The sequence below is a fragment of the Rhinolophus ferrumequinum genome, chromosome 4, assembly GCF_004115265.2.
Source record: "Rhinolophus ferrumequinum isolate MPI-CBG mRhiFer1 chromosome 4, mRhiFer1_v1.p, whole genome shotgun sequence".
Taxonomy (NCBI): domain Eukaryota; kingdom Metazoa; phylum Chordata; class Mammalia; order Chiroptera; family Rhinolophidae; genus Rhinolophus; species Rhinolophus ferrumequinum.
The window spans coordinates 46,445,044-47,454,496 of record NC_046287.1 but is presented as its reverse complement, the minus strand read 5'-3'; the positions used below and the strand labels follow the sequence as shown (position 1 = coordinate 47,454,496).

Genomic DNA, 1,009,453 nt, shown 5'->3' with positions numbered 1-1,009,453 from the left:
TAGAAAATGTAAAGAAGAATCAACTAAATTTTCCTAAACTGAAAATTTTAAATTAGGAAGCACATTGAATGGGCTCAATAGCAGAATGAAATGACAAAGGAAAAAAATCCGTGAATTTGAAAACAGATCAAGAAACTGAGTAATTTACAAACAGGGTAAACCCAAAGAAATTCATGCCAAGACACATCATCACAAAATTTTTTCAAATGAAAGACGAAAAGTTCTGGAAGCATTCAGAGAGAAATGACATATTACCTATGGGGAAATAACAATTAGAATGACAGTATATTTCTCATCAGAAACCATGGAACCTGAAGGGAGTGACACCATATTTTTTAAGTGCTGAAAGAAAAGAGCTTTTAGTGCAGAATTCTATATTCAACAATACCTTTTAGAAATGAAGATGAAATACATTCTCAGATGAAGGAAAACTAAAATAATTTGTCACCAGTATATTTTCCCTAAAATGACTGGCAAAGGAACTTCTTCAAACAGAAAAGAAGCTATAACAAAAGGAAACTTAGAACATTAGGAATGAAGAAAGGACAATGGAAGACACGAATATATGGAAAATATAATCGACTATCCTTCTCCTTTGATGGCTGAAAGCACGAATTACAACATTTTCTGATGTGATTCTCAATGTAGGTAGAGGAAATATTTAACACAAGTGTATTTTAAAAGGGAGATTTATAAATGGACCTAAATGTTAAGGTTTCTATATTCCACTATTTACTAATATTTAAATATGTTTATGAAGTTTTAGGGAGATTCCCAAGTGACCAATACATGAAACCAACTAGAATCAACAAAACAAAAGATTTTAGAAGTGAACTATAACGTTGAATACAACCCAGATTCAGATCCTGAAACTATAGTAAAGTAATAAAATATTTACACTAATGAAATGTGATTAGTTACATTACTAGAGCAACCTTATATATTAATATATTATATATAATAATATGTATATAATACTCAAAATAATCTTTAGAGAAGTCAAAATGGATTACCAAAAATATTTCAAGTAACCCCCCAGAGGAAGACAGGAAAAGAGAAACAGGAACAAAAAACAGAGGGAATAAACATTCAAAAATATAATAAAACAGTTGGGCCGGCCCGGTGGCTCGGGCGGTTGGAGCTCCGTGCTCCTGGCTCCGGAGGCTGCCGGTTCGATTCCCACATGGGCCAGTGGGCTCTCAACCATAAGGTGGCCAGTTCGGTTTCTCGAGTCCCGCAGGGGATGGTGGGCGGCGCCCCCTGCAGCTAGGATTGAGCGCGGCACCTTGAGCTGAGCTGCTGCTGAGCTCCCAAAGGGCTCAGTTGGTTGGAGTGCATCCTCTCAACCACAAGGTTGCCGGTTGGACTCCTGCAGGGGATGGTGGGCTGCGCCCTCTGCAGCTGGGACTGGGAGGACGGCAACTTGAGGCTGAATGGCACCCTCCACAACTAGGATTGAAGGGACGATAACTTGACTTGGAAAAAAAAGTCCTGGAGGTACACACTGTTCCCCAATGGAGTGCTGTTCCCCTTCCCCAATTAAAAAAAAAAATAATAATAATAAAACAGTAGACTTATGTCCTAATATTAGTAATTACCTTAAATGCATCAATAAAATACATCAATTAAAAGCCGTATTAGCAGAGTAGATAAATATTACACTGATTATCAGAAAATAACTTTAAATATGATATAAGTAGGTGAAATGGCGGAAAAAGGTATAACATATGAACATTAATCAAAGGAAAGCTGGACTGGTTATGTTAATATCAGACAAAGTAGACTGCAGAGCAAAGAAAATTACCAGGTACAGAGTGGGACTAAATGACATAAGGGCCAATTCACTAAAAAGAAAAACTACTCTAAATTGTGTACACATAAAAAAACAGAACTTCAAAGCAGGTTAAGCAAAAACTGGCAGAACCAAAAGGAGAAACAGACATACCACAATTATATTTGGGGACTTCAACAGTCCTCACTCAGTAATTGGTAGAAAATCAGCAAGGATATAAAATAACTGAAGAACATCATCAACCAAAGAGATCTAGCTGACATTTAGAGAACACTCTGACAATAGCAAAATATATGTTCTTTTCAAGTGCACATTGAGTATTCACCAAGATAAACAATATCACAGGTTATAAAAAAAATTTGTAGCAAATGTAAAAGAACTGAAATCATACAGAGTATGTTTTCTGACAATAATGGGAAGGAAAAAAAAACTAGAAATCAATAACAGAAGGGTAGTGGGAAAGTTTCCAAGCATTTGAAAAAAATAACACACTTTTAAATACTCCATGAGTCAAAGAGGAAGACTGAAGGAAAAAAAAATACACTGAACTGAATGAAAATAAGAATACAACACATACAAATCTGTGAACTAAAGCAGTGCTTACAAGGAAACTTACATTAAATCCTTATATTCGAAAAGAAGAAAGGTCTCAGATAAATGCTTCCGCCTCAAAAAGTTAAAAAAAAAGAAAAGAGCAAAATGAACCCAAGGCAAGCAGAAGGAAGAAAATAAGTACAAGAGCAGAAATCAATGAAATTTAAAACAAAACAAAAATAGAGAAAATCAATCAAACCAAAAGTGAGTTACATGAAAAGTTCAATAAAATTGATAAATCCCTAGCTAGACTGTCAAAGAAACAAGAGACAAGACAAATTATATCAGAAAGGAAAAGCGATATCACTCCAGATATCAGAGACATTGAAAGACATAAGGTGATACGACAAACATCTCTATAAACTTGACAATTTAGATTAAACGGATCAATTGCTGAAAAACCAAAAAGTATGCTAAGTGAAACAAGTCAGAAAAAGATAAATACTATGTAATCTCACTTATATGTGGAATCTTAAAAACAAAAACAACAACAACAAAAAAACCACCTGAATGTAGAGAACACATTAGTGGTTGCCTCAGGTGCTGGGAAGGCAAAAATGGGTTGAAGGGGTCAAAAAACAATCCAAAGAGAGAGAGAGGGGAGAGCAGTTGGGTTACTTGTTGCAGCCAGTGATACCTCTACACAATTAGCATTCCATTTCTTCTAGAATTCATCATCCTCTGCAGGGAGAACATACTTAACCACCAAAGTCATATTCCTATATTTTTCCTAATTTCATTTTAAGACTCATAAATTTCATATATAAGATGTCTGCTAGTTCTCCTTAAACACTGTCAGCTGTCTATTCCTGATCCCTTCTGCAGAACAATCCCGTGGCTTTTCCAGGAACTCAGATATTCCCTCTAAATATCCAGAAAAGCAGAATACTACATCTTAACCAACTCATTAATAGATTTAGAACATGCGTATCAACATGCATATTATCATAGGAGTACAAGAATTATTACAAAATAAGCCATAACAGCTCTCCTTGCTGACAAAAATAGGCTGGAATTCTGGAAAGGAAAACTTAATTTTCATCCAAAAATCTCAAATGATTGTGAACTGCTGCGCAGTAAATTTACCAGGACTCAACCTTACTCTGTGTTCATTCTAAATTAATGTGTCACAAGTTCTTCAAAACTCAGCTGTTGCTGGCGTATCATTTTCCAAAGGGAGTAAATACGAGAAGTTGCAACATACATTCCAAACACTAAATAATACTGCCCCAATACACAAAGCAAAGACATGTGACCATACCATGAGTGACCCTTTCATTAGAAAATTTCTGCTCCCACACATGCCAGGGATTGCTCACCAGACAATAATATTAAACACCACCATGCTTGATATACATTACGTCATTTACTCTTCACACTGACCCTGGTATTGTTACTCCTATTTTACAGATGTGGAAACTGAGGTTCAATGGTTCAATAACTTGCCCAAAGTCACCAATTAAGAAGCAGCACTTGAGTTCCACTGTCGGTCTAATTCCAAAGTCTTACTAGCAAACGGAATATACAATTCACGTTACCTTTAAAGATCAGTGTCATCAGGGTCTCTGGTCCCACTGCCTGCATAAGAACGCAGGATATGGTGAGGCCAAAAAGGAACACCAACGGAGCCATAGGTAGGGGAGTCATACCGCTATATTCTCGCTGGCAGCTGGGTTGGAGACACAGGAAGCAGGAGCCACACGATCTGCAACCTGCCGTCCGCTTCTCTGCCAACCAACCCCTTGCTAGCTGCAATCCGCGCTTGCTAGCTCAGCCACGGCAGTTATATCAGTGGCTAATGGCTAACTGGTAACAGCTGATGGCCAACTAGTCACAGCTGATGACCATCTACCACCGGAGCCAGCACCTTTCCATGTGAGGCCAAGAGCCTGGAAACTGCTCCCTGGGGCTCTGTCCCCACAATCAGGCATGAGATTTCAAAGGTGGCTACTTCACGCTGGGTTTCCAAACGTAGAGGAGAGGCATTCATTTACCTCCGGTTAGAAAAGTTTCTGAAGCTCTGATCTCCTCTCTGCCCCTCCTTTAACTTCTGCCACACTCCTGTTTTTCCGAAGCTGCTGCTCCTCCCAAGTCAGCTGAAGTGAATGAGGAAGTGGAGAAGCATGGAACTGACAGCCAGGGGACATACGTGGGGTCAGGCTCAGCTCTGTTGCTATCTGCCAAAACTCTCTGGGCTTTCTTTTGTAAAATAAGACTATTATACTAGGTAAATGATTTTCTCTATCTATATCCAAGAGCCTAAATAAAGATTTCCGACTTTTTAGTTAGCATCAACTCAACTGTCTTCTTCTAGCCTAAAACATCATGAGTTTCAGTGAATTCTCACACTAACCCACAGTGACCTCTTTCTTCTCTGGATGCATGGCTCATCATTTGCCATGTAAAATGCTGCCCTGAAATTTATGGAGCCCAGGGAAAGAACACAAAGGGAGACCCACATGCTGTTTGTCTAAACCAGTAAAACTTATAAATCAAACTAACAAGCAGTATATATAATATGTTCTAACGTACAGTGACAATTAGTCTTCATAATGCACTGCAAGCCCAGACTCAAATTTAGAATCCTCAGACTTGGAGATTCGCTCTGGAAAGTGGCAGGGCAAGGAGGGCCGCTCCTGGTCCAGGACGCTGGCCCACAGCCCTCCCGCAAAATTCTCTCTCTGGCATGAGGACTATTTTATTTTTAAGAAATAAAAGACTGAAGAGGTTGTTCATTGCTGAGGCACATATTTGTGGCCCGGGAGGTCAAGAGGAAGATAATCTCAAAATAGATATAAATCATGAGGAGAAAGATGAGAAACTTGGAAGACACTTATGTTCAAATTGTCATCTGTGTTCTTTAGAAGTAGCTCCCTTTCACTAGGCGTTGCATGTTCTGGTAGTTCTTTCCCTCTCTGGCTGCTGTTTCTATGGTGTTTTCTTTTGTTTATTTGTGGCTCTATTCATGCTTAGAGGCTCAGATCCAGCTACTGAAATACCTTAAGCAACTGTAAATCCTGTGAACTGCAGGAGGTAAGGTAGCTTCTTTGCCTAGCAATTTGGCCATTAAGATGGGGAGTTTTTCCTCCTCCTCTTCTCAGCTACAATGGCTAATGCTCTCCCAGTCCTGGGATTCGGGAGAATTCGGCCCAACTGTTCTCTTTCTCCACAGGTCTTCAGCACCCAGAGACAAGAACAGATAATCCTGAGAAAAGTCATGAATCTTGCCCCCTCTCAAATCTGTGGATCTCTACAAGCCACGCCCCTTCCATGCGCCCCTGGTCACCCAGTCCATCTAGCACTCTCCCTGATGGTTCAGGCTCTTTTGCTAGCAAAGTCTCTCTCCCTCAGAGCCCAGACGGATCCCGAAGCCTCTTCATAGGATCAAGTTTCTTTGGTAAACCACAGAAGTCTGGAAGCCCAGCAGCTATTTTGCTCAAAAGTAGGTGAAGAGGAGGGTGTCAGGGTCATATTCAGGTCACCATCTTCCCAGAGAGACCCCTTTGTAAGGTGTCTTCCCAGAGTGACACCTCCACTACTTTGTAAATACGCCTATTAATTCTTGGTCACTGATTTTACCCTGTTGAATGCAGTGGGAGAGGGGGCAAGATGCCGCCGCTGGCTGCCGCTAGCTGCCAAGTACTGAAACACGCAGAGCACAGGGGAGCTGCAAGCTCTGTGGCAGCTGGGCCCTGGGAAGCCATGTGTTCTCAGGATCTTGACACTGGGGAGGGCCATTGGGCTCGGGCAACACAGCTACCCTGGGGACAAAACCCTGTCCTCCTACACCCTCTACTGACAGCGCTCAGTCTTGTTGCATCTGGCAAAGGAACACTATTAAAAGGACCCACAACTGTTTCACAGAGCAGGGAACAAAAGGGTGACCATGGAGCTGAGAGGCTGGAAGCCCATCATGGGCACCCTGTACCTGTTGAAAATGTCCTTTACTTGTATCTATAGTTTAAAATATGATAAAAGGTTAAGTTAAATTTTTAGTGGTGGGAATTTCGGTGTTTATTATATTAGTTTTGTAACTTTCTATATGTTTTAAAACTAGCAAAGAACTAATCTTGGTCAGAAACGGTGATTGATACATCACAGAAGCTTGAGAAAACTTGAAATGGTAGTTCAATCTCTCTATGTCTAAAGAAACTAATCTACGTCAACTTTTTAAACTTGTATAATCTGGATTCTGCAGAATTAAGAAAAGAAGTTCTCATCATTCATTCACACATTCATTTACTCATTAAACACTTAATGAACATCTTTTCCATGCCAATAACGATACCAGGTCTCAACTCTCAAGTTCCTCACAGTCCAGAGGGTGATGGGTGACAGACGAAATCTCGGAGAGTTAAACTGAACAATAACTGAAAAGAATAGAAGAGGGGTATTTACTCAGAGGGGTTCCAGAACTCCTCCTGGGGCAGTGATGCCTGAGCTGTGCTGAGGAAATAATAAGAATTATCGGGGTAAAAAAGAGACAACAGTTGTTTGCAAAAAAGAAAAGTCTAGGTCAATTTTCACTTGTAAAATAAGTAAACCAAGAAAATGGGAAAAGTTAGACTCTAAATAAGGAATATCTATAAGGAGGAGCTATAGTTTAAATAAAATGATAAGTTTGATGGAGTTAATACATTTATAATGATCTATGAGCCCACAGTTTTCATTGTGCCAGGAGAAAGAGAGAGAGACAGAGACAGAGACAGAGAGACAGAGAGAGAGAGAGAGAGAGAGAGAGAGAGAGAGAGAGAGAGAGACGTGCTAAAGGTTTGAAGTGGTTAGAATAACTCAGCATACATTGCAGAGTAGAAACAGCACATTCGGGGACAGGGGACACAGATATGTCTCATGAAATGCTCATTTTATCACATTAGTCTTCTCCTCAATGGAAGTAGTGTGACATTTGCTTCTTGTCTCCTGTTTATCCTGGGCTTCTCAAAAAGATACTGTAAGATAAGATTGCTATTTTGCACATATGTGTAATTGAGTATTTCTGACTTGATTGTCTATGTGTTGAGGCATGCTGCGATCCTATCCCTTGGGAGAAGTCACTGTGCTGTTATTCCAAGACCTGGAGTTATTCCTATGTCTGGAGTGAAAAAGTAATCCCACATCAGTGCCACTGATAATACCATGGTTATTGCTGGGCTGGGCAGAGAACCAAGACTGTAACTACGTCAGCTGATCTTTGACACATGTGTAAAGCACTTAAGCTACCCTGCAATTCAGGGTTTCAACTTGCACTGACCTGATGATTGAATTCTAATTTCCACTCAGCGTTTTCTACCAACATTGTGAGAAGGGACTAGTAAAAAATCGACTTGTTACATTTTTTTTTCTCAGAAAACTAAAGGGAACCCAACCTAGTTATTGCAAGTAAAGTCTCTTAACTAAAATTATAAATCTTGAGGATTTTTTGTTGTCATTTACTTTTTAAATTAATAGTTTTATTTTTAGAGCAGTTTTAGGTTCACAGCAAAATTGAGCAGCAAGTAGAGAGAGTTCCCGTACACCCCGTCTCCCACATACACAACCTCCTCCACTGTCAGCACACCCATCACAGTGGTACATTTGTTACAACCAATGAGCTTACCCTGACGCAGCATGTTCACCCAAAGTCCATAGTTTCCATCAGGGTTCATTCTTGGTGTACATCTTATGGCTTTTGACAAATGTATAATGACATGTATCCACCATTACAGTGTCACACAGGATAGCTGCACTCCCCCAAATATCCTCTGTGCTCCTCCTATGCATTCCTGCCTCCCTCCCCTCTAACCTCTGGCAACCATACGTTTGGAATCATATAGTATGTAGCCTTTTCAGACTGGCTTCTTTCACTTAGTGGTAATACGCATTTAAGGTTCCTTCATGTCGTCTCATGGCTTGATAGCTCATGTCTTCTTAGTGCTAAGTCATCCCGATATATCTCTGTTTATTTCTCCGTTCACCTACCGAAGGACATCTTGGTTGCTTCCAAGTTTTGGCAATGATGAGTTTATGAATAAAGCTGCTGTAAACCTCCATCTGCAGGTTTTTATGTGGACATAAGTTTTTAACTGTTTGAGGTAAATACCAAGGAGCCTGATTGCTAGATCATATGGTAAGAGTATGTTTAGTTTTGTAGGAAGCCATCGAACCGTGTTCCAAAGTGGCTGTACCATTCATTCCTTCATTCCCACGAGCAATAGATGAGTTCCTATTGCTCCACACCCTCCCCAGCATTGGCCATTCTAACAGGTGTGTAAAGGTATCGCATTGTGGTTCTAATTAGCATTTTCCTGACGACGTATGATGTGGTGCATCTTTTTATATGATTATTTCTCATCTGTATATCTTCTTTGGTGAGATGTCTGTTAAGGTCTCTGGCTCATTTTTTAAATAAGATTGCATGTTTCATTGTTGAATTTTAAAGAGTCCTTTGTATATTTCGGGTGAGTCCTTTATAGGTATGTCTTTTACAAATATTTTTTCGCCAATCTGTGGCCTGTATTATTCTCTATATTTGTCTTTCACAGAAGTTTTTAATTGTAATGAAATGTAGCTCATCAATCCTCTCTTAATGGATGAAGTTTGTTTTTATTTGGCTCATTATTTTCCTTTTTACTCTGATGAAGATTGCTGTCCTGCAAGCACCCTGCTGCCCCTGAAGAAATGACTAATTGAAACTTTCCTCCTATTCTTTTCCCAGGTATGGATTCCACAAAATTGCTGTGAGCATCAAATGAGATAATGCTTATGAATAGGTTTTGAAACCTTAAAAGGAGCTGTACACACGTCAGAGAGCATCACTAGTCTCTTGACAGCACACATACACTCACACGCATGCACACACACACACACACACACACTGTTATTTCTTTCTTCTTTGGCTAATGAGTTGTATTAATGAGACAATTAAAAAGATACTGTAGTGCAGGGGATCCTGCCGACTTCGCCATGTGTCATGCTGGGCGGCCTGCAGGGTCTCAGCTCCCGCTCCCCACATAAGAACGCAGGACATGGTGAGGCCAAAAAGGAACGCCCACGGAGCATAGATGGGGGAGTCACACCACTATACTCTCGCTGGCGGCTGGGTTGGAGAAACAGGAACCAGGAGCCACACAATTCTCAACTCTCACTGCGCCGCTTGCAGGCTCAGCCCCATCTTCTTGCTAGCCCCCCATTTTTCTGCTAGCCTAGCCACGGCAGTTATATTAGTGCCCAATGGCTCACTGGTTACAGCTGACGGCCACTAGCCACAGCTGATGGCCATTTGATCACAATCGATGGCCATTTACTACCTGAGCCAGCACCTTTCTATGTGAGGCCGAGAGCCTGGAAACTGCTTTTTGGGGCTCTGTCCCCACAGATACCAATGTCTCATTACATTTGACAAAAGCATTTGGAATTGAGGAGATAAGAGGTGGCAAATGCCCACTTTAATTCCAGAGGTTGTCAACTTTCACTGTCTTAGGGAGAGGACGTGGGTCTATTTCAGTGCCTTCTGTCTCTGGATGTACCAAGAATTATTTTGTGATTTTGCAAGATTTCCCCAGTTTACATTCATAAGCTGCTTCAGGTTTTTCTTTTCATTTATTTTGATGTAACTATAAAAACTGCAGTGAACTTTAACTGAATAATTGAAGACTGTAAAAAGAAAGCAGAGAGAGGAGGAGGAGAAGGGAAAAGGTAATACATGAAGCTCCACAAGTTTCTGAGTTTTCTTGCCTAAGATCTAGTCACCAACCATAGAAGGAAAGGTGTCATTACTATTGGCAAACGTCATAACGAGGTGGTTAATGGGACTCGTGTTACCTCTGTCCACTGTGATGAGAGTATTTATTTGGAGCTATCACTCCAACTAGAGAGAAAGATCTTGAGAAAGACAATTTCTTGTGTCATTTTTCAACGGATTTATTCCTTGGTACCTTACAAGTTTTGTTATATTGCAAATGGCATATTTTTTAAATGATCCTTTCTAAGTTTTTGTTGTTGGTGTATAATAATGTCATTTTTGTACATGATCTAGTATAAACTGGATGAATTCTTTTATCAATTTACCTATAAAATTTATTGAATCTTCCATATAGAAATCACATCACATGAAATTTTATTTCTTCCTTTCCAATCACTGTAGATCTTTCACTTAACTTTGCTTTTATTGTACTATCCATACCGTCAGTTCAATGCTAGATGGGAACAGTGGTAGCAAATAGCTTTGTTGTTTTCCTTTCTTTGTCATTTTTCTCCATTTAATATTATGTGTGCTGTGGGCTTTTAGAGGATAACATTTATTATGTTAATGAAGTTCCCTGGGTTTTATGTCTGAAAAATCATGAATGATGTTGATTTGTACCAAATCTTTCATCTGTATCTTTTAAGGAGATCATACGTTTTCTCCTCTAATCTATTAAAGGGAGGAATTCCACGAATAGATGATTTTTTCCAACAATGAAGGAAGACTTTTTTCTCATTATCTCAATAAAGCACACTCATTGTAGAAAATATAACCAGTATATGAATGTGTCTCAGACACCCTGTGTGTGTGGCGCTTCATTGTCCTGCTCCCGCCTCGCGCTCCTGCTAGGGACTTCATGGCACAACCAGACAGCAGCCCCCACCCCACTCAGGCCCCCCGTTCGGAACCTCTGCTTCCTGACCCCAGGCTTCTTGATGCAAGGGAGGTTATAGTGTCAAAAGAAAATTCAGGGTGTTTGCTTGATATGAATGTCTTGTTCAGCGAGAAATAAACTGTTTATGAATAGGGAGACTTCAAAGCCAAAGTGGTAGAAACTCAGTTCTGAGCAGGTACCGCGGGGTTTATCCAGAACGCATGAAGGAGAAAACAGCGTGTTCTCTTGTGATTTGTTCCTAGAAACTCACATTTATTTTAGGATGGTAGCGCTGCCTAAGTGTACTTGTATGAGGCTGATTGGTTAGGAAGTTGTAAGGTCATGCTGATGCCAGAAAAGCCGAAGTTTAAGTGGAGCGTTCTTGCTGAACGTCTAGGCAATAGCTATAGAAAGAAAGAAAGGTGTCATTATCGGTAATGTCATAACCAGGTGGTTTGTGACAGCTCATGTTACTTCTATCCCACTGCAATGGGAGTTTTGTTTAAGGTCAGAGTGAACATTTTGAGGAAATTAGAATAATTTAAATTTTGGTTATGTGTCTATGAGTGTTTGATCCAGAGGTATACTCAAACTGTGGCCTCCATTTTGGTTTTTCTTTAACAACATCTTTATTTCCAATATTTATACTCATGTCATTTCTCTTGCTCTTGCTCGTCATATGTATATATATATATGTCTGTGAATGTGTGATACGTGCCCTTTCTTTGTCAAATATGTCCTCTTAATTTAAGTACATTAATTTTTCCTCTGTGTGCTTCTTGGAGTTCAAGTCTAAAATGCCTGGAGTTCGAGTATTTAAACATAATTCTCCTACAAGTTAAACAAAAAGAATGAATAATGTGGGCACATTGGGGAAAAAGATTAAACTTCTTACTGCTTAATATGAAATACTGACACTGAAGAAGATAAAAATACAGCATGGGGAATGTAGTCAATGGAACTGTAACAGCTATATACAATGTCAGAGGGGTAGTAGATTGGGGGGGTTATCACTTTGTAAAGGGTGTAAATGTACAACTATAATTTTTTTTGTACACCTGAAACTACTATTACTAATAAAACAAAAACCCAGCCAAAAAAAAAGAGATAAAAATAAAATTTTTAATTCACTTCTAAAACAACTGCATAGATCACAGTCCAGTCAAGTGCTGTCAATTCAAATATTTACAATTAGTCTCTACATAAGAAAAAATTAAATGTCCTACAATCTTACAGCTTATATATGGAAGAAGCAAATTTGACAACAGTCCTGTAAATTCACGTTATTATCAATTATAGGTGGTAAAGCTAGAAGAAACTTTATCAAAATATTGTTAATTATAATCTATTTAAATTAACCATATCTGAGGAAAAACAACTTCATTAATGTTTTATCTTCTCTATAGAAATATGATATGATATTGTTATCATATGAAATAATCAAAAAGAAGACAGCCAAAAATTTAGGAAATCATTTTAAAGTGTTGTAGGAAGTTAAAAGGTATAATGTTTAATATATTGTATAATAATCATTATATTATAGTTATAATAATTCTATCATAATAACATGGTTGTTAATATATTATTTTAAAACTACATTTTTGTTTTTATCTTTTAAAATTTTTTTATTTTTGGTGATTTCTCATTGTAAATAAATATAACTTTGGTACCCAATTTGTATTTGTAATTAAAAATTGTTTTCCTTAAGAAGACATTCCCCCAAGTTGTGTAAATTTCAGGTCCTCCAAAACCTGGGTTTACCCCGTTCCCAGATTGCATGTCTTATTGGCCCAAGGACATATCTTCTGTCCCCCAAATGCATCAAAACCCCAAGGCCTTGGGATTCCAGGGCCTATACCTTGTTCTAATGCACTCCAGGCTTGTGGTGGCATAAATACATTCATTTACTTAGTGGCTTTGGTTTCCCTCTTCATTTATGGCATCTAGGGATTTCCCTTTCATTCAAGCTGGAATATGGTTTTCTAAAGCATATTTGAAAATACTTTATTTGTAGTTTATGTGTTGAGAATAGGAAAGAATGTCTGTACTAGTTTCATCAGCTATGTGGCTGGAAGTGAGCCCTTATTTTCCTTTGTAACTTTATTGATGCACACATATCATAGGCTCCAAATTCCTCTTGAATAAACTAATCATATGTTTACATAGGCCATGTAGTTTTTAAAGGTGTTTCATATACTGTGTCTCACTTGACCTGTGAAAGAACCTGTGGAGTAGGTAAGTGTGTTAAATGTGTTATCGTCCCTAACGCATGAAGGAAACAGAGGCTGGCGATGTGGCTTCTCTGAGATTACACAGTTGGAAAGTGGGAGGGCCAGTCTCCCACGGAACTGCCTGTCCCTCTCTGCTCCACCACGCCTCTCTCACTCCTTTTCACGTGGACTACTGAAATAATTCAGCATATTTCCCCAAATCCATGATGACACAGCTCCAGATGAGAATATGTGTTTTTCAAATTAAGTCCGCCATATAATGAGGGGAAAGAATGAAAGGAATCCTCCCTTGTGGCATATCCCAGAATAGCTCCCCCAGGTAAACATTCTTTCCTAACAGAAACCTGTTGGGAAAAAATTACTATCTTTCTGAACATGGGTCAACTGCTGTCGCTAAAATTGGAGCATGATTAGTTACCACTAAGCCCCTCTAAAAAGTGCCATTTCCTAGCAGCTGATGGCAATATGGAAAGAACAGATGGCATTGGAGGCATCTGCTTCTGGCGGAGAGTTATAAGGGTTGTCATTGTCATTTCTGCTCAGGTTTGACAATAGAAGTGGAACCAAGGGATCATTCCCCATCATGTCTCTCAAAGTTGAATTACTGGGAAGGATTATTTTTTTCCATACTGATAGATTCATTTGGTTCCATCTAATCTAGGATTAAGGTGAATTTCAGAAAGCTATCATTTATTAAATTTTAAATTAGGAAGAATGTTACTAGCAAACTGATGCTTATTTCATAGACATTTTGGTATGAGAATTTCTTATCTAATCTTGTTTCCTAAGCATGACTTTCTTCCATGTAATTGATATCACAGGCTTATAGCTCAGCTCCAAAGCATTCTTGGCTATTTTGATGACCTGAACCCTGGCATTACCAAGTGTGATTTACACACAATTGCAGTTAAAGATTCTTCTAAAACAACAATAACATTTCTTTGAGGGATAATCTGTTTTAAGAACTGGCTTGGGAAAAGAATTAAAAATAGAAACAAACAACTAAGTACACCTCTTTTCTAAAATGCATGTAAGTCCATCGGGGCTACTCAATGGTTTCCTGTCAAAGCCACTTTACAAGGCAGAAAATAATGGAGAGTCATGAGCCTTTAAATGTGGTTAAGTGCAGACTCGAATGTTTAGAAATAGGCATGTGCTATTTTTAAAATGGAATGACTGTAACTTGCTGTTTCCAAACATTTTGGATTATTTCACTCAAATTCTTTCTTCCTTCTTCACTAGTAACATTTGTCATTGTATAAAGGGCATTTTAAGTGACACAGAAGTAAATTATTTTATGTCCACAAGCATGACAAAATGTAAGTGTTGCTTGAATGGTTTTCAGAACACCTACTTTAACGAGAAGTGTCCCATGTTAAGATTCTTCTGTACAGGCTTTCTATGTCTGATGCATCTACAGTGCTAGGTGTTCTAAATCTGCCCTCCCCCCCAAAACAGCATCAATGGACCCTTCCCCCTGGCACTCTCAGGGGCTTCCCCAAAATCTGGCTAATGAAGGGCATTTTAGTAGCCCTAAATGATTTGACAGAGGATTACGAACTTGGAGCCACTGTGTTACCAGATAATCAAGGGACCAGAAATCACAGAATTGCATATCACTGTGACAAAATATTTTCTATATAACATATTGACAATCACACACATTCTTCAATGTTAGTGGTTCACAGAGTTACTAAGGAGCATCTAGTTTTCCAATAAAACCCCACCTCTCTGGAAGTGAATTCCCACTACATTCCTCCTATAAGTAAGTATGTGGACATCTCTTATATTTGTCTGACCAGCAACCCTTCCTTTGTGGAACTTTTGGGGAAGATCATGGGACAAGCAATGAGCCTCTCACTCAGATTCTGGGATGGTATGCAGTGATGAAACAGGTAATCAAGTTATTGCCTGTGGTTACCTGGGATTGCATGCCTATTATGGGAGAAGCAATGGCACTAGTGAAGAAACAGACATCATCTAGAGGTTTAGGCTTGGAGAAAGAATGGCTCCATTCTCTCTAGATGCAGTAGACCATGAGACGTTAGGTTATCTTCCATTGTATAGAGAATGGGCCTCCTGTTTGAAATTGTATTTATTCAAATAAGAAAGTGTGTGTGCACAGAGTGGCCAGGAAGAGGAGGACAGCCATACCTATGGCTTTCTTTTCATGTGCCCAGCCTCCCTCCTTTGAGTTGCCAGACCCACTCCTCATGATTTGCTGGGATGCTTCTCATACCACCCAACGCTGACTATGGGGCTGAGCTTATGACCAAGTGAGACCAATCAGATCTTTCCCCAGATCTTAACTCTTGACCACAGTTACTCAGGTGACTTCAGTTGAAGCTTCCCACTATACTGTTGATAGAGAAGGCCCATGACCTCTTGCTGTTAAGATCTCCAGGACCAGAGAATTCCTGGATTCTTTATTTTTCAAGCCCCAATGCTCATTGTTTCCATTTGATTCAGTGAGAGACCCCGAATCCTTCCAAAGAACACTGCTGATTCAGCCCTCTGCTTAAATGACATGCAATTTAATACAAGACATTTATTTACCGATGATCTTCTAGGCACCAGGCACTGTGCCAAATTCTGGCAGATATATAACATTTAATTTACTTCTCACAGTTGTGCAAAAGAATGGAACCATCTTCTGGGGCCATAGCAGGTGCTGTCAAGGCCTCACTCACATCTCTGAGACACATGCAAGCGTTCCAGCTGCTGGTCTCTACACCTATGCTGAGGTGCTGGTGTAGAAATAGCCCAGAACCCCTCTGAACCTGGAGTGGAATAATTTCAAGGCGTGTGTTTTGCCTCATTTCTCAGGCTTTCCCCATGGGTTCAGTTTTTATCTCCCACTGGCCTTACAGAACACCCTTTGCTGGTACCCCCAGCCCCATCCCCGGCCATAGATTATTCTCCCTTCCTCTCTTCCTAAATAAAACATGTTCTCTCAAATCCTTGTCTCTGGGTCTTCTGGGAAAAACCAGATGAAGCCTGGGGCTGTGATGTTGGATCTATGTGAAGATGTAGCTTGGAATCTGGCATGTATTAAACACTCCGGAAATGTAAACCTACCCAAAGTTATAGTTGAGGACACTGAGACAGAAGAGGCAGCGATCACCCAGTTAGTAGATGGTATATGCAGGACGGCAATTAGAATTTACTCAGCATGACAACTTGGATACGCTGCCTAGACCAGGGTTTCTCAACCTTGGCTCGGTTGACATTTTGGGTTGGACAGTTCTTTGTTGTGGAAGGCTGTCCATCCTAGAATGTTTAGCAGCATCCCTGGTCTCTACGCACCAGATGCCAGCAGCATGCCACCCAGTTGCGACAAGCAGAAACATCTCCAAATTGCCAAATCTCTCTGGGAGGACAGGAGGATTCTTTCATGTTGAGGACCACTGGCCAAGAGAGCTACCGTGTTGCCCCAAAAATAAGACCTAGCCGGACAACCAGCTCTAATGCATCTTTTGGAGCAAAAAATTAATATAAGACCCGGTTTTATTTTACTATACTATAAAACCGGGTCTTATACAATATAATATAGTATAAGAATATAGTATAAGACCGGGTCTTATATTAATTTTTGTTCCAATAGACACATTAGAGCTGATTGTCTGGCTAGGTCTTATTTTTGGGGAAACACGGTAGATTCAGCTGGAAAAAAACCCAGTGATAGATCAGAGTTCTACACTGACAGAAAAAGGCAGAGTGACACACACACACACACACACAGCTTATTTTTTGACCTTTGATCCAATCCTTCATCTTCTGACTTCAAATCTGGTTCACTTTCCATTAGGCTGGGCTCCCTGAGATCAACTGTTCCATTGTTCTGCTTGTTAGAAAGTTCTTTCCTATTGAGCCCAAATCTGCTTCCTGGGAACTTATTTCATCAGTGTGCCCTCTGGGGCCTTGCAGAAGGCTTAATCCCCCTTCATGGGATGGCACTTCAACTATGTGAACACAACTCCTGTGTCCCCTCCCCTATAGATTGACATCGACTATGTGCTAAATGCTGCAGACACACAGGGAACAGTTGTCAGACTGCGAGTTCAAACGTCTAGGCTCTTTCTGACCTTTGAACAGGAATTTCCAAGGGCCTTGAGTCTATGTATTTTAAAGCTTCCAGGTAATTCTGAAGTGGCTCGTCTATAGTCCAATGTTTCGGAACCTCGGAACTAACTTATTCCAGTTCCAGGCAATAAAGTTTTGATTTACTTCTTACAGCAGCTACCTAAAAGATGGTTTCTGAAGAAAGTATTAAAAAGAAACTCTTCAAATAATAGGATATTCCATACTAGGTCAAAGAGTATTTACTATCCAATAAAATAGCTTTATAAAGTTCACACACAAAAAAAGCCTAGAAATTCATACCAGGAAATATTAGTCAGGCTTATTTCTCCAGATAGGGGGATCAAAGGAGATTTAAAATTTTTTCTTATTTGTCCTTTATTCCATTTTAAACCTCATATGATGAACGTATGTATGTGTGTGTTTGTGTGTGTGTAAATGTACACACATATATTCATATACATTGCATTCAGTTTTTAAACGTTATTTGCAAGGTTGTAATGATGACCATATTTTTGCTATTTCTTATAAAGATGATGACACCTGGCGGAAATAAGGCAGAATCATAGAACTGGATAATTTGGGGGAGAAGAAAAGCATTAGAATGACAGATTTCGGAAAAACTCTAAGTCGTTTCCTTCATTTAATGGAGTGGGGAAGGGACCTAAGAGTCATGAGACCACACATCCAGATGAAGATCCCAAGTTAAAAAAAAATGAGCATAAAGGAAAGAAGAGCGACAGGAGAGAAGAAAGTACCAACGTTGAGTAAAATAATAGTAATAATAAAATAGACTCTTATACATACTCAGGCTAAATCAGCATTCATTTAGTTCAGTGGTTAAACATAGTCCTTCATAAATGTGAGTGATTAGTTAATACACATTTGCCCGAGGCTTTAATTTACAATATTCTATTTTAAGGGTTTCCAGGCTTCCCAAATGAGCACATACTCTTCCTCTTTCCCTTTGAACTGTCCTTTATTTCAATGAAATAAATTATAAATACTGGCTTTTTTCTTGGAAGAATTTTTCTGACTTCCTTTTCACTGCTGCCCCAATTACATTCCTCTTATGTGACTTTAAGCCTTTGACTCTTGTCTCTTATGGACAGATTGTTCCCATGTCTTTGTTGCAAAAGTTTTCCCTTCCTCTTGGTAGTCTTATGTTATTTGTGGGTGCTAGAATCAGGGTCCAGGACAGAGTCTGTGGCAGGCATGCCCCTTCGTTCAGCCATGGGAGTTTGGCTAACAAGCAGAAAGTTTGCAGGTCCTTAAAACCCCAACTACCCAACCCCCACTTCTTTTTAAAGTGAAATATAAGTCCACATTTCAAACTACATCACAGCAACTGGATATCAGAGGACAGTCTCTGCTCTGCTGGAGTGATTTTCTGGATCTTTTGAGGGTGATTCTGTTTCATGGTGCAAGGAGTGTGTGTGTGTGTGTGTGTGTGTGTGTGTGTGTGTGTGTGTGTGAGAGAGAGAGAGACAGAGAGAGAGACAGAGAGAGTTAGAATTGAGAGAGAGAGAGAAATTACAATTGAGAGGGGGAGAGAAAGAAAGGAGAAAGAGAGGGCGAGAGAGAGAGAGAGAGAGAGAGAGAGAGAGAGAGAGAGAGAGAGAGAGAGAGAGAGAGAAAGTTCTAGCACAGTAATGTGTCTGAGCACTAGTGGGTAATGCTACCCTAAATAACTTGAACTTCCACTGGCTGGCTTTTGTTCATAAAATGCTAATCCTTTCAGATGCAGATCTATATAAAACATCGGGGATTAAAAGGTACACGGAAATCTCAGATCTCTTCAGCTACATAAGGTAAAGATATGTTTAAACTAACAGTTCAAAGTTATTTAGAGGGTACTAACAAGGAGTCATTTTTTAAAACTTCCTAATTCTTTATTAAGTACTAACATAGGATACATATCATATGATGCAACGAACTAGGCAGATTACTGCCGTTGTGTTCTAGGTTGTTTTTCAATGCACAGCTGTACAGCTGTTTGGGGAAAATTAATTTCTCATGTCAACTATAGTAATGGGGGAGGGAGTCATTTTATTTCACAAGGAATAGTATCACCTGTTATTTGGAAATAGTTCTCCTTTGCTTGCATGCAAACTGAAGAAATGTCTTGGAGTTAATGTGCAGAATCCCATGGTGCTGGGTGAGGGTCTTCCGTAGAGTGCTGCATTGCATAACTATTCTCGCTTCAGAGATGATAATCACAGGAGATGTCATAGTGTGAGTTTTTGCATAATTACCTCTCTTAATTCTCACAACCATTATCTATATTTCCAACAAATTAGTACCTGGCAGAGCCAAGATTCAAACGCAGGCTCCTCACCACAGCCAGACTTCCGCACTGGAGAAGCTCTGTGGCCTCATAAGCCACCAGACTGCTGTCTTTTGGAGGGAACTTCCTGGAGTTGTGGGGAAGTTGCAAAGAAGGAGCAAGTAAGTATCTTCAAGAAAAAACACTTCTGTGAAGCACAGACTGGTAGAGCACTGTTGGCTGGTTTGGGGATAAATATTTGCTTATTTGATTCTAGAGCCAATGACAATGTTGAGTTACTTTCACAGCAATCCGTTTGTTTGGAATCCATTACTGTGGCGGACATGCAGCTTCTCCAAGTGTGGGATGGGATTACATTAGTGGCAGGGGCTGGCATTCTTTCTTGCATATTGTTTGCTCACTGGAGTAAGCCAATGCCGGAATGGCTGGCTTTCCCATTGGTTTTTCGCTCAGCAGGTTAGTCACAGTGCGACTTGGTGTGGCTAGTTGTTACCCACAGTTGGCTGAAACAATATGATGGGGCAACTCGTGTGTGTGAAAAATAAACTCAATGGTAAACACAAACAAGAAAACCCACTTAGAGTTTGTAGGAAAGACTAGAAAATGTCACTGTAAATGTTATAAGTAATTTCAGGGCAAACTAGGTCAGGAAACCCAGGGCTGAAGCAACACAACGAAAGCTGTGTTTCGCCTTGAGATCAGGGAGGCTGATTCTGCAGCTGGAGCTCCTGGGTTTGACTCCTGGTTCTGTCCCTGGCCAGCTGGGGGCTCTTGGGCTGCTTTTAAACCTCTCTGTGCCTGAATATCACTCATCTGAGAAGAGGCATAATAACGGCATCTACTTTACAGGATTTGTTGTGAGGATTAGATGAATCCATCCATGTAAAGCACTAGAATGGTGCTTGGCAACAGTCTAAGTCCGTCCTGCAGCAGTGTCAGGTGTCGTTATTTTGATTCTGATCAAAGATCCCAACAGCTAGGTCCCCTTTTTCTGAATCACGGAGTTTTCCTGTGCTCTGCTAATCACCTTTGCTCTCTTGTTTTTCGCCCCAGCCCTGGGAGTTAGGCAGATATTATTATCCCCTTTTGGCTGATGATGAAATGGCAAGGCGGGATTAAGTGAATGCAAAGTGTTGGAGAAGGGAGCCAAAGCAGGCTTCTGGCTCTCAGCCCCCAGAGCTTTCTACTATCTTGCAAGAAAGCCTCAGATGAAAAGGGAGAGCCCTGTGTTTGCTCCAAGTCCTGGCTTCTCATCCATGATGTCATTTACTCCTTAATCCACAAGGTATTCCCAATGGTCATACTGCTGGACTAGGTTTTCTTTATTACAATTCAGTTTCAAAAGCTGAATATTCAGAAATATATTTTAGATCCCAGCAACGTCGTGCCTGTCCCTTGGCTATAATTGCTCTATTTTTGCCTTTCTTCATGTACAGAATAGGTTTGTTTATGTTTCATGGTCTCCCTCTACTTTGCTCTGCAAAACCAGGGTGGCAGCTTTCTGGGTGGCTGCTTTGCTTGTCCAGGAAACTAAGCTAAAAAGCAGGTATTCTTTTCGGCTCAACAGATGCTATAGGTGATAAGCTGAACCTTTTAGAGCCTTCTGGGAAAGTCAAACAGCCTGGGGCTGCTAAGCAACTTGAGTCTTGTCCAGTTTTCTCCTCTCCAGCCGCTCTGCTTATGGACATGTGTCTGAGCTCCGAGCAGCGGCCCAAGCACTTGGTGGAAGGACCAAGCTCTCCAGATGGCTGGTTAGAGGCCGAGAAGGAAAAGACTCTCCAGAAAGATGGCGCCAGTGGACCCTCAGGAGGTAACATCCTTCTTTATCACCTTAACACCTTCTCAGTTGTTTTCCTGGTGATGGTATTTTCCAGTTAACTTCAGTGACAAGAATTTCCATTTCCTTTTAATTCTAGATTTAAAATTTTTTTATTGAGCTATAATTAACATATAACATTATTTTAGTTTCAGGTATACAATGTAATGATTTGATATTTGCATATATTGCAAAGTGATCACTATAATAACTCTAATTAACATCCATCTAGATTGTTCCTTCAATGTAGCTAAGTAGAAAAATGACTTCATGCAAACATAAGTATAGCATTAAAAGTAATTCCTATTTTTTACATTCTGTACTTATCAAACTCCACAAATTCGTTTTATCTTGTGTATAAATCTAAGATGGTATTTTTTTTGTAACAAGAACTTTTAAAAAGAAATGAAATCTAAATTCGTTTCTGCATTTCACCAAAATGTATTCCTGGTAACTATGTCATACAGTGGTTCCTTGTAAAGCAAAGTGTAATTTTCCCATCAAGACAATGTAACCATTAGGGTTGTATTTCTGGATGGGGACTCAGTAGTTAATAAATAATAGATGTACCAAATAATGTCATAAAAGCCAAGACATAGCATTTAAAACATTTACAATCATGTAACATGGTGAAATGATGTTCCAATTCTACTAATCCAGGATGTTATTTATTTTTACTAAACTGTTTACATAAAAATACAACTCTATCTCTAAAACCTGGTCCCTCTAAAAGGAACTATTGGGCTAGCATAGATACAATGAGAAAATATTTAATGTGCAATAAACATAAATTTCTACCTTTGTAGAACATAAAAGGGTCTTGTGGGAGAATATTTGTATGTCCATGTTTCTTTACAAAGTTAATTGGGAAAGTACAACCATCAGCTTATTAACCTGTGAAATGATGAGCCATTCATAAGCAGCCCACTGACTTTTCCTACAGCCCTGAGGTTCCCCAGTTGGTGATATGTGGAAGGAAGGGAGGAAGGGACAGTCTGGACTGTAGCAGGGGGTGGTGGAGGAGGGATGCCTGCGGAAGCTGACATGAGTTCTTGACGGTCTGGCTGCTCTTAGTAGGTGTTCCACTGATGAGAGCCTTTGAGAAAAGGAGCACAGCCCTGTACCGACTCCTTGTACCAACTGGCCTTTACCAGCTCCTGAATTTCAGGAATTCTGTGAGCTGGTTAGAAAACACAGCCATTATTGAAATCCAAGTTCTATAAACTTGTAATTAAAGAGATTATGTAAAGGCAAAGGTGTATGAAAAAACAAGGTAATAAGTACTCGATTCATCAAGAAATATTTTACTACATTTGACAATTACCTATGCTCTTGAGGCTCTTGAGGCCATCGTATCCGGATGGTAGAAATACTCCATGATGGTGTGCTGCTCCACATCTTTGCCCACTGACATCTCCCTGGTAGTTTAAAATCACCAGGGTGGGAGTGCTTACACTATGGCAATCATCAAATCCTACAAATCAGGGTTTCTTCCCCTCACCCTAAAATGGTGGGCAAACATTTCCCGGCTCCTGCAGCCTTGCTCGGCCTTCTCATCATCTCTGAAACAGAACGGAGTTAGCCTACCAGCCCTATGAGAGAAGGCAGGGCCTCTGGTTATTCGTGGATATTGGGTGGGTGTGGTTAGATGTCAGTAGCCTCCCCTAAGAAGAGGTAGGGGAGGCCATAGGTCTCTTTCCCTTCCCTACAACCTCCCTACAACCCCAAGCAAGGCACTTGGGGTTGGCCACTCTTTATTAGCAAGTTGTGGCACACTCAGTGCAGTCCCAGGTCTCCGTAAGCAACCTTTTTGTTCAGGTCAGAGAATTCTCCTCCCAGGGGTGGAACACACTAAATCAGAACCTGTGGCCAGCAGCAGCGCTCTGAAGAGCCGTGGACATCCGCGATGCTATTTACAGTCATTGCACTCAAGCGGGGCTCAAAGGCCGCTTCCCACCGGCCACACACTGACACTATTTTTCGTAAAATACAACAAATTGAATTTCTAGAAAAACAAAATGAAACTACAAAGACATGCAAAATACAAGCCCCATTTTTGTTTGTTTGTAATTAGATTCACCAGGCATGGTTAAATTGCTGTAAAACTTCTAAATGCTTACTCCAAGTTTCTGCACTCTTCTTCCTGTGAACCTGTGACAAATGGTTTTCAAACCAGCACAGAAGTGTTCCAGTTCCTGTGGAAACCAGTGAAAGCTGGAATAGCCTTTCCTACCTGCCTCTCAGGGGTGGACTCCTGATTAGGTTTCTTCAAAGAGCCGCCATCCTCCAACTCTATTCACGTCCTCCTCCAAGCAGATGCTCTTTTCCTCTTGTTTTATATGATATTTGAGAGCTGCTAGAGTGGGTCATGAGTATAAAAAAAGTATTTGAAGCAGTAGTAACTTAATAGCCAGAGCTCATCTGACAACACTCCCCCCGCTCCAGACTGCGGGGCTGGCTCATCTTTGGGTGACCTATACCTTTTGAGGAGCAGATTTAGGAAGGATTTAAGAGACACTCTCCAGCCAACATGTGGGAATATTACTTCAAGACCTAAAAATAGTCAGGTCCGTGTTTGCCGAGGCCCTCCTTACACAGACAGCTCATTTGTGCCATTAGCTTCCTGCTGCCATCAAAATAGAGTATGGGGATGGATCCACACCTTTTCTGTCCCCTCCTAAATACAGCGAAGGACCCAGGGCATCCTTTGGCATTTCATCATATGATAAAAATGTCACATCTGAATTTCATGTCCCTGTCACCCCGTTATCATTCCGTTTTGTGCCAGTCTGCAGCCATGGTCAATGATTGCATTGACCCTTGTGTGGAAAGAATTCTCAACCTGTTCCCATCTTACCACATATACCAAGTGGGTATTTGCACTGGATCAACAAATCCTGAAACCTGTTTTATTTTCTGCCCTACAGATTTTAACAAGATAGAGCCATCTCTTCATAGCCTCCAGGAATTTGTGCCTACAAATTATGCCAGCTACACTCAGGAGAATTACCTGTTTGCAGGCAAGGAGATTGTCATGCAAGAATCCATAGAGAGCTATGGAGCGGTGGTGTGGCCAGGGGTGAGAGAACTGTGATGCGGGGACAGCAGGATTTCTGGGGATAATAATAATACTCTCTGTGTTGCTTTGCACAGTTTGCCAAGTGCTTTAATATTCTGCGCTTCTCCAACTGAGGGTCAATTGTCGGCCCCCCAGAAGTGGGGGTGGTATGCTTGGGTTCCACAAATACACAAGCCTGTCTCCCAGAAGCACTGCTTTTCTGCTATGCTATGTTCTTGAAACATATTGTTTACATTAATATAAACTTGAATTGTTGAGAAAAAAATCGGATTTTAGAGTTTGGACTTTGCAGCACATATTACCTTTGGGTCACTCCCACAAACCCTTGCTTGGGGCATTCATTTCCCTTTTACATTGTGGATCTTCCAGTAGAAGCGTTTAGGAAGCATTCCTTCATCTAGTGTTCTCCCTGAACAGCCCCTAGAGGATGGCGCTGAAAAGGGGGAAACACTTGGAATTTAGAGCCAGAAAACCTGCTGTTCAGGTTTTAACAGATGTTCACTTCACCTCCATTTACCTTCATTTCCATATTTAAAGCATGGGGCAGTGGTAATGTCCAGTTCCCGAGATGGTTGTGAGAGTTCAGTGAAGTGCTACACCTACGCTCATGTTCGCTGTAATTGTTAATGTAGTATTACCATTAATATTAATGAATTGGTAAACGATAAGGAAAAGTTCACTGATTTGGTAAAGCTATTCCACCAGGGACATGGTGCAGAACCAGGCAGGGACAGTGGCCTGGGACGCCAGAGCTGCTGTTGTTCTTTTCACTGCAGAGGTTATCAGCCTGTGCTTAGAGGGGGCTCCAGATCAGAACAGCACAATTGTTAGCATGCATATGAATCATACAGGGACCTCGTTAAAATGCAGATTCTGATTCAGGAGGTCTGGGGAGGTTTGGGGGGAGCTGTGCCTCTGCATTCCTTAGATACTCCCAGGTGATACAGACTGATGGTCCAGGCACCACAAATACATTTAGTCAGGATTACAGAGGTTCTATGGAGCTCCCTCAGGATGACCTGGGGTGCAGGTGGCAAGTGAAAGGGGGAGCAGGAGGAGGGGGGAAAGGGGAAGGACAGACAAGGGGCTCTTATAGCTCCACCCCTCACCCTTCCCCCAACCAAGGAAGCTCGATTTTTACCCCTTATACATATAAGCATGATTTTCTTCAAATGAAAGCTTTTCTTCGGTTTAACAAGAAATTTAAAAATCACCAAACTACTACATGGCTTCCTATTATATTTGGCAAACAGACAACTATAGACAAGGTATCAGAGATTAGGACTAGAGAAAGAATATCTGGACTATTTCATTCTCAGTAAGGCCTCAGTCTTTCACACACAAAACCCTCTCTTGGGACCTGAAGTCCCTAAAAACTGCATAAGAAGAGTTTATATAAAGTGGGAACATACCCTTGTCTTGTGTGATTTCAAATGCAGCTTTCTGTGAAAGAGCTCACTTTAGGAGTCTGCTAACAGGGCTAAGAAGGGGTGGGGAAGTGTTCGTAATGTCAAAAGATCTATCTGTTCCTGAGAAAAGCTTTTTCCCCAGATAGCACCCCAGTGGGGCCAGCCTCTCACAGGGCAGGGCACTTGAAGAAGGAAGCCTCCAGCCAGCCATCTCTTCAGAAAGCCTCTCAAAGCATATACTCTTATGGCTCCTGGTGACACTGTCTTCCTAATATTGAAACGCCCACATAGCAAATAATTATCCTTTATATTCTCAAGGGACGCCTGATTTTCTACATGAAAATATGTCTTAAGTTATTCACATGTATATTTTTAAATGTCTCCTTGCTACTACTCAAAGTGTGGTCCCTAGACCGTCACCTGGTGGCTTGTTAGAAGTGCAGTCTTGAGCCATCCACCCAGACCTACCGCACAATGTGCATCCTGAACCAGGCCATATGTGATCTGTGTGCACACTGAAGTTTGGGAAGTGCTGTTCTGATCATCTAAGTGTTTCTTAGAGGAACCTCTTAAATAATTTTCATATTCGAGGTCTAAATATGGAATTGAATGTATATTTTGATTCTTATGAACGCTTCAATAAACTGAAACTATTAATAATGTGTCTTATAGCATTTAACCTGGGGTGGGGATTGGGGTTGCTACTGGTTTCCAACGCTCCAATGTCTAAGTGACAAACATGAATATTTTTTTAGGCGATGGCTTTGTGTCAGTATTTGGAGAAACATACAGAGGAATTGAATCTCCAAGATGCTAAAATACTTGAAATTGGTGCTGGACCAGGCCTTGTTTCCACTGTGGCCAGTATTTTAGGTTTGTTTATTTGTTTATTCCTGATCTTGTTTCAAAAGACCTTTACTGTGGCAACAATCATAATGAGTGCTGACTGTATGGCAGGCTGCGGTTTAGGTGATTGGCCATGATTTCACCCATTGAATTCTCCCCGTGTCCTGAGCTAGAATTACTACTGTTATCCCCTGAGATGAGATAAATTGTGTCTTAGAGAGGTTCGGTAACTTGCCCAGTCCACTGATTACCATGTGATGAAGTTGAAATTCTGGAGGGGTTCAAGTGAAGACAGATTTATATCCAAGGGCAGGTTGTAAATTCTTGGGCACTGGGCAAAACGTGGGTACAAATCTGGCATACTTCTGCCTACACTATTACAGTTCTTCTTTTAAAACCAATCTGGAAATATGGTGATCTATTTTGTGAACCACTGTCACTAGCTTTAAAATGCCTAAAATTAATTGCATGAATTTAGATAAAGGGGAGAGTCACACAAAGTAGAGCATCCTTTGTGGAAAGGAAACTGGGTACTGATCTCTTCATACAAGAAAAACACAAAATCTTCAGCTAAATACTATTTTAGAATAAGAAACATTATATATCATATTAAGGTGATGGTAAGAACCTTAGTATGTTTAGCTAATTATCCTGAAATCTCCCAATATTGCACCACTGTTTAACTTATAGTTTCTTAAAAGACAGGAGCATTATTCTGTTTCAGTGGTTCTCAACCAAATGTGACTTTGCCCCACAGAGGACATTTGGCAACGTCTGGAGACACTTTTGACTGTCACAACTTGGAAGTGGGGTGGGGAGGTGCTACTGGCATTAAAGGGATGGAGACTAGAGATACAGCCAAACACCTTACAGTGCACGGGGCAGGGCCTCCCACAAGAAAGACTTATCCAGACAGAATCCTGTCAAATTTATCCAGCCTATATGTCAAAAGGACCAAAGTTGAGAAGCTCAGTTCTAGTTCTTTTCTTTCTCCGCAAGTATATATGTCCCCTGTGGCTGCCCAAATGTTTCCAGGTAATTATTACATGTTTTCTCTTTCTTTCTTAGGAGCTCAAGTCACAGCAACGGATATGCCTGATGTCCTAGGAAACCTCCAATACAACCTTTTAAGGAACACACTGAACTGTACCACACATCTGCCTGAAGTGAGGGAGCTGGTATGGGGAGAAGGCCTGGAACAGAACTTCCCCAAGTCAACTTTTTATTATGATTATATTCTGGCCTCGGATGTGGTCTATCACCATTACTTCCTGGACAAGCTGCTCACCACCATGGAATACCTCTGCCAGCCAGGGACGGTGTTGCTTTGGGCAAACAAGTTCAGATTCAGTGCTGATTATGAATTTTTAGAAAAATTCAAGCAAGTTTTTGATACAACATTCTTGGCTGAATTTCCAGAGTCAACAGTTAAAATTTTTAAAGGAACACGAAAGTGGGATTAAATTAAACAAAATGTCTTTTCAAAAAACTAGTGTGTCTTTTGAGTAGAGTTAGAGAATGTATTGTCAGTAAAACACTTCTTTTATATATATGAGTGAGAAGATAGTGCATAAAAACAACTTGTACACCTAGAATAAACAGAACTTAGTTTCATAGCACCTTTCTAAAATAACCTATTTCAGATTATCTGGTTAATCTAAATATCTGTAAAGAATAACATGAAAATGTAAAATAGCTTTGCTGGCTTCCAAAGTCTCAATTAAATGTTTAATAAATTTCACATGAATAAGTTAATAAACAAGTGGATTTCCCCCTTATTATTTCTATTGTAGAGAACAGTTTTAAACTTGTCAGTACACTTCTATCACATGCTTTTTGAAACTAAGCTTCATAGGATCCTTGTATCTTAATTTGAAGAATCTACTTACATGGATTTTAACTATAACAAAAGGGGAGGATATTGAGTGATAGAAAACTATAGGCTTAACAATGATTAAAAGTGAAAAATGTGAAAACAGTGTTAGAATGAGGAAATGGATGCTGTCTTAGGAACTTGAGAGAATTGAATCTACAAATTCTCTCTGTGCCAACTGCCTACGGCCATTTCAGTTAGATTTCTGCATTGTTGTTTTTTGATTAAACTTTCTTAGAAAATTAGGAAAGAATGGCATTTTTATTTATTCTAACTAAGAAAGACTACAAAAAAAATCTAAAACATCACAATTATAAAATGTTAAAAGCTTCTACTTGGAGATACAGAAAAAACTTAAAATTAAAGCTTGCCGCCATTTCTCTTCAGTATTATACTGGAGATTTTAGCCAATGTTGTCAAAGAAAGGAAAGGAATAAAACATGCAAATTTAGGATGGTAGAAATAACAGTATAATATTCATGGATGACGTGATTGTTTATGTAGGCCAAGGTTGGCAAACGTATCTTGTAAAGGGCCAGATAATAAATATTTTAGGCTTTGCAGGCCATATACTGTTTCTGTAGCATTTTTTTTACAATCATTTATAAAAATGCAAGAACTATTCTTAGCATGTGGGCCATGTAAAAACAGGCTGTGGGTTGGATTTGGCCATAAGCCATAATTTGCTGACCCATGAAACTGTAGATAATTTACAATGGAATTGAAATTTGTAAGAGTTTAGCAAAGTTGCCAAATGTCAAGTACAAAGCCCAAATGTATTTATAAATTCTAACCACAAATAGTGAGAAGATAAAATTTAAATAAAGATCACTTACAACAGCAATATCAAATACTTAGGAATAAATCTAACAAAAGATATGCAAGAACACTACACAAACTTATGGCAGTACTGAGACAAGTTAAAGATAACCAAAGTAGATGAAAAGACACCTAGTTTGTGCACTGAAAGCCATTTTAAAGATGTCAATTTTCTCCAACTTGATCAACAGATACTTGCAGTCGCATGTATTCTTGTGGAACTTGTGAAGCTGATTCTAAAAGTATATAAAAATGAAGTCCAAGAAGAGTAAAGGCACTCTTGAGGAAGAACCTAGTAGAAATATCTGCTTTCAAGAAATCAAGAGGTATTTTACAGATGTAATAATTGAGAGCAATTAGTATTAGTTGTTAATACTAAAACACATTGGTATTATTAATACACACGTATGCACGTGCATGTGCAACCAGTTATTTCTTAAACTTTAAAGCCAACTGTGAAGCAATTAATATAAATATCTATAAATTCGAAAACCAAATGGGGATTCTAGACAGAATTCCAAAGAGGTAGTTGCCTTTATTTTCACCTTTGTTGATATTGCCTATTAAGAATATGAATCTCTAAGGTATTTGGTGATCAACATTTTTAAATGCTTTTTAATCCCTCTGGATAAAGATTAGAATTTCTTCGATCTTTTAAGATAAATAATAGTGTGTTCATAAACTAACAGTGAGCTCTATATGGTAAAAACCTACTTCCAAGATTTTGAAGCTAATGGTTAAAAAAAATTAAGTAGAGGAAATTATTGTGGCACCTACCCCCCATTCTCCCCCCCCAAAAAAAAATCTTACCTAACCTTTAATTTCCTTCTCTTAAGCATGCCTTCCACAATGCTCTCCCTTAGGATATGGAACATAGAAGATCAGGCCCCCAAAAGCCAAACTGTGGGGGATGCAGGATGTATTTTATGTCTAGATAATGTGTGGCAAGCACAGGATGTTCACCTGGTGACTCCAGATTATTCTACCCAATTATATAATACTTATGCTTCTTCTCTGTCAGTGAGCAAGGGTGGTAAAGATGAGTCCATCTAGAAAACACTGCTTAATATAAAGCACATCAATTGATATCTGCATAAGGATAGACATATAGGTCAATGGAACAGAGTAGAGTCCAGAAATAGCCTTGTGCATATATGGTCAATTGATTCTTAACAAAGGGGCCAAGGTAACTCAATGAGGGAAAGTATAGTCTTTTAAACCAGTGGTGTAGAATAAACTGATTACCATATGAAAAACAATTCACCTTGCATCTTCCCTATCATGCGCAAAAATTAAATCGAAATGAATGATAGGCCTAAATAAATGAGTTGAAACTATAAAAACTGTAAAACTCCTGGACGAAACATAGGATAAAATCTTTGTTACTTAGTTTAGACAAAGATATCTTAGATAAGACATGAAAGCCACAACCCATACATGAAAAACAAAGTTAAATTGGGCTTTATTGAAATTAAAATTTTGCTCTTCAAAAGACACCATTAAGAAACACACTCAAAAAATTATTTGCAAAACATGAATCTGATAAAAAGACTTTTATCCAAAATATAGAAAAGAATTCTCACAACCCCATGAAAAAACTGGGTAAAAAATTTGAACAGAAACTTTACCAAAGACTATAGACAAATATCTAATAAACTCATCATTTATTAGGGAAATGCAAATTAAAACCACAATGAGATACCATGACAAACAACCAGAATGGCCAAAATTGAAAAGGTGACAGTACCAAGTGTTGAGGAGGTGAGAAATCTGCAACTCTCACACATTGCTAGTGGGAATGGAAAATGGTACCAGCATTTTGGAAAACAGTTTAATATTTCTTAAAATGTTAAAAAGAAACTCAGCAATTTCATTCCTAGTTATCTACCCGAGAAAAATTAAAACATATGCCCACATACAAAAAAACCTGTACAAAGGTATTCGTATCAGCATTATTGATAGACCTCAAGTACAAACAATCCAAATATCCAGCAGCAATCAGTGAATGGGTAAACATACTGTGGAACATCACACAATGGAGTATCACTCAGAAATCAATATCTGCTATACACAACATGGATGACATGCAAGAACTTACACTAAGTGAAAGACAAATTTCTAGAAAAGTCAAACTTGTAGAGATAGAAAGCAGGTCATTAATTCTCTGGAGCTAAGAGTAGGAGTGGAGACTGACCACAAAGGGGTTGAAGCAACTTTTCCAGATGACGAAAATGTTCTAAAATTTGATTGTTAAAGGTTGCACTATAGACATTGAACTGTATACCTACACTAGTGAATTTTATGGTATATAAAATCATACCTCAATAAAGCTCTTAAAAAACAAATCTCATGGTTTGTCCCAAATGTTATGCAAAGTCACTTTCAAACTCCTCTTTCAAGCAGAGAGAAATCTATTAAGAAATTTATTGTAATGGGATCTGCCTCCTAAATCTCTTCTTAGACTTACAAAAGGATTTCTTTCACATTCCTAGGACAAAGGGATATGATGATCAGATGTTTCTTTTCTAAATGGATAAAAGTCTGCCTTTTTAGAAAAACCAGATTGTTTGCAGTTATAACTTTTGACTTCAAACTTTTATCATAGAAAAATTTAAATATGTAAAAATAGACAAGTTGTACACTTTAAATATGTGCAGTTTATTGTGTGGCAACTATTGTTCAATGATGCTGTTTTTTAAATAAGTAGACAAAAATATTATGGACCCCAATTCTCATATACATTTTCAACTCATGGAACATTTTGTTTCAGCTATATCTCCACCCACTACTCTGCTCCTGCATTAACTTGTAGCAAGTAAGAGACATATCCTTTCTCCAAAAATCCAATTAATGTTCCAATTTCCAATTGTCTCATAACTTATCGTTTGTTTGAATAAGAACCTAAATAAGGAACCACGTGTGATTAATTGCTTGAATGGCATATCCCTTAAATTTATTTTCATCTTCGGGTTCTCCCTCCATCTTGCATTTCCCTCTTGCCATTTATTTGTTGAACAAACTAGAGTTGTCTGTCCTGTATCATCTCTACCTGCTGCATTATGCTGACTGCTTTACCAGGGTATCCTTTAATATGCCCCTCTATCTTCTGTTCTTCCTGTAAATTGTACATTTTAATGACGAGCTTGGAACCATCCAGGCCAAGCCCAGCTTAGATCAAACTCCAGCCAAGTTACACTCGTGAGTGAAAATGATTGTTTTTGGAAACCACTAAGTTTTGAGGTAGTTTGGTACATAGAATCATTGAGGCACGTTAATAACTTTTAAAATCATACATAAAATGAAAGCGAATTATAGACGATATTTCCAGTTGCTCTGTATTCTATTCACATTTTGCATATGACCTGGCATAGTCAGATTCTAAAATAAATTTGATTTACATGACAGGAAATGAAGGCAGTCCATACTCTGCATAGAGAAAATGGTGACATCTGGTCTTGACACTGGAACTCTAGTTATTCATGTTTGACCCTTGAGAAAATATGGCTGAGATAAATGACACACTTAATCCTTTGAAATCTTCTCATGAAAGCAGGGGTTCTAAATGATCCTGAACCAACACCTTCCCAGAGTAGGACACAGCAGGCTCCCTGCCTGGCAGCAGATTGTCAGCTGCTGCTGGCCTGGCTTGTCAGGAGGGCCCAGCCACTTACTGCACCTGGAGCTCCAGTCCTTTCTGGAAGAGTATATTAAAAACTCTCCGTGGGCTTACTCTCTCCTTTCACATTAAGAAATATAGCAAAAACAAAACAAAAAAATCTCCCAAAACCTGAGGAAAAAAGTGAGAAATTAGGGAGATCTGGAATGATGGTGGTTTGTGTAAAAAGTCGTATTTGATGGGTTGTAGAATTTACTGTATCTTGATATAACTCCAAAGGTAGTATTTCAAAATAAATTACTGGGGAGTTTCTAACTGTAAAACTACTTTAAAATTGGATACTAAACATATGTGCTAAAAAAAAGGTGATGTCACTGAAACAGTGGACCATTTTATCAGTGAGAAAACACCTCTGAAAATTTCCCTCCAATAAAAAAGCAGAAAAACCGTTAAAAACTGTCCGAAGCACCTTTTTCAGATCTCCGGAAATGAACCAAAGTCATGTAGCGATCTGAGGCATGTACGCTTACGTGAAATGGTTGAATCTCAGTAAGAGCTGTGCATTTGGGTATTTTAAACTGCCCTGACCCCATCCCATCTCCAGCTCCACTGGAAATGGTGAAAACCGGCAGCCTGGAAGTCACTGGCGGGAGCCAAATATGGCTGGGAACTCCACCAACGCTGCATTCCCAGAGAGCTGTCATTATTTGGCTTGCCTTGTTGTTTCCGAGACCTTATGGGCAAGGCCATCTTTATTAGACTGGCCTTAGATCTCGTAGGCCCAGAAACCTTTTCCCAGTGGGTGTTTGTACAGATAATTACAGGCAATTGTGTAATTTTGTGGCTGCCTGAGATGGTGGCTAACAGTTGCGACTAATCAAAAAACTGAAAAAGGAAACGCTGGAAAATGAGACACTCATAGGGGTTTTGAAAGCTCTAACATATTTCTGGGTTTCTAGAAGGCCATGAACGTGGTACAGCTACATGTAGCCTGAGAAAAGACCTGGGAAGGACCCAGGCTCTCATGTCTGGCTGACCCTGAGGCTCTATGTAAGCAGATAGTACTTACCAGGTATGGCAAAACCTGGGTTGTTAATCAGTCAGCCAATCAGCATAAACTTGGGAAGTCACCCTACCTTGCCTGAGCTTCTCAATTTCCTTACTGGATGGAACCTCTATGTATGTGGACCTGTCTGTATGTGTGTAGGTCAAAGTATGTGTGTTTGTGAGGGAAAGTGCATCTGGCTGCTCATAGATGGACTTTAGACTCTAGACCGTTCAGAAATTGTAAGCAAAATGTTTGCATGCATATTTGTAGTTTTTCATAAAGGCTCTAATTCTTTCATATTTCATAGATAAAGGGGTCAACTGCCCAAAACACAAGTATGAATGACAAGATGATTGGTATGGCAGGTCTTCTATAGTAATAAATTCTAAGGGAACAAGATTTAAAAATCACACACACACACACACACACACACACACACACACACGCTTGCTATAAGTGAGTAGAGGCATTTTAATGTTGCTATGGGTGTCTGTTTATTTTATGTAGGAAGGATGAGAGAAGCAAGTCTAGTAGCCAGAAAGATAGAAATAATAGAAAGTTAAACATACACAGAAGTTAACCACAATAAGCATTGGAAATATATTCAAATAATTGCAAGCCCATAAGAACCATTATAAAACAAAATACCTCAAATTGCTTTTTTTGTCTATGGAATTAATATTACTTCTATTCTAATCCCAAATTTTTTATTAATGAAAAATTAAGACCAACTTTAAGAAGCTTCAATATTCACTTTTATTAATTATAAAAAAAAATTAAGGTATCAGAGTGTATATGGTGTATTGTGATCTTGGTTTTGCACATTTATTCACGTGTTTACATTATTTCAACGTTAATAAACATACCATATGTGTATCTTTACAATACCTGATAAAGATTTAGCTGTCTGGCACTTATACATGTATTATTAGTTCATTCTGATGTTCTCTGCATGTCAAAAGAATGTTAAAAGATAATTGGCCTGAAATAACTCCAAGATGATGATTTACTAGAGTAGTTATGCTACGGCAATTGCCACACATTTATTTGTGCCCCTTTAATTTTTCCCCTTAATTGAATGTAAATATTAAAAAAAAAAAATCTGGAAGTGAAAATCTGTTACTTTTTCAGTCCAATAAATAATTTTAGCTACGCTTAATGTAGCTTTTTTAAGGCCTTCATACAACTGAAAAAATTAAAGTCGAGCATGTTAAAACCCTGTTCATTTATAAAATAAAAAATAGAACTTTATAGGTTTGCAGTTAAAAGGTACTGTTCAAAATCTATCATGCATGTAACAGCTGCAACTCAACTGAAAGTCCTGGTGCTGGCAGTCAAGGCACCGCTCAGTCCACCAGTATGAGGTGTTAAGAAAACACCATGATGTCAGAGGTCTACATTACATGTATGAAGCCACACGCCAGCAAGTTCTCTGATAAATACACAGCATTTTAATAATCAGTATTTGATAGCAGATGAAAACATGCATTAGACTAAAAATGCCACAAATTTGTTTTTGTATCCATTCACTATAAAACTTTCTTTTTTTAAAATTTAAACTCTTGGTTCCTATTTTAGAACACACAATAATCAGGAGGATACATGATGGGGAGCCAGTTTTCAGTAAAAGATGCACAATGAGTCCATCCAAGTAACTTCATCAGCTATAACAAAACACAATAACGTCTCATTAAAGAACAGATTTTTAAAGTTCAATCTTTAAATTCTGTACTAAATGTTTAGTAATAATAAAGTAGTAATATGTAGAACTTCCTTCCACCCCACCCACTTTTTCTTTTTTACCAACCAATGTTCCTTACTACCAACTAATCAACTCTCCTACCATCAGCCTGTTCTGGTGATTATTATTATCATCCCTGCTGACCTGCCTTCCTGCCCTCCTTCCTACTAACCTTTCTGTTTTCTTCCCAGTTAACTTACTTGCTCCCTTCCTTCTTATCAACCTAGTTTCTTTTCATTCATTTTTTCTGAATGCCCACTGTCAGTCAAACACTGTTCTAGGCATCGGGAAAACAGCACTGAACAAACGGACTTCCCACTTTTAGGAAACTTATGCTCTATTCAGGAAAACCAAGTAATAAAGAAGCAAATTAATGAATAGATGAATAAGTAAATAATTAAGATATATGTCGCGTATACAGTAAAGATAAAACAATATAATACAGAGGGACTGGGAAATTAGATGGTCAAGAAGAGGATCTCTGAGGAGGTGACATTTAAGTTGACACCTGAACGACAGGTAGAAACCTACTCTGTAAATCTGGGGAAGAGCTTTCCATATAGCTGCAATAGTTAAATCCTCCTGTGGGAAAGAGCATGACTGTTTTAGCCAAGCACAGAGGAGGCTAGTGTGGCAGAAACAGAATGAATAGGGTAAGTGTGATTTGAGATATGGCTGGAGAGGAAGGCAGCAGCCAGGTCACACGGGGCCGTATCGCCACAGTGAGGTGTTTGGATTTTATTCTAAATGTGACGGAGATTCACCAGGTGTCTAAAGACATCATTTCCATCTGCTGTGTGCAGAATACAGTAGGGGAGCAAGAACACAGTAAGGGAGCAGAGTGAAAGGGAGACAAGTTACAAAACATCTCCGATGTGAATATCTGGGTGGATCACTGGCTGCACAAATGATGAGAATCACACACAACATATTAACAATCAATTCCAGAAAGAGTTCTCTTAACATATTCAAAGATCTGAAGGAGCTAATTCAAAATGTCTTACAATTTGGACTGACTCGTGAAGGTACACAAAAAGGGTCTAAAAGTAAAGATAACATATAGTTTAATCAAAATTTTCTACAAGAACCCACTGGTCAGTTTTATATCCAAAGAATATCTTACATATAAAAAGCAGACGGTTGGCCGCATTTGCCACAACCAGTATCTCCCAACCTCCCTACATCCTCTAGGCATAAACCAATGATACATGTACAAAGACAAGATGAGGCTAAAATAACTTCTGTGGAATTTGGTAAGGTTTTGTACTTGACAATGAACTTCTGCAGAAGGCTCAACCATAGAATTTCTCTGTATATACAATATATGGTAAAATGACCTTATGGCCAATCATCTCAAATGAATAAAATCAAATGTAAAACTCTGAGAGTTCAACCATTTTACAATTAAGCCAATATGTATTTAAAGGAATGATTTGTTTCTTTCATAAAGGAAAACTTCATCTTCTAACTACATAAAAATTCATAATGCATTTCACCTATGCTGGTAACACTTGAGGCTATGTTGTAGTTGAAAACAATTTGGGCATGGCTAACTGGCTAACAGTTATACAATAACACATTTTAACTTAGTGTATGTTATTTGCTTGTATATACATAGTTATTTCTGGAAAGCAACATAAGAAATTGGTAATAGTAACTGCCTTGGAGATTTTGATGGCTGAAGAAAAGGAAGGAGATTTTATATTATATTTATTCCCTTTTGTACCTTTTGAATACTGAACCAGGTAAATTTTGCAAATCTGTTAATTAACGTATATATGTAAATATATACATATATATACTTTTTAAATTTTAATATATCATCTGACGGTATCAAATCCTAAGCAGGTACCCTAAACTACAGTATTTGGAAATTTCAAGTAATAAAGTCTACATTCTGGGAGAAAAAAAAGAAAATACTTGAGGCTAAACTTCCGGACAGGAGTGAAAAATATTTTTAAAATTTAAATAGCTTATTGATTGTCCCTCATGCATTTATTTTATAGTTCACATTACGTTACGAGAGTAATAATTAGTCATGATATCACTACCATGAGGCTTTTTAGCTATCTTATCACTATACAGTACTGAAGTGACCTTTAATGATGACAGTTTAAATATCACTTACTTGAATACAATTTTTCCAGTTTTCTTTTGTTGGTTTTTCTTCCACAAGTTTAGTTGCAAATTTAAGGCCTCTTCCATACATTTTATTTACTAATGCATGTTTGTATGCAAATGTCAAAACCTAAAACATAAAACAAGATAAAGCTTAGTTATGAGATATTTACATTTTAAAGCATGTAGCTTTAATAACAAAAGAATTAAGGCTTTTGCTTTTTACAAAAGTATAGCTTTTAAAATAAACCTGTTACATTAAGTTCAAAAACTTTTAAAAGAACAATTAATGTCTTCAAAAGAGGTTGAGTATTCCACAGAACATATAATTTATCTTGGGGAAGAAAATTATTATAAATCACTAGCTATTGGAATCCATATCAAAACACCTCTTCAAGTAAAAGAAAGCAGGGCTAACATAAATGATTACAACAATGCAAATTATAAAAGAAGTACAAAACTATACAGTTATTATAAATTATCAAAATTGAAAAAGAGGATAGAAGTAAAAAAAGTATGAGATTATATAAACATGTTCTTACTTTCAACCTACTTCCTTTCATGGTACAAAAAGTTTTGTACCTTTAATTATTGTATCTGTTAAATATATTTGTAACCATTTATATATATTAATATTTTTGGTCTCCACTTTTAGAATATGGAGAATGTTCTCAAAGAAAGAAATCCTGTCACATTTATTTGTCTTCTGGAGTCAAGCAAAGTGTTCACTAATTGTTGCTATGAACGTAGTAAATAGACAGGTAACATAATGCATGGCCCCTAACACAGCAGTACTACGGCAAACTAGAATTATTTATAACAATTTTATTATGATGTTCATCAACTCTCTGTTGGACCAGGTTCTTATTCAGCTTTTTTCTACCAGCAATGTTTATGCAGTGTTTGGCACATAGTAGCCATGTGATAATTGTTTTGCACAACAAATACTGTTGAGGTCCTCCCATGTATTTAATACTTATTAATAAAAGCCTATGTAGGTAGTGTCACTATCCTAATTCAATAGATGAGAAACTGAGGCATCAGAATAAGGTCATGCAGATAAAAGTGGTAGAGGCAGGCTCAAACTCCAGGGGTCTGATTTCAGATCCAAATTCTTAATCTCTGGTGCAGTTTCCTGAATATAGTTGATTGCTTTCTACGTATGCAACCTGAAGCATATAGGAAGAATTTTCCTACTTCCAGAGTTCTTTCCTAGAAATTACCATAGTTAATGCTGAAAACAAGCATCTGTCTATTAAAACAAAATAATTGTTTGTGCTGGGTGAGGAGAATTCCACTGCTTTCATTTATTTTGTTTTTCTCTCTAGAGGAAACTTGACAAGAACTTGTAGCTCTATTAACGCTACTGTAAGAGCTACAGTAGAGAGCTATAAGCGATTTAAAATGTTTTTATAACCAAAATCCAACAGTTCATCAATTTTACTTTTTATAAACTGGGTTTTAAAACTGATCAGCTATAAATAAAGTTGATAATTATTTAGAAGTTAAAGAGTTTTGAGGATATCTAATATCTAGTAACTAATATCTAAACTAATCAGAATACCACCCCTTCTGTCCCCAAATCAGTACCTAAATAGATGTGGGAAGACACAAAGACAATTTCTACAAGATGTTCTTAATTTTAGCTTCATACATAACAGGCTGGCTTAATCAAAAGATCACTACCTATGTTCCTAAACTGTTTTCCACATTAGTGTGGATAAACAGCCACTTTGCAGACAGATAAATTAACAGTAAAAAATGGTTTTAAAACAGGTTAAGACAAATATGAGGTACCACTAAACATGTCTTCTTCAGAGACAAGCTTAGCCTCATTCCAATAATTCTCTTCTTCCGGCCAGCCATCTGGAAAACAGTAAACAGTACCGTGTTTCTCCGAAAATGAGACCGGGTCTTATATTAATTTTTGCTCCATTAGGGCTTATTTTCAGGGGATGTCTTATTTTTTTCATGTACAACAATCTACATTTATTCAAATACAGTCATGTCATCTTCTTCTGGAACATCGTCATAACGTACTAAATGTGTCCGTCTGGATGACAATCTTAACTGGGGCTTATCTTCAGGGTAGATCTTATTTTTCAGGGAAACACGGTAGGCAACGGGGCCCAAGAGAAATTTGTGAAGTAACCCCCAAGAACTGCACAAAAACAATAAGCAGAGAGGTTACCTTATTGTCAAAAAGATCAGTCCATTTTGTAGTTTCCCAAAAAGTTTCCGTCAGAGAATCCAAAGGACTTTCTCCTTCCTCTTCTCTCCCTTCGGTATCACTTGAAACAGCCCCATCTTCATCCTGTGTGTGAAGAAGGTGGTCGGCCAACGCACATCCTTTTCTACAAAGGGCATCTACAAGGGTGGATTTTTGTTTGTCCATGTCACTGCACACCAAATCAAAAAACATTTCACAGATCAGTAAAATTTCCTTAAAAGTACAGCCTTATCTGAAATCAAATTCATGCATTCCTCTGCTTGCTATTTACAACGCAGAGATCTTGTATAGCCAGCCATGTATATACATGTGTATTGTACATCAAATAAAATTCCTTATTTCTAATAAACATCAAATGATCAAATGAGCCACTATTTTACAGATAGATTAAATGAGTTAGGACAGTTGGACTTGGTAGAAACAGAATGCCATAAGCAAAAGAGTTGAAACATTATTTGGGTCTAAATTCTGTCAGCTACATAACTCTTAATCAGAACAGTAACTTTTAAGTAGGTACAAATTTACAGAGGTTCTCCCAGTCATGAACTTACATGTATAAATAGAGCAAACAAATGTAATGCTTACTCTGAATGTGCCAGCCACTGTTTTTGCATTTTAACACATGAACTCATTTATACTCATAATAACTCTTTGAGTAAAGATACTACTAATGACCCCCATCCTTTTGCAAAGGAGGTAACGGAGGCACAAAGAAATAAACTGATTCGTTCAAGGTCCTACAGTTAGGAAGTGGCAATTCCAGGATTCTAAGCTACTTAAGAGTCTGGTTCTGGAAGCCCCGCCCTTAATTAATCACTGTGGTAAATAAAATGCGTGCTCCAGGGCGGGCATCTTTGTTTTCTTCTAATGTATTCCAAGTGCCTGGCACAAAACAGACAATAAATCATTACTGAATGAAATATAATAACAACCTGCACTCCAGGGAACAGTGGTAGTCTCTAGAATGCTTGCTTATTTGAGGCATTTTGTCCAACTCATGACCGAGACTTGTGAAGACAATGAGTCTGTGACAAAAGAATGAGGCATATAGTAATCTCCTCAAGATTAGGGTAGAAATATAAGGAATTGTTCAAGAAATGCAAGGGCCCAGATTTAGGAGAGATCCCGGTCTGAATCCTGGCTTTCCCACTTCCTACTATTGTTACCACAGGTGAGTCATTTAATCTCTCCGAGCTTCAGTTTCCTCTTCTATAAAAATGGTGTAGAAATGTCCCTCTTTTGCATGTTGTTTAGAGGATTAAATTTACATGAGACATTGTACTTCAAATGCCTCAGTACTCTTTATGCATAATTGGCACTTCATAAATGGGGGCTACACTTTTCACTATTACTGTTATTAACAGTAACAACAAAATGGGAATGTTTTTGAGATTATTCCTTTGGAAAGTGTGAAAAGGTGCTGACAATGGTCAACAACTTCGAACAAATTTTATTCCACATGAAAACCACTGCTTGTAAGATTCATAAGATCCTATAGTATCAGTATAAACAATGTCATGCCAAGAGTTCTAGCAGTTTAGAATTCAGGTATTTTATATAGAAAAAACTATTCTAATGGAAAGAGATGGAATCATTCAAGGAAATTATAGTAGTTTTAGGCAGCCTGAACAGTTTGTTTATTAGTTATTATAACTACGAGAGGATGAAGATATCTACCCTTGTAAATTAATGACTCCCTGGGATGAAAAGAAACCAAAGTGACAGTCATTCTGCGGTGAGGGTGCATGGAAGGGTGAAAGTAAGGGCTGCTGGACCATTACACCAACATATGGAAACCCACTCTCCCATGGAAGGAACCATACCACTCACTCACATGCCTAGTTAAGCCTCTCTGTTCTCGGCATTACAAACTACATACGGGGTTTTTCATGCTCCTGGTGATAAATCATTTAAAGATTAACGTTGTAGGGTGTTACGTGTTTGCCCTCTCCACACTTCCAGTTCACACAAATCCCCAAGTGCATGGACAGCTTGATCATAGCTACTCAAATCTTTCCACCACGACAGCACCTCATGGTAGAGAAAGCAAACTACTTTTCTTTTGCTTCATCTTAAATGACTGGAGAAAATTATTACAAAATATTTAAATAGGGAATATGTGAATGCTGGTAACTCTAATAAGGTAATAGAAAATACCAGGAAAGAAGAATACTCAATAACATCAATCCCTACTTTTAAAAAAAGAAATGAGATGCAAGAAAGATTATTTACTGGTTAGGTACTTTTTTATAATAGCTGCATCGGGCCTGGGGTCACTCTTCATTGCAATATAAACTGCTAGGGCCGTTTGATCTATATGAGAAATAACAGCATTTGCAGCTTCAACAATTTCATTAAGTCTTTTCATTCGTTCCTGGGGAAGAAGAAAAAAGAAAAAATAAGAAAAAAAATGGATGTATCAATGAGTATACTGAAGCATTTTCACTTGTCTCATATCCAGTGTGAGGGGACTACATATGTAGTCCATTTGCAGCCCAGGGGGCTCAGCACTATCTTCTCGTGTAATCTTTATAATTGTCAGCATCTCTACAAGAGCTGAACTCAGAAAGGAAAATACCTAATTTACATTCCCTGCTGGCAGTAAATGGTGACAGTAAGCAAAATATAAAGTTCATAAACATGTAAGGTGTTTCCTACAAAGGCAATTCTTTTTCTGGGTATCTTAAGGTTTTAGAGATCTGCTATGTTATTTCAGTCCCATGCCACGTGAAAACAGAAAAAGCACTAGCTGATGAAATAAATTCTTTATAATTTATTATTAAAAACACGAGATGAGAATAAACAAGAAAATAACCAACATGGTGTTATGGTGTTTGTTTATAGTGGTGTCTGGTGTTCGCAGCAAGTTGCTTCTCTCTTGTTCAAGTTCTTTACAGGTCTCCTTTCAACACTTTCTAGTTCACTCTGAATCCTTGATAATTTTTAGTTGATTATAGCTAGTATTTTCCTACTGCCATGATTGCTAATGAGACCTCGTCCCTGTTAAGAAAGTCTAGAACTATGGCTAATTCTTGAAAGAGACAATCATGAACAAAGTTAATACAAAGTAAGGATTCTTCTTTTGCCAAAAGTGTTTAGATTTGCAGCAGGCAAGGACCACTGCCTTCTGCTTCTTGCTCTTTAGGTTAAGGTTAGAAAAGCAATCCTTAGGGTATCTTAACTACTACTCTTTCTCCCACTGGCCAAAAATGTGAGTGAGAATCCTAAACTCATAGCAATGGCCAGGTTCTATAACCAGTTTAAATGAAAAGAGCTTAAATAGAACATTCAATTTGACTAAACACATTTTGTCAGCAAGAACAAAGACAAATATTAGGTTGTACCTTAATTCAAAATACAAACCTTACCTAATATTACAAACAAAATAAGACACTCATATTAAAAATGAACATGCCCAACCTTTTCAGCATCCAACTGATGAAGTCGAGCAACGTACAGAGGAAGATAATTAGGATATGTTTCTTTCAATTCATTATAAATGTCACAAGAATCCAGCCTAGGTACATAAGAAAGAGAAAACATTCATTATTTAATTTCTTTTAGAAAGAAAATTTCCGTCTTTCATATTATTTAACATTATTTTGAAGTTCCAGTTAATAACATAAGGCATGAATCTGAAATATAAGTATACTTGTTGACAAGGACTATCATTATTTGTAGGTAGTATAAATATGCTCACCTAGAAAATAAAACAAACAAGAAAAATCAAAATGAAAATTATTTCAGTTCAGAGTTCAGTACGATAGAAGATAAAAATTAGCATCACCAGATTTCCTACATATCAGCTATAACTAGATTTAATAAAAGGAGGGGAAAAAAATCACAAATATCAAGAAAAAAATAAAAGATCTAGAAATGTCCAAGACCTGTAAGAAGAAAAATGTAAACTTTTCTGACAAATCTGACATCTCGAATAAACGAAGAGACATTCCATGTTCCCAAATGAGGAAGTTGAATAAAATCATGCCAATCCTTCCTTATTACGTGCAGGGGGAGCAGCAGCCTGTAGGGTTCCCGGCTTGCGCTGCCTGGCATGGACGCACTGCCCCTGAGCTGGGGCAGGGGTGACCAGGGCCTCAGCAGTGCCGTACTCACGGCAGACCCTCCACTTTACAAGTAGGGGCCGAGCAGAAGGAGGGAGCCCCCATCTCTTGACCACATTCGCCTCAGCAACAGGTGTCTGGGCTGGAAGAGAAATGCCGAAATCCTGCTCCTCCCAGGAAGAACGTCCTCAGACTGGGAGTTGAGGGAGACCAGTCTGGAATACAGTTTCTGCATCACCATCAAGCCAGAAGTCAATCTCCGCAATCTCACTGTTGAAGGATCTACACCGTATTTTCAACTTTTTATAACATCCTACAATCAGCCAGAGACGGACCTAAAGACTGACTTCTGGTGGAGATAGGACCTAGTTTTAAGTGGAAAGGCAGGTTTGAATGTGGACTCACATTACAAGGGATTAATCCCTGGGAATTATTTCCACAATACAATGATGTCTGTTCTCTGTACGACCTCATGATTGTAAGGACCCATTCACACTCAGCTATGAGGTTCCAACAGATAACCAGTGGTTAAAAGAAATACTGTATAACATAAATGGGAAAAGCAATTGATCTGATTACATAGAATAAATTTCTACTACGTAAAAAGTAAGCTAAAAGTCAAAGAATAAGCTGGGGAAAATCTGTGACAGGTACAGCAAAGCATTAATATATTTATGTTAAAAAGTTAACAGAAAAATCTGACGTGCCAATAGAGAAATGGGTAAAGAACATGTTCGACTGACAGAAGCTATATGAAGAATGAAATGACAACATTCAAAAAGCTCAAATTTAATAATAACTTAAAAAATGCAGTTTAAAACTGCAATAATGGCCTTTTCTTCTTGCACCTTATACTAACAAGGCTTTATTTTGAATTATATGGCTCTTGGTTGGAAAAGGTACAGGGAGAGACACAGGCCCCATCATACACTACTGGACGGAGAATAAATTGTTATATTCACTCTGGAAAGCAATTGGCAAAACAGAAGATTATTTTTAAGAATTAGTATTTTGGATTCAATAATTATACTCTTAAGATGTTTTCTGATGGAAATTTTAAAAAACCGCTAATGTATAAAAATATCCATCACAGTATTATAAAGAAAATCTATAAACATGTGACAACTAAAGTATCTAAATAGGTTATATTTCATCCACTGGACCATATACTATACAGTCATTAAAAACAGTATTTTAAAGGACTATTAAATGGCATAGAAAATGCTCATAAGCAAGTAAGTAGGACTGGAAAAGTAAGACACAGTATCATTCACACTACTACAGGTATAAATACAGAGACAAATAATAAGACAGTGATTATCTTTGGAGAGTGGGCAAAAAGTGATTTTTATTTTCTTCTTTATATGTCTCAATAAAATTTTCTTCCAAGAGCAAATCAGAGTAAGTGCTTAAAATATTAAACAAATTCTTATCACAAAAGGGAATTAAACATATATGAAAATTTAAATTATCTGTAATCCTACTACTGCTAATATTTTTGAATATAGCCAATGCATATAGACATAATAATGCTGTAAATGGGAAAATAAAAGCAAACACTTAGAGGGTTAAAAATTCATTAAATACTTACTTTGTCATCCACTGAATTTTAAGATCTCGTAATGCTTCAGTAAACTCTTCTTTTAAATCTTTCTCTTTTTCAGAATCTTTTTCTTTATCTTTGCTGCCATTCTTAGTCTTTGTTGGTGGAGATATTAGGTAGTAATGAACAGGAATTACATCCTATGAATGTGGAGTGACAGTCTTAGATTAACGTGCTTAATTTTACATATTTTAAAATCATCTTCAATAGCTAAATATCACATAACATGGGCTGCACTTGAGTTGTACTACACTGTATTATAGACTCTAAGGCACCACAATACATAAAAAATTCCAATCTGCAATCAAAGTAATTTTCTCCCCAACTTTAAAGTACCAATTTTTCTACTATCTCCTTTAAAATGAAGGAGATTTATAATAAACTTTTTCTCTACTTGAGTATACTTGGTAGTCTTAGTTTTACTTGATAGACTAATTATAAAAGTATATTATACTCTCCACATTTTATATCTGAGAAGGGAAGGAAATAAGTTAGAACTAAAAAGAAACAAAAACAAACAAAAATGAAAAAAAATCCTCTTTTCTCTCCAAGTAAATTTAAATTTATTTCTTTATTCAGTCAACAAGACTTATTGAGTCTGTGATGTGTGAGGTCAGGCTCTGACAACTGAAGAACAAAGCAAACAAGGCCCTTTCTTGCCCTCAGGGAACACATACTCATGTGGGAACACAGACAACAAACATAGAAGTAAATAAATAATTTCAGATATTAATGCATATATGAAGAAAATGAAATAGAATAAAGAAATACTGAGTGAGTGACTGCTAGGTAAGGTGTTGAACCATTGGAGACAAAGTGGTTATGGAAAACCACTCTAAAGACCATCTGATCTAAATGACCTAAAAAAATGAACCTCGAATGAGGAGGAAGAAGTGTTTGAAAGTTGAAGACAAGCATGTGCAAACACCTGAACTTCGTACATGGCAAGCACCGCTGTATGTACTAGGCAAATGGGCAGTGACCGTATTAAGTAAGGTTGACAAAAATACACAGATTGTATTCTAAGTGCAATAGTAAGCTTACCAGAAGAGTTTTATGCAAAGAAGTGACATGATTAAAGAGTTTTGCTTTTTGTTTAATAACTCTGGATCCTGTATGGATTCAGTTTGGGGTTGTTTTTAATAACTCTTGATACTATTTGGAAAATGGATGATAAAATGCAAAAGTCGAAAAGGAGGAAAACAAGTTAGGAAGCAAACCTAGGCATCCCAATACTGACTTGAACTAAACAACACGCTGTAGAAAATAAATGAATTGATTTGAGATATTCTGTGAGGGCAGAACCAACAGAGCTTGCTGACGTTTAAAACTAGGGGATGATGAAGACTAGATGGGGAGACAGGGAGGGGTAGTAAGTTCAGGAGTTGGTCCAAAGAATTCTACTATCTAGATGCTCTGTGAGTGAAAGAGACAGAATCCAGAGAGAATCTGAGGTCATGGCAGCCCTGAGAAAAGCACCCTGAAGAAAGAGGGAGTGGTCAACTGAAGACTGTAGCTGAGAGGTTTACACTACAAGACAGAGAATGAAATAATTGTAAAGCCTGGCAGCAGTGGACAGTTGGGAGATAAAGACTGACTAAAACAGAGATGAAGAGAGAATGGGAAGTAAACAAGTATGGATAGTTCTTTTGAAAAGTTTTGCTTTGAAGAGAGTAATGTGCTATTACATCTAATTACATCTATTTCTATATTTTATTAAAGCACGTACGTTTTATGAAAAGTAATGCATTATCTGGGAAATTAAATCATATATTTGCTAGTTCCGATTTCCGCATAATAACTAGATGTCCTTAATTCAATCAGTTTATTAAATTCTGTCTTCAGGTTTACATTAAAAATGCTGTTAAATTCTTATATTTGTTTTAATTGAAAAAATTTTTTAATTGGAATAAGTTATGTTACCAAAAATGTTTTTACTGCTCTAATCACAGTAATTTCAGAAAAACCTTTATGCAATTTGAGTTAAAAAATAGTACAGCAAGTTCCCACCTTACCAAAAATTTTTACGTGTAAATGCTACATAAATATGTCCATTTAAACAATTTTCCCCATTAAACTTTATTTTGGGGTATAATTATAATAGCAAAAATAAGGAACTACTGTTGTGGTTGTTCTAACGGTATTAACAAATAAAATAATTATTACTTCAATATGACTCATTTTAAGCACAGAAAACCACTGATGTGAAATAATCACACAAATCCATTTTTAGCCATGTGTGTGCCTTTTTCTTCCTCTTCTCTCTCTCTCTCTCTCTCTCTCTCTCTCTGAGGTTAAGGAGCCAGAGCCTGTAAGCAAAAATCTTATGTAAAGTATGAGACTGGGAAAAGGAAACAGGTATTTATTTTGCTCAGGCTAGCTCCTTCTGGACCCTGCTACCCATCCTTTTCTCCTTCTTGAGGTTCACTCTCTTAGGTGGGCACTGCCCTGGGCAAAGCCAGGTTAAAGTGTCTGCAAAATCTGAGTTCATAATTTACCGCCACGCTCTTATGTGAACAGACTGCTTCAGTGTCATCTGTATAGCACAGACAACCCACCTAAGAATTAAAGGTATAAATGGCCTGCAACATTTCCGCTCTGTTACTAGAACCCTTTTCTGTCTGCAATCAAGCTTCTGTCCCATGCAGTATGCTGCAATGTGAATGACATTTGCCTAGAGGAGGAAACCAGGCAGTCTACATTCACTCTAGCCTAACATGAGCCTCCCTTAGCTTCCCCTCCTCCTTGCTCCATTAGGGAGAGAGAGAAACTTCCAGATGGGAAGCCTCTGCTGCGGGGCAATTCTTCTGAAGCTCAGAGGTGAGGCATTTGCTATTATGTTTTAGTACAGAAAATAGAATATATAGAACTGAATTTAAAATGAGCAAGCCGTTCAAGTTAATTTATGATTAACAATGACCTCTAACCAAGATCTGTAAATAGGAATAAACTGTAACACAGCAATCATAAACTACCACTGATGCCCAAGAGAGGCAGGGAAAATTTATGATGAACGACCTTGGGTGGGGAGAAGCGAATCAAGCTTTTGTAATCAGCATTTTATATATTAAATATATCAAATTATAAATTATAAATGTTAATATAAATTTATAAAGTATTTCAGGACAAAAATTTTTATTACTAAAAATTATGAACATGGCAGTTTTAATTTCTAATGAAAAGAAAAAGAAAGTTATTTTTCATTTGCTTTATCATGGTGGTCATCTGTTCTTTTTGACAATAAGTATTTTCACAACTCACTTCTCAAGGACTTAGCATAGGGTCAATTTAATAAAAATGATTTTGTACCATTAACCTTGAGAAATCTTGATTATGATTTAAAAACAATCAAGAAGAATCTTCAGAACAGAAATGCTAAAGTTCTCTATAGTAGATACTTAACAATAAGCTTTTTTTAAAAAACATTATTACAGCTATTCACAAAGTATTTCAACAGTGTTCGAATGGTATTATTTAGACAGTCAAACCCACCTGCAATAGCTATTCTTTGGGCAACATAACATTCCACCATTTAAATTTTTGTTCAAAAATGTCAATTTCCCTAGTTCTTAAAATATGAATAAACTAAATTCAAAATTGTAATACCTTCACACAAACTAAAAAGCTATTTTAAATATTAATATCATATTTGAATGCTATTGATGATCTGTTAAAAGTATACACTTTCATATTACAAACAGCTTTTTCTTAAAAAAAAAGGGTAACACACATTTTCAAATCAAAAGTTACTGAAACCCAGAGAACAAGTCCACACAAAAAGCTAGTTGGTATTTTGTTCAGGCAATAAATTTATATGTATGTATTTTTTTTGGTAGTGTGACTATAAAACTATCATGATGATTATTTTTAAAGTAAGAGCTTCATGTGTACTTGCACTGAAGATAGAAATGGAAAGAAGTTAACCTAGCTGCCAAGTTCTTTATACAAAGCTTTACTAACCATCAAGTAATAATCATCTTCCTATTCATTTGACAGTTTTCTATCTCATACAACCTAATCCAAACAAAATCCATCAAAACTTCCAAAATATACAATAGGAAGAAAAAAAAAATGCTGTGCCTTTGTGATATGTGCATTATCTATTTTTAATGGATTCCTAGAATATTTTTTCCTCATTCTCTAAAGCAGTGAGTGGCTTGCAAGCTACTTTCATTGTGACCCAAAGATAAACAATCTACAGATAAAATGAAATTCCAGTTTTATGAGTATGATGACTGACATTTCCTACTTTATTCTTTCTTCGTTTTGATGCTGGTTGTTTCATTAAATGAATGTGCATGACCCACAAATGGGTCAAGACACTCGGTTGAGAAATACTGGTCTACAGAGAGGGAGTTATTATTATTATTTTTTAATCTGGAAAGACGATTCCCAGTGGTGTACTGTTTGAACAAAGTATTTATCATTACATAGTAACATGGACATTTCATAAGTTTTTAATAAAGAAATTTTATGAAATTCAAATAAAATGGTGATCCCATTTCATGTCACTACGAATTAAGAAACACAGGTTACCCTTGTTTATACCTTATAATACTAATTCTCCCAGTACAATCCTTCTTGCTTGAAAGCGAGAAATCACTAAATGCTGAATGATGTCAGCGGGTTTTTACCAGAGAGCTCATCGAATATGTATCTCTTTCTCTAAAGTAGACTTGAACTAGAATTTTTCTTTTTAGCTCAAGCAGTCAATAAGAGACTGTCTAATACGTAGCAGGGAAGTTGATCAGATCACTTACTAGTTATGGTTTGAAAATTTGCTTATGTTCTTAGTGTAAGTTTAAATTTTGGGTCAACATTCCTTACTTCTGTTCCTGCTTATCTATTGCTGTTTGTCTCTGCCCTTTCAGAACTAAGATGCAAGAGCAAGAAATAAACCTCACTTGAAATATGTTAATAATATTTTTATATCAAATCATCCAATTTAAGAATGTTTTTATACTTTAACAGTAATTGTTTTGGCCTATACGACTGAAAAAACAAATCACCTCTCTATGGGATTTTAGATATGCAAATTTTCAAATCTTATCACTTAGTATCGTGTCTGTAGTAAGAAATGAATAACATTAATTTTTTTTCTATAGACATATAAAACAGGGGTCTTCCAGCAATTTGTGGTAGGAAAATATACTTTAGGAAAGCAGTATGTCAACATCGATAAGCTAAAAGCACTATACTGCACAACTTAAAGAAAGGAAACTAAGGGAGAGAGATTTTTTTTTTTAAGATTTATAATAGTGACAGAAAAAAAACTTTAACTAATATGCGAATAAGGCTTTAAGACATCTTTTTAAAGAACTGACAATCAGTACCTTTTTAAATTTTCCTTGTCGTTTTGCTGCAGACTGCCCCTGGGAGTTAGAACGACATTCTGTAAGAAAACATGCATAATCTACACAGGATGGAGACACCACCTCTGTCTAATTTTCTTCCAGTTTGTTTCACCTGTATGTGTCACAGTACTTAGAAAGGTCATGTCTATGATCAAGATGGCGGGCTTTTAAATTAAAGCAACATTGCCACTTTCATTTTATTAATAAAAATGCACTAAAATGTTATTCCTAAGGGCTAATGGTTTTCAACTTTTTATTTCAAAAATTTAGTACAGCAAAATCCATTAGTTATCAAAACACTTTTGAAAACATTAAATTTAGTTGACGATCCAGAATCTGATTTTCAAGGATGTCACAACACACATATACACATGCTGACTGTGAAAGTCAGAGAAGTAAATTGAACCTTCCCAGCTACCAAAACCATGAGAAATGCAAAACTATTGAAGTTAGATTAAATAAACAATATGTTGGGAATTATAATTAACTCTATAGTTTAAGGTTTTTGCTCTCGCTCAAGAAAATCTACCCTCATAAGTAATTACCTGATAAGTAATAACTATAATTAATCCTAAATATTTATAATTTCACAACTGCCTCTGAAAAACTGCAGCCAGGAAGTAGTAACTATTTCTGAATTGCTAAAAGCATACTTTTAATAACAATGCTCTTCTGTGATACTCATCACAAGAAGTGGACACTTGAGAAGAGTTATCTGGATGTGAACCTCATGGCTGAAGCCCCATTGCTGAAACACCACAGAGGAAGCAGGAAATGAAGTCTACAAAAAAAGACTACTAGGATTTCTTAAATCAGTGCATCTATAAATTCCAATTTCATTAACTACTGATTCATTTCAAATTATACTAAATACATTATATATAAATAAATAGTAAAGACTGAAATGAGACTCAAGAAACATCAGGGCAAGCAACTTTTTCTAAGCAACAAATTCCTAAGTTACGCCTCAATGGCAGCAAATAAATGATCATTCAATAATGATAAGAAGTAAGTATACCTTTTAAGATGTATGAAATCTATTCATTTTTTTAACAGCATTTATGGATTTCCAAATTATGTGGTAGGCTTACTTTGTAAGAATTAATGTTAAAGAGAAATGCAAAACTGTAAGAATGACAACTTTTACTGGTATTGAGCTAAAATAATACGATAAAAGGTGATGAGCTATGTAAACACTATTGTCATAATAAATTTGTAATGAAAACAGATGGAAAAACTAAAACAACTACTTATCAAACTGTAACATTATCTCTAAAATATAACAACCAGAAAATGTTTGTAACAAAAAAGCAAAATTTTGAAACTATAAAAGGCAATACCAAAAGAAATACCTCATAATTATCTACATAATTATGTAAAATTACAAGAGAAAGGTCTGTGCAAGTGTAAAAAATGTCATTCATTAGTAATAATTGTTCTGATGAGCTTTTAGATACAACCCAAAAAGATTTGATTTATTACTATATCCACAATATTATGTTGGTTAAAATTCTGTAAAATGCTCTAATTTTAAACATCCTATTCACTTAAACCAAGTTTAATTTGGATCTATGTTTCACAGGAAGTTCAAGTATATTAGCCATGCAAGGTAGGAGGTTCATGGCCATAGTAACTTAGCATTGGGAAAAAGAATACTAAACACTTTAAAATACAACCAAATATTAATTGACCATTACTAGTAACTTGGGGGAAAAAACTATTAATTTTTTTTTTTTTTTTGGCCAAGGAGATCTTCTCTTTTACCCATTCTGAAATGTGGAATTCCCATCTTTAAAGAAAGGGACATTTTGAATAGGTAATTTCAGTGTAAAAAAAAAAAATCTACTACTTACAGCTTTCTTTCCAAGTTCAGTTTTTGACAATGTTAAGGATCCTGAAAGGTAGCATCCAGGTCCTGCCCCTTTAGGTATTCTAATAAGAAGATTCAAGAGAGAAAAAGAACAAATGAGAAAGTTTCACAAAGATAATTATGGGGAAAAACATCAAAACAATTGCATTCTGAAATAATTCACATAGCTAAGATTTCAAAAACCAAAGGAAGAAATAACCTTAGTCTAAAATGGTAAATGACAACATACCATAAATTTAGCCTAATATAATAAACTAGCATTAATAGACTACAGTGTATAAGACGGGCATTAAGTGTAAGCAATGCTATCACTTACTTGTCATCAGGTAAGGAAGTAACAAAGAATGGCTGGTTATATTTGGGTGGTAGTGTTAAATTACTTGATTTCTTCTTTCCTAGAAGTGCAAGGCTATGATTTTCGTGAATATCTAAGCTCAGGGTATTAGACAACCTATGAGAAACAGTAAATGGAAGATCTTTAAGACGTTCCAAATCACTGATTTGCTCATGACGAATCTGTAGTCGAATTGTATAATCTCCTTTCTCCAGTTTCATAGAATACTAAAAAAGAAAAACACACATGGGAAAAGTTTAGCCAAGTAAACGGAAATTATTGTAAGAGGATAAACAGCAACAGTTATCACTTACACAATGTGAGGTACAATGCAAGTTACTACGCACACATTTACATACACACAAAATCCCCATTGTGAAGGTGAGCCAGCAAGGCCAGGGACATCAAGTGAACTGTCCCAGGTCACATACAGAGTAAAGGATAAGGAAGCTGAAGGCAGGTCTGACTCCCAAGCCCTCAACTTTCCCACAACTACAGGCAACTCACACATTCTCAGCTAAATCAGTCTGCTCCAGACTGAAAAAAGTAATGATTTTCTATCTCATGGTTACTGAGAGACACATATAAAACACTGAAAATTAGCAAAATTGAAGTTCTGTTTACTGTTTAAGACAGATATATACACGTATGTATACACATAACTAGTCATCTTTCTGTTATAATCAAAATGTCACACCCCTTTCTTGAAAACAGGAAAAACGGACCCAATAGAGATCATGAATACAAATCTACTATACTCCATCTAGTTAACCGCTCTAGAGGATGGGTGCTGTATTCTCCATCAGCAGCTTCTTCTGAGATTTTAAAAGCAAGTAAAGTAACGGCACTGCAATAACCCAGTCTGTACTGAGGAGATGTGACTGGGGCTTGCTTTGAGAAAAAAAGGAAATCATTCCTTGAATGACTAACTGAAAAAAACCTGCATTAAGTTATTTTCATTATTTAGCGCAAAGCTTGGAAATGAGGAAATACCTCATTTCTTTGTAACAATATTTCAAGCAGGGATAAATTTTCTGTAAATCATGATTAAAAATTATTTTTCTTTCAACAGTGCCAAGCACAGTGCTTGGCATACAGTAAGTGCTCTATACACAGTTGTCCCACGAAGAAATAAATTGGAAAGTTCTAATAAAGACACTTGGCACTGTTACAGTGCTCTTCATCCAGTTCAGCCCTGGAATCATTTCAAGGTGCTCACATGTATCAGATGATTTGCTTTTAACCTTCAGATGAGTGGAAGCAGTGGGTGGGAAGGAGAAATACCAAAAATAAAAACTGTGCTGGCCAGTGTCTACATCATCCTTGCTCTCCTCTACCCCAAAATTTACTTCAGCTGAACTACATGGCTGAAAACTACACTGTCCCAGTCTGTCTGTTCTACAACTGAGCTTCTAATGTGTCAATGTACTAAATGCAAAACTATAGCATTAAAAGAAAACCCAGACAATAACATAACAAGAAATCAGGAATTCATTAGTTCAGGAAACAGCTTCTGTTTATTCTAAAAATCACTGCCAATTTTATACCTGATGTGGATAGGCATCGCCTGAACCCATCTGTCTTTTATTTTGGTCAAATATGATCCACAGCTGGCTGTCAAATTCCGATTCGTATAATAATTCACAAAGTAGTGGGCAGCTTGGAGTTACTTCCCCACTCTTAGGCTGTAAAAAAATTAAGAATAATTAAACGGTTTACATGATTTCTAACGTAGATTTATAATATTGTTATTGACGAGACTTTTACATTAAAAATATTAAAATATTTTCTTGTGGTAGCCAATTTAAAAAATATAGAACATTCAGTATTTTGGCACTAATAAAAGGTACTCCTCTTTTATAACTTTAAAAAATACAAATCTAGCTATCTGTATTCATTAATAAAGCAGTATATATTTTACTTTATAAAACTGTACTTTGACAATTCACTGAAATCAATCACCTCTCGAACATTAAAACCAAATCCATATTATGCTTCAGTAAGAGTTACTGAATTCTTATGGATCCCACACGAATTCTTCGATCCAACTTTGACACTAGCCTCAACTACCTTTACCACTCATTCAACCTAAGAGTTATTCTGATGTCTCACTGCTCTGATGCCTGCTTCATAGAAGGTACTGAGGCCCGCTACTACTGTAATTAGAAGGCATCAGGCATTGATGAGATGTCTAACCACAGGACAGGTACCACCGCATAGATATCAGTGATTACAAAAACTAAGGCTCAAAGGCTAGGTCTCCACAAGTTAGAATTTGTGACTTCAAAGTTGAATGGTACTTAGATCATTACAAATTATAATTTCCCAAAGAATAATTTCAAATTAACCACTGTTAATTGATTCTATTTCACAGATATACTAAATGTACCTTCCATTTCTAGTTTTATGATTCATAAACAAAACACAACAGCTCATTGTAAGGGTATACTTTATTAAACAGACACTTACTTGATGAAAATTATACGTAAGGATCATCTCATAAAGTTGACGATTATTTGGCAAAACATCTCTTGATCCTAAAGGTTTTGTTTTTGCACTCAGTGGCCTATAATTAGACAATTGCATAATTCATTTAAGTTCATTTAATGAAACAAAACTATAATCAACAAAATCTATAACATCTCAGTAAGTGACAAATGAGCATTCCTAAACACTGTCCTTTTCAGCATATTTTATATTTTAATCATTAACTTAAACATAATTCTTTACTGACTGAATCACAGCAATACATACAGTTTAAATTCTGCAATATTACAAAGGCAATATCTTCATGATAAAGACATTTTCAAATGTCAACTGATAGTTCTTAACATAATCAGGTCCCAATGTTAGGGCGACAACTGCTAAGAGAGTTGAAGGACAGGTTTTGACTGCAGATGGCGCTCACTTGTCACAGGATGTGTCCTGCGAGTTGCCACAATGAGAGCTTCACATTCATGTTATTAAAGGCTGGAAGCCACTGCGGGGGCTACCTTTCAGGTACCTGCCATGATTCTGAGGCTAGTGTCATAAACTGAATTTTCATCTCCAGCATTCCGATGGATTTAAGAAAATGATTCTCTCTTCAAAGAGTGCAAGAGATCCTCTCACCCCCCACCACATTAATACTCAACATTTGTAGCCCTAAAACATTTAATGATACCGTAGTGTTTGGACCCAGCTCTTCAAAGTTATGCAGGGAGCCAGATCTTCGTATTTCAAGGAGGACTGAACATCAAAACGGTTGATTCCTTCTGATGCGTGCTATAAAAGGGATTTATCACATTAGTTTCTCAAACTTCACTGACAATAAACAGTATTTTTAAGCAATATTTGGACTTAAAATAAATGTTTAATGCAAACTTTATAAGCACCCACGAACAAAGACTGTTATTTTCAGAACCACAGGTAATTTCCCCACTGAAGTTTAAATCTAACCAGTGAGATTATTTTTCAATAACTCAAATCACTGACATTAAAAATAATGAAAATGCGGAACTCACAATGTTTAACTGAGGAGCAGTACACACTATCCCATGGAAAGAAATGGTGTAATCAATATTGACATCACTAAGACTTGCCCACCAACGAGCAATGCAAAATTCAATTGCTTTCCCACTCTGCAAAGAAGAAGAAAAATATAAATGTGTATATTTTTTTCTCAATGTCCTTCTCAAATTACCTAATATTATATATTATATAAAGAATATAAACAGAAGGTGTTTCAAAGCAATTTTATGCTTTCAAACTTATCCTATTTGTACAGCAGGACAATTCTTTTAGAACTTTTATCAGCTATGCTTGGAGTTTTGCAAATTACAGTTGCATAGATACAGTGCAGGCATTTAAATACAGTTATTTACTCATACCCCTACAATGCTTGTCATAAAAGAACTGAGGCAGTTTTTGAAAACATATCCAATAAAATAATGGTAAAAACAAACTGTAACAAAAATCTAGGTCCAAAGGAAAATTAATTAATAATAATGACAAGAGAAAGGGTATTACAGCTTTATATGGCATATTCTCAATAGCCCCAGTTGAGTTTCAGGCTTAGAGCTGCCTGGCATTGAAAGCGAAATGAAATTATGGTCACTCATATCTTTCTCCCTATTAAAATAACGAAAAACAAAAAAATGTTCCTAGTGCTGAGTTTTAAATTAACTTTTCTAGTAATCAGTACATTAGAAAGCTTAAAGATCAATGATTACACTGATACAGACATGAACACAAATGAAAGTAGTCAGAAACATAAGAGATATAGAAAAGATCATATAACCAACTGAAAATACAATGTAGCAAGTTTAAGAAACAACACCAGTACATTCACCTTCTATGGAGGAAGGACTAGTCATTATTTCTAACTACAGGTAAAAATAGAAACCTGCCATGTTTGAAGTAATTTGTGTAGCAAGCAATAGCAGTTTCATCTAGAAAGCAAATTAAATTAACCTCATGGATTCTTAACAACAGGGCATTAATAAAATAAGGAAATAATCTACTGTAGGATGAGGAAACAATCTCAATCGTGGAAATAATTTACTATAGGAAACAATCTCAATCAGTATCTATCAGATCAGCACTTTTCTTTGACTAAATTTTGAGAGCTAAAGAGAGATTAATGTTTACCTTTGACTCGGTCTCAAGTATCCTATCTTCCTACCTCATTTATTTAGCCTGAAAAAATATACAACCCCAATAAACTCTGAATATAAACTATAAAATCAAATTCAAATACTTATGCTTAGCCCACACCAAAAATGAAAACGAATCATTTTATGATTTCAAACTGTTAATTAAAACTTACTAAGACAGGAAAAGCTTCAGTCAGTGTTCCTTTTTCTGGAAGGGAACAAAACTTATAGAATTCATGACTTCGATATGCTCTTTGCTTCACAAGCTGTATTGCATGAAGAACAAACTTGGCCGACACCTCAGAAGAACATGAACACACAGTAACTTCTAAAATAAGAAAAAGCAAAATTTTAAACTGGTAAGATGTAAAATGGATATAAAATAGTTTTAATAATGTCCACTTTATAGGGAATAATATATCAAGAATATGCATATTTCCTTAAAAACAAAGAATCAATAGAATATTAATAAAGCTGAAAGGGTAAAAGATTTAGCTATGGAAAAATAAATAAATCAGTATTAAAATGAACAATCACTATGCTGTGAACACCATGGAACAGCAAGCTTTCCATAGGCGGACACACAATTATCCTAATCAGATACCTTTTAAAATCCCTCTCTCCTCTGCTAACCTCAACCTTTCCTCTTGTTTTAGCCAAAAGCCAAACAATTCCTGATAACATAAAGATAATTTTAATTTTAGAAACCTCTATTTGTCATCATGCTTAAATTCCATTCATATCTATTTCTTCAACTTCATCGATCACTTCCTAGTCTCTCCCTCTTGGTATATTTGTGTATCTGTGTCCTGTAGTTTCTAGAAGGTATGACTGTTAGAACTATATACCTGTGCTTAGCTTTATTCTTAAGCAAGGTGGAGGTGAGCCCAAATCACTGCGAAGCAAGATCAGCAACTTATCTACTGAACAGCCAGTCTAATACAGGGTACTTAAAGCGAGGCTTAGTTGTCTGGTTCACAAGGTCAAGCTGGCACAGAGCTCTGTGAGTCTAATCAATTGCTAATACAAAATCAAGTGTTACAACAATATTTCTAATTATTTGAAATAGGAATCATCTGTAGTACTTTTCTCTCTTCTCATTTCTTTTTTTGCTTTGACTTCCTCACCCCCAGCCTGACATATAATTGACAAATAACACTGTATAAGTTTAAGGCATTACAATATGATAATTTGATATATGTATACATTGTGAAATATTTACCACAATAAGGTTAGTTAACACACCCATCACTTCACGTAGTTATCGACATTTTGGGTGGTGAGAACATTTAAAATCTACTCTCTTAGTAAATTGCATTGTTAACAACAGTCACCATGCTGGACATTAGATCCCTTGAATTTACTCAAAACTAAAGTCTGTACTCTTTGACCAACATCTCCCCACTTCCTCTTCCGATTTCTAAACATTTATAATCTAAAACTGCTAAATGCACTAAGCTACTTCCATTCTGGATCATCTGATAAATTCTTATTTAAAAAAAAAAACACAACTATTTACAATACCAACCTAAAAAAATCATAATTAGGTCATTATACTACTGACATTTGCCATTAAAAAGATTTCAGATTCAGTATTAAATCACCATAGATTTTTATTCTTAACTATGTTTATTTAGTGTACATTTCATCAGAGCCTAATGTTAGAAAACTCCAAGGGGCCCTATGGGCATGGCAGCCCAGAGTTGTTCAACAATGCAGCTCTCTAATCAGTAAGAGATAGGCGTTACTCTAAACTGAGTTAAAATCTTGAATATTAAAACATCTAAGATAGCTAGGTGATAGGATATATGAGCCAAAGCAAAATAGTACTAGACCTTTAAATAGTTTTGAACCTAATGGTAATCTAGGGTGCCAGCTACGTACAGTACTATTATGAGAAAACTATGTATTATAGATATATGAACTTTAGTCATAATCAGAGAAGAGAGAATGTACATAAAGGTACGTGGTTAAGACAGATTTTAATTTTACTTACCAGCCCATGTTGCACCTTCAGGAACCTCAATAAAATGCCTTCGAATTTGACCAGGTTTAAAATGTACATCTGTAAAGGCTAGATCGTAATGTGATGATTCATTTACTCTGAAAATTAATAAAAATGATTAAATAAGTGATACTCTTACAAAAATCCCTTTTGTAGCTTCAAAATGCTCCCATATCATAATGACACAAAGAAAGAAACTCCTTTCAAAGCATTTTTGCAGGAAGTCGATGAAACATAAAGGTCAAATGTATAACTACTCACTATGAAAACCTAAAGTACATGCAAAGGACAAATTCTAGTCAGTGTGACAAACATTTAATGAGTGCCTACTATATACGCACCACTATTATTAGTAGCTACAAATACAAGGAATATTCTCCTATGCTGTAGTGCGGACAGAAAAACCACCAAAGATGTTTAACATTAATGTGCTCTGGGTAGACAGGAAGTGTTAGGGGAAAAGAGAGGAAAAGGATTTGGTTCACTCAAAAGGTCTGGGGAAAGCTTCCTGAAGGAGATGATGTCTCAGCTGATTCCTGAATCTCATATGTTGCCGTGTCTAAGTTCCTACTAAACTTCTAGGAAATGTATGGCTGAGAATTTAACTGTTCTGCAAATTTTCCATGTGTATGCCACTTTTTATCTCCTCAGTTTCGCCCTATGTTTCCTATGGGCTAAGACTTACTACATACTTACTATTTACCAGTGCAACTAACTCTACAGGAACTATTAACTTGGAACTTTCTGTTGTTTCCAGTACTCTCATAATTTCAATCTTGTCCGTCATCCACTAGGCAATTTGTTTTGTTTTGTATATACTGTATAATGGGCTCCATATGGGAAGATAAAGTCCCTGTGTCTTCGGTGGGCTCCCAAATGAGTTAACAAATTAAACATGACAACACATTCACTAAAGTCTGTACCACAGGCATGTAGAAAGCGTCATGAAGCAGCAAGAAGGGACTCCCTTCACCTGGGGATGACCAGGAACACGCCTGCTCATTAAGAGACAGAAAACTGAAGCAAAGAAATCAGCTGTGCAAATGCACCCAGTCCTGAGAAAATCCAGAGTGCCAGCAGTGGTGACCTGGCGGAAATGTGTTCTTTGGTGTATGGAATGACAGGAAACACTGGCTTGTGAAGGATCACTGTTTCCTACTTTAACGGGGATAACTTGATCCTCGGGTGTGTCATTGATGTGTTTAAACAGGAAGCAATATAATCAGATTTGAGTTTCTTGGTTCCAGGGTAAAAGACAAGAAAGGAAAGAGTCTGGAAATAGCAGGTGACTGGGAAAGTGGAAGAACTGGAATAGCAATCCCAAAGACAAGGGGGAAAAATGGAGTGGGGGTGGAAGGAGGTGAAGTCATATTGTCAAATATTGCAGGATTGGGCAAGATAAAGGCTAAGATGTCCTCTGAATCGGGCAATGAGAAGGGCACTGCGGATGCAGTTTCAGTGCAGGGGCAGGACAGAGGACAGATGCCTTTACTTATTCTCACAGTGAACAGGAACAGCATGACTGATTATGCGCCACGTTGAACTCTGAGCAAGGAGAACTAAAACCTGGTTATCTGGTTCTTGCCTATTCACCCTTTAAAAGTTCACATTATTCCCATAAATAGCCATTAAAAAATTCCAGTTGACCTCTGAACAACGTGGGGGCTAGGGGTGCCAACCCCTGACACAGACAAAAATCTGTGTGTAAGTTTTGACTCCCCCAAAGCTCAGTTGTCCCTTGGTAGCGAAGGGGGATTGGTTCCAGGACAACCCATGGACACCAGAATCTGCAGATGCTACTAAGTCCCCTACGTAAAATGGCATTGATCAGTGCAGTCGGCCCTCTGCATCTGCGGACTCCTAACCGCAGACTGAAAACAGTACAGGTACTTACTGAACAAATCCATGTATAAGTGGATGCATGCAGTTCAAACCTGTGTTGTTCAAGGGTCAACTGATGCTGTACATGTACTAGCAACCTGCTGGTAACTTGTTACTTACTTTGCTGCTATAACTGCAGTGATTGGAACTCTGAACAGAGGACCTGCATTAGGGGATGCTATATCATAGCCACACACCTAAAAAGAAAGAATGTTAGGTTGCAGTATCCATTAACAAACTTTTAACAAAGAAAAAAAGTATAATCTGTTCAGAGGATAAATTAATCTAATACTAAAATTTAAAGATTCTAAGCACAAATTGGTATCAATTTTCTGATATTGGGTCACATAATCAACAGCAAACAGCCTGAACAAATACATGTAGGACAATTCTTAACTAATTCAGACTAATGGGGAAAAGAACTGCCACACAAAGTACTTTTAAACATTTTAAAGAGTAAAGAAAATAAAAATGAAAGTACACCAATACCTCTGTATAATGTAATCCTTCTCTTAAGCCTCTGGGATCCACACGTATATTTATGTGTCTACACTGATTCATGAGTTCCAAATGGCTGGGACACTGAACCCAAGATGAATTTGAAGTTAAAGCTAAATGAAGTTGAAGGGATATTTTTTCAGAGTTTTCTGGCATTAAAAAGACCAAAAAGTAAAGATTAGTATTTTTCCTTTTTTTTTTACAAACCTCTATCTTCTCTCAAGAAAATTTAGCAAATGCATTTGGCTGGTTGTAAAACGCACTATACATGGGCTTCCAAAACACAGCTTAAATAAAAGTCACAGAATGTTCCTTATTTAGTACACTTGTGATCCATTCACATTTTCACATTACACTGCTACAACCTTAAAATAAGGCGTTTTAGCGGATATTTTTCATTACTGCATCAGGATAACAGCAACGGACCGAAATGAAGACTGCCAAATATAAAGTAATGACTATTTTGTTTACATCTCATTGAGCTGAGGGTCTCTTAGCTGCTTCTACTTCCCACTCTCCAACATAAAATTCTGTCTCATACACAAGTAGTAAAAATGGGAAAGAAATGAGTTTTATTATCCACAGTCTTATACAATTCAAGGTCACTGAAAGTTCATTCTACTGTTTTTCTTGGTAGTGAAGATTCTAACTGAACTGCCATTATATTGGGACCCCTAAATGCCATCGCCTTTTCCCTAAAATCTGTAAAATTTAAAACAGTAATACTGTCAATTCATGTTTTCACTTGTAAACATTAGCCCAAACAGCATCTCTCTATTATGATACCATTCATTCAAATCACGTGAGCACTTCAGCTCACTGTCCCTTTAATTACTTACCGGTATTTTCGGGAAACACAGGTTCAATGCCAACGCCATGATCTGAAGGTGCAGCCACCTGGACAGGATCTCGGAGGTAGATGCCACGGTTGTTTCCAACAGTAACAGTGAAACCTAATTTATTAGCAAATGACGTATTCTGCACGAGGTAGTCATAGGCTTTATCAACCTAATTAAAAGAATACAAGGAGTAAGATATACATGGTTAGGTCAAGAAAATATTTTATTACAAGTTATCAATTTGATTTCCCTTGTGGCAAAGCACATGTAAAAAGCTAAAGTACAAGTAGCTCTCTAAAATGAAGAGGACAATTCTACCTTTTTAGACAAATTACCAGTCTAACTAGTGGACTCACCTGCCCCTCGACTCTCATTAGTCACACTGTTATTCACAAGTGACCACAGTTAGGAACTCTTCCACAGGCCATTATTATTTACAAATTTTGCCATTTCTTTGCTTTGAATCTTACCCTTTAGGTGTCCTCCATCTATTAGATTTCTCTATTTTACTGCAACAAATGGATCTTAAACTAAAATTTATTTTCATATTCTCTATTTCTAGTTCAGAGACTACTACTATAAAGATATAATCTAGAACCAGTATACTCAATCATTGTTGGAAGAGGAAATATTATCCAGTAATAGCTAAGATATCTTCCTAGTGATTGACAAACGATTTTTCACACAAACAATACCTGAATAATACCATGTCCTTGGGCAAATACTTCTATATTGTCAGCCTTCACTGCAGTGTTCTCTAGAGCTCTTCTGACTGAATGAACTGTGTAGTTAACATTATTAGCTTTCAGACCTACAATTTAAAAACAAAAACAAGAAAAAACTGTTAGAGAGCTTGTGCAAACCTTTTCCCCCTCACCAGTATAGACGACAAGTATATTTTTTGGCTTTAATGTCATTTATGCTTTAACACTCATTTTTTAATTGTTTTTGTTTTTTTTAAAACTGAACTGAACAGCCATCCCAAAACTTCTGGCATCACACAAAGACTTTCTTTAACAAAAATTACTGCATGCCCATTATGCAATGGCAAGAATGTAGGCTATGCAGAGATAATATAAATATATGAAGCAGATACCTAAAGGCATTCGAATGACATTTTTCTTTAAAACACTGCTGGTCAAACAATATGGTTGCTGGCAGCAGTTTTCAACCCAGTTGTATTTTATAAACACGAGGGGAACTTAAACAAGCAAAATAGATGCAGAGATCTCACTGCAGACCAATTAAATCAATATCTTTGAGACTGGATTGCAGGCACTGATAATGGAGTAAAGCTTCCTGGATATTGCAGGGCGCACCCATGCCGGGAGCGACTGTTCTAAGGGCAGGAATGGAGGCTACCAATCTGTAAACCCTGTGTTAATGGCTGCTGTCAGAGATAAAGGATGAGTGACAGAGCGTCCCAATCCTCTCCAGAGCTCATCAAACATGTAAACACATGATATTATAAAAAATGAACCAAACAAACATGGAAATGTTATGCTGCTGTAAGAGCAAAGCAAGAAGGTGACCGATTTTGTCAGTGAGACTCCAAAACCAGGTGGAGCTCTATCAGAGGAACGATACATGAGTTGGATCTTTAGAATGCACAGGAGTTTGCAAGGCCAAAAAATGGCAGACAGGAATTCTAGGCAGCGAGAGCAGCATGCCCAAAGACAGGAGGTATGAGTAACCTTGAAATGTTCGGTGAGGTTGTACAGGACTAGAAACAAGGGTGGAGAGCCCAAGGACTTGAACAGAGAGACTGCTGAGGTGGAATTGTCATGATCTTCTGGCTACCCTGTGAGTCCTACAATGCTGATTCCACCTTATTTAATGTTGTCAGCCTCCTCCCCCACACTACCCTAGAAATTCCTACCTCCCTTTCCACTTCATTTTGTTCCACAGCAATATTCATTACCTTCTAACATGTAACATAAACTATTTCCTATTTTGTTCAAAGTCTGTCTCCCCCACTGTAACATAAAGATATTTTTGATGTTCTTTTCACTAATTTAGCCCAAGCTAAAATGCTTGATAGTTATTAACAGCCAATAAGTATATTTGTTGAACGAATGAATACACATCAGAATATTATCATCACATAAACGATTCTGCACCTTAAATTTTTTTTTGAACCAGGACATTACCAATTCTATCACATTTTCTCACCATGGGAATTTCAGAAAACAAAAACATCTGTCTGCAATATGGTAAGATAAATTCATTCAATTACTTTTTTTATGGCTACTATCTAACTTTATGATATAAACATAAAATTGTCAAAATCTTTAACACCTACTTATATAAACTTATAAATTACAGATTTTACAACAGGACTAAGGCAAATTACAAAATGATACATTTAAAATCAATTTTATAATGCCACTTCTATCTCATTAATAAAAGTAATTAAATTGTGATTGAAATATATGCAGAATAACCCCAAATTCACCATCAGTTTACGGGAAATTTAGAAATGGTAGCATGCAAAGCACCAAACAATGCAGAGCACTCAGCAATGTCCTCACCTGAAAGTATCAGGGCAATGCCTCCACACGCATTGGGAGAAGACATAGACGTCCCATTCATTAGCTGAGTTCCCCTCAACGTCCAGTTAGGAACAGAAGCAATGGCTCCTCCTGGTGCGCTGATACTCACTCCAAGGGCCCCATCAGCACTGAAGGAAAAGCCATTAGTTTGCTTATGATGGTGAAAAATGGCTTTTATAAAAAGGACACTGGTCAAATAAATTACAGCACAGTATCATGGACTATTTGCAGTCATTAGAATCAACGGGGAAAAATACTCAGCACAACAACATGCCCTTTAAGCAGCATGTTTTTTTCCTTATAAGGAGACAAAAATCTGTGTGTGTGTATGTATCTAGGCTTATGTGTAAAAGGTATCAGGTATATTTATAGCGGAAAAATAAGTGTTATTGCTCAGAATCCTTGATGAATTTACTTTTCTCTTGTCTGTCATAAGGAGAAGCTTTGCCTTTGTCTAAAGTTAAATATATCACTGTCCAATAGAAATACGTGGGACACGACACGTATGTCAATTTAAATTTTCTAAAAGCTATATTAAAAAAAGCTAACAAGACACTCATGAAATTAATTTTAATATACTTTATTTAACCCAACATATATAAAATATAACATTAACAAGTAATTGATAGAAAAAAAATGAGTTAATTTATATTCTTTTTTGTACTAAATCTTTTTAAAATCTGATGTATGCCTCGCACTCACAGAACATCTCAATTCCGACTAATCTCACATGACTAGTAGCTATGATACTGGACAGCTGAAGTCAACAGGGCCGCCTCGTTGAGGGCTTTGGCTAAGCAAGGTCTAATGAGTTAAAGTCTGTAGAATTCATCACAGCATCATCACCAAACACAAGCTGTCCCCTCCCGCAAGTAAAGGGATCATGTAATGACACACTACTTCCTCCTACCTGGCAGAGAGGCCATAAATTTTCTACAGAGGATGCTGGCCTCTCCCTTCTACCATTCTTCCTCCAACTGACTGAATTGTTTTTATTTCTGGCTAGAAATACTAGTACAATTTGGTTTCACATTTTTACATAGGGAGCTGAAAGCAATGTAAATCATATATCTTCCACCTGAAATGGGCTAGTGGCACCCCTTTTAATGAGTATCTTAAAACAAATATTGTTAGGTAAATATCTCTTGACCTGTAAAGATTTTCATAGAGTATTATCAAGTGACAAAAGTAGGTTACGTATATAAACCAAGAAAAACAAAAGAACAAGACAAACAAATGAGAAACAAAAACTCATAGACACAGACAATAGTTTAGTGGTTACCAGAGGGTAAAGGGAGTGGGGGGCAGGAGATGAGGGTAAGGGGGATCAAATATATGGTGATGGAAGGAGAACTGACTCTGGGTGGTGAACACACAATGCAATTCATAGATGATGTAACACAGAACTGTATACCTGAAATCTATGTAATTTTACTAACAATTGTCACCCTAATAAATTAAAAAAAAAAAAAAGTAGGTTATAAAAGTGCCTGAATAATGTGATCTCCCATTTATATACAGAATGACTAAAAGGAAGTTCATCAAAATGTCACCCAAACATATCACAGATAATAAGATTTAGGGTAATTTTTACTTTCTTCTTTGCACCATCTATGTCGTCTACCAATGCTCACAATGAGCATTTGGTATCTTACAACTGGAAAAAACAATTAGGAAGAGTCATGAATTCTAACTACTTCCTATTGCTCTCAATTAATTTCCCACTAGTCTGTTAAAGTGGCTAATCATAAAGCATTTAATCGGTGTTCCATTGGAATCCATTTGGAATCGGTGTTCTAAAAATTGGTTCCGTGAAATGTAAATATTAAAATGAAAAAATAAACTTTTCCTACTATAAACCTTCTATATTCCTTATAAAAACCTCATATATGTTTCCTTAAAATGAAAAAGCCAGTGATATTTTCCTTCTAAAATACAACATGTAAGAAAAATTCAATACATGTTTATGTAGACATTATTTAGTAATCTGCCTTTAAGCAATATACCATACTTGCAAGCTCGAGGAAGCCAAGTAAATTCTTTGTCTGAGTCTTTCCTGACAAAGAGAATTTTAAAAATAGTACTATAGAATATACTCGTTCAGTGATCATTAGTCAGTATTTTGTATTTCACAACCAGTCTAAAAATTAACCACATATTTGCAATAGTATTCAATGTTTATAGTATAGTAAACATGAAAGAAATTGTCTCAATTCTTAGAAAAACTGGTTTGTGAATCATAGCTCCTTAATCCAAGCTTCCCCCATAATTCATGAACTGGTTTTCTTAATTCTTTAAATGTTCTTTAGGCAAGTTAAGACTGACGAAGGCTGCTTTAAACATTCTCTAGTACTTTGTTTTATACTGACTGTAAGATAAAAACAACATTTAGAAAACAATTTTAGAAGAGAATTAACATGTTAATAATCAATACATTGATTAACTGAATATAAAACCCATAAACCTTTGCCAACTTTGTCTTATTCCTAGCCACTCTTACTCAGTGATGTGGAGTGCTAGGCCAGTGACTCGGGTTGACGAGGGCAATTTATGGTGGTGATATAGGCAAAGCTTGCTGAACCACATGGAAATCCATTGCCTGATTGCTTTTAATGAGTTTTAATAAACTACTAAAATAAGTTTATTCTTTAAAGAAGAAATTACCTAGAGAAGGTTAGGAAGATGCCTTTAACTCAAAGGATTAAATTTAGCATTATCACATTTGATCTTATCTCAACCAAGTTTTCTAATCTTACCTTCTAATATTCTCTTTTATATATTTTATTCTGCAGACAAACCCAACTACTAGTTATTTCCCCAAAAACCTTACACTAAAGCCTGTTCATCTTTGGGGTCATCCTATTCTTGCCATATAAACCTCCCTTCCTCTCTCTCAAAACTCTATGCATCCTTCAAGACCAACTCCAATACCACCTCCTCCTTGAGGGGTTCTGCTTAAAGGGAAATGATTGCTTTCATCTCTATAATCCCATTGTCCTAAAATGGAATTGTGAACTCAGATCACAACCTGCTCATTTATGCCTTGCCTACTGCAGGCAATAAGGTACTTGCTGAGCTGAATTCAAAATATATTCTCTTTAAAAAATAACTCCAAAGATGTAAAGGGATGAATTAAAATAGGCTTTGTTTTCCAGAAGGTGCCTGTACCCACTGATGTCATAATGAGGGATTATATAAATTAAGACTTAATATAGCTCTTGAGAATGATAATCAGTCCCTGGAATCAGATAAATATAGTTCAGAGGACTTCAGGGAACCAAAATAGATGAACTTCATTTATCAAACAGAACTTAACTGCTATGGAGTACTCAAAACTGTTCACTGGTATGCAGGCCTATAACTGTGATGCTTTACAAAAGCTTAGGGCTTTTGTTTCACCCAAGTTCAAATGCCAAAAGTACTGCAAATGGTCTTAAGTACTTTCTAAAGATAATCAAATCCTCATTCTTATTTAGATCATCATAAATGAAGGATTTGGAACACAGGTTTAAGTATTACACTCAGAATAATTATGTCACACATCTAAAATGCAGAAGGAAAATAACTGTATTTTACTTCTTTAATGATCAGTTTCCCTGAGATGAGATTGTTAATCAAAACGAAAATGCTGAAAACGTAAAAACTAATAGAAAGAATTGGTAAAGTTACCAAAGCTCTACCCCTCCCCCACCATGTAAAATGAAACCAAATATTTCTACTAGTCCCCAAAGTCCTACTCTCAACCTACCTGGGGCCTCTAGAAGACCACGTATATTGATTTGCAGGTAATTTCTCTCTCAGCGAATACTCAGCAACCATCATGTCAGGAGAAACATAAGCACCAACACCTGTGGGATGGATTTCTCATTACAAAAGGACACAAAATATAAATCCTAATTCTAATCCAGTATTCACGTGGCTGTGTGGCCTTGGGTAAACTGTTTGATCGCCCTATGCCATAGCTCTCTCTCATAAAATGGAACGATAAACAAAACTTAACCAAGTAAAGTTCATTATGGACCAGACATTATACTACATGCCTTGGATATAAAAAATATCTGTCAGGATTATTATGTGGATTAAATGTAATAATGTACCTAAAGTGTTATGTAGATATAAAAGAAAAACAGTAAGGTGCTTTAAACTATAAAATATAACATTAGAAGAATAAGGGAATTAGTTGACTGGTCATTTTAAATGATCACTGTATCCAAAATTCTACCCATAAACTTGGCAGTATTCCTCTCCTCAACAAAGGCTATAATAATGAACAAAAAAACAAAGACATAACATTCTACCATCCTCTAGATAAATATGCAAATGCAGTCAAGACTCTGATACATGTACTATAGAGGTCAAACTTGGTTCTTTCATTTTATAAATTTGGTTGAAAAAATGTAAAAAATGCACATGTATGACTGGCAGAGAAAAGATTTAGATTCCAGGTACACCAGCTTCTAACATACAGCTTCTTCTTTATAACAGGTACACCAACTTCTTCTTTACAACATACACATATTAAGAGTAGAAGACTGGCTAAAAATGTGTGAGTTAAGAGGATTTAGGTTAACAACCCTGCCACATTAAACTGCAAATCATTTCGTAAAATTTAGTTTAAAATTTTCAGAGAATATGGAGATAAGAAAATGAAAAAGCACTGAGTATTACAGTAGAGTAGTCAAATTTGATCTTTAGGTAAGTTTCAGATCTATTTTCTGTTTCATTTTCATTTGTGTACTTAAAATATCTAGAGAACTGAAATACACCATATATATATATATATATATATATATATATATATATATATATATATCTCACTGGTAGGCACTGTCGTCTTATCACATGATATAACGGAATTACTCAGGCAAGAGGTTTTAAATTACATAAAGTAAGCTGTATCTTCCTTAAAATTTAGAAGCTAGGAATAAAAGCATGTCCTATAAACATAATATCATTGTTAAAACAAAAAAAATTTTAAAGGGCTAGTTTCTAAACTTTGATACCCAAATGTTACTACATATATAAAACATCTATAGTATCTATATACCTATAACATGTATAATATGTATATATCTATGCAGTTGCTGATATATACTGCAGAAAAACTGGGACCAAAGGATTTTTACAGTCATTCGTCCAATCACATATGTTAAGAGGTAGAATCCCTATTTTGATCTCATATTTAAAAATAAACAAAAAAAATTTTAGGCATCATTTACTATATACTTCTCTCAATTCATCCTCCTCATTCATGCTGCACATTAAATGACAGGGTAGGTTTTGTGTTTTGTGGGTTTTTTTGCAAAAGTTGGGAGCTATTGAACTATAATGTATGCTAATTTTATTATTTTCATATTATGAGTGCAACTAATTTTGATTTCTCATAACTCTTGATGGTCATTTTTCCACTAGTTTACAGTGAAACAGACCACAATGCAGCATATCTAAAAACCAAAAAGTGTAAGAAAAGGCAGATTCATGGAACAAATGTGTTTTAACTGTTTTTCTCAATAAAGCTCGCTTCCTCTACATCTGACTCTTTCTGCATGTCCCAAGAGAAATTAAAAAACTATACTATAAATAAGTAGTTGTACACAATAAATAAAAAGTAAAGTAAGTGTCTTTATTTATGTTGTTCACTTAAGTCTGGAAAGTCCTTCCCTTGCTCATTTCTAACTACTGAAATCCTCATTCCCATACTTCTTCCAGAAAGCCTTACCTAAATTCTCAAATTAGAAGTAGCTGCACTTTATAATCCTGCAGCACTGTATGTGTACTTCCATTAAACCACTTACTCCAGTCTATTTTACAGTAAATTCCAGATCGGCAGGTCCCTACTAGATTTCAGTTTCCTGAAGGTGTACTTAAGGTTGAGGGTGTCTTGAATAAAGATCCAATCAACATTGGATTAACCTGAATTTTTTTCTTTGTTTTTAAACAAGTCCATTTCTAAAACAGAAAACTAACCTATTACACTTGATGTAGTTCCACCTGGACAACCAACTGTAGAAAGGCAGGGACCATTATTTCCAGCACTTGAAACATAAATTATATTATGCTTCCACACTGCTTCATTAATTACTTCACAAATTCTCCTGAAAGAGAGAGAGAATTCCTTTGAACATAAAAAATTGTCCCACTTTTCAAGAACTATATTATTATAGTATGAAAATATTTTTAATATGATTTATATAGAAAAAACTAAAATATGGTTCCAAGTAGTAGAAGTAAGACAGTGGCTGTAAGTAAGGAGGTGTGCATTTGAATCACTCAGGGGACATTCTCAAACTGTAAATGCTTAGCCTCTACTCCCAAAGTATTTATAATAACAAAATGTTGTTTAAATGCATGGTTAAGTAAGTTTAGGCACCATCCACCACTGGTGGAACATGATACAGCCATTCCAGGTGATACACCCTAGTTGAGTTTCAGTGTTAGGAAGGAGTTACAAGGCCAGGTTAAACATGGGGAAAATGCTACATACAAAATTGAATATGTGTGGGGAAAACTACAAAAGGACTGAAGAAAGCCAAGTACTGAAATATTAGCAGTGAGTGGGTAGTGGGGTAATAGGTGGTTTCAGTTCCATTCCCACTTAAAATAAGGTATTCAGAAATGACTCCTCAGGGGATTCCTACACATATGTGTGACTAGTGACGAAGGTGAAGGGGAAATAAGGCACTAGGGAGCACTTAAGAGGAAGATTTAAAATATAAAAAATCTGGTTAGAGCTTGATAGCAAACAAGAAAAGTGTACTTGTATTAATTAAAGGAGGTGAAGTTAGACCATGAAGAAAATGGCTTCAATATAAAAAAGGTATAGGGCCAAGGACACTCCAAAGTTGTAAGTGTGAAGGAAGGAATATAATGGAAAGATGACTTTAAACAGATGAACGTCAAATAAGGAGAGAAATACACTTAGGTAAATAAGATACTGAGCAAAGAAGAAGGTGCAAGATGACATTCACAAATAAATGACTGAGGATGACAGGGTGCTTATTACGAGGGCAGAAAAGGGATACGTCACAAGGAACCTAGTAGGACCAGTCATCTGGGGAAAGTAAGTTATTTGATAACAGCAAACCATAGGGTCTGGCTTGGTAAAATTTGCATTTTGGCAGAACGTTATTAAAGAGCTTCCAAACCGGACGATAGGTATATATGGGTAGCTTGGTGGAGGAAGGGGGAGGTCAATGAGTAAGTACTCTAAATAAGGTAATTTAACAATTATTACTGTGAAAAAAAAAAGGTGAAGTAACATGATGTGAAGACTCAGCCAATGGATTTGGCAGCAAGAAGACACCGATGACATGAGGAAGAGGGGTGGGCGTGTGACACGTAAGGATGGACTGAGGAGACCCAGAAATAATGAATATACACAACAAAGCTTTCCTGGAAAAGTGAGTGAACGCAGTATGAAATGAGGAGGTTTTGTGTCTGTTTGTTTTAAAGCTAGCAGATCCTAGAGCAAATGGGAACAGATCGTAAGTGTTTGACTGACTTTTGAAACCAGGACCTCTTTCATTACATAGTAGGGAAGGCCGAGAAGGTGGGGTCAGAGTAGGTCATAGGAAGAGCACAAACTCCTGACGAGTACTTTTATTCTCTCTGGGAAAGAAAGAGGTGAGGACTTCAGCTGAGGGAAGAAAGGGAAGGTCTCTGAGGAGAAAAGGTGTAAAATGGTCACATAGCAGTGAAAGGGTAAACTAAAGGTAGTGTGATCAAAGACAAGGCTGTGTAAACATCAGAGATTTGTGGTCATAAACTTCAAGTGTGCTTCTCCAGCAAAGTCTGGCAGATCCGGTGTGGGTCACCGAAGGGAAATGAAAGGGTTTTCTCAAGGAAGAGTTCAGGCCGCTTGAAGATGAGCAATTCTGGTCATGATGGGCCACGGGGTCTACCTGGCTAGCAGGAAATAAGGACATCAAAGATGTGACCATGGAAACGGGGTGGGGAGGTGGGGGGACCAGAAGTTTAGGCGACATACGGTTATCATCTAACTACCACAAATGCTCTTTTTCAGTTGTGATTCTCAATCTAGTTATGAAAAGCATTCATACTCTTCGAGGTGTCAAAGAACACTTACCCAGAATTTGGCCAGTGAGTTGCTTCTCCATAGCTATAGTTGACAAGATCACACTTATGATTTATAACTTCTATCATCTATTAAAAAGATGAAGAGTCTAATTTAAGCAGCAATTTACAAAAACAGATTGTCCAGAAAAATAAAGATATGGAATTCCATAGCTTCTTAAAACAATTATATTCTAATTCAAATCCAAATATATAAGTTACTTCCAGGCATATGGTTAATAAATTTTAAAAAATAGGTAGGGGGAGACAGTATAGTAAGTACCCTATAAAAATCAAAACTAACATTTGCAGAATGGAGTGGGGAACAGGAAGAGGAAATTAAACAGTTCTTACTAAATTCTAAAATCACTAAAGTTAAAGTAAAACATAATTCACGTTAAAATGAAATGTAGAATATTAGTTAAATAATTCTTAGGCTGATGGAGAAAACTAAAAGGCCTTTGTTGTCGTTGTTTTCAAGTATCTCAAAATAGCTTGCTAGGTATTTACCAGAAATGAGAAATACAATATTTTCCTATTTTCCAAAAAACTTTATCCTCATTATTTTTAATAAAAACAATTGAAAAATGAACTATACATTTTTGCTTTTAAAAACAAAATCCTGCACCCCAATGCAGTTCAACATATTCTTGGCACAGCCAGAGCACTTTATAAATCTAAAAATATCCAAGAGTATCAATCATTAATCTTCTAAGTCAACACCTCACAAATACTCACAGCCCGTATAAGGCCTGTGCCTGTCTCCATTGTGCTCAGTCTGGTATCACCAATCTTGATTGAAAGAATTTGGGCACCGGGAGCTACACCATTTCGTTCAGGTTCTTCGGGAAAATGCCCAGCAGCTATACTACCTACATGTGTTCCATGAGCGCCTAGAGGGGAATATGACAAACAGTCTCACAGATTCAATGACTTAGCAATTCAATCCAATCTGCATATTATTAATCATGATAAAAATAATCAAATAAAAATATACTCTCATTTTAACATCTAGTAATATATTATCTTAGTTCTTTTATCAATAATTCACAAGAAATGAAACGGTATGAACTCCACATACTATTCTGCTACCCTGGATTCTGCTCTGTTTACTGAGAGCAAAAAATGTAAGTCATAAGGGCGAGAAAGTATCTGCAATATACATAACTGACAAAGAGCTTATATCCAGAATATAATCTTCCAAATCCAATAGAAAAGAGAACCCAAAAGAAAAGTGGGTACAACACCTGAAAAAACATTTCACAAAAGAGAATAACCAAATGGCACATAAATATATGAAAAGATGTTCAACTTCATCAGTCTATCTGGGAAATGCAAATGAAAGCCACAATGACATACCTCTACATACCTTTCAGAACAGCTAAAACTTTAAAGCTGACGCTGTGGGTGGGGATGTGCACATACACTGCTGGTGGGAGAGCAGACCAGCATTTTGGAAAGCTGAACACAGGCTCACCCTACAATCTAGCAATTCCACCTCTAGCTACACACCCAACATAAATGCGTACACACGTACCCTAAGAAATTGTAAAAAAGTTCATGGCAGCATTATTTGTAAAATTCAAAAACTTGAACCCCCAAGATCCATCAATAGTAAATAGGTAGTATATTCACAGGACTGAGTATCAGACAGCCATATGGACTACTTCTATACACTTTGAAGTAAAGCACACAGAAATAAGGCTGATCTAAAGAAGTCATGCACAGAAGGAAATATATTGAATAATCCCACTTATATAAATGGAAAAACACCATACTGGGTTGAACCATGTGCAATTACCACTATTTAATCATTTCTTACCTACAAAAACAGGAATATCAGATGGCTCAAACTAATGTGCTAACAGAAATAAGGACAGTTAACTTTGGGAGCAGGGAGGGTAGGTTGGTGGTTAGGAAGAGACATGATGGGAGCTCTGACTATATTTTATTTCTTGACCTGGCTGGTTGTACAGAAGTGTCTATCATGTGATAATTCAATGCGTGTACAATTTGAGATTAGTATACTTTCCTCTAGATATGTTATACAACAATCAAGTGATACAAAAACTAAAAAAAACACTGGGCCCCCGCCCCTTTTATAAGTGAAAAAGTTTCTTAAAAGACATGGGTAAAGAGAAATGCCCCACTACTGGCAGATAAACAATAATATTAGTTCAATGATAAATGACAACTGGCATTGGGCCTTAATGTCTGGGTGACACTAGAGTAGCTGGAGCTCCAAGAAAAATGAGAGCACATGACGCTTCTAACTGCATCTGCTGCAATGCTGGGACTCCTCTGCTCTGGACAACTGCTGTCACATAAGAATAAGGACCCAATGTTACCAGTGCTTCCTGTCTTATTTTTTCCAAAAATCCAGGAAAGCTGGGTTTTAATGTAATTTCCCCTCCCTCCAGAAAAACACCTGTCACCACCACCTACCAGCTTGAGTGGCTAAAATCAAGCAGACTGACCACACCTGTGTGGATAGGCATGTGGTGCTGCTGGAGCATTCACACTCTGCCGGTGGAATGCAGAAGGGCACAGCCACTGTGGAAAACAGTGTGGAAGCTTCTTAAAAAGTTAAACATATACCTACCATACTAACCAGTTTCCTAGATATCAGTCCAAATTAAACAAAAACATGTTCCACACGGCAACTTGGACACAAATGTTGGAAAATCCAAATGTCCATCAACAAGTGAATGGATAAACAAACCAAGGTGTATCCACATGATGAACTACTACTCATCAATAAAGAACAAGCTATTTATAATCATAGTATGGATGAGATTCAAATCATTACTCTGAAATAAGGCAGGCCAAAAAAACCCCGTATTTTTTGTTGCTCATATAAAATTCTAGAAAATGCAAAATAATCTAGAGTGACAGCAAGCAGTTCAGTGGCCACCTGGAGGTGCGGGTGGAGAGAGCGCTGGGTGACCAAGGCAGACAAGCAACCTGGAGTGGGTGATGAATATGTTCGCTATCTTGACTGTGGTTGACGGTTTCCTGGGTATATACATCTATTGAAACGTATCAAATTGTATGTATCTATATATCTATAGACATATACACACATGCAGTTTACTGTACTTCAGTTATATCTCAATAAATGGGGGAGGGGGACAATAAAGCCTTCCTACTTCATTCTCCATGCTCTCTTTCCAGGAGTAAACACTATCCAGAAGCTGGTGTGTATATTCTTCCCATATATATATTTTTACTATACAAACACACATATCCATAAACACTGTATAGTATTATTTGGCATGTTTTACAATTTTACACAAATTTTTGTCAATATATTTTTATGAACATTTCTGTATTTGAGATTTATGAATTTAGGTACAGGTGACCCCCATATAACACGGCACTTCTATAACACAGTTTGAGAATTGGAGAAAACCCTCATATAACACGGCATCCTAGAACACGGTTTCACTCGAACACGGTTTGAGAATTAGAGAAATCCCTGAACAACACGGAGCATAAAAGAGAGGAAAAAAATATCTCTTTTGAAATTAGGGAAATTCCTGAACAACACAGAACGTAATAAAAGCTTAGTAGGGATGACGAAGAAAAGATTATTTAATACATATTAATAATATGTTATACTTTTGGTGAAAACTGCTTTTATGAAGATATTTCTCTTAATTATAAACATTTACTAGTATTTTTTTTTTAATTTTTGGAACCTAAACCCCTTTTTTGTACTAGTTCTTTGTTTCGTATAACATGGATTCGCATAACACAGCATTTTTAAGGAACCTAAACAACTGTGTTATATGGAGGTTACGTGTATATATAGATTTATTCATTTTGATTACTGTATAATATGCCACAGTATGAATACCACACAATGCTTTTAAAACCCTATTCTTTTGTTGATGGGTATTTACATAGTTTCACCCAAGAGTACAGTCAAGTAAAAACATCCTCACTACAGCACTCTGTGCAATTTCAAAAAAGTTGGAATTTCTCAAGGATTAACATTTGGAGGTAAAATTACTGTTCATAAGATAAATTATATTGATGATGTTTTGTGGTTGGACCATGCTCGTACTCTTGGAATGGATTTTATGTGATTACGACTTTAAAAAAATAACACCTTGCCAGAGAATCAAACTGCATTTACTATTCCAGATCTACTTCTTTAGTTGGAATCTCTAGATTAAATTCTCTTTAAGGCTGCTTTTGACTATAGGAAGTTATCATCTGGCTTTCTAAACTTATCAAAACTTTCTAAACTTATCTCTAATTAGCAAATATGAAACAGAATACCTCCACTGGTCACAATAGAGAGTAGGTTTCCATCATCATATATATTAACGGAATAATTCAACATCTCAGCTGTGCCAAAAGAGCCATATTCTTGGGCTTCTTTGTAGTTTCTCAATACAGTAGATTTACTTAAGTCTCCATCCTCATTCGAATCAATGCAGGCTCTGTAAATTGAGAATACAGGATAATGAAATTTACGTATTTTCTTACCTTCCTAAAAATCACGTAATATTGTTTCTCAGGTATCTTCTTGCAACCATATCTATTTCTACCACAAACACAGGAACTGCCTGATTTAGATTCCTGTTTCATCGTCAGCAGTAAAGATTAGGTAAGACAGCTTAGAGGAACCAGTACTTAAATGAAGCCATGTAACAAAGGGCTTTAGGAACACTGTTCATCACAAAACTACAGGCAGAAAACCTTACAGATACTTAAGAAATTAGACCAAAGCTTAGCTTACAGCTTAGGATCGTTTAGGATGATTCTGACACACAGCCTAGGCTTTACTTCCTGGTTCTTCTAGAATTGGCTTCATGAATCCACCAGCACATGCAGGCTCCTTAAAACTACAACTGCATCACGTTGTATGGTCCCACAGTTATAACAGCCTTAGCAAACGTTTATTTTTTATAAAAAGCATTTTCTGCATAGTTTTATGATTGCCCTCCTGTCTGCTCTTTCCTCATTTTAACTTGTTAATTATATAGAGGGCATTTATTGTAAATACTAAGGCATGTATTTCACTGACAAACTAGAACAATACAGAAAGAAGGGTCTCTGAAATTGTCAGTTTGTTTTTATGTGCAGCTAAAACAACTTACATTTCAAAAACAGACATACAATATAGCAAAATACAGAAGACTGAACGCTTATGAGGAAAATGAGGCAAAGAGTAGTAGTATATCAAATGGAGTTAGGACAGGTTAACAGGTAAAATGTAGCCTTTAAATTCTCCACGTTTGCTAGACAGAGGAGCACTTTTGGTTCCAAAATGTATGGCCAGTATCCACCCTGGAAATCATCTCTGAAGTCCCCTCTTCCAACCCAGCCCATCACACACTCCCAAATTTCTAACCATTCCTCTCTTGTCCTCTGGATCTTTCCCCTCTAACCCTCAATCCCCGTTTCCTACCCTCTTTGCTTAGCTAACTTTTGCTGATCCTTCAATGAGACCTTTCTTGATGCTTCCTAGACAGGTTCAGATGTTCCCAATACTTGTTTCCACAGAGTCCAGAGTCCTTGAGTGGCTTCTAGGGAGTCTACCTGGTACAAAGAAGCTACTCAAATATTTGCCAAATGATGAAAGAATGAATCGACAACACCTTTAACAAACTTCTCACAGCAAATAGTGATACATTTCACAAACCAGTTTCTTACAATCACTGTCAACATGAAGTGACTCAACGATTCAAGCACGTTATAAAAAAAGTTTAGTGACTTCAGTAAAGAACTCCACAGAGGGCAAATATGAATATTGTGCAAAGGTTGTAACTTTCTGAAGGTCTGGTCGGCTTAACTCAAGGAACAGTTGTTACAATACAGAGAAAGGGAATATGAAAATGAGGTTCATGGAAAGAATTAGAGTACAGGTGTGAGAGGAGGGAGGAAAAGGGGTTTGGGGGTTATAAATTCCCAAATATTTTGAATACATTACTCTGTTCAATTTTTTAATGGAAAAAATCCACAGCTATCATCAAAATCTCACGAAGAACCTGAGATAACAAGATCAAAAACCACTGAAAAGAAACCAATTAATGGTCTTTCCTTTATAAGTACCTATTTCCCCACTGCCTAACCCCTGCTAATTTTATCGTATTTTCTTAAGTCCTTTGGTAGTATACTTCGTAGTACATTTTTCCCACATATACTCAGTTTTAACCTTGCCTCCTCTCCCACACTAAAACTCACCTAAGCCTTTTCACTGCGAATGACCTCATCATGTTACACCATGTGGCAGATGTACCAAAATTTGCTAAACCATATGTTTGAACCTTTTTATATTACAAACACTGTGATCAAAGCTTTCTGCAAAGCTTTTAGGAAAAAAATGTTTCCAAATGTATGCACATTTGCATATACACACACACACCCAAACATGCCTGAATATATACAAAACTGCATTAATATCATCAGATAGAGATATGCAAATATTATATTAACACTTTCAGTCCCAAAGGGAGCAGGGGTTTCTCATTAAACTGAAAAATTTATACTCATTGCCATTAATGAGTTAGCACCCACATCCATGGGAGAAAAGCACTTTAAGAAGGGTGCATTGTAACATAAACAATCTAAGTAATCAAGTCATCATATTTTGTTCTGTATCTGCTACATCTTGGGAAACGATTCTTTGCATATGAACAGGGATTCAAACTATGAAACTATTCTTGATTTCAAGTTTTAAGGAGGTCCTTGGTTTACTGCAGGCAACCTAAAACACACATATACCAATATATCTGTATTAAGAACTTATTCCTATTTCCAGACAGATAGAAATTCAAGAGGTCACACTAGCTAAGAAACACATATGCAGTGTCCAATTCTCTAAGAAAGACACTGAAAATGTCCATGATAGGTAACTTGGTATACATCATCATTTTAGGAAGAGGAGGAGGTAGAGGAGGAGCAGTAACAGCTGACATTGAGTACATACTGTATGGAGAAACATCAAAATGAATTTTCACAAAATCCTCTACGGAGGTCCTATTTATCCCACTTAACAGATGAGGAAACAGGTTTAGAGAGGTGTAGATAAACTGTTCAAAGTCACAAAGCTAGGATTCCATCTCGGAGACTGAACTCTATCATACTGCCTCACAACTTAGCTACCTTGTCTCTATTAAATTATCTTCACTCAACTTTTCCTCCTTTGCCCAAAGTAGATGTTTTGCAACAGTCTCTTGCAGTAACTTCCCAAGTTGCCCAGCTTCAATCAGGAACATTTCTATAGGTTGGTGCAAAAGTAACTGCAGTTTAAAAGGTTAAAAATAATTGCAAAAACCGCAATTACCTTCACACCAATCTAATACGTATACCAATGATCAACCTGCTGTATCTGGTTAACGATAACTATCTGTCTAGTGAAATAAGCTTCTTTAAAACACGTGTTAGGTTGAGAGTCTAAAATACTAAGAAGTTCAAAAGGCTTGTCCAAAACTACCCAAAACCCAACGGGGCTCTCAAATAGTTTTGTTTAGTGATATTAACGTCACATAAACCAAATGTCTGGATGGTTCTCAGGGGTTAGTGTTCTTCAGAATAGATAAAAACATGTTGAAGAGCCATAAAATATATAGTTTACCTCCAAGCTTCACCATCATGCCATACCAGGCAGTCATATACAGGGCCAGGGTCACTGTATTTTTTCTCAAAAGAATTTAGTAATTCCACTTGGCTTTGAAGCTCCTCCTTGATTAGTTTATTTGCCTAACCAATTAGAACATACATTAATATTAGTACATTTTGTACTCTTGAAAAGCTACATTAACATATAACCAAAGACACAATGTGACCCAACAATGATGTCATTTTAGCTGGGAAAAATATAAGAAAATTTTCTTTTTATATCTACACTACTTGTAGTTCAATTCAGTGATGCAGATATTACTTAATATATTAAACATTTAAAAAAATAACACTTCTTTTACTCAGTCACTCACTCCACCTGCTTTGGGAAATATACTTTGCTACAAGTTGATGATATCATTTGGCCAAGACATGTGATGGCCACATATCTCTAACCTGTATAACTCATTTCCAAAAATTGCTATAAACTAAGTTATTTCTCGACCTTTAGATTTTCTTATTTCAGAACTGTTTCCATTTAAAATCTATTTCTTAAGAACTCAAATAAATAACAGAAACCATGAACTGTCTTATCTCCTATAGAACATGCTAAGTTAGGGTGGCTGGTTAGCTCAGGTGGTTAGAATGTGGTGCTAATAACACCAAGGTTGCCAGTTCGATCCCCACATGGGCCACTGTGAGCTGCGCCCTCCTTAAGAAAAAAAACACACTAAGTTAAATACATACTATATTCATGACCATGGACATATAAGCTGCTATTTAACCATTCTGATCTACAAAAATGAGAATTTCACATGCTTCAACCTAAGTATTTTTTTAAACTGTATACTACATTAGACTGCTCTACAGTCACCTGAGTAGTCCTAGAGGATAAAAATTTAATTTTCACATGTTCCAAAAATCTTAAGTTATGCCTTGTTTATAATTATTCAATATATTGAACGTTTACCCTTCTTAAAGGTAAAAGACAATTATATAAACATTTTTGATATACAAACTATGGATAATTAAATTCAGATCCCTCTTTTATAAATTTAGCTGCATATATGTAGAACCTGAAATATTACATTTAATGTGTTTAATAAGAGGCTGAACCAAGACAAATAGTGACCTAACAGAAAATTACGAGAAGCTGTTAAAAAAGGATGCTGTACATAGATTAAGGAAATATAAGTGTGTATGCAGGCCAGTGGTCCTCAGCCCTACTTGCATGTTAATTAAAGCTCATCAGGAGCTTTTAAAAATGTCTGTCTCCCTGCAAGGTTTTGATTTAATTCCTCTCTAGGGCACAAGCACTGGCTGTTTTAAAGCTCTTCATATGATTCTAATATGCAGCCAGAGTTGAGAACCACCATATTTGTTTAAGAAAAGGTAGATGTATACAGTAAAAGAAAAATTCATAAGGATAAACATAAGTTGTTACCATCCCTGGAGGATGGCATTTGGGAGGCTTTCACTTGCTACTTTACACACCTGTGTTGTACAAAAGTTTCTGTAACTAGCACATATTATTTACACAATAAACCAAGACATTATTTTTATTTTATAAATTGATTCAAAAAAAATTTACTGGTTACTTAAGGATGAAGAACAATGCGAACTCCCTCATATACTTCTGTGGGAATATGAACTGGTACGACCACTTTACGGCCCACCAAATACATGCACAAGAATGTTCAAAACAGCATTTTTTCTAATAGCCAAAAACTGAAAACAAAGTAAACATCAATCTGCAGAATGGATATATAAATTGTGGTTCATCCATCATAACAAGGAAAGTGAACAAACTACTTCAATACCCCAAATATGGCTGAATCTCACAAACATAACACTGAGTGAAAGCAGCCACACATTAAAGAAAACACTGTATGAGTCCATTTTACAAAATTCAAAATAAGCAAAATGATTCAACAGTGTTAGAAGTCTGGAAGGTGGTCGCCTATGGGGTGAGAAGGTAGCAATAAATAGGAAGAGGCATGAGATGGAGCTTACAGTTCTACCATCACGGGAGTGTTCACTTTGTGAAAAATCCATGACCACGCACTTATGATTTATGCACTTTTACATATGTATGTTCATTAAGGAGTTTTAAAAAATTTATAAATACATATGTGAATTGATTTCAAATATAAAGGAAAAATCAGTAAAATTAAATAACTTAAACCTTGTGAAAAACAGTATTAATTCTCTAAGAACTCTATGGTATATGGATGGTTCTATGGTAATGTTTAAATAAAAAACACTAGCACAAACTTGAGAAGGGCAACTGTTGGCAACATCAAATTCTTCCTGTTTCCTACAGGCTTCTGCCAGGGCCACTCTGTGAACAGGATCCCAGATTTTTTCCTTCCGTTCTTTCTGCAAAGACAGAATAATTACCCCACAATGAGGTTGACAAATATTCAGGTAAACCTAGACAGTCAATTTATGAGGACCTAGTTGTTCTCAGCTGTGATGCTACACAATTCTCATAGAGGCTTAAAAAAAACACCAAACATTTATAATCACGTTGATAAAGTAATGAATCAATTATTAAAAACTGATTAATTCACTGCACCTAGATTTTTATATGAACAAATTTATTAAGGCCCATCCAAATGTATTTTTATACATCATATGCCCCAATTTAAATCCTTCCAAGAATAAATAATACTATGTCAGATAACTGAATTCCCAATCATTAAAAAAAAATACTGTATTCTGGGACCTTATAAAACTGGGAAATGTCTCAAGCCAAGTACAAGCAGAGGACAGGAGTAAGATTGCAGCTGCATTTTGACAGACATACAGGCTTCCTCAATTTCCTCCCTTTCTAGCTGATGTTTTTCAGATCCTCTTTGATTTGATAGGGTTCTTTGTTACTGAAATTGGTCTGACCTTCATCTCCACTGTCTTTAACCTATAGTGCCTCCCAATGGAAGTCTACTAGTTAAAAAAAAAATCTTTCCAATAAAATAATCAACTCAACAAAGGTAAGTAGGGGGGGTCAAGGAGGGGGGTCAGCTTTAACTTAAAAACTCTACATTTGCATGTTAATTTGTATTTTAACATAGTTGATTAAATTTAATATAGTGCATAAAAGTACTATGCTATCTATGAGTGTTTCACCCTGAAATTTTAAAATAAAATAGTATCCAATAAGTTGTGTGCATTATTTTTTTCACAGTTTTCTTTTGGCGGAATGATTGCAATCTGACTAACCATTGCAATGGTTATATATGTAGTACACTGAGTGACTGCTTATGGATCATCGACTCCTAAAGAAGCAAATAATAATACTACTACTACATGAAAGGGCCCACAGGTCTTATCCATCAGGCAGGCTCACTTTCAAGGATTACATCGTTTCACAGTGGAAACCCTGAACCTGTCTGTGTCAGCTACAGTGTCACAGCAATCCTCTACAGCAGCACTGTCAAATATAGGAGCCACTAGCCACATGTTACTATTTAAATTTAAATTTTAAAGTATTCTATAAAATTAAGCGTTTCATTCCTTAGTCATTCTCAGTCACATGTCAAGTTTTCAGGAGCCACTTGTGGCTAGTGACTACCATAATGGACAGATATGGAACACCTCAAACATTTCTATTGTCACTGAAAGGTTTACTGAATAAGAGCTATTTTACAACAGGCTCCTTATCACTCAATTTACAACTCTTACTTCTCTAATGACACACTTGTGTTTCCTATACTTCAGCTGCTTTAGGTTTGAGTAACCCTTTTAATACTGAATGATGATTAAAGGGGATCAAGAAGGTAGTTAAACAGTAAGAAAAATGGGAAAAATTGTAATAAACGCTATAGGAATGGGAATAAACAGGGAAGTCTGGACTTTAAATCAACTTGTCTTTAGCCCTTTTGAGGTTTAAAAAAAAAAATTCCTTAAAAAATCCAATGAAAGCTATATCCATCTCCCTGAAAACCAAACATACACAAAAATTTGAATGTAACTTCAGTGTATTCAGATTCTCTAAACTTATCCATGTAAATGGGTAACATTCCATTGAACAGAATCTTTAAACAATAACTGTTTGAAAACCTCCATCGTCCAAAATAATCAATAGTGAGATTTTTATGAATTTTTTTCCTTCAGTAGGAATAAAATTTGAGACAGAAACTAAGTCATTGATATAGCATTGTACGTTACCTGTATCCTTTCCTTGAGAGCCTTTGGATAGAAGTCATAGCCATTTTTTATGCCAATGTGATATCTGCCTGAGGGATTTGTCCAGTTCTCAGGAATCTATAGAAAAAAAAGTAAATTACTGGTTCACTAAATGCTTCCCAATTGCAATGATTTACTGCTGGAGAAAAAGGGATTTCATTTCCATTCTAATGGCTCCACCTGTATGAGCAGGCTCACATGTTACAGCACTACTCCTAATCTTCTAAGTGCCAATATCTCTCTGGCTCCTCTTGTCTCATCCATAAACAAGACAGTTCAACTAGAATACTTTTCATTTATACAATGCTTCATAGGTTATAAAATGCTTTCAACATATGCAACCTCATTAAACCACTAAGATCTTCAGTTCTCAAGCATCAATGACACCTCACTTCTTCCTTCACCACCCGACTACTGCCCATTAACTGGTGGGGAGGGAAAGCAACTTACAGAACCTCTCTACCCTTGGGTTTCTTATTAATGACAAGAACTTAACTCAGCTCTAAGATACAACAGGAATAATCCCTAGAAACCAAATAAGTGCTCTTTGAATTCTTAACAAAAAAGTTCTATAAAATCATTTTAATTACATATAACATCGTATAGTCTTTTCAACTATCTCAAAGTATTTAAAATAACACTTAAAGGTATTAACAAAACGATGTAAAGAGTATGCCAGTTTACAAATGGAGAAAGCAAAGAAGCAAAAAAAAATTAAATTGTTTGCCCAAACATCAGGAAGGTTAAAAAGAAAACTGTAATCTAGTTCTATTATGGAGACCAAAATATTCAGTGTAAAAGACATGTGATTTAAAGTCCGATAAACCTGGCTGTGAATCCAAACTCTACTACTAACTAGGTGGGACTCAAAGGCTTCTAGTTCCTCATGTAAAAAGGAAGAAAATAATCCCTACCTTATGATTCCCCATGAATAATAAAATGCATTGAACATCAACCAACTTGAAATTTCAATCAAGAAAATGTGGAGTATTCATATTCTTTGTAATCACAGGACCCATGATGATTAAAAACAGCTTTTAAATGTGTATGAATTATGAGGTTGAACTATCAACTACTCGGGAGTTGGTTGGTTCAATCCTCACTTGGGCAACATCTTTAACTGACCATCCCCCCCATGTCCCTCATCAAATTATTCCCCGGGTTGGAAACTACTTTTGGATGAAATTTTCTCACAACTAAATAAAGGAAAACAATCATTCACAGAAGTTCAAAGATCTACTGACTTTTAAAAAGCCTCCATATCAGTAATCATTTCTGAATGAATTGGATGTCCAGAGTATGTGAAATTTCAACTATGTTGGCATATATGTTGGCATACAGACTAGCACTTTTAATTCAAAACTCATCAACCTTCTTTAGAGAGTAGGGATTCTTAACTCTAATGTGCTTGTAACAGCCTGGGACATAACAATAATAAGGTATTGCAACAACAAAAGGTTAATAGTCACTAGTTGGCAAATTCAAAGAGTATTTCATCTCAGGTGTGCCACTACACAGGTGGCTTTGTAACCCTAGGCTAGTGGCAACTGCTTTGTACAAGGAGATTACAAAAAGCTGTTGACTAAAAAAAACCTAAATGGAATAACTAATTAACATAACTGCAAAATAAGCAACTTAATTATAATTACTTACAATATATGTAATACAATAAAAATAATCTAATAGACATAATTTATATCTACTTATAAGATCAAAATCTGCAAGATCCATACAACCACATACTTCTTAATCACTACTATATATTTTCCTCACAGACTAGTTAGCTACAAAAATTAAACTGAAAACAAAAAATCAGAAAATAAACGTTATATTCATGGTTTTGCTACCTAACATTAAATAAATTAGAATAAAGCTAACTTTTCTCTATGAGGCAATGATGGAATATGTAATTTTACCTATTTGACTATTCTAGACAAATGAAGTTATTTTCAGTCTCTTTAAGAATCAAAGCTTTATATTTTGACCATTTTAAATTGATTATCTTTAAAATGCTTTTAGTTACATGGTAAATGCAACATAGACTGATTTTCATATGAGGAACAGAATCCCTTTAATTATTAATTAAACCTTATTAATTAAACACCTCTTTTCTCTGACTCTTTTAAAGAGAGAATGTGTAAAGAACTGAACATTTTCTTAAGGAGCCAAGTGTCATCCTCAGTATTAATGTTCCATGAAATAAAATCCCATTATAGAGTTTTGTTTGTTTGTTTGTTTGTGCCTCACACCTGTATTTCAGACTTATCAGCCTATGGTACTGGCAGTACACACATATACTCTCTCTTTTAGGTATTACTGCATCTAAATATGGTGCTAAATGGTCATTCATTATATCTGGACTTAAACCGTCTTTTAATATGTAAGGCTAAATATTGATGAATTTAAAAAATGACTTCAAGCTGAATGTAGTAAAATTTCAAAAATCACTCAGCTCTCTTCCAAAATGCTACTATAATTAGAATAAGGGAAGTTGGGGGGGGGGTACCCAAAGAACAAAGAGAACAGTAAATGAGACTTTAGAAACCAAAATTCACCACATTTTGAAGGCCGAAGGCTGCAAAATAAGAGGCACTGAAAATCAGTAGGGAAATTATGGAATTTTAATACATGGTATTGGGACAACTGGCTCTTCAAGTGGAAAAAAGGTTATAGGACTCCTACTTCAAACTAAGCCTAAAATCAATTCCAGGTGACTTCCAGAACAAATGTGAAAAGAAAAATAGTGAAAGTTTTTGGAAAATAATAGAGGAGAATATCTTCATGATCTCTGGGTCAGGAAGAATTTCTTAACACATGAAAAGCACTAATCAAAAACGCAAAGATTGATATTCAACTACACTGAATTTAAGAACTTCTATTCATCAAAAGAAATCATGTGGAAAGTAAAAATACAAGTCTAGAAAGGGATACCTGGAACACATGTACTCAAACAACTATATAGGATGTGTAATGAAATCCTACAAATCAGTAACAAGAGACAACTCAATAGAAAAAAAAAAGGGCAAATATGGGCCGGCCCGGTGGCTCAGGCGGTTAGAGCTCCATGCTCCTAACTCCGAAGGCTGCCGGTTCGATTCCCACATGGGCCAGTGGGCTCTAAACCACAAGGCTGCCGGTTCAACTCCTCGAGTCCCACAAGGGATGGTGGGCAGCGCCCCCAGCAACTAGAAAAGGGCAACTGGACCTGGAGCTGAGCTGCGCCCTCCACAACTAAGACTGAAAGGACAACTTGACTTGGAAAAAAGGCCTGGAAGTACACACTATTCCCCAATAAAGTCCTATTCCCCTTCCCCAATAAAAAAAAAAAAGAAAAAAAAAAGGCAAATAAATTTGAATAGGCACTTCACAAAAGAGAAAATCCAAATGTCTAAACAACATATGAAAAAGTCCTCAATCTTATTAGCAATTAGAGAAATGTATTAGCAATTAGAGAAATGCAAATTAAAACCACAATATTAACCAGCATTGATTAGAACCATGCTAGATTACCAGCATATTTGCAAAATTTAAAAATCCTAAAAATACCAAGCGTTGGCAGTACAACTATTAAAATTGTCATATGCGTGTGAAAATGTATTTTAGTACAAACACTTAGAAAACCTGTTTGGCATCACTTAATGAAGGTCTACATATCTCCATGATTCAGCAATTCCACTCATAGGTACATATCCTGGAGCTATCTATAAACATGTGCACAGGACACGTATACAAGAATGGTCTCTAAAGTACTGTTAGTTACAGTGCAAAAATGGAAGCCATTCAACTGTTCATCAGCAGAATGGACAGAATGTGGTATACACAAACCATGGCACACTACACAACAATGGAACAGAACAAATCATGACTACATGCAACATCATGGCTGAATCTCATAAACACCCACAGAAAGACGACATAAAATGATACATAAATAAGATCATTCATATAAAGTTCACAAATAGGCAAAAGTAACAATATATTTCATATATGCACATAGAGGTGGCAAAATTATAAAGGAAAGTAAAGAAGTGATTATACAAAAGTCAAAAAAGGTGATCTGGGAGATCACAAGAAGCTTCTGAGGTACAATAGTCTTGGTCTAATCTGGGTAGTGGATAAAATGATGTTTAATCTAATTATACATTAAACTGTTCATATGTGTTTTATGCACTTTCCTTTATGTCTGTACATTTCATCATTAAAGGTTTTAAGCTTCTATTCATTTTTTGGCTTCTACCTGCTCAAGGCAATACCACTGGCAAAAACTAACTGACCACTAGTTTCTCAAGAAGGCCTAGGAATAGTATCCTAAGACACAAAAACTATCAATTTTCTGATCTTATTTCATAGCATATATATGGATATGTAACTCTACCTTTGAGCACTAGGGATATGTGTTTATTTAAAGTATAGGTTACTATAGCTACTTAAAAATAAATGAACAAGGATAATTCTTTATATGATTCTAAATCTGTCTGACTTACTAGGAGTTCTCCACAGTTTCTCAGAGTAGCAAAACTCACAGGAATCCAAAGTTTCTCTCTGAAACATACTCTAAAAAACAAGGTTTTTGGTTTTCGGGGAAGGCAGGCAAACTAGAGTAATTCAGATGTATAGAAACTCATTTCCCCATAATTTATAATTTTTTTTAAAAAGCACATGGTGTCTTAGCATGGCCTCTATAAGCTTGGGTGGTTTAAAACCAGAAATTTATTTTCTCACCATTCTGAAGGATGGGAGTATGAGATAGATCAGGATACGAGCATGGCTGAGTTCTGGTGTGACTCTCTTCCTGACTTGAAAGCACAGGCTTTCTCAATGTGTCCTCACATGGCAGAGAGAGATAAAGCAAGCTCTCCCTTATAAGGGCACTAATCCCATTATGAGGGCCTCACCCTCATGACTCACGTGACCCTATCACCTCCCAAAGGTCCCATCTCTGAATATCATCACACTCGGTGTGTTAGGGCTTCAACATATGAAGGGGGGCCACACAAACATTCAGTCCGTAACACATGAAAAGGATCCAAAACCTGAATATCAATGCCTCCTGTCTGCTGGTTGCAGGCTGATTCTACGGCGACCCAGGCCCTTGTATAGTCCTCTCCCCTTACTGAAGGCAGGACCTGTGAATATCACTCCTGCAACTGTCATGGTAAATAGCATGGCAAAGGTGAAGGGATTCTGCAGACACAGTTTTAGGCCCTAATGGGGTGACTGAGTTAATCAAATGGGAGGTTAGCCTGGTGGACATGACCTAATCAGGTGAGCTCTTTAAAAAAGAGACTGAGGCCATCGCCGAAGTCAGAGAAATTTTTTTGCTGGCCTTCAATAAGCTAGCTGTCAGTTCTACAGCTGCAACAAAATTAATTCTTCCAATAACCATGCGGACTTGGAAGAGGAGCCTCAGATGAGCCCCAACCAACACCTGATTGCAGTCTGTAAGACCCTGAGCAGAGAGCCACAAAAAGCCAGGCCTGGACTCCTGACCTGTGAGACAGTGAGATATTAAATGCAGGAATGTATGTGGTCTTAAGCTGCTAAGTTTTTGTTAATTTGTTCTGTATCCACATCCACAAATCCACTTCCACCACAATCTTATCCAAAAGACAATGCCTAAACATATAGTAATTCAGACAGATGATAAAAGATGTAAAGAGTTAAATATAGCTCTTTACACATATAAGTAACCCCAAATTTATCTTCCACATCAACCTGCTTATTGGTTTAAAAGACTACTGAATCACAATCAAATTCTTGCCATCTAACCAACTCATTAGCTAATATTTCATGAACTACTCTGTTTGTATTCTAATGATTTTTCCTGCTAGCTTACCCCAGACTTTCCACCAAGTACATGGAACAAGACAAAGCCAGTCACTGAAGTCCATAATTAGCAAGGCCTTAGTATTTCATTTTCAAGTTCCCAGAAGGGACAGGAAAAGATGAAAGCAAAACTCATCTGGTCACTTTTCCCGCCTTTCTATTCAAAACTTAAAATTTTTAGAATTTGGCAACCACATTGAAAAAATTACCCCAATTATAAGCCCGCTATCAAACAAAACAATATTTTCTTCTAAAATTGCTCCTACTGATCCCTACCTCCGGGTATTCATGCCCTTGTAAACTCCCCTCCTGTTTAGTGTGTGCTGGACTTAATGACTCATTTCTAATGAAAAGAACACAGCAGAAGTGATAGTATGTCACTTCCAAGATTAGTTTATAAAAGGACGACGGCCTCCTTCTTGAGCACTCTCTGTTGAAATACTCCCCCGGGGGAAGATAGCTGCATGTTGGGAAGCAGCCCCACGGAGAGGTCTTCACGGCCAAGAACCAAAGCCCGCCAAGCTTGGAAACAGACTTCCCTTCCCCACCTAAGTTGAGCCTTCAGATTAAACCACACTCCTGGCCAACAGCAAGCTCAGAAGAGAACTTGAACGAGAGACAGCGAGCTCAGTCACTCCCAGATTCCTGACTCACAGAAACTGTGAGATGGTAAATGTTCTTTTAAACCATTAAGTTTTGGAGTAATTTGTTATGCAGCAATAGTTAACTAATTCTCACCATACCACCAAATGGAAGCTAAAAACAGTAGATGGTTTGTGGTGACAGTACAAAAAAAAAGAAAAAATTTCAATAAAAAGATAAAAGCTCCAACCTTAAGCACTCTTCCCGAAAGGCCAATAATTTCACCATCTTTTGGCTCTACTACTGTAGCGGTATTCACATCACCACTTCCTGTTGTGTCAATGATGTCAATGATTTTTGGTTTTCCATCAGTTGTAACCTGAAAATTAAAGAGAATTAAGTATGAATTATATACTTAATTTATTATCCTTAAAGAAAGCAATGCCAACCCCCATGTGTAAGTGTGTGCACATGTACACATATATAAAATATCCTATAAAATCTGCATTCATTTTAAAAAGAGAACTGAATTGTTTTAAGCCAAAACCTTGACAATCCTAAAAAAAAAAATTTAGTCATGGAAAATACCACAGAATCCTTCAAGTGGTTTTATATATTTGGTTAATAAATATTACCAAGCATTTATTATAAGCCATACTTTATTTCAGGTGCTTGTGATATAGCAATGATCAATACACAAAAAACCCTAACTTCACAGACCTTGTTATATGCAGTCAATACAGAAATATATAACATGTCAGATGATGATAATTACTAGGGAGAAAAATTAAGCAGGGAAAAGAAACAGGTGGTATGGGGCTTTCAATTTTAACCAGGCTGGTCAAGAAAGGTATCAATGAGAAGGTAACATTTGAGAAAAGGGTGAGCTTGGGGCTGGACAAGTACAAAACTTTAGGAGGGAAATGTTTAATAACATTTCATTATTGGATGCCACAATAAGCACTCAAACTTAGTGTAAGTCCAAATTAAAACTTAACACGTAAACTTTTTTCTCTCCAGGCTTTACCATTTCAGTAAATCCACACACATCTAGTTGTTCAAGCCAGAAACTTTTGACTCTTTAATTTACTCCTCCTACTTCTACCTCTAAAATATACTTCAAATCCATCTTCACTTGATTTTTCACTACCAGTATCCTCCACCACCATCCTCTCTTGCCTTCATAATGTGGATGGCTCCTTACAGGTCTCCCTGTATCCATTCTTGGCACCTACCACAATTAATAACAAAACAAGCTGTATTATGCCAGTCCTCCACTTAACACCCTGGTGTAAAACCTGTAATGGATCCACAATGCTTTATATAAACAGCCTTTGTGGGGTCTAACCCCAACTACTCACTGTCACTCACGACTCTAACTACACTGGCCTTCTTTCAACTCCTGGAATGTGCCAGACTTCTTCATGCCTCACAACTTTTTTGCACAGGATCCTTCTGCTTGGAATTCTCTGTCCCTTCAGTTTTTCCCACAAGAATTCCAATCTTATCTTACAGTTTTCTACTAAAATGTCATCCCTTCAGAAAGACCTCCCTATGACCTCTTTTAAGTGGTCACCATCCTAAACCTGATTACTCTTTCTCACTGTACCTATTTTGTTTACAAAACTTAAATCAATTCATAATTATATAGTTAGGTGACTCCTTCTCTATTTCCACTATTAGAAGGTAAGTTCCCTGAGGGCAAGGGCTATGTCTACTTTATTCACCAAAACCTACCGGTGCCTATTAGGTACCACATATGTATTTAATTACTGAATGATCTGACACTAATTATTCAGCACTAAGACTGATTTTCCTAAGGCCTGGTTTCTTGGCCAGCCCAAAACTTTCATTCGGGCCACGCTGACTGCTACAGGTAACAGCAGTACGATATTTTCAAATTGCTTTTGTGAGAAAAATCATTTCTGGGATCTTTCTGGGCTAACTTTGCAAACGGAATCTGTAGCATTCAACATGTATGTACTGAATTGCCCGCAGGAATTATGCACAAGGACACAAAGAAGACTGAAAAAAGAAGACCCTCAAGAAAGAAACAGGAATGTAATAAATGCCAACAGTGTGAAAAGATCACAAAGCCTTCCAACTTCTGACTCCTTTTCCATTGGGGAAATTCACACACTTTAAGAGATAAAGCTTAGTGTCCTTTTCTATGAGTCTCCTGTGTCCCTCCCCAACACCAACTGCAGTGTCCTTAAAGCTCTGTAGTTAAAGTACACCTGAAAGGAAAAGAGGGAACGTCATTATATGGAGTAAACAAGGGCACACGTTGTTTTTTGTTGTTGTTTTGTTTTGTTTTTTACAAGGCAAAGCAAGGGCGTGTCTGGTAGACTCCAAATCTCACCCCCGAACAACCAGAGACTGAAAGCTTTGCCCGAGGCTGCCTAGCTGTTATTTTTACAAATGGTAATTCTTAATCTGAAGATATTTCTTGGGGGCTGTCTATACAAATATTTTAATAGCACTAAGAACACAAACCACCAATCTTCTCAATGAGCAAACAACTTCAGTGACTTGAGATCCAGTAATCACATGAGATAACAAGTCAGACACAGATCCCTCTCATTAGAAACCTTATTATCAATACGTGAGCAAAGGAAGAAAGCCTAATGGGATTTAGTGGCTTATTTACCATCTACTATTGATACAGCTTTACTTATAAGGATCTCTCTCTCTTTCTCTCATTAAAATTTTTCTTATATATGCAATTTTCTATCCATGTACTTCTTACTTCACCATTAGGTAAACACAACCATTCCACTGGTGATAATAAGACAAAAGATGAAATTTAGAGTTAAGAAGGAAAGGTTTTTAAAAAGGGAAAACCAGCTGAGAATTTTGCAATGGAGCCTTGGGACAAGGAAAGAAGGAAAATGAATTGCTAATGTTAGAACTATATCCCTCATCTTTTCAGGAAGGAGGAGTTTCACGTTGGAAGAAGGGACTAAAGGCACAGTTATTAGGAGTAGAGGTAACGTCATCAACCCTGTGTACTGGGTTGGGAGACTGAGGAAAGCTTTTTGGGCCATCACGCTGGCTGGACAAAACAGAAATTGCCCAAAGGTTCTCCCCAAATGTCAAGAATCTAAGCTACTTGGTAACTCCACTGAAACACTCATGGTGGAGGAGTTGGTGTGGGTTGGAAGCCATCCACTAAACATCCATAGAAGACCAAAACAAAAGGGCAGGGGAGTTCACAAATTATCACAAACAAAACATGAATGTATAATTATTTACTTGAAATTTCAGGGAAGATACTGCAAATACTCTTTTAAGCAAGGGAAGATATTTCATACACAATTACTATTAAATGACTATTACTCTTAGAACATAATGAATAAACAAGATAGGCTTTGCTTTCAGAAAGCGTGCAATCCAGTAAGGAAAACAGACGAGTAGAGATAACTGCAGCATAGGAATAAATAAATAAGGGTAAAGACAATATCTACAAAAGCATTTAAGAACACAAAACCCAGTTTGGAGGAATGAGGAAAGGCTAACTTAAAAAGAGGTAATAAAAATTAAAATTAATTGCTTTTAATAATTAAAACAGCACCCAATATTAGTAACCAATTACATATACATATATTTACTGATTACACTTTATACTTTAGTGAATGTCAAAACAGACTTTTTTTTAACTTTTATTTATTTTAAGTGTGTTTTTCCAGGACCCATCAGCTCCAAGTCAAGTCGTTTCAATCTAGTTGTGGAGGGCGCAGCTCACAGTGGCCCATGTGGGGATTGAACCGGCAACGTTGTTGTTATGAGCACGGTGCTCTAACCAACTGAGCTAACCGGCCGCCCTAAAAACAGATTTTAATAGGACTACTTGTTACCTCTTTCCCCACACCACTTTTTCTCCATGAAGAAATGATGTACATTGTGTACATGTACACATTTTTTCTACTCAGCAAAAATATTTAATGTTACAAGCACATTAGATGCCAAATGAATTAGAATAGGTGCTTTCAAAGAATTTTAACTTAATCAAAGAATTTTAAAGAATTTTAACTTAATCAGGAGAAAGGTATGTAAATAGAATACAAAAATAAAACATCTTAAGTGCTACAGGAGTATATGAACAAACTGCTATAAGCAAAGGGGGAAAAAAACTAAAAAATTATTTTAGCAGGGTCTGGGCCTTATTCATCCCTGGACTGCCAGGTCCTAACACAACAGCTGACACATAAACATAAATACATGGTGGGGGGCTGAATTAAATCAGTAGATACCCCAAAAGGTAATGGGGTCACGACCCAGCTAAGTCTCATTAAACAATTTACAGGTGATCGTAGAAGGCTTGCAAACAGATTAAACTCCATGTGCAAAGGCAGGTGTTGGGGAAAGACCTGAAACATTTGGGTGAGTAGAACACGAGTGAAATGTTTCAGGTGGAGCACACGGTAAGGAAGGGGGTGGAGTGGATGGGGACAGAAGAAAAGGTGAGATGAGAACCGACGCTACCTGAGGAGGTGAAGTTGGACGGTGAAGGGCCATACACAGTTCAGATTTTTGTGTTTTTATGCATAGGTAATTGGGATGCCAAAATAGTTTTGTTTTATATTAAACAAGAATGTAATGGAAGGTTTCTTTTTTTAAAGGAAAATAACTTTGGCAACGTGAAGGATAAATCAATAAAGCAATACTAGTAGTGGCAGGGAGACCTGCTGGCTATTGCATATTTATTTCCAGGTCCAGTCCCATCCCTCCTTTATCTGTAAAGTCTGACTGGTCCAGCTCTCACTGGTCCTCTGATCAATCTCTGTCACAGTCTGCAGGACTACATCATCTTTTAACATGACATTAAGCATCTAGCAGGTGCCTGAGGAAAGACTTATATCCTTTTTAAATAAATAAATATTTGCTGAGGAAAGGTTTAATCATTTATGTAATTATTACTCTTCTCATGCTCTCCACCATCATTCACTTTTAACAAGCCTACACAACTGTCACAAAAGAGAACAGGGCCCAAGGGAGTAACCAAAGAGTGCGACAGCCCACTGTCTCATTGTCAGGATAAGAGGATGAGAAGAGTTTAGAGGAGTACTGTTCTCAGTAAAAACGCTTTCGTAGAATTTCCCAAATCTGCTTAACAAATTATTCCAGTACTCTCTGAAAAGTAACAGTAATTCTCATCCCACAAGGTCACTGTGAAAATTGAAATTACATGTGACTTTTTAAAGTGCTCAAGAAAAGTGTTACCTTCAACGTTTTCACTTGTACCTCTAGTTCTCTACCCAGATCCCATGTGGCTTTCCAAACGTCCAATTTGGCCTCCTCTTTCCCTATTTCATTCTTTCCTTCCTTTTTACTTCTATCCACCTTCTTATCTTAATGATGTATACGTAGATATACAAAATAAATTTGTTAAACTCAAAACAAAATAAACCTTAAAAAGTCACTCGTGTGCAAGACATCTTGCTGGATTTCTTTTAACTAGCCATGTTTAGGTCAATTTCTTAAGGGTTAAATGTTGTTAGAAGAGTTATGTTTTCATTTTACTTCAATATTTTGTTGCTTGAACATTAGTTATTATATGCCAATATCTAATGCATATTTATTCTTTAGATAATCTAGTTGGGTGATTTAAGACCCAGCATAAACTCCTTCTACTAAATATCCCTGCTTAAAAAACAATAGTGTTTAACATTTTTCTTGAGCGCTTTAAAAAGTCACATGTAATTAATCTCAATTTTCAGTGACGTTCTGGGATGAGAATTACTGTTACTTTACAGAGAGTACTGGACTAATTTAATAAGCGGATATGGGAAATTCTACAAAAGTGTTTTTACTGAGACAGTACTCCTCCAAACTCTTCTCATCCTCTTATTATCCTGACAAAAGAACCAGTGAACCCCTTACCCCAGCTGTTCTCCCACTTATCCCTATAAAAAGTAAACATACATCACAACAGAATAAAAATCATTACTACTACGTAATCAAGTCTCAAAGAGGTGACAGCTGTCAATGTTTTAAGTCTTCAGAGTTATTAATACAACTTTACAACTAATGCTACCAGGGCAATACTGAATCCTCTTCGGATTCGCTAAAGCTGTTCTGCAGTCACCATAAGGTACATTGTACTCCAGATGCTGAGGAACGAGGATTCTATACAGTCAGTCAGATCGGTTCTCTTTTCCTTCTGCATTACATTCTAAACCAAAATGCTACCTCAATTATTAGAAAGCACAATAGAGGATCCAGGGGCGGGAGGGGCACCAGGGGAAGGAAAAGAATTACTAAACTTCATTGATTAGTGTAGAAAGGAGGGTAAAATACACAGATAATGGAGTGATGTCAGGAAGAGATCAGCATAAAGTAGGATTAGCCAGGTTAGACTTTTAGAAGATGGATCCTGAACAAAGGTGAAATGTTGTTTATCACGGGATTTCAGCAAAACGCTCAGGCTAAATTTACAAGTCAAACTTTGAAGACTTTAAGCAGAATACTTTTAATCCAGAGACTCATTTTTAAAATTACCTTTCAGTATGATACCTTGGCCTAATAATTCAAAGGTGCTCAAAAGCAAAACGAAGTTTTTAAAATCGTCAATTATGCTGTGTTATATTTTGAGGCTAAAAATATACAGATGTGTAATTTAATAAAGTCTGAAGAGTTCGCCAAAACAAAACTAAATTAGGTTCCTCCTATGCCAAACAAAGACTAAGCCATGCGTTTCAATGACCCTAAACGAGTACTTTGCAGAAGACGGTTTAAAAATAGAAAACATAAGACTACCAGAGGAAACAATTCCGGAAGTTGACCGAGTTATCTTCTTGAACCCCGGCTTTAGTGTTTAGAGATAAACAATTCTTCCCAAAGACCAAATTCTCAAAAGACAGCAATAAAAATGAAGCACTGATAGGTCATCTGTCCCCTTTCTATTTCCTTCCCATCCACTGACAAATAATAAAAATTGTAAAATCTTCCTTTGAAAAGAGAAGGCACTGGCCGGTGCCCTAGGCACGCGGTGTCTGCGGAGGAAAGGAGTACAGTGGGAAGGAGCCCGAGGGCCCAGGCCTGGCAGCACCTGGGGAGGAAGGGGCTTCCTGGGCAAAAGGCGGACCCAGGCGCCCCGACCAGCCGCGCCAGGCACGCCGCTTTTGTCTGGGCCGGAATCACCGCCCAGCCGGGGAGCCCGGGCCGCGGGCCCCCAGCCGCCCCCGGGCCTCGCGCGCACGCTCTGCCCTCCGCCTTCTTCAGGTGCCGGGTTCCCACTCCGCCGCAGAGCGGGATTCCGCCTCCGAGCTCGGAGGCTGCGCCCCTCCATGTCCCCTGCCCGCCGGTCGCCCGCGCCCCCGCGCCCGGGGCCCTCAGCCGCTGCCGCACCTGCATGCCCGGAGCCCCGGGGTCAACCCCCGTGTCCAAAATAGCGATGAGCACCCCTCGGCCGTCATACTCCGGGTAGCGACAGAGGAAGGAGGCGGCCCCGGTCTCTTTCTTAGGCAGGAGGCCGTGGAAGGGGAAGGGCTCCTCGGTGACGGAGGTGGCCATGGACGCAAGCTGGAGGACGAGGAAGAGGCAAACTGCCAGGTTGCGCGCGGACAAGCAGCCCGAGGACACCCGGGCGGCCGCGGGCCTGGGCGGGGGTGAGGGGCGGGGCCGGCCGGCCGCCAATCCCGGCCCGCCAGGGTGAGGCAGCCAATCATTTGCTGCTTTGTAAGCTAACGCGCCGCTCTCAGGAACCGTGCAGGAGTGTTGCCCGGGCCGCAGAGAAGGAGGCGGAGTCTGACATATTGCTGGAGGGTTTGGTTCTCGAACCTGGGGTCTTAAAGAGGCCCGCACTTGGACTTTTAGGGGATGGCTGGCCTGCAAGTAAAGGTCCCGGCCGAAACGCTCTCCTAGGACCCAAGAAGGAAATGGCCAATATTTTGTAGTAATGGAACACCCTGCTGGTAAGCGATGATTTCCAAACTTGAGACTGTGACAAAACTTTTTGGTTAAGTGCTGCTGCCGAAGCCTCAGCAGACTTGAGGAAATGGAGCCAACTCACGCACACTAAAACACCAGTAGTCGTCTCATACCGGCCAAATGCCCCGACGCAAATTTTAGAGAGTTCTTTGATTCGGCGATATAGGGCTCGTGTTCCCCTGCCTGTCGAGTGTGGCCCTTTGATCAGGTCGGGAGGAACAGGATGGGGATAGGTCCTAGCTTCAGTCAACAGGATGTGGGTTGTTGGCCCGCAGTGCTTGTAGCCAGTAACAGTATGAGGCTGACGTGGGCCTCTCCTATTGTCATTGCTTATCCTTGGCTTCCTGGATTTCTGAAAAACGTTTTTTTCCCCTTTTTAAACTGAAGTTCTTGGTTGCTCTTGAAGGTTCTCCTCTCAATTATCGATCCACAATTTGCAGTTTTTCAGCTTTACAGTGGCAGCTATCAATTGTTCCATGTTACACTAGTAGCCCTTTAATATATATATATTTGTATGTATTCGTGCCAGGATAATTTCAGTCCTTTTTTTGGTGCCAAAGACTCCTTTGGCAACCTGGTGAGGCTTACAGACTCCTCCTTTCCCAGAGCAATGTTTTTAAACAAAATGAAATATATAATTACAATGGAAATTATGTTGAAATATAGTTATCAAAAATATTAAAACCAACTTTGTTACATAACAATAGTTTTATGTATGTGTGTATATAGTTATATGGGTGCTTCTCTGCATTAAATAACAGGAGCTAGCGCCAAATCTAATAAACTCCCATAACTTCAAAACAGTGAAGAACACAAATGATATTTTGAGACATCTGTATACTGTGCTATAAGATATTGGTTTTTATTGGTGACAGTAACAAACGTTAACTGCTAATACGATTCTGGTTATTGCCTACATTCCTAATTGAAGCAAACTAAGAGGTTAGTGAAAACAAAGATGTAATTTTTTCCTACGTAAGTTTTTGAACCCCTTGGATTACAGATCCCATGTAAAGAATGCCTGGTGTAAAGAGAAGCCCTCCGTGTGCCAGTTTCCAATCCACGGGATTTAGGAGATCCTCCATGAAGTCTCAAAAATAACTGCAATGGCTGTGCAATGGTTTTAATTGATTACTTCACCATTTATTCATTCCATAAGTCTTAGAGAAGCACATTCTCTTTAGCAGAGAGGAGAAGGAAAATGCAATAATGTTTTCCTTCCTATTCCCAACTGTCTTTATGTTACCTCTAGAAAAGAACTTCAAACTAACAGGAAAGAAAAGAGAGAGACAAACTCTCAGAAGATACTCAAATAGAGCCTATAGTGACAGAATGGAATAGCTCCCAGTTTCAAAATGAACCATAGCCCAATCATGTCTTTTTACAGAGGAAACAAAGCTAGACAGGCTAACTGACTGCCATGCATTACAAAACTAGTTAGTGAAAAAGCTGGATTTTTGTTCTCACAGTCTGTCCCCAATATTTTCTACCACACCAGTTATACTGCCCTGCCAGAGTACCATCCAATGAATGGGTGAGGAATGAAATGTTCATTATGCAACCAAAGTGGCAGGCTTTTCATTAGACTCCTGTAACAGTGTTCTTCAAAAAAAAATTGGTTTTGGCTTATGAATCCCATAAAAATGTTTTAGAAAAGTTATGTACCCTCTTGTATAACTTTAAGATAACATTTGAAATTTGTCATCATAAGTTTAAGAAATTATCAAAGATGTAATATTTGGCATATTAAAAATATTGGCATTCTTTAACGAAACTTCTACATCACTAATTTAAATATATCCAAGTGAATGTTACTCTTTGATACCCACTATTGTTTATTTATAAAATACCTGAGCATACTCCCTTTAAAATCAGACATTTTATATCATTATTTCTTCTTGAGATTTTATTTTAATTCTATACAAAGTTTTATCCTAATGTAATGTACATTTATAATGGAAAGTCCCATTGATCATCTATTATTTGCAACAAAAATATGTATTAATATTTAATTTTGAAAATTTTCCTGGAATCAAAGTATTGTTTTTTCCTTTTGGATTAAGTTATCTTTCAATTATTTGAAAATTGATCAAAACAACATGAATAAATCTTAAGCTTTGATTTGAAATTATAGGACAAAAAGAAAAATTTTACTGAAAGTGCAATTCTTAAAAAGATGCATGAGATGCATATTATTGGACTTTGCTTAAAGTCCATTTTACTGACAGCATTTCAGATCATTCCTTTATTTGATGCCCAAGAAGCTATTTCACCTGCTGGGGTGCACAATAGTAAGATGCCTCTTTTCTAAGAAGTGGGAGTCCTAGCTGTGGAACACGTGCAAAAGAGAGTAGGTACGAGGTGTGATCAAAACATACGGTGAATGTTTACATTTAAAAAGTGTATTACAGTAAAAGACACATTGCCATTAATCCCCCTCAAAATACTCCCCCTCGCTTCAAACACACTTATCCTATCCTTCTTGCCACTTTCTGAAGCAGTTCTGGAAGTCCTCTTCCCTGAGTGTGTTTAGTTGCTCTGTTATGGCTGCCTGGATGTCCTGAATCAATTCAAAACATGTACCTTTCATGGTCATTTTGACATTGGGAAAGAGCCAGAAGTCACATGGTGCCAAAGCCAGTGAATAAGGTGGATGAGGCCACACCATAATGTTTTTATTTGACAGAAATTGCCGTACCAGAAGCGATGTGTGACAGGCACTGTTGTCATGATGGAGGATGAAGTAAAGACACTCCTGAAAGAGGACTTCCAGAACTGCTTGAGAAAGTGGCAAGAAGGATGGGGATATGTGTGTTCAAAGTGAGGAGGATTAATGGCAATGCGTCTTTTACTGTAATACATTTTTTAAAAATTTAAACATTCACCGTATTTTTCGATCACACCTTGTATGTCCTTTCACCACAGACACATCTTCAAATAAAATTTTGGAGAAGAGTAGATGTGACATTTAAGCATCTGGAAATTGTGTTTGTCATCTGTGACTTTGTACCACAGTTTGAAGACCACTATTTTATACATGAGATGGATGGACTCCATAAAGGAAACGATAGGCATGAGTCCACAGGAGCGGAGCAGGGCCACTGAGGACAGGATATCATGGACATCACTCACTCCCATGGTCACCAGGAGTCAAGCTGACTCAACACACACTTTTTACATAACTTCTGAAATCACTTGAACTATGTACAAAGTACTCTACTCTATCTTCAAGTCCCAGTATTCTTCACATTATGTGTTTACACCTCTTACTCCTTTTTGATTTAATGCTCAACTAAAGGAAATCTCTCAATACTAAGTCAGTTTGTGCAACTTGACAAACAGCTTGACAGTTCATTGGCTAATGGAAGAAAACAAGTAGAGGAGTAAACAATGAAGACATTGATAAATAAAACCAGCGCTTAGGAATGAGAGGAGGAGGAAGGGGAGGGCAGGGCAGCAGGGTCAGTCACCCTATCTGGGGTAAAATAATAGGCTGGGCGCCGGAAAACCTCCCCCATAGCATTCGTTGTTCAAAGCAGGAAGTACTGAGCCAGTTGTGTGGATGCCTACCTCCCTCTGCCATCACCTGCGGGGGTTGAGGCTGCAAGCAAATGCAGAGGTATGGTGACAGGCAATAGCTTCCCATGAGTCACCTTCTTCGTAACTGGTGCGGCACAATATCATATCATTTAAAGAATATTTTTTAATCAAGTTTCCAAAACCGTGTAGAGACTGTGAAAACATTCAACACGTCCCAGCAGCTGGGCTGTGAAATCTTGCGCACCATTTACAGCGAGGTGACTCCTCCCGTGGGCGGTTCCAAGGCGGTGATTGAATGAAGTAGGAACACTAGGGCGGATCCGCTCCTGGGCGCTGGCGAACTTCTTTGACAGCCGATTTAGCCTGGAGGACTCCCCACCGGCTTTGCCAAGCCTGCCCTAGACTGCATGGTAGGCTAGGACTCTTTCACACAACCTTGGCTGCTCTCTCCTTTACTCAGGGTCAGACTTGCATCGCGGCTCGATGACTCTCCCAGCCTTCTGTGAACTATTGATTAATTTATCTTGCACAGACATTTCCCTCAATAGAATTCTTGCTCGTTTAAGCAGTTCTTGGCATCCGTTTCTCAAAGGACCCAGATCAAAATAGCTCGCAGCAAAGAATCAGGTTCAGATGCTGAAAGCTTCACCACTGCTGCCCCCTGAAGGCAAAAACCGTCATTACCATTCCTACCAAATATGCTTGCTTCCTCGCTGTTTCTCTCCAGTGCAGAGACAGATGGGCGACTTGGCAAAGTATGTCATACGCCTGAGGCTAGCTGTAAAAGAGACTGGGAGATTAAGATCTGGCTTCCTGAATGGACAGGCTGGACTGATAATGTAGAAAATTCTGTAAACATAGAATGCTTTTCAAAAGATGCCTGTTAATTCAAAAGATTTGTTAATCATGACAAATATTCATTATATACAAGACTTCTAACTAGCCTTAGGACTTCTATGACTAAATATTTAAATAATCCCTGTTACCCACTGACTTTCTATTCTTTCTACCTGCAAACTAAATTAAGCTATATAACACCAAGTTCCAGGTACTTCAATGTTCAGTAATAAAACTATAAACTAGGCAATTTGGACCAAGGCTCTTGGTGAGAATAATGAGAAAAACTGGACAATATATAAGCTTGTAGGCATTAGAGAGCTATCAGTATAATGAAGAGTTTCTGGAGCAGATGTAAACTCAGAGACTCGAGGCTCGCACTTGGACAGCTTCACCTTTCAGAGCTGCTGCTAGTTCTTAAAGATGTAGCAGAGAGGCTGGGGTTGCTTTTTGTTCTTCTTTTTTTTTTTTTACATTGACCTCCAGGGCTGTGAGAGTACAAAAGCTGTACTCACAGAAGTACAGAGTCCTTCAGGAGAGGAGGTAGCCATGGCAAACTTCCCATGTTTTGGGTTGAGACTGCCAAGTACTGCTCCCTAGAAGTAGGAATGAGTTGAAAGTAGACCTAGACCAGCCTCTGCAGGGACAGCCCCATCGTAAGCAACATCAGTCCCTAAAGTTGAACTATAGCAAAGACTCTCAATTTGGGCTGTCTATTGGATTCATATGGAGAACTTTAAAAATATTGAAATCTGAACTGAGAGATTTCTAGAATCCCAGTTTCTCATTTCATTGGTCTGGGGACTAGCCTGGGCATTGGGGTGTTTTATATCTCTCCAGATTATTCTAATAGGCAATCAAAATTGAGACTTACTCTGATAGAGGTGCCTGGCAAAAGCAAAATACTTTAAAATATCTATGCTCACTATGTTTAAGAAGATAAAATACAGAATTTTGGCAGAGAATAACTCGTTATTTTTTAAAAAAGATATAGCAAATTTGGAAAATAACCAAATAGAAATTCCAGAAGTTAGAAATACAAAAACAAAACAAAATTAAGAATTCAGTGGATGAGTTTAATAATTAATTTGATATAGCTAAAGGGAGACTTACTTCACTGGCAAATAGACTGGGAGAAAGCATTCGAAAATCCCTACAGAGCTAAAGGAAATAAAAATGCAGCATAGAGGAAAAGAGTCACCGAGGTAATAGAAGTTCCATTAAGCTTTTAGGAAATGAGAAAGAGAAGTAGAAGAAGTATTTGAAGAAATAAATTATGAGAATTTTCCAAAACTGGTAAAAGACATCAAGCTATATATTCAAGAAGTCCTATGACCCCTAAATACAGGGTAAATAAAAAGAAATCCACACCAGGCACATCACAGAAAAGAGAAGACAAAAAGTAGCTCGAGAAAACAGATTAATTTCGAAGAAGCAACAATTGATTGACAACTGAATTCTCTACAGGAACAAAGAAAACCAGAAGAACAAGAGATGATAGTTCATCGATGCTGAAAGAAATATTTGCCAACCCAGCATACTGTAGTTCAGGAAAGCATCCTTCCTGAATGAAGATGTTTTCAACACATTTACAGAGACACAAAAGCTCAGAGAATGTGTCACCAGTAGAGAAAAAAAAAAAAGAAGTACTGACAAATACTCCTCAGGCAGAAGAAAAATGATCCAGATGAAATGTTGGAAATGCAAGAAAGAATGAAGGACAAAGATAATGTAAATATGTGAGCAAATCTAAATGTTGACTTATAATTAAATAGAAACATAATAATAATTTACTGTGAGATTTAAAATACACTTAGAATTAAAATAATCTTCAAATTTGCACAACATTTGGTTATTACCGATTGCATAGTATCTCCAGCTCTATTTCTTTGGTGTTATAAGTGAGAAAAAAATAATAGAAAAATAGAGTAACGTTATACTTTTTAGTACCATAGGTAAACAGGAATGCTCAAGAAACGTATCACATTGAAGAGTGTAGGACTCCCTAGACTTATTTGTTCTTTGAATTACATATCCTTTCAGAAATGCTGTATGCATAAAAAGAATAAAGTATATATTTGTGTACATATACTGCACTGTTCTCTATATGTATGTATATATGTATATACTATGTGTAAATGTGTGTTTGTATATAAGTCCTCTCTCATTTTTTTACATAAGTGATAACATACTGCATTGTCCTGCACCTTGATTTGTTTCTTTGTTTGCTTGTTTACTGTACAGTATTTCCTGATGAGTATAAGTACATAGAATTATTCTCTTTCTTTTTAATACCTGCATTTTGTTTGGGCATGTCATCATTTACTTAACCATATGAGTTTGTTTTAAAATCTTTTCTTTGTGAAGTTAGAAATTCATACTTCCTTGCAACTATAGTTGTTTCCAAAAGATAAACCTTTTAGAACCCTTCATTCACATTAGTTCTGACACAGTCATATTTCCATACATAGTTTATATCAGTCTCATTCCTATCCTTGGAGGAATTCAGCCCACGGACCCTGCTAAGTGGGCAGGAAGGACGTAACACACATGCTTTCTGGCCATAGGTCATTGGCCCAGAAGTGGACTCCTGAGCTGAAGCAGATGAAAGAAGCAGATAAGTATGTTGTTTGCGGTGGAATGTCAGAGCAAGGTTCTTGAGAGCAGGATTTCCAGGGCCTGGTGCTGAGGGCCTGAGAGCCCCCTTTATTTCAGAAGTACTCTACAGCTCTATTCTCAGAAAAGCCCAGGTCCACTGAGCTTTTGTTGACCTGGGGATTCATTTGTGATTCCCCCATACCCTTATATCCAACATTCTTACTTGATAGTCTTTGGAATTTTCATTCTTCTTAAAAAAGAATTTTTTTATGTATTAGTTTCAGGTGTATAAAACAACATAATGATTAGACATTTACACCCCTCACGAAGTGATCACACCCCCCGAAGTCTACTACCCCTTTGACATCATACATAGCTGTTATAATACCATCGACTATGTCCCCTATGCTGTATTTTACATCCGGTAACTGTAGATAGATAGATAGATAGATAGATAGATAGATAGATAGATAGATAGATAGATAGATAGAGATAGAGAGATATAGATATAGATGTAGACATATAATTATATATCTATATGATTATAGTTGACATCCAATATTCTACATCAGCTTCAGGTATACAGCACTGGAATTTTCTTTCTTAATCAAAAGAGTTTTAACTAGAACAGAACATGTGGTACTTATTTTGTTTCACCCCAATTCCTGGTATACATTACTTAGCAAAAACATACTCCCACTGAATTCTATGACAGCAAATCATGCTTATGTTGACAGACATGAATTAAATGGTGCAATGCAGGAGTTGTTCAGGGATTAGTTCCTGCCCACTCTCGCTTCATTGTAAGAGTCATAGGTCTCTGGACAGGCGTAGGCCTGGATTTGCATATGAACTGTTGTTATTTGCAGCACGTGCTTGAGATTTCATAAGTTCCATTCATCTGCCCAAACATGGAGTGCTGGAAAAACATGTTAGGCTTAGGATTCCAATTAAAGGCTAATACTAATGATGATCCTGAATAGATCTTGAATATCCCGACTTGAGCAAGAGAAGCAGAGAATATGCTGATAAAGCACTTAGAAGTCAAGGGATCTTGTTTTCTAGGACTAGTTCTGCCACGAATTAGCTTCAGGACCTTTAATAGGACCTGACTACAAATCTTAAGGTTTTTATCAGAGTTAAAAGGGAAAAAGTACCACTGGCAATAAATAATTGTTATTAGTATAATATGGCTGGTGGGTAGTAGAGACTCAATGCGCTGAGGCTGGTTGTATCATTTGGCATTGGGTAGTGGGCTACCGTTACCATGTAGATAGTGGGCTACCTCAAGTTAGCGCTTAGATAAAGAAGGCAAACTGATTTTTTTTTTGTAAGACTACTTTGCAAGGAATCGTTTTAAAAATCAATTCAAACATGTAGTAAAGAGACCTTATAAGCCTGTTTCCTTGAGTTTTACTTCATAATTTGTGAAACAATATGGACAATATGGAGTAAATTTTTACTGTTTCCAGAGCTTTTTTTTCTTAATAAAATATGTCTACAAGTTCTGACAATTAAGTTCGCAAACTTGTAAGTGATGTTGCTAACATTTTTTGATATCAGAGGGATTATTCATTATGAATTTGTAACAACTGGACAGTTAACCAAGTTTACTATTTGGATTTGCTGAAAAGGCTGCGTGAAAAAATTAGATGACCTAAACTTTTCGCCAACAATTCCTGGCTTTGGCATCACAACAATGCACCAGCTCACACGGCACTATTTGTGAGGGAGTTTTTAGCCAGTAAACAAGTAACTGTATTGGAACACCCTCCCTACTCCCCTGATCTGGCCCCCAATGATTTCTTTCTTTACCCGAAGATAAAGGAAATATTGAAAGGAAGACATTTTGATGACATTCAGGACATCAAGGGTAATACGATGAGAGCTCTGATGCTCATTCCAGAAAGAGTTCCAAAATTGCTTTGAAGGGTGGACTAGGCGCTGGCGTCAGTGCATAGCTTCCCAAGGGGAGTACTTCGAAGGTGACTGTAGTGATATTCAGCAATGAGGTATGTAGCACATTTTTTAGGATGAGTTCACGAACTTAATTGTCTGAGCTGGTATTTCCTTTGCCCTGTTAGGAAAGTTTTCGGTCATTATTTCTCCCCCCAACCTTTTTCTCCCCTTCTTCTACCTCCCTCCCACCCCCACTTGGGCCCAAGCCACCGTTTCTTAGTCTAGTTGCACAGGACACAGCTCCTTGACCCATGCTGGCACTGTGAGCCCTGCGCTCCCCCCAGCTGAGGCAGTCGGTCACTGGTGGGCCGCTCACAGCAGCTCATAGCAGCTGACCACTGGCCGCTGCTCCTGGCAGCACACGCTGACCTCTGGCCACCCACGGCAGCCCAACCCCAGGGAGAGCCACTGTTCACAACCTTAGCTGCAGAGGGCGAAACTCACTGGTCTATGTGGGAATCGAACAGGTGACCCACCCCGGCACCAGGAGCAGGACGCTCCAACTACATAAGCCACCAGGCTGGCCCAGTTATTTCTTCAAATAGGTTCTCAATCAACTGAATGGGATTCACCCCAGCAGGCTCTGGTGCCTGTTGAGACCGCCTTTAGTTGTGTCCCACTTGTGGGGCTAATTGGGTGGTACTCAGCTGTGGTCTGAAGCCAACCTCCAAGTATATTTTTTCTGGGGCCTCTTGGGAGGGGCTCCAGTACAGACCTTGTGACTGGTTGGGAACTACGTGGTAGGAGCTACACAGCAAACTATGGTTGTTTCCTGCCTGTGCTAAAGTTGGAGTCACGTGGGAGAGGCAACACTGCAAACAAGAGGACAGCTGCACCAGTCCTGGCCTGGGGTAACTGCAAAAAGCCAGGACACCCCAAGGCTTGCTGCCACCTGCAGTCTACCTTAAGGTTCAGCCACTGATAAAGCCTCATACAGTATGCAAGTTGGGTGAGGCAGGGCCTCAGAGAGTCACTAGAGTGGGAAGAGTTGTAGTCACTGGGTTAATGTAGATTTTGTTTTGGTGCCAGTGCTGAGCCTGGAGCTACTCAGCAAGTCTCAGAGCCCACTGAGGCCAGTTTCCACTGCCTGGGGCCCACAGGCTGCAATGGTTTTCCAAGAAAGAGTGGAATGTGGGCGGGGCTAGCTGCTTGGGAGAAAGTGTCTCTGGCATTGGGGGTGTTGGGTAGGGTGGGTTCCCAGTGAGTCAGCTGTTTGGAGCAGTGGAGCTCACCCGACCAATCAGATTCAGATTTGGCCATGTTGGGGAGGGCTTAACACAGGAAAGATGGAGGCTGCCTGCCAACTGCATGGGAGCAGGACCCCCCAGAGGGAAAATGGAAACTCCTCCAGCCCTCGCTCTAAAGCCACATACGTCAGTCTGCTGCCTGTATGTCTTCGATGCCCCCTGCGTTAATCTCCCTTCCCTGGAGCCCAAGGTGAGTGCTTAAGAACGAGAGTCTGTGTGCGGGCCATTTAAGAGGATGTCTGGGTTTCCTGTAGCCTTCTGTCCCACCAGGATGGACAGAATCCTTACTGTTTTTCACAGCTAGGTGTTGTGGGGGCTCATCTTTCTGGCACCAGTACTCCAGGCTGGGGAGCCTGGTGTGGGACTGGGATCCCTTGGTCCTCTGGGGGGAACCTCTGCAGCTGGGATATCCCTACTTATTCTCAACTACCACACAGAGGTTTGGAGCCAGCCTGTTTCATTTCCACCCCTCCTACCATTCTCGATGTGGCTTCTTTATATTCTTAGTTATAAAACTTCTGTTCAGCCAGACTTCAGATGGTTCTCCAAGTTGATTGTTCTATAATTGAGTTGTAATTTTAGTGTGTTCATGGAGGGAAGCACACACAGTGATTACCTACTCCGCCATCTTGGATTTCTACACCTTTGACTGTTTTAGATGTCTTATCTGTGAAGACTCATGCAGTATTTATCTTCTGTGATTGACTTATTATATTTCTCTTAGGATAATGTTTTCCAGGTCCATCCATGTTATCAAAAATGTAGAATTTTCTTATTTGGGGGTGGGGGGCTGAATAGTATTCCATTGTGTGTATATACTAAATTTTCTTTATCCATTTGTTGATAGACATTTGGGTTATTTCCATAGCTTGGCTGTTATGAATAATGCTGTAATGAACATGGGAGTACAGATATTTCTTAGAAATCCTGGTATTTATTCTGATGGGTATGTACCCAGAAGTGGGATTGCTGGAACATATCATAGTGCTACTTTTAATTTTTTAAATGACTCCCCCCCCATACTGTTTTCCATAGCAGCTGCACTATTTAACATTCCCACGAAGGGTTTCTATTTCTCCACTCCTTGCCTACATTTATTATTATTTTTTTTTAAAATAATAGCCATCCTAACAGTTGTGAGGTGATACCTCATTGTGATTTTGATTTTAATTAAAACATCCTAATTCCACTGCTCTGAAGCAGAACAATGACCAAAATTAGACTTCTTCTGCATATTAGAAGTTCATATACGAACTCTTCATTTAACATTATATTATTTACATTTTCAGTGTTTAAAAACTTATTTATAAACATGGTTTGTACATAGTGTAATGGGTATATCAAAGTTTTTGAACCATTCCCAATTTTTTAACATTTACATTGTTCCTAAAGTATTGCTTTCATAAGTAGTACTATAACAAACATCCTTACAAAACCAGAATCTGGACTGCATCTCTGATTATTTCCTTAGAAATATTATTTCTCAGTCAAAATGCATGAACATTTTTAAGGTTCTTAGTCATTATACATGAAAAAATTTCAGATTTGAATTCTGAAAATCTGAACTTGTGGGAAATACATGTTTATAAAACGACAAGAAATAAATGTGTAAGCAAACAGATTCTAATTAGGTTTCTTTTCCAATAGAAGTTGGTGTCCAGCTTTTTGAGAGACTTTCAAGGCAATGAAATCAAGGCCATTTTTTGGATACTAGAATATAACTCAGCAGATAGAGTAGAGCACTTGGCTATAAATGGTTCTTAGTCAAGGCCTCTTAAAGGAGAATGTTCTCAGCAGCAGTCTATCCTAAAAATTAATTGACTTTGTGTAAGATGCTTAGAACTATTCAGGAATAGTTAGAAAAGTGTTTGCTGTTTTGCTTAAATGGTTGTAGTATTTACAGCTGAAAATTGGCTATAGTGGGGAGTAAATTTCAAATTTACGTGTTACAGGAAAGCAGGCTGGTGTGGTCCCAAACTTAAAATATGTGTTCAGTTTTACAATTATAATTCCATTACAGTTATCCTTAGCAGGTGTAAAACTTTCTCAATGTTTTTTACCTTTGATCCAATGTTTATTTGTGTGTGTGAATAAATCCTAGAAAAGTATGTGTATGAAAAGCAATTCATGTAGGTTTTCATCTCAGCACTGGTTTTGCAATAGTGCCACCTTCTGGTTGGAGCTTGTCTTTACAAACCGGCATCTTGTCCAGACTCCTCCCATTGCTTGGTAAATTCTGATTTTGTTCCCGAGGATACTTGAGTGAGCCGTGGGAAGTCAATCCCAGCAGATTGCCCCCTAAAGATGCTGGCCAGTAGATGTTAGAGGACAATAAAGCATACAGAATGCAGGAAACATAAGGAAAGAGAACTAAGAAGTTATGCCAAACATATAAACAAACCAATATGTCTAAAATTAGAATGCTTCTGATTCTCCTTTAGAAAGATACAGTGGAACTGAGTAAGTTGCAGAAGAGGTCTAACGAAATGACTGTTTCCAAAAGACTCCCCCTTTTTCTCCCCCCAACCCTCTCAAAACCTGGGGTATAAGTAAGTCAGGAACCCTTCAAGATGGATGGGTCTTGTGGGCCACTAGACACCTGCCTGCTTAGCTTTCATATAAGCATTTGAAAGTTGCCAATTGAAATTTGAGTTCATCTAAAGCTACAGTTTTTAAGCCTCAGCCCCCCCCCTCACCTTTTTGTCTTTTAAGTATGACGTTAAAATTTGAGACAACTGCCTTAGGCATACTCAGATTTTAATAAAAGTTCCTCCCACTTTTAGTTTGGTAAAACAATACATTACAGCAATTTGTATTCAACACAACTCTTCAGATCCAATAGTAAAGTTTACTTACTGCAGGAGTTCGGGGTATGTACAGTTCCCCATCTCCATTGTTCACTTTCTCACTCGGAGAAGCTTGCAAACTAAGTAAGAGTCTCTGTTATAGGAGAACCCTTGAGTTCCCTCCCATGTATAAAGCTCAAGGATTTTACCACTACGTTGTATCTTGGATACAGTCTCAGGATAAGGATAAGTAATTCCCCACCTCTCAGACTGCTCCTGGTTAACACAAAAGTGGCACTTTATTAGTTGCAACAATTTACTTGAGACAAACCTCACAAATGACAAGACAACTTGAGACTCTCAGATTGAGAATTTCTCATCTATCTGTCCCTAAATCAGTGACGGTAGGTGCACTATTTATTCAACCTTTCAAATTGTACATAAAGCAAAACATTCCTACAGCCAAGGCCACTAACAGCTTACTAAATTAATATATGGAGGCATGCTTTGTCATACTGTAATACTTTAAAGCAAAAAACAAAACACACACACACACACACGCAAAAAAAGCCCCACAAACTAATTCTCAATCATGGAAAATAACACAAGGGTATTTTCCGAGATAAAAATGAGCACCTAAAAGAGTTAACTGGCTTTTGTTTGTTTTCTAAAGTTGTTAAACTTCTCAACAGAAAAGAATACAGACTTAAAGGAACTGTTGATCTCACTTGAGGCACACAAACCAGAATTTAGATATATGTGTCATCAGAATTGATATATGTGAATTTAAGAAATTGATAGGATTGTTTCCTGTTATTCCTTCTCTAAATCTGATGACAAGCAAAACTCTTAAATCTCACACACACACACATTTATATTCACTTGTGAAAACTGTTCATGTTACCTGGGCGTCAGTCACCAAAAATGAAAGTAGACTTGACCGACCAGATCTGGTGGCTCATAAATATAGATTTTCCTCAAAGAACAAAGGACATGAGCAGAGTTCCAAACAAGGAAGAACCTATAGATGTCACCGGTTACCTGCTATATGTGGACTTGTGAGATCATCAGTCAGCTGCATTATTTATCTGCTACACAAAAGTATTTCAAGGTCAGTGGGAGCTTTTTTCCAGCTAAGGTTGATCAATCTTTATTACTTTCAATTTATAGCTTCCCAGATGCTAAAGTTGGCAAAAAAAAATTTATATAAGAAAAATGAGTTCCTTGATTACAGTTAATAATACTGTATTAGGTACTTGAAACTTGCTAAGAAAGTAGATCTTAAATATTCTCACCACAAATAGAAATAGTAATTATGTGACGCAATGCAGGTGTTAGCTAACACTAGGGTGGTAATCAGTTCACAATATATAAGTTTATCAAATCAACACATTGTACAACCTAAACTTACACAATGTTTTATGTCAATCAACCATTTTCAATGACCTGAATTCACGTGGCTATTAAAACTGAATAATAGAGCGACTTAAAAGAGATTTTATTTGAAAGTCTCTGAGAACATCTACCACCCTGCATAGCATGATAAAATAAGAGGCAGGGGAAAATGTTAACAGGTTTAGGCTTTTGAACTCAATATGGCTCCCTTGAGCCTTTTGAAAACCCATAAACTCTGCGTTTTTAAACCGAGAACTAATTCATTCAGCTAAATAAATCATTTATATAGCAGGAGAGATTTTGTTCTAAGCTCTAATTTACCATAAAACAAAGAGCTATATTCAGCATAATTGTATTTCTGCTTAAAATAAATTTTCTATAAATTTTATCTTAAAAATGAATTATTAAGCGAGTCCCTGGGCTTCCCTGTGCCTGAGACTTGTTCCAAATGCTCTGCATCACTAAATTGGATTCCTTTTCTGTCATTAGAAATCTGACTTCCCCACCTTGCATTGTTATCCACAAATATTACCTCTGCCAGGATTTTCTTCACTGTGTCCCACCAATATATGGTGGAAATTTATATAATCCACAATTTTTTTTTCACCAGTGAAATGAAGTATCCCACCCGTGGTTCTTTGTCAGTTCCTCCCAGGACCCCCAGGGCATCCTGGCTTCTGTCAGTTGGTTTTCATCTCCACCTCTGGCTGTTGGGCTCTGCTCTCTGGCTCTGACTGTAACAATGCTATCTTGTTTTCTTCCCTACTTTCCCCAATACTGTCTCTAGCAGGTCCTTTTCAGGATCTTTTCTCTGTTATTAGCCAAAGACAGCAGCAGAGAAATATCAATTTTGATATCTATGCTTGCACTCTAAGTCTACTTTGTGGTCATACATGGGGTTTGTCTTAGTTTAATTTCTATATTAACCTGGTTAAAATTTTCTCAAAAGCCTCTACTTACATTTGCATTCATTCTGCTAATCAACAAATACTCATCAAATTTGGCGTCTAAAAGCCTGTTGCAAATACAATTTAAATTTAGCAAGGGCTATCAGTACACCATCTCCAGAGACCCAGTGGTAGAATCTCATGGAATTGAGGCATCCATGCAGTCTATAGTGAAGGTTCCCTATTATGAAGACTGTTCAATATCTTTAGATTGAAAAAAATACTGTATATGTATGTATAGTGGGTTTTTTTTTTTTTTTGCATAACTGTCAAGGAAAAACAAATGGAAAATGTTTCTGAAGAAATTAGCTCCAAGGCTCATATGGGGGAAGGGGAGGGACTGTAGGAGATACTTTCTTCTGATACAGTAAATAGGCTGGTAAAGTGTTATTTGCAAGGACATTTTTTTTCCTTTTAAACATAACACATTCAGATGCTTGTAAAGCAGGTGCATAGGTGGGAGTTAGGGTCTCAGAGATGGGGGAGAAGTAATGGAAGCAGGATATACAGCAACTCTGTTTTCATTTTAGTATTCAACAAGTATGATGCTACCTGGAGGGCGGGGGGTACTGCACTGGATGTGAGGCGTCATCAGAATGCTGCAGTGTGGTGTGGCATGGGGAGCAGAGGGGAGGGACTCAGTGTCAGAACAGCTGGAATGAAGCAGTCCTGGGACCACAGAAGGATGACCATGCGATGAGATTTGTGCGTGTAACTTTTACACATGCCCCTTTGTAGACTGTCACCAAGATACCTATGTCTTTTCCAGCTTTTACAGCCCTTCATTGCTGAGAGGTTGTTCCTCTCCCCTAAATTTGACCCTTTCCTGGAATTCCCCAGGATGTACAGCCTCCTTAGCTGAGGACTGACAAATGCACCCATATTGGGAGGCATGTGTTCCACAGCAGATGTCATGCGCAGTAAAGACTCTTAGGCAAAGCCATGAACTGAGTCAAAGCTGCCATGTGCTGCAAGAAGTGTTTAATATAACAGACTCTTAGGTTTTCTGAGCAAAGTGCCTTGAGCACAATAGGTACTTCATATTTATGACTAATAGTTTTGAAGACTTGCATTATGGATGACATCTGTGCAGCCTACCATTCTGGCTGGAGAAATGGAAATTCTTAGAAAGCAAGCCAGGCCTGTATTTTGAAGTATGCATACACCTAAGGAAACAATCGAATATACGTTTCCTACCAGATTGCGATTCCCCAGTTGTTTATGCTGAATTCTGTTGAGCGTACATATGTGATGACTGCTCAGACAATTCCCTGTGACACCCCCTCAAGTGGGAAGGTATCTGCGTGATTTCAGGTGGGAAAGCACACTAAACATTAACGTTTATTGGGGTGACAATTGTAAAGTTACATAGATTTCAGGTATACAATTCTGTAACACGTCATCTATATATCACCCAACTACACATTTGTTACTTTTCTGTTTTAGTCAAGTATTTCACACTTATAATATTTGTGGAGGAACCAGGGACTTTACATGTTGCATTTAAGGTGAGGATATGGTTTTGCTAGCTAAAAATAGAGGTTGTTTTAATCATAATGTCAAGTGATCAGAGAGGAGAGTTTCTTAACTAATCATTTGAAAACCATTTACTCCTAAGATAAAAATCATAAGGACACGTGTATATTAGTTTAGCATAAAAACATTTGCCACCCTAAGCCCAAAATATGCCATCTAAGAAAGTTTACCTCAAAAAGAGGATTTTTATAGATTTTTTTTTTTGACAATAAGCTGAAAATCTACCATGTTTCCCTGAAAATAAGACCTAGCCGGACAATCAGCTCTAATGCATCTTTTGGAGGAAAAATTAATATAAGACCCAGTATTATGTTATATTATATTAGACTCAGTTTTATATTAAAGACCCAGTATTATTATATTATGTTATATTGTATTATATTATATTATAAAGACCAGGTCTTATAGTAAAATAAGACTGGGTCTTATATTAATTTTTGCTCCAAAAGACGCATTAGAGCTGATTGTCCCGCTAGGTCTTATTTTCAGGGAAACATGGTACTTCTAAGCAATGGAGAATAATTCAAGCACTTCGTGTCTTCATAAACTAATTCACTTAGAATACGTAACACTACTCTGCTAAGGAAGCGTTAACAGGTGACTTTTTAATGTTTTAGTGATAGATAAGAATTACTCATAATTGGTGTCTGTAATAGTGGAGTTAATGCTAGGTGAGAGCTGTTCTATGTGACAAGAAGAGTGCACATGAGCTAATGACTGTGCCCTCAAAGATATAAATGGTGGCCAAAACAATAGTGTTGGAATAATGGATATCTTGATAGTGAAAGGTCTCTCTCCAAGATAGCACTGGTAGTCCTCTGTTTTTGTTTATTTGCTATCATGAGAAAATACTGACATAGAACCATAACTTACATTTCATAACGTGGCAGGTGATTTCACTCACCTTTGGTGTTTCTGCCAGATTTGAGCAGTTATGATTTTTCTCCATTGAGCAGCTAGGTTCCCTCAATACTAGATGAGTATCATATTTCTTAGAGTTGAGATAAGGGGACCATTTGTAGCACTAAGGAAAGGGTCCAGAGCAAGAAGCAGAATGTTATGGGTAACAGAGGGAGAGTGTTGAGATGAGGGGAAGCTGTGAGTGGGTTTGTGTGAAGAAAGTGGCAGAGGGAAGTTAACTTGTCTAGCTGCACTAGAGCACAAGCAACCTTTGCAGTTTGTGGTGCCTTTGACCACTCCTGATTTCCCCAGCCACTCTGGGGAAAATGATGTCAAAATGGTGTCAAGACACCCTGGGACATGCCTCTGTTTACAGAAGTGCACACAACAGGACTCTGTGTTACTTAGGAAATATACCAGATTAAAGATGCAATTTTTTCTATTGGCCAGTTGAGAGCTACAGGCCCCAAAGGAGTCTAAGGATGTGTTGATCATACAAAACCCTGGAAGAGAAGAGGTGTAGTGAAGTCTGAGGACCAACTGGAACCAGAGACACAAATGCCATCAGGGGCATTTTTGTCACCTCTTGACTCTGCTTTACTCAGTATGTTGCCTTCGTTCTCTCTTATTTCATACGCTTCCTGCACTTGACAGGACCCACGGCCACTGACTTCTTGAGTTTTACATCCATTGTTCCAGCCACTACAGAAAGAATGCCCTTTAGCTCTCTCCAGTATCAAGTCCAAAGTCTTTCATGTTTTAATGCCTGAGAGCGGTGGTTAATTTGGATTTCTGGGTCAGACAGTCAAAAATCCCCAAAGGAAATCCCATTGGACCAGTTTAGTTCACAAATCCATCCTAGTGAGAATCAGCTGTGGTCAGATGGGTGGGGTCAGTAAGAACAGGTAACTGCCCCTGCAGCTGGGTGGATGGAGCAGGGCAGCTTCCAGAAGGAGGTAGGCGTGCCTGGAAGACACGCCGTAGATTTTGGCTATAAGAATAGGATCATTCCATCTAGTCATGAGGCAGCAAGTCAATTCCCTTTTGTTACTGCTCTCTGAATGACCCTTATTTTATTTTCCACTGAATTCTAAGCTCAATTTTTTGTTTTACTTATTCTTATCAAAAGTCATAGTGCATAATAGGTGCTAAAAATATTTTTTTGCTAAATTGAATAGGATTTGTTTTCATGTCAATTATGACATGCAAATGCATTGTACAGTTTTCAGATACTACAGTTGAGAATTATAGAAATTAATGTTCTAAATTCCCTTTCCACATCAATCATGAAAATTTTATTTTGTGAGAAGCCATAGTCACTACTCTTTTTCCTTGCTTTATATATACCAGTGAATTTCAGCGATTGAGGAGAATATCTACTTACTTTCTTTTTGAAATCTGTGGTAAGGTAGCTATACAAAGTGCAAAGTGGATATTTTGTGTTATTGATTGTTAGGTCAGGTGATATCCCACATTGGGTGTCACTGTCATACAACAAGGCTCAGAATTACATGATGCCACTTCATCTGGCATAGGTTTTATTGGAGAAAGGAAAAACAAGGCAGAGTCATCAAGAAGGGAAGGCATAAGCCACCCATTATTTCTACAACTATCCCAAGAAAGATGTACCAGACACAACATCGGTTTGATGTTCAGTGGAGAGACTGTCCTATCAGGAGTCTTCCTTCTTAGGGAAACAAAACTAATTAACTGAAATAAGCACAGAGCCCTTTTTGTATGCTTAATGGTTGTTAACCACTAGCATCTATGGAGAAATATGGAGCAGAAGGAATAAAAATGTGAAACCTTACAAGTTAATGAGTGTCCCCCAGATGTTGCCCCGATGTTCATTGGATGCAATGAGCAATTCTCTTATTCTTCCTTTGCTACAACTCCTTCTCCAGTCTTAGGAACTCTAGCCAACTCTCTTTTCCTTTTTTCTTTCAGAATTAGTGAACTTGTGTTTCACTGTCTTATAAAACAGGGCTCCACTCTGCCTTCCCTTCTCAATTGCTTGCTTGGCTCTTGAAATTAAATGAATCATCCTTGTTATTTTGGAGTTTTTAAATTAACCTCGTGGGGGCAGCAATCCCTCTGTGCTTAATGACATTGTTCCATACAGGATGATGTTAAATTTCAAGTCAATCCGTGTTGGCTTATTTGTTTTGTCTTCTCTATTGGAAGGTGTTATGATGTCATAGTTTTAATTCTATGCTTCCTTCCATTAAACAAAATAGTAAACATATGAATCGAAGTCAGATGTCTTCGATTAACAGAGGACAAATTTGCATGTTCAAATGAAAGAAGCAGCTGATAAATTGTCTCACAGCTTAATTTGGCTCACTTTCATTTTTCTGGAAATCTATAGTGAAAAATTCACTTTTCCCTGTTAAGTCACCCAAAGAATCGGATTGTTCTTTAACTGTTTTATGTGCTTGTTTCCATACCTGACTGTAACCTCCATGAGGTCAAAGCTACATGTTATACTTTTCACTTATTTTTTAACTAGCCCAGCCAGTACTTAATGACTGTATTTATGTAGGTACTTACTAGTGTGAAAGCTATTGAATTAAATTAAATTCTTGTAATGGATATTTAAGTGTTTATTTTAGAAAAGGCATAATGCCACGTAATTAGGACCAAAAGATAAATAAGATGTAATTCCTTTATTCTCATGAAGCTCACGTCTTTTCCTTTTAATTCCTGAATCCAAAGTCTATAAGTACTGTTTTGAATAGGTAATAGAGACACGTGGTTCCAAATTAAAACAATGTATTGAGATTTACATTGAGAAGTACAGCTCCTACTTATGTCTCTGCCTATCCCCCAGGCCAATCAATTCCCAGCTGGTAATCATCTTTGTTAATCCCATGTGTCCTTTTAGAGTTTCTTTATGCAGCCTTAATACACACATGTATGCATTTTCTTATTTTCTTCTTTTCCCATATAAAAGTTAGCATATAAACCATTCAGAGTTAAATACTTCATGTACTCTAAAGATCTTTTTATATCTCTACATAGAGAGTGTTCTTATCCTATTTAAAAAAAAATAACTGTGTAATACGTATTACATGTATGATTGTTTACCCCGGATATTTTGCCCTTGGCATATGGAAAGTTTGGGCTGGATAATTTTTTGTGATGAAAGTTGTCCTTTGCCATGTAGAATGCTTAGCAACATCCTTGGCCTTCACCCACTAGAGGCCAGGAGCTCCCCTCTAGTGCGACAAACAAAAATAAATCATCCTGGTTGAAAACCCCTGGTTTAAACAATCCTCTAACGAGGAACACTAGGGTTGCTTCCAATCTTTTATTATCACAAACCTGCAGTGATGAGTAATAGTGTACAGGTGCTATTTTGTATGTGTGCAGGATATAAATTCCTAGTCATGGGATTGCTGGGTTATAGTGAGAGCCCCTTTGTAAATTAGGAAATATTGCAAAATCCCTCCCCCACCATAGGGACACACCATTTTGGAGTCCCATCAACAATGTATGAGACTGATTATTTTTCTATATAACAAATAAAAATGTAAAGAAACCTAAAAAATTATGAAAAGACCTGGTACATGCAGAGATTCGGTGTGGCAGAAGTGTGGGGCTCAAAGATAGAGTGGTGGGTGGGCAACCAGGCCGGAGTGTAGGTTGGGAACAGACAACAGAGAGGGTTAGGGTTTTATGATGTAAGGCACATGGAGCAAACAGTAGTTTGTTAGCAGGAGAATGGAGACAGGGCAGAGTTTGGTCTGTAAGACAAGCTGAGGGCACACAGGAGACTGACCAGAGGAAGGGATTGGTGGCCTGGACTAGAAGATCATAGCAGTAGTTCAGAGAGCCGTGCTAGAGGAACGGGCTAAAGCATGGAGGAGGGACACGGGCAGAGTCTGGCGGGGGGGGGGGGGGGGCGGGCTTTCTCCTAGCTCTGTAAGCTCTGTCCTGGCTCCCTCTCCAGTCCAAGGTAACCGTAAGTCACATCATATCACTTCTCTGCTCCACCCTCCAGTGGCACCCAATGTCTTCTGAGTAAAGAATCATTGGTTACTATGGCCCTATGAGGTTACAGGGCCCTATTAGATCTGCCAGACTGTGACCCCAGGGGAAGCTGAAGCTTTCCAGGAAATAGAGATGCACACAGCTGACTTCTTCTCATGCTTCACTGGTGTCTCTTCCCTTCTTTCCTTAAGTTTCACAGGCCTGGGAAGCACCAGAGGTGGCTGGTTTGGGGCCATTCAGGGCAAAGGCTTGCATGGCTTGATGGGAGGAATGGGGTACAGGCATTTGGTGTGCATCTGCAGTTCCTATCCCAGCCTTTAATTTACGTGGCACTGTTGAATGTCGCAAGTAGAACTAAGCCTATTCATTCTGCTTCCGTAATTGTTGAGCTTCTTGGCATGTTACTGCAACTAACATAATATTGTATATCATATTTTCTTCAGCCCTTGACTGCCACTAATTCACCAATATATGTATGTTTATTTGTAGTAAGTTTCTTACCCAGGTTCCTTTAACATTTATCTTCTTCCATTCTGTAGAGTTTGTGATCTCTCTTTTATTTTTATTTTGATTGTCCCTTTGTGGTATGCTGAGTAATGGCTTCTTAAAGATGTTCACCTAATCCCTGGAACCTGTGACTGTCACCTAACGTGGCAAAAGGGACTTTGTATTGTAGATGTGATTAAGTTGAGGATCTTGAGATGGGGGAGTATCCTGGCTTTATTTAGTGGGCCCAGTAATCACAGGGTCCTTATGAGATGGATGAAGGAAGAGTCAGAGTCAGATGGAAGGTGATGTGACCCCACAAGCAGAATTTGGAGTGATGCACTTTGGTGAGGAAGGGGCCACAAGCCAAAGAATGCGGGTAGCTTCTAGAAGCTGGAAGGGCAAGGACATGGTTTCGCCCCGAAGTCTCCAGAAGGACCCAGCTCTTCTGACACCTTGACTTTAGCTTAGTGAAACTGACTTCAGCTTTTTAGCCTCCAAAATATTAGATGATAAATGTGTTGCTTCAAGCCTACATTTGTGTTAATTTGTTGTAGTAACAATAGGAAACTATAGCGATTAAAAGCATCTTTTATTATTATCCACCTCAGGAGGTATAGTCTGGTCATTAAAAGCATGGGCTTGAGGGTCAGGCTCCTGATTCTATTATTTATTCTCTGTGCAGACTTAGCCAGGTTATTAAATCCCACCAAGTTTCATTTTCCTCATCTACCAAATGGCCATAAATATTCTTACCTTACAGATATTTTGTGAAGATTTTTCTAGGACACATGTAAAAGCACTTAACTCAATGTCTGGTGTGGAATAGACCTTCAATAAATGTTCAAATACAAGCACTGGAGGGGTCGCCACTAAGTATATTAAGAGTCTTCATTCTGCCTGCCATGCATTCAAAATAGGGTTTCATTTGTTAAAATTCCAGTTAGCTCTCTCTTCTCAGGAACTCAAATAACCTGCAGCCCTGGTATGTTTTCTAAGTGTCACTGCCTGGTTTCTTTTCTTTTCTCTTTCTATTAATTATGAAAATAAAACATTTCCAGCTCTTGGATCAATAAAAAAGTTACAAATTATTTTGGGAAAGCTGTATTGTCCTGTCTAAGGCAGTTTTGGCTGCTATAACAAAATATCGTAGACTGGGTGGCTTATAAACGATAAATACTTATTTTCTCCCAGTTCTGGAGACTGGGAAATCCAAGATCAAGGTGCAAGCAGATTTGGTATCTGGTGAGGACCCACTTCCTGGTTCATAAATAGGTATCCTTTCTGTGTCCTCATGTAGCAGAAGGGACAAGGGATATCTGTGAGGCCTCTTTTATAAAGACTCCACCATTATGAACTAATCACCTGCCAAAAGCCCTACCTCCTACTACCCCTACATTCGGATTCAGTCTCAACATATGAATTTTGGGGTGACACAAACATTCAGTTTACAGCATTTCCTTAATATGTCTTTATTAATGGCTTATGCTAGTAGTTTCACTCACAAAAACCATTTAATGGAACAGAACAGTCTGAACATAATTTAAATGAAACTCTAATAATTTCTGTATCTTTTAGGACTCTTTCAACTTCAAATACAGAAATCCCAAATCAAACAATACGGAAATGTATGATCTAATCATAATAGAAGGTCCAGAAGCAGGGTGGCTTTCAGGCTTTGGTTCAGCAGCTCTTAAATGCTTGGTATTAGCTTCATTGCCAGACTGATTGCTGCAGATTTCCCCCACCCCCCCAAACCCCCAAAAGTCAGAATCCTGAGCCAATCACTGTCAAGAAGAATGAGATGATACTGGGATAGGGGTGCAGTCAGCTGCCCCTGTGGCCCCGGCTGCCTGGGGAAGGGCGTACATAGGAATTACTTTGGGCATCTATTAGGTGGGAAGCATGGGGTAATGACTGCTGGCTAGGCAACAATGACCATTATATGACCGTCAATTTTTTTTCAAATTGAATGCCTCTGGAAACTGCTTTAAGCTTTTCTCAGGATATCATCCACATGTCAAAAAGGAAATATTTCTACCTAGACTTGTACAAATGGGCAAGCATACAACCTCTGAAGTCAAAATTTTAATCTTCAAGGTGTTTTTTTTTAGTGAAAAAATGCAACCATATTTTCTAAAAATTTAAATAAATTTTTTAGGTTGAAATATACTGTAGAAAGTCTTAGGTGAGAAGATGATTTAAAGATATCTAAGAGCTTATTGAGACAATATCTTATTATTGTAGTCACAAAGCTTTGATAATCATTGCATAAAAAACCCCACTGTCTAATTAAAAAATCTGTAAAATGTTCTCTGTGCAACTGGTAACTGACATAATAGTGATATAGGTATACATACGTGTATATTATATATAATTTATATACACTTATATATTATATCCATATATACATACATGATAGTGAATATATACATATTATTTATACACGTACATATACATATGATATACATACACACATACTATATATAATGTTTGTGTATATGCATATATAATATATATGCTATGCATATTATAAAAGCTATAATACATATATGCTTTATAAATATATGTATATATAAAGAAGTATATATACATATACACATTATATATAGTATATGTATGTGTATATATGCATATAATGTATATGTGTATATCTATAATTATCTGTGTATATATTTATAGAGAGAGTATATATATATATATTTTTGTATATGTATGTATATATCACTATAGTTCCATTAGAATGTCAATAGGACGGTATGTTGCCATGTTGATAAAATAGTATTTATTCTCTCACAAAGCTCTCATATGATGGGCAATATAGTTTCCACTTTGTAAATTTTTCTGGAATTTCTCCTCCTATTGCTTCTGGTCCTATTTGCCTCTGTCCCAGCCTTGCTCCTTTTGGACTCTAGCCTAAGGCTGTTGTGGTTCTTGTTGCTCTATTATTATGAAAAGAGACAAGGGGGGCAGCTATATTTCACTCAGAAAAATAATGTTAAAATGCCAGGAAATATTAGTGGGGATTGAAGAGATATAAAAGAAAACCCTATTGTTCAATACTGTTTTGTTTAAATTTGTTAGCAGGCCCAAATTATTCTCCATTTTTTCTGTAGAGGGATTATTTCATCACAATAAGTGAGATTTTCATTTCTAGGGCAATTTGAAGTGTTTTGTGAAGGCTTCACATTGACTCATTATTACCGTTTCCCCGAAAATACGACCGAGCTGGACAATCAGCTCTAATGTGTCTTTTGGAGCAAAAATTACTGTAAGACCCGGTCTTATTTTACTATCATATAAGACTGGGTTATAATATAATATAATATAATATAATATAATATAATATAATATATAATATGATATAATACCGGGTCTTATACTTATTTTCGGGGAATTATGGTATTAACCTCAGGAAGTAAAGCAGTGTACAGAAACAATGTGTAAAGGGAGGGAGATGCTGAGAGACTTAAACAGGAGAATATTAGCTATTTCAAAAATAAGGTGTTTAATATAAACACCTTATTAGCCTCCGGATATTCATAAACACAGAAGCTTGACACATAACAAGGCTGATTCAGGCTTTAAATAGTAAAAGGATAAAATTAATGTGCTTAAACACCTCTCAGGTTCAAGGCTGTCTTTAAATCATTTATGTGTACTTTCCCTTTGTAAAATGTGAATTAGCCATGTTGATACATAAATGACAGCCCTTTATAATCACTACTGTAAAACCACGAGGCTAATTACACAGCTTCCATAGAATGCCATTGATCTTCCTTGATCTTTTCCCACTGCTCTATTCAAACATAACTCCCCTCAACCATGCCCTGTCCACAGCACGTTTGGGACCTCAAACTCTACTCTTAAAGCATGGGCATTTTTATGCGTAGTGGTAATCAACATCTACAGTGATTGATATTTTTCTTGCCTGTCTTTCCTACTGGAGTATGAAATGTTTGAAGGCAAAGGCCATCCTCAACTGACTTTTGTGTCCCTTATCATAAGCACTGTTTGTGCATATGGTGTTCAATACTTGTATTGATGAGTCAAAATAAAGGAAGGCATAATGTATTTTTACCAGCTCAGTTTCTCTTTAAAAAATTTCCATGGTTGTCTTTGAAATATTTATGTTAAATATCGTGTTTCCCCAAAAATAAGACCGGGTCTTATATTAATTTTTGCTCCAAAAGACGCATTAGGGCGTATTTTCAGGGGATGTCTTATTTTTTCATGTACAACAATCTACATTTATTCAAATACAATCATGTCATCTTCTTCTGGAACATCGTCATAACGTACTAAATGTGTTCGTCTGGCTGATGATCTTAACTGGGGCTTATTTTCGGGGTAGGTCTTATTTTTGGGAAACACGGTAGTACCAGGAGTTGCATGTCACTTTTGTGAGTGCTAATGATGTGCTGGTTCCTTCTTGTTGAATTCCTGTATTGAGAAAGAGACTGATGGAATGCGATGCCTCTCTCTGGTGATCTGCAATCCCTGTGGGAAGTGGAAGCAAAGGAATCATGTACATGGTTTAAAGCAGAAAAGATTCCCCTGCAAATATCAGCCAGTGGAGTCAGTATATTCAAGCTGTTGTGGGGAGATGTAGATTAAGCATTATTTAAATTAGGTTGAATAGAGAGCACAAATGACTAATTCAAAATAAAATGCACTTTGGGTAATGTAATGCTCAAATTTCTTACTTTAATTTATTTTGTTATCAAGTAATTGCCAAATCTGGTTTCTTTTTTATTATGTTGATACAACTGAAACATTTGTTTGAGTCACCCAGATAATTGTCATCAGGTTCCCATTTCTAATCAGTAAGTTTCAGAAGATTAGATTCACTTTCTATGACTCAGTGGTAACAAATCAATTGATCACGTGATGAGGGGGTAAGGGGAGAAACTTACAACAGACGTTTCAGGAGAAAAAGAAGCAGTCAAACCATTCATGTGGAAATAATGGTTGTGGGACTTGTCTTCATGCCTCATAATAGCAGGGGTTCAGGAATGAATCTCTTTGGCACTCCAGAGTGCTCTGAGGCTCAAGTCTGCTTTTGACAATGGCCCAAGGACTACTCAAGGGAAGAGCCAAGGGAAGAGCCAAGGGAACTGGGGCTTGAAGCACATTATTTTTTTTTTTTCCTTTTAAAGATTTTATTGGGGAAGGGGAACAGGACTTTATTGGGGAACAGTGTGTACTTCCAGGACTTTTTTCCAAGTCAAGTTGTTGTCCTGATTCAGTCTTAGTTGTGGAGGGCGCAGCTCAGCTCCAGGTCCAGTTGCCATTACTAGTTGAAGGGGGCGCAGCCCACCATCCCTTGCGGGAGTCGAACCAGCAACCTTGTGGTTGAGAGCACGCGCTCCAACCAACTGAGCCATCCAGGAGCTCAGTGGCAGCTCAGCTCAAGGTGCCATGTTCAATTTTAGTTGCAGGTGGCACAGCCACCATCCCTTGTGGGACTCGAGGAATTGAACTGGCAACTTTGTGGTTGAGAGCCCATTGGGCCATGTGGGAATCGAACCGGCAGCCTTCGGAGTTAGGAGCATGGAGCTCTAACCGCCTGAGCCACCGGGCCGGTCCGTTGAAGCACATTCTTTATGTAGACCATTAAAAACTGCCATGAAAATGTACTACTTATTTTGAAAAGCTAGCATCTGGTGCATATCAGTGTATCAGTTGTCTCTGGTGCAGCTGATGGTAGGATTGATGCAGCCACTTGGCATCACGAGGCATCTAAAGAAAGACACTCTGAAGGAGAAGAAAAACTGTGAAATATGTCTTGGAAATAAACTTTGCACAACTTTTTTTTTCTTTTTTAAATTCCAGAGATCAATCTGCCCTTATCCAGAATGGCAAAGACTGCTCTTTTGTCAAATGAATACGCGGTAAAACATTTGATTGAATTACCTGTTTCACATTTATATTCTACTTAAATAAATAAATCTGTGAGTTATACAAAGGAAAACAATTTGCTAATTTTCCTTATGTTAGCCTTGAGTCATTTTTTCTGTTTTTTCATATAAAACATTCAGTTAATTATAAAACATCTGTGCTGTGCCATTAGCCTTTCAATCATTTAAAAATATACAGACTAGAATTACATAATTATTGATTGCTAAAATGTGAATGCTTAGGTTTTTAAAATGTTACGTTAGATCCAAAAAGGAAGATAAGCAACAGAAATGCATTTGTTGTATTTCAGTTAGCACCATCAATGTAAAGTAATTTCTAGTCACATTGCACAAACATCACTTTTTTTCTAATAAGGTGGAAGAAATATGCAACTTTCTTCACCAATTATTCTCATAAAAACTTTAAAATGTTTCAAAATTTATGTATATGTGATTGACCTACTAAATATAACTTAAAAAATATAAAGGAATGAAAAAAAAACCTGTGAAAGTATATTTTAACAAGGAAATAAAAATTAGATTGACACTTTGCCTATTTGAGTGAATCTAGTCAATGAGCTGTCCAGTTCAGACAAAATTGAACCAGAAAAAATGAAAACTCAAATACTAAAGCTAATTTTGTTCTAAATAAGATCAGATCTTAAAAATTCTGTTAGCTTATGATATTCTCTATTTTGAATCTTAGCTATAGCCTTTATAATTTTTATTAAGAAAGAATACACATGAAAAGAAAAAGTAACTTTCTTTTATTTATGAACATCCCCCTCTATATAAATTATTTAGTTTCTAAAAATTCAGAAAAATTTTGTATATACAATGTATTTTCCAAAGAGACAGTTCTAATACAATTTATAGTTGAACATTTCTCAGCTTCTGCAATAGGCTTGGTTTTTTCTTTTATAAAAGGAATTGATTACAGCCTTTTCTGTTCTACAAGGTTTTTTTTTTCTATTTAATAACCCTATTTTGTAGAATTGCTAGCTTTATCTAAGCAGTGCTTCTCAGATTTTAGTGTATGTGAAACTCCTAGGGATATTGTTAAAATTTAGATTCTGATCCAGTAGGTCAGGGATGGGGCCTGAGGCTGTATTTCTAACAAATTCCCAGGTGACACAGATACAGCTGGTCGCAGGACCACCCTTAAATCATTGAGCACTTAGAGTAATGTTTTATTTTAGAACTTTCAGGTATCTCAGCACGCCTTGAAAACCAACTTGCTGGGCAGAGTTGAGGTCCGCCTGTGTAGACTGGCCATGAAATGCACATTACAGGGCATCATAATTCCTCTTGTCTGGCCTTCCTACTGCTTGAAAAGTATCTACTAGGGACAACTCCCTCATCATTAGAAACTTTAAAATTGTTGAATAAAAGCCAGCTCATTCTTTTAAAGGCAAAGAATCTTCCTTTAAAAAAAAATCAATCTTACTTTAAAATTCAAAATTCTAAAAATGAATTTCAGAGTTATAAAGCTCTTTAAGAGAATTTGAAAACCTACTTAAAAAAACGAAGAAGGTAAAATTTGTACATCTTGAATGAAACATATTAATAGTTCCTTAAAATCCAGAAAGTAACAAATAGAATCTTTTGTCCCCAGAAACAGATTTGTTTTATCTTCTGAATAACAACATTTATCCAAATCTTATACCCAGGACTTCAGGATTTCTCTTTCTCTGTCTCTCTCATTTTACATTTATTATAAAATATGATATTTTCCATAATTCTGGGAGGGAGAGTATTATTCCTTTTAACTCTTGATCTGGCCTTTTTAGTACTGTGGAAAGCAATAACTAGGGCGTCATCTTTCCTGTATCACAAGAGAGATTTGAAGGTTTAATAAATTTTAAAATTTCATAAAGAGTTGTGAGAAGTCAGAAATACGAGAGGAATTTTCTCCTCAGCAGCATGAGTGCTTTTTGTTTAAATAATATTCAAGGGCCAGGTATCAATAATGGAACCTCATTAGATCTTCAGTTTCAACTTAGGTGTGTGGGAAAAAGTTGTATACAGAACTGCTGTGCTGGGGATCAAGGCAATCTGTTTTGATCATTAATTTTTTTGTAATAAAATCATTTAAATAGCAAACATACTCTTTAAGGCTATACTTTCTGATTCTACAAATGCTTAGATGTGTGGCTCTCAGAGTGTAGTCTCTGAACTTGCAGCATCACCTGGGAACTTGTTAGAGATACAGGCAGGTAGCCAGACCTACCCAAACAGAAACTCTGGGGCTGGGGCCCTGCCCTCTGAAATTTAAGAATCTCTCCTGGTGATTCTGATGGAGGTCTAGTTAAAATAAATCAGTTGTTCTCAATAGGGGTGATTTTGCTCCCCACTCCTTCCTACTAGAGACATTTGGCAAAGTCTGGAGACATTTTGGGTTGTCACAATTTGGGGGAAGAATGCTACTGCCATTTAGTGGGTAGAGGCCCGGATGGTGGTCAACATTTTACAATGCAGCCACCACCCAACATGTCAACAATGAAGAGGTTGAGAAATTCTGCACCAAATTCTTTAGGAGGAATATAGCTAAAGGAACGAACAAAGGTATAGAATTCAGGTTCTGCCTCTGCTAATGAATAATTGTGTGACTTCATGTACAGTCTTAATCTCTCTGTTATAGCTGTCTCATTTATAAAATGGGAACGATCCCCGTCTATTATTGTCTGGGTTACTATGATGGTCAAATGAGATGATGTATATGAACGCACTTTGTAACCTGTAATGCTAACTTAGTGGAACCCCAGGATTTTTCCAGTGGGAGGAACACGTAGACCAGATGTGGGAGTAGGAAGCTCTAAAAGGTTAGAGCATCTGATTCAGTTACCTGAAAAGAACCAGATTCGTTAACGTAAATCTGCTTTGTGTTGGAGGTTTTTTCCTTAGTGCTTCTTACATCCTTTCATGTAACTACTTCAGTTTAGCTCTTCTTACTTTCAAGTTATTTCATGATACAGTAATAGCTTGCTTCTGACTTCTCTCTGCACTAAAGGTTTTAAGCTTTAGCCTGTATCAGAATCCCCAGGAGATTTTTCTTTTACTTACTTTTATTTTATTAGTAACATGACATGGGCTCTACCCTCAAAAAAATTTAAGTATATAATACAATACACTGTCGACTACAAGTACAATGTCGTACAGCAGATCTCTAGAGCTTATTCATTTTGCTTAGCTGAAACTTCACGCCTGTTGACTAGTGAGTCCCCATTTCCCCCTCCTGCTGACCTCTGGAGACCACCATTCTATTCTCTGCTTCTGTGATTTTGAATACTTTAGTATAGATATCTCATGTATCTGGAAACCACCATTCTATTCTCTGCCTCTACGATTTTGAGTACTTAGATACCTCATGTGAGTAGAATCATGCAGTATTTGTCTTGTGACTGGCTTATTTCACTTAGTGTAATGTCCTCAAGGGTCATCTAGGTTGTTGCATACTGCAAAATTTCCTTCTTTTTAAAGACTAAATAACATTCCATTATATGCATATACCACACTTTCTTTATCCATTCATCTATCCCTAGACATTTAGGTTGTTTTCACATCTTGGCTATCCTGAATGTGACTGGAATGAACATGGGAGAGCACATACCTTTCTCAGATCCTGATTTCAATTTCCTTTTATGTTTTTGAATAAATACCTAGAAGTAGGTTTACTGAATCATATGTGGTAGCTGTACTTTTTAATTTTTTGAGTGACCTCCAGACTGTTTTCCATAGTGACTGTGTAACAGCAGAACCAGCTAAAATTCTCATTTCCGCCCAACCCCCCCAAATCAAAGGACCTGGACATGACCTGAGCTTGAACACCGGAACCCTTTCAGAAGCAAAGAGTCTGTTGTCCAGGAAGATCTGCTGCTGAAGCCTCTTACCATATCTTACCATAAATGCTCAAATTCCAAAGTGCTCCGATTGAAACCTGCCCCGCTAGCACTTCTGCATGCCTGCTCATACTTCTCTAACCCCTTTAATTCCACCCCAAACCCTCACTCAGGGAGACAGATTTGAGCTTTGCCTCCTTTCTCCTTACTGGTTGACTTTGCCATAAAGCCTTTCCCCGTCCCCCCAAAAGCCGATATAGTTATAGTATTGGCTTCTATCAGGCAGCAAAATTTTGCTTGGTAAACCTTGCACGATTTTCCATTCCCACCATCAGTGTACAAGGGTTCCAATTTCGCTATATCCTCACCAACACTCCTTTTTACCAGGAAATTCTTGTTAAAGTAGATTGTTGGACTCATTCCCCTAGAGCTTGTCATTCAGTAGGTCTGGGAGGGATTCAAGAAGTTATGGTTTACTAACAAGGTCCCAGGTAATGCTGATGCTATTGGTGGGGGACCACATTTTTAACAACTACTCTACACACTATCACCAACTGAAGACAGAAGATGGTGGTTAAAGCTAATAATCTCTCATTGTCACTGGCAAGTTTTGGCGTCAGTGGTTCTTTGCCAAGACTCTTGACACAAGAAATAGCTTTTATTTTCCTGGCAAGTGAAATCATCTCCTTTGTTAATTCCCTGCCTGAAAAGACCCATTTATTTCTCTTCCCTGTTCTCAATGATGTTAATAATTTTAGCAATTTAGTGTATGGATAAAGGCTTTGGCTTGTTCTCGGTTAATTGAGGGCACTCTACTTTAGCAATCACAGTTAATAACAGCAGGTGCACCCCTGGCTTAAACAAAGACAGGATGCCTTAATGTATTTTTGATAAAGAATAGTTTTGTTATTATGATAAAGAATAGTTTTGTTGTCTTCAATTCAGGAATTCATGTGCTATCCAAAAAGCAAAAACATGAAAATGAAGAAACAGGTGTGACCTGAAGCTTTTGTATTTGAAACATTTTTCAGTGTGGCTTATGGACTATTTGCTTCAGAATAAATTGGGACATATACTTAAAACGCAGTTTCCTTGGCCTCACTCCAGAAGTGAGGGTGCTCAGATACTAGTTGCTGTAAGAGGGACTTTGAAAAGGGCTTCGCATGGCTCTGGACAGAGTGACATCCGCAAAATGGCAGAACAGAAGTTTTCTACCATCTTTCTTCTAAAGAGCACTGATGAACCTACATTGATACATCACTGTCCCCCCAATTCCATGTGCACAGTAGGGTTCACTGTTGGTGTTATATCTTCTATGGGTTTGGACAAATGCATAATGCCCTGCATCCATTATTATAGTATCATACAGAGCATTTTCACCGCCTATAAAGTCCTCTGTGTTGGTTTCATTCCTGTACTGTGTAGATTATGACATAACACAAATTTGCTGAGTAAATTAAATATCTGCTATATATTAAGGTACATTTTTTATGACCATGTCTCTTAAAATCACTAAATTTTTGCATTGAAGAGCCTTGGAGATTACTTACTTTCCCTTGTTTTTGTTATAATTGAGGACGCTGAGTTACACAATTGTTGGGGTGCTCATTCAAGGTCTCACATCTAATGAATGACAGAGATGTAACTAAATTCAAAACATTTCTGCATTCCATAACATTTCTCTGTCATTTCACAGATTGGACACAGGGTAGAACCTTTGACAGTCTTGTTTATTAGTGCCTAGTTACACACTTCTAAGTAAGGTTTGTTTGTTTGTTTGTTTTTCATTAAAAGCATTAGCAGTTGTTTGGCTAATCTGTTACCTCTTCTCCTTGTGTTCTAGCCACATTACACTGCTCACTTCCAGTCCCTGAGTAATGCAAATATTTTCACACATCTGTACCTTTGCTTATGTTGCTCCTGCTTCCTAGAATGTCCTTCCTTTCTCCTACTTGGACATCAAATCCCAGCTCAGCAGAATTCCTGACCTAACCCAACTTATTACTTACCCTTTCCTCTGAGTTTTTGAACCATTCCAAATGTAACTTGCCAAATTGTATGACAGACTCCATCTCCTCTCATAACCTACTAATTGGTAGTGATTGCTAACGATAAGCTGAGGTCTCAAAGGGGATAGATACATAAACAATACAGGACCCTCACTTATTTCTTTTGAGTCTTTCTTATACAGAATGAGGACCACCAACTGTACCCAAGGGAAGAAGATTCTCCCTTTGTATTGCAATGTAGCCTATTCAAGCCATAGGACCATTTCGGTCCACTGGGCACAGTATTTTATGCTGAATTCTGCCTGACTAAAAGCTCCTGTTCAGTTCTGATTTCTGGGCTCAGAAAGACCCTTTTCTAATGTTAGTGACAAAATGAATGACTACCAGTTTTCTGTGAAATTCTGCCTTTTATGTGCAGGTCATCTTCCTGCCCGTATTATAGCCCCCACAATAGGACAAGATCTTGTCAATTCAGTAACTACAGCACACAGCAAGAACCACATGCATGACGGGCTGGTTACAAGCTAACTAGTAGGCACTCAGTAGATATTGGCTGAATACATACAACTGGGAATAAAGGAAAATAATCTAATATGGCAATGAAAAGCAAACATGTTTTACTCTAGGCAGCGAGGCCTACTCAGTATTTTTTTAATGCTTTAGTTGAGATAAAAGGTTTGCCCTTCTCAAATGAAGTATAAAAATAACAATATTTGTTACAGCAATTAACTTTTGAATATCCTTCCAATTAACTGCTTGGTCTCTAGTCAGGGCCTACATTAACCCAGGCTGCATATGTTCCTTACCCTTATACCTAAATCTCCTTATTATGTATTTAATATAGACTTAATATGTTCTATATTTCCTTTTTCTTGCATTTAAATGGATGTAGACATAGGCACATTATGTATTTTTGGGTTAAAAATCAGATTTACGTCAACTGAAGGAAATAGTGAACTGGAATCTAGGGCCCACTCTACCTTTAGTGCGTGAGTTTCTTGTGAGCTCTTGAGAATTCTGGAACTAGGTGAAGTTTTCATTGATCACATTTCCTGATGAGCCTTAATATTAATCAATGATTATAAAGAGTAGGTCTTTGTATTAACAGAAGATATGTAGCTATTAGGAATAGGGTGAACATTTTAAACTGGCTAGGGTGGAGTATAGAGTTCATAAATTTTTTCTGTTTTTATATTAATATGTATAGAAAACTCTCAAGTAAACTTTACTGTCATTAATTAAGTAATTTATGGCAGGAAATTATTTAAAAAAATTAATTGGCAAGGCTGAGACAACTCTCTCCTCAATCATTGCCTCATCTATCCTGTCAAATATGTACTGAACTCCTATAACTAACAAAGATCTGAGCTTATGAGGAGAATAAAACACCAAAAAACAACAAGTGACTGAGGGCTTGCTGTGTACCTACGTGCATTGTGCTAAGTGTTTTGCATGCACTTTCGCTTACTCTGTGATCTACGTGTGATTCATAAACTCATATCAAAGCAAATCATGTAATCCACTTCAACAACAGAGCATCAGCACTTTCCTCAGGACCTAGTATGATGAGGTAGGAAAGAAGGATGTGTATAATTTATGATGTGTATAATTCATGGTGTTTTATAATCTGGTTCATTCAGTCACATAAATACAAACACACACATGTTACAGGGCCCCTTAATGGTGCTATATACTTAATAGTTGGAGATATTCAAGAGAAGGAAATATGCATACAGGATTACGTAATTTGCTTGGTTTTCCTCACTGATTTTGACTGAGTCCACAGTGTGGTATTTAAATCATAAAGCTGTCACCTCCTCAAGACCTTGCTTCATCAATACAAGTCAAACATGAACAAATTTAACTTTTATTTCTAATTTGAAAAGCATGCTTTTCATCCACTGGCCTACCAGGCTTGTTTTAGCATTCAAACAAGCTGAGGAGCAGCAAGAGTCCAGGTGGCAAGTGTTTGTTTCTAATTTGCAGGGGAAAAAACAAGAAAAGAAACTCATTTTCCTGCAGAAACATGGAACAGCTGCTCTCTGCAGTGAAAGCATTGGCTTCTGCCTTTATATGAAGTGTGCATTGTGTCCAAGGCTGAAGTTCTGGAACCTTATAGTGTGTGTGTGTGTGTGTGTCTCTCTCTCTCTCTCTCTCTCTCTCTCTCTCTCTCTCTCTCTCCAATCAGCCTTCTTGATGAATGACTCACTATGGAGTTATGGGGAAAAGACGCAAAGATGAATCAGATGAACCAGCTCTTTTAGAAACTATATTTACTCCCACAAATATACCAGATATGGTGATCCTCCATTTTCAAAGTTTCCCTTCTTGGAAGGAATTCTTGCTGCTCTGCCGCAGCACACGGCACTAAAGTCAAGGTCGAGTTTTGAGGAGAGCTTTTGATCCTGGACATCAGGAGAGTTATTGACAGAGTGAAAAAAATGACTCCTTGCTCCTAGATTAGACAGATTCAAATGCCACAGTTAAGCAAAGGGTTGAAAACTAGTTAGCATCCTGAAATCATTGTTGGTAAATAATCAAACTGAATTTCTCTTTTAAGTTTTTATATTCTCTTGCTTCATAATTATTTGATGCGTGATGCTAAATGAAAATATTCCCTCAGATCTTAACATATTCTAAATTTTCTCATTACTTAAATGTTGTTTTCTTTGTTTAGTATTAGATTATTACATTATCTCAGAAATTAGTGAAAACCTGTTAGTTAGATAATAAAATTTAAAGTTTTTATTTCCTATAAGTTTAATTTTACAATAAATTGTGACATAAGAATGTGATTTCTTGTTACAAACTGGTCTCAAACCCAAGCTGTTTTAGAAGATACATATTATGTTATTATTACATGATATATAATAAACATACGTATATTTAAAGATCTGAGTAGCTCCTAGATCTCCTAGATATAAGCCTTACAATTTTGTGTGAATATGCATTTTTCTGAAAATTGGATCCAGAGCTTTTATTATCTTTCTCAAATGATCTGAGATTCAAAAAAGAGTGTGAATTACTATATTAAATAAATAACTTATGTAGTTTATGTATTGACAAATAGTATTTAAATGCTTTGAGACCTCTTATATAATGCTAACAGGAATTATTTTTTTTCTTCAAAATAAATTTTATCAATACATAAACTATATAAGTGATTTTTATAAAAATCATTTTTCCCAAGGTAGAATAGACAGTTGTAGAACAGACTGATCAATTCTGACATTTAAAAACAGTCATAAGGAAGTAAAATTTCTTCATTTTAAAATATTGACAGGCTCAAACATTTAGTTGTTAAAAATTCAAGTTTCTAATGTATTGCTGGGCACTGTATACCGAGACTATTGAAACAGAGTGTTTCATAGTCTAAATTACTCATTTTCTACAACAAGAAACTAAGACTCTTCTAGACGGTTCTGAAATAGCCACCCGTTTTGGTTCTCTTTAATCTACTCCCATGCTCCCATAGATTTGAAGACTCTCTCCCAGGCACTTATATAACAAGGAAAAAAGATCCAAATGTTCTGAGTGGTGTATAACAGTGGAAGAGGCACCACCTATGCAATCTGATGTTTTCCAATCCTTTGTTATAAAGCAGGATCCCCTTCTTAATGGCCCTTCACCATCAGATGGCTGTGTTGGGCCTAGACCAACCCATCCCGCCACCTGCCCCAACAATGACTTAAGTAAACTCAAGTAGAATATTTCAAAAACTAAAATACTGTTGTTTGTGTGTTGAGATTACTGGTTATTAGAGTTCCTAAATTTGAGCTCAAAAGAACGTCAAAACATATGTACATGTGATATATTTGGGAAAACATTTAAGTTTATTAAATTTATATCTCACCTCTCTTCAAATTGAAACTTTAAGACAACTGTCTCATAAGATAAAATATGAGGTTACCATTGTGACAAGGAAGGCAGCATCTCAGATAGGAAACAGCAACAGTTTTGGAGTTGTTCAGAAGTGGATGGAATCCACTTAGGAATTATTTTGTCTTTGATCAAATTGCTTAATCTACCTGAACCTCAGTTTCTTCATCAGTTAAACAAGAAACTGGGGATGAGTAGTTTTTATATAAAATGGTGCTTGTGACTATCAAATTATCACATGATATTTAGAAAAAATAAAGCTCATGGTAGGCACTCAATGGACAGTTATCACAGCTCAACCCATACACCCGAGTGGTCACAGGTTTTCCTAGGATAAAGAAAAAAATCTTCTAAAATTTATGTATATGTCACAAATTAAAATCAAAGCTGGAAAGGCAATGCAGACCACTGGACTGGTACTTCAGTAATATTTAAGAAAATCATTAAAAGTAATACATAGACTACACATCATTAAAAGTACATCTTTCTAGCTTCTTTAAATCAACTTAGATTTTCTGTCTTGCTTGGAAGTGCAAAGTATTAGATTGGTGCAAAAGTAATTGCGTTTTTTGCATTTTTTTTAACCTTTTAAACTGCAATTACTTTTGCACCAACCTAATAATAATAGCAGTAAAAATTCCATCTTTTTGAGGGTAATGAATATAAATGTCATTCTACAACTTTTGAAATTTAGTGTGACATGTAAATGAGACTTTACAAGTATACTTTAACCAGTAAATGAAAATTATTTGCAGCAAACATCATTGTAACATTTTTTTAAAACCTAGACACACTATGAAAGTAAAATTGCATATATATATATGTGTATATATACATATACATTTTGTACATATATATATACACACATATATATGTATACATATATATAAAACAAAGGAAGTAGCTCCTGATTAAAATCTAGTAAAATGCTGTCAGCATTTACTAAATTCTGTCATTAGCTAGTAAAATTATATAGGTTTCAAGTGTACATTTCTATAATACATCATCTATCTATTGCACTGGGTGTTCACCACCCAGAGTCAGTTCTCGTTCCATCATCATATATCTGACCTCCTTTACACTATTCTACTACCCCCTCTCCCCCTTACCCTCTGGTAACCACTAAACTGTTATCTGTGTCTATGAGTTTTTGTTTCTTTATTTGTTTGTCTTGTTCCTTTGTTGCTTTCAGTTTTGTATGCCAAATATGGATGAAGTCACATGGTTCTTGACTTTTTCTGTCTGACTTATTTCCTTAGTATGATAATCTCAAGATCCATCCGTGTTGTGGCAAATGGCAATATTTATCTCTTTCAGGGATCATTTATATAGTTTGTTACTATTTTCTTTTTTCATTGACATCTCACTACACTGCTTCGGATGAGCCAACACAGGAAGAAGTCTTACGGTTGCTTCACAGGTAGGTGACCAGTGCAGTTGCACTGGATCCCATGCTCAGAAAAGCCCTGTGTTTGATATCATGCTCTGGAATTGCTACCTTGAGAGTCTTAATAATTTTATCTTTGAATTTGTGTTCTGTAAGTGAAATCCAGTGGTCCAAAGGAACAGGTGCATGGGGCGTAGAGCCTGGTTTCCATGTAGTTCTGCCTCCTCACACCTCCTTCCCCCTTCCTGAGATGGGTTCTTACCTACCTGGTGTGTGGGCCTCCCCTGTCAGCTACCAACCACTCTTAGTGTACACAATAACTGACTGGGTCTCATGGTTGGGAGGAAGCCTCCATTCTGTCATCACCATCTACCTGGGAGGGGGCCTGGACAAGGGCACCTACGTGGGTGATGTCAGGCCACATGGCAGCAGCACCCAGTGCTCTGGCCGATCTCCTTCCGGATACCTCCCACCCTTAGTACAAGTCCTGAAGGGAGGTTGTAATCTTTGAAAATAGGTGGTCTGCTATGGGTTGGGGTAGGTGATCTCGTGGGAAGGGGAGATTAATTCCCTGATCCAGCTGGGACTCTGAATTTTCACTGTGCACTGGTCCTGGCAAATAATACAGCTGGCCTTAGTTTTAATGTCATTATTACTGTCATAGTTAGTGAGTATTCTGGTTACACAGAGATATCTCTTTATCAAACCATTAAGAAATTAAGAGTATTAAAAATTATGTTTTCCAAGACACATAGATCAATGGAACAGAATAGAGAGTCCAGAAATAAATCCATGCCTATATGGCCATTTAATCTACAACAATGGAAGCAAGAATGTACGGTGGGGTAAAGACAGTCTATTCAATAAATGGTACTGGGAAACCTGGACAGACACATGCAAAAAAATGAAGCTGGACCACCTCCTTACACCATATACAAAAATAAATTCAAACTGGCTTAAAGACTTAAATGTAAGATCTGAAACCATAAAATACCTAGAAGAAAATATAGGAAGAAACTTCACAGATATTACCCGGAGTAAGATTTTTACTGATATATCCCCTCGTGCGAGGGAAGTAAGAGAAAAAATAAACATGTGGGATTATATCAAACTAAAAAGTTTTTTCACAGCAAAGGAAACCATCAATAAAATAAAAAGGGATCCTACTGAATGGGAAAAGATATTTGCCAATGATATATCTGATAAGGGATTAATATCACAAATCTATAAAAAACTCACTCAACTCAACTCCAAAAAAACAAACGACCCAATTAAAAAATGGGCAGAGGACTTGAAGAGACATTTTTCTAAAAAGGACATACAGATGGCAAACAGACATATGAAGAAATGCTCACTAACCATCAGAGAAATGCAAATAAAAACTACAATGAGATAACACCTCACCCCAGTCAAAATGGCTATCATCAATAAATCAACAAACAACAAGTGCTGGCGCGGATGTGGAGAAAAGGGAACGCTTGTGCACTGTTGGTGGGATTGCAGATTGGTGCAGCCACTATGGAAAACAGTATGGAGGTATCTCAAAAATCTAAAAATGGAACTACCTTATGATCCAGTAATTCCACTCCTAGGTATCTATCCGGAGAAATCCAAAACTCCAATTCAAAAATCTTTATGCACTCCTATGTTTATTGCAGCACTATACACAATAGCTAAGACATGGAAACAACAGACATGCCCATCGGTAGATGACTGGATTAAGAAACTGTGGTACATTTATACAATGGAGTATTACGCAGCCATAAAGAAGAAAGAAATCTTACCATTTGCAACAACATGGATGGACCTAGAGAACATTATGTTAAGTGAAATAAGTCAGACAGAGAAAGATAAGTACCATATGATCTCACTTATATGCGGAATCTAAAGAAAAGAATAAGTGAATGAACTAATCAGAAACAGTTTTGGAGACAAAGAGGAAAAACTGAGGGTTGCTAGATGGGCGGGGGGGTGGGGGTAAGGGGGAAGGTGAGGGGATTAGAAAACAATCAGTAACCATAAGATGGGCCACGGGGTTTTGAAAATTAATCTGGGGAACATAATTTAGTGGTTACCAGAGGGTAAGGGGGCTGGGGGGTGGGAGATGAGGGTAAGGGGGATCAAATATATGGTGATGGAAGGAGAACTGACTCTGGGTGGTAAACACACAATGGGATTTATGGATGATGTGATACAGAATTGTGCACCTGAAATCTATGTAATTTTGCTGACAATTGTCACCCCAATAAATTAAAAAAAAATGATGTTTTCCAAATCTAGCCAAGCATTAAGTAATAGATGTTGTTTGGCTAGATATTAAGTTCTAATATTAAGAGACTACCCTGGAAGAGTTAAAACACTTTTTTCAAGTTTGGCTACTTTCATTTCATATCAATTATAAGTACTACTGAACTTTGACTAGCAATATTTTCTGACCCCAAAGCATCTGAATATTTTTACAAAGCATTGTTAAATTGAAAAATACATGGGACCAAATGACCTTTACTAGAGACAAGGAGACAAAAGGAAAAAAGAAAGAGAAGAAAGTACAAAGCTATTAAAAATTGAGCAATGAAGGAATGACATCAGCAAGATGGCAGAATAGGAGTTTTTCTAGCCCTCAAATCCCCATGGAAGCAGGTAACCTGCTGGATAGGAGGGCACCGCTGGTGGAGAAGCAGGTTGGAAGGTGGAGAAATGGCTGGATGAAATAGTTTTACTAACAACCGGATATACTGAAGGCTTCCTATGTATCTGGCACTGTCCAGATATATAACGTGTATGAACCCAGTGAGGCTCACCAAAACCCTGTGAGGGAGATGCCGTTATTATTGGTAGAGGAAACTGAGGCTCAGAGAGGTTATGATGTGTTGTAGGCTGTACAAGAAGGAGGTGGCTGATCTCCAATCCAGGCAGTTGGTCTAGAGGCCCTGGCTCTAATCCTCATTCCATGGATGAGTTGTTTGGAAGCTGGGTTTGAAGTTTGAGATTAAATTCTTGGCTGTTTATGTGTGAATGGTGAAATTCCAGAGAATAGCTTAGTAATAGTAGCAACAATTTAGTTTTTATTCTACTTCTTGACAGAAAAATAACTGAAGGATACAGAGAAAAAACATGAAATGAAAATATCAAAGAACTTTTGGACTAATATCTTACATTTGTACATAACATTTTGTATTTTTCAAAGTGTTTTCATCAGTATTACCTCATTTATTTTTCAAAATGACTTGGCAAGAAAAGTACTATTATCCCCATTTTACACAGATGAGGAAATGGAAGCTTGGAGACATTAAGTGATCTCCAAGGCCAAATAGCTTATAAAATGGGGATTCCGGTCTTCTGACTTCTTTCTCCTAGCGAAAGAGAGAAAACCGGGAGGAATAAAATCTTTTTAAATCTCAATTGAAACAGTTAATTACAGAGAGTTTTCTTCTCACTTTTTGAAATCACATTCAAGCTGCTGCTGTGCTTTGTTTACTTTATTAATTGAAATTACAATCAGCCAAAATAATTAAAAACTGCAGTATAGAAGAGGGACACTCATAGATTTTAGACATGATTTCATCCAATTTATTAATCATAAAAGCCATCTGGACATTGGTGCTCATTATTTTATTTCTTCTTTGGGCAGATATGGCTGAATTGATTTTAAGCAATACTATCTTAGTATATTTTGTTCCTGAGTCAACGTTTAAGAAACACTATTCTAGAGTGGGCTTTCGCTTTGAAGTATAAAGAGGGAGTAAGGCGGAGGCAAAAGGGCTGACTCATTTTCCAGAATTATACATGTTGAAGAGAGCAACACAATTGACTGTACCGCTCCTGACATTTACAGTGAAAGCTGAAGGAAAGGATCATGGTGGCACACCTGGCCACGATGATCACACTCACTTTTTCACTGGCTAGAGATTGGCTCTTTTTGTTCTTGATTTCTGCCAAGGTGATGCTTTTGTAGCCCACAAACTGTCAATAAGCACGTACAGAACAATATTAAGAGATTAAAAGTTGGTACTTGTTTTCCTGATAGCTCCAGAAAGCAGGACAGGATTAGGACAGACTGCAAAATTGAAGATGAGAAGGTGGTGAAGTTAATACCATGTTTTTGTTTTTGTTTTTTTCTCTGTCAACATGAAGCTGAACTAACTCTCTAGAATCATAGATTTAAAGAATGTTCAAGTGTCCTGGATCTTAGAGAGCAGACAAAGATAATTAATTAACTAATTAATGTACCTTGCTCTGTGTGGAGCGTAGGTTACAGTGGCAAACGAAAGATACGGCCCTTCCCACATGAAATTTACAACATAATGAGAACGATACACAGTTAAACCAGGGAAGCACCTGCTTAGCAAGCCCGACCCCTAGCTACCCAAACTTCTCATTATCCCACCCAAAGCCTGGACAATTCTCAATGTATAATGTTGTGGTATAATGGCCTAAAATTAAGGCCCATTACAATACGTACATCGACTTCGGGCAAAACTGGGAGGGCTCTCAGTGGTCTAACTGTAGGCTCCACTACTCACTTGGCTCTCGATGATGGGATCCTCTAGCCAGACAACTTTCCTTATCAGAGGGATGAGACACACAGTACCTGTTTATCCCTGAGTAGTGGGCTTTGGTTCCTGGTGAGCCCACAAAATTATTCAAACAAGCTAATCTCATCCTACCCAGGAACCAGGGGTCATCTCACCTTCCGTTATTACAAAGCCTGCCTCCCACAGCCTCTGGTTGTTCACTCTGTTCCGAGGTACAATCCCCACGTGACCCTGTATGGTATCACGTCCCATTCTCCTGGGCTGTGAGTATATGTGACTAATAAACTGCTGTCATGCACATCTGTCTAGGGTTGGGTTTGTGTGTTTGGCTGAAACGTTGGGGTAAGAATCCCTCCCTCACCAATGGAGTTTAGAGGAGGTGATCCAAACAAAGGTACTTTAGACATTGGTTTAAAATTCAGTTTCTTATCATATCCACTTGTTGCAGGGAGTTGAGAAGTGAATGGGAGTTCCGAAATAGTTGATATGAATGTAGACCACTCTTTGCAGTCATTGCACTAAACACAGAATGATGAAAACTTTACGTTGCTGTACATCTTCCCTCAAAACCTTACTTTTGCGAATTCAGAAATGACTCAAAAATAATAAAACTTTTTCTGTCAATTAGTTGTATTAACTGAGAGACTTTAAGGAGGCAGACATTGAAATTTTATATTGCTTGGTTCAAATGATTGACTTACTTGGGAGGTTCAACTTTTCATCTGTCATTTTTCAATCCTAACCTTGATTTAACAAGCTTGCAGAAAATTATTCATTTCTGTGTGAGAAACCTACTAAGAGTGGTTGACACTCACTAGTTATGCATGTCAGTATAAAAATGAGGTGGCTTATGCATGTAGCAATACTACCACTTGTTTTCCTGAAGCAATAATTCCCTGACTAAGGAGAGAGTCATTACTTATCATCTCACCTTAATTAGCTCACATTTTTATTTCAGTTAAAAGCAAACAAATCACATTCTGGCAACCCTGAAGATGGATGCTCCTTAAATCAGATGCTTGCAGTGTTTGCTGGACCATGTGCCATGGCATCTTTGAGAATAGTGATCTGAAATTAACCAGGACAAATTTACTTAACTGGGCGAAGTGAAATTGGAATAAAAATATGTAACTGTATGAATAAGTAGCTAAAACACCCATATTGTGTTGCTGAATAGAGCTGGAAATGGTGAATCATAAATTTCAATCCTATTGTTCTCCTCGTACAGTTAAATAGCAACAGAGCTTATTACTGAGAGATACCAGATGACCCCTTGACCTCCAGCATGTCTTACTCTTTGTGTCCATGTAGTATGAAATTCTACTTCGAAAGAGTAGGTTCTCCCCTCTCCCGGTATCTTTAATTTTGGGGGTATTCGATTGCTATTTTATTGAGAGGGGAAATGGGGAGATAAAAAAAGAAAGGAGAATCTCAAAGGGAAAAGCAGGACGTTGTAGAGGTCAAGGAAGCTCTAAGGTCAAATTTTACTCACTTTAATAGTCTGGAGACAGCCTAGGTAAGGGAAGGGGAAGAAAGGGCAGACAAGAAGGCATTTTTAAATTCTAAAGGACATAATAGTATAGCCACCACTGACTGAAAGTCTGCCGAGGGATAGGCAGTGTACGAGATATTTATATATATTAGCAGAGTACGGATCTTAAACTTGGCTGCACATTGGAATCACTGGGGTCGCTTAACAAACAATAGTGATACCTAAGTCCTCGCTCAGATATTACAGTTTTATTGATTTAGGGTGAAGCTTGAGCATCTGGATTTTTAAAAGCTTCCCAAGTGATGCGAATGTGCAGTAAAGTTTGAGAAGCACTCAATTTAATTCTCCCCCTGACCTTAGGAGGCAGGTATAAATAGTCCGAATTTTAATAGTGGCACAAGTAAGATTTGGAAGTTAAATAAATTTTCCAAAGTCGTGCAGCCATTAAGTGTCAAAGCAAGGACTGGAACACTGCTCTGCCTGACTCCAGAGCCGGTGCTTTTCCACAGCTAACGTGCTGCTCTGATGGATTATGTGGAGGGCACGGCAGGGAGAGGGAGGAGACCCTGCCCTGGGTAAACGACAGTTGCCAATATAGCTTTGTTATTCATCTTTAACACTAGAAATGGAATGTGCACGTGAAAAGTAGGACTGTAGCAGCTGAAAGGGATGCTGCTAACATTTTACAGCCCCATATTCCTAAATTAAACTGATTTTCTATATTTAGAGACATTAGAGCTAAGGTTGGTTCTCTGAGCTCCTTGACTGAAAGAAAAGAAAGGTTATATTAGAATTATACTTCAAAGATTGAAGTCAGTTCTCTTCTGTCTTATGAATGAACTGCAGTGAATATATTTGGCATTTTATGATTGTTCTTACCACTCCCATTATCTTTTTTGTAGCTTGCTTTTTAAGTGACAGAGTGATTTATTGATTGTTTTTTAAAGTTCCGTTTCACTGAACAAATAGGGAATATAAAAATATGCCACTGGACCTAACACTGACTCATATAATCAAAAGCTTTGTTTGATTAAAAAGAACTCGTGGAAGTAGAGACCAATAAATGTTAGATTATAAGAACATTGAGGAGATTCCAAGATGTGTTCTTTTAAAAATCAGCAGGAAGCAACACAAATGACATTTTCTTATAGAGTGACCAGAGACTGAGTTTGCTTTCTATTTGTAAATAACATGTTTGATGCCACATTTGTCTGCCTGCCATTGACTTCAATCATCTTCACCTAATGAAACCAAGATTCATGAGCACATGTCAAGAAACGCTCTCAATAAACCCATTCTCTACTCTCATTGCCAAAATCTAGAGGAGGTTGCATACAGGGGGTCTTGCACATCAAAACATACATATATTGCCAGGGAAGCCCCAATCCAAAATTAAACTTCTATACTCTTTTAGGAATTATTTAGTTATGAAAGGTCTGATAATTCCTTATAAAAGCAAAAGATTGGAAATAACCCAAATGATCCTCACTGGAGGACTTGTTGAAAACAACTATGAAAAATTCTTACTATGTAGCCTGCATCGGGTTATAGTTTTTAGGTATTACAATGGTATTGTGCTTATGTGAGATAATGTGCATATAGTTAGTAATAAATATTGAAATATTTAATGTTGGATGATATCACATCTATAATTTTCTTTAAAATTCTTAGCTTAGAAAAATATCTCATTTCAAAAACAAACAAACAAACAAAAAACCGCAAGAAAACAAAGCAAACAAGAACACCTCGAAAGCAGTAAATTAAGTGTGACAAACATTTTGATAAATTCTTAACTCTGAATGGGGGGTACGTGGGGGTTTACTATGCTGTTCTCTCTACTTTTATGTATTTTTGATAATACTCAAAATAGAAATATTTAAACACTCACTGGTAGAATCTAAGAATTACCAATCTGCCTCCTGCCACATGCTGAGGGATACATAACAAAGCATTTACATTCTTCACCTATGTTTCAGTCTCCTCCTGTAACAAAAAGGATTGTTATTGACAGGGAAATAGGCCACCCTTACAGTACCCAGGTTTGGCTAATGTGCGTGTATGGAAATGTCTTATAGATCAGGGTAAGTGACCTCATGGAAAAGCTGGGCTGCAAAACTCATAAATGGAGAATGTTCTAATTCTTGGGGAATATTACTTACAGCCTTCACTGCTTAAAGTAGTGAAGTCACTGTTTAACTGACGTGACTCATGACTCAGTTGAGACTGGCTAGGATTCCAGCAAATCAAGGTCTTGTTATTTTATTTAATTTTTAATTAAAGTTTATTCAGATGACAATTGTTAGTAAAGTTATGTAGGTTTCAGGTGTACAATTCTGTGATACATCATCTATATATCACATTGTGTGTTCACCACCCAGAGTCAGTTCTCCTTCCATCACCATATAGTTGATCCCTTTTACCCTCATCTACCACCCAATTCTATTATTAAGATTGAAAAGGAGCCTTTCAAATGTCTGAAAGCTACCAGAAAGTGATTTTTCCAGGTATGGTCTTAGATAAAATTTGAAAGAAGTTACTGTTTGTCTTTGGGAACTTTCTTTCATTTCAAAAGTATGTCTTACCGAAAACCCTTTCCACGCTCAATCCTCATCCTCATTTTCTTATCCTGCCTCTTCCTATGTAGGTTCAATGTGCATTTTAGGAGCCCCTATCTGGGTCAACCTTTTTTGTCAGGGCCATGCCATAGTCCCAAGACACTTAGGACTTTGCTCTATTCTTCCCATTTCACTCCTCCTGCTGACATTTATCCTACAGATATCTACTTTTTAAATTAAAATGTATTGGGGTGACACCAGTTAGTAAAATTACATAGGTTTCAAGTGTACAATTATGTAACATATCATCTGCACAGATATTTACTTTTAATCAGGTGACCAAGATGTAAAATAAGTATAATTTGGGGGAGTTAAACTTGAGTCCAAAATTAAACTGGGGACACTAGAAGAAGCTAAAAGGGTCCAGGCAGGCAGTACCCCTAGCTCCCTGAAGAAACAAACACATGTCCTTCCTGAGGGAAATAGTCTTCAATTATGGCCTCTAGTTTCCCCACAGATTAAGATTAGCCAAATATGAACTCATAGTAAAAAAAAATCATCAAACATACAAGGAAATAAATCACTATGAATTAAATTCAGCAGAAACAACAAAATTGAATTAGGAATCCAACATTTCAGATATCGGCATCATCAGGTGCAAAACGTAAAATACCAATTTATAAAATGTTTAACAAAATGAAGGGTATGAAACTGAAAACAACAAAGGAACAAGACAAAGAAACAAAAACTCATAGATACAGACAATAATTTAGCAGTTACCAGAGTGGAAGGAGGGAGTGAGGAGGTAACTGAGCGTAAAAGGGATCAAATGGTGATGGAAGGAGAACTGACTCTGGGTGGTGAACACACAATGTCATGTATAGATAATGTATCACAGAAGTGTACACCTGAAACCTATGTAACTTTACTAACCATTGTCATCCCAATAAATTTTAATTATTAAAAAAATGAAGAGTAAACTTTTTAATAAAGCAATGAGAGGTTATCCAAAATGACCAGTGATATATATATGATAATACAACATAAGCAAGTGGGGTTAATCTCCCAAATGCAACGTAAAATGGCATAAACATACTATGGAAAATAGTTTGGTTATTTCTTATAAAACTAAACATGCGCTTACAATAAAATCCAACATTTGCACTCTTTGGCTTTTACCCCAGAAAAATGAAAAGTTCTGTTCACATATAAACAAGAACGTGAATGTGTACAGTAGCTTAATTCATAATAGCCCCAGACTCAAAACAATTAAAATGTCCATCAATTAGTCGATGGTTAAACATGTGTACATCCGTATCATGGACAACTACTCAGCAATAAAAAGGAAGAGACTGCTGATACATGCAACAACTTCAATGAATCTCAAACAAATTTTACTAAATCAAAAACTAATCCCTAAAATTACATACCGTATGATTCTATTCAGATAACATTCTTGACATGGCAACATTTTAGAGATAGAGAACAGCTTAGTGGTTGCCACGGGTGAGGGAGGGTTAGGAGAGTGGGGAGAAAGGAAGCCTGATATGACTATAAAAGGATAACATGAGGGATTCTTGTGGTGATAGAATTGCTCTGTATGTTGAATTTGATAGTGGTCACATGAATCTACACATGTAGTAAAAGTGCATAGAACTAAATACACACAGACAGGCACACGCACACTTACACACACATACTTGCATGTAAAACCAGTGAAATCTTAATAAGATGCATGGGTTTTTATCAGTATCAACGTCCTGGTTGATTTTTATCAAAATCAACTTCCTGTAACCGTTTTGCAAGATGTTACCACTGGGGGAAACTAGGTGAATCATATACAATATTTCCCTGTATTATTTCTCATACAAAGAACTCTTAAAACTCAATCAGAGGAAAACAAACAACCCAACTAAGACATGAGCCACAGTCCTTAATAGACACCTTACAAAAGAAGATAAAAAGATTGCAAATAAGCATATGAAAATATACCCTACATCATATGTCATCAAATAAATTCCAATTAAAACAAGATACCACTACACAGCTATTAAAATGGCCAAAATCCAGAACTGACAACACCAAGTGCTGGTGAGGATGTGGAGAAACAGGAACTCTCACTTAGTGCCGGTGAAAATGCAAAATGGTACAGCCACTTTGGAAGACAGTTTAGTGGTTTCTTACAAAAGTATACACACTCTTACCATGGGATCTAGCAATCACACTCCTTTGTATTTACCCAATAGTTAAAACTTACATCTACACAAAACCTGCACACAGATGTTTATAGTACTTTGATTCATAATTGCCCAAACTTGCAAGGAGCCAAGATGTCATTCAGTACATAAATGGATAAATAAACTGTGGCACTGTTAAACAATCGAATATCATTCAGCACTAAAAATAAATGAGCTATCAAGTCCTACAAAGACATGAAGGAAACTTAAATGCATATTATTAAGTGAAAGAAGCCAATACTATACGATTCCAATTATGTGACAGTTTCAGAAAAGGCAAAACAATAGAAACAGTGAAAAGTCAGTTGTCTCTAGGGGTGAGGAAGGAGGGATGACTAGGCAGAGCACAGAGGATTTTTAGGGCAGTGACACTGTATAATACTACAATGGTGGGTGCGTGTCATTACACTTTTGTCAAACCGCAAAGCTTGTACAACACCAGAAGTGAACCCTAATGTAAGCTATAGATTTAGGGTCATAATGATGTATCAGTGTAGATGTATGAATTGTAACAAATGTGCACTCTGATGGTAGTAGGGGAGGCAGTGCATGTGTGGGGGGGACAAGGTACATGAGAACTCTGTAATTCCATTCATTTTTGCCATGAACCTAAAAGTGCCCTTTAGGTTAAAAAACAAAGCAGTAATGGGTCAATGTTAATTTCCTCTCTGAATTGTGGCTAGGTAAGAAAATGTCTTTATAGAAAATATTCCCTAAAGTACACAGTGGTAATAGGGCATCAGGTCAGCAACCCACTCTCAAATACTTCAGGGGAAACAATTGTACTTGGAATTTTTCTGCAAGTGTGAAATCGGTGCAAAATTAATTAATTTTTTTTTTTTTTAATGAAGCCAGTCATTATCAGTGTTCTTACTGGGAAATTTCAGTGTTCAGTTTTTCGTCCACTACTCTTGTTTCCCAAAGTTTGTGATATGTAGACGCATAGACAGTTTGAAAATCTACGAGGCCCTAGGGGAACAATTACTCTCAATCTGGTGTTCACTTCAGATGGCCACATTTTCTTTAGGGCTGATTCAGGTTGCTGACCCAATGAGTAAGAGTTTTTCCCAGGAGAGAAGTTATAAAAGGCCATCTGCCGAGTTGTACTTTTTTTTTCTTTTCTTTTCATAAAGGTTTCTATTTCTGTGTTCTAAAATATAGGGATGTCAGACACAGGCACAAGGGCATTTAGGGCCATTCCCAGGCAGGCCAAATAATGGAGAGTCTCACACCTCTCCATCAAGTTGTTTGGCTTCCTTCTTCGCCCCAACAACACAATTTTGGCATTTCCCAACCACCATCTCTTCCAATAAGGCTTTTCTGTTTGTGTCACTTCTTCCCTCAACCAGCCCAACTCGGACAGCCCCACCCTTATAAGCAGCCAGACTTCTATGCGTACCACTGATTGTTTACATATATTTTTTGAACTCTCTAGGTTTCCTTTTTAAATCAAGATCTGCCTGTGAAAATTGAGTTTAATATAAGCTGAATGAATTTAAGCTGGATTTAAACCTAGCAATACCTCTAGTGTGAGGTTGAGTGACTTTCTACCTGGTGGGAGAGCCTGAAGGAGAAAGAGAAACACTGGGTTGGTCTTAGGGCCCTAGCTGTTTTAAGCATAGCCACTGGTAGAAGTATTAGTTATTCCTGTCATCTCTCAAGACTTCAGGAAAGAGCTGTTTGCTCTCATAGTTAAAACTTGGATGAATTTGATTAGTTAAAGGATGGAACAGTGTTTGGGGCAAAAGGAGCTCTGTAATTACAGATGACGGTGAAGTTAGGGGTAGGACAGAAGGGAATTTGGTCATAAGAGGTAAACCGATTTTCTTCTTTGTTGTGTTTTCTAAATTTTCTACAACAGTTATGCATTACCGTGTTTCCCTGAAAATAGACCGGGTCTCATATTAATTTTTGCTCCAAAAGACGCTTTAGGGCTTATGTTCAGGGGATGTCATCCTGAAAAATCATTCTAGGGCTTATTTTCCGGTTAGGTCTTATTTTTTGGGGGAAACATGGTATTTTATAGCCAAGAAAATAACAACAAAACATATACAGTGACTGTATAGATAATGTGTCCTAATACTAAGTTGAATACTGAGAGTTCCAGGTCATCTGGGCCCATAGGGAAGCTGTTTTGGAAGGGCATCTGTTACTGTTCTTGTTCTAATTTGCCATCTTCTCTGAGTACACTACATGTAAGCACTTCTGCTTTTACAAAACAAAACCTTCTCCGTTTGTAACAATGGTGCCCATTGATGTCAGTCTTGAGGGCATGATTGCCAATGAAGAAGTAAATTCAATTTATATCTTATGGTAACTATAATGAGAAGTTACGTTATTTACTACAGATATTAGTAGCACACCAATTACGTGGTAAACAGCTACCAAATTTTCTTTTAAAAGAGTGTTGTATTTGTTTCTAAGTATACGAATGAGTTTCTATTTTGAATTAATTTTACAGCAGTTTCACTTCATAGATTTTTTTCTTTATTTTTTAGGTTGGCCAAAAGTTAAATGTATCATTCAGTTGGGACATTAATGTTGCATGAGAAAGCAAGGCATTTTGCAAACCTAAAGATAATTAAAATGTAATTCTTAAATTGGCAGGAGACTTACTAATAATTATTTAGAGGTTTTTTTTTTGAGCTTTTGTAGTGAAATCCTAGTCATCGTTTAAATGTATCACTTATGGTTAATTCTTTTGGTCACTCAGTCATTATTTATTCATCAAACTTATTTTGGCTCTCTGCTGTGCAATATATCCCTTGGCAAATAAGAATTGGTGCTTGAGTTCAGAGAGGTTCCAGTCTAGTAGAGGAGGTAAGATGCACATCAGGAATATTGTTAATATAAAAATTAGCAAGCGATGAGTCCAGCAAGAAGTGAGATAGGTGAAGTTGTGGTAGTATCGTGAGTTTGCTGGGGAAAAGACTGTAGGTCATTCTTCGGGGAAGGAAGAGCATGGCAAAGGATGGAAGGCAAGAGCTCCAGGTATCATCTGAGAAGAGTGAGTCGAGGCCACTCTTTACATAGAAAAACTGCTACTGGCTTCTAACCACTGTGGTTTTCTATAAAGGAAATGATAAGCTTGTGTTTTATGGTTCCTGTTCCATAATAACCTCGAACTCATTACGGCTGTCACCTAGATTTCTGTGTGACACCATAGACATATTCTAGGAAGGCAGCCATTTCACTTGGTTGGGGAGTAGGGTTCATTTGTTTCACGTGTGAAGTCATCTCATGGTCTCTCAGTCATTGATGCAGCAGAGTCCTCTTTTCTGAACTTCACACCTGTGATGATCAGTTTTATATGTCGACCTGGCTAGGCTGTTGTCCCAGTTATTCAATCATAGTTTAATGTAGGTGTTGCTACGAAGGTATTCTGTACATGTAAAATCTATGACCCATTGACTCAAAGTAAGGGGCAGCATCCTAGATAATCTGGGTGGGCCTGATTTAATCAGTCAAACGTCCTTAAAAGCAGAACTGAGGCCAGCTTTCCTAAGAGCAGAGATTCTGCCTGCGAGCTGGAGCTTCAGCACGTGCCTTCCTCACAGCCTGTCCCATGGAGTTTGGACTTGCCCCCCCCGCCCCCAGCTCCCATAAGCAGAGAAGACAATTCCTTTCAATAAATCTCTTAATATTTATCGACTACTTGTTCCGCCTCTGTGGTTGAACTTTGACTAATACAATATCCATCACAAAGATTCTTATAATCCATTTTGTAATTGGTTTCCTTTATTGAAAATGTCCCTTTTCTAGTGGTCTGACAGATGTCAAATTCTATTTTTCTTTTCTTTCCCAAGGATTTATTCGTTATTTTATATTGTTAGCTCATAAAGTCATGACTTGATTTTTAACAAGTTCATTTTACTCTATTTCTTTATTCTTTAGTCTTTACTCCCTAGTAATCATTGGCTTTACTATCTTCTTTCTCTTTCTCTTCCTACCCCTCAGTTTCTGTTTTACCTCTAGACAGTAAATTCCACAAGGTCAAGGGTCTTTGATTGGTTCATTGATGTTTGCCAGGCACTGAGAATAGTGCCTGGCACACAGAAGATAATCATTAGATATTTATTGAATGAATGAATTATATTTGTTTGTAAATATCTCTCTTCACATCTGTACGTTGCTCATAGAATAATTATATCATTACATACAACATTTATCTCTGTCTCCCTGTGGAGTTTGTTGGTGGGAGGCAGCTATTTGGGGTAAGTGTATGTCTTTGAAGATCCAAACTCTCCTTTGGGTGGTAATTGCAAGATCTAGACATGGGGTCAAGTATATGGTAACTGCACACTGGCTGTGGATCTGAGCTATTTCCTCCAATTCGGCTTTACAAATAACGGGTAGTTTAATGTCTATTCATTCGATGCCTACACTGATATGTCAATCAGTTTCAAACTCAAAGACAGTTCAAGAGGTGAATTAATTATATCCTTCAAACCATGCAGAAGCCACTTATGGAAAAAAATGTATTTTTGGTCTTTTCTGGGAATAAAATGTGTTTTTTTCTTTTTGTTTGTTTGAGGGGAGAAACTATTCTTCTCTCTACTTGAAAAGTTTTGTTCTATGGAATCTACCAATCATATATTAGGTTGGTGCAAAAGTAATTGCAGTTTAAAAGGTTGAAAATGATTTGCAAAAACCGCGATTACTTTTGCACCAACCTAATAGTATTCAGTCTTTCTCTCCTCCAAGATGGGTGTGTGACCCAAGTGAAAGTTCTTCCCAGGGATCTTTTTTTTGAACTGGGACTAAGGAAAGTGAGCCTGCTCTTCTCTGGTGTTATGCTGATATATTTTATATTTTACCTCATTTTCATAAAAGTGATATGGCCATCTTTCTGCAAAATTAGTTATGTATTATGAAAAGGCCTCTGAAAAAAATTGTAGAGGGAACTGATAAATACTCCACTGGCCCTGCAGTGACACCAATTGACATGGGAAATAATTGGTTCAAAAAGGCCCCAATGCATATTCTTGTAGAATTTTCTTTAATAATGCCAAAGGTGTAAAAGTAGGAAAAGAAATTGTGGGGTGAAGTAGGATGGGGGTTCCTAGCTAAATTTAACTTTCTAGGTGTTTCAGTTAGTCGGTAGTAGGATGTTATTCACCCTGGATACTTGGAAAAGGATTCATACAATAGAATTAATTGACTAATAGAAGCTACTGCTTCCTGTGGTCCAAACACACCTGCTTTCTTGGTAAATAATCCTTGGTTACTGTCCTTAGAAGCCTTCGTAGAGTTTTCCAGCCTGGTGCTTCAATGGACATCCCGTGATAGTCTCTCCCCTTGGTTCATGAACTGAATCTGGTGCCTGCTCATTGTTTCTTTAATATCAACTTCTCCAAGCCATAAACCCTGCTGGGTACAATAATACCGAAGTTCTTTTACAGACATAATATTACTTAGTCTCTTTCATAGTTTAAATCTTTCAAATTGTTCTCTTGTAATAAAATAGAAACGTATTTTCGTTTGGGAGAACATAAAGATTTATAGTCTTTTGAAATATTGGGCTTGTCTTACTTTCATTCAAAATGCAATATTTATCACTTTTGGTCATTAGAACATAATGTTCATCTCAAAGAAAGTCAATACTTTTTTTGTATGCCTGTGAACATGAAGTACTGTTAGATTCTTAAACTGATTCAAGTAGACAATGGAGTGACTAAGCAATGAAAATTTGCCTCTTATTTGAAACTCTCCCACTTGTAGAAATGTGTGATTTATGAGCCAAGCTGAAAAGGTTTATTAATCTCTCTGGCAATCAGATAATTATAGCAAAGGGTATCTTAGTTAGAAATTAGCAGAGGGATATTTGAAGTCTAGTGCAGGACAAAATCAAAGGAAACAAAATAAAACATTAAAACTTCCAGATATATGAACAAAAATCCACTTTGTTAAGAACAAGAAGCATAAAAGTATCCTTTTCTCCCCCAGCCTGGTCTCTACTACGTCTCTTTTCTTTTGATACACCTTTGCCAAATACACAATCGAGGCAACATTGTTCCTCATTTATTGTTTATCTTTTGTATGGAGGCCCTGTGTCAGGTATTTCAATGAACACAAATATGGGTGAGACAGTTTCTTTTGATGGGGAGCTTAAGATCTCCTGAGGGAGACAGATATGTTCGAGGTGTGTAAGGCAGACCTCATAAATGGGTCTGCTTCCACCTTGAGGAAAGGGCCCGGCCCGATGTGGCACACTGTTGAGGGGTCTGGGGGTGCTGGAAAAGGACCAGGACAAAGGCTAAGGGCTGAGGGAAAACGGCTCAGTATGGGAGGTTAAATGAGAGGCTAAGAGCTGGCGAATGCTGGAATACGGTGGGACGTGAGCAACATATCCGGAAGAAAGCAGGAATCTATTATACACAGGGCCATGATTAGGATTTAATTATTATTATTATTATTTTACTTTTTAAATTGAAATATTACATACACAGAGTACCCCAATCGTAAGATACACTTCAATGAGTTAGCACGCCCACATCACCATGAACAAATCAGAACATTACCAGCACTTGAGAAGCACCTGCTATCCTACCACCCTGCTACCCCTCTCAATCATTTCCAACTTCCTCCTCTCCGCGATTCCCATGTTTGCCTGGTATTGAACTATACATAAGTGGAAACATACAGTATGCATTCTTTTATGTCTGTCTTCTTTTGCTCAACATTATGATTTTAGTACCTATCCTGTTGTTGCATTTAGCAGGATTTCATGCTTTTTCATTGATGCAAAATTTTCCATCAGATGAATTTATGGTGATTTATCTATACTTTCCACTGTTGGTGGACAATTGGATTGTTTTCAGTTTGGGGACTAACACAAATAATGCTACAGTAAACATTTTGTACATTTTTAGAGTACATCTGTGTGTGTTCTTGTTGGACACACACCTAGGCGTGACATTGCTAAATGATAAGACTATGCATATAACAACTTCAGTAGTAGATTTTGTCAGAGTTTTCCAAAGAGCTTGTATCAAGTAACACTTCTCCCTCCAGTTGTGTATGTTGGGTCCTATTTTTCCACAATCCTGAAAATACCTGGGATTGTCAGATCTTTTATTTTTAGTTCAGTGCATGTGCTGTGCCATTGTGGTTTTAATTTGCATTTCCATAATTATCAATGAGGTTGAAAGTTTTTTCATATGTTTATTGACAGTTTGGATATCCTCTTTGGTGAAATGCCTTTTCAAGTTTCTGCACTATTTTTCCATTGGTTTTTTTCTTTTTCTTATAAATTTGAAGGAGTTCTTTATAGTTCTCTAGGTAGGAAGCCTTTATTAGTCTTGAGCTCCATATGTCTTTTCCCTCTATGTTCCTTGTCTGTACTGTCTTAATGTCTTTTGATACACATTTTCATTACCTTAATGGAATCCAAGTTACCAATCTTTTCCATTTTGGTTAATGTTTTCTCTGCCCCATTTAAGAAAAGTGTCCCTACACCAAGATCTCGAAGTTTTATTGTTTTGCTTTTCACATTTAGATCTAAATTAATCTAGAACTTGTATTTATATATCATTTGAGGTTGGAGACAAGTTTCATTTTTTTTTCCATATAGATAGCCAATGTGGGTTCTGGGGCCTCTTGGGAGGCACTCCCCTGCAGGCCCAGGTAACCCTGGGCCAGCTGGGGACTACCTGGTAGGAGCTACAAAGTGATCCCTGCTTGTGTGCTGCCTGTGCTAAAGTTGGAAGCGCATGAAAATTAGTGGAATCAGGAAATTCATAAATCATTTATTGTAGTGGAATATTTTAAAATACTTCTCATAGTGATTGCTATAGGAAGCATAAAAAGAAATTAGGAGGGATATACAATATGAAAATAATGTAATCAATGAACAATCTTAACCCAATGGACACACATAGAACTTTGTACTCACCAACTAGAGAATGCACATTTTTTCAAACATAGCACATTTATGAAAAGGAACAAAAAGGAATTATGCCATAGACCAAGTCTTGCTATAACTTAAGAAGTGTTATTATTCAGAATATATTCTCTTACTCCAATACAATTCAGTAAAAAAGTAAATAATACAGATAACTAAGAAAACACTATGCAATTTGAAAGTATAAATGTACAATTTTAAATAACACATTCAAAAAAGACATTTTAATGGAAATTAGAAATCACTTTGAACTGATAATAAATATATTACACATAAAAACTTTGATGGAGTTAAAACTATACTTAATGGTAAATTTATATCCTTCAATTCTTATATACATGAAAAAGAAGGCATGAAAATTAATAAGGTCCAACTTAAGAAATACAAAAGGATCAGCAGAAGAGCATTCGCTCGCTCACAGCAGTCTATTTCCTTTTCTTTTTCATGTCAACTTGTCAATTAACACTGTTGATTCTATGTTTTCACTATCTCTAAGTCTGTTTCTCCTTCTCTTTTCCCCATGCACTTGTATAGATTCAGCCTTCCTCATTTTTTCATTATTTCCTTGGCTTCCTAACAGTATTCTTGCATTCCCCATCCCTTTAATCTATTCACCTCCGTGGTTAACTTTTTTCTTATGTATTTTATTGTTTTTGATTCTATTGTAAATGAGATTGTTTTCTTTGTTTCTTTTTTACACAGGTAAATGTTAGCGTATACAAATACAACTGATTTTTGTATGTTGATTTTGTATCCTGCACATTTACTGAATTTGTTTATAGTTGGGGTATATACCGAGAAGTAAGATTGCTGGACCTTATGGTGATACTATGATTATTTTTTCAGGAACTACAATATTGTTTTTTCGTAGTATTTGCACTATTTTACATTCCCACCAACAGCACACAAAGGTTCCAATTTCTTGCATCCTCTCCAATACTTGTTATTTTATGTGTTTTTAATAGTAGTCACCTATATTGCTATTGGGTGAGACCCAGGTTAGAAAGCCCTTTCTTTAAGGAGAAATATTAACAACAGTTCTGATATGCAAAAGTAGACCCAGAGTTTCCTAGTGGATGAAGAATGACTTCGTTTGAATTTCCAGGTAAGAGAAGCAGATAGTTCAAAAGTTAGGGAGCACAGAAAAGAGAAAGGTAGAGAGGGGAGAAGCATAGAATGAAAGTGGTGAAGAAGGGCAGGGAGCTGCAGTGTGGGTGGGTGCTGGGCCTGCCCAGAACGTCGTTGATAGGTAATCGGAGGAACAGGAAGGTAACTTGGAGAACAAAGATGCTTTACCCCCAATTTTAAATTGATTCCATTCTCATATCACAAGCCCTTCTTTTGCCCTGCTATCTTTAGCCAACTCTACTCCATCCACAAAACATTGCGTGGACTGTTTTGGAGAAAGAAAAGAAAAGCGCTTCTGTTTCCTATGTCAGTTAGCACAGGGATAAGAGAATAGCCACAGAGGCAAGTTCAGGTAAGACAGAACTTCAGCCATAGCAGCAAAAGTGACTATGAGAATATGAGCCCTAAGCACCTCTGGAGGGATGAAGTGGTCAAAACCTCAAAGAGCCAAGTAACCCCTGCTGACATCTAACTGCATTAGAAATGAAGACACTGGATATGTTGTATTAGCTTAACACCTTTCCACATTTTCAGAGCAATGAAATTCTGTGTTTAGTTCATGACGAAGAAGTTCCTATCAAACACGTGCTAGTTCATCTAAGATCTTTTAAAGCCTTGGATGATTGTTTATATCACCAACAATTTTGATTTACATATACAGTGATCTCCTGAGTATACTTCAGTAGTTGAGTTTTACTTTGGGCAAAAAAAAAAGTCTCTTTTAATGTAGAAATTTGTGCAACCAGATATACAAACAAAGATAAAACCTCTGAGCCCCCAGGTGCCTAATAGAGATTGAAAGAAGCTATGGCACATTTACAAAGAAACCAGAAGAGTCTTCTCTGGAAAATTCCAAGCTTAAATTAAAGCATAAACAAAAACAATGCCCCCTTTGTCCCCCAAAAAACAAACAAACAAACAAGTTTTACTGGAAGTAAGAGAATGCAATTAGAAACACAGGGTTTCTTTGGGCCCTATGTCTCAAATTCTTGTATTTCTATGTATCAATATGTATCAGATTCTTTGATTTCCACAATTTGAGCACCTTCTTTACTTGAAACAGGTCCTTTCTGTTTGTCTTCCACTTTCCGCCAGGAAATTCTGATAGGGAGTATTCCACTACCTTCCTTAACTTTCTTTTTTGCCAAGTGACTTTCAAAGCACAGGTTGCCACATATAAAGGTGTCAGTGCTCAGGAAACATTTTATTTGCCAGAGCTCCTTGAAATGTGTACTTTAAACACACGCAAGGGCTTTTGGCTGAGGCCATCTGCTAGTTTTGAAGACTGATTTCAACATGTTGGCGACCGGACTCATGCACATTCTGTCCTCTCTTCGGCAACTCCTCCCACAGCAAAGAATCTTCCTCTCAGAATTTAAAAAGAAGTTCAAGTCTTTTGTATTTATTACTTTTAAGTCCGTTCCTTTTGTTTCACATGCTGCTTTTTCCTGGGCTAGGCAGTGAAGTGGACTGGTCTTTCCTTACACCCTTTCATAGCTTGTATCTCAGGATCTGTTTAGAGAATGAATGGAATGAGTTCAAGGTGGCATTAGGCTGGGAGGAAAAGGAATACCTTTCTGTCCTAGACGAGTTACTCTTTCCTTTGAGGTTCCTGAATGAATTATATGAAGAGACACTTGCTTGGGAAAGAGGCATTGTTTTGCTCTGAGACTGGTCTCTAAGTCCCTATGTATGACTCCCTCGGGGTTGCCTGGATAATGTGACAATCTCTTTTGTTTAGGCTAGTCATAGGCCTGTGGATTATTACTACATTTCTTATTTTTTTCCCTTTTCTTATAAAATGACACTTGACTCAGTAAGGAGTAATGGTTAGAGTTATAGATTCTGAAGCTAAGATTGCTTGGGTTTGAATTCTGTCACTTAAAATGGTGTTAGGTATTATAATTATTATTGAGTTTGCAAACTTCTTATTAGAGTGTAAGCCAGAGGCAGTCAGCAAGGATCAGAAAAGCAAAAAATCATCGACAATGCTGGAGAACAAATGCTGTTTCCTGGACAGTCTTGTGTATACCCCTTCGTAAAGCCCCAGTCCTAGAAACAATGGCCAATTAACCTAGCTCTTCTCCACTCTCTTAGGGTAAATCTGGACTCATCCTTGGTGAAGACCAATGTAGGGATTGAATGGCTGAGCAATGAGAAAAAGAAAACAGTTTGTGTTTCTGCTCAAGACCTCAATATTGATGTATGACGTGATTTGCTGAAAATAAATCAAGTTCCTTATACGCACGTAATAATTCTTCATTGTTACAGCAGGGTCAGGCAGTGGCAACCGTTTTCTCTTTGTTCTCCCATCACCATATCATATCAGGATACCCCTGCAATAATTGTCATTTGATTAACTTCAATGGAATAGGTTAACAACAGGGAACTCAGTAATTGATGGTGACAAAGCTTTGAGGAACTGCAGATGTGATACTGAATTAACAAAAATGCCTTTTGTGATAGTACAAACATTTTTTCTTTGACTTTTTAATGCGAGATTCCAGGATCCCCAAAGAAATATTTTGACCTAGAGATTAAGAAAGGGGTGAAAATGTGCTAGGCAAAGGTGACATCGTTAGATGAAAAAAGGCTCAGTTCAAATAACACCAAATACACATTTTACCCTCTCTAATACAATGGCTGTCACACTTTTTTCAATAGCAACAGAAGCCTTTTGTTGATATTCAATAAAAGCCTATCAACCGCATGCATTGCATGAATATATAAAATAGGTGAAAGCAGAGCTCTCCAAATTGCCTTGCTCTGGCATAGGAGTGGCCTACGTTATCAATGTCAAGACTGAGGCAGCTCCAAGCGCTCGAGGCTGCATGCAGTACAGTGGGATATTACGTAATTAGCTGAATGGTTCCCAGTAACTTTACCACCAGGAGCCTCTGTTATTATTAATTTCTCCATAGAGTCTAACATTTCCTACTATGTCATCAGAAGTGGCTCACCTATGCTAGACATTGTACATGTTATCTCCTTTAATCTTTTCAGGAACCTTTTTCGGTAGGTACAAATGCATCCATTTTACCTATCTATCTATCTAGATAACATGTACATCTTATCTGTCTATCTAGATAGAGAGAGAGATAACATCTATCTATCTAGATACAGAGGTTGCTAAATCTTGTGGCGATGACCAAAACTACAATTTACTACTGCTTAGTGATCATGGCCAACATCAATTTTTAAATTATTGTAGAATTTGTCCTTCCTTCAGCATTTGCTATTCAAAGTCTGAAGTCTTAGCCATCCTATCCATACAGAAAATTTCTCAACAAGGACTAGTTATCATGTGGCTTTTGTGTCGTTGTACTTTATATACCACACACTCTAAAGGAGGGGCAATAAAGATTTTTAGGCAGAGTTGTTAAGATTAAGAAAATAATTCTATTGAAAGTATAGAGGATAGATTAGAAAGAAGAGAGAACTGTGGATGCAGACATCTTTTGATCTATTGCAAAGGGCTGAATTTGGAGGGGGTGGTAAGAGTTGCGACTGGGGTTCCCTCTCACATTGGCTCTGTGGATCCCTAGGGTCCTTAGCACCTTGGGGCTACACTCTGGACATGGATGTGGACATCTTGAGGCTGTTGTCAAAGACTCGAAAACAGCCTGAACAGGTGCTGATCCACGTCCTCAAATGGTTGCTTGCTCTGATCTGAGGGGTCTGGGCAGAAGTGAAATCGATGAATTCCGATCTCTTTTGGAAAATTTTATATAAAAACAGATCTTCAACTTGGGTAGATATGATGTGGCAGGCAGGCCCTCTCCACTGAACAACAAAGGCAGAAGGAACCATGGATGCTATGATACCACAATGCCTGGACCACACCAGCTACCAGCTGCCTCCTCCATGCAGCCCACCTGCTGTGTCCACAAAGACCAGCCAGCACTCTCCTATTTCTGATAACATTTAAAATGTTTCTCTTGGTACTCTTTTAAGCAGTGCTGTCCAACAAGTATAATGCAAACCACTAAATTACTTTAAATTATCTAGCAGCTGCATTAACAAAAATAAAACAAAAGAGGTGAAAATAATTTTAACAACACATTTTATTTAACCTCATAAATTCAAAGATATTTTTAAACTTACAATCAGTATAAAATATCATTACTGAGGTATTTGATATTCTCTTTTCATACTGCGTCTTTGAAGCCTGGTGGGTATTCCACACTTAGAGCATATCTCAATTTGAATTAGCCACATTTCAAGTAGTCACTAGACATATGTGTCTCTTTATTTACTTGTCTTGAAATTGTTATTTTCAAAATAGTACTTCATGGAATTTCAGTAAGACAGAAATGAAAGCAGACTATATTACTCAAAACATTTGCCTTTTACCATAAAAAGATAAACAACATTTCCAGACTTTTCTGGTATTTTTTTCCCATATTTAGTCTGGAGTTGATGCATAGAAATGTTTATAGTTCTATGATTTTTATATTTTTCCTCAAAAATACTCACAGAATATACTTTTCTTAAAATAATATGAAATGATTGAATGCCAACTAATTTTTCTTTTTACAAAGTTTTCAAGTGCATGATTTGTTAAATGCATCAGACAGGGGAACCACTGCAAACTGAACTGATGTATGCCAGAGATTGTGTTCCTCTGGGGATATCTTTTGCCGTGGCTGATGGGCTGAGGACTGGGCTTGGTCCAGGTAGAGACCTCTGCTGGGAGAAACAACTTAGTAAAGCTTTTAGCAGGAATACTGTCTGGATTGACAAATTAGAAACAAGGGGAACCTCACACCCATGGCTCCTTGGACACTTGTTGAGTTCTGGGCCATGTGACAGTCTGTGTAAGAAATAACACAGAGCTGGTGTCCTATGTAATATATTTACCAATTTTTGTAGTATATGTGGAATGGGAGGCTAGGCGCTGAGATGAATTCATCTAACGTGCAGAACTGGCTCTCAACATAAAGTCAGGAGAATCATTCTCTAAAATTGAGGTGAAGCCAAATCTAGATTTAGTCTTACCATAACTGCACTCCAGCTCCAGCCCACCTCAATTCTTCATGGCACTGAGGTGATCAATGGTTTACCCTAACATAGGAAAGAAGAATCTTCTCTGGTAGAATATAACAACATCTGGAGCCTCTGAACTTTTCTTGTACACATGCTGGACATATAATAAAAAAAATTACTAGCCAAGAAAAAAGGCAAGATTATATGAGATTAAACAAGGGCCAACAATTATTACCTTTTCCTTGTTGAGAAGAAGAAAAGTAGACACCCAACAGACTCATATTTGAGCTAGATATGAGCATTAGCAGAGTTAGTAGAATCAAAACCGAGAAGAATGGATTGGACCAGGGCAGTAGGTGGGAGACATCGGCATATGCTGGATCAGATCCCCCAAGACAAGAAAGAAGAGCAGGCAGATTGCAGAGGATGATGGATTCCTATGCCTAGAGGCCAAGCAGAGGAAGAGAAGCTGGTTATGGGGTCTGAGGAAGAATGATAAATCAGAAGAAAACTAGGGTTGTGTGGAGTCGTGATGACAAAGCAAGAGACTATTTTGGGAAGGAGGAAGGGATCAACGCTATGGCTACTGCAAAGAGGTCAAGTGAGGTGGGGAGAAATGTTGTCTGGGGAGAGTTATTAAGTTTGGGCAGCTCAGGGGAAGCAGAGACTTGCTGACGTCAGCATCCCAGCTCAGTTGTGCAAGTTGTTGTCTTACAGCAATGTATTGTGGGTGATGATTAAATTCCAAATATCTGAGTATAAACCCACCGAACTGTTCAGACAACCCACCAGAGCAAAATATATTACTCCAACTATGCTACTTTGGATATTTCCTTGACTTGAACTGACATTTCTTTTCAGTACAGTACAAACCTCTTTCTCAGAAATCATGTCTTGCCCTTTAAAAACTGATAGTTTTACTATTTGACTCTCAACAAGTAAATGAAATACAAATGTAAACATACAGATACAAGATCATTACTCGTGAGACAACTTTGAACAAACTGAGTTCAAGTTTTCGCGCCATGTTTTTGAAATATGTCATATTTACTTTAATAGATACTCACTGCTCAATAGCATTATCCTTTGCAGGCGTGGTCAACAAACTTTATAAAGGGCAAGTTGTGAATATTTCAGGCTTTGGGGGCCACATACGGTCACATATTCTCATTCTTTTTTTTAAAAACCTGTTAAAAGTGTAAAAATGAATTCTTAGCTTGCAGGCTGTACAACACAGGCTGTCTGCCAAATTTGGTTCTTGGGCCATAGTTTTCAGAGTCCTACTTTGACCTTGAAATATTTATGGTCTAAATGCTTTAGTTTTACTGGTAGTAGTGTGTTTTGTTATCATAGATATATCTATATTAATATTGCATCACTATATTTAGCATAAGTTTTTTATATTGAAAGCAATTATTAAGATGTCTTTATAAAAGATTATAGTTTGTCAGAAAATTTTTCCTTCTATTTTTTTATTTCTCCAGGAGTTGATCAAGATCATCCAAGCAAAATCGTACAGTTGTAGGAGAGCATTCTCTACATTGAAGGGGAGCAAAATAGGCCACCCCCAAATATGCCAAGAACAATCAGAATGTGAGGGAGAGGACTGAAAGGGCTACCTCCTCTCCTTCCTTCTTTTTCCTTAGCTTCACCCTCTTCCTCCATACATTCATCTAAAGTGGGGGCATAGCAAGAGAACATGAAGCCCGAATCTCACAGGATGATAGCTGAAATCACACTGAGAAAGTCATAAAGTAGTGCTATTATTGAATCTCATTTTTAAATGGCTGTACTTAATGAAGAGAAAATCAGAATATACCCCCCATAAAACCAATTTCAAAAAACATGAGATGCATTATTGAGATGTTTGCATCTCTTTGGCGTCTATTTCAATGCCTCTGTGAATTCAATATTGATGTATATGTGCAATATTAATACTATATATAAAATATGATCCTGATTAAATTAAATTACATATAATATGGGGCTTCACGTACTTTGTTTTTCACTTCGTATTATTCTGTCAGTAATCTCTAATGTCATTGAAATTCAATGAAGGCTTCATTTTTAATCTCTGCCTAACATTTGCTAATATGAACTTGTATTTATTTAATCATTTCCTCTCATGTGGTTTAATCCAAATTTGTCATTGTTATAAACAATTCAGCAATGGAGCCAGTTCTAATTTTGGCTCATTATTCTTATGCTGACTGCCAAAGCATCAAATCAAGATATCCTGAGGAGAGAAAGGATGTGAAAGTTTACAGCATGGTGACATTACAGCATAGCTGTAATGATTTCACTGATCCTATACCGCGTTTCCATTGGTAAATATGGAAACTGAAGTTCAGGTAGTTTAAGGAAAGTGTCCAAGGTCACACAGCTGATCCATGGCAGAACTGTGCTTTGAATCCAAGTCAGCCTCTCCCAAATCCACAAGTGTTTGTACTCGTTCTGACGAATTTAATGGGTAACTCCAGAGGGGCTCCTGAGCATCATGGATATTACGAAATAAGATCTGTTTTATAGCTGTAGTCACCTACGTCACCAATGGTACAAAGCAGTCATATCTCTTATTCCTCAAATTAAATGAATCCAGTCCTCCTCTCCCCATCTTTGAAGGTCTTCTTTCCTTGCCCCAGCCTTGTACTCCTGTCAACTCCCCCACCCAGAGCACACATGAGCGTGTGCCCAGAACACTAGGTACTAGAACACAAGGGGCTTTCTCAGTTGAACTGTCAGTAGTCTTTGATAGTCATACTCAATAGTGACAGAGAGAAAAACCTGTCTAATGGTCTTCTGCTGTCCCTGTAGCCGTTGCTGCCACATGGTGTCACTGTTGAAACACAGGCTGACCAGCTGCCCTAATGCTGTCTTTGTCTCCAAAACTGGGCCTGGGATCTCCAACCTCAACAACTCCTCCCCAAACAACCTGATTACCTGGAAGTCTGATGCGGTCCCTGGCTGCTCTCTGGCTGTGCTCCACCACTGCGTGGATCGGAGTCACCACCGTTCATTATACATATATATATGACACATAGGCCATTGAGCAAGTGTGCAAACATAACCCACAGACTCTTGAACCTTACATACCACTGATCTAGGCTCAACTCCACCCATTGGTAAAACAGCTGCTTGAGTTTAGACATGTAATGGCGGTGATTTAGTAAAAATAGTTCTATCCATTTTTCTCCTCCTTCAGCCAAACAAAATTTTATTTTTGTGTTTGGGTGTGTAGGGAGTCAGCTTGCTCATCCAGAAAGAATGGAGAATGGAGATTATTCCCTCGAACCCCATTCTCAGAGAGGACATGAAAGCCTTTATGTTGTTAAGGTCTGGGTCTTCCTTTCAGAGAGGAGAAAAATTTTTCTTTGTGTCTAATAAATCCAGGGCTTACTTTTGAGCAATTCTATTCTCTTTTAGAGAGAAGGAGCTTGTATTTCAGGGGTTGAAAATAAAAGCAGCCAGACTCTCTGGGTATAACAAAATTCAGGAGGAAAGGGGAGGGTGGGCATGGGTTTTATTATGAGCAAGTGACATATTCTGGCATAACACGGATGTGTCTCCAGGCTCTGAGAATTGCTGATGTACAAACCTGAACACTGCCCTCAGATGCTGCGGCTGAGATACAGCTTTAAAGGGACCCGACTATCTGAGTCTGCAGCTGGTGACTGCTCTGTTTTGTTGACATCAGGGGGGCACGTGGGAAAATCAAAGTGAGAAGGGGCTTTACCTTTCGTAAGAGTGCACATTTTGGAGAAACTGTTTTAGGATACATAGGATATCCAGTTTCTTTGACTATCCAAAGTAGAGTGGGAGAACCCCTAAGAGTGTAAGAATGGACTTCGTGCCAATCTGGCATGTGGATGCCAAGTCGAATTAAACGTAATTTGGCAACATTAAACTGATGTGAGAGACTGTACCCTTGTATAGAGTAATAGCAATAGCATTACCCAAATGCACACAGATACCCATCCAGGTTCAAGCTTTCCACCAGGCTGATCAGTTTCACCATCTCACAGGTTCAGAGTCTCATCTTTTCTACCTTAGCATTGAGTCTCAGGGTAAAATAAACCTTTTCCTTTCTCAGGTCATCTTAATCTTCTGTCCTCTGGGTGGGAGATATTTTGTTTAGAAGAAATATACACCTGGTTAAGTATATTAATCAAATTGTTTCAAGATACACACACACACACACACACACACACACACACACACACACACACACACACACACACGAGGTCTGACAATTAAGTTCGTGAACTCATCCTAGTAAAAGTGCTACATTCCTCATTGCTGAATATCAATACAGTCACTTTCAAAGTACTTCCCTTGGGAAATTATGCACCGACGCCTGTGCTTAGTCCACCCTTCAAAGCAATTTTGGAACTCTTTCTGGAACGGCCATCAGAGTTGCTGTCATACTACCCTTGATGTCCTGAATGTCATGAAAATATCTTCCTTTCAATATTTCCTTTGTCTTCGGGTAAAGAAAGAAGTCATTGGGGGCCAGATCAGGTGAGTAGGGAGGGTGTTCCAATACAGTTATTTGTTTACTGGCTAAAAACTCCCTCACAGACTGTGCTGTGTGAGCTGGTGCAGTGTCGTGATGCAAGAGCCATGAATTGTTGGTGAAAAGTTTAGGTCGTTTTCATCTAACTTTTCCACACAGCCTTTTCAGCACTTCCAAATAGTAAACTTGATTAACTGTCCAGTTGGTACAAATTCATAAGGAATAATCCCTCTGATATCAAAATGGGTAGCAACATTGTTGCAACAAGTTCGCGACTTTAATTGTCGCAACTTGTAGATCATAGGAACTTCAAGGTCTTTCACATCATCACAGCATAGAGAATGTTTCTGCTGGACCAAAAGGAGGCAAAGAAGACACCCCTAATTTTTTACTTCAAATGTTCAGTTACATGGAAGACATGCAGTCTTTTGTGGCTCTGCTCGCAGGTAAGAACCACCGGTAATACTCACAGTGGCCAAAAAGAAAGAAGCAGACATCCCAGAGCAAGCCAAACTGGGAATAAGGAATACGCAGAGGATATAGACCTGTCCGGCCCTTGTTACCTCAATGTGTCATTACCAATAATTGTAATTAATATGCATAGTAATCTACATGGCATTCTCAACAGATCCTTGTGGCATTTTAGCAAAATACCTCCTTCTTGTCAGAATGAAAGAGGCCAGTCCCAGGATCCAGCTGCCTCTGAGATTTCTCACTATCGATTACCCCCTCTCTCTTGTCTGTCCCTTGCTTTGTCTTGATCTATTTCCCATTAGCTTTTAAACGCATCTCAGTCTCTTCCACCTTGAAAACTCTCTATCACTTTCCAGATAATTTTTGCAGTCTGAGAGTGGTGTCCTTCATCTCTAGCTAGACCATTGACCAAAGCCTACAAGAGTGGCCTTGCTTAGTTGCCTGCCCCAAAAAACTGTGCTTATGACCCGAGTGGCCAATTGCCGTATCAACAATTGAAATGTTTGGGGACATAATGCAATGCTTGATTCTGTTTGCTTCAGTCACCCCCCCCGAAGTCCAAACCTTTGCAGGCATTTACTACTACCTGAAATCTCCTTTCTCATCCTCTCTGTACACCCCTAATCTGTCTCAATCTGCAACCTCCATTTCTGTCACTCCTCTCTGGAATTCCTGTTTTATTAAGCTCAGGCTATTATACCATACACAGGGTGGCTTAAACAACAGTTTATATCTCAGAGTTCTGGGAGCTGAGAGTCCAAGATTAAGATACTGGCAGATTCTGTTCCTGGTGAGCGCTCTTTTCCTGGCTTATGGACAGCTGCCTTCTCACTGTTTTCACATAGAAGAGAGAATAAGCTCCAGTCTCCTCCTTTTATAAGAACAATAATCCTGCAAAGGGGCCCAACCTCATAACCTTACCTTAAACCTAATTACCTCCCACAGGCCATACCTCCAAATACCATCCCATTGGGGCTTAGGACTTCAGCATGAATTTTGGAGTGACTCAAATATTCAAGCCCATACTATTCTACTGCTGCTCCCTCCAAATTCTTCTCCTTTGCAACATACATTAATTCCATCCCAATAGCCCTGATAGTCTTAACTCATTCCAGCATCAACTCTAAAATTTAAAGTCTAAAGTCTAACTATTATCTAAATCAGAAATGGATAAGACCCAAGGTATGACTCATCCTGAGGCAAAATTCATCTCTAGCTGTAAACCTGTGAAACCAGGTGAGTTATGTACTTCCAAAATATAATGGTGAGAAGGGCATAAGATAAGACATTCCCGCTTCAAAAGGGAGAAATAAGGAAGAAGGAAAGGATGATGGGTCACAAGCAAACAAATATTGTTAAATCTCAAAGCTCAAGAATAATCCTCTTTGATTCGATGTTCTGTCTTCCAGCCCCACTGGGGCAGAGGTCCTGCTTCTTTTGCTCTACCGGGCAGGGGTCCAGTCCTTATGGCGCCAGGTGTCATTATCTTACTTGTTGAAACTGAGATGATGGCCCTCATGTTTGAAACTGAGGAGGTAGCCCTGACGATCTGTGAATTGCCTTCAGAGTCATTCTTCCATTGTCTTTAAGAAAGTGCACATTTGTAGCTGAAAGGGTCTATGGTCACAGAACTAGGGGATATAAAAAGTCTGAGAGTCTTCCTTCATTTCTTCCCATCTTCCCTCCTTCCTGAAGTCTTCTTTTGCCATTCTTTCCACTTGTGAATTCAAACAGATGCCTGGCACGTCCCTGAGGACATTGCTCCCCTTGTACCCTACAGCTGGAGGCATGTTTTTTTCTCTCATGCACCACATATTTCTGAGCTACATGATGGGGTAGTGTTCTTCTTCTTCTTCTTTTTTTTTTTTTTGGTTTTTACATTTTGAAAGTATTTTAATCTGATCTGTAAAAAATGAAAAAAAACATTGGAGACCTATAGCGTAACTCCAGTCTCTCAAGGCTAGAAAAAGGAAATGGTAAAGACATTTCTCCTCTTTATGAATCCCTTATAGCTCTATTCTAATGATACCTAATTTGTACAGATATGAGTTACACTTCTGAGGTATGTCATATATGTAAGAGTTACTTTCAGGTTTAGTAGAGTATGTATGACAATCCATTATAATATGGAACTTATGATTCTTCTCGTAAAACAACAACCAGTTTTTCTTTTTTTTTCAGTGTTACATATTCTGCATATTTTCATTTTTATTTTATTAGTTTCAGGGGTACAAAACAATGTAATAGTTAGACATTCATCACTTATATCCCTCACATAGTGATAGCCCCTCTCCCCCCAAGTGCTCTTCTTAATTATCATCACAACTTCTGGATCATTACACCTCTTTTTTTTTTTTTCTTGCTTAAAAAATCCATGCTCACACCATCAGATTCTATCATGGTACCCATCAGAGTCCCAGCAAGGAACAGATGGCACACTCAAAGTAGGAAAATCCAAGGAGGGTTGTGAAAAGGGAGCGTTTACAAAGGCACAAGTAGGACGTAGAGAAACCACACAGAATAGGGCAGGAAACTGGAACTAGTAACATTGGTCACCTAAAGGGAGGAAGGACGGAGTTATTATCAAAACCCAGCATGAGAGACTCACGTAGGATTGGCTGCTTTAAATGATTAGTGACCTTCAGCCAAAGTACACAGTCAGCCTCATGCAACCTGGCGGATAAATACTCAGGATGCCTCCCTGCCTCCAATCTCCCGAGAAGCTCTCCAATGGCTGACCGGAAACCAGAGGGCAAGGGATCCTCTTGAGGTATTCCACATGGAAGTCTCCCAGGCACACAGACACCCGTTAGTGCAATCATTCTCTTCTTTACTTCACTGCTGTCATGCCTCTCACTGCTGATCTCCTGGCCTCTCACCCTCACTCATTGATATCTTCCTTAGTACATCCTTTCCCTTCTTCCATACTCATGCTGTCCTTCCCAGTAACTTTGACATCCTGCTACCTGTCCCAGCCAATGTGCTGGCCTCTTAGTTCCTTGACCAATATTTCTCCAATCATCCTTTCCTTTCCGCCTCTCCCCCCAGACTTCCACTTGCACATTCCTACCTGGAACTTGTCATTTGTATAAACTGTACTGCCTTTGAAATCCTCAATGTATCCCAATTCTGCGACCACTTCCTTTCCTAACAGCTCATGGCTCAAATAATCTTACTGCAAAAATTCTTGTCTATTTATTCTCCCCAATTAATCTATGTCAACATTTTCTTACAATCTAACACCCTCCCACACACTCCTGTTTTCACTTTCTTTCTTGTGCAACTCAGAGCCCATGGCTTATCATTACTATTATTCCTTGCACTCCCCTTAACCTTCTTCCCTCTCTTTCTGTCATTTTTTTGCTTGGTAAAATCCCAGTCTGATGACTCAACCATCCAACCACAGGTTCTGTGCTTATGTACAGATGAACACTGCAGGAGGAAACAAAAGCAGCCAGGCAGATTGGTTTCCCTTTAAGTAAATTATATAAAACCCTAAGGAGGCACTCAAACCTGATTGATAACTCAACTGGATTTGTCTTGTAAATTGCGTGCTCACTGTCTGAGTCAACTATTTTGTTCCTGTTCCTTTCTCCACAAAGTTCTCAACCCCCCCTTCCTATACTTTCATCCCTATTCATAACTTTGACTCTTATTTCACTTAAACATTGAAATCATCAGCGAGGAATTTTTTCATCTTCTAACTTCCAAGTCCAGAAACCTATCTGCACCTAAACCCATGTCCTTCTTCCCTCCAATGGGAGGGAGTTCATTTTATAGAAGTTCAATGCTTCCATCCCTTCACTTGGGTTCTGCATCCCATCTTGTTTAGCCCCCTGGTAATTCTACAAACTCTCCAGCTTTATTTGTTTCTCTTCCAACTGGACTATTCCCTCACCAATATTAACGATCTTTGGTTCTTGCTTCTAGAGTCACTCTCTGATTTTATTCTTCCCTCCACTATCACTTTATTTCTCTACCTCACTTCTTTTGTCTTGGCTTATTACATTCCACTCCATGATTTCCTTCTCCTTTGTTGGCAACTTTTCCTCAGGCTCCTTTCCTGGATTCTCCTGCAAGGAAGTGAGTGCTATAAAAGCCAGGAGAGTGGTTCCTTTTGGAGGGAAAGAGCTGTGTTTAGTTTTGGACACTCAGCTTCGGTTGTTGTTGGTGGTGGTGGTGATGGGGGCTAGTATGGTTCTTTTCGTGATTTGTAAAGTGGGTATCAGAGTGTGTACTTCATAAATAATTCACAAAGCTATGTCAATCACATAAGTAACATTAAAAACTTATTCATACAAGGTTGCTCATAACTTACTATTTTTATCCTTTTAATATCTGCAAGATCTGTAGTCATAGCCCCTTCTTTATTCCTAACAGTGTGTGTGTGTACGTGCATGTGTGTATGTGCGTGCATGTGTGTATGTGTGAGTGTGTGAGTGTGAGCATTCTCCATTTATTTTTTGGGGTGGGAGCAGATTTGACCAGTTTTGTCAGTTTTTAAAAGCTTGTTGATCTTTAGTTTATTTTTCTATTCCGTTTTATTGATTTCTTTTTTTCCTTCTAAATTATTTGGGCAATTTGATCTTTGACTATTTGTGTGTGTGTGTGATTGACTCAGCTCATTAAACTTTCAGCTTTCCTTCTTTTCCAATATGAACATTTTTGATTGAAAATTTCCCTCTAATTACCTCGTTAGCTGTATTCCATATATTTTAATGTATAGTTCTTTTAAAATGATCATTTGTTGAATATTTTAAATTTCCGTTGTGATTTCTTTTTTCATCGTGAGTCACTTAAATGTGTATTTCTTAATTCTAATATATAAATATTACACTTATATTTTGTAATTTATTACTAAATTAACTACAGTGTGATTAGAGAACATACTCTGTACTATTTCATACCTTTGAAATTTGTTAAGACCTTCTTAGTGTCCTAGCATATGACCAAATTTTATAGATGATTCATACTTGCTTGAAAAGAACATGTATTCTCTGTTGCTGGGTGCTAGATTAGGTATTTTCATATCTGTATCCATTAGTTAATGTTAATTAGGTTGTTTAAATTGTCTACATACTTATTGATATTTTTGCCTGCTTGTTTTATTGAGAGTATTAATGTCTCCAATTATGATTGTATGTTTCTCTTCTTTTCCTTGTATATCTGTATATTTTTAATATTTTGGGAAGCCACAATAGTATGTGCATACAAATATAAAATTTGTTTTATGCTTCTGATAAACTGTACATTTTATCACTATGAAATAAAACTTTCTTTTGTATAACATCTATATGGTACATCTTTCTTTTTTATTGTTACTTTTTATTTCTGATTCCTTATGTTGCAAGTATGTCTCATAAACAACATATAATTGTTATTACTTTTTTATCCAATCTGAAAATCTTGTCTTTATCTGATTTTTTTTTTTTTATCCATTTACACTTGATATTATTAACAATATATTTGGGTTAAAATTCTCTATCTTATGTGTATTCTATTTGTTCAACCTATTTTATTTCTTTTGTTTTCTTCTTTCTTACTGTCTTTTGGATTGGTAGTTTTTATGATCATATTTTCCCATTATTTTAGAAGTTTCATAGTATTTTTATCATTTGTTACTCTGGAAATTACAACATGCATTCTTGACTTATCAAAGTCTAAAGTTAATTAAGATTTTTTTCCCCTCTCCTCCCAGGAAATGTAAGGATCTATGAAGACTTTTTGTCCATTTATTTATCCCTTACCTGCTCAAATATTATTGCCATTATGTATTTTATTTCTCTTTTTATAGAAAATAAACCCCATAAGACATTATGGTTACTGTTTTAGAATCAGTATTTATTTAGATTAACTTTTTTACTTATCACTTCTCTTCATTTCTCTTCATTTGCTCTTCATTTCTTCCAGCATCTCCGACCTTCCAATATGTGATCATCTTCATTCTTCCTGGAGAATACTACTTACTGCTTCCTTTAATATATATAGGCTTGTGAATGGAGAATGCACAACATCCTCTATGATTCTGAGCCATATCTTTGTCTCACTGTGTAGCATGCTGCCTAATTTTTTTTCAGTTTATGTATTCTGTCTTAAGCATGGCTTGATGTGCCCTACAAGCTGTCCCTCTAGTTCTTAATTTGAACTTCATGTTTTAATTCTAGAATTCTGCATATTTACTTCTATTTCCTGTTCTATTTCATGTTTACTTCTATTTCATATTGTCCGGTTTGCTGATGTTTTTTTTCAAGCTTGGGTTTTACCTCCTTTAGTAATAATAAATACATATTCCTTTTACTTGGTATGTATATTTTAATGATAGAGTCTAACATTTCCCACCAATATCTAGCTCTGCTTCCTGCCTTAGCATTGATTGTGCACACCTACCAGGCTGAACTCAAATGTGTGTGAACATGAGGTGAGTGAGGTGTGTCACTTTTAGGCAGAAGTTTTTAGAGCCAGTACATGCTCTCCTTTCCTTTTGCTGTGGTTATCGGTAATGTTTCAGAGAGTGACTCTTCTCTCAGCCTGTAACCTAGAGTGAGGACAGTAATAATGCAGATGAGTGCCATCATCCTGCTTGTGACGGATACATAATGAGACACAGAAATAAACATTTGTTGGTCTAAGCCACTTAAATTCTAAGGTTGTTTATTAGTGCAGTATAATCAGATCTGTCTGATTGTAGCAGAAATTGGAATTAGGATTGGAGTAAACTATTGTAACAAATAACCCAAAATATGTGCCTTTGGTTTATGAGCTAAGCATTAGTTTGCAAGGAAATTGATAATGGAGACTTCAAGAATGTAATCAGTGTTATGTAGTGGTAAATTAGTTAGTAAAGCTGTTGCCTATGCTAATTAGAAGGTGAATTATATGCCTAATACATTTGTAGCTTTATTGGAAAACAAACTTTTAGTAGCATGTGTTGGCTGCAGTTGCCTGCATTCGAAAGTTTATTACAAGAAAAAGACCTGAGCAGAACAATATTGTCTGATATGCTAGCAAGAATGAAAAAGAATGGAGATAGTCTATAAATTCAGGGATGTGTAGGTTGAAAAGAAAAATGCTTCTCAAATTCAAACATTAAAAGGTAAAATTGAGAAATTCTTTAAATGTCAAAAACTAATTAAAACGCAGCCTTTTGTTTTTAAGATTTTTTTTTTCTTTTTTAATTTTGTTGGGTAACAGTGTGTTTTTTCCAGGACCCATCAGGTCCAAGTCAAGTCGTTGTCCTTCAGGCTAGTTGTGGAGGGCACAGCTCACTGTCCCATGTGAGAATCGAACCAGCCACCTTGGTGTTAAGAGCACGTTCTCTAACCAACTGAGCTAACTTGCCACCCTAAAACTCAGTCTTAAGATAAGGATCAAATAAAGAATATGTTTATTTCTGAATCGACTAAGATTCTCCCAGTAAATACTTTTAGTTGGGCAAAACAGCTCAAGAAAAAGAGACTAAGTATGTGGCTCTCCCACCAATATCTTACAGACACAAGAGAGCTGCATTTATATTGGCTGTGGGGCATGGGACAAAAAAAAAAAAAAGAAGATTGGAAAAAATACATGGTAAACTGCCTACATTTTTCAGAGAATTACACTGCACAAAGAGCCGACAACTTAGACTTAAAGAGATTGTGACTGATACTTAAGAAGCCATTTAGATGCCTGCTTTATACTGAATGTTTGTGTCCCCTGAAAATTCATTTTTTGAAGCCTAATCCCCAGTGTAATGGTGTTTGGTGGAGGGGGCCTTTGGAAGGTTATTAGATCATGAGAGACCTCCAGAATGGGATTAGTGCTCTTATAAAAAGAGACCCTAGAAAGACCCTCGATACGTCTGCCACATGAGGATATAGTGAAAAGATGGCCATCTATGACCAGGATGTGTGTTCTTACCAGACACTATATCTGCTGGCGCCTTGACCTTCAACTTCCAGCCTCCAAAAACGTGAGAAATTAATTTCTGTTGTTTATAGACCACATAGTCTATAGTGTTCTGTTACAGCATCCTGAACAGACTAAGACAGCATCCATATTTCCACCAGAAGGAATCTGTCTGAGAAGCTCAGCCCTCAAGAAAGGCATATTACTCAAAGCTCTTTTAAGCTGTGGTCAAGGATAATGGAGAAAAGAGAGCTGAGTCAAGGAACGTGGAGAATGATGGGCAGGGAGGTACTCCAAGAAAACAAAGCACATATCCCACCCCCAAAATAAAGTCCCTCATGGCATCTGCTCAGCAAGATTTTGAAGTTGCTATTTACTAGTGACTTCTGTATGTCTCATATTTTTCCTCTTTCTATGTAGGAGAGTAGACTGATGTTATCCTTTCCCACTGTCTTTTGGAAACGTAAGGGGCAGTTACCTTGTTTCTTTAGTTCCCAAGTCTCCAGATCAAGAGCAATACCTAGATCTGACATAGAAACTATTGTGCATCACCTAGAGATCTTGGTTTTGAGCAGTAATTGGATGGAAATTTTGGATATCTCTCTTGGGGAGGGGTTGAGAAGGAAGGGCGAAATGAATATTTTATCTTTAGCGGGGTAGGACCTATAAAGTTGTATTACTAATTATCAATTTCTGGTTTTTCTTTCATCCTGTAGAAGGATTATACTTCCCAACTCTATGAAACCCAAATGTGATCATAAGAATTGCAATAAGCAATGAAATATGACCAGAAATGATGTGTGTGACTTCTATGAAGTTTTTAATGCTAGTGCATGCTTTTTTTTATGCTCTCTTTTGCATTGCCACTTTGCTGGAAATATATCAGATAGAAACTACCCTACCATACAAAGTTTCTGAGTGAAGATACAGGTGATGAAATTATTTGTAAAAATATTTTGAAAGATAGGGTAATATTATCTTACTCTGTAGAGAATTTTTTTCTTCTGGGCACTAACAGCAAGGATTCCTTTAAACCAGTTCTTGAACTTGAGATTTTCTGTTCACACAGTTGACCCAAAGCTAGGCTTCTGTCATGAAATCCTTGAAGCCACCCTTTTCCTGGGGTAGAGTCCTTTAGAATCCAATCCTTGGCTTGTTCTGGACTCTCTGGCTGCTGCCCCCATAGCTCTGGAATATTATCTCAAGTATAATCCAGCTTTTCAGTAGTTAGTTCCTAACTGATAAATGTTCCCAGGATAGAAGCAGTGCCATAGACAGGGCTAAAATCTCTTAATTTTTTTTTTTTTGCATCCAAGACTTGGCACAATTCCTATTCTATTCTATTCTATTCTATTCTATTCTAGTCTATTCTATTCATTATATTATTTATTTTTAAGAGGAATATGTTTTAAACTGGAGTGTTAAAATGAATCAATCTAATCAATGTGCTTAAGCTTCAAATTTGAATTATATTAAGAATGTAATACAGGCAATTAAATGACTACAAAGTTCCATTATCATTAGCTGAATTTTTATTCCTTATATTTTCAAGTTCTCATGGAGGTACTGACTGTGTTTTTCAGGTACTGCCTACATTTGATTTCCTTGATAATTCAATATGCTTCATTATTTACTATACTGAAACTTTTCTGATTGATCGTGTTTTCCTTTTTGCCCTGGCTGCTTGAGAATTCAAATTTGCCATTTAAGCACATTGGTCAGATTGAATCTTGGTTGATTTTCAACTTAATATTTTAATAGGCTGACTTTGTTCCATACAATACAGAAGGAGGCAGGCACAAATAACTCACATGAAACACAAGGTACAAATAAGAAATGTAGTCTTTTGTCAGGAGGGAGGAGGATTTTAAATCACACAAATTCAGCATGTATAATATAGTCCTGAAAATTTCAGAGGTCACTGATCATATTCCAGTTCTTACTCAATGTAATGTTTACCTGAAAAAATTCCTTAACAGCGCCCATTTATTCTTATTTTTTTGAAAAAATATAAGGGAATTTCTGATAATACTTTATTAATCTTCCTATTACCTAAGGAAATGACTCACTAGGTATATTATCATTGTCGACATTTTAGTCTAGATTGCTGAACACTTCTGTAATTCATTACCCTGTTTTCTCCCTGAGTCAATAAATAGTTCAGTACTAGTCCTCCTGATGTCAGTTCCTCTATTAGTTCCAACAACTTTGTAGTCATTTAATTGCCTGTATTACATTCTTAATATAATTCAAATTTGAAGCTTAAGCACATTGATTAGATTGAGCCTTGATGGCTTTGAGTGGTTGTTTCAACCACTCAAAAAAGAGAAAGAGAGTTATTTCTCTTTCCTGAATCAAACATTAACTGATACAATCTTTGTTTTCTGTGAATTCAAATATACTTTTTACTTTTATGCTTATTTAAAAGCCACAATAGAAATCTTTTCTCTTGCCTGCTAAGATCAGCACCCCTCCCATTTCATCCATATGGTTTGAATGAATGCTGCCACGTTATTATATACTCTACACTCATGACCACTTTTAATTGGTGCAGAGATGGTCAACTGACCTAAATTGAATCAACCAGAACATTTCCCTGGAATTTCTAAACTTGGGTCCAGAGAACAAGTCTTAAACCTTCTCTGTTGTTGAAGCTGAGAGGTGGAAGATGCAGGAGCTCCCAGGAGTAATTTTCCCCAAACTTTTGGAGCAATATACTTTGATGGAATGAAGCTAACACACTGAGAGAAATAGAGAGAATAGGCAGAAAATCTGTTTTCCTTTCAGCCTTGAGGATCAGTGAAAATTTTGCTTTTCTCATACTTAATGGAGTCAAAGTTGTGTTTCTGTCACTTGCAACCAAAAAAGTCTTGAATACTGAAATATCGCAGACCAAGTGAAACTGTTCATTGGCAATGGCTAGTCTGCAGTTTGCCATACAGATGCTAGAGCTTTAGGAAAGGAAGTTTATAAAGTCAGAGAGATTACTAAAAGAAGTAGACAGTAGGGAAGTGAGGGCTGATAACGCTCATATTAATCAGAAAAAAAATAGATGCATATCCCTGTCTGCTCTTTCCATTTAGTCTTTTTTAATAAACATTTATGAAACACCTGGTGATATTTAGAGAGTTAATACTCATACATATGGCACATTAAATTCACATCTTAAGTTACCTGCTCTATTCAAATCACATGGCAGTGATGGATAGAATATAAAAACCAGAAATCAAAATTACATAGCTAAAGTCAAAAGTCAAGATGAATATTTTTGTGGACCAGAAATAGAATAGAAGCTCCCATCAGAGGTGGAGGCTGAAGCCACAGTGAACCTCAGATTGAGCAGAAGTAGCTAGGAGTAGCTAGAAGTCCCTGGAGGCCAGGGACTGTGATGGGGTTCCCCATCTTGTCATTGGACTGTGAAACACAATTGTTCTTGCCACCACCTGCGGCTTGGGTAGTTATGCTCTCATAGAGGGGGGAGGATAAAGACCAGTCATCATGGTCAAGTGATAGCTTCGGGATTTAATGTAGAGTATCCTGACTATCACTGAAGTTTGTGAGTACCAGCAATGCCATCAGTTCTGGTCGGGACTGTGGTCTAGGAAGTGCTGGTTGGAGGCAACCATTAGGCAGAGTGAGAGAGAAGAGGGAGGAGAGGAAAACAAAAATCTAAACAAAATAATTTCTCCCAGAAGACAAAATTTCAAATCCCTTTTCAATTTCATCCTAAGACCACTAACAGAATCAACAATCAAAATGTGAATTCAATCCATATTACGTTTACTTCATAGAACAATATGACACAGACTTTAATGTATGTTTAAGATGCTTAAATAGAGAAATAAAAACTTAACCTCAAGTATGAGCAAGATCATGAACCAAAGACATAAAGTAAGAAGGGATCAATGTTTCTGTATTAGCATTTTTAGCGAAAGACAATGGAGAGAATGGCTAATATCTGAAGAGATAATAACTGAGAATTTTGGAATTGAAGAAGAGTATACACTGCATGGAATGTAGGCTCAATAAAGATAAATCTACCCATAAGCACATGGTGGAGAAACTACAGATCATCAAAGAAAAACAGAAAAATCTTAAGAATTAATGGAGAGTAAAAATTAACCATGTACCAGGCCTTAAGGAAGTCACAACACACCATATTTTGAAAGGACAACACTTTTAAATAAGGACAGTAATAAAAAGCAAATAATATAGAGAGCAAAGACAGAATTTATAATAGATGTACAATTAAAAGACAGAGCTTGTAAGTTATTCTGAAGAATAGCTTACAATAAAAATATACTTTATGATGTTTTCCCACAAATTAACCTAATTTTAGATATAGAAATCTAACATTGGAGAGTACAAAGAGTTAATAAGGCTTTTTGCTCATAACTTTCTGGTTAACTTGTTCATTTCTATAATTCCAATGTAGGTGGTAGACAGGAGGTAAGAGAAATAATGTGTTGGCCTTGGAAAAACTATTTAAAAGCTAAACCGCACAAGGTTTTACTCAGCCTCATTTTGTGGAAGTGGTCCAAACCTGTACCACATCCTTATGTCCCTAAAGCCAGGTTTTTTAAAGAAACACCCACAAAAGCCCTTCCTGCACGCAGCACCATGACAAACATGAATGGTTAGTCAATTTAGGAAAAATAAGTTCAAATAGCTGTGTTTATGTGTCTGTTCATGCAAGTTACGTGTTAGAGAGAGAGAGAGAGAGAAGAGGGAGAGAGAGGAAATAGAGGTTAGAGAGAGAAGGAGAGAAAGAATTAATAGAGATGGTCTGAATTTTTAAACTTTCATTGTTTGGTCCCATGTAAAGAAAGCTGAAATCTTCTAGAGACTCAGGAATAGATTTTCTAACACTCCTAGAAGTTGGACAAATTTCTAATGAATTGGCTGGCTAAATGATGGTGCTAAAATAGACAGGAATGCATAATATCGATTTGCAAATATTTTTTAAATAAATAGAACTATTAATCCTCAAATACATTAGATACAGACCAGCAATCCACTTTGCTTTTGGTTGAACACCATTCAATATTGACTTTTGTATGTTTGATATAAATATTCATCATGTGCAGAAATCGACATATAATAGGTTGGAGAGGTGTGGTGTTTGAGAATAGACTCTGGTACAAAGAATGTTAATTGGTTCAGTGATTAGCAATCAGTGAATGACAAATCGTTTATTTAGAATATAGATGATCAGGCACATATCCTCTGGGCTGACCAATTAGAAAAACGTGGAAAATGAATCCCAATCTAAATTTCAAACTTTGTACTGTATTCACAATTTACCAGTCTATTTTCTTTGATCAGTGTTATGCATCTAAACATTCTCTTCTCCAGGGAGGGGTCTCCTTGGTTTCATGGCTACTTCTCATGCATCTCCTTGGTCCAGTAGATACATAAGCAGAAAGTCATCCAGGGCTCTGTGAAAATCAGAAAAAAGTCTCTTCTGGTTGGACTAGTTAGAAAAAAGATACCCCCTTCTAGGTTTACTAGTCAGAATAAGGTGACCAATTACCTTTTGAACTAACCAATGAGAAAAAGGCACCACTTCATGTGGACCAATGAAAAAAAGTAGCCCCGGGATGAACCATTTAGTAGATACACTTCTAGTCCTAGTCTAGGCTTAAGCCTTGGCCACAGGCTTAACAAATGGAGCACAGCTTGCATTTCAGTCCTGACTCAACCCCTTCATTAGCTGCCTTTAAAGTTTCAGTGTTCAGGAATTAATCATGTTTTGCTGCAAGTAGAGGTCTTTCCCCCCATATTGCAGGAGGTAAAATTGAAACATTATCGATGGAGTTTTTTTCAATTTTGTTTTTCTCCCAATTTGGACTTGAAATTTTAGTGCTTGCTGCTGCTAATTTATACTGCAATCATAAAGGTGACATAAGTATTATCAGAAAAGTATCCCTCCACAATAGATAGAAACAACTACTTGACAAGGAGCTGATAGGTCCTGGAAAAACACACTTAGAAAAAAAAAAGTATGTTGAGTAACTTTACTATAACAATATTTCATGTGGCTCTCCACTGACTTCCACTACCTGAACATATTTGAAAATGTGACTTTAGAATATTGCCTCAGTGGAATATCAGACTTAACTTAGGAAACTTTAAAACGAACACATCCAAAACACTTGGGAATGTCTATATAAAGCATATACTGTTAAAAAGTAAAAATAAAATAAACAAAAAAATATATCCTTATGTGTACTAGAACTTGATAAATGGGTATTGATTAAAGGACAGCGGTTGATATTGACCTTAAAATATGATTGTTTATGTATTTTTATCCTAATTATATCCAAATTATAAATTCCTTAAATGTAACCTAAGATACTGGCCTGGATAGACTTGACTAATTATGTATTGTTTACTGCCATGTTTCTTTAATAAAAGCAAAGTTAATGCTAAGTAGTGATTATCTTGGGCCATTACACCTATGTGTGTGTTCTATTGTTTATCTCATCCAGACAATTAATATAGTGAAAGTACATTATTGTCCAGATGCCAGTAATGCATTACACCAAATCAACGTGCAAACACAGTATTTTAAACATTTTCACACCTGCATGGACAGCAATTCAGTTATGTGCACTTAAATCTGCACTATTATAAATGTTCATGAGGATGTCTGTTGACATGAACAAAGAAAGGGGATTTTTTTTCTTATAATGTAATCTTCACAATCTAAATTTATGTGGAAATTACAGTTCAAGATGTGAATAATTAAATATGTATACATCTGAGATGATTAAGGTGCTGTATTAAGCAAGTTAAATAGCTTTAAGTTTTGACCTCTGGAAATTTATGGTCCAACAGAATTGTGCTGTTTGGTTTTTTGGAATGTAAATTCTCTCTGAGTTGGTATTTTTCTCTCTTTACATTGTAAACTAAATGTTAGAATATAAGATGCATGTTTTGAATTGCAATTTTTACATTAATTTTTATAAATTGCTTATGAATGACACATTTTAATTTTATGACAGGAAATTTTGGTTTACCAGAAAAATAATTCCATGCATTTCCTTATGTGAGAATTGAATTTGACTATATAAACCTTTTTTTGAGGAAATATGAGAAATAACCCAACCAAGTCATTTTCATTCCATTCAAAGTAAAAAGTGCTGCAGATTCAACTTGGTTTTCTCTAAAATGTGGCCTGTTGAAAGTCCATGCTGGATGGAATAATCAGCAAATACTTATAGGAAGAAATAATGTCTGTTTATACATTTAAGAATGTGTGATAAAACATGTGGATACTGGATTTAAGGTCTCATTGTAATACCAGATGTTTAGGTTATCAAGTTAACCATCACAAACTTAGAAGAGAATTGTTTATCAAGGGGGTACCAGATACCTGTAATGACTTAAAACCTATGCAGAGAAAATAAAGTATATCCATCTGGGAAAAGGCAGGGAAATTGAAGCCGTTTTACGTATTCTGGTTTCAAAGCATTTTAATATGGTAACTGGGGACTTTGAAAAGTTATTAAAGCTGGGAATGAAAGTCAGATAAAATATTATCTATGATCTCCTGAAGCTCTGAAAGTGGGTGCTCTCAGGAGATGAGTGGTATTCTGCCGTGATTCTTAGGAAAGGTGTAATTCTCAAGAATGCACCAGGAATCCACTGGGAATCTCACATTTACTGGCAGTTGCCTTCAGAGAATGGACCTGTTAGTCTTTCTGCTTTGCAAATCTCATTTGAGGGACTCTCATTGGAGAGAGCTAACCTGGGACCACACAGAAAGGGTACTCTGGGAAATGTGTTCCTGGCTTCTTCAGGCAATCTTGAAATGAGGCATTGGTGGTGCTGAGTTGATCACAGACAATTCGTTATGCAGAGAGATGTCCCTCTGCTATTTAGGCACATATGCAATAATGTTATTCTTATTCCTCAGTTATCCAAATTTTAGAAAGTGAACTATTATCCAGGGTAAATAATATACAAAATTTTGAAATATACATCTCTCTCCCCACATTGAGCAAGTGCAGGGGACAAACTTCTCCACTGAAAATTAAAATGATGAATTTAAAATGATATATCCAAAGTTGTCCTACTCGATAGTTATAGAGATTAAGGAACAGAATTCTATTTACAGAAAATGTACTTTCCCTTTAGAACACTTCAAATCCTAGAGGCCAACATTTTCAATTAGGAGGATGATTTCATAGAATGAGGTATAACAAAAGTAGAATGCATCTTGAAATAGTCTATAAAAAGTTATCATTGCTTTGATTTGATTTGAATAAAGATACTTAACTCACATTAAAATTTAAATCACATTAAAGAAGGTTTAAAATGTTTATTAATAGGCGGCGTGGGTTATAAAATCTAGAGACATCAAAATAATGGGTCATGCTCCATAAGTCCTCAAATTGTTTTGGGCCAATCTTTGTATAAGTTTACCTCCCATCTGCCTCAGAAGAGGCAAAGAAGTGTCCTCTGGACTCTTACTGGAACTGGACTCTTACTGGAGCTGCACAGGGAATTGGGGCTTTACTGTTAGACACATCTACGTGGGCTGAGGTAAAGTTCACTTAGGTGAGAAATGAAGCCTTGTGGCATTTTGTCAAGAGAAGCTCATATTTCTAAGGACTCAAGGGAATTAATCTATTTTTGCCTGTATCTCTTGGCAGGTTCCTTACTGTTTTATTACTATATTCTCTGAACATTATAGGAACAAAAAGGGAATTTTTTTCTTATATTATTTTCTGGCGTTTGGGGGGGTCTTAATATGTGATAATTAATTCTGCCTCTTCTCCCCCACTTCTGAGTTCAGATTTAATTAAAAAATATGACCACGAGTTAGGAAGATGGAAATAATAAAACAATATTAGTTTTATTACTGATAAGGTTGTTTTGAGAAATGAAATTTGACCTGTGGGCAAGAATTGGTCTCCCTAAATATTCTTCCACATCTGGAAATTGCAATAACCGTTCAAGGAATAGTTTGAATCTGGAGATCAGGCACGTTTATCCAGGACCCATGCCTTCCCTCTTCTACCCTGTCATGGTTTGAGTTTCCACAAAGGACAAAGATTCTAGTACAAATAGTTTACTTGGGAGAGAACATAGCAGATGACTGGGGAATAGATATAGGGAAAGGGAGAGGGCCAAGAGTGTGTTGATAAACTAACTATCCCGGTAGAAGACTGTCTTAATCCCACAAGGAAAATTTGGGAAAGGATGTAAAACACATGCCTCATTGTTTCTCCCAAGGGGTAAGGGAGCTGGGATATTTAATTGTGGAGAAATTCTCCTAGGGAGTGTTAATTTCCAGGCTTTTTTCTGTGAGTGTGTGGACCGAGGGGACTTCCATGGTTGGACAAATATCACTAGGTTTCAGAGATAGAGATACTGGAATCTGGAAGTTAACCAGAGCACACGGATATGGCAGGATGAAAGGGATATATGTGAGGCACTGATCATGTCTTCTCCAAGCCCACATGCATACATACATACAGGCATGCATGCATGCATACATATACATACATACATACATACGAGTTCAGAGAGAAGTTCATCTCCAGACCTGCTTCTAGAAGATGGGCTGTAGGCTCCAAGGCTGACCAAATGCTTCCTACAGAGAGGAACTGAAGCAGAGAAGTCTGAAAACTTTTTGCAGGCAGGCAGATCCAAAGAGAGAGAGAAGGAGCTGGGCACTTAAGTCATTTTGTCTTCATTGAGAAATTGGGAAAAGGCAAAGAAGGACCGGAGTTACCTTTCCAGACTATTCCCTCCAGGAGAGAGGAGCAGAGGTTTTTTATGCCATGAGTCAGTGTAGGAAAATGGGGATAGGAAGAAGATGGTACTACCAGTAGTACAATTATTCCTTAAAAAGTGGTAATAATTGTTAACACCAACGATAGAGAAGGGATAAATGTGTAAAAAACAAAATGCATCATCTTTTCAAAACAGGTCTGCGAGATAAATATAGACACTGAGTCCTTACTTACACATTGGTCTTCTTTATCTCTTTCTGATCAACCACTTCTCCTTCTGTCTTTAGTCTCCTTTAGTGATTAAGGTTTCATTGTCATGGTTATGAGCTCTAAACTGCCATAAATTACATCTGATGGGCAGGGAACAGGGCAGAAGAGACAAAGGAAGTAAGATCTGACAATGGGAAGGTTGCACCAGTGGAGAAAATAAACAAGGGTGGTTTGTAAGAGGCAGCTAAGTGATTAATAGTAGCTGCTGCAGTGAATGGAAAGGAGAGTGTCAGACTGAATAAAGCCAGAGGTTATATGTGATGCACCTGTATTTTTTATCCTTTTATAAGTGAATCACTCAAATATAAATGTGCGGTTATTAATACCAGACCAGTCCATAGATAGTAAGAGGATAAACTGCCATAACAAATTCACACAAAAATACAGTGGCTTAAACAAAACAAAAACTTCTTTCTCTGTCATCTAACAGTGCGCAGATAGGTGGGCACTCCAGGATAAGTTGGTGACTCTGTTCAAGGTCCCGGGTTTCTTTTATCTTGGTTCTTCATTCTGGGTTGTGTTCCTGTTCTTCCTGTCAAAGCTGCTCACAACATTGCTTGCAGCTCACAGAAAGGACAAAATACAGAACTGGAAGACAAGCAACTCCCTTTGAAAAATGTGACCAGGAAGTTGAACTTGTCACTTCTGCTCACATCTCATTGGTCAGAATCTAGTCACGTGATCATACTTAACGACAGTGGTAGCTGGGAATTATCTGGGTACCCATGTGCTCCTCCAAAACTGTGGAGGGGTTGTGGTTTTATTTCTAAAAGGAAGACTGAAATAGCAGAATAACTATTGGGAACAATTAGGAAAAGCATGCTCAGACAGTTACAAAGACTTGATAATCTCATAGAAGTTCATATGTCCTATATTAAAATAAAATGTATATTTTATTGTGACCTGAAATTCTGGTCATTACACTTACTTTTAGGTCTGTTTACTATGATATGGCTGAACGTAAGTTCAAATTCTAAATGAACTTGATTGTGAGTACTGACTTTATTTTATTTCAGCCTCATAAAAACAGTCTTAAGATTTTTCTCTATCTCTATATATGTACTACAGATTTTACTTCTAATTCTTACAGTTACCATGAGGTTTTCATTATCCTGTCTTTACTCACATGCATTTTAAAGCTTACCTTTACTTTCTAATAGTTTTCATTTTTTTGTCATCTAATATTGATTTGAATATAGCATGATAAAGGGTAAATAAACATCTTGATGTCTTCCAAAAGAAACAAAAACCAAAAAACTTAAATAATAGTCTGAACTCAGGTCAGTGTAAATATCTTTGGATCATCCCTAAACTGGAGACCCCCAGAAACTTGGGTTGACTCTTTGGTCTTCTTTATCGTGCAACTGGAAATCTGGTTTAATTTTATGAGTTAGCATGCTACATGGAGTCTTGTACTATTATTTTCACAGGGTAGATGCTCAATAAATATTGATTGAACAATTGAATTGGATCAATCAGAGCTCATCAGAAATTGCAAGTCCTTTGGCCAAAGGTAACCTGAATCAGTGTTAGGCCATCTTTTCTAGATAAAAAATATTTGGTAATTTGGTTTGTTTAATAATGTGAATAGTAGCCTATGTAACATATGTTATTATAGAAAAGAATTATAGAAATTTCTTCCGTTGTAATAAAAGATTTCCACTTCTTTAAAAAAGCATAAAAGATGAGAAGCAACTAACACAGTGCCTGGAATAATAGATTCTCAAAAAATAGTAGTCACAGTTAATCACCTTTAATGATGTTTCTTAGGTCACAGGACAAAGAAATAGTAAGTTTTTCACTGAAATACAGCAAACAACCCATAGCTTTCTGGCAATCATTCTTTATTGAAATAAGGGTCAAATTCACTATTACAATGTAGAGAAGGGAGTCCAATTTTGAAATGCACGAAGAGCACGTTTGAGAAATACTCTCTTTACACAAACTTAGCATACAAAAAGATCTAATAATCACAGAACATCTCCTCCCCAGATTTTACTCTACTTGTGAAATACACCAAGGAACTCAGCAAGCTTTTACGGAAGCTTAGGGCTGTGAGAGTTCAGAAGACCTTGATGGAGAATATTTTTTCTCCAACTGTTTTTCTGGCATATATACAGTGGTAATATGTTGGGATATTCTGGAACACCCTAGGCCCCTGCCCACTCTCCAAGCAAACAGAACACCACAATGTGATAGAAGCAGCGTGTGGTATCTGTCCCCGATTGATTGATATCAAAAATTCTTTCCTAATTATTTGACAATGCTATCCGAGTTTTACTTTCAGAAAAGAATTCTACTCTTCGATTTTTTTTCAGCCTGCTGCTCTTAAGTCACTTGTCATTAAATTCATAAACTCCTTGTAGTCAGTCTTTATTTCCTAAACTTTATTTAGACTCCAGTTAATCATAATAATTTATTTAACTTGTATGACATGACTCTTGGTACATTGAGGTCGTCACTATTTTACTTTCTGGTTTCTTAACTTTAATAGAATTTACTTGTTTTGCAATTCCTTTTCTATCTTACCTAAAATTAACTGAGGTTTCTCAAAGGGTTCCAGATATTGGATGCAAATTTTGTCATCTCAAAATGCCTCCAAAATGTTAGAAAAGCCTGGCAGGGGAGAAGTTTTTTATTACATTTTCATTTTTTGGTAACTGATAATCAAGGAGTTCATTTTCTTTAAAATCAGTTTCTTCTATCAATCCTCAACAATATTAAATCTACATCTATTTGTTTATAAGATAGTTTGAAATCTCATGCAGTAGAGACAGTTTTAATTTTTTGAAATTAAAATGGAGAATTTAAATATATATTTTTAAATTTGAGTTAAAATATTTATGTTAGTTTTCCTAGAAATAAGCTGACATAACTTTAATTCATTTACCTAACAGGAGTGAGAATGGTCCATTTTACTTTTCCAAAATCCTCAGTTCACAAATATGAAATGCTAACATTTATTGATTTTGAGTGGTGAGTTTGTTATATCATTCTTTGTAATACTTTGTGCTATTTTAGTATATAGCATTCCGCCCCCCCAAATAAGATAAAATAAATCAACTCTTCTGCCCTAAATCTTTTGAGTTTTCTGGGAAAGTAGGAAGCTGGGTTATATCTTGGTGAAATAGAAAATTTACTCATTTTGTTTGGTTAGATTGTGGTGGCCAGTGACACATTTGTATATTAGTGTAAATGAGTAGTGAATAAGGATGAATTCAATGTTAGTTCAATTAATGGGTACAGAAACAAACAATGAAGTCAGGTGTGATTTAAGCAGAGTGCGTTCTATACAACAAATTTTATTTGAAAATAATGAATTGTTTGTCTGGAAAAGGCATAAACTTTCCCATGTACATGTGACCCTCCCCACAAAAATACAGCTTGCCACCTCGATTTTAGTCGTTGCCCTTTTAAGGCTGTTCCTGCAAGTTCGTATTCGTCATATACCTAGTTCATATTTTTTGAAAAGCACTCTAAGTAAAATTCCAATAATAAAACTGAAAGAACTTGAGTTTTCCTTGAAATTTTACATGAAATTTTTGAAAATGTAAGGTGGAACTAATTTTGGTTGTGAAGAGTGGTATTAAACAATGTTTCTCTTTAAACACACCCCCATGTATATTTTTAAGGTTTACTAATTATAATGGTTGATTTTCCTTTTCAAAATTCACTTTTAACAGAAGGCTCTGTTAGCTCCAACAGCAAGCAGCAAGCCAACTCCAGCGGGGCAGAGGAGGGAAGGGTCCAAAGCTGGGGCCGGGTGCTGGCGGTGGGGACTCCAAGAGAGGAAAGAGCGGAGAGACTGCAGTGACACTGCCCTCCCTGGGCGGGTTGAAGCATCTCACTGGTGACGGGTCTGAAAGCACGTGGCTACGTCATGGAAAGCCAGTCTTTTCAATGCAAACTTCAACTCCTCCTCCTCCTCCCTCTAATGCCTGTAACTCACCTCGGAGGCTGGGCGAGGAATCCGGAGGGGAGATTTTCCTCATGCTCACCCCTGCTGGAAACTGGGAGAGTGAGAGGAAGAAGGAAGGGGATCTGTGGCGCTCTCTATCTACTACCGGCCTGACAAGGGGAGGGGGCACCTAGATTTGCATCGTTTCTTCGTGGTGATTGAGAACTGAAGGTTCAATCCGATCCCACTGGGCACTGGCGATTGATTATTTTAAAAATCGACCCTGGGAGAAGGGAGGCTGTGTCTTCGGCTGTCAGACGCGATATCGGAGGTGGTATTGGTGTGTGAGTGTGTGTGCTGTTTTTTTTTTTTCTTTCTTTCTTTTTTTCCCCCTTCTCTCCTAGGGGCTACACAATGGCAGTCTTCTTTCAGTGAGATGAATCCTGCTTTGCCTTCTGCAGACCCACCCATCCTCATAGCGATCAAGTAAAAGGCTATGGTTTTCTCTTTGGGGATCTTTTGTGCATTACTGTTCTCCCTGATTAGTTCTGGTCTCAGTTGGGATTTCTTTGCTTTTTTGTTTGGCTTCATGCTGAAAAAGGATTTCCCCCCCAACCTTTTGGTAATAATCCAGTGGTGATCAAGAGGGATAAATCATTCACCCTGGCCGAAAAAAAACAATCACTGAGAAGTCTCAAAGAAATATACCACGTGAGGGGAAAAAACTGGGAGAAGATCCGGAATATTATCGTTTTTCCTATGGTAAAACCGGTGCCCCTCTTCAGGAGAACTGATTTCAAATTATTATTATGCAACCACAAGGATCTCTTCTTTCTCAGGGTGTCTAAGCTGCTGGATTGCTTTTCGCCCAAATCAATGTGGTTTCTTTGGAACATTTTCAGCAAAGGAACGCATATGCTGCAGTGTCTTTGTGGCAAGAGTCTTAAGAAAAACAAGAACCCAACTGGTAAGCAAAACATGCATCATGTTCTGTTTTTCCTCATAATAACCTGTCTGTTGCTCATTGAGCTAGATCTGCAGTTCAGCTATGCAGGAAGGCAGGGGAAACAGAGAAGGAACCAGGACAGTGTTGCATATAGAGGTGTTGCATGGATAAACAAGTAACAGCTGGATCGGCGTCTGTGAGCCCGAAAACCATTAGCAGCTTCTCTTGGCTGTGACACTTCCATCAGAGAGGGAGGAGGAAACTTTTTTTTGTTTAATGTATTTGGTTGCCGATGTTTGGTGGAATAATGAAGGGCTATGGCTTAAGGTTTTGCCCGAGGCAGATGAAGCTTCTGTAGTTGCCAGGAAAACGAATCGCGAGCTCTTCTGACTTCTGTTGCAGGCTCGGGGACGTAGCTCGGTGCCGAGAACCTGCTCTAGACTTTCCGATTAGCTTGCACAGCAGTCGCCACCCCATACCCTCTCCCCACAGTGAAAGAGGCCCGGTCCCTCGCGGCCCGGCTCCCCGGCCAGCCCCCGCCTCCCTCCCCGGTCTGCTCTCGGTGCCGGAGTATTAAATCATTCCCCAATCTGCCTCCTGCCATCTACCTCCTGCCACTGGTAATATTTGAGCAGGGTTTATGCCTGGGGGGAACCCCAGACCGAGAAGACAAGCCCAGCCCCTCTAATATAAGCAGTTAACAACCCTCCCCTCTTTTAAAAAGCAGTATCAAAGCCCTGCGTTCGGGTCCTAAGGGTGGGATGAGCCCGGCGGTGGTCCCTGTTTCAGCCTCCTGGTGATCATGCGCCCTCATTCCAAAGGGCTACAACAGGGAAACTTGCAGTACATTACATAAGAAATGCAAATGTAGTTGATTCGGGGAGCTGGGTCCCCGGGATTCACTTTCTAATGTCTTAGTCTGAGGCGTTTGGGTGCTGCCGCGGAGCTGTGGACGAACCATCTGGGGAGGCCAGGCTGGAGGGCTGCGTGGCGGCGGCGGCGCGCCGGCGAGAAGGCTGGGTTCAGCCAGTCCGTGAGGCGTGCGCGCTGGCCTCGGGGGTGTGTGGCGTCACCCGGCTAGGTTCCGGCTGGGGAGGAACCCGGGGCCGGGTGTTTGTGTCTGGGGCGGCATTGGGGGGCGGGGCGGGGGCCGGGCAGTCCTGCAGTGGCAGCCGGGGCGCAGAAGGCTTCTGACGCCGGCACTGCGGTGTAGTAGATCATGGCTCCCCACCGCCGCCCTGTCACCCGGAGCTCCGCCGGGGGCCGCGTTGGCACCAGGAATCCCAGCCGTTGGGCAGCAAGTGGCTGCTATCTCTCTGCCTCCAAACCTCGCAAATGCAGGGTAGATGGGGCGGCGCGCTCCGAGGGGGCTGCGCCTGCGGGAGTCCTGTGCGAGAGCAGGAGGAGCTGGCGTGGGTGGGCGGGGATGGAGGCGGTGGGTGTGGAGGCTGAGCACCCTGTGAGGCACCTACGGCTACCACAGAAAGGAACCTGCGAGTCGTTAGACGGTCCAAAGGGGGAGATGCTCGAGTGCTGGAGGAGGACGCCTGGCTGTCGCCCCCAGCTAGGAAGTTTGGGTGGCTCTGGAGACTCTGGGAGTAGCCTCTGGCTGCCCGCGGGTGCGGTGCTGCAGTGGGCTGTGTGCCTCTGTCCTGGAATTCTCCTCCCTGTGCTCCAGCTCTACCCGCTTTCCAACTGTCCCGCTCTGTTCATCTTCTCCTCCACCCCTCTCCCCCTGCCTCTTTCCCACCTCCTCCATCCCGTTCCTCCTCTTCCTCCTCCATCCCCTGTCCTTTTACCCTTCTCTCTCAACTCTTCAGCATTTAGCAACTCTGAAATAATACCACCATCCAGAGCATTGTCCAAGGAGAAAGCAGTGTTGTCACCCTACCATCCGCATTTCCAATTCAGCTATGAGGTGGACTCCAGCCCTGGCATCCAGCCCAACACTTGCTGATGCCTTGATCACACCTAGATGTGCAACACTATTATCTCACAAGTTCATGTGAAGACCCTTTTTGCAAGACTTCCCAAAGTGGGACAAGTCAAGGGCTGCAGTGGAAGGGGAGGGCTTACTCCTTCACACAGTAAAAACCAGGTCTTTGAGGCCTTCTTGTGTCCTTCTCTGAAAAGATTTAGCCCCCTTCTGAGAAAAGGATACTGTAACAGCATTTATTAAAAGACTGGGCCATTTGTCTAGGGATCTTGAAGTCAGTCCCTCCATAGTACTGGAGAGTGGGGAATAATTCAGCATGGAACAGTAAGTTTCCTCACTGGTCTTTATAATTGTTTTTTAAAGCAATTTTACTGGAAACACTAATTTTCCCCAATACTCGTGATGCAAGATCTTTCTATTACACTGCCCCACCCCACCAACTTTCATCTCTCTGGAATAAAGTAGATTTTTTTTCTTCCAAGGCGTTTTGGAAGGTGTCAAACAAATGACAAATTATTTTTAGAGCAATTTATTTTGCAGCTTATGAATGCTGAAGTACTTGGGTATGAATTGATGGGTTAACTAAAAGTGTGCTAACCACATCACCACGTATTCTAATGAGATAGTTTAATCCTAGATTGACAGGGTTTAGAGTTCCAACCTGGGAGTTGGAGCATTTTGTAAATTATTTTTAAAATGGGACATTAATGTGTCACTTATTTATCTCACTTCCTAAAACATTTGCTTTTTGAGCTTGAATCAAACCCATGCCTAACCACTCCCTTTCAGTATTATAGTTGGTGAATTCCATTCTCCTTCTGCTATTAACATGAAACCTAAAATCATTTGCAGGTTTTTGATCCCAAGATAGCAGTACAACTAAGAAGTTAATTGGGTAATTAAAATAAAACAAAGACTACAATCCTCTTGACTGTTAAAACCAAAAAGAACAGATTGACTTCTACCGGTTATGTTATCTTAAACCTAAGTGAAGACAACTGGTTTCAAATGAAGAAGCTTGGCAGAATACCACCAAATAGCAGTACTAGGATCATGAATTTGGTGCAAAGATGTCTTATTAGATTAATGTATCTCCCCAATCTTTGCAGATTATAAAATAATATGCTGATTATTCCCAATTCTTTAAATTGTCAACAGGTGTAGGTAGTTTGGTAAAGGGTTTCTGGGAGCACTTTCAGAGCACTGCTATCAGGTTGGTATGAAAATAAGCAGCTAAGAGAGCCATGAACTTACGGGCAAAGTTATTCATTTACCCAAAAGTTATTAATCAGTATTTAAATAAGGAATGTTAATTAATTACTTGTTTGTAGTTGTTTTTACATAGAATATGAAGATTATATTTGCACAATATGTGCTTTGTAAAATAAATTGCAATAGCTTAGAAATTCTAGCTATAAATTTACTATCTTCATAAAAATGAACAATATCTCACAATATACCTATTACCGGAGAAACACACACACACACACACACACACACGTCCTACTTTCCGCTACTTTTCTAGCAGAGTAATAGCTATATGTTTAGAATAAATGTCACCTTCTTCAACTTTCACTGTATGAGTTATGCAAGGTGACTGACTGTATTTTAGGCAATGGGTCCCTATCATTAGATAGAAGGAATAAGTTCAAGGCACTAATTTTACCTAGAGGAGGGCTTGATATGTTTCTTTAAACGAGCAATGATAGTTTGGACTGGTCAATGTTTATCACAGGCCAGTTTGAGAAATAATCTAGTTTATTGAACTTTAAGTGACAGCTGCTAAGGAAAGACACGCAGTTGGGGAAAAAAAGTCCATAATAAAGATAAAAACACAAGTCATGTCATGGATATCTCTTCAGACACATAATGTACAAAAAGCAAAGGAAGCCACAGACCCTCAAAATACATACATCCACTCAACGACACACCAAACTTTCATGGATAGGATTTTGGAAAGCACAGATTTTAAGACACATTGTAATCAAAGTTAATTTTATTGAGTACCAGTGTTAGCAGCAAGGAGGGTAGGAAGCAGATGCTCTAGACCTACTTCTGCAGAGCATATTTAGAAAATCGCACACACTCGAGGCCCTGAGTGTTTCCTTTTCTGAACTCAGTCTCCCTCTCTGCCATGTAATTTTGACATAAAACAGGCAGGGCTTGATAGAATTCATTGGCACTTTTTCTATTTCCTACTTGCTTGGTGTCTTTCAGCTCTACTTTTGCCTTTCATTAAGCTGTCTTAGGTGCCCAAACACCTGCTATGTCACTGTTACTCATTTCAATATATGTTATTCTTTTAAAGCTCCTTTCTTTACATTGAGGGCTGTCATGGTGTTTAGAAGTGAGAAAATAGGGAGAGAGGGAAGAAAAAAGATAAGCATTTTTTATTCCTTCTTCTCAGCCTGCCTTCTCTTCCCAGGTTCCTGTAGGGCTGGGTGAGCCACAAGTGGGCCACCAACCCTGAATTTCTAAACTCTGAGCATATATTAGTGGAGACATCAAATTCAGTTTGCATGGCTGGAACACCATACAGGTGTAAGTTCTTCTTCTAACATGCTTGTCTTTAGAGTGGGATTTCATGTAGTATGAGTTGACCTTGGACTCCATCCCGGAAGCTTTAATTACTGAAGTAGCTAAATGAGTTTTGCAGAGCAGTGCCACTCCATGAACCAAAGAGTGGCATTTTAGATAGGCTTTCAAGTATTGACTTGGTGGGAGAGTGGATTTTTCTTTTTTGAAATTTACATCCAAGTTAACAAGTTTGAAATCCAATACATGATCAACTAAACTTGGTTTAGTTTAATGTTGAAGATGACTTTGGCTATACCCATTTCTAGCCTGTTCTCATCTTAGACAGCATCCATAACATCCATTCAAATGATGCATTGCTTTTAGAAGGTGCTAAAGCTAATTCTATACTATATTTCACTTTTCCCACAGGCAACCATTCCTTTAAAAATGTTCACAGTCTTCTGTGTTTTAGCAACACAAACATTGGGGACTTTTATGAAGTGTTGTTATACATATGGTAACAAGGACAACCAAAGTTTTCACTCCTTTGCATATTTTGGCATTGTAATTCATTCAATAGACTCATAAGCTTTCTATAAATACTATGTAGATGTCTCAAAATGGAAGCATTTATTCAAAATAGTTTCTTATGTCTGAAGGGGAAACAGTTGGGATGTTTGAATGGTGTATTTGAAGCATTACATTGTCCCTATATTATTGATAAAACCTTTGAGCCCAAGTTGTACCATCACCGGGAGGGACTGTATATGAGGGAAATACCTACTGACACCTGCCCTGCACCATAGTTTGTGTAGTATCCCTTAGGATTTTAGTTTGTGTATCATACCACATTTAGTTATAAGAGTTGAACCTGAGCCCTGAAAGGCAGGGAATTTTCTGAGGGAGATTTCTCAGTTCCTCCATATGCCTCTAGGCTAATGTTTTTGCTGTTTTGACTTTTAAGGACCCAATATGTCCTGATGTTTTTTTCTGTATATTTCCCTAGCTGCTACAAACTAATTTCCTGCTTTGGTCAGAATGTAAAAGGTAGGTTGATGAAGGCAAGGGAAGTTGAAAGGAAGAATTCTTAGGGCCTCCCTAAACATGAAGGCAAAAAGGAGGCATAATGCAGACACGTTTATAAAGAACACTAAAGTTTTAATCTAGTCTACTAACACCGTCTAAGAAAGTCACCTGACAATTGTTGGGCACTATTGCTTTTATCACTGTTCCCTGACAAAATCTTTAGTTACAACACAGCAGGATTTTAATATGTTTTAATTAAATGAATTATTAGTTAGAAATATGGTTCTCTGAGAAAGTTAACTTCACTTTTGGCACTCTCAGCCTTTAAATAGCAAATGTTAGGGGACCTAAGGTTCCCTCTGCAAGAACCCTATTCATTTTCTTTTCTAGTCTTTTTATTTTTCTTGAAAAGGAAGACATTCCCCCAAAACAGTTGAGTGTTCTTTTCTGTTATGTACTCCTTTCTCTTAAGATGGTAACTTGGACCCTCCCTTGTGGCATTTTGTTGTTGTTCAGAGGGCAGCACCTAAAGAGCCTCTAGTTCCAGTTGCTTTGAAAGGAGGTGCTCCCCTCCCTTAATACCTTGCCTTTTTTTCCTTCAGTTTTAGAGCAGTCATCTTCAAACTGGGTAGCTCCCTGCACTTCCCACACCACACTGATCTATTTAGCGTCCTCCTTTCTGAGCCACTGTCAAAGGTGGAGGGCGCTGGGCCGCTGTGGCTTCGGGCTAGGAGGCGCGGAGTTTGTGGCAGAGACGACGTTTGGCAGAGTGCACCGCTTGGGGCAGAGACCGGCTTTCCAGCGCAGCTGTCATAATTTGTTTTCTGCAAGCCAACCGCCGGCTACCTCTGCGGCTCCATCTCCTTCCTTCCAGAAGTTGAGCCCTTAGGTGATCCAACCAAAGCAGGGTTGGGAGTCTGCCTAACTGAACCCTGAAGGGAGAGGACACCAAGGCTAAGCGTGCTCTTCCTCCGGGTGTGACCCGTAGCCCGTGCCCGGGGGACCCGGCCACCACGCGCGCTTCCCGCCTCCGAGAGCCGGGGGTTACGCTGCGCAATGCGGCGGAAGCGGCCCGCCCGAGCCGCCATAACGCGGGAAGTTTATGTTGCTACAGAGATGACCTCTGACCTTGGGGGTCCTATGGGGTCTAGGCTGCTGGCGCAGCAGTTGCTATGGAAACCACAGGGCCGAAAGCTGCGGTGCTGGCGTGCCACTGTGCGGGACTCGGCAGGGCCCCTAATACTGAGCTTGTTTGAGGTCCACAAGGCTGTCGTCCACGCAGTGGCGCCCCCCTGCGTCACGGGGCCAAAGGACTGCGAAGGAGTTTGGGTCCAGCCCACAGGTGGCTGCCTGCACTCGCTCGTCCTCCAGCTGGTTCCAGGGCTTAGGTAGAGGAAAAGGGACTGGGCCAGAGGAGGGATCTGGCTTGCTCAGGACTGGGAGAGGATGAGCAAGTGTGGTCTGTTTCCCTACGGGGCTGGCTGGAGGACCAACGCTGGCTGCTGAAGTTCTCTGGGCCTCAGTATGAAGGACTTTGATGACAATAATCTCAGTCAGCCTCAGCCCTCGTCTTCTAGGCTTCTGTAACTTTCCACCCAGTCTGGACTCTAAGTGAACTTTTCTCTTTTCTCTGTGTCTCTCCTGTACTATGTTCAACGCACTTAAATTGTATTCTAAAATCAGACTTACAGAGACGAAGGGCCACCTTAGGGATCATAAAAAACCTGCTCCTTTCAGAGGTGTGGCAACTCCTTCACAGTGGAGGAAGTGACTATTCCAAGAGCCAGTTTTGAATTGTAGACACAAACATAGCAGCTTTAAACCTTGGAAGAATAAACAGGTCATATTTTACTGGTGATACTACTAAAAGCTCTTCATGCAGTTTATAGAGTGTGTGCTTGGTGCTGAAACAGATAGCATTCCATTATATCCATTATATTCCCTTTATATTATTTTCCTATATCTAAATATTTTTTGGGGGGGAGGAGTCTATCTACATTGGCTTGTTTTTCCTTTTATCATCGTTGGACTATCAGGAGGAAAAAAAATCACAAGGGATAAAAAAATCACAAGTGTTTTAAATCTTCAAAAAAAAATCATTGTAAGTTTAGAAATTGAAAGAGACTATTTTGAGGGCACGATGATGAAAAACTCACTAGTTTATAAAAGGACAGCTGGATCCAAATTGTATTTCTGGCAGATGGAATAAATTAAGGTTACCTGCACAGGCAGCTCTAAACTTTTAGACGATTTTTTCATTGGCCTAGTTTCCAAATAGCCATTTCCCTCCTGATAAGAATTACCTTCCTGAAGTTTGTATTTCAGAGAGATGGCCTCAGTTCCTAGGGAAGATTGGATAGAACATTTACATCGCAAAGGCACAGGGAAAGAATGCAAGTTGCTCCCAGAAGGATTTTTGTTTCTTAAATCCAGAATTTGACAATACCTACATGCCTTTATAGATGAATAGGGGAGTGTTGAGATTGCTAAATCTCAACAGATAGATGGACTTTGAATTGCTTTTAGAGCTGAATTTCTGTTCTTGTAAAGATTCAATTTATGACAGTTGTTTTTAATTTCTCAAAGAATTGGATTGTAACCTGTATGCCATCAAAGGACTGGCCACCCATCCAACTACATTATCTTCTATTTGCTTCTTTAGATCAGGGAGAAGATATTCAACTAGGATGAAAATCAAAAGATTCCTGTATTCTAGATTTAGAGCTATTTGTCTTTGGAATATTTTTCTTTCCCCTTGGGCACATAGTTTTATTTAGCTCAGCAGAGAAAGCCTAAAAAAATGGTTCTATTAGGCTCTGAATATCAGCTTCCAATTAAGCTAACTTCTAACCATAGTGCTACTTAAAAAAAAAGAAAAATCCTTTCAAATATCTTGTCAGGTTTCAGCTGGGACAAATAGTAAATACTCCTGGCATTACAGAACAATCTGTTGTACACAAGAGGTGTCCCTAAAGAAGATACAAAAGATACCACCCTCCCAAGATCGAGAGCCACTCCCAAAGAAAGCCAAAAGAGACTTAGACAATTCCCCTGAGAGCTGGCAATAATCACTAGGACATTAGCCACAAATGGAGTGCAGCCATATCTAACTGCAAATGGAGTGAAGCTGTTTGGTCCCATTACTGTTTGGCCATATTTTGGGGGCTCTCACCCTGACAGTTGTCAAGGTAAGTTCTCAGGACACAAAATGCAACAAACATGAAGGCAATAGCTCTCTGTCCCTGGGAGAGAAAGGGTCAGTAACAAATAGGTCTTGGAAAAGAAGGGACAATGTGAAATTTTACCTTCCTCTCTGGACTGGGCATTACAGACAGTTCTAGAAGAGCTGAGTCTGGTAAGAATTCTTACCCTGTGCTCACTTCTGTCAGTTTTATCAGGATCCCATCTGCAGGCTCTGGTGTGAGTGGTATTTAAAGTGGAGCTCCTGTATCTACCAGAATTTGGTAAGGTTTTTCATTGAAAAAATTTCAGTTTCCCCTTGGCTGTTTAGCCATTTACTGGAGAATCCCTCAGAATCCTGTTAACCCTGAGAGGGGTCCATATGGGGACCATCCTTTGAGGATAGATATTGGGGTCAGTAACTTGATGGACTTTTGTTTATGGTCTTGTAGTCTCTTCAGAGTGGAAAGGCAATTTACATAGAGGATTAGTAGACTGTGAGTACTGAGGTCAAGGATGATAGAGGAGAGTATTCTTTGTTTTAGGTACCTCTTGTGTCCTTAATTTTTCTTTAGCCCTTTGTAATTAATCGTTTAATAAAGCTATTTTGGAATCTTTAAGACTTGTAGAGGCTTCTATGGCAATTAAAATAGGTATCCCAGTCTGTTTGTTTGATTTGGGAACCCTCACTTTCAAGTGCACTTATTAAATGAACAATCTTGTCTAAAAGAAACTTCCCCATAATGACCATTGTAATTCTAGGTTGTCTTAATAAGATTTTGCCATTTTTGTAGATACCTACAGCTTCCAGGATCACAGTTCTCAGACATAAACAGGTGGCATGCTTAGTTTTTTGAAACTTGAGGATTCCCCCTTCTTTAGCTACGCCTTGGGTCTCTTGGAGCCAAATTAATACTTAGGAGGGATGTGCTGCTGGGTTAGAGATTTTGTGGTGTTTTACAGCATACTTCATTGCATGGAATTTTTTTTTGATGTTGGTTGGCAACCTAGTGTTGATCTAATTTGTTCCGTGACCAATTTATTGTAGTATAGGAGTGTTAGAGTTAGGGGTGAGCACTCTAAGAGCTTTTAAGGCTCAGCCCTTGTCCAGCAATTTTGTGGCTTTGGTTTCCGAGATTCCCATTAACAACACATCTATAATTCCTTTCATGAGATTTCTTTATGGTGGCATATTGACTTTTAATAGATTTTGATGTGCTGTTGGTCAGAAATGTCCGAATTTCTTATCTTACTTAATTTCTCTAAGTTCCCTAACTTTTTATGGTATGGGCTAAACTTGAGACTTTGTGAGTCCCCTAACAGCTGCCGTCTTGCTTTCATTTGTTTGAAGGGTACCCAGTTTTCTTCCTTGAAATAAGCTTCTCTAATTCAACTAGAATGAATTTCTGGCTGCCGGTGCATACTTCCTGAGACTTGTAAGGACCTCCTGAATGTGCCTACCTTGTAGATGAAGTTGGCCTTAAATGTGATGGTGCACTGTCTTATCATGAAAATCTGGAGTATCTCACACCCCAGTTTCCCACTTGGAAGGATTAGGACAGACAAACTTGAAGAGTTCAGAACACAAAATAAGCTGAATTTGGTCTGATTGGTCTGAGAGAAGTTTATCAGAGATCCCTAAGAGGGGCCAAAGTGGCAGCAAATGAAAAGGGCTCTGTGGGTACCTTCACCAGCATCGAGGAGCCATCCCCAGAATCTTCAGCAGTTGTTTGTATACCATCTTTTTGCCAGAACTGTCAATTGACTCAATTGACAAAACTACAACCAGTTAGTAACAAGTTTGATGTCTTTTATTCAAGGGAAAACAATCCATGGACTGGGGAAGTACAGTGCCCCACAAGCAGTAGAGCACTCTTTCCTGAGAGATTTTGGGCAAGAACAAGTTTGTTTATAGAGTACAGTATGTTAGAAGAGGCAACATGATTGGTTAGGAGGTCAGGATTTCCTTATAAGGTTAGCAGGTCCTATTTTCTAGGGTAAGGTAGGCCATCTAATCTGAGTTGGAGGATTGTGATTGGTGTATGTTAGGTTTGCTTGACAGGTATTTCCCATTAAGTGCAGGATGACTTAAGTTTAGATTTGTGACATTGACCAGGCCACTGGGGTGGCCTCCATTTTGTGGGTCCATAAATTGCCAATTAACTTTATTAGTAGTCAAGAACAGATCACCTGTTCTGTTCTGTGACATGGTCAGATTTACCCTTTAGACAATCATATGGCTACAGTGTGAAAAATAGTTTTGAGTGGAGCACGATTAAAGGTAGAAAGGCTACAGAGGAAGCAAGTGAAGTAGAAGTGGTGAGGTCCAAAATAAGACAGGGCTGGTGAGGAAGTGGAGTCTAAATATCTCAGTGGCCAGTTTGAATTTAGGAAGGAAGGAGAGGGAGCAGTCTAGAATGTTCTGACCACCGGGTTTTGATTTGGACAACACCTGTTGATCCTGATTCACTGACCATTTTGCCAATAGAACACCCCGTCTCCTTGAAACACAGAGTAAAAACTTGGCTTTCTTCAGAATGCTCATATTTAAGGGGCTGTGGTAGGTTTTAATAAGAAGTAGAAAACTTTAAGTAGTTTCTCTTTCTAGATCAACATTTAAATAGGCAATTCTAGGTGAGTTGCTCAGGGATAAAGAGTTCTTTTTCTTGACTTCAAACATGGAAATACTTAGGGCTGGAAAATTTGCATTACAATAAAGATAAGTCAAAAATTTCTTATTATGATAATATACCATTCTTTGTCAATAGTATACGGTTTTGTGCAAAATACTTTGTTCAGTTTGAGGATTCAAGTAGTGGAATTAAAAACTTAGATTAACTACTTGAGTTTGGGAAGAAAAGAGAAGAACGTGTGAACTTTACTGAATTTACATATGTAAGTGTATGCACCTGCTTTTTAGATAAAAATAAATGTAGTTGTATTTAAAATGACTCCCCTTGCCCCATAACATTTTGTTATCTGTGCTCTTATAGTGGATCACTGAAGTGAGTGGTAACCTCTTCTGTAATGCTACCTCTTAGATAAAGTGTAGTTTGCGAGGGATTGTAATCTCTGTTCTTTACGCTTCCTGTGTGGAGTACATAATATACTGTTGTCGTACTTTAAAAAGGAAGAAAAGTGAAAATAAGAAGGCTTAAATACCAAAACAATTGTAAGGTTTAAAAAAATGTTGTTTAAAAATAGCCACTTATTTCAAAGTCTGAAACTCATCTTCTTTGGCTGTGTTACTGTTGTACAACCGGTGTTGTAATTCTTAAGCAAAGAAAGGACTCTGTTTTCCAGGAGGCCTGAGTCAGTTTTCTAACTACTCAGTAGTCACCATCATTTTGCCTCAATATTTTACTTGTGGGGCAGACTGAAAACAGCAATGCTTTTTCCTTTATTATCCAAGGCTTCACTTGTGTCCTAGGAATTTACATTTCTCATTAATTTAATTTTTTTTCTCTTACTTTTAAATTGTTCACTGACATGCCAATTAAATGACATAAAATTCCTCATGTCAGACATATAATAATGGATATAAAATATTAGAAATACTTTTAATGCAATGGATGCTAGATGTTAGGAATATTTTAATGATGCAGTAACACAAATTTAAAAAAATTAATAAGGAATAGAAAATTTGCATCATCATTGTTTATTATTTATTTTTTCTTTCCTAAGTATATTTTCTTTTAAAATCTTTGGAATAATGTTACAGAACACAGCGCTGCGGAGAGAACACGTGTACCCCTATGGTACACATGCTTTTTTATAGGGACATTAACCATGGGCATACATGCTAAAAGATGGAGTGTGGCCTGCTCTGTGGAGCCATGAAGTCTGGTCAACTCTGTTCTGACTTCTTGTCGTTTGCTTCAGCAAAATACTTTTCCATCACTGAGAAGTCACCCCTTTGTCCCACTCTTCTATATTTGTACTATCACACTCCAGATTTTGTCCTTTTACATATTTCCTCTAGTTATGTCTTTCAAAAGTTTTGTCATCAATTTACTCTTCAGGCAAGGTTGGGATTAGAATTCAATTGGATTTTCAACTTTCACATGCATTGTATACTAGGGAAACAAGGCAAAAAAAAAAAAATGCTAACAATGCAGTTGTCAGTATGTAAATGGGACATATATGTCCGAACTTTTGTCTGAACAGACATTTGTCTGAACTTGAGTAGCATTTATTTGACTTAATTTCTTTCTTTCTGTGCTTCACATAACATGTAAAAAACCGTGATGTGGATCTATTGCTTTAACTGGGTTATCTAATGATTTTGGAGTGTTATTATAAGTAAATTTTTCACCTACTATTCCCACTAATGAATGTACATTAAACTTACTAGATTTTAAAAAAGTGTGTTGCTCTTCTGCTTTAACAGAAACATTGAATTATTTTGAATCCTGTATTATCATTATCTCTGCTCTAAGTAAGTAATAACAACAACTAATCTTTAGAGAACACGTTCTACGTAATAGGTGCTTTACCTATATTACCTAATTCAGTCATCAAAACTACCAGTAGGAACTTTTGTTATACTTATGTTAAAAAGGATGAAGTCCAGGCCTGAAGAGGTTACTGAAGTTGCCTGATGGCACTCAGCTAGTGACTGAAATATCTGGATAAAAACCCAAGTGATCTTACTCCAGAGGGCATACTCTTAAATCCCTGTATTGCGCTGCCTCTCTAAAGATGTTCAAAGAATGGATGCGAAAGTGGCCAGTATTGTCTTAGTGTTTCTGTGAATCATTATGTCCTGAAACTAAAAGGGATTGCAACATAGTCAATGTTTAGATGTTTAGAACTTGTAATGCTTTTTAATTGAACACAAACACATTAAACACATTGCTTAGTTGTAGCATTTGATGTCCTTTGACGACTGTGTGTATCCTTGTAACTGCTATACCAATCAAGATATAGAACACTCCTGTCACTCCAGAAAACTCCCTCTTGCTTCCATTTAGTTCCTATCCATACCTCCTCTAAGAAACAACAACCATTCTGATCTCTCTTACTTTACTTTAGCCTGTAGTAGAACCTCATACCATTAAAGCATGGCATCCTCACACTTTTGAATTCACTTCATTCACTTAACATAATGTTTTTGAGATTCACCCATGTCATTGTATGTTAGGTGTGTAGAATTTGATATGGTAGCTTCTGTTTTCTTTTGTAAACTAGAAACTCCTAATTGAATGGACTCACTTAATATGCAGAAATTGTCCAAAACTACGGAGAGTTTGAGAGTTGACCCAGCTTCCAGGCTAACAAGTTATTTTGCTTCAATTACATAGAAGCTGGATGAAGACAAGAGATTCCTGGGTCAGAGATAATGGGCTGTATTAGTCAGGGCACAGCAGGCAGCATGAGCTTTATGTTCCCATCAATTCTCCTGGTCTCTAAATCCCCCAGGAGCAATACTGCGTGGCCCAGATTTATGCTTGCACATAGTGGGTTTGTGTAATGGCTGAGACACTCTGAGTTCAGGCAAGCCCCATATTTTAAGGAGTTTCTAGCAAAGCTGTCCAACCTTTGTCTTGCAGGGAGGCATTACCTTGATTATCCTGGTCAGGAAACAACTCTGTTTTCTAATTTGGAAGGAGGTACTATTTTTGCAAAGATAGTCTGAGACATAGCTGTTATAAGACATGCAGAAAGCCCATGGATACGTTGTCACTTAAATGTGTTTCTGCAAAGCAATCTTTTCTCCCCTTTCTATTTCTCTCAGGACTGCCATTCTTATTGTTCCAAACATGGACTTAGTCTATAGAAAAATATCAGCTATTTGGAAATTTAAAAATGATCCTGAGTTTTTTTTTAGAAGATACACATTATCCAATACTATACAGTAAAGTTGACAGCATTTATTAAATAACTAATATGTGATTAATTCCATGTTAGCTACTGGGAGATATTTAAAACATTCTGTAAGGATTTGGTCATGGCCCATGAGTACTTAAGCTAAGTGTACAGAAAAATACTAGAAATGAGAAAGAGTTTTGAACAACTGAAGACTACTGGAGTGCTGTAGAGGACCCAACTGTGATATAAGGGGAAGAAAGAAATTGTTTCGAGACGTGTGACTTGAGCTGACTCTTGAATGCATTTTTTAGTTGGCAGGAGAGATAAGTATATTTTTGGCAAGGGGAGTAGTGTGAGTGAAAGTCAAAGGCTGAGTGAAAGGTACATGTTTGGGTATTTGTGGGAATGTTAAAGGAATCATATTATGAAGGATTAGAGGAATTGTAACTTGAAGTCCAAAAGCCTGGCAGAGGAGTTAGATTGGATGTGGTAAACATGAGTGCATTAGAGAACATTTCCAGAATGGGGAGTGACATGCTTGAGAACTGCTCTACTACATTTGGAAAGTATAACATTGTGGGAGGGGTAGTACTGAGAGGAGGGAGAGATTCCATAATAAGAAAACAATCAAGTGAAAATGTCCTTTCATTAGTTGGAGATGGGAAACAGGAACCCAGATAAAAGGATGGTTCTTCTGAGTATGGCAGAATATGGGCCCATGAAAAATTGCCCACCAGTTGGGAAGGGATAAACTGAAGGTGCAAGGAGAAATCATGGAGCAGGAAGGGCACTGCTTCCTTTGAACTTTGAAAGATGGCTGAAACGAAAGGTGTATATGAGAGTTGTGGGAATCATTGTAGAGACTCATGGGAAGGTGGCCTCAATCTACTCCTAGAAGTCATAGATGATTTGTTGAGAATGAGGCAGAAAATGTAGCTATATGCTGTTGACAGTTACATGTAGTTAACAGATGAGCATATATCATATTTTCTTACATAATTTGAGGCCACTTCATAGTTAAAATTCTGTTGTTCTGGTGGTTTTATTGGCTTTCTAAATAAGGGAGAATAGTTTCCAATACTTGCTTCAAGGTGTAGTATTAAACAGCTTTGTAATACTTTGGTACTTGTGGCAGCAGCAGTTTCTTTGCACAACTAGGAAGGACTAAAAATGTCACAAGCTATTTGGATACAAGGAATTGTTTAACAACTTTGTTTTCTACATTTTTTTCCTTTTATAAGAATCACATTTTTTTTTTCCCTACAAGAATCCTGATATACTGTTCTGGCTCTAGTAGTGGACATATGTTTTAGTAACTCTTTTTTTTTGTTGTTGTTGTTTTTTAGGGGAACAGGACTTTATTGGGGAACAGTGTGTACTTCCAGGACTTTTTTCCGAGTCAAGTTGTTGTCCTTTCAATCTTAGTTGTGGAGGGTACCATTCAGCTTCAAGTTGTTGTCCTTTCAGTCTTAGTTGGGAGGGCGCAGCTCAGCTCCAGGTCCAGTTGCCGTTACTAGTTGCAGGGGGCACAGCCTACCATCCCTTGCGGGAGTCGAACTGGCAACCTTGTGGTTGACAGTCCACTGGCCCATGTGGGAATCCAACCGGCAGCCTTCGGAGTTAGGAGCATGGAGCTCTAACCGCCTGAGCCACCGGGCCGGCCTGTTTTAGTAAGTTGATGATCATTAGTAGATTAAGGATTAGTGGAGAGATTCATTAAGGAATACTTTGCTACAAGCACAACTTTTGGAAATTAATTTTGATTCCTTTTTGTTACAAAATTTGAGTTGTGTTTTAGGGGGTCAATATCTGTCTCTTGGATGTCTTAATGTTTAAGAATGCCACAAAATTTATAAAATGATATTTTAAGAAAAATCCTTTTTGTTAAAATAAGAACAAATATCAAATTATTAATGGCTATTCAAACTTTACAAAATGTAACTAGCAGCAGTTTCATTTTCTTTGATTTAGAACTAGGATTCTTAATAGAGATGACAGTTTATAAGATTGATATTTACAGGGCCACAGGCATAATTCACACAAGATGGGGAAGGAGGTCATTTTAGGTGGTGAGAACAGTAGTAGACACATTGTGTTGGGAGTGAATTGGCAGCATAAACCTGAATTCTCTCATGTCGGTAGGTGAGTAAGCCATTTAATCAAACATTTTGCAAACTAGGGTAAAGGCAATAAACAGCTGCACAATATGAAAGGTCTGAATACTGCAGAATTAAGGAAAGGATCTGAATGTGTTGCATTAGCATAGCTTTGAATAAAAAATTAAAATGTACACCCTTCGCATATGAAGATGCCAGTTCAGAATCACAGTCCAAGCTGTGTCATGTGGATTGGCACAGATATGTGCACTTTCTTACCCAGTCTCTCTGGTGCCCACTAATCTGTCCTCGTGAGCGCTTTGAGGAGGAAATTAGGGTCATTTAACTCACTCTGAGATCATAATTTTGTTGTCTTATTGTTATTATCCAAAGCAGAAGGAGGGGTTATCTCTGTGAATCTTGGTAACAGTTTTTACCTATCTATACTTTTCCTTTCAGTGTAAAAGTTTAAATGTAGGACAGAACTTTGAACCTTTCTTTCTCGTATCCTTTAAAAATATAATTGGTAGAAATACTTTTAAATATTATTGTATATTTTATTAGGAGCTATTCTTATCTCTTTCCATTTTAGAATTATAAGAAAATTAAGTAAAATGATAGAAGTTGGTACTGCTTATAAATATGTCAATACAGGTGAAAGGAACTTCAAAAATTACATAAAAGTGATTTTCAAGGAATACACATTATTTTTAGACAATACACATAATATAGAAATTCCTAATTGCTACATTACATTACGGCAAAATAGCCATCTTTTGAGCTGCTGAATAATGAAATACTGCTTTAAATAAATTGTGGTTTAATTTTTCGAAGTTTAAGAGCAAGCACTACAAATGTGGAATGTGTTTATGGGTATGGATGTGTGCGAGACATTTAGCTCATGGCTAAATCCTGGAGGTTTGTGCAGTTAACCAATCTGTAGGCCATTAGAATCTTTGCACAAGAGAGCCATTCAGAAGGGGTCATAGCAAAAATAATGTGAGGGCAGAGAGAAATAGCTAGGAAGTATAATCAATACAGCAATAATTAATAGATTACATGTTTTGTGGTTTTAAACTTGTCATTTTGAAATAGGAAAACATATTTCACATCCACATCAGTCCATTTCATGGCTTTAAAGTAGCTTTTGTTGAGATGATTTTTAATTAAAATTAGATGCTGAGATCTGCAGCATAGGCCGTAATGTCTCAACAAGTCATTTGTAAGTATGTCTACCTGCTTTGTTAGGTTTACTAGTCAGGTATCTTAGTATTGGTAGTTATGGATGAGTGCAGCATAACCAGCACTTTAAACTTCTCTCAGGTAAGTTAGGCCATATAGATAACTTAGAAGTCAGAGTTGTCACCTCCAAATATATGGTATATTTAAGTCACACTATAGGTTCTTCTTTAGATTTCAGTGTTGTTTGCTATGATTTTTCTGTACACTGACAGGTATTAGATGAAAAACAGAACGTAGGACACAAAAGAAAAAAATATATAGTCAATAGGGCTTTAGGATATTTAAAAAATCACTGGGAGGAAATGAAAACCACTCTAAACAACTTCCGTGGCTATTGTCTCCATATGCGGTCCTTGCAGGGATTTACAAAATCCAGTTTCATTGATTCCCATCCTATGTGGTGAGACATACTTGACAATAGGTACCAATAGTTTTTTACTTATAACTTCCTAAGGACTGCTTTCATTCTTATTTTTTGATACTTTCTTATTAATCTTCCATCTAAAGGAACAAAAGGGGAAAAGCCCCGGTTATTTGATTTTAGATACTGCCATGCATTATTTTTTACTTTGTTGCTTTGTTTTTTAGTTTTCTTTTAGATACTTGTTAAAGAGAGAGGAGATAACAGCCTTGATTCTAGACTCTCTTAAAATTAATCACCTGTGGTCACTTTGTGGCCTGACCTCCAATTTGATTCGAAGTGATGGTTTAATAAAACAAACAAAATATGTAGACTTATGGTGTATATCTGTAGGGGTAATAATTAACTAATTTCTTCTGATTATTATAGTAGGGTGCAGTAATATTATAGAGATCATTCATTTCTGTGATTCTGGTGCCTTAGGGCCAATAAAGCCCTCTAGATAAAAGTCCCTTCACAGCATGGAGGGCTTTCTGGACGAAATAAATCAAATTCTGACTGAGTCATGATAGATAATATCCTCATGTTTAATATACTTTTATGCATAATTGTCTGCCCACTAGTTGTGACTTTCTTCTTTCTCTACTTCTCAAGAAATACCATTAGAAATAATGTAACAAAGACATTATTAGAAGAATAGCCTTGAGTACATTTTAATTATATAAAAAGTTAATAACAAATTACTTGAGCATATTTTGTAGCTGATCATGGCATATGAATGATGGGACATCATCATTAAGAACTGATATTTTAGATTTTAACATTTGAGGGTTGGTCTCCATTTTAAAAAAGCTATTAATTTTTTTTTTTTTTTTTTTTTTTTGTGTATCATCTTAAAAGTGTAAAGCCCTATTTCAGGTAGCTTCAACACCACACATTTACTGAATTCCTTCTACATGAAGAATGGTGTGCTTGGCCCAATGGATGGTGATTCATGAAGAAGATAAGATCTTAGTTTTTCTAGACGGAGTTGAGGGGATTGGAAAGCTGGATGAAGATAGAATTGTTGCTAGGGAAGTCAATCCTGGAGCTGAATAAGCAATATCAATAGAGATGGAAGAACAAATTGATCTATTCTCTCCCATTTCCTTTTTCCCTTTGCCACTGCCAGTTATGTCACTAGAGTCTACTCATTGGACAAAATGAGGCATGGATTTAGGCTGGAATATTCCAAGCAGAATGAAGAATCCATGGCTGTTCTTAGAAAGCATTTCACGATAAGTTGGGTATATTTTTAAGTTGAAAAGTACAATGAAGGTAGTAATAGCTATAAAATAGGTTATGACTAGAGATTGGGTTATTGCCCCACAAGTCCGACTAGCAATGCCCTTGGGGTCTTTGTGAATTTTTTGTTCTTTTAAATATGTTTTCTTGGCTATTAATAAGCTTACTTCTCTAATGAATAAAAGAAAACTTTAAGGAATATTTTTTGTGATGTAAGAAATCTAAAATAATTTCTGGTACAATTACAATATAGTTCTAATTGCAATTCTGAAACCTAGATTTTGAGTTATAAATATCACTTTTGTAATAGCTTTATTGAGATACAATTTGTATACTATAAAATTTACCCTTTAAATTATATAATTAAATAATTTTTGGTATGTTTACATAGTTGTGCAACCATCACCACTATCTAGTTTTAGAATATTTTCTTTAACTTAGGAACCCTATACTTATTAGCAGTCACTCCTCATTTCTAGCTCCCCCCAGACCCTGGCAACCATGAATATACTTTCTGTCTCTAAGGAGTTGCTTATTCTGGATATTTCATATAAATGGGATCATTCAATATGTGGCTTATTTCACTTATGTTTTCAAGGCTTATCATGTTATAGCATGTGTCAGTACTTTATTCATTTTTATTATTGTATAGTATTCCATTGTATGGATATACCACATTTTGTTTATCCATTTTTTGGTTGATGGACATTCGTGTTGTTTCCTTTTTTTTTCTGCTATAGGCAATTCTATGAACAATTGCATATACATTTTTATGTGGCTATTTGTTTCAGTTCCTTTGAATATATACCAAGCAGTACAATTGCTGGGTCAGATAATAATTCTATGTTTAACATTTTTGAGGGACCACCAAATTGTCTACTAAATCAGCCACACCATTTTACATTCCCTCCAGTAACATATGTGGGTTCTAATTTCTCCACATTATTGCCAGCCTTTGTTTTCTTTATAGCCATCCTAGTGGGTTTGAATTAGTATGTCATTGTGGTTTTGATTTGCCTTTCTTGATGATGAATGCTGTTGAGTATCTTCCCTTATTGGCTATTTGTATATCTTCTTTGGAGAAAGTTCTCTTCACATCCTTTGCCCATTTTTAATTGTCTTTTTATTTTTGAGTTGTGAGTTCCTTATATATTCTAGCTAAAAATATTTTATCAAGTATGTGAATTACAAATATTTTCTTTATCGATTGTTTTTTCACTTTATTGATGGTGTCCTTTGAACCATAAAGTTTGAAATTTTGATGAAGTACAATTTATCTATTTTTTATTTTGTCATATGTGTGTTTGATGTCATATCTAAGAAACTATTTTCTATTTGAAAATCATGAAGATTTAGTCCTAAGTTTTCTCCTGAGAGTTTTAGCCCTTGAATTTAGGTCTATAATTCATTTTGAGTTAATTTTTGTGTATGATGTGAGATAATCCAAGTTCATTCTTTTCCAGCTGGACACCCTACTGTTCAAGCATTTAAAAAAAAATCTCATGAGACATAAATCTCATTTTGAATTAATATATAACCAAAAGACCTTTTTACCATTCTTAATTTGTTTTTTATCAAAAACGAATCTAAAAATGTTGTGATATTTAGAAAAAGAAATAAATTGTGTATTATATGAAACTATAGTGGGGATACTATGAAAATTTTTAGTAACAATACATGCCTACTTTTATTGCAGTTGAGCTTAATAAGGACTTTTTTTTTAAAAAAATTAAAGTTTATTGGGGTGACAATTGTTAGTAAAGTTACATAGATTTTGGGTGTACAATTCTGTAATATATCACCTATCACATTGTGTGTTCACCACCCAGAGTCAGTTCTCTTTCCATCACCATATATTTGAACCCCTTTACCCTCATCTACTACTGCCTTCCCCCCTTACCCTCTGGTAACCACTAAACTATTGTCTGTGTCTATGAGTTTTTGTTTCTTATAAGCACCTTTAAAAATTAATATCCTTGTGAAACTTATAAGCCCTTTTAAGAAATTAATGCCCTTCTGAAATAGAACACTTAAGACTATTTGTAGGTACATGTAGTGAGCAATTTCTATATACTTATTTTTGCCCTGACTCTTCTTATCGATGTTTATTTTAAAAGCATGGGCTTTTCATTAATATACTGATGATACGATACTATATCTACATTTTATTTGTCTACTTAGCTTTAATGTTAATGCAATGATGGTCAGAATTCACTGTGAGATATAAATTGTACTTCTTTTATTTAAATTTTATTCTGGTTCAGTTCTTAAATATTTCATGCAGAAGTTAAACATTGCTTGATATGAATGTCATATAAAGTTGTAACAGAACAAACCCTCCTGCTACAGCTTATTGTGCTGTATTCAAAAAACAAAACAAAATAAAACCCTCTATTTTCCCGTAGATTAAGGCCCCCCCATTATAAATAGGTGGAGCCTCTCCTAAACCAGGTGGACATTCTCAGGGTCAATCATGTGAGGAAAGGTTCAGACATGAACTTGAACCCTGAAAGTGGGAGTAACTACACAGGAAAAGAAACTTTATGTTTCTTTACTTTCTAATACTTCTCTTGGGTTTAGATATTAGGTTGCTAAATCTATCAGGCATTTTGGGCATATTAGGAGGTGACTAGGGAGGCATACATATACTGAACTCTAAACTAAAAACAGATAAACTATATATGCTAGGTTATCTAGTTCCATGACATATTCTATGTTGATTTCCTCTGTGTTATATCCAAATATTTAATTACCTTCTTTTTAAGTATTGCAGCCTTGCCTTGTCTGTATACTGGGGAATTAAGAGAAGGGCCATTTAGTTTTGCTTGAACCAGCGTGTTAAATTAAGAGCAGTGCCAATATTCTCTCTTGAAGCCGTCATTAGTGAGATATCCAGAGGGGTGATGAATCTCAGGAGGCATGAATAAAGCTATAAGAGGCCTGCTGGCTTTCCACGGCAAACTTTAGAAGATCTTGATTATATTTCCTTAAGTAATAAGATAGTTATTCTCGCCAAAGGTAAATTTTTTTTATGATATAAAAAAATATTTTATCTTCAAATATTTTGCCAAGGAAGAGTGCAATTTTGTGAAATGACTTTTGCTTCACCTTTCTAACTTGTTTACTTGGGCCCCCAAACTTTAGAACAGGTAGAATTGTTAACATCAGCATGTTAGCATGCTGATGGCATTTGTGCCTTAATCTATGAGGTGTGATAAAAAAATACAGTGAATGTTTAAATTAAAAAACATTATTACAGTAAAAGACACATTGCCGTTAGACCCCCTCAAAATACTCCCCCTCACTTCGAACACTCTTATCCCATCCTTCTTGCCACTTTCTGAAGCAGTTCTGGAAGTCCTCTTTCCTGAGTGTCTTTACTTTATCCTCCATCATGACAGCGCTCCACGTCACATGTCGCTTATGGTATGGCAATTTCTGTCAAATAAAAACATTATGGTGTGTCCTCATCCACCTTATTCACCGGATCTGGCACTGTGAGACTTCTGGCTCTTCCCCAAAGTCAAAATTACCATGAAAGGTAAATGTTTTGAATTGATTCAGGACATCGAGGCAGCCATGACAGCACAACTAAAGACACTCATGAAAGAGGACTTCCAGAACTGCTTCAGAAAGTGGCAGGAACGATGGAATAAGTGTGTTCAAAGTGAGGGGGAGTATTTTGAGGGCGATTGATGGCAGTGTGTGTTTTACTGTAATACATTTAAAAGAAAATTATACATTAACTGTATTTTTTATCACACTTCATATATGCACATTTAACTTCCCAAAAGATACATATATATGTATATATAAATGTATATATAAATGTGTATATATATATGTATATGTATATGTATATGTACACACACACACACACATTACCTAGGTGTACAGGTGATATACAAATGAATGAAATATAGAACTATCTCTTTGCTATTTCTTTATCTCCAGTGTCAATCGTACTGCCTGACACCTATTGGGTTTGCTCAATGAATGATGATTAGAATAAGTGAATTTTTTGAAAATAATGGTAATATTTTTCTTAATGCCCTTAATTTATTTTTTTGACTTAAAAAATTTTAGCTTTATTGAGGTATAATTGACAAATAGGAATTGTTTATATTTAAGGTGGACAACTTGACATTTTTTTTTTTTTTATTGGGGAAGGGGAACAGGACTTTTATTGGGGAACAGTGTGTACTTCCAGGACTTTTTCCAAGTCAAGTTGTTGTCCTTTCAATCTTAGTTGTGGAGGGTGCCGTTCAGCTTCAAGTTGTTGTCCTTTCAGTCTTAGTTGTGGAGGGCGTAGCTCAGCTCCAGGTCCAGTTGCCGTTTTCTAGTTGCAGGGGGCACAGCCCACCATCCCTTGTGGGAGTCAAACCGGCACACTTGTGGTTGAGAGGAAGCGCTCCAACCAACTGAGCCATCCAGGAGCTCAGCGGCAGCTCAGCTCAGCTCAAGGTGCCGTGTTCAATTTTAGTTGCAGGGGGCGCTGCTCACCATCCCTTGCCGGAGTCGAGGAATTGAACTGGCAACCTTGTGGTTGAGAGCCCACTGGCCCATGTGGGAATCGAACCAGCAGCCTTCGGAGTTAGGAGCACAGAGCTCTAACCACCTGAGCCACCAGGCCGGCCCACAACTTGATATTTTGATATATTGTATACAGTGTGAAATAATGACAACAGTCAAATTAATTAACATACACATAATCTCTCGTAGTTAACATATTCTTCTCCTCCCTTCATTTCTTCCTCCCTCCCCCATCTCTCTCTCTCTTTTTAATAATTTTTTTATATTTCAATTAAAGTTGATATACAATATTATATTAGTTTCAGGTGTACAACATAGTGATTAGAGATTTATATAACTTACAAAATGATCACCCCAATAAATCTAGTACCCATCTGACACTATACATAGTTATTATAATATTATTGGCTATATTCCTTATGCTATACATTATATCCCCATGAATGTTTTGTAACTACCAATTTGTACTTCTTAATCCCTTCCCTTTTACACCCATCCCCCCAAGACCCCTCCCATATGGCAACCATCAAAATGTTCTTTGTATCTTTGAGCTTGTTTCTGTGTTTGTTTATTTTGTTCTTTTGCTCACATATAAGTGAAATCATATGGCGCTTGTCTTTCTCTATCTGATTTTCTACACTCACCACAACACCCTGTAGGTCCATCCATGTTATTGCAGATGGCAAGATTTCATTCTTTTTTATGGCTGAGTAATATTCCATTGTATATACAGAGGGTGCCCCCCAAAAAAGTATACAAATTTTAAGAAAGGAAAAAATGGTATTAAAATTGTTATACTCAATATATACCAATGACAAAAGATGAATACAAGTCATGTGTATGCATTTTTCTGTCACCCCTGGTATTTACCACTTCTTATTCCATTCATCCATTGATGGACACCCAGGTTGCCTCCATATCTTAGCTATTTTAGATAATACTGTAATGAACATATAGATGCATATATACCTTGAAAGTAGTGTTTTGTGTTTCTTCAGATAAATACCCAGAAGTGGGTTTACTGTGTCTTTCTTTGTCTCTTGTTATGACTTTTGTTTTAAAGTCTATTTTGTCTAGTATAAATATTGCTACCCAGCTTTTTGTTTTTGTTTCCATTTTCATGAAATATCTTTTCCCATCTCTTTACTTTCAGTCTGTGTATGTCTTTCAATCTGAAGCGAGTCTCTTGTAGGCAGCATATGCAGGGTGTTGTTTTCTTATCCATTCAGCCACCCTATGTCTCTTGATTGGAGCATTTAATCCGTTTACATTTAAAATAATTGTTGAAAGATATGTAGTTATTGCCATTTTATTATTCATATTTTGATTTTTTTTCTTCTTCTTTTTCTTCTTAAAGAAGTCCCTTTAACATTTCTTGTGATAGGTACTATTTTGGTGGTGATGAAACTCTAGCTTTTTCTTGTCTGGGAAGCTTTTTACCGGTCCTTCAATTCTATATGATAGCCTTGCTGGCTAGAGTAACTTTGATTGTAGGTCCTTGCTTTTCATTACTTTGAATATTTGTGTCAATCCCTTCTGGCCTACAAAGTTTCTGTTAAGAAATCAGCTGACTTATGTGAGCTCCTTTGTAGATAACTAACTACTTTTTTCCTGCTGCTTTTAAGATTCTCTCTTTGTCTAAAACCTTTGTTAATGCACTTAATTTAGATATCACCAACCCAAACTTGAGAGTAGAGCTCTAAGTAAAAATAACCCCTTTAATAGTGGTTTTTGATGATGTTATTATGTTAAAAATGAAATATTTAAATATCTGGATTTTGATTTTCCTAAGTATTTCCCTTTAATAAAGGAAACATAAAAGAATCTCGATTTTTTTATGTCCTCCTCCATATTATAGAAGAATCTCCTGGTACAAGTTCAAGCCAGATGATTTTATCTCCTTTTGGCTTGTGCTTGTCAAGATATTCCCAATCCTATTGATTTATATGGGCTAGATTTGTATAACGCTGTCTAAAGGTCAGTCAGTGCCTCTGTGTTATTGTCTTCCACTGACAATCATTGTTAGATAGTTATATACACATATATATGTATATGTATATATACATATATATATATTTTACTGATAGGGACGGTAGTATAAGTATGTGAATTTTGAAATTAGATAAAGATTGGAATCCTAGCTGCAAATTTCCTGCACCTCAGAGTTGTTTTTTGTTTTTAGCTTGTTTTGTTTTTGGTAGTAGAGGGAGAATACCTCCTTTAAATATTTGTATTGACTAAAAGAGAGTATATAAATAGAGTTCCTAACACAATACCTAGCACATAGACATTTGTTTATAAGTTTCTTCCTCCTCATTTCCTTTCAGATATGTATTCCAGTGGGTGATCTCTGATATAATTATTATTATTTATTAATTAATATAAGATTTTAAAGCTTTTACCTAATGCTAAAAGCTACATAAATAAATTTTGAAAAATTATCCAAATAAAGCTTGAAGGAAGACCTAGTAGAAGCCATGTTCTCACTAACCCTCCTTTTGTGCTTTATGGGCCTCACCAGCTCTTGTAAGCCTTCAGGGCCTAAAGAAGCCTGGAACATTCTGTGTTGTCCAGAGTAGGACTGGCTTCAAACAGACAGTTTTGAAGTTCTAATATTGTTGTTGAGTTAAAGAACGTTGTCAAATATCTCTGCTAGGATATTATGAAATACCTTTTCCTGTACGTCATGTAGAGTTGAATCTTAGTCATCTATATATACCAAAATGAGTATTTAAAATATTTTATAGCTTCTTTAATATGTATATTTTATTTCTCACTTAATTGCTTATTTATTATCTCACTTAATTGCTTATTTATTATCTCACTTAATTGCTTATATCTAATAATAATTACCTTAAAACTTTGAGGTAAATTTTATGGGTTGTTCCCATACTCTGTTGTTTTTTGCCTTAGTTATAAATATATGAAGCACATTTTCAAGCAACCTTCTCCCATCACTGTTCTGCTACCTAAGAGAGTCACTGTCCAACTGTCTTTTACTTCTTAGGATTTAAAAATCTCATTTGCAGATTTGAACTCTTTATGTTGCTACTGGGCTTTTTATTACTTTTCACTACCTCACCCCCACCCCTACCCTCACTGTGTATTTTAGTTTTGCTGTTGTCAATGCTGCATACACCCTGAACACTATAAATAGCCTATTCTGTCAATTTTGTGTTAATCACGAAAATTGTAGCCCTTTTCTTTGTTCCTATCTGACTACTTTAAGCTCGCTCATTCATTTATTTTCTTTAGAAAAAAAAATAACCTAGGTATTTAAAGTCTAACTTGAATTTGCCTTTATTCAAGGGACTTTTAGGAAATATTCTGCCTCATAAATGAGAATCCTAGCTTGGGAGAGGGGATGGGACCAGTGAACATATTTCCTACTCCAGGATTCAGGTGACTGGGCAGCTTCGCTCACCTGGCACCACTGGGCTTATGATGGCTCTTTATTACCTGGAAGTGACAGTGAATAGCAGACTTACTTCTGTTTTTCTTGGGAATACCATTGGAAAAACCAAAATTTAAATGTTTTGAGAAAATACAGTTCAGATAACCTAGCAAATGAAGATGACTTGATTAAAATGTCAGTCAATTAATTATATAATTGATTTCCTATTGAATATTTAATGTGATTCCAGGAACAATGAAGTTTCATTTAAAGTTACTTCATACTTTGATATTTAGTTACTTTATTTAGTTAGAATTATAACCTAGTGGAATTTCTTTCCAGGACATGCTGTGGGTGAGGAAAACACATTTTTTATTTATTTATTAGTTTCAGGTGCACAAAACAATGTAATAGACATTTATCATTTATATCCCTCACACTGTGTCAACCCCCCTTCCCCCATCCACTATCCCTCTGACATCGCACGGAGCCATTACATTGCCACTCTCTATTCCTAATGCTGTACTCCGCTTCTTGTGACCATATATATATATATATATATATATATATATATATATATATATATATATGTATCTGTGTGTGTATATAAACTTGTAGTTGGCATTCATTATTGTTCAGCTTTAGCTTCAGGTGTACAGTGCAGTGATCAGGCATCTACATCTTCCCTGAGGTGGTCTCTCTCATGAGACAAGTGCCCATCGGATACCCTACAAAATCTTTACAACATTATTGATTACATTCCCCAAATTAACTTTCGTAACTCCATGGCCATCTTGTGGTTACCGATTGTGCTTTCTAATCCCCTCACCTTTCCCCCTTATTCCCAGCTCCCCCCATCTAGCAACCCTCAGTTTTTCCTCTATGTCTCTGAGACTGTTTCTGATTAGTTCATTCATTTATTCTTTTCTTTAGATTCCACAAATAAGTGAGATCACATGGTATTTGTCTTTTTCTGTCTGACTTACTTCACTTAACATAATGTTCTCTAGGTCCATCCATGTTGTTGCAAACGGTAAGATTTCTTTCTTCTTTATGGCTGCGTAATACTCCATTGTATAAATGTACCACAGTTTCTTAATCCAGTTGTCTACCGATGGGCATTTCAGTTGTTTCCATGTCTTGGCTATTGTGTATAGTGCTGCAATAAACATAGGGGTGCATACATTTTTTTGAATCAGAGTTTTGGATTTCTCTGGATAGATACCTAGGAGTGGAATTGCTGGATCATAAGGTAGTTCCATTTTCAGATTTTTGAGATACCTCCATACTGTTAGGAAAATATATCTTTAAGAGCATTGCAAGGCGGTTGTATCTACTACTCAGAAGAGAGGGGTGGGCTACATAACGCCACGCATCATCAGTGTGTGGATAATAACTAAAATCTTAGGAGTGAATGAGGGTACAGAGGAGAAAATGTGTGAAAGAAGACAGGGTTCATATAGACTCCAACATTTAATGAAATAGTAAGGCAGTCATGCATTTTTATTCACAGCAGAATCCACTGACTTATTCCTTAAAATCTGAATATCGATGTGTGAAATGGATTCTAGATACTACAGCTTCAGAATTAATAGATTTTTTTTTTTCATTTTGGTCAAGTTTGAACTCAAGAAAGAAAGAAGATATATTTAAAGAAAGAAGATGATATATTAGGATACGCTATTCTTTTAGTTATGATTTTTGATTTTATGTGTATAGTTTTTAATCTGTTGTTGATCTTTTTAAGGAGAAGCATTGAAAGAAAAAGCAGAGGACTTGTATTGTTATTTTACTTGCTGAATTGAGGTTGGGTTTTCTTAAACTAAGAATTGATTACCTTCTATAGAAAGAAAATCAGGTGAATATTTTTCATTACTGGAATTTAGAGGACACAGCCCTAAAATAGAATCTGAAGTTTATATTTCAAAATGTAGCTCCCATATAAGCAGCCTTATGTTCTGAACTTCAAGTGTTTAATTGACTTCACTTAGAAGGCAGGTTTTATATCATAGATTTAATTTGACTTTTTAGAATTGATAAAACCTTGCTTAGTCTTCTACATCATTATCATTAAAAAAGTATAATTTGTATCAAAGGGTTGACTTTCCTATCATTAGTGTACTCCAAATTCTTATACCTTCAGTTAACATATTTTATTATTTGTATCACTGTCTACTGGCTTTGATTTGATGATAGGTGTGATATGTACACTATTCTGGAATTTGGTGACAAGGAACACAGTATACTGCTGACTCCCACTGAGCACCTGCCCCTAGATTGATCCTGAATCTAGTAGTGAAGATGAACTAAGACCACATATGGGCATGAATTTCATTTGTGACAATGAAATTATGACAGCAGAGGTATTACTTTTTATCAGAGTAAGTGACCTATCACTCTCTGAGTTTCGAGTTCCATTTGGGTACAGTCAGCTGAAATGATGTTAGGATTTATTTAGTCAAAGTCTTCCTTTAATTCTGGCTCTGATACATCGCTCTGTCTGCCTTTCTAAACTCTGGTTTGTGTTTAGTTTTCTGAAATAAAATTTAGTAAATGTCTGTTAATTGACATTCTCTCATATCTCAAGTATTCTTTATACTGTGGAATCAGCATAATTCATTAACAAGCTTGTCTTTTTATGAAATTGTTTCAACTTATTGAGAACTTAAAATTTGAATAAGCTACCAATGTATCTTGAATCACTTTAGAAAATTTCTTGTTAGAACTTGATTGAAAAAAATCTCTAGAAGGGATTGATCTGGTGTTGCATGACAAAATTCTTTTCAGTAAATGTTCAGTGAGTTGAAAGAGTCTGACACATCTACTTATAGACATACATAAAGTCTGATGTACAACTTATAAATTTTACTTTGATACTTATTCTCCTTCAATAAAATATATAAGGTATGGACTTTTGTGCTGACAAAAAATACTTCTGCCTGCTTTACTCCTTCTTCACAATTGGATATAATTTCTTAAGTGAACCACCACCATGCATTTAGGCTTCAAACATACTGACCTTACTTTTGTAATGCAGCCATTTGTGCCTATTAAATCGTAAGTTCCAGTAACAGCCAAGACTCTGGCTAACTCCTTATTGAATGCTCAATACCTAGAGGAGAGGCTTGCAGATAGTAGATGCTCAGGAGATATTTAATAGTCAAATTGATTGAATTCTTTAGTTTTAATATCTCTTCGATATGCCTGTATAATCAGAACCTGGAAAGATTTGATAATACAAGGAAGATGTGTAAATAATAGTATCATCCTCTTTGCATTCTGAAGCTACACCCAAAAAATAATATTACTGCATCATTTTTTCCCTAATTTGTATATCCAAAGAACCTTCAGGTCTAGTCTACAACCATGTTATAGCATGGGTCATGTCAGTTGCATACATTAGTCATATCAAACTTAGACTCTTAGGGTTGGAAGGGTCCTGAAATGTCATCCATCCCAACTTCCCATCCAATGATTGAGTTCCTTCTGTAGCAGTGGTTGTCAACCTTGGCCACCTATTTGAATGACTTGAGGAACTTTATAAATCCTAGTGCTCAAACCTCACCTCAGTCCGATTCTATAAGACTCTCCATGGGCGGCACCTAGACATCAGTACTTTTTTGGAGCTAAAGGTGATTCCAATGTGTAGTCAAGGTTCAGAGCAATTATTCTATAAAATCCCTACCAAATATTTTCCAGCCTGATGACCTCCTCTGGAGATGAGTACCTCACTACCAAACTTAAGTCTTCTATAAGAGTGTTTGAATTATATACTAGTTAAATTACATAACATAAATCAAGCTCACCAATTTAATACTTAACTGTTGCTAAACAACACTAAGGAGAGAGTGACATCTACATTTGAATTATCTTCTTTGAAGTGGTATTGTAGCACTTTTGAATGACTTTCAAAAAGCTAATCATTTCAATCCTTTTCAAATTTTACTTTAACAGTAATCAAGTTACTTGGTGTGACTCAAATGAATGTTCTGCTCTGTTTTAGGGTATTATGATCATTTTATTTTATTTTTTTTTGTACTTGGGGAAACAGTGAAGTGATGAGCAAATTATTTTTGTATTTACCTGCCTGTACCTTGCTGATTTAATATACAGGTTTATAGTTGAATGTTGGGTAGGCCCTTTTGGAATTGTGCTAGCTTTTTAGGATGGTAATGCACCAAACAGGAAACTTCAAGTATACTGAAAGGGGAATGGCAAAGATTTGGTTTTGTAACTCTCCTTGATTTTAGAGAAAAATTTTTAGAGAAAGCTGTATGTGAACACATAGACACACACACACACACACACACACACACACACACACACACACACACACACACACACACACACACTTGTATTCTTAGGAATGTATCTATCCTGAGACCATTTACCTATATATCAACTCATTTGAGCACCTTTACGAATATCTGGGCATCAAAAGTCAGTGTATAATATCGTTATTATATACTTAAGTAGTTCTGGAGTCAGACAAATCTGGATTTGAGTCTCATCTCCATCCCTCCTCAATGTGTGGCCTACGGCAAATTATTATTTTATCTCAGCCTCAGTCTCTCTATTTGTAGAGATAATGGCACGTATCTTGTAGGGATGTTATGAGGATTAATAGTAATAATGCATATAAAGTCTCACAATAGCCCCGGGATTATAGAAACTGTCCATTAACTTAATTTTTTTATACCACTTTGTGAGGTGTGATTGACATATAAAAGCTGTATATATTTAATGTATACGACTGAATGAGCTTGGTGATAAATGTATACCTGTTATTATCACCATTAAGGCCACAGACATATCCATCACTTCCCAGTTTCCTCTAGCCATGGTGATGATGATGATGATGATGATAATGATTGGTAAAACCACTTAATATAAAATCTACTCGCAGAAAATTTTAAGTACATAATAGGGTACTGTTAGCTACAGGCACTGTACTGTATAATAGATCTCAGAACTTAACTCATCTTGCATTTTGAAACTTTGTACCCTTTGACCATCACTTCCTCTCCCCCATGACCTGGCAATCACCATTCTGTTCTCTGCTTCTATGAGTTTGACTATTTTAGATATCACATATAAGTGATAATCATATAGTATTTGTCTTTCTGTGTCTGGCTTATTTCATTTAACATAATGTCTTCTCTATCCATGTTGTCATAAATGGCAGAATTTCTTTCATTTTTAAGTCTGAATGATATTTCACTGTATGTATACACCACATTTTCTTTATCCATTCATCCATTATTGGACATTTATACTGTTTCCATCTCTTGGCTATTGTGAATAATGCTGAAATAAACATGGGAGTGCAGGTATCTCTTTGAAATCTTGATTTCGATTTCTTTGGATAAATACCCAGAGGTATTGCTGGATCATATGGCAATTCTATTTTTAATTTTTTGAGGAACCCCCATACTGTTCTCCGTAAGAGTCACACCAATTTGCATCCTCACCAACCATGCTACCAAGGTTCCCTTTTCTCCATATGGCCAATGCTTACTGTGTTTTGTTTTTTTAATAATAGCCATTCTAACAAGTGTGAGGTGATATTTCATTGTGGTTTGATTTGTGTTTCAGTTATGATTAGTGATGCTGCACACCTTTTCGTATAACTGTTGGACTTTTGTATATCATCAGTATTACTCAGCAGATGACAATAGTTGTAAAATAAGATCTTTTAACACAGTAGCAGGACAACATCCAGAGTCTAGTTCTGTAGAGACCATCATCTTTATTCTTCTTTATAAATAACTACACTCAGAAATGATCTTGGATTGTGCTTTCACCAACCTAAGTTTCCTACTAAAATCCCTAATGCTTCAGCTCATGGGTGAGGATGGGTCTTCTCTGTAAGTCCATAGAGCATGTGGGATGGTTGAGGTTCCTAGGTTTCCTCTGGGTATCAAGAAAGCTAGTCTTTATAGGTGGTACTCTTTGGTCAGCTAAGACTCTCCTAGCATAGATTTATTGCTCGGCTTCTTTTTTGCTACACGTAGAGTTGTCAGATAAAATAAAGAACACCCATGTAAATTTGAATTTCGGGTAAATAACTGTTTTTTTAGTGTAAGTATGCCTCAAATATTGCATCAGACATATTTATACTAAAAAATTTATTCATTATTTACCTGAAATTCAGATTCAACTGGACATCTTATAGGTTTCTTTTTTTCCCCTAAATTTGGCAATCCTACCTGCATGCTATGTAAAAATGTTTGGAATTAGGTTTTAGGCAGCTTTTATCCTAAAATAGTATTTCTGGTAGTGTTTCTGAATGAAGTAGAGAGAAATACTGCTTAAATAAGTGAAGATTAAATTATAGCATTGAATGGCTTCATTTGTTGAAATACTATACATATAATTGTTACAGATTACTAGTAAATTAGACAATGATGATGCAGATAAAAGAATGTCTTCCTACTTCTCTAATCCCAAGAATTTAAATGACTTTGAACCTAAGCCTCTTGCAACTATATACTTACAGCATATTAAAGAGCATGTATGATAGTATAACCGTATTCCTTCTTGAGAAAGTCTGAAGTTAAAAAGGGTTGAAGAATGATTATTCAAGCTTTAGAATATTCCTTACTTTATTAGTGTATTTAAAATATGTATAAATATATATATATATAATATATATATATATATATATATATTATATATATATATATATATATACACAAACACTTGTTTCTCACAGTTCTGGGGACGGGGAAGTTCAAGATCAAGGCGCCAGTGAGTGAATCTGGTGTTTGGCAAGGGCCTGCTTTCTGGCTTGGACACAGCTGCCTTCTTTCTGTATCCTCACAGAGATACAGAAAGAGGCAGAGAGAGGCACAGTGAGAGAGGCACAGAGGCAGAGGCAGAGGCAGAGGCAGAGGCAGAGGAAGGGAGAAGGAGGAAAGGAGAGCGGGGGTTGAGGGAAGGATGGGAGGGGAGAGGGATGAGGACGGGAGGGGAGACGGAGAGGACTATTATACATATTTTAATGTAGCAATTCTTGATCACTGCAGAACATACTGAATTCTCCCTTCTGAGAACTTTCGAAGTACTTACTTTGGTACTCATTCATCATTCAATATGGCTAAGCATCTTCCACATGTAGGAATTGTGCTGACTGCTGGGGCTGTAAAAATGAATAAAGCAGAATCACTGCCCATGTGGAACTCACAGTATAGCTCTGGAAAGAGAGAGGTATTATTGACGTTATAATGCAATGTGACAAGTGTTATAACAATGAAATGAATTGCCTCTAGAGTCACAAAAAGGCGCTTGATGAAGGCTACACTAAATAGGTAACATTGAAATTGGGTTTTCAACAATCAATAAAAGTTTCTTGGGCAAAAAGAGAGTTAATGTCGAGAGAGAGAGAGAGAGAGAGAGAGAGAGAGAGAGAGAGAGAATGAATGAATTGGAAGATCCCCCAACAACTCAGCCTATGAAAGAATCTGTCATAACTTATTAATTGTAAAAAGATGGCCGGGGGTGGGCGTACTCTGGAAACAGTAGCACGTGTGAAGTTGGCGATTAGTTTTGAAGACAGGCAAGGTGAGCTGATGAAGAGCATTTCATATCAAGTTATGAATTTTGATCTTATTGTTTAGTCAACAAGGAATTACCCAAAGTTTGAAGTCAGTGACACCTAATTGCTTATTTTAGGAATATACCTGGAATATGGAAAGAGACGTGGCCGGTTGTTGCAGTAGTTTATGAGTGATGACATGATGGCATAGGAATTGAGTAGTTTTAGTAGGAGTTGAGAAATCTTGAGTGGAAAGCTTCCAAGAATTATTAGCATTTGGACAATTTTTCTGGCATTTTATTTTTTAATTTAATTTTTAATTTTTTTTGGTGTAGGGGCAGAAGATTTGAGGATAAAAGATGGGGAGAAGTTATGCGTATGTGTGTTTGTGGGTTATTTCCCCAAGGCCGTAAGGTCATTAGAGGCAGGAACACTCTCCTAACACTCCTGTTTCGTTCCCACAACACACTAAACAATGCTTAACAAATTCTGGTTGCATTTAAACAAGAAACACAAAATGTAAAATATGGGGCATATTTGTGTGTTATTATTTTGATAAATCTATTGGGTATTATAGGAATAACCTAGGATGCATAGTGGAACATTGGTTCTTCATCCCATTCCGATAAATAGAATAATCCAAGTATCTGATAACATAATGATCTCATTAAAATTAATGTTTGTATCAAATAATGTCTTCTGCCTAGTAATTGTTACCATTTACTGTAAAATGCAATTGTGTATAATCCTTTTAAGTTTTTGATGTGTTAATAGAATTGTTCTTCCCATATTACAGTTAAAGAATTCTCCTAGGGAAGTCTGAGACAGACCAAATTGTGCACTTTGAATTTGTGCTTAATCATAAATCCTGAGACGAAGAAGCAACAAGCAGTGATGCTAATAGAAGAGCTTTCATGTTCCAGGAAGTTTATTACTTTATACACAAAACAATTAATGTATTATTTAAATATTATATATTTAATATTTAATATTATATATATTCTATAATATTTAATATTATAAATATATTATATTTAAATTCTATATATTCTCATACTTAATTTTTCTGTATAATTTCTTTCTGTTTTTACTTAGATGACATCTAATGCTATTTGATTGTAACTTTAGTGTTACATAGGTGCATTAGGTAAGCGCGCTAGTTGAGGAGGTCTTGTGTGAGGTCCTCAAACACCCAGACTCTAAGGCAACAGTGCTTAACCTTGAACAGGTAAAGAGCTACATGGCGTCAGAGTAGGGAGACAGTGCGACCTTGTAACATCTCATTTGTTAATGTCTTTAGCAAGATACTGTGTCACCATGACTCAGCACCACTCGCACATTGATTCTGCAGCACAGGGAACACACAGAAGAGCAAAGCTGGTCTGTCAGATACAGATTAGTTTGAGACAGAGCACCTGCATTCTCAATGGTGCATCTCTCACTTGCCTGTACTTTGGCTGCAATGGGGGAAAGCAGAATGGATCTGGGCAATGTATTTCTTCAGTTCTGCTGAGTAGAGAGAGAGCAGCAGAAGGCATGCTGTTCTACTTTTTCTGTGCTGCAATGGGCATGTTGCCGGGACCCTCTCAATGAAGGACAGTTACAGAGAGCACCTAAGTGTCTGGAGTCTTTACGTGTCTGAAAAGCCACATTCCAATGACACCAGCACTCCAGTGTTAGGCTGTGTGACCTGGGCACATAACAGATGGGCCAGCGATCACATGGCTTATATCACAAAGACACACATGACTAGCTTTTTAATGAGGAAATAGATGAGTTGTAGTCTGTTGATGGAGAGCTCACAATATATTCTTGGTAAAATCTCTCTGGAACAAATCCTGTGAAATGTCATAATGACTGTTGAAACACAAATGGCTGAATTCTCTTAAAATAATTCTCCTTATTTTCTCTGACATATATTCATTTAGGTCCAGAGGATCCACTTATACTCCAGTTTTTTACGTTATTGTGTTTTGAGATGACAGAGGTCAAGTCACTTCTTACATAATTCTCTTGGTGGGACAAAAGTCCCAAAAGGTCGCATTTATGGGCCTTTAATATGAACACTTAAAAAGCGAATTGCATTTGCTTTATATGTAAGGAAATAATAACTAAGTTGGAGTAATTCTGAAATGAAGTCATTGAATTAACGTCAGGATTGGTCAATCTTTTAAACTATTATTTCTGTCATCACTTTATGTCTCAAATAGAAAACATAATGTTTTTGCTGGAGCTATGAAATAAACTCGGTATGTTAGCTTCCCAGGGACTCTGAGGCTTTGAAGGTAGAGAAAGAGACATTTTGATGGGAAGAAAAAGACCTTCTGAATCACCTCTGATCACAAATCACAGGAAAGAAGGACAAAAAAAACAAACCTAATGTTTATTACCTCATTTGTGAGTGGTAAAATTTTTCATGTGTTTTGTTTCTTTTAATTTTTAAAGCAATTCTGTGAGATAAATATCCCCCCCTTCCCTTTTTTGCTAATAAGGAAACAGACTCAGAGTTGAGAAGGTGTTGAAAATCTGACATGTTAAAACACCTATCATGTGTTAGATACTGTGTTAGAAGCTTAATATTTAATTCTCAAAATCAATTTCATTCTTTTAGGTATGCAAATAAGAATAGTATAGATTATGCCACAGTATCAAACAGTCTCTAAATATCAATGGCCTAATAACGTAAAGATTTATTTTTTGCTTACACCAAATTTATCATGGTGCTAGGTGACTTTCCAAGGCAATTCCTCCTTGTTATGGTATTTGGCAGTGCAGGCTGAGGGAAGCACCGCCACTACCCTGCAGTTACACTTTCCTGAGCAAGGGGCTCCTTTCTTATTGTGCCAGGGACAAATTGAGAAGAAACTTGTTCATTGGTTTTTAAGGCCTCAGTCTGGAAGTTACAGACATTACTTTCTTTTTTATAGCCCATTAGCTAGAGCTAGTCACATGGTCCCACCTGACTATAAGGAGGATGGGAAATGTAAAAATGGACAGTGGTGAACTTTATTGGGTCTGCCACAATATTGTAACCTTGTTTTATAAATGAGAAGACTGAAGTTCAAAGAAGTTAGATTAGGTTCCCCAATCACACACAGTAATTGATAGACTTATTTCTGGAGACTTGGTCTCTCTCAGTCCAAGGAGTCTTTTTATGCTCTCTACCTCCATCCTTCCACACGCACTGAGTATTTTGGTGGTTTAGAGTTCGTGTGTGGATCTGTGTTCACCAGCCTCCAAGATGACCCTGCCTCCTGGTATCCATGCCCTTGTGTAGTTTCCTCCCTCAGTGAATAGGGTTGACTTGTGTAAGAGGTATGATTGCAGAAATGACAAAGTATGGCTTTTGAGACTCATGAAAAACAGTAGTTTCCTTCTTTCTATCTCTCTGATCACTTGCTCTGGGGAAAGTCAGTTGCCGTAAGGTGAGGACATTAAAGAAGCTGTATGGAACTCCCATATGGTTAGAAGCTGAGACTTCCTGCTAATACCTAGAAACAACTGGCCATCCATGAGAGTGGGCCATCTTGAAAATGGATGTGTCAATCCATCAGCCTTCAGATGACTGAGCCCACACTGACATCTTGGCAGCAACCCCATGAGAGACCCTGAGTTAGAACCACTCAGCAAAGATGCTCCCATATAATTATTAACCCACAGAAACTATGTGAGATCACAAGTGTTTACTGTTGTTTTAAGTTGCTAAGTTTTGGGGGTGATTTGTTATATGCAGTAGATAACAATAGACCTTTTTGGATTACTTCCTTTCATTATGTTTACCCCTCAACTCTGGGATTCTTCTTACTTATCACAGTGAATTTTTAAATTAGCTGAATTATGAAGCAGTCCATTTCACAGTGATTGTCACCCAATAGTACGTTAGGATATTTTACTTGAATAAGTCTTATTATTTAATTTAGTAGTTCTAAGCGAATTTGGTGTTAAGGTCTGTACTAAAAAGTGATAATACTGTGCTAGTTCAGAAAAGAGTTTTTGCAATTTATTTTCCAACAAATGTGTATTTTTCGGCGTTAAGGTATTACCTATTTGAGATTATTTTGCATTTTAAATCACATTGTGAAGTTTTGAGAAAGAACAAGCTGAGGATGTTTCGATGAGCAGTGTATTATAGGGAATGAGACAGAACATAGAAGTAGCTGCTTGCTTCTTGGCAAGGTGTTTTCAGTGTTTCAGTTGCTACTGTGTAGTTTGGGTGGAAGGAGGATAGGATTTATAAACCGCAGAATCCTGCCGTGTGGGGCAGAAAGCCACGAGTGAGCCTTATTGCTACTGGCAACACCGATGAACCCACATGTTCACTACATCCAAACACGGATCACGTGTGTATCACAGATTTGATTATGTCCTGGCTGCCATGCCTCAACATTTTTTAATGTGATTCTATATTGTCGATGTTTAGATCATTAATTAAAGAACATGCTATACTTACAAATATCATGATTTTCAGAAATATGTAATCTCTAACACCAGTATGACATGTGTTAATATATTGTGTCTTTTAGTTGTTTAATTGCTCGTATTTTACTCTTGAATGTTCAGAATTTTTCAGAAATGGGCTCTAAGCTGGGAGTTCCAGTGTTTCCCATGGTATCAAGGGAGGGAAGTTTGGGTGTGAATCACCTTTTACCAGAGTCTAGTCTGTAAACCCCTGTAAAGGCATCAGGATACTATTGTATTCTATTTAACACTTCCCTAATATCTCTGTTTCAAAATTTCTGTTCTGTTGGATGAGATGAAAATTTCACAACAAAAGCCTCTTCACTGGCTGTTCATTCCCATTTCCTCCCCTCTGCCCATTAGCAAATACTCTATATTTGCTCTAAATTTTCTGTCTCGGCTTACTTTGTGCCAGTAGGCAAATAGTATGAGACAGAACATCATTTAGATCAAACAATACGTTATTGTTGGAAACATGGTTATCTCATAGATACATAGCCAAGTTACAGAGATAAATGAATATATATTATATTCATGTATAAAATTTTGTATGTTTACGTACACAAACATAGATGTAGACATTATATGTGTGTGTGTATATGTTTTTTTAGTCATACTTAACAGTGGTACATGTATAACAGCTGAGCAGCAGAGATTGAGGATTAAGCATAAGGACCTGACCAAGGTTCATGAGTCAATGAGAGATGCATTCAAGGAACATCTAACATTTAGGAAACAAAGACTCAAAGATAACTCCAAGGTTTCTAATTAAAAGACATACTTTAACCTATACAGGGATATGTAATTACAAAATTTTGATGTATATAAACATTTTTCTTAATAGAACCCAGAGAGGTGGTTATAGCAGGAATTATTATCACCATTTTGTAAATGAGAAAACAGCAGCTCAAAGAATTTTAATTGGCTTGCTTGACTCTTATAGTTAGTAAGAGGAAAAAAAATGGAATTTCAATCTGGGGGTTCTGTCTTTAGATATATACTTAGGGATCTTACCATTTCCAGAGATTCCTCCACCTGTGGGCCATGGATGGCCCTCTGGCGATCCATGAAATGCTAAAATGTCACGTATACTTGGGTGTATATGTGAAGTTCCCTGGTTGGAGGAACTCAACTTTGAGATTCTCAAAAGGGTTATGACTCAACAGAACAGTTACTGTCTGGCCTCTGTGACAGTAAGGGATTGGCCTTATTTAATAATTAAATCCTGGAAAAGTGCTTTTCCAGAATGGAGGCAGCTAGTGGCGTGAAGAATCCTGAGTATGGAACCAAGAGAAAAGAGTAAGAGTGTTGGAATTCAGTGAACTTTTAAAGGAAAACTTTTACTTGGGTCTGGGCTAGCTTTGGATTCCAGTTAGGAAAACAGGTCAGACTGAAGAGTTTCGGCCACATAAATTTTGTAACTAAGTAAAGTACTTTGGACTCACCCACATGCACGGAGTTTCTCACATCTTCTGGCATTTCTCACAGACAGTGGATTTTGCACTCTGCTGCATGCTGATGATCAACTAGAGAGGAAATGAAAGGGGAAGTCTGGAGAGACTGTGGTTTCTGACCATTGTCAGTGTGGTGCTGTGAATGGTTCAGTGAGGAGTGGGTACCTTTTGCTGAAAACAAGTTTAGCTTTTGCTATCAATGGCCTGTTTCTGCCATTTTATAAACTAAAGCCCAATGGATCTGTTTACACTCCATAAGTAAAACATGAGGTTAAATTGGCAAGATACAAAAATGTCAATTGAGAAGTCCATCAATTGGTGCAATTCCTTTTTTTTCAGGAGTAGTAAATAGGAAATATTCTTCAGTGTTAAACAGTGAAGAACTAAAGTGGTGGGTCTGGAATCTGAAACTGCATGAACAAATTTAGCCTACAGGAGAATACTTAGGTTGGTGTTACTGTGAATATGCTAGCAACTTTCTAACACTGAATTGAGTCCACTATGAGGTTTTGGCTTGTTATAAACAATTAAAGCCCATAAGAACAAATAGGCATGAATATGGTGTCAGGGTAAAGCATCCCTCGTGGCTTTTAACCTCAAACATGGCCCCCTGAAACATGGTTTACAGCACAACTGTTTTTGATCATGTGAGTGTTTCCTATGAATATCAGTGTTATCATATCAATATAGGTGCACACATTTGTGCTGTTCGTAGCTAATTTAAAAAGCTTAAAGCAAAATCTAGTGACACAGCATCTTGCCTGTAATAACAATAATAAAAAAAACCTCACAAACATAATTTCCTTCAATCTGCTACCATGAACCAGTGTATCCAAATGATCTAAAATTGTTTGTTTAGCTCTGCCTCCATGTCAGGTGGAAACAAGGAAGTTGAAAGTGTGTTTTGAGGTTAAGATGTTCAAATATAGCTAACCTACAGTCAAGACCTTTCTTCAAGAAAAGATCCACTAAGAATCTCTTGTCAGAATGTGGCAGGGTTTCGAGTTCCAGTCCCCTGAAAAATTGAAATATTTCCCTGTTTAATGTTAAATAGGAGGGTAATGAATCGTGGCTATAAATTTGTGGGGCTGGGTAGAGAGATAATAAAACTATTCAAAATGGCAGCAGAACAAATAAAGAACAGATCATAGAGACATCACATTAAAAAAATAAAACATAGTTTTGTTCAGTTCAAGGAAATGCTTCTTGTTTTTCCTTTTGAAATAACAATAAACATTCATCTTAATGGCAGTGTTACGGTATGGGAAAAGGAGTCTTTTGTAACAATTTAGTTGAAGTGTTTTTAAACTCATAGTATTCTCATTGAGCATGTACAGAACCTACATTTTTATAGCTCTTTACAGTTTTCGAAGCTCTTTTTACATTTATTATCTCATTGAATAGACTGCAGTCCTATTTCTGATTTCCCAGTTGACCTACCATGTGAAATGCAGAAAATTGCTAAACCTCTCTCAGAATCACTTTGTTTTTCTTGCAAGATGAGGAAATTAGTGCCATCCTAACTAAACGAGTGGATTTTTTCAAATAAATGAATAAGAATATGTTTTCTCTATACATAAATTAGCAACCACAATAACTGAAGTTCACAATCAACTGATATAAATGTTAAGTCAGTTAACAATTTAATTTGAGTTTTGGAATGTGTTAATTTTACATGTGATTAGAAGAGCTTGGTGTAGAATAACATCTCAATACCTCTGATATTTAAATGTTTTTCTTTCACATGTATATATCTCTTAAAATAACCAATTTTTATTGTAGTTCATGTGATAACAATAAAGTATTATTAAAATTAAACCAATCTTTAGTAAATTAAAATGCATTGTGCTTAATGGTTTAGTTTTCTTAACATTCCCATTATTTTAAATTAATTTTTTTTCTACATAAAGTAAATCATTTTTTCAATACCTCAAAAAGTAAAGTTTCCCACTTGGATTTACTAAATATGTAAGTTTTGTTTCTTCATAATACAGTTAAAGATAACTCAGTATTATTTTAAACTGGTTTTTAAAAATGTGCACTTCAATATAGTTATTTAAAGTTTGACTTTTTTAACCCTATACTTGTATAAATGGGTCTCAAAATGAAATCATTTTTATTTCTTTTGGTGATTAATAAAATAGTGGTGTGGGTAGCATGGTTTCTGTTCTCAATAAACTCATAATTAGGTGGAGAAGACAGATATAAACATATTTATTGAACATACTGCGCTAACCAAGTGCTGTTGTATATAGAGGCGGAACAATTGATTTTGCCTGCAGGCAAGATTAAGTGCCCTCACATCATTCTGTTCATATTGCAGTTACCTATCTTGTTGATAATATTTTATTATAATGAGTAAAGTTTGCATCTCATCTGCTAAATATTTAACCTCTTAGTGTAGAAACACTCTTATTTATCTTAGTATCTCTAGTTCTTACCTTGCTTTTTGCTCCTTAAGTATTTATTGAATTGGGCTTGGTGCAAAGAAGTTGGGAGAGCTCATAGAGGAGATAATATTTAGCAAATGAGATGATATTCAAAGTGGGCCTTGAAGAATGATGAGGCAGAAAAACAGCAGAATAGAGGTGAGGAGGGAAGTTCAGTTCCAGCAAAATCAGGAAAGAACAAAAGTTTGTGAAATGTTTGGAAAATGTGATTAAGTGTGAGGGATTGGCTGGACATGGAGATGAAATAGTAAAACTAGGCAATAATTTGAAGGGTCTTGACACTCATGGTAATTAATTTAGATTCTTCTAGAAACAATCAGACCAGATCAGTTTGTAGAAGTAGTGAAGAAGCTGCCAGAAGCAATGATACCAGAAAGAAGGCCATGACAATAGTCCAAATAAGAGAAGATGAAATCCTAAAGTAAGGCAGTAGTCATGGGAATGGAGAAGAGGACACAAATTCAAGAGACAAGGGAACCTGAAGAAGCCTGAGCTCTAGACACCATGAAACTACCTGTAATATTTATATTTGGACTGTTATTTGAAAGATGTTGTTTTAATTATCTAGAGTTCAAAATAGTAATCAAAGCAAAAGATAGAGGTTTAGATATCAATTACACTAGTGTTCATAGTTGAAGCCATGAGAGTGAGTAAGAATCAAATGACGGAGGAACATCAGCATTTAAAAGGAAAGCAAATCAAGAGAGAGCAGCAAAAGGTACAGGGAAAGAACCGTCAAGGATATGGAGGCAAAGAGGAGCATTTCGAGGAGTATGTGACCATTGGTGTCAGGTGCTGCAGAGTATTCGAGAAGAAGGAAGATTGAGAAGAGGTCACTGGATTTGGGAACTAGAGAACATGACCAATCTTGGAGGCAGTAGTTTCAGTTGAATATGGTGGGTAGAAGCTCAATCGTAATGTGTTGCTGCAGAATAAATATGAACTAAGAGGTTTGACTAAAACAGAGAAAGAGTGTTGTAACATCACAGTTTGTAGACTAAAGGAAAATTCAGGAACATAGCAACCAGATGTAATGTGAGATCTAGGACTGGATACTGATTTGAATTAGAAATTTTAGGGACAATTAGAGAAAATTAAAATATGGACTAGGTATTAGATGATACAAAGAAAATTACTTATTTTTATGTGTAATAATAATAATTTGAGTATGTAGAAAATGTTTTTAAAAATTTATACCAAAGAATGTAGGGGTAGAATGTACTGTCTGTAATTTCCTTTAAAATGCTTCAACATAGCAATAAAAAGGGATTTAAAAAAAGTGGTAACCTGCCATGATTCCCACTCAGAACTTTAAGTAAGCAGTGGAAACCTGGGTCAGCTGGTTAACGTTCAAAAGAATTCTAGTGAGTCAAATACCATTGTTCTTTCATTGCTTCAAGTTACTTCCTGCTAGTAAGGCACATAGTAAAAGAAATCAAGTCTCGTCAGACAGTTGTCTTACAGTTTCTTATAATTTCGAGGATGCATTTAACTTTTTGGAGAAATTTTCAAAGGGTGTATAGTAACATACAAAAAATCATAACCACAACTAATTAAATCTCCCCTTTTTTATTGTCCTCCCTATTTTAATTTTATTCCCAATACCTTTGGTTTGAGGATGGGAAACTCAAACAAATGATGTTACCAAAAGTCCCAGAGTAGAGTTCAAAGTCAAATCTAAGTCAATCTGATTTCAGTGCTCTTTTCTATTATCTACAATGTAGACTTTGTATTTACTTGAGGAAATGCATTGAAATAATAAACCTTAGCGTGTAAACAAACCTTAACGCTCACCCCTTTTCCTCTGTCCTTGCCTCTTTTTCCTAGCCTGTCTTCTGCAGCTGTGGGAAGCTGGATCTGCTGATGAATCTAATGGTTGAGCCCATGTACCGCAGACACTTGTGTGTCAGGAAGGACCGTGTAGTCCTTACTCCCAGCCCTCCCTGCCGTCTCTTCTCATCCCCACTCTCCCCTTGCCCACTGGCCCTTAGAGCAGGGTATTTGTTCATCTCCATTCTATAGTCTGTCTCAAACTCTCCTGTCTTAAGATGGGTGCCTTGTTCTGAACCTCAGCTGTCTTGCTCATACCTTCATGGTCTGACAAAGTCTTGCTATTCTCCCTTTTCTGGAAGCAAAATCTATCACACCTTCCTGTAGTGCTTGTCTGTGAGTGTGTCACAAAAGAAAATCCACAACCCACACCAACTCTGCTTAAGTTTGAGGGCTATGATCTTTGGGTCTACTTTGTATCTTCTCGCACCATTTCCTAAACCATTTGGAGCCTGCATACTTGGACAATTTTGGGTGTCAGCCTTTGGGGTCAGGTTTTATAATATAAAATGTATACTGGTCTCTGCTGCTTCTCCATCGTTTCTACAGGTAGTCACTAAAACAGTTTGAAACAGAACTTTCCAGATTTAATAAGTATGTACAGAAATGAATCTCTCTGTCTGGGTACAATTTATACTGCATGCGTAATATATATTTTCATTTTATAAAATATACTTTCCGTATTGTTCTGACCTTTTTGCACTTAATGTATTATAATTATCTTTTCATTTCAAACACGCATGTCATTGTATTGAGAATTGGCTCATTTTTAAAAACAGTTGATGAATATTCCATTTATGGTTCTATTTAGTGTAAATAAAATAAGTAGCACTTAAATTAATAAAATAATTTAGCCCAATCTTGTACAATTGAAAACTGGGTTGTGTCCCAGTCCAGTGATTCCATGAGATAGCAGACAGGTGGACATGTGACATTCAGGGTAAAGGGGCACAATCTTGCCTTCAAGTGTTGAGACTGTGTGTTTCTCGATTCTTAGACTGTCAGATTTTTATCCATCTAGCAAATTTTCAAGGTTTCTCATTGATAATGATAGGCTTTTTTTGTAGTACACAACTTTGTGGTGGGGAAGCTTCATGATCTCTTCATGTTCATTAACTCTGACTCTACTTTTGTCAGGCAAGAGGTAAGAATTAGCTTTCTGAATACTGAGTTTTTAAAGATCAGGCAAATACAAGAGTTTCAAATCTGAAGTTCTAGTTTTATGTCTAAATGCTTCAGTTATTCTTGTCTTAGAAGAAACTCTTCAGTCTTGTTGAAAGTTGCATCTAAAAGTGTTTGACTTATAAGCAGCAAAGAGTTGTATTAAGGAGGAGGTAATGTTTTCTGGGTCTGACTTTACCTTCAGCTGAGATGGCTGAGACATTTCGATTGCTTCTCAGTAAAAATTCATGAAAGTTTTCTTCCTTTGTTGAAATGTTCATCAATTTCTTTTTCCTCCAATTCTCTACTTAAAAATCTGTTACGCCATTACTTCAGGTAGTAAAACTATTTTGTGAAAAGTTCTAAAACTGACAGTCCTAAGCAAATGACTTCTAAGAGGCAATAAAATGGATGTCCGGGAGAGATGACATTGTGCTAACTCAGCTGTTACCTGCTCTCTCTGCAAAGTGGCATGAGATGGAACAAAAATATTAGCACAGAATCAGTCCTAAGATAATTATTTATTATTGCATTTTGTTGAATTGGTATGAGCATTTTCTCTAATTTTTGTAAAAATTAATTTTTAAGGAAGAATTATAAATATATTCATATACATTGTTTTCAATGTGTACTGTACAATATTTTCAGATTCTGAAGATATAAACTATGACAGAGAATATACTGTCAATAAATAATAATTTTATAATATTAGAGAGTAAGCTACTTAAAATTCTATTTCTTCTGTGGAATAATCAAGTTTGTCTAAATTCTAGAGGATGTGCAGATTCTGTTAACTCAGGTAGTGATTTCATACATCCTGTCTTCTATAAGAAAGGGCTTTAGAATTGGCCTTAAGGGAGCATATTCATTGTATCAAAGTTCTCCTTGTACAGCCAATGATATATACTTAACTCTCCCGAATCACCACCTGGAGGAGGCCTCAGTTACATAGCAACACCCAGTTAAGTTGGATTTACCTCACTGACTCATTCTTTGGAATATGTCACCAAAATTTAAGCAACCTTAGACAGAGAACTTTGGGATTATGGTACCTATGAAATACAAGGGTTGTGCTAATGGGACCTAAAAAGCCAAATACATTTGTTCCTTTCCCATAATCCATGTAAGTCCACACTTTATTAGAATCTATGTTAGAAAATATATTAGTGCATTGCTCCCTTCTTATTGGTTTTGCTACTTCCATCATTCTTGGCTCATTCAACGAACATTTCCTGGGTATCTTCTAAGTAATAGTTCTTAGATACTGTGAATACAAAAGTGAAAAGACATGCTTGTTGGCCTCAGAGCTGTGGAAAAGGCAAAGTGTTACATTACGGTGAGAAAAAGGCAAAAATATATGTAGGAGTACAATTCAGTGATGGCCCGTAGAAGGGTGTGATCAGCTGGGGCTGGGTTATGAGGAGAAGTCAAGCAAGCTAAGTCTTGAAGGACGAACAGATTTTACCAAATGAATGAGAAGGAAAAGGCTTCATCTCCAAAGAGAGAATGAAGTGTGTATTCAGCATATCATGTAAGGGAAACAGCAAGTGATTTTTAAAACAACATTGATTGAGTGTATATATCAAACATCACTGGGGTATAAAGCTAAGGGTGGGGAGTCACAGGAAGGGCACCTGGAGAACTAAGTAGAATGAGGCCAAAGTTGGCCTTGTATCACTATGAAAATGAATTTAGATTCTATCTGGTAGTTGAAGTATGTTTTAATCAGTTTGCACTGCTATGACAACATACCATAGATTGGGTAGCTTACACAACAAACATTTATTTCTCACAGTTCTGGAGGCTGAAAAGTCTAAAACTGACGTGCTGGCAGGTCTGATGTCTGGTGAGGACCCACTTCCACACTTATGGACAGCTGCCTTTTTGCTGTATCCTCACATGCTGAGAGAGAGAGAGAGATCATCTCTTTCATGTCTCTTCTGATAAGGGCACCAATCCCTTTCATGGGGGCTCCATTCTCATTACCCAATTACCTCCCAAAAACCCCACCTTGAAATACTATCACATTGGTGATAGGGCTTAACATAAGAATATTTTTTGGAGACATAAACATTCAGTATATATCAATGTGGAAGCCACAGAGGATTTTAAATAGGCAACTTATAAATTTAAGAAAACCACTCTAGCTGCAATGTGAAGAATGGATTTCAGGTATTAAGTGTGTAAGAAAGGACCAGTGAAGAGACTGTTGCAATCGGTAGTCCAAGTGGGAGATGATGGGGTCCTCTCATTTCGGATGGATTGAAGAGATCTATCTACTTTGCAAGGAAATAGAGTATGGGATTATTGGTAGTTGCTTCAGTATGGGGACAATGGAGTGTGAAAGGGAAACTTGAATTCAGGATAATTGTACCAAGGACCTGTGGAAGAGTTTTGTAGACAAGGTTAGGACATTTGAGTTTGAAGCACCTCTGAGACTTTTAGGTGAATGTTTTCAATAAGCAGTTGAATATTTGTGTTAGAAACTTAGGAATGGGTCCCAGGTTGGGAGTTCAGCTTTGGGCGTGATTATATTTAGCTGGTATTGAAACCATGGGAATTGACAAGACTGCCAGGGAAAGTACCATAACTAAGAAGAGAAGGGAACCATACACAGAATCCTGAACAGCACCAGTAATGAAGATCTGGAGGGTGAAGGGAGCCAGAAAAAGAGATGGAGAAAGTATACACAGAAAGACAAAAAAAGAAGCAATTTATTAGCATCCAAAAAGTATTATTGTTCATGCTTTCATTATCTGTGTCAGATATTTTTCATTTGAGTCAAATATACCTTCTTACCAGGTATATTACTTTTATTTCAGATATATTAATTTTTGATTCCTTATGAACTAGACACTGGACTGCAATTATTTTAGATAAGACACTAGAATTTTGACCACACTTTCATGTGGTATTTCTAAAGGAGGAAAGTAAATCTAAACTCTTCTGATTCAAGACACCTTCCTTTCCTCCAGGGCAGAATATGTAGCAAAAGGAAGTGGGAAGGAGGTGGGAATTAGAACAACCTATTATAAGAGAGGATATTTTGAGACAAAGACTTTTATCTCCTAAAGACACATTGTTCTTTTACCAACTGTATTTCAAAAGAATACTTAGATTATGTGATCACTGATGGCTAACAATGCACTTGTGGTAGTGTGTGCGTAAATGTAGATAAGGTTTATGAGCTATTAAAACAACTTGTCCCCTTAGTAGTTAAAATCTCCCCCATATTTTCATAGGTGAGTCATCTAATCCTCTTGTTTTCTGTAGAACCCTATTGCTATTCTTTAGTTATTTTAATTACAAATTAGATTGATGGCTTAAAGTGTTAGAGGTGTGTGTGTGTGTGTGTGTGTGTATAGATATTTTGATTGTTTGGGTACTTTATCATGGCAAAAACTATAACTGTCTCTTTCAACAAGTTTAAAAGTCTCAGTAACACATTATAATATTTGGTAACTTCCCAGCCATATTCACACAACATGGAGTATATCCCCTTTTCAAAAAAGCTGTGTTTTAAATATATGCTTGCAGGTGGATTATGGCATGTTTTCCCCAGTGAAAATAATGTCATAAATGGGACTTGGATTCAAGCCTTGCCCACAGTGGTGGTTTGAAATATGCCCAGAAATTCTTTGACACTTCCAATGGTGGAGCCTAATTCCTCTCCCTTCAGTGTGGGCTGGATTTAGTAACTTCTAAGGAATGGGGAGGAAAGCAAAAGTGACTGAGTGTGACTTCAGAGACTAGGTTATAAAAGGCAACCCAGCTCCCTTTTCTTCCTTTCTCCTGGATTACTCTCCCTGAGGGAAGCCAGCTACCTCTGGACTCTCAGGTAGCCCACAGAAAGGCCCACAGGGTGAGGAATGGAGGCCTCCTGACAAAATCCTGTGAGTGTGCCATCTTGGAACTGTATCTTCCAGTTCCTGTCAAGCCTTGAAAAGCCCACAGTCCTGGCCCAAGTGCAACCTCATGAGAGACTCTGAGCCAGAACCACTCAGCTAAGCCACTCCTGGACTCCTGACCCACAGAAACTGCCAGAAAAGAAATGTTTGTAGTTTTAAGCCACTACATTTTGTAGCAATTTGTTACTCACAACTAAAAAACCCATCAAAATCTGTTTAATCAGTTGAAACACTCTGAAGATTTCCAGTGAAACTCTGTAAATGTGATTTTAAGCACAGTAGACATAGTAGAATTGTGTAAAGAATATGACTCAGATACATTTTTTTTTTGGGGGGGAATACATCTAATTAGAAAAAGATGAGGAAGGAAATGGGCTTTTTTATTTTGTTTTAAGATTCTAAATGGGAATGTTGGCAACTTTTAATACCTCTTTCAGAGTGTTAAATTGAGTATAATTTTATTATACTATGACTGTACTTTTACAAAATTTTACAAAAATTGTGGGTTTCACTTTGATTCACATATTGAAAAGTTATAATTAGAGATTAAGAAGTGAGAGAGGAAGAATGATTTTCCTGAGGCAAGGGTTGGAAGAGTTATGTGAAGGAAACAAGGGGGTTGAAGAGAAGTATGAGAAAGAAGTGGGAGCCATTTGGTAGCCAGTGGAGCGGAAGAGTGGAGAACACAGCGCCTGCAAGTCCATGTGAAGAGGACCAAAGGTGATGATAATGCAGATACTTTCATTCACCCTAATATAATAAAAGCAGAATCCATTGCTCCTGGAGGCAAGTTAGGCTGCAATGACCTTGAGTGTAATGTGGTGAGAAGGAGGTAGTGACCACTGACCATTCATATGTAAAAATACTTGCTGATGAAATATTGTTGGATCTTATACCATTTCTTGCTTCATTGTAAACTTTGCTATCCCACCTAGCTTCCTTTGAATTTCCATATCGTTTTTTAGAACTGAACACCGGATGGTTGTCAGTAAATGTTTGTCAACCGACTAATTGCCCCCTTCCTGTGTTCTGTATAAAGGCCAGCTTGATTTTTTGCCACTTACAAAGAGGATTTTCTTGTCCTAATAAGTTCTGCAATTTGCCAAGGAAGATGTGTAAGTCAACTATGTGATATAGGGAAATAAAGTTGGTTAAAAATGAGAGACATTGGAATTTCTACCTGGGCTGGAAATGTAAAGAGATGAATCTGCCTTGCTCCAAATGAGCTCAATGAACAATTTCTGTAATGCCCATGGCATCTTTCTTCAAGCCCTTTGGAGAGGTGAATTTTTGTGGATGGTTCTGGTAGCTTTCGGGGGCAGCCTCTGTGCTCTGATGAAAATGATTGCTGACAAGTTAAATTTCCTGCTGCGTGCAATCACACAGGGTTTTGGTAAATATGGTATAAATTCATTGCTAATGAATATTATCACAAACGTGATTTTAATAGGTCACCCATAGTCTGTATTCACTCATCTCCACTCTCTTGTCAGATTTGTATCTGAAAACGTATACATATATATTTACTTAGTATCACTTAATATTCACTCTAAAGGAGAAAAATAGGATCTGTCACTTCCATGGAAACTGGTAATTAGGGGAAGCACTATTTTTAAAATACTTTATAGTTTTAGTGCATCAAGATTTCCCATACAGTACCCAGAATTTATCCAACTTTAACCCAAGCCTTATTGGTTCATAATAAATTTTTATTTAGATAAAGCCAAGGAACCAAATATGTTTAGGGTTTTTAAAAATTAAAACTGTTTCTGTAGAGATATGCATTTTGTATTATCTTTGTGGATTGAAAATTTACATATTTCTGTGACTCTGACAAGTGGCGTTATTATGGAAACTATCTTTTTATGTTTATACAACATGTTCAAGTCAGAAAAAATGAAGCACTTAATAACCCGACCTCAGTTCTCTTTTGGGAGTTTTAAGTGACAGAATGAATGTTGACATGGAGGACGCAGCTGAGAGGGTTGTGTCACCTGAGAAAAGCCATACATAATTAGGATGAGTAGATGGAAGGCCGGTATGGAAAAGTCTGAGTATAAAGAGGGAACTGACTATGTCAGTGGAATCAGGATTTTGCAAGTTTTAGTGGAACCAATTTGGATTAGAGGATTGGAGGGAGAAATGGATGATGTTTGGTATGAATTTAGTTTCCAGGGCAACTGATCGACACCACTGACATTTTGGGCCGGACAGTTCTTTTTTGTGTGTGTGGGGGGTGAATGTCCTGTGTGTTGTAGAATGTTTAGCAGCACTCTGACCTTTACCCAATAGTTGCTGGTAGCACCGCTTCATTACCCCAGTTTTGACAACAAGAAATGTCTCTGAGCAGTGAAGTTGCCTGAGCTGAGATCCATTGGTCTAGATAAAGCCTGTGGAAGCATGGCATTAGGACAGAAACTTGTGTTTAACGTGGCAGTAAGAGGAGATTGTTGAGGAAGGCCCTTTGACTGATGAGGACACCTACACACCCAACTCACCAAATGCCTACCCAGACCTGGGGGTGTTTCCTTAAGTTTCACGGTATCTTCCTGGTTACTAACTTCTAGAGTAGTGGCTCCCAAATTTGAGTGAGCATCAGAATCAGCTAGAGGGCTTATTAAATGACCGATTATCGGGCCTTCGGAGTTTCTGATTCAATAGATCTCATTCAACAAATCTAAGCCTGAGAGAGGATTTTCATTTCTAACAAGTTCCCAGATGAGGCTGTTGTATCACAAAGAGACCTCATTTTGAGACTCAGTTTTCTAGAATAAGTACCCTTTGGATTTATCTGGTGTTAGATCTTTCTTGGTTACCATTGTGATTTTTTTCTGTTTTTTTTGTTTTGTTTTGTTTTTGTTTTTGTGTTTGTTTTTACACTGCTCAGCCTTGCTACTTTTAGATTTTCTTGTTCACATTTACTCTTTCTATTTAGTCTTTGCATTGTTTACTTCCAGTGGTCCGTAATTGTCTTCCTTAATTCACATTCTGTACTAATAGATGAAGGGAAAACGCCTCCTCTTTCTTTTACTTCTTTCACTGGGCATATTTTTTTTCTTTGTTTCAAGCCATAGGAAACTCAATTTCCCTCATGCTGCATCCTGTACCATCTCCCAAACTCATTTTCCCTCATGCTGCATCCTGTACCATCTCCTGGACAACCTGAGGTTGTCCATCTTTTAGGACATCTGTGCTTTAAGGATGGATTACATACATATACCACAGCTGTTAAAAATCTGGGGTCACTTAGCATTTGATATTGCTTTTTTGATTGTAGTAACACATTTTTAAAGAATATCTGACTTTTACATCCTTTTCTAAGCTGGCACTGATTTCTTGGAGCTCATTTTTCTACAAGGGATATTTGAATTATTTTGCATAAATGTATAATTTTAACTTGCCTACATCAAAGCTTATCTGTGAATTTCCTGCCCACTTACATATCCTCATGATATGTCCTTATCAGATTACATTTTATTACCCAGTAAATATTACTTAGGGTCATATGCATTCTTAGTGATAGTACTGTATCCTATCCTTTCTCAGTCATTAAAATGTTATTTTTTAAAAATAGATATAGATCGTGTTGGGGAAAGGGAAATTCTCCCTTCTACCCCGCTTGAATTCTTATGGCTAGGCTAATAATAAAATTGACACAAGACCAGATTGATAGGAGAAAAATCAATGTAATAGATGCACATGCGTAGTCATAAATGAAGCTGGCAGCTATTTATACTTTTAGACAAAGAAGCAATACATTTATGAAGAATTGACAGGACAACGAAACTTAGGTTTGGGTGCTCATTAGTGAGGAATCTAAGCAAAGTTTGGGCTTGTGTACTAAATTAGTAAAGGAGGAACAAGGTTTTTTTAATAGAGGCTGTTTGGCCCTGGATTCCTGAACTCTAGTGATAAGGGTATCATGTCTTTCAGCCCCATCCCCAGGGGAGGGGAGCACCTTTCACAGGGGAGATTTATTTGTTTTCTGAATTCAAGGAGACAATGGAGGGTCAGTGTTCCCTTCTTGCACTGGCTACTTGTCAAGTAACTTTAATTCAAAATAACAAATATGCTGTTGGAGGATATTTTGGAGTGGCATCCTCTGGACCCTGACAATTGGCCCTCAGGAGACCATCGCTGTTTATGTTTTGATGTGTCAATTCCCTTTGCTGCATGTTAATAATGAATTGCCCATCCATGACAAAAGAGAATCACAGGATCCTGTAGGAGAGGAAAAATTATTTTTCCTCTGCCCTTCTGAATTCTTACTGTGTTTCCCCGAAAACTAAGGCTGGGTCTTATATTAAGGTTTGCTCCAAAAGACGCATTAGGGCTTATTTTCAGGGGATGTCATCCTGAAAAATCATGCTAGGGTTTACTTTCCGGTTAGGTTTTATTTTCGGGGAAACATGTAGCTGAGACCCCTTTGATAAAAGACAGATTAACAAGAGAAAGACAAACAAGTTTATTAACATGTATACCTCATGTATGCATAGGCGACAAGGCAAAATAAGTAACCCTCAGAGGTGGATTAGAATCCAGACTTAAATACCATCTTAATAGGGAAAGGGGAGAGGGGACTGAAGCCTCTTAGGGGAGCCTAAGTGATTTTTAGGAAAGATGAATGGACCCTCAGAAAAATACACGGGAGGTATGATAGTGCCAAAGTTTCCCTGCATGTGGTGTTGACTTCTAGTCTCCTCTCCTATGCCAAGAGTCAATCCTCTCTGATTGGTGAAGCTCCAGGGGAGGGGATTTATGACAATTGAATCCCTTTTAGAACATCTGTCTTTAGGCAGAAAACTACAGTTCTATCACTCTGGAACTTGTAATATACTCATTTTAGGTGTGTTTCCTGGCTGGGACAATTTGGATTGCAAACACTATTAGAAATGATTGCTCCTTAAACAGCAATGAGAGAGGACTTTATTTGATTTCTGAATCAGGCCCTTCTCACTGCCACATTCTCCAAAGCTGCCTTCCACTTTTACAAAGCTCTGTCCCCTCTTTGCCAAGCTAACTCCTGGTTATACTTCTGGTGTCAGCTTGCACATGACCACCTCACACCAGTCTTCCATGCCCTTTGCTCCCAGAGCACCTGGACTTTTTTTTCAGAACACTTTGCACCGTGTTATTTAACTGGTGTAATAATATGATGAATAACTCACTCAGCTGTGAGTTTTCTAAGGGCCATGTCTGTATTTGGGTCACTGTAAATCCCTGGTGGGTAGATCCAGGTGCCTAGAAGGATGTCCATATTTAATGACTGGTTGGTTTATTCATCCTGTCTGCTCCCTGAAATAACACTAAAAAATCCCCAAAAAACTAGAACTCTGTTTCTAAACTTTTCCCCTTGGCTGTTCATGATCACATGTCTCACCTTCGTTTTCCCTCTGTTTTCATTCTCTAAGCACTACTTAGAGAATTCAGTTCCTTAGCTTTTCCTCATAGGAGGTGGTCTCCAGACCTCCTACCATCCTGGCTACTTTCTTTTGGATGTTTGGTTGAACATAGTGTTATGGGTATCAGCACAAAACACATGGGAGTGTTCTTTTCCTCTCTTCGAGCGTGATCCTTCTCTAACACACATCAGGAGTGCTTTCCTGATTTTTGGACCTGAGTCACGCTGCTGACTAACACTAAAATTTTAATCACCGCAGTGCCTCAGCTATTAGCATGAGGCATTTTAATAATACAAGCAACATATGAACACTATAAAGAAACTAGAAAGTTCAGATAAAAACACCAATAATTTAAAATCACCAAATAATACTGGTATCCAGAAGCATCCAGTGTTAAAATTTTATGACCTTAAAGACTTTTCCCATGAGCCGTCTATATTGATAGAAGTACGGGAATACGTATGTGAGTATGTGTATATGTGTGTATCATGAGCGCATATGTTATGTATATGGTTCTGTACTCTGTCATATGTTATGATGGTTCTTCATGTCAGTGAATACAGTTCTGTTTTGCCTTAGGAAGCAATGTGCCTAGTAGTTAAGAATCCAGAAACTGAATTCAGATAGACCTGGGCTCTATATACCACTACCACTTCCTAGCTATATGACCTGGGGTGGGTTACTTACTCTTTCTGAATTTCAGGGTATAGTTATATGATATATTTTTAATAGCTATATAGTTCATATAGCTAATATAGCATTCCATTTTATGGATATATCGATTTACAGCATCATTAGATTAGGTCTCCCCCATACTACAATTTAATTTTGAATTTTAAGCCTGGATTTTATATTGTTAAACTTTATCTTGTTGATTTCAACCCACTATTTCAGGCTCTGGAATAATTTTAAAATACTTTTCAGTCCTTATATCTTAAACCTGTGTGTCATATACAAATTTGATAATCAAATATTTAATTCAATTTATAGAAAAAATGTTAAACATAGTAAATATAGTAAAGAACAGTAGCATCTCCTCCTCCCATTGTCTTAGGGATGTTAATCCACTAACAAACAGACTTTCGTTAAGGTTATTGAGTGTTGAATCAATCAGACTGATTGGTATATTCCTGATCAATTTCTCTCTCTGGTTCCTAGGAAGGGCAAGAGAAATCCTAACAAAAGCCCTGATTAAATAAGAATATATTAGCATTGCAGTATTTTCATAATCTACCTCTCTAGTAAGAGTTTCATACAAATAAATAAAGTTAAATTAATCCGATGAATTTTTAGTGAACACAATACCAACTCCTTGAAATTTAAAAATTTTATTAGTAATATAGGCACTATGGGCATATGATTTAAAACATTAATACCTCTAGAAAAGGAAAATCTATAGTGACAAATCCATCCCAACATAAAAACATTAGATAGATCCATTCCAGCTTTTTACTCCTTTTAAAAGTAGTGAAAGGTATGCTTTGGAGGGAGAAAGGAGAAAAATAATAGGTTGGAGGATGGAGAGAATTTTTATGTGCTTCATTATTTTTTCCTTGGAATAGCATTGTATCTCAAAAAAAAAAGAAGTAGTGTCATGTTTAATAAAGTCATTGTTCCATTAGATACATATAAATAGATGTTGCCCACATGTATTATAAAATATATGTGTTTACTATTTCTTATTCACCTGGAGTGGCTCACTCTATGCATAATAATTATTATTAAAATGACGCAAGACTTTTAAGTAATATAGTGGTTATACTCTCCAAATTACTTTCTTGTTATTATTATTTCTTTTTAGTTCTTCAATATACTAAAGGTTGGTGGGGCATCACTCAAAAGGGAAAAGTGACATAGAAAGACTAAATGTTTTTCCCCAGAGGGTCACAGTTAGTTATTAGTGGAAATCAGCCCATAGACAAGAGATTATATTAGAATTATCCTCACCTGGAATTCATTCAAATTTTCTCTCATTCTGTGCTGGGAGAGTGAGCCAGGCTTAAGTAGTTGGTTCTAGAAGAACATCCAGGATCCAGTTCCCACCTGCTTCCATAGCCTCATCTACAGCTCCTCATTCCATATCTCATGTTCCAGGGACATCCAGCTGCTAGTAGTTTTTCCCCACACCAATGCTCTTTCCTATCTTGGGCCACATAGGCCCATCTAGATAAAGTGTCTTTCATAGCTTTCTTTCCCTGGAATATTCTTACACTTGTATCACACTTTAACTCCTTTCCTCCAAGAAGCCTTTGAACCTCCAGCTAGGGCTCATGCATGGTTATCCTAGCACTTGACATTGCAAGGCATTTGGACGTTGTCATTACCTCTTTCTGTGCCTCTCCTCCACTTCACTATAATTTCTCTGTATATGGACAGCCTAACATGCAGTGAGTGCTCAAATATTGTTAAAGTGGGACAAGCTGGCTGTACTAAATAGGGTATGAGAGTAAATCTAAATCAATGAACAAATAATTACTCTTCGATTCTATTTAGAAAGAAATTCAGTTTGATTTTTTAAATTACGACTTTCAAATGATTACTCTAGTAATATCCATTGTTTGTGCTGTTACGCATCTAATTAGTGATTTACCCAAGTGGGCAAACGTGAGTATTTTTTATCCAGAAGCAACGTGTGTTAAAATATCAATAGCTAATGGGTTTAGTAAGGTTCTTTAATGAAGGAGTTTGATTTTAATTCAGATTCCTTAAGAGATTAGAGAAATCTTTACCAGAAATTCTAGATTTTGACAATATCTATTTTTTTTTAAATTAAGATTTATTGAGGTGACAATTTTAGTAAAGTTACATAGGTTACAATTGTACAATTCTGTGATACATCATCTATATATCATGTTGTATGTTCACCACCCAGAGTCAGTTCTCCTTCCATCACCATATATTTGATCCCTTTTACCCTCATCTACCAGCCCCCTCCCCCTTACCCTCTGATAACCACTAAACTATTGTCTGTGTCTGTGAGTTTTTCTTTCTTCATTTTTTTGTCTTATTCCTTTGTTGTTTTCAGTTTTATATCCCACATATCAGTGAAATCATATGGTTCTCGACTTTTTCTGTCTGACTAATTTCATTTAGCATTATGCTAATATCTATTTTTTAAAAATGTTCTGATATCCAAGTGATTTGATTAATTTAGTTTTTAATAGGTATAGGGAATTTAAAAATATTATACACACAGAATAATTTATTCATGGAGGATCATTTTATAAGTGATGAATTTCATTCCTTCTTTTCTGGTGGAAGTACAAAAAAAATGTATGTAGGTTGCAGCAGCAAACTTAATGATTTTGCTGATAACTAAGAATGGAAGAGATCTTGCTGTGAATTATATGATCAGTATAAAAAGCACTCCATAGTGTCAGACTATGAAAAACACAAGGCAGAGAATATGGTTATTAGAATTTTTTTTCTGCAAAGGCTTAACCATGTTGTATTGAATACTATAGACAGAGAAAGATTGGGTTAGAATGATCCAAACAACCATTCAAGGAATGTATCTTAATGTCAGCCTTGAGCTGCTTTTCTTTTTCCTGCTAAGGAAATTTAACAGGATATTAAAAAACATATTAACCTTCAAAATATGTTTAGATTCTGCTACGCTTCTGAAGAGAATATATGAGAATATGAGAGCTATGTTTAGTAGAAGGTTTGACCCATAGAATTTGTAGAAAGGGGTCACTTAAATTTAGTTTGAAAGCCAACACTCTCTCACATGACTGTCTGTAATATCACACCCCTCCAATCCATTCTCCACGCAGCTGGTACAGTTATCTTTCTAAAGACAAATCTGATTATGTGATTCATCTGTTTAAAGCCCTTAGTGGTGGAATCTAGACACCTTAGCTTGACAGAATAGGTCCTCTTTAAAAAGATCTTGCAATAACTGTCCTTGAAATCCATGCTTGAGCTATAAGGAGCAACTCACAGTGCCCAGAACACCTCAGCCATTAGCTACTTCTTATTATCCTGCAACCGTCTCTTTCTACCTGGAATGCTTGATCTCTGTCCATTTTCCCAGGGGTCAATTCCTCCTTTACACCTATAATCTACCTCTACACCACTGTTCTTTCAAGCCACTCTTAACATTTCGTGTATGCAATTATTCTTCTCTCTTAGACTCCAAGCTCTTATTATCTCTGTGTGGCCCTTGGTTGAATACATTTATGAATAGATTGACAGATACCTGAGAGACATATTGAATGTGACTACTCTCAAAAGCAGTATCCTTCATAGAAGTTTTGCTAACAATTTCAAAATAAATTCTCTCCAACTTGGGATGTTTTCCTGAGCTTTTATTATTACACTTATTGATTTTGTTTTTGATTTTGTAGTTGAAAATGTTGGACATCAGTAGCTTTGGTTTATCATTTCAACTCTTACTCAAATACTTACATTCTTACCGAAGAAAATTCTTTAGGCTAAGAAAACCAGCATAGTCTGAGAAATTCTCAATTTTGATCTTTTTTTCCCCCATGGGAATGTGTCTTCCAAAATGTCCCCATAGACCCATTTTGCCCTCCACTGGTGGTTTTGGATGGGTTTAGGATATTGTGGGGAGCAAATATGGAAAGGTGTTACCATTTTTAGTTAGATCCTATTTAGAGTGTTTCTATGTAATGACTATGTAAACTGATTCTATGTTATTTTATTCCTTGAATTGTCACTAATCTTGATTACTGGATTACCTTTTTCTGTTATTTATTTATTTTTCTCAATATTATTTTATATTAATTTCAGGTGTACAGCGTAGTGGTTAGACATTTATATAATTTAAGAAGTGATCCCTCTGACTTGTCGAGTACCCACTATACATAGTTATTACCACATTATTGACTATGTTCTTTATGCTTTACTGTTTTGTAACTATCAGTTTGTACTTCTTAATCCCTTCACCTTTTTCACCCTGCCCCCCAAACCACTCCCTTCTATCACCTCAACAAATCTAGTATCCATCCGACACCATACATAGTTATGACAATATTATTGACTATATTCCTTATGCTATACCCTACATCCCCATAACTACTTTGTAACAACCAATTTGTACTTGTTAATCCCTTCCCCTTCCCATCTGGCATCCGTAAAACCCCCAAACCTCCTTCCATCTGGCATCCATAAAAATGTTCTCTGTATGAGTTTGTTTCTGTTTTGTTTGTTTGTTTATTCTGTTCTTTAGATTCCACATATAAGCAAAAGCACATTGCATCTGTCTTTCTCTGTCTGACACTCCACTCAGTACAGTACCCTCCAGGTCCATTCACGCCGCTGCAGGTGACAAGAACCCATTTCCTTCTCTGGCTGAGCAATATTCCACTGTATATGTGTATCACCTACTTTTTATCCATTCGTCCATTGACGGGCATCCAGGCTGCCTCCACATCTTGGCCATTGTAAACAATGCTGCAATGAACATATGAATGCTTGTGTCCCCTCTAAATATTGTCTTGGGTTTCTTTGGATAAATATCAGGAAGTGGGTCCTTCTTTGTCTCTTGTTATAGCCATTGTTTTAAAGTCTCTTTTGTCTAGTATAAGTATTGCTACCACAGCTTTTTTTTTTGGTTTGTTTGTTTCCATTTTCATGAAATATCTTTTTCCATCCCTTTACTTTCAGTCTGTGTATGTGTGTTCCAATCTTGAGTGATTCTCTAGTAGGCAGCACATGTAAGGGTTTTGTTCTCATCTATTCAGCCCTCCTATGTCTTTTTGTTGGAGCATTTAATCCATTTACTTGAAAGTAATTGTTGATAGATTTGTAGGTATTGCCATTTTGTTATTGATAATTTTGATTTTTTTTTTCCTTTGTCTTAAAGAAGTCCCTCTAACATTCCTTGTAATACTGGTTTGGTGGTGATGAATTCCTTTAGCTATTTCTTGTCTGGGAAGCTCTTTATCTGTCCTTCAATTCTATATGATAGCCTTGCTGGATAGAGTAATCTTGGTTTTAGGTCCTTGGTTTTCATTATATTGAGTATTTTGTGTATATCCCTCCGGCTTATAAAGTTTCTGTTGAGAAATCAACTGACAATCTTACGGGAGCTCCCCTATAAGTTACTAGTTGCCTTTCTCTTGATGCTTTTAGGATTATCTGTTTGTCTTTAACCTTTGCCATTTTAATTATATTATGTCTTGGTGTGGGCCTGTTTGAGTTCATCTTGTTTTGGACTTTATGTGCTTCCTGAGCTTCTATGTCTATTTCCTTCTCCAGGTTCGGAAAGTTTTTAGTCATTATTTCTTCAAATATGTTCTCAATCCCTTGCTTTCCCTCTTCTCCTTCTGGTACCCCTATGATGTGAATATTACGCTTGACATTGTCCCAGAGGTCTCTTAAACTATCCTCATATTTTTGGATTCTTTTTTCTTTTTGCTGTTTTGATTGGGTGTTTTCTGCTATTTTTTTTCTTCCAAATCACTGATTCAGTCCTCTGCTTCATCTAGTCTGCTGGTGATTACTTCTAGTGCATTCTTCATTTCAGTTGTATTCTTCACATTTGACTGGTTCTTATTTTGTGGTTTCTGTGTCCTTTTTTTATGCTTGCTATCTCTTTGCTAAGTTCCTTGAGAATCTTTATAACAATTGTTTTCAATTCTGTGTATGGTAGGTTGCTTGTCTCCATTTCATTTGTTAGTTCTTTTCCTGGAGTTTTCTCCTGTTCTTTCATTTGGGATGTATATTTTTGTTTCCTCATTTTGGCTGCCTTCTGTGTTTGTTTCTATGTATTAGGTAGATCTGCTATGACTCCCAGTCTTGGCTGGGTGGCCTTATGTATTATGTGCCCTGTGGGGCTCTGACACTGTCTCCCTGGTCAACTTTTCCAGGTGCTCCAGGAGTGTGGTTGTGTGCACTCTCCTGTTATAGTTAAGCCTTGATTACTACTGGCAGATCAGTGAGTGGGACTGACCCTCAGGCTGGCTGACTGTGGGGTTTGGCCACATCCACATCTTATGGGCTGCTGTGTGGGGGCTTACCCCACTGAATGGGATTTGCCTCACTGAGCTTTCATGCCTGTTAAGACCACCCTTTGTTTGTGCCACTTGTGGAGCTAATTGGGTGGTGCTCTGCTGTGGTCTGAAGCCAATGTCCAAGTTGTTGGTCCTGGAGTGTGTTGGGAGGGACTCCAGTGCAGGCCCAGGTCACTCACTGCCTGTGATGGGCTGGGGACTACCTGGTAGCAGCTACAAAGCAATTCACAGTTGTTTGCTTTCTGTGTTAAACCTGGTGGTGCCTGGGAGAGGCCATGCTATGAACCGAGGATGTGTGCCACCAGTACCAGGCCTGGGGTAGCTCTGCAAAAAGCCAACGCACCCCAAGGCCTGCTGCCACCTGCTGGCTCCCGTAAGGTTCACTTACTGATAAAATTTTGTTTGCTATGGAAGATGGGTGAGACAGGGTTTCAGGGAGTCACTACAGTAGGGCGAGTTGTGGTTATCAGGTTAATGTAAATTCTGGTTTGGTGCCAGTGCTGAGGCCTGGAGCTACTCAGCAAAAGTCTCAGAGCACACTGAGGCCAGTTGCTGCCCATCTGGGGCCTACGGACTCAGCTAGTTTGCCAAGACAAGTGCAATGCAGGTGTGGCTCATGAGAAATTGCCTCTAACATTGAGAGAGTTGGATGGGGCAGGAAATCAGTTAATCAGCAGTGGAGTAACGGAGCTCACTGGGCCAATCAGATTCAGATTTGGCCATAAGCTTAGGGGGCGGGCTCAACACATTAAAGATGGTGCCTGCCTCCCGGCTGCATGGGAGTGGGTAAATGGCGACTGTCCTCTAGCTGTTGCTCTGAAGCCACACACCTCAGTCTGTGCCCTGTATGCCTCCAACTCCCCTCGAGTCACCATCCCTTCGCTGGAGCACAAGGTGAGCGCCTGCAAGCAATTGAGTCTGTGTGTGGGTCGTTTAAGAGGATGCCTGGGTTTTCTGCAGCCTTCCGTTCCACACAGACTATCAGAATCCTCACTGTTATTCACAGCCAGATGTTGTGAGGCTCCTCTTTTTGGCACTAGTACTCTGGGCTGTGGAGGTTGATGTGGGGCTGGCATCCCTAGCTTCTCCAGGTGGAACCTCCATGGCCGAGATATCCCTCCTGATTCTCATCCACCACATGCAGGTGTGGGGCCCATTCCGTGTCTCTGCCCCTCCTACCAGCCTCAGAGTGGCTTTTGCTTTATATCTTTAGTTACAAAACTTCTGTTTAGCTAGACTTCAGATGGTCTCCAGGTTAATTGTTCTATAATTTAGTTGTAATTTTAACGTGTTCACAGAAGGAAGCAGGCACAGTGTTTACCTACTCCACCATCTTGGATCTCCTCCCTGATTACTGGATTGTTATGTCTGAATTATTTCAGTTATGTAATGTCATAGATTAATTAGCACGTTAGGTGTTATATGTAGTCATAGAATTAGTCATTGACATTGTCTACAGTCTTAAAAGTAAGTTTCAAAGTAGATACCAACACTGGGGCATAGGTAGAGTCATAGAGTGTTGAGTTAATTCTGTCCGTTTTCCTTTTATTTTTAAAGCTGAGAAAACTGAAGCTCAAAATCTTAAGTGACTTACCTAGAATTTCATGGGAAATTCAGTGAAGCACTTGTGCTGCATGCAAAGTATTTCCAAAATGCCTTTCCTGCCTTTTGTATTTGAAAATCATTCCAGTGGCACCATAGTGCAGGGACTATTCAAGAAGTACCAGGCTAAGAGCTGGGAATTACACTGTTGCCTGATTTCTATTGATTTTTTTTTTATTGTCCCCTTGTATAAAAGTGCCACATGACTAATTAATCCTCAATGAATGAAGAGATTGAAGCACAAAACTGCCTTGTATATTCTGGCTTTATCAAAGTGGCTATACATTTTTAGGTGATACATTAAAAATATCTGAAACACTTATTTTCTACTTGAATTAGCAGAAACTTGGACTGCTGGGTGAACATCCCAAATTGTAATTACTTCTGTTACCAAGCGGGCCTGTTGCTTCCTGGAGGTTATGGGACTCTATATTGAGCAGGGTCAGCTCAAGGGGCAACTTGTGGCTATGGATAAGTTAATAACAGAGTCAACAGAGAAAACAGCTTCAGAGACAACTGAAAATAGTCTTGGGAGTCCTTTCTAAATATATCTCTACACCAATCTCTGCCTGGCACCTAACTGGCATTCTTCCTCAATCGTTCAACTATTGTTGCTAGGTCACTTTAATCATTTTATAATTTCAAGTAAAAAAAGAAGTAATACCCTAGCTTTGTGTCAGCTTTCTGACTTTTATTCATAGTAAGAAGGGCATTAAAAGTTCTTGAAAAATGCCCTGTCTTGGAAACCTTGCAGGAAGTTAGCCCTTTCAATCATAAAAATGTTTCAAATAACAGCTTTGTCAGCCTTCTTGCTTTGAGCTGATAATAGGGACAGTAGGTGGGTTGGGGGAGGGGGAATGAAGGGCCTTTAATTATACATCAAGGGCGCTTTAAGGGAAAGAACGATCCGTTTTTGTATCCTCTGCAGGGGTGTCCAAACTGCGGCCCTCAGGCCTGCGGCCTGCGATCCATTTTTTATTGGCCCGCAGCAAATTCCAAAAATATATTTAGTTTACTTAAATAAACCAGGTGAGGCAATAGTACTTCACCTCGAGTGAGTGGCCCGGCTGTTTGTGTATTTTATCGCATATGGCCCTTGGTGAAAAACGTTGAAAAGAGTTTGGACACCTCTGCAAAGCCTACGTTAGTGCTAAACACCCAATCTGTGCTTTAAGGAGTTTGCTGAAATAGTGAAGGGGTGGATTGGATGGATGATGGATGGATAAATGGGTAGATGTTTTACATCTATTGTGTGTCATTTTTGAATGACATAGGATCTCATAAATGAATTTGTCTCCTCATAATGGAATACTTTTTCTTCCTTTTTTTTATTTGCATAAATAAAAGCATTATTCTCTTATTCTCTTCTAGTCTCATATACATAAGAAAAATAAAATGCCTTCTCGGTAAAGCTATCCACCGTTTTTTCAGGATTTCATCCCATCCTACTTTGGGACCCAACCCCTCAGTATCTGTTTAGCTTTTCTAATGTCTGCACCTTCAAAAGTGTCCAACCCTGCTATACTATCTCTCTTTGATGCTCAGGTCCTTAAAGGTGTGGTACTTCCTTACCTACTGCTCTCCCTCCCAATTACTTCTTAATTCTCTGCAGCTTGACTCATACTCTATGAGAATAGATATCCCCATGTTTATAATGGAAAGAGTAATACTCACTGGAAAGGTAGTTTTTGATATTTGTCTGGACATAATTGATAAGTGGTTTCTTTAATTATAATTTTGGTCAACAATTCTCACAAACAAAAATCTTTCTCCACAGGTTTGGGGAACCTTTCTTTCCTCCCTTCACTTTTCTTATTTTTGTATCCAAGGGTGTAGTTCAAGTGGTGTCTCCTCCATGAAACTTCCCTTTGGTTATCCTACTTTATTCCTGTTTCTACTTGATGCTTGCTTTTCATAATTACATGTGGCAATGTGATAGTACATATTTTACTTAAAAAAAAAACTCAGCATCTAGTTTAGTGTTGAGCACATAGTAGGTAATTAGTAAATATTTGTCAATTGACTAAACTATTACAATACATGGGGGACTCTTTTGAGTAAATCTGATTGCCATTTTATTACAGACCCCCGAGTGCCCACCGTAGTGCATTTATCATGGTAATTCAATGATGACCGTTTCTCCTAGCGGGAGCCTTAGCTGTTACAGTAAGAAGCCCTTTGCGTCTTTACTACTGTCTTCTTGATCCATATATTTATTTTAAAGTTTATTTGTTGGACACTATACTGTATTCCTTTCCATATATAAAAGGCCATCCTAGCTGTGAATTATTGTTTCAGAACAGGAAACATGATTGGTACAAAGACCAACAGGGTAATAGAGTATTCTGTAAACTAAAAGGTATTTTTGGATGCATAACAAGAATTCAGGATAAAAGACTTGCAAAATTTTGTGGACCTTCTAAGACTGACTAACACTCTTCTTTGGAGTGTGTGTGTGTGTGTGTGTGAGACTGCATGGGGGTAAGGATTTGAGGGCAAATGGTCCCTAATAGTCTTAGATATAACTAGAAGAAGAGTCAAGGGTATAAATATTACTCTTATACTTTCCTCTCTCAGTTTCTTACAAAGAAAAATACTTTTTGGTATGAAATGCAATTGCTTCCAATTCCAAACTACATGACTCCCTTTTAAGGAATTTGTCAAAATAGAAAAAAGGTAGCGTTAGGGGCAATTTGAATATAAAAAAAATACAATTGGAAAGAAATCCAGAGCCAGCTCCATTGAACAAAATTGAAAATGTCTGAATTTTTGTTACCAGAAATCTGAAGATACTATTGTTTTGTTTTATTTGTTTTGTTTTTCAGTAAGCTAAACTGATCAAAGTACCTTTGAAATTATGTTAACCTTTTATCCAAACCCAACTAGATAAGTTCCTTATTTAGTATGTCATTAACCCCCACTTTTACCTCTAGTTGCCTTCTACCAAACTAGTAAAAATGGAAAATGACTTGTGATAGATCCTCAAAACACTTCATGTGGTCTGTTGCTTTTTTACTCTTGTTTACTATGAGTTCTGCAGCCCATGCTATCATTATGGAAATTTCCTTGACCTCTTCTTATGTGGGACTCTATCTGTAGGATCTCATATCACCCCTTACTATGGCGACTTCTTGAGAAAGATGTGTGACATTGCATGAAGCGACTTTACTTTGCCCTCACAGTGGACTTTTAGAATGAAAATTATTTTTCCTTAGAATTTTGAAGGCAAAACTCCATTGTCTTCTAGCTTCCAATGTTAAGGTTGAGAATCCGATACCACTTTTTCCTAATTACTTTACACATGATCTTCTCTGTCACTCCATTGTGTGGAATTTTTAAGCATGTGGTGTGGATCTTCATTGATTTTACTAAACATTGTCAAGGACTTTTCAATTTGGCAACTCACATACTTCAGTTCTGAGAAATGTTCTTTTATTATTTCTTTGATAGTTTCCATGTAAACTATTTTTGTTGGCTCTTTCCTACTGAAAATTCTATTAGATTTTGGACCACCTGGATTTTCTAAATTACTTCTCTCTTTCTGTCTCTCATTTGTTTGTGAGGTTTTTCTTTGTCTTTTTGTTCCTCTTTGGGACAAATCTCCTTGCTTTTATTTTTCAGTTCCCTCATTGGATTAAAAAAAATTACTTTCATGTATTTTAATTTCAAAGAACTCTTGTTTTTTAAATTATTCTTGTTTATGACATCTTGTGCTTAAATGACGGATGCAAAATACTGTATCTATGATGATATCACCTACCAATTATTTGAAATTTTAATTTTTTTCCTTATTTTTACTGTTTTTTATCTTTGAGTTGAAGACTTTTCTCCAATTTAGCAATTACAATTAAGCAGTTTAGCAATTACTGCTTGTTTACTTATGTTCATGCTTGAATACTAATGAACATTTTATAGGAAAGTTGGGCTTGTCCATTGATCAGCTTTTCTGTGACCAGCCAGATCATTCTTGTTTCGAGACACCTAAAAGTTAGTATGTGTATATCTTTCCCAGTTTATCTAGAGCAGGATCCTCCAATCTAATTTTAAGGAAGCATAAATCTGGCTGTTGACTTTCTAGAGCTGATTGGGGAAAGGGTTGGATGTGTCAACGTTTTCTCACCCTATCCTCCACTGCACTGTCCATGACGTCCTTGAATTTTGAGGTTATCAGGCTCAATATCGCTATAGAATATTTCTGCACACTCTTGTGGAATGAGGGATGGGTAATCACGTAATAGGTTGTGATGCAGGTGGGGGCCCGGTAAAATAAATGTTTCTTATTGAGATTTTCAAAATATCTCCATTTTCAACCTTCTTACTCTAATATACTCTTTCCTTACATTCTACCTGGTGCTTCCCGCTCCTGAACTTTTTCTAGGTTCTACAGGGTAAATTGGAGTGCATTTCATTTGTGTCTTACTTAGGGAGTACATGGGTTTCATCTTCCTCTTTTCTACTGAAATTTGGCTGTGTTTCATTTCTTTGTGGGAATAGGGTTTGGGGTATGTATGCTAAAATTACTTGATCTTAACAAAACACTGGTCTTATTGAGAAGACTTACATTATATATGGAATAGACTGGTATATAGATATAAATATATAGATAATTCAACTAGAAGTAATTTAGAGGATCTGCAAGGTCCCAAATCTAACCAACAGAAGTTTCAGCAGGAAGGACCAAACAAAATAGTCTATATGGATATTATCAAGGAATGATGATATGAAGGCTAGCCTTATAGTACTTTAGTGTATCTGTGAAGATGTTCTTCTCTCTTTCTCCAGTAGCTTCGGAGATTGGGTGATATAAAACAGGGATCCTAATTGGAAATGCAGGTATATAAACTGAGAGATGTAAATTGTTCACATGTCATCATGAATTACTTTTCCTGTAGTGAGATGTAGCAAGGCCCCTGAAAGAACGGGGGATGTGTGCATTGACGGGAAGGTAGGTTTAGGTGGAAGGGAGTGTGGAGAGGAAAAAGGCAGAAGACGTGATGATGGTCTAACACTGTGGCTTCTAGTCAGACATGCTACTGCCTTGTAGGTTTAGGAGTTAGCGTGGATTGAAAACAGGTGCTTTCTTGTAGATGGAGGGGTGCCACCAACACAGTTGTTAAAACAGTCCTAGATCCCAGAAGTTTCTTTGTTTTTATATGGGTTATTTTGAAAAATCTAGGACATCCTTCACATGATCATCTCAGAGATAACTGAAAAAGCAGGACACATTTTAGGATAAAAAAGCAAAATATCTTAGAAAGCTAAATTATTTCCTGTAGAGCTCACAAGTACTGTGCATGAAACACGAAATTAGAATTCTGAGCATACAAACCTAATACGAATGCATTCTTTTATCCCAAGCTAATCTGTAGTGATTGACAGTTCTTTGTAATACGCATAGGTCATGAATCTTTGTGCAACACGGTGGTGTTGAGGCAAGACAGAATCTCTTGTTTGGTTTTATTTCTCTGAGTAGAGCTGCATGACACTGCTGTTTCGGAAGAGTGCATATCATCTGCGTGCTTTGCTGCAGACAGCCTTTCTAGCTGCAGTAATTTTGGGGCATCTGAGAGCTGAGTTTGAAGTACACGAATGCACCACGAGGCAAGAGCTGAGCATGATGTCTTCTGAGGCGGGTTTCATGTTGTAGGTTGTGTGCAAGGGGCATATCTATTGATTCACTGGATCTACTTTCCTACATGTCTATGAGATAGGATTACGCCAGAGATGTTCAAATCAACTGAACATTTGTTTGGCAAATAAACTTAAAAATAATTGTTTCATCCCACATCTATGATTGGATTGGACCTGACTACTGAGAGAGAAGCAAGGTGGGTGGGTTTCTCAGCCTGGGTCTTCTGGTTTACTCAGGTGGCTCATTAGCAGGACTGGAGCACACCCTTTTTGACATCATCTCTCTGTGTGCGTTCGGAGAGGCTGGGACCTGAACAGATGGCCTCAATATGGGCTCCTATGACTACCAGGCATGCCAAGCAGGCAGATGAGTGATCTGGCTTGTTCCTTGTCTTTTAAATTGCTGTCAGCCAGGGAAAAGTGGCGAAAATAAATCAATGGCTCCCTCCTCCAGACCCAGCATGTACCTTTCAGTAATCAAAATAAGAAACATCACGTGGTGACTGTTGAGTGATTTCTGTGATGGGAGGAACCCTTCACACACTGGAGGTTAACATAACAAATGGCCAGGTAGTGCCTCAGAAAGGACTTTTTTTTTTTTTTTCCGTTAGGGACCAAATGTTGGCACTGAATGGACAGCAGCAGGTTCGAAGGGAGCATTGTTTATTCAGTCCCAGACGCTTTGCCTCCTTTTGACGGGGCTCAGTATTTTTGGTAACTGGTTGGTAACTGTTTACATCTCCCATCATCAGAACACAGGAAATCATAAACAGGAATCATGCTGAATATCTCTGGCAGAGCCTTTGTGTTCCTACTATACTGAAAGCTGAGGGACCTCTTGTGCAGCATCCATATTTTTGACTCTTCATTGAGTCCAAAGGAAACTGTAGAGCAGGGGACTCAAATTTAGACCAATGACGTAAGTTTTAACTCTTGTTTAATTTTCAAATATTAACAAGTTCACCTGAGCTTTTTAGAATCACATGTCAAAAAATTGGTCCTGCATCAGGAGAATCTTCTATTTTTTAAGATTTAAGATGATGGCATTGTATTAATTGCTAATCATTAATATATTAACACGTTGACCCTGAACCAGGCTCTTTTATGGCCCAATTTCTCTTTGTTTGGAATAAAGACCCCACACCCCACACCTTGCTTACAAATCTATGAGGCATATTCTCACAGATGCAAACCGATTTTCTAGTTATAAATCATGGACATTGATGTGTTTTCAAAAATAAACATCTCCCATATGTGAGAGCCATGCTGGGTTAAAGTGGAAGGGAAGCTTTACTTTTTGGAATGAATCTGCTTTATATGTATGAGGCTTTTCAATTTTAAAAGCTTCATATGGCCGTGGGTGGCATGTTGGATACCCCAAGACTTGGTGCGGTATGATAATCTAGTTCCCAAATTTTACATAGCTTGACACATAGAACTGGTAATGTTTCTAGAAATACCACAAATAGACATATCTTCATAAGACCTTTATGTTGTGATCTGCTTTAAATTGTCTCACCAGCTAGCTGGAAGCATTACGGGACAGTCAGGTCAGAGAATTAAAAGTGAAACTTCTGGTCTTATTTCTGATTTGGTTATAACTGAGCTATTTCTTGAGAAACATCACTTATCATGTCTCTTACTGCTACTTAAAAAATATCTGTATATGCAAAATAAAGGTGTCTAACTTGCAAGGCTTTTTTTTGGGGGGGCTGGTTTCTTTATACATGTAAAGAAATTTATGTGTAAAAATTATTATTGGCTGACATACTTAGGACTGTCAAGAAAGATGGCAGTGTTTCAACCAGCCCGTGAGAGGAGACAGGTCTGCTGTGAGTTAGTCATCATCTGTGGATGATGTATTTGAGGACATGATGCACAGTGGTTGAATTTATAAAAAAAAAAAAATGTTGGTAAAGCTCTTTCTGGAGAAGTCATGGATTACAGCCCCAAATTCTGGGAAAATGGAATTTTCCCTTAGCTTTACAAATGTGGCAGATGGGGTTTCTCACTATTTTGCATTTTTGGATCCTCATTAATGTTACACATACACACACACACACAGTCACTGAAATCTGTGATGATTAAAAATGCTATCTTAGATTTAAGATATATTTAAAAATATTAACATATAATGTCATCTCAGAATGACTTTTAAATCTGCTGCTTCTTTTATGTATTTTCTTTGGGGAAAGGAACAGTCAACTATTCATTCATTCTTAGACTTTTGTTCAAACATACATTTTCTAGTTATTGAAATAGAATGCGACCTTTAGGCACCGCATGTTCCAGGACAGCCCCATGAGTCTCAGCACAAAAATTTTCAGTAGTGTCCCTTCTTTTTCCAACCCCTACAAATTACAAAGAGCCCCCTAACATGCCCTTAAGTTGATGAAACCTACCAACTATGTGGTAAGTACAAAGATGAGAAAAATGAGACCAAAGAGGTGAGGTAACTTATTCAAGGAGAGTTTGGGTAAAGATACAGCCAGAATTCCGGTCATTTCACTGTTAGTTCAGCTCTTGCACACATGTTTATTTTACAGAGTGCTGTGCTGGTTGCTTTTTCTATGTCCTTTCTATTTCCTTATGCCTATTTCTGCCAAGGGGGATTTGCTCTACAGAAGTTACATTTCTTTTCCTGGACAAGCATTTTCGCCATGTCCATTCTCTTCATACAAATTCAGCAGACCTCCTCAGTCTCCTCAGTTATTTTTTAAAATTTATTTCTAATTATATTGACATATAATATTACATTAGTTTCAGGTGTACTTTACAGTGGTTTAACATTTACATACCCTCTGAAGTGATTACCATAATAAGTCTAGTAACCACCTGTCATTGTACACAGTTATTATGATTTTATTGACTGTATTCCCTATGCTATATATTACTCATTTTCCTCACTTATAAAAGGAGGATGCTGTACTACAGACTCCAAACATTCTTGACTCTATCATTCTTTAATCAATTATACATGACAAATGCATTTGAACCCCAAAAATCCTTCATTGTGCATTTCATGTACGCAGTTTGTGTTCATCATGCTGTGTTTTACTTGTTTTTATTTCAGTTTGTTCTTAAAGATGGCAGGAGAAATAATGCTGTAATGTCCCTCGGTGATCCAGGGCTCAAAGAAAGGGTTTTAAACAAATGATTACATTTTGCTTTAGGTCCAATGTTGTAGACTTCGTATCACTATGGTGACTGTGTCTTTCGGGTGGTGTGTGTAGGCACACGTTAGCAGCATCATGAGCTACTGTCCTCAGGGCCTAGCAAAATGTATAACGATCAGGCAAAAGGTTAGCTAATAAATGAAAGCTGATGATGCACATATGTGATGGAGTAGAACAACATTTCCATTTTAGACCCACGGTATTGGGATTATACTAATACCTATGTTAAATTGCGTAAGCTGGAACTATGTCTTTTAGGGCCTTGGAACATTAGAAAATGGGGCATTTCAGAATATCGATATTAAAACTGCTTTGTACCTTTTGATTTGGGATAATGTAAAAGTGGCCATTCATTTATTGGTTGCTTGCTGCGTTTCAAGGATTTTGCTGACTGCTTTACATATAGGATTTTGCTTAATTGTTTTAATAATTCTACTGCATAGTTTATTGTACACCTTTTAGAGAAACAGGAACTGAGTTAAAAGTCATACCTGAGTGCTCAAAGCTCCTATTCTATGTGAGGATTATCCAATTCCAAAGCCTCACTATGCTATAATTCTCATAAACCGTTCATTCACCACATTTAAAAAAATTATTTTTATTAATTTCAGGTGTTCATTCACCACATTTGTATGGCATATTGCTATTTGGGATGCCAGGAAAACAGGGAATAAACTAGACAAATGATCTTATCGAGCTGTTATTTTTATAGGTGAGATGGTGAGTGAAAAAATGGGTAAAATATAAAGGATGTCACATGGTTATGGGAGCTTTGAAGAAGAGTAGAGCAGAGAAGCAGTAGAGAATGATAAGCGAGGGCATGGTCTTGCAGATTTTCATAAAGTGGTCAGGAAACCCTTGCTGAGAAGGTCAGAGTGGAACAACGGTAGTAGTGAAGCTCTGAGCAAAGATGTAATTGATGTGGGAGAGGGTTCAAGAGACACTGGGAGGAAAGAGAAAAATTGGAGAGAGCAAGAGGAAAGACAACTCTTCAGAGGCACGTGTCAAAATTTAAATTTTAAGTAGTAAGGTCAGGGTAGGTTGCTTCAGAAAGGTGAGGGCACTTACCATGGCGCTATCTGGAAAATAGAATTCTAGGCCGAGGAAACACCCTGAGAGTGTCTCATTGCACGTTCAGACAATACCAGAGTGGCCAGAATGGCTGAGTGATGTGAATAAGACAGAATGTGATGGAGACAAGATCGGAAAGCAAATGCTCATGAAAGGGAATAATTTGTCTGGGAATGCCCAAAGTGGTATTGTAAGGACTGTCAATATTGTTTCTTGTCAACAAAAAGAGAAAAATAATTTCATAGCAATATTTTTCTAAAAATTTTTCTTCTCTAAATAACCTTGATCTGATTGGATACTCTCTGCTCTTCTTGAAAATTCTTTGGAAGAAATAATTCCAGCTATGATTAAAAACCAGTATAATCTTTGCATCTTTCCCTTGTGTCCTTTATTCCTTGTTTCTGTAGGGTGATAATTGAGAGCTGTTTCTGGAAATCTGGCTCCATTACTTCTTCTTGGGTTCCTTCTATTCCCTTTGAGCACTTTCTCTTTGATGTACTTTGATTTCAAAGATATATATTTAAGTATGACTGTGTGGTGTATATATGTGTACACACACACGTGTGTGTGTGTGTGTTTATAATATTGGATTGAGAATCACAGTAAAGCTTAAAAAAGAGCACCTTTAACGTTTTTAAAATTATCAACAGAAATAGCAACAAATATCAATTAACAGCAGACAGTATGCTAGAGTAAGAGAATATGGTGGGTTTTACTGAGTTATTATTTAAATATATTAATGTTTGTAATGTGTTTAGACGACACAGAATTTCTCATATAAAAGTGTGTATCTGTCTTTAATAGAAGAAAAAACTGTGAGTGAGCAAGACAGTTCACCTCATTTAGCCTCAGTTTTCTCACACGTAAAACAGGGTTCATAACTACTTACCCAGTTGTTTTGAAGATTAGAGGTCATGTGCATAAGTATCTCACATGGTGTCTCGTGCCCTGTAATAATAATAACAATAATCCTATTGCCCAATATTTTATTGAGAGCCTGCTCTGTGTAAGCCTTTTTTGCTAAAGGCTTTGTGTCTATGCTTTCGTCTCACGCTCCCAAGGACCACTGGCACTGAAAGCTCCACGAGGGAAGAAATCTCACCTGTACGGTTCACTGTTGTATATGCAGTAAAAAGAATAGTGCTTAGCATATATTAGACTCTGAATACATATGCATTGAATAAGTGAAAAGAAATGATCACTTTACAGATGAAGAAACTGAGGATTGGTGAAATTGTATAAATGATACATAAATGACCAAAGGGGACCTTGAGTGAATGGTGGAGCCAGAATTTGAACCTGGGCACATTGATCCCAGAGCCAAGCTCTTAATCATGGTACTGGCTGGCTCATGAGTGTTATGTGTGGGCAAGAGAGAGAGGGTTCTCTTCTTCCACTCTTCTAAGTTCACAGCTTCTCCTTTCCATTTGTATCTTAGAATGAGAACATGTATCAAGCATATTGAATTTAATAGCTATGATTATTCTTGTGTGTAAAAATATTACCGTGTCTCTCTCTGTTTCTCTTTCTTTCCCCATAACACCAGCCAAAGACAAAAATGTAATGCCTCCAGATGTGGGCATGTGCTCACATACAACAATAGAAGCACAGAACACAGACACTCGTGGGCTGCACGCTGTGTCCTTTGAAGATTCCTATCCTCTAACTCTCTTGAGATCCTGTTGAGCAATGGTTTGAAGACTCAGGGAAATAATCACTGACCTGGGCTAAATTTGTTTCCCTTAGTTGTATGTTACAAATTGGAGAGCAGCAAATGAATCTCAGAATCTGAATTTAAATTCCCCATAGGAAAGACATTTTATTGGTACCATGAGGTTATTTTTATTCCCAACTTTTTTTTAAATGATTGATAGGATGTCACCTTACAGTAGGTTATATGTTATATATATATTTTTAATGCTCAAGGGTTAAAAAAATTGAAGGGAGTCTGGTAAGACCTCACTGCTTACATTCACAAAGGAGCTGGTAAACTTTTTTAAAAGACGTTGCTCAATTTCATCTGGATTACTGTACAAAGTAATATGATTTCACTTTGATTTTTGAGAGAGGTTTTTGTCTTTACCAATGTCATATCAATACTTTTTGAATGGTTAAACCAGCTTTTTATGTTTTATTTGTTAGATAACTCACATGAAGATTATGAAAAAGACGCTTTAAGGGGACTCAATTAGCTTACTTGTAACATCAATAATAAAGACAGGAAGCAAAATAAAAAAGAGCAGTTTAATGAGCTATAGAAAACATGATCTTATAAATGCTTTATAACTGTATATCATACTGCTTTCATTTGAAGACTCAGAATTCTGTGTATTCTTAGAGAAATCTGTGACAAATGCAGCTTAAAAAGTCTCAAACTGACATGTAGATAGTTTTCTCAATATTTCTTATATACTGAAATGTGTCAAATGCTGGCACAGTATTCACAATAATTTATAAATTGACATTGCATCAACTTTTTTAATGTTACACTTGGGCAAAAAAATGGAAAACAAAATCACTGGAATCAATGCTAACCAAATCAATGTTATGGCAGAAACCACTGGGCTTCTTTTTCACCTCAATGCTGTTTGCCAGTTTAGGAAATGCTGGCATAAGATCATTTTGTGAGAAAAGCAAGGTAAGGTCAAAGTAGAACATTTTGTTAACTTTTATTTTGTTTTGTTCCTAATATCACATGTTGAATTTTTTTTTTTTTTGTTACTTTACTTTGAAGATAAACTGGGAAGAGGTAGGGATTGGACAGAAAAGGAATGGATGTATATGTATTTCTTTAATAGGTATGTGGGATTAGAACACATTACAATGTCTGTTTTAGGAATGATTTTATACACAGTATGAAACAACAAATGTATCGGTCCTCTGTAATTACAAAATTCCATGTGGCTTCAGTTTCACATTATTTTTGCAAAGTTAATGATGACAAATTACCTAAAGGAAATCATGTAAGGGATAGGGAAGGAGATATTTTGGATAATTTTTTTAAAGAGTATATGTGCATCTCAAGAGTCCAATTGATAGTCACTGAAGTTCTCCATCTTCATAAATGCCCATGACTCATCATCATTAAAATTATAGCAGTTGTGGGATCCCCAAAGCCGTAGGGAAACATTATGTATTAGCATTGTGATGAACAGGCCTAATAGGTCTTTTCCATTCATAATAAATCTGTTCCTGCACTCCATGCCAGACTATATTTTGTTGGTTTCCTCCATTACCATGGTGAGGTCTCAATGATGATAGCAAAGCATGTTTCAGGCAATTACAGTTGGAGGGTGCTAAATTGCAAGTATTAAGCCACTGATTTAACTGCTCAAGGAGTTCACAGCAATATTCTGTGCATCTTGGCGTGACATTTAGAAAGCAATATGTAGGTGTGTTGAGAAAAGTTATGCGTGAGCTCTTCCTAGAAGACATTATCTCCAGCACGTTAGCTTTTCATTCCAATGAGTGCTAGAACGAAAAATGCTTGGTGAGCTAGCCCGTGTTCTAGTGTTCAGGTTCCTCTCACATCCTGATCTTCCTGGGATCAGTCTAATCCCGTCTGCGTCGGACCACTCTGGCCTGGACCCGCCTTGGCAAATTTGGTCTGTTCCTGGGTTTGAGTTGAAAATTTTTTTCAGAACTTTAAGGTCACTTTGAACCTTTGGGTTTGAAGACAAGATGTAAGATGGGGAGGAGAAGAAGGTGTTAATTAGTCTGAACCAATTAATAAGGATGACCCATGATTTGTTTCTATTAGTTATAGAATTACAATCTATCGGAATGCTGTTGGTTATGAAGCAGATGTGGAATCTGAGTTTGTTGTATTTTGTATGCTCTGCCAAAATTTAGAAAACACATTGAGGCCCAATAAAAATTAGTGGAATGTAAGCACATTTTGGCAGCAGTCCAAATGTTCAGTTACCTTTACGTGTAATGATCTTATGTGCACACACCCATACAATTTTGAAAATAAGTACAGAAAAGTCTAATAACAAGAATTTATCAAAAATTTCCATTAACTAGCACTTCAAGTTTCACTAGTAAATAAAAATATGTGATTATAATGACCATGGGAGGTGTTACATTCCAAATTCATATTTATAAATTAAAAAGAAATTATATTCCATGTAGTTATATTGTTAATACACATTTTTTTTTGGATTATGATTCCTTGAAAATTGATCACTGTTATGTGGTAATTCTAAGTTAACCAAAATACCATACCATCTCATTTACCTATGCTACAGAAATTAAAATAGTCCATATAACTTGAATTTCCATCTATATACCTCATATTCAGCAGTCAAAAGGAGTCTGCTTAATCTGCTTATTAACACTGAATCAAGGAATATTAGAGCTATAGATTTCAACTCAGTCATTTTATTGATGAAAACAATGGGATCCATAGCAATGAAAGGGTTTTTTCCAAGGTCACACAGTGAGCTGTTTGGCAGTCAAGGAGAGACTGCACTCTGGTCTCCTGACTTGCAGATTGGTGCCCTTCCTCTCCAGCATCAAGCAGAACTCAGAAATTTCAACACTTTGAATGACCTAAGGTTTCTCTGTGTTTGAACTGTACTAATTATCCAGGCTATGAACTGAGCCCATATTTGAGAAAGGCTATTTAGAGTACAGCCATACTGGTCTCACGGAGTCTTTTTTTATGGAGTTGGCTAAGAATTTTGTGGAAGGAGCAAAGGGAATAGGAAATGAGGTCTTACTCTCTAAGAGGTTCTTAATAAACACACACTGTGGCTTCATCATTGCTGTTTTCCAGATTGCAGCCCCATTCAAGTGGATGTGATTACATAGGTGTAAGACATGTAGGTGAGTAGGTGCTACCAGGCTTGTCCTTGCAGGTCCTCTTTCAAAGAGCATGTGCTCCAATAGAAGCACTGCCTTGACTCCAACCTCTTATTGTGAACAAGCAAACCCGATCTCTTTCCTCTCAGATCGTATGAGAGAATGAGTCTCACAAAAAGAACAACTGGGCATAAAAAGGCTAAGTGTAGACATTGGAGAGAAAGTTGGCCTAGACACCATTGCCTCAAGGATAATTCCAGTCCCATGGCAAAAGTTCAGGATGAAGTTATATGGTTTCCCAATGCAGCACCAACTGAATGCATGCTGGTGATGTTTTCAGAAATGTCTGCAGGGTCAGGAAATGTCGTTCACGTCTCCTCCTAGATGAATATAAGGTTGCCCGAAACTTCACTGTATGATTCTTATCTTTGCTGATCTGTGAGACTCATGAGTGTTTTATTTGTTTGTTTGTTTGTTTGTTTGTTTACAAGACTTTCACATAATCTCATTTCATGCTCACAGTTTGGGTAATAGGAATCATTCTTTCCATATTTCATCAGTGGTAGGACTGGGCCTCAAACTTAGGACTCCTGGTTAACTCTCAAACCATTATTCTTTTCAGTACCCTACAGCTGCTTTGAGAAGAAACACACACACACACACACACACACACACACACACAGGAACATGTGTACTTTTTGAATATGGGAACCACAGAGGTATATATCTGTCCACAGATACAGATACACTTTGGTAAGTGCTCTCAGAACAAATACCACCAATATGCTTTGTAAACTTGGCAACTATAGCTCAGTGTTAATTTGGGGATATCAGCAAAGTGACTTTTATCAGTTTCTCTCTCTGTACACACAAACACACACACACACACACACACACACACACACACACAGTGCTTAACACATATATCTATATCTGTACATCAGTCACTCTCCTTATCTAGTGCTCTCCAAAAAATGCACAGTGGCCATTAGCCTAAGCCTATTGTTTCAGAGTTGATGGAAGGACACTGGCAACCTGTCATATGACATGAGTGCATGGAAAACTCCTATAAATCCAGGAGGCCTTTCCTGCCATTGCTAGTGTTTAAGTTGAATTGCATACAATCAGAGCTGTTTGGCTTGTAGCAGCGACAACAAAGTGGTTCTCTCCTCTCACTTCAGGATAGCTGTAGTCACGTGTCCGTCCTCACCACAGAGCTGCCATGCTGTGTAATACCTGCACTGTGTGCTAGGAAGAGCAAGTACCAGAGAGACTGAGTGATATCGCCAGGGCTTGTCAGGCTGAGGGCACGGCGCTGCCAGGACCCTATTCCCAGGTTTTCTCTTCAGTGTCAGGAGCCGGAGCGGTCTTGGGTGAGGTGAATATGGTGTCTGTGCACCAGGGCAGAGTGGGAGATGTACTCGTCAGTCCACGCACGGGATTTCCAGTCTTTGCCAGCTATGATCACACATGTAATTGTGCATCTAAATGTAGTCTACATTTGCATATGTAATTAATCACAATATAGTTGGTTCACTCTGGTCTCCTTTTCCTATAAATCGAATTACTCAGAGACTCTCATCTGACACTAAAATCTTTTTTATAAGCATATGTGACATTTTGAAGGATAAGAGTAACTACTATTTATAGCACTTTAACTTTAAATTTAGAGCCCTGTACTGTGATCAGACAGCTAAAAGTGCCTCGGTTTTTCAGGAAACAGTCTCAGAAACTTTGTCACAGCAGCAACTTCTCTCTTCAGTAGTGTTCAGTGTTCAGTAGTGATCACAAAAACCACATCACCCCAAATCAGATACTTCTTTATCACCTCAGACCAGATGAATAATCCTTGTTGAGTGAATCCTTGAACTCAGCAAGGATTATGCATTCAAGTTTCCCTTTATTTAGTACACATGTATTGAATACCAAGCCTCTGTGTGCCAGGCCCTGTCTCAGGGAACTCACAGGTACTGTTAAATATCACCCTTGCTATTATGGGTTGAATTGTACTCCCAAATTCATAGGCTGATGTCTAAACCCCCAGTACCTCAGAATGTGAACCTTATGGGGAAAGAGGGTCATTGCAGGTGTAATTAGCTGAGACAAAGCCATACTGAAGAATAGGCCCTTAATATAATATGACTAGTGTCCTTATACAAGGGGGATATTTGGATACAGACATGCATACAGGGGAAACATCATATGAAGATGAAAGCAGAGATGGGGGAGATGCTCCCAGAAGTCAAGGAATGCCAAGGACTGCCAGAATCTAGGGGAGCGTCAGGGAACAGATTTTTCCCTTATAACCCACAGAAGGACTTAACCCTGATGATACCTTGGTCTTGGACTTCTGGCCTCCAAAGCATGAGATAATAAATTTCTGTTGGTTAAGTCCGTTTATGGTAGTTGATTACAGCAGCCCTAACAAATTAATATAACTGGGTACCCTCCACTCCTGGCAGTTCACACCGTGTCCAGGGAGCGCCCTCCGTGGATAGACTCCAAACTGAATTCTGGATCCTTCCAGCCACTTAAATCTCTCCCTCCCGCCGCCCCCATGCCTTGAATGGCTTATAGGAGTGCTGAGGTATGCATCCTCTCAGCCTGCAAGGTGAGTGGGAGGGACCTGCTGGAGCCCCCAGCCGTCTCCATTTACTGAGAATGCCAAATACTATGATCAATTTTTATGTGCAGTATGATAGTAACATAATGGAGAAAAACAAGTCTAAGCAACCAAAAATAAAAAGCAAAATCAAGTATGATTGGGGTAAGTTTTGATTTCCAAGGATAAGGCATGTCATAGCATTAGACTTTCATGTTGCTGGAATTTGTAACCGTACAATTGTAGGAAGCTAAATTGGGGCAAGCGAGCGTTTGTCTGAGTTGAGGAAAGATACTGTCAATAGGGCAATTTATTGGCAGGACCTGGAAGGAACTAAGCCAGTGTTTCCACTTGGTCAAACTGGAATTTGGAACATGGCTGCCAGCCAGGCGGAGTGTGGGAGTGGGACTAGAAATCAGGAGCTGGGTGCAGGGCCAGTCAGGCAAGTAGTCCCATTGGGTAGAGGGCAGGTGGGGTGGGGTTCTCCCTCCTCAGTAGTGAATGAGGGGCAGGTCCTGCCCAGAGGGACGTCATCTGCAACTCTCAAGCTCCATGTGCTTGTTCAAGCACATGGAGAATTTGGTCGGACATTTTGGGAAGTGAGTCCCAAGAAACAACAAAAGTTTAGACACCAGCACAACTCAACACTATAGAGGGAATGAAAGAAAATCGTTCATGTGAGGAAACATGCATCCCTACTAGAGGCAGGAATACTGACATCAGCTAGGTGTCCTCTCTATGTTATATGTCTGGAAAGGTAATTAAATTAATGAATGGGGAATGACCCACAAAAACAATGAAAAGCAGCCATAAGACCTAAAGAAATATCATGCTGTGGAACAACTTCACACAGGGGAGGTACGTTCCACCTCTCAGTCATGCGAAAGATGTCGGTATATATTATTCATGATCGTAATGATTACTCTGAGAGAGGATTACATTATTTTTACTGTAATCTTTCAGCTGTCTTAGAGGTTATGTGATCAGTCTTAGAAAAAAAATGTTGTTTAAATTAAAAATAATTCTGGATGTTAAAGAGGTCTGCTTGATGTATTTGAACAAAATATCAAGTTCTATAATATCATGGATGAAGAATAGGCTGTTAACATGTGTAATGTTTTACACACATGTATACACACACAGATGAGGGCTACTTCAGGCAATCTGTAAATATGTTTTGTTTTATTTTTTCCTAAGCATTTCTCCATGTTTAAATGTGTTTAATTTCATAGTAAACTTGCATGATGCGTGGCATTCTATTTTGAATGCTCAGTTCTTATGTGCTTGTGGAAGCCTACTCTCTTCTCTTCCACTCAAGAAAACCTGTTGGATGCAAGTGACGGTAATGTAGGACAGGTAATTTTGTATCTGCTTTATTTTATTAAAAATTATATTATGCGCAAACTTTAACATTTTAACTATTATTGATAGCATTGCTTTCGACAGACCCCGCAGTTGACTGTGCACAGCAGCGTGTCATAAAAACGTAGTTGAGTACTGTGGCTGAAGGGTCAGGAGTTTAAGATTTTAAGAAAGCTAAATTTTTCTCCAGGCTCACTCTTCTGCTAATTTCTGGTATGTTGCCATCCTCTGGATTTAATATGGGACCCCAAAGGGTCTTCTAGGTTAACCCTTGCATCCTGGCAGGGCATATTCCCCCTTAATTATTAATACACAGCACTGGTCAAATGCTTTATTCTTCCTAATACTGTTGCTATGTTATTGCATAGTACTTACTATGCATCAAAGTAGTTATGTCCTAGTTTCTGCTCCTTCACAGTGCTGGTATATTCATGAAAGAGTGTAATGTAATATACAACAGTTTTATTTTATTTTTTAAAATACTCTGGGATATTGTAAAATGGAGTAATTTGCTAGAAATGTAAAAAGAGGGAATTAAGGCTTTGATAAATCTGTGTTAGGCTCACTGCCTTGCTGTATTTGAGGTCTTACCTAGTTTATTTCAGACCTGGGGTTCTCCCTAAGGTACATAGGACCCAAGCTAATATATTTTTGAGGCATGATATTTGGGACAGAAATTTCCAATTCTGGTTTTGTGATTTGCTGGGTGATCCTCAACTATTTCAAGGGGGATTACAAATATCTCAAAAGAAAATGCAGTTTAGATTTAATTTAATTAACCAATACATGCCATTGAGTCTCTTTTTTTGTACTGGTGGGGTCTGACCCGGGCTGTGCTGAGTATATCAGGCATTTAAAAATGAATAGTTCACAGTGCCAGTCTTCAGGGAGCTTATTTAAATAAAACAGACCTGCAAAGAAGACAGTGAAATGTTATAGGTTCTGTTTACAGGAGAAGGTTCATGGGATTGACAGTTCTTGAACTTGAAGTAGGACTTTAAGGGATCGCTGTGGTCTTCTCTGCTTAGTCAGGAGGCAGGCTGGGAGGCACATTGGAGTGGTCTCTCATATCCCCGTAAGTGTGTCTGACTTCCAGAGCAATCTGTGTTCTTTTTGAAAATATCCTTAAAGTTTGTAGAAAGGGGGAACATCAGGCCTTATGACATTCTCTTTTTACCACTGATTTCTTTGACGTATTTATTAGAAAAAACATATGTGTGTACAATTATATATATATATGTATGTGCAGTAGTCCCCCCTTATTCATGGTTTCGCTTTCTATGGTTTTAGTAACCCCTGGTCAACCACTGTCTGAAAAAGTTAAAAGGAAAATTCCAGAAATAATTCATAAGTTTAAATTGGGCATAATTCTGAGTAGCATGATGAAGTCTCATGCTGTCCCTCTCTGTCCTACCCAGGGTGTGATTCATCGTTTGCTTCAGGGTATCAATGATGAAGATGCTATCTGCCTGTTAGTCACTTAGTAGCCGTCTGGATGCTCAGATCCACTGTCATGGTATCACAGTCCTTATGTTCAAGTAACCCTTATTTGACTTAGTAATGGTCCTAAAGCACAAGAGTAGTGATGCTGCAATTCACATGTGCCAAAGAGAAACCTTAAGTGCTTCCTTTTAGTAAAAAGATGAGTACAGTACAATAAGATGTTTTGAGAGAGAGCGAGAGAGAGAGTGAGCCACATTCACATAAGTTTTAATACAGTATACTGTTATAATTGTTCTGTTTTATTATTAGTTATTGTTAATCTCTTACTGTGCCTAATTTATAAACTAAACTTTATCATCAGTATGTATGTATACGAAAAAACAGTATATATATAGGGTTTGGTACTATCTGTGGTTTCAGGCATACACTGGGGATCTTGGAATGTATTGCCCCATGGATAAGTGGGGCCTAGTGTACGTCTTTTGTATGTGTATGCATGTATGTGTATTATTTGGATATTATGTATTATATAATATCTATTAATATATAAATTCTATATATGAATAATTCTGTAGCTAAAACTAATAGAAATGAAATCAACAAAACATACTCCCATGTCTACAATCACCAAACTCTACTGGCAGATGTGGCCAAGTTCTTAGTTTTAGAGCCCAGTGAGAAATCCCTGAGTCAATACACACAGCACAGTTTTTTTTCTGAGAGCAGAAATGATCTTTCAGAATAAAAACAGCAACTCTGTTGTAAACATTTTTGAAACAGTGGCTGGCATTTATTTACTTGCATGTCCATCTACCTGATTACTCACTGAGTATTTCTTGAGCTTTTACTTTGAATAATTACTTTGCGAATTACTGTAATAATGATAAAAAGGGCTGATAACTCTCACAGGGCAGGAATGGTTTCTTATTCATTGTTGAATCCTTGTACCCAGTGCAGTATCTGGAAAATGGGGACATTTAAAATATGTTTGGTTGGTTGACCTGTATTGTGAAGACTTATGGACATGGCCTTTTTACTTCAGGAAATGGATATGGCACAATCGAGGAAATAGAAGAAACTAATAATAGGTGGTCAAAATAGCATACGTCCTGCTTGATTTTGTATATAATAGATGTTTTGAAAAGTCTGTGGAAAAAAGGACCATTTCATTTGAGAAAATTGATGACACACAAGTGGCGGTGTTGGTACCTGTATTGGTAACTTCAATTTGTAGGATCACCATGTCAGGCAAACCATTATGCTGCTGATTTGGCTCAAGATAGATCTTCTATTATTGTACAAGTGGCAGAAAAATGTTTTACTCTCTTTTTTTTTCCCAACTGACCTCTGAAAAAACGAGCCATTTCTCTTTAATATGTAATGCTTCGTGGTGGTGGCTTGCATGGCACATGGAATGTTTTCTTAAGTGGAATAAACATCTTGGTATTTGTGTGTTGGCTGTGTCTTTCTGTCTCAGTCTGGCAGAGCTGTTATGTAATTGCTGCATTTCCTGCCTGAGTAATAATGGAAACCGGGTTTGGTGGTTTCAGAGAAAAGAATTGCTGTTCAGTAAATCATTGTTTAATTACTGTCTTTTATAGCTTATTTTATTTCTCTGTCTTGAACAACCATGCGTTATTTTGTGGAGGGATTTGGGAAGTATTTGGGCTGTGTTGTTACTCTTTCATTTGTACTGTTGAAGAGATCAGAAGGATTGATGACTATGGATGATTTTCCATAGAATTTAATCTGAAAGGTTTGGGTAAATATCTCCTTTAATTAAAAGAAAAATATATACTTCTCTTTGTGTTGGTGATGGAATAGACATTTTAAATATCATTATGTTATTGATTTAAAAATCAATTACAACTAAGAATTTGAAGTGTTTTGACTCTCCTTCCCCCTTAAAATGTAACATGAATTTCTGAGAGAACTCCCAAAGAATCTCTTGTTTAGCCCACTGACTAAAATTCCAACACTGAACTCACTATTTCTGTAAATCTAGGCTCCTCCCTAAATGTCAATATTCATTCTTGTATTCTTTTCCCTGTGAGTGGAATACCTTTCCCTCAACTCTGATGATAAACTCCCACTCATTTTTCAAGATTAAGTTCCAATGTTACCTTCTAGGTCTCAGACAGTTTCTGGGTTCTCTGCTTCTATTGTAATTTGTACAGACTAACCACATACCTGCAATTTAACTATTTGCATGCTGGCCTCCCCAGTTTTGACTACTTTTGGGGTTGTTTTTTATGCTGGGTCTTACCTTCTAGGCATAGTGCCCCGTTTACAGTTGAGGTTTAATATGTTGTCGAATGTATTGCTGTCTAGATCAATGAGAACTTGGCTCTGGAGCCTTGCTTGGTACTTTCTCCTTTCTCTGCGAAGAACCGTAAGTCTATCAACATCCTGACGGTGCGCCATTGTCCTTGCACTAAATCTAAATTAGCTTCTGTGGCCACGGCCCAGGAAGGGACAGGGTGGCCTGCATGTAGTCATATGGCTGAGGAGAGGGGCTCGCTTGTCTTTCTCAGGTTTCCTATCCTCTCTACCCATCTACCTTCCTTTCACATGGACTAGGGAGGCTGTGGACAGAGACCAGAACCAGCACTTTGATGTAAGGGCTTGTTTCTTTATTCACTGTATGTTTCCGAAGACATTGTTGGTACCCAAAATAGTCAGCAATAGCTTCGTGCTGTAGGAAGTTTTCAAACCTGTGCCTGAAAAGGGAAAATAAACTCCTTTGAGTATAAATAACCAGTTATATTTTTTCTAGGGCTCGCACTGTGTGTATTTATTGGTTTACGCTATCCAGGAGGTAGTTGAAACATCTAACAGTACTGGTATGAATAGTGAAATGGCATAATGATGGTTGTACTAAGTGTTTGGGAAATACCATTACTTGTGGGGTTGATTTGTTAAAGAATATATAGACATTTCAAATCATCGGCCCGAGTTTCAGTCCTATTTATTCTGTAAATAAGATTTTTTGCTAAGTTTGGATAATTACTGAATTTCTCTATCGGCAAAACAGTGATGAATATTAATTAGTCTCCAAAGTTTGTTGTGAGAATAGAACGAAATTATGTCAATGAAGCCTCTTTGAAAACAAAATACTAGTATTGTCCAGATATAGGTTGCTCTTACAAGTTCTATCCCATTTATGAATTTTGTGCTCTCTTTAATTCAAATGAACAAGCTGGATTTACCTTGTCTTGCACCTTGTTTCTTCAGTAATACCCTGGAAATGTGGAGAGTACTAAAGATGACAATATTGCTTCTGTAAATCATAGTGGCCTCAAAGGGAATGGAGTCCTGTAGTTAGCAGATAAGGAACAGAAACTCAGAGTAGGTGACTTCTGAAAAGCCAAACAGCCTTAGCAGCATAGCTAATCTAAAACTCAAGTCACTTGGTTCCCAATTCAGATTTTATTAACCCATAAATATGAAATAGCAAAATAGAGTTCAGACTTTGAAATACAAAAGTGAAAATTGCTCCACCCCCCTTTTTTAGTGAAAGCTCCCTTGTCTGAGCTGTATGAAACAAATGTTGAAAAATATCAGACCCTATTAAGACTCAGAAGTACTTGTTTCTGTTTGGTTTACCTCGACACAGTGAACAAACTTTTGTAGGATATCAGTAAGGTCTCTACTTATTCTTATGTTTTATTTGGCAAATATTGTGATATATCTTCTGTATTTTTAAGAATGGGAAGAGAAATGGATAACTTGTTCTGCTTTCATCTTTGATCGCAGATACCTGAGAAGAGTGTTTGTGGTTGTGTTTTAGAATAGCCCAGTTCTTGTTCATTCTAACAACCCTGTGTTACACATTGTTTTGTTTTGTGTTTTTTAAACATTTTGCTTTGCCTATCCTTGAATCTCTTTTGCTTACCCTTTCATCTCTCCTCTCATTTCTATAGCTTTATTTTTGGTTATTGGTAGTACGGCAGTACTTCTGAATTGTAAGGGTAGTGTTTTTCCATACCTCCAACCTGTCCCAAATTCATGAGGTGACTTTTAAAGTGGCCAGATTCAGCTATGGGAAGATATGGACCTTGCCAGCAGGGGCATTGTAGCTGAAATTAAAGATGCTGTTCTTTCTCTGGGAGGAACCATTGACAGAACTTAGTTTTGCTGTAAAGAGCTCACACAGAAAAGATGTTTTCTTCAGCCTTAATCAGATAACTGTACCTAGTAGATCATAAAGCTCAACTCTCCAGGGTCCAGAAACCAGGACAAGAGACACTCCTAATGCAATCTGATCTGTTCACGACCTTCTTAGAAAAGAACATCTCAGTTCTCCCTAAAGAATACATTTTCAAATGCATTTCTTCTTACACCCTTAAGAAATAACCTCTTCCTTTGGACCGTGCTGCATAATGAATGGAAGACACTGAATGAAGATGCAATCGGAGCAGTTAGCCTATTTAAATGGCTGACCAAATCTTTTCTGAATTGTGTGTGTGTGCGTGTGTGTGTTTGTGTGTGTGTGGTGTGTGTGTAAATGAACAGAAGTGGGCCATATGGGACACAGCTGGTAATATCAACAGAGGTGATGCTGGCATAGCAGAAGGGCATAGGCTTGAATTAGGTCATGCCCTGGACGCAGTTCTCAGCTCCTGAAGATGAGACGCTGGCAGTCACTTCCCGCCCCCGAGGGGGAACAATCTGGCCTAGCATCTGGCCCCAAATGATTGGTTAGCTCCTGAGAGAAGGCCCCTCAGGCTGGTGGAGGCCAGGCTTCCTTCACCTGGACTGCAGAGCTTGTCACTTCACAGATAGAGGAAGGGGGAATTTTTTGACAGTTGAAAAAATTCCTGCTTTAACTGTTGTTGTTGCTGAAACAACAACAGCAGCAAAGAAAAGAGGTTTTATTTCTTGCCTTACTCTATCTCCTGGCCTGAAAAGACACTCTGAGAACAGACGCAACAAAGATACATATGGAAACACAGTTCATATTCAGAGAGAAATGACTCCATTCTAATTTTTAAAAAGTAAACTCTCTTCTCCCTTAATATTTATCAGCTTCATTCATTCCTTGTGTTCCTCAAGGTCATACTCATTTTTAGAATTCTAGGATTCTGTCTGTCTAAGATTCCTTACTTTTCATGGTTGATAATCCAAATAAAAATAGAAAAGAGAACAAAAAAACTGAGGAAGGGGGAAGGGTGTGTGTGTGTGTGTGTGTTTCACTGTAACCAGGACCAAATTGGGCAAGAATAAAACTATGCTCCCATTTTCCTTTCTTTTCCTCTTTTGGACGTTAGAGGTAAAGCCCCTCCAAGGTTTTCCCAATTAAAAATGATGCTATTTAAAGGTAAACCGACCCCAGAATCGTGGAGTTTGAAGGAAGCAAGCTTCTCATTTTATAGGGTTAGAAAATGAGTCCTAAGTTGATGAAGTGACAACTTAGGGTCACACAGTGATATTGCAGACAGTGAGCACCTTCTATGCTTTGTGAGAGATATTTATGCATGGGGGAAACATTAATTAAAGGTCGTCGAGACCTTATCAATGGTTTTCATTGAATGCTAGATTCAAATTTAAGTGGTTCAAGAGTAACTGAGATTCAAAGACTAAACCAAATGCATAATGAAGATTCAGAGAGGACCTTGAAATCATATATGGAGTAGAGCACGGAATGAACTGAGATATGTATTCTGAGCAGATTGTTATTATTTACTTCTGCAGAATTTTCATAAGTATAATCCCTTTAATGGATGAATATGCAGTCTCAGCATTTCTTGCAATATTGCAACAGACAACACCAGTTTTAGCATTCTGTTTACTAAATATTTCAGTGCTGTCCCTATTTCTGCAGTTTACTATTGAATTTGCTTTCCCATGATTCTGTTCTGTCTGCCCAAAGTGCATGATCCTTTTGTAGAAGAAAAATCAGTTGTGGGCACTAAAACGCAACTTGCTCCATCCCTTTGATTCATTCCTAGCAGGATCCAGGCAGAATCCCCTTTCCTCTCTGGTACTGCAGAGTGGGCTATGAAACTGCCTTTTCCAGGGCTGCTGGGTGCAGCTGAAAGTCCCGTCTTTTCAACTGGTTAAGTGAATGCCTTTACCTCACTGATAAAAGCATCAGGGTTTGGAAGAGTTCCAGGGACTCCTTTGTGTTTGTAGGAAACCGTGGTAGCATTTCCACGAGCCCCGTGTGTTCAGTGAATTTGGTGCAGTGCAGCAAGCTTGTATAATAGCTCCATGTTGCTGCTTGCATCGGCTCATCACTCCTGAGAGAGCGGGAAGCACTCATTTCTGTGCAAGGGGATGTGTGTGTATTATATGCATGTATGCATTTGTGTGGGTGCATGTTTACTTTTCTTTAAATCCCATTAACCAAGTGTCAAGTACATCTGCGATTACTTACTTTAGCAAGGTTACTATTTCTGGTGTCCCATTTTTATTCAGGTCTTAGAAAATTCATTACATTTTTGCTGGTACTTTGGAGTGATCTTTTTCCAGGGTCTTTTTTTTTTTTTTTAAATCTATAAGAAGCCCTCCTACTTCCTCTATGAGTGAGTGGCTGTGAGATTTGGATATTTACCATCTTCTCCCATTGGTACCACCGCTGGTACCAGGACCTATTCCAGTCCCGCTGTCCAGCACATTGCCTGAATCTAGACATTCTTCTTGTACAAGGACTGAAAGCAGAATGAGGAACATATTTGATGTTTTGTAGACCAATCTTTTTATTTTACAAATAAGGACGTGGAGGTAGACAAATGAAATGACTTGTTCAAGTTCACTCACGTAGAACCTGGATCTGCTGACTTTTAGTCCAACTCTTATCTGACATAACTGCACTTAATTTTTCTAGAAGATTATGAGAAGTTGATTGAATTTTCCTCGCTAGGTCCTATATGTTTCTTTAACGTCATGTTTGTTGTGCACCAGATCACTGAAGCTCTTTTAAATTCTCTGGAAAGTTGTAAGGTAGAAATCAGTACACTCAGATAAATTATACCTTTTTGGATGTTACTTAATGCTCATTGTATGGATTTCCACATAGTAGGTAATCAGTACATGTTTACCAATCAATGTTGTAATCAGTATTGAATGTAAAGTGGGAAGGTGAGTGAAGTTTTTGTTGTTATTGTTAAATACAAATATTCCCAATTGTCTAATACAAATATTCCCAATTGTCTACTTGGCACACATGAAGCCCACCCTCTGCCAACAATAGAGAGGATCTCAAATGTCCTTTGGGAGAAATCTGGCTGTATTCAAGTGTTTGAAAAGCTTTTAACTAAAATACTCTGGCTGAAGATTGTTCAGAAAAGAACATCCCCAAGTACTTTTACCTGTGTGCTGCCAGCCCCAATCTTTCTTCCCTTTGAGAAGAACGGGTCCATGAAAACAAGTGGTATCATTGTAACAACATTTCTGGATATTGAGCAGTACTTATTTTTATAATACCAAATTATAAGCCTGTGTTTGTAACTCCATTTTTAAGTTAAAAACAGAATGTGTTGGTGTGTTAGTTTTCTATTAGTGCTGTAACATATCACTACACATTTTGTCAGATAAGACAACATAAATTTATCATTTTACAATTCAGTAGGCTAGAAGTCCCATATGGGTCTCATCTAGCTAAAATCAAGGTGTCAGCAGGCTGCATTCCTTTCTGGAGACTCATTCAGATGTTGGCAGAATTCCGTCTCAGACCTAGGATCCAGGTATCTGTTTTCTTGCCAGCTGTCAGCTGAGCGCCTCCCTAAGCATCTAGAGGCCGCTCTCTGGCCCTTTTATGTAGCCCTTCACCTCTCCAAACCAGCTACAGGGTACCAAATCTATCCCATGCTGCGATTTCTCTGACCACAGCCAGGAAACGTGCTCTGCTTTAAGGATGCATGTGATTGGATTGGAGGCACCAGGATCATCCAGCCTATTCTCCCAACTCAAGGTCCTTAACCTTGATCACATGTGCATAGGTTCTGGGGATTAGGAGGTGGACTTCTTGGGCAGGAGGCGTTATTTTGCATACCACAATTATAATACAAAAATGTGACTCTGGTCTATCAACCTGATTGATTGTGGATAGTTCAAAGTAAATACATCATAAACTCCAAATTTCATTGTTCAAAAGTTGAAGAAGCCTGAATACCATGTTAATTTCTCTCTGTATTCTTTTAGTCTTTTGGCCCTTAGAGACACATTTATTTGATGATGATTCTTTTAGCGGTATTCCTGCCACACATTCTTACTTTGTAGAAGCTTCAGGTTTGTGGCATAGTGTTCACACTTGCCTGGTGAAAAGCCAACTATCCATCAGGGGACCTTCTACTTAAAGATCAAGCTCAGAGGTCATTGTTTTTGTTATGTCCTTTTGTGCAGTGCTCTGTTCAGCCATTCTTTCCTTTACTTCTTCCAGAAGTTTTCTTCTCTTTGTCTATCCCTCCATCATTTGTCTTGTGTCAGTCATGCCATGTTTTCTCTGCCCGGTGGTTGTCTATGTATATGCCTGGGTCCCCTGCTGCACTGGGAACTGCTGCACGGCTAGCATGTTTCCTTAAACTGCTTTGTATTCTTAGCACCCAACACAGTGCCTGATAGAAGATAAGCATGTAATGTATGCTGGTGCTATTCAAGTGTGCTGATTAGAAGATGAGTATTTGTCTAATCTGCCACTCAACAGACATCTATTGGCCAAATACAGGAAGTAAAACTTGGGACCAGAGGCAGCACCATAAATACACCCAGTTCCCATAACCTCAGTGTTTGCGGCCTAATTTCTAGGGAAACATCAAAGTGATACATCTTTGGCAAAATGAGTTGTACATCTCTCATGAAGAGATGAGCACTAAATGCTTTATTTGAGGTCAAGAGAAGCCATTGAAATTATTTAACTTTTATGTCCTAAATGCTTTCCCAGTACCTCAAAACAGAGGCCAAATATTATTTCAGGTCTTCTATCTTCAATTTCATATTTATAACACTCCCCCCCCATAATGTGTAATATATCAAGAGCAGGGTAAATATTAGCAATATTACATGCCTCTGTAAGTTGGGTACACATCGTTTCATCTGTTTACTTGCATATGTTATATTGATCGCAATTGGCAATTTGAGTTCACTTGCTTCAGGCTCTGTCTTTAACATCAATCCAAGGAGAATCCTCTTGTAAGTCAGAGAATAGAAGGATTAGTTGAGAATAACTAATGTTCGGATTTTTAATTAGTTACCTAAAACAAACTTATATAAGAAAGTACAGTAAGTTTCCAGATCTAATTACAATGCCATTTGGGTGTTAACGCCAAGCTTTCAATGTTGAGGTAAATGTCTGGTTCTGATCTTGATATTTTCTTCATAGTTATCATATGGCATTGTCTTCAACCTACTGCATTGCACTATAATCTTCTCTTTCCATCCTAGACAATCTACATTTGGTTGGTTATTATTGTATTTTAAATCAGAGTTATTGCATTAACAGCAGAAAATTATGTTTCTTAATGTTTGTCAGAGTTCAGAGTTTAAAGTTCAAAGTCTTTAGAAATCTATTTTTTGTAGTTTAAGCTATTTGTGCTATTACACAGATTTATTAAAATGCTGACATTTGGGGCTCTACTGCAGGGGAAATTTCGGCTAATAGCCTTTAAAAAAATACCCCATAATCAAAACTCTAAGCTCTGTGAAAAGACAAATCCATGTTTTATTTGTCTTATATGCCACATATATTTTAATGCTGAATTGACTTTATGCACAATTTTCCTTGTTACAAGGCTCATGACTTTTTAGATTTACTTTCCTTACAAGTGGATTTTGTATGCATGTTGTTTTAGTTATCTTTGGCTGTATAACAATTTATCCTAAAGCTCAATGGCTTCAAACAAGAATAAACAGTTATCATTTCACACAGTTTCTGTGGGTCAGGAATTCAGGAGTATCTTAGCTCGATAGTTCTAGCTCAGGTCTTTCCTGAGGTTGCAGTTAAGATGTTGGCTGAGGGTGGAGTCATCTGAAGGCTGACAGGAGCCTGGTGAATCCTGTTGCGAGTATGTGGGTAGCAGGTTAGTGGTGGCTCCTGGCAGGAGGCCTCATTTCCTTCCTACCTGAACTTCTCCGTAGGGCTGCTTTAGTGTCCTCATGACATGACTGTTGGCTACTCCCAGAGTGAGTGATTTGAGTGTAAGGCAGACCCCACAATGTCCTGTAAGACCTAACCTTAGCCACACAGGTCCTCCCTATTGAATGTGAGAGGCGGTATAAAAGAACATGAATACCCAGAGGCAAGAATCCCTGGAGTCTTCTTGGAGGCAGGTTATTCTACCTCTACTCCTTTTTCTTATTCTTTAAGCCTATCTGGCTGTGATTCTGCATATACTAACTGCTGATTCTGCATACTTAAAAAATGTAATTTAAATTTATTTAAGATTGAATAGCAAACTCATATCAGGTAAGCAAGTAGAACATAGGTTTCTCAGTATTGGAAAGAGTAGGACTGGATCCAGAATCAGAATAGCAGCAGGGATCTGGGTTAGGAAGACACGTCCAGAAAAGAGTAGGTATTGAACAAAGCACACCTCAGGGCAGATGCCTCCTTTAATCAAGGGAGTTTGTACGGTAAGGTAGGAAGACGAGATCGGGAACAGATCCCAGAGAGGAGGGCAAGAAGCACACCTTGCTATTTATCCTTAGCGAGGATATTTAATCTAGTGGGATTTTCAGGTTTGTGCGTGTGATGATGGTGAATTGAGTTTAGTAGTGTCTTGGCAAATAGATTTTAACAACGTGAACATTAGCATCCACAAAGACCAAGTAGCTTGCTGGAGTTAAATTGAAGATATGCTAATTCCAAAGTTACAGCAGTAGTATCTCTCCATTTAGCAAGGCAGTGAATGAATTTATACTAAATGTCTAAAATCTCTGTTGGAAGATAATGGTGCCTGGCAATCTACATAGCTTTTAGAATCTGATAAGTTATCATTTAGTGTTTTACCTGCTGTGTGCAGTTTGATTTTTAACGACACTAATTGCTGATGTTTATTAAGTGTTTAATGAACACTAAGGTCGTTAACAAGGTTCATCCTAGCAGCACAGCCATGCGATATTCAGAGTGAGTTTAGAAAAGTAACAGGCTGTGACATGAAACAAGCTCGAGTATCTGTCTCAAATCCTCCACATACTGGCTCTGGGATGTTAGGGGAGTTCTTTGACCTTTCTAAGCCTTAATTTCCTCATCTGTAAAACTAGGGATTAAAAGAACTTCAAAGATTGTTGTGAGGGCTAATAAGACAATACATGTTAAGCACTTAATGTGCCTGACAGTGAACACTCAGTAAATGTTAGCTCTGATTATTTACATAAATATCCTTTCTCAAAATTCAGTTCATGTATTTACTCAACAATTATTTATTGATTTCCTTTTATCTGCCAGGCATAGTTTTGGGTTCTTGGGAAGAGATGTGAATAAAATAGTCACGATCCCTGTCCTCATGGTGTTGTGCTTATAGCCATCAAGTAAGCAAGAAATATGAAGTATGTAAGTTGGTGATAAATTCTGTAAGGGAAATAGAACTGAGAAGGAAAGCAAGTGCTGTATTTGCGGGGAGGAGTGATTTCATGTGGTATTAACAAGGGAATGCTCACTGATATTTGCCCGAAGAACTGAAAGACATGAGGGAAAGAGTTATGCAGGTATCTGGGAAGACATTCTAGGCAAAGGGAACTGCAGGTGCAAAGGTCCTAAAGTGAAGGCAAGCTTGGCTTGTTGGTAAACATCAAAGAATTCCCTTGGGATGGAGGGAGTGGTAGCGAATAACTTCAGAGGAGCTGTGGGTGGTGAGCTCATTTAGGGTTCTGTAGGTCCTAGCAAGGAGTTTGCCTTTAATTCCTAGGGAATAGGCAAAGGAGTGACATGATCTTACATACATTTTATAGGGATCGCTCTAGCTATTGTTTTGGAATAGACGGCAGGGGCCAGAGTTAAAATGTGATACTATTGAAATGGTCCAGGCACACAACAATGGTTGCTTGAACCAGGGAGGTTTTGGTGGAGTTGGCAGAGAAGAGGTCAGATTCTGGATATTATTGAAAATAGTGTTGACAGGAGTCAAGGAAAACTCCAAGTTCATTGGCCTGCACAACTGGGAAGATGGAGTTGTTGGGATGGGGAAGTTTGTGGGAGGATGTCTGGGCTGGGATCAGTCTGCTTTCAGACATGCTCAGTTTGAGAAGAGTTTTAGAGACATTTAAGTGGAGATGGTGAATAGAGAGTTGGATCTCTGAGTCTGGAATTCAGGGCACAAGGTTGGGGGGCTGGAGACTTAAATGTGGGAGTTGTGACTGGTTACTTGCAACAGCGTAGATGGGGAAGAGGAGCCAATGTTTACGGATCACAGATTCGAGGAGGAACCTCCGTTAGGAGGACTAAGAAAGCAGGATTCCTGAAGCCACAGGAAAGAAGCGTTTCAAGAAAGAGGGAGAGATCAATTATATTCAATGATGTTAATATATCAAGTAAGTTGATAACTGAGAACCATTAATGTATCTGCGATATGGTGAATTGTCACTCCATTCGACCCTATGCAGGAAACAATGAAAATTGCTGGATATAATATTTTAAAATCTTTTTGAATTCTCCATAAGCTGGCAAGAAAGCAAAGAATACAGAAAAATTGCTATGGCAATGTTCTTGAATAGTCATTATGAGAAGGGGTCTGGGATATAGGTAGAGGAGGCTTTTATATAAAAGTTTGGATATTTCAACGAAAGTAACAGGAAGGGGAAGACAGCCTGTGTGGGCACACATGTAGGTGATCAGAAGATATGGGGGTGGGAAAGTGTGGTCCTCTTTTGGTTGTTTCTTTTTATCTCAGTGACATCTGAAGTGAAGCCATCAGCTGAGTAAAGGTAGGGGAGAATACAGGAGTTTTGAGCAGAAAGGAAGTATAAAGTAATCTCTGGGCAATGTTGTAAGTATGCCTTCCAGCGTTAACCACCACTTGAGGTGAGCAGTCATGGATTTTAAGAGGAGTGTGCTAGGGAAACCACGTTTCCCTCCGATTATATTCAGCTGCGTGGGTGCAGGTATGGAGTAGTTTTGGGCGAGTAAGTCAATGTGAGAGAGAGGTAAGGTAGGCAGGGGTAATCCTGAGGGTGGATCCTGGAATCTAAGTGGGTGAGGTGAGCCGAGAGGGCAGGGGGAAGATGAGGGAAGCTTAGAATTCAAAGCCTTCTGTTTTCCATTTTGTCATTGACTATTATCTACCCCCTTATTAAGTTATATTTATCTCTACTTTCCCCAGTTCCTTAAGAGCCCATGTCTCATTCTTTGACGTTTCCAACATACTCTGTAGCAGTTTTTTTTCTCCAAAGCGTGAAATCCATAACTGTCAATTGGACTGTGTTTTCCTATTGTTCTTAGTCATTATACATTAGTTACAGCATGTGAAATTTTTTTGAAAACTCTTTTTAAAAAGTCAACTCCATATAAATATGTATAAGGAACTATTCTGATCCAAAATGCTACTTTTGGTTATGGATGCATCAGCACGTTTGAGGTAAATTAAACTTTTGACAATATGGTCAATTTTGTCATTAAGTAGATGGATGAAAGTAAATGTTTCAGTACAGTATTTGGACTGAACTATTTGATTTGACCCATGTATACTAAATCAAGTTGACCTAACACTTGCCAATTTTCCATTTTATTTTTAGGAAAGTCTAGAAGATGAAAAAAAAAAAGGCAGTCACTTTTTATTGGAAAATTATATCTTTATAATGGTTATCAATTAGAAATTTTATTAAGGCTAAGTGTGTGAGTATGTTTGTTTGTGTCTATTGATAGGAGGTTGGGAAGGCTGGGAAACAGAACATGGAATATAAAAAAAAAGTTAGGCCAGAGGTCAGTGATTTGCACAGGATCTCTAAAAATATATTTTTGTGTGTGTGATTGTACCTAACATAAAAGACAAACAACTAAAAGTATTGTGTTGAGGTACAGTACGTACTATATAACTTTAGTCAACAAATTTGTATTGTGTATCTTCTTGTAAGTGGTGCTATGCTAGGTGCTGACGCTACAGTAATTACAGTGGATACACAACAAAAAAATAAGATTCTTACTATCATGGGATTCAAATTCCAATGGGGCTGTAAACTAGAATCCTTGTGGAGACAGACTGGGCAGATTTTGGTAGCTAAGCGTGGGGGGTAAGGAAGAGAGAGTTGTAGAAGATCATGCAGAAGATTTTATCCTGAGAAAATGATGACTTAATATTTTTGGGGAATACGAGTAGACTGAGAAAAGATGCTTATTTAGATGGTGAATGCTTTGTTGAAGGGTCCACATACAGACATTTGTATGGAAATGTCTCATTGGAAATTAAATGAGATGGCAGAAAATACACATGATACTGCTACAGTTCTTATAGGTGGAAGGAAGGAAAAATTTGAGGAAGCAGCAAGAAGGTTGGTGGGAGAGATAAGGTATGAGTCAGGCTGTAAAGAGAAAGGTGCTTATTGTTGCTGCATCTATTAAACAATCAGTGCTGGTATACTTTGTGTATATACATAGTTACTTTTAGTTTTTGAATATGAGGTTTGTATTTTCTTCCCACAGCAGATGTGGAATTATGAGAATGTAGCAGGGAATAGACATACAAGTACTATATATTCTAAAGTTAGAATAGGTAGCTTTAACAATATCAGTTAAATAAAATTTAATTTCAAACATTTGAAAGATGTACATGTACAAACAAGAAGTTCGTTCAGGAATAAAATCAGTGAACTTTTGAAGCGTAATTGGATTTTTGTGTTTGGTTTATGTATTTGTTTTTCTCCCTGATGTTCCTAAAATATCACTGGAGGGTACTCACATTTGTGTTACCCAAGTTGATGTATTCTTAAAATCTGACCTTCCTCTGGCCGAGGGAATTTCTGCTGTGCTACCAAAGACATCTTGTTACCTTCTTTCCTCATGTTGTACATTTTGGTCTCAAGGTTAATTCTTGTGGGCAGCAAAAAAAGGGGGAAATAAACTAGGGACCTTGGTATTCCTGAGACTTTGTTTTCTGGATCCTCCTCCTTCACTCACCCACAATCTTCCTTTCTTCCCTCACTTCCCACTCTTGAGTCAGTCTGCTCCCCTAAGTTGGGAGAGATGGACATGCCAAGGTCATGGATAGAAATCTAGCCAGCTCAGAAGTTCTTTTCCTCTTTGATTTTTCATCTTGATTTCTTGCCTGCTTGCCAGCAGGTATTTCTGGTAATAGTATGTTTATAATAGAAATATAAAAAGTCTAGCCAAACCTATTAGGTTGGTGCAAAATTAATTGTGGTTTTTGCAATTAGTTTTAACCTTTTAAAGTGCAGTTATGTTTGCACCAACCTATATTTGTACATTGAAAATTCTTACCTTTAAATTTGCACATTGCTTAATCCTAAGAAGCATTGATTTTTGGATCCTCTGCACTGCTTTGTATTCCTAAGGGATACTTAGAATCCATTTTGACTCTCTTTAATTTGTTTCTCAAGTATATTTTTATAAATTCCCTATTTAAAATTTTCCCCTCCAAAGCATATTCTAGACCAAAAACAAAACAAAACAGAAAAACCTCTCATTTTTAAAGGACATTTTTTTGGTTGAATAGCTGAATTTGTAAATAACCATTTCATTTCATTATTTAGAGCATCTTGCTGTTCTTTTACTCAGAAAATTCTAACAGTTTAGTACTATCCCACTTTAATTAGAATGTGTTTTCTACTCATGTAGAAAGAAAAAGCTCTGTCACCATCTTTGAGACAGATATATTCTGTTGGAAAGGTGAAGTATGTCTCTGTGATCTTGCCTTCAGCATGATGTAAGGGAGGGATTCACATCCAGTGTAATTGTCTGGTGCAGAATTGATTACCTGGAAACCAAGAGAGAAGCACATCACATTTATTCTCTCATTTTCACTCCTACTTGGAGTTCTTTGAAAACTGACTCAATTTTGAGGAAATGATATTGTTTTCCAAGACACTGAATTAAAAACTAGCAAACATTTTTAAAGCTCTTTTGTTCTTGGGTGTTTTCCCTCCAGCTTCCTTTCACTTAGTGCTTTACACTGGGTGTCTACACAGTCACTGTAAGGAATTCGCTTCCTATGGGCAGCACAGGATAGTTATCAGGCTATCACCCTGTGTCTAGACTCCACCGGGGGGAAAAGTGACAGAATTGCACAATAGGCTCATTATAAAACAGTGCAAAATAAAAACCTGAACTTACCAGTAAAAGGAAAGGCAGCCTAAAAAGTACTGTGAAGTAATGCATGAAAGATGAAAGTAAAAATCACCCTCAGTACAACGTCTTGGTCAGTCAATTGGGATTACTAGTAATTGATTAACTGAAAAGCTAAGGTGATAAAAAACAAAACCAGTAAACAGAGCAATTATGAAAAACGATACACATGTGCCTTAAACATTTTATTTTATGTTAAATATATAAATGCTCATTCACCAGTACTTTGAGATAGCCCCATGGTGCTTTCTTTGATTATCGTTGAACTGATTTGAGTTCTTGCAGAAATCACACGCATGGTTTATGATTTCTAATTTTGGTGTCGTTAAGTGGAGCAGAACTTGAAGGATGTAAGCAATCTGAGTACAGAATCCTTCTTGATTTTCATGACATTTTCTCCCAATCTTTTATGGTACAAGAACACACATATTTAAAGGAGTATTTTTAGCCATTTGCCTTTATCAAGTTTTCTCAAATCATTCAATCTTTTTTTTTAAATAAAAATAACAACTCTCTCCTTTGCAATTATACTCGTAATTTTAAAAAAATAATTAAATTACATAATTAAAATGATAAACACAGCTTGTCTAAATGAGATTGGGGGTATGTGTTGGTAAGAACCACCTTGTGCTGCTCCTACAGTCTGCGAAGTTATCCCAGGCTCATGTTCAGCTTCTCAGCCTTCATCACATTCCTCTGAAGAAAAGAAGAAATTAAAATAAAAAAGTGGGTTAATTTAATTATTCTGATCCACTGATATCAATAAAATGAAAGGAATGACATTTATTTTCAAGAAAGCTTATTTCAGAATAGTTTTAGATTTACAGAAGATTTGCCAAGACAGTATAGGGAGTTCGCATATACCCCACACTCAGTTTTCCCTTACTTAGCATCTCACACTGGTGTGATACAATGAATGAAAGAATATTGATACATTATTATTAATCAAAGTCTGTACTTTATTAGGATATCATTAGTTTTGACCCAATGTTCTTTTTCTGTTCTGGGATCCCATCCAGGATCCCACATTGTATTTTGTAGTCATGTCTCCTTTGGCGTCTCTAGACTGGCAGTTTTCCTTGTTTTTGATGACCTTGACATTTTGAGGAGCACTGGCAAAATGGTTGGTAGAATGTTTCTCAATTTGGGTTTATGTGACGTTTTCCTTATGTGTAGCCTGGGATTGTAGATTTTTGTGAGGAAGATCCCAGAGGGAAAGTGCCATTTTCATCACGTCGTATGAAGGGCACCCAGCAGTACCATCAATGTGACTTACCATTGTTGATGTTGACTCCCATCACCTGGTCCAAGAAGGGTGGTGAGGTTTCTCCTCTGCTGTATTTGTGTGATTTTTATACTTGCATGGTTTACTACACTGAGATAGGAACATGTGCAGAGAGTTAAATTCTTTTGATCACATTCTCTTCATGATAGAATTAGATAGTTTGGCCTCTTTATGAGGAGTTTGTGAAAAGCTGAAAGAAGTGTACTTAATGTCATCTTTGCATTCCTACCGAATTCCAGTTTTGCTGCCGTATTTCATGTTTCTTGAGCTTTAGTATCTAACTGAAGGAAATTCAGTCTCCAAAAATGTTTCTTTGGCAGTGATTTGGAAGGAAAGCAGAGTACTCTGATTGTACAATTGTGCTTCTGCTGTTGCATGATTCAGGATTTCAAGCTCAAGAGTAAATATGCCATTTATTTGTTCAGTTTTATTTGAATCTGTGGTTAGCATTTTATGGCAACTATTTTTTTTTTTTTTACTACTCTTGAGTGCACTTGATAATCAATCTCCTTATAGCATATCAGTGGCTGACCAAGGTTAATTAAGCGCTGATAAGTCCACTGACCTATCTGCAGACCATCCCTAAGGTGTAAAGTGATTTCTGTGTGCTACAGAGAGGTTTTGTGCCATTGACTTAAGCTGCAAACCATAACAGCTCATACCTCATATGTTACAGAAGTTGCACAAAACCCAAGAAACAGTCTTTTAATAAAGATCAGACTCCTACACTATGTCAATCTATTTGAAACATTTTAATATAGAACACAAAGAGATCTCTGAAACTCAGTGACCATCTGTTGCCTTTGTGGGCCTGGAGAACCATGAGAATGTTCCACAAACTTTCTTTCACCTAACTTTTTGTGACAATGAGGTGACAATGTTTCATTTTAGGATTGGTATTCATTTACCTTACTTAAATAACAATGGTTTCTTAACTCTCAAAAAAGAACAGAAACAGTTGTCCTGACAGTTTAAACTTAGTCCTACATTATTAATATGAATGTAAAACAAGGCTGGGGCCAATTATTTTCAAGGATTTCTCTTTCCGAAGGATTTTATTTTCAACTCCATTTTGACCAAATATGTAATTCATGCATCTATTTCCCCAATATCTCCATCACTTGGATAGCTTCATTATCAACTTTACCTCAGGCCGCTGAATGATGTGAATAGCTTACTGCTCATTTAGACATGATTTTATTGTTTCTACATTGTTGTCTTGGTTCTCTGCCCACCGCTGGACTGTTTGCTCCTACTGATATGATGAGAAGCATATGATACATATGAAGCAAAACGTTTCTGGGGAGAAGCAGCATGGCGTTGTGAAAACACCTTTGGAGGGGAAATCCTAAGAGCTGGGCTTTGTGGTTCTCTCTGGTACTTGTTATTCTGTGACCCTGAGTAAGATCCTAACCTTTGACTCGTGTTTCCTGGAGAAGAATCAGGGGACGATTATAACTGTCTTGCCTACATTTAGAAAAGCAGCTTTAGGATCTAGTGCATGATAATTATCCAAATGTATTATAAACTATACAGTACTGGGCAAAGGAAGAGAAAGAATAGAAGACTGCTAAAGGTCAAGGAGAAGTGGAAGACTTTGTATCTACACCATGTACTGTAGGTACCACAGTGCCAGGTGTGGTGAAGATCCACACTGTTAAAAATATGTGGATCTGAAGGACAGAAAAGAGAATTTGTCAGTAATGTCGAGAATATCTCCGGGCCCAAAGCTTAGACTGCATAGGCACTTTAGGGGCGTCAGAATTCCTGAGAAGTACAATTATCTGTTCAACAAAGTCCTGATGACAGTAATTATAATAATTAAGAACACACTATAGAAATTGGAAGCTGGACAACATGGTTTTTAGGGTTTTCCTTTAAAATACTATGGATGGCCATTAGTCATCCATAGACTAACAGTGGAAAAACAAAAATAGGTATTTTAAAATATTTTAAATAATATGTTCATATTTAAATCACTTTAGTTTTCAAGATGAGGACATTAACACTGTGTGCCAGGCATCGCTGTCAGTTCTCCCCTAACTCATTAGTATTCACAGTGAACTTATGAGGTAGATAAGGAAACTGAGGCCCAGAGAGAAGAAATGACTTGATTGAGGTCATACAGCTGCTACTAAGGGAGCCAGGACTTGGAAAAGTCAGTCTAACTATAAATATTAAACAAAAATTAAGTTGGGAATGTGTTACTAATAGGCTCAGGGGGAAAAAATTGCTGTTTTGGCAATTGGAAAAATAATGGAAACAAAAAAGAGAAGTGGCAAACACAAATTGACAATCCAGTACAAGTAATGACTCAAATAGTCAAACACAAATGGTAAAGTACAAGACAAGGGAATGCCGTGATATTAAAGAAGTGTCCCTGAAATTAATATTTGAAATATGTTTATTTTTAAAGTAAATGTTAGATAACTCATTGCTAATATTTAAACTTTTTTGGATAAGTCAATTCTAATTGTTATCATATTCAGGATTCATAATATTAAATTTTTTTTTTAATCTGCTTCGGAAGAAAGCAGATTTGTCTTTGGATGGAAGACAAAGATTAAGCAGTAGAACAAAAACGTTATTATTTTAAGAAAATTAATTGTTAAAAATTAATAGGAAAAAGCATTTGATCATATTGGAATGAATATGTTTTCTCATTGACTCAAGTACTTTCGTTGTACCTGATCATTTATAGATTTAGGCCTTAAGATTTAACCAAAGAAACCACTTGTGTTACAATTATGCCATTTGTTAATAATTTTTTTGTGGTTTTTGTGGATCTTGAGTGTTCATTTTTTTTTCATATTTCAGTTTCCAGATTTCTACTTCTATATTTCTCTCTGAATACTCATGAAAAATTGCTGTACCTATGACAGGTTGCAAGACTTTTCCCCCCCTGTGCACTCAATTTGTGTATTATTGTATCATATGACATTTTGAATCAAGTGCTGCTGGTACCAAGCTGCTATCAGCAGCTGATGCCAAAAATATCCATTATAACACTTCTCAGCACGCAAGTGAGAGTACTTCAAATCACAGAGAAAGAATTTCCAGCCATTGTTCTTTTCTTTTTTGCATTTTATACAGCAAGAAGAATGCAAAACAAAAGGAAATTTATTAGAAAATAATGCCTTGATAAAATGTTGTAAAACACGCGAGTCATTGTGAAGGTCATGTGAAATTCAGAGCTGTGTTATGAATAACATCTCAGAGGCCTGTTCCTCCTCTTGTCTTCTCCCAAACATTTTTCAGGTAGCATCTTTTTTCAGTCTTTGATTACCTTAAGGTGCAAACTGTTTACACATCTGGAAGTAGTACATTCACCAGAGAACAAGTAAATGACCTGTGCACTACACTGGCCTCAGATACGGCCCTTTTATGCTAGCACGTTGGTCAGGACAAATACAGGGCTCCAGGTAGCAACAACGGGGATGGCCTGCTGCTCATTACTCTCTTCTCTAAAGGAAGACACAAAACAAACCCAGTAAGTAAGATTTGTCATTTTCTCATGTTGACAGTGCTGAGCCTGCAACTATCAGCAAATTTCTCATAAGTTGATTTCATTTTACAAAGTGAACACTGAGACTTGGTAGCCAACTGACAAGATGCCAGAAAATGTCATGGCAAAGAAGAGAGAGCCTTCAGTGGCAGTTTTGAACACCTGACCTTTCACTTTCTGGGGGAAGAAACATGGAGCCTGTTGATTGGGGGATAAAGAGGGCGGGGTGGTTACCAGAGATGCGCAAGGGGGGTTGGCAAGGGGACTGCAGTTTTCTGATTCTTTTTCTACTGCCTGAAAAACGGGGTTAATAATCTTGCCTCCCCCACCCCGCCTTCTTCACTGACCCCAGAGAGAACTTGAGCAAAGAGCTGGAGTTTCATCTCAGCCTGATGAATATATACCAAATGCTCCTTAAATCCATGGTTCCTGCGTGAAGTGTCGTGACTTCAGCTTAACAAAGGGGGCCAAATGTCACAGCTGTCAAATGGAAAGAAATCAGGGCCATCACTATGGTCTACTGCATTCAAAAGAGATGCCACCCCTCCGCTCCTTTGGCTCTTATTGTAGTCTCCTACTTTACCTGCCCTGCAGTTCATTACATGGATTAACTCCACATTTAAACAAATGTATTCATATAGAGATGTTTCTTATCCTGCTGAGTCTAAAGCCCATTGTTGTAGGTGAAGTGATTTCTTTTGTCTGGTGTATAATATTTTGCTCACTTTTGACTTGGAAATCACAAAGTTTTACAAAGCCTTAAGGGAAAAGCTAAGAATTCACTTGAGTGCTTAGTAGGTGATTGACATCGTAGTAAATACTTTATATATGAAAGCCCAGAACCAGCTGATGTGCAGGTCTTTTAAGAAAATAATAATCTAGTCTTATCTATGGAAACTGTTTAGGATACTGATCTCACATTTTCCTATTATATTTGAAATTCAGGAAAATCATAACATGAAAGATTTACCCTCAAGGAGAATAATACGTTTAAATATCCTGCTTTGACAATGTTTAGAAATTTCCATATTTATTTTGCTCTTGAGTGTATATTACAATTGTTAACAGGTAAAATTTGACTTCTCTAAAACCCTGTGAATTTTTGTCAATTCATTTAAATTCATGAGAAGCAGCCCTTTTATTAACAACAATAACAAAGCCCCACACAGTGTAGGCTTCCATTAGTGGAATATGATCAAGCCATTTTCAAAAATCTATTAGCGAATTTCTGGTGTGAAAGACTTAAGAAGGGGAGGGCTAATTTAGCATTGACCACTGATTTGTGCTAAATAATTAAATGCAAGCCAGAGGGATACATTTGCACTGGCTCTGGTCAGCTGGCCATTTTGCAGCCTTTGATATTGGTCAAAAGCAGACCCGGGGTCACAAGTCATGCTGGCTCAAAATTAGATAAACTTTAGAGTCAGCATTAGCATGCTGACTCATTGCAGCCACTCGGAAGCATTTCTCTCCTCTTTTAAGGGCTTCCAAGTTGTGTACAAAGAGAAGACTGAGTGGGTATCATGTGGGTAAGCAGGAGGGGTGGGCTTCAAATCCCGTTCGTGGTGGTCAAAACCGTAGTAGGGGAGGAGACCTGCCCAGGGACCTGTTTAATCCTTCCCAGGGCACCATAGCCACTGGTTTTTGTGCTCGGTCTTTTTGGCCACCCTCATTCTTAGGATCCCTTTTTATTTAGATTATGTCTTTGAAATTCTTCCCTCAGTTTTTCCAGTGTACCTTGATATCATGTGGGGCCCTTGGTTGGTGGATGATTATCTGGTTCTAAAAAGTTTTATTTATTAGCCTATCTATTTTAATTTATGTTTATATGTATTTATTTACTTCAGTGAATAGATAAAAGATTCTTGAGTCAGGAAAGAAAGAAGCTTCTTAGGCTTTTGTTAGCACCATTGTGCAATTTTCCACACTTTTTTCTCCAATCCTTTTGAACAAGCTAGCACATTCCTCTCTCTGAATTCACTGAGAACTCTAACTACAATTTCTCTCCTCTGAAGGCAGGGTCAAGCCCAGTGTATGAAATGCCCAGGGTGGTACTTGAAATTTGTAAATTTGAAAAGAAGAAAATGTTTATGTTTTTAACTTTTCAATGATAGTTCACATAGGATTGCAGAGAATTTATAAGGTTATTTTAAGTTACTTGATGGTTAAATATTTTCAACAGTTTATAGCTAAAAAGTTAGAGAATTCATATCAATTACCCTTTTTAGCAAAAGCATCTTTCTATTGCTTTTAGAGTCACACACAAGAAAATATGCAACTTACTAAAAATACTTTGCTTATTTTAATACTCTCTTTGTTTTGTTTGTTTTTTAAATTTTATGTAAAAGTGATACAAAGTAAAACAGAATAACACTATTTTCTAAAATGTTATTAGTTATATAATATTTGGTTTCTACGACATTATATACCGCACTAAAGGACAATTACACACTACAGATTTGCATAGGTCCTTTGAGCAGGTAGCTTTCACTAAGACAAGTTCTTCTCTGCTGCTGATATGTCATCTCTAGGGCACAGTCACTCTGGCAAGGGCTGGTGACAACTGCGTAGGGTGAAATGATTATGTGTTTTAAAAGAAGGGTATGGAAGGACAAGGCAGTAAAACTCCTAGGCAAGGGTAATATGACCTTGGACCTGGCTGAGGGTTGTACCCTATCACTCACTCAGACATAAGTTCAAGACTACAGCCAAGTCTTGCATACACAGAGGGACACAATGCTACATTGAGGCTGGGCTCAGGCATAGCACTAGAATTTAATGGAAAAATTGGTAGTTGGCTCCAGAGCAAGTTCAGAGAGCCAAAGATGAGATGTTCCTCTGAGCCTTCAGGGTTGTTGAGTCCTGCATCCAGAGATGGCTGGGAAGGGAGCAGCTGTGACAATTTTAATACCATGCCATGTGGCTTATTATAATTCTACTTATGTTTTTTTTTTCCTTAATTATTTTTTTGGTGCCGAAACCCGGGAACCAACCAGGGTCATTCTACTTATTTAAATGAAGTTTCTTTTGGCAATTAAGTCACTTTCTAAATATCCTGAACTTAATGGAAATGACTTAACTTAGTGTTAGCATATTTGGCCTCACTGGAGTCTTAGAGAAAGAGAGAGAGAGAGAAACAAAAGGGTGCAAACAAGTTTGCTCTGCATAAGTAAGTTAGCCATGGTGTTAAGAGAACCATAAACTATTCAGCAGTGATTCATCCAGTACATATGTGTTGAGCACCTACAATGTACACTGAACATGCAAGGCCGGAACCTGTTTTGGCAAATGAAAGATGACACAGAATCTGTTCTAATGGGTCCTATAGTGTAATGCAGGGGTCAGTGAACTGTGACCAGGGGCCAAATCCACTGCCACCTGTTTTTTTGTACCACTCACAAGCTAAGATTGAAAAAAATAAAAGACTAATATTTTGTGATGTGTGAAAAATTATATGAAATTCAAATTTAGATATAAGGATATCGAAATAAAGTTTATTAGAACATAGTCACACTCACTCATTTCCATATTGCTAATGGCAGTTTTCACATTAGTGACCAACTTGAGTAATTAGATAGAGAGCTTTTGGTGTGAAATATTTAATATCTGACTCTTCACCAAAAATGTATGTCAGTGGGTTTTCTAATAGGTTAGAAAGACATTAATCAGATTATCACACCATTAAAATATACATGTGGTGAGTGCTGGGCAAGAAAGGTATATAAATATATGAATGTTATATATATGAGACCTAGAAATGTAACAATGGTTAGCAGACCCAGAGTGGTATTAATATCCTTTTTTTTAATTAAAGTTTATTGGGATGACAATTGTTAGTAAAGTTACATAGATTTCAGGTGTACAAGTCTGTAATACATTATCTATATCTCACATTATATGTTCACCACTCAGTCAGTTCTCCTTCCATCACCATATATTTGACCCCATTTACCCTTTTCTAGAACTCCCCTCCCCCTTACCCTCTGGTAACCACTAAACTATTGTCTATGTCTATGAGTTTTTGTTTCTTCATTTGTTTGTCTTGCTCTTTTGTTGTTTTTAGTTTTATATATCACATATCAGTGAAATCATATGGTTCTCTACTTTTTCTGTCTGACTTGTTTCGCTCAGCATAATAATCTCAAGATCCATCCATGTTGTCACAAATGGCACAATTTCGTCTTTTCTTATGGCAGAATAGTATTCCATTGTGTATATATATCACAACTTCTTTATCCATTCACCTATCAAAGGACATTTTGATTGTTTCCATGTGTTGGCCACTGTAAATAAAGCTGCAATGAACATTGGAGCACATATGTCTTTATGGATAAATGTTTTCAGATTTTTTGGATAGATACCCAAGAGAGGGATTGCTGGGTCATATGGTAATTCTATTCTTAATTTTTTGAGGAACGTGGCTCTGTACCCATTAGTAAGAAATATTCAGGGTTCTGTACCCATTAGTAAGAAATATCATTTAAAAATTTTCAGTAGATTTTTTTTTGCATTAGAACTATAAATAAGCATTTTTGTTTGAAATATCCATTGAAATCCGTTAATGTTTCTATTATTTTATAGTCGATTCACAAACTCTGATGGGGTCCTGTACTTATAATCAATACATAGAATTTAATATAAAAAATATTCACATTAAAATTTACACAGAAACTTCTTGAAATTTGGAGTAGAAAAATATCTTACAGAGCATCTAATCTAATTCCATTTGTTTTTAAAATGAGAAATTGTAGTGATAGCAGTTGCACTATTTATTCCCCTATTGTTCATATTGTGCAAAAGTTAAACTTTAGCCAAAGTATTGTTCATTAATGAGTTTTTTTCCTGAGGATTTAACCATATTTATCCACATTAGTTTCCTCATTTATCCAGGAATGCTCCATCATTCCTTTAGTCAAAAAATTTTGTTGAGAACTTCCTAATTCCTTACTTCCTTAGATTTTTTTTTTTTTTAAAGATTTTATTGGAGGAAGGGGAACAGGACTTTATTGGGGAACAGTGTGTACTTCCAGGACTTTTTTTCCAAGTCAAGTTGTTGTCCTTTCAATCTTAGTTGTGGAGGGTGCCAAGTTGTTGTCCTTTCAGTCTTAGTTGTGGAGGGCGCAGCTCAGCTCCAGGTCCAGTTGCCATTTCTAGTTCCAGGGGGCACAGCCCATCATCCCTTGCGGGAGTTGAACCGGCAACCTTGTGGTTGAGAGGACGCGCTCCAACCAACTGAGCCATCCGGGAGCTCAGCGGAGCTCAGCTCAAGGTGCCGTGTTCAATCTTAGTTGCAGGGGGCACTGCCCTCCATCCCTTGCGGGGGTCGAGGAATTGAACTGGCAACCTTGTGGTTGAGAGCCCACTGGCCCATGTGGGAATCGAACTGGCAGCCTTCGCAGTTAGGAGCACGGAGCTCTAACTGCCTGAGCCACCAGGCCGGCCCGCTTCCTTAGATTTGAGACTACTACTCACTAGCAGTGTAACCTTGAGTGGGTCAGTTAACCTTTCCAAGTCTCAATTTTTCTTTTGTAAAATGAAGATAATATATGCACATTGCAGTATTTTGAGGGGTTTCACTGTAATAATGCATATAATGTACTCCTTTATGGGGCTGGTGAGTAGATCAGAGCAATCTTAGGAAGTTTTATTATTATTCTTTGTAAAAGAGTTAATATTTGGAGTCTTTCAAGTGGGTTACCTGAAAAATACTTTTGTATGGGTAAGAGCTGTTTCTAGAGTTGGAGAACACAAAAAGGGTATTAGCTTATGTCAGAGTACCGCTCTCTCATTGGGAAAGGAGAAAGCACAGATTTACTAGTGTTTCTGGAAGTTCCAGTACCATTGTTTATACAGCATTTCTCTGCTCTTCACTATTTTTTCATCATAGAAACATAATATTAAAGATCAGCTAGTTATACCCTCTTTCTTGCATTTGAAAGTGTCAACAATTATTGACTACCTATTGCATTCTGGTACTTTATATGCATTATTCCATTTAAACCCCACAATGATACTGTAACACACTTATATTATTTTCATTTCATAGCCAGAAAATTAACACTTGAGAAGGGAAACTAACCAGCCCAACGTTACAATGCTAGTGAGTGGCAGTCTTGAATTTAAGGATTGGGAATGAAATAAATTCACACCATTTAATGTCTTCCTTAAGAACACATACACTAGAGACAAGTAATTTGTATAGCCTCATTTTAATGTAGGATGGTTGAAGTGGGTAATTAGTTTCAGAGAAATATTTCAATGCAAATCTTTGAAAAACATATTTTCTAAGAATGTTTCAAATCTACACCTAACCTGAAAGATATGGAAAAATAGAATACATGGCAAATAATTATTTTGCAGTGTGAACTTTTGGAGGTGTTTGATAATGCTAGTAAAGCACTTCCTTCTAGTTTGTTTAATATGCATCCCCCATAATCTCATTGACATTTATCAGGTTTTTAAGTCAACATGTCCCCAAATAGGTTCTGTAGCTATTATAGCAAAAACTACTAGTTCTTTTCCTCTCCTTTCTTTTCTATAGCAATACCAGTTTTAGCTAAGCACGTGGTCATATCCATAAAGACTGAATCTCCCAGCCTCATTTGTGGCTTGTTGTGGTCATGTGATCAAGCCATGACTAATGGGATAGGAAGGAACATAGTCTGAAAAATTTCTGGGCCATTGCTTAAAAGAGAAGGGGTAGTATGTTCATTTCTCTTCTCTCCATTGTAAATGTGATGGTAGGAGCTGCAGTAGTCATCTCATGACATGGAATGAGAGACCCCTGTTGAGGACTGTATAGTGACAAAACGGAGCCTGTATAGTGACAAAACGGAGCCTGGTCCCTCATACCTTGCAACCACCATAGCAGCTTTGGATTGCTCAGAGAAAGAGAGAAACTTCTATTTTGTTGAAGCCACTATCACAACTTTAGGAAGCTATTAATGGCTGAACTTAAAATAAATGCAGAGCGTGGTACACTGAGGGTAGATGTGGCTACAAGGAAGTTTTGGTCTAGAGAGCTATTCAATTCAGTATATTGTTAGGGAGCCGCAAGTGTTGTGGAAGTAAAGATACATTTCTTCAGAAGGAAAAGAAAATCAGTTATTATTACAGGCACTCAGCTAACTATGATATTAAGGTAGATGAAATCATTTCTAAATAAGAGGTGGTTCAGGTTGCTTATGTGATGACCTATAAAAAGACAGGGATAGGAGGAGGAGCAAGGCTGGGATACATGGCGTCTTCTGAATTCACGTATGAGTGGGGCTTATTGGTCACTCTATGGCTAGAAGAAGGTACTGCATTGCAAATATATGATTTGGTTTCTTTGGTATAGTGGTGAGAGGTGCCTGGTGGAGGAAGCATAATTTCTGACCAGGTCATACCTTGTGGCTGCCACTGGTTGGGGCACACAGATACTGAGATATTTGGCGAGATATGTAGATGCACACGCTCCATGGTTATGAAGATGGGAGAGATACAGAGACACACAGAGAAGTAGGTTTAGGAGTCATTTTCAGAGAGAGTTGAAGCATGGACTGTCTTTGGAATAAACAGACAAACAAAAGAGAGAATCTGGGAAGCACAAACCATTAAAGGCACTTGTGGAGGACGAAGAGCTGTAGAATGAGAAGTTAGGATCAGCGTGATAATAGGATGGGTAGGAACAAACAGAACTAAGGAATCCAAGGTGGGGTGAGTAGTTTCATGACAAGGCTGTGGTCAACGTTCTAGTCCCGAGGGACCGGGGAAAGGCATGGGGACGAAGGGAAGATCATTCGTTGGGATAATAAGGAGCTTGTTGGTGACTGTGGTGGAGTAAGTCAGGTTAGAGGAGTGTCATGGGTGAGGATTTGGATTCTTTACTTTGAAGAATGGACGACCTCGAGGACAGAGATGAGGTGGGACCACAACATGCTAGAACAGTTGAGGCCCATTGCTGGGCTGCTGAAGAGGGTTTTCAGGGAGAGGGCTACCATTCTCTGGACATTTCTAAATCCATAAAGGTATTCAAGGAACAGCGGCAGTACCATTGGACAACACTCACTGCCTTCTGAGCGCACTCAGCCTACCCCAATGAAACTCAGTTTTGATGCTACTCTGTTTACAGCCAATAAAACTGCTTTACTTTTCATCAAAACAATGACTCGGTTTAATTTAGAATGGTTTTCCATTGATATTTAGCTTTGTGAAAATATTACTCTTGACAGCTCAAACATTTTGAAAAAATAGAAAACTGTAGCAGAAATAGGTGAAATTCAGATTCAGTTTCCCAAGCTCCTTGGAAAGTGCCTCTTTGTCCTGTTCCTTCTAAGCTTGTAGACTGGAGATTGCTTCTGTTCCTTCTTGTAAACTTGGTGTTAAATTCCTTTGAAACTTACACAGCGTTGACTCAACCTCCCTTCTCTATACTCTGTAGGAAGCTCAACGTCCTCCCCACAATTCCTGTTACTTTCCAGGGGCTCATGTGCTCATGTGCACCCTAGGTCTGTTTTCATATTTCTTCTGAGCTCTAGATCTCATTTTAATCTCAGCTCCTGGAGCTATTCTTATTTCTCTGTCCCATGCATACTCAGAAGTGAAATCAAAACCACCATTCTAACAAGGCATTAGTGTGTATAATAGCTTTACTGCAGGTCTGCAATGATGAAGGCAGTATACCTTGCAGAACCAAACTCTGACTTAGTTCATAACTGAATGCCCTGAATCCCCTGCCACCTGGAATTTTTTTTTTACGGACTTCCTTTTCTGCATGATCGAACCTCCGCTTATGTTGCTGTCCTCTGTCCCTCCACTCTCACTGATGACTTGCTCTCTCTTCTCTCCACCCTCCACATTCTGTTAACATCTCACTGAGCAGTCACGCTATCACTAGATTTTGCTGTTTGCATATAAAGCATTCCCTTGGGTCACACTTCCCTGCTTAAAGCAACGTATCCAGGTATTTTCCTAAACAAAGACAGTTTTCTCCCTTAGGAGAGCTCTGGTACCAGCTGTTAAAATGACATTTTTTTCAGCCTGCTACATAATTTTTAAAATATAAGTATGCTATTTATTCTTCAGTGGTTAACATATCTTGATACTGCTGAAATAACTGCCTATTTTTCCTGCAGCATGTGGTCTAAGTCGGGACTATTTGAACAGAATGAGTAAAGGAAATAATAATAATTATTTAATATGCACAGAACTGCATCCACAATGTACACAAATTAAGCTTGTAATTGTTATTTTACCAGGTAGAGAAGTTCCTCACTGATATATTAGATCATGCACAGCTTTAGGCCTGTTCCGTGAGCTCATGTCACCAAGTCCGACTGTTTCTAGTAAGATGTAAACTGCAGTCAATCAATGTAACATGTGGGAACAGACCCTGAAGGCATCCTGTGCATTCAGCCAGGAGAAGGGACGGCTGGATATTTTTCAGGGGAGTCTGGGTACGTTTCAAATTGAGTTCCCAAAAAATTTTATTTTGAACAAGATATTAATAATTATATTAGAAAGGCTTAGACTTTTAAACTGTGCTGTTTCCAAGAGGGGTTTTATTTTTATTTATTTATTTATTTATTTAAATTTTTTTTTTTGAGGGAAGCAAGGCAGAAGGGAGAAAAAAATGGTGCTTAATATATATCAACCAGTGTGCCAGTTGCCTTATATGGGACATTTGATTTCATCCTCACAATAGTAATGAGAGGTTGGCATCCCTATTTTCAGAATAGAAATGTGGCACGAAGAGAGGTAAGTATCTTTTCTATGGTTGCACTTAGAAAAGGATTCAACTCAGGTCTCACTTGCCGTGGTAGTTCCAAGTATGGAAACCACAATTCTCCATTATTCACTTCTTGAACTTCATTCTATTTCCATTCTTTCTCTCGAAAAATATGAGCACCACTCTTTGTAATTCTACGAGAGGAGGAGTAAGACAAATGTCATTTGTAGGGAGAATGAAGCTGTTTCAATAAAGGAGTGAGTCACTAGGTCTATTGTCCTTTGTATGTTTTTTTCTTCTATAACTGTTCATTATCCAAATACATCAATATTCCTGTTCTTACATGATGTTTTTAAAAATGGAGAATACATTAAAATAGCATGGTTAAAGAACATGTGATCTTGTTCTTTAGAGAGATGGTATACTTACATAATTCAGAGCAGGGCTCAGGAGCCCAGACTCCTTGGTTCAAATGCCCAATCCACCCCATGTTAGCTGTGTGACCTTAGGAAAGGTACAGCGTTCTCCCCGTGTGTTAGTTTCCTCTTCTATGTAAAGGTGATAAAAGATAATAATACTCCTATCTAATAAGGTTCTTGTGGAGATTAAAATATGCAAGTATATGAAAAGTGCTAAGAACAGTGTTTGGTATATAGTAAAGGATCGGTAAATTTGTTAATATTATGTTGATGAGCTACAATAGACAACAGTAATAAAGACGCTACATAATACATAATTCAAAGTTGGAATATTAAAAAGAAAACCTAGCAAGGGTATTAACTATAACATGTATATTTGCTAAAATATTGCTATGTTATTTTAATAGCCCGAAGGTGGAGCTAACTGAAACCTGAACAATAGAGAAATAGACAGGTAAGCTTATATATGATGGTAGCTACCAAAATATCATGTTTTCTGCGTAACATGTTTCTACGTAAATGTATTGTGTGGAAAAAGGGTTAAAACATTGTATAAATCATAAACTATCTATCTATCTATCTATTTATATATACACACACGTATTAAAGGACTGAAAGGACATTCTGCTGTATGTTAAAAATACTAATATTTTCATAAGTGATCATGGGTAATTTAATTTTTCTCCCAATTTTTTCTCACAAGTTCCCAGTATTTTATAGTCATAAAATACTACTGAACTGAAATAATTAACCCAGTCAGTATTTAAGCCACTGTATATATATGTATATATATATATACACACACACACACACATATATATATATGTATATATAGTCACATTATCTTCCCAATTAGACACTTAGTGCAAGGACATTGCAGGGGGCGCTTCAGACACGTTTTGTTTTTACGTGTGGGCTCACAGCTCATTTCATCATTACACCCAAAACAGATGGCACCAGATCTTCTGTATTTGGTGGAATGTGATTCCCTCTTTCATAACTGTTGTTTGCTTTCAATAATTTGGCTTAAAAAGTAACGAATGAACATTATGATAACAGCAGAGAGGAATTTGTAGAGTAATGTGTACCCTGGGGTTTAATGAAATATCTTTTCTACACAAAGTATATGTAGAGTGAAGCTGACTTTTGGGCTCATATGTCTAAAATCCTGCGTTTTTAGAGTATCTTGATTTTTATTTTCTGAAGGAATGGTGCATTTTGAGTCTATGCTCAGCCATCCCCTATTAAACCTACACAGTCTGCTGATTAAATGCATTAGCTTATGAAAGAATAACTTTAGGAATGGTTGGGAGCTAATGTCAATATATATCGATATTTTGCTCACTCGTATCTTAGAAGCTACCTTTCTAGAATTTTTAACTGATTTAAACTCATTTAACTCCTTTCCGCTGCTCATTCTCTGATGGGCAAACCCTTGAGACTCAAGAAACAACTGCCGACTAGCTCTGTGATTCTGTACAAAACATTCTAACTCCTGGGCCTCCGCTTCTTCCTCCGCGAAGAAAGGGACTCTGCAGAACACTTAGCCTTTTGTAATGTCTAAGTGGGGCTTCATCTGTTTTTGTGTTATTTCATTAGAATTTAGTTATGCAACGTGATAGCAGAGGCATTTAAGCTGAATAATGGACGGGCTCTCACCTTGACTACAGTTCTTAAAAGGGCTCTGCAAAGACCAGTGTCAAGAGAACCATTTACTCTAAGGGTCATATTTGGTTCTCAGCCAATCACTTTGCGAAGTGAATTGAACAGATGTGATTCCAGCTGTGTATCATTTGCAGTCTCATACAGAGAATAATGACCTGGACAGGGGTAGTAAGGATGTAAATTAAAAAAAAATACATGCATTAAATTAGATCAATTATTAAGTAGGCTAAGAAATCACTGAGTACAGGAGCACTTCTCTGGGTTCACATTAGAAGATGCGAACATGTGTCAGAGAAGAGTTTAAACAGCTGTAAAATTAGTGGAAAAGAGTATTTGGCATTTGGCTGCCTTCCCTTTTTCCCTTGGTGATATCTGGTAAATGATTGAGGTTATGGAAGGTCTTCCCTCTCCGGGGATTCTCTACTGCAGGAGATGCTTTCCTGCAGGATAATGGAAGGCAATAGAGCAGAGCCTGGGGCCGGCCTCCTATTCCTGCCTGGAGCTCTTCCAGGTCCCTCCCCCAGGAAATGGACGAGTGAGTCTGCAGGCCACAAGTTGGGCTGGTGAGTTAGATTTACGAGGAATCCTTTAATTAACTCCAGTGGATACAGCCTGGGACTAGCGTGCTGCTCTCACGTGTGAAGGAGGGTGTCAAGTCCGCTGGACAGCCCCCAGAGGAGGGAGGGGAGTTTGAGACAGAAAGTTGGTAGTGGGACAGTCTCTCCTATGTGATAGAGAGGGGTGGCTTTTCTAAGCTTTGAAAAGTTTTCAGCTTAAACACAGCTTTAGAATTAAAGTGGAATGCATGCATTTAAGACAAAGAGAGATTGTGGTTGTTTAAAATAGGAATATAAAGTCAATAATTTCTAAAATAGATTTTCTTGACAGTCATTCTAAAATAGAATTCCATCAACCACAGTCTCTCTGTTGTCTAGCATCTGTTGAAAAATAAGGTTGGTAAATTGGCCATGTTCTGGAAATGTGGCAGTTAACAAAATTAATCTACAAAAATACTTGAGCAGATAAAATGATTGAATTTAAAAATGAAACAAAAAGACAGGCAAAGTATTAACCCTGCATCATCTTTCTGGGTTATGTGCCTTTAGCAAGCATCCTTAGGTTCATAATCTATATTTCTTGGCCTCCATTAGTTTTATAAGGGTGACCATTAGCACAGATACCCATAAACAAGCTACCAAATTACTCAGTCACATTCTCCTGCTATTAGTAGCAACACTAATATTAACTTTAATATATCATCTCAGTAACGAAACACATCGTTTATGTGTTTCTAGTTGCTTTTATAAGATATTGCTTAAATAACAAATACTCTAAAAACATTAAGGGCCAGATACATACCCTTCTTCGCAGTATTTCAGAAAGATGACAGTGTATTCCATGACAGTTATGTGTTTTTTCAGCAGCTTGAATAATGCACTAATGGCTTTAAAACTCTTCTTGAAAGGGTAAAGAATTCTTTGAAGTGACAGTGAACACTGTCTTTTCAGAGCTGCAGAATGTTTCTGATGGTCTGCAGCAAATGTAATAAACTGTAAGAAAGGCTCCATCGTCTAAGTATGTCAGTAGTTTGGAATGATTCTCAGAGGTCTTTGCTGAAGTGCTTTTGATTTAGTGCTGAACTATATATATATAATCAGAAAGCCCTAGTTAGTATAACTCAGGAGTTACGGTAAGAGCACAATTATTGAGACCTCCTGTATGCAGTGGTGTTCACTTATATCATCCCATATAATCCCCAAGACAACCTGAAGTCTGCATGTCACCAGAGGAAAAACTAAACCTCAGATTGAATAATTAATTGAAAGCCATTCCATCACGTCTGACTCCAAAGTTCATAGTTGTTTCATATCCTACAGTGCTTCTTAATAATGATGTACTTCACTTTCATCTTTGCACAGTAGTAAGATTGTAGCTCAAGAAGTGTAGATGATGCAAGCCATTTATTTATTTATTTTTCACTGTTTATTTTTCTGAATCCAATTTGAGAATATATTTTGCTTGAGAATATAATTTGCTTTTATACATGAACAGCCAGTGGTCCCATTTTGTCATTTTTGCTGTCCTAGTCCAGGTCATTATTATATGTGTTAGACTGCAAATGATACATGGCTGCAATTATATTTGTTCAATTCACTTTGCAAAGTGAACTTAGAACGCTTGAAATTTAATATACAAAAAAAATTGCTTAAAATAATTCTTCCTTTTATTCATCTTGAGATGATTTTAGAGTGAGTCTGGACTCATATCATAGGACAGGACTTTAGTGGTACCATTTCTGTTCTAAAATCTAGGAGTTCGTCAGTCACAAAAGTCTGAGACCTAAATTCTATAGCTGATTTTCTTTGCAGGGATCCCTGAATCTGTAAACCATTGGGATTGTTGTCAGTTACTCCAATGGAAGGCCTTCATGTCTGAATGCTTAGCTAATTGCACTCAAATTCATGTTCACTTTCTTTACTTTTCAAGTATTTCAAATGTTATTTTAAATTTAAGGATTAGGGGAAGAATCCCTCCAATTTTAAATGAAAATTTTCAAAGATTGTGGGAAAGAAGGAATGTAATAACTCGTAGTCCAGACATCATGATTTAAATTCTTCATTAGATGTTTTTTTTTTGCATATTTTCTAATTTATAAAAAATGCCAAGGATGAACCATTTGCAATTTTAGAGTGGCCAAAGAGAGATGTGTCAAGAGGCACATGAGTGGCTTCTGCATGATATTACGGGAAGTATTATCCCTAAGATTGCAGTATGAAGAAAATAGTTAATCTTTGTCAATTTATATGAAGATAGGAGAACATAACGGAAAGCTCTCAGGAGAAAATGCTTCAAATATGTGCTAAGATTCTCTTGCAGGTGACATACAATTTTGATGCGCTCATGTAAAATCATTGTACCTTTAATTGTGGATTTTACAGATATTTATCATCACCATTATGTAAATAACTTATTAAATAATGATGAGTCAAAACAAAACAAAAAACTCCACATTGGGCGCAAAGTGTATAGGAAAGTTTCCTACACAATGTAGTTGAGAACCAAAGGTGTAATACACCAAGTCAGACATAACCAGAACATGGATTAAATCAGTTGTTTTCAACATTTCCTCCACAAAGGGCTCCTTTTAGTGTGTGTGTGTGTGTGTGTGTGTGTGTATTTGGAAATATTTTTTGGCAGTTTTTTAATCTCTAAGCAAGTTGCATTCTTAAAATAATGTATTAGCTATATGAGTATTAAGGAGAGTCTCTGAGTAGCATTAGAAAATTGACATTTTATTCTTTTTATTTATTGATCACCTGCATTTTGTTGGACACATTAAAAAATCCAGACAAATGACATCATTGCTCCAATGAATACTATAATTGGTGTGTGTGTGAGGTAGATACATAGTTCAACTGATAACATTCCAGATCCACTAGAAAGAAACTTGAGGTTTTAATTGACTTGTGCAAGGTTTCACATATAAATGTAGCACTTCTGTAGAATTAAAAAAAAAAAATGTTTCTGACTCCGGAAGATACAATTATCCCAAGGTGAGCTTTACTGTGTCAGAACAATTGTATTTTTGGAGGTGTTATTGTATTAAGTACCTTAAAAGAATGTGTTCAGGAGAATGTATGATAAAGTGGGTTGCAGCATGAAGTGCGATTTCCATCTTGTAGACAGGTATGGGCAGCAGCCCCAATCACAGATACAGTAGCGACCATTCACAATGTGCAGATGTTTTTCACAAAGTATATGCCATTCTTCACAAAATCCCATGAGGTAAATATAATTCTCACCATTTTTTATATGAGAAAATGAAGCCTGAGACATTGCCTAATGTGCTCAAGGTCATGTGGTTAGAAGTGGTGGTAACTGGATTTGGATCTAATTTACATTGCCCCTTCACTGGATTCTGTTTTATGCAAAATAGGGAGTTATGAGGAATAAATGAGAGAAGCAAGAGGGAGGAAAGGAGCAGCGAAAGAAACATTTAGTTGAAAGACGTGTTAAAGCTGGACCTGTATGAAAAGAAAGGAAAGTTGAAGATTTTTAAGATGAGTAAAGCATTTATTTACTCTGAGTTGGGAATAGAGTTTGAGTCTAAAGAAAGCATTTAAAATCACTACTTTTTGCAGATTAAATTTCAGATCGCATTGTAACAGCTATATAGGATGTCACAGGGGTAGTAGATTGGGGGGGTTATCACTTTGTGAGGGGTGTAAATGCCTAACTATTACATTGTTTTGTACACCTGAAATTAGTAGAAAAAATTCAGATGTTCTAAATTCGTGCATACAAAATATCTGTTACTAAAATTAAGAGACTGAGCGTTGAGAATGTAAGTAGATTTACCTCATTCTTTAGATCACAAAATTTACCTTTAAACAAATGCAATGTTTATTTTTATCAGGGGGTATAAATGAATGCTTTTAGTCATTTTGGCCATAGGCCATTATAAATCTTATGAAAAGCACATCTGAACAGGTGGTGAATCTTCAGATTTCCTCTTGGTGAAGGTTATGCACAGAAAAGGAAATTACATGTTGTGGATTAGTTCTGTCTCATGCTGCTCTTTCTTTTCCTCGTGGATTCTATTTCCTATAAACACCATCAGTTGACGGATCAGTGGTTTGCTATTATTAACCAGGTTAGTGTACTTTTTAGTGTTCCTGTCCAGAAGTTACTCAGCACGGGCTTGAACTGCACCATATGTCCATCGTTGCTACGTTTTTGTCAAGATAACACAATGCAGTAAAATCCCACGTGTTTCCCTTCAGATAAAGGGAAAGAAAGTGTGCCTTTTTCTAAAGATAGATGTTGGATTTAGCTCCCATGTCACTGGATTTTGTCCCATGACAGACAGGCCCTAAGATACGATTTCCACAACGCCCTCTTAATTTGATTTATTTGAAAAATATATACTTCTTTGAATTCATCAGATACATTTATTTTATTAAATCAAAATAAATTTAAAACTAGGATAATTGTCCCCTTGTTTAAAAGTGAGATGCATATAGTACAACGGTTGAGAATTGGTATCCCCTGTCAGTGTGACACAATTCAAATTTCTGGCTATACTCAATCTCTGTGTGGCTTTAGGCTGGTTAATTAATATTTCTGTTCCTCAGTTTTCACATCTCTAAAATGAGGAGAATGACAATGACTACCTCTTCCTCTGCGTAGTTTCATGTGTGTATGTGCTTTCATGTGAAGTAAATGGGTTACCACATATGAAGTATTTAGAACAGTTCTCTGTGTATAGTAGCCATTCAAGAAATGTTAGCGATTATTGCTACTGCCACTACTTTTAATGTGTACGCAGCTAGTTGTATTTACTATGTACCTAGTTTGTGCTGAGCACTAAGCTTACAGTGATGAAAGGATTCTGCTGTCCTAGAGCTTACATTCTACATGGGGGAGACAAGTATTATGCAAGAATATGTAAGAAAAAAAAAGAATATATAAGCAAAATAAATAAATAAAGTGAGCAAACAATAAGAAATGCAGGAATTAATATGGAGTGATATGATTGAAAGACAGAGGGTACTTTAGAATGAGTGGCCCATTGAGACCTCTCTGAGTCCGTGACATTTAAACTGAAGTCTTTGTAGTAATAAAAATCAAGCCAAGAAGATGTCAGAGGAAAAAGCATTGTAGGAGGAGGGAAAGAGTAGGCAAAGGGGAGAGAGGAAAACAGGTTGGTAAGGGTCAATGCATGGAGAGCTGTTGGGCCAGGCTAAGGAATCTGGATTTTACTTTATATGCCGTTGGAAGTCAGTGGAGTGGAGAGATTGATCACACATATGCTATTAAATGAGAGGAGAATAGGCTATTGAGTTGGAGGAAAGGAGGAACCGGAGACCAGGTAGGAGGTTACTCATGTGGGCCAGGTGAGAAATGGTGGTGGCTTGGTCAAAGGAGTTGGGAATTAAGATAGAAAGAAAAAAGTTTCCAATTAAATTTTCCACTATAAATCATGTTGACTACTTATTGTACAAGACTTTATTCACCCATTTCTTTTAACAAATAACATAAGAAAGGAATACTTTAATGTCTTTATTTAATGGTAACAACAATAATACTGGCATTAAATGAAATTTGTCAATGAAAAATATTTGAAAGCACTTTACACAAAATCTATACACAAACATTAGTTGCTATAAATATGACAGAGGACTAATGTATTTACTATATCAAGAACTCACAACAATAAATAAGAAAAATATTAATGAGCAAAGAGCTTGAACAGACACTTCACTAAGAAGGAAAAACAAATGGCTAAGACATATAATGGACTGTAATGTATCATATATAGTATATACACAAATTTCTATATATATATTAAATATATAAACATATATCTTTATTTAAATATATTAAATGTATATGTCTATATATTTATTAGTTGAAAGTGTGTAAGTTAAAGTTCAACTTGAATTATTACTCTAACTTCTTAGAAAGCAATTTGACAATATGTATAAAGATTCTTAAAAGTTTTTATGTTTGCTAAGTAACTTTGTTTTGAGAATCTATCTTAAGGAAATGAACGCAACTAGGAAAATATTTATGTATAATAATTATTTTGCAGCTGTAAAAATTTGAAAACACCTTAAATTTCCAACTATAGGGAAATGTTTTGGGAATCAATAGTAAAGTCACTTCATGTAATATGATAAAGATTTTGAAATAGGATTTGTGAAAAACGTGTAATATGAGAGATGCTTCTCATATTATTTTTACGTAAAGTAAAAATCAGAGTGAAATTATGTTCAGCTTAAAATATGTTAAATATCGTAGGCGGAGAAAGGGAGAGAGCAAAATGAATGACATTTTAGCACTTGATTGTTTAGTACATAGTTGAAGGAATATGGGGTCATATTTTTTTCTGAATGTTCCAAATTATTTTGAAGTAGCAAATAATTTTATACCGTATCATTTTATTTGAAATTTTACACTTCTCTTGTCAATGACAGATTATATCTATTTTAAATTTGTAGGAATTTAACACCAGAGAATTTTTTTAAAAAACTCGTTGAGGGAAAGTGCTAGGTGCTTGTGGCCAGTGGTGGAGAAAATCTGGGTTTTATCCTAAGAGGAGCTCCGAGACTCAGGTGTGGTCAGCTACAAAGCCCCTGGTTGAGCCTTGAGGTCATGGATACCATTAAAACCTAGGAGTTTTAAACAGTATCTATCCATTTGTTTTAAAGATTGCAGGGGTGGTCATTTGATTTGCCCAAGAAACTCAATCCCTCCCTATTCATGCCTGAACAAAATTCTCTATCATATAGTTAAAACTCATTTTCCTAATACTGTCTTTATACAAGGTGAAAAGTTGATTGCCATTCTTTATATACTACCCCACCTAATATAAAAAGTAGAATTATATTCTCTATTGTTTTCCAAAAATAACCTGACCATGCTATCCATATGAGAGACATTTTCAGAGCTAATAAAAAGGAGTTTATTTACACTTGTAGTCTGCATGCTGATCCATGCAGTTTGTGACATATTCGCGGAAGTTACCTTAATTATTGAGTTCACATACCTCCAGTTAGACTCTACTTGGCACTTAGGGGCTTTTACTTTTCCTAATGAATTGCTTTTCATTTTTATGCATATTTGTGCCTAACAAATCTTTTATTGCCTGCTTCAGACCACCTCTTCTGTATGAACTAACATTAGACTTGAGTTATGTTTTTCTCAGTAAAATGTTAGTTGAACACTTATTGAGAAGCTTCTATCTCTCCAGATTGTTCTAGTAGATGATAAGGCATAAAACCTAAGCTTATCTCATCAGCATAAATAACATCTATCTTCTTAGTGACCTATCACACCATCTTCTTGTTATTGAAGGGATAAAATTGGTTGCTATGGTGAGTTTATCATTATATTTATCGTAAGATTAGTTAGGCTTATGATGTCAATATTTTTCTTAATTTGTCTTTATTTGAATAATGTAGTGTGTTTTTCACCAAATACTTTAGTGATCTAAGGAGTAGTTTCAGAAATTTCCAGATGACATTTGCAGTTTTTATTTATTTTTAATCTAAGTGATTTAAATTATAAAATTAATATGCTCGTTGCAAAAAGTTAAAACATAACAGACAGGTCAGAAATTCTTCTCCTCCTGCCATTGTTCCCTTTTTCATTAATCAGAATAAATATTTCTTGATTATTAACTTTATGCAATTTCTGCCTGCCTTGAAAAACGAGAGAATTTTTATATTTTTCTTCCTAATTTTAGTGTTTTATATTATTATTTTTACGTTATCAAGGATTATAGCATTTGCATTCTGTTCTGTAACCATAATTACTATATTTACTTAGATCTAGTTTTTCATTTATATTGATTTGGCACTAACCCGTCACATTATTTTATCAGTTGGTTGGAAATACATATGTGTAATATATGTAATATTTATATATGATATTTATGTTTATGATATACCCATTTTTAAAGAATCACCAATAGATTCCTTATGCCCTGGAAAGTTTAAAAAATCATTTCTCTTTTCTGTTTTCTTGACTCAAAATCATAGCTGGGTATAAAATTTGGGAGTCATATATTTTTTACTGGTAGAAGTAGCAGACTTTCTGTACTGTGTTGTTCATTGAAAGTTAGTGTGGAAATATTTATGGCCTGTCTGAAATACTTCTAATTTGCTTTTTTTACATTACATTGTATTAAGAGGAATGTCAGGTGCTGGAGGTAGAAAGATGGAAAAATCTCAGGCTCTCATTAAGAAGCTTTCAGGTTAGGGTGTGGTTGAGTTCAAAATCAGTTTTTGGTTTATGGGCATCATTCTCACCCAATAGTTTTGAATAGAAAGTTCACCTTTTGCCTTGAGATTTAGTAACTTCATCAGAATATTAAATATTAATATTTCTGCATAATTTTGTAAATATAGTGATCCTTTATTTTAAGAAAGATTTTGTTAACTATTTAATTTTTTTTCTGTTCCTTTTTTTATTCTCTTCAGGAATATCAGTTTTGTACATTTTGAACATTTTTGTCTTATGTAGCTATTATTTTCTCTCCAATGAGTTTATACTTTTACTCTTTTATTTTTGTTTTGTGTGATTTGGTTTTCAGTCTTTCCCTTTATGTTTCCTACTGGTTTCAACAATATATATTCTACTCTTTGCTGTTTTAAATGTAGATTTCATATGAAAAATAGCTGTACTGATATTTTCATTTTTTTCCTTTCTGAAACCGGTCAGTTTACTTTTTATCTGTTTGTTACCTTTGATCTTCCTTTTTATCTCTTTTATATCTTAAGTTCTTTGCTCAGAATGTACGTTCTTTAAGAGTGTTATCTGATTTCAGTTTGCATCTGCTTAAGGGCAATTCCTTACTGAAATGTAGTATTTAAATTTGATATTCTCTCTCTCTCTGTCTCTCTGTCTCTCTGTCTCTCTCTCTGTTCTACATTCTCCCTGGAATGAGCAGATCACCCAAGCAAAAGATTAGGCATGTTGTTATTGACTATTTAATCACATGATTTTTATTTTATAATTTAGTGTTTGTTTATCACTCATCTGCTGAATCTAGTCAGCAACTACAGGAAGGGATGATCATCTCTCTTCTGCCCGCCCAATTCCGTCTTGAGCAGTTTCTTCGTGTTAGGCACTTTAGAGGTAGAAAACCTCAATGGTCAGTGTGTATCATTTATATGTCTTTAGTTCCGCCCCTTCTGCTGTTCTGGGAAGTGGAAGTTGACCCTAGTCTTTCTCACCCCTAGTAAAGAATTAGGACTTTGTGAACTTATGACTTACTTTTAAGAAATTGTTATCTTGATCCTGATCTAGAGAAATATGATTTGTTCACCATTTCATCTCTCATTTTATTCTGATTCTATTGTATTTTGCAATACAATAGAATTGTAGGGTTGTCATAGCTTGTGGTGTTCTCATAGCTTATAGCTTCCACATTTTGTTGCAGTTACAATTTTATCTTTTTAAAATTGTTTTTATTAATTTTTGTAAATGACAATCCAGAGAGTAAACATATATTTTTGTTCTTTTATTTTCCCAGAGAACCCCATTGGCTTTAAAATAGTCGAAGTATTTGTACTGATGTAAAACTCTCTCTCAATCACCCTCCATGTATGTATATATATATATATATATATATATATATATATGTTATTTTTAGTTCTTAGTGACAAATATATCATATATATTTTTTCTGGATTCTAATTTTGATTTCTTCACTTACCAGATGTTATTTTTCTATTTAGTTATTTAACTTCTCTCAGTCTTAAGAGGATAAAAATGCTGATTTACCTTATAGGACTATTTTATGAAAATCAAATAGAATAAAGCATGTGAAAGTTTTGAGTAATACCAATTCCAATGCATGTATCAGATACAGTCAATATTTATATTACTTATGGAAAAAATCCAAGTCATGGCTTACAAAGGACCATAATAGCTTTGTTTTTTGCTTGAGTTGTTTCCAGATGAGCTCCTAATTTTCACTAAGTATGGTAAACAAAAGTACTTTCCAACGTGTTAGTGCTTGCAGTTATTTTCCCTTTAGCCTCACCTTCCTCTCTGTTTGCTAAAAGAGATAATGAACCTGCCAGTTCTGTTTCTGAACAGCTGCAAAGTAGAAATGGTGATGGAGAGAACTGAAATAGGGTTGGGGAGTTTGTACCAGAAAGAGCCAATATTACTCACAGGAAAAAATAGTAGAAAAATAAAGGGAGGTGAGGACTTCATTTTGGAGGGAGATTTTGAGAATAGGAGAGGAAGAGACAACGGCATTTTAAATTGTGTTTTTGGTTATGAATTGGACTTCTTTTAATGTTTTCAAAAGATACGAATAAATATTAATACTATTTTAATGACTTTGGGCTGAGGGACTATGCTTCTTTGTGATACTGAATGAATGATTTAGGACTTATGTGGGATGCCTTTCCTTTTCTCCTCCAATCTACTCTCAGCTCTTCATCCTGTCTTGGGAGGCTGATCTTGACCTTTGGCGAATGGGGAGCATTCGCAAGCAACTAGGAAGACAGAGAAGAGTGAGGTTGGGGACTTATTCCTCATACTCTCTTCCTGAAGGATCACTGTGGGCCAGCTGTGTGTCTTGACCAGAGGTCACAGGTCCTGTGAGGGGGCTCCTCTGACTCCAGGTTTGAATTGCTACATTGCTCTTTGGCTCAGGTGTGTTGCCGCCTTGCCCCATCTTTAGCTCCAGGATGCCGTTACTGTTCCTTGTGGTTTCTGGACACCCTGCCCAGACTCTTGTAAACAATTTCTTTACAACCCCCTTTCTCAAATTACCCATACTATGTGTACTGTTTTGTGCTGCGACCCTGAATGATATGGGGCCATGGGAGGCCCTTAGACTTTCTTGGTTTATATAAGTATTTTTATGGTGTCTGGAGTCCCCCTGGCACAAACACAGATGGCCTGGTGGCCATATAGCTCAAGCATCTGAAATGGACAGAACATTTATTTTGGGCCAGCTTTCATGCTTTAAATGGGAGCCTACACAATATTACTTCACCAAGTTAGAGAACTGGAAGCATGCTCAGTGTCAATATTAAATGCTAGTTTTAGGGAAAGAGAGGAAAGGATGCACACCTTTTTTGAGCATCAATTTTGTGTTGGCATCAGTGCTCAACATTTCATTATCCTATGTAATCCTAGTCAGACTCATAAAATGTTGTTTTTCCTTCATTTTATAGATGAATATAATGAAGATTAGATAGTCTTAAGTATCTTATCGAATGTCTCAGAACTGGTAAATGGTAGAGCTATGATTCAAACTCTTTTGATCTCAGTCCACCAAAAGTTGGCTCCCCAAACTGGCTGTACCTCAAAAGTACATAGGGAGCTCTTTTAAAAATCCAGATTGCCAGGACTATCCCAGATCTGAAAAAACTCTAGGGGTTATATGGATATATTCTTATAAGATAAATAAGATTTATATACCGAGGGTGCCAAAAAAATGTAGACACATGACTTGTCTTCATCTTTTGTTATCGGTATATATTATTACAATTTTAATACAGTTTTTTCTTTTCTTAAAATGTGTATACTTTTTTTGGTACCCTCTGTATACATATCTGTATCTATATCTAGATATTATAATCACCCCAACCCCATTCAGGAGATTCTGATATGCAGACAGATTTGAAAAGACTGAGCCAAAGCTTCTGATTGGTTCAGCTTTTAAATGACAATTATTTTTTATTTCTTGTTTCTTTAATTTGAACTTTCTGCTATCAACTTAAACAGAGCCGTATACCAAGGAGTAAATTATTTCACTATTTAAGAGTGTTTATTGCAATTTTCCCTCTGGGCCACTTTAAAAAAAAATTCTGAATTGTAGTAATAGTACATGATTTAAAGACTATTATATCCTGAAGCATTGTACTAGAAACATTTTTATTTCTACTAATACATATCTAAAATCAGAATGTTATTTCAATTCCATAAAAATACACCGAGTCTAAATTATCAATACTGATGAAGTAAAAAAAGAAGCTATAAGTTATATGTTTTAATAAAAGTTAGCATAAAATGAGAAAACTGGCATTTATTAATATAATTTCTCTCTATAATCTGCTTGCACAATTGTTATTATCTCTATTGTGAGTGCCTCTCATTTTCTTTTTTAAGAGTAAGGGGAAAACATGATATATAAACCTTAGTAGTTGGTACTGGGTCTTAGCTATTTTCATCAAATCATACCATATAATTTTTCACTGTTTCCTCATTTCTACATCTTTACAATGAAGATACATCCACCTTAATTAACTGAAAGGAATGTCTTTAAAATCTGCTACTTAAAAATAAATCACTGATTACTAAGATCATATGGGATGAAAACATAGATAAAATACAGGTAAAAATTAACTATTGGGGCTCATAAAAAGTCCAGACACCAGTGAAAATGTGTTAATTCTGAGATCCCAATGCCTATCTGTTAGTAGGTGCTAAATTTTGGCTATAATTGGTTATATTGGGTCATTTTTACATGATTTAATAAAAGAAGGCATGAAGCTTTCTTAGAATGACATTCACATAAAAGAATAAAACAAACAAACTGTCATAAGTAATGACCCATGCTAGGAATTTTAGGAAGACTATTTAAATAAACAACTGCCTATCCAGAAACAATAAGGCTGAATAATTCTCAGCACCATTTTCCTTTATATGGCTTTTCACAAAAACAGAATAAACATGGGATAGGAAGTAAAACTTGTTTTGAGTTCACCTCTTGAACAGGAGGTCCAAAAAATAATAGGTAGAATATAATGAGTTTGACTTTTTGTTTCTATTTTAGATGGCAAATGATTGCTTCTGAAAAGTTTTAGAGTATTTAACCTAAATATTTCATCTTAAATGTGTAAGATGTTTATTTTAATGTAAAAACATTAAAACATTTTATCTTAAGCATTTGAAATATTAAAAACAGTGCAAGTATTTCTTGTACTATGAAAAGCAGTTTTCCCCAACTATGCGATACTACACATCAGCATCTGCTTTATGAAGTTTAGAACTGTTTGTCCAGTGGAATTTACCTGGCTTTCAGCTACAGGTGGTACTGAGTGAGCATCTGAACCCACTGCTTCTAGGGATAACCAGGTGGCCAACCATGAGGGGACTGCCAGGAACATCAACCCTCCTTGACTCTTGGTACTACGCCCCAATGAAGCCATCATCTCATCTGTGAGTCCCTTTGGATGATCACACCAAAAAAGCCACAGGCAGAAAGCCCCCTCCTGACCCCAGCTCAACAAGACCTGTTAGTTGCCCTCTGTTTTTAGGGTAGTAATCTCTTCTTCACTTGAAATTCAACAGGCAAAATCATTTTGTCTCTTAAGTATTATGAGAATCCTTGAAAATCGGCTAAGGGTGATTTGAATTCTAGGAGTATGCTTTCACATTTCTTTGTGTGATATATTTGTAGAAAACATTGGACATTCAAAGTTGATAGCCACCATTGTTAGTAAGGAACCATTTAGTTTTTATTTTTGAGGACTGTTGTCATCTTTTCTTCCCAAGTTTGGGAAAAAGAGGGTAGTGTGATGGCTTATTTTGGAATATGCAAGACATACGCTGGTGAGCTATAATTACATAGTGACATCTTGGGAACTGCTTTTTGGATGCTGTTTCCAGCTAATTTATTATTCTTTAAAGATGCTACATTCGTATTGGTTTTCATTTACTTTTGTCTTCCCCCATTTATTTATAACTGGGAGAACAGCTATTGGCTTAAATATCTCAAAGAATTTTCTCTACAACCTACAGACAAGCTGAATTAAAACTTGTTAAACCAGCCAACACTAAGGGTAAAGCTCCTTAAACATTCTCAAAATCCTTTCATTGCTTTTGCTTTATTTTTGGTGCTTACTTTTGTCCTGTTGTAAGACTGTACTGGTGGATGGATCTTCCTAGGAGTCTTTTGCCCTTTTCCTGAGGGGTCGTGCCATTTCCCCCAGATAGTGATCTAAAATAAAATTGCATGAATTTTATTTGTAAAACAGTCTATCCATTTTTCAGATATTTGTGAGTGTCTCTTATGAATACAGTCTCTGCTCCTAAATAACTGACAATGTATTGGGAATGAGACGTGGAGCAAAGCAATTCCAATAGCAGGTGCTATGGGAACACCCGGGAGGGGCCTCTCACTTCTTTTGAGGAGTTAGGAAAGGCTTCCTGGGGAAGTAACATCTCTGAGGAAACAGAGGTGAAATACGTGTTATTCAGACGGGGGGTGGGGGGCTCTGGGATCAGAGGGATCAGTGGTCTAACCACGAGAAGGTGGGAAAGGACAGGCTGCATGGGGGATACTGCAAGTTGCGGGGTAAGATCCCAACTATTTACAGAATGTCTTCTGTACGTATGGCTGGTTATTTCCCTTTCAATTCTGGCGTCCATTCTACTTCTTGGCATCTTTTAGTGCAACGAACAGTAGTCACTGTGGTAGAGGGGAAAACACATTTTTATCTTTACTCGCCCTATTAGCATGTTGTAGTGAATTGGAGAAGAGGAGCAACTGAAAGTCAGCAGAGGGAATGAAAACACAGCAGTATTGGAGATACTCCCTGTGGAACTATCATTAGAGCTCAGTACAAAGTGGCTGAGCACGGGCCAGCACACTGGCATAGGGCCATCCCAGCGCCCGTACGGTGTCACTTTGCTTTATGTTTGCTCAATCTTCATTTGATACTCAAACTTTCTGTTTTCCAAAAAGTGTGCTTCAGTTACCATGATCAATGGTGACCCCATTTATTTTGAACTTGAGATAACTTGAGATTTAGTTTTTATTTGAGGATTTATAAACTGAGGATTTGAGTGTCGATACCCATACAAGAGGTAATTAGGCTTTAAATGGTGTCTTAAAAATAGTTTGCCTAAAATTATTCTCTCCTCTGCTTTCCTCTTCTCTCCTGTCCTGTTACCTTTCCTTGCCTCCTTCTCTTCTTCCTTTTTCTTCCCTTTCCCTCCCCGTCTTTCTGCCCCTTGAACTTCACCACCCCTCTGCTTCCCTTTTTCTCCCTCACCTTCTCCCCGACCTTCTCTCCTGCTCCTCCTCCTCTTTCTTCTTTTTTTCTCTCCTCTCCCCAACCCCAACTGAAGATTGAAGGCTTCTCCAGTGATATACTCACTCCTAACTGATTTGTAAATTATCCCCTGGAAAGGAATTAGGCAGAGAGTGAGAAACACTTACCGATGCCTGGTGGTGTCTGAGGAGGCAGCCCTGACATTTTTGTGTTTAAAACATGCAGAAAAAAATGCTTCTGGTTTTTCTTTTCAGAGCAAAGACATAAAGTACTAGGGCACAATACACATATCATTGGAATCAGAGGCAGGCTTCTAGTTCTAGCTTTGTCACATACTAGCTATGTGGCATCTTTGGAGAGTGGTTTTATCTCTAAAAAAAGTATTTGGACCATATGAGATATTCAGTGCTTTATCTTTAATCTTCTATAATTCATATTTCATTCATTCATTCACTCATTCATTCATTCATTCATTCATTCCTATAACAAACATTTGTGGAGAACCTAGAATGTTCCAGGAGCTGTGTTAGGTCTGAGGACTGTGAAGGCAGAAAAGTTCTACCTTCAAAGAGCTGGGCTGGGGTGGGGGCTTCCATAGGAGTGACACCTCCAGCGATAAGCAAATATACATTAATAGTGGGATGGGCTATGTGCTATGAGAGAGGTGTACACAGATTGCTACAAAAACAAGGAAGAGTGTTACTGGAGCACTGAGGCCACAGTGGTTCATTAAAATCTAGGTGGAGTTGGGGAAGCGATGCTCACAAAGGGACGTATGGAGCATTCAGCAACTGTGAGTGTTCAGTCTGTCTGCAGAGAATGCATGTTGATGAGTGGTGGTGTGAACGTGGAGAGGTGGGCTGAGGCCAGATCCCCAGGCAGGCAGAGTATGTCACGCTGTGGATTTTATCTGGAGAGTGGTGGTGGTGGGGCACTGAAATCTTTCCAGTAGGGCGACGAGAAAATTATATTTGCATTTCAGGACAATCTCTTTGTGCTTTGGAAGCAACATCTATAAAATGAGCAGATGAATGAGGAAAATGGTTTCTGTCTTTCAGATCATGTTCTGTTTTGAGATAGTAAAATTATCTCCAGAAAAATGCATTTACAGGTAAAACTATACTGGTGTAGTTGTAGGGAGCACCTATAAAGCCCATCCGTGGATCATAGGTGGATAAATTCCCAGCATTAACGTTCTATGTTGAGGTTTCTTACTAGTTTGACTTCAATGGGATTTGTCCGAAACTTCCTTAACTGATCCTGAAATTTGTATGTTATCATTCACGTCCTCCATTCAGTTAATGAAACCAAGAGCATGTCTCTCACAAGTTCATGTGTAGTTCCTCTGACATTCTCCACAGCATAAAATACGTGAAATCAATAATTTACTGAGACAGCTGTCACTTGAGGGGCTCAGGCTCAGGGCACGCTGGAGTCATCAATCTGCTGCCACGTGCTGCCACTTTCTTCCCATATGCTCCCAGTCCTCAGACTTGAAGGTACAAGGAGGCAGGAGCTGAAGCAGGGGTTTGACAAACTACAGGCAAACTGTTAAGAGTCCTGGCTGGTGGTTCAGTGTAGGGTAAGGCTACAGTCCCAGAAGGAGCTGAGACAGAGTAACTGAGATGAGAGTGGCATGAAGAAGGCAGCAGCAGTCAGGGTAAGCGGGAGGAGTGAGAGGCAAGCAGGATCCATGGCTGTCCCGCTTCCTGACCCCACCTCTGGGAGGTACAGGAAAAATATATTACCTCCCTCTTGCCTCATACAAGGGGGCGGGTTGCAGCTGTGCTCCTGGCTGTAAGCATAACTGGCTCAGGAAGTGGAGCAGGAAGGGACAGCAGGTGACCCAGCTTGAAGAGTTGGGAGGCAGAAAAGAAATGACAAGACTAAAAGTGATCCCTCCAGAAACTCTGCAGACTAAGTAGCCTTGTCAAAATCCTTTATTTCTTTTTTTTTTTTTTTTATTTTTTTTTTAATTTATTGGGGTGACAATTGTTAGTAGAATTACATAGATTTCAGTTGTGCAATTCTGAATCACATCATCCATAAATCACACTGTGTGTTCACCACCCAGAGACAGCTCCCCTTCCATCACCGTACATTTGATCCCCCTCACCCTCATCCCCCACCCCCCAACCCCCTTACGCTCTGGTAACCACCAAATTACGTTCCCCAGATTAATTTTCAAACCCCGTGGCCATCCTGTGGTCACCGACTGCCCTCCAATCCCCTCCCCCTCCCCCCCCACCCCCCCCACTCCCCCCCGCCCATCTAGCAACCCAAAATCCTTTATTTCTTGTATAAAGGTCTTCCCTGTCTTCGTGGCCTGATGGAAGCAATTACAAATAATGAATTATAGATGGAAAAGATACACATTTTCACAATTTGGTAGTTGGAGACTATTGATTAGAAATGCACATGAACATGAAAAGGAAAAAAAGGAAAAGGTGACATTAAAACCATTGGTAAACTACTGAAATAGTGTACTTCCAGTAACTATTGCAAGTATCTAATTCTAGGATAAGGTTGTTATTCTGAGGATTTATTCTTGGATGTAATGAATTTTTATCTGGTGTTTTTTTATGGTAAATCTTTATATATCCACCATTATTTACTCTGATGCTATCTATTTTCATGAAGAAAATGTCAATTTTAAACCAGCCAATGCTTAGTTTTACAATAACCTTTGTGTATTATGCTAATTACTTGGTAAGCCAACCGTCCTTTTCCGTATGTACCAGAAAACAAGTTTGAAACAAACCACTAAATTCAGGTAGATAAGTGTGAATCCCATTTAAAAAATTAAGGCAAATACATTTTATTTCATTGGAAAGAAATACCATTTATCTTTTCAACAAATTTTCATTTCATGTCCTATTGTTATTCCAAACAACCTACATTTACAAACCTGATATTGCATAACACATAACTTACAATTAAATTACGTTCTACATAGCCTAATTTTATTGTATTATCAGTATCAACTCTTAAATCAAGCAGTACCACCCATTTATTAACTTTCCTTTACGTTGTAGCATGAGCCATTGCTAGTAAACTATATAATAACTTAGACCAGATCTTGTGGAGGAAATAAGTTCTGCTTCAGATGTGGGAAATTCCAGGAGCTGTGTTAACTTTTTAGAGCATCTAATACAGTAATTTCCAAGAGAAGTTTGAGAAACGTTCCAGCAAAGTTGGATGGGTTGCTGGCACCTCTGTCTTGGCTTCTCCTTTATCTTTTCTTAAAAGACTCTTGGATGTGTGTGATCTGGGTTCACAGTCTTCTCATTTTTCCCTCTCTTCCATCAGCTTATACCATTTCTACACATTTAGATCAACATATCACTCAGTAATAATTTAGAGATTGGGTGAGTGCAATGCCCAACCTGAATTCCAGGTGGCAACTGAATGGTTTTGGATACTTTTCTCATCAATGAGTATATTTTCTTACCATTGTCAAATTTCAGTTTTATCTTCTGAAACCTACCTTTCTCTACCAGAATCTGTCCCACATCAGATATGCGTTGTAAGGGTGGCAAAGGTTAGAGGAGGCGTGCATTGATATACCAAGAGTTACATGTAGTCATAGATGAGCGTCCTCAGTCATAAGATTGGCCCTTTAGAAATTAAGTAAGGATTTTGTAAAACATTACAAAATCTCATAGATGTAATGCTTTAACCCAAGCAGGCTAAATCAGGCGGTAGTAGCCTTTGGTCTCCCAGAAGAAGTTTCTGAGACAGAAGAAGGGCTGTGTTTCTTCATCTAATTGCCCTCCAGAAGCTAAATTCCTTGATGAGATAATTACTTACTCAGAACTTATCACAGCAGGAAATTATATAACTTCATAGTCTTGCTGCATCTACAAGCAAGGGTAAATATTCTTCCATCACAGACCTTACTGATGATATCTCTGTCTATGGATTAGTAAGACAACTGACTGTACATGGTAGTCTGTTTTCTTTCCTGTTTTATAATTTTTGTAATTCTAATTTACTTTTTGAAATGGATTGGCTCCCTTCCTGTTTTATTTCATATCTTTGTAGTTGTGTATCTGTGTTTAATTGAGTGTAGCTCAGTGAAGTTTTCCTATCACTTTATATTCCAAAATGGCTCTTGTTTTGGAACAAGAGTTCAAATTCTAACCCTTTGTGTTCTGATAATTGTTCTCAGTATTCTGTTTCTGTCAATTAAAAGGGAATCATTCTGTCCGTTTCAATCAGAAATACAGTGTAGGCAACATCAGAATTTTCCTCTTTCATTGTTACCTTCCTGCGATAGCAAATGATTCCCCTGTAATCTATAATTGCTTGGACCATTCTCTGATTAAATTTGAGCTTGGAAGAGATTGAATGGAAAACCAGGACCAAGAGCAAATGCAAATTTCCTCCCTTTGGCAGCAGTCCTTAACTCCCTAATAGTAAGGTGTAGGTCAGAGGGTGGGTAAGACAGGTTGCTTTGCTCTCATCTTGGCCCATATTTAAAAGCTCACCCTTCCCTCCTCATGGTGCCTTCATAGGCTTCCTCTCCCACAGCTCCATTGACATAAAACACATGCATCTTTAGGTCCCAGGTGGTCTCCTCCCAAACCCTGGACCACAGTGCCTCCTGCATCATTTTGGTGATGACTCCTCTTCCTTCAGGAGACTTACATGGATGGGACTAGAGCCTGCTTGCTCTCCTTTCTGGTTTGGATCTGGTCATTGGAGAACACTAATGCATCCCTTTCCTGATGACTTTGAGTGCTCAGGTTGCCCTGGGTCTGTTTCAGAGTGGATGGCCAACTCTTCTCCCGGCTTACAGTAACTGGTTCTAGAATTCATTTCAGGTTTCTCATGAGGAGGAGGAAGGAAGTGCTACTGCATTCTAACTCGGAAGAAATCCTTTTTGTATCTTTAGTCTGACCAAAGAGTTCAGGAGATGTAGAAGACCCTTCCAGAATCTTTCTCTTCCTAAATTTGGCTTAGGAATTAGGGGACTGGGAGAGGGTAGTCTCTCTTTCTTGCTCACTTGGTTATCTGAGCACTACCATGTCAGTGACTTGTCCAAACAGACAAGTTCTGTTCCAATAGCCCAGGTCGTTTATTCTTCTGCAGAAGATACCTCCTAACACACACACACACACACACACACACAGTTCTCAATACCATACTTCAAATAGTTGGTGATTTTCATACTTCTTCACTGTCTACTGTGTCCTCGATCCTCAACTATTGCTATCATCATTCTGCATAATAGATAATAATAATAGTAATAATGCTACCTGCTAAATTAAATGAGTCAGAAGAAAAAAAGTCAAGAACCATATGATTTCACTCATATGTGGGATATAAAACAGAAGGCAACAAATGAACGAACAAGACAAACAAACACAAATCTCATAGACACAGACAACACTTTAGTGGCTTCCAGAGGAAAAGGGGGATGGGTACAAGAGGGTAAAGGGGGTATAAGGAGTCAAATATAGAGGGTGCCAAAAAATGTATACACATTTTAAGAACGAGAAAAACTGTATTAAAATTGTAATACTAAATATATACTGATAACAAAAGATGAATATAAGTAATTTGTATACATTTTTTTGGCACCCCTGCTGTGATGATGGAAGGAGAACTGACTCTGGGTGGTGAACACACAACGCAATATACAGATGATGTATTATAGAATTGTACACTTGAAACCTATATAATTTTATAAACCAATGTCACCCCAATAAGTTTAATAAAAAAATAACTACCTGAAAGATCATCAGTTTTTCTGACTGTGTAATCCGTTTGTCTTTTTTCAGTACTCATGCTCTCTGACCATCTCATAATTTTCTCTTTTGATTGTAACACCAGTAGACTGTCAAGGTTCTCTGTATTTTTCTAACTGGTTCTTCTTTAGTGTCTCTTCTTTTCCTTGCTGCCAAGTGAGGGAATAACACAAGGATAAATTCTTAGTGCTTGGTGAGTCTTCCTAGCCTTTGTGGAAATCTCCATTGTAATAAATGCTCTTTAATCTTCATCTCAGGCCTTTTATATTCCTTCTAGCTTCCACTTACATGGCTCCAGCTACTGTCTCTGATGGACAGTATGTATTTTTACGTAGATGTCCCACTATACCTAGAAATTCCATATACCCCAAACTAAATTAATTGTTTCTTTCCCAGACATTCCTTCCTGAGCTGTCGTAGTCCATTAGTGGTACTGCTACATCCTGACCATCCAGGCTTTAGGTTTTGGTGTTTGGACTTCTGTTCCTTTGCTTTACATGTGACCAGTTGTCAAGTCTCAGCAGTTCTTTTCTTCTAATGCTTTCTCTCCTAATTTTTCACTACCCGTTTTTTTCAGTTATTATTTCATGTGACAAGTGACTGGTCTGTACATTTTTCTCTGCTTCCAATTTTTCCTTTTGCGTGTAATGTACTTTAAATATTTTGTACGTTTCACCTGAAGCCATCCTAAAACACAGCTTTGATTCTCTTAATTCCTGGTTTGAAACAGGTATCTAACAATTTCCAGGGAAATTAATTTCTAACCTAGCCTGGAATTGAAAGTTCTCTGTAATCTGGTGTGGACTTTCCTCTCCACCCATTACTTTACATAAACACTGTGTTTGAATCAGACTGGCCTCCATATTTTTATACTGAACACATTAAATCTATTTCCCACCCCTCTCCTCTGTTTTGAGTCTTGAATATCTTACAGAAGATATATGTACTCTAAACTTCTGTAACAGTGTGTGTCTGTAGCATTTCCTCATTTATCTATTATCTCGTTTTGTTTTAGCTGGTAAAGAAGTACATATTAAGAATTTCTAAGCGTCTAAAAGACAGGAACAGTATTTTCTACTTCTTTATATATCCCATGATATATCCTATAAATGGAGGATATACTAATTTAATATTAATTGATTGAAACATAATAGAGCCAGTCATAAATTTTCTAACAAGCCTGGATATGACATTGCCTGACTTTTCCCCCAGGAAAACTGGTATTTGTTTTCCTCTGTATCTAATTTTTCTTTACCTTCTCTACCAGTGCCAACTCCATCTAGTTCATGTGCTTTTGCACATGTGTGGATTAACGTGTTTGTCAACTCATCTTGATTTTAAAAAGTTGACACAGATACATTTGTGTAACATTGTTTGCTTTCCTTTGTTAATTCAACATTTGAGGACTAATTGATATTTGAAAGTCTTAACATTATCGTAACTGCAGGGTAGTGTAACAACAGGGATGATCATTTGCTTTTTAAAATCTTATATTTAGTATGATCATAACTTTTTTTGAGAGGGCATGTGGCAAACATAGTTTAGAAATTAAGGAGAAATGAATTCTTGGAATAAATCTCCCTTTGGCCTGCTAGATATCTTGACCAAGTTACTTGACCTTTCTGTGTTTCCCTTCTTTTCTACAATAAGGGAAAATGATAATTCACCTATTACCTAATCTGTTTTAAAAAGAAAGGGATAAAAAGAAGTATTTATAATGTTTTCTGTACAACAGTCTTTCAAGTATTGAATAAGAAGAATGATGGCATATAGTTTAAATTGCTTTTCAGCTGCTAAATTAATGTTTTTCTTACTACACTTTTTAATTGAAAACAATAGATCTCTCCTGCACTGGATTTGTCCCTGAATATTAAACAAAAGCCAAATTTTAGACATCAAATAATACTTTAAATCCATGTATGAATTCTCATATTTGTTTTTTGAAGATAAAAGAAGTCCATAACACATGCAGTTGTGTTTGTTAAATGAAATAATGCTGTCAGGCGTTCATTTAGTCTGATGAATACTAGCTCTGACAGTTAAGTTGGTGAACTTGTTGCAACGATGTTGCTAACCTTTTTTTGATATCAAAGGGATCATTCATTATGAATTTGTACCAACTGGAAAAACAGTTAACCAACTTTACTATTTGGAAGTGCTGAAAAGGCTGAGTGAAAAAGTTAGATGACCTGAACTTTTCGCCAACAATTCATGACTCTTGCATCACAACAATGCACCAGCTCACACGGCACTGTCTGTGAGGGAGTTTTTAGCCAGTAAACAAATAACTGTATTGGAACTCCTCCCCCCACATACACCCTCACCTGATGTGGCCCCCAATGACTCCTTTTTTTACCCAAAGATACAGGAAATATTGAAAGGAAGACATTTTGATGACACTCAGGACATCAAGGGTAAAACAACAACAGCTCTGATGGCCATTCCAAAAAAAGAGTTCCAAAATAGCTTTAAAGCAGGGGTATCCAAACTTTTTTCAACGTTTTTCACCAAGGGCCATATGCGGTAAAATACACAAACAGCCGGGCCACTCACTCGAGGTGAAGTACGTATTGCCTCACCTGGTTTATTTAAGTAAACTAAATATATTTTTGGAATTTGCTGCTGGCCAATTAATGATGGATTGCAGACCGCAGTTGGCCTGTGGGCTGCAGTTTTGACACCCCTGCTTTAAAGGGTGGACTAGGTGCCAGCATTGGTGCATAGCTTCCCAAGGGGAGTACTTTGAATGTGACCATAGTGATATTCAGCAGTGAGGTAAACACTTTTTTCTAGGATGAGTTCGCAAACCTAATTGTCAGACCTCGTAAGTGTATGTTCAATAAGTGTTAGCTATTATTATATTATAGAAAATATTTTTCATGAGGGCCCTATAGGAGTAAAATCTAGAAGAAATTACATCAAAATGTTAATGGTAGTTGAGTTAGATTATGGGTATTTTTTTCTAATTCCAAGATGTTATTACTTATACTATGTTTTCACGAAAATAAGACCTAGCCAGACAATCAGCTGTAATATGTCTTTTGGAACAAAAATTCATTTAAGACCCGGTCTTATATTAAAATAAGACCGGGTCTAAATAAGACCGGGTCTTATATCATATCATATCATATCATATCATATCATATCATATCATATATCATATCATATATCATATATCATATCATACTGGGTCTTATTTTAATGTAAGACTGGATCTTATGTAAGACCTGTTCTTATTTTAATATAAGATCTGGTCTTATATAACATAATATTATATAAGACCAGGTCTTATATTAATTTTTGCTCCAAAAGGCGTATTGGAGCTGATGGTCCATCTAGGTCTTATTTTTGGGGAAACACGGTATGATTAATTCATTTCTCATTTAGTAAGCATTCTATCGAATACCTGCTATATGCCAAGCACTTTGCTAAGCTGTAGTCATCCAAATATGGGTAAAAGCCACACAGCCCCTTCCATGGTGAAACTTGGTCTACTTTTTATAAAGACTCATCAGAAAAACTTTAAAGAAAGTTCCAATGATTGTTTTCGATGTTTTTTAACTAACAGGTTCTTCTAAATTTTATTTTGTTTTGATAAGAATATTGGCATATCTCTCCTCTGAATGAAATTTTAAGTGGACAATGCATGATTGCTGACTATAGGTATGGTGTTGTACAGCAGATCTCTGGAGCTTACTTGTCTTGCTAATCAATGGCCTTAAAGTTTAAGTTAAGCAAGATGAGTAAGTTCTAATTAACAGATTCTAATAGAAGTGCTTATATTTACATATTGCTGTAAGCATGGCAAGAAATACCTACATGAGTCCTCTGGAATAATTCTTACGATAACCGTTAAGAGAGATCGTTTAAATAGTATCATGTCTGTTTTTTAGATAGGGTTAAATAGCTCACCGTCAGCCAGGCAGGAGAAGGCATTTGGGATCAGTTAAAGAAGGGCAAACACACAGGCTGATTTGCCTAGTGGTTGAGACTTCTGAAGGGAAGACGCAATAAATATCTCTGGTGCCATTCCCTAAGTGGTGAGCAACAGCTTTTCTTTTCTTTCCTTTTGACATTGATTACAGATAGTTGGTGGTTTCTACATTTTGTGTAATGAGAACAAATTGGTGGTTTTCTACCAGGCTTTTGAAGGGCTATCATTGTGAAGTTATTTCATTTTTTTGGTTCAGACACATTAAGTCTTGTGCACGTAATGTGCATTCACAGAAACATATGTGTTTCTTCCTTAGAAAGGAAACCTAGGATATTTACAATAATGGGTCAGTCTACCTGGCCTCTGTTGTGGACTGAGGATTAGTCTCCTCTACTATGCCAGATTAGGCACATTTCACTGTTATTTTCAATACCATATATTTGAGAAGAAGATATATTTGCTTTGCAAAACCAGTTGTGACCAAATAATTAATGAGTGATCAAAAAGCACCTTAATTTGCACCTGTTTAAAAGATTCAGCTTGTTGTATGCCATAGTATGAAATATCTAAAAGACTCAAGATAATTCATGTAGATTCACCTGATATTTTTACACTCAGTTTTCTCATCTGTTGTTTCCACAAAAAGGTTCAAAACTTTTTAGTTTTGAGAATATTAAAATTTTAAAAGGAGAACTTTTCCATTTAAAATTCTGTTTTGTTTTTTAAAATTATTTTTGTTGTTGTTTTAGCTCACACAGTTGTGCGTGTGAATTGGTCAAAGAATAGAATTCTGAGAAACCAGAGAGGATATGGGAGCTGCATAGGAAGAACCATTGCCTCCCTATTTCTATGCTTCGGGGATGAGGTCTTCATCTGACATCCAACTAGCAAGTTATACTTTTTAATAAAAGTACTCAGGACCAAATACAGAGTCCAAAATGCAAAAGAATTTAGACCCAGTGCAGATCTATAGCGCTCGGCAAATTCTAAGAACATTATGTCTCACAGGTGTAAGTATCAGGTTAGATTTTACAGCCACGTGGAGGAAGCAGAACTCCTTAGCAGTACTCTTGTTAAACACTTAGAATTCAGGGGAAACTTTGAAGCAATTGTAGATAAAGAATTAGCATTTTCTGAGTATAATGACGAGGGGCTTCTGGGGAAGAAAACACCACAGTGCCAACAGTGTGGGAGGAGCATACCGAGAGGTACTCAACAGGGTCAGCTGACTCGAGACCACCTGAGAAGAGGAACCAGAATGGAGCTTGAAATGAAAGAGTTCTCATCAACATAGTTGTTGAAGGATTTTTACTAGTGTTTCAGTGAGAAGGACTGTTCTTCATAGCTCTTGTATATAAATATGTTCATTAATTAAAGGATTACTGCTAATAGCTACAGTCTTGCTGACTGCTTACAATTTGCCATTTCCGGGCCAAAGATTTATTATAACATCATGTGCTGGATTGTCTTATCCCCATTTAACATGCATTAATTACATTATATGACATTACCTTAAGGCTTAGCGAAATTAAGTAACATCTCCAAAGTCACATTGCTAGTATTAATGTTTGTGAGATCTTGAATTTTTAAATTAATTTTTTTTATTGGGGTGACATTGGTTAATAAAATTGTATGTTTCACGTGTACAATTCTATAATATATTACTGCATATTGCATTGTGTGTTCACCACCCCAAGTGAAGTCTCCTTTCACCACCATATATTTGACTCCCTTTATCTTCCTCTTCTACTTCTCCCCACCCCTCTTTTTCCTCTGGTAACCCCTAAACTGTTGTCTGTGTCTGTGAGATTTTTTTTGGTCTTGTTTCTTCCTTTGTTGCTTTTTGTTTTAGATCCCACATATGAGTGAAGTCATATGGTTCTTGACTTTTCCCATCTGATTTATTTTACTTAGCATGTTGTTCTCAGAATCCATCCATGTCATTGCATATGGTTGTATTTCATCTTTTTATGGCTGAGTAGATTGATATGTATGTATCAATCACACCTTGTTTTCCAGTCATTTATCAGAGGACACTTTGGTTGTTGCCATATCTTGACCACTGTGAATAATGCTGCAATGAACACAGGGGAATATATATTTTTGTGGATGAATGTTTTCAGATTTTTGGGGGTAGATACCCAGAAGAGGGATTTCTGAGTCATGTGGTACCTTTAATTCTTAATTTTTTGAGGAAACTCTGTACTGTTTTCCATAGCAGCTGTATGAATTTACATTCCCACCAGTAGTGTACGAAGGTTCCTTTTCCTCCACAACCTCTCCAACACTTATTATTTCTTGTCTTCTTGATAACAGCCATTCTAACAGGTGTGAGGTGGTATCTCATTGTGGTTTGGTTTTGCAAGACCTTGAATTTAAACCATGGCCTCCTTGCCTCCTTTCCATTTTGCCACACTTTCCCCACACCGATACTCTCATTTTATAGCAATAAATGAAATTGGTCTTTTACCCTCCTTAATTAGTTTCAGTTAGATAATTCAATCAGGTATTATTATAAATAGATGTCAGGCCTAGACATTTAATCACCAATGACTTGGGTTTATAAAAATTAGGTAATTTGTAATTAAAAATTTTTTTCAGTTGCCAGAAGTCCACATTCAAATGTAGTAACTGTTGGTAAAGGTAGCAGTCTAAAGAGCATAATTTGAACAAATTGTTTTCTTTTGCATTTTTTGAGGTAAAGGCTAAGTTGCTATGACAGAGAGACCCAGAAGACAGCCACTTAAAGAAGATAGAAACTTTTTTCAGTATGTAATAGGTTAACCAATTTAGTCTGACAGGGTAGCTCTGCTTTTGGAGGTCATTCAGAGTCCCAGGTTCTTGCCATGTTGTTGCTGTCTCCTCTGGACCTTGTTCTCATCTTCATGGTTATAGCTCTTTCGCTGTTCTAGTTTGTGGGACACGGGAGAAAGGATGGTGGAGTGCATGCCTGAGGGTTTATGGCCAAGATGTGGAAGTGGCATCTGTTTCCACTCATTTCCACTGACAAGGACTTAGCCACAACGTGCCTAAAAGCAAAGGAGTCTGGGAAATAGTCTCTAGCTGTGTAGTCAGGTGCCTTCGGAAGAGTAGAGAACTGATTTTGAGGGCAAGCTAGCAGTCTGCCACACACTGGAAGGAATACTACTCTAAAAGGATAGGACAAATAGATTCCCAAGCAAAATACTGGGAAAAAGACAAGGGCTAAATATGCAAAGTGGTTACACCCAGAGGAGACAGTACCATGTCACTTCATGGTATGGCCAGGGCATGATTCTCCCTGCCTGCTAGACGCTTTTTATGAAAATCACAAGTTTAAGTGCATTTCAATATTAAATATGTTTAGCATATGAATACAAATTTAAATAGTACATTGAAATGTACTGTTTTCCCTGTTGTCTGAGGAATACTAGAGAAAGAGGAGGTGGGAGTAGGACTGGTTAGGATTACAAGTCTTACTTATGTAATTTACTAATCTTTTGCGTATACTTTATTTTATTTTAGCCTCCCAAACTACATTATTCTGGTAATACTTATTATATAAGTGCTTTATGCTTGAAATTCAGGCCAGTGAGTGAAAGGAGCAGTGGTTTAGTTTCACATAATCAAAAACCATCGTACCTTGCATTACCTCACTGGGGGGGTCTTAGGGCCTGAACAGAACATTTAATTTATATTTTATTTTCAGGTTACATGAACAAAGATTCTTTAAATCTTAAATGCAAAGCAAGCAAAACTTGTAGAAAATTACTTCCTAACTAAAAATATGACTTCTTGGCAGAAGCTATTTGCTAGATCAGAGCTTTAGGGCTTCTCATTGGCAAAAGGTTGTCTCCAGTGGTTTGTCTATCCTCATTGTACTCTAAACAAACACTTTCTTTCTTCATTAAGTGGATTGTTCTGTAGGTAATTGGAGGACAGGTTGGCTGCTACTCATGGACAGGATTTTATTTTTTTATAATGGAAAAAATAGACTATGTTGAAGTTCTTGAGTTCAAATTAGCAAAACAGGTGGACGGATCATATTTTCTCATAGCATAACTCAGGGGGATTCTCAGCTGTCTCTTAGTTGTCCCAGTTCCTTTTGACTGATACTAAACAAAAACAATCTGCATTTTTTAACTTGATTGTTGCTTCTTGTAAAGAGGTTTGTATGGTGGGGAAAGACCATACAGGGCTGCCATGTTTGGCTACATGGATTGTATAGGGTACAATTCCTATATAGGACAACCCTGGGAAAGTGAAGGTATCAAGTGAACCCGATAATTTCTTGTTTATTAGCATAAAGGTATATGGAATTTAAAATTATGCTTTTTTTTTTTTTTTTTTTGCAGAGTGGCTCACAAATGTATGTAGTCCCTTTTTTGCAAAGGTAAAAAACAGGCGTTGGATTGCCTGAGAGAATCTTTTGGCCAGGATGTGCAAGAATGTCTCTTTCTCTACAACCATCCAACCATGAGTTATTATCAATCTGATGGGAAAATAGATTCCAATTCTTTTAATTTGTATTTTCCTGATTACTGTTAAGATTGAAATTCATTATTCATGTTTGTTAGACCTTTGCAATTCTTTTTTTCCCTCCTGGGAATTACCTTTTCAGAACCCATGCCCATTTTTATATTTGGTTGTTCACCTTTCTCTTAATGATTTGTGGAATTGCTTTTCCTGTTACACCTTAAACATTTCACTACTATATATTTTGTAATATTTTCCCCCAAAGAGGGTAAAATGATTCTATTGTATTGTTTCACCTAGTTTAATTTTTTCCATTAATGTTCGAATCTTCAGTCTTTCTGGAATTTACATGTATTACTCTGTGGTAAGGGTTTACATTCCTTCCTTACCTGCCCCCCAAAGCTATTTGCCCAGCAACACTTACTGAATGGTTCCTTGTTGGGAAGAAGTGGTACCATAGCTGCTGGACTTATGAGCCATGCATTTTCCATGATGCTACTCTGAAAAAGGGAGAAAAGGAGGCAGATGTCATGGGAAGCAGAAAATTGGTCTATTATTTCTAAAAGGTGCAAATATCTACTCTCAAACTTGCTGAAAAGACTTATTCTATTTGAGTAATGTTATGGGACAGGTAGGAACAGAAAGTGTACTTTTCAGAGTGAAGAAAAGTCCTTAGTATATAATGCTGAAAACATGATTTTATGGAGCAGGGAATAGCAGGGATAACAGAATGACTACATTTGGTTGGCCATATGCTTTCTCTTCCGTCTTGAATTAAGATCGCTATACATAGAGATGTTTTATCTGTAACCTCTGAGTGCCTGTTCATAATCTTGCTGAGAATTATGTGTGTTATCAGAAGTATTTTTCTCCCTATGATAAAAAAATAATAATGCAGGTGCAAGGAGACAGCCAGCATTTTCAGTAATATCCTTGAGATAGGCTGTGCCGTGGAATGGTAACGCATTGTATTGCAGTTTCCATTGTAAAATAGCATATTTTGGGAGTACTTCTTTTAAAGCAAGAGTCTTTTTCTAATCAGAATAAAATAATGAATATATCCTTTGTGTTTTCCTTATGAAATTACATTCTATATCTTTCGATCCTAATGGTGTACTTTTGGGAGATTTTCCTGCTTCCACTTTCCATTTTTTTAAAGGTGTGTTTTCTTAAACTTTGTGTTGGATGAAAGGAGTTTTTTTCTCTCCTTTTGGAAAGTAGCCTATTCTGAGTGGGTGAAGAATCAAAATAATTAAGAAAATGTTGGAGGGATTGCAGCAAGAAAAGAAGGTACTAAGTTTTAGAACTCAGTAAAACTGTGTCCAGATATTCTTGGTCATTTAATGGCTCCATTTATTTGTTACAGTTCCAGAAGCCAAAGAACCTCTTTTGGATAAGGACCTCATTTCATAATCTTCATCTGCTTTTTTCAGTTTGCCAGTGATCACTGTGATTGATGTGAAGCTAAAGCTATAAATGCAAACACCCAATTTAGCAGTTTAGTGGACTTCATTCAAATCCCAAAGCAGAAATTGTATGTAGTGTTCCCTAACCTAGATGCTCTGTGGGGTCCCTGGGCCAGCAGCGTCATCGTCACCTGGGAGCCCGCTAACAATGTCCCCCATCCAGCCCCCAGACCTAGTGAATTAGAATCAGCATTTTCTTTTTCTTTTCTTTTCTTTTTTACAAAATTAATGTTTGAGAAACACTATTCTGCAGCACTAATAGAGCAAACACAATTTGTATCTTGATTTCTGTTATCTTTACCTCATCGGATGAATAGTACCTCATATATTTCTTTGAACAGAAAAAAATAAAAGCCCAACTTGGCTAGAGTAAGATGAAAGGGAAAAATTTAAAATCTACAATAACCAAGTAATGGAAATTTATTCAGTGCAGTAGCAGGCTCTGGGTTTTGCAGTCTGGGAGACCTGAGGTGGAATCCTGGTTTTGTGATTTACCAGTTTTGTTACCTGTAAGTTATTTGATTTTTTCCTCTACTCTCAGGTGAAATTAAGTATTCTGACTCTCAATTACATAGCCTTTTGACTCCAATATACTTTCCCCTACAGCAAGCTAATAAACAAAATAGTTCATGGGTGTACAGAATTATATTTAGTCTGATTATTCTTTTCAATAACTTACATTTTATTCTCTATGTACTGCCTTTCTAAGGGCAGAGACCTATACCAAATGCACAGATGTATAAATGAACTAGGTGTAGGGGGAATTCTGTTTAAAAGCACCATCCGGTTATTTTCATAGTTTAAAATACATTAATATATTTGCAACTCTGCTAATTTGCTCTAAAAATGAATCAGTGACCTGGCTGTCAGCCATATCACTCATTTCTATTTCTAACCTGACTTTCTGGCTATAATATTATGGAGAAACTTCTGGTGAGATGCTCTGACTCACTGACAAATTTTGAATATTTACATTATTATGAACCACATCTATAAATATATCTTAAAGGCAAAGGAAATTTTAGCTTCTCTCTGAAATACCATCTGATTTGGATATGAGCTAGGTAAATTAATTTTCATTGAAAAAGTTGTAGTGCCAGACATATTGACCAAATGTGTATCTTTTGTAATTTAGAATAACATCTCAGAAAGAAAATATCTCTGTGATTTATGTAGAGGTAGAGAGACAGGATATACAAGATAATACAGAAGATGGAAATTTTCTTTATATTCTGTACATTTTTAATTGTCTCTAGAAAAGTGGCTGCAACCTGTTTTAGCTTGAATTATGGCATTTGCTCTTTAATCATTGGATTAACCTTTATCTGATCTCTTAAAGCTATCACTTTATGTTTTCTTGTTAAATAATCTCTTCAGCATATTTCAGAATATTTTGACCTGGTGTACCTTTTACAATCTGAATTTCTTATTTCCCAATTATTTCATTTAGTAAGCATGTCAATTTAGTAGAGAGAAATTTAATGATGATAAAAAAAGTGCTGCCTATTAAAGCCAGGCACATAAATGGTAATTAACTAGATTTGGGGGGAGTATAAAATAGTTGCATAATTAAAATTTAAGTAGATCTTCGAAACACAGTTATTCAGATAATATGTGTACCTAATACTAGTTTACAGTGGATGCCAACAAACTGACTTCTAAATATATGTGGTCTCCAAATCTGCATATGAACCCATAATTATTTTATGAATCAAATCGCTTTGCTGTTGAATTTAATACTTTACTTTTAAGAGATGTCTTAGATTTGTTATTTCCCATTTGATTTTTGCTGTTTTGTTGATTTGCAGATTAGAGTTTTCAGGTGTTAGTTCTACACTGATATTTTTATGTTGAAAGCATAATGACAATTTTAAAATAAATTTATGGCTTAGATGACTTAAACATTTTCAAAAATATTTTTTTCTTTTTTATTTGATTTGAGCCAGGTTAGTACCCTTTCTTTCTAAGGGGGGAGATGCCAGATGGTTTAGAAACTAAGTGCAAGTACTCGTTCTGCTGAAACAGAGTTTGCGCCAGCTGGTTGTCTCTCTCTTTCAACATAAGTTACATTGTGACACTCACCACTTCCCCAGGGGACAGCAGTGCCTTGCTCATGCTGTGCCCAGATCATGCCCTGCTTCCATAGGCCATTATTCCCTTGGACTGATTCTCTTGTCGAGTTTCTCTGGGGCGTTTCCTGGTGCAGGAGAAAGGTATGCCATGTGCAGTGCCCTCTGCTCTGCAGGGAACGTGTGCCTGGCCATGTTGTGTTGGCCAGAATGGAGGAAGCCCACCCCTTGGGCTCAGAGAGAGAACAACGCAAGTCTCTATGGTTCCTAGCTATGGGGAATTGTGTGCGGGAAACTCTCAGGTGAGCGACTGAGTATGAGATGAAGCTTGACCAGGAAATGGTCCTCAAGGTGTGCTGAGCACACAGCAGGATTTTAGAGCATCCTGCCCTCTAAGGCATTCTTTTCTGCAGTCCTTGTTTGGGAAGAGGACTTGTGAGGTGAGGCCAGGCCAGAGAGTCCCAAATATGGGAGCAAATACAGGAAATGGAGCATAGGCCTCCGGCCTGTAGCCCTATGCTTCTTGCCCTGCCCTCTGTCCCTCCAGCAGGAAGGCCCAGCTAGTGGGGGACCCTCTGAGTGCTCAGCGCCCACCAGCCCAGCCTTCTCTTATTTCTCTGATGGACTCAGTTCAGGGTGAGTGAAGGAAATCTCCCTGTGCCTACTCCAAACTGGCGGTGCAAATAGGGTTCCAGATCCCATTTCCATGCTGACTTACTACACACCCACTGATATCAACAGACTGCAAGAACATGTTCCTATTCTTTACCTTTTGTACTTTTTGCTCAGTGTACGTCCTTGGAACCCAGGCACACTTCTAACTCTTATTCACAGAGTTTCTTGCTTGGATGGTGAACTGTGTCATGGTTGCTGTGGGTGGACACTCAGGGTGAATGCTGGTGGAGCCCTGGCACTGCCCAGAAATGGGGCTCTTTTTTCCACCCCCACCCCTTCCAAGATAGCTCTACTTATTTTAAACTTCTCTGAGTTCTGTTTGGCATCCTGGGGCCACAGACTTTGTGGTATTCTTGCTATAGATTGTTACTCTTCTAACTAATAGGGTTAGGCTTTTTTGTATACTTACCATGAGGAGGGGAAAATAAATTGTTTCCTGGGAGATTTGTCAGTCTAATTGGTCAACTGGTCAGCAAGCATTGATGCGTTATTTACTCTATGTGGAATTCTTCTTGAGGCTGTTGAAGCATTTTCTTTCTGAAGAACCTGTCTTTTTAGGCCACTCCTAATTATTTTTTCCTGTTTTCATTTCTTACCTGATGTTCCCAAAGTTTAAAGGCAGGATCTTGTGACAAAATATGTTGTTGTCCTGAAGAAACTCATTTTTCCTTAAAACGTGTGTTTACCAGCTAAGAAATAAGGGGTCAAAATGTAGGAAAAATAACAAATATTTCTCTGATTTGGGTCACCTATGATCATAAATATGGGAAGGAGACCAATTAAAAAAATCAAATTTTATTGTATATCTGTACATATCCCTAAGGCAGTTCTTCTTAAGCTTTAAAGTGCATGCAATTCTTGTGTGGCTCCTGTTAAATGAGGTCTGGGGGGAGCCTGAGCCTCTCCACATCTAACTAATTCTCACGTCACCCGGGTCCTGCTGCCCTACAGACCATACTTTGAGTAACAAAAATGCAGAGAATTTCCAGTGAATAATTTTATTTGACTATATTGCTAGCTGAGTGGAGATTAGATTTATGAATTATTCATGCTTTTTAATTTATTAATTTGAAAATCTTTAATGATGCCGAATATTTGTTATTATTGGACATGATTAATAAATCACATTATTTTAAACACAGAAATATAAATAAATCTCAAAATACAATTTTCAAGTGAATAAATGTGAAATGATTTTATGATTTTTTATTTCAGAAATTCACAGGGCATATATGTAATAGGATTTGTCAATAAATCAAATTTATGAATCAGATAATTATCAAATGATACATGATTTGACTAGATGAGAGAGATCTTGGTCTTTGGGGTTCTTTCAGTATGAACGGGGATAGTATCTTCTATGTTTACGTCTTAGCTGTAGATATCCATGAAGCAGAATTTATGCTCCTGTAAGAATCAAATAATTGTACGTCTCCCACTCAGTGTTTTAAAGCTTCACTAACTCTTCGAATCTTTTCTACATACAAATTCCCATCTATTATAACTTATGTGTACCACTTGGGAGAGATCAAAACTTGACTTTTATAAGCTCGGGTATAATTTATTAATAATATGCATTTAATGTGTTTGACATACGTATATACCGTATGTGTATATACCAATAAAGTATGTATAGAACTTGAGACAATAATTCTGACCTCTTTGAAGATAGTAATATATCTAGGCATTACAGGAAAAAAGTTGAAAACTGACCACTAATTTTTAAATTTCTCTTTAACTGTGTCAAAATACACCAAACATAAAATTTACCATCTTAAACATTTTTAAGTGTACAGTCACACAGTATTAAGTATAGTTACACTGTTGTACAACTATTACCACCATCCATTTCCAGAAATTTTTCATCTCATGAAACTGAAATTCTGTACCTATGAGACAATAACTTCCCGTTCTCCCTCTTCCCAGCCTCTGGCCATGACCATTTTACTTTCTGTCTCTATGAATTTGACTAGGTACTTTAGGTACCTCATATAACTGAAAATTGTCTACTGATTTGCAGTCCACTATGGAAGAGCATAGTTTATTTAATAGTTGAAGATAGATGTTTAGTAACTCGGTAGGAAACCAAGAAGAAGCATTTTAAAAGTCAGCATGATGCAAATTCAAGGATGCAAAAACCCAGTTTCTCATGGAGTTCATTCTTTTATATATCAGCACTATTAAGCGTGGTATTGAAGTTGCTAGAACTTTCTACTAAATCATGAAAGCAAAATGATGTCATAGAGGACTCTCATGGCTAGCTGTGCCTTCAGCCTAGGGAAATTAGGTATTTCGTCTGCAAAATTAAGGGTTGAACCAAGATGCTCTTCCAAGTTCATTCATTTGTTCAGCAATTTAATTTGAGCTCTTCCTTTTACCAGGCTCTGTTATAGATGCTGGGAATATAGCTGTAAAAAGAACAGATTAAAAATCCCTACCCTCAGGGAACTTTAATTCTAGTGGGGGAAGCTAGACAAAAAGTAAGCTAAAAAAAATAATAGATGGTGAGGAATGATTTGGTAGAAAATGAAGCAGAAAAGGGGGGAGGGGATAGTGTGAGATGGGACCAGGAAAGGTGAGAAGGATATACTTCACGGAATAGAGAGTGGGGGCTGTGGGATGTCACCTGCAGAAGGAACATCAGGTGTAAAAGCTTTAAGGTTGGGTAGCCTGGCCTGCTTCAGAAACAGCAAGGACAACGCTATGGCTCGACTTGAGAGGGAGGGGGAGAGTGGGAGGTGATGGGGTCGGAGAGAGAACAGAGCAGGTAGGCTCTTAGTCAATTATACAGACTGGCTGTTATTTGAAATGAGATGGGGACGTCTGAAGGGCTTTTAGCACAGTAATAACTTCATCTGATATATGTTGTGGAAGAGTAACTCTGGCTGATGAAGGCAGCAAGAGCAGAAGTAGGAGTGGTGGTCAGGGGATTGCTGCAGAAATTCAGTTGATCTGTATTCAATGGCTTGGAAGGATGGTAGCAACAGAGGTGGTGAATATGGTTTGAAGGTAGAGACAACAGGATTTGCCTAAAGATTCAAAAGACTAAGTCTGCAGTTTTGGCCTGAGCAACTGGAAGGATGGACCTGTCACTAAAATGGGGAAGCCTGTGGAAGAGCTGCTGTGAGAGGGAAGATCCAACGTTTTGTTAAACTTGACAAGCCTGTTGGTCACCTCGGTAGGGACGCGGGGCAGGCAGTTGGTACTGAGAATGCATCTGGTGTTTTCAGGAGACAACTAGTCTGGCAATAATTCTGAAGAGTATTTAAATTCATCAGAGTGGAAGAGACCACTAGGAAGGGAACACGTCAGTAGAAAAGAGAGTGTTCAGGGACTGAGCTCCAGGGCCCTGGGATTCAGTGAGGTGGTGGGAGTGTGTGTTGAAGAGGGATCAGCAAAGGAAAAGGAGAGGAAATGAGGAAGGGGGCCTGGGAGCACGTGTTATCCTAACAGCAAGCAGAGTGTTTCAACTGCATTCCAGATATACTCATTGCTCAGTTGTACCTGTTTCCTTCAGAAAAATGGGTTCTGAGTCCTGAGCTGGCACCGTTTACTCTCAGAGGCAGACACATGAGTCTGTCTTTCCAATCTGGTGCTTCTCTGGAAGAACTCAGAGTTTCCCAAACTTTATTGAGTTAATGACCCCTTTCACACTAACATATAATTAAGTTCAAGCGCCTTCGTTTCCCTTAGTATATGATAAACACATTTTAAAATAAAACAACTACTTTTATTATTATCAACTACAAAAGCAGCTTTTATTCAGTGATGCCTAATATTCATGAAGGCAATTTTTGACTTTTTCCCATCTAACCTGTGTTGCATATTGCTTAACTTTGAAGTGATATGATAGACAAATGTGACTAGAAAACTGAAAAGGACATGGTATCATGTTCATTTTTATGATTTAATATATAATAGGTTGGTGCAAAAGTAATTGCCGTTTAAAAGGTTAAAAATAATCGCAAAAACTGCAATTACTTTTGCACCAACCTAATATGTTAAAATGTAGATCGAATGGATTAGGGAATCCAAAGTAGATCAAAATTGTTCTCATGATTTGGAATTTGAAATTCTCAAATTTTTGGCATAAAAATCAAGTTGTTCATTATTCATAATTTTATGCTGTATTTCTATATGTCCAAATAAAAGAGAAGGGTTTAAATTGGTATTGTTAAGCACTTTTCTGAAAATAACGTATTGTAGATGTGGTAGCTTTTATTCTTAATAAAAAGCCTAATTTGATATATTTGTCACTAAGTGTTCACCTAGTATTATTTATTTTTTAAATTCCTATGATATCTTGATAGGGTATATAAAATTGTAACTTCTAGTTGATATTGGTATGAATATAAAGATATTATTTTTACTTTTATGCTCTTGGCCAACTTGTAGCTCAGTATCACGGTAATCATTTCTGTTTTTAATCATTTAATGGCTAAAATGAATGCATTTTAAACAGTGTTAGCTGTGGTTAACTTTGTTCAATTGAGTTGTAATACATGACTTCTGGGTACTTAGATATAAAATCATGGGCTTCCTTTATTAAATCTCATATTGATAGTAGTCTGCCTCTCTTTATTGATTATCAAGGAGAGCAGGGGAAAAGATTAGAAAAGAAAGTAAATGAAATCCCTTCATAAGCCAAGCACACTTCATTTAGATATAGTTTGCATGTTGGTCTCAGGCATATTTTTTTCAATAACAATTAGTGACAAATAATCATAATAATAATGTTTACTGTGCATTTATGTGCCAGTGATTTTGCATGCATTCTTTTATTTAGTCCTTGTAATGACCTTGTGAGTTAGCAATTACTGTCATACTTACTACCTTGGATGGAGAAACAGAATTAGGTAGAGAATAGATAATTTGCCCAGTGTCCACCGGCCAGAAAGAGGTGGAGAAGGTATCTGATTTCAGAGTCTGTCCTCTTAACCTCACTGGGTTGATGAGCTCTTATTCCACAATCTTTTTCTAAGAGGTTCTCATGAGTCATGAAGTAGCGCTTGGACTGATCATAGCAGGGAGAAGGACGTAACATATGCTATCTTTGGCCAGATTTTTAGTTATTGAATACTTAAGAAGTAATGTAATTCTAAAGCATCATAATTAGGATATCTATGTTATAAATCTCAAGCATTATGCCTTACAGTACTTCTGTCTGTGGAGATGTTTCCCTCTCCTCCCTCCCCGTCCGCTGCCCTTCAACTCTGCTTTCTGCTCTGTTTAAATTATTATTATTTTTTCATTTCCAAATATTTCTAGCCCAGTCTTGCAGCCATTTCACCTCTTGGCACTGCTGTTCATAAAGGATGTTTTTCTATGTTCACACTGTGTCAAAAAGGCAGAGAAGATTACTTTTTAAAGAAATAACATAAAAATACAAAGTAGCGTACTTATTTTATGTGCCCTTGATATGCTGTTGATTTGCCGTCTACCGTTCCATGTAAACTGTTCTTTGCCATCAATTTAAAATTCAGGATTTTTAAAGAATGAGCAATATATTCCACAATATATTAAACCTGTGTCTGAGAGAGGGAGAAAGAGACAAATATATTTAGCGGCAACTTGGTTCACTGCATTGGCAGACAACAAAATATGATATTACAGAAGAAAGGAAGGGGAATTACTTAGTGGAATATATTTTGAATCAAGATTCCAGCCTCACCACTTAACACCTCTGAGATCTGGAGACAGTCACTTTAAGTCTGTTACTCCACTGGGTGAATAGGGATTCCTGTCTTCCCCCCACTTGGTTTGAGTATTAGTAAGACACATAAACTCTGGCTTTAGCCCTCTCTAAGTATTATGGCAGATTGCATATAAATGTTCTGATTGCTCTCATCTGCTCACTCATAACTTAAAAGAGAAGGTAGAGGCTTTCAGGAATAACCAATACAACTTCTTTTTGGGATAACTAACACAATAATAGAAAAAGTAACAAAGTGCATGTGCATTCATTTCTTCTTGAATGCCCTTCACCCCTTCCACCTTTTACTGCCTGTGAGATCCCTTCGCGTCACCTCTTCCATGAAGCTTTCCGAGACCTCCTCCCCAGCGGTGGGGTTGGGCTGGCTGGGGCCAGGGAATCCAGGACAATTAACCACTCTTTCCCCTGTGCTGCGAATATATCTTTTAAAGCTCTATTATGTGACTCTTTCTATTTTGATATGTCATTGTATGTCTACTTGATTCTAGCCTCTGTTAGGCTGAGTTTTTTTAAGACAGGTTATATCTCAATAATCTTGGTTTATTAGTGATTAGTACAATCCCTGGAATAGTAAAATAAATAAATAAATAACCATTGAATAACTGAAGGTTATTCAGTATTTTTCTCATCTGATCAAGTGATTCCCAGCCTACTCTAACAATTCACCCAAAGCTTACCTCTGATCTGTCCACTGTCAGAACCCAACTTTTGTCTTCAAATTGTGAATTAAAGATCCTGTTCTTTATTTAGCCCTAAGTCTCTTATCATGGCCATTCAGCAACCACACATGTAGGTATGGACAGTGCAGAGCCTATTTTATTACACTGCAACCATGTTGTGAAAAGCTCCGAGGTTGGATAAAGAGAGGATCCAGAAAGGGAGGCTGAGAAGGAATGACTGAGAGAGAGCGGGAGCAGTGGGGCAGTGGTGTCTCCCAAGCCTAGAGAGCAGCCAGCTTTCAGGAAGAGACAGTGGCCTGTCAGTAAATCCTGACGAATGTCAACTTTAGAATCTTTCACACCTACATATTACTGAGAGATAGTGGAAGAAAGGACTGAACAGGAATTACTAAATGTACGTTCATGTGTTCTTTATATCATCACCTCTCTTAGCCTCACTTCACCTGTGAAATGGGGCATAGCCCTTTCTAAGCCCTTAGCTTGTCATGGGGGTGCAGTTATAAAAGTCATTTGAAATTCCCTGCATGGAGCCCTGCACATTGTCCGTGCTAAATAAACATTAGTTACTAATACTACTGTTGGTTGTGTGACCTGAATGAAATTAGTAAAATAGAACTTGATATCATTGTGTAAGATTTTGGTATCCAGTACACGAAGAAGTTCCATAAAATCCAGCAAGCCTGCTGGAAGTGAGAAGCCACAAGCAGCATTGGCTCCTGGGTCTTCTAAGCTTCAGGACAAGTGGGACTTTGAGGGCTCTTATTTGAGATGCACAACCATTCAAGTTGGCACCAAGAGAAGCAATTTTTTTTTCTCTCCCTCAAAATAGAAGTAAGAGTAGGAAAGAAAGGGATATGAGAAGGAAGTCAGTGAAGGAGAGGAGATCAAATTCAGGACCAAATTTTTGAGAATATAATATTTAAATCAACTCAAAATATAGTGGAGACTGTTTTAAAAATACACTTAATGTCGGAGGAGGAGGTTTTATATTTTAATATTCAGCTTGCATAGGACAGAGGTGCGCTATGTTTAGAAGGCAGTTAAGAGCAGAGCTGTTAAGAGCACACTAAAACCCAAGACAAAAATGCCAGCACTTGCACATATTTACTGCATGGTCATGGGAGGTTTCCTAACTTGTCTAAGCCTTAGTTTTCTTATCTGTAAGATGGGAATTAAAATAGCTAACTTACTGGGCTTATTTAAGGATGAAGTTGGATAATAGAGGCAAAAAACTTAGCAGGGGGCCTGGTGCATTGGGAGGGACTGATCAGTATAGAATTTGTTAGGATGATAGATTATGATGGATAGATTAATGGATAGTTAGATAGATAGATAGATAGATAGATAGATAGATAGATAGATAGATACATAGATACATAAATACATAGATACATAGATGCATAGATACATAGAAACTTCAATCCCAGGAAAATAGATATTAAGTATTAATTAGGAATTCTAGTCTTAACTTTCCTTAATCACATAAATCATTCAGTTAATACCCTGAGTAAATTTAACCACCATCAGTGTCAGGGTAGAAAGGAAGATATTGAGACCGAATGGGTAGAATTCTATTTGTTTTACCTTCACTATTTCTTGAGTGGTGTCCCCTGCCATATGGTAATGAATCTGAATGTTTAAGCTCCCGTTGAACAACTAGAAAACACATTTGTGTTGGTAAAGAAGTAAAACTGTTCAACATACCTGAGGGTAAATATAGTAGAATGCAGTTAACATCATTCATTTCCAATGAAAACAAATCTTTGAAAAAAGAAACATTGCCATGAGGAGGCAACAAAAAAAGTATGTTTTCATTTTGTCATTTTACAGTTAGTAAACATGGACAAGAATGTTGGTCAAAATAAATACTCAATAAGAAAAGCTGCCTGTTACTCAACGAGCAATGGAGAGTGTCATATGCAAAGTTTTTTGTGTGAATATATTTTAAATAAAGAAATCTGGAAGTGTCTGTGAGTCAAAAATGTGGTGCGTGTAATATATGATGTAAAACAAAGGCGGGTGGTTTATGGAGCTCAACTGCCAGATGGGATGTACGCTTGATTGAATGACACCCAAGACGAGGAAGCACCCACCTGTTACTCTGAGAACACGACAGGCAGAATCCTAGATTCTGTCATCCCCTTCATGAATAACTCCTATTTTTTTTAATACTTAATGCTTCTATGTATCTATTTTTCTAGGTTGGTTTAAGTCTTTCTGGGAAAACAGAATATAAATACTTGTATAAATAGACAAGAATTAGTAACCCTTCTGATCTAGAAAGAGATGTAGGACTGACATCACATAGATTTGTATGATGTAGACTGCTATTCATGGTGGCATGAATTTATGATTATGTTTGCCCAAAATTAATACCAACTACATGTTAAACATTGTGATAGATATTGGGGTGGGGGCAGGAAAGAAAAACATACAAGTTATTATTTCTGCCCTCAAAGAGATTGCAAGACAGTGGAGGACGACACTATATAAAAATACAGTTAGTAGCAAACATGCCAAATCTGAGTGATTAATTTTGGCTGAAGGAGAGGTTCACTGAAAACTAGACATTAGAGCAGTACATTGAGGAATGACTAGGTGGCTCTCCCCTTGCAGATGGGTAGACAGACACATCTATCTGTGATACTTACCTAAGTTTCTAGTCACAATTTTGAAATTCTGTGACCAAACAAATGCTGATATGAAAGAAAAAAAAATTATACACTTTTCTGAATTAGTCTTATAACTGGCAATTTACCTCTATCTTTAGTGTATACTCAAGAGAGACTAATATCATCTAGTTAGTTAATTGAAAAAGTGCAAAATGAAAGGCAATTCTATATCAGCTAACATTAGCACAGGTTTAGTGCATGAAATAAATCTCTTATTGTGAACTGACAGAGATGCATGCCGTGTTAATTTAATAGAGAGCTAGCTCCTCTGGAGATCATAAAATAAAGGAAAATAAAATAATGGTTTGACAGTACTTGAAATTATTAGCTGGTCCAGGGTGCCTACACATCTGGTCTAGTCTTTAATGAGTATGTAGTTAAAAATGTAGGCACAATGCAATTACAGAGAATGTATTTTGGAATTGTACATTTGAAATCTATATAATTGTATTAACTAATGTCACCCCAGTAAATTTTTAATAACAATGTGAGCAGCAGTTAACTGCATCTAGAAATGTAACATTGAAGAGATGGATATTGAAGTACTGGGGACTTATGGGGAAGGTAGAGGTGAAGGAAAATTCTTCATGGTTGAAAAGCTTGTCCATGGGCTGACTCAACGTTTTCTGAGTCAACAGAAAAGGCAGGTTGAGATATTGGAAACTGTGCTATTGTGGAGGGAGGCTGCGGCTGTTATACTTAGAAGGGCTTCTTTCTCCTCAGGGAAGTAAGAGCCGGATCTGCTGGGATTTGGGGGCTGAATTTAGACTTGGAAGCAGGAAGAGATTCGAAACATTTCTGCAAAGAACGGGAATCAAGAGAGTAAAATGTTTGCTGTTGAGCATTAAGGACCATGCTGCAGTTCTAAAGCACTAATTTAGGTGAAACTGCATTAAAGAGGTTTTTACTTTTTTTAATGGACGTTGGAAGAGTGGGAAACGATTGAAGATATAAATGATCAATTATTAGCAACTGAAGACATAGCACAAAAAATAGTCACCAGGAGATGGAAAACGTGCCAAAAGTGAGCTATATAAAACATTTTCTTCTAAGGCATCTTTTAAGAGAGCCATAACTATTGATCATTAAAGTATTTACTCAAGGGGATAAAACTATAGCTAATGTTTGAGTAGTTGTATTATATCTTATATTTGATGGTTAAACTTAGAGGTGTGAGGATATTTAAAGAAGCTTATCTAATAATTTAAAATCTATTTGATATACGTTACACAAGTTACTATCTAGAAATACTGCCTTCAGCAATCCTTGGTGCTTTTTAAAAATTATTATTTTTGTCTCAGTTTCAGTTGGGAAGGACTCTGAATCTTACCCTCTCTTTGTTCTAGGACAACCTGTAAAAATGATAAGTGGAATCTATTAATTCACCATAGCAACTAACAAGTCTCATATAATGGTGCACAGAGGAATTAATACCCCGATAACCCTCAACACTCTACAATTAAAATAGTTTCTTATTTAGAAAAAAACAGATTCCCTATAGAGATACCATCATATAAGTGATTCTGAAATAATATTTCCACAATACTAAAAACCTTTAATCTGGAGTTTCCTTGCAAGCTGTCTAGAGCCTGTCAATATGATACGAGAGAGAGCGTCTTTCAATCCAAACACTGTTTGAATGTGCGCTAATGCATGAGCACATGTTTGAAGATATGTTTTCTATCTTCTAATTTTTTTCTATTAGTAATGAGGGGGAAGGTTGTAAGACAAAAATAATTTTTATAACGTTTTGCAACTGAATATTTTTATTAATTTCAGTTTGTTTACATATGAAAAGGAAAGCCATACGATAAAATCAAAATGCCCTTACAGAGACTGGAACCTCACCTCTCACCGTCCTAACAGTGGTAGCTCACTGCAAGTTGTCATTATCATTATGTTATTCATCATTTTAACAGAATCAAAAATTTAAAACAATTAGTAAATATATTCTAAATTAGAACATTTTTTATTACGCTTGTTAACTATAGGAGCAAAATGTAAGATTGATGTTGGTGGAGATTGAAACAGGATACATTACATGTCAATTAGGACAGTTGTTTAAAAAGATGGGATAAGACCCTGATGATTTAAAAATGTTTAAACAAAGGGGTAAAACTCTTTTAAAAACAATGGGCTGTAATAGATGACTGTCATTGTATGGAGGAAATAAGAAGAGTAAAATTATCATATCAAATTTACGTAAGAGAGTTTCTAAAAAATTCCAGTCCATCGTAAGCATTTAAACCACACAACTGTCAAAAATAAAGGGACATCACTGAAAGTAGACTTAATTTGGAAGATATAAAAATTACTGATAATTCTGGTCCCTTCTCGGTCTCTAGTCGTTATGACAATTGTCATGCTTGCATTGAGAAAGCCCGCATCTCTAAGCACTGCCCTCTTCCCCAGCCAAATACCTGTCTCTGTATCCAGTCATTTATATTGCTTGTGCTGAACCACCAACCACAAATTTTAGTAAAGTAGTCTTGTGTACACCCTTACAGCCACCCGTACCAAGTTTTTGTACAGGTGTGAGTGTGTGGCTTTAGCATTTTTGTAGGGTGGTTTTCCCTATATAATTTAAAACTTGTATTTGGAAATGTAGACAATGAGGTTGTAAACAAAGTGGGAGCTAGGGTATTCCAGGATAGTTTAATTGACCCAGATAGCATACTGATAAATGATGAAAGATGTCTATTGAAAGCTTGTTTTTAAATATTTTCCTAAAATGTGGTTTAAATCCATTTCCTCCATTTCCTCCTAAGCAGGGAGTTGGGCCTTGTTAATGGAGGACTTGTGGCTGGATTTTGGTATGTAGTCGGTACGCTTATGAGGACTATGTTCCTATCTGATGTTAAATTTCAAGAAGGACATAGATTGGAGGAGTGTTGGAGAGAACGACTAGGATGGTCATTGATCCACAGATCACAGACCTCAGGAAACTCACACTCCAGGAAAACAGGGCACTCACCCTGGGGAAGAATTGTCCTGAATGAGACAAGATTGCTGACCTATATTTGAAAAGAACATCTGCTAGAAGTAGTAGAACAAGTTATTTGCCTTTCTCGTAATAGAGTTAGAACCAGAGGTGGAAGATAAAAGGACAATGCTTTCAGCCCAGAAGAGAATGGGCTCCAAACACCAAGACTGCCCCATTCTGTACCACTCTGCTCCACCAGGGCTGTCTTAGGTATGCTGCTGAAGGTATGCAAGCAGGGACCGACAAACCATTGGTGAGAATGTCTGAACTGGATAGATGGCAGCAATGCGTGACTTTTAAACAATGGGTTTTACTTTTGAAATTGTGTGCTTCGCTGAGCAAGTATTTGTTGACCATGTGTATAACAGACACTGTACTATCGCTATAAAATGCAGTGCTGAGTATAACATACACCCTGGTCTAGCAATCTAATTAGAGGGAATGTCATGTATAAGACTGAGTATAATACTGTGTAAGTGGTGCAATAACAGTGTAAACAAAGCCCTAGGCAGACCCAGGGAATAGTAGTTAATGAATCCAACATGTATTTATTACACCCCTATCAAGTTACTGACAAGCATTTTACTATGCACTGTGCTTCAAGTGTAACTGAGCTTCACATTCCTGAAGATTGGTTGCTATGGAGTGGGGAGGGTTGGAAAGTCTGCAATAAACTTTGTCATTGTACCAGTTATTGTTGAGTACCAAAAAGAATTATCGCTTAAGATACAGACAAACCGTTTCTGACTCGTAATCATCTCTGAATCAGTGATAAAAATTCCTACTGCCTACACAATTAACTGATTAGGATAGACAATTAGCCAACAGTTATTTATCACGTATATACCAAATACGTTCTAGTTACCATGTTTCTCCGAAAATAAGGCCTAGCCAGACCATCAGCTCTAATGCGTCTTTTGGAGCAAAAATTAATTTAAGACCCGGTCTTACATCATATTATATATGACCCAGTCTTATTTTACTATAAGATCGGGTCTTATATAATATGATATACTATAATATAATATAATATAGTATAATATAATATAATACTGGTCTTACATTAATTTTTACTCCAAAAGACGCATTAGAGCTGATGGTCCGGCTAGGTCTTATTTTTGGGGAAACACTGTAGTAATGGGATATTAAAGCAAAGGACAAACATTCTACCTCAAGTAACTTAGTGTCTAGTTGGGTAAATCAGCAACGATATGAGATAATGAAATAATAATTTAAAAATGTAACAATTATTTATTACACCATAAGTCTACATTTGCAGTTGAACTTCCGCTATGAATAACTTTCATCTCCCCTCTTTGCAAGTTATCTGTTAATTCAAAGAATGTGTGGCCACCTTTTCTCCATGCGATATCATCCTCATGATCCCAGCACTTGAGTATATGTTCTGAAAGTCTGACATGGACATGGGCTTGCATAAGTTTTTGTGATGTGCAGTCTTCTTTGATGCATGTGTGGACTGTGTGTCCCTCCTTTTAGATTTTCAGCTCCTTGAAGACAGGCATGTAGCTTGTTCTTTTGGGATCCCTTCTGTGCTCAGAGCAGTGGTAGGCCTCTTAACAAACTTACTGGTTCTTACTCATTCTCAGGGTTTTTGAAAGAACTACGTTTTCATGAGTTTAACATTCCTCCTTTGTTATTGGGTTCATTAGGTGATCGGAAGTTCTGATGTATTTCATAAAATTTCCGTCTGAAAAAAAATCATTTTATCTCTAAATCTAGTTCTCGTCTAATAATAATTGCCCCATAATTAGTTAAGCAAATTTAAGCAATTTGCTTAAAATCACATGGACGTGTTTGTAAAAATTCTGTTCTTTAATTACTTGCACTGCTAGAGTGCCAGAGTTAGTTGGACATTGAAGACTGAGGACTCAAAGGATAAATCCTCTCACAGAATCCACTTTATGTCTGTTCTCCTTCTAGTAGGATGAATGTTAGTGCTGCCATACCCATTTACAGAGTGCTCTGAAACTGTCTTCACTTTCACAGCTGTGATCTCAACACCCATGTGCAGTGCATCTCCTATTTTATAGAGGGGGAGAGGAATATCAGGAAGATTAAATTATTTGTCCAAGATTATACAGTGAAAGAGGGGCTGAGCTGAGACCAGTATGCAAGTTTCAGCTCTGGACTCCTATTCCATGCATAAATCATGATGTTAACATGTATATTCTCATTCAGTGAAATGTGCACATGCCGTGAATTCGATAGGGAAACACATTAGTAAATGTTAACTGCCAACATTGTGCAAAGTGCCTCTTGATGCCAAGTTACAGGAACCATCACAACATGCTTTTGAAAATGTATATAATAACTTGAAAAATTCTGCTGTGTTTTAGAACAAGAACATGGTCAAATATTTCACTCATGTATTAGGGAGGAAAGGCTAAAACAGAGAAAAATATACCAATATATTAACCATATTTAGTGAATTGAATTGTATTTTGGGAAATCTCACGAGTAAAAATACATTTAATGTCTTGATATTTCTCAGTATTTAACCCTCTTCCTTAAATTCCTGCATATGTTTTTAGTAATGACTGCATACAATGTCCAATGTTGGATTTTATGTATAGATCTAGAGTATCCTGTTGATAACTAAAAATGAGGTTTATTTAGAATTGTTTTCTTCAGATTCTATCTGGATTCTAAATTGTTTGTATAGCACTTTTATTTACTCTCCTACTGACAAATGTAGCCACATATTTTTGTTGAGAGAATTGCTAAAATAAGATTAAACTTCAGTGCCTTTCCTCAGGTAAAAACATCTTTCTTCATGCTGTGCTGGGTCATATGATCTTAGAAGTTTAGAATTTAAAAAAAAACTAAATATGAAGAAAATTGAGAAATTTGATTCTCATCCAACTTTTAGCTTTTATGGAAGGGACAATGAAAACCCAGAAATGTAAGGTCACTTTTCCAAAAGCTATGCATTTATAGTTTACATATGATGTTATTTCTATTAATCCTCTTGCTGGTAAGATTAAATTAATGTATACCCTAACTATAAAGTACAAGTAATGTCCCAGGGTTAGATTTGGTGAATAAATATTTTTTGAGAAGCTCTGAACATGGCTCAGGTTTAACTAAAACAAAATCATTAACTTTTTAATTGCCATTATTGATCCTATTCTGTTCATTTTGTTGAAGATATTATATAGAATCCAGAGCTGTGAATTTTGAGTTGGGACTTCAGGTATAAAAATTGAGGGCATTTTAATATCAATTTCAACAGCTGAACATCACTCGCCAAAATGGTAATTCCGCCTTCCAATTCCAGGAGGAAATTAAGAAGTAAACATTATACATTCTTACCTGAAGCATATTACTTTCTCTTTCATGATTGGGAATGTTTATCCAAGTTCCAAACCAATCTCCACAAGTTCAGATGGTTCAACTGCATAAACAACTTTAACAAGATTTGAAATGGAAGAATCCCACTTGACAGTAGAAACCTAGGAGAGCACAGTTGGCATGGGGTCCTAAGGTAAGAATTCCTTCTTCTGTCTCTGGGGTCTCCACTGCATGCAGGGAGCAGCCCAGGAGTTACTGTGAGGGACTATGCCTCCAGGTAAACAGGCATTGGGAAGACCACCCAGGTGCTGTGAATGAACGGTCTATAAAACAAGCACAGGAGAGAAAAGTGGTCTTTACCCAGCATAACTCCTTTGAAGCAAAGGAAAACTCAAACAAGAAGAGCAACTGGAATATTACGTAGGCTTGAAAAATAATGTGTAAACTTAACTACAAAGATCAATTTATAATCTTAGAATTGTTAAACAAATTCTACTTGTTAATATTTCTATGTACTCATATGCATACTCATATGTATGCATATATGCCATTATATTATTTTATGAACAAGCATAAAAGTGTGGATGAAACATCAAGAAGGCAATACTGGATGAGAGGAGAGGAGGTGGTGGATGTGATGGGTGCAGCGGGGGAAAGAAAAAGAGAAGCTTGAAGGTCATTTGCACTCTAGCTTAATTTGATGCCTTTTTAACCCAGAAATAAATGTAAGCTCTGAGAGATTGGAATTTTCCTTTAATATATATATTTCCTTCCCTTTAAATTTTCTTGCATTACGCAGAAGATGCTGAGCTTTTAAAAATTCAACTAGGTATTCTGCATATTCCACTTATAATTTCCATATCAAAAATTGCACTCTAACCTCTAATTCTAATTCATATGCCCGAATATGCTCCACAAAGCACTGCAGGTCAGGCGTGGGCTTGGTGGCCCTCTTGTCCCTTGGTCAAGGGCCATTCTGACGTGGTCAAAGCTCTAGCTCTCAGTCACATTTGCTAAACAAATCAGATGGAAAGAAAGTCCTGCTTTGTGGTCCATAGTTGTTATTCCAGTAGAGCTCTGGCATTGAGGAGAAAAATGTGGATTTGATGAGAGATCTTACTTCAAGCTGGGATTGATTTCCTCCAGGAATCAATACTGCATTTGCAGAGTTGGGTAAAGCTGGAGTTGCTGAGGGTCCAGAAGCAGATTATGGTACTAAAAAATTGAATACATAAATGTTAGGAAGGACTCTGTCTTGAAACAGGATCGCAATTTTGTTCCTGAGGAGAATTTTCTATACCATGTTAAGTGCGAATTTTTAGACATTATTTTTCACTCTGCAGGATTAACACTCTCTGTGTAACTGATTGGGTTGGGCTGGTCCTGAACCTTAGTCCTCCTGGCTTTCAGTTTCCTTCAGTGAGCATGATTTTCCATTCCATCCACCATAGGCTGTTAATTGCGGCACTTCTGAGGCTGTCCTCACTTGTAAGGCTTTGTCAGTAGGACCTTGAATTTGCTGGGGCTGGTTGCATGTTGCTTTGTTTGTGGAGCTGTGTAAGAGAGGTGGGTGCCTTTGGACTTATGCATTATCTTTATTTTTCTGGGTCAATATTTTCTTTCTCTGATTTTCATGTTTGCCACTATTCCAGTTGAAATGAGTTAAATTCTCATTTCAACTTAGAATATATATGCCTTTATTTTATACTTATCGATAGAGTGAAATGTTATTTTCTAAGCATTGAAATGTCTATTTATCTAACTTTTAGCAAATGATTTCTTAACACATACAAATATTTTTTGGCTAGTAATAAATTGAGGCCTGCTCTGCACAGCGGATGTAACATTGATATTGGGCTTGAAAATTTCTGTAAAGCACCCCTGTTTCCTTTAGACCAGAAATGTCCTGCTATGAAGGTTTTAAGAGTACTTTGTTTTTCTCCCCTTGAAGGACATAGAAGTAAAATTGTGTGTGTGTGTGTGTGTGTTTAATCTTAGAATGTTAGTGCTTTAAAGTAGACTTCAGAGACCAATGAGTTTTCTCCTCTAGGAATTAGTGGTTAGCCCATGAACTTTTAAATTGCTGTTGGGTTAAGAATGTTCACAATCCAATTTGGTGTTGCTGTTACTGTAATGTTCTGTACTTAGAATACCGTGTGATGAGATGACAAAAGCCCCAGGTAACATTTGCCAGTGCATCCCATTCTTTACACATTACCTCAACCCTCTCTGTAATCATGATGGTCTCCATTTTAAGTGTGGGGAAACGGGGCTTGGGAAGATTTAAGTGACTTGTTTGACATCACCCATTTGCCAGGTGGTGCAGCCCTTGCAGCACATTTTGTCTAGATCAGTGGTTACTATTTTCCTCAACTGCGTCCTCCAAGCTACACTGAGAGCCTAGAACAAGGTGCATCATACGTTTTGGCTTTGTACTAAGAGACTGACAAAGCATGTGAGAACTCTGTATCTCCAAGTGATGTGAACACCCCTTTCTCCTCCTGCCAACTTGCATAGGTTTTATGGTTTCTCTTCTTCCTACTGATTAACTTTATGCTCTGTTGTCTCTTGGCTCCTTTCTGTAAACATTCTTCTGTTCAGCTCATGTTGTGCCTTCAATTCACATGGCTGCTATGTGCAACTCACACCTCCATCTCTGTCTTTTATTCCTCTCTTTCCATCTGCTCTAGGCACTTGAACATTACCGTGTCAACTCAAGCTCAAACCATGAATAAGAACAGTGCTTTAAGAAGAGTAGGCATGTAGCTAAAATAATGTACAGAGCCTCCCTATTCCCTTTCTACTCAAAAATAAAAAGTATTAATCAACATGTGCTGAGATATATATATATTCCTGTTCTTGAAGAAAAGGAGTTTGAGATGATTCAAAAATTCACAGTTTGCTTTTGAAAAGCTTATCATCTCAAGAAGGATACAAAATGTTCTAATCAGAACATATAAATGGCCTAAACATACACACATGGTAGTAGTGTGAATTATAAATATGTTTCTGGCCATGGTGAAGGGGCTCAGGGCTAATAAAAATATGGAGCAGTTTAATCTGACTATTGGGACCAAATATTACATAGCTAGAAAGGCTCCATGCAGCCATGGGAACTGGAGGTGATTTTTATGTGAGAGTATGGCTGTCTAGGACAGTTCTTGTTTTCTTCTTTTGTTATTTATTTATGTATTTATTTATTTTCAATTATAGTTGACATTCATTATTATTTTATGTTAGTTTTAAATGTATAGCATAGTGGTTAGACATTTATATAATTTACAAAGTGATCCCCCCAATAAGTCTAGTACCTACCTGGCACTATACATAGTAATTACCATATGATTGACTATATTCCCTATGCTGTACTTTACACCCCCATGACTATCTTGTAACTATCAATTTGTACTTCTTAGTACCTTCACCTTTTCATCCCATCCCCGGAGAGAGTTCTTTATACCTTTTCGGAGTTATGAGCCAATTCGCTTGAAACATGGGTTGCGTTTTATTTTAATTTTAAGAAGTACAAAGGAACAAATAAAGGAACAAAAGCAATGCCAGCTTTTTCTTAAAAGACTTATTTTCAATAGCTGGAATCCAATCAGCAAATGTTAAGTACATATGTTGTCCATCAGTCAGTCTAACCCAACGCTCCTGGAATGCTGCTGCCCCAGACGCGGAGTGGGCTGACCCTGTCTGCTGCCCTTTTCTTGCTCTGTGATTCCTCAGCATTAGTTCTGTGTAGCTGGACCGGAGGACTAGGAACAATTAATCTGCCAGTGTCTCCCATTTTTAGTGCATTGTAATTTGCAGATGAAACAAAAAGAAGTGAAAATTTCAACTTCATTTTCCTAGAAGAGGGAATAGTGATATGCTTCTCCTTCACAGAATGTGGGTGGTGACATTCAGTTCCCATCAAAAGAGTATATCTGTTTCCCACTCCTTTATTTATAGGTGAGTCGTTCTTTCAGGATTTATGGGAACTCTACAGGCTTATGAGTAAAATAGTCTTTCCACCCCAAATATGAACAAGGCAAGCAAGAAAGAATATGGAGAACTGGCTCTGACCTCCTTGATACTGTTGACATGTGGGGCTAGATAATTCTTTGGGGACTGTCCTTTACATTGTAGGACGTGTACCATCATCCCTGGTTTCTACACACTAGATGCCAGTAGCCGTCTCCAAGTTGTGACAATCGAAAGTGTCTCCACCAGTAGCCAAATGTTCCCTGGGGGAAAGGGGCAAAGTCACTTACAGTTGAGAACCTCTGATATAGAAATATGAATTGTAAATAATTAACTTAATAACAACTTAGTGAGAGGAGACCATTCCAGCTGGTTACCTGGCTTTCATAGAGAGTGCTGAGGGCTGGAACTAAATGATATTTAGTGGGACTCTGAAGGATGAAATTAATGAACTTTGTGGGTGTTTTTGTCAGCGTTTTTGTGTGATAGCCAATTTGCTCCCATAGTTTCATAGAAGACTGAATTCATCTTAGGGCTGCCTAATGACATCTCCAGGAAAGGAAACCGAACTTTTTTGTAAGCTTCTGAATCTTAAATGGTGGATCAGAAATTCACATTAAAAATAAAAGGGGAAGGGAATTAAGAAGTACAAACTTACAATTATAAAGTAAGTCATGGGAATATAATGTACAATATAGGGAATATGCTGTAGTCAGTAATATCGTAATAACTATGTACGGAAACAGGTGGTTACTAGACTTATGTTGATCACTTCATAAGGTATATAAATGTTGAATCACTATGTTGTACACCTGGGACTAATGTAATACTGTGTGTCAACTGTTATTAAAAATAATTTAAAATAATAATTTTAAAAACAATAAAAGAAGATGAAAGGACTCTCAAGCATTGCTTCAAAATAAGCAGAACCTTTTGTAATAACAGAACTTTATTATTTGGTTATAAATAATTAATGGGAAAGAAAGGGAATTAATGAACAAATAGAGAAAGTGGAAGGGTCTTCCCAAAGAGACGAGAAGGCAATATTGTTCATCTTGCTGTAGGCAACTAAGTCAAAATTTAGAAGTTATGCAGTACAGTCCAAGACAGTGAAAGCAAAGGTTAGCTCAAGGCTAAAGACCTTATGGACTCAAATGTTGTTTCCCAAATTGTCAGTCATTTCAGGAGAGTGGCATCTTGTCTACAGGATCTGACTCCCGAGTAATGATCTGAATTCTCACCTGTAGGCTTTCTCAAGCAAAAGGCAGTATCAGTCTTCCCTAGTTTCTGAGGCTAGGACTGTTTAAACAATGCCTGTTGGTACCATAGACTGAAATGCCTTCTAGTGAAAGGAAATGGGAGAAATTATAGGCTATTCTTCATTAGTATAGTATAAAGAAGATTACCTATCTGTAAATTTATTTGGTGCCTGGGTATAGACAGAAGAGTGGTCTCCAGGTTGGCTTGACTGTCTGTCAGGCAGAAGCAGATGCTGTTGAAGTTGCTTTTTGGGGAAAGAGAATAAAGAATGATTCCATTTAAATTGTTGAGTCTATTTCTTCTCACTCATCAATGCTATCCTTCTGTTTCATTGCTTGTTTCATTAACAATGACAATAACAATAGTTATTAAATATGTATAATATTTCATGTTTGCCAATGAACTTTCTCCTTTGGTCTTTGATTTATTGGCAGCTATTCCAACAGATTCTTAACTTGAAAGTTACTTGATGGATCTATTCACGTACCCCTAAAAATCAACTTGGTGTGTATGTGTGTGTGTGTGTGTGTGTGTGTGTGTGTGTGTATGCTCCACGACATTCTTTCACCTACTATTGCAATGTAGTTTGGTTTTATTTTCAGCCCTGCCACTAGCTGAGCAATGCAAAGTGCTTTGAGAGATCCACAAGTGAAAGGAAGGTTCTAGGAGGAATGATGTTATTTTCTAAGCACAAGTTTCTAAATACTTTAATGTATATTTTTCCCAGTGTGAATTACTGTTTTAACATATAGTGAGTGCCTTTTAATTGAAAAGAAGTAAAACTATGTTAATATTGAGGCTGCTTCTAAAACAAACAAACAAAAGGTCTGGCAGAATTCCCTAGGCCGTTCACTTCATTTCACATACACCGATCCTTAAATTGCAAAGCAGGCCAGGTGAACGTTGGCTGCAGGCATGAATCAACTGCTTAGCAGGCAGTTTTCAAGTTCTCTTCTGAGAAATCTCCATCTTTGTCACTATTTCCTTCAAGGTGTTGAATAATTTTAAAAGTGGCAGTTGCAACAATATGTTAAAAAACATCCCACAGCTGGTAGCCTTCAGTTTACTTTTCTGTCCTTTTCGTGGAGAGCTCTGAGTGTTTCTCACTGTGGAGGGAAGGAGAGTTGCAGAGTTTATTTGGATTTAGTGACAGCAGACTGCCTGGATAGAATGAAGACTCCTACTTGAACAAAGCTTTTTGCAAGCCTTGCTCAGCAGTACTGGTGCAAGCCCACTTCGCTCCAACTGCACTAATAGGTATTGAGATACCTATACTTTGCAGGGCACATGCTCATTTTGAAGAGGAAGGTATTTTTTTCCCTAATGATCAGTCTTGCAATTAGTTCTTGTCAATCTGATAATAATGTCAGAATCATCCCTTGATTTCTTCATTCAGTGCATATTTTCAGAGCTGTGCCCAGAGTAAGTCACTTGTAGGTACAGTCAAGAGAAAGAGAAGAAAAATATGGCTTGTGACCTCAAAAAGCTTAAAGGTCTGGCAGCAGAGAAAGGCACACGCTGAAATAACACCGACATTAGATGGAGAGTGCCACCCATGGAGCGCAGCACAGCGCAGGCATAGCTCGGGGTGGGGAGAATCCAGGCTCAGGGATGCTTTAAGTTCTGTTAAGTTTGTGGGGTATTTTATTTCAGACTGACTGTGTACAGTGAATTTGTGTGATGCTCTAGGTTGAGGCTCTCCCTCCATTTGCTTCGGGCTTGGAAGCAAATGGAGGGTTGTAGGTCGGCCTATGTTAGTGGTTTAAGAAAAACACACAATATTAAATAACAACAGAACATCTGGAGGAGGCAAGCAACTGCTGAGAAGAAAGTCAGTGGGAATTGGTATGCAATAAAATGCACAAAGGCTGGCTCTTTGGGAAGTCCCATTATGGAACCTGTGGAAAATTGGAATTGGGGCCATCTGCTCACTCTGTAATATCCTCTGATAGGAGAAAACCTATAAATGAAGGTGCCCTAAAATCCTCTCACTGAAAACATCTGAGCAATTATGAAAGGGAAATTTAAGCAAAATCAGAGTGTGTTTGAGTTAACAGAACAAGAATTTAGGATTGAATAAGAAACATAGGGCTAAATTACATGCATATCAAATTGAACTAAGACACATTAATAACAAAAGGAAGTCTCAAGATTGAAATCCTGTTTTGGAAAATTAGTCTGAAATGCACCCCCAACTTCTGGCCACTGGAGATGCTTCTCTTGCATCTCCTCGGCTCCATTGGGTAAATTATTCTGGGGTAAGAATAGAGTCCTCTGCAACATCGCCATCCCTGCACTCTTTTCCTATTAGAGTTTAAAAGAGCAATGGAATTGCATTGAAATACTGTTGAACAAAATTAAAATTTCAAGTAGACTTCTGAGCCATGCTTGATCTGGGCCCAGCAGGTGTCTGGTCCAGCGTGGGTTGCTGCATCCAAGCAGCAGAAGTACTTAGCAGGGCAAGCGTGCCTATACTGTGTGTGTGTGTGTGTGTGTGTGTGCGTGCGTGTGTGTGCGCACTAATTCTGACTTCCAAAATTTTCTGAAGTAATTAAAGTAAAAATCTGATTATTTTAAGCAAAAATGACAGACACCAAAATAGTCGTTGAAAATAATTTATAGGTGTGATATTAACATATAAATTCTGATAACAATGAGGGGAACAAACAGGTTTGCAATATATCAAGCATTCCTTAAACTGTTTTATCATTAATAGCTGTGGCTGGGGAGTGAATCACATGTACACTGTTTATATGTAATTATTTTTTTGAGACATAGGTAGATATAAGAGACTTATCAGGATGTGTTGTTAATTTACCCTTTCTCCCCATAAAGCTGTTTTGTCCAATCTGTCTTTCCTGTTTATAAAATAATGAGTGACTTTTACATTGCTCATCTTTGCAGTATAATTATAACTTTTTTTTTTTTTTTTACTGAGGTAGGGCTCTTTATTTTTGTTTATTTTTTTAAATTAAATTTTTTGGGGTGACAATGGTTAGTAAAGTTACATAGGTTTCAAGTGTACATTTCTATAATACGTCATCTATATGTGCATATCACATTGTGTGCTCACCACCCAGAGATAGGTGGTCTTTAAACAGAGATAGAGATGAAAGAAAGAAGGGAAGAAAGAGAAAGGAAAGAAGAGGAGGGGAAAAAGAGGATTAGAGGGAGGAAGGGGAGGAGGAGAACAAGAGGAAATAAAGGGGGGAAGAACAGAAAAATATTAAACAAATAAAAGTAGCCATGATGAGAGGTTGCCTTTACCCATGGTGAGATCACGTATAGAGGGGCCTTACCCCTGTCCCAAGAAGTTCTTCACCTCCTAAGGCCGAGAGTTGCCCGATTACAATAGAAAACACTGAATTGGTATTGCAATATGACTGAGAAGCTGAGTATGATAGTTTTGACTCAGTACAGTGCATCAGTGTGGCCTTCGTGATTTTGACCAGTTGGATTTTTATCTACCTTGCAAAATCCTCATTTTTCAGTGACAATCTCTTCGGATTGTTTTGAATGCAATCAATTTTTACTCCTTTACTCTGCTCAGTAGAATTGTTAAAATGCTCTGTGACATTTAATTAAACATGTTTCTGTTGGTATTTCTGAGGTTCTACATAGGCAATAGTTTCAGGCCCTTGGGGAAACAGACTTTATAGTTATGCGTAGTTAAGAGTTGGGAGGGACTTTAAAAAGGTGCTCTTTAAAGTTCATTGATTTTATACTACTCACCCCAAAAGTGTATTGAAAATCTGTCACTTGCACATTTTATAATGAATCCTAAATTTTATATCATAATTGCAAAGTATGTGATTTTTAATATATTTTAACTATTTTCATTTTTAAAATACAAGTGTAACATTTATATTAGCATAATGATCATATTTGAAAGCTACAATTATTTTATAATCACCTTTTCCATTTAAAAAGTACGTGAACAAGCTCTTTGACATATGGAAAATTTCTATCACTTTCTTTCCTTCATGAACTCCTATTTCCATTTAACCTCCCTCACAGAATTTAAAGTAATATATATATATATATAATATATACATAATGTATATATATATATATATATATATATATATATATATTTTCTTGGAAGTCTTTTATTGATCATCCTCTCATATCTCTCTCTAATAAAAATATTTATATAATAAAAATATATTTTTCTAAATTGGATTTTCATTAGAATAATTGATCAAAACAATATTATTTTTAGCTCTGATGATTAGTAAGTATAAAAACTAAAATTATGTTAAAATGCATATCTTAATGAAATGTATGGGGCTTTAGAAACTCAATTAGTTCATGTATCTTGGGTGAATATTACATATTGCTAGAATGAGAAAAGGTTCGGTATCAATTCTATTCAATATATATAGTTTTAAGTGCTGAAATACTTGTTCATATAAATGAGTTGATAAGAAAAGATTCATTTATCCTTCCTCTCATTCCTGTATTTAATTTTAAAAAATGTTTATTTCTTTTGTGTAGTAGATGCTTGTTTTTCTTTGGCTAGGCATCCTTATAGAGTATCTTAGGTCTTAAAGTTGGAATCAAAACTGCTGTGGTTTGAAATCTGACTTGGTGGTGCTTGTTACAATGAAAAATCTCCTTTGTAGATAATGCTGTCTACAGTCCCTCCTTCAGGTCAGAAGTACCATCCCCAGAGGCTGGCAGCATGGGCCACTGACGGCTCACAACTATACTCCTCATTGGGAATTGCCCTGTGCTACTGGGGACTGCCTGGCCCAAGGTTAAACCTGCAGAGCTGCAGCCAATGTCTGGCTGGTGCAGAGCTACAAAGACAGACTTCCACTGGGAAAAAAACTGCAGGGTCATCCTAGTTCCAGGGCTCCCCGTAAAATGGGCCTGAGGCTTCTAGAGCAACTATACTGAGGCTTGTATTTCGTTCTGCCCAATCCTGCCTTCCTCACATCCTGGGTGTATTCCTGGGTGCACCCCTCAAACTCCACATGCCTTTCTCCCTCTCTGAGACTGTTCCCAGGAAATCCATTGTAAAACACCCATTTATTAACTTGACTTCAAGTGTGTGATTCTGCAAAAGAGAGTAAAAGAAATCACTTTACTTAGGGGTGGAAATGATATAGTGGGCTTATTTCACTTACTGTAGCTATTTTTGGTGGTATTATTTTTGTGGTATTTGTGGTCTGAAGTATCTATATTCAAAAGGAGGATACCTGTTGAAAATATGACCCTTAATAAATCTTTTCCTTGATATTTTCCTAATGAGCTGAGAATATTTTGGTTATGCCTTTTGGAGTATCTATTTTCATTCCGGTGTGAGAGGTAGGATCCACTTGAGTGTGTAACATACTCAAATTTAATAATGTAATAATCCTCAAATATACAATACCTCAGTAAAAACGATGTTGTTGTTAAAACTTGGTTTTTAACAGGGAACATCCACACACATACACATATTCCTCAGCAGCATGGAGCCTAGGGAAAAGCTAGCTCCAGGTCATGAATAATGCAGAATTTTCCTGTTTATGCCACGTCCATCTGTTGTGTGCATGATATTTATGATTTTCACAAGATAAACTGATGAGAGTGTGATCTGCTAATATGTATATTTTTAAAAGCTTTAATTACAGTTTTTATGGAAGAAGGATGCCATGTACTCTGATGCCAGAGAGATGAAAATTAGGAAATAAAATAGCAACACAAATAACACAGACCCGTTTGAACATCCAGGCATTTTATTTTTAATGAGCAATACTTGATTTGAGACACCTTCTGGGGTCTCAAATTATTTGCCATGGTTTCTGATTGCATGCTAGGTGACAGAGAAACAAACCTGCCCCAGCTGACTCCACCAGCACTGCTTCTCAATTGGCTGCGTGTTGACTCAGCTGAATGAGGAGGGATTACTTTTATATTTTTCAAATGCAATATTCACCTTGGAACATATCTTGGAAATTAAAGTTTTAATGAAGTTAACGTCCCTAGAGCAAACAACAGAAAAACACATTTTTCTTCTTCACAAATTGAAAGTATAATCCCCCCAAAGAAAATTTTGTTAAATCTATAATTTATACCTTTTCTGAGTTAATGCAGCATAGTGGAAAGTAGTCCTGATAGAAGAACCAGCTTCTTCTATCATTGGGTAAGAAAATCACTAATTCACTTTTTGGCTATAAGCAAGTCATTTAACTTCTTTGAACTTCGCCATTGTAATTAGAAAAATGCAAAGTTTGGACTAGGTGATTTCAAACATTCTTTCAACCCAAACATTTTAAAGATTCTTATATATACTTGATTTTCACCTTCAAAATATTCATTTTGGGCTGTTATATTTGAGAGACTGTGTAGGTCCATGAACACTACTTTTTATAAAAACTGGCTCTCCTTTCTTTCTTAGGGAGGCATATTATAAAAATTGCCAAAATGCCCTGGTTATTTCATCCAGACCACATGCTTTTCAGGTATTTTGATTCTCTCTCTTTTTTGGGGGTGGTGGGGTGGAGGAGCTATTAATAAAATAACTTGGAGCCTACCTCCCCCTACTTTCAGGATAAGCCTAGTAGTCTGGAAAAAAGGTTGATTTACTTATTTTCAAATCCCCCCCCCCCCCCCGTCTCTCTCTCTCTCTCTCTCTCTCTCTCTCTCTCTCTCTCTCTCTCGATGACTATCTTCTGACAATTGTCCTGAGTGGAGATTTAGAGGCAGAAGAGGGTTTCTTACAAGTGTTCACATTAACTGAAAAGAGAAAATGTGAAATTCAAGGTATTGGAAGGGAAAGTTTGTTTCTGAGTATTTTATCAAAACAGCTTGTCATGAATTACTGACATTTAGGCAGTCAATGGTGTGATTTCAGATAAGACAATGCCCCAGATATTTCTTGCACGTTGCCCAAAATGATAGCAGATACTAATTATCTATGTCTAGCAACATTCTCTTTGAAAAAGTAAACATCATACAGTCATGTATGTAGGGGAGTGTGTGTGTGTGTGTATGTGTGTGTATGTGTGTGGAAATTTTACTCGTGTGATTGGGTAAATGCTTTATTTTCATTCCAACACCTAACTGAGTTTATCCTGTAACCCTCATAGCAGCTATGAGTAGGTTCTTCAGTTACTTTCCAGGGGAAGCAAAGTCCGAGGAGACATCCATGTATCTCTTGCTGGACAGTATGGTGGCTGATAGACCTCACTGCCTCCGACCTAAGTGTGCTAGTCACTGCTCACTAGGTACCCACTTCCTACTGCCCATTTTGGATGTGCTGCATTAGTTTTTTGAAGACACATTGAATTGAAGTAGCAATTAGGCGGTTTGTTCTTGAAGGTTTCCTTATCTCTCAATCCTTACTTGGGAGAGAGATGGCAATATGCTGTCATGTTTCTCTTCCTTTCTGAAGACCATTTGTACCCTTTCCAATCCATTGTCCCCCGTTTTGAGGGACAGTTCCCTATGAAAATCAAGTCCAGGTCACCAGTTTCTTCCTGTGACTTATAAATTCTTCTCCCTCTGATCTCTGAAGGCAAATTGAGACCAGGGACCATATACCATGTTTCCCCGAAAATAAGACCTAGCCAGAGAATAAGACCAATCAGCTCTAATGCGTCGTTTGGAGCAAAAATTAATATAAGACCCGGTCTTATTTTATATAGTAAAATAAGACCGGGTCTTACATAATATAATGTAAGACCCGGTCTTACATAATATAATAATGTAGACCGGGTCTTACATTAATTTTTGCTCCAAAAGACACATTAGAGCTGATTGTCTGGCTAGGTCTTGTTTTATTATACTTTGTACCTCCCCTAGCATGACAGTATATGTTGCATTTATAATATCCAACGTCTAGGTACTTTTCATTTACTATGATAATAGTAATAGTTTCTATTCAGATTCTTTTTTTGTGCCTTGATTTCTGTTAAGGATTTCAAGCACATCAAGTCATTTAGTCCTTGTGTCAATTCTGTAAGGTTATTCTTAGAAGTAATCCCTATTTTATAGATGGAAAAACCAAGGCTCATAGATGTTAAAAATCTCACTTGAAGTAACACACGTGCCGTTGTGTGTACACTTATATACACAAATGTCACATGCCAAAGCGATTCTTCTCTCAGTTTCTGCTGGCTCCATGAGCAGGAGGACAAAAAGCTGTTCTGTTACTGTCTTCACGATGGGGCTGGAGTGAGTATCTGCAGAGAAAGTAAATACTTCCAAATAGATCTGTATCCAAGCTTCCCTGAAGTACAAAATCAATCTGTATTTCTATGCTTTCCTTACCACTAAAGTGAGGTGTGACACAGAGAGGTGGTGGGAGGTGAGGAGGTTCAGTTCATTCAGCCCAAATCTGAACGGCGATATTTGAGATAGTAGCGGGAAGAGCAGGGTGGGGCGGGTGAGTGCCTCCTGGACAAGTAGAATTAAGTGGGCTAAGAAACTGCTGTTTTTGAACAGCCATGGGTTGTGTGACTGCTTGGCTGAAGCAAGTCATGGGAGCAGAGTGTCAAGCACAAAGGCTGCCTACCTCCCAAATTTATCTAGGTCCTATGGAACCTGACTGAATTTGAAAGTTGAGTCATCATACTTTTGGTTATTGTTGCCATGGATTCAATTGGAACACACTATGGAAATTCATGTTCTGCAAGGCTGGAGACCAGACCCATTTACAGGACCTTACTGTATATTCATTCTACAACTAGCATAGTGAAGCTAATTGTTCTTACAGAAGCCACTTATCTAATTATGTGAAAAGTACACAGGAGGAAAAAATTAAAATAGTTGTTTCCAATTGTACAGCCAAACTTGAATGGGGGAGGGGCAAGTGGTCTCTTCGAGTTAAATTATATTTGCAAATTGGTGTCAAAGCTGTGTTAATTGGGGGAAAAATAAGAAATTGCCATTTAATTCCACAGGAAAAAGTTAGACTCCATGAAGTCTAACACTTAAAAGCAAAGTGGAAAAGTGTTTAAAATGAACTGTTTTAATAGAATTTTATTTTTTAATATAAGCATCCCAGATTTGAGACTTCTAGATTCCAATTATGATAAATATAATTTAATTCTAATGTTCTTTCATTGGTCTCATTCTTTATTAAAATCAATAAATTATTACATATATTTGAATATTGAATGGATGCATGTTTCTAAGTTATGCTTCAAGTTGTATGAGAAGAGAGAGCCACCCAGTGCCTCTCTCCAGAGGCAATGCCTTATATGTATAGTTGTTTTGGTATCCTCCCCAAATTACTCAGGATTGTATTTCTTCTTATGAAATTTTACCAAAAATTTGTATTGTATACATTATCCAATTTGAGATTTGTAAACATTTCTAAATAGTAGATTCTCTTTTGTTATCATCCAGCCCTTTTGAGGGCTACCTTACTTCATTAGTTATTGATATGTACTTGGAAAATGTAAAGTGATTTATTATAGTATTGGCTTAAACAACACATACTTAAGAAGGCAAATACACTGCTATCAAAACAAAGGAAAACATTCCATATTACGATGTCAAACTGAAATAGAAAATGCTCCATGCTGTGCATTATTTTGGTCATAGCTCTTATAACTATGCCGGGATAGGACAACCTGTCTCCTGTGCTCTCAGTCTTGGACTCACTTAGGGAAATCCTTATCTGCTTGTTAGTTATCTATATTGAGACTGAAGGAATTTCCGGGTGGGGGCAGTGGTACATTTGGATCAGCACTGCCTCCACCGCTCTGATAAAGAGGCCTGTGGATTCCTTTCCCCATCCTCAGGCTCTCAGATGATTTTAGACACAGCATGAAAACAATATCAGCATTGCAGTATTCTGACTCAGAGCTCTTTTGAGGCTGGTGGTCACAGTAACACCATACATTTAGAAATGGAGATTTCGCCAAATTGTCTACAGCTTAAGGATAGCATTCTCTGCAAATGTTTTTGAAGGTGTGGAATTAAAAGTGAAAAACAATAACTCTGAAAACACTGGGATCAGATCTTTTCTAAGATGAGTTCGCCCTCAGTAAGAAGCTTGTAAAGTCAACAATAGCCATAGTGCTTGGATGATAAAGTTTAATTCCGAAAAAAAGCAAAAAGGATTTTCTTCCCAACACGGTAGACTATAGTGTGGCATAAAGAGAATGTTTTCCGTAATGTTAACAACAGGCTAGTGATGATTCAGGAAGTCTTGTAATTCCTCCTTCTGCCCTCTGGCCATCACCCTGCTCATCTCCATCACTCACCCCAGAACCTGTGTGAAGTATCATACCTTGCTTCTGGCTAATAAGACTCCTGTTCTAGGAAGAGAACCAGAATAAGTGTCACCAACTTCTGCACCACCCCTGCTGGTTAATGTCTGCACACTTACAGGCTCTTTGTACCAACAGGTTGTTATAGGGACCAGAACTTTTCCCAGTGCACTGGCTTATGGGAGGCACAACTGTTTATACTGTTTGTTACCAGTGACAGAAATAGGGAAATGCTACTCTTCAGTTTTCAATCCTTACCTCTTTCTGGATATTTGTCCCTCAGCATTCTCTTCAGCTTCAGGATCACAACTGTGCCAGCTTAATATTTTTTCAAACATTTTTCCCTCCTATCTCCTCCACATTATCACATAAATCATACTCAATTATTCATCATTTAACCTTTGGACCATCCAAGATTTAGCATCCTATGAACTGTTGCTAAAGAATCAGAGGTAAGTGTGTTCAATGATTGAATAGAAGAATTAAGATGTGGTATCATGACTCAGAGAATTTTTTCAGTCAAACCCTATTCTTAAGGAATTTGTAAATCTGTTGGAAGGATTTAAAAAAGATGATACCTTTTTTTTTTTTTAAGCACAATTACATCATTTTCTCTTCTTTTCCTCTGAACTGTGTATGTTCACTGATAGAGTATACTAATCCACTAGGTATTTTATTGTTCTCTTCCAACCTTCTCTATATTCTCTATGCTTATCAAGTTGGGGGATCTTAAAGTAGACCTGGATAAAAAGGTTTCTAAATAATATTTACTAGCATGGCAATATTGTCTACTGGATCTTAAATTTCAGCATTTACATTTTAAATGTCTCCGAGGAGACTCGATAAAGAAGACATTAGTCTTTCTCTCTTTTTTTCTCTCATGGTCTTCTCAATGTTGTTGTTTATATCTGCCCACAACTTCAAGTTGTCGGTGTTGTTTTGAGTTGCAGTGACACCACCCAAATGTAGTTGACACTCCACCCACTTGGTGCTATCCACAAACAGTGAGTATATTTTCTGAATGTCATTAGTAAAAATGAAGTCTGATTCACCAAATAAAAAATGGACAGAGCAGCCTGATTGAAAAAAAAATCTCAAATGAGAATGAAGAGCAAATTAATCTGCATTTGCTACAGAGTAGTTGACTGGTCACTGATATGTCTTTCTAGCCTTTATGTTTTTCTACTGTATAGTATGGGAATAACAAATTTTCCCTGGAGATCTTGGAAAAATTCTTAGACAAGTATTTGCTGAGGATTCTTTATGATATTTAGCACTATGCTAGAACCTGCAAAGGAAATCAATAAAAAGGTTGCTACTCTCTAGGAATACAACATCTAGCTGAGGAAATACATATACCACTTAAGACATAGTAATGCTTTTTTGTCTCTTTAGAGCATTTCATATTTTTCAAAGCTATTATATATGTGTGTAGAAAATTATATGTGTATATATGTATTCACATATAAAGATTAATTGAAATATACATATATGAAATTAATTGTATATATACATGCATATATTTATGTGTGTGTGTGTGTATACAAGGTCTGACAATTAAGTTTGTGAACTTGTTGCAGTGATGTTGCTAACCTTTTTTTGATATCAGAGGGATTTTTTCATTATGAATTTGTACCAACTGGACAAACAGTTAACCAAGTTTACTGTTTGGAAGTGCTGAAAAGGCTGCATGAAAAAGTTAGACAATCCAAACTTTTCGCCAACAATTCATGGCTCTTGCATCATGACAATGCACCAGCTCGCACGGCACCGTCTGTGAGGGAGTTTTTAGCCAGTAAACAAATAACTGTATTGGAACACCCTCCCTACTCACCTGATCTGGCCCCCAATGACTTCTTACTTTACCTGAAGATAAAGGAAATATTAAAAGGAAGACATTTTGATGACATTCAGAACATCAAGGGTAATATGACGATAGCTCTGATGGCCATTCCAGAAAAAGAGTTCCAAAAATTCCTTTGAAGGGTGGACTAGGCACTGACATCAATGCACAGCTTCCCAAGGGGAGTACTTCGAAGGTGACTGTAGTGATATTCAGCAATGAGGTATGTAGCACTTTTACTAGAATGAGTTTGCGAACCTAATTGTCAGACCTCGTGTGTGTGTGTGTGTGTGTGTGTGTGTGTGTATTTATAATTTCATTTAATCCTTATAGCAACACTGTGAGACTGAGTAATGACTCCACATGATAGTTGAAAACCCTGAGGCTACATGATATTAAGTAAAATTGCAAGTAAAACTAGGACTTCAGAACAGGTCTTGGATTCTAAATCCTGTGGTCTTTCTACTGAAGCATAAATTTTTTTTTTCTTAAACTAGGGTAAGGATGAGTCCTCAAAGTGTGCTATAACTGGTTAGTTCTGTGGAAGGCTTGTTTGGAGGAAGTGGTACTTAAAGAGAACCTTGGACAATGCAGAAGGAAAGTGAATTTTAGATAGGGAGAGGAATATGCACTAAAGTTTGGAAGGTGATATATTGTGAAAGAAGAAGAAAGAACTTTACTCTGTGTTTTAAATGGAAATCTTTTAGTAAGATCTTTCCATTCATGAGAATGTGGAGGGTGTGTGAGTTTGGATTTTTTCTGAAGGATTGGATTACATGAGTGATTATAACAGTGCAGGATGAATTCAACAATTTAGGAAGATTTAGGGGACTGTCTGTGGACATGGAATCAGAGAGCTGAGTTAGAGGACTTTTGCAGCAATGGGAAAAGGTGAAAAAAAAATAAGCATGGCTAATAAGGACCCTTTTGAAGGATGTGGTAATCTACCAACCAGTCAAGTGTTAAGGACTGGAATTCTAACTCCACCACTATCTACTTTTGTGACCTGGACAAGTTGTTTATCTTCACTAACTCCAAGTTATTCCTGCTTCATTTGTTTGTTTTGAAGATAAATGAAATAGTCCATGTAAAATCTTAACCCAGTATCTAGCAGTTAGTAAACAGTTACTGTTAGTATGTACTTGTAGCTATTACTAGAAGTAAAGTTGCAGGTGAGATTTTGAAAGATGACATAGTATGAGGATATTTCAATTCCTTGAAGGAAAATCTCTATTAAACTAAGGCACTATTACTGCTTACACTAATAAGGAACCAATATCTGCCTTCTCTGTGGACAAGTCTTATTTTAATTTGGGTGGATAGCTTCTACCATTATGCAATATTAGTGACTTAAGTCAAAGATAATAAAATTGAGAACCACCTCTACATCTTTGCAAATCTTAAGAGATACCTCATAGTGGAATAATAGTGTTGCATGTTCTTCCAGTTGGGATAACAGGAAGTTTGTCACTGCGGCAACATTTAGACATAGGAGGATAATTTGGGCCTTCATGGAGGTGACTTCAGATTTAGAGTTTGACAAAGAATGAAGAGTAAGTGCTTTCTGTTTGCTCAATGAGCTTAAGCCCTATGGAACGGCTGAGGATGTCTGTTAGCTGTGGCACAGACTGCATGAGAAAGGCATCAAATAAGAGTAGGGAGGCCTTTCTCATCCCACAGGGTCAGCATTTTAATAATTCCTTCAGGCATTTGCATAATCAAATCAGTTTGGCAAATTTCTACTCAATATTTAAATGACAGTCAATTCCAGGAGCAAAATATAAAAAGTCCAAAGGAATATAGAATTTGTCAGGTGGAGCAGAAATCTCTGGTCTTCTGAAGGAGGAACTAAAATGACCGTACCCCCATTTCCCCACTCAGAAGTATGTGCTGTTTAATTTCAGCATGAATGGCCTGGCTACATTTTACAGTTCAGTTTCCTCTGGCAATTGGAGGAATAGGCAGCTGCCAATAGAATATAATGTCAGTGAAAGCAGAAAGGCCCACATGCCTGAAATATCCACGCTTCTAATCAACAGTGGTTGGATCATCCTCTCTAGAAGAAATCCATGTGCTATATTTTGCATTGCTGTAGATTGATTTGTCCTAGAATTATATAGTTGGAAGATAGCCTCACATACCATTGTAGTCTACCTTCCTCTTCCAGTTGGAAAAACAGTCCCTTAGTCTTGGAAGATTGTGTTCATTCCTTTGATTCTGGTCTAGCGTTGAGCTGTGGCTCTCGTTAGTGCCTAACGAGAGCACCGTGGTTTGCTGCTGCTGCCCCTGCCACAGTCTACCTGGAATGGGTGAAGTACAGAAAAACCTGATTGGGAGGGAATGTGATTAAGAATCAGAAAATGACAACTCTGAGTCAGGGTGTGTGGGTGGAGGAGAAAGCTGGGAAAGCTGGAAAGAGTTGGTGGCCAACAAAATGAGGACTATGCTAGAGAATGGGAGCTGAAAACTTCCTCGCCTTCATCATGATGTCGGAGGTCATTTCTACAGCATGTTTCAAAATGTTTTTTTCCATTCAGAGGTTTGCCACTGATGAATACCACCCTGAATTCAGGACTGAGCTATCACGTACCATCAGGCTTTTCTGTCTTTTGATTCTGAGAAAACTAAAATAATTTTGTGCTGACCTAAACTACTTTGGGTGGGCTGTTTGGTAACTATTTGAAAACATCCTATGATTATTTTGTTTATATAGTACATATATAAACGTGTGTGCGATGCTACATATGTGTATCTATGTGTGTGCTATGCTACATATGTATGCATAATCACATACAAATTGATATTATTTGTTTTATATATTATATATAATATATGCCATTTTATATTTTATTACCTCAAATATGTTTACAGATAATATATAAGTATCTATAAATATAAAGTTATATATTATTTCTCTATTTATTTTAAAGGAACAGAGAGATTTATTTCACATGTGATGGGCATCTAAAAATCACAGACTGTTGAAGGTACAAGTTTACTTTCCACATTTTCCAGGTAAAGAAACTGGAGGCCAAAAGAATAGGGTGACTTGGCCCCGGTCTTAGGAAAGGGCAGAACCCCCCTAAAACTCATGTTGCTCTCTGCCAGCCAGGATGCCCTCCAGTGCACTCCGAGTCTAGTACAGAGACTCCCGGTGTTCGTGGAGGGGTGAGGCTGTGGGTCTTGACAGTGTACCCTAAGGTACACTGAAATGTCCCACCTCTAACTCTGACTGGATAGCCATTGTAGACGGACCAAATACAGAAATGTTAAGAAGCAATTGGCTTAGAGAGTGTAATAAAACTTCAGGGGAAAGACAGCACATGTTAATGTGTCTTCAGATGCAAATGAATACGTGGTCTTACAGTTGTGTACCCATAACTTTGAACCTGAGGAGCCGTGCTACTGGATCGTCCACTCGCATAAATGAGTCTTTTATTTCTATTTTCTCTCCTATTCTTGAGACCACTGGCCTCCGCCTTGATTTAAGGTTATGTTCCAAGGGCAAGAGAAACAATCTGTGCTCAGCTGTGGCCTCTTCAAAATGTCCCCAACCTCTGCTTTTACCAGAGGCTGTTTATGGGATGTCCTCCTCTACTAGGCAATCTGAGAACTCTTCTGTTTGGGTAACGTTGCAGTGCAGGAGGAATCAGTTTAATTCCCTGAGCCTTTTTGCTTGAATCCAAATTTCTTCACTATTGACTCACTTCTTTCTCCTGCCCCTGCCCACCCCTGTTAGCTGTTCTGGGGAAAAAAACAGCAAATGAGTTTAACATTTGCAGCCAGTGGCTGGAGGCCACAAGACCAGGACCCTTAATATGATACGGTTAGCTTTGTTTCAAATTAAAATTGGAACCAGTAATGTCTTAATTCTCTTGTCTAGACAATTGTCACGGCTGTAAATTACCATCATCATAGCCATTGAATGGTTTATAATGACCTTACCAAACATTATTTGCCAATCCTATAAACTTTCTGAACATGCTGTTCAGTCTATCATAATTAATCTATTAAGAGATGACATATACATCCTTGCTTCCTCTCTCCAAAGTGACATTTGTGGATTTAATTCCTTTCTCATTGTTAATGCTACTCTGTAAACTCAGTACTGATCTAATTTTGTCTGTCTGCAACAAATTCAATCAGAAAAATCATTATTGAAATGTGATGTCCTTTCTGTGTTTGAGACAGTGGCTATTGCCTCTGAAGATTCTTGTTGCTGTTTCCCTTATGTGATTAACAGCTATTTACACACATTTTGTTCACGGCAGGGATACTGTGTTTCCCCAAAAATAAGACTCGCCAGACCATCAGCTCTAATACGTCTTTTGGAGCAAAAATTAATGTAAGACCCAGTCTTACTTTACTATAGGATCAGATATAATATAATATAATATAGTATAGTATAATATAATATAATATAATATAATATAATATAATATAATAATATCGGGTCTTATATTATTTTTTTGCTCCAAAAGATGCATTAAAGCTGATGGTCTGGCTAGGTCTTATTCTTGGGGAAACACAGTAGTTGTATAATGCATAGGCTACTAATAATTCTGGGCAAAAATGAGTTTAAATGAATTCTTTTCAAACAAGAAGTTGAAGAGTTCAATGTTCAGGAGATAGATTTTTGTACCTAAAGGCTGTATACAAAGTATATAACCACAGCCTTTAAACCAATCTGAATAATAAACCAAGTCACCTTAGAAGTGTGGTGCATCTAATTATATAGTTATAAGCTCAGCTGATATTTAAACTGTCCATGCCATTTTCGTGTGTGTGCGTGCGCGCAGTACAAGTAGATTAAGGAGGAAGAGCAGATGCTGAAAGCCATCAAGAAAATGTCTGAGATCCTAGTTGCAGGACTTCAGTTCCTCTAGTTATCTACAAGCAAAGTCCTTTCTGCCTGGGAACTTGGAATCATCCTTTGTGTTGCCCCCTCTTTCTTTACCAAAGCACCTTGTGTACACCTCTCTCCATTAAAACTTCTTTTATTTGAAGACTCTTATTTGTCTACTTGTCTGTTTCTACCAGTAAAATGTGATCTTAAGAGTAGGGGCATTATCAATACTAGTGGCCAAGGAATCAAAGGACCTGGACGGAATTCTATTTTTGCTACTCTTTTTTTCCCTTTCGGAGTAACTTTTAGCAGTTTCCCTTGCCTCCCTCAGCTTGATATTCTTCATCTGAAAATCAGGGATTAAAATAATGTCTGATTCAGAGTCCAGTATTCGCCATTGCACAATGGGAAGTTTGACTCTGCGTGGAGAACACACAATGCAATATATAGATGATATGTTAATAGAACTGTTCACTTGAAGCCTATATAATTTTATTAACCAATGTCACCAAATACATTTAATAAAAAATAGGATCTGTTTCATAGGAGTTTTCTAAAGCTTATCTAATTCTAAAGCTTTTCTAAAGCTTATCTATCATCACACTATCATCATTTTATTCATATTCATGTTCCTATTGTCATTATAAAACACACTTTTTCAAAAAAACAAATTAATTTTTTACTTTTATCAACCAATCTTTCAGTTCCTCCCATTTTTTACTAAGATATATTTTACATACCATAAAATTCACCCTTTCAAAAATATATGATTCAGTGGCATTTACTATATTCACAAAGTTATGCAAACATCCTAATTCCAGAACATTTTTATCATTCCAAAAGAAACCCTTTCTTCATTAACAGTCATTCTTTATTCCCTTGTTTGTTTCCCCAGCCCATGGCAACCATGAATACTTTGTTTTTTCTTCATTTGCCTAATGGTGGACATTACATGTTAGTGGAATCATGCAATATATGGTCTTTTCTGTGTGATTTCTTTCACTTAGTATAATGTTTTCAAGGTTCATTCATGTTGTAGCATGTATAAATATTCCATTCCTTTTTTTTCACCTATTTCATTTTTCACTTATTTATTTTTTTACTTCTTTTAAATTAAACTTATTGGGGTGACATTGGTCAGTAAAATTATATAGGTTTCAAGTGTACAATTCTATAATCCATCATCTATATATTTCATTGTGTGTTCACCACCCATGATCAGTTCTCCTTCCATCACTATCTGAGGTATGATAACTAAATATGGTGAATGTTTAAATGAAATTATTACAGTAAAAGACACGTTGTCATCATTCCCCCTCAAAATACTCCCCCTTGCTTCAAACACACTTATCCCACTGTTCTTGCCACTTTCTGAAGCAGTTCTGGAAGTCCTCTTTTGTGTCGTTAGTTGCGTGGTTATGGCTGCCTCGATGTCCTGACTGGATTCAAAACGTTTTCCTTTCATGGTCATTTTCACTTTGGGGAAGATCCAGAAGTCACATGGTGCCAGATCCGGTGAATGAGGTGGATGAGGACACACTGTAATGTTTTTATGGGACAGAAATTGCCGTAGCAGAAGCGATGTGTGACACAGAGCGTTGTTATGATGGAGGATGAATTAAAGACACTCACGAAAGAGGGCTTCCAGAACTGCTTCAGAAAGTGTCAAGAATCATGGGATAACTGTGTTTGAAGTGAGGGGCAATATTTTGAGGGGGATTAATGACAATGTGTCTTTTACTGTAATAATTTTTTTTTATTTAAACATTCACCATATCTTTTGATCATACCTCATATATTGGATTGTATGAATATGCTTCATTTTTATTTAGCCATTCATCAATTGATGGACATTTGAGGTTTTTCTACACTTTGCCTATTATGAATAATGCTACTATGGACATTTATATACAAGTTTTTGTGTGGATATGTTTGTAATTACCTTGGGCATAAACTTGGAGTGGAATTATTGAGTCATATGGTAACTCTATCTTAAACTTTTAGAGGATTTGCCAAACTGCTTTCCAAGGTGACTGCTCCATTTTTATGTTCCCAGCAGGAGAGTATGAGGAGTTCCGCTTCTACACATTCTTGCCAACAGTTGTTATTTTTATCTTTTTGCTTATAGATATCCTAGTGGTGTAAAGTGATATCTCACGGTGGTTTTGGTTCGCACTTTTCTAATACCTAATGATGTTGAGCATCTTTTCGTGCTTATTGATCATTTCTGTATCTTCCTTGGGTAAAAAAAAAAAATTACCTATTTTTTACTTAGGCATTTGTCTTTTTATTGTTGAGATGTACGAGTTCTTCATATATTCTTGATTATAAAGCCATTAAGATATAAAAGTTGGAAATATTTTCTTCTGTTCCATAGGAGGCAGGTCTGTCTTTCTTTTCAAAAAAAACTTTCAGGATTGTGTCCTTTGAAGCACTAAGATTTTTAATTTTGATAGAGTTCAACTTACCTATTTTTTTCCTCAAAATCTAGTGCTTTTGGTGTCATATTTAAGAAAACATTCCAAGGTTGTGAAGAATTATCTCTATGTTTTCTTTTAAGAGGTTTATATTTTAGCTCTTAATGAATTTTGAGTTAAGTTTTGTATGTGGTGTGAGGTAGGGATCCAACTGCACATTTATGCACATAGATATCAGTTGTCCAAGGACCATATGTTGAAAAGACTGTCCATTCTTCATTGGATTGTCTTGGTACCCTTGTCAAAATCAATTGATCACAAATGTCAAGGTTTATTTCTGGACTCTCAATTATATTCCATTGATAAATATGTCTGTTCTTATGCCAGTACCACAGTATCACATTTTCATGATGATGTTAACTTTATAGTAAATTTTGAAATTTACTGAAATTTTGAAAAGTAAGTCTTCCAACTGTGTTCGTTTTTTTTTCAAAATTGTATTGGCTATTTTGGGTCCTTTGCATTTCATATGCATTTTAGAATCAGCTGGTCAATGTATGCAAGGAAACCAGGTAGGATTTTGATAGGGATTGTTTTGAGTCTGTAGATTAGTTTGGGGAGTATTGCAATCTTACTAATATTAAGTCTGATTCTTATAAGTGAAATGTCTTTCCATTTATTTATATGTTTTTAAATTTCCATGATGTTTTGTAAATTTTAGTGTGTGAATCTTACACTTCCTTTGCTAAGTATACACCTAAGTATTTTGTTCCTTTTGATGCTATTATAAATTAAATTGTATTGTTACTTTTATTTTTATAGTGTTCATTGATAGTGTGTAGAAACACATTTGACTTTTAATGTGAATCTTGTATACTGCAACACTGCTGAACTTGTTACTTTTAATAGACTTTTTTTAGTGAGTCCTGATGATTTTCTGTAGATGAGATCATGTATTCTGTGAATAGAAATAGTTTTCTTTTTTCTTTTCAATCTGATGCCTTTTATTTATTTTTCTTCCCTAATTACACTACCTAAAACCTTCAGTACAATGTTGAGTAGAAGTGGTGAGAGCAGGTATCTTTGTCTTGTTCCTTATCTTAGGGGGAAAGCTTTCAGTTTTTCACCATTAACTATAATGTTGATTGTGGGTTTTTTTAATAAATGCCCTTTATCAGTTTGAGGAAGTTTCTTTCTGTTTGTAATTCATAAAGTATATTGGTCTGTAATTTCTTGTACTGCCTTTTGTTTTGTTTTGCTTTGTTTTGTTATTACAGTGACACTAACCACATAGGATGAGTTGGGAAGTGTTTCCTTCTCTTCTACTTTTTTTTGGGAAGTATTTGTAAAAGATTTATGTTAATTCTCTTTGAAATATTTGGTAGAATTCACCAGAAAAGTTATTTGTGCTTATGATTTTTTGTGGAAAGGTTTTTGATTAGTAATTCAATCATTTACTTGTTATAGATAGATTCACTCAGATTTTCTTTCTTTTTGAGTCAGTTTAAATAGTTTGCACCTTTCTAGAATTTGCCTTTTTCATCTAGGTTATCTAATTAATTAGCATACAATTGTTCATAATATTCTCTTATAATCATTTTTATTTCTGTAAGGCCGGTAGTATTATCCCTTCTTTCATTAATGATTATACTAGTAATTGAGTTCTCTCTCTCTCTCTCTCTCTCTCTCTCTCTCTCTCTCTCTCTACTGGTTTTTCAAAGAACCACCTTTGGTTTTGTCAATTTTCTCTATTTTTTCTTCTCTTTATTTCATTTATTTCAGTTTTGATCTGTACTATTTCTTTCTGCATGTTTGATTTAGTTTCTCTTCTTTTTATAATTTCTTAAAGAAGATGAGGTTTTTATCTTTAATATGATGAGATCTTTAATATGTTCATTTTAATATGTTCATTTATAGGTGAAAATTTCAATCTAAGCATTCATTTATCTAAATCTCATAAGTTTTGGTATATTTTATTTTCATTTTCAATTATCTAAAATTATTTTCTAATGTCCCTTATAATTTCTTCTTTGACCTGTTGATTATTTAGGAATGCGTTTTTAAATTTCTACATATTTGTGAATTTCCCCAATTCCTTCTGTTATTAATTTCTAACTTCATTTCATTGTAGTGATATAACAATCCTTTTAAATTTATTGAGACTTGTTTGATGGCCTAATATGTGGTCTATCCTGGGGAATGGTCTATGTGTACTCGAGAAAAATTTGCATTCTCATGTTGTTAGAAAGACTATTCTATGTATGTTTGTTGGATATAAATGTTTTATAATGTTATTCAATTCTTTTATCTCCATGTTGTTTTTTTGGCAAGTTGTTCTATTATTGAGTCTCTAACTATTATTGATGAATGGTCTATTTCTCCCTTTATCTGTAAGATTTTGCTTGATGTATTTTCAGGCTCTGTTGTTAGGTGCATATTTGTCTATAATTGTTATGTCTTCTTGGACATAACATTAGATTAACATTTTTATCATTATAAAATGTTCTTTTTTGTCTTTAGTAATAATTTTAGACTTACAGTCTTTGTCTGATAGTAATATAGCCACTCTTGCTCTCTTTTGATTACAGTTTGTATGGTATATCTTTGTCCATCCTTTTCGTTTTATTCTGTATGTGACTTGCAGCTAAAATATGACCCTAGTAGACAGTGCATAATAGAGTCTTTTTGTTGTTTTTGTTCATTATGCAAATATCTGCTTTTTATTGGATTGTTTAGTCTATTTACATTTAATGTAATCACTGGTAAGGTAGATTTATATATGCCATTTTTCTACTTGTATTTCATGTTTCATTTTTTTTCTCTATTTCTCCATTATTCTCTTCTTTTATACTAAGTAAGTTTTTTCCAGTATACCATTTTAAGTCCTTTAATGTTTCTTTTATTATATTTTAAAGGTGTTTTCTTATTGGTCACTGAGGATTACAATGAACATGTTACCTTAAAAATCTAGTTTGGGTCAATACCAACTTAAAGTCAGTAGCACACAAAACTTTGCAGCTACATAGCTCCATTCTCACATGCTTCTTTGTGCTCTTATACATTATAATTATTTATACATTATAAGTCCATCAACACAGTATTATAATTATTGCTTTATGCAGTTGCCATTCAAATATAATTGAAGAAGATGGTTACAAACCAAAAGCACATTTATATTGTCTATTTTGTTTATCTATATTGTTTTACTGGTGTTGTTAATATTTCTACACATAGATTCTATTTATTGACTAGTGTCCTTTTATTTCAGCCTGGAAGACTCCCTTCAGTACTTCTTATAGGATATGTCTTTGAGAAAGGAATTATCTCAGTTCGTTTATCTGATAATGCCTTAATTTCTCCTTCATTTATTAAGAATAGTTTTGCTATATATAGAATTCTCGATTGACATTATTTTTGTTTAGACCCTAACCTATTGGTACCTTGATCTTAGACTTTTGGTATCCTAAGCTGTGAGAAAATAAATTTCTTTTGTTTAAAACACCCAGTCTATGATATTTGGTTATAGAATTCTGAGCAGACTAATAAAGATCCCTATGGAAAGCTCATTCACCATATTTTCCCATTAATTTTTTTGGTTAGCTTCTTATTTGCCCTAACTCTCTGAGGTTCTGATGTTAAACAATCACCACTGATTGTTTTTGACAAATGTCCTGGGAAAAGATTGTTAACAGTGAGTGATCTCTGAATCAGGTCAAATAAAGTCAATCCCTGCAAGTGAAGGTATCTAGGAAATTGCTAGACAAGTCAAATAATAACAGTATCTGGTAATGATGCTTTGAGGGAGTTTCAAACAAATTCTGCTCTATTAAGTGGCTAATAGGCTGCTGTTTTTCATGATTATCATATTTGCAAAGCTATTGTTTTTCAAAGCTACTGTGGAGCTGGGGAGAGAGCATGGAAATAGGGAAAATGAAAACACCACTAAGCTCACTATTCTTGTTGAGATTCAGCTGTTTTTCTTCAATAGACATTCTTTGCATTCCTCTGTTGACCAATATTCCAGAGTTCTTAAAAAGTTGATTTTGACTATATTGTTAACAGTGTTTCTGTATTGTCTTTCCTTATTGTCTTTCTGGAGGAGCAGATTTGTAGAGATATTTATTCCAACTTTTCTGCAGTACTCTCACACCCAATTAATTTTTGATGAGCACGTGAATTTAATGGACTTTGTGGTTGTATTTCTAACATTGATTGTACCCTTCTCTGAATGTGAAGTTGGTTTTGAAGCTGATCCTTCCCTCAGACCCAGACGTAACCCCAGGTTGTTCTAATTCGGCTTTCTTGACACTATTGATATTTTGGGTCCAATAACTGTGTTGGGGGTGGCTTTGTCATGTGCTGTGTAGAGATCTTTCACAATATCCTTGTACTTTACTCACTAGATGCCAGTAACATCCTCCAAGTTGTGACAACCACAATGTTGTCCAAATATTGCCAATGTGCCCGATAGGGTAAAATTGCCCCATAATTGGGAACAAGTGTTCTAACCACATTAATACAGTCTCATTGTTTAAGACACAATGGTTGATTCAGGTGAACAAGGCTTATGTCCTAAAGCATATGATAATCCCCTAATCACAGTTATTGGTTCAGGAATGGAGGTGTAACCAATTCAAGCCAAGGAAATATGACAGAACGTTGCTGGAAACATCAGGAAGAAAGGTTCCTTCTTTTTCTTTCTAGGTTGGGCTTTGTGGGAATGTGAAATATCCTGGGAATCCAGCTTTAGCATGAGGTTAAAATGGCATAGAACATATGCTTGGCATACAGTAAATAGAGTTATTATTACAACACAAATTGGGCCTATGCCATGGACTTTGCTTTTCATGTGAGACCTGTTTTAGCTAAACACTGAACTTAAAGGTGTCCCTAAAAGTTGTAGGGATTCTACCTTCATTGTCTTTCTCTAAAATCCAGTCCTTCATTTTCATATCACTTCAACTCTCCAGTTTCCATTTTGCCTCTTAAGTATTAGCTGTACTTGAAACACTTTTTATGAAATGCTCTCTCTGTTTTCACATCTCTATAGCTTAGCTCATTCTATGATCCTCCGTTATCTTCTTAAAGCACACCTCTGATTTCCCCACTTCACTGCTCAGTTTCAAGGTGTCCTTGCTACCTACACTTAATTAAACCAAATATCTCAGCCTGTTTTCAATTTGACTAGAGTCAGCTTTTCAAACAAATCATTCTCTACTTTCTTCTAAGATATAAATTTTAACTAAATCAGAATGCTTACCATTGCCAGAGCAGGTGCCATATTTTCTGTCTTTGAATTTTCTTGTGCTAATTCTGACACTAGAACATTGAAAGTAGTAATTATAATGAAAACAGGTAACCTTTACTGAGCATAAGCCTGTGCCAGATACTATGCTTTACCTCACTTAGTTCTCCAAAACAAAAACAAGAAAACAATTTGTCAAGTACTTCCGTTTAGCCTTCTGGAATGTAAGAAGAAATAGCATGGAGAAGTTAAATAATTTCCCAAGGTCACACAGATAGTAATTGAAAAAACTGGAACTTAAACTTTGATCTTTCCAATTGACCATATTCTTGTTCTTAATCACAAGACTACACTGCTTTCTCTTTGCCCCTCTTCTCCCTCTTCTATCTCTCTCCGTTGCAATTCTGAGGTTTTCTAGTCTAAACTTATATGCCAGTTCGTACATAACATGCACCCAAGTCCTTCAAACCAGAAGCATTCTTTCCCCTCTTTAATCTCTTACTGAATCCAACACAGTGCCTGTTGTATCATAATAGATAGTAAATATAGGTTTAAATAAAGGAGATGTATGAATAAAACTTGGAACCTAGGCATTTTGTTCTTTTATTTCATCATTGGTGTAAAGAGAAAAATCAAAAATGCACAGTATTTTTCAAATAACAAGCACTTAATAACTTTTTGTTAAATTGAATGAATTACTGAAAATTCAGTAGACCAGCTTGTAGGGTGTCAATTTTCCTTTGTGCCTCCCTTATGCTGACCATACCTATATATATGTAAATGCAAGCTATCGAGGCATCTCCCAAATATATGTGGAATTCCTTTCTGTGTTAACCTGTGCAGTTGAGCAGGCCTAGCGAATCTATTGTTTTGTAGTTAACAAAGGTAAAGGGCTCAGTCTTGAATAGTTACAGGGGAATTTGGAATTTCTGGCTATGCAACTGACTGTAAGTGTGGCTTTCCTTCCACGGAGGAGCTGTTTTATGGGCTGTCAGTATGAAAACAAATGTTTCAATGATAGGTCTGTTTTACTCGTTCCCGAATGTGGTTGGTATTTAAGAAGTGGAGGACAGGGCACTAAGGTGGAATAGAGAGGAGAAGAAGCTGGGGAAGAAAAGAAGATAATGGGCAAGGATGGAAACTAAACTAAATTAGATTCCAGAGCTCACAACCCAGGCTTGCTTGCAGCCTAAGTTAGGAACATAAAGCAATTTGTCTGATATGGCTTAACTGTGAGCACCACAATAATTCTTTTCAAATCAGAAATTTTGGGATTCTATTTCATAAAAAAACTTTTTGAAATATTTAGACTTACATCGTGATATAGATGCTAATGTTCCTCACACAGAAGTGTAGAAACATTTTCCCAATGTGTGTGTATGTGTTCCCCAGGAAAAAAAAACAAACAATTTTTAATTCCATTTAAATTAGTGTCTAGAAAAGTAATATATCCCTGTTCTGGATTATCTGGGGCTCCTAATGGAGTATCATCATGCAATTTTAGTACCCACATTTTTTATTAGATTTATCATATAATTAGCATGAGGGAGTACTATTTATTTATCCTAGGTTAATGGGAAAAACTAGAGTTGTCCTCTATGTATAACTCAGACATGTGCTGGAGCACGCTTCATATGTGCACTGCATGTATGACTCAGCCATGTACCATACCAGTGGAGCTAGCACAGAAGTTTGAATAGAGAGAGATGTTGAGAAAATTGTGTATATAGACATGTCAAACTTTAAATGTGCTTGTGTTGAGAATAGTTATTAGTTTCAGCAAAACAATACAGACCTCATATTAATGTTATTATTTTCTGTAGTTTTGTTTGCTTTTATTTTATAATTTTTAATTTTATAGTTGTAAATGAACCAAAAGGATAGGGCAGGCAGATTATACTTAGTTTTATATATTAATATTGTTATAAAAATAATTTGTCAACATTTGCAGTTAATGAGATGATCTTTTCTTTTAAAGGGGGTCTTCACATTAATGGAGTTTGAGAAACACTATACCATTTTATTTTGAGATACATGAAAGTCTTAATCTGTTGATCCCAATGAGCTATTTTAGAGAAAATAATATTTATGTCACCCAAAGAAATACTAAGCTATTTAGTGTTAATACTCTATTTACTGTTACAGTAGCTGCTATGTCTCTGTAATCGGTCAGTTATTGAATCATATTTTCTTTTACCTAGAAAAAAATTATACCATGTTAATTCTGGTAAATTCTTGAGGTTGTGTTCAAGGTAATGTGTCCTGGCTAACAACTGTTTCTGGAGTGAGTCACCAAAGTTTATTTTTAAGCTTTTCCTATTTAAATGAATATAGCATGTTAATTGAGTGAAGAAGCTCTGTTAAAGCATTTTTTACCTCTTTGGTGTGAGAAGTTAAAATCATAGCTTCACAACCTCTAATCACTTCCATGTGTATTATCTTATATCATCACAGCAGTGGCATGAGGAACATATCATTTCCATTCACAGATGACAAATGTGTGGGTCAAGGGGTAGAGTGAATTGTCACTTTCATAAACCCCGGGGATCTAGCTCTGAGTACAGGTGTTTCTGCTTCAAACCTTGGGCTCCTTTCACTATATCATGTGGTTTCTCTAAATAAAATTTAAATTTTCAGATAGAAATTGAATTTATTTAGGGAAAATGTAGTATTAACTTATGTTTAAACCTTTAAAAGATACATTTATTCTATACTTGATACAATTTATTATTATAAATTTTTACTGCAGATATAAATTTAATTGATATAATGAACATAACATATTAGTTTCAGGTGTAGAACATAATGATTTTATATATGTATATATTGTGAAATGGTCACAATATGTTTAGTTAACATCATTATTATTAGGATCACTATTGTTATATATATATAGTCCTTCTGATTACTAAAAAGATATAGATAAAACACAGTACTACACAACAGATCCTTTAACTCAGATTAAAATGCAAAAGTGAAGTAATAGAGGAAGAAGATAAAGAGATAATAAACTTTTTAAAAGGTCTGTGCTGAAAACTTAAAAGACCACAACATAACATTTGCTCTTGCAAAAGATTTATAGTCTAATACAATGAAACTCTTAAGGCTTTTGCTGAGAGAAAGTTTTTCTTTCCCTAACTTCTAAGAAATTTATTGGAGGTGAAATGTAAGAAGCATCTTTGGAAGAGAACATAGCTTAGATATATTCTAAAACATTTAATAACTATTCAGCTAAAAGATGTCTGAAAAATGAAAAAGAAAAATGCCACATTATGTGGCATATAGTTTGAGGAGAAGTTTAGAAAGTTTCTTCTCCTAGAATTAGCTCCCTCTTCAATAATTTATGCTGCCTCTTCTTAGTTTCTCCTCTTATTGTCTCATGATCTTTCTGAAGTCAATAAATAAAACTATTTCTCCACTGAACATTTTCTTATCTCCTTACGGACATAAGGCCTGAGAACTATGAAACAAAACAGATGGGAATATTTCCCTTTTATCTTTTGTTTTTCTTATTATGGTAATTAGTTTAGCTTTATGGCCTTTCTGAGCTTAAAGATAATACATGTGCTTTTAGAAAATTTGGAAAAATATGAAGAATCAGGGAAATGTGTGTTCATGATTCCAGCAATAGTAATTTCTTGCTGTATTTATCTCAATACATTTTTAGCTTATGTGAGAACATATGCTTTTTTTACTTGACATTTTTAATGGTATTGGATTTCCTTATGTTACTGAAAAGCCTTAATTTTTAATGACTACTAAATATTCCGCCATATGGATATACTCTGGCTTTTTAAAGCATCCTGCTAATATTGAACACTTGGGGGAGATTTTCAATTTTTCACTGTTGTACCACACTTCTGTACGTAACTTTGGGCACTTTGGCTTGTCTTCTAATAACTACCTTATAGTAGTTTCTAAGAAGCATTAATAGATTAAAAGACATCAATATTCTAAACTATTTTGATAAGTATCACCAATTGCTTTTCAGACTCATAGCAATTTACACTTCTGTCAGCAATATCTGAATGTGTCTAATTCACTAGGCATTAATATTCTTTTTAATTCTTTGTTCATTTGATAGGCAAACATTGCATTACATTGGTTTAATTTGTGTTATTAAAAAACGATGGACCGTTTATTGTGCTCATATTTATTAGCTGTTTCTATTCTTCTTTTGCAAACTATCTCAATCATCTTCTTACCTCCTCCATCATCATTTATCACCACTCTACCTCCGAAAAATAGAATCATTTCAATCATTGAGTTTGGGAGCCTAAATGAGGAGGGTCCATGGGACTAAAGAGGTATAGCCGCTCACTATACATGTGAGTCTATGGACAGGACCGTGGGTACTTGGGGACATGTACCTATATGCCTCCTGCTTGTCTTCCTTGCTTCTCTGACCTTTCCTTTCACTTGTTCCCTCCCTTTATTCTGTGCATCTTTCCTCACCATTTTGTTCTCTGCTCAGTATAACATTTTTGACATCCTTCTAGTATACTGGGATTAGTAGGCTTGCATGCATCCCTGGAATAGATGTCAATACTTTACCTTTGTTTCGGGTTGTCTACTCTGCCATTCTGCCCTTCCATGTATTCACCATCTCACAACGGTTGTATCATGTATACATATAAAGTGCCTTTGTGTATAGCAGGGTCTCCTATACTGAGTTTCCTTTGAGACAGAAACCCAGATAGAGAACAGGAGTCCTACAGAACTGTGCAAAGAAGGCTAAGCATTGTTTTCATTTTACTTATTTACATTTACTTTAGCTCCTTCAAAGATGTTCATGGTGGTGAAAATTTTTACCGAGCACCTTTGGTAAGCCAACTGGGCTTCTGTGTGCTTTCTTAATCTGTCCTCAAGGGACTCCATGGTGGTGCTCTGTTCCTGATTTTACCTATGAACTTAGGGAACTGTGGCCTACATGTGTTAGACTATTTCCCCACTGTCATGTAGCTGATAAAAAGAGACCATTTGAATATAAGTCAGACATTCTGAAGTCCAGGCATGGCCTCTCGGCTATATTTCTTCAGCTATCTGGAAGTGGGTTGGGATGTCGCAGTTTGTGCCTTTTCTCTGCTAACATGGCACACAGACCGACTCATGTGGGATGGGATTGGGTAAGGTAGGGCAGGATGGGGTAAGGAGGAAGGGAAGCAGATGTCAAACGCACCGTCTGTTCTGTAAGCAAATGGCAGAGTTCATTGAGGAGCAGGGCAAGTCCGGGTTTCCTGTTCCTAGCACATGGCAGGCACTTACCGTGCTTCCCCTAAAATAAGACCCAGCCGGACCATCAGCTCTAATGCAGCTTTTGGAGCAAAAACTAATACAAGACTCCGTATTTTTACTATAAGACCCAATCTTACATAATATTATATAAGACCGGGTCTTATATTAATTTTTGCTCCAAAAATCGCATTAGAGCTGATGGTCTGGCTAGGTCTTATTTTCAGGGAAACAGGGTAGCAACTATTTGTTATTACTGAATGAGGGATGCTTTTCTTTAAGCGACCATCTTGTCTCGAATAAAAGCAAAGCTGACTAGTCTGTAGGGCAGAGACAATCTGGCAGTGCTTATCACCCCTCTCTTAATGACTCAGCCTGTGTGCAGCAATCCATTTACGCCTTCTTAACTTCTCCTTCTTCAAAATGAGGCTAGCAAGCTCCAAATAATGTGATTAAGATGAATAAGTTTTGAACTCTTTGAACAGATGATTAATCAGTAAAGCCAGTGTTTTATTTAACTTTACTGATGATCTAATTCGGAATTTCTGAGTTCTGATGCAATTCTTAGGGAAACGAATTCTGAACATATTATAGGTGTCTCATTTTTCAAATAGGAAAATATTTATTATTTTCCCATTCTTGCACATTTCTATAAAACACATAGCTTTTATACAGTGCTCGCACAGCACCAGTGCTACAAAGCTACCTGCAGTCAGGAATGGTGCGTTTTCCATCTCTCTGGGACTAATGGGTTTGTATGTGTCTCTGGAAACAGAAGTGAGCACTCTGACCCTCGACTTGTGTGTTTGCTCTCTAAACTGCACTATGGTGGCACACCACAAACTGCACAAATGAATGTGAAAAATGAATATAGTTATAGTGAGAGTATGTTTATTTTAATTCTTTTTGATATCTACAATTATACAACTCCATACAATAAATCTGCTTCTCTAATCTGAACATCAGTAAACTATTCAGCAAGAAATATTGAGAAACGGAAGGTTGATATTTTTAGTATTTTCCTTTTAACAAACTTGAAACTTCCTAACACTGAAAACTGGGGTTGGCAAACTTTGTCTGTACAGAGCCACATAGAGAATATTTTAGGCTTTTTGGACCAAGATGATAAATTGAAGACATTATATAGGTACTTACATGACAAGAGAGAAACCAAAGTTTCACAAAATTTTATGGAATTCAACTAATAACAATAACAATGACAATTGACTACATTTTAAAATAATACAATATTATTGTATTAGTTTTCTATTGCAACCATACAAATTATCAAAAACTGGGTGGCTTAAGCAATACCAATTTATTATCCTACTGTTTGGAAGATCAGAGCTCCAATGGTGCTCACTGGGCTAAAACCAAGGTGTCGGCCGGGCTGCATTCCTTCTGGAGGCTCTAGTGTACAGTCTGATTCCTTGTCCTGTCCAGTCCAGCTTCTGCAGGTTGCCTGCCTTCCTTAGCTCATAGTCCCCTTCTACCATCTCCAATGCCAGCAACATAGCATGTCTCTAACCCTGCTTCCATTGTCACATTTCTTCTTACCACAACCTGGAAAGGTTTTCCACTCTTAAGGATCCATGTGATTATGTTGGGTCCACCTGGATAATCCAGGATAATCTTCCCATATCTAGGTCCATGAATTAGTTTCCTAGGGCTGCTGTAATGAAGTATCACATTGAGTGGCTTAAAACAATAGAAATTTATTCTCTTATAGTTCTGGAGACTAAAATTCCAAAATCAACCTGTCAGCAGGGCCATGTTCTCTTTGAGACTCTACATAGAATCCCTCCTTTCCTCTTCCTAGCTTCGGGTGGTGGCCATCATCTTTAGTGTTCCTTTGTTTGAGACTGCATCACTCCAATATCTGCTTCTGTCATCATGTTGACTCTTCCTTTAAACAAAGTATTATTTACACCAAAACCTGTGAAAGTGTCACTAAAAATACCATTTAGTGTAATGATAAACATGATTTGAAAAATATATTTGAAATTATAGTCCCAGACTGGCTACAATACATATGTGGGAGTGACCCACATAGTAAAATGGACCCTTTTGAATAGTTTGAACAAAGTTTCTAAATTTAGTATGCTTAATATTTATCAACGATTTATTTTGAAGTGATGCTAGTATCCTACTGTGTATATTTCTCCAGGCTAATGTGTATAACTCAGCAAAGAATTTCATATATTACATAAATTTTCCCCAGGCAATTACTGGTAAGCAGGATAATATGACCAGGCTTCTCACTTAGGAAAACACTACCTAATTGGTAAAAGTATATTTATGTTATATAAAATAGCTCATCTTAATTAGTATTGACAAACTTCAATATTTGAACAGAATGACAGCATGGAAATGATGGCAAACAATCTTAATTAATGTGCATACTATCAAAAGAAAAACATCATCGATTTCAAATAGTGTGTTTTCAAATAAGGTAATTATATCTGTTGACATTTAACTGGCTAGTCCATGCACGGTCCTGTCTTGAAGTCAATGTTAAATAACCTTTCTCTCAATATATTTCCATGGAAACTCTATAATTTTTTTTGCCAGAAACACATTTGGTTTTTCTTTGCATTAGTAATAAAATGTGAATTTAGGGAGGTCTAATTGGGAAGAGAAATATTAGGTAAGGATGAGGAGTAATCATATTTATAAATCTGATCATGTTTCAGTGGCAAATATGTATTAGAATCCACATGACATAAAGAAATGAATCAACCATAAAGGTTTTTTGAAAGGAGATATAAGAGCTATGGTCTGCTTGATCTCATTCATAAGGATTTCTTGAAGGAGAAATTACTTTCTTCAATAATTCAGTTTTATATTTGGACTCATAAATTTATTATTTGGTTTCACTTTTGAGAGTTATCACAGAAGACAGATAAACAACATGGTCTTTGGAGCTAGACTGTATGGGTTTAAATCTGAGATCTATTTCCTAGTAGGTCACTTAACCTTTTTAAGTCTTTTAAAACTTATTTAAAAAAAATTAAAACAAATTTCAATTGCAGTTGGCATACAATATTATATTAGTTTCAGGTGTACAACATAGTGATTAGACATTTATATAACTTATGACATGATCAACTCAATAAGTCTAGTATCCATGTGACACCATACATAGTTATTACAATAATATTAACTGTATTATGCATGCTGTACTTTACATCCCCATGACTGCTTTTATAACTTGCAATTTGTACATCTCAATCCCTTCCCCCTTTTCACTCATCCTACCATTCTCCCATCTGGCAACCATCAATTTGTTCTCGTATCTATGAATTTGTTTCTGTTTTGTTTGTTCATTTAGTTTTTTAGATTCCACTGAAAAAATTAAAATAGAACTACTGTATGACCCAGCAATTCCTGTTAGGTATTTATCCAAAGAAAACCAAAGCACTAATTTGAAAAGACATATGAACCCCTATGTTCATTGTAGCATTATTTACAATAGCTAAGATATGGAAGCAACCAAAATGTCCATCCATAGCTGAATGGATAAAGATATGGTACATAAATACAATGGAATATTAACCAACCAAAAAAAAAGAATGAACTCTTCCATTTGTGACGACATGGATGGGCCTAGAGGACATTATGATAAGTGAAATAAATCAGACAGAGAAAGGCACATAACCTCTTTAAGTCTTGATTTATTTTTCCATGAAATGGGTATAAAGTTCCTGGCATGCAATAAACATCATATAAGTGCTATTTGCTTGATTATAATTATTATTAATAATAGTAGTTTAATAGTAGTAACAGTAGTAGTAGTGTTGTTGATACTGGTCGTAGTAAGATGCCCTTTATTAATGAATATATCTGTTAAGAAATATGGAAGCCCAGGGCTAGCGTAAAATCATATAGTCTCCAAATCATTCAACATACCATTAGGTAGCTTGAGAGACCCTGACTTATCATGGAAACACTTGAACCAGGACCGAAGGAAGCCTGCTGGAAAGGGAAGGCAAGCTGTCATGGTCACCATTACGGGGACCAGAGCATGCTGGGTGGCAGAGGAGGCAGTGATTGGGCCATCCTCTGCAGTTACTAGGGCAGCACTGATTCTTGGGGCAAACTTGGTATATCCCCAGGACAGCCCTATTTCTTTACCACTTGCTGTAGGCCAGGAGAGAACAGGGATTTCATGTTACAAACCCTCTCCTGTACTATTTGATATGTGGCTGCACTATTGCCATAGGTTGCATTACTGAATTCCATGTTTCAAGCTACATTTGGGATTTTTTTTTTCTTTCTTTCATTTTCTTTCTTTCTTTCTTTCTTTCTTTCTTTCTTTCTTTCTTTCTTTCTTTCTTTCTTTCTTTCTTTCTTCCTTCCTTCCTTCCTTCCTTCCTTCCTTCCTTCCTTCCTTCCTTCCTTCCTTCCTTCCTTCCTTCCTTCCTTCCGTTCTTTCTTGTTTTTTTTCTTTTTTTTATGTCCTTTTCTCTCATGGTTTCCTCTGTATCTCTTCCTCATCACTGTTTACTGTTTGTACAATATCTAGTTCCCAAGTGATGCATAGCTCCATGATTACAAAAAGTGAACTAAATAAATTCTCTGCATTTGAGTTCAAACTATAATGGTCAATAAAATTTAAAATTAAAGTTAAAATAACTAAAGGGTGAGTACTCAGTAGTTGTATTGCACAGCTGGGCGTTTTAGTGAAATTGGTGACTTAAATCAACAGTTTTTAGTAGTCATTGGGACAATGTTTTACATGACGGGAGGATTATAGTTCGATTTGCAGAATTTTGGTTTTCCAACCTGAGCCATAATAGTGTTTTTATAATCCCCATTGACAGTTGCTTACCGTTCCACAATCTTCACTTTCATTCTCTTGTCAATCTAAGCAGAGTAGGGGCACTGGGTTTTGGCATTCTAGAAGTCAAGACAACGGACTAGGGAAGGGGATGAGTCAGTCAAAATACCAGTGAAGCCAGAGAAGCTGGTTGAGGAGGCTGTGACCCTATGTTTGTGCTGGAGATGCAGGTGTGATGTCAGAGGATTGCTGACTAGGGTGTCTGTGTGAGGTGTGATACGTGCTATCAGAGAGCACAGGGTGTGAGCTGAGACAGATGCTGTGTGTTGGAGGTTTGGAACAATAGCAAGGCTTGTGGTGTTTTCATACATGTTCATTGTGAATATGATTAAATATTTGTCCATTTCCTTTAATAACAGATTTAAAGTAGTATAGTGATATCAACTTTTATGTAGAAATTATGAAATGAAGGGCACCTTTTTTTTTTTGAGATGGGAGATGTTTTTCTTTATAATTTCTTCTGTGTCATACTTGCCTCAAATAGCTCGTGGTGATAGACTCCCTTTTGCACGAATGTGGGATTTCCGTGAGCCATAAGGTTCCCTAGAAATCACTCAAGCAGACTTTGAGAATTTTGCATTTTCCCCCTACAAATAACTTGCTGATAAAACAAGTTAGGATAGATTTGGTGCACAGACATCAGCAGATGCCAAATCGGAAAGAGGAGGCAATGCAGACAAGGAATGATAGTTCTGTAAAATAATAGTCTCTGTGGCACATTACTTGGAAAAGCTAATGATTTTCCATGAGAAAAATAAAGGAGCAGTGAGCATTATTCTTTCAGTAATATGAGGAGCCTGCAATCTAGAAAATGATAGACACACCAGGGAACATTTGAAAGGACAAGAGGACTGACCATTTGACATCATTTGAATGTCCTATCAGACAATAAGGGGCTTCCTGCGGGATCCAGCTAGCTAGACTCAAGGTCTGTTTATCTTCTCTACACTACGAATGAATTGAAGAGACATCCATTTTATAGAAATTTGAATATTTCAAATAAATTTGTTTTATTATTGAGCTGTAAACTCCATAAAGACTCAATCCCCACTGGACCAGTCTCCTTAGTAAGATTCAGTGGGTATGCTTTGGATTTGAGCTCATTACATCCAAATAGTTGTGTATGCTTCACCATGCATGCATTCATTCATCAACGCAGTTATTGTTCCATTGCTGTCCTTATGAAGCAGTAAAGACCCTTCTCACAGCTGATCCTGCCTTTCTTAAGACTGACAGAAACAGAACATGGTAAGCACTAATTTAAAAATGAGGTGACAACTAAAAAAGGTCATGTCTACACTGACGGCCTCAAATATGATTTTATTGCCAGTTGAGCTTATTTTTGAGCTAAGGGATACTTTGGATTAAGTAGATCCAAGTAGATTTGACCGGGGCTCATGTACCACTGATCTGCCACAGTTTGGATGTCCTTATACATCACAGCGAGCACAAGATCTGACTGTGTTTTGTGTCCATCTGTTGGTAAACATACTGAATATCGCCCATGCTTGGTAACTGACCTAACAAAGGCCAAGAAACTTGCCTGATGGTACTTCCAGATTGCAGGTTAGGTTACCCAGGTGTGCCCCTTTAATTTTTCCCCGTATTAGCAAGATGATTTTTAAAAACTACAAGCGTATTGATGGAGAAAATGTCTATCTTGTATAAACAAAGAGGTCCTGTCAAACTGACACTCTCCAGGGTGGGTTAAACACATTGGAGAGAGATGTGAAGAGAAGCTGAGCTGGCAGGACATCAGTTGCACGGCATCCTTAAGACATGAGGTGATTCGAGGGCAGAATGTGTGGGAGACTAAGTGAAGTCCTGTCAGGAGCCTTCAGAACATTTTTCTAGAGTGACTGAACAAAGTTCTCCAGCTGATTCAGATTCAGATACCAGGGGAGTGTAAACGTATATCACCATGTTACAGGCATAGACACTAAGCTATCCTCAACTCTCCTGTTTTTCTTCATCAAGATGTCCCAATTATATCTCTTAAATCTGGCCTTTCTGTTCTTGTGCTCCCCCTGCCTCTTCTAAGGGTTTGTAATCGTGGGCACCCAAATAAAACAGTATTGAAGGAAGATCATTCCAGGCTAGACTGGGGAGAGGTTGGGTTATTGGAATAGAACAGATTTGTTTTAAATCACGGGTAAGAATTTATTTAATATTTATGTTTTTTCTTCCTGAAATTGGATATATGTATTTTCTGATAATATCTTAGAAACAACATATAAGTGTAAGTTAAAAAGGTAAATATACAGTTATACTTCTTTGTAAAATTTATTTTGAAATATCTTTTAAAATACACAGTGCAGCAAAAAAACCCCAGAAAACTGAAAGAGTTTGTTATTACTGAAGGATAATTGGAGGGTGGGCAATGTCCTGTCATCAATATATAGAGGTATCTCTTAGCAAAGACTGGCATTAAAAATGTTTCATTGCCAGGCAACATAAGTACTGTTTTCCACTATGCATACTGTTTTGTTCAGCAACACATATAATTATTTTCAGAATAAAATAAGGAAATTTCTTTTCAAAATGACTTGTTGCTTGCAATGATTTCATTCATTTTTATGCAAATAGTTAAACATTTTTCAGCAAGATTAAAATGAGAAATGAGACATTAAGACTTGCTGTTTATATTTTTTCTGTGTATTCATATGCTAAAATAGGTTAGACTTTTAATCTCTTTCTGGAAAGATTTTCCAAACAAGGAAAAATTAATTTGAAGCAAGAAATTTCCTTTTATACTCAGATGAAGAAAAGCTACATTATTTGTCATTTCTGATGAACTTAAGTTTCTGGTTTCTTGAAGACGCTATTAGCAGATATCTTTCTTGAATGCTTTACCATGCAATTGTTCATTGATGCACTCAGTCATTGTTTAATTGCTATTCCTGGGAAGCAGTGTATCTTGCTTACAACTGATTTTTTTCTTTTTTAGAGAAAACCTAGGTCTGAAAATGAGGGGTGTATTAATACATTACATCTTTGTGCAAGTGTTTTTTAAAAAATGCCCGTGTCCACATTGCCTCAAATCTTATACATTTGTATCCCAAGTTTATGCTTATTTTTAAGCTGTAAATGCTGTAAGTTGATATCATCCTATAGTTTAATTTTTGTTACAATAACTTTAACAAACCAGTTAATTTAAAAAATTCCTGTTTTCATTTTAAAAATTTCCATTGTTAATGATTTTAATACTTTTTTAAATTTTTTTTGTAATTCACTCTCTATGCTCTGTGAGTTACTCCCATGAAGACTTTTGCAAGAGGAGTGGTTGGAAATGTAGCTGCAGATAATCCAGAAGTTATAGCAGAAGAACTATTGTAAGACGCATGGGTGCATTAGCTATGAGGGGCAAGAAGAGAAACAGTCTGCACTTGCTGCTATTCCAAAGGCTTCCCTTCGATTGGTATGGTCTGGCTGAATATAATGCTGGGTAGCTGAATTGCACTGAAGGTGTTTTACTTTTCTAAGAAAAAACAACAAACAAATCGTGAGGAACTTGTTGGCCCATCTGTAGTTCAATAACAAAAGCTGCCTTATATTCTTGGTCATTGTAGCTTTTTCACTGAACTGAGATATGGAACTGTTTATAAACTAAATGCTATTGTGATGGGAGATATGTTTAGAAATATCATCCTGTGCTGCTTCTGCATTTGCCTGTAAATGACTTTCCCTGTGAGTTAGACCATGACCGCCGTCTGCTTGGGCAGCAGGCAGAAGTAGTCGTGTCTCTATAAAGGAGGAGGAGGAGGGCATTGACGCCGCCACCACCGCCACCACCAGCAACAGGGAGAAGAAGAAAACAAAGAAGAGCCAGCATTTCTTGTAATAGGATTCTGTGTCTTCAACAAGAGAATAGAAATGAAAGCCAGGGTTTATCAAAAAACAAACTATGATCTTAATATCCTTACCTCCTCCCTTAATGTACCTGGTGCCAACTACTCGTCTATCACAGAGCTCTCCTTAACGCTCAGTGAGAGAGCACGATCTGCCAAGGAAGCGGGGCAAGCCCTAGGCTCTTACGTGTAGCCCAGCCGACTGTGGTAGGGGGACAGAGGACAAGGGTTTTGTCCCTTCCCACTTTCATGAGATTGTGTCAGCCACACACCTGCAGGAACGTTTGTGTTCTGTAGCTGTGCTGTTCAGTTTAGCAGCCAATAGCCACACATGGCTATATAAATGTAAATGAAAAGAATTCAGCTCCTCAGTCTCACTAGCCATATTTCAAGTGCTCAATAGCCACATGTGGCTAGTGGTTACTGACACAGATCAAGAACATTTCCACCATTGCAGACAGTTGTGCTGGATGGTGCTGGTCTAAAGCTTCCATGGCAAAAGTGAGGTCCTGAAAGAACTTCCTCCTATTGGGTGGGGCAAAGCTTACCCGGAGAGATTACTTTTGGTTTGGACTTTAAAAGCAGGGTTAGTCTAGTTAATAGAAAACTGTACACACACACACACACACACACACACATACACACACGTGTGTGTGCATTTGATTTGCACATCTTTGAGCAGCAGTGCAAATTTGCAAATTTGGTCATATAACCTTAGATAACTGAATTATGTCATTTTCCTGCAGAGGGGCTTTTGTTGTTTCTTCTGCTGTCTGGAATGTCTAATGGAACGATGCTTAATGATGATTGCCTCTCCTTTTAAAACTTCCCATTTGGGGTTTATTATTTCATTTGCATTTGGTTCAGCTAAGAAACGCATGTAAAACTTGGTCTGATGATCTGGCCCAAGTCCTGTCCTCAGGGGCCTGAGTAACACTTGCTGCTGAATCAAGGCCAAGTATCTCAGGACGTTGGGGGGGATGACCAGTTATTGGGTGGAAGGGGTAACTGAGAGACTGGAAATAGTAGGAAGCGAGAGCTCAGGCTGAGGATAACAGGAAAATGCTGTGAAGCAAAAACGAGGGCAACAGAGCTCCACAAATAAGATTGTGAAAGAGCCAAGCCTGTAAATGAGAGCAGGCTTGCTGGCTTAAAGGAATAACCCCTTTAGTATAATCTAGTTGTCTAAAGATCACACATCTTTCTTAAACTGAGAGTCAGGACCAGGGATGAGTGGCAGGGCAGTACTCAGTCTCAGATACATGAAAGAGTAAACTGTGAGTGTATGTTTTTCTTCCTTCTCTTTGTATTGTTCCAGATACAACAGCATCTAACTGTCTCTAATTCTTCATGTGATTTTTCCAACTACATTGTATCTTAAGCTCACGGATCAGTAGCTTACACTGCCCTGGATCTTCCTTAGCTCAGGGTAGATCTCAGTGAGTGTTTATTGACTGAAACAGTTCAGGAAGGGTGTAGACATTTGTCCAGGGTTTATTCTCTCCTGGGAACCTCCTCCATTTCTTTCCTGAGGCTCTCTGACATATATTCGCTGGGTATGGTTGGCCTCCCCTTGTTCATCTAGAAACCCCTTACCCCGGCTCAGCTGTGGACAGAAAGGGTCTGTCGTAAGCAACGTAATCTTGTTGATGGCCCTAGCCATTGTCAGAAGTCACAAGAGGTTATCCTGAGATCCTTAGGTCCAAGAGAGAAGTAGCTCAAGATCCCGATGCCCTCCTCTCTGGCTTCTTCTTTTAAAAATTGCCAAACTGACTCCTGTTCTCAAGAACAGTGTGATGGTCTGAGAAAAATAAATAGGGGTGATAAGATCCTGCCTAAATCAATTTTAATGCAGATCTCCCCAGCAATATTAATGTATTTTAAAGAAATAACATTTGTGTCCACAGCTTGTAAGGAGGTTAAATTAAGAAATCCAGCTATTATCATGCTATGTGCACTGCATTCATATAAGGTTTTCTTAAAATAGTTTTCAGTTCCTACAGACTGTCTTGCCACATTAATCAAAGGGTAGCTGTGCTTTAAAACCCACCGTTTAGGCTCTGTAGCCTGTACTGATGTAGCCCCAAGAAAAGAGTTAATTGTATTGATGCCATATTTTGCCCTATACGTTGGAGGGCTTATCACATATTTGCTCATTGCTTCTAAAAATAATAAAATGAAAGCAGTTTCTGGCTCCCTTTTACACAGTTCTCCAATTTTCCTATTTCTGTTTTTCTTTCTTTTGTTCCCTTAAAAAAAAAGATATGATAAAGAAGGCAGATGCTTTTTTCCATGAAAGCAAATCTCTTTCCTTTTTTTTTTTTTTTTTTTTTTTCTGTCACTCATCTGGCTATCTCAGTGTAGCAGTAGGGTGGTAACTGTTTATAATTCAAGCTGATTTTCGGTTGCCAGATTAAATACTCAGATTTTCAGAATATGTTTTACATAAATTCCTCGGGTGCAAAGTCCTTTAGCAGCATAATTCTCATAAGAGAGAACAACATTGATTACTAGAGCTGTAGCCTCTAATTCAACATTTAAAGGAATGGTTTTTACAAGATGAAAAATAGTATGCTGTAGAAAATTAGGTCACAGAAAAAAAGAAAAAATAACCTTATCTCTACTCACAGCATCTCCAAGCTGTGTCAGAATTAAGTAATGTCAAAGGTAAGGACATATGAATGGCAGTACCCTGAGAAATGAGATTGAGGATAAATAGGACCAACTTAATCTCCAATGTATGTGCTAACAGCTGAGTAAGAAGTCAATGTTACTTATATCTTAAAGTATCAGGGCCTGTGCACTTGAAAATGTGGTATGTAGCACAAAAATCTTGTTATAGAATAAGGAACAGATAATTTTTTTTTCAGGTATGATAGATAGAAGACCCATAGCATTTGGAGAATTAACTTTATGACTACTGTGCATTTTGAGTGTGACATCAAAGTTCCACAATATATGGCAACTTGTATCTTTGCTGAGACCCAATTTGAATCTTGAGTACTTCCATCCTGGTACATAGGAATAAGTCTCTTCTATGCTCTAAGTGACTACCATGCATCATCTTCTTAGCTGTGCTTTGCTATTTTACTACACTAGTTAACATAAGCCTCCCCAGTAATTAAAAACTATGTTTTATTTTCTGGGGAAAAAAGGCAAGCTTTGACCAGAAAGCCTACCCTTGGGTGCGAGGGATAGAAGTCACGCCAAAAAGTTAGGGCATGTTTTAATGTAGATGTTCAACAAAGTTCCAGGAAGAGTTATCATGGAACTGCACGGTTTACTGAAGGTGATCAGGGAGTGGGGTGACCAGGGAGTGGGAATGACATGGTGACGGTCCAGTGCAGTGCTGGACACAGATCTTGAAGAATGAGCACACTGTGGTGAAACACCTAGGATTTGAAGTCTTTGCCCCACCTCCACCATCCATTTTTTTTCTTCATTCTTCAGGGATTATTTACACTGTAGAAGTGTGTATTTTTTATTGATACTAGAATCAGTAACACTATGCAAACATAAAATTTGATGTTTAATGAAAAGCAGTGGGGGTTTTAAGGATAGACTTTCAGTGATTTGCTTCATATCTTTACCCATGGTCTATGTAAAAAACACTGAAATTTTGGTTCAGTGTTTTTGAAACTATAATTTTATTGGAAGGGATTCAATGGCTACATAATCTGAAAATCCACCCCATAAAAGGTGAGAAAGCTGAATTACAGATTTTTTTTGTGTGCATAATAACCTCTTTTATTTATTTTATTGTATCAATCCATCACCTAAAGAATCACAGCTAATGATTTTTTTTTTTTTGTCTTACAAATTGATTTCTCCCTAAAGGTATTTAGCATCTTCCAAACAATATTTTTGGGGAAAAATCTGGTATTTCAGTTTCCAATATTTTAATAAGGATTCTCTAATGAAATTTTCAAAGCTCACGCCTTTTTGGTACTGAATTCCCACATGTATATAGTTGTTACCTCAATGGGTGCAGTGTATCACTTTTCACATTTACTATTAGCTAACTGGTCAGATATAGAAACAGAGTGAAAATTAATCCAGGATGAATGACTCATATTGAGAGTCAGAAATTAGAACTCCCAGACCCATTGTTTTTTTAAAAAGTTTAAAAGGTAAACTATTAAAAAAGTATTGCTTGGATTTTCAGTAGTAGCAGATTTAAAGAACACAGTCTGAATATGCATGCCCAAAAAATCCAGCCATGCGTGGCTTCCACTTAAAGACAATTTATTTAATGAATATTGACTCATTAACATATAACTCATACCTGAACCGAGTTCATCTAACACAGGTCTTTTCTCTGTAAGGCACGTCACAGTCTTCTTGTGCATAGGAACACTAGATAGCACTTCAGCACTATACTTGGGAGCCATTTTAAACAGTGAAATCACCAACAAAAAGAACAAAAATGCGGAAAACATGACACACCAAGTAGACAACAACAAACGGGACACTTGTTTATGAGCTGAAACATGAAGGCTGAGTTCAATCTCAGCTGAACATGTGCACAGCCATTGAGTAACTTAAATTTTTCTCCACTGTGCACATGTGTGCTGATGACCACGAAAGTGTAGCAAGTATTGATTTTTGAGGTCACAAATAAATTTTAGTGAGAACGTAAATTTGCATACATAGAATCTGTACATAATGAGAATCGACTGTTTTCTTTTTGTCTGTTCTTATCATCACATTCTGATCTAGTTCCTCGTCATTCAATTCTAGGTTGCTGCAAAAACCCCTCACTATTTTCTCTCCAGCCTTGTCTTTTATGAGTATACATTCTTTCTCTTGCTGTCATTAGATTAACTTTCAATTATTTGTATATTGTCACGGCCCTTGTCAAATTTTAATCTTTTTAAATTAAATAAAATATTATCCTGGCATTTGAGGATGTTCTGGTTGTATATTTTTCTTGTTTTATACCTGCCTTCTCCCAGGCCAGCGCTATCCCGTAGAACTTTCACTGATGGTGGAAATGTTCTGTATCTGCCCTGACCTAGCGACATGTGACTACTGAGTGCTCCAACCATGGCTGGTGTGGCTGAGCGACTGTTACAATGTTACATCCGGTTGGACTGAGGCACTAGCCAGTGTACTGGATAGCAGCGACATCAGTTATTCTCGCTTACTATGGATGGTCTGCTTATTCTGTCCCAAAGGCTATTTAGAAATTCTCTCTTTCTTGCCTTTGCTCATAAAACTTCACCATCTCCCAGTACCCCTCCTGGTCTTCCTTGCCTGCTCTCTTCATTTTCCCCTAGTCACGTTCTACCCTGAGGGAAGCCAACCAGGCCCAAGCCCACCCAGGTGGAAGGGATTTAAACTTTCTGAATTCCCACAGATATAGTTTTGTTTAAAGTCAATGTTTCCTAACACGATTGCAAAGTCTCTAAGGGCAAAAACTGGTTAGCAGTAAACACATGACTGGCATTCAAGTAGATTTCCAATAAATATTTATTGATCAATTGTCAGCAGTGCTTGGTAGCACAAAAAGTAAGAAATAAAAGAGATGCTCTTTAGGGATTGAAAAGTCAGGCTAGGCTAGAAACAAAAAGACCCCCAGATGTCACCAGCACACAGAGACAGATTTCCTTCTCGTTCACATCCTATCGTCATTGTGACCTGGCTGGGGATTTACATTTATTGGGAGTTTTGGCTGCACGTTTGGCATTTGATGAGCTGTATTTAAAAAGAAAATCAAATGTTCCATATATTCAGGGAAACTTTTATTAACCCATAAGAAATATGTGGATGTATGTTAGCTAACAGTATTAATTTAGAGACATTTTCAAAGCAGATATATTTTTCCAAGAATTAGAAATATCATTTCTCTTATCCTTATTGTCTTTATCATTAACCTGCATACAGATGAGAAGAACACTGTTATCCACTACTACTGACCAGGGGAAAATTACTCAGGCTCAGAAAATCCTCCCAGTAAAGTTTTTTACAGAACATACAATAGAAAGAAGCTGGGCGGTTTCTCACACACAAGGCTCTGCCACATAGTTCATACAAGGGCACATTTTGGACAGCTTTCTGTCGACAGAAGAAACGCAGGGAGCCAGAGCTGTTGCTTTCCAGATAATCACTCTCCGTGATTTCCATTTTAAATCAAAGTTCACTCTCAGTGAACACCGAACAGCACTTCATGTTACATTGGGAGATGCCAGAAACTTTACTGGTTATATTTGAAGATCAGGGCATCTGTACAGAAATGCCTACGGTATTATTAATACTTGATAAACTCTTTTGGTTCAAGCCTTTGTGGTTTTTAATGATGCAAAGTGCTCATTCATAAGACTAGATATTAGTCTCTCTTTGCATTTCATATAAGAGAATTCATTTTTCAATGTAATGTTCATTTATATTAATTGCTTCGGAAATTTGCTCTATGGGGTTCATAATGCCAAAATCCACAATAGCTCATGGCTGCTTTCACCAAAAATCTGTTTTCCTAAAAGCTTTATCTTCTGTTGCTTTCCAGTAAATGTATTCCTGTGATCCATTGTTGTAATTTATCACAAAATGCCTAAAAGAGCAGGCTTCGTTTGGCCTCTGACCAAGAGATTCTGTTTGCTGAAACTTCAGTTGCCTTTTGAGGCAGCACTGTTTGAAAGGCTGAAATGTGCTGCTTACTAGCTTCCACGTAGCTCCGAGTTAAGAAACCTGCAATTGATTCTAATCTTAGTATTTCTTAAAACCTAGGAGCTGACATACCTAAAAATGCCTGTAACTAAGATGTCTTACGTGTCGGATTGTCACTGTTCCATTGAGCTTTTACCTTTAGAGTCTCAGTTATAAGTAGTATTAACAAATCAGAAATGCTCGTAGAGATATTTTTTGAACCACTACAGTTTACCTTTGGGGTAAAGGAATAATGCAAGATTATGATTTTTCTTGATAAAGAGATTAAAATCAATGTCCAGATTGAGCAATATCATTCACTCATTCATGTTCCCATTATTATTATTTTTCAGTAGTATCTCGTGGGTGTACTGTGCTGGTAATATGGGGATTAATTCAACAGTGTCTGCCATCACAGAGCTTACAGTCTTACTGAGAAGTTTTTAAACATGTTTCTGTTATCTGCATATTTTTTTCTTGGGATAATATGAATAATGGAAAGTTGGTGATATAAATATTAATATTTACAACTAAAGATTAAATATAAAATAATTCCTGAAAAGTACCCCTGTGATAATTTTTCTTCATTTGAGAATATGAGCTAACATTGACTTGTTATAACTGTTGCTTGTGAGTAAGCATTTGCTCCACGGAAGGGCGGATTTGCTGCTTTTCATCACTTTAGCCAGATGGACGCCAGAGATACAGTAGTGACAAGACAGTCACAGTTACACAAGTGGACATTTTCCCTTGAGAATGGTAATAATTTCTTGTTTAGAGTGAGGAAAATCTTCCATAGAAAAATAGACATGGAATTCTGGCAGCTGCCCTTCTTTCCCTCCTTTCTTTCATCCTGCTTAATTTATTTTATCTTTTACTAATTCATTTGTTTCTTCAAAACATTTACTTAATGCCTAATAAGTTATAGAAGACATTTTTGCATTAATTATCCATTTGAGTTTTATGAAGAACAATTTTTCCGTTACACTCAGCCTTCATCCTTTTCTTTCTCACTGCTAGGAATACCCTCTGTTTATTTTCCTCTTCTATTTTCTCTATGTTGGTCTTAACTGTCAGTATTACGTTTAATATCCTCCAAGCAGAAATGCATGCATGATTTGATGTAGTTTTGAAGATTGTCCAACTGAAACACTGACGGTTAGTGTGAAGCTCCCATGTTGAGTCATAATTCAACAGTATAGTTTGAGCCGAGGCCGGATGTAAAGGTTGGAAGGAGATCTTTACCAGTTGTTTTGCCACCCTTCAACCACTTTTTTTGCCACGAAGAATAGATGCTCACTGTGGTGTTCACACCCCAAACCACATCCTTGCCATGCCCAACAGTGAGCATCCAGGCTTCTTCCTTGCCATTCAGCCTCCTGGCTTCTTCGCCCAGTCCTCCCATCTCTAGAACTCTCCTTTCTCCTATCCTAGTGACTTTGAGCTCATTGATCTTGAAGAGATTGCAGTGTTCCTAATGAAAAGGAATTCCCTCCCTTCCCTTAGGGTGGGGGCATGTTTTCATCTTCCCAAAGGCAGTGAGAGGGGTTCCGAGAGAAGCCGTTGTCAAGTATAGGATGTCTGCCAAAAGGGGGAGATGCTATTTCATTCTCTAGTTGAATATCAGCTAAAGCAGAGACCAGCTGAAGTGTCCTAAATCTCCCTGAGATGGAGAGTGGGAAGAGAGAGCTAGAGGGAGGGAGGACAGGCCTTAGCGCAGGTGCCGTGGTGGGGGAGCCAGCTCTCTCCTGCAGCATGAGGCATGGCGAGGATGCTGACTTTCCTGGGGGCGAACTGGATGGTGTGGAATGTGGCTGAGCTTGAGTGTCTTGCTATGACAATATCTAGGGGGCTGTCTGAGGGAGAAGAGACCATAACATCAGGAAAGAGTGGGCGAAGCACATGTGGCAGGATCTGAAGAAGAGTGGAGGATGCTGGGAGGAACCAGGACTCCAGCACTAGGGAACTCTGCCTGGAAGCCTCTCAGAAGAGCCTGCACCTCTGTTGCCTTTGATGGTCTGGAAGGACTGACAAGGACCAAATATGAGCCTGTTCCTTGTTCCCGTCTTAGAGCCCCAGTATGGGGGCCTAGAAGAGTGAGGAGGAAGAGGGTGTGCCAAGAGGAGAGCGTCCTGTGCAGGGAGAGGGAAAGCTTTGGTCTGAGATGAGACCGAAGTTTTAAATGGGCCTAAACTGTTTTAATGACAAAACATTCTATACAGCAGGAAAGGAGGATCTGACATAACACTTTTTAGGACTACTTATTAGGAAAATATAAATTGTTTCAAGGGCATCCTTCACTGAAATGAGACACTTCAAGAAAGTGGCAAATGCTAATTTTCTTAGTGTCTGACAGAAAACTTTTAACTGTAAGATTTCTTCCAGTACAAATTTAAAAGAGGAAATAAAGCCTTCATGGAAATACAGCCAATACTGATTGTGTATTAAGTTGGCACTTAATTAATCAAATACATATTAAAGTCTACTGTGGGTTGAGTGTCATGCAGGGTGCGTGGCGTAAAAGATAAACAAGATAGACTCTCATAAAGCAATGAGTACATCAGTATGCTGTAGTTTGATGGGTGCTGTATATAACAGAGAAGTGAAACATGAGCTGTATCTTTGATTTTATTGCTTATCTGTCTTCTGAACATGTAAAATTCCATTGTAAGCATGGTTTTCTCTGAACTCATTTAAGAATAATGGAGAAGAGTTGTAATTTCTTTTTGGAACTATTTATGCTGTAATTAATAAGGAATTATATCATCCATCTCTCAATTCTATACTCTGTACTGATGTTATACTCTTCTTGCCACCCTTCTCCCCATATGGGGAATACCTATTTTTCCTTTGAGGCCCAGCTAAGATGCCAAAACTGTGATGTTTTCCTTGATGGTGTTACATTCAGTTAATGCCCTCTTTTTGCATTTTGTAATACTCTGTCCATAACACTAATTATTACATTTGCCATATTCTATTCCATATTATGGCTAATTTTTCGTATGTTTGTATGAAAACTTACATGTAAATGCTGTGATTTTGTTAATAATGGGAAATTGTACAATCTATTATTTAATAGATATTAAATAATTTGCAGTAGGGTCCCAATCTACTCACTCTGATTCACAATATAAAAGTCATAAATCAGTTTGTAGAGTCTCAAATCCAATTTTGTAATCCTTAAACTGGAGCCACTGTTTGATCTCAAAGATTTAACGGTTCATTACAAGGAAAACATCATCGTTATTCTTCATGGACACCATGTAGCCCATGAGCTAAAAGCAATGTATGCTGAGGTCAGACGAATCCTGCCTTTGCCTGTTACATCTTCAAATACGAATTTTGTTTCCTCAGAGCAAGGAAAAGGAGAAGAATAATGCCTACTTCCAAAGACTTTTGTGAGGATTAAATAAGGCACTGCTTATAAATTACTTAACACAGACCCTGGACATAGTAAGATGTTATTAAGTATTAGTTGCTATAATTACTTTTAAGATTATTTAGAAATCTTCCTTCTCTCTCAGTCTCTGGGCTTAGATAAACTTCCACGTAAAGGAAAGACAAATAGGATGTTTTGTGTTCTTGGGTGTGCAAGCTTGTATTCATGTCCTCCCCCCCACCCACCAATGCCCTCAATGGAGAAGAAAAATGGAAGAGATTACAAGATTGAAAGCCTAATCTGCATAGTAGTCAATTTGTTTCTTTTAAAGAATACCAAAATCGTCCTACCTTTCTACTGTGAAAACAAAACTTCATTTAAACGTTAGCTTACATTTGGGGTTGGGCTAATGGTGGAAATCTTGTGGTATACGTTTAACTCCTTAAGACAGAATTTGCTTCAAGAAAAGGAGTAGAAAGCTGTGGAACACGAACTCTTTCCAAAAACATATTCCTAACCAAAATTCTTCTCAAAATGGTCATAGTTTACATTAGCATGTCACAAACTGTACCTCATTTGATCCAAACAAAACCTGTAAATTAGGCAATACTGCGATTATTAACCATTCTATTATATGTGAAAAAGTAAATCTCAAAGAGGTTAGCAGTTTGCCCATGGGCATGCAAGAAGCATATGGCAGATTTGGGATGTAATCCAGATTTTATGACCCAAGAATCAAGTTCCTACTTCTATAATGTGTTGTTATGTTATAGCTCAATTGACATCGTCTTTTTTAACCCAAAGAAAAACAGATTTGTATATCGGGGGAATTGACATAGACAATTCTAGTTCCTTCTCATTCTCTATTATCAGAGCAGCACTACCTTGGCTGTTCTCTTTTCTATGATGTTCTTTCTCTCCCCTCCAGCCTCTCTCAAAATTTGAGAAAATGTCAGGTATGTTTTGAAAAGCTTTGTCTTATTTGAGATAATTCTGAATTCAGTTAATCACTTCATTATACTGGAGAACCTCAAGTTAATGTACCTAGAAAAAAAGGAGATCAGGGACCTCTCTGCTCACAGCAACTCCCACTAAAGCCTGATGCTAGCAAGTACCTGGGGCTGCCATGGTGGCGTAGGAGGGAGAATGACGTCACCTAGAAAGTGAAAAAGTGGTTTCCCAAGCAGCCAAAAACAGACCTCTTGAACAACCCCCTCACAACTTTTAAAATTAAATGTTCAGCAGAACTTGAAACATTAGTAGATTAACATGTCAATACATTTTCTACATCACTGCACAAAGCTAAGCTCTAAGAATAAAATGCACCGTTTAGGTATTTTTTAACTGATTAAAACAATTATAGGTGAAAGCAGAACATGGCATAACTCTGAAAAGATCTTTCTATTTTAGAATTGAGGTTTTAGCTATTCATGGGACCCAGATCTAAGCTCTAACAATTCCCTGACACTAGTGTTATGGGCTGTATTGAGTTTCCCAAAAATTTATATGTTGGCCTAAACCCTGGTGCCTCAGAATGTGACTGTATTTGGAGGAAAGTTCCTTAAAGAGGAAATTACAATGAGGTCATTAGGGCAGTCCCTAAGTCAATATGGCTGATGTCCTTCTGAGAAGAGGAGATTAAGACATCCACAGACAGAAGGAAGACAGCGTGAAGACACAGGTAGCTCTCTGCAAGCCAAGGAGACAGGCCTCAGAAGAAACCAATCCTGCCAACACCTTGATCTCAGACTTCTAACCTCTTGATAATAAGAAAATACACTTCTGTTGTTTAGGCGTGTAGTACTTTGTTATGGCAGCCCTAGCAAACTAAGACAAATCATGGAAAGAAGCCTTGGTCATGGTTGCTTAGGAGCTTTGCCAGGTCTTAAATTTCTAATGAAACGATGATAAAAGGTTGTCTGCAGTAACATTCACCTAGCTTTGGTGCAAAACACCACCATTTTCATTTTTAGAGGTAGAAAACCAGCATCTGTACCCCTGACGATGGGGTGTGATAGAGTGTTATGAATACGATCAGCACTTTCATGAGTTATGTTGGGCAGTGTGAAGATGTAGCTACTTGGAAATGAGGACGTTTTTAAAGACACTGTGAGCTGTGTGAACTTAAACCTCCTGGATGTTTTCTCACTAATAAAATAGGCTAATAATGTATCGTGATATTGTGAGAAATAAGTGAACTAATGGCTACGAAAAACTGCACCGAGCAAACGATAGAGTTATATAAATGTAAATGTTATATAAGTGTTATATAATAATGTGAGTGATTATTTTACATGGACTGTTTAGTTGAAGATAAAAGTAGAACTGGAAGCATTTTAAGCTCCGCTCGTCTTCAGCATATGATTTAACATTAGCATGGGTGTTAAATTCCCTCATCTTTTCTCTGATATTTTAAATGAGGCTTAAGATGGTAGGAAGGTCCCAGGACAGGTGAGAGAAAACGGGGTTCATAGCCTTTCGCTGGATGAGCTGGAACCCCCAGCATCACATAATCAACATGGCCCATAGCTTCCACTTTAATGTGGATTGAGGGATTGGTCCATGAATTATAGCTCATTACAGTGGAAAAGAATCAAAGAACTTGAAAATTAGCCATATGGTGACATGACTCTTGGTGCTCTAATACAACAAACAAACAAACAAAAAAGTCAAAAGCAATGGAGTTTTCCAATAGCATATTTTTCTGTTTTACCACATGGTAGGGAAATAAATAAAATTCATAATTCATTGAAACATATTTAAGATGCAAAAGAGCTCAAATAATAAAAAAAAGTATAACCCCCACAATTCTGTTAGCTACTACTAATGTACCCTTTGTCTTACATTCTGAACAACAAGTCTTTACTAAACTACAAACTTCTACTAGGCTGTGTTTATCAGCCTTGACACTACTGACATTTGTGCCTGAATAATTATTTGTTGGGGGTGCTGTTCTGTCTTTGCAGGGTGGTTAGCAGCATCCCTGGTCTCAACTTACGAGGTGTCAGTAGTGTCCCTCTCCCTCATCTGTGAAAACCAAAAATGTCTCCAGACATTGATGAATGTCTGCTGGTGGGAAATATCACCCACAATCGAAAACCATTGGTCTAGAGCAAGGGAATGATGCTTTCAGGAGTCTCAGAGAAGAATATGAGAATCAGATGAGCAGGCTGATGCCAAGATGAGGGGAAAAAACGCACCAAAAAACACCTCTGCATTTGCCCTTCAGTCTTCTGCACTCAGTGTTGTCACCCTTTCTTACTGCCGTACTCCTTGACTTGTCATGTTCAATGGAGGCAATAAGAATTGGGAAGGATGGGGCACGTATGACCATAAAGCATGGAGGGAGAATGTGATTTGGAAGATAGTAAGTGAGAATGGTGGACACACGGAGAAATCAGTGCACAAGTTCTGTGCCTAAGAGAAATAATGGCACGATGTACATTGTGTTGCTAGTCTTTTACATTAAATTCTTATAGCACTCTTCCAGGTAGGTATTATCTTCCCCACTTCATATCACACTATTTATTGCTGTTATTTGAAAAACAAAGAAACAAAATAAGCTCTGGAGAACATAGACTATTAGGATGCCATAAGATAGTAGACCATCCAGCCACCGTGTCTACAGTTTCTGTGATGCAAAGGGACTTGCCTGTAGTTCACCCAGAGGATTGAACCAGGACCAGACACATTTATCACTCCCTGCTCAATGTTCTTTCCGCCATATTATGCTGCTCAAACGAGGGCAGCATTTTCCCTTCAATTCACATTCTAAAACATGCCAATATATACATCTCAATGAGACCGGTTCTCTTACAAGTGTATAAATATGATATTATATATGCCCATATGTATAATATATATAATATATACATATACAATATGTGATAAATATATATGAAATATATATTATATATACACATATAGATAGAAGAGGAAATTTGCTATGGACGTTGGCTCACACGATTGGAAACAAAAATCCCACCATATGCTGTCTCCTGGCTGAAGAACGAGGGAAGCAGTCGTATAAATCAATCTGAGACTGAAGGTCTGAGAACCAGGAGAGCCAAAGGGGTAGGGTTGGAAAAGGGTAGTGGGTGGGTGAGTGGGCCCTGGTGTAAGTCCTGGAGTCCAAATGCTTGAGAACCAGGAAGTCTGATGTCCAAAGGCAGAAGAAAGATGTCCCGAGAGAGAATTCTCCCGTCCTCTGCCCTTTTGTTCTATCCTGGGTCTCCAATGGATTAGATGATGCCTGCCCATATTAGTGAGAGCAGAATGCTTTACTCAGTCTACTGAGTCAAATGCTAATCTCTTCCAGAAATCCCCCCCCCCACACACAGAAATAATGTTTTATCAGCTACCCGGGCATCTCTTAGCCCAATCAAATTGACACATAAAATTAACCATCATTATGTCTACTTTTTTTTTTAAGTAACACCTCTCTGTCGTCAAAGAAACTAGTGTTTCTTAGAATCTACCATAGGAGACATTATTTATTGGGCAATCAGTTATTTTAATTAATGACATAATGCCTTAGACATTTCTATTTTGACCAAATTACATTTTTATAAGCATTGAGATAACCAGGTAAAGCACTGAGCACAAACCCTGACACATAGTAGGTACTCAATAAATTTGAGAATGATTAGTAACAAGCGGCACTTCTCTGTATCTCCATGATCAATTTATCCACATCCTAATATATGCAGAAGGTGCCAAAAACATGTATACACATTTTAAAAAAGGAGAAAAACTATTAGAATTGTAATACTCAATATATACCGAAAACAAAAGATGAATGCAAGTCACATTTGACTTCTACAATTACAAGAGGTGCTCAAAGTGGTTACCATCTGCATCCAGACACTTTTGATTATGGTGAACTACTGGTTAAGCAATGCTGATAAAAGTATCCACTTGTATATATATTTCTTGGCACCCCCGGTATATAAAAGTGTGTGTATGGCATTACTGTGTAGTCAAGGTATATGCTGGTTAGTGCACACAAAGAACCTCACTGTCTAGGTTCCAACATAGAATTCATTTCAAATAACCAACAAGTGTTTATTTGTTCAAAGTATTATCCTGAAAATGGAATGTATGGCCTACACAGCAAATTGAACCTTAGAAAACTTTTCTTTAATACTCTATTCCTACCACCACCTTGAGCCTTCACACTATGTGTTATTATGATTCTTTCAGCTTGTAAGAGAGCAACATTAATCTAAATTACAAGGAGATTAAAAAGACGCAGTGTAATATAAAGAATCAGATTCAAAAGTTCTTGTTTATAAACAGTACAAGAATTAAAGTGATTTTATAATATATTTTGCAAAAATAATTCTGATTGCTCAACCACATTCTCACTTTGAAGTTTTAAAATGACTTATTTTTCCCTCAAAATTATTTTGATCTTATGTATACGATTTTAAAAAGTAACTGGACAGAAGATAAATGAGCGTTTTGTGTACGGTCAAACTCATTTTTGATGCAGGCACCATTGACTATCAATTATCGCCTTGGAGGCTCTGTGGCTGTAAGCTTGGAAAAACATTTCAGTTCAGATTTATTAAATAAAGATTTTGCTAAAAATCACATACCTTCCAGGTATGGGAGAATTGCTACATTTTGGGCACTTGCCAAATTTTGAGGCGTAATTATTACTTTTATTGTGTGTGTGCACAGCAGTTCTCTAAAAGCATGGCCTACCATATAGAATAGACTAAAACGGCCTCCCTGCACACACTACAATTCAACAAGAAAACCAGTTTGGGCATGAAAACCTTCCTACTGGGTAGCATAAGATCACTGACTAAAGGTAAATTAAGTGAAGTTTGACGTATTTAATCCTTTCAGCCTCTTTCCAACACCTTCCCTTTCAGGGAACCAGGCAGAGCAGCCACCCTCAGCCCCAAGACTCTGGGCTCCCATACTGGAATATTTGCATTTTAAAAGCCTAAATAGGTAGACCAATTTATCAGCTACCGGGCATCTCTTAGCCCAATCAAATTGACACATAAAATTAACCATCATTATGTCTACTTTTTTTTAAGTAACACCTCTCAGTCGTCAAAGAAACTAGTGTTTCTTAGAATCTACCATAGGAGACATTATTTATTGGGAAATCAGTTATTTTAATTAATGACATAATGCCTTAGACATTTCTATTTTGACCAAATTACATTTTTATAAGCAGTGAGATAACCAGGTAAAGCACTGAGCACAAACCCTGACACATAGTAGGTACTCAATAAATTTGAGAATGATTAGTAACAAGCGGCACTTCTCTGTATCTCCATGATCAATTTATCCACATCCGAATATATGCAGAAGGTGCCAAAAACATGTATACACATTTTTAAAAAAGAGAAAAACTATTAGAATTGTAATACTCAATATATACAAGTGTGACATTTACACAAGTGTGTACACAAGTGTGACATTTTTTGATGATGGTACTTTTTACGTGGACAGGAATGTGGTTTTCAAAAGTTGTCCTTTTGGTAATCTTTCAAATCATTCCACTGTCATAGTATTTACCACATGATAAGGAAATGTTTGTTTATGTGTCTGTCTCCATTTGTATCACATAAGCCCTTGAAAGTAGGCCCTGTTTAATCCATCTTTATATCACATGTCCTAACCAGTGCCTGGCACATGGAAAGGCTGAATAAATGGGTTGCACTATAAATATATACAGATGCATATTAATAAGGCCTGGCCTGCATTTGCAAGAGGCTGTGAATCTTACCCGGTCAAACACAAGGCAGAAGAAAATGTGATCTAGAGTTCAGAAAACCCACATTCTAATTCTGTTAGTTACTTCCTGGCTCACTTTGGGTCAGTCACTTCACTCTGATTCTTATTTTCTCCATCTACTCATAAAGAGTCTTGACTAGACAGGAGTAAAAGTTTTTTCAATAAATATTTAACTAAATATTTTCAACACACACAATGTGATATATAGATGATGTATTACAGAATTGTACACGTGAAACCTATGTAACTTTACTAACCATTGTCACCTCAATAAACTTTAATTAAAAATAAATAAATGAATAAATAAATAAATATTTTTAATAAGTACTTGCTAAGCATAATCCGAAATAATTCAATAAAATAGAGCCACTAAATTATACCATGATTCATTCTAGGGGGTGTTATGGATGCAATTTATTTATCAACTCAGCTTTGGTCAATGTGTGTCACTAGTAACTCTTTTGGTGTCTGAGTTGTCTCTTTGGTGCCACCACAAAAGACTGGCAGAGGCTAAAATGGAACCAAGGATTGATAATTAAGTTTTCTTCAGTTCTTCGGACTTTTTTCTTTCTCCTCATGGCTGCTGTTATTTTATGTGATGGTCTTCCTTGCATTTTGTGCAATCCATTTTTATTAATGTTCTTCATGAATGAGTCAGATCATTAGGACTGGTTTGAAAAAAAATATTTTATTCTTGTTATTTGAAGCTCATGCTTTTGCTTGGTGTAGTTGAACATAGGGAATCATTCGGAGGATTGTTCTTATTGTTTAAGCAACAGTGGCCCTGTTGGTTAAGAGATTTACAATTAAATTCTGATGCTGTCATGAAATGCTGTACTGATATAAACTACATCTCATTGGGTCTCCATTTTCTCACTTATAAAGATCTTGGTAAAGAGGACTTTCTAGTTACAATATTTATTCTTCTCTAATCCTGTCATGAAGGCAGTCTCTAAAGTATTTGTTGAATGAATTAGGGAATTAATGAAATATTGCTGTATTTGGGTTCTCTAGCACACATCAAGCATAGAGAAAGGGGCTACCATTCTTAATGAGTTTATAGGCATATAGTGCTATTATGCCATATTTATGCTTATCTTAGAACTAATATGACTTTGGCGCTCATCCCACAAACTGCCTGGCAACCACCAAAATCAATATTCACCTTCATCAGCTAGTTAATTCTTCAAAGCCCTACCAAGAGCTACTAACTCAATCTAAGCTACAATTTATTGCATAGAAGTTACACATTACCCTGTAAAGGGCAAAATAAAATGGAAAAAAACCCCCAAAAAACAACTCTCTTTTTTCCCCATTAACATTGATAGTCAATGTGAAGTGACTTTGGAAAAGGAACCAGGAAGAGTTTTATAACTCACAAGAACAAGACTTGCAGAATATAAAAGTTCTTGTGTACTTGAGTTCAGTAATTTGCTTTGCTTATCAGAGTGCTAGGTTGGCTTGCTCTTTTATGACACACTCTCTAGTTTTTCCTGATGCACAATCTTGGGAGTCTAAGTAGAACATTACTGAAAAATAAATAGGAATGATTTTGCAAGGCTGTTTTCTGGTTTGTCTCTCTTACTATAAATGGATTTCATATGTCTTGCACTCAAATAAAATACTTCTCTAAGTACTCTCTCTCCCTTTTGGAAGAATATCCTGTTCCAAAATGCATCAGGGTAACCAAATACCATGGTTAATTTTCTTAATGTACCAATAGTCCCTGAGGTGGTTTTAGGGCCTTATGTAGCTCTTGGAAAAAGGTATATCACTTCTGCTATTCGTGAGTACCATGAAACTACAGTGACTCTGGAGCATAAAGACTGTTATTAACAGTTATAACTGACTGTTATTAACAGTTATAACTGATTCATTGAAGGAAAGTGCATATTTGGAATAGACATGAGTCATATGATTTAACATATTTACAAAATGAAAAACCAGAACTGAAATTGGCTTAGATATAAAAAAGAAGTAGGGACGTTCTAGAGTTGGTGTATTCAGTAGCTCAGTAACATTCAACTAAAATCTATTTTTTTCTATCTTTCCATTTGTTTTATTTAGATCGTATTTTTAGAATCCGTATTTCTTTTATATTTGTTTCATGCTCATTCAGATGAAAATTGAAGTACATTTACCTTTGATGTTGGTTACTTAAGCTTTGAGTTGCATATCAAGAGTAGAGGACAATTGCGATGGATTGAGAATTGAACTCAAGTTAGAAAGTGTTGCTTACTGGGTCTTACTGATGAATGCTGCACTGATGAACACGTGTGGCTTGGGATGCATAGCTGGGTAAAGAACGGTAGAAGTGGAAATTATCATTCCATGTTGACCATTCAGTGACCATAAAAAGCAATATTGATAATTTCACCTAGGCGTATCCAAATTGTGCTTCAAGAAATAATACAATTCTGAAGAGATGCTTCAGAGATTCTGTTGACATTGCATTTGAACTTATCTTGAAGCATATCTTAACAATCTAGTGCAAGCTATAACAAATATCACACACTAATGTCCAATAGTCTGCAATTTTAACATATTGGAGACTACCAACTTGTGCTGCTACTTAAATTATTTTGGGGGACCAAACTCTTAATAAATGACTCCAGACATAACTGCATATAATTGATTTTCTTATAAACTGTGACTCATTTTAGAAGTTGTGTTTCTACATCAGTCTCTTCTTAATTTAGACTTGTGCATGTTATGTCTGGCATGTTATGTATGGCGCAGTTGCTACAGTATATGTATAATAAAACCTGCTTAATCAGATGTCAGGCAAGGTTTAGGCACTTTGTGTCATAGCTCATGCGTACACCATGAGATTGTTGTAATTTAGATGGCTGTTTGCATACTTACAATTTCAGGTACTTGTCTTTTGTGTGTATGATTATGTATTATTAGTCTACTAGGGATTGTATAACAAAATACCATAGACTGAGTGGCTTAAACAAGACAAATTTGTTTTTTTCACAGTTCCGGAGGCTGGAAGTCTGAGAGCAGTGTGCCACCATGGTTAGGTTCTGGTCTGGGTCCTCTTCGTGGCCTGCAAATGTTCTCACTATGTGCTCACATGGCAGGGAGGGAGGGAGAGAAAGAGAGAGAGAGAATAATGTGCCAGCTCTCTGGTGTTTCTTCTTATAAGGGCACTAATTTCATCATGAGAGCCTCACTCTGATAACTCCATCTACCCCTAAGAGCCTCCCAAAGGCCTAGAAATACTATAACATTGGAGATTAGGGCTTCAACACATGGAATTTGGGGGTGACACAAACATTCAGTCCATAGTGGGTGATTAAGAATTATACCAATTGATAGATGCTATGATTATTCCATTTTTATAGTAATAATTTCCTATCACTCTTTCAGAGGCTCCTGGATCAGTATAATTGAAGAGTATTCTATTTACAAGGTGCACTGTTAAAAAAACTATTGAAATTTATAACTACTTACTCGAATGATTCAGATTTTTCTAGTTCTACACAGGTAAGATACAATACAGAAATAAATTGGAGGAATAGACAGAAGGAAGACTAGTTATTTCAAAATTGTTTTGTAAATGTAGACCCTCTTCTCATTTACTTACTTTATAAATAGCTATCATAAGCATGCATAGACATAATACATTTATATTGATGAAATACTACTTTAATCATTTTTATACCAGACTTCTACTTATGATTTCTTTTCAAAAAAACAGCTCAGTGCAGAAAAATACATCTTGATCTAATCAAGAGTTTTAGAAAGAAAATCACGGAGAATGATGCATACAATATAACCAATCAGAGACTAAAGTTGTAACATATGGTTAGTTCATATTATTTTGTTCTTTAATCAAAGATGTATGATGTTTTGTTTTAAAACTTGAGGGCATTTCTCATGATAATCTGGACCACTTCCGCTTGTAGGAAACTATTTAATAATAAACATTGCTGTATTAGAGGACCCAGGTAATCCTATGGAATCCAGAAACTCAAATGCTCCAAGTGTTACAGCAAAGACAGGGTTGGTGCACATGTCCTCCAGGCTAGGTATGCAAGGCTCTGGAAAGCCTCGTGCTACCCTACTGTTGGCTGGACTTGACATGGGCATTGTCTGCTATCTACGAGGTGTCTTCGTGTCTCATTCTTCTCCTTGCTATGGGTCTTGTTAGGGAAATTAGATACTAAGTCCTGCCTTTTCTTGTTTTTCTAGAACCTTACTAAAATCTACCAGTGCATGTATGTTTAGACTTTACCTCCACATGACATTCATTCCACCCAAAAGAGAAGTAATGTTTGTCTTGCCTTTTTGGGGGGCAGAGATCTTAAAGACAGTATCTTTGTTGTTTGAAAACAATTTTGAAGTCAGTATGACTGTATCAAGTTAGTAGAAACATGGCTTAAAGCTTGAGTAGTTAAAGCTGATTCTCAAATCCAGAAACTACTGGGAATACATAAACTGCTTTTGGTCTGTTCAGTGAGTCAGTTTCTTATAATGTTAATGTGTAAAATAAAAAAACAAGAATGTTTTTCTTTTGTTCCTGACGGAGGGTGAATTGGTAATATTTTAGTAGATGGTCATAATTAGTTTCAAAATGTTTGCCATACCCCTCATTGTTTATCTTGAAGGTTTGTTGATGTTAAATACATATAGATATAAGTATAAATCTAGATATGTATATAGTAGAATACGTATATACATATATATAGTATATATATATACACTATACTAGTAAGATATATATATCTTACTATACTATACTAGTAAGATATATCTTACTAGTATATATTAACATATACATATTATGCTATTTAAATGTAACACATTATTATTAACATTGTATATGTGTGTGTATCCATAGCCTGTTTGTGTGTGTGGTTGTGTAAATTGGCAAATATAACACTCTGTGTAGAAGGAGTAATAGTTCTTTTGTCACGTAGAAGCAGGTTGTGTCCCTCTCTACATACCTCTGAAAATTATTAATACAAAAGAAATCCTGTAGGACAAACCACTTGCAAGCATTTGGTAGTGGAGACGCTACCCTGAGACTCAGATTTGAGACAAATTCTTTCTGAAAGAGGATACTTACTTCGTTCAATGTGGATGCCCATCAGTGGAAGGATAAATGGGTTTCCGTATCATAATCACAATTTCCTGTGTATTTGTCCGTGTTATGGAGATGAACCATGGTGGAATCTCAAGTTGGCGTCAGGAGGAAAGTGACAAAATCTGGAGCAGAAAAGGAAACTAGGTTTGAGTAAAGGAAAATATTTACAGGTGTCAGATTTGTTGTTTGTGGAATGGAACACTAGAAAAAAAGAATAAGAGTATGCTTTTTGAAAAGCAACATTGGGAGGGACTAAGCTAGGAAATTCTATGAAAATCTATATGTACCTCCTCGTTTGTAACCTTTACAATTTGTGTTGTAGAGAAACTTCAGTAAAACGAAGGCGGCCTATATTTTGATATGTTCTTGAGGCCACCGGCAAGTTAGTGATTTGAAACACATCAGACGAAAATCAAGATCTAAAAGGCATAGAAACTACCAACCTGTCACTTTCATTCAATTCACTGTGGCATTTTCACTTTCATCACTGAAGTCAAATCATTGTGCCATTTACCTTGCTCCCCTTTTCTACCTTAAAGGCATCTCAGCAAAATTTGTTTTGTTTTTTATTTCCAGTAGAGTCATTGGTTCTAGAAAAGTCCTCTTCCTTGTAAAATACCCCAAAACAAATCAAGGGAGGCATCAAACTTAACTATAGTTATTAGTACTTGTCAAGCATCCAGAGTGACAAGCCCTGGGAAGGAATGTTTGCTGTTTCTGGAGAAGCAGTTTTTTTTTCTTTCTTTCTTTTCTTTTTTTTTTTTTTTTTTTTAAGGAGTAAACAGCTGGTGAAGATGGAGGTATTCTGCAAGCATGACTCAAGCATATTTCTGAGTGAAGATAGCAACTAAATCATATCTATTTTTACTACAGTGCTACATTTGCTAAGAAGAGATGCAATGCATAACTGATACTTACAATATTTAGAATCAGTTTTGTGAACTGTGTTGGTCTTCATGATTTTAGGAGGAAATTACTCTAAAGATTCTAAGTGTGGTTTAAACAAATATGAATAGTTTTGTCAATTTGTGGCATTTGTGCCATGTTGCTGTAACAGTATTTTTTATGTTAGGCTATTCTTTGATAATAATTGAACTTCAGTCATTTCACAGGTATAATTTTTTTTATTATTAGTTTCAGGTGTACAAAACAATGTAATAGACATTTATACTCCTCACACATAGATAAAATTTTATGAACCATTGATATTTCTTATTCTCCTCACATATGAATACTAGTTTTGAGAGAGACAGGGAGGCAGAGAACAGAACAAAGTGGTCCATGGTTAAATATGAGTATGTTTTGATTTTTCTTTTTAGATTTAAAGAAAACATTCAAATCTAGATATCTTAATTCAGTCACTGTTCCAAAGATGGAATTTTATCATTTTCAAACCTTTTCCCAGAAAACAGCCTTATTTGTGCCCTCTAGTGGTAGATGCATACAATTTTGCAGTAAATTAGAGAAAGCTGAGGGGTTTTTTGTTTTTGTTTTTTTTCTTCTTTCGGTGCATAATGATTCAGCATCCAAATACCTAAATAATAATGCTACCCCATACACATATCTAGAGTAAAATCTTATGAAATTGAGCTTGATGTATTTTCAAAATGCATCAAAATTACTAATAAAAATATGTATTGAAAAAATAAACCCACCATTTAGCTAGAGAAAGTGCTTAGATCACAAAAGTATATTCCCTCATGATTTTTATGGTTCAGTTTTCCAGCAAAAAGCTATGTGATTCTTCGAGGAAAAGTAAGCACGTTTTCCACAAATGTATTTTCTCTTCTTAGAATCCACTTTATGAAAACTCTTCTAAATTGCTACATTATCTATAACCTGTTCCTTATTTTTGTATTGATGAGTGTCTTTAAAAGACTACACGAACAAGGAAACCGTCTTGCTTAACATAGCAAGAATTGACTTGTATAGAAAAATATCCACATAGCGGTAGATCCCGGCCTCATGGCTCTGCTAGACTTTTACTGGATTGATGCCCGGTTTTTTTTTCTGTCCCTGAAACTGCCACTGCCTTCATTTGAAATACCCATTTTCTTACGTGACCAAAGTTCATTGGTTCAGGAGTGGACTCTATCCAAATCAAGCCAAATAGAATCCCCTCCTGGGGTTTTTGAAACTGGAACTGAAAAAGAGAGTCCATTTCTAATACAGGTCCTACAACACAGAGAAATTATTTGTAGCCTTGTTTGCTGCTAGGTTTGAGTAAAAGATGGTGAGTCAAAGATGGGAAAGAAGGTTTTGGTGACATTTATATTCCTGATTTCTACTTCTACTGAGCTCCAGCTGTCTGCCCTTTCCATATCCTTATATATTTTTTCTTCTATTGTTTAATCCATCCTTGGATTTTGTAATCCAATAGATTCTTAGTTTTGCTCAAATAAATTTGAGTTTAAGTTTGGTTTCTATGATTTTTTTTCCACTAAACTAATATAATACTACAAGGTATACTGTCAGTTTTTCTTCTCCAATTTCCCGCTAACCCATTTTATAGATTAAGCATTGAGAGGGAAATTGGAGGCAGGGTTTCTGCTCAAGTGACAGGCAGTAACCCTCACAAAATTGTGACCTTAAGGGGCTTATCCCGTCCAAGTTCTACTCCTTCTCTCCTAATTAGAATACCCCATCTCTTTAAATACTTAGGGTATCCCTACTTTCTCACTCTCCCTTACTAAGATTGCATAATACTAAACTACAGGCATCTGGAGTTCATTCATAGCAGTGTGTTACCTCTTCCAGGTAATTATTCAACCTTTTACCTATAAAACTGTAGAATGATAAACTTTGTCTTCTTTTCAAGTAATTATTAAAAGTAGATGAGGGAAAGTATAAGAATCTTTGGGTTGGTTGAGGGCATACTTCTTTTGCCTCTGAAATGATCCAACATCTAACATTGTGGCTAGTACATAGAACAATGATAAGTTTTAGTGAAACACAGTAGCAATGTTTATGAAGTACTATATGCCAAATGCTGTGTAATCATTTTATTTGTGATACGTTTTAGTTTTTGAAACAACTTTTCCAGGCCTCCATTATTATCCTCATTATAAATGAACAAAGTTGGAGAGCTTGCCCAAGGTCACACAGATCCTAAGCGGCACTATTTCCAAATATTTCTGCTTTGTCACAGTTTTCCACCAAAGCACCAAGCATGGATGACTATCCGTTTAGAGGGGTCTTGGGTATTTTGACTTAAAACTGCCACCATAAAGTTGATGTTGCTTTAAGATATGTATATAATAAAATGTATGTGAAAATTTCACTCCGCTAAGTTTAATACAAGACAGTTACATTATAATGAAACTATGACATGTATTAGACACTCTTGGAAGGTATGCCATGCTTACTCATGGCTTGGTTTCTATCAGGCTATCAGGCTGAGCGATTGGGTGAATTAGTGCCAATAGCTGGCCATCCCTGAACGCCAACCGGCTGTGGAAAGCTTTGTAGGACAGAAACTTCCCAGCCTTTCCTTATTTTTTCCTGTGACTAACTACTCTGTCTCACTGCTCTGCCCAAGTACCCTCTAACTCTGTAAATTAAGAGCCTATTTGAGGTTTCTCTCCTTCCATTCTTAACTAGGATTCATTTGCCTCCCCTTCATAGCTCCTGGGACGTAGCAGGGGATGATGGGGACACCTTCTCTGGATCGACAATTTTATTATTTGTTGTCACTTTACTAAGCATTTAACATATTTTATCCGTAATATTCTCACCAACTCTAGGTAGGTGTTTTTTTCCATTTTATAGATGAGGAAACTGAGACTCAGACAACTTAGGAGTTTTCGAACTCCAGATTCCAATGTGGAAGAATCACGATTCACACTCAGGTCTGTTCACTTAAGGGCCTGTGCTGTCCTGACAGTGATAACCGCCTCTGCCTTCCAGAAAGGCCACAGGGGATATCTGAATGCATTGAATAGATGCAGCTCACAGCCAGGCTGTCAAAAGGAATTCTACTCATTGGAGAATAAGAACCATGATTTTTGTCTTACAGTGTGTGTAGTGATGGTAATTAAAAAGCACATGGCATTCAGGAAGATTGCAAAGTTTAAATCTGATCATAGATCCTGGAGTGATTACAAAGGAAGAACTGAAAAACTACAAAGTGGTTTAGCTATATAAAAACAGTACCAATTACAGTTGTTTATGTAAGCTGCTTACCATTTGTGATCAGTTCCCATGTGGTACAATCACTGTGTTTCTCTAATGGCATAGTCTTTCCTGGACTTAGAGCTAGAAAGTAGTTTCCTTTGAAGTTTCCCCACTCCTCTGTTCATGAGCAAATGTCCAGCCTCCTTCTCCACAGTCCTCCTTAGGCCACTGGAGAGCTGCCTGAGTTAATGAGACACTGGCAGGTTTGGTGCGTCCTGATGCACCCAGCCCTCCGCTACTGACCAGTCCTGCTGGTGCCACTCTGGCCTTGGATGGCAGGCGTCCACTTCTCCATTGTGTTTTCCAGGTGAACATGTAGGCTCTTTCCCTTAATGTCCATGTCACAACTAACAATGAGAAATTATGGAAGTGTCTTGTGATAGTGAATAACTAACAGCATTTGTTTTATCAGGCTGCCTTTCTCACCTTTGGACTTGCCTTCACGTGGCAAAGGGTAGTCCACTTTCCACCATAACGAGTTCTCAATACTCTATGTCTGAGCCAACCTGAAATCTTCCTGCTAGGTCAAGTACTTCTCTCCCTCATCATCCGAGCCAAAAGACCACCTCCTGTGCCAGCATGTCTTATCCCAGGACTTACCCCTTCCACTGATTGACAATGAGATCATCCATTCCTTTCACACAAAGCCTCAGTCTGCCTGACGGATGGTACCCAATCTGTGGCCCTCACAAGACAATAACACAATAGTAAAGTATATGTACAATTTTCAAGGTTTGTGTTATCAGACTTGAAGGGTATAGATGTATGAGTGTACAGTTTAGTCACCAAATCAAGATATTTGAGAGTGAATGAAGAGCAGTTAATAACTATTCTGGACAGTAAGAAGAAACTGAGTGTATACATCCCCATTTGGGGTGTTGACAGTCCAGAAAAAGTGGGGCATCAAACTTAAGTCCATTCCTTCCCAAGAATTTTCTAGTTTTACCCAGGACACATGCAGCAGGTGAACAAATACCTTGGTTGTATACGTGTATTACTTTATTATGATATAATAATTCAAAGTCTAGACACCTATGTGCAGCCTCCAGATTTTCTTGCTCAACTAATTTATTTATCCAGAGTATGTGTCTGGAGGATATGGTTTCAATTAATTTGTGAAGATAGAAAACACTATTTGGTCATACAGTTTGACTTTTAACCTTTGTCAGTTATCTTGATTTGGTTGCCAAGTGAGGTAGATGTCCAAAATGAGGTTGCTTCAACTTAAATACCTTGAAACCACTGGGAAAAAAACAAAGAATCAAGTTTATTCAAGATGTCAGACAGGCAGTGGATGCTGGAGGAATGATCGTGTGCCTTTCCAAGCGCTCAGTGAGGCATTGACATCACATTAGCATCTGAAACTTAGCAGAGTTTAAAAGTGACCTCATTGCTGTTTCTAAAATATAGTGGGCACTGACCTAGTTTCAGACTCTTATCATTGTCAAATTTTGTAAATGTTGTTTACCTAAGTAATCTAATGTCCCAGTGTTTATCCTTGCCTTGATAAAGACTCCACAGCTGGTCCATCAGCCAAGTATAGGAGACTTGGAAGGAAATAGCTCTGAATCATTATTTTATTTTTATCTGAATAAACCATATATATATATATAGAGAGAGAGAGTGTGTGTGTATACATATATATAGAGAGAGTATATATATAGAGAGAGTATGTATATATATATAGTATATATAGTATATATAGTATATATAGTATATATGTATATATATATATATATAGTATATATATATATATATAGTATATAGAGTATATATATATATATATAGAGAGAGAGAGAGAGAGAGAGAGTATAGAGAGAGATGGAGATAGAGATATAAGTAGAGATATACACACATAAATATTACTAGTTAAGATAACAACCATGGAGAAGGATATGTTACTTTTTTTGCTTGTTTTTTTTTCCCCCCTAACTGGACATAGTAAATTTTCTTATTAATATTAGTCATTATTACTTTGGATTATTTCATATGTTCAATCTCAGCCTTTTTCCATTAAAATTTATGTAATTTGTGGGCTGCTTTATAGCTAGGCTTACTGCCTATGTTGATCCTAGGAGAACTAGGACTCCTAGCAGGACTGTTCTGGTTGCTATAGTACTTTTTCCAATTAAAGCTTTTTGAATAAGAGGGCCCATTTTCACAGCAGTGCTGCAGGTGTGTTAGAGCTGATTATTTTATGTGGATTTTTTTGTTGTTGTTGTTAATATGGAAACAGATTAGTGTGATGGTCATGAGCTTAAACTTGTGATAAGACTATCTGAGTAGAGCCTTCAGCTCTTCCACTTAATGTGACCTTGGACATGCTTCTTGAACTTTCTGTAACTCAGTTTACACATTTATAAAATAAGGATAATGACGATTATAATAGTACCTACTTCATACTGTTGCTGTGAGGATTGCATGACCTAAAATACACATAATGGTTAAATGAGTACTTGGAACATAATAAATGCATGATAAATACCAGCTATCAGTATTTGCATTCCAGATATGAGTAACATTTTTATTGTTAAGATGTAAAATGATATAGACTTGAGTGTTGAATTTAAAAAACTATCATTAACTAAAGAGTCTAGATCATAACATGATATATTTCACTTTTAGAAACATTACTTCTTTCAGGGAACACAGGTCTGCAAAGGAAATTCACTGAGGTATGTAAAATAAGAGAAAAATGATTATAGCCAAAGTCTAATTTCACATTCTACTGAAATTGAGCTTCAATCCGGCATATAGAGAAGTGCTGTTTAAAGGTGATTTTCTAAATATCATAGATTCTATTACAGAACTGCCGTCCAAAGTCCTAGTATCTTACCCATTTTTAACTCTCTTCATGCTAGTTGTAAAAAAACAAACAAACAAACAAACAAAACTCCAGTTAAAGGAATTTTCAGTGAAAATTAGGAATATAATGCAGATAAAGTTTTCTTGTAATTGCTTTCATGCAAATGTGCTGTCTGTCCATGTAACATGTAGAAATTAAATGCTGCTGTGATTTTTCATTGTGTTAAGTGCACCTAGTTTTAGAGGAGGGGCTTGATACCAGATCTCAGGTGAGTCCGACGGAAGCAAAGATTCTAAGAGGAAGCAATTGTCACATTTTTCTTGTGTGTGTGGAAAGTTTCTAGAAATTTTCTTCTGTGATTTGACAATTTGGAGAAACTTGGCCTGAGGATTTATTGAAGTGATATGCATTATGGAATTTAGATATGTCCAGGAAACATTTGTACCAACAGAGATTTTGTTTCCATTTTATTTAGAAATCCTTAATTTAAACAACTTTGTAAAAAGATAATGACAAATCATAATTTTCAAATTTTTCCATTTCATATGCCATTTCAATCCTGTTAAGGAACATTCCTGACTTTATATTGTTGAGTATCATCATGGTGCCCCAAGCAGCCACTATTAATTAGTCCAACTTGTCAGTGGGAAGGAAACCACTTTGCAGGTTATGCTGTAAGTTTGTTCTCACAACTTTTACACCGAGGTGATTAAGATTATCAACTCTGTCATGTGCAAAGGCATGAATCCGAAGACAGGCTAAATAATATTTGATGGCCATAATCACATTAATTATTGAGTCCCATGGGAGTATATACAAAGTGTGATCAAAAAATACAGTGAATGTTTAAATAAAAGAAATTATTACAGTAAAAGGCACATTGCCATTAATCTCCCTCAAAATACTCCACCTTGATTTGAACACACTTATCCCATCGTTCTTGCCACTTTCTGAAGCAGTTCTGGAAGTCCTCTTTCGTGAGTGTCCTTAGTTTCACTGTCATGGCTGCCTCGATGTCCTGAATCATTTTGACTTTGGGGAAGAGCCAAAAGTTGCACGGTGCCAGATCCAGTGAATAAGGTGGATGAAGACACACCATAATGTTTTTATTTGACAGAAATTGCCGTACCAGAAGCGATGTGTGACATGGAGCATTGTCATGGTGGAGGATGATTTATGGCCCACTTTAAAACACACCTTCTGTCAACCATAGCTCACACTAGACTGACTGCACCGAACAAGTTGAAACTTGTCACACATTATTACTAATGTTCAGCGGCACCGCTTCTTGTACTGAAGATCCCTGCCTTTCCATTGGATGGCACTTGGCAGCAGCATTCACCCTATTGTTTGTTCACACTGCGATGTGTGCCTGGTGGAGAGCCAATCTTAGGCACTGCTTTTCCATCCACTCTTCTCGATTCTCTCGGGGTGGCAGATTTGTGTGTGTCATTCTCTTGGGCATGCTCAGTAAAAGCTCACAGATCTGGTCAAGTGATGCTGGCTGGGGATCTTCCTTGTGAAGCACTGGAAAGCCTAAAGAGGCATGGACTACAAGACTGAAATAATCCCAAGCTTGATGAACTCATTGCTTTTGTGTTTTAATGCTTTAGACATTCTCTTAATTTGTTTATTTTTTCAGAAAGAAAACAAGGAAAGCATAGTATCTTTCTTTTCCCATAACACATAGTGAGGAAACATGTCAAGCAGTCCACTCCCTGTGCGCATGGGCCAGGCTCTCCTGAGTTCATGACATAAGTATTAACCTAGGCATGCGGAAATCAGGGACTTCTAAGCAAGTCTCTGATTGCTTGCTTAGAAGCTGAAAACATGCTTTCAGTGAGCCTAAATAAAACTTTTGACTAATTAAGCCTGCCTCCTTTAAATCAATTGTCAGCTAACAGTTAATTGACCAGACAATGAGGGGACTGTTTGAACTAAATTGTCAACTCAGTGAATCATGATTGAAAGATACACATATATACATACATGTATAAAAACTGATTTGGCATTGTCTAAATTATAGTCCATTTTAATAAGACCTTGATGTCGCGTCACGCGCGATGAGGGTTATGGGGAGCGAGGCGGGCGGTGCAGGGTTAAGAAAAGACAGTAGCCATGAATAGAGTTTAAGTGCGGGGCCAAGGGACCTGCAGCCTCAAGGACTGAGCGCCCAATTGGGTCTACGCATTAGCTTTTATTACTTAGGTGGGGAAGTGAAGGAGATAAAGCTTGTCAATCTCAAGATCTGTGAATCCTATACATCATAATAGGAAACTGATTCAAGCCAATGATCCTTGTCTGCAGGCAGCAGAGCCGTAAGTCTCAGGATGTTTGTACTTCCCCAAGGGACAAAACCTTTATGCATATGAATAGATGGAGAACACATCATTGGGTCTCTTCCCTTGTAGGTTGTGGGAAGGAATGCAGCCACAGAGGCAGAGGCTTTCCTTAGTCTGGGGAAGGTGGGGGGCTGTCCCCACCTCTATGAACCCCATGGGTTCTCCTGTTGGTCCCCACTCAACTGCACCTGGCTTGATTTGGCCCCCCTTTTTCCCCCTCCGCACCCCCGTGGGGAATCTTACTCTTCATTGGCTGACCAGCCATCTTTTTGGGGCCAAACAGGGAGACATGAGGTGCAAACACAAAGGTGAAGCAAAGTCCCTGAAAGGATCCTTCTTACAGACTCTCCTTTCTTTGGTAGCAGGTACAAGGAGACAGACAGGTAGGCTGCTGCGTGGCCACACCTTGTAGCTCTGATTATTTTTTATTCCTTAAAGTTTAAACAAACTTTTCAGTATGCACTTGACTAATTAGGAGAAGCAATTCCAAACCAGTCATATTATTCTACATTTTATATAAAAGCTATGAGCAAATGATCAAAGAGCTATTTGGAATAGTTTGTCAAAGGAAAAGCAGTGCAGAGGTAGAATCACAAATAATTATTTTAAAATAACATTTGCATCAGTATATTGACTTTGGGTGGTGGACACACAATGTAATATATAGATGATGTTTTATAGAATTGTACACTTGAAAACTATATAATTTTACTAACCTATGTCACCCTAATAAATTTAATAAAAAATTTTATAATACAAAATAATAAATAAATACCCCCCAATCTCAGAGCATTAAACTAAAATTCACTGATGTTTAAGCTTAAGTAAAACATACACAAGTGTTATTATTAAATTCTTGTATGATCAAATAAAATAAAATAGTGCTTCCATTAAAATATTGTAATACAATACTTGTGGGAAATTGTTGATGAAAAATAAATGTGTTGAGGTTTGAAAATAATTGTTAGCAATTCATTTCAGTGTAATGGTAGGATATAGAATAGAAAGGCCTTCTGTTGTGATGGTTCTGATAGCAAATGTTTCAAAGCTCCCTGCTGGTTATATTTTCGGGGATAAATGTAACTGCACAAATGAAACTGTATTTAGGTCAGCAAAACACCTGAAAGTCTTTTTTCCACAGTTCCACAAAAATGTTTTGTTGGTCACTTTTAGATTTAAATAAAGGTAAGTATTGTTATCTGCAGTCAAAAATAAACCCTCGGAGACAGAAAACTACTTTTAACTTTGAAATAAAGAAGTCCTAGAGTTGGTGTGTCTACTTGTATGTCTGTCTTCAGCTTCTTTAATTTGGACCTCAGATTGAATTAATCATGCTTCAAATTTAATAGGTCTATATTAAAAATTGTTTTTGAAAGGTCCCTTCATCTATCTGTATCTATCTATCTATCATCTATCTATCTATCTATCTATCTATCTATCTATCTATCTATCTATCTATCTATCTATCTGATGTATATATCTGTAATCTAATTTATCTAATCTACCCATCATCTATCTATTTACTTATTTTCTACTAATATACAGATTAAATGCCCTTAAATGCACCAATATGTAATGTTTTGTGTGTACGTGTTTTAAATTTATAAAAATAGTATCGTGCTATACATTTTTGTCTTTTTTTTTCTTTCAATGTTCTGCGTTTAATATCTTGTCATGTCGTTTCTCCTTGCTGCATACTATTCTAAAATGGGCTTCCAATGTATTCTACTATTCTACCTACAAATCCTGACACCACATAAAATGATGTGGTAAACATTTTCATCCATGACCCCGATGAAATTTATGAGAATAGTCCTGGGAAATATACCCAGGAGTAAGCTTGCTTTATTGTAAAGAAAACAAATCCTTAATTTTCCATAAATCCTGCCAATTTGATTTCCAGAATGGCTACACCACTATGTACACACATACATAAGAGTTCTTGATACCTGGTATATTTATTAACAGTTGATAATATTGACTTTTATAAATTCTGTGTTATTCATTATTTTTTATTGTTATAATTTGTGTTTCTGTGATTACTGGTGAGCTTGAGCATTTAATTCTGTCTTAAGTACTGGGAGAAATAGAAAACAAGATGTGGGATGTAATCTACTTGAGCCTATATGTTTGACGATCAGAAAAAAATACATGCAAACAAATTAGCAATCTGTGGTCTAAATAAGATAGAATTTTGGAGTATGAGATTAATCTGTGTTGCAGTATCTGACCTAGGCTTCATATAGAATATTCAATCTGGATATTATGATGGTTTTGAGAAAAGGAACAAATTACAGGTCATAAAACCTAAGCAAGATCATGAAGATGAGAATGAGTTGATCATATGTCTGAGAAGGTGAGTAGATCAGATTGGGAAGAGCCACAATGACCCGTGTCTTGAATTCCACTGAAATGCGTCCTGATTAAGAAAGGATTGTGATCCTGGTTAATAATGAAGTTGTATGGAATACATATGCAATAATTTAAATTTATTTATTATTTATACTTATTAAGCTTGCAAAATAAGCATAATACTGTGCTGAGTGAAAGGACTCAATAGAAGAAAATCTCAATTCATGTTCTCAAGGAGCTTCAGTCCTGGGAGGAGATGGTCAGGTAAGCAGTGCTAGGGCAGTCAGGGGTTTCCAGAGTGTAGATCGCCAGGCCATGGGGGTCAGAGCAGCTTTCCCAGAGGCAGTGATAACTAGGTACAGATCTTGAGGATGATATAAAATTAGCAAAGCAAAGCAGAACATGGAGAGAGGGGATATGAAGAAGGAGAAAGTGCTCACGGCAGAAGCACCAGTATGAACAAGAGCTTGTATTCCAGGGGCTGAGGAAGCAATCAATAGTTTAAAATTTTTTTAAAGAGATAAACTAGGAACAATAGCGACATCTTATAGAAAATGCAGTTATTTTACTGTACTTTGAATTATGGGACTTTCATGGAGTTTGCTGAACTTCAGAAACTTAACCTGGAGAAGCTGAGGCATGTTCTGAATATTAAAGTAGTAAAATAGTATTTCTAAGAGTAAAGGGGAAAGGAATTATTATTTTGAAATATAGAGAAAAAGAAGCTGACAATAATATTATTATTTACCATCATAAACTTCTTTATTCCTAAAATGGATGCCAAATAATTTTTTCCATGAACACATATAAATACAGAAAATGGAGCGAGAACAAATGGGCTTGAGAAAATTAGAGATGGCAGTAAAAAAACAAAAGGTAAATATTGGAAACCTCAGATTGGTAAAAGTAAGGAATGTGCTAGCACTCCAACTCTTGGATGACAAGAGACAAAAATCTTCCCAACAAATCAGGGGTTTGAACAGATGACCACTACAGAGTGCTTCTAGATCTAATTTTATGCTGGTCTATTCTAAATGTAAGAGGAGTCTGATTTCCCTTTTGCTTTAAATCTTTTTAATTTCAGCAAATACCAAAACAATTATTAGTATAGATAACTGGCCTCCCTCCCTTTAATTTAATAGCTGAATGTTCCATTATCTTTTACTTCTGCTGTAACAGAACCCCAATATGGCTACACCTCAACATTTCTCTCTTGAGAATATAATTATCTCCATCTTGGTGGTCAAAATTAATGTTCTTTTAAACAACTCCATCTAATTTTCCATTCTGTAAATTACATTTTCCTATACTATCTTTTGTCCCAGATCTACATTTTGCCGTCCACAGTAATTTTTCCAGGTTTCTTTAGCAACCCAGTTAATACTTTCAAATGTGAAAGCTTTTTAATTTTTAGTGATTATTAATTAATACTACTCTCTAGTCTTCCCTCCTTTTTAAGACACAGACTTTGTTTCCTAGAATTTACCTGAGGATGAACAGTTCTCATTTTTGTTTTTTACCCTCAAATCTTTTTCATGTTTTCATGTAACCATTCTTTCTTATCCCTGTGCTATTCTTTCTTATCCCTATGTTATTCCCTGGGTTTTGGAGAATAAGGCTGGCAAGTGTCTTTTATCCACATGTGAATCTGCCTAACTTTGAACTTACTTTGCATTTTTGAGAAGTGTTGGAAGATCTCAAGCACAGCAGTATTTCTATTAATTAAGGTCAGTTATGTAGATGTTTCTTGGTCCAAAAACACTTCCTCTTTCAAATATTTAATTCACACAAGTGACTATTGATATTGATCTTGTCTTGTGCTTATCATGTGCATAGCCTTGCAACAGGTCTTTATAGATAAATCCAACACCTAGAGTCTCAGCATGCAAAGAGCTTAAAATCTGGTTGGGGGTGGGGTGGGGGAGTGAGACTTATAAAAAATAAGAACTTACCTTTAAAACTGTTGGTTACATCAGCTACATGTAGTGCAAAAACTCTTTTAAAGATATAGGCTGATACGAAAATAGAAAAGTAGTGAGGATTGAGGGAAAAATGGGAGGGCACAATCTATGGGCTTTAAAAGCTCATAGTTTTTTAATTTGGATAATTGAGCAAAATGTTGACCCTCTGGCTTTTAAAAAATTATTACTATTTCTTTTTTGTCCACTTCTTGATGAGCTGGATGTTGGTGTCTCAAGAAAAATTGGTTTTTACTTAATCTTCTCAGGGCTAAATTCCTGTATCAGCAGCATTATATGCATTTTAATTAATTGCTCTAATGTTTTTTTCTAATATCTTATTCTTAAGCAAAAGTTCATGTTCTAACATTATTGATTAATGTTCCGTTCTTCATCCTACCATCTTTGTAATTTTACCTAGCAAAGTGGTTAAAAGAAAAATGTACCTTTTTCTCAATCTAGTAGCAGGCGTAGTTGGCTGCATATAACGTAGAAAATTCTGTTACAGGTTTGATTTTATGAGCTTTAACAAGTTCTTTAATCTTTTTGTTCTTTGGGTTTTAGTATATTTACTGATAAACTACTTGACATGGAGGTATCTTCTTAATTAGTTCATTTTTACCGTACTCGACCTTCCTTCCTCCCTCCCTCCCTCCCTTTTACCCTCCCTTTCTGCCTCCCTCCCTCCCTCTTTCCTTTTGTTCTTCCTTTCTCTCTCTCTCTTTCTCGTTCCTTCCTTCCTTCCTTCATTCCTTCCTTCCTCTCTTTTTCCCCTTCCTTCTTTCTCTCCCTCCCTCCTTCTCTCCTTCCTTCCTTCCTTCCCTTCCATCCTTCTCTCTCTCTCTTCCCTCCCTTCCCCTCTTCCTCCCTTCCTTCCTTCTCCCTTCTCCTTCATCTTCATCATCTTCTGTATATAATTTTTTTTGGTAAATTGTACACACCTTAGAACCAAAGCCCAATTAGTTTAATTACTTGGGAGCGTAAAGCATTCTGGTTAAGTGAATTTTATGGGTGAGTCAGCATCATTTGATGGGTAGCAGAGCTCTGGAGTCAGGCAGCCTGAGTTTGAACAAATGCTACCTCTATGGACTTGAGCAATTTAATTAAACTTTTTCTTTAGCTTCTGTAAAATGGAAAAAATATGAATACCTACCTCATAGAGTTATTTGGGGGTCAAATACATTAATAAATAAGAAATATTTAAAAGAGCTCTCGGAACATTTAAATCCTTTATCAGCATTTGCTATTATTATTAAAAATATTTACTTCAAAATTAATTTCATTAATCTTTCTACAACCGAATTGCTCACTTCCTGCCAGAGTAAGTGCAATCTAGGGGATATAACTAAATATTTCTATTATGATCAAAATGCATATAAAAAGTTGTGTTTTGATTTTTGACCGGGTAAAATGCTACCAAACAGTCAAGGTTCATAAGAACTGAAAAATATCCATTGGGTTTAACAATAAAGTGAAGACTGGAAGTCTTGGAGGGAGTTCAGTTAAAAGGTAAAAAGGGCTTTTCCTTAGTGAATGTATGGAAAGATTCACCATGTAAGGTGAGATACTCCTGCTAGCATCATGTCTGTAAAAGTGGAAAAATTGGATGTGGACAAATGAGATCTAGGGACTTATTGTCTGAAAGCTGTGAGATAAAACGTCAAGGTGCCTGCTAAAAGTCTGAGAGTTGAGGTGGGAAAAGGATGTGGTGAGACTTTCAAGGGAATGCAGGAAGTTTGAAGAGCCATAATGGGTAACAGGAGAGAATGCCAACTAGGATCAGAGGTCCTGCTACTCATATGTGGGCTGAGTATGAAAGTAACACCCTGTTATGTTACTAAGAAACTAGAAAATTTCAGACTATATAATAAGAGGTCTTCAGTGTGTTGGAGGACATTTTGCTTGGGTGAGCTTGTGAATCAGTTGGTTTTTAATCTGTTTCTTTTAAAGGCAAATATGTCCCAGAAGAACAAAGCTCATGACTCTAATATAGCCTGTGCATTTATTGATGGTTTCTTATTTTGTCTTGGTCAATATATATTTGATTTCATTCAATTGAAATGTAACTAATTTTTAATTGTTTAAATTAGTTTTTCAGTTAGAGTTGACATTCAATATTATTTAATATTAGTTTCAGATGTACATCATAATGGTTAGACATTTATATAATTTATTCAGTGATCCATCCAATTAATCTAGTACCCACACGATGCTACACATAGTTATTACAATAGGGAATATGACTATATTCCCTGTGCTTTACATCCCCATGACTATTTTGTAACTACCAATTTGTACTTCTTAATCCCTTTGAAATATAACTTTTAAATGACAAAATAAAGTTCCCTTAGCAGAACCCAGTTTTCTTAGACTCCTCGAAATAAGCTATACTGATAGTTGTTCTTAATTTAGACATCTTGCATTTGATGTTTATTTGCTTTTAAGCCAGAAGAAACAGACCTTTGTTTAAAAGCTTGATGACATTTGTACTCCATCAGCTGTGTTAGTGGTTCCTTTACATTCCCAGTCTGAATTCAAAGACATACCCCCAAGTTCTATAGGAGTATGGGTATGTGAAATTTATACACTTAAGAATATTTTCAGAGAGAAATACAAGAATGTATAGATTAATATAAGCAAACATTTCCACCCAAAGACTCAACAGTCTATAGCATAGAGCTCTCAGCAACACAATATGATTACAAACAAAAACTAAATTAAAAAGTTTTCTTGGGAAATAAGGTTCCAAAGATTAAACTTTTCTTCGATACTGAATTCTCATTACAATTAGCAAACAATGAATCAAAATAGAATTCTTTTTTTCAAAATTTTTGGTAATTACTGGTAAATAGAATTTTTTTGTGAATAGAAAAAGCTGGATGTTTTAGGTATGTATGTCTTCTAAAACGGATAGGGTGGGAATGGTAAAGATGGATAGGATGAGAATGGTCCCTTGGGTAAAGGAGACTTGGCCAACACCACTATTTTGAATTGCCTCTTGACCAAATTTTCCACTGCTGGGCAATACAGCACAGTCAGATTATGGGTCAATGAGAGAGGGATGCTTTTCCTCTGTGAAGTGGAGGGAGCCCATTTGTGGCAGGGGGTGGTGGACAAACAGATTAATAGTGGGAATGAGTCCTTCAAGATAAGTGCTATCTCAGGCAGAAGAATTTTAGAAAAGAGTTCCTTAGGAGGCTAAGGATTTGGAATCTGATTCCCTTAAACCACCCATGCCTGGGTACCTTGGAAAGTGTTTGTGTATGCCTTGGGATAAACATCCCCTAATTTATTTATTTATTTGTATGTGTGTTTATTTGTTTATTTATGTTTGTGCTTCAAAATGCAATGTTTTAATTTTATTTTTTAGTTAAATTTATTGGGGTGACATTGGTTAATAAAATTACGTAAGTTTCAAGTGTACATTTCTATAATACATCATCTATCTATTGCATTATGTGTTCACCACCCAAAGTCAGTTCTTCTTTTGTCACCATATATGAGTATTTGATCCCCTTTAATTCTTCTACCACCCCTCACTCCTCCTTATTCTCTGATAACCATTAAACTGTTGTCTGTGCCTATGAGTTTTGCTTGTTTGTACGTCATGTTTGTTTGTTGTTTTCACTTTTATATCCCACATATGAGTGAAGTCATATGTTTCTTGATGTTTTCTGTGACTTATTTTGCTTAGTATGATAATCTCAAGATCTATCCATGCTGTTGCAAATGGCAGTAGTTCATTTTTTTCTTATGGCCCCATAATATTCCATTGTAACGTACCACATCCTTATCCAGTCATCTATGGAAGGATGCTTCAGTTGTTTCCATGTCTTGGCCGTGGTGAATAATGCTGCAATGAACGTAGGGATACGTGTATTTTATGAATAAATGTTTTCAGATTTTGGGGGCAGATACCCAGAAGAGGGATTACTGACTCATATAGTAGGTCTGTTCGTAATTTTTTGAGGACACTTCATACTGTTTTCCATAGTGGCTATATCAATTTACATTCCCACCAGCAATGTATGAGGGTTCCTTTTCCTCCACAACTTCTCCAACACTTGTTATTACTTGTCTTCTTGATAATAGCCCTTCTAACAGGTGTGAGGTGATAGCTCATTGTGGCTTTGGAATAAGTGACGGTTTAGGTCCTCTGCCAATTTTTAAATTACGTATCACCTAATTTAAAGATCACTTCTCTATGGTATATGAGCTACAAGGCAATGCCATGTTGTACTGTCAGTCTCTTACAGATTTTAGACTAGTAACCAATTTTTTTGAAAAGCCTCATTTCACCAGAGTTCTGGAAAAAGTTTTTGTGGGAAGTGGGTGAGACAGATTCTCTGGGAACTCACGCCTCTGCTACTTCCAAAATTATTTTCTCTTTTGGTGAGAGCACTGTAACTGACCAAGAATATCTACTTTTTCTTTCTGTTCTCTCGGATGTCAGTTTCTGAGTCCCTCAGACAGACAGCACACTCTGTTCGATCTCCCCCGCTGTAAAACTCCATGTTATACTGACATATTGAAATCATAATAATCATAGTCAAGACTTCACACCTTAGCCACACATTTGGGACTTTCACTCTACTAGATTTCTAGTTTCTTTGCTGTTTTCCCTAAGGTTTTTATTCAGTTGTCCAAGGTTGCTGCTTTTCATATCTAGCCCACACCTCCTCCTCCCTTTTACACTTGTGTACATTTTCAGCTTTCCATGGCACCTCTCTTCTTAGTGAACCTCTTCCTGGTGGGACTTTGTTTTGTCAGACAAAAAGCTGCTTTATGGTGAGTTGAGGAAGTGGCTTCTGGAGAAAGGCAGCCTGAAGATTTGCGGCACGCAAGGCCCCAGGAGGTCAGAGGAGGCATCTTTAGGGCTTGGAGGTGCCTAGTCAAGCGAGGTTTGGTGGCAGGAGGGTGGGGTGTGGAGGGCGAGGACATGGGCTGGCTGTACAATGTCACATGGAAGTTTATTAAAGGCACTGAGGCTCAAGCCTCATCCCAACTAATGAGTTTCTGTAGGTGGGGCCTGAAGTCAGTACTTTTTCTTGGCTTTTATGATGAAAAATTGCAAACAAGTGATAAAAACTGGAACAATAAACATCTATTTATTATTCAGCTTCAATAATCATTGCCATGTTGTTATATTCCGGTGTGTATATGCATGCATGGGAACATATGCACGTGTGTACACACATGAATAAATAACATTTATACATATAAACATTTATATTTATAAATATGTAAATATAAATATGTAAATAAATTATGTATGTAAGTTTATACATAAGGTAGCTTTTTCTAACAGTCTTATCTCATTATTCTTAAATATCAAACATAGTTTGTTGATATCATTTGGTATTCCGTCTATATTCAGATTTTCTGTCTTTTCTTCCCTAGCTATATTTTCATCCAGGATCCAGTTAAAGTTCATACGTTACATTTGCTTATTGTGTCTCATTAGTCACTTCCAATCTAGAACAGTCTCCCTATATCCCTCCCACCTCATGATATTGCATGTTTTTAAAGACCTAGCCAGTTGTCTTACAGAGTATGCATATTCATAATTGATCTGAGTGCTTTCTCGAAGTATTAGCTAATTTGTTCCTCTATCCTTCCGTAATAGGAAAGTTAAGTCTAAAAACTTGATTAGATTCAGATCAGTCATTTTTCTCAAGGATGCCTCATAGATAATGCTGTGGACTTCACGTTACAACACATTGGAGGTCCATGAGGTCACTGTCATTGGTGTTTAAGGTGATAATGGCCAGATCTCTCCTTAACACAGATCTCAGCATCCAATTTTGGTCCTTCCCTGAATCTACTATTTCATTAATCTCATTACTTGTCGTAGAATTTGAGTTTTAATCCTATGATTCTTCTCCCTCCATTAGTTGGAAATGAGCTACATTTACTCCCAAAAAGGAAGGGTAAAGATACAGTTATCTTCCTTTGACTACCAGTATTCAGAATAAGGGTGTGTAACATTTATATCCAGTGGTTGTAAATGAGTTGGTTTTTAATTTCTTGTTTTGGTATAACTGTGAGTTCATATTATTTAGTCAATATTTTGTAATCAAATATAACATTATTTTAAAATTCTGTTTTGTTTATTCAAACGTGCTCAGTGACTTCTTCTGTAAAACTCAGTTAGCATTAGAGCAATTATTTGTTTTCTAAAACAAGATGTCCAGAAAAATTAATCTTGAAAAATTCATCTTGAATTTTTCTCAGCATAGATAGACCTGGCATTTATCCAAGAAACCCAGGGCACTTTGAGTGTGGAATACATCTAATAACCAATACCTGGGTGATGGAGGATCTCATCCATCATCCATGCTACTAGATTCCAGATTTAACTTTTTGAATACAAATCTTTTTTTAGCAAGTATTCCAATCCAGCAAATATTTCCAATCCTTTGCTTGTCTGGCCAGTATCAATTATTATATAGTTCTGTGTCTTTCAGGTAGTGGAATATAAACATGTGTTAGATACAGTTTTCTGGAGTAAACTACTGAAAAGTAAACAGATGACAAGTAAAATAAGATTTTAACCACAGCTCCTGTTGCAATAAGTATGAAAATTTGGGTCACTCATAAAGAAGAATGTTTTATATGTAACACAAGGTTTATGGTGTGAAAAGAAAATAAATTCTACCTATTTCCCCCAAAATTGATGTAATAAACAAAATTAAAGAAATCAATCTGGAGTACAAAATAATTTTGATCGTTTTCAAGGATGAAAAATATCACATAAACTATGTTATTCATATTTAATGAATTCATATTTAATGAATTACTATTTGATGTAATTAAATTTAATGTTCTTATTTAGTTTAAATAATTTATAAATGTTCTGAAAAAATGCTATAATATAACCCATTAAATTCACTGAGGATATTTTACATATACTGAATCCACAAATGAGATTTAAATATCTTTTTGATACCTACGCAGGCAATTCTATCTTTAGTGCTAAGGAAGGCAAAAATTTCTCCTTTACCCCAACATGCCTATGATACACTTAAACCATAAAGCTCTGTTTCCTGTATGTCCTATAAATTCTTACATGTGAGCTTTACTCATGTAGTTCCATCCTTTTGGAATGCCATCCTTTTCTTCTACATCTGAAGCCATACTCCATCTTTAAATTAAGTCTGAATGCCAGGTCCTTCATTAAGACATTTGTGCTCCCCATCTTACACCAACTACCCACAAACACACATTAACAGTTACCTATCGATTTATGTATTAAATCATAACCAGTGTTTGGAAGTGCTCAGTAAATTCATACTTTCCTTATTTCCGTTCTTTTATTCTCTTCCTAAGGGGCCAGTTGCCTTGTTTTCCTCATTTTTGAATACCCTGTAGTGCTCAAAATGTGTATTAAATTGAATTTTACTCACTATTAAAAATGTAACTGTCAAGATGTAATTGGACGAATCAAACAAAAAAAGACTTGCCAAGTTTCTAGCTGTCTTTTCTTAGAATTCAGGCCAGCTTCTTCAATATGGTTTTATCAGTTCTGACCTGAACTTTAAATATTGGGCCATTCATTTAAATTCCACAACAACTTGTCAACAGTACTATGGAGCCAGAGAGGGATCAGCAACTAGGACAGTTTGCCAAAATTCTACACCCAACTCTTCTTCAGAATTTTATGAAAATTGTTCCTTAACTGTGTTTCATATAAAATATAGCTAGTACTCATCAAACTGAAGTGCAAAAGTGGATAAAACTTCCCAGAGTTCCAAAATTATATGTTATGAGGAATGCTAGAGCCTTATCAAGAGAAACAATCCACAGGACGTTAATGTGTGTTGCTTAAAATCTGAAACAGTCCGCACCATGGATGTGTTTCTTAAAATGGCTCTATGAGTCATTCAGCATATCTTCAGTAGAGGCATGGGCCACCTCATTCATTTTCCTCACTCACGACTACAATTTCCTTTAACAGAATATGATTTTAGCGTAAACAAACATGAAATAAGTATATAGTTAACTATTTTATTTATTAACTAAAGCCATAATGTATTTTCTCTATGTTCTCAAGAAAGCACGCAAGCTCTTTAACCAGCCCTGTTGGGAAAATGTGAGGCTATCATTCATAAACACAAATAGAAATGTCTGCATACAACCGTCTATCTTGTGATCATGTTCTTTAGGGATAAAAGTTTTGCAGTTATAAGAGTGATTTAACATTCGATTTTGTATTAATATATTCTTAGCAGTGCATGAAAATTGGTTTGTGTATCTTGGCATCAATCACTCTGCACTATGTTGGTTTACTGAACATAAAAATATTCAAGTTAAATGCTTTTTATAAATGAAGTTGAATTTCTCTAGAAAGAATTTTTTTTTTGGAAGCTGATTCTCTGTAGTAATCTTGTGATCCAGTGTAAAATCTGTTAATCTGTTGGAGTGTAAAATGCAATAGATAGAGACCCTGTAATCAGTGTATTCACTACAGTCTTGAATTTTATCAGTATTCACTGAATGTTTATTGAATAAGCAAAATGTTGATTGTAATATGTAGCAATATATGTTGGCATTTACAATTATTAATAGATTGTAACATTGATCATTTAACCACATTCTTTGGTTAATCCAGTATTTCATGATATTCTGACGACCTAACTCATCTGGTTGAGCACACTGAAATGCTCTGAAACTTGAGTTAAAAAAATGACAGGCAGTTCCCATTTAATTTTTTCCACTTAAAAAACTGCTGGTTCTGGATCACTGCAAGTATTGCAGGAACAGTGTGTCAAGGTAGCCCTGTTAAAAAAACAAAATAATTGAAACAGTCTTCATGTCCCAGTTAGCTGTATTAACATTGTAACATTTCATGCTTTTAGAAATCTACTTTCCCATAATGCAGAAAAAGTCTTCAACAACACTAGTGATTTATAAGTCATAAAATGCCTGAAGATATCTTAGAATTTCTAGCAATTAGGGATTCATAAACATTTATATTCAAACTAGATTTTTTTTCACTACCTTGTCAAATATTGGAAGGCATGAAAATGGAATAAAATAGGTCAGTGGTTCCTCATGAAACAAATTTAATTGGCTCCCATAGAGGTCAACCATGGTCAATTGAATGATCAGGGGAAAATACCTAATTACTCCTCTAGACCTAGTTAATCATGGCAGCAATTTTCTTCTTTTCTCTCAGAAAAAAAAAAAAAAAAAAAGACTGCCTGAAAAAGTGGAAATACTTCATTTTCTGTTAAAATGTGGCATTCTAACCTCGAGCAGCAGATCCCAATACACTGCCTTCAGGACACAATCATTAGTTAACTGGCATTAAGAAATGACCCAACTAGCCTCATTTTCCTAAGTTACTTAGCAAATGTTCTCGCAATCAAAACAGCATGGCAACAGTTTGGGGGAGCAGAATGTCCTTACATGAGAAAATTGATATTTTCCTTGCATAAATTATATCTTGCTACATACTCTGGACTTGGATTTTGGATACCATCCATGCTGTAACCTAATTTGGATTCCAGAAATCTGTTTTACTCTTGAGTTAATCCATAAATATCCCTTTATGTTTGTAAATAGGGCACTGTTGCAGAGCTTGTGATTTCAGGGGCAAAATAAAGCCCTCATACTGGTGGCTGGTGAAATTTCATTCTTTTTCTTAAGGTGTTTAATGTTATTAGAATGCAAGTGCCTTTGAGAAAGAGATCTCTTAAATTACCAGTCACTCCAAGCCAAGGAAGAAGGAATAAGTGCTACTTCTCTGTTTCCCCGAAAATAAGACCTAGCCAGACAATCAGCTCTAATGCATCTTTTAGAGCAAAAATTAATATAAGGCCAGGTCTTATATTATATTATATAAGACCTGGTCTTATATTATAGTAAAATAAGACCAAGTCTTATATTAATTTTTGTTACAAAAGACACATTAAAGCTAATTGTCCAGCTAGGTCTTATTTTCGGGGAAACACGGTAATTGTGAGCCCCAGGGCAAGTTACTACAGTTTTTCCTTTGAGTTTTCCTACCTGTAAAATGTAACAAGGATAGAATTCACAACTATTATGAGTTATGATTATGAAGATATTGTGAGGATTAAATGAGCGAAGTACTTAGTTCAGTGCCTGGCAAGTACTGCTTGTTTGATAGACGGTAGTTGCTAGTACTTTTATTCTTATTGAAACCTCTTTGCAACTTCAGTACAAATCCTGGGCTTAGCTCCTAGCAAAATCTTGTTGGTGAATATAAGTATGACAGTAGTGCTGATGACTGGTTTAAGGGAAAGAATGGAATCAGAAGAATTATGGGTGCTTGGGAGTTCTGAAGATAAATGTATTGTTTTACGGTCTGGATTTTGGTCTTCCTGCTTGATGACTTTTTATTTGGGGGACAGGGATGTTAGTGTGAGGAGGGTGTTACAGGGATTGCAAGCAATAAAAATAAAGTGATCCATGGGAAGATTCTGCAGTAGGGAGACGGAGACAGGAGCTTGAAGCTCAGTCTCTATCACTCACTTGCTGGATGACCAGGGTACATGTCCCTGGATCCTGAGAATGCAGAAGGATTTGGTGGCTTTTGACAAGAAAACGCCTTTCACTAGAATTTCTTGTTACTTTTTTTTTCTTATTAATACTGGTGTGAAGTTAAAATGGTTTAACTGGGAGCATTTAGGTGATAGCTGATACATATGTTATCATTCGCACAAATAAATTATTCATGCCCAGTTTGTTAGAACTGTGTTCAATAGTTTTTTGTTTGTTTGTTTGTTGTTTGTTTTTCCCCTTAAAAGGATGTCCATAGAGAAGTATTTGGCGACTTGCTTCTCTTGGGGGTTGTCATTCACAAAAGAGACATTGGTAGAATGTCCACAGTTACTGTTCTTAAGGGATGTATGTTGTACGCTTGATTCTAAGTCATCCACAAATTTTTATACTGTCTGGAAATGCACTTTGCCTTAGAAAAAACAGAGTGTGTCTGAGATTGGAAATGGCATGCTCTGTTGACTTTCTGAAACTGTACCGTGATTCTTATGTTTGGCAGACAATTTAAAAAGACTTACATAGTGACTTTGGGTTATATTTCATTTTGTCAGGTGTGTCTATTTGCTCCTCTTTACTTTTGGGTTTCTCTGTTTACCATATTATATTCTGTTGATTTGAAATATGATTATAGGAAAAAAACTGTTCCCAAATAACCCTCTACTGTATGAAAGGTCATGGTTACAAGGCCAGGGGCTAACTAGAAGGAAAACAGGAGTTAAATGTACAAAGGAGGCTACTGTAAATTGGCAGCTGAATCATGTGGGCTCCAAGACACAAGTCATCTCTTGCTGAGTTTCACCAAAGTATCGGATTCCCCAAGCAGTGTTCTGCCGCGCGTGTTTCCCCGAAACTAAGACCTAGCCAGACCATCAGCTCTAATGCGTCTTTTGGAGCAAAAATTAATACAAGACCGGGTCTTATTTTAATAAGACCTGGGCTTATATAACATAATATTATATACGACCGGGTATAATATAATATAATTAACATAATGTAATATAATATAATAACAGGTCTTACAATAGTTTCTGCTCCAAAAGACTCCTTGGAGCTGATAGTCCGGCTAGGTCTCATTTTCGGGGAAACGTGGTATTAGTGCTCAAACACTGAGTGCTGATCTTTAGAGATCGATGTTACCGTTACTACTGATAAGCTTCCTGTCTGCACTTGACATTGTTGCCTGGATAGGTGGTCTGGAAGCGCCACCATCAGCTCTGCAAGGCCAGGAATCTGCTGCTATTGCAGATCTGCTAGAATAATTGATCCCCCGCCCCCCCATTTCTACACCACCCGGAGGGCTTGGCAGTTTGCTACAGGTGGAAAAGAAATGGCTCTCCCCATGTGTTACACTGTTATAGTGGGGTCGCACAGCAGCATTGCTTCTGACCAAATCTGCAGATTTGGGAAAGACAGCTTTATTAGTTTACATATATAATATTTTATCTGCCGAGGTCAGTGTGCTAACATGGCTTGGTTGGGGAAGGGGTCAGCACATGGCATCTGCAATCTTCTACCTGACTCACCATGTCCTTGATTCTTAGTCCTTAGCTCTGGCTTATCATGCCATACTTTTATGATGAATTCTTTTTTCATGGGGTAAATAAAACCTAGCTTTCATCTTCCCCTCCACTCCTCACCCCAATTCATTAAGCATATATACACACACACACACACACACACACACACACACATATATACATACGTGTATATACATATGTGTATATATATATGTATGTATATATGTATGTACATATGTGTATATATATGTGTGTATATATATATATGTGCCTAAGTCTCAATTTAAGATATGAGTCGCTGCAATATTGTAACTTACAAGAAATATATATATGGCCATTCACATTCGTATATATTTCTCATATATATTTGGTCTCATCCACAATTCTTGGCTCACACGGCTCCCTGAACTCTTAGAATTTCCTAAATGTTGAGAGTAGAAAACGTGTATTTTGTTATGTTAATGAGATGACTTTTGGAAAACACCTACAGATGGGGCTGGTTGCCAATGGAACCAACTATGTGACTAGAAGGTGGGGACTTTCAGTAGCACCCGCCTGACCTCCAGGGAGGGGAGAAGGGAGGTTGAATCAGTCACCAGTGGTTAATGACTTAACCAGCCATGACTGTGTAGTGAAGCCTCCATACCAACCCAAGAGCATGGGGTTCAGGGAGCTTCCAGATGCTGAACACCTAGAGATGCATGGAGACTGGTTCACCTGGAGGGGCATGGAAGTGCCGTGCACTTCCTTATACCTTGCCCTACATCTGTCCATCTGGCTGTTCCGAACTTCTGTCATTTTATAATAAACCAGTGATCTAGTAAGTAACATGTTTCTCTGAGTTCTGTAAGCCATTCTAGCAAATTAATTGAACCCAAGGGAGGGGGGCCAGTGTGTGGGAAACTCTGATTTATAGCCAGGTGGTCAGAAGTACAGGTGACAACCTGGACTTGTGATTAGCATTCTGAGTTGGGAGGGGGGTGTCATTGGAACCTCTCATCTGTGATCAGTCAGTCAGAAAGAAACACAGGTAAACCTGGGCATGCATATGGAGTCTGAAGTTTGTGTGTGTGTGTGTGTGTGTGTGTGTGTGTGTGTGGCAGGGGGCAGTCTTGTAGGACTAAACCCTTAATCTGTGGAATCTGAGATATCTCTGGATAGATAGTGTTAGAATTGAGTTGAAATCTTGGACACTGCTGATGTCCTGAGAATTGTTTGTTGTTTTGGGAGAACCCCCAGCGGTCGAATTGAGTCTGGGACCCCAATTAAGTCACATTTTTGCTTTCTTCAGAGAGCTCCTTAGCCCCATATGAATCCACGGATGTGAAGAAATATTTTAGGATGAGGAATTTCCCTGGATATATCTGAATAGCAAATCTCACGTCAGTAGGGTCAAATTACAAATAATAACTTATGTATCATCATCATTTTATTAATAATTTTAAAAACAAATATTATTTGTTAAAACTTTTATCAGAAAACAAAATACTAATAAACACATGTATTAATTAACAAATAATTTAATAACAAATAGTACATTCTAAGAATAAAAAAAGATTGCATCACTGAAGTATGTGTAATGAGTGGGAAAGAACTTGGCTGTAGAGCCAGGGGAAGCTGGGTTTGAATCCCTCATGGCTACATGCTAATTTTGACTTTGAGTAAGCTACCTACATTTTTAAAAATTGAATATATTTGACATATAACATTGTGTAAATGTAAGGTGTACACTTTTGAACATGAAAAAAATGGAGCCATTGTTGTACAATATTGTCTTACAATATTGTTGGAAGAATTAGGTAATAAAACCGAATACATTTCCTAACATAGTGTCTGTTCCAGAGTAGGTGCTTAATAAATTCGACCTATTTTCACTGTCACTGACAATCTAGTTTTAAGCAAGCATGTGGGGTTAAGAGACAGGAGGCTGAGGACTTGAGAAAGTGAGATGTGGAGAGACCTGTAGAGGACAGCTGTTCGTGGTGAAGACACACTGTTTCTTCATACATAAATACTCAGTTTTATGAGCACGCTGTTACTTCTGGCCTCTTTCCATTAATTTTGGTCCTTGCAGTATATCATGCATTCCTTTTCTTTTCCACTCCATTCGTCTTCATTCTGTGTCCATTCTTATTCTCCCTGCAAAAATATGACTTTTAGGACCATGAAAGTATGGTGTGGGATTAATTGAAGAAGACCTTTAGCTGAGGGGAAGAGAGCAAGGTGCAGTACCCCTTGGCAAAACTTTGAGGTTGTTATCTCCAGAGCCGTGGCTCTCCATGTTTCAGTCTTTTTCTTCTAATGGATTTATATTCGGTAACCTGTAATTTCCACTCCACTTCTATGAAAACAGAGAAAACAGTTTTCTGTTCTTTACATCTTAATGTGGATTCAAGTCAATCTGTTTCCTATCCTTGTGCTATTAATATTTTGAGGCCTAAGTTTAATTCTTATAAAAGGCTTTACCCCATGTTAAATAATTTTAGGCATCTGGTCCATTGGAGGTAACTTGGGCATCAAGATAGTCTTTTGTCCTAAAAGCACACTAATGGATGCCCCCCGACCCCCCAGAAGTCAGCTCCAAAATGAAGGGATGCAGGGCACCCCCTGAACACACAGACCTCAGGATTTAGCTCCTACCTTGTGTCTAACCTCCTCTAGTCCTAGTCATATTTAATGACAGCAGCAAATATTTTAAACAACTCTTGCTTTCTGAACAAATCGTTGCTTGTGTCATGGTTCAGTATCTAAATCTAATCAAGCTCATCATCATGTATTTGTATAAATATTTCAATAGAATGTAGCAAGAGTGAATTAATTGCTGTGAATGGCACATTGCTAAACTGCCTTAGCATAAAAACACAAAAGTTACGTGTAAATTGCTAAAAAAAAAAAAAAAATCCACACATAATTCTGCAGAATTTTACTCAGCAGATCCTTTATAAGAAAGAAATCTTAGGAGATTACAGGTCTCCCCTGCTTTTCAAAAGTTCGCTTTATGCCGCTTCACTTTTCCAAAAGACCTACATTAGTACCTGTTTCACTAACTAAAAGAAATCCAAAGAGGATTTTTGCTTCTACGAAAAGAGGTGGAAAACAAAAACAGTGGTCGTTTGTTTCATACAGGGCCATTATAGAGGCAGCAGGCACCCAGCACAGCGAGAGTGGCCTTGCCAAGCTCCTTCCCGGGAACCACACGCAGAATCTCAGCATTAGGCCACTATAGCTTTGGACTGTGTCTGTGAGCATCTGTGCTTCATCTCAATTTGTTTTGTACATCCGCTAGCAAGATGTATCCTAAGGTGATTGCTTCTTCACTGTATACAATTGTGGCTTAGGAAAGGTTTCACAGGAAAGCTCCACTTTTGGGTAGCAGAGGAAGCCTGTATCTGTATGTTACATCTGGGTATATCAGCCATATTATCATTCTAAGTGTGACTGTCCAGAGACATGCCTTTCTAGAAATGGGTTATTAAATAAAAAAAGCAAATTGGTGACAGCTTGTTTTCTGCGTAGAGACTCAGGGTGGGTGATCCACAAAGGAAGCTCTTATTCGTTATGATAATGACATATAGAGCTAGTTTGTGGGGTTTCATGGCAGTTTTGTTAAATGTGCAGAATTAGGGCAGGTCATTTGCAGAAGCATAGGTAATGCTGGAGATGGGAGTTAGTCCTCCCCCTAAAGACGGAGAGGGCAACACAGGACTCTGGAGTTGCAGTTTGGGAGCTGTAGTGCATTCCAGGAAGTGCCTGGTCTCCCGGACTTGGGCTAATGATCAGTAGTTTCTTTTGGTTGACTGCTCATCGTGACAAGGGGAAGCAGGGCTCTTAGCACACAGTTGGGACACAACCTCAGTCAGTAGTGAGCTTTACACACGTGGCAGTGTTCTCCCATTGGCTCTGCTCTGTTCACACAGAGTGGCTTCAAACACTCCTTGGAGTATTGTTTGACAGATGTGCTCTAAGACAAAAATAGTTCTCCTGTGAAGAAGGTGACGTTGGTAGTTTGGAAAAGGGAAGATGGCAAACCCTTTCAAGCATTTTACATACCACAGGGATTTTTTGATGTCAAAAGTTTGACCCTCAGCTCCAAAGTCACTTTTGTGCATCTGAGTTGCTATTGGGTTCACCTAAAATATGGGGTTCTTAATAACTTGAATCATGGAGCATATGACAACACGTCAGCCAAGTCTGTTTTACTGCTTGCTAAAAGGAGACATGATAAATATATCTGATTTGGCACTATGATTGAATGGACAAAAGAATTCATTAAACTCGCCATAAATTTGTCTAGAAGCATATTGGAAAATTATTCATCCTAGATAGGTTCACCTAGGGGCAGTAGATTTCTATCTCTGCCTCTCGTCATCTATGGAAATTTGGGAAAATGCTCAATTCTGAACCTTTCTGCTCTAAAAGCCTTATGCATTTTAGAACAGGAGAGATGACTATGTTTTGAAAGGAACATGCTGACCACTTACAGGTTTAACATAGTCAAAATTGCAAAGCAATGCATGTTTGTCCTAAGCATTTTGCAGTACCGACCCGGGATGTTGCTATTCCACCTGGGAGCAATCTTTCCCAGAACATAGCCTTTTTTTTTTTTTTTAAATAGTTTCAGGTGTACAAAACAACATAATAGACATTTATCATCCATACCCTTCACAAAGTGGCCACCCTTCTCCCCCAATCTATTACCCCTCTGACATTGCATACAGCCGTTACATTTCCAATGTCTCTATTCCTTATGCTGTATTCCTTTTCTTGTGTGTATGTAATTATAGTTGACATTCATTATTGTTCAGCTTCAGGTGTACAGTGCTGTGATCAGGCATCTACACCATCCCTGAAGTGGTCTCCCTAATGAGACAAGTGTCCATCTCACACCCTACAAAAGCTTTACAACATTATTGATTATATTTCCCAAACTGACTTTCGTATCCCCATGGCCATCTTGTGGTTCCTGATTGTGCTTTCTAATCCCCTCCCTTCTCCCGCATCCCACCTCCCCTCCCATCTAGTTGTTAGGGGAGTGGGATGCGGGAGAAGGTGAGGGTATTAGAAGGTGAGGATATTTCTGATTAGTTCGTTCATTTATTCTATTCTTTATATTCCACATATAAGTGAGATCATATGGTATTTGTCTTTCTCTGTCTGACTTATTTCACTTAACGTAACGTTCTCTAGGTCCACCCATATTGTTGTAAATGGTAAGATTTCATTCTTTATGGCTGAGTAATACTCCATTGTATAAGTTTACCACAGTTTCTTAAACCAGTCGTCTACTGATGGGCATTTTGGTTGTTTACATAGCTTTTTTGTTCTTAGGTCTTAACCCCATAGTCTGTGGGGAAATTATACTCTCCAGTTTGCTGAAGTATCAGAAGCCATTCTACTGCCAGTACAAGGGTTTGTATCAGAACAGACTCTACGTACTCATATGTGTTAATAATTGCCTGTGTACAGACAAGCAAATACAGGCATTGGCAGTGGACATAAATTAATGGGGCTTAAAATATATCTCGTGGATGATTTCTTTAATTTTTAAATCTCTCATTGGCAAACCCTGTCCTGGCTTTCACTTGGTCCAGTATCTTCTCTTCCTGGCAGCCTAAGAAGTCTGTTTTTTCTGACTAGTTGTCCTTTGCTTCCACCCTTTGCTCAGAAAGAACAGTCCAGCCATATTAGGTGGAGCTTCTAGTCCATTTGGTGTGGGTTGGGATCCTGCCTCTGACAGTTGGAAACTTCCTGTGCCTGGAAAAGTTAGGTACCCACTGTGAGACTCTCAGAGTCCTGCGATGTAAAACAAGATAAAAGCACTTCCTTGCTTGGTTGTTCTGATGAGTAAATAAAATCACAGATGGAAACCTGTGAGTACAATCCCTAGCTCATATTAGGTTTTCAATGAATGTTACCTGTTCTCATCAAACTTAATTCTTCTAAGTTTTCCAGCAAGGTGACTATCATCCAAGTTGTTTTTTGAATGAGAATTAATAAACACTAGATGACAGGCATAAATCAGGGCTGTTCTTGGCATATCAGGACATTGATCACCGATCTTCAGGGAGGTCTCATCTCCAATTCTGATATCTAAACAAAGTTAGAACTTTACCATTAGTTATCTCTGCTGATCATCTAAACAGAAGTTTAGCCTAACCATCAGCATTTGTAATTTTGTTTCCTTTCACTTGGCTACCCCTCCTCTGTCACTTGTAATTCATTACCGGATCTGCAGATATTTCTTGAGCTAACCTTTGCTAAAATCTAAAGTTATTTCTATTTTACCCTAGTAACTCTGGTTCAATATATTTGATATTCTGGGTATATGAAGGGATGTAGCCCAACTCTAACAATTTTGAATATAATACAAAAAAAGACAATATCCCATTTATACCAAAGAAATAGATATATGTGTGCAATTTGTACTCAATGTGTATATATCAGTGTCCACACTAATAGATTCCCAGAGGGAAAATACACATGTACTGAATATATATGTGCACGTGGGTGCTCTCACCCAATTCCACCTGCATTTTCAGGGCTCCCTAACCCAACCTTATGCTTTCATGTTGCCCCGTTATTCATAATACTTTTGCTGTATAACATCTTTGCTAAGATTTGGAACTCTTATAATCTTTCTTTTCCCTTTTTTTTCCTCAAACCATAATTACCTTTCTGTGTCCTGTGTTAAGGCCGTCCAGGATGACAGACTGATAAGCGCATTCATTCTCAGGATCCAATATAGTTGTGCCAAGGCATTTGTATATTATAATATTAGTTAGTATTATATTATATATTAGTTTTCTTTCCTATTAAAACTGACATATGATTTTAAAATATGTTTATAGCTAGTTAATAATTTTTTAGTATGTTATTCCTCCTAGAAAAAAAAAAATCTTCATTTCAACTCAGACATTTGTCAAGTGGAGAGACATATGAGGGGAGGTGCCATCCATGTAGAAGGCCAGTGGGGTGACTTGTCCCTCACCTCACTTCATAAAGGAAATTGCCTCACTTGCCTATAACTGCGTTTTGTTGGTTTTCCACAGATGAGGTATTACGCCCAGAGGTGTTTTTAGAGGTTGTCGGGGCAACCCCCTTTTAGAGAATGCCCATGACTGGGAGAACTGTACTGGCATTTAGTGTTCAGGAGTCAGAGTCTTTAGAGCGACACATGACTGTCCTGTACAGTGATTTTTTCCCCCCATGTCTCAGAAGACTATATTTTACATATAAACACAAAGTGGTTTTTCATCACTTTCATAAATGTGCTGAAGTTCCCAGGAATAAAAACTACACTGTAAATCAGGAGATTGTGAAGTTTGTTTTGTTCAGGTGTTCACCATTTTTGAAAATGGCATCATCAATGGCAATGCTGCTGGTGGCTTTTCAATCACCCATGTATCACCTTATACGAGTATCAGTAGCAGTTGTATTTTATAATCATTTTATGTGTGCATATAAACATACTTTTTAGTCATTATTTTAAAGGTTCAGATAAAAAAACAATCACCTTAATAATCTTGAGTAGATGTAACAGTCAGAGTCTAGTCAGGAGAGAGAAATGACATCAGTTATTTGAATAAGGAAACTTTAAGGAATTCGTAATTACTAATAAGCTGTCAACTAGTAGCTTACAAGAAACCCTGAGGTATCATGCAAATAGCAGCTTCAGGAAGCAGCTACCAGTGCTAGGACTGAAGGAACAAAAGGAAACACTTAGAAACTTTGAAGCTAGACCCTGTCACGCTCAAACTCAGCCCTCTCAGACCTCTAGGGAACAGGACAGTGAGTCTGGTGCTGGAAAGCGTGAGCTCACAGGAGGGACCCTCAAGCTGGCTTCCAGACTTCTGAAGAAGAAACAATGGCTGCCTGGTGTCTGAGGGAAGTGCTGGCTGATGAAGCTGCTGCTTCAAGTGTTGGCCAAAACCTCACACTGTGTTCAGGTGCTGCTAAAGAGAGGATCTGCTCCTGCCAGGGTCCTGAAGCATTGAACCCTGAGGCTCACAGGAGCCACGTGCAGCAGAGGGTCCCTGCAGATGGAGGGAAGGAGCAAGTCTCTTCTTTCTCCTGGAGCTTTGAAGTCTCCAGTGCCCCTAGTGGCACATCCTAGTGGCACAACAGGAAGAAAGTTGGCAAAGCAAAAATGGGGTTTGGGGGGTCCCAGGCTCAGCATCAGAAAGCAGAGCACGGAGAGAGGAAGTTTGGAGCTGAAAGACAATGAATAACTGTGGCCCATGTGGCTACTGTCTTACATTTCCTAAATCAAACTTAGTCATTATAAGCATGTCACCTAGTATAGTTGTACCTTTGCATTTGCATGTTATAATGATGTAAATGCATGTAAATATAAATACATAATATACATATAATACATGTAATATGTGTAAATATAAATACATATATTTTATGAATTCATTATATTATTCTTTTATATTGCAATTAACACATTACACTGATTTACAATTATGTTTAGAGGGAGTTCATTTTATTTCCAGATAGCAAAGGAGACATTACAAAATATTTGTTATAAAAAGTGGGTATTGAGTCTGATACTATTAAGAGCCCCTGCTTTGGGTTAGGTGGTATAATATACATTTGGACTTGACTATCAGCTCCTTCTTAACTCAAGTGGCAGCGCCATCTGATCTCAGCTTTAAGTCCTTTTTCTTTTTTTTTTAAGGAGGGTGCTGCTCACAGTGTCCCATGTGGGGATCGAACCGGCAACTTTGGTGTTACTAGTAGCACCACACTCTAACCAATTGAGCTAACCAGCCGGCCTCAGCTCTAAGTCTTGAACATGAAAAAGACCTCATGTGCTTTTAGAATTTTTCTTTTCTTTTCTTTTCTTTTTCTTTTTTTTCTTTTTCTTTTTTTTTGAGCAGAGCATGCATTAATAGGAATGTGAATCCCAGCTGTCATTCTGGTTGTCTCCAACTTTTAGTGTTACTTCTAAAGGCTATGAAGGTACATGGGGGAAGTGACATACTATACTGCTGCCATCTATGCCAGTTCAATGTTTCAGAGGTGGAATTCTGAGTACCCATTGCACAGGTTCCAGATTTTTTATGAAAATCATATTCAAAAACAATAATTACCAGTTGTTGAGCTTCTATAGCAGTTAGACACTCTGTTAGGAGTTATAAACACAATGTCCTTACCCACATCAATTTCTAAGTGGTAAATATTATCCAGATTTTATAGATGTGGGAACTGACTACAGAGACTTTGGGACGTGTCTGAGACTACATAGCTAGTTATATTAGAGAATCCAGCTCCACTCTGTCTGTTCCTTATAACTTATCATTACACTTTCCACTCTGCTTCCCAGTGGTAAGACAGGATGCAAACTCATTATTTGTGAGGGGCTATTTCTGCAAGCAGCATAATTACTTGACAAACTACTGGAAAGTAATTAACTGAAAGATTCAATAAATCCGTAATATGCATATGAATGCCTGATACCTATTGGAATCTCAGTAAATATATGTTGAATATATATGAATATATCTATAACAATTTTTGTTCTAATGATAATTTTCAAGTTGATCCATTTTGACTTTGAGTGCATTAATTACCTAATTTTTCTCAAAGGCCATATGTACATAATAAAACTAGTCACGTAACGCTAGAAGACAATTCTTCAACAGAGTCTCCTATCATTTGAGCCTGAGGTGGGCGACTGGAATTTCACAACACAAGAGAAAAAGAGAAAAGGCCATAAGAATGGCAGTTGTTCCTAGAGAATTTCCAGTATAATCCTTGGACACAAAAATAAAGAGTACTTTTATATCTATACAGTGCAGAAAAGAAAAGAATTTCTTAGAAGACAAAGCCAGTAATTAAACTGAACTGAAGTAATTATGTGATTGATAAATCACTTGTCCCAGCGACTCAGGAAATCAGACTTATCAAAACTACCATTGTTTTCCATTTCTATGTCTTCTAAGCTTCGACAAAACAGAGACATTTTTGAAGACAATATAATGATGAACATTTTGTTCATAGCCACCTTACATAATACTGTCATTGTGGATAGAAAGGACTTTTGTAACTGAATGCTAAATGTAAACTTCCTGGAAAGTAAAGCTTGGAGAAAATATGAAGCCCTTAGGCTGTAACACTGACTAGAATTATACTGTTAGGCTGGCTGTTAAATTAGCAAGCTGTGAATAATACTACCATGAATTTCGGAAGCATCATTTTATCCAGATATATCAATGTTCCTTATAGCCGCATTGCAGGGCATGAAAAGAAGCACATCTTGCTGAAATATGCATTTATTACATTTGAGCTTCTCTTTCCTCTGTACGGAATATCAGATATTGGGTTGAATGTCTGCCAGTGCCCTCTTCTGGATAGAATATAATACATTTACAGAAGTTATCTGCCTTTTTTAATATATAGGCTAAACAATTGCTCCTTCACCTTAGAGAATGGAAATAATTGATAATAGAAGACAGTTTGGTTTTGTTGTGAGCATAAAGGATAGATTATATTCACTATACTCAAAGGAATGTGAACACATATTTAAAATGTATTACATTGGTACTCCTTTAGTTTTCCCTACATTCTCCAAAACTTCACTCTAAAATTAAGATCGTATTCTGAATTCTCTATCTATTAAGGCACAGAAATAGATTTACAAATATTTTCAATAAAGTTGACGTAAAAGGTTTGGCCATTAGCCTTTTATGAGGCACAATCTTTGACATCATGCTGACTCAGGTCCAAAGTTTGATTAGAGCGTCAGTTTCCTAAGCTGGTAAACTTAGTGGGCAGGGGAGGGAGCCAGAAGGGGGAACTGTGTCTATTTGATAGTGTAATTGTGAGGATTAAATGAGTTAATGCGTGAAACACTTATCTTTGTATCTGACCCATATATAGTAAGCATTTTCTACAATATCTGCTATAAGAGTTTTATGATATAAACACGTGTCTCTTTTAATATGAAGTGCCCAAATTTGAAAAAAAAATCGTTTTAATTATATGTTTCTAAATGTTAGATGATAGAACTTCAAATCTATATGTTTTCCCAATAAACCATATTTATATTTTCCAATTATATATATCAGATATCTTATGGACTGACTTTGATTTCTCAAGAAGGAGATGTAATGAAGTATCTTTACCATAAACCTTGAAAATATACATCATTTATGATCTATTATTCCATGCATTGAGGAATAAAAGAATACTCCATTTGATGTAGTTAATTATTTTTTTTTAAGTTTATTGGGGTGACAATTGTTAGTAAAGTTACATAGATTTCAGGTGTACAATTCTGTAATACATCACCTATATCACACATTGTGTGTTCACCACCAGAGTCAGTTCTCTTTCTATCACCACATATTAGACCCCATTTATCCTCTTCTAGAGTCCCCCTCCCCCCTTACCCTCTGTAAATTTCATTAAATTTCTAAGTTATGTAAGTTGACACTAACTTGTTTTCAAATTCAAGGTACACATACCAGGGGTGCAAACAAAATGTATACACATTTTAAGAGATGTTATCTATGCTTAAGCAGTAGTTTGCCATAATCAAAAGTGTCTGGGCTCTGATGGTAACCACTTTGAGCACCTCTTGTAATTGCAGAAATCAAACGTGACTTGTAGTCATCTTTTGTTATCGATATATTTTGAGTATTACAATTTTAATACAGTTTTTTTCCTTTCTTAAAATACGTGCTTTTTTTGGCACCCTCTGAGATCCTTGAGATCCGTTTTCATTAATATGAAATAAAGAATTCTGTTTATTAAATTTACCATTTTATTATTTCACCCAACTCGACAGTAATTGGAACCTTTATTAATATTGCATTTTTAAAGCTTGACAAAATATCAGAAGAAAGTTAATCTCTGGCTCATTTGAGGTTGACAGTTGAATACCTGTGTTAACTGTTTGTCACAAAAAACTGAAGCCACACAAGAATGGAAAACTAATTAATCTACTAAGGTATAACTTTGGGTATGTGATCCAGACTCTGTGTTCTTTAGTTCCTCTCGTGTAAAATGGGAATAATAGTTTCAGATTCATAAGTTAGATGTGAGTATTAATGAGACTTCTAATACAAATAAGTGCTCAGTGTAGGTTAATTATCAGTATTATTTTTACACACATATGGAGAAGTAGAAAAGCCAAGGACATTGAAAGCAGACAAACATATGTAAAAATATCATCTTCTATACTTGTTTCAGAAATTTATATTTCCACCTGCAAGATGGTTGTTGTGAATATTAAATGACTTGTGTGCAAAATGTTTAGGGGAGTGTTTGGTGTAGAGCAGAAACAACAATGACAACTTCTAATACGGTTTTGCATTCTGCTTTGTGTCAGGTCCTTGTTCAGAGTTACAACCTCTAATTCTCACTATATCACTGCAAAGTAGACGAGAGGAAACTTGCCCCAGGTCACCCTGCTAGGAAGCCTTTAATGGCATTAGCTCTCTCCTGTTCTTTCTTTTCTGATGTTTCCCTGTCATGGCAACATGCACTTCCAGCCCTGCCCTTTAGGACCCACCACAGTCTATCTTCTCCATAAATGCACACTGACCTTTTCCAGTTCCAATCCCATCAAATTGTACCCGTCCTGTGTCCTATTTCCCGAGCTGACTAATCTGATGAACTAAATTATGGCTGGGCTATTTTTGGATCCCTGTGCTCCTCCTGACAAATGACACATTTGCCTCGTAAACACTGGTTTCTTCTACCACAGATCCTACGAGTTAGGCTTGTAGAAGAACTTCTAGGGAACTCAGAAGGTCAGCAGTAGAAACTTTTGGGGAGTGCTGTGATTCTTACCTCACCCCACATCATCAGACCACCTCTTGTCTAAGCTGCTTTTACTCATCCTATGAAACTCTGGAAAGTTTTACAAAATGTAATATGTAGCTTCATGCATGTCACCCTATCTTCAAAGATATTTAAATTGTACGTGTTGGATTTCAATCAAACTGGGTAGATTATTTGGGCCTGAAATCAGAATAAGAGGAAAGAAAAGAACCAATTTGTTGTTTAATATGCAGTAGCCCTGCTGTATGTAATCTTCAAAGTCTTTTAAAAAATATATATTTGTTTTTTTCATTCATTTTCTTGAGAAAGTCATTTACATTCTCATCTGTAAAATAGAGATTTGACGAAATAAAGTCTGAGGTACCGCTAAACTCTTAAGAGTCTATATTTAATTGGAGTTGAAATTCACTACTAAAGTGCATTTAAAGTTGAGATTAACCACAGCCCATGAAAATTAGGTTTAAGAAAAGCATTGTCTATAGCTTTTAATCAAGACCTGTCATTTAGACCAACTCCATTTCCAGAACCTTTCTAACCATTGATTAATCTCTATATGAGTATTCAAAACAGTAGCTGTCCTGCCTGATTTAGGGACCTTGGAGAATGAACATACTAAACAATCATTTCTTTTTAGCTACAACTTAATAGTCCTAAATTAAATAGCTACAATTAAATAGTGTGAAAATATCAGAGGCGTAATTATCAAGACAGCTACCAAAACAATTCCAAGAGTAGAAATTAAAGATGCTTTTTAATCTCTGTTTTTACCTTGTCTTTAGCTTTTCCTCCATACATGAAGTACAGTGTTTTCCATTCAAGATTTTCAACCTCCATCTACCTTAAGGTTCAGTTGAGGAACTTGCTTTATCATCTCTGAACTGCCAATAGCCAAAGAAAAATTTGGGTGGTTGGTTTCATTGCACAGATCTTTGGGTACGCAAACTTTTCATTCTACCTGAGGACATTTACTCTCACCTTAGTAACAGTGTTATTAACTCCCCCAGGATTATACATTGTTAGATAAACTAGCGGGCTCAGTTTTAGGTTCTGGACTTCAAATTACAAAGTTGCCTATGTCTTCCATTCCTAAAGATTGTCATAGTCACTGTTAATTTCTTCAGAATTATCTTATCAATAATTAATCAGAAAATGGATGGGCATCACCACCATTGTGGTGGTGTTATTTCTAACAGAAATAATAAGGTGGTTCACAAAAATAACATATCACATCCTGAGTCAGCCCTTGAGCAATATGCATCATAATCTGATGTCTTGTTTCAATTTGCCAATTTATTGAGCTTTAATGACTTCCTGAAAGTTTTTTTTTTTTAACTCTTACCTATGCAGCTTATTTTCTTCTATCTTGTTTATCTTTAATTGCCATCCTAAAATTGAATTTTTTTCTTGGCACTGGGGCTCCTAGCTTTGAGTTATACTTCCCTGGGTTATCCAGCTGAGTATAGCCATTGCCAATGCATCCATTTTTCTATAGGATCTCATCCAATCAAGTCTCTGAGTATCCAAAAATGAGTGGAATGGAAGATTTCTTAGGAACCACGAGAGGAGGTGATGATTCTTGTATTGATCAGTGTTCTGTTGCAAAAACAAAATTGCTTCTAGCTAATTTGACTAGAAAAAAGTCTTATGACAAGGTGATGAAGGATATGCAGAATTTTTAGGAGAGTTGAACAAATGGATTCTAGACTTGGCTGATGGGGGTGGCTCTCCAAGTGATACCATACACTGGATCTCCAAGGAATCTGTTCTTCCTGTCACATCAGGAAGCTGCTATAGAGTCCCATATGCTGTCCCCTCTGCTGTTGTCCATATCTGCAAGATGGATGCCTTGTAGCCTATGTTTCTTCAAAATTCATGGGAATGAGTCTGATTGGCAAATATTAAATCCACAACTATAATTGAAAGATTATTAGGGATCTGGGATATGTATTCTTACCTTTCCAGTCTTTAGAAGTTCAGATAGGTAGTCTATGAGAAGACTAAAACAGTTATTTTTATCCAATCACAGTATCAGTTATAATGTGGATAATCTATAGATTAAAGATATATACTAATGCACGTGAGGGGTTCATTATTACCTCTATGTATGAGCAAAACTTTTCATAATGAGAGAAAGAATAAATAAAAATTTTAAGATGCTATTTGAGTCAAGCTGAGAACAATCAAGAAGGTATTGCTGGTCTGAGAAGAACACAAGTTGTCTAGTCAGTCAGGCAATATTAAATGCTTTCACTGACAGATACAATGGGTGGGGTGTATTAGAGACAGAATGGATTTATACACTGCATGGTGATATCAGCTAACTTACAACCAGTAAGGAAGGCAGATACTAACCCAGCAATTACAAACGTTAGGAATATCACATAAAATAAATGCACTTTTCCATGAAGGCATATAAAAATATGCTACATAACCTAATTTAAGTTGGGGTGATGTCAAGGAGAGCTTCCTGAAGAGATTCTGTTAAAAATAAGGTATTGTTATAAGACTTGAAGGATGAATAGGAGATACAGAAGTGGTGTAAGTTTAGTATGACTGAGACAGCTAGAATTTGGGAACTGGTAATGTGAGATGAATCTGGACTGTTGAGAGGAAACAAGAGTCAGATCATGCAAGACATTGTAGCCATGTTAAGGATTTGTACCTTATACTCTGCGTAACAGGAAACCATTGATAGATTTTTAAATACAGAAAATAGAATCTGATTTGTGTCTCCAAGATTTTATTTTGTTGATTGTATAGAAAACTATTTGTATGCGTAAATAAAGAGATCATTAGGAATTCATTGTAACAATCCAGGTAATCCCTGTCTGGACTAGGGGAGAGAATAGATGGAATGAAGAGATTGTTGGGGACAGAATCAGCAGTCTTAATGTTTGTTGATTATTAAGAGATGAGTCAAGGATGAATCCTGCGTTTGAGGCTACACCTCTGACAGACAGAAAATAAAAAAAAAAAAATTAAAAAAAAAAGAAAGAAAAATAACATAAAAATTGTAAATTGAAAATCTTAGACCCAAACATTTCTCTAGCACTAATCAGTAAAAGGATTATGGGCAAAGGAAGAACTTTGATGAAGCACAGTGCCTGGTACAACAGGGAGCTTCTAAATGGTAGCTCAGTTCTTCCTCTCTAGAACACACACACACACACACACACACACACACACACACACACACACACACAGAGAGAGAGAGAGAGAGAGAGAGAGTAGAGGGAGAGAAAGAGAGAGAGAGAAAGTTAACTTTAATTCAAATAGAATTGAATTTAACTAATCAAAAAATGTATAGAGACTGTATGACACAGAGTGTGCAGAGGGAAATATTATAGAAGTTAAGGCCAATTGTATTATGTTTTAATTTCCTTTGTTGAACTTTGTTTCGTATTTGGTCAATGGTATTTCCTATGACAATTTCAAGTATAGTCAAAGGATAACTATTAGGAGATTTGTGGGAACTTTCCACTTAAAGAATAAAGACCAGAAATTGTGACAGTAGGTGGCAATGAGAATCAATATTAATTAGTGTTTGGAGAACCATTTCTGATAGTTTGCTCTTTGTAGTAAGGCCTATCATAATCATTTCACTTAAAAAACAGTCCGTCTAGCATGCTAATAAGAGAATTCACACCTGGGAAAGGAGGCTCTCCTTCAATATGCATTTCTGTTGTGCTGATTTTGATTGTAAGTTATCTGCAGAATACATCTTCAAAGCCCTTCTGTTGCCATTATTTTCCCTGTGATTGCCTCAAAAACTTCCTGCTTCCTTTGACTATTTATAATTCATATCATTATTATGATGATATTTGCTGCTCAGTGTCAGAGCTGGCCTTAATTTTATGCCCTATCTTGAAATAATCAGCAGGTAACACAAGTCATTTTAATTAACAGTTTATACATTTCTTCTCCCTGAATGTCTATTAGAAAATAAAAGGAAAGTATGAAACTAAAAATGCCGTTAGTAGGGAAGTTAAATGGAAGAAAGAAAAAAGATATTCTTTTATTCCCTTTTTTAAAACATTTACTGACAACTAATTTTTGGTGCTGATACTATATCTGTGAGTCAAAACAGACCCAAATAGTCTAGTAACATGAAGTTTATATTCTAGTGGGGCAAGAATAATCACAATAAATAAGAAAAGTATAGAGTATGTTAAAAAGTGGTAAGTGCAAAAGGGAAAAATAAAGCAGAGTAAAGTGTTGGAGAATGTGTGGGAAAGTTGCAGTTTTCAATAGGGTAAGCTTCACTGGAAAATGGTATTTGAGTAAACATTTGGAGGTTGTGAGGGATTTCACCTTTGTGGACCTGAGAAAAGAGTGTTCTAGAATAAGAGAATGTCCTGATCCTTTGCTTCCCGTCTCTGTTCAAGATGAGACATGAGTTATATGAAAAATGCAGCCAGTTACTGGGGGAGAGAGAGATAGAGAAGTAGGAAATAAGCTCTGAGAGGTAAGAGAGACTAATCTTATAGGCCTTTAAGGCCATTATAGAAACTGGTTTTTATGCTGAGTGAAATGGAAAACTATTTCATGCTAATCTCCTGGGCTGTTGAAAGGTTGCAAGGTTTGACTAGACTAATGGAGAAACAAGGCAGAAATAGAAAGCTTTTTCAGTGATACACATGAAAAATGATGGAAGCTTGGGCCAGAGTGATACGAATGGCGGTGATGGTAAGTAGTCATGACATATGTGAAGGGGAGCAGACAAAATTTGCTGATGAATTAAGTGTAACACTGAGAGACAGGAAATCAGAGATGAATTCGTGTTTCTTGGCTTCAATAGATGGAAGGTTATTGAAACTGGATAAAGGAATCAAGTGAAGTGATTTTATAGGAAATGAATTCATTTAAATTATCACATATGTTGCTGAGATGTATTCCAAGGCATTAGACAGTAATTTAAGTTTAGACTATTTTACCTATTGTTCAAGGTACAAGAATATATTAATATATATTTTCATGTTTAATGGTGGCTTTATTTTAATGTTTTCCCATCTCTTTCGGAATTAGATTGAACAGGGTTGAGAGCTCATCAATTAAGTAGCTGGTTATCTGTTTTTGCTGCTGTTGTTGATTTTCTGGTTGTGACTCTATTTCCTGAAATTAATGAGAACTAATTTTGGGGAAGATGGATTAGAGACATTTGGCAAATGCGAGTTCTATTTTGTCTCTTATCACAGCCTTCTCTTTTAAAATGAACACAAGCTAAAACGAGAGGACAAGACTTTAGGGTTTTTGTTTGTTGGTTGGTTTTTTTAATAATGCCAAGGAATAGCTTTGTAGGGGAGCTTGCTGAATTCCAATTGAATTAAAGTATACTCTATTAATGTTTTTCCTTTCAAATCCCTTCTATGAGATAATAGCATTTTAAAATAATTTTTCACATTTACCTGTATCATGATCTTTTCAGAATTCTGCTGGCAAAATGTTATGGTCTTAATTTTGCTTTTTTATTGCACATTTTGTACTCACATCGCAAATTTCTTGGTGGCAGTATAAATACAGTCCTAGTATAATAACAGAATGGGTAAATTCAAACATCTTTATATGGAACTTTTGGTTTCTCTGTTTGTTTTGTTTGCTTAAGTATTTAGACCTAATTTAAAACACATTCATTACAATTTTTGAGATTTTTAGTGAAATAAAATACTGCTTTGCACCTAAGATTTGATTTTTCGATACTAATCTGAAACATTATAGTTTTACACTTGGAAATTCATTCTAGTTTTGCTTTTATAATTTTTACCATTCATACTCACAATTAATATGTAGGTCTGTATAATATTACCCCAGACTTTTGTCACATTTAACAATCAGATATTATTTCTACACATAGAGTTTGGGGATTTCTGATCAAGACAGCAGAATACGTAAACACTCCACTTATCTCCTCTCACAACCACATCAAAATTACAACTAAACTACAGAACAACCATCATTGACAATCACCTGGAGTCTAGCTAAGCAGAAGTCCTATAATTGTGGACATACAGAAGAAGCCAAATTGAGACTGGTAGAAGGGATGGAGACACAGAACAGATTGGTCCCACACACTCGTGTGGCAGTTAAAAATTGAGAGGGATATCTTGTCTACAAAGGTCCTCCTTGAGGAGCACGGGGTCCCAGCTCCACACCAGGCTCCCCAGACAAGGGTTCTAGTGCCAGGAAGAGAAGTTCCCACAATTTCTGGCTGTGCAAAATGAGCAGAGATTATGACTGAGTGAGATGAAAGGTGGCTGGAGTCACAGGCGTTACTCTTCAAGGGCATGCACCTGGACTTACTTCCTGACAGACTCACTTGCTCTGAGCTCCAGTGCTGGGGCAGCAACATGAAATGCACCAGGTACATATGGGGAGGGAACAAATTATCTGGCTTCAAGGCAAGGGCTAGAGGGGCAGCTTTCTCCTAGGCAGAAGTGCTGGCAGAAGACATTGTTCCTTTGTTTAGTCCTCACCTCACCCAACATGTAGACACAGGTAGGCACCATATCTGAATCTCTGTTAGTTGTAATTGAAAAATTAAAAATATACATATTTTAAAAAACAACATGGCAAAAAAATACTTGTAGTTTCACATGGAGGACAAAGACATGTATTCATAACATAACTAAGATACGTAACTAATTCATGTAATAACTACACGAGAAAGCTAAAATCATAAAAAATAGAACATGAGCATCTATTCAAATTAATAATTAGATCATAATGATAAAGTAGCAAAAGTTGGAGAGTTGCATTCAGTGAAAGATTGTGAAAGGTGGTAGAAAATATAACTGAGGATATTTTGACAAACATCAGAGGGATTCTTGGGATAAGCAGTCATATGGAGCTGAAGGATGTTGAGATGAGCACAGCATCAGAGCCTAAGTGAAAGCAAAGTAAAATGTAAGATGTTTTGGAGACTCTTTGGTATTCTCTAAAATTCTCCCTCATTGGTTGATACCTAAATTCTGTAATCTGTTTTATTGCTTTACCTGATGTCTTTGATGCATACTTCAAAATGTCAGGCCTCTACTAAGAGCTTCAAAGAATCTATGGACCTCTAAACGTACCAAACAGCAAGATGAAGCAATTCTTTGTTTTGCCTGGTTTAAGTATTATGCTTTGACAGAATGGCAAGGAAGAGAAGCAACAACTTGACTTTAACTAAATAGCATGAGAGGCCTTTTTCATCCTTGTGTACATTAATTCAGTCTTTTTCTTTTTTTTTTTGGTTTAGTTTTTACATGAGTTACCATTTTCCTTCCTGCTGTTTCAGTCTTCTCTTTAAAATGTTTTTAATGATCCTGAAAAGTTAGAAGAAGGTTTAAGGCAGAATAAATTCATTAGAGCCTCCCTCATCCAAAGGAATGAGTCATTGCCTGGGAGCTGCAGGACAGCCAGGTCCTCTCTGACTTTGGGTGCCCTGAGTGGTCTCCTGATGCTGTTTCCTAGATTTCTTCTGAGAGGCGAATCTTATTTGGTTTTTGACTCGATGGCATAATATGATATATCTGGCAAATGAACTTTTTAAAAAATGCAAGTAAATTAGATCATTACCGTAGAATATGATAAACTCTTCTGGAGCCACGCTGACTCCCCATTCTGCTGTGTCTATTAGTTCTAGAAGGAGGAAAAGAGCTGTGCCGACAACACAGCAACATTTATCCTTATAGGTCTTAATCACTTACAACACATTTAAAAATAGCATAGTCTTCCCAAACATTATACGCATTTGGAACATAGATGGTTGAATTTTGGAAGGAGATCAGGTAGAGAATTGAGAGCGTAATGTTTAAATTAGCTAGTCTTAAAAGATAAGAAAATGAATAACTGGGGAACCAGCAGTCAGAAGGTGAGAAAGCATATCTGGAGGCAGGCCCAGCAGACTTGTCTAGAAGACTTGTCTAAGATGACTACGGCACCAAACTGGGAATCATCCTTGACTCCTCTCTCTCACACCTCACCTTGGTTCTTTCAGCAAAGTCTGTGGCCACTTCTTTAGAGCATATTCAGAATGTGACAGCTTCTCACTACCTCCATTGGGAAAACTCCTGCCCAAGCCACCATCATCTTCTGGATCATTGCAAAAGCTTTCTAACTGACCTCTCTGCTACTGCCCTTGCCCTTCCACAATCTGTCCTCTATCCAGAAGCCAGATGGAGCTTGTTAAAACCCAAGTCAGATGGCATCACACCTCTGTTCTAAACACTCCAACGACTTCCCAAGTCATGAAGAGGAAAAGCCAAATCCCTTTCCACCCATCCGCTGCTTTGCTGAATTCATCCCCTAGCTTTCTCACTCTTGCTCACTGTCCTCCAGCCATAATGATCTTCTGGCCATTTCTCACAAGTGCCAAGCAAGTCACTACTTGCTTATTCTACTCCAGGCTACCTTTCTCCAAAATATCATTTTGTTTCCTTTGTCACTTGCTGTAAGTCTCTGTTCAAATGTCACCTTCACAATAAGGCTTTCCCTAGCACTCTAGGAACACCTCCTCTCTTATCACTACTTGACACATTATATATTGGCATATTATATGTTGAAATATATATGTATATGTATCTAGATCATCTGTTTCTCCATGTAGACAGACTCTTTATCTGTTTTGTTCACTGCTGTGCCTTCAGCACCAAGAATGATGCCTAGCATGTACTAGAGACTCTTAATAATTATTTATTGAACAGATCAGTGAATAACTTACTTTTATCTTTAATATGATTTGCTTTGTGAAAGAAAACATGCTCATCATCTTTTTCTGTGGCTTCATGAAAATTCATATTGAATTGTATCTGATTCTTCAGAGAAAGCATACATTGTAAATAGTGACTTTTGAAATATACTAAGTTTTAAAGAAGGAAGACTTTGACATAAATGAGACCACGACAAGGGCCAGTGGCAGAATGTGTCTCTGGGAGAGACTCAAAAATGAGCTACCCAAGGGCTCTCCAGGTGACTGTCAACAGAGACATAAGAACAGGAGAAGGGCAAGGATGGGTCTGACCACTATCAGATCCAGTGGCATCCAAAGAACTGCTGAGTCTTTTGGGATTCTTATGAAATATCTGTGTAGCTTTTCTGTTCTCTCCATTCTCACCATCACTTCCTGTTGTCCACAGGATCTCTTGCCTGGATTCTAACCAGCAAGTTTCCCAGATTTCAATTTTGCCTCTTCTTCATGGCTGAAGAACTCTTTCTAATAGGCGAATGTGATCATGTCATTTCCTTGCTTACAGCTCTTTGATATTTCCCCCCATTGTCCTGAAAATAAAGTTCAAGTTCTAAATATATTTCATAGGAGTTTCTAACTTCATGGCTCACTGTTCTTCTAGGCTTTAGCACTCTTTGGCTGAGCCACATTCTCTCAGGCTATTTGGAACTTCAGGGACTCTGATATGTCTGCAGCCCTAAATCTTACCCCGGTACGACTGGATCACTTCTGTTTATCTTCCATATCTCATCCTGGATGACAAGTCTTCTCTAATACCTGCTTAACTGAGCTAGATGTCTTTGTAAGGGTCCAGTAGCATCCTGCGTTACAGTACAGTTTGCACATATCACCTGTTATTATATTAGAGGTTTACATATTGATGTTTCCTCTGGACTGTAAGTTTCTTGAAGATCTGTACTAAATTTGCCTTGTTTATAGTTGTGTTTTCAGTGCCTAACGTAATGCCCGCCATATAGTAGGTGTTCAAGATGAATGTTTTTTTTCCCCAGACGTCAATATCTGTGAGTCACAGTCTAGGAGAATTATTCCCAGGTAGAGAGTTGGGTAAAAAAAAAAAAAAAAAAAAGACTTTTTTTTCCCTTTGAAATGCATATGTGGACCTGGGACTAATAGAGAATGGTCCTTTGATAATGGCTATTTCTTCTTTGGGAAAACTTTTTCTTGGACTTTGTTGGTGGAGCCGAAGGAGGGAGAACATGAGAAGATGAAAGTAATTGTCCTGCCTTTAGATGAAATTCTCACAAGCTTCCTTCTTTGGCTTTGTTAACATCCCTAATTCCTTCAGCTGCAGGCCTTGGTTTGAATGGTGTATCACTCATACTCTGAACAGGGAACGGAAGCCCCTCAGCTGGGAATTTGAAGCTCACTGATGAAGATCGTGTCTGTAGAGGTGCAAACAGTGTTGAGGGAACAAACATGGGATGGCAAACACCCAGGGATCAGGAAAAGTGAGGAGCCTCTACTCCTTAGGCCTGAAAAATGGCATCACCAGAGGCTGGTGACAGCTGAGCTGTGCAGAAGATCCACCCTCTATAAACAGGAGCCTTGAGGAAAACAACCACTGTTAAAACTATGGCCAAGAGAATAACCCAATCTCTTTCTCCTGCCGTACTCTGGTCTCCTTTATCTATCTGCTATTGGCCAAACCCAGCTAGAAGTCACAGGGCAAGGAAGCCTGTTATTGTAGCTGTAGGGGGTCTCTCCACATCCATGTGGGCATTGAGAAGAGCAGAAAGAGCGGAGATGGCTGGTGGATGAGTTGAGGGTGGACAAGTGGAGAACAACCAGCACAGACAATCACTACCTTGCTATTCAGGAGTCAGCTCCATGCTCTGCAGCTCACAAGGAAGATTCTCAGGCTTGATCGGGCACCCACATTCCAACTTGTCCAAGAGAACCCTTGAGCATCACTTTCTGAGTTTCTAGTTCCTAGAAACTATTGCTTTTCCTCCTTGCCTATGCTCAATATCCCCATCCTCCTTGTTAGAACCATGACTTAAGCACAATCCCAATTTCTCCACTGTGTCGTGGTCCAGCTCTACCGGCAAGATGTAGCTGATTCATATGCAAGGAGGCTGGTCCTATGCCCTCCTGACCAGGAGGTCCCAGAGAGGCTGATCTTCAGCCAGCCTCTGGGCCACTTAGTATTTTTGCAGATGGTGGAGATGACCAAGGAGTTGGCACAGCCCAGGATATACTACCCACTTCTGCTTCCTGCAACACCAAGTGTTCCATTAAGAGGAGAGTTGGGTATACCTGGTAAAATTCAGACCTGAGCTTTGTCCTAGAGCTCTAAGAACCAGTGATTCTTCTCACCATCAAGACCTTCAGGTCTGGGAGATGCTACCTTAATAGGGTCCCCAGGAAACCATTTAGGACATACATACACTAAAAATTATTCATTATTTATCTGCAATCCAAATTTTGCTAGGCAACCTATATTTCATCTGGCCATCTTACTTGGGTGGACACAACATATAATGTAAGTGCACTTCAGCCTCTCTGGCCTGAAGAAGCCAAGAGAAACCCAGAAGATAAAGTTGCACCTGGCCCCAGGAGTAACACTTCGTAATACCTCAAAATTTCCATCACACGCCAGGCCACATACCCAGCAGGAGTTAGGGGTGCACAAGGGGACCTTGTGTCTTCCTCTTTCCCCACCACTGAAACTTACTGAAACTTCTTAATATGCAACTTAACAGCAAGAAGTTTGTAATTGTCAGAGTTGTGATTGAATTGTTAAAATTACACGAAACTAGCTACCTAAATTGTGAAACACAAGTCACAATTCTGTAACTTCTCTGATAGTGTAATATTTTCCAATTTGTCCTCAACAGATAAAATAACACCATTGAAAAACTATTAAGTTCTACCATGTCTATCCCTATCAAAATCAGTTTTAGTCTTGCTACATTTGCATGCTACATCTCCAAACACCAGCAGACAGACCTTCACCTTGACCCCAAGAAAGTTCAGCATCACGGACCAGGGAAGTTGTTTGTATAATACCGGAGAATTTATCCAACCTTAGGACTGGGCAGCCTTGGAACTACCACTGTCGGAGGGTCTCCATTTTGATGCTTCCATCACACACACACACACACACACACACACACACACACACACACACTCACTCTCTCACTCACCTCTGAGGCCACCTGAGGCTGGTGCGGGCACCTGTGGGCAGGGCTGTGCCCACCCCATGAAGCGTCCCCAGAGCGGCCCACACACCCCATTCAGAACATCAAACGTGGTGTGTAGGACTGGGTTTCCTCACATGACAAACAACGTCCTCTTGCAGAGAGTGTGATCCACACGTGTTCCTCTGCGAAAGGCCCCAGTGGCTGATGAAAAGGATAGAAAACCTTTTCCAGGGACTAGGATAGGATAGAGAATTCAAGTAGTACCTGAAGACTGATGTTCTACTCTAAGAACACGGATGAATTATGAATTATACTTTATAATATATACATTTTGGTATGACTCTAAAATATCTTAAATTGTTTATACCAGTAAAATTCACAGTCTGGGAAGTGGGCCCAATATTTATCCTCTGGCTTCCCATGTGCCTGCCACTGTCTGTGTACTTTACTTTTAAGCTCTGCTCTGAGCCAAACACACAAGAAAAGGGCAGGTACCTAAGGAGATCCTGCCCCGTCTCTTGAGAGTTCACCGTGACAAAGCCAGCAGAGTTGCATCTGGCAGGAATGTTCTTGCCTCCCTGCAGGATTTCATGCATTTTATAAAAGTTCATTCTAATAGAGGAAGTGGTCATCCAGACAAGCTGTATGGTTCATCTGTTTCCTGATACCTGAAAGTGTTTCTTGGTCATTTTTATGAGCCCTGGAAGCTCTATTAGTAAGCATCATCCATGGCCAAGGATAAATTTTCAAATGTGCAAAACTACTTAAAATTGGAATTCTTGCTATCCACTTTCAAAATAAATCAAATCATTCAAAACAATATTTTCTTTTTTGTGGTGTTTATGTTACTGTCAATAGGATAATTTTGATTGAAGTAATAATGTGCACAGAGCTAGATTCATCCATGTTGTTGCATATATCAATAGTTGGAACTTTCTCTTATTGTCGAGTGGTATTCGATTGTATGAATATATCATAACAAAGGTTTGATGTATTTTAATTTGGACTAATTATGTCATAATTAAGATGCTAGTTTAGTGATATTTAATTTAGAGTCACAGAATAATGAACTTTATATCCTAGAACTTACTCATGTATTAGGCACTCAGTGAATATTTATAAAGTGAATGAATGAGTGAATGAATGAATGTAAAAATCTACCCACAAAGAAAAATAACCTACAATTATGGAAGTTGGGTGCACTCATATAATATTTAACAATGTAAAAATATGTAGAATAAAAATTTTCTAGCAAATCATGACCTGGACATAACCATGATGGTGATTTTGATATATCAAAATATGTGCTTATATTATTTAAATCATACTGTGAATACACTTTTTTCTCTTATCATTTTATTATGAGGATTTTATCATAATTCAACATATGGATTCTAACATATGGATTACCAAAATGAATTTAATTTTGTTCTTATACCATTGTAGTGATTTTTAGTTTTATATATTATATACCGCAGTGAACATCTGTATGCATAAATATCTTTTCACGGATCTGATTATTTCTTTAGTATGAGTTCCTTTACATGGAATTACTAAACAAGATTTAAGAAAAAAAACTGAGACTCTTAAAACCAAATTGCTTCTATAAAAGTAACAATTTACTGTGTGTCAAAAAAATAAAAACTGATTAAACTCCCTTTATACTTATCAGAATAAAATATTAAGATTTTAAAAATCTTTTGCCAATTTTTTAGGCAAAGAAAAGTTAGAAAAAAAGGCATTGTATTGATGTTTGAGTTTTGAATTGGTGCATATCTGAATTTGTGTTTATGACCTTTGTATGTTTTTCTATTGCAATATGTATATTATTGATCTTTAAAGACTTTTATGTAACAGTGAGAATGTTTTTCATATGTTTTTGATCTAATTTGACATTTTTTCTCTCCATCTTTTCCCTTTGGATTTACACTTAGAATGTATAATGCAGTCACATATGTTTACCAATACACCTTTTTAAAATTTATTTTAACATTTACCTTTTAAACAATTTGGAATTTTTTTTGCAAAAGGTTTGATGTAACGTGTAACGTTAACCTTATTTTTGACTGGTGGGCTTTTATTTTCTTATTTTTATTTTTAATTTTTTTTGGTAGACAGCTTATTTATTTGAGCTATGGATACAGAAATTTAAGTGTATTAGCGTGGAAAAGTTGTTTAAACTCTCTATGCCTCAATTTTCTCCTCTGGAAAAGAAGGAGTATAATAATATGCCTACTTCATTGAATAGTTATGAGGATTAAAATGAGTTACTATAGGTAAAGTCTTTAGTTAAGAGCCTGGTATAGAATAAGCACACTGGTGGCCTTTTAGAAAGTAACCTTGAACAAAATGACTTTCACCCTATTGACTGGTAATCCGGGCCTGAGATGTTTAGAAAGTTTGAGCAATTCTGTCATTAATCCAAATCAGCACGTTCTGAGATTAAGTGACATGACCATATGTTGAATGACCAGATTAGAACTTAGTTTATTTTATTATACTTTACAATAAATTATTATAAATAATTTAATTATTTTCCATTAAAAAATAATCCATATTCATTGTCAAAATTTTAGAACATTTAGAAATTTCACTTGCTTTATACATTTAAAAAGCACAAATGTAGAGAAATTTGAGTATAGAAATTTTAATATGAAAATAATAAATTTATAAAATACTTTGCTATAGTTCCTTAATCTTTCCTTTTCCATGAATTTTTCTATAGTTCAATTTCAGTTGTTAATATGGATTTTTAAACATGATTAATGTAGATATATTCAGGCCTTTGATATAAAATATTACATAACGAGAGAGATCTTAAATTTGATAGTTATTGCTTTTTCCAGATTTGCGTGAAAGACTTTGCTAATTGACATAAGGTTTAAGGAACCAACGACTTTTATATTTATCGCAAAATATTCTTGCAATAAATTTGGCAATAATGTTTCTTTATACAGCTTAAAAAGGGGAAAATATGTTTTGTTCGGTGAATTTAAGTTTCTTTGCGGAGTGTCCCAATCTTGTATAAATGTAAGGCTTTGTTAACTAGTACTAGAATAGAACAAAATTTGTGATTATTTTAAACTTCTTCATAGGTGGTACTAAATTCCTCCTGAACTATATGGTAACAAATGTGGTGTGATACCACTGATGGTGCAAAGGAGCGGATGGGGAACAGGGGCAAACTCAGGAAACCCCGCAGGGCCTAGTGTTGCTTATAAGTTTAAAATACACTTGATAATCTAAGAAGACTGTGAGTTTGGATTATGAACCCGGAAAGGGATAATTCAGGCTTATTTTCATACAGGGTCAAAAAATGGTGCCCCTCAGTCTAGAAGGAAGCTATGGATATATTTTCATCATTTGTATTTCAGTAACTTTAGGTGAGACATGAAATTTCCAGTTTGCCACAATAGCACTATGTATTTTGCATTGCCTCGCATCAGCCAATTATCCCATTTATATCACTAGCACCCGGCTTCCTATAAGATATTTGCTGTTTAGACCTTTTTCAACTTTTATTTCCTTATTCCCTAAATTCTTTGTTTCTAGTTTTCTATCACCTGAATGAGGTTTCAGGTAAGTTTTTAAGAAGCACAAATGAATGACATGTTGTCCTGTCCTTGCTTATCTAAAATATGTCTTTCTCTTTTCTTGATACATTCAAGTAACTCAGCTGTGTGTAAAATTAACAAGTTGTAAAAACTTTGCCTCAAAACTCTGTACAGTGTTGTTTCATTGTTCTATATCAGTTGATTGAAAATGCTGGCAAGATTTTGGGACGGGGATATTATGCATTTTGTTTAGAACTTGTAGACCCCCATATACAAATCACTTCTATTAGTTAAGAAATATTTCTTTCATTAGGCTTTTAATTATTGCTTCTGTTGTTGGTGATTCCTTAGTAATCCTGTAATTCTGAGAGTCACATTTTGCTCTTCATCCTTTATTTTTAAGTCCTTTTCTACTATATTGTTTACAAAAATTTTTTTCTCTTTTTAATAACTTTCCTCTACATCAGCATTTTAACTTGGCCCAAGAGTTAATGCTATTTGCTGTCTGCAAAGACAGTTCTGTGTCCTGAAATTCAACCTTCTTTCTCCACCATCTATCTTTCCATCTTTTTATGATGTCTATATTCCACACCTTTGCCTGCCTTATGCTTTTCTGTTCTTCTTTCACTGTGACCGTATTTACTTGCATCCTTATGAGAAGGGTGTAACGTTAGTGAGCTCTGCCTCTCAGTTTTCATGATTTCCCCCCTTATTTTGCAGTAATTTACATGGAGACCATGGTATTTATATTTTCCATTTATTTACTGTATATTGTGGGGAGTAGTTATACCCCATTCACATTTTTTCAATAGTAAGTCTGTTTACAATCATGTAATTCCCACAACCCCCACAGCAGGTTTTCATCTAGTGCTATTTTTCAGAACTAAAATTGGACGTCCCCTATCCCTGTTGCCCAGATCTCTTACATTCAAGTTTCATTTCAAAGATGATAAATGGAAACTATTGCGACTATATTGTTTTTGCCCAGTAAGTATCTTCTAAGGAGGGATGGAGAATGGAGAACGATAAGAGGTATCTGTAGCTATTAGGTTGGTGCAAAAGTAATTGTGGTTTTTGCAATTTTTAACCTTCTAAACTGCAATTACTTTTGCACCAACCTAATAGTTGTCTATCGCTGGTGTACAAAGATAGGATGAAGAAAGGAGGAAAATAAGTTGATGCCTTTCTATTACATCTGAGAAAATTGTTCATACAAATCTACACAAGAAAGACAGTGAAGAATCTCAGTTTACTGTTACTTCTGAGGGTGAGGGTTTTGCTATTTTTATAATCTTCACATTATGATTGTAAAAAAATATATAACAAGAAGGAGGAAAAGTAGAACAAATAGTAAACAGAGGGAGACCAGTAGAAAGTAAAAAGAAGGTAAATAATATGTCAGATAGATTACTTCATGAATTTAAAACTGAACATTCCCTGAAGATAGCTAGAGCATCAGATTATCAACCCAAAATTTCCTGAAATGCATTTAAACTATGATTTATATGTACAATGGAAAAAAATTGCTTTGGTAGTTTTCTCTTTGCTTATCTACAAAGAGACTATATTTAAACCTTCCCTGTAATGCTGACCCTGTTCTCTCTCTCCCTGTTGTTTTGCTGTTATTTTGCCACCTACTGTCTACACACAAGAGCTCCCAAGGGCAGGAAATAAGTCTTGGTTTTTGATTTCTGTTTCTCCTCCTGTGGTGTTTACCTATGATTTAGAGAGGAACTAGGCTGACTGATTTTGTTGTTGGTGTAAGCTGTTATTATTTTGACATTAACATTGTAAGTTATTTGATCACATAGGCTTTTTTCTGTAGATTTGCTTAGAAAAGTTTTCATTGATTTGGATTTTTTGTTTGTTTTTGTTTTGTTTTGTTTTGTTCTGGCCAATAGGTGTAGTCCTTAGAGAACGAGTTTCCAACTGGGTTAACATTTGTACGTTGTTTGGACTTCATGGTATTATTCACAGAAATAGATGTGAAAATAGGTCTTCATATTGGATACCACAGAGGAAAAATTAAATCCTGTTTTAAAAAAAAATTGTTTTATTTAAATAGGTATTTCATAGTTGCCTTATATTCCATGAAAACCCACTTGTATAGCTCAATTCCTTTGTCAAAATGTTGCTCTAACTGTGTAAATCGAATTTCCCATGTAATAGCTCAACTATAGGGATTAGAACTTGAGAGAACAGGGTTTAACAGTTTTTCAGTGGTCAATGAAAGCATGTCATTACATGTCATTTATCACCATTAGCAATATTTCTAAATTATTTGCATAATATTAAATAACCAAAAGGATAGCTATTTGGGAAGAAGAATTCTGGTTCTGATTTGCCAACAACTAGCTCGATGGGCACATACAAGTTACTTATCTTACACTGCAACTCAATATTTACATTTACAATATGAGAGAATTGAACCATGGGATTTCCAGTTCCTAGTGGTCTTTTCAATATCAAAATGTGCTGATCCTATAACTTGGAATAAATCCAAATTTCCCATACATGTTTTTTTGTGGGTAAATTTCTGTTGGAGACCTGAGGAAACAGAGTCTTCAAAGTAGGCCAAGGTATTCTCTGTAGGCGCAGTTTCAAGGAGTGAAGTGGAAGACGAGAGGTTTGCTAGGAAACCGTAGGAGATATGGTGAGAATTTAAGTTAATGTGAGATTGTGGAAAGCTTTGAATATAAACCAGGTGCCAAAAAAATGTATATAAGTGGACACTTTGGTCATCATTGCTCAAGCAGTAGTTCGCCCTAGTCAGAAGAGTCTGGACACTGATGGTAACCACTTTGAGCACCTCTTGTAATTGCAGAAGTCAAACGTGACTTGTATGCATCTTTTGTTATGGGTATATATTGAGTATTACAATTTTCATACAATTTTCCTTTCTTAAAATGTGTATACATTTTTCGGCACCCTCTGTATATTCAAAGGCTGACTGATTTTGTTGTTGGTGTAAGCTGTTATTATTTTGACATTAACATTGTAAGGTATTTGATCTCATATGCTTTTTTCCTTAGATTTGCTTAGAGAAGTTTTCATTGATCTGGTTTTTTAAAATAATTTTTTTGTTTCTTTCATTTTGTTCTGGCCAATAATAAATAAATGAATATCTACCGTGTTTCCCAGAAAATAAACCTAGTCAGACCATCAGCTCTAATGCGTCTTTTGGAGCAAAAATTAATATAAGACTTGGTATTATATTATATTATATTATATTATATTATATTATATTATATTATATTATATAGACCCGGTCTTATTTTACTATAATTTTTGCTCCAAAAGACACGTTAGAACTGATGATCCGGCTAGGTATTATTTTCTGGGAAACACGGTATATATCTATCTCTGTCTCTATCTATTTATCTAGAGATAGATAGAGACAGAGATACATATAGGTATATTATATATAGATATATTTTCTGCAAGTACTGGGGACCCATGCAGCTTTTGAACGCTCAGAGCTTATGATTCGGACGTGAGCCTCGGGGTGGTGTGCATGGGGAGGAACAAGACAGAAGCAGAGCCCTAGAGGTCCCTGCAATCATCTAGATACAAAGTGGTAAGCACTGGACCAAGAGAAGGCAAGTATTCTGAAGCTTCAAGAGAGATTTTAATGGAAGTATAACTAGGATTCAGGAATAATTAGACCATAATTAGAGAAAGACGCTGGGATTTAGGACTTGCAAGAATAAAGAGAAATGTATATGGAGGGGAATATTTCCTTCTAGAAACTTTGGAAACACTGTTTGAATGTATCATCTGGTAAGTGAGAAGCATATTGGAGGGGATATACACTATATTGTTTATTTGGCCTCATAGGCTTTTTGATGGGAGCTTTATAAACGTGAACTTAAAAGACTAAAAGATATTTGATGGTGAAAAACATGTCTGTCAGTGTCTTTACTGTTCATTGTCTTTGGTAAAATAGCACTGTTAATAACAAGATGATTTCACTGGTTCTTCTATTTTTGAGTGCCTAATTGGTTTCCAGTTGAAAATTAAGAACCCGATGCTAATTAGGTGTCAGATAAAGCAATAGTAGCTTTTAAAGATGTTCTCAAATCATATGCTACAATAACGATGATAAAGAACTTTAAGTACAGAGTAGGGCACTTACTAGACATAGAACTAAGCTTATTTTTTTTTTAAAAATAAAGTGAACTATCATGAATTAGCCTCCTGTTTAAGTTTCTGAGCATTCTACCGTGATGATTAGTATGGATTTGTAATACACTAATTATCCCCTGCTTAAAATAAGAGTATATTTTCAGCCAAATGTTATTATTAATGTATTACTTTAGTGTGTTCTTGTGCACTGACATTCCTAAGTAGTTACATCTGATATATAGTTAAATACAGCCAAGAGCTACATTCCTCTACTCAAAATGTACATCAAGAAAATGACTTTTAATGTGTTGAACACAGAACTGCCTGAATGTGCTTGCTTTAATTAGGTTAGGTATCATAGATAGTTTATTCTTCATTAAGTTACTTGGTAATTTGGTAAATTCCTGGTTAAATCAGAGTGGCATTATATATATATATATATATATATATATATATATATATAATATTATATATATGTAACACACGCGCGCGCGCACACACACACGGCGCCAAAAAATGTATGCACGTTTTAAGAAAGGAATAAACTATATTAAAATTGTAATACTCAATATATACCAAAACCAAAAGATGAATACAAGTCACGTTTGACTTCTGCAGTTACAAGAGGTGCTCAAAGTGTTTACCATCAGCATCTAGACACTTCTGATTATGGCGAACTACTGCTTGAGCAACGTTGACCAAAGTGTCTACTTGTAGACATTTTTTTTCGGCACCCCTGGTATATATTTCTAAGCATGTGTTATTTATTTCTATTTCACAGATTTTAAAATAAACGATGTTACCTTTCTTATACTTCTAGAATATATATTCATAGTTGTAAAAAAAGCTAATGTAGAAGAAATATTTTGAAAGGGCATTTTAAGCTGTGCTATTACATATTCATAGGCTCTTTGAGGTTTGCTGTCAGTTGAAATGAGCTGTGATAGGAGGACCTAAGGGTACCCGGCCTCCATTCGACTTCACTTCCAACAGAGCATAGTAGGTCATGGGCGTATACGAATGATTGCTTTGAGCTAGGAGTTAGACATTGTAAATCTTTACAGTGATAATATGTCCCTGAAGAAAGGGATATTTCAGTGCTGAAAACTTCCGTATGTCCAATCTCCTCTTTCCTTTGCATGAAGTCCATCCAGGCCTAATAGATGATGATGAATCTGGAGACCAAGCTGAAACAGATTAATTATTTCAATAGTAATCTTTGGCACAAAGCTGTTCAAATTTTGAAGTTGTTTTTCATGGAAACATTATACTTTTCAAAAGAGAGTGACATATTATTATCTATCTGATATATATGAAAGAAATTAACATTCAATTTTCTTTTTATGATTTATACCTTGTTGAAAGAAACAATTTATACATGTTTGAATTGTATGCTATATAAATGCCTTGATTATTATGGCTAACATTTTCATTTTATGATTTTACTGTAAATATACAGGTGTTCCTCTACTTATGATGAGATTACATCCCAATAAACCTATTGTAAATTAAAAATATTATAAGTAAAAACTGCATTTAATACAGCGATCTTACCAAATATCATAGCTTAGCCTAGCCTACCTTAAACATGCTCAGAATACTTACATTAGACTACAGTTGGGCAAAATCATTTCATTCCTGCCTCCCAGCATCACGAGAGAGTATCACACCACATTTTACTAACCCAAGAAAAGCCAAATTTAAAATTTGAAAAATGTTTTCTACTGAATGCAAAATGCTTTCACACCATCATAAAGTTTAAAAATTGTAAGTTGAATCATTGTAGGTTGGGGACCACCTGTATATATCATTTCACATATACCTTTTTTGTTTTTTGAAATTTGCATAATAGAGAGTAGATTTTTCTTCTTTTGAACTGCTTAAAAACTATCTTGCTTTTCAGTTGATTCTTTTGCTTTTTGGGAAGTATATAAGCATATCATCTGTACATTCTGATCAGTTTATCCCTTTTTTCCAATAATCTATACATTTTATTCATGTCTCTTGTCTTATTATATTGCTTTGATTTTTAGATGAAGATAAAATAATAGTGATAATAGACATTTTTATGATTTTAATGGTATTGTTTGTAATGTTTCACACTGAGCGATGTTGCTTATCTATAGCAAAACACTGAACTATTTTCAGTATAATTTTTTATATATTATGAATGGTAGTATGTCAATAGTAACTTTTTGAATTTGACATATTTTGCATCTATCTTCAAAGTAAAATTGGTTTATAACAGCATTTCCTAAACTGTGTCCTATATTCATTCCACTCTCTTATAGGACATTAATACTATTCTGTGAATAAAAACATTTTATAGTAAGAAAAGTTTGGAAAACACTGATTTCTGTACTCTTGGAGATTCATAACGTACATTATTTTATTAGAAAATCAGAAGTTCTCCAGTTCAATAACAACAACGAAGACCTTAAAAGCACATTTTCCAAATTATTTCTTCTTGAGTTTAATGCATATTTTATTGTTTTATTAACTTTTTTATTTTTGATCTTTTTGTAATTTTTTGGCGGGGAGGATGAGGATTTATCAATAGCTGTAAGTGGATTTCCTATTTTAATACAATCTGAGCAATTTTTTCAGTTAATAAAGAATGTTTAGACCATTTGCATTTATTGTGAAAGCTGTATTATTTGTTTTTGATTCATGGTTTTTATGCTTTCTGTATTTTAGTTTCTCTGCTGCTTTTTGTCCATTCTATTTTATGCACAGACTCTTCATTTATCTATTGCTGCATAACCAACCACCATAAACATTGTGGAATGAAACAACAATTGTTGATACTTATTGTGTCTCACAATCCTGGGAGTTGACTAGTCTCAGCTATATAGCTCTTGGTTGGGTGTTCAGGAGGCTGCAGTCAGATAGTGGCTGAGTAGAGATTTCTCAAATGCTTCTTTCCTCCTATATCTGGTAGTTGATACTAGATGTTAGCTGGACCACATGAGGACATTGAGCCAGAACACCTACATACGCGTATGACCTTTCTGTGTGGCCTGGGCTGTTTCACAGAGTAGTGTCTATCCTAAGAACAAGTGTCCTGAGGGAGAGATACAGGTAGAACCATGCAATATTGCCTTTTGACTAGTACTGGAAGTAACATAGCGTCACTTCCATCTTATTCTTTTAGCTGAGGCAATCACAAAGGTCCACCAGGTTCTAGAAGAGCATGGGGGATAGGAAATATTGTTGTGACTATTTTTGGAAAATACAATCTGCTATGATAGGCATAAGATTATTAGTAATGGTTACAAAGATGTTCAGAGACATCCTTAAACATATATTATCCATCTATAAAACTGACTAAAACCCACTATTTTTGTTTTCTTTTTGGAATAGCAAGGATTTTTGCTGATTTTTCTTGCTTATTTCTCCTTTCTTATTAATTTAATTCAAAGTGATAAAATCTCTTAAAGAATTGATTTTCTCTATCAAAATATTGTGAGGCATTAAGTTTAGAACATTTGTTAGGATTTGTTTCACTATATTTGTTCTCATGCTCCCCACCAGTTTTTTATAACTTGATTTCTTCATTCTTCTTTTACTGACTTTATTTTTTTATTATTCTGATATAGATAATCATTTGGATTATTTAGAAGCCATTTCTAGGTGGTGCATTTTCTAAATCTTTGCGTATTCTTGATTGTTTACTGTGTTGTACACTCTCATATACCAACTTGGCTTTTGTGTAGTCTTTGAGCCACAGTATGTTCCCTTCAGAGATTCATGCCTTGACCTTTGCTTGATGTGGGCACTCATGGAAGGAGACAAAAAAGAGAGGTGAATCCTCTGTCCTCCAGTGTGCCTGGTGCCCTCTAAAGGCTACTGATCCACAGAGGCAGAAGAGATGTCAAACTGGGTACCAAATTGAGTTGAGGACTATCCCCATATCTAGCTCTACTGGGACTGTGGTACCTTCCATTTACTTCCTAGACATTTTAGGCTTTCAGAGGGCATTGTCTTCCTTCAATCTCATTCAATCCACCCCATGTCTGGAAGACATTCTTTATTGGTTATAGCATGTAAAGTATTGTCTGTTTTTAAGTTTCAAGAATATAATGGGCTCTTACTTCCATTTTGGGAAATCCTGCTGGTTATTTTTATCAGGAATTTGTTGCGATGGACCTATATACTTGTCATCACACTTGTCTATCTTCATAAATCTCTAGTTTCTTCTGAATTAAGAGAGAATACATTTCTGGTTTCTTAGCTATTCAATATCATAAACAATCTGACTATTTTAGATTAAAAAGCACTTAAGAGTCATGGTAACTAGAAACAATGTGTGATCCTGCATTGGATCCTGATACAGACAAATCAGCAGTAATAGAAATTTGGGGGGCAAATTGAAATTTTAAGTAGCACTGAGTATTAGATGATACGAGAATTTATTGAAAAGGAAATATAGAAATCCTTAATTAAAAAAAAAAAACAACAAACTACAAAACCTATGTATTATGTTATCTTATTTTGAACAAAAAATGCATATGCTTGTGTGAATTTATTAGAATTGGTAACCTAAAATGTAATAGTGGCAATCTCTAAATGGAGTGACGATGATAGTTTTCTACATCTTCCATATCTGTCTACTTTCTATAAGGCACATATACTACTTTTTAAATAATAAGATACCAATTTTCATTTTTAAAAGAAAGAATTATACATTTTCTTACCTTCATAGGCCAAAGCAAAATCCATTGATGAAGAGTGAAGCAGCTAATTTTCCTCTAAAGAACAACATGCAGACAAACTTTTGTTTTGCTAGCTGATAAAAAATGAGTTGGATTTACTGAGAAAATCAATACAGATGTCTTCGAAGTGAGGAGACTGTGTCTAGATTTTTCATTTTATTCATTTCCCATATATGTGTCAAGAAAACTTTTAGTAAGCCGTTGTTAACAAAATAGTCCTTTTTTTTTTTTTTGCACTTGACTATAAACTCTGTTTGTGCTAGTGACAATAAGACTCATATAAGCATGGTGTGTGTTGTGTTGGCTGTGGCTATCAGTGAGCCGAAGATTATCTGTAGCAATGTTTGATTATAGAGGCTCATATCCTTTATGAGTGCTAATAAAAATAATAAACGTTTCACAGATTTCATGTCCATCTGCTTTGAACATATTCTTGGCAAACGATACTCTGAACTGGTGGCTGAGACACAACAATAATAAAGTTATATGATTGTCAGTGGAAGAGTTTCATGGTCTTGCACAAATTAACTCAAAAATACTTTTGGTGATGGAAGAGAGTGTTCTGAAGATTTGATACATGGATAAATTAAGGTACTGAAAGAATTAACCCAAAGTGTAATATTAACTGAATTGGGAGTATTCTCCTTACACCTGATGAATTCATTCAATCATTTATCCATTTATTTGCTCCTTCATTTATTCAAGAAGTATTTTTGAGTCAGCACTGAATTATGCATTAAGAACTTGTCAACCAAGAGAAATTCATGGCCAAGATAATTACAATATATTATTCATGCTATCAATAGGTATTTACTCAACAGAGATTTATTGCACGCCTCCTATGTTTCAAATACTATACTGGTTACTGTGAATATTGTGTCGAAAGATAGGTAAGATCCCTGTTCTTACACCAATTATAGTCTACCCTGAGATGTCAGACATTAAGTTAATACATTTATAAGGAGATATCCGTTTGCCATTGGTGTTATGAGGAAAACAAGACAGACTGATGCGACAGGGAAACTAGGGAACTCCCTTAGGATGTTGGTCCAAAAAGCTGAAGCTAACTCTTAACCTGGGGTCTGAATATCAACTGAGGTCAGCTTCAAGGATATCTACACCCTGGGTACAGAGAACAGCAGGGCAAGGGTGAAGCAGCTAGGAGTGTGGTTGGGAGGTCACGGGCCAGACACTGAGTATGGTAGGCAGCCCCACGCCTTTCAACAGGGGGGGCCCGGTCAGGAGTGCAGATGGAGACCCATATGCCATAAGTCTGAAGAGCTGAAGTTATTGATCAAACTCACAAATGGTTGGCTATGTTCTCTTCTTTCTACTTTGGCAAATATGCCTTCACAAAGACAAGTTTAAAATACTCACGAAGCTATAACATTTGTGTGACTACATGTTAGTGAAAGATTCAAAGTGACTGAATTTTGTTATTGCTTATTTTTGATGTTCTATAAATAGGTCAGTGTTCTTGTAGTCATAAGATAATAAAAACATTCATAACTTATAAACATTATTATTTATCATTATTCCTTAGATGTTTCGTCTTGCTTTCATTTTAGCAAATCAATTAAGATTAAATGAAAGTCATATAACATATTTTATTGGCAGCAATTATCTAAAAAGGATCAAGAAATAAAAGGTAATTGTATTCAAAGTGTACAAAATTTAAAATATATCACCAAAAATGCAAGTCAAGGCAAGTCAACACAGTTGAAAAATGTTTATATATATTTTATAAAGTAATTGTTTTTCTAAAATGTTCAAAATTACCTATTACAATAAAAGGGAAAATACTAATTATAATACATACATATCAAAATTGTTTACTTTTAAAACACTATTCTATTTTATATAAATATAAAATTATGTTCATTTTCATTTTCTTACGGTCTACATTATATTTTATAAATAAATAAAATGCTGGTATTCAGGGTTGAATGGTTGTGAAGGTAAAGAATTAGAATCATGCTGCATGTGTGTTACATGTAGACCAATTTATATGTAAAGTTAAGACAAAAATGAATGTTTTTGTATTATGAAATATTTCTTGGCTGCATTGTGTAACTGTTACATATAATGTGCTAAATTGTGAGTATCTCTGGAACCCCAAATGAGAACATAAAGAGAAGTGAATGGACACTTAGTGCTTTAGGAAAATAATATTTATTATCTAACTATCTATTGCATCTATATTCTCTTAGAGGAAGAACTTGACAGGATAATGAATGTTTCTTCTTATATCTATCATCCTCAAATCTTGTCTGGCCCCATAGAAGTGTCAACTACTGATGCTGGTGGGGGCACAACCTACCGACCTTTGCACCGCATGGAAAAAAAGTAGCCTTTGTTGGGAAGACAAAGGTCAAAAGATGTTGAGAAGTGTTTCTTTAGGCCTGAATGTTGGTAGTTACAAGAGCAGATGCTCCAGGTGACAGACTGTGCCAGAGGGTGGCAAATTTTTCTGTAAAAGGTCAAATATTTTTGGCTTTCTGAGCCATATTATTTGCAACATCTACCCAACCAACGCTGTGGTTGTAGTGCAAAAATAGCTTTAGCCTATATGTAAATAAATGGATGTGGCTGTGTTCCAATAAAGCTTTATTTGCAAAAATGGGCAGTCTGGATCCGGCCATTTAACTGTGGTTGGCTGTATCTGGGTTGTGCTACGCCATCACTGAACTCCAGATCTGAAGTGACAGAGGCTCCATGCGTGATTTAATAAATGAATCAAGGGTGTGTTTTTGATGTGCTGAACTGTGGGGCCCAGGGTAGAGGCCCCACTGCCTATTTCTAAAGGACACTCTCCAGTAAGATAGAGTAAGGGATTTAGGTTTTATTCTAGGTAGGATAAAGAGCCATTGCAGGGTGTTCAACAGGAATATGTTTTAATCTTAGTTATATTTCAAAAAGATCCCATTGACTGCTGTTTGGAGAATGAATGAAGTACTGTAAAAGCACAGGAAGACAAAAAAAGATAGAGATTAGTTTTTCCAGGGGGAAATCAATAAATGTTTCATAGGACAGGAAACATTTGATCTGGGTCACAAAGGATGCATTGCATTTTGCCGGACGTTGAGGCTGAGAGAGGCATTTCAGACACAGGGAAAATCATGTGCAAATGTAGAGAGTCAAAAAGGACTCAACATGTATTGAGTTGAGTATTGTGAATTTTAAAAAAAATTCACAGTGACTAGAAAAACATGGCAATGAGTCAGGAGGTAAGACTAAAAAACTAGGTTGGATCCTTGTATGCTACAAATGGAGCATTCACCTATGACAAACAAAAAAAGAACAGGCAAAGTCTTTTAAGAGAGTGAGGTCAGATTTTATTTTTAGGCAGAAAACTGGGACTGTAGTGTGAATATGGGACTGTAGTGTGGATAAGGGACTGGAGTGGGAGAAAATGATACCTGGTTCTACAGTAATCCAAATAGAAGATGAAGAGAACTGGAAAGGACGGCAGGTCTGTTGGAAATGAAAGGGAAGCTAGTTTCAGAAGATACTTGGAAGTAACGCTGATGGGATTAATGGTTGCTTTTATATTGGGGATGGGTTAAAGGGATGACTCTGATAACTACTAAGGGAGTATAGAAGGGGTGACACCTTGCTCTGTGGTGGGAAGAAGGGTGGGGGAGGAGGCGAGAAACATATGACTTATGGTTTGGACACTGAAGTTGAATCTGGGTTTGAGCATCCAGGTACAATGCCTAGCAGGATGAAGAAGATAAAGGATGTAGAACTATTTGGGAATCAGCAGAAAGTGGTAGCAGCAGATGATGCCATCAAAGTGGCTGAGAAAACCCAGGGAAAGACTGAAGACCAAGAGGAGGACATAGAATGGCTATCTGACTAATACCGACCAATGAGGGGTTGTCTGAGAGTAGGACATGAAGAAAATGAACTCTTTCTAATCCTGAGAGTCATTCTGTGGCTCATTATGCTTCGTCCATTATCTTACATGGGAGATGGCCAAGCAGGGGTGTATGAACCTCTCCCTCCCTTTACAGAATGGCTGGTTTTTAATCAAGTGTACTTTAAATGCGTAGTCTACAAGGCGTGTCCATTATAAAAAGGGATGCTAAAATCCCGGGAAAGAAAATCTCTAAGTACACTGATTTTAGAAAATGTATTTTTATAAGAAAATTATTAATATTATAGCTCATACCCAAAAGGTGTGGTCAAAATTTCAGCTTCCTAATGTCATGGAATAACTATTATTTCTCAAAATGTAATCTCACTCTTAAAGTGACATTTTAAAAAAGTAACTCAGTATTCCCTTACATAAGTGATAACAGATTGGTTTTTCCTGCTTTAAATTTAGTCCATTCTGTCTTGCCTTGTTCCCAAGGATGCTGCAAAAACTATGAGTAAACATCCATAACTATGGAGATATACATATCAGCCATTAAATAAAAGTTGCCTAAATACTTGCAGTCTAAAGGAATTTGAGCAGTGAAAAGTTCTTTATTTATTCATTTAAAACTTGTTGAGTGAGTATTATGTGCAAGGTACTGTATTAAATTTGGGGGATAAAATTGTAAGCCTCTGTAGTTAGTCGGAAGACAAGGGAAAAGAAGATATTTCAGGCTAATGGACTAAGGTGGCCCATGGAGGGAACTACAAATAGTTCTGTAGTTTAGTAGGCAGACAGCAGCAGAGGAGCTGGAGAGCAAGGCTGGAGCCTGATCCTGAGGGGCTAACATGCATATTCTCTATCCAGTAGGCCAGTGGTTCTTAATAGTAGCAACAGTACTGACCCTGGAGGGGTATTTTGGACATTCGTGGGGCACTTTTGATTGCTATAGTGATGGAAAGTGGGATTCACTGGAATTTTAGTAGTTGGGGGCCACAGAAGCTAGACTCTGAAACATACAATGTGAGAACAGTTCCACATAATTAAGAGTATATTGTTTTAATAATCAAAACATTATGGAATTGGCAGAAAAACAGATACACAGACCAATGGACTAGAACTGAGAACTCAGAAATAAACCCTCATAAATATAGACAGATAATTTTTGACTAAGAAGCAAAGAACATATAATGGAGAAAAGGCAGCCTCTTCAATAAATGGTACTGGCAGAATTGGAAAGCCATATGCAAAAGAATGGAAGTAGATTGCTGTCTGTCACTGTGTACCAAAATTAACTCAAAATGGATCAAAGACCTAAACATAAGACCTGAAGACCTGAAAAAATAAACTGCATAGAAGAAAACATAGTTACTAAACTTATTAACCTTGGGTTCAAAGAGGATTTTATGAATTTGACTCCAAAGGCAAGGGAAGTGAAAGCTAAAATAAAATAAACTATATCAAACTAAAAAGCTTCTGCACAGGAAAAGAAACCATTTCCAAATAAAGAGGCAACCAACCACAAGATGGCCATGGGGTTTTGAAAATTAATCTGGGGAACGTAATTTAGTGCTTACCAGAGGGTAAGGGGGTTGGGGGGTGGGAGATGAGGGTAAGGGGGATCAAATATATGGTGAGGGAAGGAGAACTGACTCTGGGTGGTGGACACACAATGTAATTTATAGATGATGTGATACAGAATTGTACACCTGAAATCTATGTAATTTTACTAACAATTGTCACCCCAATAAATTAAAAAAATAATAATAACATTAAAAAAAAAGAGGCAACCAACTAAATGGGAGAAGATTTTTGCAAATAATGCCTCTCATAATGGGCTAATATGCAAAATATATAGGGAACGCATACAACTCAACAACAAAAAAATAAACAATCCAAATATAAAATGGGCAGAAGACCTGAATAGACATTTCTCCAAAGAGGACATACAGATGGCCAATAGACATATGAAAGAATGCTCAACATCACTAATCACCAGAGAAATGCAAATAAAACCTGCAATGAGATCTCACCTCACGCTAGTTAGAATGGCTATCATCAACATGACAAATAGTAACAAGTGTTGGAGAGGCTGTGGAGAAAAAGGAACCCTCATACACTGTTGGTGGGAATGCAGACTGGTGCAGCCGTTATGGAAGGCAGTGTGGAGGTGCCTCAAAAAATTACGAATAGAATTACCATATGACCCAGCAATCCCTCTCCTGGGTATCTACCCAAAAAATCTGAAAACATTTATCCATAAAGATATATGTGCTCCAATGTTCATTGCAGCTTTATTTATGGTGGCCAAGAAACGGAAACAACCAAAGTGTCCTTTGATAGATGATTGGATAAAGAAGATGTGGTATATATACACAGTGGAATACTATTTGACAATAAGAAAAGATGGAATAGTACCATTTGCGAGAACATGGGTGGATCTTGAAATTATTATGCTAAGCAAAAAGTCAGACAGAAAAAGTCAAGAACCATATGAATTCACTGATATGTGGTATATAAAACTGAAAACAACAAAAGAACAAGACAAACAAATGAAGAAACCAAAATTCATAGACACAGGCAATAGTTTAGTGGTTATCAGAGGGTAAAGGGTAGGGGGATGGTAGATGAGGGTAAAGGGAATCCAATATATGGTGATAGAAAGAAAACGGACTCTGGGGGGTGAACACACAATGTGATACATAGATGATATATTACAGAATTGTACACCTGAAATCTGTGTAACTTTACTAACAATTGTCACCCCAGTAAACTTTAATTTGAAAAAAAGAGTTTTTTGTTTTAAAGTAGGTATTTTCTACCTACCCCATCAGTCATGTGTTCCATGTAAAAAGAAATTGTATCTTGTTACTCTTTTTACTTGAACACTAGCAATACATTTTGGATGTCAAATAAATGTCCAGAATTTAGAGATCCTGAATCCTGCCTGATTTTCAAATGTTCCACCAAACATTTGTGTAGAGTGCTGTATATAAATAATTCTAGTCCATTATTACTTATCCTGAAAAAAGAAAAAGAAAAAAAAGAAAGGCCAAGGACAAAATTCCAGGAAATTTGTTGTTTGGAGGAGAGTAATTATGAAACACTTTAAGAAGCATAGATAGAAATAAAAATGATAAAACTGAAAAACCTGTTTCTATTGCATCATGAAAAAAATAAGTGAGCCTCTATTCTCATGCAATTTGCAGTCTAGTAAAAATAAGTGAAACAGAGCATAAATAAATTGAATTGAAATTCTACTTACTTTTGTATGTAACATAATCATAAGGAAAGCCATGGTAGGAGATAGTTTGTGAAGTGGGTTCCCACGTATAATTTTGTAATGTGGACCCTTCCTGCAATAAACTATGTCACCTATGAAGGAAGGTGGTAGGAAGAGTATAAACTTTTGAGTTAAAAGTATCAATCCATTTTCAAATTCCAACTCCTCAAATTACATGTGTTGCTTAATTTCTTTGAAGTTTTTCCTCTGGGAAATGCATCTAATGTATACCTACCCCAGAGGTGTGTAAAAATTAAATATTTATAAAGCACTGAGCAAGTGTCTGAAATTTAGAGAGGGCAAGCATAAAATAATAGTTTCATTGGGGGAGGGGGCAGAGGGTGGGGAAGCTTGCATTACTTCTGCAGGGTCTTTATGGATCTTGCTTAAATTTACTTCAGCCTAATCCATTTATTGCATTTTGAATTGATAACCTTATTTTCTAAGTTTATTTGCCTAACGGTGACAGGTAATTCCTTCTTCTGTGTGAAATGGGATTACCTAGTTTAGGAGCATTTTCAGGCGATTTCTTTCGTGGAGAGAAAGAATGATGCCTGCCAGGGACAAGGAAGAGAGAAATGAAAGAATTGACATCTCTGATGTTGTAGTTAATCTTGGATAATCTATAACACTTGTAATAGCATAACTTTTCTTTCAGTGAATTTATGTTTTTATTATCTAAATTAGATTTTAAACTGTTAATGAATTAAGACTATTTTATTTGCAGAATCTAGTACACAATAGATATCCAGTAAGAATTTGTTGATTAATTTCTTTTATTGGTGTGATATGGAGGGTGTTAAAAGAATGTGAAATTCACAATCCTTTATCCAAATTCCTTGGGGTAGAAAGCTATGTTTCAAAATTAAGATTTAAAATTTAGACATCTATTATATCTCTATATTACCATATACAATACTATATAGTATAACCAGAGGGATATGGGAAATACTCCAAAAACCAATATTTTCATATTTGAGTGGAAACTATGAGTGTTTATACTAGATGTGTTATGGTGCTTGCGCGTATGATGACCATGCAGTCTGGTCTAAAACCACATCGTTTTGCTTCTTTGCTTATGCGAGCTTCCCTCACCCCCAAGGTGGTTTGATGTATATGATCCAGAAAGCCTTTAGTTTTTGGAATTTCTTAATCTATTGAGTTATACTGGCTTCAAACGCAGAGAGAGGGATAAGTATGCCCTAAAGATTTCTCATTCATTTTTCTCTTAACACATTTGAATCATCCTTGAAATTAGCCTTGAAAGGAAATATACTGCATAGGAATTTGCCTTGATTTTCCCATATATTGCAACAGCTTTTTAATAGAACACCACGTCTCAGTAGCAATTTGCTGAGACAACCTTCGTGTACTAGTTTGCTGGGAGAGCTGTCACAACAAAGTACCACAGACTGGGGGTCTTGAACAACAGAAATCTATATTCTCACAGTTCTAGAGGCTTGAAGTCCAAGACCAATGTGTCAGCAAGGTTGGTTCCTTCTGAGGTTGAGGGAAAATATGTTTCACGACTCTCCTCTAGCTTTTTGTTTTGACTTTTAGACTCCTCTCCCCGTGTCTCACTTCATGTTTACATGACATTCTCCCTATGTGTGTGTCTACATGCAAATCTCTCCTTTTTATAAAGATACCAGTCATATTGGATTAGGGCCTCACCTTCCTCCAGTACGACCTTATCTTAATCAATTGCATCAGCAATAGCCCAATTTCCAAATAAGGTCACATTCTGAAGTAGAGGTTAGGACGTCAACATATGAATCTTCGTGGGGTGGGGTACAATTCAAAGCATAATATCCAGGCAGACAAACAATGGATGTTAATGATGACTTGAATTAAAAAAAAAATGATATGCATCTTCTAATTTAAACTTTTTGTTTGGAAATGAACAAATTAGAAGACTCAAGTTTATTAGTACATCCAAAACAGGAAGAGTTCACACTGACAGGTTCTGTGACAATGTGTGCTTTGGATGTCCTGTCCTGGGACAATGATTCTAAAGCCAATAAAAATTGGATTTTCTGATTCATCTAGATAAAGAAAGAGCACATTTGCTGATTCATTAAACTCAAGAATATGGTGGTAAAGGAAAGGGCATTGAATTGTGCAAGTCAAAATTGGTGCCTTTTATTTTAAATTACATATGACCTATAAAGACATTTTGGCATGTTTTAGATTAATATTTTCTGAAGTTTGTATATATTGCATTTTTCTGCTAAAATTTTCCTCTCATATGGTTGACTGAGGTTGCTTTGACTATTGATTTTTGTGTTATTTTCTCAGGAGACACAGATTTTAGTTTTTTATTTCGTATCCTAATATTTTGCCTTTTCTTTGCATCTAACTTGTTTCATTATCAGCTGAAACACAGTAGTATCAAAGACTGCTGTTTTAAGGCAGGGAGTTATTCAGATTTAAGTCATTAGTGTGAGAGTATCTGAGGTATTAGAGTTGGAATCCACAGTAATGAACAGGAAAAACCCGCTTTTCCTCCATGGCCAGTAAAGCAAAGCCTAATGAACATTATAAATGTGCCTGAGTGAAGACAGCCTCAGTGCTATAGTTGGACTTATGTTCTGGCTACGAGGGGTTTCCTGTGGTCATTGCCACTTATCCCTGGCAGTGGCCTCCCTTTGGCTTCTTTGCTAAATAACATGGGTCAGTCAGCCCCTTCTCACGCGGAGGCACATCACTGTCCCTGGCTAACACCTACCTGGTATAAAGTATAGACCAAGCAGGATGAGTCAGGGAAAGCACATTTTGGATTTGGAATCAGAAGACTTGCAGAGGAGTTCTTTGTGACAATAACAAAGTCACCAAACATATAAGCTTTCAGTGACTCAACTCAATTATGGAGATTATAATCTATCTCCTAGTGTTGTGAGCATAAAACATGGCAAACCATAATGGAAGATACACAGCACAATGGTAGTTACCACGTACCAGTCTACCATATACCAAGCACTCTGCTAATTATTTTGCACACATCCATTATTATATATAATTTTCACAGCAACCGTACAGTGTAGGTAGTTAATATTACCCTCATTTTTCAGAAAAGAAGAAAAAAATACTGAATATTTTTCTTAAAGTCATAACAGGTTGTAAGTGGGAGAGCAAGAGTATGATATAAGACTCTTGCTTTTCCCCAATTTTCCGTATCATTAAACAGCTTGTACTAGGTCATTCTAAGAAAAATCTGATCACATGAGCCCAAAGCAGGTCATTTCATGGATTAGAAATTCATGGTAAACTTTAATCAATTCATGGTAAACTTTGCTTAAAAAGAAAAATTTTATATTAGTTGCTGCTGCTTTTAACAACTAAAATAATAAGCCACATTTAAGAAAGTCTCATTTCAAAGGAATGTATTTCATACCAAATAATGTTGTCCATTCTCTTTTCTTATGAAAACATACATTTGCTTCTAAAAGAAAAAGCATGGGTTGAACTTTCCTTTTTAATGCTGACAGAAAATACTTGGAAAGGGTGAAGAAGTTTAAAACATTCCAATCCTTATCTTGTCCTCAACATGTCAGTGATAAGAAATGATTATTTAAATATCTCTCAAGAGAAGAAATGATTACAATAACAAACTTTCAGGCTTGCATAGTCATCTGAATTATTCCTAAAATAAGCCAAAAGTATGTAATTGTAATTGCCAAGATGTGTGTGTGTGTGTGTCAGTGTGTGTGTGTGTGTGTGTGAGAGAGAGAGAGAGAGAGAGAGAGAGAGAGAGAGAGAGAGAGAGAGAGAGAGAGAGAGAGAGAGAGTTGGGTTGGAGGGGTATGAACTGGTTAATTTTGTTTAATAAGGTAAAAATAACCTGTGGATAATATTTCATAATGTGTAGATATATTTCACTTCAAAATTTCTCATTTATGTGTCTTATTCTCACTATAAACAAGAATATATAATACTTGTTTGGATAAGTGAGTTGTGCATTCTGAATTTAGTTCTCTAATTCATATTCGGAGTGGCATATTTGGTTCTTTGAATCCTATAAAGGGACAGGCTCTTAATGGTTTTATGCTAAAATGTAACACTAACCTGACACCTCCTGAAAAGATCCATCTGATAAGGTGGTTTGGTGGCCCAATTAAGTCCCCCCGCCCCGAAGTAAATATGGCAGTGTCATTGAGAAACCTGAATTAATAGCGTAGCAACATTTATTTTGAACTAATTTATTGATGTGTAAATCATGCTTCCAGTCCAGCAAATACATACATTTACAGGTTTTGTGATTTTTTTTTTTAAATCTTCACTTGCTGATGCAGAAAAGAAATTAGGCTTTTAATTTATCAACACAATCTTGTCTGAAGATGAGATAAAGTAATTTTAATAAACCTTTTCAGAATAGTTCCCCTTTAATTGGATTGCAATTTGTTAATTGTGCCATTTGAGGAAGGACTAAGGAAAGCAAAACAGTAGTTTAATACAACTGTGAGTTAAATTGTCAAATAAAGCTTAATGACTAAGACCCCAAATTTAAGCCTGAGCATCTATGCCATCTTTTCATATTTGCTGCATTAAATACTCCTGCTCTTTGTTTCTTCATATTTAATTCATGTTCCTATAAAATAGTGATAACGTGGTGTTTTTTATATTAATAAAACTCAAAAATATTTCCTGGCAATATACATTAATTTTTCCCACTCATTATGGACAAATTTTAATGTTTGTTCATGGGTGTAGCTAAACACAATCATTTGTTATCATTCTGTTATATTGATGTATCTTTTTTTCATGTAATTTTATTCTGAATATCTTTCTGGATATCATCTAGAGACTAGAAAGAGGCTTTGGAAGAAGGAGGGGTTGGCTAAGTGGATAATTATGGTGTCTTGATTGGGAAAAGGATAAAAGGCATTATTCTTGTGGGTCTAGTGGGGTAATCAACATGAATACATTAACAGAGACCCATGGTGGGAAGGGAAAAGACTGGTTACTTAGTGATTAGTATGTGATCATACTTATGAGGACACATTAGAGGGGAACCTAGATGATCAGCTCTTCTTCTTACTCGACATGATTGTCCAACTGTGGACACGTCTGCATGGATGACGATCTTCATGTTATAACAGACTCCATGGAACTACCTGGGAAGGTCTCCTAGAGTTTGAGGAGCAAAGGTTTTCAGACTGAATGAAGATGCTTGAAACATGCCATTAATTTCTTCTATTTAAAACACCTCCAGAAGCAAGTGGAAAGAGATGTACACATTGCACTGCTCTAAATTGTATGATTAGTATGATTACATGACATGAATACAATTTATGGACAATATAATGTTTTACATCCCCATTATCCTGTTCCTGCATGCTCCTTTCTATTCTTTTTTAGCTTGCTAAGAAATTTCCATGATAGATACCACAGCGCTGCATAGTAATCAACATCTGAAGAATGAGTTGTGCTGATGGTGTCTATATGTTTACTGAGCCCTCCCAGTGCAGCCTTTTGTGCCATTTTGCATATTTTCATCACCATGAAATTCTAAAAACTTAATGTTTGTGGAAGAGATTAGGCACTCCTGTTTCAGGCCTCCTGTGAGAAGTGAAACTTCTGTGTGTATTTACATATATTAGGTTGGTGCAAAAGTAATTGTGGTTTTTGCAATTATTTTTAACCTCTTAAACCACAATTACTTTTACACCAACCTAATATTTAGGTTTATGTTAATAGCTTTTCTTTCACCTGCATAGCAGCTTTCCCTTGAATCATTCCTGAAGGATGTATACTTAGCTGATGTTGTGACATTCTCAGCCTACCTGAACCTCACTCAGGTGCTTGATTGGAAGCATCTGAGATGATTCTTGGACCTTCATCCTCCAGTGTACATTGCAAATGCCCAAATAGAACATCAAAATTATCAGATGAGTAAAAGCTAACATATAACTTCAGACTCCGAAGACAGCTTAACTGACCCGGATGTGGAATGTCAGTGAGGTTACGGCCCCATATTTTGGTCACTGCTACTGTTCTATCTTTGTGCCAGCACGATGATAAGACTTCACTATTTGCAGGCGTCTGTGGGGAGTCAGAGCACATCAGTGACATTTCTCCAACAAACCTGGAATATGCTGCTTGGCATGGCTCATCAGTATTTTCATTAAACTGAAAAGGATCTGAATTTATCTGCTCCAATAATGTGTTGGTGTCAGAGAGATGTAGGGAACTAATAACGTATTTCTTTTCTGTTCTTGAATGGTGGAGAGTAATCTGAGGTTCCATTCTCGTCCTAAAAGTGCCTTCTGCAACAATGAATAGTTTTGAGGGATCGTGGGTTTGGAAATAGTCACTTTAAGACAGAGCTTTTAAAACTGGGTTTAACTGAGTGCTTCAGAGTAGTCCTGTGTCACCTGAAAGTGATGCAAAAGTTGGCACATATATTTTTGTTGTTGTTAAGGAAGAGGAATTTTTGCTTTCCAAAATGACCTGAAAAACAATTGCCACTCCATGATGAACATGCAGCACAGGTTTCTATGAACTACTATTCATTTATTTACAAATTTTCTTCTTCCCCACAATAGAACATTCATATAAGTTACTGAATCAAAGCAGCTTTCATAGTTTCTATCTCTATTTTGCAGTTGGGGGAAGAAACAAAAAGAGGGGAATCTTCTCTTGGATAATCAGCAATCGGGGCCAAGTCTTCCAGGAAGGGGAGAGTACCTGTGTAAGTGGAGAATCCAGTTAGAAAGGGCCTTCACTTGCAGCTCCCCGTGGAGTCACCAGGGGTCTTGGTTGGCTTTCTGGCTTGACCCCAGGTGAGACTCAGTGGGGGAGGCACGGTTGTTCTGAAGCCACTTAAAATAAGTTTTGATCTTAAAATGAGTTTTGAGATTAATTAGTGCAGCTGACTGGAGCCACTCTGTCTTGGGTTTAGGCTTTCCCAGTACCAGTGTCCTTTTTATGTAGTCCACTCATGGCATCCCAGAGTTAAGCTTAGCAGAACTTAAAACTGAAAGCTCAGAGATGTTTCTGGTTGCCTTGCTTTTGTACAAGGACAGTGCAGCAGCAGTGACAATAGCCTAGCAGCTAAGTAACATGTAGGAACTGCATTGACATTCCAAATCCATGTTAAGCTGTCCTTAGAGCCTGAGATAATCTGAAGTGGGACCCAAAAATGTTAAATGACTCACTCCTAGTCAACACTTGGACAGGGGGACAGCTGGAAGGACAAGCCAGGTATCCTAGTTCCTCATCAAGTTTCCCATTTCTCCTGTGGTCATTCTTTTTGGTCAGGTATTTGTTTTTATCCTGCTTTGCAGTTCAATGGCCTTATTTGAGAAGTATCTCAGTTTTCATGGACCAAACTGTATTCCTTCCTTTTTAATTTCTCCTCCCAAATCTGCTTTCAGAGTTGTAAGACCTTCCTTTTCACTTCACAGTGTTAATCCTTTAAGGAACAAGTGCCCCACTTTCAATATACTATCAAGTATTTGCCATTATAGAAATGGCAAATTCTAACCATTATAGAAATGGTTGCTCAGTTTTACCCCCAGCTTTTAGCAAGTGTCTGACATGGAGTAGACATAGAATAGATGTCAACTGTTGTTGAAAGTTATTAAACAGTTGTGTTTTAATGCAGCCAGGTACAAGTTGGAATAATAAATAGTCTGCGTGGTTAAAGTGGCTCAAATGCATTAAATGTTGAAGTAATGTCTTGAATAAAACAAATCCACTAAAATCTCAGGTTGGCCTTGGGGAACGTCATTTTACTTTTCTGGATTGTGTTTTCATTTTATAAATAAATAAATAAATATCAACCTATTTTCCCACAGGTTTTTGTAAGGATCACATGCGCATACATGGACTTCTTAGATCATAAGAGAAATATAAGACCATTTATTGTTTTTTTTATTTATGATTTGCTAAAGTGCAAAGATAAATATAGTCCAGACACTGTCATGCAGCAGCTCATGATTTTCTCTTCCGTTTCTCTGTTTGATAAACTCATATTCTTTAGATCAGTGCTTCTCTTCTGGAGGAATATTTGTCTCCAGACATTTTTTGGTTGTCATAACTGGGGACTTGCTACTGGCATCTACTGGGTAGAAGTAAGAGATAGCACCAAACATTGTATGATACATAAAGCAGCCCCCCTGCAACAAAGATTGTCCAGCCCCAAATCTCAGTAGTGCTGAGGATAAGACACCCTGCTTTAGTTTAAATAAAATTTTGTCAAGTGTCTTCTGACCCACGGGAAATACTAGTTCTCTCCTTTTGATATTATCCTAGGATATAGACAAACATTTCTTGACATGCCCTTCACTGATATGCATTTATCCCCAGCTGACTGAGAGTTCCATGCGAGCGAGGAGGCTTTTTAGGTTTTTTTTACCTTTGTGTTTATCATGGTACTTCACACATACTGGGCACAGCATTCATATGTTCATTCATTTATGCATTCCAAACTTTATTTCAAGCATCTATCTTATGTCAGGCCCCCATCTGGATTGGGGGTTATATCACTGGATAGAAATGACAAAAAGCTTTGGACTGTTGGAATTTATTCTAGTGAATGGTTCTTACTATGAAACGTGCTTCTTAGAGTTAATATTAAGTGTAAGAATAGACAAGGTCACAAAGGAACAATAATTTTGGCCTTCTAAATTCACCAAGCTAGACTACAGTGACTAATAAGTGAGAAAGAGATGAGTAAATTGAGCCAATTCATTGGAGATGAGATGAATTGGCACGTTTTCACAGTTTAGTGTCATGCTCGGTAGTGCCTGTCCTAAGTGATGCCATGGTATCGCCTGCATTTGTGTTAGCTGTCAGGCAGGGCAGATGTAGACTGACTAACTCATCATCCTTTATTCGACATATGGGCTCCTAGGTAGTGTGCGAACCAGAACTCACATGTGAAAATTGATTCTGTGTTTTAGAAAAATATTGTATGTAAAAGGAAATGACTCATGAAGACAAGTTTGCTCTTCTTGGATATGTTCAGTTTTTTACCATACACTTGATTGTGTTGGATATCGAGGTAAATTTTCTAGTTGAGCTTTGATTGTCCTGTCAGGGTGTTAAGATGTATATCCTCGAGTAATAGGACTTTAGAGGAAATGGGAAGAAAATCAGGGAGTCGCATTGTGGATGCTGCTGAAAGGTTAGGAAATCATGCCGGCAGCAAGAGTCTGAAGGAACTTTCCTTTAGGTCAGTGCTTCTCTATGGGGGCACTAGCGCCCCCAGCGGAGGTCTGGGCATTTGTAGAGGAAGACGGGGAACACTCTGGCCTTCAGAAACGTTAAGAACCTCCCTTCCCCCAAATTGTCTTTTAAAGTGGAGGACAGTCCTGCACGTGGAAGAATGAATTTCTCTGCATACTCTGACTTTCAGACTACCTGTTATACATACTTCACGGTAAACACTTATTAATGATAATAAAACCTAATTCTTTTTAATACACTCTGTTTTTTAGTGTTATTTTCAGTTTTAGGTTCACAGCAAAATTAAGAGGGAGATACAGAGAAGTCCCATGTACCCACTGCTCCTACACATGCATAGTTCCCACCACTGTCAGTGTCACCCATGAAGAAGCATATTTGTTACACTCTATAAACCTGTATTAACACATCATAATCATTCAAAATCCATAGTTTACATCCGGGTTCTCTCTTGGTGTGGTGCATTCTGTGAATTTAAACAAATGTATCTACCGTTACAGCATCATACAGAGTCGTTCCATTGCCTTGGAAATCCTCTGTGCTTCTCCTATGCATCCCTTCTCCTCCCTAACCCCGGGCAACCACTGATCTTTTTACTAGTTTTGCCTTTTCCAGAATGTTATATAGTTGGACTCATATAGTATATAGCTTTTTCAGATTGGTATCTTTCACTTAATAATATGCATTTAAGGTTCCTTCATGTCTTTTCATGGCTTGATAACTTGTTTCTTTTTATCAATGAATAATATTCCATTGTTTGGTTTTACCACAGTTGATCCATTCACCCACTGAAAGACATCTTAGTTGCTTTCAAATTTTGCTATTATCAATAAAGATTCCATAAACAACTGTGTGCAGGATTTTGTGTGGACATAAGTCTTTCAACTCCTTTGGTTAAATATCAATGAACAAGATTACTGGATCATATGGTAAGATTATTTCAATTTTACCAGAAAGTGCCTATCTGTCTTCCAACGTGAATGTACCATTTTACATTTCCATCGGCAGTGAATGACGGTTACTGTTTGTCCATATTCTTGTCAGCATTTGATGGCGTCAGTGTTCTGGATTTAGGCCATTCTAATAGGTGTATAGTGGTATCTTATTATTGCTTTAGTTTGGATTGTGCTGATGACATACTATGGAACATGTTTTCATGTGCTTATTTGCCATCTGTATATCTTCTTTGGTGAAACATTTTTTTAAGGTTTTCGGCCCATTTTTGGAGTCAGGGTTTTTTTTCCTAACTTTATTTTTTTAAAACATATAAACACTAAGTAATTTTTGCACTGAATTTTTCAGGTACGTAAATACCATGTAAATCAGAAGAAGATCATAATATTTCTGTTGAGAATTTTACCAAGAGTTGTTCACCATTTTGGAAACTTATCACAAATGGCAACACATATAAAACATGTACCTGCTTGAATTTATAACTGTCACAGGCATGGTAAATCTCCAAATAAATTATAAGCCTTCAATTTCACTGCCAATTTTCTAAAGTCAGTTCTGTTACTCCATGATATTAGCTTAAGAGATACCTGATTCTTTATTGTTTCCTCAAGAATAGTCAATGCTCATCCATTTGTATATTGAGATACATGTGCTTTTATTTAATAATTATCCTTCTATTGCTCCTTTATATTATAGTTAGGGCATTATATTAAATTTTTAAAACAATTATGTGTGAAGGAAGTAATATGAATTTTATTTCAGCTTAGCAAATAGGAAATATATAAAGTATTTGTTTTTAGAAGGAGGTACGGGGGCTGCTAGATCAGGAACCACAGACTTTGGTGGAGATACTCAACTCAATTCATCATGTAATGTGCACCAGCCGGGTATAGTTTAATGGTTAGGTAAACCTCGTCCCCGCCACCAGCAAGCATGTCAACCTGGTATGGGAAGTTATTTTACCTCCTCATATGAGATAAAGGAAGTTATGATATAAAAGGTGCTGGCTGGCTGTCAGTCTTAATAAGGAGTGAGCTACCTCATAGACTTTGTAAAATGAATTAGAGTAAACTAATAAAATGAGCCACCGAATCTTACAGAAACAGTGGACATAAATTACGATTTTCCCAGGTGCATCAGGATTGATTGCCCAGAAAGAATATGAAGTAAACAAATTGCATTCTATAGCTTGTCATTGATATACCTCTGTCAAGACTCAAGAATTTTCAGTTTTAGCAAACTGAAACAGAATCAGGAAATTAACACATGAGAGCTAACAAATATGTATTCAGTATCCACCTTGTGCAATACATTCTAGGAAGAATTTTACTAATGTTTCACTTGATATCATGACATTAATGTGGAGTCGTTTTTGTTATCTACATTTTGTGAAACTCAGGTTCAAAGATACAAAGTGACATTAGATTCATCAGTCCTCTTTCATTAACAACTATCTTTGTGGAAATGCAAACTTTCCTGTGAGTTTTTAACGGTTTGTCTATCAGCTTGTCCAACATTTAATCAGCACCCTCTGTGAATAGTATTGTATATCAGGACATGTAAGAGATACAAAGACAAATGTGATTAGTCGTTCCCCTCATCAGTAGTAAAATGTAAAATAATATGGAAGAAAAATTGCTCATGGAAATTTTAGGGCAGAACAGAAAAAGTTCAACAGAGGAAACAATACACCAAGAAACAAAGGGGTAAGAGAGAAAATTTTAGGGTAAGGGAAGATCACAATTTTAAAAGGGCTTGAAGAAGGCATTGGATTTTGACAAGACTAAGGCAACATCTCACAAGTGAGATTTTCAGGGAGGGGAGTCCTTTGGTTTGACTTTGGAAATCCTGGAATGATGGTCATGCCAGAGAGGAAGGGCATCACCAGTGAAGCCTTTGAGCTGCAGAGTGATGAGCATCAGAGAGCAGCATTAAGCAGGAGAATTCTAGAGTCTATATGGAGGATGAATTTCTGTGGTTGGGGAAGCCACAAAAAGGAGTAAATCCAAAAATAAGTTCATTCTCTTGCCAGGGAGGAAGAAACTGCTATGGGTTGAATTGTATCCCCTAAAAAGATATGTTGAAATTTTAACCTCTGGTACCTATTCATGTGACCTTATTGGAAAACTAGGTCTTTGCAGATGTAATCAAGTTAAGATAAAGTCATATGTGTGTGCCCTAATCCAATATAACTGGTGTCCTTATAAGAAGAGGGACATTTGGACATAGACACATTAAGAACACTATGTGATGACAGAGGCAGAGATTGGAGGGAGGCAGCATAAGTGAAGGAACACCTACCTACCTGAAGCCGGGAAAGAGTCATGGAACAGATCCTCCCTCAGAGTGATGAGCTTCTGGGAGGTTCAATTGTTTCCATGAATCTCTTCTGCAGAGTTTTAGGCTAGATTTATTATCTCAGTTATGACTGCCTCCCCATATGTGATGGAATTCTCAGCCTTTCATCCTTTTATGTGGGTTTCCATCTATGGCCAGTTATTCCTTCTTGTCTGGCTGCTTTGATTTATGGTCACCCAATCTTAGTAATGCACACATGAAAGTATGCTTTTAGAGGAAAGTTTGAATACACTGTTTATAGTGACCAAGACTTGTGCAAATTTAGGTGGCTGGGAGGGTCAAAGGATGGACTTTGATTTCCCCTCCTCCGCTGCACCCAGAACTCAGGAGCTCAAATCTGATCTCAGCCACCTCAGTCTCCTGTGCCCAGAAAGCCCAGCTGATGCCCAGCCAGGGAGAGGCTTGGTTTTGTGCCCTGCAACAATTCCTTATTTGAATCTGGTGTTCTAAGTGTAGAGGGGCAGTTTGGGGACAAATCATTCTTCACGTGGAAATGACTATCACAAGCTCTAGACGGTTCTGGGGAACTTACACTTCCTGCAAAAATAATTATTTTTGATCCTGTTCCTCTACCCATGGTGAGTTTTTCCTAACTCATGCTGGCTGTTCTGTGAGTTTTTCCTGGCATGCACAGACATTTTTATTTTGCAAGTTGCCTCATGGAGACGGGTTTCCGCCATGAAACTTACTTCCCACCTGGCTACATTCAGAGAATTTGGGCCACATCATAAGGAAGCTTTTCTATGGCCTGAATGGTTTTAATTTATGGAAAGAAGTAGAATAACTTGGGAACCTCAGAGTCTCTGTGTGCTCTAGTTTTTAGGTTCTGCTATGTTTGTCTTAGTATTAATATCTCTTCCTAGAATATAGACACAGAAGTTTAGAGCTAGAATGACTATTGGTGACTCTCATGTCAGATGTTGCAAATTTCCATGTGAAGAACAACTTCTTTTCCACCTTGGAAACTGGTGAGATGTGGAATATCCATTCTCCAAATCAGCAGTAAGATACTGGAGTTAGCATAGATAATTATAAAGTAGTAAAAATAATTAAGACATTATTACAAAAATCTTGCTTCTTTTGCCATTAGGCTGAAAGAGAGAGGCTAAGAATAGCTCTAGCAGTGAGAAATGAAAGTTAGCAGTGTAATGCAGGTGAAAATTTTAGGCACAGATCGAAGGGCAGCTATTTGATCCTGATTGTCCGGGGTCAGCCAGTGGGCCTGGCGCAGTGGCCCTCGCAACATTGGTCGTGAGATCGTAAGATAGGCAGCTTCTTGGGATGCAGTGATCACATCTGTTATTGGGCCACGTGGGCCTCTTCAGCCATGTGCAGTCTAGAACCAAAGAGCTAGCTTATGAGAAAACTAGATAGGAGATTGCTGATCTGTATTGGAAAGTGTTTCAGGACAGTACAGATGGGACAAGGGATGAAATACCCTTTCCTGGAAATTTTACGTTTAAGTAAAGCTCCTTGGTTTCTTTGAACCAGTCTTCATTCAGACACAGAGCTACAAAAGACAAATGTGGGTGTGTCTGTGTGTAAACAAACACCAAACAGGAGCCATACATTCTCCGCTACTTTCTCTTCCTGTGCCCAGTTTAGATTTCATCCTTGGGTGTCCTTAGAACCTTATTTCTGACATCGATTTTGGGACATAGGGCTCTTTTTTGATGGGGCAGCACTCAGTTGTTAAACTATCGACTCAGGCATCAGAGTGCACCACCTGACTTCTCTGTGTTATTTCAAGTCCTTAGAACACATGGAGCAAATTTCAGTACATGTTTCATTATTAGTGGACAATGGCATGATAGAAAATAGGAGTTGGACAACCAGGGCTCAAATACTGGCTCAGATACTTGACTTATGAGAAACTTAGTTCCAATAACTGTAAAATGAAACAATAATGGTGAACTCAAAAGTTTACAAGGATTAAATGGAATATTGTTTATAAAGAGGCTAGTAGGTTTATACATGGACCTTAGTAGGTACTCAAGGGTAACAGTATTCTTTGTAAAACTTCCTGGTATATGAATCTTAGAAAGCTATCAACAGCCCTCTGAAGAGCAGGACCAGGACCAGGGTGAAGCAGGTGGGTTGAGTGGTGCAAAAATAGGGTCGTATTTTGTTTTTAATGAGCAATGTGATATTTTGTTCATTATTGATATTTTTGCATTGATTTTCATTTTAAAATATTGTACTGGAATATTATCTTGATTCTGAGTGTGTGAGCACCTCCTTAAAATTTGTGCCCAAGGCTAAGAACTTACTTGCCTGACTCTTGTTCCTGCCCTGGTGAGAGGGATGGGCAGGAGAAAGGATGTTTTCCTTACTTCCTAGATGGAAAGTCTAGATGTAGTGTCTAATGCTGCTACTATTATCCCCTGATTTTCTAAACTGCCAACATTATGAAGGAGTCATCTGTACAAATCATCTTCCTCATGGCTATGCATCTAACTCTTAAGAGCCTTCTGATTCATTGTTCCCTCCCCAGCACCAGAAAACACTGTGACTCCATCAAAGGTTCCAGCTGACTGGTAACGCGATGACTTGTCACAGTCTATTGAGCCAGCTCTATCTCATGAAACAAGAGCTGTGTCGGGTACTGGAGTTCTGGGCTTCTGGAGGGTACAGTCTCCAGGGAAACTGAGTTGTAGCCTCTGCATTAACATCTTCTCCTTTTGTGTCTGCTACTGCATGATACGATCATCTCCTTTCCTGCTGTTAGACAAAAGAACGGATCGATTTCAGAAGGAAGGGAAACACAGCTGCTAAAATCACAGCAATAACAGAGCTTGCATTTTCCTCTGACGTAAGGGCCTCACTTTTCTAGGCTTGTTCTCCTGAGACACAGCATTTTGCTTTTCAGGCAGACGGCACACTGACATCCTGCAATATATGGTCCCCACCTCCCCATACTGTACATCTCTACTGGGTGAATAGATCTGTTAGGAATGTTGATTTCAAGTGCTTTGGATTGCAGTTGTGCAATTGTTTCTATGTCTGCGTTTTGCTAAAACCCAATGATTCTTCTCATATAAACCTTAAAATTAATATAAATGCCTTACAGGCAGTGCGAGTTCTTGTTGAATAGACATGGCATCCTAACACTGCCTAAGGGCCAGACTCTCCTCCCCTTTCTTGAGCACAAATTTTAGCACCAGTAGCTCAGAACTTGTGCTCAGAGGGGTTTTACAAATGAACAGATGGCAATGCTGAAATGACAAGCCTAAGTGTATAAGCCTTTTAAGTCACCTTTGAGTTTCATGCTGACTCTGTGTATGTGTGTGTGAGCATGTGTGAGCGTGTGTGTGTGTGAATGTGTGTGTATGAGCGTGTGAATAAGTGTGTGTGTGAATGTGTGTGTATGAGCGTGTGAATGAGTGTGTATGAGCATGTGAATGAGTGTGTGTGTGTGTGTCTGTGTGTGTATGCGTAAATAGGTACGTAGACTGAAATATTGATTTGGATGAGACTATTAAACTGAGTATTCTGGTAAAATATGGAAAGTGCCTTTTCTCCCAGGATTTGTTCCAATCTAAACCTTTTCTTGTTAAGTGTCCCACTAATCAGTCACTTCCTCATGATGATCCTTTATAGAATTATTTTATTTCATTTGTGCTCTGTGATCTTGCTACTAGTTGGCACACTTTGTGGATTTACATGGTTAGTTACAATCAGATGTGATTCAAAATGTTCTCTACATCAGAGTGTGCTTGAAATGCAATGAAAAGTAACAGTGATCATGAAGAAACTATGAAGACTAGCATGTGTTTTCATGGAAAGAGATTCCAACTTTTGACGTCTATGAGTAGAGTATTCAAGGATATTCTTATTGAATGACATTTTGCAAGGCTATTAGGAAATTCCAGAAAGCAAATACATAGTTGGGGGCAAATGAAGTCTTGAATTCTGTCCTTAGGTTTATTCTTCTTAAGAGTCTGGGACCAAAGTTGGGCACCCTGCACTTAGGCACTGTTCCTTCTCAGGTGGATTTCATAAAGGACACTCCCAGGAAATAAAATCTTGGCTGATCAGAGGTAAACATCCAGGAGAGGATGAGTGCGACACATACGGGATTACTGTTGTCTCCCAACAGCTCTTTTTTAAAAGGATCTCTAGCTCAGTATGATGCCATCCTGAGATGGCTGTCACAGAGCAACTCTGAGGGGCAGTGCTGTTCCTGGAGAGTGTTCCCATGCCTGGATCCCCCCAACCTGTGCGACACTTACACACCGGTGACCCTCATAATGTAGCACTACACGGCTATAAGCATTAAGGAGCATAGTGGATGCAAACAAAACATATTTCTTTCTTTTTTCTTTTTTTTTTGAGAGTCAACAAGTGTTTATTTGAGATCCAAAAGAGTAGCTGTTCAGGAAGCCTGATTCAGGCAGAAACCCAAATAGTGTTATAGTTAGGGTGTGGAGGCAAGGGGTTTTTATGAGAATGGGAAGAGGAACAATTGCATGAATAGAAGGAAGGAATTCTATTGGTGAAAATAAGCCAAGGAAGGAATTTCTATAGGTGCAAATAAGCTAACTTATTCTTGAGGTATACATGGTATTGCTAACTCTAAAGCATGTTTATCATCATCAGTCCTGGTGGTCAGGAAGTCTGCTTTCCTGTGAGCTTTACAAACAGTTGCTGGGAAATGCAGTGTTGGTTTGTCTCAGTCCAAAGGTTATTTTGCTCAGTTCAAACATTCGAAAGGTTTGAGGAGTAAGATGTGCAAGGCAATTCCTCTGGAATGGCTGCTCTACCTCTGTTTTCTGTCTTTTTAAAAATACGCATTTATTGCGGTGACATTGGTTAACAAAATTATGTAAGTTTCAAGTGTACAATTCTATAATACATCATCTGTATATTGCATTGTGTGCTCACTACCCAAAGTCTAGTCTCCATCACCATATGTTTGACCACCTTTACTCCTTTATCGATCTCCCACCCCTCCCCCTCTGGTGACCACCATTCTGTTGTTGTGTCTATATGTTTGTTTGTGTGTTTGTTTGTTGCTTTCTGTTTTATATCCCATAAATGAGTGAAATCATACAGTTCTTCTCCTTTTTCATCTGGCTTATTTCACTTAGCATGATAATCTCAAGATCCATCCATGTTGTCTCAAGTGGCAGTATTTCATCTTTTTTTATGGTGAAGTAATAATCCATCATAGATATGTACCATATCTTCTTTATCCATTCATCTGTCGAGGGACACTTGGATTGTTTCCATGTCTTGGCCACCGTGAATAATGCTGCAACGAACATAGAGGTACAGATATCTTCATGAATAAATGTTTTCAAAATTTTCAAGTGGATACCCAGAAGCGGAATTGCTGGGTCATATGTTAGATCTATTTTTAATTTTTTGAGGAACCTCCATTTTCTGTAGTGGCTGTACCAATTTATATTCCCACCAGCAATGTATGAGGTTTCCTTTTTCTCTACAACCTCTCCAACAATTGTTATTTCTTGTCAAATTGATAATAGCCATTGTAACAGGTATGAGGTGATATCTCATTGTGGTTTTGACTTGCAAAGTATATTTCAAATTAACTCCAGTTCTACACTGGAATCTCTCTGAAATTAATACATAGTTTCTCAAAATATTTTGAGGTCTTGTCAGCTTTCTCTTCTATCGACTGCCCTCATGCATTGTGGCTGCTCTCTCTCTTTTCTTTCATATATATATATATATATATATATATATATATATATATATATAATATATCCTTTCCTTCCTATTTCTTTCTGAGACTCAATCATAGAGCATAGCAACTACACAGACAAATCACAACCCTCCTTGGAAGGGGCCAGAAAGAAGAGGCTGAATAAAGCCAAACAGATATCATATCTAATGGTCAGGGCAGAGGGAAGGCTGAAAACAGTTGCATTTCAGTAAGTTTTATTCCATCACAAATGTAAGTACCCAGTGGGCATGGTCCTTGTGTTGCCAGCTACTTAGTATGAAGAGATTACAGACCTGTGGACCAAGAGGAGTTTTGGCATCAGGCATTCATCATCTTTATTTAAAATATCAGAAATAGCGGATTTATAACCTTTATATTAGTGTTATGAATTGAAGTCCCCTGAACCTGTCATTTTCATGATTCTTTTTCCAGGAAGCTACTGAACAGATTTGCAATTTTAGAACTATACAGCAAACTATGTTCATTTTACTGTTACTCTTAAAAAACCTTGATTAATAAGTGACTAGAAACCGCACCTTCATTATTCTTTAATGTTTCATTCCTTTACAAAATGTTTTATTACATATTCACATGAACAGATTCAGCTATAGATATTTAGTATTTGCTGTAGGCTGTATATACTCTTTTAGTCTTAAGGAAATACATTTTAAAAGGTCCTTTGAGATGCATGTACGGCCTTACTGCTATTTAAAGTTCCAACATGGAGAGTGCTGGCATAGCTATACTTTTTTTTCCCTTGTTTTATTCTTTCGTTGTATCTTTATTGGGATTTTATCCATAATTCAGTCAAATAAGAAAATGTAGATTTTTTTCACCTGGAAGTATATTTACATTTTTAATTTTATAACAAGAATTGAATATGTCCAAACTTAGCAAACTATGAATAAATTAAGAATAAGAACTTTTAGCAAAGAGAATGTGGGCTTCATAGTAACTCACATCTGAGTTCTAATCCCAAAACTAGCTGCACAAATGTGGGCGAGTTACTTAGCATTTCTGAGCCTTACATTTCATCCATGAATAAAAACACCTGTTTCATTGTGAGGAATAAATGATGAGGAATGTGTTGGTAAGTGTAAGCCATATCCACTTCATTCTAAAGTAGCACAATTTAAATTTCATTTTTTATTACATAAAATATCCCATGCTTGGATCTTTTTCACAATCAGGCCCCAGTTATAAAACCTATAAACAAATATAAAGAAGAGGTGAAAATTAACCAGTTTATGTATTCTTTGTCGATGGTTACATAATATGACAATGCATGAACACTTGGTAAGCCATAAATTAAAGCATGACCATTTTTGCTACTTATGATTTTTATGTAACTATATGGGAGGCATGGAAACCAATTTTATTTTGACTTATGTTAGAAAGCTGTTGCCAAACACCCTGTGCTTAAGCCATGCTTCACATGGAGATGTCTAGTGCATTTCTCTGTAACGTGGATCTTAATTTTCCCCTGTAATGTCACAATTGCAATGTGATCCCATTGAAATTCACCCTGAGTGATCACTTATAACCTATTTTCAATTGAGAACAACCTCAAGAGCAAGGATTGTGATGGAAGCTCAGGCGAGGCAGTACTGTGAAGGGAGGGAAATGGGTAGGAGAGATGGAGGGAAATTCACATCTGCTTTCACCATAGTCACTTTCCTCCAAGCTTCCCCAAAGTCCTTCTGTGGCATGCATACTGACTTGTGACATTAGTGAGATAGGGACCAACCAAATACATCGGGGACGTTAGATGCCTGAGCTCTCTTGAAGCGGACTCTTACAGTTAAAAATTTTGCAAAGAAAAGGATCAAACACTATCTTAACCCTTTCTGGTCTGGAAGCACAAAGTTTGGGGTTCATCTTTCTCCTGACCATATTCATTTCAACCCTCTCTCATTACCTTGCGGCCTTCCCTAGCTAACTGCTCTCCCTGCCCTCTGGCAGCCCTTTCTGTTAAGATTGGTTGCTTGGTTGCAGCTATTTCACAGTGCTGATGTTCAGAGCCATGTCTACACAAGCTGGTACCGTGGTCTCCTTGCCTCATCTTTGAAGCAATGAGGTGGTGTGTCCTCCCTAGGACATTGATCTCTGGAACCCAGACAGATTGATTAGATTAGCACATTAATTTTTACCATTCAGTAGACTTCAAGGTGGGTTTCTATATCTTGACTTCCAATAAGTTTGTCTGAAAACAAATTATAAAAACATACTCCTCTTATTAAAGTATATTATTTTTTTCTTAGGGAATTGGGTCCTCAATAAATAATGGTAGTATGAATGAAAATCTTTCATATAGTTGATCCAGTATTACTAAAAATCCTATTGTGTACTTGAGACGTAATACCTCTTTCTCACTTATAACAAGGAGACTTCATAATACAAGGTTAGACAGTTAAGTTCGCGGACTCATCCTAGAAAAAGGGCTACATACCTCATTGCTGAATATCACTATGGTCACCTTCGAAGCACTCCCCTTGGGAAATTATGCATCGACGCCAGTGCCTAGTCCACCCTGCAAAGCAATTTTGAAATTCTTTTTCTGGAATGGCCATCAGAGCTGTTGTCGTATTACCCTTGATGTCCAGAGTGTCATAAAAATGTCTTCCATTTAATATTTCTTTTATCTTTGGATAAAGAAGGAAGTCATTGGGGGCCAGATCAGGTGAGTAGGGAGGGTGTTCCCATACAGTTATTTGTTTACTGACTAAAAACTCCCTCACAGAATGTGCTGTGTGAGCTGGTGCATTGTTGTGATGCAAGAACCATGAATTGTTGATGAAAAGTTTAGGTCGTCTAACTTTTTCATGCAGCCTTTTGAGCACTTCCAAATAGTAAATGTGGTTAACTGTTTGTCCAGTTGGTACAAATTCATAATGAATAATCCCTCTGATATCAAAAAAGGTTAGCAACATCATTGCAACAAGTTTGCAAACTTAATTGTCCGACCTCGTGTGTGTGTGTGTGTGTGTGTGTGTGTGTGTGTGTGTTAACTCATTTATTGACTTCCTCTCTGAAGACAAGAAAAATGACTTTTGTTTACTCCTGTGTTTCTGGCATTTGTCATTGAGCCTAAGACATAATGGAGGCTTAATATATGATAAATAATCTAATGAACTGAACAATCGAGAGCCTTTTTCCATCGTTATCATTAAATAGGTATGACTCCCGAAGAAAATATTAGTTCTGTTCCTATTGTTTGATATGAATAAATGAAGGGAATAAAGAGAAAAATAATTTTGTTTCATAAATTATAATATTCCACAAACTTCTAACTTTTTGCTCATAAAATTTCAAACTCAAATATTTCTCTAGCTTTCTATGCTGGGTTAGATTCATTAAAATGATAGAACGAGAAGCTGAAAAGGGCATTCGGGTTTATAATGCTTCTTAAGCTCTAAGTTATTTATAAAGATGCAGTTTATATCTATCTACATACACAATGTTATAGTGACTCAAGTTGTTTCATTTCTCAAATGCATTTATTTCAAAATAGTTTGTTCATTTGATGAGAACTAGTGTAAGAGAATATTTGTGATATAGTTATTTGATCAGTAGATGAAATCCTCTGCTTCCTATGTTGCTTCTTACTTTTTCATACTAAATATTAAAATAGAGAATATTTCTGTTTTATTTACAACAGCTCATAATGATCTGAAGATTGGATGAGGAATGAGTCTTTTAAACTAATTACCCTCCTCCTACTCCCCAGTGCTTTTTATAACACGTAGCAACCAAACTGTATATTTGCTAAGTCCAAATGTTTCAGGAATCAACTGAGCTCAACAAGACCTCTGAAGGAATGCTTGTGAAAACCAATTTATTTCACAAAGGATTGACCACGGTCAGAGGGAATCTGTTAGAGGGGTAGCTTGTAGATATGGGATCTAGTGAATGAGGATGAGATGGACAGAGCTTTGCATCCTAAGTAATGCTATTATGAAAGGAAAGATATCTGACATTATTCATACTAGTAGCAAATTAACCAATTCAGCCTTTTTAGTCATAAGAACATCTGTTCTAAGTAGATCTGGCCACTTGACTTTGAAGAAAGACACACATGTTAGGCAAGACATGAGCCCTATTCTGCCCTCCTCTTCGAAGTGCTTCTTAGTTGTTTTTTGGAGAATTTCCCAAGCCAATGAAGTCACCATGTGTGCTGTGACAATCATGTCATCATTGTTTGTATATAAATCAGTAGTGTTTGTTTTCTGCACTGATGAGCTGTGGATTTCTAGCATGTTCAGAGAGCGTATTCTGCTGAGCCTTGTCTCCAGCTGAGTGTTCCTGAAGTGTGGAGAGAGAAGACTCCTTCCAGTCTCCGAGAAGCTAGGGACAGCACAGCAGGAAGCCTGCTAAATTTGGGACACCTGAATGCTGAGCACAGGATTAACGGTCAGATGGGGTTTTAGGTAAAATTGTTGATTAGATGAAATTTGTTTACACCTTCAAGTTTCTTGTCAACTTCATTTATTCTGAAAAAAAGAATGGCATGTGTTGTTTAAAGCTTAAAGAAGGGAAAAGAAAAAAAAAGAAAAAAAAATCCCCTACTGAGAAGATGCAAGAGCCAAGGCAATGGCTAATACTCTTGCATGGAGCATTTGCTTTTACAGAATAAGCAGTTCATAAATGCTTGAGGAAAGAAGGGTGAAAGAGAAAAAGGCATTGGCATAGCTGTTGTTTGAAAGACACATTTTACTTTCACTCTCTCCTTTTCCTTAATTTCTTTTTCTTCCTATGTTGGAGGTGATCTAATAGACAGTTGGCAGCATTGTGTTGTACCTTAAAGAATAGGTAGGAAAGAAATTTGGGTGTCCCTGGTCAAGTGACACCAAATCAAAATGCAGATCTTTATTTTCCAAATAAAGGATGATGAGTAATCAGAGAGCATAACTGCTTCCGTCAGCTCCTCTATTGAAAGAAATGCCTAAGATTGTCACCTTCTTTGGTGACACAAAAGTAATTACCTATTAGAGATGTTGCTATAGAAGTATCTATAACCTGGCTTATAATATAGGCATGCAAGTTTTGAGGGGGTGACCATAAACACACACACACACACACACACACACACACACACACACACACACACACACACACCCCTATCTAAACTCCTTTTTTCGCTAAAAGGCTGTAACTGGCAAATCAGATTATACTGTCAAGCAAAGGACGAGTAGTTTAATAAATGAGATAGTTATATGGTAAAAAGTTTCTAAACTTCTGGTATAGATTTTCACAGATTTAGAAAAATTCACCTGCCAATTTTGACTTTTTATGTGTGGAATGGGAAAATTGGGGAGATTGTAGTTAGTTACAAACTTTGGAAGATGATAAGTGTGTAAAGTATCATTAAATTATTTTTCCTGTTAACTATTTAGAATATTAATAAAGGCATATATTAGAGGACACTTGGTCATATATTCTCTTTACTCTTCATTTAATCTTTATTCTGAAAGAAGAATATTTGTGATTTAAAGCTTAAAAATTAAAAAAAAAATTCCCCTGGGGACTATAATAACTATAACATATGTATGTCATACTTTGCTATTTTGTAAATGCATGTGTGTGTATACTTGTGTGTGTATATATACTATACGTATGTTTGTTTGTGTGTATTCTTTTTATTTCTCAAGTTGAGTGAATTCTTGTTAATTAGGGAGTTGGTTTCCTGGTTACTCTTACTTGAATGTCTGACCTTAGATTCAGTCTTGACTTGGGAATTGACAAGGGTAGTGGAGCAAAGTTATAGCCTGTGCTGAATATTAAACACATTGATGGTTTATTGGCAAACTCATAGAGGAAGAAAGTGGATTAGTGGTTTTCAGGGGCTGGGGAAAGTGGGGCGTGGGGAGTGACTGCTGATGAGTATGAGGCTTCTTTTTGCAATGATCCAAATTATGTAGGCAGTGCTTGTGGTGATACAACTCTGTGAATATACTAAACGTACTTTTAAAAGGTGAAATTTTTGGCATGTGAATTATAGCTCAATAAAAGTCATAAAAAATTTAAAAATAATTAAGAACTCTACATCCTGTCCTAATATTATTTTTTTATCAATTAAGTTCTTCCCATTTTCAGAGTTACGTTGGTAGCAAAATGCAGTGAAAAGAGGATTAAACTTGACTATAAGTTCAAATACTAGTTTGCTTCTTACCAGATATATAATCTGATAATTAATTCACTTATTGAATCAAATTAGTTTTAGAAGGCTGGTATTCAGATTAAATATATATGATCTCCCCATCCATCCATCCATCCATCCATCCATCCATCCATCATCTATCTATATAATTCTTGGTACACAGTGGCTACTAAATAAAAAAGGCAATTGGTTAATTGATATACTTATTTCAAATCTTCTCTAGGAAATTTACCCACCAATTTGATCTATCCCGTTTCTGAAATATCATTCTTGCTTTTCTTTACTAGTCATCTGACAAACAGCTAAGCACTACCTGGCAATGCCAGTCTGTTACTTATTTTGTGTGGGTGTATGTATATATGCATGTTTGAAAATATTTTACTTTGAGTGCATAGTTTCCCTACTAGGCTGTAAATTACTTTAGATCAGAGGCCCTGTCTTGTACTCTTTCCTCTTCTCTAGGGAGCCTACTATAGGGCTTCACACAGATGGCTGTTCTGATTTATTAATAGATGAGAAAGTTCCTTAAAATGCTGTGATGAAAACAGATAATACTGAGTGTACAATGTGAAAAGTGATAAATAAAGCATGGGTATAGAATCCAAAATTAATAGCCAAATTTTCCCCAAAGATTTTTTTCTTTTTTTAAAATTTAAAATGGAAATTAGCATGCATTTTATTTGAATACATTTTACTGTGATGTACTTCTTACCATTTTGTGGCATTTAAAATATGTTAAATGAAAGACTTCTTGCCTTTCATTTGAATACTGAAATGAGTAAAGGCAAATTTATTGGCTGTCTGAGACCGTGTCATCTATCTATTGTCTCTGAATTTCTTCCAATTTATTTTTAATTCTCTAGCCTTCTTCATGCCAATCCAGGACAGTTCGGTTTCTCTGAGCAGATGGACTCGGTGGGGGTGGGAGGAAACAGCAACAAAAAAGAGAGACTGATAATACCGTCTGTTTGAGAAAATTTAGCTCCTCATTGCAATTTGGTGGGACTCCTTGCTGTTATAATCTGAAGAGACCATCTATCTTTGTGACCTTTTTTTAAGGCTTATTAGGAAATCTCCCAATCACTCTTACACCTTTTTTATTTAAAGAGATCATTTCTGGCACCAATGGAATAGGGTAGAATTGAGCCAGGGTAGTTGCCAAAGTGGAAATCAAGTAGATGTGACTGGTCTATCTCAGGATTCCCAGTGAATCATGAATGGCATCATTGGTCCTGGGAACTGGAAAGGTAATTAGCAATTATCTAGTCAGTTATCACTCATTTTGCAGTTAAATAATCGGTAAATTTAAATAGTTACTCAAGTCAGACAATTAGCAGAAGAACGATTGATAGAAGTCATAGCCTCTGGTCTCTCCCGTGGAATCAAAATGTAAGGCACTGCCTCCTGTATCAGATGAATGTCTTAGACTGAGGATGATGGACTCAGGGAAACAGTGGCATTTCAGAAATGGGTATGAGTGGGCTCATCTGCGGCTTTTTAGCCAAGGTAATTTCACAGTAAATATCTATTGAATTTAATTGATCAGGAATTTCCCCTGCTTGGGGACCAGTTTTCTACCTTTCTGTCGATTGTCCTTCCCTTAGCTTCAACTATGCCAGGGTATTTGGCATCTCTGTTCTGTGACTCAGGACTGCTTCTGAGTGAGACACAGCAAAGAGCCATGCATGAAAGGACTGAACCAGGAAAGAAAGAGATTTAGAAAATCTAAGTTCCCCTGCAGTTCTCTCAAATGTCTCTTTCTCTCCGCATCACATTTCTTCAGAATCAGGAGGTGAGTTGACTTCCATCATGAACTCCCCTTTCATCAGAACGTAACCTCTGTTAGAAACCTCTTACTCCTTCAGAAATGTTGCTATTTAAGTTTATAACATTACCTTTCCCCTCCTATTCACAGACCTATAGACTACCCATTTCCTATGCTTCAGTTATCCAAGACTTTGGCACCATACTCGCAGTCTTCTTAAATATAAATCCTGCTTCATCTTTAATAATGTATAACCCATCCTGCCCTTGGCCTTCAGTTCTTTGATTACCTCATCTTCAGTGTCTTTTTCCACACCACTTAAGCCACATATACCCTAGACACTATGGTCATTGAAAACTATCCATTTCCAAACCACTAATTCAAATATCATGTGTTCCGACCACAGTATTCTCCCTTCGGTTTTTGTTTATCTTCTCCCGCTGGGACCATTCTTCAACCTCCTTTGAACCCCCACGTTCACTGACACCTCATTTCTCATTCTCTTCCTATGCACCATTTCAATGATCCTTACACCAATGGCCTAAACTCACTTGACTCTGAGTACTCCTTGTTCTTGTCCGGCAACACTCCAACTGTGGAGCAACTAATTGTCCATTTTCAGTGTTCCTTCACTCTAATGGCTAAATGCTTCTGGAGAAAGTCACAAACACTGGGAAAATATACATTCATTGGACCAATCTCAGTTGTGCCTTCAGCACTACCCAAAGTCCTGCTCTGCTTCTCTCATTATCTTCCTTTTTTATTCTTCAAATACCTGACCTTTCTGCTATTCTCTGTCATGCTCTCCTACTTCTTAGAGAAAATGTAAAAAATAAATGACCTCAACTTTTTACAACTGAATCTACAACTCTAGCCATATCTGTACCCATTCTGACGTCCCTTCCTCCAATAAGGCCATTCCTTCACACTTCCTCCAGTTTTCATTCCTTTCTCAAAACACTTAAACACTACTATGCTAACACTACTCATTATCGCAAACATCATGATCATGTCAGATGACACTTTCTATACATTAATGAGGAGATTAAGTGGGTATGTTTTCCCTGAATAGTTTTTATATAATGCAGTCTTTCATGCTGTTATTTGTTTTGCTGTAGGCAAGTACCTGACAAAAATAAAATTATCCTCTTCTTTGAACTAAATATCAGCTTTAACGGAAGGTATCTGCGATGTTCACACCTGTGCTGAAATAGAATGACCTTCCTTCTGGGCAATAAAAGAAGTCTAGTTCTTATCCTTTATAACACAAGGACAATTCTGCCTCTCCCAGATCTGGCATTTAAAGTATCCAGCTCTTACATAAACAAACAAAAAAGCATATCTGCCATAAAAGTGCAACATAGAGGAAATTTAATTAAGAATGTCCTAGGATTCAGTACCTGCCACAGACTTACTTAAAACAGCTCATTTTTGAGAGAGATATCTAATCAGGATGCTATAAAAGTAGGAAGAAGATGACCTTTACAATCAAAGACTTGAATTTGAATACCTGCTTTATAACTTACTACATATGATCGTTCAAGCAAGTTATAACTTCTCCAAGGGAGAGGCAGGACCTTTAGGGGAATGTAGAATATATGTCTCTCATGGGAATTAGGGATGACTGGCACACAGCTGGCATGAAATACTCTATGGAATAGATCCCAGTTTCCTGCAAATCTTGACCAGTAGAGGAAGGCAGGTAATGAGCTATAGGAGATGTCATGCCGGGAAGCCGAGTCAGCAGAATCCGATTCTTCCGGTTCATAGAGTGACAGAAATGATTCATATATCTTACTGGCTGATAGAACATGAGACACTGATGTTCTGAGGGAGATTGGGTGGCTTCCCATTCATTTAGAGCACACGATGAAGAACTGGAAAGGATTAGGATATGAGGAGAATATTTAATTAACCAATCAGCTCTATTCTCAAAATTGTCACGACGGTGTCAGGTTGGCTTATCCCAAAGCTAAGCATAGTGTTACAATGCCTTGCAAAACATCTTCATTGAGTCGGAACTGACTGTTATTCTCTTAGCGTCTTGCATTTATGGAGCATTGGTACATAAGGAAGCATTTTTGAATGTGGTAAATTATAATGATACATAGCCTACGCTTTGAGCATAAAACTCATTGTGGATATTTGTAAAATGTGCATGTTCAAGCCCTATACTTGGGGATTCTGATTCAGCAGATCTGGAATGTCACCTGGGAGTCTGTAATTTTATAAATTCTGCAATTGAATCACATGTGCCACATTTAAAAAGAGCTGCCATATTTAAAAATATTATTCACTATGTTATCTGGTTCCCAAACCTGTGCAATACAGGTCATGCTATATTTAGGCCTATGGATTTGTATAGATTTGGTGCAACAATAAAAACTCCTTGAAAAATCAGCTGTAGCAAGTAACTAACTACGTGTAATCTCCGTTCTCTCACATTGCTCCCTGTTTCTTCTAGATGGCCCCATTTAATTGGTAATTCTCAAATACTTATTTTGCATTATGTTTAAAATTTCAAAGCCTTTTCAAATGATCCTAATAGCAGCTTAGTTAAAATTTCTAAATACATGTAATCATACACATTATGATGTGGGAAGTGAGAATAGAGAGTGTTCCTTAACCTCCCTAAACCTCATTTTTCTCAGCTCTAAAATGGGAACTATACAGATTACAATGAACTACCTCATAGGGTCATTTTTATGATTAAGTGAACTAATTCATTTAAAGTACTTAAAATGATGTCTTGACTTATGTTGACCACTCAAATGATTGTTACTATTCATGACAATAATGTATTTCATTTTCCTTTATTGAGAAGAGATACTATTTATGTCAAAATCCATACAATGGTCTTCCAAAGGGAGCTTTTGAGTGAGAGACTAATAGTTCCCTAGTCTAACAGCTCAGATTTGAGGGTTGATGAGGCATCGAATTGGAGAGAATATTTCTATTTGTTTTGGTGATTTTTTTTTTTTTTTGAAAAGATGGCATATTGCTTGATGAGATTGCTGTTGAAGCTGAAAAAGACAAACTTGAACTAAAACTGTTTTCAGTCTATAGGGGAACAAGGAAAACTGTTTCTTAGTCATAATTGTTTTCATTCAGGTAACAGCATGCATTGAGTTTTAAATTTTATTAAGGAAGCTACTTCAGGTTCTTTGAAAAATAACATAGAATTAGGAGGTGGTATTCCTATCACATCATTTTTCAGGCTCTGACATCACAGGAAGTTTACAGTATGGACACGAATTGCTTCCATGTTTGATGTGCACAAAGAAATCTGTGATAATCAGTCCACATAGCATATTCAAGGTCAAAACACTTAGAAACAGCCTGCCATGAATTCACCTCAAAATACTTTATTCTAAAGGCCTTCTCTATATAACAATGATGACTTTTTGTAATTCTATCTTTTCAATTTTTTTTGCAACAGAGTCAGAGCAATTACACATTTTTAAAAAGAAGGATGTTATATTTAAGTTATTATATGCTTTAGCTGTTCTATATTATGATATAATCATTCTTTTGTAAAATGAATTTTATATAAGAGAAAATGGAGAACTTACATTTTCGAATCACCAACAACTATTTTTATGCATTTTTACATAGCACTTTCTAGCGCAGAGATTCTCACAAGATATGCTTACAGGGAGCATTGTAAACTGAATCACACAGCTCCTCTCTTTCCCAACCCCTCACAGTGCTGAAAAGGACTCTTCTATAAATTTCAAAATTTTTACATGCACTGTTGGGATTATATCTGGTTCTGATCAATCTATACATAACTAAGATTACACTGAATATTTTACAGTCATTAAATTGGTGAAAAGAAAGTTTTCATGTAAAAAATTTACTTAAAGTTACATTTTGCATTTTATGTGTATCAATCAATCAAAAAAAAAGTTAGAGAAGTAGAGATAGGAGAGAGTTTTGAGATCAGCACAGGATATGTAAATGTTATTATAGACTTGTGTTTTTCCCTCTTTCCACTCGTGTGCTCAAGCAGTACGTGTACTTGATCCAAAGCTCAGGCTCTGGAGTCAGACTGCGTAGGTTTAAATTCTGGTTCTATCATCTAGCTTTTGGACCTTAGTTGTGTTTTAACTCCTCTGTGCTACATTTTCTTCACATTTACAACAGAACTTCTATACATGCTTAATAAAATTGTGATGAAGATTAAATTCATTAACATATTAAAAGTACCTGATGTATAGAAAACACTCAATGATAATTAACTATTGATCTTCCATCATGCCCTTTTTTGTTGGGAGACCTCCTCTCTAAACTTTGCTAAGCTCTTAGATTCTAAGCAAGTCCCATCAGTCTTGGCTTGACACAGCTGTCCTAAGGACAATATAAAATGGCATAGATGATAGTGCCAGGTATGTAGTAGGGAACTGTGAAACAAAGAAATTCAAAAATAAATCCTTCCAACCAACTTATGTTTCTGCAGTGTGATTAGGGAGGGAAGATGGCTAAGTCTAAGAAATTGCTTATTGTATTTAAGTTGTCAAACAGTGTCAGTTGATAGATTCTCTGTAATTCAAGAATTGCACAGTTCTTTTGGGTTTAAGAACTTGTTTATTTATAAATTCATGTTTCAGTGGAAAATTTCAAACAGCTCCATAACAGGACAGCAGATAGTTTGTAACCATCTCAAAATTTGTGACAGAAACTTAAATACCATTTGAGGGTATTTCTTTCCAAGAAGATCATCCTTCGAAAAACTAGAATGTGTGCAATCAATAATATTTATTGAAATCTCTGTGTTTTTGACATTTGTTAATTGGTTTTCTCAGAAAAGCTTATGATTAGTCATTTCTTAAAAATTAAAAATTAGGACACCTAAGTAGGAAATGCTAGGTATGGAGGGCTAATTGTGGTTTTAATTCTTTCATCTTTTCTTTCTCTTTCTTCTTCTTCTCCTTTCCTTCTCCTCTTCCTCCTTCTTTGTTTATGATTCTGTTTATCAAAAAGGATTTTTACTAGTAATACATATTTTAGTGAAGTTTTAGCTTCATAGCAAAATTGAGCAGAAGGTACAGAGATGTCCCACATATCCCCTGCCCCCACACAGGCACAGCCCCCCCTATTGTCACCACCCCCCATCAGTGTGGGACATTTGTTAAAATTGATGAACCTACATTAACACATCATAATCATCCAAAGTCCATAGTTTATATTAGGGTTCACTCTTGGTGTTGTACCTTTTGTGGCTTTGGACAAATGGATAGTGACGTTATTCATCATTATAATATCAAACAGAATATTTTCACTGTCCTAAAAATCCTCTGTGCTCTGTATGTTCATCCTTCCCTCTCATAACCTTTGGCAACCACTGATCTTTTTATTTTCTCCATAGTTTTATCTTTTCCAGAATTTCATACGGTTGGAATCATATAGTATGCAGCCTTTTCAGATTGGATTTTTTCACTTAGTAATATACATGTAAAGTCCCTCCATGACTTTGCATGGTTTGATAGCTCATTCTTTTTAGCATTCAATAATATTCCTTTGTCTGGATGTCCCACAATTATTTATTAATTTATCTACTGGAGGACATCTTACTTGCTTCCAGGTTTTGGCAATTGTGAATAAAGTTGCTATATATTTACATGCAGGATTTTGTGTGGGCATATTTTTAAGTGATTCTGTCTTCATATCTGTGTTCTTCCTCTGAAAGGAATAAGATACTTGGGAGGGGCGATTCATCACACCGTAATCCTTCATTAATACCTCGCCTTATATAAAATCAATAGTTGATTATGTGGCATCACTTTGACAGGACACACAGAGAGGGCTTAATAAAGGGGTGTGGGGCCCCCAGAAGAGGTACATTGGATGCAGGAGCCAGAAGTGGACCCTGCATGGACAGACTGGCAATAGGAAAGTAGGTGGTGCCACACATGAGCTGCTCTTTGTCCTCACAAACCCCAGCCTCGTAGTGCTTCCTCTTCTTTCTCTTACCATCTTAACTTCCTTGAGTTCTGAAAACCCAGGCTTTTTGTTTACTACAGAATACAGTGTAGCACTTTATTATGACTTTATTTTTAATCTGTTTAATTTGTTTTATTTTATTTGCTCTTAAGACAATTTTATTTCACTGTAAACACCAATTTACTGTGAAATACCCTGATGTCATGTCCTGCCTATCTTTTATCAATTAACTCAGGTATGTTTTGCGATATCCTGACAGCGATTACAACTACTTTTTCAGTTCATTAGCTTTGTCGGAATGGTGGTATGAACCCTCCACATGCAGTCAAAATAATCTAGAGGAAAGTCCCCCAGAGGCCCCAAAATAACAGATCCCTGAGAAGAGACTTAAATTATTATGAGAGTAACTGCTTGTCACATTAGCATCAAAGACTTGTTTCTTCTTCAAAACCCAGGTACAAAGAATAAGAAATATTATGATTATAGATAAATTCTAATTTTTATAATACTCATGGCACTGTGTAGCTGAGGCCATGATCTTTTCTGTGTGCTCCCCCAGCCCCCATGCACACACACACACATGCTAGTCTCCTATCCAGTTCCATAGGGCATTGTCAGGTCATTGGCTAGGTAAACTGTTTAAAGGATTAGAGACTGTTCAAAGCTCAATGTGATACATCTCCTAGTGGTAACTTAAAGGATCAAGACTATTTTACCTCTGTTCCTCGTTTGGTTTCCAACCAAAAGCTAGAAAAATCTCAATAAACAATATTTATTTTTGGTGGCAAGAAAATTAATATATTGCCAGAATGAGATTCTGAGGAGGCAATCACAGCCTAGGGTCTGGAAAAAGCTAGATTTCAAAATCAAGGAGACCTCAGTCCAAAACAAGATCATAATACTTGCATATGTTAACTTCTCTGCAAAATAAAGATGATAATAATAATACTCTCCTTGCAGGATTGTTGTATAGATAATGCATCTAACACGTGGTAGAATGGTGAAACGTAGGAAAGAATGAGACGGTTTATCAGAGTGACAATCACTCGCTCAAGTTCAATCTTCTGTGGGCAGCGAGGAAGGGTAAGAGAATGTGGAGAAAATTATACTGAAGAAAATCAAAGTGTGTTTTTGTTCTCTTCACACTGCATATATAAATCAGACTATGCTAAATTTAAAAAATGAATATACTTAGACTAGGTTTTCTATTTTTAATAATGTTATTTTTCATTTTAGTATATTATATTAGTTCTTTGCCCTTTATGACAAGCTGAGAGGCCCATCTTCATGGGAACACAGTCTACAAACTTGAAGACATTGTCTTTGAAATAATGTATTCACTTGGGAATCATTCAGAATGGCATTATTATACAAACATTTTATTAATTGCTTTAATTGTTCATTATATTCACCTAAATATTGTACAAAGAGAATTACCATGGTGACATATCTTGATCTTTCTCTCAAGGAGTTTCCAATAAAATTCACAAAACACATAATAAAAACCTTCACTTACAATCCACACTCCTTCCCTCTTCTTAGCTTCTCAATACTCAGGAGAAAGATAACACTTAGATGTAGTTTCCTTATGCTGTGTGAGCTGCTAGAAAGCTTAAAGAGCACCCTAAACAAACATGGGCAAGGTAACTTCAGGATGCTTTTTTTTTTTAAAGATGTTCTGCAATCCAGATATTGGCAGTCCATAGAAAAGTGTTTCTGGAAAGACCAGTAGTGCAGTCTTTTGTACCCAGTTTACAGAGCCTTCTCTACAGTGATGTTACTGGGTGTTCTAATTCTATGAATCCCTATCCCCAGCTTGACCAAATGCCAAGGAACACATTTCCTGTACCTGAGTTAAATGGAGAACTACATCACTTAAAAATGGATGGAAAGTCAGGGTCTAGTTGAGGAAAAAAAAAAAAATGGATGGAACAAATCATCTATGTCATTCACAACTTATCATGTAAATAAATAAAGGAATGAAACTCTGTCTTTATAAAAGATAAACACACGATCCTCTTCTCCATGCTGACACCTAAGGGCAGGAAGTAGATTCTGGATTGAGCGCTTGCTGATTTAGATCCAGTTGTGTTATCTTTGTGGAATATGCACATCTTGGTCCTCTGAAATGGGGACTGAACCAGGCTGAAGTTGTCCCTGTCCCGAGGGCTCCTTCCCTTTTTTATAGGAATGGCCCCACCTTCATGTGTGGTGCCATCTGCTGCCATTTTAATTGTTTGATTTAACGGCTTCAAATCATTTCTATTTTCTGTTTCAATCCTGTTGTATAATATAAATCCAGTGTAAGAGAATGTTCTGTTTTTAAACTGAATTGAGGAGTTAGGCTATTTCAACCACGTACTTAGTAAAAAGCAATGGTTCATTTAAAGTGTGAAAGTAACTAAATAGGGCCCTGAGGTAGCAGCCATATCATCTTTTTCTCTACACTACTGCTGCTTAATTTTAGAATGACTTAACTCTTTTCTTCATTTCAGTCTGGGTATATTTTTTCATCACTCAAATCCAAGAACATTTGGATTATGACATTTGGTGGTGAACTTTGGCAGCATTTTTATAAAGAATTGGAAAGGACTAGTGCTCTTTGTATCGCCTCTGTCTGGCTTTAGAAAACTTTATCTTGTATATTATATGTATTGGGGAAGGAGAGTACAAGAGGAGAGAGGGTAATTACTTCTTTAGATTTTTTTGCCTGAGGAATTTATTAATCAGTCTATAGTATACTTAATTACAAACAAGGTGAATATTTATTAAAATATTCATGCATTAGAATGTTAGAATATTAATGTATTAGAAGCAAGATATAACTAGTTTTTTCAAGCTCATATGATGATGGTTGTTATGGCAATTGGTGGAGACTTTTGAAGGACAGTTTTGAAATCTCTATAAAAAAATATTTAAAAGAACATCTATTTTGACCCTAATTTTCTATTTCTAAAATTATATCCTAAAGAAATAATTTTGAACATTTATACAGGTATAACTAGAAATATGTCTGTTGCAAGGCCCAGTGAAACCACAAACTAATGAATATCAAACTCATAAAGAACAAATTTCTACTAATAGGAAATTTCTACCAATAGGACAATAGGAAATTGGTTAGAAAACTTACCAATAGAATAAAATACTATTTATCCAACTACAAATAATGTGTATCATCTATCTATCCACCCATCCATCCATCCATCCATCCATCTGTCTATTCATATGGAAAGATGCTTACAAATTAGAAGAGGGTTATAGTATATGATGTTCAGTATGATTCTTTGCAAACACACAAGCATACATAGTAAAGGTATGAAGGAATATACAACAAGGTATTAAAACGTGATATGCATATATATATATATGGAACTATGGTTTTTTTCTCAATCAATTTTTCCATTTTTATTTCAAAGAAATATATGGCTTTTGTATTAATGGAGAATCTTTTTTTTTGTAGTTCCTTCTTCATAACTAACAAATATTCAAATTGTCCTAATTGTTTAATTAATTTTCTTCAAATCATGGTGAATACAAGTATATTTGATTTTTGCTGATGTAGTAATATAGATATAGAATTTGAAAAATTAGACACTAGAGCAGAGATAATTGATAAGTGATTTAATCTTTTTTGCCCAACAACTGAATTAGGTGTGATTGCATATCAGTTTCATTGGTCTTACATTTCCCTATTGAAAATGTGTTTGATTTATATTGAATACATTAGGTTAGCTCCCATAACAAACTCAAAAGAACATCTGTTCACATTCTATGAAACACTGACATTTACATCCACATTCATACTTTCTTTGTCCAACAGAGCAATCAAGTCATCACATGCAAGGAACTGAGAGATATTTCAATCATTTCCCTATTTAAACACAATCTGTTGTCCTAGTGTGTGATCTTAGGCACTGGGACACTTACAAGATTAAGTGTCTGCATCTCTGTACTTTCCTAGTATAGGATGTCAGGTCTTTCTAGCACCTGCATTATAACAATCACAGTTTAATTGCTAGACTTTGTAACCCCCAAATGCAAAAATGCCTCAGGAAGTGCAGAATGGCACCATTCAGCACTGAGAGCCTGTTCATCAAAGGGACATTCAACAGAAATGCTTTTAATAACGATGGAGTGTTTTGGAGAGCTCTTCCCTCATTTGGGAAATAATAAGAAATTTAGTAACCAGGGCAATGAAGAATGGATCAATATGTTTTCAAGGCAGATAGATCAGAATACCATTCCATCGCTTTCAGGTCTGACAGATATGCCCCACAGTCCCCAGCAGCTTGTACTGACAGGACACCTACATACCAATTAGATGACAATTGGTAAAACAGTTTTCTTGTAATTTTCTCTGGTGGTCAGAAAAGTATCTAATAAGATAGAGTTAGAAGCTGTTTAAACTTCTAGAAAATTAATTTTCTTTATTTTTGTGATAACTTGTACATAAATTATGAGTACAGATGCAGTGAGATAGGATGATTTAGTTGTAACCTGTACTCTGGTCTCTTCTTTCTGGTGATCCTCAGTGAGATCTAAGTTCATCATTTTATATCCCGATTCCATGATTTCTTTATTATTCTTCTGCTCTAGTTTGTTCCAACAGGTAATGAAATGTCTTGAAAGTACAGAAGGACCTCATTATAGCTTTCTCATTACTGTACTAAGTCAAATGTATCACCAGCAGGATCGTGTCCTTCTAACATAACAATATAGAATGAAAGATCAATAACCGCCTGTCATTATTATGGAAAGAATCACTAAATAGCAGGCATTTTCACAGGTCTCCCCTCTTCAGAGTGTACTGATAGAGATGAACTCTTTGGCATTTCACTGCAGCACAATTTGTTAGGAAGAGTTTGATTCATGATTTTTTTAAATTAAATTTATTGGGGTGACAATGGTTAGTAAAATTACATAGGTTTCAAGTGTACAATTCTGTATTACATCATCTATGTACCACATTGTTGTTCCCACCACCCATATATTTGACCCCCTTAACCCTTTTCCACCATCTCCTCTCCTCCTTACCCTCTGGTAAACACTAAACTGTTGTCTGTGTCTATGAGGTTTTGTTTCTTTGTTTGTTTGTCTTGTTCCTTTGTTGCTTTCATTTGGAAGATAACGAATAGAATCACTGAGTCATTGACTGTCACTGCTTGCTGCGTAGTGTCAGAGCAGTGATGGCACTCACCCCTCTCCATCCAATCTTGGTAAGTGACTTATTGTTTACTCACTGTAAGTTCCAAAACTCATAGTTTTGCAGTTTGCCCACTTTCATTTTTATCTTATTTCTCACATCTATATAATATTATAAATGCATTCATGACTCTTTTAGTATTGGACACATCTGCCTTAAAGTGAAACTTGCTAATGCCTCAGATTTACTAGAACACGTGCACTGTACACTGTGCATTGATTGCACCCAGTTTAGACTATCTTGTGATTCACAGGGAGTAAAACCTGAGACCATCATTATTCATGAGAACCTACCTCTTCTCCTTCCCTTTTGTTTCCTCTAAAACAAATTCCAAGGGTTGCTAACTTAAAAAAACTGCATGGGAATTATAGTTAAAAACTTTTTGTTTAAGTGTCATTTTCTTAGTTTTCGAGGAAATTGATTTCTTTTTGACCTGTTGGTATTTGTCCACCTCTCAGAAAATGTTGTTATTCATATTTCAGACCTTGTATTTTCCAAGACTTTTGTTTGTTTATTTGAGCCTGTTTCAGTATTAAAAAGCCTATGTATTGCAAAATTCAGTTTGGCAACTTTTGCTTTTTTTGTTTCTATGTTTGGCTAGAATAAAGAGGAGCCACGTTTTCTAAAAGGTGGGGAATTTTTATAAAATGTTTATGATTGTCATTTTGTCAAATCAGTTTCCTATCAAAGTTTTACAACATAATTATAACTGATTGAAAATAGCTGGCCTCACATGGTGAAATTTTGAAACTCTCTGTAAACCTGAAGTTCTCCAAAATAAATACTTAATTCCAAAATAAAAATCTACCATGTGGTTAACTGGCTGGCTTGATCTGAGCTTCTCTAACACCTACTGTTGATATACTTGATTTTACAATTAAGTCGAACCAACTTCTGTTAACCTTCCTCAACTGTTTTTAAGTTTTATCTCTTTATAATTGCATATAAATGTATTTTATTTCCCCAACAAGAGTTTTTTAAAACAAACTTGTTATTTTAGAATAAGTTCAGGTTTACAGAAAAGTTGCAAAGATGATACAGAGTTCCTGCATATACTTTTCTCAGCTTCCCCCATTGCTAACTTTTCCGCAGTAAGACTTTAAACTTCTTGTTAACAGAGAATATTTCCCTTTTATCGCTAGAGCCCCCAAAGCACTAAGAACTTATCTTGTATCTAGTACTTACTCATTGGGTTTCAATAACAGAGGGTGAATAAACAACTGGAGATGCACATTTTTGCTGATTTGTTTCATAGATAAATAAAAGTGATTGTTTTAATTATTACAAATATGATACAAACATCCACTGTCATTCCAATTTCAGGAACAAGATGCCATTAATTTCAAATTTCCTTATGTCTTTTCTAGGTGATTAAAATAGTGGCTTATATAAAAGTTTTGCTTGAAACTTTGAGAGAGATAAAAATTGGTCCATTTCTCCAAATAGATTATAAAGTAGAACAGGAATAATCTTACTAGAAATATTGACGTTGATTTTTATATATGTATTTTACAAGCTAGTTTTATAAGATTAATTCACACAATGAGATTTCTTTTTTTTTTTTAAAGTTGACTGGGGTGACAATTGTTAGTAAAGTTACATAGATTTCAGGTGTACAATGCTGTAATAGGTCGTCTACATATCACATTGTGTGTTCACCACCCAGAGTCAGTTCTCCTTCCTTCACCATATATTTGATCCCCCTTACCCTCATCTACCAACCCCTTCTCCCCTTACCCTCTGGTAACCACTAAACTATTGTCTGTGTCTATGAGTTTTTGTTTCTCATTTGTTTATCTTGTTCCTTTGTTGTTTTCAGTTTTATATCCCACATATCAGTGAAGCCATATGGTTCTTGACTTTTTCTGTCTGACTTATTTCACTTAGCATAGTAGTCTGAAGATCCATCCACGTTGTCTCAAATGGCACTATTTAATCTTATGGCAGAATAGTATTCCACTGTGTATATATGCCGTGTTTCCCCGAACATAAGACCTAGCCGGACCAACAGCTCTAATGCATCTTTTGGAGCAAAAAATTAATATAAAACCCAGTCTTATTTTACTATGATATAAAACTGGGTCTTATCTAATGTAATATAAGACTCGGTCCTATATTAATTTTTGCTCCAAAAGACACATTAGAGCTGATGGTCTGGCTAGGTCTTATTTTTGGGGAAACACGGTACCACATCTTCTTGATCCAATCACCTATTGAAGGAAATCTGAAAACATTTATCCATAAAGATATATGTACTCCAATGTTCAAAGCCAATCAGAAAACCACACATAGCCTGTTGTAGAAGTCAGCGGACTGATATCGTTCTTCTATGTAAGAAAATGAGGAAAAGCAATAAAATTGTGAAGCCGAGACCACATTATCATGTTTTGTATGGTGCTGGCATTGAACAGAGAAAGCTCCATGCATATTTAAAAGCTATTATTTGCATAGGTAATGCTATAATTCAAAAGAAAAATCAACATTTCTTGGGTTTATTTGCACTTGACTATGAATCTCTGTGGGGATTTTTATAACAGGGTCAGTAAATGGATATAAAATCTAAAAAGCAGTCCTTTCTGTGGAAAATAGAGAGTAAAGTATAACGTGCACATTTTATGTTAAATTTTGGATTGCTTCCTTAGAATAAATCCTGGGGATAGATTAGATCAAATGTCTAAAATGCACAATGCCGTTCATTGCCTGACATTTTAATTCAACCTCTCTTTTGGAACGGAATTGATGCCTTCATATAAATGCTTGTTTCTCCAAAGGCAATTTTGCCAAGATCATTACTGAGGAATGAGATGATCACAGGTCCAGGAAGTAATCAGGTTAATCAATGCAGGGAGCGGCCATGACTCTAGCCTAGATAGTCAGGAAGGGAGAACACCACTAAAGTTGGCAGGCCTTCTAATGGAGATTAGGAGACGCTTCGGCTGAAGAGTCACTGGTTCCAAAAGGAGATTCCAGGTCTAACTGCTTATGCCTTGCCTTAGTCCACGGTCTGGTAAACCTGACATGTTCATATCTGATCTGATGAAACAACTATTTTCTCTTCCTCTGTTGAATCCTATAAACATAACTTACAAAGTGACTCATCTCTTTTCTCTCCCCAAGCATAACCAGGCTGGTAGGAAATGTCTGGGATAATCTAGTCCCTTTTCAAGTATAAGCCTTATTATTAATTCCCTTTCTCCATGTTGAGAAAACTAGATGCTTTATCTTCCAACTTGATGAGCAAGCAATGTTTAAAAAAAAGAAAAGAAAAATACACACACACACACACACTTTTGCTTGAATAATGCCCATGTGTGCTGAAGCAAGGCCTACAAATTCCCTTATGAAATCTGGGACTCAACTACTCTTGATACAACTTGGTAGCTCTTCTGTCAATGAGGATAATATACTGTTCACTTTCTAGGGAAAGGGATGGGAGCACAGCAGGGACATTTGGGACAGCAACAAAAGCACCAGACAGTGAGCTGAAAAGCTGAGCTCTATTCTCCACTTGATACCAGGATGATGATTCAGTTTTCTTGTTGAGCTCAATGTCTATTTTAACTTTACACATGGGCATTAGAAGCATTTAACAAATACATTAATCTTAGCTAGAGGTTGCCATTTTTGAAACCAGAAGAAATTTGGCAAAGGGAGAAGCATGCATTGTTCCTGTAGGGATTTTTTTGGCGCTATGTGTTTTCTATGTAAATTGCTCCCATGTCCAGATTAACAAAAGAAAGCCAATGCTTTTCAACAAAAACCTGCCCCTTGCTTGTAATCTCATGGATGTAACTAAGCTTAAATTGTGACCCATAGTCTCAAAATGTGAAAGTTCTCAGCGTCATATTTTCATGGAAATAGGCACATGATTCCCGAGTCAGTTCATCCCCTCCATTCCCCTGCCACCACTAAGCACACCAACACACACATCACAGGTTTTTCAATCCCTCACTGTGAATCCCTTCCACTCCTGTCTTCCTAGAACAGTCTTCCCTTCCAATCCATTAGTTTTTAACTTAGATGTCATTTTCTTGGGAGTCATTCCCTGACCTACCCTAGGCTGTATTAGGCCTCCCTTTTAAGTGGTTCTGTAATCCCTTGTTGTCATGTCCCACGCTATGAGGGTTGTGGGGAGCAGGAGGGCGGAGCAGGGTTAAGAAAAGACAGTAGCCATGAATAGAATGAAGCAGGGCCAAGGGGCCCCAGTCTCAAGGACTGAACGCCCCAAATCCCCAAATTGGGCCTACACATTAGCTTGTATTTGTTACGTGGGGAAGTAAAGGAGATAAAGCTTGTCAATCTCAAGATCTGTGAATCCCATGCATCATAATAGGAAACTGATTCAAGCCAATCACCCTTGCCTGCAGGCAGCTGAACCATAAGTCTCAGGAGGTTTGTACTTCCCCAAGGGACAAAACCTTTATGCATATGAATAGATGGAGAACACATCATTGGGTCTCTTGCAGGTTGTGGGAAGGAATGTAGCCACTGAGGCAGAGGCTCTCCTTAGCCTGGGGAAGGTGGGGGGCTGTGCCCACCTCTATGAACCCCGTGGGTTCTCCTGTTTGTCCCCACTCGACTGCGTCTGGCTTGAGTTGTCCCCCCCCCCCCCCCGTGGGGAATCTTACTCATCATTGGCTGACCAGCAATCTCTCTGGGGCCAAACAGGGAGACATAAGATGCAAGCACAAAGGTGAAGCAAAGTCCCTGAAAGGATCCATCTCACAGACTCTCCTTGCTTTAGGGGCAGGTACAAGGAGATAGACGGGTAGGCTGCTACGTGGCAACACCTTGTGATGTCCCTAGCATAGGATTTAGGTCCCTACAATGTAATACATATCTATTTATCTGCACTCTCTACTCCAAAGTTATGCTTGTGGGAGTGGGATAAACCCAAGTGCTTAGAATGGATTGCAGATGTGTGGGCCATTGGATTCCTTAGCCTCAGGGATACTGTTAGAGCTTGGGGAAACAGTGAGAGTCAATTTCTGCAACACACAGTCTCATCTCTTTACTCTGGTACGAATATTATAATTTTTCTGGGTGCCCAGATTTGAAAATATTTGGGAAGCACTATAATAGTAGACTGGAAGCTCTTTGAGGGTAGATCCATGGTGGTTTAGGCCATCACTGCACCCCAGGCCCAGGTAGAGTGCCTGCCAGACACATGACAGGCACCTGATAAATACTTACTGAATGGGAAACAAAATAGTCTTTATAGAGAGGTTGAGTCTTTTCTGGTACACAGCATCACAAATCTGTTTCACAGGCTGTGAGTAGGAAAACAGAAATTTGAAGAAACAATAGCTAATGATAACACAAAGTTTAACTTCTAGTCTAATATATTGGGAAAGCTACTTGTAACTTTAATTCATGAATAAAAATGAATTTATAGTCCCATCTACTTGTATGTGAACTATGGGCAAGGGGCACTTTTGTTGAAAGGTACCTATAAGGTAATTGTTAAGAGCATCACCTTTGAAGCCTGACTGTGAGAAAACTCTTGGTTCTTATGTCACTGTCTCTGCGACCCTGAGTGAGTGGTTTAAACTTTCTCCCTTCAGTGTTTACAAATGAAAATAACAGTAGCACCTATCTCATAAGGTTGTGTGAGAATTAGATGAGTCAATGTATGTGAAGTCTTTAAAATAGCACCTGCCAGATAGGGAGCCGTCATCAAGTGTTGGCATGATTATTGTTGTGGTTGGAATAGAAAGCCTGCCTTTAATGTTCCAGGTGTTTTCTGTGGGAACTTACAGATTTATAATAATATCGGCCAAAGAATAATCTTTGCACGCATGACTTAAAGACGCAAGCCCTTCTACATGCACTAAGTTATACTATGATTACAAGAGAAAAAAATCGATTTGTAGCAATAATTTACTGAATTGTTTTAAATTCCAGGTTTGTTATATTTTTTAAAAGCATCTCTATCTTAACAACAACAGCAACAAAAATCTCTAACTACCTTCCATACTTAATCACAGATTCATTACCTGGATAAGAGAGAAAAGGTGGAAAAAGGGGGAAAGACACAAATAGAAAAAGGAAAAGGACTCGTGGTATACTCACCTGGGGAGAAGTCATGGTTTACAATAAACAAGGGCATCAATACTGTCGTAACAGTAATAGTTTCAGCAATCTGGAGCCCTCCAGTAGAGGTTTAGAGAGACGACCGGGGCACAGTCTTCTATGACCCCGAAGACTGTTCTTTACCATGAAGAGTATGACATTAGAAGCTCTGTGATCGAGCATGTGGTTTCCAAATGTCTCTTTGAGCACAATGCTTGCTGTTTTTTTCTGTCATAAGGCTTCCTTGATGAGCATCCATCACACACAAATTGCCTTCCAGGATTTTATCCCTTCCAGGATTTTATTTTTTGAGACCAAGTATTATGCTTGGTCTTCCATGTTCTTGAATGATGAAAATAATATTTAACTATCATTTATTTCAAATGTTGTCAACTTATTCTTTAATTGTCCTGATTCTGCTACTATACGTAAATAAGCAACATTCAATATTCTTGATCTTTCTTCTTGGTTTCCATGACATTGCTTTTTGCTGATTTTTTTTCTCTCTTTATTTCCTGACTCCATCCTTCATGCTAAGTGCAAAAGGTCTCTCTCACCCTCAGATCCAGCCTTGAGCATCTATTCTAGTCGCTCAGCCTTCTAAGAATTTCTTGGCTTCTGCTCTCTTGGGTTTTGCTGTTCTCTGTACGTAGATGACTCCCCAACTTTCATCTCCAGCCCTGGTTTTTCAGTCATGGCTTCAGTTGATTTGAGACCATATTCATTGTGATGTTGTAGCACAGCAGAATTGGTAGATACATAACAGACTTCCGTGCTCCTCTGAGATCAGGGTAAACTTTATGAGTAAGCTGAAGATCAATATGTAGTATGAGCGTTTGTGTTCAGAAACACTGAGGGCAGTTGTAAGGGGACTTGGGGATGAAAAGTGGAGTCAGGGAGAAAGTCAAGGACAGAGGATCAGAAAAGTTTCAAAATATTTACTTACAGAAATATTAACTTCCTATCCAGCTGGTTTATGTTTCTCTTCTGTAGTTAGAAATATAATACATATTCTTGAAGAACATATGGAAATCATAGAAAATTACAAATAAGGTACTAAATTTACCTGTGATACCAGGTAATAGTTGTTAATATTTTGAAGTATAACCTTCCATACGCTCCCTTTTATATTGACAAATATACACATCATAAATTAAGCACCTTTTGCAAACTGCTTTTTAAACAAAATATCATAAACATGTTCACATGCTGTGAAATATTCTAGAGTATTGAACTTTATGGGTAACTGTGGTTCAGCATGTAGGCTTTATATAATTTATTTCACAAATACCCTAGTGGTGAAAGTGTAGGTTGCTTAAGAGGGAATTTTAAGAAACCAAGTAACCATTTGAGAGACACACGGAGAAAGTTACTTAGAGTCAGACTTTATTGGCTGACGTGGAGGAGAAGAGAATGTGATCCAGGGGCCAGGAGATATGGGCTTCCAGACCTGTCATTCCACTGGCCACCTCTATGACCTTGGATAAGTTACTGCACATCTCTGGGCCACTTTTGTCCATCTATAAAATTAGGGTCTTGGTTTAGTTTATCTCTCAGGTTCTTTCATCTCTGACATTTTAAAATTCAAAGTGATCGAGGATAGTACATGAAGAGTAGCTGGCTGTGTAGCATGGGATGCTGATGGAATCCTAGAAATCTGGAACTTGGGGCAAAGCTCCTGGAATGAGAATAAAACTTGTCCCATTTATAAAGTGCCAGTCCTTGATGAACCCTGCTGTCCTCCCAACTGCTCACCCCAATCTTTAGCAGGCAGGTGCTTCCACCGGGAAGAGCTGCTTTGAATACTACTTTGGCGCTTTTAGAGAACCTGTGTATTAAGAGAAGAGTGAAATAAGAAGCCATAGAAAGCAGAAACAGCTTGTTCGGCAGCTCTGTGGGTGACCTGCTTACCACACGGTGGCTCCTTGGCCTCTCCATGACTCTACGCATTGCTAAGTGTTCTCCATTTACTTTGATACTTACCCAGAAATTTAACTAGTTATATATTTTCTGTTATTGTTACTCATCACTTGTAAATCCATGTCATCTTTAATGAAGATTTAAAAACTCACCTTCTTTTATAATAAAATTCCAAATTATAAAATTAACACTATGGTTGCTTAATAAAAAAGTTGGAGTTTTCTCATTTGTTGCCTTCTAAATTATGTCCAATCCGCTTTTCCCAACCCCTGTCCCTCATTTTCTTACCCAGAGCCTGAGAAGCACAGTGGAAATTATTTACTGGACTTATAAACTATATGAATCTCTTACAATAATTAGGTTACATTTTTACCTGATGTACATTTTGGAAAAGGAAAAGAAATGAATGTTTGTTAGACATGACTGCACAGTGGTCCTTATCTAGGTGGCTCATGCTTTCCATCGATGTAGGTAATTGTGTGCGGTGGTGGGTGTTACTGTCCATCACTGACACCCAAGGAAACACGGGTGAGGGGAGGTCCCAGGCCACACAGCGGAGCTGGGATGCATACTGTGTTTTGCCCAACTCCAAAGTTCTTTCTCCTGCGCCAAGGTCATAGGCATGCACCAAATGGGATCCTCCAACCTGTGTGTACACTTGAGGATGGCAGTGTGTGAGTGTGAGCGGGCAGAACTTCTGAAGGTCTTCCCTCGTACGTGTAAATACATTTCAGAAAGCCTTCAGAATGATAAAAGAAAAACCAACCAATAAACAACAAGCAAACTTTTATTATCCAATTTACTTTTATTATCCAATTTTCATTGACTATGATTTCCTCACTTATTTAGGATTATTGTACCTTTGTGATGGTCCTTCTTTTTATTATTGGGGGAAGGGAACAGGACTTTTTATTGGGGAACAGTGTGTACTTCCAGGACTTTTTTCAAGTAAAGTTGCTGTCCTTTCAGTCTTAGTTGTGGAGGGCGCAACTCAGCTCCAGGTCCAGTTGCTGTTGCTAGTTGCAGGGGGCACAGCCCACCATCCCTTGCGGGAGTCCAACTGGCAACCTTATGGTTGAGAGGACGCACTCCAACCAACTGAGCCATCTGGGAGCTCAGGGGCAGCTCAGCTCAAGGTGCCATGTTCAATCTTAGTTGCAGGGGGCACAGCCCACTGTCCCTTGCAGAACTCGAGGAATTGAACTGGCAGCCTTGTGGTTGAGAGCCCACTGGCCCATGTGGGAATCAAACCGGCAGCCTTCAGAGTTAGGAGCATAGAGCTCTAACCGCCAGAGCCACCGGTCCGGCCCCTGATGGTCCTTTTTGATAGCTATCAATCCAGTGAAATTAGCAGTACCTCAATGTCTCTCAAAAGTGTCCTGGTTTGTATGATAAATAATGTGATCTTTCTACTTACATCCCTCTTTAATCATTAAAATCTATGTGATCTTAGGCCAGAAATCAATAAAGACCGAATAGATCACATTAAGGAGGAAATCCCCAGGTCCTTATACTGTTCAATTGCATCATTTCATCTCCTGATGGACTTTGATGGTGTCATGTTGTCTTGATAGTAACTAGAAGTCACATGGCGCATTCTCCTCCTAACGATTTCATTGTTTCCTGTTACATCTTCAGTGCTCTGTCAGTGTGAATTTAGTTCTTTTGAGCAGTGTAATGCAACTGAATGAAATGAAGTGAAACATTTTTATCCAATTAGGAAAGCCTAAAGGGTTTCTAGATATTTTTAAAGTAGGTTTAAAAGCTGCGAGCTTTGCAAACAGAGGAATAGTGATCTGTTCCCCTTGGGACTCACTCTTCTACTCTGCTATCATTGAAACATCTCAAGTCCCTAAGTGTCTAAACTTCCCTCACGCATCTATTGCAGTTCTGTTATTGTCAGTAATTCAGTGGTTCTCAAAGTGAGGTCCCTGGCCAGCAATGTCACTGGGGATCTTGCTGGACCCTCTCCACACCCACTACATCAGAATCTCTAGGGCTGGGACGAGAAGTCTGCTTTAACAAGTGACTCTGATGCATGCTTAAGTCTGAAAACCAGCCCTGTCATGCCAGGCAACTGTGAAGTCAGCTGTCTCCTTGAGTAAAATAGTAGTATTACAGGTGTAAAATCATTTTATTTAGATTTAGTAAATAAGAAAGGACCTAAGTGCCTTATGATATGTGCAGCTGATTGACAACTGCACATGTAGTAACTAATCACCTTGAGAACTCTGGAAACTAGGATGTCTGATAGCTCCTAGGCCAAAATAAAAGCAACATTCATTCAATCCTTTTTATTTAGGACCCACTGCCTAGAGGGCTCTGTTCTAGAAGCTGAGGGTACCATTAGTTGTGGGCAAAATGAAGGCCCTGCTCTCATGGAACAGGTTTGTTTTTCCTACTGAGGGAAGACAGACAATAAACAAAGATCAAATGAAAAGATGTTGAGTAGGACGTAGTGTTGAGGATAATGGTGAGAGGTGCTGTGAAGTGCTGTGATGCTGATTAAAAGGATGGATAGCGCCGGGTAGGAGCAACACTGCTGATTCAGCTCTCTGATCAGAAGGCATTTAGGTGGAGAGACGGGAGCGCCCTGCAGGTACCTGGTAGTGTCCTGGGCAGGGAACTGCAGGTGCAAATGCCTGGAGGCAGGAATATGCCAGGCAAAGGAAAACACACTTATCACATCATTTTCTAATTATGGTGCTGGTGGGTTCTGTTGGTTTGTGTTTGGCAGATGGAAGAAATTAAGCCAGCATGCGGTTTTGTAAACCAGCTTCCCTTTTTGTCATTACAAGTTTGGAAAGAAGAACAAAGGAAACCTAAGAGAGGTCACCTGTAGCATCCGGAGTGCCTTTTACTTTTTGACCACTGATCCCTAAACCTACTTGCAAACAAGATTGGGAGGGTGGCTACCACAAGAATTCACAACACTCAGTTCTTTATTCTCAGATCTGATCTTCTGTATGTTCTATTTCAGGGGCAAGATTTCTTTCTTTTTTTTTTTAATTAAAGTTTATTGGGGTGACAATTGTTAGTAAAGTTACATAGATTTCAGGTGTACAATTCTGTATTACATCATCTATAAATCCCATTGTGTGTTCACCACCCAGAGTCAGTTCTCCTTCCATCACCATATATTTGATCCCCCTCACCCTCATCTCCCACCCTCCACCCCCTTACCCTCTGGTAACCACTAAACCATTGTCTGTGTCTGTGAGTTTTTGTTTCTCATTTGTTACTCTTGTTCTTTTGTTGTTTTTGGTTTATATACCACATATCAGTGAAATCATATGATCCTCTGCTTTTTCTGTCTGACTTATTTCGCTTAGCATTGTAATCTCAAGATCCATCCATGTAGTCACAAATGGTCCTATTTTATCTTTTCTTACTGTCGAATAGTATTCCATTGTGTATATATACCACAACTTCTTTATCCATTCACCTATCAAAGGACATTTTGGTTGTTTCCATGTCTTGTCCACCGTAAATAAAGCTGCAATGAACATTGGGGCACAAATGTCTTTATGTATAAATGTTTTCACATTTTTTGGGTAGATACCCAGGAGTGGAATTGCTGGGTCATATGGTAATTCTATTCGTAATTTTTTGAGGAACCTCCACACTGCCTTCCATAGCGGCTGCACCAGTCTGCATTCCCACCAACAGTGTATGAGGGTTCCTTTATCTCCACAGCCACTCCAACGCTTGTTACTATTTGTCTTGTTGATGATAGCCATTCTGACTGTGGTGAGGTGATATCTCATTATGGTTTTTATTTGCATTTCTCTGATGATTGGTGATGTTGAGCATTTTATCATATGTCTATTTGCCATTTGTATGTCCTCTTTGGAGAAATGTCTCTTCAGGTCCTCTGCCCATTTTTCAGTTGGGTTGTTTGTTCTTTTGTTGTTGAGTTGCATGAGTTCCTTGTATATTTTGGATATTGGCCCCTTATCAGAGACACTGTTAGGGGCAAGATTTTGACCATGCCAGAAACTTGAGTTATCTTTGATTTCACCTGTTTTCTTTATCTCCTTCCCTCCAGTCTAACCTGAGTGGTATCAGTTGTATCTCCTAGGTGTTTCTGTGACTACCTCTTCCTCTTTTTCTTTCCTCAATATTTTTCACTTGGATTATTATAACAGCCCTCCTAACTAAAGTACCCACATCCAGCTTCTGTCTGCTCCAGCTCATCATCTGTTTTTCTACTAAAGATGGATTCCAAAAACATCGGCATCAATTATAACCTTCTTCAGAAATTTTCTACATTGACTCCACACTCTAGTCCAATCTATTTAGCCCCCAAATCAAGACTCTCTATAATCTATTCCAACCTACTTTTTCACTGTCATTTCTCACATCTCCTACAATTTATACCAGTTCAAAACCCAAATAAGCTATCTCCTTCTGATCTAGTTTTCAAACCCCCTTTCACACTTCAAAGTGTAGCTCAAATGCCAACTCCTCTATGAAGGATTCCCTGAATTTTCACGTAAAGCATGTGAAATTTTCAGCTAAAGCACGTAGCTCTTCTCTGTTCTACTGTGGCAAGTTCATTTTACTTCTATTTAGTACTTTGTACTATAGTTATGTATTGAATGATCTGTTATCCCTCATTAAATTATGACCTATTCTCGAGTGGGGAACCAGTTTTAGCCATTTTTATATCATTCCAATTCTTAGGACACCAGTATGCATGTAAGTACTTGTTAAACTGAATTTAATGAAACATTGAAAGTTAGTATGATGTATGTTATAAAATAAAAATATAATTTAGCTTTTTCTTGAGCACAATATTTGACTTACTGCCACACTCCTGCTCCACCAAAGCTGGAAAACAATTATTTCCTTTTCCTGAATCATATTATGTTTGTACTTCTTTGTTTCTACTTACCGAGAACTTTTTCTTTCTCTTAAAATATGATTCTTTTTGCTTTAGGGTCGTACGGTTTAGAGAAAATCCTCACATATCCATCTTATGTCGATTAGCACATACACAAAACATACACGTGCAAATATTTATTTCAAAGGATGATAGAAAATAAAAAAACTAAATCTTTCAATGAATTTTTAGAAAATTACAGCCCTTTAGATATTTGTATGACCACTTAGACATGACAGTTGATAACAGATGTTATGTGCTTACTTTATTTAACTAGCAGATGTTCTCTTCAAATTGCTGTAATTATTTTTTACCTTGAGGTTGAGATACCAGTACAAAGAATTTAAAGTAGAAAGATGGGTGTTTATAAGAGCCTTGCAGTTTGCTTTGCCACACAGTAATTTGTAATGCCTAATTACATAACACAATTTATATTAGTTCTGTAACAAGTCGTTTAATCATGGTGAGAATGTACTATAGAATGCAAGGCGTATTAAGAGATAGACTCGGGGTGGGGGGCAATACATTTTTCAATAAGAAGTAGCATGAGATATAATTTTAAATTTAGAAAAATGAGTTTATTAGCTCATTTTTAATTTCACATGCTACTAAATTTTATTTCCTGTAGTTCCTATAAACCTCAGGTTACTTTTCATTACACAATTATATTACATTATTTAGAAAGTAAAATAAAAATTGCATAACTTGTGATTTATGGGTTTAAGTAACTGGTAGCTAATGATTTAGTAATCTCCTGTGGTTGAAACCAATTTCTCTAGAAATTAGAGTAATAATAGGCAGCAACATCATACACAAAAGGTCTTGTTATTTGCAAATTTAAAGAACAGAAATCATCAAGCTTATTGACAATAAGTTCTCTGCCTTGAGATTCTTGATAGACACCTTAAAAGTTAAATTTTAGATTTTTATTAAGATTTTTGCTGTAATGCCTACTCTAGAACAAATACAAGAACACCATGTCATCATCACCTAGATTCAACAATTATTAGAACTTTATCCTGTTTTCTTTATTGCTTTCTTTGTACGCACACACACATACACACACTGGCTGAATTATTTTAGAGTAAATTTCAGACATTATGACATTTCATTTCTAAATACATCACCATGCATCTTCTTAGAATAAGGCCTTATTCCCATATAACCACAATACTATTATCATAGGTAAGAAATTAAATAATTCCTTGTTATAATTTAATATGCAGCTTATTATTCATGTTTCCTCAAATGTTTCAAAAACGTCTTTCATATATTTTCTTTTTCTCCTTCTGGTCATACTGCCATCTCTGGTTTTAATTATGCATTTTACATAATTACATTACATTTTCTCTCCTCTGTTCGATTATCAATTATACTTTTGTTTTTTAAAAAAATTGTGATTGCCCAGGATTTTGCTCTATACATCTACAATAAATGTAACTCCATTTTCAAATAACAGTATGCCACTTCATGGATAGCGCAAGTAACAGTATTTCTACTCTCTTCCTTCCATCCCTTGTTACATTTTTGTAACTCATGTCACTAATCCATAAGCTGTAATTACCTCATATATGGTTGCTAATATTTTGAACAAACTTTTATCTATTAGATAAATTAAGATACAAAAAAAAAAACTCAAAGATTTTCTTTTACCTTTACTTATACTTTTTCCAACTCTCCCTTTATGTAGATCTGAGTTTTTCACCTATAGTAATTTCCTTCCCTCTGAAGAATTTCTTTGAACATTGTCTTACAAGGCAGGTCTACTGGAAACAAATTCCCTCAATTTTTGTTTATTTGAGAGTCTTACTTCTCCCTCTTTTTAGGAGGATAATTTTTGCAAGATACAGATTTCTAGGTTGGTAGTTTTTTGTTTTATTTATATTTTTTTCTTTCAATGCTTAAATATTTTACTCCTCTCTTTGGGCTTGCATGGCTTCTGAAGAGAAATCTGATGTAATTCTTATCCTAGTTCCCCTATTAGTAAGGTTTTCCTCCCTCTGGCTTCTTTCAAGATTTTCTCTTTGTCTTTGATTTTCTGTAGTTTGAATATGGCATACCTTGGTATAGATTTATTTGGTATTTATCCAGCTTGATGTTCTCTGAGATTCCTGGATCTGTGGTTCAGTGTCCATCATTAATTTTGGAAAATTCTCAGCCAGAATTACTTTAAATATGTCTTCTGTTCTTTTCTCTCTTTCTTCTTTTGCTATACCAAAAAGGTGTGTGTTACACCTTTTGTAATGGTCCCACAGTTCTTGGATATTCGTTTCCTTTTTTTAAAATTCCTTTTTCTCTTTGTTTCACAGTTTGGGAAGTTCCTATCCACAATTTTCAAGGTCAATGATTATTTCCTTGGTCATGACCAGTATGATGATGAGGCATTCTTCATTTCTGTTTGTTTTTTTTCTTTTCTTTTCTTTCTTTCTTTCTTTCTTTCTTTCTTTCTTTCTTTCTTTCTTTCTTTCTTTCTTTCTTTCTTTCTTTCTTCCTTCCTTCCTTCCTTCCTTCCTTCCTTCCTTCCTTCCTTCCTTCCTTCCTTTCTTTTTTTAAAAATTTTTTACATTTCCTTTTGATTTTTCTCTTAGTGTTTCCGCTTCTCTGCTTACATGATCTATTCTTCGATGCTGTCTACTTTTTCATTGCGAGTCCTTAACATATTAATCATTTATTTTAAATGCTTGATCTGATAATTAGAAATTATCTGACATATCTGAGTCAAGTTCTGATACTTGCTTTGTTTCTTCGGACTATCTTTTAGTATGCCTTGTAATATTCTGTTGAAAGGAGACATTGTATCTGGTAAAAGGAACTGAAGTAGTTAGCCCTTTAATGTGAGGTTTTATGTGTATCTTCCTAGGATTTAGGCAACATTTGCTGTTTGCTGTAACTGTGATGTTAGGAGTTAAAATTTCTTCTACTGTCCTTGTTTTTGTTTCCCCTGATGTTTTGGGGCTTCCCTAGAGATATCTTTTTAAATAGGTTGCAGTTCTTTCTGCTATAATCCTGTTTTTATATAGAAGCTCTATTAATATGATGGTCATGTGTGAAGGGAGGAAACACGTTTTGTATTCCCATCCTTATGTCTTCATGCTCAGTGAGTCTGTACCCCTGGCGTGTGATTTTTACAAGTACTGCTTACTTCTCCTCACTCCTTAGGTGACTTGTGAAGGGTAGAAGGGCTGGAGTTTGGGCTTTCCCTTCCTCCACATGGTTTACTTTTTGGTAAAGCTCAAGTTGGTTAGGCTCTGGTAAAATAGGTTGTCTTGATGGCAAGCATTGTTAAGGAGAACAGAGATCTCTGGACCTATTTCAAAATGGTTAGCCTCCCCTATCCCTACTGAAACACAGGGGGATTTTTCTCTGAGAACCTGATGGAATTCCTGGAGGTAAAACTCAGGAAATGTGGTCCCCTTTCCAAGAGTTTTTAACTCTTAAGCTAATCCACACAGAGCCTTCAGCAATTCATCAGTTACAGTTTAAGTGTCCGTACCAGGACTGGCTCTATCCATATGGGCTTCTAGTCCTGGGTTTCTTCTTCAGATAAGATGTGATTCTCTGTAACCAACTATCTCTCTAGCTTTCAGGGAAGCAGTTTGCCCTCTGATCTCAATTCTCTGATGGTTCTAAGAAGAGTTGTTGATTTTCAGTTTGTTCAGTTTTTTCTTATTGCCAGGATGGGAGTGACAATTTCTAATCCCCTGATATATCAGATTAGAAATAGGAAGCCCACAGCTTTTCTATGTTTGACCCGGTAACCAATCAAGTGTCACATTTCAATTGGTTATTGTGCCTTTGTAGCCACCTTGATCTAGAAATGGTTCAACTGAACTCAAATGCCTTTAAAAATATCATTGCCAGTTGAAATGTAAGAGGTTTTTTTCCAGCTTTATTGAGATATGAATGACATATAATATTGTGTAATTTAAGATGTACAATGCGTTGATTTAATGGACTTCTATATTGTGCAAAGATTTCAACCATCGTAATAACTGACATCTCCATCACATCACATAATTACCCTTTATTTTTTGTGTTGAGTGTGGACGTATATTTTCATTTCACTTGGTTTTCTACCTAGGAGTAGAATTGTTGAGTCATGTGGCAGTTTTTTGTTTAATATTTGGAGGAACTGCCACTGTTTAACAAAGCAACTGCACCGTTTTACATCCCATCCAAGAGTGTGTGAGGCTCCCAACTTCCCCACATCCTCACCAACTCTTGTTACTTCTGTCTTTTTCATTATGGCCGTCCTAGTGGCTGTGAAGTAATGTCTCATTGTGCTTTTGATTTGCATTTTTTATAATAATGTATTAGTTTCAGTGTATAACATAGTGATTAGACATCTATATAACTTATGAATTGATCACCCCAATAAATCTAGTACCCATCTGACACTATATGTAGTTATTACATATATTACAATATTGTTGACTATATTCCTTATGATGTAATTTATATTCCCATGACTATTTTGTAACTATCGGTGTGTATTACTTAATCCGTTTACCTTTTTCATCTATTCTCCTCAACCACCCTCCTATGTCACAACCATCAAAATGTTCTCTGTATTTATGTGTCTGTTTCCCTTTTGTTTATTCATTTATTCAGTCCTTTAGCTTCCACATATAAGTGAAATCATATGGCATTTTTCTTTCCCTGTTTACTTTACTCCACTTGGCATAATACCCTCTAGGTCCATCTATGTTGTTGCAAATTGAAAGATCTCATTCTTTTTTTATGGCCGAGCAATACTCCATTGTATGTACGTACCACTTTATCCATTCATCATCGAGGGATACTCCGGTTGCTACCACATCTTGGCCACCCTGCAATGTACATATGGATGCACATGTTCCTTCCAAGAAGTGTTTTGTGTTCCTTTGGGTAAATACCCAGAAGTGGGATTACTGTGTCCTTCTTTGATTCTTCTTATAGCCTTTGTTTTAAAATCTGTTTTGTCAGGTATAAGTCTTGCTACCCCAGTTTTTGTTTGTTGGTTGGTTTCTATTTTCATGAAATAACTTTTTCCAGCCCTTTACTTTCAGTCTGTGTGTGTATCCTTCAATCTGAAGTGAGTCACTTGTAGGCAGCATATGTAAGGGTCTTGTTTTCTTATCCATTCAGCCACCCTATGTCTTTTGATTGGAGCATTTAATCTATTTACATTTAAAGTAATTGTTGATTGATATGTAGTTATTGCCATTTTATTGTTTGTATTTTTGATTCTTTCTTCTTCTCCTCCTCCTCCTCCTCCTTCAAGAAGTCTCTTTAACATTTCTTGTAATATTGGTTTGGTGGTTATGAACTCCTTTAGCTTTTTCTTGTCTGGGGAGCTCTTTGTCTGTCCTTTGATTTTAAATGACAACATTGCTATGTAGAGTACCTTTGGCTGTATGTCCATGTATTTTATTACTTCAAATATTTCATGCCAATCTCTTCTGGCCTGTAAAGTTTCTGTTGAGTAATCAGTTGACATTCTTATTGGGAGCTCCCTTGTAGATAAATAACTGCCTATCTCCAGCTGCTTTTAAGATTTTCTCTTTGTCTTTAACCTTTGGCATTTTAATTATGATGTGTCTTGGTGTGGGCCTCTTTTGGTTCACCTTCTTTGTGACAGTCTGCATTTCCTGGGCTTGTATGTCTAGGTCTTTTGATGTCACAGAAGTTTTCCATGATTATTTCTTCAAATAGGTTTTCAATTCCTTGCTCTATCTCTTCTCCTTCTGGTGCACCTATGATGCAAATGTTGGTATGCTAGATGTTGTTCCAGAGGGCCCCTTAAAGTATCCTCATTTTTTGGATTCTCTTTTTCTTTTTGCTCTTCTGTTTGGGTGTTTTCTGCTACCTTATCTTCCAAATTGCTGATTTGAAACTCTTCTTCATTTAATCTACAGTTGATTCCCTCCAATGTATTCTTCATTTCAGTTATTATAATCTTCATTTCTGACTGGTTCTTTTTTATGTTTCCTATGTCTTTGTTGCAGTTGTCACTGAGATCATTGAGCATTTTTATAACCAGTATTTTGAACTCTGTATCTGATTGTCTCCATTTGTCTTAGTTCTTTTTCTGGAGCTTTGTTCTGTTCTTTCATTTGAAACATGTTTCTTTGTCTGTATCCCAATTTTGGCTGCCTCCCTGTGTTTGTTTCTATGTATTAGGTAGAGGTGCTATGTCTCCCGGTCTTAGTAGAGTGGCCTTATGTAGTAGGTGTGCTGTGGGTCCTGGTGATGCAGTCTTGCTGTTCACCAGAGCTGGGTGCTCCAGGTGTGTTCCTTGTGTGGATTGTGTGTGCTCTCCTGTTGTAGTTGAGCCTTGGTTTCTGTTTGCATGTCAGTGGGAGGGAGTGATCCTCAGGCTGATTCATTGTGAGGACTGGTCTTGACTAAAGTGGAGGAGCTGTTGTTCAGAGACTGACCCTACAGAACAGGATTCTCTTTTGAAAGTCTCTGGTGCCATTCCAGTCTACCTTTTCAGTGTGTTGTCTGTGAATGTGGCTTGGTGGTCTTCTGGTGCATACTGAAACTGGCCACTGGGTGTGCCAGACCCAGGGCCTCCTGGGAGGGGCCCTGCCACGGGCCAAGTTCAGCCTCTGCATATGCCCTGCTTGGGGCCACCTGGCAATTTGCAGATGTCTGCCCCCTGTGCTAGGCTTGGAGGTTCCCAGGAGAGGCCAAGTCATGAATCCAGGCCCGTTGCTGCTAGTGTCGAGCTTGGGGCTGCTTAGCAAGAGGTACAGGGCATGCTAAAGCCAGATGCTGCTTGTTTGGGGTTTGTGAATCTTTGAGAATTTTTAGGTTAAACCTGTAGCCTGTTCTCAGACTGGCCATTTGTATGAAAAGCCACTGGAAATAGCTTGGGTGTGTCCACAAGTTGGGTAGGGCAGGGTCTCAAGGAATCACCAAGGCAGAAAAAATGAAAGGTGTTAACCAGGTTGATGGAGACTCAGATGTGGTGGCCACCTCTGTCTGCACACTGGGAAGTGGGGAGGGCTCAACAAAGAAACAGTGCCTTCTGTTAGCACTTCTCTCTGGGAGAAAGCCGCACCTCTAGCCTGTACACTGAAGCCAGACAATTCAGTTCGTCCCCATATGTCCGTGGTGACTTTCAAGCTGCTGTCTGAGCTCTGGAGCTCAGAGTGAAGGAGTCCCTCAGCTAGTAAGTCCATGCAAAGGTCCTTTAAGAGGAGTGCCTGGGACTCCAGCAGCACTTTGTCTCACTCAGCTAAAATCTCTGCTAGTTTTCACAGCCAGAAGTTCTGGGGACTTCTCTTTTTGGCACTGGAACCCTGGGCTGGGGAGCCTTGTGTTTGGGCTGGGACCCCCTTATTCCTTAGGAGAGACTTCTGCAGCTGAGATATCCCTCCCATTTTTTAACCACCGGCCCATTCCATATCTCTGCCTCTCCTACCAGTCTCAATGTGGCTTCTTCTGTATATCCTTAGTTATAGGGCCACTGTTCAGCTAGACTTCAGGTGATTTTCAGTGATGCTTGTTCTGTAGTTTAGTTGTAATTTTGATGTGGTTATGAGAGGATGCAAGCACAGAATTTACCTATTTCACCATTTGCTGGAAATCTGAAATATAAGAGTTTTATGTTATAATTTTGTCAGATTGTTTCCTCATGGAGGAGGCATCCTTTTGTTATGTACAAAATAAATTCAAGAACATATTGGACTTTTGGTTGTGATGGTTATACAATTTTGAGAGTTACTAATAACCATTGATTTGTACACTTTAAGTGGGCGAACTTTATGATATGTGGTTTGTAACTCAATAAATAAAGTTACTTTTAAAAGTATGTATTAGGCATGTGACTAATTCTAAGAAATTAACCTCTGTGAATGATGCAAAACAAGTTTTGTAATTGCAGGGTTAAGGAAGTGCCTTAGTGATAATATGAGTGTATTATTTCTTTTTCCTTAAATTCAGATTCAATTGTGCTGGGTGCTCTGTTGATTTTACTTAAGTTTCCTTTGTTGATTATCATAACAACTTTGTGAGGTGTGGTTTAATTTTTTAACTTGATGCTACATGTGAAAAACTGAGACTCAAAGAATAGTATAATGAAGATCATGTAACTCCAACAAGCTTGAATTGATTACGACAGTTTCCTCTGGTAATGTTATTTGTAGTTAATTTATTATACTGCCCCTCTCCTACTGCTACAATCCTAGTTGTCAAATCAGCATCCTCAGAGATCTATGCACAGCCAGTACAGTACAAGTACCCAGAGCCCCACACTAATGTAGTGTCCAGGACAGTCACTCTTTTGGTCTCATGGTCATGTCACCCCTGAAGTACAGTTACTCCTAAAAGTCAAATAACTGTGAAGTGGGCAGTAAGCAGAGTTGTAAATACAGAATTGGATGTAGATATAAATGGACATTTAATTAGAACAAAACTAGAGTAAGCATGTAAAAGAGTCCTACCCATCCTAATTTACTGTTGGAAAGTGTTTCCTTTCTTAACCACACAGGCCAGTCCACGAGGCTCTGAATCAATATGCAAGCTCAGCAATGGAAAGGACAGATCCACCTTGTGTGTGAACCATTCTAATTAATTTGCAGTGGTGTCTGTGTTTCTGTGTGAAAAGGGATCGTGAGGCCAAAAGAACTATGTCTGCATATTAGGGAGAGGCAATACTTAGGACCCATCTTTGCCAGCCTTACTCTGAGTGAGGCCATCATTTCTGAAATGTAGACATAGATTCAATTGAGTGTTTTTCCTTTTTGTTCTGAGGTTTGACTCATAACATTTTATGGGCAGCACAGCTCATGTGATTTTGAAAAGTTGTTCTGAAATAAAAACTTAACAAAAAATATTTGGGAAAAAAAGCTGAGACAGAGCTCTCTTAGGGACTAATTTATGAATCTTATAATAAGTCTGGCTTGTTTTTTGGATGAGTAATAGAGCTTGGCAAAAATTTACAGTTAGAAGTTCTCAGTGAAATAACTTCAGGATGTTCTAATGGATAAAAAACAATAGGCTCAATAAAATATCTGATTAGTTCTTACAGAAAGCTCCATGCTAGAAAACCCAGTTAAAGCTCATGAAGGTTATTGTGGGAAAAATTCTAAGGCTTGCTTACTTGTTTAAAAAGAAGTTTAAGACTGAAACATATTTATTAAATGAAAAATATGACTGAACCTATGAAAAATGAACCAAATTGATATATTTGTAAGCTTCAAACCAACAACCATATGTTTATATGCTCAAAAATACGTGTGTGCATAGATAGTATGGTCTAAGAAGGATTTATCAAAGATACATCTATAACATTTCACCACTAAATTAATTATCCCTGTCTAATGGACTTAGGAAATAGTCACTGTAACATAGACTAAGAAAAGTTCAGTATTTATGAAGTAGAAGAAAAAAATATTATGATGTAGGAAATCAAGTGTACATCACCCTTCTTTGTAATCTACATAGATTTCCCTACACTCTTGTAGCAAAGTGAATACTCATGGATAATTGTTTTGTAGGTAGGAGATGAAGATGGAAAACATAAAAATCCGCTTGACAATTTGTGAATTGGCACTTTCAAAACTTATAATTTAAAAATTTCAGTTCTTTATACATTTAATACAGTGACATTTACAAATAACAACATAGTCCAGAGAGCACAGTAAGTTACTTGATTATTTTAAAGCCTATTAATTTTCTCAAGTAGGTATAGCTCTTTCAAAAAAGTATATTTGAAGTGAAGTAAGTGATTATCAAAAAGTTCTTTTTAAATCTCTATAGTGTCAGAGTGATCGAAGGACTGAGTGAGATTGGAAGAGATACCTAAGAAGTGTTTCTCAAGCAATCAGTGAAATTCAAGGTTTGCTTGACACTGGGGAGTCAGATTCAATGTGATATACTCAGGTCCTTTAAAAGCAATAAAGTTTTATCTCAAGGGATGATGTCTTCAGGTACAAGTTTTCTTTCTGTGGATACAAAGTATTTATTTGTGTTGGGTTGAACTTCTTGGAAAATGTCAGTTTGTTTTGTGCTATTCATGGCATTGGTTATTCATTCCTCATTTCTTCTTTTTGAGCTACTTTGACTAACCAGGCCTGAGCTTGCGTTCTAGTTTCCTGACTTCTACATGTCTTCCTGGCTGTGGTTGCCATCTCTGCCCTTACACTTGCCCTCTAGTTCTTTTGTTCATCATGCTAGGGATGACTTCTGATGATTTGATCACTATTGGTTTCCATCTTTGCTGCAACCATCTCAGATGCTGGTTCATCATCTGTGTTTGCTAAGGACTCAGGATCTTTCTCATCTTCCCTATTCTAAATTGTTGTATTTTCTCATCTAAATTAAAGTGTCTCGAAGAGATTTACTGTTGTGTGCTTTTCATGTATGGTTCTAGAGTGGAATGAAAACAAAATCAAATTTCTTCACTCAACATTTAACAAATGTGCCAGCATCAGTTGCAGAGACTAGCAATACATGAACTAACAGGTTCAAACCAGACCTATCCTTATGGATTTTATGCTCTAATAGAGAGAGAGATGATCATTTGATCAGTGACTCTTGTAAGGTCTACAGTGAATTTGCCTTAAAAAATACTGCTGAAAATAAATTTAAGTCTTCCTAGATATTTCTTTACAAAAACATACTAAATAGTGTATTCACGTTGGTTAATTCAAGCAAGTATTTATTGAACATCCAAGTTCAAAGCATTGTTCTATGTACTGAGGATAACTATGGATAAAAGCAGATGAAATAATGTTCTCATGGAGCTAAGATTCCAGTAGAAGGAAAAGGAAAATAATTTAAAATGATAAATTCTGTAAAATTAAGTGCTAAAACTTGCTGTGAAACAAAAATTAAAGCTGGGAAGTGGGAAGAGAGTGATGAGACAAAGACTTTTTAAGTGTATAGTGATCAGGAACAGTGTCTCTAATAGGTGATATGTGGGGAGAGATTTAAAGGAATGAGGTACCAAGAGATGGGATATCTTGAGAAAGAGAGTTGCAGGCAGAGAAGGTACCCTGAGGCAGGAGGCTGCTGGGTGTGTTTAAGGCAGAGCAAGGAGTCTGCGTGCTAGGAGGAGAGTTGAGACTAGAAGACTTGTGAGAGGAGGTCACAGTGGTCATCAGGGCAAGAATGTGGGATTTTATCCTTAGGGGGATAGGGAACAACTATGGGAGGATTCTGAAATGAGTGATATAATCTGAACTATGTTTTCAAAAAAGAAGATAGTACACAAAGATCAGACTGTATAGCCTGTAGGTGACAAAAGTGGAAATAGGGTCAGTAGTTAGTGGACTTTATAATAATCTAAGCCAGAGGTGATAATGGCTTGGACTAAGGCAATAGCAGTTGAAATGGTGGGAAGTGATTAAGTCCTAGATATTATTATGAAGGTAGAGCAGAGAGAATTTCATAGCAGATTGGAGTCATTGGGGCAGGGGGCCGGGGAGTAATTTCTTAACCTCGAATTTGGATTTTTCTCAGTGTTCTGTGTGCACTTAGATCAATCATTAAGAACCGTGGATATAACCCTGGGCTTATATAAGATGTAGAGTGTTTTGTGAATCCTTGCAGACTTGGCAGGAATGGTGAAAATGCCAGAGTCTGATAAGTAGCTGTTTTCACAAAACATTGGAGAAAAAGGGCATCTGGCATACCATTTTCTTTTCCTTTTAAATATTTAAGCTGCATCAAAGTCCCTGTGCTTATATTTTGAGTAATTTGCATGTGGACTGAAAGTAATAACAGTTCAAAAGTCTATGTATAACATTTTACAGGGTGTCATTTGGAGCTGCAAAAAGAGCCAGAGATAAATATGAAAAACACAGGTTTCTTCGTCTGAACCATGGATTTTTTTTTTCTTTTTTCAACAAGGAAAAAGCTATTTCCTGGTAGATGTTCTCACACCATGAAGGACAGCACTAATGCATTAGGAATATGTCATCTGTGATTAATGTTGATGATTCAGTGAAACACAGCAAGATACTGAAATAATGGGATTTTTCTGCATTTTAGAAGTGTAATTATCATAACACATGATCCATGAGATATTTTTAATGGATGTTAATTTTTTTAGATTTCTAGAAGTTATTTAACATGAGAATGAGTTCTATGAAAACAATAAATGTGAAAATAAAAATAAATAATAAAACACATAACTAAAACTCTTACTATATTTTTCTAAATGGATATCATGCATACATAGGAATTCAGTCAATTTTTTAAATCTAACTTAAAAACTGCTAGCACATTGGAAACTCCCTCTATAGCTTCAACATCTCTTTAGGGTTAAATCCTTTTAATGATAAAAATTAACCTGATCTGCTTATATATGAACTAGAAAAGTTGTTTTCTAAAGCAAATTTCTGAGATAATTTTGTTGTATGAAAGAAACCTAGAATACATGATCGGTTCTTAGATATTTATGATTACTAAAATGACTTATTGATAGAGTTATTTTTTCACATTTTAAGTTTTTATCTTTTCTAATCTATAAAATCAGAGTTTAATCCATAGGCCAACTGCATTTTATAAAAAATTGTATTTTTAAGAATATTTTTGAGCTTTTCATGTTACACAGTTTCTACGGTGCTGTCTGCATAGATATCATTGTAATATTTTTACAACTTGGACCTATTTCCCAAAAATATTACTTTTTAAAAATTTTTATTCACACGTGTCATCAATGCCTTTTAGTTGTTATGATTTGTTTTTCAATGCATATACTATGTAGCTTTGGGGGTACAGATCCTATTGCCTTCTAAAATAGGCCTCTGCCTGAGAGTGCTACAAAGAAGCTTTGTTTTAAACATGGTTTAGCTGTATTTTTAATATTTATGGAGGCAATAGACAATAGATTGAATTAGCCCAGTTCTTAGAAAATGTATGACTACTAAAGTGGCTCATAGATGTAGTTATTTTCTTCCACATTTTAGGTGTGAAATACTTATGGGCAAGATGAAAAACTGAAAAACATCATACCACCAATCCTGGGATTGATTTACCAGGTCTTTTACGAAATCAATATAGAAGACAGCCATATTTTTGAGGGCCTGTTACTTTACACTCATTTTATCTTGTTTAATTCCTACAGTGATGCCACGAATAGAATGATATTACATTTCTTGTATGGATAAACAGGGTAAAAGAGAAGTTAAATAATTTATCCGAGTTCACAGGAATAAGAAGTAGCAATAATAAGTGAATTCAGATGTCGTTGACTCCGAAGTGCAGCCAGTCAAGTGTGACAAAGCAGTGAACACAGATCATTGGGAGATGCCATTATCTGAATGGCTACCTGCAATCAAGCTCTCCTGTTGTAGAGAACAGAGCTGTGGAGGCAGTTCTATGTTGGTGTGGGGCAGCTGGACAGTGGCAGGGCCCGATCCTTATTCAGGCCCGAGGCCTTGCCTTATTTTTCAGCTAATTGATGTCTGCCCAGAAATGGCTTAGCACAGCTCTGTGTTTGAGTCTTTTAAAATGTTTGAGTCTTTTGAAATAGTCCTCCTGTCAGTGGTGCCTCAGGACCATCTGGGTAAAATATGAAGGTCAGTTCCTTGGATCATAACGTATTACAACCAATATGGAATCTAAGGCCAAGAAAACTAAAATGCTTACAAAAAATGCAGTTAACTAGGCCTGCTATTTCTACCTTATTGGGTGGATCCAGGATTAATAATTATAGACATAAAATGTTTTTGTTTGTTTTGGATTATATTATACTATTCCTAGTAAGGACCATATTTACTTTAAGTATTTAAAATAAGCTTTCAATTAATGTTTGAGAACTTGCCAAAGGCTTGAATTACAACTGCATAGTATAGGAAATATTTTAATAGTAAAAGGATGTCATATGTCCCAAGGATAGTTCGATATTTAGTGGAATCTTTTGTAATTCTGGTATAAAGACATAAAACTAACCCTTGTGCTATAGGTTAATTTCTTTGTCAGAAATACTGAATGGTGGTACTGGTTCGAAGGGATATGAGGGTACAAGTGATTCTGGGTAATCAGTTGCTGCACAAAAGTTTATATGCATACTCACAGGTTAGTTCTGAAAGGCTCTTTATCAGTTCATTTATAACTCCGAGGGAAACTATACAAATGATCACTCATTATGAACTGTTGGCAGTAATCAATTTGTATGCGTCTAGGTTGATTGTACTCTTAATTTTTAAGTAGAAAGTTCATGCAAGCGTTTCTACATAGCATGATTGCATCCAAACAATCCAGGTATATCATGTCTTTTAAGTAATATGGGTTCATACAGGAAAACTTTTTCCAGTTTTTCTGTGTACTTGGTGAAAGGTTGACTTAAGTAAAATAACATAACGGAAATTTCTGCAGAGTTATCCAAGATAGGATATTTAGATCAGACAATAAGTAAAGTTTATTTTGTTCAGTATTCCTTTCTATTCTCTGGGACAGAGCAAGTGAACTATAATCATAGTGTATCTCAAGTAGCATGAGTAGTAGGGCTTTTTGTCTCTAAAAAATATTCTTTAGGTTTCTCTGAGATCTAACACTCAAAAATATTTAAAATATATATTTGCACTTTTAGATAAAATATGAATTGTTGTGATCTATTTTTTAGAGAATATACCAGTTAGACATCCATACAAAAGGTGTTGTCTTTTATTTCATCATTTTGCTGGATGGCAGGGTGTGTACATTCTTATTCCAACAGACTGTGGTATTCAAAGCCTTGTTGGACATTCTCTTCTGTAAATTCTGTCTTGCACTGTGGCCCATTTTTAAAAGATTTCATAGAACCAAACCGTAACATGTTGAGGATGAATTTGAATTTGAACACACAACTTTCAGATCAAAACCTGTTGTGTAAAACACAAAGACACAATTTGAAAACTATATATTAATTAGAAATACATATTTGATATGTTCTATAACTATGATAGAGCAAAACTGTATCAAATAAGCATTGAAATCAGAAGAGTTAATCTAGTTTGTTTATATCGGTTTTCCCATCATAATCATTACTAGTAACACTTTACAAAAGTGTTCTCTCTGAATGCCAAACTTTATGGTCACCCTGCTAACTGGTAAAATTAGAGGAATTCAATGGTTGCCTCCCATCTTTCATCCAGTGATTGCACTTGACACTAAGGAGTCTCATCCATAACCGAGGCTACTCTGTTCCCTTCTCACCCATCTTTTCTCCCCTGATATTGTCCAAAACAGTAGAAATGACCATGGTAGCTAAGCTGGTGGAGCTTAAGGTGGGCTGCTTCGAGGTTGGCACTGCTAACTTGGTCGAATGCCGTTCACCAGCATCCCTCCTGCTACTGTGGCTGATGGAGGGACTAATGTTTCCCATCTCTATCCTTCTTGGTCCATTTGGCCAAGAGCCTGAGAAGTTTGTTTTCCTGTTGAAGAACTTTTCTAATTTTCGGTGGACCCCTGAGGACTCCAACTTGAGCTAAGCTTGAGAATCAAGTGCTTTATACTCCCTTTCCCCTACCTCAATATAATTTTGAGTTTATCTTTTTCACTATCACAACATTTTTTTTCCATTTACCCTTCATTAGAATTCATGCTCTTATAGAAGTATATGTGGACTTAGGGGAATAATTATCACAAGTTTCTTTCCAGTTTCTCTCCTCAGATCTATCTCAAACTTATGGTCCTTGCAGTTCTTGCTTTACTAAGATGTTGGGTTGACCTCACCTCAATCTTCCATCTCTCTCACATGTTCTAAATAGGTTTGTTCCAAAAACCTCTTTGTCTTTATGCCTTCCCTTCTGAGTCCTGCCCTGTGTCTGAAACTTAGATGTCACGTTAGGGCTTACGCACTGATGTGCTCACGCTCCCTGATGGCTTACTGGCACTCGATAAAAGAGGGGGTTTTTCTGTAGACAATGACCTGATCCATTGCAACAAACATATCTGAATATTTTGGAGATCATAAGAGATATTTCTGAGAAGACAGCCATTTCTTCTTAGGTCATGAATTTTTTTGACAAATCAAATATGGATCCATAGTTCTTATTCCCTTATATACTGCTTTGCAATAGCAAGTTCATCAAAATCATTATGATGCTGTAGTTTCAATTTTATCATTTTTTTCCACCTTTAGTAAGATTTTTCCCCATTCTTATATATGCAGAGAACTTCAAAAACAGTCTCAAAATAGAAAACCTTAGAATGTCTCCTAGCTCATTTTTTAGTAATTTTTATTTAATGAGTCACATTATAAAACTAACCCTTAAACCCATGTAAGTCAGAATAAATACACTATCCTTTATTCTATCTATGCTTTTCTAGTAACTTAAATTATTAGAAATATCTATCTTGTCCTTTTTGAAAATTTACTTAATTAAATCAGACTTTATTGTACACTTATCTGTTTATGAAACAACAGGGTATCTTCCCTCCACCACAGAATACCAAAAGTTATGAGGTGACTTTCCTCATAGATAATTAATCCTTTAATTCTTTATAAATAGAAGCAATAACACCATGAGACTTGGCATTTCAATGCAGTAAAAAGTCCTTTAAAATGGCATTGGTTGACTTACTACTGATGGTGAAGTAAATTATTCATTTCAACAAAGATACTATGAAACTAGATCTGGCATTACTGGAATCATTGTTTTCCACAAATGCTTAAGAAATTCAGTCTAATCGTTTAAGCGACGCATCCTACTTTTTTGATCTGATTTTTCTCTTATCCTATTTTAATGCTTAGAAAGTCCATTTTGTATGTCATTTAAGAGCCATCCCTTTGTTTCTTTTTTCCACATATGCAAATAACCTCATTTTTAAAGAAAAAAATATAATTTGCTTTGGCTTTTTAAAGCATTGAGAAATGTCTTTGATACAGTGTTTTCTGAATGCTGTTTAGTGACACTTCTGGCTTCATGGAATTATGATTAAAATTAAAAACTAGAATGAGATATCAGTTTTACTATGCAGATGAGGCAGAGACCATTTAACGAGTATGATTATAGTAGAATAGAAATGTCATGAAAATTCCGTATCAAATATCCCCTTTCTACACAGATTATAGGTAAGTGGAAAACTTCATTATTAAGATAAGGACAGTGAGGGGTTTTTGCTTTGAAAATGCAGCTCTACTAAAACAGGATATCTGTCTATCACAGCTGGAAGGTTGCATTAAACAGAATAAGTTAAACTCTTCAGAAAGCACCCGAATTTTTGTTAACCTGCTTCAATCACTCTCTTTTGCAAGAGGGATGAGTAGAGGGTTAATCGTTAACCCTAGTAAGATAAGGTAGTTATAGTAAAGCTGGATTAACCGATTTTCCTCTCAAATGAAAATGTTCGGTCACCAGCATTTTCTTTCCTGCTGGGAAAATTATATTCTAATTTTTCCAGATTGGGAACTGGGCTGATTTACACTACTGAAGCTTTCAGTTAGCTGATATTTAGCTGATCTTATGATTTGGTAAGTATGTAAGTTAAAGAAAACTCAAACTCAAATGGACTTACAGAAAATGGAATTTATTGGCTCACATAAATGTCAAGTTGTTAATCAGTGGCTCTGAGATGATACCAGGGAACGTGTTTTGTGTATTTACTTTTCTTTTTATTTATTTTATTTACTTTTTTCCCCCAGATATTATTTTATTTTTATTTTCTCCAACATGCCTTCTGTGAGGTTGGCTCTGTTCCAATGTCAGCTCAGTTTCCTATTGCAAGATTTCCGTCAAAAATTTCTGGGTCACCTGCTTCCTTGTTCAGCTTAAACAGAGAAACTATCACATTTGGCAAGAAAAAAGAAAGACGAAGAAAGAAAAGAAAGGAAGGAAGGAAGGAAGGAAGGAAGGAAGGAAGGAAGGAAGGAAGGAAGGAAAGAAAGAAAGGGAAAAAAAGAAAGGAAAAAGGAAAGAAGTTAAAAAGGAAGGAAAGAAGAAGAGAAAGAGGGAAGAAAACTCAGGAACCTTTCTCTGATTGGATTTTCTTAGGTCACTTGCCCACCTTGTCCAGGAATGAAGTAGGGTGACTGATTTAGGTTTTAGGTAAGAAGTCCATCCCTGAGCATTTAGACCAATTTGAGATCAATCTTCATAGCTGCTTCACAATGCAGGGGAGATGAGGAAAATGATCAAGATACAACCATATTGTTCACTGAAACTCAAAATATGACTATGTTTGTTGTTGTTTGTTTGTTTTTAAATAAAGTGTTGTATATTCATAAGCAAGCAACTGTCATCTTTGGTGTGAGGAGTCAGGATAGTGATTGCCCTTGGCAGGAGGGAGCAGTGACTGGAGATGGGGCATGAGGGATTCTCATGGGGTATGTTAATGTTCTAGTCCTTGATCAGGAGGGAGGTTACGTGGATGGATTTGCTTTCTGAAAATTTATTTAGCTATATATTCATGATTTGTATAACTTTCTATGTTAACTATGTTTTCATAAATAGAATAAATATAAACCTTAACTGGAAATAGAAATGATTGCAAAGTTACTCATGTAAAATAACATGTGAAATATAATGATTATACCAAGTTTCCCAAACTATGCATTGAGTCAGACCAGGGTGCCATGGCAAACACATAGTGATGGCAGGGGTTATTTTAAAATTCCGAATGAAGCATAGCAATATACAGCAAACATCTGTTGAACACTGTAAGCTACTAGCTTCAAAGGGCAGGAAGATAAATCACATAAAGATGGAATAGCAAATATTTGGTAAATAAATGTTTGTTGGGCCGTCATTATCAATGCAATACAGAGAAGACTTTAAACAAATGGTCCTTGCTAGGTTTCCACTCTGTCTATCACACATTTGTTTATATTAAACTATAGTTATCTGTGATGATATTTCCCTTCCTGGAGCAGGACCTCTATCTGAATTCCTTTAGGCAAGTGAAGGATAAGGCGCAAGTGTTCTTTCTAAGCCTTTTGTTCCTTAAAAACCAGCTTAACATCAGTATTCCAAAAGGCATATTTTGGGGGTGGCAAAATTTTGGTTCCTTTTCTATCTTTATTTCAGTAATGTTCTACCTTTGAAAACCTGTTTTTTTGAAAATTGCTTTGATAAAAATCAAGAAGTGCATGAAAAATCAATAAGGAATGGGAAATGAGGGTGGCGCAATGTCCAATCCACTTCCAAGGTTTAAGAAGTAGTGCAGTACCCAACAGGAGCATATGGCCGCCAAAGAATGAAATAAAAACATGATCGTATTACTTTTGTCAGTTCACTACTAAATTATTAAGTGCTTATTAAGTTGTTGAGACTTAATTACTTAGTAAATGTAACTGTTATTCCTTTTGCCTAGAGTATAGTGAAAAACTGCTGAGACACCAAGAGTGCTAAGAATTGAGCAAGTTTGTAAATCACTGGATAATACTATTTTGGGCCTGGCCGATTGGCTTCCACTGTTTGACCACTATAAAGCAGTTCAGCAAATCAATGAATCAAGAAAATCACTGATATATTGTACAATTCTCTGACTTGTAAGGCAGAGCTTACTTAATAGTTGAAACATTTTTTTAACGACCCAAGTTCATCATTCTAAACTCCAAACATTAATTCAGACCTTAATACAGGTTCTGGTTGCATCACCACAAAACCAGACTGTCACTGGTAGGTCGTAGGCTCCAAATGTAGCTCTTGTAGGGAGAAGGAGCTAATGACACGAATGACATGTATATATTTTAGGCTAATATTAGCAGTTTTCTGTTTCATTTAACTGGCTTTTGTTTTCCCCATCAGAAAAACAGGATAAAAGAAGTGAAAGAGTCCTGGATTTTCTATAGGCCTGTACTAGAATTCCAGTTCTAACACTAACCTTTCAATTTTCGTAAGTTACCTCTCTGAAGCTCAGTGAAAGGAGGCCAAAAAGGGCCTACGTTTCAATGTGAAAAGCTTTGCATGAGCCTGACATATGACTTACACTTAAGACGCTATCAGTGCAAACACATATAATATAGCTGCCATGCGTCTGAGCTATGCTCAGTCCTGTGGAGGGTAAAACCATGATTAAGACACAACTCTGCCTTTAAGATGCTAAAACATGTAATAAAGGGAGTTGGGGTGTGGTTAAATAATTAAGGCAGGAAGTGGAGCATGATTGGATGGAGGTTTTGAGTATGAGAACAGAGAGGAATAAAGAATGATTTCTGAATGAAGGGAGTGGAGAACACTCCTTGGAGGAGCTGATATCTAAACACTGGGCTTGAGGCATTAGTGGACTTCACCAGGCCAAGGTGTCACGTTGAGCCACCTGAAATGGAGGGAAGAGAGTCCTCAAGGCTCGCAGCTGAAGGAGAACAGCTGTAAAAGCAGGTCAGGATGGTGTGGCTGAAGCAGATAGTGTGAGCCAGCAATTCATGTAAGGAAAGGGTAGGAAAGTGCAAAAAAGTGACTTGAAATGAGGCTAGGAATACAGGTAGAGCAAGATGGGGTAGATATTAATTATTATTTTCTGAAGGCTCTGTTTAATTCTATACTTCAGGATTTTAAGCTGTGCTGGGGAAGGTGTCAGTAGTCCTGTAAGAGGCAATACCCAGAAAAGACCGACAGGAAACCAGAAACATGTCAATAAACTTGTCCCTCTGTCCTCTCTCATGCTTTATGCATATTATTAATGTTTTCTCACCTCTCTTGCTCTTAGTGTCCCTTTCCCTCTCTCTCTCTCTCAATGTCTTTTTCTGTAGTATTTACATTTGTTTCCCTGACACTTACCTTATATTTCTCTGCTTTTACCTCAAGAAAATTGGCCTATTTATCTATCACCTCTCAATGAGAAATTTCTTATTTCTGATCTATGCCTGGACATACATTCATGCAACAGGAATTTACTGAATATCTGTAAGTACATTGTTTGGGTCCTTGACTTGACAATGATCAAAACTAAATTATTTTTGTGGTACTCCTTGACAGTCACCCTTTTTCCCCCTTCTTCACATAGGATTGATTTTTAACAAATTACTTAGGAAGACATTAGCATCAGGGCTGTCAGGGATGAATGGACGGGGTCTGGAGTGCATTCCTCCAGGAGGGGTCACTCCTGTGGAATATGATGGGGTTGATGCCCCTGGAGCTGTGCAACGTGGTGGCCCTGCTTCAGGTAGCTGAGGTACATTGTTTTAGGGGGATTGAGTTTTAAAAATTTTGATATGAAGCATTGCAGTTGCTTATGTGAACTATCCAGTCATTAGAGCTAGTTCATATTAATACACTTTAAGTGTGGGATGTATTTGATTGCAATCTAACATGAGAGGCATAACACACAGGAAACTTTCAAGTCAAACAGTCCCGGTGAGTGCTGACTCTATAACTTATTAGCCATGTGACCCTGAACAAGTTACTTAACCTTTCTGAGCCTCCAAATCCTCTACTGCAAAATGGAGAAAATAATACCTAATTGTGAACATTCCTGTGAAAATTAGGAACTATATGCTCCTGTATAACCTCGGGATAGACATATTCTCTCTTGGCTAACCCGTAGATGCTACAGCAAGTCAAAATGGATTAATAAGACACATATGATTTGTCAACTAGACTCTAGGGTTGTCAGTGGCACAGCATTCAATGATTGTAATGCATGGTATTGAATGAGATTTTTTAAGATTGAAGTAAAAAGAAAAATTCAGATCTTTAAAGGAAGCAAGTGAGACAGTAATTAGCAAATGAACCAAGCAATCACCACCACCAAATTGGGACAACTTTATCAAGGATAAAAGGGAAAGTAAAATAATTACTGTGGCAAAGGAGACTATCTCCAAGCTAGCCTGCATTTTTCTTTGCAAATGATGTTACAGTTTTGAAAGAATGGCTATATTTTAAATATATTAGAAGGTTTCCATAACTACGACCTCTGGAGGAAGCGACTAACTTTTTTTAAACATTCATGTGTATTATTCAGCTCACATTATGTACCAAACCAGCTGGTTAAATGCTTTCTCAAGAACTTTAAAAACAGAAATAAGTAAAATGAAGTGCATTCTCTGATGTGTCCCTTTGGCTAGAGAGCGTATGTATGAGAAAGGTGAAGATAGTTTTCCACTTTAAAGGGAGAAAAAGTGCAGTGCTGAAGGGTTATTTGTCCAATCCTCCTACCAAGTTAATAATATTTCTGAAAAATAAATCTCAAATCTCTAGTTTATCATTTTCTTTGTCAAATCTGCTCTTTCTCCATACAATCAAACCTGTCTCCCAGCAAAGGAACCGTTATGCATTATTCTTGGACTCGGCTTACCCACCCAAAAGAAAAACCCAAAACACTTTGCAAGGAAGACTTTATCAATAAGATTTCAATGAGTAATGAGGGAGAAAGGAGAATTTCTCTTTTTCTGGAAATATGAAAAAAGAAAACTGGATTCAGTTACCTCTCAGGACACTTACACACCTAAACCATTTGAAATTAGAGAACAATTTGAAGCAGGTCAGTCCTATAGATGAGGCAGTCACACCATGGCGTCTAAGTTCTGCCTTCTCTATGCCAGAATATTGCAGCCTCAGTCCAAAATAGTGATGGAAAGGGTTGTCAACCCTCACATAACTAAACACCAAGATTTTTGAATTTGCTTTGATAATTCCAGTTGGTTGCTTTGACACAGCCTGGGTCAGGTAGGCATTCATAGGATCTCCTGAATTCAGCTACTATTAGCCAGCGACTGTTTGGGGTTGTGAGTCCAGGTGAGGCAAGGTGGAAGAAATCGACCTGCTATGCTTACAAAAGAACGAACAGAACACCATTGAAAGTGTGCGTTTTATTTGGAACATACAATCTTTTATTCACCTGTCATTACATTGAGTCTGATTAATCAGAAGATTTTGCTGGAAGCTTAAAAGTAATGTTGCTAGAGGAGTGGACCTTGCTTCCCCTCTCCTCGTGTTCCTGAGCGTTAAACTACTATTTTGGATCCTTATTGCCATGGAAAATGAAAAGGTAGAAAATATGACTGTTGACCTATTGTATATAACACACACTTTTATGTATTTGCTGCAATATAAAATTTGAAATGTTTATACATTTGCTGCGTTATATTATCACTGACCTGATTTTACAAGAAGCCACCATATAATGGAAACGACTTTTGTCTTAGACCCTCTTGACAAAAAAAAAAAAAAAAAAAAAAATACTCCTCCCAGCCTAAAAAGCACTATGGAACTTTAAAAACACTTAACTGAATTAAAATTTGATTTTGCATAGAGAATTTCTGCATGTCCCGTTAGGTAACTGGAGACATCATTGCAGAAAACTATAAAATCAATGTTTTGTGATTTTCTCATCTAGAATTCCAGTATCTGCATACTCGATTGATCTGAAATCCTTAAATGTCACTGCCTCTAGGCAGCGAAAATTACAAGAGAATCTCCAAAATGTTTTTGCATGAGGGGCCATATGTGAAGTGTAAAATATATGGTGTATAGGGGGAATTACTTTGAAAAATATACTGGAACAGATTGAATTGAAGAAATATTTTCTGGTTATACTAAAGATAGAAATAGAAAAGACAGGATTTGAGTTCAAGGTCTTGATCCCCCATGTATAGCCACTGTAACAGTTGATAAATACATATCTTCTGTTTGCCTCAGTTCCTTCATCTTCAAAATATGAGACCAAAATGTGGCCCCTAGAATTGACAGATAATGGAGTCAATTAGAAAATGCTGTTATATTGTACTCATTTTAAATAGAACTAAAGACAGTCAAGAGTAATAAAGACATTATGTTAAGTGAAATAAGTCAGACAGAGAAAGATAAGTACCATATGATCTCACTTATTTGCGGAATCTAAAGAAAAGAATAAGTGAATGAACTAACCAGAAACAGTGTTGGAGACAAAGAGGAAAAACTGAGGATTGCTAGATGGGCGGGGGGGGGGGGGGGGGGGGGGCGGGTGAAGGGATTGAAGGGCAGTCGGTGACCACAGGATCACCGGGGTTTGAAAATTAATCTGGGGAACGTAATTTAGCGGTTACCAGAGGGTAAAGGGGTTGGGGGTGGGAGATGAGGGTGAGGGGGATTAAATATACGGTGATGGAAGGAGAACTGACTCTGGGTGGTGAACACACAATGTAATTTATAGATGATGTGATATAGAATTGCGCACCTGAAATCTATGTAATTTTAATAACAATTGTCACCCCAATAAATTTAAATAAAAAAAAAGAGTAATAAAGAGATTGCTATGAGGCACATAATGAAAATTTCTAGCATCCAAAGGGCCCTGATTCATAAACAATGCATGTTTGTTACATACGTGAGTAATGAAAAACAAAAAGAGAGAGAAAGAGAGAGAGAGAGAGAGAGAGAACTCTCCGTTTTGGCCCTCTGAGGTCACTGTTTGTCAGGACGTGGGGTGTTTTTTGCACTAGAAGAAAGGAAAAACCTTCTGCCCAATTCCTACTTTTATCCTGTTACCACACCTCCGCGCCTTATCAAATAAGAATTCCTTTTCTTACTGTGTGCTACTTTTCTACTCCAGGCAGAAAACTTTTCATATAAAAGCTAACATAAGCCAAAATTTAAAATAAGTGGAAATATGCCAGTTTTGATTTGAATTTGGGGTGAACAATCGTCATAAAAATGGCATGTGCACTTAATGTGTGTAGGGATGTAAAGAATGAAGAGAGGGTAATGTGAGCCCATTGCATAGGGTTCCCTGCATCCTTTATTGTTTCAAAACAGAATATTTACAAGACACCAGAGAATTTCAAAGGCACAGATTTTTACCTATTACTGTCCAAACGAGGACAGCCAGAAACACTAAGCTATTCCACTTCTTATCCTTCAGCCAGAGTCACAGGATCAGATTAATTTGTTTAGTTATTTATTAACACTGTATGAGTGCCAACTATGAGCTAAGTATTGGCAAAGTTAGTTAAGAAGAACTAGGCAGTCCATCCCTTTACAAAGAAGAATCCATGAATGTCTCCAAACATGGAGCCCATTGGCCAAATATCCCCAACCCTCTCTTCCATCAGCAGTTCTTTTACCTGTCAGGTGGTGAGTTCTGTGATAACTGCATGCTAGGTGTGTCCTTCTTTTTTGTCCAGACCAAGGGATACTAAGTTGAAATTGTAGATAGAGACAACCTTACTATAGAAGTCAAGCTTGCTGAAAGTACCCTCCTGACTTTCAAATTCCCACCTCTGTTTAGCGCAGACAAAAAAAAAAAAAAAGTCTGTTGATAGAACAAATGAATGATTAAAGAATGAATGAGAAGAGAGATAAAGGAGCAGTGGGCGAACTTAGTTCAGCAGCTGTGTGCTCTGACTCTTTTGCCATTGGGTATTCTTAAATATAAAATACTAGAAATTTTGTACTGTGGGGCCTTCCTAAATGGTTTTTTAGTTTTTTTTTTTTTATATTAAAAAGAAATGTGTCCAGTAGTTGTTATAAGAAAACAGTTTTATACATCCAACAGTTAAAATGTTATTACAGTTTGGTAGGTTGGAAAAAAAAAATCAAAGAAATATTTTTCAGACATTTTTTCAGACGTATGACAATGCTCCTAATAAATTAAGCATAGCCATTACATCACTTTATTCATTTATATTCAATTTATCTTCATTTCTGAAACAATACTTATCTACTTGGTGTTACACTTTCACTTGTTTGAGTAACAGAAATTGGTTATAGTATGTAATCAATTATAGTTTCCATTCCAGGTCATCAATTTTAGCTAATAAAATGCAGACAATCATGTTAAAAATGATCTTAAAGTATTGGCAGAGAGTTACAATATGACCACTGACCCTGTGACTCTTCACTATAATTGTAGGTGAACTTCAAATTCAGAGACAGATGTCACCTCTTGTCGCCAATGTGTACAAGCAACCACCCCATTTCATTCCAAGAGTATTCATTTATCAGATTTTCCCCCTTCTAATTAGGCAGCAGGTATTTATTGGTCTCTCAATATGTCTCATGGCTCTTAATGTGGCATGCAATAGATTTTTGTGGAGGTTCCAAAAGAGATATAAAGACATCACGAACAAGACGCGGTCTTGGCCCCCAAAGACAGCATCATATAGAAGAAAAACAGCTGCATAAACAATTCCATGTGTAGAACTGATAAAGAAACACTCTTGATTTAGCAGAGGCCATGAAAGGAGAACAGCAAGGGAACAGAGTTGCTTGCTAAGGACTTCTAGTGTTCCCATTGTTTTTCTTGCAGTTTGTTTCAGTTATTCATCATGGGAAAGAATAAAAGGTTCTTCATACACAACATAAAAGTTCCCACCGCATGACCTTGAAATGATCATGATTTGCCTATTCTGTAAAAACTTATACTGGCACACATTTAGCTCAACAGGTTTAACCTTAGCATAATCAGAAGGACAATATTATCAAAACAGTCAAGGAAAATATAGAACAGTGGTTCTCAAAATAATATGTGCAAGGATTATCTGAGAGTAATGAAAATTACTTTTAGACAATTTGATTTCAATAGACCCCACCCTCACACATTCTTATTTGATACAAGAGGTTACCCGACCCTCAGATATTCTGTTGGATTCAGTAGGTCTGGGATGAACAATGGAAATACGATTTTTAAGTTTCATTCTACGTGACTTTGAGGCAGGAAGCCCAGGGTTACATGCTGAGATGTTCTGCTGTTGAACAACCTAATGAATGTTGCAGAAAGGCTAGCTTGCTGCTATTTTTCATAGAATTAAACATTGCAGCATTCTGTCAGTGCTTGATGCTCTTATTCAAAGACTGGGTTAGTTCGCTATTGATTTAAGTTTAAACTGTCTAACCAAACTCTTACAGTCCTAGAATAAATTTCTTAGGTATTCCTTTAATCCTCTTTTCACTTTTTACATTTCATTGTATTTATTTTTCCAGCTTTATTGAGACATTGTTGACATATGTGCAAGTTTAAGGTGTACAACATGATGATTCGATACACATATGTATTGCAAAATGACCACAATAAGATTAGTTAACATCTCCATCCTGTCACCTAATTATCAGTTTTGGGGTGTGTGTAGTGATAAAATTTAGAATCTACTCTCATGATCCAGCAGTTCCACTTCTGGGTATACTCGTATGCCTCTCAGAATTTTTAACTTTAACTCAGATATTTGAACTTCTATTAAAAATCCAATTCAGCAAATATTTATTAAAAAGCATTATGCACCAGGCAGAGAGCTGGAAAGTCACTAAGGAAAAGAGACATGGATGAGGAGTGATTCGAATTCTCAAGGAATTTCCAAATCTAGTGAAGAGGGAAAAAAGTACATCAACAACTATTTTGTGAGATAAAGTAAATGTCAAAAACAAAACACCAAGGAGGAGAAAGTGATAGGTCTTGACAGGAGAAATCATAGAAAATTGCTTGTAGAATTTAGCCTGAGCTTTGAAAGATAAACAAGGTTTCAATAGCTGAGAGTTGGAGGAAGGAAACTCTAAGTTGAAATAACAGCTCAGCACATACAGAGCTGTGAAAATATAGTGCATGTTAAGGGAAATGCAAATAGTCTAAAAACAGAGGAATATGAGACTGGAAAATTATTGAAAAGCCAAGTCAGGGAGAGTATTCAACATCACACCGAAACTGATCCCTTCAGCCAAAGACCACCAGGAACACACGCATAGATAAGCAAATTGCATTATTATTAGTTGCATTGAGAGAGCGCACACACTGTGGACAACTATGGGGTGTCTTGGTAAGAGGATGCTGGAAGGAACGTATTATAGCATTAGAGCTTTGGTTGGGTGATTTGGGGAGAGCCTAAGCATTTGGGGCTGTGTTGTAGATTAGATGCTGTCAGAAAGTGGGGCACGTCTATGGTTGGGTGTCTCAATAAGTCTTATCCATGGGGGGGGGGACTAGAATGAGGATAGAGCTGTGATTAGTAAAGCAGTAGCAATTGCTCATTTAAGGCAAGAGAAGGGGCGTTTGGTATCTTTTGGGTGGAATGATGACCTTGTTTTCATCGATGCTTAGGTGAAATTCTGAACTATGTGTGTTTTGTCTCAGTTTATTATGGTCTCGGAGTAACCTTTACCTGCAGTGGGTATTCTGTGAGATTGTTCATGCACAGAGAATATCACGGCCTAGCTTTGAATGCCCGGCTGACTTATAAGTGCAGGAATGCTCTTTATTTCTTTGTTAAGACTTATGATCATTATCTTAAAGAGGTATCTGCACCCCCGTGTTCATTGCAGCATTATTTACAACAACTAAGACATGGAAACAACCTGTGTCCATGAACAGATGAATGGAAAAGAAAATGTGATATGTGTTGGAATATTGTTCAGCTATATAGAAGAAGGAAATCCTACCATTTGTGAAAATATGGATGGACCTTGAGGACATTACACTAAGTGAAATAAGTCATATAAGAAAGACAAATACCCTAAGATCTCACATGTAGGTGGAATCTTAAACAAAACAAAACAAAACAAAACAAAACAAAGAAACTCATAGAAACAGAGGACAAATTGGTGTTCCCAGAGATGCTGATTATGCGGTGGGGGAAAATGGGTAGAAGTAGTCAAAAGGTACAATTTTCCAGTTATAAGATAAATAAGTTCTAGGAATTTCATGTACGGCATGGTGACTATAGTTAACAACACTGTGTTGTATATTTGAAAGTTGCTAAGAGAGTAGATCTTAAAAGTTCTCATCAGTAGATCTTAAAAGAAAAAAAATCATAACTACATGTGGTGATGGATGTTAACTAAACTTATTTTGGTAATCATTTCACAATATATACACATATTAAATCAGGTTGTATATTTTAATCTGATACAATGTTATATGTCAATTATATCTCAATAAAGACAAAAGTTAAAAGTTAGGAAGGAGATCATTACATGGGTGCCTTCCATAATTCCAATTTTGCCTTTCAATCAAGATCGTAGCTTCAAAAAACCTAATAATAATAATGATAATAATAATTTGCTGTCTTTTAAAAAAATCCATTTATTAAATTATGTCCAGCTCATTAAAAAAAAAAAGACATAATAACATCTGTAAGTAGTGAGAGTTTTTGAAGACTTGTGAGCTACGGATTAATACCTTTGGCCGCATTTTCCCTTGGATAGCAGCAAATGAAGTATGGGAAGAATGGAGGCCAGGAGACCAGTTGCAATAGTCCAGACAAGAAATGAGGCAGCCCACACCAGCCTGAGGATACAACAGGACCACGGGAGTGCAGGAGGCCACACAGGGCATAGGACTTAGAAGTGGGACAAGAAGAAGGAAAGGCGAAGGGGATGTTGTATTACTTCCCAGTTTGGCCAGGCACTAGTGCTTCCACGTGCTTCACATCCTAAAATCCAGCCAACATAGGAGCTACCAGTCATGGATTAGCATCTAAATTCGTTCTGAGCATTGCTTCTGAAGCAATAGAAACACCTTATTTTATAGATTACTAACCTTATGGGTGAGAGTTGTTTTGGGATGTTAACCGGTCTGTTGTAGCATGGTTTTACTTCTTATGTTTTAATTCATGATTTTGGACCCATTTGTCACTTCTATTTGATGCCCTTTGCCAGATGACTGGAGGGGAAATGAACCCCTATGGACACACATGTAGTCATATAGTATGATAGGGATATTAAGGGAGTGAAAATGATTTCCTTAAGCCAAACCATATATCCTACCTTGGAATTGGGTCTCGTATGAGTTTACATATAAACAATTGTAGGCCTGGGTAAATGCATAAAGATTGTCTACGGGGAATGGTTATCTGGTTATGAGACAGTGGGATGGAGGGAAAGGCTGAGCTCTAAATCATAACAGGCAGAAAGGATGCTTGTGATCTAGAACTTCTCAAATGGGAACCTGCATATGAGACACTTGGACATCTTGTTAAAATGTAGAATCTGATTTGGTAGGTTGAATAAGGCAGAACTGCTGTGTTTTTTAACAAGTTACCGAGTGATGCCAGCCTAGGGACCGCACTTTGAGCAGCAAGGCTCAGTTTGTTAACTATTAAATATTCTATAAGCTCTCATTTGATAAGGTTCTGTATTTTCTGTCTTTTCTCATTCCTTCTCTTTTTGTCTGACATGTGTTTATTCCTCTCTTTCACTCTCACTTCTGCTGTATTTGCCCCAAAAGGATCACCTTAGTAAATCCATTTACTTTTGTAATTCAGTTAAGTAGCAAACCAAAGTTTTGAAATTAGACATTTAAGGGGTAATGATTCATATCTCTTTTGTTTATATTTTGTTTTGCATTTTACTTCTCATATCTAAATGCAAATTTGAGTACCTGAATGGAATCACGGTGTGTATAGGCCCTCCCTGGGCTTCTGTGTCTTCTTTATAGCTTGGAAACTATCAGCATTCACGATGCAGGTTCTTGATTATATTTGTACATATTATCTTGATTATGTTGAATATATTGATTACATTTAGCTGTGGTCTCATTAGTCTCCCAATTAAATGTGTCATTATAGCAAGAGTTTAATTTTCTACCTCTAAAATGAAATAATGTTATCTTTAACACCGAGAGAGAGAGAGAGAGAGAGAGAGAGAGAGAGAGAGAGAGAGAGAGAGAGAGAGAGAGAGAGAGAGAGCGCGCACGCAGGAATAGAGGAAGAATATCCTTTTCTCCTTTTCTGGAAGAATTTCAGCGGCCTATTTCTTTATAGTTGTGAAGATTAATGTTAAAAATACCTTTCCTTTTCTTTACATTTTAAGGGGGGTAAACTGAATAATACATACAGTGCTTCAGTGATCTTTGCTTTAAAGACCACCAACTGTGGCTCCTTTTGTAAATCAAATAATAGTTATAATAGCTACTCTATACGATGTTTTATTATTTAAATAGCATGTGAATATTATACTTCTTTAATCTCATCAACTCTAGAGGATATATAGGTTAGGCTTCATTACTGTTTGCATTTTTTAAGAGAACTGAAGTTTAGATTAGAGAGAATCTAGTTGGGGAAGCCAGCAATAAAGTACCAGCCTCACAATAAATTCCAGGGTGTGTACATTCGACCTTACAAAATGATCGCTTCCTGATACAGATATTCGGTGAATTCAGATTTTCTCTATTCTCTTTAAAAGGTATTCACTATGCAACATAATAGTGTAATCTAAAATTGGAGAAGTTTTACATAATATTATGAAATACCATAGGGGTGTGTGTATGTGTGTTCATGTTGTGTGTAAAGTGAGATATTAACAGATATTAAGATCTATATCTACCTGAGTTTCAGTATTCATATTAAACACAATCTATCGTGTGAATTTATGAACCAATGGGCCATTGGCTAAACCTGGGTAGACCTTTTTCATGCAATATTTCTCTTATGTCTGGGAAACTTGTGGAATTAATTGTTCCCTCAGGGAGTTGGAGGGGTTGCAAAGAAAATATGAAGAGGTTTGAGATGATGAAGTTACAATGTTATTACAGACTATATACTTAATTTCTTCCTTATGTTCCCTCTGGGTCTTCCACCAATGAACCCATTTGCCAAATCCTTCAGTGAAAAACAAAAATGAAAATATGAGACATGTTTCTTGCCCTTCTGCTTGATGGATAGTGCCAGGCAGTAGCTATCTAGAGTTTGTATGTCAACCTGAGGTTTAATTTTGTGTAAATACTCCCTCAATGAATAAAAATTAACTTTGATGGCAAATAACTCTGTCGGATATCCATGGAATTGTTTCTGAGTCAAATGTATCTTTCCTGTTATTTAGGAGCAAAGGGTCTTGACTCTGAAGCAATCATTTCAGAAATGCATATGCCATTAAAGTAACTTTATCCCAGAAAATACTGTGAAATGAGTTGTCCACATATTTTTTTGCTCAGTATTGGTCACTCATGTCTCATCCTTCTCTTCGAGAGTCCTGAATGTGAAGGTGGCATGTAATGCACATCCCAAACTGTCTGTCATTAAAGCACATATAACTGATAGCTAAATATGTACACATTTTATAATAGTTTAAGTCATTTTCCAATTTTATTGATATGAGACAGTAGAATGAGATAGAATAAGTTGTTTTGAAAACTAATTTTCATGTATTAATGGGCTTGTTTCCTTGCTTCAAGAACTGCATTTCTTTGTGATTTCACAAGAAACCAGCTTATTCTTCGTGGCTGAGAGAGCAAGCCCTAAAGCATAGCCACAGTCAAGGAGAACGTGTGGACCTGTTACCTGTGAGGACAGCTGAAGCCACATTAGATTAGCATTTTAGACGCTGAACCATTTGCAGTATAGACTGGTTTCTAGGCAGTTGCCTACTGGTTCAAGGACATGTTTGAAAAGTGCAGAAAACAACTTTCGAGTATTGCTGCAATTTTTACACATCTAAAATGAAAGTGATCAGGGTTTAGTGAACTCTGAGATTGCTAATTCTGGCTGGCTAGCTCTACCCACAGCCTCCACTGGGAATATCTTAATCAGTACTGTCCAAGAGCGAGAGGCCTCAGGACAGCTGGCAGTTTTGTCCAAATGAAAGAACTGAGAGACATATCAGCATAACAGTTGGTAAATACCACAGCAAGAGTGTCAAATTTTTATTTTGGAAACTATCCTTATTTTACATTTAACTTGGGGAGTCAAGGGTGATTAGTCAGTATGGACCAAGTTAACTGAGTCTATTCCTCCTGCCTAAACCCCTCTTCTTCAGGGATAAGTCTATTCGAATCCTAAGTGTTTTTCAAGACTCAGGCCAAATGTTTACGTAGCTGAGAAACCCAATAGCCACTCTCAATACTGATTTCCTCAGGCCTCTGATATGCCACAGCCTTTAGAGTTTGTACCACTGTTTTGTTACACTTAACATTTACTTGTCATATGAATTACACATGTGCAAACACCCATGCGTGTGTATGCATGAGCACGTGAATGAACACACACACACACACACACACACACACACACACACACACTTTCGGTGAATTTCAAACTGTTCTGCCAACTCCCCTCAGGAGCCATGGGAGCATACGTCAGTCTATCTCTGTTTTCCATATTGGACAGCCCATAATAGTTTACTGCACAAAGTGACTATAGCTAATAGAAGTATGGAAACCATTAGTGTGTTTCATATCTTCATTTTTAGTTTCTCGCAAACATAAATTATACCTTAAAATATTTCCGACTGCCAATACCTCTCTAGGGCCTCATTCATTGTTGATGCTCCATAAATATTTACAGACTGACTAATTTTACTGAATAGAGCAACTCAGGTATCTGGTCATGTCTTTCCATGGTATTGTTGGGGATGGGGAAATTTTCCCCTTTGCCTTTGAGTTCTTCTGGCTGGTAGAATTATTAAAATGATAGAAGGAAAATTAACAGTTTTAAAACGTATATGGGGGCAAATCACAATATGTTGCCCAGATCAAAAAATGGGGTCAAAGAAATGATTGAACAAGGCAACTTTTTATACATTTTAGATAAAGAAATAATAGATTTGTGAGAAATAGACAGGGCAAAGAAAGTTAGTGCTCATTAGAAAGGAGTCTAAGCAAAGCTTGGGTTTTCATTAGTGAGGAATCTAAATGAAGTTAGGGCTTGGGTAGTAAATTTAGAAAGACCCTACGAGGCGTGTTTAACACATGCTTTTCAATCCTGGGTTTTATACCTCTTGTGATAAGGTTGTCTCAGTCCTTCAGGAGTGGGGAAGGCACTTATTGTAGAGATTTATTTCCTGTGTTTAGGGGAACAGAGGAGCATCAGAGAGCTCTTCCTGCTCCTGCTGCTTCTCAGGTGATTTTAGTTAAAATAATCAATATACCACTGTGGAATATCTTGGGGCAGCCTGCTCTGTGCCCCAACAGTACAAAGAGAGAGGGTCTGATATCATCTGCTTCCTTAAAGATGAGATGACACATTCAGTCCTAGAGAAACACTCTCCATGCTGCACACTGAGCGGTTAAAACTAACCCAGGCTGCTTTCACCTGCTTCTTCAAGAAGTTAGAAGATGTCTGTCTCCTAAGAAGCGCACAGTAGTATAATGGAAAGAACTTTGGACCACAGAAATTACCAGACCTATTGAGTCTAGTTATTCACTCAGACTCAATTCAACATTTTTCTATTTATTTTGTTTGTTTTTTTTTGGGAGGGGGTTCATTCTACTACCAACACATAGTTGCCAACTCTCTCTACTCAACCAGGATCATCAGCTGAGCACTCCGAGTGTGTTTAACCCAGCAAAAAATCTGCGTGCCACCCTGGTCCAGCAGAGATGAATGAACTTAACAGCAAACTGACAGATGAGTGTACTGATGAATGGAGCAAAATAAAATAAGAAAATATATCTTGGGGTGTTTTGTGGATAATCATTTTGTAATCACCAGTATGACTTGGTCAGAGATGCCGATAGGAATAACCTGGGTGATGTTTATTTTAGTGCCAGGTTTACTTGGTAAGTGTCATTTGCCATCATTTAATAGGATTAGATTTATACGGAGATACTTATTTCCCCTGATGACAGTGGTACAGGGGGTTATTCCCTAGTGAATGCCGGTAGACCTGCGAAGGCTCACTGTTTAGTCTCTACTTCAGGTTTGGCAGCCGGGATGGAATATATACACTCCTATACTGAGGCATGGGTGTTGCATAGATCAGTTCTTTATTCCTTTTAAAAATAAAAGCAAAAACTGGTTATCTATACATTACAAAAGATAGATTTCAAAATAATGACATTTTCAAGGGTCAGTGCTATAGAATAACAAGTAATGAGGTAAAATGGTGCCTGTTTTGGTGACTTCTAAACTCTGATCAGCCAGATACCTTTGCAATGGTTCTTCTGCATGTTTTCGTTAAGATTCTTCTACCTGTTCCACTGAGAGCCTTATCTTTGTTTGCATTGTACAAATCTCAGGGACCGAAAATCTGGCCGAGGCCACACAAATCTTGGCTTCTCCAAGAAGCCTGAGTGTTCTTTGACATGTCAGGAAATAAAAGTCAGCTAGAGCTACAAGGGAAGCAGGTACATGACATAATGACGACCTTAACTATCTATGGGGATAACCATGGAAGTTATTTTCGCCAATTATGTCATTTCATCATTTAAATGTATTAATCTTATACCATAGAGACAAACCAACCTAGGACAAAATTTATTTTTTGTTTGGTACTTAGTTCTTTCAGACAATGGAGGTGGAAATAACAAAGAGAATAACAAAAGAGGATAAGAGGCACTTATGAAGACAGGAAGAATAATCTATTAAAGAAGAATCTAGAGAAGCCCTGCCTTTAAAATCTAACTTCATGGTGGAAAACAAGGGGAAACATCTGATGATCATATGCTATAACAAAGAAACTAACATCTAATTTGCAGCAAAAAGCCAGTTTCAACTCTCCTACTTACTATTACAAGTTATCTTCTCATTCTTCATCTTATATGTGCAGTGGAATAATAATACATAGTTTGCATGCTCATTTTAAGGACAAAATACAAAAATAAGCATAAAATATCCAATGTTTAACATAGTACATAGATATGTTGACTGAATTTAATTAAATAAATTGTATCAAATTTATGATGCACAGATTATCAAACAAAGTAGATTAATTTTTTAATATAATTAGAAAACTCTGTGATGTAAGTAGTAGATTTGATATGTTGGCCATGGTCAAATATTTAATAGGTGAGTCACAGAAATTTTATATGACATTTTATTGTCCTTAAGGTATTAAGAAATTTAAAGAGGGATTGAAAAGAATTAGAATAGTCTGGGTTATTAATGTTATTACTAACAACAATACTAATAAATGAATAATTATGATGATGTACCACACTGCTCTGAGGCATCACATACTTTTCAGCTGAATTCCAAATTGGAATTCTCATGAAAATCCTTGTTATTTTTGAGGTTGGCATCAAATTGTATCTTAGTGAAATCTGAAAGTTTGAAATTGACTAGTTTGAAAAACAACAAGTTTGAGCATTCATATAAAGATGATTAAATGTTGAAATTCATCTTTTTTAAAGAAGTGGGAATTTCATCTTCTTGGGAAATGTAAATTGAATCTAATTCTTCTATTTCATTCCTTAATGTTTCCAATCTTCCAGTCTCTTTAATATATACAAATGATGATTTGCTTATGAATATAATTTCTGGAATTGTCAAATTACAGATTATGGTTGGGTACTGGGAAAATTGAAAAAATGAAATCAAATTCTTTGTCTTCCTATTTCCACTGCCCTGGTCTATGCTTGGACAGTCTTCACTCTCTTCTTAGACTGGTAAAGCCTCTTAAATTGTACTCCATATTGCTGATGAAACCTCTTGACTCATGGAACTATGTTCTACAACATGCATCAGATCAGATTAACGTAATTGTGTGGCTACAAACCTTGGGCAATTTTGCATTTTCTTCTTAATGAAGAATAATGTTCTTTGCTTGAACTGTAAATACTTCTGTGACATGATTTCAAACCACTGTTTATCCTACTCTTCTTCATTTGTTTCATGCATTTTGTCCAAAATCCATGTTAGTGCTCTAACTTTCCTCTTTCATTAGAATCCTCATTACTCACTCTGACTTGAACTGGATTAGATGTGTTTCACATATTGAAAACCTACTTAACTTGAAAAATAGAGCTCAACTATTTTCTCTTCTTTAGGGTATATGAATATTTCTGTCAGAATAACCCTTTTCTCTTTCTGCTATCATGCCATTTTTTGGTTTGGCCATTTTAACTCAATCGTTTTCTTTCTAACTATGCAGATCTGTTCTTCTCCCATTAGCTTGAAAACTCCTTAAAGGCAAGAACTATGTCTGTTTAATCTTATGATAAAACATTTTTTTTAAAGTTGAACTGGGCATTCAGGAACAAAATCTGCTGAGAGCAAAGAGATTGCTTAACGAGCGTTTCCTTTTGAGCTAAAGGCTATTTTGAGGTTGTGAATGCATAAAAAGATATCTCTGAGAGGCTGGGTCCAGTGATATAAAGCTGTTTGACATTACTGGGTTAACAGTTACTCAAATTTTAAGTGTTTCTCTAGCATCTCCCTCTAGTGTTTACAGACAGGATATTAAAAGACAGTAAAAGGCATGTTTTTGACCCCTAAGGAGTTCACTAACTAATGGAGATGATTAAAATGGCACAAATCAGGTTAATACAATATTCCTATTCCTGGGGTTCCTGAATTAAGTTCCTCTAAGGATAGCTAGTGTTGCTACCTTATAATTTTATTCAGACTTAGAAAATACATAAGTTACGATGCATTCAGCTACAAGTAACAGGGTACCCAACTGCTAGTAACTTAATCTATAAATATATGTATCTTTTTTTTTTATTGGAACGTCCGGAGGGAGGTCCTTATGCAGTGGCTTGTTCAGTGGCTTCATGATTGACTTAGAAAATCATCTTTCTCCATCCTTATTGGGTACCTCATAGCTACAAGATGACGCCCAGAACCAGGCCTCTTACGCATACTGATGTCTCTAACAGAAAGGAAAGGGTGAGGCAAAATGGAAAGTCACTTTAGCGAGAAGAAAATGGGCAAAAATCCTTCCTAGCACCCCTCTATTACACCTCCTTCCCCCCTGCCCCCAGAAGACTACCCTTTATGTCTTACTGGTCAGGAACTGGTTCCCATAGCTACGTACTTCTCCAAGGAAAGCTAGGGATGTGGGCTTAGCCATAGTTGGCTTAGGGCAACTGGGTTTCCTTCCTTGGGGTTGAGCAAACTGCCACATTTATTTACTGAATCATAACCCAGTGACCCCGAAGAGCAGACCCTCAGGTTTCTGCAGGCTTGCTGTTGAGCAGCAGTGATAGGCACCAGGGAAGAATATTAAGGGAACTTTGTGGATAGACAGGACTGCCAACAGGTACTCCTCAGATTGCGTTGTCATGGGAGTCCACATTTGGCAATGAGAGCCTTAGGGAATAGGACAGAATTCTGGATTATTACTAGGAAAGTTTCCTGGAAGAGAAAAATGTGGGGCTCCCTTCTCAATTTATGGCTGGGATTCAATCTCCTCAACACAAGGCCCATGGACCATTTCACAGGAGTGAAAAATGAAGCACAGAAATATTCATCTAAATGTGACATAATGAAACCACTGATGAGGTAGGACTAGTGCAGTTATCTTGGTAGTCCATCATAATTCCTGTAACTGCCCCTCCCACTCATATACACATAAATAAAAGAAAAAGGAAATCAGTCTTCTCTCTTTTAGTGTCTTCAAATTCTTGCAAACGAGACCATCATAGTGTATGGGACATTAAGTCAAAAAAAAAAATGTGTTGCAAAGTTGGAGGAAGATGATGTTTGTATTTCAAAATTTCAGGGCACATTAGAGCTGGTGTGTGTCCTATTCTAAGAATGTTTGGTGATTGTATTAGGTATAAAAACTTTTGCAAATGTGAAATTTTGTGCCAAACTCCTTTTTATTTCTCCTTAAACAAACAAACAAACAAACAAAAAAAAAACACAGGAAAACCCTCAACGTTGTTTCTTTGTCATTGATGACGCTTGTGCATTGGGAACTCACTTAATATTCTTACTAATGAACTCATTTTAATATCTGTATTTGTGATAAAGTTGACTTCATTAGAGAAAATCTAGAAGTCTGCCCCTTTGATAGCGAAAATGTTATGCAGCTATACCAACCTCATCAGTTTCCTTTGTTCGCTCTTTCTCTCTCTCTCTGTAACACTTTTTCTCAGTCATTACTATGGAATTGTTTTACAACACTAATTCTCAATGTGCATTTGGCATACTATATATAGGGCAATGAAACCTAAGATATTTTAAAATTCATTTTGATAACTAATAAATTAACTACTACTAATAAAATATAAACTTGAACAGTAATATATGATATGCCCCTCCAAACATATGACCATGTTTTCGCTTCATCTTGACTCTTGCAATCATCATTGCTACATGTTGGCATAGTTGAAGGACTTCTATCGACTACACTTCTCAGAGTTGAGCAAAGACAAAACAGTATCTGAAGTGCTTACCAATGGCCACTTGGACATCATTGCCTCTCATCCAAGTTTTCCTTTCAGTAAAACTGAAGTTTTAAAGTTTTATTTGAATTAATACCATTTACTGACCTGGAAGTATTGTCCTATTTTAAAAGGTCTTTTTTTTTCCACCATTAAATTGCCAGATTACTGTCTTCTATGTATTACTTTTACTTTTGGAGACAACTCATTTTAAAGAAAGATCTATTTCTAGGATTACTTTATTAGAGACTCTCACCATTGAGTAATTAAAAACTCCGGGAACTAATTCTTCCTCTAGACATAACATATAATAGGTGTAATGTAGGGAAAAAAATTTATAAGAGTTAACTCTCTAGATAATACAGTAGTGTTTTAACAACCATAAATGACAACATCATGTTATTTATGGAAAGTAATATATAGAATAGATTTTTTATCAGAATTGTGTTTCATATGAGTGCAGTTATGTTGACATAATATGTTAATAATTTCTGTTTCTAATATTATGAAGCAGTTTGCTTTTTAGGGCAATGAATGAAACTCCAAATAGAACAAATACTTATTACCTGTATTGAGAATATAACATTTTAAAACACAAAATTGAACTGTAAACTAATTATCCAAAATATACAGTCCAACCATCTCTAAAAGATTCATCCTAACTGACCAGTGTAAGTTTTAGGGACCCTGTGGATGATGAAATCCATGAGCAGTTTCCAGTAGTGTTCATGCACTTTCTGTTTGGCACCTTCAGTAAGGCTTAGATAATCATTCAAACACCAAAGTTAAAAAAAGGTGAACACAAAAACCCAACCTGTATTAATTTATGTATTTATTAAATAAACATTGCACAACTGGTTTGTGCTAGGCAGGGTCCTTGAGGATCAAGGAAAGCTTTCTGAGAGGGAGCGATGCATTTGAGATTGAGGAGAGGCCCATTGGTGATGTGTGAAGGACAGAGAGAGGTGGGTAGGGATGGGATCATGGATGTTACAGATGGTGTTCCAAGGATCTGTGGCTCCATCTTTGCAGGTGATTGGAAACTCTTGAAGTTCTTAAAGTAGATTGATGGAGAAGAATTTGAATTCTACTTTTTTTTGCATTTTATTATTTTAGAAAACTTACTCTTCTTGTCTTAAAGATGATGAACTGAGGGTAGGAAAGATAGATGGACAATAAGGAAGGCAGGCATCAGTTCGAAGTCTGGTTCATCAAATACCATTTAGGCTAGGTGGTCAGCAAAATTTTTGTGTAGGCCTGAGAGTAAATATGTTAGGCCGCACAGTCCATGTAATCGCTGTCATAACTGCTCATGTAGATGATATGTAAAGCAAATGGATATGGCTGTGTGCTAATAAAACTTTATTTATAAAAACAGACATTGAGCCACATTTGGCCTGAGGGCCATTGTTTGCCAACCCCTGATTTAGAATATCAAAATGTATTTAAAAATGAAAAAAAAAATATTGCTATATTAAAATCTGCTATTTACAGCCACGTTAGTAGCAGCACGATTCACAATAACCAAAAAGTGGAAGTGACTCTAGTGTCCATCAACTGATGAATGGGTGAACATAGTGATGTATATGTTACAATGAAATAATATTCAGTTGTAAAAAGGAAGTTTTGACACATGCTACAACATGGGTGAGCCTTGAGGGCATTATGATAAGTGAAATAAGCCAGTTACAAAAAAGACAATTACTATATTATTCCACTTATATAAGGTACCTAGTGTAGTCAAATTCATAGAGAAGAACATAGAATGGGGGTTGCCTGCGACTTTGGGAGGGAGCATAGAGAATTATTGTTTAATGGGCATAGAGTTTCCATTTTGCAAGATGAAAACATTCTAGAGATAGACGCTGGCGATGTTTGGACAACTGTGAATACACTTAATGCCATTGAATTGTACGGTTAAAATGGTTAAAATGATAAATTTTATGTTATGTATATTTTACCACAATTTAGAAACAACACATGAATGAATAAAAGAACAAAAAGCCACTCACTACTGCTTTATCCCAATTCCATTTTATAATGACCTTTATACAAGTTGGCCACATAAAATTATTGCAGGAAATGAGGTGAAACTGTGCAATGGCAATGATGTGGGTGCACTGTGCATGGAGGCAGGGTCCCAGGCTCCACTTGCATCAGCTTGGATGTTTTTTTGACTGCAGGTTACAGAAACTCTGAATCAAACTGTCTTAAACAAAAAGAAAATTTATTCTTGAACATTGCAGTAAGTCCACATGTCTGACTCAGTAGTTCAACTATGTTCTCAAATCCCATCCTTCAGATCTGCCCATTTCTCTGTGCTGCCATCTGTGGAGTTGGGAGCAAAATGACTACAGCAGTTCCTGGCTTTATAAACAGGGGGAACATCCAAGGGAAAAATGAGATTGTCTGTTCCTGGGACTACTCCTCAGAAATGTAAACACTTTTCTCCAAAGTCCTCTGTGTTCATTGTCCAGAACTAGGTCACATGCTGATACTAATTCTTTCACTTATGAAGTGCATTGGATTGACCTTGGATCAATTCAGTGGAGGCTCATTTCTGAATTTAGCTTTGCAGGTTTGGCGGGTGTGGTCATTTCCTGAAGAAGTTGGCTGCCTGAGCTAAGGGTGGATACCTAAACAAAACTGAATTTGGTTTGGGAAGGAAGGCATGTGGTGTGAAGAGCATGGGTTTGCATATCAGATGGACAAAAAGTAATATACACATAGTTACTATGAAGAGTGGAAATTAACACTTTGATGGATATGCTATGTGTCAAATATTAAGAGAGTATCTTTGCTATTACCTCATTTAATCATGAGGAAAACTGTGTGGGGCAAAAATTCCCTACACTCTCTTTTTTAAAATAGATGAGGAAATTGGGGCTTGAAGGGTTTAAAAACTCATGCCCCTTTGACGCCCTCTGCTCTTTTTACTATGTGGCACTGTCTTTGAAAATATATAAATAACTTCTCATTTGAAAAGCATTCAATTCTTTCCACAACCATTATTTTCAAGAATATCAATATATATCAATATATATCTGTACCTATATCTATCTATCTATCTATCTATCTATCTATCTATCTATCTATCTATCTATCTATCTATCTATCTACGTGAGGGATAGCGAAAAAATGCACGAGAAGACACTTTGGTCAACATTGCTCAAGCAGTAGTTCTCTGTAATCATAAGTGTCTGGACGCTGATGGTAACCACTTTGAGCACCTCTTCTAATTGCAGAAATCAAGCGTGACTTGTATTCATCTTTTGTTATTGGTATATATTGAGTATTACAATTTTAATACAGTTTTCCTTTCTTAAAATGTGTATACATTTTTCTGGTTCTCTCTCTCTCTCTCTCTCTCTCTCTCATATATATATATATACACATAAATTTTTACCATTTTTAAGGGAGGAGACTGAGAGGTTCAGGGAGCTTAAGCAAATGGCTCAAGTTCGTGCAACTGGTAAGTGGCAGAGATAGGATTCAAACCGAGCTTCTCTTACTCTAGAGTAGTATTTTCCAACCTGGATACTATTGACATTTTGAGCTGGTTAATTCTTTGATGTGAGGGGCCGTCCTGAGCATTGTAGAATGTGTAGCAGCTTCCTTTGCTTCTATCTAATAGATGCCAATTGTACCTCTCCTTCCATTGTAATAACGAAAAATGTCTCTGTATATTGCAAAATGTCTCCTGGGGGTGAGAAATCACTGGTCTTTCCACCAGGCTGTTCTTATTTTCTATCCTGAAGCGATTCACAATCTAGTAGATGACTGCGGGCATATGCAAAGTATTGTACTGAGAGTCGGCATGGAACCCAAAGGAGCAGAACCTAGTGATTTTAATGGCGTAGAATTTCCAGTTGGATTGCCTAGATTCAAGATTCAGATCCAGCACTTACTATCTGTTATCCATGGACTAGATGTTAATTTTATGTCTCAGTTTCCTCATCTATAAAATGGGAATAATAATACCTACTTGGCACAAAGTAAACTCTTTGATGTGGCAAGCTGAGCTCCTCTGCTGTGCAGGGTAGAAAGTGGAGAGTAAGTGGCTTTCTATTTTCAGCCCACTGCCTGATTTTCATTAGCTTTGCAGGTCGATTTCCTTTATGCTTGCCCTAGGGGCTGGAGCTTATGTTTCTGTCCTCATTACAGAAGGAATAGCTGTTTTATAAGGATATTTTTCTGGATGGAGATTAAACAAATAACACTTATATCTGATTATGCAAGTGTAGCAAAGTCTTGTTGCTCTAGTTTGTCCTGAGAGAGTCATGGAAACACAGACATCAGCGTAGGAGTTGTTAGCGATTTGCTAGTTTAGGTACTTTCCTTACAGATGAGACGACCAAGAGCAGAGAGGACTGACGATCTGTTTTGGGTTGCAACGTTAGTTTCTGTAGTCCCAGGACTGGCACTGGACTCACTGATTGTCAGTTCAGTGTATTTCTTACACCAATTGTCAACATTTTTTAGGGTAGAGACCTTTTGTAGATGCGTAAGATACACTTGAAAGTGATGAGGATTGGATCTACAGCTAATAGCTGTATGTTCCATAAATAAAAAATCAAATGAGAACCATATTTTTAAATGTAAATATTTATTTCTCAAAAAACCTCTGGGTGTCCAAGAGTAACAATGATATTTGTTTCTAAAATTTATTGTATTAGTTTTCCAGAAATACCAATATTACTGACTCCTGCTCTATTTAAGGGAATAGAGAGCAGACATTCCCTGAGATATTAAGCTGTCTTTTTTTCCCCTAGTCACTCTGTGGCGGTAACTGGAGTAACAGTGTCCACTGCTGGCAAATCAGATAATTGCACCATTCTTTCTATTGTTTCTCTATGTGAGGAATAACATTTTATCTTCATCGGGATACATTTTCAGGTAAGGGTTTTAAAGGCATATATCCTGCAAGGGTACCATTGTGGTTCTAAAAATAATATATTCTTTTTTTTACTTCAATAATCAATTAATGATTTGCTTCTATAAATCTGAGAATACAAACATAGTGGCGGTTCCTATTTTAAAATATATGAGGCTTAATATACTAAGAGGATAGAAAATATAATTTTACACACAGACATTTATATTTAATGTTATCAAATAAGCAAAATCAATTATCATTTTATGGTGATCCAACTGAATTTTTTTATCATTTAAAAAAATAACTTATCAAAAATTTATCTGGGTTTATTCTTTTCAGGATATTTATCAGAGGTTTGGAAGAGAAAGAGTAGAAGGCAATTGAAATGAGAGATTTTCCTTAATTTATACAAAATATTTAAGGACAGTTTAGTTTGATAAACCTTTGAAGCAATTTTTGTAATCTAAGAATTTAATTTTTTAACTGGAGAGTTGGATAAAAGCCTAACTAGAAATGACCTCTTTTCCAAGATTTCCATGTGTTTTAGAAAAGCTTCTTGGGTTTCAATGCCAAAAACAGGCAGCAGAGGGCCCACCAAATTTAAGCTATCTGGAGACTTGTTCAACCTGAGGACAGATTTTTGTTCCCGTTTTAAATTTCTCCTTAAAATTTTGTAGTTGTATATGGAAAAGGTAGCATGGTTTTCTTGCTATAGAAAAAAAAAAATAAAACATTAGGATGCATGGTATAATTTATGGAAATCAATAAATATCAAGCTATTGTGGTCATAGAAATCTAGCTTGTATAGTTAAGAGCTGGCGTAGAATTTCAATGTTCATTCACTTTTAGATTGGGTAGTTACAGCTATTACAAGGAGCATATGCCCACTGTGAAGACTATGCATTCTGATAAAGATTGCTCTGTTGTATGGAAATGTTGCCACCCTGTCTCTGCTCCATTTGTTCTTGTTTTGTGATGAATCCCATTTTTGAGATTTGAAGCTGTTTGCATCTAGGCACCAAGACTGGGAAGACTGATAATGTGAATCTCTCCACAATTTTACTGCTTTCAGTTCCCGAGGTTATTCTTTTGTGACAGTTCAAGTCTCACTTTACTTGCAGGATCCATCTTTGTCCCCTTTCTACATCTTATATGTGCCTCCCACTGGGAGTCTTTTCTCCGTAAGAACTTTATCTGTTCTTACCATATTATGTTTCCATTTTCTGTCTTCCAGATATCCCCACATGGAAATTTTATTTGCAGCATTTCTTATGCATTTATTCATTGATTTATTCAACCCATATTTACTAAATCTTACTCTGTACCAGGTCCTTGGAACAGAGAAATGAATAAGACCTACAAGGCCTGTGTTCTCATGGAGGGAGAAAAAATCACCAGTGTATAAAGACAAAAATCAAGATGAGCTATCATACTGAGGAGACACCTCGGCATATAAGGAACTTAGGATCAGACATAAAGAGTGCAGGTAGTTACTTTGGATTGAATGGGAGGGCAGGTCTCTCTGAGGAAGAGATATTGAAGTGGAAACCTGAATGACAGAAAAGGGCCATCCCTATCACATATTTCAGACAGCAAAACAGCGGTTTGTGCAGAAGCCACAAGGTAAGCACAAGCTTTGCATATTGGAAGAATAGAAAGTAGGCAACCCTATCTCCAGCTACTGTTTTCCATTTCACCTTGGAAAGGACAGGTGAGCACAGGAAATACTTTTCTTGTTCATCTCCCATTGGAGAAATTTGGCTCCATTGCACGTCTTTGCCTCCCTTCCACTTTCCTTAACGACTGCCTCCCTACGTATTTCCAGAGGAAAATCTGACCTCATTTCATCCTCCCAAGCTCCCTTTTAAACTGCTTTTCTGCACTTTATCCTGTATGTGAAAGCCTGCTTATTTAGGCATGCTGATTACTGAGCTTCTTGCTAGCCAACCAAGGCACAGATAGAACTAAATATTCACTGCCTAGGACTTTAATCAAGATCATTCAAGTTAAGTCTTCTGTTTTGCAGTTCCAGAGAGGTTAAGTGTTTGGCCAAGGCCATTTTGCCAATTTAAGGAGGCAAAGAACTCGAGAATTCTGAACTCCAGAGCTCTTTGAATTACCTTGTTTTGTCTGCTATAATATGTCCCTCGGCACCACTCTATTTCTGTCTCTACCACCTTTCCCCCATCTTCTCTTAGATCTGGTGGTTCTTTTGCTTTCTGATCCTTCTCTTCATACTATTTTCTTCTAAAGCATGCCTGTTCTCTGCCCAATCTCTACTTAATAGGAGTGTTTGGTGGTTTTGGGGCCCAACAGCCTTTTTTCTCAATTAAACTAGATTGAATACAAATAGTAAGGCCATACACACATTGAAACCTCCTCACACTGAGACTATTTCAGATGGATAGTGCAGTTATACAACACTGATTGACACTTGCAGTCTACGAATCAGGAACAAGGAAGAAGAAAGAAGACCATGTTCTACGAGTGCATGGTGAGGGGATTTTTTACAAAGATTTATTACTCAGTATGCAAATCTAACCACAGCCGGTGGTACATTTTAGATTTTGTATTAATTCCCCAGAGGCTTGCTGGCCTAATTTTAACTTCTTCATATATCCTTACTCAAGGTGAGAATTGGGCTTATAGTCAGGGATAATGTACATAGAAGATGTGCTTTCACTCTTGGGATCATGGAAAGACAGAAATAAGGGAGGCAATGGACTGAGATTGCTTAGTAAGCTGGCTACAGCTTCAAGCCATTTCTAATTATCATTCAATAAGTGTGTGTATGGTATTGTGAATAACTTTAAAGATATTTCCAGGAGGACTGGAGAAACTCTCACCAATAATCAGAGAAAAAGAAGCCAAAGCCAGGATGTCTATAAAATGTACAGAGTTGTATCGAGCGGTTGTTTCTCCAGAACTTGAAAGTATAACATGGGAAAAGTTAGAGGTCAATCTAGAACGTGAAACTCATCAGACTTATTCATCCGACATTCAGTGTTCAACCATGGTCGTACCAATCTACTTTAACATTGTAAATGGGCTAGCTCTAAGACAGGGTTGTGCAACCTTGGAACTCTTGTCACTTTAGGTGGGTAATTCGTGACTGTGGGAAGTAATACTTGTATATGATGTTTAGCAGCAGCCCTGGCCTTACCACAGGCCAGTAGCACATCTCACTCCCCAATTGTGACAACTGAAAATATCTTCAGACTTTGCCAAATATGCTCTGCAGGGCAAAACCATCTAGTTGGAGAATGAATGCTCCTGGAGGAAGGTATTTCTTTTCCTCAGAAGGATAATGCTTATTCATTATTTATGTTATATCTTATTTTGAAAAAGGATTTGAAGAAGCTTATGGTGAAAAAACAGACTGACCATTAAATGACATACAATGATGAGGGAGATAGACATACCAGAAATCTGGCTGAAGATAGCAATTATATTTAAAGAATAGATTTAGCTTTGAGATTCCAAGGGGGCACATTTAAAACGAAAATAAGTTATATGGTTCTTACTGATTGATACAAGAAAATATAAATACTAGTTTTATTTGAGTGAGATTTTCTTTTTGGCCTGGATTTTATTAGGAGAAACATTCCATGAGGTTATTTTAGTAGTAACAAATTTTTGTTAGGGACTAAAGACATGTTTTTCCTATATCCAGAGATAAGAGCAGAGGGAATAATTATAAACATTCATTTCATGAACACATTCGTTGTCAGATGTTCATCATAACTAATTTTAATGGTACTTGGTTAAGAAAAATCATTCCTGGTAAATACACATGATGGACCTCTCCCTATGCTGATGAATTTCATTGTTGTGCATTCAGCAAATAGCTGAAAGTGGTTTCTGGCTGTATGGAAAGTGGTCTCTGGCTGTATGTGCTCTATGTTCACAAATGGGTTTAGTTCCCAACACCTGACTGCAAAATCATAAGTGAAAACGTGATGAGTTGCCTGTTCTTACACCCATAGATGTCAACACAGCAGCACCATGTTGGCAGGACCACTGAAGGGTCAGAGACCTAGCTTCAGGGACACACTGTTGGAAAGCTTGTGTACAGTAATTGCTATTCTAAGCAGTGTCACCAGTGTGAAGGTTGGCCTTCTGGACTTTACAGTTTTTTCTTTTAATAGGAGAGTAAGTTTGTTTTCAAATAGTGTATTAGTTTCTGAAGGCTGGCAAAACAAAGTAATACAGACTAGGTGGCTTCAACCACAGAAATTTATCTTCTCACAGTTCTGAAGGCCAGAAGTCAAGATGTTGGTAGATTTTGTTTCTTCTGAGGCCTCTCTCCTTGGCTTGCAGATGGCCAACTTCTTATGGGGTCCTCACCTAGTCTTTCTTCTGTACACATGCATCCCTGGTGTCTCTCTGTGTGTCCAGATTTCCTTTTTTTACAAGAACAACAGTCATACTGGATTAGGGCCCACCCTCGGGGCCTGATTTTAACTTAGTCACCTCTTTAGAGACCGTGTCTCCAAATACAGTCACATTCTAAGGTCCTATGGGTTAGGGTTTCAACCTATGAATCTTTGGTGAACACAACTCAGCCTATAGCAAAGAGCTTGCATGTTCATCTCATATAAGTGAGGAATTATTCTAATACATTCATTACCCTCAATTGGTTCCATTCATCCATCCAAGTGGATAGGTGCAAAGATAAAATTTTCTCCACAGTGACAGATCAAATCTTCTCAAACATCTTTCAGGGTTGAGTCAGGCTTGGAGATGCCATGACAAATTTGGGCGATACTTTTTAACACGGGGAGTTTATGTGCATTTCAAGTTGTATAAAATAGCTTCATTCTGTTGGTGTTCCTGGAACTACATCCTCATCCCTTTAATCTGACCTTTCTGAGCCAATTTACTCCTATATACTCACTAATTTTTGTGTCTAGAAAAACAACACTCATTTGCAAACATCCCATGGAGGGCAAATTAAAGCTTTGTAGCAACTGATTCAACCATGTGTTCTGGGCGTATTCTCTCATTAAATCATTCATTTATTCTTCCAACAAATATATGGGCAATCTACTACATGTGCTAAGAATTTGGGAGACAGTGGTAAACAAAGAACGTGACTCACTTTGCTCTGGAAAAAAAAACAGGAGAACAGTAGGAAGAGAGCAGCTAAGCTCTCTGAGAAGAAATTTCTGGTGCTGACTTGGCATAGTGGCCCACAGATTCTTTTGGGTCGGATACTAATTAAAATATGTTATCCTATGATTTCTACAATGGTTGAGATGTCCATGAAATGCTTACATTTTGCTATCCACAATGGTCTGCCTCCCATATTTAGAAGGATGGTGCTGGGGACTGGTGTCCCTGACTCGGATTCTCGAAATCATGGTGACAGTATTACTCAGAACTCAAAATGGGACATGGCCTGAAGCATGGCTTTTGGGGGCCCTGGAGGCAAGTGGCAGGATTAATACCTCCTTCAAAACTCAACTCTTCTCAGTAAATAACTACTAGAAGTGTCCTTCCAAACAAATACACTGTGAAGTAGTTTTCATTTCTTTACTACATAAATGCTCAGAGCTTTCTTGGTAGACATTTAGCAGCTTTGATCTGGTCTTAGGAGACTACAGATACTGTGACCCCATAGCACCTACCTGCTTTCCCCGCCTGAGGAATGAAAGGGGGTCTCTCCTTCATAAGGTTATTTCAAGGATTAAAAGAGATAATGTCTGTTAAGGGTCTGCTACTGTGGCGCTCAATATATGTTAGTTTATTCAAGATGTTCGAGACCATGAAAGACCCTTTCCACCACCACCATCCAGCCTTCAAAATCTTCCCGTTCTTTGACCGGCTACAGGTATACCACTATTTTATTCTTTTGAGATTAAACACAATGTTTCACAATCTTTTATTGATAAACAGAACATCTTACCAGAGCAGGAAAGAAAATACATTTAATACATTAACAAAACATCTGAGCCGGAAAGAAAATGCATTTAATACATTCTCAGGTTAACTGGTCAGCTTCAAAGCCCTGTGGGGAAGAGACAATTTTATGGACAGATATCTGTATGCATTCTGGTTTTTGTGTATGTTGCATGCGTGTTGGGTTGTGGTTGGAGGTGGTTTGGGTATCAGGACCAAGAAGCATGCAGCAGCTCTGTTGGTAGGGTGTGAGGTGTCAGTCTTGCCTGGTTCCCGAGCTCTCAAGAGTGGATATCCGATGACCAAGAGGCTGGATGCAGCTCTGAAGTGATTAAAAGGAGGAAATCGGTTTCACATCAACTCTGTCACAATTTGCCTAAGTCTAATTGTAGAAAGTGATGAGCTTCAGTTATCATTTCAACTTTTGTAGGAATGTTATGTTAAAATGTATTTTGGGGAATGATTGCCTTTTCTTTTCCTCCCCTCCTGTCTTCCCGTGCCCTTTCCTCTTTCCCCTCCCTTCCCCCCCCCCCATCCCTTTCAGTTGACTTCAGTGTACTGTATCTGTAGCTCCAGAATGCCCTTTTGTATGTCCACGAGTCTAACACAAATCTAGAACTGAGTTTCCTTTGTAACAGTTTGGACTGTGGAACTACCCAACCACCTGATGCTCTGTGGCAGGAGGACGTTATGTTTCCCGAATCTCTGCCTACTGTCAGAGGGTCTTTAATGGAGATAATGGAGAAGTGATGTGAAGATGATTTAGGGTGCAATGCAGAAGTTCAGACTATGGGTCAATATGGACTTCCAGAGACTCTCCATGTGCTGTCATTACGCTCAGGGCTATGGCTCATTTCAGTAGATGCTTTTGCTGTTGTCGTCTTTTAATAGTTCTTTATTGAAGTATAATGTGTGTGTGTGTGTGTGTGTGTGTGTGTGTGTGTGTGTGTGTGTGTGTGTTACATGCTGTTGAATTGGCTCTGACCCCTGGCACCCCATTAATGGGTGATGTCCGCAGTGTCCTGTCCTCAGCAGCCCTGTTCAGCTCTTGTAGACTCATGCCTATCTAGAATTGGACTTCTTTTATGAAGTCAATCCATCTCATATTTGATCTTCCTGTTTTCCTGCTGCCTTCTGTTTTTCCCAGCATTATTGTCTTTTCAAAAAAACCCTGCCTCCACATGATGTGCCCAAACTAGGACAGCTTCAGTTTTGTCGTTTTTGCCTTCAGCAATGTTTCAGGCTGAATTTGCACTAGGACTCACTTGTGCGTCTTTCTGACAGTCCAGAGTATCCATGCAGATTTCCTTCAACACCATATTTCACATGAATTATTATTTTTTTCCCCTATCAGCCTTCTTCACTGTTCCACTTTCACATCTGCACATATTAATTGGGAATACGAGGGTGCGGACGATCTTAGCCTTGATCTCTAATGAAACGTCCTTACTCTTGGTGATCTTTCCTAATTCTTCCATTGCTGCTCTTCTCAGTCTCAGCCTCCTCTTAATTTCTTGGCTGCAGTCTCCATTTGAATTGATGACTGAACCAAGGTGAGCAAAATATTTAACAATTGCAACATCTTCATAGTCTATGTGAAAGTTGTGTATTTCCTTTGTAGTCATGATTTTTGTCTTTTTAATGATCAAATGAAGTCCTGCTTTGGCACTTTCTTCTTTCACTTTAACAGAAGTCATTTCAAATGACTGCTTTCTGCCAGAAAGATGGTATCATCTGTATATCTTGTTATTGATATGCCAGTTTTTACCCCTCCTTCCCAAGTCTAGCCCAGTTTTTCATATGATATGTTCTGTGTACAGATTAAACAATAGAGATAAAAATGCACCTTGTCTGACACTTTTGCCTCTTCTGGAAACCATTCTGTTTCTCCACATCCTGTCCTGACAGTGGCTTCCTGCCCACAATACAGGTTATGCATCAAGACAGTCAGGTGCTGAGGCACGTCCGTTTCTTTCAGAGCAACCCATAGCTTTTCATGGTCTACACAGTGAAAGGCTTTACTATAGTCTATGAAAAACAGACTAACCTTCTTGTGAAATTCTTTGGAGCACTCCAATATCCAGCAAATGCTCTCAATTAGATCTAAAGTACCTCTTTTCTGAATCCAGCTTGAACATCGGGAATTTCTTGCACCGTATAAAGTAGAAGCTTTTTTGCATCACCTTCAGCGTCACTTTACTTGTGTGGGAAAGTAGCAATGGTCCTATCGTTACTGCACCGCACAGCATCTCCTCTCTGGAAAATTGGGACTTGTATTGAATGTTTCCAATCTGTAGGCCATTGTTTTGTTTTCCATGTTTGTTGACATATTCTTGTTATTATTGTGACCGATCCAGACTCTGTGGCTTGAAATAATTCTATTGGTATCCCATCTGCCCCTGGTGATTTATTTCTTCCCAATTCTTCCAGAGCAGCTTTCACTTTACTTTCCAGAATAGGATAGAAGTATAGCATACACCAATTAAAATACAAATATCTTAGATGCACAGCTCAATGAATTTTGGGAAATGTATGATTTTCTATAACTATTACCCATATCAAGGCAAAGAATATTTCTAGCATCCCAGAAGGTTCCCTACTGCCCCTTTGCAGCCATTCCTCCCACCTTAGAAACAAAGACTTTTCTGATGTCTTTAGATATCAGATTCCACTTTTTAAATGGAATCACTATTTTACTTGTTTGTTTCTGGCTTCTTAAGTGCTTAATGTAATGTTTTTGAGGTTTATTATGTTATTGTGTCTAGCAGTGATTTGTTTTTTGTTTGTTTGTTTGTTTTTGCTGAGGAGTAGTACTACAGTGTATCAGTATACCTCAGTTTGTTTCCCATTTTTCTATTGATAGACGTTTGAGTTGTTTCTTACTGTTGTGTTTTGAAGAACTAGCTGTCATCAGATACCACTGCAGCTTGGAGACTGCTTTCTGATCTTGCATCACCATATTTATTTATCAAATCAAGTTCTTCTGCCTTGTGTATCACTGACTAATTCAAGGTCTACTTCCTTGCCTGCATGATGAAACAAATTAAAAGTTTGAAACTAATGAGTACTTAAAATGTTTCTTATCTTCCCTTGGCTATTAGAAAAGTCAGTATTTGAGAATATGAACCAAGTTGGATATGAACGTTTATAGTTTCATGGTCTGCTAACAATTAGAACCAAAAGTAAATTAATTGTGAAATTAAAATGTGTTTTTTATTCTGAGTCATGCTTGTAAAATACAAACAAAAATGTGCGTGTGTGTACATATATGTAATATGCATATTTATGTACATAGAAGCAATAATAATACTTGGAGTAATATTCAGTTACTTAAATTGCAAAAAAGATAAGAATAATATGTAAAATTAGAATCACAAATTAATTGGGTAAGCGCATCAATAGATATTAACACCATTAATTGAATGTAATTCAACAAACATTCACAAAACACAATCTTGTAGTGAATAATTTCTTATTTATTGCTATTAAAACATTTTCTCTCCGAACAATGGGATAAGGTTAGAGGTGGACAGATAGTGGGGGATCCGACCATAAACACATACAAACTGTATTTTAAGGAAAAAGGACATCAGTAATCTTGGTTAGTTTTCATCTAGTTTTTGAACATGTTTTGAGGCATAACAATAATTCAACTCAGCTTTTAACATAATAATAAGAAAATATATAAAATATCACCAATGTTATTAATGATAATTCAGTCACTTCCGTATTGTGATCAATGAGGAGAGATAGAGTCAATAAGGAGGATGGAGAGAGTCAAAAACTAAGGCTAAAAAAGGATTGTTTGTAAAAAAGGAAAAAGACACAAGTGAGAAAAAGCAGGACTTCACGCATTACTGTAACTGGTTAGCTGTTCCATTTTCCCCTCCATATCTATGTTCCACCTCTCCAACTTTGACCTCAGTCATCTCACTAGGATTTTCCCTTCCTCTGAAATGTGTCGTGTTAAACACTGAGGCAAAAACATGACTTTACCTGGATTTTTCCTCTTAGAATTCGTCCTAAGTGCTTCATTAAAAAAAATAATAATAATTCACTGTAATTAAAGAAAAAATACAAGTTTAGCAAAAGTGAGTAAGTGTAACTGATGGATAAGTAATGTCATTTATTAAAAAAAAATTATTTTAGAAAACTTGCCCATAGCCTAATTCAACTCAACCAATCGCTATGTGAGAACCAAGAAACAAACTTTCCCCATAACTATTCTGATGAAATTCTATGGTAATATTGTCTATTTTATGTATTGATGATTTCCTTGTAAAGAATGATGCAAAGTACAGCGTGCCCCTTTATCCAATGGGCTCAAAATAAGGGTCAGGTTTTTCCTTTAAAATACTTTGTTTTCCATATGCTAAGTAAAAATTGCAGGGCAGCTCTACAGGTTGGCACATGAAAGAAATGGTATGTTTCCACAAAATCTTTGAATAGTCTTAGTTTTAATGGACTGTTCTTATCATTTACATAATATCTTAATATTTGAAATTGATTGTAGAGAGCTTTTAGAGAAGGTTCTTACACTTAGAACTTACCCACTCTCAGAGATTCTTTTTAAAGGTTATGATTTTCATGAACAGCAGCTGTAGAGCTCTACTAATAACAAGCTAATTTATAATAGGGTATAATATGAAGAAGATTTAGGGCGCGATGGGAAAGTTCAGGATGGGTCAATTGTGCTTTTTAGCCACTTGGCCGAGTGCAAGTTACACTTGGCCAAGTGGGGTAAATTGAGATATTTACCCTACTCATCTCTGCAGCATGAAACTCTGATCTGAAATTTTAACATGGCCATCGGCACCCTGTCCAGCTTACCCAGAGGAAATAAACCTTCTAAGTTATGCAACAAATAGTTGCTGAATCACTGCTGAGGCCAAAGGTGATGCTGGGCTCTGGGGACATACTGTATGAGTAGTGAACAAAACAGACAAGGCCCCTGATGTAGCGAAGCTGAAAATCTCCCTCATCTTTCAAACATGGAGGAAGAGGAATGAGGTGAGCAGCCAGTCCAAAGGTTTTAAAAGAGTTAAGATAAATGCAGCTTCATTTTGAGATCTCAATGGTTGCAACTAAAGAGAACATCAAAATGTGTATTCTGAATGAATGCCAAGGAAAATAAACTACTAACGATATACTCTAAACTACTAACTTCATTGCCAATAAAAAGCCTAGAGCAAGAATGAGTGTTAAGGCTTGGAACTGAAATAATGTGCGGGTGGGAAGTAAGGGCTTAAGGAGGCAAGGGCAAGGAAGCACAGAAGCTGGCAGTGGAAGGGTTCATTGGAGTTCCAGAGACAAGCAAAACATGTCGATGGACAAGCAGAAAAACCCATAGGTTTTGTGTGACCTTGGTGATAGTGCATGGCTGAGTCAATGTCATTTAAAGGTCTTGAAACTAGAGAGACAGAAATAAATAGAAGGGGGTATGTTGTAATAAAATACTTAAAGACTGTTGTGTGGAAGAGGGAAACATATTTTTTTTCCAGTGCGCAATACAAAAATCAGCCTTTGGATCCAATCCTGGGAAGGGCCTTCTGAGACTAGAGCCATCTGAAAAAGGAGAGGGTGACCCTGGAACTGCTGGGACCTAAATCATTGGAGAATTCAAGAGGAAGTGAGACATTCTGTTAACAGTGTCGTTAGAACAAACTAGGACTAGGTTATTATAAGGCCCATTTCTTTGGAAATTCTGAGCAGAAGAGGAAACGTGAACTTAACAAACAAATCTCTGCAACTCTGTGTGGAAGCAGTTATTTTTATTTTCTTTGACATTCCCAGAGGGTTTGGCAATATTTATTTGCTTTGTATGTGTGTGTTTTAATCTAGACAGACTGTGTAAGGACTGTCATGGTATAAAATAATTCACTTCTGTGAAGAAAATAAAATTGAACTGTTCGTAACAACTAGCCAGGAAATTGACAGAGAAAACTTTGCAAGTGACTAAGTCTCTTTAAGGTAAAAAGAATCTGTGTGATTGCATAATCACACAGAGAGAGCATCATGAGAATTGAGTATCCCAATAACAGAGATGTATTTCTGTGGTTATCAGCATTAATAGTGGAATATGGGAACATGAGCGTATTATAAATAAAATCATGTCTGTTGACTTAGGAGACAAGGTATGGCCATAAAGAAAGAAATACTTTATTGCAGGAAATTAATTTTGCTCTTTATGGCGCTAACCTTGTAAATACTCTCAATCCATGAATTATATTACCCATATCCTAAAAAAACTGTATTGAACGTTGTCTTAAAGATTGCAACCTTGATTTTTCAAGGAAAAATATGTTATTGTTTTTTATTTCTTAATTTGTTATTAAAATGATTATATTGGAGCAGCAATATTTTACATCTCTTCAAGCAGAAAGTAAAAGGTATAGATTTTGATGTGTAAGAATTCTAAATGCAAGGCTTTTAATACCACATAAATAGAATGTGCTCTCCTGTTAAAAGGTGTAATAGCATTGTATGATATTTAGAAGAAAGAATAATCCAATCAGCTAATGGCTATCCACAACTACCTTCTCAGCTAAGCATAAAGACTTTCCCTTTTATATATGTGTTGTCCTCCTGTTCTAAATCAACATCTCTGTTAAAAAAAAAAAAGACAACCTTTTATGAATATGAAGGTAGCACTAGCTCTTTGTAAAAAATTGGGAGGAAAATACAAAGAATAGTATATAGACAGATAGATAGCCTGCCACCCACTGATAAACACTGCATACTGCCCTTCAGTCTGTGTGTGTGTGTGTGTGTGTGTGTGTGTATTTAACGACATGTATCACACATATATCCTATTTTGTGTACATTTTAACTCCATGATCCTGCCTGTCAGATGAATAAAAATGTATGTGGAAAGGGCAGCATGAGAGTAGTGAAATGACATGAAAATACCCAGGTAAGTAAGGGGGTCATATTGTAAACCTCTATGGAAAAAACATGTCTCCATGAATTATTGTATAATATTTATATGTCGAGCTGGTTCGAAAACTGGTGCAAATTTCTCCAAAGGACATATGACTCCTAATGTGCTCACCAGCTAAGGCTCTTTGTACACCTTCCCCCAACACAGATTGGGTGCTTTTGGTGCACGGAATTGTTTTCACTTACCTTCACACATTAAGCTGTGTCTTAACTTGGGATTTCTCTCATTTGATGTTTTCTCTCTGGAATCTCCACGCCCCCCTTATCTACCTGGTAAATACCTCCTATCTTTTAAATCTTAGCTTGAAGTAGTACTGTGTCCAAGACACCTTTCCTGACTCACACCAGATAAAACTGACTCCTCTTTCACTCTTCTTGTGCAAGCTTTACACTTTGGATCTGTAACACTTAGTCCCACATACGTGTGCAGCTATCTTCCTCCATACTCTAAGCTGCTTAAGGATAGAATCACTTTTTATTAATGTCTGAACACTGGGTCAGGCTAATGATGGAGAGTTAGTACTTAATAAATTTGTTATTTGAGTGAACTAAGGAGTGAATTACTGAATGAAGGTTGGGCATGTAAACTAAGATGTATGCATTTATGGAAATTATCTTTTTATGAGTATATTGTCCATGGGCATCCTGTTTGGCAAATGTCAGAAACAGGAATTCATAGACAACTCAGGTTATTTAAGAATAGCAATGTATATCTGTAAAAATAGCATATATAAAAAGGGCTGTGCTAAACAAGAAGGGAGAGAGGATAGCTGTGCTCCAGAATTGCTCTGGGGACAACATAATGGGCACACTTCTCCAGTGTAGCCAAGCTCTTCTCACAAGTAGAGAGGTGTAATCAAGAGGCCCATCACACAACATCGGCTGATATGGAATCCAGGTCTGGGGCTCCTTCCAGTTAGCTTATTAATTAATGGAGTAAATTAGTTAACTTCCTTGGGATTGAATTTATTGATCAGAAAAATGCAGTTATTAGATTAGATCATCTTTAGGGTTACTTCTTGTTCTAATTTTTAAAGGTAAGGAATAATGATTAAAGAAGATTTCAGTTCAAATCCATAGATAATTACAATTGCATAATGAAATATATGATTCTGATGCATGCGTTAGTAATTTTCCCGGTTTTTTGATATTAGCAAAACTCAGAGAGTCTGAAGACCGCCAGCCCCATATGCCTCTGCCCCTCAGCCCCTATTAATGCTTCAAGAGTAAGAGTAGCTTCTTTCAGAGAAGATAGTTCTTTCTTTCTTTTTTTTTTTTTAACATCCTTTGAAAAGTTAGTGTTACCTGGGGAATGGAGCCATGGGAAGGTATGTTGTACTGTTGAGTGGAGAATTAAAGAAAGAGATCAAAAGTCCAGAACCTGAGACTATTCCTTTCTTATTTTCTCCCTTCCTTCCATTGCCACTAATTAAGTACTTTCCTGTGTCACCATGTGCCAGGCCCCGGGTCACAGAGACCCTGAGGTCAGAGCTCTGTGCTGGGTTGGCTGGGAGTGTTTAGGAGCCAGAGAGATCATCCCCAGGAGCTTGAGAAACTGGGAGTGGATGGGTATTTACTGAGAGGACGTAGAATGTCTCTTCAAAGGGCACATAAAGGAGCATTTCAGAGTCAGGAAATGGAATTAGGACACCTAGTTTATCTCTGCCTAAGGGGGCCTGAAAAATAAAAAGCAGCATTTGAGTATCTGATCTGACTCTTGTAGCAGGGAACCAAGGGCTAAACTTGAAACTTTATACTTTATAATATAAAGATATATCACAGTGCTGTCTCCCGTTTGTAGTAAAAAAAAAAAAAAAAAAAAAATCCTTGACATGAACTTTCTCTGAAGATTGTCTTGCTAGAACTAAATCTCTTGAGATGACGAAGACCATTTTATGGAAAGATGAACACAAGCCTATGAGCATGTCCAGAGCTATCTTCTCCTTAGCTCCGCTGACAGCATCAATTAGGTATCTGGGGGAAGAATAATTCTGTTTGGTTAGTTTATTCCTGCCAATTGGGGAGAGATCTATGTACTGATATGTACATAGATCTGGATCTATAGATATATCTGCAAAGCAGAATACGTGCTATTCTTGACTCACGCCCAAAGATTTCTTGCAACCATTTGGTACTCTCATCTTTAGAAACCAGTTTCAAATATCTGGAGGGACTCAAAAGAAGATAAAATAAGTGGCAACATAAAAGGGCCAAAGGGACAAAGGAGTGAGCAAAGAGAAATGTAGAGACCAAGGCCCTAAAATTTGTTTACTTAAAAATCTCCATGGTGTTCTGCCTGAAATTATTCTTTTTCAGAGATTCCTCCTCCTCTGTCCACATCAAACGCAAGTGAAAAATATTTCTGATTCCTTTAAAAATCTTTGACTTGAATGATACCTTTCATTTGCAGTTAGAGTCAAATTTACATTTAAGGCAAATTCTTACTTAAGGAGCTAGTCTAAATTTCTAAAAGGAAACAGTAATTATCTACTGCCCCTACAGTTACATAAAAATGAAAATGGAATGGGGAAAAAAAAGATTTTCAGAATCTATTTCCTTCATTTGGTGATAGCCTTAGGCCCCAAATCTCATCTTGCAGAACATCACATGTCTAGCTTTAGTTTTATTCAGCTCAATTCTATGGCCAAAATCTCATAAAATATATGTTATAAACTCAAGATATTAAATTCTTCATCGATTTATGTGGGACTCAGAAAATACATCCTCACGACCCACAGTGGAACAAAATGGATCTGTTTCCACAACTGCTGAGATTGCTGCACATTTTTTCCCCTGAGGATGTAATAATTAAAGTCATAAGAAATTCAGGTAAGCAGGTGGTATCAGAGAGACCCAGCCAATAATAAGACATCATTCTGAGCAGGACGTAAAGCAACGGGGGTACAGAAGCAGGCAGTCATCAGAGATTCAATTAAGTAAACAGCTAGTGTTAAAATATATATGTTTGTAGGAAACAGGACTCTAATTTAAAAATTGGCATTGTGGAGCAGCTATCTTGTCCATAGTAGTGGGGTTAGGTGTATGATTATCAAATACTGGACAGGGCTCTATTTTCATGTGCTTTAGATATTAGGGTAGGTATAGTACACTGAATAATAGCCCCCTAAAGATATCTGAGTCCTAATCCATGTAGCATGTGAATACGTGAGTTACATGGTGAAAGAGACTTTGCAGATGTGACTAAATTCGAGATATTGAGATAGGGAGATTATCCTGGATTATCTGGGTGAGCCCAATATAATTACTAGGGTCCTTATAAGAGAGAGGCAAGAGAATAAGAATCTGTAGTAGGAGATGTGACTACAGAAGCAAGAGGTAGGAATAATGCAAGGAAAAGACCATGAGTCTTGGAAGGAAGCTGGCCTCCAGAAGAAATGTAGAAAGCAAGCTGACTCTTTCCTCAGAGATTCCAGAAGGAACCAACTCTGCAGATATCTTGACTAAAACCTAGGTAGTCTGATTTGGGACTTCTTACCTCCAGAACTATGAGAGAATAAGTATATCGTTTTAAGTAACTAGATTTGTGGTAATTTGTTACAGGAACAATAGGAAACTTATATTGTAGGTTACTGGGACTCAGGAATAATTTAAGGATCTAATTTTTCGGTTCCTATGTACAAAGTAGGGACTAGGGCCAGTAATACAGCGTCAATTTATAATAACATTTCTTAAGTGCATTGTACTTTGGAAATTGCTTTCATATACATCTTTTAGAAATAGATCACAAGATCAGAAGCAGATTAATAGCAACATTTCTAGAACCCTAAGGCTTAAGGTATTTAGCTAGACTTCATAAAATTTTGAACACTAAGACAAGGATTGGTTCCAGAGTTTAGAGGGAAGTGATCTCTGAGTTGTAAAGGTTTTTGAAGATGTGTAGAATATAATAATTTCTGATGGACTTACAGGTCATACATTTTAATTAAGAAATGTTATTATTATAAATTGATGCCATATTCTTGAGACTGGTACATAGGAATTGAAAAATGAGATCCTTAAATTCTTCCCCTAGAAATAATGAAACTAGTGTTCTAAGAGTCTTGAATTGGGAATCTTTCTAAGACTTGATTGTAAGTCACTTTTGTTTGGAAATCATTAACGCTTCACAGTTATCTTCACCAGGAAATTTACATATGTGTTTCAGTGCATGTGTGTGTGTGTGAGTGTGTGCACATGTGCATGTGTGTGCAGGTGCACATTGTGTATACATGTCTAACCCATATATACTAACTACAAAGAATATAATCAATCTAGATATGAAAGTGGCCATTTTAGTAATCATTGAAGAGAAATTGGTCACATGTTAAATTTAGATAAGGTTATATCATATGCGCACACATAATCTTTGCATTGAGATTATAAATGAACACTCATTTCTCATTTTTTTTTTTTGGAAATAGCATAATATTTTTTTTTCTTTTGCAATATTCAATAGTCTTTTTAACATACCAACTCACTGATGTATCGTTAAAATTGATGTTATCATCTCCTACTACTGATACCGAGTAAGGAAAGTTAAGTCAACATTCACAACTCTGAAATGAATGTTATGCATATTTTGAGTACATTTTAATATAGAAGGCTGGAAGCCACTGAGAATATTTATTCCATCATATTAGCTAGATTAAAAAAATACACTAGATTTGTAAAGCTAAGCCATCTGCTAGTATCAATCTGGTATTGCTTCAATAGGGAAGAATGTGCACAAGTTTTTGATACCAATAATTTCCACTTTTTCTTTATTGAATCAAAATATTAAGCCACAATAAAATTCCTTCCAGGTTTTTTTAATAGATAGAAATGTTGCCTACTAGAAATAAGTATATCCAGCAAAATTAATCTGCAAGATTGTTATAACATTAATGCAACCACTTCTTGAAAATCTAACTTCAAATACTTTAACATTTATTTAGATTATCCTTTCAATCTAAAGAAAAGATCAATGATAGCATCAGAGAAAAATAAGAAATATGATTTTGAACTTGTACTATATTGAGTAGACTGATTACATTCCCAGAATTATCTCACACATTTTCAATAGAACCCATTTATCCGGAACAAAGGATAAAAACATAAATGCCAATATATACTTTTAAATCCTACTCCAACTCATGACAAATTAGTTTATCATTTTTTGTGTGTGAAAAAATGTTGGACCCTCTTATTTTACACTTAATTTGGGAGATGTTTAAAATGTTCAAAACTGACTAATTCACAAAGGAGACCATGTGACAAAATGGAGTGAGTCATTCACTGCACAGAGATGATCAAATAAGTAAACAGGAAATATTTGGGGAATATTTATTTCTGCCCTATGTATCCCTCCAATTTAGAGCCACTGGGAGATAAAGAAATTAAAACAACACCACCACCACCAGCAACAACAACAACAAAACTAAAGATGTTTCAGAACACAAGTGCTCACAGGCACTTAAAATTTATGGACTTATATAATTCCATTATACCATGTTTCATTAATTCTAAGGTGCAAATAAATTTTATGCATAAACATCTCTGAAATTGGTATATATCTTATAATCTATGGTATGACATAGTTTAATAAAGTGTTTTTTTCATTCCTTGTCATACCTAAAATGATGGTCTTAAAGTAAATAGTTCCTTAGATTTCATAAATTTAGTTATTTAAATAATGGCGATGGCAATGACAGAAATGAAAGAAAAATATATTGTTACTTTGCGAAAAATAAGAATTGATGGCATTTAATATAAACATCAATATCACAAAATATGTTCTTTGAACTTTTTTTATTTTAAATTCAAGTAAACACAAAATTATGTACTTTTTCCAGTAAGCCATGCATAAACTTATCTATTTGGAACTTGAGTAGTCTGTGCAACAAAATCATCTAGAACGTAACAAAAACTCAGAAGGCAAGGGGAGAAAGGCTTCTTTAATAATTAATGTCAATAAGCTGTATGTTGTTTATATACCCTCCTTTATATGCCCTCCTAATGTAGACTTCATTTACTTTTATACTAATAAGTAATTCTAACAAATATGTTCATCTCCAATTTATGATAGATTTGATGTAACAAATTTTAAAAGGGGCACCTTGTCAATTTGCAACGTGAAAGCAAAGGAAAAAACAAGGTGTAGGTGGTATGAGTCACAAAAATCATTGGTATAGCCCTCTCCCGTTGAGGTGGAGTTAATCTCCCATGTTTCAGGAAGCCCCAAAGATATCAGTGTTGGAATTTAAAACTCAAACTGCATGTCATGTTAGGTTGAGCCTAAGTCATCAAGCAAAGGCTAAAATACTCTCTGTATATCCTATTTAGGGGGTTGAGATTGTGTGTAATCCAAATAGAATTTTAGATGACTTAGTGCTTAAAGAGATCAAGCACCGCAAGGTAATTCATCCTTCAAAGACCAGACTAAGCAAGATTTTTCTGTTCCCCTTATTTGGTATTAACTGTCTGTATGTCTACTTATCCAGCTTATGCATTCTTTCAATAAATAGATATTTATTGAGTGCCTACTCTGCCTGGCCCCATGTTAAGTACTGGCTATGTGGCAGGAGTCAAATGAGGCAAAATATGTTCTCTCATCAGCTTATATTTTAAAAGAACAAGACCGTCCAAATAAATAAGGGAAATGCACAGAATTGTAAGAAAATTGTAAGTTCTGTGTAGAACCATAAAACAGGGAAGGGAGAAAGGATTGGCTATGTTTGGAGGTTATAATTTTAAACAGATTTGTTAGATCTGAGCTGGTAACATGTGAGCAAAAAATTGAAGGAGGTGAGAAAGTCAGATGGAAGAGCATGTGTAAATGTCCTGCCACAGGAGCATGCCAGGGTGGTTTGAGGAACGGCAACTGTTAAATGAAGAGAAAGTAAAACCGATACCAGGTAACAAATGAAGGCAGATATAGGATTCAACTTACATTGGGCCTTGTAGGCACTGTAAGGACTTTGGTTTCTATTGAGGTCCAGGACTTTGAGCAGGGGCATGATATAACCTGATTTATACCTTTAGTACGTTGGCCACAGTGTTGTGGGCATATCAACGAAGAGCAAGGGTAGATCCCAAGGGAGTAATCAGGTAGCTGTTATAATAAATAGTCCGAAAGACAACGGTAGTAGGTAGCAGTGGAGAGAGTGAGAAGTAACAGTATTTTAGATAATATTTTGAAGATAGAGTGAATAGATTTTTCTGAGAAACCACATATGGGGTATTAAAGAAATGAGATTAGAATGTCAAAGTTTTGGGCCTGAGGAAGAAGAAGATGGAGGTGTCATTTCAGATATTGGGAAGATTGAAGAAGAACAGGTTTGAGAAAGAAAAATGAGAGTTGAATCTTGGCCATGTTAAGCATGAGATGCTCAGTGGACATCTTCATAGAAACGTCAATGTAGGACTTGTTCATTGTAAAGAATAAAGACCTGAGTGTTGAGGAAGTTAGTAATTACCAGGATCTACCATTTATTGACTTAGCACTATGTGGCAGGCACCGCTTTAATGGTTTTACATACGTGTTCTCAATTAATCCTTATAATAACCTTATTGTATTGTTATGATAGTTTTATAAAAGAGGAAATTGAGACATAAATTGCTCTTCCATCTGACTTTCTCATCTCCTTCAATTTTTTGCTCACAGGTTACCTGCTCAGTTAAGTTCTTCTCTAACAAATCTATTTAAAATTATAACCTCCAAACATAGCCAATCCCTTCTCCCTTTCCTGTTTTATGGTTCTACACAGAACTTACAATTTTCTTAAAATTCTGTGCATTTCCCTTATTTATTTGGACAAAGAGGTTTAAATGAATTGTTCAAGAACACACAGTGAAGTCTATGATTGGCTTAGTCCTTTTGTGGTTTTAGCCACTGTTTTATATTACCCAGAAATGTATGGGCACGGGGCACTGTAAATGTTCCAGGCAGAGGGAACAACATATGCAAAGCAGAAGGGCCAAAGGGAGAATGATATCTTCAGGAGGCCTGAAAGCACAGGGAAGGAGCCGGATAATCAGCTTCAATGAACTAATGCTTTTATGGTACCTGACAATTTCTACCTGTTTTATCATAGGCACACATATTCATTTCTGGGAAGAAGGAAAGTGTTTTCATTATCAGTATTCCATGAGTAGGGAAATGGAATTACAGAGCTAAGTTCACAAATTTAGTCAATTACAAACTAGGTTTGATATTGGACTTCTTACATCAAAACTGAAAATAATTTTTCTATTTCTGATTGCTTTAAATCTTGCCATGTATCTGTTTAGGAGGTGAGGAAATATAAATGAGAATACATATATTTTGATATTGAAAAAAATATTGATATTGAAAGTTAGAAAGTAATTTACAAGATAGAAATGAGTGATCTGGAAGACAATGAAAATAATAGCTGTCATTTTTGAACTCTTAAGAAGTGTCAAACACCGTACTAGGATCTTTACATTCATTTACTCAATTTGGTCTCATAAGAGTTGAAAAGGACATTCTATTATCATCTCTTTTAGAGGTGAGGAAATAGAAGCTGAGAAAGACTAAAGAAACTTGCTGTAGGTCATTAGATAGCCAGGAAATAGCACAATCAAGACATGAACCAAAAGTGTCTGAAATCAGTGTTCGGACTCCCAACAGATTGGTCAGGAGCCACTGTACCTGGGTAGTACTTCATATTTTGTTTTTATAAAGTCAAAGGTGAAATTAACAACTGCGAAGAGCTTCTACTGAGTGAGAAATTATTTTCTGAATTACAGTAAAGTGTGGATTTGTGTTCACCCGCCCTGAACGGGTTTTCATTCTAGTCTTGCACACGCTTTTATCACAGTTTAAGACAGCAGATGGCTCTCTTGCGTTTTCTTTAGCTTACCTCTCTATGTAAACAACTAAACAGCGTTTTGGGGAGGTAAAAGGGAAACGCAGAACTAAAAGACCTTGATTATCCCAAGGCTGCCCCACCCCAAGCTCCCTTAAAACAGGAAACCACATAAAATAGAAACAACCGCTTAAGGCTTGTGAAATTCACAGCCTGAATAGAACCCTGAGACTGAGGAGTCTGCAGGCGCAGTGCCAGGGGTCTGAATGCATCAGGAAAGAGAGTATTTCCTGGTTATCAAAAAGCTGGAAGGCTTTATGCTCCAAGGTGTGTGTTATTAATATCAGTCCATGGAATCTGTGAGGATTAATTTCCTATCCACCTTGGAAAAAAAAGGAAAAGAAAAAAAAAAGGTAGAAAGCTGCTTTTAAGGAAGGAAGAGTATCAGACTCGCGGCCAGACCTCCTACACTCAGGGGAACTTGCTTCCGCTCTGACAGCTGCGGCTGGGGCAGGATCCCTGTCCGCGGTGCTGAATCGCAGCTGCGTCTGTAGGTTGCCGAACAATGAAGGAGCCAAAAAACCGGCCTCCCCAATTATCCAAAGCAAGGAATTGGGGAAAAGACTGCAGTATAAGAGATTGCCTGGAAAGATTATGATAATACGAAGCTTAATCTCATTCTGTTCAAATGAATGCAGGAAACATATAAAGACAAACACACACACACACATACACACACACACACACAAAAAGCAAAGCAAAGCAAACTAGGATACGTTGATTGAGGGAGTTGTACTACATTTAAGAGGCCAATATACTTAACACTTTGCTTCTTTGAAAAACTCACTACTAGCTTTAAGTAAATATGTTAGCTTTAATTGTAAAGTCATTCTGGTATTGCAAGCTATAGCATCTGAAATGTCCAAATGGCTTCTTTTTATGTTCAATGGGACTGATTTCAGTGAATTTTTTTCAGTGAATTTTTTAAAAGACACACTTTAATAGCCTTTCATTAGATGTATCCATCTCTGCAGATGGCCTTCCCTTTTAAGCAGGAGCATGGCACAACACAAATACACATTTAGTAAAAATGTAAGAACAAAGACATGTAAAACAGAAAATAAAGTGGTAGAGGTGGAGCAAAATAGTTAACACACTCCTTTCCCTCGCTTTTACTACCTCACGGATGATTAGGGATTGTAAATTTCTGGCAACATTGTTCCTACCTATTCCTTTTAGTAATTATGGTTATTTTGTAGATATAACATAGCAACGTGGGAAAACAAGCTAACCGAGTATGTTCTTTAATGTTAAATGTGATCATTTTACTGCCAATGATGTCTGCTTTGGACCCAAATCTACACACCCCCTTTAGATTAAATTCTCTTTCCCAAAGGAGACTTGTTAGCAAATATAGAGCGAATGGAAGAAATAACAGCCGATCAGTAATTGCTTACATGGAGAGGTTGTAGATAAGTTCTGTAGAGCAGAATGTGTCTAGCCTTTCTGCCATCAGCCCTTGGCTGAACTTCTCCCACTGGCCCGGTTGCAAGTCTTTGTAGTATTTTACTGCTTATTCCTGAGACAAAGAGAAAGTGTGTGTCGGTTCAGAACTGCTCCCAGGGCTGCTTTCAGAGTGTGCCTCTCCTCTCCTTCCAGCTCTAAAGCAGTCACCAGGGAAGTGATTGTTACAAGTCTCTTGATTACCAAGTGAGTTTTCTTTCTTCTATCCTTCACACCGGATTATGAGAAGTCTAGTTTTTGCAGTTCTTTTGTTTACCTTCCTGTAATGATAAGCAAAACAGCTTAAAGAGAAAAGGAAAAGGTAAGAAGCCACACTAGCACAAGCTAAATTTGGGTCTATCACTCTGAGCGTCTCCTAGAAACCACAAATCTGTATCATCCAAGCGTGAAGTGTTTGTGAAGTTGTTTTTTTTGTTGTTGTTGTTTTTTTACCACCTGCTTTCCTAGGGTTCCCTCCACTTGCTCCCTTCCTCTTGAACCTTCATATTTCAGTTATCCAAGACAGAGCATTGTTGGGACACAGACTGGAAATCAAGGAGAGGAGGCAGCAGCTGTTGTACTTGAATTTCAGACAGTTCATATGAGTTTGCCCCCTGACAGTGCTTCTCTACCCAGGGACACCAAAGATTGTAGCTCAGATTGGACTGTCCCTCAGTCTGGCTGCTTTTTGTTGTCACTGGAATGCTGTGACACCCTCCCCCACCCTTGATATTTCTGCAGTGACTTCTTCAGTATTCCACTGGGCGTTTATCCTATCCAGCTGCTGTCTTGTAGTAGCTACAGCTGCTATCATCTCCAAGTGCTAGAGAGCAAATTTGGGAAGGGGGTCTTCCCACATCACCTTACCGCATCTTCTCGCCTTCTCCTCCTCCCTCCTTTTGCTCCGTGTTACCGTTTCAAAATGACAAGCCTACCCTTCCTGGCAGCAGAAGGGAGAGTCCAGCAAGTTTGGGTGGACTAGGTAAGGAGTGGAGGCGCCTCCCTCCTCAGGACACATTCTCCTCCCTCCCAGCCTCTTGTCTTTCCTTCTCCTCCTCCTTCCCAGGGTGGGGTGGCTTTGGTGTTGAAGGGATTAGCCAGGAGGGCGGGAACCTCCTCACCCTCCAACTGCAGATGAGAGTTTCTTTGGACTGGGAGACACCTTAAAATCCAGAAGACCCAGCTAAGCCACGGACACCTCGGAAACCTGCGAGTTTCATCTAAGCAAAAGCGCACCAATATTCCTTCAATTCCACCAGCTTTGGCTCATCCTCTTAGCACCCTACCCCCTGCAATCCATTTTATCGTTCTTTATTATTATTACTAATATTATTTTCAAAAATATATATATATTTACATACATACATACATTTTTTTCTTTCTGAAGAGAGACATAGGAGGGGTACGTGAGGGGGTTGTAGTGGGGTGGGAACGAAGCGCTTTGATTAGAGATCTCCAAGGAGAAGATTGCTCTCTCCAGATGCTGATTTCCAAGGCACTTGACAATCACCGGCAGAACCCGAGAGCAGGCTGCGGCGGCGGCAGCGGCAGCGGCAGCGGCCAGGGGGCAGTTCCAGCCCGGTGCTGAGCCCTGCGCGCCCTGGACGGACAGACACCCTGAGACCCAGCAGAGACCGGCTCTCCATCCAGTGCCCTGGAAGAAGGTGGCCAACTCTGCCGCCTGCCAGGAAGGCGGGCAGGGATAAAAGACAGCGCGAGTGGCGGTGGAGGCCCCCAAGGGAGCTCCGGAGGCGCGTGGTGACCTGCGGCGCCAGCAGCCCCCAATCCACTCCTGGCTCCGACGCGGCTGGGCGGCAGTGGACACGGCCTCGAGTTTTCGATCTCGCCCCGCCGAGCCCTGGGTGCCTCTGCGCGCCTGGCCCCGCGCTCCTCCGGGAGGGCGATGGGTCCTAGTCGGGACTGAGCACCCCGACTCCTCTCCCCAACCCCTCCGGGTTTCCCCCTCAACCTCCCCGAGGGATAGCCGCGGTGCGCCCCGCCCCTTCCCTCCCTGGTACCCCCAGCTCCCCTTCCATCTGTCCCCTTCCTCCTCCAAACCCACTCCCGGGCCACCATGGCCGCTGCCATCGCCAGCGGCTTGATCCGCCAGAAGCGGCAGGCGCGGGAGCAGCACTGGGACCGGCCGTCTGCCAGCAGGAGGCGGAGCAGCCCCAACAAGAACCGCGGGCTCTGCAACGGCAACCTGGTGGATATCTTCTCCAAAGTGCGCATCTTCGGCCTCAAGAAGCGCAGGTTGCGGCGCCAAGGTCTGTGTGGGTCACTGTTGGGAGGAGCACCCTTGGATCTCCCCATCTCCCCGTCTGCATGGGGACTCTTTGGTCCCCCCCTTCCCTCCCTCGGTCTACCGGTAACCCCGGCCTCCCCAGTCTCCCTTCGGAGCGCTCGGAGCGCTCGGACCACGGGGGCTGGGAACCTGCTCTTAGGCAACCTGTGGCCACTGAAAACTCAACCCTGCCAGGAGCACGCAAGTTGGCCCATACCCGCCAGCAGCCTCTTGCTCTTGAGTCTCAGGCGGGATGGGTTCCAGAGAAAATCTCTTTCTACTCCGAGGGTCTTGGCTTACCCTGGGGATAGAGCCTAATCTCCAGAATGCTGCGGAAAAAGCACACCTTGGGATTGCGCTGGTTTCTTCCAGTCTGATTGGAGGTGTCAGGAATTTCTGTGTGTCTGGCCTCACTTGGCCTCCCAGGTCTTCTGGACACCTCCTTGGCTCCCAGACCTTGGTGAAATGAGGTGTTTCCCACAGCGTCTTAAACAGGGGTTGGTGTAAGAGAAATGAGGGGAGGATATGTGTGAATTAAGGGCTAGTTCAGTTGAGATTTACGGGAAAGCTGCTCAGCCTGCAACATGGAGCACTCTGAAGCCTTTTGGTCACATCTTGGGATGCAGAGAAGGTCGCAGAGTAAGGAAGAATGAATCTGACTTGGGGGGCTGGCCAAGTTTACATCCCCAATATGTATCAGTTTTAATTCAAGGACTCGCGAATTACATGAGGCAAACCAAGTAGTTACTACTTACAGATGAGTAGAATAGTTGCTTTTATATATATATATTTTTTTCTTTTTTTTTTCCCCCCGAGAAACAGCTAATGTCCAGCATGACTGTCTTTTGCTGCCTTTAAAATGTCAGGGTCTGAGAAGGCAACTCACTCAAGAGCCAGAGCCCAGCAGCTTTTGTTCATCCCTGCTTGTCTCCACATCCAGTTGCTAAGGGCGATTGCTTTGAGAGCATGGGGTGTTCTGTGGGAAAAATGGGGATTGCTTGCTTTTCAAAACTATGTGGGCTTAGCAGGAAACATCAAAGAATATATTTACGTTAATAGAAGTATATGTTTGCCCAGCACATTGTATTCTGGTGCCCAGCTGTATTTGTTTTAAATGCCCTGTTGTTCCAAAGACAGGAAAGAAAAGACATACGCTCTACATGTGTATCTATGTGAGTGTTCCACACATTTACAGATTTCTGACCAAAAGTTTTAATGCTCATTTAAAAAGTCTAAAGCTAAACAGTTTTAAAGGACAATAGCTTATTGTCACAATTAGAAATTGGAGCTTACTTGCCCTTAGCATCAAGCTTAAAAGGCAAATATCTGAGAGAAATCGGAGTGACAGTTTTAAGGGAGATAAAAATTATATAAATATAATAATTATATAAATATAATACTTCTTATTGAAGTTTTTGGGGACAGTGATATTTTCAGTATGGTACGGAAGCTATTAAAATTGGATTTTAATTTTCCACTTTAGCCTAGAGCTTTATCCAGCAAACCTTTGTATCATAAGACCAACTTAATGTTTTAAATATTGTTGATCTATGGAGGGTCACATTATCACGACTTAAAGTGTTTGCTTCTCCACTTATCTCATCAGATTATCTTTTAGAACTCAGTTCTCACCAGGCAGAGCTCCAAATTTGTCATCTACTTGAAGTAAAGAAACCTATTCTCTTCTAGATAATATTATTTCAATGTAAGCCATGATTAAAACTTATTGTGTGTATTCTTGTAATACATAACCAGTAGTTTATTTTATAAATATGGACAATAAATGTTTTATGTCATATTGGGTGATAAAGAAGGTTTTGCATTACACTTCTGAATTTCAAGATGGGGATGTACGTGTTCCCAGATATAGAAAGGTATCTGAGCTCCCTAACAGTCTATTTCATCATTTCAACTGTGATTGCTTTCTTTGTATTCACGAGTTCAAAGTGATATGCATGACTTGGTGATCTGTAAGAAAAATATATTTGAGGTCACTTTTACTACCTCATTTTTGATGGGCGAATAGAAAAGGAGATAGGCTAGAAGAAATTTCATTAGAACCTCTTCTTTTATCTTCCTTATATTTCTTATATATAAAGAAATAAATTTTTTAGTGAAGAAAAATATAGATATATCTCTTGAGTATCAGAAAGTAGTACTATTAATTTAAACAAAATAAATATTAAAACTTTATATTATGCAGATTATATATTAATATATAATTGTATGATTTTATATACAACTATGTATAATTATTTCACTGTTTTATTAAATACTCTTTTAGGAAATATTTTATACATATTTACTTTTTCCTCTAATACTCTTTGCATAGGAAGTGCTCCCAGGAAATTTTAAAAAATCTGTGTTAATTTAAAGATACAACTTTTAGGTATGACAACTCTATATATCTTCATATTTGAAAATCATTAGTTTGACAAACAGTTATCGGATATTTTAATATGTCAGGTTCTGTTCCAGGTATTATATGTACAGCAGTGAATAGAGCAAATGAAGGTCCTTCCATCATGGAGCTTACAAACATGGGGTATAAAGTCATTGCATATGTAAAGGCACGAATTAATAAGAAACCACAAAACTCAAAGTCCTGAAAGGCATATGGAGAGATGAGATAGAGAACCATGGGGAGAGGGACTTAATTAGATCCAGTTGTCAGGGTGGGCCACACTGAGAGCTACAGGTTGAGGGCTGACGTCTGAGAAGGATGCAAAGGTTTGAAGAATAATGTGTGTGTGTGAAGATGCTGAGGTGGGAGAAATCTTAGCCTGTTGAGAGGAGCAAAGGAAGTTTAGAAACTAAGTATGTTTTTATTTTGTATCGTAGTTCATTTTGGCTAAATTTTACATTTTGACGCGTAAATACAAATACATTTGACATGTTGGCAAACAGAATAAAAAGAATAGCTCCATATTTTGTGGTATGGGGACAGGTAATATACATTTCTTAAATGTAGGTTTTGTTTTTTCTTGTTAATGCTTCTTTAAGTAGTAATTAATTAAATGGGAAGAGTATGATTTATATGTACTTATGTCCTTTTAAGTGGAGCCCTATACCCCATTCTGATCTCCAATCCCCAGAGAAAGATGATTTTTATACCAGTTGAGTACCAGTTGTACCGTTTTGTTCTCTTGTAAATGACAGGGAATTTGCAAATGGCTTTTAATGGTTGTGTGGGCACCATGAGTCTATCCCAACTTTCCAGATTCATCTCCCTCTTTCTCCTATCTCCATAGACTCCATACTTTGTTTGTACTTTCCTCTGAGCATAGAATCTTCTGTCTTCCATCTTCACCTGTTAAAATCATCCCCATTTCTTAAAGCTTGGATAAAATGTCATCTCCTCTAAGAAGTCTTCTCTCGTTGAAGATAAGTAAAAATGTAATGTGGCATTTTATACCTCACTATTGCTGTTTGTGCTTGATAATAGTTAATCAAGCACCCATAATCAGTAGATTTTAGTTAGGAGCAAAGTTTATATTTTCTTCACTTTCATAGGTTCTCAGATATTGCTAGAGTGTCTGCCATGCTCCGAGTACTGTTACTGCCCTTGAATTGAAGTGAAATAAGGAAGGTCGCCAGGTCCAAAGCTAAAAAAAAAAAAAAAAAAAAAAAAGTGTCCTGGAACCACAGTGCTCTAACCAGACCATTTTAGAAATATACTTTTCAAATGCTTACATCTTTTTACTTTTTTTAAAATACATACATATCCGCTTTTTAAGGAAATATCGGATGGTTACATATTTGGGAGTTCTCAAAAATACAAGAATGTAACCAACCTTACTTTAAGGCTTAATTAATTCATAAAACAAATATTTAGATACCTGTTAATTTAGCTAAAGAAGATGGCACAAGGCAACAAACGATTTGCAAATTTTATTTGAATCTTAACAAAAAAATGAAAACTAACATAGAAACTGCATCCAATGAAGTATAATGAACATTTTACCCTAAAAGTGCTATATTTTTATTATGAGTTTTTAAAGCAAACAAGGACTTTGATTGCCTGTAGGAAAATAACCTTTCAAAATCTTCAGTGTAGCAATTACTTCTTACAATCTACTATGTTTTTTGACTACTGTCACAATAGGAACCCTGGTTTCATGTGACATACATGTTTAATCAGTAGCTGTGTGAGTTTCTCACTAGCACAGTTTACCTAAAATAAATTACAGGATGTCATAACAAACAAGGAATGAAAAAATAGCTACTTAAAATTTTTTTCAAGTTTTTCTGTAATATAAAAAGCAGAAGTGCATGTACACTAATATAAACCAAACTGCTTTGCTCCAGTTTGTTAGTGAAACCCATCAGCTATCCTAAGAAAAGTGGTCTGCCTTCTTACAAGGTACTATATGAGTATAAGGAAAGACTTGTCTACCCTCAGAAAATAATCAACAGCAAAGAGTCATCAAAAGAGGACCTTTCTTTGTGCTACTGTCCAAACTATAACCATGTGAAAATGCAAAGATCACCTGCTTATTTTGACTGTTTAAGTCAAAATAAAACAAGAGAATGTTTTTCCCCAAAGGATCATCCTTCTTGTCTTTTGAAAGTGTATTTTTTTAGTTTTCTAAGGCCACATTCATGGGAGTCTTCCTGCATATCTTTTGATAATCCCTGTTCATGGGAGTCTTCCTACATATCTTTTGATAATACCCGTTGTGAACTTTTCGATAATCAGAGTTTTATTGTTAGTTGTATTAAAGTAAGATAAAAACTATAGTTTTTCTCAATTGAAATGGACAATTTTTTAAAACAAGGGTATTTTGTCAAATGCGGGGTTTGTAAGTGAGAGATCTCACAGGAATATTATTGAATTGGTAAATAAAACAATGTTAGAGAATAAAAAAAATGTTGACCTTGCTTGCTTATGTATTTTGATGTGGTTTAATTGTTATGATTTCAACATTCTACTTTTGTTTAGGCTTCTGAAAATGGATAATATCAAAGTGGTGCAATAACTTAAGATGTGGTGCAGTAAATAAAGTGTAAGATAGCATAGTAGGTTAGGTAAGATGTAAGTAAGGTTACGTAAAATGATTTTCTTTGAGTTGAGTTAAATTCATAGATTGAGTTGAGTTTACATATATTGAGAAAACAGTATTAGTAACTGGTGAAGATATACTTTGACATTTCCTAATATAAGATTTCAGAAGCATCAACTCCTCCCAACCCATTTCCTCTCCTGGTTACCATTATCAGTTACAGGTTTCACTTCCTATTTCAGATGAGTAGACTTATTAGTATAGTTCTATCTATGTTTAGCCCCAAATTCTGTTTTTCTGTTAATACTGTCATTCGATATAATGTTACTATAAAAATTATTTTCAAATAGGCATGAATTTCCCTTCTCTTCAATGTAAAATGATGTCTTCTAAATTTTATTTACTTAATTTAAAAATAATGGCTAAAATTTACAGGAAAGGGTAGGTGAAGTAATTTTTAGTCAGATTTATCTATTTAGCTCTAGAAATCTAGGTTTCTTTCCAGGTGTACTCTATATTTCTCCCCAAACAGGGAGAATCGTTAGCCAAAAATGACTATGTGTTTGATAATCCCAACTGTATATGATGTTTTATAAATTGACATTTTAGCACTTAAGGGCTCAAAAAACAAAAACAAAAACATCATAAGTAAACTCAAACACATAAGAGACCATTTTAGGGAGGTTGATGCAATTTAAAGTCAATTACACTGTAATGGCATGACTAGAAAACAATTAATTTAGTAATTTTATTTATAATGATTCCAATGTTCATTTTAAGAAACTCAGTTTACATAAATATGTCCCCATTTACTGTTCACTGGGGAAGAGAAGATAGCAGGGAGTGATAGGAATCTAGATACGTACTTTTAAAAAAAAACACATTTTATGACAGTTTCTACTTTATCATTCAGAGAAAAGGCTCTTTTCGTAAAGCTACATTGTTAGCTTTACATTGTGTGAAATATTTGTTTTTGTGGAATATGTGTCTCACTCTATGCTTTTATAGTTTTTTGATATCAGGCTTAATAGGGACCCATATGGTATGACAGTGGGGGATGCCATTAAAAGTTAGTGTCCCACCAGGGCCTGACATATAACATTCTATAAGTATTTGTTGAATGAATGAAAAATCTTGTATTTCTCAGGATTTACATGTGGAAGTGTCATAGAGTGACAATTGAGATCAGTGTGCACATTGCAATGGCTGTAATTGACTGGGTACTTATTAATGTATTTAACAACTACCTATATGACATTTACTTTGTGTCAACCACTAGTACTATTTTGCTTTCACAACAAACCTATGTAGTAGGTACACTGCATTATCCGTCCATTGATATACTAAATTTACCATTAATAGATGATACACTAATATTATCCAACCATCCACTTTGTAAATGAAGAATCTGAAACAAACAAACAAAAAAACAAGCAAAAAGGTTGAATAAATTGTCCACGTAAACGTTAAAGAGTGGGGCTGGAATTAAAACCCAGGTTGCCAGGCTGACTTCAGAGTCCCAGCTGTTACCCAAAGCCACTTGCCAATTTCATATATTGTATTTTATCATCTCAGTAAATTGACATTCATCACCATTTCATAGCAAAGAAAACCAGGTCTCAAAAAGTTTGTGTTTTACCAAAAAGACTTACACCTAGCAAGTGATACAACCCGAGTTCAAAAATACCCTGTCACTCCTTAAATCCTCTCTTCTCCCCACTACTTTACACTCTTTCAATTTTTCATGACATTGTGAACTTCTCATTAATGGAAGACACCTTACATCATGGAGTGGAGTAGATGTCAACATATATATCTATTGATTAGATAATGTAATAGTATTAATATATGATTAACATTTTTTTTTTAATTGAGGGTGCAAGAAGCTTTGCCTGGAAGTAGAGACTTATGGATTTTGGGAGAAGAGCCAAAAAAAAAAAGGGGGGGGGCTGTATTTAACTAAGCCATTTTTGACGTAGTAATGTAGCTTTGGTTTTCCAACAAGTGTTTGGATGTGACACATGTTGATATTATCTCTCTAATGAATTGCAATATTGACCTGAAATTCTGAAAAGGATTAATTTGGAGTGCTTTCATTAGCATTTCATGAAACTTCATGTTAAGTCTTTCATTAATTTTCCTAGATTATATATTTTAAATATTTCTTATTTTTAATAAGATACCTTATTGGTCACAGTCCTTATTGGCTGTACTGTACATGACAAACTGAAGCAAACCATTAAGGTTTTAGAGTCACAAATTAATTTTGAAAATTACAGTGTTAGACATCTAGATAATGTGCACAGTATGGTGCTTTTGAATTAACACATTGGTTCATATTTCTACTAATGAGCTCTTAGATTTTGTTCTTAAATACTGATACCAGAAGAAAATAATGTAGTCAAGTCTAACTTGTTTGTAAATTGCATTATGCACTTTGTAGGAATTGCACAGAGTTTAATATTTAACTCTGGGACAGCCTTACACATCAAGTTATACATTATTTGGATATTTTATTGACTTATGTGGCTTTTATTTTCTTGTTACCTTACTTACATGGTAAAACTAACAGTTTAATCCAACTGCTAATCTGTTTTGTATCTGCATGTGCACAGCTGATTTTGGCAAAAGAATAACACACATATACATAAATTGGTCATACTTTAAATTCATAGTCAGTAACATCAGATGGGTACATTTCTTAAAAATCTATTTCCACTGAGGTTGATGATATTTATTACCTTCTTTCCAAACCTTTTATACCTCCCCATACCCATTCTCAACTATGACATTACTTCTATTTCTCTGAGAAAATAGAAATAATCACATACTCCACAACTGCTTTTACAACCCTCAATGCCGATCTATCCATTTATTCTTTTTCCTCCTGAGCTTGGGAATGAGATCTTAGTGCTCCTATTTCAGGTCAAAACGTCCTCACATTGAGAAATAGATGCTTCCTCCTACTCAGGGACATCAATTCAATAACTTCCCCCTCTGTTCTGCATTATATAACTTCTATATCCCACTGTATTATTCTAAGCAGTATGTAAATCTGCTGTAGTATACGCCATCATAGAAAATAATCTCCTCTTGATCATGCATTCCTCTCTAGCTATTAAACCAATTGTCTTTTAGTAGCAAAACTACTTGAAAAACAAATCTCCAGTTTCCTCCCTCCTGTTCCCTCATGAAACTTTCTAATCGTGTTTTGTCCCCAACAATAAAATGCCCCTGTCAAAGTCACCAATGATCTGCAAGTCGTCAAACCCAAGGGTTTATTCTCAGTGCTTATCCTACTTGTACATTTGGAATTTAACTTTTCACAATAAAATCATAACTTTTAGTATAATGTGGGTAGAGTTAGCTTCAAAATACTTTTAGCACGTTGTTTACCCCACCAAAACCATTCATGTTATCATCTTTTCATAGTTATGGTGTATCTGAATATTTAATTGAGTATGTTTGCGTGTTAACTATTGCCATCATGTGACATGATGTCTTGCCAAACACTATTAGTATTCAGTTGGTACTCTGGTACCATTAAAAGGCAATGTTTGGTGTTTCCTCACTTGGGAAGAATATTCTTTTCATCACACATATTTGTATTGGAAGAATTTGAATCATAAGAGTTCTTTATAAGAGTAAGTCTAAGAGTTATTCTTTTAATTTATTGTCTTTAGAGTCAAATATAATACAATTGTGATTAATCAATGTTTTTTAAACTCTTTATAAGCATAGCCAATAATAATTAGCAAATTAAAATATTTGATTAATTTGCTTAACGATAAACATCACACAAACTGAAGCATTATATAGAATAAAATAGTCATGAACATAAGAAGGGCCATTTAACATAGCTTATTTTCTGTATGTGGAATGTTGTCAATGACGTATTTGGTTTTAAAGAATGCCAATATGTTCTTTCATGCACGTACCTATTGTCTGTAGGAACCTACTAATGAACTCTGGTGATAAATTTAAGGTAACTTTTCACATTTGAATTTTTAGAAACTTTATTAACTGTATTGGGGTGACATTGGTTAATAAGATTATATAGGTTTCAAACGTACAATTTTATAATGCATCATCTGTTTGAATTTTTGATGTTTTTAAATCTCCTGTCAGAATGACAAGGAGCTTCTGGAGGAATGAGAAATGGTGAAATGCTGGCAATTGGAGCTTAGGAAAAAATTTATAGATAGAGTTTTATTATCTCTTCTTGTTAGGTTCTCCACTATGTTCAGTGACATGAATGTGATCTCTTTTCTTGGGAAAACTCTTGAATTTTTAAAGGGCAATTGTTTGTTATTTTCGGAATCCAACAATTTTTCTCCCTTATGAAAAGGTCTTCAAAATATTCAGAATCTTATTGCTTAACGTCTTTTTATTCCACCAAATGTCTCATTTTATCTCTTTAAATTTCTGTAAATAAATCCTGCCTAGCCGTAGCTACATTATGCCCTTTAAATATTTGTTCATGGCTTCTTATCCTCCTTACCGTTTGGCCAAGTTCTAATTGTTTAACTCTATTAATCTTTCTGCATAAGTAAATGCCAGCAGCGCCTTAATTTCTGTGGCTATGATTGTTCAGTAATTACCTCACCCTTATTCCAGCAAATGAGATGACTGATGTTTTTATGAAGAGAATTTTATGCCAAGGCCAACCTTGGTGTAGAGAACACCAAAAGCATCGGCTGACTCCCTCCTCTCTGGGGGTGGGGTCTTATTTGAAGGGAGGGATGAGGAAATTGAACAAGTCTATGCAACACAGAAGTATTTGTCTTAGCTTCGTGCCTGCCAAGTTCAAGGAACATGTAGGGAAAGGAATTGAACATCTTCAAAGCATCTGCTAGGATTAGAGGCATTTTATGCCGCATCTCTTCTTCCGATCATAGAAAATAGGTGGTATTGTTTTCATTTTCATAGATAAGAGGAAATGAAATAATTTTTCTAGGAACTTGTGCTTGGCAGAAGGAGTATTTGAATGCAGGTCTGGCTGAGATGAGATGTACATTTTTGGAATTAACTCAATGGCCCCTAATAATAATAATAGAATTCAGCATCATATTCCACTGTCCTTCTGGGTTCATCCTTGTGTTGGGCTAGAATGTCAACAGTGAAGTTTGCCTCTTCATTCTTACAGGCTCTATAGGAGAGTACACAGGTGCTGCAGCAGCTCTTGGACCAGCAGTGTTACACCTATGATAACCACTTCACATAGAAGTGATGGCTCTGGATCTGCATCCACTTTTGCATTTCTGTCCAATGCTTTGGACACCAGGTCAACAAGTTGCATGAAGTGGCAAAGCCCAGGCACGGTCATTCCATAATGTCTTAAACTTTCCTCTAGAAGTAGCCATCTCAGAGCTTGTGGCAATGTTGAAGTTTTTCTGTAAGGCTTGGAGTATTTTTATATTTGTGGAACTTTTATTTTCTTCATCCCAAGGCCTTTACATCTTGGAAAATCATAAATGGAAGAACAGATGCTGAAGTTTCAAGAGTATCGCAATAATAAGCAAACATTTCCTCTTTCCATGCTACTGTTGCTGACCTGATAAAATTTTTGTCATTTGAAATGTCCCTGGTATCCAAATGCTCCCATGACTGTTACAATTTTTTACTTTCTTGGTGGTTTATTGTTATATAGTCAAGGAAAACTAAGACTCACAGTATAATAGTAAGCACTTTCTTGCAACTTCTACACCAACAAACCAGTCTAAAGGTAAAATTTTCATATCTGTGGGTTTTTCTTTTGCCCCATGATAGTTGTAGCACAGTCTCCCTAAGTACATTCACTTATAACATAAATATTCCTATTGGTTCACTTTAAAAAAAGGAAACAGCACTGTGAAACATCACAGCTTCTTAACATTAACTAAAATGTCATCATAGTTGGTTCGCTTCATACTGCTGTTTCCTATTTTTTTATATTTCCTTTTTTATACTCCTCCATGGTACGTTTGGGTAAAGGTGAGAGCGTGGACTCAGAGATGAGAGATTCTGGGTCTCACTCTGCCACTCACTTGATGAGCAAACTCTAGGATGTCTGTTAATAAGCAGAGAACTCTATGCACTGAGAAAGTTGGACAAGACAATTTAGAAGACATCTTTTAGCTTTAATTTTTCTTTTGCTTACGTGTTTAAAAGCCCACATGGGCTGGGCCTTAAAAAATAAAGTCACAGCTACATTCCTTTGCCACAGGGATTACACTTATATTAAAAGGCCATCCATCTACAGAACAGACTTGTCCTCTCAGTTGTCTGTTCTCAGTGTGTACCTCCCTGTCCCCCGCCCCAGAATCCCATGTTCTAATGCTTCCTGCAACCCCTGTGGTTTGGGATTTACTTTGGTTCCGTGCTTCTTGTTGGTCGCTCACTAAACACAGCCTGAAATAGTTGGTTAATTATCCCTGTATGTTATATTGATTCTACTTGTTATGAATTATAATCCAAATAAGTACAATCTTGTCTGTTGTTCAAGTTTGAGACAATAGCACCTAGGAGTGCTTCTCTCTTTTGCTGAGAAAGTACAGAGTGTGTGTGTATATGTGTGTGTGTGTGTGTGTGTGTGTGTGTGTGTGTGTGTTTGTGTGTAAGTAAAAAGATTAATGTGAAACATGCTATGTGTCACAGATACAATATGGGGCATAAAAACAAAGTACTAAGTATGTTCGATTTCAAATTTATATATATTTTTTGAATAGTGTGCTCAGTTCCCCCCACCCTCACCCCTGTAGTTATTCCACTCTGTCTTTACACAGATAAAAGCTACATTCACAGATGTGAATATTGAAACAGAAAATACAAATCTCTACTAAAAGTCAGTTTAAGCCCTCCCAGTACATTCAGGACTCAATTCTTTTAGACGTCTTTATTTGTTTTATGTTAAAAAAAAAAAACAAAAAACCTCATTATGTTTTTCTGGGGTTGACATCTGCACAGAATTAAAATTTTATATATATATATACACACACACACACACACAACCATCATTTTCACAACTATGGTCTGCAACTTAAATGAATATCAAGGTACCCATAGGAATTTCAATGTTCAATTTTAAGTTCTGTTAAGTAGCATTAAATACATTCCTTAAGAACAGCATACTGTGGCCCTAAGTAACAACTAGAATACATTCAAAGAAAGCAATAAAGAAAAGAACATCAAACAGAAAACTGGAAGAAGTAATTTAATGGCAGCATGAGATGGACTAGTAAAATAAGATTGGATATTAACCAGTTGGAATTGATAAAGGCAGCAAGCTTTTGGGAGGAAGAAAGGGAGGAGCACTAAACAAGTGAAGGTCTCAATTGGAAGAAATGCCATTACTCAAACATAGGACTAAAGCTATGGGATTTGTATCAAAACTGCTGGTTTTAAAAGTAAGCTAGATTGATGTGCTTCTGATTAGCTAGCTGCCAGTGAAAATTTAAATTCTCAAAAACCATGACAAGGTTTGGAGCAGGAAAATCATCCTTCGGTAAAAATTTCAGTAAATAATGATTTTCCTAGTGAAGAAATTAATTATCAAGAGGATTCCTTTATGCTTCAGGGAGTTGGTTATTCTGTGGTTATTAGCACTTGTATCCAAGGTGATTTCATTTAAAGTGTACATTAGACACAAGTGGTTTGAACATTCTGGCTTAATGGCTGTTGTATTAATATTGGCTGCAAGCATCTCGTTTCATGAGGAGAAATGTGGATGGGCCACATACTGCATATTCTGATATGGGATTTCAAGTTGCAGTTAAGAAAGTACGTAACACAAAGGAAATTTTGATACTTGCCAGTTTGGATACTTGCCATATTCTTAAGAAATATATGATCCTCTTTTATGCAAATGCCTCTGAAGTCCATAAAAAACAAACAAAAACTTACCATCAAGAACCTAAAAAGAGGACAGAACAGAAGGACAGAAAAAGTAATATCTGTATATCTATATATAGATGTAGATAGATAGATAGATAGATAGATAGATAGATAGATAGATAGATAGATAGAGAGAGAGAGAGAGAGAGAGAGAGAGAGATAGAGACATATAAAATGTTGAAGGTGCACTTAGCAAGCAGAATTCTTAAGGTTGGGAACTTCTACCTCTTGTATGTATTCTCCTGGCCAAGTGGCTGTGTGTCTCTGGTCAGAGGACATCTGTTGCCATAAATAATCTAAGGGGGGGGGTTGCTAAACTGATAAACCTGAGATATTCCTATTGCTGCAAGCAAATATAAGACAGTAAATATCTTAGCTGATCAAACGTAACCATTATCTGCACTGAACCTCATAAAAATTCTTGTTCTTTTGTTGTTTTTGGTTTATATACCACATATCAGTGAATAAAAATTCTTATAGTAGACAACATTATGCCTATTTTTCATGTGAAAGAATGGAAATTTATGGGTATTAGTAATATTTCCTTGGTGATATAGTTTATACTATAGGAGTAGTAGATTACAACCTTGGATTTTTGGATTTCTAGTATGAGCACTGCTCCCTTGTGATACTTCTACCTTCCACTGTGAAGTTCTCTTGATAATGAATAGCAAAAAATGTGCAAAGAACGTTCTTTCCAATCAGGGTACAATTCGCAAGTTTCAAGAACATTCTTCTCAATCAGGGTTGAAAGTCACCACTTGGGAAGTGGAAGGCAGACGCTAAGAATTATGGCTTTAGTTCACCTTCTCCTACCTCTGCTTTCTCTTACGTGCTTCTATTTAATTATGAGAAATTCCATTCCATTTTCTTCAGACAGACTTTCTTCATTTTTATTGCTTTGTAAAATTTGCAAGACTATAAAATCCAGGAGACAACTTAACAGGGTAAATGTTCTTCCCCAACTTTTGGGAAACATAATTCTTCTAGCCATCCCTAGCTTTCATTTTTTAAAAAGGCATTTGTTTTTCTGCTGATTAGAAAACTCTCTCAGTATTTCTTATACAAGACTACCATTAAAGATGTGAAAACTTCCTAGAGTGAAAAACTTCAGAACGTTGATTAAATGATCTATGGGTTGAAGATTATATGTATGTCATCTAAGACTATTTCATAAATTTCATAGCAGTTTTTACACTCAAAATACTATGTCAATTTTAAAATAAACATTTTGTGGAAATGTAGCATGCACGTTAAGAAGTGCTCACATCCTATACAACTTAAATTTTCAATATACTTGTATAAAGTATATTGAAAATCAATATACTTGTATAAAGACCACCTTGATCAAGAACAGAACAGTGCCCTAGAAATCCCATTCATGTGTGTTTCCAATCAAGAAACCCTAAAGCCCTATGTTGACTTCTAACACAATGTATTAGTTGTGCCTGTTTCAGAATTTACATAAGTGATATCATACAGCATGTGCTTTTTGTGACTGGCTTCTTTTACTTAACATTATGTTTCGAGATACATTAATATTATCTTTGGGAGTCTGTGGTTCATAACATCTGTAGCGATGTTCCCCTATTTCCTGATATTGATAATTTGTGCTTTTTCTCTTGAATATTTTATTAATGTGTATTAAATTTTACGAGTAAAACAAAAACCAATTTGGGCTTAGTTGATTTTTTTATTGTACATTTTTGTGTTTTATTAATTTCTGTTCTTAACTTTATTATTTCCTTCTATTTTCTTTAGATTAAATTTGTTATTTTCTGTAAACTTCTTGAGAGTATAAATTGATTTTAAGCTTTTAAGGAACTTAAACATACATTTAAGACTAAAAATTTATTTCTTAAGCATGGTGTCTGTAAACATTTACATTTTGCTGTGTTGAGCTGTGCTATATTTTAATTTTTATTTAGCAAAATATTCTCTAATCCCCATTGTGATTTATTCTTTTCCTCATTATTTAGAAGTGCTTGTTAAATTTTCAAATATTTAGAGATTGTCTAGTTATCTTCTTATAAAAATAAATCACTAAATTTCTAGGTCAAATCCACCATACATGTACATTTATGTACATGTATTATATTATTTGTTAATTATGTGTTTTGATAATCTCCACTTTTGTCAGGTACTGAGATACCTGTGTTAAAAATCTCCCATTATAGCTGACTCTGGGTGGTGAACACACAGTGTGATTTATGGATGATGTGATTCAGAATTGCACAACTGAAATCTATGTAATTCTACTAACAATTGTCACCCCAATAAATAAAAAAGAATAATAAAAAAAAAAAAAAAAAAAAAAAAATCTCCCATTATGATTGTGGATTTTTCTGTATCTCATTTATATCTGTCAGTTTTTGCCTTCTTTGTAGGTTAATATGAAATTATTATATCTTACTGGTAGATATACCCTTTTATCATAATATATTGTTTTTCCTTTAATATTTGCTATTAGTATAACTACACCAGCTTTCTTTGGTTTAGTATTTGTATGGTGATTATTTTTCAGCTTTTAACTTTTCCTTATACTTAAGGTAGACATACTGTAAGCATGGATTTATTTTGTTTTATATTATGTTTTGTTTTAAATACAGTCTGGCAAACTCTAACTTTTAATTGGAATATTCAGTCTATTTATATTTAATTAAATTACTGATATGATTGAGTTTAATTATATCATCTTAACCTTTGTTTTCTATTTGTCCAACGTATTCAATGTTCCTTTTTTTTGTTTTCTTATATATTTTTTTAATGTGTCAAGAATATTTTTTAGTATTCCATGTTGCACTATTATTAGCCTGAGGCTTATAAAGCCATTACAGTATATTTCAGTGATTACCCAGGATATTACCACATTTAACGTTGGCTTAGTAGAGTCTAAATAACTTAATTGAGTTTAATAAATTTGACTGACTTAATAGAGTCTAATAAATTTGAATACTTAACCACTTTTAATGCAATATTAGAACCTTAGTATAATTTGTCATTTATTCTGTCTATTTTTTGTTCCTTATTGTGATACTTTTATTTCTATGTATATGTATATATAAAACTCATATAAATTATTATTGCTTAACACAGTAAATCTTTATGTAGATATTTCCCTTTTAATTGCTATTTATTTCTTCCTACATTTTTTGTGTTTTTACCCGTGATGTTTTTTTCCTTCTGCCTAAATGTCTCTTTTATTACTACTACTATTATTACTGTTATTTTGATGCAGCTTACTTGTTATGAATTATGAATTATGTCAGTTTTATTTGCATGAAAATTTATTTTGTTTTTTATCTTTGAATGGTATTTTTACTGGGTGTAGAATTCTAGATTGGAAATTATTTTCTTTCATCACTTTAATGATGCTGACAATTCCATTGCCTTCTGGCTTCAATTATTTCCTATTGAAAATGCAGCTGTCATCTTAAAATTTCTCTTTTGAAGGGAATACGTATTCATTTTGCTCTGGTTGCTTTTAAGATTTTTCTCTTGTCTTTTATTTCAGCAAGTTTATCATGATGTGCCTAGCTGTCATTTTATTTTATTTGTCTTGCATGAGGTTTATAGCATATTCTGAATTTGGGATATAAGGTTTTATGTCAGCTTCAGAGATTTTACTATTATTCCAATATTATTTCATCATTCTCTCACTTTTGTCTTCCTAGGACTTCAATTACTTATATGTTAGTTCTTTTCATTATGGCCCATATGTTCTTACTCTCTCTTCTAGATTTTATATGTTATTATGCCCTGTGCTTAATCTGGATATTACCAATTGGGTTATTTTTCAGTTATTTAATCCTCTCATCTTTTGCTGTCAACTCATGTATTGATATTTTTATTTCCATTATTATATATTTTTTCAATTTTTGAAGTTCTATTTGCTTATTTCATTTCTATGATTAGATCTCTATCATTTTCTTAAATATATTAATCATGGTTATTTAAATTCTGTATCTGTTAAATCTACTATCTGGATCACCTAAGTATCTCTTTTTATTTTCTGTTTTTCCTTTAGATCTCTCTGTACTTTCTCTGGTAATTTTGATTGAGTGTTGAACATTGTGGAGAAAAAAACATAGAGACAATCTATGATTTTATCTTACTTGGGGAGGATTATTTTTTTGTGTGTGGGTAATTAGAATGGGGCAGAAAACCCCAAATTATTCTAGCATGAATGATATTTGACTTTCAAGTGTGTGTGTGTGTGTGTGTGTGTGTGTGTGTTAGTTTGTCTATTTTTAGTTTGTTTTTTGGCTAAAGTATACCTTTATAGTGGTTCCAACTGAAAGCCTGGGTGTTTACTAAGGCTACTACTGATTGGCAAGCATGAGCTCCAACTTTTGTCTCCTTAGCATTATGGACTGCCAAAACCTTAGCTTTGCTTTTTAGCCCTTTTCCTTTCTTCACTTCTGAAAGCAAATTCTTGAGAGAAAGAGTGATGTACAATTTTGTGCTCACCTCCCTATGTTTTCTTTCTTTCTTTTCTTTTTTTTTTTTTTTGAATGTTGACCTCTCAAGTCCTGGTTGCCTTGGAATCTCTCTCTGGCCTTCAACCAAATTTCTTTTTTTTTTTTAATATGTATATCTATATCTAACTTTCATATTTGGTGGGAGAGTTGATCTTATACTGTTTAATTGTTCATTACTAGCAGTGAAATTGCTTTCCTAATGTTAAATTCTAAATTTCAGAGAAATTAGCAATTAGGAATTATTATTTCCCTTTTTGGTCACTATTTCCTAAATATAGAAAAAAGTCAATGTCTTGACAAAAACTGAGAGAGTTTTTGTGATTTTTGGGTATGATCAACTCTTTAGTATCAATTTTTCTTGTCGGTCATTTGGATTTGTTGGAAGAAAATTCTTGACCAGGTGTTTATTTGATTTGATTTGATTTTTTGAAACATAACCTACTGACTGAATTTAATTTTAGTTCTAATTTCCAATAAAAATCTGGGGCAAAGATGGATATATTGTCAATAATTGTTTCTGGATATACATCTTTTGTATATTATATATGCCATGCTACTGTATGGCTAGTACTATCAGCTGAAGTTATTTCATGCCTTTTGAGTTCTAGTGTAAAAATTGGATTATTCTTTCATCCTCTAAATTTATTCCCTTATGGTAGGTAACAACAACATAGTTGTAGATTAACAAACCACCTTCCAGTATGTTTAAAAAACTTATGGGTTCACTTTGTAAAGAGTAATATAAAGACTTGTGGGTGTTCTAATTTGTAGGTGTCTAATTATAAGAAAGATGAAATGGCAGATTCCATTTTCCAGGCTGCTATAAATATCCTGGTCAACAGGTTTATTCCTACTCATGAACCCTCTGGAGAGATGGGAGCAGCCCTGGTAAGAAACCAGAATATTCCTACTTGAATTCTATGGCACATTTTGATGATTGTGCTGCATTAGGCCCCACCCCCAACTGTCTTTGTCTTGCAGAACTCTTTCAGATTAGAGTTGTGTTTGTTTGAGCAAGTAAATCAATTGTTATAATCTTCAATATCCTTATTTATAAAGTAAGTTAATATAATTATATCTATTTTGCTTGCCTCACAAGTAAGACTCAAATGAGATAATGCATATAAACGTGCTTTGTAAATTGCCAAACTCTCTGTAAATACAATGAGGGCCAACCCTGGACCTGGGTAAATCTTTTCAGTATATCTATTGATCAGAGCCCCTCTTCGATATGCGTAACACACATCTCCCAGCACATCATGTTTCTAATTTCATTCCTAAGAATATTGATATAAATCAATTTAGAAATTTAGGCTGGGAGGAAAAGGTAAAGGTTATTGGTTACTTACTTCCATATATCTTATCTTTATTTGTACTATAGTGTATTTTCCTATGTCTTTCCTAGAGGAAATTTTGAAAATCATCCAGCTCAGTCATCTTATTTTATAGATAAGGTAACCCACAAACAGAGATAAAACCCCAAAATATGAATTCACTGGAGCCAGATAGAAAGGATTCTCCCAATTCATTTTCTTGATTTGTTATGTGGATGTCATAGCATTGTACCATTTCAGATAAAACACACACACGTGTGTCTGCCTGTGGGCACACATACACACAGAAAAAAATGTCCTCAGGCTGTGAGAAAGGATCTAACTTCATTTTCATCTCTTCCTCCATTCCAAAATATATTTCCTTTCCATTCATATACCTCTCTGGTAAGGCATTAGTATCTTCTTGTTGGAATCTTTTGCTGCCTCTCAGCTAGCATATTTTTCTTCACTGTGGAGTCACACCATGAGAGAAGATATGACTATTACAACCCAAAGTCTGTGAATAGAGTACATGTAATTGTTTAGGAACTGTGTAATGTCTGGAGAGTTATGCTAGTTGAACAGAAATGAAATGGGAAAGGGCGCTCTGGAATGTAGGCAAGTACACAAAGAAAAGACATAGCACCTTAGTGTGGGTGTGATAGTTTTAAATTTTTTATTTGGGGGTGGGGAACGGATCAATTTGGAAATAAAAGACAAAATATTTAGATGAGACTGACTTGGTGACATGAACACAAAATAATAAAAGTGTTCAGAGACCATTATTGTTCTGCCTCATTAGTAGACAAAAGTGTTCTCTGTTGGCTAGCATACTTTGCAATTGGTTATGAATACCCTTGGGGAACAGAAGAGTATATGGGAGCCTGAGAACCCATAAGTATTTCTTTGTGCAGCATCAATTTTAGTTACGATAAGTAATTTAAAATATAGCAAACAAAAACAGATTATTGAGTAGAATACAAATTTCAAAATTCAAATTTCAAAAATTTGAATAGAATACAACATTCTAAAGAAACTCCTGCTTACTGGGTGCTGTACAAGGCTACATCCCTCAGTGTCACCAGTAAACATGACCACTTAACTTTCCTACACAATTGAAAGTACTTAAGTAAAAATATTTGAGAATCACTGGAGCATTTGTGTTGTAGAATATAGCTAAGCACCTGGTTTATTCTCACAAATCCCTCCTTCATTTTTTGGCCAATGGAATATCAAACATCAGATGTTGCCCTTTCTAATTCCTAATTCAAAGTATAGAAAGTCAATTCTTTACAAATTGATGCATTCTTGCTTCTACATATTAATTTGCTAAAGTTACTTCTCTTGTACATCTGTGTTTGTATCTCTGTTCCACTTCTAATGAGAGTAATTATTTTTCATCTGCCTTTAAAAGGTTTCACAAATTTGAACGATTCTTGGCCTAAGGTGACAGAACATGTTATATTCACACCCAGGTTGAAACAAGGCATTTGTACTGTGTAAAACCAACTTTCAATAAATGAACAGGGGGAAAAATAAAAGAGAAATAGTGAAGAAATGCATAAAATGCTTCACCTCATAGAACTGTGTACTGAAATTGATGACCTACTTTGTATTTGAAAAGAACTCAAAACATTTGAAAGGCAATTAAATGATCAGTCTTCAAAAATTGTTCCAAATCCAATAGATTTTTGAAAATATTACTTAATATATTTTGGAGAAAGTATAATGATCCTTCCCCAAGCATCATTAGGAGATTAATGGCATGTAAGATCTCTAAAGCGTGTACCACATCAAAATTATGACAGAAGGAAGTATATTTAGACCTGGATTTAGGAAAATCCAGAGGTAGATATTAATATAAACTGAGTCTCAAAAGTTGAATTATCAAAGATATATTAAGGACATAATTTATTTTATAAGTCCCAGATTTAATGATTTGAAAATAAAATCTATAATGGATAAATTAATATTCTCTATGTGGTTCTTCAATGGGAAAAGATAAGTGTTCTTATCTATTTTACTTTGTTGTCTTAAGTTACTGTGGAGTTAATATTTTTTCTTTTTCCATAGTAGGCTCTCAATGATACAGATGCAAATTGTGCTGGAAATGCAAAATTTAAAGTTGACTAGTACTAGAGTAAAGAAGCACAAATATTAATATATTTGACAATCTAGGTTACTGACACTATTATTGAGTAGAAGCCCTCCTCATCTTCGTACCTTCTTTTTTTAAAAATCTTAAAGTGAAGTGAAAACTTATTAGATATCTAAAAGCATTATAGGAAATTAGAGAAGCTCAATTTCCCAGGAGATACCCACTCTAAATTAATTAATAACAGAGTCTGTCAGCAGGTTTGTGGTAAGCAATCTAATGTGCCATAAAGAGCTTCTTTGCATCCGTAGTATATGAAAGTGAACATTTCTTACAGCTTCACAGTAGTAGGCCTGGGTGTGACGCAGGACTTTGCATCTGATCGTGCTTCCAAGGATAGGTTTCAGTTACTTCCTCTGAAAATTGTGGGGTTCACTGCACTGATAGTTAATCCCTGAGATATTATCTACCATGCTGATTTTATAAGTCTATGGCTCATCCAGGTGGTGTTTCTTCAATTAGCAGTACCAACACAAAAAACAAATTGCCATTACAATAATCACATAAAAGCAAATTTAAAACTTTACTACTCTCATGCAATGTTTTCATTTTTCTATATCCTCTTTCATATTTGTGCATTATTTTAATCATAATATGGATACAGTCTAATCTTAGCTAGAGTTAGTAAATCTCAGCTGAGTTAAGGTGTATGAAAGCACTTTTAAAACTCCTACAGGGCCATTTCAAATGCAAAGGAGGCCTGTTGTTTTTAACACTCTTCCTTATATGTCTTTCTATATTTCTACAAGAGGAAAGTGCTTTAAAAAAAAAAGGACAGGAAAGGTTGGGGGAGCATGATATTCAGTGAAAATGCTTTCACAAACACAGAGGACCTACCTGTGCTATTCCTCTGGGAGTCAAAGATACAGTTGCTTCCCTTTGAGATGCTAGCAGTCTAGTACAAGTGTGTTAGTTTCTTACTGCTACTGTAACAAATAACTGTAAATTCAGTAACTTAAAACAACACACCTATATTATCTTATGACTCTGGAGGTTAGAATTCTGACATGGCTCTCAGTGAGTTCAAATCAAGGTGTAAGTAGGGCTGCATTCCTTTCTGGAAGTTCTAGAGGAGAACCTATCTCTTTGCCGTTTTCAGCTTCTAAAGGTCATCTGGGTTCCTTGGCACCTGGCCGTACATCCATCCTCAAAGTCAGCAATGTGGCATCTACCTGATAATTATTCCACAGTTATATCTCTCTTACACTTTCCTTTTAATGACTCTTTGATTACACTGGACTCACCCAAGTAATCCAGGACAATGTCACCATGGTAAGGTCTTTAACTTAACCCTATAGGCAAGGATCTTTTGCCATTTAAGGTAACATATTCACAGATTTCAGGGAATCGAATGTGGACATCTTGGTGGAACCATTATTCTATTGACAATCCCACAGCAAGACAATCCCAAGAACAGATAATCACAATCCAACACAGTGAATCCAATAGCAGCACTTGGCCCTAAACTATTGTCAGGACGTAACGCAAGCTAACATCATACAGCTCTGGGTGCAGGGGGAAGAAAAGACCTGTGAAAAGAGGTACTGGATGAAGAGGTGATGATAGAGTGATAGGAAATAGCCACTGGAAAAGACGCAGAGGCTGACTTTAAATAGCCACAGCCAACGAAGATAGCAAGCCTCGGTTAAAATTCATCTTATCATTTCTACCTCCTATACAGCTCTCACATCTCTGCATTTGTCACCATCGCACTGCTCCCACCTCAGAAAAAGGGCCTGCTATCTGTAGCATGGTCACAAGGGACAGTATTTTAACTGCAGACATCATATCCTACAGTCTACCAACCATAGCATCTCTGTAGGACCTTATCACTTGCCTGTTTTAATTGATTGACTTACCATGGTCTCTGGATGAAAGTCATTTTGACGTAATCAAGCAGACCTCCCAAGATTTGGATAGTTACCCACCATTTCAGCCTCATTCCTTGATTTCGCGCCTCCTTTAAAGTAAACTATGAGATTCATGTATCACCCGGTAATGTTGGTTGGCCAGGTATATTTATGTCCACTTTACAGAGAGATTTGGGAGGCTATGCCTTATCTCAAACCACACAGCCAATAAATGACTGACCCCCCTGTTTTCTTCCCTACACAGTGTGGTAAGGCCAGTCCACTATCAAACTGCAGATTTTATTCCTGGGGAGTTCAGGGATTCAAGCACCAACAACCTTATTGTTTTCTGCAAATTCATTTTCCCTTAAACCAGATAACACTAGGTTTGGGGTTCTTTGGGGGCACCATATTGAGTCATAACAAGTTTAATTCCTTTTACATGTTCAATGGCCCACATAATTGCAAAGCACAGGCACTTCCTCTCTGCTGTTAAGAGAATTACCCAGTTAGACATGTCTTGATCTTAATTAGCTTTTACTAAGCCTTTTCTGATGCCCAAATATACTATGTGGCTAACTGATAAACAATAAGGGTGAGGACTATTTTCCTTTGTTTCTAAAATATTTTTAAAAGAATTTACAAAGAGAACTTATGGAAATCTTCATATCAAAAGTCTTTATGTAGTATATGGCACTTTTCCTTAAGGGAAAATTATGAGTTTGAACAAAGGACACACTTTTTAAAAAAGCAAAGAAATGTAAAAAGAACCTGTTTCTTTTGCACCTTTGTATTGACTATGAGAAGTCCATTTCCCTATAATGTAAAGTCTAGATATCTTAAACTTCAGCACTGCTACTGTTCACAGTTATGTTATAAGCCCTATGAAATAATGGACTAACTTTCCGTTTCTATGTCTGTGTCTCAGTCTCTTTACTTCTGACATACACACTCTGGCTCTCTGTACTTATTCATGTTGCTCTCATCCCACATCTTCTTCCCCTATTTCTAATATGCTCCACCAGAAGCATTAATTAGAAGATCCATCCCTCTGTGATTGGTGGAATAATTAAAAATTCTATAATTATTTACTGCTACATCTAGCAGTTTTGAAAACAGGGCTCGAAGCCTAGATTTTCAATTTACTGTGTGAACATTGTCAAATTCCTTAAGTATTATGCATGACTAATTGATGGCTGTCATTATTATTATTACTATTAACATCTCCATAACAATTACATATTGGAAGATATGGAGCAAAGCATGAGGACCATTCTCTCTGTGTGGGAAGCATAGAGGGGTGAAGAGACAGAGGATGCATTCGGGTATTGCAGGCATGAGGGTGCTTATTGGAAGTAGGCTTCTATGCATTTTTCCTCTGGGATGCTCCTATCTAAATGCTGGGTCTCAAAGGGACCCATCTCCCTAGGGAGGAACTAGTGAAGGTTATTTTCCACACAGTTGTGGAGCGGGTTGGGAAAGGGCTTTGCGAGGGTCCAGGCGTTTGGAGTGTGGTGACTGGAGGGGCTCTTGCAGAGGAAGATGCACAGACAGAGCGGGTAGGGAGTCTCCCCACACAAACTACCCACCTTAGTGCGTTATTGTTTCCAATTTTCCAAATATTTGGAGATTAGGGATTCTAAATTCCTGTAAAGGGGTCAGTGAAAATAAATGGCAAAAGAGTAGGAAATTTTAACTTCTGCTTGGCCTCCCCTAAGTGCCAGAATTAGTTCTTAAACCAGTACTTACCTCATTAGTGGTCCTGCCTTAATATGTAGACATTTCTCCACTTGTATTCTTGCAGATGCAGAAACAGGATCTGGAAGGTTAGGCACTTATCCAGCAAACCAGTCTGGAGAGAGATTACCTGACTCCAACTTTGCTCCAAATCTTGGCTTTTTCCCTCCGCCCCAAACCCCATTCTATCTAGTCAACAGTGCAGATGTGTGAGTAGAGGGTCTCGCAGAAGGCGGTGGACCTGTTGGCTTGGATGTTTTACTTTGCGAGACGTGGCTAGGGTACTGCTCAGTTACAGGGTCCCCCATTGATACGGTCTGCTTTTATGAATGTACAGAGGCATGAACTCCGTTCTCTGACTGCGAAACATTTTGTACCGTCATGTAGGTTGTGTGGGAGTAGAGCATTGTTGTTACAACCCATATTGTTACAACCTATTTTATGCAGTCCTCTCTGAGATTTGAGGGTTTTTTTATAGTTTCAATTTTATTTAAAGCTTTGCCTTTCTGGGATGACCTTATGAACTATAGAGCTTGTATGAATGGAGAGACTTAAATGGCTCTCCCTGGTACACGGCAGAGCAAAGTAGACGTAAAGTTTTCATAAAGGAGTTCTGAGAAGTTGGCATTAGTTCATTCACAAGATCAATGTTTCCTCAGGTGCCAGGACATGCTTTTTGCAAATAGAATTTATTGCTATTTCACAAATGTGAGCTGATGAGGATAAAAATGAAACCATTGTACAAGAATGCCCCCAAACCTCCTCCCAAGAGACTCTAAAATCTGCACACTACTTACCTTGTGTTTAGGCCTTGGTGTAAGTCAAAATTTACATCAGAACTCAAGTATAACATTTTTCACTATAGAAAAACTATGTGTTTGTTTTCTTTTGCTTTGCATTGTCTAAACAAATTGAGCTTTAACACTCAATAAAGGTGGTTTAGTAAGATATCTAGTCAAGGAAACAAAAACGAGTTCCCCACAGGGAGGACAGGAGGACACTCCGTAAATGGGGATATCTAGACAAGGTCTTGCTGTAGGGCTGTAGTTCCCCCGGTGTAGAGGAAGAGGAAACAGTGTGAATAAGCTGTGTATAATGAATGTGAGTGTAGTAGGCCAACCAGAATCACAAAGCAAAGGCACTCTCAGAGCCCCAAACGTGTCCGACTCAGGATCAACTCTGCCGCTCACTAGCTGGACAATGGTCAGCAAATGATGTATGCAAGTCTTCTTCATGTATTACATGGGATAAGATAAAGATCGAAATACATCATGTTCATTAAAAGTTTCTAGGTCAAATACACATATAATAGAGCTCTATTCCCTGTTCTCTTGTCTCATGAAACATCAACTTTATATTTTGCTTTTGAGCCATGGTTTGTAACTTGCTTCCCAACATGGAAATGGACGGATTTCTTCAAGTGTAGTTTTATAAACATGTTCCGTTGTGTTTCTTCTATTTACTTCTGTATTCCATGGTTAAATTTGGGGGCATAAGATAATTCTATAATTCCTTTCAACTTTAAACTCTGGAAAATTCATTATAGTCCTGATGTTGAGAAACAAAATTTACCTCAGATTAATTTCTTCAGATATGTTAGTACATGAAAAAAGGCAACAGCTTTCCAGGGAGGTGGGAATTATAGCTCAGATTTTTCTCATCTGTTTCTACACTAAATCCGTAATCATGATAGTTAAACTTTATTTTTTAATTGGTACTTCCCTTGAGGCTTTCACACTATTGTACATAACTAAGAGAAATATATCCCTGAAAAAGTATTAACCTAAAAATAAAAGACTTTTCAAAGTAAGAGGCAATATGCATTTATTTGAGATAAAAAAGAATAGCTATTCGGGGCACACTGATTCAGGCAGAAACCCAAATAGCGTTCTGATTCAGAGACAAAGGCAAGGGGTATTTATGAGAAAAAGAAGGGGAACAATTACACCAATGAAAGGAAGACATTTCAATCGATGCAGATAATATACCGTAGTGATGTTTATTCTAAACTATGTTTTAAATTTTCGGTAGACATCAGGCTGGTAGTCATAATGTCTGCTTTGTTGTTATCCTTGCAAACAGTTCTTCGGGACACAATGTTGCTCTAGGCCCAGTTCAAAGGTAGTTTTGCTGTTTTAACATTCCAAAGGTTTGAGGAGTAAGACATGCAAGGCTTACACCTCTGGGATGGCAGCTCTGACTCCATTTTAAAGTGGCTCCATTCATAGTATTTTTTTTACAGAAATATTTTTTAGTTGCTGTTTTTCATCAAAGGTAATCTCAAAAAGAAGACGTGTCCTTTTAAAGTTGTCTGCCTTTGAGTTGATCAGAGAGATACTAATTGGTTTAGCTGCATGAGCACATTTCAGAAAATTTTTGATAGGGATTTGCAGCCTTTTTTTTTTTCTATCAATGATCTTGTTACATATCCTCCCTTCATAAAACAACAGAGTAAGCTTCCTGAATATTATTTAAATTCATCCCTGTTGGAAATGTCAGTAGGAATGATCTTGAATCACCTAAAGTCAAAGCGTTTAAGAAGTCTTCCGATACTAGACTACAACCAGCCTTTAAATTTCAACACACACACACACACACACACACACACACAGTATCTACAGCAAAGCTTAGAATTTTGGATTTCAAAATTTAGGAACACAATCAGATGAATTTCTTAGGTTGAAATTTTAAATTTATTTTACCTAGCATTCATTTTGTGTCGAGTAATCGTTTATAGTTGCTAGTGTTCTCTAAAATGCCACAATATCAGATCACTTCTCAATTAAGGGAAAAGAAAAAACAGAGAAAACATGCTTCCTATCACTCCACTGCTTAATTTGTCACTTGCTTAGCTTGAGTTTCATGTACGCCCAGAGCCACCTGCAGACTGCCTTCAGCCTTACCTACCATTATCCCAAAACCCTCTAACCCATCAAGTCAGTCAGAATGTCTTCAGAAACTATTTCCCCCATGAGGACCTTTCCCTTACCTGGAAAATACTGCCTCATTCCATCAACCACATCCTGACCATCTCTTAACTTGTCTCACATCTCACTTTTTCTCCAAAGCCTTCCATTAACCACCTGCATTAGAATAACCAGCTCTTACCATGCATGTATGTCTATACTATGCATTTTTCAGTTGGTTATAAATTGATGGCCATCTTTTTTGGCCAGTGGCATTCTATCAATGAATATTTAAGTGTTTTATTATTGTTGATCTCTTTTCTGTCTAACCCAACTTAAAGTTCACATGAAGCTGTAAATTCCTCAAGGAAGAAAACACCTTAAACTTCCTGGTAGATATGGGTCTTAACCCTGTCTTTTGTACAGATGTGGGATTAAAAGATGTTTTTAATTCATTTTATACACATGTGTTGAAGGATTGAGCTGAGATTTTTAAATTGGTAAAAACACTGGAATTTCTATGACCTGCCGAATTATATTATAAAAGAGAAGGACAGACACGGACAGGCACATAGTTAGGTGGTGTTTGAGTGTAGCGTTTTTAAGTTTTGCTTTTCATTTTTCTCTTGCCATTCTTCGCCCTTTGAAATCAGGCTCACTGAGGTGTGACTGTAAACCTTCCAGATCTTGCCCTCCTTTGTGCCGCCAGGAGACTCTGGTATCTGTGGTTATTCTCTAGGACACTGTGATTTATTTTCAGTACCATCTCAGTTACAGGTCAGAAAGACTTTGGGGTAAGAAAAAACGTCCTATGCTGAACAAAGCTGGAGCGTGGATTGAGAGTGTAGAACCCTTGGGAATAAGGAAGAAGCAGTTCTCTTTGCCATTTCTAAAGGAGTGTGACCAAATGTGCTCTCTGTGTAGTGCTTTTCCCAGAATGTTTCTTTTTCTTTTTTTTTTTTTGAAATTAAAAGTGTGCATCAGATGCCAAAGCCACAAACCACAATTCCAATTATAGCAAAGGAAATCAAGATTTAGGACAGAAGTGTACATTCTGAAGAGGTGTGGCAGGGTGGAAGGAGAATCTGATTCTCAATCCGCTCCCGTACTTCTCTTCCTCCCACCCACTCTGCACTCAGAACACATGTCCAAACAGTGAGACTGCTTATTAAATTAGCACACTATGACTATGTAACTATATTTGTGAAAAAGAGTTAAAGTAAAATTTAAAGAACATTGGAATACCAAAAAATGAAAACTGAAGTATAATACACTGAAAATTTTCTCCTTTTAAAATATGCCTGATTTGTCTACAGTTCCACACCCCACATTTTGCTTTATGAGGTATGAAAACCTCGCAATCTTTGAATTGCTATAGATTTCCCCTTTCTTAACCTTTGCCCTAATAAGCAAGATCTGTCTAGTTTCCTTTAACAACTTAGTAAAAAATAGTTTCCCTTTCTCCTCCCTGTTCCCTCGCTTCTGGGCCAACTCTTTCTCACTTCCTGGCCCAACCCATAGGGAGAGGAAAGGGGCCCCGTTTGGCAGCCTTCATCACCATGTGAGGGGAGAGGAGTGGTCCTAAACCAGGCCTTTTGAAATGGTACTGCACTTTCACATTATTTATAAAGTTGGCTTTTTCTCATATTTGTTTTGCATTTTCAGAGCAAACCTGAAATTAGAGCAAAAAGTCAGCAATTCTTTCCCTAGTTCTCTTAATAGATAATCAGCCAACCTCTTCTCGAACATTTTCAGTGTCAGGAAACCCATTATTTTGTGTTAGAGTTGGTTTTTCCTTTCACTGGACAGCTAGAGTTGGTTTTTCCTTTCACTGGAAATTTCCCTGTTCTTAGTAATTCATTTATTCATATTCATTTACGTATTGAGGGCTTAGTCTATGAGAAGCACTGTTCTAGACACCTGGAATATAGTAGTGAACAAAAAGATAACAATCACTGCCTGTATTTATATTCAATCCTGGCATCACTCTATTTGTTCTATTTCTGTATTCCAAAGCAAAATTAAATACTTCTACTCTCTGTTTTCATGACAGCCCCACAAGTATTGGAAAACAAATGAATTCTACCTTCTTCAAATTAAACATTCTCTAATTTTGCCAGAGCCCACTGTGTGAATCGCTCTCTTCTAATCTGTCAGTGTCCCGTCGTTGTGCACTTTTAGTGAGTCATTTTGACCTCTGTCTGATCTGAGTACACTGGGGTTCTCAACCGGAGCCTGGCCGAATGGTATGTGGACAGGCCAAGAGGCCAGACTCCAAGGGCTTCAATACCAGTTCCATCATTTCCTTTTTGTGTTACCTTGGGTAAGTCACATACTATTCTGTGCCACAATTTCGTCATGTGTAAAGGGAAGATAATAATGTCACTTACCACAAAAACATGTTTCTATTGGATTAAATGAGTTAATATAGATAACTTAGAGTGGGTTCTGGTCCAAAGTATATGCTTAAGAAGTGATAGTTGTTATTCTTTTTTTTTTTTTTTTGATTAGTTTCAGGGCTACAAAACAACATAATGATTAGACATTTACACCCCTCACAAAGTGATAATCTTTCCAACTCTACTACCCCTATGACATCATACATAGCTATTACAATACCACTGAATATATTCCCTATGCTGTACTATACAACCTGTGTGTGTGTGTGTGTGTGTGTGTGTGTATAATATATGACATATATAAGTATATATGACATTCAATATTATTTTATGTTAGTTTCAGGTGTACAGTGCAGTAGTTAGGCATTTATATAATCAATAAAGTGATTTCTCCAATAAATCCAGTACCCATGTGACACCCTACATAATATTTACATCACTGATTATATTCCCCATACTGCATTTCACATCCCTGTGACTATTTTGTAACTAACTACCAATTTGTACTTTCTAATCCCTTCACTTTCTCCCCCAACCCCCAACTTCCCTTCCATCTAGCAACCATCAGATTGTTCTCTGTATCTATGAGTCTATTTCTGTTTTGTTTGCTCATTTATTCTGTTCTTTAGATTCCACATATAGTTGTGATTCTTACTATTGTTATAATTGATGTTACCTCTCTGTTCATGAGGCCTTGTTGTTTTAGGACCCACATCATATTGTTCGTTTACTGGCGCTGGGAATAATGGACAGCAATCTGATTTGGCTATAAATCCCTCTCAGCTCCTAACAAAGTAGATGTTCAAAAAATACAAACTAAGTAAGCAGGTTAAATATCTTGGTTTTTGAAAATACTCTTAAACCGAACACAGGAAGATTTTTTTCCTCTTTTCCAATGTGAAATGATCTATTTCTATAGCTATATTGTTGAACTTTTGTGTTTGATGTGCCATTAAAGATTTTTTGAGGAAATTGTTATGAACTGCCATTTGTTTTAAGCGTTAATAAATAAAAATGGTAGAGAGGAAACACTTCCTGGTGATAAAATATACAGAAGGCTTGGAATACATACGTATACATATATATGTATACGTATGTATTTTCCCAACTGAACTCTAAATTTGAAACTAAATTTTACATCCTTTATGGAACTTGCATATTGATTTCCAAGAGTTTTTGTTTTTTTCTTTCCTTAGCCTCTGGCTTAAATGTTTTTCCTCTCTAGTTGGAAGTGTCCATGTTGACAGTGACAAATAGATATCCTTGAATGCCTTCTTCTTCCTGCTCCTTCCCCTGCTGCTCTGGATGTTCTGGAGGGAGTAGCATTGGCTAACAGAAGAGTTTATCACACTTGTCTCCTCCTAGAAGCAGCTGAAAGACAAATGTCTGACAAAGAAACTTAGAAGGGAACAGTCCTTAGATATTGCACCCTCTTTAAATGGAAGTAGTCTTAAAATATTTGTCAGTACCACTTCCAACTATTTACACAGCCAGTTTTGCCTATGGGGTGGAGGTCTCTGTGCAGTTGTAGAAGTGAACAGGCAAAATGGGTTTTATACTTGTTCTGAAAAATACTATTTCTCAAATATATGAGCTTCAACTCTGGCAAATGCATTGTTACATGCAGTTGTTTTCTTAAACTCACCTGCTGTATTGTTATGTTCTGGGCATAATACATCTAGGGAAATGCTTCTTGACCCTAAAACAAATGTGTGCTAAAAAATTGAAAAGACTTTTTTCTTCATTCAAAGTTACCAGTTTACTGCTCTACAATTTCTGTTAAGAAAGCTAATACAACTACACATCTACCGTAATTCTTGTTTTCATGGTTAATACTGATTACAGTATAACTTTCATGGAAGAGCCTTTGATACTGGGTTTTATTAAACAATAATGCACTTTAATTTCAACAGATGCCCTTGATTCTTTAACATCATACTTTCTCTCATGCTAATCCTCAATTTCAGATAATGTAGTAACAGCTGGAGAGCATATTAATATGGCCTGCTATAGGATTGACTGGCTGTGAAAATCCTCTGAAATGAGTAAACTAGTAGTTATTTTTCAGATTCCTCACATTTAGGGAATCCCATTTCTAGTTTCTGAAAGGAGAAGTGAATCATACTTTGTAGTGATTTAACTGAGTATGTTAAATTTAACATATAATACTCCAAGCCTTAGATTTTTTCCTATATACTTACTGATTTTCTATTTATTATGTAACATTTTTAAGAAGAGAGTTGAAATATCTGACTATAATTTTAGATTTTTCTATTTTTCCCTAAAGTTCCATCAGTTTTTGCTTCATGTACATGAAGCTCTGTCAGTAGGTGCACAAACATCCAGGATTGTTATGTATGAGTGAGTTGACTTTGTCATTATGAAACGAACCATCTTTATCCATGAGATTCTCTGCCCTCAAATCTATTTTGTCCTTTATTAATATTGACTGATTATTGTTCGCATCGTGTATTGTTTCCTATCCTTATATTACTTATATTTTGTTATTTTAATAGCTATACTAAGATATAATTGTCATAAAATAATGTGAACAGATTTAAAGTGTATAATTTTACAAGTTTTGATATAAGAAACCATCATCATACTTAAGATTGTGAATATGTTTATCACCGCAAAAGTTTCCTGATGCCTGTTTGTACTCCTAACATCTTGCCTCTCCCTGTCCCTTCATCAATCTCCGGTCACAGATCTTGTTTTGTCATTATATATTTGTTAAACTTTTATAGAATATTATATGCATGGGAGCATACAGTAGGTATGTTTATTCAGCATAATTATTTTGGAATTCATCCATTTGCTGCATCTGTCAATAGTTTTCTCTCTCTCTCTCTCTCTCTTTCTCTTCCTTCCCCCCCCTTTACTGAGTAATATTTTATTATATGGATACATACAGTTTGTTTATCCACTCATCTGTTGAATGGATATTTGAATCTTGGGCTATTACAAATAAGGCTGCTATGAACATTCTTGTGCGTAGTTTTGTATAGACGTGTTTTTATTTCTATTGAGTAAATATCTGGGAGTGGAATGGTTGGATTATGTTGGCAGGTTTATGCTAAACATTGTAACAATTTCAAACATTTTCAAAGTAGTTAGAACATTTTTTATTTCTGCCATTAGTTTATTTGAGTTCCAATTTATCCACATTCTTGGCAACAATGGGTAGGATATTCTTTCTAATTTTTGTCTAATATGTGTAACTATGTATCCCATTATGGTTTTAAATTTTATTTCCTAATGATTAGTGATTTTGATCTTTTTATGAACTTTTTCATCCATAAGTATTCTGTGATAAAGTGCTCTAGTTTTTCCCATTGTTATATTGCAATGTTTGTTTTCTTGTTATTGAGTTTTAAATCTTTAGGTATTAGTGGATACAAGCCTTTAATCAGATATAAAATTTGCAAGTATTTTCACTTAGTCTGTGAGTTATCTTTATAGTTTCTTAACAGGCTCTTTTGAAGGGAAGTTTTACATTTTTACGAAGTTCAATTTACCTATTTTTTTCTTAAATGTGTCATGCTTTTGGTGTCATACTTAGAACAGGACAGGAGCACGGGGCAAACTAAAAATGCAGGGGCAATTGAAAAATTATTAAGAATTTCAACATGGTGTCAGCATACCATCAAACAAGTGTGGGGACTTTCTAATAACATATATTGTGTATGTTTGAGTACATATAGTATTCTGTTTCTCCCCTCCTATTATTTATATTATTGCTGTCAAAAAGTTTACTTTTACACATTTTATGAACCCTACATTACATAGTTATTATTTTTTTAAACAGTCAATTATCTTTTCAAGATACGCAAATAACAAGAAAATTATGTGTATGTTGACCTGTGTATTTACCATCACCAATGCACTGTTTAGATCCATATTTCTTCTATTTGATACCATTTTCTCTGTCCCTGAAGGACTTCCTTCAACATTTCTTGTAGTGAAGGTCCTCTGATGATACACTCTACTTCTGCATGTCAGAAAACATCTTAATTTTACCTATGGACATATTCATTGTTTTAGAATTTTAGGATATCCCTTTTTTTCTTTCAGTACATTATAGATTTTGGGTCATTGTTTTCTTGCTTCAATTATTACAAATGAGATATCTGCTCTTTTTTTGTCTTTGTTCCTCTGTATGTAATGTGTTTTTTCCTGCTCTGGGGGGTGGGTGGGGGGAGATTGTCTCTTTATTACTAGTTTTGAGTACTTTCAGTGTGATGTATCTTGGGGTAGTTTTTTTCATGTTTCCTGTATTTGGAGTCTGTTAAACTATTTGTATCTTTGGTTTTATAGCGTTCATGGATTTGAAAATTTTCAGCCATTATTTTTTCAAAATTTTTTTTTCTTTTCTTGCCCACTTGATAACTCTCTTCTGGAGACTCCAATCAAACGTATATCCAGTCACTTGAAATTATCCCACAGCTCATTTAATTTTTTTTTAATTCTGTTAATTTTTTTAAATTATCTTTTCTCTGTGGGTTTCATTTGGAACCATTTTTATTGCTGTCTTCAGCTTTACCTCTTACATTTCTGCAATCCTAATCAGCAATCAATCTCATCCAATATATTTGTTTTTCATTTCACAAGTTGTAGTTTTCATCTATAGAAAGTGATTTGGGGCCCTCTTTATGTCTTCTACATCTGTACTTAACTTTTTGAAGGCAGGGGAGATACTTATTATGATTGTTTGCTTGTCCTTGTCTAATATTTTAACATCTGAGTCAGTTAAGGTCAGTCTTGACGTATTGATTCTTTCTCTTGTTATAAGTAACATCTCCCTGCTTCTTTTCATGCCTGGTAATTTTTTATTGGATTCAAAATATTTTGAATTTTTCTTTTTTGGTTCTCAGTATTTTTATATTCCTATAAATATTCTTGAGCTTATTCTGGGATGCATTTTAACTTACTTGGAAATAGTATATGTACTCTTTTCAGTTCTTCTTTTAGAATTTGTTAGGTGAGACTGAAGCAGTGCACAGACTAATTTTCCCCCACTACTGAGGCAAGACCCTTATTTTTCCTCTGTTCCATGCCCCATGATTTATGATTTTATATTTTTCAGTCTTACTAGTGGGAGCAGGTACTCTTTTAAATCCTGTGTGTGTATGAGGCAATGCCACCTCTAACATTGAATCCTTTCAGATGGTTTTCCCTAGCCTGGAGTGGTTTCCTCACATACAATTGCTGATCAGTATGCAGCTAAATACTCGAGGAAACCCTCTGCAGACCTTGGAAGTTCTCTGTCTCTACAGCGCTCTCTTCTTCAGTACTCTGTACACTGTTTACCTCGGTCTCCAGGGACTCGCAGCTCCATCTCCTCAATTTAGGGGTCCACTGGGGTTTCCTCCCTTTACCATGCCCTGGAATCTCTCTCAAGGTTTAAACTTAGGGAATAGTAGGGCTCACCTCATTTCTTTCCCATGTCTCAGAGACGTCTGCCCTTCATTTCCTGATGCCCAGTGTCCTGCAAAATTCAATTTGTCACTTCTTTTATTGTTTCATGTGAGAGGGCCCTCTGGTCTCTATTACTCTGTCATTGTCAAAAATAGAAATCATTTAGGCTTTTAAAGAAAATTTACATAATTATTAAGCTCTTTCATATTATAGCATATGACTCGTAACATTCACATGCCTTTTCAGTCATATTTCCAGCAATGAAATTTGTTCATTATGGTTGTATGTGACTACAAAATCTGAGCAAATGTTAGCAATACTCTTGGCCCTTTGTTCTTCAAGCAATTAATTTACATTTGATTAGTCTCAAACTTTATGAAGAACATTGTAAGAAGCATTATTAATATTTATAATGTGCAATTATATTTTGTACTATAATAAGTATAAAATAACTTTTGTGTTGAGTAGTAAGAAGTGCAAGGATTGTCTATTAAAATTAAAGGGTGTAATTTTGGCCACTTATATGACAAAAACTTTTTTACTTTGTTCTTTGCTATTTGTTATTTATGTGTGTGTGTGTGTGTGTGTGTGTGTGTGTGTGTGTGTGTGTGTGTGTTTCTGTATTGTGACAAGGTATCATGAGTTAAACATAGAACTTGTGTTTCAAGATGGCACAGTTATTCCAAAGGAAATCTGCAGCAATTATTTCTATAGTGGTTTTCTTAAAAAGAAAAAAAAAAAAACCCCCAAAAAAACTGTAATAAGAAAATAGAAAGAAGGTTGTTATTAAACATTTAAAGACTGGCTGAATAGGATGGAATATGCTGGCAATTTATATATTTAGTTATATGTACTTATTGCAAATACATTGCTGAGATTTTGAATACTCCTTAGAGTCTTATCTGAAAATGGCATTAGGAGAACAAATACCAAAATATGTATCTACAGTTCAATTGCAATACAGTATCTCAGATTCCACTCTTTGTATGACAATAGCATTTGAAAACTTAAGTAAAATGCTTAGCTATTTGCGTAGCAATCTAGGAAATATTATACTTTTTGTCAGCTGGCAGCATAGTCCTTCCTAATATTTATGCTAATATAATGAAAATATAAAATGTCTCCAAAAATAATATTGTTTCTGTTAGTATTTGATGTCATTGACATGTTAATGAGAAATTTGAACATGGATAATGTGCTAATATTTGTAAGTGCTGCAGATGCCTGGCGGAGTGACACATCAGCTCACTGAATGAGACAGAGCATACCACTTCTTTTCATATGCACTTATGAGTTCTGGCAAGGAGCAAATAAAGTCATTCACAAGTTAGGAATCCCTGGCACAATATATTATCCACAAAACTTTCTCTAAATGTAATAATAATAATGAATGAACTTGGATCCCGAATATTGTCACTGAAGAAGACATACTTTTCTTACTTAAATATTCACAATAATTTTGTATATTATCTTTTGCAGTCATGTAATTAACACTTTTAATTTTTTAAATATTTAATTAAAATTTAGATGGAATAAGTTAGTGGACCAAAGCACACAATGTTTTATAATACAATTACTCATCTTTGTGAGTGATAAATAAATAAGGTAGAATAATACATCCAACCTTTTGCCCAATTTGTTGTCCAATTCTGGATTATGTTGGGGCTAAAGAGCTCTAGAGTATCTTTAATATGTTAGACGGTTGCAATTAGAGAACCTCTTTGGACAGTGGTATTAGGAAGGGGTGCTTTTCTAATTGAGTTCCAGAGATTTGCTTCCTTATGGAGCTTGTAGACCCTGAATACATACAAAAAACTAGCGCGAGTTCAACTCTGTCCTGGGAATCCTGAGATACCAGGCTTAGGTGTGCCTGCTTTTTGGAGCTTAGTGTCAAATATCATGCAGGATCTTTACTGCCTATCCTCTTTTTCGTGATTGCAAATATTTTCCCCAAGAAGACATTTACCCTCTATTGGTTTTCTTAATATACTTTACCTAGAGGTAATCTTTTTTGACTAAAATAGAAGGGAAAAAGTAAAAAATTACCAGTATTACCATTTCAAACTCCACCTTTATTGTCACCACAAGCATGCTCTGCTCCTCCAATTCTTAAATAAGATATATATTAAAAAATATGTTTTACCTTGAATGCCATTTAGAGCTTATATATAGATTCTTTTAAAAACCAAAAGAAAATGAATTTGTTTAAATATTTGTTGAGCATCTGTTCTGTGCGAAGCTTAGTGATAGTCTATTTTGAATAATATGTGATGCAAATTGTCAAGACATTTATAATGTATTTGCAGTGCAGAAAGATGTGCAAATGCAATAATGTAACAAATGATTAATTGGCATGAAGCCATATTACAGGTTCTCTCCTTCTCCCATCAATAGACAACAGCTACTTGAGGGAAAGAACTGTTTATCTGTTCGTTTGTTTGTTTATTGTTTGGGTGCAAGAATCTAAAGATTCTATCCTTAGTGTTTAAGGCATTGGATTCTGGCAGGTGAAGGTGGAGAGGCTATTCTAGGCTGTAGAATTAGCAGTTAAAATTTAACAGACATGAAAATTGGGTATTATAACATTAGATTGAGGTGGTGGGTTGGGCAACCACTTTGAAATGGTTAAACTAAGTTTCCTAGACAGATGGGGCTCTTGAAGTAGCATGGGGTCAATTCCTGGAAGAAACTGACTGCCATCCTAAGGTATTAAGAAGAAAAGAAAAAGATATAGGAAATTTTCACATACCTTTAGTTGTAGTTACCATTTTCCTTAGTATTCCAACCCTCTCTTTTCTTTCTTTTTATTTTTTTCTCAGCCCTTGGAAGTGTTCATGGGCCTGATTTATTTTTATGATTGAATTATATAATAATGTATGGCTTTGGGTAAATTATTCACAATACTATTTTCTGCTACTAGGAGTGCCAAAATCTAATTAGATCTACCACACACACAAAAAAATGTATATCCCAAAAGCCACTTTATATCCTGTAAAGAAGTGATATTTTCCATAGGTAATAGAGAAATGACATTTAAGAACCTATTTTAATAGCCAATTAGTACTATGATTTATATGAAAATAAGCATAGTATGTGTGATGTGTATACATTTATATATTTGGAATATAAAAAACACATGCCATATTGTACATTTTTCAGTTTAAATAATGATTCAAACTGGATACTTTATTCTATGGATTACCCTGATTTCTCTTTTGGCAGTTTGTACATTAGATGAAATCAATTTTTGACAGTGATTGATTTAAATGAACCCACTTCTGAAAGAGTGAATGTTTTAATTAAAAATGTTGTGTATATTTTCCCCCCTGTATCGGAAAGCAGTTGAACTGATTTGCATTTCTTTCAGCTCTGAGTGTTGAGGCTAATATATCATGAAACATCTTTTTTTACTTGATATTCATGCACATTAGCTTTCATTATTTCTATTTTAATTAGTATGAGAGATTTCACACAAGGAGTATCCTCAAACATTTTTAGTAAAATGTGCAGGTACAAGAAATAGAAAATAAAAGACAAAACAGAAAATAAAATTAAGACAGACTAAATTTTTATTTCGTTAATCAGAGTAGATATATAAGTGTTTTTAAAGAGAATAAAGAGAATACTTTTCAGTGAATTGAAAAATATTTTGCATTTGTACGTGGCTAACTCAAATATAAGGTGTGGGACTTCAGATATTCTCTCTTCAATTATTAACTGAATGTCCAAGTTGTAGAAGTTTGGGATATATCTGTATGTTGGATACAGAAGAATCCTTGTTCTTGTAGGGCTTATACTTAACATTCATTAGAAGAATGTCCCCAAACTTTCTTATCCCATCAATTTAGTGAAAAAAGTGAGCATGTACCTTAATATAAGTTTGATTCCCACATGTAATATTTTCACTGTTTTATATCTCCAGGCATAATATTCATTTAAGGTGATGTTCCATTTTTATTATGGTCGATGCATTTCAAGTTTTCATAACATTTTCATACTCTTTTGGCTGACTTCATGTTAGATCTGAATATTATTGTTTTGTTACTTATTTGTCTACTAGTTTTTAACCACATAATCCATGCAGAAGATATTTTACAGACAAGCTAGCGTATATTCATTAGGTTTTTTTTTCCCCAGTCACCTTTAATATCTCTGTGGGATATTTTTTCCCAGAACTACCCTAACTTTAGTTAAACTACATCAGATAACTTATATGTCTACTTAAGCAGGAACACATGAACTTCACCATATAGCAAAGCACTCATTGAGAACAGTGACTGAGAGCCAGGGTCACTGTCAGCCACTCAGAAGTACAAGATGCCCCAACTTCCTCAGGTACTTTACGAAGCCAATGTGACATGCGACCCTGAAGAATCCAATGCCAATTCCTGTTAAATATTAGCAAAGCTTAGCTCCTTTCTTATTTTTGGAGATAATAAAGAAACGGGAAGTTCTAATACTGGGTCTTCACACAATGCAAGGCATTTGCGCCTTGCAGTCCTGTTAGAGGAGAGGCACCCCACTTTAGAAACTACTGCTTTGGAGCCCTGTGCTTTTATGGTAACTGCCCCGTTTGGGATCTGTTCATTCTGGCATTTGTGTGAAATTTTCTCCTACACAATAGATCTAGAAGCTTAGTTATACTTTTGCTTTACCTGACTGCATATGCTTTCTTTCTTAGTAAAATTGTTTCGTTTTGTTCCGTCTTGTTTTGTTTTTTTTTTCTATGATTATTTGGTTGCATGCTTTTGGCCTTAGGGGAAATTTTTTTTTCCTTTTGTTTTAGTTATTTGAAAGAATGACCTTAAAATGTAAATGGCCATATTGCATATTGGCCAATTTTATAAATAATAAAGTATTATAGTGAAGGCTTCATGGGTTGTGACTATACACAAAAAGAAACAGATACATGGCATCTTTCAAAATTTGGGGCAACCAGTTATAACAATATTATTTGCAAGTATGTATGAAATGCTGTATTTACTGACTTCTTGTCAAAATGCATTAATAGACTTTTATTAATTTTTCTGCATTTTCATTATAAATTAGCATGCCATCATTATAGGAAATTTGTAAATAACAAAATGTTGAAAATTAAACATTCTGCTAACTATCAAAATACAGTCATATTTAACATTTTAGTGTCTTGTCTCCCATGTATTTTTATCTATGGATAGTGTTTTTTACACAGGCATGCTTATGTTATATATATGTGTGTTATTACACAAAACTTTTTAGGACTGAGGAAGTATTTTTAAGTAAGAAGTCGCAAAAGTACAATTACTTGGTTAAAAATTGTGGACATTTTTAAGGCTTTACTATGATCACCATCTTGGTTTTCATGTTGTTCCAGTTTTTACTCCCATCAGCAATATATGAAATTACTGGATAAATTACACCGTTGTCAGTATTTTTCCAAGAAATATGTATTGCACAGCTCCTATGTATCTAGACCTTGGAAATGTAATATAAACAATATCAACAATTCAATTTTCTTCATGAAACTTATGGTCCAGTTTGGAGATAGACATCAATCATGTAATAGCACAAATAAATGTGGCATTAAAACCATGTGTTATAAAGCAAATATTAACATCTGTTTAATGTCAGTGGAGGGTACATCGAGGTAGGTTTTCTGTATCTCAGGTTTTAAAAATATTTTTAAATGAGGTAATTTTGATGTTTAACAAATAAGTTACACCTGTGCCTATGAAGAATGCTGCCATAAAAGCATTCAAAGGAGGAATCTGACCTTGTCTGAGGTGTCAGGAAAGAGCCCCAGCGGAGTTGTTCATGGACATGAACTTGGGAAGGAGGAAATGGAGTTAACTATGCAAAGATGTGTGTATGTGATTGTGCATGCACAGATGTGCAAGGGGGCAGGCATCTTTACGCAGGTGGGCATCTTTCAGACAGGTAAGGTTACGGGAACAGGATGAATGTGGGAGATTATGGAATATTTCTAGGCAGCCCACAGTGATCCAGGCTGGACAATGTGGGGGTGGCGTGGGAGCAGTAGAAAACAAGGCCAGGCAGGTAAGATGGGGCCCAGTTGCTGCAGGGTGTGTGAGTAATTCAGCCAGCAGTGAAGAGTTGCTACGTATTTCTAGATCTGATGGATTGGAACAGGCACACTGCGGGTGGGAATACCACCTAGGAGAGGCCCTGGGGCTGAACTGCTGCTGGCAGTGCAAATAGAAAAAGGGAAAAGAAGGAGGGAGATTGTGAAGACAGTATCTGTAGGAACCAGAGAACTCATTAAATGGCATAAAAAAGGCAAGCATGGTGTTGATCTTAGTGGACTGACACACTGTTAACATAAGTAGTCAAGTCGGGTAGAAAAGCCTTTTGGCTAGAGTTAATGGAGATGGGAAATTTGAAGTGAAAATGATACTGGAGGAAGTTTAAACTTACAATATTAAATTTGCAATTTGGGTGAGGGTTTCATGGGTAGAGATTGATTGGAAATGTAGCCAGTGGCAAAGTGGGTGGACCTTCGAAGAGATTTTAAAGAATGTTGATCCTTTCTACCTTTATGTTGTTGCTTTATATCACAGATTAAGTCCAAGTATGCAGAATTTGTGTTAGACACAAATGTGGTTGATCTTTAAAATCTCAGTTTAAAAAAACGAAACAAAAACAGATTGGTTTGCATTTTATTTTAGGTTTTTAAATGGTTTATTTCAATTGTTTAATTTATAGAAGCCACATAATGCAGTAGTTAAGTGAGAAGGATCATGTTAATCCCCAGCTTTGAAATTAATAGTTATGTGCTCTTTGTCAATTTATGTAATTGCCTTTTGTCTCCATTTTCTCATATTCAAAATGGGCTTCCTAGTAAATTGTGGTGAGGATCCAATGAGTTCGTCCTGTTTTGTACTTAGGACAGTTCCTGGCACCTGGGAAGAACACAGTTGATATTATTATGGTTTCTAAAAAGAAAATACCAAATAATGTAGAACTGGATAACCAGTTTGGTTTTATTTCCTTGAAATTAAATGAGAGCTCAAAAACACAATTTCATATTTTACTTATATTTCCTTATCAGAAATGAGGTACGATCAGGGAGGATTCTCTTAGCACAACGTCCTCCAGGTTCATCCATGTTGTCATAAATGGCAGGATTTCCTTCTGTTTCAAGGCTAAATACACACACACACACACACACACACACACACACACACACACACCATATTTTCTTTATTCATTTGCTTTTTGATGGACACTTAGGTTGTTTACATATCTTGTATGAGTATGGGGGTGAAGATATCTCTTTGAGATAATGATTTCATTTCCTTCAGATAAATTTCTTCCAGGAATGGAATTGTTGGTCATATGGTAGTTCAATTTTTAATTTTTTTAGGAACCTCCATACTGTTTTTCACAGTGGCTGCACCGATTTATATTCCCACCAATTATGCATGAGGTTCCCCTTTTCTCCACACTGTCATCTATACTTGTTATCTCTTGGGATTTTTCTTTTGATAATAGAAAAAAACAAAAAAAGAAGGGCTCTCTTTGTATAAGTGTGAGGGAGCTTGCAGGGGGAGGGGGAGGTTATGTATCTCCTGACCTAGTTAATTCAAATCCAGAAGATATAGTAGCTAAAATATATGATTAAAATAAGTGATTCAGATCATAAAGTTTTTGCAGAAACATTGTCAATGTCTAAAATTCTCTATATGTTTTTATGGCAATTAAGAATCGGTCCCCCAGCCCCACCTTTTTACTTTTGTTCTATTTTTTTCTGTGCTACTTATTTTCTGTGAGGAGCAAAAATCTGATGCAGCAAAACTAAGAAAAGAAGTCCTCACTACTTAGAGGGCCAATTGCCCCGTCAAGTTTTACTGAGTGATGGGCAGGATGAGGTGCAAGAATAATTATTTTCCCTAATGCAACTCTTAGAATTACGTGATTTTTAAAGTTATATACTACAGAATAAGTAATATATGTCACACAATCCTAATAATCACCTAGATGTTTCTTTTTAAAATCCTAGTCTTCCAAAAGCATCTATATTCTAATGTTTAGTTATGTGGATGTGATGCTGTGGTGTCCATGCATTATTTTCTGGGTTTTCTTCAATTTTATCCTATTTTTTAAGAAAATCTGTGTACCATGGAATAATTTTTCAAATTATTAGTCATACCAGATATACATAGAAACAGATATTGGCATTTTTATAAAAATTCTTGAGGACTGAGCAAAAGGCAAAGGATATTGTGATTTGGAACAACTTTTTGTTTGTTTGTTTACATTTTTGCATCTGTGTTTTTTGTGTTCACCTGGCTTCAAGTCCACATTTTTTCTGTAGATTACAAGATGCTAGGTTTCATCATTCTATAACATACTACTGTTTTGACAGCATGATTGCATTTGCATGTCCCATTCAGCAATTGTGGATGTGCAGTTGCCATGGTGAGGATTATGACATCCCACATCAAATCTAAGCAAGAACCAGGGATGACCTTTGAAAAGCCACATGCAAATATTTATTTTCAAAGGTACAACTGGCTCTCTGTGAAGCACTGAATCAGTGGAGCGGTTATCTTTTCAACGAATCATCAAATGAGAAGTCTGTTACCATGTAATTTCCCTTTTTGTTTTAATAAACTTCCATTGTCCACTACTTCAAGCCTTTTTGGCCAAGAATCAAAATCCGTATTATATAATTTTACTCTCCTTTTTAGTTATATAGTTGAGTAGGACAATTGTTTAATTTGTCTAATTTGTTGAGATTATGGCCACAGTGCTGAGCTCACAGCATAGGTTTGTTATTGGACCTCACCCTGAGTTCAGAAGTCGTTTTTCCCATTTTCCTATGGATTATGCATAAGAATCAAGATACCTCCATGCAAGTTAGGGTGAAGGAAACATTCTCCATATTGGGACTTTTTCTGAAAAAGCGTATCACGATGCTGGTATGATTTTTTTTTTTTTAAATACAGGTTTTTCACATTTGGGGATTGTTAAGGAAAAAAAAATACAAAGCCTTTAATAAGGTTTGTTTGAGCCAGAAGTTTGTAAAACTCCTGAATGATATTAGTTTAGACTATTAAACTCATTAGTTTAGGATTTAACTAATAATTAAACAGATTAAATAGTTTAATCATTTTAACTAATAATTTAAATACACACATATTAGTTTTACAAAATGACCTATTTTCTGCAGCTAACAAATACAGCTTATGACTGCATTTTCTTCACCTTCTATATTAGTATACTCCAGGTCTGATAAATACAGGGAAATCTGGGAGACACAAAGTAAAACGTGCTACTTCTATAAAATGCCCTCTTATTTCTGAAAGAGAAAGGAAAAAAAAAAAACAGATAAGAAGAAAGAAAATCTATTGTGACACATTGTGAGGCTTATGACAACTATGTTTGCCTTTCAGATCCCCAGCTCAAGGGTATAGTGACCAGGTTATATTGCAGGCAAGGCTACTACTTGCAAATGCACCCCGATGGAGCTCTCGATGGAACCAAGGATGACAGCACTAATTCTAGTAAGTGACAACCTCAGGCCACCAGTTAACACAGTTGGTACAAGATACACTGCTACTGAAATGGTTTTTTAAAATACAGTTGCAAATATTTGGTTATGTTGGCTCATTTTTACAATGTCGCACACTAGACCATTTATAGTTTTACTTGGGACCACATGGATGAAAATATTAATAGAGCAACAAAAGAAACCTGTTATTTAAGATAATTATAAGTTAATATTTTCAGTGGTAGTCAAACAATTTTCATATCCAGCATATTATTGTTACTTTTAAGCTCATTATGATAAAAGTCAAGTAAGTACACTAGAGAATTCAGATGAAAGTTGATTACATGTTTACTTTGGAAGTATTATTTTTATCAGGCCTATAGCTTCTTAATGATAAGTATGGAAACTCAAGAGTTGTTAGGAGTAGTTGTTTCAAATAGAAACTTAATTTTTCAAATTTTTGCATTCAACAAGAGAAGATAATATCTATCTTTATAGAGAGGACATGAAGGGTTTTGTTTCTAAATACATTGTATACAATGTTAACATTATTGGGCCTGTGATAACATTTTTTATTAAAAAGCCACACACCTTCCATTGTGTTAATATCTGTCTTCATATATATATACATATATATATATATGTATATATATATATATATATATATATATATATATATATATCTACATATGTAGATATATATGTCTTTTCTTTGTATTTTCATTCTGGTATTCCTCCTTATTCAATTGTCTGTGTTTTCCTTTCCCATTTTCTGTTTATACTGGCAGAAAAAGGAATCTGATTCCTTTTAATTTAGCACATCAGTTCTAAAATAGACACACTTTCTACTGCTCAGAAGAGTTAGTGAAAAGCAAAACCTGATTTTATTAAAAATATTTAATCATATATTACCAGTGAATCAGGAATAGATATGCATCTTTTCATCCATTTATCATTTATTATTCATATATAGAATTACATTCCCTGAAAAAAGGGAGTATTTGAATGTATATAACCAAATTACAGGCATTTTAAATAGTAGTTTTAAAATGTTTTAAATAGTAGTAATCAAATTTTCAGTAATACTGCTTCTGAAGGCAACTAATAATATGAAATAGACTATTTTTGCATTTGGTGTTGCTATCCTGTTTCCCCGAAAATAAGACCTAGTTGGATAATCAGCTCTAATGCATCTTTTGGAGCAAAAATTAATATTAGACCTGGTCTTATGTTATATTGTTATATAAGACCCGGTCTTATTTTACAATAAGACTGATAATTTTTGCTCCAAAAGATGCATTGGAGCTGATAGTCCAGCTAGGTCTTTTTTTTCGGGGATACAAGGTATGTGAAATATCAACATTTTTCCAGCCATTGTGTTTATTTTTTAAACGTGGGCATTGCTTCACTTTTTATTTTTCTTTCAACTTTAAAGTTTTTCTTCATTTATCTATGTTTTCCTCCTTTACAAATTCTAATCTTTTTGTCTTGTTATGTCTATTATATCGTCCTTTTGTACTTTTAACTTTTCCCTATGTTATTTGTTTATTGGTTTATTTTTGCTTTATTTCCTCTTTTGGTTTAAGAAACGAGAAGGTGAAGCAATTCAGATACAGGGAAGAAAGAGGAGGCATTTTTATGATAAAACCAATGTCATTGTTTACCTGTTGGGATTTTGATATTTAGGTTGAAAGTTTTAAAATTATCGGTAGTTGACCATCTTTGACCTAAAAAGATGTCGGGTTCTTCTGGTTCAAGTTAATATTTGTTCAAGCATATATCTGTTCATGGTTTTTTCTCCTGTCTTTATGTCCTTACCCATTCTTTGACAAAAGGTATTCTCTTTTTCTTATGTTTTACAGTTGAGGGGCCACAAGCTTTAGAAATTCATAAGTTCTGATGTCTTCAGTGTTCTCTGATTTCCTTTGGCCAGAGTCTAGTGGAGCATGAGAACTAGTTTTTCATAACTCTGATCATTGTAAGAGCTATGACACTGATCTATCGGACTAGAGGTTGATGTCATCTATTATGACAAAAGTTTTTATAAAAGGAAATAAACTATAGCTGTATGAAAATGCTGCTTAATTTGACTTCATGGAAAAGCAATTTTCTTCAAATGAAATTTTTATGGGTTTTTTTCCTACCTTCTTCTTTGGTTTTTATAATGCCAAACAAGTTGGTTATTTTTAATGATGAGTATCAATATCAAGTTCAGAATGGTCAAGTAGACGTTGTATTTTCAAAGTGTATTGCTTCAGGCTTGAATAAATGGCACAGTATTTTCTAAATTGTGAAAGTGCAGATGTAGACATTATATGCATACACATATCATTATATCTGGTCATCTGAATAATATTAACCACTAAACTGGAAAACTGAAATACTAAAAGATACTTTACCTTCTGTTCTCTAAATCTATGGGGCTTCTTTCCTCCTCTTGTGTAACTGCAGTAGAGGGAACAAGAATCTCTGGGTAACTCTTGCAATCCTCTCTAATCCCCCTAAATGCTGGTGAGGAATAGTTCTGAGAACGAACCAGGAGTTCTGAGAACGAACCCCTGTGTAAAAGCAAATGGAACCAATCATAGTTCCCACACTAGAGAGACTTAAATTCTATGCAAAGATCTGGTCCACAGCTTTTATTAGAAGTTACATTGCATTTTATGTGCCCTCTAAGCTGGTTAGGTTTGTTACCATTTCAACATTTGCAAAGACATGGCAGAACAGAATAAAACAGTGAGATAAAGATTCACTCCTCAAAAGGCTATGAAAATTATACAACTATAAAATTTAATAAAACTTGGCAGAATTATAGCAGCTTTATAAAAGCAGTGGCAATTACTAATTAACTCTCCTATTGTGTACTATCACCTTTTTAATTGAAAATTAATGATGAATTCGAAGATATTTTCCTTCCTATGGTTCATTATGGTATTCTTATGAATCTTAAGAAAATTGTTAGCCCTGAGAAGTATTCTTTAAAAGTGCAGACGAGCATTACAGATGGTGACATAACAGGTCCTAATTAGAGCACTGCCCTTTTGGTTTGAAGAAGGAAGGGTGTGATGTAATAATTCACAAATGTGCTTCAGTTTTTGATAATTCTCTGAACACAACAAAACAAGGATGACTCATCCATAAGTAGAAGAAATAAGGGGAAATAACCTAAAATTTGCTCTGATGTCACCGGAAAATTACCAAATGATAAAACTGACTTGAAACCTTCAAATCTCCGTGATTTGAGTTCACCACATATCCCACTACTAAATATGAGATTGTTTAGACCTAGGTAAAGTCAGAACCACCCTGCTAGTCTGCATTTGTCAAAATTGTTGGATGAGTTAAGAGAAAGGCCAGCAGGCAGGGTAACCTGATGCTAATATCCTCCCAGGGTTTCCAGCATGAGATCTTGAAATCTCTGGTAGGAAAAATGGCAAGAAAATGGTTGATGATGGATAATTGGTCCTAACAGAGAGGATACTGTAGCAACTTGACAGCTTATCATTAGCTTCTGTGTGCCATGGAAAGATCTTTTACAAAATACAGTGAATACCTGGGTTACTTCATGACCACACTCATTTTCAGGAGTGTACTTCTTTAAAATACTTAGAGCTTCCTTTCTATCTACGGAACATCAGCATTACCATGAAATATGGTATTGATCAGGGACTGGTTTTCTTTCTCCAAGTTTGCTTTTGGGGGTGCCATGGGGTTCTTCTGTGCTGTTAAACTCCATTGTTCCAGAGTTAATGATACTGCAAGCAGAATGCACTATAGAAATATCAAGGTGCTAATAACTACAGCAGTGTTAAGATCTCACTCAAACCAATCCCTCTCACCTTACAAATTCTGAACCTGGCACCTTGATGTGTAAAAATTGTCAGTAACTGTTAGTGACCATCATTCCACAGGCCTTAGGATGGTGGGTCTCACCTTGGCTATACTTTAGGGTCATTTGAGGAGCTTTCCAAAAAAAAAAAAAAAAAAAATCCCCTATGCCCTAAACAGACTCCCTGAGATTCTGATTCAGTTGGTCTTGGGTTGGGCATGGCCATCCTATTTTATGACTACAGCTAGTTTTAAAGTGCCAGCAGGGTTGAAAATCACTGTTATATGGAAAACTAAAGTTTTCCACAGAATAAACAAAATAGCATGAACGTCTTCATTGTTCTTTCTCTCTTAAGCTTTGTGACATTGCTTTATAATTATATAAAATACAAAAATAATGAAAAAACACACTGATGTCTTGGTTAATATTGGAATCTGTGGTTTTCATTAGCACCATGGATCCATCATGGTCAGCTCTGAATGGTCTTCCACATTACAGTGATTATATGAATTTACTTTCTATTATCATTCTGTAAATGATAATAACATATTTATAATTGAGGCCCCAAGCAAAATCCTGAGGAAAAAAAACGGTATATTATTTTTTAGTATGTTCGTTTTAGACTATTTTACGTAATTTTTATCTTTTCCATAGCCCTTTATTTTGGGGAGTTCTTCATGCACTTAGCTTCTAGAATTATATCATCTGGCCTATGCCAAATATATGGAACCTACAAATACCATTAGGAGGGTATGAAAGTTAGAATAATTAGGTTCATATAGGTTAGGTTAGAATAGTTTGCATGGATAGGCATACAGGTATGTTTTCCCATAAAAACTTTTGCACATAAATCAGGAATTATCCTATGGTGCCCATCCTTTCAAAATAGATGGGAGATGGGACAGCTCACGTGTTCTAGATGAGAGTGAAACTGGCCAATGGACTTTTTTCACAAAGAAGGAATATCGAGAGTTACAATGGCACAACTACCTAAGAGTATCCTACGCCCATCATGTTTAATATTATATAATAGAAATAAGCAGAAATGAGCCATGTTCTTTCACGGGGATTTATCATAAGCTCCTAGAATCCTACAGAATCCAGTGTTAGTTTGCATTGTGAAGCTAGTATCTGCCTGCCATATATGCCCCTGTGTATTTTTCTGGGCACAGTTATCTATGGCTATAGCCTGACATTTTCCTATCAGCATGTATAGCACAGACATCTTCAGATCTTGGGATCAGTAATACGTAGTATTTAGAAGAGAGTGTGTAATTTTCTCCACCCTAGTCAAAGAGAATGTGTGCCTACCAATTAAGGCACAATTTACAAAGTTCATTTTTAGTTATGTACTGAACCAGGGGTGTCAAAACTGCGGCCTGTGGGCCAAATGCGGTCCGCAATCCATTGTTAATTGGCCCGCAGCAAATTCCAAAAATACATTTAGTTTACTTAAATAAACCAGGTGAGGCAATACGTACTTCACCTCGAGTGAGTGGCCCGGCTGTTTGTGTATTTTACCGCATATGGCCCTTGGTGAAAAACGTTGAAAAAAGTTTGGACACCCCTGGAATAGACCATAGACAGAAGTCCACACTTGCCCACATTTTTCAAATTATTTGTCCTTTGTGGAATACAGTTGACATCCTAAACCTAAGATATTTTATTTACATATTTACTTCAACATTTTTGTGCTATATTTCCTGTTCTGGCCTGGTCCTATTGCTTAGAATTAGATGTGAATTAGAAAGAATTTGAATGGGAGTAGATTACCTCACTGTGGAAAATTAACAATTCTCTTACAAATGTACCTCTAAAAAAGTCTCCCAAATAATCAAGCAGTTATTACTATGAATGATGCTAGAATGTCCACTAGACAATTAAATGTGGCACTGGCATGTAAATGTGTTAAAGGGAGGTTAAAAGATTTTTTAAAAAATCAATTATGACATTGACATCTACACTGTGTGAAAACTATTAATACATAAAGAACATTTTTTGGCAATAAGGGAAGAAACAAACAAGAAAACATAAATGAGTTTTTATTTCTTACACGGGTAAAATTGAGCACTTCTCCCTCTGTTACTTTAGTTCTAACTCATAGTTTTAGGAAATATTAGTAAAGGAAATTGTGTCTCTAAAGTTTGCATTGGCTTCAGTTTGATTAGTTCTTTCTAAATTTAGCACATTAGCAGGTGCACATCTTTTCTGGGCTCTGCTGGCATATCATGTTGGTTCAGCAAGAGTAATTTAGCTTTGGAATTACCTTTTTAACTCTGGCCTGTCCTACATTGTAATGATAAAGCACACCTTCTGTGTGGAAGACCAGAATAAGCAGTCAACTTTGACATTTTAAATTCTGCTCTTTGAGAATTTTCACAGCTGATTACTTTTGATATCAAATGGTGTCTGAGACTGACACTAGAAGCATGATTACAGGCTTGCTTCTGTTCATTATCCCACTAGTTCTTTAGAATGCTATACAAGTATGCAGACTGCTAAGAACATCTACAAACTTAAGATCAAGTGCTAATTTTACTCCTAGCCGCAACTTCGTAAGTATAAAGAGAAAGAAAAATTAATTAGAACTTCTCAGGAGATCCTAGCAAAGATGATGTTTCTTAAACAAAAGAAAAGAGAGAGAGAGAAGTGATAGCAGTGTTTGGCTTCCTTCTGCCCGTTTGTGACACCATATTTATCTTCACAGCACTGTTCAACCTCATACCAGTGGGACTGCGTGTTGTTGCCATCCAGGGAGTGAAGACAGGGTTGTACATAGCCATGAATGGAGAAGGTTACCTCTACCCATCAGTAAGTAATGCACCAAAGATATTGACCCTTCATTCAATGTTTGCAAAATAACAATAGCAGCAACAAAAATGAGGAAGTTCTCTGTCTATTGAGCCTGCCAATCTTGCTTCAGTATTTGATCTTTACTACAATGTTGTAGGAGCTGTTTATTCATTTTTCGTTCGTGTTTGTTAATATCAGCAAATCACGCAGAAGAGTCGTATTACTTTTTCATTGTGTATTTACATATTTTTAAAAATGACCAAGTTCATAGAAAATTGAGCAATTTTGAGAGTTGACATTAGTATAATCTTGTTTATTTCTGTTGAGAAATATACTTGTCTTAGAGTCTTGTAAAAGATTATTTTATTAAAAAAAACCAAAATGTGAATTCTAAAACAAAGAGAACATTTAAAAGAGAATAGTGTTTTTAAAAATAAGAATTCAAATTTTGTAATTATTTTACAAAAAGACTTCTAATATCAAAATGTATATTGCATTTAATTGTAAGCAAGTGTCTCTGTTTTGTGTTAATATATATTAGAAACTGAGCACTTTTCCAGCCACATAACATCTTCTGAAATATTTACTGTTTACAAATAATTCACATTCACATGTGCTGTATTCATAATTATAATGCAGTTAGAATGATTTCTGCCATAGTTCCAAGCAATAGAAACTTAGATGAAAGTACTTCTTTCTACTATCCTTTGAGCAAAAATTGATAGGTTAAAGTCATGGTGCCTTACAGAAAAATGTTCTTATTTTGGTCTGCAAGTCATCCTCATATGCATTCTTTAAATGTTAAATATCCTTGGTCAAAAAAGCTACATATAAACATAAATACGTTACACACACACACACACACACACACACACACACACACTCACAACTTAAGCAGAAACATTCTCTTGGGCCTCCCATGAAATTTGATCTATTTTCTTCAATAAATCTGGGAAATCCTGTCAAAGAAAATAAAATGCGACTGTGGATTCCCTTCGTGATGAGCTGGAAAGTGCTCTTGTTATTTTGGAACCATCATCTGAGTTCCCTGAAGGCTTTTCCTGCACACAGACCTGGGCCCCACATTATGCAAATTGCATTCTGTTGCATAAGATGAATATTCAACATATTTCGAGCAAGATCAAGCTAGAATTCCCTGTCCTCCCCTTGAAGAAAAATCCTATTCAGATAAAAAATCATTTTCTAAAAATGCCTTATTTCAGATACAGATCAACTTTATTGATTTGACATTTATACTGTTATTTTTGTTTATTTCCTTTCCCCCAAATAATCTTTGAGATACCTAAAAATTATTAGATGCAATATCTGCCATAGTCTCCAGTCCTTGGTTTCTGTTGATGATTTTATCACATTGTTGGGTTCTGGTGTATGTGTTGATGTCAGGAGATATTTAAAAGTTTGCTTTATGTTTTTCACTCAAGAGAGATGTTTTATGTTTATGATAAGGTTGCACATGTATGCCATTTTTGTAAAGATAAAATATATCATCTTGAGTATGTGTGTTAGCCTGAAATAGAAGTATCGGTTATGTTCAGTGTAATGTAAGCAGTGTGGCAGGAATAGAAGTGAGCAAGGTGCTAACTGCCCTGTCCACTCTTGGCATCTTAAATATGGCCTCCTCACCCAGGGCTCAGATTTGTGGGCAACAGCACCTACCTCAGGATTTGTCCTAGTAACAACCGCAGGCAAATTACCTGACCCCTTCTTTTCTGCTCTCACCCCCCTAACTCCCCAGTTACTTGGCTTCTGGGCCTTCCTTTTGGTGGCTTGATTCTTTGATTTGCAGATCTTGGTTTTCTCTTGGCCTTCCCTTCTCTGATTCTTTTATGTGGTAAGAAGCACTCTTTGCCCAGGCCCTACCTTTAGAGACCCCATCTGCCCAGGCCAGACTTTTAGAATCCTCAGCCATTTTCTCAGAAGAGGACTTAGATAAAAATCAAATGCAATTTCCATTCTTTACTACCACTCCATAGTTAGACTGTTCTGTTCATTTCAATGTAATGAAATTTGAACTTCAAATATTTCAGTAAAACGAATTTTTTCCCCATATTCAGTCATTTATTCCACATTTAGTTACTGAGAGCCTACTAAAATAATAACATAGCACAACACAATATAACAATTATTACACTATATAATAATAGCTCTACTTCTGGAATAATAATGGCTATATTTATACAGTACACTCTACTTAGCATTGTTCTAAGCACTTTACAGGTTGGCTCATTTAATCCTCTCTTAAATTTAATCCTCCATTTAATTTTTCTCAACCTATTGAGAAAATACTGTTAAAATGATGATACTGTTATAGAAAGAGCTTAGGAATCTGTGAAAAGTCACCCAAATAGGAGATAGAGAAGACAGGATCTGAGCATTATTAGTCTGACTTATAGCTTACATTTTTAACTGTTTCACTCTAAAGTATTGCTTTCATGTGCCAGACATTTTTCATAACACAGTGTAGCACCTATTCTGACAACAACTTATAAACACATGATGAAGTAATGAGAACCTTCAAGGCATTGCTACCTAGGGAAAAAACTCATTTTAATTATTAAGAAGTATAATTTGAAACAATCTATTTTTTTGGAGATTCTCAAATGAAAAATAAAAATTGTAGGAAATTATATTTTTTCAGGAAAAGCTTGATATTCATACTGGGTGTTTAATATTCAGCATGGCTAACCCAACTCAGAGGTTTTGAACTAAGTTGAGTAAATTTTTTAAGAGGAGAACTCCAGTGAAGCTCAGGTTTAAAGAAAAAGTTAATAAAGATTTTAGTCTGGGAAATGAAGGAGTCTGTTTTAAGCTTATGCCCACTTTAAAATGATCAACTTGATGTCTGCGCAGTGTAAAGTAGTGTCTAACATGGGACCAATTTTATTGAGACTCTATAGATTTAAAATGTAGGCAATAAAATACTCAGATTATTCAAAGTAAATTCTGTTAAATAAAAATCACACTGGTGATTTGACTTGAAGTATGTATTCCTCTGTTTGTATTTCAGGAAGTAGCTCTCACATTCCCTTACCATCCAAATAAAGATATTCAATTAGTCAGATAATTCCACTTCAGGGAGACAAAAAAGTTATCTTGACTGAGATGTAAATAATCATATTTCCAATGCTGAAGCTGCTTGTTCCCTATGGAATCTTTTCTTCAGTACACCAGTAGTCATTTCTTTTATGGTCGTAATAATTGTAATCTGTTACTTAAAGATGTATCTGAAGAGAGTCAGTGTCAGATATAAACAGTTTGCTTGAAGGTACAATGCAGGCTTGCAAGGTTGCAGAACAGAAATCAACAAGGGAATACTTTTGTTAAAGGATTAGTGTAAAATGATGTTTAGGGAGTAAAATGTATTTTGACCAACTATAAACTATTGATAGTGCTGTGAGGAGCTATCAAGTTTTGTTATTTCTCTTCCAAACAACCTGTAACTTTGAAGGACCAAAAATCCTCCATGTAAATTCTGAACGTGGAAGAAAACGTGGAGTGAAAGAACACTATCATTCATCATTTGGCCAGAGATAAAGAATACTTGAAGTCATAATATGTTTCTGATATAAGACAAGAAAGAGGAGGAGGGATGGAGGGAAGGAAAAGAGACTGATGCTACAATGGGGAAAGCCCTGGGCTTTTTCTGGAACACCTGGATCCTGGGTCTGACAGTCAGTACTAGTGTCATCATGTCCCAGTCTCTCTGTCTCTCAGTGTTCTCATCTATCAAATTAAAGGGTTTCTTTGGATGCTTTACATTAATATTGGAGTTCTAAATTCTGGTTTTAGTCTAATTGATCTTCCTGAATGATGAGGTAAGAAATGTACATAAAAAGTATAAAGATTAATTGTTGCTGTCTTATCACACGCTGAATTTATGAGAATATTAGTTTCCAAATGGAGCTGGAAATGTTTCTATTACCTAGATGCAGGCATTTGGGGAGGCAGTAAGCCCTGGTGTTCTTCTGAAATTAATATTTCATCTGAGTCTCTTAACCAAGTGATACAAGTGGAGAAGAAGACAATTCCTTTCTATGTATATTTTTAAAAACAAATCAAGAAAATGCACTGTTACTGTATTTTGTAAATATTACAGCAAATAAGAATCGCCTGAAAAGAGAAGAAAAATGAAGATTCCTTGGATAAACCTCTAGATATTTCAATTCACCAGGCATGTGGGAGGCCCAGGAATTTATGATTTAATAAGGGTCCCCCTACTTTCCCACCTGCCTACCGGTGGGTGATTGTAAAACCCAACAGTCAACAAGCACACAACAAGCATTATTGCAATGGCTGGTAGGGGATATGATAGTAGCTTTAGATCAAGTGGTAAGAGTAGAATTGGTGAGAGTGGGTAAACAGACTACCCAGGCACAAAAACCAGCACTGAGTAAAATAAAATATTTGGTTTTCCTAACTTCATTTGCCACTAAGTTGATGTTTACAGAAATTTGAACCAGTTCTGCATTCTCCTTTACTAATGCATCGACCCTGGGACACATGAATACTGTCACTTGTGTATGCTGGCATCAGCTCACCCAACTAACAATACACAATGAATGTGTGCATAGGGATGAAGTGTTCTTTAATTAGGAAAAAAAAATAAGTGTTATGTATTACGCAAAACGCATTTTCAAGGACCTCAAAGTTATCTACTCTATATGACATAGTTTTCTGATATTACCGTCATATCTTTAAAAAATACTTCCATTATCCTCTTTTACAAAGGTGGTTCCACTTTCCTTCCTCTGTCCCAACAGGCATCTGTTACTCACGTGTCTTAATTTGTTTTGCTGTCCCAGCTCAATTTTCTAAGGCTTCCTAAACAGGAAAGCCTCGAACCTCCTCACCTCATTTTATCATGAATTGTACATCTTCCTACAGAGTTCATAACTCTAGCAAAACAGGAGGGGGTAATACTGTTGTCCTCTTGATACCTGCTCTTGTGTTCATTGTTCAGTTTCAGGGCATAGAAATAGAACTGCTTTGTTTTTTTATGGCATGGTACCTAATTTCCCTCAAACTCTTCCTCTTCTTCCCTAGAGTTACTCATACAAAGGCATACACCATCACTCACCTGTATTTCTATGCTCATGGAGTATTGTGTGAGTTCTTCAGCCATCCTGGCACCTGTCCTGTCTCTGGATAACATGTATTGACATCCACCCTCAGGAAATCGCAGCGCTAGTAGGCACATCATATCCATGCCTCCCACTGCCATTTTTTCCTTTCGGTACCAGGCATTGCATGGAATTAATTAAATAATCTGAGCTGCAGTGACCGTAACTGGCCATCAGTGTCCACTGTAGGAAAGCCAAGGGCCTCAGTAGTATCTGAGGACGGCTTATTGTTTTGTTCTGTGATGTGGCCCCAGGGAAGAGGGAGGCATACCTCTAACCAAGCAGATTCCAAGTTCATCTGGATACACAGAGGTGCTCCTTTCAGAATGGAAATTCTGTCATCTGTCATCATTCATTCTTCATTTCACTGAATGGATCAGTTTCTTTATCTTAAAAAAAAAAAGGGTATTAAATTTGAGATGATTTTCAATGTCTCTGTTATTCTAAGAATTTGTGACTCTATATGCATGTTTTCCTGCACAATAATATATAACACCTTTTGAAAATATTCGTATATATACATATATATACACGTATATACATATACGTGTATATATATATATATATATATACGTATATATGTGTATATATATGATGCCAAAAAAATGTATACAAGTGGACACTTCAGTCAACATTGCTCAAGCAGTAGTTTTCTTCAATCAGAATTATCTGGACACTGATGGTAACCACTTTGAGCATCTCTTGTAATTGCAGAAGTCAAACATGACTTGCATTCATCTTTTGTTATTGGTATATATTGAATATTACAATTTTAATACAGTTTTCCCTTCTTAAAATGTGTTTTCCTTTCTTAAAAATTTTGGCACCCACTGTGTATGTATGTGTGTGTGTGTATAGTGTAATCATGTGAACAAATGTGTGTATATTTCAACTATATATATTCTCAAACATATGTATACATATATGCATGTATACATATATATGTATTTGTGTGTGTTTCATTGGAATTATGCATTGTGCTTAAATATACACACATTTGTTCACATGATTACTCTTCTGGTCAGAGTGTTTTTATTTCTTTTTATAAATGTTAAATAATAGTTTTAAAATTTACACATATTTTAAAGCTTCATTTGCTATGCTTAAAAAATATTTCTTTTCTTCATTAAGTTTCCCTGTGGTTTCTTCAACATTACAACTCAGTTGGATATGTCTCCCAGGTTGAAAATGGCTATTATCCGTTCTTCGTATTTTGGCTAAGGTAATTTATAGTAATAAAGAAGCAAGTGTGGTACTTCAGTTAATTTCCCTCTAGTATTCATGTAATTCCTATAACACTGAACACTGATGCACAGAATATAATTGATTATGACAAAGAGAAGAATGCTGCCATTCTACTTAGAGTCACTTACCAGAAAGAAAATGCAATTGAGAAACATATGCAAACGGCAGACTGTGTATAATTAACTTTAAGTAGCCTTTCGGACAAAATAAAAATATGAAATATCCTATTTTTCTATTATTTGGTTGATAATAGACAATAAAAAGAAATGAATGTACTTTTTTAGGCTACCCAAGTTCTAGTGCTATTTTATGGAGTATGAAGGAAGGAATTGGGGTTGAGGTGGAAAAGACACTGAGAGCTTAAGAGGAAGAAGAGAGAGAAAATAAATGAAGATAATAAATCAGCAGTAGGAAGCTCTGTAAGGCAGCATTAGGGAAAGGGAAGAGAAAAGAAAGAGGAAAAAAGAGAGGATTTTGAGGCGGAGACAGCAAAGGGAAAGGCATGGAAAAGAAGCATAATAAAGAGAGTGGAGAGGACGGGCCATGTCTCCTGCTCACTCCATCATATTATGGAATCCACCTGAGCCCCGGCTCCAGCCTACCATTCTGAGGAGGAGAAAACAAAATCGTCCTTCCTGAAGCCCAGTCTGGAATTTCCAGCCACACTGAAAATACTTATTCTTTTCTAGATCCATGACCCCTTTCACCTATTTCCTTTAACCTCCTCTTTTGGAATGGTAGCTACGCTTGGTTAATGTTGTTGTCTAAGCAAGGAAACAATATGGCCATATTTACTTCCAAAGAAGTATACCTCTGACAGTGAGAATTAGTGGAAAAAGACGAGTGGCAGTGTGAAAACTTTTGCAATCAGTAGGAAAGGTGAGGGATGCTGAGCATACATAATGGAATGTTATTTAACCTTAACAAGAAGGATATTCTGCCATTTGCTACAACATGAATAAAGCTAGAGGACATTATACAAGGTAAAACAAGCCAGACACATAAAGAAAAAACAAAAACAAACAAACAAAACACTACATGGTCTTGCCTGTGGAATCTAAACAAGGAAAATGCATATAAGCAGAGACTTGAAAAGTGGTTGCCAGGGGCAGGAAGGTAGGGAAATGGCGGAATAAAGAAAAAAAAAAGACTAAATAAAGAAGAGCAAACTAAATAGGGGTTACAAACGACAAAACGTTTGGACAGCATAAGTGTGTGTATGTGTGTGTAATCTGACTATCTTTATGTGAGATAGGCACTCTACTGTTACAGTCTACAGTCTGGTCACAATGACAACTACTCCTTAAATTTAGAAAGGAACACAAGATACCTTTGTACACATGTTAACTTTGTGTGTGGGCCTGGAGACAGTGGTGTTGGCAAACCCTCAGTGAAGGGGCTGGAAAGGATGAGAGATATTTGAAAGTAGTTTTTGAAGAGATATGGAAAGAAATCCGTGGTTTTCTGGATATGGGAGATTGCAGAATCAAGGCTCTTTCTTTGTGACTAACTTAGAACCTGGTGAACTGTGATGCTTTTCACTGAGAAAACAACCAGAAGGAAGAGGGGACCTGGGTAAAGGAAGTTACTGTACTCAGTTTTGGACACAGCATATCCAGGTGGGTTATAATCCCACTGAATGACTAATTTGGATGATGACAAAGCTCATTTATCCTAGAAGAAACAAGTCTAAGAGCTGTCTTAAGGATAGTGTGCAGATAAAGAATTGTTCTGTGAGGATAGGTGGTGATTACTTTCCTTTTTCTCCTTAATCTGACCAAAGATGAGAAAATGACGTCTATAACATCTTCATGGGTAAAGTTAAATATTGGAAAAAACTTTACTAAATAACATGATGTCTCAAAAAAGCTTTCTAATGTATTCTACTTGATTTCTAAGTATACAGAATCAATAAAGGCAATTTTGGACACTGGATATAGAGGAGAGAACTACTTGAGTTAAATGTATAACTGTGCCTTTATAAAAATGATGCTAATAATATGGGGATGAAATATCAGGCCTTCAGATCATCTCATAGTGGTTCACAGTCCTCAACATACATAAGAGTTATTCAGATAACATTGTAAATACCTGGATCCCGGAACATTAAACTATAAGATTCAAATTCAGTGAGTTTTATGCCTCAAGAATCAGCGTTTTGAATATGTGTTCCAGACATTTCTAGTGCAGATGCCTAAAGGAGCACACCTTGATAAACACGGGTCTCCATCACTGTCCCATGGACCATGACCTTCAGATTCCATGATTATATATTTACCATTGACGACGATAATGATGATGATGAAGATGGTGATGTTCACAAATTTATGTTCCAGTTCAAGCCCCTTTTAGTAAGTGAAATAACATGACCATAATAGTGTTCATCTTTCCCGTTGACCAAGTGAGATCACCTTGGAGGAAGTGCATGGAAAAAAGTCCTGGCTGTGATCATAACTCTGCTCAATCTAGAAAGAATAGGGCAAGAAATGTGTCCTTGAGCATCAAGATAATATAGGGAAAGAAGAATTTTGCTGACACTTGAGAAAATGAAATAAGAAAATATAGAAATAAGTAAGACATTGAATTCCAAACCAATAATGGCTGGTTTGCAATCCTGAAAAAAAAAGAGGTGGTTTTCATCATACAAAGCTCAAGGGAGAAATCAGCCTGAGACAGCCTGAGGCACCCAGACACCTACTGAATTGAAGAGAGTGATTCAGGACAGGGACATCCTGTCAAACCAGGTTTCCAATGACAACAGATCTGGGTTGCTTCAGAAGTGAATGCTTTTTCGATTACTTTAAAAATTACTAATGAAATAAATATATTTATGTTTAATACATTGTTTATTTTTCCTGATTAGATTTTCTCAGAGATAATTTTGTATTCGTCTAAGCAGGGTCTTCCCACACAATTCCCATTTCTGGAACAGAGACTTCCTTCTCCTTTTCTAAGTGATCAGTGGGACCCTGGTGCTTGGGCCACTTTTGAATTTCTTTTCTGGGTCCTATATAGAGAGTGGACCCTGTCTTACACAGATTTCTTAACTATACACCCTGTCTTACACAGATTTAACTATACACCCTGTCTTACGCAGATTTCTTAACTATACCAAAGCCCCTAATTTCTAGCTAACAAAAATGTAAACACATGTATCTGACAGCAAAAGAGTTTACATGAACTATATGGAAGATCAATTGTACTCCATGTAATTACTCAGCACTTAAATACAGGCTAATGAACGAGTCAAGTACTTGGTATGGATGTGTATATTAATAAACTCATCTATCATTCATTCAATAAACATTACTGTATATGTTTCAATGACAGCTATTGTGATGTAAATGCTGGGACTTTGAAGATACATGAAAAATTCCTGATTTAAAATGAACAAACAAACCAAAATTAAAAGTCCAGTAGATAGAAGGAAATCATTGGGAATGCGTCTTGACTAGATGAATTCTAAGGCGGCTATATTTTCTCAGAATTTATAATTCCATGATTATATTTGTACATTTCCTATCACTGCTCCAACAGTGATGGATATGTAGGAAGTCTTCAGTCTGAAATTCTTGATTGATTATTAAGGCGGAATTAATTTTACCAGCAAGTCTTATTAATTTATTCCTTGAGTGTCCTCCTCTTCATGACATTTATTATGCATGCCGCTTATCTTTTTTTCCCCACTAAAAACACATTAAACATCAGCAAAGAAGATATGTTTGTTTATCTTTCAAGTTAGAATTGCAAAAAAGCAGTTATTTAGCCTTTTTTTTTTTTTTTTCTGGAAAGAGCATGAGAAACCCACAGAGACAAAACTCTGACATGCAATGTCTGCCTTCTGATGTGGTCATATTTGCATTCGTGAGGTGAGTCGTAATGTCTTCACCTTAAGAAAGAATCTCAGGGCAAAAAAATAAAATTTGATTTACAGTAAATATTGCTACCACTTAAACTTTAACATTTTAAAGCAAGTGCATGAATTATGACAATTTGAGAAAAGCGCTTTATTATTTCTATAAGTTCATGAAATGATATGAAACACTTTGGTTTTATATTTCCTTTAGAATCAAAGAAAAATATATCATTGCAATTTGCAATTTTGTCCTTATTTTCCCTAGATTGAAAACACTGTAAAATAGTGTAAATAGTAACAAAATTTAGATTTGATTAAAATGTTTAATTTTTTTAAAATCTGGAGGTGGTGGTAGGTCGTAGATGATGAAAGAAATTTTATATATAAGAAATTTTAAAGACTACCCAAAAGATTGGGTCCTAAAACAATAGAGAAACAATATTTAAAAATGAATCATCTCTGTTTTCATTTTCCATATCATGAAAAAAATGCAATAAACTACATAAATTCTAAGAAGGCCAATATACCATATAGTGAATGACAAATCAAGTTTAACATTAAAGCAACATTTAATAACTAGTATATGTCACTTTGGAAGACTTCATGGTTTCTACTACATTATTAATTAAATATTCACATTTACTTTCTATTCTATAACCATAAAGTAATGTTATCAATAGATGCAGTACAAAATTGTTTTTGTATTAAGAATTTGCAAATCAGATAATGCTTTAATGCTTAACTTCTACATTGTTTTATCCCAATATTAATTAGAATCTATATTTCTAGCAATATTAATAATAGAAAAATCAATATTTTAACTTCCAAAGTTCTCTAGACAACTCTTACCTAGAGTTAAGAGACATTCTCTTAATATCCGAGGAGAAATAAATTCTAATGTGAAATATGTTGAAATAAAGAAGAAAACTGTTAAAAAATTGTTCCACAGGTGCCATAAGTGGGTTAGCTATTTTCCTAATCCAGTTGGAGTCCTATGAAAGGCTGTTTTATTGACTTAGCAAAGCCAAACATATACCTAGGAGAAATAGTAGTGAACCTTTATTTAATTTAAAATTGCATTACATGAGTGGACTTGCACATTGAAATGGGTAGACAGAACTATTGCCTTGGGCAATAGTTCTCCTGTGTTTATCTTAAAAAAATCAAATAATACCTTGTAGGAATTTGAATGCAAACAAAGTTCTTATTCATTTTTGTGCATCATTCATACATCAGCAGTAATAGAAAAAAAAAAAGGAAAAGAAACCATATCAGCAATATGTGCCTATTTAAAAGCACAGGGTGTTCAGTAATACCTTGGTTCTCTGAGCCACGGAAGCCAATCCTGATTTTATTTTTCTCCTCATGATCAGGCTTTGGGATCAATTAGAAATTCCTCAGACTCATTAAACCATTAACTACCAGGGCCAAAATATTATGTTATTTAATTTTTTTATGAATAACAGCTTCATTAGACATTATGTTCCTTGTATAACCAGGGAAAACTATGGAATGTGGCATATTGTAGCACCTAATTTCAATTACCCAATATTCCAATCATTTTTTAACAAGAGACTTGCCCAGGGGTGTGCTAAAACACTGGCAAACTAGCATGTACTAATTGACCCGACAGCATGTTAAAATTACCTTAACCATTTTGTTCAATACCTAATTGTGTTTTCTATTGATAGTTGTGTTCTACCTAGAATCATTTGGTGCTTTAAAATATTTTTTTACTCTGAAAAATCAGTGGTAGATTGCACTATTGGTTGCGCGATGTGATTTTATATTTGAGGCAGTTGGAGAGGACAGCAAGATAAAATTGAAAAACATAAAGTCTACAGTATGCAGATGGAGGTAATGCAAAACTCCAGTCATTTTTAATGTATTAGTGAATTATTTTTGTTAATTCCACTTCAAAGTGAGTTTGTTAAGGGTCATTCAATAAGCTGAGGGGTAGATGGAGAGTACATGGGTACGTTACCACTGGGGAAAAGTAGAGTTATTGTGCCATGGGCACTGTGTGGTGTGTATGTTCCTGTATATTCTGTACTCATAAATTATTAAGACACACTCTCTCCCATGCAATGAAAAGGCCACACAGAGAAATTAATATTCTTGTAAGTACAATGAGGTATTTTTCTTAGTTATCATTTAGGGATTTTTCTGCATACTCATTTGTGACATACTGTGAAAATAAAATCCAATTTTTTGTTGTATGGGATCTATATATGTAATTCATAACTTCAGTTTTTTTAATGTTTCAAAGGCAAATGCCTTATATAATTCATTTTTTAAGTGGACTACACAGTGGGATAGATAGGTGGACAGGTATAATGGGAGGAGAAAATACCCATCTCTGAAGACTAAATGAAAGATGGCAGTGCCACCAATACTAATTTAAGCTGGGTGACCTTGAGAATTCTGAATGACTTTTTATAACATGATGATGACATTTGAAATGCTTTCCAAACAATAAATGAAATGCTCAATTATGTTTCCTTTCATCTTCAGATATTGTGATTATGTTCTAACAGAATTATGGGAATTAATTACAGTAGTTCACCAAACATTGCCATGCCTATCATATACACATTAAGAAGAAATCAGAATTTCCCCAGCTGTACAGTTGGCCTGGTGGGCACAGTGCCAGGAGAAGCATTCTTCTATCAGAGACACTTCTGCTGCCGAGATCCCAGTGATGAAACTTGGGTTCTTAGGAAGGAGTGGATGCTCTTCATCCTCTCTGCTTATCTGTCCAGGATCCGTCTTCAAAATTGTAGGAAGACAAAAATTATGAAAACTGCAAAGGGCATTTATGTTTATCCATGAGTGTATATACATACTTGCTATAATCTCAAATAGAGAAAGATTACATTCAAATACATGTTTCTTTAAAAATAGTGTTCACACAATTCGGGTCCTTGTAAGAAATCTGCAAATGCAAAGGTTTTCTAAGTTTCATAAGGTCTAATAAATTTTAAAGAGAAATTAGATAACCTTTTTTACCTAGTACTCCAATTGTTAAAGCAACAAGCCCATAGGAAAGAAAGTCGGGAGCTTTTGGTCAAAATCATTTTTTTCTTTTTCTTTTAACATTTAAAACTCAGTTCACTTCATTGGTAGACCTCAGGGTTTCATCTCATACCTAGAATCGTTATTACTGTCTTTCAGTTAATGTCAAATTGCTTTCACTCTGTCACTGAAATGACCTAGAAAAAGTCCCATGAAAGTAGACACTATAAAATTACATGTCCATATCATCTTATGTCCTGAAACTAGATAAAATGTCAAAATACTATAAATAAACGTGTAATCAAACTATAAAGTTATGAATGATTCTAAGGATTCCTTATTACTGCTTTTAAATTTATTTACTTGAAAACTAATTAAATATATTAAATCTATAATCTTTAAGATTTTAAAGAGAGAAAACAACTTTATTTTGATAATTATTTTAGTAAAACTTTTATTTCAACTTGCAATAATATGTGTCTAATGTGATATCCTTAAGAAGGTCATTTCATCGCCTCACTTGGAAAAGACTAATATATTTTACCAGAAAGATATGGATATTTTTATTGCACTGGTGATTTTGAAAATATAATTTATTGAATAGTTCTTCCTAACAGTGATCATTTGTTAAAAAGTTAACCATATTTCTATTCATATTTGCATGAGAGAAATAATTTTGCAAGGAAAATACTAATATTTCAGTTGCTGATATGTGTGTATTATGATAAAAGTATTTCATCCATATTTAGCTATCAGGTTGGTTTCAATATGTTTTCCATTTAATATTTGTAATTCTGTCATAATGAAGGGGTATATACTCATTTTCATCCTATTTAATGATATGTAACAATCAGGGAAATTTCTGGATATCCAGATTGCCAAGCTGAATGAAATACTGTTTTCTTTATAAAAGATACTGGAAAAAAACGAAGGGGAAAAACACTTACTTTAAGATTCAGCTCACCTCCCTACAAGTTTAAAGGAGAGGGGACAGGGGCCCCAATAATATTTCAGTCCATTTCCATTTTCCTTCCTGGTAAGACCCTTCATGAGGTTACTTGTCATACATTTAATCTTTGTGCAATTTTCTACTTTTATATCCTTCTTTAGAGATTCTTCAGATGCTGATAAATGTTCAAAACAATCACAATATTCACAGAAGAGATAAAGGAACTACTTTAAATTATATAGTTTTATGTCATTCTTCTTGGACCACGAGTTTATTTTTAGTATTCTTTGTTGAACTTCCGTCTTAGGTATCATGATAGCATTACTAATAAATTGTGTATACTTGGCAAATAAATTAGACACAACTCCTATTATATAAAGTTGCTGTCCACAGGATTTCAAGTGAGCTGCACAGAGGAGTATGGGGAAATGTTGGAAATACTCACTTAGTTGCATACTGACCAGATTGTTGGCACTTTGAACAATGTTCACTATCTGCTATTACTCCTATATCCTGGCGACCTCTGCCACCAGCCCCAACCCCTATGAGAGACAGTCACAACTCCTTGGCCCGGAATTCAAAGCTGTCTGCCAACCTAACTTGTGAAGCCTTTCCTCTCCATTGTCCCTCCTCCCACTGCATCCCAAAACAAGGATAATTTTTTTTTTAAACACCCATAGGTTACTTGTACCTCATTAATGGCTCTGAAACCATTCTTTCTTTACTTATAGACATTTGTTTATGAGCCTCACATTCCTTTACATAGTCACCTTCTCTTTCTAGCTCATCCTTGATTTCTTTTCTGTTTCTCTCAGCATGCCTCCAAGGTGGTTTCTTTGTTTCCCTGTCTATATTGTGACCTTCACCACTGCCCCAAAGTCATAGTTAGTTTCTGCCGCTGGATATATTCGAGTTACTCACTCACCTTTACATGTATCTTTGTAATGTCCACTTTAGAAGCTTATTCATTTCCATGCCAGCAGCATTTCTCCCTATCCAGCTTTTATAATTAGAGGAATCACTCTCCTAGTTTTCATATCCAAATAGAGCTGTCATTTGTTGTTTTCAAGTTATGTGCACATAAAGACTTATTAAGGGAAACATTTAAGGTCTTGGATTTGCACTGTTTCCAATATGCAACAGGCTGTGAAAGTTGTTGTGATGATTACTGAAAAATCCAACACATCTAAATTTCGACTAACATTAGTTTTTTTAAAGAAACTTTGCTTTCACCAATTAAGGGTGTGCTAGTTACAAGTGCCGTACCATTTTCTCTTATTCTAGGCATTGAAAAATATCACTAAACCTTAAAATACCATATTTATTATTGCATACGGGTTTTCTTTTTCAGTGTTCTTCATTTTCTGACTATTTTTCTAGATTGCTGCCATTACATACCCTTTACATACATAGATGCGTAATGATAAATACCTCCTAAAACCTTGCAGGCCTGGAGTTCACATTTTAAGTATATCCTGAGGATTTATCATTATTCTACAAAATGCTAGAGAGAATCAGCCCAAATGGAAGACTTTTCTTGATCTAAATCTATTTCTGTAAATTTCTGCCATTGGAGTGTTGGTCTCTGGCACTTGCAGTATAAAATACAGTCCTTCAAATTTCCAACATGATGGAAATTTGTACTCTGAGTTAATTGTTTTTGGATTTGCCAAGTATGTTCAAGTACACATGTGTACCTCCATGGAAATAAATATCTACCAAACAAATAGCTGCACATGATTTTTGTAAATTATAGTCTTCCTAAATCAAAAGTCAGTGAGAATGTACATTGAGAATATAGGTAACGATTGCATTTTATCACTTAATGTTTGGGAATTATAAAAGAGGACAATACAAATGTGTGCCTGTGCTGAGCCCAGAGTACCATATATTCTAACATTGGCAATTCTGTTCTGCTATAGAGCAAAGAAAAAAAAAACAAAACACAACTCAGCCATAGTGTAAGAGAGGAGGGCTGTGAAATGTGTTACGTAAAAGGCTTAGAGCCTATAAATATGTGCTTATTATGATAAATTGGCTTTGAATCTATGTCCTTTACTTACAAGGGCTCCAAATCCAAAAGGTTTCTATGGAAGGTGCTGTTCTCACGCATGGTCTTCAAGTCGATTTCAAGGAATGATGCTTTTTAGTGAGAATGAGTGCAGTGAACACGTTTTAAGAGAGTGAGTTTATGTGTAGGTGACATAATGGCAAAAAAATCACTGATATAACACTAGTCTTGCTATGTATCTGGCCTTCTTAGTTTTAGTAAATGCCTGAAATTGTCAGAATATGGGAGTCTCTTTTTTTTGTGATTTATTTGTCATGGTTTTAAGAATGTTTTATTTTAATGGCTTCAATTTGTTTCCTGATGTTTGTCATAAATTTGAAGACATGTAAAAGTATATTCATAGCTGAAAAGGCTTATTCCTTTGAAACTAACACTGTCCGTTTACATTCAACATAAACTTTTTTCTTATCTTGTCCATGACAGACCTTTACAATAGGACACTATAAATTATTTTTGGTAAGTATCGTATTAGGCTCCTTTCTTTCTCATAATAATTTCAAAATTATAGATAATTGACATTATTCATTTTATTTGTTATGTCCCATGTTCTTATTGTAAGTCCCATAGATTTGGAAAGAGCTCTTTTTTTATATGAAATTTATTCTCTCTCAATGTACTTTTCTTGCCCTTTCCAAGCCATCATTCATTTGCTCTGTGAAGAAAACTCCCATTAGTTGGTCACAGATTGGGACAAAGGTCACATTTGCTGATCTTCCTGAAGCCCATTCAGTCATTATTTCTTCCCTACTCCCTTATATCTTAATCGTTTTGTTCATTATATTTATAGTAAGGATTTTGGAGTTGGACTAGTCAACTTAACTGTGTATTATTCAACTTTGTGAATAATAATAATAACATAATAATTAACGGAAGCAAATAATAATAATCACATAATAATTAACTGAAGCAAAATCCCCCATACATCCAGATTTAGAATTCTAACAAGTGGCGCTGGAACATGTGTGTTTGTTCCCAAAGTGAGTGTAGATGGGAGAGGTCGGTCTGCTTTCCTTCTGTCAGATTCAGCTCTTTGAGTTCTCATCATGTAAATATCTGCACAGTGATTATAGTTCACTGCATACAGCATATTTAACAATATGAAACTGTAATATACATGGGCCCTTAAATGCAAAGCCTGGTACACAATAAGGAGGGAGGAGGAATGATTGGTTTTTAGTGTGGAGGAAAATCTGCTTTTGTTGACTATATATTGAAATGTTACATTCATCTCCAAAAAATGCTATTGCCCTAAGAAGTGCTTAAGAATAATTTTGATTAAATTTAATTTCTATCTAACTTGCGAGTTTTAGAATCCAACGACCTCTAATGCCAGATTCAACTCTATTGTATACCATATTACAAATGCATACACGTAATACATATTTGTTGATGAAAGCCTCATTTATGTGTATGACTCTATGCAGATGAATAATAAACAGAATAAACATTTGTTTTAGTTTTCCCAGGGTAGTCTGGTTCACACAAGTTGTTCTGGTATAACCCTTAATAGTGTCCCCTTAAATGCTGACAGTTGTCCGAATTTAGAGGATCCATTACATGGTCATTAGAAATATAATTATATTTGAAGTTGTTTTTTGATTAATTTGGGTATTGGCATGCATGATGTGGTAGAAATAAACAATATTTCTGTCAACATAATAAACCATGATAAGACTTGCTTAGTGATGCTTGTTATACGTCAAGCCACACTGATCCAGACATGCCTACTTGAACTCTGTTGTTTCCTCAACTTTCTCGATTCCCTTATGTGGTGTAGAGATGAACACCATTATTTTTTACACTGAAATAATACTCTTTTACAGCCCTATTCTTTTCACAGAGTACTTTCAACATCTCCTACCCAGTCATCCAGTAGCAATTATCCTGTGGGTTCTTGAACATATATCAAACATGTATTCAGCCACCCTCTTTCCTGGTTCTGAACTTGACCTACTGAATTTATCAGTATTCCTGCCCTGTGATGTTCTGTGTCCAGGAGCGTCTTCATTACTCCATTTTCCCACTTTTAAAACTAATAGTTCACAAGTAATAACACTGACAAGTGAAGCTTAACCTTATACAAAGAATTACTATTGTGCTGATAAACAAGAAGGGAGGAAAGTCTCTGATATGTTAAGATGAAGAGAGTTGAGAAAGAGAGAACAGAAACAAAGATGAAGGGAAGATGCCACAACAAACATGGATACCTGTTTTCTGAGGGCAGAGAAGAATATTGGAAGAGGGACAGGGGACATTGAGCACCCTACAGAGCTGAACTCCTTTTGTTCAATCACTTTGTATCAAAGGTTCCTCAGAAAAAGTTAGATATAAGCCTAACACTATGTGAAAAGAGCAACATACTCTATAGCTGAGTTACCATAAACAGATATTCAAGAAAACTCAAAGTATTTCAAAATTGATATATATTTAATTATACACACAGTTCTATTCCACCTAGTAATCAAATGGTTTACATAAACGAGTACTGATGATTAGTCTTTTCAAATGCAAAAAACACACTCTGGAGTCTACTGCAAAAAAAGATGGGAGGGGCAAAGTAGATCTGGAATAAGCAGAAATTCTTGCATTTGTGACTCAGGCACTGAGATAATCAAAACATCCATTGGTTCAACAAGAAATCTGAGACATGATTCAGAGAGAGACTTGATAAAAATGGCAGTTTGTCCTGCAGAAAGGAGTCATGTTAACCTGGCCACTCTGCAACAGCTATAGCGTCACTATTGATTTCCTTGCCACTAATTCTAGGGACACGCTTTACCATTCCAATGCACAATAAATACTGGCAACTACTTTCTGTCTCTGAACACTTGACCTGCTACTAGTCTTAGGTTTCATGACTTCATAGAAAGATGCTCAATTTGTTTGCATTTAACTTGATAGGACTTTTCATTATATATGCTAATAGTAATTATGTTGGAAAACAAATCTATTAGCTAACATCTAATTTAACATGGACTAACTCGGAAATTCTTTGACTTAGAAAGCAGTTTAGATTCTTTAAAAAAAATACAAACAGATCTTTGAATTCTTGTAACTAGTATAAGAGTAGATGGGCTTATCTTACTCAGTTCAAGCAATGGTACATTGGGGTATTTCCTATCCCTGTATACCATGCTCATAGTGTATTCTGAGTGGATAACATCATGCAAAAGTTCAAAATAATCAAATAAGCAATGTAAGTGTTCTTTTGTTATAAGCCCTTATTGTACAAGGTGTGATAAAAAAAAATACAGTGAATGTTGAAATAAGAAAGAAAAAAATTACTGCAGTAAAAGACATTGCCATCAATCCCCCCCAAAATACTAGCCCCAGCTTCAAACACACTTATCCCATCATTCCTGCCATTTTCTGTAGCAGTCCTGGAAGTCTTCTTTTGTGAGTGTCTTTAGTTGGGCTGTCATGGCTGCCTCAATGTCCTGAATCAATTCAATATGTTTACCTTTCATGGTCATTTTGACTTTGGGGAAGAGCCTGAAGTCACATAGTACCAAAATCATGGTCACTGCAGCGTCACCATAAACTGATTTTAACATTTTCTGTGTTTCTTTAGTACTTTTTTTTGCAGTTTAAAATAAAATTTCATATGTTGTTCGTGTTCCATGATTTAAGGAACACTTTAAAACACACCTTCGCTCAGTCGTAGTTGACACCGACTGGCTGCACCGAACAAGTTGAAACTTGTTACACACTGTTACTAAGGTTAGATGCACCGCTTCCCTTATGGAAGATTCCTGCCTTTCTGTTGGATGGCACTCAGCAGCAGCATTCACCGTATTTTTTGATCATGCCACATAAGATTGTATTTTAAACCTAAGGATAACTATTACAATGGCAAAGATACCAATTTGCATCCCAAATATCAATGGGATGCATTGTCTTTATATACTGTTAGGGCTTCCCTGATTTCATAGTGTCCATACTAGAAAATATAATTAATCCATTACATTTCCCCAGGATAGTTTCCACTTGAGCCCCACACTTGAAATTGTAAACAGTTCCACACTTGAAAGGGTAAACTTCTTATTACAAGGAGATCCAGAGAATAATTTCCCTGATAATTATACCTTTGTATGAATCCATCTTTTCTCTAGAGATAATAACTTTAAAACCACTAAATTGTGGTTAGAGTATTTATTAAAACATAAAATCACTTATTCTTGATTGTCTCTGGATATAGATTCGTTTGAATACTTGAGGCTATGATAACAAATGTATATGCCATTTTAGAGAAAACCGCTCTGTTGTATGTTTTTATGTACTTGGTTGTTATACATGAATGAAACACTATATTTGTTCCTATGCATGAAAGATTTAAATACAGTTTCCAAATTCTGACTTAAATCCAAGATATCTTTCAGTATTATTTCAATAATAATCTTCTGAGCATTTTTTACCTATCAGTTTATAAGTGTGCATTATAAATGTGCATCTTGTAACTATCATATTTACCTAACAAAGCTGGTCACATTGCTAGGAATACATCATTATATTAGTGGGTAAGAGAGTTATTACACGTTACTGAAAAGACATTCATAAATATTTTTAAAAAGCAAGGAAAATAATATAATTGACACTTAAGATACCTAAGATTTTTAAGTAAGGAAAAGTTGTCTTCAAGTAATCAAATACACTATAAGAAATTAGGAATTGCCTGAAACTAATAAAAAAAATAGGAATTGCTTCTTCATAATTTGTTTAAATGACATATAAAATGACCACATTAATTTTTGTTAATTGAATAGAAGAATAGACTAGAGGAACTGCAATGTATTTCACAATTTAAAAAATTAAATTTATTTTTAAATAGATATAGTCACTATTTCTTCTATAAAAGTGAAATATCAGCAGATATCCACTTTACACTGAAATTAATTGAATTGGTATTTACACTGCAGTTCGTTTATTTCTCATTTGCTAAGAAGAGACTGATGCTTGGTTTTCCTTCAATAATATATTCATTGAGCATTGAATCACAAGTATTTATTGAACTATCAGTGTTAAGGGGACACAGACACATATCAGCCATTATTCCTGAGTAAAACTGATGTTATTTTCTCCCAGCTCTGTCCAGGAGAGTAGGATTTCATCTAATTTATTTAAACAAAAGCATCCCTAGAGTGAAGAAGGACTATAAGTTGGGTTTTCCAAGCTTAGAAGAAACATTAAATTTTCTTTATTTTGAGTCTGGAAACATGGAACGATATTCTAAATCATGCGTCATCTGCTAAGAGCTTTCTTTAATATATGAACTATAATTCAGTTTAAACAATAAAAGAAATTAACTGGGAAAACACAGTAGGCAAAACCTATGCTGTAGCTTTATATTCAAATTATGTTTTTTGAGACTATCCCAAACTCATCTTTCAGTTTATTGTGTCCTTTATTAAGCTGGTATCACTAATAGTTGAATTTTACTTTAATTTTATCATTTTATCTACTTGTCTTTCTCTTATTTCTAGGTACTTTCTTCATGTACTGAATTTTTGTTTTCTTAAAAGTTAAAAAACAAGCTTTTCTCTGGATCACATTTGTATGTGGGCTACAAATTAAACTTCACATAGTTTTTCATGGGTCATTATTGTTCGAGTGAACCAAAGAGAACCTAACTTTGCATTCAATTTAAAGTTCATAAAAAGTGTTTGAAATCCTATATTAAAATTATAGATTTCATTGGACACTGAACAGTGCAGAGAGCTAGAGAAGTGGTAATGTTTTCAGATTCTATTTATTAATAGATATACACCATTATTAACAGTATCGTATCTTTCATATTAATCTAAAGTAGTGAATTTGAGCCTTGGTTGCACCTTGGGCAACTTTTAAAATACACGAATAGTTGGCTGCATCACTTTGAGAATCTGATACAGTTGGTCTGGGAAGGGGTAGGGGCATTTGTGTCGATCATTTTGAAAGCTCCCTAGATAATTCTAATAGATACCCCACGTTTCATCTTCATATGGCTCTAAGAATAGACAAGTCAAGAAAGAAAAATCTTTGAAAACCATTGGAAGATATAAGTTCTTACCTCATTGATCAGGCATATCCCTTGGATTTTTTGCCCAGGCACTCTTTGTCTATCAACTTTCTCATTATTCGGCAGTGTTGATCAAGTAAAAATCGTTTGCACTAGATGCTGCTGCTTCTGAAAAACTGTGGTTTTTCTAAGTTGCTGACTTAACTTAAGCTCATGTTATGCCATGTATTTATGTGAGCACTGTATTTTTTGTCTGCTTTGCACAGCATCACCACTTTTTGCCTGTTTACTTTAGATCCTTTTAAAAGCAGAAGGTAAAAAAGTACCTTTACCTCAAGGTGATGTTTTGAAGGTTATGTGATAACTGTGCAACTAAAATTCATTGCATAAGCACTCATTAGTTCTACCAGTGTTTCTCTTTCAGACATAAACTTTAATCTCTGAATAGTGATTTCCATGCACATTTTGGCTTCAGGCTTCAGGATGAATCACTGTGCCTGGAGCAAAATCTTTGTCAAGGATGGAGCAGAACATCCAAGGGGTGCCAGGGGCGCCCAGGAATCACCAAGAAGCCCTCTGGCTCCAGGTCTCCTCTTGGAGGAGTAGAACATCATTTCGCAAAACTCTCAAGAACTGAGAAAAGTTACAGGGTCACTGATATGCTTTTATTTTGAATATGAACAAAGTTAGGATGAACTTTCTATTGAGGGCAATTAGAATACATTTCAGAATATATTGGTGGCATTATATATAAAACATTCTCATTTTTGTTTAAAATAAGTACATCTAAATACTAATTCTGAGTTAATCCCTGAGAAAAATACTTTAAAAAATACTGATGTGTGACTCCTACCCCTTGACACTCTGATTTAATTGTTCTGGAGTGCAGCCTGGGCACTGGGATTTTTTTAAATTAAATTTATTGGTGTAATGTTGATGAATAAAGTTATATAGGTTTTAAGTGTACATTTCCATAATACATCACCATATATTTGACCCCCTTTACCCTCTTCTACCACCCCCACGCCCCTTACCCTCTGGTAACCATCATAATGTTGTCTGTGTCTGTGAGTTATTGTTTCTTTGTTTGTCTTATTCCTTTGTTGCTTTCTGTTTTATATCCCACATGAGAGTGAAGTCATATGGTTCTTGACTTTTCTGACTTATTTCACTTAACATAATACTGACAGGATCCATCCATGTTGTAGCAAATGGCAGTATTTCATCTTTTCTTATGGCCTAGTAGGATTTTTAAAAGTAACCCAGGTAATTCTCACACACAGAAAAATTTGGGTACCATTTACTTAAATCTTATCCAAACCTATTGAATCAGAATCTCCAGATGGATGTGGGATTTTGTAGTTTGCATTTTAGGAAGCACTTCAGGTGATACTAGTATATACTAAAGTTTGATAACCACTGGTTTTAGTATGTGATATTTGCTAGGATTGCTTGTTTGTACAGTTCTCATAAATGCAACATGTCAATATTTTACATTAGAGCTATTTGATATATTTGATTTATTCAATTAGAATAGATAGAATAAACAGAGAGGGAAACTGGTTACCTATCATAGAAATTTTAACTTAGTTGATAATTAAAATTAAGACTGAGTTAAGATTATGAATAACCATTGTATTTGGGCAGCCATAGATATTCATACCAGAATATGTTTTATTTTGGCAATGTTTATAATTAGAATGCAGGAACAAAGCTGCCCCTAACATACCCTTCAGTTCCCAAACAATGAGTGTGAAATAGACCATTGTTTATTGGTCTATAATAAACAGATATCCAGATGATTCATTGGCTGTCTTGAGAATTGCCTACATTGAGATAAAAGAGAGAGAGAGAGAGACACGGAGGAATATTAAGTATTTTGATCAATGGAGCAATAATTAGAATTAATTTATTGTTATCCTGCATGGCCTCTTAGACTGGAAATATTCATTTGAATAGTTTTAAAAACAGTTTCATTAACTGTATAACACAAAGAAAAATATATTAAACCTTTCAGATATCTTCTGTTACAGGAAGTTAAGCAAGTCAAAATAAGTTCTTGCCACTTTTATTGAGTCAGTACCAATTAAAGATATATTTATGAAAATCAACGTGAAATTTGCACGTCCAAATCTATGACTTCATACAGAGAAATGTATTCCCTTGTTCATTCACCAAATATATATTATATATAATATATAAAATGCATATATATTTTATAATATATATTATGTATTATGTATAATATATATAAATAATATATGTAAATAATATATATGTAATAATAATATATATATGTAATATATAAAATACACATTTGGTGAATTAATTTATATACATATATAATATACATTTTAAGAAAGGAAAAAACTGTATGAAATGGTAATACTCAATATATACTGATAACGAAAGATGAATACAAGTCATGTATATACATTTTTTGGCACCCCGCTATATATACACATGTATGTATATATATAATTATATATAATGATTATGTGTCAGGCACTGTTCTTAGTGTTGAGGACACAGTAGTGACCATACATCACTGTCCTTCAGACCCCTAGGTACTAGTGGTAGAGTGGTATATGTGCATAGAGGGAAGGGGAAGAGACACCAAACCAAAGGAAGATTTGAAATGTAGCTGTAAATTTTATAACCAAGGCAGTGGTTTGTGAGATGCTGGAAGAATGTTTTACATTTCGTTTACTCCTTTCATATTGTTTGTCTAATTCTATCTTCTTTTTATAAGCTTGAAAAACTTTATTATATCTCTGTATAGTCATATTTGGTTTTGCAATGCTTTATGATTTTCTTGGAGTCAAAAAGTTTGTTATCTCAATTGATCAGGCTGGGTTAATTTAGAAGTAGTTTCTTTAATATTGAGGATATTGAAAAAGACAAAATAAATCACACACACACACCCTTAGGAAGGCTGAGTGGAAGCAACACTATTTATTTATTTTCAAAAACATTTACTGCCAATCCCAATGTATCTATCTAAAAAGGAAATTTGAAGCTATCTTATTTTGAAACAATAAGATAAGCTGATTTATCGTAAATGACTTAGTACAATTCTTTCTCAGAATTCTTTCTCTTGCTTCCAAATGTCTATATGCTATTATTGTTAAATTTTCCTTCTCCCTATGGAGCCAGCAGCACATATTTTCTGTCTAGTTCATTTGTGGCTTGTAAATATGAATACTATTTATAGGAATGTTCCATATTTACTTTGGCTTGATCAGGATTACGGTACCATGATATCTTAACTGTCATATTTAGGTTCTAACACATTGTTCACATATGACTCTTGTGCTGGCAAAATTATGTACTCTGATTCTTACACATTTATTTATGGCTTATCATGATTGACATCTAGGAAGTTTCGCGTGACTGACTGCCTTCTACAATACATTTCCAGTTCTGTTTTGTCTGAAATGGGAAGAAAGAATTACATCTCATGTGGTTGTTATGTTGAGACTGGAGATTTAAAAGCACTTAGTTCTTTTGCCAGATTTTTCTTTGAAGTCCTATTTCATGATAAATGATAGTCAGTATTCTTTAGTGTTGAAAATAACACACACTACCTGCATTTAAGTGGGTGTTTAAATGCACTTAGTGCATTTAAGTGGGTGTTTGGAAAAACCTTTGCTTTATTTAATGAATTGATGCAAAATTAATTGAAAAAGTCTGTATCTTTTTCTCAAGTAGTTCCTGTTTATAGTTGAGAAGCACCATGTATTTGCCATCTCTTTACGTATTGTTTCATTTGGAATGTTTCCTTTTGTTTGTGAAAGGAGACAACTTCAAGGTACTACATTCCCAAATGTTTAGATTATAACAATGCTCTGATGCAAATGTAGAAAGTAACCAGAGATCAACACTATGACATGATAACAGGCCATTGCTAACTAGAAAGAGTGAATTTTGCAAAAGCAGAGAAAGTGTATATCAAATAAAGATCTGCTACCCACAGATCAGAGTTTGCTAGGAACACATAAGCATTTCAGTTCAAGTTACAATATTTTACATCTTTCAACCTGTGTCATACTCTCACTTGGAAGTAATTGTTTGATCACTAGGGGAATGTATTATTGGTTTGATGAATAAATTAGCTATGGTGTTCTCTTTTGAATAGCACTACATATGAATTAGGACTATGATCTTGTTTGGGTAGAACATTCCATTGAATTTCTTGGATTTATGTCAAAATATAACAAAGTACATTCATCAGCTTAGGAGATTTGCTGATTTCTGCATTCAGCATAAGTTTAGTTACCCCCAAGTCTACAATTAAGCAACAAGACACAACAATAGGATTTGAATTTTAATGGCAATTGGCAAGATGCTGAAGTGTAATTAAACCAGTGGTAATAATGAATTCCTTACAGATTTAAACTGTGTACAGACTAGGCAACATGAACCAAAAAGTCCTCTATTAGATAGATAGATAGATAGATAGATAGATGTAGATATATAATATATATTATCATATAATATATAGTTATGTACTGCATAATGACATTTTGGTCAACGATAGACTCGCAAAATGCAATGGTGGTCCCACAAGATTATAATAGAGATGAAATATTCCTGTCACCTCGTGATGTTGTAACGTCATAGTGCAGTGCATTATTCACATGTTTGTGGTTATGCTGCTCTAAACAAACCTACTGCACTGCCAGTCTTATAAAAATATAGCACATGCAATTATAGTAATAGGGAATACCATCTAGATTTGTGTAAGTATAGTCTATGGTGTTCACAAAATGGTGAAATCACCTAATGATCCATTTCTCAGTGGCACATGACTGTATGTATACTGAGATATATATATATATATATATATATATATATATATATACACACACACACACACATATATACTGATACATCTATCTAACTATATATATATATAGTTAGATAGATAGATATATCAATAGATAGATATCATATGCATGTATATAGCAATATTTCTATATAGTTCTTTTGAAAATGCAAGCATCTCATGTTTTTGAACAACTTGCAGGAGACTGTCTTACACTCTTCTAGTTATAAATTAACAAAACTTGTAGACCATATTTTTTTCTGAAGAGCAAGAACCCTACTTCCTCATTTCTTTTTCTTCAAGCATTGAGTGGTCTATGACCCTAGTAACAATTCGATCAATACAGTTGATAATGTTTCTTAATTGAGAATCATGCTTCTTTTCCTTCACAAGTTAAAAAGAAAAGCATATATAAAAGAGCAGTGGATTTCCTAAATATCTATCTTTTTATAGGCATCACACTTCCATTCTGAATGCTTCCATTCTGAAAAGTATTTTCGAATAAACATAGTTTAGAATCATAGCTGTAGTTACACTTTGAAAACAAATAATTTTTTAATGGCATGGCTATTTGGAAAGCTATAAGGAAAGTGTCTGTGTACTGTGTGGAAGGATTCTACCTTCTACCCAAACTGGCTTAATATAGTCATCCCGCCTGAGAGCAAGGACTGGAAAACAACCTCTGCTGTGGGTTACCAGGCTACACTGCTACTCCCGGGACAACCACAGCTTTCTTGGTTTGTGGTTCCTTCCTGGCAGTAGTGCCAATGAGCTCAAGCAAAGTAATAGTTAATTTACTTGAACAGAATTGATCAAAATTTGTGAGAAAAACCATAAGAGAACAACATTGAGAGTTCTTTATAAGCATATAGAATAACTCTTAGGAGTAACTCTACTATTTCTTCTTTGTCTTAATTTTTGTGATATAAACTCTTCCCACTCTACTCCTATACCCCTCCCTCAGGAACTCTTGTGACTCTATATCTTACTATTTATTTAAAACTGCATGCATATTTTTCTCTCCATAATGTCATTATCATGGAGCAGGGGTCCTGTTTCCAGGGTACACAATGGTGGGAACTGTAATATGATTTCAGTCTCAGCTGCCATCCACATCTCCTTGCTTTTACTCCACTCTGTTCTTCAGTTCTCGTAATTTTTGTGGTTAAAAACTACCAACCATTCTGTAGCTCATCCTGCTTTCTCTACTTGTTTTGTCTCTTCCTCCACAAAGTGTAGCTGGTCTCTAAGATTTCTTCAGAAATGATTAACTCACCCTTTTATTCCTGGATTTAATGACTGTCCTTCCCTATAAACATCTAAATCCCGCATCTGATCAGTATTGCCTGTATTAGTTTCCTGTGGCTCTGGGACAAATTACCGTAAACTTAAGGGCTTGAAACAACGGCCATTTTATTCTCTCACAGTTCTGGAGGCCAGAAGTCCGGCATCAGTTTCAGTGAGCCACAGTCAAGCTATGCGCGGAGCCATGCTCCCTCTGGAAGATTTAGAGAAAAATCCGTTCCTCGCCCCTTCTGATTTCTGGGAGTCTCCAGCATCCCTTGACCTATGGCCATATCACTTCAGTTTTTGCCGCCCTGGTTACATTGCTCCCTCCTCTTCTGTATGTGTCATGTCTCCCTCTGTTTCTCTTTTGCAAGAAGATACATGATAGAACTCAGGTGTTACCCACATGATACAGGATACTCTCCCCATGTCAAAATCTTTAACATAATCACATCTGCAATGTCCCCTTTTCCTTATAAAGTGATATTTACATGTTCCAGGGATTAGAACCTGGTATCTTTGATAGCCATTATTCAGCTTACTGTTGCCCAATCAAACACTGTCATGCTCAGCATTGGACATGTAATTTTTACCAAACATTTGCCAGCAGCACTGGATTGCCACCCATTTCTCCATAACCCCACAGATTGTACTCTAGTGCAGACCAATCAGCCTAATAGAGTTTGACAGCAGAGTGCATTGATAATTGACCTTATTTTAATCCAGGAATTGATCCTTCAATGTTCTGGCTCATGGACAGGTGAACTGAGGCAAAGAACTCAATATAGTAAATAAAGAAGTATTTCTTAAGTGAATAAATGAAAGAATGAATTCCCCAATCCAAAAAATTCTTGGGACACCAAAGCTGTTTTATTTGTCCTGGGAAATACACTTTTCAGTTACCTAGGGTGCCAGGTTGGTCTTAGACCTGGAGAATCTCCCTGAATATACATGGCAGTGTCCTTGAATGCAGGTCCTTCCTTTAATGATCCTGGGTTTTCTACAATAGGAAATATTCAATAAGCATCCTACAGAAGATGCAGTTCAATGAATGAATATCCTATAACTCTCTATGGTGAGGATTCAATAGTAACTAACATATATAACACTTATTATATGTCTAGTTCTCTTCTAAACGCCTGACATATATGATCTCATTCTATTCTCACAAAACTATGTGAGACTGTGAGGTAAGCAGAATAATGCCTACCCCCCAGATGTCCACATTCTAATTTTCAAGGCTTGTGACTATGTGACCTTATATGACAGAGACTTAGAATATGTGACTAAGGACCTTGAGATGAGATTATCCTAGATTATCCAGGTTGACTAAACATAAGCACAAAAATTTTTTAAAGTGGAAAAGAGAGGCAGAAGAGGAAGGCAGAATGGTGCATTGTATTAAGGATTTGACTGCCATTACTGGCTTTGTAGATGGAGGAAGGGGCCACAAGCCAAGGAGTGTGGATAGCATGTAGGAAGTAGAAAAGGCAATAAGAAGATGGATTCTCTCCTGGAGTCTCCAGAAAGGAAAAACCACCCTGCCAACACCTTGATTTTAGTCAGTGAGACTCTTGTCAGACTTCCAAACTGAAAAACTGTAAGATAAATTTGTATTTTTTCAAGCCCCTCAACTTTGTTACCATACTAATCAGAGAACAATACAGACGGCAAATGTTTTGCCCTGACTTTATACAATAGGAAAATGAGTCACAGAGAGTGTAAGTCATTTACTTGCTTCGGGTCAAGCAGTGAACAAGTCGTGGAGGAGGGATTCAAACTCAGGTGGTCTGCTTCTATGTTTTTAACCTCATATTAATTTATCTCTTAACCCATGTACAACCAAGGACCAAATCCATCTTCTAAATGTATGCCTCTTTGTCTCATGAGGGAATCACCTACTGCAGCTGTAAAATTCAGGCCTGCCAGGGACTTGCACTTTCCAAGGTCTCTGGCAAATGATGGAGCATGCTGCTAACATCAAAATCTCTGCTTCTGGTCTTCTTCTATCCATCATAGCAGTTTCTCTCTTACTGCTGGCTCCTCCCCTATTCCTAGATACCTACAAGAGCCTCTAACAAAATGCTTATAATTATGATGTTACTAATAGGGAGACAAAAAATGGTAATACTGTATTTCTATAAAGCTAATTTTTGCTTTCTCAGGTTTCAACTATAGCCATTATTTTATTTCAGACACCACAACTCTATGCACTAGTGAAGAACAATCCTTATTATAGAAACTTCACATGTAAGGGAAATAATAATGCTCAAGGAGATTCCGTATCTTGCCTAAGACCCCCTCCCCGCCCCAAGGAGTAAGAGATGGCAATAGTGACCACCTGTTCTCCTCCTCCAGTGCCTTGTGCAACAATGACAAACACAAAGGTTTTGAAGTCCATAGATCCGGTTTGATTCTAAACCATTGCACTAATTAGCTTAAAGATCATGGAAACATCACTTAACTATTTTGAGCCTCAATGTACCCACAAAATGGAGATAAAATTTCCATGTTATATATTTGTTATGAGGCTTAAATAGGATAATGTGCTCAAACGTTTGCCTCATAGGAGAAGTTGAGTGAATGTTGAAATCTTATCCTCTAGAGGATCTGGAGTCCACTGTGAGTCAGTGAAGGGATCATTGAGCCAATGCAGTTATTTTTGAAATTCTTTCAACCCCAAAAGATCCTGGTGTTTACTTCCGCCTTGTGTCATCAGTTTCCCTAATGAAAACGGATTTTTTTTATGATGCTGAAAATGGGTTTTAAATAGTGTAGACTCTTATTTGTTTCCGATACCTCAAGAAAAATTGAAGAATGAAACACTTTGAAGAGTGTTTGGAAATGCTGACTGGCTAATGTACTCTTAATTGGTATGAGAAATTTAATTCACTGCCTTTTAAACCACTATTAAAACTCTTGTTTTCAGGCTTTCATTATTTGTAATTATATAATTCCTATTCTCTTATTGTGATTAGCATTTCTTTGTACATGAAACACAGGAGAACACTATGATTACACCTTATAATATTGCATAGAACTGATTTTACGCAGATTTTGTCAAAATTGATGTCTCCCTGTTCCTTGACACCTGCATTTTAAAGGTGCTTCCCCCGCAGAGATGTATAATAAGCAGGCTGGCTGTTAGCTAGCTTGGTCCTTTTTCAACTTTGTTTGTGCTTTCTGTAAAGACTTTTGGATGGGAATAAAATTATTCCTTGATTCTACTTTTCTTTCCTGGGTGTCAGTACTTACCTGCAATTAGATCTGTGTCTCAGCCCAGAGATTGATAACACAGGCTTGAATTTGGAAGCACCAGGGACACAGCATTGCAGACCGTGAAGGGCAGGAACAATAAATGAAGTTCCATGACCTTGATTTATTTTGCCGTCAGGAGTTCCTATTGCCCAGTGTGACACTGGTAATGAGTTTCTAATGAGAAGATAGGAAACATATGAGAAAAACCAGAGTGGGGCTGCACTCTTTGCTTTCTCCCTCCTAAGCACGTATATAAAATAAACTCAACCAAAGCAAATCAGTAGAGATTTCTTTAAAATGCTCTCCTTCTCTTTTAAAGCCAGAGATATTTTTATCTCAACCCAGCAAGCATAATTGGAATAAAATTAGAGCATGTAAGGAATTGAATTAATCCATGGATTAAACACATCCATTTGGGATAGCATGGTTATTATGGACCTAATCTAAAAATCAGTGTTGGCTGTGTGATTGTGTGAAACTCAGTGCACTGTTCTGCATGCTAAGAATAGCAGATGTCCTTTCAGTCCTCAATACGGAAACTTCATGATAACATTGATTACCAGGTGAACTCAGAAACAGTTATTATGAAGCGTGCTTTCTCGTGTATCCTTGCCTGAAAAAAAAAAGTCTGTTTTATTTCTAGAGACTTTGAAATAGTTGTAGGAATTGTTTAACTGTTAATGAGTGGTCTACAGTGGCAAAAACAGTGACCAGAGATGAGTATGTTGATTTTAAATGGCTTGGCAGATCTATTGAGGATATTCCATTCTCAATGAGCAGCTTGCAAATCAGTCTAATGGAAATCATTTACTATACTATGCTTAAATCAGCCTCATAGAAGCAAAGCTATTGGCATTTTGGACACATTAAAGTTTGCAAATTGACTTGTAGTAGGTAGTGCACCTACTGGATTAAGACAATTGAAAATAACCTCATCATGACCTTAATCCCTTTCAAAATATTCAGAATAATATACATATATGAGGTATACATGTATATATAGAGAGTATATATATGTTTGTGTGTGTATATATATAGTATGCAGTGTATAGATAATATATAGTATATATAGTATGTAATGTATAGATAATGTATAATATGTATATATATAATGTTTTATTTGTAACATATAAATTATTTATTTGAATGAGCTATACTGGTATGGGAAAATAAAGGAGTAGCTTTATACAGATATAACACTGAAGTCTGTATCTTGACATTGAGAGAGTTAGCATAGCACAAGGCTACATACTTTTTAAATAATTATTTGAATTTGCAGGTGATTTGCTTAAATCTGTCTATAATGTTTCAGGTTAATGTCTGTAAGTAGCTGAAGGTAACTTGTAGTCGTAAAAATCTACAATGGCTTGATTCAATCAATGAAGCTAAAGTGAAGCATTGTTTCTTGGTATTGCTTCAACTAAGTGAGCAGTAATTATTAATTTTGTATTTCATAATTATTGTTATGCATAGTCTTAAAGTCACAGACAATCTGGATTTTAAAAAGTCTAGGTTAATATACACTGTTACTATTCAGCTTTTCTTTATAAATAAACTACACAAAAATAATTTGAATAATAAATTTCAATTCATCCTTTCACAGATATTTTTCATGTATATTATATGAAGAGTTTTACTCTTTCTGGAAATTAAAACGTATAGAAAGCACTTATGAGAGAGTTTATAGAAAACAAGTTTTAGATAGCTACTTCAAAGAATTATACAATATATGTAAGTATATATGATCACACTGAATTTAGAATGCCAAATTCCTAGACCAGCCGTAGATTCTTATAACATTTTATTATCTTTAATTAAGAGTTGAATATTTGTTAATATTTGTATTACAGCTGGTTACTGTTTTGTCATTAATACCAAGCTACGTGCATTTTAAATGTAAAGAAGGACATTTTCTAGTGCTATACAAAACGTATTTTTAAAAGATGACATCAATTATTTAAACATTAACTCTCTAAAAGCTAATATTTGAAACTTAGAAATTCCTATGTATTATTTTATTATTTATTGACAGAAAAATGTAAAGTGCTTATTCTTCTAACTGCAGACTAATATAAATTGCTTAAGAATATCAATTGCCATATAAATATATTATTTTTCTTATGAGTAGACTTTACTGTTTTAATAAATGTTCACAAATTAGACTGCCTCAGTATTTAACATGTTTTTAACTACTACCTATTGCTATGAATAATGAGGCAATTGGTTGTTTGATAAGCTAAATTCTTATGAAGAGCTACCTGTCAGAAAAGTTAGTGAGTACTACTTCACATTAACCAACAAAAATCTTATTAAGGTAAAGTTATCCATGTTGCAGAAATATTTGATGACTCAGTTACCTACAAAGGTAATTTTAAATGTAGACTAAATTACAATAACTTAAAATTATTAGTTAGTTATATCAATTATCAAACTTATTCATCTGTCATTAAATTATGTACGTCATTTAAGTAAAAACTGCCAATTAATAGGTTTTACTACATGAGAAAATGAGACATTCCTATTTATTTTGATTTGAAGCAACTATGAGATGGTTCTGTGTTCTTTCCATTCCACAAACTATATTTTCATAAAAAAACCTTAAGCCCTGTGTTTGTGATATGGGAAGTTTGAGGTGATCAGTTCTCTTAAGTAAACATCAGTTAACCAATAAAAGCTTGAAATTTAAATAGGAGAACTATTTTATTGGTTGTGTTTATGATCTGGCTTCTTAGAATTTGATTCACATCTACACAAATACTTACCAATAAGATGGGACAAATTAATCAAATTAATCCAGCCTTAGTAAATTTCTATTGAATGTGCTTCAGGATAAAGCTTTATTGCTAAGTGTTCCTATGTCAGAGGGAGAATTTAGTGATAAGAGAGTATTAAATTATTGGGACATTGAGAGAATGACAGAAAGGAAAAGGCTGAAAAATGAATATATTCATGCTTGCATGTTTTAACTGTGAAAAAGAAAACATCTAATTTTTAAAATATATAACTTCTCTTCTACTTCATTTCAAACGAAAATATTGCAGAAATTATGGCTGACCATTTTCCAAAACCTGTGATAATTTTTTTTTCTCTTTTAAATATAACAGTTGCTGTTTTCCTTGGTGACAATGGTCAACAAAACTACATGGGTTTCAAGTATACAATTCTATGTAGAAATTTGATATAAGAAGTTCAGAGTCCCAAGAAAGATAAATACAAAGAAAATCAAACCTAAGTCCATCATGTTCAAACTGTTGAAAACCAAAGCAAAAAGGAATTTCTAAAAGCAGTCAGAAAAAAAAAGACTGAGGACTAACACTGAAAACTTGGGTTGAATTTCAATAGAAAGTATGGAAACCAGAAGAAAAAGAAAAATCATATATAAAGGGTTAAAAGTCAATCTAGAATTATATAATGAGTAAAAAATAATTAAAATACTTTTTTTGGACAAATAATACCTGGGTGAATTCTTTACCAGGAAACCCATAATACAAAGTTTATTATAGGAAATTCTTCAAGATAAAAAATATTATCATCAAATGGAAGAGCAGAATGGGAGAGAGGAATGAAGAACACCAAAAATGTTAAATATGCATACATATAATACAATATCGATTATTTAAAATGAATAATAATGTCTCGTGAAATTTATATTTAGAATATATACATATATACACACATATATATATTCTAAGTATAAATTTGATGAGACATTATTATACATATATATTTACATATATATATGATAGTATAAAGAACAGTATCTTTGGAAACAGAAGGCAGTTCTTCAAATGCTTAAATATGGAGTAACCATATGACTCAGCAATTCCACTTCGAGGCATATACCCAATAGAAATGCAGACATATGTCCACACAAAAACCTGTACACAAATGTTTACAACAGCATTATTCATAATACTCAAAAGGTGGAAACAACCCAAATACCCATCAAGGGATGAATGGATAAACAAAATGTAGTATATTCATACAGTGAAATATTGTCCAGCCATAAAAAAGGAATGAAGTACCAATACATGCTATAACATGAATGAACCTTGAAAAAATTAAGCTAAGTGAAAAAAGCCACAAAAGACCACATTCATATGATTCCATTCACATGAAAGTTCAGAAAAGAAACATTTATGAAAACAAAGTAGATGAGCAGTTGTTTAGGATGAAAGAATGGGATAATAGGGGGTGATAATTTAAGAGTGTAGGGTATTATTTTGATGTGATACAAACATTCTAAAATGACTATGGAGATGGTTACAAATATCTTTGAATATACTAAAAGCCATTAAATCTTAAATGGGTGAATTGCATGGCATGTGAATTATATCTCAATAAAGTTGTTAAAACAAAGAAATCGATTAAACAAAAAACATATGCATAATAGAAGATAACAAAAACCAATTAGACATTAATTTATAATAAAAATAAAACATCTCTGCACATAAGGAATAACAAAGAACATTTTTGTATATTAAAATGTTTCTACAGTAAAACCTACAGCTAACATCCCGTTCAATACGGAAACATTAAATACTGTGATTTGAGATTGGAAATAGTAAAAAGTCTGTCTGATACCACTTTTTCTCATTTTTAATTGGGGAATATTGGGGGACACTGTGTTTCTCTAGGGCCCATCAGCTCCAAGTCGTTGTCCTTCAATCTAGTTGTGGAGGGTGCAGCTCAGCTCCAAGTCTAGTCGCCGTTTTCAATCTTAGTTGCAGGGGGCACAGCCCACCATCTCATGCAGGAATTGAACCAGCAACACTTGTTGTTGAGAGCTTGTGCTCCTAACCAACTGAGCCATCCAGCCACCCCTGTCTAATACCACTTTTATTCTACATTGCACTGGCAGTTTCAGCCAGTACATGAAGGGGAAAAAAAAAAAAGAAATTTAAGTCATAACGATTACAAACTAGAAGTAAAGCTGTCATTGTTTGTAATGATATGATTTTGATTATCGAAAATCAAAAGTATTCTACAAACACTCTAATAGGATATTATAATAAGTAAAATGAGGAAAGTTGTATCAAAATCAGCATATAAAAATAACCTCTAAAGCTTATATAAAAACAATGGACAAAAAATAATGAAATATTTTTAATATGTCAGTTATAATACCACTAAAAAGCATCAGATGTCTAGGAATAAGTCCAACTAAAATATTCTGGACCTTATCACTGGAAAAAACTGTAACACATTGCTGAAAGAAATTAAAGAAGGCTCAAATAAATAGAAAGAAATCATGGTCATGAATAGGAAAACTCAATACTCTTATTAAAGTGTCATATCTCCCCAAAGTGATCTAAAGATTTATTATGGGTCAAATCAACATTCAGGCAGGATATTTGAGGAAATTTATAAGCTGATTCTTAAACTTATATTGAAATGTCAATGTTATTGAAGAATAAATATGGAGGATTTGTACTAACAGATTTGTACTTACTATGAAGGTGTAGTAATAAGACAATTAGCACTTTTGGTACGAGAATAGACAATGAATAATGGAACACACTATTGATATAAAAAACTGTTTGAAAAATATGTAGTTTCCTAAATTATGATAAAATCTCCAATGTAATTCGGTGGGACTAGGATCTTCTTGTTAATAAAAAGATGTGGAATCAATAGTTTATCCATATAGGGAAAAAAGAAAGCCTAATCCTTGCATCACACTATGCATATACTAATTTTAAATGGATCATACCTAAATGCAAAAGATAAAACAAACAAGAAAGGCTTCTAAAAGTGCAATTAAGAGGATATCTTGATGATCTAGAGTAGATGTTTTCTTACAGTATGTAAAAAGCATTAACTTCTTAAGAAATAATTAGTGAGTTGGACTTTTTTCAAACTAAGAACTTCTGTTCATCACTAGACAGAATTATTGAGAGTAAGAAGCAAGCCACAGACTGGGGTCAAATGTGCGATATGGAAGGCAATTTGACTTTGGGTGGTGAACACAATGCAGTCAATATAGTGATGATGTATTAGAGAATTATATACTTGAAACCTATATAATTTTGTTAATCAATGTCACCCCAATAAATTTAATTAAAAAAAAACTTTGAAGAGAAGAATTCCTATGAAACAATGAGAAAATTCCTGACAATTTACTTAAAAATGGGCAAATAAAGTGAAAAACTTTCACAAAAGAGGATATCCGAATAGTCAAGGATCTTATTAAAAGGTTCTCAGCATTATTGCTCATCAGCGCAATGAAAATTAGAATGACTGAGTGATACCCCTAGACTCTGACCAGCATGAAAATGATTGAGAATACCTAGTGTTGGCAATGATGTAGAAAATGAATGAATGAATACATACATACATAAATAAATAACACACTTTTATATATTGCTACTGGGATGCCAGTTGGTGCAACTATTTAAGGAAAACTTTTTGACAAGGTCTACTAATGTTAAACATGCATATATCTTAAAGAATAGCAATTCCATTCCTGGGTATATAACCAAGAGAAAAAAGTATGTATTTCTACTAAAAAATCATGCATAAAAATTTTAATAGTGGTATTATTAATAATAGCCCCAAACTGGAGCAACCTAAATGTCCATCAATAGTAGAATGTCTAAATAAATTATAATATATTCATATTATGGAGTCCCACACAGCAGTGAAACTGAATACACTGCTATATGGGTAGATCTCATAGAAATAATAAGGAATAAAAGAAGCCAGACACTAAAGAGTGCATGTTGACTGATACAAAATATATGAAATTGAAAAACAGGCATATTTATCTCTGAATATGGAGGTCAGAATGGCGGTTACATTTGAGAAGAGATTATTATTGATTAGGAGGAGGCACAAGTGAGTCTACTGGGTAGTTAATAATGCTTTATATCTTGATCTAGTATCTATGTGTGTGGGTGTGTGTGTATTAGCACATATGTTTGTAGGTATGTGCATGTGTGTGTATGTGTTGTGTGTATATATGTTTTTGTATGTGTATATAATGTAGCTATTGATGTAAACTTAATATTTGGATGCTTTAATATATGTAAACCATACTTCAGTAGAGCAGGAGAAAAGAGGGTGTAAACAAGACCTAAAAAGCACTTTCAATATCCCTTTTTACAATAACCATAGATTGCCATAGATTTTTTTCTCCACTTCTATGAAAAAAAAAATGACACGCCTATATTTTGATAAGCTTTGGTCTGGGAACTCCAGTATGTTTTGTTCAAAATTTAAATATTTGATAAGCTTTGGTCTGGGAACTCCAGTATGTTTTTTTCAAAATTTAACTTTACTTCTTAAATGTTAACTTTAACTTTGCTGTGATAATTTAACTCAGAAGCAGAAACTGAACATGAAGACTTAACCTCTTTTGATATGTTACTTTTGGTCCTATCTCACAATTTTAACTTTATTATTAATCAATGCTCGCTTTATTTTAATCTTTTTCCTAATGTTATTAAAAATTAAGCAATACTATTACAATTATATAGGAATCATCTATTTATCATCAGTGCTGTACATAAAGAAACCTTGTTTTTAAATTATATACCTGCTGAAAGGTGGTGCTGTTTTATTCTTCTCTTATACTACCATGTTACAGAACACATCTATTTTATTGATATAATGTTTTGTCAAGCATCAGAAACATTCATTTATTGATGTATTGCTGTCGTTCTCTCTTTGACATTTTGTATCCGTTGGGGCCAATGAGAATCTCTCATTGGCATGTCCCTTGGTAGCTTTATACTGGTGTAATTAATTCTCATCTTAAATCTTTTCACCTGCTGTCAGATAAGAAAAAGCTAGGGAAAGCTGATTTGCCAAAAGCTTAGATGACAAAAATGATGTGTAAAATTGAAGCTCACATACTCTTTTTTTTTTCTAATTATACAGCCTGTGCCCTGGCACAGCTGTCAGTCACATACATCAAGGGGGACCCTCCACATCAGAGGGAGAGATAAATGTCTACAAAGTGAACATTTAAAGTCCCAAGACAGGAGATTTTGTAAAGGCATGTTTTCTCTCTTATCATAATACCTGTAGTTGATGTTTCAGCGATCTTCACAAAAATTCTAAAAATCAATTATTATGATACTTTTGGGAATGAATGGGGGCCGGTATTAGAAAAAGTGAGGATTCTTTTATTGCTTTCTATACCAGAATTAAAAATATGCAGATAATTGGCAATTCTTGAAATATTCATTTTCACTTTCTTATTTTAAGTTCCAAAATCATACCATGTTATTCATGTCCTATTTGTTGGAAATGTAGGTTAACTTTTAAGTTGATAGGCTGAATGTAATGATAGGAAGATAGTTTTTTTTTTTTTTTCCTAAAACACAATTTCTTTCCTCTTCACCCCAAGTCCTTGGACCCAATTTTGATGCAAGCCTTCCCACTTCTAAACATGACGATCATAGCAGACCTCTGGGCTAATTCATGCCACCATCTCTTTCCTTTAATTGAATGTATTTTATTTTTTCTAAGAAAAATAACTGCACATAAAGGATGGATCTTGGATGTTTCTCTGTCGTCCTCTCCCCCTTTTCTTGTTGTTCTCCTCTAAACAATTTAATTTGTCACTAATTCATACAACACCTCAATTAATGTAAAAGCTCTGAGATACCAGATGAGTTCCTGAAACTCTCTGAGCTTTGGGTTTTTGTTTCTTTTTCTCCTCTCAATTTGGAATACATATTCACTACTCTATAGGCTTATTATGAGGAATAAATGAGTACAAAGCATATCATTTTTGTTATTTTTTTTAATTGATAACTGCTCAAGACCAGCTCGTGGGTAAGCCTCACAGGAAGGGAGCTGAAGAAATGGATAAAAGTTATTTTTGACCTGGAGTAATAGATAGTTAATGCCTACACAAGCTGAGGTTGGGAAGGGCAGGTAGACTGGAAGTCCTATTGATACAAATAAATCAGGTAGGCGTAACTCTACATGGGGATCATTGCATTTTAAAAGTGCATGTTGTGTTTCCTTTGGTAAAATAGATCTTGGTTCATCGTAAATTAAGTTGTTTCATTCTCTGAAAGCTTATAAACTATCGTGAAATGGTTAAAAGCATAATTTATTGAGAAATATTATTGATGGGTTGCTATTTTGCATAAGATACCTATTAATAAGTATTGATAAACCTCTCCAAACTCTCCAAACACTTACGAGTATAGTCATATTACCAAAAGAAGCCAAGAAGATTTTAAATTAATGTTAACGATTGTCCCCATTAGTGCCATTTTTGCTTGAGTTGACCATAGCACAGATATATATCTTTTTCAATGGCTTTTCCCCATTATAAGAAAGCTGGAGGATTAATACATGCTAGGATGAGTGTGTTGTCCAAAATATCCTGTGTAGCAGCAAAGGGAGGACCTGCTTTGGCATGCATCTAAGCTCAAGTTCTTTTGAAGAGCCAAAGCTGACAGAGAAATGAATTGTTTCGTTGGGAATTATTTCTTTATCAGAATTGCTGAGTTTGGGTTAGGTCAAGGAATATTACCATCTGCAGAAATTTTAAGAAAAATAACAAAAGAAGCAAAAACTAATCTTCCACTCCTGATAGTCTGATGCACAATATTTTTAGTGAATTCAAGTATCATCAAACTTTTGAAAGTTTCAAGTGCCAGCAGATAGTTTTCCCAAAATAAAGGCTGTGGTTAACAGGAGAAAACAAGAGCATCTTCATGGTTCATGTTTCAGTCATCTTGACTATCCAAAAGCCTTGCGTACAGTTCCTAATGTATAATAAGCACTCAATGAATGCATAGTGACTTAATGAGTAAGCAAGGGAAGAATGATGAGGGTGACCTACAATTTGTTTAGATTATCTACATTCTATACACATTTGTTTCCCTATTTATTTATTTATTTATTTATTTGATCACAAAGAGCACAGGTGCCAATCCTCTATGGAACCAAAGAGTAACGATGTTTCTCAGACTAATTACATTTGCTAAGCAAATTTGACTTATTTTCTCTGCTTTATATAAAGTCATGTTCATGCAGCAGCTGGATCCTGATGGCGTCCAGGATGCTGATTAAGTTTATAGGAGGAAAGGCAGGAAGTTTAACTTAATAGAACATCTTATCCAGAAACACAGAGGCTAAATTTAACCTCTAACTTCTCCAAATCCTAGCCAGTAAAAGGAGAAAAACGAATTACACGTAAAATGAAAAATAAAATATTAATTTAAGTGTTTCTTCCAACAAGATCTACCAAACCAAGTAATAGCATGGGCAATGGTGAAATCGTGTACCTCAAGATATAGTGGACAGAAGGAAAGAAAATAGCTTGACTGTGCCTTGCTCTTCTGAATAACATGTCATTTTGTTAATGTGTATAGAAATCCCAAATAAATCACCAGCGTTTACATTTTAGAAAATATTTTGTATTTAGGTTTATTTGGTGTTTTTTCTTAATTTCTTTGTGTTTTAGTTATTTCAGATCTTTTCTTTTGTTGTTGTTGTTGATTAATTAATTATAAGAAAAATTTCACACCCATTTATTAAAGGAAAGTACCAGAAAAACTGGGTGGGGGTGGGGAGAAAGAAAATAAATTATGAACTGAGGTGAGTGTGGCCTGAACATCGACATTATTCCAGATGGTTATTGACAAACCAGCCCCTATGATCCTGAGAGAAGATTATAACCATAAACTCATTATTTTTTTGGAAATAGCCACTTACTTAAGTTCTCAGAACAATCTAACAAGAATGCTTGGTTTGTCCTCTTACAAAATCTTTACAGATGAGAGAAAGAGGCAAGTGAGATATGGTCCTAAATACTTTTTTTTTCTTTTTTAAAAAGATAAAATGATTTTACAAATTTCAAAAATCTGTCCATTTAGTCAAAATCGATAAAGAAGATGAATTTAGCAAAGTAACAATTATGATTAACATCACAATAGAGAAATTTTCCCCATGTTACCAGTGTTTATATTGTAGAAATAAGGATGATTTTAAAATGTATTTCCTATGTGTGGATATGTATGACTTTTATGATAAAAATAAATACTATGAATTATATATTGGATTTCCCTGTTTTAACCTAGAGTTTTGTAATCAGGTGTCTATATAATAGAATGGCACTTACTCATAAGGGTACAAGAAGGTTAATGAAATACAAAAATAGCATATTTTTCTCTCTTGAAATATGCAAAAATCATGCTGAGATAAACAATTTTTTTCCAGTCAAACTGAAGTACTGTTTATGCTCTAATTTTTTTTTCAGATTTCTGTAGCTGTAGGGGTTTTTACATAATTTTGTTTTAATAAATGACTTAGATCAAGATGGTGACCCAGGTAATTATATTTTAGGGAATAAATTGATGTTATGTTATCTGTTAGTCAATTATAACATTTCACTGTTAGGTGACTTTTCATTCCTTCTCTTTTACCGTGTTCAGTAGGGAGAGAGAACAAGACATTCCAAAAGTCAAAGAGGTAAATGTTAAATAAAACTTTTAAACCTTGATTCTCTCTTTAGATTTCAGGTAAGCCAAACTTTTCATAACCTTCACAATGATGCCAGAATAATCAGTGTTTGAATTAGCCTGTGTTAAATTTGAAGAAATCGTTCTTGTTTATTATAGCTGAGAGCGTATCCCTTTTCTTACTATTAATAATAACCCACCACCCACCTGTCAGCTCTCTACTTCTTAGTTCTTTGCCATGTTATCCTTGACATTTGCACACTCAGGCATGTGGAAACTTTTCATCTCACAGCTCACACCTAGTTTTTTCTTGGAAACATGCTTAGCAGAAATCTGCATAAAAGGGTTTTTCTCCAGTGGCCACATCACTTCCTCCTCCTGCTGCAACTGGTTAGTGTCTTAGATAAACGGACTAGCAGACAAACACATCAAGGGAGGGGATTAACAAACAATCTGATGTTTCTCACTTGGCCTCATTTATCTGCTTTTGCCACAGTGTTTCCAGTCTGTTCTTCTCTTGTCTTCATTGCTTCTTAAAATATAAGGTTGAGGGCAGCTTCACACACATTGAGTCATATTTTTGGTAGCTGAAGCTTCATGAAAGAATCCCAAATGGTCATCTATGAACTGATGAGTTTCTCTGTAATTTGCCCCTTACAGATGCCATATTGTTCAGTCAATGAGCATCCATTAAAGACCTAAGATGAACACTCTTAGTAAACCTATCTTTGATCTCAAAATTACCTGCTGAGTGCCTTTCCTCTATTACCTTTCGCAAATACGCAAATACGTCATTTGCTTCTCAGACTTAAAATTTGCCTCACCATTTTACCACACCAATCCAATTATTGGACTTTCATACAAACACTGTTGCTTAATGTAGGCTCCTACTTTTTTCCCTGCTTTCATAATCCCAAATATCAGTAGCCAGATATAGTAGCAAAGTCAATCTTCCTCTAACCCTCTTGTAGAGTTACTCAACTACTCCATTCTCGCCTCCACTTGTCAGTATGGGGTTTTCTCTCCACATTAGGAGATGCCCACTTTGTTGGCACAAATTGTTGTCATAAGAATAACCATCAAGGAGACTAAGAAGTCTATTGGGATCTTCTATTGTTTTGTTTTGTTTTTACTTTCGTATTATTTGTAAATTGGATTGCTGATTGATAGTTATCAAAACCATTGTGGAGACACATATATATATGCAAATATTCATTGCATTGTTATTCATAGTAAGCTCCAAACTAGAAACAATGAAATATCCATCAATTGGTGAATGGATAAACAAAATGCAGTATATCCATACAAAGCAATGTTATTGGGAAATAAAAAGGAACATATTACTAATTCCCGTAGATAAATCTCAAAACATACTACGTGAAAGAAGTCAGACCAAAACAAACAAACAAAACCCTAAATATTGTATGACTCCATTTGTATAAAATTTCTACAGAAGACAAAATTATAGCCACTGAAGCAGTTACGTAGTTATCTAGGGGCAGAACTGGAAGAGAGGTTTGATTGCAAAGAGGCATGAGGGAACTTTTGGGGATGATGGAAGTATTCTAAAACAAAGTTGTGGTTATGATTGTATAATAGTACAAATTTACTAAAACTCATTGAATTATAAAACCCTTGAAAGGCGAACTTTATGGTGTATAAATTATACTTAAATAAAGTTGTTAAAAAACTTGGAATTACATTTTTTCAAGTCCCCCAAATTGTGCTTTTGCATAGCTTCATTTTGCAATTTATTTAGTTAAATACCCCATTTTTTGTAGTTTTTTTCCCCAGCTCCAATGTTCTTTGGATAGTGTCTCTTAAACTTTAATCTGCACACAAATGACCTGAGAATCTTGTGGAAATGTGATTCTGATTCAGTGGTTCTGAGGTGGGAACTGAAATTCTGCATTTCTACAAGCTCTAGGGCAATTCCCATGTTTCTGACCTGTGAACACATTTTTCTAGGAAGTCTTTAGTTGTCTCTTCACTTGTTTGGCCTGTAAGGGTTACTTGTCTTCCATTATAAATAAGTAGAAACATTCATGGTTTCCTCTGACAGCTCATGACGTGCAAAGAACCTGTTTCATGAATAAATTACTTAGCTATGTCAGCACTAGGTCCTTTGACCTTTAAAATATTTTTTTGGTGCCTTGTACTGCTCTCAGTGTCCATTTAAATTAAGCTCAGGGATCATTTTAGTCCCTCTGATTTCCCATCAAAGTCCTGTTAATACTGTTTTAAGAACAAGTGTCTCTGAGAACAGAGTTCTTAAGGATTGCGAGGACAAAATTTATGTTGTAATACAGTTTTCAAAATATAAAAAAATGATATAGTGATATATGTGCTTTTCACAGTTAACATAACAATAAGATCTAGTGGCAAATCTAAGTAAGGATGAGCATAAATATTTTGAAATATCTGCAACAACTAAATATAATATAATATGAAAATACCCACAAAGCCTATAATATCTATTAATAACAAAGTGTCGGTATGGATAGTACCACTGTGATCTACTGCTTATGTTCACAATAGAAAGACATGCTAAAGTTCAGTAACCGGCTAATGAAAAAAAATGCCTATTTCCTCATTTTAGTTTGCAAATCCTCTGGATTCCATTTACTAACTGCTTGGGAATCTGTGGTCCACAGATTAAGAACATCTGCTCTAGAAAATCTACAAGATCTAAAATTTAGCAATTAACCGATGATGATTTGACTACTCATTTAAAGAGTTTCCATCCTGTAACATTCTTAAATAATATAGAATGCTATCACATATTTTCCAGAGAAAAATCCTACTGGAGAAACAGAATGTCTTTTCATCACTTTTATTATAGATGAAGGAACTTAAAGTTGAAGTGGTTTAGCAGAAGTCTCAATTGGTAAATCCTTTCGAACCAGATCTGACAGTCTCTGGGGATCCTTTTTATATCATCCTTCAATTTAGGAAATTAAATAACTGGAATTTGCTTGTTCATCTTTCACTACATAATTCAGACATTAACAAAATTACTGATAGAAACCTTGAAACCTTACACCTAAAAGATAAGCTAACATATTTAGGCTAAGGCTCTGATTTTATGGATGAAAACGTGAGGCTCACAGAGATTGTCATGCCCAAGGTCACACAGTTAGAAGATGGCCCAGGCTCTCCAAATTTTGCCCTTCAGCATCTCATCATGAAAAAGACAAGATTCAGAGATTTCTCTGAAAATCCAAGAAGGTCAGAAATATTTGAAAACAGGATATTTTGAAAACTATAAAATATGTTTGTAGGAATATATTGTGAACCAGCCTAAAGATAGAGCCCCTTTGAGGGATCATTAGTGATGTGCACAATATCTGAGCAGGTTTGGAAAGTGAGGATCCGGTGGTAAGACAGAGACTGAACACAGAAAGGATGAGAGAGGGCTGAAGTGAAGTGGGCCCCTGCCAAGGAGAGAGTGATCTGCCTAGCCGAGTAGATTTCTAAACCACAGGGCACAGGAGCAACAGTGTGTGTATCAGTGTTGTGAGGTAGTCCCGTAAGAAAGCTTTATCTAATGCAAGGAACAGCAGATAATAGGAACTGTGGTGCTATTCACTTGAAACGAATGTTGGGAAGGACAGAATTGTGAGTATTATAATGTGAACATTTGGGAAGTAATACTGAAGTGGGATTTTTGAAATCCTGTTTTAGTACAATTGTGTACTCTACCCAAAGGCCTACTCATTTGTAAATACCAAAGGGATACAAAAATGATTCAGATGTGGATTCTGTTTTCAAGAAATTTTCACTCTCAAGTAGTTAAGAGATCAAACTCTTGTTTCAAATACGGACTCTGCCAATTCACTAGCTGAATAATTGTGTGACCTTAAGGAGTCTCTTCCTCCACAGAATACAGTGAAACAAACACCTTATAGACCTGTTGTGAAGAATAAATGAATTTATTGGGTAGCCAGTGCCATCCGTTGGATTGATATCGTGTTTCCTGGAAAATAAGCCCTAGCCAGACAATCAGCTCTAATGCGTCTTTTGGAGCAAAAATTAATATGAGACCTGGTCTTATTTTACTATAATATAAGGCTAGGTCTTATAATATAATATGATATGATATGATATGATATGATATGATATGATATGATATGATATAATATGATACTGGATCTTATATTAATTTTTGCTCCAAAAGACACATTAGAGCTGATTGTCCAGCTAGGTCTTATTTTCAGGGAAACAGGGTAGCTATCAATCCAACAAATCAAATAAGTTACCGACTTAGCCCAGAATTAACTTATACTGTCTTCAAAAACTGCAAAACGTAAGAAGCCTGGAAAACTCTTGATAAACTTTTCAAGTTCTGTTATACTAAAATCCTTTAGTCTATCGTGCAACTTGAATGGCTTTTTTTACCCTAGTTCCAGCATTTGGAATTATTATAAGCTGTTATGCTTTTCTGTGAGTCTCTTTACCTATTTAGTTCTGCTAGTTTGGGTCATCTCAATTGATAACAGCCCTCTGTGCTGATCATTGATATAATTTTGAATTATAGTAGACAAATGAAGTCCTGTTTCACTATTGTAAGTTTCTCTATTTTTACATTTTATTATAAGCTCTTCAAAGCCTGTGCCTGGGACAACCAGGTGTGTGCAGTGACATCTACAGATATGGCAAGAGACTATTGACTGCTATGATGGCTATTGGCCATCAGTAAAAGGCATATGGTTAAAGATGTTTAATCATCCTTTTTGAAAACAAAAATAAAATCTTAGAATCCAAAGTAAGTTCTTTTTACTATACGAAGTATATTTCTAAATACGTACACTTTTATCCGTTCATCTTGACATATTACTTCATTGTAAGACACAAAACAGGTAAAAATATTTGCCTGAATTGTGAAAAAATAGGTGTCACTGTCATATGCTTAATACAGGACATATACTCCAGTGAAACAGCACCGGATAAAATCCCCTATTTATTGAAAGTCAAGATTTCTAAGGAGTATTAATGCATGCACTCAAATGTTGCCAACATTTTGTTCACTAATTAGAGTAGAAAAGAATAATAATAGATGAGCAGAGTACTGAAGAATTATATGTGGGGACCCAAAATATGGTTTTCTTGTGATATAGGAAAAAAGGAAATTGTGAATTGCATGATGCATCACATTCCTATAACTTATGGATGTGTTTTCCCTATGTGAATAATAAAGTATTACAAAATAACAAGTTTTTTTTAGTTGTCTGTTTAATACCCAGACATCACCAACCGCAGTATATGCTCAAAACTTTTACCTGGAAAAATTTCTAAACTAATAAGTTCGCTCAATCTCTTATCTATTTGGACTCCAAACTCCCAGTAGGCATTTCCAATTTATTGTAGGTGTGTTGTAGAATCATGCCTTCCAACAAGGGAATGATGTCAAATTACTGCCACCAAGCCATATTTTCATAACTTGTTCTTGTTTCATTACTTGGTCATTCTTGTTCTGTTAGTCATGTGTCTCTTTTAGCAAAAGCTGATTTATCATACTCGACAGTATTTTTTTTGTAATTTATTAAGGAATCTCAAGTGAATTTCTTATTGTAATTTCTAAAGATATAGAAAACATTAAATTAACTGATTTGTAAAATAAAACATGAGATTACAAAATTTTATTGGATTAAAAATTGTTTCCAAATAATGGAGAAATACTATAAGAAGCACAGAAAGAGAGAAATATGGAAGAGTAGGAAAAAGAGAACAACAACCGAGGTAATAGGGATTAGTGGACAGATGAAAGATATTTAGTAGATTAACAGATACATATGTTATAATATATGATCTCTTATTATTTTTTTATTTTTCATTAGTTTCATGTGTATGAAACACTGTAATAGTTAGATATTTATCATTTATACCCTTCACAAATTGATAATCCCCCTCCCCCAATCTACTACCCCTCTGGCATCACATACATCCGTTACATTTCCACTGTGTCTATTCCTTATGCTCTACTCCACTTCTTGTGAATGTATATATATACATATATATATATATATATAAACACATATATATAGATAGATAGATATGTATATATATAGTAGTATATATACATATTATAGTATATCTATATCTATATCTATCTATCTATATATATAGTATAGTTAATATTCATTATTATTCAGCTGAAGCTTCAGGTGTACATCGCAGTGATCAGGTATCTACAGCATCCCTGAAGTGGTCTCCCTAATAAGACAAGTGTCAATCGGGTACCCTACAAAATCTTTACAACATTATTGATTATATTCCCCAAATTTATTTTTGTATCCCTCTGGCCATCTTGTGGTTACCTATTGTGCTTTCTAATCCCCTCACCTTTTCCCTTATCCCCACCCACCCCCATCTAGTAACCCTCAGCTTTTCCTCTATGTCCTTGAGACTGTTTCTGATTAGTTCGTTCACTTATTCTATTTTTTAGATTCCATACATAAGTGAGGTAATAGTATTTGTCTTTCTCTGTCTGACTTATTTCACTTAGCATAATGTTCTCTAAGGCCATTCATATCATTGCAAATGGTAAGATTCCGTTCTTCTTTATGGCTGCATAATACTCCACTGTATAAATGTACCACAGTTTCTTAATCCAGTCATCTACTGATGGGCATTTTGGTTGTTTCCATGTCTTGGCTATTGTGAATAATGCTGCAAATAACCTAGGAGTGAATAGATTTTTTTGAACTAGCATTTTGGAATTCTCTGGATAGATACCCAAGAGTGGAATTGCTGGGTCATAAGGTAGTTCCATTTTCAATTTTTTGAGATACCTCCGTAATGTTTTTCTGTAGTGGCTGCACCAATCTTCAATCCCACCAAGAGTGCACTAGTGTTCCCTTTTCTCCACATCCTCACCAGCACTTGTTGTTTGTTGATTTATTGATGATAGACATTCTGAGCGGAGTGAGGTGGTATCTCTTGGTTTTTATTTGCATTTCTCTAATGATTAGTGAGGTTGAACATTTTTTCATATGTCTGTTTGCCAGCTGTATGTCCTCTTTAGAAAAATGTCTCTTCATGTCCTCTGCCCATTTTTTAATTGGATTGTTTGTTTTTTTGGTGTTGAATGAGTTTTTTATAAAGTTTGGATATTGACCCCTTATCAGATATATCATTGACAAATATCTTCTCCCATTCTGTAGCCTCACTTTTGTTTTATTGATGGTTAATTCTAAAATTTATATGGAACCATAAAAGAGCGCGGATAGCCTCAGCAATCTTGAGAATTAAGAACAAAGTGGGAGATATCACGATACCTGACATCAAATTATACTGCAAGGCTATAGTAATCAAAACAGTATGGTACTGGCATAAAAACAGACACATAGATCAATGGAACAGAATAGAGAGTCCAGAAATAAATCCATGCCTATATGGCCATTTAATCTATGACAATGGAAGCAAGAATTTACATTGGGGTAAAGAGAGTCTATTCAATAAATGGTGCTGGGAAATCTGGACAGACACATGCAAAAAAATGAAACTGGACCACCTCCTTATGCCATATACAAGAATAAATTCAAAATGGATTAAAAACTTAAATGTAAGATCTGAAACCATAAAACTCCTAGAAGAAAATATAGGAAGAAAGTTTACAGACATTACCCGGAGTAATATTTTTACTGATATATCCCCTCAGGCAAGGGAAGTAAGAGAAAAAATAAACATATGGGATTACGTAAACTAAAAAGTTTTTCACAGCTAAATGTTCTCTTATTTAATTACTTATACTGCAAATCTTTGAGCTCTGAATTGCTACTTGCTATTTTTTTTGAAAACTTTAATCATTGATTTCTTTTACTCATTCTATAAGCATATATTGTATCTACTAGATACAAAGCACAGTACAAAATTCTGTAAAGGGCAATGATATAAAGCATATTTCTTGCTCATTAGCCCTTATTTATAGCTTTTAACTGCTCCAACCTTTAAACCATTACATTCTCCATTCAGAATGAATTACCAGAAATAAATTGTTCCTGGGTTTTACCAGCATTATGCAAAATTATATATATATATCATATATATACATATATATGGTATATATCATATATATACACATATATGGTATATATCATATATGTACATATATATGGTATATATCATATATGTACATATATATGGTATATATATTTATCATGTATACATATTTACATGATATATATATTTATAGACATATATTTTCATATATATATATTTATGTATTTATATGGGTATATTTATATTTATTTATATATGTATTTATATTTATATGTGTATACACATATACCCACACACACAGAGGGTGCCAAAAACATGTCTACACATTTTAAGAAAGGAAAATTGTATTAAAATGTTGATACTCAATATATACAAATAACAAAAATGAATACAAGTCACGTTTGACTTCTGCAATTACAAGAAGTGCTCAATGTGGTTACCATCAGTGTCCAGACATTTCTGATTACGCGAACTGCTGCTTGAACATAGTTGACAAAAGTGTCCACTTGTATACATTTTTTTGGCACCCTGGTACACACACACACACACACACACACACACACACTCATTACTGTACCACAAAAAACCCAGCTGAGGGCCTAGAAATCTAACATTTTTCTTCTTATTGTAAAAGTTATTAAAAACAAAATTGTGAGCTCAAAGAAATGGAAATATCTCCCTGAATCATCAACTAACGACAATCTCTCCCAACCACCCCAAATTCAAATCTGTGATTCCAACCACTTTCTTCCCTCTCACTCCTTCGTTTACAAGTTATGTAAAGTGCACTTTCCAGTTTTAAAAATTATGTGTATTCAGCATTTATTTTCCCTAGGCTAAAAGTCTTGTATATCTACCCATAGCACATTCTTCTTCATTTATTTTTTTCCCAAGTTATAAAATGCTAGAGGAGAAAAACAATGCTTTAGTTCGGAGCCCAACATGGAAAAATGCATAATATAGTACCAAAAAGAAAAGAGAAGCCTGTTTAAATAGAAGATAGTTCACGAGCATATGGATTACATTGCTTTGATAGCTCTTAGCTTTCAGAGACAATATTTAAGGTGAGTAATCTTCATCCAATTCCAGGAAACATCGTAATGTTTTGAAGCTTTTGAGCCTACTAACTTTCTATTCTAAAGTAGGAAGTGATTCTGCTCAGCAGGGTTAGCAACTGGGAGGGGGACATTTATCAGTTTATAGGTTTGCTCAAGAAATAAGTTAAAATGTTGATGCAATTCTAGTTTTCCTCAAAAATCACAATGGGAATGAGTAATGGTTATGTCTCAGGAACTGCTAAAATACATAATTGTGTGTTTAGCATTAGCTGCTAGCCTATTGAAAGTGTGGTGTTGTCTGGAGTGAATTTAGAATAAGGTCTTGGGACATCCTTTTCTTCCTCTATTCTTTTTTTTTTATGATTAACCATTCCTACTATTTTTCTTTTTTTATGATCTTCTCTGCCTCTTTCACTTTCTGAATTTAGCAGGCTATGTTAGGAGGGATAGAGAAGCTCGTGTAGAAAAAGAAAAATGGTATTTTATTCCAGAGAAAGAAAAATAAATCACCCAAGGAGGTGAGCATGTGTGTGTGTGTGATGGAGTTGTGATTTAAGTACAGATATTTATAAGTAAGTTTTAATATACACGAATGTCCTGTAGGCCATTGAACAGTTGTATAGGATGCAGATTAATTCCTTCTTGTCGTGTAGGATTACCTCACCCCTGTGGGGCACAGCATTCATGACCCCTATATACTAAATGCCAGCAGCACTTACCGCTACACACCAACACATTTCCCAAATGCCTCTAGCATTCATTTCCACTCATCTTAACTGCCACTGTTATCAATATTTCCTCTGCCTCATTTCATCACTTTCTATCTACTCCACTATCCACTTTAATCTGGCTTCAGCTATCTACTCACGTGACTACCTAGCTCAAATCAAAAACAAACAAACAAACAAACAACAAAAAAATAGAATTGAAACCATTCTTACTACAGTCCCTACAGAATGCAAGTTGCTGTGTTCATTATATTTGACATTTCAGTGGCCACATGTGTACATCATTCGTTCCCCGCCTGAATCACTTCAATGATCTCCACTGTTTCACAACCTCCTATGCTCCTCCACCCTCTCTGGCTTTATTCACGGTTCCTCTTCTAGTTAAACTTTAGATATTGTGGTCCCTTAAAGTCTTGATCTTGGGCTCTTTCTAATTTTATTCAATTACTTCCATGGTTGAAATTTCCATTTAAATGACAGTGGCTTTTACATTTATATTTCTAGTTTAGATCTCTCTTCTGAGCTCAAAACTTGTATATTAATTCAACTATCTATTCAAAAGTTCCACATCAATGCCTCATATCCATGTGAAATGCAATATGTGTTAGACTGAATTCATGTTCTTCTGCCCCCAAACCTGGCTTCCTCCAATGTTTTCTGGCTCAGTAAATGCAGTAACATCTGCCCAATTCCTCATGCCAGAAGCCTCGGTGCCATCCAGGACACAGCTACCAGATCATATAGTCAATTGGTTACCAAGTTTTATATATTCTACCACCCACATAGTTCTTAAATCCATCAACAATTCTCCATTTCTGCCATCAAGAAGTAACTAGTCCAAGTCAACCTCTACTCTTGCTGGGATCTCGATTGCAAATTAGTCCTTAATTGTGTTCTCAAGTGCTCCACCTCTTCTAATTACACCCCTTTAAATAGGTGAGTCAGAGAGAGCTTTCAAGAACATCTAAATCTCATCAGATTGTCCCTCTCTTTCTTTGATTCATTAGAACTGAAGTCTGTAAGATAAGATATGATCCTCTGGACAAAGTCAGAAATCCCCCTGGTTTTATAAATAAAGTTCTGTTGGAAAACAGCCACTCTCATTTGTGTATGCATTAACCATGGCTGCTTTCTTGTTACAACAGCAAAGCTGAGTAGTTGTGAAATAGACTTTCTGTCCCACAAAGCCTAAAATATTTACTATCTGACTCTAGAGAGAAAGTTTGTTGACCTCTGCATTCCTCACATATTAAATATGCAATCAATATTTAATATATTATTGTATATTCTATGCTCTGAATACATCAAAGGATTCCTTGCTTTGTGGACTCTACATGGTTCTTTATAATTTCCCTTGTAGACAAAGACCTCATGTTCAGTTCAGATTTTGTGTACTGTTCAGACCTCAACTGTATGAGGAAAAGAATGTATGCATTTAGCATCAATGATAATAGAGCTCAAGAAAGAGTTACTTGAGGTAGCTTTCAGATGTGTGCTCTTTGAGAGTCATCTTGTGTCTGTCTGCTATAGACTCAATGTTTGTATCCCCCTAAAATTGGTATGGTAAATGCTAACATCATACCCAATGTGATAATATTTCGAGGTGAGGCCTTTGGGAGGTGATTAAGACAGGAGGGTGGAGCCCTCCTGAATGGCATTAGAGCCTTTATAGAAGATACCCCAGAGAGCTCCCTTGCTCCTTCTACCATGTGAGGATACAGCAAGAAGATAGCAGTGTACGAACCATGAAGCCCTCTCTTACTAGAAATTTCCATTTAAATTTAGACACTGAATCTGCTCACACCTTCATCTTGGACTTTCTAGCCTCCAGAATTGTGAGAAATAGGTATATGTTGTTTATAAGCCACACAGTCCATGGGATTCTGTGATAGCAGCCCAAATGTCCCTCACTGAGTCTCATTAGCACCTTGTTTAGATATATCTTTTAAAGGCGTTATGCCAGGGTATTATGTCCGATTTTAACAGCCCATCCTCCAGACAGTTTAATCTTTAATAAATATTTGTGAAGTTTCAGGATATTTTGTCTTTTGACTATGGTTGTGAAAGATGCCCTACTAAAGCACTAACTTTATATCCAAAACTTTCTAGAAGGAGGTGGAAGATTATACACAATACAGCAGAGCTGCACTCTGTCATACTATCTTGCCATCTGTATCACCAAAATATGCCAGCCAGTTGGAAGTGCACAGATACACAAGATATAAAGATTATTGATAAATTTGATTTCATTTTAGTGAAGTAGATATCTATTTGACAGATGGAAGCATTTTTTGTATTATGGTCAAGAGAAGTTTTATAATCAGTTGCAATCCTAATGGAGGGATAATTAAGTACCAGATTTTTACATAAATGCAAACAATAATTGTTTAAGTCTCTTTAGATTTGAACACACTTTATGACCATTATAATATACATTGTTATCACATTATTGCATACTTATATTTAGCGGTTAAATTTCAAATATAGTTATCAGTTCTTATTAGTTTTTATATTTTACATTTCTGAATCATTTTTGAGGAGATGAAATAATCTTTGAATGATAAGTTATTTTGAAAACCATTTCATAGTAAAGCAGAGGGTAGTCCCATAGGAAAACAAGAGACATTTTCAGCTCACATGCAGCCCATGATGATTTTGGAGATACTCAGTTTTTATTTAGGACACTCTGTCTGCAAACTCTGAAATACTGATTCATTAAAATAAACGTCTGTTATGTCATGGCACTCTTTCAATGTCTCTGTGGAGGGCTACGCATAGACTATCCTAAAAAGGTAGACATTTATTCTATTTCAAGTTTATCTAAAGGGCACTTGACTTGCCTGCGTTAGATACTAAGGCTGATAACACTCATATGCGTGTTTCTATGTAGGTTACCATATAATTCCCATTGTGACTTTCATGGACTGATTACTGTTGACAATTCCGAAGATGGTTTTTAGATGTTCTCTTCCCCTTGAGTTATTCTCTAAGCATTTTTTAAAGGCCTTATTTTCTAAAGTTTTATTATATCATATTTCTTCTCACTTTGCTTCTTGCTTCGGGTAGTCTTCCTACTCTCCTAAAAGTAGTTCCCTCTGGGAAGGGAGTGGGAAGTGGTCTGCCAGGTAGAACGGAATTAAAATTCTGAAATCAAGACGGTAAGAAAAAGTAATGACTATTGAAGAACAATACATACACGCGATATATTTATTAATTTTCCACAAACATTCGACTGCTCAGGGCTTTTGTCAGTGCAACATATTATTCAAATTGACCTAACATCATGTCTCTCTGCTCTGAATCCTTGTCTTTCCTCCCAGCACCAAACTATGAAAAGAGATGTTTTGCTGCAGCAAACAGCCTCAGCCATGCATTTGCCATCACTGCTCGCAGGCACCCCTTTGCTTATCAAGAGAACAACAGCTGAGCCTGGAAAGGAGAGAGGAAAGCTTAGGAGACATCACATCAATGTCACACCAAGGCATTGATGTGACTTCTCTATTCTTTGGGCTCCTACATCCTCAGGAACTTCAGATTTGAAAGACAAAAGGGATATCAGAAGGAACAGCTTGAATGTAAAATGAGAAAGATCAGACAGGGGAAAAAATTGTCCCTAACCTTCCCCAAATGGACTTGAGTTGAAGAAAAAGCCAAATAATACTGAGGTTTGAGTAGATGTGTAACAATTATACACACTCACATTGCATTAGAAATTCAGTGGAAGTCTTTCAAATACAGCAAATAGTTATTTTATGTTTGCCGTATCTATACAAGGCAATCCTTGCCTCAGATCAACTCATTGCCAAGTAATTAATGCTCTAATTAACTATACCTGTGTCTAATAGCAGAATATTATAACTAGTTTTGGGAAACATTACTTCCATATTGAAGTTAGCACAAAATTTTACAAATGTCACGCCAAGGTCATGCTGACTTTCTCATTATTTACTCCAACCCACACAGTCAAAAGTCACACACGCACACACACACACACACACACACACACTCACACATCTACCTAATACCATAATACCACATTTCAGTTATTAACATAGACACGTATCTTAACAGCCCTCCCTTAGACACAGTAAAACACAGCCTATGTTTCTATACAACACTTGAAATAATATCCCCCAAGATGTATATGATTTAAAGTTTGTATTAGCCTATTCATAGCAAGATTGTTCATTGGCCTATAGGCATATTCAATTTTGACCACCATTTCCTCCTTCCCAAAAGATCTGTAAGGCATCTGAGATGTGGAATAGTGTTATTCAAATTTCAGTTTAGATTTTTTTCCTGGACAGATTGTCATATGAATTACAATGTCAATAAAGTCAGCTGTTTATGAATCAACACAATTATTTTAATGTCAAAATTATTTTATCACGGCACGTTTTTTTAGAGCAGAGGCTAAGATTAAAAACAAAGTTTACTAGAGCTTTTATAGAGCACACATCATTAATTAAAAATGAATTCTTTCCTCCTGATTTGCTGGTTTTACATCACAGCATAACATCCGTGTGGAATTAAATTGTCCCCTACACACTCTTAATATGTTTTATTTCTTTATTATTACTCTAGGGAAAATGTGAAAGATATATTGAGTTTGGGATTTATTTGTTTGTTTTCTTCCACTAGAAAAAACAGCGATTCAAATCTGGGTTTCTTTTTTTATTTTATAACAATGCAGAGGTCCTTAACAACCATTTATGAAAAAAACACAAACAAACAAACAAATAAATAAAGTTCTTTCAAAGCACTGAGAGGAGATAAAAGGGAAGAAATTTCAGACCAGCTTATCTAAGGACAAGAAATGCCTTTAGCAGATACTTTCATTATTTGAAAAAATATTACCATCTGCTGATAACTATTATGAATTTTAATTCAGCCTTTTCTTGTAGGAGGGGGATAGGCTGAGGGAGAGCAAACAAAGTAGAAACAGGTGAAGCAAGGAAAGAAGTTGAGTCATAAAAAACGACCAAGTGAATGTGGTCAAAAGCAGACTACCCATATCCGATGAGATAACTTCTTGAGTTGTCAATATGACATTGGAGGTATGTGTGTGTTGGAGGGAGGGAGGCCGGGGGATGGGAAGAGGGGGCATGGAGAAAGACAGGGAGCTTTCCTGTTTCCCTCAGTGTATTTACCTATCTCCATGCATCTCCATGCATCTTCGCAAGAAGACTTACCACCTAAGAGCCACTAACCTTAGAGTCCCACTAGTAAGTACAAGTACAGTTACTTGATCATTTTAGTAATAAAATAGGGAGGCAATGAATGACGAATCAGTCCTATTTATGGTTTATCAAAGGATCTCAAACTCAAATGCCTACAAGCTCAGTTAGGTAAATCAGTGAATCAGTCTGGGTGTAGGAAGCTATAGACAATGGTGGTAACAGAAGGAGGCAGCTTCTATTCAGCTCCATCTGATTGTGTGTCAAGAGTATATAATGCCTGCGTTGATAAATCTTCTGATTTTTCAAAACAAGCTAGAAATCTATTTTTTGTGAGTTCTCCTAATTTTTAAGTGTAGGTTCAATTGATAAAACAAAACAAAACAAAACAAACAAAACAGTATACGGGCAAAGAAAATATTTGTGCACAAGATTTGTTTTATGATATTGAACTTATAACTAACCACAAACCTGATTTTTGGTAGCCTTCTTTAAATGGCAGTCTGGGGCATAAATCAATAACTATTTTCTATGATTTTTTTTTTCCTTTGCAAAAATGACGTTGATCTTAGCTCATCTCATGAAATAGGATTTCACTATGTTGTTTAGAGTTTTCATTTTTTGCTGAAAACTTCCAAGGCCAATATCTGCAAGATAAGCAGTGATGAATTTTGGCATGTGTCTTATATATCAATTGTCAACCCAAGTGACACTAAAATGAAAAGCTGTCACTTTGCACCAGAAACCTGTTTGCTTTATTCCCTGTTGTTTCAGCAATCCAGTGATGATGGTGTCTGGGTGTGGGCCCGGGCTCTTTTACCTCCAATCTAAGGATTTCATCTGACAATAGGAAAATAGTTTACATCTCACTGTAATTGTTCATCTTTATATCACCCTTGACAATTGTTTTCTGTTTTTCTTTCTTTTTATTTGTTCTACCTGGATTCTTCTTAAAATCTGTATTGTTAGTAAGATGGTTTCGGTTTTAATATTATTCTACGTGACAATTCCATACATTTTTATTGTAACCATTTCAATTTACAGTTTACTTCTCACAAAGGCCTAATAAGGCTTAAATAATATTTTCAGTTTACTTCTATTGGATGCTGTAATTGATTTCACTCATTCGCTAGGAAAAGTTAATAACTGTATTAATTTTATTTTTAAATGCCAATTCATAAACATATCCAGCTTGTCTTTTGACAGCCAAGGAACTGTACTTTCCAAGTGGATGTGTTGAACTCAGTCACCTATTTCCTTAAAGCACACAAATCCTAAATTTATGGACACCTTTTCACACTTTGGGTTTCAGTGAACATTTAATAAGCTTTACTTGAAACCAACCATAGAAGTGCTAAAATTGAGCACTAATGGATTGATGAGAGGTAACGAGGTTAAGGCTCTTGAGAGCCGAGGTCTCTAGAAATCTGCCATTCTACTGCCTTTGAGCTATTGCTGAAGGTTGTGAGAGACTCACTGACAATAATCCCCTTTCTGGTAAGGAGGTATTGGAGAAAGGGGTTGGAAGTAATGTTAGCAAAAAATAAGATGGTTACTAAAGTATAGATATGCTTATTAAAATTACTCACTTGAAACATTTATGGAACAAATGTTTTCTATAGACGGTTATACTTTTGGAGTTCCTAAGGAGTAAGATGAGGTTTCTGAACTTACAACAATTATAATGTAAATCGAGTTGGGGGTGAGGCTATAGGAATGGGAGGAGAATAGAATTGTCAATTCCTTAAGGCCAGAGCATCTAATATATTATATTAAGTCTCACAATGCTTCACACCTCAAACTATTAATGCCACCTAATGTGTACTTCCTGTTCACAGCACCTTGTAGAAAATTCTTACTTAATCCTCACAACAAAGCCTTTAAAGTAAGTGGTGACATTCCCATATTACACTCATAGGGGAAGCAAGTTTTAAGAGGTTTTGTATATATTAAAGGCCATCTAGCTAGAAAGCAAAAGTGCCAGAAGTGAACACAGGATTTCTTTGTAACTTAATATTCCTTCATAACCACCCTCAGAAATACCTAACCTGTATGTTTATGACAAAAAAATGTTTTCCATCAACAATGCCAATCCTTCACTTCATTTGGCTTATTGACTGAGAAATAATAATAATAATAATAATAATAATAACAACAACGTGCTTTCAAATGCAAAAACCTAGAGAGATTTTTCTTTTTTGGCATGAACATTCATACTGAATACACATTGTAGTTGGTATAGTGAAAACATATGACAGATTGTGATACTCTAAAGATGTACAAACTTAATGGCTCTTTTCTGCCCTCTATCAGTGTCTATCATAATATATAATCCAAAGTCAAGTTGTATCAAAATCACTTTGAATCCTTATTTTAAAAATGCATTCCCAAGTATAAGCCTAGAACAATTGAACCACCATCTCGGTGGTATGACCCAGAAGTAGCCTTTAGTATTTTTCCAAAAAGTAGTGTGAGGCACACTCAAGTCTGAGAAATACAGCTAGCCGATGGAATTTAGGTATTTGTGTTAGGAATGAACTTTCACGTAATTCTGGAACCAATATAGATATTTAAAAGAAAATGAATAAAGTCAACTAGTAACATTACTCAAGTTCTAATTCCCCTCACACAAATGTAATTGACTGAACTCTCTAGAAATTCAGAGCAGATTAATTCTTACACATGTATTGCAAACCCCTATTGGATGTAATGATAAAAAGGAGGGAACTCCTGAATTACAAATAGAAAAAAAAGAGAGGTAGAGTTGATAGCTGTGAGTGAAAGAAGATTATTGTAAAATGAATAAATAAATAAATAAATAAAGCTTTACGAAAACAAGATTTCAGGGAAATTAAGGGCATATGTTAGAATTAGACTTTCATCCAGGGCATAAGCTGAGACAGTTATAAGAAAAGTATCTTGTAATAAATATGTAGTAAAAATGTATAGTCAAAAAGGCATGGAAAACCATAAAGGAGTAAGGGTTACCTTAAATCAGGGAGCATCGTGGAGAAAAAGAAAATATCCAAAACCTAGACAGGTGGGGTTATTGATACTTCTAGAAGTTAAAGCAAATCCTTCTGGTTGATCTTACAAAATAGGAAATTACATAGGATATGCCCTTTAAAAATTCAATGTCTCCTTCCCTTTGTATTTGCTTTTGAATTTGATCACACTCAAAATAATCAAGGAAGGCAAGCATGTAATGTCCAAGTCACATTAAAAGAATTGATTAGATCTGTCTGATAACTACATGCTTTGGGTTCTTAATAAATTAATTAAATTTCATCTCAAGACTGCTGCTTTTGATTACACTAGCAGATATTTCAGAATTTTCCTCAATGCTTAAGCACATGTGTAGATTTCCGCAAGGAAGGATGGTGATTACAGTCCCCCAAATTAATTTTCTCATTCAGAGTCTTAATTACCAGTTAATTGCTATAATCTGACAGTGGCAGCCTGGATGAGAAAATCAGAAGGCAGATATTTCAGCCACCTCAAATTAGCTAGGTGGTTTCCCCAAGTCGTTGAGGCACCCAGTAGTAGTGCGCTTGCATTTTGCATATTCTGCATGCCAGCAGAACTGCCCAGGTGATTTTTAGGGGAAAAAAAAAAAAAGGTAATTGGAAAGAGCCAGGTATTTCTGTGTGATTTAATCTTCTCAGCGGGCAAAGGTTAACAATGGGGTGAAAACAAACGCCAAACCCAATTACAATACCACACACTGTGGGTGACAATATAAGAACTTTGGAATTGTGCCTAGACAACCACTGCCTATAGATGGAGGCTGTAAGCTGTCTGGGAAGGAGGAAGGAAAGAGGATAGGATGTTTGCTACCCAGAATGAAAATAAGGTTGACGTGCTCTGAGGAAATGCAGTAAATAATCAGAAAGCAGATAGAGTTTCTTCTGAGAACCATGCAGGACTATGCATTGAGGAAGCAGAGTTGCTTGCAGACATGATCCTTTTCTTCAGAGGTTTTAAATGCAGTGGAAAAGGAGATGAGTGAACTTAATAAAAATATAATATAATGAACACTATATTGAGGGTGAGTGGTTACAGTTATATGATTACATGGGAGGAGCAACTAACTGAATTGTTTTAAATTAAATTTATTGGGCTGCCAATGGTTAGTAAAATTACATAGGTTTTAAGTGTTCATTCTATGACACATCACCTATATCACATTGTGTGTTCACCACCCAGAGTCATCAACTAACTGAATTTGAGGTACAGAAACAGTGGGTCATCCATTCCTGCATGCAATAATCATCACAGAAATGGATAATAATAGCAATCCAATATAGTGCTTGGATAGTGCTTTATGGCTTTTAAAGGACACTCATATAGAGTCTAACTTTTTTTTATTAGAACAGTAGTAGTATTAGGGAAAGTATTATGGCTTAGTTTTTACAATATACTCTTGGACAGTAAGTTGAAGGCTGCACCATTAATTAGTTAGTGACACGGGGTGTCACATTTTCTAAATTAAAGTCCAGTGATTTTCCACAATGTTTATTCTATGTTTTTAATATTCACTTGGAAGATAAAGAGTAGAAATAGCCTTGGATTCTGGCTTTCCGATAGCATAAAACGTAATGTAATTAGGAAGACAAAACAGGTTGTATACTGGCAAGTCGAATAGGATTAAATAGCAACATGACTTGAGCTAGCAGTGTTGACCTCCCTGGCATGTATGTCATAAAGTTCATCATGAAGGCAGTTGATTTTTTTTTTTTTTAAGTTTCTTAAAATCCATACCAGGAGCCTTCTAGAACCTATATAAATGCTATTGGGTTTAATAGTCAGCAACCATAGGAACAACAATGACAACAAAAAATAGACAAATTGGGAAAAGAAAAATGTTATGGACTGAGTTGTGTCCCATCAAAGATTCATATATCAATGTCCTAAAGCCCACTACCACAGAATATGACTGTATTTTGAGATAATACCTTTACAGAAGTAATTAAGTTAATCTGAGGTCGTTAGGGTAAGCCCTAATCCAATATGATTGCTGTTCTTATATAAAGAGATGATTAGGACAGTGGAGAGAAAAGACCATGTGAAGACACAGGGAGAAGACGGTCATCCATAAGCCAAGAAAAGAGACTTCAGAAAAAGCATCCTACAGACACCTTGATTTTAGATATCAGGCCTCTAGAACTGTGAGGAAATAAATTTATGTTGTTTAAGCATGAGGGCAGCCCTAGAAAACTAATAGAAAATGTATTTTCTCTTCAAAGTGAGAATTAATGGAACTCTCTATATGCAAACAGTTAAATCTTCACCCATCTAAATATCGCTATGCTTGTAGATAAGTGGGTAAAACAAACAAAAACAGACAGTTCATGACACTAATTAATACTTGTACTTTTATAATTATATGAAATGGAGTAAAAGACATTGTCTGAGCCGTGAGTCAATGCCGTGGTACCAGGATGTCAAGCCAGTGATAGATACTCGTACATTGATGACAACTATTAGCAGCCAGTCCTGTCCAGTTGGTGCAGAGTAACAGTGACATCCAGTGGCTAATTATATCAGCCAGGCTCTTGGACACCAACTCAGGGAGTGTGCCAGATGGTGAAGAGTCTTTAGGAACACTGATCAATTTTATGTCCAGTACAGTTTTATGGTTGGTAATAAACTTGAATAAAATTTGTGACTGGTCTATGTCCTCAAGCATGGGAGGTAGAATTCTGTCGATGTTAATATTAGAACACTAGGAACATACTGATAGCCAAATAAAAATCACTATAAATTAACTTAATATTTTACATTCGATTCTTTCTGCTAACTAGAAAAGACCCAGAAACAATTTATGAAAGAAAGAAGAAGAAGCCCTCTTAACATATATATTACTAGCAAGCCAGGTACCTTGATAATGGAATAGGGTTGCAATGTACAATGCATTTTAATTTAAAGATAGGTATATTTAATTACAGTGCAGAGTTACTAAACTAACGTCAACAATGGATTGAAATAACATTGAGAGCTACAAAAACATACTATACATCAAATTGCCCAGCACTTAGAAAGCGTATTGTTTTACTTTATATATTTTTATTTGTTTTTTTATTTTGTTTTGTTTTTTTTTTGTTGTTGTTTTTATTGTGTGATGGAAGCTGGCCTTTGAAACTTTGAATATTTAAATAGAGGCTGTCATCATTAGGTGGTATCTCTGACCTCATTGGAACTATGTCTTCCAAAACAGAGAGAAGCTATGCTTCCTGCCTTGAGTAGTTTTACATATCTATATGTAATTCAAAAACATTTAAAAAAAATTAAAACTAAAGATATGTGAATGTCACATCCGTGTGCACACTGTATGTGTATATTGGGGAGAGGTGTATTTTTATGTAGAGGATATAATAACTGCTCTTCTCATTCTGCTCAAATAGAAAGATCATTTACGGGACAATGAAGGCATATATTTTGGTCGATGTAGAATGCTGTTCCCTCTCTATGGAGGGACAGTATGAGTAAAGCTAGAGGTGAAACTGATAGATATTCATGAAATAGATATCTGAGGCCTTTCATGACCCCACCTACCCACTGTTCAGCTCCTCTAGCATTTGGTAGGTCTCCCTCGCAGCACATGGTCTTGCAATTGCATGTACTAATGTACAATGGTTTGAGTGATGCCTTTCTTTCACACCAAAGCCAAAATAAGTCTGATCTGTTCAATGCTATATACCCATTGACTTAAACAACCCAAGACAAGCATTAGGTGTTTAATAAATACATGCTGGCCCCTAAAAACCAGAGCAGGAATTGAAAAGTGGAAGAAGGGGAAGACTATCTAGGAAGGGACAAATAGATGGGGAATGGGAAGATTATATTCAGGATGTGGTACAATGGAAATGATTTAAAAATCTTCAGAATGACATCAACTAAACATGACATAAGATTAAAGGCTAAAGGAAAGAAAGGTTACTATCCAAGAGTGAAAAAGAAATGGGCACCCTGGAGCACAAATATGCTAATAGGATCTCCTGGAGTTGAGCCATGTGGCAACCCAATCAGAAAAGTCTTCATGACAGTGGATCATAAGCTGAGCCTTGCGGCATCTGAACAAATGCAGAGAAGGGACTGCACTCCAAGAAATGGCCAGAGTGTGGAAAACGTCCTGTCAACAAAAATGAATAGTGCGTAGTTAGAAGACTTCCCTGAACTGGAAGATATTAGGGAATAGTAAGAGTTAGGATGGAAAGGTATAATGGGACCATGCTGTAGATAGCTTCTTCCAAGGTATAGTGTGCCAACTTTAACCTGTAGACTGTGACTTTTTGAGAAACTTTAAGGAATATTAATTTATAGTGATGTACAGGATGAATTCTAATAGGGAGATATAGGAAAGAGAGAAATCAATTAAGAAGGTATTTAATAACCCAGGTGAGGCCACATAGATTTGACATACAATATTGGCAGTTAAAATGATAAAGATGAGACAAATACAAGGTATAGACATAATTTAAGTAACAATAGATTTCTTATACAAAGATTCATTTAATTATGTCTCTCTCATCCCAGCTTCTGATTCAGAATTACCTTGTAATGTTAACCACCTAACAAAAATCAATAAAGTCTGTCAAGCTCTCTAAGGTTCCTTAAAACGTATTTTACATCTGTGTCACATATTGACAAAATGATCACATTTGGAATCTAAAGCCAGGACTTAAATCCTGGCATTCATTTGCCAAATGTGTGTCCTTGGGCAAGTTCCTTAAATTCTAAAATCTGAGGCTTCAGCTATAAAATAAGGATTAAAGGTACTCCACAATGATTTTTTATGTCTAGAAAATTAAATGTGATAATACAGATAAAGAGACTATGCCAGTCCTGTGGCAGAACTGGTAAATCTTATTTACTGACTCTTCTCTACTTTCTTAGAAAATGCAACATTAAAATGTCACTATTTAATATTTATGTATAACAATCATTGATCCATTTATTCATTTAATTTTGGAATTTGTATCATGATCAGGCATGTTCCAGATGCTGAGGATACATGAGAGCGAGAGAGAGAGCGAGAGAGAGCGAGAGAGAGCGAGAGAGAGCGAGAGAGAGAGAGAGAGAGAGAGAGAGAGAGATTCTTGTTTTCTTGAGGTTCATAGACTAGTATAAGAAACAGAAAATAAATAAACCAAAAATTGATATAACTTTAGGCAGTGAGAAATTCTTTGAAGTAAAATAAAGCATTGTAAAAGAATGATAAGATTTGTATGGGAGTGACTCTATTTTACATGTGACACTCAAGGGACAGAAGACAAATGAATCGGGGTCAGTGGGGTGGGGGTGGGGGGGACGCCAGCCAGCCTTGGGCAGATGACTGGGGAGAGAATGCATGTGGAGTGGATGGCAAGTGTAAGGTCCATGAGGTGGCACTGAGTGGCAAATAGGAGGAACAGCAAGGAGACAGGCCCCCTGGCTGGAGTGGCATAGGCAAGGGGTAAAGGTCGGAGCTATTGGCAGTGTTAAGATCATGGTGGTCCTCTAAGCTAGAACGGGGCGTTTGCATTTTCTTCTAAGGCTGATGAGAAGCCATTGAGGATTTTAGAGCAAGGGTTATCTGCTTCGGAGGAAAATTAGAGTTCCTAAATTCAGTTGAAAAAAGGGTTACTAAACCTTTACATTGTACTTCACCAAGCCTCTCATTTCCTCCCCACCCTGTGTATCAGTGCTGTACTATGAGTTCTGTTCTTGATGAACTGCAGCAAAGATGCTTCCAAGTTTGAAGGGGGAAAAAAACAAAAACAACACACTGTTTTAAAGGGTTTAGGAAGGTTGGATTTACGAATAAAAAAGAAAGAAAGAAAAATCAAATTTTCAGGGTACCATACCTTTCTCTTATGGTACTCCTAACAGACAAACAAAAAAAGAAAACCCAGGAGATGTCATTATCCACAGGTTGACTATGTAGACAGATACCAGTCATTACAAGTGAATGATGGAGACTTTGACTTCATATGAAGAAAAGTAGCAAATACTTTAAGTTGAAGACTGGCATTCATAGAAGGAGTCCACTTCTTTTTAATGTTGCAAGAATTTCTTTTAAAAACAAACAAACAAACAAAGCATATGCTGTTTCACAAGTGATGGCTGGAAAACCACGAAATTAGTAGCAATATTTATGGCCGCTGAGATGCTGTGACAACTACTTCCAAAGACAGGCTAACAAAAGAACTGAGGATGCCCTTGTAACTCCACAGTTTGTGGTATTTTATAACTTGTTTCCTTTAGCTAGTAGAGGAGACAGTAGAGGTAATTCTACCAATCAAAGGACTGGGACAACTTACTAGTAATCATTTATCTTAAATGTAGACAGTAGGTGTTGAACCACAACTACCCTATTCATTCCGTATACACAAACCGATGCTCCAGGACACTAACTGAACTGCCCAGTGCCACTCAGTGAATAAGTAGCTGTGCCAACACCTGAACTCAGATCCGCTGGGGTCCAAAGTTTATGCCCTTGGTATTTTAACCAGAAAACAGCAGAGTGGGGAGGTTTTCCAGAGCATTATACTTTTTGAAAATAATGAGATACTACTTTAAATTTGCCCTCCCAAATTGTTATTAGAGAAACACAAAGCAAATACAATTTATCTCACTGCTCCTCCTTAACATTCGTGTTTGCCAGAAAAGCAGGTGATGGCTTGTTTTTTATAAACATAATAGTCAAATCAAAATACCACTGGAGCACATAAATTGTAAATTAAATTACATTAGACATTAAATGAGCATATTGAAATAATAAATAAGAGTGTTTTCAGTAGAATATTCAGATCAATAGTTTAAACCCCAAATATGTATAACTTCGTATTAGATACATGCAAGTGCATTGACTTTTATGCCTTTTATGTTCAGTGGTTTTTACATTTATGAGAAACACTTCAATGTTTCAAAATGAAATTAATATGAAGCCCAGGTTTTTAATCTAAAAATATTGTTGAGGTACATTTTTCCTTTAATTGTTATTTTCTTAAAAATTTTATTAGTCCTGACATAGATTAAAACAATGAGAGCCTGAACATCTCTAAAGCTTTGAGGATTAGGTTTGCTATTGCTTTTTTTTTATTGTAGTGAAACCATGTTCTGATTTCTAAATTAGTATGGAACTTTTATTATTGTAGATATGTACAAATGACATAATTGTCTGCCTGACTTTTGGTCCCAGCTGCAGTCTCTGGCCCTTTTAAAGGAGTCTGTAATGTCAAATTAAAATGAGGGGGTGAGATAACTAAGGGAAGTATTTCAAGATCAGGAGACCAGTACATCAAGAGAAGATGTTCCTTTGATTCTTCTGTGATATTTTAGTCATTTATTTTTGTTAATTGGCAGTAGAATAAAACTAATCCATGGTTGCTGGGTGTATTTTATTAGCACAGAAGAATTCACAAACTGGTCTCAGATAGTTTAGAAAAAAACACAATTTCTACCTATCAATATCTAGCTATGTATTTACGTATCTACCTATAGATACACATGTATTCACACATGTACACAAGTACACACAACCAAATTCAAAAACCATAATACATCTGTAAACAGTCTATAAACACTTTATAGAGAACAGGGGATTTGTGTGGGACAAAAGAGCTGTGGTTCCTAGATGGAGTAGAACTTGAAAATGATGAGCATTTAACAATGGGAAGCAGGGAAGTGGGAGAAGAACATTAAGGTCGGTGAGCATAGCATACACAGAGGCAAAGACACCAGCCAATAAGTGCATTGTATGGCAATGTCAGTGGATCAGCAAGGCGGCCAGCCTGCCCGTAGGAAAGATGCGAAAGAGCATTGGCTGCAAACTTAGGCCATGTGATCAAGGTTTAGGGTTGTCCTGGTAAGTGGACTGTTTACACAAGGAGAACCATGCTGGAAGTGATACCATAATACTCACATGGTGTGGGCAGTATTGGCAAAAGCTAGACAGTAGGTTGGCTAACCTGATGGCAATGGACATCATTAGATCAGAAAAATGTGAGTGAGTTTTCAAAGGAAGGACCAGCAGAATTTAACTACTTGAGGATTAAGCTAGTGCAGGCCGGCAGACAACTGGTATTGGGGAGAATAACACATTGCAACCACTTCTTAAGTAAATAATTTGGCAGCCTGGACTTTGCTGTCTGTGCCTGATTTATCAAAGCAAGAATCATAGCCATTTGAATTATCTCCTCTCTCACAAAATAGCCGAAGGATATGCTTTCCTTCACATGTCTAATCACAATTTCATTACAGTATGCATATAGGTTTTTCCCCTCTGGGGTTTTAAAGGGCAGTTGGGGTTTAGAGGAAGTTTAAAATCTCTCTCTCTCTCTAACCTTGAGATTAAATTAATGTTATTTTAGACTCAGAACTTTCTCCCGCGCACAGTAGATCATTAATGTAATTGAAAGAGATTTGAATCCCAGATGTTTATGCATTTGCTATTCCAAAGGCTTCCCTCAGGGAGTCATTCTCCTTTGCAGCTAGAGACACAATGGCAAGGCAGCCTCAAAGCAAGCAAACAGTGTCAGTTAAATTCAGATGTCAACCCGGCTCTTTGGTGACAGCCTTGGAGTGTAACATGTTACGCTAGGTCTCACATCAGTTTCTGAATTTTGCCAATTATGACATTACAAAGACTGCCTAACAAAGACTGGCATCTTAACAAACGACAACTCATGATAACTCTTCCTCGTTTATTCACCAGTGCAGAACAAATCCTTTTTGTGACAAAGCAGGTTTCCACTGACAATCATCTAGAGAAATCTCAGCACACAACAGTGGTGCTCTGCTCTAGGAAGTTAGAAATTCAGTAAAGAAATAGACAAATATCACGAAAAAAGAGTTTGGAGTGCCAGGTTGTTCTAAGTGGAGATAAATGGAATTTACTGTGTCAGCACTCTCCCTTCAGAAACAAAGATGTTTGCTTTATTCTGCTGTACATCATCAGAATCATCCATCCAGCTTGTTGTGTTAAAGTAATTGTGGCATGCGGTGACTCATGAACCAAAACAAACTTTTTTTTCATTCTTTTTGTCACTTTTCTCCAAGCGTGGTTAACTTTCTATGCCAGCCTGTAGATAAGAAGGGCCATGCAAGCCCTCACAATTCCTCTGGGCAGTATTCAGATCCATGGGAATATTATGAAAGATTGACAATGACCTATGCTTTGAACTGTATTGGGGAAGAACTTGGAGCCTGTTCTTTTGTCACGGGCCTTCATTCTTAGCCCTCTAATGACAGATATTTCAGTAAGAGGAGTGTTGTAGTTTTCGAGGCTTTGTATGGCACGGGAATTACTGGGGAGACCCAGAAACATAGCTTTAGAACACATCATGTGTTACCAGAGTTTGACACCGGGATGTGATTTGAAGAAGTGTGTGTTTTATTCAGCAGCCAGAATTTCCTTCAGCTCTTCCCAGTTTTCAGTGACTGTATCTGGAGCTGTGGCTTTCTACATTTTGAAGAGGTCATCTTGAAAGCTGCCTTTTCCAGCTGAGATCTGACACTGATCTGTAGAAATTGGAAGGGGATTTAGTGAATTACCTTGAACTGAAAATGGAGTCCCTGAATGGCAAGCTTCAAGAGAAAATAAACTCTGGTTATTATCTGTGTGCTCCCTAGACACTACCCTTGAGAAATGCATCCTAATAATTGTGTCTTCAAGTTAAGATGGCCCTAATAACACAAGCAATTTTCATTTTGGTGTTTCACAGAACAACTACCTTTCTGGAGCCCTGTTCTAAATTTTAATGTCTTCACATTTTCACTGATTAACCAACAAATACAGTTAAATAATCTTTCAGAGAGAGAGAGAGAGAGAGAGAGAGAGAGAGAGAGAGAGAGATATTATGCAGAAAGAAAACAGCCCTCTGATATTCCACTGATAATAGCAGAAAACATTGAAAGCCTGAAACCTCTTTTCTAGATAGCTGTGTGTAATTTCCATCTATATTAATGGATTTGCTAAATGTGTCATGTGAATAAGAAAATGGAACTTCAGAAGGCAATCCCTATTGACAGGGCTGGTTTTTAATTTCAGGGAGTTATATATTGCTTGCGTGAACTTTCCTTCATCTTGGAAAAATATTTCCATGTGATATATTTTCTAATTACTCTTAGAAATCCAGTTTTTCTAATTGAGAAATCTGTGTATGTGGCCTGAGCATTACAGCTCATATGTATAATTGGTAGCAATGAATACCTATAAAAGGTAAAGATGCTTTTCCCCCTTGACTTGGTGACTATTAATATCAAATGAAAGTACATACTGGCATCAAGAAGAACACAGCCTCTCTGCCTTTCCAACTTCATTTTACACTACCTGCTGACTTCCCCGAAATTCTTTAGGCATTAATCACACTTTTCCTGAGTATCATCATCCTCCCTTACGACTTCACTCTTTGCTATAATAATCTACACATGTGCAAGGAAGTAAGTCTAAGGGCATCTATTTTTTCCCCGAAGATATTTTGCTTAATGTAAGAGAAAACTTTTGGCAACTCTAAGTCTTCTTTCCTTCCCCCAGCCTCTCAGAATTTCTCAGGTCTTCAGAAAAGTATGCTTTCTCCTTATGGGGAAGTTGATTTGGTTCCATTTATAAATATAGCAGCTATTTAAATGGGAAAAGCTTCCGCTTATATTGTCTTCAGGCCAAATGTTTTTCTGAAAACATACATTCTCTTTTTTATTTCCCCCAGCAGAGAAATTTTCTAAATGGATTCAGGGTGCATCAACTCCCAAAGAGTTTTCTGTGGGTTAATGAGTTTCACAACTAAGTTCACATAACTGCCAAAATATGTGAATTAGAGACTGTCCTGTGTAATTGCGTTATATGTATGTGTGTTTGCATGTATATACTTTATATGTACAGTCATATTTATATATTAATACACTATTATGTTTATTTTCTATATAGAATTTTATATAGTGATTTTTTTTTTTTTTTTTTTTTTTTTTTTTTTTTTACGAAAGTAGGCGGCCTAGCCAATACAAATTGTTGCTTAAATTCTTTTCTCTACTATAGGGAAGGAAAAAGACAAGTTTGTATTTTCTTTCCAGTCCTTTTCAAGCTCATTTACTCATTACTACCTTTAAAAATGTTACTTTCTCCAGCTGATAGTCGGAGACTTTCAGTTGGATGTGACCTTGAAATAAAAATGTCCACTCTCTAGCCAAAGAAAGATTCACTTTACTATTTATATTAGCCTCTGTTTAAAAATGTTCACCAACGGTCGTGTCAGAGTGTGGCCAGGGAGTGCGGGTGTGGGCAGGCAGGGCTTCAGAACCAACATACTGTCGGCCCTTTGCACCACAATAGATGCTTGGAACATCCAAGTAAACCATTGCGCTTTCCATGTGATGGACTGCACTTACTTCAGGATGAATCTCTTACCCCTAACCCACTTTACCACCAGGCTGCTCTACCCTTTATGCCCTTACATTAAGAAATTCTGGAATCTGAACTGTTTTACAGTGATAGAGAATTATAGAATATATTCTAACCAGTACAGATTGTCCTCACATGAAAATATATCTGCCTGGCTAACTGGCCCCCAGTCTGCTCCTCTGGAGCAATATGCAAAGGTAGGTCCAATCTGTTTTTAATACAGTATTTCTTCAAATATTTGGAGACAATTATAGCATTCCTCTAATATTAGTCTTTCCAGTCGAAATTGTTTTAGTTTCCTTTAATCATTGGTAGCATTTATCAATAATAGTAGTAACTGCTTATGTATCTATAGCACACTGGAGTTTTCGAAGCACTGCCATATACTTTATTTTATTCACAGAGCAACAACTGTAGGTTCTTAATTTTACATGTGAAGAAACTAAGGCTCAGAGGGGATAAGTCACATTCCTTAATTATTGGTTCAACAGGTACATATTGAATGCTTAATGTATGACAGGTGCAGTTCAAAATCTTAGAATATAGGAGACATAAGTATGGTACCACCCTCGACGCTCTTACAATCTTGTAGGGATGGCATATACTTAAAAAATTATTACAAATGATACTCCGATAATAGTCACAACTGTTAAAGAGTTCAAACTTGAGCACAAATCTACCTCTGAAACAAATTCAGTAGGATCATTACCTTCAATGAAGTAGACATTCACTTGTATTAATGAGGCGTGATTATACTACTCTTTTTGGCAACCAGTTGTTTTGACATGAGCCCTTTTTAAGACTGACCTTCTGCATCATATAACTGTAGAATTGTGTGGGGTCTACATGTGTATGGTCAGCTTAGAAGAGAAATTTGCATATATTTCAATCAAATTTTATTTTCCCATTTTCATCCCATTCATTACTCTAACTTGCCAACATTCTTTTGAACTCTTAATTGATCATTTCCAACGAATTAGTTCTTTTTCTCAGTTTCTCTTCATCTGAAAATTTTATGAAATTGTGTTCAACTATATCACTGGCAAAAAATGTCCGTGACTGTTTGGTGTGAAAGAAAGAGCATACTCTTGTCATTACTTGCAAATTAGATTTTCTATTAGCTAAGTGACCTTGAGCAGATAGCATCCTTTCCCACAGCATCTGATTACTCATCTGTGAAATGAAGAAACCAGGCTGAGAATTTTTAAGGGATTTCCGTGCATTAAAAGTTTCATGATCCAATACGTTTTAAAGTGTTATGCTGAGTTTCAAAATCCTTTTCTTTTGGATGTGGAGAGAAGGAAATGCAGACTATACACTAACATGACCTGATGGGCATAACCTCCCTGTCCACTAATAGAAGGAAGCAAATCAGCAAACACTGGTTCAAAAACCACACAAATGGCCAGTTAAAACATCATAGTTACTAAACTTGCCGTAATCTAAGACAAGGGCTCCAGCAAGTCCCAATAGTCTCTTTAGCTATCTATTTTTTAAAAGTATTTAAAATCCAACAATGAATGCACTGATTATAAATAGCTTAGCCTAATTAATTATTTAGAAATAACTTATCATTTTGGGTCTTCTGTGAGTCCCTTTTTCTCCTCCATGTAGGATAATTATTTTTTATTCTATAGATGGTACCCCTCACAGACCTCTTGCAAACATCTGCTTAATAAAAGAGAATTCTTATTTTCTAACTTTAATCTAATGCTACAATTTATTTATGTCTTTGAACTTGAGTAATTTGTGGGTTCCTTTTTCTTAGTGTTGCTTCATTAGTCACATAATGTATCTATTTTACATCAACCCTATTGTGGTTGCGATATGTGCTACAATTTATTGCTGTTGCAGTATGTGCTATAATTAATTCCTATCACTGTCTTAGACTTGCCAATTAGAGGGAATTCAAACTTAATTAATAGAAAACTTCACCCACTTTCAAATAAGGTTAAATGGGAAGTAATTACAGAAACCAAAGCCTTTCTATCCTGAGAGAAGAGAAAATAAAGGGCCACCCACTCCAAAATGCAATGAGTAGTCTCTTTATATGCAGAATCTGCCCTGAGACTATGGTTTAAAGACAGACTGTTCAGAATGCACTGCTATGAAGAGCAATATCGGAAACATTCTATTTCTTCATTCAAAATGAATTTGTGTTAATTATATGAAACCATGGTGGATTAATTAACAAGTATCAAGGAATTAACTTTTAGATTTTGCAGATTTTTTTTTTCTGTCACTCTTCAGTTTCTTATCTTAGTTCTTTGAAGGTGTCTCTTCATGTACCCAGATTGTCTCTAGTCCAGGGAGCTTCCCCAGTGGCATTTCAGCAATGTCTTTTCTTTCTAGGGAACGTGAATGCTGTTGCATTTGAGTATACTATTTTTTTATTTACTGTATATTATGAAATATATCAAAAGCAGGCATGAAATAACACCTGTTCAAGAGCATTATTTTTAATAAATGTATATGCAAAGGCAAAGTGGTATAAGTACTTAAGCATTGGAGATATTTTTAAAGTTGTTTTTTTTTAAGCTATGTGTACTTTTATCTTGAAAATCATTAAAGTGTGTTCGAAAAATGAAGTTGAAACAAAATGCATGGAATCCATAAAGTTCCACAAAACTCAAGTTGAAAAATTTTAGAGACTTTTACCTGGAAATGTTCTGTCAACCCATTCCCTAAATTCATAGATCAGAGAACTGGGAGGTATGCCATATTGGGAACCAAATAAATGTTTAACACTACAAGAACCTGGATTGAATAAAAAGTCAGACATTTATTTGTCTAACGTCCAGAATTCTAACTAAATATAATTTCACTAAAGCTTTGTGTGTCATGTTCAAAGTCTTCATTTTAGTGACATGAAAACACTTATTACATAGTAAAATTGGTTCACATAAATTATAATTATCTACTAATGCTTTTATGTTGATTTTTAACGTAGCCAAAATGAGAAGAAATCTCTTATCTCAGGTCAATACTTGAAAAAAAAAGGGGGGGCTCATTTCTGACATTAAATAATTAAAGCGTTGCAACATGCTAAATTAACCTTTCATTGTGTGACTTATTCGCCACAGTGTATTGGCTTAGGCCTTCTTAAACTCTGTGCATTGTGCATGTAGAGGTAGAATGCTAATGAAATATGTTACCATCTGAAGCTAAGTCTGTAGAGGCTTGAGTCTTTCACCATGGTGGGGAAATATAAAGATTCATGCTAATTTGCACCAAAATATCCTTCTGTGTTATAGATGTATTAAAATATTTAGGCACCTCTAAGCATCTTCTAAAATCTCTTGGATCCAAAGTATATTATATTGGCAGTTTAAAAATACTATTGATACATTCTTTCAATTTAATTTTCCATGTGGTTTTATTTTTTTATTATTATTAGTTTCAGGTGTACAAAACAACATACTTATTAGACATTTATATACCTCCCAAAGTTATAATCCCAATAAGTCACCCATCTGAGACTGTATGTAGTTATTACAATATTATTGACTATATTCTCTATGCTGTACTTTATATCCCATGACTATTTTTTAAAATTTTAGTTGATGTTCAATATTATTTTATACTAGTTTCAGGTGTACAGTATAGTAGTTAGACATTTATCTAATTTATGAAGTGATTCCCTTGATCAGTCTAGTACTCACTGACACTATACAGTTTTTAGAATATTATTGACTATATTCCCCATACTCGTACTGTACTTTACATCCCCATGACTATGTGTAACTACCAATTTGTATTTCATAATCTCTTTTACCTTTTTCACCCTCCCCACCAACCCAACCCCCCTCCCATCTAGTAACCATCGTTTTGTTCTCTGTATCTAGTGGCTGTTTCTGTTTTGTTTGTTCATTTATTCTGTTCTTTAGATTTCTACATATAAGTGAGATCATATGGTGTTTGTCTTTCTTAATCTGACTTATTTCACTTAATATAATACCCTCTAGGTCCACCCATGTTGTTTCAAATGGTAAGGTTTCATTCTTTTGTATGACAGAGTGATTCTCTATTGTATATATTTACTACCTTTTTTTTCTTTTATCCAATTGTTTATTGATGGGCACTTCGATTTTTTCCATATCTTGGCTATTGTAAATAGCACTGCAGTAAACATAGGGTGCATACATCATTTCAAATTAGTGTTTGGGTTTCTTTGGATAAATACCCAAGAGTGGAATTGCTAGGTCTATTTTTAATTTTTTGAGGAACCTTCATACTGTTTTCCATAGTCTCTGCACCAATTTGCAATCACACCAACAGTGCACAAGGGGTCCCTTTTCTCCACATCCACACCAACACTTGTTTGTTGATTTATTGATGATGGCCATTTTGACAGGTGTGAGGTGATACATCATCGTGGTTTTTGTTTGCATTTCTCTAATGATTATCACATTGAGCATCTTTTCATATGTCTGTTGGCCATCTGTATGTCTTCTTTGGAGATTGTCTATTCAGGTCCTCTGCCAATTTTTTAATTGGATTGTTTGATTTTTTGGTGTAGAGTTGTATGAGTTTTTATAAATGTTGGATATTAACCCCTAATCAGGTGTATCATTGGCAAATATCTTCTTCCATTCAGTAAGATGTCTTTTCATTTTGTTAATGGCTTCCTTTGCTGTGCAAACACTTTTGATTTGATGTAGTCCTATTTGTTTATTTTTTTCTTTTTCTCCCCTTGTCTGAAGAGATATATCAGTAAAAATATTACTAAAGGTAATGTCTGAGCGTTTACTTCCTATATTTTCTTCTAGGACTTTTATCGTTTCAGGTCTTATGTTTAAGTCTTTAATCTATTTTGAGTTTCTTCTTGTTTATGGAGTAAGAAGGTACATAGATTTTTTTTTCTTTTTTTCTTTTTTTTGCATTTATCTGTCTGCTTTTCCCAGTACCATTTATTGAATAGACTGTCTTTATCCCAATATAAATTCTCGCTTCCTTTGTCATAGGTTAAGTGACCACATAGGCATGGATTTATTTCTTGGCTCTCTATTCTGCTCCATTGATCTATGTGTCTGTTTTTATGCCAATACCATGTTGTTTTGATTACTATGGCCTTGTAGTATAGTTTCATATCAGGTATCCTGATACCTGCAACTTTGTTCTTCTTTCTCAAGATTGCCATTGCTATTAGGGCTCTTTTAAGGTTCCATACAAATTTTAGGATTATTTGTTCTAGTTCTGTGAAAAGTGCCATTGGTATTTTGATAGGGATTGCATTGAATCTATATATTGCTTTGGGTAGTATGGACATTTTAACTATGTTAATTCTTCCTATCTGTGAACATGAGATATGCTTCCATTTATTTGTATCTTCTTTAATTTCTCTCTTCAATGTCTTATAATTTTCTGAGTACATGTTACTTCCTTGGTTAAATGTGTATCTCCTTTTTTGATGAAATTATAAATGGGATTGTTTTCTCAATTTCTCTTTCTGATAAGTCATTGGTGTATAAAACTGCAACCAATTTCTGAATATTAATTTTGTATCCTGCTACTTTATTAAATACATTTATAAATTCTACTAGAATTTTGGTGGAAACTTTGGGGTTCTCTCTCTATGTATATATTATCATGTCATCTGCAAATAATGGCAATTTTACTTCCCCCTTTCCAATTTGGATGTGTTTTATTTCTTTTTCTTTTCTGATTGCTGTGGCTAGGCCTTCCAGTACTGTGTTGAATAAAAGTGGTGAAAGTGGACATCTTGTCTTGTTCCTGATCTTAAGGGGAATGCTTTTAGCTTTTTCCCATTCAGTATTATATTAGCTGTGGGTTTTTCATATATGACCTTTATTATGTTGAGATATGTTTCCTCTATACCCACTTTGCTGAGAGTTTTTATCATAAATGGATGCTGGATTTCAAACATTTTTTTCTGCATCTATTGATATGGCCATATGATTTTTATTTTACGTGGTGTATCGTGTTAATTGACTTGCAGATATTGAACTAACTTTGTACACCAGGAATAAATATCACTTGATTGTGGTGCATGATCTTGTTAATGTATTGCTGAATTCAGTTTGTTAATATTTTGTTGAAGATTTTGCATCTATGTTCATTAGGGATATCAGCCTCTAGTTTTCTTTTTTTGTATTGTCTTTGTCTGGTTTTGGAATCTGGGTAATGGTAAACTCATAAAATGAGCTTGGGAGTCTTCCCTCCTCTTGAATTTTTTGGAATAGCTTGAGAATAAGTGTTAATTCTTTTTTGAATGTTTGGTAAAATTCACCTGTAAAGCCATCTGGTTCAGGACTTTTGTTTGTTGGGAGATTGTTGATTATTGATTCGATTTAATTAGTAGTAATTAGTCAGTTCAGATTTTCCATTGCTTCTTCATTCAGCCTTGGAAGATTGTATGCTTCTAGGAATTTATCCATTTCTTCCAGATTGTACAATATGTTGGTGCATAGTTGCTCACAGTATTTTCTTCTTCTTTTTTTTTTCTTGTGGTTTCTGTTGTCACTTCTCTTTCATTTCTTATTTTATTTATTTGGGCCCTCTCTCTTTTTTTTTTTTTTTGATAACTTTGGTTAAAGGTTTGTCAATTTTGTTTACCTTTTCAGAAAACCCCCTTATGATTTCATTGATCTTTTGTATTGTTTTATTAAAGCCTCTTTTTCATGTGTTCCCATTCTGATCTTTATTATTTCTCCTTTATACACACTTTGGGCTTAGTTTGCTCTTCTTTTTCCAGTTCCCTTAGGTGTAAAGTTAGACTATTTCTTTGAAATTTTTCTTGTTTCTTGAGGTAGGCCTGCATTGCTATGAATTTCCCGTTTAGGACTGCTTTCATTGTGTCCCATATATTTGGGGTTGTTGTGTTTTCAGTGTGTGTTTTTTTTTTCAGTGTATTTGTTTTTCTCAGTGTATATTTTGATCTCTTCCTTGATCTTATTGTTGACCCATTCATCATTTAATAGTTTTATTTATCCCCCATGTGTTTGTGTTTTTCAGTTTTTTTCTTGTAGTTGGTTTCTAGTTTCCAGCCATTGTGGTCGGAGATGTTTGATATGATTTCAATCTCCTTAGATGTATTGAGACTTCTTTTGTGGCCTAACTAACCTGTGATCTATCTTGAAAAATGTTCTATATGCACTTGAAAATAATGTATATTATGTTGCTTTGGGGTGAAAAGCTATAAAAATATAAATTAAATCCATCTGGTCTAGTATGTCATTTAAGGCTGCTGTTTTCATGTTGATTTTCTGTCTGGAAGATCTGTCCATTGGTGTCATTGGGATGTCAAAGTCTCCTACTATGATTGTGTTGCTGTTGATCTCTGCCTTTATGACAGTCAATATTTGTTTTATATATTTAGGTGCTACTATGTTGGGTACATAGATGTTTACTAGGATGATATCCTGTTGTTCGATTGATCCTTTTGTCATTATGTAATACGCTTCTTTGTCTCTTATAGGCTTTGTTTTAAAGTCTATTTTGTTTGATATAAGTATTGCTACTCCAGTTTTTTTTCCTCATTTCCATTTGTGTGAAATATCTTTTTCCATCCATTTACTTTCAGTCTATGTGTGTCTTTTGATTTGAGGTGGCTCTCTTGTAGACACCATATGCATGGGTCTTGTTTTCTTGTCCATCCTGCTACCCTATGTGTTTTGATCGGAATACTTAATGCATTTACATTTAAAGTGATTATTGATAGTACATAATTATTGCTATTTTATTATTCACACTTTTGATCTTTTGTTTGTTTGTTTTCCCCCTTCTTAAAGAAGTCCTTTTAACATTTCTTATAATGCTGGTTTGGTGGTAATTGAGTTCCTTTAGCTTTTTCTTGTCTGGGAAGTTCTTTATCTGTCCTTCAATTTTAAATGATAGCCTTTCTGGTTAGAGTCGTCTTGGTTGTAGTCCCTTGCTTTTCATCACTTTGAATATTTCCTGCCCATCCCTTCTAGCCTGCAAAGTTTCTGTTGAGAAGTCAACTGATAGTCTTACTGGAGCTCCTTTGTAAGTAACTAGTTTTCTTTCTCTTGCTACTTTTAGGATTCTTTCTTTGTATTTAACCTTTGCCATTTTAATTATAATGTGTCTTAGTGTGGGTCTGTTTGGGTTCATCTTATTTGGGACCCTCTGTGCTTCCTAGGATTATATGTCTTCCTAGGATTTTATGTCTATTTCCTTCACCAGGCTAGGGAAGTTTTCAGTCATTATTTCTTCAAATAGGTTCTCGATCCCTTGCTCCCTCTCTTCTCCTTTTGGTATCCCTATGATGTGAATATTGATATACTTGATGTTGTCCCATAAGTCCCTTAAACTAACTTCACTTTGTTGTTGTTTTGTTTTGTTTTATTTTGTTTTTATTCTTTTTCTTCTTGTTGTTCCAATTGGGTGTTTTCTGCTACCATGTTTCCCCAAAAATAAGACCTAGCCAGACAATCAGCTCTAATGCATCTTTTGAAGCAAAAATTAATATTATTTTACTGATTTTACTATAGTAAAATAAGACCGGGTCATATAATATAATAAATATAATATAATATAATATAATATAATATAATATAATATAATATAATACCAGGACTTCTTTTAATGCAATATAAGACCAGGTCTTATATTAACTTTGGCCAAAAGACACATTAGAGCTGATTGTCCGGCTAGGTCTTATTTTCGGGGAAACAGGGTTATCTTTTATTCTGAGTTGCTGATTTTATTCTCTGCTTCATGTAATCTGCTGTTGATTCTTTCTAGTGTATTCTTCATTTCAGTTATTGTATTCTTGTTTCTGACTGGTTCTTTTTTATAAGGTTTCTATGTCCTTTATGGGTACTATCTTTTTGTGGAAGTTCTCACTGCATTTCTTTTTATAACCAGTGTTTTAAACTCTATCTCTAGTAGGTTCATTGCCTCCATTTCATTTAGTTATTTTTCTGGATTTTTCTCCTTTTATTTGGGACATTTTCATTGTGTTCTCAATCTGGCTGTCTCTCTGTGTTTGCTTTTATGTATTATGTAGATCTCCTGTGTCTCTCAGCCCTTTCCGTGAGGACTTGTGTAGGGTGCCCTGTGTGGTCCAGTAGCACGGTCTCTCTGATCACTTGCAGGTGTGTTCCAGAAATGTCCATTGGTTGCTTTTGGTGCATCAGTGGATGGGATTGACTCTCAAGCTGACTGGCTGTGAAGATTGACTATACTCACAATGTATGAGCTGCTCTGTGGGGGCTGACCCCTTAGAAGGGAATTCACCCTAGTGGATTCCTGTGTCTGTTGAGACCACCCTTTAGGTGTGAAGCTTGTGGAGCTAATCAGATAGTGCTCTGATGTGGTCTGGAGTCAAACTCCGGGTGTTTTGTTTCTGGTGTCTCTTGGGAGGGGCTCCCATGCAGGGCAACATTATCATTGTATGTGACTGGCCCGGGGCTACCTGGTAGGAGCTACAAAGCTATATGCAGTTGGTTGCTGCCTTTGCTGGACCTCAAGGCATGTGGGGGAGGCCTTGCTGTGAGCCAAGACCAACTGTCACCAGTGTGGGCCTGAAGCAGCTTAGCAATAGGCCCAGGGACCCCCAGGCCTGTTGCCACCTGTCAGTTTTCTGTAAGGCTCAGCTATTTAAAGAGCCTCCTTAGGTGCATGGGCTGGGCTGGCTGGTTGACCAAGTGTGGAGAGTGCCCCCTGAGATGCAGCACTAACTAGACAGGGCAGGGAACCAGGGCATCACCAAAGTGGTACACACACGTGGATTTGACCAGACCAATGCAGTCTCAAATTTGGCCCTCTGGGGGAGGTTCAACACATTTAAGGTGCCGCCTTCCTCTAGGCAACACATTCCCTCTAGCCCTTGACTCAAAACCACACAGCTCCGTCTTTTCCCATATGTCTCTGGCACTTCTCAAGTTGCCATTCCTCCCCTAGAGCTCAGGTGAGTGTTTGCAAGTGAGTGAGTTTGTGTGCAGGCACTTTAAGAGAATGTCTGTGTTTCTAGCTACCTTCTGTCTCACTGGGATGGATGGACAGAGTCCTCGCTGATTTTCACTACCAGATATTGTGGGGTCTCCTCTTGCTGACACAGGACCCCTGGGCTTGGGAGCCCAGTGTGGGTCTGGGACCCCTCCCTTCTCAGGGGGTCCTCCACCACCAAAGTGTCCCTCACGGTATTCAACCACTGCCTGTGATTTTGGGATCAGCCCATTTTGTGTCTCCACCCCTCCACCCCATCTTGATGAGGGCTCGTCTTTATATCCTTAGTTATAGGGGTTCTGTTCAGCTAGTCTTCAGATGATTCTTGAGGTTGATTGTTCTATAATTTAGTTGTAATTTTTATGTGATCCTGGGAGACAGTAGGCATAGTGTTTATCTATTCTGTCTTTTTTTTTTCCATGTGGCTTTAAATTTCTTACTGCTTGTATGTTTTACCAGTAAGCTCCTTGATAGTCAGTTCTCTGTCATTATTTGATTCCAAATAATGTACTGGCACTCTGCAATGTATTTCTGAATACTATTAATTGGGCTGTTTAGAAATGCATTGTATTCTATGTTCTTTAAATCAACAAAAGTCTTTAAAAGTATCAGGTTTAATACCTAACCATTACATTAAGCCATTTTATTAAAGCTTCTTCCTTGCTATTTTAGACTATGCAATTTAATAGTGATTATTATCAATATATGGTTCATATTTCTTTCTTTTAGTTACAGAAACTTCATACAAGAAAATAATTAGAGGTATGTTTGTCTTATTAATAATTTAATTACTCAGCTCAGAGTTTCAACAAAAGGACTACCGCCAGCATTTCAGGCTAATTCTTTTAAAAATGTAAAATTTATTTTATTAGTTATCAAATAAAATTTAACCTGTAATGTATTGCTCAAATATTTGTTTTGATAAATCCCACTGATAAAACAATACTTAATATTCCAGTTAAAATATTTGTGTATCCATAGGTCAAGTTTTACTAATATACGCTGTGATGAGATTGAGATGCAAATATATAGCAAAGATGAGGAAATTACTAATATCACTTATTCTGAATGTATCAACACACATTAGTCCATAACAAGTGATTTCTACAAAAGTTATGGTCAGATTCAACAATTCATAAATGTTTCTGCCATCATGAATGGAAGAAAAACCTTGATAAAAATGTACTTTTTAAAACATCTTCATAATATTTTATGTGGCTATTCATCACATTTTTTATGTTTGATTCACTTTTTTAGAGTAAAATGATTTTTAAGGCTGTATGGCTCTAAAAGTAACAAATGTGTTCTCTTATTTGTAGTTATAGATGTCCCTGTTCACACCAAAATGTCTACATTGGTTGTTGAATTTTATGGTTTACTTTTATGGCCATTTTAGACAATAGTGCTTTCCTCTTACTTTTGTAAACAATCCAATATAAATACGAACATAAAGAGGAAAATGAAAAAGCTATTTTAGGCTGTCAAGTTATATTCTCAATTTTGTATTCAAAATTACCTCATTTGTATAACAAGATAATTAAATTTTAATCCATATTTAAAAATATAAAAAAGCAATATAATCATTTTGCGAACACATTTCGTAACAAAAGTGACCTTTATTTTTTTCTGTGTAGTTGCTTATTCTAGAGTGGTTTGTCCCAAAAGGAGATCAGAGTTTTATTATTGTCTTTAAATTCTCATCCCCTTTTTTTCTGCTTCTCTGGGAAGACCACTCCCTCTACCCCCAACTTATGGTCTACGCTGCCTCTGGGTCAGTACAATATTGCTGTCTCTCTGATTCAGATCACATTCCAGGATCTTTTACTTTCTCTAGTTTCCATTGAAATCATATTGGGGTAAAATAGTATACAAACTCATAACAGATATTTAATAAAACATAAATGCAAATTTAGAGCTTATTCTCCCGTTGTATTTGTATTTTCAACTTCATGCCTTTCGGTAAATCATTTAACATTCTTTGCTCCAGCATATCTGCTTCTAGTAAAGACTTGCTCTATATTGGTAGTTTTAAACCTGAGCTGCACTCCTGAAGCCCTGGAGAGGTTTAAAAAAATTTTTTTAAAAGTATGTCCTGGTATCACACCAGACCAATTAAATTAGAATCTCTAAGGACCAGCATTCTGGTTTCAGTATTTAAAAAACTTCTCTGGTGATTCTCAAATGCAGTGATGGTAGTAAACCATAGCTCTATACAATAGAACAGGCTGCTTCCTTATAAATATTAATCATAGTCTATTTAGCATCACATAGCTGGCTAAAAAAGTTTTGGAACAAAAGGATATAAGTAAAGGCCTGCAATAATTTAGGCTACTTGAGGAAAGGTATTATTTTACTCCCTTTCAATATAAATCGAGAGGGTAAACAGACAAAACTCCAGGAGAGTGATAAATTGTATTTCTAGCTTAATAAAGTAAGGACGGTCATGTATAATATAGAGAAATTCTTTTCATTGATAGCACTAACTTTACAGAATGACTAGAGAGAAAGTTCATCTTCAGTCCTTACATTAGTTTCCTAAGTGTGCTGTAAAATATTACCACAAGTTAGGTGGCTTAAAACAACAGGAATTCATTTTCTCAAAGTTCTGGAGGCCAGAAATCTGAACTCAAGGTTGGTTCTTTGTGGAGACTTTGAGGGAGAATCTATTCCATGCCTCTCTCCTAGTTTCTGGTGGTTGCAGGCAGTCCTTGGCTTGTAGATGCAGCAACCCAATCTCTGACTCCATCTCCCCATGGCGTTATCCCTTCTGTGTGTGTCTAGGTCTATATGTGTCTTCTCCTTATAAGGATGTCAGTTATTCTATTTAGTACCCACCCTAATCCAGTGTAACTTAAATTTAACTTCACTAACTACATATGCAAAGACGCTGCTTCCAAGTCAAGTCACATTGTGAAGTTCCCGGTGAAAATGAAATTCAAGAGGACATTTATTGAGTCCAGTACAGTCCTTATATTACTCAACTTCTCTGAAACTTCTGATTCTGTTCAACATTCTTCCTAAAACTGCTCCCTCCACCCCAGCCAGACCTTCTGTATATATTTTGCATCTTTTCCTTACTTTTGTCATAATGCCCCTAACAATATGTTGCAAGAGTATGCTTTATACCTGTTTCCTCCCACAATCTGAGAAATTCTAGAAGGCAGGGGGCGTGACTTACTCAGGTTTGTATGTGAATACCTAGTAAGCTTTCTGGCTCATGTAAGTCCTTGCTTGGTAAGCCCTGGAAGAAAGGAAGACAGAAAGAATGAGAGAGAAGCATGTGTGGCCACTTACCTGAACACAGCAATAAGGCAAAGGTCAATTAGTATAGTCTCTGGTTATAAAAACATAGACCAGGATCAATGACAAGTGTGGCCCATTTTTCAAATGATTGAGCCTCATGACTTTTGGAAATAGAACCTCTATAGATTTGTTCAAGAAATAAAAGGCTTCTGTATGTGCACAAAAAGATTTGTTTTATGTGCTGATCCAACTATGTGATCTTCAGTTCCATAATAGAAATCTGTAAGATGAAATATTTACTTGGCAAATAGAGATTCTCTCAGGGGAACAATGGGGACATACAACACAGACCAATTCTGAAACATTCACCGAGTCAAGCAGTTTACCTGCAGGTCTTAATGGAAACTGTCCTTATCGTCTAGCACAATTTGAGAGTTGACGGTAAAGTATCTTTTTACTACCATTATCTTAATCTATGGCAGTAGTCCCAGAGTCAAATATTGTCAGTTGTTGGATCATGCCATTTAGAGGCTTCATAGGTTTACAGCTTTGGCCAAATAAAGATCTGTATGTTATTGGCATATGTAAGGGATTTTCAACTTATTTCTATTTTTTTCTTTTGTATGAATTTTTGTGAACTCAAATCTGTTCATTCAAATTTCCTACAATTGAAATACAAAGAAGAAAGGGGCAAGAATAAAATTAAGAGAAGGAATATATGTGCCAGAAGCATAGTAATATCATGCAATCCATACTGACCTCAGCCACTGTTTGCTACTGCTTTATTGTAGAACGTATGGACCAAACCAAAAATGGAACAATGATAGCTACTGGTTTGCAAAAGTGCCAATTATATATTGTGTGCATGAAGCATTATTTTATGATAGATACATAGGGAATCTAGATATGGAAAATTACTGTTCGTGACCGATTATATTGAATCCAGTGGTATCACTATCACTTACAGGTACATTAAAATGCTAATTCTCATTCAAGGGCAAATTAAACTCTGTATGAGCAGTTTGAAAATGTAGGATTAGTTATCTTAAAGAAGTAAATTTGAGATTATTTGGAAATAATTAAATACTTTGAAACATTTTTGGATTCCTTATCTTTAGTACCTCCACCTTTTACCCATCTCATCCTTAAATAATGACATTACTTTGAAAGAGTTGTTAACCTGGGGTTATTTTGCCCCAGAGGTGACTTTAGGCAATGTTTAGAGATACTTTTTTTTTTTTTAATTTATTGGAGTGACAATTGTTAGTAAAATTACATAGATTTCAGGTGTACAATTCTATATTACATCATCTATAAATCCCATTGTGTATTCACCACCCAGAGTCAGTTCTCCTTCCATCACCATATATTTGATCCCCCGTACCCTCATCTCCTACCTCCCACGTCCCTTACCCTCTGGTAACCACTAAACTATTGTCTGTGATTAGAGACACTTTTGATTGTCACAACTTGGGGAGCAGGTGCTGATGGCGTCTCACAGAAGGCCAAGGATGCTACTAAACACCCTGCAATGGAAGAGACAGCCCCCTCAGCAAAGAGTGATCTCATCCAAAACGTCAATAGTGTCCACGTTGAGATAATCTGCTTTAGAATAAGCATGGAGAATAAAGAATTGGCTCTCAAGTTAGTCAATCTCATTTCATTGTTACACACTTGTGGGTTAGAGGACTGTTCTAAACCAGGAACAGAGACGGGGTTAGATCTCCAGTGAGTTTCAGTTTTCCATCACATTCACTCTGTTCCCCACCTCATAATAATCAAGAGCTGAACTGCTGCAACTTGCTTGAAAATTATAAAACACTTTCTCACCCATTATCATATTGAATCTTCACAATTCTGTGAGGTAGGAGGGGCAGGTAGTGAAATTGTCATATGCAAACTAGAAGAATGAAGCTTAGAGACCCATAAAGGAGAGGCTGCCTGGTGGGTGGAAGCAGTCCCTGGGTTCAGGCAACAGGAGAGTTCAGTCTGTACAGAATTCATGGAAGGAGAACTGACTCTGGGTTGTGAATACACAATGCAATATATCAATGATATATTACAGAAATGTGCACTTGAAACCTAAATGATTTTATTAACCAAGTCCACCCAAATAAATTTAGTAAACATTAATAAAAATGAAATAATGAAAACAACTGAAATTTACTCTGTTTTATATTACCATTCTAAACAACAGTCAGTGATAAAACACTATTTCCCATGAGACAAACCTCTTCTGCCCACTCGTCTTGGCCTGCCCCTTGTTTGGAAGGATAAATAAGTACTTTGCCTCAAGTAAAAATGAGAGAGGAAATGGGAATTCATAGATATGGGATTAAATTTCACAGCTGATGTCTCGATATGCAAAGCTCCTTCACCATCCCAGTGTAAATCTAATTGAAGCAGTACAACATTTTAGGGAAAGGAGATCTAGGTCCTTAAAATGCTGATAAATCCAATATTTTGGGCAGATTACATATTATTAGTGGTACATTGGGTCCAGTTGAATCAACTAACCTTTTTATACTAATCAGTGATACAGAAAGCATTTCCTATCTTTTCGCTGGCCTTGCCACTGCTGGGGACAACTGGCTGGGGAATTTTATGGGCCATTTATTTGTCACAGGTAAAATAATGTTTTATAACTAATTACAGGTCCCTGTGCTGTGCCTTCCATTTCCTCGTTCATTATTCTTTCAAATTCCAACTTTACCAACCTAATTAAGCCAAACACTCTTACTTCTGTGCATTTTGCAAACTTTCAACATACTCAATACCCTACATTTGCCTTTCTTTTTGATGAGAAAGAGAAATGGCAGTTGGTAGTCTGGAAGATAGCCCCTGACCTTTTTATGATGGGACGAAAGGCTAAAAGCTGGAGTCCAGGCATGTGTTTGGTTCAGTACTAAAAGATATTCCCTATGGCTGTGTCGGCAGCCAGCCAAAATACAAATCCTTGACTAGCATGAAAATATTCCTCAGGGCAAGGGGAAAAATATGACAAGGCAAGGTAGGAATTGACATAATACAGATTTGGGAAAATTAAATGTGACAATTGCTAATACCATGCAACTCAATGAAAACTGGCACATTTCAGGTTCCCAACAGGTATTTAAATGTATACACAGTGTGTACATATTAAAATGTAGAGAAGAGTGTTAAACTTAAAATTATGTTGCTGCACTATGGTTATCTCCATTTAACTAGAGAAGCATCATTTACAACAGTGCCTTATGGACCAGCTGTTTTCAATTTTGCCGTTTTTTAGTTTTTTCACTCACGTTGCATAATCATGCAGAAGAACAACAGCTCACTGAATTGGTGTTGTATTTATATGTGTTACCTAAGGTTGTATTTCTCGTTAGTCTTTCAATGGATAGCTTAAAGCATATGGAGTGAAAAGGGCAATGACGCCTGCGTTTACTTGAGTATAATGCTCTGAACAAGAGCTATTTTGGTGTAATAAATTAGTGAGTTGATTGTTTAGGATCTCAAACTCAATCCCAAAGTCCGGATTTTTCCATAATGGGGTTAGAAGAGTTTACTGAAAAGTTTATCCAGCTGAAGGCACATGTCACCAATTTTGTATTAGGGCATACTATTTTTAAATATTGCATTGCTCGTGGAGATTTAATGCAATACTCTGTAACTTTACCTTATTTCAAGTAGGCACACATCTCAATAAGCTTTCAAAACGTATTTAAAAGTACAATTATGATTTGGACAAACTGGTGCTACATTTGGGTTTTGGTTTCATTGAGTTTAGTCAAGTCTTCTTGTTATGGAACAACCTACAGTTAAATACGTACTATATCTGCAGTACAATACAGTACCTGGTATTGCTTCCTACACAGATCATCGGTACATATTGTGTGTGTTCAAAGTGTAAATCGAAATCAGCAGAATCAAAAGGACTAACATAGCAGGTTTCTCCCCAATTCTAACTCCTTGGTAGTGTCTCTCTCTCTCTGTCTCTCTGTCTCTCTCTCTCTCTCTCTCCTTTCTCTGACTCTTCTGTTGGCTTGTTTCTTTAGAGACGGGAGACTTTAATTAAAATGTCAAGCCTTTGGTTTGTAAACTGAATATTGGCGGAGAAATGCCCACCCCTTACAGCCAGAGGAATAGAGAGGTTTTTCATTACTGTGAACTTGACCAGGAAACTTAAATAAGCATTTGTCTGCCATTGGACTTCTTGCAGGGCTCAGAACACTAAAAGGGCTCTTGATAGAGAGAACCCATGGTCAGATGGGTTCCAATTTTGATCTCTCCCCTGCCTGGCCAACTGACAGGCACTAGTCATTTGGGCCTTTACCCCAAAGTAAAACACAGATTGTGGTATAACTTCCCTTTAGATTTTTTAAATTAGCTAGAAAATCTATGTGTCATTATCTTGTTTTTCCTCATTTTTAAGCATTATTTAAATTAGAGTAGGAAATTTGGTTTATGGTTTCTCCTACATGATCTATTACTGATTTGGATATTCACAAAATGTATTATTTGGGTCAAAAATTATTTTTAATGTAAATGAAGCACAGAATCACACAATATTTTTTGGTTGTTTTTATGTAACGAATGTCCCTAATTTAAGGCCTTTGGCTTTATAACCTTTGTTTATAAATAGTATTGGAGAAGGGGTGTACCTAATTTATATTTTGGACTGAAAAAGTAAGATTATTATATTAGAATTTTATGCAAAGCCTACATTTTTAATGGGGGTTTGGGTGAAATAATACTATTTTTTTTATCCTGCAAGACAGTAATTAATTCTACAAACTACCAAGTATCCTGACTTTGAGTTTTTGAAAACTACTTTCAAATTTATTCAGCGAATGCTCCTTAAGTGCTTACTGTATGCTAAGGATTGTTCTAGGTGCTGAAGATACTAGTAAATAAATCAGTCAGTGCTCTCTTGAAGCTTAAATTCTGTGGAAGGAGACAGACAATAAACACATAAATAAAAAAGCAGTGGATATTGGCAAGAGAAAAAGAAAGCAATGTGAGCAAGATAGGACATGTCAGGGGTGAGAAGAGGAGTCTCTCTTACAATGGGTGATTCTGATAATAAGGGGATATTTGAGCAGAGACATGAAGAAAGGGAGGCAGAAGTGTGAGCCTTGTGGATACGAGGGGAGGATCATTCTGGGCAGAGGAAACAGCAAATGCAGAGGCCCCTGGGTGGGGAAGTCCTTGGAATGGTGACATAAGTACCTGGAGGTCTTTGGGCTACGGAGGCCACACGCCTAGTGTGGACTGAGGAAGGAGAATTTGGTTCAAGGTGGAGGCAGAGAATTATCAGGGCTCTAGATCATCACAACCTTATATTAATTCCCAGTGAACAGAATTTAATGAAATTTTTTGGCACTTGACATAAAATCAAGCTTACGAAATAGTACTTCATGGAGATAGAAACGCTAACATTTAAAGATGAAATAAATTATACCATAGTGGCATTTTGTTAAAATAGGCAAGTTTTTGCTTCTATCAGTATTAAAATGAGAGTCATCAGAAAAGAGCCCAAATGCAACCTGTCTTAGCTCAGGCTGCTATAACAAAATACCACAAATTGGGTGGCTTAAGCTACAGAAAATTCTTTATCACAGTTTCTGAGGCTAGAAGTCCAAGATCAGGCTGCCAGCGTAGTTGGTTTCTGGTGAGACCTGTCTTTCTGGCTTACAGATAACTAGATTCTCTATGTGTCCTAACATGGCTTTTCCCCAGTGCATGTTCATGGAGAGAGAGAGAGTTCTCAGGTCTCTTCCTCCTCTTAAAAGGGTACTAATCCTATCTTGAGGTTTTCACCATGATGACCTAATTACCTCCCAAAGGCTCCACCTCCAAATACTGTCACACTGGGGATTACCATGTCAATATATGAATGGGGTGGGGGACACAGGCCTTCAGCCCATAATACCATCACCAACAGCCATCCATCCATTAAATGCTTCATCTCTCTTCTCTAACACCCTAATGACACATGGTTTTCTCCCTTCTAATGATGAACTTCCATGACTACACACCATCTCTGACAGCTGTAACTGATAGAAGATTCTCCTTATATTAGACCAAAATTGTTACATGATGAGTTTTATTCATTGGTTCTTGCTGTTAAAGCTGTATGAAACTGTATGAAATGAGAATGCTATGTTTTCTCTTGTACCCATGCTAGTTTCATATCATCTGTCATCTTCTCAGAGTGAGGAACCAAGTACTGAATGCAACAGGATAGATATGGACTAGACTGATTGGTGAAGAATTGAGCAGTTATTTTTTTTGCATGTGCCTAAAGACTGGTGAAATACATATGGATTAAATTATCCATTAGAATATAAATATCATTAATTACAAATATGTTTCATTCTTCTCATTGAACTCTCATATCTTAAGAAGTTATGAATTGAGTGAGGAACAACTGAAGGTATTATTAAGAAGAAATTTTTGAACCAGACAGGCTCATTCAACATTGCGGTTGTCAATCTACTTCCCAAGTAGTTTGTCTAGTTAGTGAGTGCTCAGAGAAATGCTGTCTTAACAGTACCTGTTACAGGTAGAAACTAAGCTTGAATTATATTGACTTGGCAGTCATATCCCTCTGTTGAGTCACTGAGCCTACTGTCAGCTATATACATCTGATAGTTTTCAGATCTGCTGCTCCATGAGTATCCCATCAGGTACTTGTGAAGGGAAAACTCGGACCCAAGGGCAAGACTTTGCTTTATCTTCTATGAATCTCATTTTGTTATATTGAAACTTTCACTCCACCTTCTTAAAATCTTTTTAGATCCAGATTCTATCATTCAGCATATGCACTAAAACTCTTAGCCTCATGTTATCTTCAATTTGCTAAATATCTCATCTTCTCTAGGAAACGTGTTGAAGAAGATCGGATCAAAGATGAAAGCTTAGGGTAGGTCACTATTAACCCTACTCAAGTTGACACAGATTCAGAATTATTTAGATACAACCATGCAAGCTGTTGTTAACTACTAGCTGATACATTCCCCAGTCAGATGTCTCATAAGCTGTACCTTCCTCGTGATGTTTATCCACAATCTGATAATCCTCTGGAAAGAAATTTTGAGAGTCTGAAATCATTTCTTCTAGCGTAGACTTCCAGGATGTTAACTTTTTTGATTTATTCACAAACCCTTCTCTTTAATAATCAATTCTATATTCTTGTTCAGAGTATATGTTAAGAAAACTGACATATAGTTAAAGGGTCTATTTTTTTTCTCATTTTAAAATGTAGAGTTACCTTAATTTTCCAAAGCTACCACTGATTTCCACAGATCCACAAACCCTAGTGATGGTATGTAAGTTGTTCTTCTGGTAAACCAGAAAACCATTAACAATTAAATACTAGATTTCAGTTTTTTTTCCGAGGTAACCATCAAAATTTAATAGTGACAAACTAGGAATCATATTATTGAAATACTAAATGAAATTTAACATAATATTGCCACTTGCTATTTATTGTTATTAAAATTTTTAAGGAAAGGTCTAAAGTTTGTTCAAGCAATTATTTTGAACAAAAAAAATGAAGTAGCATGGTTTTGAGTTTTTGTGACCCTGATTTTTAGTGTTTCTTTTTAACAACGAATGTAATACTCTCATGTCATCTTTACTTTCATGGATAGCAGTCATTACTTTGCATAAATGAATTTTTAGGAATTGGGTTTATAATTCCAACACCACCTTTATTCTAATAGAAGATAAAAAAAAATCAGAAGGTGAGGCTATATTGTGTACATCAAGGGAATTAAGATATAGAGAAATTTCAAAACTGGCTATAAGGCTACAGTTTATATAATTCTTGCATTAGCATCAATGGAAATGATTTTTCAAGATACCTAGTAATGGAATTGATTTACAAGCTACCACATGCAAGTACTAGACATCTCTTCATAAACCAACAGTTTGTAATCTAGCTTTACAGATAAAAACATATATTGTAATAAATACAATACAACTCAGAAGATGGCCAATTTATTATAATACAATTATAAGGACGCCATCAGGAAAATACAGAGAATCATTCATTACATTTGGGACATTGTAGAGGAATTCATGGAGTAGATGGTATGATCTGAGACTTGAAGGTTTGCAGTTGTCGAAGATAAAAAGAATGAAGGGACATTTCAGGTGGAGGGAAACATGGTCATGAGAAAGTTCCATTTTGCTGGAATGTGAGATATGGAAGAAAGAATTAAAGAAAAATAATGTTGACAGGCAATTAACACACAAAAGTACTCAATAGCTACCTGTTATTTGAATGAATACATGGATGGATGAGATGGTTGGTTAAGGCAATTTTATCATATCATATGTCAAAAACATTTGGATTTTATACTTCAAATTGTGGGAGCCACTGATGGTTTTTGATCAAGGGAACAAATGAACAGTGCTTTCAGCACCTGAAACACTAGAAAGTCATTTTACAAATGCGCTTTATGCTTCCTTCTGATAGATTTTGTTGCCACTTTAACTCCGTGTGACAGTCTCTGAAAATTATGTGAATAAGCAACAATAGGTGTTGATTGGGTGAGTATTTACTCATCAAACAACCTGAGGTTTTAGACAAAGTCCTTTTTAATGGAGGGTAGAAGCTAGAAAAGAAGCAGTGAATATAGTGTAAGCCCCAAATAGATATATTTCCAAGACTCCAGGAACTGAAATGGTTCCAAAGAATTTAATTGGAATAGTCTTGCTTTTCATTCTCGGGAACTGTTCATATTTCACTCAGATTTATCTCTGTCAAAAACAGTTTCATCTAAGGATACACTACTTTGACTAAAAAAGTAGATTTTCTCTTGAGTTGCTAGTACTGTAGTCTGTGCAAAAAGAACCAATGGAGTCACCCCTACTTTTGGTAGGCTCAGGGATTGGTATTAGATGATGTGAGATTCCCCTGTCAGTTTTTTTTTTTCCTGTTGGGAGTTTATTAGGTTATTTAGCTGCCACTGAATTTAGCTTACAAGAAAAGGAAGCACCTCTGAAACTTCCAAGCTGATCCTTTTTTCCATCTAAATTCCATTTTCCTCCTTCAGAAAAGAGCTAGATAGTAAATTTGATTCTCTTTCCACCCAAAGGCATTTACTCTAAGGCTAAACAGGACCAAACCTTGAGGAACGCTGAAGTGCCTTAAAGATCATTGAGTCCTTTCTCTCAATTTTATAGTTGAGCAAATTGAGACCAAAAAGACTAAATTACTTCCCCCAAAAGTAACACCAATAAAAAGGTCCTATGGAAAATTGAAATAGGTGAGACAGCTGTTCATTGAATGGTATCAACCTGGTTCTCTAACCCAAGGAGCAAAGGTTAAGAATTATAGAAATGTATTGGCAGCATACCGGGCACTCAGAGCTATGCTAGATAACCACGCTTTGATGGGAGCCAAGAGAAGCACAGTTCAGTCACAAGCAGTCTGCATATGATGTACCACAGACACCATTTCCGCTGCCCATCTGCTGCCCACTGGTGATGGCATGGGCCTTACTCAGCTACCCCAAACATAATCACTCTTGGATTCACCAGCACACTTTCTACTCCACTCAGGCTCCCTAATACACTGGCTGTGTGCTTCATTCCCTCCAGATTCAGGCACTCACGTGAGAACATCTGATCAGACACCTTAGATCATACGAGGTACCCTACTGGCTAGGACTGGGAGAAGGGGGGAGCAGGTGGGTCGCTTCCTCCTGCCTATCTTGTTTCCCCCCCAAGTTTGGAGTAGTCAGTACAACTAGTACCTAGCATACCTCTCTCTGTACACTGCTGCATGTAGCTGTTGTGTGCTTGATTCCCAAAGCAGTCCCAGGGCTTGGGTACAACGTGGTCAGGCCGCTTGAACCAAGATGTGGCAGAAAATTGCAGCCCTGATAGAAAAGACACTTTTGTGATTATTATTGTCGTAGTTCTTGTTTTTCTCATGTCAGAAGGAACCAGACATCTGTTAAATCTGTAAGTCAGAGTTTCTCAAAGCATATTGGAATATTGCCTGCATCAGAATCATCTGGGTGTTTATTAAAACAGATACCTCATCCCAACTCAGAACTGCTGAATCAAAATGAGTGAGGCCTAGATAGAGATGCACACTGAATTTTGAGAACCATTGATTTATACTCAGGTCAAATATGTACATTCTGGTACTACATCCTTTACCAAACTCCCCCAATTTATCACCAGTCATACAGAGAACGAGGGGGTTCTGCAACTACATCCAGAAATAGGGGGAAGAGTTAGTTTTAGATTGCTGGGTGTGAAGGCCCTGCTATTATTTTGTTCCTGTCTGTCTGGTTACTATATTTTTATAGATACTATGTCTTCATGGTCTGCAAGGGCAGAAAGCTAAAATATGTTAAGCTCCTACTATGCACTTATCATATCTACGCTGAAGGAATTTCCATTGCAAAATTCATCTACCTATGTATTCTAACTTGGTGCAGTGATTTACAAAGTGTGGTCCCAAGCAGGCAGCATCAGCATCATCTGGATACGTGTTAGAAATGCAAATTCTCATCTTCTCCGGCCCCAGACATATATATTAACTAGCTTTCTAGGTGGTTCTGATGCATGCCAAAGTTGAAGGACTGCTGCTCTAAGCTTCCTTGGCTGTAATATAATTATTATTATTATTACTATTATTATTATTATTCATATCTCACAGTTATCCTTCATATTATTTTCTATTGTTGTTTCTAAACTAAGCTAATAGACCAAAAATGCATTTGGTCCAAGGTAAGCGTTCCATACTTAGTAAGAATATCATTGAGTCGATATTTAATTTTTTAAATCTGCTCCAATTTTCTAATTGCTTAATTTCAGGTGAACCCATAGGTTGCCTATAATATAAGCAGCTATGTTAGAAGACACATATAAAGGTTATAGAAGGGATCCAGACATTATAAAATTGTGGTATTTAACAAGGGGAACGAGATTTGTTTGTTTTTTAATTCCCCATTTAAAAAAAAATGAGGACAGGCTATTTTTCTACTGTCATTTAAAGCCGTTTTAAGACTTATTCACAGGTGACTTTAACATAGGCTTAGTGGGCCTTTCGATATCTTTCTCCCAGGTTGGGGCAAATTTCTTGGGACTACTACCTGCAATGCTCTCTACCTCTTCATCTTTGACACCCAGATAAAAATCCCTGAATCTAGATTTGCGGTTGATTTTTAGAATCAGTTATTTTTTCTATTGAAATGCATACGTGACATTTCTTCTCCGAGAGAGAGGACTGAGATTGAAATACGTGTCAACCCCACTAGAGGGTGACCTTTCCCTAAGTCAGGGTGCAGATGGACCAAGGGCATCCTCTGCAGCGGTCTCAAGATCACATCGTGCTGCTCTTCATTCAAAGTGAGAGGCTGACGGCACGCCTGCAGGCCTACTCAGACCAGAATGACTGCCCGTTTCCAAATAATCTACTAGTCTGGTGGGAACACTTAAAACCGAGCTGTTGCATAATCTCAGTTTGTACTTCAAGGTAACATTCCTTATTAATAAATGCAAGTCTGAATTTTTAAGTTCTTTATTTGTTTCAATCCTGCTTCTCAAACGTGCTCCACCCCTCTCCCCCTCCCCCAGGAAAACACAACTGAAAATATGAAAAAAGAAAGCTCTCTCTCTCTCTTTGATATATAAAAACAAAATCAAACAAAATGCTTCAGAATATTCAGTTCCATGTTGTGATTTAAAAGTAAGACAAACTGATTCTCTGCATGCCAAAGAAGAAAGGCACAATCAGGATGTTCCCACCGTGATCAGAGGAGAGCTCAGTTTAGATCAAACCCTAAGAAATTAATATTGAACACCAGATTTGATTTCTTTTTCATAGTTTAGATTTAAGAAGTAAAATATTTGTAAATGTTATAACTGCTAAATATCTATTAGACATCAGAATTCAATGTAATTTTTAAAACTATCTTAATAAATATGTTTTTTTGTAGCACGTAAAATGAACATGTTGCAACATGATGAATTCAAGTAATATTTATGTATTCTGGATGCTTTAGATACTAGATTTTTTTCTACTTTTATTTTTAATAGTTTTAACAGAAAAGAAAAGCTTAGCAAAGGACAACGCTAATTCTATTAAAACATGTAGGTTGTACTGATATTGGTTTCTTTTCTCATAGTATTGTAAAGAATGTTTCTAGAACATTCTGGATAGCTGTCCTACCAAGAAGAAAATCAGTTAACTTCATGCAAAAGAAGACAAGAGCCTTAAACTCGGGTTCCCAGATACAAATGATTTTCATTTTTATCTACCTCTATAAACCCAAAAAACACTGTCTTATAAAATTTAATATCTATTAAAATACCAAAAAAAAAAATGGTTCTCTATGTCAAGAATTAGTCTTAAATTAGGTTTTAACTTGCATCTAAATTCATGAAGAGAGATAGCCTTTGGAAAGAAGTAAGTTTTTCTTTGAAAGATGGGTGGTTTTATCATTATATTAATAATACTCTTGAACGAATGGATCGCAGCCTGAATTGAAACCTTTCTTCCCAGAAAAATAAGCCTGCTGTGAATTCATACAAAAATAGTATCTGTGTAAAACTACATATGTTTTTATATAGAATTGATAAGCACTATTGTGATAATTTTGCAATTCTCTCTAAGTAATACATTATTTTTCTGTGAACATTTACTCCTATGTTTAAGATTAGGTATTTTTTTCCATTAATTAAATAGTTCCCATTTTAAAACTATAGAAGACATTCTTGAAAATTATGTGAGGTTATAGGTAAGCAGACACTCTTATGTGAAGTTCACTATGAAACTTTTAAGTGGTATGTCTTGAAACATCTACATAAGACATTTATGATTTTCCAGCAAAGGCCTTAGCCAGTGAAGCTGTATTACCATATTTCACAGCTCTGATACATAACAAAAGGGAACCTGGAGAGTTGGATTAAACATGGAGGTGTGTTGTAGTTATTATATGCAGGTCTGCATGAATGCATAGCGACCTCCAACAACAATGCAAGTGAATATAACCACTCCAGCCAAAGCATGATACGGAGCTAAGCTCTCATTTGCATATTAGAGTTAGAAGAAGAACGTGCAATTTAGTTACTTCATGATGATGCTGCTTAGACTTTCCTTCTGACTGTAAACCATGACTAAACTATATGACTAATATGCCTAATTGTCTGTCACCTGCTAAGATTTGATAGTTCTCGTGCATATGGAGAGCAACTAATTAGACAGGGTCTTCAGTTCTCTCCTAAGTTTAAGATTATATTACCCCAGTTTCTCTGAATTCCTTGAAAGTTTAAGGCTTCGTTTATTTATTTTTAGCCAGCTGTTTTTATGCTTCATTTTTAAGATAAAGTTTAAGAGGCAATTGACAGACATAAAGAAAGCTAGCTAGAAGAGAATAGACAAGGTTAAGAGCTGGGTCAAATGGAGTGAGAATTGTCAAGTCTCATTTTATTCTCATCTTGTTTATCTTTGTGAGAAAATGTAGATAACTTTAGCTATTCTGAATATTACTAGATTGTCTCCTCTGCATTCTTTGTGAACAAAACTCAAAAAATAATTTCAACCATTTATGTTTCCAGATATTTTTATGATTTCTATGTTATAAGCAGTAATGTTTCTACAGTATTTGTGTAGGTTTTATGTATAATACTTAGCTATTTAATTTTCCCCTGTGTTCTTCCAATAATGTGGATTTGATATATAGAATATCTTTCTGCCTAAGTATTTTAACTTTCATTTCTCTTAAAAAGTACAATCCACTTAGCATTTTAACTGTAGTTTATGACTAAAGGAGGAGAATTGGTTACTGATTTTTTACCAGGTTTAAGAACTATTATCCTCCTCTTTATTATTATTAGTGGTATTTTGGATATTTGATTTTTCCATTTATAAAATGAAAATCATAGGCAATGACAGATTTTTTAATTAAAAAAGGCAACTTAATTGTTATCATTATAATAAAGAAGTACTCTATGAGGTTTAAAAGTATTAAAAACACAAAAAAATGACAGAGCATCAGGGAAGGATACTCTCTGGGCAGAACTCTTATAATTCTTGGCAAGAAAGAAGCAGCAGGTTTTTCTCTACTTATTTATTTTACTTGATGTGTGGCTATCTTGAGGCTGGAGGGAATACACACATGCACATCGCCCGTGTGTCCAGCCATCTGCACTGAAACTCTGACCCTCTGAAGGCAGCAGCCTGGACCAGCTGTGCCAGCCCCAGAGCCTGAGAGAGGTCCTGGATCCCTAGATGCTGCTTCTCAGGGAGTAGAGAAATGGCCTAGGAGACACATAACCCCACTCTACGCTGAGATGCTCTAGCATTCCTTCTCAAACTGGGGCATTTTAGAAACTAAAGGGAACCTAGCTGGTACAAAAGTCAAAGAAACAGGACTATTCCAGACACTGGCGTATATAGTCATATTCTGTAACAATAACAAACACAGGATTCCTGCCATGCTCCCTGTTTGATGTTTGCAGGGATGTTTATTGAGTTCTTACTGTATGCCAGGAGCTTTTCTATGCACTAAGGGTATGTAGGGGAATAAAACAAAGATCCTATCCCTCATGGAGGTTACATTCTAGAGGAAAATAAGCAAAAAATATAGAGAAAAAAGAACAAGGAAAGCGGGGTAAGAGTTCCGGGTGTGCTGGGGAAGAGATAAGTGTGTTGCAATATTAAATAGTGATCAGGGGTCAGCAAGCTTCTCCCCATAGTAGAAATTTACAGATAGGTGTGGACTCTCACATGCATTCCAAACCCAAAATATTGACAAATTAGGTTCTCCTGATATGAAATAGCTGGATGAGGAGTTGGCAAACTATGTCCCTTTCTCTGCTTTTGTACAGCCTAAGGGCCAAACATAGTTTCTAAATTTCTTAAATGGTTGTAAAAATCAAAAGAAGAATATTTTGTGATACGTGAAATGATATAAAATTCAAATTTCAGTGTCCATAAATAAAATTTTCTTCTTGAAACATAGCCAGACCTATTCATTGAAGTATTGTCTATGACAGCTTTCATGCTAGAACAGAGTTGAGTAGTTTTAGCAGAAACTATGTGATCCACAGAGCCTGAATTATTTTCTCACCAGCCTTTTACAGAAAAAGTTGGCCAACCCCTAACTTTGATGATCCAAGTGACCTTTTTTAGTTTTCGTTCTAGGTATCTAACTCCTTAGTTTGTTACTATCTACTATCCTCATGACGTGTATTATATAATGGCATTGTCTTCCAATAAATATTGGAAAAAGAAAAATCAATTTAATACTGGTGTACAAATTTAATTGTTTACCTTGAAAGAGTCTATCCAAGAACTGTTTGAAAAGGAGAGTAAATACATATTTCCATTCTTACTTCTGGCTGCTATAACAAAGTATCATATACTGGGAGGCTTATAAACAACAGAAATCTATTTCTTACAGTTCATTCAAATTATAAACCCTATGTATAATACCACATTACTTATGTGCAAAAGTATAATATATGGTATAGGAGTGTGTACATGTTTTGCACATATGAGGTAAGACAATTAAGTTCACAAACTCATTCTAGAAAAAGTGTTACTTACCTCATTGCTGAATATCATTATGGTCACTTTTGAAGGACTCCCCTTGGGAAGCTCTGCACTAATGCCAGCGCCTAGTCCACTCTTCAAAGCAATTTTGGAACTCTTTTTCTGGAATGGGCATCAGTGCTATCACCGTATTGCCCTTGATGTCCTGAATGTCATCAAAATGTCTTCCTTTAGATACTTCCTTTATCTTTCAGTAAAGAAAGAAGTCATTGAGAGCCAGATCAGGTGATTATGGAGGCTATTCCAATACAGTTATTTGTTTACTGGCTAAAAACTCCTTCACAGACAGTGCGCTGTGAACTGGTGCATTGTCTTGATGTAAGAGCCATGAATTGTTGACGAAAAGTTCAGGTCATCTAACTTTTTCATGCAGCCTTTCAGCACTTCCAAATAGTAAACTTGGTTAACTGTTTGTCCAATTGGTACAAATTCATAATGAATAAACCCTCTTATATCAAAAAAGGTTAGCAACATTGTTGCAATAAGTTCGTGCACTTAATTGTCAGACCTCATACATACTATATGGTATTACTGAGTTGCATTTGCATGTCATATGTTTAAAATTTAATTAGATATGATGAAATCATGCCATTACACATGTATGACTCATATATTTAATATATTCCAAGGTAAAGATAAACTTTAATTTACTTAAATGTTACTTAAATTCAAAAGTAATTTCTTCTGCCTTACTAACAGAATCCCCCTTTCATTTGAGTGACCACATGCTCTAATCTAGGAAATTCATGATGCTTGGTTCAGGGCTTAAAATGTGCACCCATATCGTAGCTGCCCCATTCCACTTGACCAGCAATTACCCTAGGTATAGCATGTATCCCTATTCTGACCAATAAAATAAATAATAAACTTTATTGGAGAGCTTCTGAGAAAATATTTCCTGCCTCAAAAAAGAGACACATCTCTTTCCTCTCCTCACCCCCATCTACTTCCATCTTAATTGGGATGCTCTTCTTTGAAAATGTGAGTTGCTACAGCAACTATTTTATGAGAGAAAATCTACAACACACTTAGGATGGCAGAAAGGAAAAGTTGAGAGAAAGCATGAGTCCTGGGTGAAATCAAAGGCACTGATCCAATTCTGTGAGAACTAACCTCTAGAGACTTTTTAACATGCGACATAAATTCAAATTCTACTATTTAAGCCACAAGTTAGATAGTCCATTTCTTGTGGCTGTGAGCATTCTAAAAATGATACAGAGACTGACTATACCAAGTACTTTTAGTTATTCATATGCGATCACTTTCACATCACTTTCACATCATAACAATAAGACTAGTTTGGTATTTTATACATGTAAATTACTGTTCTTTTGCACCTTATGTAACTGATTAAAAATTTGTATTGTAGAGGGTATTGTGCTTAGTGAAATAAATCAGAGAAAGACAAATACCACATGATTTCACTTATATGTGGAATCTAAAAAAAACAAATAAATGAACAAAACAGAAACAAATTCATAGATACAGAAAGCATTTTGTTAGTTGCCAGATGGGACGGGTGTTGGGAGAATGAGTGAAAAAGGGGAAGGAATTAAGAAGTACAAATTTCCAGTTATAAAAACAGTCATGGGATATAAAGTACAGCACAGGGAATATGGTCAATAATATTTTAATAATTATGTATAGTGTTAGATGGTACTAGACTTATTGGTGTGATCACTTTGTAAATTACATAAATCACTATGTTGTACACCTGAAACTAATATAATATTGTATGTCAACTCTAATTTAAAAACAAAAACTATATATTAAAAAGATGAAAATTCCTAGAAAAAATTGTATTTAATAATTTAAGAAATTATTTACATCAAATTCTAACTATTTCATTTTTACTTTTCTGATCAACAGTTCATGAGACCATTGAGAGGATAAATATGATATAAATCTGTTCTTTGTTGTTTCTGGCTAAGCAACAAATGCTTCAGATTTCTTTTTTTCTTTTTAATTGTTGATACTCTTTAGTTACAAATTTCATTAGAAACGTACCTCTGTGAATCTACTGATAGGAGTTAAAGTGTATCCATCTGATAATTAAAATAGAAATAAAACATATAATAAGTGGGCTAGTTTCGTAATTGGGCTATTTAATGAATCATCATGAATACTGTGTTACTTCTATAGGTCAAATTCTTCTCTCCAGAATCATGTCCAAATCTCAGATACTTTCAGAGGGATCTGTCTGTCCACAGATGAAGTTGTTTCTTCGGTTTGTTTTTTTGTTTGTTTGTTTTTTGTTTTTTAAGAGAAAGTTTCTGTATCTCAAAATTATTTATTCTAAAATGAGGGAATCCCATGAAAGCTATACTCGGGCAGCTCCAATAAGAGTCTTGGTGAAGGGGTTGGCAAACTTTTTCTGTAAAGGACCAGATGAAAGTTTTAGTCTTGTACATCATATGGTCTTGATTACTAGTAATCAACTGCTATTATAGCCCAAAAGCAGCCAAAAGCAATAAGTAAATTAATCGGCTTGGCTGTGTTCCAATAAAACTTTATTTACATAAACATTTGGCAGGCTGGAATTGTCTTGCAAGCTGTAGTTTGCTCATCCTTGATCTAAAGGTTTCAATTTTGCCTCAGGAAAATGGGCTTTCAAATATTGTTCTTGAGAACTGATAATATATGCATCTTCCTTAATGCATAATTTCTGAGAATTCCTTCTGTGGAATATATTCAGACATTAATGGAACCTATGCAGAGCCTGCAACGTATCTGCCTCTGGACTAAAATCCTCCTCCACCGAGTCAGGTTTTTTTGTTTGTTTGTTTGTTTTTTAGTTAATAGACTTTATTCTTTATTAGCCATTTTAGGTTTACAGAAAAATTGGCAGAAAGTTGAGTTCCCATATACTCACTTTTCACCATCAACCCCCACCCATTTCCCTTGTATTAACATCTTACCTTACTGTGGTACAAATGTTACAATTGATGAGACAAGATTGATACACTATTATTAACTAAAATCTATAGTTTATATTAGAGTTCACTCTTTGTGTTGTACATTCTTTGGGTTTTGACAAATGTATAATAGCATGTATCCACCATTACAGTATCATACAGTTTCACTGCCCAAAAAATCACCTGTGCTCCACCTATTTACATCCCTACGGCTCCTTCCAGCCACTGGTCTTTTTACTCTCTCCTTACTTTTGCCTTTTCAAGAATGTCATAGAGTTGAAATTATACAGCCTTTTCAGATTGTCGTCTTTAACTTAGTAATATTTATTAAGGTACCCCATGGCTTGATCATTTTTTTTATCACTGAATAATATTCCATTGTATTACCACAGTTTGTTTATACATTCATCTATTGAAGGCCACTTTGTTTGCTCCCATTTTTGGCAATCATACATGAAGTCAGTATAAACTTTTGATATGCAGGTTTTTGTGAGGATGTAAATTTTTAACTCATTTGACAAGAAGTGTGATTCTAGATCATATGATCAGTTATTTTTTACAATACAATCTCAGCACTTCATTCTTTTGCGTAAAATTTCTGAGGCTAATCTTTACTTATCTGAAAGTCACAACTCCACGTCATAGAGAATACAATCTTCTGTATCCCATTTTTACTTGACCACACAGACTATAGTTTCCAACCACACTTGTCTAGGACTCCTACCTCAGACAGCTTCTTGTAAGTTCCAGAATGCATTTCTTTTCCTTCCAAGTAGAATGTCTTACTTTTTCTCCTTCATCTCACAGATTCCTATTTACCTTTCAAGACCTAGCTAAATAGCACTGCATTTAAATTTCAGTTTGGGATGATGAAAAAGCTCTGCAGATGGGTGATGGTGATGGTGGCACAGCGTGAATGTACTTAATGCCAGTGAATTGCACTCTTAAAAATAATCAGTTTTATGCTATCTGTATTTTACCACAATGGAAAAAAATAAACACACCCCCCCACAGCCGAAAAGTAAATAAATAAATTAAATAAATAAATAAATAAACAAATAAAACATGCAAGAGCATTTTGTCTTTTCCTAAGCAGCAATAGCTACTCTCTCTCCTCTAGACATTCATTCTGGTGCCGTCAGCATAGCACTGGACGCTCCACATTGTGATTACTAACATAATGTTGATTTCTTTCACTAACAAGAAACTGAACCTCTTAGAGAACAGAGACTACATGTTACCTAGTTTTTCTACCCCCAGCAACTAGTATAGGAGTGGCACAGAGTAGACACTCAAATATTTGTCAAATAAATGAATGAATTGGATAGCACTGGAAATATAGGAACAAAAATGACTCCCTCGATGTTTGCTCTAAGATTAATTCTCCATTCGCTACTCAGAGTTAGTTTCATATTCAATATGTTCATCTTGCATTCACTATAACAACATTTCTGAGCTGACCCACATTATCCTTCAGGGCCACCATACAAATGTCTTTTACTGGCACAACACAGAATATCCTTTCCGTCTCTCATACAAAAAGACTGGCTTAGGTTAGAATTATTATGGTGTGATGACATGAAATCAAAATTATAGGATCAAAGTTATAAGAAATTTCAACACAAACATGGTTGTTGCCTCATTAACTGAGATCATGGTACCCAATCATACGATACTGCAGTTAACTCCTCGAAGGTCATTTGTACTTCCTTCTGCCAACTGCTCCCTATGCTGTCCTTTTCTAGGTGAAATCAGATACAAAGACCAAATCTGGCCAGTTCCTCAGTAGCATCCTCAGATACCATTTGCAAAGTACTCTTCACAGATTATTTCCTATAATCTTTATGGCGCCCTCCATTGTACTATCTCTCCTCCAGTACTCAAACCATTTCAAGACTATCCAATAATTATTATTTGGTAATATTGATCTCCCTCCTGGCAGTTCCTGCTGGTGAGTCCCACTTCCTCTGGTCCTCTGTCACCCCACTCATTGTTTCCATTAGTTTCCCTCTTTGCATTTGTTTCTATTTGTAGAATTCCATGATTGATTGATAGATCTGAATTCACTTTATTCATCTCTCTTACATTTATGTGAATTCTATTAGACATTATTACAATTCTCTTCATCCTTAGTCTTTTGAGAAGAACAATAGCTAACGTTTATCAAGTGCATACTTTTGCACCAAAAACTGTGCTCATTGTTGTCTAATCCAATAATTCTATGGAAATAAGTATTTCATTTTGTAGGTTAAATGACTGTTCCAAGGTCATTACTAGTAAGAGGCCAGAGTGGGAAGCAAACCCATGTCTATTTAGTTTCCCAATTCTCACCCTTAACCCCTACACTACACTTAGAGTGGGCTATTCTTAATGTTCACTCATTTCCATCTGTAATTTTCTCCCTTGATGACTTTAATGCAACCATTCATGTTTGTTGATCTCCTAATTCCAGCCAATTCCTGACCATTGAGTTGATTTTTGTCTTTCTCTGCATGTCTATAGTATCCTTAAAATGTAGTGACTCTGGGGAGGGCACAGTGGTCCAGGGACAGGATCATTGGCACTTTGTGACAAAATGTGGTGATACTTGCTACTTTGTTTTTAGTTTTCCTCCTCAGAGGGCTTATTTTTTGATTGGTCTGTTTAGTTGCAAAAACAGATTGGACTGATCGAATGAATGGAAGAACTAATCTATGGAACTAGACCTGAAAGTTTACACAATTCAATCCAGAAGATAAATGTGGCAAGTAAGGATCAAAGTGTATCGACTAATGCAGAAAGCAGCGATGGAATTTGTGTTGTTTTCATGGTAATACAATGTGAAAATGAAAATCGTTTTTGAGAGGGTTAGATGAATTCATGAGTGGCGGACAAATAATACCTGGTAAGGAAACAAATACGGTGGAGCCTACCTCTAGCCCCTTGTCATGACATCCGTAAGAATAACTGTGTTTTATAGTATTTGGAAAATGTCACAACATTTACTTCTTCCAGCAATGTTTGGATCATTCTTATGTATTTAACTGAACTGATTGGGAATAAAATAGTCTCCTACTGTAATGAACTTATTAGGTAAATCTTTTGCAAATTCTCTGCCCTCAACTCTGAAGTCTACAATGGTCATCATCCTCTGATGTTTTAGTGGTGATGTGGGGACAATTATGTTTATACATTGGGACTTCAATATAATACAGAACAAAACAAACAAAAACAGCAAAGAAAAGAACTGTAAGGAATTTAAGGAACTATCCCCCCTTGCCCAATTCCAGTCCATTCTCTGCCAACTTTATTTGCTCTGCAACTAATAATATTTCCTCAACTGTGATTTGTCTTTGTTCTAAGAATACATACCATTTTTAAAGTAATCTGGCATTGAAAACACACACACACAACAGGCTACTTAAGGGAAAAAAAATTGAAAATACATCACTGTGGAAAATTATCCTCTAAATATTTGAAATAATATTCTAGAAGAGGACAGAAATCACGATGTAAACTTATGTTATACACGTAGCTTATTTTGCCCATGAATACAAAACTGCAACATTTGACCTTTCAGAAACAACTATGAACACAAACCAAATGTCACCGAGTTCCACAAGCAAGAGACCTACACCTTGTACTTGACACTCCTTCTCCCTTAGCTGCCATGTCCTACCGCATAACACTGACTATTTGACCTTCTAAATATTTCTTCAATCTCCCCTTTTCTCTCCATCTCCACTACCAATGCTCTTGTCTGATCCTGCAGTAGACAAACCAGCACTCTTGTATCCAAACTGACTCTTCTTCTCCCTTTTGTATCTTTAACCAGAGTGGTCTTACCGCATGCCTACCTGATTATGACATACTCTTGCTAAAACTTTGACTGTCTTGCGAATACTCTTAGGAAAATAACAAAACCATTAACATCACCACCTGGTTTGGCTCATGCCTAAAACCCAAATCTCAACTCCTAATGCTGTCTTCTTCACACTCTGCATTCCTATTTCAGTGGTTCCCTTTTATTCTTTAAATCATCTATTCCTGCTTCTGCCCCAGAGCCTTTGCACATGATATCGCCATTTCTAGGAATATTCTTCATCCTACTCTAAGCCTAGTTAATTCATATTGATGTTTTAGATCTCAGCTTAGAGTTTGTTTTTCCTTACCAACCCAAGCTAAGTCAGATTTGTTCATTATGTGTTCTCATAGACACCATTCCTTTTCATGTAAGAACTTGTCTTATTTTCTGATGATGTGATCATTAATGTAAATATCTGTGTCCTCCACTGGACTGTATACTCCAAGAGAGGACAGACTATGTTAATTTTTGCTCATTATTCTATCTCAAGATTAAGAACAGTGACTGGCAAATACTAAAAGATTGTTAAATGTTTATTGAAAAAATGAATGCACTAATTTCAAACATCATTAAGTATATGTAGAATAAGTGGAAAGTTGTTTCCATGTGTTCATAATATTCAAACTTCCAATCTATCATCTAATATCTAGGACAGAAAGAAAGTGTTTGTAATGAGGTTTTTGTTTTGTTTTGTTTTATCAAAAAGTAAAAGTCCAGGACCAGATGGCTTCATTACTGAATTCTACCAAATATTCTGAGATGATTTAATACCTGTCCTTCTTAAACTCTTTTAAAAAATTGAATGAGACACTATTGGAAGTATTGTCTCTTATTATACAGTACTTGTATAATACTAATAAGTATTATACAATACTTGTATCTTATTCCATTTTATGAGGCCAACATTACCCTGGTACCAAAACCTGGCAAGAATAAAACAGAAAAAGAGAAAAGTACAGATCAATATCTCTGATGAACACAGATGCAAAAATCCTAAGCAAAATATTAACAAATTGAATACAACAATACATTAAAAAGATTATACATCACAATTCAAGTAGGGTGCAAGGATGGTTCAACATATGCAAATCAATCAATGTGATACACCACATTAACAAAATAATGGATAAAAATCATATTATCATGTCAATAAATGCAGAAAAATCGTTTGACAAGATACAACATCCATTTATGATCAAAACACTCAGTAATATGGGTACAGAAGGAAAGCACCTCAGCATACCAAAGGCCATATATGACATATCTCAGCTAATGTCATCCTTAATGATGAAAAACTGAAAGCTTTTCCTCCAAGATCAGGACCAATTTTAAATAAAAGAATTCTTCCCATTTCATGGTGTCACATTCTTAACCAACAACCTGGAAAGTAACACAATGTATCCACTATGCCTGTCAAATTTCCTAATAGAACTTTAAAACCAATCAGTGCTAATGTAGAGAGAAAATCCATAGCAGAAATGAATGTCAGTGGCTTCAGCGTCCCCTCATTAGAGTTATTTATCCAACAGGTTGACATTTTCCTTTACTCCTTTGCTCTTTTTCCCAGAGGGTCTTGCTATTTATTACCTCTTTTCTTAGTTTCCTGGCCCCTTTCTTCAGTGTTCAACGTTTGTCTTTTTGTGTTAACCTTTGGAATTATTGAACAAATTGTTACCAGAATCTAGCAAATTATGGCCAATACCTTTCTACCTAATAAAGCAAAATCAAAAGAACATCGCCCTCAGGTGTTTGGTTTAGCCCCTTGTGGGCTTCTCTGTATTCCGTACATTCAGGATTGGTGATTCTTATCAGATTCTGACTTGTCTGTGATTACAGTACGATGATTTATTTGATATTCTGGGGGAAAATTCAATCTTTTTCATTTGGTTCAGCTTTTCAATATTGTTATTATTAATAAATATGTGCTAAGTAGCAGCATGACATATGTTAAATATCGCATGAATAGAAATAAAAACATCTTAATCATTGCATTTTAGGATTTGTACTCTCTGAGACTGAAAATCATCTATGACATGGGACAATGCTATGTCTCTTCTTAAAGCATTTTTAACAGCATTATTAAATCAAGCAAAATATGTGAATGGTCTTTGAAAAACATAAAGCTCGATACAAATTAATATTAGTCAATGAATATGTTACTTTAGGAGTATTGTAGAACCTGTTTTTAAAGCTCCTTCATTTTCTTATGGAAGCTTGCATTTTAAAGTTTGGTAAATAGTTACTTTTGATCTACTTACTTTGTTTGGTGTGGAATTTGTTTATATAAGTAAATGGTTTTGACTGGATATGTTTTATTAGGAAAGTCCACAATGCATAAGCTTAATACAAAAAAAAATGTTTAATGAAAAAATCTAATTTAAAATAGGGTTTAAAGAAAGAGAAGTGGAGAAAGCTTGGAGATGCACGTAGAGATAGGCCTAAGGAGAGAAGCATGTAGAGTTGTAGGAAGAGTATTAAAATACAGTTCAAAAGTTAAGTGGAAGAAAACAAGGACATGTTTTCTCATTGAATCTAGCAAAGTCACAGCCAAATATTTGTCATTTTATATTCAGTCACCTAAGGTAACAGGGGCTAAGAGGTACAAGGAGCTAAAAGGAAACATTGATAAAGAACGATAAAGCAACCAGATGGGGTTTTTTGGTAGGACTTAACAAGATACTGAGTTGATGTATTCTAACTATTTAGCTTTAAAAACTAAATTTCTGCACAGCAAATTCTGCTCTTGTTTTGGCTAACAAAAAAAATCTGGTGCAATTAATTGAAAATGTTTGGTAGCATATGTGATAGTCTTTGTCTAATTGTACATAAGAAAGGTGCATATTTTCTGTAGAATTTGTTTCATTCAGGAATATCTTTGTTGCACTTCCCACCCCCACTCCCACCCTCACACCACCATTAGTACCCTGATTCTAGGTATTTCTGTTTTCCCCCAAATGCGTTGGAATCCATTAATTATGCACTCATTTCTTATCTTTGTTGCACTTCCCACCCCCACTCCCACCCTCACACCACCATTAGTACCCTGATTCTAGGTATTTCTGTTTTCCCCCAAATGCGTTGGAATCCATTAATTATGCACTCATTTCTTAAGTGATATTTCCTTGTATTTCTTTCTTCTATTTCTGGTACACGTAATGTCTGACAGAACTAGACCAGGTAGACTATCACACCAGGCCAAATCCTATTCCAAACTCAGCTATCAGAAGATATTAAGGAAAAGTTATGAAATAAGGTTAAAGAATAAAATAAACACTAAGACTAATAATTGTTAAAATGATTTATTCAAATGGAGTTGGTAATCTTTTCACTGCTTTCTTAAAAGTCATTCATTGAAGCAGAGATTTTGTTCTGGAACTACAGAGGGTGCCCCAAAAATGTATATTCATTTAAGAAAGGAAAAACTGTATTAAAATTGTAATACGATGAATAACACTAGCATTCACTTGATTCACGCCATCTTTTGAGTGAATGTCATACTACACATTGCTACCGTAATTCAATTCAACCTCAAAAAGTAATACGTGGATAACATCTCTTAAAATGTCTACATTTTTTTGGCACCCCTGGCATTTTAGCTTCCTTTGTTGCTGCCCTAGCTTTGTCAAGCTGCATTCCTCTCTCTGATTCTCTTTTAGAATGAAATTGAGTTGACCAGAAGGATAACTATAGATTTAGAGTGCAGTCCATAGACTCAGGCAGCCTGAGATCAAAAACTTGCCACTTACTAGCAATATAAACTCTCATCAAGATACTTAACTTCAGTATTGCAGTCCGTTAAGAGGAATAAAATGAGAGGATGTATGTAAAGCATTGAGCATTGTGACTGGCTTACATAGGTAAATAATAAATGTTAATTATTACAAATTCTTACTCAGTTCTCCTTTAATTAGACTTATATTTATATGTGTATATAATAGAGCAGTGTTCCCTCAATTATCTATGGTGAAGGACAGTATTTTTTTTAATTTATAATTTTTTGCACAGAGATACTTTCATAAATATAATAAACTTAAATTACTAGAAAAGTATTTTTTAAAAATACAAAGTAAAACCCCAGAGTTTTTATGTTTATATTCAACACACATAAAAATATTGTTAAATTGCTATAGAAGTTTATAAATGTTTTTGCTCAATTTTTGTACTTGTTTCACTGCAGACAGGAAATGGATGATTTGTAGATGGGCACAGTTCCATGGACCATTCTTTAAGTGGTACTATGATGAAGACTATGTAATATATTTTATTATTTACCTTGGAATAAGCTATATATAATATATATATATATATATATATATATATATATATACACACACACATACATACCACATGTGTATATATATATATATATAAATACATACATATATATACATACATATATATATATAAATATACATTCTCTCACACACACACACACACACACACACGGCTTAATGTGATTTTTGTGCTATAACAAAAATAAAAATCACTAACAATCTGAAAAACCCTTAAAATGGAGGATGAGGCAATGCAGACAATTTAACTTCGACATCAGTAATCTCTACTTTGATGAAGCTTCTGAATATTTGTCAGACCAAGAAACTCTTCATATCACTCTGTACATCTGTTATCTAATGATGTTATTCACTTGGATCATCCAGAAAAAATTTAAAAACTTACAGCAGTACATTTTCTGGGTTTCATAACATACATTCAGGGTGATTTCTTTCACATAAAGCACTGGCATTATCAGTTTTACATTGCCCTGTTAAGCAAAGTTCTACACAGTTAACGTATGACCCTACATATATTGGAGAAGTAGACTGTTGGGAAGTTGATATGTAACAAAACACCAGAACACATTTGATTTAAGAGCTCAATTTTTACTCACATCACCACCTGCTATGATGTTATGACACTTTCATCCCATTCCAACCTTCCCTAGGTAATTTATGAAAACAATGAGTTATGTTTTTTTCTGGGAGGATGGTTGGCATCAGATGCAGCCAACCCAGTTTGTTTTGTTCAATATTCCTATAATTAAGTAATGGAGGGGAAAGGTGTATACAGTTTGCATGAAGGGGAGAAGAGATTCATTTGCAGCATCCATATGTTTTCTTGTTTCTTTCTTCTAAAACACTTTTAAGAATATATATGCCCCCCTTAATTGTATTCTAAGAGTTGTATCACCTATATCACTATGATAGCACATACCATTTATTCCTGTTTTTCCATTTCTATTTTCTTCCATATGTAGGTATAGATTTAGGGAAAGAGAAACTGTATAAGGTACATATTTTCTGTGTTTTAGTTGAATGAGTAATTCAGTTGAGTTAGTAATTATCTCTGTCAGTTCTCAATTGCTTTATTGATACCATGTAACAAGCAACCACAAAAGCTGATGTGGCATATAATTGTAAATGTGTATTGTTTATACATCTGGGGCCACGTGGAGCTCGGCTAGGCAGCACTGGCTCTGTAGATCTCGGCAGGATTTGATCACGTCTGGGATTGGGGCATCTTGGCTCTGTGCCACCTGTCTCTTCTCCAGCAGGGTAACCCAGGCATGCTGTCATGGCAGCGGAGGGGGCAGAGATGGGCAAAATCAATTGCACAAGTTCCTGTCAAGACTCTACTTTCTCCCTGTTACTCTTAGTGGGAAGACACATCAAATAACGTGCTAAACGGCATTGATACAGGGGTGGGTGAAGAGTTTGGGCTACTTTTACAATTGACCATGTATCAAAAAACTAGTGTTTTCAATTGAATAATATAAGAAATATGAGAAATGAGTAGAAATAGTTAAATATACTTATCTTGATGAAAATAAATGTACTTGGGCAAGTTACTAAACTTGTGTGTGCTGTTTCTTCATTTCTATAATGGGGATAATATATAATAGTACCAACCTCATAGGATTCTAACGAGGAATAAATTAATTGATTATGCAAAGTCCTTAGAACAGTGCCTGCTACAGAAGTATGCACAGTGTTTTAGCTATAGTTATTATTATTATCATTATTATTATTATTATTGTTATTATTATTATTATTATTATTATTTTGAGTCATTCACCATTGAGCACTGAAGAATGTGTGAGATGGTAGATAGTTGTATCAATACTTTAAGCATATTTGTTTTATGATATTTCTTGCTAATATTTATAGCACAGATGCCATTTGTTCATGTTCCAAGCATTATTATTTTAGGAATTTATACATGTCTATATTCTAGAGAAAACAGATTTAGCATTATAGAGTCAGTTGGCACGTGTTTTTATTTATAATTTTAAAATTTCTTACTCAAAGATGTGCTCTAAATACTTCATATTTTTATTTGTTTCCATTTTCTTACTTTAGTAAATTTTATACAACTGTTAAGAAATGCTGACAAGCTTATGGATAATGCCATTTTAATTTATATTTCCTCAAATTTTGTGATCATTTATTAATTTCTTCTGTATGGTAACAGGTAACAGGATCATGTGCCAATGCTTCCCAAGTTCTAATGTGCATACATATCACCTAGGGTGATATGCCAATTCTCATTCAGTAGTTCTGGGATGGGGCCTGGAATTCTGCATCTCTAACAAGTGACCCAGGTAAAGAAGTGGGTATTGGTCTCTGAGTAAATTATGTATATTTAAAGATTTTGTATATGTGTGTACATGTGGTATGTATTAAAATATGTAAAAATACGTCTTTATATTAAATACATAAAATAAATTAATTATTTAATATTCCGTCATCATAAATAATATTCTTGCCACAGTTTTTTAAACCATGCCAATAAGTCATAAAAAGAAAATAGATATTAAATATGATATAATAAATTAAAATATATTTAATATCTAAAATAATGAATGTCTGAAGATATTATGTGTATATTTATTTATTTGTTTATACTTATGTAACATTTCTAAATGCTAAATAATATCTTTACTTGCAAAAAACAAAAAAAGGCCTTCATAAAAAATTTTATTTCCCTGGCAAACTACTGAAGTAACAGCTTCTGACCCTATAAATAGAAGTACTGTAGAAACCGTTTTGTTGGTGGAAATATACTTAAAAATCACTGGGTCCTGTAATTAAATAAAAGTCATCTCTTAAACACATATATAATTACACTTTACTTTGAAATATAAACACAAACAATTTGCTATTCTTCTCCCTGTGGACATTACAGCCCAATATTGTAAATGTTTGATTATATAGAATTTCAGATAAGTAAAATGCATTCATCAACTAAATTTTCAGCTGCTGAGTGTTAAGTACAAATCCTATTTGTTTCAAAGTTTATAACTATAAAATATTCTGAAATGTCAGAATATTGGTTCCTTTATATGTAATCTTAAGAATCACTATGTTGTACACCTGAAACTAATATAATATTGTACCATGTTTGTACACCTGAAACTAATATAATATTATACCATGTTTCCCTGAAAATAAGACCGGGTCTTATATTAATTTTTAGCTCCAAAAGACGCATTAGGGCTTATGTTCAGGGGATGTCATCCTGAAAAGTCATGCTAGGGCTTATTTTCTGGTTAGGTCTTATTTTTCAGGGAAACACGGTATGTCAACTGTAATTGAAAAATTTTGAAAAATTATTATAAAAAGGAATGCTCTGCACTTTTTTTTTAAGGAATTGAGTAGTGTCAGAACAATATCATTAAAGAATATAATTGATTTGTAAAAGTATAAAAGATGAGGGAAAATGGGATAAATCTCTGCTGACTGCAGGATAAACTCTAGTAGACTACATCTCCAAAAAGTAGAAAAGGAAAATATAACTGAGAAAACGGGTTAAATGGATCATTGGGATTCCCACCTAAAGGTATGTCTAATTAAGTTGAACTTGTTAAAAAATAAATAGCTACTATCCTGGTTGTAATAACAATTAGCATTTGAGCTTCACTTTTTTATTCAATTTATAGTTTATAAATCTAGCTATAGTTTGCAACTCAATTTATAGTCTGCAAATCATTTCACATCTCTGTTATCTTATTTGATATTTGTAAGAAACCTTTGTGCTTTGTTATTATTCTCCAAACAAGAACTTGTAATTTGAGTCCGCCTCCTTTTCTCAGTTTAAGCCTCAGGAGAAATACTCATTGGAAGTCCAGGGTCAGAGTTATTACTAGTCTGTTGATGAAAGGGGACTGAATTTTTTGATGACTGAATTATAGAAGTTAATAGAACATTAATAGCTATTACATATTGTGGAATTACTGCTATTTGCTACTATAGGTCTAATATTTCTCTATTTTTAACCTATTTTAGAATTACCTTGTATTTTAATAAATGTTGTAAATGTGTCTAAAATGCCTGTGTTTATGTTTTCACTTTGAAACAGTGGTGGTGATGCTGGCTTAGGTGCTTGGAAAACTTAATTTTTATTTTGTCGTAGATAATGTGAAAGATGATGCAGTAACTACAAAAATGGCATTTATGAGATTCTACTTGCATATTCTTACAGAAGCCCAGGCTCATAACACACAGTAAAGGCTTTTCCAGGAGTGAAACTGATGAAAATTCTGATTCAAATCATATACATCTATATACATGAAAATAAGTACAAAGTTTATTTGAGGAATACTCAGCTCCTTAGGAATTTTGAAATTAGATTAGCAATCCCTCCCCAAATTACCCTTTTTGGAAAGCCCTCAAAATTTACCTTACATCACAGTTGGCAAAAATTTTTGTCAAAGGATCATAACAGTAACCATTTTAGGGTTTGCAGGCCTTCAATCTGTTTCAACAAGTCACTTTTGGAATTTGTAGCCAAAAACAGGCAGCAGCTGTATTTGACCTATAGGTGTAGTTTGCCAATCACTAAGATAAGATTCTCAAGATCACTTTTAGTTCTTAGGTTATAGTTATGCTGAATTGTCTGGGTCTATGGCTAACTCATTGGTTATGAATTATGGAATTTGGGCCCTGTCTTCCCTCCACCCTCTCCTTTCATCCTGAACCTGGAAGCTTAACTGTGTACATGCAAATGCCTCATCAGAGTATTTTCCCAAACAAAGACAATTCCCTTAGAAGAGGAATCCTGCTGCTTCTGTTAAGATAGTAAGTACACCACAGATGGTGCTTTCATTTCAGAAACAACCACAACATAAAAGATGAAATTTTTGTTTAATTGTAGTGTTTTCCTATTCTATGGTTCCATGATTTAGTTTGGCAAGGATGCAAATTAATATTTAAGCTTCTGCTGGAACTCAACTGTTGTTGATTTTGTTGTTGTATTTTGGTGGTTCTAAATATAGCCAGGCAAGATGAGAAAAAGACACACCAAACTCCTTATCTATTTCTTTTTGGCAGAGTCAAAGAGTTTTTATTTAAGCTTAAATTTAAATAAGCATTCTCATATTACCGCTCCCTGTTTTAGAGTGTTTCACTGGCACAATCATCATATTACTCAAATGTGTAAAACTGTAAATTAGGTTAGGGCCGAGTTGATAAGCCACCAGGGATTCCTTCTTCCTTTAGTATTTCTCTTGCCACTCTACATTGGAGGTCTCAAACTTGAGGCTCACCAGGGCCCCATCTCAGCCCCCTAAGTCCATGCTATGTTGAGAAAAAAACAAAACAAAACTAAGAAATACTTGCCACCATTGAAAGGAACTATTATCTAGAAATCTGGATTTTTTACTCCTTTTGAAAAATCAGATCTACTAAAGATCTAAGATTTTTATTTTCACATGAGAACCATGTATGGAACAGCTGCTCCTTTTACCATCCTTTCAACTATTTTCTCTGTCTCTTTAGCCCTGAGCCTGAGTAAGGGGACATTTATCCTCATAACAGTACTGTGATTACACCAGCTTGCTTCACTCTTCTATCTGATCTGCTTGGTCAGTGTAGGGATTTGAGTTTCTGGCTCCTGCTGTGTGCATGATCTTTGGGGACCTCATTAATGATAATTATTTTATGTCCTACCTATGGGATTTTTCACCCCATCTAACACCCTAGAGCATATAATAGGACTCAAACACAAAATATGACTTTGTTAATTGTATAATTACTGTCAAGAGCATTTTGTTTCTGTTGGTCAGGGTCACTTTTTCCTTGCAAGAAAATGCCTTCTGGAAGTTAGTGCCAAGAAAAAGAAGATTTTCTCTCTTCAATAATTTTTATAACATGTAGCCGTTCTCTTTTCATCTTGGCTACCGGGAAGTTCGGAACTCAATTTAATAATGTGTTATAATTCTGGTGGTATTTCTCTCCTTTGTGCATTATGGATTATTGTAATATTAATTACTAAAGTGAGCACACACATACACATGTTCTACAATTTTCAAGTGCATTTTGCAAGAGATCGAGCTTCAACACATCTGTATGTAAGTAATATATATATATATATATATATATATATATATATATATACTAACTTCTCAAAACCATCCTCTACATTGACAACAGATTTACATTTATAAAATACTAATCATTATTCTCTTGTTTATATAAGAACCCTACATGTCTACCTCTTGCTTATAAGAAGTCTAATCTTTTTATAAGAGTGTGCAAGACCCCTTATCACATTTCTCCAACCCTCCTTCCTATCCACTTTGCCTCCACAAAGTCTCCGTGATGGACTAATGGTAGTTCTCCAAATATATCATGGCATTTCCCACCATGTGTCCTTAGCAATACCACTTATTCTACCTATAATCACTCTAGTGTTTGGAAGGGAAATCTGCCCCAGCAAATACTATGTTGTACTGTCATTTTTTTTTTTTTTTTTAAGGACAAGAATTTTAACAAAATTCTTCCAGTGAAGAATCTTGTTCATTTTGTATATGTTCCTTTTGGTGTACCGGATGCTGAGCCCAATATTTGGTTTATAGTTGTGCTCATTGACTAAATATTTAGCTAAGTTGTGGTTTGCCAAAATATTGAGAGAAGTGAGTTGATAGAATTGATATAACTGACACAGGGTGAATTTTAGACTATAAGTCATGGGGGTTTATTTTTAAGAGTAGTATTGAGTGCTTACTATATGCCATGTTCTCTTCTAAATATATAACATGTTAATTCACTCAGTCCTCCCAGGCACTCTGTTATCCTATGAGTTTGTACCCATTTTAGAGGGGAGGAAACTGAAGGCCAGAGATTAAGTAATTTCCCCAAGGACACATAGCTGGTAAGAAGTGGGGCCAGGGTTGAACCCAGAAGATATGGTTCCACAGATGGTGTTCATATTCACTCTACTCCACTGACTCCCATTTATGCATTGATAATATATTTGTCTCTTTTGACACCAAATAAATAGTAACTAATCTTAACTTTCATTAATCCTATCAGTTCTCCTGGGAATATCTTAAATATATATTTTATTTTTGTTTAGTTTATTGTGAATATATGATGCTACTTTATTGTGCTCTTTCTGGTTATACCCCGGTTGATTTATTTTCTGTTTAAGTAAAAATGGTTTTGAGTTTGTTCTTGTCTTCTATTTTCTTCTTAAAGAACATCGACTTTTGCCTATAAATATATTGCCAATAATAACAGATTCTTCTCTCTACGTTGTATATTGAAAAAAGTATATAGACAGTCAGTGCATGAAGGAAGAAGTAGGTCTGGGCATCCCTGCCCAAGAGCTGACTTGCTCATCAAGTGGATGATCTTCTGCAGGAAAGAAGAGAAACCACAGTGAAGCTTCCACTCCTTCCATTAACTTTCTTTTCTTCCTTTTCCCTCTATAGGAACTTTTTACCCCTGAATGCAAGTTTAAAGAATCTGTTTTTGAAAACTATTATGTAATCTACTCATCTATGCTGTACAGACAACAGGAATCTGGTAGAGCCTGGTTTTTGGGATTGAATAAGGAAGGGCAAGTTATGAAAGGAAACAGAGTAAAGAAAACCAAACCAGCAGCTCATTTTCTACCCAAGCCATTGGAAGGTAAGTGTTGTGTGTGTATTACCCTTATTAGATTTATTACACGTTTATTTTTCACATTAATAACTCTACCATGGCCACAAGGAACCCTCACGTAATGTTGGATATATTTTTTATCTTGATCTGGATGGTGGTCGCATAGCTGTCTACTTAAGTTGTGCATTTAAGATTTGTACACTTTACTGTATATATGTATATGCATGTATATCATGTACACATGTATGCACATATATACACATATATCATGTACATATATACACATGTGTATGTAAATTAATGGAATACATATATATATTTCCACCGCTTACATGGTGGAAAGTTTGCAAACTTAATTGCCCAACCTCATGTACATATATATATGTATTCCATCAATCTGAAAAATGCCAGGAAAATTCCCTATCTACCCACTTCTGTGTTTCAAACCTTTGCTGCCCCAACCTCTCTAGCCCGTAAATAATTTTTTTAAAATTAAGTTTGTAATGTTATTATAAATCTGTGACTGCAACAGTAGGTATATTAGAAAAACTAATTAAGTGTTGAGTATTATGGAATAAAGTATTTGCCCATTTTGGTGTTATCTAGCTGAAAGTAATCACGTACTAGTGAATTATTGTAATTACAGAAAATGAAGAGTTGATACCTTGGCTTTTAAAGAACTTGTTGATTTACATAGCTGCCTTCCAAACTGCATAATTATTTAATAAATTCAGTTGTGGCATTACCTTCTTTTATATTCACCTGTAAACAATACAGCCATTTACTGTGACCAGATTACAAGAGAGCAGGCTAAAAACTTTTGTTAATTCATCAGAAATATCTGTATCTTTCTCATTAAGAATTCTGCCAGAAGTGTCATTTGCTTTTAACTATGGAACATTTGTTTGAGAACTACCAAAAAATTGATATTGAGGCTTTTCAAAAGTGTTTTTTATTAAAATACTTTTGTTTGCTTTTCACAGAAAATCAGATTTACAATAACTAAATAAACACTTTAAGCTAGACACTTTGATTTTCTTTTTGTTTTTTATTCCTACAGGAACGCCTTAACGATCAAGGGAAAATGCATATTGGTTTTATAATCCATATTTTCTATATAGGAATAAGTAAATTTGAAATGTTGAAAGTTAAATATTAAATATCTGTAAATGTATAATTTAGTTTTCAGTTTTCCTAAGTTTGGAAAACAACTCTTGTTGATTAATACCATCTTTATAATTTCAAAGCTATTGACTTCCTATCACCCTTACCTAAACTTTTCTCTAGAACAAGTCATTGAAACCCAAACAATTAACCACCAGGGTCTATCTAGGAAAGGAAAAAGTACTCGAGAGTCTGACATATGAGTGTTATTCTCTCTATATGATAAATCATAAGAAAAATTAATGTAGAAATAAGAAATTAGAAGGTTTCTCTGTTCTTCCAAAATTAACACCTCTGTGCTTTGACCTTACTCTTTTAAACGGATTTCGAGACCATCAGACTCACCAATACTCAAATGCAAGTGAAAATTTAAGTCAATAGCCGCCCTAAAGAAGTCTTGGTTTATTTATTGTCACCTTGTTTTATTCCTTTACATTAATTATTGTTTTGAATATGGACAGTTAAGAATTGACTAAATTTCTAAAAACTTGTCTCTTAGCTGTATAAATGTTATGAAAACCAAAAGGGCCTTTATGTCTCTTAACTGAAGCAAAATCTGGAAACCAGCTATTTAGTATATTCAGCAGGAACTATCTGATACTCTAATGCTGTGGTATAATAATATTACTTGGTATTTTAATCACACACTGAACTGTTGTGTATATTGTATATGTTATGTGTATATATGAGGAAGAGACAAACAGTATTTTCAAATACTTAGCAGACAGAAATACTCTTAAAAACAGTGAAGGAGTTATTATAATAGCAGAGGTTGTCACATAGTGTAATTGATAGAGGAGATTAATTTCAAACTTTGAGGACCCATACAGGACGTAAATTATATCATTGGAAATGTTAGGACAAATTAGGTGCTTGATTAATTATTGATGCTCTGGGGTATTCATATCTCTAACATAACTTCATACTAGACAATCAAATTAAAGCTGTGATGCTATTGTCTCCTCATTGAATTAGTAGTGGGAGTGAGAGCTTGGAAAGTGCTTCAAGGATATGGATTAATCCCTTTTGCCAAGTCATTTAATATATATTTAATATATGTCTGGTGTACACATGCACTTTCAAATATGTGTGCTAATGAAAACTCACTAATGCATTGATGCAAAAGGTAAAATTCTGTCACCTTGAACATGGAGAATGTATATGGTAGTTCATTCTAACTAAGCATAAATTATCTTCATTAAATACAGTAAGTCCTCACTTAACATCATCGATAGGTTGATGATGCAAAACATTTAACGAAACTAATTTTACCATAGACTGATCTAAACAAGAGTTAAGTTCCTACATCATATTTCTGGCCACAAAAACATTATCAAATTTCTAAATAAAGACTCAAAACATTTCTAATATTAAACATTGAAATAAATGTGAGCCATACATACATTTAAGAAAGATGAACTGCAAACAAGAGAATTTTTTTCTAACCCACTCATTCCAGTTCAGCATTGCGGATGGCAGTAACCTATCCCAGTAGTTCAGGGCACAAGGTGAGACCCAACCTCAGACAGGATGCCCTTCCGTCACAGGGTACACTCACACCCACACCCACACCAGACTGAGAGAGTATAGAAACACCACTTTACCTCACGTGCAATCTTTGGGATGTGGGAGGGAAATGGAGTCCCTGGAGGAAACCCACATGTACATGGAGAGAAGGTGCAAACTCCACACAGACAGTGGCCCCAGTTGGCAATCGATTTTTTTTTTCTTATCAACATTATAATGAAACAAGTTTGAATGAAATGACATTATTTTAGGACCCGCTGTATCATAAGCTTTCAAAAGCCTAAACAGCACGTTGGGAAGATCTAATTCTAATGGCAGGTATTTCTGATGGCAGATGATTTTAACTCACCTAGTTTTCCCCGAGCATTAGTCACTATTAAATGTTCTTTCCCTGGATTTCCTGAATCATTTTCTAAAAAACCACATGAGCCCTTGTGATTAATTATGTCATGAGATACTATTTAGACAATTTCTCAGAGCTTACAGGAAGTCAGTCCCACTTGCCTTCTTGCCATTCTGTGCTTCTGCCTTATATGACATCAATTATTAAATTTTTAATAACAGCTCAGAAAATGAGGCATAAAAATACAAAATGCCACACAGTTGCATTCAGTTATTTAAGGTTCTCTTTCCACAATCGTGGGAAAAGAAATCTAAGCAATGATCTTCAGAAGGCACTGGCTTAAGGAAAGGGAGTTGTTACTGCTTTGGATAGCTTTGTAGTTCACGCTAGTGAGACTATGTTGCTTTTGAACCACTTGAGAAAAAAATAATTTCATGATCTAGGGTGTAAATACCTAGACTTGAAAAAGATGAATGGGAATGAGAGGTTCATGCGTTGACATTCGTGTGCAGTGGAATGGAAGTCTGAGTTTTCCTTGCTGTACAAAGAGAATTAGGTTAAATGCTTGCCATCCTCCTATACTGTGTGTATGTGTGTGTGTGTGTGTGTGTGTGTGTGTGTGTTTTATATCTTCGGCCCACAAAGAGGCTGTAGCTCCCATTTAAACCTTCTTTCCTAGACAAACATCCATGCACACACTCTTGTCCATATTTTAGTTATATAAACCAGAGAATGTGAAGGAAGTAATGTCTTCCATTTGGGGCAGGGAATTACTGCTTTAAAACAGGACTCCCTCTCAACCGGATGGCTTTACTTCAGGGAAAATAGGACTGGGCAAACTGCTGAGGTCTGTGCATGTACTGATTCTTGAGCCTAACCAGGTAATGTTTCCTCTTCCGCCTTTCTTCATGCCCTGCTTCCTGTCTAGTTGCCATGTACCGAGAACCATCTTTGCATGACGTTGGAGAAACGGTCCCGAAGGCCGGGGTGACGCCAAGTAAAAGCACAAGTGCGTCTGCAATAATGAATGGAGGCAAACCAGTCAACAAAAGTAAGACAACATAGCCAGATCCTCACAGGTGTTGTGACTTACTCGTCCTGAGCACAGTTGAGCGATTTATCCTTGCCAGACATTTCTGCCACCGTGGCTGAGGAGCAGCTGGAAGTAAGCGGATGCTTGCTCTTTGCTGTCTCAAACTTCTTGGTTGCAAGTGGATAAATCTCAACCTGTTGCACCCCCCACAGCAAGAAGACACCTGGATAACCAGCTAAACTCAGACCATGGAATGCCCTACCAGATATGGAATGCCTTTTTAATATCTTTTCTGTGACTGTGACACTTCATGTGAATGACATACTTCACAAGTACCCTCGATACTTTGCCTGCTGACAGCTACCCATAATCCTTTTTGAGTCCTGTTTCAGCGAAATCCATGTGTTTAAGTTCAATTTTGTAGCACACAAATACTATTGATTAATTTCTAGTTAGAAGCTGTAAACCTGTGCTATTATGGATTTCCCTTCTTCCCGTTTTTACAGGGCTGCTCGCTCCACTGTTTGTGAATCTTTGGCAGGGGTTGTGTTCCTTTAAATCTTAAATGTTGCAGTTGGCTTAGTTCGAAGAGCGATCAGGAAATCAGGAAGCCTTCTAAACCTATTATTCCAAATTACATCTATAAAGATTAAGAGTGTTGTCTCTGGCTCACACGATCAATTAAACACACATATACGCTCTATTCAGTAGCAGGTACTGTGCTCCTGAGGTTGGCGTTTCGGGGTGAGAAACGGGTCAAACACAGTCCAAGGGAAATTCTCTGTGATATGTGTTTGACATCCCCCTATAGTTTCTTTGTGTGTGTGTGTGTTTTATACATATCACAAGCTTACTGGTAATGGTAACATTTGCCTTGCCCAGCGAGCAAGACCCACTGGTTTTTGAGAAAGTGGGTCCAAAGAACTCTGTAGGCCTTGTAGGCCTGATTAAGGTTCATTTTTCATCTACTAATCCTCATTATTTGGGAAAAAAGGAAAAAAATTAATAATTACAACCTACCAGAGTTGCGCTACCTAAATCCATTTCAGATATAATTCTTCCTGTTTTTAATGAACTGAACTTAATGCCATCCCGGGTTTTGGCTGCGTTCCACTCATACTCAGCAGAGCATGGGCAAGGCGGCTGTTGTGTTCTTTTCTGCAGCAGCAATGCAAACCTTAGTTATAAATTAGACTTTAATATTTTTGGTGTTTAATGACAAGTTTTTAAACTGGACACATTAGGAAAAAATATTTTTTTTAGCTCAGCATGCTGAGTCAGGTACTGTGTATTTCACCAGTCCATACCTCTAACTCAGTGTATTTGGGTCCAGGTTGCCCAATGGCTGGGGTAGAGGTGCCTTGCCATGATCTCAGAATGCAGTCTGTCGAATTATCCTAGATACAATTAAAGGCAAACCAACATGATCAAACATCAGGTTTTGGGTCCACTCAACTGATTTGCTTTTGTTTCATTTGCTTTCTTAATTTCCTTTTAAATAATTCTGAGCTGAGGAAAGACAACTACCAAGAAAGGCCATGAACAGTTGACTACACAGTGAAGAAACCATGCAAAATGTTCAATATTGGATATAAAGAGTTTCAAAATGTTTAATACTAACCTGTTTGGAAATATATTTGTTAACTCTGTGTATACTTAATAAAATTCAATGTTTTGTTCTCAGAAGAGTTAGTTGAGACCAAACTGAACCTCATTTATAGAAAACTATATGTGGGATCAATATACTGGCCTCTTGTTATTATTTCCATGTGGAAGGATGACCCACTCACCATTTCCCCCCACCTGCACTGTACTTACTAGGAAATTATTTTGTCACTGCTTTTCTAAGTCTCCATGACAGCCCTTACCCAGCATTTTAAAATATTAGCCTGCTTTGCTGATTAAAAATTTAGTATAAAATTAACTGTTTATGCTTATTTCATTTTCATATTGGATTCCATTTTAATAAATAAAAAGTTAGCATAATGTTTGAGTAGATTTATTGTTGATAATGCTGAAGTACAAATACAACAAAATGATTCTTTTGACCATTCTTGATTTCTTGTTATGCTATTTTGAAGCCTATTGTTTTTAACAGGGTAAGTTAAAATACATTGAATGGATTTCATTAACCAATTATTTAGGGGAGACATATATTCCATAATATGTGGCAAACTGAATAATTTAACTTGAAATTTCAATGACATGGGCTTAAAGACACTGGTTACTCCAACACACACACACACACACACACACACTAATTTGTTTTTGATAATCAGCCTTACTTGCTGGTTTCTTTTTCCCCTGCAAGCCTCTTTATTGGTTAAAATTAAGACAAGATTTATTTTTCTAAATGACTGAGATTTTTGTAAATGTGTACCTCTGTTTTGTTTTTTATATGAGTTGCCTATAAGGACATTTATCCCTATGAAAGGATGTCAAAATACTTTCTTCTCTAACATATGTTTAGACATATTGCAGAGGAATCTTTGTTATTTGTAAATTAGTTCAATCATTTCCTTTGTGTCTGGTCTCACCTGTTGCATGGGACGAGGACAGCACTAATGAACTGCATGTAGGATCTGTGTTTCCAGAACTGTTGGTATGTATTACTCAGTTTACATACAAAGAGTTTGCATTGTACCGTTTCTGTGTTTAATATCATTTGTTGTATTCACAAATACAACACACCGAATAAAATATTTATATGAAGACGTATTATAAAACATCAAACAACTTTGTGTAATGAAATGGCATTGCATCACCCACAAATATAGAGAAATGTCATGTAAATACGTTGGTAAACTCAATTTTCCCTTTTACCATGCCAAAGAAAATTTTAGCTCTTTCATGATACCTCTCTTGCTATTTTTCTGGGATAAGACTCCCTCATTTTTTCCCCTCAGAAATTAAGTTTGCTGTTATTAAGTGCAATCTGTCACTACTGATGTTCTCTACAGTAAATCTGATGGAATTCATCTGTACTTACATACTGTGTTTTGTACCTCCATTTACATGTCAATTATATTGAGTTTAATATCACATTCTTTTTGCATGCATACCTGGTGTGGGAAGGTTATTTCTACCGATTTGTTGCGGTGTCTGATTGCTTTACCCATCCCTCAACAATGCTCGGGAGTATTGATGGTTTTGATATTTCAAGTAACACCATTTTCGTTTTCTTATAAGTTTGCTTTGTAAACTCTTTTGCTATAGTTTCACTTAGAAAAATTATAGAAGAGATGCAAGTGGTCCACCCTATGTACAGAGTATAATAGTACTGAGCATCATTATAAATTCTGGAGAATTTAGAGATTCTTTTTCTAAATGTTTGCTTGTCCTGAGTGTTCTAGAGTAGGGGATGTCTTCAGGAGCTCCACCCTGGGCCCATAAGACTCCTGCGGCAGTCCTTCTAATTGTTTGCCTCTTGGAGAGTAAGCATAGTTTATCATACCTAGCCAATTGCTTAATTAATGCCTAAAGCACTAAAACAGTGAGATGTTTTCAGGATGACTAATATCAGATTTATTTCCTTTTAAAAACAAAACAAAACAGAAATGGAATAATAAAGAAAAAAACTTCTTGTTCTTTAAGTTAGACATGTATCACTTCATTTGAAGTTTTCTCCCTAATATCATATAAGGAGAATTGAAATTTGAAGGAGAGACCAGATTAAGAAATCCATGTTAGAAGCAAGTGAAAATATTTAACAATTATTTTCAATTTTATTTCAGAACCAGACAATATCCAGGGAAAGCAAGTAAGCTAAAGCCAGGCATGTCAAAATCCAGATGTGAACTGAACTGTGTTACTTTGGAGTAATGTACATTTCATAGCTTAGATTTCTTAGCTTACAAGGTGGCACACAGCCTATTGATTCCCTTGAATACTGAGTAGGGTTTCAAAGTTTTGATAATGAGTCTGCAGACGAAAACTGAGTTACATTTTATTTTATTTTATTTTTTTCTGGCTTTCTAATTCAGTCTAATCCTGATGTTTGCTGCCAGAGACTGTTTGTATTTAAGGGATGGAGGCTATTCCTTTCAATGGGCTGCAGGAATCTAGATTTGCTCGAGGAATGCAGAGAGAAAAAGTGGTATAATGATTCCCTTCTTAGGTCTTAGGACCTTCCTCGAATTTTACTGAAAAGACCTTGTAGAAGAATTACTCAGTGATCGTTTGCCCAGCAAGTAGGGTTTACAAACTGGTTGTAGCTTTCCTAGTTGGCATTAATCGCACTGTAACTTGGGACAAACTTGAACAAACCAATGAGATTTACACATTTTTCCCTCCTCCTATTACACGTTTGTTCTTGCCCTGCCTTCTTTTAAAGAGAGAGTTTCTATCTTAGTACCAGAATCAAAAGTCAAAGTACCAAATCACATTTAAGAAGGGTAGAATGTATGTCTGTACATGTAACTATGTTTATTTTTTTCTAATTTAAACATATAAATTAAATCACTTCTTAGTAGAGCTATTGATGTTTGCATTGCTAGAGTAAAAAATCACACATACAGACACACACAAAATATAGCAGATGGAAAAAGTAAAGAAAATATTTTTGTTTTAAAGGAAAAATACTCACTAGAGTTTAGGTACCATGTGACTTGTGCTATAACTTAATTTCAGTTCAATAATTTGTAGCTAAATGAACCCAGAATATTGTTGATTGTGAAATATTTTTAGTTTGTCAAAAAATTTGGACAAATCACACTCTGAACTTTATAATATAAACATTTCTCCATATTTGAACTTCTTAAAAAAACATGATGCTGAAGACATTTTTTTCTTATATTAAAATATAAAAAGAGAAGCACATTTTTGTAGTTGTTGTTAATGAAAAGGTTTGACAAATATAGAGAATTACAAGAAAAGGTTATGTGAGGAAATATAGGAAATCAAAGGCAGTTCCAACAGAGGACAGGTTGGCAAACAACTCCTCAGCTGTGAGTCAAATCCATCTTGCAATGTGTTTTTGTATGGCTCAGGAGCTCAGAATGAGTGGGGTTTTTGTTTGTTTGTTTGTTTTTTACGTTTGAAAAGTGTACAACACAAATAAACAAAGAATATGCAACAGAGATGTATGTGGCTCACAAAGACTAAACTGTTTAGTATCTCGTCCTTTCCATAGAAAACAGAGCTCTGCAACAAGGAATCTGAGTGTCATTTGTATTGTGATGGCTAGCTCATATAGGGAATTCCAATATGTCTGTCATCAAATAAGTCATCAACATTGCTTCTGAACAATTATAAAAGGTTTGTTAGAAGTTTAATGCTTAAAAAGGAGGAAAGAATATCATTTATATTATTTCTTAATTGCTTACATTCCCCTCATTTTACAAAACTGATACACCAATTGACATACTCAACAGTAGAGATACAACTAATATGGTTGCACTCCTTAATCTCAGGATAGAGATAACAATTTTATAAATCTATTAAGTATGAGAACACTATTAGTACTATAAAAATCAGTACCAGTTAAATTTTCTCCTAAATCATTTTCTATATTAAATTTTAAGTAACTCAGCAGATACATATTTATATTTTCCTTATTTTTGGTGATTTGACTTATAAAGTCCAAGCCATGATTTTCGAATATTTACATCATTAAGTAAAATTTCCAAGTAAAAATTTTCATCTTAAACAATACGGAAATGATTTTGTTACATTATTCTAGGATTTTACAAAAATATAATTCACATTTAGAAAAAAGGGTCTGTTTTAGCTCTAAATAATTAAAGTTTGCCTAAACTAATGTGTGTAAGTAGATTTAACTATAAATATATAAGGGAAGTCCAAATTATTGTACATTTTCATTATTTAATGTGAATTTCATACAGAGCAAAATTTCACCATTAAGAAAATAAACATTTTGTTTCTATCACTGAGTGAATATTTGTAATTTCTATTTAAGCCTTTTCTAGGTTTTTTTTTTTATCCTCTGAGTTTTTGAAACCATTTTGGTGCCATTTTATCATCATATTTCTTCTTGACTTCTTATGACCTACTTTTCCGGCAAGTAATGAACAAATCCTTAGAAATAAGAGAGTCTTTTAAGAGAAATGAATGCATATTTCAGGCCCATCATACAGCAAACTAGATATTATCTTTTTTAAAGGTGAGTTATCATCAAGTAATTTAAATAGTGAAGAATCAGATACCTTGTATATGAACCCCTGCCCGGTTTGAAAAATGTTCTATAACAGAAAATTGGTAGTCCTGAAAAGCAATTTTTTGTTGTTGTTGTTAATCATCAGTTGGTAAATACATATTGACGCAGAGTGTAAATAACTATGTCAGTGTTTATTAAAAATGTTAAATTGTACATTTTTCATAATTTTTTCCTCCATCTTAAGAGAATCTCTTTTTGTGAGTTTAAAATGAGACTGGAGAAATGACTTGATGACTGAAAAATAACCAGTGTTTTTTCATGGTGATCTGGCCTCTGCCCCCACACACCAACATTATACTTCACGTGTGTGTGTCTTCATCATCCCCATACTGAAATGTTGAATGACATGAAAACCTGGAAAAACATGATTGATGGATTTATATGAAGGTATGTCTTTTTCTTAGATTGTAAAATGGCCTTTCTTGTGTAGGGATGTGCATTTCTAACAACCGTGTAATTCAGCATTTTTCAACTCTGGCACTATTGACCTTTAAAATCAGATAATTCTTTCTCTTGAGGGGAGTGGGGTGCTGCCCTGTGCTCTGTGGGATATTTAGCAGCATCCCTGGCCTCTACCCACTCAATGCCAGTAGAACACCCTCCCACCCCACCCAGTGTGACAATCAAAATTGTCTGTAGACATTTCTAACTGTTTTCTGGGTGGCAAAGTTGCCCCTGTTGAGAACCACTGATGTAAATTATGGAAGGAAATTTCTTTCTGGTGTTATTTACATCAGAGTTTGCTTAACTCATTTTTAATGGGTACCCAGATTTCATTCAGGCATTCAGAAATAGAAAAACATACAACAGTCTGTTTGACCTGTCCTCGTGGTGATTATACATGGTTTCCTTTGCTTTTATATGTTCTAATTACTGAGAAAAATAAGAATCAGTCCTCTTCCATGTAATTGTTATGGATATTCTGTGCCAAGCCAGATTTCACATGCGTTTCCATTCCATCCATCCCAGCATTCACAGTTGCCACAGCTACATATTCCATTCCCTGCAATAAAATACACAGGGCAATCATTATCATGATGGAAATGGACCAAGTTAAAATATGTTATTATAAACCATAGCTGTTCATAATCAAAGTCATTTCATTCATCTCCGCAGATTTGCTTCTTGTGCAGCCATCTTATCATTATTCTTATTAAGCAGCCATAGAAAATCTGATCTTTCAAACAATTAATGGCATCTACTTGGGGCCACCCTCTATGTAGCATTGATCTAATAGTGACCATCCTGTATTACTCCAGCTGGGCTTCCATGTCAGAATTTTGATTTTCTGTTGAAAGCAAGTCATGTCTGTGTTATGAATAAATGCTAAAAGACATAAAGCTGCTTGTCATAGTATAAGGTAGTCTGAGTAATCAGCTGGAAGAGGAGACTTGTGTAGTAGGGATGGACAGAAAGTGAATGTCAAGCTTAATGACTCACAAATATTCATTTTTTACCTTCAGCTAGAAACAAGGAGAACAAACATACATGTCTCTATTTCCCCTGTAACTTGTTTAAGAAAATGTATTTTATAACCTGTTAGTAGGAGTCAATAACTTGGCATAGCAGTATCTATTACAGTCCTAACTTTTTTCATACTCCTAGGCCCACAACACACAGGCACACCCCAACCAACTAGTGGTAGCTGGGTCCTGTTTAAAATAATATTCCATTCCCTAAACCATGTGCAAAGTGAAATGGTGGTCAAGAGAACTCTTCTTTTTTCAGTACGTAACTGCATCTGTGTAAGTAGTGGCGGGGTTACATCGTGGAATTTTCCCTAAAATCATATAATTTGTATTCATTATTTTGTATTCTTCTATGCCTGGGAATAATATAGCTTATTCCCGACTGCCCACCTCCCCGTACAGTTGCTTTAATAGTTGGCCCTTGAGTCCATGGAAGCTCTCCTGCCCAGTGATCTACAGCTGTGTGTGATGGGTGTCATCCCTCTTCATTGCAAACTGTGGCATGGATCAATTAGAGTGGGTCAATACTGAACCTGTGCAGATCAGCCCATCATGTTTGTCACAGTCTCTGTCATCACAGTCGCAGAATTCTCCCGAAATATACCACTCTTCTGCAGAACAAATGCACTTTCCACAGTGACAAGAACCTGAAATCACAAAGGGTATTATTGGCTGTCACCACATACCGAAAGGTTTCTGTCTAGAATAGAATACCATCAATGCACTGACAATAGGCTTCTAATAACCTCTCTTCCAAAGGTAAAAGTTTATTGAATAGCCGGTTACTCAGAGGGGAGCTTTACTTACTGTAATTCATAAAGGTTATCCAGGAAAGGCTTCATTATGGATCTAGACAGTTGCAATTAGCCTTGAGCAAATGTTCCATGGCCCAGTCTGGTTGAAATGTCAATGAGAGCAGAATGTGGCTGATTCTTATAGATGGCCTTCCAAAAAGGTGTTCAAAAATAGATGTTACTTTTTTTTTTTCTGAATTGAATCAAGTTTTAAAGGTTTCTGTTCTTTAAAGGAATTGAATAGTAAGTTCTATTAAATGAATCCTCATTTTATAATTATAACGTTTTCTAATTAAAACAGCTACTAAATTATTGTGCTTATAATTTGAGATTTTTGTTTACATGGTCTTCTTAAAATAAGGACACACCTGCATATAGGGTGGCTCATTAAATGCTAAAAGTACATACACAATCACTCATGTATGTTTGATTTATCAAATCTCATGCTCAGGATTTCCTGCCATAACCAATGCCAGCTCTAATCTCCCCAAATGTTCATCTTTTATGAGGCTCTAGATTCAACCATCTTTCTTATTTCATCCATTCCCCCTCTTTTTACTTCCTACTTTATTAAAATTTTGCTCTTTGATTATTAAAAGTATTTTGGTTTAATGAGAAGCACTCTTATTAATGGTACATTTAGAAGCAAAGAAAATAATATGAAATTAAATGGTGTGAAAAAGAGAAGAAATTTCTCTCAGTCTAAATGTCTTTACATGACAGGCTAAAAAACCATCACATGGCAGAATTCTATAATAACAGTAAAGACAACTTTAAAATTAAAAAAAGAAACACACATATAATGGACATCCCCTCTCTTCTATTTCCTTGGATTAGTTGTGTGTTTTTTTCCAAATGTGATTTCTTTTGACTGAAGACGGCTATCACTTTAAGAGAATGTGAAGTAGAAAAAGTATTTTGACATAGTTAACAAAATTCCAGACTTGGTAAATTCAAAATATATTGGGAAGAGGCAAGAATCAATCATTAGTGCCTCTATGGAACATAGTAACTAAAAACTAAGTTAATAACCTGGGTGATAAAAATGATTAGAGAATGGAATTTATATTTATTATTGAGCTGATGAAAGGATTCATATAAACATGTCCCATGAATCAAGCACTTCGTGGTATTTCGTATCATGGAAACTAGTGGATGCACTTTAGCTGCAAGAATCCCCAACCGCCAAATTAAACTTTCAACATTCCTTGTCACACTTCTCAAGGTAAGAAAGTAGTCAGAATTAGTTATATGCTGAGAAATGCATTTACATTTATTAACTTCTTGCTTGACCACAACATGATTTCACTTAGTCCTAACTTGTTTACCTGAGGGTCTAGGTTGATTTACATGCTCTTGAGCAAAATAGAAAACTTTCGGTTCCACTGAGTGACCAATAGCCTGCTGGTTGCACTGGGCCCATAGGCTGGGCCACTGGGGTCAGTCTGTGAGTGGTCTCATCCAGGTGCAGTGTTTCTTTCTTTAGAAATGTATCCTAATTGTAAAGACTTCCTTTCAAATTTCTAGGCACAAAGTGCTCAACATTCAACTGCTAATTTTGCAAATGGTTAGCACTGTATCTGCAAGCAAAAAATTCATTGACTTTTCCCTGAACATTTCCTCAGAAGGGACCATATTTAGTGCTTTATTTTCATGAGTGGAAGATTATTTGAAGAATTTGACTGTTTTTCATTGTTTCCAAAACAGTATCTCCCTTACTTTGCAAAATCGTTTCTATGACAGAAGCAGAAGTAAATGACTGTATATGTCCATCATATTCATGTAGTACTCCTACTATATCCTTTTTCCCTCCACAATTCATGAAAGATCTTACGTTTCATCTTAAATTTATCCCCTGGCTCTGGAATTATTCTAAGCACTGCTCTTGCTTCTGGAATGCTTAGCTTCAGACCATAGCGAAGAGTTTTCCTAAAACTGGAAAGCTCAGCTAAAGTTACTGTGGTATACATTGATAGACTATTTGATGAGTAAGTTCCAGTTCCAAAAGCCTACTAGTCACTGAAATACTTAGAATGAAAAATGGGGATTGATTTTTGTATTTCGTATTTGTATGTGCTATGAAAAACTAGCTTTCCTCGGTCAGCATTTTCCCCAGCTGTGTTGTTCTTTCCTGTTTGTCAGTTCTCAGTGCATCTTAGAGGTAGGAAATTCTTCTACTGCTTGTGAAACTAGGAATAGCATAGCATGTAATAATAACACAGGGTGATCGTTATTAGGATGTCTTACAGCATCTTTGTTGTAGAGTGTTCTGGCTGTTTTCATCAATAACTGGGGGTCAAATTGCCCATCTCTGGAAAGGGAAAAACTGAGGGAGAGGATTCTGTCAAACAGATATAAGCCACATGACTGCCAAGAGGTGACTGATGATTCAGCTCAGCTGGCTGGGACCCACTCACACCCAGGAGACTCAATCCAGTCACAAGGAGCAGCTGGTCCATCTTGGCAAGAACTCTAGGGTGGTAAATTCATGATCACAACACCACTAATCCATTTATTTTCTTTCTCAGTATGAGGACCCTTAAAAAGGCTCTGATCTGTCTTCTGTGCTTCTTTACTGGCTTCCATTTCTGGGGAATCAGCCATATTTTCTCATTTATCTTCAGAGCATCCTTAGGACTTAAGAAAGGGAAAGAAATGAAATTCTGCCTTCAAAGATGAGAAAATGGAAGTACAGAGAGGATAAGGGAAGTGCCCACAGCCACACGGGCGATAAACAGTTAACCTAAGATTTCAATCCAACTCAGTCTACTCTTCCGTCTATCTATCTGCCTATGCGTGAGGCCTCTCACAAGAAGAACTTTCACGTAGTTTCAAAAATGAGTTGTGTGTTCCTGTTGCTCTGACTGACAGCTATGTTGGGTGAGGCAACTAGACCACTGGCCTAAGGGCAGTTTTTGAAGCATAACATTTACCCTGTCTCTTTTCAAGGATGGAGAACAGATCATTGTGGGGTGGAAGTAAGAGGTGGGTGGGTGGGTGGGTGTAAGTGTAACTTGGACTTATTTGTATGTCGTGGGACTCCACAGTATCTTTGTGAGTCTAAGAAGACATTTGATGACATGCAATTATAGCCATCATCATTCAATATCTTTAGGAATATTAGAGGTGATGATGGAGATCTCAGTTGAAGTTGCCAAGGTCAAAAGGTTATTATGTCCTTGGATACACATACATACCCAAACAAACCAATAAGCAGCCTATGAATTATATCATGTATTTGGCAAAGGTAGCTAAACTTAGGGGAGACCTGGCTCTAAGCTCATCTCTCCGGTTATTCACGAGAAAAACAATTTGAGTCTAAGGATGAGGCACCTTTGCTAGCTGCCCCATTAATAAAGTGGACTTCCTTTTTCATTCATCAAGCCTGACAAAATGCTGCAACCTGACATCCAAGCAGGCAGTTTTCACTATTGTACTAACTACTCCATCTGTTATGAAGGTCACAACAATGTATCTTGTTTTAAATTTTTCTATGGAGTGATTTATTGTCTTGGCTATAAATTTGTAAAGAAATAAAATGCTATTTCTTCATCGTCTCCTGAGGTGATGGCTTTATTCACAGCTCATGGGAAGTGCATGTTTCAAATTTGTCTTTCTGGTGAAAACACTTAGTTGGGTACAGGCTACTAAGTGGTGTGCTATGGTGGTCTCAGGCCCACTACTCATACCTGTCCACTAGAGAATGAAATAAAGTTACTCTTTCTGTGGTTCTGAGGTGGGGGTGGGGTGCACCCTCCTTGGGGACAGGAATAACTGCTGCATCCACTATTCTCCACGCCTACAAAAGTGCACAGTTCCATGATCTTGTTTGTAGTCCCTGTCTTCTATAAGCCAGCGCTGATGACTCCAGAATAAGAGGAAAGAGAGGAAAACACAGGCAGCTGCTGCAAACAACAGAATTCCCATAATCATCACTGACACCAACCTGAAAACACGTAGCCTTGAAGCAGCTTTTACATTCCCATTTGAGTTCAAAGACTAAAACTCTCTACCCATTGAAGGATAAATATATAATTTAGAATATACTCGTCCAACCCTTCATGAATCTCTAGGCATAGTTTCATCACCCAAAGCAAACAATTTGAAAGGACAAAAACTGGAGAGATTTTCTTGTTTTATTTGAGGAAATGCCTTTGGGCCAATATTTAGTGTATATATATATATATATATATATATATATATATATATATATATATACGAATATTGCATTTTCTACATTTATGGTGCTGAAAAATCAGAATCCACAGAATGTAATGACTTTAATAAGAATGTTTATGTTTATTTCTTGAAAAGAAGCTACCCCTCTTTTTGCTTGAAATTCAATTTAGGACATGAAAGGCTGGTATTCACTACACTGGTGAGCATGACTTTGTGTTTTCTTCTTATACTTGAGATTGGACAGACTGAGCAAAGGCCTGCTTATCAACAATGTTAATGATTTGGTAGTGTGTCTAGTAAACACGCACACACACACACAGGCTAATTTTTAAAATAAACAAATATGAACAAGCACACCGATGTTATAATACAAGTGGATTTCATCATTTGGTAGAGTTGCTATGAAGAGTTAATATTTATTCCAAGAATAATGCCATTCTAAAAACCAATGAAAAAGTACCTAAACTTTAGGGATCTGTGTTTGGAGCTATACTCAGAAATACAAATCTAATTCAGACAAGTTAACCATTCTCAGTAGTTTTTTATAGGCAGGACACTCCCTTCTGATTTGATATCATTTCTTTTTTCCCTTCTGCTTACCCTTGAAGGTTAATTCTGTTCCTACCCTCTTTCCGGTTCTCTCTGTTAATCTTCTCCTCTGGAATTTCTTCCTTCTGCCTCTTCCTTTTAACCTTTCCTTCCTCCTTTTTGTTTCTCCCAACAGACGTTGAACCTAAGGCAAGTATTTCCAGGAGCTGAGTGCCCCTGAGAACCGAACTGGTGCGGGACTTGTTTGGGACTTGGAATTAGAGTGAATGTAATAGGAGAAAAAAGTGATTGCTTTAAATTCATTTAAGTGCCACCTGGCTGCTGTAATTGCATTAGGTTTAAGGCATGGCCTCTTTGCCAGAGTGCTGTCAACACCAGTCTCAAACACAGAATTCCTGGAAACCAAGCACACAGTTGTGTATTGAAATGAGCATATTTGTATCAATTTTCAGCTTTCTTCCGGGCACCAAATGTGGTTCCAGCATCCATCTGATTTTATCTTTGCAATTATGTTAAGATGCCTCTTTCAACCGGATAATACTGGCCTCGAGCAATAGGTAAAGCAACAGCCACCGTTTAGGAGCACATCCGCATGATGCAGCCTGTTTCCCAGACCTCCTCTGTCACTAACTAGCAGATCCACTTGGCTTTACTCTGTCTTCTTCAGAAAGATATTTATGTGCTACTCCTGACCCAGGGTTGGTGCTTGAGTGTAAAGGCAGCTTCAGCTAAAGCTGTGCTTTGTCTGCAAAGGGGAGTAGTCTGTTCTGCAAGGTGGCAACTGAACTGAAGAAGAGAGCTGGGAAGCTCCATGACATCTAGTTCCAGGCAGGGCAGCTCCCCAATATTTAGTGAGAATCCCGTGAGCTTCCAGGGTCTTTTCTGCAGTTCTGGTCTCTGCTATTTCACAGGTGAACTCAACAATTATCCTTTTGCTTTTTTTTTTTTTTTTTTTTTTTTTGGCCCATTCAGTACCCAGTGTATCTTATTGTACTTTCTTCTTTAAACATCATTAATTCTATTTCATTCAGCAATGAGGCTGTATATTACAAGTACCTGAGGATCTTTTTGCATGAAATCTATCTCATGCATTTTATTTTCTTAGATACTAAACTTCACGTGGTTAACTTTCAAGTTTAAAGTCTGGTGTAAACAGAGGACAGAGTGGTTTTCATTCACGCCAAGTGCAGTTTGAAAAAGATGGTTGCTATGGCTGCTGTAGAAACCATGTGTCACAACAAGGATCCAGTCCAAGCTCCAGCAGAGATACTCACCCTTTCCTGAGCACAATATGCCATCTGCTGATTCACACAAACTCTTGCTTTGTTCCTCCGTCATATTACACTTCCTGGGATGTTGGCAGAGCTTTCCGAACCATCCTCTCTCACAAATGCATCGACCACAGGAACATGTGCCATGGCCTGAGAAACAGTCACAGGGTGGGGTGAGAGAAGGACATGGGTCAATAGCCAGATGAGTCGCAGTTTTTAAGAAATATGTAAATCATAGGATCTCCTTAGTATTAAGCAAGCACATTTTCCTTTTATGCACAGTCAATTGGGCATGCAATTTTTAAAAAGAACTTCACAATACAGTTTTAGTTTCACATAATACATTTCATGAATGTAGCATAGGAAATGGACTCAAGAAAGAAAGAAATCTTAAAACAATTTAAAATAGAATTTTACCAAAATACATGCTCACTTGCATTTTTATCGGTATAGAATGTTCCTGCTTTTCATCATCATGCATGCCATGACACCCAGACCAATGGACCAGCCTAGTATTTATTCATTGCTATCCTACTGTTTACTAATAAGAATAAAACATTAATTTCTGTAAGAATGGCATCTGGTATTATATTACTTTGTGTACCTCACTACTTATAAATAAGAACAGATCTAAGTGTAAGTAACAGTGTCTATTATTGCATAGAAGTGAAAAACAGCATGAGGCTTAGATTCATATCTGGAACTTGTTTTTCCTTTTGTTTCTGTCATGGGGTCCTGGTTTGGAGGATGTTTATCTTTGGTAATATATACAGTGTTGTGTTTGTGACAGTTATTCACTGGCATACACATCTGTCTCGTTGCTTGCCACCAACACCCTATCGGATTGCATCAACTTTCATTTAAATTTCCTGTTTCCAATCAGCACTTTATTCTTTCTCGTATATGTGCATTACCTCACAGCCAGCTATCTCCAAACAGAACAAACAAAACAGCTATTTGTTTGGCAAACTTTTACTGAGTAGCTATTATGAACAGCATATTTCTAAGCAGCAGGGTATACAGATCAAGCATCACGGACACAGTTGTCATTCCCAGGGACACATGACATCGTGATTCAGACTGACAGCTTCTCTGGATCTGTTGCCACCATTTTATCTTGACCATTCGCTCTGGCAGGACTTTCAAGAGTAAACCTATTCCGTCTGCCTCCTCCTAAACTCAGTTTTGGACAAGGCGGGATTAGTGGTTGACGATTAATTGTTTGCAAGTCATTGTTATGATTAATTTAACCTAACCTCCCAGGAAACACGTAAGGTTTTTACATAACACATGATCATCTGGAAGTTAATGGAAAGCAAATGGGATGCAAACTCAAAAGGGACCTGGATTTACAGACCTATTTCCAACAGCCTCTTCTTATTCATATGTTGATTAATTTAATTTAATCTCATAGCCCTTTGATTCAGGTATTATCCCCACATTACAGTCAAGAAACTGAGGCTCAGATAGATAAACTAATTCTACCACAAATCTCATAGCTCAACCAAACAGAATCAGAACTTGACACCAGTTTCTCTGATTTCGATGTCCACTCTTTCTTCATTGTGTAACATTGCCTCTATGTTTCATTTTGGGAAATAATGATTCTCAATTTGAGACATCTAGAAGCCTTTTCTTAATTCCTATCTTTTTTAGCTGCTGCGTAGTCTGAAGGTATACATTTGACATTTATGGACACTTTCTTCTTAAAATCTCTCTTATATTGGTTTCATGACATTGAACTCTCTTTATCCTTTCAACAGTCTTCCTTTGTCTATTTATTCTTCGCTTCTTTTCTGACCAGATTAATGTAGGCATCCCCGAATAGTCTATCTTGAATCATCTTCTTTTATCTCTCTATAATCTCTCCTTAGAAAAATTCATCACATCACAAGATTTCAGATGGCCACAATTATCATTGGGCTGTATCACCAATACCTAACTCTCTCCTAAATTCCACTCTTGTGATTCCATAGCTTGTGTTCTACCGGCATCCAAAATTGATACTTCTGGACTTGCATATACAATTTTCTTTCTAAAATTTACTCTTCTGTATTGTCCATTTCTTTTTCTTTTTTTTTTTATTGTCCATTTATTTTAATGACACAACTTTCCTCCCAGTCAACCAGTTCAAAATGTTTCAAATCACGTTTGAATCCCCCTTACTCCCCTCGTCTAACAAGTTGCCAGGTCCTGTTGAAACTACCTCCAAAATGACCATCTTGAACCTTTGAGAAACCTTCCTGGCATGTCTTTCTCTAATGTTCTTGCCCATAGCTTCCTGTAGTACCACGTTACTCACATCACAGCCTTGAGATGTAGTCCTGTGTAACTCCCGAATGTTTATGAAATGAAGTTTACCTACTTCAGCCTTCCTTATATTTTAGGGTCCTGAAATAGAGTCCCAAGCTACTTTTCCAACCTTACTCTCTCTCTCCTCTTCTCCCCTTTCATTTACCTCTTGATCTAACCCAACTTGCCTACTCATTGTTCTCTACACATTCTTTATGCTTTTCTGACTTCAGGCCTTTGTTGTGATAGAAATGCCATCCCCCTGCTCTACATCTTCATCTTCTCCTCCTCTGAATTTCTGTGCTACCTTATTTTTCACCTCTATCACAGAACTTTCTGTCTTCCACCTTGTGATATGTAGTTATTTATGAACTAAAGCCATCTCCGAACTGAATTCCTGGAAAGTAGCAATCACTTCTGATTCATCACTGTAGTATTCAGAATGCTGAGCCCGATGCCTTAGACGTGGTAGATCCTCAAAAAACACTTGAAGATTGAGGTTATTTTTAAACAACATCTCCTGATTTTTTAAAATACAAATCCCAACTGAGAACCATAAACTGCATCCAGGACATGTTCACAGATCTTCTGTTTAATGGACTGTCCTTCAAGAACAATGGACAGTTCTTGGATGTCTGTTTTATTTCTATTTCTGTAGAGTGGAGTGAAGTTATGGAATCAGTGCCCCATAAGATCTACACATTCAATCAATAGTTATTAAAATGATTGTATCTTTATTGGAGATTGTATCTTCAATAAAACAAAAGTCCAAGTAAAGTGAGGTCTACTTCAGAAGTTAAAAAAAGTCCATCTTTGGGGGCAGATAATCTGGGGTACCAGAAAAGTAAGAAAGAAATAGAGAGCTTCTAGTAACTGGCTCATTGAGCTATTGACATTTCAAACATCCATGTTTCTTATTGACTCTGTGTTAGTAAGAATTATTTTCAGTTTGGCATAACTAGAATAATTTAACCTCTACTGCAGAGAAAGGCATTTTACCTTTGACTTAGAATATCATTGATAAAAACTAAGTGGCTCCTCACAGCAAATAATTTAATGTAATAGGTAATTTTTTTTTATTTATTAGTTCATTTATCATATCTTTCTGGGACATTAAGTTGGCAATCAGCCCAGACAATGGTCAAAATGCATTGGTAATTATGTGTTTTGATTTGCCGTTTACATGCTTTCCTTTTAGTAAAAAAAGTTTTGGAAAGCTTTCAATAATATCTTCATAAACTCTAATAATTGTAGTCATTCATTTAAGCACTATTATGCACCAGGCATTGTACTAGACCTACCCTACGGTGCTTACTATCTACTAGGGGAGAAAACAAGTAACAACAAGTGGACAGATGCACTTGAGCTGTGGAAGAATTAAAGACAGTGCTAGTATATTCAACAGTGAGAACCCCGTTAACTAGAGTAGTCACTGAAGGGCTCCGTGACACCCACAGAGCCAGAGAGACAATGTTCTAGGACAGCTAGCAATGCAAGTTCTTGGAATACGAAAGAGTTTGGCATGTTACAGGCAGTGAAAAGAGGGCAACGTGTTAGAAGAAGAATATAAACTTGGAGAAATATTCAGGAATGAGAACACAACACATTTGTTCTTGGTAAGGAGTTTCCAGTTTATTCTGATAGAAATAGGAAATCATAGAAGAGGTTAAGTATGAGTGACGTGATACAATTTACAATTTGCAAGTTGATTTTGGCAGCTAAATAGGAGAGATTAAGGTGTGCTGGGAAAAAGTGAATATGGGGAAAGTGAGAGACTATTGTGTTATTTCAAGTGAATGGTGATAGATGCTTAAAGTAGGATGGCGACAGTGTGAATGGAGAGGAGTGGATGGAGATCTGCTTTGGTGGTGGTGCCTTGAGATTTGTTGAATTGGATGTGGCAGGTGAGAGAAAGGACTAGTTTTCTGGCTAGAGAAACATTGTGAATAATAATGCTATTTATAAACTATGAAAGCTGCAGGAGGGAGAGGTTGAGAGCAGCAAATCAGCTCTATTTTGAGCCTCATCTGTTTGAGAAATTCTTTTTCTTTTTTGTAGAAATTTTTTTTCTTTATTTGGCATTTACCTAACAGTGGAATTTTTGGGTCTTAGAGTACGAGTATCGTCATATCATTGACTATACTCCCTATGCTTTACTTTACATCCCCATGACTATTTTGCAACTCCCAATTTGTACTTCTTAATCCCTTCACCTTTTTCACCCTGCCCCCGTATCTATCATCCCTTCCCATCTATCATCCCAATAAATCTAGTACCCATCTGACACCATACATAGTTCTTACAATATTATTAACTATATCCCTTATACTATACCTTACATCCCCATAACTATTAGTACTTTGCAACAACCAATTTGTACTTGTTAATCCCTTCCCCTTCTTTCACCGCCCCCTCCCCTGCAAACACCCCGCCCATATGGCAACCATCAAAATGTTCTCTGTATCTATGAGTTTGTTTCTTTTTGTTTGTTAATTTTGTTCTTTAGATTCCACATATAAACAAAATCATATTGCATCTGTCTTTCTTTGTCTGACATACTTCACTCAGTACAATACCCTCCAGGTCCATCCATGCAGCCGCACATGGCAAGAACCCATTCCCTTCCATGGCCGAGCAATATTCCATTGTATACACGTATGTACAACCTACTCGTCATCCATTCATCCATTGACGGACATCCAGGCTGCCTCCACATCTTGGCCATTGTAAACAATGCTGCAATGAACATATGGATGCACACATCCCCTCAAAGTAGCATTTTGGGTTTCTTTGGATAAACACCAGGAAGTGGGATTACTGGATTCTTCTTTGTCTCTTAAAGAAGCCTGTTATAGCCTTTGTTTTAAAGTCTGTTTTGTCTGGTATAAGTATTGCTACCCCAGATTTTTGTTTGTTTGTTTGTTTGTTTTTGTTTGTCTTTATTTCCATGAATATATTTCCATGAATATATCCTTTACTTTCAGTTTGTGTGTGTCTTTCAATCTGAAGTGAGTCTCTTGTAGGCAGCATATGTAAGGGTCTTGTTCTCTTATCCATTCAGCCCTCCTATGTCTTTTGAGAAAAGCATTTAATCCATTTACATTGAAAGTGATTGTGGATAGATATGTAGCTATTGCTATTTTATTATTCATAATTTTGATCTTCTTTTTCATCTTAAAGAAGTTCCTGTAACATTCCTTCTATTACTGGTTTGGTGAACTCCTTTAACTTTTTCTTGTCTGAAAAGCACTTTATCTGTCCTTCAATTCTAAATGATAGCTTTGTTGGATAGAATAATCTTGGTTGTAGGTCCTTGCTTTTCATCACATTGAATATTTTGTGCCAATCCCTTCTTGCCTGCAAAGTTTCTGTTGAGGAATCATCTGACAATCTTATGGGAACTCCCTTATTGGCCTTTCTCCCTTATTGGCCTATACTAGTTGGCCTTTCTCTTGCAACTTTTAGGAGTCTCTCTTTGTCTTTAACCTTTGCCAATGTAATATTAATGTGTCTTGATCTGGGCCTGTTTGCGTTCATCTTGTTTGGGACTCTCTGCACTTTCTGGGCTTGTATGTCTATTTCCTTCACCAGGTTAGTTATGTTTTCAGTTATTATTTCTTCAAATAGGTTCTCAATCCCTTGCTTTCTCTCTTCTTCTTTTGGTACCCCTATGCTGTGAATGTTACGCTTGATGTTGTCCCAGAGGTCTCTTAAGCTATCCTCATTTTTTTGGATTTGTTTTTCTTTTTGTTGTTCTCATTGGGTGTTTTCTACTACCTTGTCTTTGATCCTCTGCTTCATCTAGTCTGCTGGTGGTTCCTTATAGTGCTTTCTTCATTTCAGTTATTGTATTCTTCACTTCTGACTGGTTCTTTTCTATGGTTTCTATGTCCATTTTTTATGCTTGCTATCTCTTTCTCGAAGTTCTCACTAAGTTTCTTGAGCATCCTTATAACCATTATTTTGAACTCTGTCTCTGGTTGGTTGCTTGACTCCATTTTGTTTAGTTCTTTTGTTGGAGTTTTCTCCTGTTCTTTCATTTGGGATGTATTTCGTTGTTTACTCACTTTGGCTGCCTCTCTGTGTTTGTTTCTATGTTTAGGTAGATCTGCTATGTCTCCCAGTCTTGGCCGCGTGGTTTTATATAGTAGGTGTCCTGTGGAGCCCACTGGCACAGTCTCCCTGGTCACCTGCTCTGGGTACTCTAGGTATGTCCATTGTGTGGGTTCTGTGTGTTCTCCTTTTATAGTTGAGCCTTGATTGCTATTGGCATATGAGTGGGTGGGATTGACACTCAGGCTGACTGGCTGTGGGATCTGGCCAATCCAGTGGCCAGGATTGGCCACACAACAGCTTATGTGCTGCTGTGTGGGAGGCTTTCCCCACTAGTGGAATTCTCCCCAGGGGCACTGGTGCCTGTGGAGACCACTTTTGGTTGTGCCACTTGTGGGGCTATTTGAACGGTGCTCTGCTGTTTTCTGAAGTCAACTTCCAAGTATGTGGGTTCTGGGGCCTCTTGGGAAGGGCTCCAGTGCAGGCCTCGGTCATTACTGCCTTTTACTGGACAGAGGCTACCTGATAGCAACTACAAAGTGATCTGCAGTTGTTTGTTGCCTGTGCTAATCCTGGAGTTGTGTGGGAGAGGCCACACGGCAAACTGAGGATGGCTGCCAGAGTTAACCAGGCCTGGGATAACTCTGCAAAAAGCCAGGACACCCAGAGGCCTGCTGCCACCTGCCAGCTCCCTTAAAGTTCAGCCACTGATAAAGTCTCATGTGGTGCATGAGTTTTATGAGAAGGGTCTCAGAGAGTCACTAGAGTTGGGAGAGTTGTGGTCAGCATGTTAATGTAGAGTCTGGTTTTGTGCCATTGCTGAGCCTGGAGTGACTCAGCAAAAGTCTCAGAGCACACTGAGGACAGTCACTCCCTGCCTGGGGCCTGTGAACTCCACTAGTTTTCCCAGAAAGCGTACAATGCAGGCAGGCCTGGCTGCTTACTCGAGAAAGTGCCTCCGGCCAGTTCTGTGGAGTGGGGTCCCAGCTGAGTCAGCAGGGCGGAGCAATGGAGCTAGCGGAACTCACCAGGCCAATCAGATTCAGATTAAGACGTAAACGTAGGGGGCAGGCTCAACACAGGAAAGAGGCCTCCAGCTTGCCGGCTTCTCCTAGGATGACACCTCACAGGGAAAATGGCAACTGTTCTCCAGTCTTCCTCCTGAAGTCACACACCTCAGTCGAATCCCCTGTATTTCTCCAGTGCCCTGAGTCACCGACCCTCCGCTGGAGCCCAAGGTAAGTGCCTGCGAGCGTCTGTGCACCAGCCCTTTAAGAGGACATCTGGGTTTTCTGCTGCCTTCCATTCCACCTGGACTGTGGGCATCCCCACTGTTTTTCACAGCTAATTGTTGTGGGGGCTCCTCTTCTAGGCACAAGTATTCCAGGCTGGGGAGTCTGGTGTGAGAGGCCGAGGTCTCTCACTCCGCCAAGGGTGGGGAGAACCTCCATGGCTGAGATATCCCTCCTGATTCTCAACCACCACACACAGGTGTGGGGCCTATTCAGTGTCTCTGCCCCTCCTACCAGTCTTGTTGTGTTTTTTTTTAATATTTTTAGTTAGAGACCTTCTATTCAGGTAGATTTTAGATGGTTTTCCAGGTTGTTTGTTCTATAATCTGGTTGTAATTTTAATGTGTTCACTGAAGGATGCAGGCACAGTGTTTATCGCCTCTGCCATCTTGGATCTCTCTCCCAAAGAGTTTTTGAAAGTGGTTGTAACAAGTTACAGATACAATAATGTATGAAAATTCACTTGTTCTCCATGCTCACTAGTAGCTGGTATTTTCAGTGGTTTTATTTTATGTCATTTTATTTATGTTTTGTTTTGTTTTCCTTTCACCTTTTTACATGAAATACTCTTAAGACAACTGAGTAGAAAGGTCAAGGAAGTAGTTGACATAAGCCTGGAGTGGGGACAGAGTCCCAGAGAGCAGTTTCCAGGCTCTTGGCCTCATGTGAAAAGGGGCTGGCTCGGATAGTAGATGGCCATCAGCTGTGACTGGTTGGCCATGAGCTGTAACCAGTTAGCCAATTAGCCACTGATATAACTGCCATGACTGCGTTGGTTGGTTGGTAAGTTGGTTGAAAGGTAGAAAGGTGGATGGCGGATTATGTGGATCCTACTTCCTGTGTATGTCTCGCCTAGCCGCCAGCAAGACTGGAGTGTAGGAAGACCCCTTGTTGGGGTGCTGGTGAATGTTTGCTCCCTGTGTCTCCAACCCAGCCACCAGTGAGAATATAGTGGTATGACTCCCCTATCTATGGCTCTGTGGATGTTCCTTTTTGGCCTCACCATATCCTGCATTCTTGTGTAGGGAGCAGGACCAGAGACCCCGCATGACACAGCTTAGGGCTAGTTGTCCTGTACATGCTGCAGTTTCCAAAAGTAGATGGCATTTAAAGGTTTGGAAGTGAATGAACCTACCCAGAAATAAGTCTTGGGAAACTCCAATATTTAGCACTAAAGTAAAGGAGGACAATCCATACAAGTAGGTACATCCAGTAAAGAAGGAGAAAAATAAGATTATTGTGTTATCTCATAAGATGACAAAGGAGTCCGTAAAGGAAGCCTACTCAGCGGAATGTTCCTGAAACTTGGAGTTAAAAAAATAATGCCATAGGAGTAGTTTCAGTCAGATTTTGCTGGATCAGCCCTACTCTATTGCCACCCAGGTCTATGAGTAGAACTAGGGGTGATAGAACTGTTGTAGAAATATATGTGTGTGTGTGTGTGTATATATATATATATATATATATATATATATATATATATATATATTTCAGTAAGAACAATGTCTCTGCTTGATGGTAGAATCCAGTGATGTTATTTTCATATAAGTATACAATAGATCATTCTCAAATGACTCTGTAGAGAGAGCCAGCCTAATGAACCATTTCAAGTACACTAAATCTGTCTTCACCTGACTTTTCAAGTCTTCCCACTGGTGAATAGTTTTCTATTCCATCTCCATTTCCAGTGCCGTTCATCTTGTCCCACAGACTTACCTCCTTGCATCTGGTACTCCCATCCAGTTTCTATTCCTATTTCTTTCCCCACAGCAAAACATTCACCAAAAGTGCTCTAGACATGTGTTGTCCAATTTAGATTTATTAAGTACATTTTAAATTCAGTTTCTCAGTTGCACTAGTCACATTTCAAGTACTCAGTAGTCACATGTGACCAATGGTTACTATGTTGAATAATGCAGATTTAAAACTTTCTTATCATCTTTGAAAGTTCTATTGGACAGTATTGTTTCAGACAATGACCATTTCCAATGAAATTCATTGGCTCAGAGACAAGTCTTTAAAACATTACAATGATGGTTCTCAATTAGGAAACTGAGCCATGAATGGATAATAATTGTATCAGATATGACATATTGCCTACCAATATTCTTCTCCCCTAGTTAATATTAGGAGAACACTTTTTTTTCAAGGAAGTGATAATATGTCTATGTGGAAGATTTTTGGCTAAGATGTGTGCCAAGGACAGAGTTCTAATAAATGAGATAAAAGAGAAAATATCCTGGGTTTCCAGGAAAGTGATCATCTTTCAATGGAAATGGGACAGATTCAGTCAGCATGTGTCCTTTGCCATTTTTCCTTCCCTTCTTTCCTAGAAAATGGACACAATGGGGGGTTTTTTATAAGCATGATGACAAAAGTCCTCATAAAGAGGCAGAGCAGAAGTGAATATAGAAGGAGGGTGGGATGTTCGTGGCTCTCAGTCACCTCAACATCCATCTCTGTAGTGGCATCCTGCAGACTTTTTTGTGTTAATTACCTTCATCCAACAACAGTCCTAACTGGTACACCTATGAACTTAGGAAAGAGGTTTATGATTTTAAGATGTAATTTGGAGACAATCCCACTGGTGACTATATTGTCCAGCTAAAAAAGACTTGGCCTGAGTAAGTTGCCTGAGGTCTTCCTTAACATGAGAAACCCAGAGGTGCTGGGGCTCACTGCACTGATACTCTCAGGCTGCATGATCTCCTTCAAATTGCAGCTCCGAACTAAAGAAATCCCTACAGAAATTTGAACTGATTGTGTAATGAAGAGGTGGCTCTTCATTATCCCCTTTTGTTTTCTAAATTGGACTCATGGGCAGCTATTCCAGGAGCATAGAGGAAAGAATAGAAGCAATAAGCAGTCCATTTCTTATTCTCATCCTGGGGATATGGAGTACAGGAAAGAGGGTTCTGGTTAGGCTTACTTTTGGCTAAAACAATTACACACACAAGAACTAACATGTAGATATATCTTTGTGAAATCGTAAAATCATATACAACTAAAAAAATGAGTACATCTTGGGGACTATCAACCTGGACAAAGCATGTTTTTTTGTTGTTGTTTTGTTTGTTTTTTGTTTGTTTTGTTTTTTGTTTTAGCAGTGACTTATCTGATTATAAAAATCCATGCATTTATAGGTCACATAAAAATTTTTTTGTTAATAAAGATGTTTTGAGAGGGCCCACATGTGGTCTATGAACATTGAGCTTGACTCGCCAATAAGTTAATTAAATGGAGAATGGTTTTACTTCATTTTCTTTTTGCCAGTCATTGTCATGACTCTCCTTTTGGGCTGTAATTTTGGTGTAATGAAAACTGAACTGCTTAAAATTATGTAATTACTTACATTCACCTTCAGGTACAATTGTAAATTTATCCCAGCCTACCAGAATTGGTTTAATCATTTTAGTGTTATTGTTAGGAAGGTGAATAAACAACACTGGCTATTAATTCTCAGGCGCCTGCTGATCAAGTAGATTTATGGATATTTTTGGTTTTACGTATTTGTTGTTCACTAAAATGCTCAGGCAGTCTGTTTTGGAGTCAGGAGCCTGGGTTTTGCTTTCGGATCACTAAGTGGACACACAGGGATCTAGTTCGTCCTTCCATCTGAAAGACTACAGAAGCTATGGCTCAGTGTCTGTTTGGTAAACTGAGAAAATTACCCAAATTAGTGATTCTCAATTTTGTTCTCCTCTGAAGCCACACCAGAGGGATGATGTTAGTGAGTTTCAAACACTTAGAATAGTAAGACCCATTCACTCCCAGCTGCCACATGATGGAGACACTAAATGCTTTAAACAAACTAGCTGCCATTTCTTGCCTGGCACACAGAACTGTGATGTGTATGATGCCAACTTCCTTCCAAAACACTCGGTGGCTAGTGCCCCAAGATATCCAAGACAGATTTGTTGTTTTGTCCTGTTATGGAGATGGACACTTCAATCTTTTACTTTCCATTACACACGTAGGGTATCATTGAATGCCCACTTGGCATATAGTAGCAGTCATATTTCTTTCTTTATGTCTCATTCTCACCATAAAGCCAATAGGTAGGCATTGTTACCTTATTGTACACGTAACTAAACCAAGGCAGAGAGACCAATTGACCCATCCAAGTCACTACGAGTAGGAAATAGAGCCAGAATCGAAATGCTGGTCAGTCTGAATGTGAGATTCACATTAATCTTGCTCCATGGCACTGCTTTGCTTAGTTCAAAAGAAAATGGTTACTTCTATTCACTAAAATCATGTATGAAAAAATTGTAGCAGAGTGTATGCACACACTTACTAAAGCAACTGAGCATACCATAGAATGTGGACTTTCTCTTGACAAAATATCCAAATACCCAAAGATTCATGAATTTAGATTCCAAAAATTGTTTTAACCCTTAAAACAAAACAAAACAAAAAACCTAGAAGGAAATACATCAAAATTTCATTAGATAATTATTTTTGGATGGTGAATTTATGGGTGATTTTAATTTCGTTCTTTATACTTTTTAGTTGTTTTAAATGTTGAAAAGAAAAACCATTAATTAAAAATATTTTACAATGTCCTAATACCTAAAGATGAGCAAAGCAAAATAAACAAAATAATATCTATTATGAATGATAAATGAGTAAGTAGTTTGAAAAAAATACTTCCCAAAGATGGATTCAAGAGCCGCTGAGAAAGAGCTCAATGTAAAAAAATAAAATAAATATATTCCTTCAAAATATCAAATATGTTTTCACCTCTGGGCCTTTGCTGAGCTTTCTCAGGCCTAAAATGTTCACATCAAATTTTAACACCTTTAAATATTAGCTATACAAGACCTAAGTCAAATATTAAATCCAATTGGACAATTCTCTGATTCAAAACTGGTATCACTTATCATCTGACTCCCTTAATTTATAATTTATTCCAAAATGTTCTTGAGCATCAACACTTATACTAAGTTTGAGGATACAATAATTTTTCAGAGAGAGGAAGAGGTTGATTAAATTCATGAGAATTGTAGATTTGATGAGAAGAGACACAAGAACACTTAGAATAAAATGTCATGTTGTCATAATGAAGGTATTATAGTATGGAAGAAGTATAAAATAATTTTAGAAAGGCTGCCTAAAGGAAATCATTTGGAAGAATAGAAAAATGACAAGGATTTATTCAGAAGGAGAAGCACAGGTAAGGAATAGAATGTCAGGCAAAAGTTTCAAAATCATAATACATTTAAGTTTCTCCATCCCTAATTGCTCTCCATGAAGAAATAATTTTTTTCAGTAGGTGGATACAATCGGTACAACAAAAGCATAGTCTTCTCCACCTGTCCAATTGCTGCAACCAGAAACTTGGAATTCAATCTTGGTTCTACACTGCGCCTCACTCACATCGTTGAATCATGAATTTCCATAAATACTATTTTGTACTCCCAGGGCAGTGGTGGTGTGGTGGGGGACAACCTTTCTTATGTTCAACTAAGCATTTAGTTTGACACTTGGCACTAGTCTCCTTAGGAGGATATGGGACAGGAAACATCCCATATGTGGGACAGTATCAAGCTGTCCTCTTCTTGTGAGCCCTTGCAGTCATTCATGAGGATGAGAACTCAATATAGTGGTCTGGGGATGACCTTCTCTCCAGATAACACAGTCCAGATGCTCAGAGGTGAGATCCATGTTGCCTAAATGTTGAGACTTCTTCAGTTTAAAAGAAACCTTAGGCCCCCCCAGGAGCCAAAATCTTTCCTAACAGTTCCTTATGTATAGCTTCCAGAAACCGTGCAAGGGACACGCCTGTTGGCAGAGTCGGCACAAATGGAAGTGAAAAGCATTTCCATCAGACATCCATATTTTATTTGCAATCCCTCTCTATGTAGTTGAAATTTATCCATCATAGGTCACTATTACCATGAGCAATGTTGTCTGGTAACATTAGCATATAGCGTCTTCATCTGTTTCTAAGGAACTGGAGCTGGAAGTTTAACAGAGGGTCAGAGTCTCTTGCATCAAGGTAAAGAGTTTTGCTAGCCTGTTGTCCATATTTTTCTAATATTTTCCCTAATACATCCAAGTATTTCCATCTCTACTCTCCCTCATCTAGCTAAACCACCTTTATCTCTCACCAGGATTTATCTCCTAACATCCATATTTACCCACCAACCTCACAAACACATACTCCTCACAGCAATTCATACCTCACATGACAACCAGAGGTACTTTTTAGATTGATCATGTTATTGTCTTGTTCAAACCGTGTCTATGGCTTCCTATCATCCTTTGAGTAAAGCCCCAAATCATTAACATGGTGTATAAAACATGCCACACCCTTCTCCCATTTGCTTTCTACTCTCCAATCACACAGGGTTTCTCTCTGGTTCTCAAATGTTGCTTGAACATGTCAGTGTCCCTTTCCCTCAGATGCCACAGCGTACATTGTTCTCTGTGCCTGCTGTGTCACATCAACTTCCCATCACCTGGCTAAGTTCTGTGCATCCTACTACTGCCAAGTGTGGTTCTTGTGATGTCTAGTGCTTTAATACATGTAAAGCACATACTATGCATCAAATAGTTGTTAACTACATATAAAGGCATTAGAGAAGCCTTCCTTAGCCTCTATGTTAAATTCCCCTGTTACGTATGTTCCCATTGAACCAGTGCTTCTCTTTTCAGACCATTCACCTCATTGTCATTCCTTTGTCAATGTCCACCTTTCTAACTTAATTAGCAGCTTCAATAGACACACCACTGAACCTCCAGTGCTGGCAAATAGTGGGCACTCAACAAATATTTGTTGAGTTAATGAAGAAATAAATGATTACTTCCGTTTCAACCATGCAGAATTTGGAGGAATTTCTATATAAAAATATTTAATTAGAATTTGAAGAGTCTGAGGTGAGAGGGGATGATGCTGAGAAATCATCTTGAGTGACACTGACCTAAAGATGAAAGTGGAAGAGGCTGAGATTACTTCAGACAAACAGCAAGCAGACAAAGAGCGAGCAGAAAAGACATCCAAAAGCCATCTCAAGGGAAATACAAAGATTTATTGGTAAGCTCTGAAGGATGAACAAGAAAAACAAATTAAGTGGTTAAAAAAAAAAGTGAGAGAAAAAACAGGTGGGAAAGGTGTTTCTGAGGCCCAGTGAGACCATTGCATGGGGTTTTCAGAGGAGAGTAACTACACTATGCTAAAAAATGTTCATGTGGAATGAGAACTGAAAATCTCCCAGGATTTGGGCAACCAGGATTATTAATAAACTCAGGAAGAGTCAGTTATGTGGAATGATTGGAGATAGAGCAAGCTTCCATGGATTTGAGATCGAAGCAAGGAGAATGCTATTATACATGTCATGGGTCACAACATCGAGATCAAAAATAAGGGATGTGTGTGTTTGAGAGGCAGTGCAGAGCTTTGCATGGAATAAGTATGTAATGAGTACTGATTTAATCATTATGTGCTACATACCTGATGGGATATTACTAAATAGTAACAGAGGTTTCCTTATGATAATAGGTATTTTTAGATAGATTGAGAAATACAGAAACTTTAGCAATGCATACTGTGGCTTGAGGAATCCTGATGGCCAGTGTCATCTTAATTGTGTTGCTCCATACTTGGGCGAATCCATGGGAAGCTTTCCCACAGAAGGTGAACTGCTGAGTAAAAGGCACTAAAAATACTTCTGAGATGAATGATGGCCACTTTGATTTGACAGCTCAGTGTCAAGTGTGAGGAGAAAGACTGCTTTATGCCAAAAGAACAGAAAGGAGAAATCCATGCCATCCAAAACTGAAGACCATCTAGTCACAGTTCCGAATGAATTTTTGTTACAAAAGAAGTGAACCTCTGTTACATATCTCATAGAGTTTATAGTGGACCACAGCTTAAATTTCTGCCTGAACTGGTTATGTCTGTCACTTTCTTTATATGTATATAATAATGACAATAATAACATGTAATGTATATGTGACACTTAAGTGCCAGGTGTTATCCTAACTCGTGTAATCTCACAACAACCCTACAAGGTAGCAATCGTGATCATTTTATAGATGAGAAATGGGGGTTATGTAAATTGGCTCAAGTCATATAGGTAATAAGTGTCACAGCCAGGGTTGGAACCAAGAAAACCTCGCTTTACTCTATAGTCTTAAGTACTGTAATATATTGCCATTTATATTTCTAAATATTAAAATACATTTGCATAAGTGTTCATGAAAGGCATGGGAACGTGTGATCTTATCAACTGGTTCACTATGTTGTATACTTTAGTGCTAAAATTATTATAGATTCAAATATGTTAATTAGTGGCATGTCTCTTGTATTTTAAGACATAAACAAAATTCAAGACTATAACAGTCAAGGCTCCTACAATTCTTTCTATGAAACAATGTTCACAAAATAGAGGAATTAAAATCATAGTACCTTTAGCAACTGTTGTAAAAGAACAACACAATTTGAGGCCAAGTGCAAAGCTAAAGCGGAGGTGATGTTTCCAGAGAGGTTTAACGTGAAGTACAGTGGATCCTCATTATTCGCATTTTCCATATTTGAGAATTCGTCTACTCACTAAAATTTATTTGTAGTCCCCAAATCAATACTCATGAAGCTTTCCAGGTCATTTGAGAACATAGGCAGAATGGCAAAAAAAACTAAGTTGCCCGAGGTTCACATTCTTAGCTAAGATCAAAGAAGGTCAAGCTCTGCCTTCTTGTTTCAGTTCTTTATGCTGTAAATAAGTGTCCTTTTCGTAGTATATTGAATGCCATGCTTTTTGTATTTTTGTGCTTTTTGCTGGTGATTTCAATGTTTAGAATGGCCCCTAAGTATAGTGCGCAAGTGCTGTCCAGTGGTCCTAAGTGCAAAACGTGTGCTACATAATCTTTGTTCAGGCATGAGTTATAGGGCTGTTGGCTGTGGATTTAATGTTAACAAATCAACTATATATTATTACACAATGTATCTTTAAACAGAAACACACATAAAGCAAGGTTATGTATTGATTTGTTGATGAAAATGCTGTGACTAGAGGCAGGATCTTAGCCTTGTATTTCCTTTAGGAACGATGATTCAGTATTCACTAATTCAGTGTTCACAGTGACTTTATAGACCATAACTACCACGAATAACAAAAACTGACTGTGTCTAGGGCTTCTCTTGAGAAATACTAAACTTCGTTTCCGTGTGGATTGTAAATTATATGTAGCTTTTCTAGCTACATGTTGCACATACGAGCAGGTCATTGGTGGGGACACCTCTGCCTCTCCCTCCTGGAACTATCCTTCTCCAAGCAGTAGGTCTGACCATCACAAGTAAAGATTAAGAAGTGAATAACAAGGAAAGTAAAGACACGTACTCATTGGAATGTATAAAGGGTACTCAGATGTAACAGGTTTCTGCAATATCAACAATTTCAACCAAATTACCAAAGCAGATGGGCAAGGAGACCCATGTGAAGTAGACACTGCATGTCAGAGAAAATGGCAATGATAATGAGAAAAGATGTATATATGGTATTTTCTAGATGCCAGGCTGCCTGTATATATATAGTTGTGAGAATTAAATGAGTTAATATAGATAATGTAGTACTTAACAAAAAAAAGACTATAATCTGCTTTGATATTTCTGTTAACTAATACCAGCGAAGGGACAATCTAAACTAATAGTAATGTTGAGAAAAAGTCCAAACAGTTTGGTGCCACTCTGGGGAAAACTGTGATATAGGGGAAAATCTGTGAACTAAACATCACTGCTCAAATGCTGGGTCTGCTACTTTTAAGTCATGAGACATTAACACCTCAAACCTCATTCATTTTTTCCATTTGTAAGATGAAGAAAGCAGGGACAATTACTGAAGGTGGCTGCCATAATGGATTGCATGAGATAAACCATCTGGCACAACCCTTGTTAAAAAGGGCCTTTCCCGTGGCTTCCAAAAGAAAGAAAGAAGACATTTTTGGTCGAATTGCGAGTGTTTTGTAGTTGGTTAGAGAATGGATAGATACACGTGGATATTAGATCAATGATAGTGATAGTGTACCCACCTTTCATAAACTGTACATGCATTTTGTTTCTTTCCCAATAATAGTGCCCAACTGCATTATGACAATTAAATTGAGGAGACACAGTTATATTCTCCTAGTATGATTCCATGTTCAGTTCATATTAATTGTACTGGAAACCTGGAAGGAGCTGTAATCAGCATGAATCATCTCTCCAATATTGAGTTTTGCAAGACTGGAATAGGAGAATGATGTTGTCTCCCATTCCCTTCCCTAGATGAAGCTCAGGCAGACACTGTTAACATTTTACCTCTGGGTCCCTCGGTTGTACTGTTACCTTTGTTGACTACCCTCGGTCTACCTCATTCTTTCTTTGCACAGTTTCTTTCTGAAAACTCTTATTTGGGTCTCCGAGACATCATGGGAACGGAGATATTGTATAGCTTCTGTGATTTTCTAGTTAAACTTAGGGAGTTATCTTACTCCTTTTTTTTTTTCCCCAAGTTTGTGGGCGATACTTGTGCCATTAATATTTATGAGTAATAAAAATCATTTTAAACTGTTCCGTTGTAGCAAAGCCTTTCACTATCTCCATAGAACTTAGTTTAGCCTCAACAATCTTTTATCGATAGTTGTACTGTGTACTTTCACATGCCCTTAAATCAAGAGTCCAAGAATATAAAGGTAATTGCAAACCTAACTGTATATGGCTTTTAGGTTCAATTGTATATTGATTTTTTAAATCTTCTTTCTGACAGAATATTTTAAAAAGGATAAGTAGAATAAGGAAGGCAGGTGAAGCAGGTTGCATGCAGTAGCAAAAGGCTGTGGGAATTGTTCACCTCCACAGACCACTCCGTCCAGGTCTTCGCAGCGGCGATCATCACACGCGCACGTTTTGCCATAAACCCTCGGATCTCCCGGCGGGTAGCAAGTGCACTTGCCACATTCACATTTACCTGCAAAATACATTCGTTAGGAGAGTCACAGAATCAGGAAGGCTTTCAAAGGAAACAAGCATACTATTAAACCCAGACCTCCTGGACCAATGCTAGGATGTGCCTGATTATGTAGTTCAGCAAATAACCTTTCTGACCTTCCTAAGGTAAACCGAAGGTCAAGCACAAATGCCAAGGAGCTCAGGAGTGGAAGTGATGGTCGCTGGCTCAGAAGTCATTTCTATTTACTACTTTCCACTTTTTGTTTCATTTATCTTTGGAGAACAATTCTGTGATTAAATTCTTTTGGTATTTCATATTCAACGTGGTTTGGATACCATTTAATGTAACTAAATCAATTTTATGCATTTTGACATAATTTAACATACTGTGATAGTTTTAAAATATATATTTTTATTTTGGGTCTATCTGCCACATAAGAAAAAAATGTTCATAGATATATTTCAATATGATATTTTAGTGATTATTTTACATCAATTTTATAGTTCACAAAACTCATTTTATCATGGAACATATATCAAAGCACATGATCTAAATATGTTTATTATTCTTGATTTAAAATGTAAAAGTATAAACATTTTTTGAAATAAGTTTAGTTTGTAGTTTGGGAATTCCTTAATTATTCTTATTAGGACTTTCATCATTATCACTTGAGATGCAACTGTGTCAAACACTATAATTCCATGAATGCCATCATTTTGTTTTCAAAATAACACACTATCTAGCATTATCACTATCATTTTACTAAACAGGAAATGGAGACAATGAGGCCAAGTTCCTTTCTATGGTGACTCAGCTCATAAGGGATAGATTCAAAATTTGTATCCATTCTCATTAACCTTAAAGTTTGTACACCTAACATTTAGCTATATTGAATTGTAATATACTCATAACGCAGCACCAGGAGACTGAATGAGAAAGCAAATTTCTTTTGTTTGAGGAATTGGTACTGGTTTGCCAGAAATTCAGCTGGGTGACTACTTTGAGACATCTGTGACTCTCTGTCATTATCCCAAGCATCATAATTACACACCCACTGAAATGATCATATGGTATTTCGGGGATGACCCCCCAATGTTGTTAGTCATTCTGTTGCTGCAGTTGTATCTTGTTAAAGAATTTCTGAGTTGGTAGATGATGGAAGAAAGGAAAATTAGTATTTAGAATCATTTCAGAGCTGTAATTAAAGATAATCTAATGCACTGATTCATAATATTTTCTGGCAGAAGTGCTGGGGCCATGATCCCTTTGAGAATCTGGTGGAAGCTATGGCCATAGATACTGTTGTTCTGGCTGCCCTTCCGCTAGTCTCTCTTTCTCCTTGGAGACAGTCCCATGTTCAGCAGAAGGCAGAGTCCCTTTCCTCCTCCGATGATATCCCCTCTCCCTATGTGCTGGCAGACAGAACAGGGACTCATCAGACACTCTTGGCAGGGCTTTGATTTTTGAGGGTGATAACAAAGGCACAGAGTGGCAAGTGCAACAGTATAGCAGTGAGTGTCCAGGAGTGATGGAGCTCATCACACAGAGGCTTGAGTTCAAAAGTTAAGGCAGCAGGGGCTGGTTCTCGGCAGTGTTTTGCTCCCTGAGGTGTGGCATGAGCTGACTGTCCAAGCTTGCATTTTTGAGCCTAACCCATTCTAATAAAATCCTTTTTCATCCCAGTTAATGAAGTTGGTTTCTGTTGTTTGCAATCAAGAACTCTTAACTGGTAGAACCCAGATCTCGCCCTGGAAAAATATACCAGCACACATTTATTTTTTGTAAAATGTCAGGAAGATCCGTGGCTTACCGTGATTCATTTAATACATGAGGAGACTCAAGCATACTGAGGTGAAATGATTTGCCTAAGGCCAGTGAAATAGATGTTAGCAGTGTTGGTGATAGAATCTAGATTTTCTGAGCCCCAGTTACTTTCTGGTGTGCATAAACACACTAGCCCTCATCATGGGTGAATGTGTGAATGACAACAATAATCCAGACTGTGGAGGGAAAGAGACGAACTATAGGACCATCAGCAGTATGGCTAGGTATGGTTAACTAGTCCTTCATGGATAGATGTCAGAACATCAATCACCTGACTCCTGAAAGGTATTACAGTCCCACCTACCAAGACATCAATTTTTAAGTTTAAGGGCATATGTATTTATGGTGACAATTTTATTGTTTTAAAGCATGCAGGGAATTTCCTCAATATGCATTATTGGTTTCCGTGCTTCCCCAGAAAGGATGAACTAAATACTGGCATATTGTTCAAATATCTCATTCCATTGTTTTCATTATGGATAGTTTCTGTCTTGTATTTCTTCTATAAAGTTGGATAGTGTTAAGATTCAGTCCTAGGTGCATTTTTTTCCTGATAGATAATTCATATATCTTTTTCAAATATCAGAATAATTAACTCCCTCCCTCTTTCTTCCAGATATTTATTTTCTTCTTGGATTCCTCTTTTGCACAGTCTTAACCATGACACATCTTTGAATCTTTAGGTTTTGCTTTCTTCTTTCCTCATTCTCTTCAAAACCTCCTTTTAATGTCTCATTTCCATAGGGCATAGCCGTCAATTCAGCAGTGACTAGTACGATATGCTAGATGGGGAGATACAAGGTAAACAAAAACGATGCTACACTCTAACCTCATGGATTAATAATCAGGAGAGAGTCTTTTGATTAATTGGATAAACTCGTACCTCATTTAATGTTAATAACCAATGGAATCTTCCAGTAATATCGCTGAGCATTTGTAAAGGAGTAAAACTCTGCAATTTTCAGAAACCACACGGTAGATGTGTGGACCTGAGTAACGACTATTAAACACTGAAATTATCTCCAAAAGCCATACCTGAAAACATAACACAACACTACATACACATACGCTCACAAAGTATTTCTATCCTATATGTTCACATTAGGTGGGAAATGGTTTTAATCTCCTTCATACTACACCACAACAGAACACACATGTGGTCTTGCTCAAGAATAGATTCAACCTTCAATAAATACATTGATTGATCACTCAGTCGTTCATTCAACAAACACTTTTCGAATATCAACTATGGGTTAACTGTTGTGCTAGATGCTGAAGATACAAAATTAAGTAGGACATTTAAAAATGTTTAATAGTAGAGAGAATAAAGGGAATAAAATACATGAGCACATACACCCTGTAGGATTAAATAAGTTGGGAAAGAGTCTTGTAATATTTGCTAGATGTCAGTCAGGAGAAGAGGAAGGGAAATAAATTTTATGGCACAGATACTGTTATAAGCATGGGCTCTGACTTTAAATAAATCTGAATGTTAATCGTGGTACATCCATTGTTAAATGTGATTTCTTGGAAGAGTGAATTCAACCTCATTTATCATGGTTGCATGATGGGAATACTAATAATGATAACACAGGATTATTGTAAAGGCTAAATATTGTAATGCACATAAAGTACATAAGACAGGGCCTGACACATAGTAAGAGCTCAATAAATAATAATTATTTATATTTGTATAATAAAACACGTTGGAAAGCTTGCATTTCAATTGCTTGTAAAGAATTCATTTCTCTCCTTTCTCATTCCATTTCTCAAAAAACAAACAACAACAACAACAAAAAAAAACCCTTGTGTTTTCTTATCCCAAATGAGATTGTTTAAGAAGAACAAGATGATTGCTTATATGATCAAATGCACCTACCAGAATGGTAAAAGCAGGCACACTGTTTATGACCTTATTTTCTTTCACTTTTTAAAATAGTACAAACCACACTTGGAATACTTGCTCAATAGTTGGAAAGTAATTAGAGTCTCACATAAAACAGAAAAGAGATTAGTACTTTACTAACACAGTCCTCCTTTGCCTAAAATAATAGGTTTACCATAGCAACCTGATTGCACTAGGAAAAGCTCCTGCCAAATGCATCCTAAGTTCCCATGAAATTTCTATGAGAAGGAATTAAACACTTGAGAACTATAATATTCTGTACCACTTCATCTAAGCACAAATATTTTTTGTGAGAATAAAGTAATCTTCCATCAGACATTTAACAGTGAAGAAGCACTTTTCACCTTCCATTTCAAAATGAGCAGTGAGACTTACAATTTAAGCCACGTTGACATTACAATTGCTAGCGAAGGAAGAATTGCTCATGACTTTAAAAAACACATATAAATGTCAGTCCTTCTGTTTGTGCTTTCTTAGTGCAAAAGGATTCAAGTAATCAATCACGAATGATGTGAGGAAGTAAGACATTTAAGCAAATGTTGTACTAATGTAATTTTCTGTTGTCTGCCCTAGAGTGTCTGAAACTGAAAATGGGAAATAGGAAATGAGAATACCGAGCCTTACTTTTCTCTAAAGGTTTTCCAAGGTATCGATCAAAATATTACAGAGGAAGTCTATTAGACCTCTAAATGAGATTATCTAATTATTTCAATCTTAAGATAGTTTCTAAAAAAAAAAAAACCCTAAACTTACTCGATTCATTTTTTTCTAACTATAAATTAAGTAAACATAGGTAGCAATATCACACTATTATAGGGGGCAATGCAATTAGCTAGCAATATCTCACTCATAATTGGGTTTACAAAAAGAAAAAAAGATAAAATGAGGCAGAGTAACATTTTAAGGGGTAATAAAGAAGACACTTCTAATAGAATTTAATTTATCTAGAATTCAAACTACATATTCAAGAAGCTTCATGAAGCTTAAAAAGAACAAATAAAAAGAAAAACACACAGCATAGCTGGCACACAGCCAAATCAATTGTTGAAAGACAAAGAGAAAAATCTTAAAAGTAGTTAAAGATAAAAGGATGCATTAACTTCAAGGAAAAAAAGGAAAAAAAAAAAACCAAGAAGATTGACAAATGAATTAACAAAATAAGTGCTTAAACTTGATGACAATGAAATTATATCTTTAAAATTCTGAAAGAAGCTGTCAAATTAGAATTTTATGCCTAACAAAAATATCCTTCCAATTTGATTACAGAATGACAACACAAACACAAACTAAAAGAACTTGTGAGCAGAACAGCCTTATCAGAAAAAAATATCAAAGAAAAATGTTCTTCCCACAAAAGGAAAATGATCCCAACATAAACACTAAAATGAAGAAATGAAAATCAAAAAGTAAATATAGGGTAAATATAAATGAAAACAGTATATAAAATTAAAAATAATGTCTTGTAAAGGTCAACCTAAATCTAGAATTTAAATCTTATTTTGTTAGAATAACCTCTACAACAAAATCACAAAAGGACATTACAGGAAAAGGATGTTACAAAACAATCTCTCTCACAAACTTTGAATTCACTAATTTGCAAAAAGAATCATATACAAATGGGTTTAGTTCAGAATTAAAGGGTTGGTTTCACATTTAAAAATCAATCAAACTAGGTCATCACATTAACAAAAAAAAAACATATTATCATTTCAATAGATGCATTCTACATATTTGGTAATATTCAAAACTCCTTCATGAGGAAAAAATAAAGAAATAGAAGGTAACTTCTTTAATTGATGAAGTTAATCTAAAAATAATCTATAGCAAACATCACATTTAGAAGTAAAATATTGAAAACATTTTCCCCAAGATTGAAAGCAAGACAAGAATATCCACTATGTCTGTTTCTAATCAACATTATACAAACATCTTATCTAGTGCTCTACAGCAAGATAAAGAAATAAAAAAAACAGTGTAAAGAAAGAAAGAAATGACTGTCAGTACTTACATATGGCATGGTTATGTTGATAGAAAATCCAAAAAAACTACATATAAACTATTAAAATTAAGAAATAAATTTAGCAAGTTCATAAAACAGAAGTGGTTAATATTAAAAATTTTAGTTTTAGTTTTATACAGCAGGAGCAAACAGACATGAAACATTTTAATGATATAATTTTTGATAACAAAAAACATAAAATAGGAATACTCATGAAAGATGTCAAAGCCTCTATATAGAAAACTATAAGTTATAAGTTAAATTAAAGAATATATACATGGACAAAAGGGTATACCACGTTTATAAATGAGAACCTAACATTGTTATTTCTCCAACAATTGACTTACAGATTTAACTCATCCCTAGGCATTCAGGCACCATTAATAGTGTGCAAATGCAAAAGGATAAAAATAGCCACAGCATTGGGGAAGGAAAATGAGTGGAGAATTACAATACCTGACTTAAGACATACTATAAAGCGACAGTATTTAAGACTGTTTTGCTATTAAAACATTAGACGAATAGACAAACAAATAGAACATAATAAAAACACTGAAAAAAATGACCCATACAATACAAGGTTACGTTTTTTATGACAGAGTTGACATTATAGTGTAGTGGGGAAAGGTTGATTTTTCAATAAATGGTTCTCTCTACCCTGGACTAGTCAATTTTGCTTTTCATAGATTCAGTTTCCTATTCTTAGGCAAAGCTATTGGGCTAAATGATCTCTAAAGTGTCTCAGGTGTAATTCAAGAATTAGATCCATAAACCTGAGCTAATTGTAGCCACTAGTCCTGTTTTCTAGCTAAATTTTCCAAATATGTCTTGTAGTATATGTTAGACTCTAATAGCAGCTACCATGGTATTACTTACATTTTTTTTCTCAATGACTATCACTAAGCAATGTAATTTTAAAATCATATTAATTTATTTGACTTATATTTAAATATTAAAACTGTTGCCTTACATCACAAATAAAAAGCCAAATGCTTGTGGTTTCCTTCAAATCAATTTATTTTCTACAGAAACTGAGATAGAGAAATACTTCCTACCATTGGCTACAACGTAAAAGGAATTAAGTATAGAAATATACTTCCAAGTGATGAAACTACTGGAGCCGTAAGTGATCCAGATATATGGAAATATAGTTATTCTCAAATGATATTCTAGTGAATATTGCCTGTAAAGGCAAAAGAGAGTAGAGAAAGGCAGAGAAGGCTAAAGGGGATCAAATATATGGTGATGGAAAGAGAATTGACTTGAGTGGTGAACACACAACGCAGTATATAGATGATGTATTATGGAAATGAACACTGGAAACGTATCTGATTTTACTAACAAATGTCACCCAATAAATTTATTTTTTTTTAAAGTCATGGAAAACTTCAGAGACTGTGGGAAAACGTATGAGAAAAATTCCTTGACTATCTTTTCCACTATTTCAAGATAATTAAACACTTAGTCATAGTAGAGACCATAAAGACGTCCATGGCTATTCTTAGCTAACTAGAAAAATTGTATGATGACCAAACAAAAGAGGGTGCTCCACATTCCTTGTATTCTACTAGATAAGAGGAAACATTTCATTTTGATAAGAATATCAAAGGGGTAGTGTAGAGATGGAGAAAGAGAGGAAAATATGTTTCCAATTAAGGGAAAGAGAAAGAGAAGGAGAGTGTTGAAAGAAATAGAGCACTCAAATACATATGATTATGTGTCTATATTGGCAATGGAAAAAATGTCAGGAAATAAAAGTATTTGAAATGCAGGTCCTTCATGTAAGCCTTCATATCTCTGACTACGGAAAATGTAGGATAAATAGTCCTTTGTTTGTAATAGAACCTGAGCTTAATTTGGGTCCTTTCATATTATGAGTTAAACTGTGCTTATGTTACATTCTCGTTCAAATAATCAATACAATCAAAGAAGTGAATACAGAATATAAAAACAAAACAAAATCACACATAATTGCTAATTGTCAAAAACTCCCATGTTGTTATTTGAAAAGCAGTATCTTCTTTGAAGTAACAGGAAATTGCAATATCAGCTCTGCAGTGAAACGACTTTTGCTTTCACCTGTTGTATCAAAAGAAATAAACTATTCAATCAGTCCTAGCAATAATAGTTAACATCACTACTGCACAAGGCATTCAGGGAATGAAATGAGGTAATAAAGAGAACAAAGAAAGGCTAAGCCATTAGATGATTTAAACAATGATAAGCTCTACATTACACAAAAAGCAGTGTTGGAGGAACCCTGATTACTTTTGTCTTGAGTCATCTTTGGCTTAAATACAACTGATTGCCTGAGAGTCCAAAGGATTGATTGCTTGTCCATTATGTGCTATGTAATAAGACATTACATTAATTCCACTGGGAATTTTAATTTGCATACTCTTTTTTTTTTTTCTCTAGGGAATGGCAACTGCTTTGTGGAAGTATACAAGGAAGGGTATAAATTAGAACATTAATACTGTTAATTCTCCAGCAATTGATTTATAGATTTAACGCATCCCTAGGTATTCAGGTACCGTTAATGGTATGCAAATGCAAAGGGATAAAAATAGCCAAAGCACTGGAAAACTGGGCAGAGAAATTACAATACCAGGTTTTAGTATAGTTAGTAAATGTTCTGGACTTATTCTTTTCGAGATCTAAGTTTCTTGTTTATCTTACACTTCATTTTCAATTTTATTTATTTTTTGGTGGGGAGATGTGATTTGAAATGATTTTGTTAGTTTTCACTTTTTGAAACAGCATTACAAAAGCTATATTACAATGAAGTACACAGCATATGGGCTTTAACTTCCAGCAATATAAAGAACAAATAATATACGGTACCTAAAATAAAGTATTTGTTCTATTGCTGGGCTTATGGAAAGTAATGTAATTCTTCAAATATGCAAAAACAAAAACTGAGCTAGAAGAAGAGCAATCATCAACTTCACAAGTAAGGGATCCTGAGGGTAAAAGCTGATATTAGCGCTTTAGAGAAGTTGAACCTGAAGCTCCTTGAGTAAACTGGGGACTGTGAAAAGAGGGCTAAAGAGATCCAAAATCAGTAATATCCTGTGAGAAACTAACACAAATATTCACCGAAGAGAAGTGTCCTGAATTTAGGTTTCAAGATTTTCTAGAATTTAGGATGAAACCACGTATAAGCTCACCATGGAAGACCAGCAAATATACCCATAAGGAAACAAACCGCCATGAGTGAAAGTCAGAAAAAAAGATATTTCAGCTCTGTGCTATGGATATCGATCGTCTAATGACCCATTTTGCCAATTTTTTTCCTTGACTACATTTGTTATTGTTACTCTAATATCTGTATCTGATAATCCCAATCACTGGGTCTGTTATGCTTCTGTTTCTTTTATCTTTTGTTATTTCCTGGGTCCTGATTCTTATCTCTTTGATTGAATGTCAGAAATGGCATATGGAAAGGTTACAGAGCCTTCGCACGATAGTCTTTCCTCCAGAAATAGTTCACCTCTTATAAGCAGATAGAGCAGTGTGTCTCATCACAGGGAAATTTTGACCCTAAGGGACATTTGGCAATGCCTGGAGACATGTTTTAGTATAATGACTGGTTGCAAGTGTTACTGGCATCTACTGGGTTAGGGCCAGGATGCTGCGAAACATCCTACAAAGCACAGGATGGCCCCCACAATGAAGAATCATCTAATCCATAATGTTAAGAGTGCTGCTGTTGAGAAATCCTAAAATAAGTGAAGGCAGATCACCTTAATCCAATTAGTGATTAAGCTCGCCCTAGTCTGAGTTGCATTTATCCCTTGTTTACCCTGCCCCTCCCAAGAGATCCAGAAACACTGGCATACGCATTCACGAACACATACACATATGCACACATACATGCACACATGAAAATGAACTCATGGAAGTCTACACTTCACCCTTAAAGACTTATCATTTTCATGTCCTCCAAGAAGCATTGCCTGCCATTCCCTCTACCCCAATAATCAATCACCACTTAAGGCTTGATTAAGTATCACGATGATGTTTAAAATAGAATCTTGGTAGTGCTCTAACAGATATTGATTGATCTGAAATGTGCTCCATGATGGTAATGTCTGTTTTATAATTTTCAATCTAAGCTTCTCATTTGCATCTTGCATTCAGTGCTTATGTAAGTCATTAGCACTTTTATGACATTTCCTAAGACTTCCATTCACTATACTTTTTAAATGTATACCTCCATTATCCTCTATTAAAAATCACTTCCCTAGTTTCAAATCAAGATTTTAAAATATATATATATATACTAAAATACTGAGTGCCTTTTACTTTTAAATTATGTTATAACTGATTTAAAATATATTATTGTATAAAGCAATACAGAAATAATCATAAATCAATACAGGATCGATATAAATAAAAAGAAAATACATACACATAAGTCAGGAAATTCCCTGTTAAACTCACTTCCAGGGACAAGTATTGTTAGTGTTGCAATGAATTTCATTTTAGTCTTTCATCTACACCGATTTTTCCATATGTGAGTAAACAATACAATATAATTTTATCTAAAATTATAACATAAGTATTTTAGTTAGGAGTACTTTGAAAAGGTTTCAGTTTAATTAAAATTCTTCCAGTATCCCTTCTCGTGACCTAACCTGTGGTTGGACTTAACTCCCAAAATATGATATTTTTTTAAAGTAGCAGATATATATGGTACCAGGAAAAATCTCTGTTGCACACATGCACATTCCTTTTGCTGATAGAATTTCAAGTGTCGATTAATTGATTTAAAGCCTCACTAATTGTCCATTCAGTCCCAATGGAGGGAGAATGCTGATTTAGTCCTTTAAATCACTATGTAGGCTATCTCTAGGAGAAAAAAAGAATTCATCTTTCTACACTACTTTTTTAAATGGCCCTTAAACTCACAAATGTGCTTCTTTGTGTGCTACCCTAGAATAAAAAGTGATGTAAGGGTCACAGGAATTCTTTACTTTGCTCCCTTCTTTCAGGATTGTTCTGATTCAGATTATTAATAGAGAACCATTTGTTCTCTGCTTTATTATTTGTCGTGACAATCTTTAATATTCAACCATGTGGAGAGCATTCTAGGTATTGCACAGAACACAGAGGGGAAGTGTCTAAAATCTAAATCAAATAGACGTGTCTATGAAGATTGATGACCTCAAGGAAGAAAAAGTTACCCTCCAATATGAGTTCTAATTTCCACAGAAGGAAAACACCGCAAATATTTTGTAACTGTAAAGAAATACACTCCTATGACTTGGGCAGGTGTATCTAATGTGTAAGGGGAGTCATAATAAAACAAATCAAAATGAAATAAAAGGGACCTATTGTAACATGCACAGTGTGATGAGAATGTGTCATAAGATGCTTTTAAAAATATTTTATGAGTGACGGGCAGGTAAGGAGGAAGGTAAACTTACACACTGGGTTTATGTGTTAGACTTTGTTTATAGACTTGACATATGTGTTAGACTAGACTGTTTACCCAGGGTCGTCAGATCAGCAGACAGGGAATATGTTTTATAAAAGACGTAAAACAATAAATTAAATGAAATGTTAATAATAAACAATTTTATTAAGGAACAAAATGATGAACTTTTATGCAACTTGAATTAAAAATTGAAGATATACTAGACTAAATATCATTTAGAAAGCTCACTGATTTAATACAATTAAAATGTAGCAATTATATTCATGTTCAAATTTAAAACACAGTGAACACTAACCGCTTCATTCTGTTTCAGGCCAAGACTAGGCACTTTCCTTTCTGCATTTGGGTTAGATTTCCATCAGATGCAATACTAGGAACATAGTCTAATCAACATAATCAATACTATTTGAACTAAAGAGGAGCCTGAATATATATCTAAGATGTATTTTATTGGCAAAAAGAAAAAAGGAAGTAAACAAGGAGGATGTGAAAATAGACTATGCAGAGTTGGAGTTGCAATAAAAATATTAAACTACTCTCAGGGAACCTGTTCAATAGTGTGAGGGTTAGCTATTCACAAAGAAAAAGAAAATATTGCCAACTATTACAAATAAATTAGAATATGAATGCACTTTGAAAACCAGGGTATCAAGTTGGTGTCCTTTAATTTCCTCTGTGAATATGCCTCACCTTCTCTGGATATGAAGGCATTCAACGGCTTATCTTAAGGGCATTGACAATTATCATTTGTAGCAATTGATGGGAAAGGTCAAGGCCACTGTAACAAGAACTGCCACCAAACCAGTCAGCTCATGTTTCACAACGTACCCTATCAATGTGAAGTTGTGACCATGTCATTTAATAATGGAGAAGCAAATACATTTTAGAGGTAACAGGAGATGTTTTAGTATAGGTGAAGACATAAGATCTAACAATTAGCTTCATAGAAAAGAGAAGTGAAAATTGGGTTGGCAGATATTGAAATATTAATTAAGAAGCAGAGGAGAGAGGAACTTAAAATACAATGGTCAGTGCTTCCTTTCTTATACATCAGGTTGCTCTCAATTCCAGTTCTCTGGTTGTCCCGCATTGCCAACGCCTTAATTACATTTGTAGGAATAGGAAGAGAACTACTACCGTGGTCTGCATTTTTCTGAGGATAAATTATTAGAGGATTAATTTGACTAAACTTATCTTGTCTATTACCTCACTTTTTGCTACATTTAAATATGCATGTCTAACAGCTGCTTTTTGCAATATGCCCATTCCTCCCACATAAGAAAATAGGTAAGATAAACCAAACACCTATTCTGTGCCATCAATCAAAGTGGTAATTTTGGTATGTCCATTTCCTTCTCATGCATTCTACTCATATGTGTAGAGTATGTATGTCTGAGGGAACACTCATGTGTAGAGTATGTGTGTCTGAGGGAACACTCCCATATGTGTGTCTGGGTGAACACTTCCTAAACCTTCTCTTACATTTTCCCATCTCGAAGTTGATATATTTAAATAATTGTAACAAAGCACTTATAAGGGAGTAGACTTTAACTAAGAACTTCGTTGTCCTTAGACAAAGAATTTGGATTTTCCACCTATCAGTTCTGGGGCTGAAAACTCTCTGCTACAATTGTGTGCCTATCACTGTTCAACCAGTTTCCTGGCATTGTGCTAAATACTCCCTGTCCAATGTTTGATTCTTCTCCACCATGACTCCATGGAAAAAGGGCCTGATTTTGTCCCCATTTTGCAGATGAGCACATGGACTTTCAGGGTTTAGGTAATTAGTCAAGTCCACGCAGTCAGTAAATGGTGGAACCAGGATTTGATCCAATATTTGGCTTACTGAAAAACGTGTATTTTAAATCATTAGGTTACAGTCATTCTTTATTTTGGACAGACGCCAAAAGTAAGTAATTAATATTATCAGTTAGCATAAAATGTATTTCCTGCTTTTCAAAATGAAGTAGGGGTCATGATAAAAAAAAGTTACTCTAAATACAAGGGGAAGTGATGGGAAACGTCTAATGCAAATATCCAAGTATCTACTATCAGGTATAGGAAAAAAACAACTTTATGTCATCTCCTTACAAACACATTGGCAAACTAGTTTGTTCATTTTAAAAACAAACCAAAATAATTGCTTCTTCTTAAAGGAAGAAAATAATGCACATCTTTTAATGTTCTTAGAAGTCACTACATAGTATAAGTGACAAAAAGATGTAAAGCCATGGTGTGGGACATAAGTTATATTTACCTAATCAAAAAACTTTTGGGCATTTGAGGATCTGATGAGAAAACTGAGAACCAATGGCACTGTAAACCTAGGGCAGCCATGCATGTTAGGAAGACAGCCAAATGTGTTTCTCAGTCTCTGTCTTCCTCTCATTGTGGTTCTCACTACTTCTCAGGCATCTCACACTTTATTGGGAAGAGCAGAATAAAGAAGCCTACATATTACAGTGCAGCCTATTTACAGTGCAAAGGAGCCTATATATCATACAGAAGCCTATATATTAAGCCTAGTGATAAAGAAGCTGAGGGAGCACAGAGATCTGGACAGCTTCTTGGAAAAGGTGACACGGGCAGTGAGTTCTAAAGTTAGCCTAAGTGGGCGTGGAAGAGGAAAGGAGTCTAGACTTTCTAAAGGCTTAATACACTTTAAGCTGGGAAATTAGAAAGTCAAATTTGGATTTTGGCAAGATTACCTTGACAGCAGTATGGAGAAAACATGAAGTACACAAGACAAGTAATCGAAGAACTAGGTGACAGGTTCTTAGAGGGGTACACTGAGAGATGATGATCTGTGCTAAGGTATGACAGAGGTATGTAAAGAATCAGATATGTCTTCATTTGACTGAAGGAAGAATATGTAAACAAGTATAAAATTACCATAAGAAATATTATCCACAGGGCCAATATCTTAAAGTATTTTTTAAAATCTATTTTTCATTTTAAGTATAGTTGGTATACAATATTGTATCAGTTTCAGATATACAGTATAGTGATTCCACATTTATATACCTTACAATGTAATCACCACACTAAGTCTGGTAATCTGTCACCGTGCAAAGTTATCACAATAACCAGGTATCCAAGCTTTCATTTTCTTCCCATCATTTATTTAGGGACCCTACTTACATTGGTCTAATACTCTGAGAAAGGTAAAAATATACAAGTCAAAAATTAAATATTAATCTAAATTTTCATGTAAACAAACCAGCCATACAGGTTGCTGATTTCAGGATCTTATTGTGTACTTTTCCCCCAGAAATACCGTGAAGACATATTCCTTGTGTTTTGAATGATTTCTTAGTTCACAACAATTGTCTCATTTCAGAGTTCACTACAAAAATATGAATCAGAGAAACAGATGTGTTTTCACATTTGAATTTCAATAAAAACTAAAAACCTGTGAACAACAAAAGTGAGCAGATGTTTAAAAGCCAACAAGATTCTAAAAACTAAAATTATCTGTTTCTTGATTTATATGTATACTTTTTTATAAGAGGAAAAAATATGTTAATCATCATTTTAATTATGGCTCTTCTTTCAATCTTTAAAATCTTATGTAGGTGCCTCATATTTGTAATGAATTAATTTTAAAGTCATTATAATATACATACAGAAAAGTGCACAATCCATGAGTGTATGACTCAATGAATTTGCATAAAGTGAACAGACACATTAACATCCAAATGAAAAATGTAATGTTACCTACACTTCTAGATGTTCCTCTGCTACCCCTCTCATCAGCCCCCAAACATAATCACGAACTTAGCCTTTTATTACTGTAGATCAGTTTTTTGAAATTATGTAAATGGAATCATGCAGAATATACTCTTCTGTGTCTAGCATTGTTGCTGGGATAAAGTTATACAACTGATTTTCTTTTTAATATTCTTGTTTTCTAGGAACTTTTCAAATTCATTTAATAATTTAAATGGTTTGCCTGAAATTATTTTGGAGATCTAGATCTAGATCTAGATATATTCATGTCATTGGTTAATAATGATAGCTTTACTTCTGTTTTTCCATTCCTTACGTCTTTTCTTAATTTTACAATCTTCTTGCCTTTATGTACTAATTAGATTCACCAAAACAATGGTAAATATAAGTGATACTGTCAGGAATCCTTGTCTTATTCCCAGTCTTAAGGGAAAAAGCTTTAAACATTTCTCCATTAAATATGTTTTTCATTCTTTTTGACTAATCTTCTGTTATGTCCAATCTGCTGTTAAATCCACTATTTGAGCTCTCAATATTAGTAATTATATTCTTATATGAATTCTAAACATATGTTGAAATTATATATGTTGAAAATATATGTAGAAACAGCTTGTCATCTTTCTTCTTAAACATAAATCACGTATATCTGCTATTCCAGTATCACCTATAGGTCTGTTTCTACTGTCTGTATTTCCAAATAGTCCTAGTTTTTTGTTATTTTTTTTATTTGTTTTGTTTGCTTGAACATATTTTTATTGAGTTAGAGCACTGAAGAGCCTTTGAATTGTGCAATATTTATCCTGAGATAATTGCTCTTATTGTCTGGCAGGCATCCAAATTAGAGGTAGATCTCCCCAATCCAGTCAGGAAACTGAGCTGACTCCAATTTGGCTGCAGTCCCTGCTAGGTTTAATCTGTCTCTGACTCACCGACACTTCACGAGCTTCCATGAGAATATGGGATCCATGTTCTTAGTGGGGTCCTGAAAGTCAATGTTTGTCTCCCAAGACCACATAATTCCCTGAATTTCTAAACAGCTCATTAGTCTCTTTCTTCTGGCATCTTAGTCTCCAATCTTTCACTGCTCATGAATTAGAGAGAAAGCCTTGGAGAGAAAACTAGGGTGGAATATTTGGCTCACTTTTCTGCACAACCCTTATCTCCAAGGTCATGACCCCTCAAGTCCTGGCTGTCTCGGTAGCTTCAATCTTATGTATTTTGTCACAATCCTTTTAAGACTACAGAAAGTTCTAATATCTTCTCTTCTTATATCTAAGTCCTCTACTGGCTTCTCATCCTCTTCCCCTGCATAAAACAAGAATCAGCAAATGACTTGAGGAAAAAACACTACACAGAATATCAGGTTCAAACCTAACTTAGCTTCTCTTTGAGATCTAAGCTTCTCAAGCACTGGCTGTCTCAAAAGCTTCCAATTCCTTCAAATATACTTTTTTATTTCCTTTTTGGTATTTTTCAGCGTTTCTCATATTTGGCCATAGTATTGGTCTATGAAAACTATTCCATTGTAATGAGAAATAGAATCACTTATTAACTATTAAGATGCTTTTATAGTGAATTTTTGCCACACAAAATGTTATATTTTATTAAAAATAAATTATTGACAAATATTTTTTTCATCATAGAGAATTTCAAAAATGGAAAATATTAATTTAGGTAACTATATTATACTGAATCACTTTTTTGACGTTAATTGATTTGTATAATTTTGGCAAATAGAGGTCTAAAAAACTATCCTCATAATCATGTGGCATTTTTGCTAAAATTTATCCTAGAAATTGACTTCTAATAGTTCAGTGAATAATAAATATCATGCTAACCAAGGTATTTAATCATACTTTAATGACTGAACCAATATAAATTTGGAAAGTAGAAAAAAAATAATTATAAGTTCACCACCCAAGAGTTTATTATTTTACATTTTTGGTCAATGAGTTTCTATTCTTTTTTTAAACAGATTATATACATATGTAATATTATAAAACTTAAAAATGTATTTTTAATCTTGCTTATTTTACTTACATCATGTCCATTGATCATTGTGTCCTTTAAAACTTGGTTTTTGTTGTTATTATTATTATTATTATTATTATTATTATTTTAGTGTGGCTCTACATTCTTTTGCATTTTATCATTTAATCCCCTTATTAGATAATATGTAGGTTGGTTTTCTTTTTTCCCCTATTGGAATACAACTGCAAAGACTTTTTTTATATATACAAATATATCATTGCATTTTAGGGAATTTGCTTAGGTAAATTCTTTGAAATAAAACTATTGAGTCAAGGGGTATAGATTTTTATTAAAATATAGCTGGCATACAATACTATAATAGTCTCAGGTGTACACCATAGTTATTCAACATTTATAAACCAAAAGAAGTGATCACCATGATACTAAGTCCAGAAAACATCTGACATTGTACCATTCTATCACAATATTATTCACTATATTTTTAAGGCTCTTTAATTCACATTGGCAAATTACTCTAAGAAACTTGAAGTCAAATCGTATACCTCAGAGTAAATCCTTAACAGTGAATTTCATAAAAATATTCTTCAAATTTACATGTAAAAATATTTAAATTTCCAATTCAAAGGAACATTTATATATACATTCTTAAATTAATTTTTGTTTTCCTTTGGTAAGTTGTTTAAGTCCTTTGACCATTCTTTTTTGTGTAATTTGTATTTTTCATATAATATTTAGGATTTTTCATATTAAGAATAACAACTTTTTTTTTCTACTGAACTCCCACTAGCAAAATTAATTATACCCATTACCATAATTGTGCTCCCTTCACTGAGAAACTCAGTGGAGTGGTAGAATACATGCTAAATTGGTGCCTTGCAACAAAAGGCACGTTATTCTCAATACGGTGCTTAAAGTTCATGCTGCTGTGGATGTGAGGAAACGGAAGTTTAAAGGCAATGGAAACACATCAATCTGATAGACAGTTGAGGACAATACCCAACAGTTCGGTTCCTCCCACCGAGCACACACTCATTAGCATTAATCCTTATGAGCTACTTTCATCAGGCAAAGAACAGTAGTAGATTGCTCCTGCAGTAAAATTAGAGACTCCTTCTGGAGTCGGGTGGAACAGAAGTTCATTTGGAGGATGAACATCAAAAGCTAAATACTACTGGTAGGCTTTCCTCCCACTTTTCAAATAGTGAAAAGAAAGTATTCCAGCCAATAAAAGATGAGAAATGAAAGATTTACTTGTAAAATAGACTAAAAATTAGTGTCCTTATACATGTCTCAGAAAAGACAGTGAGGCAGTTTCAGGGTCTGAATCTTGAGGTGGTTGTGTTTATCACCTCGCTCTGTAAAGGCCGATGTCCAGACCGACTCACTCACGTGATTCCTACCAGGCTCAGACTACAGAAGGTTCATGCAAAGAGCCTACCAGCTATGCATCAAGGTATTATTACACTTAATTTAAGTTTCCTGAATGAGAGAAATGTGTCATAATGCTAGTGGTCTATACAATATAACAGTATCTTAATTTACTGACAAATCTGCTATTTTATTCATGTTTGCAATGTGCCTAATTAAAAAAGCTCTATTCTAAGGCTGTCTTGTACCTAGGTGTGGCTAGAATCCTTCTAAAGAGATAGAAGCCAATGAAATACAATAGAATGAAATAAAAACAGAATTCACTGGGTAGGATCCTGAGAAAGCGCTTTTGAAGAAGTTAAGTTGGCAACCAACCTTTTTAGCCCTCAGCATTTCACTTACTACATCCTTCTTGAGACAAGGCATAATGTCTGGAGTCTCAACAGATATCTTGAAAGTATAGGGAAAGGGTGGTCCCACCCTACGAATCACAGCAAGCCTGGGCCCCTGATGACATAGTAGAGTTGTCATACTGGTTATACTGCCTACACTCAGACTTCTTTAAAATGAGATCTCCTTCAAAATTTGTTTAAGCTATTAATTGATTAGGAGGAAAGATATCTGTTAACCAGAGCCAAAAGTTATTCCTGATTCATGCAATTCTCTAAGTACTCATTCAAGTCATCTCAGCTTTCCTCTGCTGCCTCTTTATTTTGATTATAGTTTAGTTCTAATATCCTTCTTTCTGCAACTAACTATTCTCTATGAGAATCTAGTGCTTAACATATCACATGACTTAGAAATCTTTCTCACTTATACAGTCTAATATTTTCATCATATACTTCATATCATCTCATTTCCTTTATTTGTCAATTGCTTATTTACAAAAGTGAGTAAATACTTATTACTCATATAAAAAAGATGAGTTACTGGATTTTTATTAAACATAAAATCAGAGGCATGGTTAATTCAAAAATGGAAAAAAATAAACACCTATAGAATAAATTGACATTATAATAAGGAAGATATCCAAAAGATATAACAGTAACTGAGCCTTTTATAAACTATTAGTCTGTGTTTACCCATTACTACCAATTTGCATACAAGGATGACTTCGATTTCTAAGCAATTGCTGAATCTGTAAAAGAGAAACTTGAATCTCTATCTACCATTTTTGTTTAAAATTTTTTTCAGTGTGGGTTTGGTGAATTTTATTTTTCCTGATGCAATCTCATTGTGGATATAGAATAGTTAGAAATATAAGGATATCCTACTTAATACCTTTGATGCTACATCAGTATCTATATATATCACAACCATTTGCTTCTATATTTAATCTCCTTTTTGTCCTCTCCATGAATATCTTTCAGCCTCTAAATGCAGTGAAAAGGATAGAATTAAACTTAAACACTTCCCTCTAGTTTACGTATAAAACTCCACCATTTTGCACTCTATTGGGAAAGGACCAACTCAAATATCTACAGTAACCAAGTCTGTAAATTAAGTGAGTGAAGGCACGGAGTAAATATTTTGTTCTCCTCTTGACTGCACTAAACAAGTATGAAGACATCTGGCAGCTGCCACTTAGGTTCAGGTGAAGAAGCAAGAAGGAGTATTAGGGCCAAAGGGGAAGGCATGTGACCTTCCATACAGTCATACTCAGTTGAGGTCATGTAGCCAGTCAGGGATCTGGACCAATGGTGCCAGATCTGCTTTTGCAAGAGTTTCCAGAAATCTAGAATTTGATCCTAATTTTGAAATGGAGCCAACTAATACTGTGTGGACAAATCTGAAGGATCCCAGGATGAGGAGAAAAAACTTGGTACAAAGTGTGATAAAAAAAAATATGGTGGAAAAAAGAAATAGATGAATGTTTAAATTAAAAAAAAAATTATTACAGTAAAAGACACATTGCCATTAATCCCACTCAGAATACTCCCCCTCACTTCGAACACACTTATCCCATCATTCTTGCCACTTTCTGAAGCAGTTCTGGAAATCCTCTTTCGTGAGTGTCTTTAGTTCGCTGTCGTGGCTGCCTTGATGTCATGAATCGATTCAAAATGTTTACCTTTCATGGTCATTTTGACTTTGGGGAAGAACCAGAAGTCGCACGGTGCCAGATCTGGTGAATACAGTGGTTGAGAACACACCATAATGTTTTTATTTGACAGAAATTGCAGTACCAGAAGCAATGTGTGACACGGAGCCTTTCCGTTGTGATCAAAGAATACAGTGAATGCTGCTGCCGAGTGCCATCCAATGGAAAGGCAGGGATCTTCAATATGAAAAGCAGTACGTCGGACCTTAGTAACAGTGTGTGACAAGTTTCAACTTGTTCCATGCAGTTAGTCTGGTGTGAGCTATAGTTGAGAGAAGGTGTGTTTTAAAGTGTGCCATAAATCATCCTCCATCATGACAACGCTCCTTGTCACACATCGCTTCTGGTATACGGCAATTTCTGTCAAATAAAAACATTATGGTCTTTTCTCATCTACTTTCTTCATTGGATCTGGCACCATGTGACTTCTGGCTCTTTCCCGAAATCAAAATGATTCAGTATATATATATATATATATATATATATATATATATATATATATATATATATATATATATATATATATATAACAATTAAGAATTAATTACACACAGAAAACAAGCATAAGAAAATATACCGACTGACATGAAGATCCATGGTGAATTTCTGCAGTGATGATTTCAATACATTTAGTCACAGATGTTATGTATTAACAGAACTTGGTAGCAAAATGTACCCTCCTACTAAATAAACTGAGTAATGGGTTTTCCATTCATTCATTTATTCAGTCACTCAGTCAGTCTGTCAGTCATCAGATAATTCTTGGGACACCATAGTTCTTGATGTGCCACATCCTAGTCTAGGGCTAAAGACTGCAGAGGTAAATAAAAAAAGTGTACCCTCTTCTGTAATTTCTACTTTCTACTTTAAGAAGTGAAATAGATTTTTAGAAGTAAACAAAAATATATAAATTTCAGGTAGTAAAAAATGCTATATAAATATATATGTGTGTGTGTGTGTGTGTGTGTATGTATGTATGTATGTGTGTGTGTATATATATATATATATATATATATATATATATATATATATACCAGGCTAGGGGTAAAGAAAGAGGGCTTGGTGTGACTTAGATTAGATTGAGTGGGCCAGGATCTGTATCCTTCTCCTAATGTAGAAACAATGTTTTCTACCAAATAGACACCCAAATGTTTTCACTCAGCGTTAGTCTTAGGACATTTACACACATATGAGTTCTGAAAATTAAGTTCACGAACTGTTGCATTGATGTTGCTAACTTTTTTGGTTATCAGAGGGATTATCCATTATGAAGTTGTACCAACTGGACAAACAGTTAACCAAGTTTACTATTTGAAAGTGCTGAAAAGGCTGTGTGAAAAAGTTAGATGACCTGAACTCTTCACCAATAATTCATGACTCTTGCATCACCACAGTGTACCAGCTCACAGGGCACTATCTGTGAGGGAGTTTTTAGCCAGTAAACAAATAACTGTATTGGAACACCCTCCCTACTGATCTGGCCCCAAATGACTTCTTTCTTTTCCCGAAGATAAAGGAAATATTGAAAGGAAGACATTTTGATGACATTCAGATTATCAAGGGTAATATGATGTCAGCTCTGATGGCCATTCCAGAAAAAGAATTCCAAAATTGCTTTGAAGGGTGGACTAGGAGCTGGCATCAGTGCATAGCTTTCCAAAGGGAGTACTTCAAATGTGACTGTAGTGATATTCAGCAATGAGGTATGTAGCAATTTTTCTAGGAGGAGTTTGCAAACTTAATTGTCAGACCAACATACGTAAATCAAAAGTGTTATCACAAATAATTAGATTTCATGTGTTTTATTTAAATTACGACAAACAAGTACTAAATTTAATCCTTACACACTGAGTGCTTTGTCCTCCAAGATAAGAACTTTCTCAAAAGCAATAGAGTGCAACTGATTTTCATGGTGGTGCTGCCTTTTTGAAAGCTGATTCAAAAATTAGTGTGTAAAGTTCCTGCTTTTAAGTATAATCATTTTCATTTGTGAATATGAGCAGGGAAGATTATAAGCTGTCAAAAATTTCCAGAGCTTCTGCCCATGACAAAATGATGGGTCCACACACTGTATTTAAAACCCAGCTGAATGGATAAAAATAGTACTTAACTTTAATAGTCATTATGAGCCGAAGCAATTTATTGAACCCTTCAATCAGGAAAAGAAACAAAGTACGGGAAATGGGTGAATGACTCATTTCTTCATGTGTTGTCTACATAGTGCTATTGTGATAATTGGATGATCTGAAGTTTAAATAAAATTTAGAGAGGAGGCAACCACAATATATTTCAAAAACAAAAACAGAATACTGTAAAAAGCGAAAGAATCCAATGTCTTACAATTAGAAATGCACAAAATGAAGAACAATAAAGGCACTTCAATAAAATTTAAAATAAAAAGCCAGGGAGAAAAGCCATCCCTACCCAAAAACCCAAATTGAAATCTCTCATCTATTCAATGTAGTAAATAGTTTTAGAATAGATATTAAAAGTAAATATTGAATTTCTTTGAATTTCAGCAATTTCAGCAATTTCTGTAGGCTGTACTTTAAATAATTCACTTGATCATATTTAATGTGAAATAATTTGAAGACAACTTACCCAACTCCCAGTGACAATAAAATAGGTCTATTTTTGTTTCTTGTGAAACATTCATCAGTACCTTCAAATATCACTTATTCAAGCAATTTTATCCCCTGAATCTCAGAAAAAATAAAATTTTGTCTTAGGGAAATATTGGCCATGAATTGAAAATATGGTATAGAAAATCTATGAGATATCTGAATTTAAACAAATGTTGCTTTTCCCCCCACTTTTAGGTGTTTAAAACAGTACTTATAATACTATCTTTCAAACGTAAACAGCTATTTTAGATCTTGACTTCATGAAGGAAGGGTTCATCTTTAGATGTGGGCTCCTACTGGTGTGTTATCAGAGGGGAGACAGGGACTGGGTCTTTGGAGAGAAAACGTCATACTGTAAACCAGGTCATCTCCTTGCATATAGATAGCACTGCATTCACTTCCCTTCCTCTTTCTCCTAGTTGGCTAGGTTTTTTTTTAAATATTTCAAAAGTTATAAACGCAAACAGTTAAGTAAAACATGCAGCACTATGGATATTCATTATTAAAGGATAAAATTACTTATTTACTCCAAAAGAAAATACTGTGACAGATTTTCAGCTCTGTCTCACTTTGCATTTCATAATAATTATTCCAAACAACTGTTGATATTTTATTTTTATTAAATTTATTGAAGTGACATTGATTAGTAAAATTATATAAGTTTCAAGTGTACAATTCTATAATACATCATCTATATCTCACATTGTGTGTTCACCCCCCAGAGACAGTTCTCCTTCCATCACCATATATTTAACCCACTTTACTCTCTTCTACCACTCCTCTCCCCCTTTACGTTCTGATAACCACTAAACCTTTGTCTGTGTCTATGAATTTTTGTTTGTTTGTCTTGTCCGTTTGTTGCTTTCAGTTTTATATCTCACATATGAGTGAAATCATATGGTTTTCAACTTTTTTCTATCTAATTATATTTCACTTAGCATGATAATCTCAAGATCCATCCAAATGTTGCAAATGGCAGGATTTCATCTTTTCTTATGGCAGAGTAGTATTCCATTATGTATATATACTACATCCTCTTTATCCAATCATCTATGGAAGGACACTTTTGGTTGTTTCAGTGTTTTGGCCACCACGAATAATGTTGCAATGAAGATAGGGGTACATATATCTTTACAGATAAATATGGTTTCATGATGTAAAGTCTTTTTAGTGTATTGTTGTATTCAATTTGCTAGTATTTTGCTTAGGATTTTTGTGTTTGTATTCATCAGAGATATTGGTCTGTAGTTTTTTTGTGTGTGTGTTATCCTTACCAGGTTTTAGTATCCTAGACTGAACCACAAAGAACTGAAAAGTCTAAATAGACTGATCAAAACAGTAAGGAAATTGAAACAATCAAAAAACTCTCCCAAAAGCAAAAGTCCAGGACCAGATGGCTTGACTATTGAATTCTAGCACACATTCAAAGATGATTTAAAATCTTTCCTTCTCAAACTCTTCCAAAAAATTGAAGAAGAGGCAATACTTCCTCACTCATTTTATGAAGCTGATTATTTGAGTAAGAAAATAAACAGATATTGAAAGTCAAATGCATGCTAAGCAATATGCTGGTACATTTAATCCTCAAGTCACACTAAGACGTGCCACAGTATTCTTTTCTCTTTGAGTATAATATTTACTGTCCCTTAAGGGGAGAATACTGTCCCTTAAGGGCAGCAGCAACTTGTAGTACATATATACTATGTAGCAATTACAAATATGATGCTTTGCTTTTACATGGCATTAAATTACATTTTATTCTTACCAAATCATCTATAAAATAATGCCATTGACTTTGAAGAGGAGGAGTTGAACTTCCAAAAAGCAGTCACTTTCATCAGAAGCTCTGAAAACATCCAGAAATTGTGTACGTCAGATAAAAACCTTTTTCAATACATTTTTTCATTATAGATCCTTCCTTTCTTCTAATCTTGCTTTAATATTTGGTAATATATTTTGTGTTATGCTAGTAACGTTCCTTTTAAAAAGGGCTTTATTTTAATTTAATAAGAATTTTTGTTCAGTAATAATTAAATTGGGCAACACCAGTAAGTGAGGATTATTTTTTGTTATAGAACTAAGACTTACTGCACAAAATCAACTCAACTCAGTCATGAGCTGCTAAATGATGTCAGATTAATTTAAGTGCTAGCGGTGTTGCACAACGGGAAATCATACTACCAATTCCTAGGAAATGTGTTTTCTGTAGTAAGATATGGCATTTGCATGTAAACTAATAGTAGAAGAAGTACTTGGCCTATAGTAATGGGAGTACTTTTATCTGTGCAATACAGCCAATGTAACAATTGATGTGCTTAAAATTATTGTTTCAGTCATTTTGACTTTGTTTCCCCCATCATTGACTTGATTTCAAAGCCAGTGCTCATACACACACACATACATTTTTATACATTTTTGCAACACACATGAAGTGTTTTTAAATTATTTCAGTTGAAAATATCAACTGTAAGTCATTGAAAAGGCCAAGATGTATTGAAAATTCAGGTTTAACAATGTCTGCTCTAAACAACTTCTGATGCATCTTCTCAATTTGCTATTTTTGGTGATGAACTCAAACTCTTCATAACTATGAAAGAGAAATTTTCTAATTACTACCCATGGAATTATCTGGATTCAATAGATTCAAACGATGGTCTCAGTACAAATGTAATTTCAGAATTAAGTTGAATATTATTATTTAATTATGTCATATAAAAAATTACTCTAAATTCCTTTATAAAACTTATTTGATGTAATGAAGTAGGAGAAAATCTATCAAAGCACTAGGCTAAATCTTTGGCATCCAAACAAATAACATGACATGATATTTCTAGTATGAAATATAGTTATATCGAGACTAGAAAATCTGGAAATACTGGAACACACTGAAGTATTAAAAATTGTTATGACCAGTTTGTTACCCAGTGGAAGTGAGGAATAATCGTCTGCTATGGCTTCTCTTTCCCACCTCTGCAAAGCACAAGCTCATGCTATTTTTAAGTAGTTCAATATACTTAAAAACACTCTGCTAACTTAGGGCTAGAACTCATTGTCTCCAAAGATAGTCAATGAAAAGTTTCTAATTAATTTTTAAATAGTTTCCTTTTATAAAAATAATGAGGAAATACAAGTAATATATTTACAAGGCTGTAATCTATCAATGTTTGAACATCCGTAGTATAATCTAGTCAAATATGGATACTCTCTCTATATTTATGGAGAATACTGTGTGCTAGTTTGTATGTTAGCCCTACATTAAACAACCAGTCATGCAAGTGTCTCATTTACTCAGCTTGAAAATAAATCATAAGATTAAATGATAATAAACGAAGGGAACTTTCCCACTAACAAGATATGTGTTTGATGATTAGAAGAGCAGGTGGATTTGCCACTGGTTAATTAGAAACTAGCTTTTCTCCCTGAAAAGTAAATTATCTGCAGAAGGTTTCTAATGCCTAAAATTATATTTCTATATTTAAATGTTCTTCCATTCTGAATTACCATTGGAAATCTCTTGGCTAACATTAGGGACAAGCTGAAAAGAATCCACATTCTGAAATTTTAAAATGTATTACATAAAGAAATAAAATGGAAGGAAAGGTACAAAATGCAGTCTCTTATCCATTAGGAGAAAAAACATTCAATTTTATCACTGAGTAAATTATTAATTCTTAGACTTCTAGATGCTCTATATTTTCTAATAGTTCATTGGAAAGTATGTCACTTAAAACAAAAATAGCTTTGGATTTTTGGTGGTGATGGTTAGATAAACAATCATCGTTTCCTCTCTGTTTTCTTTAGATACTGGGTCAAAATATGCCCAAATTAAGCTACGATGAATATAAATTATGAAGCATTTTATAGTCTGACTTTTCTTCATTTCATGTTATCATATGAGGGTAGAAAATTAACCGAGGGACTGTTTAGAGTATTTGGAAATGGTTAATATACCCATCTTTATTCACATATAATCACTATCTTCTATAGAGTTCAGTTTATATTAGTTATTGGAGCTACTTCAAATACACAAATAGCTGCGCACTTACTCTTCTCTCTCTGAATGCATTTAAATTAAGGGATGTGTCTTCTTTCCCCACCAAGGACACTGGTGAAATGTTCGTACAACAGCACTAATTGAAATGAGGCCCCGTTTTATGTATTTCTAAACATATGAACAAATAACACAATTATAGTCCCTTTCGACACTATTTTTTTTTACTACATACACCTATAAACATGGAATAATATTGTGTGACTAACGTAAGTAATTTGTTTATGATTAAATTGAAGTTTATTTCAAAAAGATGATACTCTTATCCATTCTGCTGAAATAGGCATTAGTTTTGGTTCTTTTGCTTGGTTTATTTATCTAGATATTTAACACATATTTTATTTTCTTCGCTTTGAGGGGTTTTTTGTGTGCGTGTTTTGTTTTGTTTTTTGAAGGGGATCAGGAATAGGAATAGCCCAATGACTACGTCTTTTGCTCTATAGAATATTTTGTGCCACAAGAGCTTGAGAAACTCTTTCTTATTTGCTAAGGCAGCACAGATAATTTAGGCAATCAAAATCACTTTTCAAAAAGTTTGAATGAATTATACGATACTTCCCAGTTATTGTACATTCTTATTTTCTTTTTGATTATATAATATACAATTTAGCATGTTCTTAATACAGCTGTTACAGTTACGATATGCCCATGAAACTCAAAAGGAAAAAGAAAAATAAATTAAAATAGAAAATGAGCATACTTGCTTATAAAACTAATTATTTAGGAGCCCAACAATGCAAACCCCCGCCCCCCCCACACACACACACATACACGTATTCTTAAATTCAAAAGGCTATATATCTATATCTACCTCAAATCTGTATTTAGATAATGGATCGTATCTCAATATCTATACATACATATCTATATATCCTTTTAAATGTAGAAAACATGGTCTTGGTGGTATTATGTAACATGAAGACCTCGTTGCTGCCTTAAGGCGCTTGCCCTTGCTGGCATCACCCCAGGACCACTCTCCCTCCAAACTTTTCCATAGCTGGCTTTCTTAGCTCATTTGGGTCTCAGCTCAAACTTCAAGCTCTCATCAGTGTTCTTTTCTGCTCACCCTATCTGCCCCTCCTGCTGATACCACAGGGCTGGCAAAGAGTCACACTTAATCCTCTCTTCCTTTATCATTCTCTTAATTGCATTTATGATTGCCAAAAGATTATTCCTTCTGTTGTTTACCCCACTGGAATGTAAAAGATCTATGAGAGCAGATTGATTTCCTATTCACTGTATATAACCCATATCTAGCACACTGGCAGAGAACAGGTGCACTATAAACACTTATTTAAAGAATGAATGAAACATTTGAGAAAGCTAGTCCTAAATGACTAGCCTAGTGGATTCTCTAATCTTTCCTCATAAAACATCTTTTTTACAATCTTTCCCACCTTAATGAGAAAGTACTTTACCTTGCATATCCCTAGGTGTGGACTCTTCATTAACACAGGCCTCCTAAGCACAAACGTTAGATTCCAGAGCCTTTATTATCTCTTCTTTGAATTCCTCCTTGAGTGCCTTGCTAACAATCAATCTTTCAATGATCTATCAAGTTATCATGCTTATTTACTAAACATTTCTTAAATAGACTGATGTTGTCTCCCCATTCATTTGCCTTATTGGAGTCTATCTTCTACTTCCAAACATCAAAACCTTAGCGCATTCTGATATTAGCCCATCTATGCCAAAAAAACTCAATCATATTATACTCAGAGTTTTGAAGAGCAAATATTTTTAACTGAGGATTTTGCTTTGAGTAGTTAAAAATATATTTAATCAATTTTGCGTGGAACAACCAATTCTGGTGGAGGAGATTCTGCTGTTTTCCATAGTTGCTTTAATTGATTAAGATACTGGGATTAGAAAGGTTAAACTAATAATATTTCTTAATAAACTTTACTTTCTTTGGATATAATTGTATTTACTTATATTTCACCATTTTATGCATTACTACACCATGGTATAATTGAAAGAAATCTTTTACCAATTAGTGTGGTTAACTCTCTGTAAACCTTATTTCCTTCCTGATAATTTGAGTAAGAATATCTAACTAATAGGATTATTATGGTAACTAAAACTAAAATATTACACATAATCAGCCTAGCCCAATAACTGACATCAAGTAGGAGGCATGGAATATTCAACAATATTCTCTAGATTTTGCTACAATAGGCCCCAAGTCTCACTGACATAAATAACAGATATTTGTTTCTTGCTCAGGTGACATACTGGTTGAACTTTTCTGCACAGATTTTTCTCATTCTGGTCAAAGGAGCAGCCACTATCTATGTCAGAGGGAGAAATAAATAGTTGACAAATCACAGGAGGGCTCTCAACGCTTCTACTCATAACTGTATATCCCACTTGCTTTTTGTTGGCCATCACAGCTCAAATGTCTAAGCTTGTTGTCAGGTGGGAAAATAGCTTTCCCCATGCCTGTATCCCATACAACAGTATAAGTCATATGGCAACATTCATGGAAGAAGAATTGGGCCAATAATAAAATCTACCACATGATTCTACTCCCTTAAATAAATTAATAACAGAGCTTAATAACATTTCATGATTACTACTTTTCAAGTCAAGTAGATATGAAAACAGTAAATTTTGACCAAAAGCAGATACATTCATTATAAATGTGCCTTAAGTGGCTTAAAAGTACTCAAACAGTAGGCAGATCAGTGATATACTTTGAAGGGCAGAACTCAGATGGTGCTTCCACCATATACTGATATTCATATACTTTTTGAAATACATATTTGAAAGTTAACTACTTTTCTCAGTGCTTCAACTGTTACCAAGAGAACCCATTATCCAATAGTACTCCTGTTCCTAGCTCAGCAGTGTTAGCATCACCTGGGAACTTATTCGAAATGAGAATTCTATTGTTTTTTTCGTGTACCAATAAAAAGCAATCAAAAAAAAAAAAAGAAGAAGAAATTAAGAAATCAACCCCATTTACAATTGCATCAAAAAGCACAAAATATCTAGGAATAAATTTAACCAAAGAGGTGAAAGACCTGTACTCTAAAAACTATTAGACACGGAAGAAAGAAATTCAACAAGAAACAAATAAATGGATGGATATACTTTGCTCATGGATTAGAAGGATTAATATTGTTAAAATGTCCTTACTACTATAGCAATATACACATTCAATGCAATTCCTATTAAAATATCATTCTTCTCACAATTAGAAGTAACCCTGAAATGTATATGTAACCACAAAAGACGCCGAATAGTCAAAGAAATTTGTGAAAGAACAAAATGAGGGGTATCATGCTCCCTGATATCAAACTATACTATAAAGCAACAATAATCAAAAATGTGTGGTAATTGGTATAAAAACAGATATATAGATCAATGGAATAGAATAGAGAGTACAGCAATAAATCCTCACTTACACAGTCAATCTACAACAAAGGAGGCAAGGATATAGAACAGGGTAAAGAGAGTTTCTTCAATAAATGGTTTTGGTAAAACTGGATAGACACAAGCAAAAAAAATGAAATTGGATCACTTTCTTATACCATGTACAAAAATAAACTCAAAATGGATTGAAGACTTATGTGTAAGACCAGAAAATATAAAACTCCTAGAACAAAACATAGGCAGGAAACTCTTGGACATTGCTCTGCAGTGTCTTTTTGGGTATGTCTCCTAGGGCAAAGGCAACAGAAGAAAAAATAAACAAATGGCACTACATCAAACTGAAAAAATTTTTCACAGCAAAGAAACTATCAACAAAATGAAAAGATAATCTACTGAATGGGAGAAATATTTGCAAATGACACATCTAATAAGGGGTTAAAATCCTAAAAATATATAAGGAACTCATACAACTTAACACCAAAAAAACAAACAATCCAATTAAAAAAAAGATGGGCAGAGGACCTGAACAGGCATTTCTCCAAAGATGACACACAGATGGCCAACAGACATGTTAAAAAATCCTCACATCACTAATCATCAGGGAAATGCAAATTAAAACCCCAGTGAGTTATTGCCTCACAACTGTCAGCATGGCTATCATCAATTAATTCACAAATAACAAGTTCTGGCAAGGGTGTAAAGAAAAGGGAACCCTAATACACTGTTGGTGGGATTGTAAATTAGTGCAGCTACTATGGAAAACAGTATGGAGATTCTTCGAAAAAAATGAAATATATAGCTGTTATGTGATCCAGCAATTACACTTCTGGCTATTTATCCAAAGAAAACCAAAACACTAAATCGAAAAGATATATGCACTCCTATGTTCACTGCAGCATTACTAGTAATAGCCAAGATATGGGAGCAATCTAGATGTCCATCAGTAAAGAATGGATAAATAAGACATGGTATATAGATACAATGGAATATTACTATTCAGCAAACAAAAAGAATGAAATGCTGCCATTTGCAACATGGGTGGAACTAAAGGGTATTATGCTAAGGAAAATAAGTCAGAAAGAGAAAGACAAATACCATGTGATTTCAGTTATATGTGGAATCTAAAAAAACAAAACAAAACAAATCAAAATAGAAATAGATTCAGAAAATAAATTGATGATTGCCAAAGGGTAGGAGAGTGGGGGGATGGGAATTTAAAAAATAGTGGGAGGACCAAAAAAAAATAATAATAAGTGAACAATGTTATATATTTATTTATAAAAAATAGAAGACCAAAAGTGCCATCTCTTTTTAATAGCCCTCATTTAAATTCTGACCTATGGGAAATTCTGTTTTTATGATAAGCAAATGTGATAACAGGATTTTTTTTCCCATTCAAAAGAAACACACAAAAAAAAGAAAGAAAAAGAAAAAAGAAAATTCTCAGGCTCTGCCTCAGACCTACTGAATCTTAAACCCCAGGTGGTTCTGATGTACATCCTGGTTTGAGAACCATTGCTTTGGCATTAACAGCAATTATTAGATAAAAGCAGTATTAGCATGTGAAATTAAACTGAGTGCTTAACTTAGTCTGTGACTCAGGAGTTCTCTTCTGAGAAGAAGAGAACCAAATTTTCAGAAAAGGAACCTTCTTACTTCCAAACTTGAAAACCTGATAGTATCTTTTAAGAAAAACTCTGGTAAAAGAAGAAAATAATGTATCTTCCTCCCAAATTTATTTTTTGATTAATGAAAATAAAAGCTGTTTAAATACATCCATATTTTTGTGTATATCCTTCATAGAATCCATATTTCTGTGTATATTGTGCATTCCCTTCCCTATTTTATGAATTACCATCACTTATTCATAACTATTTTTTGCAGACATTTCTCTTGGATTAACACCTAAGTGGCATTGCTGAGCCATAGCATATAGTGTACTTTGTTCAAAGTAGGTGTTGCATTTTATACTCCCAGTGACAATATATAAGAGTTCCGGGCTTCACATCCTCACCAACATCTGGTGTTTCTAGTCTCTTTAATTTTGTCCATCTAGTGGTTGTGTAGTGGTAACTCACTGGGTTTTCATTTATATTTCCCTGATAGTAACTTTGAATACCTTTCCATATGGTCATGTCAAGCATACATCTTCTTCTGTAAAGTCTAGTCAAGTCTTTTTCCTATATAATTGGGTTGTTTATCTTTTCATTACTAAGTAATAAAGATTGTTTATATATTTTAGGGACAAGTTATTATCATATATATATATGTATGTGTGTGTGTGTGTATATATATATATACACGTAATATATATACACACATGTATATCGGGGTGCCAATAAAATGTATATAAGTGGACACTTTGGTCAATGTTGCTTAAGCAGTAGTTCTTCATAATCAGAAGTGTCTGGATGCTGATGGTAACCACTTTGAGCACCTCTTGTAATTGCAGAAGTCAAATGTGACTTGTATTCATTCTTTGTTATCGGTATATATTGAGTATTACAATTTTAATACAGTTTTCCTTTCTATTTTGTTTTTAATTTAAGTTTACTGGGGTGACAATGGTTAGTAAAGTTTACATAGGTTTCAAGTATGTAACAATTCTGTAACATATCATGTTCAAGTATGTACAATTCTGTAACATATCATGTTGTGTGTTCACCACACAGAGTCAGTTCTCTTTCCATCACCATATATTTGATTCTTTTTACCCTCATCCACCACCCCCTTCCCCCCCTTACCCTCTGGTAACCACTAAACTATTATCTGTGTCTGAGTTTTTGTTTTTCACTTGTTTGTCTTGTTCCTTTGTTGTTTTCAGTTTTATATCCCATATATCAGTGAAATCATATGGTCTTTGAATTTTTCTGTCTGACTTATTTTGCTTAGCATAATAATCTCAAGGTCCATCCATGTTGTCGCAAATGGTACTATTTCATCTTATGGCAAAATAGTATTCCATTGTGTATATACACACAACTTCTTTATCCAATCACCTATCGAAGGACACTTTGGTTGTTTCCATGTCTTGGCCACTATAAATAAAGCTGCAATGATCATCGGGTCACATGTATCTTTATGGATAAAAGTTTTCAGATTTTTTGGGTAGATACCCAGGAGAGGGATTGTTGTGTCATATGGTAGTTCTACTCTTAATTTTTTGGGTAGATACCCAGGAGAGGGATTGTTGAGTCATATGGTAGTTCTACTCTTAATTTTTTGAGGAACCTCCACACTTCCTACCATAGTGGCAGTTTTCCTTTTTTAAAATGTGTATACATATTTTTGTTTTATTTATATATATATATATACACACATATACATACATACATATACATATATGAGAGACAGAGACAGAGAGAGACAGAGAGAGAGACACACAGAGAGAGAGACAGAGAGACTATTTTATACTATGTGCAACTTTCCTTTTTTTTATTAATAGTATCTTTGATAACTAGAGTTTATTGTTTTTTAATGAAGCAGTTCAATGTATCAATATTTATTTTATGGTTTGTGCTTCTTGATTCCCCTACAAAAATCTCAACGTAGCCCAAAGTCATGGAAATGACTCGTGTTTTCTTCTGGAAACCTTACTGTTTAGCTTTTGCATTTGGTTATGTATGGCATAGGGGTCCATTCATTTATTCTATTGTTCCAGCAGCATTTGTTGAAAATGTTTCCAGTCCTCATTGGCTTGCCTGGGTGATTGGCTGTAGCTCCCTCTTCACTTTCGTTTTTTAAATATACTTTGTGAAAACATTTTTTATATTCTATGTCGCTATAAATAATGGAGAGCAAAATTATTGATAATCAAAAATAAGTCACTGACACTTTACAATGTTCCTTCCTCACACATGGAATTCTCCAATTGGCAAATTTGGACAAAACCATGAGTTCACATCCTATTATTAGTTGTTTTGACATATTTTAGCACATTTTTGCAATAAATGTGATCTATGATATTATGAGATGTGATAAGTATTTGTAATTCTCTTCTTCAGCTTCTCAGTGTGGGTGTCTAAAAGTGTGTGTGTAAAAACTTCATTAAATGATTTTTCTTCCTTATTTAAAGAATTGTAGGATCTATACTTAATATCTGTTACTGCGCAGAAGATTTTTTTTTTATATAGTCCCATTCATTTATTTTAGTTTTTACTTACCCCTATTTCCCTTGTCTTTGATGTCAAATTAATAAAATCCTCTTTGAACCCAAGGTCCATAAGTTTAGTACCTATGTTTTTTTCTATGCAGTTTATTGTTTCAGGTCTTATGTTTAGATCTTTGATCCATTTTAAGTTAATTTTGGTACACAGTGACAGATAGCAGTCTAGTTTCATTCTTTTGCACGTGGCTTTCCAATTTTCCCAGCACCATGTATTGAAGAGACTGTCTTTTCTTCATTGTATGTTTTTGGTTCCTTTGTCGAAAATTATCTGCCCATATATATGTGGGTTTATTTCTGGATTTTCAATTCTATTCCATTGGTCTGTGTGTCTGTTTTTCTGCCAGTACCACACTGTTTTGATTATTGTTGCCCTGTAGTAAAACCTGAAGTCAGGGAGTGTGATACCTCCAGCATTGTTCTTTTTTCTTAGGATTGCTTTGGCTATTCGAGGTCTTTTGTGATTCCATATAAATCTGATGATTTTTTTGTTCTATTTCTTTAAAAAATGCCATTGTGATTTTGAAAGGGATTGCATTACATCTGTATGTTGCTTTGGGTAATATGGCCATTTAAAATATGTTGATTCTTCCAATCCATGATCATGGAATATCTTTCCATTTCTTTGTGTCTTCTTCAATTTACATATTATTTTTACATAACAAGAAAATCATTGGGAAACTCTGCATCATTTGTAAAGAAACTGTTAAGTAAATAAAGATCATAATAAATTGGCCTAAAAGTGAAAATGAGTAATAGTGGGTAATTATAGCAGTCAAAAGACTTCTCATGATAAGATGACATATTCTTAGCTACTTGTGGTTAAATATAGTTTCATAAAACACTTGTTCTCTGAGGTCTCTCATGGGCAGAAAAGTTCTAGGATCCATTAATTTTAGGAGTTATTGGTTAGGACAGTGTTAAAGCGTTTTCTTACTGCAGGATGTATCAGTGCCTTTAACAAACAAATGGACATTGTGTATTTCTAAGAATAGAACTGAGTGATCCACATAGAGAGGGTAAGAGTAACTACAGAACAAGCAAAACAGGTCTAAATCAAGAAAACACATGCTTCTAAAAACTGTTTTAGAACTAAACAATTTTTTTTTTTATCTTTACTGATTGCAATAAAAACACATAGTTTCAATTTTAAAGCCTTACGGGACAGCCAACTAAGATTAAAGTGGAGCAGGGTGAGGTAGGGAGAAGAGTAAAGAAAGTAAAGACTATCTGTAACATAAAAGTCTCCAGTGAAAACAATGAAGAATAGCACTTACAAAGGGGGATCAGTTTAATCAGTGAGTTGTAATACAAACTTAACAATATTTCCCAAATACAGAAGAAATGATTAAAGACAAAACTAATGGAAGATGATGCTAGATGAACAACTATCCAATCTAAGAATCATGGCTCTTCCCTAGGAAGAATCAAGCACAACAGTACTAAAAGTGATGCTGAAGAAATCACTAAAGAATACGTTTTGTACCTAACACCAGATCTCAGCATGAAGCTAAAACCAACTTACCATGTTCCACAGAAAGACCAATTAAAAGAAATTCACATAATGACAACTTTAAATATACAGGTGGGAAATAAGTGTAGATCACCCACAAAGGATCAGCTTGTATTATAATTAAAACAGAAGAAAATGGGGCATTTGGAGATAAAATATGATCATTTGAGATATTGATTTCCAAAGGTAAATTGATGTTCAGGTTTGGGGCAACAGAAAACAATCTTGGATATTTAAGGTTTTGGAAAATAAATTACCCAGATAAAATTCTTTAAAAATTGACTCCAAAATGAATAATAGAGAAATGTGAACAAAAGGACTCAAAAATATGGGAGAAGTGGAAAATCTAACTGGTTATAAGCACTGTAATCATAGTAGTTAGATTTGATAGACATTATAATAGGGTTGCACAGCTCAATGAAAATGTCCAAAATAGTGCTTGAAACAGAAGTACCCTGAAATAGTCATCATTTAATTTGACTTACCTGGTTCTAAAATTCAAAGTTGTATCAATAATTCCAGTGAGTAAAGATAAGAGGAAAATAAAAAGATGCTGCATTTTTTACTTTAAATAGGTGAAGGACAAATGCTACCATTCAGTTTAAAACCTCGTTAATAATGAAGATTAATACTAAAGGTTTTTAAAATAATACAAAGTAACCATTAGGAGAAATAAAAACAGATATATTTATTTGCAAAGCATGGGAGATTAAAACCTACGAAATGTGTACTATATAAGAATTGAAACAAAACACAGAAAATAAAAAATTGCATAAAGAAAGGATAAAACAAGTTGGCAGAAATAAAATCAAATACATCAGTTATGATAATAAACTCAAATAGTTTAATCCCCACCCTCTTAGGGAAATGATTCACAGATTAGATAAAGAATAAACAAAAGCATAAATCCAAGTGTGTCATGTTCATAAGAGACAATTTTGACTCAAAAGAATGAGGAAGAATAAAATTGAAAGGGTTGGCAAAGATTTATCAAGCATATAGAAGGAAGGAAAAATAACAGGTGGTAGCATAAATTTCATACCCAGTAAAATTTAATACAGAACAACCAAATTAAAGGAAGGTCATATGATTTTGTTTTTTTTTATAATTTCAGTGTTAATAAATATGTGAAGCCATGAATTTTTTTGTCTGTATCATGCACCATTAATACATATGACATAGAAACTGCTAGAAACAAAATGAGAAATTGATTAGTGGTATGGGAAAATTTAGTGCTCTTTTTTCCATCTTGAACAGATTAAATTAAAATAGGATCATGTAAGATTGAACAAAATAATCAATAGGGCTAATGTATTAAATGTCAACTTTCTTTTTTACTACCCATAGACCATTTACCAAAATTGATTATCTGTATCATATACCACGTCACATAAAAAATCATTGAAATAGTCCAAAACATAGTTTCTATAAGCTATATTCTGTGATCATAGTACCATAAAACTAGAAAGAAATGATCAAAACCAAATGTAAATGAAAGAGAAATCCTGCACTTGGAGAAGCAGTGAAAATGACAGTAAAACAAAATATAAAAAACATATCATCTCTGTCATAGAGATTACTGAAACAGAAGAGGAAACTCCACAAATTAATATTTACTTAATCCTAACAAGAGTGTTATCCCTATTTGCAGATATAGGAGATTCAGAAAGATAAGTGATCTCTGCAAAGTCATAGAGCCTGAAAATAGCTGAAGAAGGACTTCAGTCCAGATCTTGTCTCCTATTCCAGGGCCAATTTCAAGATACTCCTCTGGCTCTCTATTGGATACTACGATCATAATTGGAAAGCATTTAAGGAGCCAATCCCTTGACTCTAATTTTTTTTCATATTTTAAGGTTTCTGAAATTACAATGAATCTTTTGAAAATGTTTTTTTAAAAAAATTAGATACTTTCATTGCCTAAGAAAAGGCAAATTAACATCAATAGCAAATATCTACTGATTAGATTTTCTCTTCAATTGAATTAACTTTAATAAGAATGCACACTGTTGTATTTTAATTTAAATTCACATCCTTCATTTCTATTTAAAATATCTTTACAAAGCACTGAAACACAAGAAAGTTATGGTACCTGGAAAAGACTATCAGAGGCAAAACAAAAATCAATGAATTAAAGGCAATAGAAGCTGCCAGGTTTCCTGGAGTGGATTCCTGGAGTGCCTACATTTTAAAGCTAGGCAAGATAGTTGTGACTGATTCTTCAGAAGAACCATCATTCAAGTACTAACACTAATCAATGACAAATGAGCTTTTAAAATTTGGAGAAAATTTTTATTCATTTATAATTACATTTTTTTAAATTGAAATGCACACAAAAAATCTTGTTATTCTCTTCTGTGCTATGAAATTATAGTGTCATTTTCAAAATGTATAATAGATCAAGAATTATGGGAAAGTCTACAAAAATTTTTGGGTCATAGTGATGCATGGTTTTAAAAAGCAAAAAGTTTCTGAGGAATTTGTAGACACTATGAATAAGGCTTGCATTAAATTTTATTTTATTGCAAATAATATGATATATTTGTTATTTTTAATTTTTTAATATGGACATTTTATGCAGTGTTCAAATCCTGAATCTGTTATTCAAATATTGTCAATTATCACTATGCTTTATCATTGAATATCTTAAATCTAGGAAATAGATTATGCTGGGTATATTAGGATGTCATAGCACCTTCCCTGGACCACCAAAGTCCCAGTCTAGACAACTGTCTTTAGAAAAGACGTTGATATTCATCCACTCTACGTGTTTTCAGTTTCAATTTGTGGTTATTTAATTGAACATTCAAACTCTAATTTATTTTGTTAGGATGGTAATATTAAAACTGACAAGCAGCATCAAGCCTGAGATACAAGTTTCTTTTCTACCGAGTGTACAAACAAAGTTAACAACAAAAATAATATTATGAGATATGATAAAAATAATTAACCTTATTTACCACTTTTGCACTTACTACTTTTAGTTTCTGATATTTAAAACCATGCACTATCATGTTTTTTCTAGGGCCTGTTCAAAATACTGAACTGAAATATTACTCAATGATGGAAAATCATTTAAAGTATATTTCCTCTCCTCTCCAATAATTAATGCAATCTTTCAAAAACAGTAACTTCCTTTTTAAACATTAATTTGTCAAATGCTTAAATATCACTTTTGTTGCATATTAAGAAAGCATTTCAGAACTGTAATAGTTAAGCATATTACTAATGTATTTAAATTACACATTTCAAATATATGTAAAATTTTACCATTTATCTTAGAACGGGCCAGCACACCTTCATGGGTAATTTGGCTTCATCAGGCCTAATGTAGGGCCCTTGCAATGATCTTACAAATGTGATTCCAATTAGTTCCAGGATAGTGCTAGGACATGTAGTAGAGTGATCAAGAATCAAAAGATTTCATGCGAGGCCATAAGAGGAAATGATTTTTAAAATATGCTTAGGTATCTCAAAATCTCTTTCTAAATTTATTATCACTATTTTTTTTTTTTTTAGGATTTCATATAGATACTTCCCAGGTTTCTCTTTTGCCCTATGTCATGGAAACTAGTAGCATCATATTCCCCACTATACTCAGAGAAAAGTCTCAAACTCTAGGCACTGCTACGAGTTTTTAATCCCCCCACTGCCAAAGAAACATCATAAACAACCCAGGAACTCAAAACCCTTTTTCTTCTAAACAAAAGCAAAACATGTTGGCAAACACGTAATAAAGGAATGATCCTTATTAAACTTCATGGAAAATGTCAACCACTCAGGATGGCACTGGAATGCACATTCTGATTAAGTAGGTCTGGTGTGGGGTCTGAAATTCTGCATTTCTAATGAGCTTCCACATGATGCAATGTTGATACTACTACTCTAAGGATCGCATAGCAAAAGTACAATTGTTAAGAACACTGATATATATATATATATATTTTTTTTCAGTCAAGACGGCAGAGTAGGTAAATGCTGTGCTCACCTCCTCTCAGAACGATATCAATTACAACTAAACTACAGAACAGTCACCATTGAGAATCACCTAAAGTCTAGCTGAACACTAGTTATTAGAATGCTTAATAGTCTCAGGGAGAACTTCAACATAGAGATAGGAAACATAAAAATGGAGACAGAGAACACAATTAACAACCAATCAGAAATAAAGAATACAATAACTGAAATGAAGAATACATTACAGGGAATCAGCAGTAGATTAGATGAAGCAGAGGATCCAATCTGTGATTTAGAAGATAAGGTAGCAGAAAACACCCAATCAGAACAGCAAAAAAACAAACAAACAAAAAACACATGACAGTTTAAGGGGCCTCTGGGACAACATCATGCATACCAACATTTACATCATATGGGTACCAGAAGGAGAAGAGAGAGCAAGGAATTGAAACCTATCTGAAGAAATATAGTGGTACCTCGGTTTTTGAACGTCTCTGTTGACGAACATTTTGGTTTACAAATGCTGTAAATTTTATGGATCTACGGTATCATTAGATAGTAAAATTCATGCTAAATTTGTAGTTTTAGGGGTTGATTTTAAAGGTCTCGAATGGATTAATCCATTTTGCACTACTTTCTATGGGGAAACCATGCCTCTGTTTTCAAGTGTTTTAGAACTCGAACGGTCTTCAGGAAGGATTACATTCGAAAACCAAGGTACCATTGTAATGACAAAAACTTCCTTAACCTGGCAAAAGAAGTAGATATACAAGCCCAGAAAGTACAGAGTCCCAAACAAGGTGAACCCAAAGAGGCCCACACCAAGACATATTATAATTGAAACGGCAAATGTTAAAGACAGAGAATCTTAAAAGCAGCAAGAGAAAAGCAGTTAGTTACTACTAGGGAGCTCCCATAACACTATCAGCTGATTTCTCATTGCACGCCAGAAGGGACTGACACAAAACATTCAACGTGATGAAAAGTAAGGACCTACAACCAAGATTATTCTACCTAGTACAGCTATCATTTAGAATCGAAGAACAGATAAAGAGCTTCCCAGACAAGAAAAAACAAATGGAGTTTATCACCACCAAATCAGTATTATAAGAAATGTTAGAGGGACTTCTTTAAGAAAAAGAAAACAAAGAAGATAAAAAAAAATATGAATAATAAAATGACAATAACTATATATCTATCAACAATTACTTTAAGTGTGAATGGATTAAATATTCCAATCAAAAGACAGAGTGGCTGAATGGATAAGAAAACAAAACACTTATATATGCTGCCTACAAGAGTTGAGCTTTAGATCCAAAGGCATACACAAACTGAAAGTAATGGCAAAAGATAGTTCATGAAAATGGAAACAAAGAAAAAACAAACAAAAGCTGAAGTAGCAATTCTTATACCAGACAAAATAGACATTAAAACAAAGGCTATAACAAGAGACAAAGAAGGACCCAGTAATCCTACTTCTGGGTATTTATCTGAAGAAACCCAAAATGCTACTTTGAGGGGACATTGCAGCATTGTTTACAATGGCCAAGATTTGGAGGCAGCCTGGGTGTCCATCGATGGAAGAATGGAATCGGCCATGGAAAGGAATGGGTTCTTGTCATCTGTAGCTGCATGGATGGACCTGGAGGGTATTGTGCTGAGTGGAGTATGTCAAACATAAAAAAACAGATGCAATGTGATTTCACTTATATATAAAATCTAAAGAACAAAATAAACAAAACAGAAAGAAACTCATAGATACAGAGAACATTTTGATAGTTGCCAGATGGGAAGGGGATTGAGGGACAGTGAGGAAGGGGAAGGGATTAAAAAGTACAAATTGGTTGTTACACAGTAGTCAGGGAGATGTAGGGTATAGCATAGGATTATAGTCAATAATATTGTAATAACTGTGTGGTGTCAGAGGGTTACTAGATTTATCAGGGTGATAGATGGGATCAGGGTTGGGGGACAGGGTGAAAAAGGTGAAGGGATTAAGGAATACAAATTGGTAGTTACAAAATAGTCATGGAGATGTAAAGTACAGCATAGAGAATACAGTCAATAATATGGTAATAGCTATGCATAGTGCCAGGTGAATAGTAGACTAATCAGAGGGATCACTTCTTAAATTATATAAATGTCTAACCAGTATGCTGTACACTTAAAATTAATACAAAATATTAAATGTCAAAATAAATAAGTAAATAAAGTGTAAAAAAATAAAATTAAAAAAAACACAAGACTAATATTGGCATTCAGTGCAGCTCAGTCAAAGCACCACTGTTTATTAGCTATGAGATCTTGCACAAGTCATTCCCCTGAGTTCTAATTATTTCCTGGATAAAATGAAAACATCTACTGCATATTTTTTTTCAGCTAATGACAACTCCGTTTTCCATTTGCTTAGAGCCTTACATCAAAATATTGATTCGTTCTTTTTTAAAAATTGACAGTATATCTCTTTATTATGGATTAAGCAAGTTTATGAAATACCTATTTGTAATCTTTAAAACAGTACGCTGAAAATAAGCCTTAATTTCAGAGTTTTATTGTATTGCACTAAAGGAACAGCAGGATGGTTACATAATGTTCTCTCTCATTCAGTTTTGGAAATCTCTAAAGTACTTGCAAATTTTTAAGAAACTTTTACCACAAGACTAGAACTATAAGTATAATAACCAATTTTTTAAGTAATGTCTTACAAATTAAAACACATTTAAAATAGCTTTAAATGTATTCTTCATAAGTAATTCAGCATGTTTTTATATCATGTTCATTTATGCTAAAGAATTAAAGCAACTATACTACTCTGATGGAAAATGGGAAATCTCTCATTCGTGCAATATACAGTGTTAATATTCAAGTTGAAGGGAAAAAATCCCACTCTTATTTTTTAATGTATCCATATATATAATCATATACATGATAGATGAGGAAACCCATGACATTTCCCACAGATCAGATATTTATTTTCTGTTCATGAAAAGTACCTGCTATCTACAGCTAATTTATAACTAGATGGTATTTCAATAAAACCAAAATGAGCCCTACAAGTTCCTATAAACAAAACCTTCCAATGGACTAAGGTCAGTCAATAATTAATGCAATCATTCAAGGCATCATCGCTGTTCATAACGAGTGCAAGTTCAAATCTGTCAACACCAGAGGTAGTCATTTTATATTAATTTATAGATAATTCCATTTAAATACTTTATTCTACTATAACATGAAAAGTTTTTCCACAAGCAAAAAATGTGGAAACATTTAAAAGATAAGAATCACTTTCTTTTAAAGTAACTAATCAGATTCCATAAACTACTCTTGGAAACAGGATCTTGCTGGATAGAATACCTTCATTTGGTAGCTTTTTGCATGCACTTAACTGGACCAATTCTTCTGTGTGTTCTAAGAGCTCACCAAAACATAGATCATGCTGTATAGGTAGTAAAAAAAAAAATGCTAGAAGATAAAAAGATAATTTGCACTAGCCTTCTTTCTGACAAAATGCTAGAATATCTGCATTCATGATAGTTGTAGGGTTATAGAGTCCTGGTGCATTCATCACTGGTCTACTCAGATAGCTCCAAATATCACATGCCAAAAGGGGCATATTGAAACCCAGGTTAAGCCAATCTGCTGCACAAAGCAACATGACATCCAAGAAAGTATGGATGAGGTACTTAGAAGTGCAAGAGGATTCAGGGTATTACAGTGGTCTACGGGATTCTTGCAATCAGTCTTCTGCTCATCAAATGCTGTAATGTCCAAGATGGCAAGGAAGATGAGAGCAGCGGGGAGCAGCAGCCCCCCAACATGTAGCAGAATCCAGCGAATGAGAACTCCAAGGCCAGAGAGCAGGAACAGGAAGCAGGGCTGGTGCACGCAGAGAAAGGCAGCGCAGGGCCCTCTGGGCACTGCTGCTGGGGCCGCCTCTGTGGCACCCTAATATTGATCCATCCATGATCTGTTTTTCATTTTATGTCCCATTCATGTTCTGTCAGGAAATCCTATTAGTATTTTCAGAAAAATATCTAGAATCCAACATGTCCTCATCATCCCAAATGCCATAAACTTATTTCAAGCCAGTTATCTCTGGCTTGGAATATAGCAATAAATTCTTAACTGGCGTCCTTGTCTTCCCTTTCCATTCTTCTCTGTTTTTTCTGCACAGTAGCCAGTATGGACCGCCAAAACTAAGTGAGTCCATAGCACTCATGCTCACAACCTTTAAAAGCCTTCTCAAATTACTCAAAGTAAAAGCAAATCATCCTTAACAAGACCGAAGCCTGCATGGCCTGCTTCAACCTTCCATCTCTGACCATATTGCCAACCTTTTCCCAAGCACCGCCATGCATAAAACACTACATTTTTTAAAAATGTTATAAGATTAATTTAAAAATTATGTGAAATTCTTAGAACAGTGTCTAACATATTGTAAATTCTCAGTAAAAGTTAGCTATTACTATTTTGGGTATAAACACAGAGTTGGGCCAGATGAGTTCTTGAAGTATAATATAATTATAGAACTATACAAAACCCTCAACCTATAGATGAAACGATGTCATCCCTGAAATAAAATTAAATCTGGCATCTCATATATTACTGTCCAGCTGACTTTTCACTGACAAAGCAAAGGCATATTAAGTCTTAACTGTCAGGAATATAACTACTTTGGAATTTGAGAAGATACATAATCAAGAATCTACTCATTTATAACTAAATAGTTCTTCAATGGCTAAAGTCTGCGCCAAAAGTATTTACTAAGTCAATGAGCACACAGCGGGCTATTGTCCCCGGGCTTACTTCTGTCACTTTGTGATACCAGTTCTCCATCAAGCATGATGATTAAATCTACAACCTTTCATTTGGTAAAAGAGGAAAGGTAATCTCAAGAACTGCAGTTGTGTCACTGACAAAATGTCTCTTGCTTTAAAAAATAAGTCCACTGCCTTTGCCTCTGCATTTGTCTATCAGCAGGGGACCATTATGTAGTGACAACATTCTGTTCCAGAAGTATTATCTCTAAATAATTACCTGCTTCCTCTCTCCCTGGACTGCTGTACCAGGGAAGCTCTTTTCATTCGGTTATTCAGCAGCATTCACAGATTGCACCTTATTACTATAAAAAAAGATACCTTTTCCATCCCCGACAAAAATGAGGGTAAATGTTAGCCATTTTATGAACTGGCTGCAGTTCAGTTCATTTGCAGCCTGCAGATGGGGAGGGTTTCCCTTATCTTCCTGAACCACTTATCAACAAAGGGAATCTGCGGGTGGCTCTAGCTGGTTGTGGTGACCAGCATTTGAAGAGAAAGGAAAATCCTTGATGCTGGGCTCTCCTGCCTGGTTCTCAGTAAAGTCACGGATTTAACATGAATAAAATACAGAGCAGCTGCAAGCTATGTGCTAGTACTGGACAAAGAGAAAGCACAAATGCTCCTTTTTCTCTCTTTGATTTTATTCTACCTCAGCTTTGCTTTGGATTTCAATTCATGAACAAGACCAGGTAGATGCTCCCCACACCACTTCCACGGACGCTTACTTCATTTCCTTCTGCAGTAACACATTATTTTTTAAATGCCTTCAGGGGAATACTTAAAGGACCAGAAAATACAAAAAGGCAGGGAAAATTAAAAGTATTATACTTATTGGAGCATAGAATGTAAAATGTTTGCCTAGAGTAGAGACGTGATTCAGGAAGAAATGTTTGCTTTCACAAAAGCAAAGGTTTTCACATTTGAGCAACAACAGCAAGAAGAAACCAGCAGCAATGTTGTATTCCAAATGAAATCATTGAAAGAAGCTTGCTAAATAAAGCTTATATGATAAGTGAAATTTACCTGGAAGAAGCAAGGGGTGGTGGGCAAAGCACAACAGACCCAGATTTTTCTGTCTCCAAAGTAACCTCTCTAGACTATCTCTAGGAATGCCGGAGGCTCTGGGTCGCCCTGTACAAATCACTCCTCCGAATGTACTCTGGATATAGTGCTAATTTAAATGGACTCAGAGAGGTATGTGTAACCAGTCTAATGGAATATTTATGAAACTTGTTCCTTCGGTGGTTTTATGCAGTGGGGCATTTTGAAATGAGATTTAAAACAGGCTCAAAAGGCTAGAGTGTATATTCAAAAAAAAATATTTCATGCCTTTAAGATGTTCTGTATTCAGTATTCAGACTATTATTCACTACACTGCCCTGTGATCTCATCCAATATGAAGGAGAAGGTGCTTAGGTCAATTGTCCATTTTTAAATTTTGCATCTCCCTCTCCGTCCATTTTGTGATTGCAAGAGGTTTCCTTATATCTTTGGAACTAACGTACAATGACTCACAGGTGAAGTCATTACCTGTCCTCAGACGAATGTCAACAGGAGACCTAGGTTTTATAATTTTACAGAATCATCTTGTCAGGAATCTGTATGGAACTGTACACGAAGGAGAAACTAAATATATTTATATGCCTTTTATAAAAATCATGACGCAATGTCTCTCTATGTGGAATGAGAAATAAAATAAAACTATGCATTAACTCTTTGGGTAGAAATAAGAAAACAATTTCAGTATAAAAAAAACATGAAACATGATTCATTTAAACAACTTTTTGACTTTTAAACAGTAGTTATCACCCTAGAATAACTTAAGAGGTAACCTCTAATCATTTCTTCCAGATTGATGAACACATACTGAGTATTAGATCACTCTGTCACAGGATCAAGCTAATTAATAAACAGTTAGCATTATTGTATTAATTTTTCAAGTTTTCTTCAAATTTGTGTTGAATTATTTATAATAGGGAAGATTAAAACATGCAATTTAAATGGAGAATAAAATCCATCTTAATGTTAACAAATGCTAGAAATTACGTATTATCAGTCAATAAAAATTTTGTCATTGGCTACAAAATATAATCTTTTAATTAGGAAAAAAAAAAACAAAAATAAAGGGAAATTCCTGTATATCACTAACTGACTTTGGAATTAAGTCATAGGAAAATACACATACATACACACACAGCAACCTCATTCCAGATTCAATTTTTCTTTTCCCTTCAAGATCACTGCTAGGGAATATAGAACTAAACCCATGGGAAGGAGGCCCTGTATTCAATGAAATCAAGATTTCCCACTGACAGATCTCTAACTACTTAGGAACCCATGCTTAGAACGAGTTCTTTAATTTCTTGTACAGGATCATTTCTTTTAAAGAGGAAATACTGGATTCATCTTTACACTCACTTAGTCATTGATTTCACAATCAATCATTGCTCTCCATTCTTAGCCAAGTACTGGCTTGATGCTAGAATATAGAAATACAAAGAAGAACACCACTAGTCATGGACCCAACGATAGGAGACACCAACATAAAACATAATTATAGTAGTGCATATGCAAAAATAAAAGTGTACACAGGTTTATCTGTAACATGGAGAAAAATATGATTACATCTGTGCATGAAGTTTGATTTACATCAGTAAAAAAGGTGTCAGTGGATATCCTAGGTAGAGAGAAGGACATCCACACGAACCTAGACTAGAACTGTGTCTATTGAAATAGAAACAACAGAATTTACATAAACAGAAAAAGACAGACAGATGTTGTCATAAGCTGTATAAGGATTATCATCATATCACCATTATGAGGTCATGAGAATATTAAGAGACGTACATATATCAAGCACTTAGCACAATACCTAGCACATAATAAGTACTTATTAAATGTTAACTACTATTACTCATTCAATCTTCAATCTAATATTGGAAGTACTGCATAAGAACAAAAGCTTAATTGTACAGATTTTTGCATACAGGAAAAGGTTAATTCAATCATCATTGAAGCCTCCAGTGCCTTCCTAGACACTATTCAGGCAAAGGAAACAAAAAGAAGTAGAGAATATAACCTTTGCCTGCAAAAGCCCTGCTTATATATATACCACTATCTTCACTCTATTAAGACATTCCGTCCCATTTCTTTTTGTTCTGTTATATCTCTTTGCTCCCAGCCAGCCCAGGACCTTGACCTGAGTGGACATGTCTTCACAAATCTGTGCTGCCTCTGGTGTATTTCCTTGTCTAATCCAGGCTTTGGGGATCATCTTCCAAACTTTTCCACTTCCTTACTTCAATTATCCCTTCGAACCTTGATTTGTCATGCCAACAATTTTGTTCTCTTTTGACAAAGAAAAAGGTCTGCATTTTCCCCAAGAGTTGAAGAGAATAAAAAAGTTTTGAAAAACTTTCTTTTTGTATTATCTTCATGTTAATGCATTAAAACTGAAAATCTTCTGTCTCTAAAGTCTTATGAAGAGATGCACAAGAGCATTTTAAATGGTAGAATAAGGACTCTAGAGTGTGGGGATACTTTTGAATGAGCATGCAAAGCTCATTTTAGGCTTAGCATCAATCTGGAGTGGATCAGTTTCCTTATCTCTTTTTAAGTGAGAGCTCCAACTCTGAATTTCTATCATGAAAAATCGAGCTTTTTATGGACCCTGAAACTAAAACTCAAGGTCATAAAACATTTTTTCTCGAAGAGCTTGATATCTGCAAGGGCTTCAGGTGAGAAGTAACAGTCTGTATGACAAATAAACAAAAACAGAAACACTGAGGCTCCAGGTTACATATTTCCAGTTTAAAAAAATATGTATTTGGAAGTTGATAATGTGACAAATATTTCTAATTCCACACATGTCCAGGCAGTGAAAAGATGCCTAGACTGGAGATACTCATATGTAGCAAAACTCTAAACAAATACTTTCTTGTTAATAGTTTAAAAGAATGTTTATGATATTAACATCATGAAACCATTAGCTGCCAGGCTACAAAGGTATCAGAAGTCCCTTTGGGGGAGTATCATAAAGAATCACAAACAGACTTCACTTTTTATAGTGATAGCTAGAAGGGCTGATGCCACAGTAAGTGGCATCAGCAAGTGGCACCTTTGCAAATGATTTGCTTATTACTATTTTGGAGAGGGAAACATAGAAAGTCAATGACAGGTCATAGAAACTCAGTGTTCTCTACTTTGGGTACAGCCCCAACAGCAGTTGTTCAGTGTCAAACATCAAAGAGTCAGAGGCACATGAACCATAGAGCTAATGATGATTCATCCTCAGATTTCTTGACTTGTGGGGGTCCCTTCCACAACGCTGGGGAGGATCCTGACAATAAGACATTTTAACTTAATTGATTGAGACTGCTCAGTCTTTCTATTCCAACTTCCACTCAGCCATACTTCTTCTCAGGTTAAGTGGCACTGTAATGGCTCCAGGCACTTTTGGGATTAAGCCAAAGGGAAGTTGAATCAAGGATACATTTACTTTGGGATTAGTGGACGTATAGTCACTTCTATGGCTTTTCAGGGTATAGGAATGGCTTCTAGAAATACTCCTAAAGTCCTCTTGGTCATGAATGACAATGTAAGGCCATAGATCAAGTCATAATATTGAATGAATTCTATAATACTGAGCCCCCATTTGAGAAGTTGAGAACAAGTTCTGATATATACAAACTTGTTCATAAAATTATGAACAGATTCATAAAATTATGTCATATTCTGAATTTTGTGATGTCTGTAGTATTTGCCTGCTTTAAAAAAAATGTAATTTATGTTAATTTCCTTTTTAAGCCTAAATAAATATTCACCTTAATTAGTTTTATACTTGCAATTTTGAATTCATTTTATTAAAAAGGGCTCCCAAAATGTACGTCCTGCAAAATTTGGATCTACTTATTTAGATAATGATGTGTACCCAGAATTACAATGTGGAAACAGGAAAAAAAAATCAAACCATCGTATTAAAGTCTTACAATTATATTCATGGGCCATTTGAATAGAATAATGGATTAAATTATGGAATAAAAATGCATATTAAGCTTGGTCAAAATATCTTAATATAGCTTTATCCTTTAGAAAGAATGTATCCGGACTACATAACAACATACAATAAATTGTATGATCTCATATAAATGTAAAATGTAGAATAAAATGTTGTGTTTAAAAACTAGTTTCCATTATTTTAAAATAATGCAAGGTAAAAGTCAGTTAGGAAATTATACTTTGGCTGGTATCTTTATGTGTATGCCTATAGTTAAAGTACTAGCAGTAAAAGAAATAAGTGTTTTATCATTATTATTTTTCATATTGTCTGTAAAAAGACTTTAATAATTCACAGGAAAACATAATTCACTCAGAAACAGATTCTGTTGCAGTTTTACTGACTATACCAAAGAATATTTCCATAGATCACTGTATTAGTTTCCTATTGCTACTATGTGTATAACAAATTACCACAAATTCTGTGGCTAAAAACAACAAAAACATATTACTTTATAGTTCTGGAGATCAGAAATCTAAATGGATTTCACCAGACTGACACCAACATGTCAGCAGGACTGCATTTCTTCTGTAGGCTCTAGGAGCAATCTATTTCCTTACCTTTGCCAAATGCATTTTTCAGCTCTTGGCCCCATTCTTCCATCCTTAAGTCAGCAACAGGCTAAATCCTTCTTATGTTGAATCACTCTGATTCTGCCTCTTCTTTTGTCTCCTTTTCCACTTGTAAGGACCCTTGTGATTATATCAGCCCACCCAGATAATCCACTATAATCTCCTGATTAGCAATTTTAATTCCATGGGCAATTTTCCCCCTTTGCCATGTAATCTAACATATTCACAGGTTCCAAGGATCAGGAAATGAATGTCTTTAGGGGCCATTATTTTGCCTACCACAATCATTAATGAATTGCTTTGTCCTGTGGTGCTGTCCTTTGGTTATAAATCTGAAAATATGCTGTATATTATCCTTGCTACACCAAGAAGGCACTACATATAATCAAAGTTTCTCAAGATCAATAACAACCTGAAATGCAGTTGCAATCAATAAAAATTGTTTTGTCAGCTCATAAGGATTCTTTGAAGTCTTATACTCTTACATCTCACCACTCCAGCATTGTCCGGAGCTGGGCTAAGTATAACACTCCATCATCGGTTTGGACAGTGATTGGTTCAGCATTGATCATTGTTCCAAGCTAAGCCAATCAGAGTTTTTCTTTAGATTTTATTTTCTCTTGAACTGCCAGGGAAGAAAGAGTCTTTCATTTTCCTTGGTCAGGTTACAGTAATAATATAACTTTAGATAATACTAAAATCCATCTTTCTCCTGCATAAAGAAAAATCACTCTGCAAAAGGCAAGATTAAGACTAAACTGCTGACAAAAGTAGAAGTGTGTGTGCTCGGGGCAGTTGAGTGTGAACATGTACACACATGTCTGTGTGTGTGTGTGATAGAAAGAGTGAAAAAGAGACTGATGTAAGGTTGTCTATAATTCCCTTTTCCATTCATCCTAAAGGTCATCTTTACCCTTGTCTTTTTTGGTTATGTGAGCACATAACTCATTTGTTTATTCTGATTGAATTGGGATTCTGCCATTTGCATCCAAATGACTCTTAATTAAAATAGATGTTGTATAATTGTGTTATATTCTCAGCACTGTAATTAATGACAAAGAAATTAAAAACATAATCAAGAAAGCTAGAGTTCTTTCAGGACAGAAAAACCAAACAACTCTATGTCCCAAACTGGGGATTGCTGTTAAGTGTGATCCGGTAGCAGTAATGCTACACCTTTTTGTTACTGAGAATCTTTGATCTCTAGGAGGCAACAACCATGTCTCTTGAACACTTTCTATATTTAAATTGAACAAATAACAGTACATATTCTCATTAAACACCACTTCCCTCAGTATAGCCAGTTTATAACAGAAATAAAGCTCTTGGATTCACCCAGAAACTTAAGCAACATCAGACAGGTAAAATAACAGCTACCCAAATTATTCCATTAAAGTAAATATTATGAAGAACCTCCTTGTCATATTATATTGACAATGTAATTAATTGCATTGAGTAAATAAATGGATGTATGATGAACGAACAGGGATAAGCACAGGGCGTGGGTCCTTGATCATTCAATGTTAACAACCAACAGTTATTGCTGCTTCATGACCTGTTCATCTATCTTTTCTACTGTTTCCTCAGGTTATGTGTTCTGTCACATTTCTTGAAATTTTCTTTGATAATTTAACTCTATCCCATACATTTCCAAGATTTATATGGACATTACCTAGCCACAGTTAAAACAAGAATAATATGGCTAAATGTTTATTGGAAATAAGTTTATTGCTATATCTTAGTTTGGAGACATGTAAGAATCGCAAAACACCAATTGGATTTCATTATTACATTTTTTTTCGTTTTTTATAAAAGACTATTTTTACATAATGAGATGGGTCTCCTTAAAACAATTCCAAATGAAACTTGATTAGCATACAAATTAAATTTCCTTCTGTTCTTGTTCTTACACTACTGCTATTTCTGGAATGCCAGGTTGTACTCTTATGACCATCTAGTACTTCAAAATTTACTACTAATCAGCGTGGACACCTCTCATGGGTACAGACTGACATCTAAAGCATTACAGAAGAAATGTCATTCTGTTCTGAGAGAAAAACAGGAATGGTGTATTTTTTTTCCTGTGCTTGAACTTTTGCCTGGGTTTCTAATTATCCTAATAAGAAACTTCAGTGACAAATTCTCATGACTTTGAATAAAGTGGTTTTGGGACTGGTCCATCTTTTCATTCCAAACTTGAATCTTGTGAATATATTTCTTTAAAAGAAGCTAAATCATAAGTTCCATATACAGCTAGATATCACAAAGTACTTATATATTTGATTACTGTTTGGATAATTTACTAATTTAATGATTAAACTATGCAGTCTATATATAGTTAAGACACATCCAGTTTAAAATATGTTTCTAAATAATCTTCTGTGACATCTCTTTAACAGTATTTGTTTGGGTTTTTTGCAGTGGTCTCTAAATCATTGTCACCTTTTGTCAATATTATGTATCCCTTTTAGAATTTGGTAAAAGAAGCCATAGACGCTCTTTTCATAAAAATATATATTGAAAGTTATATACAATGTATTTGTGCCATGTTAAGTTCTTATTGCCCTGATACCCAACTATAAACCTCCAGAGTTGTATGAATTCCAGATTGAGAATCCCTGGATATAGAATTCTAAGAATCCCTCATTACAATACAAATTATTCTGGTGGAGGAAATAAATCACAGATAAATTCTCAGAAAACTATGAAAGTTAAAGCAGGTCTAAGGCTTCTGAGCCATTGAGGACCATGGAAGGATATTTTTGTAGGAGAGATATACCCCCAGCGTTCAGACCCGAAAGCTTCATAACAACACTGGAAATCTGTTTAAAAATACAGATTCTCACTCCTACCTCAGATATCTAAAAATTGGGATGGAACAGTTCCCTTAACAAACATATCATATTATTTCCTATTTCTGTGCTTCCTGATATGATTCCTGTTTGGGAAATTATTTTCCCCTTTTCCAAGAACATACCTCCCCAAACTCTCGCCTCACACAGAGCACCTAGAAAAGACCCCACAAGGCAGTAATTTTTCTGCAACTCTTAAGGACTCCCTGAAGCCCTGTTTGCTCTGTGGGAAGTAGGGCAAAATCAGGGTGTAATTCTGCTTAGTCCTGCTGCACAACCATGCCCATTACACAAGTCTGCAGAGCACTGTTTCTTATTGTGACTGCAGGATAGAAGCACCTGGGAGCTTTTAAACTGCCTGATGCTCAGGCCACATTGCAGACAAATTAAATCAGGTGGGAGCCCAGTATTGGTATTTTAAAACCACTTCTTCAACAAACTCTAAGTCTCCCCTATGGACTCTTTAGAGACAAAACCTACCTGACTTTGATCTCTTCCAGGAAACCTTCATCACCAGAATCTGAAATTTTGTATAAATCTTTTCTTTGTTTTTGCTGTTTTTCTGGCCATTTTCCCTCAGTTCTCATGTGGCCCCCTTTCCAGATCTGGCCAAAAAGGACCTCTGCAGAGAGGGATCCTGATCACTTCATCTGAAACCACCCCCAGCCTTCTGGAGAGTTCACTTTGGCCATTCTATCATATTATCTTGATTTCCTGGTCCTAGCACTAACCAAAATTGTTTGTTTTCTTGTTTAACTTCTCCAACCAAACTCACTAGAAGCTCTAGGAGAGCCATGATATTGGTTGCCTTATTTATTACTTTGTCCTTAGGACCTAGATAGGTTCTGTGCATGTAGTAAGATCCCAATAAATGTATATTGAATGTATGAACAAATTAACGAATGAGTGAGTGAATGACTATTGGTCTTGTTTTCTCTATTAAATTTTGCATCCTTGAATTCATCTGCTGTGTCATCCACTTAAACTCTAATAATCCTTTACAAGTGCATATTAGTTTTAAAGTTAACAAAACAACTTCCTGTGTGCTATCTTAATTGTTCCTCACAACATTTTTGATGGAAAAGAGCAGTTATATTACTGTTTTTACAGATAACAAAACTGAGAGTTCATAAAGCTAAAAACAAAACAAAACAAAAAAATATTTACAGGGGCACACCAACAATAAAGATTGTGGGCACATCTGCCCTGCAAGGATGTCATAGGTCATGTGGCTATGTCTTAGTTCCTGTCCCCTGAAAGGCTCATGCCCTCACAGTTGGAAAGTGGCTAGCTGGATAAGGCTGTAGATGCTGAGAAGAAGCACAAGATTGGCATTGTGTGCGAGCCTCTCTCCCCAAATAGGAAATCGATACCTGTCGATAGTTTTCCCAGGGATCACCCACGTGAGGCATGAGAGTAACATTTGGGAGCACGATTGAACAATGTGAGCATGTACTACCAGCCCTCTCACACCCTTGTGTAGCCATAAGACTTTAGGCCTCCTAACATATCCAAGATCTCATTTACCAATAATGCCTCTGGACTTCTCTCTTTCTCTAGTAGAATCATCCAGAGAGTGGATCTAGACTTGATCATGAGTTATGCCACTTGAGTTTTGCTGCTCCCTTTTTTATAATTACAATTACACTCAGGAGTGTAAGTTCTATGATTCTGTCTACCCATTGCAATTATAATTTAATAGTAACACTAACCATACCCAAATTTCCAACAAATTAATCAAATGAAGCAGTGTGAGAGACCCTTCCAGTCTCCATATACTCTATATTTGTATACATTTTTTTCTACTTCTTTTAAGATCCCTCAGTTAACTGTTGTGCAATACAGGGTCTTAGGAAAAAACCTAGAAAAAGAAATTCTGGCAACGGATTTAAAGTCCTTGTAAAGGACTTTACATATGACCTCAAATATTTGCTGTTTCATCTTTGGGACCATTCAAACCTTAAACAGCTCACGACTGTACTATGCCAGACCATTTGGTACTATTTACAAGCATCCACATGGCTTGGATATTTTAAGCAGCAAAGAGGCCAAAATTATTTAGACACTTAAATAAGAAGCCAAAGAATCCTGCTTTTCCTCCTGTATCCAAATAGAAGGAATCGTATGAGAAATAAATATTTATGGAGAAGCAAAATCTCATCCATCTTAACTGTTACATGCCAAATGAAAGGATCCCATAACTGAAGAATATGTTATGCTGTACCCAACAGAGTCACTTAGTAGAAAGCAGAATTATGAGAACAGCTTGGCTAGTCACCTGATTCTCGTGAATACTCAACTCTCTGTATGTCTCGTTAGCTATGCAAAACCAGACACAAAGTCTATTATGAAAGTGAGTCAGAAATGAAAGGCATGGAACCCATGAGAGCAAACATAAAATCTAGGGGTCCAAATGAGTCAGAGAACAGAGTCGCGTTCACATACTGCACAGAGAAGTAAAGGAGAAGGAAAATAACCTGGAGAAGCTAAGTTCAGTCACCATTAAGGTTTTGCTGCTATTTTAGCAGCAAATAACAGCAAATGACTTGCTGGCTCCCACACCTAGCTAGTGGTAGAGTCCAGACTAAGTCTAGAGCCTCTCCGCTCTACCAATAACCCCCAATCATGCCTCACTGTGACATAATGTTCTTTTTCTGTTTAACACACATAGGTATGTGGATACATATCCAGTGCAGATAATGTGACCTTTAATATATTAAAGGTCTGTGCTAAACCGTTGTTATTTTACTATTTTGCTAAAATGAATGACTTTCAATAAAAAAGCCCATTTAGATCTGTATTTGTTTTCTCACATGCTGTCAGTAAGTAAGTAAGCATGATTTAAGGTACAAGAAGGAGGAAGAAAGGCATATGAGAGGATGCCAATGCATTTATCTTGTTCATGGAAAGATTTGGATCTTGGTAACTTTTGTCACATTAAACATGGTATTTCAGCAATGATACAACGGCGGGGCCACTAAGTAAGGTGAATTTGGCATTTCTGTGACATCCTTTTAGCGTATTTACAATCCGTGCTTACCATGTGTGTTCTCCTCACTAACAATGAGCTTCTTAAGACTTCTAGAGAACAAGAGCTCTGCAAAGAAGTTTCTTTTTCTGTCTCAAACACATCACAACATGGGGAAGGGGAGTGGAGGGGGGGAAGAGACGACATTTGCCCCCAGGCTGTCTCCCACCACTTTTACTGTTCATATATCATCAAAAGTGAATTTGTGTCTTGTCCCCTGCAAAAGTTATTCCCTTGTTAACTCAGCATATCTCTCCATGTTTCCCTCTACCTGGATGGAATGCACGTTTTTCTAAATCATTATCTGTCTGTTGCTACTCATCCATGCAGGCTCAAGTCTAGCTTCACTCACTTCATGAAGCCATACATTTCCATCCAAATTTATTTAGAAAATATTGTTTTCCTCCTCTGATTCTCAAGGCACTCGATCCCTTTTCCCACCACATTTATCACAAATGCTTAGCACAGGGGTTAGCAAACTTTCTGTGTAAAGGGCTAGACAGTAAATATTTTATATTTTAGTCTCTGTGTGCCATAAACTCTCTGTGGTAACTACTCAACTCTGCTGTTATAGCAAAATAGCAGCCATATGTAAACAAATAAGCATGGTTTTGTTCTAATAAAACTTTATTTATAGAAACTTAATGTGGGCCTCCTACTCCTAGTTTCCTGACCTCTGGCTTAGAACAGACACATGTAATAGGAGTTGGTCAATAAATATTAGATGATTAAATTTGGTAAACATCACTAATGAAAACATGCATTGGTTGGCTATATGTTACAGTATAATTATATATTGAATACATTCATTATGCAAATATAGCACAATGACTAGTCCCATCAATTTGTAATAACATGTATCGAAGAAGGGAATCACAGATTTCTGATCTAAAGCCTGGACAAAATGATGACATTCTGCCTCATTGATTTTTCTATTAAAAAGAAAATCTGGAGAGTGTATTGTTCTATGAAGATTATGGCTAATAGCCAGACCAGATCATTTCCAAACAAAAGCATCCGATTTGTTTGTTTATATTGAATAAAATTGAGTAAATAATGACTAGAGCCCCACACTACATCCTTCACCATGTGCTTAGTGATTTAATAGAAATAAATACTATATAATTGAGGTTACCAAATTGTCATAGTTGTCATACATTTCATTTTAAGCTCACTTAAAGAAATTCGGATTGAATTCTTGTCCAATTTTTTATTTTTATTTCAAATAGATTTTGACAATATTTGTTGCAGCCTTTATTAGGAAATTTTCTTAGCCAAAGAATTTCACGAGTTTTCAATTTACCACATAAACATCATGCAAAATGTAATAAAAGTCATCTATTGATTTGGATTGATTCCTAGCTTTGACACAAAATGTTCTGCTGGCATAGACAAAACATTTAAACATGATCCTTGACTAGAACATGTAGAAAAAATATTGTTTTGGGAGTGATAGTTTTCTGGACTATGGATTAGAAAACCCTCAGATAATTAAAAAATACTATATTTATTATTTTCCACTGAAATATTTTCTACCATCTTTTAAAAATAATATATAAAATTATTAAATTCAGCTCATAAATTTCTTTTCCTCCATTCTGTTCTGTTGAATATAAAAATGGCAAGAAGAAAGGCAACATAAAGTACAGAAAAAGAAATAAGGAACATAGATAATTATTTACCCACTGGAAGGGGGAATCCCTGAATAATCACCTTGTATGAGACCTTCTTTTCTGTTTAACTTGACTCTTTTTATCCATTCCCTTCAAAATATGCAAGTCAAAATAGTTCAGTCAATGTTGCTTCTTCATAAGAATGAGACATTTAATATTGGATTTAATCAAGACCTTCCAATAAACCACCAATTCTGGGCACCTGCACCTTTGGTTTCCTTGTGAGGATAGAAAATGTCCCCACATAGAAGTCCCAGAACATCGTGAGGACACACAGAAAGGATGCTAGCAGCACCATCCTTAATTCTCTTTGTGAATCCCAATCTTTTTATCTCCATACTGTCTTTAATAAACTCTATATAATATATAACATTTACATTCATGAGGTTTTGTGAAATATAGGATACATGTATAGTTTATGATATTCTAATAAATTCTTCTGAGTACAAAGAAAGCAAATCATCAACAGGCTTTTCCTATATACCATGTTACTATTATGGGTTGATTCATGATAGTAGAACATACAAAAACCATAATAGAGAGAGAACACTCTCTATTCAAAGTGTTTAAAGTAAGTTCAAAGTGTGCTCAGAGATCCGTGGAGACTCCCAGGGGATCCTTAGACTGATTTCTCATCATTTAATGTCTATAATACGACAAATTACAGACTTTTGTTTTGGGCATGATTTACAAATACACTGATATTTTCCCCATTTGGTGCATCACTAAAATCAGGACCATTTCCTTCTGGATAAGGAACAATAAAGAAATTAATTTTACAGGGTCATTTCCTCTTCTTTGGCTGCGGTCCTTAACAACTGTTTGAAATGCCATAATTCAGTGCAGGACTATTCCAGGGTCCTTGACCACTGGCAGATATAATTATAATAAATCAATCAATCTGGACACTCCGAATAGAGGTAACCTAAATCCCATTTGCTGTCTCGAAATACTACTGAAAGAACACACTGGGTTCCCTTGCTACTTGAAAACTCTATGCATTTCCCACTACAAGTAACTTATAATAAGATATTTAATTAGGCCACTAAGAGTTTTAAAATAGAATCAAAATTACAATAGGCAGTTTGGTGCTTAATTTAAAATGTTTGGAAATCTACCCTCTTGGATTTTTAAGTGCACAGTATCGTATTGTTAACTGTAGGCACTATATTGTACAGCAGAGCTCTAGAACTTATTCATCTTGTATAACTGTAACTTTATACTCATTGAACAGCAACTCCCCATTTCCCCCTTCCCTCACCCTCTGGCAACCACCATTCTAATTTTTGCTTCTATTAGGTAGGTGCAAAAGTAATTGCGGTTTAAAAGGTTAAAAATAATTGCAAAAACCGCAATTACTTTTGCACCAATCTAATGTAAGTTTGACTATTTTAGATACCTCTCATGCAAAGCATTTTTCACACACACACACACACACACACACACACACACACACGGACATTTTTGGTAGTGGGTATATTTATTACCTTGATTGTGGTGATGGCATCATGGGTGTATGCATATGTCCACACATCAAATTGCATACATTAAATAAGTGCAGGTTTTCTTTGTATATCAATTATACCTCAATAAAGCTGTAAAACATTTTTTTGTAAAGAAAAGATCCTCTCTTCCCCGCCAAAAAAAAAAAAAAATGTTTGGAGGACTTCCATTTTTTAATTTTTTTTTATCTGTTCCAAATAATAGCATCTCTGTATACATAAGTAAGAAAAATAATGATTCAGTTGTCAAAAAAATCACATCGAGTGAAAAACGCATAGGTTAAAAAAATGCATGTATCATTGAAAACTTCTCTGATAAATGAAAGCAAGAAATTTTAAAGATGGGCTTTGCCAGTAAAAGAGAGAGACAAATTATGGCTTCAAGTGAAAAATCTCCAGATGGTGGGAATTTGGCATGCTATTATTCTTTGAAAGTATGTTCCTAGTTAAGAGAATTGAACCGACTCGCTTAATTCATTAATTAAATCATACTAATTGATAAAAATGAGGACATGGTTTCTATTTTCTGGGAGCTACAATGTTAAACGATTAGCCTCAATTTATCATTCTTCCTCCACGTCACACCTTCCCTCGTGGGGGTGTATGGTTATGAGTGTTTCAGGACTAAAACATATTCAATAGCTCTTAGAACAAGTCTAATAAAAGAAAACCAAAGGGCACAGAGGACAACCAACAAACACACATGGGATTGCAGCATCAAACAAAAAGATGACTTAGGCACAAGGACAGATTATCAAAGACAAATACCTCAAACACAAGCCTCTGAGTAATAATGGCTGCAGATAAGTCATTCGCTTTGAAGACTCTAGGACTCAATAAAAGAAGTTTGATAAATGAGAAGAGTTTATAACACTTAAAGGAAAATATATCAAGTAGAGCTAACTGATTATTTAAATTGTCAGTATTGGTGGGGAAGGGAATCCCTGTTATGCTCCTGATGGGAGGGGATACTGGTACAATTGTTTTAGAGAATATGAATTGCTTGGGCAATATTTTTTTTTTAATTTTTTTTAAATTTATTGGGGTGACAATTGTTAGTAAAATTACATAGATTTCAGGTGTACAATTCTGTATCACATCATCTATAAATCCCATTGTGTGTTCACCACCCAGAGTCAGTTCTCCTTCCATCACCATATGTTTGATCCCCCTTACCCTCATCTCCCACTCCCCACCCCCCTTACCCTCTGGTAACCACTAAACTATTGTCTGTGTCTATGAGTTTTTTTTTGTTTTTACTTAGACGATTATCATTTATATCCCTCACACTGTGGACCCCCTACCCCCATCTACTATCTCTCTGACATCGCACCGAGCCATCCCATTTCCACTATCTCCACTCCCAATGCTGTACTCTGGCTTGGGCAATATTTTTATTGAAAAGCTTTAATATATTCTTTTTCATTTAGATCTATGCATTTGACATCTAAAAATTAATACTAAAAAATTCTGCAAATTTTCAGATACAAGAATGTAAATTATGATATTTACATAATTAAAACTTGAATAAGAGAATTTAGATTTCTATTAAAAGAGAATTGATAATTCTTTTGTTACAACCGTATTATGGAATACTATGCAGCCATATCAATGATTTTGCATAAGGATATTTGTAATAAGGAAATATATTCATTACATATTGTTCAGCAAATAGGTATGATAAAAGAACAAGTAAATTGTCTAAAACAACAGCTCTGGAGTCAGCCTGTAGTAAAAGTTTGTATTAAAACTTGTACCTCTGGCACTTACCATGTAAGATAGCAAACATTCAAATTTCCAATTTCTTTTTCTGTAAAAAGAAGAATAATTGTACTTCTTCCCAACTCATTGTATTTTGGGGATTGTATGTGGAATTTTGTGAATGGAAGAGAGTATGAGTTAGGAGTTCTGCTGTAATAACAAACAACCCTAATATCTGAGCAGCTTAAACCAACAAAAGTTTATTTCTCACTCGTGTTACAGGTTCTTAGTGGTATCAGCAGAGGTTTATGCTAATCATTCTCACTCAGAGATCCAGGCTAATGGATCAGTCACCATCTCAAAAACTCCAAATCCCCAGGCCGGGGTGGAAAAGAGATGGCAAATCTCTCACTGCCTCTTAAGCTTCTGCTCCGAGGTGACACACATCACTTTTGCTCACAATTTTTGGCCAAAGCCAGACACATACTCAAGAGGAGAACCTCAATATTAATAATAATAATAATGGAATAATAATTTTTATTATTTCTTCTACGTCAAGAAGAGTTTAAAACTAATGTGTAGTCTATGATAAGCCATTTTAAGTTTTTGAGCAGAACATTGGTTTAAGACTAGAAAAAGTTGTCCAAATCAAGGAATCAGAGGATTAATAGAGAATGTAAGAGATCATGTAAATTATTCCCCTACCTGCAAGAGGCAATGATCACACTTAGTCATCACCAGCAGAAGCAAGTAATCTAATATAATTTCTTGTGGAAAAATGCCTTCATCTGGCCCCTGATGGGAAATAGACTGAAGAACATCAGTACATTCTATTGGTAGAATATTTTTTTCCTTGGCCTCAACTGACAAGTTGCTGAGGCTCTCCAGCTTGAGAACCGATTGTAATTGGTTCCTCAAGCATGTAACCGCAGCTGCAGTTGTCATCTGTAAATAGCAAAAGTAATCCTTTAAAAGTTTTCATATTGGCTATTTGCTTTGAAACATCCAATGCCAATGAGTTTGCAGATGTAGCACTATGAGAAAAAAAGGGTCTCTGATTGTTGGTCCAAGTACTGGACTGGCTCGCATGAATCCTTAGCCTTCATTCTCAAACTTCTTATATTTTATTATGGTTCCCTAGGTAATCACTTCAGTTATCAATACTTCTATTTCTTTGCAAGGAAACTAGAGAAGCTTATTACTTATCTGGAAGGTATTTCAAAAGGCTTAAATAAATTATAAAAAAATAAACAAAATCATAATTCATATATTCGACACCTTTTCAATAAAACTTTAAGTATACGCCATTGCTTAAAAATGGTAGCTAAATACATCAGTGAATCTCTACAAAGAGACAAATATGTGTTTGTCAGAGTTTATTAAAAATTGACATATAAAGTCCAAAATAATCTTCTTACACTACCACTATATTAAAAACTTTAGAGACAAATTGAAATCTATTGGTAAGTATATAGATTTAGTGAATTTCTATATTTGAGAGATATTTTATATGATTTTCTTATTTTTCCATTATATAATTTGTTATCTGTATCAGCGAATGATTTTTTAAAATCTTTGTTACTTTAAAAGCATAATAAGCTTACTCAAGCACTATAATGACACTTTGCATTAATGCAGGCAGAAGAGCAGTTCCTGTCTGAGGTTATTGGTGAAAGATGGAGCAAGTCAGAAATGATTGTGAAATAAAAAAAATTCCTTCTACTCAGATCTTATCCTCCTACTTATATCAGTAGGGATAAATATCAGAGTATGGGAAAATACCTATGGTACAAATAATCTTGGGAGACTTTAAGAGTTTTCTACTTAAAGAAAACTGTAAGTAATAATAATAATAATAAAAGATGATAACAAATAATGGCAAGAATGTGAGGAAATTGAAACCTTTATACACTGCTGGTGGGAATGTAAAATCGTATAGCCACTTTGCCTGAAAAAGTTAAACAGAGTTACCATATGACCAAGAAATTCCACTTCTAGGTATAAACCCAAGAGAAATTAAAACAGAAATCCACACAAAAATTTATACATGAATTTTTATAGAACTTGACTCATATGGCCAAAAACGAGAAACAACCCCAATGTCCATTAAGTGATGAATGGTTAAATAAATGTGGTATATCCATATAAATGAATATCATGCAGCCATAAAAAGGAATGAAGTTCATGCTACAACATGGGTAAACCTTGAAAACATTATTATACTAAGTAAAAAAGTCAGAAACAAAAAGGATACATATTTTATCATTTCATTAAAATTAAATATTCAGATTAGTCAAATCCATAGGGACAGGAAGTAGATTCATGGTTTTTAGGGGTTGAGGGAAGATGAGAATGGAGCATGAGTGGTAAGGGGTACAGGGATTCTTTTTGTCGTGATGAAAATGTTCTGAAATGAGATAGTGGTGATAATTGCATGATTCTGTCAGTGTACTAAAAACCACAAAGTAGTACACTCTAAAAGAGTGGATTTCATGGTATTTGAATTATAGCTCCATAAAAAAATTTGATTTTCAAAAACAAAAAGGAAATATAAAATTAAATTTCTGATCTAACATTCAGGTAAAAGAAATCTTTCTTCTTTTCCTCTCTCATGAATAAAATTTGTAATAACTTCAATTATCAATTCCTCTGAAGCATATTTCATATTAACTCTGCCATTTTCATATTAGAGGCAAAATTGTATTTTGTACTCTGATAAATCAAAAAGAATTGAACGAGCTTTCCTCTTGATGAATTCTTCCTTCTCCAATTTGTACTGATCTGGTTGGTACCAAGAGCACACCTGAGACTACATGCCTTCTAAAACAACAAAAACCTATTCAGAGCTATCTGTCTAGATGATGCTTTTCAAAAGCCAAGACACCAATGTTACTGAGTTTCTGAAATGTCAGTGGACAATCAGAGGGTCTCATTCAGAAAGTTCTGAGCAAATGTACAAATAGTTTATTTTTTTCTTTGTAATGTAGCATTGAACTGAGTGAACTGAGCTGAACTGAAATTGAACACACCTCAAAGTTAGCGTGGACTGATAGAGTGTGAGTGTGAGTGTGTGTGTGTGTGTGTGTGTGTGTGTGTGACAGAGGGAAAGGGAGAGATTATATTTCACCATGTACTTTCACTCATGGAACTTGGATGTTTTATTAGTTCTGTAAAGATTGATCTCACATTCAGGGATCTTAGCTGTCTTTTAAATAAGATGTATGTGAATTGAATTCATTTGACTCATAGGATTGGGAGACGGTGAAAAGGCCTGAGAGCTCTCACTTACCCCTTCCAGAGCATGGCAGATCAGAACTTCCTTGGCATTTTGTGATACTCTCCTCAGCTGACAGTGGGCAGGAATGTGGGTGTTCACACTTTTCCCCATACCAGCCTAATTTGCAGTCACATCTTCCACAATTACACTGCCCATGACCTTTACAATGAGAGTAGCAGAAAAATAATAATATATATGAAAAAATATATAATTAAGTCAGAATTCGTTATCATTTCAACAGTGAATGTCACAAATGAGTCAGAATCTTAACACAGTAGAAAACAGTAAGACAAAGCACATTTTTCTCAAGTTCTTAAATACATAATTTATATTAATTGGTCATGAGGACTAAAGAAAAACAACAACATCAGATAAGATAGAAAGGTGTGAAGGGCTACAAACTTGAATTTATCACAATCCAGGTGCATGTGATTGTATTGGTCTGCTGAAGCCTAGATGGAGTCTTTGATGGATCTGGCAATTCATTCATATGGAGGAGAGCACAGGAAATAGAAAACAGTTTTTTTTTTAAACAAGGTCTTATCTTCTGGAGTCACTCACACTGCATTTTCATTACCTTTTTACTAACACTGCATGCTTAAGCTAGGGACCCTTACCTTAAAACCAGTAACCTGTGTGGCGTTCACAATCCTTGAAGACCAATTTAGTACACACAAAAGAGGTCAGGAAGATATTAAAGTTCTCTACACATGAACACAGAGCCTGTAAACAACTGTGGTACGGAGTAGCAAAAAAAATGGCCTACGTTATCAACCAAATAATTGGGTTCAAATCCTGATCCTGCTACCTACAGAGTAGGGCTGGTCAAATGACAACCTCTTCAAGGATTAGTATGTTCATTTTTAAATGTGACAATAATGCATTTTCTGTCCACATTTATCAGGAAGTACATAATATATCTTAAAATGCTCCATAAAGTGAGCTATTGTTATTTGTATTAATTTGAGCCCACATATATAACCAAGTAGGAATAGAAAGGAAAACAAGATAATTTCAGCTGAGCTTTTCCTAACTCCTCAGAAACATTCAGATATTCATTTTTACAGATGCAGAATAAAGTGGATTTCTATAATTACTGCAAAAAATGCATGAAGAATTTTAAAGGAAATCAAATTATACTTTCTTTAAGTAAATCAAGTATAATGCTAATGATTGAAAATCCATACTATTTTGTCTTTGGCATCTGATGTTACTATATATCATACCATATGGAAATTGGCCTTCGGTGAAGAGTGGCTTATTTTATCAATATTACATGAAGTTTGTGGGCAGACGCCTATCTTTTGATTTTGAAGAATTGGAAAACCCACATCTCTGGAAGCTTTTTGCCATCTATTAATCCGGTACTTCATGGAACAAATCATAATGTCAAAGGTCAAAATAGAGTGAGATATTAGGGATCACTAAATCAAAATCTCTCATTTAACACGAAATGCAATTCAACATACATTTATTGAGTACCTACTATATAACAGAGCCTGAACAATAAGTTGTTGTTATTAATACTCTGCCTTATAACTCATCATTTTTAAGGAAAATTGTGATTGCTAATAATAAATGTGTGCTACATGTGAGTATGATTATTTAGACCTTCACATATGAGAATTTTTATTATGAAGCTTAACTTATTAGCAATGAGATTTCAGAGGTTGCTGGGTTCTGTGGCTTTTTGCCATTTATCCCAGCTTAAAAAATTCCTACCCTTCTTCTCAACCCTCATGTAATTTAGAGCAAAATTTGCAAACAGAGCTGTATTCCAAATGTATAGATAAATAACAGTTTTTAAAACAAAATCTTTAACATTTAAAGTACAATTGATTCTGCTGTTTCATAGGTGCCAACAACTTTGAAATTCTTGAAGACAGGAAATTTCATTTCAAGAACAGTTAGATCTGTCACGAGGATGCTAGACAAAGTACAGAAAATGCTGCCAGTTGTGGAAGACCAGTTGACACTTCAACAATAAAACTGAGCAAGAGAGTTAGATTGAAAGGGGATAAAAGCTTTACTCTTAAAAGTTTAAAATACTTGTAAAGGTTGGAACAAAACATCCAGTGGTTTAGGATGCCAGGAAATCCCTGACTACCCAGGAAGATGCCACCTGCTGCTGCAGCTGCCTGGAATTCACAGACAGCAACATATGTCCAGCATGAGGGTCCCAAATCTAAGGCATTAGGGATGAGGCAGGATCCTGTGCTGGGGGTTACCAGTGACTGAAGGGAGAACGTCCTCAGTTCTCTATTTCGAATAGAGATTTAGGAGCAGTTATTTTCTATCTGAAGACCATCCACATGTCAATATAAAAAAAAATTAGGATAGAAAATATGTGTGAAAACAGCCAAAAGTTATTCATAAGGGTTAAAATTAATTAGAGTTAAAATCAGTCCAATTAATATCAAAAGAAGTCAGATTAATTATGGATGCATTAAAAAAGTCTGGAAATAATACAGCTGCTCTAGAAAAACTAGCTATATGCTGTTACTGCAGCTTCATTTTTCTAGCCCTTTGTTATTTCTGTGCTCTTTTACAAACACTAGGGGAAAATGTAGCCTATAATATCCTACACCTCTACTTCTTGTGCATTTAATGCAGCATAAGGGACCGTCTCAAGGATGACGCCTACATAAATTTATGCTTCCCCTCCAGGCATTGTAAACTCCAAGCAAAGTTGGGAGACCATAGACAGTGCGTCCTCACTCCTGCCATGTGTGTGATGATCCCTACCTTCCCGTGCCTTCTGCCTCCCCCTCAGTCTTCACCTAACCAACATGCCCTCTCAGTAACCCAGCTGCCATTGAGTGCTTACACACTGGGCTGAATTGATGAGATAGTGTCATGGCTGTGGTTGGCTATGGGATAAAAGGCTTTGCCTCTAAATATGAAAGTATCAAAGTGGGAGAATACTGTCTGGTTCAAGATGGCCTCTGCTCCTCCTCAAATGGTTCACTGAGGAGTCTTCTACACTTTGCCAGGAGTCAACATCAACTGAACAAGTTCAAGCTGAGGAAAGAAGGGTTATTAAAATATGAGTGACCTACATAACTGATCCATAATGAACGAAATTCCTGAGATTCAGTGAATACATGGCAACCAGTTTAATGATGAAATAGTGGCGTGTAGGATGTTTTTTGAAAGTTTGATTGTTTGGGGAAAGTAGGAATACCTAAATCAAATATCCCAATGAAGATCATAGAATACACAAATGTAAAAGCAAAAGAGAAAGGGTTTAAATAATTCTAGTCTAATAAAATTAAAAATAGTACTGATGTTGGTATTGCTTAATCTGTTTACTAGAGATTCATTGACAAGTTAAAATATAAATGTATTTTGCTTTCACAGTAATGAAAAATGGCATCCTACATCTTTCAATAACTCAAAGTCACCTGCTGTCAAAATATATTTCCGAATGTTATGTATCCCACTTTAAATGAAATTTAAAATTAAATGATACTTAACTGGTGTAGTTAGGAAATCACTATTGATACCCGATTCTGAAGGAGATATCAAACCTTTTGGAAAAGACAGGAAATCATAAAACGAAACTATAATTTTTCTTCTGGAGTTACTAGTCTCTCAATTCTAGTATGAAAGGTATGCCAAAGAGAGAAAAAAAAGGAATTGTTTTATAAGGATAAAATTAAGATGAAAATGTGTGGTTTTGATGTATAAAGAAGGGCTTAGAAAAGATAAGATCTATTTAGCATGGAAATCATTTCACCCCCCTTACCCTCTGGTAACCACTAAACTATTGTCTGTGTCTATGAGTTCTTGTTTCTCATTTGTTTGTCTTGTCCTTTTGTTGGTTTTGGTTTATATACCACATATCAGTGGTGGGAGATGAGGGTAAGGGAGATCCAATATATGGTGATCTGAAGGAGAACTGACTCCGGGTGGTGAACACACAATGGGATTTATAGATGATGTAATGCAGAATTGTACACCTGAAATCTATGTGATTTTACTAACAATTGTCACCCCAGTAAATTAAAAAAAAAATCATTTCATACTATATCGGGGTCTTTTATAACCAAATAGTTAAAAAGACATAAAAGAAGAAATTAGGAGACATGTGTCCTCAATCTAAATGTGTCACTGCTTACCGTTTTTGAACCTCATCACACTTGACTTTATCTTTAAAAGTAAGAGAATCAGAAGTGAATTTTACCACCATGATCTGAAATTTAATGCTTCCCTGCTAGTCTGTCAAATCTATGTATATCTATTTCGGCCTGCAAGAGTTAATTTCCTTGCTTCTAACAAATATTCCTTTAAACTCTGTAGGCAGAGGATCAGCAAAATAGAGATAACAGACACAGAATGTTGTCATTTATTCCTGCTGTCAAATGTGCAGAGAATACTCATACACATTAGAGAACTGCTTTCAAAGGTCTATGCACATGCATTAAATACGCACATACATTAAACACATGCAGTTTGGTGTTGGTATGGAGATGGGGTAGCAGCCCATTCCGTACCATATGGTCAGGGAGTTGGCAGCAAGACCACACATCAAGCGGCTTCATGCTCATGCTGGGCCGGCAGGGACTCTAAAGGCTCTCTGGCCATTGTGGTAAAGGGCGTTGACACAAAACTTATTTTTTCTTGTAATCAGCCTGCTCCTTTGAGTTAAGCTATATCTAAACTCAGAAATCTCAATCCAGGACAAATGTATCTTATTCATTATGGACAAATACTCTTTTTCTATAAAAGATATTCCTTTCTTTTAAAATGATCCAAAATGCTCTCGAGTTGGAATCTGATGTTTACAAGTAGCTTCTTGAGTAATATCAAAACCAATATGGAAAAGTTTTGAGGAGTATATTAGCCATAACTGGCACTTGCTAATATTTTTAAATCCCATTCAAAATATACTCATTTCCCTTCAAGACAATGCAAACTGAACATCCTTAATATTTTCCTTCAGTTTCTTTCTTTAATGCTTTGGTAATCCATAATGATAAATTTCCCTACATAATATGGTTCTATCAAATGATTCCATTCTGGAACTAACAGAACTCTAAGCCAGGACTAACCTTATGTTTTGATCATTTTGATTGGCGGGACAAGCTGAAAGAGTTTAAGGTCATACAGCTACATATTTTTCTAACTATGGGAGTTTGAGAAATAGACCAGAGTGGTAAGCAACCATCAGGCGTAAAGGAGTTAATTTCAGAATCAGGAAGTAAATTCAGGGGAGCAGCTCATAGAACTGAAGTCATAAACAGAGCGCACAGTACACTTCAGGATGACTGGTCACGCATGCGTCATTTTAGTCACATTCAAATTTTGTTACTGGTATCATCTCTGAGATAGGTGTGTGTGTGTGTGTGTGTGTGTGTGTGTGTGTATTTAAGAGTAATGTTTGTGTGAATATATGCATGCGTACTTATACACCATGTGGATGATGAACAACAGATAGGCATAAAAGAAGAAATAAGTAAATTTATTTGAAATCAAGGATCATATTTTAAAATATTTGTATCTCCCATAACCATGATGGAATAGGCACAAAATACCTACATTTAAGTGAATTCTTTAATAGATGAATGGACAGAGTGGGAATCAATAAATAAAATGAGAATGTTAATTAAAAGAGCCATCTTAAACTAATCCATCAGGAGATTTCCCTGGGATTTAAATAAGACCAAAACTCTCAGGATGGCAAGAATAGGAGCTAAAATAAATCAGCATTTCATCTGAACCTTAGTACATTCTAGCCTTGCATAAATCACTACAGAATATCGAGGTAGTTGGGTTATTTCTGTCTCATAACACTACGGTATTAACATACTCGATAATCAGCTGCATGGCACACTTCCTATGGTGCAACTTAGATTGGCAATTAGGAAAATTGTGAAAATTAATAATTCACTAAGGGTAATATATAGAATTCTGCAGATTTAGTAGGAATGAAGAAATACTCCCGAGATTGATGCCTGCCCCCGACTTTAATGATGTTCAGAGAAGCTTAGTTTTATAAGAATTCTGAGCATCCAGAAGCCAGTTCTTCCTTACCAAAAGAAAGTCAATTGAAGAATTTTGTTTGCATCACCTAGAGATTAAATTACATGAGTACTTAGGTTATATGTGTCTTTAGGTGACAGTTAAAAGTAGTGTGAACCTTGTCAAGTTGTTTGATTTCTTTGAAACTATTTCCTTTCTGTTAAAATATAGATAATAATGTCTCCCTCTCTGAGTTAGTGTGAACACGATGGAATGAGGTGTATGGACAAACTTGGTAAGTGTCTAACAGAGTAGGATCTCTGTTAATTTGAGTTTCTCCTTTCCTAAATTCCTCATTTTAAGTGTGGGAGGCAGGCTGTGGAGAACTAGCCTCATTCAGTTCAGTTCGACAAATGAATAATAAAGTCACAGTTACAGATTTTATGACTTATTGTCATGCCTTATTGTTCGAACTACAACCTACTACTCATCATTTCTGCCCACCCCATCTGTCTACACCTACAAAATGGAGACTACATTTAAAGGGTTAATCATTCTCTCCTAAACTCCTCCCATGAGAAACCCCAGCCACCACACAACCAAAACTGCCCAATTGCTTAATTTTCTTCTCTGAAATCTCATAGGGAAGAATGGAGAATGTGAGGAAGAGAAAAATAAGGTAAAAGGAAGAAGCGAGAGAATAGATGAAGTGGAAATTTTCAGAATCCAAGGAGTCCTCCTTTACGGCCTTCACCTGTCCAAGCTATAATAGTAATTCTAAACATAAATAACATGCATCAGCAATTGTGAACTTATAAAAGACTAAAGTGGCAACTGAAGTGTCAAGGCCCATATTCACCTCGTGTCCCTAGTCCCTCACAATGAGGGACTAGGTAGGGACCTAGTTCACACAACCATGGATCACCACTATAATGTAGTTACTTTGAAATTGTCTTTTTTTTTAAATTAAAGTTTATTGGGGCTGCCAATGGTTAGTAGTTACATAGGTTTCAGGTGTACAATTTTGTAATACATCATCTATAGATCACCCACTCCAACATCAGGATCAAGATCAGGATTATGGGTTTAAAAAGGAAGACTGTAATCTATGGTAAAGAAAGAGTATCAAGTATAATATTAGAAAACATAAACTTACAATTAGCCTGATTATCTCCTTTATTTTCCTATTTTAACTTTTTTTCAATTCATGTTTTATCTCACAATTTTAAAATGACATTCTTAAATTGTATTTCCTGAGCCCCTGTATAATTTTAATTAGCAACTCTGTGCTATGACTAAATTCTCAGGCTGAGTCCATACCCTTTAGACTCACATATTCAACAGGCTGAAAACAAACAAACGAATAAAACAAACAAACAAACAAAAAACAAAAAAACAACAACTTTGGGTTGCCATTGGTCTGTCATGATCGATATATCTAGAAATTAATTTGAGAACTTCCTTCTATAATTCCCATTTCAGTAAATGCACCAACCTATACCCAGACACTCAGACTAGATACCTGTGACTACAGCACTCCACTGCCTAAAACCATCATTAACTTCCCATTGCCTTTAGAATAAAGTTCAGCAGCAAAGCAGAAAGTCCTCCAGTTCTTGTTTCTTGCTAGCTTTACCCTTCGTTGCTTGTACATTCTGATAATAATGAACTTATTCTAGTCCCCTGCACAGATTGTATGCCTCTATTCCCTCTTCTGGGGATGCCCTTCTCGTCTCTCGGCCAGCAAGCCTACCCTTAGGGGCAAAACTGTACATGCACTGTGATCCAAAAGCCTCCTGCAATATATGAGCCGTATATCACTACCTGTGAAGAGCCTCATCGCCCTAATTAGAATGTCAATGAAGCCCAGGTCCCAACATTCTCAACCCCCTTCTCCTCATTTTAATCTATAACACTAAGCTATATATCATATATAGCACTGACCTAAGACACTGTTTTTTGTTTGTTTTAATTTGTTGTGTCTCCAGCCCTGCCAGGATATAAACTACAGGCGAAGAGGGATTTTATCTGCTGTGTTCATTGCTATGTCCCTAGTGTCGTGACCACATAAGTGAAAAAATGCATGAGTATGCAAATCTCCCATACCATAGTATGTTAAAATATTATGTTTATGTGGCAGTTTTCTTTGCTAAATAGTAAATTTCTTGAGGGTAGAATCTATGATTTTAAAAATATTTTTATATCCTAATATCTCACACAGTGCCTCTATCATAGTTTGATCGCAATAAGTGTTTTATATTAAATTAAAGTTTAAACAAAGATTTGTTTGGTAAAGAAAGAAACTTTAAATTTCTTCAGAAACATAGACCTCATTAAAATTTGGATTCTATCTCTTAGCTGTGGAGTCTTCAGCAAGCTATAGGACTTCCTTGAGCCTCAGTATCCCCAATTATAAAATGAGAATAAATATATTCCCTACCTCACAGATACTGATGAAAAATAAATGAAACAGTCTGGAAAGTGCTTAGCCTACTGTCTGGCATATAGAAGCCACTAAATAGTTGTTAGCTGTCTTATTACTATTGAGTTGATAACAATAATGATAAAGAACATTCATAGATAATGAATAATAGAAAAATCTGAAAAGGGCATCCTCTCAGGAGAACAGTATTCATGAGAAACCTCCTGAGCACGAGGGTTAATCAGAAAAGGGAAACCCTTGTGCAGTAGGAAGTTTTAGCAATAGGTTCCCCTCAGCCTGGCCAGAGAAGTCTTTGTGGTTGCATAATCATAATTAAATAGGGCAGCTCTTTATCTCCCTTTGCTGGCAAACTTTCAGGACACCAGTAGAGTCCTATCTATCTACGTACACTAATCAAGCAGCCAGGCTTAAAGAGATGCATATACATATGTCTCTGCTTTCCGGATTACCAAACATAACCGGACTGACAACCCATAAATCCATTTTTGTTAAATGACACTTTTTCAGATAAATTGGACTGTTATTTTTTTTCCCCCTTTGTCCCATTAAAAATTCTGGCAGGACTTATGTTTCCCTTGGCATTTAGATTGTAAGCTTCATAAAGTCAAGAATCATGTTTGTCTCCTTCATTGCTGGACTCAGTGGCCCGTTGCAATCCAGATCCTAGCAAATACTATCTGCTCCATAAATATTTATGAAATAAAATTTTTGAATCCACTAATTGATATTTACCTCTGTGCAAAATTAAAAAAATAAGTTTAGGATATCAATTATACCAAAGAGTGAATGCATTAAAATATCCATGAGAATTGTATTATCCTCAGTTTTATAACATATTAATATAGCTTGTCATAATGGTGCCTATCCTGTTCGTTGTCATCAGGTCTGCTAGTTTTGTATTCTCAGTTGAGCGATAGATATCTAGAGCTAATGGTTCTCCTTGGTGAGGAATTAAACTAATTTTAAGAAAAAAAAGTGCATTTTCATCTCTAGTCTTGCCCGATGTATGAATTCTCGTAAAGGTTTCCAAGAGACTAATGGGAGCACTGTGGGCATCCAGTGCTTTAGAATGTACATTCAGTTCTTCTACAGTTTCTGTGAGAATCAGAAGAATCTTAAAAAGAGGAAACTGACTCTTTTTTTATTTAAAAATAGTAATTAGGAGAGCACTTACCTGAACAGAAGTCATCAGAATATCTGTCGTAGACAGCTTTACAGTCCCTTTCATCACATTCACAGGTGTCTCCATGAATATCTCCCCAATCTCCAGTTGGGTCAACATCATGGCAAGAACATTCACCACATACACAAGTCCCTAGAGGGGAAAAATAATTTCATATGGGTCTAGTGAGGAAAAATTATGAAAGAAAGCTTCTTGCATATTGCTTGCTTTAATCTGTTCTTGCTTTGGATTTGGAAAATATGGTATGTGTACTCAGAAAAAAATATTCTACACAGGAAAAGCACCATCTAAAGTTGATAGTAGAGATTCTTTAATAAACAAAAGTTATTGTCTATGCAAATAATTTTATGGGATTATGAAATATGTCCTTAGCGCTATATTGGTTTGTCTAAAAGATAATATCAAAACATTTAAAACAACATAAGATAAAATCCTTGCCTTCAAGAAGCTTATAATCTACTGGACAAAAAGAAAGCTAATGAAAGAAAAATGAGCAAACAATAAAGGTATAAATACTAACATTTCGTAAACTAGGATAATGTGAGAAATACTGTAAAAGTCTGGGGAAGGGGAAATCAGTGTGGGCTGAAGCAATTAGGGGAGATGGTGTGGATATGTAGGGAGATGTGGAAATATTCAGGGTTCAGTTGGAGGTAGAACAAACTAAAGTCAAAAAAACAAGAATAAGCAAAGAAGGGCGAGAATGGGCATGCGGATCCTAGGGAGTTCTGCATTACTAAAACAGAAGGTGCATGTTAAGGAAATCTAAGAATAAGGTTTGCTAGATCAGATCAGCTCAGGTTATAGAGGATGGTGGAGATTAAGCAGATATATAACCTTTGTCCTTTGGAGACTCGCATAGGGATACTGCCCAATTTTAGATCATATTTACTTTTTGTGGATTATCAATCATTATCTTTAGGGCAACCAGCTAATAATTTTGGGGAAAGATAAAAAATCCCTTTCTTACCTCATATCAAAGTAAAATCTAGTTATAATAAAGATTTAAGGATATAAACTAAAACTACAAAGCATATAATAAATCCTTATTAAAAATCCCCAAAGCAATGTACTGAAAGGAAAAAAAAGAGAAATAGACTTAACTATATAAAAATCTAAAATTTGTTTGGAAGAAAAACACACACGCACATACACACAGACACACAGACACACACACACACACATACACACAAAGGATAAAAGTTGGAATAAGTAGTCATGTGTATGCAAAAGACAGAGAGCTCCTTTTGCAAACATAAACAATTCTTAGAAATCCATATCTAACAGACAAATATGCCTTGAACAAAATAGACAAAGGCAATGAACACCAATCGGAAATTTTGTAGAGAAGTAATAATGATATATAAACATGAAAAATGTTTCCACTCAATTTATGATTACTATGGCTGGGGCAGGGGACCTGTAAAACAATAGTGAGTTAGAATTATTTTGGATGTCAGATTTGTAGAGATGAAAAAGACTACTAGGATCAAGAGTTGGTGAGGGTATGGAGTACAAAATTGTCCTACCTTCTGGGTGGCAATTTCACAGTATGTACTTTGTATATATGTGATATTATTTAGCACAAGAGTCCACTTCAATTAGTATATCCAAAGGAAAGGGAGAATACACAAAAGTACATGTTCAGGAATATTAAATATAGTGGCATTCATGTAACTGAACAACAACTAGTGACATAAATATCGATCAGTGGGGAATTAGTGAAATGTGTAGCTTAGATAACCAAGCAGCCATTAACAGCAAAAATTAGGTTTTTGCTCTGTGAGCATAGAAAGGTACCCAAAACAAATGATTAAATTTTAAGAAGCAAATTACAAATGAGTATGTATAGTATGATTCAATTTTTGTATTAAATAAGAAGAAAATACATGTCAGGGAGCACACATGTGATGAATTTTTAAAAATAAGTAATAAAAGCAGACCGAAAAGGTCACGTACCAAAATTTAAAAGGGGTTACATCTATATAGTAAGATTATGAGTCACTTTCTACTTTATTATCTGCAGTTTTAAAGATCAATATACATTGCTTTCATGATAATATAAATGATGTGGTGGGACAGGCATGTTAATGTGAGTCCCATGTGAAAATGTGAATAAACCAAAGTGGACAATAAAAGACATTTTATTCTATCACCGATTAGCTGTATCCACAGCATTTGTTTTTTGACCCCTTAAGATGGAAGATGAGGTAGGTGTGTGCAGATTAGTGTCTCTCTCTTTCCTAGGAAGCGATGATAAGGAGAGGTCCAAGGTAGGTAAGAGTGGTACGTTCTGAGAAAAAAGGACTCATTGCAGTGCCCGTCCCTGACTTGCCTGCATGTGCCCCTGAATCTCACTAGCTACCAGCCTCATGTTGACATGCTGCTTCCCATTCTGCCTCTGCCTGATCTCCAAATCAGAAAGCTCTGGGCACCAGGAAGCAGGAAGACAGGAAGTGAGCTGCGAAGAGGTGGCAAGTAGTGTGTATTTCTGAAGGACGTCTGTCTCTCAGAGCCCACGTATCCCGGCTGCAGAACCAGGCTCTGATCCACAGCCCAATCAGTTCCCCCTTTTCCCCCTCTCTTTTAACACCTCAATGGTTATTTTCCACAGTAACACAGTTCGAGCTTCATACACTGACATCATAATGGTGATTACTGACCCTACTGAGTAAAAGAACTGAAGCAGAAGCATGTTCTTATATATTAAAGGAAAGCATAATGTGAATTAGTATGACATACAGTCAGATCGATTCTGTGTAAATTAAAGAGAGAACTTTTTAAATGATTCTTGTTTCAAGTTCAGGCCTTTTTCTTTCTTTTCTGTATGTACAGAAATGTGACACATTTTGCTCTTCTATATCAATTTTTAAAATGATAACATTGGTTGTGTGTTAAGGTTTTACACGTAAGTATTATTTATTAAAATGCATCATTCATTTATAGAAATGAAAAAAGTAATTTTACAGCTTTCTACACTTTTATAATGTTATAGAAGGAAATAGGGCTACTTATTTATAGCTATCATCAGGTAGGCAAAGAACAGTACAGCGTGGCTCACTTTTATCTATAAGAATAGCTGACAAAGGGACAAAAACAAGTATTTTCAAGGATTTTTTTACAAAGTGTTTAAAACCATTGGATTTAATATCAACAGTTACTTAACTTACTTTAAATTATATTTGACATCTGATTTGGTAGATTATTATTACTAGTCTATCGTTTAAGTCTTGTCGTTGTCCAGGGTTGTGTCACATTATCTTCTTCACATCTGTATGCTTTTCTTAGTGAATCCATCTTTTCTCAGTTTTTGCTAATATCTATTCAGGATTATAAGCCTGTACACCCTGAAAACAACTCAACGTTTATATATCTAGTATCCTAAGAATATTTCTAATGCACTACCACACAGACTTCAAACTTGGAAGTACAAAATGGTACGTGTTCTTCCTGTTCTGTTTTCACAAGTCCCCTCGCCCTACCAGCACACATTCTTTAATCCTGTACTCTATGTTAGGTTGGTGCCATTATCTTATCACTGGTGTGAGAAAGTAGGTATTCCCCTACACTTTCCCTTCCCCACTATAAGTGAAACCAATTGCAAGTTCTAATTCCTACGTCTGGATTTACTGGGTTTATCCCAGTGGGATTTTTGAAATGAATCTGAGGTAGAGAGTCATTCCCTCTCCAGGGTCTGGAGCCATAATAAGTGGTACATTTTCTTCCCATCTGAGGTCATGTGTTTAAAATACATATACATATATGTAAATACATATATATATATATACACACATATATATATATTTGAGTAACAGTAATGTTTTTTAAATTCATGTCTAAGGTCAGTCTGAATTTCATATGGCTATTTGATACATAGTTTTATGTATATATTGTATTCAGTACCACATTTTTATTATTGTGTATAAAAGTTAAATGACTCTGTATCAATTCTGTATTTCATCCAAGCCTTAAATTTACTCATAATTAAGACAAGAGTTGTTGTTTTTTTTTTTCGTTTTTTTTTTTTTTGCTCTCTGGATAATTAGATGCTCATGCTGGTTCTGTTAGTCAAGAGACATTTAACAAAAACATCTACAAGAATTGCCTTTTAGCTGTACTATGCTATTTCTGGATGGCAGCCAAAAAAATTACAGTCCCTATGTTAACTATTTGTTTGGTGAAGCTTAAAGAATGACGGCAACTTTCTTATTTTTCTGTTCTCTACTCAATAAAAAAAAAAAAGAATGAGAAGATTGTTGGTATAGTAAATGTTGATTTACATCAAATTCAATGATTACAAAAGACGACTTCCTCCGATGCTAAAGGAAATACAGAGAAAAAGGATTGTTAACAATTAAGAGCTTTGTTTTCCTCCCAATTACGTCGTAATGAGTATGAATGACACACCTCTGTTACTGCAGATTTTGCCATCTGGAGATGTACATCTTCGCTTGCTTTCCCAGGGGGTGATATCACACTGGAATTCACATTTATCTCCATGCCAACCAGCCTCGCAGTAACAGTTTCCACAGTAACACTTTCCATGGCCTTTACCCAAAATGAATTTTATACAGTGAGGAAAAAAGCAACTTTAAAAGCAGAATTAACTTTCTATCCCTTTGTGATCATTTCTGCCTTCTGAAATAATATAGCTACTCCACATGCATTGCTTAAAACAATCAATTATGTAGTTTAGCCCCAAAACATTATATCTGTGCCTATACTTACATAATTATACACATAAAGTGGTTCAAAGTGTCCTGTAACTTGTCCTAGCCAGGCAGCTGATTAAAATGAAAGAATTTTAAAGAAACACCGTGAAAGACTGTGAAAGTCTATTACCTTCCATTATTAAATGTATGCATCAAGCCCAAAAGTATTTAAGTACTTTCTTTAAGAGAACTTCTTGAATTAGTCATTAAAATATTTCATTTGAAATTAACTATTGAGAAACCAATGGTGCATGTTTACTTGGATGCACATTATTGATGACTGAACAATTCCTTAAACCAGAAATGTTTCACCTTTTTATTCAACTGTGTCCCACAAGCTGTTGTGTCTTGCCGCGTGGAAAAGAGGTTTTCAGCTAAATCAATGTTTAGTACTCAGTTAAACCAATAAAATATCATGGACCCTGGGTCTCGCAGTCAAATTCCCATCCTATTTGTCAAAGGAATACAAATGATAGATAAGGGCACCATCATTTTGTATCTGGACACCACCACACTCTTTCATCTCCCACCTCTCTATAAACTGTTACCCTACTCATTTGTACTTATGTCCAAGCAATCTGTAATGAATTTCACGTAATCACTTCCTACATCCATATTTACATATCTGCATCAATCTTTCTATAAATTCCCAAAAGATGACAATTCTATTACCTCAAAATCACTTCTTATATTCTCCCTTTTCGTAGTCAGGCCACCCAAATATGAACGTATGTTCTTATTCTTGTAAATATGATGAAAATCAGGGTCACACCAGATTTTGTCTTTTAGTCTAGTCTTTCTGTTTATAGGAATTTACGTTTTATCAAAGTCTAAAGCAGCATCTAGCTTTGTACTTCTCTCTCTCTTCTCCTATAGCCACAGTCCCAGAGGGTCCATGGAAACTGGTTGTGAGGCTGTTTTTCTATCTGAACACTATGGTATTTCCGGCCCATGGCAAGAGCATCAGTGGGTCTTGTGAAACTCACATAAGGAAAGGAAAATACGATAGAATATTCTGGTCCTCATATTACAGTTGTCCACCAGATGAGACTTCCTTCAAGCAGACATACATCAGAGAGACAGACAAAGAACAAGGGATGAAGAGAAAGAATGCTATAATGAGATACAGAGTAAGAAATAGGAACCCATGCATACAAAGCCATGTTTTTTTGTCTAAATGAGCTGTAATTGGGAAATTCATAGAAAACCTCTTCTTAACCTGATAGGCAGTGATCATTTCTACAGCAAATTTAATTTTAATTTTCTCACTTAAACAAACATAAAAGCTATCAAACTATACATTTATATTTATAACTACACATTATAATTATTATATATGTATAAATTTTACATTTTAATTATGTACTTAAAAATATGTCTACACGTACACAAGCACAAAATATCACATTCCAGTGCTGTATCACAAACCTCAGGAACTTGAGGATTTCACTGGAAGAAAGCAAGACAACTATACTAAAAGCTTTTTCTAGGAGTCAGTTTTGTAAAGACTTCATTAACTTCTTAAACCAAAATTTCTTTCCTCTATAATTTCAGGAAATTCAGGTAAGATGCTACATAAGTAAGGGTTACCATGACATTAACAAATTATCATAAGTCTACATTCTTCATACCCAAATTCTTGGTATATTTGTAAAATTCAGTATTCAATTAGGGTTTTACCAAAAAAAATCATTGAGATAGAGGTGAAAAGGGGAAGAAAAATCATGTATAGCTATACCTGTATGTAGGTGTGGAAAATTAAACAGATATCCTCATCACTTAAATGAAAATATTGCAACAAGACATGTTGGAATAACTGAGATAAAATATAAGCTTCAGGACAATACACATTCCAGACAACACACATCATTCTTTGCTTTGTGTAAACTGATAGAGCAAGGAAATCTCATTTTGAATTGCTTCACTGATGGGCTGTGGAATCACCTCTCAACAGATTGGTTTCCTGTGAATGACAGGTGGAAAGATGTACAATCCCAGTCAATGTCACCCCCAGAGGATGTTTACCAGAGTGCTAGTGTCTGTGGTCAGAGACTTTGCACCATGAAATTGCTTAAGCCTCAAACAAACGGAAATAATAAGTAGAAAGGTTGAGGGTTAAACATTTCCCGTTGTGTTGTTTCAGGTTAAATGCTTATATTTACACACCCAAATAGACTTTGTTTTGGTGGCGTGCATCAGAACATCCGGGCCCCAACCATGTTACCTTCCTCTTTTGTTGATCTGTAATAATTGGAAATGAAACACCAGGAGAACAAATACATAATATTTTTGGGTGGATTTATCTAATGGTTCTAATTATTTTGGACTGAGCCCTTTAGCAGAATTGTCTGAGTAGCGTCTAGCTGAGGTCACTGGCTTAAAAAAAAAAAAAATGAAAGCTTTTGTGTCTGTTGTATCATGGTGGGTTATACAGCAAGCAAAACAGAGAGAAAGAACCAAGCAGACCAAAAATAAGAGTAGCTGGATGACCACAGGTATTGAAGCTAAAATTTGTTTGTGTAAATAAGGGGACAGCTTGTCGTATGTTATTGATACTTTCTCTATGGTCTTCTGGTTCCTCCTGGACCCATTTGCCCCTGATTCTTCCGGGAAAATACTCTTTTGAAATCACCCATTCCACATGCAGGATAGCACTGGAATCTTGTCAGTGATAAATGAAATAAGCAATTGCTTATCAATAGGGAGATGAAACAAGACTAAAACATTTAATAATAGCAGAGAAGAGTTTACCTAAACTGAAGGTACTGCTCTCTACATTCCTCTCCTGTGCCAGTAGTCGCTGTTGCAAATGGAAATTCTGGGAACAGGCTTGCAGATGGGTGAGGAGGGGCTCTTCCCATGGGGCTCCCACACCAGGGCACTGATAAGGGGTCAGGACCACAATCTCTGGTGTCGGACAGACAGGAGTCTAAATTCTACTATAATTGCTGGAATGACCCTGGGTAAGTTGTTTAATCAATGTAAAGTACTTATTGCAGTGCTTGGCACTAGCAAGCATGTAAGCACTGATACAACAGAAAAATGATTCGAGTAATGATGTACTTGGAAAAGATCGTGAAAAGTGTTATATAAGTGTGTGTGTGTGTGTGTGTGTGTGTGTGTGTGTGTGTGTATTGGAGGGGGGTCATAAATTCTAGGTTAATGTCCTGTTGGTCTTAACATCCTCAATAGGACATGAGACTAAAGGCTTACGGTTTAGAAAGGGAAAGTGAATGAAATTAAAACATGCAATTGAAAGATTGGAAGAAAAGAGACAATAAAAGCAGCTAAGGTGAACACAGAAGATGGAGTCCAATTAGGACCACTTCAAATCTATGCATTTGTCCTGTTTGCCATAACATCTGGAACTCCCCTGGCAACAAACTGATTTTGCATTTAATAAGTATGAGTTACTGTGAATGGCTTAGTCTAACTCTCCTTATATGAAGTATTTTCCAAATAAAAATAGGTTCAGACTAAATAATACACTTAGTGCATCCATTTGTAAAGATAAAAGTATAATGAAACAGTTGAAAAATGCAGTACTTTATTAATTTCTCCAAGTTAATATACCTACCTCCACATATTTCTTCCGTTTCATCATCTATGCATTCTCTATCATCACACTCACAAAATTTACCATAAACGAGTCCATTTCCATCTGAATTATCACACTTACACCTGCCACAGTGACATGTACCTAAACCATTAAAACAAAGCAAAAATGGTTTGTCAAATTCATATAAATTATAACAGTGAATTTTAAACGCTTTCAAGGAGATAGTTCAATTCAGTTTAATATTCCAATTGTGTATTTCTGTGGGCATGATTAGAGAGATAACAAGACTTTCTTTCTTGAGATTATTGTAGCACAGCAATTATATTTTATAGCACTGCTATTATGATTGACCTCTAATAGATTCATGAATGTAAATTTGACCTTCTAAGTGCAAAGCTGCCTTATACATATCCACCAATCAATGCATGAATGAATATCTTCTGATTACACCTGGGTCTGAAGTGAATTAAAGCAGAAAATTCTAAGCTTTGTCAGGAAAGTAACCTTGCTCATCTCCCTCACCAGTATTTATTCAATGCTTTGGACAATATTTGAGTATACTGTTTATATAATCAATATTTGTAGAATTTATTATCAAATGCATAAATGAAAAGTTTAGATGCCCCTAATAATTTCACATCCACAGTGTTAAACTGATACACATATTCTAATGACAAGGGACCAGGGTCGGTTTTCTTAGGCATAGAGACCTGGGACCTCACCAAAACCTCAGGGCAGCTCACGGTGATACTGAAACACTAGAGGCATCTGGTCTACCACATACCATACTCAGCTAAGTGTGAGGATTTGACTATACCCCGTAGAGTTATTTCACTACAGTAAAACAGCATTCAAATGATATTGAGAAGTAGAATGTCCCTTTGAGAAACTATCTTTTTAAATACTTATTTTTCAATTTGTAATTGACCATCACAGCAATCAACGTAAATTAATTGAGATTTTACCCCTCACCAGATACCATCCTAGACTCTGGAAATGTAACAGGAGATCAACTCAGCCAAATTCTCCTCTCAGAGTTTTATACAAGTAGAAATCAATGGGATAAAATAAATAGAGAGGTATAAAGTGTTGCAAAAGCACATAGCAAGGAGATTTAACTGAGACCTGGAGGTCAAATATAGAGTCCCTGGAGGAGTAGCTCTTATTAAATAACTTAACTTAAAGTTGAGGACGGAAAACCAAACAAACAAACAAAAAGCCAAGAAAAATGCGAGATGGTGAAGAGGCCCACTTCCAGCAAGAGACAACAGCAAAGGATCTGTGGTGAAAAAGGAAATAAGAACAACAAAGAAAAACAATTGAACATAGTTGGAGTATAGACAATAATGTGGAAAGTGGTATAAAAAGAATAAGGCAACTAAAGGTGCAGTTTATGGAAGTCGTATAGTCATGTTAAAGATTTCAACTGTAATCCAAGAATAATGAGAAGCCACAGAAATATTTTCAGCAAAGGAGTCAGTTATGCAGTTTTACCAGATTACTCGGTTGTCTTATGGAGAATGAACTGAAATGAGGAACAAGTGGTTATGGGGAAATGCGTTATGACATTTGTCTGCAGGAAAGAAGATAAAGGCTGACCAGGTGGATGCCAGTGATTTTAGAAAGAAGCACACGTACTTGGGGATTTTTCCAGAAGAAAGAATATACAGAACTTGGTGACTGATTGGGTATGACTTAGTGAAAGGATGGGGAGGAACCGAAGATGATATTGATATCTACCTTGAACTACTGGATATTGGAGATTTGGAGATTGTGTTGTGGTGTACTGGAAAGAGCATGGATTTAGGACTAAGGTAGCCTTGTAGCCAAATTCAGTTTTAATCCCCACTAGCTATATCCTTTTGAAGTCATTACTTCCATCTGTAATTCTCAAATTCCTTATCTACAAATAATAACCACCTCATAGAGCTGCTGTGAGGACCAAGTGATAAATATATTATCCAACTATCTTTTTAAAAACACTACTGGGTCTGGTACAGAGTAAGCTTTCAGAAAAATTTGGGTTCTTCTCCCATTAAGATGACTAGTATATTAGTCATATTCCCAAATATTTTCTCCAGACTCACTTTATGTTTATGGGCCCCACAATGCTCTGTTTTTATACCCTCTGCATGAAACCCCAGTCACTTGTAATTTGCTATTAATATTATCTGTTAATTTTCTTTTCTCTCACATTCACATATAAATGGTGATTTTGCAAAATTTGAGCTTATTTTTCTTCTTTGAGAATACTCAAGGAAGTAAATGAGGTTTACTTTTATTAAACCTCATTTTCTTGTTTTTTTATTTTCTAGAAACAATTTTAATTTTTAAAAGTTCATTTCAAATCTAATGCTATAATTCATGGTATCGCTTCGTCTCATTTTTCTCTAATTGTCACTCCTCATTTTCACGTTCGCATTCATTGATGCTGTCTTTCAACCATCAACATAACTATTCATTAAATTTTCTTGTTGCCTGTTATATAATTGGCAATGTGGTAAGTGCTATAGAAGGTAGTAAGATGAATAAAATTAAAACTAAGTGAATCATAAACCAGGAAGAAAGAGTTAGATTATCGATAATTTTCATGTATGTATATATCCAGATGATGCAAAGGCATTTGCAATAGATTTGTGACAAATGCTTCATAGGAAGTATAAACGTGAATCTTAGTCTGGCTCTGTAAAAGAGGAAAGGCACAGTAAAGTAGTAAGTTCTGGAGTTGGCACTAGACTCATGGATAGAATTTCAACAAGTAGAGATGGGAAAAAGACTTGTAATGTTGAGGAAAGAGCCTGAGCTAAGGAATAAGGATGCAGAATTAAAGAATAGTAAAGCATCTGGCTTGAATTTGGATAAAAGGGTAGGTTGAAGATAGCTAGTAGAGGATCAAGACTATTGGTTAAGAATTTTAGAATTTAACTGTTGGAATACCTGAAGCTTTCATGGTTTGGTAGCAAGATGTAATATGGTTAGGACTGTGTATGTAGTAGTCGTTTTCAGGAAAGATGGGGAGGAACAAACAGTCTTTGTCTCTGAATTCTACAACTTCTCACTGACGTCTCCCACAGGCAGACTCATTCCCATCCACACATTCGAACCATTCCTGGCTGATGTGGGAAGTTTACAACAGCTCAGAGACTTCCTGTCTCACCCTCCAAGTAGAATTCACAACCAGGGCTCCAAGATATGGCATATGGACGCCCAGGCAAAAGTGCCAGACTCCTGTGTTCATGCTATGTCATACTGTTTCTCTTTCTTGATTGCCAGTTAACTCAGTCTCTAGGATTGGTCTTCCGCTTTCTGCTAGATTATTTTAGCTCTGACTTTTCAATCTTACTAATATAGCTTTCTCTTTCTAGGATTATTTCCCTGTCTTGAACATCAGCCTATCCCCTTGTGCAACAGTGTCAAGACTCACTTCAGTCTGGAGACTGCATTGCCTTTCTGGGCCCCCAGAGAGTCAGCTTCAGGAACCCCTTTGTCCCTCGGCTCTATCTTAGGCTGCCCTTTTTCTTATGCCCCACTCCATTTACCGCCTCTTCTCCTTCTGCTCCAAGCTGCTTCCAACAAACCACACTGTGATATGAAGTGGAAAGATTAATAGAGAGAACTCATAAACTAATGCAATTTGGTGGGAGTGGTCCTGAACTAGGCTGGTAGAAATAGACATTAAAAGAAAGACAAGTGAGAATGAGCCTGTCAAGGTACACTTGAAAGGCTTAGATTTGTTGTTTTTAGTTTTATATCCCACATATCAGTGAAATCAGATGGACCTTGACTTTTTCTGTCTGACTTATTTTGCTTAGCACTGTAATCTCAAGATCCATTCATGTTGTCGCAAATGGCACTATTTGTTAAAAATAATAATGATAATAAAAAAGAAAGGCTTAGATATTGAGAGGAGTAAGAGATAAAGAAAAGATTAAATGTGCTACTGAGCATGAATTTAACTTTTGGCCCAGCAATCTCACTCCTAGTAATTTACCCTGAAGATATACCTCCAAAAAATGTGAAAATACATATGCAGTTCATTCATGCATTATTAATATTTGTAATTTCAAAATACTGGAAACTGCCTAAATGCCCAAGCATAGGAGAGTGATGGAATAAGTTATGTCACCTGTGTAGAACTGATCCCTATGCATTCATAAAAAGAATGAGGTTTCTTTGTACTGATAGGGAGTGAATTCCAGAAAACAATGTTGAGTGGAAAAGGCAGAGTGCAAAACAGCACTTATAGCAGGCTACCTTTTACCATGGGGAAAAAAATGAAAAAATGAAAAATAATAACATACATCTATCTATCTGTTTATCTTTACCAAATATAAAAACATACACAGGTAAAGCAGAAAGCAGTAAAGTTGGTTATCTATAAGGTTATGAGGGGAAGCAGAATGAAGGTTTAAAGAAGAGAATAATGATTCACTGAGTAAGCTTTTTTGTAAAGTTTTGACTTTGGAAGCATGTTAATGTTCTATATATTATAAAATAAAATGAAATCAATGAGGATAAGGAAAAGAAAACCTAAAACTAAAAGCAGTCTGAAATAAATAAGCTCAATTATATTTCAAACAAGTACTATAACTATACTAAAGAGGGGAAAAAAGAAAGAAATTCAAGTAACTTATGAATATAGCATTTGACTATATGACCCAGTCTTGGTCATTTTGGGGGTGGGGTAAAGTTGAAAGAGGGGGTGGATTGCAAATCCTGAGATTTTTTTTTTTTTTTTGTATAGTGGTGTGTACTAAGTGATTCTAAAATACACTTTGTATGTAGTATAGGATAGAGCAAATATATTGATGTTGGGAGCGAGAGTAGAGTTCTGACTGTGGAAGATGAGACATGCAAATGTGGAAGGAGAAAAATAGAAAATAACCTGGTGGGGATGGATTGGAGTTCAATGTATTGGTGTGATTTCATGATTTTAAAATACACTTATGTGTGTGTATGTAGATATATATATTTGTACATGTATGTATATGCCTGTGTGTGTGTGTGTGTGTGTGTATGCATATGTTTACTAGCCTGTTTGCAAAATGATCTATAAAACAAATATACCCAGTAGAAGCAAGCATCCCTAATGCTCACAATTTTTATTCTACTACTGTTCTTCACTAAATGGAACCAGGTTCTTTGGAGAAATGATTAATTCCAAAGCTGTTGCAGGGCAGGAGCTATATGACTCTGAAGTATTTTGTTATGCCAGAAAGTAAAGAACTGTTAAAACAAATAATGAGGGCATGTCAGTAGGTCAGAGAAGCTAGTTTGAAGGGGCTCCAATAGTCTAATCTGGGATAATCTGAGCACCAGAATAATTAAATACAATAATGAATAATAAACCATTGAAATAATAGGAATTGTCATCCTAGTCTGATAATAAATCACTAAACCAATTAAATATCAAATAATTGGTAGAAGAGAGAAGACTCATATGTGGTAGAATATTGAGCACCAAGTGGTAAATATGGAGGGAATGTTGGAATTTGGATATCATCATTTTTCAATCATCACTGTAAACACTGGATCAGGTTAGAGTTATCCATGATGGTAAATCTGGGGTAATTTTCATGATTATTGGAGTATTTTATGATTTCGAAGTATTTCCCCCACACACTTGCTCATTTGTTACAATGATAAAATCAGTAATTATAGAGCTGAGAAATCAGACAACACCTTGACCAGGTGATCAACATTAACCTCACAAGTGAGAGCAGATGGATATCAAGTACTTCCAGATTACACATTCTGAGAAAACAAAATTATCTATCAAGTATTTTAGCAAAGGATGTGTGACATGAATGTAATCATGAAGGCATATCAGACATCCAAAATGAGTTAAATTTTATTTTGAAAAATAGTTGGGGACAATTTTCTTCAAAATTGCCAAGTCTATAATGCCGTCATCTGTGGAAATGGTCCAGGTTAAAGGGGGCTAAAGAGAGATGACACTAATTATAAGATTGCCACTGCACTGGATCCTATACAGAGGATGTGAAGATATAAGGGAAATTGTTAGGTCAATTGATAAAACTGGAATATAGATGGTAGATTTCATAAAAGTATTGTATCAGTGTTAAAAAAAAGATAGAGGTACACATATTTGAAAAATGTGTTCTGTATTTAAATGTTTTCATCTATTAAAACAATTCTGTAAATTTTCTTCTTTAAGATATGTTAATGTAGTATGTCATATATTTATATTTCTTAATGTGGAAACATCATTGGATACCTAAGCTAACTCCTCTTTGTTATAATGTATTAGGTTGGTGCAAAAGTAATAGCAGTTTAAAAGGTTAAAAATAATTGCAAAAACCACAATTATTTTTGCACCAACCTAATATTATGTAAAAGAAAAAAATAATAACCTGGATTTATGATAATTTAAAAATGAAACCAATAAATAAATAAATGTAATAATAGACAACAAAGAAACAACAGAGAATTCAAGTTTTATTATTGAAAGAAATTTGTAAAGCATGAAGTTTTCAAAATGAAAGAGGCTGTGTGTGAGTGTGTGTGTGTGTGTGTGTGTGTGTGTGTTTGGAGAGGTGGGTGTTATAAACTGAAGTAGAGAAATCCTACTGAAAGGAAAGAACAGACTCAAGTTCTGGAGAGAAGTGAAGAGAATATCAACAAACCTAGAAAGTGGCCTGACTGCTAAGTCCATTTGTCAGGGCCCCCCAGTGGTCCACTCACACCTTCCTTTGGGTATGGCCTCGGTTACCACAGGAAAAAACCTCACCACACTTAATCTACACAGAGAAATTGATCACAAAGACTGTTGAAAGGTCTTAGCTCTGCTTGGATTAAAGGGCTCTACCAACAAAGTGAGCTTCAGGAAGGAAGGTATTTATTCATGTAGTCAAATCTTTGCTTTCAGCAGGAAGAGCAATGGCTCACCATCTCAGATCTACATATGAATTACACAGAAACCTTTAATAACTCACTGTAGTCCAAATCACACTCCAAGACAATTGCATCATAGCTTCTGGTTTGGGACAGGAGTATTCATAAATTCAACCAGGATTGAGAAAAGCGGATTTGGAGGCTCCACATATGACAAGGATGCCCTCTTTCACCACCACTATTAAACATAGTATTGGAAGTCTTCGCCAGAGCATCAGGCAAGAGAAAGAAATAAAGGGCATCCAAATTAAGAATGACGAAGTCAAATTGTCACTTTTTGCAGATGACGTGATGCTTTATATAGAAAACCTTAAAGACTCAAAAAAAAATCTATTACAAACAATATACACAAAATCAATGTACAAAAAAACCTTGTGTTCCAATATAGTACCAATGAAATTTCAGAAAAAGAAATGAAAAAAAAAATTTCCTTTTGCAATTGCAACAAATAAATAAATAAATAAAATACCTAGGAATCAACTGAACAAAGGATGTGAAGGACCTATCCACTGAAAACAAGATATTAATAAAAGAAACTGAAGAAGACACAAAGACATGGAAAGTTATTCCGTGTTCATTGATTGGAAGAATCAAAATAGTTAAAATGGCCATACTATCCAAAGCAATATACAGGTGTAATGCAATCCCCATCAAAATCCCAATAGCATTTTTTCAAGAAATAGAACAAAAAATCATCAGATTTGTATGGAATTACAAAAGACCTTGAATAGCCAAAACAATCCTGAGAAAAAAGAACAAAGCTGGAGGTATCACACTCCCTGACTTCAATTTATACTACAAAGCAACAATAATCAAAACACCACGGTACTGGCAGAAAAACAAACACACAGACCAATGGAACAGAATTGAGAATCCAGAAATAAAGCCACATATATATATGGGCAAATTTTTGACAAAGAAGCCAAAAAACATACAATGGAGAAAAGAAAGCCTATTCAATAAATAGTGCTGGGAAAATTGGAAATCCATGTGCAAAAGAATGAAACTAGACTGCTGTCATCATATACCAAAATTAACTCAAAATGGATTAAAGACTTAGATATAAGACCCGAAACAATAAATTGCATAGAAAAAGACATAGGTACTAAACTTATGGATCTTGGATTTAGAGAAGATTTTATGAATTTGACCTTAAAGACGAGGGAAGTAAAAGCAAAAACGAATGGAATTACATCAAACTAAAAAGCTTCTGCCCAGCAAAGAAACCATCAACAAGACAAAGAGGCAATCAAGTGAATAGAAGAAATATTTGCCAACAACACCTCTGATAACAGGCTAATATCCAAAATACAGATGCACATTTTAAAAAAGGGAAAAAACTGTATTAAAATTACACTGATGGTAACCACTTTGAGCACCTCTTGTAATTGCTGAAGTCAAATATGACTTGTATTCATCTTTTGTTATTGGTATATGTTGATCGCTTCTCGGCCTTTTGGCTAAGATCAAGTATGGTACATATTGAGTATTACAATTTTAATACAGTTTTTGCCTTTCTTAAAATTTGTATACATTTTTGATATCCTCTGTATATTTAAAAAAAAAAGTATATAATTCAACAACAACAACAAAAAAATACAATTCAAAAGTAGGCAAAGAATCTAAACTGACACTTCTCCCAAGAAGACATACAAACAGCCAAGAGATACAGGAAAAGATGCTCAATTTCACTAGCTATGAGAATCAACACCACAATTAGACAATACCTTACACCTGTTAGAATGGCTATTATTAACAAGAGAAGTAATAATAAGTGTTGAAGAGGCTGTGGAGAAAAAGGAACACTTGTACACTGCTGGTGGGAATGCAAATTGGTACAGCCCCTGTGGAAAACACTATGGAGGTTCCTCAAAATATTAAGAATAAAATTAACATAAAACCCATCAATCCCTCTTCTGGGTATCTGCCCAAAAAATCTGAAAACATTTATCTGTAAAGATGTACGTACCCCTATGTTCAGTGTTGCATTATTCATAGTGGCCAAGACATGGAAGCAACTGCAGTGTCCTTAGATAACTAGATAAAGAAGATGTGGTACATACATACAATGGAATACTACTCAGCCTTATTTTCTTATAAAAGATGAAATACTGCCGTTTGCAACAACATGGATGGATCTTGAGATTATCATGCTAAGTGAAATAAGTCAGACAGAAAAAGTCAAGAACCATAGGATTTCACTCAAATGTCGAATATAAAACTAAAAGCAATAAACAAGAAAAACAAACAAAAACTCATAGATGCAGACAACAATTTAATGATACCAGAGGGTAAGGGATGGGGGTTAAAAAGAGTAAAGAGGATCAAATACATGGTGACAGAAGGAGATTTGACTTTGGGTGGTAAACATACAATGCAGTATATAGATGATGTATTATAGAATTGTACACTTGAAACCTATATAATTTTATTAACCAGTCACCCCAATAAATTTAATTTAAAAAAGTAATTATAGTAACACTTGCTAAAAACCATTGAAATTGAAACTGTAGTTGTTTTTTTGTTTTTTGCTTGTTTTTTAATATGGTTTTGGTAATGAATTTTAATAGTTTCTTTGTAAATTTTTAAGAAATATTGTTCAATGATTTCTATGAGATATGAAAATATTTTGGTCAAAGAATCTTGCTGTCACTATATTCTTCAATGAGTTTCACATCCATTGCATCTGAAACATCTATCAAATTAAAAAAGGTTTGGTTCTATTTGATGCTAAGGTATAAATTCAAAGCACTCTTGATCTTGAAAATAATTAAGTCACTTCATATAAACCATTTTTAAAAGATTTAATTCAGTATTCAAAATCATGACTCACAATTTACATAAAATGTTATCAGAGTGTTGTTTCCAATGAATATCCTACTTGAAAGAGATATTTGAAACAGCTGGAGAATATCAAACTTGCCAGTCTCAGCAAGATGACATTTTTTTCTATTGATTTATCTGAATTTCATTTCTAAAAAATATACTCAAATGCAGTCTCATTCAGATGGTTAATATTTCTCAGTGCCTACACACTTCCATTAAAAAACAAAATTTGATTATTTCACTTATGAATTTCTATAGGATAGAATTCTTACCTGCATTAGAGCAGATGATATCTTGGGAATTCTTACACATTTGGTTACTTTTTTTCTTTGTCAGGTCACAGTTAGTTGGATACTGGCAAGCGTCCCCAGACCATCCTTTGTCACATTTGCACTTTCCACAGTCACACTTACCATGGCCTGAGGATTTAACAACATCCAGTTAGTCTAAAATTGTTTTCCAAAGGAAATCATTATTGTACCTAAAAATTTTAAGGGTAATGTTAGTTCAAGATCAGCTATAATAAATTAAAACATATATAGATACTGAGGGGTAACTCTATTATATACAGTATAATGGAGTGTGTGGATTTTATTTTAATAATCAACTTTGATAAATCATGCTAAAACTGTAAATTAATTTATAGAGACATTAGGACAGATGATAAACCAGAAGTCTAATAAACCATATCAGAAAATTTAGCATAGAATAAACAAATCTAGCTAGCATCTTCACATTTCAGAGACAAAAGCCTAGTAAAAATTATTTCCATTTAAGTACATTTTGTAACACATAAAACTACAAGAACTACAAGAACACAAGAACTACAAGAACACATAAAACTGTAAGAAACCTATGTGAAACTCCACTAAACTAAATTTTGGCTTTATATTTATTTGAATTTAACATGTAATAAAATTGTATAGATATATTACATACCACCTTGGATAAGATAGATGTGAAAAATAGGTATATATCTTGTTTCTCAATAAGGACATTTGGTTCAAGAATCAAAAGGATAAGGTCCACGTTCATCCACCTGCACAGAAATTTCTCAGCCTTTCGTGTTTTCAAATCAACACTTTGCTGTTTTTATTGTTGTGATCATAACTTTATTAACTCTTGCTTGCTGAAGACTGCTAATGTTTTATTGACTACATGTTAGACGGACCAAAGTGTAAAACACGTACAATCCTTGGTCTTTGTCCTCGAAGAATTTACAACAGCAAAGTTGAGGCTGATATACAAAGAGGATTGTTTGTCAGACCTTGTATTAAGATTAGACCTTGTATTACTATAGTCGATGACCTACAGAAATAAGAAGGAAGAGACTTTCTGGACTTCTTTGACTTTTAATTGGGCCTTGAAAGGTAAGGGGAGTTTGAATGAAGAGTATTCTTATATTACTCAAGATAATAATACTTTGTCTTAATGCCTGAAATTCATAGACCAAATAAAATAGAATCATTGATCTGGTGCCAACAGTCATTCAGCGTGGCAGCCAAAATCCACATGATGAGGTCCAGATAGTCGATCAGAATGAATGGCTCAGAGGCATCCCATTTAGGCATGTTCAGCAGAGCCTGAATCTGTGATTGATTGGCTATGACTTTAAAACTACTCAGCGTCGGCCCAGTCCATGTAAATGTTTCTATCCATTGCATTTTTCAAATTAATTATTCTATTTCACAAACGAAACCTTGTATGCACCCTAATTGCAATCCTCTTCATCCAGTGCACATTACTCCGTCAAACTGATTGTATCATTTTGCATTCCTGTCTGGCCCTACATGATAATGCTAATCTCGGCCAGCTTGGTATCACTTACAAGCATAAGCAATCTCTCCTGCCAACCATCCAGTCTATTTATAAAAGGATAATGCCAAATTCTTGAAGTGGCTAAGCCTCTTTGGTAAATGAAGTGTCTTGGTAACTGTAATGACTCCTTTAATAATGTTAGTGTATTAGATTGAACCACATAAAATTGCCACGTTTATAAGTTGAATATCAGCTATTTCTTATGGTTCTTCCCCACGACAAGGCTTCATGTCAACAGCAGAGATAATAGAAATGATTTAGAAGATAAAGGAATATGGTAGTAGTAATTTTCTGAATCTGGAATAACAAAATACTCAACGCTTGCTTTATATCGAATGAGGCATCTTAGACTATAACTTAAGGGATATATAACAGATGGGTAAGGGTGTGTGGGTGAAAGGTTATAGATTTTTAAAAGAGTGAGATTTTCTAAATAGGGGGAAGTAAGGAAAATACATAGATGATAGGGATAGAGCTACCCCAAACTAACTCAATGAAACATCAGTAGAAGCAATATTCTAAGGTGCTTATATCCCAGTTAGTCCCTGGAAACCCAGTTTCAGAAACTCCTTCCATAAAAGGTTTTATGGTAAAACAAACAGGCAGGTGTCCACCTATATTCTTCTTTCAGTGTGCCATGATATATATTAGCACACGGAAGCCCCTTAGAGTCTCTGTCATAAAAATTTTTTTTAAAAAAGCCATTCCACTTTATTAGGCTCAGAATGTACAGTTATTATTTTTTTCACTAGGGACCCCTCTTCCTCATAACTTGTATTAACATCCTAGGTCGACCCTTAGACCAATGCTGTTCAGGTAATGTGTTTGCCTTTATCATCTGATCATAGGCAAAGGCAACAGCCAGTGTAGAACCAGGCCTTTAAAATTGTTTCTAAGCCTTATGCTCAGGAAAGGCCTCCTTGGTTTACTTTCTCCCATTTCAGAAAATGCATTGACTTTTTTTTACTATCAAAAATTATCAAGTAATAGCATGTACAGTCTTATTTGAAGATAAATATATAATTTTTTAGAAGGAAACTTATCTTCAGACTATTTTAACTTTTTATCCAGAGTTGGTAAGCACTTTGGCAGACCTTGGGGAATTAGTTTGCTCTATTATTATGGTGAGGTAATCTCCACTACAGTGTCAATAACCTGGCTTTGAAAAACATCCTATTTTTCAAAACACTAATGTATCCATTGTATATTAGCTTCCTGGGGCTTTCGTACAAAGTACCACAAACTGAATGGTTGAAAACAACAGAAATTTACTCTCTCATAGTTCTGGAGCCTAGAATCCCCAGACCAAGGTATGAGCAGATTGGTTCCTTCTGGAGGATCTTAGGAAAAAGCTCTTTCATGCCTCTGTCCTAGATACTGGTCTTCTCCTAAAATTTTGGTGTCTCTTTGCTTGTGACAGAGTAACTCCAATCTCTGTTTCTTTCTTCACAAGTCCTTTTCCTCTGTGTGTGTCTGCATGTTTTTCTACTTACAAGTGCACTAGATCATTGAATTAAGACCCCATCCTACTCCAATATGACCTCATCTTAACTTATTTACATCTTCAAAGATCCTATTTGCAAATGTCACATTGACAAGTACAAGATATTAGGGCTTCACATATCTTTTATTTATTTATTTTTTTGGGGGGTGGGGGAGGCATAGTTCAACCCACAACAGTTGCAAATAACAGATACTGATTATTCACTTTCCTAACTCAAATTTGTGCAAAAGATGAGAACACTTTTTTCTCTTAGGTATGAAAACAAACTGCCTAGGGCTAGCAACAAGCCCCTTCCTCCTCATTTATATCCTACGCTGGGAGGGACCTGAAAACTCCTTCTCATACCCAGGCTCATATCCACATTTGGTTCCAAAGCTCTGCCAATCCCTCCCCTCCCCTGCTTCTCCCATAATAGGTGTTCCTTAACCACCAGCCCATCCTAAATCCATGTACACTGCCACAAGCCAGGGGCAAGACACAGCAGGCTCTGGAAGAGAGTTGGGGACTTTTGGATTGAAAAATCCTGGGTCCCAGGCACCTCATTCTGAGAGAGCAAAGGTGGCAGTCTCCAGGGTTCCAAATGCCACATTCCCTTGGTCTCTGAGAAAGACCGCCACACACTGGCCTTGGGAATGGATGGCCAAGGAGAGCTAGAGCAGAGCCCCTAAACCAGGAGGCCCAGAACAAGGCTCCAACTGCAAGGTCAAAAGACAGTCCTTGTCCAGGATGACAAGAAGTCCTACCAGCAAAGCATTCACCATTCCTGGCTGTCTAGACCATTCCAGGTCTGGTGCTTCTTCAGATCACTCAATTTCTCCAGTTACGAAATATGATCTTAAAATAAACAATCCAACATGCTTGACAATAAATCTCTTGCCCTTCAAATAAGTTCCCAAGGAGACTAAAGAAAGCAAACACGAAACCAGAATGTCACAAAAATGCCAAAACATCTCCCCACCAAAGAATGAAAATGAAAAAGTAAAAGGCTATCTTATTGCTCCAAGGGCTGTCAGTGGTGTAGCCAGTCACTGGAAAGGGAAGAAAAGCCTTGTGGAAAGTAAAATCCAGTAGTTTAGTCTCCTTTTCAGGTAAGAATGTGGAGGCATGGTTGGATTTCTCCAGTGCTTCCCAGGTAAACCGAGGCCTAAATCTCCACTGCTAAAGGAAAGGCATTCCAACAAAGAAAGAACAAAACTTTGTAATCCTTAAATCAACAATGCAAAAGCAGCAGTGCCACCATTAATTCATGATCCCGTTTACCTGGTGATGCAAAGGCAATAATCTACTCAAGTCACTGGTGATGAACTCTTTAAAATACATTAGTGCAAGATGGAAGAGAAATTGACACTCTATTTTTAAATGAAAACAAACTGTTTCAAAATGGAAATACTTTACCAGTATTAAAGAACTTTTAAAAATCAATTAGCCATTTGCAAATACCAGTTAAAAATTTACCAAATATACAAAAGAAAAAAATAAATACAGATAAAGGGGTCAGCCATTATCACTCTCTTCTAGGTCTACTCATATTTGGATGGAACTAAACTGCCAAAACAAATGTGCCTACTGGATTAGTTATACGTCTTTGGCTTCAGGTCCTCTTGAAGTCTTAAAAGTCAATAGATAGATAGATAGGTAGACAGGTAGATGATAGATAGATAGATAGATAGATAGATAGATAGATAGATAGATAGATAAGGTATAGGCATAGGAGGAATGGATAAAGAAGATGTGATACACACACATACATACACACACACAGGAATATTATTCAGCCAGGAGAAAGAAGGAAATCCTGACATTTGGGGCAACGTAGACAGACCTTGAGCACATCATGATAAATGAGATAAGTCACATAGAGAAAGACAAATGCTCATGATCTCATATGTGGAATCTAAAAAAGAACAAGCGAATGAACAAACCGAAAAAAAAATTATAGAAAAAGATCAAAATATCAAGTAAAGTCACATTAAGTAGAAATAGGAAAAAAAAAAAAAAGAGAGACATCATATTTGTGGTTACCAGACGCAGGGGGTGAGGAGTGGGCAAAATGGATGAGAAATATCAAAAGGTGCCTTATAGAAGAGGATAAATGTTAAAAAAAGATTCTCTCTAATTAGCTAGGTATACCACGGCTAAAGCTTTGTAGTAACCTTGAAAGGGGTATTTTAATTTGAGCACCGAGTTGGTCCTGCAAATCTATTTGCTTTGGTGAAATATATAAATTCCCAAGGTCTGCATTGTGTCCTATTTCCCAGCGAATTCAAACATGTTCAGTTAATAACAGACACACTCAGTTTTTCTCTTATTCTTTCTGAGTGGCTATAGATTCCCCAGCCTTTTCTAGGTACAAGACATAAAAGAACTAACTATGCCACATCTAGAATTCTAAGAAAAGACTGTAAAAGGATCTCTTACCTAATATTACAATTACCATGGTTTACAATAGAAATGATCATTTTCAAGACGGGCGCGCTAGTCCCTTGTTTGCTTCTCAGGCTAACAAAATACATCTTAAATATATCTGTTTCATTCCTGAGAACATTACAGTGTGACCAATGGAAGAATTCTGTGTGGAAGGCATGTTTGCCCTAGAAATTAAAAGGTCTGGGCTCTCGTCCTACCTGGACACTAATCAGCCCTGTGACCTTGATCAGCAAAATGAAAAAGAAGAGAGGAAAGGGAAACTAGTAATTACTGGCATCCAGGTACCATGATAAGTACGTTATACAGGTTAGTCTGTTTAATTCCCATACAGAGCCAGTGAGACAGATTGTGTTTCCCTGTTTTACAAATAAGAGGAGTGAAGTATAATCAGCTTGCTCAAAGTTACATATCTTACAAAATTGAAAGCTATGTTTTCCCCATTACATCAAATATTATCTGTTCAGTTGCAATTCAATAGACTTGAGAGGACTTTTTTGTTCTAGGAAAGGTGGTGCCAGTAAAAGCTATGAACTGGTGGCTTGACAGCACTGGTTGAGTTTTGATTGTTTCCTTTTGGAACTCACATGCCCAAAATTGGATTACTCAGCATAATTGGTGAAATAACTCTTACCAGTATAATTATCAGACTTTACTATTTGAAATTAATTAATGCTAAAGCTTGAAGATAAAAAGTTCAGGAATCCAGACCTTACTGCGCTCATCTGAAAAAGTAAGAGTTGGGTTAACTAACCCCACTTTTCACCTTGAAAATTGCATACTATAGCTTTAATTATTTTCTTTGTCTCATAACAAAGCAGTTTCTTCAAATGGGGCACTCACATATTAATATAGGGTAATGGTAGTAAACATTAATTGTTGTCAAATCTTGCTTGTTACTGAAAAACAATCATGAATAGTTAAAATCCTATTTGTTTTTAAAAGCACTTATTAAAATACTGTAGATTATCCTGATATATTTATTTTTTAAGTGGGTTTGGGATGAATACTGCTAAAATTGAGGGATTTAAAATTAGAATTCTGGTAACCTGAGACTAAGGAACAAAATATAAATTATAGCAAACAAGATACAATATTTTGGCTGAATCTTAGGTAGTAAATTTCATAAAATCAAGCATATGATTATATATCAAATTCATGCAAAAATTAACACACACACACACACACACACACACACACATACACACACTAGCTTGGGAATTCAGGAAACTAGTTAATATAGAATCTGCCATAGCTGGCTTTGTGAGCTTCAGCAGGTTATTTAATCTTTGAACTTTTCTGGCCTCGATTTTTTGTCTGGTAAGTTAAAAATGTACATCTCTCAGTATTTCTCAAGGGATGCAGGGCATGTCTCTTTTTAGGAGGCATTATTAGAATTGTCTTCCCCTGCCCTGTTTCACCCATATTTCTCAAGAAGCTGGTGTACCCTTCCCTATCTGAAAATCCATAATAGTAAGAGCATGTGCTGTATTTCTCAGGTTTGTTGAGAAGAGAAAGAGAGAGTGAAAAGGCCACTGGCCTAGATGACAGAAGTGCTCAGTTAGACTGTACTTGATTGTCTAAATGGGAGGACACTATTATTAAGAAGAATATATGCTGAGTATGTAAGGTGCTGAGAAGAGCTATGAACTGTATTGGTTTCCAGGAAAGGGCCCTGTCCCCTGTCCCCTCCAATGGGCATGGACACAGAGGCACAGGGTTGGAGATCTAACTGCATGACCCTGGAGAACCTTTGCAAATTTTCTCTGGACCAGACTGAAACAGTTTCAATAGAATAGAAATAGCTGTGAAACTGCAAGTATCTAACACAGGCCACCAAGTATCCTACCAGCATGGCACAGGAGGGCAATCACAATTTGTTGGAGAAGGAAAGTAACTACCTGAAGAAGACTGTGATTAAAAGGAGTACCGTGTTTCCCCGAAAATAAGACCTAGCCAGACCATCAGCTCTAATGCGTCTTTTGGAGCAAAAATTAATATAAGACCCAGTATTATATTATATTATAAGGCCTAGTCTTATATTAAAATAAGACCGAGTCTTATATTAACTTTTGCTCCAAAAGACATATTAGAGCTGGTGGTCTGGCTAGGTCTTATTTTCGGGGAAACACGGTAGAGGGAATTTGGCCAACCACAAACCAAATGGGAAATACAGATATAGCAAATAACAGCTGGGAGAGAAGACAGCAACGAGAGAACTCGCATAAGCCAGAATAAACAGGTGGCAGCAAAGCCCTATGGGCCATGAGCAATTTACTCCCAAAGACCTATGTCTCCATGGCCCTTTTTATCTTGACTCCAGGGAAAACCCCAAGGGGTCTGAGTACACCCAGAATCGAATTAGATAAGATTTTTATCATTGATGGAATGGAAGCTGTTCTAGGTTGAATTGTGTCACCCCAAAATTCATATGTCAAAGCCCTCACCCTAGTATCTTAGAATGTGCTCTTATTTGGAAGTAAGATTACAGATGTAATTACTTTAGATGAGATCATACTGTAGTAAGGTGGGGTCTTAATCTAATATGACCAGTGTCTATAAAAAGGTGAAATCTGGAGACAGTGAATGCCATATGTAAGATGAAAGCAGAGATCAAGGTGATGTTTCTACAAACCAAGAAACGCCAGAGATTTCTGGTAGAATACCAGAAGCTCAGGAGAGAGTCATGAAACATTCTCCCTTGCAACCTTCAAAAGAAATCAACGTTGCTGACACCTTCATGTGGGTCTTCTACTCCCCGGAACTATGGACAAAAACATCTATATTTTAAACTTTCCAGTTTGTGGTACTCTTTTCCGGCAGCCCTAACAAAATAATGCAGGAGCTCAAGGTATCGAAAAATTAAATAAAAATAAAGATGTAATATATCACTTTACATTTCTGAGTTTATGATTTGAAAAAAATAATTGCCACCCTTGATATATTCAACAAATTTTAATATATATGCTTAAGAGATGACTCCCTAAATAATAGCTGAAGTTTACCTGCATCATGAGAGAAATAACTAAATCTGAAACTAAATTTGTACCTAGTATACCCAGAACCATCCTTAAGGTAACATTAGAAGGCAAAGGTCTCTAAACAAAAGTATACATTTCTCTTCCTTAGCGTATGTTGAAAAGTCAATAGGAAAAAAATTCAGTAGTAATCAGCTGTGTAATGAAACTGCTTAGGCAATGACTGAGAAATAGGCCAAATGACTATCTTATCTTTCTAATCATTCTAACTTAGGATTCCTCCGTCCCTAAACCCTGTTTTCTAGAAAATAAAACCATGTTCTTCCTCTGAAAAGAATACCACGCCTCTCCTGTGAGCTCCATTGCATTACTAAATTCCAGTGGATTTAAAAGGCTCCTCCAACCAAAGCTTCCAAAATATGCCCAAGATTTTTTATAGAGTTTACTTTTTATCAATTCTACGTTTTATAAAATTTGCTTTTTACAAAGAACTCCTTTTTTGCTCCTTAAATAAGTCTGTGCAATGGCTAAACCAAAGATTATCTATGACCATCTCATGACCTTCACATATTATGATCAAGCGATTCTTTGCAATGTTGTTTTCTTCTCATTCAACTACAAAGGAGCAGATGGCAACAATTTACTTTTTTTCATTTCCTTCTCAGTTCAAAAATTAGCCAACATTTATATGTTCACTTAACTTTATTGCAAATCCTCTAATTGCGATGACTTTTCTATTAACTCAGTAACTCCCTTGGGTACCTCTGCTCTAAGCTGTAATAAAGTGGGTAGTTAATAAAAGTTGTTGACAGTTTGGTTGACTTGATTGGAACAAAATGAAATAATTCTCTTTCAAGCAGGTAAAGGGACTTTGTCATGACATACTCTACAATACAAAGATCAGTCACCTAAAAAAAAATATGTGTCAGTAGTTGGCATACAGACTAAATTGAGATGATGACTATTCATTTGTAAAACTTTTTAGCAACTCATGAAGTGTTTTATAAAATTTAAAAAGCAATTCATGGAGAAGGTAAAAAAATATTTTAAGATAAGTTGTCACTTTTGATTCCCTTTTAAAAAATGAAAACTCTCGATCAGTAGACAGAAAAATTTAATTGGGAATAAAACTATAGGGCAAGCAATGACTTTTAAGACATAATACTCTTTCATTCTGTTCTGATACCCCTACCCCGTTTGTGAAGGAGTAAAGAACTAGACAGCTCATTCAACAAGTGCAGCTCTTATAGAAACCATGTATATGAGATACCATGTCTCTCTTCATACTGTGGAGGAGACACAAACCATACTCATGTGTTCATTTAGGTTATCGAAAAGGAAAGGAAAGTTTCCTGTCATAGCCAGTGCCATCAATTGTCTTAAAACCATTTAGGGCCAAGGCATTTGGAGAGTGAAAAAGGGAGTGTGATAACAGAGGTGGTCACTGCTTCAAACAGAAGGACAATCTTCATGTGACAATACGGCCAATTCAAAACTTACCAACCCCTGTCCAGGATGTCCTCTCTGTTCTTGAATTCATGAGCCGTCATTCCCCATTCAGAAAGTCTATAGTTATTGTAATTCATGATAGATAAGCTTCACCTATCATGAAATTTTAACAATATCCAATTTTTAATAATTTTAGATAATGTATCTTATTTTCCTTTCTACATTGGCATATAGATATTTACTTTGGAAAATAGCTTTACCAAGCTATACTATCTATAATGCATAAAATAACATATATTAAGCTCCTGAGTTACAATTCACTTCAACTCATATTATCTTATTTAATTATCAAAATGGCTTTGGAAAAAAAACAGAAAATAAGTACTACCATTCTCACTTACAGAAGAGGAAATTCATGGTTAATGTCTTTAAATGATTCCTCCAAATTTTTAACTAAGCTCTCAAGTCACTACTCAGTTTGGGTACCCACAAACTCAGGAGCAAGAATGAAATCCCTTAGCTTCTTGCCCTTCCTTCCTCTTACCTTACCTTTCTCATCCACTTTGCCTCTTTCTCTCCACCTCCAGAGGGTATTTCAAGGTCCATTCCTTCCAAGGAGCCTTGAATTTTTGCCATCTCGTGTTTTGGGAGCCTTACTCCTTTATTTCAACCTAAGTTTCATTATTAGAACCTTCCCCTTAACCATAAAATTGAACAAGTGTCTCCTCGTCTTTACAAAATGTAATCAACACTTCCTCTATTAAACACACATCCCTTTTTTCAGTCTCTATTCCAAATCAAATTTCCTTTTCTTATTCAAATTTCCAAAGAGAGAGCTTTCACTCCCAGTCTCATCCTTTCTCTACAACCAGATTTCAACCCCATCATTCTACAGATGTGTTTCTAAGATGACTAACATGCTTTTTATTTCTTAATTCAATTGACATTTAAGTCCTAACCTGGTTGCTTCTCTATCCTTTGACATCTTCTCCTTTTGCTCCCACCCTCTTCCTTATCCTTTTTTGCCTTTGACCTCCTCCATCATGCCTAAAGATATAACATCAATGCAATTCATATTTCCCAATGCGTCTTATAAAAGGCAAATAAGAGGAATAAAAAAAAAAGACTGGAGCATTTATGCTGAAGAGAGTTAATTAAACCTAAGACAATCTTTACGTTACTGAATCATACTAGGTTTTAAGCAGGCTTGAACTAAGTTGTTTTATTGTTTTGTTTAATTTTCCCCCTGGCATTCAGTGAGCGGTTGGAAAATATGAAGAAAGCTAATAAGGCACAGCAGAGAAATTTAAAAAGGGAATTAAAAACAATATTTCCTTTGCATATCCAAATATCCAAGTTTCAAGATAAATAATATAAAGTTGAATCTGCTACATCCACAGACTTACCAAACTGAAAGTTTGAATTAGCACTATATAATTAGCACTATACCATGTACAATGTTCTGAGACTTAGTTATTTTTCCACTTAAAATATATCTTGGAGAATTTTTGTCAAGAACTGTGAAGGGAGGCAGAGATAATATTTCTTCTTATTTGAAAGTAACAAATTAACTTGCCACAGTTCCATGGATTCTGGCAGAAGACATAAGACTCTTGGGTCAGAGTCAAAGGGTTTTATTACTCACATCAATAGCAGTAACAGATATATCAATTTGAGTCAGTTATCTAAGCCTCAGTTCCCACAAGACAATAGGAGGTCCAGGTGACGCTTAAGCATGCGGTGGGTTGTACTACAGGAGAACCCAGAATATGGATCCTGACTCTTGTATAATGTGCAGTAAGCATTCCTTAACATTCCCCCAGAAGAAGACTGTTTTATTATACTAGGCTGTAAACAAACTTCCTTTAGCTCCAGAGGGAAACACCAGGTGTGTCCTCCAAGGCTGCTCTCTGTACAAACATCCAGGAAAATATATTCTGGAATGAAAGAAATCAGTGCCTGTGCTGAAAAAAAAAATTACAGAAACAGAAGAGACCCATGGAGAATAATCTCCCAACACCTCCTCATATGAATATCTTAGCCCACAGAGATCTACTTTACTCTTTCTAACAAATGAGTAATATTCCATTGTGTACACCCACAATAATTTAGCCATCCTTTATTGATGTGTACTTAACTAGTTTTCATCTTTACCAGTACAAACAATGTGATCATAAGTATTCTTCCTTAACTCATGTATCTGTGCAGAAGTGTGAATTGATCTGTTGGATAAATTATTACAAGTGGATTTTATAGATGAAAAGGTATGCATATCATTAAAATGTTAATAGATACAGACAGATTTGTTTCCAAAACCATGCTAAATATACTCCCACCAACAATGTGTGAAGATACACTTACCAACACATAACAAAATGTTATCAAATAACCTGTGTCAATCTGAGCATTAAAAATGATACTGGATATTTTCATTGGCATGTGTCAGCTATGAATGAGGTTCAACATCTTTTCATTGCTTTATAACTCATTCTTGTTTTAAAAACATAATCATTTTTGTCTCATTTTCTTAGAATATTCTGTTTATATATTTTGCTATTGGTTTGTTGGACATTTTCATGATTTATTTGTATGAGCATTAGGTTTAATATGTTAAAGAATGTAGTCTTTTGTCTCCCATTATATTGCAAATGTTTTATGACATATTTAGTTTCTCACACTCCTAAATCATATGATCAAACTCTTTCTTTCTTTCTTTCTTTCTTTCTTTCTTTCTTTCTTTCTTTCTTTCTTTCTTTCTTTCTTTCTTTCTTTCTTTCTTTCTTTCTTTCTTTCTTTCTAGTTTCAGGTATACAAAACAATGTAATAGTTAGACATTTATACCCCTTGCAAAGTGATAACTCCCCTCCCCCAATCTGTACCCCTCTGACATCATATATAGCTGTTACAGTTCCATTGACTTTATTCCTTATGTTGTATTCCACATCCTGTGACCATATATATATATTGAATTATAGTTGACATTCATTATTATTCAGCTTCAGCTTCAGGTGTGCACTGTAGTGGTCAGGCATCTACACCGTCCATGAAGTGGTCTCCCTAATAAGACAAGTGCCCATCTGACACCCTACAAAATCTTTACAACACTATTGATTATATTCCCCAAACTGTCTTTCATATCCCCATGGCATATTGTGGTCATGCTTTCTTTTGTAAAGTTTGATTTTATGCATATGTCTGGAATTCCTTTGGTGCAAGAAATGTTACTGTAAGCAAGAGGAATAGGGCCATGAGGGAAAAGGGAGAAAAGTAAGTAAGAGGTGAGGTCAGCTGTTAAGGAGAAAAGCCCACTACAATCCAGCCAGAACTGGATTTTGGGGGCCAAGAGAGGATCCAGGATGCCATCTCACCACTTTAGGTGAACTTTTGCTGATTACAATAGATTATAATGCTATTAGCATGGCAGCCAAGGAAAATCTCCACTGCCCTGTGTTGCCATGTCAGTTCAAAAGAGCCAGATAAGGATACAAATGCCCCTCCTGACAGGAAGGAGTGTTTAGTAAGGACCCACCTAGGAACGCCTACGATGCCACCCTTAAGTCCTGAATATTCCATCTTCTCATTTTAAGTGTAATACATTCCTAAACGCCAGTTCTCTTCAGGGCAGCTGCTCTTCTCCAAGCCTGCCCGCTCTCACTATGTTGAGAACGTACTATCCTTTTCCAATAAATCTATTGCCTGCTTGGCTTACTCGGTGCATCCTGGAATTCTTTCCTTCAACGAACTCCAAGAACCCATTTTTCAACAACAGAAGTAAGGTAACGTCCATATTTATTTTTCCATGTAGCTAAGTAGGTTTTCCAACACCAGTAATGAATGGTTTATTCCTTTCCCATTGATTTGAAATATCACCTTTATCAACACTACATTCCTGGATATATCTTTTTCTCGACTCCATGTAATGTTACATTGACATCATCATGCATTCATCTGTGAATGTCCAACTTTCAAATGCTGCATAGTAATGTAGTTTTAAAATATTTGGTAGATCTGGTCTCTCTTTTGTACTTTGTTTTCAGTATTTATCTTTATTTATTTTATTACAAATATAAATCTTCTTGGAACTTTTGGGAGAGCGGAGTTAATTACGTTAAATATAAAGATCAATTTACGATAAATTCACAGATGTACGCCAAGGTATAATGTAAAAACAGAGTCTGCCAACTTCAATTTAACACCTAATAGTGAAAACCTTCGTACGTTCCACCCAGATAATGAAGAATAAGATCACAATGGGTACTGAACTCTTTTGTATCTGCAACTGCACAATCTATTCTGAATTGTGTTTGTGACTTTCTTGCTTTTCTTCATAGTTTCATAGCATTTGTATAAATGCACAACGATTTAACTTCATGTATTTTCTAACGTTTCTAAAAGAATCAGAGCTGTATCAATAGTCTGTCCCTCAATGTTAACTTTACTTTTATAACAACTTTTTATTCAATATTATGTTTGTAAGAGTCATCCATCCTGTCAAATGTAGCTGTATTTCATTCATCTTCATTTATATATCTCATCGCATGATTATTTTAAAAAGTTACTCTTTCATCTATTGTTAGATTTGTTTCCAGTGTTTGTCAATACCAACAATATGACTATAAATAGGAGCAACACTTAAAATATTTAACAACTAGGAACAGCACATCTGGAAACAGGACAGCCTAGAGGCTGCCAACTTGCCTCTGCTAACCCTTTCATTGTTGGGTCATAGACAGAGCCATTGCTCCAAGTGAAGACCTGCAGTGAACAGAAAGGCTGGATGATGTTAGAAAACTTGGGGCTGCATCTTTTTACCAACTGCTAGAGAAATAGTTCAATATTAATAACTGTTATAATTTAATCAGCACATACAAGCTGAACATCATCCTGGATATAAATATTCTTGAACATAGTGTAGAATTTCTCTTTTCTGAGATATATAAACCATTATATAAGTAGAATGTTGACCCAGTGAGAACCAAGATAGTCTTGTCTTATTCATTACTGTATCCAAAGTGCCTAGGAAAGGGGTTTACCAAACATTCTCATCTATTATTTCCTTGACAGAAAATTTTCTCTGGCAGTTTCTCCAAGAGATGCTATGAGCATATATTCTCTCAGCTCTTGCATGTTTGAAAACATATCTTTTGTATACATACCTGAATGTTAGTTGTTACATAAGTGCACCTGAGCAAGTTGATTTTTGTTTCCTTGTTTGTATTTGTCCTGGTTTTCCCACAGGGTTCTTTCTCTTTCAATACAATAACTTTACCACATGTCATATATTTTTTTTCTGGGGCAAGGTGATTCCCTCACTAGAGATTAAAGTGAACATATTTCCAATTGAGTAATCCTGAATTACATCTTTGAAATCATTCTATTCCTCTTCTATATGCACAGAAATTTTACTGTACACCAATTCTATGTATTTACACCAATTATGGTTATGTTGTATCTCCTTCTTTTCCTTCTTCATATGCCATTTTCTCTCTAATCATTGGTGTAACACTTAGTTATTTTTCATTTCATTCTTAATATTCTCAAGCCTGTGTTTCTTCTTGCTGAACGACCTGGGAAGTATCTATTCTTCTCTTCTCTGCATTCATTCCTGTGATTTGGTTTTTGCCATTCACATCCCCCTGCAACACTGTCAGTTCATTTTACATTTTTAGAGGCAGCATAGTATAAAGCTTAAAGTCACAGCTTCTGTAATTGTACTGCTGGCATACAAATTCCCACTATATAGCTTTATTGTGTGAACTTGAGCAAGTTATTTATTCTTTCTCTATATATCTCAGAATACTCACCTGAAAATGGGAACAATAGTGCTATTTGCATAAAAGTCTTACAAGGATTAAATCAGATAACAATTGTGAATTGCTTAAGGCAGTGACTGTCACATAATAAACACTATATAAGTACTTATTAAATCTTTATAAAAATTCTGTTTTCCTGTAATTTCCTCCTTGGATACTTGCATTTCTCCTTTGAACTCTTAATGTCTGGAATCAAAATTAGCTGCTTAGAAACAAGTCTTTCTTTTTAATTTCATAACATGAAAATGGTTCATAATTTTTATTAGCTCCATGGTAAGATCTTTCAGGTATTGATTTATTATCTGAGTTCTATGTTCATGTTCTGTATTTCTTGTATTATATTTTCCATAGGTCTCATGTTAATTTCTTAATTATTATTCATCACTGAATGAGAGGGATTTTTCTTGGATCAATTATTTTTGAGAGAATAATATGGATAGGAACCAGATAAGTGAACTTTTCTATGAACGTTAGTTTTTACACATGTGCAAATATTTTATTATTAATTTCTAAAGGTAAATTTTATGAGTTAAATATTATATCAATATATAAGTTTAATTGAATGGCCATAATATTCTCTAAAATGGCTGTGTCTTTCATTTCCACCAATAATTCTAAGTCAGTACTTCTTGATTTGCATTGTTTATGCAAATCTGCTTGAAATGCTACCCAACTGGGAGAGGAACACTTTCCAGGCCCCCATTATACCATGTATATATCTATTACTTCACTAACACTTAATAATAATCACCTTATATGGCTCTCTCCTCCACTAACCTGTTAACCTCTTTAGGATTGAGACTGTATCATCTTAATTTTATATCCTCAGTTGCTTTCCAACTTTTTGGACTCATAGTAATTGCCTCTCCAAAAATGTTAAATAGACACATAAATGATAAAGGCAATATAAAATTACTGTCCATAAGCAAACCACTGATAAATAGTAAAAAAAAAAAAAAAAAAAAAGTAGGTTATTAATCCAGTTTTTTTTCCCTACAAATCCTATTTTTCCACTATAATATTCTTCAGTTATATCATTATAAATCAAAGGACGTGAATCTAGGTCAAAAAACTGTTTTGCATACTTAAAATTATAATTATCCTTCTAATAACTTGCAAATGATTCATTCATTCTAATACTGGTAAAATTATGGTGTATGGTTTGCATAGACATAAATAATATGCTTTATGTCCCACATATCAGTGAAATCATATGGTTCTCAACTTTTTCTGTGTGACTTATTTCACTTAGATATATGGATGATAGATTACAGAATTGTACACTTGAAACCTGTGTAATTTTACTAACCATTGTCACCCCAATAAATTGTAATTTAAAACAATATGCTTCAATTTATATGAGATTTTGAAGTTTGGTTCAAATATAGTTTCTATCTATGTAAGCAAAGTTTGACATAGGATTAATAAGCTCTTATAAAAGTATTATATAATTTTATTTTGATTAAGCTGCAACTAACCAACTATAGACATTTGTGACTAAAACTCAATTGCTCCTCGTGCAAACAATCTTACAGAGTCCCATATTTTTTTTCAAATGAATATGTAGACTATATTTAGAGGCCATTGTAAGGTGAAATGTCTGGGAGTTGATTGTAGTAATTTAATAGGTGTGATCCATAGGACAAGCTTAATTTCCTAGGAAAAAAGAGGAACGTTTCTGATATATATGAAAAATATGTGTTTTAAAATTAATAATTTTGCTTAATTAGGATTATTGAATCAACCTTGAATCTAGAAAATTCAGTGAGATTATCATAGTGCTGTATGTTGAATGAAATAAATTGCCCAGTTGTCAAAATTTATATTTTCAACTTAATTTTTGCCAAAGCCACATCATGGGAAACAGCATCCCAAAATTGCCACATTTTGTCAGTCCTAATGGCTGAACTCAAAACTTTTATTTGAAATGTTATCTATTTCTAAAGAGTAAGTTTTATATAAAATTATTTTAATCTGTTTCTGTCACTTAAGATAGGTATTCTATTTTAAATATTGCCTAAGTTACTTGGCCTAAATTTCTTGTAGTTCTCGGTGTTCTCAAATAAAGACATAGAATAGCCTGGAGAGCCAGTATCTGATGGCCAAGATGTGCTTCAAGGCAGAGCTGATATAATTTTTCTGTAGTCATGGCTGTACTAGTTAATTGGGTTAGAATATTATTAATTACACATATGTCTCAACACTGATCATGGAATGTGACAGGAAGTACTACTTTAACAATGTCACCTTTATATGCTCACCATTCTAGTAATATGTGTGATCACGACCAGGGAGAGAAACGTTGGATGGCAGGAGAGGTTTAGGAAATAATTTACTGAAAAGGTAGATTATGCTAGTCAAGATACTAAAGCGTCCACTTCTACATGGAGATAAGCAAAGAAAGTCTTTAATTTTAAATTAAAGGTTTATTAAATGCCATTGATTTCTTGAATATGCAAAAACATCATTTTCCAGGGAACAGTAATACACATGAGATTCAAATAAGTTAATTTGACCAGAAATCACCTTCTGTGTTTAAGGTGATATTTGCTAATGAGATGACTACAGGAAAATAATGGAGGGCTTGCATCAATCTACTTAGAAATTTTCATGAGACGGATAAGACAAAAACAAGGGTAAGGAAGGAGAAAAGTAACTTTCATTGAGTACCTATTTAGGTCAGACCTCATGCTAGGTCCTTTACCTTCACTAGCACAATGACTTGTTTACCATAACCTTGTGAGTTGAAACTGAGAAAGCCAACATTAGGCTCAGGGAGACCAATAGGCTGATCTCAAATTATAAATTCTGACTCCATGATCTTGTCTTTTCTAACACACTTCTCAGCTTCAACAATCACTCTCAATTTTGACTCTTTCCAACATAACTTTCAGGAGTATACATGACTCCATGGTTAGTTATTTTAGAATAAAATATTTTAAGAAATTAGGTTACATAATCTTACCTAGACAGCTTTTGCTAGAGAAAATGAATGATGGTTTATGTATTTCCTCTCCTGGAAACTAAATGCTTCTAGAAGTTTTATTTTTTAAAAATGCAACCTTGTTCTAGTGGTAAGCCTGACTGGGGACAGAAGGGCAGTTACTATTGCTCTTAGAGGAAACAGTAAGCCTGGCCGTATGATTATTTGCCAGGGCTTTGAATTGGGAACTCCTGCAAGAAAAATGTTTTGTATCTCTTTCTACCATAGTTTTGAGGAATCAAATTGTCTTCGAAAAGTTAAAAGATAGCCTGGGCCATGTTTTGTTGTTGGTGCAGGTGGCAGTAGTGTTTGTGAAGATTATGACAACTAGCATCAATTTGTTTTAAGTTCTGGACAGATCTCAGGTGCTCAGAACTCTCAACTTGTCCTTAAGGAATGAGTCAGGACCTAGAAAAAGTTTAGATGAAGTTTCCACAGAGAGGTACTTTGAGTCAGGCTAGATTTCAACAAGTCAAAGGAAGTTGAGAAAAATTTCACCAGTCATAATTTTCACAGGGGTTCGAAGATGTTTTCAAAGAGGTCAAATGTTGAAACTAAACTAATTTAACGAGGATGTCTTCTGAAATTTTATTATTAAGCTGTTTAGGGATAAAATTAATAAACTTTTAGTCAATTTTTGTATTTATTCTTATAGTTCTAGAAGTCTGTTCTATGATGATGGTATTCAGCTTTGGCTTAAACTCAGTTGAATGATGATATTAACAGCCAGCCATTGAGAATGTAGTATTGTTCATATCAATTATGTATTGTTAATATTGCTTCCAACAGTTTTTCTGTTTGTTTGTTTTCTAGTCCAAACAACCTTAAGTTGCTTTAATTAAAAGTCTTTACGACTATGCAATAAAAATTGGACTAATGTTAGGAGTTAGAGCCTAATGCTTCTAAGCTTCCTTTAACTATAACTATCCTTAACATAGTGAAAAGCTATTATTTAGTTTCATTACTTTGATAATTTTTTTCACTTTTTAAAACAATGTTATGAAAAACAACATTTTGCAAACTAGTGGTTTAAAATTGTTTTGCAAACTAACGGTTTATAATTTCATGTTCAGATAAGAATGTCATATGTTCATCTGCTTTCCTTCCTTTTTCTAATCTCAAGTGCCAGGGAAAGAAAAGAACTTTATTGGAAGAAACACTATTTAGAAAATCTGTAATAGGGATGTTGTTTATAATCTATGGAGCTTACAATCTTGAAAGAAAGATTAATGTGCAGTTAGCATCGAACTACACTAATATTGAATTCCAAAAATATACATTAACATATATTTGGTTTCTGCTGAAATATATGTAAGCATCTATTAAGCAGCACAATTATGAGCATGATGATTTTTAATTTGTGATGAATAAACATATCACTTGTCATATAATGTATTCAATGTTTACTCTCTATATGTCCTTAAAATAGAAATTATCTTCTTAGATAAGCAGAGAATTACTGCAAATGATTTTTTGTGCTTATTTATTTTTTGTTTGTAAAAAATGTACTTAATGGTATCCAAATCTTTTTTTTTTTAATTAACAGCTTACTATTTTTGGAATTCAATGTAAAATTATTACAAAATAAAAAAATAAAGTTGTACGTAAAATAAAATAAAATAAAAATTAACATCTTTTCAAATAAACAGCTTATTTCTCAGGAATAATTTAGAAAGATTAGTTCATTAAATAGAGATATGTATCTGATTTTACAAATGTACACCTTATTTGTTGAACCTCTGAGAATAAATTAAAAAGTATGAAACTCTCAAGAAATATCCAAATCACTAATAAGGCACCTAAATTACTTAATAGGTAAGGTAGATTCTCAACCATGAAACAAAAGGTCATGGCATGTTCCAGATACCAGCAGTCCCTGTTTTTCAGCACACATGTCACCTTTCCAATTCCGTGAAAGCCCACTCAGTGAGCTTGACTTCACATGATATTCTTAATGGCTAATTTTTATCCCTTCCAGAATATTGCTTTAAAACAAAACGATATTTAACCCAAAGAAAATAGGAGGACTTAGATAATACTTAGCCACCGAATAAGTGAATGAATATTAATGATTATGAAAAGCTTAAACCAAAATTTTAAGCTACAAGAAGGAATTTCAGTCCAGTAGTGGAGTAGCAGAAATATCAGAGCACTGAAAGCTTATCATGTAAGTAACTGTTTATATTTCCTATTCAGTGACTCTTTTAGTCCCTTTTTAATTGCATGAAGTGATATTGAAAACCCCTGATTTGAACCAACTAGTATAAGATTATAAACAATTAACAGTTAAAACTAAATACATGGTTTAGATATTTCAGTTGAATTTAATGAACTTGGCCATCATTTAAAGTTCATCCCATATACATGTTCCTGTAAAATATCTTCTTAGAATGAAGTAAATTTCCTATAACAGTTCCAATACTTTTTTAAAAGGAAAAAATAAAAATAAGAAAAAAGGAAATAAAAGAAAAAGAAATCTCCAGAGGATTTTCAAACATGTAACTTATTTTCCTTCGTCTTTTTTTTTTTTACATTAGCACTATCAGTCATTCTACTCGACGCAACATCATATTCTATTTTTGAATAGTAGTAATCTTATACATCAATGTATTTCAGCTCAATAAATGAAAAAGCTTTCAAGTAGCCAAAACTGTTTAAAATGCAATGGGCACCCTTGTGAAGAAAAGTTTTCTCTGTTGCTGGAGGTGTTCAAAAAAGTTTAGACAACCCCTTTTAAAACAAACAGCACAAAACTCTAGTTACAGGTAATGAGTTCATTCATTCATTTTCTTTTATTTTATTAAACTTATTGGGGTGACATTGGTTAATGAAATTATATAGGTTTCATGTGTATAACTCTAAAATATATCATCTGTATATTGCACCGTGTGCTCACCACCCAAAGTCTAATCTTCTTTGGTCACCATATATTTGACCCCCTTTACCCTTTTCTACCTCCCCCCCCCACCCCTTTCCTTCTGGTAACCACTATACTGTTGTCTATGTCTATCAGTTTTTGTTTGTTTGTTTGTTGCTTTCAGTTTTATATCCCACATATGAGTGTAATCATATGGTTCTTGACTTTTCCATGTAACTTAATTCACTTAGCATGATATTCTCAAAATCCATCCATGTTGTCACAAATAGCAGTTATTTCAGCTTTTCTTATGTCTGAGTAATATTCTATTGTATATGTGTACCATATCTTATTTATCCAATCATCTATAATATATATCACATTGTGTGCTAATCACCCAGAGTCAGTTCTCCTTCCATCACCATATATTTGACCCACTTTACCCTCTTCTTCCATGCACCCGTCCCCCTTAACCTCTGGTAACCACTAAACTATTGAAGATATTTGCAAACAATGTATCCTATTAGGGGCTAATATCCAAAATATATAAGAAACTCATACAACTCAACAACAATCCAACTGAAAAATGGGCAGAGAACATCAACAGAAACTTCTCCCAAGAAGACATACAAGCAGCCAACAGACATATGAAAACATGCTCAACTTCATTCATTGTTTAACTCAGCATTCAAGTGGAGTGCCAAGTCTGGCTTCAGGGCCGTGCTAGGTACTGTGAGCCAAGGGCTGGTAGGTTCTCAGACAGTAGTGGCAAGCCTGCCCGTCTCTGATTCCTGTCTTCATAGGCCATATTTTTCCGTGTATAATGCACACTGTTTTGCCTGAATTTGTGAGGAAAAAAATAAGGACGTGCATTATACATGAGGAGTACTAATTCTGTACCTGTATAAATGTTTTTAATTCTTTTATTTATGCTTATGACTTAAAAGTGTAATAATAAATAAATGAATGCTAAAAGTCCTTTATAATACAAAAAGCAAGTACCTAAATATAAACAAAGAAAAATTCTAATTAAAATGATAGATTCTTTTCCCTGAAAGTTTGGGTCAAAAATGTGGATGTGCCTCATACATGGGAACACATTATACATGGCAAAATACGATACCTTATACTTAAGTAAAGGAGACAGATATTAACCAAGTAATTACACAAACACGTGTAAAATTACATGAGTGATGATAGCTATATAAGCAAATTAGTTGGCCTAATGACCATTCATATCCTTCTCAAACATGATACGGATTCATTTTTTGACAGTCCCTACTTTTGGTATCTAGTCCCTATTTTTCGGATTAAGGTTTTGATTGAAGAACAATTGCAAAAAGAATGAGTGAAAAGACATTAAGTTTTACAACACATCTCACCAATAAAAGAACTGAATTATTTCCTACATCAAGTAAATCACAATAAGGGCAATGTGAGAGGATTGTATATAATCTGAAGCATATCATCAGTGGCATTGTTTATTTGAAAGGAAGGCTATGCTCTTCATTGGGAGAATTTCCAGCAGGGGAGTCATTGTTCCCTGCTATATGATTTCTGCAGAGGATGTTGTTTAACTTACAACGTAGAGGAGAGCTGACAAAAACAAAAAAAAAAGTGAAAATAGGTGTGTGTTTTTTTATCTTAATCTCATTAAGAAAGCATAGTTTAATCTCCCTTAACTGCAGTAAAATGATTTTATCACCTCTTTCTCGCCCACATTACCAGGGAGTGACAACTCATTTGGCCATAGTCCATACATAATTCTCGGCCATCACATTTCGCCTCTACCACAACAGACTTGGTCTGAGGAGCAATAAGTAAAGCTTTTAGGAAAGTCATAGTCCATGTGGCAATTGCTCATGGCAGCGTAGAATGACAGTCCTTCCCACAAGCTGGTTCTGAATCACTGGTAGTGATGCAAACTGGGTCTGAGACAAAAATCAAAGATTACTATGATGGAGAACACATGAGCACATGGTTTTATTTTCTTTTTGCAGTCACAGATACTCTAAAAACTGTCTCCTGTGCTTCCATTTTAAATTCAAAGTGTTGTCAAGAGAATAAAAATAAGGGACCCTGAATGTGAACAACACATACTCCTCCAATGAATAAGCAAAGTGTCTCATTTTTGACATTTCAGAGTCACCTGCATTAATAACAAGTCTATGATTTTCTAACATGGAAAACAAGCAGTCTTGGATTAACATTAATCCAGAGCAGAAGGCTCACTGTCAATAAAGGTACAGATTATTTTTAGTCAAAATATGTTATCTAGATAGTAAAATCTCATTAACTTGACATTCAGTTAGCAAAAACACTTTCGGCTTCCAATATCGTGGGTGGTAAGCTGCATGCTCCACGGCTCTTCTAAGCCTACTTTGATGGCCAGAAAGGCAGAGAGCTGGGCTCTCATAAAGAGGGATGAGATGCTCTGCCAAGGAGAGGAAGTCACGAGAAGAATGAAAAGGGTATTTTATTTGCCACCTAGTCCTGGTCTTCTCTTGTTATAAATAGGTAATTTAGGGTTATTCACAGATGACTGAAACACTTCCAATGATAAAATTTATTTCCTAAGAAATCTTGACTCTAGGACCAAATATTTGTTTCAAGAACAAAGGAGCTGGGATGGGCAACTTTTGCTTCATAGAACTGATATGCTCTACGAAAGACAGCAAAAGAGTGACTTTTCATAAGCAACATTATTTCCATTTCGTTTACATTTTGAATTTGCACAAAAGGAAAAAGTCCCTGCATGATCTGAGGTGAAATCTTTGGATGAGAAATGAATGTGAATGGAGATGTCTGTCCGCTGGCACTATTTTGCCTGCAGCTGGATAACCAACTGCTCTCTTTACCTTTGAAGATATGGCTTCACTTTCCTAACTCTGAGACTTTATGCCATTGATACTCGCTGCTCTCGCTCACTGCCACTTGTCTGCCTAGATTAAAAATACGTCTTCCTGTGCCTGGATTGAAAGCTCTTCAAATCTGACTTTTCATGATTTTCATTAGATGTAAATACCATGAGTGCAAGGAGCCCTGACTTGTTCCTGACATCTAGAACTATGCAGATGGGACATAGACACTGGCATATAGTATGCACTCAGTAAATATTTGCTAACTGAATAACCCTCCATCAATGTCCCACTTAAGACCCTCATCATATTTTCCTTAGAGTACTCGAAAAGCCAGTTGACTGGTCTCCCTGCTCCTCATCTTTCTGCCTCCCACGAAGAAGTTGTCTGTGTTTATCTTCCTGAATCATGGCTCTGATTTTTCAGAAATGAGGTATTTCTCTTCAGAAGCTATTTCTCTTCTCAGTTTTGAGAAAGATTTAGTGGCATCTCACAGCTGAACTTAAATTCCTCCATGGTATGTCTTGGGAGTTAACAGATATCCTAACCTCCAAGGCTGGGACAAAGGAGGTAAATTGGATGGTATAGTAGGAGGATCTTTTGTTTTATTTATTTATTTCTTAATGTAGTTCTCTGAATGAAAAACAACTAGAGGGGCAGATGTAATCAGCAGTGTTTGGACTACGATTTTACTCAAGCTCATTCTGAATAGGTAATATGTCAGAAAAAGTGACCAGGAAACTCTTCTGCATTGTTAGGGGGAAGGTCTTCTGGGAATTTCTGTGGGTGGCAGAGAAATCATTCTCTGTGCGGGTCTTCTGGTATGAGTCTGTGAGCCTCTGCCACATACCCTGCTCCCACCCACTGCTTCTCTGACTTCATCTCCTACTCCTCTGCCCCTCATTCCCTCCATTCCAGCCACACTGGTCTTGCTGTTCCTTGAATACAAAGGCAAAGCCTTTTACATTGCAGGCCTTTCCTGGGCCCCCATTTAAAATCGCAGCTCTCCTCTGCCCAGTGATCCCTATTACCTTTCTCATCTAATTTTTCTGTAGTGTTTATCATCACCATCTAGCAGACTTTATTTTTGGCTTCTTTCGTGCTTATTGTCGTTTCCCAATATTACAATGAAAGCTTTATATGAGCAGAGATTTTTATCAGTTGTTATTTTGTGCTAAATGTCCCAGTTCTCTAACAGTCAATGGAAGTGAATTAAAAAGTGAAAGAATGAATTTAGTAACAAATGAGGGACACATTCCAATAGTATATCAAGTTGTACGGCACCAAACACAGCCCCTACAGTAGCAAAGTTCCATTCTTTGGAATCCACCCTAAGTTTGTAAGTATTTTTCTATTCCAGTACTTTTTATCATCCCTTCATTCGGTAACCCTTTCCTATTCTATTTCTGCTAAAATCCTATCTCTCACAAGTGGCATTTTCTTTTAAGACAGGAGTCAGATACAAAGGGATTATACCAGTCTAAAGAAAATGAGTTCCCCACTTCATCATCAGCTCATTACTCCTTTCCACTTCCTTTTCAAGCCCTTGTCACCAACGTGTTTTAGTGCAAGTGCATTTTGGCCTGTGACTTTCTGCATTCCCTCCCCGAGCCCTCATAGATGTGCAATGTGCCCAGCAACCCTCTGGTTTTACACTTCTTGCTTTGGCATTTCAGCAAATCACTTGTATTCCCAGCTTAAACTTGTCTCCTTTCCTACCATTTTCTAAATCCCTCAGTTCCAGTGAGCCAGCCTCACGGTGTCTCTCCCATCCTGCTAGCCGGCCCGTGAGGTCAGCAGGAAGTCTGTGCAGAACAATGATTATCCTTTAAGAACACAATTAGGTTCCATCTCCTCCATGGAGCTATGGCAGTGCTGGAAGATGGCAGGTGATGCATGGCTTGGTATATTTCCTGGCTAAAAGATTACTTTAATTTTTATCCCCTAAGAACGCTGGATTTCCTCTACTACTCACCACTACTTCACTCATTTCAAGGGACTGAAACTTTCCAAATGCAAAATTAAACAAACTAAATGCTGCTCTCTAAAATGCAGTGCTAATAATGATCTGTTAAAAATGAGAAGCTATTACTAAAAAATAATTTCATATGGAATTTTGATCATACTAAACCACTGATTGTAATACATGTTTGTTTCATTTCAGATCAAAAGGTTTTAATGAAGTCCCACAAGTACTGATGTTTTTTTGTTGACTCTTGAGAGTCTTTCATATTATTTTTTTCAAAGCAATATGATAGTGCAGAAAGAGAAGTAGCCAGAAACAGAAGACGGGCCTGTGAGTGTGAGTTCTATGCGATCTGCAGGGAGTCTTTCTCTCACTAGGTTTTGATGTTACCACTAGGATTATAAGCCTAATATATCAACCCTTGCCTCAAAAACCACATGTACGTGGATGAGAAAGCGCTCTACACGCATAAACCACTGTGTGCACACATGGCATTATTCACATCACGTGAGGCATTACTATGTTAACGAGAAAAGACTCGTGTATGACTTAGCACATGAGACCCTGATGTAGAAATGAGGACCTCCTTTCCTGTCACTCGCTATGTGCACTCCATCCCCATCACCACTGTTCTCAGCATCGTCATTAACCCGTCAGCATTTATAACAGGAACTCTACTAGATGCTTGCCATAGATTGTCTCATTCATCCTCAAAATAACCATGTAAGTAGGTGTTATTATTTACGGTTTGCAATGATAAAGAAAAAAATCAGTTACTCAGATTACTAGGGATTAAAGTTTGGTTTGTCTGACTCCAAAGTTTGTATTTATTCTCTCTATTCAAGAGAAAAGGAAACAAAGTACAGTGCCAGGTAGCCTGCATTTTCTAATACAGTAGCTACTATCCACATATGGCTACTTAAATGTAAATTAGTTAAGATCAAATAAGATTGTGGGTCTTGCTCACCAGCCACTTACGCAAAGGTTACTGCCATATTGTGACCCCATTAGGAAGACCTACCCCAGTAATTACTGCATGGCAACTTCAGCCAATCTTATTGTACAGATGGCCACATTTTCTGTATGTGGGACATTGTCTTAAAAGTGATTTTTGGTTTGTTTTAATCAATAACCCTCTTGCCAGAGATTCAGTAAGCCAGCCTTCTGCTTCCTATGAAATCTTTATCTCTTACAATAATGTGTGACAAGTAACAACTGAAATACTAAAATTAAAAATTCAGTTCTTTACTTTCACCAGCCTTATTTCAAATGCTCCATGGGTACCATACCACACAGCACAAACAAAGAACATTTCCATCACTGCATCCATTAGGCAGATCTGGGTTAGGCCTTGGTGCACTCAGTACAGTACACTGTATCAGGCATGGGTATCAAGACACTTTTTGTGAAGGCCTGGGTTGCATCTATTGTATAAAGTTCAGTTTATTCCCAAAGTATTTACAAGCTTCCCTTGATATTCAAATATGCATTTGGACATATTTATTTTTAGTGCATACCTCTAATTTTCTATATTACTGCCTGTTAACTAAAGGAGTATTTTATAATGTGTGTGTATGTTTGCAATAATCAGTTTCAAATGCCAAGAACTGCCTTCAATTTGTATGTCTAAGGATACTGGTTAAAAGCATGAAGCAAATCCTAACTGCAATTAACCAGATGAGTGAACTTGGTAAGTGATTTGAGTAGTTTCCTCATCCGTAAAACAGATATTGTCAGGTTAAACAAGTCAGTGTTTATAAGGTCTGAACGTGGTGTCCTTTCTCGACCACATAATAAGCACATGATTAACAGATACTGTTGTTACAATAATAGTAACATAAAGGCTATGAGTATTTGACGTGGGCTTTGTAAGGGAGCATCGTATTTTCTTAAGGCCAAGGTTACACAGATGTGGAGGTTCTTGAAGTTAGACAAACTGACAAGATGCACTCAGTAATGGTACTAACAATAAATTTTTCTTCTCCCCTTGAGTCACTAAAATAAAGTAATTAGTCCAAATCAATAATCAAGGAGAGGTTCTGAATGACAAGAGATGTAGCACTAACAGGATTTAGACAAGTTTGCCCTGTTCTGCTAGAGGTGGCACCAGTTGATATAATTTTAAAGATTATTCATACTGTTTAGACCGATAACAAAAGTACCCGAGGAAGACAGAAACAAATTAGATTTATATAGAAAAACAATTTGGAGTTGAATATTTATATTAATATGCTTTTTAACAATGTTTAATCAAACAATCCCATACTAAAAAGTTGCTTCCAGACAAATGGCATAATTTTACGGTTCCTTATAAACTAAAAAGAAATTTATAGTCTTTTGCCTAAAAAAGGAGAGACAATAGTTTTGCTGAACAGAAGCTCCAGTTTAATATTGGTTCATTTTTAAACATTTGCACTCAGCATCACACCAAGTCTGTTAGAAACAGTCAACATGTAGCCATTTTCTCAATGGTGGAGAAGATGGGGGAGGAGAAAGTGTTGATGGTGTTACAAGACAGACTTGCGTCATCACCTGAGCTCCTGACACCATGATGTGGCATGGGAGAAGGAAAGGGCCCTTCGGGTGAGATGGAACTGGGTAGAAGGGCAATGGATCACAGAACCAACCTGGGACAGACGTGTTGGCATGCATTGCATCAAAGCTAGCGCAGGCAGGTAGCAACCTAAGAGAGAGCCTTCCCCAGTCCCACCCCTAAACCCTTTCGTAACATGGAAGTTCCTTGGAATTAATTTGCAATCCTAGGGAAAGGAAAAATCCTAAATTGGCCTAGATCAACTCTCCACCGTACTGGCTGGATTACAGAAGCTGGATGTGCAACTCATGTTAGGTTGTATAAAAACAATAACAACACTGTATTTCTGTAATACCTTGACCTGTAGACTAAAATCTTCATCCACTGCACAAGTCAGGATATACGATTATGATATCATTGGGAGATGTAGATTTATAAGAGTGATTTTCAAGCTTGGCTCCGTGTTGTAGTCACTGGGGGGCTTAAAAAAAAAACCACAAAAACAATGCCTGGTTCAAACCATAGGCATTCTGATTTAGCTGGCACTGTAATGCAGCCTGAGCGTTGATAATTTAAAAGCATTCCCTGGTGATTGCCATGGGCAGCCAAGATTGAGCGCCAATATTCTAAGATAATGTTTGTATTTTATTTTTTGTTAAAGATCCCCAAATCCTGGGGAGAGAATGATATGTGTCAGCAGCTTGAGAAAGGAAGCTCTGTAGCTCCTGCTTGTGGCTTTAGGAATAGGTACTTATGTAGGTTTTAAGAGCTGGGCAGTGCAGGTTCTCTCCCTGATTATTGTCTCCCTGTGTGCTGGGAATTCCGATTTTTTTGTCATTTGTCTGAAACGTAAATATCAAGCATCACTAAGGGCAGAAAAAGGCAAATCAAGGCTGGCATATTCTCAAGTAGTTCCTTTCTTCTCACCTAGAATGAGTGAAAAGCCATATTTCTCCCTGGAGATCCACAAGGTTTAATGTTACCTCAGTAGCAGGAATATTGGCCAATAAATGTCAGGAGAAGCTTTTGAGCCAAAGTTCACTTTATATCAATTTGATTTCACATAGTCTAGATAGGAACAAACTGTCTTTCTAAACAGTAAATACATGCAATTGAAGCAGTAGCTAAACACTCTGACTTTCAGAAGTGAAATAATTATTCAGGAACTAGGAACCAATCACTTTACATGAAATTGTTTGGACATATTAATTTTTAAATTCCTAATATTTTTATTCCTAAATAAAGAAACGTAGAAATAGTATGGCAATTAGCAATAACCTTCCTGAACAAAATTTATCTAACCTCCCCAAAATTTTCCTTGATTTTTAATACAAAGACTTCCACAAAACATAGCATAATTAGCTTATGGGTTGTGATAATACCCAGTCACTATCAAAAATTTTTTTAAATCTTTTCTTTTGCTTGTGCATATTTAGAACTAGAGGTTAGCGATGATACTAAAATGCAGTCAATTACCAGTTGCAATATTGTGGGTTTCCTCGAGTAGAAATATAATCAAATCTAAATCCAGAGAATCATGGGGATGAGCTGGACTAGGTTTGTTACTAGTATGTATGTGGTTGTAAATATAACTAACTCTACTTGAACTTCCAGAAAAATTTTATAGTCTGATAGTTTCATACCTATGTTTCATTTAGACATGGTAAGCTAAGCATGAGGTTTAGAGTGGTTTTTTTTTGTTTGTTTGTTTTTTGTTTTTTTTTCAACTATCATTGTCTTATGGTTGTGATGACGGAGGATTCAGAGAAAGCCTACATTGAGGAATAACACTTCAAAAAAAAAAAAACAGATTAAAACAGAATTCATATCATTCCTTTGAAACTATTTCAATAAGTACAAGAAAAACCAAACTAGCTCTATTTTTATATTCTCTTTCTCTAAAGAAAATGCAAAACAATTCTTAGACCAGAAGAACATAATGAATAAAAGAGGGAACAGATTGTTTTATTTTCTTCTGTAACACAATATTTCAGTCTTACAGTCAAAAAGACAGCATCTAGGTGTGGGTGTTTAATTGAGTTAATCGAGCCTTCCATGTTGTCATTCTCTTTGATGCACATTTAAGTGCAGAAATAATAACTAATGTATTCTAGAAAAAAGTAGTAATTGAAAAAAGTAGAATGGTTAAATAGCATTTTTAGTTACTGATGATAAATGAATTGTGGTTTAAACACATCACAGAGAAAATCAATCTGATGACTCATTTGAAGTGTTTCACCTGAATTCAAAGAGTTCCTAAAGATGCTCTTTCTGAAATTTGTTCTGCTGTGCATTATAACATTTCCCTTAACTGCTGACCCTACCCTCTACCTCATGGTAGAAATGTCCCTGCATACATAAATTCTGTGGACAGCCACCTGGGTTGTCCAAGACAGATAAATGACCTTAAATAAAAGAGAAAAATGATAAATGTCCCGTTGCTTCTAGAAACCCTTAGAGTTACCATGGCAAGCCTCAGCTCCTGGTTTTCAGCTAACACAATAAAAAACAGTGGAAAGAGCCACAAAAGAAGCAATCCTTTCCTTCTTCTCCAGTGATATATCCATAGTTATGATATCATTCCTTTTACCACTAACACCCACCCAAAGAAACCCCACCATCTTGCTCTGTAAAACTTTGTGTAATATTAAAAGCGGGGCTAATAAAAATACCCAGAGTTTTATTTCAGGATAATCTATATAGCTAGCTTGTTATCAAAAACTGTACTCTAATGCTAGAATCAGTTATATTTTACATCATTCAAAAATATATAATGGATTTGTACCCAAATTAACTAATTTCAATAGTTTTTAAATGGAGTCACTGAGTAATAAGCATCATAAGTATGTACCATGATCTCCAGAAGCAAAAACACAATGAACCACACAATTTGTTTTAATGGAAATGTTTAGTTTCTCAAGTTTGTCCATTAAAACATTTTGTAAAGAACACAGTGGGTTTGGAAGATTTTTCCTCTGTAGATTGTTATATCATAAATTTCTACAATGCTTTTTATTTGATGGTGAACTTTATGTTAATTGCACTGTATGTTTTTATACTTAGATGGAAGGAATATGGGAGCCCTCTGGTGGCCAGTATTAAAGTGCTTGTTAGTACAACCCAGATTCCCCTAGCCTGGGGCCCTCAGGAGTAAAGAGGGTTGGGAGGAACTGAAGTCACTCAAGTTCAGATAAGTGAGGATGTGCACATACCACACTCACACGTCTTCAAGTTGTTTAGACAATATTAACTGATTGGTTCAAATTTAAGGTTAAACTTTCATATGAAAGGATATCAAAAAAATTAAAATTCAGATAGTAAATGCGGGTGGTTTTGACAAGTGCAGGGAAAAATTGAAAACTCATAATACTGATAGATATAATTATTCATAGATATAATTAATTTGTTTATATATTTATCATCATTTATAAATACGTATCTCTCACTACACAAATGATATCAAAAGATGAAATGAAAGACTTTAGGAAATTAATTCCTAAAAATGATTCCTAACTAAAAAAAAAAAAATAGATGAATAGCACCTTGGTGACCTGGAAGAAGTAATGTGCTAAAAGAGCTAAAAGTGATTAATTTTTTCCCAGGGAGGCATTTATTCACTGGAGGATATTAAGTCCTGGTAATTTCAATGATGAAACTTAGCAAGAAACAAATGCCAACAACATTTGACCAATTGCAGATAGATACCCGTTTTCTTTATTTTCAACCCAACAATAAATGTATATTTACTTATTTGTACAAACTAATCAACACACTTCGTACAATGCAAAAAATTGGGGATATGTAGGATGAAATATTTAGATGTGGCTACTTGCTTCTGACTTTAGAATGTGTCCTCATTTATATATCATCACATGAAAATAACATGTTAAACATTAGAAATGTTTAAAATCTCATGATACAAAGCAATAATTAATAATGCAGAAACGATTATAATTTAAGGCATTAATGTCATTAATATAATTAAGTTCAAATATTAGACAAATGAATGCTATATATGTAATCTATATATAACTGGCAAGTAACTCATTCCCGTTATCACAGAAAAATAAAAGTAACTATACATTATTCATTATTCAGTTGTGCTTTGAGATCAGGAAGTATTGCATGTGAGATATTTTCCGAGATAATTTTAATATATAATGTTATTAGTCCAAGATAATTGCTGCAGATGTGAATAATACATCCTTATTAAAAATTCATTACCTGTAGGTCAATTTCAAAACTTGATTTCACAGGGTCAATGGTTCTCCATTAATCGTAAGTGTATTTATGAAAGACCATATTAAATGTTTTAGACTTACAAGTACAAGAGAATTATAAAGTCACTGAAAATCTAACCCAAATGCTAATTTTGATTAATATAAATAGTTTTAAGAAGTATATGATTTCTCATTTTTGATTATAATATTTTCTTAAAGACATGATAAGGAATTAGGGGAATTTTTGGTATTTTATTTTATCATCATCAACAATGACATTATTTTGGCACAAGGTAATAATGTTCTTAAATTTTAGTGTACATAAGAATCACATGGGAGGTCTTTTGGATCCTCAAGCTCCACACCCAGAAATTCTGATTTAGTAAATCTTATTGTGTACCAACCTTATGACATTGCAGATGTGTACCCACTAGATATCAGTGTCACCTTTCCAGTATATTTTGTATTTGTTACATCTATGAGGGAAAAGACAGCTCTTTTTCATCTTTATACCCTCCATAGCCTTCTGCACACTCCCTGAAAATCATAATTACTCACTACATGTTTATTAAGTAAGAGAATGCAATATTTTTAGTGAAGGAAGAAGTCCTAGACAAATGATTCACTAGCACAAAATATTTCCTGCCACACAAATGGGCAGGACACCTAGCCACTGCTATGTCCTACTATAGGAAACACCCCAAAAATCCTTATAATATATTCTGTTAAAATACTTCTGAATCCAGCTTCAGAGTGAGGCACCAATGTAGGAACTGAGAGAGACCTTGGCACACAGATCAACTTAAGAGAAGATAATCAATCAAAATGAGAAGCCATTATACCTCAGGACATTAAGAGTAAAAAAGAAACTGTCTTAGTCTGCTCAGACTGCTATAGCACAATATCACAGAATAAGTGGCTTATGAACAATTAAAATCTATTTCTTACACTTCTGATGTTGGAAAGTCTAAGAACAAGGTGTCAGCAGATTTGGTGTCTGGCAAAGGCCTACTTCCTGGTTCATAAATAGCTGTCTTCTCACTATGTCCTCATGTGGCAGAAAGAGGAAGACTGCTTTCTGGCGTCTCTTTTATGAGGGCACCAATTCCATTCATGAGGGCTCCACCCTCATGAGCTAATCACCTCCCGAAGGCTTCACATCCAAATACTATCACATTGGGGATTAGGATTTCAATATATGAATATTGGGGGACACAAACATTCAGTCTATAGCAGATTTCCTCTGGTCTAAGAATAACCAACTTTCCCTACAATGTTTCTGGCTCTCAAAGGATCTTACATCCACTGGAAGTGGTCTTCATGTTCACTAATAAGCTTTAGTCCCACAATTCCAGAGCTCAGGTGAAATGTTTACATGTGATCTGTAGGCAATGATGATGAAAAAACCCATGCTCACTCAAAGTTGCATATCTTGTCGTTCACTTCTTCTCAAGGAAAATAAATATGACTCTTATAAAGGAATAGGCCTCAATTCCACATTTCTAAATTTGAAACTTGTCAAGCAGAAAATGGAAATTTTAAGTGGAGGTAAATCGTAAGGAGGAAATTTTGAGACAGAAATTTCTTGGATGCTGAGTGGCATAGGGAGGACACGGAGATGGAGGGTCAGGAGTGGTCCCAGAATGAAAATGGAAAGAAGAATGAAAGCTGAAATAAGCACCTGACCTCATAGAAGTAAGAGGGAAATGCAGAATCACCAGTAAAGACAAGGCACAGATAACATAGGGAATAGGAGATCAGGTAATCAAACAAATGGAAAAAGGTGTCCACTTCAGCTTGGAAGTAAAATGACTTAAATGAAAACACGCAAAATTAGAAGACTAGTAGAATTGTAGGGAAATTCAAAACTCACAGGAATAAGCAATACAATTAGAGGGGGTATTATTTCAAGATACTCTTTGGTATTTTTATAAACATCCCTTAAAAAAAATAGTCGAGAAAGAAAGAAGTAGAAGAAGTACCAGACCAGTTCTTCAGGCATGGACATAATTTCAAATTAGAATGGCAATATTCAAATTAATATGCAAAGTGAGAGAGCAATTGCACATTTTGGTGTGTCTAAGAGAAGGAATTCTCCCTCCTTTAGTTGAAACCAAGGAGACTCCTTGCTTTAGTTTTCTGTTACAAAATAACAAATTGCCACAAACTGTGAAGGTTAAAACAACACCCCTTTATTACCTCACAGTTTCTGTAGATCAAATCTGAACAAGCTTAGTTGGGTTCGCTGATCAGTTTCAGAAGGTCGTCATGAAGGTGTATGTCTGGCTTGTGTTTCATCTGGCAGCTCGAATAGGGAAGGGTCCACATGCAATCTTCCTCAGATTGTTGGTGAAATTCATTTCCTTGTGGCTGTAGGATTTATGACAGCTTGCTTCTTCAAAGCCAGCAAAGGAGATAGTGAACTCTGCTACTTTGAATCTCTAACATCCGTGAAAACCTAGACCTTCCTTTGAAGGACTCACTTGATTAGATTACTTCTATTTAGTATAATCTCCCTTTTGATTAGCTCAAAGACAGCACACTAAGGACTAAATATATCAGCACAATCTTTCACCTTTTCCATGTAAGTTAACATAATCACGGTAGTGACATCTCATCCGTTTTGCAATATTCTACTAGTTAAAGGCAACTCCCAGGTTCTACTCCAGGGAAATGGATTATATAAGAGTGTGTCTGTCGGCTGTCTCCTTAGGGTGTGTCTGCCTCACTACTTTCCACTTGGTTGCTTTTACTTTATACTTAGTTCTGAACTTCCTTTTAGAGTTCTCATTTATAATACACAAGTAAATAAACCCATTGTTTCTGCAAACTAAAATTATTTCCCATTCCATTCCTAGAGATTTTCAAAATAGGTAAAGTAGAATCAAAAAACAAAATCATACCAAAAAAGCCAATAAATGAAGATAACTAAGAAATCAACACAGGGCAGATTTAATTTTTCTAGTATTCTTTGTTCTTTCAAGATCACTTCATAATCTTTATCTAGGCAGGTACATTGTTAAATTAATTATGATAGTAACTAATCACAGTTGGTAATTTTAAACATTGGTAATTTAATGTTTAATTTAAAACATTGGTAATTTTAATTATGACCTGAACTAAGCAAAAGGAAATTTGAGAAGAGTGCTTTTCTAAGGCCTTCAGTTGATATGCTAGCACTTTAAAGGAATCACAGGGATGCATGTTATTTCCATTCACCCTAGTCAGACACTGAAGATGACTGGCTCCTTGAATTGCTGAAATCAAATCCCCTCCCCTTTTGTGTGTAGGAAGTCATTGTGATCAGTTTCAAACTTATAATTAAGTCAATGTACAAACCTTACCATCCAATGACGTTAGTACTATCCAATAATAATTAATATTGAAACAATCACAACACTGCAAACCAGGTGTGATGGCATCATTCAATTTAGAACATGGACATAATACCAATTTATGTTCATGAATACAGTTAAAATGAAGGATGAGTGTTTGTGATTTTCAAACTTGCTTAACTCTGATACAAGAATAGACAAATACATAAGATTTAAACACTTTACTTTTATGATCTTACTTTTTTGTTTGTAATTTATTAAGTTTCTGAGCCAATGTTTTATATTACCTATTAATAAGATCCAGTTTCAAATTTAATAAGGAAGATTTTAAAAGACTTTAAAATATAGGTTGTGGAAATAAAATCTAAATGTTGGAAATAACAAAGAATTAAACAGAAAATTCATCTAGTCTTTAGATGAAGGCTTTCTTAATAATGAAAGAAATTATAAAGGAAAGAATCAATTCATTTGACTGCATAGATGTTTAATACTTCTAGCATAGAACACAATACAAATTTTATTTCAAAAAATCAGGAATAAAAATCCATAATATACTAAAAAGTTATTTAAAAATAAAACTTCTAAACTTCAGTGGGAAAAGATTAGCAAAGATTTAAAAATGAAAATATTCAGTTCCAGTGGTGATGTGATAAGATGGAAGCTCTCACATTGCTGGCAGGAAAGTGAACTAGAATAGTATTCTGATAAAGCAATTTGGAAAATGTAAGATGTTCCAGAGCTGACCATCCAATAGCACATCTTTTATTAATGGATCCAAAGAAATTATCAGAAATACACACAAAAATTTTTGTGCAAATAGGCTCATCATTGCAGTTCTTTTTGTAGTCAATTGAAAAGAACCTAAAGGTACAACTTGAGGTGAATCCATTACATAACAAATTTGTATAAAATATGTAAAGCCCTTACAAAGTGTTAGGTATTATGGGTACAGTAGTAATGAAACAAAGCTCCTTCCCTCATACATTCTAGTGGAGAAGAGCCAAGAGATGCAAATGAGTAAGTACAGATTGTCAGAAATGCTCAAAGAAAATGAACTGGGTGGTGGGAAAGAGAAATTGAGAGAGGCCACATGTAAATCACTAGACAGGTGAGTTCTCTCTGTGGAGATAACTTTTGAACTGAGACTTGAAATCTATCAATGGATTTGTTTTGTGAACAGTAGCAAGAAGAGTGTTCTAGGCAAACAGAAGAAAAGTACAACGAACAATACACAGAAGAGTTTGATGTGATAAAAACTACATTTCCCAGACTCCCTTGCAAGCAATACCTCACACATAACCTCAGTTTTATGTAGCAGATTTGGAAAGAGACTAGGATCAATGGGAAGTAATTTCCAAAAGCTTAGTTGTGCCAGTGGTTCTGTGAGCTCGCTATATCTATTTCTCCCTGAAACACAAGGTAGAGTTAATTGTAGAAATGAAACTATAGTTAACATTTGCTATATAAAAACATACGCAAAGATTACTGGAAAGAAGTATGTAAAAGAACTAATGGTTTCCTAAGGGAAATGAAGTTGTGCTATCCCTGCCTCATATTTTTCTGTGTTTTAAAAATACTAAAGGATGTTTGTATTTTTTATCATAAGGAAAAAAAATTTAAGCCTATGTACTAGAAATAAATATTAATGGAAGTGGAATGATAAATAAGGAAAAATAGTTTATCTGTTCCATACAATCATAAACATAAAATAATTTATTTCTAAATAAATAAGTAGTGTCCTCTCTGTGCCAAACACTGTCGGGGGTGTTAGGGTTAAAGCAGAGAACAGAACAGGCCATCCTTTTTCTATTATGGAATTTCTAGTGGGAAAAACAGAAAATAATCAAATAGCTCTGACTTCACAACAGATTGATGAGAAACCAATGTCTTCCTAAAGATTTCATGAGCTTAGAAGAAAAAAGGTTTACTGTATATATTATGTGGGAAGACTACTGGGAAATGAGGAGGGTGTATTCTTGAAATAGATTCCTTTAGAAATCAGGTTTCCTTTATTTCCTCTTCTCCCACCCAGGCAGTCTCCTCCTCTCCACGTGTCTTTATATTCTCTTTCCTCATTCAAAAAAGCTCAGTTTTCCCAATTACACCTTCAAGCCCATGATCTCTAGTGAACAAACAGCTCTCTTTGAAATCCACAATCCTTAGTAACTGGAAGCCTATCTGGGTAATCAGTTCAGAATCAAGAGAGATCTCAGGAGACAAGAATCCTACATGTGACAAAAGTCAAAGGAAAAAAAGAAATCAAATTAAAGTCATAGGCAATAACAACAACAACAACAACAACAACAATAATAATAATAATAATAATAATGTCAGTTAGAAAGTCTCTGGTGTTTCCTCTCAAGTCAGGAACCCTTCCTGGTTTGGTGATGCTTCGTGGAGCCTACAGGTAGAGGGTATGCAGGCAGAGCAGTGACACATCCAGCACTGCCTATCTGAACATGCCCTGCTTGCCTACTTCTGCACCTGTTACTTCACCCTAAATATTTGGTACATCTTCCAAGTGTCCCAATATCCTCCTGCATGTGGTTTCACAGTTGCTATTGAAAAAAACAACTACTGTCAAAGTCCCATTGCTATTCTGACAGATAGGACTCTAGAAGTGTATCCCAGAATAAACAAAATGAAGAAAACGAGGCATTGTAGTTGACATATTTTAGTTTTGCCTTTAACAATTAAGTAAATTTAGCATGTTTTCTCTCTTCAATGTCACAGAGGCTATATAGAAGCAGAAAGATATGCCTTCTGGTATTTTGTCCTGAATCAAACAAAGGAGTAAAACTGAACACATCAGGGATGTCTTGTTTTGCTCAGCAGTACATTCTCACATTTTAGGACATCGGAAATATTTGAAATGTCCTTAGGTTAGTTCCATGTTGAGCACGTTGCAGTAGGCTCATCATCAAAAGAACACGCACTTGGTAGGAAAACCCTCCTCTTCAGAAGTAGCTGAGCCTCTTGGTAATAGATCTCCCTCATGTTGCTCTCCTGCACTGTCATGCTGGGGCTGACATGCAGCCAAAAAAAGGGAACTCGAAGGCACTGGTGCTCTGCTGCCAAAACAACTTTCAAATCTAGAGACCTGGTCCCAGAAAATCCAGTTTCTTTTCTGATGTCAGTTTAATTGTTTCTGAAGAACTGGAAAACTGCCACCCAAAATTGTCCTCGCCCGTGCACGCAGTGGTTGGGTAAAGCAGTGCTACAATCACTTCTGTGAGTGTGAGCAAGCAGGATGAGGATGGTAAAGCCAGCTACTGATGGTTCTCCAGATCCAGAGAAAGCCCTGCGATCAGACATTTTGTTGGCATCACGGCTGGTTATGGGGGTAACAGGAAATTAAGAATATGGTTACTCCTGGACGCCTGGGACATGGGGAGAACTCTCACATTTTTTTCTGTATACATTACTGTATTCCATTTTATAAGAATGATCTTCTTTGTTGTATTTAAAAGAAAATACAATAATAAAAATATTTTATACATTAAAAATTTCAATTTGTTATCTTTTTCTGAGAATCACCTTTCTGGGTAAAAAAGTAGGTCATTTCTCTGATCACAAAAACCTACCTTTCAGGGCAAAGGGAAGGATAGAAATGACATCCAAAGTACTCAAAAGTTTAAACTTCTCTGTTTGGGTACATAAGTGTCTGCCAGATATTCCATGCAAAATTGTGGCCTAATATACATGCTAACAAATAAGTATACAATGAGATTTATATGTTAAATGATTATAAATAAGAAAAACGGAATGGAAATAAATTAAGCCCTAAAGTTAAAAAGTAATAAAAAATAATAACACAAAGCCTTAATAAAAGTAGGGGAGGAAAACAACAAAAAAAATATATTGGTTAAAGTTAGCAAAATTAATTAATAAATTCAATAATATGTTCTTTTAAATCTACCCAAAGGAAAAGAAAAAGTCTATGAAGAGAAAAACTAGTCATATGAAATAATAAAATTATTGTTGAAAATAAAAAATAGAGATTAAAACATTTTTCACTGATAATAAAGAGCTATATAGTAATTAAATGGTAATACTATTTGAAAATGTTGATGTAACAAGTGATTTTGAGATAAAGTATAAATTAGTAAGATTTATTCAAGAAGCAGAATATATGAATTCACACTTGTGTACATAGCATCCATCTGGACCCACATTGCCATTCCCCATAAGATTTGGGGAGAAAGAGAAAAATTATATGAACAGGAATTTTATGTTACCTGCTGTGACATGAGTAATAAATAAAGTGCTTTGTCTCTGACCCAGGAATCTTGTGTCAGCACCCATGAAACTGCCAGACTAACTTGTTAGCTTGCAAGGAGAATAAAAGTCTCAGGCCCTTTATGTTCAAAACAGTTATGTTTTGTCACTAGTGTATTCCCAGCACCAAATACAGTGCCTGACATACACTAAAGCACTCAATAAAGACTGAAAAAAATATGAATATTATAAAATATTATTTTTAATGTTCATTATTTTAGTTATTATTATTCTCCTAAATCCTCCGGGCAGAGTTAGCGACAACCTACATAGGGTCCCAGCAGCACAAAGAACACCTTTCTCTCAAATACTTCATCCCATCGTACTCTGTTTACTTATTTATATCTTCTGCTAGACTATGAGTTCTTCAAAGAGCCACACGACCAATACATAGTAGGCATTTAAAAAGTGTTCACGAAATTGCTAAAAAAAAAAAAAAAAAAGGAATGCCATTTATGTGCACACTCCTACTACAGAAATCTTCGAGTTCTTGATTGTTAGAGCCAAACAACTTGGAGAGAAGCACAAATATTCTTTTAGGCAATTCTACGGACAATCCATCTAACAGTAGAGAAGTCTCATTCAAATACATTTTCTTTGTGTGAATGCATTCACCGTTAAGTTTGGCCTTTTGTGAAGGCCTTGGCTTTAAATGTTTATAATAAATAAGTAGGCAAGCGTGAGAGCTGGTAACAGCTTAAAGCACAGCGTGGACACCCAAATGTCTCAGTATTAAACACTTAATGGAGAGATTACCTGCTGAACATTCTATTTTGCCCACCCCTTCTTCCACTTACATAGAATTATCCCTAATTGTACAAAAAGGCTGTGTGATGCTGTTTTTCTTTGACATTATGTGAAGATGTCATTTTTGTCCAAGTATAGTGCAATGTACATTAGCGAAATTTTCCAGGTATATTTTCCCCTTCAACATAGACAAGATAGAAGCAGCAGCTACCAAAGCAAGTTAAAGCAATGAGTCAGCCATTCAGCTATCATTTGCCGTGTACTATTCTGGCTTCTTTAAATTATCTCCCTGCAAAACAGGTACAAAAGGGTTCTGGCTGAGGTGGAACAATCATGCACCATTTCTGATTTCAGTACTTATTTTATTAATAGTCTTCTCTCACATAAGATGTGTATACAGGGCATGTTTATATTTGCGTATCTAAAATGAATTTGTAAAACTGTTGATTTGAAACAGTACAGATATAAACATCATAGCAGTCTGATGTTCTTGATGAATACTTTGACAAAGTATTTAAGGAAATGCACAGAACTTTTGCTTTTTCAGTTAGTGGCATTTTACGTGTGTGTAATGTTACAATGCACTCTTATTATCTTATTTAATCTGCAGAACAAACCCGTGATGTAATACAAAATAACAGTTAAGATACTGGGCTTGGAAATCAGATTGTCATGTTCAAATCCCTCACTGGACTGTACTCTATGAAGACGACACGATTCCTTTCTATACACTTTGTGTCTCCCGAAGCTCATGTCAAGTACTGAAGGGATGAGCAGTTTTATAACAAAAATAGATCTTTTCATCTTTTTTTTAAAAATAGAACTATCCTAACAATAGTGCTTTTATCAGTTCTCTTGGGAATATATCTTTATAAAAGCAAATTTTAAAATTCTTCCAACATTTAGCAAAAATGTTTTCTTTTAAAATTAGGTGCTTTTTAGGAAATAAAAAAGGCTTTATCTTTTACAGATTGAAGGGCACGCCATTATTTCAGCTACTACCTGTATTTTTCATGTAATAGTTCTTTCACCAAGTCACATGAAGCTAAAATGACCATCAAGAGTAAAGCAATCAATTCAGGATTTACAAATACCCAGACCTGAATCCTCCTCTTCCAAATGACAATCCAGCCTGGTACACCATGTGCTACTATTTACTTATTTATTGCTCTGATGCCCAAAGACTCTATACTGTCACCCTTCACAGCAAAAGAGGACAGTTTCAGCCATGTCATTTATCACCTCCCCATGCTTTTAGCTTTTTGAAGGTAAGGGAGAATTTCCCCCCCTCCCAAAAAAAACCAGTTTTTTCAGTTTCTAATGGTTCCTCTTTTCTTTTACAAAGTTTGAGGTGCACTCTCCCAGCGACTGTGTTAGAGGTCACTTCAGATCTGCAAGTGTCACATGCAAAGGCATGTTCTCTACTAACCATGCACAAACATGTTGCATCTGTCCAGCTCAGAGGTGAGCTGACTTCTTGACCCACCTGGAAGTCTTTTCTTGATCCCAGCCCCCATTGGTAGAAACGTGGTGTGTTTTCCTTCATTATTTCAGAGTAATATTTCCCATTCCCTGATGCTTGACTATCAGCTCAGATCCCTGTTGCCATTTTTTCACAGATCCAACAGCCTCTGGGGGAAGTTGAGACCTTTGTACCTGTAATATATCCCATAGTGACTGAAGTGGTAACACAGATAAGAGCCTCGACCCCTGACCCTGACTTCAAATAGTGGGTTCACATATTTAGAAAAAAAAAAATGTATGTGGCTAAGAGTACAACTTTATTTCTTCTGGTGTTTTGGATCCTCTGCCTGAATCCTGATTTTCACATCCCCAAATTTCACAGTATAGGAAGACCCTGAAGCCTTTAAAATTGATTATCCCATATTTCTTTTACAGAGTATGACATCCGGAAGGTTGAAAATAGCATTTGCTTCAAATTTTGTGCCAGTTTGAACAAACCACTATTAGATTAATGCAGTTTTATTGGGTACATAAAAAATAAGTTCCCAGGAGCACTGCATTTCAATTAGAGGAAATAAATTGTTAGAGGATATAATGTGTAGATGGAGAGGTTTAATAGAAAGAGACTGAGGAACAATCCAATTCATCTTGCTTTATTTATTCTCTCTTCTCTCCCCAGGAATGGCTGGTAGAGAAAAGAAACATCGCAAATGATTTTTTTTTTCTTCTATCTCAAACACTGTAACCAGGCATAAGAGAATTTAGGAAAAAAAGAGCCTCTGACATTTTTACTTGTAACATTACCTTTTCACTATGTCAGCTATCCTTACAGTATAAGTACTGTACAAAGAAATATGGTATTTTATTCATATGTATCTCTCTCATCATTGCCAACACAAGGAGTTAAATATTAAAAATTCACACTAAAAGTGTATTTAATTAGTAACTATTGAAGTAGGCTACCTATGCCCAAGTAATCAGAGCAGCCACTTAAATAGCAGTTTTTGAGAATAAATTTCTAGGCCAGGAGAATAAACTTTATTTAAAACTTTGTCTTGGATATCTAAACTGCCATTCTAAATGTTTCAGATGGAAGACAAAAGGCTGATGTATGCCAGGCATTCTATAAATGCTTGTTGAATAGTAAATAAGTGAATGAAGAAATGGGCACCAAAACAATGATTAATTTTGAAGAGAGAGAGTGAGGTCAGATTCGGGATGGGACACATGGCATCTGGCATGGCTGCAGATTTCAGTTTCTTGGCCTGAGTGTTCAACCTTCTAATAACTCATTATGTCATTCATGATTTTGTATAATTTTCTTGATCTGTATTTTATTTAACAACACATTATTTTAATTGGAGAATAAAAATACTAATTTACATCGATATTAAAGACTGTTAATAGCTTAAAATGTTTACCTTACGTAAGGGTATCTGTCAAAGAGCAATTTTTTTTTTTAATTTTAAGTATGCACCTATGTCTGTGAAATCTATTCAGTCTTTAAATTGGGGTGTCTCCTTGGGGGCCAGTACACATTCCCACTTTGTTTTGCCTGCATCCTTTTGCTTCTGCTAATGGGGTTAATTCACTGTCTGGTCAGGCAGATCACTGGAGCCTTTGGTGAGAGAAATATATGCAGAGTAAGCAGAATGTAACCATGCATTCGATCCTCTCAGTTTCTTTATTGGGATTTCAAAAAGTAGACCATTAGCCACTTCAGGAAGCTGGGTAAGAAGTGTATGCCCCCTCCAGTATATGCCACAGTTTGCTTACCACTAGTCCAAAGGCTTACCCATGGGACAGACCTTGGAGAAATCTTGATCTCAGGGGAGCCAACCAATGCAAAGTACAATATATTTTATGGAAGAAACTGACCCCACTGGGAGGGAGACATAAGGTCATACGGCACTTAAACAGATTTTTCAACCAGAAATCTTATGGTGAGTGACTTTAAGAGCAACTGTGGGACATTATGATTCTCTGGAACACTGTGGTTTCCTTGCTGGGTAATATATAAGACTCATTTGTCTTTTCATATGATTTCAATTTGTTCTACAGCAGTTAATGTATTTCAAGAGAGGATGTTAGTGTCAGACAGCTGGATTCTCAATGGAAAAACTTTTCCTTGGTTTTGCCTAGAAATTAAATCACTAGAGTGACAGGGTACCCAGTGCGTGCCACAGTGTCACATCCCATAGGGATTCTGAGAACTCGATGATGAGCTCGCCAAGTACAGTTGGCAGCACTAGGAGTAGAAGTAGGGACAATCTGCTTAACAAACTACGTCAACCATTGCTGTGGGTGTTCAATAGAGGAGAGTGATTCAAGAGTTTCCAGAAGGTTAGGCTGCCACACAAAGACCAGGAACTATGGAAGGGCTTCCTACCACCTCCCTGTTTCAGCCTATTTCCCTCCAGAAGAATAATCGAATCCAAGCTACTTGAATTTTTCCTAGAACAGATTCCAGAACTTACAATGCAAGCCAGGCAGGACAGGCCAAGACATGAAGCCAAACAGCAGGAGGCAAGTGGTGAACCAAGTCAAAGCAAATTCCATCTCCACTGTGAAACAGAACAGGAGGCGCCCAGGATTAATCATAATAATCATATATCACTTTGCTCTTTAAAAATAACTTTCTTTTTTTTTATATTTTGGGTGTTTTGTTTTGTTTTGTTTTACTGGTAAGAGGAAGCAGGGAGGGCAATTAGGTTAGATAAATTGTGTGACTTCAACTGGGGTAGGATTACAAGCTTTTTTTGTGTTTGTCCTGAAAAAGTCTGAGGCACTTCTAGACTAGATATTGGAATCCATTCGAATCCCTGTGCTAGACACAGGGTTCCCAGATGACTTATACATGTGCCCAAGTAATTTTGATTATTATTTGTTTAGAAAAAGCTGTTTAAAGACTATAAAATGCCCATCCTTACCAGGATGCCTCTTCTGCATCTATGACTGATTTACATGAAAGATAAGTGTGAAGAAAATGCAATAACCAACCCAATATTCGAAAAGGGGACCTACCATTTCCCAATGGACAAATCTGTTTGAGTTTATCCTACTTCTAAGAGATTTGGAAGGATAATTAGTAAATGATTTTTAAATTTTATGTCATTTGGAAGAATAATAATCTCACCAGAATTCTGTGGCAGTTGTTTAATATTCAGAGAGAACATTAAGCTCCTTAGAAGAAAGAATTCATACAAATATAACAATATAGCATAATGAACCTAATTGACAAAGAGCAACATGACATTTTTAACTTGGCAATGTTTTAATTGCATCTTTATAAATAAAACTTTAATTTCCAATATCAGTCAACAGGAATTTCACTGTATTAAACTCACTGTTATAAATAGGAATCCAATGGAAATAAATTCTGTTCATAACTATTCAAAAAACAATTTATAAAGAGCTACTTCATGATACATTTTTTGGACTTTATACTAAGTATTTGAAACTTGCAGGCAATGATCAAAAATTATCCTAACCATGACTGATCAAACATAGGCTATTTTAAAGTTACTGTCTTTATCTTTATGGTTTTATCCCACAGTGGGCCACTTTTGGTGATGGAAATCATGTTGGGGGATAAGCCTGTAGCCCGCAGAGGCAATAGGAGATGGCACCTGAGGAAAGGAGCAGTAACAGGTAGATCACATCAGTCAGTGGCCATGGGGAAGACCAAAGTGAGGAGAAGGAAGTGTAAGAGCCCAGCTGAAAGAGCCCAAGGCAGGAATGTATTCCAGGCCCAGAGTTCTCTCTGAGGAGCAAATTAGGAGATATAGGAACCCAAGCCCTGAACTATCATCTTCTGTTTCTTCTTTCTTTTTTCCCAAATTATGAAAACGTTCAAACACATAGAAATTTTGTTTCCTTTTTTAGGGTCATCTATTAACAATCCCTTTGGGGGCATCTGAATACAAGTAGAAAAATAAATTGCCAAAGTCTGTTCATTTATATGTGACTCACATTAAGGGGACAGGAACATGAGAACTTTATTGTCTAAGCCAGAAGCAGCAACTCTAGACAACTTTTCTCATTCTCTCTGATCCAGTTCCAAAATTGAGTCAGGGCACTTAGTGAAAGTTAAAGGACCATGAAAATAAAGAAGATAATCAAAGAATATTTCAGTGCTAGCAAACTGTTTTCTTTCTTTCCCCAGATAAAACCATAGAAAACTGGGTACTAAACCTATGGGGGTGATCACTTTGTAAAATATATAAATGTCTAATCACTATGTTGTACCTCTAATATAATACTGTATGTCAACTGTGATTGAAAAATTAAAAAAAAATATTTAAAAACTAAACATAAAAAGCTGTGTGACCTTCTACTGTAAAGCAATCACTATTGCTGCCATCTATGTTATCAATATAATAAATGTTGCATTAAGTTACTCTGTGTATTTGCAAAGACAAGAGGTCAGGACTGACAGAGTTAAGAGAAAAATAGAAACCGAACGTGCAATATCCAGCAACAACTGTTCTTTACTACAGGGAGTAGAGGCTGTGTACCATAATAAAAGGATATGGGGTATATGCAGAAGGAATCTGAAGCTGTTTTGTTGTTGTTGTTGTTGTTGTTGTTGTTGGCATCCACCAAGGGAAATGACCAGTGGGAAGTTAAAGACACAGACAATGCAAAGCAAGATTGTGCTGAAAGAGGATATTCATAAACCAAGGTGAAACCCCCACCTGGGGCCATCCATGAGACTAGGCTCAAGGAGATAGGACTGCCTATTTAATAAGCTGACTCATACATCATACTCACGTATACAAGTACACATCTGAATAAGTTATTTAGGTCACTTGTATATTTTTTACACCGAATGATCTTTTATTTCTTCTTAACAATTATTTTTGTAAAATCCTAAAGTCTTAATGAGCCTAAATTGCTTAAATCCTAAATGGCTCTCAGTGAATCTTTGTTATAGATCTCTAGACATAAGCCAACAGTAATAGCACCCTTTCCTAAACATCCTGGGGAAGCAAATCACTTTATAAAGGTATTTCACAGGTATTAAATGATATGCAAAAATAACTGTATTATGCTGCATAGTTCTACCCTAAAACATATTGTCACAGATTATTTTAACAGGCTTGGCTATGCATCCTTTTTGAGAAGTTAAAAAAAAAGCATGCTCACATCTGCAAAGGAAATACAGTGACCACTTTATACAGGAGAATTCTGATCAGTATACGTTGATACTAAAGCCAGCCAGTGAAATATCAAAGGAAATGTAAATTGAACGTGGAGATCGCTCCCAATGGAAGTCATATGAGGTCTCAGGTAGAAAATATTTTTCTTCACTAAAAGAAAAAAAAAAAGTGCAACAAAATTTTTTAAGTAATGGGTCAGATATGTTAAATTAGGATGTGAATACCAGAAGCACCAAATCATATGTCTGAACGGAAAACCATACTGACTGAAATCCTACCACAGAACCAAACGCTACCATTGGAAAAGCATTCCAAACAGAGGCTGGCATCAAAATCTCCCCCTCCTCTACAGAAACTGTCAAAGTATTACACCCTACGTAAGGAACACTCATCTTTGAACCTGACAGCAAGGAATTTTGTACCTGCCTGAGGGAAAATATATCTCAGCTGAATTACTTAGACGAAAGAGACGAACGCTATTTCTCTCAAGGAGTCCTTAGCATCAGAATCAATTTCCAGGTAATTTCTCTAGAGACCATTCATCATCATCCAAACAACTGTCCTTAAGGGGAACTACATGGTCACAGAGGTAGTAGAGACGTGACGACTGTCCAGCTCAAGAAGACAAATACCAGGCCATGCAGGACATGGAGCATCTTTGCTCAGGACTTCCATGTGACCGGTTTAAGTTAAAATACTCCAAGAGGAATCAGTTTTCCTTTCATTTCCAGCTTCACTTTTTGACTAGTTTCTCCAATTACGTAGAAATTTTGGAGTCTCAGCGCCTATCTGGTTTAAGTGTCCTGGACCAACTCAACAGGGAAAAAACCAATATGAAAATTCTGTGAGGTAAACAGAAAAGAAAAGAAAATGTCTTTGCCTTGTCCCTAAAACATATATTTCCTATAGCTGGCACTGTTATCTGCTACCCATGTGACTGAACCCAAGTTTCCTAAAGTCTCTAGGCCTTAGATCTTGATGTATGATTTAGGGACTAAAAAAAGCATTTACCTAAAATGAATAATGTGAGAAGTAAAATGACAAGTACTTTTACAGTACTTATCATAGTCCCTTGCACATGTGTAGTGGTCAATTCATGTTCATTAGAATAATGAATTACTTAGAGGAAAGAGACGAATGCTATTTCTCCCATCCTGTGAGGCCAAATCTCCCTCTCCTTTCCCTCCAACACCAGAAGTCCCAGTCATTTCAGGAGGCAGGCTCCAGAGCCTTTCTCACTGTGGATATGGCCCTGTGCCATGACCCCTAGCCACGGTGACCCAGACACTTGATACTCCAACCCCTCAGAATGTCCATAGGCTCCTGTGTCACAGATCCTATTTTCCTTAATTCCTTCATGTTCACCTCTGTACGTTTAAGGATACCTTTGTCAGGATTGGGGCAGGAAGCTACCACTCAAGTATCTTCATGAAATGAGAAGAAATGACATGGGAGAAGACCACCCTGCCATAGAATCAGAAGCAGGAGAATTCAGTAGTGTGGCAAACAATATTCAACATGATAGTCTTTAACATGCGTCCATGCGTGATCACAAGGACTATAATGTAAGAAAACAATGGAGAGAAGGAAGTTGAGGATGGTAAGGATAGAAGGATGCAAACCTTCAAGGGAAAAGCAAAGGTAATTGATACTGAATCTTGATATTGGAAAAACCAATAAAATGCAAACAGCAAAGACTTAAAAATGGATTTGTTCTCTGTAGATTATAACTAATGACAGCCATTCGTTGTGAGCCATTTGTCTTCATGCCTAATTATCATGCAATACAAGCACAATTATATGTATCGTTAAATATTAATATTAAAATAATAGAACCAGAACTTTTCAGCTTGAAGAGGCATTTGAGATCACACAGGCCAAGCCACTCCTTTCACAGACAGGGAGTTTGCAACATGAGGAGATAAAGGATTATTGAATCACAGAGCTGTTTCCAGGCAGCAGAAACCTCAGCCCAGGCTGGGTCCTTGCAGTCCAGTGGCCTGAGTGGGAGCTTATCTACCTTTGGAGTAAATGGGATTTGATTAGAGTGTGAAATTCTATACCAGTACTATCTGTTGTTTTGCAACAGAAATAGCTTTTGACCCTGACGTTAGCATGTTAATTTTCAGATACTAGCAAATCATTCAAGTAGAAATGTTTTGCAAGAATTACTATTCTCTAGAGCAGGGGTGTCCAAACTTTTTTCAACGTTTTTTACCAAAGGCCATATGCGGTAAAATACACAAACAGCCGGGCCACTCACTCGAGGTGAAGTACGTATTGCCTCACCTGGTTTATTTAAGTAAACTAAATATATTTTTGGAATCTGCTGTGGGCCAATTAACAGTGGATTGCGGACCGCAGTTGGCCCGCTGGCCGCAGTTTTGACACCCCTGCTCTAGAGTAATACAGACTGAAAATATTGATTTGGGTCAAGAGTATCTGCATGCAGATAAATTGTGGAAATAGGCTCGTGAGAAAATCAAAGAGTATTAATAAAAACAACATAAGACAAATAGAGCTTTTGAAAATGTCCTACTCTATTATGAAATATATACTGTAAGATATAAGATATTAACTTTCATCTCAATGAATTCCTTTTACCTAGAATCATTATCTCAAGATAAAGGGAAGCTTTATCCTGACCACTTCTCTCAAGGGAAGCTGTGCCAGTTATGTAAACTGTATAAGATTACTTACACAGTTTATTCCTAATCATGTGATACCGTGAAATCCCACACACACCCTGTTAGTATTTCACAGAATTTTTCACATTTATCTCTATGCATACATAGTTTAAGGTAGAGTAGATATACAATAGTGGTTATGGCTTTTTAAACTTGAATTTTTATCATATGTCCTCATACAAAATATTCATACTTATCATCTTGATGATTATAAATTATCACATTAACTTAATGTACTACAATTTATTTTACACTATTGGATAAGCAATTTTACTACAACTTTTTGCTATTATAGGCATCAATGCATTAAGCATCTTCATTCATATAGTAGTTTACTTCCTCTGGATTACTTCCTCAGGATAAGTTTCTAGAAGAGAGCTTATTAACTCTTAGAATTTTTTTTTATGTGGGAAAGTGTATATGAAGCATATGTAATTTAATAATACAGAACATAACATAATATAGAATATGTAACTATTATATTTATTTGAAGAGAGAGAGGGAGAGAGTTAGTTGTGTAATTATATATTCTGACCACAGTGTTACCATGTTTTTAGCCTCTTTCAAAGGTTTATCAGAAAATAATTTTTAAAACTTTTAAAAGAATCAAGGAATCAAATACAATCTGAAGAAAAAATGAGTAGTCACCAAACTTCAGTGTTATAGTTGATTTTGAACTGGAAGGCAAATTTCATCTGAAACATGAGCTAATTTTGAGACTGAGTGAAAGCCACATAAACTGTCTGGGTTTCATTTTTCTCATTAAAGAAAGCGGGGGGATATCTAAATCCTACTTGCTTTTTGGCTCTCTGTTCATACACATTATAATTTTATAACTACCAAATAGACACATGCTATCCTGTCTTATCACAATAAATGGCAGATAAACACTATGCCCCCCCCCCAAAAAAAAACACAGCAGAATAGTGGGATATATAGGTAAATGATAAGGAAAGGACAAACCTAAATATGTGCTTTTGAGTTAAGTAGAAAAAAAAAATACAATTAGTTAAAACATCTATATAAATCTAGCCTGGCAAATCTCTTAAATGGATCTGAGATTAGAAACTATTATAGCAACAGATGGCAACATACTTTGCACAAAGCCAATTTCTCTATAACCTTGAAATTCTAAAAGGTCCCCAAAGAAGAACAATCAGATAGGCTCTTAGCTGGGATTGTCCTCAAGACAGATGAAGCTAATGGACTTGTGTCAAAGAAAGAAGATGAGATCGATGTTCTACAGGCTTCCATCCCCCAGGTGCAAGGACATTTTGCCATCAGGCATCTAGAATTAATTTTTGGATGACTGCGACGACAGATGTGGAAAATATATTGGCAGAATGAACAGGTGATGAACGCTCAACTCACATATCTCTCAGGAGGAGAGTTGTTGAGCAGTGAAAGCATGTCCTGGACAAAGAGGAACTGAATGCTAATGTCATTTCCGCATTTGAACAGCTCCAGACCACGTAAGTGAATGCAAAATGTAAAGTTTAGTGAAAAACTCTCAAAACACAATTTACTGCAACATTGAGAATTGCAATAAGGAGTATATGACATGAGGAATGCTAAAATGATTTAATAGGAACTAGCTTAATTTTTTTTTTCCAAAAAGTAAAGGAAACTCGTTATCATCTTCAAGCTTCCCCAGCCTTCATTAGATTCATCATCCTTAGTCAAATTGTTGGGATAGAGGGTAAAAGATCAAAAGGCAGAAGCTCCACTTTCACTAGGTAAGGAAGTTAGGGAATCCAAATAACCCTTTATTTATGAACTTCTAGAGATTTTCTTAGCTCCAACTATCAACTTCCATGACTCTAATTTTGAAAATTCTAAGGATGATTTGAAATCTGCTCATTGCACAAAATCTGCTGTCTCCATTTCCCCTTTAACTATTCACCCATTAACTTCACCACATTCACCCATTAACTATTTAATTATTTACTTATTTGTGCAATAAACTTTATAGAGCATCTACTATGTACTTAGCAAAGTACTCCAGAAACCTTGGGATTTACTCCCAGGAAATGCCTGCATAGAGGAATTACTGTTCTCTTCATAAATGTATTTATCCTTAGGCCTCTTAGCCTTCTCCATTGAAACTTGGAGGATGAAATGGAGTGAGGAAGTTTAGGATAATTATTTGGCTTCTGACATTCAAATGAGGATTGTACTGCAAGACAATATATGTGAGAGCCAGGCTCTGTGAAGAGAGGATTTTCTAAATTCCTTCTAACCTATCAACAGCTGTGGCTGGTGAATTTAATCCTAATGTTTTACATAATGGATTTCCCAGGAGTGCAGGAAAAGGAAGTAAAATAAAATTCATTCTTTCAAGCCCTGAGGAAATTCTGGGAAAAGAAAGGCAAACAAACAAACAAACAAACAAACAAAAAACCGGAGACCAGAGAAGGAAAGGCAGAGGAAGTAGAGCCGTAAGAATGCATCCTGACCACTCTTTTCAAGGTGCTGTTCCACATAAAACCACCAGCCCTGGACTCCTTTCTGACTCAATAGGAGCTGCTGTGGGAAACCTGAGCAGGAAATAAGTATCCACTGCAAATTACAAAGAGGCTCTAAAAACTGCAATGAGGTGTGTCAGCTCCATTGAGCCAAATGGATTTCTGGACTCTGAAAGCAACCCCATTTATTCCATTTCCCTTCCCTTCAAAAATAGCAAAATTACCTCCTAAATGTATAACTGCTGAGCATGACCACAAATATACTTCCTATATTTGAAGCATTTGAACTTCAAAAAGAAGGTGCTGTGTACATTCCAGATTCTTCTGTAAGAAAACAATGTTCACCCAGGTGACTCAGAATTTGTCATCTTATAAATCAGTTTAAAACAAAGTGAAGTATTTAAAATCACTAAGGAACATGGGATGTAAGGAAATGGCAATGCATGATGGAGGAAAATTTGTTAGAATGAGTATGGAGACAAGGGCCCTCCACCACAATTTGTCTAATTTTAAGGTCCCTTCAAATGTAGCAATATGAATGAAACTTCATAGCTTGTACCTACTTATATAAACTTTCTCAAGATGAGAAAACAAAAAAGTGGGTTAATTTGGAAGCTGTCAGCTTTGCAGGGAAGTTGTTGCTGTGATGGGGAAGGTTAGCTGATCTAAGTAGACAGTCATAAGGGGAGCTTGGCCCTGACAAACTCGGCCATCTGCCGATCTGGAAGAGGAGAATGTGGTTGCAAAGGACACAAGAACATTTTATTCACAACCTTTACGCAGAGACAGAGAACAAGACAGTTTCATTAATGACAAAATTCAAACACATTTAACTCACAGTAATTTACATAGATATAGGTTGAGGATATTGGCACTTACAAATTAGAGTTGAAGAGTCATTAAAACCTTTTTTGAAAAATCATTCCTATTGACTTTTCAGCCAAATGGTTCACCCAGAAACCTAGAAAGGTCTTACACATGCAATATTCTAGTATATACCACATATTAACAATGGAGCCAGTAAGAAGAAATTTTTAGAGTTCTTTACTAAATGTCAATAAATGTCTTTGGCATTTGGGCAGCGCTGAAGCTGGGAACACTCAGGGATTCCCAACTCATTATTCAGCAATGATTTCTCTAATGACTAAGAAACCTTTCTCCCTCTTTCTGCAATTCTGTTAGACTAAAATCTGAAACAAGGAGATAAACAGAGCCAGAGCTATTGCATTTGATTTGGCGTACGTTGGTTAAGGTTGGCATATTTTTTTTGGTCAATACATTTTTTGGTGAATACATTTATTTGTAGTTTACCCGCTTCTCTATAGTCATTTACAGTTTCTCACACTTCTGAAGCTATCACACCCCAAGGATACAAATGCTTCTCATTCTTCAAGACCCAGCTCAAAGGGCACTCCTAGATGATAATCCCAGGTAGAATAATCACAGGAACAGTGAACTACTCACACCTCTGTTTATAACATTATCTTAATCAGTCTTGGCCTCATTGTTTTCAGGGTTGGACTGTTCCGTTTTGCTTAAGAGGACTTTGTGCATAGTAGCTGCTCATTAACTGCGTCTTAGCTCAGGCTGCTATATATATATACTGGGTGGCTCAAGCAACAGACATTTATGTCTCACAGTTCTGGAGGCTGAGAAGTCCAAGAGGCAGGTTTGGTTCTTGGGAAGGGTCCTCTTCCTGGCTTGTAAACAGTTGCCTTCTCACTGTGTCCTTCCATGACAGAGAAGAGAGAGCTCTCCTGTCTTTTCCTCTTCTTATAAGGAAGGACACTAATCTCATCATGGGGTTCCGCCCCCATGACCCTATTTACCTTCCAAAGGCCCCACCTCCACCTACCATCATAATGGAGGTTAGGGCTTCAACACAGGAATTGGACGGGGTAGGGACACAAACTTTCAGTCCATAACAAAGCACTAACTAAATTGAGTGAAAAACTCTTACGCTTATTGAATATTCCCATCACTGCAAGTAAACTCTTGAGATAAAATCTAAAATGAAAACATTTCGTTTTTCACTTGCTCTAAAAGCTAGCAATCCTCACACCAAGACCTTTAGTCCACCTCTCAATGGTTCTCTTTTTTCGCCAGTGAGTCAGGCAAACTGAATGCTATGTTATCAGCATGCATCAGTATTTCAGTGTCCTTTGATATCAGTGACCTCATCCATCGCAGTGTGAAAAAAATCAAACAAAAGTTCACTAAATCCCTTCATTCAGAATGGTGCTTACCAAATGTTACCCAAAAGCATGCTATTTTAACATTATTTACACATTTCAGAAAACCAATCTTTCTCTTTCTGCTACAGATGTGATGACATACAGATGCACTTACAAAGAATTATTCTGCACAATGTCATTTCAGTATGATATTTCATTTGAAATAGTAACCTAATTTTTGTCAATCCCCGGAGTAGGTCACCTCACATATTTTATTTAATCTTCATAAGGACACTATAAGATGATTCTCATTCTTCCAGTGAGAAATAGAAAAGGTGAAATAACCTGTTCAGTGTTGTCTAGACAATCCAATACAGACAAATGTCTGCCTATCTAACACTTTTTTCAACCCGAAGCCCCTATATATTCAACTACACCATCTGGTCTTTCCAAGTCACATGCCTAAGCATTGAAGAGGAACTAAAACATATTGAGCCCCTCCTATATGTCGTGTGTTTAATAGATGAGGAAGTGTTCCATAAAAATTTAATGGTTGGGAATTGGGGGTATAAAAAACTGTCATTTTACAGCTGTATACAGTTTACGTCTCAGAAAAAGTAGAATTTGATCCCTGCTTTGGAACATGATTTTTGTTTGCTTGTTTGTTTAATGTCTCTAATCTCATTGATTACCTGCAAAAATCCTGTAAGAAAGCTGCATCATCATTGCTATTGCCAATACACAATAATGCTTATCTCACAAAGCTGTAGCGGCAACACCATGAATCACACAGGATACCTAGTGCAATGCCGGGGCACGTGGCATATGCTCCGGAAATAGCACCTTTATTAAAATGTCCTCATTTTCAGTTTATAAACTAGGAAATTTGTTTGGAGGGTTCAGTAGCTTTTACATTCTGACACAGCTCTCACAAGGCAGAATTAAAAGTCATTAAATTAAAAGAATTAAAAGAATTAAAAGTCTTCCTGGTTACAAAGTCGGTGAGGCAATTCCAGTGTCAATTCCTGAAGTCATCCCAATTTCACAATGAACATGGGAAAACTAATAGGCATATGTCCTTCCCCTACCTGAAAGGAAAGGAATGGACTTGAAATACCATCCACTCTTTTAAGTCAAGATATAGAGTCAGTTAGGTGTCAAGCTAAAGACTAAAATGTCAAGCTAAAGACTAAAAACTTCCTTTAAAATGACAATAAAGCATGAGCAGATTGCTCTGGAAAGACCATGCTTTCTAATACAGACAGCAATGACTTTGACTCCAACCTCATTTGGAATGGTGCACGCCCCCAAATGCCAATACAAGAGCTGGCTCTTTGGTTTGAAAGGCGTGGCTTTCAAACATCTTTTGGGAGATATCAATTTGTCCATTTACTGGGGCCCTACTAAATTTCCTCCTCTGTATCGCCTCTCCCATCACAGCCAAGGCTCACTTGATCTCCTCTTCAGAATCCCAGGATTTCTATTATCATCACTTCTTTGGCCTCAACCTTTCTGCGTGGCTTTATGCAGTATCTTCTGAGCCAATTGCACACTGAACTTCCACCTGGTTAACTCTTCATCTATTTTCCTAGGTAACATTTGAGTTAAGAAGGTTAACCTTTCTTTCCAACCTAAATTATAAATACAATTTATAAGCTGAGATTGGATATATTTTTATGAGCTTCCCCCATTCATTTCTTTGAAAAGTATACAAATTCCTTACTTTAGGCCAGTGCTTTGCCAAGATGTCTGAGCATACAGTTACCTGGGACACTGGTTAAACAGACACCTCTATGAAATGTACTTCTCCAGAAGAGAGGCTGAGGAAACTAATGACAAAAGTATATCACAGTTAGTTCTTATGATCACCCAAGTTAGGAAAACACAACTGAAATAATATGACTATAAATAACATATTTCTTATAAAAGAATGTTTTTTGCAAATATAATTATAATTGCCAATTTTATCTGTATTTTTACTGACAACTTTTCAACAGTTACAACCATATTTTTAAATCATCCTAAGTTTCTCCTTTTAGTGATGTTGGTATAAACCTATAATATGGGCCTTCTATTTTTAACAAGAGGTAGGTAATTGAGGGGGTTTGGTATTATTTTAGGTCACAGTACAAGGACAAGCAGTTATCAACAGGCCCCATATAATTTCCTGTGCTCCTCAAATGTCTCCCAGCAACTGACCTGACGTGGCTCAAATTAGCTTGAGCAATTTGACAGGATCACAACACCTGCCTGGGAGCTAGAACTAAACATTTCTCTTGTGAAATTTAATGTGCTCAAATAATACAATGAACCTGGACATTTTTACCTAATAAAGATATAGTAACAAAAACTAAGAGGTAATTAAAATCACTGAGAGTAAGTAGAAGCAATAAAACATATTCAAGGTTTATGAAGAACTATTATAAAGAAAAAGTTATTATAAAGTACTGACCTTAAGAATGTATTTCGGTAGTTCTTTACGCATTTCTAGATTGTTTTTCCAATTTGCTGATGCAATTTAGAAAGCATCAATAAAAAAATTTAAAAAGCTGACAATTGAAATCTACAGTACAGCATTAAACTAACCTGAGTAGAATGTGGAATACTGGATGTGCTTATGTCCCTTGTAGTGCTAAATAAGCATGCATTGATTGAATAAATGAATAGTGATATGGCCATGGAGAATAGCAATTAGCATGAATGATTGAAATTTTCATTATTTTGTAATATTAAAAATGACATTTATATAGCTTATGTACTTTTAAAGCTGCAAGGGCTCTAATCTATTAAAATATGAAACCCAGGTTGCATATCTGCTCTATTTACCATTTCCCTCTATTCATTAAATAATCTATATTATCCCACTAACCGAATCTCCTGTTTTTTCTCCAGTATCTCACCCCTGATTTTTGTCTTCTTTGGAGATGCTGCTTCTTCTATCTCTTTTAAAGAGAGTTGAATGTAGGAAAAACATACTGTATGTATTGACCCACTGTAGTTACCATTTTTAGTTATCTTCATTTCTTTGTGTAGATACAGATTTCTATCTGGCATTAAACACTCAATTCAAGGTGAAATCATTTCTCTTGTCCACGGGACGGGGTGCTGTGATGACAGATATCCAAAGCTATCATTGGTCACCATGTGAAGCTTGTAAATGGAGCTTTCCCATGGGTAGCAGAGCCCACATTTCAAGCCTGGTGGTATCCTTGGAGGCCTAAATTGAGTTATATCCAAAAGTACCCTGTTTCCCTGAAAATAAGACTTAGCTGGACAATCAGCTCTAATGCGTCTTTTGGAGCAAAAATTAATATAAGACCCAGTCTTATAGTAAAATAAGTCCGGTCTTATATTAATTTTTGTTCCAAAAGATACATTAGAGCTGATTGTCCGACTAGGTCTTATTTTCAGGGAAACATGGTAAATTTAGTCCTAGACAAGTGTTTCTTAAATTTTTCTATTTACCAGAACAATCCGGAGGGCCTTTTAAAGCAGATGACTGAGCTTCAGTCAGAGTTTCAGTAAATCTGGGTTTGAGATCCAGAATTTGCCTTTCTTACAAGTCCCCAATTGATGCTGGCTCAAGAACCATACTTTGGAAACCACTGGCCTAAATATTTCAATTAAATGGGCCAGTAAATTGTAACTTTTTCTTACGCATGTTTGGGTTGGGTTCACTATTACTTGGACCTCAAAAAAATATCCTACCTGATTTACCTATGAGTGTCTGAAAGACACCTACCCCCAAAATAAGGCTGACTTGCTCTCTCTTATTTAGTATTTATACATTTTAAAGTATATGAAGAAAAGTGATAAGGAAATTATTACCCAGAATAGGATAGATTTCATAGTATATTTAAGGTTTTATCTACTTCATGCTATGATGCCACAATTAAATTTCATAGCATCTTGTACTAAAATATTAGAGGAATACAAAACAACTAATACTTAGATTTCTTTTCCACATAAAATTTCTGATCCTTTCCTGTGAAGTTTCATTACTGACGACTTTAAATTGAAGCTATTTTTACATAATGAGTAAAATTAACATTACAGATCTTATTTTATTTGGGATATAGTAAGAATAACACTATACTCATGAGTTGCAACCAGTGTTTGCTTAAAGTACAACGCATAATTTAATTTCTTACTCATCTTTTGCAACCCTAATGAGAATCGGTTACCTACATCTAAAGAGGCAAAGTGTCCTGGACACGCCTAAATAAAAATATGTATTTAAATAACTAGAAACTTAACTGGATGTGATATTTGAGAGAAAATTAGTTGAGCTCAGGAGTCATAACTTTTAAAAATCTTATCAGTTCCTAGTATATGCTCATTATGTGATAAATTGGCAATCTTTGGAAGCTGATGTATCTTTGGCCACCACTTGCCACATCCAGATGGCTTTTATGAACAATTGCTCCTCATCCCTTTGCCCTCAAACATATTGCTTTCTCAGTTTCCTATTTCTGGAGCCAACATATCCTCCTCCACCCTCCAGGTGGGAGATAGTTGAACTATTTAATCAGAAATGAGGAAAAAGTACCAGTGCTTAGCACCAGAACTGGGCAGGGGTTCTCTAGGTATGCAGAGATTTAACCCTTTTTTTTTTCAAAGCATGAAGAAGCCAAGGTGTTCTCTGACATGGGGGTGGGGGTGGGAGTGTGCAAGATTTGGACTATTTGAAAACCAGTATGACCATAACAGTTTATGTTTAGCAATTAAGTCTTGCCCCTACCACCCCTGTACCATTTCCTATCCCTGTTGTTTCCATCATATAACAATGTAATTAGCATTATTCTTTCCCATTCCTTTCTATGGTCAACAACATAATTCAGAATGTTATTAGTTTTCACTCTTTTATTAAAATAACTTTTTCATTGTTCTCTACGTTTAAAGACTTTTCTCTTTCCATTTATCCTAATATCAATGACCCTGAATTTTCTATTTGGAAAAGCCAATTCTGTGCTCACCATTACCTTCCAAGCACTGTCCACAGTATTTTTATTTTGTGTTGAAAGACTGGAGGTAACAGGGCTTTTCTCTTTAGTGGTCACCTACAGTCATGGATTCAGCTACCGCTGCTTTCTGATACCTCATCTCCCAGCTACCGATGTCCTGTCCCCCTCTAAACACATTTTGTGACCCGTGGCTAAACGATGGCCATGAGGAGGAACTCAGAGCTAAGCTGACTGTGAGCCTCCCTGTGATGACATGGACCACCGGGTGACAGGGGACATAATGAACCTGGGGTTTGAGTGGACCTAGATCCAGGACTCATTGAAAAGTAAGAGGTACAGCAGTGTGGCTACATATCGCATCCTGAGCACCAAAAAACCCCAAAGTGATGTGCTGCACCATCGTGGTAAGGCCCTTGTATTCCCCTGACCGCAGCAGTTGTAGTCGCTCCCCAACAAAGGAGGTTCACCCAGAGTTGTCCAGGTTCTGCCAGACAGATCAGCAGCATGAGGACCAGGAGTCAGAGCAGAAGGGCAAAGAGCTACCAGTCCTCCAGCCAACGAGGAGTCGAGACTGGGAGTCGAGAACCCCCAGTGCAACGCTGGGGATGCCCCCACCATCCACAGCACCATCCACAGCACCAGCAGCAGCAGTACCAATAGTGGAACAAGAGAAAACCAGCCAGAGCCATCAGCAAGTGACTAGGAGGTTCTTGGACTTTATTTTAAGAGGGCTCTGCCTTAGGCCGTCCAAGAGGCAGCATGGCAAATGGAACAGGGTAGAGCCCATTTAAACTGTGGATGGCCAAGGCAGAGCTACAATCAAAGACTCCAGGAAGGTCAAGACTGGCTCCCTGCATTTTAAATGTTGAACTCAAAGATGTTGGGTTCCAGGGAGCCCAGCCATGTGGCGGGGATGATTGGCCAGAGACTGAATGCAAACTGCTGCAGGTGGCAGTATTGCAAGAAGTACACACTGTGTGTGCAAGGAACCCTGGGTGAGAGAACTTGGTGCAACAGACCATGGAGGTATGTAAACTGCTGTGGCATTCTCTGCATGGGATTCACATCAGAAGGGTACCTGGCATCTCTGTGGCCTTCAGAAGCATCATACCCACAATTCCTAGTGAGCTTGGAGGATGGCCTGAAGGCCTCTAGGGGACAAGAGAAGGGGCCCTCCTAGCTGTAGGTCCACCATTTGGCCCTCACCTGGATGAAACTTCAGAGGCTGGACTGTTTGTCCTGGGGCCCTTCTCCTCTTCCCTGCTCTTGCTTTCTTCCATGTTTGTGGGAGGGAGACAGTTTTTATTAAGGTACGTCTTTCTTCCAAATCTTGTAATAAACTTGATGCTTCAGATAGATGTATTGGATACTCTGTTTGCGTCCTCCCTGCACAGAATTGGGGCAGCACATCCTCCAGTTTAAGAAGCATAAAATGATGTAGTACTTGGACTTAGTAAGAGCAACTCTGAACCTTTGCATACGCTGCTCTTCTTTCTCTTCTGTTCCCTTGGCTTTGAACACTCAGCTACCTTGTCCATTTCTCCTTTATGGAAGGGTGGTGTTGGTTGACCACATAGCACGCTGCCTTCTTTCTGGGTGTTCGATGATGTCGTCAGGAATCTTCTCTCTTGACCTCTTGGCTTTGCTTATTTCCCTCTGTGCTGGTGTCATTCTCAGGTGGTCCTTCCCTTTACGAAAGCAAGATGGCCACCTGTTCAGTTTTCTATAGACACCTTTCTTCCTTCACCATGCATTTCTATTAATTCGCATTTCCATGTTCTCAAAAGAGCTATACATATATTAACATTGTCATGAATTCGAATTTTTATATTTCACATTATGAATTTCATAAGAGCAAAAGATAATCTCTAATGTGATTTAATAGCCAAAATATGTAATACACAAAATAACACTAGTTAATATCCACGAAAGTAACAAATATACACATATTCGACTCTCCTATCTACTTTTTCTTTCATTTTTATAGACAAGGAAAGACAAAGGTTATGGAAGAGTTTTTCCCATTGCTGACTCTGGAGAATCCTGATTTGGATAACAGTGCTAAATGCAATCGCTCTAAGAATTTCAATTACAGCTGAGGGAAATGCTTTTTGTTAGTGTAACAAATAAGTTAGTCCCTGTGATTTCTGTTACCTGGACTTCTTTTGGTGCTAAATGAATAATGTGTTTTGCTCAGTATTTGAGCTTTTATGTGTACTTCTTTGACATAAGACAGAAATGAGAGTCTAAATCTGCTTTTCTATGAAAAAAATCCACAGAATATATATTTTTAAGTGTATAAATGAAGTTCCTAAAAAGTATGTCCTAATGTCAGGACTCCAATTTCATGAAAATATTTTCCCTAAATATGTGGTTTCAGGACAACGTTAATAGGTTTGAGGAGAAGCTGTCTAATGATTTAGAGGACAGATTTCTTCTCAGGGTTACTTAGTATGATAGTTGGACAATAATAATTTTGACTATCTCTTAACAATTATATGGGAATTGAATGAATTCATGTGTAAGAAAATATTTTCCAGCAAAGCATACTTGGATATAAGTAGATATTTTCCCATTATTCTCTTGTATTACTAACGCAACATTAATTCAAGGCTCCAATCCATTCAAGCAGCAATTGCGAAAAATCTATCCATTGCATTACTAACAAACCAAATATTTTCTTTCTTAAAATAAATGAATTATTTTCATATTAAGATTGCTCTTGGAGCTTATATAACAAATGGTGTTGACCAAGAAAGCAAAAAAAAGAGACTGTAACTTGTCTTTTGTGTTTTGGAGAGGAGAACGCTTAAATGGCCAAGTCATTTTGTTTAAAAAAATAAGTAGTTTTGTCTAACTATTTTGCACAGCAGAAAATGATAGCTTTGAAAAAGCAGTACTAACCAATTAGGAAATACATTTACCATGTTTTGATTTTCTGATTTTGGCTCCTTACTCTCCCCAACTGACTAAATCACAAATTTACAAGTAATGCCCTGCTGTAAGAGAAGTTTCTAAGCAATACCAAAACTCATTGACCTCTTTTTAAAAATATATTTAGCCTGCCGTATTCTAGGAAGCATGCAGATACAATAATGAAACAGGAAAGTACAGTGGTAGCTATTCACTTGGAATAATTTGATGTTTCAACTAGTGACTGTGAATTAGAATGATAGGGCTCTTGGCGTAGGAACTTATCTTACCTCACAAATTAGGACAAGGGTGACACAAGGTCAAGCCAGTGAGAACCCTTATAAAGGTCTTATTTTTCTTTTCCCTTTATAAAGCCATCATTCTTCTATCCAGCCTTAAGTAAGATGATTTAGAACAGACAGAAGAATGAGTCCTATTACAAAATATAGTTTCTTATTTGCCAGGAAATGTGATCCTTGAAAGACAAAGCACTCTTTTCCAAAGAAAATGAGATTTGATCTTCTTGCAGCTCTCTGTTTTTATCAATTTAAGAGTTAATGAGAAATAGCTTGAGAATTTACCCATGTGGGGGCCTAAATATGCCATGGAAAACCCCTCTGGAACTCTCAGTACCAGCAGTACTATACATCTCCCCCTTCTCAAATGTGACTCTTGACCTTGAATCCCAGACAAGGCTTGAAATCCAAATTTCCCTAAGGACAGAGGCTTCAAATCTCCCAGTTCCACCTGATTTGAAGTTTCCCTTTGCCAAGATCATGAACGTATGAAGACACTTTTATTAATACATCTGTTGGCTGGCGACTCCCTCCCTTGTGCCTTGGAACTGAACTACTCTAGTGCAAGAGCCAGGGTGCTAGGGAGCTGTGTGCATGTATGTGTATGAATGTGTGCATACAATTTTAAAGTGGAGTTTGAAAATACTATTTAAAATTGGATTTTGAAAATACTGTTTAAAATCCTCCTATATCAAAAAATAACACACACAACAACTGGAAAATCCAGAATGTTCAGTAATAGGCAAATAGTTTAATAAAGTAATACATCCATATTATATGACATCACATGCCTATTAGAATGCTTAATCATACATATTATTAAACTAGAATGAAAGCCACGATATAGTCTTAAAGAAAAAGCAAGAGAGGGAGAAAAACATGGCTGTGCATATGTGTTTATGTGTGTGTGTTTATAGCACACACATTTATATAACCATGGGAAATATGGAACTGTATACCCTAAATTCAATATTAACTCTGGAAGCTATGAATAAGACTCAGACTAAGGGGGAATCACATCATCCACATATTTAACTTACTTGAATTCAATTATATGTGCTTAGACATATAAGGTATATATTAGGCAATAAAGGGAGGTGGAATAATAATTTCAATAGTGTAGAGATTCTGTCATTCCATTCAGTGAGTGGAAGCCCCACATGGGAGTGAAATGGGAGTGTGAAAGTGATGTTACCTCCGTGGGCTGAGGTTTTTGGTGTGTATCTCCTGGTATGAGCATCTCACCAGGCTGAGTGGCCCCAAAAGAACAATTCAGCTAATTCTCATTTAAATACCCAGCCAAAAACCAAAAATATCTTCCAGCCATGAAGTAAACACTCATTTATTAGTATTTATTGAGCTAGATTAACTAAGAGATTATCTAATGAACTCAAACATGGACGGAGCCTTCCTTAGAGATTTGTCAAGGCAATATTTAAACTTCAAATGTCTGATCTTTGTGCTAGTGTAGAACCTGTTCTCTGTGAAAATGCAACCTCACTGCATTAATTTTTATTCACACATATATGATGTTTGGCTCTTTGTAGCAAACATGCATTGCTTTAAAAAAATATATATTTAAAATAACTTTTAAATATATATATGTAATATATATTTTTATATAATTTATATATATTTTATATTATATATATTTGTAAAATATATATGTAATTTTTTAAATTAAGTATTTAAATATGTAAACAATTTTTGTATTCTCTCTCGTAATTTCATTTCTGGTAACCAGATGTTTAAATAATACACTACCATTTCCTACAAACAATAACTTCTTAAAAACTGCTAGGCAAAAAAGGGGTATATGTTGACCATATTAAGAGGTACAGGGAATATATGTCCATAACTGGTCACTTAGTTACTAGTGATACATTTAGAGCAAAGACGTGTTCCTTTATTTCTTAGACGAATTCCCTTAGAGATTCTAGGATTCTAGGTTTAAGAACAACAGTAATGATAGCTGTCATTTAGAGTGATAATTATGTGTCAGTTATTCTATTAAGTGCTTCATGTGTGTTATCTTAACTTAGCAATAACCTTCCCCAGAGTGTTATTGTACTTATACCTCATTTTACATGTGAGCAAACTGAGTCTTGCAGAGTTTACCCAAATCGCTGAAGTCCACATAGTAAGTAAACTGGCATGGAGCCCGGCCCTACTCGTCTAATGAGCTCAACCACTATGTATATTCTACTCTTGCCCTATTTTAATGGATTTGAACTTTCTGAATAAAACCATTATTTTAAATAGGGTTGCATTTAGCTGCCAATGACAGAAAACTCCAAAATGACAGGGCAAAGAAGACATAAGTTTATTATTCTTATGTACAAAAGCAGTCTATAAGCAAGCAGTCCAGGGCTGGTGTGGCAGCTCCTCAATGTCTCTAAAAAGCTAGGTTTCTGTCTGGTGGCTCAACATCCTCATAAATGGCGGCCACATTCATCTCTTGATTCAAAAGGGCTGCTGGAACTCCAGGTGCATTCCAGGCAGCAAGGAAGGTGGACAGGCAAAAGAAATATCTCATTGAGAGTCAGCTCGCTATTTACATCTTTTTGGCCACATTTAGCTCTAAGAAGGGAGAAGAGTTGAAAAACTGGAAGTTTTAAGAATTTAAATGACTACTCTTCAATCTTATATTGTTTACATTCCTGTAATTACACAACCCCACCTCCAATGTCTCCAGATCATTCATTACTATTTACTAAATACTCAAAACCTTGTGAAAGTGAGATTTTTTTTTTTAATTTTGTTTTGTATTGTGTTGCTTTTCCATTTTTGTGAGTTGAAGAAGTGATTTCTGGAATCAACCCACTTGAGATCAAGACTTTGGAGGAGATGAAAGAATAACCTGGAAATACAGATATCTCAGTGGAAGTAAAAGTCAGAAGCAGAAATGCACTGAGTGTAAACCCTGTGAATTTGCAGAAAGCTTGATGTTTACAAAAAAGAAAAAAGAAAAATATTCCAGATTCAAGGATTAATCACAGTATGGAGCATGGGCTCTGGAACCTTGCTTCCAATCAATTGTGATGGTGTACATCAAGGTAATGATTGCAAGAACAGGAACACAAAAGTCAAGCTCCTGAGACAGAAACAAGCGTCAGAAACTTAAACACATGCAGTGAGTTGAAGCATGACACAGTGAGGTAGTTCCTCAGTCTCGTCCTCACGTTGGCCAAGGCTGAAAGCTCACCCAGCCTTGACACTATGGAGCAGACATGTTGTCCAAGGTGAGACAGTTCCAAACACTGACAGTCAAAGGAGGAAATGTGAAGTGTAGATTTAAACCTGGAGGAAGATGCAGTATAGAAGGAGAGTCATTTTAGGGGTAGTAAATATCTTAAGACCAAGTATCAAGCTAGAGTAAGAGAGGGGCATCTGGCATAAACAAGCTTAATAACTGCAATGACTTACTAATCACTCCTATGTTTTGACATTATTATTGTCCTCATTGATACTATTATTGTCCCCATTTCATAGCTAAGGAAACAGCAGTTGCGAGCACTTGAGTAACTAGCTCCACAGTTGGCAAAATGGAAAGTAGGAAATTGTCTTGTCTTACTTCATCACCCCTCAGACAGGGAATTCTTCAGACGAAGGACCATATCTGGGATCTCTGTTCCTATGGCGTTGACCACTTACCTCTAAACCCTGAGCATCATGAGTCACAGGTCAGATTTAACAACCTGTGCCTGAAGCTCAGAGAGCTAGGTAGCTTTTTAGGCTATTATAGCATCATGTCTCAAAATATACTGAAGACTTTTGAGAACCCTCTGAAGGAGGTTTATGCTTTGCAAATTTAAAACTTATAAAACAAATAATTTTGTTTTCCTATGTTGCCCTCTCTTTCCGGGGAAATTTTACTTAAAAAATAACTGATGAACTTGTCACACTGATACTATTTAATCTAAGTCCCACAATAATGTAAAGATACTCTTCTAGATTATTGAAGTGTGGAAATGGCCTGGTCTGAAGCCAACATATGTTGGTCTCTGGTAGAGCTGCACAGTCTTGTCCACATAAAGAAGTCAGTTGAGAGAAACCAATGTTCAGGTATGGCACTCTCTTCAGGATGAAAATCTTTAACTGTTATGTGTTACTTGGGCTAAGATAAGATACTTTTATCCAAAATGATTGAATTAGAAGAGTAGAGCTCAAACAAGAGGCTTGCGTGACGGGGATGAGCTAGTCCTGGGGGACTCCTGAATGTGTTCTCCAAAATTACAGGAAATGGGACCACGATGGAAACACAGGAAAGGAGACAATCTGAGTCTGTCTGTTCAACACATTCCTTTACTGGAGAGGGTGTTGAAGAGAAGATAATGCTTTTATATGTTCTATGTCTGAGAGGGGACATAAAAAAGCAAAGAATAGTAAATACCAAGGGGGGCTGGGCAGAGGTAAAGGAGTAGGCAAGAAGAACAGGATAGAGTTTGAAGTAAGGAAGAGAGGTGGAAGATGGAAAATGACTAAGAAAGAAAAGCCAAAGAGTGATGTTCCAAAATAGTCTTGGAGGGAATTATTCAACCATCTAAGTAAGAAAAATGCAACTGTGAGGAAAAAGCTAGTCAAACAGTCTTAAGACAATAGAGAGCCAGAAAATCTAGTTCTCATGAAAAATCACATACTATTTCTTTAATAGTATAACAATCAGAAATATCTGCAAGAAAAAAATTACTAATATTTATATATTGGAGAGTTTCCATGTATTTAAATTATTTTTATATCATGTGTGTTTATGTATATAAATCAATGTTTATAAATCAATGTATATAAATCAATGTTTATAAGCATGTTTTGTGTATAGTCTGAATAAATGTATAAGTGCATAAATTATGTGGATAGTAAATATTTATACATAAATATAAAAAATATTCTCAATAATACTCTGGAGGATGTAAGGTTCTTTATGTCCATAAAGATTTTGTTCCATGAAAAAAAACTTAGTTTCAGAGAAATCAAATGACTGGCTCAGGGTTAATGATACAAAACAAGTTAACCTAAATTAATAATTCAGACTGGTTTCCCATCTAACCCCAGATCTTCTGTCACTAAAGTCCAGACTCTTATTCTGCTAGCAATAATTGTTCATTTCACAGAAATTCCAGACAAAAATAAGTGTATTCTGTACTAAGAACTTTTAAACATTGATTAGGAGTTATATGATTCTTAATCCTGACTTCTTTATTTCATCAGCTCTACCATAGTCCCAGTTAATGACTTACCATCTTACTCCTCCTTGAGTACTAAATCATATTGATTCTTCCTTTCAACAGTGTTTAAAATGCATCATAATTCTATCCTTATTCTCTCACAGTAGGACTATAATTTAAATGGCATCTAAACTGAGTTCCTCCTGATCAAGTGTCTACCCAAACCTGAAATGCCCTCAGGCACCACATTACTTTTCATGAGCCACTAAATATGGCTCCCGTATTCAGCCACTTCAGAGCTCCTATATGCTATTTAACTGAGCACAATCTTCATTTCCATATTCAAAGTCCTCCCCAATATGCCCAACTGTAACTCTCAATATACCTTCTACTTTCCCCACAGCCCTGAGATCCAGCCAAGCCAAACCTAGAATCCTTCACTATTCCCTAAATATACCCACATGTTTTTCTGTCTCTAAACCTTTGCTTAAATTTTGATTCAGTCACAATTTCAACAGGCCCCGTTTTGAATTAAAAACCTCCCTAAAAGATTTATGTCAAGTGTTGCCTCTTTCTCAAGAACTCTTAACCACAATATTAAATTCCTGCCGTAATAGAACCCTCACAGAAATTTATAGGAAGTATGTCCTGCTTTGCACTATAGGTATTTAGTATTTCTCTTAACCTCCCTACTCAATGGAAAGCTTTCATGTATTCCTCAACTTTATATGCCCTTCAACAGCAAACAGAGATATACAGCACTTCGTAAGTGTTTGCTAAATTGAATTCAGTTAGTTCTTCCCAGTTATTAAAACTGCAACTCTTTTAAGCAAGATATATATATATTTCTCAAAATCAAAAGTGATTAGAAAAGATTTTAAACAAACCAATATTTTAAGTGAAATCATAGCTGTTCAAGGGGGTTTCCAGAGATGCCTTGAAATATTAACTGAAAGTACGTTTTTATGTAACCAAACATTTTATTGTTCTCAGAGACATATATCACCAAAATTTGGTTACTCCTTATTAGAACATTATACCCACAGGAATAATTGTTGAGCCAGGCTTTATGCTATGGAAGTCTAAGGAAGATGTATGTGCCATGAACAAGTAGACACTGGAAGAAATAGACCTCTTGTGATCACGTAAACATAATCGCCTTCAACCAGCTCAAATTAAAATAAGTATGTTTCTTGTGATTCACAGTGTTAGAATCCCAGTGGACTTAACTTTAAAAGGGCATGGTGTATCTAATACAGCTGCTCTGAGGCTGGGCCAAAATAGCTATCCTTGCTCAACCTTTTGAGCTTTGGATCAATAACAACAGGCCCAGACTACACTGAGAAAGCTAAATTGCTTTCACTGCATCAAATGTTCAACAAGCACAAAACCAGGCTATATCTCTATCTCTATCTCTCTACCTCTGTCTCTATCTCTATATCTATATCTATCTATCCATCCATCTATCTTTCTATTCACCTCTATCTATCTATCTATCTATCTATCTATCTATCTATCTATCTTTCTATCTTTCTCTCCATCTATCCATCTATCCATCCATTTATCTATCCATACTAGCTCATCTTCTGTGCATTGCTGTAATAATATTGTTATATACATATACACATATTAATATTTATTGAACACTGACTTTGTGCAAAACACTATTCTAAGTGTGTTGCATACAGTAAACCTCACCACAACAATTCTGTAATGTAGTTAGTTATTATCCCATTTTACATATTATGAAATCAAGGCTCAGGAAGTTTAAGTAACTGCCCAAGTTGATACAGCTGTTAGGTGGTGGGGCTGGGATTTAAATCCTGGAAAATTTCCTCCAGGGCCCATAGTTTTAACCATTCAATGATACACTACCAGAGCAGGATTTCGTTTTCTTCACAGAGGTTAGGGAGGTCCCTGGAAGCTATTGTATTTCTAGAAAGGACCTACAGAGACATTATAGAGGTGAAGGCCCCGGTGCGCATAAAAACACAAAAGATAGCCTACTATGTTTCTGTCTTACTAGCTATGATATTGCAACTATTTCTTGAAGGTGGAATTGAGAAGCTACACTTAAAGCACAGAACAAGCAGGCAAGCTGGCAAGGCAGCCGGATGGGCTGTGTGTAAGTTTGCCTCACTGGCCAGGCAAACAGAGCACTCACAGGAGCAGATTCTGTACCAGGCCCTGTAGCGTTAGGCCTCGAGGGGTGTCAATCAGAATGATGAGAATGGAAAATGAACACAGTTATTTCATTCAGCCTTGAAATACAGTGAAGCAGTTCGCCTTCTACAGGAATGCACACATAAGCAAACAAAACCATGGATGACTCAGTGCTGCATATTGTATCTAGGAGGAAAGAATGCAGTGACTAAGATGTTACGGGTAAACAACAACTCACTTTCCCTGGGAGATAAACAGAAGCACTATATACCACAGCATTCCCTCTGCATCATTTTACAGAAAGGAACCAGAGAAGCTTCTTGAATAGGGGAGTTTTATCTGATGGCACCCAGAGCTCGTTTCACTGGTTGAAGACTGCATCTTACTTCTTTTCCAATGAAAGAACAATACAAAATGCCCTAAAAAATGTGTTCAGAACTCATGATATTGAAGAGACCTTGCCAGAGGCAATAAAATCCAGAGAAGCTAGGTAGAAGTTGAATTTGGAATGAAATATTAGACAATACTTAGCTTTCATTCCAAAGGGCTGCCCTTAATAGTACGGCAGCTTATGGGGCTGACGAAGTTAAAATAACAAGTTGTGGCATTCACTATTTTTAAAGGGTTGTGCCGCAGCCTTCACAGGGTAAACAAATCACATAGAAACATCTGTGCCCCTCTGAATTACTGATAGGACTATTTTTTCCACTGCCAAACAGCCTGCATATTAAGTATTCGCTCTATGCACTTCTGGGCCCAGGTGCCAAGAAAAAAACATGTTGCTATAAACTCATTCTTGATCTCTGCATGTTAGTGTTGGATGCTTACTCTTAGCTACACTGGGTAAAATAAGTTGTGATTTTTTTTTTCCTACAAATTTTCCAAACCCTGTTTGGAATGCACTGTGTTGCCCTTGTACTAACAAAGTTCCTGTATCATTCACAATGACCTAATCAAGGTCCTTGGTTTTAAGTAAATGGCATGTTGATATGAAACTGGTAGAGGTGAAGGGTGTTCTCTATGAAGAAGTGTCTTGACCCTTTCCAATATCAAGACCCAAATCCCTCCTTAAAAATGTGCAAGGGAAATGAATTTATTTTCGCTCCACTCTTACAAATACCAAGTTTCACTGCAGCTAAAAATTTCAAGCATCTAAAACAATACGCAGGCAACCGCTTCTAAATAAATACAGGCCTGCTTATTTGTTCCGTGTTACAGATTCTGATATGCACTTATGAATGTGAACTATATGTCAGACATGAGAGGGAAAATCAGAGTTCCATACACAACCTGCCCCCTGCCCTCTGGAATTTAGGAAAATATTTCTGTGTTTCCTTAGTGAAAATAAAACACAAGCTTATGTCCTGCAAATATTATGATTAGCATTTGTGTTTGGGGTAGAAGAGCCCATCAAAATAACTCCATTTGTGAGAAAGTTGAAAGATTTAGTCTGTAATAAGGAGCTAAAATAGAGGCAAGTGAAACTTGTAATTAAGTGAATGGATCTTACGAATATTATTTCCAATTAAGTTTGGCCCTAGGGTGGAGGAAAGTATTATAAGACACGCTTCTGGAAACGACTAGCAAAAGAATACCTTCACGAGTGGCAGTAACTTCCTTGATATCTATATAAGGAGAAATTTGTCCCCACCCTTCTGTCCCAGGAGAAATGACAAAAACTGCAGAAGGAAGTTCTTCCTCATTCCCACAGGTGTCGGTGTGTTCCGGAGAGGAGACAGAGCCCTCTCTTACCTGCACAGGTGCTCCCGTCGTAGGTCTCGCACACCCACTCGTGGCACTCACACAAGGGCCCGAAGTACACACCCGGCTCGCTCACGTGACAGATGCAGACACCGCAGTCACACCGGCCCCGGCCGTGGCACAGAGTGCCCCCTGGGGGCTGCCCCGGTGCCCGGCACCGGCGCTCCGATTCGGCCTGGGAGAGCCTGCACAGGGCACCAGGCCCGCTTCTGCATGGGGTGACAAACCACAGCAAGGCCATGGTCAGGCACAGATACTGCCCCTGCTCCTTTGAGCCCATGTTTCCTCCCATTGTCCACCCAGGTAGCAACAGACAATCCCTGAGGCCCCACATTTCTCTGGGGGCCAATCTCCCTCTAGGAGAGCTGTGTTATCCCTGACCAGGACCTATCACCTGAGAAATGGCCATGACCCAAAATGTCTAAGTAGTGACCTGCCCACCTAGTAATAGGACCACCTTCCAATTGGACAGAGGTGATCCAGCCTGTTCCTTGGAGGTTTGTCACTGAATCCTATATGCACATTTTGATTAAATACAAATTAGTCCAAAGTATGACATTTAGCTGACTTTTCAGTTCTCATTGAAAAGTCCATTGCTATCTGATGGCCAGAGGCAGTTATTTTATATGACAGAAGAGATAAATATATAGAAAGAGCTATACATACTATGATAGCGTAGGGCATAATGCTTTTCAAAGTTGCATTAAGCAGTGCTTATGAACCATACTTTTAAAACGTTTAGTTTTGCAATGCACCTCAAAGTCGCCTACAAAATATAATACAGACCCATAAAATAATTCTGCTTGATAGGCTATGAAAACATATAGATGCACATAGGAGTATCTATAACTCATTGCAGAAATTCCTCCTGATATGCATTGGATAGAAGGAAATTATATATTTATTCAATGATTCTATTTTTCTGATGTAAAAACAAAAGGACAGAGGTAAAGTAATACACAGAATAGATATAAGTAGAAACAGGAACAGGTTGAAAACAGTTTATCCCATGTCCAACTTCATAACTGCTCTTGGCTGAGGGCAGCCATCCTGCAAACTTGAGCCCTGCCACGCAAAGCAGGGCAGGTCTGTCTTAAAGAATAACAAACCAAATTTACCTCAGAGATGGCGAGAAGCTTTGAGGAACAGCTGACAGCCCGGAGAAGAGGAGGGAGGAGGCCAGCAGCAAGAAGTTCCTAAAGCCTGCAGGACACATGCTGAGCTCCCGGGCTGTGGAGGCGAGCTGTGCTTCTGCAAGGTGGGGCTCACAGTGGGAGGCTGCAGGAGGGAGAGGTACCACCAGCAGATGGCCAGGCAGACAGACCCACCGACACTCAGGCGCGCGGGTCCAGGTCTCTACCCGGAGCTGCAAGTGCGTTGATGAGCTGCCTGTGAGGATTTGGGCAGCGGCACCGCTCTGGGCGGGGTGCTGGTGCCAAACCCCTCAAGTGGAGAGTCTAGGCAGGAAAGTAATTAGAAACAGTTGTACAAGCAGATGGTTTATTTTGACATTAAAAAAGAAATGTCCTGTTCACAAATTTGAGAAAATCATTTCTTTCCTCAAGTACAGGCCCCAGAAATATTTGACAGCAGAATATTTGGGCTGGCTAATATTGAAGGGACAGATAAAATAATCCCCAAGATGGGAGGATGAGGGGGAGGCTGGTGATGTCAGTGTGAACACTTGAGTAGGAAATTATTCACCGCATGCTTTTGAAGAAGCTGCACTATTTGGGATATGAACTGTGGGGGGCAAGCAAAACTGACAAACAAAACTGCTTCTTGTACTTTTTAGCCTTGATTTAAATTGTGTCTTGTATTTCTTAAGCCTTTAAAAAGTGTGTTGATTCTAGTGGTTCGAACCAGTAGTTTATCACACCACATTTTTTTCTTGACTTGAGCAATTCAAATTGTGGTTGTCTCAAATTCACCCCAGGCTTCCCCATGAATCAAGTAAGAGGAAACAAAACAAAATGTCTGATTATTGTATCAATTGCACTGAAAATTCATCAGTGTCATTTATTAAGCACTTACTATGTGCCCATCACTTAATGTATTTGATCTTTAGTTGTGACAATAACCACATATTTCTTTACTCATTTAGCAAACATGGATTTAACATCTGGTAGGTATCAGGTTCTGTGACAGAGAGAGAACACAGGGAATTAAGGAGACATGATCCCTGATCTGGGAATCCAGTGGGCATTTAACCAAAACAAAAACAAAAATATAAAAGGACAGAGGGTTGCAAATGCAATCAAAAAGGGCTGCAATTACTTCCAGATTAGCTAGAGGCACCTGATCTAATCAGGATGGTGGCACTTGAGTTAAAAGATAAAGGATGAGTAGAAATCAGTTGGGTGGAAATGGGGAAGGGGTGGAAGAGAATGGGGAAGATTTCTAATTCCCATTTTAAAGTTCAAGAAATTGAGGACAGAGAGTAACCTCTTGCTCAAAAGTAACTGAGCTGCTCAAAATCACACAGGAAGTTAAAGTGAGACTTCAGCTGAAATCTGTGGGACCTCAAACCCCACATACTGTCTCTTATATTATGTGGTCATTTGGGGAAAGTATTGTGGAAGGTTATATGAAAGAGAAGAAAGCATTCTTCCTTTGCTCTAAGAAAAGCACTTTAGATGCAATGGTTCCTCGTGAAATAGAACCATCCAAGCTGTGATTCTAGGACCTTAAAATCAGGAATAAGTTATAACAGGATTGGATTTTTCCCTGTCATTTACATCAACAGATATAAGACCACGCCCAAAATTTGCTGGCCGGGGCAAGAAGGCAAATGAAGGTCCTCTGAACAGGGCCCCTGTCTCCGGATTCCTCAGTCTCCATCTGCCCCAGGTGGGGGTCTGACTGGGACACATCCCAGCCCGCACAGCTAAGCCTCCATCCCAGCCCACACACTGAGCCTCCTCCAAATTGCTGACCCTTTGTCAATGCTTAGACACAGACAGGCACACACTGGTGGCTGAATCTACTATGGGGCAGCCGTACTGGGGGGAGGTGAGCCTAGGCAAGAGAGGTCTAGGGAGGAAATTCTTGGAGTCCTAGGTTGCTAGAGTGTGGTTTAGAAGGAGTGACATAGACTCTGGCGTGGCAGGTTCCCTGAACTACTCATCTTGTGGGGAGGGGGTGTGTCCTGAGGAGAGACCGTGGAAGTAACTAAATCTATCATTCTCAAAGTGAGAACTGTGAACCAGCAGCAGCACCTAGGAACTTGCTGGGAATGCAAGTTCTCAGGCCCTAACCCCAGACCTACTGAATCACAGAATATATTTTAACAATATCCTGAGAAATCTATTTGCACATCATAATTTGAGAAGCCTTGCAAAGCCCTGGAAAAGGGCTGGGGCTACAGATGCCTGGTTCGAAGGGTGATAGCTGCATTCACTCATTCAAGTTCTGGCATTATATTACTTCTTTGCCACGTGTAACAATATGAGGATGTAGGAACAGGTTCTCTTGACAACTTCTGAAAACTTGGAGACTCAGAATATGGGAATAGTAGACGGGAAGCATCAATTCCAAAACCTGAATAGGAATTTGCAATGAAAACATGGGACTTTTAATAAATGAGTCATGTTTTCTGAGGGAAAATTAAAAAGCATTGTGAAATAGGGATCTTTCTGTGAAATAGGGATCTGTTGATGTTTGAAGATTTTTTTCATGAATTAAAACATGTTTTTTAACTTGTGTTGTTTTCATACAGTGTGGTGTGCAATGAGGAATATTATCACTAAGAGTGTGCTGCTGTGAAGTAAAGATAGTGTGTACTATGTGACTAGGTATTTAAATATTCAGATCATTATATTACTGTGACTCAGAAATAATATTCCCAGGAAGTTGAAATAGTAATATTGTGGCTGACTTGGTGACTCAGTAGGGTCTTGGATCCATCAAACTCTGTTAAAGTAAAAGAAATAACTTAAAATTTTCTCCCTTTAGCAAATGTTGTTTTTGTTTTTCTGCCAAAGTACTAAATGCCTTGGAAATACCTACTTTCTTGCCTCTCCCAGTTTGCAGAAACCTCAAGGACACACATTCCAGTGAGAGCAAATGTAGGGCCCAATTACTGCGTGGAAGGCCCTAAGTTTCTCACTAACCCTGAAGACCCTGTGACAGCTGTGGGGGAAAGGCAGTGGGTAGGACACACAGTGGAGAATGCCTGAGAGGATCCCCAGTATCTAGAACCCAACTTAAAGGGATTGAAAACATCTTAGTCCTCGAACATAGTCCTTGAGTCCTCAGGTTACAAAATCATAGAACCTCAGGAACAAGGGATTTCTTTTCAAGGTCTAGTCCAAAATTAAATTTGTTCACAATATATAAGACAACTGACAAATGACTAGATAGACTCATTAAGAAAACAAAAATTAAGGGCAACTCATCTTTTTCTAAGTGGCTATGAAGTTTTCACCTGTTGGTTTCAGATTTACTCCAGGAGGTCTTTTAAAACTAATATCCTGACCATAGTCTTGCTGAAAATATTTTAAGATATGTGTTTTCCCCAGTCCCACACCTGTCCACATACTCCCCGCATTAATCTACACTTCTCAAGATAAACATTCTCATTTACATCACCTCTTCCTTGTGTATTACAACTTCGAGGCTTTGATACCCTGCTTTCCTAAGTGTTTTTGCTTTGTCTGGTATAGATGCGTCTGTAAAGTACAACATGCCCCACTGAGACCATAAAGCAGATGTGGTCTAATGTGTGTAGAATTGTTTTTTCATAAACTGGCCCCTGTACATGGAAGGCAAGGAGAGACCAAAGAAAGAGTCAGGTCTTTCTAGATTGGCAGGTGGCAGGCTTAATAAGGAAGGGAACTTACATAAGGAAGACAACCACCTGGGACAAGCAGATCTCAACAGCCACCCACCCAAATCTTAAATGTATAGAGAGCCCTTAACTGGGTTCAGTCACATACACCATACAGATGGTGTCAACAACACATTGCTCTCTCAAGGCTGTGTCCTTGAAAACTGCTCCCACTGTGGGAACAGTGGGCACAACATACATTCCAAAGACAGGGGAGGGAGGGAGGAGCCTCTAGTTGCCCAGGTCTAACTCACCTGGTTAGTTAGTACTTTCAGCATTTTAGTACATGTACTATATTTCTACTAATAAACTGATGGTCACATTAACTTTTTGACCGTCTCGTTATTCCAACTGGGGGCTTTCACAAGTATATTTTCCCGAAATAAAAATTGATATTTATCTTTGTTCAATTTTATTTAGGCTCAGCTCTTTCATCCAGACCGTCAAATTCATTATGGATACTGTTCTCATATTTCTCTCACCCTTCAAACAGTAAATATGATAAGTACACTTTCTCCATCTTTATGCGAATACTTAATAAGGCAGTTGAAAAAAAAATTAGGCTGAAGAGGAAGCTTAGGTGAGACCTGCCTTCAAGACAATAAGTCCCTTAATCAGCACATATTGAATAGGCAATCTAACCACTTACTAGCATCCTAAGTTGTCTGGAATCAACTTATGTCTTCATTGTGTTCACAAGAATCTTATGAAAGATCCCATTAATAAGTTGCCTCATTAATCTTAGTTTACCAGTAAATCTTGGGCTTTCACGCCTTTCTGCCAGCACCTAAAACACTGCCCCCTACATATTATATACCCGATACGTATTTCTGGCATTAATAAATTAATCAGAAATGATGCACAATGTGAATAATAAACCTATGAATCAACAATTGATTCAGGTGATATAGTGGATCCTGTATCAGTTAGATGACATTTGTAAACTTTAGTGTCCTCCTGACATCATGTAGACACAGCATGAATCCAAATAACACCAGATCCTCTTTCTGCTATACCCCCAATTTTTATATCATTTTTACCTAATTCCAATAGCCATAATTCTGAGAGCTATCTTTGGTTCTTCTCTAAAATTCAGTAAAGCCCTGAATCACATTGATTCAAATTCTTAGCAATCTAGCCTCCCACTTCAACATCATTATTTTTACTTTTATCATGTACAGTTGGGAGGTTGTAGCCTCCCAACTGGCCTCGCTGCATTCAGTCTCATCCTTGTGTGTTACCCCTTACCTTGCTCCCTAGATCTGACATACAAATTTCGTCACATCCATTCCCTATTAAAAAATAATTTAATAGCATTCCATTGTTTATACCATAAAGCTCAAGTCCTCTATAATTTCAAACAAGGTGATTTATGTTTGGACTCCAGCTGCCTCCATAGTGGATGCTCTACCGAGATCACCTCTCCAGGGACCATGGACTCATGTCCTAGCTGTGCACCCCTTACTGGGAATCGCCCTGTGTGTCAGTTATAGCCTCCCTTAAGGCTGATCACTCAGGTCTAAGACAGTCCCCTAATCCCCACTTGCAACAGTATTGACGTCTTTATACCCCTCCTAAATGGAAATTGTAGAGCTGGACAACTTCATCATCGTGCTTCATGTCAACAAGGCAGGAAAGACTCAAAAATTGAAGGCAGCCAGAGATGTGAGGTGTGAGGCTGAACAAGAAGTGTTTTAGAAGTATTTATTTATGTATTATTTAAGAGTTTGTATGTATGCATATAGTTTTCCTTTCTTCCTCCTTTCAAACTTCCTTTCTTTCTTTCCTTCTTTCTTTCTTTCTTTCTTTCTTTCTTTCTTTCTTTCTTTCTTTCTTTCTTTCTTCCTTCTTCCTTCCTTCCTTCCTTCCTTCCTTCCTTCCTTCCTTCCTTCTCTTTCTCTTTCTCTTCTCTCTCTCTCTCTCCCTGTCTCTCTCTCTCTCTCTTTCTCTCTTTCTCTTTTTCTCTCTTTCCTTCCTTCTTTTTTCCTTCCTTTCTTCCTTCCTTCCTGTCTTCCTTCTTTCCTTCCTTCCTTCCTTCCTTCCTTCCTTCCTTCCTTCCTTCCTTCCTTCCTTCTTTCCTTCTCTGTCTAAAGCTGGTCTCCTGATCACGCACCCTGTATTCTGTTTCATTTTTTGGGGAGCCTTATCAGGGTTTGACATTATGTTTTTCTGTTTATTTACCACTGTGTATAATCTACCACTCTCCACTTAAGTGCAAGTTCCGTGAGTGCAGGGATCTTTGCTCTCTTGTTCTTTGCTATAACTCCACTGCGTAGCACAGAGTAGTATCTTCACAAATATTTGCTTAGAGAATAATTGAATGAATGAATAAATGAATGAATGACTTTTAAAAATTTAACACACTTTAATTAAATTCAACAATTTGAACTAAAGGACAGTATTCAGGTTTAATAGAAGGAAGGAATTAACACAGTGTATTGAAATGAATTTAGACAACTAACACATAAATATCAGCAAGAAAATTATATTTGTCATGAAAAAAATCAAGAAAGCTAATCTAGAGTCAGATAATCAACAGCTCTTACTAAATTCTCCATATAAGTGTGACACACTAATTGTTCATTCACTTAAAGTCAAGTTTCAAGTAAAAAGAAAAAAAAATTTCAACTCAAAACCCACTTGGATAATATTTTCAGCTAAAAGGAGGCTTCCAGGTTTTCAAATAGTAAAAGGTACACCAAGGCTTTCAGGAAGGCTAAATATTCCCAGGCAGCAATAAAAATAAGTTTAAATTTCCAAGAAAAAGAACTTTTCATCTGGGCCAGAGCTGTGGAATAAAAAGGTGTTTAGTTAACATCTTTTCCAGACATTAGTACAGAACCAGAAGGCATTTTTTTCCTCCCACGTAGTAAAAACACCTGGAAATATTAGGAGCCTCTGGGATAAGAAATAATCTTTCAGTTTTCTGAGTATTTTTGCAGTTCTAGTTGATGCTGAAGGGAAATTTTAGGGAAAAATCTAGAAGTTGTTTTCACTGACTTCAGGGAAAAGAAATTTATCATTTCAATATTATTTTATCCTAACTTATAGACTCTTAATTCTTAAAGTGATACTCAGCTATTAATCAATTAATAACAACTGGGACGACATAATCAGGAACAGACAAGTGGAGAGAACACTGAGCTATTTGTTCAAGGGTTTCTGATGCTGGCTCTGTCATCCCATAGCTGCTTGATCTTGGCTGGGTTCCTTCAACTTCTGAATTTCAGTTTCCAAAATGGCATGGTTGAAGGGAACATTGATTCTCTCCAATTCTAAATTGCTGTGTGTATACTTTCTCTAAGAAAATATTTGTCCAAAGTCTTCCTGTCATAAAGGGGAAAATAGGAATATATATATTTGCTTACATTTGTACACATAGTAGGGAGGAAATGGTGAAAACTCGTAATTCGTTTTCTGGTAATGGGCATTTATATAGAGCTATTTTATGTAGTGTAAGTTTTCAGAAGTTAAGAATTATTTCATTTATGTGCATTTTTATTTGAACTCTGTGCCAGGGCCTTTTCCCATGCTGGTCTACGAAACTGCACTCAGTAGCGTTAGCCACTCAGCTTCCTCCTGACTGTCGCACTGCTCAGGGATTTGGTGCAGCATATACCATACACTACTCAGTTTTAAAATGTTATTCACACTACTGAGTTCATTATTTTCACTATTAATCCAACGTGACTAGGATCCATTCTACATAAATCAGGGGAAAAAAAAGAACAGACTAAAGAGAGACTGTCTAGATGACGAGAGATATTTGGCAAGTTGCGTACTAGTGCCTGAGTCAGTGGCTTTGCCCTGAGTGCGTTGCCTGAGACACTGATAAGCACGATGGGAATAATAATAGTGGTAGAGCAGCCTATATCAGACCTAAGCATTTTCCCACAATCGTATGCAACTTATAAAACTTCAGTTATAGGTATAAAAGACATTACATGGACTTTGATGTAACTTGTTGATGTAACTTGTTGGACTAGACAACCTGTAAACATTTTCTTTTTATGATGAAAATTGTCAGCAAAACGTTTAATTTTCATAATGAAAAATTCCATCTTGTAGAACAGTTCTCTTGATATAAACTTGGTAATCAATCTAGAGAAATTGTGTAAATTAATTAAATTGCCTCCGGCAAAGGGAAGAATTTTGGTAAACTCATTTGAATCATCATGATCCACATCTGGTCAACACATCAATTTTGTTCGATGGTTGCTCTGCTAGTGTCCCTGGGATTTTATTTCAAGGGGTTGACACCATTATTGCAAGTTTCAAGTTTATATCTTTGGGCATTTTTCTACATCATCATGACTGCCGGGCCAACCAATATTGCAAGATGTCATCGATTGCTATTGATCTGATTTCAGATTTATTAAAAATGTGAACAAAATATTCGCCTCTAAATATCTGCAAGATGGATATTTTATCTTAATTCTTATAACAACCTCATGAGTTGGAAATATGTTGCTCACAAAAATCAGGCAAATAAACCAAGATAATAATATGCTGATAAATCACAGACAAAGCATTTGTGCATAAAGTCAGTTGCTTGTTTTGGAACAGAATTGGCCTTAGGTCAAATACAAAGAAGGCAAATTTGTCTGGCACCCCTACATTTTCCACTTTAGTTATTTCTTTCTCCTTTCCTGATACTTCTTCTCAGCTAACTCAGTGGTGTGTGTTTGTGTGTTTGTTTGTTTGTTTGGATTCAGCTTGAATATTGGAGCATCCCCATACCTTTCCTTTAGCAAAGTTTACCTGCCCGCAATCATTCAGCTACTCATTCAAAAAACATCTAATGTATACTTATTAAGCACCATCAAGAATGATAGCAGGTTTGCGATGCAGGAAATAATGCCCACAAGGAGGGCAAACCAAAGGAGTGGTTCTCACAATTTCCAGTATATCTCATGATTACAAAGGTGGTTCCTATTTCATTTCTACGGTCAGGGATATTGTGTCACATGCCTCCAAAATTTCTGACATGAATGAACAAATGAAGATACATTGCATAGAACCTCTCTTGAGTTAACCAGCTAGGAAAAGTGTGGTCGACTGAAAGCCTCAAGCTGTTGGATCCTTCAGAGACTACTTCAGTTTTCTAGCTAAGGTCATTCTCTTTTCAGAATGGCCCGTCATTGACAAGTTAAGGCAATGGTATGAGAGCCCAGCCAGATGTACCCAAGGGACAGTCATCTGCCCAAGAGTTGCCCATAGGGCCAGTAAAAAGCAATGTCAGGTCAGCAGAGTAGTGTGATGCCTCCCCCTGCACTATCTTGCTTCCTCCCTTTCCTCTTCTCAGGTGTTACTCCTCCCAAAATCTGTACTCTTAATTTTTGACATATCTTCCCAACATGCAACATTTTCCTTTTCATCCACTTGAAATGCCCTCTCTTATCCTCCATGCAATTAAGTTAAATCTTCCAGTTTTCAAGATCTATTTTAGTTCAATGTCTTCCACAAGTCTGTTTAGTCTTCTTCAGGTCATAAGAATAATCTTGACAGTCTCAATACATGTTGGACTTGTAGGGACAGTTTTTAACTTGTTCTTCCATTTTACTATACCTGTCTTATATGCCTTATATATTTGTATTTTCTCAGCACCTTGAAGGCATCTACCATAGGTGGCAGACATTGTTAATACCCTGCTCAGATCTCCTCAGATTCACAATTTCTGTAGGTGTAGGTAAAGTTCCTTTGGTGTACGTTCAAAAACCAGCACATGCATATCTTCTTAAGGCCACTGCCCTCAGACTATTGGGATCACTTTTTTAAAAAATGCAGAGAGTCAGAAGTGCCTAGATGTTTATTTTTTATTCCCACACTTTCTCCCCTTTTCACCTCCCACTTACCCTCCTGAAGCCATGAACTGATGACTGTCAGGTGAAAGCCCAGCAAATTTGCCTAAATTTAGATAGCTCTGAGGTATAAATTGTAATCCAGCTTTCCCCTACACGATCCTGCTAAATCCTATTCTCCATAGGTCTTGGGCCTAAAATTGCACAATTGCTTATCTTCTTCCTTTCCCTGTCCTGCTTCCTCCACTTCCACGTAGGTCTCCTGTGGGAGCATTTGTTTTACGATTAATTGCACACAAATATTCATTCCAGCATTTGCTTCTGGGAAATTTAAACTGAAATAATATATCATATATTTTCTGTGTGCTGCATGTAGCAACTAGCATTATCTAGGATATGTTGGTTTGAACCATATAAAAGTGCTGTTATTCAGATGTTTATGATAAATAAAAATGGTCATTTCCAGTGATCTAATAATTGTGGCTTAATATTGAATGATTGGTCAAGAGAAAATGAATTACTTAATTTGGAGAAAAATATAGGCTACCAACTGCCATTGTAAATTTAAAATAATAATATAGGTGCAGTAATAATAATATGTAAGCATGTACGCAAATATGGGGTAGAATTCATGATGAGCATCATTCTAAAGCTCTACTTTTAATGTAACAAGGGCAGGAAATAAGCTTCAATCAAAAAAGAAGATTTCGGAATGGAAAAAAATGGCGACATGAGGTGAGCCTCTATAAATCTCCCCTGGAATTTACAACTAATCGAATAACTATAACTCCACAAATGACTCCCTGCACAGCAGACAGGCAAAACGAAGAGGCCCACTACTGAATTCACCTAAAGGTGGGCAAATCGGGCTAGCGGGGGAGGAGGGAAGGGAGAAGTGCGGAGACTGAGCCGCGCAGGCACAGGACACAGACCTAGCTCAGTGCTCCGAGCTCGCTGCATCTGGGAACTACCGCAACTGTGGGAGAGGGAAGAACTCGGACTGCTAGGGTTCTGTTTATGGCCCTCAGGGCTGAGGGGACAGCATATAACATGGCTGAACCCAACAGTCACGGCAGAGACCTCAGAGAAAAGACTGAGGAAAGAAGGCTGAAAACGGCGGTTTAAGCCCTCACTGCCGAGCAGAGAACGGAAGCCTTAGGCACTGAGACTAGCCGCCCCTTCCCTACGCTCCCAGAGCTCAACCCGCCCCCACCTGCCCAGTGCTAGAAGAGGAACAGTAGCAGTGTCAGATCAAAAGAACAGAATATTTGCTGTTCTGAGAACTGTGGACCGCAGACACAGATTCACAACCCAACTAGTTCTGGCAAAGGGGAGGGAGTTGTGGAAGCAGGACAGGCTGTGCTGGTGGTCACCACCATTGCTCTGGGCCACCTCTCACAACTCACCCCGCCTCTGGCCCCACCTATCTGGGTGGATCCCTGCAGGAGTAAACAGAACTGCTAAAACATACGGGCTCTGAATCTGGTGCAGGAAGAGCTTTGGAACTTCAAAAGCTCTCCACATACCCACACAGACACTGCGCCTTGTGACCCAGACAAACTATTAACAGAGGAGAAGCCCGTCTCCCAGGGAATCGCCCCATTGTGTGAGAAGCTGGAATAGTGCAGAGAAAACATAGCACTACCGTGTGAGAGAGAAAAAAAGGCTGCAGTCGGAGAGAAAATAAAACATTCTACCAACAAGTACTGGAAAACAAAAGAAAGACCTCTTCCTATCAACCTGTTGCAGAAGCCACTCCTGTAGATGTCTAGGAAGAGAAATAATAAATCAATAATTGCCATGAATAACCAAGGCACCAAGACTTCTCAGAAAGAAAGTGAAAAGTCTCCAGAAAAGGAACTTAAAGATATGGAAATATGTGACTTAAATGACAGAGAATTCAAGATTGCAGTTCTGAAAAAATTTAACGAGATGCAAGAAAACACAGAAAGCCAGTTTAATGAACTCAGAAACACAATCAAAGAACAACAGGAGCATTTTACGAAAGAGATTGAAATTTTAAAAAAGAACCAAATAGAATTTCTAGAGATGAAGAACTCAATAGAAGAAATGAAGAATGAAATAGCCAGCTTAGGTGGTAGTGTTGACCAGATGGAGGAAAGAATCAGTGACATCGAAGATACAAACCTGGAAATGACACGGATGGAAGAAGAAAGAGACTTGAGACTTAAAAGAAATGAAAGAACTCTACAAGAACTTTCTGACTCCATCAGAAAGAGCAATATAAAAATAATGGCCATACCAGAAGGAGAAGAAAGAGAGAAGGGAAAAAAGAATATATTCAAAAAAATTGTTGATGAGAACTTACCAGACTTGTGGACAGAACTGGCTCCTCGAATCCAAGAAGCAAATAGAACACCTAATTACCTCAATCCCAACAGGCCTTCTCCAAGGCACATTGTATTGAAGCTGTCTAAAATCAACGACAAAGAAAGAATCCTCAAGGCAGCCAGGGAAAAGAAGACGGTAACCTACAAAGGAAAGCCCATTAGATTATCATCAGATTTTTCAGCAGAAACCCTACAAGCCAGGAGGGAGTGGAACCAAATATTCAAACTATTGAAAGAGAGAAATTATGAGCCAAGAATAATATATCCAGCAAAGATATCCTTTAGATATGAAGGAGGAATAAAGACCTTTCCAGACATACAGAAGCTGAGGGAATTTTCTGATACACGACCTGCACTACAACAAATACCAAAGGAGGCTATTCCGACCACCATCAACAGGGACACTTTGTGGCAACCAAAACATAAAAAGGGGGAGAGTAAAGGCCTGAACCGGAATATGGGAATGGAGAAAATAAGCGTGCTAAAGAAAATGGAATACTCTAAATATCAAACTTTCTTTTACATAAACTTAAGGATAACCTTAAAAAAAAACCTCATAGACACAGACAATAGTTTAGTGGTTACCAGAGGGTAAGGGGGGTGGGGGTGGGAGATGAGGGTAAGGGGGATCAAATATATGGTGATGGAAGGAGAACTGACTCTGGGAGGTGAACACACATGGGATTTATAGATGATGTAATACAGAATTGTACACCTGAAATCTATGTAATTTTATTAACAATTGTCACCCCAATAAATTAAAAAAAAAATACCAGATCCTCCCAAAGTAATTCAAATGTATAATGAAATGCCACTCAAAATGTTAACTTGTTACTTTTTTGGACAGTGTAAAATGGTTCCAAAATTAATTTACAGAAGTAATTATAGTTTAGTTAAGAAAGTATAGAAAAGTGTTGTAATAAGGGGAGTTGGCAAATGTACATTTTCTTCCAACTATTTAAGCATATTTTATGGGGAGATACTTAAATGGAATAAATTTTGTGCAAGAGTAGACATTTGCATCAAACCACAGGAATGATAGCTCAAAATCAGACATTAATTCTAAATCCAATAAATTTAAATTGTGATGATGGAATAATTGGTCAACTATTTTTAAAAATAAAACAAAATGACCTAACTATTCCTTTGATACTAAACTCTACATAAATTCAAGGTGGAACAAAGATAGATATAGAAATATTGATTGATGGTATAACAACAAGGTGAATCATCACAAAGGAAAAAGCTAGTAGAGTTCATTGCACTTTTGATACATCACTAACAAAAGTAAAAACCATACCAAACTAGGGAAATACTTACAAACTTTATGAAAAAAAAATCATTGATAATCCCTAACTTCAGAGAAACTTTTACAATTTAATAAGAAAATGTTAATTTCTCGACTAAATGAGCAAATAAAAGCATAAGTCATAAAAACAGGAGGTATGTAAAAATTTAGTTTAAAAGTGCAGGCTCACTAGTGGCTCACTAGTGGAGCCCAGAAATGTAAAATCGGTGTGTGTGCGTCTCACCCTATCAATAACGAAAGTGTGGCTACACCAGCCTTTGTGGTTCTTGTGATTGCAAGATGCCCTCAGTAATAACCACCAAGAAACTTGGAAAAGATGCAGAAGACCTGGAAATTACACAGCACACCTGGGGCCACACAGCAGGGTCACAAGGAGAGAGAGAGAGAGAGAGAGAGAGAGAGAGAGAGAGAGAGAGAGAGAGAGAGAGAGAGAGAGAACTGGCCTGGGGTTCTGCCTCGATTGGAGTTGAAAGTCAGGGCCTAGGGTTTCCCAAGCTCACTCATTTTTGGTGAAAAATTGTAAGAGCAGCAATTTAAAGCATGGGAAGTGAAAACAAACAAGTAGCCCAAGTGTTCAGTTACTAAAATCAATTAAGATCTCTAAAACAAAGGAACCTCAGTGGGAGGAGGTGGCCTGGTTCTTTATCTAGTCCTGTGCCTGGCAATGTCTGTATTGGAGATAGCCCTCTTTGAAGTGAATGCCTTAGCAATCAAAGCTTACATTATTAAAAAAAAAAAAAAAAAAAGGCACTTGCATTACAAAAACAGAAAAATGTGTCAGGGCTTACACTACAAAAATAAAACAATGAGATATGGTTTTCCATCATTTGAATTGGAAAAGACTTTTGAGACAATAATGGCGGACCTGGGAACTGACACACTTGGGAAAGCGATCTGCATACAAGCCCACCATATATGATTGTAATGGCTGTGGCCTACACGGAGACATATGGCTGAGGGCACGAGTGGTGGCCAAAATCCAGGCCTCACTCCATTTGCCACAAGCCATGATCCCTGACATGTGCTGAGTCATCCCAGAAAGAGGGGTGTCTTTTTATTCACACACAGGCTATACTTGCAATGGCTTCCATGTAAATATGCACAGATCATAACTTTTGTCACAGTCAGTGACCTATAATTATTGTAAATGACCATGGGATTAGTCGAGACATATATACACAAGGATGTTTATTTCAGCACATTTTTGTATGAACACCAGACTCCACCTTTTGATACACATTGCTGATTGAAGATTTAATTCCAGGTGGCTCACCTAGATACCCAGCTAGACGGGTTGTTCCTAAGCAGCCCATAAAAGGATTTGCTGAATAAGTCATGATAATATTAACATCACAGTAATAATCATAATTTAAATTCTTCGATAATAATGAGAAAGTCAATAGTCATAAAGTTATTTATTCAACAACTAAATATTGCACATTTACCATATGTGTACAAGCTCTGCTCTCGGGCTGGGGATACAATAGAAAAGTAAACTAACAAAAATCCCTCTTCTCAAAGAGCATATATTTTAGATTTTAAAAAGCAAACATCTATGGGAATAGGAAGTAAATCCTCTGAAATAACACATTTTGTGTCATTTATGCTTTTATCTTGCAACGGAAGGTACAATCTCTCCTCCAACCGACTTGGTTGATTGTTTGCTATTCTGTATAACTCTTTACGAAAGCACTTCTGTGCCAGGCTCAAAGCTAGAAAAGCATTTCACTTTACCTCTAATTCCAATTTGCTATTTCCAAATTCCCATAATGACACAATTGTACTAAACCGATCGATCATGTGTATTTCTATAATCAATTATTCTATTTCCGTAAAAGGCAGGATCCAAGACAGCGGATATTACTTTATTCATTCAACAAATATTAAGTGCCCTGTATGTACTAAGCACTGTTCTAGGTACTAAGGATGGAGCAATGGATAAACAGACAAAACCCTGCTCTCATGGAATTTCTATTCCAGAGGTGTAAACAACGAGCAAGATAAATGAGTAAAATAATAGAGAATGGTGATATGTAAAAGAGCTGTAGAGAAAAGACTTTTTAAAAAAGAATGGGAATAACAAATTTTGTATTAAGGGCATTGAAATGTTAGGTAGAGTAGACAAAGAAGGTTTCACTGGAAGATGATATATAAGAACTAAGGGGGTGAGTGAGGCGAAGAGATTCCTGAGGGGAAAGTATTCCACACAGAGGAAAGAGCAAGTGCAAATGCCCTGAGGTAGAATTATAAGTGACAGTTCAAGCAACATCAAGGACGTGAATGTGGCCAAAGAGCAATTCCTGAAGCAGGGTAGAGGGAAAAGAGGTCAGAGGGCTAACAAGGTCATAGGGTGGACACATTATGTGGGGCATGGTAAGTCAGAGAACCGGGGATGTCATTCTGCGTGCAATGGGACCGGTCTCATAATGTTTTGAGAAGAGGAGTGGCATGGTAAATTTGTTTATTTCTTTGGTTATCTGTGCTGAGACTAAGCTGCAGGGGCCAAGAGACTAGTCAGGAGATACAGAAGTAATCCAGGCAAGAGCTGAGAAAAGTACGAGAGTTGGAAATTGTAAAACTCTGGTTATGTTTTTCTGATAAGTTGATTGTGAAAATTTTCAAACATAAGAAAAATTGAAAAAACTATTCAATATTCTGACATGCACCCACCACCTTGATGCCACTTACTTACTCTGTCATATGTTCACCCTTTTAACCTTCCTCCATCCATCCATCAATCCATCTTAGTATTTGATGCATTTCAAAGTAAATTGCAGACCTTCACACATTTCTGCCTAAGTAATTCAGCATGCATGTCAACTACAGTTCAACATATTTTACAGCCTTTTACTTTATATGAAATTTGCATAGAATAGACAACCTTTTTAAAGATATAGAACATTCTTATCATGCCCCCAAAACTACTCTCATGCCCCATTATTCTGATATTTTTCCATCATTATTTTTTCCTAATTTTGAAATCCATATTGATGAAACCATATAGTAGTAACACTTGTGTAAGTTTTCTTAGCATGTTTGTAAAGTTCATCTATGTTATATGTACCAGCAGTTCATTTATTTTAATGCCTGGCCTATCTCAATAATTACAGAGAAATCTAATTTATTTTCCAAACAAATTTGGTTACACAAACTAGCTTGTACAACTAGGTCATCATGTTTAAAAAATTACCCTGTGCTTAAAAATATATAGTTGAATTGTGGAGCAGCTGTCATTTGTGAAATAAGTAGCCCAGGGTTTGTAACATGATGGACTTATATCCCTTCAATATCTTGTGCAGTAAGGATTATCACAAAAATATATTAAAATCATGCTTATGTATTCTCCATCTGTGACCTAGTGATAATTATTTTCATAAATTTATCAGTCATTTGTTTCCAAAGTTCTTGAAAGAATAGAATCTGGATTACAGTAGGGCCTGGTATATGTATTGGTTTGCAAACATGGGGTTCCCCAAGTGAAATCTGAGCCTGACCCCCATACTCAGAGGGTAAGGAAAGACCAAAGAAAGAGGCAGACTGCTCTAGATTGGTAGGTGGCAGGTTTAATAAGCAAGGGAACATATTCAGGAGGCTTGTCTTAAGTGGGCACCAGATGAGTAGATCTTAACACCTGCCCACCCGAATCTTGAAAGTTTACATAGGCCTTAATGAGCTTCAGTCACCTATTCAGTCCAGATGGTCTCAGCAGCACCTTACTCTCTCAAGGCCATGTCCTTGAAAAAGATTCCTACTGTGTGATCAGTGGGCAGAATGTACATTCCAAGGACAGAGGGAGGGTGAGAAGCCTCTGAAGCCCGGGCCCAGCTTGTAGTTCAACCAGCAGTCATGTCCTCTCCCCGAAGCGTGTGTGAAAGGCCTGGACTCATACCGCTCTCCACTAACTCTACACAGTGAAGTACAATAAACTGTTTGACACACTTTGGCTGCAAATGATAGCAAATTATGTTTGAAAGAAATCAACATTTTTATTTAGAAGATGACTTCAACATTAAGAGACATTAAGTGTGTGTAAAAGCACACATGCTTTTCTAATTTTCCAGCAAACACTGTCGTGGGTGTACTATCACTAGGTTTCAGTGGACTAGTTGAGTCATGAGCAGAGACCAAATGCCCTGATTTCAGATTTCATGATGGCAACTCCAGGGCTCTGTAAAGAAGCAACTTTAGGCTAAACTATAGGGTGGCTTTAAAGTGCAACATAAGGAAACTGCATATTTTAAATTTTCTGATAACTCCAAATGGACTTGTTTTTCCTAAGTGTAAAGTCTTTGTTTCAGATGACGGCTGAGTATGTATGCCACCACACCTCATAATGACTATAAATCATATAGTCAGAAGAGTTTACCCTAAAGAAAAAAGGTTTAATATTTTGTTTTGATCTAGACATAAAGTAGCTGGTCATTGTTGATGAAAGTGTTTTTTTCTAGTGTCCATTTGCTCTCGTTGTCTGTGCTTTCATTAAAGACCACAACTTAAGATAACACTAGAGATTGTCTGATTTTGTCGTTCACAGCATTAATAGACTGAAAGAGAAATAGATGTTTATCTCAATAGATGTAGAAAAAGTATTTTTTAAAAAACAAGTCATTCAACATTAAAAAGAAATAGAAATAACCTTATACAAAAAAAATTATTAATTGAAAAACCTATATAGCAAACATCATATATAGTGTTAATCATTGGAAAGTATCCATTTGAGATCCAAAACTACCTCTGTATCCACTGTCTCCAAGGTGGCCAGCAGAGAAAGGCAAGGAAAAGAAATAAAATGTATAATTTGTAAAGGGAAAGAAAAACTATGATTTTCCGGAGATAAAATAATTATATATACAGAAAATCTAAAAACAAAAACCCTACATTACATTTTTAGAATTTGCAGGACTAAAGTTCTAACAAGGTTTCTGGACTTAGAAGCAACTAATAAGAGAATGAAACTTACTAACTCCTGTTAGAATATCATCTACAGAGAAAGTTGTCTTAGATTAGCTCGCTGGAAGCAAGAGCTGAGACAACCAATCAGTGGCATATGATTTGTTCAAGGGGTGCTTTCTGGAGAAATGAAGGGAGGGTAGCAGGAGATTGCTGAAGGAGCAGAGGAAGGATGCGGGAGTCTAGCTCAGCTGGGTCCTATTGGGATCTCTTGAGATGAATTACACCAGAGCTGATCCACCTTTAGATGGGAAGGCCAGCTTGGCTTGTCCATTTATCATTGATTTCAGACTGCCCCTTCCCCTGGGTGGGATGGGGTTATATCTTCCCAGGCGAGGCATCTCCCATTCTGAAAAGGGCTGTTTTCTGAAGAAGGAGACAGTGATGAGCTGTTAGCACTCATCCTAACAGCAGCTGGGGAATGGATGCCCTGGTCTGGTAAAGAGTCTCTTGCTGTGTGTGGCATCAACAGAACCCAACACTGTCACCCCTTGTTCTCAGTGCTCCTCACATCTACTTGCTTCACACATTGTTTAGTCTACCCAGGCAGAGTTTCTCCAGGATTCCGGTTGGTCCCAATTTCTGGGCAATTTATAAGAGGAGAATTAGCAAAATGAACAACAGTCCCCACCGCTGCTACTGGCCCCAAGTTGATAAGTGATGGTCATCAGCTCTCTCCTGTCTCACCAATTCTTGGTCCCTCAGCCAGCACTTTTGAGGGGCTTGCCTTGCAGAGTTCCCATCCCCTCAACCCTGAGAGAGCTCAGTCCTTGGTTAGCATAAATTTATTAATATGTTTTGTATGATAAATGAGATCTTCAAGGTTATTTTCAGAACTCAAATGTTTACTCCTATCTGGTAGAATCTGTTATTAAATAGTCAAAACATGTATCGTTTGATTACTGACTCATTCTCTTGAAACACGACCTTTGTTTCAGAAATCCACTAGTTCCTTTGGCGATCAGCTCAGCTGCTGCTCAGTACCGTGAAACCTCTGTTTTACTCCCTGCATGAGTGTTTAATTGGTATTATTATTTATTCCTGATTTCACAGTCTTCCTGTTTTTCTTCTAAAACCTAACTTCTCTGAAAATATAATCTAAAGTAGACAAAACTGTGAGCTAAGAATTTTCTGTTAAATTAACCTGTAAAGTATGCATAATGGCAGGACCACACTTCTACACGATGTGATTTTCCAAGTCCAGCTTGTCCTCTGGAACGCCTCCTATATCGTTCGACTTTATTTTACTATCTTGCATTTCATGTCCCAGTATATTTCTGCCCATTTTAAGAGTCGTAGTTCTGTCTGAGGTATGTACCATCTTTTTTTTCTTTTATTTGCTATTGAAGGTCTCCTATCTATGGCTGATCTAAATGCAAACAGGAACGACTTGAAACGTAAAATGGCAGTATGACAACCTTGCAAACACCTCAAATCTGACTCAGCAGATGATCTTTTACCACCTAGTTGCACTCACACGTTCTTAGTGCTTCAGATAACAGTTACAATATAAATGCAGGGTCTACTGGGATTTCAGAACTGCTCCAGGGTCCATATGATGATGGAGATGCATGGGACTTGCTCCAGGGTCCATATGATGATGGAGAAGAGGGAAGAGAGAGAGCAAGTCCACTCAGTCTACTAGCAAAGGAATGCTTGTGAATAGGTACCAACTACTGCAATTGTGTTACTCAATGGGATGCCTCTTTTTTTAAGAGAGATTTTCCAGTTGTATGTCCTACTGCAGAAGTACTTAAACAGAATCACTATGGAAATATTTAAGATCACCCAGGTGATCCTTATTATCAGGGAAGTTTGGTGAACAGTGCCTTAAGGGAAAGGTAAGATGTGAGGTGTCTTACAAAATCTTGTACTAGTTAACTGGGGAATGATGTTTTGTGGTTGCCTGCACAGCTGATTCAGGAGAATACTACAACCCCAGAGGCACACAGTATTATGCTTCCTGCCGGGATGTGTCGGAAACAAACTGTGTTACACCTCCCCAGAGTCCCCCATCACCAAAATGCATCTATTCTGCAGAGACTGAATTCTGTACATGTTAATCCATACTGGGCAATTAGTAAGCACTGGATGCCTCCTGGTTAGGCTGCTGATATTTTTAAGTAGGTCTTCTAGACCTTTATTTTCCCTGCTCAAAGTGTGTCAATCATATTTATATTTGGTGGCAAGAGGACCATATACGAGCCCTGAAATCATGCAAAATTAGCAAATGTGTACACGTTAAAATCAATCTTAACAAGGATCTTTAAAAAAAGAGAGCGAAATGGAGCATCTTGAGTAGTTACTTCAGTGTAATCAACCCATAAATCTGATCTAACAGAGTCCTTCTGGACACTAATCAGTTCCTATATTCCCATAGAGCACAAGGCGTTCTTCCCCCCTGCTCTCCCGCCCCTACCCCGCCGATGGATTTTAAATTTTCTCTTTTAGTATTGTTATGGTTTTCTCAGCTACTAACTATAGTGTCAAATGAGATGCTAATTTTAGATGGAAATAAACAGTAGGGAGAAATATATCATTTTCATCAAATTCTTACTATCTTGCATTTCACAGTTACTTTCATTCCAAAGCACCTGCCTGGACTATAAACACAATTTTTTTCTAATTGATGGTTTACTGTCTTGCTTGTAAATTGGCCTGGCTTCATATTCTGATTGTAAGATTTCTAATATTTGATTGACTGTTTCTCTCTGTTCAACTGTGCCCCTTCCTCGATCTCATACTGTTAAATACAGCTTTAATTGTATGAGCTCACCCTTTCACATGCCTTCTGGAGCTGGGCATTGAAGTGAGTTGGGCAGGGGCAAATGGGAAAAACATACCTGTGTAAGGGAGACACAGGACACCTCTAGCTACTTTTTGCCATGAGGTAATTCAAACCTGACTTGGCCAGATCTTCTTATAATTCATAATAAACTAAAAATCTCGTGGTTTACAAACGTTAATTGATCTTAATTTGTCAAAAATATTTTGCAAGCCAATCAAAACACACTTCTGAATTATATTGAACCCACAGAGTAGCAATTTGCTGTCATTGGGTTACAGCAATGAGTGTAGCTACAGAGCCCTTTGTACCTGAAAAAGATGCTGTCCATCCTCTCTACTTTTACTGATAAGAAAATATAAGGATGATGAGCAGGTAGAAGAAGTGATGTGATATTTAGGACATAAGTATTAATATGTGCCTTCTAGGATGATTGTCTATGCCCGTAAACAAAGAGTTCCTACAGATTCCAGGATAAGTGTACTGAGCTTCTCCACTGCTGTTTCATTGAAACCCACAGATTTCCCACAATTTTCTCCATCATTCATTGTTTGGCTCCTAAACATGAATTATATTTATATAGGAGAAGTTCAACCATAAACACGGAGGAACTCCCTGAAATGCCTGATTGGTGAGGAGTGGTGCTAAGATTAGTAAAATTACTGCCATTATCAATTCTTTAAAAAATTTGTAAATATCTTGGTCTTTCATTATTTCATGAATATTGTTTTCTAATTGATAATTCTAACTTGATGTATTCCAAAGAATGATACACAGCTATATATTTTAAGATACAAACTGAAATCAACTAGCAGTTAGATCAAACAATTAAGAGCAGTAACTTAAAATAATGAAACAAATCTGTGCATATTTTTACTAAACGAACTGTTTATAAATATACCATTGTTTAAATTATTTTCCCTTTTGTGTTATTAGAATATTTCCATATGATTTCATCATTTGTTAGCTTTTTATATATTTAGTCTTTCTGAAATCTTTGGAAATTTGAAAAAAATATTAGTTACATGTATTTCACAAAACGCTGATTATTTTTTAAATTATAAAAAAGTGCTGATATGAGACAATAAAATAGCTTTAATATTGGCCCAAAGAGAATGGGTTGTCAATAGCATTTTTTTAGATAGTGACTTCATTGAATATACGTAACCAGAAAATACATCTTTAAAAATTTGTGCGTATGAACTTACTTCCATTCCTTGGGCAATAACATTTTGTGATATGGAACTGTTCTTCCTTTAGGAGTTCTGATTTCTCCTTTAGAGGAAGCTTCATTCAGTTTTTCTCTCTCCCTCTCTATTTATGTGCCTGCGTGTGTATGATGTCTAAATCACTGTCAAGGCTCCCTGGGTGGGTTTAATATC

At 36.4% G+C, this 1,009,453-nt stretch overlaps 4 protein-coding genes and 1 pseudogene across 19 annotated transcripts; 2 read left to right on the top strand and 3 right to left on the bottom strand.

Annotated features, from left to right (window-relative positions):
* Nucleotides 1-18,948: 18,948 nt before the first annotated feature.
* METTL21C (methyltransferase 21C, AARS1 lysine) lies at nt 18,949-28,347 on the top strand. 6 transcript variants are annotated; one of them, XM_033105140.1, is made up of 6 exons: nt 18,949-19,105; nt 19,595-19,742; nt 21,251-21,391; nt 24,325-24,476; nt 26,641-26,758; nt 27,800-28,347. In XM_033105140.1, the coding sequence occupies exons 3-6, from the start codon at nt 21,262-21,264 to the stop codon at nt 28,192-28,194; spliced, it is 795 nt and encodes a 264-aa protein (XP_032961031.1). In that variant the 5' UTR covers nt 18,949-19,105; nt 19,595-19,742; nt 21,251-21,261; the 3' UTR covers nt 28,195-28,347. The 6 variants fall into 6 exon arrangements, with proteins under 6 accessions (XP_032961031.1, XP_032961030.1, XP_032961032.1 ...); XM_033105139.1 differs by having other exon boundaries at nt 21,236-21,391; XM_033105141.1 differs by having other exon boundaries at nt 21,149-21,391; nt 24,418-24,476.
* A 3,765-nt stretch (nt 28,348-32,112) lies between these two features.
* TPP2 (tripeptidyl peptidase 2) lies at nt 32,113-99,659 on the bottom strand. Of its 7 annotated transcripts, XM_033104544.1 has the most exons (31): nt 99,405-99,659; nt 92,305-92,433; nt 85,629-85,724; nt 83,733-83,837; nt 81,475-81,599; nt 78,171-78,334; nt 74,622-74,776; nt 73,897-73,973; nt 71,778-71,905; nt 69,559-69,658; nt 65,790-65,938; nt 63,954-64,069; nt 63,259-63,427; nt 62,411-62,568; nt 62,042-62,118; nt 60,032-60,138; nt 58,209-58,363; nt 56,905-57,021; nt 56,565-56,665; nt 55,871-55,967; nt 54,949-55,086; nt 53,384-53,628; nt 53,051-53,129; nt 51,177-51,215; nt 45,832-45,983; nt 43,597-43,693; nt 42,420-42,550; nt 41,109-41,201; nt 40,138-40,345; nt 37,957-38,076; nt 34,781-35,751 (listed from the first exon to the last, which is right to left on the bottom strand). In XM_033104544.1, the coding sequence occupies exons 1-31, from the start codon at nt 99,567-99,569 to the stop codon at nt 35,662-35,664; spliced, it is 3,882 nt and encodes a 1,293-aa protein (XP_032960435.1). In that variant the 5' UTR covers nt 99,570-99,659; the 3' UTR covers nt 34,781-35,661. The 7 variants fall into 7 exon arrangements, 6 of the variants coding, with proteins under 6 accessions (XP_032960437.1, XP_032960435.1, XP_032960436.1 ...); XM_033104546.1 differs by lacking the exon at nt 41,109-41,201 and having other exon boundaries at nt 32,114-35,751; XM_033104545.1 differs by lacking the exon at nt 51,177-51,215 and having other exon boundaries at nt 34,783-35,751.
* Nucleotides 99,660-190,854: 91,195 nt separating this feature from the next.
* FGF14 (fibroblast growth factor 14) lies at nt 190,855-791,498 on the top strand. 5 transcript variants are annotated; one of them, XM_033104274.1, is made up of 6 exons: nt 190,858-191,176; nt 191,685-191,812; nt 657,346-657,456; nt 663,980-664,083; nt 783,694-783,892; nt 787,828-791,498. In XM_033104274.1, exons 2-6 carry the CDS (start codon nt 191,722-191,724, stop codon nt 787,962-787,964), a joined length of 642 nt encoding a protein of 213 aa, XP_032960165.1. In that variant the 5' UTR covers nt 190,858-191,176; nt 191,685-191,721; the 3' UTR covers nt 787,965-791,498. The 5 variants fall into 5 exon arrangements, with proteins under 5 accessions (XP_032960161.1, XP_032960165.1, XP_032960164.1 ...); XM_033104273.1 differs by having other exon boundaries at nt 190,858-191,189; XM_033104270.1 differs by having other exon boundaries at nt 190,855-191,812.
* A 2,362-nt stretch (nt 791,499-793,860) lies between these two features.
* ITGBL1 (integrin subunit beta like 1) lies at nt 793,861-987,531 on the bottom strand. Its single transcript, XM_033104269.1, has 11 exons — nt 987,166-987,531; nt 986,039-986,256; nt 913,343-913,489; nt 903,348-903,470; nt 899,466-899,606; nt 895,050-895,190; nt 885,481-885,627; nt 820,839-820,955; nt 802,373-802,519; nt 796,110-796,223; nt 793,861-795,110 (listed from the first exon to the last, which is right to left on the bottom strand). Exons 1-11 carry the CDS (start codon nt 987,261-987,263, stop codon nt 795,019-795,021), a joined length of 1,485 nt encoding a protein of 494 aa, XP_032960160.1. The 5' UTR covers nt 987,264-987,531; the 3' UTR covers nt 793,861-795,018.
* On the bottom strand, nt 864,396-872,007 carry LOC117021567 (protein cornichon homolog 1-like; annotated as a pseudogene).
* Nucleotides 987,532-1,009,453: the final 21,922 nt, after the last annotated feature.

Coding starts and splice junctions, on each gene's coding strand:
- METTL21C (XM_033105140.1), top strand. CDS start 21,262: ATGGACATGTGTCTGAGCTCCGAGCAGCGGCCCAAGCACTTGGTGGAA. Junction 21,392..24,324: donor CGCCAGTGGACCCTCAGGAG/GTAACATCCTTC, acceptor TCTGCCCTACAG/ATTTTAACAAGATAGAGCCA. Junction 26,759..27,799: donor CACTGTGGCCAGTATTTTAG/GTTTGTTTATTT, acceptor TTTCTTTCTTAG/GAGCTCAAGTCACAGCAACG.
- TPP2 (XM_033104544.1), bottom strand. CDS start 99,569: ATGGCCACCTCCGTCACCGAGGAGCCCTTCCCCTTCCACGGCCTCCTG. Junction 53,629..54,948: donor GCGATGCCTATCCACATCAG/GTATAAAATTGG, acceptor TTTCTTTTTTAG/TATTCTATGAAACTGGAGAA. Junction 35,752..37,956: donor ACTGGAAAAATTGTATTCAA/GTAAGTGATATT, acceptor GTTTTGTTATAG/CTGATGAAGTTACTTGGATG.
- FGF14 (XM_033104270.1), top strand. CDS start 191,605: ATGGTAAAACCGGTGCCCCTCTTCAGGAGAACTGATTTCAAATTATTA. Junction 664,084..783,693: donor AAGGTTACCTCTACCCATCA/GTAAGTAATGCA, acceptor TTCCCTCTATAG/GAACTTTTTACCCCTGAATG. Junction 783,893..787,827: donor TCTACCCAAGCCATTGGAAG/GTAAGTGTTGTG, acceptor CTTCCTGTCTAG/TTGCCATGTACCGAGAACCA.
- ITGBL1 (XM_033104269.1), bottom strand. CDS start 987,263: ATGTGTCCTGCAGGCTTTAGGAACTTCTTGCTGCTGGCCTCCTCCCTC. Junction 885,628..895,049: donor TTCTGATGACTTCTGTTCAG/GTAAGTGCTCTC, acceptor CTCATTGTAAAG/GTCATGGGCAGTGTAATTGT. Junction 795,111..796,109: donor TGATGGGCTGATCTGCACAG/GTTCAGTATTGA, acceptor ATTTTATTGCAG/GGAATGGAATATGTAGCTGT.